The 1153433-nt window shown below is 47.7% G+C and overlaps 1 protein-coding gene across 3 annotated transcripts; it reads right to left on the reverse strand.

The window, feature by feature from the left end:
- Window positions 1–60741: 60741 nt before the first annotated feature.
- ASZ1 (ankyrin repeat, SAM and basic leucine zipper domain containing 1) lies at window positions 60742–911707 on the reverse strand. Of its 3 annotated transcripts, none has more exons than XM_069627941.1 (13): window positions 911580–911707; window positions 853030–853120; window positions 808028–808150; window positions 726756–726867; window positions 616448–616559; window positions 596420–596554; window positions 490422–490546; window positions 424740–424815; window positions 348867–348923; window positions 340516–340628; window positions 160213–160318; window positions 112254–112367; window positions 60742–60951 (listed from the first exon to the last, which is right to left on the reverse strand). In XM_069627941.1, exons 1-13 carry the CDS (start codon window positions 911685–911687, stop codon window positions 60799–60801), a joined length of 1425 nt encoding a protein of 474 aa, XP_069484042.1. In that variant the 5' UTR covers window positions 911688–911707; the 3' UTR covers window positions 60742–60798. The 3 variants fall into 3 exon arrangements, with proteins under 3 accessions (XP_069484042.1, XP_069484044.1, XP_069484043.1); XM_069627943.1 differs by having other exon boundaries at window positions 853061–853120; window positions 911580–911638; XM_069627942.1 differs by lacking the exon at window positions 853030–853120 and having other exon boundaries at window positions 911580–911667.
- Between the last annotated feature and the right edge of the window lie 241726 nt (window positions 911708–1153433).

Raw genomic sequence — 1153433 nt, forward strand, 5'->3', positions numbered from 1 at the left:
GGACGCATTCTATATCATGTTCTGTTCTATCACTGACGTCCCTACTGATGCAAGGGGAGGGGGGGGCACCTTTTGCTGGCCAGGACCCCGCAAATCATTCACAACGTAAGATAACATGTTCTACTTGTGCGCGCCATTTCTGCATTAACTAAAGTGGGGGGCATGACTTACCACCACGAAGAGGAGACCCCAGGGATCGTCCACAGCAAGAGCAGAGGCAGGGCGCGGCAAGCCACCCTCAGAGAGCGGCCCATCTCAGTCTGCGCTCCGCGGAGGTCCTGCGGTGGATCCGGCGGAGCCCGAAGCCTGATGCGCAGAGGACTAGGATGAGGGATGAAGTGAGAGCTCAGACGAAGAATGCACACAGGGCTCCAATGAGGGCTGCGCACTGGGAGCTCAGACGAAGATGCGCACACGAAGAGCTCTGCTGAGGTATGCAGACAAGCGTGAAGAAGCGCCCATAGCCTACTCCTCGACCCAGCGATGGATGCGCAGGGAGCTCAGCCAAAGGGATGCTGAAGGAGTTCAGCCAAAGGGATGCACAGGGAGCTCAGCCAGAGGGATGCGCAGGGAGCTCAGCCAGAGGGATCTGCAGGGAGCTCAGCCAAAGGGATGCTGAAGGAGTTCAGCCAAAGGGATGCACAGGGAGCTCAGCCAGAGGGATGCGCAGGGAGCTCAGCCAAAGGGATGCGCAGGGAGCTCAGCCAAAGGGATGCTGAAGGAGCTCAGCCAAAGGGATGCTGAAGGAGCTCAGCCAAAGGGATGTGCAGGGAGCTCAGCCAAAGGGATGCTGAAGGAGTTCAGCCAAAGGGATGCGCAGGGAGCTCAGCCAAAGGGATGCCGAAGGAGCTCAGGCAAAGGGATGCCGAAGGAGCTCAGGCAAAGGGATGCTGAAGGAGCTCGGCCAAAAGGATGCTGAAGGAGTTCGGCCAAAGGGATGCGCAGGGAGTTCGGCCAAAGGGATGCGCAGGGAGCTCAGCCATAGGGATGCCCAGGGAGCTCAGCCATAGGGATGCCCAGGGAGCTCAGCCAAAGGGATGCGCAGGGAGCTCAGCCAAAGGGATGCGCAGGGAGCTCAGCCAAAGGGATCTGCAGGGAGCTCAGCCAAAGGGATGCTGAAGGAGTTCAGCCAAAGGGATGCTGAAGGAGTTCGGCCAAAGGGATGCGCAGGGAGCTCAGCCAAAGGGATGCGCAGGGAGCTCAGCCAAAGGGATGCGCAGGGAGCTCAGCCAAAGGGATGCACAGGGAGCTCAGCCAAAGGGATGCGCAGGGAGCTCAGCCAAAGGGATGCGCAGGGAGCTCAGCCAAAGGGATGCACAGGGAGCTCAGCCAAAGGGATGCGCAGGGAGCTCAGCCAAAGGGATGCGCAGGGAGCTCAGCCAAAGGGATGCGCAGGGAGCTCAGCCAAAGGGATGCGCAGGGAGCTCAGCCAAAGGGATGCTGAAGGAGCTCAGCCAAAGGGATGCTGAAGGAGCTCAGCCAAAGGGATGCTGAAGGAGCTCAGCCAAAGGGATGCTGAAGGAGCTCAGCCAAAGGGATGCTGAAGGAGCTCAGCCAAAGGGCGGCACAGGGAGCTCAGCCAAAGGGATGCGCAGGGAGCTCAGCCAAAGGGATGCACAGGGAACTCAGCCAAAGGGATGCACAGGGAGCTCAGCCAAAGGGATGCACAGGGAGCTCAGCCAAAGGGATGCGCAGGGAGCTCAGCCAAAGGGATGCGCAGGGAGCTCAGATGAAGTGATGCCGAAGGAGCTCAGATGAAGTGATACCCAAGGACCCCAGGCAAAGTGATGCCCAAGGACCCCAGGCAAAGTGATGCCCAAGGACCTCAGCCAAAGTGATGCCCAAGGACCTCAGCCAAAGTGATACTGAAGGAGCTCAGCCAAATAGATGCTGAAGGAGCTCAGTCGAAGTGATGCACAGGGAGCTCAGATGAAGGAATGCACAGAGAGCTCAGCCAAAGTGATGTGCAAGAAGCTCAGCCAAAGTGATGTGCAAGAAGCTCAGCCAAAGTGATGTGCAAGAAGCTCAGCCAAAGTGATGTGAAGGAGCTCCGCCGAAGGGATGCACAAGACGCTCAGGCGAAGGGATGCACAAGAAGCTCAGGCGAAGGGATGCACAAGAAGCTCAGGCGAAGGGATGCACAAGGAGCTCAGGCGAAGGGGTGCACAGGGAGCTCAGGCGAATGAGTGCACAGGGAGCTCAGGCGAAGGGGTGCACAGGGAGCTCAGCCGAATGGGGTGCACAGGGAACTTAGACGAAGTGGTGCAGAGCTCAAACGAAAGGTGCACAGGGAGCGCAGGCGAAGGGGTGCACAGGGAGCTCAGGCGAAGGGGTGCACAGGGAGCTCAGTTGAATGGGGTCACAGGGAGCTCAGACGAAGTTGTGCACAGAGAGCTCAAACGAAGGGTGCACAGGGAGCTCAAAAGAAGGGTGCACAGGGAGCTCAAAAGAAGGGTGCACAGGGAGTTCAGATTAAGAATGATGCACAGGGAGCTTAAATGATGGGGGAAATTCCAGGGGAAGTTCGCGCAGAGATGAAGGGAGCTCAGATGGGGATGCACAGAGCACCGTTGCGGGCTGTGCAGGAGTTCAGGTGCAGACGCGCTCTGAGCTCGGGCCGCCCTGCGCTCTGTGGCTGCCAGAGGCTGGGCTTGCACACTGGGTGGGTTCTGCTTTCCCTGCAGTGATGGATGCATGTGCAAGGGAGGGCTGGGGGGAAGTGGGAGGGAGGCGGGAGAGTTTGTAGGTTTAACACCTCCGATTAGCCGTGACACCCTGAAGTAGCTGTCACCTTTCAGCAAGTTGACATGCGAGCAGCCCTCCTGCTTCGCGTTAAGTGGCCCGAGGGCGAGACACATCAAAAGAAGGCGAGCGCTTAGGGATCTCCAGAGATGCTGCTGCTTGTGTTCACAATAATACGTTTCAAAATGAAGCAAGTCATACTATTGGGGCAGGCGGCAAAGGAAACAAGACGCTCAGGCGAAAAGGGCAGCATTTCCCCCGTGCGAAAAAGCTAAGATTACATCTCTGGCAACATGTGTACTTTTGAGAAGATTATTGCTCAAAACTCTGGCTGCACACTGAACTAAGTCAGACACATGTGGTACTTCGCCCAGGGCAGCACGCCCAACTTGCCCTACTGGCTGCCTGCCCACGAGCTTCTGAATATCTCGCCCGTTCCGGAGGACGGCGCTTGCCGTGTTCTCTACCCTGGCAATTTGCAGGCCGCTTAGATGCGATTTGTTACATCCAATTAGCCACTCATTCAGCACAGACGGGCGTGTTGCCGGTATTCGTGCGCACGACCCCTCTGGCCTCTGCCCCTACCAGGGCGCATCTGGGATACGCAATGAGAAGTGACGTCAGAGGAAGTCAACATATCCTAAAGGCTCAACTTTTAAAGCTAAGAACTTACTGTCAGACCAAGTTCAGAACACCGCAGCTGGGAGCGTCCAAAACATCACCCATAACCATAAGACGGACAGGAAAGAAAAGTGGAAATGATGCTTAGGACAGGGCAACCAGACGCTTACAACAAGATGCATGAGGACTAGGAGATATAGAGCCCAAACCCACTAACCATGTGCTCAAATCTCTGCACACCTAAACTCACACCTTCTCACTCAGCAAACCGCACCCACTTCACCAGAGCACAACAACAAACAAACAACACATAAACCGCACCAACAGCACACGAGGTCTCGCATCGATCGGGTACTCACACCAAAGCTCAGTGCACAGTGGACACCAAACGGAAGCCGCCAACAGCACACCACTTCTCCGCCCTCTTCACCTTACTAACCCGCCCGCCGTCTTGTTTACAGATCCGCCAGAGCGCCTGGGGACCAATTCGTTGGTGATGGTGCGCGGTACAAATACCTTTAACATTAACTAAGAATCGGTATGGAAACCTGCCCTGCTTAGCAGGATGGGACCTGGGGGTGAGATCTGCCCAGACAGAGCTCAGTGAGTTGAGCCCTGGCTGATGAGAAAGCGGCAGGCTCTGCAGATCATAGGCACCCAGCCCAGCCAGGACCCTTCAGAGGAAGGCACAGACAGCAGAGCAGATGTTTTGAGTTTAGAAGGTAGACAGCCAGGGAGTAGAACCTGCAGGAAACTAGGGATAGGCCTACCCTAGATGCAGAGCCCCATAGAAAGCACACCTGCCCGGTCCGCAGGCCAGGGCATGGGCAGTCTAGCAGTAAGGGGCTCGATTCCCAACATAGCCTGAGATGAGAAGCGCGCCTTGCCATCAGTCAGCCAAGTGTCCATACATGAAGGCTAACATACACCAGCCAGGTCAACTATTTGAGCAATGCTTTTTGATGGAAGCACCATAAGACACACATGTTGCAGGGCATGACGAGGCAAGGGAGGGGTACACGGGAGGAAAAACAACCATCTTACTAGGCCCAGTGCCATTGAGAATGTGCGGCAAGTGCAGGGGAGAGGGAAGGGGGTTAAGTGCAAGGGGCAGGAGAGGAGTGGAAAGTGCGAAACACGTGATGAAATAACAGGTAGCACGGCCAGCAGGTGGCAAGTGCAATAATTAAGCGCAAACAGGTGTCTGATAAGTGCAGGTAAGGGGATTGTAGGGTTGCAGATACAGAATCAAGTGCATGTGTTGCAGTGCAGGTATGCAGAGGGGTGGGCTGGGATCTGGGCCTGAATACGGAGGGTGGCCAGGAGCCCAGTGCAGAAACAGACAGATCAGCAGTGGAGATGAAGAGAGAAGGCAGAAGCAACGAGGAAGGTCTTGAGGTGCTTCCGGAACCAAAGATGGTTCTCCTCGAGCTACAGAGAGGAAGGGAGGCTGTTCCAGAGGGATGCCCCGGCCGAGGATAGAGATCTACCACCAACTCTTTGCTTGGAGAAGCGATGGACCCTTAGGGAGTTGGAGTTAGAGGAGCAAAGAGCTCGATTAAGAAGGTATTTCCGGAGGCAGAGTTGAAGGTATTGAGGACCAGGCCCCAGAAGGCCTTGTGGACAATGCAGAGGGTCTTCAACTTAATCCTTGCTGTCACTGGGAGCCAATGTAGAGATGTCAGGGCTGGAGAGATACAATCCCTGGGTTTGAGGGCAAAGGACAAGTCTCGCAGTCCTGTTCTGGATAAGTTGCAGAGGGCGTAGAGTAGTGGCAGGCAGATCTAGAAAGAGCCTGTTGCAGTAGTCCAGCCTGGAGAGGACCAAAGCTCTAGAGACAATGAGCTTCTGGGGGAAAGAGAGGAAAGGAAGAATACCCCATAGGAGGTGCAGTTGGTAGGGTGACTTCTTAGAGACGTCAGAGATGTGTGGAGAAAAGGAAAGCATGGAGTCAAAGATAACCCCGAGGTTCTTAGCCTCACAGGAGGGAGCAAGAAGAGGGCCAAGGGAGAACGGCCAGAGAATGACAGGAATGGAAGGTGCAGGAGTGTCGATGAGAAGGATCTCTGTCGTACTGGCATTGAGGCAGAGGTCGTTGGCGGCACACCACTCCTGCATTGCAGACAGTCAGAAATGGGAGAGGAGGTGGCAGAGGGGAGCCTGAAAAACGAGTTGAGTGTCACCTGCCTAGCTTTGAAAGTTGGAACAGAGAGCTGCAATGCGGTGGGCGAGGGGTGCCAGGCATTGACTGAAGAGCCAGGGAGAGAGGTTAGACCCTTGGCGGTTATTGCCCGCCGCAGGCCTATCATAGTTCTTTCTAGCAAGATTATGTCATCTGCATATGGTAGAAGCGGCGGACTTAACAAACCAATTTTCGGTGGGAAGACTCAACATTTGCCAAACCCTTCAATCATATCCAATAGAAACAAGAGGAATAGTATTGGAGCCAAAACGCAACCTTGGTGCTGGCCTGAGAATATGTTTATAGCTTTCCCCAGATTACCTTTGCTATCTAACCTTATTTGTATTGGGGAATATGGGTGCAGTTCTAGTAGCATTTTTAGTAAACCAGCTGGTATCCCCCGCAAGCATGTAATTAGTTCCATTACATGGCCCAGTCTACCATATCAAACACACTTGCGAGGTCAACAATGGCAACATACAGAGGTGGAGCACTTTTATAGTGCGTTTAAGAAATTAAGGAGGCTATTAAAGGTACTCCCGCAGTTTCTTCTAAACCCAGTTTGGTATTTAGAGGGCTTTGTCCACTACTTTGACCCAAATCTCAAATTCTTGTAATAGCGCTGAAGTGAATTTTTTCGAAGATGTAGCCAATAGTGCTATCATGTGGTAATTCCCAGGATCATTATGATCCCCTTTTTTAAAAAAATCGGGACCATATAGTTTAATCTCTATGCATTCGATATTGGTCCACTCTTTGCAATCCCTCAAAAAGGTCTATTAGAATTTTGGACCACAACAAGGTATCTTTTTTTAATACCAGATTTGGAATTCTATCCGGGCCTGCAGTCATAGATGAAATGGCTTTCTTATTAGTAATTCAATTCAATATTAGTCATTTTTTATTAGTAAATCAGTCCTGTTCAATTTACACTTTCAAGAGTCTAATGATTTTATTTCAAACCTCAACTGCGTCCCGCTTGGAGTATTTATTTCACATTTGTAGGAGCGCGCTTAACCCTGTGGCATCTAGGCGCTAGTTACATGCAGGAACAAAAAAGTGTTAACCAAGGTGCGGGTAACACTAGCAGAAGAGATTTAGAAGTTTGCAGAAAGTGCTGTAGGGTGGTTCTGATCTCATAGCAGGAGGCAGCGAGTTCCAGAGAGTGGCGGCAGAGACTGAGAAGCTAGAGCCTCCCACTTTGGATCTTTTGACGATGCTGCCCCCCATGCCCAGGGAAGTGCCGGAGAAGAGACAGCCCAAGTCTGGTGCCTCTTGGGGCTCTGGTTCCCGAGTTAACTGTGTGTACAGCTGGCCTGACTACTGGCTCAGTCCTGGTCGATGGACGGAGCTCCAGGGTAATCTACGAATCGTCGCAGCCTTGATGGCCGACACGCCAGTATCAGCGAATGAAGCAGCCCTCCCAGTCTAGCGGGCTATGGCGGGTGACAGCCTATACTGAGCGGCCCAGCCAGTGCATTCCGTCAGAAGTGTGAAGATGGACAAGCAGCAGCTTTGATACAGAGGGCCTGACCCGCTGGATCGCCCCGCATGGCAGGACTGCGCAGCTACTAAGAGACCCAGGGGCGAGTGTAGGATGAGGAGGCTACCGGCGACGCTGCTCCTTGGGCGGCCTGTAGAAGGAGACCACATGACTGGCAACAAAGCTGGTGAATCCTGCCAGGGGCCGGCCCATAAGTGTGGAGTGAGGCACAAAGAGGCGGAGTTAGAGCTCTGGGACAATCTGTGTTGAGGCGATCAGTGAGGGGGTTTGAACCCCCCATCGTGGTCGTGCGTTTGCTGGCGGGCTCCTACTGCCTTGCCGGTGAAGTGGTGCTGTGCACAGGACAAGGCTTGTTCAATGGTCCACCACCAGTGGGAGAGCCCTAGGTGTTTCAAGGGAATTGGATCTCAAGTTTGGACCCGGGCTAGCTAGGCGGGTGCCCCGGGTGGAACACACCATATTGTACCCTGGGAAGCACTCAGGGTGGTGACTTAACCCAAGACCGGCCCGATTGGGCTGGGTAGGACTTCTGAAAACTGCCGAGTTCCTCAGACCTGCCCCTTAATGAGGTCTTAATGGCCTTTGGGACGCCGGGGAGGAGTCACTGGAGGTGAGGGGATTCAACCATATGGCACAAGGGACCGGTGGGTAAAGTGCTATAACAGGCATGGATGCAGTTTGTGCCGCAGTCTCTGGCGATGGGGTCCCAGTGAGGAGTGTGGGAGATCCTAAGCAGAAGGCGCTGTGCTGGAGTGCAACAGCTCGGGAGTCAGTACCACCCCACATCGGGTGCCCCACACATATCACAGGCTTGAGATTTGAGGAGAAGACGCCCGGGACATCCCAAGACTCTGGAGTTCAATGGAGACCTAAATGACCACAGCATAGGTCAAAAAGAGGAGGGCGCATATAGCCACGCAGCAAGCGTAGGCAGAAACTCAGTGATACCCAGAGAGCTGGATGTCTTGGAAGAACTTGCTGTCACGGTTCCAGTATCGGGACTCGGGTGCACGAGAACACACAGCAGAATCCGCCCCAGGCACAGCAATGGGGGAAGACCAAGTGCCAACAAAAAAGGACATTCTTGCACTCATGGAGGAGACGAGTGGCATGAGGACAGCCTGGGACAAGGATTGGATACAATGGACCATGGAGTTAACACCCTAGATGACAGGGTTCAAAGCCTGGAAGCAAATCGTTCTTTGTTTTCACTTGTTACGCTGTATTCTTCAGTCTGTATGGTCCTGTGCAAGGAGCCGGTCTGAATAAACTACAGTTCCCAAGAAGTCTGTAGTTCATTCCCCAATTGGAAGACATCAGGCGCGTCTAAACCGGTTTGTGCCAGAAATTTAAGATGAGTTGATCGTGTGCTCAGTTGCATCTCTTATACTAAAATATGTTAACATTTTACTGCAATTATTGCTGCTAAATTCCCACTGTTCATGCATTTTACTCTTCATGAATTTCATTGATTAGGACATTCATTTTAAAAAGTTGTTTTTTACTCACTGCTTTTAGGTAGAAATGGCCTTGTCCCCGTTAAATTAGGCCGAGTGTATTTTGTTTCTACCGTTGTATTCTTCACAGTTTGTACGGTCCTCTGCTGTGCACAGAGCCAGTATGAACGAGCTACAGTCCCCAAGTCATCTGTGGGCGTCTAAGCTGGTTTGTGCCGGTTCATGTACAGTGAGAGCGCTTCTTCGGGTTGCTAAACTGTTTAATAATTAGAGCTAAATTAAGTACTTGTAGTCTGGCACTGTTACTATTCAGTTGAGGCATTAGGCTAGGTTTGAAGCCTGTGCGCTAGAGTGAGACCTTGCGCGTGAGGGCATAGTAATTCAGAAAGTAGTGGCCCAGCGGGAGCACGCTGATCATCTTCTAAGTGGACATGTGACTACTCAGTTCAGAATGGATGACCTATAAATCACGGCAACCAAAGATGCTCATTTCATCGAATGCAATACCATCGAAAAAAAAGCATTGTGGACATTTTTTTTTTAAAGGAAAAGGGTTTAGTTTATAATAGGTTTTAAAGGTTAAAAAGGGGGGTTTGGGGCCCCCCTCATTAACACATTTTTTTTTAAAAAAATGCTTTGGATGCCATTTCTTTCGCTGCAATTTTTTTCGATAGAATGTTATGTCGATGGTAGGAATTCGATGCAATGAATAGGAACCCCTGATTGTACTAATTGTCACGATAAAGCGTCGTTGGTTGGACTTCAATTACACACACTGCCTGCTTTAAAAACCATGCTACTGAACACCCGTTCACTCATAAGAAGGTCCAGATTGGATTCATAACGCCGGGATATATCTTGCTATCCTCATGAAAACGTGGTTACAGGGAGCAAATTTACATGCCACACAAATCGCCACCCCTCCGGCCTACAAAATCCTGCACTCAGATTGTGTTTGCCAGAGGGGAGGTGGCGTAGCAATTACTTTTAGGGAATGTTTTGATATCCTTTTTTCCCCGTATTCCAGCATAAGACTTGTGTGATTGGTATTGAATCCTATGACCACACTCGGTATCCCTGTTCTTTATCGTCCTATTTCCACTCCTATTTTTGAGGAGCAACTCTTTGCTTTTCTTGGATCTCATGTTAAGCCTCACACCCTGTTATTAGTTCGAGGAGATTTTAATTTATGGGCAGGTGACCCTGGAGATCAAGATGCTGGGATCTTGCTGAACCTCCTGGATTGTATTGACTTTAACAACATGTAACAGTCCCCACTCATCAAGGCGAGAATATTCTCGACTGGATCTTAACAAGAAATGTAGTTATTTCTTTACCGGATATTCAAAAATGCATTTGGTAGGATCACTGTACAGTTTGATATACAAATCCCTACTTCATTAACGAAAGATGGCAGGAATAGCATTAAACCTATCCTTGCGAGAAGTACTTGAAAGGTCTCACACAAGGCCTTTCACTCCATTGTTACCCCTCAGTTTTCCTCTCTTGTAGATAGTATCTCCTTAGAGCTCATCACAGACCGGTTTCACACCATTAATAACGGGGCGTTTGAGACTGGCATCTATGAGGCTAATAGTAAAGAAGAAAACAGCTTTAAATCAATGTTTATCAGCTATCGTTATAGCTGCTAGAAAGCTGAAACGTTTGGCGCATAGGTGCAGGAGGAAAAACCCTTCAGATTCTTCTCTTGCAACCTACAAGGTGGCAGCTAAAAGTTATCAGTCAACTATTGTAAAAGCCAAAAAGGAAACATTAGAGGAGCAGATTTTGGGAGCAAAATCTAGTGCCAGAGAGCTGTTCGCAATTCTGATTGAACTGAAGGGTATTAACTTTGGAAAACAACGTGATTATAGATCATTTCTAGTGTCCAAAGATCAGGTTCATTCAGAAAATTAACCAACATCAGGTGAACAACTCAAGTGGTACTAATAAGGCATCCTGTCCCAATTTTAATCCTAGGGGACTCAGTTTGGAATTAGTTAATGGTGCAGGTACCTTTGATTTTCACACAGTTGCTGGGGGGGGGGGCAGTCTTAGAAATAGTTTCGAAAATGAAACCTATGTCCTGTAAGGGATATGTGTTTCCTGCTGCACACTTTAAAGAGTATGTCAACCCTTGTTCCGTGGGTAACAACATTTATTAATCAGTCCTTCCAGAAAGGACATGTCTCAGAAGGTATTAAAGAAGCATGCATTTCTCCATTGTTAAAGAATGATAATTTAAATCTGAATGGTCCTGCTAGTTATAGGACCATAACTAATGTCCCATACCTGTTGAAATTCATAGACAAGGTAGCTTGTACTCAGTTTGAGTCGTTTGTCGAACATAAGGGAATCCTGGCTAAGGGACAATCAGATTTTTGGAAAAGACATGGGACTGAAACTGCACTCTTAGATGTGAAATCATGCTTGGCTGAGATTATTGATCGAGGTGGCACAGCTGCTATTGCTCGATCTGTGCGCCGCCTTTGATTTGGTGCATCATGAGATGTTGGCGGACAGGTTGGTCAATATAGGTGGTTGCTCAGAGCTAGCTGCTAAATAGTTTAGATCCTTTCTTGCACCGAGGAAGGCTAGAGTAGCAAAAGAGAACTATTACTCACAAGAGGTCCAACTAAACTGTGGTGTTCCGCAGGGCTCTTGCCTGTCCCTCTTGTTGTATAATGTGTACTCCAAGCCTATGTTTGATCTGCTCGACGGCCTGGGTGTTAAATCTGCAAATAATGCGGATGACACCCACATCATCCTGGAGCTTTTCAGATCATATGCTAAAGATCTAGCGAGAGTAAGAGAGGTTTTTGGGCCGATTAAAGAATGGATGAGAACACATTTTCTTGCATTAATCGCCAAAAAAACGGAAATAATGATTCTTGGCACTGACGCGAAAGTGAAAAAATTGCCCTGCAAAATAAGGAATTTGTGATCCAAGGTTCTACGATACAGGTCTCCGATCACGTAAAAAAAACATGGGAGTCTTTTTTGACTCAAAAGTAACCTTAAAAAACATGCGTCTCATCTGAGCTCTAGCTTCGCAAGTCTGATCTACAAATGCTGGACTGGTGATGCACCACCCTATCTTAGCATGCGGATCAAAAGAGCACCATTTAGGAGCACTCTACGCACAAACAAGGACAATCTTTTGGTGCAGCCACTCTACCTGTTAAAAGGTTTGGTAGCTCTAGCTTTAATGCATGGGCTACCAGTATCTGGAATGCTCTACCACAGTCGCTTGTTCAACTCCCTTCGGTCGCACAGTTCAAGAAAGGATTGAAGACCTATCTGTTTGATAGGGATAACGACTAGGATCCTGACTGTGAATCTTATTGTTGTGTCCCCCCTCACTGTTAACTTATGTCTAGTGAGTGCCCTTAGGCTTACGGGTGTGCTGGCGCTATACAAAAATACAATAGGAAGATAGATGGAATTAGTTCTCAGTGGACACCATGGACACCCAAATTGACATGCGATTGGCTAAACTTCAGAGGACGGAATCGAAAATCACGCTCAAGATGGACGATTTTGAAAATAGGGAGCGACGGAATAACCTCCGGTTCTTTGGCTTCCCGGAGAAAGAGGGGGAAACTGAAAATGACATTAAAAAATAAAATGATCAAAGTGTTGCAACTCCTCTTTGGAATGGACCTGTTGGAGGAATCCACTATTGATCGAGCACACCAGGCGGGTGGTGGTGCAAGGGGCTCGAGAACGGTTTTTGCCAGATTCCATTATTTTGCAGAGAAAATTAACATTCTGGCGAGGGCTAGGAGGTTAGATACGATTGAGTACGGCTCAGTCAGAGTAATTATTTACCAGGATCTCTCTGAATTTACACTGGCAAGGAGAAAGCAGTGAGCTCCCCTCACCAGATGACTGGATGAAAAGGGGATACGATACTGTTGGGGCTTTCCATTTTCAATCTATTTCGAAAATGAGGGGTACAATTGTAGGCTGGTGACGGAAGAAGATATAAGGGGAGTCAATGAAGAACTCATGGAGAGCTCTCAGGAGCCACCGAGAGGCTCACAAGAGCTAGTAAATTAGGTGTCGGGGCCAGGACTATTGAGAGACAGACCAAAGAGCCCTGGTCTGAGGACATTTAAGCCCACAAGAGCTGGGGGAGAAGGTTTGATGTTTTAGCCTGGGGCTCCCCAATTAGGGAGGTGTTCAGCTTTGGGTGCCTGCGTTAGGGGAGGCTGTCGTTGGCCTCTATGCGTTGACCCTCATATGGTGGCACTGAGGAGGTTGAGATGATGGAGAAGGGGAAAGAGGTGGAATTTGAGGTGGAGAGAGAGGGGGGCTCAAAAGTTGGAGAACTTTGAAAAAAAAATGGGTCCTCCAGTAGGGAGGGCCACTGGTGATCTGATCTCGACTCAGGTAATTATATCGGATGAGATTGGATGCCTGGAGTGGGGGGGCGAGTTTTGGAGAGAGGGGGAGGAGTTTATTGGGTTGTTGTAACGCTCACCTGATTCCCGTAGAGGCGCCGGTCTTGACTGGGCGTATACCGTATCTTCAAAGGTGATGTGTAACACACGGCTGGCTCTTTGGGCTGGACCTCTGTGCACTGTATGTCTGGCTCGAAGGGTAAGATGTCTGCAGAAAATGTGGGATTAATGAACTGGGTTATTGAATGTCTCTCTCTTCTTCCCTTTCTCTTCTCCTGTAGAACCCCAAAGGTTAACGCTCTCACCTTAGGTAAGTGAACGCCGTGCTCTCCATCTGCCTCGAGGCAGGGTGCTGTAACCAGTTTCTTCACTGGATAAGGGGAGCAGGCCTCTTGACTTCAGAGGACTGCTGTCTGTCGTTTACTGCACGAACGGTAAGTTTCGAGTAATTCTAATGTCTTTAAAGTCTTTAGTAATGATGTCTCTTGTTTTGCAGGGTTCCGGCGATGGCGGATGGCGGGCTGAAGTGAGTTGAAGATGGAGCCCGTGTGATGAATAGAAGCGCCTGGCAGCACGTAAGTAAGCGCTTGTTGCCTGCTTCACGATGCGCTCTAACTGTCTTTTTATTTTGCAGGTACAAGTTCGGGGCGGCTGCAGGGTGCCGGAATACCCACTGGGTTAGATGTGGAAAGGAGTAATGGCACGTGAGTATTAAAGTTCCCCAATGCTTTAAACGCACCTTGTTTTGTCTTTCAGATGCGGGATGCAGCGCCGAAGGCCTCCGGAGCGTGCGAAGAGTTGGTAAGCTTTTGTCTTTCAGATGCCGGAATGCAGTGTGAAGACTTCCGGAGCGCACGAAGAGTAGGTAAGCCTTTGTCTTTCAGATGCCGGAATGCAGCGCGAGGCGTTGGTGACAGCCGATGGACCAGGTAAGTGAAGAGCTGTCACTGAAGACCGTAATGCTAACCTGTTCTTTCTTGTCTTGTCTGGCGCCAGGACTGGGTCCAAAAGGTCCCAATTGGAACTGGTTGGCACTCGGAACCTGGGTTATGGATCTGCTTCCAAGGGAGTTGGGAAAACCCTGACCTTTTGGAAGCAGAGATCATGACAGTTGTTTCAAACGTTCTGGGAGGAGTTTAACCATTCTTTCAACCATCTTCCTAGGGCTTGGGTCTGGGACTCCTTGGGCACATGGACATGTGGTATCACGTGGCTGTACATAAAACGGAGTAATGAGCCTGGGTAAAGAACTGGTTATCGGCTTCCTCAAAACCAGGGGTTTCAATTCGCCAACCAAACGGTCCACTGTCTTAAGAGAATTTAAGAGAGCCAAACTGGATCTCCTGTTGCTCCAAGAGACTCACTGGCAAAAGGGTATAGAGCCCCGTCTTGGGACTAAGGGCCTGGGTGATGTTATTATGGCCTCCAGGACGGGCAAAAAGAGGAGAGTAGCGATCCTTGTCTCGGCTCACTTGGGGCTCTTGGTGGAGGAGGTCCTGGCAGATCAGGAGGGACGGTTTCTATTTGTGAAGGGGAAGTTGAACAGATCCCTGATTACGGTGCGATCGGTCTATGCTCCAAATACGGGCCAATGTGAATTCTGGGAAAGGGTCAAGGAAACAGCAGTTTTTTTTGGAGAGGGGCAGTTGGTGATTGGGGACAATCTTAACATGGTGCAGGATCGGAAGAGAATGGAGTAGATGGTGGCTCCAGGGCCCAACGGCAGGGAGTCACTGCGAATTCAAAAGGTGAACGGGGATCTGGGGATGGTAGACTCATTGATTCCACCCCCTAAAAGGGGATAGGCCATTCACTTACTACTAAGTGCACCACTCATTTTCAAGAATAGATCTTATCTTGGTGGATTCTGAATTGAAAGCACAGGTCCATGACTCCGAGGTGATTGTAATCCCTTGGTCCGGCCATGATTTAGTGAGGGTTTCGATGGGAACGGAGAAGCGTCAGAGATCTAGGCGGGATGGAGATGTAATGATTTCCTGCTTAAAGATAGAGAGCTGGTACAGTCACTCCGGGTGGAGATCAAGGAATATTTTTCCTTGAATCATAATGGGCAGGTGAATGTACAGATACTCTTGGAGGGATTCAAGGCAGAGATACGTGGGGTCTTGATGCGCATGGGTTCCCCTAGGCAGAAGGGGAGAAGAAGGAAGAGTCTCTTAGGGGATAGGTAAGTCAGCTACAGCTGGTTGGTGCTCGGGACACACATCTATCCCCGGCAGTGTTGGGGAAGCTTTGTTTGTACAGGGCAAAGTTGAAGGAGCTCCTGATTCAGGACACACAGAAAAAACGCTTGTTCCCAAAGTAAAGATACCATGAAAAAGGAGATCGGGCAGATAATATTCACGGAAGAAGGTTGAGGAAGGAAAGGAACAAAAAGGTGGTGGCCGCTATGGACCAGTGAGGGAACCACGGTATATGATCCGGAGTTCATTAAACAAGAATTAGTTAATTACTCTGAGATGTTGTACGCATCCTAGTCGAAGGGAGAAGAATCTCAGATTTCTACTTTTCTGCAATGCCTGACCCTCCGGGGTCTTTCACGAGCTACAGCTGAGAGTTTAGAGCTGCCAATTACTGAGGAGGAGGTCACATTAGCTATCAAGGATATGAAGTCCGGGACTGCCCTGGGGAGGATGGCTTCTCCATTAAATTCTATAAGCTGTTTTGTTGACTATTGGCCCCCTGTTTGGTGAGCGTCTTTAATGGATTCTTGGAGAGAGAAGCTCTACCGGCTACTATGATGACGACAATAGTGACCATATAGAAAAAGGGTAAAGACCCGAGGCAGTGCTCATCAATTAAAACCACCCCTTACACGTCCCTAAATGTGCTTACAATCTATCGGCCACCTAGGGACATGACTCTCTTTGAGGAACAACTGCTTGATCTAACTGCACACATTTGCAAAACTAAAAGTCCTCTCATTATCATGCGAGTTCTCAACTACTGGGCCAACAACCAGCTTGATAAAGCTGGTACTTGCCTATTAGACTCCATCAGCTCCATAGGCCTGAAACAATGGGTTACCACACCCACACAAAAAAGTGGACACGTACTTGACTGGCTTATCTCGCAAAATGCAGACATTTCGCAATTTACAGTGGTTCCATTGATCTGGTCAGATCATGCATCTGGTCAGATCATGCTCTTATTCAAGCAACGATCACTCTGCCTAACCCTCCCCCAAAACTCAACTCCTACCCGCGTATTTGCAAACTGACGAGGAACTTAAAGAACATCACTGCTACCAAGCTCTCCACTTTGCTATCATCCAACCTGCAGCCATTGGCTAATTTTGCCGACTCCTCTGCTCTAGTTGATCACCCTACACTTGCCATTAAGCAAGTTATTAATGAACTAGCCCCTCTGAAAATGAAAGTAATCAAATCTGAAGCCATCAAAAACACTTGGTTTTCAGAAGAAATCATCTCAGCTAGACAATCCAAAAGGGTCCTGGAAAGATCCTGGCGGAAGAATCCTAATGCTAACACTTTATCTGCTTATAAAAAATCCATACAAGAATTTAAAGCACTCATTACTACTGCCAAAGCTACTCACTACAACAAAAGAATTATAAATGCTCAGTCTAATGTCGGAGAACTGTTTAAGATCTTGGCAGAATTTCAAGATCGGCCCACGCCATCTAACAATCTTACAAAGGACTCAGAATGGTGTCAAGACATCCACAATGGGTTTCTGTCCAAAATTACCTCCCACAAGGAAAAGATTAATAAATCCCTAAATAACATGGATCCTTTGCTATACGCACATATCACAAAGCCACCTACTAACACCTTAGACAGAATTCCGCAGTTTTCATACTCTCATTACTCAGGGAAACAAGTGCTTAAGGTGATACAGGACCTAAAAGCCACCTCCTGTCTCGGAGAAGATTGTCCCACCAGTATATTTAAAGAATCGACAGACCTTCTCGTCCCCTGGCTCACCAAACTGATACATTTATCATTTGACGAAGGCACGGTACCCGATGCTCTTAAATCCGCTTGGATAACCCCGTTGCTGAAAAAAGAAAATCTAGACCCCACCAACAAAGACAACTGTAGACCTATAACCAATGTACCTTTCATCCTGATGAGTCCAGATAAAGTAGCATATATCCAACTTCAGGCTCATGTCGAAGAGCATAACATTTTAGGCACTCAACAATGGGTTACAGGGCTCGACAAGGCACAGAGATTGCTATACTCGATCTTAAGTCCACCCTTGCGGGCATAACAGACAAAAATCAAGCTACGCTGCTGATGCTGTTCAACCTCTCTGCAGCCTTCAATCTTGTTGATCACACTCTGCTAGTGACAAGGCTCAGGGAGGTTGTGAACTGTTCCACACTGGCATCCAAATGGATAGCCTCCTTTCTAGGTCCACGAATAGTCAGGGTCTCTGTTGGCAACAATCACTCCACCCCCATTTCTCAAACATGTGGTGTACCACAAGGCTCTTGCCTGTCGCAGCTGCTCTTTAATTTGTACATTCGATCATTATTGGATCTCCTAAATAGTCTGGGTGTCCAATATACAAACTACGCAGACGACACTCAGGTTGTTATTCAGCTTAGCGCCCACTACAAAAATGATGTCGAATCCATTAACAACATCTACAAAGCCATCCAGAATTGGATGGCCTGTCATTCTCTGGCTCTGAATAAGAATAAAACAGAGCTTATGATAGTGTCCACTAAGAACACCCGGCGTAAATTAGCCACAGACTATGCCAATTTCACAATAGCGGACAACATCATAACCGCCTTAAAGAAAGTGAAAACACTAGGCGTTATTCTGGATGACGAACTATGCATGAAGCCTCAAGTTCCCAATATCCGGTCAAGTTGTGGACTCATTAACAAGCGAATACAATATATTCGTCCTTTCATAACAATCGAAAACTGCGCTCTCCTGTCCACAGCACTGATAAACTCCTGATTGGATTACTCTAATAGTCTGTTGTCCGGCACAACCGCCGCTAATATACAATTCCTCCAAGTCACTCAAACCATCTTCAAGCAATCGCGCCGCACCCACATCTCCATCTTCAGAAAGAAGCTACACTGGCTTCTGGTTAAACAAAGAATAACACACAAGATGTTGACAATGGCACAATAACACATGTCCCACGTAGCCCTGCATATCTATCAAAGCACATTAAAGGAATGGTTCGCCCAAAAAGTTTTATTGCAAAAAAAGATGGGCAATAATAAAAAAAATAGATTGGCACTTTTTTTTTAAAAGTCCCTATGTAAAATTTTGAGCAAATGAAGCTCAAAATTTACAAAAGGAAGCACATGGGGGAATCCTTTTTTGTGAAATCGATGCCCGCCTGTGCTTGCTTTTGCGGCACTAATGAAGGAAAAGCCAGCCAGCTGTAGTAAACAAAAGCTACCACTGGGTGGCTTTTCCTTCATTGGTGCCGGGACTCGGAGGACGCAGACCAGAGACTACAGGCAGAAAAGCTGCAGCTGCATCTCGGTAAGTGCTTTTTATTTTTAAAAAAATAAGCACTAGCTGCGTCTTTTTTCCTAAGTTTTCTGGGCTGAAGGAGCCCAGAAAACTTAGAAATAAAACCGCAGCTTTAAAAACGTTGTATATATGTTTAAATACAATGTTATTGTGTTTGAAAACGCTGCGGTTTTTCTTTCTAAGTTTCTCAGGCTCCTCCGAGCTGGAGGAGCCTGAGAAACTTAGAAAGAAAAACCGCACCGTTTTCGAAACACAACTGCGTTGTGTTTCTGCCTAAAGCTGCTTTCTCATTTGGGGCGTTCGGGCTCCCCACGGGGGCCCGAGAGCCCCAAATGGGAAAACAGCTTTAGGCAGAAACACTGCGGCATGGAAACACAACAGTGTTGTGCTTCTGCCTGCCTTGGATTTCACTTTGCGTCTCACCTGCCTTGGATTTCACTTTGGTGATCCTCCGAGCCGGAGGCGCCTGAGAAACTTCGAAAGAAAAACCACAGCGTTTTCAAACACAATAACGTTGTATTTATGTTTGCGGTAGCTTCAAAACTTACCGCAAACATAAATACAACTTTTTAAAGCTGCGGTTTTATTTCTAAGTTTTCCGGGATCCTCCAGCTCAGAAAACTTAGAAAAAAAAACACCGCTAGTGCTTATTTTAAAAAAAAATAAATAGCACTTACTGAGATGCAGCTGCAGCTTTTCTGCCTGTAGTCTCGGGTCTGCGTCCTCCGAGTCCCTGCACCAATGAAGGAAAAGCCACCCAGTGGTAGCTTTTGTTTACTACAGCTGGCTGGCTTTTCCTTCATTAGTGCCGCAAAAGCAAGCACAGGCGGGCATCGATTTCACAAAATGGATGCCTCCATGTGCTTCCTTTTGTAAATTTTGAGCTTCATTTGCTCAAAATTTTGCATAGGGACTTAAAAAAAAAAAGTGCCAATCTATTTTTATTATTGCCCATCTTTTTTTGCAATAACATTTTTTGGGCGAACCATTCCTTTAAGACCAAGCCAACCAGCAAGTACCTTTGCTCTTCCACTGCCACAGTACTTGTTCAACCAAGATCCAGACTTGCCAAGTTTGGAGGCACTAGCGATTCTCAGGGCCCTTTGCTCTGGAACTTACTCCCGGCTGCTATACGCCAAATATAGAGCTACCCTCCTTTTAAAAAAGCCATAAAGACTCACATTTTTAACACTGACTAGTGCATCTGCATCCCTGCCCTTTCTCTGGCCTGCTTCATGTATGTTTTGTCCTGTTCCTGTTTTGTGTGCGCCCTGAGGTATAATGCCATGTGACACGTTACAAAAAGTAAAATAAATAAATAAGGCCAATCTCCCTCTTGAACAATGATGTGAAGCTCCAGGAGAAGGTCCTGGGGCATAGGCTGGAGGATAGCTTCCGACACTGGTGCAAGGCGACAAAGTGGATTTTGTCTTGGGTAGGCAGGGACTCAGATAGTGTTTGAAAAACAATAGCTCTAATGCACCAGGCCCAATTGTCGGACTCTGACGCTTGTTTGGTGTCCTTGGACTCAGAAAAAGCATTTCACAGAGTGGACATTTATGATATAAGTCATTTGTAACGCACCTGTACACAAGTGTTTCTAGGGGTGACAAGGGAGGGAAGACAGAGGGAGGACAAGACAAACAATCTTACTAGGCCTTGTGTCATTGAGATTGTGGAAGTGCGAGAACGAGAAGTGCAAGGGTACAATGGAGGAGGGGTGCGGGGGGAAGTGCCGGGGAGAGACAAACAGGGCAGCAATGTTCTGATTAAGTGCAGCCAGGGCAGCGCAGCTCTGGATAAGTGCAAGGCGGCAGGGATTGTAGATGTTACAGTTACAGCCCCTCAGTGCGTTGTAGGCCTGGGGCAGTGCAGAGGCGACTGATCGGGAAAGAGCTTGGTAGCCAGGGAGTCTGAGGGTAGCCAGTCAACCAGTCAGGACAGCAGACAGGTGGTCAGGTAAGTCAGCAGGGGAGGGAGAGAGAGAGAGAAAGCAGAGGAGAAGGTCTGAGCTGCTTCAGCAACTTCAGGTGGTCCGGCTCATGTTTGAGAGGGGCAGGGAGGCCATTCTAGAGGGAGCACCTGCAAAGGAGAGCTATCTACCCCCCACTCTTTGTCTGGAATAGCGTCTGAACGTTAGAGAGTTGGAAGTAGCTGAGCGAAGGGCTAGAGAAGGAAGGTATTTTGGAAGAGAGCGTTGGATGTAGGGCGGGCCCCGGCCCCAGAAAGCCTTGTGGACAATGCAAAGGGTCTTGAACTTGATCCTTGCAGCCAATGGAGAGATTTTCAGGCTGGAGAGATACAGTGCCTGGGCTTGAGGCCAAGTATAAGTCTTGCAGTCATGTGCTGGATTAGTTGCAGAGAGCAGAGGAAGGCAGATTGAGAAAGAGGCTGTTGCAGTAGTCCAGCCTAGAGAGAACCAGGGATCTGGAGACAGTGGGCTTCTGGGGTAAGGTGAGTGGCCCTTCTTGGCGACGTACGAGATATAAGGAGACAAAGACAGAGTGGAGTCAAAGATGGCATCAAGGTTTTTGGCCTCACAGGAAGGCGAAGGAAGAGGGCCCAATGATGGCGGTCAGAGGGAAAGTGGGAGCAAGGGTCCCAATGAGGAGGATCTCCGTCTTACTGGCATTAAAGCAGAGATCGTTTACGCCAATCCTGAATCGCGGATAGACATTCAGAATTGAATGAGAGGCGAGGGGATCCTGGAGGAAAGCCGAGTGTCATCAACGTAACACTGAAAGATTCAGAAGGTAGCGATCAGGTGGGCCCCAGGGGCCAAGTAGAGGTCGAAAAACCAGGGTGAGAGGATAGAGACTGGGGAATGCCACAGGTGGAGAAAAAGGTGGCTGAGAGAAAGGAACCATGTTGGACCTGGGAGGGACGGTCCAAGAGGAAGGAGGTCAACCACTCTAGGGCCTGATTCGTGATGCCCAGGTTCTCACGGTGTCAATTGATCATGATGGCATGGTTGACCGTGTCAAAAGTAGAGGAAAGATCAGGGAGGATGAGGACAGAAGGAATGCTGAAATCAAGGTTGGAGAGCAGATCTTCACAGGTGTTCAGGAGAGCAGTTTCTGTGCCCTGGGGCAGCTCTGAAGCCAAACTGATGGTCATGGAAACAACCAACAGATTCAGTGTGGAGAGTAAGCTGTGAGATGGCCAGCTTTTCCAGTAAAGGAGTGATAGAGATCAGGCAATGGTTTTCTGGGCAGGTATGACCTGCAGACGGCTTCTTGAGAAGGTGATGCACAAGAAAGTGCTTAAGGAGAGAGGGGAAGTTCCAGTGGCAAGATTGATTACAAAAATCAGGCAAGGCTGGAGCGAGGGTGTCAATATGGTCCTTTATGGTTGCGGAGGAGCAGGGGAGCACCTGTTTGGACGACACTTTCATAGATCGGACTTGTCTAGAAACCGTGTCAGGTGTTGTCAGAGAGAAAGAGGAGAAAGGAAGAGGAGAGGGAGAGTTGGCCAAAGGGGGGCCGAGAGAGGAAGAGGAGATAGAGGACAGGATTTCCAGAGTTTTAGTGGTGAAGTGAGAGGCCAGAGCCATACAGAAGGCTTGGGTGGGAACGGGAGAGGTAGAGACTGCAGTCGGATTGGCCAGTTCCTTTCCGATTGTAAAGAGTTTGGCCGTGTTGTTAGAGGCTGCAGAGACGCAGGCTTTAATGTGGGCTCTGTTCTTGGACATGAGTGAATTGTATTGCCTTTGGACAAGGCAGGAGGCCAGTTTGTCAGACTGTGTGCCCAAAGCCCTCTCAGCCACCATGCACTTATGTTTCAGGACGGCGAGGTCAGAGTCATACCAAGAGTTGCACTTGGAGGTAGGCTTCAGCCGGATTCTCATGACATGGGCAAGGTATATCCAGATCCAGAGCGTTGGAGATAGAAAGATTCTGATTAGAGAGGGTTATGTCAGAGTGTGAGGCAGCTTTAGGAGGAGCAGAGAAAGTAGAGGCAAAGGCATCCACTGACACACGCTTCATGGGCTGAATGACTGCAAAGGTAGGTGGCAGTGCTGGGGTGAGCTTTGTCAGAGGTATAGAGTTGCAGATGAGAGGAAAGCAGAATGTGGTCAGTCCAAGAGAAAGGAGTGGTCAGAGTGTTAGACAGGAACTCTGAGAGGAAGAGGTCAATCTGGCCATGTGGCCTGTAGATAGTGGCCACAGTCAGATAGAGGCAGGAGAGATGGAGAGCCTGCAGACCAGGCACTCAAAAGAGGATTAGGCCTGCGTAGGAATTATATAAGCAGGGAGTCACTAAGGAAAGATCAGAGCTTCTCCATCTCCGGGTCCGTTGGTTCTGGGCTCGGAGAGCATCTTGTAGCCGTCAGGGAGGAGGGGGGGAGTCAAAACTTGTGATGGAGCTGGCCGTGAACCATGTCTCAGTGTGAGCGGGGACATCCAGGTCAAGTTCTTCGAGGAGGTGACAGATGTCAGAGGAGTGGTTGACAGCAGATAGAGAATTGAGAGTAGCGACGTGGAGTAGGTTGCCACATTTGAAGGACTTCCGGGTTGGGGTACAGGATTGGGGTGCACCCAACGGAAGTGGCAGAGGCGCCTGAGTGGGTGCAGAGGTGGAAGCAAGGGGTGGCAGAGGTGCTAGTAGGAGTAGCGAGAAAAGGAAGGAAGTTGATAAGACGCAGGTCGACACCTATCAAACAAGAGGAGATTGGGCTGAGGGCCCTGGACCAAGACGTTGCCATTCAGGTAGACATTAACAATGGCCTTGGAAGAGTGGAAGGAGCCCAAGAGAGCCACCATTAATGTAATAGGAAAAGATAGGTGAGAGAGCCGAGACCATATGGAGGGTCCATAGGTCCAGTGAAGGGACGACAAAGAGGATGTCAGTGAGTCTGTCTGGATGAAGCACTGATGTAGGTATCGGCAATAGGGAGGCCAGTGTTAGTGACCAGGATGTCCCTGTTAGGCAGAATCCTGTACAGTGCCCTTAGGGACCACTACACACAATTAAGACTACAGGTGGCAATACAAGTTTTACCTTTGGTACAAGCCTGTACTACTATGTTAAAGTGGTAGCGGAGCAGCCAGGCTTATCTCAAGAGTATATGAGCAGTAGCAGAGATTACACAAAGGGACCACAATTACTGTGACTCAAGCAAACACTGACTCAAGGTTTCAGGTAGATAAATATAAGTACATTTATTTTTAAACCATTTGTTATAAACACAACACTTCTATTAAATTCAAAACCACACTTAAAATATACTACAACTAACCTATTCACTTTGTTCAGTATGACTCAAGGTAAGTACCCTGTGTTTGAATGGACAGGTGTTATGAAACAAGACCCGTTACCGTGAATACGATTGCGATCACTTTTTCACAGTTCGGTCTACTAAATAAACGCGTATCCGTGACAAGAAATGCTACCGGGGCAAAAGCACACGTAGCACCTGAGATACCCAGAGGGAGTAGGAGGCAAAAATCATAGGCAATATTATAGTTAGGCAGACAGAATCGAAGAACACTCAGACAGGAATTCAAGAGTCAAAGGGCTGGAGCCAGAGTCAAGTGACACCGGGTGCCTGTTGTCGAGGATCACACAGTCAAATAGTTCACGATTCAACATAGCCAAGAGTACTTTGATATTGTCAATGTTCGGAAGCAAAAGTTATAAGAAGGAGGGAAGACAAGGGCAAGCCTTGGAGATGAAGAAAAGGGGTTCACCCTAATTCCTCAAGCAGAACACAGAACCTTATTCAGTGGAGAAGCTGGTGCCCTTGCAGTTGTTCCTGTTGGGTTTCTCGCAGACCCACGGTTCCTGGAGCTTTGATGTGGAGGACGACGGGAGGGGTCTGCACCAGCAGTGACGATGAATAAAAGGTGTGCTCCTTAAAAAACAGGAGAGGCTCTTCAGGTGGCTATCCTGACCACTACAGCAGTGTGCAGCAATTTCACCAAGGAAGAGGATCCTCTGGCTGTGGAAGATGAGCTGGTTATCCCCATCAAGCTCAAGGGAAGACGACTCCGGACTGGATCTTCTCTGGCCGTCGAAGGGTAGATAGCTCAGGACTGCAGCAGGGCTTCACTGGGACGGGGTAGTTGCAGCAGTCGTCGTCTTCTCTGCTTCTCTTTGGTTCCTTGTAGTTCTAGTGGCGACTCTCTGACTTCTAGCCCAAGAGACCTGCCTTTTATGCGAAAATCCCCCATTCACACAGCCTGGCTGTCAATCACGCAGCAGGGGGATTGTCCAGCCCGGACAACCACCTCAACCAATCATGGCAAAGTGCGACTTGGGTTTCCTAGGATACCCTGTGCAGGGGGTGACTACACCCCTCCCTCACATTCAGCCCACCTAGACACCCAGGCGCCTGGAGGAGGGCTTCTGGGCAGAAGCCCGCCAAAAGACAATGAACAAAGGAGGCAAACCTGGTTTGCCACGCAACCTAAGAAATGGCGAATAAACCCAACAGGAAAAGTATTTGGTCAAGCGGGTTTAAGTTTGAGGCTAATATAATAGCCTAAAACAATACCACATTTATCTAATATAATCGCGGTAGAAAAGTTAGGGTAGATACCACTGCCACCAGCCAAGTCTAAATGTTAAAAGAGTGAAACAATGCTCTAGGAGGTACAGATACAAAGGGATACGAAGTAACCCTTTCCAGTACTCCATGGAAGATGGGGTGTACTGGATCTGTGGTAATTTGACTAAGTAAAGTAAATGGCAACTTTACCCTTTTCTGGGGGACTGTAGTCAGCCCCAGAAATGGAGTCGGTGGGAAGTCTAAAAGACAACCCTGTGTCACTGCACTGAAGGTGCTGTGTAACACACAAAAGAAGGGGGCTACTGAAGTGGTGTACTCCAGAGCCCACAATCACAAAAACAGGTAAAAGACACATGGCAAAACATGGGTAAGAGTGGGGGAAAAGCTCACACTCTTACCAAGTGAAAGAAATACACCCCAGAAGTCCAGCAAAGCTGCTGGGGGACTCACTATGTGAGGGAAATTAGCCATACATGATAATTCTCCCTAACAGTCCCTCTTGAACTTCTTACTTCCAGATTTAGTGAGGAGGATAGGATAAGAGATAGTGTAGCAGTTAGAGAAGATGGGAGAAACGGAAAGCACCACAGAGGGTGCGAGGAGGAAGAGGGAGTGAGAAAAGAAAGGGAAAGGAGAGATGCACAGCCACATGCCGCAATGCAGGAAGTACAACAAAAGGGGGGGGTGATAAGAGAGGTCATAGGAGGGGTCGCAAGAGCAGACAGGTGATACACAGCAGTACAACAGTAACCACAGTTGACAGGGACTTAGGGGAAAGGGAGAGTCAATGGGGCGCACATTCACAGATTACAGTACACAGTAGAAGGGGACCTGGAAGTGGCAGAGAGCCTAATGGGGAACAGATTCACAGACCAATAGTAACACAGTAGAAAGTGTGGGAGATGCACATAAACACACAGTATGGGTAACCGCTAAAGGGGGGACAGCCTAAGGTTGTCAAAGACAGATTAAGTAATATCAACAGGATTAAGGGAAGTAATGCTAAGGCCGGGTAGTTTAGTAAGGAGTAGAAGTGGCTGCTACCCCTTCCCGCCCCTTCCTAACCTTTCCCATCATGGCTCTCTGGCCCCCCAGGGACAGACCTGTCACTGGTTCCCTGCCTGTCTGTTGATCATACTCCTCCTGTCGGGGGGTCTCCTGCCTCTCGAGGAACTGTAATCGGTCCTTCGCCAGCCCCAGTACAGTGATCACACACTGCTCTCTAGCCCCGCTCCAGCTGATAACTCCACTTCCAACATCCATGTCTATTCACCCTCCACTCACTGACTGCCCTGAGGGTCCTAGAGAAAATGGTGTTCGGAATGAACTTCCTTAGGTGGATTGCCACCCTGTATCAAGAGCCCAGGGCGAGGGTGCAGGTTAATGGTGTACAAACAGACTCCTTTAGACAGACAAGGGGGACGCAACCGGGTTGTCCCCTCTCGACATTGTTTTATGCGCCGACAATGGAACCGTTGGCATCTTCAATAAGCGAAAATAGGCTAATATCAGGCATTCAATGTGGTGAACTTGGCAGAGTAAGACACCTACGGTAAATATGGCGACTCTTACACTCCCAAGGGAAGAGGGAGAGTTTGGCCTTACTGATTTTTCTTTATATTATAAGGCGGCCCAACTGAGGGTTATGTTCAAGCATATGAGAGATGACATAATGACCTATTGGACCTACATGGAAGATCTGGTAGCCCACCCATTGAAAGTGAAGGACTACCTCTGGGCCCCACCTAAAGAAATCCCTAGGAAACTCAAGGACCACCCCACTCTTGGGGTGCTCTGGGGTACATGGAATAGCTCCAAAGCAAACATGCTCTTGTCGTGGCCTTCACCCACGTCATCGGTGTGGGTCCCCACCCCCCCATTTAATTTCTCTTGCATGGGGCTGAAGTTTGCTCAACAGTGGTAGGGCTGGCCAACTATTTAAAGAAGGAAGCTTCTGTGTTGCCTTGGGAGAGGACAGGGTCTCGATTTTTTTACTTTCTACGAGTGAAGGGTATGTTCTCCGGCCCAAAGTGGGGGGCGGCTCTGTCTAGGGACCTGACACCGATGGAGAAGGTGCTGACTCCTTGACCTCAAGGAAGGGCATCCTGTCAAGAATATTTAAGGTCCTGAATACATCATGCTTGTCTGGGAGACAGACCTTTAAGAGGTTTTGGGTGGAACTTACAGGCAGTGAGGTCACAGAGGAGGAATGGGTGAAGATCTTTCAAGACACCTTCCCATGGGAATCTCTTCACCTCCACGATGGAGCACAAGCACAACTACAAAGTATTGCAGGGATGGCATAAGGACCCATTAAAGCTTTCAAGAATGTTCGCTGGAGTCTCTCTGTTGTGCCCACAGGGATGTGTACAGGTGGGTTCGGTCTCACACATGTGGTGTGGTGGCACTCCCATAAGGTCCGTATTTACTGGGACGAGGTGCTAAGTTGGATCAAAGACCTCATAAGGGTTCAGATGATTCTAGAGCCGCTCCAGCTGCTCTTGGGCGTACCAGCAGGGGGTAGTGAGGAACATAGGCTCCTTAGATTGTGGGAAGCGATGCTTAGAGCGGGACGAGTGGCCATAGTGCAGGACTGGAAGGATGGGAAGCAACCTTCAAAGAGGGAATGGGAGCAGAAATTACGGGATATGAAGCTTATGGAAAAATGGACGTCGGAGGTAAATGGAAAGTTTTGTCTCTTCAGGGAGGAAGGTAACCTTTGATAGCCAAATGAGAAGCGGCAGGAGGAGATGATTAGGAGGGGGAATGACTGTTTTCTAGCAGGTGAAAAAGGTGGGGGCCCTCGGTGGAGCCAAGCCAAGCCATTGGCGGTATTACAACCAGACCTACGAATACTCGAGAGGAGGAGAAGATTGTTTAGCCCATTATAAGGAAGTGATAGGGAGGTTTGGACCAACGAGCAGGTTTAGGCAGGTGGGGCGGGAAGGGTGGGAGGAAGGGGTGATGGGTATTATAATGTTGAATTACAGTATTGTTAAGGTGACAGGGTAGGCATCAAAACATTATGTACAATCTCTCCTTGTACATGGGAAGTACTATTCATGACCCTACCAATTGCCAATGGGTAGGAGGGGGTCAGGGGTGGACGGGGTGTTGGTAATAAGGGAGGATGCTGGTTGTTGTGGGTGTGCTTGCTGTGCTGTTTCACCTTACAAAATGCTAATAAAAAGGTTTATTAAAAATAAAAGATGGTCTTCCACGGTAGTCGCCTGAGAGGCCAGGAATAGAGCAGTTCAAACAGGGAACCCATTAGAAAAGTAAGAAACAGATTCAAATACCAGGATGGAACCATAAATGGAGCCAGCGGGCAGTTATTTATTAGTCCTTTCAGGAATTGTATTAGAATAGGCACCTTAAAATAAGAGCCCTGTTCCGATGTGCATTTGAATATTGATAATGCCACCAACTATCCCTTAACAGTAGCCACCAGCAGCCCTTACCGGGCTAGGTGCAGTGAAAAAGAAAGCACTGCGGGTGCATTGCAAGAGAAAAGATCTAAATCCTTAGCTCTTCACCGAAAGGAAAACGTGTTCCAACGGCAGTGGTATAGTGCTTTAGATGCTGGTCTTCTAGCAGAAAGCAACACCTCCATAACACCTTCTGGGAGGCCCCAATCTTTGTATCCTAATCTCTCAGAAACCAGGCATGTAGGTAGTGTTCAGATTCCTGGGTGAAGACTACAGCCTCCCTCCTGCAAGAGTAGATTCGCTCTGTGGGGAAGACAGAATGGAGGGCAGATGGACATGTCCAGAACGTCCGGGTACCATGTCCTACTGGCCCAATCTGATGCAAGCAGGATCACAGATTTCCCAAACGTCCTCAACATCCTGATGACTTGAGTTGTGACGGGGACTAGTTAGAACATTTATACAAGTGGAAAATCCCAGTGCACTACAAATGTGTCCCCCAGAGCTACTGTCTGAGGACATTCCCTGGAGCAGAAAAGGTTGCACTTTCTGTAGATACTGGACGCGAATAGATGCACTTGAAGGGCTCCCCAGGGGACAAAGATCTCTAAAAGCACTTCCTGAACCAACTCCCACTCGGAGATCGGGCTCTGCCTGCTCAGAGTGTCTGATGTCATTCTTTTTCCCGGCTAAATGAAAAGCCGAGAGATCCTGTTTTGTAGAGCCCAAAACAAGAGCTGCACTGCCTCCCTGCACAGTGGTAATGACACTGCACCTCCTCTTTTGTTGAGGTACTGCATGGCCACTGTGTTCTCCATCATTCTCAGCAAGTTCTTACCCTGGATGGAAGGCAAAAGGGCCATCAGAGCCAGTCTGATCGTCCTCAGCTCTGACAAGTTTAGTCTTTATCTGCTCGGAACCAAATCCTGCTCATTGTCAGAACGCTCATGTGCGTTCTCCATCCCAAGGAAGACATCCATGTATACAGTTATCTCTGGCCAGGGTTGCCAAAAATATTATCTTATCACTTTCTCCTTGTAGGCCCTGCCACAGGAGATCCTGTGCTATCTTGCTCGGACATGGAGAAGGTCTGTCATCCTGCCTGAAAACCGACTATTGGGATCCGAGAGTCCACTGGAGGGACCTCATCCTTAGGCAGGCTTCCGGCACCAGGAAAATGTAGGATGCCATGAGGCCAAGCACCCTCAAAGTTGAATGTCGGTAGATGTTGGGCGATTTGAAATGTCATTACCAGTGAAAAGATATGTTGAACTCAGGAAAAGCAGCGTTCCCAGAGGAAGAGTCCAGGAGCGCCCCAATAAATTGTAGCGTTTGTGAAGGTGTCACGTGAGACTTCTAGAAGTAGAGGGAGAAGCCCAATTTGGGAAAGGAGTGGCAGGTGCTGGTGAGATGTTCCAGAGCCTGTTTGATCAGCTAGTCAAACAAATGACTTACCCCTGCTAATGTCCTTTCTGATGGAGGTTCCTCCCGATGATGTTCCTCCCACGGATTCCTTACCTTAGACATATTTTTCTGCTTTGCAGCACTCTCTGAAACTTCTTCCCAGCAGGGGGCACTGTGTGGTCTGGCTTCAAGGATCAAGTTGTTTGTTTCGGGACCGGATGGGACGTCGGCATGAACAGCACACTCGGCAACCCGTGAACTCAGTTGTCAATTTTTCCCCTTGCACAGCCAAATTAGGGATTAGAAACAAAGGAGTGAACGCTTATGCATTAAAGGAGAGTCATTGTGAATATGTAGGAAGAAGCTCATTTGCTGACACTGTGTCCAGGCAATGGGTTCTGCCAACTGGTGTATGGAAGAGGACGTCACATCATGACAGATATCCTTTATAGGTACTCCTCTTTGAAGAATAGAGGTAGAAACGACACTCTTGGGGCCTATGCAGTCGCTCCTCCTTAGTTGGATGAGGAGGTGGATAGAAAGCCGTGAAACAAATTGTCTGCAACAAGTGAAACTCTGGCACGATCTTTGGAAGGAACCAAGGGTGCATTCTAAAAGTCACCTTGTCCTTGGTAAGGTCTGTAAAAGGTGGCTTACAAGACAAGGGCTGCAATTCACTCACTCTTCTAGCTGAGGAAATAGCGACCAAGAAGGCAGTTTTTTTCGGCAGAGGGCGCTGTGCTTTGGTGCGGTCGACTCGATGTCCCTCGAGGGTCTCCGTCTCGAGGATGATGTCATCGAAGGTATATTAAGCACGCGGAGCGCCCTTTGGCTTCAGTTGTTCTTTCGTGTCATTCTTATGTAGAACTACCCGCATTAAAGCAGATTTGACCATACTAGACTCTAAAGGAGGCTAAGCTGCAATAACATGGACATTCTACTGTGGGGAAGGCTGGGAGGGGCGATGAGGAATACATGGGAGGAACATCCAGTCGAAAGAACGTTACCAGGGGTGAGTAACTTGTTCTTCGAATGGATTGTGTCCTCCCACGTAGTCATCATCTTTGATAGACTCCCAAAGAAGTGTTTGATTTGGAGGCAGGAGTAAGAATTTTACAATCAGGGATTGTCATGAACGGAATGAAGGACTGCTTTCCCAAAGCATCCATCCTGACTTAAGTTGAAATTAAGGCAGCAATGGTTTGTAAAATAGTGAATTGTAGACCAAGTGGCTGCCTCACAAATGTTTTTTATAGGAACACCTCCTTGAAGAGCAGAAGTAGTAGCCATGCCCATAGTGGAATGGGCTCTCAAGCCTTCTGGGGAATCTTTCCCGGCCAGCCTATGGCATTCGGAAATAGCTAAAATAATCCATCTGGACAAAGTCTGTTTGGTTACAGCTTATCCCAATTTATGAACATTGTATCCTATAAACAGTTGGTCATCCAGACGCAACTTGGACATCCTTGAAATGTAGAAACTCAGAGCCCTTCGTGGGTCGAGTCTGTAGTCTCTCCTCTTCCTTGCCAGGATGAGTTTGAGCCTAGAAGGGAGTAGTTTCTTACCTGTAACTCCATAGCTTTCATGGATTCACATGCTGTGACTATTCCCCACTGTCAGTCTGGGAATCCCCGTTTACTTTAATTTAGTACTTTTCCTATGGAAAAACATTTGACACCTCGAGTGTCCGATCGACATTGTTTGGTCCCCACCAATAGAACGTGGAGTATGTAGCTCTGCCCCAACAGCTTCCCCTCAGATATTAACCACTCTAGATGGAGAATAACCCCCTGAAGAGGTTGTTTGCCTGGAGGGGGAAGGCCAGAGGGCGCATGAATCCATGAAAGATACCAAAACTGGCGAAATGGAATTACAGGTAAGAAACTATTCCCTTCTCCAGCACTGGATCTTTCATAGATTCACATGTTGTGAATAGATTTTATAGCAGTATACATGGCTGGAGGAGTAAAACCAGGCAAACTAAGATTTGAAAAAAACTGTGCGTTCTATGCCCAACCAGAAGCTTACCTTAATGGAACAGCCGTTGAAGGACTGCTTGTCCCATTTGTAAATCCTCTGCGTGCTGTTGTTGCAGGCAGTAGTGCCTACTAAATGTGTGGGGCAATGCCCATGTTGCTGCTTGGCAAATGTCTTTGATGGGCACTCCCGACTAGAGGGCCCCAGAAGCCGCTGTAGCCCTTTTAGAACGTGCCCTGGCTGTAGTCTGCAGTGGCCTGTTGGCCTTTAGTGTGACAGAAGGAAATAGCAGAAGATATCCACCTTGTAATACCCTGCTTTGTCATAGCTTTCCCCTGTTTGAAGGTCCGAACGTGATAAAGAGCTGCCTTGCACTCTAATGGATTTTGTCTGGTCCAGGTTGTATTTTAACGCCCTTTTACATCCAGGGAGTGTAGTGCTCTTTCCACTGGAGAGCTGGTGTTCGGGAAGAATGTAGGTAATGTGATATTTGCATTCTTGTGGAATTCAGGTGGTACTTTTGTGATAAAGTAAGGATTGGTGGAGAGGATTACTTTGTCCTTTGCAAATCAGGGGTATGGAAGATCCACCACTAATGCTTGTAGCTCTGAAACGCGCTTGGAGGATGTAACAGTGATAGGGCACGCCACTTTCCAGGTTACAAATTTGATGTGCACTGAAGGAAGAGGTTCAAAGTGGGCTTTCACAAGGCCAGCTAGGACTGGATTCTCCATACCGGTGGTATTCTTTTCTTTGGTGGAAAGACGCAAAACAATTCTTTTATAAAATGTTTGAAGAGTCTGTTGCTGTATAGAGGAGGTCTCCCTCTTCTGGTGAACCGTGAATTGCTGCCAGGAGTACTTTAATTGGTGAGATAGCAAGACTCTCCTTCGCCAGCTTCAGCAGGTACGGAAGCACCTGTTGTGGCTGTATGGTCAGTGGTGTTACGTTGGGTTGTTGTGAACACCACGTGCAAAATCCTTTCCATTTTTGATTGTACAAGCTATTAGTAGAAGGAGCTGTAGCTGCCGCTAGCATGTGTTGGCATTCCTGTGGGATGTCTAGGTGGGTGAACTCGGCGTAATCAGGAGCCACGCTGTCGAGTGTGGGTCATGATGTAATAGTACATTGTTGTCCTGTGACAGGAGATCAGCTTGAGATCTCAGATGTCCGTCGATAGTTGAAGGAGGTCCGAGAACCAGGTCTGTCTGGGCCAGTATGGTGCCACCAGGATTATTTTGCAAGGATATCTGCGGATCATCTGGACCGTCTTCCTGATCAGCAGAAAGGGAGGGAACGCATACAGGAAGATGTCGGTCCATGCGAATGAGAACGCGTCCGCTTGATTGCTCGGGTGTGGCAACCTGCTTGCAAATTCTTTGCACTGCTTGTTGGACATTGTGGCAAAGAGGTCCAGAGGAGGCTGACCCCACGCTGTGAAGATCTTGTGTATTTGGTTGCTGTGAAGGTGCCATTCGTGGGACTGTGTAGAATCCCCAGCAGGTGGAATTCTTGCAGTGCAATGTTGTGTATGGCCCAGTGCCAAATGGTTTGGGCTTCTGGAGACAAGGTGTTTGATCGTGTTCCTCGCTGCTTGTGCAGGTTAAACAATGTGGTGTTATTGTCCGTGAGGATCTGCAGTACTGAATTTTGGATCAGCAGAAGAAATTATTTTATGTCCCAATGGACTGCTTGCAGCTCCAAGACATTTATGTGTAGGGCTGATTATTTGGGGCTCTGCAGGCATTTGATCTGGTGTCTGCGTAGGTGGGCTCCCCAACCCGCCAAGGAGGCATCCGTCACGATTGTGAGCTGGTTCTACCAGTGGCATCCCTTTTAAGATGTTGTCGGGAGCCGTCCACAATTTCAGCGACTTCGACAGCACAGGAGTGATGGTTATCTCATCTTCCCAGAACCTTTTGTCTGCGACCACCTGATAGCTAGGAACCTCTGCACTGGGCGCATGTGTAGTCTGCAATTGGTTATCAGTGGAATGCAGGATGACATGGTTCCTAGTAGAGCCATATATCTGTGTACCATGACTTGTTTGTTTGGGGTGAATGAGCGTGCATGACTAGGCCTTGTGCTGTGAAAAATTGTGCATCCAGAAACACTAAACCTTTCAATGGCACCAGGCCGCATTTGGCATAGTTGATAATACATTCCAATTGTTAAGAGTAGAGTCTCTGATTGTGTCAGTGAAGTTACGGTTTGTTGATGTGTCAGGCCTCTGACCAACCAGTCGTCTAGGTATGGGTAGACGTGGTGGCCCTGTTTTCTGAGGAAAGCAGCCACTGGAGCTAGGCATTTGGTGAAAGTCCTGGGTGCTGATTTGAGGCCGAACCGAAGGACTCAAAACTGGTAAAGACTTTCACCGGCTTTGAATCTGAGATACTGTCGGTGCCTCAGATGTATTGGGATATGATAGTATGAGTCTAAAGCCGCTAGATGTTGTTGAGGCTTTACGGCTTTTATGATGTCTTGTAGTGTGACCATCTTGAACTTGTGTTTCTAGATATTTTTGTTTAATTTTCTTAAATCCAGGAATGGATGCCACTTTCCATCTGGCTTTTTTACGACAAAGTATATTGAATATACTGCTTTTCCCCCTCTATGGAGGAGGGACACTTTATATTGCCCTTTCATATAACATTTGACACATCTCTTGCTGAAGAATTCGATGGTGTGGATGTGACACCGTTACGTGGGGTAAGGGATTCCGTTTGTGCTTAAATTCCAACAGATGACCGTGTTGGATTGTATCTAGCGCCCATCTATACCCTGCTGAAATGAAGAGCTACATTACCTCCCACTGGTGCGCTTTCGGGGCAGTCATTGCTGGGCTTTGTTCTGCCTACCTCTCGGCAAGGTGGCTGAGCCGCATTTACGTTGTTGGCGATAGTGTCTGCTGCGCTGAGAAGACTGGCAGTTCCTTCTATACCCCTGGGAGTAGTAGCTGGATCGTGCATAGCCCTTGGAGTCTCTTGTGGAAGAGAACATGGTTTGGTCTGATGCTCCCCGAAAAGGACGAAAAGACCTTCTGCCCTACAAGGCTGTTAGAGATCGAGCAGTATCGGAGTCAACCTTCATTGCCTTAAGAGCCTCATAGATTTTGTCGCCAATAACGTTTTCTCCCGCAAATGGCATGTCAACAACCTTATGTTGCACCTCTTGTCGAAAGTCAGTGCAGCATAGCCACCCTTGCCTTCTTAGGATGATCCCATTATCAATTTGCTTGAATCCCGTCTCTGCGAGATCTTCTGCAATATTTATACCATGATTGAGGCCTTCTCGCCCTCGCATACGATTGTCATGGCCTCCTTTCGCTGGTGTTAGGGCAAATGCTCTAAGATGTGAGACAACCGGTACCACATTTCGCAGTCATAGCGGGCCACCATCGCAGGGCGTTGGCCGCTTTAACCGTTGTTGCCCCGATGGTTAGTACTTTCTTGCTGAAAGCATACATTTTTCTGCCTTCATTCTCCGGGGGGTGTAGCACATTTGTGTTGTGAACGTGCTTTGCGGCTTGCCGCAGCCGCCACTACTGACTCCGGAGAGGGTTGAGAAGTTAGGCATTTCGGGTTTGTGTCCACTGCCTTACATTTTTTGTCTAGTTTTCCTTTTACTGCAGGTTCAGTGAAAGGATATTTCAGGGATCGAAATCCCTCTTGCCAGACGTGATCTAGGATGGGTGTTGCAAACACAGCTTTTCTGCGCTTACCCATATGATCGAAAAGAAAAGAGTCTTTCTTTTCCTCTGCTGGGGTCAGCCCAAATTCTTGGCACGCCTTTAAGACCATGGCGTGGAAAGCACCAATGTTGTCTGGTGGAGATGGTTGTGCCGAACTACCTTGTGTTTCCAGGTCTGGGTCATCCGTATCCCAAGTATCGTCTTGGTGGAAGAGATCCTGTCTCTTGGATCCGTATCCTGGTCTGTATCCACCAGCTCCATTTCTTCTTGTTTGCATATTAGCGGACTACCTCTCCGTGAAGGAGGCATGGGTGGAGATTGAGACCTGTGTGCCGGACGTGATTGCTTGGCGTTGTCTCGGTACAAGTGTCCCTGATCTCTTCCTTGAACTGGTTGTGCTTGTTGACTTGGTGTAACCTGGTCCCCCCTGTATTGAGGGATTCCCTAAGCTGAGGAAGCCTAACATTGAGTTGTCCCAATAGACTTTGTAGAGTTGAAAGTACTTGTAGGTATAGGAGAGAATGTGGATTTAGAAGAGGGCACGTTGGCGTCATCCCTCCTGTTCACGATGAGGTAGAGGGAAAACCGAGGGGTACACTTTGGAGCCTTACTGGTGTTCTTTCCACTCTTAATTGTGGTGGAATGTAAGATCTCTCCTGTGCATGGGACTGGATCACTGTGCTTCCTTGGAATCTGAATCTGTGATTCCTGGGCACTACTCCCTAGGAGGTTCGAAGTTAGATGTGATCTCATGTTGTATTTCATCTGGCATGATTTCGGTGTATTTTAAGGGTGACACACCCACAGGGGGTTGCCTGGACTCAGCTGGCTCCTCCGTTGGAGTTCTTAGTATTCCTTTAGTGCAGGATATTATATTTTATTCCTGCAGCTGTAGGTTAGGTTGTTTGGAATGTCCCGTGGCTTGAGCCGTGGTAGAACTTGTTGACGGGATGTGTGTACTGTTGTTTCATTCCCTGGAGATTTCAGTTTTTTCGTCGAGTAATGTACCGATTTCGTCATCTGAGGATGTGTTGTCGACAACTCCTGTCCGGAAGAGGGTTTATGCCCCTCTCTGTAAATATGAGACTCCAAAGACGAGTAGTGTTTCTTCTTAGTCGATGAAGGTGGGGTCATCATGGAAAATTTATTTTTATGCTGGTCTTTCGTCAGGGAGGATGTTCTCGACGAATGGGGGGGTCGACTTATTTGACGGGCGTAAGCCTTCATATGTATGCTTTGACGATGATGGTATAGTTTTGGTCATCGTCACTTTCGTCAACAGGGTTTTCGACGACTAGTGTCACAGTCTGCAAGTCTTTGTGGGCAACCAGTTTATTTTTAGGAAAAGACTGGGGTTGTGTGACAGTCTGGTTGTGCTTTGTCGATGATTTTGTCTCACCAGTTATCTGTTTTTTCGTAGGTCGTTCATCCAACCTGGATCTGTGGCTTCATTGTGAATGCTTATCAGAGGGAGTGGTAGCCCTCCCACTCCTTGACGAGCCCGCCTTCGACGCTAGGTATGCCCCTTCATTTACCCAGCAAATCAGTCCAAGCTTCCTGTACTTGAGGGTTTTCTGAGAGAAATCCTGACATATTTCATTTTCTTCTGAGAAATGGTTAGGGTAAAGGCAGTATATACAGTCTACATGGCAGTCATGCTCAAAGACGTTCTTTAGGCTGCACGTCTCACAGTCCAAAATAAGGATTTTTTGGGGCCAATGGTCTCCATGCCCATTGCCAACACCGCCAAAGAGTCATTGATATTCCGGTTTGACTGTATTGTAAGAATATATATTTTTTGTATATAAAGATAATTTCTTTGTGACGAGAAGAATTTGAGGAAGCCCACCAGCTAAGAAGACAGTTGAAATCTGAAGGGAAGCTGCTGGGGCGGAGCTACATACTCGACGTCCTATTGGTGGGGACCAAAAGCACCCACAACAACGTTGATGGGACACTCAAGTTGTCAAAGGTTTTTCCATAGGAAAGGTACCAAATTAAAGTAACCAGTTCCCAGCCTGACGACGGGGAATAGTCACAGCATGTGAATCTATTAAAGATCCAATGCTGGAGAAAGTAGGTACCACTATCTTTTTTCCCAATTGATCTGACATGACCTTAGGGTAGGAATGAAGGTTTGACCCGAAGTTGTCCTTGTCCTTCTCAAATACCGTAAAAGATGGTATAGAAAATAGTGCCTGAAACTCACTCACTCTATGGGCTGATGTTAGCACTACCAACAAGATGGTTTTGAATGTTATTAGTCTTAAGGGACATGAATGAAGCAGCTCAAATGGTGTACACATGAGAAAGTTTAAAACAGGATTAAGGTCCCAGACTGGAATCTGAAAAGGAGTTGGAGGGAACACATTAGTGAGTCCCTTCAGAAATTGTATAACCAAAGGTATTTTAAAATATGTTTCCTCAGACGAGCGATTGAAGATGGAAAGCGCCGCTCAGTAACCTTTAATAGTCCCAACCTGGAGCTCAGATTGGTCAAGTACAGCAGAAAAGACAACACCTCTGGTGTTTTGCATAGCAAAGGGTCCACATTCTTGTCCCTGCACCAGATGCAGAATGTTTTCCAACAGCAGTGGTACAAAGACTTGGTTGCTGGCCTTCTGGCCGAAAGCAAAATCTCCTTTACGTCATCTGGGAGGTCCCAATCCTTGTACCTCAGCCTCTCAGAAACCATGTGTGAAGGCTGAGTGTCTTCCCTTCTGGATGGAGAACCCAACCCTCCTCTCGCGAGTGAAGGTCCTCTCTTTGTGGAAGACTTATTGTAGGGCAGATGGACATGTCCAGAAGGTCTGGGTACCACGTTCTCCTGGCCCAATCAATGGCAATTAGGACCATGGTTTTCCCGAACTTTCTAAACCTCCAGATGAGTTGAGGAATGACGGGGGCTGGAGGAAAAGGGTAAAGGAGTGAAAACTCCCAGTCCACTACTAACATCTCCTAGAGCTCCTCGTGGGGGAAATTCCCTGGAGCAGTACAGTTCACACTTCTGGTTGACACTGGTTCAGGACAGATCCACTTGAGGGGTTCCCCAAAAGGTGAAGATCTCTTGAAGGACTTTGTTTTCCTTTTTTCTGGTATTTATATAGTGCTACGAACCCTCAGGCATCTGAGTGCTGCTTTTTTATATTACCCACGGTGTGTGGTGCTCATTTATCGACCTCAGAAGGATGAAAGGCTGAGTTTGCCACTGCTGGGATTCAAACCTGCGTCAGCAGGCTCTGCACGGATGTCAAAGCAAGTGCTATACTTGCTGTGCTATCTTCCTGAGCTAGTTCCCACTCGTGGGAAACTGTGCTCTGCCTGCTCAGAGCATCCACCACCATGTTTTCCTCCCCGGCTAGGTGAACTTCCGACAGGGAGTTTCCTTCTTGAATTGCCCAGTACCAGAGCTGCTTTGCCTCTCTGCACAGTGGTAATTACCCTACACCACCTCTCATGTTGCGGTAGTACATGGCCACTGTGTTGTCCGTCATTATAAGGACATTCTTTCCCCATACAGAGGGAAGAAAGTCCTAGTCTGATTGACCTCAGCTCCAAAAGAGTGATGTGTAGTTTGGACTTCGATGGAGACCAACGACCGCTGATTGTTAGATAGTTGGCATGGGCTCCCCACCCTCTGAATGAGGCGTCCGTCACTACTGTTATCTCCAGCCGTGGTTGCAAAAAAAGGTTCTCTCTTCAGAATGTTGTCCTTGTAGGCCCACCACAGGAGATCTTGTGTGACCCTGTTTGGAACCTGAAGTATGTCTGACATGTTGCGCGAGAACCGAGACCATTATGTCCTGAGAGCCCATTTAAGGAATCTCATTCTCAGATGAGCCTTTTGCACTAGGAAAATGCAGGATGTCATGAGGCCGAGCAACCTCAAAAAGTCAAAGGCCAGGAGACACTGGGCACTCTGAAATTTAGTGACCATCTGTAGAATGTCTTGAGCCCTCACCTCGGGTGGCAAGGTCTTTCTCCCAAGGATGTATCCAATACAGCCCCGATCAAATGGAGCTTTTGAGATGGTACCATGTGGGACTTCTTGTAATTGAGGGAGAAGCCCAGCGTGCAGAGAGAGTGTGGCAGGTCATGCTGAGATGATCCAGGACTTGTTCGGGATACCGTGCCCTGATCAGAAAATCATCCAGGTAGGGGTAGACGTGAACCCCCCACACGCCCTCTGAGATTCGCTAACACCACTGCCATCAGTTTGGTGAAAGCCCTAGGGGCGGAGGTCAGCCCGAACGGCAAAACTCGAAACCGATGAGAACCGCAAAACGCGAACCTGAGGTACTTTCTGTGCTTGAGATGGATTGGTACATGAAAATCATCATCCTGAACGTCCAATGCAACCATCCGATCTGGAGCTGAAGGGCCTAAAGGATCTGAGAATTTGTGACCATCTTGAACTTGTCCTTCCTGAGGATCATGTTCAAGTATCTCAAGTCCAAGATGCGTCTCAGTTCTCTGTTGTTCTTGGAGATCAGAAAATATGAATAATACCATACTTTGTTCCTCTCCGTTAGAGGCACTGGCTCTATAGCACCTTTCTCTAGCAAGGTCAACATTTCCTGCACAAGGAACAGATCTGGAACCCTGTTAAAGAATGGCTCCCGGGTGGATGATTCTGAGGTCTCTGAAAGAAGGGGAGGCAGTAACCTTTGGCTATGGATTTGTAATGGCCAAGCATCTGAATTAATACCCTGCCATTCTTTCAGATGCTGAGACAGTAAGCCTCCCACCTGGGTGTCGTGAGTCAAGATCTCAGAGAGGTTTTGAGGCAGCTGAAGTAGTGGCTGTAGGTAAAGATGCTGCTGCTTGGGCAGGCTTTGCACCTCTCCTTCGTCCACCACGAGAGAATCTTCTTTGGTCTCTTTGACCAGCCATTCCTCCCGCTATTCCAATTGAGGAGTAGTAGCGAAAAAGATCTACCATTCCAAGACATTCCACTGGAGTAAAAAGGCTGAGGTTGCCTAATAGCGGCACCTGAAGACTTGGCTTCCGCCGTCGAGGTATGCAGCTTCTCAAGGCTTTCATCAGCCTTGCTGCCAAAAAGATGAGACCCGTCAAAAGCCATATTAAGGAGTCTAGACTGCACGTCCAGTGAAAATCTAAACTTTCTTAACCATGCAAACCTGCGTATCACGGTGCTTGTGGCCATGGCTCTGCTGATGCTGTCAGCAGAATCCAAATGACTGAAGAGACTCACACATGGCCCCTTTGCCATCTTTTACAATGGCCAAGAAGCTGTCTCTTTTCTCTCCTTCAGGAATAGATTCAGCCACCATGGATATACAGTCCCACAGAGTAAGTGAATTTCGCAAGGGCACATGTGGAGCAGAAATAACTTTCCTAGACCAGGCGTCTATGTTTGTCATGCCGATCTGGTGGGATGGTCGGATAAACAGCCTGCTTGGAGGTAGCAGTTGCTGCCTGCACCACCAGACTTTCTGGGAGAGGATGTTTTGACAAGTAGCCGGGGTCACTACTTGACGGTCAGCATTTCTTTGTCAAGTTTTTACTTGTTGCAGGACTGGATTCCGGTGCTTCCCAATTAGCACTAATTCCTTTCTGAAGAGCCACATGAAAGGGTAGGATCCCTTTGAGGACCTTTGCCCAGGATATCTGTTAGGGGATCATGTTCGAATGGGACAGCAGACCTGATCCATCCCAGATAATCAACTACCTTGGTCATTAATTGTCTGTAAGTGGCATATGCATGCTCATCTGATTCTGGCTTTCCAAAACCCAATTCTGGTGCACTGGCCTTCTGTGAATTTACATGCAGGTCCCTTAACCTGGATTCTTCCAATATGAAACTATCAGGGACATTTGGAGTGCCATACTGCAATCCAAAAGGTGCACCATCATCATAAAACAGCTCATTGTGCTCATAAAATGAAAGTGAGTGACTTTAAGAAATCCTTCCTAGGTAAAGGAAGGAACAAGTTACTTACCTGTAACTGTTGTTCTCCAGCATGGGTCTGGCATGGATTCACATGCTCATGAATATTCCCCGTCGTCAGGCTGGGAATCCTCGGTAAAGAAAAAACCAGTATCAGTTTCGTTTCTGATCTGTCTTTCGTAGCAATAACCAATCACTGGTCTCTGCGTCATACTGACCACAGCCAATGACTGCCCTCTACCTAAGCACCGCCTCTGGCAGCCATCTTCAGATTTGGAAGCACGTGAAGTGGCAGTATGACCAAGTGAAGAGCCGCAGAGGGGTAGGCGGGAGGGTTCGCATGTGAATCCATGCCAGACCCATGCTGGAGAACAACAGTTACAGGTAAGTAACTTGTTCCTTCTCCAGCATGGGGTCTGGCATGGATTCACATGCTCATGAATAAAGAATACATAGCAGTACACACATGCACAACCACGGGAGGTGGCAAAGGCTCAACATTAAGCATCACATCAACTCAACATTAAGCATCTTACCTCCTCACCAGGCTCACCTCAGGCGAACAGGTTGCGCAGCACTGCTTGGCCGACCCTGGACTCCTCCCTGGAATCCCGGTCGACGCAGTAGAATTTCGTGAAGGTGTGCGTCGACCTCCACGTAGCAGCCCTGCATATGTCCAGCAGGGGCACACCAGATAGGAACGCCGTGGTAGCTGCGATCGCTCTGGTGGAATGGGCTCTCGGACGGCCAGGCAGCGGTCGGTTTGCCAACCGGTGACAGTACATGATACAGCCGGAGAGCCATCTGGAGATGGAAGCCTTCGAGAGAGCCTTCCCCTGATTGACAGGTCCAAAGTTCACAAATAGTTGTGACGTCTTCCGAAAACCCTTCGTGCGGTCCACGTAGAACTTCAGCGCTCTAGCTACATCCAGCGAGTGCAAAGTCCTCTCAGCCGGCGACGAAGGCGACGGAAGAACACAGGTAACACCAAGGGTTCGTTGAGATGGAAGTCCGACGGTACCTTGGGCATGAAGGAGGGGTGCGTCCTGAGCACTACCCTCGTGTCGTGGAAAGTCAAGTACGGGGCCTTGCAGGAAAGGGCCTGGATCTCTCCCACTCGTCGTGCGGAGGTGATGGCCACAAGAAAAGCTGTTTTCCACGATAGAAACTTCAACGGGGCCGAGTGCAGAGGCTCGAACGGAGGTCCCATGAGCTTGGTCAGCACCACGTTGAGCTCCCACGCCGGGGCCGGAGCCTTCACCGGCGGGAACGATCTGAATAGTCCCTTCATGAACTCTTTCACCAGACGATGAGACCACAAGGACGTCCGCCCCGTGGTTCTGGTGTATCGGGAGATCGCAGCAAGATGAATCTTGATGGACGCGTGTGCCAGTCCAGCTTTGGCCAGCGTCAGCAGGTACGGCAGTACTTGGGGAGCCGTAATCCGTAGAGGGTTAATCTTCTGTGCGTGGCACCAGACAGAGAACCTCTTCCATTTGTGTCCGTAGCATTTAAGAGTCGAGGACGCCCTGGCCTTTGCAAGAACCTCTCTGCAATCGGCCGGTATGTCGTATCCTCCAAACTCTAGCGCTGCAGGAGCCAGGCCTGCAAGTTCAGCGACTTCGGGTCGTGGTGGAGGATGGCGCCTCCTTCCCTGGAGAGTAGATCCGCGTCCGCCGGCAGCTTGATCGGCGGGGACGCTGACAAGTCCAGAAGGTCCGGGAACCATATCTGCCTCGGCCACGCAGGTGCGACGAGGATCATCCTGCACCGTGACCTCTTGAGCTGGTTGACGAGCCGGATTAGCAGAGGCAAGGGAGGGAACGCGTAGAGGAACAGGCCCTCCCAGGGGAACGAGAAAGCATCGCCCATGCTCCTCGTCTGGGGAAACCTGCTGGCGAACCTCCGGCACTTGGTGTTCGTCGCCGTCGCGAACAGGTCGATCTGGGGTGTGCCCCACCGTCGGAAGAGGCGATCCACCAGATCCTGCCGTAGTTCCCACTCGTGGCACGAGCGCAGCTCCCTGCTGAGTGAGTCGGCGATGGTGTTTTTTATCCCTGTCAGATGAAACGGCACCAGAAAAATCCCTTGGGCGACGGCCCAATACCACAGGTCCTGCGCCTCCTTGGACAGCGCTGGGGACCTGGTTCCGCCCTGTTTCCTGATGTAAAACATGGTGGTGGTGTTGTCGGTGAAGATCCTCACCACCTTGCCCTTCAGGGACGGAAGGAAGGACCTGAGGGCCCAAAACACTGCACGGAGCTCCAGGACGTTGATATGCAGGGACTTCTCCGTCGGGAGCCAGAGTCCCCTCGCGTGCAGATTTTCGGTGTGCGCTCCCCACCCTTCCAGGGAGGCATCCGTGGTCACAGTCTCCTGGTGGGCTGGGGTCTGGAAGTCCATGCCCGCCGTCAGATGCGCGCGGGTGCCCCACCACCGTATCGCTCGTCGGAAACTCTCGTCGAGCTTGATCCTTTCTTCGAAGCTGCCCGTCGTCTGGATCCAGCGCGCATCCAGGAATTCTTGCAACGGGCGCATCCGGAGCCTGCACATGGGAATGAGGTAGATGCAGGAAGACATCATCCCGAGGAGGGACTTGATGGATCTCACTTTGGCCGCGTCGGCCACCAACATCCGTTGCACCTTGCCCAAGATGGTCCTGGTCCTCTCCTCCGACGGGGAGGCCAGAAGGGACACTGTGTCGAGCCTCGCTCCCAGAAACAGTGCGACTTGCGCGGGCACCAGGTGGGATTTGGCGTAGTTCACGGAGAATCCCAGGTCCGTGAGGAGTTGGACGGTCCTTGCTGTGTGGACCACGGCGAGCTCCTTCGTCTTGGCGCGGATGAGCCAGTCGTCCAGGTAGGGGTAGACGTGAATCCCCTCGCGGCGCAGCTGCGCCGCCACCGGTGCGAGGCACTTGGTGAATACCCTGGGTGCCGACCGCAGTCCGAAGGGAAGGGCTTTGAACTGGTAATGACGCCCTTGGACCACGAACCTGAGGAATTTTCGGTGCCCCTTTAGGATTGGAATGTGGAAGTAGGCATCCTCCAAATCCAACGACGATAGGAAGTCTCCTTCCTCCAGTTGACCCAGGACGTGCTGTAGGGTGACCATCCGGAACTTCCGCGCCTTGATGAACTTGTTCAGCCGTCGCAGGTCTAGGATGGGGCGCCATCCTCCCGTCTTCTTCTTCACGAGGAAGTATCGCGAGTAGACTCCGGAGCCCCGAAGCCTCTTTGGGACGAGTTCGATGGCGCCCTTTCTGAGCATCGCCTTTACCTCCAGGAGAAGTTGAGGGACGTGAAGTTCTTTCCTGGCCACGGGGGGGACGCGCGGGCACCTTCTTTGAAACTCGAGCGCGTGGCCCCGGGCCAGGGCGTCCAGCACCCAACGGTCGGTGGAGATGGACTCCCACACGCTGACGAAGCCCGCCAGCCGGCCTCCCACCGGGGTGCTTCGGTGGGGGCCCGACCCCACGGCCGGTTCAATCCTGCTTGGACGCGGCCTTGCCGCCTTGACCTCCTTGGCGACGACGGCGGGGTCCGCTAGACTTGCCTCGTCCTCTGTAGGCCTCTTGCGACGACGAGCGGGCCGCTTGACGGTAGGAAGCGAAACCGCCGCCGGAACCTTTGGAGGCGCCCTTGCCTCCGCCGCTCCGAAAGGGCGTCCGTCGTTGCTGCAGGACTCCAAGGGCCCGGGCCGTCTCAGTATCCGCCTTGATGGCCTGGAGGGAATCGTCCACCGTCTTCCCAAACAGGTTGTTCCCGTCGAAGGGCATGTCCAGGACTCTGGTCTGGACGTCCTGCCGGAAGTCCGTAGCTTTGAGCCATCCACGACGTCGAAGGCAAACGCCGTTGCCCAACTGGCGGAACCCAGTGTCGGTGATGTCCGTCGCCACGGTGATAGCGTGGTCGGAGGCCACCTCACCTTCCTGCAGGATCTCCAGGGCCTCCGCCCTCTTGTCGTCCGGCAGAAAATCCAGCAGGGGAGCTATCTTGTACCAGAGCTCCCTGTCGTAGCGAGCCACGATAGCCAAGGCGTTGGCCGCTTTAATCGTCGTCGCTGCCGACGAGATGACTCTACGTCCCATCGCATCCAATTTCTTTCCCTCGCCGTCCGGCGGGGAAGTCGATGTGGAGGCCGCACACCCCCCCGCTTTCTTCCTGGCCGCCGCGGAGACGACGGAATCCGGGGTAGGCTGCGCCCGGAGGCACAGGGGGGCCGTGTCCGGGACCCGGTACTTTTTCTCGTACCGGTCTCTTCTAGCTGGCGTCGTGGAAGGGTTCTTGAGGAGGGAAAGGCCCTCATCCCAAATGTCGTCCAGCAGAGGCACCGCGAGGACCGTCTTCCTCTTGGCCTCGTGCCTCTGATAAAGGAAGCCTTCCTTTTTCTTCTCCTCAGGGCAGAGTTGGAAAAGCTCGGAAGCCCTGGAGATCATGGAGTGGAAAGATCCGATCTCGTCGGGCGGAGAAGCCCTGGCGGGAGGCGACGACGGAATATCCTCGTCGTATGCCTCGTCGTCCGTACCCGTCGCTGCCGTGTCAGTCCCCGTATCATCCCCTCGGGTGGACGGGGAGGAGGGCTGAACGGGGCGCGACGGTTGAAAAGGAGGTGGTGGATGGATCCTTCTTTTCTTGGTAGGGGGAACACCAGAAGGCCCCGGTTCTGGATCCCCCGACGGGAGAGGTTCCTCCGTCGGTAACGGTAGCCTCGTCCTTATCTCGGTGCATAAGGACTGTATGGCCAACAAAATGGCCGCCGAGTTGTCTTGCGGCGCTGGTAGAGGGGAATCCGACGGGCGAGCAGGGGCCCCGTCGGCATCCTCGACGATGTCGTCGTCGTCACCTGCGTCGGGGTCCATTCCGACGGGCTGGCTTTCTTCCACGCCTAGGCCGTGGCTTAAGACCTCGATCAGCTCCTCTTCTGAGGTTGAGGCCGAATCTACGACGACGCCCTGCCCCCCCTTCTTCTTCCCCACGGGGGGTTTCACGGGGGTCCTCTCGATGGGCACAAAAGAAGACTCCCTCCGAGGAGGCAGGGAGATTCTGGGCCCTGAGGTCGCCACCACTGGTGTAGCCTCCACAGGCTGAGCCAGGGCCGCCGCGACCGTTTCGATAGAGGGCTTGGTCGGATGGATCAAGGCCTTCACCACCTTAGTTGCGCTCACCGCCTTATCCTTGAGGGAGGGGGCACTGCCACGCTCCTCCTCTGCCTTAGAGCTCGACCGGGGCCTCTCCAGGAGCTTCGCCGGGTGCTCGGCCTTCCTCTTACCCGACCCAGAGCGTTGGCTCGTGGTTGATGGTGCCGGGGAGGGTGCGCCCTGCCTGACGCCCGTAGAGCCCGACCGTTCGGCGCTCCCGGTGCCAGCGGACTCGCGGTGCTTAGCCTTATGTTGGGCCCCCGTCGCCGGGGCGCCCTCAAAGGTCTTAGAAGACCGCTCGGGTTTCTTCTTCTTCTCGCCGGACGGGCTCTTACCCTCCAGCCAGTTGGTGAGACGTTGATGGCGGTCCTTCATGGTCCGTTCCGACATGTTGCCGCAAAACGCACAGTCCTTCTCCATGTGCGTCTTGTCCTCATGAAGGCAGTAAAGGCAGAAAGAGTGTTCGTCCTCCTTAAAGACGTTCTGCAGCTGGCATCCAGGGCAGACCCTGAACAGCTTTCCGGGCGTCGAGCTTCCCTTCTCCTGGGCCATCTCCGAGACCGGGCCTGAGAAGCTTCTGGAGTCCTCCGAAGTGTAGCTCGACGAAATCTTCACCCTTGAGGGGCGCAGGCGAATCCGACACGGGTCCCCGTTGATCGGATGTAGGATAGGTGGAGCTTGAGGCTCTTTTGACCGAAAATATCGAAGTTTTTGTGAAAAAGCGCGAAAAAATAGCACTAACGCTCGAGAGCAATAGCACGAGGATCCCAACACATGAACGTGCGGTAAAAATCTGAAGATGGCTGCCAGACGCGGTGCTTAGGTAGAGGGCAGTCATTGGCTGTGGTCAGTATGACGCAGAGACCAGTGATTGGTTATTGCTACGAAAGACAGATCAGAAACGAAACTGATACTGGTTTTTTCTTTACCGAGGATTCCCAGCCTGACGACGGGGAATATTCATGAGCATGTGAATCCATGCCAGACCCCATGCTGGAGAAGGAAGGTTTTCAGAATTTCAGGCAAAGGCGTTGATGGATTCGAAGGTTTCTAGCCAGATGCTCATGGAATCGTCAACGAAGATGTCTTAGAAGTCGATGGTGCCGCTGGCATCAATGGTGTTGATGGCATCAACGACTTCGATATTGGCTTGTCTTTGGACTTTTTCTGTGATGAACTTTGATGGCTCAAAGCATTCCTTGTTGAATTTTCATTGTGACGAGGCCTCGACGGCTCTCGATGGGTATCTGGCATTCGTCCCGGGCATGCAGGATTTGTCTTGAGCCCTTTCTTTACCGGCTTCAGAAGGCGCAGTAGGAGCATGGTTTACTTGCTACAAGGGTTTCTGGCTCTCGAAAATGTTGAGCATTTCCTGCCTGAATGATTCCCATTCAGCCGGAGTAGAGGCCTTAGAGGGGCAAGATATAGTCGTCTCTGGGGACGAGACAGACGAGGATGACCAAGTAGGTGATTTTGGATGCCTTTTCTTTGACTTCTTCGACGATGACGAGGAGTGGTTGGAGCCACTCCGTGACTTGGACCTTTTAGTCTTCTGGCAAAGAAAGTCGCCTCTTGCTTCGTCGGAAGAAAGTTTCTTCGGCGGGGTAGTCGAAGGGGATTTTTTGGGGAGTCTACTTACTGGCAATTTCCATTTACACTCTTCAGAGCTTTTTCGGTCATCGACTGACACTTTTGACAGGACAAGGTCTTGTGCTCCACACCGAGACACCATAAGCATACTCGATGCGGATCCGTCAACGACATCTTGGCGTCTCAGTCTTGGCACTTTTTAAACCTGGCCTTCGGGGTTGTCGGAGACAAAGACATTTTTTGATCATTTTCAAAGAAATATCTGAAGAGTGCTGTAGTTCACGAAGGGAAAGCTTACTTTGAAAAATGGAACTGAAGCCAACAGGCGCTGCACATGCTATATATACCTTCAATGACATCATCCTCGAGATGGAGGCCTTTGAGGGACATCGAGTCGACCGCATCCACGCACATCGCCCTCTGACGAAAAAGGTTTCCGAAGCAGCTGAAGCTGGATATTGGAGATATCAAAAGATGAGGAATATGTGGGAGCACATAATCCATTTGAAAACAATTTTTTGAAAATACAGGTGGAATTATCAGATAGGCAGTTTCAACTATCCTGCAGGCAATTAAGAGCAAACTTTTAAAACAAAGATGGCCCAAGAAGCCCAGAAATGGAACTCAAGCTAGAGGAGGAGGAAAACCAACACTTTGAAAACAGCAGATAGCGGGCGAGTAACTCAGAGCTGGATAATTTGTAGCCTCAGTGATGAGTTATAATCTGAGGTTAGGCTGCTAAGCAGAATGTGGTAGGGTAGTCCTAGAACGCTTAGGTAAGTAGAGTTTGGCAATGTAGTGTGAAATGAATAAAGTTCAGAACAGGCATGTAGTTATGCAGAGTGAGAGCAGATCAGCGGAGCAAAGGAGCACTTAAGGAAAAGGAGGCGGCAAGGAGGAGCAGAAAGGTGATGGTTCTGCACACGTTGGTTGGGAGCCTTATGCGCACACCCTACTGCCAAGGGGTAGTAAACTGATCAGGCACAAATGTGGGCTCAGGAGCGAGAAACATATGCATTGCCGCAGCAGTGGCGGGTTGTGTAGGAGGCTCGTGACGATGTCAGGGGCTCAGCTCGGCGAAAACGGAAATCATATCCAGGGGTGAAGGAACACTTTTGCAGGAGGAATCAGGCGCAGTAGCCGGGGCTCACAATAGATAGGCACCAATGGGAACTGAGATTGGAGGGGTTGGGGGACTTACCAAGGCCTGCAGCAAATGGAAGGTGGAGACTCAGGTTTCCATGGTTGAGGCAGCTGTGCCCTCCCATGGTGGGACAGGGCCAGACAGGGAAAGCGGTGACGCTTAAAGGAGGCCCTTCAAGGTATAGTCCCCTGGACTGACTGTTAAACCTTTTTGGGATCACTGCAGGTTTGACAGTGTGGGGCAGAGTAGGCTGTACTCTTGCCCATCCTCAGTCGCTCACTGCCTGGAAATCCAAGGATGGATTTCCGCAAAAGTACATGCCCTTAATGGCCCTTTCCAACCTGAAGAAGAATGAAGATTGCCAACAAAGAAGATGGCACACACAACAGGGTATGTACCATGGAGAACAGCCATTTTAAGTATGGTACTCAAATATGCATTTACATGCTTAAATAAAATAAAGGTGCACAGCTGTGCACCAGGAAAAAGGTTAACACATGGGTTACTACTACCATGCCTGCTCAGTACATATACAAGAGTAACTGGGATGTTAAAGGAACATTTTTAAAAAATGAAAGTGGTCCATGCAACATGAACTAAAGGTTGATCATGCTACGCTAACAAAAGGGAGGCATTCCCTACACTGGTAGCCAAAGGGGCATCACACACCTAATGAGAGAAGCAGACGAGCGAGGCAAAAGAGCCTCACTTTCCCAAAAAAGCAGCTATAATCAAGATAGAAAGAAAATATGGTATGCGCTCCATGAAAGTCAAAGGAGGAAATTTGCAAGAAGAAAACTACCCAAATTTCCGAAGCAATTCAGAAAAACTACCCGGAGACAGTGGCCATTCTGTTGATCCTATTAAATCGGTTTACGCTGAATCAAATTATAGGGTGTCGAGTAATAATAAAGTTACTCACCGTAGTGACTACCTTACTCCTAGTCCATAGTCCCCTTTCCTCCATACGTGTGGGACATTCTGTCCTTCGGGACGGGACCAGAGCACTTTTGTTAAAAAGCATCAAAATTGAATTTTATTTGTCGTCTTCCTTTTTTTAACGCGGGGTACTGCATGCGGCCGTAACCCCACCCTCCTGAGCTTCACCCCGCACATCGTCCCTCAGTCCTTTTCTACTGCCAGGTCTGCGACCATTTAAGCAAAAATAGAGTATACTTATTAGAGGGGACAGCAGGCGTATGGAGGAAAGGGGACTATGGACTAGGAGTAAGGTAGTCACTACAGTGATACTCCTACGTCCCGTCCCCTTTCCGCCATACTTGTGGGAGATTCCCAAGCACTCCTCACAGGAAATATGGGTGGATGGAAACTCTTACTGAAAAGGGTTTTTAAGAACGGCCTGGCTGAATTGAGCATCGGCCCTGGAGCTCAGGTTCAAGCAGTAATGCTTACAAAAAGCTGATGGGGAAGCGTAGCAGTAATGCTTACAAAAAGCCGCTTTGGCAATGGTTTCCCAGGAAATATACTTTTGGAAGGCAACAGAAGCCGCTTTGCCACGCACAAGATGGGCATGAATGCCTCTCGGAAGTTGCAGACCCTGAATGGTATACCCTTCTGAAATACAGGAGGCAATCCATTGGGAGGAGCCCCTGAGTTCAGTTCTGTCCAGATAGAACTTCAGAGCTCGTCCGACATCTAAATTGTGTAATACTCTCTCAGCCTCTGAGGCCAGGTTCGGAAAAAAGACAGGTAGTGAGATAGATTGGTTTAAATGAAAACCTGTCACTAATTTAGGGAGGAAAGAAGGATGAGTGCGGAGCACAACCATATCCTTACGGAAGGTAAGGAACGGATGCTCCACGGACAAAGCCTGAAGCTCGCTTACTCGCCTTGCCGAAGTCACTGCAATCAAAAAGGCCACCTTCCAAGAATGGTACTTTAGATCCATCGTAGCCATGGGTTCAAATGGTTTATGGCATAAGGCGGTCAGGACCACATTTAACTCCCACTTTGGATGAGGATTGATTACATGTGGCAAAATATGTAATAAGCCTGCAAAATGCCTTTAATGAATGGGTTCGTCAAAGAAAAGTAACAGGTATCAGTGGGCAGGTAGACGGCAATAGCCGACAAGTACGTCCTACAAGACCTGAATGCCCGAAGCAGCCAGGTGAGAAATGAACAAAAGGACAGCGTCAATCACAGCATGTCTGGGGTCTAGTTGCTTAGCTAAACACCAGTGACAAAATCGGAGCCACTTGCTCCTATACCGAGATCTCATAGAAGGCTTCCTGGCCGCTTGGATAATGTGCATATTGTCCTCGGACAGGTTAAACTACACAAAGGTTTTGAATTCAGGCACCAGGCCGCCAAGCTGAATGATTGTGGGGAGGGGTGCCACATCTGCTGATCGCACTGGGGAAGCAGGTTGGGTATCAACGGCAGTCTGATCGGAGGCCAAATCGACAGATGCTGAAGTTCCAAAAAACAGAATCTGGCTGGGCACCAAAGAGCTACGAACAGAAGAGTGCAATTCAACATATTCCTGAGCTTGAAGAGTGACCGATGAATCAGAGGAAGAGGTGGGAAGGCATATGCCCTCATGTTGTGCCATAGGATCTCAAGATCATTCCTGGATGCATAAAGTGGGAGTTTCCCGTTTGTGGCAGTCGCAAAAAGCTCCACTTCTGGAGTGCCCCATTGGTGAAAGATGTTGGAGAGGACCTCAATGTTCAGTTTTCACTCGTAGCTGGCCACTGTCCGCCGGCTGGGTGAATCTGCAGTCATATTGAATTGCCCCGGAATGTGCACTTCCAGTAGCCAAATGCTGTGCTGGATGGCCCATTCCCAAACCTGAATGGCAAGGTCCACAAGAGGTGGTGACTTAGTACCATCCTTCTTGTTGATATAAAACATCGACACCGAGTTGACCATGCGGATGCAGACCACCTGGTTCGTGATGGATGGCTGAAAAGCTTTCAGCGCCAGAGAAACACTCAGGAGTTCCAAATAATGAATATGAAACTGCCTATCCTGCAGCGTCCATAGATCAAAAACCTGTAGATGATCCAACGTTGCGCCCCACCCCAGAAGGGGGGAGTCAGTGGTAATCATCACTTGTGGGCAGGGCTCCTGAAAGGCGGCCCCCACTGTAAGATTGTTGGTCGAGGACCACCATAGAAGATCCGCCATCATGCAGGATGGAACTGGGATCATCTTGGAATTGGCGCCTGAAGCCTGACACCAAGAGCTCCGAAGAGCTAGCCGAGTAAGCCTCATTTTGAGACATGCAAGAGGAAGAGCAAGTACGCACGAGGCCATGAGGCCCAGAAGACTCTGGAATCACCAAGCAGTCATGTGCTCTGACTGGATGAAGAGCTGAAACGTGGCGAATAGATCCGCAATCCTGTCTGCCGTCAAATTTACCCTCAGTCCATCGTGTTCCAACGGAAACCCAGGAAGATCAGGTCTTGGGAGACCTTCATGGAAGATTTCCGTGAATTCACAGACAACCCAAGATGGAACAGGAATTGAGGAGAGACTGGAGATTGCTCAAAGCAGTCAGAGGACAAGGGCTGCGTAGGAGCCAATCGTCCAAGTACGGATACACATGAACACCCTGTAGCCGAAGGAAAGTTGCGATGACCGACATCTTCGTAAAGACGCGCAGCGCAGAGCTGAGACCAAAAGGGAGCACACAGAACTGTAAGTGCTCCCCTCCCAGGGAGAACCACAGATATTTTCGATGCAGCCTCCATATCAGGATGTGCATATACGCGTCCTGAAGGTCCACTACACTGAGCCAGTCTCCCTTTAGAAGAGAGGATTTTATTTGGCAGGGTGTGATCATCTTGAATTTCTCTTGGGGAAGAGAAAGGTTGAACTGGGAAAGGTCGAGGATGGTGCGTAGGCCAGCCTGGTTGGGTTTGGGAACTGTGAACAGTCCAGAGTAGAAGCCCTTCCACAGGTCAGTGGTCGAAGTGTACGAAAAGAAGTAGTGGAACTATGCTCCCTGCTCACCTGTACCACTCCCCACAAACCCCATTGCCACACCCCCTCCCATGCACAAAACAAACCCAAAACACAAGCACCTGCTGTTTAAGGGCACGTCCAGTCCAGTGCACTTAAAGTGCAAGCTTCTTCCTACACTTTTATTTTAAAACAAAACCGTTCCGTAACGGTTTCTTTTTAAAATAAAAGTATAGGAACGGTAAAACTTAATTAAAAGAAGTAGAAGAGCACCACTCCTGAACGCTACCGCCCACTTCGACCAATGGAACAGGTTCTACCGTCCTGAGGTCTAGAAACTTCTGAACCTCGGCTCTGAGGGAGGGTGTCCTTGTGATGTTTAGACACAATGTTGTTAAATAAATGCAGTTCCACGGAGAATGTATAGTCTTATTCCCAAGGTAACTTTTATTATCAACATACAACTTTTCTAATAAACTTTTTGTGCTTTCTTTCAGATAACCCAATAAAAGGATACAGGCGGTCTTCTGTTATCTTCGAGAGGGGATCGAGTTCTTTTGGCCAAGCGAAACTGAATATCTCAGGTAAGTCTTTATCGGTGTTCGTGTCTTCCTTTCTCTAATGTCTATAATATTGGTTGAGTCTTTTTCTCCTTCCCTTTGTTCAGACTCCCTTCTTTTCCTTGTCTTCCTCTTGCCCTGGTCAAGAGTTTCTTATGATAACTAGTCTCTTCTCCTTTTCTTTAATACTTGTCCCCCTCTTTGTTCTCTTCACTCTTATAATAGTCTATATTCAGTGTTTCTCAACATGCACCTCGGCGTTTTGCATCTAGTTGCTAGCGTAATGGCATTTCCTCAAGAATTCGTAGCATGTTATTCTTTAACTAATACATAGCGCAACGGCGCCCCCTTTCAACGTTAGAAATCGTCTGCATAAGGTTTTATCTGCAGCCGTTACATTTCTCTTATAGCGGTGCTCGTTCTTTCCTAACAATCGCTTACCGCTAATCAGCTGCGTTACTTCAATGGATCTTCAGAACGATCCTCCGCTGACACTCCCCTGCTTTGTTTCTTCGTATTTGTCCACGTTAGTTCACGCCTCTTCCGAATATCGTCTTCGGTCCCCTCGATCATCCGGCGAGAACTTTCTCTCTGTCTCACCTCCAGGTTATTTCGAGGAGACCGTCACTGTCGCGTCCTCTTCTCATTCGGGACAGACGATCAGCTAATCGGCTTGGATTTCGCCGATGTCGAAAGGGATTTCTATTCCCGGGAGGTTCAGCGAGTCATCCGCTGCTCGGCCTGATCTCCGCTGCCAGGAGCTCCGCGGCAGTCACTCCCCTCGGCAGATCATCTGCTCCCTTCGCACGCGGACTCTCGCTTTCTTCGCTTTCTCTCCGCCTCACCTGGAGCAAAGTCATTAGCGATTTCGAACTATCGCTTAAAATATATATAGTTCGTTAACTTCTGTTCTTCTCGGTGCAACGGCACAACTCCATTTCTTTCCCCTGCTCTTTCAGTAAGCCCAGTTCCAACCGTCCTCCTTCAAAACCTCCTCTTCCGTCTCCTGGCAACCAAAAACAAAAAGAAAAACAAAGAAAGGACAATTGTTGCCATCAAAGTCATCTCCCTGAAATCTTCTCTGCGATTGGCCCAGTGACCTGTCAATTACTCCCTTTCTTTAGATCTCAACCATTAACCCTTCATATGGACTTTCTGCCTAGTATTAACAGAGCCTGAGCCAGCGGGTGTCTTTGTTACGAAATCTGCCCCATTTTTATCACAGTCCTGATCTGTTGGAAGGAAGGATTGACGGGCAGGGTGTGGGGGAGGGGCAAGAAAAAGCCTGCCCGAGCGATGGACAAAACCCACCGGTCTTCGGTGATGGTCTGCCACGCCTCCAGATGAGACAAGATTCGTCCTCCCACCGGAGTCTCGTGCGACCGACAAAAAAGATAATTTTGCAGACTTGTCGGTAGGGAGACTACCTGCCCCTGCAGAGGAGGCTGATGGCTGAGAGAAAAACCAACCAAGTTGGTGTTTTCGATGGGTGACGCCAACCGGAGGTTCAGTTCTGTGCGCCGGGCGGTCCTGAACCCCCTGAAGCCAGAGAAGGATCGAGACTGAGACCCCCACCTCTGTATATAAGGGGCCTTAGCTGGGTCGTCATCCGTAGCAGAATGGAACTATTCCTTGCCATCGAAGAGAAGATCCAGAACTTTATCTTGCACCTCCTTCGAAAACTTAGTCGCATGGAGCCACGCTTGGCGTGAGGTGTCAATTCCCACCACCAGGACTCGAGCTGAGGTATCCACAAGGTGCACTGCAGCTTCCAGGAGATCTTGCGCCAAAACCCTGGCATCCGACAAACCGGCCTTGAAGTCGTCTAGCATATCCACAGGAATGCACTCCTGGAAATCAGCCAACTCCTTCCACAGCATCATAATAGCTGCCACCAGGATCAGCTCGGTATTTGCTTGGTGAAATTGCAGTGCTGAGTTGGCAAAGACTTCCTTACCTAAGGAGTCCAGAATTTTGCCTTCCTTGGAGAGAATCTGAGCTGCAGCCGTAGAGGTCGCAGAGGCCAGCTTGGATTGAAGCATGGCCCAGCTACCACAGTCGAGTAAGGGAGCTGACAAGACGCCAAAGCTATCTCCTCAGAGGTGTGAAGCCTGTAACGGGTGTTGATTCTCTTATTGATAAGCAGACCGGTGTGGGGCTTATCCCAGACCTTACGGGCCTCAGCCAAAACATCCTTCTGGAGGAACAGGCCGGCACGCTCTTGTGGTGACAAATGCTCCTGAAAGCACCCCTTCCTGTGGAGCGGGGGCGTCAGGTACTGGAATATCGAGGAGGGCCATCATATCGAGAACCCGGTCATGGAATGCTCGGAGGACAGAGCGGGGCTGCTCATCGCTATCCTGATCTGCTTGAGGGTAATCCAGCGAATCGGGAGCAGACGGCTAGGCCGCCACAGGTTTTAAAGTGCTATCCCGCTCTACCGGTGTCTTCTCTATGGGAGACAGCGGGGGTAGGGGAGGAAGCGCTGGAGCCGGACCAATAGGAAGAGGTGGTACCACCGCATGAGCCGCTGGAGCTGCCGGGGTGGAAGGTGGAGATGGAGGTTCAGGGTAGATTTCCTTGAAACAACCCTTAAAGTACTCCTTCATAGGGTCGAAATGCATGAGCCGCTGAAATTTGCCCAAAAATACATCCTCTGATGAAGGCTTGGGCGCTGGGGTAGGCAGATGCCTCTCATATGGGATATACCCCCATGAACGCAATGAGGATGGTGCCAGGAAGGCCCACCACCATTCGGGTCCGCATAGACCAGCAGAGCAGAAGTAGGCGGAAGCGAGACAGTATGTGGCAGCGGCATCCGAGTACGCCAGTCATACGAAGGGTGGAACAGATTTTTACCTTCCACCTGAGGTGAAAAAGGCTGCTCAGCCCCAAAATTAAGATTCCCAGCACCCGTCGTCGAGAACATAGGTGTAAGTGAAGAATCCAAAATGGCCGCTGTGGACTATGAGGGGTGGGCCGCCATTTTGTCGATGCCTGAAGAGAACTGCGTCACATGTGTAGTTGAGGCAATTGTCTCCTCAGGCTGGTCAGGGGACTTAAGTAACACCTTAGCCTTAACACAAGGATCCTCGGCAAAGCCGGTACTGGGGGGTCTCGTATGTTTACTTGACATCATGGAGGTGGCCCCAACATTAGCCTCCAAAGGAGGAACCTCGGCAGAGCTGCTAACAGAGGAGTTACGGTGTATGACTGCCCTCTTCGCCCCCTCGACAGAACCAGTATCACCGCGACCATGAGCGCGGGAAAGATGAGAAATCACCCTTACAGACAAGACCTTAGAAACAGGTCTCTCGTTTTTTGTCGGTACAGACCTTAGCCTCAAAGAGAGGAACCTCGGGTTTCGACCCAGTATGTGTAGCTCACTCGTGAGGGACCTCAAGCCGTGGCTTGGCACAGAAAGCTCCAGAATAGGAGGCCTCAGGGCGTGCCCCGGTGTCTGTATGGAAAACTCCAGAAACGGAGACCTCAGAGCAAAACCCGGTGTCCAAAGCCACAGATGAACTGGGCTGAAGTTTAGCACCTGACAGGTGACCTCGGAACGTGTTCCGGTCTTGGCAGGTCCGTCGTGGGAACCCTCGGAGAAAACTCTGGTACGCCTATTAGGCCTGCGAGGCACCTCAGGAAAAACCCTGGTGGTAGAGCTGCTCAAGCACCTTCTGGGCCCTTAAGACCCCGGGAAGGAGTCCCCCAGCCGTGGCACCCTAAAAAGTAAGGAACTTAGCGGGCGTCTCTTCATTCCATCGATGAGAAGCTGAAGATGAGGTGGAGGAACACGCTGAAATACGTCCTCCCACCGAAGAAGATGGCGTTGGAGTGCCAAGACGGAAAGGGAATCGCAGTAGAAGCACGAATCCCAGCGATGGTCCAGCCCGAGACACTCCAAGCAGAGAGAATAGGGATCCACCCTAGCGAAGCGACTTTCGCATGAAGAACAGGACACAAATCCCAGAAGCTCCGACATAGACAGAGGACTAAGTAACTGCAGAACCGGAGCAAGAGAGGACAATAACGGGAACAAGAAAAATATCCTGGTGATGCAAGTGCATCCAGCCCCGACCGCGCGGAGAAAAGGACTGAAGGGCGATGCGCGGGTGGAGCTCAGGAGGGCAGGGTTACGGCCACATGCGGTACCGCACGTAAAAAGAGAATGACAACTTGTTTTCAATTTTGATGCTTTTTAAAAAAAGTGCTCCAGTCCTGTCCCGAAGGACAGAATGTCCTACAAGTATGGAGGAAAGGGGTTGGGACATAGCAGTAAAATAAATACTGTGGACCAACCACTAGAGGGCGCACTATGTCAAGCAAGTTAACTAAACAGGTTAACACTGCTCAAAAACAGGGAAATGTGTTCAACACTACCATATCTGCTGTCCTTCGCAAAAAAAACAGGGATGCACGTTTTCCCAACAAGATGAAGTTAACTGCACCAGAACACTTCAGTTTTCGGATACATACTTCAGACCTGTGAGCATTCAGGTTTGGCTGGGCTTTAGGGGTATTCTGCACTGCTTCAGTGATTACAATGAATATGTACCACTGTATTTTTACAAGGTCTTCATAACCTGCTTGCACATCACTTCCCTCCCCCCTTTCATCACCAATAGAGAAAAATAACAAAACACGCACCTCAACAGATATCCCTTTTTTCGCCATACAAAGATTCACCAAGCACCATATATTTTGTGACCAGAGCATCTAATTTGGCTCTGGAAATAAAAAAACCCTTCAAGTCTGTGAGGTCCAAAGTCATTTTCCCTCCAGCTCCAAGGCCATCTCTGTCACCTCAGGGGATCGAAAGCCACCTCTGCTATCACGGAAGCCACCTCAATCCCCAAATCCACTGACAAGTAGGACAAGTAAAATTAGAAGGCCTACTGTTATTCAGAACTATATAATTGGATATGTAAATGGATGTTTGTGTTTGAGAAATGCTGAGATTCAAGCAGGAAGGTCATTTATTTTTTGTAGACAAGCTGCCTTGTTTGTGTAACTTTGTGGTGGCTTCCCCTACATAAAGATTGGGGACCACAATTAATTCATGCAGAGTTTTGGTCCAACTGCCGTTTCTTGACCAAAACTGTGCGTTGTGGCTGTATACAAGGGGTCATTACATTAAGGGTGCCCGCTTAGTGCAGAAGCCACCCATTAACCAAAATGTATCTTACAATGGATAACCAAAGAGGGCACTCCTACCTCAGTGGCCTGAAACCCGTCTACTCTTACCCAACAATGGGGTGCCCCCAAGCTATCCCACAGAGCAGAGAAGGGTAAACATTGCAATGGCAGTGACAGGGAAAAGGAGTGAAACCAGCATGACTTGGGGACAGTGCTTCAATAATGCAGGTCATTTATTGAGCATTTGCTAGTGGCCTGCAAATGTCTGGTGTCCACAGAGTATGAAAACAGCTGGCTAGTGGTGCAGAAAGAAGACAAGGAAAGAAACTTTGGTGGCTGAGGGTACAATACAGGTTTGTTTGGGGCCTGGTGAGCCTACGCCACCCTCAAGCCCAGTTGCGACATCCTTTGAGGTGGCTGTCCAAAAGCCAGAAAATGTAGTGACTCTATAAGGAGTTAAAGTTGTCTTGGGCGAGACCCAGAGGGACAAGTTGGATATGGTTTGATGCAGAAGTGGAGTCAAGGTCTGAGTTGATGGTCACAACCAGTCAGCCTCTATCAGGGGCGTGATTATTTGCCAATGGTGACAACCCTAATGCAGTCAGAGTGGTTGAAGAAACAGGTGAACGTCTCCCTAGATGGAATCACCAGCGGAGTATTGGTGATGTAAAGTTTTAACTTAGGAAAGAACTTTCCAAAGAGTAAAGGTGTTATTGGGGTTGATATTACTTGCTGTACTCAAATGAATTGACCCAAGACTACAAATCCCATAGGACATTTGGAGGATAAATAAAAGCACAGAGCACTTTAGTACATGCCTGGAACAGGAGTATCAGCTAGCCACACCTGAGCCACTGCCAGATACTCCACATTGCTGCCGTTGTGTGATAGCTTTTCTTTTTATCAGACCTGTGTGATAGAAACCTTTTATGGAGAGTGTTTGACAGAGTCGCACAAGAACAAATATAACTTGAGAGAGGGTGTATACTCTGGCAAATAACAGGAGTTGAATGAGCTCTAAGTGAAACTTTAAGGTAACATCTCAAGGAGGAGTCTGCATGGATACATCTCAATGTATTGTGTGTGTACAAACTCAACTGATCCCTGGGAAATATGCTACAGCCGACTAATCCCCCAAAATAAACATCACATAGAAGAAAGCTGCTTGGCAAAATAGGAACAATCTGAAGAAATACTTACAAATTCCGTCTAGCAGGGATTGAACTAGGGTACATTTAAATTTAGACTAACAAGACCCTTCTCCTGACTCACAAGATCCCCTAGACAAACCATGCGCTTGCCAAGTGTGCATACTAGGTTTTAAGTACCTTCTGATTAGAACCTGCTTATTGAAGATGGCTTTATAAGGGATGCAACTGTAAACTGATCAGGGCAAAGAAATAACAAAAAAAAGTGCATCACTGAGCGAAAGAGTTTTATTTTGTGAAAGAACATTTTGAATACTCCTATATTAAGATGTATGATTAATATCGAGTGATCGGAGTAAAAAAATAAAAATAAAATCACGATGTACCTTTGTTAAGTGGGCAAAATCAAAAGATTGCCAGTGAACAGCATACCCGTTGTGGTCAAGACACCCAATGTCGAAATTATAGCATCACACCGTGCATTAGGGCTATTTTGAGGCCAAAATAGCAGCAATCTGTGCTACTGAAAAAGCTGGTTCATACCGACAAAATGCAAAAGAAGAGATATCTAAATGGCGCTCACAAGTACAGCATATAATATACAGCATGCAAAATTGCTAGTATTTACAAAGGGTCTTCATATTGCTTTCAAGAACTGCAGAGTACAATTTAAATAACTGCACCATTTAACTATCAGGTGTACAATAGGGAGTGAAACCTTAAAATTATATTTATAAAGAATAGACGTTGTGAACTCTCTGAACATTCTAATCAATATGCTTTATTAAAAGATTACAGACACACATAATTAACAAACATCACCACTTTCTGAATGTCAGTTTGTTTGAAAAGAACAGCAATCCAAATCCCAATAGTGTTACGGCTGCCGTCTTTATTTTTCCTTTGCTCCAAAAGGTCTGCTTTTCCAGAGGTGGGACGCGACAAGGGACACTCTGTTGGCCATTCTGTAACTATAAGAAATAAATGGATAATTTTACTGAAAGGGGCACATGCCGAATTACAGGCTTGTATCTTATCTAAATCCAACTGCACAGATTTTCTGAATTCGATATGATAATTGCAGAAATCAAACTAAATAAACCAAACACCACAAACCACTCCCCAAATTATCTACCATCAGTTTCATCAGCAGCCTAAGACTAAAATGTAAACATTGATCAATTAAAATGTTGTCACAGATGGCTCAAGAAATGGTCCAAGTCTCTGAGATGGTTCAAGGATTTTTATTTAAATCATCCGGACTGAGGGCCGTCCCTCACTCTCTCGTTGATGAAGCAACAATCCTCCCTAACCCAGGTGTTCACACTCCCCAGGTTAGTATATACCAACCATTCCAGCCTATTGTCTAAGTTCTTACTAATACTGGAAGTAAAGACCTTAAGGTAGAATGCCTTCCCTATCTGAACTCCCTCAGGGATTTACTAGACTGTTCCTACTATATGCAGAGGATAGTGGTCTAAAAGGAGGATTTGTGCGTTACAGACACAGTGCCCGATTCGGTTTCCTTCCATCATGCCCTTGTACTCCTTTCCCTCTCACCCCTTGCTGTTTTGTTCTCACTGCTCTATTACTTCCAACTCCACCCTCTTGTACTTCTATTACCGTGTCTTCATCCCCTGTCCCCATAATATCTTTCACTCCTCCTCCATCTCGCCTCCAACCTTTGATGTTTTCGCACAGCGAGGGAACCAGCAGTGGCAGGCATACAAGCGCAGTACAAGACCACTTATATTGCATCACTACTTCCCCCACACTAAAACTCCCTCCGACCACACTACAAATACTACTACAACCAACTTTCTATGCTAACACCTTTCTAACTCACATAATCACTTCACTTTCACTCCCTACACTTCCTCTCCCCTGACCACACTTGCGACTTTCACACACACAATGCAGTACCACTTGCACTCACTAACCAATACCTCACCCGCTGCAAATGTCAACTACACAATACATCCACTGTGCTTCCCCCTGCTGGTCACTTGGTTTGGCACCTCCACCTTCTCTTACCACAACCGTACAACCCACCCCTTCTGGATTCCTGTAGTTTCTTTTTACCCCCTGCCTACTTCCGGATTAGTCTTTTGATCCCGCACACAATCTAGCCCTATCACCCCTTATAGGGAGGCATCAGCATTACAAAATGTTTTAAATGGCGGATTAAGCCCTGTCCCTCTTCTCCATGTGGGGCCCACGCTGCACAGCCTTCATGCCTGTGTCGGGGAACTGAGGAGCGGCAAATACAGTGTTTTTGAGTGGCACTGCTCTATTCCTAGTCACTGGTGTTCTAGGGATCCCGCATGGGATTCTTCCTTAGGTGTCCTGGGGCTGAAGGTGCATGGCTTAAGGGAATGCAGGGTAAGATCTCCAGCTCGTGTTTCTTTTCTTTATCTCACAGCTCTGATGGTGTAGCTGTTGCACATGTAGGGGGTCTATAAAGACCGGGTCTCTCTCTCTGGAGGCTTTCTTTCTCCACCGGGCCGATGACACTGATGGTTCTCTTTTTTGTGGGTGCTCGCCTCTCAGGTTTCTTAGGTTTCAGACAGGAGAAGAAAACACTCTGCCACTATTTTGAGTCACAGGCCTAGGGTGATGCAACTTTGCAATGCACATATACAGGTTGGCACATGGAAAAGAAGTTTGGGCTATCCCATCTACCACTGTCCCCTCTGGGGTAGAAATGTGAATGGATTTCTCCCTGGCAGGCCACCCAACCCGGGCCGAGAGGGGTCATGATACTGATCTTGTCACAAAGTGCACACAGTAAAGGGAACATCTCTTGGTAGCAAAGCCAGTATTGACGTTAACAATTCCAATGGTAACTGATTAAGTTATTTTACCATGAGTAAGCATAAGGAAAGCATACAGGAAAAAAAGAATAAAGCATAAGTTACTTGCCTTTAACTTTCCTATTACTGTAAACCTTGTACTTAACCTACATGACAGTTGCACCACCTTATATAAAGAACATAAACATAGCAGGAAAAGGAAATTAAATTAGGTAATAATTCCCTGCACAGTTCTCCAATTCGTCGTGACAGACTGGGGAACACATACCCTTAATTCTCCTTTCCTTTAATGAGATTTGTAGAATCATGGAGCGGTTGGAAAATAAGTGTGAATTGCTGTAAAGTGAGGGGTCAGTAAAAAAGAAACCAAGAGAACGTAAAAGTGAAAATGGGAAGCCTAGTCCTCGTTTAATGTCCACCCAATGTCAGCAGTCACCAGCAGTCCTCAAGCTGAACAGGTAAAAACTGCTTGTCCATACTTGGTAACCACTGTAGAACTTTCGTCCAGACTGCAGTAAACTCAAAAAGGATGCTTTTTGCATAAGTCCATGTTGCTGCTCTGCATATCACATGCATAGAAATATATAATGGGAATGGACTAGCGAAATCTTATCTATGACTCAGAATCAAACAGTAGAATCGGTGGGTCACTTAATGAATAGTAAGAAAGAAATTCAAAATTGTGCCAACTACTCCACTTTGTGATATTTCATAGCAAAGCAGGTACAAGTTGCTACCATACCCAAGGCACTGATGCTCATTGTATCATCCTGTGAAGGATGGATGCTAAAAATATCACATCAGCAAATACTTAAATGACTGAGCTATTTGACCAGCGGTGAGATTGTGATGAGATGCCCAAAGCGTGAGTCCCCCGGTAACACGGGGCATAGAATCACAGTGCAGGAAACAACTTCCAAGATTGTTAGAATATATGGAGCAGGTTTAAACGGTGTCCTAGGACCGAACGTTTTAGGATTGCAGGGGCAGCTGCGTGGCTAGTTGTTTTTGGTAAACCCTAGAACATGTAAGATATGTGTGTACCACCAGCTCTTCGCGCTATGCCTGAACATTTTTGATGAATTCTAAGTAAAGTAAATGATAGTTTTTTCAAATCTATTCATAACACAATACATGATATTCTTCATTCATAGGTTTATTCTCTGTGAGTCCTAGTTGAACAACCAACACGTGTTTCGACAGAAACGCCTTTCTCAGGCTAGGCTCTTCAGTCAGCGCAATCGTGTATCAATGAGGTGGCAGGGTTTAAGCTCCACCCCATTCAGCCATCTTCAGATTTTGAACAGTATAGACCTGATGATGTACTGGAAAAAACGGAGCAGCCACTACCCAGGGGCAGAGGGTGGGTGCATGTGAATCTATGAAAGATACCAATGCTGGAGAAATACAGTTACAGCTAAGTAACAAAGACTTCTCCTGCATTGGATCTTTCAAAAATTCACATGCTTGAATAGAATACCAAGCTGTCAAAGACAACACACGTGTCTGAGAGCAAGACATCTGTATTTGTCAATGGAAAAATATACATGTCTATGGCTGTCAATAATACACATCTGCATGAAACTCTGCGAATAATAGAGACACAAAGTAACAAGAAGGAGGGATACAGATAAATAGCATACGCATATTAGGCTACTCCTACCTAAAGCAAATAGGTGTTAAAGCAGTGCCTGTCCCACTACTGTTTCCCTTGTGCTGTCCACCTCCAAGCAGTAATGCCGGGCAAACACATGGAGCGTGCTTCATGCGGCCACACAACATATATCTCTTAGAAACACTCCTGCTTGGAATGCTGATGAAGCTGCTCTCACTCTGGTGGAGTGTGCTGTCGGCGGGGACAGTAGTGGATCATCTCTCATTTGGTGGCAGTGGGCGATAAAGCTGGAAATCCAGTGTGCCACACCCTGTTTGGAGACGCATCATCCATTGCTGCGTCCTGCAAAGGCGACAAAAAGCCTTTTGGAGGACCTGAAGTCTTTGGGCCTTTGTATATAGAACTTAAGCATTCTAGCCACGTCCAGTGAATGCAGTGTTTGCTCAGCTGCAGGTGTATGATTGCCGAAGAAGGTAGGTAATGCGATCCGCGACGACAATGTAGACTCAGACAGAACCTTAGGGATGAATCTTGGGTGAGGTCGGAGAATGACTCTCTTTTTGAAAGATGGTAAATGGCGGTTCAACGGAAAGCACCTGCAGTTGTCCAATGCAATTGACTGATGTGATGGCCACTAAAAAGGCTATTTTCCAAGACAAAAATTATAGGTCGCACCAATGAATAGGCTCGTAGGGTGCTCTCATTAGCGCTGCCAGGACAGTGTTAAGGCTCTAGGAAGGGATGGTATCCGTTCCCTGGGGAAGGTGTGCATTAACCCCTTCAGGAAGGTTTTGACTGCTGTGTCTGAAACTAGAGAATCTTGATGAGGCTTTGTGGTGTAAGCGGAGATGGCCGACAGGTGTGCCTTGATGGATGACAGAGCTAATCCATCCTTTGCCAAATGAAGGCGATAAGGCAAGATATGCTCAATAGATGCCGAGAATGGGTCTGGCTCGTGGAATGCGCGAACCTTGGGATAACGGGCGAGATGTACGGCGTCCATTTTACTCATCCAACATGGAGAATCACATTGCGGCAAGTAACGGTATAGCCGTTGGTTCACATGAGGAAGAGACTGTAGCCACGCCCCCAGACTGGCAAGCAGTACTTCCGTATCCATCACCCGCACATCGGCGCGTTGCTACTCTCATTCCAGAGTCCAGCCGCGCTTCGCAGATGTAAGTACGCATTCGTACCCGCTGCCTTTCCACTTCTTTCCTTGTTAGTATAAGTACTAAGTTGGCTATCCTGTGTCCGTTTCTCCTCTCCCCCTTGTTGTTGAAACTCCCTTTACCGTTCGCTTTAGGCAATCATCAGATCGCGGCTCCGATCCTCCGCCTTCTTCTCCGCCTTCTGTGGAATCAGAGGAGTTCTTGTGTTTACGAGACTATCCTTCATCCAGGGATATTAGGACGCAGGTCTTGGTACGATCTCTAATATAGAGTCAGATTTCCTTCATTGGCATTTCTCTTGCTTTACCCGGTATTTTTCCATTCATCACAATCTCCTTTCTTAAGGATTCATTCATCTCTCTACACAGACCATTACGCTACCTACTTCCTCCCAGTATTAGCAGGGGATTAGTCTCTCCAGAGTCTCCTTCGGGTGGTAAGCTTAAGTGACATTCCATCTCAGTTAACAGGATCAGGATTGGGAGGGGAAAGACTAAGTCTAATTTTCATTCTTTACACTTTGTTAGGCTTTGCAACTATTCCCCCTGTTTTCTCCAAAACTGCCATCCAGGAACTTAACCCTCCGGTCTTCTGGGCCTAATTTAGGTGTTTCTAGGGTAAGCCTTTTAGAGATCAGGCAACATCCTCTCTTTGGGTCTGTAAACATCTATCCTTTGTGTCATTAATCCCTCTCTGTGTCTACTTGCACTTAGCACCTATAGATCTTGGAGGAGATTAGGAAGTTCAACCGAAGGGGCTGATTATTACCCACTGGAAACATCTCCAGGGAGCAGTCCTCAGGAAACTACGCTTTCTAGCAGCCCTTCACAGGGTTTTTTCCCCGTAAGGGTTTTTTCCTGGAGGCTCCAACACTGTCGGACTCTCCGAAGTCGGATTGTGGAGGGGCTTCTAGGTATTTTCCGATTACTTCAAAAGATTACAGAATCCTCAATCCCAAAGAAGATAGAGGTAGGAGTTTTGTTTGTCTGTATTGGAGTCTGAGTACATGTAATGATTTTGAAATATCACAGTTAGCAACGCCCAAAAATAGGAATGAGAACAGTACTCTGACTTGGATACGGATTCAGAAAACTCATTGATTCTAAAATGTATCAACAAATACAGCAATTGATAGCGGCAGTCCAGTCTCTTACATCCGAGGTTCAAACTCTTAAACAGGAAAATGCCACGTTACTACAGAACCAACAGCAGGCAGCACAGCAAAACCAGCAGCAGACAGCTCAGCTAGCAGCTGCCCAACAAGCCATAACAAACCAACCCCTCCACTGTTCGGAGGTGCCTCCTGGGCCTTTGTCAGGAGGTCAGTTTGACAGAAATCCACATAAAGTCAAAGAGTTCTTAGACGCCTACCATCCAATTTGCATTCAAGGGTACCTATTTTCACACAGATAGAGACCGCGTTGGTTACATGATTTCCCAGATGACCGGACCTGCATTAGCTTGGGCAACCCCATTGGTCACCTCCAATAACCCGATCTTGGATTCGCACACAGCCTTTTGCAATAGCATAAGAACGATGTTCGGGCGACAAGAGATACGGGTTGCGTCCCAAGAACATCTATCAGATCTGAGACAAGGAAACCTAGATATTTTAGCACGTATCACCAAATTCAAGCAGATGGCTAGTGAAACTACCTGGTCGGACGATGCACAGGTCACACTGTTTCGAAGAGGACTGTCCGAAGAATTAAAAGATGAAGTTTCGCGGATACCCAGACCTGCATCGTTGTCTGAATTTATTGCATTGGTGATGCAGATAGATTACCGTCTGAAATAACGGAGCAGTGAGCGAAGAAAGGTAAGAACTCAACGCCGCTTCACTCAAGCATCCTCATCTAATAAAGCCAGCACCTCAGAAGAGCCCATGCAATGGGGTACCAGTGCTAGGGGTCCATTATTATCAGAAGAAAGGTCGAGGAGGTGATCACAGAGCCTGTGTATGTATTGTGGGGCGAATACCCATTCAGTTCAGGAGTGTCCCATCGCTCCTCAAAGAAGGCCGGGAAACGGCAACGCCGACCGTAGGAGGAACCACGGTTCGGGAACCCACTACCTCAAATGGTTCCTCAAACAAGATACAGAATTCTATGTGTACAGGGTCTTCTCACTCATACATGATGGTTCTTCAAGTCACTTTAAGATTCGGGAATCATAGTGGCTTTGAAGTTTCTGCTCTGATAGATTGCAGAGCTGCGGGCAATTTTATTGATGATCTATGGGCTACCCAGAATAATCTTCCACGATCCAATAAACTTGAAGCCATACCGGTTGAAAGTGTGGATGGGAGTCCTCCGATTTCAGGTCCCATAATCAGTCAAACCGGGTCACTGATCATGTCCATAGCAAACCATCACGAAATTATTTAGATGGACATAATCAGAGCCGCTCACTATCCCGTCATTTTAGGGTTACCATGGTTACGTAGACATAACCCTTTCATCAATTGGTCAACCGGGTCTTTCTTCCTAGGCTCAGAGTTTTGTCTGGCCCATTGTATTACGGAGAAGGGACTCACCCCGACCAAATCTTGTACTACTCTGAATGATCCAAAAATAACAACCATCCTTAATTGCATATCCGGACTTCCCACCATATACAATCAATTTGCAGAGGACTTTTCCACATCGGAATATTCATAGTTACCGCCTCACAGAAGAGATGACTGTGCCATTGAGTTAGTACCCCAACAACCACTGCCATTCGGGAGAATGTACATTCTTTCCGCTCTTGAGAAGGAGGTTCTGCGGGAATATTTACACACAAATCTAAAGAATGGATTGATTACCGAGTCCACGTCCCCAGCAGCGGCATCGCTCTTTTTTATTCCTAAGAAAAATACCAACGAGCTTAGGCCCTGTATTGACTACAGGGGATTGAATAAAATAACCATGCCTGATAAATATCCCATGCCACTAATTCCGGATATTCTGGAGGCCGTCAAAGGAGCCACAGTGTACACTAAGCTGGATCTCAAAGGAGCTTCTCATTTGATTAGAATAAGACAAGGAGACAAATGGAAGATGGCTTTTAGGACCCCATTCGGGCCTTTTCAATATCAGGTAATGCCTTTTGGACTTGCCAATGCTCCCGCCGTATTCCAGAGATTCATGGACCATATGTTCGCAGATCTACTTTTACATTCCGTCATCGTCTACCTCGACGATATTCTGGTATTCTCTAAGACTGTCATCGAGCATGAATCCCAGGTGAGAGAAGTACTCCAGAGGCTTAGCCATAACCATCTTTTCTGCAATCTGGAGAAATGTTCGTTTCACCAACCCACGGTGACCTATTTAGGCTACATTCTATCAGCCCAAGGAATTGCTATGGACCCTGAAAAGGTTTCGGCCGTAAAAGATTGGCCAACTCCGGTGTCATGCAAGGATATACAAAGATTTGTGGGGTTTTCAAACTTCTGCAGAAGGTTTATTCCTAATTTTTCCGCTCTGACACAACCCTTAACTAACTTGCTCAAGAAGGGAGTGACATTCTTGTGGACTGAACAGACTCAAAAAGCTTTTGATGAATTAAAAACCCGGTTTACCACTGCACCAATATTGATAAACCCAGACCAATCACGTACTTTCCTCTTGGAGACAGATGCATCCCAATATGCCCTGGGAGCGGTATTACTACAAAAGGATGATCAGAGTCAGGAACGTCCCATCGCATATCTATCAAATACCCTAGCACCTGCTGAGCTGAATTATACGGTGCTGGAAAAAGAATTGTTGGCGATAATACGGGCATTTGAGGAATGGAGACACCTACTGCTGGGGGCCCAGTACCCTGTGGAAGTTAGAACCGATCACCATAACCTCAGAATTCTGCAATATGCTCAAACTTGCAATAGCAGACAAGCAAGGTGGGCTCATTTTTTTTCCCCCTTCCAGATTATCTTTTCCTTTATTCCGGGGAAATACAACTTGCAGGCAGAATCATTATCCCTGAAGGATCACTCTCCTCCTGAACCTTTTAGATCTGAACCTATTTTTCCGTATCTGGCAGCTGAATTGACGAAACCACCAGATTTCCTGGATCTCTTGAGACTTCTTTGACAAAGAAGGATGGAATTTATTTCCATGATCAACAGGTATACGTACCTACCAAGATTCTACAAAAGGAAGTATTGAGGATGGGTCACGATGTAAAGACAGCAGGACATCGAGGAGTCTCTACTACAAGAGAATTAATTTCTCGTCATTTTTGGTGGCCATACTGGAGAGAAGACATACGACAATACGTCAATTCTTGCCCCGTTTGTCTTCAGACGAAAAGGCCTAAACACTTTCCTTACGGGAGTTTAGTACGGATGCCGATACCTACAAGACCCTGGCAGATCATTTCTACAGACTTTGTGGTAGATCTCCCTCCGTCTGGAGGTCACACCACGATAATGGTAACCATTGACACCTTCACAAAATTGGCACATTTTGAGCCTTTCCGGAGTCTTCCCACGGCCGCTCAAATGGCTCGGACCTTTATTACCTGAATTTTTACGCTCCATGGGCTTCCAAAAACTATAATTTCAGACAGAGGCTCTCAGTACACTTCTCGGTACTAGAAACAAATCTGTAAGATCTTGGGGATAACACGAGCATTGAGTTCTGGGTTTCACCCTCAAACCAATGGCCAAACAGAGAGACTAAATCAAACCCTGGAAGGATATCTGCGGAGTTATATTTCCACGGGCCAAGACAATTGGTTGGAGTTATTACCTATGGCGGAATTCGCATATAATAACTCCTATCACTCCACAATCAACGCCTCACCATTTTTCTGTACTTATGGTTTCCATCCAGCGTCCTTTCCCAAAACTGGACTTACAGATAGCAAATTCCCAGATGGGAACCATCTAATGCAACAGATTCGTCAGGGACAACAATCCGCCGAAAAGGCCCTCAAAGACTCCCAGATGAGGGTGAAGAAGTTTGCAGACCGGCACCGTACCCCAGCTCCAATCCTGAACCCGGGAGATTGGGTATGGTTGTCTTCTCGCTTTCTGCCTCGGCATTTACGACCATCGAAACTCTCTCCAAGGTACATGGGTCCCTTTAGAGTTTTGGGTAAGATTGGAGCAGCTGCCTTCAAACTCTGATTACCCAAGACTTGCGCTCGCATCCATCCAGTTTTTCATATATCCCAATTAAAGCCTGACCAGCGGAGTTCTTTCCATCCTCATATTTCCGCACGTCCAGATCCCATCGCATCATCTACTGGTCCGGAATATGAAGTTTCCGGTATTTGTGACTCTCGTTACCATCCCAGAAAGTTGCAATACTTAGTAGATTGGAAGGGTTACACTCCCGCCGACCGGACTTGGGAATCCGAGGCTGCAGTACATGCTCCCAAACTTGTAAGACAGTTCTATCTGAAACATCCGGACAAACCAGGGGGTGGGGGGATGGGGAACACCTCTAAAAGGGGGCATACTGTGATGGTTCATGGAATACGTGAACCTTGGGATAACGGGCGAGATGTACGGCGTCCATTTTACTCATCCAACATGGAGAATCACATTGCGGCAAGTAACGGTATAGTCGTTGGTTCACATGAGGAAGAGGCTGTAGCCACGACCCCAGACTGGCGAGCAGTACTTCCGTATCCATTACCCGCACATCGGCGCGTTGCTACTCGCATTCTAGAGTCCAGCCGCGCTTCGCAGATGTAAGTACGCATTCGTTCTCGCTGCCTTTCCACTTCTTTCCTTGTTAGTATAAGTACTAAGTTGGCTATCCTGCGTCTGTTTCTCCTCTCCCACTTGTTGTTGAAACTCCCTTTACCATTCGCTTTAGGCAATCATCAGATCGCGCCTCCGATCCTCCGCCTTCTTCTCCGCCTTCTGTTGAATCAGAGGAGTTCTTGTGTTTACGAGACTATCCTTCATCCAGGGATATTAGGACGCAGGTCTTGGTACAATCTCTAATATAGAGTCAGATTTCCTTCATTGGCATTTCTCTTGCTTTACCCGGTATTTTTCCATTCATCACAATCTCCTTTCTTAAGGATTCATTCATCTCTCTACACGGACCATTACGCTACCTACTTCCTCCCAGTACTAGCAGGGGATTAGTCTCTCCAGAGTCTCCTTCGGGTGGTAAGCTTAAGTGACATTCCATCTCAGTTAACAGGATCAGGATTGGGAGGGGAAAGACTAAGTCTAATTTTCATTCTTTACACTTTGTTAGGCTTTGCAACTATTCCCCCTGTTTTCTCCAAAACTGCCATCCAGGAACTTAACCCTCCGGTCTTCCTGGCCTGATTCAGGTGTTTCTATGGTAATCCTTTTAGAGATCAGCCAACATCCTCTCTTTGGGTCTGTAACATCTATCCTTCGTGTCATTAATCCCTCTCTGTGTCTACTTGTACCTAGCACCTATAGATCTTGGAGGAGATTAGGAAGTTCAACCGAAGGGGCTGATTATTATCCACCGGAAACATCTCCAGGGAGCAGTCCTCAGGAAACTACGCTCTGTAGCAGCCCTTCACAGGGTTTTTTCCCCGTAAGGGGTTTTTCCCTGGAGGCTCCACCACTGTCAGACTCTCCGAAGTCGAATTGTGGAGGGGCTTCTAGGTATTTTCCCATTACTTCAAAAGATTACAGAACCATCAATCCCAAAGAAGAGAGAGGTAGGAATTTTGTTTGTCTATATTGGAGTCTGAGTACATGTAATGATTTTGAAATATCACACAGTTGTCTAATGCGTTTGGCTGACATGATGGCCACTAAAAAGGCTATTTTCCAAGACAGAAATAATAGGTCGCACCAATGAATAGGCTCGTAGGGTTCTCTCATTAGCGCTGCCAGGACAGTGTTAAGGCTCTAGGAAGGGATGGTATCCGTTCCCTGGGGAAGGTGTGCATTAACCCCTTCAGGGAGGTTTTGACTGCTGGGTCTGAAACTAGAGAATCTTGATGAGGCTTTGTGGTGTAAGCGGAGATGGCCGACAGGTGTGCCTTGATGGATGACAGAGCTAATCCATCCTTTGCCAGATGAAGGCGATAAGGCAAGATATGCTCAATAGATGCTGAGAATGGGCCTGTGTTCGCTCCTACGCACCACACTGTGAAGCGTTTACATTTCTTGGTATATGTCCGCTGTGTGGACAGAGTCCTGGCTGCTCTTGAGTATGCCCTAGCACTCCGCGTATAGCGCAAGGTCATGGAATCTTCGCTGCTGTTGAACCAGCACCTGAGGGATAGAATGGCAGGGTCGTGGTGGAGCAACCGGCCCTTGTGCTGCGACAGCAGGTGCGGATGTGTTTGGAGACGGATGGGCATTTCCTGACATAGTTGAAGTGACGTGTACCATACTTGACGTGCCCATGCACTTGCACGGTCTGAATGACACAAGGCCCAGTAAGATCATTTGTCTTGTGCTCCCTCTGTCTTCCCTACCTTGTCTTGTCGTGCCTTTAGACACTTGTGAATAGGCACGTTATAAATGACGTATCATGCTCATGGTGCATGGTGGTTTGTTCATTCTGCAGAGTACATGTATCATCAACGGTGTTGGAGAAAAACTGTAGAGGAACTTCCCTCTCCAATCCACTGAGAAAGTGACTACCAGGGACTGTTTCTCCGGGTATCTGGAAGTGAACTGACTGCATTTTCTGTTTTCGGATGTGGCAAACGGGTCTATCTCGAGTTTCCCCCATGTAAGGAACTCATGGTGGCAACAGTAAAGACAGACACAAGTGATCACAGTTCAATGGTGTTCATTGTACTTTATAATGGTCGAGATAAAACACCTAGTCTAAACCTAAATCTAAGATGGGAGCAAGCTACGACCATCAAATAATAATAAGGCAGTCTTAGTGGCATCTTGTCAAATAAAAAGGGCCTGTACTAAAAAACCTATTGCCAATCCTTACTACTAAATTAGAAAAAGAGTATGGGATAATGTCCACTAGAAAAGAAAGAAGTGTTCACAAAATGAAAAGTCAGGATGCTATGGCAGGTTCTCCATTCCCCACGTTTGAAGCTCGGGACGAGGCAGGACTCTCAAGCACAGTAAACCCCTGGGCCTCGGCAGCACAAGGTTCACAGTTCGGGTTCAACAATATCAAAACCTTCGTAGACTAAGTTTCTTTCCCAGTAAAGTCTCTTACCTTAGAAGGCCTGCTGCTTCACCCCCAGCCAACAAACAAACAAAAGGTTACTTTGGTACTGGTGTACCTTGGGCGATTGCTCTTCACTCCTTGGATCTCCATCCGCCGGGCTTGGATCCTTCTTGCAACTCGGGCCACCCTCCGTCGGGTTCACTATAGCCTTTCAAATATTGCTTGAATGAGTCAAATGTCCTTTTAAACAAATCCCCTCTGCGGACAACCCTTGACCGGGTTTACTCTTATTGACACAATGTTCACGGGTGTATCAGTCTTGATGCAAAATAATCAAATAAACAAAAGTTCTCTCTGTGGTCTTGCACCTTGGACTACTGCCGCTTGCCACTATGATCTCCCCCTTCCGCCGGGCTCGGATCTTTGTGTAGTTTTGTCCCTCCGTCGGTTTGACTACGGCCTTTCTTTAACACAGTTCATGTATTTTAACACAGTTCATACATTATTCATTTTAATCAGACAGCAAGGATTTCCTTCTCCTATCTTTCTCATGGAATCTGACGGTTCACACTTGCCTTTATTACACAGTTCACAATCTTCTCGGAAAGCTGGGTTCCCTTCCCCTAGCTTTCCTCTGGCTGTAGGTCAGAGACTTTCGATTATATAAGGGATTTGACCTAACCCTCAAAGGACCACTCTGATGCCTCACACCCCCTGTAACCAGGGTTTCTGGTACTTGTAGTTTCAAAGAATAGGTCCCGGTCAGTGTCTTTCAAATGAGTGACCCCTCTGCACCTGGACCTCAACTGGTTTTCTCTCGGATTCCTTGGTTCAAAAATGTTTCCATTTGCAACCCTGTGCTCAACACAGTTCGGTTTACTGTCAGCTTCCTCCGACTCACCGACTGTGCTGAACCAGTTGGCTTCTTAGTTCTGTTGAGTCAAGGATAGTACCAAGGTAGCCAGCTTGCCTCTCCGCCTGCGTTATCAAAGCGAGAGGCCCCAGTGTACCATTGACGTCTGCTGTGTGGCACGCCAGCTTTGGCTCCCGGTCTTGTATTTTTCCTTCTGGGGGTTTTGCGGGTCTGAGGTGAAAAGGGCAAGGGCAACTCCCCCTTCGTCGTCATCCTAGGTCTCACTGCTTTCCTTCTCTGTTTGAACTGACAGTTTGGTGTTGCTGTCTCCTCGTGCGTTTGGCCTTGCTTAAAGTGTGCTTTTGTGCTCCGCCTTTCATCACTGTGGAGAAGGTAAAGGGCCATCCGGTGTGCGTGACTCTGCCTGACCCGTGTATTGGGACATGTCCGGTAAACAGTTCTGGTGTTAGTCCGTTGTCTGTTAATATGCAAGAAAGTGCTTGTGTGGGAAAGAGGGGGGGGGGGCAGTAGAGCTTTTCAGTATCCTACAGGGTAGGATGGGGAAAAGGTGTTACAGGGAAGGGGATACTGTGTCTCAACTCTCAGTATCCCACTTCCACTCCCCAAAGACCCTTTGCTGGTCCACCCCCAGGAACTGGATCAGATAGCGATGCCGTGAACTGGCCACCTGGACGACAGATCTCCGGGGACTAGTGGTTGAGAAACATTTAGGTTTCTCACACCCACCTGTTGAGCATCTTATTCAGTTGCTGATCGCTCAGTTCCCATTCGTGGGATTATACGAAATGTCTGCTCAGCTTGTCCGCCAGTATGTTGTCCTTCCCGGGAAGGTGTTCTGCCCTCATGTGGATCTTGTGATGCAGCGCCCAATTCCAGAGTTTCTGCTCTTCTAGTGACAGGATGCTGGATCTCATTCCCCCTTGTTTGTTTGTGTAATGCATCGACATTGTGTGTCAGTCTGCATCGTCAACACCTGATCAGTGAGAACTGGTAGGAAAGATATCAGTGCCCATCTGAGGACCCAAGTTCCAGCACATTTATGTGCAGGCAGGTTTCTTTTTCTGACCACACCTCGCTGACCTGTAGGTTGCCGAAGTGGGCGCCCCACCCCGACAGCGAGGCGTACGCCCTTAGAAGTAGAGTAGACGTGGGTGTTTAAAAAGGTATGCCTCATAGCAGGTTGGTGGCCTTGGCCCACCATCTCAAGGCCTTGTGGAATGCCAGCATGAGGTGCACAATGTCCTCCCATGATCTGCTGTGTTGGACCCATTGTTTGTCCAGCTCCTCCACAAGCGGTCATATCTTTCGTCTGCAATTGGGCATGAGGAAGCTACAGGAGGACATCATGCCCAGGAAGGATTTGTATTGTCGAACAGTGGAGTTTTTCTTCTGAAACCATGCAACGAGGCTTTGTATCGCGGCTACTCTGTCTGGAGATGGACATACCTGTGGGACTCGAGTATCCAGATCTGCCCCCAGGAATATTGATGTCTGTGCCGGTACGGGCGAGGACTTATACTTGCTGATGAAAAAACAGATCTTGAAGCAGGACTGTTGTCTTTTCCACTGGCTCTGATGCTGCTCTCAGGGACACCCTGTTTATAAGCCAGTCGTCTAGATATGTAAAAACGTGTATTCCAGACCATCTGAGATAGCCGGCTACAGGTGCTAGACATTGTGTGAAGACTCTCAGTGCTGACTTGAGCACGAATGGGAGCACCTTCAACTGGAAATGGTGTTTGTCCACTGTGAACCGAAGAAACTGTCTGTGGGAGGGGTGGATGGGAACATGAAAGTAGGCGTTTTCAAGGTCTAAGGTGGCCAGAAATGTTCCCTTGTTGAGCCATGGGAGGATTAACTGGAGGGATGTCATTTTGAACTTGAGGCGGTGCACAAATTTGTTGAGTGTTGCTGGATCCAGTATTGAGCGCTACTGCCCATTATTTGCAAATCAAAGCCCTTCCCTTCTTGTTGGAGTGGGACCTGCTCTATTGCAGTTTTTTGCATTAGTTTGCTGACCTCCGCCCACAGCTGTTCCAATAGGTGTGTGTTCCTTAGTCGAAGAGGTCACGACAGAGGTTGCTGTATGAAGTCTATAGTGTGGCCTCTTGTACTACCGGTAACACCCATCTGTCTGAAGTGATAGTGTGCCAATGTCGCAGGTGTTGGGTTGTGCGTCCTCCCACCGGGGTGCGATGCAGAAGGCACGTCGTCCTGGAGTCAATTTTTCTTGGCCTGGGCTCTGGCCTGGCCAGATCCCCTTTTACCTCTTTGCCTTTGGTATCTCGTGGAGCTCTGATGGTACCTTCCTCCCTTTTGGTAGGAGCCTGACGATGACGCTTGACCGTGAAAAGACATGTTGTACAATCTGTTTCTGGAGCTGGACCCTCGAAAAGATCAAAAAGGACAGGGCTCCTTTTCTTTGTCTCTGAGGGAGCAGATTGCCCTAGCTGTGTCCATATCCAACTTGATGCCTTCAAGTGGTCATCAATTTTCTTCCTAAAGAGTTCTTGTCCATCAAAAGGCATGTCTAAAATGTGTGCCTGTACCTCTGGTCTAAAAGCTAGCTGCCTAAAACCAGAGTAGGAAACATCCACTGAGGTATCTATCATATGGTCTGAGACACACTCACCATCTGCGAATATGGCTTTAGCCGCCTGCTGAAACTCATTGGCAGGTGTTTCACCAGTCGTGACATTCAGAGCCATAGTTCCCTGTCCAACCTGGACATCATAGCCATAGCGTTACCTGGCTCTTACAGCCAGTGAAGCAGCTGTTTCCACCCATCGCCTCCAATTTGCATGCCTCTTTGTCAGGTGGTGCTGTGAGTGGGGAGGCTGGATTTTGTAGTCTCTTTCTCGCCGCAACTGTCACCACAGAGTCAGGCTTTGGGTGACCACTTAGGCACAACAGAGCCAAATCAAGAGCCTTATTTTTTTTCTCTGGTCTTGCCACCAACACTTGTGTGGAGCGAGGAGTGGCCAGAATCTTCTCCCCCGCTTCCCTAAGAGTAACTAGGATCAGGACTGTGGTTACTGCCCTGTGCCTTTTGTTCATAGAGGACTGATGTTTTTTCTTCTGAAGCCACTTGTATTTTGAAATTCTCTGCAGACTTGCCAATCGTTGAGTGAAATGAGACTATATCATCCAGAGGGCAAGACCCCCCTGGAGAGTCATGTTTCATCTGTTTTTCTATGACACCAGAGTCACAATCGTCTGTGTTGAGTGTATCTTGCTGCAACTCGCCCTCTTCTGACTGGACCCCTTGTGTGACTGTGTCAGAAAACTCCCCGAATGGGTCGTCTGGTTCCATTGGATCATCCGTGGGGTCTTTGTGCCATTCCGAGACCGTGATGGTGGATGGTGCTCTGGGATGTTGGGTCCTTTGCGGTGAGGACCGTGGTGGCGAGGGAGAATGCCTGCTTCTCTCAGGTCTGGGCGACCCACTGTAATGTGATCGCTGCCTCTGGTGACTGTTGACAGACGGTGATTGCTGCCTAGGATATGAAGGGCGTCACATGCGTGTCCCGGGGACCTGCTTCTAGTGCAGGCCACAGGGGACCTGCTTTGTGATGGTCTGCCTTCTCCTTGACCTGGCAGAGTAGTGAGCAGCCTAGCTGCTCTGAAATCCCTCCATTATTCTGTGCATGGATTGTATAAGAGCTGGGTCGAAGGGATATGCTTTGTCTTCCTTAACTGGTTGCCAGTGTGGGCTATATTCTTTAGGCTGTGCTGGTTCTAGTTACAGTTACTCCCCCTCTGAATACTGTTCCTGCAGGATGTCTGACAATTCTGCCATTTCAGGTATTAGGGACAGCTTTGTGGTTCCTTCTAAGCTCCCCAGTTGTGGCGTTTGTGATTCCAGGGCAACTAACTCCTTCTCCAGGTGGATTGAATCTATAGGAGGCTTGTCTACGACGTCTGCTGCCGTGGACGGTGGAGTGCCAGTCGACAGGGCCTGTTTCTGCTGTTTGTGGTTGTCTGTCGACTGAGTTTCCGACGCCGACCATATTCTCGTTGGCGAGTGTTGCTTCGTGGACGAATGCTTCGTCAACGACTCTTTCGTCAACGAGGTAATCGATTTCCTGGTCGACGACGATTTGTCGGTCGATGAGCCAGGCAGCGCGTGGAGAGTGGGGAAGCTTCTGGCATGGACGACGGTGCCCCTGTGAACGATCGTTCTGCCGACGAAGAGAAAGATTTAAATTCTTTACCTTTCTTATGATGATCCCCCTTCTTTGGGACCTCGGAAGCCTTTTCTGATCCCAGGGAGGACTTCTCACTGCTTTTATTCGCCTTGGGAGGTGGAGATTCCGTCCTGTCCACTGATGAAGCTTCCCTCTTTGGAACTTACTTCTAAGTCTGTCTGGTGGAAGTGGAAGGTGCAGTTTTTGAAGATTTTTCATCAGAAGACATTTGCTTGCTTTCCAAATGTAACAGGAGTCTTCTATGCCTGTCCTCCTGAGTATTTTTAGAGAAGGTATGACACATTTTGTAGGACTGAATCTCATGAGGGTAGAGGCAATACATCCAATATTTGTGAGCGTATTATTGACCCACTTGCCACATTTGCTGCAGGACATGAAGAGGGAGGTTTTCTCATTGGCAGTGCGCATATCTGGCTCTGCCATGAGGTAACAGGACGGCAGCCAAACACATTTTAGGTGCAAGAGAAAAAGGTGCAAAACAAAAGTGCCCAGAGTCCAGGAATGCTATGCCAATGAAGGCACAATCCCACTAATGGGAGACTACCTTTCGGTAGGGTAAAAATGTTCCCAGGAACAACTTTCCCGGTAATGGAGTAGCACTCTGAAATGCATAGGATGATCCAACGAGATAAAGTTGGTTTGGTCGCGGCTTGTCCTAACTTGTGGCCGCTATAACCAACAAATAATTGGTCACCTTGTCTAACATTTGGCACCCTAGAAATGTAGCCCTTTTCGGATCGAGCCTCTGTAACCTCTCTTCATACGTAGAAGGGTGAAGAGGTGCATAAAAAGCTGGTAATGTTCTTTTTTGAGTCTGAAGGAACAGACACCACCCTAGGAAAGAAGGATGGACGAACGCTCAAAACTACATTCTCCTTGGAAAATATACTAAATGGTGGTTCGCATGACAAGGCTTGTAGCACACGCACTCAGAGCAAAGTGATGGCCGCTAAAAAGATAGTTTTCAAGGTTAATAACCTGAGAGGACAAGAACAGAGGTTCAACTGGAGCTCCCATTAAAAAGGTTAGTACCAGGATCAAATCCCAGGAAGGAACCAGAAAAGGGACAGGTGGGAATCCATTTGTCAGTCCTTTCAAGAATTTTATGACAATAGGCATCTTAAAGTAAAATCCTTGTTCTGGGTTACTTTTAAAAATGGATAACGCTGCCAAGTATCCCCTTAACGGTAGCCACCTGCAGCCCCCGATGGGCTAGGTGCAGTAAAAAAGCACTGCAGGTGTATTAAAGGATCCATATCTTTAGCTCTACACCAACTGCAAAACTTATTCCAACAGCAGCAGTATAGTACTTTTGTTGCTGGTCTTGTAGCCGAAAGTAACACCTCCATAACGTCTTCTGGGAGGTCCCAATCGTTATATCTTAACCTCTCAGAAACCAAGCGTGAAGGTTCAGAGTTCTGCTTCCTGGGTGAAGAAGACAGCCTCTCTCTTGGGAAAGTAGGTACACTCTCTGGGGAAGATAGGATGGAGGGCAGATGGGCATGTTTAGAAGGTCTGGGTACCATGTACTCCTGGCCCAATCTGGAGAAATCAAGATCATGGATTTCCTTAATGTCCTCATACTCCTAATGAAATGAGGAATGGCGGCGACTGGTGGGAACGTGTACATGAGTGAAAATTCCCATTCTGCTACGAACGCGTCCCTCAGAGCTCCTCTCTGAGGAAATTCCCTGGAGCAGAACAGGTTGCACTTCCTGTTGATACTGGACGCAAATATATCCACTTGAAGGGTTCCCAAAAGGGTGAAGTTCTCTAGAAGGACTTCCTGAGACAACTCTCACTTGCGGGAGATCGTGTTGTGCCTGCTTAGAGCATCCGCCGTCGTATTCTCTTTTCCGGCTAGTTGAACTGCCAACAGAGAGATCCTGTTTTTCATAGCAGCAAAAACCAATGCCTTCGTGCACAGTGGTAGTGGCCTTACACCACCTCTTTTGATGAGGTAGTTCACGGCCACTATGTTGTCCGTCATTATCAGGATGTTCTTCCCCTGAATGGATGGCAAAAAGGCCATCAACGCTAGTCTGATCGCTCTCAGCTCTAACAGGCTCATGTGCAATCTTAATTCTGATGAGGACCAAAGTCTGATGACTCATGTGAGCTCCCCACCACATGAAGGAGGCATCCATGACTACAATTCTCTCCATCCGGGGTTTCCAAAAAGGTTCCCCTATCATCACATTCTCCTCGCAGGCCCACCACAGGCGATCCTGTGCGAACATGCTCAGGACGTGAAGGCGGCCAGTCATCCTGCATGAGAATTTTTAGCATTGGGATCTGAGGGCCCAATCGAGAGACCTCATCCTTAGGTGGGCTTAGGAAAATGCAGGATGCCATGAGGCCCACCAACCTCAGAAAATCAAACGCTGGTAGATATTGAGCATTCTGAAATCTCATTACCAACTGAAAGATATGTTGGACCCTCAACTTGGGAGATGAAAAGTGCAGGAATGCCCCAATGAATTGCATCTTTTGAGAAGGTGTCAACTGTGACTCCTTGAAATTGAAAGAAAAATCCCTGTTTGCTGAGCAAGTAGCAGGTGTAGTTGAGATGTTCCAGAGCCTGTCTGGGAGAAAAAGCTCTCATCAGCAAATCAGCTAGGTAGTGTGAAGAGTCAGGAATTTCACACACTTAACTTCCTGGTATACTCTCCTGCCAGGGTTTCCGTTCATTGAGGACTTCACTTGCTCTCTCTGTTGTATATTTTCTTTGTTGGCTAATATATCAATCTGGCCTATTATTCTGTTCAGGTTTCCCCTGTATTGACATTGCATATAATCACATACTTGCAAGGTATTGTTTGTAATTCCATGTGCCCTCTTACACTATTTGTGTTGTTTTTTGCTAATTGTTTCTCGCCCCATGCCACGGGAAAAGAGTCATGTAGGGAGCAAGCACTCCCAGTTGCTTATGTACTTCTACCAAATGTGTCAAACTAGCATATCCACGAAAAAGGCGAATGGTGTTACACCAGTCATTTTCCAATATGTACATTTTCACCCTGCCTGGTGCTTCAATAAGATCCCCTTTGGCAAGACCACAGGCATTCAAAATAATCCCACAAAGCTTAACATAGTCGCTAAGAACTGGGACCTCTCCTTCCTCAAACCCGACACCGAAATCCAGATAGAGTGTATTGTCCATCGGGCACAAGAAACGAAATTAAATACCATTCACCCCTACATCTTAATGAATTTAGCCCCAATTCAAACCTTATGCTGCGAAGGGCACCGCATTAGGGATCCTCAAGGTAGTATGCCATATTAGGCTTTCAAGTGTTCCCAAATATTCCGGTACCCACTCAGGCAAGGATTTAATGCCGTAGAGAAGCTTGGGCACCACCTTTCCTACAAAAAACGTCAAGGGAAAACAAGAACATTTACAAAACAGGCTCTTTATATGGTACAACGTTTTTTCATCCCCAGGCTTTTCAAAGTGCACATTCCATTGAATGTGCTCATCGAATTTTTTAGGGGGGTTGGGAAAGGGCAGATAAGGGTTTGGGCGGGTGGGCAATGGCAAAAAATAAGTGTGGGAGGGGGGTTTGAGGGTGGTACCCCCGCCCCCAAAAAATAAATAAATAAATAAACGATGAGCACATTCGATGGAATGTGCACGTTAAAAAACCTGTGGATGAAAAGGCAGGCGATGAAATGACATGGAACCCTTTATATATATCATTTGAGAAATTAGACCCTCCCCTTTATCTCTCATATGTCTGATTATGTATGCTCTGTCAGAGCTACCTGAAATGGGGAATCCCAAATAAATTGGACGATGAACCGTATCAAGGGGATCTACTTAATTAACCATCTCAGGTTACTTGACATTTTTCGTTGCGTGATAGTATCTTAGTTTTTGCCCTATTGATCTATAATAGGTTCTCAGATGCATATTTGCTGAATGCGTTAATGAGTTTCTGTAGACCTATGCTGGTACAATCCATTAATAGAAAGTCATTAGCATAGGCCAATCAACACAAAGATAAGTTTCCGATCCTAGATTTAATAAAAGAGGCGAGATCCAAACCCTCTCCGGCATCCGAAACATACAGGTTAAAAAGACATGGTGCTAGAATGCAACCCTGCCCTCAAACCGTTATATGTTAAGATTTTTCATGAGAGCGCCTCCTCATGATTCTGTTGGACATGAACATTTGTATTTTCATGCAGCCTAAGTATTAGGTTTAAAAAGCCTTGTAGTATTCCCCATCAATAGAGTTTTGACTAAAGTTGTTTCCACAAACCATGTTGAAAGGAGATAAGTCTATGGCCACAAGATTGATGGTATCATATTTACCCTTATTCATAAGCCCCTGGAGACATCCCACAATAAATCCATTAAGGTTGGTTCCATGTTGTTTCCGGAAACCTGTTTGCTGTTTTTTGACAATCCCGTTCTTCAGCTACCAATCGTCCAAGTGTTTCAATACCAGGCTTGCAAAAACTGTATTGTCAGCATCCAATATTGTGATTGGTCGGTAGTTTTTGGGGTCCGATCTCACGCCACATTTAAAAATAGGGATTATGTAGGATGCCTGTCAGGAGCGAGGACTGGTCCCCGTCTTCAGGATATCAAAGAGAGCTTTCAAAACTGGGGCCCAGATGTTAGGATTGGCATTTTATAATCTATTGGACATTAGGTTGGGCCCGGGAGCTCTACAGTTACTGGCTCTCCTAATCATCCCATGTATATCCTCCTTGTTAAATTTCAAAGTTTCATGACATTTAGGATGGGTAGACAGATGATTCGAAACCCCTTCAATAAATAGACTAGGCTCGGCATATAGGGATTCAATCTGTTCCAATAACACATTTAGACAGAATTGTGAACATTAGCCTGTGCCGAACCCAGACAGAATTGAGAATGATAGCAAGTACCACACTTCGATAGAAATTCGATTATTGGCAAGTGCCACACTTAGATAGAATTGTGAAGGTTAGCAAGTACCACATTTAGACAGAATTGTGAACATTAGCCTGTGCCGAACCCAGACAGAATTGAGAATGATAGCAAGTACCACACTTCGATAGAAATTCGATTATTAGCAAGTGCCACACTTAGATAGAATTGTGAAGGTTAGCAAGTACCACATTTAGATAGAATTGTGAACATTAGCCTGCACCGGACCCAGACAGAATTGTGAATGATAGCAAGTACCACACTTAGAATAGCGAATGTTAGCATGTGCCACACGTAGATAGAATTGTGAATGTTAGCAAGTGCCACACTTAGTTAGAATTGTGAACAATAGCCTCCATCACAACTACTTAGGATTATGAATGTCGGCCAGTGCCACATCTAGATAGAATAGTGATTATTAGCCATTGCCACATCTAGACTACATTGGGAATATTACTGATGCCAGATTTGGATAGAATTGTGAATGCTGGCTTGCTTCGCATACAGACAGGTCATTTTTGAGGATGGGCCAGTGCCTCATTTAGATATAATTGTGAGTATTGGCGTGCGTCATATATGAGCGGGATTGTGGATGTTGGCCAGTGCGGGAGTGGACCCAAAAACATCTAACTCACAGTTTACTTTCTCAACACTGGAGCTGTTCCAAGTAACTATTTGAGGAAACATTTGGCTCCAGTAAAGCCCTATAGTGTTCCGGAGAAGACGCCATACCCAGGTTGAATGTACACTTCAGTATTCTGTGATCACTCCATGTGAAAGATCTCAAAAGATTTACATCTCCTCAAAAAGGCCTTGTCCACAAATACATAGTCCAAAGTGGAGGACGCCATACCATTGTGCCACATAGTAAGGCCCTGTTTGCCACCCTCCACTGAACCATTCAGCATATATAGCCCAACATTCCTGAATATGTCAGCCATTTAACTCCATCTGCTCTTTTTCCTTTATGGAACTTATGCAAATTTAAAGAATGAGTGGAGGCAACAAGAAGTACTTCCTTATTCCCTAGTGGACATTATGAATTGGGGTCTCCCAGGACCACCGCATGGCCATTGGCATGCATACCCATCCAGCCTGTGATGTACTCTGTCAAACAATTCAAATAAAGTGTCTAATGATCTGACACCTATGTGCCAATAAATACTACACAATAAGACCTATGTGGCTTCCCCCTCCACCATTGCACTAAATTCCACTACCAATAATCCCGCTCTCGGGTTCTCATTCTTAACTTCTTTAATACCACAGCCTGATTTAATTACAACCAAAAGCCCACGCTTGGGCTTCCCTAGGAGGCTTTTTGTTGCTGGTTGATGACAAACTATGCACCTGTGCCAAGCGGGTTGGTCAATTAACCACGTTTCCTGCAGACATACAATTTCAATACTTATTAAGATAGACCCCGGCTCAGGATTCATAAGCAACTGTATATGTCCACTAGAAATCCAAGATAACATGTTCAAAGGACACTGGACTAGTGACTATGCGGATAATCAGCTGCAGTCTTGTTCATTTAGCGATCCTGCTAGCTAACCAGGACCAATCCAAATTCTGATTACCCTTTCACAATTCCCCTCTAACACCTCTTAAATTAGTGTGGGTTTGAAAACCATTTTGTACCAGGAACTCCTGAACAAACCTTACGTGTGTTGTCACAACTCCACTCCTGTTGAGTGTATGTAATGCACTGGATTCGAATGGAATAACCTCAAAACCAATTTGCCAGAGCGTGCAGGCTTCCTTTAGCGCCAAGTCACATATTACTCTGGACGCAAAGCTAAGGAAAACTGTATATGTATGCTCCTAGGCCAGAAATTCGACCTGCTCTTTATCTTTTGTGGAAATAGAACTCAAGTTAAAAAACTCTGAAAACAATATTAAAACACCAGATCTATTTAACAGTGGTTTCTGAAGATCCTTTAAAAATTAAGTACTTTCAGTATACATAGAGTTCATAGAATTCATAAGATGAGGATGAGAAGTGTCATTTGCAAGGTTTAAGGGTCTCCTTATAGAGGCATCTTCCGAATGACCTATGATGTTGTTGCTCAACTCTGGCCCCATAGCCCCCTTCAAAATAGAATATGTCAAGGATGGAGAGTTTAGATTCCATTCCCATGGGCCGTCAGGATTAAAAGCTAGTGTGGGACACAGCTTTCTGTGAAGAAAAGTCACCCCATTATTGTCCAGAGGAGTAAGATCTCTATCTTGTATGCTGAAGTCTTGCGAGCCATCCAAGGTGTGGGTAAACTGAGCCTGACTTTATAGTGATGACATGTTTACCACTAAAAGTATTTCCACGTTTCTTCTCTGCTCCTCAGATAGTTATATTTGTACCGGGGTGAGGCCCTCTAACATACCATCCTCTCGGAGTGGAATGAAATTCACAAGTTGTTGGATCAATTAACCCAGAGCTTTCTGTGGGGCCACTGCAGAGTTCCTTGAAACACATTCCTTCCCCATATAATTTAAATCACATTTAATGTAATTTGTAGGAAGCAGCTTTTACCAGATTTGAGATGTTTGCTCCGTAGCGGAGGACATTAATTTCTCCACCTCTGTTGATGTAATTCGCCTCATATTACGTGTAAGCTTCACTATCTGTTGGCATAAGATCATCTTTAGTTCCCTCTTTGCGTACTTCTTTGAATGCCACTGGTGATGAGCATTCGTCATCTTCTTTAAAACAATTATTCAACACCACAATAGGAGGCCTACAAACTGGCTCTTTTGACACCTTTGCTTGTTGATGACCATTATGTGCCAGGGATTCAAGAACTTCCTGGAGAGTGTGTGGGAGCGAGGGGCCAGCAGGCCCCTCTCTGCCTTCACTTCTCAGTACAAAGCTTGGACCAAGTGCCTCCAGTGGTGGGTTCACCCCTTGCCCTTATACAAATTTAACTTTCGTTGACTTTCGTGTAGCTGGGACCACTGAGCAGGACACAGGGCATCCATCTTTTGTGCCCCCTTTCAACTCCATCTTGGTGTGACAAGGCCTCACTGCGATAGTACGAAATGCTTCTCTCCCTCTCCCCGCAGCCGCCAGGCTCAGAGCACACGGCCCCCACCCTCGTTCCCACTCTGACTGGAAATCTCTGCAGCTCCATTCTTACGCTGAAGCCGGAGGTATTTGCAACAACTCATACATATATCACATTAGTCTTCCTCTGAGATCACTGCCCTGCATGTGAACCAGCATGAACTAACCACATAGCTCGTTCATCTCCACAAACGTGCCCTTGCCCCCGCACCATCGCCAATGGAAACTTACTGCCATTCTGACCCTGTGTCCTTGCAAGATATTCCTTTCATGTGCCAGACCGCTGACCATGCCATGAGGCCCACCCAACAGACCCCCAACTAACATTAGACCCCTGCTGCAGTATATTGTGCCTAATACTAACAAATGCCACATACCTGAGATTCTTGTGAGACTAACCCCACAGTTCAATGAGAGTATTATAGTGGCCAAGACCCTTAAACCTGTGACCTGTATAACCCAAATGTTATGATATAGACACCTGTGTGATTTATATAATGACATGATAAACTACTGAGGGTCTTTTTATCAACCATTATTTAGTGCATCCATTATTTAGAATGTATTCATTAGCTTAGATAGTGACCACCCTGCTTCACGACGACCTGACCTTCACCCATTCGGAGCACAGATATCTGACGTCCATCCTCCTGCCAACCAAGCAACCAACCAGGACGAAGAGATGATGCCCACACCTAAGACACCACCCTGGCTGACCAATCCGGGTCCAACGTAGCATCATATGTTAGATGTGACAATGTGCCTATATAATGTGATGTAACATTAACTTGGTCAGAGCGCACTCAGAGATTTAGATAAACTTTTCCTTGAACTCTCGCAGCCTGCTCTCTTTTGCCTTATTCCCTTTCCGGGGAGTGTCTGTTTTATTTTCCTGCACGTGTGAGACAGGGAGGGCACAAACAAGAGGAAACTTTAGAGCCTGCTTCCTTAAGGTTCTTTGTTTTTCCACCTGCGACTCCTCAAGGTTATTTTTTTTAATTGACTTGTCTACATTGTGGACATTCTCCACACTTGTTTCTGGAGTTGGAAAACGGATTGGCAGGCAAGCAACCGGTTCTGAATCCACTTGACCCTTATAGGGAGGCCGATTTGCTGCATGAACACCGCCATTAAACACACTCCACACAGAGACTGACTATAATAGTGGGCTTAAGGAGCAAAGGGGAATTTTGTACCATCAAAATATACTGGGATAAAATCAGATCTTTCTTTTTGATGCTCTAGATGGATAATCTCATCCAAACCGGCTCTATCCGTCAAAAATGTCAAATTTACTTTGAATAGTGCCCAGAGTTATTGTCTGCATTCTAACCTCTGCCTTCATATCTTCATAAAGGACTGCAAAGGTTTAAATCACCTATTGTAGTGCTATAAGAGCAGCCTGAGCATGTTCATTTGACTCAGTCTTAAGTTCGAAGAGGGGAGATAAATTGATGACTAGTAGTCGATAATGGGGTTGAAACATAAGAGGCACTAGTATCAACCATCTGAATTCCAACTCCATCAGAATAGAGAGATGGGGAACAATTCCCTCTTAGAGGGACTGACACCTCACTTCTTTGGATTGCAACAGAATTTCGATAACCATTGTTGGGTGAAGAACCATTTCCATGGGAAACTGTGACAAGGTCACTCTCCCTCTTTTGGCCGACTATTTGTTCACAGGTTCAAAGTACGCTGTAATTTTTGTACCCCTGGTTTTCACAGGTTCCACCTTTTCAGTTGATAAAATATGTCTCTCCTTAATTGCGGGGTCTGGTAATAGATTTTCTTTTGCCATTTATTTAAGGAATTCATGGTGACAACAGTAAAGACAGAAGTGATCACAGTTCACAGTTCGAGGGTGTTTATTGAACCTTATAATGGGTGAGAGAAACACCTAATCTAAACCTAAATCTAAGATGGGAGCAAGCTATGACCATCAAATAATAAGGCAGTCCTAGTGGCCTCTTGTCAAATAAAAAGGGCCTATACTAAAAAAAAATAATATTGCCAATCCTTACTACTAAGTTACAAAAAGAGTGTGGGTTAATGTTCACCAGAAAGAAAGAAGTGTTCACAAAATGATAAGTCAGGATGGTTCATAGTCAAAACATCGAAAAACAAAAGGTCGAAAGTCAAAATATCGAGAAAAAAAAGGTCGAGAAAAAAAGTCTAATTTTTTTATAACTTTTTTTATTCGAAATGGGGGGTTGCCCCCAACCCCCCCATTTTTTATTTATTTTTTTGTTTTTACCTTTATTTTTTTACATATGAGACAAAAAATAAATATAAAAAAAATTATTTGACTTTTTGTTTTCGACCTTTTTTATTTTTACTTTTTAGTCTTTTGACATTTTTTTTCTCGATATTTTGACTGCACACCAGTCAGGATGGTAGGGCTGGGTCTCCCTTGCCCACGTTTTAAGCACGGGACAAGACAGACTTTTGAGCACAGCACACTCCTGGGCCTCGTTAGCACGAGGTTCACAATTCCAGTTTAACAATATCAAAACCCTTCAGAGACTAAGTGTCTTTCCTGAAAAAGTCTATTTCCTTAGAAGGCCTGCTGATTCACGACAACAAACAAACAGGTTGTTTCCGAAGTCTTGCACTTTGGGCGATTGCTCTTCGCCCCTAGATCTCCCTCCACGGGGCTCGGATCCTCCTTGCAACTTGGGCCTCGCGTCATCAGGTGCACTACAGCCTTTCAAATGCAGCTTGCAATGTTCTAGAGTCTTAATGTCCTTTTGAACAACTTCTCACTATGGACAACCCTTGGCTGGGTACACTTGTCAGATACACAGTTCAATTTACCTTATCACAACACGGGATTCACTCTCGTTAGCTCTCCCCTTGGCATCCCTCCGTCGGGTTCATGTAGCCGCTCTAAAACCCTGTTCACAGTTTACTCTGCTTTATCTCAACCTGTCAACTTGGGCCTCCCTCCGTCGGATTCATTACGGCCTTTCATTAACACAATTAATGTATTTCTAACACAGTTCATGTATTGTTCAGTTCATCAGAAAGCAAGGCTTTCCTTCTAGCTTTCTTCCGGCATCCTTCTGTCGTGTTCACACTTGCCTTCCTACACAGGTCAAAACCCTCCCCCTAGCTTTCTCCTGGCAATAGGTCAGAGACTTTTGATTGTACAAGGGATTTGACGTGACCCTTGTTGGACCAATCTGATACTTCTTTCCTGGGGCCTTCTGGTCTTCTCAGTTTCAACAAACAAAAAAAGGGGCCAGTGAGAGTCCTTTGAATGAGCACTCCTACAGCGCCTGGCCACTCTGCAGCTGGCCCGTGTCTGGGATTCCTTAACAGTTCAAACATACACACACGTGCTGTCTTCTTGCGTTCAAAATGTTATTCGCAACCTTGGGCTCAACGCAGTTTGGTTTGCTATCAGCTTCCTCCGACTCACCGGCTGTGCTGAACATGTTGGCTTCTCTGATCTCTGGAGTCAAGGATAGTACCAAGGTAGCCGGCCTGCTTTAGCAATGCAGTTGGCCCCCATGCACCGTTATCATCTGCTCCGCACACCAGCTGTAACTCCTGGTCTTATGATTTTTCTTTCAGAGGCTTTGCAGTTCCAAGTTGAAAAGGGCAACAGCAGTTCCCCCTTCGTCATCTCGCCGCCTTTCTCCTTCACTTGAACTACTACCATGGTATAGCTGTCTCCTTGTGCATTTGCAAAAAACAAGCGGGGCGTACTGAAAGTCTCTCTGCCAGACCTTAGTCCTGGTTGCAAGAGTCTTACCCAGATTCTTTAGCTCACTATATTTCACAGAGGAGAAATATCCCAGACATATCAGTCTTTGTGCATTTGGCCTTGCTCGAAGTGTGCTTTCGAGCTCCGCCTCTTATCCCTGTGGGGAAGGTAAAGGGCCATCCGGTGTGGTGGGTATTGTCAATTGCCTGACTCTGCCTGACCCGTGTGTTGGGACATGTCAGGTAAGCGGCTCTGGTGTTAGTCTATTGTTTGTTACAGTTTAATAAAGTGTTTGTGTGGGAAGGGAGGCTGGGGGGGGGGGAGGTTTGAGCTTCTAAATATCCTACAGGGTAGGATGGGGAAAAGGGGTTACATGGACAGGGATACCACGTCTCAACCCTCTGTGTCCCACTTTCCCTCCCCGAAGACCCCTCATCAAGGTGATCCTCTCCTACTGGTCCACCCCCTAGAAACTGGATCCAATAGCGATGGCTGTGTCCTGGCCACCTGTAAGACAGAATCTCCTAATCAAACCGCAGCGTTTTCAAACAAAACCGCGTTGTGATTCTGCCTAAATCTGCTTTCCCATTTGGCAACTAAAGACTGCTGTTGGCGAACGAAAGCTGCACCTCTCTGCGAGGCTCGACGAACCAAAAACCCGAGGCAGGCGTGGTGGAGCCAGGCAGCTCACCAAGGAAGAAGGAAGCCTCTGTGCAAACAGACACGCTCCAGGAACGGCAGGAGCCAGTGAGGGACTCCTGGGCGTCGCAGGTGATGACAAGCACCGCTTCACTTACCGTAGCCTGCTGCTGGACCAGTGAGTACGAGGCAGAAACACTGCAGCATTTAGCATTGCGGAAAACAACTGCGTAGTGTTTCTGCCTAAATCTGCTTTCCCATTTGGGGCTCTTGGGCTCCCCACTGGGAGCCCTAGAGCCCCAAATGGGAAAGCAGATTTAGGCAGAAACACTGCGGCATGTAAACACAACCGTGTTGTGTTTCTGCCTGCCTTTGCTTTCACTTTGGGTCTCCGGTGCTCTCCCAGGGGAGCACCGGAGACCCAAAGTGATAGCCACGGCAGGCAGAAACACAATGCAGTTGTGTTTGAAAACGCTGCGGTTTTTCTTTTTGAGTTTCTCAGGCTCCTCCGAGCCGGAGAAACTTAGAAAGAAAAACCGCAGCGTTTTCAAACACATCCGCGTTGTGTTTCTGCCTAAATCTGCTTTCCCATTTGGGGCTCTAAGGCTCCCCGTGGGGAGCCCTAAATCCCCAAATGGAAAAGCAGATTTAGGCAGAAACACTGCGGCATGTAAACACAACCGTGTTGTGTTTCTGCCTGCCTTTGCTTTCACTTTGGGTCTCCGGTGCTCTCCTGGGGGAGTACCGGAGACCCAAAGTGATAGCCACGGCAGGCAGAAACACAACGCGGTTGTGTTTGAAAACGCTGCAGTTTTTCTTTCCGAGTTTCTCAGGCTCCTCCGAGCTGGAGGAGCCTGAGAAACTTAGAAAGAAAAACCGCAGCGTTTTCAAACACAATAACGTTGTATTTATGTTTGCGGTTGCTTCAAAAGCTACCGCAAACAAATACAACGTTTTTAAAGCTGCGGTTTTATTTCTAAGTTTTCCCGGCTCCTCCAGCCTGGAAAACTTAGAAAAAAAAACGCAGCTAGTGTTTATTTTTATTAAAAAAATAGCACTTACCGAGATGCAGCTGCAGCTTTTCTGCCTGTAGTCTCCGGTCCCCATCCTCCGCGTACAGCACCAATGAAGGAAAAGCCACCCAGTGGTAGCTTTTGTTTACTACAGCTGGCTGGCTTTTCCTTCATTAGTGCCGCAAAAGCCAAAGCGAGCACAGCTGCGGGCATCCATTTCACAAATTGGATGCCCCCATGTGCTATCTTTGAGCTTGAATTGCTCAGAATTTTACATAGGGACTTCGAAAAAAAAAAAAATGGCAATCGTTTTTTTTTATATTGCCTATCTATTTTTGAAATAAAATTTTTGGGGCGAACCTTTCCTTTAAACCTCCAGCACAAGATCAACTGCCAACACATATTAAAGAGCCGAGCATAACCAATGAAAGAGACCTTTTGGTGAAGCTCATTCTTTAATTACCGAAAGTAATAATTTTCTGGGTTTGTTTGGTCCCCAAATTCCCTTCCAACTAGTGTGGACCCATGGGGGAGGAGATCACTTGCCAAAGACACTTCTGACATCAATGATCCCACTGAACTCGGCAAAGCTGGAAATGATGGAAGCCCGAGCCTACGCCAAATAAATGATGACATGGGTCCTTTGTCATTGTTAACATCTTTGGTTGTCCCTTCAAGAATGGATGTATGGTGTGTGATTACTTCTTATCTTGTCCATGAGCCTGGAAAGTTCGACGTCACCAACTATACAATGCCTGTAATCCCTACCATTCCGGACCTTGCACCTCGCCAACCATACAGCCATGTTCTGGCTCCCATAATTCTGTCTACCGTGTTAGGGGAAAATATACGCCCAAAAAGCCTGCCTCTGATGAAGCCCCTCACTCTGCTAAACACATAGCTACACGGCTGTATAGATGTTCTAAAGGGCCTGGGGAGGCCAATGAATCATTTGGGCAGGTGCACAAAGGAATCGTAGGTTCGGGGCCACAGGTGGCTCTTGTGGGGACTATAGGTGATCTGCTATCAGCCAAAAGACAGTGTTTTCCCCCTACCTGCGAGAGAGTTGTCAACAGTATACCAACCCATCTGGATGAGAGGGGCCCTGTGCCGTGCATTTGCTAGTGTAGCATTGTTTTGGTTGAAGTTTTCCAACTCAAGAATCTGGTTCTCCATCTGATTGACCTTGTGGGCAGTGGTACAAGCAAGGAGGGGCCTTCGATTGGTCAGGGCCCTGAAAAAGGGGCCACAAAGACTCAAATGAAGGAGGGTCTGCCTGTACCTGACATCGGCCCTGACGACATGGTCACCAACCACAGAGATGGAGGCCTTTCAAATAGGCTTAAAATAAATACCCATTTCGCAACAGGCCTACTGGGAGTGGAGGCATTACCCAAGCAGGATCAAAATAGCCATACCCACAACAGGACCAGCCACTGCCCCCTCCAGTCTTCATTGCTGCACCCTCTGAGCCTGAATTTACCCAGGGTACCCAGGGCAATTATGAAACCAGCAAGGACAATAAGGACAATAACCCAGCTGGGTCACGCTTTTGATAGACTAACTGCCAACAATAGTAGGCCGTTGTTTTCACGGGCAGGGAAGTCACTTTACCTCTATAAGGTCCCTAGGCTTGCTTCGAATTACCAGAGCCCAGAGAAGCACTTTGAAATAAATGTCTGCACTGTATTTGGGTGGGGAGGGGATGCATATTTGTCAACCAGGATCACCTTATAAGTTGTATTAGGTCTCGGTCGGAGCGATCTAATATGTATGACTCCATCAGAATGGATATCATGTACTCCGATCTAGTTGAGGGTATATTACACCTTAATGAACCATCTGGCCCCTTTTCAAAATCTACAATGGTACTCAGTCACTCATCCTGTGACAGTATCGCCCAATGGTCTGTGCTCACATGAGCAAATGCTGCCCCGCTTGGGAGTAGGCCCTCAAGAGAGGATCGATTGTTAAGTCCATCAAGATTCACGGTCCATTGACACTATCCAGCATTTCTGCTCTAACGTAGATAGTTGGTTTGAACACAGCTTTTATGTCTTTGCTAAGTGATAATAGGCCTATCTCTCATTGAACACTGTTATTACCTCTTCTGTACTCCCATGGGAAAATTATGTGTGATGTTTTCTTATTTGTACACTGTTGAATTGCGTGCTTGTCAAACTTTTATGGCATCATAGCCAAAATAAAGTTCAATGATGATGAGAATAATTAATAATCTTCTATTCCCTATCTGTAAGGAGGTTGGATGTGAAGGTTCAAGGCCTGTAATTCACGGTCGCAGCATGCACTACCAGTCCATTGGGGCTCGTGGGCACCATCAGGAATGGAAGATTGACCCTTGCAGGCTTATTCTTTTTTGTCAGCTCAGCATTGAGCATGGGAAGTGCTAAAAGCGCATGTCTGGGTCTGATATGGCCGCGTTGAACGGCAAAGCCCTTTCAGATTGTGGTCCCTTGTCAAATATATTTGTTAGCTCATACTGTTGGAGCAGTTTCGATGGGAGCACTGAGGGGGACAACCATCTTGCGGTGATGAACATTTGGATGCAGGTACGGTAACACTTGCTGCAGCTCTGCAGATCAGACTTTTCTCCAAACAGAGAGTGGGGGGTAGATCCCTCTCTTCGACATGTGCCTCTCTCTAGAATGACCTCCCTGCCCCTCTCAAGATTTGAGCCGGACATCCTTAAGTTCCAGAAGCTTCTCAAGACCCTGCTCTTCTCTAACTCCTTCCCGCTCCCCCTCCCTTGTTAATGGCCCGCCTCCTGCCACTGTGACTGGCAGCCTGGTTCATTTATGAGTCAAACAGAGCAGCAGGCTCCTTCTTTACCAGTCTTCACCAGCACCCCCTTACCAACACTGCCCTCCAAGGTCCTGACTGTGACCAGCCTGGTTGGGACGGGCACACTCCCCTGCACTTAGATGGTGATCCTCTGCCCCCCGAGAATCCCACCGAGCACTCCTCTACCCTCCTTCATTTCTTGTATCTGCACTTGCATGATCCAAATTTCACAATGTCTAGTAGGACCGTTACTGTTGTTTATATCCACCCCCCCCTTGCCTTGTGGCATCTATAAACTCTTTTTGCTTCATCGTGTGCGCTATAAATACACAAATAAAATAAATCAATAAAACATCAAAGGGGGGGTGTTGGTGGGGGGGTGTCCAGACTGCTCACATCAAGCAGACCCTCCGCCAACTCAATTAGACCTGCCTGGTAAGCTATGAAATCAGGCAGTGGGTCCATGCAGTCCCTACCAGGGACTCCATCCCGCCCCTTTCTCATGGAAAATCGATGGCATGAATTCGAAGAATCCAAAATGGACTCCGGCTTGTAGCATCAGTCCTGTGGATGATCTGCAGAGAGAGGGATTTCGTCCTAACCGGCGCCATCGAAGACAGAGCCGATGCAGGTTTTTCTCTAACTGAGGGCGTGGGACCTTTTTCGGCGGTCAGTGCCGAACAGTAGAAAAATACCCCTTACCCTGCGGCGAGTCAGAGACGCGTCTGTATCTGGCCTTCTTTTTCTTGTGCGAGGAAAGAGAAGGAGGAGTGAAGGGACTCAGTGCGTGAGTGTGACCACTACTTAGATTTCTTGAGACTCCTACTTTCCCTATCCTTCTCAGGGGTAGGTCCCTAGGTGTCTGGGCCCAAAGTGTTTGCAGCCGATCTTGCCTGCAGTTTTGACAGGGGCCTCCCTAGCGCCAGTTTAGCTGAGTGTTCCCTCACCACCTTCAGTTTTATGAATTCACAGGGACCATATTGCTTGGTGTCATGCTCCACTCCTAGACACAACACACATTTTGTGTGGGTCTTTCAGGGGCAGTTTTGAGTTGCAGTCCTTGCCGTGTTTGAGTCCCGACAGTTCAGGCCCTGAAATTAGGACGCAGTTTTCGAAATAAAATTTGATTTTTTCCGAACAATGTGTGGAAAAAAGAAACTGTGATAACAGAGGCCTAGCCAATGTCGAACAAGTGGGGCGTGGAGGTAATGTAGTTGAGCCCACCACAGAGACATTAACATATGTAAATGCCAACACAGCACTGCCAAGTGGGAATTTACAGATTGTGTGTGGGCCTTGCCTATTCAGGCACTACCCTGTCTACGAGTCTGTGTGGTAACTGAGGACATAGTCCATTCATTAGGTGTGGTGACAAACATCACATACTGAGTCGACGAATTGCATTCACTATACACGAGGAGTCGAGAGACTACGTTGAGCCGCACTATGCATCTCAACGTAATCTATCAGGAGATCACCCTTATCTCTTCGAGAGGAAAGAAAAGAAGACCAGAAAGTCCAAAACCAGCAGAAGAACGAAGAAGACAGAAGTGTCGGAAAGTTCACCTGAAGACTAAGGTGAGGAGGGACAGAGGGAAGGTTTCTGAGAAATGCTCCCCATCCCTTGGGGGTGTGTGTTGCATTGATTCTAAATGTGTAGTTACTGGCTAGACGTGTTTGTCATCATTTTGCACATCCAGCCTCTGAGTGTATATGTATGTCTCTTGCTGTTTAATGTTTATCTGTCAGTGAAGGGATATGGCGCGAATGACGGTGTGATCTGCTTGCAATCTGGGCCTCCTGCATTTGGTGTAGTTTCAGACTTGTGTTATTGAAAGATGCCCACTTTATAATATTGGGTTTTCTTAATTTATGCTTTCTCTCGTGGGTGGAACGTTGAAGTTCATCCCAACAAGTGTTTGGTGTGATTAAGTCAAAGGAAGAGGATTAAGGCCAGAGGCCCGAGGGGATGAGACAACTGCCTTCTATGCAGTCTTTGCGCCGCTGGTGGTATAGAGGGGGATTCCTGGGGCCCCCTCTATGTCTCTAGAACCCTATGTGGGGAAGTAAAAACAGCAAAGAAGACTCAGCGGTGAATAAAGATCGTGAGCTCATTATTTAATTCGAGACCGGAATGGAAAACAGTTTTTGACTGTGTATTTCATACTTTGCAAGCCAAGTACTTCTAACAGGGAGAAGCAACAATCAGCACTAGGGGAATGCATGAGGATAGCGAGTAGAAGATGAAGTCTGGATTCTTGGCTTAATCAACTAGACGAACAAGTTACTTCTTACCTTGTAACGTTCTTTCGATGGGATGTTCCTCCGACGTATTCCTCATCTTTGATAGATCATCTCCAGCTTGCTGGCCTCGGAATTTTTTTTTCAGTAGAGGGCGCTGCGCGTCGCCGTCCCTCGAGCCGATGTCCCTCGACGACCTCCGTATCGGCACCGACGTCACCATGCGTATAAATAGACTTGCGCAGCGTCCGTTGCTCAGTTCCGTTTTGACATTAATAGGTGTTGTACATGAATTGGTTATTGACCTTGAAGGAGCGTAAGCTGCAACCACAAGGGAAGTATTACTGCGGGGATGGATGGGATAAGGAATACGTCGGAGGAACATCCCATTGAAAGAACGTTACAAGGTAAGAAGTAACTTGTTCTTCGAAGGGATTGTGTCCTCCGACGTATTCCTTATCTTTGATAGACTCCCATAGCAGTGGTGTGCAATTGGAGGTGGGAGTAAAACTCCATGTTTCCTTTTAGGAATGAACTGAATGTAATATGGCTTTACCAAACCTAGTCTCTTGACTAGAGGAGGAATCCAGGTTGTAAAATCTTGTGAAGATATGTGCGGACGACCATGTGGCAGCCGCACATATGTCTCGAACCGGAACCCCTCTTTGGAGGGCCGAGGAGGCTTCGATACCCCTGGATGAATGAGCCCTAAGATTTTGAGGAGGCTCTTTTCCTGCCAGATTGTAACATTCCAGAATGGCCAAAATAATCCATCGGGAAATGGTTTATTTGTTATCGTAGTCCCAACTTGTGCCCTGAATAACCCACGAACAGTTGGTCTGCTTGTCTAATCCTAGCAAGTCTACTGATGTAAAAGCTTAAAGCCCGCCTTGGGTCCAGCCTATGTAGCCTTTCTTCCTCTTTCCCCGGATGGGGAGGCGGATAGAATGAAGGTAAGTTAATTTTCTGAGTGATGTGAAATTCAGAAACCACCTTTGGGAGGAAATTAGGCTTCACCTGTAGGACAACCTTGTCTTTATGGAAAATTGTATGAGGGGGTTTACAAGATAGAGCTTGTAATTCCCTTACCCTTCTAGCAGATGTTAAAGTCACTAATAAGACAGTTTTAAGGGTGAGAAATCTTAGCGAACAAGAGTGGAGTGGTTCAAAAGGAGTACCCATCAGGAAATTTAAGACTAAATTTAAGTCCCATAAAGGAACCTGGAAAGATCTTGGAGGGTAGACATTAGTTAATCCCTTTAGAAATTGTATTACTAAGGGTAATTTGAAATACGAAGGTTCCTCCGCAGTGCGCTTGAAGATCGATAGCGCTGCGAGATAGCCCTTGATAGTGCCAACTTGGAGGCCTGAATTTGCCAAGTAGAGTAGAAAGGATAACACAGTTGGTGTATCACATGAAAAGGGGTCGATATTCTCTTCTCTACACCAGCTGCAAAACTTGTTCCAACGGCAGCGGTATAATGATTTTGTTGCTGGCCTTCTTGCCAAAAGCAACACCTCCATAACGTCATCAGGGAGGTCCCAATCCTTGTACCTCAGCCTTTCAGAAGCCAAGCGTGAAGGTTGAGGGTTTTGATGTCTGGATGGAGAACCTGACCTCCCTTCTGTGAGAGCAGATTCTCTCTGAGTGGAAGTCGAATTGGAGGGCAGATGGACAAGTCTAGAAGGTCCAGGTACCACGTTCTCCTGGCCCAATCCGGGGCAATTAGGATCATGGTCTTCGGAATCTTCTCAACCTCCTGATCATTTGAGGAATGACAGGGACTGGTGGAAACGCATACAGGAGTGGAAACTCCCAGTCCACTACGAACGCGTCTCCCAGAGCTCCTCTCGGGGGAAATTCCCTTGAACAGAACAGATCGCACTTCCTGTTGGTGCTTGTGGCGAACAGATCCACCTGAGGGGTTCCCCAAAGGGCAAAGATCTCTTGAAGGACTTCCTGAGCTAGCTCCCATTCGTGGGAGACTGTACTCTGCCTGCTCAGAGCGTCCGCTGTCAAATTCTTCTCTCCGGCTAGATGGACTGCCGATAGAGAGATTCCTTCCCGAATTGCCCAAAACCAGAGCTTCATTGCCTCTCTGCACAGTGGTAGTGAACCTACGCCTCCTCTTTTGTTGAGGTAGTGCATGGCCACCATGTTGTCCGTCATTATCAGGACATTTCTCCCCTGTACTGATGGCAGAAAAGCTTTCAGCGCTAGTCTGATCGCTCTAACAGGTTGATATGTAGTCTGGATTCCGATGGAGACCAACGACTGCTGATGGTCAAGTTGTTGGTATGGGCTCCCCACCCCGTGAGTGAGGCATCTGTGACTGTTATCTCCGGCCATGGTTGCCAAAACAGTTCCCCCTTCAAGATGTTTTTCTGGCAGGCCCACCACTGAAGGTCTCGAGCCACCTTGTCTGGAATCTGAAGGAGGTCTGTCATTCTCCCTGAGAATTGCGACCACTGAGTTCTCAGTGCCCACTGAAGAGATCTCATTCTCAGGCGAGCCTCTGGCACAAGGAAGATGCAGGATGCCATGAGGCCTAGCAACCTCAAAAAGTCGAAGGCTGGGAGACGTTGGGCATTTTGAAACTTTGTGACCATCTGCAGAATATCTTGAGCCCTCACCTCTTGTGGCGAGGCTTTTCCCAGGGAAGTGTCCAGGACCGCTCCAATGAACTGGAGTCTCTGTGATGGTATCATCTGTGACTTCTTTAAATTGAGGGAGAAGCCCAGCTTGTGAAGGAAGTGGCAGACATAATCTAGCTGGATCTGAGCTTGTTCCGAAGATACAGCTCTGATTAGCCAATCGTCCAGGTAGGGGTAGACGTGGATCCCTTCCGTCCTTAGACTTGCAGCCACTACCAACATTAGCTTGGTGAAGACCCTTGGGGCGGAGGTCAGCCCAAATGGCAGAACTCGAAATTGATAATGAGAGCCGCCAATTGCGAACCTCAGGTATTTCCTGTGTTTGAGATGGATTGGCAAATGGAAATAAGCATCCTGGAGGTCCAGAGATACCAGCCAGTCCTGGAGCTGGAGGGCCTGAAGGATCCGAGAGAGTTGCCATCTTGAACTTGTCCTTCCTGAGAAACTTGTTCAATTCTCGTAAGTCCAAGATAGGTCTCAGTCCTCCGTCTTTCTTCGGTATGAGAAAGTAGGGGGGAGTACCAGCCCTTGTTCCTCTCCGCTACAGGTACCGGTTCTATGGCACCTTTCTCTAGCAGATCTACAATTTCCTGCAAGAGGAGCGGATCTGGAACTTTCAGAGAGCTGTTCCCTGGTGGATGAATCTGAGGGATGCGTAGGAAAGGTAGGCAGTAACCTTGGGCAACTGTCTCCAATGCACAAGCATCTGACGTAATAGCCTGCCATTCTGTCAGATGTTGAGTTAGTCTGCCCCCTACTGGTGTTTTGTGAAGAGAGTCCTCAGAGCGGTTTGGAGGCGGCTGATGCAGATGCCGAGGGTAAAGAGGCACCTGCTGCGGCTTTTGTGTTTTTACCCCGTCCACCTCGGGTGAATTTCTTCTGACCCCTTTGAACCGGCTGTCCTCTGCCCTTTCCGAATGCGGAATAGAAGCGAAAGGACTTACCTCTCCAAGAGGTTCCTGAGGATCGATATGGTGTCTGACGGATTGCAGCTCCTAAGGATTTTGCCGCTGCCTTTGATGTTTGTAGTTTTTCTAAACTGTCGTCCGCCTTCTTACCAAACAAAGAAGAGCCGTCAAAGGGCATATTCAAGAGTCTGCTTTGCACATCTGGAGCAATACCAGACTTTTGCAACCAAGCAAATCTCCTGGTTGTTGTACTTGCCACCATGGCTGTCAGCAGAATCGATGCCAGTCTGAAGGGATTCGCACATTGCATCCTTACCATCCTTAATGATGTTGAGAAACACTTCCCTTTCTTCTCCCTCCGGGAGGCAGTCAGCCGCTGATGAAGCACACTCCCAAAGTGTGTGGCTGAACCTTGCGAGCGTACAAGTAGCATTGATGGATTTCAACGCCATGCTACATGCGGAAAAGACTTTTTTGGCCATAGAGTCATATCTATTATCATCCCTGTCCTGTGGAACAGTAGCGTAAGCCGATTTACTGCCTGCTGAAGTAGCTGCCTGAACAACCAGACTCTCCGGAGTTGGGTGTTTGGATAAATATTCAGGGTCAGCAGAAGACACCCGATATTTAGCTGATAGTTTCTTGTTAACTACCGGGATCACATCAGGTGTTTCCCAGTTTGCCAATATTCTCCTTTGTAATGCCGCATGAAATGGCACTACAGGATCCTCCTGTGGACCTTTGACCGAGATATCTGTGAGGTCGTCTTGCTGAAAAGCAGGTGAGGATGTGGACCATCCCATAAACTATTATCCTTGCCATCAAGGTTCTATAAGGGGTTTCAGCATGTTCCCCTGGGTCTGGTGTGGCAAATTCCACTTCTGGGGAAGTGTCCCACCCACTTGCTTCCTGTAGGGATTCATGGAGGTCTTTCAACCTACCTTCCTCAGAGGTAAACTCCTCTATTGCAGGAGTTGTAGATCCCTGCAACTCAAAAGGCCTTTCCTGATCTGAATCCTCTCCTTCTTCATAAATGAATATAAGACCCTGGATTGGTCAGGTCTTGAAAATGGTATAAATCCCATTTCCAGAGCAGAAGGAGCCAGATTTGTCATGATTGGCTAAGAAAACGTCGACGTCTTCGACGAAGACGTTAAAGGCTTCGAAGCAATCGAAAAAGGCGTCGAGAAAGGTGGTAGAGGCCTCGATGAACTCGAGAGTATCGGGATTCTACTCAAGGTCGTCAACGACATTCTCGTGCTCGAGGCTCTGGATATGGCCACTGGCGGTGAGGTGGCCTTGGGTTTGTCCTTTCTCGGCGTCGACTCGACTGACCTGTGCGTCGAAGAACCCTTCGATAAATCTATGAGTCGATGGGATCTTCAACGACGGCGTCGAAGACGCAACTCTGCCTTTACTCGAGGGTTCATGACGCTCTCGAGTGGCTTCTTTCGCCAGATACTGCGACTCGCGGCTTTTTGATTTTTCTGGTCTTTCACCCAGGGTATCACCCTCAGCAGTCTTCGAGGGGGTCGAGGCCGCTTTCTCGAAGACGCTTAGCATCTTTGTCCTGCATTCCTCCCACTCAGCCTGAGAGCTATGTTTTGTAGGACAGGAGTCCCTTTTTGGGGAAACGGAAGACGAAGACGAGGAAGGGGATCTTCGGTTTTGAATGCTTGGATCTCGAAGAGTGATAGGAACTTCTTCGAGATCTCGAACGAGCGTGTCTTTTATGATGGCGAGGAGACGAATGTCTCGACTCCGCCGAGGAAACTTTCGAAGAGGTTTTAACTGCCTTACCGCTCTCGAGCTTCCCCTTACGCTCCTTGAAGGCTTTCGCCGTCATGGACATACAGTCCTCGCACCCCGAACAATGGTGCTCGATTCCCAAGCACCACAAACAGATCCTGTGAGGATCCGTCAACTACATTTTCTTTCCACAGTCTCGACATTTTTTGAAGCCGGACCGTGGAGTCGTTGGTTCGGGTGAGGAAGCCATCGAGTACGAGTCGGTATTCAGGAATATATCGATATATTGACTGAAGAACTGAGCAACGATATTCCGAGGCCCCACGAAGCGCGGAAAAATGGAACTGAGCAACGGACGCTGCGCGAGTCTATTTATACGCGTGGTAACGTCATCACCGATACGGAGGCCGTCGAGGGACATCGGCTCGAGGGACGTCGACGCGCAGCGCCCTCTACTGAAAATAAAATTCCGAGGCCAGCAAGCTGGAGATGATCTATCAAAGATAAGGAATACGTCGGAGGACACAATCCCTTCGAATAGGGAGGTTGCCTAGGAGGCCTGGTCTAGTGAATGGCAGGGCCAGAGTGATCAACAAATCATATTTCAGTGTTGTCCTTATTCAAAGAGAGACTATTGAAGAACATCCAGTTCTAGATTTATTTATATTTGAGTTATATCAAGCGCGAAATGCATGCCTGTGGTTGCTTCAATGCCCTCCAACATTTTTCTGGATTATTTACTTTGGCAAACATATGTACACTAAGTTTCCGTAAACTAGTCTGGATAGAGTGAGAGAACAGGCATGTTGTAGACAGTGGTCAGATCGAAGAGGTAGGAACACTTTCTTGAGCGTATTGAACTGGTGATGGACACTCTACCATAGTATTGGCCTACAGAGTGTGCAGTGTAAAAAAAACAAATCTGTCAATGAGAATATCAATTTCTGGCTTTTTCAAAGGACTACAGAGGATCACAGAGACATGGTAGCCCCTTGAATGGAATAGTGCTGATGGCAAAGATACCCCCGGGTAGCTCCTTTCTCCAGTGTTGGGTATGCTTGATGCAATCTGTGAACTGGCTCCAGGGACCCTCACAGAGTCTGTGTTAGATCTTAGTGTCACTCCTATGTCCCTGAGATTGAAGAAAGCATTTGTCTATCAGCCAAGACAAGGGGCGCATGTAAATGTTAAATGAGCAGGAGGGACGGAGAGGATCCCTGAAGGGTTTTACAGGTATTTTATAAATTAAGAAAAAGGGGGAGGGGAGGTGGATGTGGAATATGTACATAGTGTGCATGTATGTGTGAATGATGACATATATCATTTAAGTAAGCAATGAGGCTAGCAAGAGTATTCCTTGGAGAAATGGGAATTACACAATGCAACCAAGGAATTGGTCTTTGTGCTGGCCAGAATTCCTAGACGCTTGGCAAACAGAAGAACATTGTCTTCATACTGGCTGAGCCTACATCCATAAATTACTAATGGGTTTTAATCCCATAGCTTTTAGCTCTAATTGGCCTGAATTATTTGTACAGTGCTGTATTTTAGGTCAGGTGAGTCCAACTAGAATGATAGCTATGGAATATATTTCTTGGGTGGGATTTCTGGGGGTACGACTGCGGTAAAAGGAGCCAAGTCTAGTATTAAATATAGCCTCCTTTGATGTAATTATGTCATCATACCTTGAGGCAATGCAATGTTGGCAAGCTTATACTATTCTCCAGTAGAAAAATATCTGTTTGAAATCGGCAAGTGCGCACAGTTTTACAAAAGCTGAATCTATACGTACCCCAAGAGCACCGATGTATATACAATGCGACTTTAGAAAAATGCTAACCTTCATAAAAACATGTTTAATGTTCTAAAAATGATATTTGGAAAGCAAATAAAAGACTAATAAAATAGCTTTAAAAAAAAAATTAAAATCATCATTAGGAATCCTTAAACAGTTTGCAGCATTCATGGCAACTCTTGGTGAGACACACACACATTGGCAGATTCCTACTCTCACACCTAGCCGACAGCCATGACTCAAAGTGAATTGTGTAGTTGGTCTGAAAGTGAGCAGCTTCCAAGATGCTGTGGATTTAGTGAGATTGTCGGGGAGGCACGTGCTCATGGCAAAAGGAGACATCAAGTCAGCATTTAGGTTGTTGCCTGTCCATGAGAGTGCATACAAGTGGCTTTGCTACCACTTTGAGGATACATTCTATTTTAATAAATGCCTCCCCATGCATGGGCTGTGCCATTGCTTGTGCATATTTCGAACATTCAGTTAATTTTTACAGTGGACACTGCAAAAAACCATGCCCAGGGCAAGAATAGTGCATTATTTGGATGATTTTTTTCTTTACTCGCCCAGAAGGGTCCACATTGTGCAGCGCCTCTATCCAAACATTTTGCTAAATCATGAAGGCATTAGGGGTCCCATTGGCAGCAGAGAAGATGGTGGGGCCTACCAACACCCTTTCTTTCCTTGGGATTGAGATGGATTCTTCCAAGGGAGAATGCTGCATACCCAAAGATAAAATAGAGGACTTGCGAAGGGCAATAAAGAAAATGACAGGAAAGGACAAGGCAAACCTTAAAGAAATGTAGTCTCTAGCGCGGAAGTTCTATTTTGTAACTAGAATCATGCAGCAAGGCCGGGTTTTCCACAGGAGCCTAGAGCTAAGAATGAGGACGGTAACCAAGCGGAACCACCACATTAGATTGGGCAAAGAGATAGCACCAGACTTAGCTATATGGGAGTCATTCCTTAGCAACTTTAATGGGAAAGTGATATGGCGCAAGCCCATAACTGATGGAGGAAAAAGGGCCCTGTTCACTGATGCGTCAGAAAGCAAAGGCTTTGGAATATGTTTTCTAAAGAAGTGGTGTGCTGGCCACTGGCCTCATGGTTGACATGATTGGGGATGGACCAGAAACATTACCTTGCTAGAGATGTTGCCCATATGGATGGCACTCTACATATGGGAGGACATGCTGATTAATACAGAGTTGGTCACATGGTCAGAATATATGGACGTGGTACACGTGCTAAACAAAGGTGCTGCATCTTGCTCTCTGGTATTGAAAGTGTTAAGAGAAATTACAAAAATCTGTCTGAAGTACAACATTGTAAAATTGAACGGCACATTGCACGCAAGGAAAACAAGGCCGCTGACGCACTGTCCCGTTTTCAGTTCCACACTTTCAGGGCGCTAAATCCCCAGGCAGAAGCAAAGATGACAGCTGTTCCAGAGGAGGTGTGGACCATCTTGGAATAAAACAAGGCAGACCACACCATCCCCTTAAACAAGGCCCCCGAGGAAAACCCCTGCTCACACCCACCCCCAAGGCAAAGGTACGACGGGGACCAAATCCCTGAACCACATATTAACAGGTGAGCCCAAGGGGATCTTAAGGGACCTGGCCAAAAAGGCACTAGCCCAAATAACGGCTAAAATGTACAGTAAGTGCCTGACAGACTTTGGCAACATTACAAAAGTCACCAACATCAGAGACATCCAGGAGAGCCACTTCAATGACTTCATGGAATGGGCCTTCAAACAGAACAAATAGAAGGCATGGGCGTTCTCCCATTTGGCAGCAGTATCCTACTACACTAGAGTGGCGGGCCACTGATCCCACACACAGCACATTGATAAGGTATGCGCTTAAAGTTTGGTCCAAACTGGAAGGGGTAAAAAGAGACACCAGGCGCCCTCTTAATTTTGCTAAATTAAAAACCCTTTTAGACACCCCGCATAAAGTATGCAACCATTCATACGAAACTACCTTATTTAAGGCAGCCTTTATGCTCAATTACTTTGGGGCTTTCAGGATCAGCGAAATTGCATCCAAGAACACAGGTTCTGAGGAAGGGCTGGATGTAGCTGACATCAACCTGGGCAAAGAGTCAATGGCAGTTAAACTCAACAGATCCAAAACTGACCAATTGGGCAAAGGCAGAGTACTGCCCCATCTGCAACACCAGGACCTTTCTCAGCAAACGCCCCGGCCTGGGCGGCCAACTTTTTACACACAAAAATGGGTCTGCCCTCCGCAGATTTCAGTTGAGGTCTGTGCTCAAAAAGACGATAATAGCAATAGGATGGAACCCAACAGATTTTGGATTCCACTCATTTAGGATCCGCTTGGATGGGAGGCTGCAAGAAAAAGCAATAAAGGGGATAGGAGGCTGGAAATCTGGGGCATACAAGAAATACATGAGAAATTACTTAATTTAACAGATTTCCCCTCTCTTTTACACACAGGGAACCCTCCGCTACAAACTGCCTGGATCGTGGGTCATTCATTCATCACCAGAGCCAGCAGATGGCTCGAGGAAACCCAGGAAGGCATGCATTTCCAAGATACCATCACTTACTGGTGGGGCAAATCCAGCATGAGCTGGGGGCACCTCCACGACAAGCTGGCCGGCCTGCTGGGGGTCACCTCCCCTGCCCCCGGATTTCCTGATCATCCACCTTGGTGGCAATGACTTGCCATCCATGGGCAGGAAGCCACTCCTGACCGAAATCTGCACCTCCTTCAGATCCATTGCACACATGTTAAGAGAAACAAAAGTCCTAATGTCTGAAATAATTTCGCGCCAACACTGGCAAGGTGCAGAGTCCAACAAGGCCATGGATATTTCTAGGCGCAAACTAAACAAAGCATTGGCCAACTTTTGCTTATTCTCAGGTTTGAAATTTATAAGGCACGGGATCACCATGCACAACAAGGCCTTGTTCTGCAGCGACGGGGTCCACCTGTCCATTGAAGGCATGGACATCCTTACCAGAGATAACTTTTGGACCCTGGCTTTTGGGGGACCTGAGGGGCTGTCGGGCAGCACCCCCTAAGGGTGGTGTCAGGGATCAGCCTCGAGTTCGCCCTACGTGGGAGTAGGGCCCCCGCTCACCTGATCCCTCTCTTCCCCAAAATATATTTGTGTTATTTTGCTTACGATGTTTTTTATGGTTAGTTTTCTTTTGCAAGATACTTTATAATGGGAAACCCAATGTATCCACCTAGGTGGTAGCTCTACCTTATATTGAGTAATTCAAACTTTTTGTATTAGGAAGGTAGTTAGCTCATATCAACATTCACAGTTCTAGTTCATTATATTCAGTGATATGTAAACAATTCATTTTAATAATAATATGGGATACATTACTCACCGTAATCGTATTTCTGATGCTTGTATCTGCTTAGATTCACATGCTGTGCATAGGCCGACATCTAGTGGAAAACAATTAGATTGTTTCTTATCGCACTTAATAGTCAATATCAAAATATGTCTAAAAAAAAACAGACAAATGACTTGTGACATCAAACCCTTACTCTCATGGGTAGATTTTTCGTACTGAAGACTTTTGTTCAGTCTAAAACTAAATCAGAGGCTTTTGCCATCTTGAAGTAGTTTGGGCCCTTTTAGTGGGTTTTTCTAAAATGTCCCTAGTTTTATACTAGGGTCAGGCGACTCGACATGTTTCAGTTCTCTAGGGCGGTTGCAGGAACTTTCTTCAGGAAAATGTCACTTTTAATAAACATCAACGTAGAAACAGTTATTAGTAAAGTTTCTTCTCTTAGTGAATCTATTTCACTCTTGTTGGAGGTACTCAACAACTGTATCTGCAAAATTAGCTGTGCCTGTTGATATGAAAAAACAGAGAAGAAAAGTAATAAGCTATTGTTGCTTGTTTACTTTATATTTTCATTATATAATTACTAGAGCCAGGGAATTTAATTACCTGGTCCAGTCAGTGGAGAAGGTCTGAGGACTTGTCCTATATTAGGCAGGGAGTCTCCTCAGTGCCGGTTGCTAGACTCTTCTGAATCCAGCTAGGCCTGTAAAATGAATTTACGTAGACTTAACACCTTACTTGCTATTTGATCCACAGTCGTCTTCCGTGAATCTCAATCATATAAAAGGTTTTGGGCTGTTGTCAAACAAACCTTATTTTAGAACACAGACTCTTTTGGTGGCTTTTTCTAGGTTCACTCTGATTTAGATCGATGTCTACATCTATTGCTCTTGTAATAAATGGCGACAAAATCACTCACTGGACTTTCTAAAAATAAAAAATAAAAGAGTAGATTTTTAGGGCTAGAAATATACTTAATGCTAGTATCTTCACGTCTTCCATGAGTTCTTGATGTTTAGAATGCTCGCGGCCACTCACCTTAAATAGGTTTTGCATTGAGCCCCTCGTGGGGAAATTATAACGCTCCGGCGTTCGCGGCCATGTAGATATTATTGTGTTTCTGCATAAATTGTCAGCCGCTTTATTTTTCTGTTAGCTCTAAACGGGATAGAGTAGAGATAAGGAGTTTAAATATTACACCTCACATTTTGTCTAACTCATTTTTATTTAAATAGGTAGAGAGTTCAAGAGTGTCAATTATACATGACCACTCGTACATATCCGTTCTTAGACTTCTGTGTGTATAGATTACAGAGATGACGATTGTAAACACAGATATTTCTGATAAGGTCTTAATTGGTAGTGTATTATTAGTTTGTATAAAGCTTACCGTCGCGGGTTGCCTCTCACTTGGCGAGTTGAACAGACTCCAATCTCATGTGAAATCTCTTCCGTTCGTATCACTACGCGTTTAGTTTTTATAATGGCGCCATCTTGGATGAGGATTAGTTAATTCAAAGATGGTCCTATTTCTATGTTTATGATTTCTTATTGTTGTGGAGTACTCGAGTTCCTAACCCAGTAGGCATATGGCTCTATTGGAATTTAGACCTTTATTGGAATACTTATAGAGGCTTAATAGTATTCTTGTTGTATGAGCCCTTTACAAATATGTTTTTCCATTATCAAGAAATCTATTATTTAAGAAAACCTCTCAACTATTTTTCAAAATGGCTCAGATCCTTCCCTCCGCTTTGGTTTACATATACGAAGCCATCTATTTTATGGGGGACCATATTTCTGGTACATACAATGCCCCTTAAGGTATCTAGAACCAACGTAACTCATCAAATCAGAGTTAGCAAAAGTAACCAATAGAACTCTAATAAATTATAAGAAAGTATGTTCTAAATATTATATGACAGATATCCATTTATATTTTATGCCATTCTATGGCTTCATTCATCCCGTTTACATCGCTTTTGGTAAGAAAAATAAGTCTTAGTTCTTTTTCCAGGAGCATCTTTTTGTTTACATCATTCCCTTTTAGAGTTAGTAGAACAGTCCAGGAGAAATCATCACTAGTGTGATTGGCTTCTATGAAGTGCTTGACCATTGGAGCTTGAACTGTATTGTTTCTTATACAGCTTCTGTGCTCTATAATTCTCATTTTTACTTTTCTTATAGTTTTACCTGTGTATCTCAATTGGCAAGGACATGTGATCATGTATATGACATACTCTGAGTTACAATTCAAGAAATTATTTTGTTGCCATTGTGTATTTAATCCGATTTCTATTTCTTTAGATTTTTTTGTTTGTTTTCACACAGAGCAATTACCACAAGGATGGTGACCCTTAATAGGACTCATATCCCATGTATTTATAAGAGTGTCAATTCGAGTTGATTTACTTTTGGGTTTGCTCCCGCTTACTCTGTTCACAATAGTGGTGGACTTTCAATACGCAAAAAGGGGGCAGTCTAGTTGAATATCCGATTTTTCAAAAAATTCAGTTTTTTTGGTTAGTCCCTAGCTTCTTTCTCATAGGCCTCTATCTGGCTGCTCTTTCTATTTAAACGTAAAAAATTCAGCCAAGTGAGAAAATTAGTAGCCTCAATCTCAGTGCCTTGCCAACTATGATGTCATCGATAAATCTCACCCATGACACTACATTGGTCATATATGGATGAGGGGTATAGATGAACCTTTTCTCGAAAAAGTCAACATACAAATTAGCTACACTTGGGGCCATAGTTTCCCCCATTGCAGTGCCCTCTATTTGTTGATAGTAAGTTCCTTGGAATTCGAAGAAATTTCTAGTTAAGGATACCTCGATGCACCAAAGAATGAAAGATGTTGGCACTGGATCGTGGTCAGTGTGTGTTAAGAGAATTCATTAACATAAGAATAGGACCATCTTTGAATTAACTAATCCTCATCCAAGATGGTGCCATTATAAAAACTAAACCACGTAATGATATGAACGGAAGAGATTTCACACGAGATTGGAGTCCGTTCAACTCGCAAAGTGAGAGGCAACCCGTGACGATAAGCTTTATACAAACTACTAACACGCTACCAATTAAGACCTTATCAGAAATATCTGAGTTTACAATTGTCATCTCTGTAATCCATACACATAGAAGTCTAATAACGGATAGGGCGTATTCACGCCTTTATGTACGAGTGGACATGTATAATCGACACTCTTGAATGTTATATCAATTTAAATAAAAAAGTTACACAAAATGCGAGGTGTAATATTGAAACTCCTTAGCTCTACTCTATCCCATTTAGAGCTAACAGAAAAATAAAGCGGCTGACAACCTATTCAGAAACACAATAATATCTACATGGCCGCGAACGCCAGAGCGTTATAATTTCCCCACGAGGGGCTCAATGCAAAACCTAAACATGAAGTACTCATAGAAGACGTGAAGATACTAGCATTAAGTATATTTCTGGCCCAAAAAATCTACTCTTTTTTTTGATTTTTAGAAAGTCCAGTGAGTGATTTTTTCGCCATTTATTACAAGAGCAATAGATGTAGACATCGATCTAAATCAGAGTGAACATAGAAAAAGCCACCAAAAGAGTCTGTGTTCTAAAATAAGGTATGTTTGATAACAGCCCATAACCTTTTATATAATAGAGATTCACGGAAGACGACTGTGGATCAAATAGCAAGTAAGGTGTTAAGTCTACGTAAATTCATTTTACAGGCCTAGCTGGATTCAGAGTCTAGCTACCGGCACTGAGGAGACTCCCTGCCTAATATAGGACAAGTCCTCAGACCTTCTCCACTAACTGGACCAGGTAATTAAATTCCCTGGCTCTAGTAATTATATAATGAAAATATGAAGTAAACAAGCAACAATTGCTTATTACTTTTCTTCTCTGTTTTTTCATATCAACAGACACAGCTAATTTTGCAGATACAGTTATTGAGTACCTCCAACAAGAGTGAAATAGATTCACTAACAGAAGAAACTTTACTGATAACTGTTTCTACATTGATGTTTATTAAAAGTGACATTCTCCTGAAGAAAGTTCCTGCAACCACCCTAGAGAACTGAAACATGTCGAGTCGCCTGACCCTAGTATAACACTAGGGACATTTTAGAAAAACCCACTAAAAGGGCCCAAACTACTTCAAGATGGCAAAAGCCTCTGATTTAGTTTTAGATTGAACAAAAGTCTTCAATACGAAAAATCTCCATATGAGAGTAAGGGTTTGATGTCACAAGTCATTCGTCTTTTTTTTAAGACATTTTTATATTGACTATTAATTGAGATAAAAAACAATCTAATTGTTTTGTCTCTTTTTTTTTTATAAATCTGTATATTATAATTAAAATGAATTGTTTGCGTATCACTGAATAGTTTCTGAATATAATGAACTAGAACTCTGAATGTTGATATGAGCTAACCACCTTCCTAGTACAAAAAATGGTTTTCTTTTGCACCATGGCTTGTATTACAATAAAGCTTGTGGTCAAAGTTTTTCTACCTCACATCTTGTTTGGCCTCCTTTCAGACATTGTCATCACTGTCACTTGTGTCACCTGTAAGCCTCCTCCCGCACTAAAACACTTCCAGGCTTACAATCCCCGAATGCATGTGTTCCCATGGCGGCAGTTTACAAACACCACCCACACCCCTCCTACCTTGTGGAGAAGGTCTCGAAGCTTGCAGATCTCGCTGCCCAGGTTTCCAACACTGCTCACCAAGTCTTCGGACACGGCGGTGAAATTCTGTGAAGCGTCCCATTCCAGCACTAGCTGTCAGACATGGAAAAGGGGAATTATGACGCTTGCATGTAACATGCTCTTGGGTGCAGATTTATGAAAGGCTCAGTGAACCCTGCTACTACTAATGCTCTCAAATGAGATCCAATCTGCTGGAAAAATCTGAACAGAGACTTGTCAGCTAACACACGAAAGCATCATCATTGCTAACCTCATAAAATGTTCTTGATGCCATAAACGTTCATGAAAAAAACCTCAATTGGAAATAAAGAGTTAAAACATAAGCAGATAAACAGTGCCCCGCTAAGTACAGGGGGAACAGGAGGTAACACACTGCTCATTTTACGGTGAAGACAGTAACAAAGGTAATGTTTGATTCATGTCTACATATGTTTTACAGAGCTAATGATTGTGGGAATAGTAAACCCAATGATATATATTCACAGGAATCGATAGTTACGCAACTTTATGTAATCGGAGATGATAAAGTATTGGTTCTAAAGTCTACAGCCCCATAGTACAAGATGCACCTCGAATACAATAAAAGGCCCAACACATCTGAAATGCAGGCTGCATGAAAGCATTCTACACGTGTAGACACAATGCAGTAATATAACCCTCTCACTTTTTCTATTTATTCATTAGACCAAGGCAGCCAAGTTATTAAAACATGCTCACTTTATAACATTCCAGACACGCAGCAATCTTTAATACAAACGTTTGGTGACCGGATGGGATCCCTTTTCAGCCAGGGGTGGGAGGCCCAGAGGGGTAAAGTTCTGACCTAGTTTGAAGGGGTCCCAGTTCCAGCATGCATCTTTGCAGGGGCACTGTCTCACGCCATGCCTCCAAGCTAAAACATCTCGCCAGTGCATTTCTAATTGTGTCAGAGGCAGCTCTGAAGACGAGATAGCAGCCCTCCAGCGCCACACGCTATCCGCAGGACCAGAGCAGATCTAGTAATCCACCCACATGAAAGCAAACCCCAGCGTCCCAGCTCAGCCGCACAGAGAGCCAATGGAAGGAGAGGGACATGACATTACAAGACCTGCGCAGTTCATGCTTTCCGTAGTGGGCGGGTCTCACCCAGACCATCAGGGACAAAATAACGGAGTTCTGCACTTAATTTACAGGAGCCCAGCGGACAGGCCCTTTAGCGGGGACAGCCCACAACTGCGCCTCCCATGGTTGTGGCATCCCACCACCTCATTCATCATACTGCACCTTCCCCTCAACCAGCTCTCCCTCACCCTCCCTGGAAGGACCTTTTGAGAATTCCCTGAAATAAAGAGGCAGGACCAGTTTCCAAAGGTGGAAGTCACAAATGCCACAGCAAGCTTTATTGGAACATCAAGCCAGGAGTTATCTTACAGGTGATCCGTTTTTCCACCACACCCCAGGATTATTCTATACGCCGAGTGTGGCTTCTTAAGCCCCCCTCCCACCTCCATCAGTGTCCAGAGGACCCTGCCGGGTAGACTCCCCTCTCCCTAATCATTCCCTTTCTACCCATGGCCATTTCTTTACTTAACTTTACTTTTTTGTTATCTTCTTTCTTTTCTTCTATGCATGACCTTTTTTCTTCCATTCTATCTTTCTATTAATGTGTTCTTTCTTCCCATTCTATCATTCCATTATATTGCTTAGTTATTTTCTTCACATTCTACCCTTCTTTCATTGTTCTCTTACATCTCTATTTCCCATTTCTTTATTTTTTTTAAAGTTTGGCTTTATTAGCATTTTTCAATACAACAAACCGGGTACGTTGTGAAAATTGAATTAACTTCACCATCAAACCCCAGGACCCCCTCTCCCTCCAATCCCCATGCCCCAACTCCAACCCTCCCCCCGATCAGTGTCCAATCAAACAATACAATCACTGGAGCATTACTTCGGTACTTATCCGTTCGGTGCCTGGGAGCTGTACTTTGTATTCACGTCGGTGTTGCCTGTGTTGCGTCCGCTTTCCCTCGGGCCGTGGATGCCCCATTGTCCTCGGGTGGCGTTCCTTGTGCTCCCCACCCTTCCCACGCCAGAGTGATCCCATAATATCAGTGGGCATCCCATCTCCATTCCTGGTTGATGTATCCCGTACCAGTTTGCTTGGAAGGTGCTGGACTCATTGTTGACCATGGCCGTGAGTTTGTCCATGAGAAACATGTTCTTTAGCTTTTTCAGCCAATCTTCCTTAGAGGGGGTCTCCGGGCTCTTCCACCTCTGCACTAGGGCCACCCTTCCTGCCCGCAGCATTGATTCCCACATTCTTGGGTACCTATGTATTTCTGCTTCCTCCGGTGGGAGGCCCAACATCTTCAATGGGTTTTGTGGGAGTAGGTCGTCTGTGACCTCCGCCATCCACCCCTGTACACTCTCCCAAAACCTCCGTACCTTTGGCCAGAACCACCACATGTGACCCCTTGTTCCCACTTTTCCACCTCCTCTTGGGCATCTGGGAGACACTCCTGGGAACATCTGATAGTTTCAACGGGTCTCTGTGCTATCCCTGCAAAATTTTGAAATTGTGCTCCAAGTCTGTCGTAAATAGGTTCCCATGGAATGCTATTTTGAATAACCTGGATCATGCGTCCTCTGTGAGAAGCTCTCCCGCCAAGTCATTCCAAAACTCGTGAAATCCCCTCCTCCCCTCCAAGTTTACGGCATTCAGAATTTGGTACATCTTGGACACTGCCCCCTTCCTTGTTGTCGCCGTGTCTAACAACTTTTCGAAGGGTGTCAGCTGTCTCCACAGGTTCTGGCCCCATGTCTGGTCACTGAGAATACCCTTTAGGCGCAGGTATTCAAAAACAGAGGGACCCCCGCCCGAGAACCACACAACTCCTCGTAGTCAAGGAACTCGCCCTCCTTGAACAGTTGCCCTGCCCATTCCAGTCCCCCGTCCGACCAAGATTGAGCGTTCCTGAAACCCCTGCTCCCAAGTTTGAGCAGGTGACCCCACAGCGAGGACATCGAGGAGGGCCATGAAGTGAGGTGAGCGGTTGTGGGCCCCTCCTTCCAGATTGACCAGAGTACTCCCAGGGTTGGATGGGTCTTCAGCCTGCTCGGATGAACTTACGCGGCATCCACAGAAGGTCGCGCACTTTTAGAGGGTGGGCGTCCATGTCCTCTAGGTATGACCAGTAGGTGCCCATCACCTCCTTCATGTGTTCCAGAATAACGCGCAGCTGGGCGGCCCGGTAGTAAAGTAGGAAGTCTGACAGCCCCAAACCACCCTCCTCCCTGGGTAACGTTAGAGTGGCTCTCCCTATCCTCGGGGTCCTCCCCTGCCATATGAATATCCATACTGCCTTCTGTAAGTCCCGAAATGTTTGGTCGGGGACTCCCGTTGGGAGAGCTGTAAAAAGGTACAGCAGTCTCGGCAGGATGTTCATTTTTACCGCCGTCATGCGCCCATACCAGGATAGGATCATTCCGCCCCACCTCCTCAGGTCCGATGTAATCTTCTCATTATGGTGCCATAATTCGCTGGGGCCAAATTTGCAAGATCTCTGGTGAGGAGCACCCCCAAGTATCTAATGGAGTCCTTCCCCACCGTAATCCCCCCATAGCTATCCAAGTGGTCCAGCTCTGGGTCCCGGAGCCTCATAGGGAGTAGCACTGACTTTGAAGTATTTATTTTAAGCCCCGAGAACTGACCAAAGGTCGCCATTAGGGACAGGAGGGGTAGGGGGAGCGAGGAGCTGGGCTCCACCAAGTATGCCAGGATGTCATCGGCGAACAGGGAGAGCTTGAATTTCACTTCGCCTCTCTGGATCCCTTTAATGTCGGGGTGGGCACGCACCGCTATGGCCAGGGGCTCCATCGTTAGGACATATATCAAAGGGGAGAGTGGGCATCCCTGTCGTGTCCCACGCATGAGGGGAAACAATCCGGACAGTTCTCCATTCACCTGTACTCTCGCGGTTGGGGCTCTGTATAGGGCGGATACCCAGTTCCTAATGTGTGCCCCGAAACCCATTTTTCGGAGAAGTTCCATGTCTCTCCATTCAACCCTGTCGAAAGCTTTCTCGGAGTCCAGGAAAAGCAGGCTTGCCTCGAGGTCTGATTCCTGGGCATGATGGATTAGGTTTATTCTCTTCCTAATGTTATCTGAGCCCTGCCTGCCCCCTATGAATCCCACTTGATCCCCGTGAACCAGCTTGGACATTATCCCCTCCATCCGTTTTCCCACCACCTTGGCCAGGATCTTGACATCTATATTGAGAAGGGATATCGGGCGGTAGGAGGAGCAGTCGGTGGGATCTTTACCCTCTTTGGGCAGAACCACTATTATGGCCCTCATCATGGTTTCCGGCAGAGTGCCCCCGTCTAACACCGCGTTGAACACCCTTACCAAGTGAGGAGCTAGGGTGGACCGGAACCTTTTATAAAAAATATACTGAGAAGCCGTCCTCACGGGGGAAGTCCCCACCTTCATCCCACTAATCACGTGCTCCACCTCTTCCTCCGTCACCTGGCCCTCTAGGCCCTCTGCCATTTCGCCTGACAAGGTCGGGACCCGGACGGAGTCCAGGAAGCCCTCAATCTGTGCGTCATCCCCGTCCTACTCTGACGAGTATAGCTGTTCATAATAACCGCGGAAGGCCGCTCCTATCTCTGGGGTACCACGGTCTAGTGACCCCTGTTCGTTCCTCACTGCCTTCACCGTCCTGCTTCTCTGGACCTCCCTTAACTTCCAGGCCAGGATCCTGTCTGCTCTATCCCCCTTCTCATAGTACTTTTGTCTCACCAGTTGAAGACTCCATTCTGTCTTGTGCAGCAGGAGATCTTTCAGCTGGAGCTTATAATCTTCCAAGGCTGCCACCCGCTCCCACTCTAGTGGCTCCTCAGGGGGGGGCATTCGGCTGGAGCGGGGCTATTTTTTCTCTTAGGGACCTTTCCTGGGCGCTTCTCTCCCTTTTTTTCTGAGCTCCCAACTTAATGAGGACCCCCCGCATGGTCGCCTTGAAGACATCCCACAGCACGTGCGCGCTCACCTCACCATTTTCATTTAACTCAACATACTCTGTGATGGCGTCCAGCACCTCCTGGGCCTGGGCTTTGTCCTTCAACAGGCAGTCGTTGCATTTCCATCACCCTTTACTGCCACAACGCCATCCCCCGCTATGGTGACACACACCAGGTCGTGGTCAGACCGAGGGCCAGAGACATATGGAAGCAGGGGCTCGTCAACTAAAATGTAATCTATTCGGGAGTATGATGCGTGCATTGCTGAATAGTATGTGAAAGAGGGGAGTCCCGTCCTGGGACTCGGGATAGTGTCCACCAGACCCAGCTCCGTGTTGACCCTCTGGAAGGTTCGGGCCATGGCTTCATCCGCAACCCTGGTGGGCTGGGGCCCCTGGCGTTTCCTATCAGCTGCTGGGTCTATGACCATATTGAAGCCCCCCCCCCAACCACCATTATCATCATCCCCTAGACAAAAAGCTTCAATCTGTCCTTCACCTCTTCGCAGAATTGCGCCTGGCCTTCGTTGGGGCCATACACCACCACGATAGTCAGAGGGGAGCCCCACAGGGAGCCCCTCACCAGCAGGTATCGCCCCTCTGGATCCTTCAACGTGGCATCTACTTCAAAGCCAACATCCCTTGCTAGCAAAATGGCCACCCCCCTTTTTTTGGTTCTGTGCGAAGCGCTGAGCACCTCCCTGATCTCCCTCCCCACCCCCCCCCCGCAATTTTGTCTCCTTCCCCCGAGCCCAATGTGTTTCTTGGAGAAAGAGGAGGTCAAGTCTTGCCCTTTGAAATCCTCTACAGATTAAGGACCTCTTGGTTGGGGTGTTTAGCCCCCGCACATTCAGGGACCCCACGCCCAGGGCAGGCAGGTAATCAGCTATTGTCCGGATTCTCCTTATGTCGTTTAGTACCCTACCAGCATCGTTCCCTTTCGGCTCCGTTTGAGTTGTGATTGGTTCCTCTTTACCCCCTCACCCCTCCCCCCAGGTGGGCCTTGAACTTTCCCCCAACTGCCCCCTCACCCCCCCTTCGAATTTAACAACCCCAACTTTACCTTCAACCCCCTCACCCCACCCCGGCGTCCAGCCAAATAGTCCCACCATTACTGGTAACTGGCCGGACAACCAGCCTACTGCCTTCATCTGGGCTGATGCCAAAATTCACTCCTCTTTGAGCCCCCCCCTCCGAGCCCTCCTCCCCAGCATCCCCCACATACTTGCTGTTCAAGGGGACCCTGTGTGTTCATGGACCCCGCGGTCCCCGATGCCGACTCGTCTAGGGGTCCTCTTCGTCCACGATCATAGCTCCTTGCCCGGTTCCCCGAGTTCTTTCTTCACTTCCACATTGGTTTTCAACTCCCTGACCCCTGTGGGCCGGGCCTGCCCGCTTCTCCGTACTCGGGGTCATTTCCCACCCTATCTGTCGCCGGGGATGGCGGGTTCAACTTTTTGAATTTCCGAGTGCCAGTCTTCTTTCTCCTCTCTCCCTGTGGTCCGCGCCCTCTAGCGCCTTCCACAGCCATCCCTTCGGGTTCCCTCCGCGGGGTCGGCTCCGTCACGTAATCTTGGATGGCTCCCTTTATGTCCTCCTCCGTGACCAGGGTCGTCCGCTGACCCATGTCCTCGAATGTGAGGGAGAAAGGGTAGTCCCATCTGTAACGCACCCCCTTTCCCTTTAACAACTGTGTCAGGGGGCGGCACATCCTGCGTTTGGCCAGCGTATACGAGGAGAGGTCCTGGAAAATGGTCACCTGTGCATTGTTGTAGGTTATGTCCCTCGCATTCCTGGCCCCTCCTCCAGCACCTTCGCTTTTTCCGTGTAATAGTGGAACCGGACCAAGATAGACCGGGGGCCCCCCACTCTGCCTCCAGCTCTGTGGACCCGGTCAAACTTTGGTTCCGTTGTCATCTCATCCGAGAAGAGGAGGGTGATGATGTCTCTCACCACCCGGGCTAGGTCTCTATCCGTTTCTCCCTCCGTCTCCAGAACCCCAAAGATTCTGAGATTGTTCCTCCATTCCCTATTTTCAAAATCGTCCATTTGCCTGGCCCGCTCCTCGTCCCACTTCTCTAGGGCGGACAGTCTCATTGCTATTTCCATCTCTTGGGCCCCCGATGACGATTGGTTTGTTTCTAGTTGTAAGAGTCTGTCCCCTACATTGTCCACCCTTTGGTCCATTTTTTCAATCATCTGGGCAATGTCCGACCGCATGTCCCTGATCTCCTGCAGGACCGAGGCAAAACCCTTTTCCATTGTGAGGGTGGGTGGGGGCGAGGTCTCCGACCGGGCCATCTCACTCTTACGGCCTGGGCCACGGTTCTATCCTCCGTTCTCCTGGTAGCGGTATTCTTGGAGCCCCCTCTGTCCCCTCCGGTCGGCACCCCCCGGGGGCTAGGTGAGGGGACCAAGTTGGGAGTCCGCCCTCTCTTCCTCCGGACAGATCGCTTCCTGTGGACAGCCTTTGGGCAGGCACATGCCCCACCAGTCTCAAGTGGGGGCCACACACCCTTTTCTGTTGGCCTGAGATCGTCCGAGTCCCCCTGCTGCTCCTGTGGTGGGGGGGGGGTGGGGGGGGGGGAATTGGGGGGTGCAACAGTTCGTGCTGGATCCTGCCCTGGTGGGGCTTCCGAATGTTCCCCCGGGTGAAGGGGGGGGTTCAGTGCCCTAGGCGCGTCTGCCTGTACCGGCTAACCGTGGTCCTCGCCAGCTTCACCTCCAGGCGGGCACACGCCCTGGGAAGGGGAACCAGGGGCCACCACCTGTGTGTAGTCCGTGTTCGGGGCCTCTTCCCCTTCAATTCCTTGTCGTGCCGTGTGTCCGGGGTTTTTCCCCCTTCTATAATTTCCCCCTTAAGGGGGGGTGAGAACCCAGCAGCTGCAGTGTCCCTCTGGCCGCCCCCCTGTGTCCGGAGGGGCTCCACGGGCCTGGGCCCCGGCCCCTGCCGACCGGGGCCGCCCCGGGGGCGGGTCCTCCTCACCTCTCAGGACTCGGCATCTTTCAGAGGGACTGCGGGCCCAGATCCGCTGTGTCCCCGATCCGTGGATCCTCCCTGGGGTCCGTGGGGCCGGGTCCTGGTGCCCCGGTTGCTCGACCCAGCACTCTGGGCCCGGGCCGGATGGGCGTCCTCACGGTCAACGGGCCCTGGTCCGCGGTGTAGAGCTCCTCCACCCGGGGTGAGGGGCACTGCGTCGCACAGGCGCCATATGCCGGCAACGCGGGCCTCCACTAGGTGGTCCTCCGGCACTGTTCCGATGCTCGCCTGAGCGGGGCTGGAGTGAGAGGATGTTCGCCCCGGCAGCTCCTGCGGCTTCGGCGCACGGCGTCCCTTCGCGTTGCCCGAACGGCGTTCAGTCTGTTCATGGCTCCTTTCGTTAGGCCGCGGGGCCTCGATCTCCGGCAACCTGGGGTCCTCCGACGTCGCTCTTTCGGTTGGGGGGGGGACCCCGGGGCTCACTGCCTCAGCGGACAGTGCTCATCCCACGGGAGGGTTGCGGTGGGGCTCAATCCCTCGTCGCAGCACAGCTTCGGCAGGAGCAGCGTCTTCAGGCAGCCATCGCCTGTGCGCCCCCTGGTGGCCTCCCATTTCTTCATTTCCCCACCCGATGCCCATTCCCTGTCTAACCCATCTCCCTTCCAACATTCCCGAGTCTCTTCTTACTCCCCTAATGCTTCCACCCCCTTCAGTTTTGTCCATTTCCACCCCTTAGGTTTCCTTACTCAGTTCTTTCTATTCCCCAAGTTGCCATACCATTCCCTGCCCCAAGTTCTTCTTAGGCCCCACCTCTTAGTTTCCCAAATGATTTGCCCAACTCCTATTTCTAATCGATCCCATCCCCCATTACCCTCATTCTTATTCCCCGGCTCTTCCAGTACTGCCATCCCCGCAGCAAGTCTATTGCAACCGCCTAATTCATTCAAGACCTGAAATCCTCAGTCCCCCCAAATCCCTTTCTGTCCCCCACTCTACCCATTCCCCAACTCTCCCATTCCCCTAAATGCTTCCCTTTCCACCAATTCTTTCCTTATCCAACTCCTTCCTTACCCCTAGCCTTATCCATTACCCAAATCCTTTCCTTCCTTTCCCAATCGTTCCTTTAACTAAATTCTTCCTGTCCCCCAAAACCTCCCCTCTCTTTCCCCCAGTTTCCGTTCTCCTATAACTTTCCCTACCCCCACCCTTCTCCCTAGCTTCCCACACCCCCTGCATTGGAGTTGGAAGGATTTACAGGCCCCCCTAAAACCTACCCCTTTCCCCGGGCCTCCGCTGAGTCTAGTACTCCTGGGTGCCATACTTCCTATTCGCTGTGCAGTCCCCTTTCGGCATCTGTCACCGCTTTCTATTGGGATTGACCTATGACTCTGCCATGACTCTCTGCTGATTAACTGCAGCAGAGAGTCCCCCCCCAGAGACCAGGTCGTGCTCGCCCTGGGGCAAGTGACTTCCCACCATATTTCACTTAACACACACTTTCACAATCATGACAACATTGATGCCATCAGAAGGGCCACTCCGGACATGTCCAGCGGCGTATTGAATTTTGCAAATGAACTCCGGCTCCCTCCTTCCCTTTTGTGTAAACCCGTCACTCTTACAGGCTGCAGCCACTGAGCACCTGAACCCGAGGGCATGTCCCCGCCTGGCGGTGGAAGCGTTGATTGCTTCTACCTTTCCAATTACCTAGTCTCTTCCAAATCTGGGGGGGAGGCCCCTTGTACCCTATGACGGCAGCACGGTAACCTTAAGAGATTAAAGAGGCCCTGGCCCTCCCCATGTTCATTTGCCCTCCCATTACCCACCCAACACGCATTCCCTGTGGCCCATTGATACAAACCCTGTGCCTACCAAGGCTTCTCTCAGTTCCATGATCATCAAGGCCCCCCCTACATCTGACAAGTGGGTTCTATAACTCCCCCACCCCCAAAGGAACCTGGCGTTTTCAAAGTGATCAGTGGATGCTTGATCCAACCCATGCCGCTGCTTTTCAAAAATACTCCCATTTTAATGTTGAACTTCCTCTTTACTTTACTTTATTACATTTATAAAGCGCATCCATAGACCTATAGGTGTGAGGGCGCAGACAAGACATAAAAAGATGAGAGAGAAGTCCGGGAGATCTAAGGAAAGGAACCGCAGACTAAGAGCGACTATTTGAAAAGGAAAGTTTTAAGGATCTTCTTGAAGGAGCTCAGAGCAGCTGAGTTTCTCAGTTGGTCTGGAAAAGTGTTCCAGAGCGCCGGTGCTGCGTAGGCGAAGGCACCACATTGTGCTTTTTCACTTTTAACTTTGGGCTGGAAGAGCAGGTTCTGGTTGTTAGAACGAAGATGTCTGTTTTTATTCCAATATACCTTTGAAGATAGGCGGGCATCTTGCCCTTGAGGCAATTGAATGTGATGACCATGAGTCTAAAGGAGATTCTTGAGTCAACAGGCAGCCAGTGTAGCGCTCTCCGTGCCTCAGACACATGTGCCCTGAGTGTAAGACCCGATACCACTTTGACTGCTCCATTTTGGACCACCTGAAGACGATTTATGGTTTTTTTACTGGAGCCTGCTAATAAGCTACAACAGTAATCCAATTCTGAGCCAATAATGGCTCGAGCGATAGTCTCTGCATTGGATTGAGAGATGAAAGGTCGCAGATGGGACAGTAGATTGATATAATAGGTGGCAAAGGATACAGTGCTGGACACGTAAGATTTCATGTTGAGTGATTGATCCAAAACCACACCCAGGATTTGAACCTTGGGAATAGTGGATGTCTCCATAACTTTGTGACACAGAACCCCCGACCATTCCTGTCTGGGGATTATCTCGGACCATAATACCTCTGTGCCTTGGAACTCCTTCCCAACCTGTGCAAGAGTTCCCTGCATTGCGGTCAATAATTCCTTTCTTCCCAGTGACACCATATCATTGCCTCGCAGATGTATTGCTAACAGGTCAGGTGGCGTGTGGTGTCGTAAGCACGTGTCTAGTGCCCCCCACAATTGGCCCCATCACAACCCTCCTTTTGCGATCCACTGAATTTGCGTCAACGAGAAACCCAGGTTGTCATCCTGTCTCGCCTTCCTTGCTCTTTCAGCTGTGCTGGCAACAAACGAGTGGCCAAAAGACCCATACTGAGGTACAATCTGTAGAGAGATGAGCACGTTAGACCTGATGTGAGCCGTTGGTGGTACCCTAGTCACTGACCCTAGTCCATTGCCAAATTACCCCCCCTCTAGTACCCTCCTACCCTGGTCCCCTAGCCCCTGCCCTCCCCATCACACACCAGCCCCCTGCATGCCCCTTCGGGTCTGATGTACAGTTTGAAGCCGTCTGTGTCCCACCTCCCTATGCTCTTTATCAATTCATCTCCCAGGCCTTCTCCGTGGGCTGTTGTGGTCGCCCATATCCGGACTGAGTGGGGGGCGTAATGGGCCGGGTCATAACCTACCCTGGCTAAAGTTACAACCAGGACTCTCCTGAATTGAAATTGCATGAGAGGGGAACAATATTTGTGTTTAAAAAAATTTAAGATGACCCATCCACCCTAGCGCCAAGGAATGTGGGTATAGCCACCAATGGACAGAATGCCTCCTATGCCAACCTCCCCAGCAACATTGCCCTTCCTTTGGCCCGCTGATCAGTTTTGGACAACCGTATCTTGACGTGCAGGGCCCCCCACTATGGCCACGTCCTCCTTCAGTAGTACCCTGTGATCTGGATCTTCCCTAGCTCTAGCCACCAGCTCGCTAATGCGCAGGGTCACAAAGAATGCCAGTGAAAACATGCTCTGAACAGGATGTGTTCGTACCCTGAAAAACACACGGTCCCTAACATAGAAAGGATCCTGTTCAAAAGGTCAAAGTGGATGGGCAGCCTGTCGTCCTTGCAAGGAGGTGCCCCCCTGTCCCAACCCCTCAGAGCCACCACCACACATGGGAACTCTTGGTTGGATGCCTGTTCCGGGCTGCAAAGGTCTGTTGCCAAGGCCTAAGGCACTCTGTTCAGCTCTGCTGCGAGCACCACTGCACCAGGAGAAAGAAATCACCCAACATGGAACGCGAGGGACATCGGAGTGTTCCCCCACCTCTGCCGTGTCTCAGACAGTCAGTGTAAGATGGCAGCCACCGTTGCCCTAACAGGAAACAACAACAACGCTGAAATGATCACCGCTGACTGCCCGGATTGGATGCAGCACCTTCCTGCCAGCTCCTTTCCCACCATATAAGGGGACTGTTGCAGGCAAAGCTGTGCTGCCAAGGCCTAAGGTGCTCTCTGTAGCTCTCCGTTGCTCGCCAGTGACCCCTCACGCCACTCCATAGAGCTCCTTCCTTTCGCATCCTGCAGGTAAGCCTATGCCCGTGCCCCTGCCTTCCCTCACACCAACCCCCTTCTGTATCGCTCACTATAGCCCAGCATTTCTGCCACCTTGATAGCGACCTGGTTGCAACATGCTCCATGTTAGCCTGCAGGCTCGGGCGCCTCCGCGCCCGCCCTGATTGGGTGGTCACCACTACCCCAGCTTGCACCTGCTTCCGGATGTCCACTTAGGCGGCAGGTTCTCCAACCCGGCTCCCACTGTGGCCAACAGTCTGTGCGCCATGTCACCTCCTTAACGCAACCAGGTGCGCTGTGCTCGATGCTGCTCTGCTCGCGCAGCTGCTAAGCGGCTGACCTTCCAGCCATTGGCACCACAGCCACCCTCGTCTGCCACTGCTTGCAGGCCCTGTCCTGCCCACACCCACGTACCAGCCCTGCAGATCCTGGGAACCACCCCCAGGTGCTCTTTGCTTCCCCTGCTCACCGCTGCTTGTCCCGCCTACCCCGCCAAGGCGCTGCATTATAAACAAGGCCACAACAAAGACGGCCATCTACATCTACATTTTTTGCATTTTATTTAAAGCTCTCACACAGCCCGCGGGCATTGAGGTGCTGTTCCAGGATTTTTTTTTTTTTTAGTGGCATATTTGTTTCTTTTTGTCTTAGTTGCATATTTATAACACGCTTAAATACCCAGAGGATTCCAAGCGCGGACCCTGGGATCGAACCTGTGTTGCTTCGTGTCGTCTTACTTCCACAAGGCGAACACGTTGTCCACCTCACCGAATGCAGTCCTGACTTTCACTGAAATGAGCATTCTTACGCCACAGGATATTAGTTTTGTTTATTTTGCTTATACAGCGCACTGAACCCAAAGGTATTGCCTGCTCCTGGCCTACGCACATAGCAGCCAGCTCCTCTCCTATAGCCAATTTGTTCATATGTAACGCCACCAGCAATCCTGAAGCCAACTCTATGCCTTATGTTGTTCCCAATCACTTACTCTCTCTTACAGGTGCCAACACGGCTATGTTGCACAAAGTTGAATCAATACCCAATGTTGCTGTGCCCAATTATTTGCATTTGCCTAGATTTGCCAGGACAGCTGTTGTGCCCAAAGTTGCTTCTATACCTATTGTTGTACCCAAGGATGTGCCTTTGCTTACACCTCCCAGCACAGTAGCCTTGCCCAAAGTTGTATCAATGCCCAATGTTGTTGTGCCCTATGATATGCTTTTGCCTACATCTGCCAGCACAGATGTTGTGCCCAAAACTGTCAAGACCCGCTAGCACAGTAACCTTGCCCAAAGCTGATGTTACACCTATCGTTGTGCCCAATGATGTACTTCTGCTTAGACCTACCAGCACAGTTGTCTTGCCCAACGATGTCGATATGCCTAATGTTGTTCCCAATGATATGCCTTCGCCAATATCTGCCAGCACAGTCCACACTAGCCTAGCTCAGAACTCTTTCCTCAGCTGCACCCTTATCAATACCCGCTCCCTGCATGCTCATGCTCTTGACATACATGACCTTATCACCACGCACAACTTAGACCTTCTCATGATTACTGAAACCTGGCTCCATGAAGCTTTAGGCCCAGCCCTCTCCCTGGCACTTCCCCAAGGATACACCATATTCAGACAAGATCGCTCGTACTCTAAGGGAGGAGGTGTTACCCTCATAGCTAAAGAAACAATACCCATCAGAAAGATTGATAGGACTATTGAGAACAACAGCGACTACCTTCTCCTTAAACTTAACCTATCCCTTAACTGCATTTATTCCCTCCTCTTTGTCTATCGACCCCAGGCCCTTCAGCCGACTTCCAAACAGCCCTGACACACCTCCTTTCAGACAATCGAATAAATAAATAAATAAATAACTCGACAAAGGCCATCCTCTTAGATGACCTCAACAACCCCAAAGATTCAGCTGCCAAAACATTGGACAACGCACTAGAAGCGCTAGGGTTCATACACACTATCACTGCCCCCACCCACATTCAAGGATGCACCCTAGACTGGCTAGCCCATCACAACTGCCCACTCGCAATTAAAGCCAACCCCAGCTGCTCCCATGGACTGACCATCACGTCATTTAATTTCATTTGACATTACTACTCTCAAGAAAGTGCACCAGTCGGCACTACCTCTCCCGCCCGCCATCACCAGGAGCTTGTGCCAGCTCACCTCTGATAGGCACCGACCCCACTTACTAGGACCAGCCTTCAGGCCCCCTTTCACCAAAGACCCTGTGATACTTGCCCACTCGTACAACACTGCTATTAAAGTAGCTGTAGATGCCATTGCCCCTCAGTTCTCACAAAGCTAAACCTACCAGACACTACAACACCTGGTTCCCCTCTGAGCTACTAGAACTCAGTTCCAAAAACACAGCTCTATCACTCTGGCAAACTAAAGGACTTAGGCAAACTAGAGTTCCAAAGGCTTGCCAAAGAATACAAAAAAGCAATCATCCGAGCTAAAGCAACCTCATTCAACACAATGAGGTGACAACACCAAATCAGATACCAAAGAGTCCATCACCAAACATGAGGCTTGGTGAGATGGTATCCAATCAGCCATGCTGAACAAATTAGTCACCCTGCACAATAAAATTAAAACCCAACAAACTTTGACCCACTCCACTTCTCTCAAACCACTCTTTTCTCCTTTAAGAGGTCAACGAGGTGGACATCATTATCGTCATAAATACCATCAAACCTTCAAACTGTAAAGGAGACATCTGCCCGGCCGCCATAATGAAAGAATATGCCAGCACACCTGCACCCTTCCTTACGGCATTCATCAATTTCTCATTCACTACCAGATTGGTCCCAGCATGCCTCAAAGAAGCATGGGTTTGCCCCTCTTGAAGAAAGGTATTAGCCTATTTGACCTAAAACATTTGACCTTTTGACCAAATTGACCTTTTCTGAGTGGTCCAAATTGACCTTTTTTGCATCTGGTCCCAATTGAGCTTTTTGTTTTAGGTCAAATTAATACCTACTTACATGAACATGAGGAGCAGGGGGTGTCCCCCGCTCCTCATGTAAATGTAAGCAGGTCAAAAGGCGGTTGCGGGGGTGTGCCCCGCATCCTTAATAATGGACAAAAGGACAAATGTGATTAGGTCAAATTGCAGAGGTCAATTTGCACAAAGTCAGAGCTACCCAAACCTGAAGAAACCCTCATTGGACCCCACCTCCTCCAGCCACTACAGGCATATAACCACTGTCCCTTTCCTGCTATAAAGTCTGGATAAATCAGCATACATTTCATCAACAGTTCATCGAAGCCAACAGCCTCCTTAGTCTCCGTCAATCCGGCTTTCGTCCTGGGCACGGAATTGAAACGGCCCTCCTTGATTTAAAAAACCAAACGGATGATGTTCACGACTCTGGTAAACCTGCCTTACTTCTACTCCTCGATCTATCAGCAGCGTTTGACCTTGTTGACCACAACGTCCTCGGTCACCATTTGACATCTACAGCCCACTTCTCACCCAAAGCGACTTCCTGGATCACCTCATTTTTGCAAGGCAGGGCCATGAAAGTCTTCTCTGACCATCCCTAGCCAACTCCAGCACACAACCCCACCGGTTCCATAATCACTACCTGGTATCATATTTGAATAGAGTTATGTGAATGTTAGTAGTTGCCACGCTTGAACTAAGTTCTGGACATTGGCATGGACCGTGCCCAGATGTAGCTGTGAATGATGACAGGTGCCATGCCTGGACGTGAATGCAAGCTCTGGCATGTGCCACGCTTCGAGGGGGCTGTGAGCGGTAGCATGAATGAGCAGTTGGATAAGACGCTGAATGCCGACCACTGACACATATGGATGGAGTAGCATTAGCTGATCGATGCAGCATACAGACTAGATTGGGAATGCTAGTCAGGCCAGACTTGGATGGATCCACAAACGCCTGCTTGCCCCACATACAGACAGGTTGGACGGAGATGGCCGGGGCCGAACTCGTACAAGGTTATGAATGTGAGTGGGCGTCATGTGTGGAAGGGACTGAGTGTCAACGGGTCCCAGATCTGGATGGAGATGCAGAGATGCTTGTGCGCCCCACCTGGAGAGAAGAACAAGTTACTCCTTACCTGGTAACGTTCTTTCGATGGGATGTTCCTCCAACGTATTCCTTATCTATGATATTTGTATCTCCAGCTTGCTGGCCTCGGAATTTTTTTTTTCCAGTAGAGGGCGCTGTGTGTCGACGTCCGTCGAGTAGGTGTTCCTCAACAGCCACCGTATCGACGCCGACGTCATCATGCCTATAAATGGCCACACGCAGCGTCCGTTGCTCAGTTCCATTTTGTAGAGTAAGGTAGTTATTGCATGAATGGTTACTACCCTTGAAGGAGCGTAAGCTGCAACCACAAGGGAATGTTACTGCGGGGATGGATGGGAGGGGCGATAAGGAATACGTCTGAGGAACATCCCATCGAAAGAACGTTACCAGGTAAGGAGTAACTTGTTCTTCGAAGGGATTGTGTCCTCTGAAGTATTCCTTATCTATGATAGACTCCCATAGCAGTGGTATGTGATTGGAGGCGGGAGTAAGAGATGCCATATTACTCTTTAAGAATGAACAGAGTGTAACACAGCTTTGCCAAATCTAGTCTCTTGACTAGAGGAGGAATCCAGGCTATAAAATTTGGTAAAGGTATGTGCGGACGACCATGTGGCAGCCGCATATATGTCTCTAATTGGTACCCCTCTTTGAAGAGCTGAGGAGGCTGCGATACCCCTGGTCGAATGAGCCCTTAGATTTTGAGGGGGCTCTTTCCCTGCCAGTTTGTAGCATTCCAGAATGGCGAAAAATAATCCATCTGGAGATGGTTTGTTTGGTTATTGGTAATCCCAACTTATGTCCTGCGTAACCTACAAAGAGTTGGTCTGCTTGTCTAATTTTAGCAAGTCTACTGATATAAAAACTCAAGGCTCGCTTAGGGTCCAGCCTGTGTAGTCTCTCTTCCTCTTTCCCCGGATGGGGAGGAGGATAGAATGAAGGTAAAGTAATCTTCTGAGTTATGTGAAATTCAGAAACTACCTTTGGGAGGAAGTTAGGCTTCACCTGTAGAACGACTTTGTTCTTGTGAAAAATTGTATGAGGAGGTTTACAAGATAGGGCTTGTATCTCGCTAAACCTTCTAGCAGATGTTAATGCTACCAATAAAACAGTTTTGAGGGTGAGAAACTTCAATGAACAAGAGTGGAGTGGTTCAAAAGGAGCACCCTTTAGGAAGTTTAAAACTAGATTTAAGTCCCATAAGGGAACTTGGAATGATCTTGGAGGGTAAACATTAGTTAGAACTTTCAGGTATTGTATTACCAATGGAATTTTGAAATACAATGACTCCTCTGCAGTGCGCTTAAAGATCGATAGCACTGCGAGATAGCCCTTAATAGTGCCAACTTGAAGGCCTGAATTTGCCAAATAAAGTAAGAAGGATAACACAGCAGGTGTACCACATGAAAAGGGTTTGATATTCTTTTCTCTGCACCAGCTGCAAAATTTATTCCAACGGCAGCGGTATAGAGTTTTAGTTGCTGGCCTTCTGGCCGAAAGCAGCACCTCCATGATGTCATCTGGAAGGTCCCAATCCTTGTACCTCAACCTTTCAGATACTAAGCGTGAAGGTTGAGGGTCTTGATGGCTGGATGGAGAACCTGACCTCCCTTCTGCGAGAGAAGATCCTCTCTGTACGGTAGACAAATTGGAGGATGGATGGACATGTCCAGAGGGTCAGGGTACCACGTTCTCCTGGCCCAATCCGGGGCAATTAGGATCATGGTCTTCCGAAACCTTCTCAACTTCCTGATCATTTGAGGAATGACAGGGACCGGAGGAAACGCGTACAGAAGTGGGAACTCCCAGTCCACTACGAACGCGTCTCCTAGGGCTCCTCTCGAGGGAAATTCCCTTGAGCAAAATCTGTCGCACTTCCTGTTGATACTGGTGGCGAACAGATCCACTTGAGGGGTTCCCCAAAGGGCGAAGATCTCTTGAAGGACTTCCTGAGCTATCTCCCACTCGTGGGAGACTGTGTTCTGCCTGCTCAGGAGCGTCCGCTGTCAAGTTCTTCTCTCCGGCTAGGTGAATTGCAGATAGAGAGATTCCTTCCTGAATTGCCCAAAAACCAGAGCTGCATCGCCTCTCTGCACAGTGGCAGTGACCCTACGCCTCCTCTTTTGTTGAGGTAGTGCATGGCCACTGTATTGTCGGTCATTATCAGGACGTTTCTATCCCTTATAGATGGCAGAAAAGCCTTCAGTGCCAGTCTGATGGCTCTCAGCTCCAACAGGTTGATGTGTAGTCTGGTCTCCGATAGAGACCAAGGACCGCTGATGGTCATGTCGTTGGCATGGGCTCCCCACCCCGTGAGTGAGGCGTCTGTGACTACTGTTATCTCTGGCCATGGTTGCCAAAACAGTTCTCCTTTCAAGATGTTCTCTGGAGAGGCCCACCATTGAAGGTCGTGGGCTACCTTGTCCGGAATCCGGAGATCTGTCATCCTCCCTGAGAATTCTGACCACTGAGTCCTCAGTTCCCACTGAAGGGATCTCATTCTCAGGCGAGCCTCTGGCACAAGGGATATGCAGGATGCCATGAGGCCTAGCAACCTCAAAAAGTCATAGGGTGGGAGACGTTGGGCATTTTGAAACCTGGTGACCATCTGCAGAATATCTTGAGCCCTCACCTCTGGTGGCGAGGCTTTTCCCAGGGAAGTGTCCAGGACTGCTCCAATGAACTGGAGTCTCTGTGATGGTATCATCTGTGACTTCTTTAAATTGAGGGAGAAGCCCAGCTTGTGAAGGAAGTGGCAGACATAATCTAGTTGGATCCGAGCTTGTTCCGAAGAAACTGCTCTGATCAACCAATCATCCAGGTAGGGATAGACGTGAATCCCTTCCATCCTTAGACTTGCAGCCACAACCGACATTAGCTTGGTGAAGACCCTCTGGGCGGAGGTCAGCCCAAATGGCAGAACTCGAAATTGATAATGAGAGTTGCCAATTGCGAACCTCAGGTACTTCCTGTGCTTGGGATGGATTGGCACATGGAAATAAGCATCCTGAAGGTCCAGAGATACCAACCAGTCCTGAAGCTGAAGGTCCTGAATGATCTGAGAGAGTTACCATCTTGAACTTGTCCTTCCTGAGGAACTTGTTCAATTCTCATAAGTCCAGGATGGGTCTCAGTCCTCCGTCTTTCTTTGGTATGAGAAAGTAGGGGGAGTACCAGCCCTTGTTCCTGTCCGCTACAGGTACCGGTTCTATGGCACCTTTCTCTAGCAGGTCTACAATTTCCTGCAAGAGGAGCCGATCCGGCACTTTCAGAGAGCTGTTCCCCGGTGGATGGCTCTGAGGGATGCGTAGAAAAGGCAGGCAGTAACCTTGGGCAACTGTCTCCAATGCCCAAACATCTGACGTAATAGCCTGCCATTACGTCAGATGGTGAGTTAACCTGCCCCCTACAGGTGTCTTGTGATGGGAGACCTCAGAGTGGTTTGGGAGCGGCTGATGCAGTTGCTCCGGCTGATGCGGCTTTCTTTCCTTTACCCTGTCCACCACGGGTAAATTTTCCTTGGCCTCTTTGAGCCGGCCGTCCTCTGCCTCTTCCATATGAGGAATAATAGCGAAAGGACCTTCCTCTCCAAGAGGATCCTGAGGGACGGAAATTAGTTTGGCGGATTGCAGCTCCTAGTGACTTGGCTGCTGCTTTAGATGTTTGCAGTTTTTCCAAATTGTCATCCGCCTTCTTACCAAACAGGGAAGAGCCGTCAAAGGGCATATTTAAAAGTCTGGCCTGTACGTCAGAAGCAAAGGCGGACTTTCTCAACCACGCATGCCTGCGGATTGTGGTACTTGACGCCATGGCCCTGCTGATACTGTCAGCAGAATCAATGCCAGTTTGAAGGGACTCACACATTGCATCTTTACCATCTCTGATGATATTTAAAAATGTGTCCCTTTCTTCACCTTCCTGGAGGCAGTCAGCCGCTGATGAAGCACACTCCCAAAGAGTGTGGCTGAACCTAGCGAGCGTACAAGTCGCATTAACAGATTTTAAAGCCATGCTACAGGCCGAGAAGACTTTCTTAGCCATGGCATCATATTTTTTATCATCCCTATCCTGTGGAGCAGTGGGGTATGCAGATGTACTGCCTGATGAAGGTGCAGCCTGGACCACCAGACTCTCTGGAGTAGGGTGCTTAGATAGGTATTCAGGGTCAGCAGCAGATACCCTATATTTCGCTGACAACTTCTTGTTAACCGCAGGGACTGCTTCAGGAGTTTCCCAGTTAGTTAAAATCTTTCTTTGTAAAGCAGAATGAAAGGGAACCACAGGATCCTCCTGTGGACCTTTATCCGGAATATCTGTGAGGTCTTCCTGTTGAAAAACAGGTGAAGGCGCAGACCAACCCATGAACTCCATAATTCTTGACATTAGGGTTCTATAAGGGGTTTCAGCATGTTCCCCTGGGTCTGGTTTGACAAATTCCACTTCTGGGGAAGTATCTAGGCCACTTGCTTCCTGTAATGCATCCTGAAGGTCTTTCAACCTTCTTTCCTCAGAGGCAAAAGTCTCTGGTTCAGGTGATGTGGTCATCTGCAGCCCAAAAGGCCTTTCTTGATCAGAATCTTCCCTTTCTTCATAAACTGAAGTTAAGGGGGGATGCTCTGGCCTGTGAAATGGTATAAAACCCATCTCTAAAGCAGAGGGAGCCATCATCAGTGGCCTTGGCCAGTGGCCTTGAAAAGGTCGATGTCGTCGCCGATGTAAATATCCTCAAAGGCGCTGACAAAGGCGTCGAGAAAACTGGAAGAGGCCTCGAAGAACTCGAGAGGATCGGAATCCTGCTCGAGGATGTCGACGACGTTCTCGACGTCGTGTCGGAGGCTCTCGGTGTAACCGTTGGCTGTGGAGTAGCCGTGGGTTTTTCTTTTATCAGCGTTGATGTCGGCGTCGACTCGATCGACCGATGCGTCGAAGAACCCTTCGATAACGGCGTCGATCTATGCTTCGAAGGGGCTTTCGACGATGGCGTCGAAGATGCTTTACTTCCCGATGGCTCATGGCGCTTTCGGGTCGACTCTTTCTCCGGGTGCTTTGACTGGCGGTGTTTAGATTTTTTGGGCTTTTAACCCGGGGTATCACCCTCAGCTGGCTTTCGAGGGGGTCGAGGCCGCTTTCTCGAAGACACTTCGCATCTTTTTTCTGAATTCCTCCCACTCAGCCTGAGAGCTGTGTTTTGTGGGGCAATTTAATCTTTCAGGGGAACTAGAAGACGACGACAAAGGAGATCTTCTACGTCTCTTTTTCGAGTGTCTAGACCTCGACGAGTGGTGGGAGCCACTTCGAGACCTAGACCAAGAATGCTTTCGACGGTGAGGAGACGAATGTCTCGACTCTACCGCGGAAACTTTCGACGAAGTTAAAACTGACTTACCTCTCTCGAGCTTCCCCTTACGCTCCTTCAAGGCTTTTGCCGTCATGGATAGGCATTCCTCACACTCCGAACACTGGTGTTCGATTCCCAGACACCACAAACAGATCCTGTGAGGATCCGTCAACAACATTTTCTTCCCACAGTCTCGGCATTTTTTGAAACCGGCGAGGAGTCGTCGGGTCGGAGGAGGAAGCCATCGAGTACGAGTCAGTTTTCTCGAGGAAATATGAATATATTTCGACTGACGAACTGAGCAACGGTATTCCGAGGCACACGAAGCGCGGAAAAACGGAACTGAGCAACGGACGCTGCGCGTGGCCATTTATAGGCATGATGACGTCGGCGTCGATACGGTGGCTGTCGAGGAACACCTACTCGACGGACGTCGACGCATAGCGCCCGCTACTGGAAAAAAAAAATCTGAGGCCAGCAAGCTGGAGATACAAATATCATAGATAAGGAATACGTCGGAGGACACACTCCCTTCGAATATGAAAGTTTAGGGCCTCGATTCCAGACAGCAATGCCAAATAACCAATCCACTATTTCACCCTCTGCATACACTTCTCAAATTCTAACCAAACACAACCACAAGCCTGTAACACAACAATCTGCACAAACTTCACTACACTGCAAAAACAAACAAACCACACACACTCGCACAACAGCACACGACTACCGACCGGTAAATACCCCAAGCCCAGCCAACAGAGTTAACCAGGTGGAGGCCACCAACAGCACAAAACGGCTCTCTTGCACTTTTCCAGCTTATTCCCACTAACACCCCCCCCTTCCTTTTTTCAGAGCCATCAGAGCGCTATGGGACCACTCCAGTGGTGATAGTGCGCAGTATAAATATCCTTTAACATTAATGAGCCTCTGCTTCCCACAACATCATCCAATCCGGAGTCCCACAAGGCTCCTGCATTTCCCCCACCCTATCCAACATCTTCACCAGGGTTTATAGTCAAAAACAAAAAATCGAACAGCTAAAAAGTCGAAAAAATAATGTTGAATGCAAAAATGTCGAAATCACATACATATAATAGAAAAAGTCATTAATTCTAAAATAAAATGTTGAAAAAAAATCGAAAAACCAATGCTAAAATAACAATGTAAAATGTCACAAATACTAACTTTTTTATGGGGGGGTCCCCCCCCCGAACCCCACCATCCCAAACCCCTACCCCAACCCCCCTCTCCCCAAATGGATATACCTTTAATTATTTTTAAAAAAATGTTTAATAAAATATTAATTAATTATGAAAAACCCCCATCCCAAACCCCTACCCCAACCCCATGGATATATCTTTAATTATTTTAAAAAAATGTTTAATAAAATATTAATTATTAAAACATTAATTCGAAAAAAATCGAAAAAAACGATTTTTTTTTGTATTTCGACATTATTATTTTCGAATAAATATTTTCGACATTTTGACTGGACACCCTTCACCAGACCACTCTTCCTCATCCTGGATTCACTAGTTATCACCTATACCAACTAAAGGGACGATACACAAGTCCTCCTCCCACTAACTGGTGGCTATGAGTCTGACTCCAAGTCCCTCAACGCCACTTACTCGACCATGCAAGCATGGGTGGCTAAAAACGGGCTGTGTTTGAACAGTGACAAGACAAAACTTCTCCCGATTGGTTTCACTGAAACCTTAAAGAAGTTAGACAACCAATTCATCTACTTCACGATCGAAATCGGTAAAAACCCTAGGAGTTCACCTAGACTGCAACCTTTCAATATCCAGGCAAGTCAACGCCATTGCGTCTGCCGCGGCATACCACGCCGAGCTGCTTAATGCAGTCAGACCCTTCCTGTCTAAGGAGAACTGCCTCACCATAGCCAGAGCTATAACCGGTTCCAGACTCGACTACTCTTTGCGGGAACATCAGCAAAAAACATGGAGAAGCTTCAAACTATCCAAAACAGTGCGCTCCGTGCAGCCATTGGCATTCCCAGAACAGACCATATATCTGCTGCCAGGAAACAGGCTCACTGGAACCCCATCAAAGAGCATGTCCTCTTTTGAAACCCTGGCTCTAACCCACAAATGCATCAATCACACAGCCCGCTATAGCGGACTCAAAGAATACACAGATCAGCATCCTCCAGACCAACCAGGACACCATATGCCAATCTGCTCACAGTACCCAAAGTCAAACGAGCCAGAGCAGGGGGCTCTAGCTTCCCATTCATTGCAGCCCTGCAATGGAATGCCCTTCCACCGCTCCTAAATGCAGAAACCTCCCACCTAGCCTTCCGCAAAGCCATAAAACACTTCTATTCGCCTGATCCCATTCTGCTGAAGGTATAAGTCTGCAATGTTTTTACAATATCTGCTACATGTCTTTCACCCCTGTTGTATATGATGCATGCCTCATGTAACTAATTGATATCCTTGTAACAGCACCTCGATGCCCCCGGGCTGTTTGCGCGTCTATAAATAAAAAAGAAAAGAAAAGAAAATGTATACCGCGCATGTTGAGCACAAATTAAAGTGCTAGCTAAGAAGGAAAGCCTTTTAATTTCCATTGTTGTATTAAAAACCATTACCAAAGTGGTTGCGTGTCTCCTATTAAGAGGGAGAACGCTGTTGGTAATCACCCGAGAGGTAGCCGCTGACTTTCCCGAATTGTTACAAAAACACTTACATCAAAGAAGGGTTGCGTGTAAATGATTGAGATTCCCGATACATGTTAATGCAGAACTCTGTACAAATAAAAGGGAACGCAAGTCTTTACGTTGAATTTCTTCTTCAGAGTGGTCACTTGTACCTAATTGTGCTTCTATAGTGAAACCTGACTCCTGTAACAAGTCGCGAGGATAACAAGCATTACCCAAGCAAGTAGGCAGATCCTTTCTAATGTGAAACTGGCCCTATTAAGACCCAACCACTGTGAGAAACCAAGGGGTGTCACACAAGCTGGTCCTCTGGGACTGGTCATCCGGGTGGCCGGGGGACAGCCATCGCTTTTGGATCCAGTTCCTGGAGGTGAACCAGTGCGGGAGGATCACCTGGTTGAGGGGTTTTCAGGGAATGGGGGTGAGAAAACCCATGGAGAGACGCGGTATTCCTCCCAGTCCCGTAACCATGATCCCTCATATTTGATAGGAATTTCCAGTGTCCCAACTCCCCACCACCCCTGCCTTTTTTCTACACAAACACTGGGCAGAGGAAGAGTGCAGACAGAGTAAGACTGCTAACCCTTACACATTACATTGGACGTGTCACGATAAGTGGGTGAGGCAGTCAGGCACTTGACTAAGTGCATAAATCTGATACCAATTAGCTAGCCTCACACGGATAAAAGGCAGAACATAGAGACACACTGAGCAAGGTGGAAAACGAGTATGAGGAGAACTTCCCGGGCGAAGGCGAACCTACTGGAACAGAGCAATGGACTGAGGAACGAGAGCCATGGGTGAAGAAACCCAGGAGTTCCCAGCAGGAGGCCGTTGCCTCCAAAAGGCCGTGAGAGATACATGGAGAAGGCAGAGTCCCAAATAAGAAGGCTGTATTGTGTTTCAAGGACTCCAGCGACTCTCCCGTGTGAACGGCAGAGTTGGGGAGGCAAGACCATGCTTGTGGTACTAGCCTTGACAATTAAATTGGAAAGACAAGAGAGAAACTCACACAGCTAGTGAGTTGGCAAGCGATGCAGGAGTCAGGTGTGTGCTAAACAAAGATTGAAGTGGCATCATTATATCGCACATTTGAAGGCTGCACACACGTGGAGCAAAGAAAGGCAGACCTGCAAATAAACTTTGAAGTAACGATAGCTGTAAAGTCAGCGATACGGAGTAGTCGGGAGAAGGGAAGTAGCCCACTCAGAAGTCTCCATGAAAGCTGAAAACTTTATACCGATAAAGTGAATGAACTGTAAAAACGAAGTGATTGAAATGGACCCTGAGGAAAAGGGAAGTGAACTTTGATACCTGATGCAAAGAACTACCCAGACCAGAAAGCACTGGGATAAATCAAAAAGGAGTGAAAGTTGGAAGCTGAAAACTCAAAAGTGGTCCTGCAGAGGCGTGCTGAAAAAGACACGCATATTCAAAAGTCATCGACATCAGGAAACGGTCTGAGGCCGACAGAGACAGACCGAGGTGTAAAAGGCTAAGGGAAGTGACCTCCTAAAGGAGATGAATTAAGCTTGGGGAAGGGGACCCCTGCAAGTCTTTTTTAAAATGGTTTATTTTGGAACGGTCCCAGCCCGACTGAGGGAGACCGATGTGAACTTGTTTTGGAGTGGTCTGAGCCTGACAGAGGGAGACCTATGTGAACTTTATATTGAACTGTGAAAGAACTTTAGTGAACTAGAAAACCAGAGACTTTAATGGGGAAGGCCGGACGGGCCTCGATCTACGCGTTGAACTGCTTTCTTTTTTAAGAGCCTGAGCGTGTCACATTGCCTACAGAGACTGCCTTACTCCGTGCCGTCGAACGTGGGAAGGAGAGATGACTCAGCCACATTTGTTATATTTGAGCACTGACTTTGCTTTGCATACATATTCTCCCTTTCACATTTTTGTACAAGGTATAGCACAGGCATTAGGTTGTTAGTATAGGGCATTTTGATTTGACAGACGACTAGGACTGTTTTTTATTATTTGATGATCGAGACTACTCGCCTCTTAGCTATAGGGCAGATTAGGAATTTATCCAACCCCATTGAAACTTCAATGAAGTTTTTAGAAATTGTACCTTTTGTGTTAGTGTCATAGTTGTGATACCATGCCTCCCTTACACCACCAATGTTTTTAAGTTGCTTAAGCTGTTACTAACCCAGTGTCCTCTGATACAAGGGTGACAAAGTTATCCAAGGCTGGTAGAGTGGCAATACAGCTTTGGGGTAACTACTGGAAACAAGGTGTGTATAAAGCTGGAGACGGAAGCTGGGTGCTTGTCAAAAGCACTGATCAACAATCTGTGAAGCAGAGAATGTTGAAGCTGAGAAAGAGAAGCAGTCTAGAAGCCAAGACAGATTATAGTGGTAGCTGTAAGACAGAAAGAAGAGGCAAATAGGCTGCCCTTTCTTATGGCATAGGAAAGAAGAGTGCCTTGCCTACCTGTGAAGGTCAAAGAATCTTGTCTAAGTTGCCTGAAAAGTTCTTGAAATGTCAAGTTGCAGTAGAACCAATAGAACTGTGGTTGTCTACACTATTGTCAGAGCACCTTATATTGAATGTAGTTGAAACAGTAGTAGACTGAATCCAAGGAGCCTGCTTTCACTGCGTCATTTGCAGAAGGCAGTTGTCAGGGAGAAAGCAGCCCCCTTAGAAGAAGCATCCTGACAAGTTATACCGAAGACGCCGCAGAGGCTATAAAAAGGAGGACTGTTGAAGCAGAAGTAGTACTTTTGTTTTGAACTTTGTCAACTCTATCCTAGAAGGTGGTTTTCCAGGATTACCACTGGTGCAGTTTTCTTTATCGAGATTGGGAAGAAAACTTTTCAACAAACGGAGAAGGAACTGTTACCAGTGGATTTTTGTTTGGGTGAACGTTTGTTTCTTTGGAACTTTTCAAGAACCGATTAAAGGCTTTACTTTATTTGGGAGAAATTGACTTTGGACATTCCTGGGGCGAAGAGATCTACTCAGGAAAAGTGGAAGTTACCCAAGTCGCTGGTTGTTTGGCATTCTTATATTTATGTTGTTTATGCATTGATTTGAATGTTTTGTTGTTTAGTGCGAAGGCCATTTCTTGTATGCTAGGATATGTTCCCTTAGATTCTAGGCTAGGTAGGGAATTCCCTGGTAGAGTAGGCTTAGCTAGGTTTTCTTTGCATTTTCTGTTTAAAATAAATTGCCAAATACTGAGAAAACTACAAGCAGTTATCCACATCGCATTACTGACCCCTCACAGAGGAAGCTACATCTGAACATACACTCTGGAACATGGACCCAGGTTCCAGAGTAATCATTAAGATACTTTTAGGAGCAGAAACGACATTCTGACAACAATATTAAAGATATTTCATTACAGGGACAGTGTTTACAAATTCCTCTGCTCTGGGAATAAAGTATGTCCCTCTGGGAACGGGGAGGGAATTATGCTATTGATTCAATGCTGTGCCAGGTCCCCAAGTGCAGGCGTGGTCCCATTAAAGGGCTATCTTCTATAGCCCCGTGTGACTGCCCTCTGCTTTAGGAGATGTGGACAATGCATGAATGATTGTCTCCATACAACCTATGGACCCATCAGCCTCCAGCTTGTCAGGGGCACCCTATCCCCTTGTTCACTCCACTAAATGTCCCCAGAGTCAGACAGGGGATGTTGGCACACACTATAAAAATAAAGCATGAATCAGTAGAAATAATTTATGTTAACTCATTTCACCAGTTTTCCACAGTACATTAGAGGGAAAATCACTTCAGACAGAAAAGGAAGGAGCAATGGCATTGACATTATCGGCAAATGTCCTGAGGTACTTTAGCAAAATATGATTCTTCATCTTCCTCCCCCTTACACAGTATGTTGGAATTTTATCAAGTGAACTGCATCTACTCAGATAAACAGCCATTTAGAGGGCTAAGTACTGCGGAACGAGGAAATACATGGGTTGAGGGTTGCTAAAATGCAACATTTCCACCAACCTTAGCTGATATTTATTGAGGAGACTGGTTGCATTGGAACAATCCCCCCTGAGCCCTGAATAGCATCAGCGAACTGTGTTCTTGAACTTCTTTCGTCCTACTATCGCTGGTAGAGTATTTAATCTGGCTAATAAGATAAAACCTACAGAAGAAAAGATGCTAACTTGAGGCCTTTTTCTCTTATTTACATAACTTTTAATACTAACCTCCTCCCCTGTCTAGAAACCCCTAGTTGCTGCTCATGTCCCACTAGAGGAGTAAACTATTTAGCAGGCCTCCCTCACCCAAACAGTTAGGAATCAGCTCAGGTTCTCTTGTAGATCACTGGCTCTGCATATCAATATGTTCTCTGGAGGCACCACAAAAGTGAACTATGTTTTCTTCATACATGGCCAGCTATCAGAAGAGGCACAGCCCAACTGTGTCTGCAGCAGTTTACAAAAAGTTTATTTTTTTCCAATCCTTTCATATTGCAAAGTACTTTGTTACAGTAAATCATCAGCCTGCCATGATTTCATCAAGGGAATGTTGCTATCTGTGCTCAGTTTTCATGAATCTGTCTCTGCTGCTGACACCAGTCAAGTTCATCTTGGCGTACCTAAGTTCCTTTGTGTCGTATCCAGTTCTTGCCTCATCCAATGTGATTATCTGCCACCTCTCCCACCGTGGTAACCTTAGATGTCTGCAGGGAACTGAGCACCCAGGTGAGTGAGGACTCTAGGTAAGCCAGTTATTCATTATCCATTGCTACTCTTGCCAGCCCAACTAGTGTGCCACTTTGCAGTGGCCCCAGCTCTCCTCATCTACACACCACATGCCCAAAGGAAGATGCCTGCTCCTGCCCCTTACAGACAATCCCGGCCCATAGACATTTCAGACAAACCTCGTCATCTCCTGGGGAGTGCTTGGAAAGTAGAGGGTGGATCAATGCATGCTTGCATCAGCTTCTGTGAATTCACTGTGAGTAAAAGGTTAGCACCAACAGGCCTTTTCCTTTTCAATGTGCTAACAGGTCTAACATCTTACAATACGTATTGAACCTTAGTGATGGGCGATCAGAGGAAAGGAGTCAGTCAGATTGTAAAGACTGACCCAAAGCTTCCATGCATCCCTTGGAGACAAGGATTGTGGATAGCAGCACAGTCTGAAAGACACTAGGTTACAAAGGAAAAGTTTATTTAATGAAGTATAAGTTGCAAGTTGGAGAAGACAATCAGGAGCCAAAATCATCCAGGATAGTGTGAGGGGTCAGAAATGCGAGAAGGATAAGTAGAGTTTTCTCACAAGTAGCCATTGTGTTCAATAATAATGGTAAGGAAAACGCCTCGCTTTCCCTAACCTAATGAAGATTTCCCTACCTGCTGTCAAACTAAGACTAAACGGGAACACACTCAATATCAAAAGGTATCTATCCCTCACACTTGTACATATAACAAAACAATCATACAGGTATCATATGGCCATTCAAACTCAACAGAATAACAGTTATATTCAAACAAACTTGGTAACCATTTATCCTTGTAACCAGGGTCAGCTCTCCTTCCACATGATTAATTCAGGATTTTCCAAATCAAAGATCAAATCAAGAAAGTTCCTTTCAATAGGCAAGTTCTGCTTCAAATACAACACAGTTCTTTTCACTCCATAAGTCTTCCACTTGGTACTTGGATTGTGAAGGATAAACAGGATGTATCACTCTTCAAAATGTTTGTCAAAGTTTCCATAAGCTCTTGCTTGATCAACCAAAAATACTTTTTCTTCACAGTCAATAGTCAATACAATTTCTCTTCTTTGAAGAACTGTCACATTTATTCTTCATAAACAACTGTTTGTCAAGGTGGTTTTAGCACAGTTCTTAATAGCATTTCTTTCCACCACTACTTTAAGGATAATCTTCCTGGTCCACTAACCTGTCAAAACTAACCACTAATAGTCCATTTCCTGGTGTACTCGCCTGCCATAATAAAACTCCTACCATTGCTACAAGTACTCTGTGGTGAGACTTGCTTCAGACTTTCCACACTTAACCTCAATGTGGAAAAGTTAATTTAAAAAAAACTGCTTCTTAGAAAAGTCTTTGACTTCAACAACAGCATTGGAATTCACAACTTCTTACATACGGGTACAATCCGCATTGACACTGTTTATTCTAACGATTTATTTGCCACATGTAATGCAGGTTTATTTTTATTTTATTTTTGCATTTTTAAAGCGCACACACAGCCCGTGGGCATCGAGGCGCTGTTACAGGAATTGTTTTTTTTGTCTTAGTTGCGTATTTATAACACGCTTAAATACCCAGTGGTTTCTAAGCGCAGACCCGGGGATCGAACCTGTGTTGCTTCGTGTCGTCTTGCTTCCAAGGCGAGCACATTGCAGCTGAGCTATCCTCCCGAGACAGGTTGTATCCCCCCCCCCTTGATTTCTACAAATAGGGCTTCTCCACCACGTTTGGATTCCTTCTTCAACACTGGTTAGCTACTGGTAATGTTTATTTTCCAAGTTTCCTGTATTAGGAACGCTGTATCCCCTTTTATTTATAATTGCCTTTCTTTAGCTTAGGCAATGCTGGGTATCAACTTCCCTTTTAAGTAATCTCCCTTTGCGTAGACCATATTTGATTTGCTCAAATATTGTCCCCTCTTTACTTTGTCAGTGGTGGTTACAATTTCTCTCCACTTAGTTTTTCTCAATATAAGCGTTACACCAAAAATGCTTTAACTCAAGTTCGGTATTCAAAAAGGTTGCTTTGAGTCAGGGGTCTATTGAGGAGTGTCCTGGGCTCACCTAGCGAAGGCCAACTCGCCAGTCTTTCCGTGCGCTACCATTCCACCTGCTGTTAGTTTAACTTCTTCTCTCGTCGGGACCTGGGCGTCTGAGAGCTCTGGTCAACTCCTGTTGCTCGTGCCTTCTGTGAAGGGAGCCTCCTTTGCTCCTCGCATACTCTGGTGAAAGCCAACCACTGGGGTAGGACACAGGATTAGGAGAGCTTCTGATCTCCTATGGGACAGCTAGTTTCAGCACCGCTTCTCGCTGCGGAATGTCTACATTTCAGATTCCCAACTCCTACAACACTCTTGGCACAGCAACCTGCTGGAAACAGCACTCCGCTCTGGCATCATCTTCCTTCTGCTGCTCCCGCTGCTGCTAATGACCTGCACCTGAAGGGGCTATAAATATTTAAAAGTCCTGCTCAGGTGTGGGTCAATAGAACCACTAGACTGCACATTATAGTTCTGCACCTGAGACCCTCTACCTTATCTCAGTACATAGAGCATTATGCAACTTGAAGTCCCTAAAGCTGTGATTCATTTATTTTAGTGTGTTATAAATAGGTCAAACAGACCCTACTTAACACAAAGCCTATCTCCACCAGTAGGGACAATAATGTGTATATATAACAAGGAGATAAGAAAAGAATGTGACTATTTTATGTAGACCTCAAAGAACCTTACCTAAACTTCCTGATGTTCCGGCAACACAGACTGAAAAAATGGGACTGTGTGCTGATAGAATAAAAAAATAATGTCAATTTATTACAAAAATTTACCACAAACAATTTAAAACATAACTGGACCCACAGACACCATACACAGCGGAAGAAAAATAACAAATACCTAATGCCTAAACCTATCGTCTGAAAAACACTTCCTACGTAATTACAAAAAACACAACAAGACTCAAAACTAAAGCAATAAACATTCTACATGTGTTATAAAAAAGATTCCCGACATGTTTCTGTTCGTCAACAACTCAAACGGTTGAACATTCTTCAGGGGAAAACTTCTGTATGATATATTGTAGACTGCTTCAACACTGTGCACAATGGGTCAATTTTCACATCTCCAAAAAGGATGTAATCTTTACTGTATAATTGCTTCCAACGTGTGCCAGTAATTAGAGCTGCACGATGAACACCAATCACTGGGTGCATCTATTGTTTCAATGGGCGCATGTAATTCGCCTCAAAACTTGATCCAGGACACTTCAGTCAGAAACAGGTTTGCTCCGACGGTCGAACTACAAATGATCAATCCGATCTTCAAAAGTTTATGTCCACACTACCCAAACAGTTAGCAAGCGCTCCTCAATCCGCTAAATCCAACAACGTTGGTTCTTTGAGGTCATTTATTTTAACCATATCTAATTCACAATGATTTATGGAATGTACCTTCAGGGGAGGGTTTCAAAGAAATTAATGTTTGGTTCTTGGTTTTATAATTCCAACCTAAAGTGGAAATAGAACTATCAGAAACAGTGGTATTCATTCTCTGACCCTTACATGCATCATTCATGCATCATTCACAGGTTGACCATAAGTGTTCTCACCACTGAAAATGGGAAATTCTGGGAAGGGAAGCCTTACTATGATAACAAGCCATTAGGTATTCTGGTATTATAGAAATGTCATCCTCCAAAGAAGATGAATACTGCGTCTCTCGTAACAGAGTCATCCTATTCCCTTGGTGGCCCTTTCTCCTCCCAGGTGATCCACCCAGCTATTACCACCCCAAGGCTTACTATCAGGTAGCGTTTGCCTTCCCCTGGCCAACCGGGAGGAGATTTTAGGCTGGGATTCTATGAGGACTCTGTGGGATCCATCACAACAGACTGAGGTGAACAAGAGCTTCAGGCATCACAATGATGCTCCCATCAGATGTAGAGTATTGTCCATGGGCTGGCCAGTGAAATATTTGGTCACTTAACGTGAGAGGGCTGAACGATACAGGGAAAAGGGCCAGACTATGGAGGCAAATGGAGAAATTACTTATCAGTAATGTTCTTTCTATGGATTCTTCTCCTACAGATCTTGATATTCATCTATCGTCAGCTGCTCAGAAAGTTTTCAACAGGGGGTGCAGTGCCACGCGACAGTTTCGCAACTCGCTCGTATTCAGCCACACCACTCCTCGGCAACACATGTGACGTTGATCGCCATACTAAAGGGATGTACTACGCCCCCTTAGCTCAGTTGCAAACCTTTTGTTTTTTTACCCCAGGCTCAGCCTGCGAGAGGGAACATGCATCAATGGGGAAGGGCAATTTAACCAAAACCAATCAACAAAAGCAAGCAACCTGATGCTCTATATTTTGTTTTTTAACGAAACCAGATGAAATGGGTCAACCTGGATAAACAATTATTGATGTAACAGTTAAAAAAGAAAAAAATCTTTCTCATGTCATCTGCACACAGAAGCATGAAAACAGACTGCAATTGAGATCCATGAACTTCCAAGCATGCTAGGTTGGGAGGGCGAAGAGGAATCTGTGGGAGAAGAAGCCATAGAAGCACAAGTTACTTACCCATGGTAACGTTCTTTCGACTGGATGTTCCTCCCTTGTCTTCCTTATCTTTGATATTTCCATATTCAGCATGCTGCTTCAGAATTGATTTTTCAGTGGAGGGTGCTGCGCGTCGATTACTGTCGAGTCGATGTCACTCGAAGGCCTCCGTCTCGATGTCGACATCATCAGTGGTATAAATAGTTGCGCGCACAGTCCGTTGCTCAGTTCAGTTCTGAAGAGTTAGGAATTGTGTAGGATGAGACAGCTACTACCCTTGAGGGAGCGCAGACTGTAACTACAAGGGAAGTTTTACTGCGGGGAAGGAAGGGAGGGGTGATAAGGAATACATGGGAGGAACATCCAGTCAAAAGAAAGTTACCATGGGTAAGTAACTTTTTCTTCAAATGGATTGTGTCCTCCCATGTATTCCTTATCTTTGAAAGAATCCCAAAGCAGTAAAGTATAAAGGAGGAGGGAATAGAAATGTGTATCCTTTAAGTATACACAGAATGCAATACTGCCTTTCCAAATTTAGTTTCCTGGCTAGTGGAGGAATCCAAGAATCTAGTAAAGGTGTGTGCACACGACCATGTGGCAGCTTCACAAATGTCTTTTACCGGAACACCCTTTTGAAGAGCTGACAAAGCTGCAATACCCCTGGTAGAATGAGCCCTCAAATTCTGGAGGGTCCCTACCTGCCAATTTGTAACATTCTATAATTGTTAGAATAATCCACCTTGAAATTGTCTGCTTGCTGATGGCTAGACCTAGCTCGTGACCTGTGTATCCAACAAATAATTGGTCCGTTTGTCTTAAATTTTCCAGGCTGCTAATATAGAAGCTCAAAACACGCTTTGGGTCAAGTCTGTGCAGCCTTTCTTCCTCTTTCCCCAGATGAGGAGGAGGGTAAAATGAAGGCAAGGTTATCTTTTGAGTAATATGAAATTCCGGCACAAACTTTGTGAGGAAAGTTTGCTTCACCTGTAGAACAACTTTATCTTTATCAAAGACAGTGTGAGGGTGTTTGCAGGATAAAGCTTGTAACTCGCTCACCCGCTGTGCAGAAGTTATTGCCACTAGAAAAACAGTTTTGAAGACAAGGAATCTCAGTGGGCACGAATGAAGGGGTTCGAAAGAAGTACCCATTAGAAATTTTAAGAATAAATTTAGGTCCCACAAAGGGACTTGAAAAGGAGTTGGTGGGAGGGAGGTAAACATTGGTCAATCCTTTGAAAAATGGAATAACCAAGGGTATTTTGAAGTATGAGGGTTTCTCTGCAGTGCGTTTAAAAATGCACAGCGCTGCTAGGTAACCCTTAACTGTGCCGATCTGGGGTCCTAAATTTGCTAGGTGTAAAAGGAAAGATAACACAGTCTGTGTATTGCATGAAAAATGGTCAACATTTTTATCACTACACCAGCTGCAGAACTTGTTCCACCAGCAGCGGTATAGTGATTTGGTTGCTGGCCTTCTAGCCGAAAGCAACACCTCCATTATGTCGTCCGGGAGGTGCCAAACTTTGTACCTTAGCCTTTCAGAAACCATGCATGAAGGCTGAGAGTCCTGATATCCGGATGGAGAACCTGACCCTCCTCTCGCGAGAGAAGATCTTCTCTTTGTGGAAGATGAATCGGAGGACAGATGGAGAAGTCTAGAAGGTCCGGGTACCACGTTATCCTGGCCCAATCCGGGGCAATTAGGACCATGCTTTTCGTGAACCTTCCCAAACTCCTTATTACATGAGGAGTGGTGGGGACTGGAGGAAATGCGTAAAGGAGTGGATATTCCCAGTCCACCACAAATGCATCCCCTAGAGCTCCTCGCAGGGTAAATTCCTTGGAGCAGTACAGCTCGCACTTCCTGTTGGCATTCGTTGCAAACAGATCCACTTTAGGGGTTCCCCAAAGGGCGAAGATCTCTCGAAGGACTTCCTGAGCTAGTTCCCACTCGTGGGATACTGTGCTCTGCCTGCTCAGAGCATCCGCCACTGTTTTCATCTCTCCGGCTAGGTGGACTGCTGACAGAGAGATTCCTTCTTGTATTGCCAAAAAAAAAAAATAAGACCTGCATTGCCTCTCTGCACAGTAGTAGTGACCCTACACCCCCTCTTTTGTTGCAGTAGTACATGGCCACTGTGTTGTCTGTCATTATCAGGACATTCTTTCCCCATAAAGAGTGCAAAAAGGCCTTCAGAGCTAGGTCGGATTGCCCTCAGCTCTAAATGGTTGATGTGTAGTTTGGACTCCGATGGAGACCAACGACCTCTAATGGTCAAATCGTTGGTATGGGCTCCCCACCCAGTGAGTGAGGTGTCCGTCACTACCGTTATCTCCGGCCATGGTTGCCAAAAGGGTTCTCCCTACAAGATGTTTTCTCGAGAAGCCCACCACTGAAGGTCCAGAGCAACTCTCTTTGGTATTTGAAGGAGATATGACATCTTTCCCGAGAATTGTGACCACTGGGTCCTGAGAACCCATTGGAGAGATCTCATTCTCAGGCAGGCCGGAGGCACCAAAAAGATGCAGGATGCCATCAGGCCGCGCAAACTCAAAGTCGAAGGCTGGAAGATATTGGTCATTTTGGAACTTTGTCACCATCTATAAAATGTCTTGTGCCCTTACCTCTGGTGGCGAGGCTTTTCCCAGGGATGTGTCCAGGAGTGCTCCAATAAAGTGACGCTTTTGAGATGGTATCATATGGGACTTCTTGAAGTTGAGGGAGAAGCCCAGCCTGTCGAGGGAGTGGCAAACAAAATCTAGAAGATTCGGGAACTCGCTCTGATCAACCAATCGGACAGGTAGGGATAGATGTGAATCCCCCCTCTCGTGAGACTCGCTGCCACAACCGCCATTAGCTTGGTGAAGAGCCTCGGGCGGAGGTTAGCCCAAATAGCAGAACCCGAAACTGATAGTGAGAGCTGCCAATGGCGAACCTCAGGTACTTTCTGTGCTTCGGATGTATTGGCACATGAAAGTAAGCATCCTGAAGGTCCGGAGATACCAACCAATCATGGAGTTGGAGGGCCTGAAGGATCTGAGAAAGTGTATTCATCTTGAACTTGTCTTTCCTTAGGAACTTGTTCAATTCTCGCAAGTCCAAGATGGGTCTCATTCCTCCGTTCTTTTATTAATTAGAAAATATGGGGAGTACCAACCCTTGTTCCGCTTCGCCGCAGGTACCGGTTCTATAACATCTTGCTCTAGCAGGTCCAAAATCTCCTGGATAAGGAGCAGGTCTGGAAACATCAAAGAGTTGTTCCCCGGGGGATGACTCTGAGAGGTGCGTGTAGGAAAGGCAGGCAGTAACGCTAAACTCTGGAACTCACTACCAGCCAATCACAGATCTGAACCATCCTTTCACCGATTTAGACACAGTGCCAAAACTTGGCTACTGGCCAAAGAAACCTAAAACGCCAACTTATTAGCACACAAATGTACATACTGCCTGTATAATCTGCACAACTACAAACCTTGCAAATACGTTATAATGTGTACATTACCAGTAACTGTTCTACAATGTCCATATTAACTGTAATGTTTACCTACTGACCATGCTTGTAATATTTTGACTAAGTTGTAACCATGCCAAGCGCCTGGATGCCCCAGGGCCAGGCGGCGCTATATAAATAATAAACTAAACTAGTAACCTTGGGCAGCTGTTTCCAATGCCCAAGCATCTGAAGTAATAGCCTGCCATTCTGTCAGATGTTGAGGTAACCTGCCTCCTACTGATGTCTTGTCATGTAAGACCTCAGCGAGGTTTTGGGGTGGCTGAAGCAGATGCTGAGGGTAAAGCAGCACCTGCAGTTGCAGATTTAGCACCTTTACCCCGTCCACCATGGGTAAAGCGTCTCTGGCCCCTTTGAGCTGGCTGTCCTCTGCCTTTTCTGAATGCGGAATAATAGAGAAAAGACCTACCCGTCCAGGGCGTACCTGTGGTGCGGTTTGGAGTTCGTCTAATTGCAGCTCCAGGGGATTTGGCCGCCGCTTTGGAAGTTTGCATCTTCTTCAAACTGTCATCAGCTTTTTTACCAAACAGATGGGTGCCGTCAAAGGGCTGTAAAGACCGGTGGGGGGTGTCTGTACTTCTGCTCTCTATATGGTAGAGGAGAGGCACAGAGGACCCCAGCCAAGATTCTCTATTATTGGTAACGTAGTCGAGCAATCAAGGCCTAGCTTCTCAGGAGATGATGCAAGCAGGTTCTTAAGTACAGTGTAGTCCCCGAACCCCCACAAAGGAATGTCCACACACTGTATTACTGAAAATACAGTCTTTATATAATTAATATTCAAAGGTATGTACACGATCACAATAACACACTTTGTACTTGGAAGTCAATAATGATAAATATGTACAATTCTAGAGTGGTACCACTAATGTTATCGAATCTCATTAAAGTGCATCAACTGTACGATTAAAATGTCACACAGATCAATAACGAGTAAACCAGCACTAGAGATAGGCAGGAACGTAAGATGGTTGAAACAATAGGCAGAATGCTGACCCCTACCGCTAGGCACAGTTCTGTGTGGAGACCCCCCCACCTGGGCAACCTGTAAATAAAGATATATAGCACAAGCCCAGTCCAAATGTTCAATAGTCTTACTTCTTCCTGTTAAGTTTTTACCCCCCCAACGTACCTGGTGGAGTAGAGTTCTCCGATGATGCGCCGACCGATCCTTCTTGAGTGCCTCTCTTTCAGCCACGGATCGTCGAGAGGTGTCGGGGAACTTGGCGTTCAGTGTCGGGGAATCGGCGGCCCTTCTTGAGTGCCCTCCCTTTAAGGCGGGAGTCACGGGTCGTCGAACGTCCGACGGTGAACAGGGTGAACTACGGCAGAGAAGTGACAGCCTCGTTCCTAGCGGTGCTTGTCGACGACAGAGCGTTGGCGTCCTGCAAGGAAGAGGCGTGCGGGGCACCTCGGTGACGATAGTTCTGGACCGCAAAGAGATGATGAAGAACTGTGGCCCAGCAAGGGCGTCGAGTCGTCGGCGTCTCTGTGGTCTGTAGGTGACGGGAAACCCACCGGTGGATGCTCCTCGCCGCGTCGACGGTCGGGCTTTCTCCAGCGGGAGACAAGCGGATGCCGATGCAGACGAGAGCGTCCGATGATCAATTGAAGTTCTTAGGCAAACGGGAGCATGGCGGCTCCGGTCGGCGACGGCGGTCGTCGACAGTGGTGGACAACAGTCCGGGTGCTTCTCCTTGGAGTTCCGCAGCAGTCCCCGTATCGGGTCGGCAGCCTGTCGAATGTCTGTCTACCAGGGAGCGTTGGCAAAGATCAGCTGTGCACGATGGTCCCTCGTAGCTCGGGAAGAGGGCGCCTTACCAGGTCCTCTCTGGGTCAGTCCTTGGAGGCACAGCAGCTTTCAGATTGTGAAGGAGAGCAGCAGCAATTCTTCTCGTCCAGCAGGGCTTCAAGGTCCAGCGTCAGTTAATCCAGTTACTCGTCGTAGTGGACATCAGCTTCTGAACACGATTCCTAGCAGTGAGAGGTCCCCAGATATACTGTTGATCTCCCATTCATTCTACTGGGGCACACTCAAGCATCCAATCACGACTACGGGCATTCATGCAGGCAAGCAGCCAATCAGGCACATGAGGTATCCAGGCCATTCACTTCTCTCCAGACACTCACAACAAGTTATGTGTATTGGGACAAGTACCGAGCCATTCAACACTCCAAGCTGCATTCATACCGGTTTCGAGCAGGGTTGTCTCAGTCATTGTGTCAACCACCAGATACTAGACACCCACAACACAGAATGCATATTTGTCACACACTCTATTCACCCAGGTTCCACCCACAGGAGGTACCCACAACATACATCACCGGGAAGGCTCCAGCTAGTCTGACTGGGCCTTCACAACACCACCATATATGGCACTTCCATCCAACAGCCAGTCAGGGGGAAGGGACAGAGTCAGGGCTTCCCAGGACTTTGGGAAAACAAGGTAATGGGTAATAGAAAGCAAGAGGCCACCGGGGCCATCTTGTTTTCCATCAGGAATCAACTGATCCCAATGGCAGGGCTGGGGTATCCCAAAATGGAGGATACTCCGCGCACCTGTCAAATTCAGCATGGAGCTGCCACCAGCCCATACCCTGCTCTGTGGGCCACCCACAGGTGCCCAAAAACATACACTAGGGGGACAGGGTTGTACCCCCACCCATGGGTGTCATAAGGGTATCCCACGGGTCCATTCACCAAACCAAAAGAAAGAGAGCTGCACCGCCAGGAGCCCCACATGAACTCTGGGTGGGAAAAAACACGAAAGAACACACAATGAAAAGCAGTAAAGGACAAGGATACGGAGGCCCTGTCCCTCCGATGCATTTCCAGCATCACAAGGGCATATTCAAAAGTGTGAATTGCACATCAGGAGCAAATCCAGGTTTCCGCAACCACGCTAATGTGCGGATTGTGGTACTAGCCGCCATGGCTTTGCTGATGCTGTCAGAGTTGATACCAGTTTGGAGGGATTCACACATCGCATCCTTCCCGTCCTTGATAATATTCAAGAAACCGTCTTGTTCCACCCCTTCTGGGAGACGGTCAGCCGAAATTGAAGCACACTCCCAAAGGGTGTGGCTGGATCTTGCCAACGTGCATGTGGTGTTTCCAGACTTTAGCGCAGTGGTCTTCAAACTTTTTTGGCCTGGGTCCCCCCCCCCCGTCCCTGGGCAAAGTTTGGGCAGGCCGGGCCCCCCCAAAAGTGCCAGATGGACAGTATGTAGAAATCGCTATGAACTTTTGCGTGCCGACACCGCACCCTACTCCCAGTACAGATCCTGGGCTCTCCCCACCCTACTCCCACCACTATCCCAGTGCTGCTGCCCATCCTGCTCCCACCACAGTCCCATAACAGAAGCATACACACATCCATACACATTTAAATAAAAAATAAATCGCCATAAGCGTACCTCGCGTGGTGGCTAAAATGCCCCACTCCAGGTTGCTCTGCCCGTATGTGCGAGGAGGCGCAGGAGCACCCCATCGCACATACATACATGCAGTGCCCCAGCCGGCATTTCCAATGAACTACGTAAGGCTGGCGAAGCAAAACACCCCCAGCGTTGCATGTCTCAGTGATCATGTGCGGCTGGGGAAATGAACTGTCAAAGGCAAACAGAGTTTCCCTTTGACAGTTCAGCCAGCCCAGGAGCACTACCTCAGCTGGAAAAAACAGCTGAGGTAGTGCTCAGTGTTTCACTGGGGTGGCTCCTCGGCTCCTCCATAATGGGTGAGGTGGCCAGTGGGTGGACGCCCCTTCACCCATTATGGATGAGCCGGCAGGCTTGGACTGGCCTATAGGGCAATTCTTTTTTTTAAATTTGTGTTTGGTTCAAAGAACCTTTACAAAAGTATTATAACAATACATTATAGTATAATTATACAAAACAATTCAATACAAATACAACAAATTTAAAAACAAATTTTAAAAATAAAATAGAGCTGGAATGTGACATTATGCTGACAAAGGTTTTCAATTATTTTTAGAAAATCCACTAAAGCAAATATCAACGCTCTCTCATTTCCTTGCATAAGACGACTCCATAGAGATACCATACAATCCACATAATTCACATTTATAAATCTTACAAAAAGCCTGGTCCCTACGTCTCTGAAATGGGGACATTCTCAAATCAAATGTTTTAGAGTTTCATTCTGTTATGTACAGTTTGAAAACCGACATTTCGAAATGGCCAACTTATCATTTTCATGTCCCCAGTACTTAGTTCGTTCGAGAGTATGAAATTGGTTTAGTCTAAAACGTATATAGTACATTCTGGTAATGTTGCATGGAAACATCATAAGATATCTCCTACAGCCATCTCTTTTAAGAGGAAATTTGGCATATTCTTTATATGTGCTCAGTGTTGTAATTTCTCCTAGGGTTTTGCACCAATCATTCTCGAATAACTTATGTTTCACATAGTTTGGACGAAAGTACAAGTCATCTTGATCAACTCCCAGGCTAAGTAGTGTTTTGACCATGATTTCGTAGTAACTAGTAATAGAGCTGGAGGAGCAACCTTTTCTAAATTCCGAAAAATCCTGATAGATTGAATTGTATATAGGGCAATAGGGTGATGACCGTACCAAAAATGCAAAATGCTAGTGTAGGCCAGTAAAAATGGGCCACTTTTTTGGCCAGTGTGGGCCAGTTTGAGGAGTTACTTCACTATGCAGCTAGTAGTTTTGACCATTGTTGCTGAATAAATATTCTTTAAATATCACCATTTGTTTACATTTGAACAAAAAACAACCCCTTGGCTACTATTCAAACAGTCTGTGACTAAACAATGAATATCCATTTGCAACTGCTGGACATTTTTTCATTGGTGTGGTGCCTAAAACCGTTTTATGGCCCAGTCTGACCATGTGAGCTGCCCCTTCCCATTTCCTCCAATCTAAAAAAAAATAAAATTAAAAGTTTTTTTTATAAAAAGTACATATATTTTTTTTTACATTTCATGCTGGGCTCTGGCGCCCCCCCCCCCCTGGGACGCGGCCGCGCCCCACAGTTTGAAGACCTCTGCTTTAGCGCCATGCTGCATGCCGAGAAATCTTTCTTGGCCATGGCGTCAAACTGTTTATCGTCGCAATCCTGCAGGATTGTGGGAAATACAGTTTGTCTTCCTGACGAAGTTGCAGATTGAACAACCAAGCTTTCTGGGGTTGGATGTTTAGACAAGTATGGAGTGTCTGCCAATGTAGCTCTATATTTTATATATATATGATATGATATTTTATTTATATCGTGCTCATACACAAGTGTTTGAGAGCATCACTAAGCAAAGTGAGGGGAACAAGAGAGCAAAAACAATGATTTTACTAGGCCCAGTGACATTAAGAATGCGCAAGTGCATGGAAAAGGGAAAAAGGTGGAAAGTGCGTGGAAGGCAAGGGAGTGGAAAGTGCATTACAGAGGAGAGAACAGAATAAATAATAAGTGCAATAAATAAACAAACACAGGCTGTGAAAAGTGGTAGTGCAGACAGCGAGTGGCAAATAGAAAGATAAGTCAGATAGGCTATATCTGATAAGTGCAGAAGAAAAATGGGGGACTGTATGGATACAGATACCAGTACAAGGGGTGGCTCGGAGGCAGTGTGAGCAGGTACCTAGGCCCGAAGGACAGAGGGTGGCCAGGTGCACTGTGCCGAGAGAGAAAACAGATCAGTAGGGGAGAAGAGGGGCAAAAACAGAAGCGAAGATAAAGGTTTTGATGTGCTTCCGGTTTTTGTTGACAGTTTCTTACTGACTGCAGGAATAACCTCTGGCATTTCCCAATTGCTGGACAATTCTTTCTGTAAAGGCTTGTGAAAAGGTACGATGGGAGCTTTTTGTGGTCCTCTTTCAAGCATGTCCGTGAAGTCATCTTGTTCATATACGGTTGCAGGCCTAGACCACCCCACATAATGCATGACCCCGTTCATAAGTAACCTATAATTACTCTCAGCATGTTCCCCTGGTTCAGGCTTGCTAAAATCTATCTCTGGGGAGGTATCTATTCCGCTTGCTTTCTGCAAGGAATCCAGCAGATCTTTCTATCGGACCTCTTCTGGAATTAGTTCTTCTGGAATGTGAGGTCTAACACATTCTAGACCAAAGCGTCTTTCTGTATCTGAATCCTCTCCCTCCACATACATTGAGGATAAAGCTGTGAAATAATCAGAGCGTGGTAGAGGTGTGTAGCTCTTTTCCAATGAGAACGGAGCAATAGCAGTCATTATAGGAGGAGTTAAACTTGTCACTGTCGATGCAGACCTCACTGGCCTCAATGGATTTGTAATTGGCCACGAGGACATTGATTGAATCGACAACGGCTTCAACGTTTTCAACAAAGTCATCGAAGGGATTGAAGTGATCGGCGTCGGCTGGGTCGACGTTTGAGGCGAAGATCTTTTTTTCACTGGAGCTGCCGAAGGCGTCGATGAAAAACTACATCACCAAGGAGGTGGGGCAACCATCAGGCCCACTCCCTTCACCTTACACCATGCCATGAACTTTCTCCATCTGCACGTGCACAGGGCACCTAGTGGATGGTCTGCATGCAGCCAACAACACCTCTAGCACCCTCCTCGTAGAGCTCCAAGTCCCCGACCTCAGCCTCTCAAGAGCCAAGCATGCAGGCCGAGAATTTCCGGTTGAAGCACATTGCATCCCAACTATGACAAGAGGTCTTGCCACCAAGAAAGCTGAAGAGGTGGGCATACGGCCAGGTCCAGCAGTTCCGGGTACCAAGTCTTCCTCGCCTGTCAGGGGGAGATCAGGCCTGCGCTGAATCTCCTCAACCTCCTGAGAACCCAGGGATGACTGGCAACGGTGGGAACGCATAATGGGAGGTGGAAGACCCACTTCACCAGAAACGCGTCCCCCAGTCCTCCCCTGGGGGGGAAATTCCTGCAAACGGAACTGTTCGCATTTCGTGTTGTCCGGCGCAAACAGATCTACTGCCGGTGTGCCCCACTGGGTGAAGATCTCAGTAATGACCTCTGGACATAGCTCCTCCTTCCCTGCCAGATGAGCTGCAGAGGCGAAGATGTTGTTATCCAGAACCATAGCTGTATGGCCTCCCTGCACAGCGGCGGTGATCTAGCGTCTCCCTGCTTGTTGAGGTAATGCATGGTCACTGTGTTGTCCGTCAGAACTAGGACATGTTTCAACTGCAGAGAAAGTGCAAACTATCTCAGGGCTAGTCGGACTGATCACAACTTCAGCAAATTGACGTGGTAACCGCTGACTTAGAGAGAGCTGCAATTAGCCCACTAACCCTACAGAGAGGTGTCCGTGACTACCTGTGCCTCCCAGCACGGTGCCCAGAAAAGTTCTCCAGCCAACATGTTCAGCCACAGACCTCGACACCTGGAGCACATCCGACATCTCACCAACGTATTTTGACCACTGGCTCCTGAGAAGCCACTGCAGGGATCTCATCCAGAGTCTTGCCTGCGGCACCAGGTAAATACAAGATACCATGAGGCCCAGCAGGAAGTGGAAGCCGGGAGACTGGAATTCTGGAAGAAACTGACCATCGTCACAGCGTTGGTGACTCTCTCCTCTGGAGGAAAAGCCTCCCCTTCACATCCTCTGTCCAAGACCACTGATGAATTGGAGCCTCTGTGCTGGTGGGATCTGGATTTTCTATAAATTTAGAGAGAAAAGCAAGTCATGCAGCATCCAACAAGTGTCCTTGAGATGCCTTGAAACTTGTTCAGGCGACCGAGCCCGGATCAGACAGTTGTCCAAGTATGGGAATAGGAAGATGCCGGTTCTCCCGAGATGGGCCCAAACTACTGCCATCAGTTTGGCCAAAACCTTGGGGGTGGCGGTCATGCCAAAAGGAAGCAACTTGAACTGGTAATGTGCGTCCCCGAAGGCCCAGCAACACCAGCCAGTCTTGGAACTGTAGAGCCTAGAGAATCTCCCTCAATGTCACCCACCTGAACATGATCTTCCTCAGGAACTTGCTCAAGTCCCTGCGGTCCAGGATGGGACAGAGTCCGCCCCCTTTCTTGGAGACCAGAAGGATCTGGAATACTAGGTCAAGCCTCTTTGTTCAGCTGGGACCTACTCTACTGCTCCCTTCAAAAGAAGGACCTGCAACTCATCCCGGAGCTCCCGTTCTGGCTGTCGGGAGGGTGGTGGAGGTCCGGCTGGTGGCCATTTCACAAATGGTAGGCAGTAGTCTAATGAAGGACCCAGGAGTCGGAAGTGATCCCCTTCCATTTGCCTAAGAACCTGGAGACTCTCACTTCTACCAGAGATGTATTGGGGGTTGGGGAGGGAGGCCTCAAAAAGTTTTCTGAGATGTGATCGCCATCGATGTGGCAGCTGGTTGAGCTGTCTGCTTCAACCATCCTCTGCCGCTCTCTGGCTGTTGGAATCTATGCAACCCTACTTGGCCTGGGGGAGCTGCGCCCTTCTTGGGAAGGTGGAGTATCGCCTATAGACTCGTCCTATCGAACCAAAGGTAAACCTTTTTAAAGGTAATCCCAAAGACTTTGCAGTCAATTTTGAGTCCTTGAACTGTTCGAGGGACTCAAGGGCTTTGGGACCCAACAGATTCTCCCTTTCAAAGCTCAAGTCCGGGATCTTCGCCCGGACATTCGGGGAAAACCCTGAGCTCCTCAGGTAAGTTGATTTGTGCAGCACCGGCGGCGTGCCCAGTCTAGAGTGCCTGGCAAGGCATTTCCTTACCATCACTTACTATTTCCGAAAAGCCAACCCGGACTGTTCACACTGGGAAATGGTTGGCTGCTTCCGTGATAATGTTGCAAAACAAATGCAAATATTTTGCAAGGTACAAGAGGACTTAATGGCTTTCAATGCCATGCTCCCTGAACGGAACACTTACTTTGGCAAAGCGTCGACCTTCTTCGACTGCCTATCTGTGGGAAGGATCGGTGTGGAAGTTGAGGGCCTTGATGTAACCATCGCAGCCGACACCACTATTCCTTCAGGCTTCGGGTAGGTCTTCAACAATGGAAGATCGCCTCTCGCCGGCTCATATTTCTTTATCAGCTCTGCGCAGATGACGGCATCAAACACCAGCATTGCCACAGACGTCTGACAGGGTCCGCTATGGAGGCATTTAACTGTAAATCGCATTCAGCCTGCACCCCATTCGAGGACGTTGGTCAGGTCGTACAGCAATACTGGCTTCAACAGAGCACCGAGCCCGAGTGCCTAGACGACCTTCTCGACCGCCTTGCGATACTGAGCGTTCGGGTGTGCGTAAAGTTTCCAGCTGGAACTTTATGTCCAGAGACATGTCTTGTCCGCTCACGTTGCAGAGGCACTATGTTAGTTCTAGCAACCCCACCTACTCTGCCATGAAATCGGGCAACGGATCCAGGGTTGCATCCCCCAGCTGCTGCATCCGGAAAGGGAATGGGTCGCCTTCCTCATCGCCTGTTCACATCCAATTGAACAAGTTGGCTCTCGATTCCGGGTGCACAAATTTCATCTTGCGGAACTTCTGCCAGTCAGGTTTCTAAGCCCAAGGAGGATGCGGACGGTATCCGCGCAAGTGTAGGCTTCTCCTTCAAGGTTGCTCTTGACAGCATTGGACTTCCCTTGACTACCTTTAGTACAGGGAGCAAAGTCACGTCCATTGTCAAGGAGTGGCAGGGTCAAATACAAGGGCGTCAGGATGCACTACGCCCCCTCCCGAAATAAGTTCTGGGCAGCTGATGCTGGATGAATATCTATCAAAATGAGGAATCCGTGGAAGAAGGCAATCCATTGAAATAGTGTTAATCCTGAGATATGGTTAATGGATGGGAATTAAGGCTTGAGGGTGGCAGCAAATACAAATGAATGGTGAGAATCCGAACAAGATAAACTCCTATATTGTGCCATGGCTGGTGCCGCAGGCTATGATTTGTACAGTGCTGCAGATATCATTATTCCTGCTGGAAACAGAACTTTACTTTTCAAAAATGGAAAAATCTACCTCCCGAAAGGAACCAACAAGCGCATCGCTCCTAAAACAGGACTAATGACAAATCACAGTGTTGACATGGGATTTGTATACAAAGACTATAGAGGGGCAATGATGGTCCTCCCTATTAATAATTCCACAGTCCCTTCTGAACATAGATGTGAATCTGTAGGAACTATTTTGTAGCCATAATACTGGCAGTGGTAGAATTCTATAATTTTGTAAACATTTTCTTTGGCACACCAAACGTTTTTTTTTTTTTTTTAAGGAGCCTCTTACTTCACTTGTTAGATAGGAAGAGCAACAGCGCTAACTACGATATGAAATACTCATTAATGGGATAGCATAGTTCTTCCACTGCTTTGTCAAACCATAAATTGAAGAGGAGTTGTGTCCCGATTTTAAAATGGTCACTTATATGACCATAAATGATAAGGAAATGGAAGAAAGGCAGCAGAAGCCTGATTTTTTGCTTATCAGCTGATGGCCCCCCCTAATCATTTGTGAAATGTCTCCATACAGGTATGCACATTAAACAATCATGTAATGCCATCACAGTAAATCACTGTTTAAGTGTGCCAAAGTTCTTGGAAGTGGCTGTGATGAGAGAGGACTGTGCTTCGAAAAACATGAGACGTGCATACAGAAATACAAATTCAATCTTTCTATTAAACACTCAACGATACTCATCGTAATAACATTAAACTATATAAAATACTCATGCACTAAAAAGGATATGTAAATTCAAATGCACAAATAAATATTAATATACCTTATGTGGATTTGTTGGTATTTGCTTATTGATATTCTCCACAGCAGTTGTCAAATAATTACACTGACGATTTAACTTCAATAGAAATGTAAAGAACTCGTCTGAGCTGAAAAACAGTACACAAAAATAGAAATGTCATTAACAGGTAAAGCAGCTAATAATTTGCCAGCCATACAACACCATTATTTAACACTTAGTATAAGTAGGGTGTGTTTATCAATCTGTTTGTAGTTAACTGGGAACTACCGCCAAGAACACGTTATTTGGCGATGTTCATTCTCAGTACAAGGACTTCCACATTTTTTGACAACAATTTCAAGTATCTGAACTTGGAGGACTGTCAGAATGTTTATGAATTTAAAACATGAATTATGATCTAATAAGCTTAATTTCTCACGAAGTTATCCTTGAGACAGCAACCAAAACAAGAGTGCCTAGCTACAAAAGACGGTTAACTCACTTGCGTTTTAAACATTTAGATATCAAACTGAGTTCTCACTTGGCCATTTAAGCATGCTCCATCTAACCTGCGGTTTAAATGCTCCAAAACATGACTTAAAAGAATATCAAGCTTAGATATTCTGCTTCATTAGAGCTATACAGATTGTCAACATAAAGGTGTTGAGGTAGTGGACATGTGCACCTAGAGCAACTGTTGAGATGTGGATAGAGACAGAGCTACCACAATGCAAATATGCAAACATGCAATTAAACACGGATACACCATCATGAATATTATGCTAAATGGGGTTCACGAATGACCTTTAAGAATGTGTTTGATAGTATTACCATCATTAATGATAACCCAGGTAAATGGTTTGGTCTTGTGAGTCTGTGTTATGTTATGTTACTTGGCATTTATATAGCGCTCTATATATAACTGGTATGACCTCAAAGTGCTGGTAGATTGAACGCCATCAGGAACCGTAGTTCTGGCCAGGAGAGGGAGATATTGTCGTAGGGTGAGTGGGTGCACCAGTATGTGTGCAGCTGATGTAATTGCCGGATGGCAGCTGCATTCTAGCGTTAGGTGTGGTGTTGAAGATATCAGTTGGATGTGTGCAGTCTGGTGGGTGGACACCCAGACTGGGCTCTGGCTGTGTTAGGCCTGAAGGACGTGTATGTGAGCAGCTAGGCCGGAATGTGCTCGGCTAGCTGCGTTTTATAGGATGAGGTGTTCATGGGGTCGTGTTCGGATGCGAACAGCTAGACTGAATTAATCAGGGTTATAGCGGTGTTCTAGTTGAATGGTGTTGTTTAGTAGAGAGTAAGCGTAGTGATGTGATATGATGGTTATCTTTAAAGCGCCCGAGACCTGGCACATGAACAGGATGGCAAGGAACAGAGCGACACACAGAGACAGGACCTGGGCTTACGACGACAGGAGGGGGGCATACGTATATATATCAACATCATGGGGAACAGGAAAGCAGGGTACACAGTGATAGACGTGTGGGCATGTTAACATTTACAATCGCATTTCTATCCAGATGTGATTCAGGCTAACGTTCACAATCCTGTCAGGGTCTGGTGAAGGCTGATGTTCACAATTCTCAGTGCGGCATTGCCCATATTCCCAATCCTGTCCAGGTCCACCGCAGGCTAATGTTCACAATTCTAACCAAGTGCGGTATTACTAACATTCACATTCTAGTATGGGTCTGGGGCAGGCTAATGTTCACAATTCTAACTAAGTGGGGAAGTGTGGCATTGCTAACATTCAGAATCTTATCTAGGTCAAGCGCAGGCCAATGTTCACAAATATACTAAGTGCGGCACTGCTAACATTCACAATCCCATCTAGAAGTGACGCGGGATACGGATTACAAATTTAATTAGGTGTTAATGTTAAAGGATATTTGTGACATGCACTATCACCACCACAGTGGTCCCCTGCCATTAAGGAAGAGTTCAACAAGATGCTTGACCTCAAGGTAATAGAGTGATCTACAAGTCCTTGGCCTAGTCCAGTTTTGCTAGTACCAAAGGCAGGATCCAAGGAGTTGAGATTCTGTGTGGACTATAGAGCCCTAAATGTAGTCACGAAGACTGATGCCCATCCTTTACCTAGGACAGATGAGCTGGTGGACAAACTTGGCTCAGCCAAGTACCTCAGTACATCTGACCTAACCTCAGGCTATTGGCAAATCGCTCTGACAGACCACGCCAAGGGGAAAAAAGCATTTTCGACCCCAGCAGGCCTCTACCAGTTTATGGTTATGCCTTTTGGATTAAAGAATGCACCTGCTACATTCCAAAGGATGGTTAATCAAGTTCTGAATGGGATGGCGGACTTCTGCATGGCATACTTGGATGACATTGCAGTTTTCAGCCCTACTTAGAAAGAACATGTTGACCACTTAGGATATGTATTGCAGGCTCCTGAGCAGGCCCATCTGACCATAAAGGCAAGTAAATGTCAAATTGGTCAGAGCAAAGTGGTCTATCTTGGACATGAGGTAGGAAGAGGTGAAATAAGGCCATTGCTTAGCCAAGTACAAGCTGTACAAGAATGGGCCACCCCTACTACTCAAACCCAAGGGAGAGCCTTTTTAGGTCTCTCTGGTTATTATAGGAACTTCATAGAGAACTATGGGACCATAGCTTCTCCCTTGAATGTGGTCTCCTCAACCAATACCCCAAGAAGGTCAGGTGGAAAGAGGAGTGCGCTAAGGCATTTGAAGGACTTAAGAAAGCCCTTTGTCAAGCTGTCTTAAGAGCTCCTGACTACAGCCAAATCTTCATTGTGCAGACAGATGCTTCCAATACAGGTATAGGTGCATTTCTGAGTCAGCTGGATGAGAAAGGCAGAGAACACCCAATCTGCTTAATCAGAAAGCTGAGGGAACCTGAGACAAGGTGGGCAACCATAGAACATGAGTGTTTTGCCATTGTGTGGTCTCTGAAGAAGTTTAGACCATACTTGTATGGATCTACTTTTGTGATTCAGACTGACCACCAACCCTTGAGATGGTTAATGCATATGAAGGGGGAAAATACTAAATTGTTAAGATGGTCAATCAGCCTACAGGGGTTTGATTTTACCATTGAACACAGGTCAGGATGTAATCGCCAAAATGCTGATGGTCTCTCCAGAATGTATGACCAACTGAAGTAATGAGATTCATCCGGAGGTGGATTAAATCCTCCTGTCCCTTAGTCTGTGGGTTGGGGGGGGGAAGGAATGAGTGTTAGGGAGAATTCTCAAAAATGTGCTAATTACCTTCACCTTAGAGACTCCCAGCAACTTTGCTGGATTTTGAGGACTTGATTTTTGTACCTGGAGAGAGAGCATGCCTTTTTTCCACTCTCTCATGTATTTTGATATGTGTTTTACTCTTGTATTTTCTTTGGGTATGGAGTTTTAGACAACTCCATAGGCATCATCTTTTCATGTGTGTCACAAAGCACCCTCAGTGCAGTGGTACAGGGAAGCCTTTCAGGCTTTCCCAAGGTTTAAATACCTTCTCTGGGATAAACTACTGTTTCCCAGAGAAAGTGAAGTGAAATTGACTTTACTAGTCTTTTTAAAATTCCTAGACCCAGCACACCCTATCTTACAATAGAGTGCTGGAGGGGTTACTTAGTATCCCCTATGTCTAGATACTCATGTAGCAGTCAAATGCTACCCTTTCCCCTCAGAATGGCTGGTGGCAGTGGTTTTACAACAAACTACCATAATTTTTCCTGACCGAAAACTATTCATAGCTCCAGTAACGTTATCGTGAGAGCCATGTTTATCAAGATGGCATCTGAGCCCCCTTTGTTTAAACAGGTCCTGGTCGTCTTTTTTCGCCATTTCTTTTTTTGGAAAGGTCCTGCTAGAATTTGTCTCTGTGGGCCAAACGGGGTTCGGTCCCTTTGTTCCATCGCCTTTGGCGGGGTTCAGGAGTGAAGACCGCCTCTGGTGCCTGAGTGTCTGAGGTGGGCAGGAAGTGAGGGAGGTTCCCGAAACTCCCTGTGCTTAGTCTCCTAGGAGACCCAAATGCACGCTGTGGTGATTGGCTGGCTGACTGTCCGGCAAGGACAGCCACCCTGCTGGATGAGAGACAGCTAGGCTGGAATGAATGGGAGAGAAATTAATAAAAGGTGAGTCTCTTGGCTTGGAAGGGGGAGTCGACCACTGAAACGAAAGAACCAAAGACGAGCTTGAAGAGGACGGCTGCTGCAACTCCTGGTGAAGCCCTGCTGCAGGTCCGAATCACCAAGTTCATCTCGACAGAGAAGCCCCCACAAGGACGACTTCTCCCTTTGAGTTGGTGGGACTAATCAACTCGACCATAAGCCGCCTGGACACCTTATCTTGGAGCTGGTTGTATTTTCCTCAGAGTGCTGCAGGAAACCGAATAACAAGGGAGCGGGACACCAGTTTGAGTGCTTGACTTACAGCTACCGGACTCGAAGATTTGCCAGTTGCAAGCTTTTTGACCAGTCCCAGTGCAGGAGTCCCCTGACGTCCTCCATCTTGTCCCCACGACTGAGGCCCAGGAACAGAGGGATCTGCAGGAACTGCCAAGAACAGAAGTCATCAGCTGCCTCTTTTTCTTCATTTGTAAGGTACTGTAAAACCAGACAGAGTACTTGCCTCTTGCGGTGAAAGTGCTTGCAACTGTCCCAACTCACAGGCCTAGCTTGTGACCCAACATACCATTCTTTTGCTACACACTATTCCTAAGAATTTTTGTAGAGACTTTTCTTTTTAACTACCAGAACTGCTTTATCCTATCCAAGACTTTAGCCCACTGACTTTGGCCTAGCCTATTGAATTGAATCTTCTGGTAAACTCTAAATATTGGCACTGTCTAAAGAATATGGTAACCTTTCATGTTCCAATAATCTTTACCTTTTACTCCTCTTGAAAAGTATTTCTAAATTGCTACTGAAGTGTATTTGTGTGTATAATATGATTGCCTCCTTCTATTGAATGTTTTATAATTGAATGGTTAATACATTAATAAGTATTTTTAACCAGGAAACCTTGAGCAAGAGTTTATTTCAACACCTGTGATTGTAGACCTCTGTGTAACATCATTACAGCTCACATTCCCTCTTGAGATAAGCCTGGCTACTCCGCCTGCTACCACAACTGTGTGGTACAGACTTATACCAAAGGTTGGTTTTACAGTTGTCTGTGGTGGTCCCAAAGGGTCCTGCATTTAAACTTTGCCTAAAACATAGCAGTAAGTGAAATTGACTTTACTTACATTTGTAACTTTCTAGACCCAGCCCACACCATCTTACAATAGGGTGCTGGAGGGGTTACCTAGTATCCCCTTTTGTCTAACTTCTCAAATAACATTTTTATGTTACCGTTCCCTCACTGAATGGCTGGTGGCAGTGGTTTTGTTTCTACTACCGTGGTGTGGATTTACCGCAGGCTGCGTTCGCAGCTGCAGTAAAGCACCCAAAAATGCAATTTTTGTCAAAATGGCCCAGTCCTCTTTTTTCGCCATTTCCTTGTAGAAAGGGCCCTCCTGACACCCACTCTGCGCGCCAAACCAGGCCCAGTCCCCTTGCTCACCTTGCCCCTGCGGGATTCACAAGTGAAACCCACCTCCGGCTCCAGGGTGTCTGGGGTAGGCAGGAAGCGAGGGAGGTGCCCGAAACTCCGTCCGCTCAGTCCCCCAGGAGACCTAAATGCACTCTGTGATTACCAGCGGGCTGACCGTCCGGCAAGGACAGCCACCCCGCTGGGCGATCGACAGCTAGGCTGGAATGAAAGGGAGAGAACTGCACAAAAGGCGAGTCCCTGGCCTGGAAGGCACAGTCGACCACCATACGAAGGAACCGAAGAAGAACCCGAAGAAGACGCCCGCCGCAACTCCTGGCACTCCCCTCCCCAAGTATGTGTTTTCCATCACCTGCTGTTAATTTGAAAGTGGAACGAAGCTAAGATTTATTCCCAGCTTCACTTTTCAGTTTACATGACTTGTTAGTATTTGCTTTCCATCTTACATTAAATATTTACAGCAAAATAGAATCCACCCATATTACGCATAGTCAACAGAGGTGGGATTAGAGACCTTGGTGATGGAGACCTTTGACAAATTACTGTCCAGTAAATGTAATATGTTTGATCAATACTGTTTCCCATCAAGATATATCTAAATGGCTGATAGAATTAGGTTTCTCAATCGGAAGAAATCAATAACCAAATAACCACTACTCAGTTACATTAATGTAACTCACTTTGCACAATTCCAACAACTGACACTATGTTACTGTAGTGGACTTTACCATTAGGAATCTGTACTGCTGGTCATATTAATGTGACAACGTCACATTTCCCATTCTGCTTTTAGGACTGTAAGAGGCAGGACACTAGGGCTTCCCATCCACTGTGCAAGGGGCTACTTAGAGGATGTATACAGGGATTCCTGGGGGGTCCTCCATTTGTCCCCGTACAACATGCATTTTAGGAGCAGGGCTTGATGATAGGTCGCCTCTATCAGGCAGCCAGAGAATTAAGAGGAATAATGAGGGCACCCTCAACATTTGCCACACAGCCAGGTACTGCGATATGCATGCTCCATGATACAGTGATATTTCACCCACCCTACATCCATGCTTTATAATGATAAATGGTACATTCTGATGTTCACTTTGAACTTCTAAGAAAAAAATGTGTCTAATCTACTTAAGTGCTGTTTTACCTCTACATGTTAGAAAGTCGCTGGGACACAAGTTGCCTGGGTTACCCACACTGTGAGAGTCTCAAAACAATGATACAAGGTACTGTGAGAGGTCAGTAATGCAAGGCGGACTGTTTGTTGTTTTATCATATTAAACAATCAAAACTGCCTCACTGTCCCTACTCTGCTGTGTATTACCCTGCCTAACCAAAGCTAATGGGAAACAGGATAATTGTCCCTCGCACTAGGCAACAAATAAGCAAAGAAAATATATGGCAATACAATACAACATAACATGAATAAGATTCACAGTCTCTGAATAACCTGCTAATGTCCTGGGTGCCTTCCCTTACCAAGGATTCAAGGTCAGTTATGTTAGTGTTTAACCAAAGAAAGAAATGTTTCAAATCAGTTATTGATATTTCAAGGTCAAGGTAAAAGTTTGTTAACCAAAGTGCCAATGATAGCAAATCTCTTCTCAGTGAAATGTCCACTTTCCACTTCCTCCAAATAGCACCAATTGTAATCCCAGCCACGCTGCTTTGTCACCTCCTCAAGAAGACTTGCCACAGTGAAATGCAATATCCACAACCCAGTGATACAACGTTATTGGTTAACAGTTAGTATTCTCTTGGATACATTTTTTGGATTCACAATGGTATGTGTGTCAGGATGAATTAGTGCTGTCGATTCAACTTCAACAATTTGACTTGTACTTTATTCACTATGAGAACAGTCACCTTTGTCTCACATTACTCCTCTTCATTTAGACTGCTGCAATGTTGCACCTAATGACAGTTATACCACCACAGCTTCAGTACTTTGGACTGCTACCACAGCTTCAGTGATTGTTATTGCGAGACAGGCTTCGACAAGAGATACTGCAAAGTACTTCAACAACTTCAAGTAGGCAAGGCAATCTTCCTCTGAATAACTTTTCAAAAAGGGGCAGCCTCTTTGCCCATCTTGTCTGTCTGCCACAATAACAACCTGGGATTGCCTTTAAGACTCACTACTCTACGTCTTCCACAGTCTCTGGCACTACAGGTTGTGTCAACAACAAAAAAGTATTTACAACCATCCAGTTTCTGTCACCAAATTTGACTGCAGCTGTCAGTTATCAACCCAAATCATTATCCAGAAACCTTGGTGCCACTCACTTTCCTTTTTTTCGAGCAACAGAGCTGGATGAGGATTTCTATCAGATGAGGAATCTGAAGGAGAAAGACAATCCATTGAAAGGCTGGTTTCACTGTAAATATGGGAAGACGCGTGGCTTAAGCAATGCTTGTTCTCTTCTTCTTCAATAGTTATATAATTTAACTTCCTATAAATAAAAGGTTGCTGTGTTAAGATAAAGAGTGTAATTCAGTCTTTCCTTAAAAATCACAATTAGGCACATGCAATCACTTCTTGATATAGTTTTTAAGGTTTAAAGATTGATACAGAATTACATTCCTGTGTGGAAGTGAAGGAGAGAGTCCAGTCCTCCTTTGGGAATCACAATTAGGCACATGCAACCACTTCTTGATGCAGTTTTCACAAGTTACAAGCTTTAACAAGTGTATAATCAAGGTTAGGTATTCAGTAAAGATTTTCACAGCTTTCGCCTTCCTTAATTAGGGACACCACCACTTTTTCAAGCAATAATAGTCATTTATAAAGTGAACAATGAGTTTAAACAGATGTAGCTTCTCACGCGAGTCAAAGAGCTTTCAGGTTATACGCAAGTGCTACATTTCCCATTGTTTGGATATTTTAGCTGCAACAAACAACTTCTACTCACTTTAACTCTTACGCGAGTGAACAGGGAACTGGATGCTGTTGCTGACAATGCATGGCCAACGTGTTAGAACGCTGTGCTTCACTCACCGGCTTCTCTGATGCTTGCTCTGCAGGTCGCACTGCTACCACGCCCTCTGCCACAACTTCTACTGCTTCTGTCTCGCTACAGACCCACATTCATCTCCTGTAAAGATGTCTCCGGTCTGGCCACATGTTTAGGGAGCCCCTCTCGCTCCTGAGACCCATGGCTAGACAACTGCTTCTTGTCTCGGTCTCCTGCACGTCCGCAGCCCGGCAACCACAGCAATCAGGCTCACATGGGGAAGACAACTCTCCTGCACATCTTCCGCTGCGCAGTCTCTGCATTTCAGAATCAGGGGGAACAGGACCTCCTTCTTGTTCTCCCACTTCTGCTTGGTTTACGAGCCTCATGCCTTCTTACTACTGCTACAGCTCGAATTCCAGTCACAGTTCCAGCTCCTGATCCTTCAAATTACCTGCACCTGAGAGGGCCTTTTATGCCTCCCAGGTTCCTTCAGGTGTGCGCTGTTAGGCTTCATTGCATGACTACAGCTACAGCATATGCCTCTTCAGCCCTCTTCCTTGTCCCAGTACTTCTGTGATTCTGGGACTTGTAGTCTTGTTGAACAAAGTTGTTTCTTTCAACAATTAAGTTAATGTTAAGGGCAGATCTACTTCTCTTAAACTCGTTAAAAGATGGATCGTCAGAATTAGTTGTTCCAGAGGAACACATTTCATTTAAGGCATTTGCTCTAGATCCTTTTACATTATACATTTGGGAGTAAGCAGGGCATTTATTAAAATATCTTTCTGTGTACAAGGTTAGCACAGATTCAACAGAGCTTGCACCCCGGTCACAGATCTTTTACGGGTCAGGGGCAGTATAATGACAATTAACAAGGTTACTCACCGTAGTGACCACCTTACTCCTAGTCCATAGTCCCCTTTCCTCCATTCTTATGGGACATTCCTCCGTCCTGTGGGACGGGACCGGAGCACTTTATAAAAGCATCAGAATTTTGCACCATTTTTAGTCCTTCCTCTCTTTTACGCAGGGTACTGCACGTGGCCGTAACCCCGCCCATCTTAGCTCCACCCCGCACATCTCCCATCAGTCCTTTTCTATCGACAGGTCAGAGACCGTTAAGCAATAATAGAGGAACCTTATTAGACGGACAGCGGGTGGGCGTATGGAGGAAAATGGACTATGGACTAGGAGTAAAGTGGTCACTACGGTGAGTAACCTGGTTATACACCTACGTGCCGTTCCCTTTCCTCCATACTTATGGGAGATTCCCATGCACTCCTCACAGGAACTACGGGTGGATGGAAAATCCCTTATTGAAACAGGTTCTTCAGCACAGCCTGGCAAAACTGAGCATCAGATCTGGAGCTCAGGTCTAGACAATAATGTTTACAAAAAGCCGATGGGGAGGTCCAAATAGCCACCTTTGCGATGGTCTCCCAGGGGACATATTTCTGAAAGGCAACTGCGGCTGTCTTGCCCCGCACCAGGTGTGCATGAATACCTTTAGGAGGCTGCAGTCCTTGGACAGTGTAAGACTCTGTAATACAAGCAGCGATCCATCTGGAGATAGTCGCCTTAGAGGACTGTTTAACTTGTGGATTACCAAAAGTCACCAACAGGTGAGAAGAGCTCCTAAATTCAGATTTTCTTCCAGATAGAACTTAAGAGCCCTTCTAACATCCAAACAATGTAGAAACCTTTCCGCTTCTGAAGCTGGGTTTGGAAAGAAGACCAGCAGGGAGATTGACTGATTCATATGGAAATCAGAGAGCACCTTGGCAGGAAAGAAGTATTTGTCCGTAGGACCACCTTATCCTTGTGGAAAACCAAAAAGGGATTCTCCACCGACAGAGCTTGGAGCTCACTCACCTGCCTTGCTAAAGTAACGGCAACCAAAAAAAAGACACCTTCCACGAAAGGTGCTTAAAGTCCACCATGGCCACTGGTTCGAACAGCTTATGGCACAACGCCGTAAGGACCACAGATGTGTCAAACCCGCAAAGTGCCTCTTATCCACTGGATTTGACAGTGAATAAGAGCACTGATCCGTGGACAGGTAGACGCCTACCGCCGAAAGATAAGTCCTGCATGACAGAACATGAACGCCCGATTCTGCTAGGTGAGACACGAAGGACAGCACCGTGTCAATCGTTGCCACCCTGGGGACCAGCTGTTTGGCTAAGCACCAGTGAAAGAACCAAAGCCACTTGCTCTTATACTGAGACCTCATCAAAGGCTTCCTGGCTGCCTGAATTATTCATATGTTATCAGCAGACAGGTTAAGATGCTCTAACAAACTGAACTCGGGCACCATGCCGATAAGCTTAATGATTGTGGGGAGGAGTGCCACAGCTGTTTACCCCTCTGGTGAAGCAGATCAGGACTCACCAGTAGCCTGATCAGTGCACACACCAACAGATGCTGAAGTTCTGAGAACCAGAACCTGGCCGGCCACCACAGGGCTATGAGCAGAAGCGATCAGTTCACTGTGTTCCTCAGCTTGCAAATCGTCCGATGAATCAGAGGCAGAGGCGGGAAAGCATAGGCCCACATGTTGTGCCAAGGAATCTCGAGAGCATTCCCTAAAGAGGAGGCTCCCAGGCCATTTCTGGAGGCATACAGAGGAAGTTTCTTGTTTGCCGATGTCACGAAGAGGTCCACTTCCGGAGTGCCCCAACACAGGAATAACTGAGAGGATCTCCGCTTTCAATTCCCACTCATTGCTGACCACTGTCCACCGACTGAGGGCATCCGCCGTCACATTTAGCTGGCCCGGGATGTGTACTGCTACCAGCCAGACGCCATGCTGAACTGCCCATTCCCAAATCTGGATGGTCAGATCCACAAGAGGGGGAGACTGGGGGCCCCCAGCTTGTTGATGCAATACATTGACACCACCTTGTCCGTGCAGATACGGACCACTTTGTTGGCAATGGCCGGCCTGAATGCCTTGAACGCTAGGAATATCGTCAGAAGCTCCAGATGATTTATGTGAAGGAGCTTGTCCTGAGGCGACCAAAGGTCTGAGACCTGAAGAAGATCCAACGTCGCACCCCACCCCAGAAGGGAGGAGTCCGTCGTGAGCGTCACCACCGGGGCTGGGTCTTGAAACCCCGCACCCACCGACAGGTTGCCGAGAGACGAACACCACCACGCCAGGTCCGCTCTCATGGAAGCCGGAATCGATATCAACTTGGAGTCCGGATCCACAGCCTGATGCCAAGAACTCCGAAGAGCCATTTGAGTCTGCCTCATCTTGAGTCGAGCAAGAGGTAGAGCCAATACGCACAAGGCCATTAGGCCCAGAAGCCTCTGGAACCACCAGGCCGACATACTCTCCGATTGCACAAACATCTGACACATGGCCAACAGATCCGCCATTCTGTCCCCGGTCAGGTAAACTCTGCAGTCGATCGTGTTCCAGCGAAAACCCAGGAAAATCAAGTCCTGAGAGACCGTCATGGAAGATTTCCGCCAGTTCACTGACAGCTCGAGGTGGAACAGGAGCTGGGGGAGAGACTGAAGATTGCACGCGGCTTTCAACGGGCAAGGGCTGCGTAACAGCCAATCGTCTAAATACGGATACACATGGATACCCTTTAGACGAAGATGGGCTGCAATCAGCGACATCATCTTCATAAAGACACGCGGTACCGAGCTGAGGTCAAAAGGAAGAACTCGAAACTGGAAATGCTCCTCTCCCACAGAGAAACACAGGTATTTCCGGTGTGGATTCCAGATCAGAATATGCATGTTTGCATCCTGAAGGTCCACCACGCTGAGCCAATCGCCCATCTGCAAGGAGGACTTTATCTGAGCAGGCGTGATCATCTTGAATTTCTCTTGGGGTAGGAAAAGATTGAACTGGGAAAGGTCGAGAATGGTGCGCAGGCCAGCCTGGTTGGATTTGGGCACCGTAAACTGTCGGGAGTAGAAGCCCTCCCCTCATTCCCCTAGGGGAACGGGTTCCACTACCCTGAGATCCAATAACTTCTGAATCTCATCCCTGAGGGAGGGCGAACCCAACTGCTGGAAAGGAGGATTGATGGGTGGGGTAGGGGAAAGGGGTAAGCAGAAGCCCACCCGAGCAACTGACAAGACCCACCGGTCCCCGCGATAGTCTGCCACGCCTCCCAATGAGACGCAATGCGTCCTCCCACCGGGGTCTTGTGCGAGCGCAGAGAACCCTCATTTCGCAGGTTTTTCAGTGGCGGCACCACCTGAACCTGAGGAGGATGCTGAGGAGCGGGAGAAAAACCGAGACTGTTGCTGCCTCCGGCGGGAGTTTCCCGAAGGGGTATCAACTCTGCAGGATTTTCGATCGAGAAAACCCCTGAAACCAGAGGAGGGCTGAGATTGTGGCAACGGTCTCTGCGCCCTAAAAGGTGGTCTTACCAGGACAGACAAGGATTTGGCGGTCTGGGTGCTATCCTTCGTTTTGGTCAGCTCCACATCCGTTGAGGAATGAAAAAGCTGCTTGCCGTCAAACGGCAGGTCCAAAACCTTGTCCTGTACCTCCTTGGAGAACTTGGTGGCATGCAGCCAAGCCTGCCAAGAGTTATCCATTCCGAGCATAAGGCCCCGGGCCGAAGTGTCAACATGATGAGCCGCAGCCTCCAGGAGATCTTGAGCCAGGACCCTGGCATCAGACAATCCCGCCTTAAAGTCCTCAAGTTTTTCAACCGCGACGAACTCCTCAAACTCTGACAGACGTTTCCACATTTTCATATTCGCCCCCGCTAACACCAGTTCTGCATTAGCCTGTCGTAGTTGCAGGGCCGAGTTAGCAAAAATCTTCCTCCCAAGGGAGTCAAGAAGCTTATCCTCTTTCCCCATGACCTGAGTAGCCGTCGTAGAAGAGGGTGCTGCAGACCTGGACTGCAAAGTGGCCGCAGCCACCACCATGGAGGAGGGGGCAGACATGATGCTAAGGCCACCTCTTCCGAAGAATGCAGCCTGTAGCACGCGTCAATTTTCTTATTGACTAATAGTCCAGAGTGTGGCCTTTCCCAGACTCTACGGACCTCGGCCAAAACGTCCTTCTGCAAGAACAGGCCGGTACGCTCCAAAGGAGACAAGGTGAACGCCCCCAAAAGCACACCCTCCTGCGGAGCGGGTGCCTCGGGCACTGGGACCTCCAAACAACACATCATGTCCAGCACCCGGTCTTGAAAGGCTCTGATAGAGCGAGCGGGGCTGGTCTTTGCTGTCCTGATTGCCCTGCGTGTCATCCGACAGGTCAGGGTCCGGCTGAATCAAATCTGGCACCACAATAACCTTGTCCACCGGGGACAATGGATGCAAGGGTGGAAGAGTAGGTGGAGGCCCCGCAGGCAAGGGCGGCGCCGAAACCACTGGAGACGCAGGTGGAACCAATGGTGCTGGCGGGCATATCTCCCTAAACAGACCCTTAAAATACTCCTTTATGGGGTCGGAACGCATACGTTTTTGAAACTTGCAGAAAAAGACATATTCCGCCGACGCTTTTGGAGCGGCCGGATGAGGCCTCTCAGGATGAGGGTAATTCCAGGCACGCAGGGGAGAGGGTTGCGAAGAAGGCCCATCCCCAGAGGTGTCCACATAAATCAAGGGTGCCGACGCATCAGGCAGCGAGACATTGTGCGGAAGGGGCATCCGGGCATTCCAGTCCTAAACTGGACGAAACGGATGTGCACAAGGAAACCGATGTTCACCTACAGAGCCAATCCCTACACCAGAGGCCGATGGCGTAGTTGTAAGGGATGCATCCAAAATGGCCACCGTGGTTTTGGCGGGAACGGCTGCCATTTTGTCAGTACCCGAGGAGAACTGTGACATGTGTGGAAGTGAGGCAGGGGTCCCCACAGGTGAGTCAGGGGTCTTCATTTTAGCCTTTACACAAGGAACCTCGGCCGAGCCGGTACTGTGCGGCCTCAGATGTTTTTGTGACATGGCCAAACTAACCTTCTCAGGAAGTACCTCGGCACTGCCGATAAAGGAGGAATTATGGCTCGAAACCTCACTCCTTGCCCCCTCAACAGCTCTGGAGTCACTGCAAGAGCAGGAACGATGAGGAACACCTTTTACAGACAAGGCTGTAACAGGCCTCTCAGAACTGCTCGTCACCTTAGCCTCTAAACGAGGGACCTCGGACACGAGTCCGGTAGAAGCCTCTTCACGCCGGGCCTTGAACTTCCATTCGGTATGAAAAAGCCCAGCCGAGGCCTCGCGGCATACCCCGGTACTTTTGAGGGAAGCTCCAATCAAGGAGGCCTCGGAGTGAGCTCCGGTACCCCACGACTCAGTAGAATTGGGTCTACAAACAGCCCCCACAGGAGGGGCCTCGGATTGTAATCCGGTGTCTACAGGCCCCTTATGGAGACCCTCTGAGCAAACTCTTGTACTTTTTAGGCCCAGAGGGCACCTCAGGGGAAGCCCCGGTAACAGAGCCCTTGACGCTCCTCCCTGACCGTGAAGACCCTGGGAAGGAGTCCCCCGGCCGGGGTGCCCTAAAAAGTAAGGAACTTACCGGACGTTTCTTCTTTTCGTCGATGAAGGATTGAAAATGCGTAGGAGGAGTGTGCTGAAACACCTCCCCCCACCGCTCTAACCGACGAAGTGCCCGGACCAAAAGGGAATCGCAATAAAAGCACGAGTCCTGCCGGTGGTCGGGACCCAAACACTCTAAACAAAGAGGATGCGGATACGCCCTAGCGAAGCGTCGCTGACAGGAAGAACAATTCGGGAAGTCTAGCTGAAACGGCATAGACGGACTATCACGTGATCGCTAGCGAGGAAATTGGAAGAAAAAAACCTTCCGCAGATGCAAGTGCGTCCAGTCTCGAACGAGCGGAGAAAAGGACTGATGGGCGATGTGCGGGGTGGAGCTAAGATGGGCGGGGTTACGGCCGCGTGCAGTACCCCGCGTAAAAGAGAGGAAGGACTAACCTTTTAGCAAAATTTTGATGCTTTTACAGAGTGCTCTGGTCCCGTCCCACAGGACAGAGGAATGTCTCATAAGTATGGAGGAAAGGGGACGGGACGTAGGAGTAATGCCATTACCTTTTTTGGAAACACAGAAAGGTATTGCCTTTCAGAAGCCAAATACTTTGTCTCATCCCATGGGATCTCCTCACCACCCTGGGCCATGTCTCCACCCAGGTGATCCTCCTACAGTATACCACCCCAAGGTCAGGATCAGGAAGTGTCTGCCTTTCCCTGGCCACCTGGGATGAGAGTTTAAACAGGGTTTCTGCCAGGGATCTATAGGATTCTTCACAGTACACACTCAAATTGTCGTTCAAGGAGTACGTTTACTGTCAAATGTTTTAGTGGGGAATGGACTGATTTAACACCTATTGGTACTAGAAAAGGTTTCTCCAGAACGTATAAAGAGCTTTTCTAATCAAACAGTTCCCAGGATGAGTTAAGATAGGTTTCTTTCTAAGGTTCTAAACTCACTTATTCTAAATCAGAAAGTTCCAAATGGTCTTGACTCTTTATCTTAAAATACCTTTCCCTTTGGGGGACATCCTAATTCAAAGTAAAGTCCAAATCTGATAGCCAATGAAAAATCCAAATTAAAATGTTAGTGAGTCCAATAGCCCAACGGCTATCCCTACTCTATCAACACAAAAGAAAATGCTTACACCTACTCCTCAGAAGTGCATCCCTAAGCTAGTGCAACAAAACAGTATTGTTCCTCTAGGAAGGTTCTTGTAGCAGTTTCTCACAGTCTGGTCTCCTTTTTGATCCCCTCTGCTTTCAACTTGCTGTTCGAAACTTCTCCCAGGATTCAGGATTTACAATTACAACACCGCCTACTTCAGGCTTCTTTCGGTCTTATCGCAATCATTTGTGGGCCTTTCTTGGGCCTTGAATTGTTTGGGTTTTCTGTAGCTCTCTCATTTGCCTTATACCCTCCCCCAAACCCCTTCCGTTAGGATGTTAGGTCCCTCCTGGATCTTGGCTCACTCAAGATTATCAATAGGTCCTTCCTGGACCTTGGACCCCGGCTGTACAACTGGTTTCACAAATGGACTCTCATGGACATTGGTTTCACAAGAGATTCCTCCTGGGCCTGTGATTCAGGACTGGTTTCAGAACAGAAGTGTCATGATCCATGCCCCTGATCCCCTCAGGTATACCAGCCCCCTGGCAGCAGTGGGGCTAAAGCACTTCACACTGGCCCCAAGGGCCTTAAAACTCCATCAGAAACATACATGGAGTCAGTCCTGGCGCCTTTGGCACCAGGCTCATTATCAGGAATAAAGCAATACCAGTTTTGGACCTTAATCCAAGATGGAGGCTTATTACACAGATCAGTTCTTTAGAACCAAGCCATGCGGTCTAGTGTTTTGGGTGTGGCTGGGCCTGGAACTACTTTACCTGGGTTATTTAAACCACACCCAAACAGCAGAACACGCTTTGAGTTATTCTGCACTCCTGCAGCGTAACGCTCACCGTGTCCAGCTCCTGCTCATCTGCTTCTCCGGCGGTACGATTGTGACGCCGTAGATCCGAATTCCATTAATAACCTGGAAGAACAAGAACAGCATTAGCAAGCAAGAACGCTTACCTGTGAAGTAACCGGCCTTGAATCCATCCTGCGCTTCGCGTACCTCGCCCATCTCCGGAGTTCGCCGCAACCTGCAAAGTTAAAGAAACAAGGACAGCATTAAAAACAACTCTTACCTGGGCAAGCAGCGAGTCCAGCGAGGACAGCATTAATAACAACTCTTACCTGGGCAAGCAGCGAGTCCTGGTAGCACCCTGCGCTTCTCTTACCTCGCCCATCTCTGGGTTTCACCGCAACCTGCAAGGGAGAAGCAACAAGGTCAGCATTAACAAAGCACTTACCTGGCAAGCAGCGCTTTGATCGCTCATCTCCAGAACATCACCGCAACCTATACAAAGAAGAGAAGAGAACACAGGTTAGCAATTAACACCAATAAACAGCGCAGCGCTCCGCGCATCAATAACTCACCATGGTCTTCGCCATCGGCGCGGCAACTTCGAGATCGCAACCATCCCTGTGAAAACAAAAAGAGACATTGTTAGGGAACAGCGTAGTGGAGCAAGACGCTGAGATGACAGAGAAAACAGAGGGAAAGAAAGAGACAGAATAAAGAAAATACATAACTCCTCACCTGGAAGACAGCAAGCAGAGTCGAAGTCACAGCCGGTCTGGGCCCGAAATAAGGGCACTCGGACCAGTGAAGCAAAAAGGTCCACAGAACGCCCGAACCAACCACACAGCCCTGCACAGAGACGCAGGACGAAGAGTTCAACGCACAAAAACCTAAGGTAAGCAATAACCCCAGGGGAGGGGATTTGGACCAGAGGGACGTGGGAGTCCACCCATCACAGAACCAGTATCTTAAGCCTCCATTCTCCTGTTATAGGTGCTACCCAATGTGTGACACAAACCCAAGCAGAGAGGGGTCCGGGATAGCGCTTAGACCTCCATCCAGTATTGTGTGGCGCCCCCGTGGATACTAGGTGAGGGTTACAAGAACCCTCCTGGACCTTTGCTTTCTTTCGATCTTTCTAGCTTAGACCTTGAGTTTCAGCAATGACAACATGTCTACTCCCAGACCTTGGGTTTCAGAATTCACAACATGTCCCCCTTCCAGGACCTAACCTTTCATTGATATTCCTCCCCCCATTCAGGGTCCATTTCCGGCAGCCAATGTTCTCTTGTCCTCCTACACCGGGCCTCAGTCCTTACCTACGGTCACTGGTGGAAAGCATTTGCCTCTGTATTCCCAATTCCACCAAAGACTTGAGAATGATGATTGTGCTCTTCTGGTCAGCATTCCCACCTTTCCCCTCAGCCATCTACTGACATGCTCTGCCTTCCCCAAGACAGAAATCCTCCTAGTACTCCTCTGCAACCTCCCCTTGACACAATGGAGCATCAGTAGGTATGTCAGTTTCCTCCGGGTTCAAGACAACTAGTGAAATTACCCATCCGCTTTTATACCTATGGGGCTCTGGTGCAGTTTCTAGTATGATCCCTCGCTGGTTATGCCCTGCATCTCCCTTTTTCCTCCAATCGGATTGGTTTTTAGTTAGGAGCCCTTGAATCCCTATTCAGGATTGGTTATTCCTTATAGCATTTTTAATTCCCTGCTTCTGTTACCAACAATGAAAGGCAGGAATTGGATCAAAGGACCAAATCATCCTCCTCGGAGGCACCACTAAAAGCATCCATATTCTAAACTTGCTGACAAAGATGGATCTCAAATGCTTTTCCCCCCAAATCACCATTAGTACAAGGTCCCTTGGCTTCACCATCGACTGCAACCTCTCCTTCCATTCACACATCGCCAAGAATACACAATAAGCATGGTGCCAGCTCCCACTTCTGCGCCAAATCAAACCCTTGATCAACTTCTAAAAATTCAGATCTGTTGTCCAGAAAGAGTGAGGTGGTTGAAACAAATGGGGTTTAGTTACAATAGCAATGGCCAACTGAAAATGTTTTTGGTTTTTTGAATGTTAGAAGCCGATGTGGGCCATTTGTTGGTAAATTAGTATGAACTATAACAAAAATGGTTGCACAGTTCTCACTTTAAATGCTATATAAAAAAATAGATCTCTTCAAATTCCATTGAAAGGCATCTTGTAGATAACCGCTCATAGTCAAGAGCTGGGTAAGGCTGTATCACAGCCTGCATTTACCAGGCTGGGACATAGCTTTAGGAGTAGTACAGTACAGGAGCAGTATATACACTCCTTTGGCTCCATAACAGATTGTTGTGCATAGGTTGGGTAAAGGCTAGGAGTAGATAGCTTGTTTTCAACATTACTCAGGGTTGGCACCCTTTGGCTCTCCAGATTTTATACATTCGTTTCTGTGTTTTATTATGGTGGTGCACTTTTATCTACATGATTCTGTGTCAGTTTTGTATCATTTGACAATCTCAACAGATTGGATCGCACTGCCCAAGAAACTTCAAACATTGCCCATAACATGAGTTTTTCTCCACTAATAAGCCATCCATGTTGTCTTTTTTTTGTAACCTCTTTTTATTAGATTTCCAACAAAATATAATTCCATCACATAGATTTCAATGAATTACAACAATCAAATCGAATACAACAATAACCATTCAATAACACCAGTAATAATTAACCAACATTTCCACTATGCCCTTACCCAAATATATCAATATACTAGCACCCTATGTAAATAGCAAAACATGAAACAATTATAAAATCCACACCAACACACATAAGACGCCACAAAAGACAACAGGGAAAAAAAGGGGGGTCCCCTTTCACTCCTCCCTCCCACCCTCACTCTACTTCATCACTCATAGAAGGCATTGAACGGCCCCCATAATGAGAGATAATCTCCCTCTTTACCTTTATCCTTCATTGAAATCTTTTCTTATTTGGACAGAACCTGCAGCTCTACCACCCAGTCCTCAACAGTAGGCTTCTTTCTAGTCTTCCAGACCCTAAGGATTAGCTTAATCGCCACCATTACAGTTTTATCTATCCAGAAATTATATTTCCTAGTGTTCACACACCTTCCTCATCTAAAAGCAGGATCACATTTGCTTCCGACCTTTGCATGACAATATCAAAAACCATATTAATCCTATCAATTACATCTCTCCAAAAATCCTGCACTCTCGAGCAGTCCCAAAGTAGATGCAATAGGGTACCCCTGTCTCTTCCACAACTCCAGCACAACACATCCATCCTCAACTTTAATCTGAACAGCTTAACAGGTGTCCAATAAATCTTATTGATTATTTTCTTCCTAACTAAACACAAATCATCATCCTTTCCCAAACATGCCCACTCTAAAAACATCCCTCCAATCTTCTTACGAAATGACCACATTGATATCATCCAACCATATATTCCTTAACCCATTCCAAGCTAGTATATGTCTTATTTCCATGGGAATGAAATTCATGTAGGTACGCACATTATATTCTTGACCGACCAACAGCTTTTTATGAATTCAAAGCATGCATCCTGCTTCACCTAGTTACAGAGACTGTTTACATGTCAAGGCAGGCAATCCAATATGGTGAGTTGGTATAACTTTTCTCCACTGCTATTTTTGTTCTGTCTTTTCATGCTGAACCGACATTCTGGGAACATTCCCTGGGGAAAGTCTGTTATTCGTTGCATGTTCTGAATGCTTATGTGAAATCAAAAGTCCCCAAACCCCTCCCACAACACTTGAGAGAACATAAGACAAATCTGTCACCTATGTCATCGCGAATCAAAATCCACTTATTCAAAAGATGGGACGCTCCAACCATGATCTATCCACCCAAGACCCATCCATCCACCCACCCACCCATCCATCCATCCATCCATCCATCCATCCATCCATCCTCTGCCCCACTTTGTTGATGTCAGCTGCACATTTTGTGTAAAACTACATTGCATTTCATGCATTTAAACACTTGTTTGCTCTGTCTGCTACCCCAACCCCCAAACTCCTGGGACCATCCTTTTGCCCTACTTCCCTTTGTAAAACATATTCACAGCAATACACATTTAATCGTAAACTCGAGAAACACAACCGCTATCTTTCCCAGTTTAGTCCCATAGTGCAATGGTATGAAACAAGAGTGTGACACTACTGCCATCTTAAGAAAATAGATTGTGGCGCATACCTTAGTCTCTGTGGTTTGTTCACAACCTGCACAATTTTCCCATTTCTCCTCAAGTACAATTTCTCTCTATAGAAATGAACATTTACCTCTCCCAGTGCCCCACACACACACACACACACACACTGCCAAATCTCATTCCTCTGACTGTTACTTCCACTTGCTTGATGTAACAAATCCTCTCTTGTCAGGAGGGGTCAGTAAATTATGTCAGCCGGGGGTGAGAGGCCTACCAGGGAGGAAATCCGGAGCGAGTCCGATCCCGAGGTGGATGACTGCAGTTCAGAGGGCCCCAATTCCTGGTCTCCCCTTGCGCCTGTCTCTTTCTTAGCAGTACACCTTTATGTCCTGACATGCCTCTATTGCAGGCCACTCTCAAGTGTCTTTAGAGCCCCCTCGTCCAGCCTGGAAAAGGGCAAAATCAGATGCAGAACCCCTCATTCCTGATGGGTGTGCTGAAGTGAAGCCCTTTCACTACCCACCAGACTCAGTAGACAGCAGCATGAAGAAAGATACCCACAGAGAGAAGCCGCAGCAACCCTGCGGAGAGACGCCGCTGGCTTTATTGATATTCACCAGGGAAGCAGAGCGAAACGCTGTGAAGCTGCGTTCCTGCACGGCCAAAAGAAAATCAGCACAGGGCTGCTGAAGGATTCCAACAACTAGCAATTAGCCTCCTACACTACCAGAGACTAAGGGGGAGAAGTGCTGCCCCTCCCCATTGAACCTATTTGGGATGCCCAGGACAGGGCACCAGTACACAAACGCAAACTCTTGCCTGCCTAGGAGTGGAAGTCGTAGAGTGGCAGAGGTAGTAGTAGTGGGGAGGGATCTATGTGATATTTTCGAAAATAAAACCCAAAATCCTTTTTTTTCTTTCCCCCCATTACACCGCAAAGATATGCACGGGGAGTCCCTCTGCAGCCACCCCCCCCCAATATCCCACCACATTTTATTAACCTTCATCTGAAATTCGTGCTTTTAGGATATAGCGTTTTTTGATGTGAAATTAAAAATTATGGGCCGATACCGTGTGGAGGAGGGAGTGGTAGTGTAGAGGAGGAAGCAGTATAGTGGAGGAGGGAAAAGTAGAGTTTAGGAGCGAAAAGTAGAGTGGAGGAGGGAAAAGTAGAGTGGAGGAGGGAGGGGCAGGGTGGAGGAGGGAGGGGCAGGGTGGAGGATGGAGGGGTAGGGTGGAGGAGGGAGGGGTAGGGTGGAGGAGGGAGAGGGGTATCATCAAAGGGTCGAGGCAAGGCCTAAACAGATTGAGAGACATTGGAGAGACAGGAGAGTGCAAGGGAAGGCAAGAGGTAGATGGAGTTGTAGTAAGAGGTAAAGAGAAGAGAGTGTGAAACACTCTAGAAATAATTTACCGGAGTCTATGAAAGGCACATGCTGTCATGACCCGGCGAAATTGCCCCTTCTGAACCTCATGGTCATTGTCACGAAGGGCTTGTACTCCTTGTTCCTCCCAACATGGCCGTACCAAGCTCCGTGCTACGCACTAGCTTTCACGTCGTAGCACGTACTATAAATTGGTCACGCCCCTGCGGGTCCGCGCGTCTCAACGCTTTCTTCGATAGTGACCCGACGTGTGTTTGCTCTCTACATTTGCTTCCTTGTTCCTCATACTCCCTTCCTTGCCTATTTTCCTGTTCCTGGACTTCCCCCCTACATTGCTTGTTATCGCTAATACTGGACACCCTGGAACCACAAACTTCCCGGAACTCTGAACGCGCTCTGCAACCTGACGAGGCTCGGGCGAGCCTATTCAAGGCCCGAACCACCCACAGGAAGAGTCCTGCGGCCGAACAAGGGAGATCCCGATCACAGGTGAGACGGGGGAGATTTATGACAGTTTGAGACGCCGAACGATCAATACGGATTCTACCATGGAGAATGCTATTCAGGACCTGATGCGCGGAATGCAAGAACTTTCCACAGAGCTGCAGAATATAAAAGCCGAGAATGCGGCGCTAAGACAGCTCGTCTTGTCACGCGACTCCGCGAACAAGGACAGCGTATTATTGGGAGGAGTGGTTGATAAATACAACGGTTCAACAAAGACCTTACGTGGATTCCTGGATTCTTGTTTGGTACATTTTACCTTTAAGCCCTACTATTTAACAACTCCTAGGGCTAAGGTGGGCTTCATAATATCGCATCTTTCCGGTAATGCCCTTACATGGGCCACTCCATTACTCAATTCAGGGGATGCTCTCCTGGATGATTATGAAGGGTTCATCGCAGAACTCAAGACCATGTTCGAACGACCAGAGCTGGTTCACAGTGCTCAAGAAAAGCTACTTGACTTCCAACAAGGATCCCAAGACATGTTGACCTATGTTACCAGATTCAAACAGCTAGCCAAAGAGGCGGACTGGCCCCTGGAAGCCAGTTTTACTTTGTTTCGCAGAGGTCTAAATGAAGAGATTAAGGACGAGCTAGCCAGGGTGGCACGTCCTAGTTCATTCCAGGCCCTCCTGGACTTGTCTATGCAAATAGACTTTAGAATCCAAGAAAGAAAGGCCGAAAAGAAAAAGAATAAAGTATCAATTCAAAGATACTCCCTAGAGAATACTACAAGGACAGAATCTGCCAAGAGTCCGAGCACTGATTCTGAACCCATGCAACTTGGAGCCTTTCGTGGACCAATTTCCCCGCAGGAAAGGTTAAGAAGAATACACACAGGCATATGCATGTATTGTGCCTCGGATAAACATCTAGTTAAAGAATGTCCTCTGGCTCCTCCCCGACGCTCGGGAAACGCCAGCTCCCGATCCTAAATGGAGCAAGGTTTCGGGAGAGCGATGTTTGCTCCACATCAATTCCGTCCTTGAACTCTCCTGGACAAAACAAATTGGTGATATTACAGGCCTTTTTATCGCCATCCAAGGACAAGGTCTACCCCATACTGGCCTTGGTGGATTGCGGAGCAATGGCAGTCTTCATTGATCAAGATTGGGTCAGAAGTCATAACATTCCGTATGAAGCAAGAAGTTTTTCACAGCCAGTGGAAGCGATCGACGGAAGACCTCTTTCCTCAGGACCCATAAGTCTGCAAACAAGGGAGATCCATCTTTCCATAAATCATCATCAAGAAAGAATTGTGTTTGACATTATAAAATCAGCCCATTACCCCTTGGTTTTGGGCATGCCCTGGTTACAAAGGCACAATCCATATATCAACTGGACGGCCGGATCCTTATTCCTGGGTGCGAAGTTCTGTATGAACCAATTTTTAAACCTGGATACCTCAGTCACAGCCCCTGAAGGTCCACCAAGGTGTCCGGAGACACCACTCATGGTTTCCAATATTGTACAAGTTCCAGAGATCTATCAAGGGTATGCTGATGTATTCTCTACTGCCATTGTTCAAGCCTTACCTCCACATAGACCCGAAGACTGTGCCATAGATACTGAACCCTCAGCAGTGATTCCCTTTGGCAGGATGTTTATCCTTTCAGAACCAGAAAAGAGAGCCCTCCGGGAATACCTAGACACTAATCTTGAGAATGGCACCATAAGACCTTAAAAATCACCAGCTGGTGCTTCATTGTTCTTCGTTCCTAAAAAGGATACCAAAGAGCTCAGACCTTGCCTGGACTAGCGGGGCCTAAATCAACACACCCTGAAAGACAGATACCCACTACCCCTGATCTCGGATATCCTTGAAGCTGTGAGAGGTGCAGTGATATTCACGAAACTGGATCTCCGAGGTGCTTACCATTTGATCCGTATCCGGGAAGGAGACGAATGGAAAACAGCCTTTAGAACACCCTTTGGTCACTTTGAATACCTAATCATGCCCTTTGGTCTGACTAATGCTCCCGCAGTCTTCCAGCGTTTTATGGATAGGGTGTTCTCTGACATGTTATTTCTCAATGTTATCGTCTACCTGGATGACATATTGATCTTCTCAAAGGATTCCTTGAAACATGGAGAACATGTAAAGGCAGTACTTCAACGTCTCTGTGAAAATCAACTCTTAGCCAAACCAGAAAAATGTTTGTTTCATGCTACATCAGTTCACTATCTGGGGTTTGTCCTTAGTTCAGAAGGAATTAGTATGGATCCTTCAAAGGTGAAGGCCATACTGGCTTGGCCCGCCCCAACATCTGTAAAGCAAATACAGTCCTTCCTGGGGCTTGCCAACTTCTACCGGAAATTCATTCCCACCTTTTCCGAGATTGTTCAACCCATTGTTAATCTCCTGAAGAAAGACGTTCCATTCAACTGGTCTATACCACAAGACAAGGCATTCCAACTCTTGAAAAAATAATTCACTTAGGCCCCCATCCTAGCCCAACCTGACATAAATCGTCCTTTTCTAGTGGAAACAGATGCCTCCAATTACGCCATAGGAGCAGTTTTAAAACAAGAATCCGATGATAAGTTGGAACATCTCATTGCTTACCTTTCACGGACCCTGACTACCAGTGAGACTCACTACTCAGTTCTGGAGAAGGAGTTATTGGCCATTCGTCATGCCTTCACTGAATGGAGACATCTACTCCTAGGTGCTAAATATCCAGTTCAAGTCCGTACTGATCATCGAAATCTTCAGGTCCTACAATCCATGGAGTGCAGGAACAGTAGACAAGCTCGATGGGCCTACTTCTTTGCTCAATATCAATTTCAAATCTCACATGTTCCTGGACCGCAAAACATGATTGCCGATGCCCTTTCTCGGCGTCCCGACTACGTTCCCTTGGAGGATAAGATCTATCCTAAAATGTTTCCACCTACAATCTTTGTAGCTCAAGCGATCAATCTCCTGGAAGAAATCAGAGTACAGACTCAATCATCTGAACTCTGGAAGGACATATCTGAGAAAAATCCCTGGCGTTTGACAATCAAGGAAGGATATTTATTCAAGAACAATTCAGTGGTCATTCCGACAAAAGAACTTCAACAGAAGGTAATGAATCTATGCCATGATACTCTTCACTCCGGCCATCGAGGGGTAACCAACACCTTCCGTCTTATACAAAGACAGTTCTGGTGGCCAGGGATGAAGTCCAGTGTAGTTCAATACATCAAGACCTGTGCAATTTGTAGTCAGAACAAATACGATAATCAGAGGCCGGCGGGTCTGCTTCTACAACCTACGTTGCCTACCAGACCCTCGGAGGTTATTGCCATTGACTTCATTGTTGAATTACCACCTTCCCGAGGATATACAACCAGCATGGTAACCATTGACTTGTTCACTCATCTAGCTCATTTTACACCATTGTATAAACTACCATCTTCCGCAGAACTTGCTGGAATTTTCCTGGAACATATTTTTCGTCTTCATGGCCTCCCTTCCAAGATTATTTCGGATCGGGGACCTCAATATATTTCACAATTCTGGAAACATCTCTGTCGTGTTCTAGGAATCCAACGTGCCCTTTCTTCAGGCTATCATCCACAAACCAATGGGGCAACGGAACAAGTAAATCAAACCCTGGAACAATGTCTTCGTTGTTTTGCCACCAAGGTTCAAGACGATTGGTCTCTCCTTAAAACTTTAGCCGGATTCTCCTACAATAACTCAGATCATTCAGCTCTCAAGATCAGCCCTTTCTATTGCAGTCAAGGTTATCATCCGTCTGTTTTACCATCAGTTCTTCCAGAATCTACTCCGGTACCTACCCTTGACTCTTGGATTCAGACGCTGATCGACTTACAAAGAGAGGTCAAGGATCAGTTAGAACAGGCCCAGACTCGAACCAAAAGATATGCGGACTCTAAGAGAAGACCATCACCTTCCTATTCAGTTGGTGATTAAGTCTGGCTAGCCTCGAAACTGTTACCTCGACATCTACGACCAAACAAATTAGCTCCTCGCTATTATGGTCCATTTTCTATAAAGGAGATCATCAATCCTGTCTCCTTCCGACTTAAGCTCCCGGATTCCTGGAAGAAGATGCATCCAGTCTTCCATACTTCCCTGTTGAAACCCTACGTTAGTTCTACTCGAAAACCCTTCAAACCCACACCTGTTGTTGTGGACGACCAGTTGGAATATGAGGTGTCCAGGATATGTGATTCCAGGTATAGAAGGGGTCGATTACAATATCTGGTCGAGTGGAAAGGCTACCCCCCTAGCGAGAGAACATGGGAACCAGTTTCTAATTTAAAGACCCCTCGTTTGCTCAGAAGATTCCATCTTATTCACCCAGGCAAGCCTGGAGGAACCAGTCTTCGGAGGGGACATGCTGTCATGACCCGGTGAAATTGCCCCTTCTGGACCTCATGGTCATTGTCACGAAGGGCTTGTACTCCTTGTTCCTCCCAACATGGCCGTACCAAGCTCCGTGCTATGCACTAGCTTTCACGTCGTAGCACGTACTATAAACTGGTCACGCCCCTGCGGGTCCGCACGTCTCAACGCTATCTTCGATAGTGACCCGACGTGTGTTTGCTCTCTACATTTGCTTCCTTGATCCTCATACTCCCTTCCTTGCCTTTTTTCCTGTTCCTGGACTTCCCCCACTACATTGCTTGTTATCGCTAATCCTGGACACCCTGGAACCACAAACTTCCCGGAACTCTGAACGCGCTCTGCAACCTGACGAGGCTCGGGCGAGCCTATTCAAGACCCGAACCACCCACAGGAAGAGTCCTGCGGCCGAACAAGGGAGATCCCGATCACAGGTGAGACGGGGGGGAGATTTATGACACATTCTCAATCACTACAAAAAACGAATCACTGGATAGAGTAGGAAAGTGTTAAAGACTCTGAAGGAGGGATTTAGGAGTGATTTAGAAAAGGCACCTTGCAATTAGGTCTTTCCATCGAGAGGAAGGCAAAGATGAGACCGTAGGGGTTAACATTCTCTATCAAATAAACCGGGGCTAAGGATGCCAGGTTAGGAAGAAGATGCTTTTCAAAATGAGAGGAGATGGCGAAATTACTCACCGTGATGATCTTTCTATGGATTCTTCTCCCGTAGATTCCTCATCTTGATAGATATCCATCATCCAGCTCTGCTGTTTGGAAACCTTTTCGACAGGGGGCATTAGTGGACCTCGACTGAGCCGTCTTTCTGCCTTGCTCGACTCTCAATCGGTGGCTCCGTAAGTGACGTCTGGCGTTGTATATATAGCACGCCACTATGCCCAATGCTTCAATTCCTCAATTTTTCCGCTTGAATGCTACAAAAGGAAAAACTACAGGAGGCTCATCAGCTGGTAAAAAACATTAACAGGGATACATCCCAACAGGATGATCCCACACAACCATGAGTGAAAAAACATTTTATTTTCATTTTAAAATAAGACCGAAACCGTCATCTAAGAGTCATCAGCAGATGTCTTATCTTTTGGACAGAATCGACAAAACACAGAACTTTGTGAGCCGTGTGAGAAACCTGAAGGTTTCTCACCCGCTAGTCCCCGGGGATCTGTCATCCAGGTGGCCAGGACACGGCCATCGCTATTGGATCGAGTTCCTGGGAGTGGACCAGTGCGAGAGGATCACCTTGATGGGGGGGTCTTTGGGGCATGGAAGTGGGGTACCGACGGTTGAGACGCAGTACCCCCTTCCTTGTAACAACTTTTCCCGATCCTACCCCATAGGATATTCAAAAGCTCTACCCCCTCCCCGTTTACATGACATGTCCCAACACAAGTGTCAGGCAGAGTCAGGCACAGCTAGTGGACCTTTCCCTTCCCCACAGGTATAAAAGGCAGAGTACAAGAGCACACTTTGAACAAGGCTGCAAGCACGAGGAAGCAGCTATTCCGGGACATCAGTTCAAACGAAGGAGAAAGGCGGAGGAAACCGAAAGGACGAAAAGGGGGTAATTATCCCTGCCCTTTTCAACCCAGACCCGTGAAGCCTTCGATAAATGATCACTAAGACCGGGAATTGCAGCTGGCGATTGGTGTGGCAGATGTCAAAGGTACACAGGGCCCTCCCGCACTGATAGCCAGGGCGGGGAAAAAAGCGTGCCGTTGTGGTATCGTCCTTGACTCCAGCAGAAGAAAAGCCAACAAGTTCAGCCCAGCCGATGAGTCAGAAGAAACCGAGTAGACCGGACTGTGTTAAGCTAAAGGTGTCACAAGTCTCTCCCCTTCTCACCTGTTTCTCTTTACTTGCGACCTTCTTGGAAGTGACTTCCCTCTTTCGTACGGTCCGGGATTTATACAGGCCCGTGTGCGGGTCTTCGGATTCCAGCGTGAGGCTTACAATGTCCTACGCTGGGTAGCGTTCAAATATCTAGGACCGGGAACCAGGAAGAGAACAGTGTCCTGAATCGGAGGTACGGAAAACGTTGTAGGACCGAGCACAGAAAGGATACAGGAAATGAAGCGCAGAAAGTAGGTAGGGCAAGGAAAGGTAACGAACGGGAAATATAATCGGGAAGATGGGAACAAGGACTCGAAAGGGAGCACCGAGCGGACTCCGGCAACACACGTCTGACTACTCCAAGCAGTAGCGTTGAGACGCGCAGAGCCGTGGGGGCGTGGCTGTTTAGTAGGAAGTTGAACGTAACGCGCAAGGGCTGATAAGCAGCGTTTCGAAATTGACTGCCATGTTGGAAGGATGACGGAGTTCAGACCTCAATGCATCATGGACCACAAAGTCCAGAATTGACGTAATAGGCGGTTCATGACACAAGGTTGCAGTGGCACCATTTACGTAAAGGAAAGAAGATAATAGACAAAGGTCTTTTGTGAACATCCGAGATACCAGGGTTAGAGTGGTCCGGCGCCGCGTGCGCAGTCATTCGAAAGACTGAAGAAGGAGGATATGTTGAACTGAGAAAACTACAAGAACCAGGGGAGGCCTTTGAGAAGTCAAAGTGGTCATACAAAGGGCTACTCAAAACCCCTTCTACAGTCTAAAGTCTTTGACACATGGTGAATTGAAAAACTAAGTAACTGCATTGTTGTGACAAACGTGAACCCGACTGAGGGATGTCCACATTGGGCTGTTGGTCCGAGCCCGATTGAGGGAAGCTGACTTTGTGTAAGGGATCGGAACCCGGCTGAGGGGGATTCTCTGGTGAAGAGTAATCATCCGACATGAAGAAACAGAAGGAACTTTTGTTTGTTGTTTGTGATGCATCAGGCACTCTGAAGTAAGATACTTTGCATAAAGAGACTTGGGCAATGAAGGCCTTGATATTGGAAACGGAACTTTAAACTGGGGCAAAGTGTGCTGTGCTCAAGAGTCCCGCCTTGTCCCGTGCTTCAAACTTGGGGAAGGAAGACCACGGCTACAACATCCTAACTTATCCTTTTGAGAACACTTCTTTCTTTCTTTGTGAACATTATCCCACACTATTTTGTATTTAGAGGTAAGGACTGGCAATGGGTTTTTTGAGTATAGGGCCTTTTTATTTGACTAAACTCCACTAGGACTGTATTATTTTTTGGTGGCCGTAGCTTGCTCCCATCTTAGATTTAGGTTCAGATTCAGCGTTTATGTCACCCATCTTTACAGTTTAATAAACACACTTGAACTGTGATCACTTCTGTCTGTCTTACTTTGATATTATGCCTTCCTTACAGCGGGGATGGATGGGAGGGTCGATGAGGAATCTGCAGGAGAAGAATCCACAGAAAGATAATTACGCTGAGTAATTTCTCCTTCAATGGATTGCTTTTCTCTTGCAGTCTCCTCATCTTGATAGACTCCCCAAGCAGTTAGACTAACAGAGGAGGGGAGAAGTTTTAAACAAATAGATTCTGAAGAACCGCCCTACCAAACCGTGCAACAGCTCCCTGTGCAACATCCAAGTCATAGTGCTGGGGGAATGTATACAACGATGACCAGGTGGCTTTCCGGCATATCCCATCAGGAACCCATCGCTGGAGGGCTGTAGAGGATGAAACCCCTTTGTTTGAGGTGACCTGATGCCCGCTGGAAGCTCCCTGCCTGCTGATTGAGAACACTCGAATATGTAGAAAATAATCCAACGTGACCGGGTTTCTTTAGTGATGGCAAGCCCTTTTCTAGACAAGGAATGAGCCACAAAAACGGGCCTGACTTCCGAAACTCGGATGTGCGAGCGACATAGAAACTTAACGCTCTTTTGGGATCAAGGCGGTGGAACTTGTCTTCCTCTTTCGAGGGATATGGAGGAGGGTAAAAGACAGGTTAATCAATAGACTGGGACAGCTGGAACTCTAAAACCACCTTAGGAAGGAATCCGGGCCTGACTTGTAGAGAAACTTTCTCACGAAAGAACTTCCAAAAAGGAGGTTTGCTGCACAAGGCTTGCAGCTTGTTAATACTAATTCTTTCAAAGGCCATCTTAAGGGATAACAGCCGCAAAGAACATGAGTGCATAGGCTCAAATGGAGGTCAAAAACAGATTAAGATCACAATCTGGGACAATAAACAGGGTTGGCAGAAACTTATTGAGAAGGCCATTCAGGAACTAGCCCATGACCGGAAGAGTAAAAAAAAGGAACCTTGGGCTGGGGTCCGCTTGAACGGTGGTGGTGGGGCAAGAGATAGGGTCAGTCTTGCATTCCCTGTACCACGCCTCAAATGTTCTCCAGCTGCCAGTGTATAGAGACCTTTTAGAGGATCTGCATGCAGCAGCAACACCTCAAGTACCCCCCCTGAGAGGTCCCAGTCATCATATTTCATCCTCTCAAGAGCCACGCATGTAGTGAGGAAATACGGGGTCAGGTGAAGCAGTCAACCCTCCGACTGGGTCAGCAGATCCTGACGCTGAGGCAACCGGTGAGATAGACAGATGGGTAGATCCTTGAGATCAGAGTACCATGTTCTCCTCGCCCAATCAGGCGAGATCAAGATCATGGTCGCTCAGAATCTCTTCAACCTCCTCAGAACCCAAGGAATGACAAGATGAACTGCCGAGAAGAGATTTGGCTCTCTCATAACCAGAACCACAGCTGAATTGCCTCTGTGCAGAGTGGCCGGGAGTACACACCACCCTGCTTGTTGAGGTAGTGCATGGCCACCGTGTTGTCAGGACGGGGACATGCTTCCCTCAGAGACAGGGCAAAGGCCCTCAGGGCTAACCTGATGGCCCGCAACTCCAGCCTGTTTATGAGCCAAGTGGCTTCTGATGGAGACCAGAGGCCGCTCACTTGCATATCCTCACGGTGAGCGCCCCAACCCTTCAGGGACGCGTCCGTGACCACTTGGGCCTGGGGCCAAGGAGGGCAGAAGTGTTTCCCTGCCAAGAGATTGCTACGCATGTTCCACTAGCCTGGTTCGTGGACTACCTGGCTGGACACTCAAAGGCGACCAGTGAGCGCTGCCAGATACTGGGACCACTGGTCCCTAAGGAGACACTGGAGGGATCTCATACGCAGCCTGGTCTCTGACGCAAGAAAAATGCAGGAGGCTATGAGACCCAAGAGGCAGAGGAAGGAAGCCGCTGGAAGGGTGGTGGTGTTCCGAAACAACTGCACCATCTCGGATATGTTGCTGACTCTTTCTTCGGGAGGGAAAGCTTTCCCTACCCGGGTGTCTAGGACTGCTCCGATGAACTGGAGCCGCTGAACTGGTGTCAAATGGGATTTCTTCAAGTTGAAGGAGAATCCCAGCCTGTGCAATTGAAAGCAGGTGTCCTCTAGATGAGACAAAACCTGCCCCGCCGACTACCCTCAGATCAGCCAGTCATCCAGGTATGGGAATACATGGACCCTGGATCTCCCAAATTGAGCTGCAACTACCACCATGAAATGGTGAAGACCCTTGGCCCGAGGTCAACCAAAAGGTAAGCACTTTGAACTAATAGTGCTTGTCCTGTATGATGAACCTTAAGAACTTCCTGTGCTTATGTTGTATCAGCACATGGAAATGTCCTGTAGATCTATTGACACTAGCTAGTCCTGAAGTTATAAAGCGTGGATAATCTCCTTCAATGTCGCCATCCTTGCCTTGCAGCGTAGAGGACGAGGTGGCCGAAGGACGAAGGCTTAGAATAGAGTGAGGCCGCAGCAATCACGGAAGGGTGCGGTTAAGAATGCACCGAAAGCAAGAGTGCATCACCCTCCATCTGCCTATACAAGGAGTCTAGGAGCCCATTGACAGCTTGGGCTGAGTGCGGCTTGAGCCACCCCTTCTTGGCCAGGGCAACAATGTCTTTCTGCTTCGGGATCCCTGTTTTGGTAGGGGGGTCTTAGGATGAGGACTTCTGCCAAGACGCCCTCCTTGGACTGCTCTACCTTGGGCTGAGGAAGGCCCAAATATTTTGCCAAACCTGCGTTCGTGGAAGGCCCTGACTGAAGATAGCGTGTCAGGGTCCTCCGCCTCGTCAGTGTCCACCAGAGTGCTGAGGGTCTGGAACTGGTGGAGGAGTGCTGGGCGGTGTGGGCTGTGGTGTGCAGACCAGAGCCAGTGGCTGCTGCGGAGGCCGGTGTGGAACCACCTTTACTGTGGGAGGCGGGGAAGCCGCAATCGGCCGTAATAGGCTGCGGCAGCAGTGGTTGCGCTGGGGCCTGTGGTGAAGACCCGTGGCTGGAGGTCAACCCAAAGGGGAGCCCTTTGATCTGATAGTGCTTGTCCCCTAGGAGTAACCTTAAGAACGTCCGGTGCTTTTGGTGTATCGGTACATGGAAATAAATGTCCTGTAGGTCTATTGACACTAGCTGGTCCTGAAGTTCGAGAGCTTGGATTATCTCCTTCAACGTCACCATTGTTAGGCAGAAACCTGTGCAGTTCCCTTAGGGAACACTGCAAAAGATTTAAGACTACAGATCCTCCAGCGGTGGCAGTTGTTCCTGGTAGTGGATGCAAGTTGCGGCGTCGTCCAGGGGAAGAGAAGATCTCGACTTGGAGGAAAGATGAAGGTCGTTGCACTACCAGGGAAGAGACCAGCCGTGGAGTTTTCCGGTTAAAGGTGGTACCTTTGTTTCGCGGTCGTGGTAAAACGTGGTATCCCGGTTGCCGGGGTGCTTGGCACAGGCAAGGCAGCCACGAGGTATGTCGGGAAGGCGAAAAGACGGTGAAACTGGTTATCCCCACCAGTCAAAGGAAGAAGACTCTCCGGCGGGAGATCCCCTCTGTCGTTGGGAAAAGTGGTGAGACGGTCCAGCAGGGCTCCACCGGTGGTGGTGTCGTGGCAGGTCGGCTCAGCTTCTCCCTTGTCAGATTCTTAGGTCCTGTGGCGACTTCTGAAGTTCCAGTCCCCAAAGCCCTGCTTTTATGCAGAAAACCCCCATTCACTCAGCCTAGCTGTCACTCAAACATGCTAAGTGGTGAGCCGGCTGGCTCACCACTTGGGCCAATCAGGACGGAGTCGACTTGAGTTGCCTAGGCAACTCAGTCCAGGGGGCCTAAATCCCCATCCACCCCTCCTAAGTACCCCAGACAGAGTGGCACCACTTTGGAGGGCTTCTGTGGAGAAGCCCGCCAAAAAGTGGAACAAAGGGCTCGACTTGGGTTGGAGTCACAGAAGAGAACACAAACGCCATTTTAGAATCAGGTTTTGGCAAAAAATACCAACCGGAGAATTAATATTAATTAAATAAACCGGCGGTATGTTCGAGGCTACCGTAAATAATTAAATAAAGAAAGTAGCCTAAAACAATGGAAAATCCCATAGGAAAATATTTGCGGTTGAATATAAAAAGTAGTATCCACTGCCACCAGCCAAAACTCGATCAGGGGGGACGGAGACGTGCCCCCTCGACTAACAGACCCTGGGGCAATTGAATTGCCCCAGCAAGTACGTCCACAATATGATGGTTTGTACTGGTTCTGTTCAGAATTTAAGACTAGTAAAGTCAATGGTGACTTTACATGCCCTGGGAGACAGTAGTCAGTTCCAGGGTATGGAGTCTATACTGGGGGGTCACTATGACACCCCTGTGTCACTGCACTGAGGGTGCTGTGTAACACCCATCACAAAAACACATGAAGCCCTATGGAGTAAAAGACCCCATAACCCATTAAACACATCTAGATTCAAAGAAACACACTCAAATCATGCCCAAGAGTGAGGGTAAAAGAGTCTCACTCTTGGCAGGAGAAAAACAAAAACCCAAAAATACAGCAAAGCTGCTGGGGGACTCACTAGGTTAGGAAATTCAGCCTAAACAGAGAATTCTCCCTAACACTCGCCCCCCCCCTCCCCCCAGACTAAGGGACAGGAGGATTTAATCCACTCCTGGATGAACCTCATACCTCTAGTCGATGACATACATCCTAGAGAGACAATCAGCATTTTGATGGTGACACCCTGACCTGTGCTCAATGGTGAAATCAAACCCTTGCAGGCAGATTGACCATCTCTCTCAATAGTTTTGGATTATCCCCCTTCATTTGCATTAACCATCTCAAGGGTTGGTGGTCAGTCTGAATGACAAAAGTAGAACCATACAAGTATGGCCTAAACTTCTTCAGTGCCCACACAATAGCAAAGCATTCTCTTTCTATTGTTGCCTACCTTGTCTCAGGATCCTTCAGCTTACAGCTGATGAAGCAAATGGGGTGCTCCCTACCCTTCTCATCCAGTTGGCTTAGAACTGCACCTATACCTACATTGGAAGCATCAGTTTGTACAATGAAAGTTTGGTGGTAGTCAGGAGCTCTCAATACTGGAGCTTGGCAAAGAGCTTTCTTCAGTTTTTCAAAGGCCTGATTGCACTCCTCATTCCATTTGACCTTTTTAGGGAATTTTGGAGAGGAGATTACATTCCGCGGAGAAGCTATGGTCCCATAGTTCTCAGTGAAATTCCTGTAATACCCAGTGAGGCCTGGGAAGGCTCTCACTTGGGTTTGAGTAGTAGGTGTTGTCCAATTTTGCACAGCTTCAATCTTGCTGAGCAAAGGCCTTATTTCTCCACCTCCTACCTCATGCCCAAGGTAGACCACCTTACTTTGACCTATCTGGTATTTACTTGCCTTGATAGTCAAATTGGCCTGTCCAAGAGCCTGCAAAACATGTCCTAGGTGGTTCACATGATCCTCCCAGGAGTGGCTGAAGACTGCAATATCATCCAAGTATGCCATGCAGAATTCCTCCATCCCAGCTAGGACTTGGTTCACCATCCTTTGGAACGTAGCAGGTGCATTTTTTAATCCAAAAGGCATGACCTTAAACTGGTACAAGCCAACTGGGGTGGAAAATGCAGTTTTCTCCTTGGCATGGTCTGTCAAGGCTATTTGCCAATAGCCTGACGTAAGGTCAAATGTGCTGAGGTACTTGGCTGCACCAAGTTTATCCACCAACTCATCTTGTCCTTGGTAAAGGGTGGGCATCAGTCTTGGTGACTGCATTAAGAGCTCTATAGTCCACACAGAATCTCAAGTCTTTGGATCCTGCCTTTGGTACTAACACAACTGGGCTAGACCATGGACTAGTAGAGGGTTCTATTACCCCGAGATCAAGCATCTTCTTGACCTCCCCCTTGATATGGGTTCTCACATTTTCTGACATTCGGTATCCTCTGCTTTTGACTGGCAGTCAGTCACCAGTGAGTATCGCGTGCTGTCCTCAAGGGGTCAAGCCTGGTGAGAGTGAGAACAGGGAGGCAAACTGATTTAACATAGATTTGCACTCCTCTTGTTGCTCAGGTGTCAGATCTGAAGAGAGATTGACTCCTTCAATTTTTTCATCTAAAGGTACACCTCTGAGGAGATCAGGGAGAGACTCACTCTCTTCTTCCTCTGCTGCTGAAGCTAGAAGCAAGGCTCCTACTTCAGGTCTGGAGATGTACGCTTTCAGTCGGTTGGTGTGGAAGACTCTAGGAGCTTCCCTGGGTCTGCCCAGATCCACCAGATAGTTGACCTCTCCAAGTTTTCCCACAACTTTGAAGGGTCCCATCCATTTGTCTTGCAAGGCCCTCTGCCTTGTTGGGAGCATAACGAGAACTAGCTGGTCTTGAGTGAACTCAACCATGTTAGCCTTTTGATCATGCCAATGCTTGACCAAAGCTTATCCAGCTTTCAGGTTATCACTAGCTTCTGCCATCATGTGTGACATTCTCCTTCGGAGACCTATCACATAGTCAGTCACTCTGACTAGCTTGAGGGGAGGAGCACCTTCCAACCCCTCCTTAATCAGGGCCAATGGACCTCTGACCAGATGGCCATAGAGAAGTTCAAAGGGAGAATAACCTACTCCCTCCTGAGGGACTTCTCTATAAGCAAAGAGAAGGCATGGCAGTAGAAGGTCCCACTTTCTTTTCAGAGGTTCCTCTAAAGCACCTATCATGCTCTTCATGGTTCTGTTAAACCTTTCTACCAACCCATTGGTTTGAAGGTGGTAGGCGGTTGAGAACTTGTAAGTAACTCCACAGGTTTTCCACATGGCTTTCATGTAGTGGGACATAAAGTATGACACCCTGTCAGATATTACTTCCTTAGGAAACCCAACCCTGGTAAAAATACCAAGGAGGGCCTTAGCCACAGCCGGAGCTGTAACAGTCCTCATAGGAATTGCCTCAGGGTATCTCGTAGCATGGTCTACTACTACAAGTATAAACCTGTTGCCTGAGGAGGTAGGGGGATCAAGGGGACCAACAATGTCAATCCCTACCCTTTCAAACGGGACTCCCACAAATGGGAGAGGCACTAAGGGTGACACATTCTTGGCGCCAACCTTACCAGAACTTTGGCAGGTATGGCAGCTCTTGCAAAACTTATCTACTTCTGCCCCCATTTTTGGCCAATAGAAGTAGAGTGAGAGCCTTTCCTTGGTCTTCTTGAAGCTCAAGTGACCAGCCAAAGGAATCTCGTGGGCTAAGTGCAAGAACTGTTGTCTGTTTTCTTGAGGTACTACAAGGCGTTTGTAGTCTCCAGGTTCAGACTCAGTTGGTTCACTGTAGAAGAGGCCATCTACCCAGTGCAACCTATACTTCCCAGGCTCTTGCCCATCAGCCTGAGCAGCTGCCTGTTGGCGGAGACCCTCCAGAGTTGGACATTCTCTTTGTCCCTTACGGAAAGCTGCCCTGCTGGGCCCACCTTCTGCCAGTAAAGACTGCAGCTCAGGATGGTCCTCGGGGTCTAGATCTCCAATAGGTTCTTGGCCTCCCACTAGCTCTTCTTCAGAGTCTAGTTCAACCATACAGGGTTGTACCTCCCTCTCAGCCTCAGCTGGAGGTGGAGTTACAGGTGTAACTGTTGGAAGCACTGGAGTGCTTGCTGCTGACTTTTTTCTAGGAGTCTTGGGTTGCCCCTTTGCTCCTGATCTGGTAGTTACTGCAGTGAGTTGCTCCAGTGGTAAAGGAGTGATCTCTGTCATCATCTCCTGAGATAACCCTCGTAGGGTTTTCTCTCTTGCAGGTTTTGTGAGCTCCTGTAACCTTTTACTAGGTGGTCTGGGGGTATGTGACACAACTTCAAGAGCTTTCAGGTCATTACCCAACAGAACCCTACCTGGCACTTCACATTGTACACTGACAGGTATTTTTACAGCCATGTCATTACACTGGATGAGAACTGGTAACTGGGGACACATCTGCACAGGCCCTCCAGCTAACTTGGTGAGGCATTTGGGTGCCTTAGCAACATCTTCTGCCTTGAAAAAATGATTCATCCACCACAGTTATGATGGCCCTAGTGTCTCTAATGGCAGGAGTCTGACCATTCACCTGGACACTGTCTTTATAATACTCTTTAGTATTATCTGGGATATAATTATACATATCTAAATTCTGTTGTTCCCACAACCCCAGAGAGACTAAAGAAACACTGGCTGAGACACCAATGGGTTCATCAGCCAGCAGTAGAAAGTTTCCACTTGCCATTGGGACTTCCTCTTCTGGAGCGAAGGCTAAGGAGGCAAGTTGGATCCCTGAAGGTTTACCCTTGCATCTGGGATCTCCTTTCACATGGTCAGTAGAGCCACAAACAAAGCATTTACCAAATGCCTTCTGGAATGGAGGCTTCTTCTGACCTCCCTCTGGTTTGGCACCAGAGGAGACACTATTCTGCTGTGGTTTCCCTGGTGGCTTACCCTTCTGGTTTTGTTTGGGGCCCTCTTTGGAATTTGCAGTATTAGAATTCTTTTTCCCCTCATCCTTTTTCTGAGTTACCCCAGAATCCTTGTAAGTGGCCCTGTTGGCAACCCACAAGTCAGCAGCCTTAGCTAGTTTTCGGGAATCTAATTCCTTTGAATCAGCCAAGTGCTGTCTGAGCTCAGGAGAGCAGGCATCATAAATTGACTCCAACATAAAAAGATTCTTCATACCTTCATAAGTGTTCACTTTGTAACCCTTAATCCATCCCTCTAAGTTTTTCAACCCTTCACTCACCCAGGTAGCCCAAGGGGTACCATCATGCTTTTGAGGGTTCTAAACCTCTTAAGATACTGGGAAGGGGTCTTCCCGAATCTAGCTATCAGAGCTAGTTTCACACATTCATACTCTTTCCTATCCTCCTCCCCCAACTCCATTACCACATCAGTTGCAACAGGGGGAAGCCTAGAGAACAACCAGGTGAGTAAGTCATTTCCTGTGATGTTCTGGAGCCCATGATTATATTCAAACAGAGACAACCAATCCAACACATCCAACTTAGGCTCATACATACCAACCAATTCTTTAGGCATCCGGGGTCTTTTAGGACTGGAACTTCTAGAGGAGCCAGAGAGAAGCATTTTCGACAGATAATTTCTTCATTTCTAGCTCATGCTTGAGCTCCATTTCACTTAGCCTTAGTTCTTGATTCATTTCCTGATGTCTCTGTTCAGCCTGAGTATTCAGTCTCTTGAACTCTAGTTCAAGTTTCATTTTCTCTAATTCAAGATATTGAGGACTAAGTGTGGGACTTGGCAAAGGCCCAGTAGGTACAGCAGGTAGAGCAGACAGAGGCCTAGGGGGGACAGTCACAGCAGCCTCACCCCCCTCTTCTGACTCTTCCTCAAGATTATCAACATTTTGATCAATATCAATTTCTATACTGTTATCTACATTTTCTGTCATGGTACGTTCCTCTGAACCATCATCCAGACTTTGGTTAGCTAACAACCTTTCTATTAATTCCATGTTCTTGCCTTTAGTCAGGAGGTTCTTATGCTTATATAGTACTCTTAAACAATCAGCAGTCTTTGTAGCAAGGGACTCTTGACTATACGTTTCCATAGTTGACATGTTAGAAAGATTACTTTTTCAGTGCTAAGCTTTGTGGTTAGTTGTACTAAGGTATCCTAAAGCACTCTAAAGTGTATACTCAATACAAATCCCACCGCTGTACACCAGTGTTAGGCAGAAACCTGTTCAGTTCCCTTAGGGAACACTGCAAAAGATTTAAGACTACAGGTGTTGGCAGTAAACTCACTTGGTAGCAGTCTGTACCACCCAGATTTACCTGGTAGCTGTAGCTGAGCAGTCAGACTTCCCTCAAGAAGAGTTAGACAGTATGCAAAGTATACACAATAGGCACCCAGTCACAATAATACAAGCAAACACTGACCAGAGCTTTGGTATCAAAGTATATCATTATTTATTTAAAAACACACGGTTTGAAACACTCCAGCACTCTTGGTGTAAAATATTCTAAACACAGTTACTATTGTAATATATACACCCCTTTTCCCTTATCAGATAACTCACAGTAAAACACCACTTATTTTCATACAGAGGTGAGCGCTTAACTAGATGGCACTCCAATAAGTTTGTGAGAAAGGGAGGGAAAAAGACAGAATATGGAAAGGTACACCACTCTAGGATTCAGGAACACTGTTAGCAAGGCAGAAGAGCAAAAAGACACTGGTGAGCCAAAGTCCAAAGGCTGGGCCCACTCTTAGAGAGAGCAGAGCACAAATGCGCCCAAGATCACACAGTTACACTAGGCTTTGAAAGTCTAGCAGAGGGTTCAAAAAGAGTTTAGAGACACTTAGGAAAGTTTAGCCAGGGTGTCCCAGGCTAACCCAGGTTCGAAAGCTGGGGGCTAAATCTACCCCGTACAGTCGGTAGCAAGGGAAGCCAGGCGGGACACGGTACCTTAAGTGGGAAGGATCCTCCAGCGGTGGCAGTTGTTCCTGGTAGTGGGTGCAAGTTGCGTCGTCGTCCAGGGGAAGAGAAGATCTCGACTTGGAGGAAAGATGAAGGTCGTTGCACTACCAGGGAAGAAGCCAGCCGTGGAGTTTTCCGGTTAAAGGTGATACCTTTGTTTCGCGGTCGTGGTAAAACGTGGTATCCCGGTTGCCGGGGTGCTTAGCACAGGCAAGGCGGCCACGAGGTACGTCGGGAAGGCGAAAAGACGGTGAAACTGGTTATCCCCACCAGTCAAAGGAAGAAGACTCTCCGGCGGGAGATCTCCTCTGTCGTTGGGAAAAGTGGTGAGACGGTCCAGCAGGGCTCCACCGGTGGTGGTGTCGTGGCAGGTCGGCTCAGCTTCTCCCTCGTCAGATTCTTAGGTCCTGTGGCGACTTCTGAAGTTCCAGTCCCCAAAGCCCTGCTTTTATGCAGAAAACCCCCATTCACTCAGCCTACCTGTCACTCAAACATGCTAAGTGGTGAGCCGGCCGGCTCACCACTTGGGCCAATCAGGACGGAGTGCGACTTGAGTTGCCTAGGCAACTCAGTCCAGGGTGCCTAAATCCCCCTCCACCCCTCCTAAGTACCCCAGACAGAGTGGCACCACTTTGGAGAGCTTCTGTGGAGAAGCCCGCCAAAAAGTGGAACAAAGGGCTCGACTTGGGTTGGAGTCACAGAAGAGAACACAAACGCCATTTTGGCAAAAAATACCAACCTGAGAATTAATATTAATTAAATAAACCGGCGGTATGTTCGAGGCTAAAACAATGGGAAATCCCATAGGAAAATATTCACGGTTGAATATAAAAAGTAGTATCCACTGCCACCAGCCAAAACTCGATCAGGGGGGACGGAGACGTGCCCCCTCGACTAACAGACCCTGGGGCAATTGAATTGCCCCAGCCAGTACGTCCACAATATGATGGTTTGTACTGGTTCTGTTCAGAATTTAAGACAAGTAAAGTCAATGGTGACTTTACACGCCCTGGGAGACAGTAGTCAGTCCCAGGGTATGGAGTCTATACTGGGGGTCACTATGACACCCCTGTGTCACTGCACTGAGGGTGCTGTGTAAAACCCATCACAAAAACACATGAAGCCCTATGGAGTAAAAGACCCCATAGCCCATTAAACACATCTAGATTCAAAGAAACACACTCAAATCATGCCCAAGAGTGAGGGGTAAAAGAGTCTCACTCTTGGCAGGAGAGAAAAAAAAACCCAAAAATCCAGCAAAGCTGCTGGGGGACTCATTAGGTTAGGAAATTCAGCCTAAACAGAGACTTCTCCCTAACAACCATCCTGAATTGTTTGCCTTTCCTCAGGCACTTGTTCAAGGCCCTGAGGTCCAGGATGGGACTGAGACCTGCTCGCTTCTTGGTCACCAGAAAATACCGGGAATACCAACCTGACCCTCTCTGATCGGGGAGTACCTCTTTCAAGGCACCCTTCAACAACAGAGCTCTCAGTTCTTTCTGGAGCTCTTGTCCCAGCTGGATTGGGGGAGGTGGTGGTCTGTCTGGAGTTGTCTTTAGAAAAGGCAGACAATAACCCCACATAATCAACTGCAAGGCCTAGGCATCAGAAGTTTTTTCCTGCCACTGGGGCCAATGCCCTGCCAACCGTCCACCAACCAGTGCATCGTGTGAGTGGAAAATCAGAGGGTGCAGGTGACCCTGCCCCTGTTGCTGCTTGCTGGCCTCTAGAGCCTCCTCTGACCCTTCCGGGATGCGAGAAGCGCCTCTGCCCTTGCCTGGCTTGTGGGAGCTGCACCTTCCTGCCATAGGGTAAATAACGTCTATAGCCTCTGCCTCTGGAGGCAAATCTGATTGCAGATTTAGTCGGCTTTGCCGCTAGGCTCAATGATTTAGCAGTTAACTTGGATTCCATAAACATCTCTAAGGATTTGTCCGCTTTCTGACCGAAAAGCATGTCACCTTCAAAGGGCATGTCCAGCAGCCTTTTCTGAATATTCAGAGAGATGCCAGGAGTTTTTAGATATGCTTCGCGTCTCATCACTACTGCTGAGCCCATTGCTCTGCCAACGCAGTCCGCTACGTCTAGGTCTGTCTGCAATGACTGCTTGGCTACCTCCTTGCCATCCTCCATAAGTTGTACAAATCAGCATCCTACGGGACCCTGAGGGATGTATTCAGCAGCATGTACCACAGCCTTCCATAAGCCAACAGAGTACTTGGCGAATCCATCTGCTATCTCATGCTGCCAGAAATGAACACCTTACTGGTCAATGTGTCTGATTTCTTTCCCTCTCTGTCCGTAGGCAGATTGGAAGTGGATGCTGCAGGTCTGGTGGAAATAGTGGGTCCCTGTATAACCAACCCTTCCAGAGAACTGTGTGGCGAGAAAAGCAGGGCCTCCTCTTGCTGGCCTATGCTTCCCTGTAAAATTAGCATTCACAGGGGGAATAGTACAAGGGTGCTGCCATAAGGAAACTAAAGGGTCTGCAATGGCTGGGTTGAATGGCATGTTATGCTCAACTGTGGGACCCTCGTCCAAAATGTCAGTGAGCTCACACCGCTGAAGTGGTGTGGTGGACGCCTTCAACCCAAGGATGTCAACAACCCTGTGAACCAGATCCCTGAACGTGATATTAGCTATGTTATAGGGATGATTCTGTTGTAACTCACGGTCTGGGGAAGTATCCAGACCACTCTTGTAGACCCAGAGCAAGGGACAATAAATCGGCCTGGTCATCAAAAATAATAGACGCTGGCGTCTCCCGTGTAAACAGGGTCGAGTGGGTCATCAACGGCCAAATATGGATTGCATCGAGTCGAAGAAACCTATCTCGACAGCGCCACAAATGAACCGTAGCTGACTGTTGGCACTGAAAGGCTTGACAATAGGTTTTTCGAAGCAAAAGGTTTCGATACTGAAAGCGCTTTCGGTGCCGTGGGATGCTCGGATAACTAATGGGCATTGTGGCCCTCTGTTACAACTGGCTGCTTGCTCCCTACATATCTGGATCCTCTTATACATAAGGGCAGGCAGAATCAATCAAGTAGGAACGTGCACAAGATCATAGCCCTCTGTCATGGCGTGCAGCGCTTTACAGCTCCATTCTACGCTCAGTGGAAGCTGCCGTGGAGAAGGGGCTAATGCAGCACTACATTTCCCATGAGGCTCCGCTGATCATGTGAGCTACACCACCAATAGCGCAATAGAGCCTCATTTATGGGTTACATCCGCCTCCTCATTGATTAAAGCAGCTGTGACTCACTGAACGCCGCTTCTGTTTCAAGTTGCAATCTGGCGTTGTGAGGTTCCGTCTTCGTGCCAACTTTCTTTTTCTTCGAGTTCCGTGTACCGAACCCTTGCCTGTCTTGTTCTCTACTGTGCTTTGTGAGCTGCTCCACATCGCTCCAACACAGTGAGTCTGCTTCATACTCTCCGGTGTTTCCGGTGGGCTCCTATTAGTCTGCTTTGTTTACAGTCCTTTTGGACTAGTGATCCTGTGCCTTTTCATTCCACTGTGCCTTCGGGGAGTAAACACACAACACAGTTATCCTCATTCTGCACTGGATTCATTCTCTGTGCTGGGACTGCTTATATATCACATATCCTCACGTGCGCAGAGGGACGCTCTGTAGATTGTGCACCAACCTATATCTAGTGCGCTCCTCGTGCCGCCCGGGGTTAGTACCCTCACTAATCTTCCTGTTTGTTATTCAGTACTGTCGTTCTTTACCTTGAAGCTAAACCCAATCAACTAGAGGTAAGAAATATTTGTCTCCTATAATCCTCTCCTGGCTGTTTGAAAAGTATCCATAACATCTTTATGTACTTATAGGAAGAATCTTGTGTGTGTCCTCCTTGACAAGCTAGAAAGAGTGTTTCAGGTAATGTTTCGTTGTATTTTCGGAATTGTGGATATTCATTCTCCACCAGTTGCTTATTGCCTGTTCTTTCTTTTCAGCAGGGTCCGTGGCAGTACGTTCTCCCTGCTCTTTTAGGTGATTGGTCTCTTTGCCTGTTTTTATATGGTGCAAAGAGGCATATAATAGAAAAGATCTTTTTCCCTCAGAGAGGAGGCTCGGGTGGAGCCTCCAACCCGACCTCTTCAATAAACAACCCAGGGTAACGCAGATGTGGTCTCCTGCCTCAGTCATTTACCATCCGGTGAGTAACACCCTCTGCCTTACGGCCCTCTGGTGATTTATGCCTGGTAGGCGTGATGGCGAAGACGTGTTCGATGTCGACGGAATAGCTGGCTTGGGAGCACTGAGTGCTGCTTTTGCTGCCAAATCTTGCTGGTCGGAGGCCAGAGCCACACCTACAGCAGCCTTTTGCCTAAACATATCAAGTATGTAAGTCTTAAAGCTTTCCCAGTCTTCCCAGCCCCACTGAGGGCTTACCTCGATCAGACGACGAGCTGGAATTGTGTCGATGGCGGCAGTGGGACCAATTTTTAGTCTTCTTGCGAAGTCATTCTTTCCCATTGTCGGAGTGTGCTGTTCTGTCTCGGCCTCCGAAGATCGGGTCAGGGACAACGCCAGAGATTGGACGACCAGTCGGGCCAAAGCCAGTTTTCCGGCCATCTCACGTAGGATCTTGAGCTGCAACTTTAAGCACGCTTCTGTGTCGTGACCAACACCTAGGCACCAATACACACATCGTGGGGGTGTGGGGGCGGTTACAGACATTTTGGTCTCGCAATCGCAGCATTCTTTGAAGTCGAGTAAACTAGAGTCGTGTTCCGAATACAGCATGCAAGTCAGTGTAAAAAAGGAACTAAAGCATGGGGCAAAGTGACATGCTATATATACGACACCTGATGTCACTTCCGGAGCCGACGATCGAGAGCCGAGCAAGACGAATTGACAATCAACGGCCGAGTCGAAGTCCACTATGCCTCCTGTCGAAAACTTTATGAACAGCAGAGCTGGATGATGGATATGTATCAAGATGAGGAATCTGCGGGAGAAAAGCAATCCATTGAAAGAGAGGGACGGCTCTAGGGCCCACAGAAGAAACAATAAAAACCCTTGAACCTTCTCAGAGTCTCTGAGTGATTCCTGTAAAAACTGATCATGGCCATCCCGATCATGATGTTCTTCCCCTGTTGCCAAGGCTTCTTCAGAGTTCTGTATTATCCAATTGACCACCACTGTTCCTTTTGTATTCTGCCCATTGCTTCTCTCCATGAACATTCTTCAGTTGTGTGACAGTTGTGGATAACCATATTTGCTCGCCTTTGTGACTTTCATTCTATATACTTCCATGTGGCTACTGTCACTCTGCCCCCCTGCAGCCGCTCCCAAACCTCCTGCAGGCTTGTGAAGATAAAAGATGGCCAGTGTTGATCTTCTGCTTCAAGGGGAACATGAGCATGTATCAGATATTATAAGTTACTCACCGTAGCTTAGTCCCCTTTCCTCCATACTGCATGGGCGATTACAACCGAATGTAGCCCCATGGTGGAGAGGAGAACCTCCTTAAGCAAATAGGTTCCTGAGAACTGCCTGGCCAAAAGCCGCGTCTGATCTAGAGCCGGAATCCAAACAGTAGGGCTTGCAGAAAGCTGAGGCAGTGGCCCAAGTGGCCGCCCTACTTATGACCTGCCAAGGGACATGGCGCTGGAAAGCGATGGCCGTTTGTCTTGGCCCTGACTGCGTGGGTGTGCATGTTTGCCAGAAGAGGCTTGTGCTGCCCCTCGTATGCTTCTTTGATGGCAGAGACCATCCAGCGTGATATGGAGGCCTTGGATGCCTGATAGCCAGGTCTTGCACCTCTGGACGTGACAAATAGGACGCCTGACTTGCAGAAGCCCTTGGTCCTGTCAAGGTAGAATTTCAGGGCACGCCTGACATCTAGGCAGTGCAGGACACTCTGAGCCTCGTCCTTCAAATTGGCAAATAATATAGGAAGCACTATTTCCTCGTTTAAATGTAAAGCAGACGGCACCTTAGGCAGAAATGCTGGGTGTGTCCGCAGGACTACTTTGTCCCTGTGAAAGGTAGTATAGGGTTCTGAGGCGACCAGAGTCTGGCTTTCGTTGACTCTGCAAGTCGAGGTGAGGCGACTAGTAAGGCCGTTTTAATGGATACCAGCCTGATGTCCGCGGATGCCATTGGTTCAAAAGTTTTGTGCGCAAGGGCGCCCAAAACTATGTTTAGGTCCCACATGGGGTGTGGCCTCTTGATGGGCGGGTAGAGCCTTGCGAGTTGCGTCAAATGTTTCTTGACTACCGGATTGGAGGAGGAGAAGACCCCCTCCTCCGAGTTCCTGTAAGCACCGATGGCTGCGAGGTAAGTGCAGCAGGTGTCCACCTGTACGCCTGAGTGGGCTAGGTGCGCTGAGAAGGAGAGCGTGTTGTCCAAATTACAGGCCAGGGGGACTCGATGTCCTTGGAGTCTGCCCAGTAACAGAACCTGGTCCATTTACTTTTATACTGGGCCCTGGTAGCCTTGCTCCTTGAGCCCTGTATGATCTCCAGATTAGCCTGGGAGAGGCTGAGGTGCCTTAGCGTTATCTGCTCAGGAACCACGCTGTGAGGGCCAGCTTCTGTGGAGCAGGGTGGATGACCCTGCCCCCTGCTGAGCCAGAAGATGTGCTGGGAATGTCAGGAGGTAAATCAGAGGCATCTCGGAGAGGCTGAGCTGCTCCGAGAACCATGGCCTTGCTGGCCACCATGGAGCTATTAGAATGTTGTTGAGCTGGCGAGACTCCTTGATCTTGCAAATCACTCTGTGAATCAGTGTAGTGGGTGGGAAGGCGTAAGCTGTCATGCCGTTCCACTGAATCTGAAATGCGTCGCCCAGGGAGCCAGGGCCATGGCCCAGCCAGGAGGCGAACTGAGGGCACTTCTTGTTGTGCCAGGTGGCAAAGAGATACACCTGAGGGAAACCCCATCTGCTGAAGATCTCCTGAGTAAGGGTGCTGCCATAAGGAGGCTAAAGGGTCCGCAATGGCTGGGTTGAATGGCACGCTATGCTCAACTGTGGGTCCCTCGTCCAAATTGTCAGTTAGCTCTGTGAACTAGTTCCCTGAACTTAATATTATCATTGGTATAGGGAGGTTCTGTTTTAACTCAAGGTCTGGGGAAGTATCCAGATCACTGGGGTCTTGTAGACCCGGAGCTAGAGCCAATAAATCGTCCTGGTTGTCGAAAATAATCGACGCTGGCATCTCCCGTGTAAACAGGGTCGAATGGGTCATCAACGTCAAATATGGATTGCATCAAGTCGAAGAAACCCGATCTGGACAGTGGCACAAATTAACCGTTGCCGACTGTCGGCACCGAAAGGCTTGACAATAGGTTTCGAAGCAAAAAGTTTAGAGGCAGAAGGTTCTTTCGGTGCCGAGGGATGCTCAGATAACCGATGGGCATTGTGGCCCTCGGCTTTACCGCCCTCTCGTGACTTATGCCTGGTAGGCGTGATGCCCGAAGGCGTGTACAACGTTGGCGCTGTCGACGGAATAGCTGGCTTGGGAGCACTGGGCGCCGCTTTTGCTGCCAAATCTTGCTGGTCGAAGGCCAGAGCCGCACCTACAGCAACTTTTTGCCTAAACATGTCAAGCATGGAAGTCTTAAAGCTTTCCCACTCTTCCCGGCCCCGCTGAGGACTTACCTCAATCTGACGACAAGCTGGACTTCTGTCAATGGCAGTGGTGCTGCTTCTTCCTCCGCGAGGAAGATGTGGAATGGCTCCTGGAGTGGGACCGTTTCTTAGTCTTCTTGCAATGTTGTTCTTTCCCTATGTCTGAGTGGGCTGCTCCGTCTCAGCCTCCGAAGATCAAACGAGGGACTGCGCCAGGAATTTGCCAACCAGTCAGTGCAAAGCCAGTTTCCCGCCTCTCTCAAGTAGGGACTTGGGCTGCATCTTTGCGCATGCCTCTGTGTCGTGACCAACACATAGGCACCACAGACACCTATCGTGGCGGTCCGTTACCGACATTTTGGCCTCGCACTCGCAGCATTGCTTGAAGTCGACAACCTGTAAGACGACATCGCGTCAAGGTTTTCTGAGAAAATGTACAATTAAGTACAAAATAAGTTGAGTAAACTAGAGTCGTGTTCCGAATGCAGCGTGCAAGTCAGCGTAAAAAAGGAACTGAAGCATGGAGCATAGTGATGTGCTATACATACGACATCTGACATCACTTCCGGAGACGACGATCGAGAGCCGAGCAAGACGGATTGACAATCAACGGCCGAGTCGAGGTCCACTATGACTCCTGTCAAAAGGGCACAGGCTGTCAAAAAACACTCAGGGCACAGGCTGGCCTAGAATGACAAATCGCCTGGAGGAACGGAAGCTCATATTTGCCCATATGAAGATTCCTCTGTGTTTAAAAGGACTATTATAACTTCAGCCTTTTTCTCAGCAACCAGAAGTCACACTGATTACATGTATGTTTCATTTTGTAGATCATTTCCAGGCGATTTTGGTGATATAAAATTCATCCACTTGTGACTCAGGAAACTGTAATGGCCATCTAAAATGGGCTTATTTATTTATTCATTTCAATTCTTAGTAATGCGCCAAATCGTCCAGAGGCCTCACGGCGCACATAAAACAGACAAGACAGCGACATAGAAAAAGAAAAGTGAGGAGCGTAAATCTGAAAAAGACTGTTTAGCAAAGACTAAGGAGTGTTGAAGATATGGGTCTTAAGAGTTTTTTAAATTAATCAGTGAGGTGGAACTCTTAAGGTGAAGAGGTAGAGAGTTCCAAAGAGCTGGGGCAGCGACACTGAAGATGGTTTTGCCAAATTTGACTGAGCGAAAGCGAGGCTGACTAAACCTATCTTGCTCAGTGGACCCGAGTGATCGACCAGGGACATAGCGATGAATGCACTGTGTGAGGTAGATGGGTGCAGAGTCAATCAAGCATTTGAATGTAAGAGTGAGTATCTTGAAGGATACCCTATGCTTGATGGGCAACCAGTGCAGTTTTTTCCTGGCTTCAGTAATTGAAGAATACCTGGGTACACCAAGCACTGCTCGGACTGCACCATTTTGGGTCGTCTGGAGAGCGGCGATATTAACTGCTGATGTGCATGCAAGGAGACTATTGCAATAGTCTAACCTGGAATTAACAAGGGCAGATGCAAGAAGGGACATGTTGCAGACGGGTAGAAAAGGGTGCATTGTGCAAAGTTGCCTGTTGATCCAGCTACAGGTTGCCCTGGTTTTAGCGACATGCAAGCGCATTGAGAGCTCTGCGTCAATGGTGACACCAAGAGACTTAACGCCTTGGGCCACTGGAATAGACACATTCTCAATAGTAAATGAGTCATATTCCTTAAGGAGGTTTTTTTTAACATGTGACTTGATCCTGCAATGAGGATCTCGGTTTTATCTACATTTAGAGCCATGAAATTTTGGCTCATTCACGAGTGGATGATGGAATAGATGGCAGGGATGGCCTGGGATTCTGTGGGTAGGAGCCAGACAGTTCAAGGATGACCTGGGTGTCATCAGCGTAGTTGGTATACAGAACAGGTCGTCAAGCATGAGAAGCAAGGGGAGAATATAAATATTAAACAGGGTGGGAGATAGGGAAGATCCCTGGGGGACACCGCGTGTGAGAAGAGAGGGTATAGAGGAAGCATTTTGGATAACCACGCGGGCGTTCCGAGGACCAAGAAAAGAGACTAGCCATTATGTGGTGAGATTCGTGCAGTCGACAAGGGAGTGTAGCCTTGCTGCTAGGAGCGCATGGTCGACCAAGTCGAATGCAGTGGAGAGATCTAACAGCATCAAAAGGGCAGGATGGCCACGATTGATAATTGATCCTAGATTGGATTTTAAATTCAGCATGGCAGTTTCAGTGCCGTGACAGGCACGATAATTGGACTGACTAGGTCCATGGATTGCATTGTCGTTGATACATTTCTGTAACTGAAGATAGGCCACTCGGGCCATGACCTTCAAAAGGAAGGGCATGTTGGTGATAGAGCGATAACGTTTTGCAAGAAGGGGGTCCAGATTGGCTTTCTTGAGCAGGGACGTGATCCATGCTTCCTTTAGGTTGGTTGGTACTTGGCCCTCTATAAAGGACTGATTGATCAGTTTAGTGATCCAAGGACTAATAGTATCCAGGCATTGTACCATTAACCTAGATGGACAAGCATCGCCTTTACGTGAGGTGGGCTTCATTTCTAGTACGATGGAGGTCACTTTGGATATGGTGCAAGGGGTGAAAGAAAAAGAAGGCTTCGTAGTGGGGGAGTTAAGAGTCATCCCGAGTGACGGAGGGAATCAATAGGTGCACTAACGAGAGAATGGTCATGAGCAGTCTTCGATGACAAAGGTTGTTCAGATAAGTGAACAGGTGTAAGAACGAGTGGTGCAGACGGGGCGGTAACAGATGCATTAGTGGAGGTCAACGCACTAGCTTCAAGATGTGAGGCAAATTTTGCCGAGAAGGCATCATGGATGGTTTGACACCACGCGGCATCTTGGGTGGGGTAACTGCACCGTTGTCTGAGTCCTAAGAGTTAAATTCTTGAAGGATGGAAAAAGGTTCCTTGGATCTGCATTTATCTTGATGAATACGATTGCTGTAATAGGCGGCTTTTGCCTTAATCACAGCAGATTTGTATGTTTTTACTGAGCTTTTATAAGCGGCAAAGAGATCTGGAAAGGAATGTTTTCGCCATGCACGTTCTGCTGCGTAGTGCCAGGATTTTGTCATTGAATCAGTGTTTGGTAAGGGTTTCTGGTTTGATAAGTCTGGTACTCATGGGGGCAAGGTCCTCCCCAACAGAATCCAGTGTGTTTTTCAGGTGTTCCGAAATTTTGGTAGAGTCTTCAAGTTTACACAGATTACCCAGTCTGTTCGTGAGTTCATGGGATAATCTTTCAGGGGTTTGTTTTTTCAACAATCTGGTGACAGTAGGGAGTCTAGGTATGGTGTCCACTCTGGGAGATACAGTGGGGAGAGTCACCATAAATTTAAGGAAAGCGTGATCTGACCAGGGGCATGGTGAGTTAGTGGGGCTGGAGGGTTGAATTTCATGAAACAGAGCCTAGTCAAGGGTTTCTGGATGATCTGAAAATCACCCGAATCTAAGAGTTGCCGAACTGGTGGAGGGTAAAATTAGGAATATGGGTAAAACATTACATGTTCCTAACTATTATGCTTTTTGAAAAAACGGTGGAAAATTGTCAAACAGCCGTGCAACATGGTGCGGCCCCGCTAGCTGTCTTATTAAATTCCTCCTGAACAGCTAAAGCAGAATATATGATAGATTAATCACCGTAATCGTATTTCTGATGCTTGTATCTGCTTAGATTCATATGCTGTGCATAGGCCGACATCTAGTGGAAGCTGCAGAGTATTACAGTTTGTTTTTCGAAACTCGAAAATGGGCGTCGACATAGGGTGTTCCAGTAATACTATCCCTAGTGTGACGTCCACTGTACCCATGATCCCTCACGCGTGTAGGACCCTCAGATTGTGTTTTTTCTGACATGAGGAGTAGCATGAGTACAGAGTATCCAAGCAGATAAGACTACAAGCATCCATGTGCCTTCTTCTCAGAGAGGAGGAAGGGCGGGCGCATGTGAATCTAAGCCGATACAAGCATCAGAAATACGATTACGGTGAGAAACGTATCCCTTCTGAGGCTTGTGGAATCTGTTTAGATCCAATGCTGTGCATAGATTAGCAAGCAGTGTTAGAAGAAGGAGGTGGGATGTGAGAAGGGTCATGAGCAAATAAACGTCTTAGAACCGCTTGTCCCACTTGAGTATCTGTCTTGGAATGAGTGTCAATGCAGTAGTGCTGAGTGAATAGAGCTCCATGTAGCTGCTTTGCAAATGGTGTCAAGGGGCACATTTGCAATGAAAGCCGGAGTGGCCCCAGTGCCTCTTGTAGAGTGGGCCCTTGGCGTAAAAGGCAGAGTTTTACTGAAAGGGAGTAGCACAGCTGGATACAATTGACTATCCATTTGGAGATGGCACCCTTAGGGACGCGATCTCCTTCTCTGCCTGTAGCTACGGAGACGAACAGTTGATCTGTCTTCCTTAGTGGTCTCGTCTTGTCTACGTAGTAGAGGACCGCTCTTCGCACATCTAGTGTGTGTAGTTTCACCTCAGCAGAGCTTTTGGGATCTTGGAAGAAGGCCGGTAGCTCAATGGACTAGTTAACATGGAATTTAGAAATGAATTTAGGTGAGAACCTAGGGTGAGTTCGTAGAACCAGTTTATCCTTATGAACAGTAAAGAAAGGATCCTGCACTGACAGAGCCTGAATTTCACTGACCCTTCTTTATGGATGTAATGGCTACTAAAAAGGCAGTTTTATAGGTCAGGTGTTTGAGACTGGCTTTATGCATGGGTTGAAACGGGGGGCCCATGAGTTTAGCAAGCACCACATTAAGGTCCCATCCTGGTGGTGGGTTCGAAATTGGGGGGTGGAGTCTCTTTACCCCTTCCATAAATGCTTTAACCACTGGTACTTTCCACCACGACACTTTGTTATGGGAGGTGGTGTAGGCTGATAACACTGCCAGGGGTACCTTGAGTGAATTAAATACCAACCCCGCATCCAGCAGGTGGAGCATATAGGTGACAATATTGGAAGGAGTACAATCAACTGGGTTGATGTGTATTCTGGCACCAAATAACAAATCTCTTCCATTTATCAAAGTAACAGCGTCTTGTGTTTGGTTTCCTGGATTCCTTTAGGATATCCATGCATCTCTGTGGTAGATTGAGATGGCCAAACTCTATGCCTTCAGGAGCCATGCAGCCAAGTTCATCGAACTGGGTTGAGGGTGCACTGTTTGTCCTTGGTGCTGGGATAGTAGGTTGTGCCAGCACGGGAGTTTGATGGGTTCACACACTGCCAGTCTGCGCAAGTGCGGGAACCACGTTTGTCTCGCCCACATGGGAGCAACTAGGATGAGCGTCGTTGATTCCCTGTGCATCTTGTTGACCAACTTCCTCATCAGAGGAGTGGGCAGAAAAGCATAGGCAAACATCCCTGACCAGTTCATCCACAGGGCGTTCCCCTTGGAGCCTGGTTGGGGGAAATTGGATGCGAAGTCTGGGCATTGTCTGTTTTTGCCATGTAATCTCCCTTTTTTTAGGAGAGGGATTACCTCTTGGAGCGTAGTCATGCGACATTTTTGGGGCTTGACATATTTGTTTGCAGGGCGTAAGTCTAATTCTGGGCGCATTGTCAAATCTTTTTTTGGTACAAGGAAGTACGTTGAATAAATACCCTTGTTTACCTGGTTGCCCAGGACGAGTTCTATCGTGTCCTTTGCGAGAAGATTGACGATTTCCTCGAGGAGGATCTTCTGGTGGTCCAGGGAGTGAATGTTTTGTCGTGGAGGTGGTTGCGGGGGCGCTCCAGCGGTTCGATGCAGTATCCTGCAGACACTGTGGCGTGCACCCATCTGTCTGAGGTGATCCCTGAGCGGAGCGTCACTGTTTGCTGGGAGGGCTCTGCCTGGGCTGCCTCTCCCTCTACCGCAGCCCCTCTTGTTACCTCTACTGTAACTTTGGGTACCTTGTTGGTTGTTACCCCACGATGTACCCTGCCCCTGTGAGAAATTGGAACTCCTCTGGGAATTTTGTCCGCGTGAGCGATGAAAATTATTATTATTCCCTCTCTGGGTCGTGGGTTTGTTAGTCAATTGTCCCAGGGACTTTAGGGTATCGCATTCATCTTTGGCAGTTTTGAGTGCCTCCTCTACTGCTTTGCCAAACAAGACATTCGGTTTCACCGCCATGGCGATAAGAGTAGCCTGGGTCTCGGGTTTAAACCCTGACTGTCTGAGCCAAGCGTGTCTCTTAATGACAGTGCGCTCTGCGATGAGCCTGCCTGCATTATCTGCAGCGTCAAAGGTCGTCTTATGAATGCACCCGGTCACCGATCTACCCTCGGACTCAATCTGGGCTAACTGGCCCTTTAGTGGTTCAGGTGAGGACGTGATAAGGGCAGCTACCTTCTCCCACTGGTGGCAATTATTGTCATGATGCCTACCTCCAAGGAGCCAGGTCCGACCCAGCAACCCCAGAGGCAGGCATCATTCCCCCCAGGGAAGTGCCAGCGGGCCCAAGCTGGGGCCCTTTGGACACAGTCCTGGCGCCTTAGGCGCCAGGCTCATGATGGACCCCTGTCCTGGCGCCTTAGGCGCCAGGCTCATAAAGCTAGACATGTGTTCAAGTGTTTTAATGTGCACTTACCTGATGCAGACCATGCTGCTACATCCAGGCCCTCTTGAGGCCTGAATGGAACTACTTTACATGTGGGACTACTTTCCACCTGGGTGTGGTCGGGGAAGGATACATGCCTGGAACTTCTTCCAAAGCTATTTAAACCACGCCCGATCAGCAACTCGCGCTTCGCGTTGTTCTGCTCCTCGCAGCTGGACGCTCACCGTGTCAGCTCCTGCATCTGGACTTCAGCCACGCCTGTCAGCATCCTGGGTCACCTGCAAAGGGAGATAAGAGAGAATTGGGGAGAAAGAAGACCTTAGCTGCTAAAGCTGCATCACGGGGACATCACACCGACGATCCTGAAAGGGAAGACATCATTTTTAAAAGCATTTCGCTTCGATCGCTGCAGCGCTGCATTTCACTCACCTTTCCTGGGCACCTCCATCTTCAGCAGCGATCATCCGGATCCGCAGTCACTTCCCAGAGCCTAGAGAGAAAAAGACAAGAACACAAGGTGAGAGAAGGAAGGGAATAGGAAAAGCTCAGTTTCCTTCTAAGACTTACCTGTTGGGTCATTCCCATTTCATTTCGGGTCCTGCCGCTTCCTGGCATTCCGGACCCCGGCCTCTATGGGGAAAAAAGACAAAGACATTGAATGAGCGAATGCAAAGACATTACCCGAACGCTCATCCAGAACTTACCTGTCATTTACTGGAACTGCACGTTTCACTTCGGGTCGGCGCCATATCTCCGGCATTCCGAACCCCGGCCCCTAAGGGGAAAAAGACATAAGCGTTAGCGCTTGCTGCAATAAGACAATGAACATTATTATTAAGCTTGAACTTTTGAACTTGCTACAGAACTCTTACAGCGCCTTACCTGAATAGTCAAGCTTATTTGAACTCCCATCAAACCTCAATCCAGTGAAGTAACTGGGTTTCAACGCGCCCCTGCATCAGAAGCAGGGGGGAGAACTCATCCTTCCAGACCCTAAGGGGAATATTCCTGCGAGCCAGAGAAGCCAGAGTAGAGGGGCCCTACCTGTCCATCCTCAGAGTCCTGTGCTTCACCATTGAAGAAGCATCAGCACTCGAAGCCAAACCTGCGCCTCCGTGGGAATCAGGTGAGCGTGACAGAACGCGAAGCCTACCCACAATTTCCCACCCGGGCGCTATGGAGACTTCCGAGACACATCAGCTGGCCCAGCTTTTGGGGGAATTACGGGCAGAAGTGCACTCAGCCCGCCAGGAGACTAACGCTCTCAAAAGAGAACTGATCCTATCCAAGGAAAGAACAGATGACCTGGCCAAAAGGTTATTGCAGGCCCAGGCAGGGCACACTCCTTTATCTAATTCCGGAGGTACTTCCACATCAATGGGTTTAAATAACCTGGTACAAATCAATCTACCTGGACACATGCCTTTGGCCCCGCCTGAACGTTTTGCGGGGATCCCAAGAAATATGCCGTCTTTATGAACCAATGTCGTTTACACTTTCTATGCAGACCTGGGGCCTTCCCTAACGACCAGACCAAGGTAGCCTTTATACTCTCTTACCTCAGTGGAAGTGCTGCCGATTGGTCTATTCCAATGGTAAATCAGGATGGTCCCATTCTCCAGAATTTTCAGGGTTTCCAGGCCAGCATGGAAAGATTGTTTGCTCGACACTCTCAAGGAGATGCCCTTGATAACGAACTGCTATCCTTACGACAAGGTAATCAGGATCTCCTGTCCTACGTTGCCACCTTTAATAGACTGGTTGTGGAAACTGGATGGCCAGAAAACAAAAGGATCACATTGTTTCATCGAGGCCTGCGTGGAGAGCTTAAGGATGTTCTAGCTCAGATAATAGATCCACCCCAGGTCTGCGCAGACTACATAGACTTGGTGGTTCAACTTGATCACAGACTTCAAAATAGAAAAGCAGATCAGTTCAAGTACGAAACCCGAGTACCGATCAAAACCCACACTAACTCCAAGAGTACCGACGTATCCGAACCTATGCAAATCGGTGGTGTTGAAGGACCATTAACGCAGAAGGAACGAGAGAGAAGGCGGCAAATGCAACTTTGTCTGTATTGCGGGACTTCCGGTCACTTTCTTCGAAATTGTCCGGTTAAACCACCTAAGAAGGTGGTTGGAGCCACTGATAACGATTTATTGACACCTGATTCGGGAAACGACCTAGCCCGACAAGCGTAGGGGTCCGCTTGCCGAGCTTGAAAATAAACTCTTTGACCTCGCATTTTGTCATGCCAATGGTGCTTGTGGACCCAAAACAGCCTCTGCAGTTGCATGCTATAAAAGCATACATCGACAGTGGAGCTATTGGAAATTACATAGACCGTGAATTGGCTTCCAGGATTAAGCTCCCTCTCCGCCCGAAAGTAACCCAAGATGTCATTACTACAGTAGATGGAACCGAAATAGCCTCAGGGCCTGTAACGCATTCCACTGTTGAAATGACACTGGTGGGTCAGGATGGAAATCGGTAAGCAATCGTGTTTGATGTGATCAAGGCCCCACAATTTCAAGTAATTCTTGGAATTCCTTGGTTAGAAACACATAATCCCAGAATTGACTGGCGAGCAAAGAAGATAAGTTTTCCTGATTGTGAACCAACTTGCTATCCAAGAAATCCAGTTATGGGTCTAGCCTCAGCAACTTCCACCCCTGTACAGCTACCGTCAGAATACCAAGAATTCCAAGACGTTTTTCAGAAGGAACAGGCTAACACGTTACCTCCCCATCGGTCTTATGATTGCCAAATCGATCTGGTACCCAATGCTCAACTACCTTGTAGTAGGATTTATGCTCTTACCGAACCTGAGAACCTGCATTTGCATCAGTATTTAGATCAGTACCTAGCCAATGGTTTTATTCGCCCGTCCAAGTCTCCTGTCTCCTCAGCTCTGTTCTTCGTGCCGAAAAAAGAGGGCGACCTTAGAACATGTATAGACTATCGCGCCCTAAATCAAATAACGATTACGAATCGTTATCCTCTGCCCCTGATCCCTGAGCTTATCGACCAGGTGAAAGACGCTTGTGTGTACACCAAGTTAGATCTCCGAGGAGCTTATCACCTGGTGCGTATAAAAGAAGGCGACGAATGGAAGACTGCATTCCGCACCAAATTTGGGCTCTTTGAATATCAGGTGATGCCCTTCGGTTTGTGCAATGCACCTGCCGCCTTTCAGTACTTTATAAATGATGTTCTTCAGGAACTTATCGATGTCTGTGTCATTGTTTATATTGACGACATCCTGGTGTACTCTTCTTCAGAATCCGATCACAGAAAACATGTTAGGGCAGTTCTTGAGAAATTGCGCCAGCACAGACTATTTGCAAAGCTCGAAAAATGCGTTTTTCATACCACAGAAGTTGAGTTTCTCGGATTCATCCTGACACCTCAAGGAGTCCGAATGGACTCGCGAAAGGTGGACGCCATCCTCAAATGGCCATCTCCTAGCTCGGTGAAGGGAGTTCAGAGCATGCTCGGCTTCACCAATTTCTATCGAAGATTCATCCCGGAATTTTCCCGAACAGTCCAACCCATCACAGCTCTCCTAAAGAAAAACAAACGCTTTGAATGGACTCCTGAGGCCGAACAAGCCTTTCAGGACCTGAAAACCAAATTCACCTCTGCACCTGTATTGAAGCACCCGCACCCAGATCTCCCTTACATTGTGGAAACCGACGCATCCAGTTCGGCCATGGGAGCTGTCCTGTCGCAAAGAGACCCTGAAACTAACCAACTACACCCTGAGGCCTTTTGGTCCAGGAAATGTTCTCCTCCTGAAATCAACTACGCAATTACCGACAAAGAGTTACTGGCTATTAAATCTGCTTTCAAGGCTTGGCGTCACTGCCTTCTCGGGGCAAGACACACCATCACCGTAATTACGGACCACAGAAATTTACAGTATTTAAAGACGGCCAAAGGTCAATCTTCATGACAACTCCGATGGGCTCTATTCTTTGCAGAATTTGATTTCGTAATTACCTATCGCCCTGGCTGCAAGAATGGTAAAGCGGATGCCTTATCCCGGATTGGCATGGAAGAACCCAATTCGAGTTTAGAACCTGTGCCAATCATACCTGAACAAAGAATCTTAGGCCTAACTTCATTGCAAACTATTGAGGACATCCAAACGCAAGTAAAACAACTTCTAGACTCTTCAGCCTTACTGGAATGGAGTCAAAAGGGTCCTCATTACACCGTTAAGGATGATTTACCCTACTTCCAAGAGCGGTTGTTTCTGCCAAGTAAAGAATTGCAAGAACTTGTTATTGCCCATCATCATGAATCATTAATGGAAGGACACCCTGGTATCGCTGAAACGGAGGAAAAAATCAAACGCCACTTCTGGTGGCCTTCTTGGAGAAAAGACAAAGTCTTTTGTATTGTCTTGCGGAATTTGCGCCCAAAACAAGGGTCAAAAGAAAAGGCCAGCCGGCCTACTTCAACCCTTGGATATTCCACCGGCACCATGGCACACCTTGTCAATGGACTTTATAACTGACCTGCCTCCTTGTGCTGGTTACAACACTATCCTTGTAATTGTGGATCTATTCTCCAAAATGGCCCACTTTATCCCTTTAAAAGGTTTGCCTTCAGCTTCCACCTTGGCCAAGGAATTTCTGGAGAATATAGTTCGCATACATGGTTTTCCTTCCATATTAGTCTTGGATCGTGGAAGTCAATTTATCTCCCATTTTTGGAAGAAGTGTTGCCAACTAGCACAAATAGATGTGCGGTTATCCACCAGCCACCACCCCCAGACCGACGGACAAACCGAAAGAACCAATCAGACTCTCGAGCAATATCTTTGGTGCATGTTACACCAATCCGAGTTAAATTGGAAATACATCCTTTGGATCGCAGAACATGCATACAACAATTCAGTGCATTCTGGAACCGGACAAACTCCTTTTTATACTTTGCATGGTCACCATCCTCGGACCTCTGACCTAGATCCACCTCTGACCCTGGAAATGCCCGCAGTAAATCATCTGCATTCCACAATAACCCGAGCCTTCAAAGAAGCTGCAACTCATTTACAGCAAGCCAAGAAAAAGTATAAAGAAAACGCTGATTTGCACCGAAGTAAAACTCCTCCTTACCAAGTAGGAGACCAGGTATGGCTAGCAACGAAACATTTACCCCTCAAGGGCCCGCGAACCTTCAATCCCAGATTCATAGGACCTTATCCCATCAATGCTATAATCAATCCTGTGGCCTTTAAACTGGATTTACCGTCTAACATGCGTATTCATCCAGTTTTTCATGCATCACTTTTGAAGCCAGTACAACCAGGGACCCGACTGTCCAAGCCTCCAGACCCAGTTCAAATTGAAGGGGAATTAGAATTCGAAGTTAAAGACATTTTAGACTCCAAGGTGTTAAAGTCAAAACTCTTCTATCTTGTTGACTGGAGGGGATATGGACCTCAGGAGAGATCGTGGGAGCTGGTAACCATGTTCACGCACCTCGATTAATACAAAGGTTCCACCGGAGATTTCCGAACAAGCCAAAACCCCCGGAGGGAACAACCTTGGGAGGGGCCTTGAGAGGGGGTACTGTCATGATGCCTACCTCCAAGGAGCCAGGTCCGACCCAGCAACCCCAGAGGCAGGCATCATTCCCCCCAGGGAAGTGCCAGCGGGCCCAAGCTGGGGCCCTTTGGACCCAGTCCTGGTGCCTTAGGCGCCAGGCTCATGATGGACCCCTGTCCTGGCGCCTTAGGCGCCAGGCTCATAAAGCTAGACATGTGTTCAAGTGTTTTAATGTGCACTTACCTGATGCAGACCATGCTGCTACATCCAGGCCCTCTTGAGGCCTGAATGGAACTACTTTACCTGTGGGACTACTTTCCACCTGGGTGTGGTCGGGGAAGGATACATACCTGGAACTTCTTCCAAAGCTATTTAAACCACGCCCGATCAGCAACTCACGCTTCGCGTTGTTCTGCTCCTCGCAGCTGGACGCTCACCGTGTCAGCTCCTGCATCTGGACTTCAGCCACCTGTCAGCATCCTGGGTCACCTGCAAAGGGAGATAAGAGAGAATTGGAGAGAAACAAGACCTTACCTGCTAAAGCTGCATCACGGGGACATCACACCGACGATCCTGAAAGGGAAGACATCATTTTTAAAAGCATTTCGCTTCGATCGCTGCAGCGCTGCATTTCACTCACCTTTCCTGGGCACCTCCATCTTCAGCAGCGATCATCCGGATCCGCAGTCACTTCCCAGAGCCTAGAGAGAAAAAGACAAGAACACAAGGTGAGAGAAGGAAGGGAATAGGAAAAGCTCAGTTTCCTTCTAAGACTTACCTGTTGGGTCATTCCCATTTCATTTCGGGTCCTGCCGCTTCCTGGCATTCCAGAGCCCGGCCCCTATGGGGAAAAAAGACAAAGACATTGAATGAGCGAATGCAAAGACATTACCCGAACGCTCATCCAGAACTTACCTGTCATTTACTGGAACTGCACGTTTCACTTCGGGTCGGCGCCATATCTCCGGCATTCCGAACCCCGGCCCCTAAGGGGAAAAAGACATAAGTGTTAGCGCTTGCTGCAATAAGACAATGAACATTATTATTAAGCTTGAACTTTTGAACTTGCTACAGAACTCTTACAGCGCCTTACCTGAATAGTCAAGCTTATTTGAACTCCCATCAAACCTCAATCCAGTGAAGTAACTGGGTTTCAACGCGCCCCTGCATCAGAAGCAGGAAGGAGAACTCATCCTTCCAGACCCTAAGGGGAATATTCCTGCGAGCCAGAGAAGCCAGAGTAGAAGGGCCCTACCTGTCCATCCTCAGAGTCCTGCACTTCACCATTGAAGAAGCATCAGCACTCGAAGCCAGACCTGCGCCTCCGTGGGAATCAGGTGAGCGTGACAATTATAGCTTGCCAGCAGAGTGGTGGTGTTGGCGATTCTTGCCTGGTAAGCGGAAGTGGAGGCCACTTTTCTTCCCAACCCATAAATCCTCTTGCTCTCCTTATTTGGGGGAGCTTCAGATGATGATAGAGGTGTCCCCGCTCTCTTTCTGGTGGTAGTGACTACCAACGCGTCGGGCTTCAGCTGGCCCCTTATATAAAGTGGGTCTGACTGGGCGGCCCTGAATACATTTTCAATTCTGGGGTTGACAGCTCTAGTGAGATTAGGGTTGAGGAGGGAAGGGTCAATTCTGCGTTGAATGGATTTGAGAATTGGTATGGCTTGGGCAATGGGTTTTTTATCCCCCATCATTTCCGCTGCAAAGTCCCTTTCCTCTTGAGCCCCTTGAGTGTCTAAGTGAAAGTGCTCTGCAGCTCTAAGTAAGACCTCATTTAGTAGAGGCTGATTATCCACAGGTGAGTCAGTGACTGGTGGGTCTTTTTTAACAGGTGAGTATACAATATAGACCTCTGCCTCGTCCTCCTCATCCTGGTCCTCGTCGTCTCCGTAATAACCGACTCCCGCTTGGTCGTCCAGCATTTGTATGTCTGGGTCATCAGCATACTGGTGGTAGGGTTGAATAGAGAATGGGTCTGAAACCAGACCTTGAGCTGGAGTTTTATTACAAGGTCTTTTACTAGGAGGCTGAGGGTCCCTGGATCCTGAAGGAGTGGAGTCATCAGAAGTGCTTTGATAGCTCAGAAAATGATCTGGGTTTTTGGCATAGAAATTAGCCAAAGAAGACATTCTTGACATCATCCTGTCGATGTCCTCAGAGCTCCATTCCCTGGAACTGGGGATCAACACCTCTTGCTGAGGTTCTTCTACTGTTTCTACGTCCTGTGGGATAACGGTCTAGTGGCCGAGACAGGTGTAGTGGACTTATCTTTGTCTGAAGATTTATGTTTATCCTTCTGGGCCTGGGGTACAGAAGCTATGTCTGAGGACCTCTTCTCCTGTTTGTCTCCTTTACCCTGGGTAGAGGAGTGCTTCCCTGATGGCGTGGCCTTCTCAGAATCTTTTGACGCCGAGATTCGGGGTTGTGTAGGCTAGTCTCCGTATCTTGAGAGTGAGAACGTCGAGACTCGGTGGCAGGCGTGGAATGAACTGCTGGAGCCGACACTAGGTGTGCAGCTTGGGGGTGGAGGTCGGATTTGTCTTCTGACGACGATACCTCTGTGACTTTGGGGAGCGAGGCACTCTTGGTAACTTTAGACGGTTGCTGTGTGTCGTGAGGCGATCTCGACCTGAAACGCTCAGAGGACACGGATTCTGTGGACTGCTCTCTACGTGCCTCCTTTTTTTGAGCACTCGACACGCGTGTCGAATCTCGGCTGGGGTTAGTGTGTTTAGGTGTAGCAGTATGGGTAGCGCTCGTGTCGCCGGGTGTTTTCCCCATAACTGTCCCGCCGGACAATCCTCCGAGGTTGGGGACTAGCGCTTGGGTGTCTTTCGACGCCCCTGTGCCCTCGCCGTCCGAAACGGCGGCATTTGTGCCATCACTGAAGGAACCCACCACTTCCATGGCCTCGAGCTGCCTGGCGTGATGGGCCAAACGTTTAGTGGAGCGGTCCTTTAGAGTTTTAGCCTTAAGGAGCTTACACGCTCTGCAGTTAGCTTCGAGGTGGTCCCTAGGCAGCCAACCCAAGGAAACTTGCGTTTGCACTTGGGGCAAAATTTAAATGGAATACTCTCCATATGTTACCCAATGGCAGCGGGCGAGTCTATGTAGGAAATAAAGTGAGTGATTATGTCCACCCACCCACTCTCCCTACTTGCCGGGCTGAGGCCAGAGGCCTTCCCAAGGCCCTGGCCGAGGCCAGAGGCCTTCCGAGGCCCTGGCCGAGGCCAGAGGCCTTCCGAGGCCCATAGTCCATCTTGGAGTCTCGACGGTTGTTCGTTCTTCGGACCGGCGTCGATCTTCGCTGTCCGACGTGGGATTGGAAGAACGGGGATTTTAGATTAATTATAAGCAAAAGGCTGAAAGCCAGGGAACTCTGCACAATGCTTCTGACAGGTATGGCGAAAAAAACAATCTCAGGGTCCTACACGCTTGAGGGATCATGGGTACAGTGGACGTCCACACCCATTTTCGAGTTTCGAAAAACAATCTGTAATACTCCGCAGCTTCCACTAGATGGTGGCCTATGCACAGCATGTGATCTAAGCAGATTCCACCAGCCTCAGAAATAAATATATATATATATACATATCTTATGGCAATTACTAGTAAGTCAAAAGATTTTGACAGCTAGTTTTTGCCAGAAATGTGACATGAGAACACATGGGGATCGCAAATGGGAATAAGAGTAGGAAACTTGGACAACGCAGAAAGAAAAATAAGACTTTACAGTGAATAAGAAGGAAAGATGGACCAGAGTGGATCATGGAAGTGGTTGGCAGAAGCTTTAGTGGTTAAAAAGAGAAGAGCTTAACCACCAATTCAACAGGGCCTAGACAAGTTGTCTTTGGCCTGCTGGAACACCAGGGGGTTCAGGCACTTGTTTGTGAAGGAGGAGATAACATTGATTAACTACGAAAAACGTTTCTTTACCAGATACATGGCTAAGAGACCCAACCCCCCCCCCCCCCCCCGGCCTTGATGAATTTACAGCTTTTCTTATTCCAGCAGTAAAGGGTGACAAGGGCAGACCAGCCTGTGGTCTATTGACATTAATTAAAACTGGTGAACTATTCGAAATTGTGGAAACATTGAATCCCAAACCATATATACAAATGACGAAGCTTAAAACTAACAGGTTTAGGGTAGATAAGCCCGAGTGGCCGAACCTGTGTTACATCTATTGGAACTCAGCAAGAATAGCAAGAATAGGGGTCGCAGACTTTGTCAGGGCCATTATGAGGAAATTGGACAAACTCCGGGAAGATCTAGAGGAACTTCAAGTCAACATCTGTGGTGAATTTAACATGTCAGTGTCACCAGAAAATGTGAAATCCTATTTAGACCAAAAGGACCAACCTCCTGGGGTTAGGGACAGATGCCTACGATAGATGGCGGAGATGAACCAATGTGACCTACACGTATTAAATGGACAAATCAGGGGCAACATCCCAGCACAGCACACCTGGTCTCGAGGGAACTTAAAGAAGGTGTTGGACAACATTTTTGTCTCAGGAAACTTTATGCCACAGGTTTTTCAAATAACTAGGAGTGACCACAACATACTCAACTTATAGGCCATTCGAACAACTCCACGTTTAGCAGGGAAATAACCTCTGTCCACTTGTTACACAAGAGTGGAACCGGCTCAAAATCACTGTGCCAAAAATGTTAAGGTTAACAAAACAGCTGAATATCTTAATAGCAACCAAAAAGGACAATGAAAAACCCATCTGGTAGTCTCCAAAACTCCAAATGGCCTTTTAAGAAACAAGAAGAATAGGGTCTAAAGTAGTCTTTAAACACAAACAGTTACGAATCAGCCATAGAAGAGAAGAAGAGACGACTGAGACTTGACCTAAAGAGAATAAAAACAGAGAACAGTCTGAATAGCTGTGAATTACAGAAGTCTAGAAGGCAATATTACAAAAATTGAACAAAGGGAAGTAAATCCAGAATGCTCCAGGAGGACTTTGAAGTGATTAAAAACATAGCAAACAAGCAAATTGGAGACATATGGAAACACATCAATGTCTTAGAAACCCCTTTACAAGGCCTTCTCCTCAACTCAGTTGAACGGGTGCAGCACTTTGGAAGAGTATTCAACACAGATGAAGATAACCTTGTCCAAGGAGAGAAGAACTCAGGTGCAGAAGGGATATTTCAAATTGAGGAAGACGTCATCCTGGCAATCATTACCAAACTAGTGGTTCAAGAGCTCCAGGCCCAGGCGGCCTGACAAATGCCCATCTAACAGAGGAACCAGAAGAACAAGTTACTTTCTTACCTGGTAACGTTCTTTCGATGGGATGGTCCGACGACGTATTCCATATCTATGACAGTAATCACCACAGCTGTGCTGCTTCGGAAACTTTTTCGGCGTCTGCGTCCTGCGTCGATGACGTCGATGCGCCGCCGTCGAGGACCTCCTCCGACGTCCGACGTCATCCGATGTGATAAGTAGGACGCACGACGCCAGTAGCCTCAGTTGTAGTTTTTTCCCCCAGAACGTGTGACAATAGTCAACTGTCAGTCCGACACAAAGCCTTGCGGAACGTAAGCTGCAAACGCAACAGAAATTCTGCAGCGGGGAAGGCAGGGCGGGAGCGATATGGAATACGTCGTCGGACCATCCCATCGAAAGAACGTTACCAGGTAAGAAAGTAACTTGTTCTTCGAGGGGATTGGGTCCTCCGACGTATTCCATATCTATGACAGACTCCCAAAGCAGTACCAAATCAAGGAGGAGGGAAAGAATTTAGAAACAAAATTTAGAATAGCCAATCAAATAGCAGAGCAAAGGACCGCCTTGCCAAAGGCCAGATCCTGCCCTCTGATGGAATCGAGGGAATAATGCCGCACAAATGTATGCACCGAAGCCCAGGTGGCAGCATCACAGATGTTGCGAATAGGAACACCCCTCTGCAGGGCAGTAGATGCAGCCAAGCCCCTGGTAGAATGGGCCCGCAAGCCAGCCGGAGGGTCCTTGCCCGCCAAGCGGTAACACTCCGAGATGGCTAAAATAATCCAGCGGGACAAAGTCTGTTTCGTGACAGCTTGCCCCAAACGCTTACCAGCGTAACCAATAAAGAGTTGATCGTCCACTCTGACCCGGGACATGCGAGAAACATAAAAGCTCAAAGCTCTCCTAGGATCAAGCCTATGGAGCCTCTCCTCATCCTTACCAGGATGCGGAGGAGGATAGAATGCCGGAAGAACAATCTTCTGGGCCAAATGAAATTCCGTCACTACCTTCGGAAGAAAAGAAGGACGAACTCGAAGGACAACCCTGTCCTTGTGAAAAACAGTGAAGGGTGGCTTAACAGAAAGTGCCTGTAACTCACTCACTCTGCGAGCGGAAGTAACCGCAACTAAAAACACAGTTTTCAAAGTCAACAGCCTCAAAGGGCAAGAATGTAACGGCTCAAACGGAGCACCCATAAGAAACCTAAGAACAAGGTCCAAATCCCAACCGGGCACCAGGAAAGGCGACGGAGGGAACACATTAGTGAGCCCTTTCAGAAACTGTGAAATTAAAGGGATTTTAAAGTAAGAACATTCTTCAGATGAGCGCTTAAAGATGGACAGCGCCGCCAGGTAACCCTTAACGGTACCCACTTGCAAGCCCCTGTGGGCCAAAGAAAGCAAAAAGGACAGAACCATGGGGATGTCACATGCAAAAGGATCCACATTCTGAACTCTGCACCAGTCGCAGAACTTACGCCAACGGCAACGGTACAGAGACTTAGTTGCGGGCCTTCGGGCCGAAAGCAACACCTCCATCACGTCTTCAGGGAGGTCCCAATCCTTATACCTCAACCTTTCAGAAGCCAAGCGTGAAGGTTGAGGGATCCGACCTCTGGATGGAGAACCTGACCCCCCTCCCGTGAGAGCAGATCGTCTCGGTAGGGAAGACGACGTGGAGGGCAGATGGACAAGTCGAGAAGGTCCGGGTACCACGTCCTCCGAGCCCACGCCGGAGCAATGAGGATCATCCGGGAACCGAACTTCCGTAACCTCCGCAGCACCTGCGGGATGACGGGGACCGGAGGAAACGCGTACAGCAGCGGGAACGACCACTCCACCACGAACGCGTCTCCTAAGGCTCCTTTTGGAGGAAATTCCAGCGAGCAAAACCTTTCGCACTTCCGGTTGACACTGGAGGCAAAGAGATCCACTTGAGGGGTCCCCCAAAGGGCGAAGATCTCCAGGAGAATCTCCTGAGCCAACTCCCACTCGTGAGATATCGTGCTCTGCCTGCTCAGAGCGTCCGCCGTCACGTTCTCGACTCCGGCCAGATGAACTGCCGAGATCGAAACTTCCTGCTGGATGGCCCAGAACTCGAGCTGCATCGCCTCCCTGCACAGAGGAAGTGACCCTGCCCCCCCCTTTTTGTTGAGGTAGTGCATGGCCACTGTGTTGTCCGTCAGGATCAGGACATTCTTCCCTCGCACAGTCGGCAGAAAAGCCTTCAGGGCTAGCCTGACGGCCCTCAGCTCCAACAGATTGATATGGAGTCTGGACTCCGACGGAGACCAACGACCGCTGACTGTCAGCCCGTTGGCATGAGCTCCCCATCCCGTGAGGGATGCATCCGACACGATCGTCACCTCCGGCCAGGGAAGCCAAAACGGAGCCCCCTTCATCAAGTTGCCTTCGACGGCCCACCACAGAAGGTCCCGGGCGACCGAGGGCGGCACCTGAATCGGGTCCGACATCCTGCCGGAGGACTGCGACCATTGCATCTTGAGTGCCCACTGCAAAGATCTCATCCGCAGGCGAGCCTCTGGCACCAGAAGAATGCAGGATGCCATGAGGCCGAGCAACCTCAAGAACTCGAACGCTGGGAGCGTCTGGGCATGCTGAAACTTGCGCACCATCTGCTGAATGTGAAGAGCCCTCACCTGGGGAGGAAAACACTGCCCCAGGGAAGTGTCGAGCACTGCTCCGATGTACTGGAGCCTCTGCGTTGGCGTCAAATGGGACTTCTTTAAATTGAGGGAGAAGCCCAGCCTGTGAAGGGAGTGGCAGGCGACGGACAGATGATCCAGGACCTGCTCGGGAGAGCTCCCCCTGATCAACCAATCGTCCAGGTAGGGGTAGACGTGAATCCCCCCTTGCCTGAGATGCGCTGCCACCACCACCATGAGCTTGGTGAAAACCCTCGGGGCGGAGGTCAAACCGAACGGCAGGACCCGAAACTGAAAGTGCGAGTCGCCAACCGCGAACCTCAGGTACTTCTTGTGCTTGGGATGGATCGGCACATGGAAGTAAGCATCCTTGAGGTCGAGTGACACCAACCAGTCCTGAAGCTGAAGGGCCTGGAGGACTTGAGAGAGAGTAACCATCTTGAACTTGTCCTTCCTGAGGAGTTTGTTCAAACCGCGCAAGTCCATGATGGGTCTCAATCCCCCGTCTTTCTTGGAAATCAAAAAATAAGGGGAATACCATCCCTTGTTCCTCTCCGCTACAGGCACCAGTTCTATGGCGCCTTTCTCCAGCAGGGCTTGAATTTCCTGCGCAAGGAGCGGATCCGGACACTTCAAAGAGAGGTTCCCCGGTGGATTGTCGCGAGGCCTGTGCCGAAAGGGAAGACAGTAGCCGTGGGTTATGATCTCCAGAACCCACACATCCGAAGTAATGGCACGCCACTCTACAAGATGCTGCGCCAGCCTTCCCCCAACCGGCGAACCATGGGACAAGGCCTCATGACTGAGTAGGAGCGGCTGCGGCGTTACCTGAGGGCAAAGAGGCAACTGCCCGAGCGGCCTTGGCACCACGGGTACCCTGTCGTCCACCTCTGGTACCCCTGCGTTGGCCCCTTTGACTGCCAGCTCCTCTCGCTCTACCAAAGGACGAGTAATAGCGAAAGGAGCCACCCCTCCACTGCTGTCCCCTAGGACGAAAAGGCGGAGGTTGGCGAACTGCAGCGCCCAACGACTTCGCTGCAGCCTTTGAGGTCTGCAACCTCTCAAGGCTCTCGTCAGCCTTGCTGCCAAAAAGATGTTCACCATCAAAGGGCATGTTGAGGAGCCGGGACTGCACATCAGGAGCAAACCCCGACTTCCGCAACCACGCAAACCTGCGTATCACGGTGCTCGCCGCCATGGACCTACTGACGCATTCAGCTAAGTCCAAACCCGACTGAACGGACTCACACATGGCATCCTTACCATCCTGGACCAAAGCAAGGAAACCAACCCGTTCGTCCCCTTCGGGAATATGTTCAGCCGCTAACGCAACACAGTTCCACAGAGTGTGCGTGAAACGTGACAAGGCACAAATGGAGTTGGCCGCCTGAAGCGCCATACCACCAGAAGAAAACACCTTCTTCGCCCAGCCATCAAAACGTTTGTCGTCCCTATCAGGAGGGATGGTAGGGTACGACGCCTGCTTTGCCGGGGCCGTGGCCGCCTGCACCACCAAACTTTCCGGAGTGGGGTGCCTGGTCAAGTAGCAGGGGTCGCCACTGGCTGGACGGTATTTCCGCGACAAGGATCTGCCCACTGCCGGGAGACTCTCCGGAGCAGTCCAAGCCGCCGCCACCCTACGCTGTAAAGCCATATGGAATGGCAGAACCGGGTCAGATGGGGGACCAACATCAAGGATGTCCGTCAGATCATCCTGCACAAACTCCCCTGGGGGAGCCGACCAACCCAGATACTCAGACACCCTAGCCATAAGGCGCCGGTATGAGGAATCGGCATGGGAGCCAGGCTCAGGCCGACCAAATTCCACCTCCGGAGAGGTGTCCAGACCACTAGCATCATGCAGCGACTGCCACAAATCGTCAAATTGACTATGGCCCGAGACAATGTCATCCGGCACCTGAACAGGAACCAGGCCAACCGAATCCTCATCCGCCTCCGAAATATAATCCAAGTGGTGGAAAGGCACCTGAGAGTGCCTGCTCTTAGCCAGAGCCTTCCTAGGGGGTACACCCGAGACACGGGGCACCTCCGACACGAAAGGCGTCGATGGCGTCGAGCGAATCGGCGCCGCCGTCGAGAAAACCGGCAACGGCGCCGAGAGGATCGGCGTCGACGTCGAGGAAATCGGCGTCGACGTCAGATGCAGCGCCTCCAATATCGGCGGCGTCGACACAGCCCTCGAAGCCGGAGCCCCGAGCGTGTCCCTCGACGACCTGAACGTCGACGGCTTCGACGACTTCCTCGGAGCCGGAGCATCGAGAAAGCCTGTCGACGCCCTCGACGCCTCAGACGTCGATGTCTTCCTCGAAGACATCACAGGTGCACACGGTCTCGATCGCGTCGAGGACCGGGACCTGGAACGGGTACGGCGAGAACGAGCCTCCTTGTCCGAACGGGACCTCTCCCGTGACTCGTGCCGACCACTCTTGCGAGCGGCGTCTCTCGACCTCACACGGCCGACCCCACTCGGGGGCGCGGACGGTTGAGTACCCTGCGACTCAAGAATCGCCAACATTTTCTTCCCGAAGGAAGCCCATTCCTCCGGCGTCGCACGGCTGGTGGGATAACCGACGTGCCGGGCAGAGTCCTCGGAAGAGGACCTGGAAGGCGACCGGTGACGGCGCTTCCGAGAACGCCTCGAAGAGGCAGAGGAGTGGCGAGACCGACTCCTAGAAGAAGACCGACGAGACCTCCGACGATGACGCGGAGAGTCACCCCTCGAATCATCCGTCGAAAGCCCCGCCGACTTCGACTTCCGGGGCTTGGACACCCGACCTACCGACAATTTCTTCTTACGTTCGCGTAAGGCCTTGGAAGTGAGCGACAGGCAGTCGACACAGTCATCCGTGTCGTGGGCCTCCCCGAGGCACCAGAGGCAGGCGTCGTGCGAGTCAGTCACCGACATCTTGGACCCACACACCCCGCACTTCTTGAAGCCCGGACGCGGGGTCGAAGACGAAGCGGAAGACATCGCTGCGAAGGAATATTCACAAACGAACAGGCTCGAAGAACCAGAAAGAACAGAACTCCAAAGAGTCGAGGCTAGAACCGAGAAACACGAAGCAACACGTTCGCGGAAAAAACGGAACTGAGGCTACTGGCGTCGTGCGTCCTACTTATCACATCGGATGACGTCGGACGTCGGAGGAGGTCCTCGACGGCGGCGCATCGACGTCATCGACGCAGGACGCAGACGCCGAAAAAGTTTCCGAAGCAGCACAGCTGTGGTGATTACTGTCATAGATATGGAATACGTCGGAGGACCCAATCCCCTCGAATTATGGAACACATTCCTAGTAACCCTATTTGAACATGTCAAAAAGCAAAAGAGGGTCACCTTGTCTTGGAAGACCTCCACAGTGGTTCCAATATTTAGAAAAGGAGATAGAAAGGATCCCAGCAACTATCGTTCCATAGCCTTATTGGACGTGGTGGGTAAGGTCTTTTGCCAAACTTGTTTTGTCCGGTTTAGAAAAATGGACAAGGGAGGTTGGGAGTGAGGACCACTGGCAGTCAGGTTTTGTCAAAGTAATGAACACCTCTTTGAACTTGTTCATAATTAACCTCTTGAAGAAATGTCTCAGGGGAACCAACAGTAAAATATATTTGGCATTCATAGATCGGGCCCAAGCTTTTGACTCAGTGAAAGAAACACATTGTGGAGCAAACTAGCAACTTGGGAATGCCTGTGGGACCAATAGGCCTTAAAAGACTTGCATACGGACACAAAACTTCAAATATGGCTCGCTGTCAGAAACAAGGCTCGCTGTCAGAAACAATTTTAACAAGAAGCCTAAAACACGGTTGCCCGTTGGCGTCGGCCTTGTTTAACTTCTTCCTCTAGGACCTTCCGGGCATATTGAATAAAATCTGGAGTTTTCCACCAAACATTGATGGGGTGAAGATTGACCATCTACTGTACGCAGATCATCTGGTCTTGATAGACCAAACTCATATGGGCATGCAAAGGCAATTAAAAGCTTTGGAACTCTACGTACAGGAAAATGGTTTAAAAGTAAATGTGAAGAAATTAAACACTTTAATCTTATGTCAAGCCAGGGGAAAGATGCCAAGACAAAAGCCCAGGCATTTGGACAAGGAAAGATTGACGAAAGTGACTTCTATTTTGTATTTGGGGAGTTGCATAAACACTGTCCTAAATGACCTTCCAAATGAAACGAGGAACAACATTTAGGTATTAACCATGCAAGGAAGCTTAATCCAAAGAAGATACAGTAAATTCTCCATCATACCTCTACCAACTTTCTACACAATGAAAGTACTTCCAATAGTGACATATGGGGCTTAAGTATTTTTGTCATTGTCACTGAAGCTTTGGGACATTCTGGAAAGTGCACACTGGAAAAAGTTACGTAATCTCCCAAAGTGAGTTCCTATAGCAACAGTGAAACAAGAGCTGGGCTAATCTCACTCCAAGCGCACACTACATGGAAAATCTAAGCATGTTTTCAAAATTTTTTATTAATGGCCCCGATAAGAGGCTTTGGAACATTGAAAGGAGCAATAAATGTTGGAAGAACGTTGGTTGCAGGATTGGAAGAGAACTTGTATTAGGATCCTGAAAAATATATCAACGTATGAAGAACGATTTACTAATCCAGACTCAGTGAAAACGGGGATTTGGAGAGAGGATTGGATTCTGACTCAAAAAAGCAAAAAAAAGAGTGAAAATATGCACCCAAGAAAGCTTAACATGTAAGCCCTACAACGTGCTTCCTAAATACCTGCAAGGAGTCGAAGCTACGCCACCAGAATAAAAAGTATGAGATTATTGTGCCCCACCGATTAGGTTCTAGCATCAACAGAGAACAGGGTGAAAAGTCAAGTTAGCTGCAGATTGTGCAATTTGAGGGAAGAGAAGGAAACTCTAAAACATCCTGTTCTATTTTGCAAGGCACTGACATCTTGAAGAACACTGATATCAGATGACTTCTTTGAAGAACTGAAGACATATACCGCAGATGAATGGTGGAAGACCCTTCTCCAAGGAGAAAGGACAACATTAACTCGGTAATCCTATGGGTCCGGCTTCCTCAACAAAGGCCTTTAAGTGGAGGGGTTTGAAATCCCAAATTTTCAAATCATACCAATGTTTGCTGTCCAGCTACCCCAACACAGGCCTTTAAGCGACGGCGTGGGGGAATGTCTCGTAAACCCAAAGTTCTTCAATCATCCCCAATTTTTCTGTCAGACTTCCCCAACACAGACCAAAGTAGGGGGGATGGGGGCTGAAAACCCCACTGCTAAATCACCCTTTTTATCTTAAGGAAAAAGTGTGGGTGAAATCATTATTTGCCATATGCATTTGTCCAAATCTGTACACAAAACTGCTAGCCTTTTAAGCCCGCAGGAAAATCGAAATTGCACAGCATTGCATACATATTTGTTTTTGTTTATTGATCAGTTTAATTATTTCTTGAAGTGAAATTTGTAGGGATTAAAGAATTGTGATTCATCTTCTTTTCAACCCACTTGTGAGATTTGTGTAATAAGAAGTTAATTGTGAGCCCCAAAGAAGGTGGCAAGTGTACTATAATGTGATTTCTATTACCTATAATTCAAATAAACAAAAATATATTTCCTGTAGACCAGGTTGCTCCTTGGCTCATCGGTAGCTCAGGGGAGACATACAATGGGCATGATATGAGGCTGAAATAGGGCTGAATAAAATAACTGACATTAACCGTTTATTGTGTGACACCGAGCTTGGGGAGGGAAGGAACTCCCTGTGTTGAGGGTGGCCTCTCAATCAACCGTAATGTCTTGGATCCTGACCCTGGGGGTGGAGAAGCGAGGGAGGACCACCTGGGTGGAGGATCCATAAGGATTGGGAGAGGAGTGCCCTTGGGCGAGACATGGCATCCCCCCTTCCCTATTGACGACCGACCTAACCCTCCCCCGACCTTTATCGGCTGTTATAAGCCAGTTCCCCTCGTTTCCCCACATGGGTCACTTGACAGTACTTAGACGAGGAAGAGGAGACAGAGTAATGAACACCACACACTCTCACCACTCTAGGACTGAGATGAACAAGAGGCAGACTAATGAACACCACACACTTTCACCACTTTAGTACTGCGACGAGGATGATGTCTATGGTGTTTTAGAAGTGTCAGGGAGGTCCCTTAAATTGTGATCAGGCAAGTCTCATTGAAAATCCACACCTGCAGCCTGTTAGGGGACGGCAGGTGTATAAAAAGAGACCAGTGCAGCAGCGAGAGGAGCAGCTGGGGGACCTGTGTGGGAGAAATCAGCAAGAGACCCTGCTACAGAGGAGGCATCCATGGTGGGACCGGACAAGGAGTCAGGACGCCAGCAACCTCCCCAGCAGGCTTACACAGGCCGTAGCAAGGGTGCTGTGCACGTGTTTGCAGCCTGGGGGCTCTGTGAGAGGTGCTGGGCAGCAGGAGCTGCAGGAGAGCACCAAGAAGGAGGGATGCTGTCCACGTCCAGAAAGCACAACTCTGGAAGCCGGTGTGGGGAGGAAGACAAGGGTCAGCCAGCGGAGTGCGAGAGAAGGACACTCCACCAGCTGGCGAGTGTCAAAGGAGGACACATGAATGCCAGTGCGCTCCTTCAGTGTTATTGAATGCTGAACTAAATTGAACATTAGAAATTATGCAAAATCATGTCTTTTGAATACCAAACTAAGTTGAACTTTCAGAATTACACGAAACAAGGCTTCTTGAATGCCGACTAAATAAAACTTTGAAAATTAAACAAAGCACAGTTTATTGAATACCGAACTAAGTTGAACTGTAAAACCAAAACGAAATGAAGGCTTGTGGAATACAGTGAAACCAATGCATATTGCAAACCGCAGACAAGAGAACTTTATTATTAAGTGTCATGAATACTGATTGAACACTAAATGGAATGGAATATACCAAAGCAATTAAAGTGCATTATCCCAACGCCCAAGTGAAAAGCAGTTACAGCAGAGGGCACCAGGGTAACAAAGAGACATAAGAAGGTGGGTGTAAGTAAAACAACCTCAACTGAACTTTTATGTATAAATGCAGAGCGGCAAGGTCTAACAGTCTGAAAGGATGTGTATCAAGTGTTGGCAGAGCCAAGAGGCTGAGGAGAACACGCCAGAAGTAATCAAAACAAAGACAAGAGGCCGAGAATCAGGGATCCTAGTTGCATGACCTGTGATGTGTGGCCCGTTTGGTCTGACAACTACGCCTAGACCAGTGAGCCCTATGCATCGAAAAAACTCAGACATAACAACGATAAAGTCTTGGGGAAGGGAATCCTGAGACTTCAGGAGCTGCATTACGTGGTCTTGGGAACAGAGACTCGCACTCTTGTTTCTGTGAACAGTGGTGCTGGAAACTTGGGCATGGGAACCCTGAGGATTGTTTTTTTTTTAAAAAACTAAATTGAACTATATTGCTGTGAACTGGAGAAAGGTAATCTTGAGACTTTTTTGTAGAACATTATACTTGGGGAAGTGGAGCTGAGAGAAAGCTAGAAGAGGCTCAGAAGTTTAAGTTGAACACGATTTCTGTTGGTTTTGACATCCTTACATATTGGTTAGCTTTAGTTGTGAGGGCAAGCATAGGTTTTGTAAACAGACAGACTTTTGTTGAATTCTTTAACTCAGTCTTTCCTTAGTTAGGGTAGGGAAATCCCACTTTAGTATAGGGCAAGTTTAGCCTTCTACCAACCAGACATTTCATTTAATTAAGTATTTTACTTTGATGTTTAAGTCTGTTGTCTGTGTCTTACTTCATGATGTCTTCACATTACCCATACCTCTATTTATTTTTGCCTCACATATTTTAAAAGGGAGAGCTACATACTTTTTCCAATGTTGTGTGCTTTGCAAGGCCTAAGAGAAGAAGGTCCTGGAGGTAGGTTATCTAATGTTTACACCAGTGGTAAGAATCGAGCAAATGCAATTAGCACCAATGTTGTTGCTTAGGTAATATGGAAAGGAAACAGGGTTCTCTCCAATCTATGTTACCTAAAGACATTCGATACTGAATGAAAAGTTTTTCCCATGATTCCTGCAAGTGTTGGTGAGAACAGAGCAAACAGGACTTGCTTCAAATGTAACGGTAACCACATCATATAGAATATTGAACCAAGGGAAGACAACTGAGCTTTCATGCCATGTGCCAGACATAGTAGAACAATCAGACTACTTTGTTTTTAACCAAGTACACAAAGAGCAATATGGATTAGGGCAAAACCTATTTGGTTCATTCCGTATTTCCCACGAAGCAATTTTTTTTTAAATTTCTTTACTTGACTTAACAACTTTTCAAACATTTTCACATTTCAATATAACAATTGAAACCAGTTTTAAATGTATATGTCACATTTGTTTAACACTAGTGCAACTGTTAGAAAACCTAACCTCCGGTGGCGGTATTAAGACAGGGGGTGTGTTTGGGAATGTTGAAGGGTGCAAGTGCCACTTTTATTAAAAATGACCATTCTTTCTATGTTGCTTTAAACTCCGGCAAATACTGCCAGTTGCGCTTAAAACGCTTTTATCCACAGGGTGCAACAGGTTCCTCCACGCGATAGGAAAAGTATAATCCCAGACCATAATGCGTAAAATAGGATGGTTTACTGTGAACATTAAAAGGATGTAGGGGAAATGTACAAGGACAAGATAGAAACGTACTCAAGAAGCCATCGTGCAAGTGAACATGATGGGGGGGCAGGTATAGCGCCCCCCGCCACTTTGGGGATTCCACCTCTGAGTGAATGCCCCATTGAAAAGGCTGCAGTTTGTTTTTTCCTTGCGTTTTCAGTTGTTTCACCAAATCAAGTACAGAAAAAAGCAGACCTACAATACCATTTGTTGAGCTTTTAAGCAATGTAATGGCGTGACAGGCCTGCGCCAAGTAAAATGTGAAGACGATTCCAGGGACCGCTGCATGCATCAATCGGTGGTCACAGAGGCCTGCTGCTAGTCTGTCAGGACACGGAAACTGGCCCACATGTGAGCCTCGGGTGTCATGGGTAATATGGCCATCCACCTTCTTTCTACCAGCGTAAGCGGGCTTAGCGTTCGAAGATATAGTGTAAGTGAGGTTTAGCCCCACATGCCAATGATTGTTAGATTACAGGCATCCTCGCTAAAGGCCTGTTGCAGAAAAATGAAAGTAAGGTGCGTTGAGAACGTTTGATGCTTTTGATACTTTGTTAAGTTCAGAGGGTGTGAAAAACGGCAGCAAAGGACCAAGTGGGATGATATTAGAAATTGGACTAAATAAAAGACAATAACAATTTCTGCATACAAAGAATGGCATGAAAGCAGCATTTTACGCTATTAGGACTTGCTAGATTCTCGACTAGGTGGGTGTTGTTGCAGGTGGAGGCAGACACACAGGATGTTCATCTGTGTCTCGTGCCCTAAGCTAACCATCATTTGGAGTTTAGAATACAATTACACAAAGCAGGCACTGCATCTTCCCTGGCGAGTAATCCACTAGTGGAGCTTTGCAACTCATCCCGGAGGATGTAACCTAGGCTGGCTCATCATGACACAGGGGAAACTAGCAGAGTAACACCAGTGTCTGCCCTGGAGGAGGCCGTCCACCTCTTGTTTGGGGAACTAGGCTGCAGAATGGACTGGAGCGCAAGCAGGTGGCCAATGCCTTGACAATGCACGGATGCGTCTGTACCATCTATGCGAAGCATGGAACTGATCTATGGTAGGAGTCTTCTTGTGATGACTTCCTACAGGGGAAGTCAGTTCTGACTAGCAGTAGTTATGAATATCCCAGGTAAGGAATGGGGCGAATGCTGGAAAAAATACATAGAGGCCACGGAAGGGCTACGGAAGTTCCTTTTTTGGATTTAGGCCTAGTGGTGACACTTTTAAAAAGAAACTCTACATTGAGCAAATGCTATTATATCTATTGCAATAGTCAACACTTGCAGATATGATGATATGCGTAAAACACCAAGAGCCGGGCTAGCAGCCGCTGGCTCCACGAAGGAAAGGTCAGGGTTCCATCTAGGCCAGAGGCACGGCCAAGCGTTTGCATCCATCAGTCTCACCATTCTCGCTTATGTTAGTTTTCCTATGCCCTAATGACTCATGTTCTCCTTCAAGGAATGTCTTACAATAGACGCTTTACTGAGCAGCGTGTAAACACGCCCTACGGCTTATTCGCGAGGTCAGATTCCTGAAATACAACTCTGTCTTCTGAGTTTTCTTTACAAAAATACGACACCCCGAAATAGCGAATCCTTGTCATGTCCTGTATATCTTAGGGCTCCGAATGAGGTTCCTTTATCTCAGGGGTCTGCCACGAAAGGCTTCACCTTTCAGACCGCTTCAGAATCTGCTGTCAAATAATTGCTTGTTACAGGTGAGAGGTTATCTTTGCAGCCATTCTGCCAAGTGTTGCTGTTTTATTCCGAGCCCAGCTGTACCAAGCCCGCCAGAGCGCAAGAAGAGTCTACCCTACTTAACATATTGAACAGTGGGGCGCTTCGCTTGCCTACTTGAAGCATTTACCTGGACTTCCAAAACAAGTGTTCCTAATCCTTGCTACTCGTGCCAAATCCACAACAATGCAAGAGAAAACGGAAAACAAGCATTGGCAAAGCCAACCTGCTTGGCTCGTGCATAGCGACTTTCTGCCACAGTCACTGCAATGCGATGTGAAGGTGGTTCCATACATTTCCTGCGCCAGCTTTACTGCACTGACTAACCACACCGGTGCGTCACACTGTTCTCACACATCAATGGAGGTCCTCAGTCCTTAAGCGGGACTTCACTCCCCCCCCCCCACCACCCCCTCCCACCCCCGACTCCAATGGCCGCATGGAAGATCCCTGGGAGAAGATCCAGCACTCCCCCGCCTGGCTCCCTGGATCCTGCCTGCACGTCACCACCCCTTCTTGGACATCCTGGCCCAGAGATGTACAGAAACCTGCGCTGCCAATGCAAGGGACCAGGTAATACTCAATGTTCCACCTGTTGCTATGAAAGAGTGGCCTGCTGCACCTACGGAGCACCGGGAGACTGCCCCTGGGGGACAGCGGTGCGCAGTATACCTCAACATAACATAACCGAAATGGAGTAACAGAGCAAACAAAGGGAATGCTTTGCAAAAGTTTGAGGTGACCATGTGACCACTATATCCAACGTATAACTCTGCATATGCAGCTGCTGCAGTGCACAATGACCATTGGGCAGATTGGGCTTTAACCCCCTCCCCCTGACATGTTGAACTATGTTGACTTGACCTGACTTGATGTAACAGGACACAGTGAATAAATGTGCTTGCGACTGCACAGTTAGCAAAGGCCTGGCAATTACTAATGTAAAGGAAATAATTTGCATTCATACGTTTTTAGGCAAATGCAATCGTGATATGGGTTAGTACTTGCATGTCAGCGCAGTGGTTAGAAGGGTAGGGTTAAAGGAAATCCGTAATTCTCACAAACGTCCTTAAGTGTCTGGTTACAGGCGTGAATTACATCTTAACAGCTTGTATTATTGAAGCTGCACCAGAAGAACAAGTTACCTACCACTGGTAACATTCATTTGACTTGATGTCCTTCAACGTATTCCTCATCTTTGATTATCTTCCCTTCCAGCATCAGCTTCATCAGATTTTTTTTCCGTCAAAAGGCGCTGCGCATCGTCGCAGTCGACCCGATGTCCTTCAAGGGCCGCCATCTCGAGATCAACATCATCGAAGGTTAAATAGCATGCGCAGCGCCTGTTACTCAGTTCAGTTTTTTTGCCTTCACCCCCCTGGATTACCGGCATCAGAATCAGAAGGGGAGGTAGGGAGGGGCAAGGAGGAATATGTGGGAGGAACATCCATTTGACGGAACGTTACCAGGGGTAAGTACCTTGTTCTTAGAATGGGTTGGGTCCTCCCACGTATTCCTTGTCTTTAGATAGACTTCCAAAGCAGTATAAGGTTTGGAGGAGGGATTAAACATTTTCAAATCATAAAATTAATTTTCAGGTTTCATCATGGATAGAATGTAGGACCACCTTTCCAAATCCTCCCTCTTGGTCTGAAGCAGAGTCCAAGCAGTAGTGTTTTGTGAAGGTATGAATGGTAGACTAGGTGGCTGCTCCACAAATGTCAATAATCAGCACCCTTCCTTGTAAAACAGAAGACGTAGCAATGGCCTTTGTGGATTGAGCCCACAGGCTATCTGGGAGATCTTTTTCTGCAAGCCTATAACATTCAGTGATACATAGGATTATCCATCTGGATAATGTTTTTTTAGTGACTTCCAGACCCAGCTTGTGTCCAGTGTACCACACAAAAAGTTGGTCATCCTGCCTTATTTTAGCCATTTGTGATATGTAAAAACTAAGTGCCCTTTTAGGGTCTAACCTGTGTAGCCATCCTTCCTCCTTACTAGGGTGTGTAGGTGGACAAAATGTTGGCAGAACAATTTTTTGAGAGATGTGGAAGTCTGATACTATTTTTGGAAGAAAAGAGGGTTTTGCTCTCAGGACAACTGTGTCCTTATAAAAACGTTTTAAATGGTGGTTTACTTGATAAGGCTTGTAATTCGCTCACCCAGCTGGCGGATGTCAAAGCGATTAATAAGATGGTTTTAAATGTCAACAGCCTCAATGGGCAGGAATGAAGAAGCTCAAAGGGAGTGCACATAAGAAGTGTTAGTACTAGATTTTAAAACCCAAACTGGGAACAAAAATGGGACTGGAGGGAACACATTTGTGAGTCCCTTTAGGAATTCAATAATTAGAGGCATCTAGAAATATGAGGTTTCTTCCGACGTGGGCTTAAAGTTTGAAAGCGCCGCCAAGTACCCCTTGATGGTTCCAATCTGGAGTCCCAAATTAGCTAGATACAATAAGAAAGACAACACCATAGGTGTATCGCACCGAAAAGGATGCACAAGCTGCAGAATTTGTTCCAATGGCAGCAATACAGGGACTTACTTACTAGTCTTCTGGCCGAAGCAAAATCTAAATTACATCTTCCCGGAGGTCCCAATCCTTGTATCTCACCCTCTCAGAAACCATATATGAAGGTTGAGTGTTTTGAACTCTGGATGGAGAACCCGACACTCCTCTCGCGAGAGAAGGTCCTCTCTTTGTGGAAGACGCATTGGAAGGCAGATGGACAACCTCCTGGCCCAATCCAGAGCAATTAGGATCATGGATTTCCCAAACTTTCTCAACGTCCTGATAACTTGAGGAATGACGGGACTGGAGGAAATGCATATAGGAGTGGAAACACTTAGTCCACTACGAACGCGTCCCCTTGAGCTCCTCTTGGAAGAAATTCCCTGGAGTACAACAGTTTGCATTTCCCATTGACACTGGTCACGAACAGATCTACTTGAGGGTTAAGATCTCTTGAAGGACTTACTGAGCTAATTCCCACTCATGTGAGATCCTGTGCAACCCTGCTCAGAACCTGAAGCAGATCTGACATTTTTCCTGAGAACGGTGACAATTGGGTTCTGAGGGCCCATTGGAGGGATCTTATCCTCAGGCGGTCCTCTCGCACCAGGAAAATGCAGAATGCATGAGGCCGAGCAACCTCAAAAAGTAGAAAGCCGGAAGACGCTGGGCACTGTGGAATTTGGTGACCATCTGCAAAATGTGCTGAGCCCTCACCTCTGGTGGCAAGGCTTTTCCTGAGGATGCATCCAGGACTGCTCAAATGAACTGGAGTCTTTGAGATGGTATCATGCAGGACTTCTTGAAATTGAGGGAGAAGCCCAGTTTCTGGAGAGAGTTCGGGAGAACATGCCCCGATCAGCCAATCATTCAGGTAGGGGTAGATGTGAATCCCCAGTCTCCTCAGACTCGATGCCACCACCGCCATCAACTTGGTGAAAAACCCTTGGGGCGGAGGTCAGACCGAATGGCAGAACTCGAAATTGAAAATGAGAAATGACAACGGCGAACCTCAGGTACTTTCTGTGCTTGTGATGGATAGGCATATGAAAGTAAGCATCCTGAAGGTCCAATGACACCGTCTAATCCTGAGGCTGGAGGGTCTGAAAGATCTGAGAAAGAGTGACCATCTTGACCTTGTCCTTCCAGAGGAACTTTTTTTCTTTTTCCGGAAATAGGGAGAGTACAACCCTTTGTTCCTCGTCGTCACAGGTACTGGTTATATAGCACATTTCTCTAGCAGGCTTAAAATGTCCTGCAAAAGGAAGGGATCCGGAACTTTGAACGAGTGGCTCCCCTGTGGATGATCCCAAAGTCATATTAAAAAGGGGAGGCAGAAACCCTGGGCTACTGTTTCCAACGCCCAAGCATCTGAAGCAATGACCCGCCTTTCTTGCAGATGCTGAGTGAGTCTGCCTCCCACCGGGGTCTTGTGGGTTAAGAGCTCAGAGAGGTTTTGAGGCGGCTGGAGCAGCCGTTGAGGGTAATGAAACCATTGATTGGGCGGGCTTGGCACCTATTCCTCGTCCACCACAAGGGATGTTTCTTTGGCTCCTTTCACCGGCCAGTCCTCTCGCTTTCCAAATAAGGAGTATTAACAAAAGGACCTACCCCTCCAAGCTGGTGCACTGGGATGTGACAATAGTGGCTGCCTGATGGCGGTGCTGAGTGATTTAGCTGCCGCCTTCGAGGTCTGCATAATCTCCAGGCTCTCGTCGGCCTTGCTGCCAAACAGCTGAGTGCCGTCAAAGGGCATGTGAGAAGTCTGGACTGCACGCCCGGTACAAATCCCGACTTCATCAACCACGCGAACCTGCATATGACCATGCTCGCTGCCATGGCTCTGCTAATGCAGTCTGCAGAGTCCAAATCTGACTGGAGAGATTCACACATTGCCTCCTTCCCATCTCTCGTAATGCAATAGATAGGTATTCAGGATCACTACTGGAAGGGTTGTTTTTTTGGTAAGATTTTTGCCGACAGCTGGGTTGGTTTCCGGCACCCTCTTTTTTAGGGCAATGTGAAAAGGCAACACAGGGTCCTTTTGTGGTCCCTTATCCAAGATGTCAAGTCAGATCATCTTGCTCAAACGGAGGGTCTGGCCTACCAAACCCAAAAATTCAATGACTTTAGACATTAATTGCCTATAGAATGTTATGCAGGATCTGGGTTCCCAAATTCCAGCTCTGGCGAGGTGTCAATGCCACTCTGTCTGTACGTTTTCATAGAGGTTCTTAATTCTATGATTCGTGGGGGTTCCAAAGTCGAGCCCCAAGGGTGGTGCATCATGATCAGATGGTTAATGCACTTCAGAAATTGAAGATAAGGACTTGAAATCCTTTTTACGGAGTGGTTTGAAGGTTTTTAGAATTTCTATTGACGGTATTGAGGGTTTTCGACGCTGTCGGCGTCAAGGGCTTTGAAGTTTCTGGCATCATAGGCTTCAACGCTATCAGCATTGATGGGGTCCTCAAATGATTCGACCCCTGGCTCGACAGTCTTCTACGGAAGAGGACTGGGCCTGTCATCGACTCAAGACCCTGGAGGTTCTCGGGAGGATCAGAGGCTTCTCTCCAGGGCGAGCAGAATTTTCGCCTTCGACTTCTCGTCGGCTTTAGAAGTCGAAACAGGGACATGGCATTACAGAGAGGTAAGTAATGTGTTCTTCCAATAGATCTCTTTCTATAACAGATTCCTCATCTTAGATTCCGGAGGCAGTACATAACCTGTAGGAATTGAGAGTGTGTGTGCAACAAAGCCAACCTAGTCACATAACATGTCCAAAACAGGGATAATCCTGTATGCAAGGCAGGGGTCACCGACAGACATCTGGTATAATGGTTGTCCTAAATCCCACAAGCGTTTCCTTCCCAGCCAGATTGTAACACATTAATTAAAATGCAGAGGAAGATCCATTTAGACAGGGTCTGTTTGGCAAGAACCCTGCCAACGTAAGCACCAGTCTACGAAGATCTAATCATTCTTCTGGACATCCCTTGAACAAAAAGCATAGTAGCTGAGAGCCCTCTTTATGTTGAGAGGATGAAACTGCTCCTCCGCCTTATATAATGGAGAGAAGAAAAAAAAATGAAGATGACCGAGATGGAAATCCAACACATCCTTCAGAGGGACTTCGAGAAAACAAGGTATGGTGGTTTTACAGAGAGAACCTGGTGCACACTCACTCACCTAGAGGAAGTAATGGTTGACCTGGAAAATCACCCAATGCCACCAAGACCCCAATTACCACACGGCCCTTGACTTTGCCAACACCCTAACGGATATAGGTTTCTCACATATACAAGAACCTACCCACATCAAAGGACGATCTTTAGACTGGCTAAGCAACACCAACTGCAACATTAGCCTGCTCTCAAACGCCCCTTGCGCATGGTCTGATCACCATATCATTACCTTCAACATTGAAGGAGCTCCTCTTCCTACGCCCTCCGTCGCTCCAGCCATCCCTACCAGAAATAAAAAGAACATAACCACAGAGAAGTTACTCCCCCTCATCCTTCCTACCCTTAACGCCACAGACTCTTGCACAGACCCCACTATCTTAGCCGACACCTATAACCAAACTATGCTTTCAGCCATAAACTCCATCGCCCTGCTCAAACTTAGGAGACCAAAACAACATGCGCACCTCAACTCGTGGTTCACACCACATCTCAGAGTACTGCGTAAAGAGAAACGCAACGCTAAGTCACGCTGGAAAAGTCACCCTTCTGATGCCCAAAAGGACAGCCTCTTCTTAGCCACTCAATTATAAAGAAGCTATACTCCAGGCCAAAAAAGAATCCTACAATAACCACATTGTGTCAGCACAATCAAATACAAAGGAATTATTCAAAATTCTCAAGGAACTCGAGAACGCCTGCAGCCCCCCCTGACTCCTGCACTAAAGATAGCAATTGGTGTACTAATATACAGACAGCACTCCTGGGCAAAATTGCTTCCCTCCAAACCAAAATTACAGACAAACAAAAGTCCCTAAAGTCAGACCAACCTCTGACTGCTCCCACATCTAGTACCCACCAAGCCAACCCAACCTATCAACCTTTCGCCTTCTCCGCCGTCAACACCCTTGAAGTAGAAGGAATTATAAACAACCTCAAGCCTTCTAACTGCCAAGGTGACCCTTTCCTGGCGCCTATCCTCAAGGAAGCCTTGCATGACCTAGCCCCCTTTATCAGAGCCTTCATAAACGCCTCCTTCAAAACGGGTCTAGTCCCGGACAACCTCAAGGACGCCTGGGTGATCCCACTACTCAAAAAAAACATCTCTTGACCCTAACATACTGACCAACTTTAGACCGATCACCACTGTCCCGTTCCTACTCAGAATTCTAGATCGTGCAGCATACCTGCAGATCCAAGACTACCTTGAATCCAACAATCTCCTGGGGCTAAGACAATCTGGCTTCTGCCCCAAACATGGCACTGAAACAGCTCCGATTGATCTGAAAACTCAGATGGAGACACTAAAGGACAATGGGAAGTTAGCGCTACTCCTTCTCCTTGACCTCTCCGCAGCATTCGATTTGGTTAACCACCAAATACTTTGCCAACATCTTAAATCAGCGGCCCACTTCTCAGACCCTGCCAATGCCTGGATCCACTCCTTCCTTAGCAACAGGTCCATGCGGGTCTTCTCACCCACAGCATCAGCAGACCCATCTCCTATTCACTGCAGTGTCCCTAAAGGATCTTGTGTATCGCCCACGCTCTATAATGTGCTCACCAAACCCCTCTTTGATGTGCTCGATTATCTGGGCGTCTCCTATACCAACTACGCGGATGACACTCAGATACTCTTTCCCATCACTGGTGATTACACAATCGATACCAAATCCTTGCATGCTGTCTATCTGGTCATCCAGGCTTGGATGGCGCACCACCAACTATGCCTTAACGATGACAAGACAGAGCTCCTATTACTAGGATCAACTCAACGTCTCAAAAAATTAGACCAAGCCTACAAGTCTTTCATCGTTGATGGTAATGACATCAAGGTCTCTAAAGACACTACAACACTTGGCGTCTACCTAGACGCCACCATTTCCCTGAACAGACAAACAAATGCAGTAACGTCGGCTTCGGCCTATACTTGCAAACTTATTACCGCCTGCAGACCTTTTCTGAACCCTCATAACTGCATTACCCTTGCAAGAACACTCATTATGTCCAAAATCGATTACTGTAGTGCCCTCTACTTGGGGACTAGCCAGTCTAACCTCAATAAACTGCAAACTATCCAAAATAATGCCGTAAGGGCAGCTCTCAATATCCCTAGACGGTCTCATATTTCTAACATCAGAGCTGATCTACATTGCCTGCCGGTTAAACAAAGAATTGCCCTGAAAACACTAGTCTTTACTCACAAATGCCTGGATAACAATGGCCCACTCTACCTCTCCTCTCGTCTTACACCCCACACCTCCCCTCGACCCACTAGATCAGCTCAAACTCACAGCCTCATCTTGCCTAGATTTAAACTCCAAAAAGCAGGTGGTGTGAGCTTCCCTGTCCTAGCCTCAAAACTCTGGAACTCACTGCCTACCTCCATCAGAACTGAGCCTTCATTCCTAACTTTCAAGAATAATACCAAATCTTGGCTGTTCACGCAGAATCTATGAAGCTCATTCACTTAAGATTTGCTACTGACTTGTAATATATCTTACCTGTGTACATACGTTATAATGTACGTGTATTATAACTTGTAAATTTTAATTTGGGTATATTGTATATACTGTAACCTGTATCCAAGATTATGCGCCCGGTTGCCCATGGGCCTGGCTGCGCTTTACAAATAAACTAAACTTCAAATTTCAAAATGCTTGCACAGCACCATTCTGGTCAGCATGCATCTTTGTGTCACACATAACCCACAATGCCAGCAGCCATTATAGAGGAGCATTCAGTGGACAAACAACCAGAAAGTGTTAGACAAGAGAGTGAGAAGCTGTAACGCTCACCTGGTATCCACGGGGACGTCACTCAGCCTGTTCTGACCTCTTACGACCTCAAACCCTTCCCTGGAGTCTATTCGACTGGAGACTGGGCCGGAAACACAGGTTTGGTAGAGTTTAACTCCATATTGTCTCTCTGTGCTTGAACCCCTTCTTCCCCGGGGTCCAACCCTTCCCTTTGATCCACAGCTCACCTTGTTTTCTTGGAAAGTGTGCTCTCCGTCCTGCTTTCAGCGCAGGGGCGCGTTGAATGATGCGGGCTCGTTGCTGCCTAGTTACTTCACTGGCCAGAGTCCGACAGGTAAGTGTAATGAGTCTTTTGAACAGGTCTCTAACTACGTTCCTTTCCTTCCTTAGATGATGGCCGGCGTCTGGGGATGGCGACGTGCTGCTGAGATGAGTAGCGCTGAAGGTGAGTGAGAGCGCGATGCGACCCTTTCGTATTTGTATTGAACTGAGTTCTTTGTCTGTGTCTTTTAGGTGCCGCAACGTTTTCAGCGTGGATTCCAGTTATGAACAAGAAATGCGGTGAGTAAGCGCGGTATGCGGCGCCTCTAGATGTTTCCACGCTAACCTGGACTGTGTTTTCCGTCTTGCAGATGGATGAGAAGTTACAGAGACAGAGTTCCCCCAGAGCGGCTGGGATTCAGGTAAGCGTTTGAGGCTCATACAGTCTTTAAAAATAAGCAAAGATTTGCGGAATGCTTACTAATGCCTTTTTTCTGTTCTTTTCCCTTTTCCTTAGGAAGCAGCGTGCCGGGATGGGAATGACACCGCCGAAGAGGCCTGCAGAACAGAAGGAGCGATGAATGATGGGCAGAAGCGCCGCAAGGTGAGGCTGTTCCTAATGGTGTTCTTGTTCTTGCAGGAGCTGAGCGCAGAAGAAAGATGCAGGCCTAATGGAGACCGATCCGAACCCAGTGAGTGTCACGCTGCAGGTGCAGAAAACACAAAGCATGTTTCTCAGTCTGGGCGTGGCTTAAATAGTCTCTGGTTATCCCAGGTGTCTCTGGGCTGAACCACACCCAAAAGACTAGACTGCACATGCAGTTCTGGGAGCCGAAATATGTGGGGGCATCCATCTTGTCCCCATCAATGCACTACAAGTCCAATCCCCAATGTTATCCTATGGGAGTGAGTGAGTCTGGTGCCACAATCGCCAAGTCTGACTCCCAAGTGGGTCTTTGGAGGGATGGAGAGGCCCTTGAGGGCCATGTAGGTGATCGTGGCCTGGCTCCAGCCTGACATCTTGGATGGCTGGGGACATGAGGGGCAGGAATCATGACAGAAGCCTAAGAACCACACAGCAGTCTGGTGGTAGCAGGCCACTACAGAACGCACTGCAGTAAAAAAATCAACACAAGAGTGGAGCGAGACCGATGGCTCCACACTCAGGCAAAACAACTGGCACAATACCAGCGCAAGACTGGCCAAGGATTGCCCAGCGAGAAACTGTGTCAAAAAAATATTACACTCACCTGGGGGGAAGCTGTTGAGTGGCAACCACACAAAACCGTTATCACCTTCTGAAGGCTGCCATTGCCGGAGACCAGCATAATAAAAAAGGGTGGGGTTTAAGACCCTGTGTAAATATTCTGATGCTTATAACAACTGCCTTGGCGAAAGGAGAAGCAGCGTTTGGTCAGGGGAACCAGCTGAGGCAGAGGGCCAATGGAGGGGGAAGGTGAAAGGGAAGACAGGAAGGTGTGGGTTATTCGGCTGAAGTCAATGGAGGAGCAGGATTGCCAAGAGAACCGATGGAGGACAGAGCAGAGGAGTTGGGAGAATATTTATTACCAGAGTGTGCAAGCTGAGGTATTGGTTGGTGGGAGAGAGTGGTACTTGTGTTTGAGTAGCGTGAAAGGTGTGTGTGTGTTTGTGTGAGAGTGTAAGAGTGTGAGAGAGAGAGGGTGAGAGTACGGTGTGAATGATAAAGTGACTGGGCAAGTGAAAGGAGGGTGGATGGACAGGAGAGTAGTGGTAAGAGTGGAGAGGAGAGTACTAGTATAATGGAGAGAGGTGCAGTAGACAAGTGGAGTAGTAGTTGAGGGGAGTATCAGTTGAGATGAGAGTAATAGTAGAGTAAGGAGGTGAGTTGTGTGGAGAGGTGAGGTAGAAGCAGGGAGTAAAATCAGAGGGTGGAGGTAGAAATTAGAGAGAAACAGCTGAGGGACAGAACAAACAGAGAGAGGAAAGAGATGGGATGGAATATGAGGGAGGAGAGTAGTGCCAGAAAAGGGAGAGTGACAAAAAGAGGAGGAACAGAAGCCTGGGAGGAAAATAGCAAATGGGGACCTATGCTTCCAAAAGGCATGAAACTCTTTAAATCCATCTTGGGGAGCAGGGATCCTCTAGATTGTTTCCTGAGCAAGTGTACCTACATAATGTGTTCTCCTTTAGGCCATCTTCTTAAGTCAGGCAGTTTGTAGATAGTAGGGGTTAACAATATCTTAAGACCATCGAGGTGTCGAGGGACACCAGTGTTAGAGTGGGAAGCCAATCTCTAGACGAGAGAGAGATGGCCTTTAGAGATAGTCTTTACTACAAAAACAATAAAAAACCTTGAACTATCTTCTGAGAATGAGCGCATTCTTGAAGAGTTCTGTGACTGCACTGAGGCAGTGACCTCCCCAGCACCTCGTTTGTTAAGTTAATGCTTGGGCACTGTGCTATCCATCAGAATCAGGACATACTTGCTCTGTATGGAAGGAAGAAACGCAATCAGGCATAGCCTTATGGCCTGCAATTCCAGAAGTTTGTGTTCGAATGACTCAGCAGTGGACCAAAGTCCACTCCCCGTCAGACCATTGAGGTGAATATCCCAGCCCTTCCAGAAGACACCCATGATACCTATCAAGTGAGGCAAAAATTGCCAAAAAGCCTCTCCCCTTAGTACAATGTACCACAGAAGAGCCTATGGCATTTTTCTCGAGATCTGTCATGTTTCCCTGAAAATGACACCACTAAGTAAGATGCAGAAGAGACGAGGCCGGGACTAGACTCTGTTATAGGACAACTTGTACCATGCAACTGTAGAGATTTGACATGGGACTGCTTGAAGTTCCGGAAGATGTCTCAGCCTTGTACAACCGAGGTGTAGGGTGCATGCAGATGGGCTGACACCAGATCTAGGGTGCAAGCTCGAGCGAGCCAGTCTTCAGGTGAGGAAAGACATGAACATTGTCACTCCGGAGATGTGACGTCACTACAGCCAACAGCTTGGTGGAGACCAATGGGGCTGAGGAAAGGTAACATCCTGAAGAGGTAAAGGGGGTTGGCAAACATGAATCCCAAGAACCTCCTGTGCCTTTTGGGGGAGGGGCGCTGTTGAGCAGCCGACAAGATGGCCGCCTAGCTACGGAGCTCCGAGACCCACAGATCTACATCAGCGGACAACGGCGGAATCCGTACATCTCCAACCCAGATAAAGGTACCGGATAACTCCCCTAGCTGCGGGGCACATACTGTGAAAAATCTGCTGCCTGGGACTTAACTACTGCCGAGATACGACCGACTGCGCCGGCCGGCCCCGTGTGACCTTTGGGCCTGCCTCCTGGACCTCGGAGAGCGGGGCGCTGTGGCATCCGTATGCGCCGCCGCCGGGCCGGAGACCGTGCTCCAACCCTGGGACAGCGACGGGGGCTTCCTCTGGTCTGCCGCCGCGAGGCCCGCTGACCACGGGCGGAGGAGGTGAGTGCCTGGGGGGCGGGTTGCGCGCTGCCAACCATCCACTGCCTCGCCAGAGCTCCCGCGGGCCTGGCTTCATCGCTGAGGCGGCTGCGGCTCGCTCCCCTCTCCCCCCTCCACCTCGACATTACCTGCTGTTCGCCCTCTGGGCGTGGTGGCGGTTTGCCGCACTCTGGGCCTGCTCACTGCAGCGGTAGCTGCTCCCTGACCCTAACGAAATCGGAGGCGGCGATGACCGCTGCCGCATGAAAGTCTCCCCAGCCCTTCCTCACTCGCGGGCCGGGAGCACCACTTGAACAATCGCGCGGCTGCTCCTCACGGAAGGCAATTCCTTTAATCCACCTATAGGACATATGCAATCAGGGAGCTGAAACAGCACTATAAACTACGAAGGGAGAGGGCACCCTTCACTATTGGTGGCTACAACCGGTAGCAAGAACGACACTATGCCCAAGAGGGCCCCACATCCATTGAACTTATCCAAGTGAGCCTTAACACCACCAAACACATTACTGGCTACTCTGGAGCACATCAAACCTCTCTCCAGCTATCTCTGTCGACTGTACCTGTGGCGGTCACGGTGATCCTGCTAACCCCACTCTACACACCAAAACTACTGGTCAGCTGCCGCCCCCACTACTGCACTCCTGTACTGAGTACACTACTAATCTGCCCATCTGAGACAGCAATGTCGAACAGAGCAAGAGGAGCGAACAAGGTAGGCGCCATGGACAAGTTCACCAAGGCAGCGCCCAGGTCAGACCAGGCATCCTCCTCCATGGTGCAAGAAGACGGTGAGGCCCTGCCGGATCCACCTCCGCCTGATTTAACTGTAATGATGGAGTCTATGGCCAAAAACTTTGCAGCCTTCCATGAAAAACTGGACGATATAAACGCTAACGTAGCCTCCCTCAGAGCCAAACTGGACCAACATGGTGCAAAAATCACGGAGGCAGAGCAAAGAATAGGAGCCAACGAGGATAATGTTCACACCTTACAGGGCACCGTCGCAGAGCTCGTCCGAGATATGAAACAGGTCAAAGCCAAGTGTGATGACCTCGAATCGAGGTCACGGAGAAACAATATACGCATAGTGGGGGTTCCCGAAACGGCTCTAAAGGGTCGCATGGAACAGGCGATCAAACAACTCCTCAAAGACCTACTTGGCAACTCAGAGCTATCTCCATTCTTCACCATGGAAAGAGCACATCGCTCCCTGGCACCCCGACCCAAACCTGGAGACTTTCCCAGACCAATAATTGCAAAACTGCTAAGCTACAAAGACAGAGACCATATACTCCGCTTAGCCAGAGAGAAAGGGGACTAAGGCTGGACTCACAAACAATTAGAATCGTCCCTGACATTTCTGTGGGAGTGCAGATGGAACTTCGCCAATTTGGAGGAGTCAAAAAGATGCTGAGAGAGAGGAAAATAGAGTATGCGATGCTCTTCCCGGCTCGCTTAAAGTTTACCCATCGTAACAAGATATACTATTTTACTGTTCCAGACGAGGCAGTTAAATTCATCGAGGCGCAAATCCCGTTAACTGACCAAATGGAGGAACCAATGAATGATAACTGACACCCAAGGCTGTATGACCTTACTATGGACTTTATCAGCTATGCCTCTTCCAACTGGTCTCAAACCTCGTCACCTCAACATATTAGTTGGGGACCAGATCACTCCAACAATGGCTTGGTTCTCACAACCTACGTTCTTACTTGCCTTCCTTGTAACCCTATGTTTCATTAGCCGTGTAAAATATTTATGATGTATCATCATAACATGTGTTAACAAATGTGGGTCTTCGGCAGCGGTAGCCCCCACTGCAGCTGCAATGCCTCCTGAGGCGAAGTGTTTATGGTTGAGCCCCCGTTGGGCTGTTAGTCAAGCGTTGCCAAATTGGGAACGGAACGCAGTTGGTTGTATTGGGGGAGGGTATTTTCACACTGCTAGTTCCTTCCGGGAGGTGAGGGTGGGGGGCGGAAAAGTTGTGGGAAGTTATAAGAAAATCAGCAAAAAAGTGAAGACTAGGCTCGAAGTGAGGCGCAACAACGCCACAGCTGCACGTCTTTGGTAAACAGACACAGATTCTTAAGCTCTCACGATTGGGATGTCGCATAACATGTCAACCTGGCTATTAAAATGTTAACATGGAATATCCGGGATCTGACAAATTTTACAAAGTCCTGTAGGATCACAGCATATGCACAAAGACACAGGATTAAGGTATTCCTGCTGCAGGAGACACACGCTCAGAGACTCCTAGCATGCAATCTTGCACTATCCTGAGGCCCCAATAGATTTTATACCCAATTCTCCACTCAATCCAGAGGAGTCCTAACATTCATAAATCGGTGAAGTTTAAACTCCATGCATCCCACATTGACACGGAGGGTAGGTATGTGATCCTTCATTGCACCCTGGTTAACCAATGCCTACTCGTGAATTCTTATGCCCCTAACACCGACTCCCCCAAATTCATAGATGCTGTGAGCGCCATTATCATGAAATATGTGGAAGTTCCCATTATATGGGGTGGGGATGTGAATCTTATACTTGACAATGACATGGACAGGACAACCTCGACCCGTAGGAGCGTGTCCCGAGCCTCCAAATGGCTCCTCAAACATATGAATTCCCAGAACTTACATGATGTGTGGAGAACGCTTCATCCCCAGGACAGAGATTACACCTTCTATTCCTCAGTGCACGATAGCTCTTCACGAACAGACTTGTTCTCATTGTCGGGGTGCCAAGTGGGTAGGGTGTCAGATGTTAAGATTCTCCCCCGCACGCTCTCTGATCACTCCCCCGTGCTGCTGTAGATCCAACTGGGTAACACTTCAATCGTCCGATAAGCCTGGCGCTTTAAGTCGGAGGCCTTGTCTGACATCGTCTTCAAAGCTGAGATATTATCGGACATAGCCACCTTTTTCGAAAACATTAACACACAAGATACACCTGAGGGGACCCACTGGGAAGCATTTAAAGTTTACATCAGAAGGATGTGTATCTCGAGGGAGGCTGGGGTTCTTAAGGCAGGCCCTACACTGCTCCGAAACGAAGCTCAAAATCCTAGAACAACAACATGCTTCTGCCCCAACCCCGGCCACCATTGCAAAAATTAGAACAGAACTAGAAAGGTTTGAATCCCACGCCTTGGGCGAGGTGCGTTATTTTGCTCACCCCATGGCCGTCCGACGGTACGGCGAGGGTGACAGACCTGGTAGAACCCTGGCCAAACTGGTACGTGCGGAGGGTGGCAGATCCCGGATAGATAGCATTCTAGATGAACAAGGCAAACAACATTGGTCCGACCAGGCCATAATTGACATGTTCGCTGGCTTCTATGCCAGGCTCCATGGCCCCCAACCAGAACACAATGCTCAAGATCTAGACAACATGTTAGAACGCATCCCTATGACCCTCATCTCCCAGAGTACCAGGGAACAACTTGACATCCCATTCACCCTGGAGGAGATAGTCCAGGTGATTTCTGACCTTCTGAAAAATAAGGCTCCGGGTCCCGATGGGCTCACATCTGAGTTCTACCGTGAAGACGTCGCTATCCTAGCCACCATATTCCACGGGGTCTGGACCGAATCCCTTCGATTGGCCACTCTCCCTCCCTCTTTAAGGGAAGCCCTAATCACCGTTCTCCCCAAACCTGGGAAGCCCCCAGATGAATGTGCATCCTATAGGCCCCTATCACTTTTCAACACGGGCATGAACATTTTTGCCAAAATAATTGCGAATAGATTCCTCCCATTTATGCCACATCTGATCCATGCAGACCAAAGCAGATTTGTTCCAGGCCGATCCACTGCTCTAAACATCCGCCGATTATTCAATATAATGTCCAGAATTGACCCAAAGGCGGACGCAGTGGCGGTGACACTAGACGCCCAGAAGGCATTAGACATGGTTTCCTGGAAATACCTATGGGCCGTACTGGAAAAAATGGGAATAGGTCCGAACATGCTTTCCTACATTAATTGTTATACACTAACCCAAGCGCCAGGGTGCTTGTTAATTCCATCGTCTCCTCCCCCATTGTGTTACAAAGGGGGACCCGTCTGGGATGCCCGTTCTCCCACATCCTTTTTGCGCTCGCCATCGAACCCATGGCAGATCACGTCAGGGACAGACATACTCGCAAGGGTATTCGCCTACAGGGCATGCCAGAAATTATCTCACTGTATGCCGATGACGTACTTCTATATATCAGAGACCCCTCCACACATCTTGACCCGATTATCCGAGACATAACCAAAATAGGAATGTACTCTGGCTTTACCATCAATTACTCTAAATCCCAGATTTTCCCCCTTACCGCGGCAACCCAGCAGCCAACATGTGAATTTCCCCTACGATGGTCCCTGGGAGGCATTAGGTACTTAGGAGTACAAGTTTCACTGACCAAAGTCTCCTTACTGGCTGATAATTATGAGGCAACGGCACAGCACATTGAATCTAAGCTGCTCAAATGCGCAAGCTCCCTCTGTCACTAGTCAAAATGATTGCGGTCCCTAAGCTCCTTTACATCTTTTCTAATGTTCCAGTCTGGCCCGGGAAGCAATATTTTAAGAGACTCCACGCTGCGGGTGCCCAATTCATCTGGCATTCTGGGGCAGATAAGACAATGCATTACTTACCGTAAAAGCATTTCTGATGGTTGTATCTGCTTAGATTCACATGCTGTGCATAGGTCCGACATCCAGTGGTCACTGCGGAGTATTGCATTTTGTTTTTCGTAGTCGAAAAGGGGACGTCGACAAGGCGTGTCTGTAACACTATCCCTATAGTGACGTGCGTTGTACCCACAATCCCTCACGCGTCGAGGTCCCTCTGTTTGTATTTTTCTGCCCTGAGGGAGCCTTCTTGACGTGAGTGAGTACAGAAAAGAGAGAAATATAGAAAGATGTCTATGTTCCTTCCATCCAAGCGGGGAGGAAGGGTGGGCGCATGTGAATCTAAGCAGATACAACCATCAGAAATGCTTTTACGGTAAGTAATGCATTGTCTTCTGATGTTTGTTAATCTGCTTAGAATCACATGCTGTGCATAGACTAGCGAGCAGTACCCGGAGTTGGCGGTGGGTTATGAGAAGGAACAGTAGAGAAAAGATGTCTTAATACTGCCTGCCCAACCTGGGAATCAGATCTAGAGTGTGCATCTAGACAGTAGTGTTTTGTAAATGTGTGCACAGAACTCCAGGTTGCCGCTTTGCAGATGGACTCAAGGGGAACATTTGCAATGAATGCTATGGAAGCCCCCGTGCCTCGAGTGGAATGTGCTCTTGGCTTGAAGGGTAGTTCTCTCTTAGCAAGAGTGTAACAGAGAGTGATGCATTGTACAATCCATCTAGATATAGTGGACTTAGAGACTGCATCTCCTTCTCTTCCTGCTGCCACCGAGACAAAGAACTGATTAGTCTTTCTCAGTGATCTGGTTCTTTCCATGTAGAACATGACAGCTCTGCGTACATCTAGTGTATGCAGACTTTTTTCTCCCAAGCTGGAAGGGTTTTGAAAGAACGTTGGTAGTTCTATAGATTGGTTTACATGAAATTTTGAGATGAATTTTGGTGCAAACCTTGGGTGTGTGCGAAGAACCACCTTATCTTTGTGAACTGATACGAAGGGGTCTAGTACAGAAAGAGCCTGTAGTTCACTTACTCTCCTAATGGATGTGATAGCTATTAGGAAAGCAGTCTTAAGAGTGAGGTATTTAAGAGTTGCCTTGTGCATGGGTTCGAAAGGAGTGCCCATGAGTCTAGAAAGTACCACGTTTAAGTCCCATCCGGGAGCTGGGTTAGCTATCGGGGGGTGTATTCTTTTTACCCCTTCCATAAAGGCTTTGATAACTGGTATCTTCCACCACGACACTTTAAGTTGAGAAGTGGTGTATGCAGAAAGTGCCGCTAGGTGGACTTTAATGGAATTAAACACTAGACCTGAATCCAGTAAATGGGTCAAGTACAGAATAATGTCAGTGGCAGAGCAGTCAACCGGGTTGATGTTCTTACTTCTACACCAGATGACAAATCTTTTCCACTTGCTAGAGTAGCAGTGGCGAGTATTAGGTTTTCTGGCTTCCCTGAGGATGTCCATACATCTCTGTGGGAGTTGTAAATGTCCGAATTCTATGATCTCAGGAGCCAGGCTGCTAAGTTCATGGTCTGAGGGCATGGATGCAGTGTTCTGCCCTTGTCTTGTGACAGCATGTTGTACGGGCAGGGAAGTTTCACTGGGGGAGATAGGGACATCTCCATCAAGTGAGCGAACCATGGCTGCCGGGCCCACATTGGGGCCACTAGTATCATGGTAACCTGCTCCTGGTGCATCTTGTGCACCACTTTGTTGAGAAGGGGAGTCGGGGGAAAGGCGTAAACAAATTTCCCTGACCATTGAATCGACAGACCGTTCCCCTTGGACTGGTTCTGGGGGTACCTGGAGGCGTAACTTTGGCATTGTGAGTTCTCCAGGGTTGCGAACAGGTCTATTTCCGGGAATCCCCATTGCGTGAAGACGTCTAAGACGATGTCTTCGTGCAATTGCCATTCGTACTCTTTGGGCAGTGGGAAGTCTCTGCTGAGTTTGTCTGCTAGCAGATTGAGTTCCCCTGGTACATGTTGTGACAGTAGGAACATGTTGTGTTTGAGAGCCCACTTCCATATATTCTGGGACAGCTTGGACAGTCCTGGAGAGTGAGTGCCCCCTTGCTTGTTGAGGTAGTACATGGCTGTGGTGCTGTCTGTGAGGACCATCACTGTCTTTCCTTGTAAGTGTTCCTGAAAGGCTTTCAGTGCTTTGAACACCGCTAGTAGTTCCAGCAGGTTTATATGCTTGGATGCTAAACTCGGAGTCCACACTCCGTGGGCCGTCTGATGGGATAGGTGAGCCCCCCATCCTGTAAGGGATGCGTCTGTGGTTAGAGTGGCTTCCACTGCGGGTGTGGCAAAAGTTTTCCCTAATAACAGGTTTTCTTTTGTCCACCACCGTAGCGAGAGAACCAAGGCCTGCGAGACCACCACTAGATCGTCCCATTGTCCGCTGGCCTGACACCACTGGCTGTAGAGCCACTCTTGCATTGGGCGCATGCGCAGGCGCGCGTGAGGTACCAAATAAATACATGACGCCATCATCCCTAGCAAGCGCATTGCTTTGCGTACCGTCACCTTTCGGCCTACTACATAATGGGGAATTTGAAACAGCATGTTTTGGACCCTCTCGTTGGAGGGGAATACGAGGCCGTCCTTTGTTCGAATTAGAGCCCCTAGGAATTGTTTGGTTTGGCTGGGGTCTAAGCTGGACTTCTTTTCGTTGATGGAGAAGCCCAGTTGGGACAAAAGGTCTACGGTCTTTTGGGTATTGGAGAAGCATGTTTCGTAAGAATCCCCTGTTATGAGCCAGTCGTCGAGGTAAGGGTATACCGGGATGGATAATCTGCGCAGGTGGGCCGCTGCCACTGCCAGTACTTTCGTGAATACCCTTGGTGCAGATGCTATCCCGAAGGGTAGTACTCTGAACTGGTAGTGTTTGTCCTCTATTTTGAACCTGAGGTATTTTCTGTGCAATGTCAACATTAAAATATGAAAGTATGCATCTTTCATGTCCAGTGTTGTCATGTAATCCCCTTGTGATAACAGTGGGATTACCTCCTGTAAGGTCACCATACGAAACTTTTGGGGTTTGACAAATATGTTCGCTGGGCGCAGATCTAATACAGGGCGCATGGTTAAGTCCTTTTTGGGTACAAGGAAGTACACTGAATAAATACCTTCTGTTACCTGTGATAGGGGGACGGGCTCTATAGCTTCTTTCTTCAGTAGTTCTTCCACCTCTTGAAGAAGAATGGAGAGGTGTTGCGGTGTTATGCGTCGGTTCCGTGGGGGTTTGTACTTCGGGGAACCGTTGAACTCGATGCAGTATCCGTGGGCTATGGTGGATAATACCCAACGGTCTGACGTGATTCCCTCCCATGCTGAAAGGAACGATGTTAGCCGGCCCCCGACCGGGGATGCATGGGAGGGGACCCGAATTTTCGGGTCATTTGCTGGTATTGGGCGTGGAACCTCTGGGGCTGGAGCCACGACCTCTTCCTTTGCCACGGCGTTGGCCTCTTTGACTGAACTGGGTGTTACCCTGGTTAGTGGGCCAGTTGGAGCCAGAGTAATATTGTTGTTGTTGGTTCTGCTGCTGTCTTTGGCCACGAAAGGAGCGTTTATTACCATAGCCTCGCCTGTTAGGGGGCCTAGAAATTTGATCAAGAGTCTTGATGGTATCAAACTCTTTTTTAGCATGTTCTAGGGCCTCATCTACTGCTTTCCCAAACAGATGCGTCTGTTCAATGGGTTTATTGATGAGGGAGGCTTGGGTTTCGGGCTTAAAACCTGAATTGCCTAGCCAGACGTGGCGCTTGAGAAGTATTCCCTGCACTAGGGAGCGGCCAGCCGTCTCAGCGGCATCTAGGGAGTTCTTAACGATGCCCTGGTTTACCAGTGTGCCCTCTGATATTATAGCTAGCAGGCGAGAACGCAGAGGTTCAGGTGCTTCCTCTGCTTCGCTGCGCAGCTTGTTCCACTGTGCATCTGCGTAGCTAGCTAAAAGTGAGTTGTTATTAGCAATTCTAGTAGAGAAGGCGGCGGAGGTCGTGATTCTCTTCCCCAGTGCGTAGAGTTTTTTGCCTTCTTTGTCTGGAGGTGCTTCACTAGTGGATAGTGGCACCCCTGCTCTTTTTCTTGTGTTGGTAACCACAAGGGAGTCCGGAATAGAGTGTCCTCTGATGTATAAAGGGTCAGAGGATGAAGGGCTGAAGAGCTTTTCTATTCTAGGGTTGACCCCTCTTACTAAAGCTGGGTTTGTAAGGGAAGGAGAAATTCTTCTTTTAATAGAAGCCAGGAGTGGAATAGATTGGCTAACAGGGGCTTTTTCTTTGATGACTTTTTCTACAAAGTCAATGTCTGGAAGAGTTTCCCCTGTATCAATCTCAAAATGCGCTGCTGCCTTGCGCAATAGTGCATTGAGGGAAGGTTGGTCATCTATGGGAGAGGAGTTCCCATGTGAATCCTTGAGAGGAGAAGGGAGAAAGGCATCAGGGTCTGAATGTACTGATGGGGATTGCCAAGGCTGCGCTGACGGTGAATGCCAGGGCTGCGAGGTAGCTGTATCCTCTTCAAACCCTGTAGCAGTGGTGTAAGGATCTTCTTCGAACCCTTCTTCCTCAAGTTCTACCTCTTCTTCTCCCCCCAAACACTCCTCATCTTCTTGGAGGTATTGCTCCTCCTCAGTGAGGTCAACCAGCCTAGGAATCTTGACTCTAGGGTCATCCTGTGCCCATTCTCTTTGTCATTTGTGAGTGGGTGGGTCTTGGTTTCCTAGAAACCTTTCCATTTTCTCCATGCAAGAATGGAGTCTTTCAAGGGTCTCATGGGGTACCCCTGAATAGTCTAGAGGGGGGAAATTAGTGTTTTCGCCTTCGAATCGTTTCGAACGCTCCCACAACGTCGACGAGAGGTTCCCGTCTCCTTCTGAAAAGCCTTCAGGTAGTTCGGAAGCGTCCTTTGGAGAAAGGGGCAGTTCCTGGCTACTTTTATGTTTTTTCGACGCGGTATTCGACGTTTGTTTCGTCGTCCGCGTACGTTTGTCTTCGGCGACAATTCTCGCTAGGCTCTCGACCACGATTTTGTCCGTCGAGGGCTCTGTTGTCGACGTTGTGTGCGTTGCGCGTTGTACCTCGACGGTCGCTCTATGGAGCGCTGCGTCGGATGTTTTTGGGGTAGCGCCCGTGTTAGATGGAAGCCCAATCGCTGGTCGCGGCTGCGTTTGCGGGTGGGGCTTGTGACCTTTACGGTCTGCGGTAGACGCCGGAGTGCCCTGCGTCCCCTTCGGCGCTGATGGATCCTTCGTTCTCGACGAAGAAGAGCCGTGGGTAGTGTGTTTAGCCTTATGGGGTTTGTGTGCGTCCTTGTCGCCGGGGTGTTCATCCCCATAAGCAGGGCGTGAGCCGAGCCCGTCGGGGCCGGGGACGGACGACGAGGAGCGGGAGCGCTCCTTCTGGGGGTTCATGACTTCCGTAACGGACGTCGAGTTATCGCACTCCTCGTCACTTTCAGTAACAGCGGCAGCGGGTGAGGAAACTGACTTCGACATCGCGTAGTCCGCCCACCTCTTAACCCTACGTTCTTTAAGAGTCCTGGGTTTTAAGAGCTTGCAGGCTGCGCAGCTGTTCTCTATGTGATCGAGGGGTAAGCAACGATTACAGAGCTTGTGCTTATCTTTCCAAGTATATTTGCCCCTGCAGCGTGGGCAAAACTTAAATGGTGTCCTCTCCATAGCTGAGGCAATAATAGCTGGCGATAACAACCCCAAGGGAAAGAAAGGGGAGAAAGAAAGACATTCTCAAAGAGAAGAGACAAAGTTTTAACCCCCACTCTCCCTACTGTAAGTTGGCCGTCGAGGCCAGGCCACGTGTTCGGCAGCGCCGAAGGATCTCCTCCGCTCTTCCTCGCCGTCGAAAATCAGTTCGGCGGAGAAGCAGCTTCACAGCTAACGTCGAGGGGGAGGGATCGTTATCAGTATATTAAGTTATGACAAAAGGACCGAGGTCCGTGGCAAGTATAGCAATGTCTCTCTAGGAGCTCCGCGAAAGGCGACCAGAAACTGGGCGGAAAAAAACAATCTGAGGGACCTCGACGCGTGAGGGATTGTGGGTACAACGCACGTCACTATAGGGATAGTGTTACAGACACGCCTTGTCGACGTCCCCTTTTCGACTACGAAAAACAAAATGCAATACTCCGCAGTGACCACTGGATGTCGGACCTATGCACAGCATGTGATTCTAAGCAGATTAACAAACATCAGAAAGGGGGTTTCTCAGCCCCGGATCTAACCCTATATTGGATTGCGGCACAGGCCCATCACGCCACACATTGGTATACACACTTGAACCCACCTCCACACGTCAAATTGGAGGAACTGGCGGGGAACGGGACTAACATTTTGACCCTGTTGTTACACCATACGTTCCAGACCGAAGCACCTGCAGACCCCGTGGCCACTACGATTAGAGCAGGATTTTGAACCCAGCACAAGGGCACCGCCCTACTATAAATGGCTACCCTTACGTCAAATTCCCAGGTCTCTCCCCCAAGTACGATCATCATTTCATCCAACACTGGGAAGCCCTGGGATACCGAGCACTCGCAGACCTATATCCAGATGGTAAATTCATAACCCCCCAAACATGGAGACCCGGGCACTGTAAATCAGCCACTTGAGCTACAACAATACTTTAGGCTAAGGGCGGCGGTCCATGAAATATGACCGTCATACCCAGACGAGCCCCCAGATTCGCCCGAACTCCAATACATAGCAAACTCCACAGGTAGTAGGGGTATAGTGTCCTCCCTATATAAAATGCAGTTAACAATGCGAGAGAACACGTCCCTCAAACCACGGGAAGCCTGGGCCAGAGAGCTGGGAATGGAAATCACTGATGGCATGTGGTACAACATGTGTGCGCACACGCGCAGAGTCTACCTAAGTGCTAGATTCCGCTGCATACAATATAAATTACTCAATAGACTTTATTACACACCGCTCAGAGTAGCGAACTTCACACGCTCCCCCACCAACAAGTGCCCGAAATGCAACTCTGAAGAGGCAGATCATATGCACATGTTTTGGTACTGTACTGAGCTGAGGGCTTTCTGGCTGGAAGTAACGAGAGCGCTAATTGGGTCCCCAGTAGACCTCGATCCGCTGGCCCTGTTTGGAATATGGTCTGGAGAAAATGCTAAAAAAAGTCTAAATTCTTAAATTTGTGTGCTATTGTTGCTAAAAGATGTATCTTGCAAGGTTGGAAACGCCGCTCTCCCCTCACCTTTGGAATGTGGTTGAAGGCCCTCACCTGGGTACAAACCTGTGAGGAGGAGTATATCGGATCCTTGCCCATGCCATCTCGTCCAAAGAATGTGTGGACGGAATTCTGCACCTATCTGAACAATAAAGATGAGGTTGAGTGGGGCCCCGCTCCCCCGCCGGATCAGCCTGTCACACTACCATAAATACTAAACATTTTGCCTCCTCTCGAGTTGTCAATACCCCCCCCACAATCTTGAGCTGTCTCAAAATGTATATTCCCAACTGTGCTGCTGTTGTGATTTTTGTATATCTCTGTGAAAATGTGCTATTCCTGTCTTAACTTTCTGCCAATAAACAAAAGGTTAAAAAAAAAAGAACCTCCTGTGCCTTCAATGGATTAGCATGTTGAAGAAGGCGTCGTCATTATCCAGTGTCATCATTTAGTCCTGCAGTTCAAGTAGGATCGGGGCTGAGGCAATCCTCTTGGATTTGTCCTTGGGCATGTACACATTTAGCAGCCGCAGATCCATGATGGGATGCAGCCCCACCTTCCTGCTTTGGTACCTAATATTAGAGGGAGCAAAACCCCTTGCCTCTGAGGCAGACACCAACTCCAAGGTGCTCTTCGTCAGAACCTGCAGAATCTCCTCCTATAAGAGGCAGTCTGGAAGAGTGGAAAAACATGAAGGAATGTGGGTTTTGGATGGAAGGGAGGCAGCATCCCTGTGACATGACTTGTAAGGCTAAGGCGTCTGAGGTGGTGCACTAACAGACCCTGACAAACAGCGACAACTACCCTCCCACCAGAAGGGAGGGGGGAAAAGCCTAAATGGAAGTTGTTTTGGACTAGGGATTCAAGAGTGAACAGTGGAAGCACCAACTCAGCCTTTCTGGGCACCTCTACCCGCACACTGGCGGGGGAAATGCTGCTGGATGACTGCCTTCTACCACATTGGACGAAGGTACTCAAAGACTGAAAGAGTGCTCCCTTGTAGTGGAGGCATCTGGCTGTTGGACTTCACTGTGGCCTTGAAGACTTGGAACTTCGCCAATGACTCTGACTTAAGCCCCAAACAGGTGGTCAGAGTCGAATGGCATGTCAAAGAGCTTTCATTAGACATCAGGAGTCAAGCCTTATGTCCTCAACCAGGAATGTCCGCCCAGCACAGTTCCTATGCCCATAGCAAGAGCCGCTGTGTCACCCAAATACTGGCCAGACCGCTGTATGAGATGATAGAACATTTATAGCGTGCCTATACACAAATGTTTCAAAGCGCGTCGAGGCAACGGAGGGGAACAAAGGGAGGACAAGACAACAATCTTACTAGGCCTAGTAACTTTGAGATCGCCCAAGTGCAAGAGAGAGGGAAGGGGAAAAGTGCCAGGGGAAGGGGAGGAGGAGTGGAAGCAATAGGATCAAAACATCGAAGAAAAAGATGTGCGACCAACAGGTGGCAGTGCAGGGTTAAGTGCAGAACAACAAGTGTTACATACGTGCAGGTAGGGGGACTGTAGGGTTGCAGAGACAGCCCTAAGTGCAAGGTTACCAGGAGGCAGTGCAGGTGTGCAGCTGGGAGGGCAGGGACCTAGGCCCGTGATTCAGAGGGTAGCCAGGTAACCAGTGCAGAATCAGACGGGAAGAGAGAAGGCAGAGGAAAGAGGAAAGTCTTGGGCTGCTTCCAGAACCGGAGATGGTCCTGCTCAAGTTTCAGAGAGGCACAGAGGCTGTTCCAGAAGGAGGCGCCAGCCGAAGAGAGAGATCTGCCTCCAACTTATTGCTTAGAAAAGCGACTGACCCTCAAAGACATATTTCCAAAGAGAAAGCTGGAGATATTTTGGTCCCAGGCACCAGAAGGCCTTGTGAACAATGCAAAGGGTCTTGAACTTGATCCTTGCAGCCACTGGGAGCCAATGAAGAGATTTCAGTGCTGGGTAGATACGATCCTGGGCTTGAGGCCAAGGGCAAGTCTCGCAGTCCTGTTCTCGATGATTTGCAGAGGACGGAGAGTAGAGTATCTTCCATGCAGCCTCCTTGATATGTTTCACTAAAGAGGCAAGGCATCCTTCATTTCATAAATAGTCCGTTTTTTGGGGGCCTCAGAGAACCTACTCCACAGAGTGAGAGTGTACTTGACCAGAACACAGCAGGCAGTGGCAGCCACCAAAGTCAGGTTGACAGAAGGAAATACCTTGCGTTTTAGTGCATGACTTTTTTTGCTTTCTCTGTCGAAAGGGCAAAGATGGAAAAAGTTGTGGATCTCGATCCTGCAGTGGAAGGCTGCACTAGACTGAAACTCAGGTGTAGGTTTTGTGATTAAAAACCCTGGATCCATATTCACATTTCCTCACTGGCTACCTGCACTTGCAGGCTCATGAGGCGGCCCAACTGGACTAATCACCCAGAGAACGCCAGGTAAGCCCATTGGGGCTGCACTTGGCATATTGCATTGTCTCACACACGCACAAGCTGCAAATCTTACATTGAGCCCAATTTAGCAACAGGGCTTTTTTTGTGAATTTTGAACATGTTCTTCTACATCCTGGTGTGCAATTACTTTATAAAATCATTTGCTTCATGGATTTCTCAGTTGTTCTCGTCTCTTCAAACATGGCCTCTGCCACCTTTGTTCTACCAGACATTTGAGTGCCTCATTTCGCTTTGGGCATTTCGGCTGCTGCGATTGGCCCATTTGCAGCTTTTAGGGCCAATCAGTGAGCCGGCCCACCAACCCAAGGCCCTCACCTAAGGCCCCCGCCTGGCCCTGGAGGGCGCACCTCGCCCTGCTGGTACTCGGTAACGCACACTAAGGAGTCTCACTGTCTTGATCCCCTGCACATTCAGACCATTATCAAAATCTTAATTTCAATTGCTCGGGTAAGCAATATGGGTCGCATTGGTCCAGCCACCTTCCTTGGACACTATGCCTTTCTCTATTTGTTTCCGGCTCCATCTCCAACCTGCCTAATATGTAACCCCTTATCCCTGCACCTATTGAACTATGCATCATGTCGTTTCTCCTACTGCTCGATTCTCTACTGCTTTCTTAATTGCCATGGATTCAAAATGGAAAAATAATATAAAATCCTTTTTCATTTTCTCTGGTATATGCCTCCAACTGTGCATCTGCCATTTTGTACTGCTTTTAGTGCTTTCTGTCAGAAATTCGAATTTAGTTGTGCCTCCAACTGTGCATCCACCATTTTGTACTGCTTTTAGAGCTTTCTGGCATAATTCGAATTTAGGTGTGCTTCCACCATGTTGTACTGCTTTTAGTGCTTTCTGGCAAAAAAAAATGAATTTAGGTGTGCTTCCAACTGTGCATCCACCATGCTGTACTGCTTTTAGTGTTTGCTGGCAGAAATCCGAATTTAGGTGTTCTTCCAACTTTGCATCCATCATTTTGTACTTCTTTGAATGCTTTGTAGCAAAATTTGAAATTTTGTGTGCTTTCAACTGTGCCATCCATGCTGTACTGCTTTTAGTGCTTTCTGTCAAAAACTTGAATTTAGGTGTGCTTCCAGCCTGTTAATGATCTTTAAATCTGGGCATTTCCAGCATGCTCATTTATTTTGTCTGCCTGGAGCCTGTTGCGTAGCGCGCCCGAAGCTCTCCCCTTATATCCTCCGATTCCTCCCTCTTGTCTCTGCCCCAAAAGTGCTCTCCATCTCCCCAATCATTTCTAACGGCTTCTCCATTACCTCCCTCACAAAGTCCGGAAGTTAGAAACTTAAAAAGGCACTCCTGAGTTCCAACCCTGGTCTTCCCATTGCACACACCTACACCAATGCTTTCTACAGACAGATTATCACTGACATTTTCTTTGCTGATCTCTCTTCTGACTTATGGACCCCCCATATGCTCTCTGTCCTCTTCCCCTTCTCCTCATCCATTATTGGCAGCACCAGATGAAGTGCTCTTGGGTCACTTTGCATCTTCCAAATTCACCATTAATCTCTATCACAAAGGCACTATCCTGGCCTAGGGCTCTCAGCCCAACCTCCTCCTCCTTGACAGATGTCTTTCATCTCTCTTTAACCTCACCCCCTCCTGTCACCCCTCAATCCATCCTCTCTCCTCCCCCCAGTGGTGGCCCCCACTCATGTTCCCAACCTTGCAATTTTTTTAAAGGAGGCAACCAACTTCACTGGTCTACTGTAAATTCTGGCTCTGCTATCAAACACTCATCTGACTACTGCCGCCCTGTCCTCTTCTCCTTGCTCCCCCCCCGTAACGTATCTTCCTTGGGGACTTTAACATCCATCTTGACTATCCAGATGTGTCCACTGTTCTCTTTCGCGACCTCCACAACACCCTTTCCCTCACTATCCTTCCCTCTGGCCCCACCCACTCTGCCGGACACACCCTGGATGCCCTCATCTCAACAGACATCCCTCTCACTAACCCTCTCTCCTGGTTGGACCCCTCTCTCCTCTCTTCTTACCTTGACCTTCACTCTGCCCCAATGATGGCTCCGCCCTCACTCCCAGTCTTCTCCTCCATCATTCGACTGATGAAGCGTTATGTCAGTTGCTGCATTTGCCTCTTCCTTCACCACTCCTCTACCCCCTTCTTTTGACTCTGGTGTAGCCAACCTCCATCTCTCTATCTCTAACACCATGGACATCCTTGTCCCAGTCATGAGGATCCACATGAAGCCTGCCTCCAAATGCAACACTTGGTACGACTCTGACTTGGCAGCTTTGAAACACAGGTGCAAACTCACCCTCTGACAAACTGGCCTGCCACCTACTCCAAAGGCAGTATTATCTTGCCATCTGCTCCAAGAACAGTGCACATGTCCAAGCCTGGTATAATGGGGCACACTTTTACCAGGTCAAACGACAGCATTTTTGCCGCAATCTTTTTTTACCGCAACATTTTTGCAGCGATTATATTACCTGATACCCATGGACTTTGCTAAGAAGTTCAACTTTCAGCTGCACCTCCTCAGGGGCATTCTACCGTCCCTCACCTTCTCCCAGAAGCGCAATGTCTCGAGAGCCCTGGTTCTCTCTAGGATAGGCTACTGCAATAGCATCTTCCTCAATCTGCCTCTTTCCTCCCTTCAGCCAACTTCAGCTAATCCAGAATAGGGCTGCAAGATCTATCCTTGGCCTCAAGGCCAGGGACCTCATCTCTCCAGCCCTAAAATCTCTACACTCGCTCCCGGTGATAGCAAGGAACAAATTCAAAACCCTTTGCATCATCCGCAAGACTGTCTGGGGCCTGGGACCTCTCTACATCCAGCTATCCCTCCTCCCCAAATGCCTCCTGGCCAGAGTCCTCCGATCCTCTGGCTCCAACTCTCTGCATGTCAAACGCTTCTGCAAGCAGAGAGTGGGAAGTAGATCCATTTCCTCGGCTGGCTCCTCCCTCTGGAACCGCCTCCCTCCTCCCCTCACACTTGAGCCGGATCTTCTTAAGTTCCGGAAACTTATCAAGACTTACCTTTTCCCCCTCTTCTGCACCCATGCTAATTTTCCCTCTGTTGCTGCGACTGTGGCCTGGTCCCTTCAGAGTCATACAAGGGCCAATCCAGCCTCTACCAATCCCCCCAGCAACCCTTGCCAGCACTTGCCCTCGGGCTTCCTCTCCTGGATCAGCCCAACCTGGTCCTCCCTTGTCCACCGCACTATCCCCCCCCCACCTCTTCCCCCTGGACTTGCCACCCTGGTCATCCCAGCACTGCCCTACCGGCCCCCCAGTCTTGAAACGTGTTCATACACTTTCTCATAGATCTGGTCCATTCTGGTAAAATATGGGGCTCTACTAGTGGAACTGGAACAGAGCCAGCAGATGTGAAGTTGCAGCCTGAAGAGGTGCTTGTACTAACTTGACCAAGAGCAATGGGCCATGACTACTCCAGCAGTGCCTTGGCTATCATCTTCAACCTGAATTCCTCCCATTGCTACGGAGCAGTGGAGCTGCTTGAGAGCTATTGCATAGGTGGTAGATCTTCAAGAGTCAGCATCCGTGGAGTGAGAGTGACAACATATCTTTCTGCAGAAGGAAGAGTGCTGCATCAGTAGATTGTTACGAGTGTGGGACCGCTTGCACTGATTTTTTTTTCTTTTCGTCCTTTTTTTATTTCCTCTCAAGAATAGAGAGTGGTGAACTATTCAGCCTTCTAAACTCTGGTCTTCTTGGACGGTTCCAAATCCAACGACTTCACTGGGGTACGTTTCCATTCCTTGTGGAGCCAAGTGTCATGTTTTTTGGCCTGCTCCGAGGATAGTGTTAGGATGCATGGACTGGCATGAACCACTGTCATATGAATGGAACAAGTTACTTACCTGTAACTGTTGTTCTCCAGCATGGGTCTGGCATGGATTCACATGTTCATGAATATTCCCCGTCAGGCTGGGAATCCTCGGTAAAGAAAAAATCAGTATCGGTTTCGTTTCTGATCTGTCTTTCGTAGTAGTAACCAATCACTGATCTCTGCGTCATACTGACCACAGGCAATGACTGCCCTCTACCTAAGCCCCGCCTCTGAAAGCCATCTTCAGATTTGGTAGCACGTGAAGTGGCAGTATGACCAAGTGAAGAGCCGCAGAGGGGTAGGCGGGAGGGTTCGCATGTGAATCCATGCCAGACCCATGCTGGAGAACAACAGTTACAGGTAAGTAACTTGTTCCTTCTCCAGCATGGGGTCTGGCATGGATTCACATGCTCATGAATATAAGAATAGATAGCAGTACACACATGCACAACCACGGGGGTGGCAAAAGGCTCAACATTAAGCAATACAAAAAACTCAAATTAAGCATCTCTTACCTCCTCACCAGGCTCACCTTAAGCGAACAGGTTGCGCAGCACTGCTTGGCCGACCCTGGACTACTCCGTGGAATCCCGATCGACGCAGTAGAATCTCGTGAAGGTGTGCGTCGACCTCCACGTAGCAGCCCTGCAGATGTCCAGCAGGGGCACACCAGATAAGAACGCCGTAGTAGCAGCGATCGCTCTGGCCGAATGGGCTCTCGGACGGCCTGGCAGCAGTCGGTTAGCCAACCGGTGACAGTGCATGATGCAGCCGGAGAGCCATCTGGAAATAGAAGACTTCGAGAGAGCCTTCCCTTGATTCACAGGTCCAAAGTTCACGAACAGCTGTGATGTCCTCCGGAAACTTCATGCGGTCCACGTAGAACTTCACTACTAGCCACATCCAGCGAGTGCAAAGTCCTCTCGGCCGGCGACGAAGGAGACGGGAAGAAAACAGGTAACACCAAGGGCTCGTTAAGATGGAAGTCCGACGGCACCTTGGGCGTAAAGGAGGGGTGCGTCCTAAGCACCACGCTCGAGGCATGGAAAGTCAAGTACGGTGCTTTGCAGGATAGGGCCTGGATCTCTCCCACTCGTCGTGCGGAGGTAATGGCCACCAGGAACGCAGTCTTCCACGACACAAACTTCATAGGTGCGGAGTGCATCGGCTCAAATGGGGGCCCCATGAGCCTGGTCAGCACCACGTTAAGTTCCCACGCCGGGGCCGGGGCCTTCACCGGCGGGAACGACCGGAACAGTCCTTTCATAAACTCTTTTACCAGTCGATGGGACCACAGGGACGTCCGTCCTGTGGTTCTGGTATATCTGGAGATCGCCGCCAGATGAATCTTAATGGAGGCATGTGCTAGCCCAGCCTTTGCCAGCGATAGCAGGTACTGCAGCACTTGAGGGGCCGTAATCCGTAGGGGGTTGATCTTCTGTGCTCGGCACCAGATAGAGAACCTCTTCCACTTATGACCGTAGCATTTGAGAGTCGAGGATGCCCTGGCCTTTGCAAGAACCTCTCTGCAATCGGCCGGTATATCGTAGCCTCCAAACTCTAGCGCTGCAGGAGCCAGGCCTGCAGGTTCAGCGACGCCGGGTCGTGGTGGAAGATGGCGCCTCCTTCTCTGGAGAGAAGGTCCGCGTCCGGCGACAGCTTGATGGGAGGGGACGTTGACAAGTCCAGAAGGTCCGGGAACCAGATCTGCCTCGGCCACGCCGGTGCGACGAGGATCATCCTGCGCCGGGACCTCTTGAGCTGGCTGATGAGTCAAAGCAGCAACGGCAATGGAGGGAACGCATACAGGCATAGGCCGTCCCAGGGGAACGAGAACGCATCGCCCATGCTTCTCGGCTGGGGAAACCTGCTGGCGAACCTCTTGCACTTCGAGTTCGTCGCTGTTGCGAACAGGTCGATTTGGGGTTTGCCCCATTGTCGGAAGAGTAGATCCACGCGCGCAGCTCCCTGCTGAGCAAGTCGGCGATGGTGTTGCTTTCTCCTGCCAGGTGGAAGGGAACCAGGAACATCCCCTGGGCGACCGCCCAGTGCCACAGATCCTGTGCCTCCTTGGATAGGGCTGGGGATCTGGTGCCTCCCTGCTTCCGTATGTAAAACATTGTCGTGGTGTTGTCCGTGAAGATCCGCACCACCTTGCCCTTGAGCGACGGGAGGAATGATTTGAGAGCCCAGAACACGGCTCGGAGTTCCAGGACGTTGATGTGCAGGAGCCTCTCCTCCGGGAGCCAGAGGCCTCTTGCGTGGAGATCTCCGGTGTGGGCGCCCCAACCTTCCAGGGAGGCGTCCGTCGTCACCGTCTCCTGGTACGCCGCCATCTGAAAGTCCTTGCCCGCCGTGAGGTGTGCTCGAACGCCCCACCACTGAATCGCCCGCCGGAACACCTCGTTGAGGGGGACCCCGTCTTCGAAGGTGCCCGTCGCCTGTATCCAACGGGCGTCGAGAAATTCTTGAAGAGGGCGCATCCGTAGTCTGCAGAGGCGTACCAGGTAGATGCAAGAGGACATCATCCCCAGGAGGAACTTGATGGACCTCACCCTGGCCACGTCCGTGGCTAGCAGGCGCTGCACTTTGCCTAGAATGGTCTTCGTCCGATCTTCCGACGGGGCCGCCAGGCGCCTCACTGTATCGAGCTTCGCTCCCAGAAACAGGGCCACCTGCGACGGCACCAGGTGGGACTTCGGGTAGTTTATGGCGAATCCCAGGTCTGTGAGTAGCTGGACGGTCCCCGCAGTGTGTTCGACGGCAAGTTCCCTCGTCCTTGAGCGGATGAGCCAGTCGTCCAGGTAGGGGTAGACGTGAATCCCCTGTAGGCGCAGCTGCGCCGCCACTGGTGCTAGGCACTTGGTAAAGACCCTGGGGGCCGACTTCAATCCGAACGGTAGTGCTATGAATTGGTAGTGGCGTCCCTGGACGACGAACCTGAGGAACTTTCAGTGACTTTTGAGGATGGGAACGTGGAAGTATGCATCCTCCAGGTCCAACGACGATAGAAAGTCGCCTTCCTCCAGCTGTCCCAGTACGTGCTGGAGGGTGACCATCCTGAACTTTTGTGATCTGATGTATTTGTTCAAACGACGAAGGTCCAGGATGGGGCGCCAGCCGCCCGTCTTCTTCCTGACGAGGAAGTACCTTGAGTACACCCCGCAGCCCCGGAGCCTCTTCAGGACAAGCTCGATGGCGCCTTTCCTGAGCATCGCCAATACTTCCAACAGCAGTTGCGGGACGTGATTTTCCTTCCTGGCCACAGGTGGAACGTGAGGGCACTTCTTCAGGAATTCGATAGAGTGTCCTCTTGCCAGGGTATCCAGCACCCAACGGTCGGTGGAGATGGACTTCCACACGCCGACGAAATTCGTCAGCCGGCCTCCCACCGGGGTGCTTCGGTGGGGGCCCAAGACCACGGCCGGTTCAGTCCTGCTTGGAGGTAGTGGCCTTGCCGGCCTGGCCACCTTGCCGACGGCGGCGAGGCGCTCCCAGCTTGCCGCGACCCCTGTAGGCCTCCTGAGACGAGGAGCGTGCCGCCTGGTGGTAGGACGACGAGCCACCCCTGGATCCCTTGGAGGCACCCTGTCTGCCTCCGGCGCTCCGAAAGGGCCGTCGTTGCTGTAGGGCGCGGGCCGTCTCCTTGTTCGTTTTTATGGCTTGGAGGGATTCGTCCACCGCCTTCCCAAACAAGTTGCTGCCGTCGAACGGCATGTCCAACACCCTGGTCTGGACGTCCTGACGGAAGTCGGTCGCCCGGAGCCAACCCCGTCGTCGTAGGCAAACTCCGTTGCCCAGCTGGCGGAACCCGGTATCAGCAATATCGGTTGCCACCGTTATGGCGTGGCCCGACGCCACCTCGCCCTCTTGCAGTATTTCCAGAGCCTCGGACCTCTTGTTGTCCGGCAGGAAGTCCAATATAGGGGCCAGCTTAAACCAGAGCTCCCTGTCGTAACGGGCCACGATCGCCAGGGCGTTGGTCGCTTTGATCGTCGTCGCCGCCGACGAAATGACCCGCCGCCCCATGGCGTCCAACTTCTTTCCCTCGCCATCAGGGAAATTCGACCTCGAGGCTCCTGACCCCGCCGCTTTCTTCTTCGCCGCCACCGAGACGACCGAGTCTGGCGTTGGCTGGGCCCTGAGGCACAGGGGAGCGGTTTCGGGGACCCGGTACTTCTTCTCGTACCGGTCCCGTTTGGCTGGTGCCGTGGAGGGGTTCTTGAGAACTGACAGGCCCTCCTCCCAGATGTCATCGATTAGGGGCACCGCAATGACCGTCTTCCTCTTGGCCTCCCGGTGCTGATAGAGGAAACCTTCCTTTTTCTGCTCCTCCGGGCAGAGCTGGAACAATTTGGACGCCCTGGCGATCATGGCGTGGAATAAGCCAATCTCGTCGGGCGGCGAGGCCCGTGCGACGGGAGACGGGAGACCCGTTCCGTCGTCGTCGCCCTGAGAACCCGTCGTCGAGCCCAACGCACCGTCATCTCCTGACTCGTGGGAGGATGAGGAGGGAACTGTAGGCCTTACGGGGGCGAGCGGAGGAGAGGGTTGGGTCCTCCGTCATTTGTTCTGAGGACTTCCCGACGGGCCAGGTTGCGGGTCCTCCGGCCTGGGCCGTGGGAATCACGTCCTTATCTCAGAGCATAAGGACTGGATGGCAGACAAAATGGCCGCCGAGCCATCCTGAGGCCTAGGATCCGGCTGCGCCGGAAGGGAAAGCCGCTCTTCCTCACCATCGTCGTCTTCCTCGGTTATCTCCCGAGGATCTTCCTGACGGGATCGAACCTTCTCGAATTGGACTTCGAGGTTCCTCACGGCCTCAGTCAGTTCCTCCTCCGAGGCGGACTCCGAGCTCGAGGAGGGCACCGTGCCCCCCCTCGCTTCTTCCATCATGGCGGCCACGACGATGGGCTGAAAAGAGGGTTCCCTCCTTGGCGGCAGGGAAACTCTAGTCCCGGAGGCGGTCTCCGCTGGCGGTCTCTCTGCCGGCTTGGCCAGAGTCGCCGCGATAGCCTCGATAGAGGCCTTCGCCTGCTGGGTAGGGGCCTTGACCACCTTAGGTGTGTCCCGGGCCCTCTCCTTCGGGGGAGGGGCGAAGCCTCGCTCCCCCTCTTCCGAGATCGGACAGGGCTTCTCCCGAAGCTTACCCGGGGTCTCGGACTTCCTCTTTCCCGAACCGGAGCGTTGGCTCGTGGTTGACTGTGCCGGGGAAGGTGCGCCCTGCCTGGCGACCGAAGAGCCAGACCTTTCGGCGCTCCCGGAGCCAGCGGACTCGCAGCGCTTGGCCTGGTGTTGGGCCCCCGTCGCCGGGGCGCTCGCACAGGACTTAGAAGCCCGCTCGGACCCTTTCTTCTTCTTCTCACCCGTCGAGCCCTTCTCCAACCAGCTTGCGAGACGGGATCGACGGTCCCTCATGGTCCGCTCCGACAAGTTCTTGCAGAACTGGCAGTCCTTCTCTACATGAGTCTTGTCCCCATGAAGACAGTAGAGGCATCGCGAATGTTCGTCTTCCTTAAACACATTCTGCAGCCCGCATCCAGGGCAGCTACGAAACAGCTTGGGACCGGGTGACTAACTCGCATCCTGGGCCATCTCGAAGTAGGCCGCGAATCTTCTGGAATCCTCCAAGAAGTTGATTCGACGAAATCTTCACCCTTGAGGGGCGTAGGAAAATCCCGCAACGGGTAGCCGTTAACGGGAGTAGAAACGGTGGTTTGCGTACCGTTATTTGTTGACCGGACTGATAATGCGGAATTTGCAGTAGTATATTCCGAATTCTTTCTTCTGAAGGAAAGGTCAACCCCTCTTGGGTATCTAGGATTGCTCCTAGGAATTGTTTTGAGGTGCTTGGCACTAGGCTTGACTTTTTCTCGTTGATTGAGAAGCCTAACTTGTGAAGGAGGTCGATAGTCCTTTGAATGTTTGTCCTGCAAATTCCTGGGGTTTCCCCCTTTATGAGCCAGTCGTCCCGATAAGGGTACACTGGGATTGCCTCCCTGCGTAGGTGTGCAGCCGCCACCGCCAGTACCTTGGTGAATACCCTTGGTGCTGAAGCTATCCCGAAGGGCAGTACCTTGAATTGGTAGTGCCGACTGCCCACCTTGAAGCGCAAATACCTTCTGTGCGCTGGGAACATGGAAATATGAAAATAAGCATCTTTCATATCCAAGGTTGCCATGTAACCCCCCCCTTTTTTAGGAGGGGGATTACCTCTTGTAGCGTGGTCATACGGAATTTCTGGGGCTTGACATACTTGTTGGCAGGCGGTAAGTCCAATACTGGGCGCATTGTCAAATCTTTCTTTGGCACAAGGAAGTAAGTTGAATAAATACCCTTGTTTACCTGGTGTCCCGGGACGAGTTCTATTGCATCCTTTTCTAGCAGAATGGCGATCTCCTCGAGGAGAATCTTCTGATGTTCTAAAGAGTGTACTCTTTGTCGTGGAGGATGGTTCCGGGGACGCTGCAGTAGTTCTATACAATATCCTGTGGATACTGTTGACAGAACCCATCTGTCTGATGTGATCCCTTCCCAAGCCTGGGTGAAGTTGGTAATGCATCCCCCTACTGGGGTTGCGTGAGAAGGGACCCTGAACTGAGCGTCACTGCTTTGGTGGAGGCATGCCGCCTCCCTTGTTGGGGCTGCCTCTGCCTTTACCACAACCTCTCCTATTACACCTGCCGTAACCCTGGGTAGACTGTTGGTTGTTGTTCCACTGTGTAGCCTGCCCCTGGGAATAGGTAGATCCTCTCTGGGAAATTTGGCCGCGTGGGCGATGAAAATTACTATTCCCTCTCTGGTTAGGGGGTTTATTGGCTAACTGGCCAAGGGACTTGAGTGTTTCGTATTCGTCCTTGGCATTCTTCAGTGCGTCTTCGACCGCCTTATCAAACAACAGATCGGTTTCCACCGGTTTGTCCAACAATGATGCCTGGGTTTCTGCCTTAAAACCAGACTGCCGTAACCACGCATGTCTTTTGATAACAGTGCCTTCCGCTATCAATCTGCCTGCGTTGTCCGTGGCGTCGAAGGTTGCTTTCAAAATGCAACCAGACACGGCTCTACCCTCTGCGGAAATTCAAGCTAACTGGCCCTTTAAAGGTTCAGGAGCAGAGGCTATGAGTGCCGCGACTTCTTCCCACTGATGGCAGTTGTAGCTGGCCAACAGGGTGGTGGAGTTTGCAATCCTTGCTTGATAGGCGGACGTTGAGGCTACTTTCCTGCCGAAACCGTATAGTTTTTTGCTCTCCTTGTCGGGAGGAGCTTCGGACGATGACAAGGGTGTTCCAGCCCTCTTACGAGTGTTGGTGACAACTAGGGAGTCTGGCTTCAGATGTCCTCTTATATAGAGAGGGTCAGACTGGGCCGCCCTGAAAAGTTTTTCAACCCTGGGATTGACTGCTCTGGTGAGGTTCGGGTTCACCAGGGACGGATCTATTCTCCGCTGAATGGACTTAAGGATAGGGATGGTCTGGGCAACAGGCCTCCTTTCTCCCACTAACTCTTCTGCGAAGTCCCTCTCCGCCTGGACACCGTGGGTGTCAATGTGGAAATGTCATGCTGCGCGTGCGAGAACCTCGTTTAGGAGGGGTTGGTGATCGACCGGGGAGTCGGTAACCGGGGCTTCGTTCTCTACCGGGGAATCTACTCTGTATGTTTCCGGGTCCTCCTCTTCCTCTTCCTGGTCCTCATCATCCCCATAGTAGCCCGTCCCGGTTTGCTCTTCTACCATGCCAAATTCTTGGTCCTCACCAAAGGAAGCCTCTCCTTGATACAGTGAGTATGGTCTTGCGTATGGCTGTACCTCGAACGGTTCTGACCTCATCAGTGTTTCAAACCGGGGCTTTTTACTCGAGGGGATAGGATCACTAGAGCCTGAGGGTGTCGCCCCTTGTGGATCATACGAGAGGAAATGTTCTGGATTTTTATCATAAAAATCTGCCAAAGAAGACATTCTTGACATGACCCTATCTATGTCTTCACTGGACCATTTTCTGGAACTGGGAATGACTCTCTCAGCAAGTCTATGGGGTTTATCTTGAGTAGCTTTGCTGGTTTTAGACATATCAGCAGACCCGGTTTTGTCTGTCTGTTTAGGGGGAGTGGTGTGTTTAACAGGTGTGGAAGAGTGCAAAGGTTGTTTGTTCTGCTGTTTTCCCCCCTCCCCGTGAGTGGAAAAATGTTTTCCCTGTCCTTTAGTGGCTCCGGAGGTTTTCGACGCCTGGCTTCAAGGATCGGGGGTGGTGTCCCTGTCCTTCGAGCGTGGGGCCTCGCTGTTTTTAACTGTGGGCTCCGACTCCTGGGGCACGGCCTGGGGGTGGAAGTCATCTTCGTCTTCTGACGATTGAACTTCTGTTACCCTAGGGAGCGAGGCACTCTTGGCAAGAGTGGATGATTGCCTGGAGTCATGCGGCGATCTTGATCGAGAGCGCCCAGAGGACACCGAATCGGACCGCTCTGTTTGTGCCTCTTTCCGAGAACTCGATGTCGTCGAGTCTCGGTTGGACTTAGTGTGTTTAGTGTGTGTAGTATGTGAAGCGCTTGTGTCGCCGGGAGTCTTCCCCATAGCCGCCCTGCCGGACGACCTTCCGAGGTCGGGGACCTGCGCTCGGCTCTCTTTAGACGCCGTAATGCCCTCGCCGTCCGAAAGTACGGCGTCGCTGAAGGCGCCCTCCGCTGCCATGGCCGCCTGCCTTGCGTGGTGGGCCCAACGCTTCGTCGAACAGTCCTTAAGTGTATTAGGTTTAAACCTACTACACACTCTGCAGTTCGCTTCGGGGTGGTCCCTCGGCAAGCAGAGATTGCACGTGGCGTGCCTGTCGACCCAAGGGTATTTGCGATTGCACTTGGGGCAGAATTGAAAAGGGGTTCCCTCCATACGCACCTTGAGGCAGCGGGCTGTTAAGTGTAGGAAATGTATAAGGTGTACCTATATACCAAGAGTGTAGAGTATGTACCACCCCCCACTCTCCCTACTTGCAGGGCCGAGGCCTTCCAAGGCCCGGGCCGAGGCCAGAGGCCTTCCGAGGCCCAAATCCGTCGTGCAGCAGCCGACGGTCGATTTCTTCTCCAGCCGGCGTCGAGTGTAGAAGTTCGACATTGGGGTGGGGAAGGATGTCAATAGATTATTATTTTAAATTTTTAGCAAAAGTAAGGCTAAGGCCAGGGGACTCCGCAAAATGCTTCCGACCAGTATGGCGGAAAAAAACAATCTGAGGATCCTAGACGCGTGAGGGATCTTGGGTACAGTGGACGTCACACTAGGGATAGTATTACTGGCACGCCCTGTGTCGACGCCCATTTTCGAGTTTCGAAAAACAAACTGTAATACTCCGCAGCTTCCACTAGATGTCGGCCTATGCATAGCATGTGATCTAAGCAGATCCCACAAGCCTCAGAAATATATATATATATTACCAAGCCGATATATATATATATTCGGTCAATTGTGAAAAGGTCAGTTGTGACCCTTTAAATTCGGTCAATTGTTCATTCGAACAGTTGTAAACGAACAATTTGGGTAACACCCAAAGCACAGCTAGAAGTTGGCGGGAACGGAGCACCTGCTCCAACCAAGAAGAAGGAAGGCAATTAAACGAGACCCTGCCACCTCCCCGATGAGACGAGCACTGCCTGGAAGCAACAGGTACACAGTGCTCAGGGGTGAAAGTCTTTCTTCCCAGGGCAAGATGAGAAACAACCCCAAAATGGGGTGAAAGCCTAACGACTCCAGGGGACGAAAACAAGAATATCCTAAGACTGGGTAAGCAGCAAACAAATAAAGATGGGGGAAAAAGTAAACCAACCGCGAGGTGGGCCAGAAAAAAGAAGACCCCACCATGGGGAGGGAAACCAGAGACCCCAAGGTGGGGTAAACAAGAGAAAAAGTGGAGATGGCATTATTGGAATCCTTCAAATTTAAACCGTTGGGAAGGACCAGACTTACCAATCCCAATGTTATCAGACACCCGGGACTGCTACAAACGGTATGATAAACAAAAAAGGATAGCGAGAAAGAGGGAAGAAAGGACACAGACTTAAGGTGACCTCTCAACCCAGTTTAAGGGGCAGGTGAAAGAGACATTCTGGCTGATCCACAGGGCTCAGGACCCCTTTACAAGGAAGAAAACAAACAGTGGGTCAGAAGCAAACCAGCATTCTAATCCTGGATGAAAAGCCATAGCTTTGTGTTCGTTTTGTTGGGTAATTTATATATTAGTGGCGGGGGCAGACATCATGGCAGACTAGGTTTTTTGGGACTACAGAAGAACATTATGTTGGTGGACATCCTGACAAGCACTCTTGACTTTTCTTTACAATGGAGCTCAGACATTTGGGGATAGAAAGGATTATTTTTAATGAACAGTCTAACCATTAGCAATGCCACCATGCCCGTGTCTTGATTCAGATTTACCATAGGATCCAACACAGACATCTGCCACATACAATTCCTGCAGGGCTTGAGGCCCACTTTGGGATTAGGCATAACAGTTTTAAAAGAAAATACCATTCCAAATCAACGTACAGACTGTGCGGAAAAAAAGGAATGTGATCATGGGGTGCATGTGATATATATATACCACCTCTTGTGTCTCATCTGGTATCATGGCCACCCAACAGCAGCGAGATGAGCCCATACGGAGCTGCATTGCGCCCCTTGGTGGTTGAACATTTCCAAAGGCAGCTGGCACTGGAGAAGATTCATCTCAGATAGGGAATCTGTTGTAGGAAGAATTCCATTAAAAACGTTGTAGTAATCAGTACAATCCCACATTCCTAACTGCCCTGTCAATACATCATGAGTGCCAAATGGATTGTAGAATTGTAACTTCCCAGGAAGTGGCCTTCATTAGTGAGATTATGCAAACTCTAAAGCTTACAATGTCAGTGTGAAGATAAATGGAGTAAAGTAAAGGTTTTTAGGACAAGTACAAGTAAGGGTTTGTGTAAATCTGGAGTCTCACAATTTCAATCTCAGAGATTTGTTAAGTGTGTGTTTTACTTCTACTGGCATTCACAGCAATGGTGCTTTCCGCCTGGGGTAGAGTCTATTATTTGGCAGTATAGAGAGAGTAATCAGAGGATGCAAGATTCCTACTTGGGCAGCAAGATGTGAACAGGGTTCAAATAAATTGATCTGGACCCTTTAGTAAAAAGACCACAGTGGATCATGTACAGCACTTCAAATGGGATGCAGTTTTTGATTGATAGCCATCTGAAAGCCTTAACACCAATGCGATAGGATCATGTACCTTGAACTCCTGAATACATTTTGCACCAGGAATTTGACCTTGTTGTAGCTGTTGAGATTGGTATTTATTTAGACCTACATTACAGTAATATAACTTCAGGAGCCCACGGCCCGGTTCGACCATGTGTGCTTTTCATTTCCAAGTTTGTAGTTGCGATAGAGCTTTAGTCGTCACCATCACAATCTCATGAGTGAAACACGATGCATACGTTGCTTAATATCTTAATTGTAGTGTGGACAGACAACTTATATGGCCACTGGAATGGTAGTGTGTTAGGGCACTGAGCATCAAAGCAAATAATGTCAGATTTACTTGCATCTAGGCAAAGATTGTCAGTTGTCGTCCAATATTGAACCGCTAGGAAGTAATAAGAAGGGTTATCCTGTTCACTTTGGGCTAAGTTAGATAAAGGTTATTTGCATGTCATCTGCATAAAGCTGATGGGTGGAGAGAAAATACTTGAGGATGGATGCTACTTGTTGAATATAGCTAACAACCAACCAAGGGAGATGATTGACCCATGAGGGAACCACATTTGCAGAAAGGCCAGAGCTGACCTAAACTTTTCTACCTTTACTGAGGTGGTCTCATCTGTTAGCAAAGAGGCCAGGCCGAACAATGATATGCACTCAAAACCTATGTTAGAATGGAGCCTTTCTTGCATGATGGTGTAGTTTACAGTACCATAGGAGGAAGGCATGTCCAGGATGATCAGTAGGGACTAGGAGTATTGTCCACTAAACTCAATAAATACTCCACAGTGCAGAAAGAAAAGGAGGGGGCAAGAGAAAATTGTAGGTATGTGGAGAAACAGGAATATAGTGTAGCAGGTAATCTTGCCATTACACGAGCTACATAACTTAGCCCTATCTAGTATAGATCATTTCAACATTGTTGTTCAATCTTAGCGTTCATCAGGCATAAATGCTGTGGAGAGCACCAAGTCATTTGCGAAATTATCCGGCAAGGCTTCTTGAGCATAAGAATTTTAAGGTTTTTTTCTGAACCTTAGGTGGTTCTTTTCTTATCTCGTGGACAACAGGAGGCAGGTGCCATAGTTCAGCACACACACCAGCCAAATATTAATTCCTGAATTTCCTCAGTCGGTGCAAGCCTACCCATAAAATGGGAATAGTGTGTCTGTGGATGTGTATTTTGTGACTCAAATGGCATGTATTTATGCCCTATAACCTAATAGGCCTTCTTCGTGAAACAACAGTAGAGTAGGCGAATGGCAATAAACATAAATTTGGAGAGAGCCCTTGAAATATGGTTATGTCCTTAAAGTAGTAGGATCAGACATGCTCACTGTTCTGAACCGCCCGCTAGCAAGGGATTTCCTTCTGAAGTAATCAGCATAGTAGCTGTTGAAATAATCTAACTGACAGCAATAGGGCCTGGATGATCTAGACGTTGAAATCCCTCTCTCGATTGGGTCGTCGTCTGAAAACGAGATTCAAGAGGAAGTGAAATGTAGTCAATATGGAGAAGTGATGGAAGGGATCATGTCTGGTTGAAAATGATGCATACATTCTTTACTTTCTTGACCAGAGAAAGAACAGAACCCATTTCCTTTAGCCAATTGTAAAACAGGATATTGACCCCCACTCTATGAAAGCCCACTTCCATTTTAGAAGCCTGTAGTGGTGTAAATAAGTGGAATTCTGAGACGAAGAACAGTTGTAGTGTGATCTCCCATTTCGAGAACAGAAAGAATATAGCCGAACAGCGTATTTATTCCCTGCTGTAGATGGACCCTTGATCCGGAGTACAAATCAAGGCCCTGACCTAAAAAACAAGCTTCCTGAGGGGGCCCGACAAGATAGTGTCCAACAAAGTCACTAACAGTCTTAGGGATTATTTGTGCCTGACGACGTTCGTCATGGTGGGGTCTGGTCCTTCGAGGCCCTGGCTGTCTGTATCTTTCAGGTGATCTCTATCAGGATGTTAAGATAGCCTCTGGTGGTTGCTCAGTTTTACGTATCTTCAGGGGTCCAAAATCGTCAGGATGGCCATCCACTCCCCAATCCTGCCCTAGTGGTGTTGTGGGCTTTTCTGCCTCACGCAGGGTAACAAAGGTATCTATTCAAGCCTTCCCTATTTGGCTTGTGTAACCAAGGAGGAGATACATTCTCCGAAACAAGGTTCTGTTAAGCACAGTACAACGAAAAAAGGAGTAAAAGTGCACATTTTTTTGCTGTTGGCAAAGACATTTTATTTTTATTTTATTTGTAAAGTGCTGGAACTAGGCCCTTAGGCATGGAAGCGCGGGACTGGACGGACAAACAAAAAACACAGAAGGATGTGAACTGTCAGAGGGGGAAAAGCCGACTGGTCTAGCATTCACAAAAAAGGGGAATCTTCAGCGTACGTTTGCAGGATCTCAGATATGGCGGCAGTGCATTCCAAAGGCGAGGGGCTGCCATAGGGAAGAAACCTTCCAAAACCATATTCAGTTTGGCTTTTGGGGTCAGAAGGAAATCCAAATTGTTGGATCCTAATGTGCATCTGGCTGGGAGACATCCCAGCATAGATAAAAGGTAGGCATGGCTTGTGCCAAAAAGACTAGAGTGATCAATGCACAGCATGCAGAATGTGCTTGCTAATAAGAAGCCAATGCAGGGATTTTCTTACTAATGGTACATGGTCTGATTTGTGCACGCCACAAACTACTCTTCCCCCTGACCTCCCTTCTGTAAGAGGCTAGAACAATAATCTAAGCGGGACGCAGGCCTCCAGATAAGGTGCGTCCCAGCCCTTTTTACGCATGGAAATCTTGTAAATACGACAGCTTTATTATTTTCCTGTGTACATTTACACACATGTTTAGAGCAGAGGGCAGTGCAAAGGTCAGGTTACTTGACAAACCAGAAGGCTTCTTTTAATTTTTATCTACATGGATGTAATTGCAAGCCACCTCTGAAACAGAATGTATTTCTTTGAAGCCTTTCAAAAAAAGAAACTGTACACTGTGATAAAAGGAATGGTTTATTTCCATTCAGCTTCTGTGTTGATGCTCATGAAGCACTGTGCATATTTATTTTCCTAGAATTTTAGGATTGTATAATTAATAAGATGGAAAACTAAGTTGCAATTGAGAATTAATATTTTGTAACAAATTAGGCTTTTTTTCCAGTGAAAGCAAACCAGTATTGCACAGTTGTATTTTTCAGAGTTCCAGTGCTGTGTGCATAATCATGCTCAGGCAAGTCATTTTTACACTTGTAATTTAATGTACACTCGAATTATAAAAACAATGTGTAAAATGATGACTACACACAGTCTAGTTTACATCCATTCAACAATGCAGTCAATGGGGTATATTACTATAAATGGTCATTGCAGCAGAGTCTTTGCTCAAGGGGGAGTGATTGTCAATTCACCAATTGCAGGTTTTCTAGCCTCTCAAATCTTCAAGACTACAATTAAAACATCCTTAACCTGACACTCCAGGAAGTGCAAGCACTGTTCAAAAATAAACAAATGAAAGTTACATTGGTAATTGAAATAGAAACTCAGCAAAACCTGTCCGTGTGATAATCCAGATAGGTATTTAACTATCTAGCGCTTCATGAATGGTTCGTCCAACATCTAGGTACTGTGATTATTATACCTCAGTCGATACTCAGTTAACCGACCTCTAAAGGATGTTAGCCAATAAGATAGCTCAACCGGTTGAGCACTCGTTGCTGCAATCTGTGCGTGATATGTAGGTTGCAGGTTCGAATCCCGGCAAGACCAACGTTGCCATTCATCCACTCGAGGTCAATAAAGGAGTACCGACTTTGATTTGGTGATAATTGTGATAAATATGTTCTATGTACAGCGCTTTGCCAAAAGCGCTATATAAATAACCATTTGACCATTAGATTAGATGAACAAGTTACTCTCTTACCTGGTAACGTTCTTTCAACGGGATGGTCCGACGACGTATTCCATATCTATGACAGTAATCACCACAGCTGTGCTTCTTCGGAAGATCTTTCGGCGTCTGCGTCCTGCGTCGATGTCGATACGCTGTCCTCGAGGGCCTCTGTCGAGCCAACATCACCAGATGTTACAAGTAGGACGCACGACGCCCACAGCCTCAGTTGTAGTTTTTTCCCCCAGAACGTGTGGCACCAAACCACTACCAGTATGACCACAGAAAACCTTGTGGAAACGTAAGCTGCAATCGTATAAGAAATTCTGTATCGGGGCAGGTAGGGAGGGAGCGATATGGAATACGTCGTTGGACCATCCCATCGAAAGAACGTTACCAGGTAAGAGAGTAACTTGTTCTTCGAGGGGATTGGGTCCTCCGACATATTCCATATCTATGACAGACTCCCAAAGCAGTACCAACATATGGAGGAGGGAAAAAGAATTTAGAATATAGAAATTTAGAATGCCCAATCAAATTGCAGAGTAAAGGACTGCCTTACCAAAGGCCAGATCCTGACCATGGATGAAATCTAGGGAGTAGTGACGTACAAAAGTATGGACCAAAGCCCATGTGGCTGCTTCACTGATGTTACGAATAGAAACACCCCTCTGCAGGGCAGTAGAGGCAGCCATACCCATTTTACAATGGGCCCGTAAGCCAATCGGAGGGTCCTTACCCGCCAAGCGATACCATTCAGAAATTGCCAAGATAATCCATCTAGACAAAGTCTGCTTAGTAACAGCTTGTCCCAAACGCCTTCCAGCGTAACCAATAAAGAGCTGACTGTCCACTCTGACCCGGGACATGCGAGAAATGTAGAAACTTAAAGCTCTCCTAGGATCCAACCTATGAAGCCTCTCCTCTTCCTTACCAGGATGCGGAGGATAAAATGCCGGAAGAATAACCTTCTGGCTTAAATGAAATTCCGACACCACCTTCGGAAGAAAGGAAGGACGTACTCTAAGGACAACCCTGTCCTTATGAAACACAGTGAAGGGTGGCATAACTGAAAGTGCCTGCAACTCACTCTGCGAGCGGAAGTGACCGCAACTAAAAACACAGTTTTAAGGGTTAACAGCCTCAAAGGACAAGAATTTAAAGGCTCAAACGGAGCACCCATGAGGAATTTCAGAACAAGGTTAAAATCCCAACCAGGCACCTGGAAAGGTGACGGCGGAAACACATTAGTGAGTGAGAAACTGAGAAATTAAAAGAATTTTTGAATAAGAACACTCCTCAGACGAGCGCTTAAATATAGACAGCGCCGCCAGGTAACCTTTAACAGTACCACTTGCAGGCCCCTGTGGGCCAACGAAAGCAAAAAAAACAGAACCATAGGAATGTCACATGAAAAAGGATCCACATTCTTAACCCTGCACCAGTCACAGAACTTTCTCCAAAGGCAACGGTACAGAGACTTTGTTGCAGGCCGTCTGGCCGAAAGCAACACCTCCATCACGTCTTCAGGGAGGTCCCAATCCTTATACCTCAACCTTTCAGAAGCCAAGCGTGAACGTTGAGGAATCTGACCTCTGGGTGGAGAACCTGACCCCCCCTCCCGTGAGAGCAGGTCGTCTTGGTAGGGTAGACGACGTGGAGGGCAGATGGACAAGTCGAGAAGGTCCGGGTACCACGTCCTCCGAGCCCAAGCCGGAGCAATGAGGATCATCCGAGAACCGAACCTCTGTAACCTCCGCAGCACTTGCGGGATGACGGGGACTGGAGGAAACGCGTACAGCAGTGGGAAGGACCACTCCACTACGAACGTGTCTCCTAAGGCTCCTTTTGGAGGAAATTCCCGCGAGCAGAACTTTTCGCACTTCTGGTTGACACTGGAGGCGAAGAGATCCACCTGAGGGTTCCCCCAAAAGGTGAAGATCTCCAGTAGAGTCTGCTGAACCAGCTCCCACTTGTGAAAGATCACGCTCTGCCTGCTCAGAGCATCCGCCGTCTCGTTTTCGTCTCCGGCCAGATGAACTGCAGAGATCGAAACTTCCTGCTGGATGGGCCAGAACCAGAGCTGCATCGCCTCCCTACACAGAGGAAGTGACCCTGCGCCCCCTTTTTGTTGAGGTAGTGCATGGCCACTGTGTTATCCATCAGAATCAGGACATTCTTCCCTTGCACAGTCGGCAGAAAAGCCTTCAGGGCAAGCCTGACAGCCCTCAGCTCCAACAGATTGATATGGAGTCTGGACTCTGACGGAGACCAACGATCGCTGACTGTCAACTTGTTGGCACGAGCTCCCCATCCCGTGAGGGATGCATCCGTCACAATCGTCACCTCCAGCCAGGGTAGCCAAAACGGAGCCCCCTTCATCAGATTGCCTTCGACGGCCCACCACATAAGGTCCTGGGCGACCGAGGGCGGCACCTGAACAGGGTCCGACATCCTGCCGGAGGACTGTGACCACTGCATCTTGAGGGCCCATTGCAGAGATCACATCCGCAACCTGGCCTCTGGCACCAGAAGAATGCAGGATGTGAGGCTGAGCAACCTCAAGAACTCGAACGCCGGGACACTCTGGGCATGTTGAAACTTGTGCACCATCTGCTGAATGTGATGAGCCCTCACCTGGGGAGGAAAACACTGCCCCAGGGATGTGTCGAGTACTGCTCCGATGTACTGGAGCCGCTGGGTTGGCGTCAAATGGGACTTATTTAAGTTGAGGGAGAAGCCTAGCTTGTGAAGGGAGTGGCAGGTGACAGACAGATGATCCAGGACTTGCTCGGGAGAGCGCGCCCTGATCAACCAATCGTCCAGGTAGGGATAGACGTGAATCCCCCATTTCCTGAGATAAGCTGCCACCACCACCATGAGCTTGGTAAAGACCCTCGGGCGGAGGTCAATCCGAACGGCAGTACACGAAACTGAAAGTGCGAATTGCAAACCGCAAACCTCAGGTACTTCTTGTGCTTTGGATGGATCGGCACATGAAAATAAGCATCCTTGAGGTCGAGAGACGCCAACCAGTCCTGAAGTTCAAGGGCCTGGAGGACTTGAGAAAGAGTAACCATCTTGAACTTGTCCTTCCTGAGGCGCTTGTTCACACCGCGCAAGTCCATGATGGGTCTCAATCATCCGTCTTTCTTCTAAATCAAAAAATAAGGGGAATACCATCCCTTGTTCCTCTCTGCTACAGGCACCAGTTCTATGGCGCCTTTCTCCAGCAGGGATTTAATTTCGTGCGCAAGGAGCGGATCCGGACTCTTCAAACAGAGATTCCCTGGTGGATTGTCATGAGGCCTCTGCCGGAAAGGAAGACCGTAGCCGTGGGCTATGATCTCCAGAACCCACACATCTGAAGTAATGGCACGCCACTCTACAAGATGCTGCGCCAGCCTTCCCCCAACTGGCAAACCATGGGACACGGCCTCATGACTGAGCTGAAGTGGCTGGGGCAGTGTCTGAGGGCAAAGAGGCAACTGCCCGAGCGGCCTTGGCACCTCGAGTACCCTGTTCTCCGAAGCGAACACGTTCGCGGAAAAAATGGAACTGAGGCTACAGGCGTCGTGCGTCCTACTTATAACACCTGGTGACTTCGGCTCGACGGAGGCCCTCGAGGACAGCGTATCGACGTCATCGACACAGAAAGATTTTCTGAAGCAGGACAGCTGTGGTGATTACCGTCAGATATGGAATACGTCGGAGGACCCAATCCCCTCAAAATAGAATTTATCATGGAGTCCTTGCCTCTCTGCACTGTTGTATCATAACTTTGGAATGCCATTAGATGGTAATAGCTCCAGAAAATCAAGACTTTCATTAAACCTCAAAAGACAATTCTGCTATCGAACCACAAAACACACAATGCAATTCATGTTTGCTTTACTATGTAATTGGCTAGGTTTTTGTGATTTCAACATTTAAATATATACAGGAGAGAGCAAATGGCTAGACCTTAGAGAAATAATGAAAGGTGTATTCTGTGACAATGCAGAAAGCTGCCACATAGTAGTAATTTCCATACAGTTTGTGCGCACGTCCGCTGGATGTCACATACATTTTACTCTCTAAAAATCACATTTACTCTCAAAGTTGAAAAATATGGAGTAAAATACTCACACCTCAAAATATTATCTGGAGCACTGGTGGGATGTAATGATGGCTCGCGCCAGCGTGGCACAGCTGCTTGCATCTAGTAAGGGGCGAATTTGCCCCAGGAGCTTGATGTAATAAGAAGAGCAGGCAACTAGATGACTAACATGAGCTTTCATGCTCAGCTCTTGCTCCACAACAACTCCTAGGGTCTTGACCTTCGTAAGAGTTTTAAGAGAGCATTCGGCCACTTTGAAGATTCGGAATGCGGGGTCCAGTTTACGGCGTTTGTAGGCATTGCCAACAATCATGACTTCCGTCTCTGAGTTATAAAGTGCCAGGCCATTGAGCAGCATCCACCTATGTATAAGGTTATATGTGGTGTTTATTGTCATGGAGTCAGCCTCCTGATTGCTGGCGAGGGGAATGAGACACTGGGTGTCATCAGCGTAGTTTGCATAAATCGCATAATTGGAATCCAATATGTCGAAGAGGCAAGGTAAACACATTGAAACGCGTGGGGGACCGACATGAGCCATGTGGAACCCCACAGGTCAGAACAAAACAAACCTTCAGTAGCAACATTGTCACAGTAGACTCTTGCTGTTCGCTCTGTTACAAAAGAAAGAACCCTTCTAGCCGCTTCAGAAGAAAAGGCGGAGGATTATTGGAGTCTGGTGACAAGCATGGCATGATGCACCAGGTCAAAAGCTGCAGTCTGGTCCAGAAACATCATGATTGCTCTTTTCCCTTTATCAAGATGTTGCCCGATATTGGTTTTCAGATCCAGCAGCGTGAATTCCGTACTATGACGACTTCTGAATCCTGAATGTTTTGGTTTAGAATATTACGATGGCCAAGAAAATATTGAATCTGTTGGTGAGCAATCTTATCTAGCATTTTCAAAAGAAAATGTACATTTGTTTTGGGCCGACAGTTGCATCCAAGGATGTTTTCTTTTTAGCAATGGGGTGATCCAACCTTGTTCAATAGAAATAGAACATATTTTTCCAAAAAAATAGATTAACAATTTCAGTAATTAGAGAGGCAAGAAAGGGGACGCAAGATTTTACAATACCCTCGGAGCAAATATCCCCTTTGCAGGTCGTTGGTTTCAATTTTTCCAACGTGTCCAGGAAACCCACATCAGTCACTTTAGAGAAGACAAAACAAGTTATCTGGTCCAGTGGTCTACCAGTACTTAGTGCAGCTTTTAATGTTCTCAATTTTTGTTCACATTGAGTTCTGGATGTCCAGACAGCATTTCACATCCTTTGTGACTACGGCAGATGTTGGGAAAGAGTTCTCAAGTTCCTTTAGGATTTTGAACAATTTCCTAGAATTGGAGGAGGATTCTCTTCTCATAAAACACTTTCTTGGCCTCACAAATGGCCTGTTTATGGATCTTAACTGCCACAGTGTAGCATTCCTTATCAGGAGAGTTGGACTTTTGCCAACTCATGAGGGCCCTATATTTCAGGGATTTTAATTTTTGGATGTCTGAGTACCATTGTTTTGACGGTTGTGTCTTTACCAGTCTCGGTTTAAGTGGCGCAAGATTGTTCACCGCCAAATACCTCATTTCGTCATAGGCTGATGAGATTACAGAGGCAGAGTCAAAACAGACAAGATTATCTATTACAGGGGCTAAGTAGGGGCTTATAGCTGAGGGGGTCACTTTACGTAGGTTACGACAAACAGCCTTTACTGGAGAATCCCTCTTTTTTTCAAATGGCAGACTCTTTGGCTCCTGAAAGGAGATGAGAAAATGGTCCGACCATGGGCAAGGGTTTACTTCGAAGTTCTCTAACACCAACCCATGGGAAGCCACCCAATCCAGAGTTTGCCCCTCCCCCACCCCATGTGAAAGTTGTTTAGTATGTTGAGTGAAATTTAAACTGTCTAATGTATTGTGTGTAGACTTCGCCAAGGTATCATCAGGGTCATTATAACCCGGATTCAGATCACCCAGATTTTTTACAAACCTTTGCCACATTAAAACATAATAAAGAGAATGCCATTTCATTTATGCCATACAATCCATTTCATAAAAAAACCTCCTAACACACCATCAAGTATCTCGAAGTAATATAAAAATCCAATTATGATCTATTTAAGTTAACGGTATAACAACTGACAAATATTTTCCAAACCAACCTACTAATAAAATAAATCTTCTAAAAATGTTGTTAAAGCCAGGGAAGTAGGAATGATTTCACCCACCATAAATAGGTATCATTGTTTTGTTTCCAGCATAACTCCCATATATCTAGTTCTTAAATTTGTTAACCCCGGACAGAATAACGTTATATGTTTTAAAGTATCCAGGTGCTTGTCCACACAAAACCTGCATCTTGAGTAGATCGCTGCTTGTCTGTAAGTTGACAAAAGTTGCCTTGTGGGAAGTAAATATAAACAAAACCTCATGAACTTCTGCTTTAATAGAGGGCAAGGAAATTTGGCCAGGTAACTCAGGAGATTACCAAAAGCTGTAGCTTCATTACTTGTAGTAGGTTGGAGCCGGAGCTTGTTCTTGGACTCTATTGTCTCAACCCAGTCCTTTTGCCACAACCTTGTGTTAATTGATTCAGGGTTCATTTTAAGAACCTCCTGGTCACATTCCAAGCCCTGCAAGGTAATTTGGGCTTTCTCGCTCCATTTCTCAACCGTACCTTGGCTATCCATCGCAACCTCATTTGGAAATTTGGTACGGAGTTGCCAAAGTGAACATGATACATTTCAGAAACAGAGCAAGATATCTCCACATAACTCTGCCATAGATTGATATCAGGCCAAGTTCGTATCTAATTAATGCAATCGAAGTTCCCCTAATTAATGTCACATTTATTTCCCAAAAAATGCCCTCTAACAGAGGCCATATTGCTCCTTCAGTTTAGAAGAAAGCTTACGCTGCGTGCGTTAGGGACACACCACTTGATTTATAATAAGTCAGAATTTGAACCATCAAAAACATCCCATATTTCTTGTGACTCAAAAGACCTTGTGCAGTCATATTCTTGATTTTTAATTTTAGGTCCAGCACACGTGGGGCGTCATTTAAACTGACATTCATACATGTCCCCAAATAATTAATAGATGCTAGCTGGGTGAGCTTCAATTTTTTCCTATATGCCAGTGAAAGGGTCTCTTGATGTCGTCCTGTTGACCCTAGCACTAAGGAGATCTCCAACCCATTCTTGGTCATGCATGTTTGTATATCGTGTAGACTTTGCTCAAGTCCAATAGGGGTCTGATCGATAAGGACCAAGTCATCTGCGTATAGAATCCAAGCTAGTTAACCCCCAATCTTAGGGGGGAAAGCGCTGGCGACTCCCAATGACTTGTCCAAATCTAATAAGAACAAATTAATGAAGGTAGGGGCCAAAGGGCATCCCTGTTTCAAAAACCCCTATGGGTTTATATCTCTTTAGAAAGAAGGCCTTCTGCGTTGAGTCTTATTTGGACTTTAGTAGCCGTATAGAGGGCCTTAATTGCAGCTAACAAGTCCGTTGGGCAGCTCCAAGTTTATTGCATAGCTAATGCCTGTCACTATAGAAGACCTTTTTCAAATTGATAAATGCTAACTAGATGTTGGCTTCCGTTTAAAACACTTGCCATTTTAAGATGTTCAAAAGAAACAGGTTTAGGTCCATATCCACTCCTCTTATACAATGTGATTGCTGCTGGTCATATCTGTTCCCTTCCCGAATCAATTTCTGCAGGTGTTTAAGAGGAAGGGCCACAAATAGCTTGCCCAGAAGGACCAGTAGGGCGATCAGACGATAATTAGATGGATCCATCCTCAAGCCTTTCTTGAAAATTGGCACTATTTTTGCCAGCCTCCAAGTATCTGGGACATTCCTGGATTACATTACCTGTTCACAGAATTAAATTATAAAAGGAATCCACAACTCCTGATTCTTCTTAATCATATAATTCATCAACCCATCCAGGCTTGGAGCTCTCAAAGGGTTCGCTTTTTTGATCAATAATTTCAAATCCAAATCGTCAAATGGAAGATCCCATTTATCTCTGAAGGTTAAAGAAGGAATCGGAGTTGCACTGCTGGAACCATCAAACAGATTCTGGTAGAATTTAACCCAGACATCATCCGCCACTGTGTTCGTCAGCAGGGGTTTTTGAGACTAGGACTGATTATTAATCAAAGGCCAACTGCAGCAAATATCTTTTATAGCAGCTTACATTGCTTCAGCATCAGTCTGTAGCATTTGCGCTTTATGAAGATGTAGCCAATTTTAGTATCTTTGTTTCCTTCTCCTGCACATTTCTGCTTTTTGTTCACTGTTCAATTGATCAATGATCTTCAAGTCTTTATGGAGCGGTTTCTTTCCCTTACTACCTCCTCATCATAAATGTGCTTAGAAGTAAATTCCGGCTTTTAGGTTCTTGGGTTCTCTGCAGTATAGTCCACCAAAAGGGGAACATAATGAACACTTGGATACAAGATTTCCAGTTGTTTAGTGTTTCTGAATAAAAGCAGATAAACCTCCTGCGGTTTAATACGCAAGCGATTTCTAGGCTGCATTACCTCAGTTTCGATCAGCAAAAATGTTTGCTCCCTTTTTAGCATCCCTTTCCAAGTAATTTTCAATAGTGCTTGATCACCTTTCCCCTATCCCATTACTTCAAAGGCTTTTATGTTATTCAGTATGGATCCTGAGACAAAAAGGTAATCTAAAACTCTAGACTGGATTCTATTCGACCAAGTAGGACTACTCGGGATGCCCCCTTTAGTCTGGCCATTGAGCATAAGCAAGCCTCTTGTCTCCATTGCATTTGCCCACATTTGCGCTCTCTACTTGCCCTTGGTATTTGTGCTCCCAGTATCTCAATGCAGCATGCCGTTTTTATCAATGCAAGTTGCATTTAGGTCCCCACATATACCCGAATTCCCATACAATGTAAGAACATTATCAATGATATCAGTCACCTGATCCACCCATACCTAAGGAATTACAACATTAGGATTCCAATAAAGATCTAGAATCAAAAACAAGTCATCTAGCCTGGACTGTATCTGCTGTATTTTCACCAAAAGCGTTTGGATAAAAAAAATTGGGGTTCCAAGCATCTAGGACTTCTATCCCCATCCCACCTTTTATTAGTGTCAGCAGTTCAGAGACGGGGCGTCCCCCTAGCACCCTTATATGCAGAATTTAGATAGGCACTATGACCGTCTATGACCAGATTAGATTGTTGCCAAGTCTCTTGCAAGCATACTATATGAAAAAAACGGATTCTGATCCCGGTAATGAAACAAATGGGTGAAACCCGGTTTATAGTGATAATTTCGAAAAACAATGTCGAAAGTCATTTTTTCGAGAAAAAAAATGTCAAAAAAAAATGTAGAATTTCTTTTTCAATACTTTTTTTTTCGAAATGGGGGGTTCCTCTCCCAACCCCCCTTTTTTAAATCTTTTTTTTGTTTTACCCATTTTTTTTACTCCCAGACCCCAAAATAAATATATAATTTTAAAAAAAGGGAATTCGACATTTTTTTCTCGACATTTTTGTCATTCGACATTATTTTTTCGAAATTATGACTGACCACCGTGAAACCCCTTGTGTTCCATGAGCCCATTATCAGGTCTCCACCTGGAGGAACTCCTAGTTGTTACTTCAAATAATGATGATCTAAAGCCGGCCTTCTATTTTGTGATCCATGCTGAATTTCATTTAGTCGATCTTTGCAACTTTCTTTCACCCGAAGGTCCTGTGTGTTCACACAATTAAACTTAACTTTTAATGAGTGCCTCTGAACTCCAAACGTGGTTCGAGACTCTTTATTCATCTGTCGTAATCTACCATTAAAGTTATCTTTATCCTCTATAAACGTGGAATCACTTGCATCTAAGTAGGTTACTTGCTCTTTGATCCACCTTTGACATTTTTGGGGAACTTTCTTGTAAGTATCCTTTTTTAGCACTCGAGTCACTAAGCTCAAAGGCAGTAGAAGGTGAGCCACCTCTAGAGTAAGGAATCTTTAATTGCATACGTATTTAGATGTAGAGACATTTGTCATACTACATCTCACTTGGAAATCCTACAATCTTTATATCATCTGTGGTCACATATCTTAACAAGGGGATACGATGGAACAAAAGCAGCACTTTGGAACAATTAAGAATGAATCAGTCTTTCACTGGTAGCACACGTTCCAAATGTACAGTATTGATTTTGGAATCCTTTGAGTCCTTCCTTAGGGCAACAATCAGGTCTTTCTGATTCGGGAACTTTGATTACAGGGGAGAGGACTTCCCCCGAGTTTGTAAATCTGACACATTCGAATACCTAAGACCAGAGCTCTTATAGAACAATTTTAATTTCAAATCTGCTGCCCTTCGTTTATCAGACACCATACTGAATTCTCCATTGTGTGTCAAATGTACCATATGAGATCCGTTCTCGTCTGAAGGTGATTTGTGCGCTCAAGACTCTTGGAGATTCGAAGACGTTAGATTATCATTTTCACAGTTGTCATCCATTGTATAGACAGAGAAGTCAAAATCCTCTGCTTCATCCTCTTCAACCACTTCTCTTATTTTATCTGGCTTCATGTCAATCCTCACCATGAAATTCTGGTTTGGAGCTCACAGGACACAACTGCCCTATGTTCCTGTTTGTTCAGGTCCCCATCTAGCCTACCAATTTGCAGCAGCGTTGATAAATTGCATAAAAAAGATTTTGCCTCATTTGATTTCTCTAATTTGGGCTGCTGGACATTCTCCAATTTCCTTTCTTGTATCAAATCCGTACGCTTCCACCACAGACATCGCCTCCGACTCCTCTTGCACCATTTGAACAAAGGGGATAACCTCTCCATCCATTTTTATCAATTTTCAGTGCTTCAATTGGGGTCATTGTTGGTGATATATTTGGATTTGCCATTCCGAGTCCCAATGATGGATTGGCTAACGAGCAAGGGACTATAACCCCAGGACCAGGGGAGTGATTTTGTGCCAGACCTCCCTCTATGTCAACTTTCCTGTTGCTTTAGAAATTATACTCCTTTCCCTGAGGATTTGAGTTTAGACGCACTCTCCTGTGTTTGCATTTAATTTGGCACTGGATTTGGGGCTTCAAGATCTTTACTCCCCGTAATAAGTCCATTAGTAGAATTAACAATTCCTTCTTATCCCTCCATTCATATTATAGTGTCTCTTGTAGCTATTTTTGTATATACAAAGAGGTTGCAGCCTCATTGTCCACTCTTGTCTTTAGGGACGTAATGAATGATTCTATGAATATCGTTTTAGAATGAACCATCACCAAGAGAGTTGCTTGATCTTTAAAGTTTTCATTAATCGACTCATACAACTTTATGAACTGAGCCATCAATATCGTTAATGCTTACATCACATTAGAATGTGCATGAAAAGCCATCAAATTAACGTTAATTCTATAAATGATCAAATAAACAACAAACTTATCAGTTCCTTTGCGATGATCAATTCTTAAATAACCAACAATCATTAGTAATATGAATCAACGTCTTGTCAAGACCCCAGAAGAAGTGATTTGCTCTCGAAACGCATTTCGTCACTGCATTCAATTTATTTATTATACCTAACTAAATTGTGGACTATGATTGAGATATTTCGTACCATGAGGACATGTCAAAATGTAATTGCTTTACTTGATTATGTATAATATGACGACCTATCTTAGAATACTTGGCTTCTTTATTGGCTTATGAAAGTGTGCAGGGGAAGGGAGTTCCCTTCCTATTGGAACTTTTTATGTTCATTGTTATGATTCAGTCCATGTGTCAGGATTGATTTACTCCTCTGCACCTTAAATCTTACACAATTCACATACGCTACATTTAAATCCTTTCTCTGAATAGAATTTAAATAATAAGGTGTGCATTGGGGTTTGCTTCATTAAAGCCCAACCTGCCAGGGGCAAACTTGGTGCATTTGACTATTCTGGTCCACAACTGGGCTCAACCCTATCGACATCCATGGCTCAGACACCATAGGGAGCCACTGGGTCAGCAATCATTTGCCTCTTGACTGCTGGGAAAGTTTGAGAGCTCTTTGTGGACTTGCCAGTCACACTGGTTGGATTGCTATAGACTAGACTGTTTCTCTTACTGGAGTTTCAGGGGTACTTCACCTTAGGCTACACCATTTCCAGAGCCAGGGTAACCAGGCTTTCCACACACCATGCCCAGTCAATCAGCCTGGCTTAGTTTCACTGCACGACCAATTGCTGCCAACTTCCACCTCCAGCCTGTGCTTCAAGTACTCCTCCTAACAGAGGTCTCATTTTAGGCCTTTGTCCTGCTCCTCAACCCTTCACTGATCTCCTCCTCCTGGCATGTGAATGTCAGGTCTGCATTTTGATGGCTGCAGAGGTAGTATACTCCCATATAATTACCCAACAAAATGCATCTATCTCCTCCGATCGATTAATAAGAGGGATCCTCCCTTATCTCAACTTCGCACACAGAACCTTCACAATCATCTCCTCTGTATTATTAATGATAAACCGCGCAAATATTCTATACCTGGGAATACCCCACCCTCGCCGAAAAATTACAACACATACAAAATACTGCAGCAAGACTACTGCTGAGACTAAATAGTAGAGACCACATCACACCTGCCCTAAGAAGTCTACACTGCCTACCAGTAAAGAAATGCATCAACTTCAAACCCCTCTGCATTGCCCCTAAATCTCTAGACCAGTGGTCTTCAAACTTTTGTGGCCTGGGCCCCCCCCTGAGCAAAGTTTGGGCAGGCTGGGTGCCCCCAAAAGTGCCAGATGGACAGTATGTAGAAATCGCTATGAACTTTTGCATGCCGTCACCATACCCTTCTACCAGTAAAGACCCTGGGCTGTCCCCACCATACTCCCACCACTATCCCAGTGCTGCCGCCCACCCTGCTCCCACCACAGTCCCATAACACAAACATACACACATCCATACACATTTAAATAAAAAATAAATCACCATAAAGGTACCTTCTGCAGGGGCCTGTGCGTGGTTGCTAAAATGCCCCACTCCAGGTTGCTGTGCCCGTATGGGCGAGGAGGCGCAGGTGCACCCCCTCGCACATACATACATGCAGTGCCCAAGCCAGCATTTCCAATGAACTATGCAAGGCTGGTGAAGCAAAACGCCCCCAGCCTTGCATGGCTCAGTGATCATGTGCGGCTGGGGAACTGAACTGTCAAAGGCAAACAGTGTTTCCCTTTGACAGTTCAATCAGCCCAGGAGCACTCCCTCAGCTGGAAAAAGCAGCTGAGCGAGTGCTCAGTGTTTCACTGGGCTGGCTCCTCGGCTCCTCCATAATGGGTGAGGTGGCCAGTGGGTGGACACCCCCTTGCCCATTATGGATGAGCCATGCTGGGCTCTGGCGCCACCTCTGGGATGCGGACACACTCCCCGGGGGGGGGCGCGCCCCACAGTTTGAAGACCTCTGCTCTAGACAGACATCTCTAGACGGACAAGGAGCCAAATTCATCCAAGCAAATATCACCCGATACCAGCTGAGGAGAGACTTAAGATCCAGGACCGACCTCCAAATAGAAACAAGACACTACGAGAAAAGAACATTTGGGAGAACTGCCTTTTCCTATCTGATAGCCAAATTATGGAAACTGGTCCCTAAGAAAATAAGGACGATGTAGGACCACTTCACTTTCAGGAAAAGTCTAAAAACTGGCTTTTCAGCTCACTGAGACAAACGCAGACCAATCATCCCAGGAACGGACCACCCAACCCATACAATCCTTGCTTCTACAAACAGAAACTACGAAAATAAAGAATACATTCAGAATGGAAAATAATAACATAACTACAAATAATCAGAGAACACCCAAAATGCACTAACCACTTGCTCTCTAACCCACTCACCTACAATACACGCCCAGAGGGATGGTGAATGAACCCACTAAACCATGCTGCATGCCTATTTGCTGCATGTGTGCCTGTCCTGCTTGAAATTTGAACTTAGTTGTGCCCATGTGCTGCATGTTTCTCACCTTGTCCGGCTGAAATTCGGACTTAGTTGTGGACATTTGCTGAATATGTTTTTGCCAGTCCTGCTTGAAATTCAAACTTAGCTGTGCCCATTTGCTGGATGTGTTTTTTTGCTTGTCCTGCTGAGAACCACCAAATTTTGTTGTGCTTTGTGGCTGCCTGTGTCCTCACAGGCTGGTACACTTCCCTCTGTCTCCCCCCTGCCTTTGTGCCCCCACTGCACCTGAACCCACCCCCCTCATTCCCCTGAGTGCATCAGTGCTTTCAGACTGGTAAGTGTCTCCCCCCACCTCCACTGCAGCCAACCATGTCGCTATCTATCTCTCCTAACCTCTCTAACTGCTTCACGATCCATCCTTCTCCCATCACTAAATGTGGGCGGAAGAAACTTAAGATGGACATACTGGGATCCAGCCCAGGCCTTCCTATTGCAGACACCTATGTCACGGCTTCCGCCAGACAGACTATCACTGACATCCTCTTCTTCGTTAACACACCTGACCTATGGACCCGCTACATGGTCAGCTTTCTCTCTCCTATTGCCTCTTCTCCCATTAATGGTGGCACTCGCTGGAAAGTTCTCCTTGACCTCACCATTTCCAAAGTCGTCATTAATATTTAGCTCAATGGAACCATCATGGTCCAGGGTCCTCAACCCAGCCTTCTCTTCGACAGGCTCCTCCCTCGCCTCTCTAACCGCACCTCTCACTCCGTCCAGGCTCCCTTGCCTTCTGTGTCCTCCTCTGTACAGGCGCCCATGTCTTGCCGTACTGTCTCGACTCCCTTGTTGGCCTTGGCTCCTTCGTCATCCTCCACTATCCACCTGGCCCTCTCATCACCCTTGGGGGCAGCGGGAGTGGGGGGGACCACTGTCCCCTGTTCTCCCCCGAAGAAGACTTTTGAAAGGTGGCAAGCTGCTCCACTCACTCGGCCGTCAAACACCTCCTTGGACTCAGGGATCTTGATGTGCTCGCCATCACAGAGACCTGGTTCAAGGAGAGCTCTGTCACAAGCTTTGACACACTCCTCCCTGAAGGTTACAAAATCCTTTCTGTGCCTAGGCCTAAGACGACAGGTGGGGGAGTGGCACTTATCTTCCCAGAATGGATACCTGTATCCATCATCCCTACACAGGCCTATTCATCCTTCCAGTTCCTAGTTTGCAGACTCTGATTCTCCCCTAAATCTTCTCTCATTATAGCCACCTTCTATTGCCCACCAGTACAGTCCACACTCTTCCTCTCAGAATGGGCTGACCTGGCATCCTCTCTACTCTCCTCCTCCTCCTCCTAACTCCTCCTGATGGGTGATCCCAACATACATCTGGACTCTCCTGACTCCTCAGGACCTTTCTGCAACCTATGTGACTCTCTCTCCATATGTATGCTACGCTCAGGCCCCACTCACACCGCAGGGCACACCTTGAATGTTCTCATCTCTACTGACATCCCTCTCTATACCCCTCTCACTACCTCTCTCTCTTGGACCGAACACTCTTTTCTCTCAACACACCTGACACTCTCCTCACCTCTTGCAGCAATACACCCAGCACTGCTACTCGGCTTCACAGTCACTAGACCCATGAAAAAAGTTACAGTGGCTGCCTTTGCCTCCACCTACTCTCCTCCTCCTATTCCTACGTCTGACTCCCACCTTGCACACAGCACTCGCTAACCTCAACCTCAACCTCTCTATCTCCAACACTCTTGCCCCTGCCATGATAGTCCGACTGAAGACTTCCAAAAAGTGCAACTCTAGGTATGACTCAGATTTGGCTGCCCTTAAACTCAAATGTAGGGCAGCTGAGCAGAAATTGAACTCATCGGGCAGACGATCGGACAAACTGGCATGCAGACATCTTCAAAGGCAAAATCGACTCTGCATCTGCTCCAAGAAAAGTCTATATTCAAGCCTGCATCTCCGTGGCATCAAACAACGTGGCCAAGCTTTTCAAAGTCTGCAAGGAACTGTCCAATCCTGCTGCAGCCTCTTCTTTTGTCACACCCACCCAGAACCTTTGCTCGGCCCCAGCTGCTCACTTCATCACTAAAACCCAAAACATCCTTTCCTCCCCTCTCTTCCACCCCACAACATACACCAACACCTGAGCCTCCTTGCCCCCCCCATCTTATCCTCTCCTCTCTTCCGATCACACCTAATGAGGTCACCACTCAAGTTCAGTCTATGAAGGCATCATCCAAACGGGTAGACCCCTGCACCGCAAAAACCATTAAGGACAATATTGTCACTCTCGCCCCAGCCTTGGCTGATCTCTGCAATCTCTCCTTTTCCACTGGAGTAGTCCCAACTGCCCTTAAACACTCCCTTGTGCACCCTCTGCTCAAGACACCCCCTGCCGACCCCTCCATTCTGGCAAACTACTGCCCAATCTCTATCACTACCTTCTTGGGAAAAGTCCTGGAGAAGTTGGCTATTACTCAGCAGACCCTCCACACTGAATCTATTGGCTCCTTCCATGAGCATCAGTCTGGCTTTAGAGCATCCATAGGCATGGAAACTGTTCTTCTGAACACCCGTGAAGACCTGCTCTCAAATCTTGACATTAACGCTCCCTCTGTCCTCATTCTCCTTGACCTCTCCTCTGCCTTTGACCCAGTTGACCATAACATCCTGATCGCTCGTCTCTGACATCCTGGGAATCACAGGTCAGGCTCTGGCATGGTTAATCTCCTTTCTCTCCGACCACCCATCCCAGGTGGAACTTGGAGCCTTTCTCTGAACTAGTGCTCTCTCAACCTGTGGCGTTCCCCAGGGATCTAACCTCTGCCCTTTCTTACATGTCTATATGGCTGCCTTGGCATGTGTGATTGCCACTTTCATCCCTAACTTCCAATGTTACGTGGATGAGACGCAACTATCTTTCAGGCTACCCTGAGCCGCCGCCTCCTTTTTGCTCATACCTGACCGTTTGTCTGCTATTCAGTCATAGTGTGCTGCAAACGACCTCCGTCTCAATACCAGTAAGACTGAGATCATTCTCATCAGGACCCCTACTCCCGCTTCAGTGCTTTCGGCCGCAGATGTTTGCGTAGAGCCTAAAGGAATTGTGGGCCATCTTTCGGTGGAGATTTGAGGCTGCTGTTTGCTCGCTAGTGTACAGCCGAATAATATTCTGCCACGGGGGAACGTGGTGATCTGTGCTAGTAACACGATCAACACGCTGTTGAGTGTTTGGATGGCATGCTGCTCCGACGGGGCTCTGAACTGCACGGCCGCAGTGAAGGAACGCGTACCGGTGGGTGTTTGAGAGCTTCCTGCATACTAATGAAATTCTCGTCATCCGAAACTATTTGTATCATATATGTGTAGGCAAATCCTTCGCTGTCCAGCGCTATCTATACGACTATATATTCAGTCAAGTTCCCGGCAGTGATATTGACACTGAACGTGCTATAAGGATGCTGCGTAACGTTAATGAGAATATAATGCTGTGGGGAAACAGGAGTGGCCTTTAGTCTCTGGGAATGAGCCAAGGTAGCGTAGCCAATTTCATACGCTGCAGGATGCAGAAGGAGCCCTTGAACCCGACATTGCATGTACCGGCTGTTTCCAGCCAGGCTCTTGTCCCCGGAGAACTAAATATGGGAAACTACAAAGAAATTGGCGCACAGCCTGACTTGGAATATGCTGGGCCCAGATTCAAAAACCTTCTCTGAAACAATCGCACATGCATATACATGACTATATAGTGGGGCTGGATCTGAAAGCAAGGTGCTGCATGTGCCTGCAGGTTGAGTGATAAGGGGCTAAGTCTGTGGGGTTGGTACTGGTACCACGCAAACCTTCAGATTAAAAGAATTAAGTAAACAATATTGCATCGTAACTACATTGTAATGGTGGGTGTTAATGCCATCGTCCCGGCCCGTGTGGCAAGGTCCCACCCTCCATACAGCAAGGCCATCATTGTTGGCTAATGATGACAGATTACAATTGCTGGCAAATTATTGAGGGTTTGCAGAGGCAGGCATCTTGGGTGGAGTTGTGATCGGGTTATCAGGGTCGCAGTTTGGCAACACATTCATTTGACTCATGCAGTGAGATGGTGGAAGTTGGCATCGCTACTGGCGGCTGGAGCCTGACATCTGAAGTCAGCGGTGGGTTGTTTGCTTCGCCCTTCACGCTGTCTTTCATTTGTTGTAACCATTCTTGTCTTACATGTTGGATAGTTGGGAGTTTCGCACAACACTACCCGTGATAAATACTGCTTATATGCAGGTGCTTTGAGGGCACAACACTACCCGTGATAAATACTGCTTATATGCAGGTGCTTTGAGGGCAACATTTAAGGAACTGAGGCGAAGAAGGAATGGCTCCAAATCCATGCCTCCGTGGTCTTAAGCTCAACCTTGCCTCACGACTGCGGTGGTGTGTCAAACCACTGTCTAATGAACTCAGGGTTCATGGTTTTTCATTGCTTGTAGATTTTTCCACCAGGCTAGGATTTGTTGCTGATGTGCCATGCGCACAAGGGTGATCTATAGAGGTGGTTCTGTGGCTTCAGGATTGACAAACTAAGAGGGAAAGTGTAAAGAGACACGACCCGACTCCTTGAATTTGAAAAATGTGTCCTCGCCGCTTATATCCCTATACTGTGTACTGTCCACCACAACCTTTAAACCCACAGAAAAAGGTCGACCACTCGCTGGCAGTGTATTCGCAAACCAGTAATCAGAAATGTACGTAGGGTGTGTGCTCAAGTATTGGACATCACAATTTGATACACAGCGCAGTTGATGAGTGCTGGATTTTAGGGGCTGTAACCTTTGTCAATATCGTCAAAATCTGCACTAAAGGTGGTGTTGTCGGACTCTAGGCAGCCAGCCTTTAAAGTGCCTTTAAAATCAATCATAAGGCATTGTACTGTTCTTGGGGTGAGCGTTGTATTGCTGTTAAACAGTCTACAATTCTACAATGTGCTCTTATTGTTAGATACTCATTAGGTCAAGGATATTTATCCCCCCTTAGTTGTCATTGGTAGGGAGTGGCAGAGGTGTGCGGGTGAGAGCAAAGAGGAGGAAGTGAAGGTTGGCATGGATGAATTTATGAGATTGTCTATAGAGTACTAAACCTGTTTGCATTTTAAAATTCATTTTAAAACTGTACTAAACTGATGACATGTCATTTGAACTATTTTAGCAATTTCAAATTGTACATGATGACTGACTAAATATGGGGTTTAGCTGCCATTTGTTCTCTTTCTGCTGCCCTTTTGCCATGTTCTGGTTTCTACTTACTCTGAATTATTTCCTTTTTGTATATTTTTGTGTAGCTTATCCATCTTATTCTTATCCTTTTCGGGTATTTTCTCTATCCTATTCTAGGTGTTCCTTTTTTGTATTTTTTTTTTCCTGTAGGGAATTTGCTCTTTGCATTTATGTTGAAAATGTTATAGATTGGTTTTTTGCTCGTCACTATGCTTCGTAAGGACTAAAACTTCAGAGGGGTAGAGGCCCTAGAACATTTGTTGAATGCTTTGGTCCAGTATGGTATCTTTTTTTTTAAAAATGTATGGCTGAGAATTTAAAGATAGTGAGTTGCAATGTAAAGCAAATGAATAGTCCGACAAAGAGAAAAAGGGTTCTTAGCTTTTTAAATAGGAATAAACCTGATATTGTCCTACTTCAGGAGACTCACCTTCAACAGGACAAGGCAGAGCACATTTTGAATTCTGTATTTGTGAAAGAATATTCCAGTACTTTTGCTAGTAATTCGAGAGGTGCATCCATCCTGTTTAGGAGAAACTTAAAGCTTAAAGCTTAAAACTTAAAGCTTAAAGCTTAAAACTTTAAGCTGTAGACAGAGTAGACATTGACTCTGAATGTAGATTTGTGGCACTGAAATTATTAGTGGAAAATATCCGTTTAATAATCATTAATATTTATGCACCAAATGTTGGACAATCGGAGTTCTTTGGTAGAATGGGAGATATCCTGATGAACACACTAGATGGCGCAATTCTGGTAGGTGGTGATTTTAATAGCACCCAGGAAAAAGTATTAGACGAATCGGAATTATCGCAGTTTTACACGAAGGAGAGAGCAAGAAAGAGTCTTCTGCAATTCATGCAAGTTTGGGATCTGCACGATATATGGCGTGACGTGAACCCAGGCAAGAGACAGTGTCTTTTTGGTTCTATTACGCACAACACTTCCTCTTAGATTGATTATTTCTCAGTGAGTAGAGATCTTTACAGTGTGGTGAAGGCTTCAAGGATGGGAAAAATTGTGATTTCTGATCATGTATGTGTTTTTCTAGAGCTGGGTCAGTCTCTGGGACATGTGAGGAATAGTAGGCAATGGAGGATTGACACCCGACTGTTGTCTGATGAAGACTTTGTTAAGAAAATGAGTTCTGAGATCTTGCTTTTTATGAGAGATAATTTAGGCACATTTAAGAACTTAGGAATAACTTGGGATGCATGAAGGCACATTTAGGCGGCAGGATAAAGAACAAGTTACTTACCTGTAACTGTTGTTCTCCAGCATGGGTCTGGCATGGATTCACATTCAAAATGTTTCAGTTTCGTTTCTGAACTGTCTTTCTACTAGTAACCAATCACTGGTCTCTGGGTCATACTGCCCCCAGCCAATGACTGCCCTCTACCTAAGCCCCTCCTCTGGTAGCCATCTTTGGATTTGGTAGCACGTAAAGTGGCAGTAGGACCAAGTGAAGAGCCGCAGAGGGGTAGGAGGGAGAGTTCGCATGTGAATCCATGCCAGACCCAAGCTGGAGAAGAACAGTTACAGGTAAGTAACTTGTTCCTTCTCCAACATGGGGTCTGGCATGGATTCACATGCTCATGAATATAAGAATACATAGCAGTACACACATGCACAATCACGTTAGGTGGCGAAGCTCAACATTAAGCATTTCATCAACTCAACATTAAGCAACTCTTACCTCCTCACCAGGCCCACATTCAGGTGAACAGGTAGCACAGCCCTGCCTGGCCGACCCTGGACTCCTCCCTGGAATCCCAGTCAACGCAGTAGAATCTCGTGAAGGTGTGCGTCGACCTCCACGTAGCAGCCCTGCAGATGTCCAGCAGGGATACGCCAGACAAGAACGCCGTGGTAGCAGCGATCGCTCTGGTCGAGTGGGCAATCGGACGGCCGTGCAACGGTCGGTTTGCCAACCGATGACAATGCATGATGCAGCCAGAGAGCCATCTGGAAATGCAAGCCTTCGAGAGGGCCTTCCCTTGGTTCACGGATCCAAAGTTCACAAACAATTGTGCTGTCTTCCGAAAGCTCTTCGTGCGGGCCACATAGAACTTCAGCGCTCTAGCTACATCCAGCTAGTGCAAAGTCCTCTCAGCCAGCGACAAAGGCGACGGCAAGAAAACAGGTAACATCAAGGGCTCGTTGAGATGAAAGTCCGACGGCAACATGGGCATGAAGGAGGGGTGCGTCCTCAGCACCACCCTCATCTCGTGGAAAGTCAGGTATGGAGGTTTACAGGAGAGGGCCTGGATCTCTCCCACTCGTCGCGCTGAGGTGATGGCCACAAGAAACGAGAGGAACTTCAACGGTGCCGAATGCAGCGACTCGAATGGAGGCTCCATGAGCCTGCTCAGCACCACGTTGAGCTCCGACGCCGGGGCTGGAGCCTTCACCGGCAGGAATGATCGGAACAATCCTTTCATAAACTCCTTCACCAGGCGATGGGACCACAGAGATGATCGCCCCGGAGTTCTAGTGTAGCCGCTAGATGTATCTTGAGGGAGGCGTGTGCTAGCCCCGCCTTGGCCAGTGACAGTAGATACGGCAGCACCTGGGGGGCCGTAATCCGCAGAGGGGTAATCTTCTGTGCACTGCACCAGACAGAGAACCTATTCCACTTATGTCCATAGCACTTAAGAGTCGAGTACGCCCTGGCCTTTACAAGCACCTCCTTGCAGTCCGCCGGGATATCGTACCCTGCAAACTCTGGTGCTGCAGGAGCCAGGCCTTCAAGTTCAGTTACCACGGGTCATGGTGGAGGATGGCGCCTCCTTCTCTGGCGGGAACCAGATCTGTCTCGGCCACGCCGGTGCGACGAGGATCATCCTGCACCGGGACCGTCTGAGTTGGTTGATGAGTCGCAGCAGCAACGGCAACAGTGGGAACGCATACAGGAACAGGCCGTCCCAAGGGAATGAGAAGGCATCGCCCATGCTTCCCGGCTAGGGAAACCTGCTGCCGAACCTCCGACACTTGGTGTTCATCGCTGTCGCGAACAGATCGATCTGGGGATTGCCCCATCGTTGGAATAGCAGATCCACTTGATCCTGTCGCAGTTCCCACTCGTGGCACAAGCGCAGCTCCCTGCTGAGTGAGTCGGCGATGGTGTTCTTTATTCCTGCCAGGTGGAAGGGTACCAGAAACATCCCTTGGGCGACGTCCCAGTGCCACAGATCCTGCAACTCCTTGGATAGGGCTGGGCATCTGGTACCTCCCTGCTTCCGGATGTAGAACATTGTGGTGGTGTTGTCGGTGAAGATCCTCACCACCTTACCCTTGAGGGATGGGATGAACGACCTTAGGGCCCAGAACATGGCCCGGAGCTCCAGTACGTTGATGTGGTGTGATCTCTCCTCCGGGAGCCAAAGGCCTCTTGCGTGGAGATCTCCGGTGTGCGCTCCCCATCCCTCAAGGGAGGCGTCCATCGTCACCGTCTCCTGATGTGCCGGGGTCTGGAAGTCCATACCCGCCGCCAGATGCGCGCGGGTGCCCCGGCACCGGATCGCTTGGCGGAAGGTCTTGTTGAGCGAGATCCTGTCTTCGAAGCTGCCCGCCGCTTGCATCCAATGGGCGTCGAGGAACTCTTGCAGTGGCCGCATCCCCAGTCTGCACAGGCGCACTAGGAAGATGCACGAGGACATCATGCCGAGAAGGGACTTGATGAACCTCACCCTGGCCACGTCCACGGCTAACAGCCGCTGCACCTTTCCCATGATGGCGAGGCCAGTCATGCAACTTTGTTGAGCTTTTCTCCCAGAAACAGTGCGACATGTGACGGAACCAGGTGGGATTTGGCGAAGTTGATGGAGAATCCAAGATCGGTGAGTAGTTGGACGGTCTTCGCTGTGTGCCTGACGGCGAGTTCTCTTGTCTTCGCTCGGATGAGCCAATCGTCCAGGTAGGGGTAGACGTGGATCCCCTGCAGGCACAGCCGCGCCGCCACTGGTGCTAGGCACTTGGTGAATACAATGGGCGCCGACTTCAATCCAAAAGGAAGGGCCTTGAATTGGTAGTGCCGTCCGTGGACTACGAATCTGAGATACTTTCGATGTCCTTTTAGAATGGGGATGTGAAAGTAGGCATCCTCCAAGTCAGTGACGATAGAAAGTCGCCTTCCTCCAGCTGCCCCAGCACGTGCTGTAGGGTGACAATCCGGAACTTCTGGGCATTGATGTACTTGTTTAATCGACGAAGGTCCCGGATGGGTCGCCAACCTCCGGTCTTCATCGAGAGTACACTCCGGAGCCCTGGAGCCTCTCTGTGACGAGCTCGATGGCTCCTTTCTTCAGCATCGCCCTTACTACCAGCAGCAGTTGAGGGACATGGTTTTCCTTCCTGGCCACTGGTGGAATGCGGGTCACTTCTTTAAAAACTCGAGCGTGTGCCCGCGGGCCAGGGCATCCAGCACCCATCGGTCGGTGGAGATGGACTCCCACACGCTGACGAACTTCGCCAGCCGGCCTCCCACCGGGGTGCTCAGGTGGGGGCCCCCGACACTACGGCCGGTTCAGTCCTACTTGGCGGCGGCCTTGCCGCCTTGGCGACGACGAGATCCTCCTGACTTGCCGCGTCCTCTGTAGGCCTCCTGCGACGAGGAGCGGGCCGCCTGGCGGTACGTTGAGGAGCCGAATCCTTTGGAGGCACCTTGCTTGCCTCCGGAGTTCCGAAAGGGCGGCCGTCGTTGCTGCAAAACCCCCAAGGCCAAGGCCGTCTCCGTGTCGGCCTTGATGCCCTGCAGTGATTCGTCCACTGTCTTGCCAAAGAGGTTATTCCTGCTTAAGGGCATGTCCAAAACTCTGGTTTGCACGTCCTGGAGGAAATCGGTCACCTAGAGCCAACCACGCTGTCGAAGACAAACACTGTTGCCCAACTGCCGGAAACCGGTGTCAGCAATGTTCGTGGGCACCGTTATGGCCTGGTCCGACGCCACCTCGCCTTCGTGCAAGATCTCCAGGGCTCTCCGCCCTCTTGTCGTCCAGGAGGAAGGAGCAGAGAAGCTATCTTAAACCAAAGCTCCCTGTCGTAACGGGCCACAATCGCTAGGGTGTTGGCCGCTTTAATCGTCATCGCCGCCGACGAGATGACCCGTCGCCCCATTGCGTCCAGTTTCTTCCCCTCGCTGTCCGGGGGCAGGTTGAAGTCGAAGCTGTAGCTCCTGCAGCCGCCTTCTTGGCCGCTGCCGAGACGGCTGAATCCGGGGTCGGCTCCGCCCTAAGGCACAGAGGGGTGGAATCCGGGACCGGGTACTACTACTCGTACCGGTCTCTCTTGGCAGGGGTCGTGGACGGGTTCTTCAGGAGCAACAGTCCCTCGTCCCAGATGTTGTCAAGTAACGGGACCGAGATGACCGTCTTCCTCTTGGCCTCACGACATTGATAGAGGAAACCTTCCTTCTTCTGTTCTTCGGGGCAGAGCTCAAAGAGCTCGGATGCCCTAGCAATCATGGCGTGAAAGGAGCCAATTTCGCCGGGCGGGGAGGTCCGAGGGGGTGGTGATGGAGGCCCATCCCGTCATCCGTCACCGTCGTGGCCGTCTCTGTTCCCGTGTCCTCCGTAGGATCAGGGGAAGGGGATAAAGGCTGTGAGGGCCGCGAAGGCTGGAACGGCGGATGGGGGGGTTAACTCTCCTCTGCTTGCTTGGAGGCCTCCCCGACGGGCCAGGCCCCGCTGGATCGTCCGTTGGGGGTAAGGGCAACCTCGTCCTTATCTCCGTACATAAGACCTGGATAGCGATCAAGATGGCTCCAGAGTTGTCCCGTGGCTCGGGGACCGGCTGCGACGGGCGCAACGGTAGGGGAGTGGAATCCTCTGCCTCCACGGGAACCTCGTTGGCACCGCCGTTGCTCTCTTCGTCTGCCTCGTCGGGATCCCTCCCGTGGGACCGGACCTCCTCGAACTTCTTGTTGAGGATCTTCACGACTCCAGCCAGCTCCTCTTCAGAGGCTGTATCCGTTTCTGTGATGGACACTCCCCCCCCCCCTTCTTTTTTCACCGGGGGTCTTATGGATGGGCTGAAAAGAGGATTCCCTCTGTGGTGGCAGGGAAACTCTGGGCCCCGAGGTCACCTCCACTGGGGGAGCCTCCACAGGCTTCGCCAGGGCCGCCACGACTCCCTCGATAGAGGCTTTAACTGGGTGAATCAGGGCCTCCACTACTTTAGGTGCGCCTGAGGCCTTCACCTTGTGGGGGAGGGTCACCGCCTCGCTCCCCCTCGGCTGCTTCGGTCGGGATCGACCGGGGCTTCTCCAGAAGCTTACCCGGGTTCTCCGATTTTCTCTTCCCCGAGCCAGAGAGTTGGCGCGTGGTTGATGGCGTTGGTGAAAGCGCGCCCTGCCTGGCAGCCGAGGAGCCCGACTGTTCGGCGCTCCCGGTGCCCACGGACTCGCGGGGCTTAGCCTTTTGTTGGGCCCCTGTTGCCGGAGCACCCTCAAAGGACTTAGAAGACCGCTCGGACCTCTTCTTCTTCTCACCAACCGCTGGGCTCTTCCCCTCCAGCCAGTTGGTGAGGCGGATCCGCCGATCCTTTATGGTCCGCGCCGACATGTTCTTGCGAAATGCACAGTCCTTCTCCACGTGTGTTTTGCCTTTGTGAAGGTAGTAGAGGCATCTAGAATGCTCGTCCACCTTGAACACATTCTGCAATCCTCATCCAGGGCAGTTCCTGAACAGCTTGGATCCGGGCGTCGAGCTGCCTTTGTCCTGGGCCATGTCCACGGGGTAGGCCTCAAGGTCTTCTGGAATCCTCCAAGAAGCGTAACTCGACGAAACCTTTGCCCTTGAGGGGCATAGAAAATTCCAAAACGGATCCCCGTTGATCAGAAGTAGAAACTGTGGAGCTTGAGGCTCGATTGACCGAAAAAATGAGATTAAATTCTTTGAAAAGTCGCAAAACGAAGTAAAAGTTCGAGAACTTTAGCACGAGGACTCCCAATACTTGAACGTGCGATAACAATCTGAAGATGGCTGCCAGAGGAGGGGCTTAGGTAGAGGGCATTCATTGGCTGGGGGCAGTATGACCCAGCGACCAGTGATTGGTTAGGAACAAGTTACTTACCTGTAACTGTTGTTCTCCAGCATGGGTCTGGCATGGATTCACATGCTCATGAATATTCCCCGTCGTCAGGCTGGGAATCCTCGGTAAAGAAAAAACCAGTATCAGTTTCGTTTCTGATCTGTCTTTCGTAGTAGTAACCAATCACTGGTCTCTGCGTCATACTGACCACAGCCAATGACTGCCCTCTACCTAAGCCCCGCCTCTGGCAGCCATCTTCAGATTTGGAAGCACGTGAAGTGGCAGTATGACCAAGTGAAGAGCCGCAGAGGGGTAGGCGGGAGGGTTCGCATGTGAATCCATGCCAGACCCATGCTGGAGAACAACAGTTACAGGTAAGTAACTTGTTCCTTCTCCAGCATGGGGTCTGGCATGGATTCACATGCTCATGAATAAAGAATACATAGCAGTACACACATGCACAACCACGGGAGGTGGCAAAGGCTCAACATTAAGCATTACATCAAACTCAACATTAAGCAATCTTACCTCCTCAGCAGGCTCACCTCAGGCGAACAGGTTGCGCAGCACTGCTTGGCCGACCCTGGACTCCTCCCTGGAATCCCGATCGACGCAGTAGAATTTCGTGAAGGTGTGCGTCGACCTCCACGTAGCAGCCCTGCATATGTCCAGCAGGGGCACACCAGATAGGAACGCCGTGGTAGCTGCGATCGCTCTGGTGGAATGGGCTCTCGGACGGCCAGGCAGCGGTCGGTTTGCCAACCGATGACAGTACATGATACAGCCGGAGAGCCACCTGGAAATGGAAGCCTTCGAGAGAGCCTTCCCCTGATTGACAGGTCCAAAGTTCACAAAGAGTTGTGACGTCTTCCGAAAACACTTTGTGCGGTCCACGTAGAACTTCAGCGCTCTAGCCACATCAAGCGAGTGCAAAGTCCTCTCAGCCGGCGACGAAGGCGACGGGAAAAACACAGGCAACACCAAGGGTTCGTTGAGGTGGAATTCCGAAGGCACCGTGGGCATGAAGGAGGGGTGCGTCCTGAGCACCACCCTCGTGTCGTGAAAAGTCAAGTATGGTGGCTTGCAAGATAGGGCCTGGATCTCTCCCACTCGTGCGGAGGTGATGGCCACAAGAAAACGCTGTTTTCCACGACAGGAACTTCAACGGGGCCGAGTGCAGAGGCTCGAACGGAGGTCCCATGGGCTTGGTCAGCACCACGTTGAGCTCCCACGCTGGGGCCGGAGCCTTCACCGGCGGGAACGATCTGAACAGTCCCTTCATGAACTCTTTCACCAGACGATGAGACCACAAGGACGTCCGCCCCGTGGTTTGGTGTATCGGGAAATCGCAGCAAGATGAATCTTGATGGACGCGTGTGCCAGTCCAGCCTTGGCCAGCGTCAACAGGTACGGCAGTACTTAGGGAGCTGTAATCCTTAGAGGGTTAATCTTCTGTGCGCGGCACCAGACAGAGAACCTCTTCCATTTGTGTCCGTAGCATTTAAGAGTCGAGGACGCCCTGGCCTTTGCAAGAACCTCTCTGCAGTCGGCCGGTATATCGTATCCTCCAAACTCTAGCGCTGCAGGAGCCAGGCCTGCAAGTTCAGCGACTTCGGGTCGTGGTGGAGGATGGCGCCTCCTTCCCTGGAGAGCAGATCCGCATCCACTGGCAGCTTGATTGACGGGGACGCTGACAAGTCCAGAAGGTCCGGGAACCATATCTGCCTCGGCCACGCAGGTGCGACGAGGATCATCCTGCACCGTGACCTCTTGAGCTGGTTGAGGAGCCGGATCAGCAGTGGCAGTGGAGGGAACGCGTATAGGAACAGGCCTTCCCAGGGGAACGAGAAAGCATCGCCCATGCTCCTCGGCTGGGGAAACCTGCTGGCGAACCTCCGGCACTTGGAGTTCGTCGCCGTCGCGAACAGGTCGATCTGGGGTGTGCCCCACCGTCGGAAGAGGCGATCCACTAGATCCTGCCGTAGTTCCCACTCGTGGCACGAGCGCAGCTCCCTGCTGAGTGAGTCGGCGATGGTGTTTTTTTATCCCTGCCAGATGAAACGGCACCAGAAACATCCTTTGGGCGACGGCCCAATGCCACAGGTCCTGCGCCTCCTTGGACAGTGCTGGGGACCTGGTTCCGCCCTGTTTCCTGATGTAAAACATGGTGGTGGTGTTGTCGGTGAAGATCCTCACCACCTTGCCCTTGAGGGGCGGAAGGAAGGATCTGAGGGCCCAAAACACTGCACGGAGCTCCAGGACGTTGATATGGAGGGACTTCTCCGTCGGGAGCCAAAGGCCTCTCGCGTGCAGATTTTCGGTGTGCGCTCCCCACCCTTCCAGGGAGGCATCCGTGGTCACTGTCTCCTGGTGGCCTGGGGTCTGGAAGTCCATGCCCGCCGTCAGATGCGCGCGGGTGCCCCACCACCGGATCGCTCGTCGGAAACTCTCGTCGAGTGAGATCCTCTCCTCGAAGTCGCCCGTCGTTTGGAACCAGCGCGCGTCCAGGAACTCCTGCAATGGGCACATCCGGAGCCTGCACATGGGAATGAGGTAGATGCAAGAAGACATCATTCCGAGGAGGGACTTGATGGACCTCACCTTGGCCGCGTCGGCAACCAACATCCGCTGTACCTTGCCCAGGATGGCCCTGGTCCTTTCCTCCGACGGGGAGGCCAGAAGGGACACTGTGTCGAGCTTCGCTCCCAGAAACAGTGCGTCTTGCGCGGGTACCAGGTGGGACTTGGCGTAGTTCACAGAGAATCCTAGGTCCGTGAGAAGTTGGACGGTCCTTGCCGTGTGTTTCACGGCGAGCTCCCTCGTCTTGGCTCGGATGAGCCAGTCGTCCAGGTAGGGGTAGACGTGGATCCCCTCTCGGCGCAGCTGCGCCGCCACTGGTGCAAGGCACTTGGTGAATACCCTGGGAGCTGACCGAAGGGAAGGGCTCTGAACTGATAGTGATGCCCTTGGACCACGAACCTGAGAAATTTTCGGTGCCCCTTTAGGATGGGAATATGGAAGTAGGCATCCTCCAAATCCAACGACGACAGGAAGTCGCCCTCCTCCAGCTGCCCCAGGACGTGCTGGAGGGTGACCATCCGGAACTTCCGTGCCTTGATGATATTGTTCAGCCGTCGTAGGTCTAGGATGGGGCGCCATCCTCCCGTCTTCTTCTTCACGAGGAAGTATCTTGAGTAAACTCCGGAGCCCCGAAGCCTCTTTTGGACGAGTTCGATGGCGCCCTTCCTGAGCATCGCCTTTACCTCCCGGAGAAGCTGAGGGACGTGAAGCTCTTTCCTGGCCACAGGGGGGGCGCGCGGGCACCTTCTTTGAAATTCGAGCGCGTGGCCCTGGGCTAGGGCGTCCAGCACCCAACGGTCGGTGGAGATGGACTCCCACACGCTGACGAAGCTCGCCAGCCGGCCTCCCACCGGGGTGCTTCGGTGGGGGCCCGACCCCACGGCCGGTTCAATCCTGCTTAGATGAGGCTTTGCCGCCTTGACCTCCTTGGCGACGACGGCGGGGTCCGCCTGACTTGCCTCGTCCCCTGTAAGCTTCCTGAGACGACGAACGGGCCGCTTGACGGTAGGTGGAAAATCCGCCGCCTGAACCTTTGGAGGCACCCTTGTCTCCGCCGCTCCGAAAGGGCGGCCGCCGTTGCTGGAGAACCCCGAGCGACCGGGCCGTCTCCGCTTTAATGGCTTGAAGGGAATCGTCCACTGTTTTCCCAAACAGGTTGTTCCCATCGAACGGCATGTCCAGGACTCTGGTCTGTACGTCTTGACGGAAGTCAGTAGCCTTGAGCCATCCACGCCGCCTAAGGCACACACCGTTGCCCAACTGGCGAAATCCAGTGTCGGCGATGTCTGTCGCAATCGTGATGGCGTGGTCCGACGCCACCTCACCTTCCTGCAAGATCTCCAGGGCATCCGCCCTCTTGTCGTCCGGTAGGAAGTCCAGCAGGGGAGCCAGTTTGTACCACAGCTCCCTGTTGTAGCGGGCTACGATAGCCAAGGCGTTGGCCGCCTTAATCGTCGTCGCTGCAGACGAGATGACCCTACGCCCCATCGTGTCCAATTTCTTTCCCTCGCCGTCCGGCGGGGAAGTCGACGTGGAGGCCGCACCCCCCCGCTTTCTTCCTGGCCGCCGCGGAGACGACGGAGTCCGGGGTAGGCTGTGCCCGGAGGCACAAGGGGGCCGCGTCCGGGACCCGGTACTTCTTCTCGTACCGGTCTCTTCAAACCGGCGTCGTGGATGGGTTCTTGAGGAGGGCTAGGCCCTCATCCCAAATATCGTCCAGTAGAGGTACCGCGAGGACCGTCTTCCTCTTGGCCTCGCGCCGCTGATAAAGGAAACCTTCCTTCTTCTTCTCCTCCGGGCAGAGCTGGAAGAGCTCGGATGCCCTGGCGATCATGGAGTGAAAAGATCCAATCTCGTCGGGCGGGGAAGCCCGGGTGGGAGGAGACGACGGCAGATCCTCGTCGTACACCTCGTCGTCCGTACCCGTCGCGGCCGTGTCAGTCCCCGTATCATCCCCTCGAGTCGTGGACGGGGAGGAGGGCTGAACGGGGCGCGACGGCTGAAAAGGAGGTGGAGGGTGAATCCTTCTTTTCTTAGGAGGGGGGCTGCCCGAAGGGCCTGGTTCCGGGTCCCCCGACGGGAGTGGTTCCTCCACTGTTAACGGCAGTCTCGTCCTTATCTCTGAGCATAAGGACTGTATAGCCAACAAAATGGCCGCCGAGTTGTCTTGCGGCACTGGCAGAGGGGAATCCCGGCAGGCGGTCAGGGGCCCCGTCGGTACCCTCGACGATGTCGTCGTCTCCTGCGTCGGGATCCCTCCCGACGGGCTGGTCTTCTTCCACGCCAACGCCGTGGCTTAAGACCTCGATCAGTTCTTCCTCAGAGGTTGAGGCCGAATCCACGATGACCTCCTGCCCCCCCTTTTTCTTCTCCGTCGGAGGTTTCACAGGGGTCCTGTCGATGGGCATAAAAGAGGACTCCCTCCGCGGTGGCAGGGAGACTCTGAGCCCCGAGGTCACCACCACTGGTGTAGCCTCCACAGGCTGAGCCAGGGCCGCCGCGACTGTCTCAATAGAGGCCTTGGCCGGATGGATTAAGGCTTTCACCACCTTAGGTGCGCTCACCGCCTTATCCTTGAGGGGGGGGACACTGCCTCGCTCCCCCTCCGCCTTCAAACTCGACCGGGGCCTCTCCAGGAGCTTCGCCGGGTGCTCGGCCTTCCTCTTACCCGACCCAGAGCGTTGGCTCGTGGTTGATGGTGCCGGGGAGGGTGCGCCCTGCCTGGCGCCCGTAGAGCCCGACCGTTCGGCGCTCCCGGTGCCAGCGGACTCGCGGTGCTTGGCCTTATGTTGGACCCCCGTCGCCGGGGCGTCCTCAAAGGTCTTAGAAGACCGCTCGGATTTCTTCCTCTTCTTCTCGGCGGACGGGCTCTTCCCTTCCAGCCAGTTGGCGAGACGTTGTTGGCGGTCCTTCATGGTCCGCTCCGACATGTTGCCGCAAAACGCACAGTCCTCCACGTGGTCTTGTCCTCATGTAGGCAGTAAAGACAAAAGGAGTGTTCGTCTTCCTTAAAGACATTCTGCAGCTGGCATCCAGGGCAGACCCTGAACAGCTTTCCGGGCGTCGAGCTTCCCTTCTCCTGGGCCATGACCGAGATGGGCCTGAGAAACTTCTGGAGTCCTCCAAAAGCGTAGCTCGACGAATCTTCACCCTTGAGGGGCATGGACGAATCCGACACGGGTCCCCGTTGATCGGATGGAGAGTCGGTGGAGCTTGAGGCTCTTTTGACCGAAAAAACGAAGTTTTTGAGAAAAAAACGTGAAAAAATAGCATTAACGCTCGAGAGCAATAGCACGAGGATCCCAACACATGAACGTGCGGTAAAAATCTGAAGATGGCTGCCAGAGGCGGGGCTTAGGTAGAGGGCACTCATTGGCTGTGGTCAGTATGACGCAGAGACCAGTGATTGGTTACTACTACGAAAGACAGATCAGAAACGAAACTGATACTGTTTTTTTCTTTACCGAGGATTCCCAGCCTGACGACGGGGAATATTCATGAGCTTGTGAATCCATGCCAGACCCCATGCTGGAGAACTAGTAGAAAGACAGTTCAGAAACAAAACTGAAACTGATTTTTTCTTTACCGAGGATTCCAGCCTGACGGGAAATATTCATGAGCATGTGAATCCATGCCAGACCCGATGCTGGAGAATTAGTTATGCCTCATACAAAAAAAAGAAGGCAGAGACTGAGTATATAAAAGCAGAGTCTATTTATAAGTGCAGTATAGAAGTTCATAATACCTCCACCTCTGATGTGTCTTTGTTCGCTATGTTGAAAGCCAAACGCACACTAGATAGTATAATTAATGCAAAGGTTGAAAAGGATGTATTTTATACTAGGCAAGCATTTTGGCAGCGTGGAGATAAAGCTGGTGCTCTACTAGCTAATAGATTGAAAGGTAGGGAATGTGGAAGACGAGTGTTAACCATATTGGAGGATAGTGGGCCGCCCTTAAGGAGAAATGAATGATATTTATGAGGCATTTAGGAAATTCTATGTGTCCTTATATCTTGATGAGGGAAGTATAAGAGTGGCGGAAATGACAAGATTTCTAGACCAGACTCCATTCCAAAACTAAGTAATGATGATATGCTCTCCTTAGATACAGAAATCACAATGCAGGAGATTACAGGCGCAATTAATCTTTTACTCCCTGGAAAATGTCAAGTACCAGATGGTTTCCCAATTGAATTTTATGTAACATTTTGCTCCTCACTTGCACCATTCTTAGCAGACCTTTTCAGAGAGATCATCACCTCTGAACAAGTGGCCGATTCCATGCGAGTTGTGGTAAAATCAGTGATCCCTAAACTGAGTAAGAACCAGTTGATTTGTGGTAATTATAGACCGATTTCTCTTCTGAACGCTGACATTAAACTCCTGGATAAGATTTTTGAGGTAAGGATCAATCCTATGCTCCCGAAATTAATTCATCAGACTCAAACAGGCTCCATCATGAGTAGGAACAGTTATGGCAATTTAAGGGAGCTTTTGGATGTTACATTTATGAAGAGTAACTCTCTAGAGCCCTAGGCTGCTGTCAGCATCGATGCAGAAAAAGCTTTTGATAGAGTTAGTTTGGCTTGTTTTCTGGCAAGAGTTAATTAAGGGGAATTGTGGCCCTTGTTTTCTGAAGCTATTTGCTGCCCTCAAAGATTCGGTGGCCAGAGTTGCAGTGAATGGTTGCTTGTCAGATTTTTTTCAAATCAGTTCGGGAACTAGGCAGGGATGCCCTTTGTCTCCACTTTTGATTGCACTATTTATGGAACCATGGGCAATTGCAATCAGGGAGAATCCTAATATCAAGGGTATCCAAGTGGGTAGTGGTACTTCTAACGTTCTTAGGTTCTTCTTTATGCAGATCTCCTGGTTTTGATTTCAGATCCTAAAGTTTACGTCAAAGAATTAATCTCAACTTTGACGCATAAAATTAATGTATCAAAAACATTAGTCTTTCCGATTTCAAGCTCGTGCCACAGAGGTCTCTTTGGAGTTGAGCAGGAAATTTGGGTAGAGAGTGAATTTCGGTATCTAGGTATACAAATATCGAGGAACATAAACTGCGTGTTAGAAACCAATATTAAGAAAGAACGTGCAGAGATAACAATGCTATGCTTGAAATGGAAAAGATAACATTTTATGCTCTCTCAACGTCCGGGGAATGAATTCACGCACAAAAAGAATTTAGAAAGTCCAATTTAGACCTCCTCTTCCTCCACGAGAAACACTGGGTGAGGGGGAAAGAGCCGGTCTTTCGAGGTTAAGGGGTAGGGGACGTAATTCACACCTCTTACAAAACAAAGAAAAAGGCGGGTGGCGATCATCATGGCCAGCGATTTAGGCTTTAAAACGGAGGCCTCAATTAAAGACCCGCAGGGTCGTTACTTACTAGTTAAAGAAAAGCTCCAGGGAGCCCAACGGACCCTGGAAGTGGTTTACGGCCCGAATAAAGGTCAGGTGTTATTCTGGGAGGAGGTAAGGGACAAATTAAAACTCTTTGTAGAAGGCAAGCTAATTGTAGGGGGGAGGAATTCAATAAGGTAATCAACCCCTCGAGAAACAGGAAGGAACAAGTTACTTACCTGTAACTGTTGTTCTCCAGCATGGGTCTGGCATGGATTCAAATGCTCATGAATATTCCCCGTCGTCAGGCTGGGAATCCTCAGTAAAGAAAAAATCAGTTTAATTTCTGAACTGTCTTTCTACTAATCAATAACCAATCACTGGTCTCTGGGTCATGCTGCCCCCCAGCCAATGACTGCCCTCTACCTAAGCCCCTCCTCTGGCAGCCATCTTCAGATTTGGTAGCACGTAAGGTGGCAGTAGGACCAAGAGAAGAGCCGCAGAGGGGTTGGAGGGTGGGGTCGCATGTGAATCCATGCCAGACCCTTGCTGGAGAACAACAGTTGCAGGCAAGTATCTTGTTCCTTCTCCAGCATGGGGTCTGGCATGGATTCACATGCTCATGAATACAAGAATACATAGCAGTACACACATGCACAACCATGGGAGGTGGCAAGGCTCAACATTAAGCATTTCAACAACTCAGCATTAAGCATCTTTTACCTCCTTCACTAGGCTCACATTCAAGCGAACAGGTTGCGCAGCACTGTCTGGCCAACTCTGGAGTCCTCCCTGGACTCCCGGTCAACGCAGTAGAATCTCGTGAAGGTGTGTGTCGACCTCCACATAGCAGCCCTGCAGATGTCCAGCAGGGGCACACAAGACAGGAACGCCGTAGTACCAGCGATCGCTCTGGTTGAATGGGTTCTCGGACGGCCGGGCAACGGTGGGTTTGCCAACTGGTGACAGTGCATGATGCAGCCGGAGAGCGATATGGAAATAGAAGCCTTCGAGAGGGCCTTCCCTTGGTTCACAGGTCCAAAGGTCACAAACAGCTGTGATGTCCTCCGAAAACTCTTCGTACGGTCCACGTAGAAATTCAGCGCTCTAGCAACATCCAGCGAGTGCAAAGTACTCTCAGCCAGCGACAAAGGCGACGGGAAGAGAACAGGTAACACCAAGGGCTTGTTGAGATTGAAATCCGACGGCACCTTGGGCATGAAGGAGGGTTGTGTCCTCAGCACACCCCCGTCACGTGGAGTGTCAGGTATGGGGGTTTACAGGAGAGGGCCTGGATCTCTCCCACTCGTCGTGCAAAGGTGATGGCCACAAGAAATGCTGTCTTCCACGATAGGAACTTCAGCGGTTCTGAATGCAAGGGCTCGATTGGTGGACCCAGGAGCTTGGTCAGCACCACGTTCAGCTCCCACGCCTGGGCCAGAGCCTTCACCGGTGGGAACGAGCGGAACAGTCCTTTCATGAACTCCTTCACCAGGCGATGAGACCACAGAGACGACTTCCCTGGAGTTCTGGTGTAGCGAGAGATCGCCACCAGATGGATTTTAATGGAGGTGTGAGCCAGCCCAGCTTGGCCAGCGACAGCAAGTACGGCAGCACTTGAGGGGCTGTAATCCGCAGAGGGTTGATCTTCTGTGCACAGCACCAGACAGAGAACCTCTTCCATTTGTGTCCATAGCACTTAAAGAGTCGAGGACGCCCTGGCCTTTGCAAGCACCTGCTTGCACTTCGCCGGAATATCGTACTCTCCGAACTCTAGTGCTGCAGGAGCCAGGCCTGCAGGTTCAGGAGTCCTGGGTCGTGATGTAGGATGGCGCCTCCTTCCCTGGCGAGAAGACCTGCGTCTGTCGGAAGTTTTGACTGGGGGGGACGCTGACATGTCCTGAAGGTATGGGAACTAGATCTGTCTCGGCCACACCGGTGCAACAAGGATAATCCTGCACTGGGACCGTCTGAGTTGACTGATGAGTCGCAGCAGCAACGGTGGGAATGCATACAGGAACAGGACGTCCCAGGGGAATGAGAATGCGTCGCCCATGCTCCCCGCCGTCGCGAATAGATCGATCTGGGGATTGCCCCACTGTCGGAATAGGAGATCCACTTGATCCTGCCGAAGCTCCCACTCGTGGCAAGAGCACAGCTCCCTGCTGAGCGAGTCAGCGATGGTGTCTTTATTCCTGCTAGATGGAAGGGTACCAGGTACGTCCCCTGGGCCACAGCCCAGTGCCACAGATGCTGCGTTTCCTTGGATAGGGCTGGGGACCTGTTCCCCCCCCCTGCTTCCGGATGTAGAACATTGTGGTGGTGTTGTCAGTGAAGACCATCACCACCTTGCCCTTGAGGGACGGGAGGAGAGACCTGAGGGCCCAGAACACGGATCGGAGCTCCAGGACATTAATGTGTAGTGACCTCTCCTCCGGGAGCCAAAGGCCTCTTGCGTGCAGATCTCAGGTGTGCGCCCCCATCCCTCCAGGGAGGCGTCCAGATCGCTTGGCGGAAAGTCTCATTGAGGGAGATCTTGTCTTCGAAGCTGCCCGCCGGTTGCATCCAACGGGCGTCGAGGAACTCCTGTAGTGGCCGCATCCGCAACCTGCACAGACGTACGAGGTAGATGCACAATGACATCATGCCGAGCAGGGACTTGATGGACCTCACCCTGGCCACTTCCATGGTCAACAGCTGTTGTATCTTGCCCAGGATGGCTTTCATCCTCTCCTCCAGCGGTGAAGCCAACCGTGCCACTGTGTCGAATCTGGCTCCCAGGAACAGGGCATCCTGCAACGGTACCAAGTGGGACTTTGCGAAGTTGATCGAGAATACCAGTTCCGTGAGTAGGCGGACGGTCTTCGATGTGTGATCAACGGCGAGTTCTCTTGACTTTGCTCGGATGAGTCAATCGTCCAGATAGGGGTATACATGGATCCCTTGCAGGCGGGCCGCGCCGCCGCCAGGCACTTGGTCAAGACCCTTGGCGCCGACTTCAACCCGAAGTGCAGGGCCTTGAACTGGTAGTGCTGCCCTTGGACCACGAACTGTATGAACTTTCGATGTCCTTTGCGAATGGGGATGTGGAAGTAAGCATCCTCGAATTCCAGGGACGACAGGAAGTTGCCTTCCTCCAATTGTCCCAGCACGTGCTGAAGGGTGACCATCCTGAACTTCTGGGATTTGATATATCTGTTGAGGTGGCGAAGGTCTAGGATGGGCCACCAGCCGCCGGTCTTCTTTCAGACGAGGAAGTACCGTGAGTATACTCCAGAGCCTCTTTGGGACAATTTCTATTGCGCCCTTTTTCAGCATTGCTCGTACCTCCAGAAGCAGCTGTGGCACGTGGTTTTCTTTTCTGGCCACTGTGGGAAATGGGGACACTTTCTTTGGAACTCCAGGGAGTGCCCGTGGGCCAGGGCATCCAGCACCCAATGGTCGGTGGAGATAGACTCCCACACGCTGACGAAATTCGCCAGCCGGCCTCCCACCCAGGTGCTCGGGTGGTGGCCCGACATCACGGCCTGTTCAGTCTTCTTTCGCTGAGGCCTTGCCACATTGGCCTCCTTGGCGACGACGACCGTGTCCTCCTGTCTTGTTGTGGTCTCTTTAGACTTCCTGTGATGAGGAGCGGGCTGCCTGGCGGTACGACAAGGAACTGCCGCACCGAATCCTTTGGCGGCACCTTGAGACTTGCCTCCGGAAGTCCAAAAGGACAGCCCTCGCTGACTAAGAGAACCGAGGACCCGGGCCGTCTCGGTGTCCGCCTTGATGGCCTGCAGTGACTCATCCACTGCCTTGCCGAACAGGTTGTTCCAGTCGAAGGGCATGTCCGATACCCTGGTCTGCACGTCCTGACGGAAATCAGTGGCCCTGAGACAACCGCGCCGGCGAAGGCAAACGCTGTTGCTCATCTGGCAAAAGCTGGTTTCGGCGATGTCCGTGGCAGACCGTGATGGCGTGGTCCGACGCCACCTCACCTTCCTGCAGGATTTCAAGGGCTTCCGCCCGCCTGTCATCTGGGAGGAAGTCCAGGATGGGAGCGATCTTGAACCACAGCTACCTGTCGTAGCGTGCCACAATCGCAAGGGCGCTGGCCGCCTTGATGGTCGTCGCTGCAGACGAGATGACCCATTGTCCCATGGCATCCAGCTTCTTCCCTTCTGCGTCGGGCGGGGAAGTGGAAGTTGATGCCGTCGCCCCTGCCGATTTTTTCTTGGCCGCTGCGGAGACCACCAAATCTGGGGACAGCAGTGCCCTGAGGCACATAGGAGCGGAATACGGGACCCGGTACTTCTTCTCATACCGGCCCCTGTTCGCAGGAGCCGTGGATGGGTTCTTCAGAAGGGACAGTCCTTTGTGCCAGATGTCGTCCAGTAAGGGGACTGAGAGGACGGTCTTTCTCTTGGCCTCCCGTTGTTGGTAGAGGAACCCTTCCTTCTGCTCTTCGGGGCATAGCTGGAAAAGCTCTGATGCCCTGGTGATCATGGTGTGAAAGGAGCCAATTTCGTCGGGCGGGGAGGTCCGGCCAGGGGGTGATGGGAGATCCGTCCTGTCGTCACCACCGTCGTCGTCCGTTCTGTCCCTCGGAGGAGGGGATGGGGGTGAAGGCTGGAAGGGAGGTTGAGGATGGATTTGTCTCCGCTTGTTCGTTGCACTCCCCGACGGTCCAGGTGACGCTGGATCATCCACTGGTGGTAAGGGCAACCTTGTCCTCATCTCCGTACACAGGGCCTACAAAGCCATCAACATTGCTCCTGAATTTCCTTGTGGCATTGGTTGCGACGGGAGCCAAGGCTAGGGTGCGGGGTCCTCCACGGTCCGCGTTTCCTCGTCAGCCCCACCGTTGCTCTCTACGTCCAGCTCGTCGGGATCTCTCCCATAGGACCTGGCCTCCTCGAACTTCTTGTCCAGGATCTTTTTTACGCTAGCCAGCTCATCTTCGGAGGAGGTATCTGTGTCCATTAGGGCTACCGTGCTTCCCCCTTCTTTCTCATCCCAGGGTTTCATGGGGGTCTTATCGATAGGCTGGAAAGATGTTTCCCTCCTGGGTGGCAGGGAAACTCTAGGCCCGGAGGTCACCTCCACTGGGGTAGCCCCCGCAGGCTTCGCCAGGGCTGCCACGACTCCTTCAATCAAGGCCTTCGCCGGGTGAATATGGGATTTCACGACCTTGGGCACGTCTGAGGCCTTCACCTTAGGGGGAGGGTCACCGTCTCGCCCCTCCCCTGGCTCTCTCCGTCGGGATCAACCGGAGCTTCTCCCGAAGTTTACCCGGGTTTGCTAACTTCCTCTTCACCGAGCCAGAGCATTGGCTCGTGGATGATGGCGTTGGTGCCATTGTGCCCTTCCTGGCAGCCGAGGAGCCAGAACCAGCGGCACTCCCGGTGCCCGCAGACTCGCAGTGCTTAGCCTTTTGTTGGGCCCCGTTGCCAAAGCACCCTCAAAGTTCTTAGAAGACCGCTCGGACCTCTTCTGCTCACCTGCTGCTGGGCTCTTCCCCTCCAGCCAGTTATTGAGCCGAGTACGACGGTCCTTTATTGTCCGGACGGACATGTTCTTACAGAAAGCACAGTCCTTCTCCACGTACGATTTGTCGTTGTGAAGGCAGTAGAGGCACCGGGAGTGCTCATCTTCCTTAAAGACATTCTGTAATCCACATCCAGGGCAGATCCTAAACAGCTTGGATCCAACAGGCACTGTGTCTCCTTTGTCCTGGGCCACGACCACGCAGGGTAGGCCTCAAAGATCTTCTGGAATCCTCCAAGAAGTGAAAACTCGATGAAAATTCACCCTTGGGGCGTAGAAAATTCCGAAACGGGTCCCCGTTAATTGGAAGAAGAATCGGTTGAGGCTCGAATTGACCGAAAAATGAGAGCAAAACTCTTAGAAAAAACGCAATATGCAGTAAAAGCTCGAGAGCTATAGCATGAGGACTCCCAACACACGAGCATGCAGTAAAAATCTGAAGATGGCTGCCAGAGGAGGGGCTTAGGTAGAGGGCAGTCATTGGCTGGGGGCAGTATGACCCAGAGACCAGTGATTGGTTATTGATTAGTAGAAAGACATTTCAGAAATGAGACTGAAACTGATTTTTTCTTTACCGAGAATTCCCAGCCTGACAAAGGGGAATATGATCATGTGAATCCATGCCAGACCCCATGCTGGAGAAGAGAATGGCACCCCAATCCCTCCAGGTGGTAGACAAGCCTATATCTCGGAGTTTCTGCAAAATCACTTGTGAGCTGGGCCTGGAAGACACGCTCCCGAGCTCGATGGGGGGCAATCCTCCATTCACCTACTATCCAAAAATCCATGAGTCCTTCTCCAGGATTGATTATATCCTAGTAGACAGCTCCCTGCTTGCCCACGTGAAGGACCACAGGGTGGACGCCGTCCCCTGGTCTGACCATGATCTGTTGAGGATTACTTTAATGGGTGTCTGGGGCTGACAACGAAGAGGCAGATGGACATGCAATGATTGCCTGCTGAAGGACCCGGTAATTGCCAAAACGGTGCTAGAAAATATAATTGAATACTTTGAATTGAATGATAACGGGGCAGTCAGCCAGCATGTTTTGTGGGACGCATTCAAGGCCAGCATTCGGGGGACCCTGATAAAAGTGGGGGCACAAAAGAAAAGGGAAAGGGATACACAAGAAAAGGCCCTTTGGGATATAATAGCAGAACTTCAGCCGGGACAGGTACCAGGCAAGTCCATCGCCCTAGAGCAAGGGGCAGCCCTAGACCAGTGTAAGACCCAATTAAAAGACCTCTTAGTGTCTAAAACGGAAAGGAGCCTTCAATTCCTCAAAAAAAATATTACGAGAAGGGGGACAGGGCAGACAACATTTTGGTGTGGAAACTGAGGAAAGCCCAGAAAAGTAAAAAGGTAAAAGCCACAAAATCTGACAAGGGTCACTTAACCTATGCCTCGAGCATAGGTGGGGCCTTTAAGAGGTATTATGAAAAGCTATAAAAGTCTGAATTCGATGGTAACGACGCACTAATTGAAACATTTCTTGGAAAGATCTCGATACCTGGTCTAGCGAGAGACACGGCAGAGAACCTAGAAGCCCCTATAACGGAGGAGGAAATTGTCCAGGTGATTAAGGCAATGAAGGGAGGCACGTCTCCGGGGGAAGACGGGTTCTTAGTGAAATTCAATAAATTGTTCCGTTCTACCGTCGCCCCGCACCTTTGCGCAGTCCTCACAGGGAAGATCCTGCCCGAGAGGATGATGGTGGCCTTAATAGTGGTGTTACCAAAAGAGGGAATGCACCCGACAGAGTGCTCCTCATACCGGCCAATATCATTACTCAATACAGACGTTTAAATTCAGGCCAAGGTGATCGGCAGAATGATGGAGGGAATTATGCCCACCCTGGTCCCTGGGGACCAAGTGGGGTTCAGTAGGGGATGACAGAGCTTGTAAAACACCCAAAAGACCATAGACCTTATCCACCATATCCGGGGAACAGACCTAAATGATAGCCTGCTTGCCCTCGACTCGGAGAAAGCCTTCGATAGAGTGGAATGGCGGTACATGATGGTGGTCCTTCAAAAGATGGGATTCGGGGAACATATGAGGAAATGGATAGCCACCCTATTCAGAGCCCCCAGAACAAAAGTACAAATAAATGGGGAGCTCACGGCTTCCTGTAACCTTACCCGGGGTACTAGGCAGGGATGCCCTTTGTCCCCACTGACATATGCACTCACAATGGAACCACTAGCGTTAGCGGTGAGGTCACTCCCAGAAATACAGGGGATCCGTAGGGGCCTGCTTGAATTCAAACTCTCCCTGTTCTTCCTGGGCTACATAGTGAACCAGCTTCCCCCCTTCTCGCTTTAATTGACACTTTTGGGGCATTCTCGGGACTGAAAATCAATAAATCCAAATCTATGTTACTACCCCTCCGACCTCACGGCCTGATCTTGGACTCTGTCTACTTTCTATGGCTAAATCAATGTGATATATCAACATAAAATTCACCATTGAATACAGCCACCGTCAGGTCAGTTTTCTTGACCTTGTGATTAAAAAGACGGGGAACCAATTAACAACCACTCTTTTCAAAAAACCTACTGATAAGAACTCCCTACTACATTTTAATAGTTTTCATCCAGCCTGTTTACGGCAGAACTTACCATATGGTCAGTTCCTACTTATTAAACGAAATTGTTCCGAGAGAGACGAGTTTAAGCTCCATGCAGAACAACTGAAGGTGAGACTGGAAAAGAGGGGGTATCCAAGAAGGTTGGTGAAAGACCAAATGAAAAGAGCTGAGAATACTGACCGTGAGATCTGTTTAACCACACGAGAAAGACAGAAGGACGAACGTCTTGTATGTGTGACAACATTTAATCCATTGAGTGGGGATGTAAAAAGAATTATCAATAAACATTGGAATTTGGTTAAACAAACAGGATCACTTATTAAGAAACCCATGTTTGCGTTCAAACGCAACCAAAATTTTAGACAAAGATGGGTTCATACACATAGAGAGTCAGTAAGGGAACCCACTATTAATGATCAATGGGGACTGCCACCCATTGTTGGACATTTTAAATGAGGGAAATGTGTTGCATGCCCCCTCACCAAAACGAAATGAAACTTCCAATATGGTCAGAGAACTTGGAAGATGAATTGCCATACCAACTGTCTGACTAAAAATGTTGTCTATATTATCAGCTGTCCCTGTCAACTCTTATAGGTGGGTAAGACCACACGTCAAGTAAGACAGCGGATATCAGAAAACAGGAGCTCCATACGAAACAAAGTGGCGGATAAGCCACTAATAGAACATTTTACTAAGATGCAGCATAAAGATACAGACATGAGGTGGTTCGTACTCCAACACATCAAAAACAATACGAGAGGGGGTGATATTGGGATAATCCTACATCGTATTGAGCAAAAATGGATTCACACTCTTAACACAGTCCGTAAGGGACTGAATGTTTCAGTGGAGTGGAATAACCTGGTTATAAGGAATTTAGTTCTAATTTGATATGTTGGGTCACCAATAACATACAGTGAGTGGTGGCATATCTGTGGTATACTCTATATTGTTTTATTCACAATGTTATGTCTGCATCAATTTAGCGAATTGATGTTTGGGTAATATGCAGAACGAGACAGTAGTCATTCATACTGAACACACATGAATATGCAATTATGTCATTAAGAGACGAGGTAATATAGTGTTGTTTTAATGTCTACTCTTATATAGGAGTATAGAGGGCATTTGAGTGAGTTCTGTTAAAATATCCTTAACTGCCACCATATGTATTTTACATAAACCATGTTTGCTGCTAACGAGGTAATGGCGTGTTATTCTAATATCTACATCTATATAAGATTGTAGAGTGCATTAGTGTGTGTTCTGGTTGAAGAATCCTTGGCAACTGCTATTATTTGTATTCTGTAGTAACTGCCATTATCTGTACTTCTCGGCTATGCATGAAGTAAAGTGCAGTGCCGATCTGCATGCTTATTTTGGCCTCTGGACCCAGTTCCTCAAATCAGGGAGTGAAGCTAAATACACCATCATCTTAAGCCCTTATTATGTGTATTATGTGGCTTCTTTCCACGTTATATTAAAAAAAAGAAAAATGGTTCATTTGAGGTGCCCACAAATCTTTGTCTAAAAATCGGGGACGGGTTCATCAACCTGAACACAAGAGACTGCCTCATGGTCTTTTTTTTTCCCCTTTTTAATTAAATCCATTTTTCTTCATTATCTTTTCTAATCAAATCATTTTTTCGTGCCATTTAGTCCTTTGAATGCCGCGGCACCGACGAATGGATACTACATCCCTTTTTGGTCCGTTTTTTGTGTCTTCGGCATTTATTTAATAAACAGTCCTTCGAGTATGTCTAGACTGTATGGATGTGTTGCCGACGCTGAGACAGAGTACACGGCTTCTGTTGTGCATTTCCACGAACGAAGGAGGTTGCAGTCTCCGAGACGAGGTAAGCGCTGATCTCGAGCGAGCGCGACCTTGTGATGTGTTCGAGGCCCCGCTAGATACTTTTCTAATATAGTCCATAGAGTCGAGGGTACGCACAATGCTGCACTTTTAAGACAACCACATGGGATTTAGCGGGGTTTCCATTTGCCTTCATAGGTCTCTATGAGTTCTTTCCAACACACGGCATACGGCACGCCACATTGCACACAACTGAACCGTTATACATTTTATCATTTCAAACGGCATTTCAAATGGGAATCGGTGCTTACATTTGGTTACAGGGGTAGCGTAGGAGTGTAGTGGCTAGTGGCTGCATCCTACACTTTATGTGTATATACGTTTTCCACCCCCCATGTTCAAAGGTTTATTTTTAAGGCACCATTATTATGTGCTTTGTTTTTAGCCTCGGGGCTGGCTGAATGATTAAGTGCCAGTAGGAAGACTTGGTTCTGACTATGCGGGTCCGAGAGCTTGGGTGAATCGCCTTTTTCAGAGGATCTCCAATCTGCACCATCGGTGCTTGTAAGTGTTATAATCTTCTCTATATACTATGTATATACACGGGCCTGCACTTCAAGTATACTTATGTATAATGTAGTGGCAGTTTCTCACTAGTTTTTTCACGTTTATGTAGTTATTGTCAAGAACATGGAGGTGTGTTTCTGTTGGTTCCACAGGTACAGCATATATACTGTTGCAAGTGGAGGATTTATTTCCGCTGTCCCGTTCAACTTCCCTGAAGTTGGAATCAGGGGGTGAGTAGGGATCTTTTGTGTTGATTAAATTCCTGCACATTGTGACACTATGAGTCACCGATATTAAGAAATAGGGATGACACCATGTTTTTATGATTTCTTTAGATGTAATACAGGCCCATATATGCTGAGAATAGGGCGGAGGACCCCCTCCAAGCCCTACGTCCTGAAGAAGGACTCTGACCGAAACACGTGTCGACGTTTTTGTTGTGAGAAGATATCTGGCCAAACTGTGGCAGTAGATCTAGAACGACACCTGATATCAGGGACTGGGTCACTGTCTTTTGTAATAATTGAAGGAGACTTTGCGGAATAATATTCCAAATGTTTTGTGATGTACCAAATAATTGGTTGTTTCTTATATTTGAATGCTGAATGAGTCCGGTATGTGGTTGTGAATGATGATATGTATTAAGTGTTTTTTACTGACTTTTATGATATTAAGATGAACTTTTCTGGTAATAAGGTTACTGAATAACATTTGATATGTACTAAAATCTAATTCAGTGTTATCCTATTCTACTGATCCACTTTTGGATATCTTTATACTTACCTGAAGGAACAGGGACTTGAGCGCAGGTCTACCCCTTTATTTTCCCTTTACTTTCTATGGGGTCAAGGTAAAGAAAAATGAAATTTGGTACATGGGTGTCCTTGTCCCAGGGGATCTCTTGACACTGGCCTCAGCGAACTACTATCCCTTATTAGCTAACATCAAGACAGATATAAACCGATGGGGCAACATGATCCTCTCATGGTATAGCCGTATGACGGCAGTGAAGATGAACATCCTACCAAGACTACTATAGCTATTCACTGCCCTCCCCACGAAAGTCCCCGAGCATATCTTTAGAGATCTTCAATCGTCAGTGCAGAGATTCATGTGGCAAGGCAAGCAATCGAGGACCAAGGGAGCCACTCTCACCCTTCCCAGGGAGGAAGGGGGCTTCGGCCTCCCTGACTTCTGTCACTACCATAAAGCAGCTCAACTCCGGGTCCTCCTGGAGCACATGAAAGATGATAAGGGTACACATTGGACCTACCTAGAGGATATGTACACCCATCCGCTCAAAGTAAGGGATGTCCTGTGGGCCCCACGTAAATACATTCCGTGTAGATTACGCAATCACCCCACGCTGGGGGTTACTGTGGTACCTGTGGAGGAAACGTTCACAAACAGAATATCTATCTACATGGCCCTCCCCTATGATATCATGATGCGGTCCGGTTCTTGGGTTGGGAGACAGGGGATTGCGAAATGCACAGAACTGGTCAGAGAAAGATCTGGAAAGGGCAGGCCAATTATTTCGGGAAGGAGAGTTCCTAGCCTACGAAGAGGTGGTTGAGGCCCTGGGACCAGAATTGATTACGGTATTTGAGTACCTGAGGTTGAAGGGTCTCCTGTGTGGCCAGAACTGGGGAGACCATTTCAAGAGACCCCCTAACCCCTTTTGAGAGAGCCCTCAAATCAGCCGGCTCAAGGAGGGGGGATGGTGTCTAAATTCTATAAAGTAATCAACACCAACAATTTAAAAGAGAGACAGGAGGTCCGTCAATACTGGAATGACCTAGCGGGAGAGGAACTCACGAAGAGGTGTGGGGCAAGGTATTCAGAATAGCATTCCACGGGAACCTGTTCACAGATGATATGGAGCATAATTTCAAGGTACTCCAGGGTTGGCACAGGGACCCCCACAATATATCCAAAATGTTTCCAGGAGCCTAGCCACATTGCCTGAGGGGGTGCGGCCTCATAGGCTCGAGGGCCCATATGTGGTGGCACTGCCCACAAATACAAGCATATTGGGAAAACATGCAAGGATGGATGGCAGAGGTTACACTCCCATAGGACCCAATGACTATGCTATTGGACTTACCACCTAGAGTTTCGGAGATATACAGATAACCCAGGATGTGGGAGTCTATGTTACGGACGGGGAGGGTAGCTTTAGCTCAGAAGAATGGCTGTCAAAAGTGAAAAACATGTTCTTAGTGGACAAATTAACGGCCATGGTGAATAATGAATTGGGCACCTCCCGAGCAGCCTGGGATGGGGTAAGGCAGAATTGGGGATGGGAAGTTCACTGGGGGAAGGAGCACTGGCAAAGACTATAAAACAAGGTGGTCTAGACACCAATACAGAACTTACAAAGGAGGGTTGAGTATCCCACACGAGGTAGGGGAGCAAGAGGGGGGAGTCAGAGGGAGGAGAGCCAATAACAACAAGCTCGATATATAGAGGTAACCGGTCACACTATGATGCTCCACCGCACCGAGATCCCAGACCTGGGAATGACGTGCCCCAGAAGGGGTAGAGGACCGGCAGTGAACTGTTAGCCAAATCAATTTGTCTTCCTTTACGCAAGAAACCACTGTCACGGGTTGTGGGAGTGTTGGGGGAGGGGGTTAGGGGAAATTTTAAGTTTACGAAGGACGGACTCAAGGTTCAAGAAAATGTGTACCGATTGTGCTTGTTTGTTTGAAATGCTAATAAGGAACAAGTTACTTACCTCTCCAGCATGGGACTGGCATGGATTCACATGCTCATGAATATTCCCCGTCGTCAGGCCGGGAATCCTCGGTATAGAAAAAAATCAGTATCAGTTTCGTTTCTGATCTGTCTTTCTCAGTAGTAACCAATCACTGGTCTCTGGGTCATACTGCCCCCAGCCAATGACTGCCCTCTCCCTAAGCCCCTCCCCTGGCAGCCATCCTCAGATTTGGTAACACGTGAAGTGGCAGTATGACCAAGTGAAGAGCCGCAGAGGGGTAGGCGGGAGGGTTCGCATGTGAATCCATGCCAGACCCATGCTGGAGAACAACAGTTACAGGTAAGTAACTTGTTCCTTCTCCAGCATGGGGTCTGGCATGGATTCACATGCTCATGAATATAAGAATACATAGCAGTATACACATGCACAACCACGGGAGGTGGCACAAGGCTCAATATCAAGCAATACAACAACTCAACATTAAGCAACTCTTACCTCCTCACCAAGCTCACCTTAGGCGAACAGGTTGCGCAGCACTGCCTGGCCGACTCTGGACTCCTCCCTGGAATCCCGGTCGACGGAGTAGAATCTCGTGAAGGTGTGCGTCGACCTCCACGTAGAAGCCCTGCAGATGTCGAGCAGGGGCACACCAGACAGGAACGCCGTAGTAGCAGCGATTGCTCTGGTCGAATGGGCTCTCGGACGGCCGGGCAGCGGTCGGTTTGCCAACCGGTGACAGTGCATGATGCAGCCGGAGAGCCATCTGGAAATGGAAGTCTTCGAGAGAGCCTTCCCTTGATTCACAGGTCCAAAGTTCACAAACAGCTGTGATGTCTTCCGGAAACTCTTCGTGCGGTCCACGTAGAACTTCAGCGCTCTAGCCACATCTAGCGAGTGCAGAGTCCTCTCAGCCGGCGACGAAGGCCAGAACACTGCGCGGAGCTCCAAGATGTTGATATGGAGAGTCTTCTCCTCCGAGCACCAAAGGCCTCTCGCGTGGAGGCCCTCGGTGTGCGCTCCCCAACCTTCCAGGGAGGCATCGGTCATCACCGTCACCTGCTGGGCCGGGGCTAGGAAGCCTGTTCCCGCTGTCAGATGAGCGCGGACACCCCACCATCGTATCGCATGACGGAACGTTTCGTCGAGCGAGATCCTGTCCTCGAAGCTGCCCGTCGTCTGATCCAGTGGGCGTCTAGGAATTCTTGCAAGGGCCGCATCCGAAGTCTACAATGAAGCACCAGATAAATGCAGGAGGACATCATTCCGAGGAGGGCCTTGATAGACCTCACTTTGGCCACGTCCGTGGCCAGTAGACGTTGCACCTTTCCTATGATGGTCCTTATCCTTTCCTCCGACGGTGAGGCCCGCCGCGCCACTGTCGAGCTGTGCTCCCAGAAACAGGGCGACTTGCGACGGGACCAGGTGGGATTTTGGAAAGTTGATGGAGAACCCCAGGTCCGTGAGCAGCTGGACGGACTTCGCAGTGTGTTCCACGGCGAGCTCCCTTGTCCTTGCCCGTATGAGCCAGTCGTCCAGGTAGGGGTAGACGTGGATCCCCTGCAGGCGCAGCCACCAGTGCTAGGCACTTGGTGAACACCCTGGGCGCCGATTTTAATCCGAACGGGAGGGCCTTGAACTGGTAGTGCCGTCCTTTGACCACGAACCTGAGGAACTTTCGGTGCCTCTTTAGAATAGGGATGTGGAAGTAAACATCCTCCAAATCCAACAACGACAGGAAATCGCCCTCCTCCAGCTGTCCCAGCACGTGCTGGAGGGTGACCATCCGGAACTTCTGTGCCTTGATGTATTTATTTAGTCGTCGCAGGTCTAGGATGGGACGCCATCCTCCTGTCTTCTTCCTCACGAGGAAGTATCTTGAGTAAACTCCGGAGCCCCGAAGCCTCTTCGGGACGAGCTCGATGGCACCTTTCCTAAGCATCGGCCGTACTTCCAACAGCAGTTGAGGGACGTGATTTTCCTTCCTGGCCACGGGAGGAATGCGGGGGCATCTCTTCTGGAACTCAAGGGCGTACCCCAGGGCCAGGGCGTCCAGCACCCAACGGTCGGTGGAGATGGGCTCCCACACGCTGACGAACTCCGTCAGCCGGCCTCCCACCGGGGTGCTTCGGCGGGGGCCCGACCCGACGGACGGTTCAATCCTGCTTGGAGGCCGCTTTGCCTCCTTGACCACCTTGGCGAGGACGGCGGGATCCACCTGACTTGCCGCGTCCCCTGTAGGCCTCCTGCGACGAAGACCTTGCCGCTTGACGGTAAGTAGAGGAGCTGCTGCCAGCTCCCTTGGAGGCACCCTGTCTGCCTCCGGAGCTCCGAAAGGACGGCCGTCGCTGTTGGAGCACCCTCAGTGCACGGGGCCGTCTCTGTGTCCGTCTTGATCGCCTGAAGGGATTCATCAACTGCCTTGCCAAAAAGGTTGTTCCCATCGAAGGGCATGTCCAAAACCCCGGTCTGAACGTCCTGGCGGAAATCCGTCGCCCTGAGCCATCCTCGTCTCAGGCAAACGCGGTTGCCCAACTGACGGAAACCGGTGTCGGCGATGTCCGTAGCCACCGTATTGGCGTGGTCCGAGGCAATCTCACCTTACTGCAAGATTTCCAGGGCCTCAGCCCTCTTGGCATCCGGGCGCAAGTCCAACAGAGGGGCGATCTTAAACCACAACTCCCTGTCGTAGCAGGCTACGATGGCCAGGGCGTTGGCCGCCTTGATGGTCGTCGCTGCAGATGAGATGACCCGTCCCATCGCATCCAGTTTCCTACCCTCGCCGTCCGGAGGGGAGGTTGAAGTCGAGGCCGATGCCCCCCCGCTTTCTTCTTGGCCGCTGTGACGACCGAGTCCGGGGTAGGTTGCGCTCTAAGGCACAAGGGGGCAGCGTCGGGGACCCAGTACTTCTTCTCGTACCGGTCCCTCTTCGCAGGGGCCGTGGCAGGGTTCTTGAGGAGGGCGAGCCCCTCATCCCAGATGTCATCAAGAAGCGGTACGGCGAGGACAGTCTTCCTTTTAACCTTGCGCCGCTGGTAAAGGAACCCCTCCTTCTTTTCCTCGGGGCAGAGCTGGAAGAGCTCGGATGCCCTGGAGATCATTGCATGGAAGGATCCAATCTCGTCGGGCGGGGACACCCGGGCAGGGGGCGACAGGGGACACGTCCCGTCGTCGCCTCCGTCGTCATCCATACCCGTCGTAGTCGTGTCCATGCCTGTATCATCCCTGTGGGTAGTGGACCGGGGGGAAGGCAGAGAAGGCCGCAGAGGCGGGAGAGGAGGCCTAGGATGCGTCTTCCTCCTCTTAGGCGGTGGGCTCCCCGAAGGTCCTGGCTCCGGATCATCCGTCGGGTCTGGCTCAGGCTCCTCCGTCGGGGGAAGGGGCAACCTAGTCCTCATCTCCGAGCATAAGGACTGGATGGCTGACAAAATGGCCGCCGAGGTGTCCTGTGGCGCCGGAAACGACGGGCGCGAGGGCTCTTGAGGAGCCTCGTCTGCGTCACCGTCGCCCTCGTCCTCGCCGGGATCCCTCCCGATGGGCTGTGTCTCCTCCACGACTTGGATGAGCTCCTCTTCAGAGGTCGTGTCCGTATCCACGACGGCCACCACCTCCTCCCCCCCTTTTTCCAACGAGGACTTCATGGGGGTCTTCTCGATGGGCCTGAAAGACGACTCCCTCCGCGGTGGCAGGGAGACTCTGGTACCTGAGGGCGCCTCCACTGGTGTAGCCTCCACAGGCTGAGCCAGGGCCGCGGCGACATCCTCGGCCAACGTCACCTTCTGTACGCCCGGGTCCGGGTCCGAGCCTCGCTCCCCCTCTGCCGGAGTCTTCGAGATCGACCGGGGCCTCTCCAGAAGCTTCGCCGGGTTCTCGGACTTCCTCTTACCCGAGCCAGAGCGTTGGCTCGTGGTCGATGGCGCCGGGGAGGGTGCGCCCTGCCTGGCAGCCAAGGAGCCCGACCGTTCGCCGCTCCCGGTGCCCGTGGACTCACGGTGCTTAGCCTTTTGTTGGGCCCCCGTCGCCGGAGCACCCTCATAGGACTTAGAAGACCGCTCGGACTTCTTCTCGCCTGGCGGGCTCTTACCTTCCAGCCAGTTGGCAAGACGGAGGTGGCGATCCTTCATGGTCCGCTCCGACATGTTTCCACAAAACGCACAGTCCTTTTCCTTGTGCGTCTTGTCCTCATGGAGACAGTAGAGGCATAACGAATGCTCGTCATCCTTGAAAACGTTCTGAAGCTGGCATCCAGGGCAGGTCCTGAATAGCTTCCCGAGCGTCGAGCTCCCTTTCTCCTGGGCCATGTCCGGGGTAGGCCTCGGAACTTCTGGAATCCTCCAAAAGCGTAACTCGATGAAATCTTCACCCTTGAGGGGCGTAGAAAACTCCAAAACGGATCCCCGTTGATTGGAAGTAGAAACGGTGGAGTTTGGGGCTCTTTTAACTGAAAAAATGAGAAAATCTCCTGAAAAAAGCGCGAAAACGCAGCAAAAGGTCGAGAGCTAAGCATGAGGACTCCCAACACTTGAACGTGTGGTAAAAATCTGAGGATGGCTGCTAGGGAAGGGGTTTAGGGAGAGGGCAGTCATTGGCTGGGGGCAGTATGACCCAGAGACCAGTGATTGGTTACTACTGAGAAAGACAGATCAGAAACGAAACTGATACTGATTTTTTCTATACCGAGGATTCCCGGCCTGACGACGGGGAATATTCATGAGCATGTGAATCCATGCCAGACCCCATGCTGGAGAAAAGTCCAAAGTTAAAAAAATATATATATATTTTAAGTTATGGGGGAAAATAAATGTAATTGAGATGACCCTGCTTCCAAAGTTATTTTATGTGTTCAGTATGCTGCCCTTACCTTTAACAGGGGACCTGACTCGTGACATAAAGTAAGTTCTATGAAGGTTTCTGTGGGGTGAGGGAGAGAAGGCTAGTATACCAATGGACATGCTTGTGAAGCCAGTACGCTCGGGTGGTTTTGGTTTCCCTGACCTTGTTTCTCATCATAGAGCATTCTCCTTACGAACCTTACATTTTTGGTTAAGGGAAGATGTTGCTAGCTCCCCGAATTTGCTAAGTATAGAGGGGAATGTGGTCTGGCCAATCCCTTTGGACTGCCTGCTCAGTATGGAAAAAAGATTGACACTCGATAAATCCACCCCATTTGTCAGGCATATTTTGAAAGATTGGAAAAAGTGCTTTGAAGATTATGGGACCAAATACCTGCTGAGTTCCGATTCCTCGATTTGGTGGTGCCCAGCGCTACGTTTTAATAACCATACTCTCTCATGGTCTTCCTGGCAGTCTGCTGGTATCTGGCGCTTCGGACAAGTACATGATAGTGCTTTGATGCTCTCATTTTATTTCCTTAAATTCAAATATAAGCTTAGTGCTTCTGAGATTGGCCGATATTGCGTACTCTGAGATTTTTGGGAATGTGGTTACCCCTTTAAATGCCTCGCTGCATGATATCCCTCCGTTAATGCACCTTTCCAGGAGCTCTCCACTTTCCGCCTCTACTATATATAAATTACTAACGCAAGCGGATAGCATTGCTCCTTCAGAACGGGGTAAGGCTTTGTGGACCCCTGAGTTGGGATCTGAGCTATTAGAAAGGGATTGGAGTTAATCTGTGCAGGGCCATCCAGATATAAGGTTGATCTGAACCTGAGGTCCACTCAACAAAGAATCGTGCATGGTATATACTGGACGCCTTTGGTGATGAAACGGTGTAAACTCATGCAAGTAGACACATGCTGAAATTGCAAATTAGAAATTGGTAATTAATTGAACATGTTTTGGTCTTGTGTAAAAGTTGCAAGTTTTTGGGAGGATGTCTTATAGCGAATGGAGCTTGCATTAGATCCATCGTTCCCTCGCTCTCTTTGTCTGTGTGTGTTAGGACTATTCTCAGTGGGTATTCAGTTATCTGTGGATCAGCTTTTCTGGTCTTATAAAGCGTTTCTGATAGCAAAAAAGCAGATTCTGAAGTGTTGGAAGAGCGAGGCCAGGCCAACAATTGACGGTTGGCTACATGGTCTAGCAATTCTTTTGAGTAAAGAAAAGATAAGATATCAGATCGAAAAGAATAGACAAATATACTGCAGTTTGGAAAGCCTTTAACGAATTGCATGTGTGAATTCCCCTCCAACTTCCCCTCTTTTCTTCCTCTCTATCCCTTTACTCTCCCTTTGTGTCTCTTCTTCTATCACTTTCCTTCTTTCTTCTTTTGTCTCCCTTTCTCTCCTTGTTTCTGACCGCCCTATCCTTTTCTAAATCTTCTGAAATTTGCCCATTCTGTAAATATTGTACAAAAATTTGAGTTGAAATTATTTACACAATTCCCGTTTTATTTATTGATAGTTCTATTGTATAATTTTTGACTTCTATTATAACATTCTAATTAAAAAACGTTTTTTAAAAAAAAGAGCAACCCAAGAGACAAGAGAATGGCTCTTTCTGAACTTACCTCATTCTCCGCCGACCAGGTGCACTTGGACCTCCCCCCCACCCCCGTCTCCCCACCCGGCTCTGTGACCTTCTATGCTCTTGCACGACTCAAATGTGCAACATGCCGCATCATTGTATGTCTGTTCTCCCTTGTCTTCTCCCCTAAATTGCACTGGTAAAACTGCAGAATCGCTGTAAGGCCTATTTGCTGTGCCTCAACCGTTAAATGTATCTTACGCACTTACTCTACCTGTGCAGACTATTATCGTCTCAGAATTTCAAGGGCTCCAAGCAAATGTGTTTCCCCTTTTTCCCACCCTCCTTCAGCACTTTGAAACACTCATGTTTATAGGCGTTATATAAATAAACAATACAATGCTCACCACACATCAATCTAACCAAGCTACAAACCCAATCACTTCACATAACAAAGAAGTCAAACACTAGATGCTGCACTTCCAGACACAATAAGCGCAGTGCAAAAAACAAAGCACATCTAGAAAGCTCCAATGCACAGATTCCAGTTGCTACTGGTTCTGCACATATCAACAGATGAGCACAACGTCTATCCCATCCCTCGCCCCCTCAATAACCAACTCGACTCACTTTTACTTACAGCATGTAAGCACCTGGAGACCATGAAAACGGCAGCGGTGCACAGTATAAATCAACTTAACTTAACATAGATGTATGATCCTGCCATACCACCTTCACATAAATGACACAAGCTTAATCTTGTAACATCTGAAACGACTGTAATCTGTAGTAATGTTTGACATTCACATCTCCATCTGTCAAATTGCGTCCCGGGATTTCCTTTACCAATATAAGGCACCCAATCTTGTCAACCAATGATCCTTCTGGCTACAGTTGCTTGTCAAAGTTATCTTCTCTCTCTTAATAAATACAAACCCAAGTTTTACAACCTATGGTATAATGGTTGCAGCATTTTGATTTTGGAAGGCTTATGTATACATTGTCTGGGTGAAAGCGATCAGGGATTGCAATGTCACCATGCTGGTCAACCTTTCACCAGACTAGATAAACATGCTCTTGACACAGTGACTCTGTCTATCCAAGGCTCAGGCTACGTGGGTAAACTTGTCATTAATTTTAGCCAAAAGACCTATGATGATCAAAGTGGATAAGTTGGGTCCCCTGACTATTGTTGGTGGCCTAAGATCTAAAATCATGCAACCATAGGAAGAAAGTATCCAGAGCATAGGAGTGGTATAGGCCATACATGTCTCCCGGATTGTATGATTATGGGAGAGAAGAGGGTGATTTCATTGATCGACGGCTTTAACTACCTTGAGTCATTATTCGCTCCAAGAGTTTGTTTGACTTTTACATATCACTCACTCTGGAGAATGACAAATACATTGACACCCACATGCTGTTATTAGCCTATCTTTATTGATATTATTCACTATACACTCCCTCCAGGCTTTTTAAAGCAAATAAGACATGTGCAGCATTGATAATCAAGTTGCTGAATTTCGCTAATTGCCTTGCATTTCTAATTACTTAGCATTATGCTGTTTGTTAATGGTTTTTGTTCTGCACATCTAGATGGTATGTCAACTAGTGCCCTTTGCTTACGACTCACCAATCAAATTTAACAAAAGGTATCAATCTATCCATGACTGAGGAGTGCAGTCCATATCCAATTTTTACTCCAAGTAATCCGATAATTTGAGGACAACAACCCACCTTTTGAATACTAGATAGCAAATTGTTGGTACTGGTCTGAAAAAACAATATGTCAAGGCAAGATGCACACTTTGATGTTCTGCAAGTGATGTAATATTCAATGACAATACTTAAAATATGTTAAGTATACATGAAAACACATGTTTAGCACTGAAATATATTACCAGGATTCCAAGTTCATAAGCTCAGTTAAGTCACCAAATCTGATCTCTTCCACCTGTATCTCCTTGATGGCCTCTGTAATTGTTTTCTTATCTCTGGCATTTGTGATGCCAATCTAAACACAAATATACTTAAAATGTTAACACGACAGAGAATTTCAACTGCAATAGTAAAATATAAATTGTATACAAATGCCACTATAAAAAACATATTATGTGTACTACATTAAAATACTTACGTGCAAATGTATATTCACAGCCAGAGGGAGCAAGTCCATTGTTAAATTAATAAAAGTTACAAGCAATGGACGAAAGACTGCGCTGAGAACTTTTTGCGCATTGCCAATATCAAAACTGGACAATGGCAATGAGAGAAATAAGGACCTACCAGAACATGAACCTTAAGGAATGTGATCCTGCCTGATCTAGGAGGCCCAGCAACCGAAAGAGACTCAAAGCATCTCTGCTGTTCATCTAGTGAGCCTGCCTCCCTTGTCCTGGAGGCATGAAGATACGCATGAGGACAAGAAGATCTTTCATGTTTTTAACTGCCTCCACAACCCACTGCTTCCTGAAGCAGCTGTCAAAACAAGCCTGACCCTGAAGATGCGCTTTGCACGGTACTAGGCACCCAAGTTCATTTGTGGAAGGAAGCAGGGCCAGTAAGTCGAGCAGGGCAAGGACAATGCTGGTGGCAGTGCCAACCGGGTGCGAGGCTTTGGCATCCAAAGCTCTTAGCAGTGATGCACACGGTAATGTAAGATACAAACATGCCCCCTTTCAACACTTTCATTAAATAGTTATTGGGCAACAACAAGAGGGACAGGGTGGTACAGAAGTGGTAGGAGACAAGTTGGTGCAGCTGACAGCAGAGGCAAAAAAGGAAGGGCTGGCAGAGGAATGTAATAAGGGTCAGACTACTGTGCCAGAAAGGGTACAGATGGACCCAGACTTTAAAGCAACAAGCAAACTGGCCAAACACACCCTTGAGTGCTGCAACAACTTTTTCCGCCCAGCCACACCTTCAAACCTTATGCAATGGTATGATCAAATGTACATGCTATTTAAATTGTATTATTTCTGAAAGGTTAACAGGGTTACATGGTGAATCCTTCACATAAACTGCTGGCAGGAAACCCAAGATTACACGACAGACACAAGTTCAGACTAAAAGCGCACTTCGGTACATGTCAGGAAGACCTTGGGGCAAAAGAGGGTGTTAAAAGGGATGAGGGCAGTGGTGGCTCGTCCATAATGACCCACCCATTGTGAACAAGCTGCCACCAAGCACTCCACCTCAACTACTTGTTGCAGCCAAGGGAGCACTTCCTGGGCTGGCTTGAACTGTTAAAGGGAAAAGTAGTTTCCCTTTGACAGTTCGTATTCCAGCGTGCATGCCCAATGGGCAGTGGAAGGCCAGGGGTGTTTTGTTTCCCCAGCCTTGCATGATCCATTGGAGATGGTGCCTGGGGTACTTCAGCTGTCAATGTGTGAGGAGATGCTCCTGCACATCCCCACACATCAAGAGATGTCGGGGCACCTTCAGGGGGTACTCCCTGCTTCCTGTTCATGCTACACTGGAGCCTGAGCATTGTGGGACCTGGCTGGGCAGATTCTGTACCAGGGCAGAGCAGGTAAGAAAGAAATGTGTACATGAGATTGTTTGTTATTTGGATGTGAGAGTGAATGTGTATGTGCATGAACAATGTGTGAATGTGTATGAACAATGTACCCACCCGGGATGCCTCCTCATTGTGCTCGTGAATGGGCCGCTTAATTACAGGCACCTCTTTCCTGCGCACTGCCAAATCAGAGGTTCTCTAAGATCAGTGAACTGGGGTAAGCAACCCAGCCCTTTAAGATGAGATAGCAATACTTGGAGACAGATGGAGATGCAGAATATACTCAAACATCAATAATCAATCTGACTCAGGAAGTTGGCAAAGTGCAACGGTTTTAATACCAATTATCTAAAACGGAGTTACAACGAACATCAACGCGTTCGCTCGATCTTCACACTCAATGCAACACATAAAAAAACGTTTATAACGAAAACGTGTCCTCATTGACGTCTACCTATGTTGCAAACTACAAAAACCTATTTGGAATGGTGATAGGCTTACAAGGAACATCTAGGTATAGGTTCCATACTAGTCAGGGAAGGTGACTGGGTCTCTATCATAAGGTGGGGCAACTGAGCCCTCTAGTGCAGGTTTCTTCGAACGTCATCAAATACATGACATCCAATTGGTTATACAAACTATAGGGCTCTCTATTACATCGCCCTCTATAATTGGTTTGCACCCTTGCACCCCTCTGTAATATTCCACCTACGCAAGCACAGCACGCAAGCTATCATCCAGGTTCTAATGGGCTGCTCATAACCATAGCTTCCCACCAATTATCCCCATCATCCATCATCACCCTTACTGTCTGCCAGTCAATTAAGGCTTTGAACTCAGCCTTGAAAATATTTTCTGTGCTGGAGAATATGAGGGAGTATAGCATACTCTGTCTTCTCGGTTTCGATACAGCTTGTCTTAGTATCTATTCTCACCCAACCATATGACTGCAGACCATGATTTTGAGTCTTGCTGCATTTAAAATACTATTAAATGATGAACCTCTGACGTCTTCAATGTTCTCGCTCCTCACTTAAGACAGGAGTTTTGTTCTTTTACAAACTCTGTAACCATTGTACGCACATTCAGGCCCAAGGTGGGCTTGACTTCTTGGTGTTCAGCCAGCCAAACCCTTCTTTGATTCACCTCCATGGTTCAGCATTCAATTTCTAACTGCGACATACTGAAAACCTTTCCTTTCACTGGCTCTAGCTCTGCTAAAGTGCTTTGTGGAATCACCCAAAGTCCATGCGTTTCCTATACATATATGTGGGTGCATCGCCACAATCTATTCATTACATAGCCACCCTATAAGAATAATTTGTGTTCTTGCGTTGCTGCGACTGTACAATTGTAGAATAACTTGATATTGTCTTCATTATTTCGGTAGCATTAGCATCTTCATCTCGAGCCCGAAATGTTGCTCATCTTTGACAACTCCTCCTTTGTTTCTATAGAATGCTTACACTCTTCAATTTCTTCTTATGTGTGTGTCATCTCTGCTCTGTATGACGTCACCAGTCTGCTTTCTAACTTGCTTTTCCTACTTCATCTGGGATTTCATTCAAATGGCCATCATATTGTCATGTATGCATGTATGGCTTTCTCAATGGGAATCTTACTTCCAGGATTCTCTTTGGTATAGGTATTCTCAATGGCAATGCACGTTTTTCACACTCTGGTTCCCAACATATAGGCAACATGGGGGAGGAGCTTTGGGTAGGGGTACTTGGCTACTGACTTGAGGATTCAGGGGGAGGATCAGCATATTTTAATGGGATCAATGTTAAAGCAAACCATGCTTGCTTTAGCATTAATGGGAAATTCTGGTTGAGTGGGCACAGCCGACTAATTGTATTCAATCATCATACAAAGGTTATACTACTACAGTAAATATTTTCTAAACCCGTTGCCAGAATGGCCCACTTGCACTATGGGGTGAATAAAGTGCTAGAGAATGTTGTCTGGGTGAAGGTTACCCAGACGTGTGGAAGGACATTAACCCCTTAAGTACCAAGGGCGAGGTATCTCGTCCTTGGCATTCCTTCCAGGTTGTCAAGGACGAGATAGCTCATCCTTTTAGGCACTTCGTTTTGTGTGATCCAACCCCCGGCCTATGTGAGGGGGAGGTCCCTCCACACTGCCCGGGGGTTGGATTACCTTCAGTTTCACGTCGGCATGCATAATGCACACCGACATGAAAAAGTATTTTCACGGCGGCAGCCATTTTCGGCTGCTGCGGTGAAAAGAGAAGGTGAGTGTCCACCTTTCTCTGCCTTGATCTCCGACTGTATTTTAAGCCAGCGATCGAGGCATGTGTCGTTGGAAAGGGGAGATTCTCCCCTTTCCAGTGACACCTTGTGTGAAAGCATTTCCTGGTCACGGATCGGGCACAGAACACTTGATTCGTGGCCAGCAATGCCACTGAATCACCAGGGAGCCGTTTCTGAAGCAGGGGGAGGGGGGCTGCTTACGAGGTAAGCGGACCCGTCCCCCAAGGCACCAAAGCATGGGGCCACAGGTATGAAGACCCCTCGAGGCAGATGTGTGATCATCTGCCCCCATGGAAGGGGATAAATGAAAAGAAAAAAATAATAAAAATCGAACCAAACGGGATGGGGGCCCACTAGCCACCAGGTCTTTGTTTTATATGAAAGGGTGGTGGCCCTCTCCCTCCCACCCCAAGTGGAAAGGGGGGCACCCCTTGTAGCCCTCCCTGGGGCAGATTTCTGCCCCCAGCAGGAGTACATGAAGTGGCCCCCCATCCAATTGGAGGGAGAGATGGGGGGGCACCAGCAAAGTGTGGGCAGGCCCCCCAAACGATGGGGCCTGCAGGTTAGGGCCCACTGGGGCAGATGGCCCCCATTGTGCCCCTAGGGAATGGGCCCAAAGAAAACAAAATCAATCAAGACTGGTTTTGGGGGGAGTGCCCCCCCCCACTAGACTACCAGGGAATTATTTTTATGGAAAGGGGATGTCCCTCCCCAGCCGCCCAAAATGGACTGTGGGTCATATCATGCAGCCCTCCTAGGAAGGGGCATCTAATCCCAGGGAGAGCTGCATGAGATGCTCCCCTCTTATCCGCCCCAGTGAGGGCTCAATGAGATGCCCCCCCGCATTTGGTGTGGGGGTGAGAGGGCCACCCCCTTTACATTAGAAAATTCCCCAGTGGTTTAGGGTGCCCCTCAGCCCCCCTCCTCCCTAAAGTGCAGCCTACCATTTTCTATTTTTTTCTTTGTTTACCAAACTTCCCTTGGCGCAGATGGGCTCTTTGGTGTGCCAATCTGCCCACAGGGTGTCCAAACCTTACTGCCCCACCCACTGGGGGGCCTGTCTCATGTTTTTTGTTGGCCCTCTCCCCCTCCACCCCAAATGGAGAGGGGGGCACCTCATGCCGCTGCTCGTAGGAGTCCCAGGGAGAGATAATCATGTGTTCTCACCACTGAACAATGTCAAAACATTCATTGGATATGACAGAAACATTTTGGGTTGAAGCATGATTATCATCACGTTGGTTCAAATTGAAACTCATTGTTCAGGTGTACTCCCGATTTTGATTAAATTCAAGACAGAGGTACAGGTCATTACTGGAACGGTCTATGTTTTAGATTGGAGGATATTATATTGGTGAACTAGAAGTTTGAACACCTCTAAAACATACATGATATTTGATGAAATTGTGATGTCTTGTATTTATGTACTGCAATAAAAAGTATTTTTGAGGATTTTATATCAGGATATTTGAGTAGGCACCACTGCATGACTCATTGCCTTTTTTGTTTATATTGCACTTGTGATAGACCATAGTCTTAAACCTGGGGTTATTTTTCGGTCGTCTGGAGTATCCAATTCGTCTCTCCACCTGCCCTCCTGAGTGTAGATTCCACAAAGCTCCCCTTCCTCAACCCCCAGATGACATCTTCCCAGAGGTGAACTAGAATTAACAAAAAACAGTTCACCTACACCCCCTAAAATCTAATTAAGGGACCAGGAGAAAACCTTTTAACATTCTTAGCAGAGAATAAATAAGTATCTACAAAAACTCAAGGAAATAAAAAGTCATTAAGAGTAACAAAAAAACATTTCTGGACAGGGTGCATAACAGGTGGCTAATTAATAAACTTTTCAAAATGATCAATGAATTAAGGAGCCTCTAGGGCCAAGTTCTATTTACTATGATCTGAAACATGTTAGAGGAAGCCATTTATAAACTGAACTGTGACCCTGTTTTCCCGATACAATCCACAGTATGACCATGCCAACTGTAACACCCACAGTAACTAATTTGTTTACCCCACTCACCGACTTCATGGTGTTAAATAAAAAAGCAGCAATAACTCAGTAACGTAATAACAAATGCCACGCAAATCATCCACAAGTTAAGGAGACTAGTGCAAGGACTGAGCACATACTACCAAAGCCTTTTAAAGTCTTAAATATCCCACTAGACCTGCAGGGCGAGTTCCTTAGTTTATATACTTGACCTAAGAGAAATGCACCTGCCCCAAGGTGTCTGGCAACAAAATATGTACAGGTGCTTTTTGTCAAATTATGAATGTCGCCATAAGCACTTCATATTTGGTGCAATTCTGTTAAGCATGCACGGTGAAACTTGTATTTGCCATTTACTGCAGACAAAGTGTGTTTGCAGTAAATGAAAAATACATTTCTAACATCCCCATACGTGCCATCAAGGTCGAGCATCATGCAAATGGTACTCGCCCTTCATAAAATCTACTTGCCAATGCTAGTGGACTAGTAGATTTTGCAAGCCCTGCTACCCATTATGTTCCATCTCTAACCTTGTATGATTTAACTAACTTTGATCTTCTGCCTCTCAAACCCTTACCCTGCGGCTTTTCCTCACCTCCGGGCCATGTGAACATCACAGGCTAGAGCACTGAAGTAAGAGCATATTTTAGCCAGTGCCAGAGAGCTGAGAATGATAGCAACAACAGCTCCTGGACTTTATCAAGATCATAAAAGGAGACCAGGAACAGGACTGCATGTCTGCAATCTATAAGGGAGGGCCAAGACATATATTAAATGAAATTAGTAGAATTGTACAGAAACTGACCAAGTTGAAACATTGCAAGAAAGGCAATGAGGCATAGCATGCTTAGGATTGGCAGAGCCAATAGCCAAACTTGCATGCCTGATTCAAAATACTGTTTTTAAGATGCCCATCTGGAAAACGCATTTTGGAAGTTCTACCATTGGCACCTATATCAACGAGTTTGTGAAATGGTAATTATATTGATTAGGGGCAGAAGGGGCAGAGGAGTGCTATTTTCCCAATGTCAACAGCTATTACCATCTGTTCCACTGCGCCTCCCTCAGTCAGCCCTAGACCTATTTTCTGTGAATTAACCTTCTTACTTGTTTAGGATGATTGCCAAGGCAATGGTAAGCAAATTGGGCAGACATCTTTACTTGTGAGTTTATCTGCTACTAAGTTGTCGCTGAAGCCATGGTTACGTAGCGATCTAATCAGAATTTTAAGCGGACACAGCATTTTAAACTCTTAGACGGCAAAAAGGGAACTTTTGCACATCGAAAAACTAAATTATACCAGACCGGACATAAAAGGGGAGAGTGCCACACCCTCCAATAAAGTTCAAAGAACTACTGCATCAGTCCTACACTTTATACCCGATTTATTGATATATTTCTAACATATATTTCTTCCATTTCAGTTATTTATTTGTAACTGAAGTTCTGAAATAATTTCATTACAAAATATGCACTTAGTTTATTGATGGAATGCTGCAAATTGCAAAGCAATGTAAACATATGAAATAACTGTATTGAGGCGGTGTAAAAGTGTTCTATTTAAATGGTTCTTGCACTTCACAAACCCCAACCATATCTTGGTTTCTGTAATGCCTTGCCAGCAAGGTCCCATGCTGTTCAATATAAAGCAGCATATGTTCCAGATGCTTCTAAATACTACAATATGCTCTGCTGCTCATTGGAGCTTGGGAAATGGAATAGTAAATGCCAACTAAATTCAAATAAAATGAATGAACATTATATTAGTTAGACCATAAAATGTGCACTTACCAGTAGTCATTTTCTAGTGATAATGAATGACCTGCTGGGGGAGTGAGAAATACTGTTCTGTATGCTTTTGGAGAAATGACAATCATGCCAGCGGGTAAGAGCATTTTATGCTTGGATAGTAACCTACAACTTGATATACTGACTCCAATTATTACACAGCAATATATGTTTTCTACTGTGTAAGACAGACATCACCACAATCATTTCACTACTGCTCCTTGCTTGTCATTTCGAGAGGCGAAAGGGTGGGTGGCTAGGGAAAATAGACAATCTTTATGATGGGAGTGTGCAGTCTGTTATTTTAGCCCCGAGTAACATTTTCATATACAGTTTCTCAGCCACTATTAAGAGGAGTGTTTTAGCGAACAAAAAGTAATATATACAAATGCTGATGTACTTCAAAAAATAAGTTACACAATAATTATCCTTATGACTGTAACGGCAGTTGGTGTTACAACCTATACCCCCCACATATTGAAGAAAAATAGATATAGGCATCAACTCACTAACATATCTGTCACATAAGGGGCAATACAGATAAACCTTACAGTGGTCATTTTTGCAGGTTTAACCCTTAAGGCAGATTTTCTATGTAGTGTGTGCTGTATAAATAAACTCAAATTTAAATAGTTTAAAATAAAACAAACATTTAGCAAAAATTACACTAACCTTTTCAAGGTCCTCTTCTCCCATACTTAAAAGTTGTCGTAATGAAACATCACTGTCCTGTGTAAAAAGAAATAATTGACATCTCTAATAACCAGACTGAAGGGCATATATAAACTCAAAGGAGGATATATAATGTAAAGGACATTTATTTTAAACAGCACAGGATCGAAAATTGAGGCAGATTGGTCTCCGAAATAGCATTTCAGAATCACTATTATATTTTAACTCTGCATGACCCTGTATAATTAAGGAAAAAGGTCTGTCTATTCTATTATATAATGATCACACTCACTGCCTCCCTCTCCCCTCCACTATTTGCTATTCTAATATAACTTGGGATGGGGAGATTCTTTTGTCTAACTGCCCTGTTTCCTCCAACTTTCATTCAGCATACAGCTAACTCCCGGCTCTGTCAGTGGTCTCAGCACCATCAGGTCTCCAGAATACTCCTCATAAGTAACTCATATCTATTCCTAGTTCTGAAGACTCCACAACTCACAAGAACTCCCGGTCACACCTCAAATCCATCACACATCCATAACTCGATTTTAAATAATACCAACAACACATGACACTGCTAACTGATAAGATAATCAAATTGTCCAATATAGACGTCTCTTTATTTTCTTCATGACCTTCTTTGGTCTATACCCATGCTACTATACATACATCCCAATAATCACCATCACTTAACCTTAAGTTATCTTACCCATTGTTGCGACCATGTTCCAACTTGGGTCCTCTACCTCACACTCCAGCTGTGGTGTTACCCAGGGGTCTAACCTTTCTCCCTGGTTGTTCAAACAATACCTGGCACCTCTCGTCCACCGCATTGCTGCTCTCTGCTCTAACTTCCAGTGCTATGCAGATGACAGCTAGCTCACTTTCAGACTGGTTACAGGTCATTTGGTCGAAAAAAAAGGTCGACTGGACAAATGGTCGACGCAATTTGGTCGAAAGACAAATGGTCGAATTTTTATTTTTTTTGTACTTTCACATTTTTTATTTTTTTTAGGGGGTTCCCCCCCAGCCCCCTTTTTCTCCTAAACGAAAACCTGAAAAATATATATAAAAATAAATAAAAAAATTCAACCATTTGTCTTTCGACCAAATTGCGTCGACCATTTGTCTGTCGACCAATTGTCTGTCGACCAATTGTCTGTCGACCAAATGACTGGACAGCTTTCAGACTACCCTCTACCGCCACTTTGGCTTCTATCATCCTGGATCGTCTGTCTGTAATCCAGGAGTTGTGCACCGCCAATGATCTCTGCCTGAATGCCATGATCCTCCTCATCAGCACACCTGCACCCCTCGTTCCCGCCACTCTCTGGTCGGCCTTCCTTGGCCCTCTTCCTGCTCCCACCTGTGAGGCTAACCACTGCTGGGTTATCTATGACTACACTCTCTCCTTCTCTCCTCACTCCTCACATTTCCGACGTCTCTAAGAAGTAAAACTACCAACTACACCTCCTTAGATGTATTCTTCCTTTCCTCTCCTTCCCCCAGAAGCTCACTGTCTCCAGAGCTCTGGTTCTCTCTAGGCTTGACTATTGCAACAGCCTCTTTTTAAATCTTCGCGCCTTTACCCTCCGTCCTCTGCAAATCATCCAGAATAGGACTTCAAGACTTGTCCTTGGCCTCACACCCCGGGATCATATCTCTCCAGCACTGAAATCTCTCCATTGGCTCCCAGTGGCTGCAAGGAACAAGTTAAATACCCTTTGCATTGCCCACAAGGCCTTATGGGGCTTAGGACCAAAATATCTCCAGCTTTCTCTTCAGAAGTATCTTCCTACTCAAGCTCTTCGCTCTTCCATCTCCTTGAGGGTCAGTTGTTTTTCCAAGCAACAAGTTGGGGGCAGATCTCTCTCTTCGGCTGGCGCCTCCCTCTGGAACAACCTCCCTGCCTGAAACTTGAGCAGAACCATCTCCGGTTCCAGAAGCAGGTCAAGACTTTCCTCTTTGCTTCTGCCTTCTCTCTTCCTCTTCCCTGCTTATCTCCTGTCTGATACTGCACAGGCTACCCTCTGAACCATGGGTCCAGGTGCCTGCCCTCCCAGATGCACACCTGCACTGCCTCCTGGCAACCCTGCACTTGGGGCTGTATCTGCAACCCTACAGTCTCCCTACCTGCACTTACCTATCACTTGTTGTCTGCACTTAACCCCTGCACTGCCACCTACTGGCCACAAATCTTGTTTTTCAATGTTTTGATCCTACGTTTTGCACTTGCTCCTCCTCTCCTTCCCCTGGCACTTTTCCCCTTCCCTCTCCCCTGCACTTGCATGATCTCAATGTCACTTGGCTTAATAGGATCGTTGTCTTGTCCTCCTTTTTGTTCCCCTCCCTTGCCTCGTCGCACTGTGAAACACTTGTGTATTGGCGCGCTATAAATGTTATATCATGTCTGCCTGGTTCGTCCTCTGACTTACTCCCCATTTCCTGTCTCTGCTTACTCTATCCCCCCCATCTCTTTTTTCAGCGCATAGACTGCTATATGGTCTACATCCTGGGTAGGGTCAAAGTTTGACCATACGGACAAAGTTCTGGCGCTTTAAGACCACTACAGTTGTGATCCAAACTGTACGAAAGCCAAATAACATAACGTAGATTTTATCAGAAAAGCTGTAAACTGGTAAAATAGAGATCTTTAAATGTACATCCAGCGAGCATCCCAAATTATTACCATTATGGCTTCAGACGAATTTTGCAATAGCAAGACAGCAACCATCCATGTTGAGAACAACACTTCAAACCTCACCGATTACAATCACCATCTGATGGCTTGGCACTCATTGACATCAAACAACCAACCTCAATCAAAATCTCATCAAAAAGCATAGAATGGGGAGACAAATAGGGGGCGCTGATGACAATGGCTGCCTGAAGTGCTGCTCCCCATAGAGGGCAAAAAAAGACGAGAAAAGAGCGCTCCATAATCTGAAAGTTGAGGGCAAAGTGAGTACCTGCCCTGAGGCCTGCGGCCGAACAACGGCCGGCGACAGCCACAAACAGCAGAGAAAGTGGGGGAGGTGAACAGCCGCAGGCTGCGTGGAGGCGGCCCCGGAGGAGGCTAACGCAAACCCCGGCACATGAGAGGGTGAACAGGTCCCCCTCCCAAGAAACAAAATTGCGTAACGGTGAGCTGAGGCAGAGAGGCTCAGCGAGCGAGAGGGGGCCGCCTCGCCCCCATGTCGGATCGAGCCGTTGGGACATAAGGCTCTCCAGCGTGGGATAGACACCACCGGGGACGCCGGTAAGAAGGAGAGGGAAACCCCAGGCCGGCACTCCTCATAGCCTGGAGCAGACGAGACGTGAGGTCCTAAGAAGCGCACCCAAGCAGAAACAAGGAGCAACGGATCTGAGCGACGTGATGTATGTGAGTCAACCCCGGGGGCACCGGCCTGGGGGCTGCAATGGGAGGAGCGATAGCGGGCCCGCTCAGGTTCTGGTGCCCACCAAAATTGCAGCAGATAACCTGCAGAGATGGGACAGCGCAAGGAGGTAGAGTGGGGGGTGGGACCATGACACCCCTCACCCCCAACCAGGGCAGCAACAAGCGGATGATAAGCAGCTAGGCAAGGGGCCCCAGAGGACTGAAAGGAGGAGCACCAACCAGCGAATCTGACTACAGGCCCAGAGGGGGCTGCAGATCCATTGCCCCAAAGCCAAAACCACCTGTGAAAACCCTGGAGTTGCCAGGCGGGCCCCAGGGGCACACAAGAAGAGGAAAACACACCAGGTGTTGGAGCACAGAAAAACCACACCACAGCGGAGGCACCAGATGAGAAAAGGACCAAGGGGAAGAAGGAGGGTGTAAGAGTCACGCAGAGACCTCCCATACCACTAAACACTGGACAAGGACCGTATGGGAGCGAGGGTGAAAGGCTCAACGATAAATTGGAGCAACCCCCCAGAACCAAGCACCCCCAGTCCATCAGTGAGGAGTGGAGAAAGGCACAAAGCAAGACCAAGAACAAGTCCTCACAGCATTGCAAAGAAGGCCAGAAAGAGAGGTGTAGCAGGGTGCCTGTACAGAAGTAGTGCCACAAAGAAAAGAAGGACCCAGAAGGTCTTGTAGCCAGAGGTCCCCATTTTAGGGGAGGCGGAGCCCCACATGCCCCAGGGGTGAAAGTAACAACAGGACAGCCAGAGCCCCAGGTAGCTCAATAGGGGACCAAGAAGAGAAGGTGCCAACAACGGGACCCCGCACAAAAAGCCTGGAATCTCTGCAGCATTTTAGAACACAACCCTGTCAGCCCTGGAACTCCCTCACCCAATGCCCCATCATGAACAGCACTTCCTTAAAAGAGGACATAGCGGGGGTGGTGGCGGAGATAAGAGCCTTGCGCACTGACAGCCAGACGTCCATATAAGAGCTATGTGGAAAGGTGGAAACAAAATCTAAGGAAAAGTCGAGAATCTGGAACATAACCAGGTCAACGTGGACTTAATGGAAATTAAACTAAATGCTAGAATGATGGACATCGAGCTGAGAGAGGAAGAACTTGCATTGAAAGAGGATGATCTGGAGAACAGAGAAAGAAGATCGAACATAAGGATAGTGGGGCTGAAAGAAGCGAACGGCGAGAACCCAGCCCAGGTCGAAAGGAAAGAGCAAGAAGTCTTAGTTACTTACCTGTTACTGTATTTCTCTAGCATTGGTATCTTTCATAGATTCACATGCTTGAATATTCCCCGTCGTCAGACTGGGAATACTCGGTGATAATATTAATTATTTAAATATTTTAATATACATCCATTATTCCATAGAGAATGCATGTAAATACCCCATTATGGCCTATGAGCCATTTCACTGTGTAGTCCCTCACCTCACTTTGGTACTTTATGAACCCAACCAATGAGGTGGCAGGGCTTAAGCTCCGCCCCAGTCAGCCATCTTCAGATTTTGAACCGTAGGAACTACAGCATGATGAATGCTGAGCATAGGAGCAGGCTCTCAGGGGAGGCGGGTGGGCGCATGTGAATCTATGAAAGATACCAATGCTGGAGAAGTCTTTGTTACTTACCTGTAACTGTATTTCTCCAGCATTGGTATCTTTCATAGATTCAGATGCTTGAATATTCCCCGTCGTCAGACTGGGAATCCTCGGTGATAAATTAAATAATAATAATAATTAAAAAAAAAAAAAAATTTTTAATTATATACATACACTGCTACCTAGCAGTGCATGTACATAGCCCATTATAGCCTATGAGCCACTACATTGTGTAGCCCCTCCACCTCACTTTGGTCCTTTCTAGCCCCAGCCAATGAGGTGGCAGGGGTTAAGCTCCGCCCCCGGCAGCCATCTTCAGATTTTGAACCGTAGAGATTACAGTATGATGGATGCCGAGCATAGGAGCAGCCTCTCAGGGGAGGCGGGCGGGCGCATGTGAATCTATGAAAGATACCAATGCTGGAGAAATACAGTTACAGGTAAGTAACAAAGACTTCTCCAGCATTGGATCTTTCATAGATTCAGTTGCTTGAATAGAATACCAAGCAGTTAAAACATGCCATCATTATAAACAGATATGCATGAATACAGAAAAAACATATTTCTGATCAAACCTTTACCATGCACCAACACAACGGTTACATACTTCGGGAAAGGTGGGAAAGGAGGCTGGTCCTACCTTATACAAAGAGATGGCGGAGTACTGCCTGTCCAACTGCAGTTTCTTTGTTGGTATCTTCATTCAGGCAGTAGTGTTTCGCGAAGGTATGCAGGGTGCTCCACGTGGCAGCTCTGCATATGTCCTTCAAAGCCACCCCTGCGTGGAATGCTGTTGACGCTGCCCTTCCTCTGGTGGAGTGCGCAGACGGCGGTCTAGCTAAAGGGTCGCCTTTCAAAAGATGGCAGTGGGTGATGCAGGACGATACCCAGCGTGCCAGACTTTGTTTAGATATATGTTGGCCCTTGGTACGGCCAGAGAAGGAAATGAATAGCCGGTTTGAGGAGCGGAACTCCTTGGTTCTTTGCAAGTAAAACTTCAACACCCTAGAAACGTCCAGAGAGTGTAATGTCCTTTCCGCTTCCGAAGCGTGATTCTGGAAGAAGGTTGGTAAAACAATGCGCTCAGTGAACGACATCTCCGAAAGTACCTTGGGGAGGAACTTCGGGTGAGGCCTTAAGATGACGCGGTCCTTTTGGAACAAGGTAAACGGGGGTTCCGAAGACAAAGCTTGCAACTCACTGATCCTTCTGGGCGATGTGATGGCTACCAGGAAGGATGTCTTCCAAGACAAGAATTTCATATCGCATCTATGAATGGGCTCGAAAGGAGGTTGCATGAGGGCTGTTAAGACGGTGTTGAGGCTCCAGTCCGGAACCGGTGTAGGTGTAGGCGGATAAGTACGCATCAGTCCTTTCAAGAAGATCTTGATCGCTGGTAAGGAGAGTAAGGCTTGCGTCTCCACGGTTACTGTGTAGGCCGCTATGGCTGACAGATGGACTTTGATAGATGACAGTGAGAGCCCTGATTTAGCCAGGTGCAACAAGTAAGGCAGGATCTGATCAACCGAGGCCGTGAGGGGATCGATCGCAGAGGTCTCGCACCATTTGGAAAACCTGGTCCATTTCCTGGTGTAGGTGAGTTATGTGGACGGGGCTCTCGCGGCCCTGATGATATCCCAGCATTCTGATGGTAACTTTAGGTGCATCAGTTTACGCTGTTCAGGAACCATGCTGTGAGAGACAGGCTCCTCGGGTCGTGGTGGAGGACCTTGTGGTTCTGCTGCATCAGTAGATATTGATGTGACTTGAGACGAATCAGGGTTTTGCAGGATAGATGTCTCAGAGTCGGGTACCAGACTTGCCGTGCCCAATCGGGTGCAATAAGAATCAAGGAACAATCCTGTTCTTTCACCCTGCGAAGTACCCTCGAAATGAGGGGAATGGGTGGAAAGGCGTAGAGAAGCTTCCCCGACCAATCCACTGAGAACGCGTCTCCCAGCGATTGGTGCTCGGGGTATCTTGAAGCAAATCTCTTGCATTTTTTGTTGTTCCTGGTGGCAAAAAGGTCGATCTGCGGATGGCCCCATAAGGCAAATATCTGTTGGATTTCTCTGTTGTCCAACTCCCACTCGTGTGACGCTGTGTATTCTCTGCTTAATCTGTCCGCTAGGACATTGTCCACTCCTGGAAGTTGCTCTGCCCTGATCTGTATCCCGTAGCGCAAGGCCCATGCCCATAGTTGTTGGGCTTCTTGCGACAGAATCTGAGACCTCGTGCCTCCCTGCTTGTTTGTATAGTGCATGGAGGTCGTGTTGTCTGTCTGGACTGTAAGGACTTGACCAGCTATAACCGGTAGGAAGGCTTTCAGCGCCAACCTTACGGCCCTGAGCTCCAACACGTTGATGTGGAGCTGAGACTCTTGTGCCGACCAAGATCCCTTGGTCTGGAGGTCCGCGAGATGAGCGCCCCAGCCTGATAAGGAAGCGTCTGTCCGCAGCAGGAGGGTCGATGTCGGTGCTTGAAACGGCATTCCCTGCAGAAGATTCCTCGGAGCATTCCACCATCGAAGGGCCTTGTGCAACGTCGATGGGATCTGGACAATGTCTTCCCAGCTTCCGAAAGCTTGTTTCCATTGGTGGTCCAGAGCTTCCTGAACCGGCCTCATGCGAAGCCTGCAGTTCGGTATGAGGAATATGCATGATGACATCATGCCCAATAGGGATTTCTAAGAGCGTATGGATGTTGTCTCTTTCTGAAGGAAGCTCGAAGTAGAGCGTAGAATCGCTGCTATCCTCTCTGTGGATGGTCTCACTCTGGGAATGCTGGTGTCGAGTTCGGCTCCCAGGAAGAGAGCAGCCTTGCTGGGAACGAGGCAGGACTTCGTCTGGTTGATGGAGAAACCTAACTCTTTTAGGAGGTTGACCGTCCTCGACACTGCCGAACGAGCTTTTGCAGCTGAACTTGCCTTTATCAGCCAATCGTCCAGGTATGGAAAAACGTCCATTCCTGCTCTCCTGAGACTTGCCGCTACCGGTGCCAGGCATTTCGTGAAAACTCTTGGTGCCGATTTTAGCCCAAACGGGAGCACTTGAAACTGAAAGTGGAGCCCTCCCACTGTGAACCTGAGGAACTGCCTGTGTGCTGGATGGATCGGAATGTGGAAGTATGCATCCTCCAAGTCTAAAGTGGCCAAGAAGTCGTGCTTGTTTAACCAAGGTAGCACCCCTTGTAGAGCTACCATCTTGAAAGTTATGCGCTTGATGAACTTGTTGAGCGCCCTCAGGTCCAAGATGGGTCTCCATTGACCGTTTTTCTTTCTGACGAGGAAGAATCGGGAGTAAAAACCTTTTCCCCTCTGAGAATAAGGTACTGGTTCTACTGCTGCCTTCTGGAGCAGTTTTTTCACTTCGGACATGACCTGTATTAGCATATGCACTCTGCGGGAAGTTGGAGGCAGGGAAGGAGGTTGGTCCAGAAATTCCAAGGTGTGACCCTTTCGGATCACCGGTAACACCCATTTGTCCGATGTAATTGACCGCCAGCGCTGGAAAAACTGGCTCACCCTTCCTCCCATCGCGTGTGGCGAAGGGGGGCGGGAAATTGGCCGTCAGTTTTGCTTGCCTTGCGACTTCCCTTGGGCGGAGCCACGTCTGCCTCTATGGGCGTATCTGTTGGAAGACTGATATTTATTGTCTTGGTACGCGCCGCCTTGTGCTTTTTGACCATAGGAGGAACGACCGTATCCTCTAAACTTGGAGGATGAACCCCCTAAAGGAACGAAAAGACCGATGGTCCTTACTTTTGTCCTTCAAAGAACTGATGGCTCTGGCTGTGTCAGTGTCTGCCTTGATTGCCTTCAAATGGTCGTCTATCTTTTTTCCAAAGAGATCTTGGCCGTCAAACGGCATGTCTAGTATCTGCGCCTGAACTTCAGGTCTAAAGTTAGTAGCCTTCATCCAGGCCTGCCTTCTGAGCACTGTGCCGTGCGCCATCTGCCTGAAGCCTGATTCGGCCACATCAACTGCTGCGTCGATCATGTGATCCGATGTTGCTTCACCATCCGCGATTATGGATTTTGCCTCCTCCTGGAGCTCCGGTGGTAATTGTTTCGCCAAGTTAGACATGCGGAGCCAAAGCTCGCGATCGAATCGTGCGGTCATGGCCAGTGCATTGCCCGCTCTGATAGTAAGTGATGCAGAAGATGATACTTTCCTGCCCATGGCTTCCAGTTTACGTCCGTCCTTATCCGGTGGTGCCGACAACGGTGAGGAGGGGTTGGCGAGTTTCTTTCTGGCCGCCACTGTAATGACTGAGTCCGGTTTCGTATGACCCCTTAAACAAAGCGGTGCCGAATCCGGAGCTTTATATTTCTTTTCTGGCCTGGACACCAAAGCCGGAGTCGAGAAGGGCGTAGATAGGATCTTGGATCCGGAATCCCAGATGGTATCGAGGAGGGGAATTGTGGTCACTGTCCTCCTTCGTTTGTCTCTGTGCTCATAGAGCACTGATTGCCTTTCCTCCGAAGAAACCTGAATTTTAAACAGCTCTGCGGCTTTACCAATAATGGTGTGGAAAGAGACGAGATCATCCGGCGGTGAGGCCTTGCCCGGCGAGTCTCTCCTCCTGGGTTTCTCGATGACGTAGTCATCCCAATCACTGACTGCGTCTGGCTCCTGAGTTATTTCTCCTTCTTCTGGTTCCGAAAATTCTCTAAAAGGATCCTCCTGCCAGTCTGATACCGATATCGTGGACGGTACCATCGTAGGGTCCACGTCCGGAGATCGCGGTCTGTGCGATGACTGTGGTGACGGGACTCTTGTAGGTGAAGCACTGTGGGTGCTGCTCCTCGATCTTCGAGCAGGTGATCTCATCAGTTTTTGCGCTCTACTCCTGTGAGGAGAGCAACCAGATGTGCCTGGAATCGGAGATGACTCTCTAGGAATAATTCCTGCTTCTAAGGGATTAATCGGGATTTGCTTCTCCCTTTGCCGTTTGTAAAATTCTTCTACAATCCTCTGCACGGATAACATGAGTATCGGGTCATGAGGATATTCGGATTCTCCCGTGGACGGGTGCCAAGGAGGGCTGTATTGTTTCGGTAAGGACTCTTCCACCACTTCCGCATCAGAGAATTCTTCCTGAAGAATTACATCCGGAAGTTCTGCCATGTGCCCCAAAGGTGAAAATTGCTGTACCAGTGGTTCAGTCTCAGTATTCTTCTCAATGATATTGCTTTCAATGACAGGAGTTTCAAATGTGGACGGCAGTAATTCCTCCGTAACTGCCGAAATTTGTGGTGCCTCTGAAGGTGTTATGGACGATGCTATCTTCGTCGACGACTGAGATTTTCCCATCGACGAGGGCTTCGCTGCCGACTGAGATTTTCCCGTCGACGAGGGCTTCGCCGTCGACGACTGAGATTTTCCCGTCGACGAGGGCTTCGTCGACGACTGACATTTTCCCGTCGACGAGGGCTTCGTTGACGAATGTGGAGTATGTTCCGTGGACGACTGCGTCATGGATGAATGCTTCGTGGACGAGTGGTGTTTCTTGCTCGTCGACGATTGCTTCGTGGTCGACATGTCCGATGACGATGATTTAATTGTCGACGATGTCTTAAGCGTCGTCGTCGTCGTCGATGATGGTTTCGTCGACGGTATGGCCGATGACGGGCCTTTACCTTTCCCTTCATTCGTGGACGGTTGACCCGCCGACGACTGCCCCCCCCCCCCCCCCGTTTTTTGCAAACTCCTCCTTACCTCTGGAGGCAGATTTTGCTGACTTTTTCTGGCTTGGTAAGTCAACTGGAGGCAGAAAGGGTATCAATTCCAGCTTCCTCTTTTTGGACTTGGGAGAGGAACTCCTTTCCACTGAAGAGGCCCTTCTCTTTGAAGTTTGTCTCTCAGATGGAGTGCTGGATTGGACAGGAGCTGTTCTGACAGACTCTTCGTCCGAAGATTGATCCCTGGATTCCAGGTATGAAAGGAGTTTTAGTCGACGATTTTGAGAGGAAAACAACAAGTTTTTGTCTCCAAAGTTAATTGGAAAGAAGGCCCCTAAGAAGGGGAACAAGATGGAATATATTTTACAAATATATACCACACAAAAGTAGAAAGAATTTGAAAAAGCTCAGAGAGCTTGAGGATTCCCTGTGTCTGAAAGACTGCGGTGAAAAATCTGAAGATGGCTGCCGGGGGCGGAGCTTAACCCCTGCCACCTCATTGGCTGGGGCTAGAAAGGACCAAAGTGAGGTGGAGAGGCTACACAATGTAGTGGCTCATAGGCTATAATGGGCTATGTACATGCACTGCTAGGTAGCAGTGTATGTATATAATTAAAAAAAAAAAATGTTTTTTAAATTATTATTATTATTTAATTTATCACCGAGGATTCCCAGTCTGACGACGGGGAATATTCAAGCATCTGAATCTATGAAAGATCCAATGCTGGAGAAATACTGTTACAGGTAAGTAACTAAGACTTCTTCAGCATTGGATCTTTCATAGATTCAGATGCTTGAATAGAATACCAAGCAGTTAAAGCATGCCACCATAATATATCTATATAAGCATAAATGCAGAAAAAATATTTCTGACAAACCTTTAACATACAGCAACACCACGGTTACATAATCAGGGAAAGGCGGAAAAGGAGGCTGGTCCTACCTTATGCAAAGAGATGGCGGAACACTGCCTGTCCAACTGCAGATTCCTTGTTGGTCTCTTCTGCCAGGGAGTAGTGTTTAGCGAATGTGTGCAGAGTGCTCCAGGTAGCGGCTCTGCATATGTCCTTCAAGGCTACCCCTGCGTGAAACACTACTGATGCAGCTCTCCCTCTGGTGGAGTGTGCCGAAGGCGGCTTGGTAAGGGATTCGCCCTTCGCTTGATGACAGTGGGTGATACATAGAGATACCGGCCAGACCTTGTTTTGAGAAATGCTGTCCTTTTGTGTGACCAGAAAAGGCAATGAACAGTCTGTTTGAGGAGCTAAACTCCTTAATTCTCTGTAAGTAGAATGTCAAAACTCTAGCCACATCTAGAGAATGCAATGCTCTTTCTGTCTTAGAGGTATGATTCTAGAAAAAGGATGGCAGGACAATGCGCTCTGCGAGTGTCATTTCCGATAAGACCTTGGAAAGGAATTTAGGGTGTGTTCTCAAAATGACGCGGTCCTTCTGAAACAAAGTAAAAGGGGGTTCTGAAGACAAAGCTTGCAATTCACTGATCCTCCTGGCCGATGTAATGGCTATCAAAAAGGCTGTTTTCCAAGATAGGAATTTCATATCACATCTGTGAATTGGCTCGAAAGGGAGTTCCCTGAGAGCCATTAACAGAGTGTTTAGACTCCAGGTAGGGACTGCTGAGGGCATAGAAGGGCAAGTACGCATCAAACCCTTCAGGAAGACATTGACAACAGGAAGAGAGAGATGACTGTTTCTGTAGTTGTTGTGTATGCTGATATGGCCGATGGGTGAACTTTGATAGAGGACAGAGAGCCCTGCCTTAGCCAAACGCAATAAGTAAGGTAGTATTTGTTCTACCGAAGCTGTGAGTAGGTTCATTGTAGTCGTCTCACACCACTTAGAGAAACAAGTCCATTTCAAGACCATTTCAAGGTGATTCTCGTCGAGGGGGCTCTGGAGGCCCCGAATATATCCCAGCAGTCTGCCGGGAGATTCGGATTCATAACTCTACGCTGCTCAGGAACCAAGCCTTGAGGGAGAGGCTCGCTGGGTCGTGGTGAAGAACTTTGTGGTTCTGTTGCGTCAATAGGTATTGATGCGCTTTGAGGCGAATTGGAAGCCATCGGGATAGATACTGTAGAGTCGGGTACCAAATCTGTCGCGCACAGTCCGGTGCTATTAGGATCTTAGAGCAATTCTGCTCCTTCATTCTGCGTAGAATTCTCGCTATGAGTGGAATGGGGGGAAAGGCATACAGGAATTTCCCTGTCCAATCCACCGAGAAAGCATCTCCTGCTGATTGCTGTTCCGGGTACCTTGAGGTGAATTCTTGGCATTTTTGTTGATTCTGGTGGCAAAGAGGTTGATCTGTGGATGGCCCCATATGGAGAAAATCTGCTTGACTTCCTTCACGTCTAGCTCCCATTTGTGGGATAACGTGTATTCCCTGCTCAGTTTGTCTGCTAGGACATTGTCCACTCCCGGGAGATGTTCTGCCCTGATTTGGACTCTGTGGTGTAAGGCCCATGCCCATAGCAGTTGAGCTTCTTGTGACAAGACCTCTGATTTTGTGGCCCCTTGCTTGTTTTTGTAGTGCATTGAGGTTATATTGTCTCTCTGGACGGTCAGTACCTGTCCAGCTACTACTGGAAGGAAGGCTTTCAGAGCCCACCGTATCGCCCTGAGCTCTAAGACGTTGATGTAGAGCTGTGACTCCTGGTCTGACCAAGTCGCTTTTGTTTGGAGGTCCGCCAGGTGAGCTCCGCAGCCCGAAAGGGACGCATCTGTTCTTAAGAGAAGAGTAGATGTTGCTGTCTGGAGTGGCATTCCTTGTAGCAGGTTCCGCTGAGTGTTCCACCACCGAAGTGCCTTGTGCACCGTCGTCGGTATCTGGACTACACCCTCCCATTACGGTATCTGGACTACATCCTCCCATTAACCTATAGCTTGCTTCCATTGGTGGTCCAGGGCCTCATGGACTGGCCTCATGTGAAGTCTGCAATTTTGCATGAGAAATATACATGAGGACATCATGCCTAGGAGGGATTTGAAATGACGTACCGTGGTTGTCCTTTTTTCTAGGAACCATGAGGTGGAGCGGAGGATAGCTGTTACTCTGTCTGCCGATGGTCTTTCAATGGGAATGCTGGTGTCGAGCTCGGCCCCCAGGAAGAGAACTGTCTTGCTGGGTACTGGGCAGGATTTTATGTCATTTATTGAAAAACCTAACCCTTTTAGGAGTTTTATAGTTTTCGAAACTGCCAATCGAGCGTGACTGGAGGAGTTTGCTCGGAAAGACTTCCGTTCCCATCCTTCTGAGTTTTGCTGCAACTGGCGCCAGACATTTGGTAAAGACTCTCAGTGCTGACTTTAGCCCGAACGGTAGCACCCGGAATTGGAAATGCAGGTCCCCTACAGCAACCCTGAGGAACTGCCTGTGGGGAGGATGAATTGGAATGTGGAAGTATGCGTCCTCCAAGTCCAGAGTGGCTAGGAAGTCATTTCTGTTTAGTCACGGTAGAACGCCCTGCAGGGAAATCATCTTGAATTTGATGCATTTGATGAGCGCTCTCAGATCTAATATGGGTCTCCACTGGCTGTTTTTCCTTCTTGATTAGAAAGAAACAGGAGTAGAAACCTTTTCCCTTATGAGAGTAAGGGACTGGTTCTATTGCTGCTTTGTTCAGTAATTTCTGAACTTCGGACATGACTTGCTTTAGCATATGCACTTTGCGAGGGGTGGGAGCAAGGGATGGAGGTTGGTCTAGGAATTCTATGGTTTGACCCTCGCGGACCACCTGTAACACCCACTTGTCCGATGTTATTGAATGCCAGTGTTGAAATAATTGGCTTACTCTTCCCCCCACAGGTGTGTGACATTGAGGGGGAAGAACCAACCTGTCAATTTTGTTTGTTCTGGGCTTTACCTTAGGTAGAGCCGCGTCTTCCTCTTTGGGAGTACTTGTTGGAGGATTGGTATCTGTTGCACTGAAATGTGTTTCCTTTTGTCTTTTGACCATAGGAAGATCGATTATATCCTCTGTCTTTTGACGATGAGCCTCGAAAAGGGCGAAAAGACCTACGGTCTCTATATTTATCCTTTAAGGAGCTGATGGCTTGAGCTATGTCCGTGTCCGTTTTTATTCCTTTTAGGTGACCATCGACCTTCTTTACAAAAAACTCTTGCACATCAAAGGGCATATCCAGTACTTGTGCTTGCACCTCAGGTCTTGCATTTGTGGCTTTCATCCAAGCCGGTCTCCTCAGTACAGTGCCGTGAGCCATCTGCCTGAATCCTGACTCAGCCACATCGACTGCAGCATCGATCATGTGATCTGAAGTAGCCTCTCTGTCTGCAATGATTGACTTGGCTTCTTCCTGGAGATCCCCAGGTAGATGTTTGGTCAGTTTAGACATGCAAAGCCAAAGTTCGCGGTCAAACCTAGCAGTCATGGCCAGCACGTTGCACGCTCTAATAGGGAAAGATGCTGAGAAAGACACTTTTCTACCCATGGCTTCCAACGTACAAACTTCCTTGTCTGGTGGTGCTGACAGTGGTGATGGAGGGTTGGCTAACTTTTTTCTGGCCGCTACAGTGATAAGAGTCTGGCTTAGTATGAACCCTTAGAACAAAGCGGTGCTGAGTTTGGTGCTTTGTATTTCTTTTCCGGTCTTGAAACCAGCGCCAGCGTGGATAATGGTGTGGCCAGTATCTTCGATCCAGACTCCCATATGGTGTAGAGAAGAGGAATGGTGGTAACCGTTCTTCTGCGCTTGTCCCTGTGCTCGTAAAGCACTGACTTCTTCTCTTCCGATGCAACTTGTAATTTGAACAAGTCCGCAGCTTTTCCGATAATAGTATGAAACGATACTAAATCGTCCAGTGGTGAAGAATCACCTGGAGAGTCCTTCTTTCTGGGCTTCTCAACGATATAATCTGCCCATTAACAGGGAGTATCAGGCTCCTGTGTGATCTCCCCTTCTTCAGGGTCCGAGAAATCCCTGAACAGGTCCTCTTGCCAATCCGAGACTGACACAGTCGATGGCACCATAGTTGGATCTCGAACCGGAGATCGAGGTCTATGTGACGATGCTGGAGACGGGACCCTTGTCGGTGAAGCACTGAGTGTTCTGCTCCTGGATCTACGTGGAGGCACAGGCGATCGTGCTCTGTTCTGTGGTCTACTCCTGGAAGGGGAGTGTCTTGGTGTACTATGTCATGGTGAGATGTCCCTCTGGAGGATTCTGGACTCTTTCGGCACAGATGACCTATTCTTTTCTTCTTGACGTCTGTTGAATTCCTCGATGATCCTTCGCATCGATTCCATGAGCACAGAGTCAAAAGGATCGACAACATCAGTAGACGGCTGCCAGGGACAACTGTTTTCCTTGGGGGTGAGAAAAGGTTGCTCACCAAGCAATTCCGTGTCTGAGAACTCCTCTTGAAGAATGATGTCAGGGAGTTCTGTCATCTCTTTTAAAAGAGATAATTGTGCTCCAAGTGGTTCAGGAGTCTTTGAAACCGTAGGCGTTGCTCCCATAGGCCTGGGGAGACTGCTCACATTGGATGGTTTATCTGTGACGTCCGCGAGGGGCGTTTTGGGCCTTATTTCTTCCGTAGATGAAGAAGTTTACGTGTCGTCGACGGTGGCTTCCTGGATGACGGCTTCGTCGACGGTGGTTTCGTGGACGAAGACTTTGAAGATGATTGATGACCCTTATCCGTCGACGAGTGATGAGCTTCCTTCGTCGACGACTGTTTTGTATAAGTTTCCCAAAAGTTCAGAATAGATAGCCCCTGAGCAGGGGAAACTTTAGAATATATTATAAGAATATATACTACACAAAAAAGGAGAAAAATATTCGAAAGCTCAGAGCTGGAGGATTCCCTCCGTTAGACTGCAGTGAAAAATCTGAAGATGGCTGACTGGGGTGGAGCTTAAACCCTGCCATCTCATTGGTTGGGGTCATAAAGGACCAAAGTAAGATGGAGGGACTACACAATGGAATGGCTCATAGGGCATAATGGGGTATTTACATGCATTGTCTATGGAATAATGGATGGATATTAAATCATTTTAATAATTATTTTTATCACTGAGGATTCAAAGTCTGACCACGGGGAATATTCAAGCATCTGAATCTATGAAAGATCCAATGCTGGAAAAATTGTGGATCTCCTCTTCCAAGCGGAAAGCGGTATGAAAGGTCAAGGGGAAAGAGCTCAGAGGGGGGAGAGCCTTCAGCAGAGGCCCACACACAGTAGTGGTGAAATTCCACCAATACAAGGAAAAATACTACTAAGGAAATCCTCCTTAGAGCCAAACAGGCCCAAGTGATTGAATACTAAGGCTCCAAGGTCAGGATGTAGGACTTATCAGGCTTCACCCTTGTTCGAAGAAGAGAATGTAGAACGCTCACCACATGGCGCTCAGAGCAGGGCACAAGATACATGTGGGGATACCCCTTCACACTGACTTTGAGGTCAGAGGGCAGGACTGGCGAGTCGAGTCACGAAGCCGAAAGAGGCGTAACAAGTGCTACTGCATCTAACAGAGAATGGCGATACGAGGGGCCTTGTGGGCCCTAAAGGTGCTCACTCACTGAGGGCGTTGCAAGTAGAAATTCTGCCCCACAGGCATAAGAGGAGCAAAGCTGGAAGGAGATATGTGAAACTAAGCTCTCCATCTCCATCCAAGCCGGCTTGAACTATTATCAGACACCAACTCGTACTCGCATAACCCAGATCAGCAAAAGGAGAAAAGGACAAAGGAAGCGATTTAAGGATCTCCCGGTTGGGAAAATTCTCCAGTGGCCCTCAGTTTTAGGAGGGTGTCTCTACACATGACACCACAGGTTGGGTTCACAGTGATGAACATGTTTAGTTACCAAGGTTTGCGGTTAAAAAGGGAGGGGGGAGACAGATGGGACCAGGGTTAGAAAGGGACAGTATGGGTATACAGGGAGAGGAAAAGAGATGGCGAGTAGAGGAAGTCATGAAGAGGGACCTGTTACAGCAATGGTAGAACCTGACAGACGGGTGATAGGAAAAAGCAAACTGAGGGTGGGATCCATAAACATCAAGGGACTAAACTCTCCAACCAAACTGTCTCTAGTGACCCGTGAATATGAGAGGGCAACACTGGATGTGCTGTTCGTACAGGAGACCAGAGTGAAAGCAGGAGAAGAGAAGTCATTAAAGGGCAGGGGAATAGGCCAAACATTCTGGGCGGCCCCGGTCCAGAAAAAAGCAGGGGTGGGGCTAACATTAAGCAAGAGATTCCTACCATCGGACCTCAGGGTCAAATCACTGATTGACGACAGGCTTCTAGTGGTGCAGGGGACTTGGGAAGGGACGTGGATCACCCTAGCGGGAGTTTACACCCCGAACCAGGGACAGGGCACATTTAACGAGGCAGCCCTTATGACCATTATGGCAAGCAGCAAAGGACTGACCATAATAGAAGGAGATTTTAATACATGGGCGGATCCCCAACTCGATAGATGGCTACAAGGCCAGAGCTCAGGGGACCGGTGAAGGGGGGAAGGAGATGGATTTCAGAAAAGCTTGGAAGTGAGGGGCTTGATAGACATCTCGAGGTCGCAGCACCCAGAGGGTAAGGGATACACTTTCTGGTCCAGTGTGCACGATACATTTACAAGAATAGACTACCTAGTAGTGGCTAGGGAGCATTCCTCGCAAATAAAAGAGTGCAATCCGTGCAGTGGGATCATCGGATCACGACATGGTGACCATGACCATGGAAACAGGGTATAGGGGAGCATGAATCCAGGTGGCACTGCAATTAATAAATCTGGAGAGATAAGATCTTTGCGGGAGAACTCAAGGCAGCACTTGAGGAGTGCTTCCTATTTAACGACATCAGGGAGGTGGGGGGCGCAACGTTGTGGGAGGTGGGGAATGCCACGTGGAGAGGCACTTTAATGAGAGAGGGAGCTAGGAAGAAATGGGAAAGGAGATATCACGAGGAGAAATTGGGAAAGAAATTAAGATCCTAGAAGAAGCCATACACTCAGGGGTGGGGGGGGGCATATAGGGAGGAGCACTTAAAAACCCTCAAGCAGAAAAGAGAGGATTTAAAGGCCCTAGGATAGGGGACATAATACGCAAGTTGACATTTATAAAGCAAAGATTCTATGAAAAAGGAGATAAAGCAGACAAGCTCCTAGCAGCCAGACTAAGAAACCAAGGGCAGAGCGATGGGTGGAGTGAATAGGGGAGGATGAGGGAGGCAACCCCGGGCAGCATAGCCAACCTTCTTGCAGATTATTATGAAGGCCTATACAAAACAGAGGATCCCGGGAATACAATAGAGATGTAGAATTACATACAGGGACTGGGATGACACACCTAACCTACACGGAGCGGGCAGCCCTCGAATCTCCAATCACCCCAGAAAAAGTGAAGGCGTAAATAAGTAGACTCACCTCGGTAGGGGCACCATGGGAGGATGGGTACACTATGGGCTTCTACAAACAATTTGCAGACTCTCTCTCCCCCCAGATGGCAAAACTATTCAATTATTTTCAAGATACAGGAGTAGTCCCGCTCTCCTTCACGAAGACCCACATGATAGTTATTCCAAAAGTGGAAAAGGACCCCACTAGTTGTAAATCATACAGGCCAATATCACTATTAAACACTGATGCCAAAATGTACACCTGAACAATGACTACCAGAATGGAAGGGATCATGCCCCGCCTTATCCACCCGGACCAGGTGGGGTTGATAAAAAGGGAGACAAGGTGCAGACGCTTTGCGCAAAACCCTAGATATAATGGAACACTCAAGGGGATAAGGAGAGGGGCAGGCACTGCTCAGCCTCGACTCAGAAAAGGCGTTTGACCGTGTGGAGTGGGAGTTGCTTTGGGCAACACTGACTGGAATGGGATTCGGAGACAGGTTCATGAAATGGGTCAAAGCACTATACAAATCCCCCACTGGTAGGGTGGCAGTCAACGGCAAACGATCAAGGGAATTTAGTTTTACGAGGGGCACTAGGCAGGATGCCCCCCTCCTCTCTCCTGTACGTTCCTGTCCATAGAGCCACTGGGGAATATTATTAGCAAGGACTCAAAATTGAAGGGATTGAAGTGGGGGGCACCAAGTACAAGCTGGCAATGTTTGCAGATGACCTACTCCTTTATGTGGCAAACCCTGCAGCCGCCATACTTAGGATCCTACAAACAATAAAAGAATACGGTAAATGGGCAGGTCTGAAGGTCAACACGGACAAATCAATCCTATTTCCATATAATGACTCACCGAGTGCCTTAAGGGAACCACGATCCACCCAGGGAATCCCGATCTCACGCCAAACGCTGAAATATCTGGGTATAAATATAACGAGAACAGCAGGGGACCTATATGAAGCCAAACTCCCGCCCCTCATGACAGAGTTGAAGGGAGAATTTGAAAGGTGGTCAAAATTGAGTCTCCTGTTTAGGGCACCTTAATGCAATAAAGATGGCAATCCTCCCCAGGCTCCCCTACCAATACCAAATGCTCCCAGTGGAAATTCCAAGCAGTCACTTCTCCGAACTCTAGGACAAAATTATAAAATTTCTATGGCAAGGGAGGAAGCAACAGATTGCCTACAACACACTGATGCAAGACAAAAAGGACGGGGGAGTGGGCCTACCAGACTGATACACGTACTATTGAGCAGCGGACAAAGAAACAATGGGTCGGAATAGATAACCACATAATGCGACCATTGACCCTAAGGGAATGGCTCTGGGCTCCGAAATTAACATTCCCAAGCAGTTATCAACCACAGATTACTGGGTCCACTCCTGAGACTATGGTGGAGTAAAAACGAGATGAAGGAGCAGACTACATAGCAGTCACCCATGAGCCACATATGGGCTCCACCCATTAGAAAAGCAATGTAAGAACCACACAGGTTCCAAAAATTGTATAATGCGGGCCTGGAAAGGGTAGGGCAATTATTAAAGAAAGACTCTATATATCGATACAAGCCCTAGAAGGACTACAAATGAAACAAATAGGACCATTCCAATTACTCCAGCTGAAGGGAGTCCTAACAACCGCTAAATGGAAAGTCCAGCTACAGAGGGACTTAACGTCACTCGAAAAGACTAAGTGAATCCACCTCCTCGAAAGGCCTCATCTCCAGACTCTATAAAAACCTCCTGATCGTTCGAAAAAGCAAGAATGGAGCCCTAAGGAAACGGTGAGACAAGGACTGGGGCCAGCAAATGAACAAAGGCCAATGGAAGTGCATGTGTACTGGTGCCCACAAAACATCCATATCCACACAATATAAACTGCACGGCTTGAAACTCCTTCACTGGTGGCAATGTGGCCCCGAGCGCTTATCCAAGATGTTCAGATAAACCAGCCCACAATGTTGGAGAGGATGCATCGTACAAGCAGACTACTGGCACATGTGGTGGGCTTGCCCCAAGTCACAGGAATTCTGGAAGGAAGTGCTGGGATGTATCAAACAGCTAGATGGGATTGATCAAGGCTTCAACCCATGGCTAGTGCTATTTGGCCTTGAAGAGCAGGAAGGTCAATGGATAAAGCGTTGCCACATGCCACACTTCTTCCTAGTTGCATCCAGGGCCTGCATCACAATAAAATGGAAATCGCAAACACTTCCCTTGCAAGTCGCTTGGGTGCAAAAGGCTAAAGAACTATACAAGATGGGGAACATTACAGGAGTTCTGCACGATCTCACACCATGCAGGTAAATGGAATGGTTGCCCTTTCTATCTTGTATGAATAACCCCATACCATACTGCCCATAAAGGGGTTGGAAGCCCACACGCGACGAGTGACTTAACAAAACCATCTAGTCTACGTAGGGAGGAGTTCTGGGCGGGGGGGAGACAAGGGATTTGGTGTAAAGAAATGAGTGATATAAATGTTGTCAGCTATGCAACACTGGCACGTGTATTGAATGTGTTTTATATGCAAAATACTCAATGAAATAATTTTTTTTAAAAAAAGTATAGAATGCAATGGCACCATAATAGAAAGGTTCTTGTCCATACATAGCTAGTGTAAGGAGCCAGGAATGAGACGCAGACACACAGGACTCATGTTTGAATATAAACTTTTACTTACAATAATAAAGGGGTTCGAAAATGCCTCTATATCCCAAATCTAGGAGGTATTTCCCTACCTCAACCAAAACTAATGGTTTTGTCCTTTGTCAAGATGTCCAAAGCAAAATATAGGTAATGTGTCTGAAATCCTATTCTGGCCATCACACACTAATTGTAAATTGTGAAGGATATTGTCTCTGATTCTCAAAGTACAAACATCTTATGATCCAACACAAAAGGGTAAATCCATACAAAAAGTTCCAAGAGGACAATATTCACAGTTCCTTGTAATGCCAAGAGGTTACCTCTCTCTCCTCTTAGTGGGCTCACAGTTCTCATGGGAAATGGCTCCCTCCCCCAGGTTTCTCTTTACATCAAAACAGTTCAAAATCCTTAAAGCATGCTTCTTCCTTGCGATTCTCCCTGCCAGGCTCTTTTTCCACCTTTACAACCATTTACAATCTCAAGGACATGTATATTCCTTGCGATCCTTCTCTTCCTGTCACACACTTTGCCAGGCATACTCTCCTGCCAGGTCTTAGATGCAGTCTCTTCATACACTTGGCTTTGCCCGATTATATATTCTCCTGCCCGGACTTCTATTCCATCTTACAAACACTTGGCTTCACCTGGTATACTCTCCTGCCAGGACCTCTATACAGTTACTTTTCAATTTATCCACAAAAATATACTTGCCCAATGTTGGCTAATGGACCCTTGTTTAACAAAGTCTGTTTCAACACTTGCTCCTCCATTCATACACTGGGTCTCTGCCCCTACTTCAAAACCATTCACATTTACTTTGTAGTTTACTTTGGAAATTGACTCAGCAGTCCGTTTGTGGCACAGCGCACACTTTTAGACATGCCAGTAACCCGTGCGTCTTCCCTGAGCTTACCAGGTGCTTCCAGTGTCTCCTGCGCTTCAGTTCCCTCCAGTCTGCTCACTCGTCTTGCGTCTCGTTAGCCGCTTTGTCTTCGCTGTGTCCTCCTTTAATGAGCACGGTTCACGCTGCCTCGTACTCTCAGGCGGCAGGCTTCCTGCTCTCTGGTTCCTCTTTGCGCCGTCTACATTCGCCTACACGGCGCTTCCCATGTCAGACTTTCCCTCAGCATTCTGACCAGTGTCAGTAGAGGCTGCGGTACAACGCAGAGTCTCCAGCCCTTTCTCCTTGGTGTCAGCTGTTGCAAATTTAAACTTCCTGGCATGATTGACTAACTTCCAAATATTAGACTGCTGTGTTGGTTTACCAGACTTAGTCATCTTCATTGCTCCGTTCCGCTTTCTTGTCTCATTTGTTAACATACTGTTCCTTGGGTGATATTGGAGAATACTTGAATTAGACTTTGCAACTGGTTGAGGGAGAGTGTTACTATATGCCATCAGGGTATGAGGAAGGGAGGGAAACATTCCTAAAAAGGAATGGGGGCATGTGACTTTCTCTATTGATTTTATGTCATCCCGCTGAAGGTCGCGCCCCCCACCCCCATGTGGTCCTCCCTCGCATAGCTGCCAGCAGGGTCAGGATCAGGTAGTGGCTGCCGTCCCCTGGCCACATAAGCAGAGTCTACCTCAGGGAAAGGAGTGCTGACATCATCAGATTCATCACACTAGCAAAAAAATGAATAGTTACTCACCGTAAAGACTAACATACTCTTAGTCCTTATTCCCCTTTCCTCCATACTTCATGGGCGTCCCTCACTAGCGACGGGAGACGGAAACATTTTCACAAGAACAAAATCTTCTTTCCCTGTTAAATTTAGAGGCGGGTGCGGCCCTGGAAGCATGCGCTCCACTGACTCCGCCCACCGGCGACACTCCTCAGTCCCCATTAACGGGTCGACAATTTTTAACATTGCATAATGACACCAGTATTATTAGGGGGGAGGATGGTGGGATGTATGGAGGAAAGGGGACTATGGACTAAGAGTATGTTAGTCACTACGGTGAGTAAGTAATAAGTAAGTAATAATTACTCTTACATCCCGTCCCCTTTCCTCCATACTGAATGGGCGATTACAACTGTATCCTCAGGGTGGAGAGGAGACCCTCCTTAAGCGAACAAGTTCCTAAGAACCGCCTGTTTGAAGGCCGCGTTGGATTTAGAGCCGGTGTCCAAACAGTAGTTCTTACAGAAAGCTGAAGGGGGGGCCCAGGTGGCTGCCCCGCTAATGACCTGCCACGGAACCTGCCACTGAAACACGGCTGTGGCCTTGGCTCTGACAGCGTGGGTGTGATTGTTAGCTGAAAGTGGTTTGTGCTGCCCCTCATACGCCTCCTTGATTGGCGAAACCATCCACCTTGCTATAGAGGCCTTGGATGTCTGCTAACTGGACCTGCCCCCAACCCAAAGGTGATAGAGAGAGCGTTCGATTTGCAGAAGCCCTTAGTATTGTCCAGCTAGAATTTCAGCGTGCGTCTGACATCCAGACAGTGCAAGACCATCTGAGCACTGTCCTTAGGATCGGCAAAAAAGTAGGCAGGACTATATCCTCATTCGGATGGAAAGCGGAGGCTACCTTGGGTAGGAACGCGGGGGGTATGTTCTCATGGCCACCTTATCCTTGTGAAAGACAGGATACGGTTCTGAAGCCACCAACGCCTGGATCTCGCCAACGCTGCGAGCAGAGGTGAGACCCACCAACAGCTGTTTTAATGGTGACCAGCCTGATGTCCGCTGATGTCACTGGCTCGAATGGTTTGTGCGCCAAGGCGCCCAACACTACATTAAGGTCCGACAGAGTGTTTGGTTTCTTGATCAGAGGAAAGAGCCTGGCGAGGCCCATCAAATGTTGCTTGACCACCGGGTTGGAAGAGGAGAAAACGCCCGCTTCTGAATTTCTGTAGGCCCCTATGACAGCCAGATAGGTGCGGCATGTATCCACCTGCATGCCTGAGTGGGCAAGGTGTGCAGAGAAGGAGAGTAAGTCATCCAATGTGCACATAAGGGGGTCGGTCTCCTTCGAGTAAGCCCAGTGACAGACCTAGACCATTTATACTCTTTTACTGGTTTTTAGTAGCCTTGCTCCTAGCTCCCTGAATGATTTCTAGGTTAGCCTGGGATTGGGCCAGGCAGTGCTCCAGATAATATTTTGAGGTGTGAGTATTTTATTCCCTATTTTTAAACTTTGAGAGTAAATGTGATTTTTAGAGAGTAAAAATGACTTTTCTCCTTTGCAAGAGAGTAAAATGTATGTGACAACCAGCGGACGTGCGCACAAACTGTATGGAAATTATTACTATGTGGCAGCTTTCTGCATTGTCACAGAATACACCTTTCATTATTTCTCTAAGGTCTAGCCATTTGCTCTCTCCTGTATATATTTAAATGTTGAAATCACAAAAACCTAGCCAATTACATAGTAAAGCAAACATGAATTGTATTGTGTGTTTTGTAGTCCGATAGAATTGTCTTTTGAGGTTTAATGAAAGTCTTGAATTCCTGGAGCTATTAATATCTAATGGTATGCCTAAGTTATGATACAAGATACAAGTAATCTAATGATCAAATGGTTAGGGCTGTACCGAACTTCGGCTTCGAGTCCCTATTCTGCCGAAGTTCGGCTGAAATACAGCTATCCGGCTTCGGCAGAATAGCTTCTGTTTAGGGACTCGAAGCCGAAGTCCACTTTCTATGATTAGCTGCCCTCTCCCTGTTTGGGAGATGACAGCCAATCATAGAAAGTTTGACAGTGTTCAGGCTGCAGAAGCCAAACAAGCTGTTTGCCTATTGGCTTCTGCAGTCTGACCACAGAGGAACCAGCCTAACGTGTTGAAATAGAAAGCGAGGGAAGGGAACAGTTCTTCCCTTCCCTCGCTTCCTATGCCAACAGACGGGCTCCAGCAGATGCCAGCACCCGGACCCAGAGAAATCACCAGGTAAGTGACCCCCCCGCCATACCCCCTCATCACGGGTGAGGCCGCGGGGGTGCCCTGCACCCCCACGGTCTCACCGCAGTAATTGCATGTATGCATTTATTTTGCATTGGGGGGCCGCTCCTACAGGAGCGGCCCCCCCAGACTCATGAGGCCGCCGGAGCACTTTTTCCCCGACCCCGGCGGCCTCGATTTCGAATGTGCCCCCCATCCCCCTCACCACGGTGAGGCCGCGGGGGTGCCCTGCACCCCCGCGGTCTCACCGCAGTAATTGCATGTATGCTGGTCGGGCCACCGATGCAAAGCCGGTGGCCCGACGTTTATTTTGCATTGGGGGGCCGCTCCTACAGGAGCGGCCCCTCCAGACTCATGAGGCCGCCGGGGCACTTTGCCGACCCCGGCGGCCTCGCTGTGAAATGTGCCCCCCCTCGCCCCTTGAGCACGGTGAGGCCGCGGGGCCACAGGGAACCCCCGCGGCCTCACCGCAATAATGTTGTGTTTGTCGGGCCACCGGGCCAAAGCCGGTGGCCCGACATTTGTTTTGCATTGGGGGGCCGCTCCTACAGGAGCGGCCCCCCCAGACTCATGAGGCCGCCGGGGCACTTTGCCGACCCTGGTGGCCTCGATTTCGAATGTGCCCCCCATCCCCCTCACCACGGTGAGGCCGCGGGGGTGCCCTGCACCCCCGCGGTCTCACCGCAGTAATTGCATGTATGCTGGTCGGGCCACCGGTGCAAAGCCGGTGGCCCGACGTTTATTTTGCATTGGGGGGCCACTCCTACAGGAGCGGCCCCTCCAGACTCATGAGGCTGCCGGGGCACTTTGCCGACCCCGGCGGCCTCGCTGTGAAATGTGCCCCCCCTCGCCCCTTGAGCACGGTGAGGCCGCGGGGCCACAGGGAACCCCTGCGGCCTCACCGCAATAATGTTGTGTTTGTCGGGCCACCGGGCCAAAGCCGGTGGCCCGACATTTGTTTTGCATTGGGGGGCCGCTCCTACAGGAGCGGCCCCCCCAGACTCATGAGGCCGCCGGGGCACTTTGCCGACCCCGGCGGCCTCGCTGTGAAATGTGCCCCCCCTCACCACTTGAGCACGGTGAGGCCGCGGGGCCACAGGGAACCCCCGCGGCCTCACCGCAATAATGTTGTGTTTGTCAGGCCACCGGGCCAAAGCCGGTGCCCCGAGATTGTATTGCATAGGGGGGCCGCGGCCCCCCCCCCAGAGTTATGAGGCCGCCGGGGCACTTTGCCGACCCCGGCGGCCTCCATTTCTAATGTGTCCCCCATGCTCCCCCCACCCCCACAGTTGTCCAGCAATGTACTCCCATTGACCCCAACCCTCAATTGTCACATGATCTCCCATGTTCCCGCCCACTCCCACTGTTGTCCCGCAATGTTCTCCCATGTTCCCCCAGCCCCACATTTGTCCCGCAATGCACTCCCATTTACCCCCACCCCTCAATTGTCCCATGATGATCTCCCATGTTCCCGCCCACCCCCACTGTTGTCCTGCAATGTTCTGCCATTTACCCCCACCCCCACTGTTGTCCCGCAATGTTCTCCCATGTTCCCCCACCCCCACATTTGTCCCGCAATGCACTCCCATTTACCCCCACCCCTCAATTGTCCCATGATGATCTCCCATGTTCCCGCCCACCCCCACTGTTGTCCTGCAATGTTCTGCCATTTACCCCCACCCCCACTGTTGTCCCGCAATGTTCTCCCATGTTCCCCCACCCCCACATTTGTCCCGCAATGCACTCCCATTTACCCCCACCCCTCAATTGTCCCATGATGATCTCCCATGTTCCCGCCCACCCCCACTGTTGTCCCGCAATGTTCTCCCATGTTCCCCCACCCCCTCCATTGTGCCATGATGTCCCTGCTGGAGCAGCCCCCAGGGTTGCTTTTAGCCTTGCCCTCCATAGAGTTCTGTGTCTGAAATATTTTGAGTGGATCTCAGTCCCACTGGCTGTGATGGGACTTCTGCGTCCCAAAGAGTCTCATAGTTTGTTCCTTTTAGGCCATAGTTTCTTGATCTTATGATCCAGTTGTCCTGGGCCATGTATTTGTTCTTGTAGACTTGTGACAAAATGTGAAGAGTAGAATAATTGTGCATTTTCTTAATCCCGCAACACTTGTCTAGCAGTAACATCATCCTTTTCTTTACTTTAGTTATACCACAGCCCAGAAAAGACACAGCACGTACCAAGGAAGCTCACCCCTGAGACGGACTTACACCACCTTGATGCAGATGCCTGCTTAGTGCCCACAATCCTGGTGAGTACTATGAGCTCACTGTCTTTTTGAGAGAGCCGCTGCTCCCTAAAACTGCAAACCCGCTGGAGTGGTGGGACATGAACAGTGTTCGGTTTCCAGGGTTGGCAAAAGTTGCGCGTGTGTACTTGGCACCTCCTCCTACCAGTGTGGACAGCGAGAGAGTGTTCAGTTCAGCTGGAGATATTTATTCCGAACACAGAAGCAGCCTCTTAGCTGAAAATGTTGAAAGGCTTGTTTTCCTAAAATACAACCTTCCCCTTACAGGTTACTCTTACTAAGAGTGAGGGCTTTTCCCGTAACTTTTGTATTTTTTCTTTGTCTTTTCTCATAAGCTTACAGAGATGTGTCCAATTAATAAATATGTACCCATGCAATAGAATGCCTCCTTAGTTTATTCATTGAAATGCTGATTTTTTATGCCCTAGAATATGTTTGCCTAAAAAAAAAAAAACTATTCGGCTCACTATTCGGCTCCGGCCGAATAGTTGACAAACTATTCGGTATCCGGCCGAATACTAAATATGCTATTCGGTACAGCCCTACAAATGGTTATTTATATAGCGCTTTTGGCAAAGCGCAGTACATAGAACATATTTATCACGATTATCACCAAATCAAAGTCGGTACTCTTTTATTGACCTCGAGTGGATGAATCGCTACGTTGGCCTCGCCGGGAATTTGAACCTGCAACCTACATATCACGCACAGATTGAAAAAACAAGTGCTCAACCGTTTGAGCTATCTTATTGGCTAACATCCTTTAGAGGTTGGTTAATTGAGTATCAACCGAGGTATAATAATCACAGTACCTAGATGTTGGACGAACAATTCATGAAGTGCTACATAAAGTTAAATACCTATCTGGATTATCACACGGACAGGTTTTGCTGATTTTCTATTTCAATTTACAATGTAACTTTCATTTGTGTATTTTTGAACAGTGCTTGCACTTCCTGGAGAGTCAGGTTTTGGATGTTTTAATTGTAGTCTTGAAGATTTGAGAGGCTAGAACACCTGCAATTGGTGTAATGACAATCACCCACCCTTGAGCAAAGACTCTGCTGCCACTGACCATTTATAGTAATGTACCCCATTGACTGCAAGTTTGAATGGATGTAAACTAGACTGTGCATAGTCATCATTTTACACACTGTTTTTATAATTCGAGTGTACATAAAATTACAAGTGTAAAAATGACGTGCCTCAGCATGATTATGCACGCAGCACCGGAACTCTGAAAAATACAACTGTGCAATACTGGTTTTCTTTCACTGGAAAATTTGTTACAACATATTAATTCTCAATTGCAACTTAGTTTTCCATCTTATTAATTATACAATCCTAAAATTCTGGGAAAATAAATATGCACAGTGCTCCATGAGCATCAACACAGAAGCTGAATGGAAATAAATCATTCCTTTCATCACAGTGTGCAGTTTCTTTTTTTGAAAGGCTTCAAAGAAATGCATTCTGTTTCAGAGGTGGCTTGCAATTACATCCATGTAGATAAAAATCAAAAGAAGCCTTCTGGTTTCTGTCAAGTAACCTGACCTTTGCACTGCCCTCTGCTCTAAACCTGTGTGTAAATGTACACAAGAAAATAATAAAGCTGTCATATTTACAAGATTTCCATGCGTAAAAAGGGCTGGGATGCACCTTATCTGGAGGCCTGGGCGCAGGTGTTTCAGCGTGACCTGCTCAGGAACCACGCTCCAAGGGCTAACTTCTGTGGGGTGGGGTGGATGACCCTGCCCCCCTGTTGAACCAGGCGATGAGCTGGGCTCAGCGACAGATGAATTGGTGGCCTAAGAGGATGAAAAGCTCAGAGAACCACAGTCTTGCGGGCCACCATGGAGATATCAGACTGATGCTGAGGTGACACGATTCCCTTATCTTGCAGAGCACCCTGTGGATCAGGGGTGTAGGAGGGAAGGCATATGCTGTTATGCCGCTCCACTGAATCTGAAAGGCGTTGCCCAGGGAGTCAGGGCCCTGCACCTGCCAGGACACAGATTGCTGGTCAAAGAGATCCACCTGAGGATGCCCCCATCTGCTGAAGATCTCCAGCAGCACCTGATCGTTCAATTGCCACTCGTAATTGTCAGCTTCCAGTCTGCTGAGCCTGTCCGCTTCCAGCTTAGACTCCCCCGGAAGTTGGATGGCTCTCAGGTAGATGTTGTCTCGAGGTCCCAGTCCGACATGCTGACCGCTAGGTTCCACAGTGAAGGGGACCTGGTACCACCCTGCTTGTTGACAAAGTACATGCTGGTGGAGTTGTCCGTCTGCATGAGGACGACCTTACCCCCAATGAGCGGAAGGAAAGCTTTGAGAGCTAGCCGCCAGATGGCTTTCAGCTCCAGCCAGTTGATTTGAGACACCTGCAGGGTCCAGACTGTGGACAATGTGGTTGTCCAAACTGGCTCCCCGGCTTCCGGGGAGTAATCCGCAGTAATGGTGACCTGCGGACCAGCTGCCGGAAAGGCCTGCCCGTCCGTAGGTTGCAGTCCCTGGACCACCATCTGAGGTCCAGGTGCAGAGATGGTGGAATGCTGGCCAGCTACGCTTCGGAGACCCGCTCCTGATTCCATGAGGCTGCGAAGTGCAGCTGAAATCTCCTCGTCTTGAGTCTTGTGTAGGGTACGGCCAGTAGGACCACTGCCATGATGCCTAACAAGTGTTGGTACCACCAGGCCTAGGTCACCTCTCGGGTGAGGAAGTGAGTAGTGGTCCTCTTGATGGCCGTGACCTTGTCCTCCGAGGGGAAAACTCTCTTGGAGCTTGTGTCCCATATGAGGCCCAGAAAGGTCAGGCTCTGCATAGGCTGTAGCAGAGACTTCTTGAGGTTGACCAAAAACCCCAGCTCGACAAGTGTGATCATAAGGGTGGAGGAAGTGTGATAAAACGCCTCCGGAGGAGATCTCGCCCTGACAAGCCAGTCGTCCAGGTACGGGTAGACGTGGTGGCCCTGGGCCCTGAGGAGGGCTGCCACTGCATTCATGAGCCTGGTGAATACCCTGGGGCTGAATTGAGGCCGAAAGGTAGCACATTGTATTGGAAGTGGCAGCCCATGATCCTGAATCGTAGGAAGAAGCGATGTGGCTGTCAAATAGGGACATGCAGATAAGTGTGATAGTCTCAGCTATCACTGCTGGTGTAACCATCTTGCATTTTTGAAGAGGGAGGGAGCGGTTGAGGGTGGAAAGGTCCAACACAACTGTCAGGCCAGCCTGGTGGTTCTTTTGTATCGCGAAAATCCTGGAATAGAAGCCCAAGCCTCGCTGGCAGGATGGGACTTCTTCCATGGCCTTGCTCTTGACGAGCGACCGAACTTCCGCCAGCAGAGTTGCTGTCCCAATCTGTGAGAGTGGAGGGGAGGAAGGAGAGGAAGGGATCGGTAGGTGGCACCCCGTGGATACTACTGAGAGGATCCAGGGGTCTACAAACTTCTGATGCCAAAACTGTGCGTGAAGGGCAAGCCTGCCCCCAACTAGAGACACGTGGACGCAAAGGGATGTGTCATGCCTTCTTTCCCTCTGAGGCTGATGCGGAGGAGTGGGGCTGGAAAGAGGCCTTGCCCCCCCCCCTTTTGTTGCTTGCGCCGGTGCCAAAGCCTCTTGTTAACAGCTGCCAGCATGCCATCCACGTTGGAATGACAAAGATGGAGCAAAGCGTTGGAATAAAGCTTCTTCCTGTATGCCTCCAAGATCAACTCCTCCTTGCCTAGAAGTGCCAAGGACAAGGTGGTCGATGACAAGAGGGCCGATGACGACTAAGGATTTGAGTAGAGTGATGCTGCAGCGATCGCCGAAGAGTACGGTTGAGGGTGTGCCGACAGCAAGAGTGGATCCCGCTCCCTTTGCCTATACTTGGTGTCTAGGTGCCGAATGACAGGACGTGCCGAATGGGGCCCAACCGACCCCTTTTTTGCCAAGCTGATAATGTTCTTCTGCATCGGGATCCCCGTTCTAGCGTCAGGCCGTAGAGTGAGGACCTCTGCCAAGACCTCTGGTTGTTGGACTTCAGGTTGAGGAAGGCCCAAGTACTCTGCCAGACCTGCGAGTCGTTTGTGGAAGGCCTTGGCTGACGAGGGTGTGTCTGGGTCTTCTTCCTCGTCCGTGTCCACCAGCTCATCCGGCTGGAGGTGAAGGAGTGCTGGGGCGCCGAGAGCTGAGGTGTGGAAACCGAAGCCGGAGGCTGCAGTGGAGGCTGGTATGGAACCACCTGAACTGAGTGAGGCAGAGGAGCCGGAATCGAAGGAGCCGGCATGGGCAGCGGGGGCTGCGCTGTGGAATTACTAGAGGCGCAGGTAGAGGGAGCATGTCCCCGATTTCACCTCTGAGAAGATCTCATGAGCGTGAGGAACTTTTCAAAGAACTGTCTTTGCAGGCCAGTGGGGTGGTAAGTGATATTGACGGGCTAGGGAGCAGCTGCTGAGGCCGGTGCGTACTCTGTCTAGCCGGTTGCAGGGAAAACCTGCCCTGCGATGCTGATGGATAAGGTGTAGGCCACGCACCTGGTTGACACCAGTCCCACCTTGTGACTCGTTCCCTCACCTGTTCCGTTCCTCGAGAAGGTATCAGACGAGTGGCTATTTTGTCTGGCACAGTGGCCATCTTGTCGAGCTGCATCCCACGTGCCTAAGTTGTGGTGCTTTGCTCACTGGGCCCAGCCTCCTCCAGGACACTTGGCGATGGAGAGTGAAGCCTACCCTGCACCTCAGGCCGAGGCCTGATAGGTGTGTCACCCTCGGCAGAGTTGCTGATAGTGCTGCGTGCAGGCACCCCCTCGGACATGTTGCCGGTACAAGGGCATAGCCCCTCAGGTGTACACCCAGTAAAAGAAATTTGCAGTCCCGCAGCACTGTCACCAGAAGGATCTAGAGACCCCCTCGGCCTGGCAGCTGGTAACTGAATTAGCCTCCGTATTCGTGCTGGTACGTGAAACTGAGAGGTTCCTCCCGTCTGGGGTTTTCCGGGGAAAGGAGTCACCCCTGCGGGGTGCACTGGAAAAGAGTGGCCCTCCCTTGGACCTTGACGTGTGTCTTACAAAGTCCTTCAAGTCCTCTGGAGGCGACTTCTCGAGGAGCTCCCTCCACCTGGCTAGTCTGTTCTTCAAAGCAGGTGTTGAAAGTGCGTCACACGCGGTGACACCCTACCATCCGTGGTCGAGGCCAAGGCAGCGGAGGCAAAGAGTGTGGGGATCTGATGTTGGGAAGAGCCCCTTGCAGGCTAGACACCTGCTGAAGCCCGCTGAAGTCAACATGCGCCAGGGAGGAGAGTGGCGCCATAGGACCGAGTACCTGATTGATAAAAGAAGACAAAAAGACAGAAGAAAGTATCCAGGGAAGAGTGCGTGGTATTACATGGCCGAAGCCAAACACAGGAGCGCTGGTGAAATTGGACTGTTCCCGTCAATGCGGAAAAGGGGACTGAGGAGTGGCGCCAGTGGGCAGAGTCAGGGGAATGCAGGCTCCCACGGCCACGCCCCCACACACCTGTAAGTTTAAAGGGGAAGAAGATTTTTTCTGGTGAAAAAGATTCAGTCTCCCGTTCCTAGCGAGGGACGCCCATGCAGTATGGAGGAAAGGGGACATGACGAAAGAGTACAATTTGACAAGGCAGGCACCAGCAAATACCAGAGACAATCAAAGACCATCCGATTACCTCAAATATCTATCCTTTCCAAGCTTATCTTCAACATGTATATGGGTCCATGCTGCCAGCCATAGAAGCAGGATTTAAGCAGTACATTAATGATTAATACTCACAAGGCGCAAAGTCACCACAATCAGAGCAATTCATCTTGGAATTGATTTCAATTACCTAACTCAGCGCAAAACTGTTAAAATGTGCACACATGTGTGAACTGCAACACCACGACAAGGCTTTTAAACATGTTGCAGAAACAAATGGTGTTGAGGGATAAAATACACACACAAACACACCCACGCACCCACACCCAACCCTCCCTCTTGGTCCCAAGAACGGGTGTAAGGGGCAATAGGATATAATTAAGTGCTCGCATGGCAGATGTGTGGGATAATGTCACTCTGTATAAAGTGCATTCCTAACAATCCTGGTTGCAAATGTCCTTTGGGATTTAAATTACACAAACATAGAATAGTTCATTAAATCTGACAGATCCCTCGTATCATAATTCCACTTAATTCACGCTGTCTGGATAATGTTGATGTAGGCTTTTAAATGACCAACAGTGATATACAAATAAAAGTGGAAGTCCATTTATATTGTACCCATAACAAGCATGCTTTAATCTGCCTATTGACTGTCTGCAAGCTGAAAAAGGACCCTTGCTCTATACGAGTTAAATGGCATACTTGTGTATATTTATTCATTTTTCCATCTATGGGAACAGAAAATGTACAATGCATTTATTGGTTATGTAACAAAGTATACAATTATTAAAAATAGCATAAACAAGCACAAACTGCAATGCCATAACAAGGGTTTTAACTATGTTGCACACAAAAATGGGGTTGCCAAAAAAAATGCACACAGGCAAACGTGGCCTTTTACAATGGAGTGCTAGTATAGTACAGCTGTCGGAGAGGTGGGTGGATGGATCGTCACAGAGAAAGAAGTGCCTTCTTCACATTTCTGGTTTCAAATGTCAAGTGTGAGTTAACAGCATAGAAATTGAATAATCTTAGAGCCCTCACTTCACACCACAAATTCCTTTAATTCACAACACATTCCTTTAATTCACACAGTCTAATGTTTACAAGGGCTTTTAAATTCCCAACAGAGATAAAAATGATGGGAGTAGTTTCTTACCTGCAACTCCATTTCTCCAGCTTTGGTATCTTTCATGGATTCACATGCTGAGAATATTCCCCCGGTGTCAGGCTGGGAATCCCTGGTTACTTTGACATAGTAGTTTTCCTATGGAAAAACGTAAACACCTTTAGTGTCCCATCGACGTCCTGTGGGTGCTTTTGGCACCCACCAATAGGATGTAAAGTTTATAGCTCTGCCACAGGAGCTTCCCCACTCCAGCTGGAGGACAACCCCTTTTAGAGGATGTTTGCCTGGAGTGGAAGGCTGGAGGTCACATGTGAATCCATGAAAGATAACAACGCTGGGGAAATGGAGTTACAGTTAACCAACTACTCCCTTCTCCAGCATTGGATCTTTCATGGATTCACATGCTGTGAATAGATTTTATAGCAGTATACATGTCTGGAGGAGAAGAAAAACGGGCAAACAAAGATGTGAAACCTTTGCTTTTTTTACGCTCATGCCAGAAGTATACATGCATAATTACAACAAAACCCCAGAGGCTGCAGGGCTTACCTTACTGGAACAGTCATTGAAGGACTGCTTGTTCCATTTGCACGTCTTCTGCATGCTCTTTTTGCAGGCAGTAGTGCATAGTGAATGTGTGAGGCACTGCCCATGTCACCGGCTGGCAAATGTCTGATAGGCACGCCTGACCAGAAAGCTGCCGAGGCCGCTGTGGCTCAAGTAGAATGTGCCCTGGTTCAAATCTGCAGTGGCCTGTTGGCCATTGCGTGGCAGAAGGAAATCTCAGACAATATCCACCTTGCAATGCCCAGTTTTGTGATGAACCTTCCCTTTGTTTGAGGGACCAAAAGCGACAAAGAGCTGTCTCGCAGCTCTAATGGATCATGTGCGGTCCAGGTAGTATTTTAACGCCTCTTTTATATCCAGGAGTGCAATTCTCTCTCCGCTGGGGAGGTAGCGTTCTGAAAGAATGTAGGTAAGGTGATAGTTGCATTCTTGTGGAGTTCAGATGGCACTTTCGGGATAAAGTGAGGATTGGTGGGGAGGATTACTTTGACCTTCGCAAATCGGAGGTACGGAGGGTCCACCACTAAGGCCTGAAGTTCAGAGACTCTTCAGGCGTATCTAATGGCGATTAGAAATAGCACTTTCAAGGTTAAAACTTTATGCCCACCGAAGCGAGAGGTTCAAAAGAGTTTTTTAGAGGACTCGAAATTGGTAATGACTTTCGCCGACCTTGAACCTGAGATACGAGGTTTCTTGGAGGTATTGGGAAGTGAAAGTAGGCGTCTTTCAGTTCTGAAGCTGCTAGGTTTTCGTGAGGTTGTACCGCCTTTATAATGTCTTGCAGTGTGACCATTTTGAACTTTCGTTTCTTGAGGTTTTTGTTTAACTTTAAGTCCATGATTGAATGCCACTTCCCATCCATCTTCTTTACCACGAAGTATCTTAAGTATACCCCTTTTCCCATGGATGAAGGATGAAGTCTTTCTATTGCCTGATTTTTAAACATTTGACTCACTTCTTGTTGGACAATTCGAAGGTGCGGATGTGACACTGTTATGGGAGGTAAGGGTTTCTGTGCGCGTTTGAACTGCAACAGATGGCCGTGTTGGATGGCGTCTAGCACCCATCTGTCCTTTGTAATTGCTCAGAACCTTTTAAAATTAAACACTATATTTCCTCCCACTGGTGTGCCTTTTAGGCAGTCATTGCTGGGCTTTGTTCTGTCTAATTCTTTGCGAGGTGGCCGATCCGAGTTTGCGTTGTGCCTGGTGGTAATCCCTGCTGCGATGGGAGGACTGGTAGTTCCTTCTGTATCCCTGGGAGTAGTAGCCGGATCTTCCATAGTTCTTGTTGTCCCTTGCAATAACAACCTGGTTTGACCTGAGGCACCTCGAAATGGATGAAAAGACCTTCTGCCCTCTAGGGCAGTTAATGATCTAGTAGTACCGGAGTCTGCCTTCATTTTCTAAAGGTCCTTCTCAATTTTGTAGCCAAAAACATTCTCTCTCTCAAACAGCATGTCGACAACCTTCTGTTGCACCTCCTGTCAAAAGTCGGCGCAGCGTAGCCATCCCTGTCTTCTTAAACCGACCCCATTACCAATTTGCTTGAATCCCGTCTCTCTGAGATCGACTGCAATGTTGATACTGTGGTTTGAGGCTTCCTCGCCTTCACGTACAAGTGTTATAGCCTCTTTTCGCTGTTGCACTGGCAGATGCTCTAATCCAGGGGAGTGGCGCATTTGTGTTTTGTACGTGCTTTGCAAATTGCTGCCGCTGGCACTACCGACTCGAGAGGTTTGAGAGTTTAGACATTTAGGTGTCGTATCCGGTGCCTTGAATTTCTTGTCTAGTCTCCCTTTTACTGCAGGTTCATAGAAGAACAAGTTACTTACCAACTGTAACGTTCTTTCGACTGGATGTTCCTCCCACATATTCCTCATCTTGTGATAATTTGTTATCTCCAGCTTCGCTGCTTCGTAAAAACAAAAATTCTCGAGGGCGCTGTGCTCGAGGTTGTGGCGTCGATTGTCCCTCGACAGGCTCCGTACCATGTCGACGTCACCGATGGTATAAATAGCTCGAGCCGCGCCCGTTGCTTCAGTTCTGTTTTTTCCATGAAATATATATAGGAGGAACACCCAGGCTTTGTGAGAGGAAAGTGTAAGAAACGTAAAACTGTACTGTGGGGTAGGATCGTTGAGGAATACGTGGGAGGAACATCCAGTCAAAAGAACTTTACAGTTGGTAAGTAACTTGTTCTTCGAATGGATTGTGTCCTCCCACGTATTCCTCATCTTGTGATAGGCTCCCATAGCAGTATCAATTCTGAAGGCGGGAGTACTAATTTCAGTTTTCGTGGACAGAATGCAGAACTGCCTTGGCAAATAAACCCTCATTAGAGGAGGCAGTATTCAAACAATAATGTTTAACTAAAGTATGCATTGTTTTTCAGGTTGCAGCTGCACAAATGTCTGCTGCCGGGACTCCCCTCTTTAGAGCTGCAGAAGTAGCCATTCCCCTTGTAGAATGGGCACAAAGCCCACCTGGTGGTTCTTTTCCCGCTAATCTGTAGCATTCCACTATGGCTAATATGATCCAGTGGGAAATGGTCTGTTTTGTTACAGATAAGCCTAATTTATGGCCAGTATAACCCACAAATAGTTGGCCATCTTGTCTCAATTTAGCCATCCTTGAGATGTAAAAACTAAGAGCCTTCTTGGGATCTAGTCTGTGTAATCTCTCCTCTTCCTTGCCCAGATGAGGAGGAGGATAAAAAGTTGGTAGTACTATTTTTTGTGACAAATGGAAGTCAGAGACTACTTTTGGCAAGAACAAAGGTTTAACTTATCCTTATAAAAAATAGTATATGGTGGTTTGCATGGGAGAGCCTGAAGTTTGCTAACCCTGCGGGCTGATGATAGGGCCACAAGAAGGACAGTTTTTAAAGTTAAAAGCCTCAATGGACATGAATGCACAGGCTCAAAAGGTATGCAAGTCAAGAATTTTAGTACTAAATTTAAATCCCAAGTTGGTACATGAAAAGGTACAGGGTACTGGACATTAGTAAGCCCTTTTAAGAATTGAATTATTAACGGTATTTTGAAATATGAAACCTCTTCCGAGGAGCGCTTGAAAATGGACAGCGCAGCAAGGTATCCTTTGATTGTTCCTATCTGGAGCCCCAGATTAGCTAGATGTAGCAGAAAAGAAAGCACCATTGGGGTGCCACACTGAAAAGGGTCCACATCCTTGTCTTTGCACCAGTTACTAAACCTGTTCCAGCGACATCGGTACAAAGATTTTGTTGCTGGTCTTCTGGCCGAAAGCAAGATTTCCATTACGTCATCCGGAAGATCCCAATCCTTGTATCTCAACCTCTCAGAAACCATGCGTGAAGGTTGAGTGTCTTGACCTCTGGATGGAGAACCCGACCTTCCTCTTGCGAGAGAAGATCCTCTCTTTGCGGAAGGCGTATTGGAGGGCAGATGGACATGTCTAGAAGGTCCGGGTACCAGGTTCTCCTGGCCCAATCCGGGATCATGTTTTTCCTGAACTTTCTCAACCTCCTAATTACTTGAGGAATCACGGGGACCGGGGGAAACGCGTACAGTAGTGGAAATTTCCACTCCACTATAAATGCGTCTCCCAGAGCTCCTCTTTGAGGAAATTCCCTTGAGCAGTACTGATTGCACTTCCGGTTGATCGCGGTGGCGAACAGATCCACTTGAGGGGTTCCCTAAAGGGCAAAGATCTCCAGAAGGACTTCCTGAGCTATCTCCCACTCGTGAGAGACCGTGCTCTGCCCGCTCAGATTGTCCGCCGCTGTGTTCTTCTCTCCGGCTAGGTGAATTGCCAATAGATTCCTTCTTGTATTGCCCAGACCCATAGCTGCATTGCCTCTCTGCACAGTGGTAGTGACCCTACGCCTCCTCTTTTGTTGAGGTAGTACATGGCCACTGTGTTGTCTGTCATTATCAGGCCATTCTTTCCATGTACAGAGGGCAGAAAGGCCTTCAGAGCTAGTCTGATTACCATCAGCCCCAACAGGTTGATGTGTAGTTTGGACTCCGATGAAGACCAACGGCCGCTGATTGTCAGGTCGTTGGTGTGTGCTCCCCACCCCGTGAGTGAGGCGTCCGTCACTACTGTTATCTCCGGTCATGGTTGCCAAAACGACTGTCCCTTGAGAATGTTATCGTTGCAAGCCCACCATAGAAGATCCTGAGCAACTGCTCAGGTCTCGGGACTTGCAGAAGATCCGAAATATTCCCTGAGAACTGGGACCACTGAGTTCTGAGTGCCCATTGAAGGGATCTCATTCTCAACCTGGCCTCTGGTACTAGGAAAATGCAGGATGCTATGAGGCCGAGCAACCTGAGAAAATCGAAGGCTGGTAGACGTTGGGCATTCTGGAACTTCGTTACCATCTGCTAGATGTGGCAAGCTCTCACTTCGGGAGGCGAGGCTTTTCCTGAGGAAGTGCCCAAGACTGCTCCGATAAACTGGAGCTTCTGGGATGGTATCATGTGGGACTTCTTGAAATTGAGGGAGAAGCCCAATTTTTTGAGGAGGTGGCAGGTGATTGAAAGATGTTCATGAGCTTGTTCTGGAGAACTTGCTCTGATCAACCAGTCGTCCAGGTAGGGATATATATTAATACCCCCTCTCCTGAGACTTGCTGCCACAACCGCCAACAGTTTGGTGAAAACCCTCGGGCGGAGGTCAACCCGAATGGCAGAACTCGAAACTGATAATGAGAATTGCCAATCGCGAACCTCAGGTACTTTCTGTGCTTTGGATGGATTGGCACATGAAAGTAAGCATCCTGACGGTCCAATGATACCAACCAATCTTGGAGTTGGAGAGCCTGAAGGATCTGAGAAAGAGTCACCATCTTGAACTTGTCCTTCCTGAGGAACTTGTTCAAGTTTCTCAAGTCCAAGATGGCTCTCAGTCCTCCGTCCTTTTTGGGATGAGAAAATATGGGGAGTACCAACCCCTGTTCCTCTCCGCTACAGGTACCAGTTCTATGGCACCTTTCTCTAGCATGGTTAAAATCTCCTGCAACAGGAGCGGATCCGGAATTTTGGCGGAGTTGGCTCCCGGTGGATGATTCTGAGGCCTTTTTAGATAGGGGAGACAGTAACCTTGGGCTACTGTTTCCAGTGCCCAAGCATCTGTGGTAATGCCCCGCCATTCCTTCAGATGTTGAGAGATCCTGCCTCCCACTGGTGTTTTGTGTAACAAGGCCTCAGAGGGATTTGGAGGCGACTGCAGGAGTGCCTGAGGGTACAGATGCCGCTCCTGATGCTGATTTTGCACCTCTTCCTCGTGCTCCACGAGGGAAGTTTCTTTTGCCCCTTTGAGAAGCCTGTCCTCTTCCTCTACCAAAAGAGGAGTATCGAAAAGAACGACCCCTCCAGGAAGATGAGCAGGAATAGGGTTTTAGAAGCTGGCGCAAAGAGGCGCTAAGTGATTTAGCTGCCGCTTTCAAGGTTTAAAGTTTTTCTAGGCTTTCATCAGCCTTTCTGCCAAAGAGCCTTGAGCCATCAAAGGGCATGTTGAGGAGTCTAGCTTGCACGTCTGGTGCAAACCCCGACTTCCTCAACCACGCAAATCTGCGTAGCACAACGCTTGCAGCCATGGATCTGCTGATACTATCAGCAGTATCCAGTCCAGACTGGAGACATTCCCCCATTGCCTCCTTCCCGTCTTTGACTATATTCAGGAAGCCTTCCCTTTCCTCGCCTTCCGGAATATGATCAGCCGCCGCCGAAATACAGTCCCACAGGGTATGGGTAAACCTGGCTAGGGTATAGGTGACATTTGCCGACTTAAGTGCCATACTGCCTAAAGTGAAAACTTTACGTGCCCAGGCATCCATTTCTTTATCCTCTCTATCTGGAGGGATAGTTGGATAAGCAGTTTGTTTTGAAGTAGATGCTGCCTGAATGACTAAACTCTCTGGAGTCAGATGTTTATTCAAATATTCAGGATCCGTTCCAGCTGGTCTATATTTTCTTGGAAAAGTGCTATCTGCAGCAGCAATAGTCTCTGGTTTCTCCCAGTTTTTCTCCACAGTCCTTTGAAGGGCCCTGTGAAAAGGGAGAACAGGATCTTTCTGAGGTCACTTGACGATTATATCCGTCATGTCATCTTGTTCAAAAATGGGTGAGGTATTACCCCAACCCATATATTCAACTACCCTGGTCATAAGACCCCTGTACCCAGCATCTGCATGCTCTGCAGGATCAGGTTTGGCTAACTCTAATTCTGGGGATGTGTCAACTCCACTGGCAGAATGTAGAGTATCACTCAGGTCTCTCATTCTAGATTCCTGGTCAATAAGTTCCTCAGGAACTTGTCTTGTATCATAAGTAACTCCCAAAGGAGTAACCTCGTCTTCTTCTGAAGCAGACTCTTCATAAATTGCTGACATAGATTTGAAAAAGTCTGACCTGGGCAAAGGAGTGAATCTCCTTTCTTCCTCTTCCATCTGCTTTGAAGGAATTGGCAAATCCTACGAAGTTGTCGAAGGGGTCTTCGAAGATGACTTCGATAATGGCGTCGAGGATGTTTTCGGCTTTGGAGTCGAAATTATCGATGCCAAAGGCGTCGACGAAGTCGTCAAAGTCTTCAACGATTTGAGTTTCTTGTATGGCACTGGAGAAGTGCTCGACTCCCCAAGAGTCTTCGACGGTTTTACGTCGACTCGAGTTTTTTTGGATTCCTCGAAGCTACCGGTCTTTGCCATGGTAGCCTTGGACTTCCCTTTGTCATCCAATGGAGCGACTTTAGGGGTATTGTTTTTTCGAGGGTCTTTCGAGGGGGTCGGGCCGCATTCTCGAAAACCTCCATCATCTTTTTGCGGAATTCTTCCCACTTACTGGGAGAATCCGATTTAGTCGGACAACGAATTTCTTCGGTCGACTCTGAAGAAGATGATGATGATGAGGGAGATCTATGTCTCCTCTTCATTTTTTTCGATGACGAAGAGTGTCTCGATCTACTCCTAGATCGAGATCTCTTTTGAGTGCCTATGGCGATCCGATTCCTTAGAATCAGTCGCTTTCTTGTGTCTTTTTGTCATAGCCTTCTTTGAGGCCTCCCTCCCCAACGACAGTTTACCTCTCCTCTCACGAAGAGCTTTCTCGGTCATAGACTGGCAGGACCCGCAGTCTTCGGTTCGGTGACTGGAACCGAGACACCAGAGACAAATCCGGTGGGGATCAGTGATCAACATCTTAGACCCACAATCTGCACACTTCTTGAACCCAGTCCTGGGTGTCGAAGGCGTTGAAGATGACGACATTTTCTTCACAGAAAATAGAAGCGGGCCGTTCTCGATAGGGAAGCGATCGGAAAAACAGAACTGAAGCAACGGGCGCAGCTCGAGCTATTTATACCATCGGTGACGTCGAGACGGTACTGAGCCCGTCGAGGGACAATCGACGCATCGACCTCGAGCACAGCGCCCTCGGGCGAGAATTTCTTTTTCCGAAGCAGCGAAGCTGGAGATAAGGAATTATCACAAGATGAGGAATACGTGGGAGTACACAATCCATTTGAAAGGATGTTTCAGGTTTCGCAATCCCTCTTGCTAAACATGACCTAGGATCGGTATTGCAAACAGCCTTTCTGCGCTTACCCATGTGATCAAAAAGAAAACAGTCTTTATTTTTCTCTGCAGGAGTTAGCCCAAATTCTTGGCATGCCTTTGATACAATGGCGTGTAAAGAACCAATGTTGTCTGGACAAGAGGGATGTGCTGGTCTACCCGTGTATCCTGATCCAGGTCATCTGTATCCCAATAATCATGTTGAGTTGGAAGCGGCAGTAGAGCTTGTGTCCCTTAGACCTGTGTCTTGATCTGTATCCACTAGCACCCCTTCTTCTTGTTCGCCTATTTGCGGGCCATCTCTTCTTGGAGGTGGAGATTGATATCTGTCTGCCAATCGTGGATGTTTGGCGTGGTCCCTGGACGAATGCCCTTAGTCTATTCCTTGTACTGCCTACTGACCTGGTGTTACCTGGTCTTTACTTCATTGATTGAACCCTTGAGGCTGAGGAGGTGGGAGCCTAGCATTTAGTTGCCCTAGCAGAGTTTGCAGAGTTGAAAGTACTTGTAAGGAGAGTAAAGATTGCAGATTTATAAGGGCGTATGTTTGTGTCATACCTCCTGTTCCCGATGGTGTAGATGGAAAACCAAGGGGTAAACGCTGTTGTCTTAGTGGTGTTTCTTCCCCTCTTGAACAGAAGCCACTGGAAGATCTGTCCTGTACATGGGGTTGGATCATGCATTCTTCAGAATCGGAATCCGTGAACCCTGGGCACTCCTCTCTTGGAGGTTCAAAGTCAGATGTTATCTCATGTTGTTGGATTTCGTCTGGGATGATATTGGTTTAGGTTTTGGGTGACACACCCAGAGGAAGTTGCCTGGTTTCTATTGGTTCCTGCGTTGGAGTTCTCAGTATTCCTTTACTAGAGCATAGCATATTTTCCTGTTGTAGCTATTGGATAGGTTCAGTCTGAACCGTGGCTTGAGACGTGGTAGAGGTCATTGATGAGGATTGTGAACTACCGCTTCACTCCCTGAAGATTTTTGTTTTTTCGTCGTCAATTAGGTCGACGACCTGAGCTTGTCGAAGTACGTACCGCTGACGATTTTGTCATCAGAGGATGTCTCGTGGACGACTCTTGTCCAGAGGAGGACCTGTGTCTTTCTCTAGAAGTACGAGACTATGACAAGTGGTGGTTCTTCGTCGACGAAGGTGGAGTCTTCGTGGACCATTTGTTCTTGTGTTTCTCTGTTAGAGAGGATGTTCCTGACAAATGGGAGGTCGATTTCGTTGATGGGTGTGAACCTTTCTCTGTCTGTTTTGACAATGGTATTTTTTCATCAACAGGGTTTTCGACGACTGTGTAGACATTGACTGGGAGCCTTCGCTGCTAACCAGCTTCTTTTTAGTACGAGACTGGGGTTGTGATGTAGTCTTATCCTGGCTCGTCGATTTTGGCTCAGCTGTTTTTGGTCTTTTCGCAAATCGTTCTTCACACCTTGACCTATGACTTGATGGCAAATGCCTGTCAGAGGTGGTGGTAGCTCTCCCATTCCTTGACAAGCCTGCTTCCGACGCTGCCAACAAATCAGTCGACTTTTCCGGTCTTTGAGGTTTTTCTGAGAAAAACCCTGGCAGATCTCACATTCGTCAGAGGAACAGTTGGGGTATAGGCAGTATATGCAATCTACATGCCGGTCACCTTCATAGACATTTTCTTAGGCCGCACGTCCCACTTTGTTGGTCCGACGGTCTCCATGATCGCAACCGACACTATAGAAAGTCGTTGGTTGCTCCAGTTTGAATGTAAAGTGAAAAAATATAGTATTTGTGTGTGTGGATAATTTTCTCTTCAAGCGAAATACTCAATGAATCCCACCACCTATTATGACGGTTGACATCTAAGGGGAAGCAACTGGAATGGAGCTATACACTCGACGTCCTATTGGTGGGGACCAAAAGCACCCACAACAATGTCAATGGGACACAAGTTTTTCATTAGGAAAATGACTAAATCAAAGTAACTGGAGATTCCCAGCCTGGCAAAGGGGAATATTCACAGTATGTGAATCCATTAAAGATCCAATGCTGGAGAAGGTGGAATTCTATTTGTATTTTACCCATGGCAAGCCTGATTAAGTCTTCAGTGTGACGGTTTGCACTCTTGGAATCCCATATCAATTACCTCAGTGTGTACTGGATTGAAGATGGAATTCATTTCCCCAAGTACTGAATTATAAATTACTCACCGTAGTGACTAACATACTCCTAGTCCATAGTCCCCTTTCCTCCATACTGTATGGGCGTCCCTTGCTATGGACGGGAGATGGAACCTTTCTCACCAGAAAAAAAATCATCTTCCCCTTTAAATTTAGAGGTGCGCGGGAGCATGGCCCTGGGAGCATGCGCTTCTCTGACTCCGCTCACTGGCGTCACTCCTCAGTCCCTTTTGACGCATCGACAATATTACCATTGCCTAATGACAACAGTTTTATTAAGGGGAGAATGGTGGGACGTATGGAGGAAAGGGTACTATGGACTAGGAGTAAATTAGTCACTACGGTGAGTAACTTCCTATTACTCCTACGCCCCGTCCCCTTTCCTTCATACTGTATGGGTGATTCCAACCGAATGTAGCCCCAGGGTGGAGAGGAGACCTTCCTCGAGCAAATAGAATATGAGTATGGATCCCAGCCTGTTCAGCTTGATTGAAGATCTTAACCCAGGCCTCCTCACCTGAGGGGGCTCTTTCCCTTGATGCACCCCTCTGCTGTGTTCCAATGAGGCCAGACAGAGGAGTTGATCAAATGAAAGAGCAGGGAGACCACACCACTGCGGTACCAAGCTGTAAGGGAAAAAACACGGTGGCTAATGACAGGCAGTGATAAGACAGATATTAACCCTGTAGTACAAGTAATTAACCTGGCCTATGAGTTTGGCGAAGCAAGGAATTAAGGAGACAGCATAATCCAGGATCCAGGTACCTAATTGCAATGACACACAAGGTAACGTCAGTGTGGGAACACCAGCAGAAGGTTTTGGGTACGAGTGTAACAGAGGTCATCTTACCAGAGAAAAACAAAAAGTATAAAATAGTGAAGACGGATGTTAATAAGGGAGCTCACCCGGGCGGCACGAGGGTCGCTCTAGTTCCAGGATGGTGCAATACGGCAATCTTCAGGGCATCCGAAAAAGTGCACAGATGTGTCCGGAATTGGAATCACAAGTCTTTCTGGGTGGTGTTAAAGGCACTAGTTTGCGCTGCGACCGCGGGAGAGGAATTAAAGTACCCCGATGTCCGGGTTGCAGACAAGGTTGGCCATATATGCAGTCGTACTATTGGTAGCAAAATAGACAGAACTACCTATAGCCGACATGGGGAAGTCTGTGAAGGCAGGCAAAGAACTTTAACGGTTAAGAGGCAACCAGGAGTTAAAGCGGCAGGCAATAGGCAGTCTGACAAAGCAGGCGATGATCTGTAATGGGCGAGGCAACCAGGATTTAAACAGCAGGCATAGGCAGTCTGAAAAAACAGGCTAGGGTTCAGCAGGAAATAATGACAAGGAATTCAGGCTACAAGGAGCTACCGGAGAGAACAAAGTCAAACAGAAGCAGCGGATGCTGGGCTAGAACGCCTCTTATGTATATGCGGATGGTGGTGCATCCCAAGTTGTACAGTTGATGCAATCACCTGACCGCCCAGAGCGGCGCTGCACTGCTTCCATGAATTACGCATTGCAGAGCGGAGAGTAGTCAATGTCCGTCTCCAAGGCAATCGCCAACGCCGGAAGAAGGGAGCAGCAAGGCAAATGAATGTGCACATGTAAAGTAGACCACCAGGGTTGGGTACGGGATACCAGTATCCACTCCCAGAGGCACGCCCTTGGAAGCATGAAAGTCACGTAATAAGACAGGGGCATGGTTTGGCCAATGGTTCCTATGTCCTATCTTCAGGGCCATAGCCCTTCTAGTCCACCAGATAATAAGGTGTGCATGCCGCATGTCTAAGTCCAGGATAGCAGCCACCTCATATTCCTCTACCCCGTCCACCAATACCGGGGTCGGACGGGGAGGTAGGAGAGTACCAGGAAGGCATGGCTTGAGAAAAGAGACGTGAAAGACTGAGTGAACCCACCAGGAGGAAGGAAGGAAAAAAAAAATAATAATTAAAAAAAAATCGCACGGCAACAGGGTTGATTAGGGATGTGGTGGTGTACGGTCCGACATAGCGTGGGATGAGCGATATTTTTCCTGGAATCCTGAGATTACATGTAGACAACCAGACGTGCATCCCCACCTGGTAGTCGAGCGCTGCTGATCTGTGAGCGTCAGCTAAGTGTTTGGCCTTTTCCTGAGCCTGTAGGTGTTCATGGCTGTCCCTGTGCAGGGAAGTTAGGTCCCTAATGCAGGCATGCGTGGCAGGATTGTCCGTAGCCAAGGTAGGATCCATGGGTAGGCATCGAAGGTGACAACAATACAGCGCAAAAAACGGGGAGACACCTGTTGCTCAGTGCACAGAGTTGTTATAAGCAAATTCTGCTGAAGTCAGAACTAATAATAGAGTTACAAACCGTAAGTATTGTTTCAGCATGACATTCAACCGTTCGGTCTTCCCGTCGGTTTTGTGGGTGATGAGGGGTTGAGTATCGGTCATCAATCGAGAATGAAGAGCTTAGGGCCCGCCAAAAGTGTGACATAAATTTAGTGCCTCTGTCCGTGACTATGACTGAAGGCAGTTCAAAAGATCGGTATACATGTTTGAGGAAGAGATCAGCCAGGAAGGGGACAGATTGAAGACCTGTACAGGGGACAAACAGCGCTAGCTTGGTGAAGTAGTCCACTACCACTCATATCGTATCAGACCCCAAGACCCGTGACAACTCCACAATAAAGTCGATGGAGCTCATTTGCCATGGTTTGTGTGGTACGGGAAGAGGCTGCAACAGTCCCACAGATCTGCCATGGGTAGATTTACACTGGGCACAGAAAGCACATAGAGATGTGGTCGATGACGTCCCTGGACATGGAAGGCCACCAGGACCAGCAGCGTAGAAGTTATAGTCTCTTTTCTGCCTGGACGCACCACAATCAGGGAGTCATGTGACCAAAGTGAAGCCAGGGACTGTGATTCCCCAGGTAGAATGTAAATCCTCTCTTGAATGTAGGGTAAGCCTCGGATGATGTCCAGGTTCATTCCCGACACCTCATCAGGGTTGGCAGACACCCATTCCTGAAGCTGTTTCCTGAGTGGAGGCTGCGGCGTGCAACCACAAGCCACCCTACTGGGCAGAAGCAAGGGAACGTCACCATCGGCAGCCGGGGGATTCGAGTGCGATCTAGAAAGTGCATCAGCACCTGCATGGAAACGTGCAGGACGGTAAGTAATCAAAAAAAATAACTGAGAAAATAAGAGATGCAAGCGGGCCTGTCGGGCCGTGATACACTTCATTGTCTTGAAAGCCAACAGGCTACAATGGTCAGAGAAGACGGTGACCTTGTTACGCTCATAGGGAACCAGCTTCCTGAATAGAAAGCCACTGGATGCACTTCATTGGAGCCGGGGCACCTCTGAGAAAGGATGGCCACTATAGCAGAACTGGAGGCATCAGCCTCCACCAAGAAAGGGAATTCCGGGTCAGGATGTTGAAGGATCGTGGCAGAGAAGGCCTTTTTCAGCGATTCAAATGTGCATTAAGCTTCAGGAGTCCAATGGAAGGTTCATTTGGCACTGGTCAAGGCGGTCAACGGGGCCGCAATGGATGAGAATGAATGTATAAAACGGCGATAAAAATTTGAGAAACCAAGGAACCACTGAAGAGCTTTGACCAAACCTGGTATAGGCCAACCAAGAACTGCCTTGACCTTAGACCAGCGCATTCTAATTCCATGCAGCATCAAATCGTACCCCAGGAATTCAACCTCTGTGGAGTTGAATACACACTTCTCAGCCTTGACGTAGAGGTGTTGATCCCTCAGGCGTTGTAGGACGGTTCTAACATGCATAACATGCATGTCTTATGATGGAGAATAGAGCAAGATGTTGTTGAGGTAGATGACTACAAACTGGTCAATGGTGCCATGTAGAACGTCATTCATAAACAATTGGAATGTTGCGGGGGCGTAACACAACCCGAATGGCATGACAAGGAACTCAAATAGCACGTAACGGGTCTAGAACGCTGTCTTCCATTCAGCTCCTTTTTAATGTGGACCAGATTATATGCACCCTGTAAGACCAATTTGGTATAGATGGCTGAAGTACCCAACTGGTCCAGGAGGACTGAGATGAGGGGCAGAAGGTACTGAATCTTGATCGTCATTGCGTTTATCAAGGCATAGTAGTCTATACAGGGCCTAAGGTCCCCCTCTTTCTTCGGAACAAAAAACAAGCAAGAGGCTGCATGCGACTTGAAGAGGGGAATGAACACAGTGGAAAGTGCCTCATCAATGTACTCCTTAAGCACCTGGTCCTCGAGGATTGTGAGCGTATACACCATGCCGAAGTTATTTTGGCACCCAGAATGAGGTTGATTGGGCAATCATATGCACAATGGGGAGGCAATGTCTCTGCCTTGCCCTTATCAAACACGTCCATAAATGAGGAGTATTCTGGAGGAATCCTCTCAGGGGTTTCAGAGGAAACAGAACCAATACAGGGCACCGTGGAGACAATAGCCCCGCAAAGAGCATTTGCAGTAACGCTATGCTCCTGGAAACAAGTGTCATTGCAAAAGGCAGAGGGAAACAAGACTCCTTGTGAGACCCAGTCAATATCAGGGTTATTCAAACGCAACAACAGGAGGCTAAGTATGACCTTGACATGAGGTGCTGTGACGAGATCAAAGACTATGGGCCTCATTACGAATGTGGCATAAAGGCAACAACGGTGCTGGTATTGCTACCGGCGCCATTGTTACCTCTCCGCCACATTACGAATTCTCTTGCCAGTGCCTGACTGCACGCATGGTCTGACCAGGCATGCACACCGGCACCCGCGAGCAGAACTCGTGATTGCACCGGCACCATTATTAACAGTGCCAGTGCAACCATGCTCCCGACCCCCATTCTGTCCTGTGAGGCAGAATGGGGATAGCGAGGCCGGCCCTCTCGGCACCCGCGAATGGGCAATTACCGGCCCATTCATCTCGTAATGGGCCGGTAATGGCCCATTCACAGGTACCTGGGCCGGTAGCGAGTTTGGCGGTAGCCGGCTACCCCCAAACTCGTAATGAGGCCCTATGTCTTCTTCATGCCCCCCCATTCCGTCTTCATATGTATGTAACAGGGAGGTCTGCTGGGTTACAGGACCAGAAACCAATGCTGTACAGTCAACTCCATTCACTGGTTCAGGGATGGATTTGGCCGTGATGGTAATCCCTGACTTAAGAGCTTCCTGATGGTCCTTGTAGTTCCCTGTAGCACCCAAATGAATGATGGCCTGAGCTCGAAAGGGCGCCTCTGGAGGACTGCAAATAATACCGGGAGACAAAAAGGAACTAGATGGGTAGCGATATCGTAGTCAAAGGGAGAAACTCCAGGCGTAGGGACCCCTTCGACTGCCGGGATTTGGCATTTCCAACCTTCTGTGCGGGTTTCTTTGGACACTCCCGCAGAAGATGTTCCGAAGACCCAGATTACATGCATAAATTATGCGTGTGCCGATATTCCCTCTGAGCAGGGGTCATGGGACCACGAATGGCTCCCACCTGCATAGGTTCGGGAGGAGACAACAAGGGAGGAGTTGAGTCGTGAGCTGGAGATACAGGGACCACTGGCTTTCTTTCACCCTGTCTTTCGGCTCGATGGGCATCGATCTTCAGTACTAATTCCAACACCTCTTGGAAGTCTGCGGGAACCATTAGTATGGTGGCCAAGGTGTCTCTGAGGTCTTCGGAAAGACCCTTATAGAAAACAGCCACTTCTTGCTCTCACAATCGGTCTCGGCCACCAACTGGTTGAACCAGGCTCGATAACCAAGGAGCAGAGTATTGCCATGACAGAGGCGAAGCAGTTCTAGGTCCCTGGCCTGTGTGTTACGCTCGCCTGGTATCCACGGGGACGCCACCCAGCTGTGGGGACTCTGGTATCCTTCTCAGCTGCTCCCAGGTATGATCAGCGGAGAAGTTCTGCCTGGAATACAGTTGGGCAATGTTCAAGACTGGGCAACAGGGGTAAGAGCATCCCAACACCCCGTATGCCCGCAGCCCCTCCCCGGACCTTTCCTCACCTTGTTATGGGTTTTGGCATGCTCTCCATCCTGCCTTCTTGGCAGGGGCGCGTTGTCCATTGTGGGTGAGTGCGACCTAGTTACTTCACTGATGCAGGCCCCTTTTGGGTCTTATTACTGTTATACTTGTATGCCTTTCTTTGGTTTAAGTAATGTCTTTTCTCTTTCCTTAAGTGCGCAGAAGTTTGCTGTGGAACGTTGGCTGAGTTGGGACTCGCCGGTAGGTGATGGTGCTTCGAGAGCGCCTTGATGCGGTAAATAGGCGGTAAATAGGCGGTAAGTAGGCGCTATGCGCAGCGCTATGATGCCTTGCCTTTGCTAACCTGTTGTCTTTTGTTCCCGTAGGTTGCGGTGCTCACCCGGAGCAAGAAGTCCCAAGGTGATGCTGGTCGATGGGCGACTCATGAGGTAAGCTGCCGGCACAAGTGTAAAATGTCTAATGTCCTGTTTCTCTCCTTTTTGCAGATCCGTCGGTCCGGGAGGCTCGCTGTTCCTTGGATGCTGTTTGCAGGAGCGGAGGGCAGCTAGCGATGGAATCACAGGTAAGCTGCTGCTATTGTTTTTCAGATGCTGTTCTTCCGAGGTTCGCAGGTGCAGCTGAACACGATGAGCATCACGTTGCAGGATTGCAAAGTAACGCAAAGCGTGTCCTTCAAGTCGGGTGTGGTTTAAATAGATTCAGAAAAGTAGTCCAGGTAAAGTAGTTCCTAGGCTACCACACCCAAAACACTATACCGCATAGCTTGGTTCCAACGGAACCAAGCTATGTGGGCGCCTCCATGTTGGCTGGCACTGGAAATAAAGTAGTCCCAAAACACAAGTCCTCACAAAGTAGGAGCCTGGCGCCAACGGCGCCAGGACTGGCCCCAAGAGGGCTTCAGCAAAGGATGCCCGAGTTTGTTTGAGACCCGATCCAAGGCCCCTCTTGGCCCATGGGGTGGCCAGGTTTTTTGGGTCGTGACACTGTGCTTTACATCGGGTATCAAAGACCCTGCTCATTTCCGTGATCAGGGTATGCAGTCGTACAAGACATAACTGTTTGTTTCTAACAAGGGGTTAGCCCATGCGGTCACCGTACCCCTGATATAGGATAGGACAAAAGCGGCTTTTGTTGTGGAATCCGGGAAAGAGGATGGGTGGAAAAGGAAGTGCAGTTTGCACTGATTTATAAAGGTGTGGAAATGCTTGAGGTCACCCAAGAAACGCTCAGGGGGTGCCAATGGGAACTGCATGGACATAAGCACTGGTGTGGGTAGTTGTCTAGACAGGTGGTAACCAGAGCCCGAAGCCGTAGCCCCTGAGGGCTCATCAGCTTGTGTTCAGGATTGGGTCAAGTCCTGCAGGGCATCAAACAGATGACGTAATGCGTCTTAGCCTGCAGACATTTTGGTCCGGAGATCTGTGACCATCTGCATCAGTGTAGCCAGAGTGTCAGACGCTTCCATGGCTTTTGATTCTGTTACTCGCCGACTAGGATTGATGTGAGCCAAGAGAAGGTGAGCGTGGATGCCGACCTGTTCAGCTTGATTGAAGAGCTTGGGTTATTCCTTAACCAGGTCTCCTCACCTGAGGGAGCTCTTTCCCTTTATGCACCCCTCTGCTGTGTTCCAATGAGGCCAGAGAGAGGAGTTGATCAAATGAAAGTGCGGGTAGCCCACACCACTGCGGTACCAAACTGGGTGTCCTGTCAATTGGTCGACTGCAATTTGGTCGACTGCAATTTGGTCGACACCATTTGGTCGAATGCCAAATGGTCGAATTTTTTTTTTTTAATTTATATATATTTTTTGTGGGTTTTCGTGTGGGGAAAGAAAAAAAAAAAGAAAAAAAGGGGGTTGGGGGGGGACCCCCCCCAAAAAAAAAGGGGGGTAAAAAAAAAAAAAAAAATTCGACAATTTGGCATTCGACCAAATGGTGTCGACCAATTGTCCTGTCGACCAAATGTTTTCGACCAATTGACTGGTAACCACCAAACTAAGGAAAAAAACACAGTGGTTAATGACAGCCAGTGATAAGGCAGATAATAACCCTGCTCCGCAAGTAATTAACCTGGTCTATGAGTTTGGCGAAGCAAGGAATAAAGGAGACAGCTTAATCCAGTACCCAGGTACCTAATTGCAATGACACAGAAGGGAATGGCAGTGTGGGAACACTATCTGAAGTCTTCCCGGTGTAGAACAGGGTAATGCAGGTAAAATGAAAAGTATAAAAAAATAAAGAGGGATGCTCTAGTTCCGGGATGGTGCACTAAGGCGATCTGCAGGGCATCCGAAAAAGTGCACAGATGTGTCCCGAAGTGGAATCACAAGTGTAGGTAAGTTCTCCCTGAAAGTCTTTCTGGGTGGTATTTGTTTTTTTATTAAATGATATGGTTTATATCATAAACCTTTCATCTATACATATCCAAAACATTACTCAGTCAAAATTATTATAATTCTTTTCATACATTAATAAGAGTTCATGTTTTTCATTTTCAAGCTACATCCTTTCAAGAAGTGCAGGCCGTGGTTTGTGTAGGTAAGAATGTGTTCCTACTTCTGACCTTTGCTACTTCGGTCCTGTGGTTTCTTCCAAGTTTCAGATTTAGGCTTTTTCTAAGTCTTCTGTGATGTTGTTCCAGAATTGGACAATCGTGAAGACCATTTTTTGATTGTTTCTAACAGAATTTGCGCCCATCTATTTACCGGTTCAGACTGACATTGCGTTTTAATGAACATGTCCCTGTGTGTATTTCTCTTTTCAGAAAATGCAGGGCTGATCATTATTATATGATGCAAGCTTTCTGGTGTGTCTCTTTGGTTGCATAGACGACAAGCGTTTCCCTCAGGTGGAATCGTTTTTCTTTGTGCCAAGATGTCACGTCTAGGCAGGATTTTTAAGCAAAATCTCATGAAGGCGTCTCTTATTTTCCGGCTTGGGAATAAGTTTAAGTACTTTGGGAGATTGTTTAGCGCTCTCCTATCAAGTTGACAGGATAGGTCTAGCTGGTAGTAAAATTTCAATTCAATCGTCCGAATCCAGTCATTACAAGCTAGTTTCTTTTTCGCTTTTTGGGGGTGGTCCAGAAGCATATCCATAGAGCTGTCCGCTTCCTGCCTTTTAGTTTCAACAAAGATTTTCCATGCAACCAGTGTTTTTTGGTTGAGTGCGTTAGCTTTGGGACAAAGGATGTCAAGCGCTGGTATATGTATATCGCTAATGATTTTTCTATACAGGTCAATCTGTTTCCGCATGATGGTGGATTCTAATGATTGAAGTGCGAGTTCAAAGCAGATGCGAGGCATTGGAAAAGATGTCAGGAGGGATACTTTTCTCCAAAACAACCCCTCCAATTGTTGCCATATATTATGGTCTATGTTGATCATTGATTCTCTGCCATAGGTGAGAATTGCTGATACTTTATGGCTGAAGACTGGAATCAGGGGTTTCAGTGTGAATTTTCCAAATTTGTAATGTAAAGATCGACCTTGGCAGGCAAGCGACAGTGCTTTAGATTTTAAATGCTGGACCCAATCTTTCTCGACTGTAGATTGGTTAAGCCAAACCCTGAGGTATTTAATTGTTTTCACCCAAGAGAGTTTTTGATGTTTAAGAAAAAAAGATTGATTGTTCGATTTCTTTTCACTTGAGTGGGAAAAGGACATGACTTGTTTTTTGAGCGTCGATTTTCAGCTGGTTTAGCGACATGTATTCTTCGAGTTTGAAGAGAGCGATCTGAAGCCATCTTGGAGTTTTTGCGAGTAATACAAGGTCGCCTGCATACATCATGCATGGTAAACTTGTAGCATTCAATTTTGGCGGATTCATCAGGGGTGTGTAGATGTTATCCTCGAAGTCTACTATAAAGAGATTTTAAAAAAAAGAGTGGCAGCCAACGGGCAGCCCTGTTTCAATCCGTGCCATGTTCTAATTAGGGTGTATTAGCACACCTTGTTTCGACATTCTGATGGTGGTGTTTGAGTATAACTGCTTTATTGGTACTAGAATGTTGCGTGGTCACTCCCATGAAGAGAGTTTGTTCCATAAGATGTTTCTATTTATCATGTCAAACGCTAGCTGTAAGTCAACGAAGGCCGCATGAATCTGTGTTTCGTTCTTTATGGCTTCCTCTTAATAGATTTAGCAGGAAGAGATTGATATTTGTTCCAATATGTTTGACGAAGCCAGTTTGTCTGACGGCATATCTGTTTTCTTTCACTGCCCAGATGTTAAGTTTGTCAAGCAAGATGTTAGCAAACAATTTCCCTAGAGGGTCAAGTAGCTCTATGGGCCGATAATTCTGTGGTTCTTTTGTCGGTCCTTGTTTGAAGATGGGGATCCAGGTTGCTACTTGTCAAGATCTTGGGTTAGTATTTGTCTGTGTGATTAATTCAAAGATTTTATCACTTATGTCCGCCCAAATGTCTGGGTTTCTTTTGATGAGGTCATTAGAAAGACCATCAGGTCCAGGATTCAGCCTCTGGATTGCTCTCGAAATGTCTTCCCTGCCCCATGTTAGTACCCATTTCTTTATAGGGTCTGGCTCTAATTTTTCTTCAAATGGAGGTCTGGGCTTGTATAATTCAGAGTAATGAGCTATCCAGCTTGCCTCTGGTACATCGGAGATCAGTATCTCTTGTTGCATGTGTAGGGGAGGACTGGTCCAGGAGACCCCTCTTGCCTGCGTTTCCTCCCCAGGTGAGGGCTATGGCTCATTGGGCGTTCCCTCGTGCCACCCGGGCCCAGGTGGTGGAGGGCTCACCCGCTGGAGACATTGCCCACACGTATCGAGTGCCCACACGTATTGATTGCCACACAAATTTAGCTAGGCCCAAAAACCATTTTTTGCCCGGTAAAGATGGTGTGAGCTCAGCGCACTGTAGCGCGGCCCCCACCCTTGGAGAATCACATCCCTGTTGCCGCAGCACCCTGGCAGATCCGCTGCGAGCACGTTCCCACGAACAAGACGGACATGAGCTAGCGAAATACGCTGACATTGTAACAGTTCACCTCCCGCAGTGCATTATCACTATCAGCATGACCCGGCCAGCAGGCCTGAACAATGAGAAGAACGGTAAAATGGTCACTTGATGGCAGACAGTCTTTATACGTATGTATATATATTAATGTAAAGACCACTTGCAAAGTATGCTTTCTTCCACAAAATCTCTTATATTACAAACGCCTGTAGAATGTATTAAAATGAGAGAGCATGCTCCCATGATATAAGCAATGGCGAGCTCACACCATTACAGGTGGATGCTAATAATAAAGGAACGCTCCAGGGATCTGTTTGTTGCGTGGATCACTGGGCAACCTACCTCCCATGGTTTTGCGCCATAACTAAGCTAATGCTGCTAGAGTACACGAGAAAGCGAATGCAACTACACTATGAACTCATGTAAAGGATGCGCGAGAATGCACTTATCATGTGTGTATGTCTAAGCCCCTTATGTGCCACCACCGTCACGTACAGTGGCGGGTCGTTTTCTATGTACTCCACCGACCCAACTACTACCTCATTTACTGCGAATGTATATGCATGTAACTAGGATACTGTAACTGCTAGAACATAATATACAAATGTGGTGCTCGGACTGGGTATAATCGAGACACATCCAGCAAAGTTAAATGCATGTTTTAAAGTGATTTTGAATAAGTATTATAGAAAGTGTTCAAATGTTTGTGATGTCTTTACCTACATTCGGCAACACACGAGGGAGATACCTTTGTGAATGCGTACAAGGCCATTCCCCCTCCCATCCTGCGAAGGCTGCCAAGACATGAGAACAGAGGCCCGCTCTGCGCTACCCCACCTCCCCCGACTAGACTGGAGCCACTTCAAAGATTTGTAGCCCCCACTGCAGCACCCAAGGCCGCGGCCAGCCACCTGCATTATTTACAGCACAGCAGTAAACCTTTGTCTAAACTCAAGCGCCCCCTCGTAAACCCCACAACCCACCGGACCATCTTAGACTTATGGCCCTGTGCAATCAGGACACCCAACACTTTGACAACACGCAGCGGAACATCCATAACAACTTCTAACAAGACAGAAAGACCTGTACCGCCCGTCCCAGGCCCCGAAGCTTAGCCCCTCGACCTATGGCCCCGGTCAACAGGACACGGGTAACCAGGCCTCGATATATTACCTCCAGACCCCTCACAAGGTGCATTCCTCCTGTGTTGCATTAACCTATAAAATAACCTATTGGAAGATTTACTAAAGAGAATAACACTGTAAATGACTGAATGACTGCGGTGTGCATGGCCGAGGGCAAGTAAGTCAGAAAAGGCATTCATCTCTGCCACAGGCAGCGTTGGCACACCAACACCGCCCGGATGAACTCAAGCCGACCTGCCAGGCCCAGCCCAACCCACGAGGGTGACCAATGACGTCCTTCAGCCAAGACCAACCACGCCGCAGCAGCACCTATAGTTAGTCGTCGCCACCCAATCCCAATGAACTTGTGCCCCCTATAGTATGTAGGTTTTGATGACGTTTTTTGTAAATATATACGCCTGTCTTTGCTATTGTCAGACAGAGCGCTCTCGGAGTTTGCAGAGTTCTTTGCATGCCCAATTCTGATTGATAAACTCCCATTTACGCTCACCCGCACTCTGTCTTGGCCTTATTCCCATTTTGGGAGAGTCCTTCATTGTCTCTCATTGCGGGGAGGATCGTGCTGTTTGGGGACGCTTGCTTTCAGTGGTGACCCCGATAGCGTGATTTTTATTTCTTCCTAATTCCTTATAACCGTCCCCTTTTGGCACGAGAATCTCCGGTCGAAAAGGGATACGCACGGTGAGCCGGCTCCGGGAGGCTGCCCGCCAACGGCGACCGGTACACTAAGAAGTGCGCACTCAATAGAGAAGGGGTACGGGATCCCGGTTGAAAAATCCCCTTTGAGTACCGCTCGCCAGAGCCGGGGCTGACTGTTGAGCTGACGGCGACACTGCCTGGACGGACCCAGTTTCGGAGACTATCGGTTCAAGACGGGCACGTGAGTACTGAGTGCGAGCGATTCTAAAGGGAGCGGGGAAAGAAGTGTAAGACAGATAACGATAGGGGGGGGTACGCAGATCTTCTAAAGATCATCTTAAATTTTCCTTGCTTTTTCTTTGCATATGGCCATTAGGATCAAGAGGTGAATAAGAGATAAAAGTGACGGGAACCTAGCTCCGAAAGGGGGTGGAAGGCGGCGCCGCATAGTGCTATCTTGACTAGTACTGGGAATATATGAAGAAGTGGAGTATAAAATAAAAGTGTTCAGCAAAAGGGGACACTGAGAGTACATTAGTGACCGCTATTACTTTTTTCCTTTCTTTTCTTTAAGGGTAGGGGGGAGAATAAAGAACTGTGATTAGCACAAACTTAGGGAGACAGTAAGAGAAAAAGAGTCCTACTAGAAGGGGGGAAAGCAGGTTAATATCTATATATATGCGCATCTAGATATTCAAATAAGACGAACAGGGACAGCCGGCTAGGGAGGAAAGGGAGGGCAGCTTGAATGGTGAATTGAGTGGTGCCAAGAGGTGTGTGCACCTCGTATGTGCTAGAAGACATTTTGATGTTGTGAATGTGTGAAGCGGTTATAAATGCATAATAGTTAAATGGTCATGGTAAGTGTGGTCGGATAAAACTTTTTTCCCTTTTCAGATAACGTCAATATAGTGAAGTGAGTGGGTACCTCTTTGATTTCCAGGCTGACATTGTCAAAATAAGGGATGGGTTGCTTTTGTATGTGCCCCCCAAAGAGAACGGAATAGACATTGTGTACGGCCAGTTCTGTATTGCGCAGTCAGGGAGGAGGAGAGCCCAAAGGGACCCAACATTGAATGTGAAGTAAAATATAAAGAATAATACTGATACTACATTTACATCGTAGTTGCAAATACACGGAGACACACCAGTACTAGGAGAGCACAGAGATGGGGGCCGAAACACCCTTATCACATATTTGTAAGAATCTCCCGGGATACGTGGAGCGGATTAAAAAATATCACGACCAATGGGTGACCGAGCTAAAGGGGGAGGGGTTACCTCAGATTTGGCCCGAGGGAGGGTCATTTGATAAAAGTGTTCTGGATACGGTGGCCACATGCATTTATCTAAAATACAAAGGAAAGCAGCTGCAAAATAGGAGGGAAATATTAGATCTTTGGAGGTTATTTGAAGAGATACCACCGCCTAAAACACCAGCATTAAATCCTGATCTCCCGTCCACCACAGACAATCCACTACTAATACAAAGAGATGTCAAAGAAGGGTCAAGTGTAGCGCCACCAGTAGAGGTAATAAGTTTGTACCCGATATTAAAGAAGCCTGTGCCCGCAGAGGGGTACAGTGACCCCACTTACATACCTCCCCTGAAAGATACTACACCCCACCGGCCCACGGCACCTCCGCCATATGAAAGCACGAGGGAGCGAGCCCAGGCAGGCACACAAAGGGTAGATATAGAGAAGCTCACAGATGATTTAGAGTCAAGACTGTCGATAGCAAAAGATGAGCTCTCAAGGATAAACGAACAGCACTAGATGCAACTAGATCAGGGCGTACGTCCAGAGCACCAGGTGAACATAGAAAGCCCGAAGAGGGGTGGAAAAAAGGCGAGATCCTGTTCAGAATTGAGGAAGAACCAACGCAAATAATAGAAGTAGGGTCCAGAGAGGGAAATGTTGTAAACGAAGAAAGGCTTGGGGGAATTAGAGAGGAATTGCTGTGTGATATAAGGGACGAGTTAGAAGAAAGCGACAGGTTGAGTATGGCGATGGGAGGGGGAAGCGAGGGGGAGGAAGGTACGTGTTCAATGAGAACACTGGACGATGAATGGACGGGGCGATTAAGGAACAGAGTGGGGAAAATGGCATCACTGGGAACATCAGCAGCCAAAACGGGCCCGGATGGGACGACGAAAGGAAAGCTACAGCTCCCGTTGATACACAGGGGAGGAGGGAGGCCCAATTATATCCCATGGGCGCAGAAGGATAAAGCCAATTTATTAAAGCTATTGCCCCCGTTATCAGGAGGGGCAAGTAAGTGGATATATGCCTTTGAGAAACATACTGCTGGGGTACCCCTAGCTATAGGAGATGTGAAAAGTCTGCTCGTGTCAGCAGTGGGCGATCAGGCTGAAAGAGTATGGGTAAAAGCCGGTTTCCCGGGAGTAACGTTAGACTGTGACCGCCATGATGGGGCATCCTTTAACACAGTGCGTGCCAGGGTGTGGGATGCCTTACGCGAAACATTCCCAGAAACACCGGACTTACAGTCAGTGATGCAGTGTACAATGAATGACGGGGAGGAAGCTATGGATTACATTTTTCGGGTCCAAGAGATGTGGAGAGCAGAAATGGGCACGCCCTGGTATCAATCGACATCTTTATTTTATTTTATTATAAAGAGAGGGCTCCCAAAGGAAGTGCAGAAGGCGCTTGACAAGATAGCAGGTATTGAAGCAAAGGGATGGCCAGAAATTCAGAGCATAATAGTACACCATTGTAAACGAATTAAGGAGAGGGAGAAGGAGGTGGCGCAGAAAAGATTGGCAGACGAGGCGAAGTTAGTACAGTCAAAGCTAGTGAAGGTTGCAGCAGCAGTAGCCGCGCTCCCACACAGTAGAGAGGGAGATGATGAGGAGGAGGGGCTGATAGCACTCCAAGGAAGGGTGGAAACTAATTGGGCGGGAACAGCACAGCGGCAGTGGACTGAGCAGGAGCAAGGTGGAAGTCCGCAGTGGCAAGAGTGGACCCCTCGAGGGGGACGAGGTGGGTACAGGGGTCGGAGAGGAGGCGGACAAGGGTACGGGGGAATGGGAGGAAATGGATGGCAGGGTCCCAGGGGCCCCCAGGGGAGTTGCTGGAACTGTGGACGATGGGGGCATTACTCCAGGGAGTGTAGAAATAGACAAAACAATGGGTTCCAAGAGGAGGAGAATTATGGTCATCCACACCCAGGGAGCCCATATGGTCTTCCAATGGGACAGCAGCAACTAAGAAACCCCGGCCAGGGTACCACGGGCCAGCAACAGGGACCCCAGTATAGGACACAGAACCACCCACAAAACAATGACAGTATGCAATACACACCAGGTAACCCTTTCGCGACAACAGCAAACGGGGCCCCCGCACCAGCACCTTACAGTGGCATGTCAGTGGTTTCAGGGAGTGTTTTTAATGAGGGAGGGGCGATGAGATACCCCGCATAGGACAGCCCACAGAGAACACTTGCGTGTCCAGTTCTATCCACCACCTACAATGCAGCAGAGGAACCATTGGTAGGGGCGCAGATAAGAGACAAGCAGTTTATATTCATGGTTGATTCGGGAGCGGAGAAATCATGTGTCAGAGAGGGCCGATTCCCGTTATCTAACAGGAAGTTAGAGACGCAGGGGTTCTCTGGGGCTGTAATTGAAGTTCCTTACACAGAAGCTTTGGATATAACGGTGGGGGGTAAGACTGTGAAGGCACCCTTATTGTATTCCGAACATCCCCCAATAAACTTGCTAGGGAGGGATCTTCTGAGCAAACTCAACATGACCATATCATTTACCGAGAGAGGAATAGTGTGTTCTACACCTGGGACCTTGCGTGCGATGTTGGTAGTGCAAGCCTACACAACCACACAGGAAATACGAGGGCTGCCACAAAACGAGGAAATGTTTATCAAAGGGCTAAAGACTCTGGCCCTCATAATTCCCGAGCTAGGAGGCATGGACTGAAGGATTCCGGCGGAGTTCCTCTTCCGCCCCATAGTGTGTCCCAACACAGCACCGGGATCAGTGGTATCATTAGACTTGCACGCTGTACAAGTGTCAGCAAAAAGGATCGCTGTGATTGGAGTGGACGAGGAAGGGTGTGAGTGACGCACAGTGCTGTGCACAAACGCCAACATCGCCCTACGAGAGGTAACAGATGAGGATCTCTTTTCAGACACGGAAGGGGATGGTGAGATAGTAATGGAAATAGCGATGCCCTGTGATATTTTAATACAAGCAAGGGAGACCCCCGTCCAATTGATGACAGTGGTAGGAGCACCACCGTCGTTTTTTGATGACGACATGAGGCTCGTACCAAACAACTTATGGACAACAGGCCCCCATGATGTGGGACTGTTGCATGGAGTACAGCCTGTGGTAATAAAACTAAAGCAAGGAGCAATTTTACCGCGAGTTAAACAGTATCCTTTGTCTCGTGAAGCTGAAGAAGGGATAAAAGAGACAATAAATGCCCTACTAGCACAAGGGATAATAGTGCCTTCAAACTCCCCATGTAACACCTGTATTTATCCAATCAAAAAAGCAAAAGGGGGGTCTTGGAGGATGATACAGGACTTACGCCCCCTCAATGATGTAATTCAGAAGGAGTTCCCTCTAGTCCCGAACCCTGCATCAATACTATGCAGCATCCCGAAAGAGGCATCACATTTCACAGTAGTAGATTTGAAAAACGCATTTTTCTCCATACCCCTGGCTGAAGAGAGTAGATACCTTACCGCCTTCACACTGGGGGGTAAAAGATATGAACATTGCAGATTACCACAGGGATACTGCGAGAGCCCGAGCATCTTCAATCGCGTATTACATGAAGACCTAGGAAACCTATCAGTTGAGAGCACCATTATTCAGTACGTAGACGATTTACTAGTCTGCGCACAAAACGAAGAGAAATGCAGAACAGATTCCATAACATTATTGACTTTGCTGGCCAACAAGGGGTACAAAGTGGACAAGGGAAAGCTACAGTACTGTCTGACAGAGGTCCTGTACCTGGGACAGCTGATTTCAAAAGATGGGAAAAGAATAATACCAGACAGAGTGGAAGCGATAAGATCAGTAAGAGAACCCACAACAGTAAAAGACATGCAGAAATTCTTGGGAATGTGCAATTACTGCCGAGCATGGATATTAGATTATGTGGCATACACCAGGCCCCTATTACAAGCATTAAAGGTGGCCCAACAGGAGAACAGGAAGATGGAATGGACGGAAGAGATGAGCTCCTCTTTCCAAACATTAAAAGATTTGATTTCAAGCGCCCCAGTACTCGCAAACCCTGATTATGGACGCGATTTTTACCTATTCTCACACTGCAAAGAAACACTGATGACAGCAGTGCTGACACAAAAAACGTCCTTAGGACACAAGCCATTGGCTTACTATAGTGGTACTTTAGATGCCGTGATGCAGGGCCATTTCGCGTGTGAGCAATCACTCGCGGCAGCCGCGTTCGCGATTGAGAAAAGTGCCACAATAGTAATGGGTTGCCCTGTGACATTGTTTGTGGAACATTCATTATTTGCAATACTCGAGAGATCAAAAAGCACACTGACCACACAGCGGGCGACCGCCTACGAGATTATATTGTCCAGTGCCAACATCCATATAGTGAGATGCAAGACAGTGAACCCCGCCACATTCATTACAGAAGCGTGCACACTGGAAGACATGCAGAACCACGATTGCGCAACCTACACAGGAGAGAGAGGGGAGGACACAGTGGTGTGTGAGAACGCTCTAAGCGAGGGGGAAGTGTATTTTGTGAATGGGTCCGCATCAATTGACGTGGACACGGGAGAAAAACACGTTGGCATGGCAGTAGTGAGGTTAGAAGACGGTGAGTATGAAACACTGGTACAATATCGCCTCCCATCACATTACTCCGCACAGGCAGCAGAACTGATTGTGCTCATAGAAGCACTCCATGCAGCAAAGGGTTGTGCAGTGACAATATACACAGACTCAGCTTACATGACAACTACAGTACATGGAGGCCTAGCAAGATGGGGGCGTAGGGGATTTAGGTGGGCAGACGGAACACCAGTACAGCATGCAGAATTGTTGAAAGAGTTAATTGAGGCCCTGCGAAACCCTACAGCAGTAGCAATAGTAAAGTGCCAAGCACATACATCCAACACAGATGTTGTGTCTTTAGGGAACGCGGCAGCGGACGCTGCCGCCAAGGAGGCTTCCTATTTTCAGAAAAATGACACAGGTGAATACATGCTTAAGCGCAAGACGAACGAAGAGCCCCCAGAGGGATATAATATGATGCCCATACCACAAATAATAGAATTGCAGGAAGGAGCCAGTGCAGAGGAAAAATTAATGTGGACAAAGCGAGGGTGCAGCAAGTCAGGAACAGACCTGCTGTGGCGGCAAAATAACTCGGGGAAAGTGGTAATGCCAATACAGCTATTAGAGATTGCATTTCAACAGCTACACTTCCCTGCACATAACACCAAACAACACATCGCAGCAGAAATACAGGAAGAATGGTTTGTGCCCTGTCTCCACCAAGAGCATGTGTCTCGATTGGCAATGGAATGTACAACATGCCAAATATACAATTCAGGAATGACATTACGCACTCTCCGGGGAACAATTCCTAAACCCATTGGCCCATTCAAGGAACTGCATATAGATTACGCAGACATGGGGGAAAGGTGTAATGGCGCACGGTACATGATCGTGGTTGTGTGCCCATTTTCAAGGTGGGTGGAAGCAGGACCTTGCGCACGACCTGATGCCAAGAGCGCCACCAAGTTCCTAGTAAGGGAAGTGTTCCCGCGCTGGGGAATTTGTGACGTGATTCGCTCAGACAACGGCACTCATTTTGTGAATGAGCTTTTTAAGGAAGTCACTACATTATTGGGAATAAAACATAAATTATGTTCAATTTATCATCCTCAAAGTAATGGCGTAGTGGAAAAGATGAACGGACTGTTGAAGGGCAGGTTATCAAAACTATGCTTCTCATTAAAGAAGAATTGGATTTACTGCCTACCCCTTGCGCTATTTGAATTGAGAAATCAGCCAAGCAAAGACCACCATTTGTCCCCGCACGAGATCGTGACTGGGAGACGAATGAACACAGCACACTCGCCACTGCGCGAACACTCAGACGCTCATAGAAGCGCCGCGATATTGGGAGATTAATTCACAGATTATTTGAGGAAATTGACAAGGGCAGCGCGCGTGATATCAAAGCAACTCTCCCCACCCTTCACTAGAGAAGAGGGAAATGTAACAGGCGCTGTCACGGAGCCAGGGCAACAGCTACAGCTAATGCCAGGCGACTGGATTTATGTCAGAAGCTTTGTGCGTCGGTGGAATGCACCAAGATTCCATGGCCCATACGAAGTAATATTTTGCACGCCCACGGCAGTGAAGGTCAAAGGGTTGAGGTACTGGGTGCACTTGACCGACGTACGGAAAGCATATAGCAACATACAAGAGGAGGTAGATGAGGAGGCACAGACAACAGCAAACGATGCAACTGAGCAGAATGACTGAATATGAACTTATGTGTATGTGTTGGTACTAAACTTGAATAAATGCACAACTGATAAAGATATTAACTTTTACCTGGTTGAGTGTGTATATATATATATAGTTAATGGAATGCCAAATTATAGCCTGTATACACCCTTGTCTGTGAATACCCCTCCCCGTCTCCCCACCCCTTTCCATTCCCCGTCACATGTATATTGGCACTGACGGTGCTAGCAAAATGTTTACATGTATGCACTCAATGCACTTTTATATCTTAAAACAGGAGCTTCCATGGCATCTAACGGGCAGCCTGCAACGGATAGATTTACTAGAATTAGAGAGTGGTTAACTGAGAAATGCATATATTCGTATGAATGTGGACTATCTGCGTGCATTATATTGTTTTTTACATTAATGTTTGGTCTGGTTACATACTGGTTCATAGCGTTCATCTCTATCGAGATGAACGAGGGGGGAGGGAACAACACAACTACTGGGGCCAATACAACTGCAAGTGTCAATGCCAATACAAGGGAAGGTGATTTCTTGGTATGGGACGGAACTAAACTTGTGTGGGGCTACTATACTACGCCATCCAATGTTGTCATCTCACAAGATGGAGGGCCAAAGGGTAAAAGGCAAAATAACACACTGTCCCCACCTGAGATGTCTAATTACAATGCTCACAGCTTAAACGACCGAAACCCCTCTGCCATATCCTGGTTGTATAACACCCCCACCAGCCAACCTGCCCCCATGGCCATAGACAATCAAAGAATGAAAGCAACACATGAAATATTATATGATGACTGGGTGAAGGGGGGGCGGGAAGGGGAAAGGGGGGGTCTGTTTTGCCCTTCGTTCAGGAGGCTGGGAAGCGCCAAAGGAACAAGAATAACAAACGAAAGAGGGAAGCAGGGAGGAGGAAGTATGATGAGTACTATGGGCTAGGTCTAGATAAGATGGAAGACCCACGACACCCCCACCAAACAAATAAGTGGTATGCAGACATGAGTGCCACAGCTAAACAAACAACAAACGAGAGCTGTTATGTTTGCTCCCTCATCCCTCACGCATCAGGTACACCCAAAGTACTGTTACCCAAAGAGTTGCCAATTATAGATGCCCAATGTCTCCTTCATCTCACGTTATGCAGAATTAAGAACACCTTCCAGGCACATGAAGTGACTTTTCAAATGCTGCAGAACGAGAAAACGTGCTACCCAAAACCGTCAGGGGTTGTATGTCTGAAAGAACCGTTTTTTGGAATTGAAGGGACACTTTTTTCTGATAACAAGTGGAAGAACGAAGAAGTAATGTGTAAAGCTGAAGCACTGAGGGGTGAGGCACCGGAGAAATTGCAATGGATAGAAGAAACGTGCACACCCGTTTGGAAGGAACACATTTCAAAGTTAACTTGGGTTACGCCCATCGAAAAGCCTTTCAAGCTGCAGAGTGAAATAGACTATGAACTGTGTTTTAAAGGAGAAGGGAGAACCCCCATGGGAACAAACAAGAGCTGTAACAAGACCCTCACCATCCCAGATCTAAGAAAAGGGACTGCGGCCCTTATGGACACGTACTGGGTATGCGGCAACCAGGCATACCTACACCTCCCCCCGTCATGGAGTGGCAGCTGCTCAATGGCCACTCTGCACTCAGCCCTAATGGTGATACCCGAAAGCCACATCGATGGGAGCAAAAGGACACAGGAACGCATGCAGCAAAGTGTGGCTCAACCAACTTCAGAGTCACAAATGTATGTCCTGTCTTCCGGAAGCAAGGGAGAGGTGCTGACCCGTAACAGACGAGCATCAAATTATATATCAAAGGCATCATCAGAATTATTGGCTCAGATCCCAGACAAATATCGATTATTCAGCTCAGCAGAAACATTTTTTGCCTCGCTCGTATCAAGTGTCCAAGCAAGGGCTAACGCAAAATGGCTCCAGATAACCCGTTGGGAACTAATTCAGCTGGCAAACGACACTGAAGAAGGTTTTAACATAATAAAGGTCGAACTAAGAGCCTTGCGACTGATGACCATGCAAAACAGGTATGTCCTAGACCTGTTGACGGCGATGGACGGCGGTGTTTGCCGAAAAATAGGAAGTGCCTGCTGCACTTTCGTACCTTCTGAAGACGCAGAGAACGGCTCCCTGTCCCATGTGATCGAAGCAGTCCACAACCTAGGAGAAAAAATGAAGATGGAAGGCGGAGCAGAAGATAGTACATGGTTCGATAACATCTTTTCCTGGGTCCCCTCATGGCTTGGAACAACTGTGAAATTTTTGATGCCAGCTGTGGTGTTCCTCCTTTTGATTTTCTGCCTGTGCCAGGTGGGTCTTCGAGTCTGTGCTAACGCAGTACCAAATGGTGCAATGATGATGGTGACAATGGGCAACTCACACGGTACAATAAAAACGATGCAAGAAGCACAAGTACAAACAGGGGTAGACAACACACCCAGGTACCAACTGGTGCCCATGTACCACGACAAGGATATTGTAGATAAGCTGTGGCACACCACCATCAAAGAGCCCCGCATACTAGAATGGTACGAGGAGGTTTGGGTAGATTTGGAGGGAGATGGTGGGTGTATATATCTCACGTGTACTCCAGATGAATACGCCAGGAGAGGTGAGAGCTTAAGGGGGGTGTGCAGAGCATGGATGCCTATCAAAGGAACTCCTGCATGGGATGAGGCAGTGATGGACGAAGCAGAATGTAGGAGGATAGAGGATTTAAAGAATTTGTTACTTAAGTAACGAAAGAGGGGAAATGTAGGGGAGGACTGGTCCAGGAGACCCCTCTTGCCTGCGTTTCCTCCCCAGGTGAGGGCTATGGCTCATTGGGCGTTCCCTCGTGCCACCCGGGCCCAGGTGGTGGAGGGCTCACCCGCTGGAGACATTGCCCACACGTATCGAGTGCCCACACGTATTGATTGCCACACAAATTTAGCTAGGCCCAAAAACCATTTTTTGCCCGGTAAAGATGGTGTGAGCTCAGCGCACTGTAGCGCGGCCCCCACCCTTGGAGAATCACATCCCTGTTGCCGCAGCACCCTGGCAGATCCGCTGGGAGCACGTTCCCACGAACAAGACGGACATGAGCTAGCGAAATACGCTGACATTGTAACAGTTCACCTCCCGCAGTGCATTATCACTATCAGCATGACCCGGCCAGCAGGCCTGAACAATGAGAAGAACGGTAAAATGGTCACTTGATGGCAGACAGTCTTTATACATATGTATATATATTAATGTAAAGACCACTTGCAAAGTATGCTTTCTTCCACAAAATCTCTTATATTACAAACGCCTGTAGAATGTATTAAAATGAGAGAGCATGCTCCCATGATATAAGCAATGGCGAGCTCACACCATTACAGGTGGATGCTAATAATAAAGGAACGCTCCAGGGATCTGTTTGTTGCGTGGATCACTGGGCAACCTACCTCCCATGGTTTTGCGCCATAACTAAGCTAATGCTGCTAGAGTACACGAGAAAGCGAATGCAACTACACTATGAACTCATGTAAAGGATGCGCGAGAATGCACTTATCATGTGTGTATGTCTAAGCCCCTTATGTGCCACCACCGTCACGTACAGTGGCGGGTCGTTTTCTATGTACTCCACCGACCCAACTACTACCTCATTTACTGCGAATGTATATGCATGTAACTAAGATACTGTAACTGCTAGAACATAATATACAAATGTGGTGCTCGGACTGGGTATAATCGAGACACATCCAGCAAAGTTAAATGCATGTTTTAAAGTGATTTTGAATAAGTATTATAGAAAGTGTTCAAATGTTTGTGATGTCTTTACCTACATTCGGCAACACACGAGGGAGATACCTTTGTGAATGCGTACAAGGCCATTCCCCCTCCCATCCTGCGAAGTCTGCCAAGACATGAGAACAGAGGCCCGCTCTGCGCTACCCCACCTCCCCCGACTAGACTGGAGCCACTTCAAAGATTTGTAGCCCCCACTGCAGCACCCAAGGCCGCGGCCAGCCACCTGCATTATTTACAGCACAGCAGTAAACCTTTGTCTAAACTCAAGCGCCCCCTCGTAAACACCACAACCCACCGGACCATTCTGATTGATAAACTCCCATTTACGCTCACCCGCACTCTGTCTTGGCCTTATTCCCATTTTGGGAGAGTCCTTCATTGTCTCTCATTGCGGGGAGGATCGTGCTGTTTGGGGACGCTTGCTTTCACATGTTTTGTGGGTACATAAGGGAACATAGTTCTCCTGTATTGTGGTTTTTCAACGATTGCAACATTCTTTCTGCGTTGTGTTGTTGGAGGATCATCTTTGCGTTTGTGATCCAATTTCTGTGCCATTGTTTGACCAGTCTGATCATGAGATATTTGTCAGGGAGATTCTGCATCGTTATATACTTTAAATTTCTCTGCAGTTCTTTCTATTTTTCAACAACCTGTGGATTACACACATGAGTGTGCCTCTTGCCAGTCGTTTTAGTTAGTTGAGTCGGTTGTCTATATGGAGATAGTAACCATTCATAGTTCATTTTCTGGGTTCCGTCGAGTTTTGATGCCAAAAAGGTTTCCGGTAGGTTTCCCACTGCTCTTTGGTTTATTCTGAGCCTATTCATCCCGGTGTTGATTTCCAGATTTGGTAGATTATTTTATTTGTCGGTTTTTCTGCTGTCCAAGATCTTGTCAAAAAGTAATGATCACTTTTTCAAAAAGTTAAGGTTTTCGGTTTAATTGATTTTATCATAAAATCGCTTTGAGATGTATATATAATCAATTGTTACAGTTGTGGCACCCCGAGCCCATGTGGGGGATGGAAGACCAGTTCTTTTATCAAGGATGTCAGAGCAGTGCAAATTTCTGTTTGCTGTTTCTTTGTTCCACCACAGAGCTTGTGGGATAGCGTGTGGTCTTAGAATTTGATTCCCACTGCATCTAACTGGTGTAGATTTAGATCACCACAAACAATGAAATCTATATTGATGTATTTTTCGCATGCTTGATCCATTTCTGTGAATAGGGAGTCTATAAATGCTTCAGAGATTGCAACCGGGTTCCAGTAAAGATTCAATATACCCAAGGTTTTCTTTTCGGTGGGGCAAACTGTCTGGTGGTTATAGGTATGTACCAATCGCAGTTTAACTACAGTTATTTGAGCCCATGCGTGAAGGTTTATTGTTTCCAGTAGTTCTAGGTTTACTCTGGTTTTGATCAGGGCGACGAGTCCTGTCGAGGGCCGGCCTTTAGTACTCTGTATCGCCAGATTCATCAAGGTGATGAAGCCCTCACACACCTTCTGTTTGATGATCCACGACTCTTGTATACAGATTATTTGGTAGTTTAAGAAGTCCTGTCTTCCCGTATGGAAGAGGTGGGCATATCCACGAGTATTCCATGAGCATATCACAAAGATGAGATTCTTAGTATTGGTTGGTTGTTACTGTTGTTCCTTATGTCTAGCTCGATATGTAGGTGAAGAGTCTTCCATATCTCTCCAAATGAAGTGCTTTCTGTAAGCTGTACGTCTGTTATGGAAACTTCTTGCATTTTGACAGCTACGCTCATGGTGGCTCTGGTTTTCACTGTAGGTGTGATTTTCGCTGGGACTTAGCTGGGCATGAGAGCTCTCGTCCTTACTTTCTGTTGAGTCTTGTAATAATGGTTCCTTGTTTATAATCTGGTCGATTATTTTAGCTGGAGAGCATAGTTTCTTATCACCTTAAATAGAGAGAGCGAAGACCAACTGTTGGAGTTGGGTCTCATTTTCTTTCAGAAGCTTTACCGTTGTTGAAGACGTGAGCTGTATCCACACTTTGTCAAGTCTTACTTCATCCATTTGAATTCAATGATATGTATGTCTTGAGACTTTACGTATTTGAGTGATTGAATGACAAAGAGCCGCCAGAAGTTTGTTCTGTTAAGAATTAATCCGTCATGTTGTGGATCAATTCTAGCCAATTTCATCCGGTTTGCGTTTTGGTGTTTTTGGGCATCAATGAAATGAGGGAGTTTAAGTGCCTTGTCTTTGTGAGTCTTGGGTGGGATCATATTTGGTTGTTTTCTTCCAAGTGTCAGTTGTCTGTGAGTCACCACCCTCAATTTGTCCCTTCGGCTCAGGAGGTCTGAGCTGTGAGTCTGGTCGGTTCTATTAAGGTCGAAATCGGTGTCAGAAATTTCCTCGCAAGACAAATCAATCATAGTTGACTGCTTGGAATTGCCTTCTTCATATTGATCTACAACGATGAGGGAGGATTGCGTCAGCTGTATTTGCGCTTCTTCTGAGTTATGAACCTCGTTGTCCATATATATTGACATGTTCATTAGTACGTCTATTTGTGCTTGCTCTTTATTTTGTCTTATTAAATGGTCTTCTGTGTTGACAAATGTGGTGAATTGGGAAATTCTAAATCCTGTTGCATCCCTTGTTTGGAGGCGATGCCTCTTTTGGGATGTGTTTCTTTGTTGCGTGCCTGAGGGGTGGTAAGATTTCTGAGGAATGCACGTGAACCATTTTGTCTTTTTTTCGGTTTAGATACTGGATTTTTGCTCACTTTAATTGAGCCAGTCTTTCAAATTAGCGAAAAAATCTCATAATTCTCAGTATCTTTGATTTCAGTAGGTTGTTTCTAGTGGTTAACGACATATGTTGAGCAAGGTTTAGGCATAGAGGTACAAGATGCGGCCGTGGATGCAGAAGTTTTATCTTCGTTTAAGTCAATTAAGTTTCCAACCTGGTTAGGATTGTTGTCTGTTGCAGGTCGAGGGTCCTTGTTGACTGTTGACAGTGGTGACCTGCCACTTAATGTCTCCTGTCTTGGTTGTAAAGGCCAGTTGTTGAGCGCACTGGCCAACGATTTAAGTTGATCTATGCAAGTGTTTACAATCATTGCAATCAGCACATTTGTCATCGTTTTTTTCCACTCAATGACTTCTCTCAAGATCGAATAGCCGTGATTGCCACATTTGGCTTGCTTGAGCCTCATTTATTGAGTGAGTGTTCAGGTTCTTCTTCATAAGCTTCTATTTTGTGGTCCCATTTCACTGGGATAGGTTGTATATTGTTTGGTGTGCTTGTGTTATTGGGTCTTATCGAGAGCTGTGGATCTTTTGTCCCCCCGAATGGGAATATGGGTATTTGAATTCTTTGTTTCTCGCACCTTTCTGAAGCCTTTTCTTTTTTCATGATTTTGCATTAAGTTCTCTATTTCTATAAAGTCTAAGGAAAGGCGCGCCATTCATGGATTTTGTGATAAGGTTCTTGATTGTGTCAACACTTGTAATCGTCTTTGCCTCTCATATAGTGATTCCCGGCATCGTTTCGCCAATTTGGCTTTGTCTTTTTGACAGATGTCTGTCATACTTGCGTCGTATGTGCCTGATGGTTCATTTTGCATTTTGTGGTCCGATGAACAGTTTGTGAGCTTTGGGTAGACGCGGTCCGTGCATCTGGACTTCAGTATAATTTTGTTCCCTCAAGGTTTCAGGAGTGGATTTAAATGGGATGTTATTACTTTGTGTATCGTCCGGTTTCAGTTTTGGGAGACTGATTGTCGGAGGTTCATCAACATCTTCGCCTGTGGTGGGATTCAAACTGAATGTGATTGTCTTTATTTGGCTGTGTTTCCTCTGCATTTTCAGGGGAGTCTTTAGTGATGACTGAAGTTTGATTGTTGGAGAAATGTTTCTCTGTTTGCAACTTACATGCGTGTTTGAGACCTCAAGCTCGGGTCTGATAAGGTTCTGCACTCCTACCGCCAACTCAGGCAGGAGTTGTGATAGAAGGTAGATAGATGGTCATTGTCATGAGATAAGGCTTTTTGCTTTTCAATGTCTGAAGAAACAGGGCAGGAGTCCTGTTGTTTATGTTCAGAAGTTTCATGTTTGGCTTCTTTTTGCAGTTTTGGTGATAAAAAATCTGCAGTAGATTGTGTTTTAGTATGCAGTCTTGTTTGTGGTGTCTACATGTTGTCTTGTTGTTAGCAAGCCAGTTGTGCTGTAGTCATTATGAGGAATTTTCGATTATAGTATGCCGGGTTGGCTCTGCGCGGCAGTTCGCAGCAATATGCGGGTTGAAGGGCGGCATGGCAAGTACTTGCTTTTCTTTCTGCTTTTTCCTTTTTCAACATAAATTGAGTCTGGTGAAGACACTGTGGGGAGAGGGACTGTAAAACTTTGTATTTGTGAGGAAGCACACAGTGTGGGCGTTTCAAATTTACCCTTTTTGAATGGAAAATCTCTACTAGTATTTCCGTAAAAAAACTAAGCCAGAAGTGTCTGATGACGTATAATCCGGTTTGGGCAGATCGAGTTCTTTCGTTCTGTAACAGCGTCTGTGGATCAAAGGCTGAACGCTTGCAGGGTTTGAAAGTGTCATTCGCAATGAGAGTCAATGGAAAAGTTATGTTTTCAGGCACAGGGCTTACATCTAACATAATTCCAGAGGGCGGGTTTCCAGTTCAGTGCCTCGGCTGATTCGCCAGACTTAAGCCAGTACCTCTGGATTTCAAGGGGCCTGGGTGACCAGCCTTGCACGGACTGCACTGACTGCTCACACTCTCAACCACTCTGGGGCCCGCTCCGCGGAATTAAAGTGTATATGTAGGTTCAAGCTGCAACTCCAGGAAACAGTTAAAATGGTGAACAGACTGTCGTTGACCGCACTGACTGCTCTCACTCACGACCACACTCCACTTCGGGGTGGTATTACTAGATTGCGCTGCGACCACGGGAGAGGGATTAGCAAAGTAACCTGATGTCCGGGTTGCAGACAAGGTAGTCTGTATATACAGTCATAGTATTGGTAGCAAAATAGACATAAGTACCTGTAGCAGGTGTGGGGAGTATGGATGGGTAAGCATATAACTACCGAGTGATGTTCTGGGTTGAAATACTGGTTTCTACAGAGGAGAACTGCAAGGCACTGTGAGCACTTCCATGTAGCAGGCAGTCTTGCAAAGCAGTGGTGCTTGACAAAGCATGTTTCTTTGCCCCTTTCTTTATGCTTCCTAGCACAGTTAATGTGTTCCTAGCTATCCTCTCCACCTTCCAAATGAACCCAACCTTTTTACTGCATTATTGGAACTGCCTTTTCTACCCACTGCTCATCTCTTTCGCAGGTACGTTGTGGTATATTTTAGAGTAATGGAGATTCCTTTTCTTGTGCCACATCAATTGTTCATGCTCCCTTCCGAATTCCATCACAACTTGATGAATCCAACTGCACCACCTTGCTGCCTTTATTGCTAGTCCCTTCCTGAGATAGCCTTACCATCCTTGAGGTGGGGTAGGAAAGCGGGCAGGGGGATATTTGGAAAGGTTTGAGGGGTTATTCTCAAGGACCTCCTCTGCAACACTTTCTCTGTACACTCAAGTGCTCTGGTCTTTTCAAATCACTATTACCCATCTATTCCAACTTCTTTGCAGTTTTGTAACTCGTCTCTTTTATAAGTTTGGCTTCAAGAAGCCAATTGTCCTAAGTTGGCCCTATCCCTCTCTCACCCTAAATATCAACTCTGTGGAGGGTCACTTTATGAATGACACTCCTTACCATCGCCTTATTTTGGTATGATATGGCATTTATAAAGCGCCTATACACAAGTGTTTATAGGTGCGATAACTGCCTTATCCTCACCACCTACTGAGTATTTGTCCCTCGGTGCTCCATGCAAGTTTTTGTCACACTCTACAAGGATTCTCTCTCTCTCCTCAATCCCTTGGTAGTCATATTTTTCCCCTGTATGCTTGTTGTCTCGTGCAGAAGGGATGTGACCAAGCAGTATGGGCTGGACTGCCCCTTTTGGGGTGGGACAAAGCCCGATTTGTATATTGTCGTTCCCCTTTTGTAATGGATTGGCATGCAAGAACTATGGTCTGGAGGTTTGCCAAAAGCAATGCCAGATGTTAAGATTACTTCTAAACCTTCCAGCCATCACCTCTTTTGTCTTGATATGTTTGCCCTTGCCACTGAGAAACGGGTACAATGAAGAACATGTTCTAACTTTTTATTGTCATGGGCTCATTTTATGTACACCAGCTTTCAGCATATTTCAAAGTGCAATGGATAACTGCTTCCATTCGACATCAGTTTTCATTACAGGGAAGACTTTGGGCCTAGGGCCTACAGCAGTAATGCCCAATAAGGGGCCACAATCCTTCCTTGGTTCCACACTGGAGCAATAATTAAAACAAACTGGACGTCCTACTGTACAGTTCCAACACAGGATGCAAAAATCATTGAGAAGAGTTTCCCAGCCCTCTGCTTTAAAAAAAATGTTTGCGGCTTAACGTGAGTCTTCATGTTAGAGAGGATGTGAACATTTCCTACATTTTTACTGCTTTTCCAAACATAATTCAGCAATCTGGGGAAGTGAGGACAATACTTACATTGTGGATCCATAGAGAAAGGTACAGGATAGAGAAAACACTGATACACATCGACTAATAGCATTGAGGATTTGCCAGATGCCCCAACTGAAGAAAGGAAAGCTCATCTTAGACATTTCAACAAGTTGTCCATTTTGTACACATGGTGGTCTTTTCACTATCAAAAAGAACATAACATATTTTCCACAAACAACATTTATAAAGTAACATTTCAGCCTAAACAAGGAAGAAATGCTTAAAGGAAACAAACTTCAAAAGAAAATGTACCTTCAATAAGTCTGTTAAATGTTCAAGGTCAAGACCATGTAAAAACACCTCCACATCACCATATGCCGAGAAGGAACTGCATGCAAAACAAACATTTTTCATATTTAATCAAACCAAAGAATAATTTTGTATTAAAAAAATAACTGAAGATATAAAGCATCGACAATACACGAACTAGAAAGCAATTTGTCATAAAAATGCCTTAGATGACAAGCTGTATGAAGACATACTTTCAAAGTGCCATAATTTATAAAATCATCATGGTAAGTTAAACAATAAAATGTAAATATTTGGGAACAATAAGACTCCTACTTGCAGACATAATTTCCTTAATCCTCTCACTACCGGTAGAACCTAATAGTGACATTTTAACTCGAACAGGAAATAAAGTGGTAGCAGAAAAAGAGTATTCATTGCTTGGCATTTGCATTAAAAAAAAGAATCATAGACATGGCTGTTCAATTAGGAAAATACTTAACTTTGTGTACAATTATGATATCTGGATGTTTGCTAACATTTGTTTTAGCACCTCATATTTTTTTTCCTCCCGTCCCAGTGGCAAGATGGGAGGAAGTTTGGGGGTGTGAAGAGGTGGCTTTGCATATAATAGAAAGGCCTTCCTCCCCCCAGCAAGTATGCCTGTATGTTTTCTCACATTGCTCCTTCTCCTGTCCCCTGACATTATTCAAAAATACTGCACATTCTATATTAGATTGTTTTCTACATAATAGAAAAGTATATATTTGACAGTGGTCAGGGGCTATTTTGAGTAATTGTAGAGAAATATGAGCCAATTTTGTGACTGCTGGTTCACATCTCAAAATAGCCCTTTGCCACTGACAAATATTTGTATTTACAAAGAAAATGATTTAACATGGATTTTCCGTGTCTCTATGTGTGCCCCTGGGCTCTCTTTTTTCCTCTCCCTCGAATGTAGGGATTGAACAAGTTCCCCAGCGATAACTCCCGTCTACTCAGTGATGCCAGATACATCAGATCTGGTTTAATCTCCAACTCCATGAACCTTAATTTTGAACCCTGTTTATCCTTTAGACATTATTAGACGTTGGAATTGAGAGCGTGATAGCCAGTCTTAATAAATAGGACTTTTTCACTATTTGAGTAAATCCATCCCAACACCTTTTGTATCATGATTTTTTAAATTTTTTTTATTCAGATTTGTAGAGCGCACGTCAGCCCGGGGGCATCTTGGCGCTTGTTACAGACAATATCTTAGTTACATAGGATACAATATTTACATACAAATACAATATTTACAGTAGCCATGGACGTTAGTACAAATTTGCAATGCAGTATATTTACATGGATTCCTGAGAGTTTCCTATTATTTTGCAAGGAATGAGGTTTTCAGTTTACTGGGAAAAATCGGGAGTGAGTTTTCCGCTCTAATGTCTGCAGGAAGAGCGTTCCAGGTCTTGGCTGCAATGTAGGGGCAACTTAGACCTCCGGCTTTGGCTTTTTTGATGCGTGGGATGCAGAGTAGGTTGGAGTATTGCGTCCTGGTGGGACGGGAGGAGGATGGTTTGAAGATGGTTTCTGATAGATAGTACGGGGCAGAGAGAGAGAGGCATTTATGTGTGAGGGTGAGGATTTTGAGAGTGATCTGCTCTTTGACCGGGAGCCATTGGGCTGAGTGCTTGGCATGGGAAATATGCTCTCTTCTTGGGATACTTAGAGCGGCACGGAGAGCATTGTTCTGCGAGACTTGTAGTCTGTTTAGGTTTTTGGCTGATGTGCCTGCTAGGAGTGCGTTGCAGTAGTCCAGTTTGGCTCCAATGGTTGCTCTAGTTATAGAGAGGCAGTTGGGTTTAGAGAGGTAAGGCTTGATGGTGTTTATGAGTTTGGTGGTATGCGCAGATGAGGAAGTGATTGCGCTGACTTGTCTAGTCATAGATAGTGAAGAGTCTAGGTATACTCCCAGTGTCTTTACGGCTGTGGATACGGGGATGATGGAGTTGTCAATGGAGAAGTTAGCGTACAGTTTGTCAAGTTTGTCTAGGGTGTTCTGTTGACCTAATATCATGATTTCAGTCTTGTCTCCATTGAGGCAAAGGCCATTAACTGCCATCCAGGCCTTGATGATGGAGTAGATTGTGCGGAGTGCCTTGGCGACTTCGTTGTATCACCCTGAAAGGGGTAGAAGTACTTTTGTGTCATCCGCGTAGTTCGTATATGTGATGCCGTATGAGTCGAGTTTGTCAAAGAGGGGCTTGGTGAACAAGTTGTAAAGTGTGGGTGCAGTGCATGATCCTTGAGGGAACCCGCAGTGGATTGTCGTGGGAGTGGCGTTGGCGATGTTCGAGAAGACTTTCATGGCTCTTCCCTCTAGGAAGGAGGTGACCCAGAGAGCTGATTGTTTAGAGAAGTTGGCTGAGTGTGTGAGGTGTGAAGTGAGAGTCTTGTGGTCAACCAGATCGAAAGCGGCTGAGAGATCTAGAAGGAGCAGAAGAGCAGGCTTGCCTTTGTCCATGATTTGGGTGATCTGACTCTTCAGATCCACCAGGGCTGTTTCTGTGCAATGTCCTTTCCGGAAGCCTGATTGCCTAGTCCCGAGGATGGAGTGGGTTTCCAGAAAGTGTTGGATTTGGCAATGTGCGGCTTTGTCCAGTAATTTCAGGAGGAATGGCACCGTGGTTATTGGTCTGTAGTTTTTGGGTTGTAAGGTGTCGAGAGTAGGGATTTTAGGAGAGGCCGGACCCAGGCCTCTTTGAGGTTAGCTGGGATGATGCCTGTTTTAAAGGACGCATTGATGAATGCCAAAAAGAGCGGCACAAAGTAGTCTGCGCAGTCTTTGACGAGTTTTGGTGGGCAAATATCGCCTTTACAGGGGGAGGGTTTGAGATTTTTTAGTAGGTTGATAACTTCTGATTCAGTGACGTCCCTGAAGGAGAAGTCAGGTATGGTGGGCTTGGACGAGGTGGGTGGGGCATTGGTAGGCTTGGTTACTGTCTGTTGAGGAAGTGCCTTGCAGTGGTCTTTGATTTTCTTTTGGAGAAGGTCAAGTTTGTGTAGCATGGCAGCTTGAATGCTGGTACGCCAAGCTTCATCTTTCATTATTTTGTCCGGTGTATTGGGGGGGGGGATGAGCTTGTTAAAAATGGCAAAGATCTCTTTAGAGTGCGATTTGGATTAGAGATTCGTGTGTTGAAAGCGTTGGCTTTGGCATCGGTGATAGCTATCTTGTATTGGTGGGAGATTAAATTGAATTTGTTTTTGGTACTGGTGCAGGGGTCAGATTGCCAGTTTTTAGTGCTGCTCTTTCGTGGGATCGCTTTGAGTGCAGTTCTTCAGTAAACCATGATCCCTCTTAAGATAAACCCCAAACACTTATATGTGTTCATCCCAACCCTGCCCTATTTAGGCATGGACTGTAGCAATCCTACTGGTTTTGCATTAGAATTCTTACACTGGGCGCAAACATAACAGCAAGCAACGTATTCCGTAACATTCTTGGCCATGGACGGCCACCAACACCAACAATGTAATAGGTCTATGGTTTTCTTAGTACCAGGATGTGCTGCCACCCTAAAATCATGACTCCCGCTTTCTTGCGAGTATCATCATCTGGCAAATATAACAGACCTTTAACATAAGGAAGACCCCGGATAATATCAAGATTCAATTGTTTGACCTCGTCTGGATTTCTCCTCACCCAGTCCAGCAGTTCTGAACGAAGCGTGGGTTTAAGAGTACAGCCACATACCACCTGATGAGGCAGAAGCAAACAACCATCGGCTCGGTTCAAAGAGGGGACACCATGCATACGCGACAATGCATCAGCCTTAGTATGTAATGAACCAGGTCTGTATGTGATGGTAAAATGAAAGATTGAAAAGAATTCGTGCCACCTGGCATGTCGAGCCGTAGAACATTTTATAGATTGCAAGGCCAGTAGGTTCTTGTGATCTGTAAATACCTGAACTGGTACAGCTGAACCCAATAAATGATGTCGCCATGTCATAAAGTCATCTCTTACTGCCAGCAATTCCTTCTCTGTTATGGTGTAGTTACGCTCATAAGATGTTAATTTCCAGGAATGATAAGCAACCGGGTGTAAGCCATGGGTCTCTGGGCATCCCTGGGACAAGATGGCTCTAAGAGCCATGTCTGACGCATCGGCTTCAACCACAAAGGGACGAGAAGGATTAGGGTGTTGAAAAATAGGAGCGGTTTGTTTGTTTGTTTTATTATTTATAATGCGCACATAACCACAAGGATAACAAGGCGCGAGCATAGTAAGAGGGTTGTATAGCTTAGTTACATACAGCAAATTAAATAACTAATAAAATAACTAATAAATAAATAATGGAGTTACAATAGGGATACAGTGGTAACATGGGTAAACAGATAAAGACATTTTATCTAGTGCAGTTTATATAGTAGCAGGAGGTAGCGGGGGTACGCTAAACAATAATACAATTGGTGATGGCACTGATAATGGCATGAGGAGCCACCAGGGAGTATTATTTGTCATGGTCCTTCATCCATTGTATAATGTATGTTCTGAACTGAAAGTAAGGGATGTCTTTCCTTAGAGGTGGCGGTAGTGAGTTCCAGTGAGTAGCTGCTTTAACAGGGAAGCTGTTCCCTCCAGTCAGTGACCGTTTGAATCTTGGGACTAGTAGTAGATTGGCGTTGGCACTTCTGGAGGGGCGGTATGAAACCTGTCTAGAGAATCTTGTTATCAGATATTTCGGGGCCATGTCATGAAGGCATTTGTGTGTCAGTGAGACAGACTTAAGGAAAATTTTGTCTTTCGTGGAAAGCCAGTTAACAGATCTTCTGGTATCTGAGATGTGGGCTTTCTTGGGGATACTTAGAGCTGCTCTTAGAGCATTATTTTGAAGGATTTGGATCTTGTTTATGATATGTTTGTTACTGCCTACATAAAGGGCATTACAGTAATCCAGCTTAGATAGGATCAATGCTCTGGCCAAGGTAGTGCAGTTATTAGGTGTTAGGAGTGGTTTGGCAGCTCGGATGAGTTTACAAGTATAAGCAGTGGCGGAGGCCATTGCGTTTACCTGTTTGTTAAATGATAGTGAGGAGTCTAGGTAAAAACCCAAAGTTTTTACCTCCTTGGCCACAGTGATGGTGTTGTTATCAATTACGAATGATGAGTAAATTTGGCCGAGTTTATTGATATTGGCTGAGGTACCAAGAATGAGGAGTTCTGTTTTGTCATCATTCAGGCATAGTCCGTGTGAGGCCATCCATGCCTGAATGATGAGGTACACTCTGTTTACAAAGGCCAAATCCTTGTCATAATCCCCCGACAACGGGATGAGGATCTGAGTATCATCTGCATAGTTTGTGTAGGTGATACCCAGACCGTCGAGATCATCGAAAAGGGGCTTTGTATAGATGTTGTACAATGTAGGTGAGACGCAGGAGCCCTGAGGCACGCGACAGGCGATGGGCGTGGGGTCAGCAGCGGCTAATGGTGAGAAGACGCGCATTGTTCTATCACTGAGGAAGGACTGAATCCAGCCTATAGCCTCATGGGAGAAGTGTGCGGCCGACTCCAGATGTTTGCACAGAATCTCGTGGTCGACTAAATCGAAAGCTGCTGAGAAGTCAAGGAGCAGCAGCAGTGCGGTTTTGCCCTGGTCTCTCAACTCGTCAATTTGTATCTTAAGGACAACCAAAGCGGTTTTGGTTCCGTGTTGGGGTCTGAAACCAGATTGTCGGATTCCTAGAAGGTGGTTATATTCTAGGTATTGTTGGATTTGTAAATATGCCAATTTGTCAATGATTTTAAGCAAGAATGGTACTGTGGTGATAGGACGATAGTTTGTGGGTATGGCGGGGTCTAAGTTTTGTTTTTTGAGGAGTGGGAGGACCCATGATTGTTTCAGGTTATTGGGTATTATGCCTGAGTTGAAGGATGCATTTATTAGTTTAGTGATGAAAGGTGATAATTCACGAGCTGCATCTTTTATAAGTTGTGCTGGGCATAAGTCCCCGTGGCAGTTCGATGGTTTAAGAGTGAGGATGACATTCTCAACCTCTTTGATGGATACTTTGCGGAAGTTGAAGTGGGGGGTGGTATCAAGTGAGGGGGTCAGGATGGAAGGTGTCACTGTCACATCGTTAATATTGGATTTCGTAGTGGCGAGAAGGGTAGCCTTTTTATGGTGGATCTTCGTTTGCAAGGTGGTGATTTTATTAGACAGGGCATTTTGAATGTTTGTACACCAGTTTTTATCCTTAGTGCAGGAGTCTGGGGTTTGGATAGGAGATTCTAACTCCTTCAAAATTGTAAAGAGCTCTTTAGTATTGGACTTAGCTTGGGTGATTCGGAGGTTGTAGGAAGTTTGTTTGGCGGAAATTATTTCTTTTTTTTAGAGGGCTGATTGCTTACTTAGGTTGCGCTTATTGGTCTCTGAAGGATCAAGTCTCCATATTTTCTCACAACGACGTTTCTCACGTCTGAGTTTTTTTAGTTGTGGGGAGAACCAGGAGTTCACATGTTTACGTTGTTTGCTTTTTCTAATCTTTAAGGGAGCTATGGCATCAAGGGATGATAGCATCACTTTATTGTACACGTCTACCATGGTAAATGGGTCAGTGTTGTCTGGTATAGAATTGAGGGTGGGTATGATCAGCGGGATGAGGTTTTCTGGCGTGATGTTTCTTTTATTTCTAGTGGGGACTGCTGGGGCTACATTATTAATGAGTAGCGCAGGTGGGGCCTCTAAGGCGAATGTGATCAGATAGTGGTCTGACCAAAGCTGAGGTAGTGTGGATAGTACCGAGATGGGGCAATTGTGCACAGCAATCCAATCAAGGGTTCTGCCTTTAGTATGAGTAGGGCATGTAATCTTTTGGGTGAAACCTAGTTCCTCTAGGGAGTTATTGATTAGTGTGGCATTCGAGTCTCGGGGGTCATGGAGTCCTAGGTTGAAATCTCCTAGTACGAGTTTCTGGGAGGTACTTTTCAGATTATTAGATAGGATATTATTGAGATCTTCTTCGAAGAGTCCTATAGGGCCTGGTGGGCGGTAGATAAGGTGGATAGTTACAAAATGTGAGTTAGTTATGGATAGCTTGGATGTGAGGACTTCACAAGAGTTTGTACTAAGAGATGGATCGAGTTTCAGTGTGAGATTCGTTTTATGTATGATGGCAAGACCTCCACCTCGCGATGTGGTACGGTCTAGTCTGAGGAGGGTGTAGTCATCTGGGATGGCTAACATAATTGCTGGGCCGGCTGCGGGGTGGAGCCAGGATTCTGTGATGGCTAGAAAATCCAAGTTTCCATTATGTAGTATGTCTGCAATCTCCGTTGCGTGGGCGACCATAGAGCGTGCATTTATGTACGCCCCTTTTATCGTTGGTTGAGCTGGTGGGGGCAGTGCCTTGGGAATGCCTTGGGGGGTGTAACAGTCTCTCTGAAGAGTCTGCTGTTGAGTTGCAGGTGATGTCGATTGGATTTACTAGGGCCAGTAGTGGTGTTAGATACTGTTTTAGGTAAGTAGTCATGCAATCTTGGGAGTCTTGCACGTAGTTTAAGATTCCTTTGTATTAGAGTGCATGGTCTGGTGAGCTGCTTGGCCGAGTAATGTACAGGAGCCAATGGTAGGGTATGTTGAGGCATGGTGAGGTCTTGTAGCGTGATTATGTAAAGGAGGGCTCTTAGGAGTGTTGTGTAGAGTGGTGGTAGGTACATGTTGTACGATTACGAGTATGTGCAATGGACCTGGAAGCACAGTTTCAGTATTCAGGACTGGGGTGGCGAGCACAAAGTAAGCTAGGTGAGAGGAGCAAAGCTTCAGTCTATCGGGTGGCTTAGTGAGGTGCAGTAGGGCTGGAAGCTAGGCGATTACAAGGCAGAGGTGATAAGGGCAGTAATCAGTGGCAACAAGCTGTAGAGCACATACGTAATAGCTTCAGTCTAGTAAGACACAGTAATTAGATAGAGTTGATTGCCGAGCTATAGAGACTGGTGACTGAGTGTTCATATATGTTACGTTTAACAAGGTCATAAACTGTGGCAGCATTATCTATCAGATGCATACATTATTAGTTCACATGCTTCGTACACTTTGCCTACTGTCCACATACTGTGGTTGGTGGCCACCATAAGGCACAACACAGTAGTCAATGTGGTCAATAGGCGACCAGAAGGCACAACACAATAGTCAATGTGGTCGGTAGGCCACCATAAGGCACAACACAGTAGTCAATGTGGTCAATAGGCGACCATAAGGCACAACACAATAGTCAATGTGGTTGGTAGGCGACCATAAGGCACAACACAATAGTCAATGTGGTCAATAGGCGACCATAAGGCACAACACAATAGTCAATGTGGTCAATAGGCGACCATAAGGCACAACACAATAGTCTGTGTGATTGGTAGGCGACCATAAGGCACAGTATAATCACTGGTGTGCCTCTACATAAAGAGACCATGCAAAAGTTGAAGTACAAAGGCACAACGTGCAAAGTTTGCAATGGCACGAAAGCTACAGAGAATAAGTTATGCCCTAGTACCACAGGCAATGTTCAGAGAGGCAGAGTGTGCAGCCCTGACAATGGTTTAGGAAGCGTAGGTGCAGAGGATAGCATTAGCAGTGCCGCGCGATGATACGGATTTAGTTGATAAGTCTCGGCAGTGCAGCCAACTAGATGGCCAGATAAGTGTGCACGCAGAAGCCACGGTCTTACCGTGTTAATAGGAGGTCAATGGTGCCGCGCTAACGATACTGCCACCTTGAAGCAGATGGATAATTGAAAGGAAACAGGCACTCAACAGGCCTTTGTATGGCCTTCGTAGGAGCCACCGGCACATCTGCCTGCCGGCGGATGTAAGATGCTGGATATGCGAGGCTTAGCCTCGTTGTGGCGCCGCGATGCGCCCGGCATGCGGGGGACAGGCAAGAAGTAGGACAAGGCCAGGCAGGCCTTTGTTGCAGCTTACCAGCTGTTTCAGGGTTCCAGCGATGGGGAAGGGCTCCTGCCCTCTTCCCTTGGATGGGACGACGAAGTGGGGGCCAAACAGGCGCTCAACAGGCCTTTGTATGGCCTTCGTAGGAGCCGCCGGCACATCCGCCTGCTGGCGGATGTAAGATGCTGGATATGCGAGGCTTAGCCTCGTTGTGGCGCCGCGATGCGCCCGGCATGCGGGGGACAGGCAGGAAGTAGGACAAGGCCAGGCAGGCCTTCGTTGCAGCTTACCAGCTGTTTCAGGGTTCCAGCGATGGGGAAGGGCTCCTGCCCTCTTCCCTTGGATGGGACGACGAAGTTGTGAAAGCCGTTGTGAAAGCCGTTTTGAGATTAACAAAGGCATTAGTACACTCCTCTCCCCATACAAAAGACTTTTTACTGCTTGTGAGAGCAGTTAAGGGAGCTGCCACTGTAGAGAAATCCTTAATGAATCTCCTATAAAAGTTCGCAAAGCCCAAAAAGGAATGGAGGGCTTTCAGCGATGTAGGTATTGGCCAATCCAAAACTGCTTTGATCTTTGATTGACTCATTTGGATTCCCTTGCACATTATGTCATACCCAAGAAATTCCACTTCAGTGGCATGGCAGATACATTTTTCTAATTTTGCAAACAGACGACTGTCTCGAAGTCGTAACACCTGGATAACGTGTTGTACATGAAGTTCATAAGTAGCTGAATAAATCAAGATATCATCCAAGTAGATGACAAGAAATCCGTCTAACATATCATGAAAGACATCATTTATGAAATATTGAAAAGTAGCAGGAGCATTAGAGTCCGGATGGCATGACCCTGTATTCAAAGAAGCCATACTTTGTCTTGAATGCAGTTTTCCATTCGTCTCCACTACGAATCCTAACCAGATTGTATGCCCCTCGGAGGTCTAACTTGGTAAACATGGCTGAAGAACCCAGCTTATCCAATATGACAGATATTAGTGGAATGGGATATTGATTCCCGATAGTTATCAGATTTAGAGCCCTGTAGTCGATACACGGACGAAGATCCCCTTCCTTTTTAGGAACAAAGAATAAGGGAGAAGCTGCGGGAGAACGAGAAGGACAGATAAACCCAGATTTCAGGTCCTGATCAATGTATTCTTTGAGAACCTGGGCTTCTTTACGTGTCAATGAATAAATCCTCCCAGATGGTATCCTGGCCCCAGGAATGAGATCAATGGGACAATCATAGGGCCTATGAGGTGGCAACACCATGGTGCCTCCTTCATCAAATACGTCTTGAAATTCAACGCACTCTTTCGGTAATTCCCTCGTGATCACAGCTCCAATTGTGGATACGACATCCAGCAATGGACGACATGGATTGTCCACTGGAGAATTTGACCACCAACACTGGTTTTCACAGTATTCCGAACAAAATTCTATAGTATTCGTGAACCAATCAATGGTTGGATTGTGCACTCTAAGCCAGGGAATCCCAAAGACCAACTTAAACTGTGAAGCCGAAATGAGATCAAACCCTATGGTCTCAGTATACCCATGAATAGTTTCCATAACAAGGTCAACAGTTCAATGGGTAACCATGCCAGATAACAAAGGAGAACCATCTACTGCATTAACCTCCACGGGTTTGCCTTTCTCCAGGATAGCTAAGGCTAACTCTTGGGCATGTTGTGCATCAATATAATTTCCTGTGGCACCGAATGAAGCACTGCAGTAGCTGGAAATATATTCCCCGGAGGAACAAGGAACGTAACTGTCATTGTAAATGGATTTACCAAACTTGAGTCCATTAACAGGGAACAGCTCGGCAAGTGGACTCCTTTTATTGCCGAGCTTTCAAGTTTCCCTGTTTCTTCATGGGTTTTTTTTGTACACTCTTTCAAGAGATGATCAGAAGCACCGTGTCATGATGCCTGCCTCCAAGGAGCCAAACCAGGCCCAGCACCCTCAGAGACAGACACCATGCATTCAAGGGAAGTCCCAGCAGCACCAGATGGGGGCCCTTTGGACTCAGTCCTGGCGCCGTTGGCGTCAGGCTCATAGGGGACATCAGTCCTGGCGCCATCAGCGCCAGGCTCATACAGAAGTAGGTTGGGAGTAGGGCTTGGTGTAAACTTACCTGTGCAGACCATGCTGCAACTTCCAAGACTGGAAGGAACTATTTTTCTAAGGACTACTTGATCTCTAGGGTGTGACCGGTGGAGGAATACATATTTCTGGGGGAAGAATACATACCTGAAACTACTTGAAAGGCTATTTAAGCCACACCCAAGCAGCAGACCACGCTTCGCGTTGTTCTGCACTTAGCAGCTGGACGCTCACCATGCCTGCTCCTGCCTTGGTCCTCCATCACGCCTGCCAGCATCCTGGAAACACCTAAAGAAGAAAAGGGAAGAGAACAGGTGAAAACAAGAACCTTACCTGATACATCTGCACTCCGGGTTCTGCACGCCGATGATCCTGCAAAGAAGGCAAACATTTTAAACGCGCATCGCGTCGCGCGCAGCACGCTGCATTTCACTCACCTGCATGTGGCGTTTTCGAGTCCTGCGACGTCCATGCGGAGCTTCCACCGCCATCCAGCACCTATTGGAAGGAAGGAGAAAGAGAGGTTAGAAGGGAAACACAAATCTAAGTAGAATTTACCTGTGGTTCAATTCCCTCTTCGCCTTCGGGTTTGTGCCATACCTTCGGCATCTCAGCACCCCAGCCCCTAAGGGGAAAAGAAACAGACATTGTATTAGTGAGAGCATGTGAGAACATTAGCAATACGCTCACTCAAGACTTACCCATTTGCAAGAGAGACACAGCAGCTCTTTTCGGGTCGGCGCCTTACCTCCGGCATTGCCATACCCCGGCCCCTATGGGGAAAAAGACATTGGACATTAAAGGAGATACTTAAAACTGCAGAGGAATCTCTCATCGGAATTCTTACCAGAATTTGGCTTCATCCAAATCGCCTGCAGCCCGGAATCTTCTCCAGCACCTGCGAAAGAAAAGAACAGATGAGTGAATATAAACCCAAACTTGCCATAAACATTTGCGGTACGACGGGAATGGACAAACCAGTTTAAACTCATCAATCCAGTGAAGTAACTGGAATCACAACGCGCCCCTGCATCAGAAGCAGGATGGAGAGCTCGTCATTTTGGTCCCTAAGGTGAGTCTTCGCAGGGAATCCCAAAAGGGTTTCACGGAGGGAGAGAAGGGAAGTGGGAGGTCGGAACATCACACGCAGACTATTAACCCTTCCTTTTCACACACAGTGGGATATTCCTCCGAGCCAGAAAAGCCAGGTTGAGGAATCCAGTCCAGTCCATCTTCCGGGTCTTACGCATCTCTGCAGAAGAGGTCACAGCAGTCCCAGCCACGCCCGCGCCTCTGTGGCAGGTGAGGTGAGCGTTACAGAACGCGAAGCCTACCCATAATTTCCCACCCAGGCGCCATGGAGACTTCCGAGACAGACCAACTGGCCCAATTATTGGGGGAATTACGGGCAGAAGTGCATGCCGCCCGCCAGGAAACTAACGCCCTTAGAAGGGAACTAATCTTATCCAAAGAACGAACTGATGATTTGGCTAAACAGCTTTTGCAGAGTCAGGCAGGACAAACGCCTTTACCCGGCTCCGGGATGGATTCCACTCCGATGGTTTCAACCAACCTGGTGCACATTAACCTGCCAGGAAATATGCCTCTGGCCCCCCATGAGCGTTATACTGGGGATCCCAAGAAATACGCCGTTTTCATGAATCAATTTCGTTTACATTTCATATGCAGACCTGGGGCCTTCCCTAATGACCAAACCAATGTGGCTTTTGTGCTATCTTATCTCAGCGGCAGTGCTGCCGATTGGTCGATTCCGTTGGTAAATAAAGACGACCCAATCCTTCAGGACTTTCAAGGCTTCCAGGCAAGCATGGAAAGATTATTCGCTCGACACGCTCAGGGTGAGGCCTTGGATAACGAACTTCTGTCCTTGCGGCAAGGAAACCAAGATGTCCTATCTTATATAGCCACATTTAACAGATTGGTCGTAGAGACTGTGTGGCCTGAGAATAAAAGAATTACATTATTCCACCGAGGTCTGCGTGGAGAACTAAAAGACGTTCTTGCTCAAATAGTGAACCCGCCTCAACTCTGCGCAGAATACATTGACTTAGTGGTCCAACTTGATCATAGACTCCAGAATAGAAAAGCGAATCGGTCCAGATTTGAAACCCGAGTTCTGATCAAAACCCACACAAGCCCCAAGGGTACCGACGCTTCAGAGCCAATGCAAATTGGGGGAGTTAAATGACCACTAACTCAGAAAGAACGAGAAAGAAGACGACAAAAACAATTATGTCTTTTCTGTGGAGCTTCTGGACACTTCCTGCGGGATTGCCCGGTAAAACCACCTAAGAAAGTGGTTGGAGCCACAGACAGTAATCTTCCAGAACCTGATTCGGGAAACGACCAAGCCCGACAAGCGTAGAGGTCCGCTTGCCGAGCGTAAAGACAGACTCTTTGACCTCGCATTTCATCATGCCTATGGTCCTCATAGATCCAAAACAGCCTCAACGGTTGCACGGAATAAAAGCCTACCTCGACAGTGGGGCTATTGGAAATTATGTTGACCTTGAATTGGCTTCCAGGATTGGTCTCCCTCTCTGTCCAAAAACCACCAAGGATGTCATTACCACAGTTGATGGAACCGAAATTGCCTCCCGGCCGGTAACACACTCTACCACGGAAATGACATTGGTTGGTCAAGATGGCCATCGGGAAACCATAGTGTTTGACGTAATCAAGGCTCCACAATTTCAGGTAATCTTAGGGATCCCTTGGTTAGAAACACATAATCCTCGAATTGACTGGCGAGCAAAGAGCATAAACTTCCCTGATTGTGCACGAAAGTGTTATCCAGGAAATCCACAGATGGGTCTAGCCTCAGGAACCTCCACAACAGTACCATTACCTTTTGAGTATCAAGACTTTCAAGAAGTCTTCCAAAAGGAACAGGCCAACACCTTACCTCCTCACCGGCCATATGATTGTCAGATCGACCTGGTACCCAATGCTCAACCGCCTTGTAGTAGAATCTATGCCCTTACTGAACCGGAGAACCTTCATTTGCGACAGTATTTGGATCAGTACCTTGCCAATGGTTTTATTCGCCCGTCAAAGTCACCTGCTTCCTCAGCTCTATTCTTCGTACCGAAAAAAGAAGGCGACCTTAGAACTTGCATTGACTACTTCGCCTTAAATCAGATAACGGTCAAGAATCGTTATCCTCTGCCCTTGATCCCTGAGCTCCTTGACCAGGTAAAAGATGCTTGTATCTATACTAAGTTAGATTTAAGGGGAGCTTACCACCTGGTGCGCGTCAGAGAAGGTGACAAATGGAAAACTGCCTTCCGCACCAAATATGGACTCTGAGTACCAGGTAATTTCTTTCGGGTTGTGCAACGCACCTGTTGCCTTTCAATATTTTATGAATGACGTTTTTCGAGAACTCATCGATGTTTGTGTCATTGTACATATTGACGACATCCTGGTGTACTCCTCCTCGGAATCCGATCACCAAAAACATGTTAGCACTGTCTTGGAGAAACTGCGCCAGCACAAACTGTTTGCAAAACTTGAAAAATGCCTTTTTCATGTTACGGAAGTTGAGTTTCTCGGATTCGTCCTAACACCTAAAGGAGTCCGAATGGACTCACGGAAAGTGGATGCGATCCTCAAATAGCTGTCTCCTAGTTCTGTGAAAGGAGTTCAAAGTATGCTAGGTTTTGCCAATTTTTACAGAAGGTTTATCCCGGAATTTTCTCGAGTGGTTCAACCCATCACGGCGCTTCTACGAAAAAACAGACGCTTCGAGTGGTCTAAGGAGGCAGAACAAGCCTTTCAGGAACTAAAAACCAAATTCACCTCCGCACCTGTGTTAAAACATCCTCGTCCGGACCTCCCTTACGTTGTGGAAACCGACGCTTCTAGTTTAGCCATGGGGGCTGTCCTTTATCAAAGGGATCCAGTTTCAAATCAACTACATCCCGTAGCCTTTTGGTCCAGGAAATTCTCGGCTCCTGAAGTGAACTACGGAATCACAGACAAGGAACTGTTGGCTATTAAGTCAGCTTTCAAAGCTTGGCGTCACTACCTGCTCGGCGCAAGACACACCGTTACAGTGATTACAGATCACAGGAACTTGCAATACTTGAAAACGGCCAAAGCTCAATCTTCTCGTCAACTCCGTTGGGCTCTGTTCGTTGCAGAATTTGACTTTATAATCACATATCGCCTGGGTTGCAAGAATGGCAAGGCAGACGCTCTATCTCGAATTGGAATGGGTGACATTGCCTCAAGTCTAGAGCCAGTTCCGATTATTCCCGAACAGAGGATTTTGGGTGTAATCTCTTCTCAAACTATTGAGGATGTTCAAGGTAGAGTTAAATTGCTTTTCGACGCTACAGCTTTACAAGAATGGAGCCAGAAAGGCTCAAACTATTCCATTAATAATGATTTACCCTATTTCCAAGGGCGGTTATTTCTGTCTCACCAGGAATTGCAAGAACTCGTTATAGCACATTATCATGATACACTAATGGAAGGACACCCGGGCATCGCTAAAACAGAGGAAAAGATCAGACAGCATTTCTTGTGGCCATCCTGGCGAAAGGATATTAAATCCTTTGTGATGACCTGCGGAGTGTGCGCCCAAAATAAAAGTCAGAAGCAAAAACCAGCCGGTCCTTTACGGCCCCTGGACATCCCTCCGGCACCGTGGCACACCTTATCGATGGACTTTATAACTGACCTGCCTCCTAGTCATGGGTATAATACTATCCTGGTGATTGTAGACCTCTTCTCCAAGATGGCTCATTTTATCCCATTGAAGGGGTTGCCTTCAGCCCCCACCTTAGCAAAGGAATTTCTTGAAAATGTTGTTCGTTTACATGGCTTCCCATCCCTATTGGTTTCTGATCGGGGAAGTCAATTTATTTCTCATTTCTGGAAAAGGTGTTGCCAAATGGCCCAAGTTGATGTGCGATTATCCACCAGCCACCATCCTCAAACCGCTGGTCAAACCGAAAGAACAAACCAGACCCTGGAACAGTATCTGCGGTGTATGTTACCTCAATCTGAGAGTAATTGGAAGGACATTCTATGGATTGCCGAGTACGCGTACAACAATTCTGTGCATTCTGGAACGGGTCAGACTCCTTTCTATACCCTATTCGGCCATCATCCCAGGACTTCGGACTTGAATCCCCTCAAAGCCTTGAAATGCCCGCCGTGGATCATTTACATGCCACAATAACCCAAGCCTTCAAGGAAGTAAAGACTCATTTACAACAAGCCAAAGAAAGGTACAAGGAAAATGCTGATTTACATCGAAGTAAAGTACCTCCTTACAAAGTAGGAGACCAAGTGTGGCTTGCAACTAGACATTTACCGCTTAAAGGTCCACAAACTTTTAACCCAAGATATATAGGGCCTTATCCAATCAAAGCTATCATTAACCTGGTAGCCTTCAAACTCGATCTGCCACCTAATATGCGAATCCATCCCGTTTTTCACGTATTACTTTTGAAACCAGTACCACCCGGAACCAGGTTATGCAAACCACCAGAACCAATTCCAATAGATGGGGAATTGGAATTCGAAGTTAAGGACATATTGGATTCTAAGATGTCCAAGTCAAAACTCTTATCTGATTGATTGGAAAGGATATGGACCTCAGGAAAGATCTTGGGAACCAAGTGAGAATGTACATGCACCTCGACTAATACGGAATTTTCACCGGAAGTTCCCAAATAAACCGAGGCCTCCAGGTTGGACACCCTTGGGAGGGGCCTTGGGGGGGAGGTACTGTCATGATGCCTGCCTCCAAGGAGCCAAACCAGGCCCGGCACCCTCAGAGACAGACACCATGCATTCAAGGGAAGTCCCAGCAGCCCCAGATGGGGGCCCTTTGGACATCAGTCCTGGCGCCGTTGGCGTCAGGCTCATAGGGGACATCAGTCCTGGCGCCATCGGCGCCAGGCTCATACAGAAGTAGGTTGGGAGTAGTGCTTGGTGTAAACTTACCTGTGCAGACCATGCTGCAACTTCCAAGACTGGAAGGAACTATTTTTCTAGGCACTACTTGATCTCTAGGGTGTGACCGGTGGAGGAATACATATTTCTGGGGGAAGAATACATACCCGGAACTACTTGAAAGGCTATTTAAGCCACACACCCAAGCAGCAGACCACGCTTCGCGTTGTTCTGCACTTAGCAGCTGGACGCTCACCTTGCCTGCTCCTGCCTTGGTCCTCCATCACGCCTGCCAGCATCCTGGAAACACATAAAGAAGAAAAGGGAAGAGAACAGGTGAAAACAAGAACCTTACCTGATACATCTGCACTCCGGATTCTGCACGCCAACGATCCTGCAAAGAAGGCAAACATTTTAAACGCGCATCGCGTCGCGCGCAGCACGCTGCATTTCACTCACCTGCACGTGGCGTTTTCGAGTCCTGTGACGTCCGTCAGGAGCTTCCACCGCCATCCAGCACCTATTGGAAGGAAGGAGAAAGAGAGGTGAGAAGGGAAACACGAATCTAAGTAGAATTTACCTGTGGTTCAATTCCCTCTCCGCCTTCGGGTTTGTGCCATACCTTCGGCATCTCAGCACCCCGGCCCCTAAGGGGAAAAGAAACAGACATTGTATTAGTGAGAGCATGTGAGAACATTAGCAATACGCTCACTCAAGACTTACCCATTTGCAAGAGAGACACAGCAGCTCTTTTCGGGTCGGCGCCTTACCTCCGGCATTGCCGTACCCTGGCCCCTATGGGGAAAAAGACATTGGACATTAAAGGAGATACTTAAAACTGCAGAGGAATCTCTCATCGGAATTCTTACCAGAATTTGGCTTCATCCTAATCGCCTGCAGCCCGGAATCTTCTCCAGCACCTGCGAAAGAAAAGAACAGATGAGTGAATATAAACCCAAACTTGCCATAAACATTTGCGGTACGACGGGAATGGACAAACGAGTTTAAACTCATCAATCCAGTGAAGTAACTGGAATCACAACGCGCCCCTGCATCAGAAGCAGGATGGAGAGCTCGTCATTTTGGTCCCTAAGGTGAGTCTTCGCAGGGAATCCCAAAAGGGTTTCACGGAGGGAGAGAAGGGAAGTGGGAGGTCGGAACATCACCCGCAGACTATTGACCCTTCCTTTTCACACACAGTGGGATATTCCTCCGAGCCAGAAAAGCCAGGTTGGGGAATCCAGTCCAGTCCATCTTCCGGGTCTTACGCATCTCTGCAGAAGAGGTCACAGCAGTCCCAGCTAAGCCCACGCCTCCGTGGGAGCCATGTGAGCGTTACACATCGCAATAGAAACACAAATGCTTCTTCTTTCTATAATCTCTCTCCTCCTGAGAAAGGGGTCCCCCTGTAGCAGCCCCCATCTGCTTAGGCTCTGATCCTCCTTTCGCCGGAGAAGGGTTAATGGACACGTGCGGAAGCAAGCCCCTATTCTCACCCTTTCTGGCGGCCTTGCGGGCGTCAATCTGAAGGACCAGTTCCAACAGTCCTGGAAACGTGCTCGGGATGACAGGTACCATAGCAAGGGTATCTTTTAAAGAATCGGATAACCCTTTGTAAAACAGCGAGGATTTTTTTTATCATCAGGCCACCCAGTTTCAGCAGCCAACTGATTAAATCTGGTCAAATAAGCCATAAGAGTTCAATCCCCCTGCTGTAGATTTAACAACTCCAACTCTATTACCTGAGCTTTGTGTCTAGCATCGAAAACCTTGCCCATGTCTTCAACTAAAGCATTACAATCGAACAGTAGTGGGCTGCCTTCCTCCAAGAGAGGGTTGGCCCAGGCTGCAGCAGTACCCCCAAGATGGGACAATAAGAAAGCGGCTTTGGTTGCTGAACCTGGGAAAGAGCCTGGTCTACATAGATAGTGCAACCGGCATTGATTTAGAAATGTCCTGAAGTGTTTGTGGTCCCCATGGAACCTCTCAGGTGGAGCTAATGGAAATTGTGAGGTAATGTAGACCGGTCCTGCCTCGGCCTGTGCCGCTGCAACATCCAGACCCGAAGGGGCTGTGGGTGGATGAACCGGAAGAGAAGGGGGATGCATGGCCGTTTGCAATTCCAAAATTTGTTGTTGGGTAGTGGCATGGGCTGTAGCCATGTCAGTGCGCAAGTCTGCCACTAACTGAAGCAAGTTAGTCAGGGTCTCATTAGGATCCATTTATGAGGCTTCTGATTATGTCAGAATTGTCAGAATTCTCCTTCATAAACTTGATCCCGTATTGTAGAAGAAGAATTCTTCCCACTAATATATCTCTCTGGATGTATAAAGTAACAGAGAGAAATCGATTAATTGAAAGACTGTATTCCCTCGAGACCTCGTGGCTGTAAGGAGAGACAATAGATTATTAACCTGAATCAAGACTGTATAATAAGTGAACAAGATAAACTGCCCACAATAACCGGTGTGGATAGTGACAAAAACACAGGAATAGAAATGGGAATCTAGTCAGTAGTCTTGAAAACTCCTGTAACATAAATCAAGACAGAGAATTGAAGAGGACCATACCATTGGTGATACGAGACAAGTGAAGGAAAAGTTTATGACTACGACAAGATATGATGGAGCAACAATTCACTGGAACCGAAAGAATGTTGAGGTAATAGTTTTCCCAAATACCCTACACTACTCAGTGTTACTGTGTAGCGATCCCACCCAAACACGAACCAAGTAATGAAAAACAAAAGCACTCAGTTTAAGGTACCGTAATAGTTCAAGGAAACAACTCCCACGTTGCAGCGGAGGCTGAGTTCGGCTCCGATGTTTCAAAGGATCTTGTCCGAATCCCGCGGGGCAGTCGATGCTGAGGAAAAACTCCTCCCTCGTTGCAGCGGAGGCTGAAAGAATCCTGCGGTGCAGCGGAGACTGAAAAACACTCCCACGTAGCAGCGGAGGCTGATGGAATCCCACGGGGCTGCATAGGCTGATCAAAGGTTCGCGGCACGAAGGTAAGTTAAGCAAAGTAAACAGAGTTACGCAGAAACCCTAGAACAGGTCACAGTTTCCATAAATGCACCAAAATATAAAAGGACCAGGCAAGAGCAAGTCAAAAATCAGTCTAAGTCCAAAAACACAAGCGGGCAGCGTCCAGACCAAGGGGCAAGCAGAAGGCAATCCAGGGACAAGCGCCGTGATCGAAATAACCAGAAGTTCAGGGTACCGAAGCAGACAAGGAGAATCCAAAAAGCAGGTCAAGAAACGTTAGCAAAAATGGCACGAAGAAACACGAAAAACCAAAATACCAAGTAGCTCAATCAGAAGCACCGAATCCTGAATAAGGCGGAGTTAAATAGGGCAGGTCATGTGACTAGCGTTTACTTCCTGAACGCCGGCCACCTCCCCTTGACAATGGCTTCCAAAGTTTCCAAGGTAACCTCCAACCCCTACTGCAGGGACCATACGGAATACCTTGGTTATTTTGCCATTCTTACTTGCTAGAAGAGTTATTTACTGGGGCATTTGGTAATCCGGGATTTGCTTGAAGAATGTCTTGAGTCTTGACAGGGTGGGTGCAATGAAAATGTCTCAAAACTGTCACAGTGCTCCCCTTAACTCTCAACTGAGGAGGAGGCAGATGGGTCGGAGTGGCTTGACTTGGCGTCCTCTGGTCACAGCTTTGATGTTCCCTTCTTGTCGAAGAGATAGGGTCTGTTCTGGCTGGTCACCACTATGCCCCGAGGATAGTAACAAAGAGTTTAGAGGTGCACCTCCCGGAAACAGCTCACTTGCAGAGAAAAAGCAGCAAGGCATAAAAAACCCGGCAGATGATCGCGTCGGGCAAGCAGGATAAACAGGTCAGAAATGTCAACAAAGGCTCTTCAGAAAATGGAGGGCATTCATGCAGAGAAAAGGAAGCAGTGAAGATTAAGGTAAGCAGGTCAGAGAGGGCAGAGGGATCCAAAGAAAGCAGCGGAAGGCAGTGGTGGTGAGGCAGGGAAACAAGCAAGGCCAGGAAAGCAGGGCCGAAGCAGGAAGAAAACAGCATCTATACCCAAAGAGGAATAGCAAGGGTTGCGATGCAAGGAAGGGGGCGGAGTGAACTGTACATGTGGAACCACAGGAAGACAGCTGGGAGAACTAGACCGGAACAGAACGTTAGAAGGCTAACATGAAGAAGCATCAATGGCGACGCTTCCATCTGGTCCACAACTTCCATGAATGCAAATGCATGACAGTATGCCCCTTCTTATGGGTAAGAGATCCAGGGTTTCTTGGATGCAGGCGATGAAAACAGTTGAATTAACCTTGAGGCCTTGATGTGGGTAACCGGTTCCCATGAGTCCTCTGCTGCAGAATAACCTTTCCACTAAACCAGATATTGGAGCTTGCCCTTACGGTACCTTGAATCAAATATTTTTGCAATCTCAAACAGAAGGGTCGTTCCCTTGTACCCGTTGGTTCCTTTTTCTTAAGAAGGGATCCGGGATATAAGATTATAGCAAAGAGGAATGGAAGACAGAATGGACCCGCTGGAGGCTTTTGGGCAGTTTCAATTTGAAAGCAACAGGATTGATCTGTTCCATTATGGTAAAGGGACCGTTGTATCTCGGAGACAGCTTAGACGAATGAACCCATCTTTGGAGGTGTTTAGTGTATAGCCATACACGAGAGCCCACATTCCATCCAGGGACTCCTCTACAATGAACATCAGCTTGACGCTTACAGCTTTGGTTCCTCTCTGTCAGGTTTCCAGGTTCCCATGGGTATTCTTGTGAGCCATAGCAATGGAATCCAAAATACAACAGAAGGCACATTGGACGACGGAAAACAATGAGATGGGAATTCTGCGGTGTGCAAAAGACTCACCCAGTTATCTTGTTCAGTGTTGGTAAAACATTGTAGGTATTGTTCTATGGTATAAATTAGCCATTCCGTCTGGCTATTGGATTGGGCATGGTAACCAGATGTGAGTGCTTGTTCAATTCCGGGTAGTTGTCAGAAGGTCTTCCAGAAAGTAGAAGTATATTGGGAACCTTGGTCAGATAGAATACACACAGGAAGGCCATGTAAATGGAACATTTATTTAAGCAAATCTTGTGCCATTTCAGGTTCCCTGGGTACCCGCTTCAAAGCTGAAAAGTGGGCTATCTTGGAGAAGCAGTCAATGGTAACCATGATGGCTGAACAACCCTAAGAAAGGGGGAGGTCAACTACAAAATCTGTGGACATATGACTCCACAGTTCCACTGGCAACTTGGGTTGTTCCAGAAATCCAAATGGTTTGGCCGTAGAATATTTACTCCGGGTGCATATGGGACAGGATAGGACGAATTGCTGTATGTCTTGGTTGATGGAAGACCATCAGAAGCACCGGGTGTTGAAATCCAAAGTAGGCGTGACTCCCTTCTGTCCAGCTAGACGATAATCATGTCCTCATGAGAGAATCTGGAGTTGGAGGGGACAGCTGGGTACCAATAAAGAAACATAAAAAAAACAACCATCCTCGTTGACCAATCAAGCCTGAAGACGAGAGGGGTAGAGAAGGCGTTATGTCAGGCAAAGTCTCTTTGACCTCTTGTAAGAATGAGGTAATGGTTAGTAGAAACCGGTTTCTGTAAAGCATGGGTTCTTGATGTGGGAAGATGTCTGGACATAATGCTGTACTCCGAGAAAGACCATCGGCAACAGTGTTCTCGCTACCCAGAATGTGAGTTATGTGAAAGTCATATTGGGAAAAAAAGAAAGCCCATCGAGCCTAGCTGGCATTGCGACAGTCCATCTGCTGCAAGATTTGGAGGTTACAATGATCAGTTCGGATCTCGAATGGGTGAAGGGAACCCTGGAGAAGATGTCTCCATTTGGAACAAGCTTGTTTAATGGCCAGAAGCTCTTTCTCAAGGGCCGAATAGTTGGATTAACTGGGAGTCAGGTTCTTGGAAAAATAAGGGATGGGATGTTCAAAATCATTGACCAATTGCTTAAGTACTGCCCCGGTGGCACCAACGGTGGCATCTGTTTCCACGATGAATGGGAGATTTTGATTGGGTTATCTCAATATGGGAGCCGAGCAGAACCTTGACCAGAAAGGCACCTTGAGCCTTTGAGTTCCACGAGAACTGGACATCCTTATTGAGGAGTGCGATTAAAGGAAGAACCAAATGAGAAAAGCCCTTTATGAATTTACAGTAGAAGTTGGCGAGTCCCAGAAATCTGAACTTCTTTGACAGAAGAAGGCGATGGCCAATCGAGTACGGAAGATATCTTTTTGGGATCCATTTCAATACCCTTAACAGACAGGATAAATCCTAGATAAGGAACTGAAGAAACTACAAATAATTTTTTGAGTATGACCTGCAGGTGATGGAACCAGAGGCGCTTCAGGACCTCTGTGAGATACAGACTATGTTGGTCTAAGCTGGAGGAGAATACTTGGATATTGTACAAGTAAACAATCACAGAAAAATACAAGAGGCCAGCAAACAATCTGGCGATAAAGCGTTGAAACATCACCAGGGCGTTGACAGCCCAAACGGCATGACTCGGTACTCGAAGTGACCGTTAAGGGGTGCGAAAAGCTGCCTTGCATTTATCCCCTGCTCGGATCCTGAGCAGGTGGTAGGCACCTCTAAGGTCCAGCTTACTGAATATCATAGCCTCTTGAACTGCCTCTATAATGTCCTTGATAAGCGGCATCGGATACCGGTCAGGTACGGTGACATTGTTAAGAACCCGGTAATTGATACATGGCCGTGCTTCACACGTTAGCACCACACATACATCAAGAAACTCTGTTAACCTCTTGGGAGACCCGTCACATTTCTCTGATGCTAGTCCTGGGGGTAAGGGGGGCGGGAGATCCATCTGGTGGGTGTCCCGAGTGGGAACTAGCTGGCACAAAACTGTGTTTTCAGCCTTCTGGCCTTGTACCTCTAGCGACAGTCCCCGAACTGCCAAGAGCAGCCCTTGTACCTGTTCAGACGTAGCCATGTTAGGTGGGCGTTGCACACTCTCAAAACTGTTGCAGTGCTCCCCTTCATCTTCACCTGAGGAGGAGGAGGCATATGGGTCGAAGTGGCTTGACTTGGTGTCCTCTGTTCACAGCTTTGATGTTCCCTTCTTGTCGAAGAGATAGGGCCTGGTCCTGGACGTCGCCACTATGCCCGGAGGGTAGTCACAAAGGGGTTTAGAGACTTACCTCCCAGAAACAGCCGCTTGCAGGGAAAAAGCCGGGAGGCATAAAAACACAGCAGATGATAGCATTGGGCGAGCAGGATAAGCAGGTCCAAAATTTCAACAAAGGCTCTTCAGAAAATGGAGAGAATTCATGCGGTGCAAAGGAAGCAGCAAAGATCAAGGTAAGCCGGTCAGAAAGTTAAGCAGGATCCAAAGAAAGCAGCGGAAGGCAATGGAAGGGAGGCAGGGAACCCAGCAAGGCAAGAATAGCAAAAGTAAAGCGGGCCCAAGCAGGAAGAAAACAGCATCTATACCCAAAGAGGAATAGCAAGGGTTGCGACACGAGGAAAGGTTCGGAGCAGGCCGTAGATATGGAACCATGGGAAGACTGCTGGGAGAACTAGACCGTAACAGAACGTTACAAGGCTAATGTGAAGGTGCATCAAAGGTGACGCTTCCATCTGGTCCACAACTTCCATGAATGCGAATTCATGATACAATGATCCAGTGAAAAACCCTCTGCCCCTGTCTCAAATAGAGCAAATGTGTAACAATCTCTACCTACCATTAAACCACTGATCTACTAAGTTGGTACCGATTCTTGAAACTACAGGGAATTCCCCAGATCCGGACTCCTCCTTTGCAGTAAGACCCAGTCTAGATTCCACCCTAAATGTTTCATCAATACAAAGGAAAATAGGGGAATTCTTTCCAAGTTCAACCGAAAGCCTAACAGAAGTCACACAGTGCTCTGCTAAGTTGAAGTGTGTACCTTCTGGTGACGAATCCGGCAATCAAACAACACTGAATCTTAGGGAACCAGATGGTGAATCTGGCACCGCTATGTTTGACGCACTGAGGAATTCCCTGTCAAACACCCCGGACCTCTTGACACTCCAGCAGAGGTACCAAACTTGAGGGTCCAAGACTTATCTTTTGCCTCAAATTCGAGTGATTATTTAAACCAACAGAGACAGGAGATGAATCCGCCTTCCTTGGTGGCTTTAAATTTCGTCCCATCATCCTTAGTAAAAGTTTTTGGTAAACTTAAGCATGAAACAAAAAGAAACTCAGAGCAATTGCACACTAGCTTAACAATAATGGGGGCTGTTCCAAAAAGGGAGGAAGTGAAGTCCCTTTTTAAAAATGAGTTCTTAGGTATGGTTGAAAACATAAAGAGCCTGCCCTAGGAACCAGTTTCCATTCCTTTGCAGTCAAAAGGAGTTGAACAGCTGAGGGAAACCGAAAATACCCCAAAGCAAATAGGGGTGTTGGTTACGTCCAAGCCAACAAGGCACCTTAATCCCTCGGGGGAAACTCCTTTGTTTGAGGCCGCTCAGTGGGGGTCCTAATAGAAACAGTATGTGGTTGGCTCCTCCAGTTAATAAGGATACTGCTCAGGCAAGCTCCAATATGTGTCATGAACCACCGGACGCGTCCCTTCTGGACTTCGTGGTCCCTGACCCATAGGGGACTGAACTCAGCAGTACTCCCACCATGGCTGCTGAACGTGAAACGCTGTTTGCCAGTCTCCACTTTGTACGCTCTGCATTCTATAAAGCAGACACGCCCCCGCTGCCCTGCGCGTCTCAATGCTACCACTTGCAGTAGTCAGACGTGTGCTGCCGTAGTTCGTACAGCGATTTCCTCTGATTCCTGGTTCCCAGTCCCCTAATTTTCCTCCTCCTTCATCCTCCCCTTTTTGTCCTCACCTTGCATTCCTGGATCTCCTTCGCACTCGCCTTCCGAGTGCGCTCCTCACCATTTCCTGGACTTTTTTCCCAGACATCTGAACGCTCCCTGGAGACGGGGCACGAACTGCAAGCTGGAACCCGAGGACCCACGAAGACCCGAAGTGTGCGAAAGAAGACTTCATCGAGAGAACTCGAACAAACAACACAGACAGGTGAGAAGGGGGGGAACCTGTGACAATATGGATATAATTAACAATCTGCTGGATCATAGGAGGCAACCCAAAATAACTGGGAAGATTTTGGCCAAACTGATAGCCAGCCATCCTCACAGGGGAGGGGGATTCAGAGCCAAATAGGGACATGGTGCTTTCCGTACCCAGGAAAAGCGATTTGGATGGGAAATCAAACTCATTGGAAGAGAAGCAACAGGGAATGGGCGAAGACCACTCAACATTGGGAGGGACTAGGGGAACAGAATTACATGAAACATTTATCCTGGAGGCCATTTTCTTTGACCCAGATTTTAAGTACCGAAATAGAATAATGGTATGGGCAATTTTACATGATATTCCAGGTCTAAAGGGGATGAGTCCAGGGCTATTGATCGTATTGAGTTCTGTCATCCTGAGAGGTGGGATATGGTTATGCTAACAGTTAATTCACATATAATTAGAACGGGCATATATTCAGTTATACTCTGCCAGAGAGGTTTTGATGTGTATAACACAGAGGGTTACCTCTTGTTCCAAACCGGAGCAGATCTTAAGAGGTGAATTGAAGTATTCCACCTGGAATTTCAATCTCCCAGAGGCTCCATTAAAGTAAACCGCACATGGGGGAGCAAGGGGAAGGGAGGATCTGAGACTGCTGGGTTCAAAAGGCAGGGTGATTGGCTTTGGCTCCCCAGATTGCAGGCTGTTGTGACAAAGGAAATTGAGCAAAGGGCTAGTTTTTAGCCTTTGCTCATGGAATACTTTGGGATTCCAACACCTGTTCAAACCTGGTGAGCCTTGTAATGTCATCTGGTGTTCCTACAGGAAACAATTTTTGTGTACAAAAAAGTCTTTATGGATGGGTATCTAACATGCCAACAATTGGCAGTGTGTGGGACAATGGGTTGCCTGAAAGACGGCCTACCATTAAGTTTTCAAAGTGACCACATTGGTCTGTAAAGTTCATTGACAAAGCAATGTATGGAATTCTCACAGCACATGCCACCTCAGAGGGTGTGTTGTCCCACATGCTTGCGATAAATGTATACTGTAGCTATGCTGCAAAATCCCATAAGGTATTACTGGAACACATTGGTGCAATGGAGGGAATGACCCGCTGGGGGCGATGATAATGGCAGGTGATTTTAATGCAAATTGTTTGTACTCCTCTTCTTGTGCTGATTATAAAGGACATTTAAAAAATCCCATTGTGCAAGACTCGAAAGGCATGAAATGGGTCTTTTTTGATGACTGGAATTTAGCTGATTTATCTAGCAGAAACAAGCAGATACATGGTCTTTCAAATACTTGGTGAATCAGCTCTAAAGCTTCTATGATTGATTTAATTTTCGCCTCGGAATACTAGATGAAAGATCATGCATATGAAGTCTACAATGGTTATCCTAGTGACCATTCTAGATTGGCATTAGTGTTCCCACTTGTAAACCAACCTGGTACCTTAGGAAAGAAAATGTCTGATTTATCTCTCTCTGCCAGTAAAAATAGATTGATTTGGGCAGAGAGATATAAAGGAATTTAATGGAAGAGTTGAGGATGAATTTGCAAATGATGCTGGAGAATATCTCGACTATCAAGAATTAGTTTCCTTTTTGTGAACATTTATAGAAAATTCCCTTGGGCCAAGAAGTCTAAAAGCCCCCAATAATAGGACAGACTATAACCCATTGTTGCAACAAATCAAAAGCGTACAGACGGGATACAAAAAAAAAAGGGTTAGGTCGACTCCCCACATTAGGCCGAAGATCAGAAATGATTAAAACAGAAATACAAAAATGAAATAAAAGCAGTTAAAGCAATGGTCTACCAAGGGGACACTGAAAACATAATTTTTAATATAGTGGAGAAGAAGGATCTAAATGACTGGAAACTGATAAAACAAAGCAAAATAATGCAATGTGTTTTACAATCTACCCCAATGTCAGAACAAAACTGGATTGCACATTTTACAATCAACTCGAAGATGCGTTTACAAATTGGGATAGTTTAAAAACGGTGGATTGGGTAATTCCGCTTTAGGAATCACTGATTGAAAATATTATTCGTAAGCAAAGCAACTTGAGGGCACCGAGCTCAAACGGACTTTGCAATAAGATGATTAAAGCCCACCCAGAATTATGGGCTGAAGTCCTGCATAGGTATTTTAAGTCAATCATACACTTGAAACAAATACTGTCTTCATGGAAGGGAGCTCATATTGTTCCTATTTTTAAGAAAGGAGCTAGATGGCCTAGAAAATTATCACCCGATAGCGTTGCTAGGTGCTGACTAAAAGATTTTTGTATCAGCTCTACTCTCCTGCCTTAAAGATTGGACAAATAATAACATTTGGAAGTATATCAGAGAGTGCCTATTAGACCCACTAATACAACTCCACGAACAATCTACCGATATGGTCAGAATGAACGGTGAGGGAGTATTGTCGGCTGAAATGAAGACCAATAGTGGAGTTCGACAAGGATGCATATTGGCGCCTTTTTTATTTAATGCATATTTGCCAGATTTAAGCGCCTACCTTGAATCAGCCTCTCTTGTCACCCCTAAGGTTCTGGGAACAAGTATTCACTGGGTTACATATGCTGACATCACCCTGTTTGATTGCACGAAGGTGGGCATGCAAAGAATGTTGACTAAATTAGAAAAGTACTGCACAGAAAACAATCTGAACATTAATCCAAGGCAACGCATACCAATAACCCTGACAACAGGGAAGCGATTGAAGAAAAAGCCTCTGTGGTTGGGGGCAAAAAGGGGTAGTTCGTAGAGGTAGATAGCTTGAAATATCTGGGCTATGATATCCTGGCTACTCCAAACAAGAAACTGTTAATGGAGGTTTGCTATAATAAGGTCGCGGTGGCTGTCTCCCAGATGAAACATCTTAACTTTAGGTTTGGAAAATGTTCAATCATTCCAATCCTAAAATTTTACAAGACAAAGATTGTGCCGACGCTCACGAACGGGGCAGAAATACACCACAGCCTCTTAGGCAAGGATTTCTGCCACCTAGAGGGTTTAATATGGAAAAAAGTGCTAAGGTTCCGTCCATTCAGTGTTATTAGGCATGAGCTGGGCCTCCTATCACTGGAAGTCCATATAATATGGAAAAGAATTTTGCTATGCCACAAGTTTCAAACTGCCCCCACCCCTCGCCCCCCTTTGCACTGTTTGAAGATTTTAATGAAGGAGTGATCCCTCTAAAAAACACATTGGTGGACTGCAAAGTTAGACTGGAGAAATGGGATTTGGACAGAACTCTCATAAATGGTCCCTCCGGAAGATCTAAACAAAAAGTCTGGAGAGCGGACTGGTGTAGAACCTGCACTATGGTAGGTCCTTATGAGAGATATCAAAATCTAAGTTGGGGCCATAAAAGATTGGGAGTCTGTGTGCTGTATTTGTGTAAATGTCTGTCTTTTAAGGTAGGGTATACATTAATCAAACCCAGACTTAATATCCTGCTAACCAAGGTAAACAATACTAGATGGAAAAAAAAGAGGGACAGTCTGATAGGTGTAGACACTGCCACGTAGCTAGGGAAACCACTCAACATCTCCTTTTAAAATGCAAAGCATTGACTAAACAATGAGTTACTTGTTTAAAAAAATGTGTAAAAGGTTATGGAGGCGCAGCAGGAACAGTTATTTGGAACTTATGTTGGTCAAAGCTCTCGTATCATCTGAGTAAACATTTGTACCAGTTTCTAGCATTGATCAATTTACTGGAGTAAGGGCCCAATTGAAATTCAATGAAAGAGTTTTATTAGGTTTTAAATGTTTTGATGTTAATTAGTGTCTTACATTTTTTTTTTAAACGGTTTAACTTTGATGTTTGATGAAATCCTTTTGCTTGGTATTTGACATTTTATTTGATGAAATAATATATTAGAAGACATTGTGTAAGGCTTTAACGTGCTTTAAAACTCTATGCACTGAATAAAGATTTTAATTTGATGCTCGGTAGATCATAAAAATACCCCTACCTGCGAGGCTAAGAACCTCAGGGTCATCTTTGACTCCACCCTTTCCTTATCTACCCACATCTCTGACGTCTCTAAAAAGTCAAACTTCCTACTGCACCCCCTCAGAGGTATTCTGCCTTTCCTCTCCTTCCCCCAGAAGCTCACTGTCTCTCGAGCCTTGGTTCTCTCTAGGTTGGACTATTGTAATAGATTCTTTCTAAATCTACCTGCCTCTACTCTCTGCCCTTTGCAACTTATCCAGAACAGGACTGCAAGACTTGTCCTTGGCCTCAAGCCCTGGGATCGTCTCTCTCCAGCCCTGACATCTCTCCACTGGTTCCCAGTGGCTGCAAGGATTAAATTCAAAATCCTTTGCATTGTCCACAAGGCTTTCTGTGGCCTGGGTCCAATATACCTTCAGCTTTCCCTTTGTAAATGAGTTCCCTCTTGAGCTCTTCACTCCTCTACCTCTAACTCTCTCAGGGTCAGTCGTTTCTAAAAGAAGCGAGCAGGGGGTAGATCTTTGTCTTCGGCTGGGGCCTCCCTCTGGAACAGCCTCCCTGCCACCTTGAAACTTGAGGAAAACCATCTCCGGTTCCGGAAGCACCTCAAGGCCTTCCTCTTTGCTTCTGCCTTCCCCCCTCCTCTCCCCTGCTGATCTGCTCTCTCTTGGCACCATGCTCTTAGCCTACTTTCTGACTTCCGGGCACAGGTACCCGCTGTTAGGGAGAATTCTCATCTTATGGCTAATTTCCCTTACCTATAGAGTCCCGTTTGTTTTTTTCTCCTGCTAAGAGTGAGACTCCCACTTTTAAGCATTTTTGCTGTGTGTTCTAGGCTATTTTTTTGTTTAATGTCTATGGGGTTTCTCTCACCTCCATAGGAACCATCTTTATTCATGTGTGTTATACAGCACCCTCCATGCAGTGACACAGGGGTGTCATAGCGACCCCCAAACAGACTCCATACCCTGGGACTGACTACTGTCTCCCAGGGCATGTAAAGTCCCCATTGACTTTACTATTTAATTTTTGTGAACTAAACCAGTACAACCCATCTTACTATGCAAGTACTCGGAAGGGTTAATAATTTTTCCCTTATGTTCATTTTCGAGAGGGTACCGTACAGTCCCTCTCTCAAAAGTTTCTGGCTGGTGGCAGTGGTTACTACTGTAAGTATTCAAACGCGAATATTTTCCTATGGGATTTTCCCATTGTTCGAGGCTACCACATTTTCGAACAGCCTCTAACATACCGCCGGTGTATTTTATTATTAACATTACTCTGGTAGGTTTTATTTGCAAGAACTTCAATATAACTTCTTTCTCCTGTCTTTCTCTAAACTCCTAACCCAGGACGGGGATCCTTTGTTCGTCCTTTTGGCGGGCTTCTGCCGAGAAGCCCTCCTTTTGGCGCCACTGAGTCTGGGGTGGGTCCATTGTGTGGGAGGGGGAGTAGGACCCCTGGACAGAGTTGCCTCAGCAACCCATGTTGCACTCTATCCTGATAGGCTGGAGGGTCTCCCGCCAAGATGACCACTCCACTATGAGTGACAGCTAGACTGTATGAATGGGGATCTTTTTGCATAAAAGCAGGGTCCTGAGGACTGGAAGAGCAAGACGTCGCCACTGGAACTAAGAAGCCGAAGAGGAGAGAAGCCAAAGACATCTGCAACGACTGAACCCCCGGTGAAGCCCTGCTGCGGCGTCTCAGCACTTTTCTTCACACGACGAGAGAAGATCTTCATCTGCAAGAGTCTTCTTCCCTTGCACTGGTGGGGCCAACTAGTTTGCCAATCGCCTTCCCGGACCTCCCTCGGTCGAATCGCAAGTATCCCGTACTCGGAGACCGGATAGCCAGGCACCCGTCCACCAGGACCGCGATTTAAAGGAGCGTACCTTTTATTTGTCGGGCAGCACCGCGGCTGGTTTCATCCCTGGGTAGTGCAGTAACTCAAACCTTCCTCCACGACGAGAGTCACTCTTCCTCTGCTGGAACTACCAGGAACAACCGCCACCGCAGGAGCCACTTCTTCATTTATTAGGTACATTGTTCCGCCAGGCCACCCTTTCTGCGTCGTAGTGCTAAAGGTGTTTTAAATCCTTTACCTACCTGTTGGGTTGGCCGCCCCTCTCTTTTAACATTGTCTTTCACCTTCTGCATCCACCTTTTCGAATCGTTCACCAAAGACTTGACTGCAGCTACAAGAACATTTTGCTCCTGGGCCCTTGCCCTGTACAACTGATTCTGGCACAGGCCTACTGACTCGGGCTAAATTTGTTAGAACTGCCTTCTCTAGATTGCTTCTCAACTAGAAATGTGTTGGTGCACCTACTTCTTATAACCACCCTTTCTTCCTCACTGTTAATCTTATAACCACCCTTTCCTCCTCAATGTTAAACCTTGTGAGATGCCATTTTGCTCAGTTTTCATTTAATTATTTTTTATACTGATGCACTGCCTTGCTTAAACTGGTTCACAAACAAATGGGAAGTGTTGCTAGGGTATGTAAGAAGGAATTTCTGTATAACTTGTGCTTTCCCTCCCTTGTGAGAAATTGCTAGAGTGCCATTTGTGTTTGGTTTGCACTGTGCCGTTTTCCTCACACTTGTCTACAATTTAACTAGGGAGTTGTGTATACTTTCTTTGACTGAATTTAACTTGCTGTAAGAACTGTGATAGATGTGATTAACTAGAAGTGTATAAAATAAACATATATATTCTTTTACTACAAAACTTTGGTCAGTGTCTCCTTGTTCCATAGTACTGAAGGCCTATTGTGTAAACCCTGAATACTGCTCATCTCCCTCTTGAGATGAGTCTGACTGCTCAGCCACAGCTACCAACTAAATCTTTGTGGTACAGCCTGATACCAAAGGGGTTTTATTGCTCTCACCTGTAGTCTTAATCTTCGGTAGTGCTCCCTAAGGGAACTGCACAGGATTCTGCCTAACACCCGCTCACCTTGCCACCCACGCGAACTGCCTCCTGGTAGACCCTTTCACTGGGGCTTGTATCTGTAACCATACAGCCCCCCCTCTTTTCTCTCTGCACTTACCAGACTCACCCTGTCTGTTGCCTAAAACCCAGCACTTGCCACCTGCTGGCTGCACTACCATTGTTTGTTTGCTTATTGTTATTTATTTATTATGTATCTCTATTTATCTGCGTCCTTTGCTCTGCGCTTTCCACTTCTCCCCCTCCCATGCACTTTTCCCTCCTCCCATGCACTTGCGCTTTCTCAATGTCACTGGTCCTAGTAAGATAGTTGTTTTTGTTCTCCCTTGTCACCCTCCCTTGCCTTATCGCGCTCTGAAACACGTGTGTACGAGCGCAATATAAATAAAATATCAATTCAATCTACACATTTTTAATAGCTGTAACTTCAGTATTTTTCAAAGCAGTCCTCATTTCGAAAACATTTTTTATTTCAGATAATGTCCTGTACAACGCTATTAAAATAGTAGGAATTGATGCCATGAAAATGCTATAGTATTTGTCAGGAATACGTACTCGGGGCACTGTGTGCCTAGATCGGGTTTATTGAAGTCTACTGAGGAGAATACGAAAGCGGTGCAACACAGACAACATAACAAGAGTAGAAGTCATGTACCAGTACGTGGTTACTGGTGAATGGGAGTTAGGAAGTCTGTTTTCCGTGGTAGCTGGAAGTTGCCATGGAAGCTAAGGGCTCCGTTGTCATGTGGAGTTACCTCACGTCAGAGACTCCGACGTCGGCGTAATGTGATTTCCTCTATTTCAGTTCATCAGCGGTAACGTCTTGTTGCTTCTGATTAGCGCTGTTAGTGGTACCTGCCCATAGTTACGTTTGTAGACCTCTTTTTGTACCTTTTGACTTGCATACAAATTGGCCTTATCTGCTCTGTTGACTCTGATATCCTGGTATTACGGACCTTTTTTTCTCTGTCCCGCGACTTGTTCTTAGCCTTAATCCTTGCGTCTCATTCAGATCAGCTGGTTTATGACCTGGACCGTACTCGGATATTTCTATTTGCTTGCCTTCAACGCCCAAACCATTGATCACCTTCTGCTGCGATTCCGACTGCTTCTTGGCGAACTACGTAACCGTGTGCCTTGGTTCATTTCACGTCAATCACCTGTGAACATTCATGAACGAAAACATCCACTTCAACGTTACACCGTTCTACCTTACCTCCTGAGGCGATTACTGGAATCACGACTTCTTCCGGCAAACACGGACTAGAGACTGTTGGATGTTTTGTGTGCCCTTTAGGCGTCCTCGTGCCATCGGGCTAGGAGTGGACATATTTAGGCATCTGCGTGCCTTCGGGTATAGTCTGTTTTGGATTGTCTACCCATCCTTGATATTCAACCTTGGAACATTTTTGAACATTTAAAGACTCACAGATCCCTTGTTAAGATCTTTCCTGTTCTTTGGAATACTTTATTTTCATTTCTTGTTCTTCATACACTGATTATTTTCCTTCTTATAATTCTATACAGAAGTCTTAACCACCCCCTGTGCATACTGTGCTATTTACCTTTTGGAATCGCTGTTATTTGGACACAGGTTAGTGTACAGTTACACTCAGTAATTCTGAATACTTCTTTCTTGCATACAAACACTAACCACAGTGTTTTCTTTGCAGCTACCAGAGTCTCAAGGGTATCCGGTCTTTCAATTAATTGACCCCTCTGTATGTTTTATTGTACATCCAGAGGGTTACATTAGTGGGACGAATAATTCTTCTTCACTACGGGATCAAGATTTTGGAAGGAGAATGCTGACAGTTTTGTAAAATTGTGAATGAAAATAGAGCAGTATTTTTGTCTAATAGATGTAAAATCCAGGCAATTCATTAATATGTGCATGACAGATTCTAGGGTATCATTTTGGAAAAACCTACAATATCGCTCCACTCTCGGAATGTTTAATCTCGTACCCATTATTTCTAGGGTGAGAACAAAATTGAAGCAGAATCTCAGATTCTTAAGAGGGGTGACAGAAATAAAGAATCATCATTTGGAAATTTCCCTCGTACTAGATGGAGTTTGGCGTGTTCTTTATGAAGATTACAGTCTAATACAGACTTTTCATTCACCACTCCCATTTGAAAAGTTCCTTTTTTACAATAGATGGGAAACGGACTAGTAATTCTTAATTTGCATCAATTTCTTCTAAGTAATTTAGTTTAATTGTAAAATGTGTTGATCTTCGATACCTTTGCTTCAATATGGACTTAGGATATTAAAATAAAGAGTCATCAGGATGATCTACAATTGTTTCTAGTGTCTGCAATTTCTTTCACATGTCTATAGTTGGGAGAGATACTAGACCAAACTCCATCATTTCAAGGCAATCAGAAGGTATAGAGGAAGATACAATGTATTTGAACCTTCTAATCTGCTCAGCGCTTCCCAATTCTTCATATCTTACCTCAAGGCAATATGTTAAGGAGGTATTGATTTTTGACTGATAGAATTTAGAAGCCAGCAAATAAGAAAATATGCGAAATCTGCTGAAGATCATTTTTAATTGGGCCCTTAGGGGCTTTGCTTTAGACAAGTCAGCCCAAACATTTTTGTTGGATCGCTTCTCGATGAAGAGAAATCTCGATTAGCGCAATGATTGCACTCTAAACTTTTACCATCAATATACCAGCAAAATCTTGTGCATTTTGCCCTCTTAGAAATGTTTAGGATTTCCGACTTCTCCACGCTTATAGTTAGGTTATACTTCGTAGCGAATGTTTTAAAAGATTATCGTTTTTTTTTTGCAATCCTATTCGGTTTACGTCAAATTGTATGAGATCATCTGCGTATGGCGGACACAATAGTCAAATTTGTATACATTTTTCTATTTACAGGGAGGAACAATTCTCTTTTGATCACAAAAGAACATACAATAGATAGGAAATCAGATTTGATGGGAAGCAGTGAGCTTATTACAATGGGATGAGTTTGAGGGACATTCTGACCAGGTTGTGGAGGGGAGTAAATGGAACAGTCACCTGGGAAAATACATAAGTGGACATACATAGATTAAGTCTGTAGAACGGTGAGGAATCTATTTGAGGTACTTGTGAAACAGAACTCTGCTCCCTTTGTCTTGATTTAGGCACTTGGTATATGAGGTCGCATTGACCCGGGTAACAATGGAGTCCTTGATTCCTCTACTCCATTAGGAAGGGGCAGTTTATGGAAAAGAAGAGTTACCCTTCGGGCGTACTCATGCGCCCAGTAATTGTAGTATTTCTGAAATATTATTTGCTTCCACACGATATCAATTGGTGAGAGATGTATTGCCCTATATTGATGACAAGTGTTTCAAGTCTACAACGTCTTTCTCAGATCAGGGCTTCAAAAATTAGTATGAGATGTGATTTTTACAATTTACGAAAAATAAAAACAAAAACAAATAGTCCTGAATTTGGTTGCAAATAGCGCAATCATTGTCATGTCGTTTGGTAAATAGACAAATAGAATTTCACAATGCCATGTTTGTTGTTAAGCAAAATATGTATTAATGCATACATTGTATAATGAACAAAATTAGAAAAACGCACCATGGCCATGTTAACAGGAGGGGGAGAGGGGTAGGAGGTTTGAGGGAACACAAAGAAAAGAAAGAAAAAGAAAAGAATACAATTATATTACCATTCATAAGTATGGTACAAAAAGTGTAGAACCTTTTTGTCATCTTGTTCATATTGGCTCATTTCCTCTTCGTTATATCCTTACCCGATAGTGATTACGGCTTGAAAATGTTCTCACAGTCTTTTCTTCCAGTCATGGGATAATCCCTGTCCTAATAATAAATACATTTACACTCTCTCAGTCAATGAGTCTGTGTTTCAACATAAAATATTCAACAAAATTGTTGTAATTCCCTAAGTGCGCGTTCGTTATAGTTTGAACTGAACATTATTGTGCGTAATGCATTTATAGAAATTGAGCATTATAGTGTTGGTGTTCTTATTCTCTCTTGAATACGGCTTCGCACGGGCACAAATATTATTTTACTTAGCTGTCATAGTTTGCCACATTCCGTATGTGGCAAAAAACCTTGTTTATGTTTGTTGTGTGCCGCGAGGTTTATTTACGTCTCGCGTGTCTTATTCGCCTTTGGGCTTAACAGTGTATTTCAACTCAGTACGTAAGCAGAGACCATGAGGGTCTGCGTGTTGCTATTCTATTTCAGGGAGTGATGGTGGGCTAGTATTGTTGTAAAACGTACCTTCGTCGTCTGCGTGTTGTACCTTCCTGTCCTCGTATTACTCTGTCCGCTCGATTGTAGTTTGTTTATGGGCTTGCGTTGCTAAGTGCATTAGTTCTACTGCTCTTTCTATTTTGGCTGCCATGTTTTGGGCTGATTTCAATATGTAAAGTGTCTTATGTTTTCTTGTCCCAACTCGCTTCTTTCAATGAAGCACGTCGATAAAAAACAATTTAGGTTGCTTGTAGTGTTATTCATATCATTAATTGTCAATACTAGATGTCTTATTCTAAATTTTTGATAATATTTTTTACCTCTACTTCTTTCTTAAGGAAGTTAGAGTGCAACTGGCGTAAACTGTACGGAGGGGTAGGTTGGGAGGGTCGATGACGACTACGTGGGAGGAACAGCCAATCAAAAGAACGTTACAGTTGGTAAGTAACTTGTTTTTTTTCGAATGGATTGTGTCCTCCCACGTATTCCTCATCTTATGATAGACTCCCATAGCAGTGGTAATTTAGGAGGTGGGAGTACTAGAAATTTTAATTATGGACTGAATGAAGGACAGCCTTTGCAAATAGTCCTCCTTGATATTAAGTAGAGTCCAAGCAGTAATGCTTTACAAAGGTGTGCATTGACGACCAGGTGGCCGCAGCACAAATATCCTGCACTGGGACACCCCTCTGAAGAGCAGTGGAAGTTGCCATGCCTCTGGGTGAATGAGCCCTTAATCCATCTGGAGGCTCTTTCCCAGCTAGTTTATAGCATTCAGCAATTGCTAGATTTATCCATCTGGATAAGAGTTTGTTTAGATACTGCAAGGCCCAATTTGTGCCCAGTATACACAACAAATAGTTGGTCACATTGTCGGAGATTTGCCAATCTGGAAATGTAGAAACAGAGCGCTTTTTGGGTCCAGTCTATGCAACCTTTCCTCTTCCTTACTAGTGTGAGGTGGAGGATAAAAGGAAAGTAAGACAAGTTTTTGTGACAGATTTTTAGGCAAGAAAGATGGTTTGACATTTAGAATAACCTTGTCCCTGTGGAAAATGGTGTGAGGAGGCTTACAAGACAGTGCCTGCAACTCACTTACCCTGCGGGCTGATGTTATAGCCACTAACAGAATTGTCTTAAGAGTGAGCAGTCTTAATGGACAAGAATGTAAAGGTTCAAAAGGAGCACACATGAGAAATTTTAAGACTAGATTTAAATCCCAGGTGGGCACCTGAAAAGGTGTCGGAGGGTATACCTTTGTCAGCCCTTTCAAGAATTGAATGAGTAAAAGCATTTTAAAATAGGACACCTCTTCCGAAGAGCGCTTAAAGATAGATAGCGCGCTGCCAAGTAACCTGTTGTAGTTCCAACTTGGAGCCCCAAATTGGGTCAGTGCAAGAGAAAAGAAAGTACTGTTGGAGCATTATAAAGAAATGGATCCCCATTCTTATCCCTGCATCAGTTACTGAACTTGTTCCGACGACACCGATACAGGGATTTTGTTGCTGGACTTCTGGCTGAAAGCAAAATCTCCATTATGTCATCTGGGAGGTCCCAATCCTTATATTTTAGCCTCTCAGAAACCATGCTTGAAGCCCGAGTGTCTTGACCTCTGGATAGAGAACCCAACCGTCCTCTTGCAAGAGAAGATCCTCTCTTTGTGGAAGACGTATTGGAGGGCAGATGGACATGTCAAGAAGGTCCGGGTACCACGTCCTCCTGGCCCAATCTGGGGCAATTGGGATCATGGTTTTCCTAAACTTTCTCAAACTCCTGATTACGCGAGGAATCACAGGGACTGGAGGAAACGCGTAAAGGAGTGGAAATACCCAGTCCACTACAAACACGTCCCCAGAGCTCCGCTTGGGGGAAATTCCCTTGAGCAATACAGTTCGCACTTCTGTTTGGCCCTGGTCGCAAACAGATCCACTTGAGGGGTTCCCCAAAGGGCGAAGATCTCTTGAAGGAGTTCCTGAGCTAGTTCCCATTCGTGGGAGACTGTGCTCTGCCTGCTCAGAGCATCCGCCGCTGTGTTTAGCTCTCTGGCAAAGTGAACTGCCGATAGAGAGATTCCTTCTTGCATTTCCCAGAACCAGAGCTGCATTGCCTCTCTGCACAGTGGAAGTGATCATACGCCTCCTCTTTTGTTGAGGTTTTACATGGACACTGTGTTGTCCGTCATTATCAAGACATTCTTTCCTTGTACAGAGGGCAGAAAAGCCTTCAGCGCTAGTCTGATTGCTCTCAGCTCCAAAAGGTTGATATGTAGTTTAGACTCCGATGGAGACCAACGACCGCTAATTGTCAGATCGTTGGGTGTGGGCTCTCCATCCCCTTAAGTGAGGCGTCCGTAACTACTGTTATCGCCAGCCATGGTTGCCAAAAAGGTTCTCCTTTCAGAATATTTTCCTTGCATGCCCACCACAGGACATCTTGTGCTATTCTGTTTGAGACCTGAATGAGGTCTGACATCTAAGTGGAGAATTGGGACCATTGAGTCCCAAGAGCCCATTGTGAAAAATGCAGGATACCATGAGGCCGAGCAACCTCAAAAAGTCAAAGGCCAGGAGACACTGGGCAATCTTGAATCTGGTGATCATCTGCAGAATATTTTGAGCTCTCACATCGGGTGGCGAGGCTTTCCCCAAGGTTGTATTAAGCATCGCTCTGATAAATTGGAGTCTTTGTGATAGTATCATGTGGGTCTTCTTGTAATTGAGGGAGAAGCCCAGTCTGTGGAGAGAGTGGCAGGTTACGCTGAGATGTTCCAGGGCTTTTTCGGGTGAATGTACTCTGATCAGCCAATCGTCCATGTAAGGGTAGACATGAATGCCCCCCTCTCCTGAGACTCACTGCCACAACCGCCATTAACTTGTTGAAAACCCTCGGGGCAGTGGTCAGCCCAAATGGATGAACTAGAAATTGATAAGGAGAACCACCAACAGTGAACCTCAGGTACCTCCTATGCTTGTGAGGGATAGGTACATGAAAGTAAGCATCGTGAAGGTCCAATGAAACCATCCAGTCCTGGAGTTGGAGGGCCAGAAGGATCTGAGACAGGGTAACCATCTTGAACTTGTCCTTCTGAGGAACACGTTTAAGTTTCTTAAGTCCAAGATGGGTCGCAATCCTACTTCCTTTTTGAGAATTAGAAAGTACGGCGAGTACCAACCCTTGATCCTCTCCACTACAGGTACCGGTTCTATTGCACCTTACTCTAGCAGGGTCAACATGTCCGACACATGGAAAGGATCTGGAATTTTGAAAGAGCTGTTTGCATGTGGATGATCTTAAGGCCTTTTTAGAAAAGGAAGGCTGTTAGCCTGGGCTACCATTTTCAGTGCCTAAGCATCTGAAGTAATGCCCTACCATTGTTTCAGATGCTGAGAAAGTATGCCTCCCACTGGGGTCACGTGGGCTAAGGCCTCAGAGTGGTTTTGAGGCGGCTGAGAGCAAAGCTGCCGCTGCTTGGGCTGATGTAGTACATCTCCCTGCTCACCACAAGGACATCTTCTCTGACCTCTTCCAACTGAGGAGTAGAATCGAAAGGACTTACCCCTCCAAGATGATGTACTGGGATAGGAATGCTGAGGCTGTCTAATTTGTATTTTATTAAATTTTATATAGCGCTTTACCCAAAGCGCTTCACAAAAGAACAAAAATACAATAGAAGTAATATGAACAAGTCACGAGTCAAAACAACAAGAGCAGTATGTAGAAGAATTTGCTGAGTACATTAGATTAAGAATCTGGGTTCGGGGGAGCAGAGAGGAAGTAGTAAGTGCAGTCAGGAAGGAGGGAGAAGTAGGTGGTATTTTAAGGAAGAGCGTAAGGAAGAGTAAGAGGAGATAGAGTGGATAGATAGAGGTAGAGAGTTCCAATGGAGGGGTTTGAGGAGCTGGAAAGAATAAAATCGGGAAGGGGAACAAGGAGGAGGAGGCAAAAAATAATGTCCAATGAACAATCATCCATAAGGGTCGCCAATGGTGTAGTAAAGACTACAAGGAGGAGGAGGAGCATTGAGTAGGAAGTGATCAGCCGATCGAAGGGGGCGAGAGGGAGAGTAGAAGGAAAGGAGAGAGGAAAGGTAGGGAGGGGCAAGATTGTGAAGAGATTTAAAGATAAGACAGAGGAAGTTGAATATAAGTTGGGAGTGAAAGAAGAGCCAACCGAGAAAAGAGAGTGAAGCCGAGATGGAATCATGAGGAGAAAGGGAGCAAAGATTACGGATTGCAGAGTGGTAGAGATATTTGAAGGGGGGCCAGGTGAGAGGCGGGGAGACCAAAGAGGAGAGATAAGCAGTAGAATAGACAAGAAAAGATCAGGGAGGAAATTAGAAGTTTGGTGGCATGGAAGGTGAGGGAGGAGCGAATTCTACGAACATTGTAGGGATGGAAACGAGAAGCACGGGAAGTTAGAGAGATGTGGTGAGTAAAGGAGAAGTTGGAATCAAAGTGGTGTCCTAAATTGCGGACAGAATGGCAACATTAAGATTTAGTTGCTGCTTTCGAGGTCTGCAGCTTTTCCAGACTTCCATCAGCCTTGCTGCCAAACAGCCTTGAGCCTTCAAAGGGGATATTGAGGAGTCTAGATTGAACATCCGTTGCAAATCCAGACTTCCTCAACCACGCAAACCTGTGCAGCATGTTACTCGTTGCCATGGAGCTGCTAATACTATCTGCAGTATCGAGAATTGACTTCAAGAAAAATCGAAACATCAAAGAGTCATTGGTGCACACTTTCCTAGAACCACCAAAGCAACCGAACACTCTGTGGAACTTACTGCCTGTTCAAGGTCACTATCGCTGTGGGAAATGCACATTTTTACACTGATCTCTTTAAATTAATTGATTTGAGACCAGTAATCTCTGTATCTCCCATTTCTTGTTTAGGTGTCAGGACTAGACTGACCCATGGAACTTTGCAACATCCCAGCTCCGTCGATCATTGATGACTTCAGTTCCTAAGTCACCCTGATGAATTTCCACACAATCAATTTAAATATGAAGATGGAAAGAAACATGTCGGTTTTCTATATGGTCCACCTTTTATGTGGCTAAAAATTGTCAATTAATATGAATTTTATAAGGTCTTAATCGGAAAGGACATTCTAATGATATTTTAGTAACATATTATTTGTTACTTACTAGATCTTGAACACGGTGCTATAATAGTTTGTGCAATAAGTTCATTTGTGTTTTTGTATAGTCAGAGTTCTTCATTCTTGTTTTTGTGGTATGAATTATGGATATGTATGAGTTGAGTATGAATGGAGTGATTGGTGATTTGTATGGGTCTAGTTGTGTTGCTCATTGTTCCAATAATTCATTACAATAATCATGTATTCACTTTTTTATGAATTGTATTTTATGACTTCTATGTTTTATGACACAGTAGGAGCTTTTAGAATTCTGATGATATACATAATTAAATTGAATGAAACATTTTCTATTAAACTTAGGATGTGAATTGAATTTTTTCATCTCCCGTCTTGTGATGTGGCTTGCACTTCTTTAAAGGTACTAGGTGGTTAGTTATACCATCTAGGGTTCAGTTTTGTCTGTTTACCTAAACAAGATTTTCTACCCCAGTCTCCTAGTTGCTCTATATATATATATGGGATACATTACTCACCGTAATCGTCTTTCTGATGCTTGTATCTGCTTAGATTCACATGCTGTGCGTAGGCCCACATCTAGTGGAAGCTGCAGAGTATTACAGTTTGTTTTTTGAAACTCGAAAATGGGCGTCGACACAGGGCGTGCCAGTAATACTATCCCTAGTGTGACGTCCACTGTACCCAAGATCCCTCACGCGTCTAGGATCCTCAGATTGTATTTGTTCTGACATGAGGTAGCATGAGGAGTAGCGTGAGTACAGATAATCCAAGCAGATAGACAGAAAGGTAAGACTACAAGCCATCATGCGCCTTCTCTCAGAGGGGAGGAAGGGTGGGTCGCATGTGAATCTAAGCAGATATAAGCATCAGAAATACGATTACGGTGAGTAATGTCTCCTTTCTGAGGCTTGTGGAATCTGCTTAGATCACATACTGTGCATAGATTAGCGAGCAGTACCTGAAGAAGGAGGTGGGATGTGAGAAGGGTCATGAGCAAATAAGTGTCTTAGAACCGCTTGTCCCACTTGTGTATCTGCCTTGGAATGGGTGTCAATGCAGTAATGCTGAGTAAAAGTGTGAATAGAGCTCCAAGTAGCTGCTTTGCAAATGGTGTGAAGGGGTACATTTGCAATGAAAGCCAGAGTGGCCCCAATGCCTCTAGTTGAGTGGGCTCTTGGCGTGAAAGGCAGAGTTCTTTCAGAAAGTGAGTAACACAGCTGGATACAGTTAATAATCCACTTCGAGATGGCACCTTTAGAGACGCGATCCCCCTCTCTGCCTGTAGCTATGGAGACAAATAGTTGATCTGTTTTCCTTAGCGGTCTGGTCTTATTTACATAGTAGAGGACCGACCTACGCACATCTAGGGTGTGTAGTTTCACATCAGCCGAGCTTTGCGGGTCCTGGAAGAAAGCCGGAAGCTCGATGGACAGGTTTACATGGAATTTAGATATACATTTAGGTGAGAACCTAGGGTGTGTGCGTAAAACCAGTTTGTCTTTATGGACAGTAAAGAAGGGATCCTGCACTGACAGAGCCTGACTTTCACTGACCCTTCTTATAGAAGTAATAGCTACTAAGAAGGCCGTTTTATAAGTCAGGTGTTTGAGACTGCTTTTATGCATGGGTTCGAAAGGGGGGTCCATGAGCTTGGCTAGCACCACATTAAGGTCCCACCCTGGTGGTGGGTTTGAAATAGGAGGGTGAAGTCTCTTTACTCCTTCCATGAAGGCTTTAACTACTGGTACTTTCCACCACAAAACCTTGATATGGGAAGTGGTGTAAGCCGACAGGGCTGCCAGGTGTACTTTCAGTGAGTTAAAAACCAATCCTGCATCCAGCAAGTGGAGCATGTATGTAACAATAGTGGAAGGAGTGCAATGAACCGGGTTGATTGATCTACTCTGGCACCAGATAACGAACCTCTTCCACTTGTCAAAGTAACAGTGCCTTGTGTTTGGTTTCCTAGATTCCTTTAGGATGTCCATACACCTCTGTGGCAAATTGAGATGTCCAAACTGTATGACCCCAGGAGCCATGCTGCCAGGTTCATTGAGTTGGGTTGCTGGTGCACTGTTTGACCTTGGTGCTGGGACAATAAGTTGTACCAGGCTGGAAGTTTGATGGGCTCGCACACCGCTATCCTGCGTAGGTGTGGGAACCACGGTTGTCTTGCCCACATGGGAGAAACTAGGACGAGCGTCATCGACTCTCTGTTCATCTTGTTCACCACTTTCCTGATGAGAGGAGTTGGTGGAAAAGCGTACGCAAACATCAATGACCAGTTCATCCACAGGGCGTTCCCCTGGGAGTCTGGTTGGGGGAACCTGGATGCAAATCCTGGGCATTGTCTGTTTTCGCTTGTGGCGAATAGGTCTATAATGGGGAAACCCCACTGAGAGAAGATATCTTCTACGACCTCTCTGTGTAGAACCCATTCGTTTCCTCTGGGAGGGAGTCTCTGCTCAGAACATCCGCTAGGGAATTGAGCTCCCCTGGAACATGTTGTGATGACAGGAAGATGTTCCGTCTGAGTGCCCATATCCAGATTTTCTGGGAAAGATTGGACAGATTTGGCGAGCGAGTCCCTCCTTGCTTGTTCAGGTAGAACATGGCTGTTGTGCTGTCCGTCTGGATTTGCACTGACAGGTTTAGTAGGTGGGGCTCGAACGCCTGAAGCGCTCTGAATACTGCCAGAAGCTCTAGCAGGTTGATGTGGTTCTTGGCCACTGAGTTAGACCAGAGACCCTGAGCTGTGTGGTGGAGATGGTGAGCTCCCCACCCCGTCAGGCATGCATCTGAAGTGACTTTTGCCTGTACCTCGGGATTGTAAAAGGGTTTCCCCTGTGCGAGATTCTCTCTTGTCCACCAGTCAAGGCTTTGTACCAGTGTTGGTGAAACGACCACTAGATCTTCCCACTGACCACTTGCCTGAGACCACTGTTTCGCCAACCGTTCCTGCATGGGACGCATGCGCAGGCGCGCGTGGGGGACCAGGTAAATACATGACGCCATCATGCCCAGTAAACGCATTGCTTTGCGTACCGTTATTTGTTGACCGGACTGATAATGCGGAATTTGCAGTAGTATATTCCGAATTCTTTCTTCTGAAGGAAAGGTCACCCCCCTCTTGGGTATCTAGGATTGCTCCTAGGAATTGTTTTGAGGTGCTTGGCACTAGGCTTGACTTTTTCTCGTTGATTGAGAAGCCTAACTCGTGAAGGTGGTCGATAGTCCTTTCAATGTGGGTCCTGCAAATTCCTGGGGTTTCCCCCGTTATGAGTCAGTCGTCCAGATAAGGGTACACTGGGATTGCCTCCCTGCGTAGGTGTGCAGCCGCCACCGCCAGTACCTTGGTGAATACCCTTGGTGCTGAAGCTATCCCGAAGGGCAGTACCTTGAATTGGTAGTGTCGACTGTCCACCTTGAAGCGCAAATACTTTCTGTGCGCTAGGAACATGGAAATATGAAAATAAGCATCTTTCATATCCAAGGTTGCCATGTAATCCCCCTTTTTAGGAGGGGGATTACCTCTTGTAGCGTGGTCATACGAAATTTTTGGGGCTTGACATACTTGTTGGCAGGCCGTAAGTCCAATACTGGGCGCATTGTCAAATCTTTCTTTGGCACAAGGAAGTAAGTTGAATAAATACCCTTGTTTACCTGGTGTCCCGGGACGAGTTCTATCGCGTCCTTTTCTAGCAGAATGGCGATCTCCTCGAGGAGAATCTTCTGATGTTCTAAAGAGTGTACTCTTTGTCGTGGAGGATGGTTCCGGGGACGCTGCAGTAGTTCTATACAATATCCTGTGGATACTGTTGACACCACCCATCTGTCTGATGTGATCCCTTCCCATGCCTGGGTGAAGTTGGAAATGTGTCCTCCTACTGGGGTTGCGTGAGAAGGGACCCTGAACTGAGCGTCACTGCTTTGGTGGAGGCGTGCCGCCTCCCTTGTTGCGGCTGCCTCTGCCTTTACCACGACCTCTCCTATTACCCCTGCCGTAACCCTGGATAGACTGTTGGTTGTTGTTCCACTGTATACCCTGTCCTTGGGAATAGGTAGATCCTCTCTGGGAATTTTGGCCACGTGGGCGACGAAAATTACTATTCCCTCTCTAGTTAGGGGGTTTATTGGTTAACTGGCCAAGGGACTTGAGTGTTTCGTATTCGTCCTTGGCATTCTTCAGTGCGTCTTCGACCGCCTTACCAAACAACAGATCGGTTTCCACCGGTTTGTCCGACAATGATGCCTGGGTTTCTGCCTTAAACCCAGACTGCCGTAACCACGCATGTCTCTTGATAACAGTGCCTTCCGCTATCAATCTGCCTGCGTTGTCCGTGGCGTCGAAGGTTGCTTTCAAAATGCAACCAGACACGGCTCTACCCTCTGCGGAAATCCGAGCTAACTGGCCCTTTAAAGGTTCAGGAGCAGAGGCTATGAGTGCCGCGACTTCTTCCCACTGATGGCAGTTGTAGCTGGCCAACAGGGTGGTGGAGTTTGCAATCCTTGCTTGATAGGCGGACGTTGAGGCTACTTTCCTGCCGAAACCGTATAGTTTTTTGCTCTCCTTGTCGGGAGGAGCTTCGGACGATGACAAGGGTGTTCCAGCCCTCTTACGAGTGTTGGTGACAACTAGGGAGTCTGGCTTCAGATGTCCTCTTATATAGAGAGGGTCAGACTGGGCCGCCCTGAAAAGTTTTTCAACCCTGGGATTGACTGCTCTGGTGAGGTTCGAGTTCACCAGGGACGAATCTATTCTCCGCTGAATGGACTTAAGGATAGGGATGGTCTGGGCAACAGGCCTCCTTTCTCCCACTAACTCTTCCGCAAAGTCCCTTTCCTCCTGGACACCGTGGGTGTCAATGTGGAAATGTTCTGCTGCGCGTGCGAGAACCTCGTTTAGGAGGGGTTGGTTATCGACTGGGGAGTCGGTAACCGGGGCTTCGTTCTCTACCGGGGAATCTACTCTGTATGTTTCCGGGTCCTCCTCTTCCTGGTCCTCATCATCCCCATAGTAGCCCGTCCCGGTTTGCTCTTCTATCATACCAAATTCTTGGTCCTCACAAAAGGAAGCCTCCCCTTGATACAGTGAGTATGGTCTTGCGTATGGTTGTACCTCGAAGGGTTCTGACCTCATTGGAGTTTCAAACCGGGGCTTTTTACTCGGGGGGATAGGATCAGTAGAGCCTGAGGGTGTCGCCCCCTGTGGACCATACGAGAGGAAATGTTCTGGATTTTTATCATAAAAATCTGCCAAAGAAGACATTCTTGACATGACCCTATCTATGTCTTCACTGGACCATTTTTTGGAACTGGGGATGACTCTCTCAGCAAGTCTATGGGATTTATCTTAAGTAGCTTTGCTGGTTTTAGACATATCAGCAGACCTGGTTTTGTCTGTCTGTTTAGGGGGAGTGGTGTGTTTCACAGGTGTGGAAGAGTGCAAAGGTTGTTTATTCTGCTGTTTTCCCCCCTCCCCGTGAGTGGAAAAATGTTTTCCCTGTCCTTTAGTGGCTCCGGAGGTTTTCGACGCCTGGCGTCGAGGATCGGGGGTGGTGTCCCTGTCCTTCGAGCGTGGGGCCTGGCTGGTTTTAACTGCGGGCTCTGACTCCTGGAGCGCGGCCTGGGGGTGGAAGTCGTCTTCGAACGATCGAACTTCTGTTAGCCTAGGGAGCGAGGCACTCTTGGCAAGAGTGGATGATTGCCTGGAGTCATGCGGCGATCTTGATCGAGAGCGCCCAGAGGACACCGAATCTGACCGTTCTGTTTGTGCCTCTTTCCGAGAACTCGACATCGTCGAGTCTCGGTTGGACTTAGTGTGTTTAGTATGTGTAGTATGTGAAGCGCTTGTGTCGCCGGGGGTCTTCCCCATAGCCGCCCTGCCGGACAACCTTCCGAGGTCGGGGACCTGCGCTCGGCTGTCTTTCGACGCCGTAATGCCCTCGCCGTCCGAAAGTACGGCGTCGCTGCCGTCGCTGAAGGCCGCCTGCCTGGCGTGGTGGGCCCAACGCTTTGTCGAACGGTCCTTAAGTGTCTTAGGTTTAAACCAACTACACGCTCTGCAGTTCGCTTCGGGGTGGTCCCTCGGCAAGCAGAGATTGCACGTGGCGTGCCTGTCGACCCAAGGGTATTTGCGATTGCACTTGGGGCAGAATTGAAAAGGGGTACCCTCCATACGCACCTTGAGGCAGCGGGCTGTTAAGTGTAGGAAATGTATAAGGTGTACCTATATACCAAAAGTGTAGAGTGTAGAGTATGTACCACCCCCCACTCTCCCTACTTGCAGGGCTGAGGCAAGAGGCCTTCCAAGGCCCGGGCCGAGGCCAGCGGCCTTCCGAGGCCCAAATCCGTCGTGCAGCAGCCGACGGTCGATTTCTTCTCCAGCCGGCGTCGAGTGTCGAAGTTCGACGTTGGGGTGGGGAAAGATGTCAATAGATTATTATTTCAAATTTTTAGCAAAAGTATGGCTAAGGCCAGGGAACTCCGCAAAATGCTTCCGACCAGTATGGCGGAAAAAAACAATCTGAGGATCCTACACGCGTGAGGGATCTTGGGTACAGTGGACGTCACACTAGGGATAGTATTACTGGCACGCCCTGGGTCGACGCCCATTTTTGAGTTTCGAAAAACAAACTGTAATACTCTGCAGCTTCCACTAGATGTCGGCCTATGCACAGCATGTGATCTAAGCAGATTCCACAAGCCTCAGAAATATGACAATGCATTACTTACCGTAAAAGCATTTCTGATGGTTGTATCTGCTTAGATTCACATGCTGTGCATAGGTCCGACATCCAGTGGTCACTGCGGAGTATTGCATTTTGTTTTTCATAGTCGAAAAAGGGGACGTCGACAAGGCGTGTCTGTAACACTATCCCTATAGTGACGTGCGTTGTACCCACAATCCCTCACGCGTCGAGGTCCCTCTGTATTTTTCTGCCCTGAGGGAGCCTTCTAGACGTGAGTGAGTACAGAAAAGAGAGAAATATAGAAAAGGATGTCTATGTTCCTTCCATCCGAGCGGGGAGGAAGGGTGGGCGCATGTGAATCTAAGCAGATACAACCATCAGAAATGCTTTTACAGTAAGTAATGCATTGTCTTCTGATGTTTGTTAATCTGCTTAGAATCACATGCTGTGCATAGACTAGCGAGCAGTACCCGGAGTTGGCGGTGGGTTATGAGAAGGAACAGTAGAGAAAAGATGTCTTAATACTGCCTGTCCCACCTGGGAGTCAGATCTAGAGTGTGCATCTAGACAGTAGTGTTTTGTAAAGGTGTGCACAGAACTCCAGGTAGCCGCTTTGCAGTTGGACTCAAGGGGAACATTTGCAATGAACGCTATGGAAGCCCCAGTGCCTCGAGTGGAATGTGCTCTTTGCTTGAAGGGTAGTTCTCTCTTAGCAAGAGTGTAACAGAGAGTGATGCATTGAACAATCCATCTAGATATAGTGGACTTTGAAACTGCATCTCCTTATCTTCCTGCTGCCACAGAGACAAAGAACTGATTAGTCTTTCTCAGTGGTCTGGTTCTTTCCATGTAGAACATGACAGCTCTGCGTACATCTAGTGTATGCAGACTTTTTTCTCCCAAGCTGGAAGGGTTTTGAAAGAACGTTGGTAGTTCTATTGACTGGTTTACATGAAATTTCGAGATGAATTTTGGTGCAAACCTTGGGTGTGTGCGTAGAACCACCTTATCCTTGTGAACTGTTACAAAGGGGTCTAGTACAGAACGAGCCTGTAGTTCACTTACTCTCCTAATGGAGGTGATAGCTATTAGGAAAGCAGTCTTAAGAGGTCTTTAAGAGTTGCCTTGTGCATGGGTTCGAAAGGATGGCCCATTAGTCTAGAAAGTACCACATTTAAGTCCCATCCGGGAGCTGGGTTAGCTATCGGAGGGTGTATTCTCTTTACCCCCTCCATGAAGGCCTTGATAACTGGTATCTTCCACCACGACACTTTAAGTTGGGAAGTGGTGTATGCAGAAAGTGCCGCTAGGTGGACTTTAATGGAATTGAAGACTAGACCTGAATCCAGTAAATGGGTCAAGTACAGAACAATGTTAGTGGGAGAGCAGTCAACCGGGTTGATGCTCTTACCTCTACACCAGATGACAAATCTTTTCCACTTGCTAGAATAGCAGTGGCGAGTATTAGGTTTTCTGGCTTCCCTGAGGATGTCCATACATCTCTGCGGGAGTTGTAAATGTCCAAATTCTATGATCTCAGGAGTCAGGCTGCTAAGTTCATGGTCTGAGGGCCTGGATGCAGTGTCCTGCCCTTGTCCTGTGACAGCATGTTGTACGGGCAGGGAAGTTTCACTGGGGGAGATAGGGACATCTCCATCAAGTGAGCGAACCATGGCTGCCGGGCCCACATTGGGGCCACTAGTATCATGGTAACCTGCTCCTGGTGCATCTTGTGCACCACTTTGTTGAGAAGGGGAGTCGGGGGAAAGGCGTAAACAAATTTCCCTGACCATTGAATCGACAGACCGTTCCCCTTGGGCTGGTTCTGGGGGTACCTGGAGGCGTAACTTTGGCATTGTGAGTTCTCCAGAGTTGCGAACAGGTCTATTTCCGGGAACCCCCATTGCGTGAAGACGTCTAAGACGATGTCTTCGTGCAATTGCCATTCGTACTCTTCGGGCAGGGGGAAGTCTCTGCTGAGTTTGTCTGCTAGCAGATTGAGTTCCCCTGGTACATGTTGTGATAGTAGGAACATGTGTTTGAGAGCCCACTTCCATATATTCTGGGACAGCTTGGACAGTCCTGGAGAGTGAGTGCCCCCTTGCTTGTTGAGGTAGTACATGACTGTGGTGCTGTCTGTGAGGACCATCACTGTCTTTCCTTGTAGGTGTTCCTGAAAGGCTTTCAGTGCTTTGAACACCGCTAGTAGTTCCAGCAGATTTATATGCTTGGATGCTAAGCTCGGAGTCCACGCTCCGTGAGCAGTCTGATGGGATAGGTGAGCCCCCCATCCTGTAAGGGATGCGTCTGTGGTTAGAGTGGCTTCCACTGCGGGTGTGGCAAAAGTTTTCCCTAATAACAGGTTTTCTTTTGTCCACCACCGTAGCGAGAGAACCAAGGCCTGCGAGACCACCACTAGATCGTCCCATTGTCCGCTGGCCTGACACCACTGGCTGTAAAGCCACTCTTGCATTGGGCGCATGCGCAGGCGCGCGTGAGGTACCAAATAAATACATGACGCCATCATCCCTAGCAAGCGCATTGCTTTGCGTACCGTCACCTCTCGACCTGCCACATAATGGGGGATCTGAAATAGCATGTTTTGGACCCTCTCGTTGGAGGGGAAGACGAGGCCGTCCTTTGTTTGAATTAGAGCCCCTAGGAATTGTTTGATTTGGCTGGGGTCTAAGCTGGACTTCTTTTCGTTGATGGAGAAGCCCAGTTGGGACAAAAGGTCTACGGTCTTTTGGGTATTGGAGAAGCATGTTTCGTAAGAATCCCCTGTTATGAGCCAGTCATCGAGGTAAGGGTATACCGGGATGGATAACCTGCGCAGGTGGGCCGCTGCCACTGCCAGTACTTTCGTGAATACCCTTGGTGCAGATGCTATCCCGAAGGGTAGTACTCTGAACTGGTAGTGTTTGTTCTCTATCTTGAACCTGAGGTATTTTCTGTGCGCTGGCAACATTAAAATATGAAAGTATGCATCTTTCATGTCTAGTGTTGTCATGTAATCCCCTTGTGATAACAGTGGGATTACTTGCTGCAAGGTCACCATACAAAACTTTTGGGGTTTGACAAACTTGTTCGCTGGGCGCAGATCTAATACAGGGCGCATGGTTAAGTCCTTTTTGGGTACAAGGTAGTACACTGAATAAATACCTTCTGTTACCTGAGATAGGGGGACAGCCTCTATAGCCTCTTTTTTCAGTAGCTCTTCTACTTCTTGAAGAAGAATGGTGAGGTGTTCCGGTGTCATGCGTCGGTTCCGTGGGGGTCTGTACTTCGGGGAACCGTTAAATTCGATGCAGTGTCCGTGGGCTATGGTGGATAATACCCAGCGGTCTGACGATATTCCCTCCCATGCTGAAAGGAACGATGTTAGCCGGCCCCCGACCGGTGATGCATGGGAGGGGACCCGAATCTTCGGGTCATTTGTTGGTATTGGGCGTGGAACCTTTGGGGCTGGAGCCGCAACCGCTTCCTTTGCCACGGCGTTGGCCTCTTTGACTGAACTGGGTGTTGTTACCCTGGTTAGAGGGCCAGTTGGTAGCAGAGTAAAATTGCTGTTGGTTTTGCTGCGTGCGTTGGCCACGAAAAGAGCGTCTATTGCCATAGCTGCGTCTGTTAGGGGGCCTAGAAATTTGGTCAAGAGTCTTGATGGTATCAAACTCTTTTTTCGCATGTTCTAGGGCCTCATCAACTGCTTTCCCAAACAGATGTGTTTGTTCTATGGGCTTATTTATCAGGGAAGCCTGGGTTTCCGGCTTAAATCCCGAATTGTGCAGCCAGACATGGCGTTTGAGAAGTATTCCCTGAACGAGGGAACGGCCAGCCGTCTCTGCGGCATCCAAGGAGTTCTTTACGATGCCCTGGTTTACAATAGTTCCCTCTGAGATTATAGCTAACAGGCGTGAACGCAGGGGTTCTGGTGCGTCCTCTGCTTCGCTGCGCAGCTTGCTCCACTGTGCATCTGCGTAGCTAGCTAGTAGGGAATTGTTATTTGCAATCCTAGTTGAGAAGGCGGCGGAGGTCGTGATTCTCTTCCCAAGTGCATAGAGCTTCTTGCCCTCTTTGTCAAGTGGTGCCCGCTCTTTTTCTTGTATTAGTAACTACGAGGGAGTCCGGAATAGAATGTCCTCTGATGTACAAAGGGTCAGAGGACAAAGGGCTGAAGAGCTTTTCTATCCGAGGGTTGACCCCTCTGACTAAGGCAGGATTGGAAAGGGAAGGAGTTATTCTTCTCTTTATAGAAGCCAGGAGCGGAATAGACTAACAGGGGCTTTTTCTTTAATAACTTTCTCTACAAAGTCTATGTCAGGAAGAGTCTCCCCTGTGTCTATTTCAAAATGCGCTGCTGCCTTGCGCAATAGTGCATTAAGTGAAGGTTGGTCATCTATGGGAGAGGTGTTTCCAATAGGTGAATCCTTGGGAGGAGAAGGGTGAAAGACATCAGGGTCTGAGTGCACTGATGGGGATTGCCAAGGCTGCACTGATGGGGATTGCCAGGGCTGCGAGGTAGCTGTATCTTCTTCAAAAGCTCCTGCACTAGAGTAAGGATCTTCTTCAAACCCCTCTTCCTCATGTTCTTCCTCTCCACCCAAACACTCCTCATCTTCCTGGAGGTATTGCTCCTCTTCAGTGAGGTCATATACGTCTGTAGAAGGGGGAAACAGCCTAGGAATCTTGACCCTAGGGTCATCCTGGGGCCATTCTCTTGGTCTTTTGGGTGTGAGTGGGTTTTGGCTTCCCAAAAACCTTTCCATTTTCTCCATACAAGAATGGAGTCTTTCAAGGGTCTCATGGGGGACCCCTGAATAGTCTAGAGGGGGGAAATCAGTGTCTTCACCTTCAAAACGCTTAGAACGCTCCCACAACGTCGAAGAAAGGTTTCTGTCGCCCTCTGAAAAGCCCTCCGGTAGTTCAGAAGTGCCCTTAGATGAAGGGGGCAGTTCCTGGCTACTATTGCGCTTTTTTGGCGTTTCCATAGCTTTTTGTGCGGTATTCGACGTTTGTTTCGTTGTCCGCTTACGTTTGTCTTCGGAAACAATTCTCGCCAGGCTCTCGACAACGAGTTTGTCAGTAGAGGGCTCTGGTTTCGACGTTGCCTGCGTTACGCGTTGTTCCTCGACGGCCGCTCTATGGAGCGTTACGTCGGATGATTTTGAGGTAGCGCCCGTGTTTGATGAAAGCCCAATCGCTGGTCGCGGCTGCGTTTGCGGGTGGGGCTTGAGACCCTTACGGTCTGAGGTAGACGCCGGAGTACCCTGCGTCCCCTTCGGCGCTGATGGATCCTTCGTCTTCGACGAAGAAGAGCCGTGGGTTGCGTGCTTAGGCCTAGGGGTCTATGTGCGTCCTTGTCGCCGGGGTGTTCATCCCCATAAGCAGGGCGTGAGCCGAGCCCGTCGGGGCCGGAGACGGACGTCGAGGAGCGCGAGCGCTCCTTCTGGGGGTTAATGACTTCCGTAACGGACGTCGAGTTATCACCCTCCTCGTCACTTTCTGTAACAGCGGCGGCGGGTGAGGAAACTGACTTCGACATAGCGTAGTCCGCCCACCTCTTAACTTTTCGTTCTTTAAGAGTTCTTGGTTTCAAGAGCTTACAGGCCGCGCAGCTGTCCTCCTTATGATCGAGGGGCAAGCAACGATTACAGAGCTTGTGTTTGTCCTTCCAAGTGTATTTGCCCCTACAGCGTGGGCAAAACTTAAAAGGTGTCCTCTCCACAGCTGAGGCAATAATAACTGGTGATATCAACCCCAAGGGAAAGATAGGGGAGAAAGAAAGACATTCTCAAAGAGAAGATAAAAGTTCGAACCCCCACTCTCCCTACTGTATGTTGGCCGGCGAGGCCAGGCCACGTGTTCGGCAGCGCCGAAGGATCTCCTCCGTTTCTTCCCCTCCGTCGAAAACTTTCTCGGCGGAGAAACAGCTTCACAGCTAACGTCGAGGGGAGGGACCTTTAACAATATAATAAGTATAATTAAGGACCGAGGTCCGTAGTAAGTATTTGCAATGTCTCTCTAGGAGCTCCGCGTAAGGCGACCAGAAGCTGGGCGGAAAAAAACAATCTGAGGGACCTCGACGCGTGAGGGATTGTGGGTACAACGCACGTCACTATAGGGATAGTGTTACAGACACGCCTTGTCATCGTCCCCTTTTTCGACTACGAAAAACAAAATGCAATACTCTGCAGTGACCACTGGATGTCGGACCTATGCACAGCATGTGATTCTAAGCAGATTAACAAACATCAGAAACATATTTATACATACATGCTTTTTCCAAGCACGACCGAGTGTATTTTTTGGCTTGGAGTCCCTCATTGTTTGTTGGCGGAAATACACAGCTTGCCAGTTCAATGAGACTATGAAAGTGTTCAAACACAAAGATATGACCTGGACTTTACGAGACCACAGCAACTGCAACACGAAACAGAAGGTATACATCATAGTATGCCCCTGTGGACTTTTATACGTGGGTAAAACCATGAGAGCAGTGAAAACTAGAATTTGTGAGCACTGATCGTGTATAAAAAGCAAGGTGCCGGACCAACCACTGGTTAAACATTACATCAAGAATAACCACACCAACATGGACATGAAGTGGTTCATAATTCAGAAAGTGGCCACCTCCAAAAGAGGAGGTGGCATTGATAAAATCCTCACTCAATTGGAACAGAAATGGGTCCACAAACTATGCATTGTGAAAGAAGGTCTCAACATCACCGTAGAGTGGAAGCATTTCTTAAAAGATTATGGACTATTTCTTATAAGATTATGGACTATATCTGCCTCACATGTATGATGTAAATTGAATTTTATGCAAATATAGAATGGTTGTCAATTAGAGTGCTCTCTGAAACAATAGGGCATCTCGCAAATACAGTACGTTAATGCTGAAAGCTGATTGTGGGTGGGTCACGGTGGCCATGTATATTGTTCATACTGAATAGCCGTGCTTGGAACCGTGTTTGAATGTAACACATTACAAGATGGTAACGTTACACATGCTTAAAACTCCACTCCTTTGGATACATGGTGGCCTTACAGATACTACTGAAACCATGCTTCCTACAGATACACTACTAGATGGTGGCACCACACCAAAACATCACCACAATGTTCCAACATGGTGTCTGGTTATACCCACGTCCAGCACACCGAGACACATCACACATGTCACACATGCGCACCTCATATGCAGGACCCATCGTCCGAGTTATGCCTGTTCACTGCAAGGCGACACTAACTAATATCAATCGCTCGCCTTGAGTGCCGCACTATGCAGCTCGGTTCACACGTAGCAACTTGAATTTATTCAGGCATACTAGTCCGGACCAGACACCGGCACTGACACAGACCGCTCATCTCTGCAGCCGCCCAAAATGGCCGCCACCTACATAAACATCACTGTTTCCATAGAAACTGCACGCACTGATAGCCGCGCTGAAACAGAGACTCTGCACCGCCGGCAGCCTTCACACAACGGTCCCCGGATCAACCATGAGAGGTAAGCACAGATGGGCGCTATCACGCCTATGTTCTGCACTCCCCTCCTTGCACGCGCACCTCGCACTCATGTTAACAGTATTGACTAAAATGTTACGGCATGCCTCATTTCCACACGGCAGCCCTCGCGCCTTACGCGCTTATGCACTCCATTGTTTTGCTATCCTTATAGCACACAGCACTCTTACCATCTGCCACGCACCTCAAGGGCACTATTACCACAACCAGCACTTTACTTTTCCCCAGAGGGTGAACCACCTCGGCGACAAGCCTCACACGCCACTGGTTGCCTGCTCAGTCACTATGCATAAACACACCAATACTTCGCGTGAGTACACGGAACCATCTTGCACCATCAGAAAGGTACCGTCAACTCTCCCATGAGTCTTGTCCTTTTGTGTATCCGCAGCGAGGACCTCTATTGGCCCACTCCATACACACTTACCTCAGCCTGTCGAGACATCTTCCATTCTATAGGCCATTAGAGGTAAGACACTGTCCTAGACCACCCAATTATTTATTAAGGCAATATACAGCCTCATTGATCATTCTTCGATCTGATTGTGACAGGAGTGACCGTGTTTGCTAAAGATGAATGCTTCCTCTCTTTATAGCAGGGGTCTCCAACCTTTACGTTAGCTAGAGCTACTTGTAGCAGAGGCCAAGAGTGGGGAGCTACTAGCGGGCGATATCGGGGTGGGGATATTTATAAACCTCAGAATTTTTACCAATATTTTTTTGGCTCGATTATTTCCCCTCTATAAACAGATGGACTAACATATGCCTTCACGAATATATTAAGAACTTCAAAAACGTCTTTGTTGCATTATTATTTATTAGTAGCTGTCTCAAAAAGACAGATATTTGTTGGATTACCACACAAATATCTTATAATTTTTGTGCCCCTTCCTTTGCATTTTATGCAGGCTTTCTACATACTAGGCACACTATTGTTTTCCAAATGTGCATTTCACACTTCCAAAAAAAATAAAATAAAAATAAAAAGTAATTTCCTAATTGAAAAATGCTGCTTGCTTTCACAAGTTTTCTTTGACATTTTATTTTTGTCAGACACCACACATACTCCGCTATTTGCCGGTAAGATAGCTCAGCGGGTTGAGCACTCGCTGCTGCGATCTGAGCGTGATCTGCAGGTTGCAGGTTCGAATCCCAGCAAGTCCAACTTAGCCTTTCATCCTTAATTAGGTTGATAAATGAGTACCAATTTCGGTTGGGTGATATTGTATGTGAATATGTGCTCTGTAAAGCGCTTTGGATTAAGGCGCTATATAAATAACACATCATTATCATTATTTGTGTGCCCCTCTGTGTTTTAGCACAAGTTATATTTATAAAGATGTTATATGCTTGTCAAACTGGTTAATCACAAATAAATGCTTCTGTTATGCTGACAGCAGTTTTTAGGAAATTAAACTGTGGGTTCATGGGTGCCAACTTTTGATTTTCACTACAGGGGCAGAAATATCCCCACCTCAGCCCTGAATATAAGCAAGCAACCAGCCCAACCCATACCCTGGCAAACACATTGTATAGCACTTTTTTATAAGGCATTGCAAAAAGTCATACGATTAACAACCTGTAGTTTTGAATATATAACATCTCAGCATCGGTCTGTCAACCTGCTGAGCTATCCTGGTAGGCTTCTACTGTACAGCGTGTCTATGGATCGCTTAATGTACTAAAAGTGGGTGTACCTGTGTCATGGAAGTGATTTAAATTGGAAATGAAATGTACAGTGTGGAATTTGGAAAGAAGCCACATGAAGGAAATTGCACCATTTTATAAATATTATTTTGAACATTTCCAGGCGAGCTGCAGTGCCACTGTGATATTTTCATTATGTGGTCCCAATGATCCTGATCCTGCCACAGCCCCTACAACATCTCTGGCAAACAAGAGCAGCTTGCTTAAGCAAGACAGTGTCGTGGGGGCGCACAAGGCCAACTGTGGTACTACAGGCGGCCTGCAGAAGCAGAACGTGATACTGACATCTGTCAGTCGATTTACAAGCAGCTCCAAGTGGCACAGCAGCCAAGCTCTCTGCCCGCAATTGGGACGACCAGGGTTCGGATCCTGAACACGGAAGCACCATTAAATAATATAACTTAGGAAAATGTTTATTTTTCGGTATCTTCAGTGCGGATGACTGAAAAGGCTCAGGCGAGCTACTAGTCGCCCGCGATCGACTGTTTGGCGACCTCTGCTTTATAGTGTACACGGACACTAAGACGCCTGAGCCAATGTGCTCCACGGATCCAGTAAGCACCGGAATCCCCTTGTTTCTAACTTGTATTTACCTACATGTCTACTGCTACACTATTACTACCAACTGAATCCTGACGTACTCTCCGTCTGTTTTATTTCAACAGACCACATAGGATACTCCACCTATAAGAAACTCCCGTCCTGATGAAGGCCTACACCATTAGAGCTCACCTAGCTCATCACAAAATGGCGGAAACACTCTTGTGCTGACATGTTATATATGTTGTTGTTCAACTCTTGATTGTTCCCACACTAATGGGCTCATTATCTGATTATGACTCCACTAAATTCTCTAGCTTCCTTCCCAAGGAATCTTTACAGCAGTAAAGGCCTATATTTTTTTTAGATGTTTTTATTTACTGCAGCTGCATTTTTTTGTGTTTCCCAATTAGATGTGACCCTTTTTTGGAGGGCAATATGAAAAGGTAAAATTGTATCTCTCTGGGGACCTTGATCCAGTTTATCAGTTAGTTCATCCTCCTCAAATGATGGTGCAGGACTACTCCAACCCACAAATTCAACCACCTTGCTCATCAGGTGCCTGTATGAGGAGTCAGCATGGTGAGAAAAATCTGGTTTCCCAAATTCCAATTCTGGATAGGTATCTATACCACTGGTTGTCTGCAAGTATTCATACAAGTCTTTCATTCTAGACTCAGAAATGAACTCATGTGGCACCTTTGGGGTACCAATTGGAAGCCAAATGGTGGTTCATGTCATCGGACGGCTTGTTGTCTTCATAAATTGAAGTTAAATATTTTAAAAAATCATTTTTTGGTAAGGATTTGAAAATCTTATCTTGTGTTATTGGGGGCTTCGACAACTTCGAAGAAATTGAAAACGACACCGAAGTTGGTGTCGAAATGAAATGAAATATTTTATTTATATCATGCTCGTTCACAAGTGTTTAATAGCGCGACCAGGCAAAAGGGGAGGGGAACAAGGGAGAACAAAAATAAAAGGAAATGGCTATCTTACTAGGCCCAGTGACATTAAGAAAGTGTAAGTGTATTGAAAAGGGAAAAAGGGGGTACTTGCATGGAAGAGCAGGGGTGGGGAGTGGAAAGTGCGGAACAGAGGAGAGAACAGGATAAATACTGAAAGATTAATAAATAAAGGTGATAAACCATGGTAGTGCAGCCAGCAAGTGGCAGGCGATAGTTTTGTCAGATAAGGTATATCTGATAAGTGCAGAAGAAAAGTGGGAGGGGGACTGTATGGGTACAGATGAGTACCAGTGCACGGGGGTGGCCTGGAGGCAGTGCAGGAGGGTGTGCAGGTACCTGGGCCCAAATGACAGAGGGTGGCCAGGTACACAATGCCAAGAGAGAAAACAGATCAATAGAGGATAAGGGGGGCAAAGGTAGAGGCAAAGAGGAAGATCTTGAGGTGCTTCCGGAACCGGAGATGGTTCTCAAGTTACAAGGTGGCCGGGAGGCTGTTCCAAAGTGAGGCTCCAGGCGAAGAGAGAGATCTACCCCGAGCTTGTTTCTTTGTAAAAAGACTAACCCTATGGGAGTTAGAAGTAGAGGAGCATAGGGCTCAAGAGGGGAGGTATTTACAGAGTGATAAATGAAGGTATTTTGGCGCTACAATGCCTTGCGGACAATGCAGAGGGTTTTAAATGTAATCCTTGCATCCACTGGGAGCCAATAGAGGGATTTCAGGGCTGGAGAGATACGATCCCAGGGCTTGAGGCCAAGGACAAGTCTCACAGTCCTGTTCTGGATTAGTTGCAAAGGGCCGAGAGTGGAGGCAGGTATATTGAGAAAGAGGCTATTACAGTAATCCAGCCTGGAGAGAACCAGAGCTTGGGAGACGGTGAGCTTTTGAGGGAAAGAGAGAAAAGGCAGAGTACCTCTAAGGAGATGTGTGAGGAGAAGGAAAGTGTGGAGACTTCGATTTTGTCGGAGTCGACTGCGCTACTGACGTAGACAGCTCTGACGCTGATGGCGTTGGCGAGACAGTCGAAGTTGCTGACTTCTTATGCATCCTCGATGGGACCTTCAAAGGACTGGACTCGGTGTGTGGAAGCCCTCAACAATTTCTTTGTTGGCTCGAGATTTATATAGTTCTCGATGTAACTCCTTATGCCTCAGACTTCTCAGATTCATAGGACTTCGTCTTCCCTTTGCCGTCTTTAAGCCGTCTTTATGCAGATCGACAGGGCTGCATGCTCCAAGATTTGTAACATTTCTTTTCGAAATGCATCCCATTTTGCTGGGGAGTCCGACTTGGTTGGACATTTGATTACCCTGGATGAGGAATCACTAGAGGTCGAAGGTGACCTGCGATGTCGTTTCTAGGCCTTCTTGGAAGATGAAGAATGACGCTATCGACTTCTCGATCAGGATCTTTTAGATATTTTTCATCAAGGAGAATGTCACGACTCTTCAGACTTTCTTTTTTGGAGTTCCATGAAGGAGACTTCGGAAGGGAGTCTACCCACCAGCAATTTACCTTTACACTCCCTCAGAGCCTTGTTGGTCATCGCCTGACAGGAGTTACACTCGGAGGTACGATGTTCAGTTCGGAGATGAGTGTCAGTGATTGACATTTTCGATCCACATTCTTGGCATTTCTTGAAGCCCGTCTCATTTTAGGTGTTGATGAAGCCGATGGTGAAGACATTTTCGTATTAGAAAATTAGTGACGAAGTTCAGTGAAGAACCGAAGCGCACCATAACTCTTCGAAGCAAATGCTCGGAAAATGGAACTGAAGCCTATGGGCGCTACGTGCGCTACTTACACTAATAATGACATCAACAGTCAAACAGAGGCACTCGAGGGACATCCACTCAACCAGACAGCACACAGCGCCCTCTGTCGAGAACATTTTTTCCGAAGCAGCTGAAGCTGGAAAGATATCAAAAGATGAGGAATAGGTGGGAGGACACAAGCCATTCGAAGGTGAATTCTAAGGAGTTAGGAAGGGACGTGGCCTTTGAGATTTGTGGGGTATTGAGGAGAGAAGAGAGTAGGTGTCAGACGCCTCCACCTTGCCTCTCAGTCGAGGAGAGTGAATAAAGGATAATTTTAAGTCATGTAGACACTGCCAGAGTGGCAGTGTCAGATGGAGGAATCCAGGTTTCAGTGAAAGCAAGAAGGTCTAGGCAAGGAGAGCTGGAGTGAAAGTAGTTCAGTGATTAAGAAGGTTTTGTTGCATACAGACAGCATTTCAGATGGCAATGTTCAGATGATGAGGTAAGGAATAGTAGAGAAGTTGAGTCTCAGAGGGAGACAGACAAGGTGGATAGGTGTTTTAGGAGGTATGGTTAGCTTGTCAGCTCTGTTGGAAGGAGGTGGGAGAGAGATGGAGTAGTGGAAGTTTTGAGTTGTGAGTTTTATAATAGGGAATGGAAAAGCAGAAGTTGTAGCATGATTGAAGATAGGGTAGGGAGAGGCAAGTAGGAGGAGCAGGAGTGATTGCATTACAGGTGAAAAGCGCAGTGTGGAGAGACAGAACCAAGCTAGCGGATAATGGACCCAGGGGTGGTATGAAGAGCATTGCCAGGACTTCTCTGACTGCGTCCTTGATGACAGCCCCCATATCAGGAGACTTCGTGAGGCCGAGGAACTTCTCAAAGATCCGGTCCTCGCTGGTACTAGAGGCAACTGCGGCCGCTGTCGACCCTATACTTACGGACGCAAAGGAAAACAGCCTTGTGCATAAGAAGGGTAGGCCGTTGGCCACGTACCTGGTTGATGCCAGTCCCACCTTGATATTTGTTCTTCGCCGAAGTCAGGCAGAGGCGTTCAACGGGTGTCCTTATCTGGCACTTAGGCCATTTTGTTGAGCTGCCTACCATGCGGCTGCAACGTGTTGCTCGGCTCGCTTGGGCCACCCTCTGCCAAGTCTCTTATGTGTGAGGCACGCGACTTGCCCCGCTCCTCGGGCACATGCCTGGTAGGTGTATCAACCTCGACCCGGGGGTCGTTGGAGCTGCGTTTAGGTGCCCCCTCGGCGTACTTCCGGTAACAGGGCGTAGCCCCTCGGCCATGATGCCGGTACAAGGGCAGAGCCCCTCGGGCGCAAGTCCGGTATAGAGGCTAGCAGCCCCTCAAAACTCTGACACCGGGAGTATCCGAGGACCCCTCAGTCCGAAGGCCGTTAGCTGTGACAGCCTCGGTGCATGAGTTGTTAAAAGGACCTGACCGGTCCCTCCCGCATAGGAGAGTCCCTGGAAAGGAGTCTCCCTTGTGAGGTGCAGATGAAAATATAGGCCCTACCTCTGGCCTGGAACGTCTCACGAAACCCTTGAGGTTCTCAGAAGGACACCGCTGAAAGAGCTCCCTCCACCTGGCTAGTCTGTTCTTCAGCACTTACGTGGAGAGTGAGCCGCACGCCGAACAGGCTTGCCAACCATGGTCTGGCCAAGGTAACGTAGGCAGAGTGTGTGGGAATCTGAATTTGGAAAAGGCCCGTTGCAGGATGGGCATCTGCTGAACCCTGTCAAAGTCGACATGCGCCGGGGAGGAGCTGTGGCGTCTAAAGACCAAGTACCTACTGAACAAAAAGACAAAAGAAGCTATAGAGGAAGAATCCGCACGTGGAATTACATGGCCGAAGCCAAACCCAGGAGCACTGTTGAATTCGGCCCGTTCCCGTCGGCGCGGACAAGGGGACTGAGGTGTGGTGCTGGATGGCGGAGTCAGGGCAGTGCATGCTCCCTAAATTTAGAGGGGAAGAAGATTTTTCTGGTGAAAAAGGTTCCATCTCCCAACCCTCGCGAGGGACGCCCATGCAGTATGGAGGAAAGGGGACGGGACCTAAGAGTAAGAGACCTGATCTGGAGTGGAGACACCAAGAGATTTGGAGAGGGCACAGAGAGATCCCCCTGTAGAGTAGTGAGAAAGTTGAGGGCAGATTAAACTCCTCAGCCCCCTCCAACGCTTGTAAACAAGACATTTCAGTTTCCACAAAGATGATAGATGACAACCCCGATGCATAAGAACCCCTTAAGCCTACTACTGAGAGACAAGAGTTCAGAAAACGCTGAAGTCCAGGCGATGGAGAAAAGGGTGCAGGAAACACAAACTGAAGTCAGAGAAGAAGGGTGAGGGAAAGTGTGGGTAAACCTTAAGCTGAAGACAGCGAGAAGAAGGATGTAAGAAAGGATGCAAGCAACTCATACCTAGAGAGGCTGAGTTTGAGAGAAAGGGCAAGCTTAAGTTTGTTTTAAGATTGCCAAGAAGGCATGCTGAGAAGGAGCAGGATGGTGGAGCAGAGACCACTTGTTAACCTGAATCACAGGACACTTAAGACAACCTAGCACCCAATGTAGAACCCAAAGCTAGTGTTTGAAATTGATATATCCTCTCCATTTTGTTATTTTGGGCCATTCCTGTATTGATTCCATTAATAAAGATTTAACATTCGGAGCATTCCTTCTCTGCCTGGTTTCAGATTGCCGTCACCATCTTGACAGTACTTTTCTGTGCAGTTCCTTCTAAAAAATAAAAAAAAATGAGTAGAGTTTTGAGGAAGTCCTAATCCTTGAGTAGAGAACCAAAAACAACACAACTTCTGCAGGGCTTAAATAGGAGGCATGTTGAGGAACTGGACGAGACAACAGAGCCAGAGGATATGTCACACAGTGAAAATCGCATTCAGCAGCAAACAGAGGCAGTTTGGCAGTGTTCAACAATTTAGCAGAGTTTGTGGCTGGTGAAATATGGGTCCAGCAAGCAATGCTCAGATGTGATCTCTGACGTTGTAGATTTGTTTACTTTTTTCCCATCATGCCTGACATATTTTATGCTATTGCTTGCGTTCTACACTGATGGCCTGGAAGATTGCAAAGCCATAATGGAGACTGGGTACCTCCTGGTACCTCCTCCTAAGCTGACTGCAGAGAGATATAGAGGGGTCATGGGAAGTAAGAAAACCGTAATCCTTTTTCTTCGCCTCTATATTATTGGTCTTCACTTGGTTTTTAATGCAAAGTTCAAAGATGGAGCAGGCAGAGGTCTGTTTTCTGGCATTTTGTCTGTCTGGTACTTTTCCCCATCCAATCAGGAGTCTCTCTTCTGGCTCACCACTCAGACGTTAGTGTTCCGTCAGGAGGAAGCAGAGTGGCATGAGGAAAGGGTCGCCTGCTTATATGCACATAGTGGGATAGCAATACAATGTGGTTGCAAAGCAACAAAAACAAATGGCAGAGCATGTTACTTTCAGTCCTGCAGTTTACAAGATACTGCACAAGTTGAGCATCAATGGCGAACGACACCTGCATTTCAAAGACAAGCACAGCGGAAGGCTTTGCCTGAAAAATAAAGATCTGCAGAAATGTGATCAGTCAAGGTCTAAATCCCCTAATTCAGATAATGAGGGAGGCAGATTGTATGCAGAGATGAGACAAAAAGTGCAAAGTGGTGGGCCAGAAAGGGTATGTCAAGCCATTTGTCACCTATCGTCTTAACTTCTTCAAAGCACAATATCCATTGAGCAGGGTCGGTTGCTGTATAGTCATGACAGGGAAAACCGATTTACCACGCCTAGAAAACAGTTTCTTGCTTCCTCTTATGCTATTCCTGTTTATGTTGAGTTGAGCGTTTCCTTGATAGAAAATTGATACGAAGGGGCAGGATCTACACTATATCCCAATAATTCCAAAACAACAAGACTCTTTAGGAGACATACATATTAAGAATGCCCTAAAATATTTCACTTATTGTTGCTTGGCCATCTTTACTGTCCCTTTTAATCTTGCTGTTTTGTCCACTCTTCTGATGGAAATAGAACTGGTTGTGAAGAAGCCTTGGTGTAATGGAGCAGCAGGTCATAACTACATGCAAAATACAGCATATTCTGCTTGACAATATACATATTAATTTTCAGAAATGCAAAAATATTAAAGCATTTTCCTTACCTGAAACGGTGGTCACTGAAACCATCTGACACTGGTTTCAAGTACTTATAAAGGGCCTCATCTTTAGTCATGGTTGGGAACCTCCCATGTAACGAATTTGAAGACAGTAAGAGCATACTGAAAAGCTAAAAAAAAAATCAATGTTTATTGACTCTTCTCTAATACCTTTAGCAATTTCACAATAAGAATGTTGAAAGTTAAATATATTTCAGTGACAGGTTGAATAGTGTTTTATATGGGAAGCCTAAACCAATTATCATCTATGATCCAGAAACTAAATCATGTACTAATTGGAAGGACCTAGAATCCTTTCATTTATAATGATTCAAATCGAAATGGTGGCTCAACAGGGTTTGCAAGGTTCAAAGACGCTCAGCATTGGGGTCATGGATGTCCGTCTTCCCAAAACTAAATGAAAAAGCAATTAATTTTAAAGAGATTTGGCATATTGTTTGAAAATGGTTTTAGCTACAGTCCTGCTTGTTGCTGTAAAGTTGATGTTTTTCTAAATACAGAAAACCCACAATCCATCTCTGCAACTGTGTTGAGCAGTCTAGAGAAAGTGATGACGTTAACAAGTACAGTAGCTGATATTGTCCTCATTTCAATGGCAGTGCAGCAAAATCAAAGTTCAAGGATTATTTAAAGAGAAATGTGGTGGCGCCTCAATGTTAGCCCTCAAGCTATACTTACCTTTGGATAGGCCACATGTGCATAAAGACATGCCTCCGCAATTGGGAAGATCTGGGATTGGAGGCGTGCTTGCAAGTATTATAGTTCTGTAGGTTGCAAATGAAGGTTGGAGTGCCAAAGTATGACAATTATATAGTGAAAATGAAAGCTAAAAAAAATACTTAATCTGATATACTTTGCATTCCTACACCTTTTAATTCGAAATTGTCAGTTTGAAAACCTTTATTTTCTTGGGGCATTTAATTTTTAGTTTAAAATGTGTTTGTTTCTGCTGCCATCCTGATATCCTCCTGCCTCATCTCTACTCTAATTCCTCCAAACATGTCCATGCCATTCAGTCATGTATTTTATTACAATGGAGAGGACACATCCCACTGTCCCGTTTACCCTCCTTTTGCCCTGCAGACTACCTCCTCCTTTCTCCAAAACGATCTCCACTTCTGTCCTTTTTAAAGAAAAGGATTTTCTTTTGATGTTGAAAGGAGTTCCAACCCCGAACCCCAGTTCTCTCCCTCACTCAACCACATGACCTTTTCCTCCCCAATTGCTGTTAATTGTTGCATTATTATTCTTTTTTTTTTAACATTCAATCTTTTTCTCATTTTTGGTTTGCAAACTATTGTTTCCAAACTTAAAATTTCAAATCTAATTTCAAAATGAACACTAGACACCCTTTGTATATATATTGGGAATGGGGGCATCATCACTGGACCCATATGCTGACAAAAGGGTGTTTCGCCTGGCAATCCAAATCCCAGATAGCCCCAGACCGGAGTGGAGCTACTAAAGCTGCCCGGACTTCCCTTTCTCTTTTGATGCATTATCAGAGGTGGAGCCATGGGCCACAAACTAAATATAAGCATACTAAAAGTAGAAGCAAAGCCTAAGGCGGGAATAGTTTGACATCGAGTCAATTGGCAACTTGCTACAATACATGCTCATTTTAACTCCCAGAGCAATATTCTATTAATTGAACCTCTTTAGTTATGGGGAAAACAATGTTTGTTTCCTTTTTTTGTACAATGCAGCCAAATTGTTTACACAACACTATTGTACATTTCAATCAATCATAGGTGTTTTAATTAAACTACAATGCCTCTGATTTTCTGAACAGTATGTCTGCCAATTAACCTAGCCAAGCATTACTACCAGTTACTTATACCATGTGAACGTATGCAGTTTTTGAATAGTTTTTCTGTTTCCTTTGTTAATTTCTTTATTTTATTGCCACCTTTCAATAGCCAACTGGCAGAAGTATGATGCTGCTCGTCTCCCCCACCTCGACATCAAAGTCTGAGCTCTGTTTAACATAAATATTATAAGTAACTCACCGTAGTGACTAACATACTCCTAACGGGGCAAGGATGGAACGGACGTATGGAGGAAAGGGGATTATGGACTAGAAGTGCATTGGTCAATACAGTGATTAATTTATAATTACTGCTACGTCCCGTCCCCTTTCTTCCATACTGCATGGGCGGTAACCAATGAATGATGTGCAAGGGAGGTGTGATGCTTTGGATCCTAAGAAAACAGGTTTCTCAGGACCGCTTGCCCGAATGCTGCATCGGATCTTGCACAGCTATCCAGGCAGTAATGCTTGCAGAAGGCCGATGGAGTGGTCCATGTAGCTGCTCTGCTAATAGTTTGCCATGGCACAAGCCTCTGTAAGGCGACCACCGTCGATTTGGCCCTAACTGTAGGAGCATGCATGTTTTGTGGAACTTCCTTCTACTGAGACCTATAGGCCTCTTGAATGGCCGCAACCATCCACCTGGCTATGGAGGCATTAGAGGATTGGTCACCTGGCTTAGAGCCATGGAAGGTGATGAATAAAGCCTCTGTCTTGCAAAGCCCTTTGGTGCTGTCTAGATAGAATTTCATGGCTCAACTAATGTCCAGACAGTGAAACACTCTGCGTCTTCCTTTGGGTTAGGAAAAAAGGTTGGCAACGCAACTTCTTCACGCAAGTGTAATGAGGAGACCACCTTCGGAAGAAATGCCGGATGATAGCAAAGCACCACCTTGTCTAGATGGAACATGCTATACTGTTCTCTGGCCATCAGGGCCTGAATTTCGCTCACTCTCCTAGCTGAAGTAAGGCCCACAAACAGGGCTGTTTTGATTGTGACCACTTTTATGTCTACCAATGCCATGTGTTCAAAGGGCCTATGCGACAGCACCCCAAGCACCACATTGAGGTCCCACACCGGATGTAGTCTTTTGGTCGTCAGCCCCATCAGATGTCTTGACTATCGGGATGGGGAAGAGAATGACTTGTGATCAGAATTTCTGTAAGCGCCTATGGCGGCCAGGTAGGGTCGGCATGCCTCCAACCTGTACCCCTGAAAGCTCCAAGTGCGCTGAGAAAGATAGCCATAAATTCTGCATGCACGCCAGGCGGTCTACCCCTTTGTCCCTCGCCCAGAGGCAAAATCTGGTCCATTTGCTTTTCTATTGCCTTCTGGTGGACTTGTTTCTAGCTTTCTGAATTATTTCCAGGTTGTCTTGCGACAGATGGAGATGCGGCATTGTTACTAGCTCAGGAACCTGGCCGCTAGGTCTAGTTTCTTGGGAGCAGGGTCAACTACCACCCCACCTGCTGCGAGAGGAGCCTTCGATCGTGAATTAGTAGGTCCACTGGAACGCTGCACCGTCAGTCGTATGAGGTCTGCGAACGAGTGCCAAGACACTCTCACTTTGCGGAGAACTTTTTGAATGAGTGGTGTTGGGGCAAATGCATATACCCTCATCCCGCTCCAAGGGTGGTGTAAGGCTCCCCCCTAGGGAGCCTTGCCCCTGATCCTGCCAGGATGCATACTGCTTACATCTCCGGTTCTGCTCTGGGGAAAACAGATCTATGTGGGGTCGGCCCCATCTCCTGAAGATGTCAGCTAGGACTTGTTCCTCTAGCTGCCACTCGTTGTCCACCCCAAGTCTGCTGAGCCTGTCAGTCTCCAAGTTGGACTCCCCCAGCAAATGAATCGCAGACAGACATGTGGTGTGCAGTGGCCCACTCCCATATCTCCAAAGTGAGTCTGCACAGGGGGTGGGGGCAATATGGTTCCCCCTGCTTGTTGATGTAGAACATGCACGTTGAGCTGTCGGTTTGTAGACGGACCGCCTCAACGCTGTGAGAAACCTGAGGGCTTTTTCACTTATGGACCCCAAGGGATTCTTTTTTCAGGTGGCATGGGCATGGCCATCGCCTTTGGAACCAGACCCTAGGGGTGGACTAGTGCGGGAGGATCACCTGAGAAGGGGGTCCTTTGGAACATTTGGAGGAATGCCCTCTGGAGGGACGCAGTATTTCGCCTTTATGACTAACCCCTACCTGACGCTTCCTCAACCTTTATAGGTTATGAATCCTGTCCCGTTGCCCCTTCCCCAATTCCAACAGGAACTAACATTAAAGGAAGGCGTAGGAGAAGAAATATATCCCTATTCGACATCCCCAGTCACTATGGGAAATTATCATCTAAAACCAATTCACCTACAACCACAGTTCTGCTCCATTCACCCTGATATCCACTTACAGAAGTGACCCTCCATCATTAGGGAAAATGACAACTCCCATTTCCCTTTTTCAAAACCACTAGGACGAAGAAGAGGAATAGAGCTATGAAGATCGGCCATAGGAACCAATATACCATGTATTGCTATGGGCAGCCTCCATCTTGTCCCATTAACAAGGACAGGCAGAGTCAGGCCTCCCTTTTTAACCACCCACACCTGACTCCAATTAACACTCCCTGTCAGTATGAAAGGTGGAGCACTGAGACACACTTTGAGGAAGCTGGGGATTCAGTGTGGAGCAGAAGAGCTTAAGAGCGGAGGAGAGTGCGGAAAGAACCCTAAAGAGTCTCGAAGGAAGCGGAGGGCCAAGACACCGATCCAGTGTTGCTGAAGGGCTGCACAGCAGGAGAGAGGAGCTGTGCCTTCCAAGAGCCAGAGAGGGCAGATCATATCCTGCTGATTGTCCACAGAAGAACAAGTTACTTACCAACTGGTAACGTTCTTTCGATTGGATGTTCCTCCAACTTATTCCTCATCTTAGGTGTATTCCATCCAGCTTTGCTGCTTTTCGGAAATTTTTTCGGCAGAGGGCGCTGTGCGTCGATAGTAGGCCTCAGTTCTGTTTTTCCCCCTTTTTTTGCCTGTGATCTTGTACTGTGTAGATTGTGCCGGCAGACATCAGCCTTGCGAGATTTCAGATGGCAATAACCCAGAAAAATCTACAGAGGGGTAGGTTGGGAGGGTGATGAGGAATACGTTGGAGGAAGATCCAATCGAAAGAACGTTACCAGTTGGTAAGTAACTTGTTCTTCGAGTGAATTGTGTCCTCCAACGTATTCCTCATCTTAGATAGACTCCCAAAGCAGTATTTTGTATACTTTCTCTGGAGGAGGGGTCAGATTTTTTCCCGACCAATGCTTTTAGATGGCGGAATAAAGCACTGCTTTTCCAAAAGTCAGCTCCCTAGACTGGGAAGCATCCAGGGTATAGAATTTTGAGAAGGTGTGAAGTGAAGACCAAGTTGCTGCTTTGCAAATGAATCTTATTGGGACACCTCTTTGAAGGGCCGTGGAAGAGGCGATGCCTCTGGTGGAATGAGCCCTTAACCCTTCTGGTGGGTCTTTTTGTGCTAGTCTGTAGCATGTTTTGTTACCGATTGACCCAGTTTCCTTCCTGTGTAGCCTATAAACAACTGGTTGTCCACTCTAAGCCAAGAAAGTCTAGAGATGTAAAAGCTTAAAGCTCTTTTTGGATCCAGTCTGTGTAATCTTTCTTCCTCCTTAGAAGGATGCGGTGGAGGATAGAATGAGGGTAAAACAATTTTCTGACTTAAATGAAAATCAGATATTACTTTTGGTAAAAATAATGGTTTAACCCTCAATACAACTCTGTCCTTATGGAACACAGTATAGGGTGGCCCAGAAGACAGTGCCTGCAATTCGCTCACTCTACTTGCTGATGTTAGAGCAACTAAAAAGGCTGTTTTCCACGTTAGTAATCTTAATGGACACGTGTGCATAGGCTCAAAAGGGGCACACTAAGAATTTTAGGACTAAATTTAGATCCTAAATCGGTACTTGAAATGGGTGGGGAGAAAACACATTAGTGAGACCTTTTAAGAATTGTGTTATCAAAGGAATTTTTAAGTAGGCGCATTCTTCCGATGAGCGCTTGAAAATGAAAAGCGCCGCAAGGTAACCTTTTATTGTTCCGATATTCAGACCTCTATGTGCTAGGGCCAGAAGGAAAGATAGTACTTCCGGAATAGAACATAGAAAAGGATTGACATTCTTTTCCCTGCACCAGTTGCAAAACTTTTTCCAACGGCAACGGTATTGAGACTTTGTTGCTGGCCTTCTTGCCGAAAGCAACACCTCCATAACATCATCTGGAAGGTTCCAATCCCTGTATCTCAGCCTTTCAGATACCAAGCATGTAGGTTGAGTGTTCTGACCTCTGGGTGGAGAACCTGACCTTCCATTTGAGAGAAAAGGTTCTCTCTCTGAGGAAGACGTACTGGAGGACAGTTGGACATATCTAGAAGGTCCGGATACCACGTTCTCCTGGCCCAATCCGGGGCAATTAGGATCATGCAGTTCCCGAAGCGTCTCAGCCTCCTGGTGACCTGAGGAATGACGGGAATCGGAGGGAACGCGTACAATAGTGGGAAATTCCTCTCCACCACGAACACGCCCCCCAGGGCTCCTCTCGGGGGAAATTCCCTTGAGCAATACCTTTCGCATTTTCGGTTGGTACCGGTTGCAAATAGGTCTACCTGAGGGGTTCCCCAAAGGGCGAAGATCTCTTGAATGACTTCCTGAGCCAATTCCCATTCGTGGGACACCGTGCTCTGCCTGCTCAGAGCATCTGCCGTCATATTCTCTTCCCCGGCTAGATGAATTGCCGTTAAAGAGATTCCTACCTGAATCGCCCAATACCAGAGCTGCATTGCCTCTCTGCACAGGGGTAGTGCCCCACACCACCTCTCTTGTTTCGGTAGTGCATGGCCACTGTGTTGTCCGTCATTATCAGGACATTCTTTCCCCTGACATATGGCAGGAAGGCCTTCAGCGCTAGTCTGATTGCCCTCAGCTCTAAAAGGTTGATATGTAGTTTTGACCCCGATGGAGACCAACGACCGTCGATTGTCAAATCGTTGGCATGAGCTCCCCACCCCAGGAGTGAGGCGTCCGTCATTACTGTGATCTCCGGCCATTGTTGCCAAAAAGGTTCTCCTTTTAGGATGTTCTCTGTACAGGTCCAAAATAGAAGGTCTTGTCTGACCTTGTTCGGAATCTGAAGAAGATCCGTCATTTCACCCGAGAACTGGGACCGCTGAGTCTTTAGAGCCCATTGAAGGGATCTCATCCTCAAGCGTGCCTCTGGCATCAGGAAGATGCAGGATGCCATGAGGCTGAGCAACCTTAAAAAATCGTAAGCCTGGAGATTTTGGCCATTTTGGAATTTGGAAACCATCTGAAGAATGTCTTGGGCCCTCATCTTGGGAGGCGAGCTCTGTCCCAAGGATGTGTCTAGTACAGCTCCTATGTACTGAAGCTGTTGGGAAGGTGTCATCTGTGACTTCTTGAAATTGAGGGAGAAGCCCAGTTTGTGGAGGAAGTGGCAGGTGACTTTCAGATGATCCAGTGCTTGTTCGGCAGAACGCGCTCTGATCAACCAATCGTCCAGGTAGGGGTAGACATGAATCCCCCCTCTTCTGATGTGCGCTGCCACCACTACCATTAACTTGGTGAAGACCCTCGGGGCAGAGGTCACCCGAATGGCAGGACTCGAAACTGATAGTGTGAGTCGCCAACTACGAACCTCAGGTATTTTCTGTGTTTGAGATGAATCGGCACATGAAAATAAGCATCCTGGAGGTTCAATGACACCAACCAGTCCTGAAGTTGAAGGATCTGAAGGATCTGAGAGAGAGTTACCATTTTGAAATTGCCCTTCCTGAGGAAATTGTTCAGGTTTCTTAAGTCCAAGATGGGTCTCAGTCCTCCGTCCTTTTTGGGGATCAAAAAATACGGGGAGTACCATCCCTTGTTCCTCTCCGCTGCAGGTACTGCTTCTTTGGCGCCTTTCTCCAGCAGGGTTAGAACTTCCTGCTGTAGGAGCGGGTTTGAAGACTTCAACAGGTGTCTCCCTGGTGGATTGCTTTGAGGTTGCTTTAGAAAAGGAAGGAAGTAGCCTTGGGCTTTATTTCTAGAGCCCAAATATCTGAAGTAATGGCTCGCCATTCTTGCAGATGCTGTGACAGCCTGCCTCCTACAAGTCCTCAAAAGTGGTTTTGTGGCGGATGTTGCAGCCGCTGCTGGCAGAGAGGCTGCAGTTGGAGCTGGCTTAGCACGTTTTCCTGGTCCACCACGAGTGGCCTTTCTTTGGCCCCTTTGACGGGCCATTCCTCTCGCCTTTCCATATGAGGTGTAATAACGATAGGATTGTCCCCTCCATGATTGCCCCTGTGCACGAAAAGGCTGAGGTTGCCCAATAGCAGCTCCTAAAGATTTTGCCGCTGCTTTTGAGGTATGCAACCTCTCAAGGCTCTCGTCAGCCTTGTTGCCAAAAAGGTGAGACCCGTCAAAAGGCATGTTCAGAAGACGGTTCTGTACATACGGTGCAAAACCCGACTTCCGTAACCACGCAAATCTGCGCATTACCGTGCTAGTGCCCATGGACCTGCTTACACTATCCGCAGTGTCCAACCCAGATTGAAGGGATTCCTGCATGGCTTCCTTTCCATCTCTAACGATGGCTAGGAAACCTTCCCTTTCTTCCCCTTCTGGTATGTGCTCCGCTGCCATTGCGATGCACTCCCACAGAGTGTACGAAAATTTTGCCAAGGCACATGTGGAGTTGGCAGATTTTAATGCCATGCTCCCGGCTGAAAATACCTTCCGTGCCCAACCATCCACACGCTTATCGTCCCTGTCTGGAGGGATAGATGGGTACGCAAGTTTGTTGGAAGCTGTGGCTGCCTGTATGACCAGACTCTCGGGAGTTGGATGTTTTGACAGATAGCCAGGGTCGCTACTGGCTGGGCAGTATTTTGATGCAAGGGACTTATTTACCAGAGGAATAGAATCCAGAGTTTCCCAATCCTTGGCCACCCTGTTTTGTAAGGCTACATGAAAAGGTAGTACTGGTCTTCAGTAGGACCATGGTCCAATATATCTGTTAAATCGTCTTGGACGAATTGGGCTGATGGTCTAGCCCATCCCAAGTAATCTACCACCTTGGTCATTAACTGATGGTAAGATGGACTGGCATGCTGTCCTGGATCTAGTCTACCAAAGTCATTCTCAGGAGAAGTGTCAATGCCACTTGCATTATGTAAAGACTCCACCAAATCCCTCATTCTGTTTTCCTCTGAGATCAAGCATTCTGGGACATTTGGGGTGCCATATTCCAATCCAAAAGGTACATTTTCCTCATCGGATCTCTCCTGTTCCTCAAAAATTGAGGTCAAGGATTTGAAAAACTCCTTCCTAGGGAGAGGCTTGAAAACCTTCTCTGGGAGAGGAGGAGGAAGAGGTGTAGTACCAGACTCTGAAGAAATTACATGTTTTCTAACTTTCTCCTTCTCCTTTTCTGGTTTCCCTGGTTTGGCTGGAGCCTTTGGCGCCGAGGGTTTCGGCATCAACGTCGATAAAGGCGCTGACGGCGTCAACGACATAGTGGTCGTCGACAGGGTCTGCTTCGAGGGCGTCGAGGCAGTCTTCGACGATTCCTTCGAGGTGTGATAGGTCTCAGACGGCGTCGGTGACCTCGAGCGGTCGACTCAAGCGTTTATCGCTCGGCGTCCTGGAATGTTCCCTATCCTCCTTTTTACGATCACCCGGGCTCGAGGGAGCGCGAGTGTCGGAACGATGACGCTCCCGGCCGGCTTCCGAAGAAGGCGCGGTCCGAGGCTTCGCCGTCTCAAACACCTCCATCATTTTGACCCTGAATGCTTCCCACTCTTCGGAAGATGAATGTTTCGTGGGGCATTTCATCTTTTTCAGAGACTCATCTGACGAAGAGGTGGAGGGAGACCTGTGGCGTTGTTTCTTTGATTTTTTTGACGAAGACAACAAGCGATGAGAATCGCTTTGGGATCTAGATTGATGCCTTATGCATCAAGGAGATTTCTCATCATGGGGTCTCGACTCGACGCTAGAGGCTTTTCGATCCTTCCGACCTACCTGTAGCTTTCCTCTCCTTTCTCGCAAGGCCTTCCCCGTCATCGCCTGACACTTCGAACAAGCCTCCATGTCGTGGCCTTCTCCGAGGCACCCCATCGCGGTGCGGGTCTGTGATCGACATTTTTGAGCCGCACGACTTGCATTTCTCCAAACCCGATCTCGGGGTCGTGGTCAATGATGAGGACATATTTCTTATTATATTTCTTCACAGAACTCGAGGCGCGCCGAATGTCCGAAGCAACGTAACTGCGGAAAAATGGAACTGAGGCCAACGGGCGCCGCGCGTGCTACTTATACACTCGATGACGTCACCCTCGACGGAGGCCTTCGAGGGACCATCGACTCGACATCGATGCACGGCACCCCCTGCGGAAAAAATTTCCGAAAAGCAGCAAAGCTGGATGGAATACATCTAAGATGAGGAATACGTTGGAGGACACAATCCACTCGAAGTACTTGTTTCCCGTGGGCATATGTAGGGAAGCCCAGGTACCCGGGGGGCAGGTGGGAAGACCCTGACCTCGACTCAGAGCTCCAGAGAAGTTGCTCACTAGAGCCATGTTAAACGGGTGAGTCTGATGGCAAGAGGAAATTCTGGTGAGCGAGTGCATGGCGGGAGAGGGGACCTGAGCATTGAATTTGAGAAAGAAAGCAGGAAATAAAAAGGTGCATGAAATGCATTATGGGACTTGAAGTTCTTTTTGAAATGAAGTGACATTGAACTGTAAAACAAAGTAACAGAATGGTCCAGCGAAAAACGAAATACGCCCATTCGAAAGACTGCACTGTGTTTAGGCTCAAGCCCGAACGAGGGAAGCCTAAAGGAATTGGGCTATGATAACCTTTTGGAAACCAAACGGGTCTGAGCCAGAATGAGGGAGACCCAGAAATTGTGTTTGAAACGAGTTTGGGACCGAACAAGGGAGATCCAGAACATTTGTTTAAAGAGAGACATTCTTTTGTTAAAGCCAAGGCTGAAGAGAGCCTGATAAAATTGTGCAGACTATTGAATCTTGTCAAATATTTGAACTGTGTAAAAGCCTACAAGTACCAAACGGCATAGCAAACACAAAAGAATAAAGCTAGGGGAAGGGAACCCAGAGAAAGTAAAGTGAAATGTAAAGTTAGAGGCTGGGGCCCGGGTGAGGGGGCCTATAGAGACTTAAAATACATTTTCCTTTGGAACTTTTGTGTTTGTGGTGAAAAGCTTGGAACTTTTGTGTTTGTGCTTAAGAGCTTGGAATGTTTGTGTTGGTGGTGCTGCAAAACACAGAGGGATTGACCTGTAGGGAAAAGGGAGACCCGAGAGGTCAAAACACTGAACTAGACTCAGTACGGGAATGGCAAGCAGGCCCTGGAGGGACAAGCCAGCTACCCCAGGTGTACTTGCATAGCAGTATGTGCCCATACGTCAAGTACTCTACCCCACCCATGTGTTATACGACGTGAGCAAGAATCTTTTGATGTCATTCTGTCATCATTTTGTTTCCCACTGATTTTCTGTTTGCATTACATTTCCCTATTTCACGTGCATGGTATTAGAGTGTGGGCAGGCAATAGGTTTTCTAGTTTCATTGTTTGACTTTTGGAATAAAAACAGACTAGGACTGTTTTCTTTTTCTTTAGATGGTAGAGTGCGCTCCCATCTTTAGTGTTAAGCCAAGACAGGAGTTCGTCCAACCCCACCCCTTTGAAGAAAATAAAACTAGTGATTTGTATCTTTTGTGTCCTTGTCCTTCTTGTGATACCATGTCTGTCTCACACTGCTTATTACAGGCAGGAAAGCCCGTAGGGCCCGCTGGATGGCCTTCAATATGAGGAAATGTGATTGATTGTTGATGTAATTTTTCTGTTCCTCCCTCATCCATGTGCCATGCATCCTGTGCGCGTGTAGGGTGCCTCCCCATCCCTCCATGGAGAAAGCTGTAGTGATAGACTCTGGAGGTGGTTGCCTGAACGGTCGGCCCTCCCTGAGGTTGGTATCCTGTCTCCACCATAACAGGTCTGGTATGAGGTGCGCCGAGGTGGAGACTGCTGCGTCCGGGGAGCCCGTCATTTGGTTCCATGAGCCATGAGGTGCAGCTGAGCCTGCCTCACACAGAGCAAATCGCCAGGATACATGATGTCCAAATCCCCAGCAGGTATTGGTGCCACCAGGCCTACGTATTGATCAGCTTATGAAATGGCGCATAGCCGTTTTGATGGCTTCTACCTTCTCGTCTGTGGGAAAAATCCTCTGTTTGGTATTCCACATCAACCTGAGGAAGACCAAGGTTTGTGGGGGCTGCAGTTCCGATTTCTTGTGGTTGATGGAAAACCCCAGATTGTCTAGGTTATCCATAAGCCTGGAGGCAGATTGCCGAACCCCTCGGGCGATTCCGCAGTGACCAGCCAGTCATTGAGCTATGGATATAGGTAGTGGCCTTCCGATCTGAGAAAGGCTGTTACCGCATTCATCAACCTTGTGAACACCAGTGGGGCCGAGTTGAACCCCAACAGCAGTACCTTGTACTGAAAATGTAGTCCCATCATTCTGAACCTCAGGAAGGAGCAGTGTGACTGCCAGATTTGGGAATGTAAGTATGCATCCTTCAAGTCTAGGGAGCAGGTCCAGTCTCCCAGCTGTGAGAAACCTAAAGGTGTCTCCCTAGCTAGTCCCCAGGGATCTGTCATTGAGGTGGCCAGGACACGGTCATCGCTATTACATCCAGTTCCTGGGGGTGGCCCAGTGAGGGAGGATCACCTGGATGGGGGGTCCTTGGGGAGTAGGAGTGGGACATTGACGGGTGAGACGCAGTATCCCACTTCTTTCAACACCTTTTCCCCATCCTATCAACTGTCCCCCCGCCTTCTAACATGAACACTTTCGCACAACACGAAAGACAGCGGACTAACACCAGAGCCGTTTACCTGACATGTCCGAATACAAGGGTCAGGCAAAGTCAGGCAACTGAGCAGAATTACACACAGCCGGAGGTCCTTTACTCTCTCCACAGGGATAAAGGTTGGAGCACGAAAGCACAGGACGAGCAAGGCAGACCGCACAACGTGAGAGCTAACTCAGCACGGCAGTTCTAGAGGAGGCATAAGACGGCAAATACTGAGAAAGTGACAAGGAGAGAAGTGACCTTGCATTTTTCGACCAAGGCCTGTGAAACCTCTGCAAATGGAAACATGTCCGTGAACAATAGCCAGCGTGTGTTGCAGCACATGTCCAAGGTACATGAGACCCTCCTCCGCTGATAACCAAGCCAGGGAGAGATGTGGGTTTCTGTGGTACCAGCCTTGACTCGAAGGAGAAGAAAGCCAAGTAGTTCATCACAGCCGGTGAGTCGAGGGAAAAGGCGATAAGAAACCAAAACTGTGTTGAACGATAAATCGCCAACAGCTAAATTGAACTTTGAAAAGCTAAAACGGGGAAAACCGGCAACAGAGGTGGTGGCACCATGTGGGTGCTGAGGCAGGATTACTCTAGGCTAGATTAACTGATGGTAGAAAGACTACCAAACCAGATGTCCTTGGGAAGAGGCGAAAAGAGGTCAAAGTGATCATACAGGGGTCTTGTAAAATACTCTATACCATCGAAAGTCTTTGACAGGCAGATGATTATGAAAACTAAGGGAAGTGAATCTCACATGGTGAACATTAGTATATGAACAGTGTGTTGTAAAGGTTGGCAAGGGTGAACCCGAAGGAGGGAGGTGAACATCTGAAAGGGGTTGTAACCCAAAAGAAGGAGATCTGGGGTGGCAAGTTGTCACCCAAAATGCATTGAAAAGAAACAAATACGATTTTGGGAAGGGTCTACAACCGGAAGAGGGGGACCCAATGGTGAAACCATCACCCAATGTATTCTTGAAGCAGAACATTTGTGTTTGTTGGTTGAAAGCATCAGACCTCGAAGGCGAGAGACTTATTATTGAAAAGAATCGAAGAACCTGTTAACTGATACGGACATGTAAGCTTGTGCTGGGAAGGCTTGAGCGTGTGCAGTGTTAGCTGGAACAGAACTATCGGCTCTTGCTAAGAAAGCTTGAACGTGTGCAGTGCTCCAAGATCCCACCTGACACAGTGCAGAAAATGTGGGGAAGGGAGACCCCTGGCAATCACACCTTGACTTATGATTTGAGAACACTTCTTTCTTTATTGATACCCTATCCCACACTCTTTCTGTAATTTATTTGTAAGGAATTAGCAATAGTACATTTTTTTTAGTATAGGCCCTTAACGCCAATAGGACTGCCTTATTTTTCATTTGACGGTCGACTCTTGCTCCCATCTTAGACTTAGGTTAGTCTTTTTTCCACCCTGCATTCATTGTTCAATAAACACCCTTGAACTGTGATCACTTGGGTCTGTCTTCACTGTTGCCACCATGAATTCCTTACACCCCACACAGAGACTCCACTATCAGCGCTGGCATAACCATATTGAATTTTTGGAGCGGGAGGGATAGGTTCATGAAGAACAGATCCAAAACCACTTGCAGGCCAGCCTGGTTCTTTTTCTGTATTGTGAAAATCTGCGAGTAGATCTCCAAGCCTTGTTGAGAGGGGGAACTTCCTCCACTGCCACACTTTGTAACTGTGAACGGATCTCAGCGAGGAGTGTTGGTGTCACGATTTGAGGGAGGTGAGGAGACAAAGGAGATTCCATAGTGTTACGCTCACCTGGTATCCATGCCATGGGGCACCACACGATACTGGATGGAGGTCTAAGCACTATACCGGACCCCTCTCTGCTTAGTTATGTGCCAGACGTTGGGTAGCGCCTATAACAGGAGAATGGAGGGTTAAGATACTGGTTCTGTAATGGGTGGACTCGCACCTCCTTCTGGTCCAAATCCCCTCCCTTGGGGTATTTGCTCACCTAAGGTTTTTGTGCATTGAACTCTCTGTCCTGCGTCTCTGTGCAGGGGCGCGTGGTGAGTGCGGGCGTTTCGTGGACCTAGTTGCTTCACTGGTCCGTGTGCCCTTATGTCGGGTCCAGACCGCTGTGACTCCGACTCTGATTGCTGTCTTCCAGGTGAGTTATAATGTCTTTTCCGTCTTTATTCTGGCTCTTTCTTTCCCTCCGTTTTCTCTGTCTTCTCGGCGTCTTGTTCCACCACGCTGTTCCCGAACAATGTCTCTTTGTTTTCACAGGGATGGTTGCGATCTCGGAGTTGCCGCGCCGATGGCGAAGACCACAGTGAGTTATTGATGCGCGAAGCGCTGCGCTGTTTATTGGTGTAAATTGCTAAACAGGGTTCTCTTCTGTTTGTACAGGTTGCGGTGATGTTCCAGAGAGATGAGCGATCTAAGCGCTGCCTGCCCAGTGCTTTGTTAATGCTGACCTTGTTCCTTCTCTATTGCAGGTTGCGGTGAAACCCGGAGATGGGCGAGGTAAAAGAAGTGAAGAGTGCTACCAGGACTCGCTGCTTGCCCACGTAAGAATTGTTATTAATGCTGTCCTTGTTTCTTTACTCGCTAATGCTGTTCTTGTTCTTCGAGGTTAATGGAATGTGGATCTAGGGCTTCAGGATCGGGCCGCCGGAGAAGCAGATGAGCAGGAGCTGGACACAATGAGCGTTAAGCTGCAGGAGTGCAGAATAACGTGAAGCGTGTTCTGCTGTTTGGGTGTGGTTTAAATAGCCCAGGTAAAATAGTTCCAGGCCAAGTAGTTCCAGGCCCAGCCACACCCAAAACACTAGACCGCATGGCTTGGTTCTAAGGTACTGAGCTGTGTAATAGGCCTCAATGTTGGATTAAGGTCCAAAACTGGTATTGCTTTATTCCTGAAAATGAGCCTGGCGCCAAAGGCGCCAGGACTGACTCCATGTATGTTTCTGATGGAGTTTTAAGGACCTTGGGGCAAGTGTGAAGGGCTTTAGCCCCACTGCTGCCAGGGGGCTGTTATACCTGAGGGGGTCAGGGGGCATGGATCGCGACACATAGAGACCGGGAGGCATAACCCATGCAAAACCATAGAAAGGACCCAGGGATCCGAAAAAGTGAGTCTACCAGGACGGCTTCTCTTTCCCTGTACACTGTGCCAACTATATTGCCATGTGCATGCCATTAACAAGCTCTATATTTGGTTTCTTTAGCAGCAACCACTGCACTACCCCTGCCAGTGCAGGACCATGTACCGGAAAATGCCTTCAAGGAGGCATTACAAACCAAGTCACTGGTAGGAGAAGGAACAAAGTCCAGAATAACGTGAACAAAAACATCAGAAACAGCATTTGTTTCTTTGAAAAGACACTATATATAGTGGCATGGTAGAGAGGTGTGGCCTAGCCGAACACCAAGGCGGAAGTGCTACATATCTGCTCTGCTGAGACTTCTGCAGGACCCGGGCATCTGTATACGTGCCCCTGCCTAGATCTGCAGTACCACAACAAATGGGGAACCGATGTAGGCCGACATGATCCCTTCCGTTTCCTCTGAAAGGAGGTGATAAGTGTGACAAATCCCACAGATCCCTCACTAAACCCCTGCCTAAAGTCTCCTCCCAGGTGGCCAGGGAAAGGCAGACAATTTCTGATCCTGACCTCGGGGGTGGTGTACTGCGGGAGCATCACCTCAGAGGAGAAAGGGTCCAGGTGAGCGAGAGGAATCCGTAGGATAAGACATGGTATTTGTCTTCCTCTATAGAGGATGGCTCAGCAATGCCAAAGTGTAATGGCAGTTAATGACCAATTCTTAGGATGTTCCTTTAAAGGATGTTATAAGGAACAAACTGGGACTTGAAACCCAAACAACAGAAATGAGAAAACCTAATTTTACTAGTATGGACTTCAAGTCACATAATTCCCCAAGTACTGGGGTGAAGAGGCACAACGTTGTAGGAGTGATCAATAGAGCAGATGACCAACACCTGAGGGAGACAGAGGCTTAAAAGGCCCCCTCAGGTGCAGGTCAAAGGAGGAGAGTTGGAGTTGTTAGTGGAGAGTAGCTGAAGGCAGCAGCAGCATAGGCAACAATGTCCATGCTGATAGCCCAGGCAGAAGATGGAGGAGCGGGAATACGCAAGCACCATTGCTGGGCAGATATCACCCACCGGTCCTGAGAGGGTCTGTGCCCCCAGAATCTGATATTTTGATGTTTCGCAGCAGAAAGCCTGCAGGAAGAAAGCTTTCCCTTTTGTGATCTGGTTTGCAGAGGATGTGCAGCGGAAAGCGTACAGAAGGTTTTCTCAGGGGGCTGGCGTGCGCCTGAGGGCCTCGAAGCTGTCTCCGGTGATGGGTGTGCACCATAGAGCTGAAAGAGCTCCAAGCGGAAGTGGCCTGGACGAAGGCAGACTTACCGGAGCAGTCTGCCAGTTAGAGTGGAGCCACAACAGCTGAAGTCCTCTGAGCGGCGAGGGGGAACAGAGGCGTGTGATTGAGCCGATGAGTTCACAGTGTTTGTGATGCCGGAGCGCTCTGTCTCTGATCGCGTATTGGAAGCAGGCACCCTGCGAGTAAACAGTGCTCGCATAGAAGCAGAAGTAGTATCAAGAAACAGAAGCGGCACTCGCGTGTGAATGAGAGGGAGTTGCACACTACTTGTGCATACTGAACTTGTAAAACAGCAGCAGCAGCACTGTCTTGAGAGTAAAGGTGATTCCCAAGTTGATTTCAAATATCAAACTAGGCAAAAGCAGCAAAACCTTAGTGAAGCAAAGTCAAATGACCTACGTTGAAAGTTTGAGTCTCTGGTAAACCCAAACACCTGTAGGGGCAAGCATTGCCTATGCCAAGAAAAACAAACCAATGAGAAATTTAAGTTACTCACTGTAGTGACTAGAGTACTCATAGTCCTTAGTCCTCTTTCCTCCAACTTTGTGGGCATCCCCCAATATGGGGAGGGTACCGGAACCTTTGGCAGTGAAAAATTGAGATTCCCCGTTAAATTTGGTTCAACGCGCGGGGCGTGGCCCAGGCTTATTAATGCCCCTTCCCCGCCTCTTTCGGTGCCTCACCTTAGTCCTGTTTTTAACACATTGGATGCTTCAATACCTGACTATATCAAATACTTTAGCGCATGGCATGCATGCGGTGTAAGGTGGGTGGGACGTATGGAGGAAATGGGACTAAGGACTACAAGTACTGTAGTCACTACAGTGAGTAACTTTAATTACTCATAGGTCCTGTCCACTTTCCTCCATCCTTGTGGGTGATTCCGCCAAACAAGATCATAGTGTGGAGCTGTAACCACCTGCCTCATATCAAGAATGAAGCAAAAAGGTTCTTCAGAACGCCTGACCAAACTCTGCATCTCGCCTGTAGCCGGTACCAAGAGAATAGTGCTCGCTGACGGAGTGGCCCAAGTACCCGTCCTGCTGATAACATCCCAAGATGCATATCTCTGAAACACGACTGCCGGGGCCTTAGCTCTGACCGCATGGGCATGAATCCTTTCAGGAACTGGTTTACCCATGGCCATGTACGCCTCTGAAATGGCCTAGACCATCCGACGGGCGATAGAAGCTTTGTAAACCTGGGTGCCGGGAGACGTGCCCCCAAGTGTGATGAACAATGCCCCAAACTTCCTGAAAGATCTTGTCAAAGAGAGGTACAACTTGAGGACTCTCTTGAGGTCCAAGGAATACAAAGCCCTTTCGGAATCCGACTGCGGGTTCGGGAAGAATGCAGGCAGACGGATCTCCTGATTCAAATGGAATGGAGTGATCACCTTGGGCAAAAAATGTGGATGTGTGCGCAAGATGACCTTGCTGTTATGAAACATGGTGAAGGGCTCACATGATGAAGCCTGCAGCTCGCTGAAACTGTGTGCCGAACTGAGCGCCACCAGCAATACAGTCTTCAGTGTAACCAGCCTGATGTCCACCGAGGCCATCGGCTCAAAAACGGAGATAGCGCAGGGGCAACGTGCTGGTCTTGTTAGCAAGACCACGCATAGCAACAGAGGTTTGTATCCCAGATCCACGCATAGAAACCAAACTCGGGTATTGGGCGTTATAACAAAAAACAAAATAACAAATTAAAGGCTTGTGTTGCAAGGCCGTAAGAACCACATTAAGGTCCCAGACAGGATGAGGCCTGTGTACGGGAGAAAAGAGCCTGGACAACCCCTTAAGGTGGGCCTTAACCATTGGGTTGACGGCTGAAAATACATGCTCTGGGGAATTCTTGTAGGCCCCATTGGCGGCCAAATAGGTGTGGCAGATGTCGACCTGAACGCTGTAATGGGCCAGATGAGCGGAAAAAGCCAGCACGTCGTCCAGGGAACAGGTGAAAGGGTCAAGCCCCTTGTCGCGAGCCCAGTGGCAAAATCTTTTCCACTTACTCTTGGACTGAGCCCGCATAAGCCCTCCTGGCAACCTGAATGAGGTCCCAATTATCCTCAGAGAACTGAGCATGGTGCAGTCTCAGCTGGTTAGGAACTAGCCCGCTAGGGCCAGCCTGGCCAGGTCCAGGTGATCCCCTGCATCTGGGGTTGAATGCTGTTCAATGGCTAATATGCAGATCTAGTCATTATAGACCAGACAGCCGTAGGTTTGCAAAGGCAGCTGGATTCTTTGTACCAATATAGTACGCTTAATGAGCTAATAGTTAAGGTTGCCTCAAATATCTTGTGCGTAAAACCAAAGTCGTCAACTCAAATTTAATTTAAATGGTACCTTAACAAATCTCCTTTGGCGGTGGTTAATGAGTACTGTTATTTGGGCGTCTATTTAAATGATTGAAAAAATGACACTCCTAACATTAACAACCTCAGACAAAAGGCAGAGGTATTTGGAAACTCCCCGCCGAGTCTCTGCCCTACGGCGCCTCACCTCAGTCTCCTTTGAACACATCGGACACTTAGGTAACTGGCTACACTTACACATATTAACCCTTGGCATACTAGCGGGGGGAGGTGGGTGAGGCGTCTGAAGGAAAGGGGACTATGGACTATGAATACTCTAGTCACTATGGTGAGTAACTTTAATTACTCATTCGTCCCGTCCCCTTTCCTCCATCCTTGTGGACAATTCCACCGAACAAGAAACGTAGGCTGGAGCTGCGATAGTGAAGCAAAAAGGTTCTTCGGAATCGCCTGACCAAAATCTGCATCGCGCCTGGAGCTGGTGTCCAAAGAATAGTGCTTGCAAAAGGCGAACTGAGGGGCCCAAGTAGCCGCCTTTCTGATGACTTCCCAAGAAGTTTGTCTCTGAAACGCGACAGCCGTGGTCTAGGCTCTGACTGCATGAGCATGAATCCCCTTGGGAACAGGTTTGCCCATGGTTGTATACACCTCTGAAATGGCCCGCACTATCCAACGAGCGATGAATTAGATGATTGGAGGCCCAATTAGAGGCCCGAGAGCCGGGGGAAGAGCCCCCAAAAGTCACAAACAGTGCCACAGATATCCTAAAGCGTTTCATCCGAGAGAGATCAAACTTTAGGCCCCATTAAAGTCCAAGGAATGCAGAGCACTCTTCGCCTCCGACTGCGCGTTCGGGAAGAACATTGGCAGGCAGATGTCCCGATTCATATGAAACGGAGAGACCACCTTGGGCAAGAAGTTTGGGTGAGTGCGCAAGATGACCTTGTCATCGTGAAACATGGTGATGGGCTTGCATGAAGACTGCGCCTGCAACTCACAAAACCTGCCTTCCCTCAAGTGAGAGCCACCAATAAAACAGTCTTTAGAGTCACCAATCAGATGTCCGCAGACACCATCAGCTCAAAAGGCTTCTGTTGCAAAGCCCCCAGAGCCACATTGAGGTCCCAGACCGGATGTGGTCCACGGACAGGAGGAAACGCCTAGACAGCCCCTTAAGGTGGGCCTTAACCACCAGGTTGGTGCTGAAAACTCATGCTCGGAGGAACTCTTGTAAGCCCCAATGGCTGCCAACTAAGTGTAGCAAGTATCCACCAGAACTCCAGAACGTGCTAGGTGTGCTGAAAAGGCCAGCACGTCAGACAGAGGACAGGTCCAGCTGCTTGTCGCGAGCCCAGTTGCAGAAGCTAGTGCACTTGCTCTTATACTGGGACTGAGGACCTCCTGAAAGATGTCCCAGTTGTCATCTGAAAATTGAGCGTGCTGAAGTCTCCGCTGGTCAGGAACCAAGCCACTGGATGCTCCACTGCCCCGCCCTGCTGCACCAGGAAGTCCATGCTGGGGATCGGAAGGTGAACGGAACCCTGGGAACACAACTGCAGCAGATCAAAAAACAAGGGTCTTGAAGGCCAGTGGGAGGCGACTAGGATGAGGCTGCAACCCACAGAGGCCCAGGACTTGTGGAGGATCCACTGGACTAGAGGGCTTGGCAGGAAGGCAGAACACCTGCGGCCGTCCTAACAGATCTCGAAGGCGTCTCCCAGAGACCCCCTGGCCCTGACACCCCCATAAAGCAAACTGGGGGCACTTGGCATTCTGCGGGGGTGCCAACAAATCCAGGTCTGCGAACCCCCAACGCTGGAACAAGGGCAACAAGGAGTCGTCGTGCAACTCCCACTTGTAGGTGTTGAAACCCGAAGCGGCTCAACCGCTTATGCATTGCTGTGTTCCAGGAGGTGGACTGCTGAAATCCAGAGCCCTTCCGTCAGGGTCCATTCCCAGATCGAAAACGCCACCTTGCATACGAATGGGGCGGGGGGTGCCACCCTGCTTTTTCAGGTAAAACATTGTAGTAGAATTATCTGTCCTGACCAGAACCAACTTGTCCCCGATTAGGGGCAAAAATACCTTGGGGGGCCAGGCCCACTGCACGGAGTTCGAGCAGGTTAATATGTAGGAAGGCTTCCGCCCTGGACCATGCTCCATGGATCCCATTGCCCTCCAGAGTGGCCCCCCAGCTCGAAAGACAGGGGCCCGTCATCACCACCAGGGTAGGCTCTGGTCGGGTGAAGGGGGATCACACTGAAACATTGCCATCTATCAGCCACCAGCGAAGGTCCGACAGGGGAAAGGCGGCATAGGGATCCTGTCTGACTGAGAACCAGTCTCCTGCTCCCAACTGCCTGCTAGGTGGAGCTGGAGCACACTGTAGGCCATCCGGCCTCGAATGTGCTGGAACCACCATGCCTAGGTGGTCGAGTTGCAATACCAAAACAACAAATATGTCCACGATGCAGACAACTCAATGGGTTGTGTATATTCTAATCATTTCACAGATTTTGTATCGTGCTAGAGGAGTCACGAAGAGTATCTCAAATAAGTATTGATTATATCTTTTTATTTTAATGACATTTATACCCAAATTTTGAGACAAATATGAAATCAAAACAATAATATAACCATAATATAATATAAAGACACAAATGACAAAAATCATAAAAATCAAGGTTTAACCAAAGACACAATTCTAAAAGGATAAACATACATTGATACTACTCAATCTTAATTGTGGGTTACTACAGGGTATGCTTTAACATGACCCTAAAAGATGAGGCACGATTGATCGATAATCATGCCTAAAAACTGTCTACAGGGTTTACTTGACATTACCCTGAAGGTTGCGACACGATCAATCAAAAATCATGCCTGAAAACTGGTGGTGAAGTTGGCCAGAAAGCGTCCCACCGCCTTACGGAGGGACATTAGCCCCTAGGGTGTGGCGAACACCTGCTGAACAGTAGTGTTCCAACGCACCCATAGAAAGACCAGTTCCTGAGACGGGTATAGCTGAGATTTCCGCTGGTTGAGAAAAAACCCTAGTTGATGAAGCGTTTCCGCCAGCCTATGGTAGGAGTGCACCTCCGCTTCGGGCAACGCCGCCCTCACCAGCCAGTCATCCAAGTAAGGGTATAGATGATGGCTCTCCAAGCGGAGGAGGCCCGCCACTGCATTCATCAACTTTGTGAAGACGTGAGGGGCAGAGTTCAGGCTGAAGGGCAGCACCTTGTACTGAAAGACTGAAAGTGGTACGACATAATCGTGAACCTCAGAAACTTCTGATGCGGTTGATATATGGGTACATGCAGGTACGCATCCTTGAGGTTCAGGGAACACATCCAGTCTCCCCTCCCCCCCACACCCTCCCAGAGACTCAGCTATATGTGCAGGAGTAATCATCTTGAAGCATTGCAACAGTAAAGACAGATTTAGAAAAGACAGATCCAGGACTACCCTCAGGCCAGCCTGGTTGTCCTTGAGTACCAGAAAAATCCTGGAATAGTAAACAAAACCCCTGCTTACAAGAGGAACCAGTTTGATCGCCTATATCTCCAAGAGTGAAAGTATTTCCTGTAAAAAAGCAGGAGACACAATCTGACTAAGAGGAGGAGAGGATGGTAGAGGAAGAGGAAGACTGAAGCCCGTGGAGACTACAGATAGGATCCACGGGTTGCTAAAAAGATGCTTCCAGGTGTCCTGGAACAGAGCCAACCGGCCCACCCACAGTGGAGCTGTGTTCCCTGATGTCACTGCTTCTTGGCATCAGAGGTGGGGGCAGAAGAAGGGGAGCAGAAAAACCTGTGCAAAGTCCTCTGTTGTCGCTGGGAGACCTGTCAGGCCTCCGCTTCCCACGGCCCCTGAAACCCTTGAAGCCCGATAAGGTTAGGGGTTTGAACTGGGTGCTATCCTAGAATTGAGGGAAGGACTTCTGATCCAGCTTTGTCAGGATGGGCAAGGATTTGGCAGTTTGAGTGGATGTTTTCTTCTTGGTCAATTCGTCATCCGTGGACAAATGAAAAAGGGACACACCCTCGAAAGGCAGATCAATAATTCGCTTCTGCATGTCAGATGAAAAAGTATAAGTTACTCACTGTAGTCCTTAGTCCCCTTTCTTCCATACTGCATGGGCGTCCCTTCCAAGGGATGGGAGACGGAACCTTTTTCACCAGACTCAGCACTCCAAAGCCACACATCAGTCCCCATAGACGCGTCGACAATAGATTAACATTGCCTAATGACACCAGTTTTATTAGGGGGGAGGATGGTGCAATGCATGGAGGAAAGGGGACTAAGGACTTAGTCACTACAGTGAGAAACTTTTAATTACTCTTACGTCCCGTCCCGACCCCTTTCCTCCATATTGCATCGGCAATTACAACTGAGTGTAGCCCCAGGGTGGAGAGGAGACCCTCCTTAAGCAAACAGGTTCCTAAGAAGCGCCTGTCTGAAGGCTGCGTCTTATCTAGAGCCGGCATCCAAACAGTAGTGCTTGCAGAAAACCGAAGCGGCGGCCCATTTGGCCGCCCTGCTTAGGACTTGCCGGGGGACATGCAGCTGGACATGCGGCTGGAAAGCGATGGCCGTTGCCTTGGCTCTGACCGCATGGGCGTACATGTTGGCCGGCAGTGGCTTATGCTGTCCCTCGTAAGCTTCTTTGATGGCCTAGACCATCCAACGGGCAATGGAGGCCTTGGAGGCCTGATAAGGGGTCTTGATCCACCGAAGGTGGCAAAAAGAGCGTCCGACTTGCGGAAGCCCTTGGTCCTGTAAGTAGAATTTCAGAGCACGCCTGATGACAATGCAGTGCAGAACTCTCTGTGCCTCGTCTTTGGGCTAAGCAAAAAAACGTAGGCAGCACTAGTTCTTCATTCAGATGGAATGCGGAGGGAACCTTAGGTAGGTATGTTGGGTGTGTCCGTAGGACTACCTTGTCCTTGTGAAATCCTTCTCGGATGCGGGGTGGATGACCCTGCCCCCCTGCTGCGCCAGAAGATATGCTGAGCCCGTCGGAAGGCGAATGGGAGGCCTCTCTGAGAAGCTCAGCAGCTCCGAGAACCATGGCATGGCTGGCCACAATGGAGCTATTAGAATGATGCTGAGGTGGCGAGACTCCTTGATCTTGCATATTACCCTATGCATCAGCCGTGTGGGCGGAAAGGCGCATGCGATCATTCCGTCCCACCGAATCTGGAAAGCATCGCCCATTGAGCCCGGGCCCTGACCCTGCTAGGAGGCGAACAGTTGGCACTTCTGGTTGCCCCAGGAGGCAAAGAGGCCCACCAGAGGGTGTCCTCATTTGTAAAATATCTTGTGCTGTATTAGGTCGTTCAACTGCCACTCGTAGTTGTCAGCACCCAGTCTGCAGAGCGTGTCTGCCTCCAGGTTGGATTCCCCCGGCAGGTGGACGGCTATGAGGTAGATGTTGTTCTCCAGGACCCATTCCCACATGCTGACAGCCAGCCTGCACAGTGGGGGGTGGGGGAGATCTAGTACCTCCCTACTTGTTGACATAGAACATGCTGGTCGAGTTGTCCATCTGAATGACAACCTTGCCCTCGAAAACCGGAAGGAAGGCTCTGAGCGCCAGCCAGATGGCCTTCAGTTCCAGACAAATGATGTGGTACTCCTGCCGGGTCAGGTGCAATGGATGCAGTGGTTGTCCAGGGTGGCCCACCAACCCTTGAGAGAGGAGTCCGTGGTGATGGTGACCTGTGAGGTAGGTTGCGGGAAAGGCTTGCCCGTCTGCAGGTTGCAGTCCCTGGACCACCACGTGAAGTCCGGGTGAAGTGACGGAGGAAAGTTGATCATCTCTAACTGAGAGTCCCGTTCCTGGCTAAACTGTTTTGAAAATTCTTTTGGGCACTTGCCACCTGCTGGCCGTACTTTACCCATTGTTATTTTTTATTATCCCTTGTACTGCACTGTCCTCTCCTCCTTCCCACCTTGCACTTCTCCCCCTCCCCTTCCCATGCACTTGCGCGATCTGAATGACACCTGGCCTAGTAGGATCATTGTCTGTCTTCCCTCTTTTGGGAATGTGACTATCAAGGTTTGCATTATGTTTGGACATAAGTACTTTCACTATTGTAAGAAAACTACAATACAGCTGAAATTCTTATGTGTATACTTTCACAAACCCCTTTTACTAACTTTTTCTCCATTTAGACTTTTTCTCTGAACATTAGACATGAGATTCTGCGAGGCTATATGGAATCACTTACAGCTTTTCAATATCCGCCTGCCGTATTGTCTTCATTCTCTTTGGGTTCCCCCCGCTCGGTGTTCATCACCATTACCCCATCTCGCTTATAATACTCTTGATCTCTAAGCCGAGACTTACTATTTGTTTTATAACTTGTGTTGACAAGCACTTATTGTATTCTTGCTATCTAGTCTCCTTCAGTAGAGACCCCTAGATCCTTTCAGCCTTCTGGCATTACTTTAATGAAGTCTCTGAACTATTGGACATTTTCCATTACGTTGAAAACAACTAGTTGTCTTATAACTATTACGGAACATCCTTGACTCCGCAACTTTTTCACAAAATGAACGCTGGATTGTTTACATACGGCGTCATTCACGCGCATGCGTGATGACGTCAGGAGGTAAACAGACACAAACGCGTAAGATCCATCACAATTAAAACACTCTTCTGAGTCCTTTTTGAATATAGTATGGGTCTGCCTTGACCCACATCTAAGTCCTTTCATTATTAGAGGGTTCCCTCGTTTAATCTTGCATCCTTTCTCCGGACGTTGGAGACATCTAGTTGTCTCACAAACATTATTATGGACCATCCTCGGTCCTCAGGACCTTTTCAAAACATGGGCGCCGGTTTGTTTACATATGACGTCATTTCACGCGAAAGCGTGATGACGTCATGAGGTGGACAGACACGGGCGCGCATGTTCTATCACAACAACAACATTCTCTTGAGTACATTTTTTATTAGAGGTTGGTTCCGTCTTAACCCACTTGTAAGTCCTTGCATATATAGATGCACTCATCTTTTAAATTCTATATTCTTCCTCCGTTTTTTTGCAGGACGTCATACGCGCATGCGCGTGATTACGTCATGCAGTTACTCGATATTTATACACCAACGGCGTTATGGAGTCGGACGGCACGATGGTTTCCTATGTCCTATGTCTACGTTCTTGGCAATAGGTAAGTTTGCTCATCTTTAAGCCAGCCCTCTGGGGGCTTAGATACTTCTCCAGTTCTTTTACATTCTGTATCACTTACTTGCTTCCTACTTTTATATTTTGGCATCTCCTAGAGCCTATATTCCGCCAAGACTCCAATATAATCCTGGATTACTTACTGATGGGATTTACCTATTTGAACACCCACCTGTAATCCCGTCCTGATGGAACTTTTCTGTTAGAACATCATCCTCCACACCTTAGTAAGTCAATCTTTGTCATTCTCTAATTTTTTCGCACTGAGAACGTTAAGATTAGATGTCACTTACGTCCACCCTCTCTTTTCAGACAGGGTCTATCGCTCAAGCTTTGCATTTCCGATCTCCCGCATGTTCGGGTCCCAAACCGGAGAACATTCTCCAATTGAAGAAGCTTTTTTGAAAACATCACGAGGTTAGTCCTGTAGACTCTCTAGATATTATTTAGTGGTTTCTTGGTACTCTTAACTAAATTATGACTTTTAGTAGACTCCTTTTTTCAGGATGTACGTCTCATTCAATCTTGACTGCAATCACAGCACCACTGTAGTAGAGTTTGGTAAAATGTTACAACCTGTGGACATATAGTCCTAAAACAATGTTGAAAGGCTTTACATTACCTGACGAACTGAGCAATTGTTTTTTGATTTAAGATTGTCAATTTACGATTTTAAGATGTAAAGAAATCGTTTTTCTTACAAATATTGGTTGCAAATACTGTACATATATCTTTTTCAGAATTTGATTTGCCCCTGATGGAGAGTGTTGAATCACTCGAAACGTGTTGGGCCCCCCACAGCTTCACCATCATGCATAAAATGAAGATTGGTTCTTGTGACCCTATCTGATTGAATGTCTATTCTTTAAATACTATTGCTTTTCTAACATACACAATTTAATCGCTCTTTTGAAGTACCATTTGAAATACTGGTCAAACAAAATAATTATTGGTCTGGTATTCCAGATATATGAAAGTGTGCAGGGGACGTGAGTTCCCAAATTGTGAACTTGTTTGTTTTTCAATGTTCTGTGCAACCTAGGTGTCAAGGCTGCTTCTCTCTCCTCTGCACCTTAAATCTATTTTTGAACTTTCTAACCATCAACCTTATTTTCTTAGATATTTATCTATACTTTCCCTACTAGGGTGTGCCATTATTGTCCACTTCTCCTCTTCCAGGTCCTGATAGATTGCCACGTCTGAGTCCTCCCAAGTGACGGGCCCCTTTTTCTTAGCCAGGTCAAGGATCTTGGACTTCTCTGAAAAATAACGCCAACTCTACTCGCCCATCGGACTCCCCACACGCGGGGGACGCACCTGCGACAGGCAACGGTCCGGGTGGGGGCAGCCCAGGAACAGCGGAGCGCCGCACTCCCGTAGTCCGGTGGTTCCCCCGGCAAACTACACCTTCCTCCGGGCTCCTGCCCCAGGGGGCAGGGGCACTCGATCTTCCTCCGAATACAGAGGGGGAGGGGGAGCAGTCACCCACCGTCCAGAGCCCTAGCGGACACACAGTGCCTCCACGCTCCACCAGCCAGGGAGAAGCGACTTCAGAGCGGGCCTAGCGGCGGGAACCCTCTGACCCGAGCCGATACTCCTCGGGATCCCAGGCTGGCAGGCACCAAAAACATCCGGAGAAACGCCTCCGCGCAGAACACTACCTCGCGGGGGTGTCCACAAGTCCCAATCTCACTCCTGGGAGGTCTTGGGGGGGGGGGGGGGGGGCTCAGGTCCCTTTACTCGCGGCCTAAGGAGGAGACAGTAACAGACGCGTCAAGCCATCTCGGCGCCCGCTGGTGGCTCCAATATTTTGTAATTTTAATATAGATGTAGGTAATGTTTGTTGCGGGCATTCTTTGTCGTTATTACACATGCATTTCTGATTTCCTCTTTTGTGACCATCCATCATTTGGTTCTGTTCTTTTGCGTATTGGGTCCACGTATTTGGTGTATATCAATGGTATCTAGTCAGTCCCCATTTACCCATCCCGAGGCACTAGACAGGGCTGCCCCTTCTCCCCCATCCTCTTTGCCCTGGCCATCGAGCCGGTGGCATGTACCCTGTGGGAATATCATGCCCATATAGGGGTCACGCTTCATTCCCATACGTCCATCGTCTCACTTTACGCGGACGATATGTTACTATACGTTAAATATCTGCAAACCAATCTTCACCCGATGGTAGAGGAGATCTCCAAATTTGGAGCTCTGTCCGGCCTTTGTATGAACTGGACCAAGTCGGAGGCACTCCCTCTCACCGCGGGGGTTTCCCCACGAGATATTGGGGATGCCTTTGCTTGGCGCCCACAGGGAATCCGCTATATAGGCGTCCGTGTGTCCACATCTCCGGAGAGGCTATATGAGGAGAACTACCTCGCTGCCCTACAATATCAAGAACACAGGGTGGACACGTGGCTGCGCCTCCCTATTTCCCAAGGTACCCATATATCGATCTCCAAGATGGTGGTTCTACCAAAATTATTATATGTGTTTAATAATGTGCCCGTATGGCCCCCAGCATCTTTCTGGAAACGTTTAAAGGGTATGATGACTAAACTGATTTGGGCCGGGAAACACCATTGCATCTCCCTAGATATGTTATGTCGCCCATACTCCCTGGGGGGGGGGGGGGGTTTGATGTCCCTGACATATTTTTATATTACTTGGTAGCCCAGGCCCATTACGCCATTTGGTGGTAGTCCCCTTCATTTGACCTAGCCCACTCACGCCTCGAGAGGGCCATTGTCCACCCCGTCTATCTCAGGAGCCTCATGGGGCCGCGCGTGAGAAGTATCCGAAGGAAGAAATTCAACCCTTGGACATCACCCTTAGAGCATGGCGCCGTCTGGCGACATGGGCTGGGCTTGCTCAATGGGACTCTCCCACTATGGCTATATATCATGTCTGTGATATTTTTATACAGCATTTCTCTAATCTGCAGATCCACACACTAGGCGATATTGCCCCCGAGGGCAGTTTCATATCCTGGAAAGTCCTCAAATCCAGGGGTGTTTGGACTCCCATCACGCAGCTTCTTTATTTTCGACTGCGGGAGGTGTTGAAGACCAGTTGGCCGGACTTCCTGAACGCACCTCTCATATAACCTCTCCTGGCATATACCACTGCCCAGACATCCACCAGGAAGTTTGTCTCGACCTTTATGGAATGGCCCAAGCGATCAAGACCTCACCCCCCCACCCACTACATAGGTGGGAGGGAGTCCTGGGAAAAACGCTGCAAAGATGCTCAATAGTCCCTGATCTGTGCCCAGACTAAATCCATCCCTGCCAATAACAGATAGCGCCTGGTTCACTTCAAATTTCTTCACCAGATGTATTATTCCCCCCTTAGGTTCCACAAACCTTTCCTTCTCAAACCCCTGGAGTGCAAGAGGTGTCACCAAACCCCAGTTGATTTTTTCCATGTTGTCTGGCTTTGCCCCTAAGTTCCCGCTCTATGGTCGAGCGTAGCGGATGCAGTGTCAACCATGATTGATAGTCCCGTCCCTCTTAACCCCAAATTTTGGTTGCTGGCCCTCGTTGAATCCAGATCCCGAAGTGAGAAAGGCCTGGCTAGTATGGCCTCAGCGGCGGCAAGATTACTGGTGGCACGCATGTGGGGAGCCACTGGAGCTTCTTTGTTTCAGCGCTGGCTCAATCCAACGTCAAATTGTGAACGTAGGGAGACTCAATATAATCTGACAATTCCACTTGACAGCAAGCCTAAGGACTACTGGGGCCCCTTCAGGAGATACATGGCCAGAAAAGATGACCAGGATGATACCTCCATTGTACTTTCCCCACAAACCTAGCCTTTGGATATTTTTGCCCCTTGAGGGCCGCCATAATGTCTGCATGTGTGTAAGGTATCGGGAAGGATAAACCCTGCAGTCGGTAAATCTAGTTTATTGGTGACAGGTGAAGTGATTTGACTGCCGTATTGAAACCGTGGTGTTCCGGTGTTAATTGAATCTGTTTGTAAATATTGGGAGGAATCAGGGGGTGGGGGGAGACAGGGTCCACAACCCCTTGTTGGTGTTGCCTTGTGTTTACTATGCACTGTTTAATGCGTAAAAGTTAATAAAAACTGTTTTTCTTTAAAAAAAAAAGTGTCCTGGAGATCTGATAAATCGAATAGCAAAGCTCTTTTTTCTGAATTCTCCATTAAATCTTCTATTTCGTTGAGCTCCAATGACAGACTTTGCTCTCGTTTATTTCTTGATTTTACTGTTATTATTGATTGTCTTTTGATTTCATTATAATGAGCTTGCCATTTTAATTTTGCTTGTACGGCTTTAGCCTTTTGATCCATGGTTGTTGTTCTGTTATCAATGCCATTTGAGAGTATTGATCTGTTACCCTGCAACAATTGTTTCACCGGGATCTTTTCCAGTTGCGAGCAGAATTTTCTCTTTGTTGGCATGCATGCCATTTGATCTGCCGATTCCATTCTTTTCATTTCAAGGTTTGTGGTATTTTCCTCAGATTGCAGTGTTTCAGTTGATAGTTCTATTTGGGTACGTTTATGCTCTTTTGGTCTTTCTTCCTTATATTTCTGTTTGTCAGGGACGGGGGGAGTCAGTACATCTTGGTATTCGTTAGCTGTGACTAGGCTTGCGGTTGTCGGCTCATTTATCTCCGACATCATATGCGGATCCGCACGCATCATGGTAGTTTCGTTCTGTTCGATGTGGAGTTCTGATGTTAACACATCCTTATCTGTCAACAATGTTTGTGTCTCTGACACTATCTGACTTGACTGCTGCTGCAAGGCATTTGCTGATTTAGTTGCCCGTCTTGTTGCAGGTCTCGTCTTGTTGCGGGTCTCATCGTAGTCTGGATCGATTTTTCCGTCATGCTGTGTTCTCTATTTTCTCGGCAGGTCTTTAGCTGCCATAGGTACGATTGACTCTTTTGATGTAAGATTCGGACATGGGCTTTATTTCAGGTCATTTCCTGGTCGGTACTTCTTCATGCGTGAGAAGATGTGCCGTGGCGTTTCCAATTTCGAGGGGCACAAGTTTTCTAAGACTCGGCAGGGTCTTCTCACCCCTATAAGTTTTCAGTCCCAAACGGAGGCAGTCTCAAAGTAGTGCCAGTTTGTGAGCACACACAGGTGCGTTGTTCTCAATAGGTTCTCTATACAGTCTTTGTACGTTTACACTTAGGTCAAGGGAATTGTAGTTTGCTTTTGATATCGCTGGGTACGGTGTGGTTCAAAGAGGCAACTTCCTCCGCAGTCACCAGCCGTATCCAGCACTCTGTTCTTACTCGGCTAAAGACTGTCAGAGCCTTCCTTTTCGGATTACTAATTCTGACTTTGTTGAAAGAGGCGGCGGCCTTCGCAGTCACCAGCCGTATCACAGGGTCCATATGTAAACAAATTCAGGCGTTCTTTCACACTTTCATGCTTGTATTATTGTATTAAGCGGCAACCGGGATATAATCAGAAAGGGGAGGGGACAGTTACGGGCTTACCGTGCTCTGAATAGGAGTTTTTTTCTTTATCTGTCTTCGTCGGTATGTGTCTTCTAGACTTGTGTAGCTGCTCACCCCACCCAACACCACCAAACACTTTCCGCGACACTTTTACTTCGCTTTTGCGAATTATGGAAGTTTTAAGCGGCGGTCACCAGAATCCTTAAAGGTGCAGGGCAGTGCTGCAAAGCCACAATTCCAACGGAGTCAAAAAAGGAGTCTCTCCCAACCAGCACCAAACACTTTCCGCTACGCTTTTTCAGCAGTATATGGAATTGGGGCATGGTAAGTTGGAAACAAGATTCTCTGAAGGAGATGGATAAGGTGAGTATAGAAGTAGAGTTGTTCTTAGAGAATCCCCTCCAAGCCAAAGAAAAGGTATGGATCAGAGATTGGTTGGAAACTCAATTCCTAATGTAGCCTGGGTTTCTAGTTTGAAGCCTGAATGGTGTAGCCATGCGTGGCGTTTAATCAGTGTGCCTTCTGCCATGATCTGTCCCATTTTCCAATGCGCCCAGGTTGTTTTTAAGGATGCAGTTGGCTACCTGCTTCCCTTCAGCATGGTGAGTGAGAGTTGAATCTTTAGGTGCTCCGGAACTGAATCTATCTGTTGAACGGTTTCATCCCACTTGTGGCAATTTTAACTGGCTAATAGCGTTGTGTTATTAGCTAGCCTTGTTTGATAGGCTGCTGAGGAAGCTACCTTCCTGCCAAGGGTGTAGATTTTCTTACACGTTTTTCGATGCCCGGTTGTCGGCACTCGGGGAACTTAGACGCTGTGTTGGAAACGAACTTCAATGTCTGTTTCGGGGAGCTGTCGTGTGGCGATCGCTACCGCAATGGCCCAGAGGACAGGGAATAACCAGACCTTCAAATCCTTCCAGGGAAACCTCCAACTACAGGAAGATTGACATTTAAAGGAAGTGTTTTCCATGATGTACGAGGATGGCAGCTTGGCAAAATAAATGGGAGTAAATATACATTCTCTCAATAAGACTAGAATATGAACCTTCCCCGCTCTCCTACTAGGGCCTTGAAAGGATTGTCGAGTCAGGAGTCACTGTTGTCGATGAGTGAAACGTGTCCTTGAAGCCGTCCCCAAAGAACTTGTGGTAAATGGTTGTCGAAAGGACAGAAGGAATACTAGAATGAAACTTTACTAAGTAAGGGCGTCAGCCAAGAAGGAACTCTATGATATGCGTCTGACTATGATGGCGGAAAAAAACAATATGAGGGACCTCGACACGTGAGCGACCATGAGTACAGTAGACGTCACACTAGGTATAGTATTACTGGCACGCCCTGTCGACGTCCTTTGAGATCGAAAACAAAAAATGTAATACTCCAAAGCTACCACTAGATGTCGGCCTATGCATACCATGTGATTTCAGCAGATTCCACGAGCCTCACAAATATATATATTTTGTCAAAGTTGGTTTCACCAACTTTTTAGCCAAAATGTATAAAAAAGGAGAAGGAACAACAGAGATGTACCTTTCTTGCCCTGATAACAGCAAAAAGGCAAATTGCACTAGTCTGGAAATCGGTCAAGGGGGCATGATACATAGTGTGGTCCAGGAAATCTATGTTTCAACAAGATGAGGCCAGTCGTGGTTGAGTAGTTAAATTAGAGCGATGTTGCACCAAGGAGATAAACACATTCTGGGAGATATTTACTCTCCAACTTGCATGGAACAAGATAAAATACCTCGAAAACCTCACGAGAGAGCACACCCAACAGTTCACCAGCAAGCTCAGAGATTGACAGCGATACAGAACCAGCCCCAAGAGGAATTCCTCCCCCTGAGAAACCAACTGGTGAAGTCTCAGAAAGTACCAAAACCAACAGACTAAGGTTATAATTTCTTAGACCAGATAAAATGCTACAAAAAGGACACAAGGTCTACAAGCACTTCCAAAAGTGTATGCTTCCAGGACCCCCTAGAGGAAATACCATCAAGAACAGAAACAAAAAAGAGGCACGAGAGGCGGATGTCAGAAACATAACCGCAGAATACGAAAGCACTATAAGGCTTACGAGATCTCAAACACAATTACAACAGAGGGACCCTCGACGCTAGACCTGGTGCTCAACTTATCCAGTTATCCTCTCAATGTTGTTATTGTATTTATACCGCGCCAAAGCCTGTGGGCATCCAGGCGCCGAGAGGCAGGTAAGTAGAAGTTAAGACTACAGAGAGAATCATTCATATTGGTTGAATAAAACCGTTTTCACCTGCTTTCTAAGAGCGAGGTAGTTCTCGGTTTTGCGTAGCTGTACTGGTAAGGCATTCCATGCCCTTGCTCCCTGAATGTGGAAAGCCTGACCAAGTCCACGGGCTCGTTTGGCGCAGTATAATTCCAGCAGGGAGCCCTTGGCTGATCTCAGATTTTTTTTAGGATGGTAAATATTTACCCCATCTTTCAGGTAAAACGGGGCATTTCCAAAGATGCATTTGTGGCATATGGACAACAGTTTATATTGAATACGGGTTGCCACTGAAAGCCGATGCAGCTTTTTTCTTGCTGCAGTTGTTGGTTCAAAACGTTTCATCTGAAAGATGATACAGGTAGCGGCATTCTGGATTTTTTGCAGTTGTTGAATGTCAGACTTGTTAGCACCTCCCAGTAGTGAATTGAAGTACTCCACACGCATGAGTATCACTGCTCTCACAAGTTTGATACAGTTCTCTGCTGAGACTAATGGCGCTACTTGCCGAAGTAACTTGAGATGGTAATTGGTACTGTGGTAATGGCTGTTACGTGGGCATCACGGTCCAGACTTTCTTCCATGTAGGTACCAAAAGTCTTAACCTTCTGCACAACCTTATCTGGCTGCCGTCAATGACGAAGCTGGCATACCTCTGACCCAAGATAACTCGGAACTGCTGGGGACCGAACAACAGGAGTTCGGTCTTAGCCGCATTCAGACAGAGCCAATTAGTTGACATACAGCATTTGATAGTCTGATATACGGCATCCAGCATCCGTTGATCCTTCTCATGGCCCCTGGGGATCTCCAGAGCCAAATGGAAATAATCAGCATAATTGCAGAAAAATGTGTCCAACAGTTCCAGGTCAATACACAAAGGGAGGATAAAGATATTAAATTACAAGGGAGTAAGGCAGGCACCTTGAGGTACTCCACAAGTTATAGTTTCTACCTCTGATGTCCGAGTGGACTCGCGAAAGGCGGCCCTCTAGGAAGCATCTAAGCCAACAGCCATCCGGTCAAGCAAAACTTGATGATTCAGCAAGTCAAAGGCTGCCGATAAATCCAATAGCATCAGCAGCCGTGACTTGCTATGTTCCAACTTCGAGAGCCTATGCGTCTGTAAGTTAAGAAGTGCACTCTCGTGCCATGATAACTCCTAAAGCCTGACTGTTTCCCATGCAGTATACCAGCAGCCTGGACATAGGATTGTAACTGTACCATTGCCACTTCATCAATTAGCTTGAGAAAAAATAAGTTATTTGTAATAGGCCTAAGATTCGCTGCATCAGTAGGCTCAAGTCCAGCTTTTTTTGGGGGAATTACACCACTTCGAAAGGAGGAATTTACATAGCTACAGGGATAAGGAGCAAATGGGTCCTTATGTTCTAGTATGTATTTTGAAGAGAGCAGTTCTCCTGGGCAGTTAGTAGGATGCATGGTTTTAATTATGTCATGCATTTCTGCCACAGTGGATTCCTTCAACCTGAAATCAGTAAGCGGGTCTTGTTGGATTAGGGTTTCAGGTTCCAAATCTGTCAGGTTCTTAGGGGAATTAACACAGACTTCTTTTGTCTGGGTTTCACTATGGTTAGATATGGTTGATAGTGACAAGGGTGCTAGAGATTCATTATTTTATGTCAATCCCACTGAGACCAGCATGCTCAATAAGGGATTATCCTTTGCTCCAACAGCACCAGCTGACCTCAACCAAGCACATATAGACCTTTACAAATACACCAGGAAATTAAAACTCAAGAAATTCTTCCCCAAGAAGGTTGACTGGCATCCTACAAGACAGACGAAACTCACAATCAGCAAAATTGATATGCAAAATCTGGATCTCACCCATCTTCTAGTCAATTTGGAAGAAAATGCAGCTTCTTGCATCACCCGCTCAAAAAGGGTTATCCTGAAGGACCTGAACATAGAGGAACTCAATCTCAATATACCTGAACTCCGGGAAAAATCCAAGTTTACTCCAAACATACAAGGGGGTAACGTGATAGACAGTTTCCAGCAAGCTATCAGTAGCATAACACAAAATGTGGGGGGCCGCCTGCGAGCCATGCTGAGGGCCCTCCCCCCCAACTCAGCAACAAATCACGGGTCGCGCCACTCTCTGGGCCGGCCTAGATTATCACACTTGCATAACACGGACAAATGTGCTGTTGAAGGGGTATGCCACAAACTGCACTAGGAAAACCATATAAATATGTGTTTAAATGCAATATACAGCCCACTTTGAGACAAATTGGGTAAAAAGCCAGAGTGTTTGCAATGGTATTAATGGTAGGGTGACACCAATCCAATACATGCAAGTCACCAACAATGCACAGGAACATTAATGCCATGCCACAATGAAAACATGTCCAACTGGCTACACAATGTAGACCAGTGTAATAACATTACAGTAAAGTATGCCAGGCCACATTTAGACATACTTAGACTGGTTGCACCAAAAAGCCAGTCGCAGCAATAACTCTAATGAAGAAGAGAACACATTCAAGTCTGCGTTTCTGTGGCCTCTAACAACACAGCCAAACTCTTTAAAATCTTTAAGTAACTGGTCAATCCTGTTGTGGTATTTACCTCTCCTGTTCCCTCTCCCAGACTCTCTGTATGGCTCTGTTCTTTCACTTCTTCGCTAAAACTCAGGACATCCAGCCCCCCAACTCCTCTTCCTCTCTTGACCCCCCCCCCATTGAACAGCTCTACTTCTCCTCCTCCTTTCTCCTCTTTCTTTTCAATACCGGATGAAGTTTCTAGACAAGTCCAAACTTTGAATGTGTTGTCCAAACAAGTGCTCCCCTCCTCCTCTAGAACCATCAAGGACCATATTGACACTCCCGCTCCAGCCTTGGCTGATTTCTGTAATCACTCTTTCACCATTGGAATGTTCCCTTCTCCCCTTAAACACTCCCTTTTGCACCCACTCCTCAAGAAGCCGTCTGCCTTTCCTGCCTGCCTGGAAAACCATTGCCCAATATCCATCACCCCTTTCCTGGGCAAAATGTTGGGAAAAAAACTGACCATCTTCCGGCTTTGCTCTTCACACTGAATCTGTTGGTTGTCTCCATCACCATCAGTCTGGCTTCAGAGCTGCCAAAAGCATGGAAACTGTTCTCCTGAACACCTGTGAAGATCTGTTCTCTAATCTTGATTACAGCATTCCTTCTATCCTCATCCTCCTTGATATTTCCTCTGCTTTCGTCAGGTCAACCACGCCATCCTGATGGACTCCATGAGAACCTGGGCATCACGGATCAGGCCCTTGAGTGGCTGACCTCCATCCTCTTGGACTGACCCCCTCTGACCCCCATGTGCACCTTGGCCCCATTCTCTCTGCACATCTCTCTATACCTGTGATGTTCCACAGATCAACTAGACTACAGACAATAGAAGTGGAAAGGGGTATAGAATAACCCTAGAGTCTTTTGAAATGTCTATTGAAGAATAAGAACAGACATACAAACGAAGAGGAGGATTAACCTATTGCAACTAGCTCACAGGTACTTACGAGATTCCATCGATATGAAAATAAAAGGTTTTTTTAAGCATTAAAAGAAACCAATTAAATGAAAAATTAAGATGACCTTAATCAGATAGACGTACCAGTGACATGTGGTGACAGTTTCAAAACAAGACTGAAAGGGATGCATGAAAAAGTTATATGATAGGGATTAACAAACCCATCAGATATCTAATATATGTATAGAGATGTAGGAATCGAACTACATTAGAAGATTGGTCAGTAATAGAGCCATCTTTAAACCTTATTTTTCCACAGAATATCATCCAGAGGTTGACCTAGAGCTATAAAAGAAGGAATGAGAAAGGATACTGAGAGACCAAGTGAAAATTAAGGACAAGAAACATTTTGAAAGAGAAATTGTTTTTATTCTATGTGTTTTTCTTCCCCTGAAGAATTTCTTTAAAACTAGTGTGAGAGTCGAAATGAGGAATGAAACATGTCGGGTATCTGTATGTGAGTATTGGAAGAATGGATGAATGAAAGGCCATCTATGCAAAAATAATAAGGAGACTATCAGTCAGTACAACATACTGGATGAGACTGACAGAGACTATCTTATTGTGTAATTGTAATCAACAACGCATTAGATTGAAAATGAATTGCTTCTTAATGAGTTTCCATAGAGAAAGGTTGTTAGCATAGTAGAATGTTATCGGAGCGGATGAGGTTAGAGAGCGGATGAGGTTAGAGAGCGGATGAGGTTAGAGAGCAAATGAATTTATAGAACAGGATTACTGCGTACTAACGAATGACTCTTAAGGGACTGATGAGTACATGCTAATTGCTGAATGCATGGAAAGCTTGAGCGCATAGAACGGATGAGTGTGCGGAGCTGGTGAGTGCAGGGAGCTGGTGAGTGCCGGGAATGGGTGAATGCGGGGAGCGGATGAATGCGCACAGTGGGTGAATGCAAAGTACAGGCGCAGACAGGGTTGGAGGGCTGTCAGGAGCGCGCGGGGCGGACTGGAATGCATGAGTGCGTCGAGCAGACCGGAGTGTGTAGCACTGACAGAGACGCATGGAATTAATAAAAGTCCATAGAACGGACTGGAGCGCATAAAACTGCGCGACGTACATAGTATGATCTGGAATGCAGAGAACGTATGAAAGAGCATGTAACCCATCATATCACACCCCACGCTTACTCTCTTTACACCACCACTCAACTAGAACACAGAGATACTATGACACCATTCGGTATAACTGCTCTCATACCAACATCCGCCGCTCACTCCACATCACTCTAAGTAAACACCGCTGGTTACACACCCCCCAGCCAGGCGTTCTCCTCAGGCCTAACGCAGCCACATCCGGTCTGGATAAATTCAGCCGGAATGAACACATACTCCGGATCTCTCAACCACCACACCTACCGCTAAGAAGCAGCTATTCAACGAAAACCGCACCAGCTGCACACATACCCGGTGCGCACACGCGCCGTTGACTCTCCCTACTCTCTTTACTGACCTGAACTTCGGTTCCCAAGGGCGTTCAACCTAGCAGCGCCTTCAGACCATACCAATGGTATATAAGGCGCTATATAAGTGCAAAATAACATAACATATATGAAAGAATAGCTCCAAAACTGAACTCATGACCTTTGGAACAAATAAAGCCTTACAAAACCTAGGCCCAGCCTACTCTTTTTTCAATATAAAAGACTCTAAAATTATTGTCACTAATAAGGTCAAAACACTATGCATATATCTGCAATCCTCATTAGGAGCGGAGGCACAGGTCTCGTACCTGAAAAGAAACTGCCAGTATTATCAGAGGCTACTATGCCGTATTAGGCCATTCCTGAACACCAAGAACAGTGCCACCATTGCTAGAGCCACCATCCTATCACGATTGGATTATGGTAACACTGTTATTGGGATCCAGCAATGGCTGCATCAAGCAATGCCAAATAATCCAAAATAAAGCAGTCAGATCTATCACACGGAAATCCAAACGAGAACACATAACAAAAGACAGAATCGACTTTCACTGGCTCGCCTTAAAGGAGCATGTTAGTTTCAAATCCTTGACAATGGTCCATCGATGCCTATATGGCACTGTTCCAGCGTAGCTGAAAAAGGAATTCTAATGGTACGAACCAAGCCGCAGCTTAAGATCGGCTAAACAAGGTCTACTTGAATCCGGCCATGTCAGAATAAAAGCCACAGGGCTAAGTAGGGCCTTTCCTACCAAAGCTATCTCTCTTTGGAATGAGCTACCCTGCAATCTCAGGCTAGAAAGCAACCTCCACTCATTCAAAAAACAGCTGAAAACCATCATTTTCAGGTAATCAGACACTAAAACTTCCCTATACTTTCTTGAGTCCATCCTTACTTATTTCTGTATAATCCTGTGACTTCTTCGTCCTCGTGTTTTCGTTGCGCCCTGATGCTTGCGAGCTTCGGCATGTTACAAATATATAAAATAAAAATAAATAAATAAAATAGAGAGAAATACAAAAGGAAATAAATCCAACAGTATTGTTTCTCAATGAAATGTGTTTAACTGCTTTATAAAAAAAAAAGATGTTAAATATTTTTTTCATGAAAATAAAATTGTGATATTTTTTTTATACAAAACTCTTCTGTGGTATGTCTAAATTTAATTGGTAATAGACATACATCTAGGGGCAAAAACTGGATGAAGATGGAAAAATAAGGGACCCTTTGCACACATAATACCATTTTCTAGGCTGTTTTTCAAGAGTGCTGTTGCAAAGAGGTCCAAGACAAAAAATATACATCTCCATCCTCTAGTCTCTTATAGTTGTGAATGTTCCCCAGGGCTCCATCCTCTCACCCTGGTTTTTCAACATCTTCTTGGCCCATTTGGCCCAGGCCCACTTGATCTCAACCTTCTCCTCTCATGCTGATGACACTCCGCTTTCCTTCAGGCTCACCTCAGACTCCTCTGTCTCTCATTCCTGATTGTCTATCCGCGATTCAGGATTGGTGGGCATCCACCGATCTCTCCCTTAATGCCAGTGAGATGGAGATCCTTTTCATTGGGACACATGCCCCTGCTTTCCCTCTCGCACTCTCTCCGCCCACCTTGAGCCCCCTTCTTTCAGGCGAAAGTTTTTTGCATCGCAGGAAGGCTCCATCAAGGCAAAAAACTTGTTTGTCATCTTTGACTCCACTCTCTCCTTCTCTCCTCACATATCTGACATCTCTAAGAAGTCCCACTACCAGCCGCTCCTCCTCAAAGGGACTCTTCCCTTTCTCACTTTCCCCCAGAAGCTCACTGTCTTCAGTGCCCTGGTTCTCTCCAGGCTGGACTACTGTAAAAGCCTCTTTCTAAATCTGCCTGCCTCTACTCTCTGCCCTCTGCAACTAATCCAGAACAGGACTGGAATACTTATCCTTGGCCTCAAGCCCAGGGATCATCTCTCTCCAGCCCTGAAATCTCTCCACTGGCTCCCAGTTGCTGCAAGGATCAATTTCAAGACCCTTTCCATTGTCCACAAAGCTTTCTGGGCTCGGGCCCACACTACATCTATCACTCTCTTCCAAAATACCTTCCTTCTCAAGCCCTTCGCTCAGTTACCTCCAACTCTCTAAGGGTTAGATACTTCCCCAGGCAGAGAGTGGGGGGAGAGGGTGGTAGATCCCTCTCCTATGCAGGTGCCTCCCTTTGGAAAGGCCTCCCTACCCCTCTCAAACTTGAGCCGGACCACCTGAAGATCCGGAATCAGCTCAAAACTTTCCTCTCTCCTCTGCTTTCTCTCTCTCCCTACCTTCCTGGCCTACCTGACCTACCTGTCACCTGTACCGACTGGTGGCTGGACTACCTTCAGAGTCTCACTATGTCCAGACTCTTTCTTGATCAGTCACCCCTGCACTGCCTCTGAGCCTCCCACGCACTTAGGGGCTGTAACTGTAACCCTAGAGTCCCTTATTCTCCTTGCACTACTCAGAGCTGCACTGCCCTGGCCGCACTTACTCAGAGAATTGCTGCCCTGTTTTTCCCTCTCCTTTCCTTTGCACCTCTCCCTCCCTTTCCCCTTGCACTTCTTGTTCTCACACCTGCATGATCTGAACGACAAGGTCTAGTAAGATAGTTTGTCTGGTCCTCCCTATATCTTCCCTCCCGTGTCTTGTTGCGCCTTGAAACACTTGTGTACAGGCGCTTTATAAATGATTTATATCATATAATCTTATCACAGATTCTGACTGGCAGCACCGAAATGCCAGTCTTGCCAGGTAATTACACTTAGCAGGACTGCTTTATCAGAAATGCCCAGTTATAAAAAAAAAAGTCATACCAAACTAAGGAATGACTAGACTGGCTGCACTAAAATGCCACTCTAGCCAATAATACCACATATCAAGCCTGCTTAGACTGGACATGGACAACCATTATGATTTGTCACAGAATACCGGCCACCACACAAACATTCCCTCTCCCTCCCCCCACTACCCCAACCTCCAAAATCAGCTCTTTGGCCCAGAATTACCTTCATGTCTTTCTTCCTTGTCCCAGAGCTTACATATGAGGCTCCTTCACTCAAAGGTAAGTACTGGGATGAAAAGTGGGGCAAGGAGTAATGGTAGCTAAGTCAGGCATTACCTCCATGTACCTCTACCTCATCCCAGTACTTGTGTATGAGGCCGAGTGCCTCATACACAAGTGGTGGGACGAGGAAGAATGGGACTAGGAGTAATGAAGATTACCATTAAGTAATCAAGGCATTACACACAAGTAGTGGTACAACACCATTCAGTTGAATGGGATTCAGCACTCCTCCCCACCGAAATGTTGGGCTATGTTGACTCAACCTGGCTGACCTTCAGAGCAGTTGCCCGACAGAACGGGAAAAAAGAAGTTAAATGGCGCCTGGGTTTTGCTGTTAACAATGCCAATTTTTTTAGCCAATTGAAATCGTGATGTAGGCTTAGTACTTGCATGCCAGGGGAGTGATTGGAAGGGTAGAGAGAGGGAACAGCAGACCACTCAATTGTTACAGCAGTCCATTAGTGGGAGTGAGTTAACTGTGTAACATTGAAGCTGCAATAGAATAGTCTCCTTAAAATGCGTAAAGAAATTGGATTCCTCACAGAAAAAGTTTGCCCCTCCCCCACCGCCTGTGAAGTTAGCGCCTCTCCCAACATTTGAAGGGTTAGTCCCCCCGAAATGTAGGTTTTGTTGCACCCCTGAACACAAGCACACACACCATTCACCATATACACACATACACACCCAGCCATCCATACATTTAAGTGTGCACTCTTTCACCATACAGGCACACCCAGGCAGCCACCCATACATTTAAGTGTGCACCCTTTCACCATACAGGCGCACACACACCCAGGCACCCACCCATACATTTAAGTGTGCACCCTTTCAGCATACACTCACACACACACCCGTCATGGGGTTAAGTGGAGCCCTATAATTTCAAAAAGAAATTGTTTCTTTTTGAAGTCACGTTGACTTCATAAAGAAATGATTTCCTTTAAGGATTGAACCATAACGAAAATCATTTCTTTATGAATGCAGAGTGACTTCAAAAAGATACTGGGGGTCATTATAACCCGGGCGGTAGCCGTGCCGGTAATTTCTAGCACGGCTGCCACCCGAGTTAAACATTTTCCGGTGCGCGGGAATGGGCAATTACCGGTGCATTACAGCCCCGGCGGACCCGGTAATGGCCCATTCCCGGGCGCCGGAAAATATTACTCCCCATTCCCATTTGAGTCCCATTAGACTTAATGGGAATGGGGAGGCCAGATGCACCGGCACCATTCATGAATGGTGCCGGTGCATCTGTTGAGTTCTGCACGACGGTGCCGTTCCGCCCGCCAGGTCAGACCTTGCGGGCTGAAAGGCACCCGCTTACAGAACTCGTAGTTTGCCGGTTCAGAAACAACAGTACCAGCAAGCTTACCGGTACTGTTGTTTCCGGACCGGCAAACTCATAATGAGGCCCACTGTTTCTTTTTGAAGTCATACAGTTTCCTCAACCCATGACATGGAGGCCTCCGGCCTAGGGTCTTCCATTGTATGGGGTGGGGGAAACCTCGGACTTCAAAAAGAAAGTTTCTTTTTGTAGTCACTCTGCCTTCATAAAGACATGATTTCTGTTACAGAAATAATTTCTTTATGTATGCAAAGTGAAATCAAAAAGAAGAACAAGTTACTTTCTTACCTGGTAACGTTCTTTCGATGGGATGGTCCGACGACGTATTCCATATCTATGACATGTAATCACCACAGCTGTGCTGCTTCGGAAACTTTTTTCGGCGTCGGCGTCGATGACGTCGATGCGCCGTCGTCGAGGACCTCGTCCGACGTCATCCGATGTGATAAGTAGGACGCACAACGCCCGTAGCCTCAGTTGTAGTTTTTTCCCCCAGAACGTGTGACATTAGTCAACTGCCAGTCAGACACAAAGCCTTGCTTGCGGAACGTAAGCTGCAATCGCAAAAGAAATTCTGCAGCGGGGAAGGCAGGGCGGGAGCGATATGGAATATGTCGTCGGACCATCCCATCGAAAGAACGTTACCAGGTAAGAAAGTAACTTATTCTTCGAGGGGATTGGGTCCTCCGACGTATTCCATATCTATGACAGACTCCCAAAGCAGTACCAGAGCAAGGAGGAGGGAAAGAATTTAGAATCAAAATTTAGAATAGCCAATCAAATAGCAGAGCAAAGGACCGCCTTGCCAAAGGCCAGATCCTGTCCTCGGATGGAATCGAGGGAATAGTGACGTACAAATGTATGTACTGAAGCCCAGGTGGCTTCATCACAGATGTTGTGAATAGGAACACCCCTCTGCAAGGCAGTAGATGCAGCCATACCCCTGGTAGAATGGGCCCGCAAGCCAGCCGGTGGGTCCTTACCCGCCAAGCGGTAACACTCCGAGATGGCCAAAATAATCCAACAAGACAAAGTCTGTTTCGTCACAGCTTGCCTCAAACGCTTTCCAGCGTAACCAATAAAGAGTTGATCGTCCACTCTGACCCGGGACATGCGTGAAACATAAAAGCTTAAAGCTCTCCTAGGATCAAGCCTATGGAGCCTCTCCTCTTCCTTACCAGGATGCGGAGGAGGATAGAATGCCGGAAGAACAACCTTCTGGGCCAAATGAAATTCCGTCACTACCTTCGGAAGAAAAGAAGGACGAACTCTAAGGACAACCCTGTCCTTGTGAAATACAGTGAAGGGTGGCTTAACTGAAAGTGCCTGTAACTCACTCACTCTGCGAGCGGAAGTAACCGCAACTAAAAACACAGTTTTCAGAGTTAACAGCCTCAAAGGGCAAGAATGTAAAGGCTCAAACGGAGCACCCATAAGAAACTTAAGAACAAGGTTTAAATCCCAACCGGGCACCAGGAAAGGTGACGGAGGGAACACATTAGTGAGCCCTTTCAGAAACTGTGAAATTAAAGGGATTTTAAAGTAAGAACACTCTTCAGACGAGCGATTAAAGATGGACAGCGCCGCCAGGTAACCTTTAATGGTACCCACTTGCAAGCCCCTGTGGGCCAAAGAAAGTAAAAAGGACAGAACCATGGCGATGTGATGTCACATGCAAAAGGATCCACATTCTGAACTCTGCACCAGTCGCAGAACTTACGCCAACGGCAACGGTACAGAGACTTTGTTGCTGGCCTTCGGGCCGAAAGCAACACCTCCATCACGTTTTCAGGGAGGTCCCAATCCTTATACCTCAACCTTTCAGAAGCCAAGCGTGAAGGTTGAGGGATCTGACCTCTGGATGGAGAACCTGACCCCCATCCCGTGAGAGCAGATTGTCTCGGTAGGGAAGACGACGTGGAGGGCAGATGGACAAGTCGAGAAGGTCCGGGTACCACGTCCTCCGAGCCCACGCCGGAGCAATGAGGATCATCCGGGAACCGAACTTCCGTAACCTCCGCAGCACTTGCAGGATGACGGGGACTGGAGGAAACGCGTAGAGCAGCGGGAATGACCACTCCACCACGAACGCGTCTCCTAAGGCTCCTTTTGGAGGAAATTTGCGCGAGCAAAACCTTTCGCACTTCCGGTTGACACTGGAGGCGAAGAGATCCACTTGAGGGGTCCCCAAAGGGCGAAGATCTCCAGGAGAATCTCCTGAGCCAACTCCCACTCGTGAGAGATCGCGCTCTGCCTGCTCAGAGCGTCCGCTGTCACGTTTTCGTCTCCGGCCAGATGAACTGCCGAGATCGAAACTTCCTGCTGGATGGCCCAGAACTCGAGCTGCATCGCCTCCCTGCACAGAGGAAGTGACCCTGCCCCCCCCTTTTTGTTGAGGTAGTGCATGGCCACTGTGTTGTCCGTCAGGATCAGGACACTCTTTCCTCGCACAGTCGGCAGAAAAGCCTTCAGGGCTAGCCTGACGGCCCTCAGCTCCAACAGATTGATATGGAGTCTGGACTCCGACCAAGACCAACGACCGCTGACTGTCAGCCCGTTGGCATGAGCTCCCCATCCCGTGAGGGATGCATCCGTCACGATCGTCACCTCCGGCCAGGGAAGCCAAAATGGAGCCCCCTTCATCAAGTTGCCTTCGACGGCCCACCACAGAAGGTCCCGGGCGACCGAGGGCGGCACCTGAACCGGGTCCGACATCCTGCCGGAGGACTGCGACCATTGCGTCTTGAGTGCCCACTGCAAAGATCTCATCCGCAGGCGAGCCTCTGGCACCAGAAGAATGCAGGATGCCATGAGGCCGAGCAACCTCAAGAACTCGAACGCTGGGAGCGTCTGGGCATGCTGAAACTTGTGCACCATCTGCTGAATGTGAAGAGCCCTCACCTGGGGAGGAAAACACTGCCCCAGGGAAGTGTCGAGCACTGCTCCGATGTACTGGAGCCGCTGTGTTGGCGTCAAATGGGACTTCTTTAAATTGAGGGAGAAGCCCATCCTGTGAAGGGAGTGGCAGGTGATGGACAGATGATCCAGGAATTGCTCGGGAGAGCTCCCCCTGATCAACCAATCGTCCAGGTAGGGGTAGATGTGAATCCCCCCTTTCCTGAGATGCGCTGCCACCACCACCATGAGCTTGGCGAAAACCCTCGGGGCGGAGGTCAATCCGAATGGCAGGACCCGAAACTGAAAGTGCGAGTCGCCAACCGCGAACCTCAGGTACTTCTTGTGCTTCGGATGGATGGGCACATGGAAGTAAGCATCCTTGAGGTCGAGTGACACCAACCAGTCCTGAAGCTGAAGGGCCTGGAGGACTTGAGAGAGAGTAACCATCTTGAACTTGTCCTTCCTGAGGAGTTTGTTCAAACCGCGCAAGTCCATGATGGGTCTCAAACCCCCGTCTTTCTTCGAAAAATAAGGGGAATACCATCCCTTGTTCCTCTCCGCTACAGGCACCAGTTCTATGGCGCCTTTCTCCAGCAGGGCTTGAATTTCCTGCGCAAGGAGCGGATCCGGACTCTGCAAAGAGAGGTTCCCCGGTGGATTGTCGCGAGGCCTGTGCCGAAAGGGAAGACAGTAGCCGTGGGTTATGATCTCCAGAACCCACACATCTGAAGTAATGGCTTGCCACTCTACAAGATGCTGCGCCAGCCTTCCCCCAACCGGCGAACCATGGGACATGGCCTCATGACTGAGTGGGAGCGGCTGCGGCGTTACCTGAGGGCAAAGAGGCAACTGCCCGAGCGGCCTTGGCACCACTGGTACCCTGTCGTCCACCTCTGGTACCCCAGCGTTGGCCTCTTTGACTGCCAGCTCCTCTCGCTTTACTGAAGGACAAGTAATAGCGAAAGGAACCACCCCTCCCCTGCTGTCCCCTAGGACGAAAAGGCAGAGGTTGGCGAACTGCAGCGCCCAACGACTTCGCTGCAGCTTTTGAGGTCTGCAACCTCTCAAGGCTCTCGTCAGCCTTGCTGCCAAAAAGGTGTTCACCGTCAAAGGGCATGTTGAGGAGCCGGGACTGCACATCAGGAGCAAACCCCGACTTCCGCAACCACGCAAACCTGCGTATCACGGTGCTTGCCGCCATGGACCTACTGACGCATTCAGCTAAGTCCAAACCCGACTGAACGGACTCTCACATGGCATCCTTACCATCCTGGACCAAAGCAAGGAAACCATCACGTTCGTCCCCTTCGGGAATATGTTCAGCCGCTAACGCAACACAGTTCCACAGAGTATGTGTGAAACGAGACAAGGCACAAATGGAGTTGGCCGCCTGAAGCGCCATACCACCAGAAGAAAACACTTACTTCGCCCAGCCATCAAAACGTTTGTCGTCCCTATCAGGAGGGATTGTAGGGTACGACGCCTGCTTTGCCGGGGCCGTGGCCGCCTGCACCACCAAACTCTCCGGAGTGGGGTGCCTGGTCAAGTAGCAGGGGTTGCTACTGGCTGGACGGTATTTTCGCGACAAGGATCTGCCCACCGCCGGGAGACTCTCCGGAGCAGTCCAAGCCGCCGCCACCCTTCTCTGTAAAGCCATATGGAACGGCAGTACCGGGTCAGTTGGGGGACCAACATCAAGTATGATCATCCTGCACAAACTCCCCTGGGGGAGCAGACCATCCCAAGTACTCAGAAACCCTAGCCATTAGGCGCCGGTACGAGGAATCGGCATGAGAGCCAGGCTCAGGCCTACAAAACTCCACCTCCGGAGAGGTGTCCAGTCCCCTGGCATCATGCAGTGACTGCCTCAAATCGTCAAACTGACTATGGCCCGAGACAATTTCATCTGGAACCTGACTAGGAACCAGGCCATCAGAATCCTCATCCGCCTCTGAAATATATTCCAGGTGGCGAAAAGAAGGCACCCGAGAGTGCTTGCTCTTAACCAGAGCCTTCCTAGGGGGTTTCCCCGTGCCACGGGGTACCTCCGACATCATCGGCGGCGTCGACACAGCCCTCGAAGCCGGAGCCCCGAGCGTGTCCTTCGACGACCTGAACGTCGACGGCTTCGACGATGTCCTCGAAGCCGGAGCCTCGAGAAAGCCTGTCCACGCCTCAGACCTCACAGGTGCACACGGTCTCGAACGCGTCGAGGACCGGGAACGGGTACGTCGAGAACGAGTCTCCTTGTCCGAACGGGACCTCTCCCATGACTCGTGCCGACCACTCTTGCGAGCGGTGTCTCTCGACCTCTCACGACCGACCCCACTCGGGGGCACGGACGGCTTAGTACCCTGCGACTCGAGAATCGCCAGCATTTTCTTCCCGAAGGAAGCCCATTCCTCCGGCGTCGCACGGCTGGTGGGGTAAGCGACGTGCCAGGCAGAGTCCTCCGAAGAGGACCTGGAAGACGACCGGTGTCGGCGCTTCCGAGAATGCCTCGAAGAGGCTGAGGAGCGGCGAGACCGACTCCTAGACGGAGACCCACGAGACTTCCGACAATGACGCGGAGAGTCACCTCTCGAATCATCCGTCGAAAGCCCCGCAGACTTCGACTTCCGGGGCTTGGACATCCGACCTACCGACAACTTCTTCTTACGTTCGCGTAAGGCTTTGGACGTGAGCGACTGGCAGCCGATACAGTCATCCGTGTCGTGGGCCTCCCCGAGGCACCAGAGGCAGGCGTCGTGCGAGTCCGTCACCGACATCTTGGACCCACACTCCCCCGCACTTCTTGAAGCCCGGACGCGGGGTCGAAGACGAAGTAGAAGACATCTTCACACAAAGGATTTTCACAAAAACGAACAGGTTCGAAGAACCGAGAAGAACAGAACTCCAAAGAGTCGAGGCGTTAACCGAGATTCACGAAGCAACACGTTCGCGGAAAAAACGGAACTGAGGCTACGGGCGTCGTGCGTCCTACTTATCACATCGGATGACGTCGGAGGAGGTCCTCGACGACGGCGCATCGACGTCATCGACGCAGGACGCAGGAAAAAGTTTCCTAAGCAGCACAGCTGTGGTGATTACATGTCGTAGATATGGAACATGTCGAAGGACCCAATCCCCTCGAATGTTTTTTTTTTTGTAAAAAAAAGTTTCTCATTTTTTTTTCTCCAAGTGGGATCCCTCCCAGGACATGTGCTGGTAGGGTCCCCCACACTGTGGAGGATGCGTGAGCCTTTGTTACACCAGTACCAGCAACTTGAGGACAGGATGAGGCACAGAAAAAACAAGTGACGCAGTAACCTGAATGCAGGAGAGCTAGAAGCATTCAAACCGCAACTAATGACAGCATCATAGTCAAGGAAGCAGACAAGGGGGGAAACAGTCATATTCGACAGAACAGACTATAATGAAATGGCCACCACACATCTGTCAACTCCAGGCTGGTATGAACAAATAGCAACCAACCCCCCTGAGAGCATTGTAAAACAAGCATAGGAGCTACTTACAAAATGGCACAAACATGGACTGATCACTGATGAAGAACACAAGTAGCAACAACGCAAACATCAAAGGATGCCGACAAAATATATTTTGTCCCAAAGGTGCATAAGACTTTTGAAACAATACGGAAGGTAGACCTATCCTCAGTGCCATAGGTTGGGACACAGAACCCTTCGCAAAGTATATTAACAACATACTGGCACCTGTGGTTCCCAAAATCCCAACGTACCTACGAGACACAATGCATACCCTACTCATTCTTAAAGTAGTGGCCTGGGAATCCCACTATCTGCTGTTGACTTTGGATGTCAAGGCACTATATACAGCAGTTGAGCACGCTCTAGCGCTAAAAGTAGTTGACTTCACGTATGCTAAGACTTAGCATCGTTTTATTCACACAAGGAGTTAACAAAACAATGTTTCGAATTCTCTTTGGCGAACACCATATTCTTTTTCAATCGGATTTATTACAACCAAATCAAAGGAATTGCTATGGCTAACCTTTTCATGAACCAATACGAACAGGTCGATGCCTTCGCCAATCGTGACTTCAATAATCTGATGCACAAATGGTATCGATATATTCACAACATGCTCATGATTTGGTCAGGAACCCGTGACCAACTCTTTTCCTACAAATAATATCTGAATACCAATCAGTTCGGCATTGAACTCACTGGGACACACATCAACCACACAATTGACTTTCTAGAACAAAGAATCACTGTGGACAACCAAATCCTGAAAACAACAACCTACAGGAAACCCACGGAGGTCAACTCTGCGTTATTTGAAACCAGCTGCCACAGCAGATCTGTAATTGACATCTCTAAAGGTGAATTTATCAGAGCGCAGAGAAACTGCAACACCATTAAGGCATTTGATGCAGAATGCAAGCTCCTATGTAACAGATTCTCAGAAAGAGGGTACACCAAGGCAGCAATTGGATCTGCAGGTAGCATAGTGTTAGGCAGAATCATATGCAGTACACTTTGGGAACACCACACACGATTAAGACTACAAGTGCAAGTACAAATTCACCTTTGGTACAAGTTCATACTACACAGTATTTGGTAGCGGTGGCTGAGCAGCCGAACCTATCTCAAGATCAAAGCGAGCAGTACAAGAGATTACACAAAGGAGAACAATTACTATGGTTCAAACACACTGATTCAAGTTTTCTGAGTAAAAGAATATACATTTATTTACAACATCATTTACAAAACAGTTCACTATCATAAAGCATTTTATCATAAAATTGGTTGACTGGAAAAATGGTCGAACCAATTTGGTCGAAAACCAAATGGTCGAATTTTTTATTTTTTTTATTTTTACCCCCCTTTTTTGGGGGGGGGGGCCAACCCCCTTTTTTTCTCTAAACTACAACCTTAAAAATATATATATAAATTAAAAAAAATTCGACCATTTGGTTTTCGACGAAATTACGTCGACCAAATGTCCTGTCGCCCAATTGTTTTCGATGAAATGTCCAGACACCAACACTATTAACACCAAAGACCAGAGTTGGACCCAAGGACGATGCCATCAGATATGTATCAAGATTTCACAAGGTCAGCCATCAGTTTAAAAAATCCTAGGCAAACACTGGCACCTGCTTGGCATCGACAAAGACATACAACAATGGATACCAGCCAAACCTCAAATGTCATAGCAAAAACACTTACCCTGCGGACCATGCTGAGCCCTTCTTACATGTCACTGTAGGCGATTCCAACAGACAACTGGCTTTCATCAACCAAAGCAGCATGCTTCTGCAAATGTGGCACATGCTCCATGTGCCCACATGCAAAGAATGCCAACTCGATCGACTTCATGGGCCCTCAAATCACAAAGTCACTGATTTAATTAACTGGAAATGCAAATTTGTCATTTATGTCATTATTTTCACTTGCAATCTCAAATACATTGGCAGCACCATTAGATAACTTAGAACAACGGTAAGAGATGACCTGGGATAACTAAAATCACAGGAAGCGAGATACTCCCTGGCCCTGCACTGGCAGGAGAAACAGATGGAGAAAAAAAAGGATATTCGATTCATTGAACCCGTCAAATACGATGCAAGAGGTGGAGACAGAGAATTGAGACTACGACAACGTGAGGCAAACCAGATCTGCAAACATAGGAGTGTTAGCCTCGGTCTCAATACAGACCATGAGCTCAATGTCTTCCTCTAAGCTATCATCTTCATGGTTGCGTCTATCTATGATGTGAATGTTTATTTACCACTTTGGTCCATCCGCCATGACCACACAGGAACACCCTATTGCCACCTTATCATCTGCCCCCACGCCGTTCTCCATGGCCACGCCCCCACACACAGGTGGTTGCTCCACGCTTCCTACACATCCTCCCACCCAGGCATGTTAAAGCTTGCTCTTCCACCTTCTGCCAAGAAACACACATTCCATCCCTTTCGCATGGCAGATATCTGCCTTACCCGTCACTCCCACATGTGACACACTTCTCAGGTATTATATTACTTGAACCTTAAGGTATTTATCCTACCTAAGCCACCAGAGAGTGGCTCTCTTGCAACCGTGAATTGCCCCCCTGAACTCACACAATCCACTTACTTACACATGAAGCACTGCAGACTGCTCATTTAACACCACCATGGCATGCACATAAATAATACGCTCGATACGCATCTGGGGGTTACATTACCATTCTCCTAATTCATGTCCAACTCCATGAGTTTAACCTCGGCATGCCCATGTATACCTACTAACATTCTCCTTAACGCAGCACGAACAGCGTGCACATTAATGGCACGTTTCCCTTATAAGCTGCTGTGCACATAAGCAGCCAATTCAACTATCCATTACAGCAATATGAGCTCACCTCCCACATGCCTATACGGGCAATTACCATTACAGGTTCTTCTAAGCTGCTGTGTACATAAGCAGCCCACTCAACCATCAATTACAGCAATACGAGACAACCTCTCTCATGCCTATCGAGCCATTACCATTTTAATTAATAATCATAACCGAGTTAAGCAGAGCTGACTTTCTTTTTGAGCAACCCGCTCTCTGGCCAATCGGAGCACACCTCCAACCAATCCAAGACACGCTCCTATATTATCTCACGTAATCTGGCAAACGGGATCTAACGATCGCCGCATTTCATGAGTGTACACAGAGGCCCCTTTAATATCGATGGCAATATAGTTAAAGTAGTTACTGAGGTTAAAACACTTGGTTTCTACCTTGATTCCACACTATCTTTCAAAAAACAAGTCAGCTCCATGGCTTCCTCTACAGCCTACACCTGTAAACTGATCAGGGCCTGCAGACCTTACCTTTCCAAAACCAACTGCACCACACTAGCCACTGCAGTAATAATGTCTAAGCTTGACTATTGTAATGCCCTTTATGCAGGCGCCAACAAAAACAAACAAAATGCAAATATTGCAAAATAACGTCCTCCGACCTGCCCTGAACATCCCCCGTACAGAGCATATATCGAATATCAGGAGAGACCACCACTGGTTAAAGATTAGCGACAGAATACTCCTCAAAACGGTATCCCTCACATACAAAGGGCTTAACAATACCACGCCCCATGTATCTCTGCCAGACTGACTAGAACTACTACCATTCACCACACCAGAGCCACTAACCATCTCGCACTAGAAATTGCCAGATTTAGATTATCTACAGCAGGTGGTGCCAGTTTCTCAGTCAGAGCTGCACGTGCCTGGAGTGCACTACCTACTGCCTTGAGAGAGGACCAGCCTTACTCTAGATTTAGATGTAATGTGATAACTTGGCTCCGGACTAAAGACTCTAAGTAACTGCATCCCCCCACTGAATCCCGAACTTCTGCTCTAATTAAGCCTGCTTTTCATGAAGCTGTATTTTAGACGACCACCCTCCACTATCTTGTTATGTACCTTTGTATATATGTTTTGCATCCTCTGTACCTATGTATATATGTTTTGCATCCTCTGTAATAATCATGTACTGTAACTAAGCTTAAATATTCTTGTAACCGTTGCGCCCTGCTAACTGTGGGGTTGGTGTGCATTATCAAATAAAAAAAACAAACAGTTAAGCTAGCTCCCTAGCACTTCGCTGAATGCGTGCACCCCCCACCGTAGGGACTGACACGTTAGAATCCTGCAGCCATTAGTCCTAGTATGCAACTCGGTTTCTCATTTTCGGGGATGCCGTTTTTCATTCCGCAAACAGCCTTCACCACAATCAATGCCCCCTGTACACCGGTTCACTCACATACTTATTAAACCGGTCAAGTGGCGACAGCGCCTTAACATACCCTGGTCAGCGAGCCGGCCTCACCCCCCTATGTTCGACCGACCTGAGTAGCCGTAGGACACACTTCTAAATTGCACTTTCCATTTAGATTCACGGACAAGTCACACTCGTAGCAGCCGCCACTCAACCTTAGTGTCCTCAGAGCAATTGCTCACTTGTGCATTTGTAACTAGGCCTCAAGCTGGCATTTTAGCTAGTGCTCCTGATCTGCCGGTGTAACTCCTTGCAGGACTATCCTGACTAGCACCCTACTTACTCCTTTGCTTACCCGATCCCACCTCTCCATACAGATTCTCTGTGTAACTTTACCAATCCTGCCACCTATCTCGGCGCTCTTGCTCACACATTCCATGCACATGAAACCAGAGCACCCGCTCCTCACCAATGTGCCTCAACCACTTAGCGAGGCACTCAGCTTTACGTCATATGTCACGGTCCGTAACGCAACAGGATCTCTAGCACTGCACATGACACTGCAGTGGATGCCCCACTCAGTGACTTAAAAACCCATGCTATGCTCACACGCCTGTGATCCCACCTCCTCACCTCTAACTGCTCCACCCGCAATGCTGTGATATCCACCACCGGCCAGGCGACACTCCAGTCAGCACCACATCCGCTCAGGCATTCGCACTTGTTCACACACTCAAAGACAATTGGCCCTTTGGCACACATTGGTCCAACATTCTCTGAGAAACACTCGCTATTCACTACACTGTGAGCTCACATCATGAATTACACCCAGATGGTTACATTTGGGCGCACATTTGTGACCCTCCCATAATCCCCCCCCCCCTGTTTTTCCATTCCAGAAGCTAACCAGCACCTTATCCAAGGACCCCACTCAGCTCTATACTCATCTGGTTAAGAACCGTAACTCCCATTACCTACACAGTATACTTAGGAGCTTTGCCACATTCATCTAACGCCATCTTCCCTTTTTCTCTCGCCCTTGGTGCAACTTTCGAGATTTGTGATTCATGCTGCCCGTGTTGGCACTGCCTTACTATACTAAATGTGTGTAATTGAATTGGTGAATTTTTATCTCCCCACAACCAACATGCACCACCCGTTTTGTCAACTGTATGTGTACTCATGAAATTTGAAATGTATAAAATCTAATGCCTACTATGTTTCTAACCAACAACTGGGAACTCATGGCAATTCGCATCATCACCAACACGCACTGTCACACTCGCACCTTATCACAGCCTCGATAAAGACCCCTGGTCGAAACACGTGTTGTCTTTTTCGCATGCAAATGTTACAATACTTGCAAGACCCTGGCAGCCGTTTGCCGATTAAAAACCAAGAACATGAAAACTTAACTTCTTCCCGAAGTGATTCCTTGACTAAACATTAAGGCATCACTGGAACAATTGACAACAGTCTGATCCAGAGCTATTACCACCAGGGATCCAACAACAATTAGTGTGCCCGAGTAGTCCTCATACTACAGAAATTGCTGTACCCACCAGATAACCCACCTTGCGTTTTGGCCCCTGTAAGGTTGTGGAAGGAAGAGACTGACACATAGGTGGCATGATTGTTCAAAGACTTTTATTCAGAAAATAAAGGAGAAAACCCCTAACAATCCCCAGTTCTAAGAGTGGTTTCCCTACCTCAACTTAACATTAAGGATATGCCAGAATGTCCGAAACCAGAAGTCCACTGTCCTATGTCAAAACATATTTCCTTCCCTTACACTCGTAACTCAAGATCAAATGTTCGTGAGGCTCTTTAATGTGGAAGAATCGGTCTTCTTAGCAAACTACTGTGCCAGTAGTCGTGAGGGACTGTCTTCAATGGGGAATGACTCCCTTCCCCAGCTGGTGGTTCCCCTTATAAAAAGGTATAATACCAAGTTTGTACTTGCAAATTTCAGTTCACAAAATAAAGCAAAAGTTCCATTTTACAAGCTTGATGCCAAGAGGATGGCTCCATCCCCTTGACCTTTCTCAGGCTTCTTTAACTTTATCAATACCAGGGGTGTTGCCCCATTTTGCCACTGGCTTTTCCCAGGTTTCTCAAAACACCAAGAATAACTTCCTTTCCTTGGCTTGTATCAAAATATTCATAAACACAAAGATGGGGGATGTGTCCCTTCCCATGGCCCTTCTCAGGCCTTTCTTCCTTGCTCCAGCCTTTCTTGGCAGTTCAACAAACTGCCGCCTGCCAGGGACTGTCTTGGGTCCCAGAACCTTTCACAGCTTTCTCTCACACTTGGGTCCCAGACCCCTTTTTTTTGGTTACTCTCGTTTCAGTCCCAGACCCCTATGGTTCAGTTTCCCCTGTTCGGGCTCCAGACCCTTTTTGCTTTATATCCCAGACTCCTTTATGATCCAATCTTGGTCCCCAAACCCCTTTGCACAACTTTCTCGTACCTGCTCGAGGTCCCAGGGCAGCCCCCATACCTCCTGCGTGGGATCCTGGTTGTTTCTCTTGGTTTCGGGCTCCTCTCCTTGGTTCTCTCGTCCTTTCAGAAGCAGGTAGGGTTGCCGGGACTTCCTCTGGCGAGTTCCGGGCACAGCTGCAGGTTCAGCTTCCTCAAAATGTGGGCAATGACTTTCACTCCATGGATGAACCCCCTCATTGCATTGTACTTTTTTCATTTTGACTTTAATGAGTGGCTGAATACTTTGTCTCGTGTAACTAGACCATTCATCTTGGTTCTGCGGGGTACTCAGTATTGCTCCGTGCCTCTTCTTCTTCTCAGTATTAACGCTCTCCTCCTCCATTGGGCTATATGTGTTGTTCTTCGTCCTAGTGTCTGTATGCGATTTGTATATGAAGTCCCTACTATTCCTTGTCCCAGCACTTTTTAGGTAGGCCAAATTATCTACCCTACAGTAGTACATGGAAGTATGGGGGATTTTGGAAGTTGGCATAGGCTAGGACTGAGAGGAAGATGATGACATATTTTGAACATACCACGTTCTGCACGGATAGTCGTCCCTAGTCATAGGGGGGGGATCTCTTGCCATGAGATCCACCCGCTGAGTACCACCCCCAGGGGGATTATCGAGTAGCGGCCTCACCGCCATGGACTCATGGGAAGGGGCTCCCCCCTAAGGGGAGAAGAGACACCATCTAAGGATTTGTGACCCAACTCTCTTCCCCCGCTTTTTAATCTTTATATGGCTGGCCTCTCTGAAACCCTAAAAAGATGTAGCAATGTTGTCCCAAAGTGGTGCTCATCCCACCTGCCATCATTGCCATACAGTGATATTGTCATGGATCATACCCACATTGGGCTAAAAAGGTCCTTAACAGCATTAGTAAAATATTGTGTGGATAATGATTCCATGATAAAAGTAAGAAAAACAATATGATGTATTTTGTCGGTAAAAGCCAGCACCGTTTGCAGAATTTAGGGTGGAAAATATGATAATTGAGTTGTCACCCACATGGAATACATTACTCACTGTAATCATATTTGTGGTGCTTGCGCCTGCTTAGATTCACATGCTATGCATAGGCCGACATCTAATGGTAGCCGCAAAGTATTACATTTTTAGTTTTTCAAATTCGAAAAGGGATGTCAAGAGGGCGTGCCAGTAATACTATCCCTATTGTGACATCTATTGTACCCATGGTCCTTCACGCATCGAGGTCCCTCAGATTGTTTTGTTTCTAACATGAGGTAGCATGACGTGTACCACGAGTACTGATGTAATAAAGCAGATAAGTAGACAGAGGCCCATGTGGCTGCTTCGCAAATATTGCTAATCGGAACACCCCTCTGTAGGGGTTTACACTGCCCCGTTGGTAGGGCAGTGGAGGCAGCCACACCCCCAGTAGAGTGAGCCTGTAAGCGTACTGGAGGGTCCTTTCCCGCCAAACGGTAACTCAGAGATCGTCAAAATGATCCATCTGGACAAGGTCTGCTTGGAAACAGCCTGACCTAAACGGCTTCCAGCATAACGAACAAAGAGCTGATCGTCCACTCTGACCCCGGACATCCGTGAGAGATAGAAGCTCAAAGCTCTCCTAGGATCCAACCTATGGAGCTTCTCCTCTTCCTTGACAGGATGTGGAGGAGGATAAAACGCCGGAAGAATTACCTTCTGGCTCAAATGGAATTCCGACACAACCTTCGGAAGAAAAGAAGGCTGCACCCTAAGGACAACCCTGTCCTTATGGAACACAGTGAAGCGTGGTTTGGCGGAAAGTGCCTGCAACTCACTCACTCTGCGTGCGGAAGTAACCGCAATTAAAAATACAGTTTGAAAGGACAACAGTCGCAACGGACAAGAATGTAAGGGCTCAAACGGAGCTCCCATTAGGAACTTTAAAACCAAATTCAAATCCCTTCCCGGCACCTGGAAAGGCGACGGTGGAAACACATTAAATAGTCCTTTTAGAAACTGAGAGATCAAAGGGATCTTAAAATAAGAACATCCCTCAGACGAGCGCTTAAATATGGACAGCGTCGCCAGGTAACCCTTAATGGTACCTACTTGCAGGTCCTTGTGGGCGAAAGAAAGCAAAAAAGACAAAGCCAAAGGAATGGAACATTGGAAAGGATCCATATTCTGTACCCTGCACCAGTCGCAGAACTTTCTCCAAAGGCAACGGTACAGAGATTTTGTTGCGGGCCTTCTGGATGAAAGCAACACCTCCATCACGTCTTCAGGGAGGTCCCAATCCTTCCAACCCTTATACCTCAACCTTTTAGATACCAAGCATGAAGGCTGAGAGACTTTACCTCTGGATGGAAAACCCGACCCCCCTCCCGTGAAAGCAGATCATCTCGGTAGGGAAGACGGCGAGGAGGGCAGATGGACATGTCTAGAAGGTCGGGTGCCACGCTCTCCTGGCCCATGCCAGAGCAATGAGGATCATTCGGGAACCAAACCTCCATAACCTCCGCAACACCATACAGCAGTGGGAAGGACCACTCCACTACGAACGCGTCCCCTAAGGCTCCTCTTGGAGGAAATTCCAGCGAGCAGAATCTTTCGCACTTCTGGTTGACACTGGTGGCGAAGAGATTCACTTGTGGGGTTCCCCAAGGGCAAAGATCTCCAAAAGAACTCCCTGAGCTAGCTCCCACTCTGAGAGACCATGCTCTGCCTGCTCAGAGCGTCCGCCGCCGCGTTTTCGTCTCCGGACAGATGAACTGCCGAGATCGAAAATTTTCTGCTGAATGGCCCAGAACCAGAGCTGCATCACCTCCCTGCACAACCAAGTGACCCTGACCCCCTTTTTTGTTGAGGTAGTGCATGGCCACTGTATTGTCCGTCATAATCAGGACATTCTTCCCCCGCACAGATGGCAGAAAAGCCTTCAGGGCTAGCCTGACGCCCCTCAGCTCTAACAGATTGATGTGGAGTCTGGACTCCGATGGAAACCAACGGCCGCTGGCTGTCAACTTGTTGGCATGAGCTCCCCAACCTGTGAGGGATGCGTCCGTCACGATAGTCACCTCCGGCCATGGTTGCCAAAATGGAGCTCCCTTCATCAGATTGCCTTCGACAGCCCACCACAGAAGATCCTGGGCGACCGAGGGTGGAATCTGAACGGGTTCCGACATCCTGCCGGAGAACTGCGACCGCTGCATCTTGAGCACCCACTGCAGAGATCTCATCCGCAGCCTGGACTCTGGCACCAGGAAAATGCGGGATGCCATGAGGCCAAGCAACCTCAAGAAATCGAATGCCGGGAGACTCTGGGCACGTTGAAATCTGTCCACCATCTGCTGAATGTGATGAGCCCTCCCCTGCGGAGGCAAACACAACCCCAGGAAAGTGTCGAGCACTGCTCCGATGTATTGGAGCCGCTGGGTGGGTGTCAAATGGGACTTCTTTAAATTGAGGGAGAAGCCCAGCCTGTGAAGGGGGTGGCACGTGACAGACAGATGATCCAGGGCTTGCTCGGGAGAACGTGCCCTGATCAACCGATTGTCCAGGTAGCGGTAGACGTGAATCCCCCTTTCCTGAGATACGCTGCCACCACCACCATCAGCTTGGTGAAGACCCTCAGGGCGGAGGTCAATCGAACGGCAGGACCCAAAACTGAAAATGCGAATTGCCAACCGCGAACCTCAGGTACTTCCTGTGCTTTGGATGAATCAGCACATGAAAGTCAGCATCCTTGAGGTCGAGAGACACTAACCAATCCTCAAGTTGAAGGGCCTGGAGGACTTGAGAGAGAGAGTAACATCTTGAACTTGTCCTTCCCGAAGAGCTTGTTCAAACCACGCAAGTCCATGATGGGTCTCAATCCCCCGTCTTTTTCCGGGATCAAAAAATATGGGGAATACCATCCCTTGTTCCTCTCTGCTACAGGCACCAGTTCTATGGCGCCTTTCTCCAGCAGGGATTCGATTTCCTGCGCAAGGAGCGGATCCGGACACTCCAAAGATAGATTCCCTGGTGGATTGTTGTGAGGCCTCTGCCGGAAAGGAAGACAGTAGCCGTGGGCTATGATCTCCGGGACCCACACATCTGAAGTAATGGCACGCCATTCTACAAGATACTGCGCCAGCCTTTCCCCAACCGGCGAACTATGGGACATGGCCTCATAAGTGAGTTGAAGTGGCTGCGGCAGTGCCTGAGGGCAAAGAGGCAACTGCCTGAGCGGCTTTGGCACCTCGAGTACCTTGTTTTCCACCTCTGGTACTCCTACGTTGGCCCCTTTGACTGGCCACTCCCCTCGATCTATCAAAAGACGAGCAGTATCTAAAGGAACCTCCCCTCTATTGCTGTCCCCTAGGACGAAAAGGCGGAGGTTGGCGAACTGCAGCGCTCAACGACTTCGCTGCAGCCTTTGAGGTCTGCAACCTCTCAAGGCTCTCGTCAGCCTTGCTGCCAAAAAGATGTACACCATCAAAGGGCATGTTGAGAAGCCGGGCTTATACGTCAGGAGTAAACCCCGACTTCCTCAACCACGCAAATCTGCACATCACGGTGCTCGCCGCCATGGACCGACTGAGTCTGCCCTGTCCAGACCCGACTGAACGGATTCAGATGGCATCCTTGCCCTCCTGAACGAGGGCAAGAAAACCATCCCGTTCCTCCCCTTTGGGAATATGCTCAGCCGCGAAAAATGCACAAATTCACAGAGTGTGAGTGAATCTTGCCAAGGCACAAACAGAGTTGGCTACCTTCAAAGCCATACCCCCTGATGAAAATACCTTCTTCGCCCAACCATCAAAGCGCTTATCGAACCTATCAGGAGGGATGGTAGGGTACACAGCCTGCTTTGTGGGGGCCGTAGCCGCCTGCACCACCAAACTCTACAGAGTAGGGTGCGTCGACAAGTAGCAGGGGTCACCAATGGCTGGACGGATGGTATTTTTATTCACTGCCGGGAGACTCTCCAGAGCAGTCCAAGCCGTTGCCACCCTTCTTTGCCTTCTTTGCAAAGCCATATGAAATGGCAACACCGGGTCAGTGGGTGGACCTTGGTCCAGGATATCCATCAGATCATCCTGAAGAAAATCAACAGGTGGAGCAGACCACCCCAAGTATTCAGTCACCCTCGACATGAGACGCCTGTATGAGGATTCGGCATGCGTACCAGGCTCAGGCCTGCCAAACTCCACCTCCGGAGAGATGTCAAGACCACTGGCGTCATGCAAGGACTGAAGGAGTTCTTCCATCTGACTGTGACCAGACAACAGGTCATCAGGGACATCAGGAGGCACAATCATCTCATCCGACCCTTTTTCCACCTCTGAAATATCATCCAAAGGTTGGAATGAATCCAATCTGGGTGGAGGAACAGAGAAGGGCTGAAAAACACGCCTCCGGCAAATCCTCCACAAATGGCGTCAAGGGCGCTGATGGAATCGGCATCGACTGAGGTGCTGATGACTTCGACAACTGCTTCGAGGCCGGAGCCTCGAGAGATTCCCTCGACGGACACGGCGCTGATGGCGTCAACGCCTTCTTGGAAGGCTTCACAGGTTCCGACGGTCTCGATGGCGTCGAGGACCGGGACCTGGATCTGGTACGACTTTGGCAATCAACCTTGTCCGATCGGGACCTCGATGGCTCCTGATGATCGCGCCAACGGCCCAAGCCCGAAGGCGTGCGAGTGGTGGCCCTAGCCTGTTCCTTGCCAGCTTCTCTCGAAGGCGCGGAGGGAACAGTGCCTTGCTATTCGAAAATCGCCATCATATGCTGGCGGAATGCCTCCCAATCAGCCGGCGAAGAAGACTTGGTAGGACAAGTAAACCGCCTTCTGGCAGAGTCCTCCGACGACAGGGCTTCTGCAAATGCCTAGAAGAGGCAGAGGAATGGCGGGCACCACTCCGAGACCGCCTGGACTTTCGCCGATGCAGAGAGTCGCCCCTCGAGTCGTTGGTCGAAAGCCCAGCGGATTTCAACTTATGTGGCTTAGACACCCTACCTACCGCTAATTTCTTCTTCCGTTCCCGCAAGGCCTTCGATATCAGGGACTGGCAGTCATCACAGTTGTCGGTGGCGTGGCTTTCGCCGAGGCACCAGAGGCAGACGTCGTGCGGGTCCATGATGGACATCTGTGCACCGAAGTCCTGACAATTTTTAAAGTCTGACTTTGGGGTAGAAGAAGACAAAGACATCGCTTTTGAAGTAGAAGAATTCGCTTTTGAAGTAGAAGAATCGAGCGCGCCGAGATTCCGAGCAAACACGTTTGCGGAAAAAAACAGAACTGAGGCTACGGGCGCCGTGAGTCCTATATATAACATCCAGTGATGTCGACCCTCGACGGAGGCCCTCGAGGGACAACGTATCGACGTCATCGACGCAGGACGCCTACACCGAAAGATTTTCCGACGCAGCACAGCTGCGGTCATTACCCGTCAAAGATGTGGAATACGTTGGAGGACACAATCCCCTCGAAATACAATTACAGTGAGTAATGTATACCTTCTGAGGCTTGTGTATCTGCGTAGATAACGTGCTATGCATAGATTAGCGGGCAGTGTCTGGAGAAGGTTGTGAGAAGGTACAGCAGCAAATATATATTTTAACACAGCTTGTCTCACCTGTGAATCTGCATCAGAATGTGTGTCAACGCAGTAATGTCAAGTAAAAGTATTTATAGAACTCCATGCAGCTGCTTTGCAAATGGCATCCAGCAGGACGTTTGCAATAAAGGCCAAAGTAGCTCCTGTACTGCTGGCAGAGGGAGCTCTTGGTGTGAAAGGCAGAGGTTTTTGTTTGATAGGGAGTAGCAGAGCTGTATGCATTTCCCTATCCATCTGGAGATGGTGTTTATCGAATCATGACCACCTTCCCTGCGAGGTGCTAGTGAGACAAATGGTTGGCCTGTTTTTCTTAGCGGTTTTGTCTTGTTTACATAGTAGAGAACCGCCTTCTTCACATCCAGTGTGTGGAGGTTTTTCTCAGCTGAGTTTGAAGGGTTTTGAAAGAAAGTGGGTAGTTCAATGGACTGGTTAACATGGAACTTGGATATGAACTTAGGTGACAACCTAGGGTGTGTTCTTAGTACCAACTTGTCTTTGAGGTTACCAAAAAAAGGGTCTTGCACTGACAAAACTTACAGTTCACTGACTCTTCTTATGTAGGTAATGGTCATCAGAAAGGCTGTTTTATATGTTAGGTGTTTAAGACTGTATTTGTGCATAGGCTCAAAGGGAGGACCTATGCGCTTTGCGAGTATCATATTGAGATCCCACCCTGGAGGCGGGTTTAAGATGAAGGGTAAAGTCTTTTTACTCCCTCCATAAATGCCTTAACAACAGGGAGTTTCCACCAGGACACCATGTTTTGAGAAGTGGTGTATGTGGATAGAGCCGCTAGGTGAACCTTGATGGACTTGAATACTAGGCCGGAGTCTAGTAAGTGATGCGTGTAATGAAGAATGTGTAATGGGGTACATGCGATCGGGTTTATATCTTTTAGTCGGCACCATATTGCAAATCTTTTCCATTTTTTAAAGTAAGTGTGTTTGGTTTACGTGCCTCTGAGTATTTCCATAGACCTTTGAGGTAGTTTTAAATTACCAAATTCTATGGCTTCAAGAGCCGTGCTGCCCAATTCATAGATTGAGGATGTGGGTGTAATGCTGTCCCCCCCGAGTTGGGTGAGCATGTTGAAGGGGCACAGGAGCTGGATTGGATTGCACATCGCTAGTTTGCGCAGATGCAGAAACCAAGTTTGTCTCGCCCACATAGGAACAACCAGGATTAGAGTTACTGGTTCCTGAAGCATCTTGTGCACTATCCTGCTCAGAAGCCGTGTTTGGAGAAAAGCGTAGGCAAATTTCACTGACCAACTCATCCACAGGGTGTTCCCCTTGGATCTGGGTTGGGGAAAACTGGATGCAGAGCCTGGGCACTGTGTGTTTAGGCTTGTGGCGAAAAAGTCTAAAGGAGGATAGTCTGAGAGGGAAAAGATATTGTCTAGAATTTTCCTGCTGAGCTGCTACTCGTGCTCTTCTGGTAGAGAATCTCTGCTTAGCGAGTCAGAAAGAAAATTGAGTTCCCCTGAAATGTGTTGAGACACTAACAACATGTTCCGTTTGAGTGCTCACTTCCACATTTTTGGGGCCAACTTGGAGAGACTTGGAAAGTGTGGGCCATGTAAAACATGGCAGTGGTGCTGTCTGTTCGACCTGTTAGATGCACCTGAAAGGATTGTAGAGTTTCGACCAATGCTAGCAGTTCCAAGAGGTTTATGTGATTCTGGGCTGTGTGAGAAACCCAAAGGTGTCTCCCTGACTAGTCCCCGGGGACCTGTCATCCAGGTGGCCAGGACACGGCCATCACTAATGGATCCAGTTCCTGGGGGTTGACCAGTGAGGGAGGATCACCTGGATGGGGGGGGGGGGTCTTTGGGGAGTGGAAGTGAGAAACTGACGGGCGAGACGCGGTATGCCCGTCTCCTAAAACCTTTTTCCCCCCATCCTACCCCGTAGGATATTCAAACACTCTACACCTCCACCCCCCCCCCCTTTTCTGACACAAACACTTACTAGCACTGTGAGGAAACAACAGAGGAACACCAGAGCCGTTTAAATGATATGGCCCAACACAAGAGTCAGGCAAAGTCAAGCAATTGACCAGAATCACACATACGTGATGGCCCATTCCGACACAGCGATCCAGACAAGGTAGCTCAAGAGGAGAAGAAAGGCGGCGAGACCGGAAAGGCTGACAAGGAGAGAAGCGACCTTGCCCTTTCCAGCCCAGGAAACCTCAGCAAAAAGAATCTTAAGACCGCGAACAATAGCCCAAGTGTGTTGCAGCAGATGTCAATGGTACACATAGCGTGTCGACGCTGATAAGGACAGAGGGAGATGCCTGCTACCATGGTACCGGCCTTGACTCCCGATACGAAGAAAGCCAAGTGGTTCATCACAGCCGGTGAGTCGAGGGGAGAACCGATAAAGAAATCGAACTGTATTGAAAAAAAGTAATAAACGGTTGAATGCGGAAAGGCATAAAGAACTGTTAATGTGAACGGGGAAAGCCAGCTGCAGATGTGCCAGACACCACATGGGTGCTCGCTCGAGAAACTCTGGCCGATTACCCGATTGTTGAAACTACTGTTACCAGAAGGCCTTCGGACAGGCGAGAAGAGTGTCAAAGTGGTCATACAAGGGTCTTGTAAAATCCTCTGTACAGTCGAAAGTCTTTGACCGGCAGATATGATATGGAATTTATAACACGCCTATACACAAAGTGTTTCAAGGCGCGACAAGGCAAAGGAGGGGGAACAGAGGGAAGACAGACACAATGATCTTACTAGGCCAGATGACATTGTGATCGTACAATTGCAGGGTAGGGGGGGAGAAGGCTAGTGCAGGGTGGAAGGGGAGGGGGCAGTGCAGTACATAGGATCTACTGAAATAAATAAACAGAATAAATAAAACAATAGGTATAATGTGTGGCAAGTGCAGGGTTAAGTGCAGATATCAAGTGTCGAGAGCTGGTGGGGCCTCTATGGATACAGAAAAATCCCCCAAGTGCAGGGGATGACCGGGGGGAAGTGCAGGTGTGCAGCTGGGGGAGGGGCCCTGGGCCTGAGAACAGAGGGTAGCCAGGTGACCAGTGCAGTTTCAGTCAGGAGTTCAGCAGGGGAGAGGAGGAGAGAAAGCAGAAGCAAAGAGAAAGGTCTTGGGGTGCTTCTGGAACCGGGAGGGAAGGAGGCTGTTCCAGAGGGAGGCCCCGCAGAAGAAAGATCTACCACCAACTTGTTGCTTGGAGAAGCGACTGACCCTGAGGGACTTGGAGGCGGATAAGTGAAGAGCTAGAGAGGGAAGATATTTGAAGGTATTGAGGCACCAGGCCACAGAAGGCCTTGTGGACAATGCAGAGGGTTTTGTACTTAATCCTATCAGCAACTGGGAGCCACTGCAGAGATTTCAGTCCTGGAGAGATACGATCCCTGGGCTTGAGGCCAAGGACAAGTCTCGCAGTCCTGTTCTGGATGAGTTGCAGAAGGCGGAGAGTAGAAGCAAGCAGATATAGAAAGAGGCTGTTGCACTAGTCCAGCCTAGACATAACCAGAGCTCTGGAGGCAGTGGGAGAAAGAAGAGGGCAAAGGGAAGCCAGCCAGAGAGCGAGAGGTAAGGAGGGAGCAGGTGTGCCGACAAGGAGAATCTCAGTCTTACTGGCATCAAGGCAGAGGTCATTGGCGGCACACCACTCCTGGATAGCGGACAGTCAGAGATGAGAGAATGAGAAGAGGTGGCAGAAGGGGGCCTGCAAATGAGCAGAGTGTCGTCCGCATAGCACTGAAAGTTGGGGCAGAGAGTGGCAATGTGGTGGGCAAGAAATGCCAGGTATTGGTTGAACAGCCAGAGAGAGAGAGGTTAGACCTGTGCGGAACACCACAGATAGAGCTAGAGGAGAGAGAGGACCCAAGTTGGACCTGGGAGGGTCAATCGGAGAGGAAAGAGGTCAGCCAAGCCAGGGAATCATCGATGATACCCAAGTTATCACAGAAACGGTTGAGCAGGATGGCATGGTTGACCGTGTCAAAGGCAGAAGAGGGATCAAGTAAGATGAGACACACAGAATATTGGAGCAAAGGTTTGAGAGCAGGTCTTCACAGATGTTCAGGAGAGCAGTTTCTGTGCTTCTGGTAGCTCTGAAGCCAGACTGGCGGTCATGGAGACAACCAACCAATTCAGTGTGAAGATTAAGCTAGGAGATGGCCAGCTTTTCCAGGAGATTGCCCAGGAAAGGAGTGATCCAGATTGGGTGGTAGTTAGCAGGGCAGGAGGGGTTGGCTGAGAGTTTCTTAAGAAGAGGGTGCACAAGGGAGTGCATCGGGGATGCGGGGGGGGGGAGTGGGAGACTCCAGTGGCGAAGGAGTGGTTGCAGAAGTCGGCCAGAGCAGGAGCCAGGGTGTCAATGTGGTCCTTGATGGTTTTAGGGGGACAGGGAAGAAGCTGCTTTGACAACACTTTCATCAATTTGACATGTCTAGAAACCTCATCTGGAACAGGGGAAAGGCAGAGAAGGAGCGAGGAGGGGTGGCCACAGAAGGGCCAGAGGAAGAGTGGGGAGTACAGGAGGCAGAGGAGAGGGAAAGAAGAGATGAAATGAGAAGCCAGGGCCGTGCAGAGGGCCTGGAAGGGGACAGGAGGGGTAGAAACTGCAGCAGGGTTGGCCATCTTGCAGACTTTAAAGAGTTTGTCCGAGTTGTTGGATGCCACAGAGACCTCAGGCTTAGATAGGGGCTCTCTTCTTGGTGTGGACAGAGAGCCAGTATTGCCTTTGGAGCAGGTGGAACGCCAGTTTGTCAGAGAATGTACAGGAAGCACGCCATTTCCTCTAAGCCACCCTGCACTTTCGTTTAAGGTTGACGAGGTCTGAGTCGTACCAGGAGTTGCACTTGCCTTTGGGCTTCAAGCGGATCCTGATGACAGGGGCAAGAACATCAAGATTATCAGATATAGCAGAGTGGAGCATAGAAAGAGCTGTGTCAGGGTGTGAGTCAGTCTAAGGGGCGTGAGGGGGTGTGGGGAGAAAGTGGCAGCGAAAAGCCTCAACTGACACACGCTTCATGGGTCATATAACCGAGAAGGTAGGTAGCAGTGCTGGAGTTGGCTTGGCCTGAGGGGTGGAGAGAGTGAGCTGGGAGTAAAGGAGAAAGTGATCACTGCAGGAGAGAGGAGTGGTGAGAGGGATAGAAAGGGGAAGGTCTGTAGAGATCATAACATTCAGAGTGTGCCCTGGTGAGTGAGTTGGGCCAGAAAGGAGGATAGAGAGTGAGAGAGAGTTGCAGAGGTTGCGGAAGAGTCCAGTGGTAGGACTGGAAGCATTCAGGTGGATGTTATAGTCTACAAGGAGGAGGAGTTGACTGATCAAGACCAAGAGGGAAGAGGAGAGGTCCGCCCACTCAGAGAGGAAGGAGGATATCTGACCAGGTGGCCGATAGATAGTAGCCATACTAAGGGAATGGCTAGGAGAGAGAGAGAGAGAGAAAGAGCCTGCAGACAAGGCATTCCAAAGAGTAGGCCTGCGTAGGAGTGACAGAGGCAGGAATCCACTTAGGGAAGATCAGGGCTACACCCCCTCCGGAACAAATGGACCTGGGCGCGGAGAGGATCTTGTAGCCGTCAGGGAGGAGAGTGTCAAAGCTTGTGACAGAGATGGCCGTGAACCATGTCTCGGTGAGACGGAGGACATCGAGGTCAAGTTCTTCAAGGAGGGGGCAGATGTCAGAGGAGTGTTTGACAGCTCAGCGAGATAGTGGCAATATAGAGAAGGTTGCCGCCCTTGAAAGACTTCCGGGGAGGGGAACAAATCGGGAGGTATGCCAATGCCATGCAGAGGTGTAGAAGAAGCCCGAGGGGGGGGGGGGTCAGAAGAGAAAGGAGGAGAGGGCAAGGTAGGCAAGGAGGGGACAGCAGTAGAAGTAAGGAAATAGTTGAGGTACGGGAAGCGTCTATCAAAGAGAAGATTGGCCTGAGGGCCTTGGACCAAGACGGTACCATTAAGGTAAACATTAATGATGACCTTAGAGGAGTGGAAGGAGGACAGGAGGGTCTCCAGCCGGTTGCCACCATTAATGGGAGAAGAGGAGAAAGGGCAGAGCACAGAGACCATATGAAGAGTCCATAGGTCTGGAGAGGGAACGACAAAGAGGATGTCAGTGAGGGTTTGCCTGGAGGAAACACTGGTATAGGTGTCAGCGATAGGGAGGCCTGGTTTGGAGACCAGGATGTTCTTTTTAAATGTCTTCCTACCATATTTAGTGAGGAGAGCAGGATAAACGATAGAGAAGCAGTTAGAAAATATAGGAGAGACAAAGAGCACCATAGAGTAAGTAGAGGGAGAGAGAGAGAAGAGGTAGGGAGGAGGGGTTGGGATGGAGAGAACACTAGGGAGGGGCACAAGCAGACGAGACAACGAGAGATGAGACAATAGTGGACAATTGAACAAAAACTACAAGAGCTCAGAGAATAGTAGAACAGTTTGCTAGATCAACACTTTGCTAAGAAGGCAAAACCACAGACAGCACTACTTTACAATATAGTTTAACACCAGAGACAGCACACATAGGTCTGAGAGTCCTGTATAGTGGGAGAAAGGCCTAGGTTTCACAATGCAATTTAAGTACAGCCAATAACCGTAGTGTTATCTCAGATTGGCACAGGCTAATAATCACAATATTATTTTAGTGTAGGTAAGGTTGCTATGTGGCAGGGTATTTACGGTAGAGTGATGGCTCTATTCCTAACCCAGGCCACTCCTACCTTACTAGTCACTGCTGGTTGACTGCTGGCCACTGGCTTCCCCTGCTGACACCTGCAGATACGATCTGTAGCCGCCTCTTTGGGAACCACCATTTGCCTTGTGGCCCTTCACAGGCAGAGGGCTGCCCTGGGATGGTCAGTAATGGCCAGATGGATGCACCAATCAGGGGAGGTGGGCGGGCTGGGATGCAGGAGGGAGTGGGATCAAGAAAGTGGCTGTAAGGGGTGGGAGGGAAGGGAGCACAACGGCGCTGAAAGCACTTGTTTCGCAGCAAAGCTATTACAAATTAGAGGCCCAGAGGACCACGGCTGCTCTCACCTACTTCACCTGATCATAATGCTCAGGGAAATGAATCCCACACCGTAAGAAAAGTGGAAAGAACTGTGTTTTGACAAGGGTGAACATGGCAGACTGTTGTCCACAGTGAACTGTTTTAAGAGACTAAGATTTGTGAATATCACAAAGGAAATTTGTGTGGAAAGCCGTGGTGAACCCAACATCAGGAAGAAAACATTCGAGAAGGGTCTGAACCCAGAGAATGGGGATCAAGGGTGAAAAAGCATCACCCAAAGTACCATTGCAAAGGGACTTTTTGTTGTTATTTTGAACACATCAGCTCCTCAAAGGCAAGAGATGTTTTACAGAGAAAGAGACTTGGCCATTGACGGTCCTGATGATTGAGAACAGAACTGTTGACTCATGCTGGTAAAGCTTGAGCGTGTGTTGTGCTCCAGAGTATCCCCTTTTCCAGTGCTCAAAACGTGGGGAAGGGAGACCACGATTACTGGATACTGACTTATTATTTATGAACACTTTTCTTTCTTGTGAGCCCTATCCCTCACTCTTTTGTATTTAGTATAAGGATTGGCAATAGGTTTTTCTTAGAATAGGCCCTTTTATTTGACAAGACGCTGCTAGGACTGCTTTATTTTGATTTGATGGTTACAACTTGCTCCACTTGTTTACCTGGTTTGCTGGGACAATTTCTATTGCATCTTTTAGCAGCAATGCTTTGACCTCTTACAGCAGGATGGGCTGTCCCTCCTGCATTGTTTGTCTTTGTCTTGGCATGTGCTTTGGTGGTATCCCTGCCATGCGTGGGTAAATTGAGAAATGCGACCTATTGGGGGGTATTCGAAGGTCAGCTTTGGAAGAGGGTACTAGGTCTCCCCGCCTGCACACCCAGCTAGAGTCTTAGATTTGAACTTGACTTAAAATCACTGGGATGCATGGCAAACTGGAGGTTAATATCCCTATATCGAGAGATTATTATTGGAAACAAGGCCACACTCTATGGTGACATTAGATGTCATATGTCAAACTCTAGGTCTGTAATCTTGTCATCATTATAGAATAAGGTGAGGTGACCCCTTTCTAAGGTTGACCTTCATAAAGACACCCTCATCTCCAATCCTTTGAAAATTAAGAAATTACAATCCATTGATTGGATAGAAACGATTGAAAAAGTGAGAATGTCTTCTCCTACAAACCAGGTTGCCTTTCCAGCCATTTCATGACATTTCCAGAGGGTTCGATACGCAATAATTTCTTAAGGATTTTTAGGCAGAATCCTGAGCTGTGCCCTTACGGACCACTACACACAATTAAGACTACAGGTGGTAATACAAGTTTTACCTTTGGTACAAGCCTGTACTACTATGTTAAAGTGGTAGCAGTAGCGGAGCAGCCAGGCTTATCTCAAGAGTATATGAGCAGTAGCAGAGATTATACAAAGGGACCACAATTACTGTGACTCAAGCAAACACTGACTTAAGGGTTCAGGTAGAAAAATATAAGTACATTTATTTTTAAACTATTTGTTATAAACACAACACTTGTGTTAATTCAAAACCACACGTAAAATATACTACAACCAACCAATTCACTTTGGTACACTTTAACTCAAGGTAAGTACCCTGTGTTTAAACGGACCGGTGTTGTGAAACAAAAGACGTTACCGGGAATACAGTTGCGATCACTTTTTAAAAAACAGGAGAGGCTCTTCAGATGGCTATCCGGACCACTACAGCAGTGTGCAGCGATTTCGACCAAGAAGAGGATCCTCTGGCTGTGGAAGAGGAGCTGGTTATCCCCACCAAGCTCAAAGGAAGAAGGCTCCGGACTGGATCTTCTCTGGTCGGCGAAGGGTAGATAGCTCAGGACTGCAGCAGGGCTTCACCGGGACGGGGTAGTTGCAGCAGCCGACTTCTTCTCCGCTTCTCTTCGGTTCTTTGTAGTTCCAGTGGCGACTCTCTGACTTCTAGCTCAAGAGACCTGCCTTTTATGCGAAAATCCCCCATTCACACAGCCTGGCTGTCAATCACGCAGAAGGGGGATTGTCCAGCCCGGACAACCACCTCAACCAATCATGGCAAAGGGCGACTTGGGTTTTCTAGGATACCCTGTGCAGGGGGTGACTACACCCCTCCCTCACATTCAGCCCACCTAGACACCCAGGCGCCTGGAGGAGGGCTTCTGAGCCGAAGCCTGCCAAAAGACGGTGAACAAAGGAGGCAAACCTGGATTGCCGCGCAAAGTAAAACACAAGAAGGACCTTAACAAAAAGAAATGGCGAATAAACCCGACAGGAGCCAAAAGAAAAAGTATTTGGTCAAGCGGGTTTAAGTTTGAGGCTAATATAATAGCCTAAAACAATTCCATATTTATATAGCCTAATCGCGGTAGAAAAGTTAGGGTAGATTCCACTGCCCAAATGTTAAAAGAGCGAAACAATGCTCTAGGAGGTACGGATACAAGGGACGAAGTAACCCTTTCCAGTACTCCATGGAAGATGGGGTGTACTGGATCTGTGGTAAATTGACTAAGTAAAGTTAATGGAAACTTTACCCTTTTCTGGGGGACTGTAGTCAGCCCAAGAAATGGAGTCGGTGGGAAGTCTAAAAGACAACCCTGTGTCACTGCACGGAAGGTGCTGTGTAACACACAAAAGAAGGGGGCTACTGAAGTGGTGACCTCCAGAGTCCACAATCACAAAACCAGGTAAAAGACACATGGCAAAACAGGGGTGAGAGTGGGGGGGAAAGCTCACACTCTTACCAAGTGGAAAAAATTAAACTCCAGAAGTCCAGCAAAGCTGCTGGGGGACTCAGTAGGTGAGGGAATTTAGCCATAAATGAGAATTCTCCCTAACACGGATAAGGCTAAACCTGGTACAATGTGTAGAAGTGCTGCAAAGGCGAAAGCAAGGAGAGCAAAACAGCTATGCACAGTCTGTATTAATCCAGCAAAACAAACACTCAGGCACTTGTTGATGGAATGTGAACGGACATGGAACTCACGTCTATTTCTCTTCAGGAGTTTTGAGCAACATGAAGAAGGCCTTATTGCGGAATTTATTTGGGACAGATTAACATCGGGCTCTAACGCTGCATTAACATCAGCAGTGGTACGTGTGTTGAAAATCTGTGAAATCTTTGCCTAAAACTTATTGTAGCCTCAATGACAAAAAGGGTTAGAGATCATAAGATAGGCTTTGGCAAGTGCATTGCTGGTAATTTGAGGGAAATTTAATTTTCAGTAAAAAGTTTGTCATGTTTGAATTGTTGTATTTAATGATATATAACGGGTTTGTATATGTTTTAATGATTTTGTAAAGACTTGTTGAGTCACAAATAAAAATAAATAAAAAAGAGAAATGCAACCTCCTAATGGAGAAGCATGGGAGGGGAACTGTAGCAGGTGGCCATTGCTTTGGTCGGTTGGAGCCTCCACAGAAGGAGGAGGATCTGCCTTTACTTCTGTACCTTCTCTGCCCCCTTTGAAAATTCTGTTGGAGGACAGTCCCTGCATAGAACACAAAAATGAATTTTGCCCGCCGTAATAGTAGTTGCAGGGCCGCTGGGAGTTTTGTCCTCTAGAACGGCATGTATTGAACCTGCCTCTCTGCACAAAGTGTTTGTTTGTGAGTTGTCCTAGCGATTTGAGGGTGTCATATTCCTCTTTAGCACTCTTCAGTGAGGCCTCGACCGCTTTACCAAATAATGCATTGGGGCCGATAGGCATATTCAGAAGGATGGCTTGGCTCTCTAGCTTGAAACCCGATTGACATAGCCATACATGGCGAATCCACCCTGCATTGTCTGCTACGTCTAGATTCCTTTTTTAGGATGCAATCTATTTGTTGTGAGATCTCATCCCACTTGTGGCAATTATAACTCGACCGTAGTGTTGTTTGCTATCCACACATGGTAAGCAGCTGAGGAAGGTACTTTCCTATCTAGGGTTAAATATTTTTCCTCTCCTTGTAAGGAGGGGCTTCAGCAGAGGCTAAAGGTGTGTCCGCTCTCTTCGTTGTGGTGGTCACTACGAAAGAGTCAGGTTTTAGCTGCCCTCTAATGTACAATGGGTCTGATGGGGCTAGTCTAAAAATGTTCCCAATGCAAGGGTTGACTGCCCTTGTCAGATTGGGGGGTAAGTAGAGAAGGCGGAATGCGCCTTTGGACAGATAGGAGTAGTGGAATGAAATGTGCTGAAGATCTATTATCCCTGAGGATGTCCTGTACAAAGTCTTTATCGACTTGGGCCTCCTAGGTATCGATTTTAAAGTGCTTTGCTGCCTTTAAAAGATGATCATTACACTGCAGGTGGTTGTCCAAAGAGGAAGTCAGCCACTGGGTCAGTATGGTCTGGGTATTGGATGATGTATACATCATCGTCGTCATAGCATTGATCTGTATTTTCCAGTTCCTTTTGATCTCCTTGGTCTGCTAATGAGCCACGGTCTAGGGAACCTTCAGTGTTAAAATAGTATAGGTCATCAGACACGTCCTGATAGGTAGAAGTACTGGGTTGTGTTAGGTCCAGGTGGGCTCTTTTGGCATCGGGCTGCTTTTTAGCAGCTTCGCCTTGAGGGAGCGCCTGGAGGTTGGTAAATTGCTCTGGGTGTTGATCTAAAAATAAAATTAACAAAACTAGACATCCTCCTCATAACCCTATCAAACTGTTCCGTGGTCCACTGGGAGCTTGTTAATAGTGTGGGAACAGGCAAAGGCTGTGGAGTGGGGGCTGTTTGTGGTGCAATGCCCCTGAAAGCGTGTCCTTAGAGGGCAGAGTATTCCTTATCCTTCGAACCCTGTGATTTTGAGGGTATGTGCATCAAAGATCTGGAGTTTTTCAATGTTTTTGCTTTGATTAGGGTGTTGAGACGTGTTTTTTAATGAGTACACTCATTTTTGAATTTTTTGCACAAGCCGTTGTCATTTCTTTCGATGCATGTTCGCCGGAACCTGAGGGCTTTCCTGATTTGCTCGCAGTGTTGGAAACAGACCTTGGCGTCTATTTCAGGGGCCTGTCATGTGGTGATTGGCCCAGAGGAAAGGGATTTTTCAGACCTTCCCTTCGACACTGCGTGTGGCTTATCTGTTGACCACGCAGTCGACTGTCGGCCGTATGGGGTGTTTAGTGTGGCGTGCAGTGACAGTGCTTGAGCCGCCAGGTGTCTACATAGCAGGACCGCCAGCCTGCGTGTTGGAATCGGGGGCGTGCATGCTAGGTATCTATCGAGTCCTGATCGCCCTCAGCGTCACTTAGGACGCTGATGCTGCCATCATTGGAGGCTCCCTCGACGTCCATTGTGGCCTTGGTCTGCATGGCGTGGTGTGCCCAGCGTTTAGTTTTCTGGTCCTTTAAAGTTTTTGGCCTAACCAGTCTACAGGACTTGCACTGTTTTTTGGAATTATCCCAAGGAAGGCAAAGGTTACACACTTGTTGTGAATCCTTCCAGGGAAACTTCCTTTTACAGGAAGGACGGAATTTAAATGGTGTGTTTTCCATAGTATGGAAAGATGGAAGCCTGGCGAAAGCAAGTTTTGGGGAATAGGCATTCTTTAAATGAAATGAATAATGACCCTCCCACTTACCCCCACTCTCCCTACTGTACAGGGCCGAGGCCTGTTGGGGCCTAGGTAGGCCATATACAAAGTTCGTTGAGATGAGTCGTCGACGAATGGTCTTGTCCTCGAAAGCCATTGCCAGTGATCTTGCGGTGTATGGTCATCGAAAGGACAGAAATAAAGTCTAACTTTAAACTTTGTATAAGCAATGGCATAAGCCAGAAGAAGGAACTCTGTGACTTGCGTCTGACTAGGATGCCAAAAAAAAAACAATCTGAGGGCGCTCGACGCGTGAAGGCCCATGGGTACAGCAGACGTCACACTAGGGATAGTATTACTGGCACGCCCTGTCGATGACCCTTTTCAAGTAATACTCAGCGGCTACCACTAGATGTCGGCCTATGCATAGCATGTGATCTAAGTGAATCCACAAGCCTCATAAATAAATATAAATATATATATATATATATATATATATATATATATATATATATATATATATATATATATATATATATATATAGGATACATTACTCACCGTAATCGTATTTCTGATGCTTGTATCTGCTTAGATTCACCTGCTGTGCATAGGCCGACATCTAGTGGAAGCTGCGGAATATTACAGTTTGTTTTTCGAAACTCGAAAATGGGCGTCGACACAGGGCGTGCCAGTAATACTATCCCTAGTGTGACATTCACTGTACCCAAGATCCCTCACGCGTCTAGGATCCTCAGATTGTTTTTTTCCGCCATACTGGTCGGAAGCATTTTGCGGAGTCCCCTGGCCTTAGCCATACTTTTGCTAAAATATTGATTAATTACATCCTTTCCCCATCCCAACGTCGAACTTCGACACTCAACGCCGGCTTGGAGAAGAAATCGACCGTCGGCTGCTGCACGACGGATTTGGGCCTCGGAAGGCCTCTGGCCTCGGCCCTGCAAGTAGGGAGAGTGGGGAGTTGCACATACTCTACACTCTTGGTATATAGGTACTTCTATGATCATTGCGTTAATGAACCAACGGAGGGCAGCGCTGACATTGCTTAATGAACCTGCAGCACAGTACAACTGGACTTCTTGAATGAGTTACCATGGTGCAGGATGTTAATACAATATGGATCCATAGTGTGATGTGTTTTTAATGTGGATCACTTAAGTTTCTCATCTTTGGATACTTTTTAATTGAAATTATATGAGGAAGTGTTGTATGGTTAGTATATTAATAGTACTTGTATGTTTTATGTCTAATATTATGTGCTTTGGTATATAAAGTATGTTTACTTTAACATGCCATATAAAACTAAAATAAATCTAAACAAACTAAATCACCCACCGTGAATGGGTTGCTACAGTCTTCCTTTGAATGGATGCACAACATGTAATTCTCACCTCACTGCGAGCAAAGCAATGCATGTTTCCAGCTCCGTATTCGATGAACTGAAATGCGGGAGTGTTGCTGCTATAATGCAGCAATTTTGCACTCGGGATGAACCCCTCTCTAACGGCTAAGGGCGAAAGGGATGTGGGTCAGAAGGGGGGAGGCGGTCCGTGTTTTCGACAGTACATAAAAAAATACTCCCATTGTTCTATTTTATGAACAAGTTGTTAGTTCATCGACAGTAATTAAATGCAAGCCTCAACCATGCTGTGCCTGCTGTTGAACAACTTTTGAGGTGCGAGTCTTCAGGCAGCAAAAATAGACTTGACCTTTTTAAGCAGGGTCGTGCTGGCATATCGGGCGATTCCCTAAGTGCAGGCCAAACGTGATAGTGTGGGGTATTTTTGGGTCAAAGTGGGACCGTTTTTTGCCAAATTTGGCCAATTTGATGAGTTATTTTACTGTGAAGTTGGTAGTTTTGAGCAGTTTTACTAACAACGATTCTTTTAAAAGCACAATTTGCAAAACGTTTTGACAACCACCCCCCCCCCAAACCTTGGAACTACTCAAAACAGTGTAAAAAAAAAGAATGACTGTCGTTTGCCACTGTGGGCCCCTTTTTGTTGTTGCCCGAAACAATTTAATGCTCCAAGTCAGCCCCTGATTTTAAGTGACACGGATTGAGACGGCTGGCTGTTTTAAACTACACCAGTGGGAGTTCGTTCCGTAATCAACATTCTCCTCATAGCGTCCCGACAGACCCTCCGCTCAGTCTGGGGGAAGTCGAGCAATGATCGGTGCTGTTTAGGTGACCCTGATGACTATTCATCATTGCATCGGTTGTGCCTTCACGAGAACATGCATATTACGATGAAACTTTGGGCTCTTTGCCATCCAAACTTTTAATTAAAAAAGAAATGGCCGTGCTGCCCTTCCCCCTTTAAGGGTAACTATTATATAGAGGACGACCATATAAAGCAAATATTAATGACGACTATTTACCTCAGTCACCACGATGGATAAACTAAATATTCACTATGTAACCACTCCAGTTGTTATTTTCAAGGCTGTCATCTGCTGACCAACACTGCCATCTACCGACTGACTTGCATATTCAGGCTGTGAAGAATTGACCCACTTTGATTCCAAACAAAAGTCGAAATTCCTAATTCGCCCATTGCACGTAACAAGGAGAAGACATTAAGACTCATCCTGAGCATCAATTGCTATGGCAATTCCAACAAGAGTACCAACATCAACCCCATACACGTGTTTCAGCCTTGTTGGACATCACCAGTGAGGTGCAGCTGAGCCTCTCTAAGCACAGTTGCTTTTGGTACTCTTGTTCAGAGAGGAATTGCCATAGCATTTCAGTGCTGGACTGCTCATGTGGGCGTGACAAAGACTGATATGCAAATGGATATTTCCCATCTGTGAAAGGTACAGTGAGCAAAAAGCGTGTGCTGCAAACTCATCTCAGAACAGGTTATCATGCCAGGTTCTTTCTGGAGAGGAGCGCCTGCTACCTTCTTTGCAACACAATTTGTGTAGGAGAGCAGTCAATGGGATTGATGCCCTTGGAGCTGCAACAGATAAAGCGCTTCCATTTACTAGATTAGCAATATCGGGTGTTAGGTGTCCTCGCCTCCCTAAGTATGTCCATGCATCTCTGAGGGAGTTGTAGGTGCCCGAACTCTATGACCTCAGGAGCCAGGCCGCTAAATTCAGGGTTTGAGGGCATGGGTGAAGTGTTTCTCCCTTGTCTTGAGATAACATGTTGTACAGACTAGGCAGTTTTCTTGAGGAGATAGGGACATCTCCATCAGACGTTGAATACTAACCATGGTTGGCGGGCCCACATGGGGACCACCAATATCATGGTGACTGGTTCCTGGTGCATCTTGTGCACAATCTTGTTGAGTAGGGGATTCTAGGGAAAAGCATAAACTAATCTCCCTGACCATGCAATTGAGAGACTTTTCCCATTGGATAGGTTCTGGGGGTACCCGGAGGTGTAATCTTGGCATTGAGCGTTCTCCAGAGATGCGAACAAGTCGATCTCTGGGAAGCCTCATAGCACGAAAACATCGGAGACGATGTCTCCTTGTAGTCACCATTTATACTCTACAGGCAGTGGGAAATCTCTGCTGAGCACGTCCGGTAGAAGATGGAGTTCCCCTGGAATGTGTTGAGACAACAGGAACATCCTGTGTTTGAGAGCCCATTTCCAAATGTTCTGGGACAGATTGGGTAGCCCTGGAGAGTATGTGCCCCCTTCCTTGTTCAGGTAGTACATGGCCGTGGTGTTATCTGTCAGGATCAGGACTGTCTTCCACTGTAACTGTGTCTGAAAGGCTTTGAGTGCTTTGAATACAGCTAATAGCTCCAACAGATTTATGTGGTTGGATGCTACTTCTGGGGACCACATGCCGTGCGCCGTCTGCTGAAGCAGGTGAGCCCCCACCCCGTGAAAGATGCGTCTGTCATGAGAGTGGCTTCTACTGCGGGGTTGGTGAAGGTTTTCCCTTTCAAGAGGTTTTCCCTCGACCACCACTGCAGAGAGAGAACGAGGGGCTGGCGAGACAACTACCGGATCTGCCCATTGTCCGCTGGCCTGACACCACTGGCTGTTGAGCCACTCTTGCATGGGACGCATGCGCAGATGCGCGTGAGGAACTAAGATAATGCAGGGCGCCATCATTCCTGTCGCATGGCCTTGCGTACCATCAACTCTCGACTGGCTACATACTGTGGGATCTGAAACAGCATGTTCTGAACCCTCTCGTTGGAGGGGAAGACGAGGCCGTCTTCTGTCTGAATAAGAGACCCTAGAAACTGTTTGACTTGACAGGGGTCTAAGCTGGATTGCTTTTCGTTGATGGAGAATCCCAGGCTGAATAAGAGGTCTATTGTCTTTTGACTGTTCAACAGGCATGTTCTGTAGGACTCCCCTGTTATGAGCCAGTCGTCGAGGTAAGGGTAACCCGGCACAGATTCTCTGCGCAGGTGCGCTGCTGCCACTGACAATACCTTCGTAAGGAACAAGTTACTTACCTGTAACTGTTGTTCTCCATCATGGGTCTGGCATGGATTCACATGCTCATGAATATTCCCCGTCGTCAGGCTGGGAATCCTCGGTAAAGAAAAAAATCAGATCAGTTTCGTTTCTGAAGTGTGTTTCTTAGTAGTAACCAATCACTGATCTCTGGGTCATACTGCCCCCAGCCAATGACTGCCCTCTCCCTAAGCCCCTCCCCTGGCAGCCATCCTCAGATTTGGTAGCACGTGAAGTGGCAGTATGACCAAGTGAAGAGCCGCAGAGGGGAAGGAGGGAGGGTTCGCATGTGAATCCATGCCAGACCCATGCTGGAGAACAACATTTACAGGTAAGTAACTTGTTCCTTCTCCAGCATGGGGTCCGGCATGGATTCACATGCTCATGAATATAAGAATACATAGCATTATACACATGCACAACCACGGGAGGTGGCAACAGGCTCAACATTAAGCAATACAACAACTCAACATTAAGCATCTCTTACCTCCTCACCAGGCTCACCTTAAGCGAACAGGTTGCGCAGCACTGCTTGGCCGACCCTGGACTCCTCCCTGAAGTCCCGATCGACGCAGTAGAATCTTGTGAAGGTGTGCGTCGACCTCCATGTAGCAGCCCTGCAGATGTCCAGCAGGGGCACACCAGACAGGAACGCCGTGGTAGCAGCGATCGCTCTGGTCGAATGGGCTCTCGGACGGCCGGGCAGCGGTCGGTTTGCCAACCGGTGACAGTGCATGATGCAGCCGGAGAGCCATCTGGAAATGGAAGCCTTCGAGAGAGCCTTCCCCTGATTCACAGGTCCAAAGTTCACAAACAGCTGTGATGTCTTCCGAAAACTCTTTGTGCGGTCCACGTAGAACTTCAGCGCTCTAGCTACATCCAGCAAGTGCAAAGTCCTCTCGGCTGGTGACGAAGGCGACGGGAAGAAAACTGGCAACACCAAGGGCTCGTTGAGGTTGAAGTCCGACGGCACCTTGGGCTTAAAGCAGGGGTGCGTCCTCAGCACCACCCTCGTGTCGTGAAAAGTAAAGTATGGAGGCTTGCAAGATAGGGCCTAGATCTCTCCAACTCGTCGTGCGGAGGTGATGGCCACAAGAAATGCTGTTTTCCAAGACAGGAACTTCAACGGCGCCAAATGCATAGGCTCGAATGGGGCACCCATGAGCCTGGTCAGCACCACGTTGAGCTCCCACGCCGGGGCAGGTGCCCTCACCGGCGGGAACGATCGGAATAGTCCCTTCATGAATTCCTTCACCAGACGATGAGACCACAAGGACGCCCGTCCTGTAGTTCTGGTGTATCGGGAAATGGCAGCCAGGTGTATCTTGATGGAGGGGTGAGCCAGTCCTGCTTTGGCCAGCAACAGTAGGTACGGCAATACTTGAGGGGCCGTAATCCGCAGAGGGTTAATCTTCTGTGCACGGCACCAGACAGAGAACCTCTTCCACTTATGTCCATAAGGATCCTGTCTTCGAAGCTGCCCGCCGCTTGAATACAGCGGGTGTCGAGGAACTCTTGTAGCGGACGCATCCGAAGTCTGCAAAGGGGCACAAGGTAGATGCATGAGGACATCATCCCGAGGAGGGACTTGATGGACCTCACTCTGGCCACATCCGTGGCCAACAGGCGCTGCACCTTGCCCAAAATGGCCTTCGTACTTTCTTCCGACGGAGATGCCAATCGCTTCACTGTATCGAGCTTCGCTCCCAGAAACAGTGCCACCTGCGATGGAACCAGATGGGATTTGGGGTAGTTGATGGCGAATCCCAGCTCCTTGAGCAGGCGGACGGTCCTCGCTGTGTGTTCGATGGCGAGTTCTCTTGACCTTGTACGGATTAGCCAGTCGTCCAGGTAGGGGTAGACGTGGATCCCTTGCAGGCGCAGCCGCGCCGCCACAGGTGCGAGGCACTTGGTGAACACCCTGGGTGCCGACTTTAATCCGATCGGCAGGGCTCTGAATTGGTAGTGACGCCCCTGGACTACGAATCTGAGGAACTTTGTGTCCTTTTAGAATGGGGATGTGGAAGTAAGCATCCTCCAGGTCCAGTGACGATAGGAAGTCGCCCTCCTCCAGCTGTCCCAGCACGTGCTGGAGGGTGACCATCCTGAATTACTGTGCCTCGATATACTTGTTCAACCGACGCAGGTCCAGGATGGGGCCCCAACCGCCTGTCTTCTTTCTGACGAGGAAGTATCTTGAGTATACTCTGGAGCCCCAGAGCTACTTGGGGATGAGCTTGATGGCACCCTTCTTGAGCATCGCTCTTACCTCCAACAGCAGTTGAGGGACATGATTCTCCTTCCTGGCCACAGGAGGAATGCAAGGACACTTCTTTTGAAATTCCAGCGAGAGTCCGCGGGCCAGGGTGTCCAGCACCCAACGGTCGGTGGAGATGGACTCCCACACGCTGACGAACTTCGTCAGCCAGCCTCCCACCGGGGTGCTTCGGTGGGGGCCCGACGCTATGGCCGGTTCAGTCCTGCTTGGAAGAGGCCTTGCCGCCTTGGCTGCCTTGCTGACGGCGGCGAGACCCTCTTTGCTTGCCGCGGCCTCTGTAGGCCTCCTGGGACGAGGAGCGGCCCGCCTGGCAGTAAGTAGAGAAGCCGCCGCTGGATCCCTTGGAGGCTCCCTGTCTGCCTCCAGAGCTCCGAAACGGCTGCCGTTGCTGAAAGGCTCCTAGGGCTCGGGCTGTTTCCGTGTCTGTCTTGCTGGCCTGGAGGGACTCATCCACCGTCTTTCCAAACAGGTTGTTGCCGTCGAACGGCATGTCCAACACTCTGGTCTGGACGTCCTGGCGAAAGTCTGTTGCCTTGAGCCATCCTCGTCGTCGGAGGCAAACCACGTTGCCCAGTTGGCGAAATCCGGTATCGGCAATGTCCGTTGCCACCGTTATGGCGTGATCTGACGCCACCTCTCCTTCCTGCAGAATCTGTAGGGCCTCCACCCTCTTGTTGTCCGGCAGGAAGTCTAGCAGAGGAGCTATCTTGAACCAAAGCTCCCTGTCATAACGGGCCACAATCGCTAAGGCATTGGCCGCCTTAATCGTCGTCGCCGCCGACGAGATGACTCGTCGTCCCATGGAGTCCAACTTCTTGCCCTCGCTGTCCGAAGGGGAAGTGGAAGTTGAAGCCGCCGCACCCGCTGCTTTCTTCTTGGCCGCTGCCGAGACGACAGAGTCCGGCGTGGGCTGGGCCCTGAGGCACAAGGGGGCGGCATCGGGGACCCGGTACTTCTTCTCGTACCTGTCCCTCTTGGCGAGTGTCGTGGAAGGGTTCTTGCGGACAGCCAGCCCTTCGTCCCAGATGTCGTCGAGCAACGGAACCGCGAGGACCGTCTTTCTCTTGGCCTCTCTTCATTGGTAAAGAAAACCTTCTTTTTTCTGTTCCTCAGGGCAGAGCTGTTAGAGCTCAGCTACCCTGCTATCATGGCATGAAAAGAGCCAATTTCGTCGGACGGAGAGGCCCGAGGGGGGGTGATGACGGAATGTCCGTTGTGTCATCGCTGCCGCCGTTGTCGTCCGTCCCCGTCGCCGTATCCGTCGCCGTATCCTCCCGGGGGTCCGGTGAGGGGGATGAGGGGTCCACAGGCCTCGCGGGCACGAAGGGTGGAGCGGGGTGGACTCTCCTCCGCTTGTTCGGAGGGCTTCCCGACGGGCCTGGTTCTGGATCTTCCATCGGGGTCCGTGGTAACCTCGTCCTTATCTCAGTACATAAGGATTGGATCGCCAACAAAATGGCTGCCGAGCTATCCTGGGGCTTAAGGCCTTTGACGGTCTCCACCGGATCCTCCTCGGACGCTGAATCCGAGTCCGTAATGGCCACCGCCCCCCCCCCTCTTTTTCCGCCGGGGTCTTCACGGGGGTCTTCATGATGGTCTGGAAAGAGGATTCCCTCTGCGGCGGCAGGGAAACTCTGGGCCCCGAGGCCGCCTCCACTGGTGTAGCCTCTGCCGGCTTTGCCAGGGCCGCTGCGACAACCTCGATAGAGGCCTTTGCCGAGTGGATCAAGGCCCTCACCACCTTAGGTGCATCCTGGGCCTTTGCTTTGGGGAGAGGGTCATCGCCTCGCTCCCCCTCGGCTCCCTTCGAGATCGACCGGGGCCTCTCCAGAAGCTCTTGGGCTTCCTCTTCCCCGAACCAGAGCGCTGGCTCGTGGTTGATCGTGCCGGGGAAGTCGCGCCCTGCCTGGCAGCCGAGGAGCCCGACCTTTCAGCGCTCCAGGTGCCAGCGGACTCGCGGTGCTTGGCCTTCTGTTGGGCCCCCGTCGCCGGGGCGCCCTCAGAGGACTTAGAAGACGGCTCAGACTTTTTCTTCGCCTTCTCACCTGCTGTGCCCTTCTCCAGCCAGGCGGCGAGGCGGGAACGACGATCTTGCTTGGTCCATTCCGACAGGTTCTTGCAGAACGCACAGTCCTTCTCCACGTGCGTCCTGTCCTCATGAAGGCAGTAGAGACATCTCGAATGCTCATCCTCCTTGAAAACAGTTTGCAGGCCGCATCCTGGGCAGCGCCTGAACAGCTTGGATCCGGGCGTCGAGCTACCCTTGTCCTGGGCCATGTCCGTTGAGGTAGGCCACAGATCTTCCGGAATCTTCCAAGAAGCATAACTCGACGAAAACTTCACCCTTGAGGGGCGTAGAAGAATTCCGAAACGGGTCCCCGTTATCGGAAGTAGAAACGGTGGAGCTTGAGGCTCGATTAGCCGAATAAAAAATGAGAAAATTCTCCTGAAAAAGCGTGAAAACGCAGTAAAAGCTCGAGAGCTAAAACACGAGGACTCCCAACACTTGAACGTGCAGTAGAAATCTGAGGATGGCTGCCAGGAGAGGGGCTTAGGGAGAGGGCAGTCATTGGCTGGGGGCAGTATGACGCAGAGATCAGTGATTGGTTACTACTAAGAAAGACAGATCAGAAACGAAACTGATACTGATTTTTTCTTTACCGAGGATTCCCAGCCTGACGATGGGGAATATTCATGAGCATGTGAATCCATGCCAGACCTCATGCTGGAGAAACACCCTTGGCGCCGAAGGTGAGTACTTTGAACTGATAGTGCTCGTCTTCTATCATGAACCTCAGGTATTTGCTGTGCGCCGGCAACATTGAAATATGAAAGTATGCATTTTTCATGTTCAATGTTGCCACGTAATCCCCCTGTTTCAGCGGGCCCGAATGAGCCAGTCATTGAGGTATATCCCATAGACATAGGTGGGCTGCCAGTGATGCCAGGCATTTTGTGAACACACTGTGGGCCTACTTCAATCCGAAAGGCAGAGGCTTGAACTGCTAGTGCTGACCCTGCACTACAAAGACAAAACATATGTTTCTTGTGAATTGGGACTTGGAAATCGGCGTCCTCCAGGTCCAGCGACATCAAGAAGTCTCCTTCCTCCAGCTGGCCGAGTACATGCTGCAACGTGACCATCCTGAACTTTTGGGACTTAAAGTACTTGTTGAGACGTCATAGGTCTAGGATGGGCCTCCAGCTCCCAGTCTTCTTTCAGACCAGAAAGTATGTGGAATAGACTCCGGAGTCGTTGGGGAACTAGCTCTATCGCCCCTATTCGCAGTATGGCTGGCACCTCTTCCTGGAGCTGAGGAATGTGCTGCTCTTGATGGGACACAAGAGTGATCCGTGGACACCTGCTTTGAAACTCCAGAGTGTGTCCTCTAGCGCGAGCGTCCAGCACCCATCTGTCGGTGGTGATCTTCTTTCACTCGCTGATGAACCTGGTCATCCGGCCACCCACCAGGGTGCACGTGTGGGGGCTCGACACCCCAGCCGGTTCGGGCCTGTTTCCGAGCCGGCGTCCTGCCCTGCGGGCGACAGTGACGCTGTCCTCTGCTACGTAGGCCTGAGAACGGCCTCTATAGGCTTCCTGGCTTGGGGATCTGGAAGGTTGGCGGTACGAAGAGGAGAAACCTTTGGACGGACTGCTCGACTTTCCCCTGGAGGAGCAAAAAGAAGAGCACTGCTGTTGGAGTGTCCAAGGAACGGGCCTTCTCCGTATTTGCCTTGATGGCCTGCAGGGGACTCGTTGATAACCTTCCCAAACAAGTTCTCTCAGTCGAAGGACATACCCAACACCTTCACCTGAACTTCCTGCCGGAAATTCGTGGCCATCAGTCAACCATGTCGACAATGGAAGAGACTGTTCCACGTCTGCCGGAACCCCGTGTCGCTGATGTCCAACGCCACAGTAATGACTTGTTCAGAAGCAACTTCCCTCTCCTGGAAAAGAACGATTGCCTCCATCCTCTTATCCATAATAGGCCCCAGCTTGTACCACAGCTCCCTGCCGTACCTGGCCAGTCTCGCTAATGCATTGGCCACCTTGATAGTGGACGCTGCAGTGTAAATCACCTTCCTTCCCATTCGTCCAACTTCTTCCCCTTGCTGTCTGGAGGGACCGAAGATGACGAGGAATTTGTTAGTCGACCACTTCCTCGTGGCTGCAGAGAACACCGAATCTGGTGATGGTTGTGACCTCAGGCACTTGGGTGCGGAGTCCAGCACCCAATCATTCTTCTCCACTGTATCTCGTTTAGCTGGAGCCATGCAAGAGTTCTTCATGAGGGCCAGGCCCTCTTCCCCCACATCGTCTAGAAGGGGAAGCACCATGATTGTCTTCCTCCTGGTTTGAGCCTCTGGAACAAGAAACCCCCTTTCTTTCCTGGTTTCTTTGGGCACAAGCTGAAAAAGCTTGGAGGCTCTGGCGATCATGGAGTGGAACAAACCCACCTCATCCAGAGGGGCCGATCTAGGCAAATGTGGAGAGCCGCTGACCGCTGCGACGATATCGTCATCATCAGCCATAGTCATGGCCATATCCATACCCGTGTCTGGGTCTACTGGAGAAGATGGGAACCAGACGCGGGTGTGGAGGCTCAAATGGGGGTGTCGGATGACGCTTCCTCCTCTTAGTTGGAGGCTGAACGTGGGTCTGGGGGAACCACTGGAATTGGTTTTGGTGGCATCCTTTTCTGGATCTCTGACACCAAGGTATGAAGGGTCAACAGAATGTCCAGAGACACTTCCCTCGGTTGTGCTGGTGGAATCGGAAAACTAGGCCCTGTGCCATCGTCGCCCCCATCGCCCTCTTCTTCCACGTCCTCCTGGACCATATGCAAGACTCCTGGTCCTCGTCCAACAGACCTCCATGGCTGGAGCCACAACCTGGGAGGGCTGTTTCAGGGTCTCCTTGCACCTCTCTTCTCCACCCCACCCTTGTGGGGCTGGAACCGGAATCTGAGACGGTTTCCCTCCTTCTGCCGTGCCCACAGACTTTGCCAAAGTCACTGCGGCGGTCTTGGGCTTAGGTGGCAAGGATACTTTCTGTGATATGAGGGCTCCCTTCACAGGGTCAGCTCCTTTAGCCGTCGAGAGAGCAGCTTCCACCAGCTCTATCGTCGACAAAGTCTTAGCCTGTGCCAAATGGGACTGCTTGGGCAGTTCGGCCACCTTCTCAGTCTGCGGCTTCTCAGACTTCTCCCGCAGTTTCGCTGTGGTAGATTATTTCTTCTCTGAGGAGGAGCTCGATTGCCGACTGGCAATAGAGGCAGAGGGTGATGTCGATAGCACCCTATCCACTTTGGGATCTGCTTCCCCGTGGACTCCGGTGGGCTCGGACTTGTGGTTCTTGACCTTGTCTTGGGCCCCCACGGATGAGGTGCCCTCAAAGGACTTCGAAGACCGCTCCTCGGACCGGCAGATCCTGGGTGAGGCCTGACCCTACTGAGAGCAGAGGCCTTGGTGTTAAGCCACGCCGCCGGTCTACTGTGCCTGTTCGACCACTTCTGGGAGAAGCCGAGGCATATCTCGCAGTATGCATCCTTATGGTCCGGATGCAGGCAGTAGGGGCATTGTAGGTGCTTGCCTTCCACAAACACATTCCGTAGCCCGCACTTGGCGCAGGACTTGAAGAGGGACCTTCGCTCCTCCTCCTCCGTCAAGGTCGGAGGGCGCGAAGTAGACCCGATAGCCTTCTGGAAACTTCGACAATCTTCGCCTTGAGGGGCACTGAAATTCACCAACAACGGGTCCCCACTGTCAGCAGATGGAGAAAAGAGCACACAGGCTTTTTTGGAAAAAAAGGTCATCTTTTTCCATTGAAAACACGAAAATGTAGAAGTAGCTCGCAGAGCAAACTCGAGGACTCCAACTCTGAAGCGTACTGTAATAATCTGAAGATGCATGCCAGAGGAGGGGCTTAGGGAGAGGGCTGTCATTGGATGCAGCAGTATGACCCAGAGAACAGTGATTGGTGTAAAGGAGAAATACAGTTTGTAAGTGAAAGTGAAATGGTTTTTCTTTTACTGAGGATTCCCAGCCTGACGACAAGGAATATTCATGAGCATGTGATTTCATGAGCATGTGATTCCATGCCAGACCCCATGCTGGAGAACGGTTTTTATATCAATGGTATGAGCTTTATTCCTGTAAAAGGGTGGTAATTGCGGGCGATTTTAATGCTCACTGTCTCACACAAGTTGCCAAGTCTCCCCAGTATCTGATCCATCGACTAAACTGCAAGGAATGAAATGGGGGGGGGGTGATTAAGGATGGGGACAATTTTTAGATATGCATAGCCTAATACCGCTGAATAGTACGCTTCGGGAGGGCATTACCGCAGGCCTTATGTGGACTAACAGCAAAGCCTCTTCCTGCATTGACTATGTCTATATCGACTCTTCACAATGGTCTTGTTGCAGCACTCCAACTATTCTCCATACTGCATTAAGTGACCATACAATCTTAACTTGGATGCAGTCTTTGCCCGCTCCTCTGAAAATTAAAATGTAATGAGCACTGCAATCAATTTACAAGGAAATCGGATCATATGGTCAGATTACAATGTAAAAAAAAATAAACCAATTTATCCTCACAGATTATCTGACTGTGGAGAATTGTTTTAATTCTAACAACTGGGATATGCGATCTACCATGTAGATGTTATCGGGTGGCTGCACCTAACATTAACACCAGGCTAACGATTGTAACATGAGTCTTTTTGATATTGTAGTTCACCAAGGTAAAAAGATACATCGTAAAGCAAGAGCAGCAGTTAAGAAAAATAATGTTCTAACATGTAGAGTGCGAACTGCACAACTGACCTCTTTTGCAAACCAATAAGAATTGGCTAAGGCAGCAGAGTCATTCTATGCACAATGCTAACTGGACATTTCTGTTTAGATTACTGAGGGGTAATGATAGGTTTTGGGCTTCTCATAGGAAATATCTGTAGAGGAGAAGGTAGACTCTTTCTCATTAGTTCCCGCCCCCTCACCGCTGTCATATTGGAACAGCAGAGCAGTAAGACCCCACGTATTTTTCCAATACTGCATGAAATGTATGAGAGATGCTATGCACTCAGACAGCCAAACAGAATGTACCCTGGCACTGAAAGTGTGGAAGAATGCCACATAGAAGGATGTCAGCACGCACCTATAGACATCATGGGATGTTAGGTGAAATCTGACGAGGGCAAAGTGATGTCATAAAGAGGATATATGAACCTATGCTGAAACGATATGAAAATACTTAAGAGTGACAATGTAACTGAAGTAAGTAATCATGAATACAAAGAAGATTAAGTTACTTACTGACCAGTAACTGTAGCTACACAGAAACGCGGGGTAGAAAGGAAACACAGTAAAGATTGCTATAAAGGTATATAGAACGTGGCTAGGATGGCCTTGATAGGAAAATGGACGCTAGCTTAAGTCGAATTCAACAAAGCTAACTCAGAGACAAACCAAGGATGCAGAATCAGGAGATGCAGAACAATAGCTCTGTGTGCAGAACCAACAATGAGTTAAAGTTGGCCCAGAATTAAGGATGCCATTTTAAGGTTTAAGCACAGAGCACAAGGGGAGTTAAATGGAGAAGCTCTGAATGCGGTACATTCCTTATAGATTGACGAAGAAGAAACCATCTGTAAGAGTCAACTGATGCTCAATTAAAAAGGTACAGAGTTCATATGAGATAGAGTGAGCATGTCTCTAGAGGCCAAGAGGAGCAACAGCACCGAGGATAATGAAATCAATTAGCAGTAAATAAGAGGCTGAACTGGACAAATTTGTGGTCTGCTAATATGTGATTTCAAAGAAGAGAAAAAGGGATATTCATAAGAGCCTCAGACGAAGATAGTGGTGTGCTCACACTCCCTTGAACGTTCCATGCCAGTGAGCAGCCAGCAAGGTCAACTACAAAAGGAAGACTGACTTATGACCTACCGATGAGAGGTGATGGACTTATTGGGAAAACGGGGAGTAGTCTGACGGGAATCAAACACCTAAGTTTCGTTTCACTGACGTGCTGCTAAAAAGCCAAAATTCCAAGGTTGGGATAGCATGCCAACCAATCAGTGGGTTTGAGGGACAACCTAACATACAATGTTGCACTGAGCAATCCACTGATAGTTTGTCCGTTATAATCAGTATTATATGTGTTTAGAGATAGTTCAAGGCTTGGCCTACAGATAAGGGTTAGCAATGATGCACTAATCCTTATGTTAATGTTAAAAGACATTTGTACCGCGCACTATCACCACCGAAGTGCTGCTCTGGCGGCTCTGAAAAGGGGAGGAGAGAGGGTGGGTTAGTGGGAATAAGCTGGAAAAGTGCAAGAGAGCAGTGATGTGCTGTTGGCAGCCTCAGCCCGGTGGGTCCGTTGACTAGACTTAGGGTGTTTTACGGTCCGTAGTCGTCGTGTGATGTTTTGCAAGTCTATGTGTGGCTTGTTTTGTTGTTGCATTGTTGTGAAGTTTGTGTGGATTGCTGCGTTTTAGGCTTGTAGTTGTCTTTGGTTAGAGTTTGAGAGGTGTATGCAGAGGGATGGAATTGTTAGTTGGTTGGTTAGTTAGTTGGCATTGCTGTCCTTGCAATTATGGGATTCCATCTAGGTGCGGTACATGCTGACATTCACATTTCTATCCAGGTGCAACACGAGCTAAAGTTCAGAATTCTAAGTCTGGTGCATGTTAAGAATAACATTTCTATCTAGAGGCGACGCAAGCTAAAGTTAAGAATCCTGAGTGAAGCACATGCTAACAGTCACATTTCTATCTAGATGTGACGCAAGCTAAAGTTCAGACTCCTGAGTGTGACACATGCTAACACTCACATTTCTATCTAGATGTGACGCAAGCTAAAGTTCAGAATCCTGAGTGTGGCACATGCTAACAGTCACATTTCTATCTAGATGTGACGCAAGCTAAAGTTCAGAATCCTGAGTGTGACACATGCTAACAGTCACATTTCTATCTAGATGCGGTGCAAGCTAAAGTTCAGAATCCTGAGTGGGGCACTTGCTAACAGTCACATTTCTATCTAGATGCGACGCAAGCTTAAGTTTTATAAAGCTTATATGTTTTATAAGTAGATATGTTCCCTTAACCAATCCCTTCCCTCGAAATTGTTTTGTATTTTGCCACAACACATGACATCATATATGACGCACATTGGGGTATAAGACCTTTGAATAATCAAGGTTAGAGGTGAGTGTGCTTGCATCAGTCCGATGCCAGTAAGTTCTCCCTGCTTTATTAAATGAGAAATAAGTAGTACTTTGCCATATTCCTCGAGTCTGCCCAATTATGTCGTTTAAGATCATTATTTGTAATTCATCGAGCACAAAAGACGCTTCAAGGTGCGAGAGCACATTTCTTGCGGGTAACGCTCCCTTGGAGCTTAACTCCATTTCTGAGGGTACTTGGGCTTCTGCAATAGCTGAACTCTATTCTGATGGAAGTTTGGTAGTGCCAGCGGGGGAACCTTTATTTATGACGAGGAAAAGATAATTGGATTTTAATTTGATGATATACTTGAAATTATCAAACGACTGAAGCCCTACAGGGCTCCAGGTTTAGGAGGGAAAGGCTCAGAATTTAAACAAAGATGAAAACTGATCCCACTGGTCAACAAGAGTGTGAGACTCAGGTGAGACGCTTTGGACTGAATCTAGTGTGTGTCAGTATTGTAAATGCGCAAAATACATACAAGCTAAAAAGGGGGATTTGAATTTGATACTGCATAACATATCATCATTTTGCGCCACATAGTTATGGACTGACTGCAATGAAGCATAAAAACTACCAAATATTAACCCTAACCCAGAACCATTAACATATCCCTGTACTAATATTCAGGGCAGATCAGTCCATGACCTTTGGGTGTGAACTTTTTATGCAAGTTTGATAAACTGAATGTGAAGACAAACACAGGCTATGCAAGAAAAATAAACATAAAGAATTGCTTTTGTTTTGCAGGGAATACGTGACAAATAAGATGTGGAATGTAGCCCCCCATTTTTCATTTTCACAACAGGAACACAGCAGAGTAACATAACCCTTTTAATCAGTTTCCTGGCTTTCTAAAAACCAGGCTAATCACATGTTTTATAGGTTCTATGTGATAGTACCGCATTAAAAAACTGAACACAAAAAAAATCAATTTTTGTGGGCCGTTTTTGTACTGGATTTTAAATGCAGCAATATGACATCCCCCTCACCCCCCCTTTCCCCACCCTATCACGCCGGTTTTTAGGTTTAACAGGTGGTTTCACCCCCGGACCCCTTTTTCCCCACCGACCCCCGCTTCCAGCACACAACACACCAAATCCACAGACATACCCTCAGAAACACAGACACTCACCTGACAGCCTGTCAGCCCGTGCACGCACTCATGTGCGGCAGGGGCTGACAGCTCGATTAAGAATGACCGCTCTGCGCGGTCACAGAGCGGTCATTCTAAATCAATCTTTTTTTCCGGTCCAGTTATGTTTCACTTATGACCGTTTTATAGAAACTAGAGTGAGTTGGTTTGCAAAAAGGGAGGAGGTTCTGATGGACACATGACGTCACTTTTAGAGGCCGTATTTTGTTACATTTTATTTAGGAAAACATACATTCATGGGAGGTTACTGAGAGAGGGTTTAAAAAGAGCCGCCAGTCGGAAAGCTTGCCCTCTCGAGCAATCGCTGTCCCTGCGGAGAAGTGTGCGGCACTCACAGGCAGGCAGACTTGGCAGAGATACTTCTTTGATGAGTGGGAAGAAAACCAGATAGAGTTTCTCCTGTCCGGGCAGCTGATTGGGAGTACCGTTTTGCAGTCTGAGGGGACACAGAATCAAGCATTATTTTGGGGCGAGTGCTGGTAAAATTGAGATGCGTGTTGATTTCCATTACGAATGCATTCTGTAGACAGTTGCAGCAAGGAAAGATATGGTCACATTTATAAACGTGGGAGCTTTCTTTAAAATGCGAAAATAAGATACCGTGAGGCAAGTTCTTTTGATAACGTTTTAAATTGCAACACTAAAAGAAGGAAGTGTGAAGCCTATTATGAAAAAGGGGCCTGTTACTATGGGGGAACATTGCTAATGAAATGTGTGGTTTTGTTTTATTCTCATGTTGAATCACAAGGGATGTTGTGTAAAATTACTCTGTGCATTGCATATGTTGTACATCTTTACAAGTTCTTATTTCTTATAAAGTGTAAAAAGAGAAATAAGTTAACCTCAGTCTCATTATTATGTGATCTTGTTCATCGCGTTCGTATTGAGATTGATGTAAAGCAAGTGGTAAACTCATTTTACCATAGACGATAAACTCATTACCGCTTGTGGTAAAACGCATAACAGAGTTGGCTACTGTGCATTGAGTCCATATAAGAGGCTAGTTACATAGATGAAAGTATTCAGATGACCTGTTCTGGTTTACCGCCTAAGTGGTATTGTAAATAAAATACCAAAGGAAGATGAAATTATGAGTTAGAGTGTACCAGGTCCAGCTGTGGCTTACTGGCTATGGTCCGGTATAAGAACAATATCAGGCAGTCCTGTGCATTTAGGGCTCACCGCAAAACAAAGAATACCACAACAAGCTCACCAAAACTATTGCAAAATACCTCTAACAAGGTCCCAACTCTAGCAAATGTTATTAAGGCCAACCTGATGTTTTAGCCAGGTATATTGCACCAACTATACCTTTGGATCAAGAATGGTGGCAGGGTACATGCAAGTTGTAGGGAGTCCATTCTTGTCCCTTGTTTAAAAAGGGAGACAGAGCACACCCCTCCGAATACAGGTTATTAGCAATGTTGGACTCGAGTTCCAAAAAATGTTCTGCAGTCATCTTAAAAAAATGTAATCGATGGGTTGTAGAGAAGGGCCTCGAAGAAATTTCAGACGGGATTCTGAAGGGTCCACAGCCCATCTCACAATATTTAAGGCCGTAACTGTACCTCCGTTTTATTGACTATACTAAGACGTTCGCTTCGGTATCACGGCCATTGGTGGGGTCCAAGCTGAAGCGATGGGGAATTGAGCCTCCTCTTCTTTATCTAGTAAAAGTTTTACATACTGACACCACAGTAGTTATTCGCTTAAATCAGAAGGGGGGCACGAGTCCATCCATGAGTCCCCAGGGGTCTTAAGCAGGGGTGCGTACTTGCAATCTATATATCTCCGACACAGCCGTGGCAATATCGTCAGTGCAAAATTCCACCCCCCCTCAATTGGTGGGGAACACACGCCTTGGTTGGCTTACGCCGATGATATTGTGTTGCTGAACTTTGCACTAATTGGCTTACAGCATTCTATCGACACACTCGTCATCTATTCAGCCACCAACCACATGAAAATGTATATTATTAAAACAAAGATATTGGGGATTGGGGCAGGGCTACCTGTATATTGACTTATAAATGGCACTTGGCCCACTCTCCTATTGAGGTGGTAAACAGTTATACATACCTGAGTGTACGAATCAAATCTCGACCTGCATTATCATATTATGCAACATAATTACCAGTAAAGCCCTGAAAAAGTGGCTTACAATAAAGAGGTTTGTGGCCAAGATGGGTGGATCCAATGTACAGGGCCTACTGGCCATATATCTCTCGGGTGTAATTCCCGGGGTTCTTTGTGGTCTTGAGGCATTGTCCAGCCGACATGTAGCGTGGTACCTATTGAGGCGCTGAGATGCGAGTTGTGACTTCCTTCCCTCCGATCCTTGTGGCTTGCACAAGCTGGAGAGTTTATTTATGGATACCAGTAGTCTGAGTCCGATAGCCCAACATCTTCGGGAAGAGAGACCTGCAAAGCTCTGCGTAAAGACATCTGGCAAATATAGATCCATCTCTGGGACTGGTGCAGGATTCCGCAAACGCTTGTATCCTTTAAAGAAAAAAACAGAAGTTGGGACAGAGTGGTTAACATAGGGAAACTGCATGAGAAAAAAAAAGATATAAGGAATATAGTAGAAAAGGATTCTTGTTCGGATTCTCCAGGCACTTACTTGACTTATTTCTAAGAAGATTCATAATCTATTTGCGCTTTAATTTACTCCACACTTATGAATCCGTGGGGAACTAGACGAATATTCCCTATGAAGAGAGACTTTGCCGTTTGTGTGGGGGTGCTGTAGAAACCTGTTATCATATTCTAACTTCTTACTCCACTCATAAGTTAAGTTATCTAAAGGGATAGGTGGGGTGTGTCAAAGAGGAATCCATCACTACTGACCAATTTTGCAGGAATTAGCCAATTTGATCGAACAGTTTTGATCGAATGATTGATTTGATCATTGTTAAGAGGTACACGTTGACCTTCTTCTTGATTTGCATAGTAGCTCCACCTTAAACTCCTTTTTCATTATGTTTATAATACCATACAAGGGGAGCGGGGGCTGCAGGGATGTCCCCTGCTTCCATTGGAAGGATTGCAGAGGATAGATGTCCAGGGAATCATTAAAATAAGTTGATGCATAGCAGCGAACGTTCCTCTCCGTGGTGAACCGGAAATACAGTATAAATAGAGCAAGGGCGCCCTTCTGTGGAATTTGTCTTTTTGATAAACTCAAATATTGACTGTTTTAGCATTTATGTTCAAAAGGTAACTTCGAGCAATTAGATTTCCGTCAGGTCACCGCAAACAAATAGTATACCAACAAACCACCCAAATCCGTTTTGTAGCACAATATACGGAGCAGAATCACTGGTCATTAGCTCGGCGTCCTAGTACATATGGAGGGAGTCAGCTGTTTTATTAACATTAGTATAATAAAGCCTTGGCAACAGATCTCAGCTTCAGAGGGCTGATATATTTCATGATTGATGGGGAATTGCTTACCTAAGGGTTCGAAATTGTGAGGACCTGATAGCTTTAGCTCCTGCTTCTAGCATAGCAGAGGCTGGTTAGCGTGAAACCAACAGCTACCAGGAGCAACTGGTGGCTCCTTGGGCCAACTGGTGTTGCCTTCCAAACATGTAAATGTGATAGTAACTTTGAATATTTGAGAATGTTAATAAAGAAGAATTGGAACACATCTAACACACATTTAAACAAAATGGTTCAAAATAGACAAAGAATTGAAGGAGTAACTCTGGTAGCACCTGGTTCCCCTTCAGTAGCTCCTGCCTACAGGGTGTTGTCCGAAACCCAGGAGCTGTGTTTAGCTCCTGCTCACTGAATCTCAATTTCAAACCCTGTAGATAATAATTGCTTTTGCACTTTACACACTCATGATGCGTGTAAACGCAGGTCCCTTAATCTGTAGTAATTGTCAAGAATGTTGTTTTATTAGTGTTTTATGTAATTGTATGTAATTTTAACGCTGTAATGTTGTTTAATAATTAGGATTGACTATTAATCTGTATGATTGTCTTACTGTTGTGTAATCGTGATAAAGGTTTTTGTATTAACCAAATTCACAAGAAAGAAAAAAAATAGACGAGGCACGCCGAGAAGGAGTTCATATAGAAAAACTTGAAATGAGATGAAAGAAATACAATTAACATAGCTGGTGAGCTATTGAGATAAACAAAAGTCTGGTTGGTGTTAAAGGGAAAGTGACTGTAATTTGGAAAGTTGAAGGTTGCCCGCGTGCCAAAAAACCGCAAATGAAGAGGACAATTGGTAAAATACAAAGAAGCAGAGTGGTCCTGCTAGAGAAAGTCCCACATTCAAAAGTCTCTGTGAAATGTTTATGGAATTTGAAAGATAATGCAAGCAGAGGAAAAAGGAAGCTGAAATAAGGAAAGAAGATTGAAGGAGAGGAAAGTGATATTTGTGAACTGTGAAATATGCTGAAGGCAAAAGTAAAGTGAACTGTGAAATATGCCAAGAGGGCAAAAGTAAACTATACAAAATGTGGATTAAGGCCAAGAAGGCAAGTGTGAGAGAATAGAACTACAACTACCAAGAGGAATTGGTGCTACCAGAGAAAATTACAAATGGAAGGATTGTTGAAAGAGAAGTCTAAGTGGTCATGCAGAGGTCTATGTAAATTCCTTGAAGTCTTGCAAGTCTACAACAGTGAAAAAGATACATGAGATAAACATGTAGGGAAGGGAACCCCCACAAAAGCAAGACAAGCTCAAGCCCTACAGAGTGAAGCCTGTGCAAAACTGTGAGAAATTAAGAATATATGTACTGAATATTGATGGCTAGGTGCGCAAAGCCTCGAAGTGATTGAGCTACCGGAAGTTTAGAGCCTAAGTGTGAACTGCTCAATTGTACCAGTAAGCCAAAGTGTGCAAGAATTGTGCCATCCAAACATCCTTTGTGTTTTGAGAAACTCTCTAGATCCTAAGGGTTTGAAACTGGCGAAGGGAGTTGGTGCTGAAGCCATTCTGACATTTTCTTCTGAGACATGAGACACTATTTTCATTTTGTATTCTCTTAACACATTTAATATTCTGAGAAGGAGGGCAAGGTTAGGTTTTCTTAGAATAGTCCTTTTTATTTTGGCTAGACTGACGGACTATTTTTTTTGTTTTAATGGTCGAGATTACTCCCATTCTAAAGATAGGGCAGGATAGGTAGTTTCCAAACCCCTATCAGTTAAATAAAGGTTTTTTAAACTTGCATCCATTGTGTCAGTGTCTGTTTTTGATACCATGCCCTCCTCACATATATATATATATATATGACAATGCATTACTTACCGTAAAAGCATTTCTGATGGTTGTATCTGCTTAGATTCACATGCTGTGCATAGGTCCGACATCCAGTGGTCACTGCGGAGTATTGCATTTTGTTTTTCGTAGTCGAAAAGGGACGTCGACAAGGCGTGTCTGAAATACTATCCCTATAGTGACGTGCGTTGTACCCACAATCCCTCACGCGTCGAGGTCCCTCTGTTTGTATTTTTCTGCCCTGAGGGAGCCTTCTAGACGTGAGTGAGTACAGAAAAGAGAGAGATATAAAGGAAGTCTATGTTCCTTCCATCCGAGCGGGGAGGAAGGGTGGGCGCATGTGAATCTAAGCAGATACAACCATCAGAAATGCTTTTACGGTAAGTAATGCATTGTCTTCTGATGTTTGTTAATCTGCTTAGAATCACATGCTCTGCATAGACTAGCGAGCAGTACCCGGAGTTGGCGGTGGGTTATGAGAAGGAACAGTAGAGAAAAGGTGTCGTAATACTGCCTGTCCCACCTGGGAGTCAGATCTAGAGTGTGCATCTAGACAGTAGTGTTTTGTAAAGGTGTGCATAGAACTCCAGGTAACCGCTTTGCAGATGGACTCAAGGGGAACATTTGCAATGAATGCTATGGATGCCCCCGTGCCTCGAGTAGTGTGTGCTCTTGGCCTAAAGGGCAGTTCTCTCTTAGCAAGAGTATAGAAGAGAGTGATGCATTGAACAATCCATCTAGAAATAGTGGACTTTGAAACTGCATCCCCTTCTCTTCCTGCTGCCACCGAGACGAAGAACTGATTTGTCTTCCTCAGTGGTCTGGTTCTTTCCATGTAGAACATGACCGCTCTGCGTACATCTAGTGTTTGCAGAGTCCTTTCTCCCAAATTGGAAGGATTTTGAAAGAACGTTGGTAGTTCTATAGATTGGTTTACGTGGAATTTAGAAATAAATTTCGGAGCAAACCTAGGGTGAGTGCGTAGAACCACCTTATCTCTGTGAACTGTAACGAAGGGGTCTAGAATAGAAAGAGTCTGAAGTTCACTTACTCTCCTGATGGAGGTGATAGCTATTAAAAAAGCAGTCTTAAGAGTGAGGTGTTTAAGAGATGCTTTATGCATGGGTTCGAATGGTGAGCCCATGAGACTGGTAAGTACCACATTAAGGTCCCATCCTCGAGCTGGGTCAGCTATCGGGGGGTGTATTCTATTTACTCCCTCCATGAAGGCCTTTATAACAGGGATCCTCCACCACGACACCCTGAGTTGGGAAGTGGTGTATGCAGAAAGTGCCGCTAGGTGGACTTTAATGGAGTTAAACACTAGACCTGAATCCAATAGGTGGGTCAGGTATAGAACAACATGTGTGGGAGAGCAGTCAATAGGGTTGATGCTTTTACTCCTGCACCAGATGACAAATCTCTTCCACTTGCTAGAATAGCAGTGGCGAGTGTTAGGTTTTCTGGCTTCCCTGAGGATGTCCATGCATCTTTGCGGGAGTTGTAGATGTCCGAACTCTATGATTTCAGGAGCCAAGCTGCTAAGTTCATGTTCTGGGGGCATGGATGTAGAGTCCTGCCCTTGTTCTGAGACAGCATGTTGTACGGGCAGGGGAGTCTCACTGGGGGAGATAGAGACATCTCCATCAAGTGAGCGAACCATGGCTGTCGGGCCCACATTGGGGCCACTAGTATCATGGTCACTTGTTCCTGGTGCATCTTGTGCACCACCTGTTGAGAAGGGGAGTCGGGGGAAAAGCGTAAACAAATTTCCCTGACCATTGCATCGACAGACCGTTCCCCTTGGATTGGTTCTGGGGGTACCTGGAGGCGTAACTTAGGCATTGTGAGTTCTCCAGGGTTGCGAACAGGTCTATTTCTGGGAATCCCCATTGTGTGAAGACGTCGAAGACAATGTCTTCGTGCAGGCGCCATTCGTACTCTTCGGGCAGGGGGAAATCTCTGCTGAGTCTGTCTGCCAGCAGATTGAGTTCCCCAGGTACATGTAGTGACAGTAGGAACATGTTTTGTTTGAGAGCCCACTTCCATATATTCTGGGCCAGTTTGGACAGGCCTGGAGAGTGGGTGCCCCCCTGCTTGTTGATGTAGTACATGGCTGTGGTGCTGTCTGTAAGGACCATTACTGTCTTGCCTTGTAGGTGTTCCTGGAAGGCTTTTAGCGCCTTGAACACAGCTAGTAGCTCCAGTAGATTTATGTGTTTGGATGCTACGTTCGGAGTCCACACTCCGTGAGCAGTCTGATGGGATAGTTGTGCCCCCCATCCTGTGAGGGATGCGTCTGGGGTTAGAGTGGCTTCTGCTGCGGGTGTGGCAAAGGGTTTCCCTTTTCCCATGTTTTCCTTTGTCCACCACCGTAGCGAGAGCACCAAGGCTTGCGAGACCACCACTAGATCTTCCTATAGTCCGCTGGCCTGACACCACTGGCTGTTGAGCCACTCTTGCATTGGGCGCATGCGCAGGCGCGCGTGAGGTACCAAATAAATACACGACGCCATCATTCCTAGCAAGCGCATTGCTTTGCGTACCGTCACCTCTCGACCGGTCACATATTGAGGGATCTGAAACAGCATGTTTTGGACCCTCTCTTTGGAGGGGAAGACGAGGCCGTCCCTTGTTTGAATTAGAGCCCCTAGGAATTGCTTGATTTGACTGGGGTCTAAACTGGACTTCTTTTCGTTGATGGAGAAGCCCAACTGGAACAAAAGGTCTACCGTCTTTTGGGTATTGGAGAAGCATGTTTCGTAAGAATCCCCTGTTATGAGCCAGTCGTCGAGGTAAGGGTAAACTGGGATGGGCAACCTGCGCAGGTGGGCCGCTGCCACTGCCAGCACCTTCGTGAATACCCTTGGTGCTGATGCTATGCCGAAGGGTAGCACTCTGAACTGGTAGCGTTTGCCTTCTATCATGAACCTGAGGTATTTTCTGTGCGCTGGCAACATTAAAATATGAAAGTATGCATCTTTCATGTCCAATGTTGTCATGTAATCTCCCTGTGAAAGCAGTGGGATCACTTCCTGTAAGGTTACCATACGAAACTTTTGGGGTTTGATAAACTTGTTCGCTGGGCGCAGATCTAATACAGGGCGCATGGTTAGATCCTTTTTGGGTACAAGGAAGTACACTGAATAAATACCTTCCGTTACCTGAGATAGAGGCACGACCTCTATGGCTCCTTTTTCCAGCAGTTGTTGTACTTCTTGGAGAAGGATGGCAAGATGTTCCGGTGTCATGCGACGTCCCCTCGGGGGTCTGTAGGATGGGAACTGTTGAATTCGATACAGTATCCGTGGGCTACGGTGGAAAGTACCCAACGGTCTGTACTGCCCACTATTGGACTGGTAATTGGTGGCAGGGTACTGTTGTTGTTGACTTTGTTGTTGTTGTTGGCGTTGGCCACGAAAAAAGCGTTTGTTGCCATAGCCGCGTCTGGTAGTGGGCTTAGAGATTTGGTCAAGAGTCTTGATAGTATCGAACTCTTTTTTAGCCATCTCTAGAGCTTCATCCACCGCTTTTCCGAAGAGGTTGGAGTCTTCCACAGGTTTATTTATTAAAGACGCCTGTGTCTCCGGTTTAAACCCTGAGTTGCGCAGCCATACATGGCGTTTTAGGAGTATTCCCTGCACCAGGGAACGTCCCGCTGTTTCTGCCGCGTCCAGAGAGTTCTTTACAATGCTCTGGTTCACCTGGGTTCCATCGCCAATAGTTGAAAGCAGGCGTGTACGTAATGGCTCCGGTGCTTCCTCGGCGTCCTTGCGCAGCTTGGCCCACTGCGCGTCTGCATAGCTAGCAAGCAAAGAGTTGTTGTTCGCAATTCTTGCTGAGAAGGCAGCCGAGGAAGTTACTCTTTTAGCAAGGGCATATAGCCTCTTGCCCTCCTTGTCAGGGGGTGCCTCACTGGTGGAAAGTGGTACCCCTGCCCTCTTTCTAGTATTAGATACTACCAGGGAATCCGGAATGGAATGTCCCCTAATGTAGAGCGGGTCTGAGGGTGAAGGAGTGAAAAGTTTTTCAATTCTTGGATTGACCCCTCTGATCAATGCGGGAGTGGACAGCGAAGGGATGATTCTTCTCTTCACTGAAGCGAGGAGTGGAATGGTCTGGCTGACCGGGGGTTTCTCTTTAATTACTCTTTCCACAAAGTCTAATTCTGGAGAGAGCTCCCCAGTGTCCAGTTCGAAATGTGCTGCTGCTCTTCGCAACAGGGCATTGAAAGTGGGCTGATCGTCAATTGGAGACGTGTTCCTAAACGGTGAATTGTCCGGAGGATTTAGGTTTAGGACATCTGTGTCGGAATATACTGATGGGGATTGCCAGGGGTGTGAAGGTCCTTCTTCTGGGTTTACTCCGAAGCCTTCTCCTATAATGTCTGGCCTGTCTTCCAGACCTTCCTCCTGGTACTGTCCCTCTTCATCGTCTATAAAATCCTCCTCCTCCTCCAAGTATTGTTCCTCCCCAGTGAGGTCGTACACATCATGGAAGTCTGAGGCTATGTCCTGCTGGGGATTGACTAGCCTCGGATTTTTGGCCTTGGGGTCCTCCTGAGGCCCTTCTCTAGTTCTCTTGGGAGTTAGAGAGGTCTGGGTATTAATAAACTTTTCCATCCTCTCCATACAGAGGTTGAGTCTTTCCATGGTTTCATGGGGTACTCCTGAGCGGTTTGGCGAGGGAAAAATAGAGTCAGCTAGCTGAAAACGGCTCAACCTCTCCCAAAGCGTCGAGGAAAGTGTCCCGTCGCCCTCCGAAAAGCCTTCAGGTGTGCTGGGTGACCCCCCGACTGAAGGGGGTAGTCCATGCCTTTCTTCAGGCTTTTTCGGCGTGTCTTTCGACTTCTGCGTAGCGCCCGACGTGTCCTTCGGCGTACGCTTCTGGGCGTCGGCTACAGCGATCCTCGCCAAGCTCTCAGCGACTCGTTTGTCGGCGACTCGTTTGTCAGCGGAGGCCTGCGTTTTCGACGCTACGGGTGTCGATCACTCTACGGCGGCATGCGCCTTTTGTTGATGCGCGCCGGCCGATGGTTTGGGGGCGGCGCCCTTATTTGCCAAAAGCCCAGTCGAACGGTCCGAGGAGGCCACCGGTGGAACCTGCGTCTCCTTGGGCGCTGATGCTCTCTTCGTCTTTGACGAAGAAGAGCCGTGGGTTGTGTGCTTAAGTGAGTTTTTGTGTGCGTCAATGTCGCCGGGGTGTTCATCCCCATAAGCAGGGCGTGAGCCGAGCCCATCGGGGCCGGGGACAGACGACGAAGCGCGCGAGCGCTCTTTAGAGGGGTTTTCGACTTCCGTAGCGGAGGTCGTGTTATCGCGTTCCTCGTCACTGTCAGTGGTAGCAGCGGCGGGTGAACCTTCGGCCTTCGACATCGCGTAGGCCGCCCACCTTTTAACCCTACGGTCTTTTAGAGTTTTAGGCTTAAGAAGCCGACAAGCCGCGCAACCTTCCTCCTTGTGATCGAGGGGCAAGCAGCGGTTACACCGTGAGTGCTTGTCCTTCCAAGTAAATTTGCCTTTGCAAAGCGGGCAAAATCTAAAGGGTGTCCTCTCCATAGCCGAGGCAATAAATCGTGATAACCACCCCAAGGGAAAGGAAGGGGAAAAGGAAGGGCATTCTCAGAAAGAACCAGAGATGTCCCACGACCCCACTCTCCCCACTGTATAAGGCCTGCGAGGCCAGGCCACGTGTTCGGCAACGCCAAAGGATTTCCTCCGCTCGTACCCTCCGTCGAAGATCTTGCTCGGCGGAGAACAGCTTCACAACTGCGTCGAGAGAGGGATTATGTGTTTAATATTAATGAGAAACGACCAAAGGTCGAGGAGATGAAATTTGCAATGTCTCTCGAGGATCTCCGCGTAAAGGCGACCAGTAGCTGGGCGGAAAAAAACAATCTGAGGGACCTCGACGCGTGAGGGATTGTGGGTACAACGCACGTCACTATAGGGATAGTATTTCAGACACGCCTTGTCGACGTCCCTTTTCGACAATGAAAAACAAAATGCAATACTCTGCAGTGACCACTGGATGTCGGACCTATGCACAGCATGTGATTCTAAGCAGATTAACAAACATCAGAAATATATATATACATATCCTTTTGACACTTTATAGCGTGCCTGGGCAACAAAGACCAACTGCCTGGCTCAAAAGTCAGATTCAGGGAAAATTATGGCAAGAAGACACTTTTTTTGTGTAGATAGCTGACCATTTTTGAAAGGGCCAATATGTGGGTCCACAGTTACACCTTGGCTTTGTGGTAAAAAGCATAAGCCTCCATAGGCATAAGGAAGGCAAGCTCAATCACTCATCTTGCCAAAGCAATGGCAAGTAAGAATTAGGTTACTTACCTATAACTACTGTTCTCCAGCATTGTTATCTTTCATAGATTCACATTATGTTTGAATATTTCCTGTCGTCAGGCTGGGAATCCTCAGTAACATTAAAGCAGTTTGCCTTTACATTTTTTAAACTGCTTGTCCCTTTAGTGATCTATTAGAGTCACTTTGGGTCATACTGCCCGCACAGCCAACTAGACAGGTCCCCTTAGCTTCACCCATCGAGGCTTTCTTCAGATTTGGCAGCACATGCAATACGGCGGTAAGAGCTAACAATAGCCCTGTAGGAGAGAGGGTCGCATGTGAATCTATTAGAGATACCAATGCTGGAGCACAAGAGTTACAGGTAAGTCAGTTACTCCTGAATTTGATCTTTTATAGATTCATATGCTATTTTAGTAAGATTACACAGCAGTACCTACATATAACCAAAACGGTTGGAGGCATCGCTCAATAGAAGCAACCACTCACTCACCTCTGGGGCATACACCTCATGCAAACAAGTTGCCAAGCACTGTCTGGCTGACCCGGAACTCCTCCCTGCAATCCCTATTGATGCAGTACAACCTTGTTAAAGTATGGACAGACCTCCACGTAGCTGCCCTGCAGATGTCGAGCATGTGAACACTGGATAGGAACACTTTATAAGTCACGGAATGCAAACAAGCAACAAATGCTCAATTTGCTGTACCGAGTTTGGTATCAGGTAATAATGTCCCTATATACATGTTCGCCATACATAATGTCGCCGGGAAAAGTTAATGGCGACATTATATTGTTGACAATATATATAGGGATAGGGGGAGCAGGGGTAGCAATTGTTTGGCAAATTTTTTGCATGGCGACATTTTTGCGGGGACATCATCATATGGAACCCCAAGTTTGATATTGTAGGAGTCAGGAGGAACGGGGACATGACGTACAAAGAGCACAGCACAAACAGTAACAGGCCGCAGCCAACAAGTCTGCCATTTGCCTGAAGATTGCCTTGAATTAGGTTGCACAGAACAATAGGATTTGAATGAGGTGCTTTACGATTAGGCAGGTCTGGCGAAAAAGTGTGTGGGAATTGGCTCGTGTTGGCTTTAGCTCCAATCCGAATCTCACAGACAAATGTGCTTTGATGATCTGGACTAAAAATATTTATCTGTCAGTATGTGCTGCCCTTAATGTATTTGAAAAAATACTAATTTATACAACATACATAAGTATATTTCATTTTGTACTTTTTTCAAAATAAAAGATAAAACATATGTATTTTAATTTAACAAAAATATCAGCAAACACCACCTTGCAAAACAGATATGTGAGTGAAAAGCCTTACCTCTGAATGCTTGTTTTGGTTTGCTATTTCACCGGCTGTCTTTCCATCTTTGGTTTGAATACTTTTATCTGCTCCAAGTTCAAGCAGCTTCAAAACTGTATTTTTCCGTCCTTGACGGGCTGCCCATGTTAAGGCCTTAAAAAAGCAGATGTAATTCACTTAATCAACATCTTCCAATTTAAAATATAACACTATAGTACACATAACATTAAGATATTGCACCTGTCAGCAACATCTTAAGCCTGTACCCTATTGAGTGAAATGATCTCTATCTCAAATATGATCTTAAAAGAGCAAATTACTTGCCTCTCAGGAATGTTCTTTCTAATGGGTGTTCCTCCCACAGATTTCACATCTTTCAAATATATTCTCCCTGCGCAACTGCTCTTCTGGAACTTTTCCATCACCAGGGGGCAACGTGCAGCTCTGCCCGATGCCTCTAAGACTATATAGAGGCACTGCACCCCGTTACCTCAGTTCCATCCTTTAGCCTAGCACTCTGCCGCAGAGGGACAGCAGAACCACGGTGTACTAGCTAACTGTCAAGAGGGGCAGGTAGGGAGGGTGCGAGGAATCTGTGGGAGGAACACCATCAGAAAGAAAATTACAGAGAGTTAAGTAATTTGTTCTTCTAATGGACTTCTTCCTCCTATGGATTCCTCATCTCTGACGGAATCCCCAAGCAGTTCAATGTCCTGGAAGAGGGAGGGTACCAAGGACACCAAATAAACCAGAAAACTCTGCCAAAACAAGCGTCCTGACCAGGCGTAGAATCCAAGCAGTAATGCTTACAAATGTGGGTAAGGAAGCCCACATGGCCGCTTAACAAATGTACAGAACAGAGACTTGTGGAGAATCCTGTGGATCCCCCACTAAAACCCTGCCTAGATTCTCCACTGAGGTGGCCAGGAGAGGGCAGACGCTTCCTCATCACAATCCTGGGGGTGATGTACTGCAGGAGGATCACATGAGTGGAGACCAGGCCCAGGGTAAGGGAGTGATTTCACAGGGTGAGACAAGGAATTGTTCCTCGGATGCTTGTAAAATCATTCCCAGAAAGATTATAGCATCTTGCCATTCTGATGAATTTCAGCCTATGGTTAAAACTAAGCTACTAAAACTTAGGATAAAAAATGTCAAACTGCCACATCTCCAGAACCATTCTTTTTTATCCCTAAAATCACATATCCTCCCCAGTACCAAAGGTATGCCAAAAGCAATGGCGGATATATGACCTTTCCTGTCCCATCTGTTCCTAAAAAGGTTAAACCCTACAATCCCTAATCTAATAACCCCAAGAGAAGACAAATCATCCTTAAACCTTTTACAAAAGTAAGAAAACAGAATGTCTCTCAATATTGGACTACATAGCCACGAGTCCCTCAGGGACTGTGAAGAAAAAGGGCTGCAAGGGCATGCAGACGCCAAGGACATGCAGGCAGGCATGCCTAACAGCTTTTGGCAAGGTCAGGCAATTCATTCTAAGGGCCTGCACCTGAAGCCAATTAACTCACCTAAGCGACATAAAAGGCTGCAGAGAGAGGAATCAGTAGAAAGAAGATGGAGCAGGAGCTGGAAGGTCAGGAGTAGTAGCAGACTAAGAAGAAGAAGCAGGGCAAGAGGCTGGCAGTTCACTAGGAAGCGTGAACACAGAAGGGACTCTGGAGCAAAGGAAGAGCAGATTTCAACTGCAGGTTCTCAGTTGGTCCTGTGCTCACAAACCCTTTTTGGCTGTGGCTGCATTGGAAGAGACTGGGAGGAACTGGCAGTCTTTCCAGGTGCGTCAAATTGCTGTGAATTATATGATAGGTTATTTATAGCGCACTTAATACCCAGAGGTTTCTAAGCGCGGACCCGGGGATCAAACCTGTGTTGCTACGTGTCGTCATGATTTTAAGGTGAGCACGTTTCCCCTGAGCTATCCTCCCGCAGAGCATCCATACGAGGCAGAAGAAATGAATACAAGAAGAAGCAGCGCAGCCCTCAACCGATGTGATCGTGGAACTGGTGAATGAAGCTCTGTATTCCAAATCATCAGGTATACCTTGTTGTTAACTGTAACCAGCATAATTGATTCTCGTGTGTAAGTAACAGCGAGTAAAGTTGTTTGCAGTCGTGGGAAGTCATTATAAACAGGGAATTGTATCACACGCTTGTTTCACTAAAGTTAAAGCGCTCGCATGAACAGAAAGCCTTCATTTTCCCCACTGTTGTACTTGAATTGTTGCTGATCGGTTGCATATCTCCTATATAGGAAAACGGTGCCGATAAACCTTAAAGAAGCAGTAATTGACTTTCCCTTAGTGTTACAACGCTATCTAACAACAAAGAGGTTGTGCATATGAAACTGTTTCCTAAGTCTTATTAAAGCATAATGCTTCCCCGAATAAGAGGGAACGCAGACCATTAAGTGGAAGTTAGTGTCATGGTCATCGGGCCAAGAACGCAAACATTAAAGGGCCACATACACAGGGGGCTCATGAACAACACTAAGCAAGAACATTTATTTGGGACAAGAATGCTTTTATAATAGACATACTACCTCATTTTGGGTGCACAATGCATTTAACATGGGAACTTCCATTCACTAAAGCAGCCCCACGTGTATTCTTGGGTGTGGATGCTGCTATTGGGTTGCCTTGCACATGCTGACTCTCTAGGAGTGGCAGGCAAGCCAGGCCTAGTGGGCGTTCCCACGATCGCAGCTATATAAGCTGCTCTGATCCCCGAGGCAGACGCTTTGCGTTATTCTGCACATCCATGCCTTAACTTTCGAAATCCTGCTTCCTGCCATCATACTTACCACCTGGGGAATCTGCTCTCACCTGTGCGCATCTTCATTGATCACGGCAATCTTCTTCAAATCTTCCGGAACGCTGACATCTTCTTGGCATCGCAGCTCATCTTCACATCTCCCGGAACGATGATATCTTCATCTTGGCACCACTGCACGACGCGCTCTGTTCGCAACAGCAGCACCTGCAAGTGAAAACGAAAGGCAAGGTCAGACACTTAAGACATTCAGTTTAAGGTTGCACTACCACCGAACCTTGCGCTTTTCCTTAAACCATCAATGACCTACTGTGGGACACTGCGGTTTCCATGGGCCCCCCCACAACTGCTCTTTGGCCGCATTTCCACCTATTGGGAAGAATTCAGAAGAGAAACATTATTCAGGAATTAACAATATTGAGAGCAATAATACAAAGACAAAAAAAGAGAGGAGGCAAAGAGAAAACAGAAAGGGATAGAGACAAGAGATATTGAGAGACACTCCCTACCAACCAGGAAAGCATAGCTGCAGCTGGACTGGACTATTACTTACCGATGAACTAGGTCCCATCGACAAGCGCCCCTGCCAGAAGTAGCAGGACAGAGAGCTTATCATCAATAATTAACAGGTGAGCCTTATGGGCCGGTACGTGCCAACAGAAATCACACCTTGGGTAGAAGGGTTTGAGAGGTACAATAGTCACAGATCAGCGCACTCACGTTCTCTCATATCCACACAGGAGCAGTGTCACCAATTGTCACCGCTCACAGCTTATTCGCAGAGGGAAGACCTGACGGAGGTGATCTAACTCCTGGGAGGGCTGCAACCGTGCCCCAACGCCTCTGCAGAACGCAAAGCCTCTAGGACTCTCTGCCTGGGAAACTTCAGAGACAGACCAATGGCCGAATTACTGGGGGAATTACAGGCTTAAGTACATGCTTCAGGGCAGGAGACCAGTGCATTAAGGAGGTATCTTATTGTAACTCAAGAAAGAACTGACGACTTGGCAAGACAGATGCTACAGGCACAAGCAGGACAGGTCCCCTTGCCTGGGATAGCCCATTCTTCCACACCACAGCAATCAACACCGGTTCAGGTGGTTCTTCAAGGGACAGTGCCTCTAGCCCCGCCCAAACGCTTCATCGGTGATCCAAACAAGTTTGCCATATTCATGAACCAATGTCGCCTTTATTTCTTATGCAGACCAGGAGCCTTTCCTAATGATCACACCAAAGTTGCATTCGTACTCTCATATCTAGGAGGCTGTGCGGCAGACTGGTCAATACCATTGTAACTCAAGATGATCCTTTGCTTCGGAACTTTGGGGATTTTCAGCATGAGATGGAGAAATTGTTTGCCCGACATACTCAAGGACAAGCTCTGGACAACGAATTGTTGTCACTCAGACAGGGGAATCAAGATCTATTAACCTACATTGCAAACTTCAATCATCTCATAGTCCAGACCAACTGGCCAGAAGAAAAGGGAACATTTATCGAGGGTTACGTGGAGAACTTAAGGATGTGTTGGCTCAAGTTGTCAACCCACTTGACGAGTGTGCTGACTGTATAGACCTGACCGTGTAACTCGATCATAGGTTGCAGAATAGGAAAATGGATCGAGCCAGAACAGAGAGACGGTCAGTTTACGTGATCCTGTGAGAACCAGACCAAACCACATGAACAGTCTGAACCAATGCAAATCGGTGGATTACGAAGTCAGAAAGAGAAAAAGAAGACAGCAACAGCTCTGCTTATATTGTGTTAAAGCCGGTCACTTCCTCTTTGAATGCCCAGTAAAACCACCCAAGAAAATAGTTGGAGCAACAGACAAAAACAACAAAGAAGTAGTAGTACAGGACTTGGGAAACTCTAATGCCCGGCAAGTGTAGGGGTCCACTTGTCGAGCGAGAAAAAGGAATCCGTGCAGACCTCACATCTAGTCCTTCCGGTACTTGTGGTGAATCACAAGCAACCGTCAAAGAAACATGCCTTGAAGGCGTACATTGACATTGGAGCTGTGGGAAACTACATTGAATAGGCCGACCTCTCCAACAAAAGCAGAAATCGGAAAACGTCACTGCAGTGAATGGTTCTCAGATATCATCTGGCCCGGTGACACAATACACCGAGAAAGTCAAGTTTCTGTTGCAGGATGGGCATCAAGAGGACATTACCTTAGATCTCATTGGAGCTCCTCAGTTTCAGATGATATTGGGAATGCCTTGGCTGGAGACCCATAATCCTAGGATCGACTGGCGAAAACGAGTTCTGACCTTTTCTCCAAGACTTTGCCGACACCTGTTACAACAAAGACGTTGTCAACCTGAAACCAAAGAAAGGAATCGTACTGGACCTCACTGGCTCTTTACCACTTTAATACTTGGATTACCAGGATGTCTTCCAAAAAGAGCAAGCCAACGTTTTGCCCCGCACAGATGCTACGATTGCAAAATAGATCTCGTGCCCGGAGCCCAAATTCCATGCAGCCGAATTTACGCTCTAAGAGCAGGAAAACCAACATCTTAGAACTTACCTGGATCAGTATCTGGCAAACTGTTTCATCTGTCCATCCAAGTCCCCTGCTTCTTCGCCCCTCTATATCGTGCCTAAAAAGGAGGGGGACTTAAGAACCTGTATTGACTACAGGGCAATCAATCAGATCACAGTAAAAAAACGATACCCCTTACCACTTATAGCAGAGCTCCTGGATTAGGTGAAACACGCTCAGATTTACACAAAGCTGGATTTACGAGGGGCCTACCATCTTGTGAGAGTCAAAAAAGGAGACGTGTGGAAGACGGCCTTCTGCACGAAGTATGGCTTCTTTGAATACAAGGTCATGCCCTTCAGGATATGTAACGCCCCGGCAGCGTTCCAATTCTTTACAAATGACGTGCTCTGTGAACTACTGGACATTTGCTGTCTTGTCTAAATAGAGGACATCCTCATCTACTCAAATTCCAAGGAGAACATGTCGGTCATGTCCGGGCAGTCTTAGAGAAGCTTCAACAACACCAGTTGTATACCAAGCTGAAAATAAAATGTTTCTTCCATGTGACCAAGGTCGAGTTTCTCTGTTTCATGCTCACACCACAGGGCGTACATATGGACACACGAAAGGTGGACGCAATCCTCCAATGGCCTTTACCAACATCCACGAAAGGAGTAAAAAGTGTGCTTGGATTCGCTAATTTCCATCGTCGATTTATACCTGGGTTCTCACAAATCGTACACCCAATTGTACTGAGAAAGAACAAGAAATTCCACTGGTCCACAGAAGCTGAAGAAGCCTTTCGGAAGCTGAAACTAGCATTTACCTCAGCACCAGCTCTTCGACACCCTCGACCAGACCTGCCATACGTGGTTGAAAGGGGTGTCCTGTCAAATGTTCGAATGCAAAGGGTCGAATGACCTTGGAAAGTAAAATGAATGAAAAAAAAGGATAGAATTTTTATTTATATATTTTTTTTAGTTTGACATATATAAAAAACTTTTTTATAAAAAGAAAACAGGGGGCTGGTGGGGGGGCATCCGCCCATATTTATTTTTTTTTTAAATCTGATGCTTTTTTTCAGTCATTTCACTGTCGAAAAAAAGGCATTCGAGCCTTTTGTTTTCTAACTTTTAACCTAGAACCGTTCAGAGTTCAAACGTGGCAATGGGAGCGGTATTGCCCCAACGGGACCCGGAAAAACGACAGTTAGATCCCGTCGCATTCTGGTACTGCAAGTTTTCTGCCCCCATATTGAACTACGCAATCACGGATTATGAATTACTGGCAATTAAAGCATTCAAGGCATGGAGACATTCTCTTCTTGGGGCAAGACACAAGGTCACAGTCATCACAGATCACCGTAACTTACAATGCTTGAAGACCGCCGAAGTACAATCCTCGTGTCAACTTCGCTGGGCTCTCTTTTTCGCACAATATGACTTTATCACCTAAAGACCTGGAGTACAGAATGGAAAGGCAGACGCACTATCACGCATGATTGAAGAAAAGAGGCATTCACAACATCCAATCCCGTGGTCATCATTCCTGAAGAACGAATACAAATCAAAAACGCCGCCAACACGTGTGTAGATGACTTAAAAACCAGTTTGCAATCCCAGATGAATCAGTCAACACAACGGGAATGGCTTTTGAAGGGAGACCGGTACACCATTGAAAACAATTACCATATTTTCAAGGACGCTTATATATCCAGGACAAGAAACTGCAAAATCAAATCATCACAAACTATAATGATTCATTAGTGGAAGGGCATCCATGAATAGCCAAAACTCAGCCTAAGATAAAGCAAAACTACTGGTGGCCAACTTGAAGAAAAGATATTGCCCAGTTTCTTGCAACCTGTGGTGCCTGCGCACAACACAAGTCTCAGAAGCAAAACCCTGCTGGCTTACTACGTACCTTGATGGTACCACCAGCACCTTGGCATACTCTATCAATGTACTTTATCACGGACCTTACAACACCATCTTAGTCACTGCGAATTTATTCTCCAAAAAGGCCCATTTCATTCCTCTGAAGGGACTCCCAACTGCGTCGACTCTTGCAACTGTGTTTTTAGAACAAATTGTCCGGTTACATGGATTTCCATCAATAATATCTGATCGTGGAACTCATTTGTTTCTACCTTTTGGCAAAGGTGTTGTACAATTGCCAAAATCCACCTCTGGTTGTCCACAAGCCATCACCCTCAAACTGATGGGCAAACTGAACGAACTAATCAGACATTGGAGTAGTATTTAAGGTGTATGTTACAGCACCCCGAGGACTCTTGGAAAAACATACTCTGGATAGCAGAGTATGCATACAACAACTCAGTTCACACGAGTACTGGGCAAACTCCATTCTATACTGTGCACGGAAGACATCTGCGGACTTCAGTGTTTGATCCACTCGATACTTTGGAAATGCCAAAAATAAAAACCTTGCAAAAAACCATCACTCAGATTCTTGAGGAAGCGACAGAACATCTGACTAAGGCCAAAGAAAGACCAAAACGGTTTGCTGATCGGCACCGAAAAGAAGCTCCTGATTACCAGATTGGTGATAAAGTCTGGTCAGCATCCAGATACATACAGTTGAACAAACCAAGGGCCTTCCGCGCCAGATACGAGGGCCCCTATATTATAAAAGCAATAATCAATCCTGCTGCCATGAAATTGGAGTTACCATCTCAGATGAAGATTCACCCAGTATTTCATGTCTCTCTCCTCAAACCAATGAAACCTAATACACGGATTAGCCCTCCACCTGAGCCCGAAGTACTAGATGGGGAACCGGAGTATGAAGTCAAATCCATCCTGGACTCCAAGGTGATTTGGTCCAAATTGTATTACCTTATAGACTGGAAAGGTTACGGACCTCAAGACCGAACATGGGAACCCAGTGAACACGTCCATGCTCCACGTTTGATCAAGCAGTTCCATTGCAATAATCCCACCAAACCAGGACTGGGAAGAGGACTACCCGTGAGAGGGGCCTTGAGGGGAGCACTGTCATGGTCTTCGGGCCAAGAACGCAAACATTAAAGGGCCACATACACAGGGGGCCCGGGTGGACACAGTCCTGGCGCCTTTGGGGCCAGGCTCATGAATAACAGTAAGCAGGAACATTTATTTGGGACTAGAATGCTTCTATTATAGACGTAGCACCTCATTTTGTGTGCAAAGTATATTTAACATGGGAAGTCTTTCTTACTTACCTGTAACTGTATTTCTCCAGCATTGGTATCTTTCATAGATTCACATGGTTGAATATTCCCCGTTGTCAGACTGGAAATCCTTGGTGATAAAAAATAATTATTAAAATGTTCAATACACATCCCTTCTCCCCTAGAGAATGCATGTAAATACTCCATTGTGGCCTATGAGTCATTCTATTTTGTAGTCCCTCGACCTCACTTTGATCCTATATGGCCCCAACGAATGAGGTGACAGGGTTTAAGCTCCACCCCAGTCAGCCATCTTTAGATTTTGAACCGTAGAAGAACAAGTTACTTTCTTACCTGGTAACGTTCTTTCGATGGGATGGTCCGACGACGTATTCCATATCTATGACAGGTAATGTCCACAGCTGTGCTGCTTCGGAAAAACCTTGGCGTCTGCGTCCTGCGTCGATGACGTCGATACGCCGTCCCCGAGGACCTCCTCCGACGGCCGACGTCACCCGATGTGATAAGTAGGACGCACGACGCCCATAGCCTCAGTTATAGTTTTTTCCCAGAACGTGTGCCACCAGTTTTCTGCCAGTCAGACACACAAGGCCTTGCGGAACGCAAGCTGCAATCGCAAAAGAAATTCTGCAGCGGGGAAGGCAGGGAGGGAGCGATATGGAATACGTCATCGGACCATCCCATCGAAAGAATGTTACCAGGTAAGAAAGTAACTTGTTCTTCGAGGGGATTGGGTCCTCCGACATATTCCATATCTATGACAGACTCCCAAAGCAGTACCAAGCAAGAAGGTGGGAAAGAATTTAGAATACAAATTTAGCATGCCCAATCAGATTGCGGAATAGAGAACTGCCTTGCCAAAGGCCAGATCTTGCCCTCTGATGGAATCGAGGGCGTAGTGACGTACAAAAGTATGTACTGAAGCCCAGGTGGCTGCATCACAGATGTGACGAATAGGAACTCCCCTCTGCAGGGCAGTAGACGCAGCCACTCCCCTGGTAGAATGGGCCCGCAAGCCAGCCGGAGGAAACTTACCCGCCAAGCGGTAACACTCGGAGATAGCTAAAATAATCCAACGAGACAAAGACTGTTTCGTCACAGGTTGTCCCAAATGCTTTCCAGCGTAACCAATGAAAAGTTGCTTTCCAGCGTAACCAATGAAAAGTTGATCGTCCATTTTGACCCGGGACATGCGCGAAATATAAAAACTCAACGCTCTCCTAGGATCAAGCCTATGGAGCCTCTCCTCTTCCTTACCAGGATGTGGAGGAGGATAGAACGCCGGAAGAACAACCTTCTGGCTCAAATGAAATTCCGAAACCACCTTCGGAAGAAAAGGACGACGAACTCTAAGGACAACCCTGTCCTTATGAAACGCAGTGAAAGGTGGCTTAACTGAAAGTGCCTGTAACTCACTCTGAGAGCGGAAGTAACCGCAACCAAAAACACAGTTTTCAGAGTTAACAGCCTCAAAGGGCAAGAATGTAAAGGCTCAAACGGAGCACCCATAAGAAACTTAAGAACAAGGTTCAAATCCCAACCTGGCACCAGAAAAGGTGACGGAGGGAACACATTAGTGAGCCCTTTCAAAAACTGTGAAATTAAAGGAATTTTAAAATAGGAACACTCTACAGACGAGCGCTTAAATATGGGACCAAAGAAAGCAAAAAAGACAGAACCATGGGAATGTCACATTCAAAAGGATCCACATTCTGAACTCTGCACCAGTCGCATAACTTTCTCCAACGGCAACGGTACAGAGACTTAGTTGCCGGCCGCCTGGCCGAGAGCAACACCTCCATCACGTCTTCAGGGAGGTCCCAATCCTTATACCTCAACTTTCAGAAGCCAAGCGTGAAGATTGAGGGATCTGACCTCTGGATGGAGAACCTGACCCCCCTCCCGTGAGAGCAGATCGTCTCGGTAGGGAAGACGACGTGGAGGGCAGATGGACAAGTCGAGAAGGTCCAAGTACCACGTCCTCCGGGCCCACGCCGGAGCAATGAGGATCATCCGGGAACCGAACCTCCTTAACCTCCGCAGCATTGCGGGATGACGGGGACTGGAGGAAACGCGTACAGCAGTGGGAATGACAACTCCACCACGAACGCGTCTCCTAAGGCTCCTTTTGGAGGAAATTCCCGCGAGCAAAACCTTTTGCACTTCCGGTTGACACTAGAGGTGAAGAGATCCACTTGAGGGGTCCCCAAAGGGCGAAGATCTCCAGGAGAATCTCCTGAGCCAACTCCCACTCGTGAGAGATCACGCTCTGCCTGCTCAGAGCGTCCGCCGTCACGTTTTCGTCTCCGGCCAGATGAACTGCCAAGATCGAAACTTCCTGCTGGATGGCCCAGAACTCGAGCTGCATCGCCTCCCTGCACAGGGGAAGTGACCCTGCCCCCCTCCCTTTTTGTTGAGGTAGTGCATGGCCACCGTGTTGTCCGTTAGAATTAGGACACTCTTTCCACGCACAGTCGGCAGAAAAGCCTTCAGGGCTAGCCTGACGGCCCTACGCTCCAACAGATTGATATGGAGTCTGGACTCCGACGGAGACCAACAACCGCTGTCAACTCGTTGGCATGAGCTCCCCATCCCATGAGGGATGCGTCCGTCAAGATAGTTACCTCTGGCCAGGGCAGCCAAAATGGGGCCCCCTTCATCAGATTGCCCTCGACGGCCCACCACAGAAGGTCCCGGGCTACCAAGGGCGGCACCTGAACAGGGTCCGACAGCCTGCCGGAGGACTGAGACCACTGGAGCTTGAGTGCCCACTGCAAAGATCTCATCCGCAGACGGGCCTCTGGCACCAGAAGAATGCAGGATGCCATAAGGCCGAGCAGTCTCAAGAACTCGGACGCTGGGAGATCCTGGGCAAATTGAAACTTGTTCACCATCTGCTGAATGTGAAGAGCCCTCAGCTGAGGAGGAAAACACTGCCCCAGGGACGTGTCGAGCACTGCTCCGATGTACTGGAGCTGCTGCGTTGGCGTCAAATGGGACTTCTTTAAATTGAGGGAAAGCCCAGCCTGTGAAGGGAGTGGCAGGTGACGGACAGATGATCCAGGACTTGCTCGGGAGAGCTCCCCCTGATCAACCAATCGTCCAGGTAGGGGTAGACGTGAATCCCCCCTTTCCTGAGATGCGCTGCCACCACCACCATGAGCTTGGTGAAAACCCTCAGGGCGGAGGTCAATCCTAACGGCAGGACCCGAAACTGAAAGTGCGAGTCGCCAACCGCGAACCTCAGGTACTTCTTGTGCTTGGGATGGATTGGCACATGGAAGTAAGCATCCTTGAGGTCGAGACACACCAACCAGTCCTGAAGTTGAAGGGCCTGGAGGACTTGAGAAAGAGTCACCATCTTGAACTTGTCCTTCCTGAGGAGTTTGTTCAAACCGCACAAGTCCATGATGGGTCTCAATCCCCCGTCTTTCTTCGAAATCAAAAAATAAGGGGAATACCATCCCTTGTTCCTCTCCGCTACAGGCACCAGTTCTATGGCGCCTTTCTCCAGCAGGGCTTGAATTTCCTGCGCAAGGAGCGTATCCGGACACTTCAAAGAGAGGTTCCCTGGTGGATTGTCATGGGGCCTCTGCCGAAAAGGAAAACAGTAGCCGTGGGTTATGATCTCCAGAACCCACACATCTGAAGTAATGGCTTGCCACTCTACAAGATGCTGCGCCAGCCTTCCCTCAACCGGCGAACCATGGGACCTGGCCTCATGACTGAGTGGTAGCGGCTGCGGCGTTGCCTGAGGGCAAAGAGGCAACTGCGCGAGCGGCTTGGCACCTCGAGTACCTTTGTTTCCACCTCTGGCACTCTTACAATGGCCTCTTTGACTGCTAGCTCCCCTCGCTTTACTGAAGGACGAGTAATAGCGAAAGGAACCTCCCCTCCATTGCCGTCCCCTAGGACGAAAAGGCGGAGGTTGGCAAACTGCAGCGCCCAATGACTTTGCTGCAGCTTTGGAGGTCTGCAATCTCTCAAGGCTTTTGTCAGCCTTTCTGCCAAAAAGGTGACCAACGTCAAAGGGCATGTTGAGGAGCCGGGACTACACATCAGGAGCGAACCCAGACTTCCGCAACCACGCAAACCTGCGCATTACGGTGCTCGCCGCCATGGTCCAGCTGACAGAATCTGCCAAGTCCAAACCCGACTTAACGGCCGCACACATGGCATCCTTGCCATCCTGAACCATAGCAAGGAAACCATCCCGTTCGTCCCCTTCGGGAATATGTTCAGCCGCTAATGCAACACAGTTCCACAGAGTGTGTGTGAAACGAGACAAAGTACATATGGAGTTGGCCGCGTGAAGCGCCATACCCCCCGAAGAAAACACTTTCTTCGCCCAGCCGTCAAAACGTTTGTCGTCCCTATCCGGAGGGATGGTAGGATACGACGCCTGCTTTGCCGGGGCCGTAGCCGCCTGCACCACCAAATTCTCCGGAGTGGACAAGTAGCAGGGGTCGCTACTGGCTGGACGGTATTTTCGCGACAAAGACTTGCCCACTGCCGGGAGACTCTCCGGAGCAGTCCAAGCCGCCGCCACCCTTCTCTGCAGAGCCATATGAAACGGCAAAACCGGGTCAGTGGGGGGACCGAGATCAAGGATGTCCGTGAGATCATCCTGAACGAACTCCCCTGGGGGAGCTAACCAACCCAAGTACTCGGTGACCAGAGACATAAGGCGCCGATATGGAGAATCGGCATGAGTGCCAGGCTCCGGCCTACAAAACTCCACCTCCGGAGAGGTGTCCAGTCCACTGGCATCATGCAGTGACTGCCTCAGGTCATCAAACTGGCTATGGCCCGAGATAAGCTCATCTGGAACCGGAACCAAGCCGTCATCAGAGCCTTCATCACCTTCTGAAATGTACTCCAGGCGGGGAGAGGAAGACCTCTGGGAACCAAAGCAGTGCCTGACCTTAGCCAGAGACTTACTAGGGGTAAACCCCGTGCCACAGGGCCCCTCCACCACCGCCTCGAAAGGCGTTGATGGCGCCGAACGAGTCGGCGCCGGCGTCGACAGAAAAGTTGTCGACGTCGAGCGAATCGGCGTCGACGTCAGCTGCAGCGCCGCCAGCATCGGCGGCATCGACACAGGCCTCGAAGCCGTAGCTCCGAGCGTGTCCCTCGACGACCTAGGTGCCGACAGCGTCGACGACCCCCTCGGAGGCGGAGCCTCGAGAGAAATCGTCGACAACCTCAGCGCCACGAAGATGGAACAGGATCACGCGGTCTCGAGCGCGTCGAGGACCGGGACCTGGAATGGGCATGGCGAAAACGGCTACCCTTGTCCGAGCGGGACCTCTCCCGCAAGCCGTGCCGACCACCCGAGCCCGAAGGCGTACGAGCGGTGTCTCTCCACCGGTGCCGACCGACCCCACTCGCTAGCATCTGCTTCCCGAAGGAAGCCCATTCCTCCGGTGTCGCTTGCATGGAGGGATAAGCGACCCGCCGACGGGCGGAGTCCTCGGAAGAGGACGGGGAAGGCGACCTATGCCGGCGGTGCCGGGAATGCCTCGAAGAGGCGGAGGAGTGGCGAGAGCGACTCCTGGAAGGAGACCCACTAGACTTCCGACGATGACGCGGAGAGTCGCCCCTCGAGTCATCCGTCGAAAGCCCCGCAGACCTCGACTTCCGGGGCTTAGACACTCGGCCTACCGACAGCTTCTTCTTGCTTTCCCGCAAGGCCTTTGCCGTGAGCGACTGGCAGTCGACACAATTGTCCGTATCGTGGGCCTCCCCGAGGCACCAGAGGCAGGCGTCGTGCGAGTCCCTGACCGACATCTTGGACCCACAGTCCCTGCATTTCTTGAAGCCCGGACGCGGGGTTGAAGACGAAGTAGACATCGCCACGAACAGGTCTCCACAAAAAACCGAACAGGTTCAACGAACCGAGAATCGAAAACAGTTGGAGGAGGTCCTCGGGGACGCCGCATCGACCTCATCGACGCAGGACGCAGACGCCAAAGATTTTCCGAAGCAGCACAGCTGTGGACATTACCTGTCATAGATATGGAATACGTCAGAGGACCCAATCCCCTCGAAATACAGTTACAGTTAAGTAACTAAGACTTCTCCAGCATTGGATCTTTCATAGATTCAGATGCTTGAATAGAATACCAAGCAGTTAAAGCATGCCACCATATATAAGCATAGATGCAGAAAAGTTATTTCTGACAAACCTTTACCATGTAGCAACACAACGGTTACCTACTCAGGAAAAGGAGGCTGGTCCTTTCTTATGCAAAGAGGTGGGGGAGCACTGCCTGTCCAACTGCAGATTCCTTGTTGGTATCTTCTGTTAAGCAGTAGTGTTTGGCGAACGTGTGCAGAGTGCTCCAGGTAGCGGCTGTGCAGATGTCCTTCAAGGGTACCCATGCATGAAACGCGACTGATGCCGCTCTCCCTCTGGTGGTGTGTGCTGAAGGCAGTCTGCAGAGGGGGTCGCCCTTCAATTGATGACAATGGGTGATGCATAACGAGACCCATCTTGCCAGACTTTGTTTGGAGATATGTTGCCCTTTTGTGCGGCCAACGAAGGCAATGAACATTCTGTTACATAAGCGGAACACCTTAGTTCTCTGAAAGTAGAATTTCACAACCCTAGTCGCATATAGGGAATGTAAAGCTCTTTCCGCCTCCCAGGTATGGTTCCGCAAGAAAGATGGTAGAACAATGCACTCTGAGAGTGTCATTTCCGATTAGACCTTGGGCAGAAACTTTGGGTGTCTCCTCAAAATGACGCAGTCTTGCTGAAACAAAGTAAAAGGAGGTTCTGAAGACAAGGTTTGTTATTCACTGACCCTCCTGGCCGAAGTCATGGCTATCAAAAAAGCTGTTTTCCAAGATAAGCATTTTATGTCACATCTGTCAATGGATTTGAAAAGGGGTTCCATGAGGGCCGTTAGCACAGTGTTTAGGCTCCAGGAAGGAACTGATGAGGGCGTAGGAGGGTAAGTACGCATCAACCCCTTCAGGAAGATCTTGATGGCTGCAAGAGAGAATGACGACTGCGATTCTGGAGTCGTCGTGTATGCCGATATGGCCGACAGGTGAACCTTGATGGTGGATAGGAGAGACCTCTCTTAGCCAAATGTAATAAGTAAGGTAGTATCTGTTCTACCAAAGCTGTAAGTGGGTTGATCGTATGTTTCACACCACTTAGAGAAGCTGGTCCTTGTCCGCACAAGGTGATCCTTGTCGAGGGGGCTCTAGAGGCCCGGATTAGGTCCCAGCAGTCCGCCAAAAGGTTCAAGTTCATGAGTTTGCGCTTCTCAGGAACCAGGCCTTGAGGGAGAGGCTCGCTGGGCCATGGTGGAGGACTTTGTAGTTCTGCTGAGTCAAGAGGTATTGATGTGCCTGGTGGCGAATTGGATGCCACCGGGATAGATTCTGCAGTCGGATACCAGATCTGTCGCGCCCAGTCCGGCGCTATTAGGATCATGGAGCAATTCTGTTACTTCATTCTGCGCAGAACTCTGGCTATGAGTGGAATGTGGGGAAAGGCATAAAGGAACTTCCCTGTCCAGTCCACCAAGAATGCATCTCCTGCTGACTGATGTTAGAGTACCTTGAGGCAAATACTTGATATTTTCTGTTGACTCCAGTGGCAAAGAGGTTGATCTGTGGATGGCCCCATACGGAGAAAATCTGTTGAACTTCCTTTTCGTCTAACTCCCATTCGAAGGATGACGCGTACTCCCCGCTCAGCTTGTCCACTAAGACATTGTCCACTCCCGGGAGATGTTCCGCCCTGATCTGGACTTTGCGATTCAAGGCCCATGACCATAGTAGTTGAGTTTCCTGTGATACGATCTCTGACTTCATGCCTCCTTGCTTGTTTGTGTAGTGCATGGAGGTTGTATTGTCTGTCTGGATGGTCAAGACTTGACCCGTCACTACTGGAAGGAAAGCTTTCAGTGCCCAACGTATCGCCCTGAGCTCTAGGGCATTTATGTGGAGCTGTGATTCCTGGTCTGACCAAGCCCCTTTTGTCTGGAGGTCCGCCAAGTGCGCTCCCCATCCCGACGCATCTGTCCTTAAAAGAAGAGTAGATGTTGGTGCCTGGAATTCCAACATCGAAGTGCCTTGTGCACTGCCGTAGGTATCTGGACTACATCGTCCCATGAACCCATGGCTTGTTTCCATTGGTGGTCCAGGGCCTCCTGGATTGGTCTCATGCGAAGTCTGCAGTTTGGTATGAGAAATTTATATGAGGACATCATGCCCAGGAGGGATTTGAAAGAGCGTACCGTGGTCGTCTCTTTTTCTAGGAACAATGATGTCGAGCGGAGGATAGCTGTTATTCTGTCCGCCAATGGTCTTAGCCTGGGAATGGTGGTGTCGAACTCTGCCCCCAGAAAAAGAACCGTCTTGCTGGGGGAGGATTTTATGTTTATCGTGTTTGTAATATCCCTAGTGTGACATCAAAAGTACCCATGATCCCTCATGCATCGAGGTCCCTCCGATAATTTTTTTCTGACCAGAGGGAGTATAACGTATAAGTGTGGAGGCTAGGTAAGTTAAAATAAGGTGTGAAAACATGTATGATTTACCCAAGAATATTTAAATGCAAGAGGAGAGGAAGGACGGGCGCATTTGAATCTAAGCAGATACAAGCATCAGAATTACGTTTAAAGTTTAAAGTATGTAATGTATGCCTTCTGAAGCTTGTGAATCTGCTTAGAATCACATGCTTTGCATAGATTAGCGAGCAGTACTTGGAGAAGGAGGTGGCTTATTTGAAGTTAGAGCAGCAAAGAGAGGTTCAACCCCTTAACTGCCATGGGTCTCTGCCACCCCACGGTAGCGAAAAGGCCCTTTTCGGTGATTTCGGTAAGTCGCCATTCAATCCCTTTTAACTTTTTTGTTACATGAGATGTCACAGCCAAATCTGGACTCTTTTTCCCCACATGTAGGGGGTCGTAGCCACCCAGGAATCCTAATTTGCTGTAGCGGAATGAGAGAAAATAGCCAAAAAGGGAGAATATTTTTTTTTTCTTCACAAAATGCCAAAAAAAGATGTACTAAGAAGACTGGGGTTTTTTCCTTGTAAATGCAAGGAACAAATGGTTTGCTGTGCTGAATTCCCCATTTTCCAGGCTTTCAAGAACATGCTGAGTGGAAACCAGAAAAACATTTTGATATGGTTACCAACCGTTTTGTGACAGGTAGGTCGATTTTGGCCTGTTTTTCCAATAGGACATGCATGGACGGAATGGAAGAAAAGGGTAGGAAAGCTGAATGGGAGGACAGAAAGGGATGCATTTCTGAAAAGTAGACAACATTCCAAGTTTAAGATGGGGTGATTTGCGTAGGTCGGGCAACAACTATGTAGGGAAAAATTACATAGTTCAAGGAAAAAAAAACAGGAAAATGACAGAAAAAAAGGTATGTGGTGGACATGGTTGACCCGGTAAGGCAATGGCTTCTCTGAATTTTGAGAAAAACAATGCTCTGCTACATTCCCCCGACTCTTCCAGTTAGGAAATCGCACATTGTCTGTAATGTTTCACAAAACAAACAATACCACAAGCCAAAAACTGAGCCATGGTACACAGGAGTTTTGTGCTTACGGCCTATAAATACGTACTTAGCATGTGTAAATAAGGAAAAGAAATGTGGTGAAGGAGGGCAGGCAAAATTTTTTTGAAATGGCACAGGCAGACCTTTTTGAAGGTTAGGTAACTTGTGCAGGTTACCAAAGTGTATAGTGCCTAAAGCAGAGACAAAATGTAGGTCACATTTGGGAAATGAAAGGGTTGTGTGACAAAGGGCAGCAGCAAATGGGTCGAAACGTTATGAAAACCACGCCAACACAACAAATGTCGTACCTTCCTGCGTTCCCACAAGTGTCCCAACGAAAAAGGTACCTCACATGTGTGGGTGCACCTACCTGGGTGCAAAGCGAAAAGCCTAAAACACAGGTAACCCCAAGTCTTTCGACACAGCAGATTTGCAGGAATTCCGCTCATGTGGACAACCTACAGATTTGGGCGTAGGGTGTGGAAGCTACCAAGGAAAACAGGTAATACCATGCATTTCCGTAAATAGGACAACCGTGGGAATCCACAGAGGTCCGACTTCCGCCAATCGGCCCAGAATTTATTACCCACAACCCCCAGCAAAATCTGAAATGTGGCATTTTTTTTCCCCCACATTTCACTGCTCACCCACCGAAACACGTCGCCAACAACACATGGCCTACCTTCCCGCGTTCCAACAGGTGTCCCAACGGAAGCGGTACCTCACATGTGTGGGTGCATTTCGATATGAATGCGGACTAGATCGCAAACAAGTCTCATATGCTCTTGCATTCTAGTAGCGGTTTGCGAGATGGGAATGGGTGCCTCTTCTTGTTCTTCGCAGGTTTCCCAGAGCATGTCTAGGACATCACTAGGCTCTCTATGATAAAGTCGTTCGAAAGGAGAGAATCCTGTAGGGGGCCGAGGGGTTTTCCTTATTGCAAATAGTGCCCAAGGGATCATTCGGACCGAGTCTTTCCCGTCCTTATCTACCAATTTCCGTAGGATTAATTTCAGTGTTTTATTGAATCTTTCCACCAAGCCATTGGTTTGGGGATGGCATACAGAGGTTCGTAAGGTAATATTATGGAGCAGCTCTTTGACTTCTGCCATAAGCTTGCTCATAAAATGTGAACTTTGATCGATTAGTATTTCTTTGGGAAAGCCGACTCTGGAAAAATACGGTAAAAGGTGTTTAAGGATTTGCTGTGTGGTTTTGTTACGCATCAGAAAGTCTTTGGGGTATCGGGTTGCATAGTCAACAATCACCAGGACATATTTGTTGCCTAATCGGGATGCTTCTAAAGGTCCAATGATGTCCATCCCGATTCTTGAAAGGGGGATTCCTATGATTGGTAAGGGATTCAGAGGGGCAGGTAGTGGGATGTGCGTGCTATTTTTTGGACAAATGTCACATGTCTGAACAAAGATTTTGATGTCAGCGTGGATACCTGGCCAGTAAAACTTCCCACTGATATGTGCTTGGGTTTTGGAGTGCCACAGTTTGACAGTTGCTGCCAGGCACAGGTAGAAGGGACAGAAACGAGGACTCTCCCAACTCCCTCACTCCGCCTCTGAGACAGGACTGACTCTGGCAAGCAACCTGGTAGGTATGTCCCTGGCCCCAGGTTGAGAGGGGTCCCCATACATTGACAGGGACAGGTCCCTGATCTGTCAGAGTGGTGACACAAAGCATATTTCTGGTCTACACAGCAATTTAAGTGAGGCCACAGCCAGATTACTGCACTGCACATTATCAAAGCCACTGGGCTTACATTACTAAACCTTAAAATCTTAACAACCAGATTTCTTATGGAACTCTAGGACAACCGCTACATTTTGGTTGGGGGTATTCCAGGTTTTAGTCTACTACGGAATCCACAAAAAAGTCTCTGAATTTTGACTACCTATGTAAGAGAAACCATTCCAAAGCTTTGTCTTGCATAATATACATTGGGAAGAATATCTTTGCCTTACAAGTGGGTTTCCAAACTCAAAAAACATTTGCATTAATAGGAATATACCAGAAATCATCTTACTGTATAACCGTTTTCATCTTGGAGATTAATTTCTGCAGCATGGGCAACAAGAAGAGCAACAACATGAGAATGGCCTTCTCGAGCAGCAAACATTATTGGAGTCATTTTTTTCCTGAAAGCAAAATAAAACATTTCAGCCAATAAGTGTACAGTTCGCCATAATATCCATCATCACTAAAAAGAAAGATGTGAATCAATAAAACTAACTTGTAGATAAAATGCTTAAACACTTTTAGGAGTGTTTTATTTATGACGTCACTGGCATGTGGTCTAGAGAGGCCAATCTATTGTGGATGTGCAGTGTTTTCACAAGGTTTCAGCAAACACTCACTGTTAGACTGGACAGAGTTGTAGGACTTCAACTCTTGTGAACACTGGTTTAACTGGTACAGGTCATTCACAAGGGAGACCAAGTAAAAGACTGGCCATACAAGGTATATGGAAAATATATGCAAGTATTTATTTAACAAATATTCTGTGCCATAAATGAAGATCAACTAAATGGTAAGTAATATACGTACATATGTTCATTTTTTTATTGTCGTTTTGAAGGGTTACATTTTTTGGCGGACTAGGTTTATATTTTGGGTGCGTACAAAGTTGTGTTAATGAATTAACAGCTATTATAATTTAACATTTGCCATTAAATGTACATTTGTGATAAAAAAAATATACATATTATATATGAGAAAACATACTAAAGAAAATGGCACTGCTTCAAAAGCTCACAGTATTCCTGAGCAACTATAATGGTCCTCAAACGTATCCAGCTCAGGATTTATTAAGGTGCAGAGTGCTTTACAACTGCATTAATAAAAAGAGAGAAGAGTGGAAAAAATAACGAGCAAAATTAATTTGTTCAGAAATCTTTCTAGTTTATTCTTGATCTTACAGTCAAGAAATCAAAAATAGACTGTCAAAGTTCCTGCGTATCGGTCAAAAACACACCCTTTCAGGTAACCAGCCGGAAACCATTTTCAAATGGAGTCAAACATATTAGATCCACACACATGAAGTATATATCCATATAAACTGGGCTGGAGTTGAATCCCACCTCTTGAGAAGAAAGCTGGAGTCAGTATCTAAATAGTGGCACCATGGTGAACACGAATAATGGTGTAGTACCAGTATTCTTACTATTAAAACTCCAACTTGTTAAGCTTTCTAAAATAATCAGGATATATAATCGAAGTGTGATCTTTTTTTCAATTTTTATGTCTGTAAAAACAGAGCAGAAGGAGAGCACCCAGAGCGCCATCCTGAAGAGCGCCCTCGGCACCGGTCAGAGCGATAGAGATACCACGCAGCAAGATCCTGCGGCGCGGCCCCACCGACCGCGTGTACCGCAATGGCAGCGAGGCACTGCTCCCCTTCGTGAGGCATACCGGTAAGGAGCGGGTCAGGAAGGGGGGTGCTGCGCAAAGCTGCACCCACAAAACCCGAAGTTCTCCTTGCCCCACCTACACCAGGAGCGGACTGTCGCAGTGGGAAGCGGTCTGGGCAGCTCTCGGTAGAGCACCAGCAAAAGAAAGGAACAACAAATCCTTCTCTCGGCTCGCCTCCCGCAGCCGGCTATTTCTTTTTCATTTCTTTCGCCGGCATCCACCCACGAGACGAGCGCCACACACAGGGCCTCAATAGAGCTAATCCTACAGAACATTCCAAGCAGCGCATGGAACGCGCATATGTGTATGAGCGCCCAAACCGCCCGTTCATACAGACTTCCCCGTATGCCTGCAGCCAGTGACAAGTTCTAAAGAAACAGACTGCCTTGCTCTGAGAGGTAGGTTCCATATGCAAGTATAATCCTGGTTGCGCCAAACCATCAATCTAGTAAGCACTTTGGTGAATCAAAGGGCTCCTCTGGAGAGTATCTAGTTAATGAAAAAATTAAAAATGCTTAGACCTTGGTGTATTTAAGTGCGATCTGCAGCCCGGACGCAGCTCCGGCGAGAGCAACAGCCAGGAAGATCGGGGGCAGACTCAGTGAGGAGCCCAGGCAAGCCAGTGGAGCCCAGAAAGACCTCCGCCTGAGCTGCAGCACGGCAGCACTATCAGCTGCAACAGACCGCAGTCTACAACAAGGAGGTATCTGCCGCAGAAGCCCTGGGATCCACAGGGGGCGTAGCGCAAGCCCCAGTGTAAGCGGTCACGCTCCAGCGCGACAAGGGTGGCAGATGTCAGGGCAAGACCCAGTGAGGACAATCATTGAACCGCAGCGCCTCCCCCTAAGGTCTGCAGCGCTGGATCATCCGCAGCAGAGGAGAGCGAGGCAGTGCCTGCCTAGAGACACGCTCCCCCAGCGAGGCCAAGCTGCAGCGGTCCTGACAGCACAGGGTACCGGCCATGTGACACTCGCTCCAGGGGCCCACGAATGGATCTGCCAGGAGCCCGGCCACCTCGTCCTGGAGGCAGCGACCTGGTGTGCGAAGCCTGAGGCGGATTGGCAGTAGTGGGAGCGGTGCGTGGAACTGCTCGCTGCATGCCAAGAACCCCAGCAACAACCGGAGCGGAGACTTCACTGCCAGATCCGGAGAAGAACCACCCATAGCCCGGGGCAGCGCCAGCCCGCGCTGCAGAGTGCCATGGCTGGGCTCCGTGGGTGCGCTGGTGTCCGCTCATACCCCTGCTGAAATAGAGCGTTGTTGCAGCCCGGGGCCTGGATAATCTGAGCCATAGAGAGCTGTCTGCCTCATAAGACTGGGTCAGAAGCCACGCCAGTACTGCCTGCCCCTACGGTTCCCTGTTCTGACCTTGGTGGCAGGGGGTGGTGCATGCGTGGCAGTCTAACTGTGCAAGCGACCGTAACTGGGGCCCAGCAACCTCTGACTACTATCGAGCCACGAGAGACCCTCTCCCACTACCAGCCCTCAGAGGCGGACTGACAACCTGTGACCCACAGCACAGAACGCAGCCTCCCATGCACTGCTCCCTCCTACTGCCTATAACTTTAAAGAGTACAGAGTCAGCAACAAGCCCCACGAACAACGCAAAGCAGAATTACTAACAGCTGTATACGGCAAATCAGGGATGTAAGCTGCTGCAGCTCCACGGGTGCAGGAGCCAGTGGCCACATCGCAACACAGCTCCATCGTGCCATTGGATGTCGCAGTACTCAGCGCTACTCATTGGCACACCACAGGTCTTGCCTGTGTTTACTGCCTAGCCCTCCAAGCCCAAGATAAACGCTGGGCACAGTGGGGACCCCGCACAGGAACACTGAGACATCTACCTCTGCGGTGCATTGGGGTGAGAGCCGCTGAGTCGTTGAGCAACTAAGGCGGGCTGCCCTCCCCCGCCGACTGCCGTGTGCGCTGTGAGCGAGCGGCTTGGTCGGAGAGGGGTCGAGGGTTATCCTGCGACATTCAGGAGATACAGTTCAGCCAGATACAGGTACGTGAGGTGGAGATAGTGGGCCACATACAGCCTTTGCAACACGAGAAGCGTAACGGCTAATACCAGAAGGAGCCCTGCAGCAACACGCAGGGGCACGAACCCAGCTGGTACCTAAACAGGGATTAGTCTGCACGCCCGCATAGACTCTACTACGCAAAACTGGCACATATTCGCTGCATACAGGAATAGCGACTCACACCATACAAGCAACATATAAACAGTGTAAGCCATACAAGGAAACATAGCCTCGCATCCATGCCATTAATCCTTCGCGGCCGGATGTAGGGGAACCGCTGGATGGCAGGAAGGTGGAAAACGACATGACAAACAGCAAAAGAAAGATGGCTACGAATAAAGGGACCAGCCCAGACCACCTCCACGCCCTTACAGTGCTCCCACCAGGGCTCCTTCTAAAAAGCACTGTCACAGAGGAGACCCAGTCATCAGCAACCACAGTAATGGCCTTACTAAAAGCCTATTGTGACCGGAGAAGAGAGACGAAGAGGAGCAAGCCCATCCCACAGCAACCCAAGGCAGAGACAAGCAACCTATCAACGTGCTAAGACGGACCATGCTGGCGAGACAGTCCCCCGAGTGCTTCCCTTGAAGGAGGAGATGAACCGAAAACAGTGAAAGAAGTGGAAGCATGGAGGAAAGGGACCCCTCTAGTGCCACATACAGCCTTTGAAACACGAGAAGCATAAAGGCTAATACCAGAAGGTGCCCTTCAGCAACACGCAGAGGCACAATCCCAGCTGGTACCTAAACAGGGATTAGCCACCCAAGAGGATACTCACATTGATCCCAAGAGGCATTGACCGCTCCATACAGAATATCTCAGATGCCAGGGGCTAAACGAGGCCTGGTCATTCGAAGATGGGAAATCGAGCCAAAACCCAAGTAGGACAACTTGAAAAGTGCTGGAGACAGGGGCGGCGAACGGACAGCAAATCACCTCCTCCCCCTCTCAAGCCCCAACCCCCCGGTACGACCAGACTACTCGAAGGCATCAGCAATAAACACCATGGCGTCGGATAAGGAGGAACTCCTAAATTGTCTGAAGGGGATGGAAACCAGACTCACAAACACATTTCACAATCAACTGGAGCAAATGAAGGAGGAACTGAAATCCTCCCTCCAGGAGGTAGGCAGAGAAATGGTGGATCTGGGAGGCAGGATAGATGTTGAAAATGGTCTGTCAAACGTAACAGAAGAAACTAGCTACAACAGTGTCCTACTAGACCAGCTAGATAATTCAACAACCAACCTGGAACTACAGGTGGAAGACCTTGAGAACTGCTCAAGGAGATCTAAAATTAGGGTCCAAGGCCGAAACGATCCAAGATAAAGACCTCAAAGACACTTTGCAACAATGCTTTAGCAACATGCTCCCGGACATGCAGCCAGACCAAATTGGGTTTGATCATGCACACAGAGTTGGCGCAAAACGGAATGACCCCGGCACAAGGCCTAGGGACGTCATGATAGCAGTAACGTCCTATTGCCTGAAAGAAGATATCCTGAGGGCAGCAAGGCTCCATAACGACCTCACAATCAATGGCTCCCGCATTCAATTGTACCAGGACCTAGTTTTGGTCACCCTACACAAGAGAAGAATGATGCAGCCAATTACAAAAGCACTCCAAGTAAAGCAGATACAATACAGATGGACGCATCCGTTTGGCCTTTCCTTCACATGGGAGGGCAAGCAGAAGAAAATGAACACCTGTGAGGAGGGCCGTTCAATCCTACAGCTGGAGGAAGACCAAGTTCGTCCAAACGACCATCCGCAACGCAACTCTCCAGGCACAGCAAGCAAACCCTGGGAATGGTCAACCGAAAAAAGGCAAAAGTCAAGGAAGGCAGAAAAGACCACAGCCCTACAAGAGAGCCAGGAATAACTGGCGGTGGAAATGCTGCAGGTCAAACATCCTACAAGAGAGTTAATTACCTCAGAACGATGGTCGTGGACGATAGTACACAGATTTGTACAGAACCCACATGGAGGAAGAACAACAACAAGTTTTGGAAGCTGCATCAGGATAAGGTCAGATCCTGGCAGAGCAAAGACTGGGAGCAAGTTAAGGCCCAATACCTAGGGAGGAGAGATGGGTGGATTTTTTCGAATCGAGGCCGCATCTATTCTCAGTTGGGTGGTGGAGCATGGGGGGTGGGGGAACAGGGAAAAAACCAAGAGTTGTAGCGACCGAACAAGCTAGAGACCTAGAGGCCAGAAGGGGTATCGAAGTTGAGACGAGGAAAAACCAGGTGCAAGTAGAGGAGAGGGAGATACGTGCGGTAGGGTAATGCCAATTGCGATGGCTGAAGTGAATATAGTATCAATTGATGTCTTGGGTTGAACTCTCCAGCGAAGCGTAAGGCGATCCTGGGCAGACTAGAAACGAAGCAAGCCAGGATAGCACTCCTCCAAGAGACACACCTCCTGCAGAAAGATGAAAAGAGGTTGCGCAATAGGTAAATCCCGATACAAATCTCCTCCAGCGGGAAAAAAACAAAAGGGGTAGCCATCCTCTGTAGTCGGGATCTGGAGTTCCAGAAAAGGAAGGTGTTAAAAGATAATGAGAGCAGATATGTTGGGGTCAAGGGCACAATCAAAGGTTAGATGTACACGATCTTGGCAGTCTATGTACCCAACGAAAAACAGGACCAATACATAGTCAGACTGCTCCAGAAAGTCGGTGGGTGGTGCGAAGGCCAGATAATCATAGGGGGAGACTTCAACTGTGTAATTGACCCACAGTTCCATGAGACGCTCCCCCCGATGGCTGCAGACCAAAGGAATAGACAGGCCCTAGGTAAACTATTCCGTGATTTAGAAGTGATTTAAACGTGGCGTTTCTTAAGGGGAGAAAATAGAGAATACATGCATTTCTCGGCTGTGCATGGCGGTTACTCGAGAATAGGCACGATACTCGTCTCCTCCACTCTGATCCCTAACGTGACGAATATTGAGATAGTGGTGCAGTACCTGCCAGACCATGCCCCTGTGGCAGTGACAACAGAACTAGCAAAGAGCAGCAATAGGCTGTGGCCACAATGGAGGCTAAACGACGCGATCTTAAAAGATATAGCTCTCAGAGCACACATGGAAAGCACCATTAGCAACTATTTCAGGGAGAATGATAACGGGGAAGTGGACTGGAGAGTAGTATGGGATGCAAGGAAGGCAGTAGTCGGAGGGGAATTTATAGCCCAAGGTGCACAATACTACAGGGAGAGAGCTTTCATTACACGTAGACTGGAAGAGGACCTAAAGGAAGCTGAAAAGCTACATAAGACACGCCAAACCCCAAAGACACTGCGTGAGCTCAGAAAGACCAGAGCCAAATTAGAGAACCACACAGCAGACAAAACAGCGCAGGCACTACTAAAAACCAAACAATCATATTACACACACAGAGGGAAAGCAAACAGATTCCTAGCGGCCAAACTACGCAAACATAAAGCACGCAACAACATTTCGGGATTGAAAGATAGTAGGGGGGAGCTGCGAACGATGGATGAAGTAAAGCTAGAATTAATGGTCCAATTTCATGAGAGGCTGCTATCCAGCGAGTCTCAAGATCAGACGAAACAAACACCCTATATGTTCTCAATCCATCTGCCCCAGATCACGGAACAGGACAAAATTAGACTAGGAAACCCGATTACAGCCCAAGAAGTTAACGATGTGATAGCAGCCCTCCCACAAGGGAAAACCCGGGCCCAGATGGCTTAGGAAATGGCTATTATAAAGCATTCCACACACAACTGATAACCCCCCTCACCCGGCTGTTCAATGTAATCAGTGACAAGGGGGCGGCATCGCAAGAACAAGAGCCAACCGACTGCACCAACTACCGACCCATCGCTCTCCTCAACACAGATGCAAAACAATATGCTAAAATACTAGCAAACCGTCTGGTGGCCGTCTTGCCTGGAATAATACATGGAGATCAGGCAGGTTTCATCAATGGGAGACACACACAAGACAACATCAGACGGACGATCAACATTATCGAATGGGGCACAAGAAAGAATCAAACTCTCGATAGCGGCCCTAGACGCAAGGCGTGCCTTTGCCAGTGTGAATTTGGAATATTTAAGGTTGGTACTGGAAGGTTTTGGCTGTGGCTCGAAATTTACTATAATGATCCTTGCAAACCATCAGTTGCCAGCCACGAACTTCCTCGTTAATGGCCACACCTCGCATCAGGTTGAAATCAGAAGAGGCACTCGACAGGGTTGCCCCCTGTCTCCATTGGTCTTTACAATTGCGATGGAACCCTTTGCAATCCACATCAGAGAGGACACAAACATCAAAGGAGTGGTAAGCGGGAAGACAACATAAAATTGCGCTCTACGCAGATGATCATGCTCTATATGTCAGACACCAAAAATACCCTACCCAGGATAATAGCAGAAATACAGAGATTTGCAGAAGCCTCGGGTTTCACAATAAACTACACAAAATCTAAGGCACTAAATATCACTGAGAATAAGGAAGAGATAAAACCCCTGGAGAGCCTCTACCCTTTGCAATGGGAAAAAACATTTTCTGAACTACCTAGGGGTACACATCACCAAAACCTTGGGGAAGCTCTTCAAAGCAAATATCGTGCCGCTTTGGAAACGTCTGCAAGAAGACCTGCAGAGATGGGACACCCATGAACTCTCCTGGTTTGCGAGACTAGCAGCCACAAAAATGACGCTGCTTCCCAGACTCCTGTATGTAGTGAGCTCAATTCCGATAGATATCCCACCAAGACTTATCAAAGAACTACAAGGGGCAATCCTTAAATTTATATGGAACAAGAAGCCTTGAATCCAATGTCAAATCATGATGCGCCCGACACTACTTGGGGGTATGGGGGTCCCGGACATAGAGAGGTACATATTAGCGGCACACCTTACACTGATGTTAAAGTGGGCAAGTCCAAAGCCCTCACCTGGCTGGCGCAAGATGCAACAAGCAACCACGACGACCCCAATAAAACTCCTACAATTCTTGAAACCTGAAACCCGAGAGAAGGGAGGAGCGCTACTTGATACCACCAGACACACCCTACGGGGCTGGGACCAGTCTACCCACAGGAGCAAGAAACATAACGGATAGCATATAATACCAACTTCTCCCCTGGACTGGACCCAAAATTCTGGGATGGATGGAGGGAAGCTGAAACACTGACGCTTCAAGACGTATATCAGGAAAGCGCCCCCATATCATTCGAGGCATGCAAGCAGAAATTTGGTACCGGAGTCCAACACAGGTACAAATATCTGCAATTGCGCCACTGGCTCTCCCATCCAGAGACAGAGAGTAGGGTTGCGAACACCGCTGGGCCTGGAACTTACCATAGGGGAGGGCTCAACTATGAAGGGTATAACTCCACTATATAGACTGCTGGACAAGTCACAAACAGCAGACCCACTGCAATATAAGAAAGATTGGGAAAAAGACATAGGGGAGGAGTTCCTGGATGGAGAATGGAGCCAAATATGGACTACAGCGCACAAACTATCCAAATCGGTGTTGATCAAAGAATCGACGTACAAAATCTGTTACCAATGGTACCTGGCCCCTAATCGCCTACACAAAATGAATCTGGCATACCCCCCAATGTGCTGGCGCCAATGTGGAAATAGAGGGGATATGTTCCATATTTGGTGGGCGTGCCCACAAGTAGTCATTTTTTGGAAAGAAATTTTAGGGCTCATCAAGGAAATAGCTGGTTCCGAAAAGTAATTCCGCTGGGTGCAGTATCGGAGGGTAAATATGCCGCATCAGGAAACAGGCAGCCCTAATCACACACTTGTACGGCAGCTAGAAGGACAATTGCCCAACGTTGGAAATCGACCGACGGACCCACCACCCCCTGGTGGTGGGTCAAAGTGCGGTGGGTCATGGCAATGGAAAACATTTGTGCAACTATTGCTAGGAAATACCTAAAGTTCTTGGCAATATCGGACCCACTCCAAGACTACGTAGGGGAGAGCGAAGCCTGCTTCTCCAAACCACGCCTGCTCAAGACGATAAATGTTCGATGAAAGATAAGGAGCACCATGCCTCAAAACCTGGATTAATGAAGGGAGCTGGATCATGACATACTCTTGGTCAAGACTGGGGAAGAGGAGGGGGTGGGGGAGGATGTGGGTGGGGGGATTACAAAGGAAGGGGGAGGTAATGTTGAAAATGGAACACCGTTTCATTGCTTCTTTTCAAAGTTGAAAGGTGAACTTATTGTAATGGTTTTGTTGATGTATGAAAGTCATGTGTCATGGTCAATTGAAAAATAAAATTGTTTAAAAAAAAACAGGGCAGAAGAAAATCCAACAAAATGCTGAAAGGATAAAGAGCCAAGAAACATTCAGTCGAGCTGTCTGCAGTAAAAGTATGTTAACATATATACAAAATGTAACAAAAAAAGATAGAGACATTAATATATAAATGCATAAATACAGACGATAATAGAAAGACATTGATCATTTTCTGCATTAGGAGTCATTTTTTAAATGATGCATCAAACATGCTTCTGTGTCGTAAAATCCCTTCTAAATTACTACCTCCAATGTTAGGTCGGATCTTCTACATGGCAAAAAAGGTAAATGTTTAGGATCAAGTTGTGGCTAAAGAAAAACTCCAGGTCTTCAACACGATTCAAGGGCTTTTATTAAGAACTCAATGGGCCCACCAGACGGCCTTCTCTCAGAGCATCTCCTCCCTAAAATAGGAGTTCCTAACCCCCAGGTTAGTAAATACAGATTTGACTCCCAAGTCTCTGTTCTGACTGGAAATAAAGGCCTAAAACCCACCCGCCTTTTCTATCTAGACTCCCCCTCAGGGACTTCGGAGGCCGTGCCTACTCTATCCAATTGTTAGTAATTCTATAAGGATATTGGAATGTGCCTTCCGGACACACACATGCATTCCTTTCCCTCTGCCCTAGTGGATGTTCTTCTCCCATTATTCTCCTGGTGCCAACTCTACTCCCTACATCTTTCTCCTCCGTCCCTCCGATTTCTCTCACTCCTAATTCTCACCAGTGTGGTAACCACAAGAATGAGTTGTCGTAACATGTTCAAGGGTGTTTATTCAAAATAATAAGAAAACACCTATTTAGCCCTGCCGCTATGAGGGGAGTTCCCCTCTCCTTCTCTGCCTTTCCTGTGTTCTCCCGAGACAAGGTTTCTAGACAAGTCCGATCTATGAAAGTCTCGTCAAAACAGGTTCATCCCTGTAACTCCAAAACCATCAAGGACCACATTGACTTCCTGGCTCCTGCTTGGGCTGACTTCTGCACCCACTCCTTCGCCACTGGAGCCTTCCCTTCACACCTGAATCTCTCTCTTGTTCTCCCTCTTCTTAAGAAACCCTCAGCCGACCCTTCCTGCCCAGCTAACTATCCCCCAATCTCCATCACTCCCTTCCTGGGCAAACTACTGGAAAAGCTGGCCATCTCGCAGCTTAATCTTCACACAATCTGTTGGTTGTCTCCATGACCACCAGTCTGGCTTCAGAGTTGCCAGGAGCACGGTAACTACTCTCCTGAACATCCGTGAAGACCTGCTCTCCAACCTTGATTCCAACACCGCCCTGTGTCCTCATCTTGCCTGATCACTCTTCTGCCTTTGACCATGTCAATCATGCCATTCTGCTCAACCGTCTGTGATAACCTGGGTATCACAGATTAGCCTTGGCTTGGCTGACCTCTTTCCTCTCTGATCGACCCTCCCAGGTCCAACTTGGCTCCTTCCTCTTCTCTATCTCTACCTGTGGCATTCCCCAAGAGTCTAACCCCTCTCCACTCATTTTCAGGCTCCGTTGCGCCACCTCATCTCCTCTCATCTGAATGTCTGTCTGCTATCCAGGAGTGGTGCGCCGGCAATGACCTCTGCCTTAATGCCAGTAAGACCGAGATTCTCCTCATTGGCACACCTGCTCCCTCCTTTCCTGCCACTCTCTGGACGGCCTCTTTTGGCCCTCTCCCTGCTCGCACCTGTGAGGCTAAAAACCGTGGGGTTATCTTCAACTCCATACTCTCCTTCTCCCCTCACATCTCTGATGTCTCTAAGAAATCACACTACGAGCTGCACCTCCTCAGAGGTATTCTTCTTTTCCTCTCCTTCCCCCAGATGCTCACGGTCTCCAGAGCTCTGGTTCTCTCTAGGGTGGACTACTGCAACAGCCTCTTTCTAAATCTGCCTACCTCTACTCTCCACCCTCCGCACCCAGAACAGAACTGCGAGACTGTGGCCTCAAGCCCAGGGATCGTATCGCTCCAGGACTGAAATCTCTGCACTGGCTCCCAGTGGCGGCGAGTATTAAGTTCAAAATCCTCTGCATTGTCCATCTGGGGCCTGGTGACTCAATACCTTCAACTTTCTCTTCCTAAATATCTTCCTTCTCCAGCTCTTCATTCATCAGCCTCCAACTCCCTAAGGGTCAGTCGCTTCTCCAAGCAACGAGCTGGTGGTAGATCTCTTTCTTCTGCCGGAGCCTCCCTCTGGAACAGCCTCCCTGCCTCTCTGAAACTTAAGGAGAACCATTTCCGGATCCGGAAGCACCTCAAGACCTCCCTCTTTGCTTCTGCTTTCTCTCCTCCTCTCCCCTGCTGGCCTCTTGGCTGAACCTGAAACTGCACTCATTACCTGGCTACCCTCTGATCTCTGGCCCAGATCCTCTTCCTGCCAGTTGAACACCTGCACTGCCCCCCTAGCAACCCTTGCACTCGGGGACTGTTTCTGTATCCCTATAGCCCCCTATCAGCACTTGGCACCCGATGTCTGCACTTACCCTTGCACTTGCCACAAGCTGGCTGCACTTTTTATTTAGTGTCTTATTTATTTTCTGTTTATCCTATGCACTGCACTGCCCCGTCCCCCTTTCCTGCCCGCACTTCTCCCCTTCCCCCCTCCCCTGCACTTGCGCGAACTCAATGTCACCTGGCCTAGTAAGATCGTTGTCTCGGTCTTCCCTCTGTTCCCCCTCCCTTGCCTCATGGCACCTTGAAACACTTGTGTATGGGCGCATTATAAATGCCATATCATATACCTACAAACTGAAAGATAACATTGCTCTTTGAAGTCCAAAAGAAATAGTCCTTCGTCCAAATGCTATTAGGTAGCTGGCACTACCAGGAGGCCGGGGCAATAGCCTGTGTCCTTGGGTTTTGCCTGGCCCATCACTTGGATCCCTTTTCCATGAACATTGGATTTTCAAAGTTAATCAATTTCTCACAGTACAGTCCTCAGCTTCTCTGCAGGTTCATAAGCCTTTACAAAAATTCCATCCGATTCTCTTTTCCCAGGAAGACAAGATTTTCTTAATACAATTCCATCATTTCTTACTTGGTGCTCGATAGTGTTCATGTTCTGTTTTTAAGCACTGGAACCCTACAGGTTCATTCTCCTCCCAGTTATGTTCACTATGTTTTGTGTTTCTAACGGTCCCCAAAGTCATCCGGCCATCTGACAGGCTAACTTTAGCGGGGCATCTGCCTTTTTGGGTTTTCCGGGTTCCGCAAACCTTGTGGCTCTCCTAGCCTCCAATCTGAATGTCTCTCAGATTTCCACGACTCTGGCCCTCTGACAGGCTTGCTTTATTGCAGCTTAGGTGAGGCGCCTGCCCGTTCTGTTATTTTCTGGTTCCGTAACCCTTGTGGCTTTCTGAGCTTCTGATATCACCGTTTGCCCCTCTTCAAAGTGTTACCTCTTCAGGAGCTTCTCATGCGGCGATCGGGATCCGATGTCTACGCTGTGGTCTGGTGTAGGTGTCACTTAATGGCTCTAGCCCCACCAAGGCTTCTGTGTGGTCGCGCCACCAGGCGAGACAGTTGCTTTACAGTCTCAGTCTCTCTCTCGACATTGGCTTCTTTGCCGGTCAGGACGCCAGACTTGCGGCCACTGGTTAGCCACGGTGTCCAGTTAAAGTACCGAATTCAAAAGGATCGAATGCTAAAGGCGAGAGTCAATTTGACCGAAAACAAAAGGGTCGATTTTTTTTTTTTTACATTTTTGTTTGGGTTTCCGTTTTGGAAAAAAAAGTGGTTTTTACCACAAAAAAGGGGGCTTGGGCCCACCCCCCAAAAAATAAATAAATAAATTCGACCCTTTGGTTTTCGGTCCTTTGCATTCGAAACTTTGACCTAGAACCGTTAGCCACTTGTTTGCTCTCCAGACTACCGCTGGCTCTGCGGTCTAGTGTGGCTCTGCTCCCCAGTGCGCACTGCCATCAGAGGCTCGCCTCTGCATAGGACTCGCTCGTTGCAATTCCAAGTTCTTTGTTTTATGCACATCACAAACAAAAGGGGTTTGTCGTTTCTCTTTGACTGGAGTTCAGGTGAGATCCAATATTACCTGAAGCCAAAGAGATAGAAGAAATGTCACTACCACGAGAATCCAAAATAGAAGTAACAACACTCTTTCTGATTCCCATGTAGGCAGACATGGTGTTCTGGACAGGGTGTTCCTTAGAGGAATGGGAGTCCTGTTCCCCAAGAGGGGAGTCACTTCCAGTGAGGTCCCACTTGACCAGAACCTTAGGGAGGGTCTTGCTGAGCGGGTTCACCTTCCTAGCCTCTAAGGGAGGGGCTCCCCTGTGGGGAGAAGGGACAATTATTCTAGATTCGTCACACCACCCTTCGATGTTACTACTTCCCCCCCCTCCACACTCACATCCTTTTATACACATACCAACACATCACTGTCACTCCTTACATTATCTCTCCTAACCACACTTGTTAGTCATCCACGCACACTCACAATGCAATACCCTAAAGCCCTGGAAGGACAAGGCTGCAGTATTGTGCGACACAGGAGCACATGAGATGCTGCCCATCGATACGTAATACGTTGTGCCTACATCCACGCGTCCAAACCTTAAGAACCGAGGATCAGACCCTCTGTGGCAAAGCCCATGCAGGACAAGGCCGCAGAGTTATGCGACGCAGGTTTTAGGCTGCATAAGGGTAGCGGTGCAGAATGCGATCTCGCGACGCAGCTGTCGATCATGTGCGTCCAAAAGGTAAGAGAGGTGCGTGGAGGGAGAGCAGTCACTACTGCTCTCTACTAAACTTCCCACCCTTGCATGTTCTTCCATTTACCATCCATCTTTAGCTCTCCCCCTCCATCGGTTAACCATACTTTTTGTTTGGTTCCATGTAATAATGTCGCCACAAAAATCTCGCCATGCAAAAATATCGCCGAAAAATTGCCGTTTTTTGTGGCGACATTATTGCATGGAACATGCGGGGGACACCCCCACAACCCCAAACTTTTTTTGTTTTAAAAAAAAAAAACCTTTTTTTTTTGCCCCTGTCCCCATATACATGGTCGCCCAAATAATATCGCCACAACATTTTCCTGGCAATATTATTTACGGCGACCATATATATGGCGATATTATTACCTGATACCTTGTGTTTCCTGTTTTCCTGTCTTTTGGTCTTTTGTCCAGGTCCCTGCTTGTGGTTACTATTTACTGTAGATCTGAGCCCTTTGCCCCTCTACTACTTCTAGGGCCTCCCCCCACTGAACTGTGTAACTGTTTTGATGTGATCTGTGTTCTTAGGCTCTCTCGCACTATCTAGGTCCCCGTTACTGGTTAGTTACCTGTCTCCCCCCACTTGCATATTACCATTTGTGTGACCCTCCCCCCTCGTCCTACATTTCTCCTAGCACCCTCTATGGTGCTCTCCATCTTCTCTAACTACTACTTTATCTCCAGCCCTATCTCTTTCACTAAGTCTGAAAGGAAGAAGTTCAAGAGGGACAACCTGGTCTCCAACCCAGGACTCTCCATCTCCGATACCTACAACAGTGCTTCCTCCAGACAGCCTCTTTCCGACATCCTCTTTGTCGTTCCCTCTACAGACCTATGGACGCCTCATATGGTCTTTCTTCTCTCTCCTTTTTCCTCCTCTCCCATTAATGGTGGCACTAATTGGGAGGTCCTCTTGGCCTCATTCCGCTCCTCTATGATCATCATTAAAGTCTATCGGAACAGCACTGTCTTGGTCCAGGGCCCTCAGCCCAATTTCCTCCATGATTTTATCAACTTCCTCCCTTCTCCTGCCACCACCTCTCTGGCACACTCCTCTTCTTCCTCCTCTGCTCACCCTCGGGCCCCTCTACCACCACCGCAGGGTGTACCTGAAACCTGTACCCCTGCTCGGATACTTTCAAATGTGGAAACCTGCTCCACATTGCTACTCTCAACGCTCGTTCTGCTGTCAAACACTCCTCTGACATCTGTCACATCCTTGAAGAATTGGACCTGGATATCCACACACTCACCGAGACACAGTTCACGGCCAGTTCAGTCAAGAGTTTTGACACACTTTCCCGAGAGCTACAAGATCCTCTCCGATTCCAGAACCAACCACCCTGGAGGTAGAGTAGCCCTTATCTTTCCGGAGTAGGTCTCTGCTTCTGTCATCCCTACGCAGGCCTACTCCTCCTTTGAATGCCTGGTCTCCAGGCACTCTAACTCTCCTGACCTCTCTCTAACTGTGTAGCAGGAGACCGAGTAGGAATACTGAGTCACGCAGCCACTCTCCGTTAAACCCAACCTGGGTCTGGAGGTAGTTAAAGTAAATTAAGTCATGTACCAAAAGTAATGCACTTATTCAGAAAAAAGGCTTTCGTTATTTTTCAGAATTGACGTATCAAAAAAACGGTCTCAAAATAGAGAAGTCACTAATACTTTCTTAGTGAGGAAGCAATTGCCACAACTTATCAGTGAATCAGACCATATATGCCAATGCATTTCGGAAAGCAATTTCCTTCATCAGGGCTAGTCTGTGAGTAATCCAATTGGGTTCAATACACAATTAAACATATCAATGTCATGCAAAATAATAATTAAGCAAAAACATAACAATGTCATGCAGCATAATAGCAAATCAAAAACATACCATTCAGTTGAAGTTTTCAATAGAGGGTAATCTGTCAGTGTAAATGAAAAAAATGAAAAAAAGAGAAAGGAAAAAATAAATGAACTATCCGGTGTTACTGTAAAGTAAAACAATCTGATAATGAAAGACTCATTTACCTGTGTGTGGTGGCTTGCTAAACACATAAGTGCTTGGTAGTCTGCGGCTGTGAGTAAAATGAAAGCCGTGATCATTAGGAGTTAAAGAATGTTCCGTGCGAGGGAACCCAGGAGGGCAGATTACAGACCGTGTTTTTCACGGGTAGTGAGAGGTCATTCCAGTACCGGCGAGCAAAATCTCAGGCTGCCGCATACAAACGTTGCCTTGGCAACGTTGCTTTTTATCAACACGTGACCGTGTCGCATCCCGAATGGGCGCGCGGTCAAAAGGAACAAGTTACTTACCTGTAACTGTTGTTCTCCAGCATGGGTCTGGCATGGATTCACATGCTCATGAATATTCCCCGTCGTCAGGCTGGGAATCCTCGGTAAAGAAAAAATCAGTATCAGTTTCGTTTCTGATCTGTCTTTCGTAGTAGTAACCAATCACTGATCTCTGCGTCATACTGACCACAGCCAATGACTGCCCTCTACCTAAGCCCCGCCTCTGGCAGCCATCTTCAGATTTGGTAGCACGTGAAGTGGCAGTATGACCAAGTGAAGAGCCGCAGAGGGGTAGGCGGGAGGGTTCGCATGTGAATCCATGCCAGACCCATGCTGGAGAACAACAGTTACAGGTAAGTAACTTGTTCCTTCTCCAGCATGGGGTCTGGCATGGATTCACATGCTCATGAATAAAGAATACATAGCAGTACACACATGCACAACCACGGGAGGTGGCAAAGGCTCAACATTAAGCATTACATCAAACTCAACATTAAGCAATTCTTACCTCCTCACCAGGCTCACCTTAGGCGAACAGATTGCGCAGCACTGCTTGGCCGACCCTGGACTCGTGAATTTCGTGAAGGTGTGCATCGACCTCCACGTAGCAGCCCTGCAGATGTCCAGCAAGGGCACACCAGATAGGAACGCCGTGGTAGCTGCGATCGCTTTGGTGGAATGGGCTCTCGGACGGCCAGGCAGCGGTCGGTTTGCCAACCGATGACAGTACATGATACAGCCGGAGAGCCATCTGGAAATGGAGGCCTTGAGAGAGCCTTCCCCTGATTGACAGGTCCAAAGTTCACAAAAAGTTGTGACGTCTTCCAAAAACACTTTGTGCGGTCCACGTAAAACTTCAGCGCTCTAGCCACATCCAGCGAGTGCAAAGTCCTTTCGGCCAGCGACGAAGGCGACGGGAAGAAAACAGGCAACACCAAGGGTTTGTTGAGGTGGAAGTCCGACGGCACCTTGGGCATGAAGGAGGGGTGCGTCCTGAGCACTACCCTCGTGTCGTGAAAAGTCAAGTAAGGGGGCTTGCAGGAAAGGGCCTGGATCTCTCCCACTCTTCGTGCGGAGGTGATGGCCACAAGAAACGCTGTTTTCCACGACAGGAACTTCAACATAGCCGAGTGCAGAGGCTCGAACGGAGATCCCATGAGCTTGGTCAGCACCACGTTGAGCTCCCACGCCGGGGCCGGAGCCTTCACCGGCAGGAACGATCTGAACAGTCCCTTCACGAATTCTTTCACCAGACGATGAGACCACAAAGACGTCCGCCCCGTGGTTACGGTGCATCGGGAGATCGCAGCAAGATGAATCTTGATGGACGCGTGCGCCAGTCCAGCCTTGGCCAGCGTCAGAAGGTACGGCAGTACCTGGGGAGCCGTAATCCGTAGAGGGTTAATCTTCTGTGCGTGGCACCAGACAGAGAACCTCTTCCATTTGTGTCCATAGCATTTAAGAGTTGAGGACGCCCTGGCCTTTGCAAGAACCTCTCTGCAGTCGGCCGGTATGTTGTATCCTCCAAACTCTAACGCTGCAGGAGCCAGGCCTGCAAGTTCAGCGACTTCGGGTCGTGATGGAGGATGGCGCCTCCTTCCCTGGAGAGAAGATCTGTGTCCACTGGTAGCTTGATTGACGGGGACGCTGACAAGTCCAGAAGGTCCGGGAACCATATCTGCCTCGGCCACGCAGGTGCGACGAGGATCATCCTGCACCGTGACCTCTTGAGCTGGTTGATGAGCTGGATCAGCAATGGCAATGGAGGGAACGCGTATAGAAACAGGCCCTCCCAGGGGAACGAGAAAGCATCGCCCATGCTCCTCGGCTGGGGAAACCTGCTGGCGAACCTCCGGCACTTGGAGTTCGTCGCCGTCGTGAACAGATCGATCTGGGGTGTGCCCCACCGTCGGAAGAGGCGGTCCACTAGATCCTGTCGTAGTTCCGACTCGTGGCAAGAGCGCAGCTCTCTGCAGAGCGAGTCGGCGATGGTGTTTTTTATCCCTGCCAGATGAAACGGCACCAGAAACATCCCTTGGGCGACGGCCCAATGCCACAGATCCTGCGCCTCCTTGGACAGGGCTGGGGATCTGGTACCGCCCTGCTTTCTGATGTAGAACATGGTGGTGGTGTTGTCGGTGAAGATCCTCACCACCTTGCCCTTGAGGGACGGAAGAAAGGACCTGAAGGCCCAAAACACTGCACGGAGATCCAGGACGTTGATATGGAGGGACTTCTCCGTCGGAAGCCAAAGGCCTCTCGCGTGCAGATTTTCGGTGTGCGCTCCCGACCCTTCCAGGGAGGCATCCGTGGTCACTGTCTCTTGGTGGCCGGGGGTCTGGAAGTCCATGCCCGCCGTCAGATGCGCACGGGTGCCCCACCACCGGATCGCTCGTCGGAAACTCTCGTCGAGTGTGATCCTCTCCTCGAAGCTGCCCGTCTGGATCCAGCGCGCGTCCAGGAACTCCTGCAACGGGCGCATCCGGAGCCTGCACAGGCGGATGAGATAAATGCAAGAAGACATCATTCCGTGGAGGGACTTGATGGACCTCACCCTGGCCGCGTCCGCAACCAGCATCCGCTGCACCTTGCCCAAGATGGCCCTCGTCCTTTCCTCCGACGGAGAGGCCAGAACGACACTGTGTCGAGCTTCGCTCCCAGAAACAGAGCGTCTTGCGCGGGCACCAGGTGGGACTTGGCGTAGTTTATGGAGAATCCCAGGTCCGTGAGTAGTTGGACGGTGCTTGCCGTGTGCTCCACGGCGAGCTCCTTCGTCTTTGCTCGGATGAGCCAGTCGTCCAGGTAGGGGTAGACGTGGATCCCCTCTCGGCGCAGCTGTGCCGCCACCGGTGCGAGGCACTTGGTGAACACCCTGGGTGCCGACCTCAATCCGAAGGGAAGGGCTCTGAACTGGTAGTGACGCCCTTGGACCACGAACCTGAGAAACTTTCGGTGTCCCTTTAGGATGGGAATATGGAAGTAGGCATCCTCCAAATCCAACGACGACAGGAAATCGCCCTCCTCCAGTTGACCCAGGACGTGTTGGAGGGTGACCATCCGGAACTTCTGTGCCTTGATGAATTTGTTCAGTCGTCGTAGGTCCAGGATGGGACGCCATCCTCCCGTCTTCTTCACGAGGAAGTATCTTGAGTAAACTCCGGAGCCCCGAAGCCTCTTTGGGACGAGCTCGATGGCGCCCTTCTTGAGCATCGCCTTTACCTCCAAGAGAAGTTGAGGGACGTGATGTTCTTTCCTGGCCACAGGGGGGACGCGCGGGCACCTCTTTAGAAACTCGAGCGCGTGACCCTGAGCTAGGGCGTCCAGCACCTAACGGTCGGTGGAGATGGACTCCCACACGCTGACGAAGCTCGCCAGCCGGCCTCCCACCGGGGTGCTTCGGTGGGGGCCCGACCCCACGGCCGGTTCAGTCCTGCTTCGACGAGGCTTTGCCGCCTTGTCCTCCTTGGCGACGACGGCGGGGTCCGCCTGACTTGCCTCGTCCCCTGTAAGCTTCATGTGACGACGAACGGGCCGCTTGACAGTAGGTGGAAAATCCGCCGCTGGAACCTTTGGAGGCACCCTGTTTGCCTCTGCCGCTCCGAAAGGGCGGCCGCCGTTGCTGGAGAACCCCAAGAGCCATGGCCGTCTCTGTGTCCGCCTTGATGGCTTGAAGGGAATCGTCCACTGTTTTCCCAAACAGGTTGTTTCCGTCGAACGGCATGTCCAAGACTCTGGCCTGCACGTCCTGACGGAAGTCAGTAGCCTTGAGCCATCCACGCCGCCTAAGGCACACGCCGTTGCCCAACTGGCGAAATCCAGTCTCAGCGATGTCCGTCGCAATCGTAATGGCGTGGTCCGACGCCACCTCTCCTTCCTGCAAGATCTCTAGGGCTTCCGTCCTCTTGTCGTCTGGTAGGAAGTCCAGCAGGGGGGCCAGTTTGTACCATAACTCCCTGTCGTAGCGGGCTACGATAGCCAAGGCGTTGGCCGCCTTAATCGTCGTCGCTGCCGACGAGATGACTCTGCGTCCCATCGTGTCTAATTTCTTTCCCTCGCCGTCCGTCGGGGAGGTTGACGTAGAGGCCGCGCCCCCCCCCGCTTTCTTCCTGGCCGCTGCGGAGACGACCGAGACCGGGGTCGGCTGTGCCCAAAGGCACAAGGGAGCCGCGTCCGGGACCCGGTACTACTTCTCGTACCGATCCCTTCTAGCCGGCGTCGTGGATGGGTTCTTGAGGAGGGCGAGGCCCTCATCCCAAATATCGTCTAGTAGAGGTACAGCCAGGACCGTCTTCCTCTTGGTCTCGCGCCGTTGATAAAGGAAACCTTCCTTCTTCTTCTCTTCCGGGCAGAGCTGGAAAAGCTCGGATGCCCTGGCGATCATGGAGTGAAACAATCCAATCTCGTCGGGCGGGGAAGCCCGGGTGGGAGGTGACGACGGAAGATCCTCGTCGTAAACCTCGTCGTCTGTACCCGTCGCGGCCTTGTCAGTCCCCGTATCATCCCCACGTGCCGTGGACGGGGAGGAGGGCTGAACAGGGCGCGATAGCTGAAAAGGAGGTGGAGGATGAATCCTTCTTCTCTTAGGGGGAGGGCTCCCAGAAGGGCCTGGCTCCGGGTCCCCCGTCGGGAGCGGTTCCTCCGTTGGTGGTAACGGCAGTCTCGTCCTTATCTCCGAGCATAAGGACTGAATAGCCAACAAAATGGCCGCCGAGTTGTCTTGCGGCACTGGTTGAGGGAGATCCGACGGGGGATCAGGAGCCCCGTCGGCATCCTCGACGCCCTCGTCGTCTTCCACGTCGGGGTCCCTCCCGACAGGATGGCCTTCTTCCACGCCAGAGCCGTGGCCTAAGACTTCGATCAGCTCCTCCTCAGAGGTTGAGGCCGAGTCCACGACGACCTCCTGCCCCCCCCCCTTTCTTCTCCGTCGGAGGTTTCACGGGGGTCCTGTCAATGGGCATGAAAGAGGACTCCCTCCGCGGTGGCAGGGAGATTCTGGGCCCCGGGGTCGCCACCACTGGTGTAGCCTCCACAGGCTGAGCCAGGGCCGCCACGACTGTCACGATAGAGGCCTTGGCCGGATGGATCAAGGCTTTCACCACCTTAGGTGCGCCCACCGCCTTCTCCTTGGAGGGAGGGTCACCACCTCGCTCACCCTCCGATGGGGCCTTAGGGCACGACCGGGGTCTCTCCAGGAGTTTCGCCGGGTGCTCGGCCTTCCTCTTATCCGAGCCAGAGTGTTGGCTCGTGGTTGATGGCGCCGGGGAGGATGCGACCTGCCTGGCGCCGGAAGAGCCCGACCGTTTGGCGCTCCCGGTGCCAGCGGACTCGCGGTGCTTGGCCTTCTGTTGGACCCCCGTCGCCGGACCGTTAGAAGACCGCTCGGACTTCTTCTTCTTCTTCTCGCCTGACGGGCTCTTTCCTTCCAGCCAGTTGGCGAGACGTTGATGGCGGTCCTTCATGGTCCGCTCCGACATATTGCCGCAAAACGCACAGTCCTTCTCCACGTGCGTCTTGTCCTCATGTAGGCAGTAAAGGCAAAGGGAGTGTTCGTCCTCCTTAAAGACACTCTGAAGCTGGCATCCAGGGCAGACCCTGAACAGCTTTCCGGGCGTCGAGCTTCTCTTCTCCTGGGCCATGTCCGAGATGGGCCTGAGAAACTTCTGGAGTCCTCCAGAAGCGTGGCTTGACGAAATCTTCACCCTTGAGGGGCGTAGACGAATCCAACACGGGTCCCCGTTGATCGGTTGAAGAAACAGTGGAGCTTGAGGCTCTTTTGACTGAAAAAGAGAAATTGTTCTGAGAAAAAACGTGAAAAATAGCACTAACGCTCGAGAGCAATAGCACGAGGATCCCAACACTTGAACGTGCGGCAAAAATCTGAAGATGGCTGCCAGAGGCAGGGCTTAGGTAGAGGGCAGTCATTGGCTGTGGTCAGTATGACGCAGAGATGAGTGATTGGTTACTACTACGAAAGACAGATCAGAAACGAAACTGATACTTATTTTTTCTTTACCGAGGATTCCCAGCCTGACGACGGGGAATATTCATGAGCATGTGAATCCATGCCAGACCCCATGCTGGAGAACTAGAGCTGTTATTGAGTCTATGAGCTTGATGAAAAGCAAATCAAGCATTTATCTGAGAGATTAAGCTTAATGTCATGTATGACTATGTAAAAAAACAAAATACCATGGATATAGAAGAAATACTCAAAAAAGGACTAAAAAAGTTGGCATGTAAATGAAAAAGGAAAAACCATGTGAATCAATAAGTGGAGCATATTAAGCAACCCTGTCGCGGTTGGTGTCGTCATAGGGCGCCACCTCGGGTCCCAGACAATAGGTCCAGGATGTGCGGCAGGTTTGCTAATCGTCCCACAAGTTATCAAATAAGGAAAGTACATGTGGTGCTCATGCTTGGAAAACAGAAGCTGAAGAAAATCAATACATAGAACACAAATTGGTACTTCAGCACAATGCATCAAGGGAAGCAATTGTACATAGAATCCTCTGTAGGGAAACACAGCAATCAAAACAGTAAGAATAACCAGCATAATACTGAATTATATGAAACAATGGTAATTAATTTCCTCATTGAGCCCGTTGGGGGCTAGACTTCCAAGTTTATCAATCCAAAATGTTTCCCTGCGGTTAAACCGCAGGCCCAAGTCCTCATGCGGGTTATTCTTAGTCAGGACTTCAAGAATCAAAACCTTATTTGTGTAAGGTTATGACAATTTTTCGACCCAGTGGCGAGCTACGGCCGAGTTGGGATTGGCATTACAGATGCAGGACCGATGTTCATTCCACCGTGTTTTGGCCGTTCCCGTGGATTGGTCCACGTAGTATTTTCCTCATGGGCATTTGATGCCATGAATGGTGTTAATACTGACGCAGGTTCCGAATGTTTTCAGGAAAATCTTCTTACCCGGGCTTGGATGGTAAATGACATTACCCTTGATAACTGAGTTACAGTTTATGCAGTGGAGACAAGAAAATGTACCACTGCGTTGTGTAATAGATTCTTTAGGGGGTGGTCTTGTGTGCACCAGTTCATCTGAGATTCCTACTTTTCTGATAGGCAAACACAGGTAATTTGCTGAATAGATTATGTACTCTTGAATCATTCTTAAAGATACTCCAGTGTTTTTTTATGGTTTTCTTAATTTTGTTGCTTTGAACAGAGAATTTAGAAACGTAAACTGGTGATTTAAGTTCTCTCTTGCTTTTCGTGTTATGGGTGGACAGTAGAGTATCACGGTCGAGGGTATTGACTCTTTCAGTTGCTGTGTTCAATTCCTCTTGCTTATAACCATGTGCTAGAAATTTCTCCTTCATCTCTAGTTGTTGCAACTGACAATCATCCGGATCACTGACAATCTTTTGAACACGTAGTAGTTGGTTATACGGAAGATTTTTGAGCAGGCTTGGTTGATGAAAACTAAGGCGGTGCAGAAGGTTGTTGCGGTCGGTGGTTTTATGGAACAGTGTGGTGCTGTAACCAGTTTCTTTCTTAATTACAACATCAAGGAAAGTGATCGTGTCCCCTGGTATCTCTCTGGTGAATTAAATATGTTGATCGATGTTATTGAGGTACTCGAAAAAGGCATCAAACGCTGCCTCAGTGCCCACTCATTTTTCTCTCTTTGCTCTCTCTAACTGTGACCACAATTTACAGGCCACCGAGCCAGGTCGCCCTCTTCCTCTCAGAATGGGCCGACCTCTTATCTTTTCTCCTGTCCTTGCTTCTACCTCTCAACTTCTCCTACTCAGTGACCTCTACATCCATCTGGATGCTTCCAATACCCCCCTCGGGGCTCTTCTGCAATCTTTGCGACAGATTTCTATTCTACCCTCTGGCCCGATACTTTGCCGGGCATACCTTGGATGTTCTCATCTCTTCTGACATCCCCCTCTGTAACCCTCTCACACTCCTTTCTCTTGGACTGACCACTTTCAGCTCTCCTCCCACCTGAAGCTCTTTGCCCATCAGGTGAAGCCTACCCCAGCACTACCACCAACCTTCTCTGTCATCCGGCACATGAATCGTGTATCAGTGGAGGGCTTTTCTGCTACTTTCTCTCCTCCTCCTATGGTTGCACTCACTCGGACAGTCCTTTATAGCCTGCATCTTTCTATCACTAACACTCTTGATGTCCTTGCCCCGGTCATTAGAATCTGCCTGAAGCCTACCTCCAAGTGCAGCTTTTGGCATGACTCCAACCTCGCCACTCTAAAACTCAAGTTTTAGGTGGCTGAGAGGAAGTGGAGGGCATAAGGCACATCCTCTGACAAACTAGCCTGCCACATGCTCCAAAGGCAATACAGACTGTCCTGTCCAAGAAGAGAGCCCAAATCCAAGCCTGCATCTCTACGGTCTCTAACAACATGGCCAAACTCTTCAAAATCTGCAAGGACCTGGGCAATCCTGTTGCAGTCTCCACCTCTCCTGTTCCCTCCCAGGCCCTTTGCATGGCTCTGGCTTCTCACTTCACCACTAAAACTCAGGATATCCTGTCCCCTCTCTCCTCTCTTTCCTCTTCCTATCCCTCTCCCTCTCCCTCTCCTGGCCCCTTCAGGCTGCCTCTCGCTCTCTTACTCCTTTCTGCTCTTTTGCTGTGATCACTCCTGTTTCTAGACAAGTCTGATCTATGAAAGTTATCCAAGCAGGCGCTCCCCTGCTCCTCCAGAACCACCAAGGACCATATCGACACCATAGCTCCAGCCCCCGCCGATTTCTGCAATCACTCTTGTCACAGGAACTTTTCGCCCTCCCCCACGCCTTCCGTAAGCACTCCCTTGTGCTCCCCCTCCTGAAGAAACCTTCTGCCAATCCTTCCTGTCCGGCAAACTACCGCCCGATTTCTATAACTCTGAGCATCCCTACTTCTCTCAAGCACTGTTGTGCACCGTCTGCTAAAATAGAACTCTGCCGACCCATCTATTTAGGCATACTATCACCCGATTTCTATCACTCCTTTCCTGGGCAAACTCCTGGAGAAGTTGGCTATCTCTCAGCTTACTCTTCACACTGAATCTGTTGGTTGTCTCCATGACCATCAGTCTGGCTTTAGAGCATCCAGAGGCACGCAAACTGCTCTTCTGAACACCCCTGAAGACCTGCTCTCAAATCTTGACTCTAACCCCCCTTCTGTCCTCATTCTTCTTGACACCTCTCCTGCTTTCGATAGGGTAAACTACAACATCCTGATCTCCCGTCTCTGTGATACCCTGGGCATCACGGATCAGGCTCTGGCGTGGCTCACCTCCTTTCTCTCGGAACATTCTTCCCAGGTGGAACTTGGGTCCTTTCTCTCCTCTATCACTCTCTCTACTTGTGGTGGCCACCAGGGATCTAACCTCATCCCTGTCTGTCTGCAATTCAGTCCTGGTGTGCTGCAAATGATCTCTGTCTCAATGCCAGTAAAACAGAGATCGTCCTCATTGGGACCCCTGCTCTGCTTTCCCACTTCAACTCTGGCCGGCCTCCCTTGGGCCTGCCCCCTCACCTGCTAATGAAGCAAAAAATCTGGGGGTCATCTTCGACTCCACTCTCTCCTCCTCTTCTCACATCCCTGACATCTCAAAAAAGTCTCACTACCAACACCACCTCCTCAGAGGTATTCTACCTTTTCTCACCTTCCCCCAGAGGCTCACCATCTCCAGAGACTTCTTTGTCTCGCTAGGCTGGACTACTGCAACAGCCTCTTTCTCAATCTTCCTAATGCTGCTCTCCATCATCTACAACTCATCCAGAACAGAACTGCAAGAGTTATCCTTGGGCTCAAGCCCAGGGACCGCATCTCTCAGCCTTGAAATCCCTCCACTGACTCCCTGTGGCTGCGAGCATTAAGTTCTGCATAATCCACAAGGCTGTCTGGGGCCTGGGCCTGCACTATCTACAACGCTCTCTTCCTAAATACTTTGCATCTACAGCCCTCCGTTCGTCCTCCTCCAACTCTTTGCGAGTGCGCCGTTTTTCCAAACAAAGATCAGGGGGTAGATCTTTATCCGCAGCAGGTGCCTCACTCTGGGACAGCTTTCCTGCCTCTCTCCGTCTTGTGCCAGATCACCTTAAGTTCCGGAGACTCCACAAGACCTTCCTCTTCTCTTCCTCCTCCTCTCTCCCTCTCCTCTGCTCTTCTAATCTACTTTTTTTCTCTCCTCTCTCCCTTCTCCCTCTCTTCCCTAACTCTGTTCAGCTTTTTGCTAACTGGTCACTTGGTTCACCTCCAGAGCCTTAAATGTCCAGGCTCCCCCTGCCAGTTTTGCACTTGCCTCCGGGCCTCTGCATTATGTTCAGCATTACCGCACTTTCACCTTATGCTGCAGGAGACTGGTAACCTCTCTGCACTTAACCCAGGGCCCTGCTGGAGTGGGTGCACTTGTTTCCCCACTCCCCTCTTCCTCGCACTTCCGACTGTACACTTGCATGACCTGAATTTACTAGGACTAGTAAGTTTGTTCGTCCTGACCCCCGCCCCTTTCCCCTTTTTGTCTCCCCTCGCTAGCTTGGTCACATCTGAAACACTTCGTGCACTTGCACTTGGAGAAATGCTGTCAGGCCTAGTACGCTAGTTTTTGTTAGATCATTCAGAATCTTCAAGGCCTAAGAATGACTACTGTATTCCCTTGTTCCCTTCCCACTTTGAAGCAGCGCTGTATAAATAAACAATTACAAACTCTTGCAAAAGCTGGCCATCTCCCAGCTTACGCTCTACAGTTAATCTGTTGGTTGTGTCCATGGCCATCAGTCTGGCTTCAGAGCAGCCAGAGGCACAGAAACTGATCTCCTGAATTCCAGTGAAGATCTGCTCACTAATTTAGACTCTAGTCTTCCTTCTGTCCCCATCCTCCTTGATCTTTCCTCTGCTTTCGGCACGGTCAATCATGCCATCCTGATCAATCGTCTCTGTGAGAACCTGGGCATCACAGATCAGGCCCTCGCATGGCTGACCACCTTCCTCCTGGAATGCCCCTCTCAGGTCCAACTGGGGTCCTTTTCTCTCCACATGTGGTGTTCTCGAGGGCTCCAACCTCTCGCATGGCTTTTTAACCTCTACGTGGCCTCTTTGGTCCCCTTCATCTCTACCTTCTCCTCTATCATTCAGTCTTATGCAGATGACAATCAGCTCTCCTTTAGACTCCCCTCTGCCTTCTCTCTTCTTCCGCTCATTCCTGACCGTCTATCCGTGATTCAGGAATGGTGCGCCTGCAATGATCTCTGCCTCAATGCCAGCTAGACCGAAATCCTCCCGATTGGGACACATGCTCCTGCTTTCCCTCTTTCACTCTGGCCGCCCTCCTTGGGCCCTCTCTCCCTGCGCCTTCCTGTGAGGTAAAAAACCTTGGGGTCATCTTCAACTCCACTCTCTTGTTCTCTGTTCACATCATGGACCTCTCTAAGAAGTTCAAATACCAGCTGCACCTCTCAGAGGTATTCTTCCTTTTCTCACTTTCCCCAAGAAGCTCACCGTCTCCAGAGCCCTGATTCTCTCTAGGCTCGACTACTGCAACAGCCTCTTTCTCAACCTGCCTTTCTTTACTCTCCGCCTTCTGCAACTAATCAATTAATCAATCAAAATAACTATTTGGCCACCGGGCCATCAAAGTACATCCTAACGCAAAACTTGTTCTTGAATTTTCATAATACATCTTATCCTCATATCAAAGGAAAAGAGAAGAACAAGTTACTTCTTACCTTGTAACGTTCTTTCGACGGGATGTTCCTCCGACGTATTCCTCATCTTAGATATCTCCTTCCAGCTCTGCTGGCCTCCGAAAAAATTTTCTCTAGAGGGCGCTGCGCGTCGACGTCCTCCGAGTCGATGTCCCTCGACAGCCGCCGTATCGACGTCGACGTCATCCTGCCTATAAAGGCCGCGCGCAGCGTCCGTTGCTCAGTTCCGTTTTGTAGCCCACAATAATACTTTCTGGACTAACTAATCACCCTGAAGGAGCGTAAACTGTAACAACAAGGGAAGTAGAACTGCGGGGATGGATGGGAGGGTCGATGAGGAATACGTCAGAGGAACATCCCGTCGAAAGAACGTTACAAGGTAAGAAGTAACTTGTTCTTCGAAGGGATTGTGTCCTCCGACGTATTCCTCATCTTAGATAGGCTCCCATAGCAGTATTCTATTATCGGAGGAGGGAGTACTGACTTCACGCTGTCTTCTATTGATGAATAGAATGCAGTACAGCCCTTTCAAACCTAGTCTCTTGACTGGAGGAGGAATCCAAATTGTAAAAACGTGTAAAGGTATGGACAGGCGACCATGTAGCGGCCGCACATATGTCTTTAACCGGCACGCCTCTTTTGAGGGCCGATGAAGCTGCAATACCTCTGGTCGAATGAGCCCTAAGGTTTTGAGGGGGCTCTTTCCCTGCCAGTTAATAACATTCCAGAATGGCTAGAATGATCCATCTGGAAATGGTCTGCTTAGTTATTGGTAACCCCAGCTTGTGACCTGCGTAACCTACAAACAGCTGGTCTGCCTGTCTTATCCTGGCTAGTCTACTGATGTAAAAACTTAAAGCCCTCCTAGGGTCTAGCCTGTGTAACCTCTCTTCCTCTTTCTCCGGGTGAGGAGGAGGATAGAAAGATGGTAGGGTAATCTTCTGAGTGATATGGAATTCAGAAACCACCTTTGGGAGGAAATTAGGCTTCACTTGCAGGACAACTTTGTCTTTGTGAAATATTGTGTGAGGGGGTTTACAAGAAAGAGCTTGTAATTCGCTCACCCTTCTAGCAGATTTAAATGCTATTAATAAAACAGTTTTAAGGGTAAGGAATCTTAACGAACAAGAATGGAGAGGTTCGAAAGGTGTACCCATCAGGAAAGTTAGTACTAAGTTTAAATCCCATAGGGGAATTTGGAATGGTCTTAGGGGATAAACATTGGTTAACCCCTTTAGAAACTGTATTACCAAAGGTAATTTGAAATAGGATGGTTCTTCCGCAGTACGCTTAAAGATGGATAGCGCTGCGAGATAGCCCTTAATGGTGCCAACTTGAAGGCCTGAATTTGCCAAATGTAGTAGGAAGGACAAAACCATTGGTGTACCACATGAAAAAGGGTCGATATTCTGTTCTCTACACCAGCTGCAAAATCTGTTCCAACGGGAGCGTAATAAAGACTTTGTTGCTGGCCTCCTTGCCGAAAGCAACACCTCCATAACATCATCAGGGAGGTCCCAATCCTTGTACCTCAGCCTTTCAGAAGCCAAGCGTGAAGGTTGAGGGTTTTGATGTCTGGATGGAGAACCTGACCTCCCTTCTGTGAGAGTAGGTTCTCTCTGAGTGGAAGTCGAATTGGAGGGCAGATGGACAAGTCTAGAAGGTCCGGGTACCACGTTCTCCTGGCCCAATCCGGGGCAATTAGGATCATGGTTCTCCGGAATCTTCTCAACCTCCTGATCATTTGAGGAATGACAGGGACCGGTGGGAACGCGTACAGAAGCGGAAACTCCCAGTCCACTATGAACGCGTCTCCCAGAGCTCCTCTCGGGGGAAATTCCCTTGAGCAGAACAGGTCGCATTTCCTGTTTAGGCTGGTGGCGAACAGATCTACCTGTGGGGTTCCCCAAAGGGCGAAGATCTCTTGAAGGACTTCCTGAGCTAGCTCCCACTCGTGGGAGACTGTGTTCTGCCTGCTCAGAGCGTCCGCTGTCAAGTTCTTCTCTCCGGCTAGGTGAACTGCCGATGGAGAGATTCCTTCTTGGATTGCCCAAAACCAGAGCTGCATCGCCTCTCTGCACAGGGGTAGTGATCCTACGCCTCCTCTTTTGTTGAGGTAATGCATGGCCACAGTGTTGTCCGTCATTATCAGGACGTTCTTCCCTTGTACAGCTGGCAGGAACTCCTTCAGCGCCAGTCTGATGGCTCTCAGCTCTAACAGGTTGATATGTAGTCTGGACTCCGATGGAGACCAACGACCGCTGATGGTCAAGTCGTTGGCGTGGGCTCCCCACCCCGTGAGTGAGGCATCCGTGACTACTGTTATCTCCGGCCAGGGTTGCCAAAACTGTTCTCCTTTCAGAATGTTCTCCTGACAGGCCCACCACTGAAGGTCTCGAGCCACCCTGCCGGGACCCTGAAGAAGATCTGTCATTCTCCCTGAGAATTGTGACCACTGAGTCCTCAGTGCCCACTGGAGGGATCTCATTCTCAGGCGAGCCTCTGGCACTAGGAAAATGCAGGATGCCATGAGGCCTAGCAATCTCAAAAAGTCGAAGGCTGGGAGACGTTGGGCATGTTGGAACTTGGTAACCATCTGTAGAATATCTTGAGCCCGCACCTCTGGTGGCGAGGCTTTTCCCAGGGAAGTGTCCAGGATCGCTCCTATGAACTGGAGTCTCTGCGATGGTATCATTTGTGACTTCTTTAAATTGTGGGAGAAGCCCAGTCTGTGAAGGAAGTAGCACACGTGATTTAGCTGGATCTGAGCTTGTTCCGGAGAAACAGCCCTGATCAACCAATCGTCCAGGTAGGGGTAGACGTGAATCCCTTCCCTCCTTAGACTTGCAGCCACTACCGACATTAACTTGGTGAAGACCCTCGGGGCGGAGGTCAGCCCAAATAGCAGCACTCGAAATTGATAGTGAGAGTTGCCAATTGCGAACCTCAGGTATTTCCTGTGTTTGAGATGGATAGGCACATGGAAATAAGCGTCCTGAAGGTCCAGAGATACCAACCAGTCCTGGAACTGAAGGGCCTGGAGGATCTGAGAAAGAGTGACCATCTTGAATTTGTCTTTTCTGAGGAATTTGTTCAATTCTCGCAAGTCCAAGATGGGTCTCAGTCATCCGTCTTTCTTTGGAATGAGAAAGTAAGGGGAGTACCAGCCCTTGTTCCTCTCCACTACAGGTACCGGTTCTATGGCATTTTTCTCTAGCAGGTCCCAAAAATTCCTGCAAGAGGAGCAGATCTGGAGCTTTCTGAGAGCTGATCCCCGGTGGATGACTCTGAGGTATACGTAGGAAAGGCAGGCAGTAACCTTGGGCAACTGTTTCCAATGCCCAAGCATCTGACGTGATAGCCTGCCATACCGCCAGATGTTGAGTCAACCTGCCTCCTACAGGTGTCCTGTGAGGGAAGTCCTCAGAGTGGTTTTGGGGCGGCTGATGCAGATGCCGATGGTAAAGAGGTACCTGCTGTTGCTGCGGCTTTTGAATATATACCCCGTCCACCTCGGGTAGTTCTTCTTTGTCCCCTTTGAGCCGGTCGTCCTCTACCTCTTCCGAATGCGGAGTAGAAGCGAAAGGACTTGCCCCTCGCAGAGGTTCCTGTGGGACGAAAAGGAGTCTGACGGATTGCAGCTCCTAGGGATTTTGCTGCTGCTTTTGAAGTTTGCAGTTTCTCTAAACTGTCATCCGCCTTTTTCCCGAACAAAGAAGAGCCATCGAATGGCATGTTCAAGAGCCTGGCTTGCACATCTGGGGCAAAACCAGACTTTCTCAACCAAGCGAATCTCCTGGTTGATGTACTTGCCGCCATTGCTCTGCTGATACTGTCAGCCGAATCAATGCCCGTCTGGAGGGATTCACACATAGCGTCTTTACCGTCCTGTATAATATTCAGGAACGCATCCCTTTCTTCTCCCTGCGGGATGCAGTCAGCCGCTGTAGAAGCACACTCCCAAAGTGTATGGCTGAACCTAGCAAGGGTGCAAGTAGCATTAACAGACTTTAACGCCATGCTACATGCTGAAAAGACTTTCTTTGCCATAGCATCATATTTTTTATCGTCCCTGTCCTGTGGGACAGTAGGATAAGCCGTCTTGACATCGGTAGAGGATGCTGCCTGTACCACCAGACTTTCTGGGGATGGGTGTTTAGACAAAAACTCTGGGTCTGTAGAAGATACCCTGTACTTTGTAGACAGTTTTTTATTTACTGCTGGTACTACATCTGGGGTTTCCCAGTTTGTCATGATCTTTCTCTGAAGAGCTTTATGAAAAGGCACCGCAGGATCCTCCTGTGGGCCTTTGTCAAGAATATCCGTGAGGTCATCTTGTTGGAAAGATTGTGAAGGTGCAGACCACCCCATGAACTCTGTGATCCTGGCCATTAAGGCTCTATAGGGGGTTTCAGCATGCTCCCCCGGGTCTGGCTTAGCAAACTCCACCTCAGGGGAAGTGTCTAACCCACTTGCCTCATGTAAGGAATCATGAAGATCCTTTAACCTGCGCTCTTCAGAGGAAAATTCCTCTCTAATTGGGGTTACAGGTCCCTGCAACACAAATGTGTCTTCCTGTTCAGACAATTCACCCTCTTCCAAAATTGAGGACATAGTTCTCAATTGTTCTGAACTCATAAAGGGAGTAAATCCCATTTCCAGGGCAGAGGGTGCCGAACTTGTCATTATCGGCCTCGAAAACGTCGATGTCGTCGACGCCGACGTCGAAGGCTTCGAGCGTGGCGTCGAAAACAAAGGCGGAGGCCTCAAAGACCTCGACAGAAATGGAATTCTACTCGACAATCTTGAAGCCATCGACGTCGAGGACCTGGGGATAGTCACTGGGTGTGTCGTAACCGTGACTTTTCTTGGCGTCGACGCCGGTGTCGAAGCTGGCGTCGAGTCGACAGACCCGTGTGTCGAAGGTCCCTTCGACAACGGCGTCGAAGACATCGACCTCGACGTAACCCTCGTCAACGGCGTCGACGGAACCTTCGAGGAAGGTTTGGAGGTCATAGTCCTACTCGAGGGTTCGAGACGCGCTCGAGAGGTTTCCTTCGCCGGGTACTGCGACTCGCGGCGTTTTTGACCTTCGGTTCTTTCGACCAGAGCATCGCTCTCGGCAGTCTTCGAGGGGGTCGAGGCCGCTTTCTCGAAGACGCTCATCATATTTTTGCGGAATTCCTCCCATTCAGCCCGGGAACTATGTTTCGTGGGGCAAGGGATTCTTTTTGGCGAAACAGAGGAAGACGGAGAAGGGGATCTTCGACATCTCCTCTTCGAGTACTTCGATCTCGAGGAGTGATGAGACCCACTCCGAGACCTGGAGCGCGAATGGTGACGAGGAGACGAATGTCTCGACTTCGTCGACGAAGAAGAAGCTTTAAAAGTCTTACCTTTCTCCAGCTTCCCCCTACGCTCCTTCAGGGCCTTAGCTGTCATGGACATACAGTCCTCGCATTCCGAACAATGGTGTTCAGCTCCCAAACACCACAGACAAACTCTATGAGGGTCAGTCAACAACATCTTTTTCCCACAATCTCGACATTTCTTGAAGCCGGATCGAGGAGTTGTCGGTTCCGACGAGGAAGCCATCGAGTACGGATTGAATGACTGGAGGTAAATAGGATTAATCTGACTAAGAACTGAGCAACGGTATTCCAAGGCACTGAGTAAGCGCGGAAAAACGGAACTGAGCAACGGACGCTGCGCGCGGCCTTTATAGGCAGGATGACGTCGACGTCGATACGGCGGCTGTCGAGGGACATCGATTCGGAGGACGCCGATGCGCAGTGCCCTCTAGAGAAAAAATTTTCCGAGGCCAGCAGAGCTGGAAGGAGATATCTAAGATGAGGAATACGTCGGAGGACACAATCCCTTCGAAAAAAACATTATAGAGGAAAATAAAATGGAAGAAAAAGAGAGCCTATGAGGGCACAAAAGTTCAGAAATAAGGGAGAACCCTTATTTAATCAAGGTATGATTCAAGACTCAACAGGCCCAGAACCACGCTGCTTCCCAGTTGGCCTTGTCTCCAAGGCTGTGAGGTTTGCACCAGTTAGGGCTTTTGAGTACCCCAGAAGGAATACTGTAGCACTTCGTAGCCTCCCATGTTCATGGCGCTTAGACATACTCCCCCTGAGGCAATTACTGCATGTTCTATTTCCCTCATGCTAGGATATTGAATGCCCATTGTGCGCTGCTCACGGGTCTCTAATAAAATGGATTTCGTATAGGGGCCAGGGGCTTTACTAGGCATAATGTACTGCAATGGGTTCTCTGGCTGGGGCTGAATCGTCTGGGAGTGGGTATAAACCTTAGGCTCACAAGAAACAATAGCCAGGAGGGGTCTCACATGGTCAAGACTGTGGCTTTTAACATTTTCTTTGAGGGCTAAAAGGCCGGGAGTATCCTGGTTAATGGGAGCATTCCAGTGACGAATTAAGGGGCTCCATGTCAGCTGGTTGAACAAAGCAAGGCTCCGCCTGAAGGCCCTCTCCTCCTTTCCCCTGAGACTTCAACAGGACTAGAAGCTGTTTTATTTATAACTGCTATTTCCATAAGCACCTGTTCAAAGTTGCACCCCCTCACAGTATGGGTCCTCCCTGACAGGTGGGTCAGAGGTGGGTTGGATACCTTGGTTAGTTGGCTTCAGAGGCCTGAGGGGAGTTAATCGGAGGCAGGAACTGGACCCTGAATCCATTGACAACGTGTTCCCACTCAAGGTGCTACAGATGAGGCTTGGGGAGGACTTAGCTCTGGTTATCTCATCAGTCTCAGTAACCATTGGGTTGAAAAGATATTGTGCAGGAGTATGCAAAGGATGGGCCTGGGTAGAACCAAACACATGCAAACAATCAGGGGCTAAACAGTAATGTGCAGTAAAGGGATTGGGCAACAGCCCCTCCACCAGGGTTTATGGCAGGGGCAGCCAACATGGGGGTGGGGGCGGTTGTGGCAATGTCCGCCGCTGCTGTTAACTTCTCCATCCCGAAAGTTATGAGGTCAGATGAGCAATGTGAAGTATGCACAGCAGGGGCTGATGAGAAAACAGAAAGGGCACCAACCATGGGGGTTTCGACTGGGATTAGGAACAGGAGGTCTTTTTCACTAGCAGGGACTTTAAGTTATGCAGTGTCCATGGAAACAGATTCACCATCAGTGCTAGTGTGACTTTGTTACATCCCAGATTTCAGCTGTGGTGCATTCCTCCTGGTACGGACCAGACTGACTATCTAGACTACTGGTATTACAGAGATTACCAAGAGTTACTCGCCCATGATGGTCACCTATAGTAATTACTGCCCCACCCAAAGAATCTTGGTTAAGTCCCAGGAAATGGTGGATCTCATTAATAAGAGAATAGGCCCCCCTGCCCTTGTAAAGTTGAATGTTGTGCTGGCTTTTGCCCCAGGAGCAAAGACGGTATTGATGTCAGAAGTACCTTGTTTACTGTGACTCAGCAGAAAAGCCCCCCTGCTTCTCCTCACAACGAATATCCTGCGCTTGGACTTGGATTCTGGGTCATCCTGCGAGATGGACTGGGAAGATATTTGTTTGCAAAAGAGAAGTGGTAGATGGGGGGGAAGTTGGTGAAAACTCTGGTGCCACCATTTGAATGTTCCAAAATTAACCAAGCAAGAGCAATGGCCTCCCTACCAGATCCCACTTTGGCTCGCCCTACTTTCACCTTGGGGGTAAACTACCAAGCAAGGACCAAATAAAGGGACCTTGCTTATGGGCCGGTATTGCAGAATTGATTTTAATGGCACAGTATTCCGCCACGCACCCTGTACCGTTTCCATGAAAGACCCCAGCTATCACAGATTCCCACAGGTTACTGTGAAGCATGGGATCTACGTTAAGTACACAAAGTAGACCAGATAGATCACTGAGGGCTTCTGTTTGGTAATCTACATTCATATGCTTGTGAAGTATTCAGGAAATGACTCCAGTACAGCCTGCTAAACCGATCACATGCAGCGCCAAAAACCACGCACTTGCCCTGCCGCAGACTTCACCGCTGAAGGGCAGCTGGTGCCGCTTTACATCCAGGAGGCGTGGTCAAAGCAGGATGCAGGAGCTTGGAAGTCCCAGGATGACGCCAAACAGAGCGCCCTTGCCCCGCCACAACTAATCCAGAACAGGACTGCAAGACTTGTCCTTGGCCAAAAGCCCATGGATTTTATCTCTCCGGCCCTGAAATCTCTCCACTGGCTCCTGGTGGCTGCAAGGATCAAGTTCAATACCCTCTGCATTGTCCAAAAGATTTTGAGGGCAAGGCCCACATTACATCCAACACTCTCTTCCTAAACATGTTCCTTCGTGAGCTACCTCCCACTCTTGATGGTCAGCTGCTTCTCCAGGCAGGGAGTGGGAGGAAGATCTCTCTTCTCTGCAGAGGCCTCCCTCTAGAATGGCCTAGCTGCCTCTCTCAAACTCGAGCAGGACCACCTCAGGTTCCGGAAGCAGCTCAAGACCTTCCTTTTCGCTTCTGCTTTCTCTCCCTTATTTACCTGTCTGTCTGCTGCGCTGACTGGTTGCCTGGCTACCCTCCGACACCAAAGGGCACCAGGCTTCTCCACGACCTGTAAGCACCTGCACTGCCTCCGGGCCTCCGCACACTTAGGGGTTGTATCTGTAACCCTACAGTCCCCTGCCTCCTTGCACTACCCAGAGCCGGCTGTGCTTACCCAGAGCAATGCTGGCCTGATCACACTTCCCCTTTTCCCTCAACCGGCAATTCTCCTCTCCCCCTGCATGTGCAATCTGAATGACACAAGGCCTAGTAAGATCGTTTGTTTCGTCCTCCCTATGGATCCCTACCTTGTCATGTCGCACCTAGAAACACTTGTGTACATAAACATTATAAATGACGCATCAGGTCCTACCACTTGTTCTTACCACCAATGCCTCACCTACTCCAGTAATCGCTCCACTGTCCACTCCACCGTCCATAATAGTATGGTAGAGGACGGGGGATGAGAGGGGGGTGACGGCACCAACAATATCACATGCTAGAGTATGCAGGGTGCAACAGAAACCTTCCCCTCCCAGCAATAACAGAAGTCTCAGCCATGGGGCAAGGATTACTGTCTTTTATTCTCCAAAAGACAGGGATCACACAGGAAACCACAAATCTCCGGAAACTCAGCTTCTGAGCCTGTGTCACCCAGTTTTGTACATTGGTGACATCGCAAACATCAACACCATCCCCAAAAACCTACGGAAGCCCAATATTGGTTAGCTCGGGATTACTACCTATGGAATCTGTATACATCTGGATTCCCACTGGTCTTCCCCCGTCAGGTGGCTTCACCTTAGACTTCCCCACAACACTATTACTTTGTTGCAGGGTTGCACAAAGACCATTGGCCTGTGCAACATTCTACACCAACCCATGATTAGAGCATCTGGATTGGCTAGTGTGGGTCCCCCCATGCCTGGGACCATGCTTTGTACACAGCGCTCTGTGTACATTTGCAAGGTAATGAGAAATACTATGCGTTCCCATTGTTGCTACTGGTCTACCACCTAACCTGAGAGAGTGCCTGCAGGTTGCAGTTGTTGGTAGACAGCGTATGTATCAATCTTGTCTGCTTCACTGGGAACAGCTCCTCTTCAGACCATGAGTAAATAGCCATTGTTCGGCTCTGCTGGGTCACGTGTGCAAGGACCTCAAAACGGAGCCTTTCTGTCTACAATTACGAGGATTTATTTCTGAATTTAACCGGTGGCTTACTGACTCGGGAATCAGGAATTTTCCATCCGCCCTTGTCTTTGGCTGCGAACACAGGCTCTGTGCTTTATGCTGCAGGGACTGCACCTCTCCCTCCATATATTTGAGCTCTGTGGTTTTGAGTGTATTCATTAGTCATTATATTGTTTTCCTATGCGTTTTAATATCTTCTTAGAGGTTAGTCGCAACAGAGCCCTATAGTTTCCTTAAACGTCCTTGAAGCTCCTTATGGTTAGTTGCTAAGAAGCGGTTGCAAGCTCGGTCCACATATGTTTGGCTTTCTAACATTTCTGCATTTGGCTAGAGAAATGGAAAAGCTCTTGACAGTATGTACATGTATCTGTCTATCTATAGTCGGTATAAGCATGTTATTCGTGTACACGCGTGTGTCTGTCTGCCAATCTTCGTGCAGGAATGCAAATTTGCTTCGTGACTAACGCTATGTCGTGTTGTCACTAGTTACATCATCACAGCTGGACTTTGTCATCAGTCAATTTGGTCCATCAATGACGCACTGGTCTCTGCAAATCCGTAAATAGACTGTTTGAAAGGTCATCTGAGAGCATATCTCTTAGCATATGTATGAAAAACTGCTGCGCCTGGTAATTAGCCGAACAACGATTTACATTTTTTCGTTCTTCATTCTATGTATTGCCATTCGCATAAGGGACATGACGGCCATGTCAGGGATCCCCTCTTCACTATTTCCTGCTGTTCTATTGATCTTCCCCCCTTCAATTCCTCAAGCATCAACTCAAAGGTTCCTGGGGGTTTCTTATCCCCCCTTTCTGGCTTCTGATTGACTACCTGTCCCAATCCCATTGAGCCCTGCCTTTCTCATCCGGGAGGCATTACAAGCAAATCTCATTTCTTGCCCATTTTTTTCAGTGCAGTGCTGTCATGCAACTACAACGGCAGCCTGTGTTACATTTTGTCCCAGTTTGTGTTAATGGGCCCATTCCTGGCTTCCCCCAAGTAACAGTACAGTTCCATTTGGGGTTTCTACCCCTTGGGTAAGTCTCTGATGGTCTAAGAGCCCAGCTGGGGACACCTCTTTGGATGTTCTAGGGTTGGCGCGCAAAGCGCGGCTAGCCACTCTGACACACATGAGCTCGGCACTTGCCTCTGTTCCTCATGCAGCGCTGTCCACAGGGCAGGTATCGTGACTCTCACCCGACATTCTTCCTCGCCGGGATATTAACAGGTCTGTGTGTGGGGCGCTGCAGCGTCTCTTCTTTGGGATAGTTCATATTTGTTTGTATCCTTAGAATTAGAAGAGAACATCCTGCCAGCATTTTGAATCACAGGCACTGGGTGATGCACTTCAGTACTGCACAGAAAAAGACTGCCAATGGTAGGAATTGGGGTCCTCTCAAAGGCCAGCATCCTCTTCAGGGTTAGGAGTGGCACGGGATTTCTCCTTGGTAGGCCTCCCACCTGCAGGCTGAGGGGGGATCCCATTCCTTATTGAAAAGACAGGGTGCCTTGTCACATGTCTTTAAAAGGCGGGAAGTGTGAGTCAAGTGTTTCTACAGTTGTGCAGCTGTTGGGAACTTTGATGCTTTCAGGCGAGCTGAGAATGATTGTGAGCAGCAGTACCTGAAACAATTACACAGCCGGTGCTGGTGCTCGGCTATCTACTGTTAGAGACTCCGAGCATAGAGCTCGGCTCTCTCATGCACAGTTTGGCAGTTGCAGTGTCTAGAGGTCCGGTACAAAATGAATTTGTTGCAGAGCTACTCAGACTGTTATTGGTGAAGAAGGAGGTGCAGCACGCTGCACACAAACGCTCACAGGAACTCGCCCGAGTGACGCGTGGATAAGCAGTTGCTAGCAGATTTTACGGTGAGTTCCCGGGTGCCTCTCTGTGCCGTACACCCCATCTCTGAATATCATTTATAACCTGAGAAGAAGAGGTGAACTAAGTGCTGAACGCCCAGGGGATGTCTTATCCGCCTCTGAATTGGAAAATGTTTGCCTTCCGTTGGATGACAATGTGCCTTTGCCTTTTCCACCGCCTCTGCCTCGAGAGGGAGAAGGGGATAAACAACTCCAATATATTACAGGTAGTTTAACAACAATATCAGTGCCTAGACTATACGTTATCCTCGACTAATATTAAAAAGAAAATATCTGACTTCTTTTATCGAGGAGGCAACACAAGTCAGGGTGATGTCCCATGTGATACCTCCAGGGGATGTCCCATTTTAAGAAAACCGGAATTGGGGTAAGCATCATTAACTTTAAATCAATGCATACCAGCTCAGATATACATATAAATCTGCCTGCCTTGGCCGAAGGGCCGCCTCTGGAAGACATACGTCCTAACCTTGGGGACTCTAGAGCTACTCCGGCTATTTTCGATACTCCAATGAATGAAAAGGTTCATGTACCCTTGGAAACTTCCTCTACTTCGTGTTCAATAGAATATTCACAGCATCCACAGCAGGAACCAACTGCGCCACTTTTGCTGCTCTTAATTTTGTTTTGAACTCACTGCTCCACGTTTAGTATCAAATTAAAGAGGAAGTTAAAGTGCATTCAAGTTTGTGTATGGAGAATCATAGTAAGCTGGCAACCGTAATGGTATGACAAACAGAATTAAACCAATCTCTACTCAGCTTTGTGACCTAACTAACAGTACTGTATCTGCTGATTGACTCAGAGTAATTTAGCATCCCTTGTGCAGCAAAGAAACCCTTTAAAGGCTATGTCATGTGAGCCTGTTCCTGTACCCGCTGTATTTATAAACTGTACCTTAGCGGAAAGTCCCACAAATATTATTGATGCTAACCATACAAACCAATATTCCATCAAACCGCCTGAAGCCCATAAATTAATAAGGCTCAGGCTACTAAGTCAAATTGCAAACCTACTGATTTTAATAATAAAGTTGGTAAGAAACGGCGTAAATATGGTAATAAAGGATCTGCCTGTCAGCCAAAGAAAACAAAAAAACAGAAGATGAATATAAGAAATTGTGGTTCTTCATTCAAATATATTTGCCTGGCGAAGGGAGTAATTCTCTGGAACTGTGAACATTATTCATTTTGGAACTTTTGATGGATTTACGCCTTTTTGCAAGTCAGAAACATTACCTGTAGCATCTTAGAGTTACTTTTAGAGTATGAGGGCTAGGATAGGATTTCAGACACAGGACATTCTTGCTTTGGACATCTTGACGCATGACAGGCCCTTGATTTTGGCTGAGTTACAGAAATACCTCCTAGGTTAGGGTCATTTTCTAACCCCTTTATTTATGCTGGAAGCCAAGCGTTGGTATGGAGAGAGAAACTGAAATGGAATCTGGATTCCGGTGGTGGCATGACCACGATGACTTTGTGGTGGGCATGTTGCCCGTCCAATGACACCAAAACCACTATGCAGAGAAATCAGGGAACTGTGGGATTACCTGCAGAGTTACTGGTTCACACAGAGAGAGAGGACCAACAGATGGATGCTGGAGAAAACGAGAAGGCCAAGAACTGGGACAACCAAAGAGAAGCCGAGCAAGCCAAGGCCCCAGAGACGTTCCCTTGCAGATTCCAAGGTAACAGGGAGAACGGGAGATCCGGGAGGCAGCCGGGGAACCCTTATGCAACAAGAAAAACTTGTCCCAGTGAAACTGACAAGACAGTAAAGTTGATAAAACTGAACTGTAATAATGTGAGAAAGGGAATCACGATAAAAGCTGAAAAAAAGACCATTACGAGTGGGGAGCAAATACCTTTGGAAGAGGAGAAAGTAACACGCATGTTAAGCCTCGAAGAGTGGGTCCAATTAGAGAGAGAATACTCAGAGAAAAGAGTACACAAAGTAAACCTGAAAGAGACCACTAAGAGCAGAGTACAAAAAAACCCTGGGAAGAGGAGAAAGTACCACATATGTTAAGAGGCAAAGTCGGTAACAAATAAGGAGAATTCTATGATGAAAGGGCAAGCAAAGCCCTTAAGAGAAACATTACACAAAACCAAACACCTCAGGAGAGCGGAGGTGGGGGATTAACGGCCAGGAACACATATCCCATCTAAGAAAATATATGTTACTGAAGGACAAAAGACATATCAGTATGGAACAAAGGGTAAGCCAGAGTTGAAAGGGAGTCTTGAAGAAAAAATCCCTGAAGAGGAGCCAAAACCCAAAGAGCTTGCGTAGAGTTCCAAGAACTTGTATAGATGGTGACAAGAGACTATTTAAAGTTAGCCTACTTTTAAGATGTCTGAAGAAAAGGAGAAACCTTGCAAGAAAGACAATCGGGAGAAAGGATTCTTTTATTTGGACAGCAAACTTTTTCGTTTGACATCTTCAGGATGACAGACAAGCACCGTAGTTATTTATATAGGCAGGGAACACCCACACATCAATAGGGAAAGTTAGGCCTTTTTTGAATATTTAATTACTAAAGGGTGAAAATGTCAACCCAGTGTCTGCATCCTTATTCTGACCCACCACTGTATGCAATACACACACACACATATACACATCCTGAGCACAAGCATGTAGACCTATTTGCTTTGTAACTGCTTAAATGGAGACACTTTTTTGTTGGTCTTTCCTGTGCTGTTTAAGGAATTACGTCAGCGCAGCACAGCTTTAAGCAAGATGTGCTTCATGACCATCATTAAGCCGGAAACGCAACGGTGGCTTATCCTTGATATGTCCGGAGACCATCGCATTCTTAAATAGTTCCAGACACCTTTATTTTAGAAGGAATTTCCTTCACAAAACACGTGGCTCCAATTAGACAGGAGACCACAAGTGTGTTTCTTCCTGAATGTCGAAAATAATATTTACTACTCGGATTTCTGAAAACATAACATCCATCAACAAGACGAGGACTGGAGAATCTGAAACCACTTTTAAAAGTTTGTCACCTCACAGCGGACACAGATCTCAAAAATGGTGCCTGCTGGACGAAACGAGTGTTCAGTATATGTATGAATTCGAGGCAAACTTAATGAAGCTGCTACAGGAGCAGTTAAAAGATGAAGGATTGCCATACACCACACTGGTTGGTAGAGTGCCAAAGAGCTCAGCATAGAATTGGATCCGATCTCTTACAGATCCCTTCTGCGGGTGCATCTAGCTAGATTGCGAAAACTAGAAACAGGTGGGTGCAGACAGAGTTCGGCTACATGTGCGTTGAGCAACACCGCAGCTCTATTACAGGCAACGGGACGCATATTTTCAACTTCACAAAGCAGCAACAATGACTCACCAACTCACAAAACCTCAAAAGCTACCCCTACTCAAGGTTCTGAAGTCTCATACCTCTCAACTCACACGCTTTTGGCGCGTGTCACCAGCCACTTAGACAGTGCTCTCACCCGCCAAGCTTCCCACATGCCCATAGGATTCAATGGGCATTTCACCTGCCCAGGGCCAATGAAAGGTTGAGAGCTATGGAAGTCTGAAGGAGTGAAGTCCTATGCAACCGAGAGAAGGCAACTTTCAATCTGCACCAGCTATGGTGTTTAGCCCCCCCCCCCCAGCTTTCACTCATTTGGTAGGTTTTACACTTGTATGGTTTGACTAAACATCACTTCGGCAACAAAAAGGAGGCTTCCAGACTTGCATCCAATTTCGACATTACTACCCCGTGCTATTAGTTGAGAAAACGTTACTCTGGGATCCCATGGGGGCAGGTTGAAAAGTATGGGGGGGGGGGGGGGGGGCGAGCTAATTGTTGAGTCATGACAGGCAAGCCACAGGCTTGTAAAAGTTGTAAAAATAAATGACTGAAATTACAGAGATGACTTGAAACGTGCAGAAATAACACAATAAAGCAACTTCATATCACAGTTGAGCAAAAAGGCTACGATTCTTGCTTTATTTTTCGCATCCGGAATAGAAGCCTACAATTACCAGTACTGGTTAGGGCCACCTAATCGCCAAAGCTATATATATATAAAAAAAAAGAAACCAGGACATAGGTCTTTCGAGTTGGGAATGGCTCTGACCACCCTAAACAGCTGACCAATGCAGGTGCAGTGTGACTCAACAAGGGCGTGAGTTCTTTGGCATTCAGGATCCGTGGGCACGTTTTTTTGCTGGATTTCGAATCTGGGAAAAGCCAGTCCAATTCCAATACTGTTTGTCTCCTGGTGAAACCCGAATCCATAGAAACGGAAATTTCATTAGCAACCCTCAAAATTCATACTCGCCACTAGCCATTAGGTGAGTACTAAATGGTGTACTGCCTGCATGTAGAAAATTGAGGGGGGCAAGTGACTTTTTATGCTTTGCAGCTTTACATTTTTACACCCGTTTGTTAATATATATTTGTGTAAGGCAATACTGCATTATTATCAGTATATACATAGAATCAAGTTCATGCATTTGTTTCCCGACTATCAACCATCATGGCCTCACTGCAAAATGCTCTGTCACATATTCAGCACACATTCATATACAATTCTAGACAAGCAAACCATTAGAAACACAATTTCTTAAACTTTTTCTCGTAATTTCGTTATGGCGGCCCTATAACCACAACATGTTGCAAATGGACCTTCTTCAGGTGGGAAAACAAACTACATGAAGGGCAGAGAGTAATTTTATACAAATGATAAAGGATATAAATTCTTCTGTCGAGTGGCGTGTACCATTTCTGAAAAAAGCACCGTTTCATATTTGGAAAAGTCAGAAATCCTTGTTGCATCTCTTGTAACCAGATTATTCATGTTAATTTTCATTACACCAGAGGATCTCCCTCATCACAGCACGCACACAAGAGGTATTCGATGTTCCCAAAGAATCTTTGCCAAATTCTCCTTTATCTAAATGGAGCTGTAAGCCTCACCTCAGGTACTGCTGGTGTGCTATAATTAGGTGAAGACTCAACTCCTCCTGGATTACCCACCTTAGGTAAGGGTGAACCCTTGTGAGCACAATTACGAGGGATGACGTCCAGCATACGTCCACCTGTAATCTGGCCATTACCTCTGAATCTATTCCATCGTCACATTCCTTGCTCATGAGGATATGGAAAATACACTGTGTTGCGTCCATGTTAGAAATGGCACAGTCATTAATGGAAGAAAGGATTTAATCAGAATGAAGGAGATAACACAATCAGTACGTCCAGACAGAATAAAGTACAGATAAACTAACATTAATCACTCTATGCAATCCAATTCAACCCGAATCTGATAAAGGAAAATTAAAGTGTTCAGAGACGTCCAAGAGGCAGGCAGCACAGTAAACATACACTAAAGATACCCTAATGGCTTCCGCTCGAGAAGTGGCACCCCCCCCCCCCTTGTTCGTTTGGCCATGAACAATAGGAGCAAACTGCACACAACACTATTCATTTGCAATGACATTAAGCAATATCATTTATTAGATTGTATTGCTTAAAGATTGCTTATAGAGAACAAAGCCGGTTTAAGACACTTTCCACTGTGATCAAAACATACAGATTATTGCATTTTCAACCATTACTGGACTTATTGATGTAGCATAACACCATCTTCTTCGCAACCAGGGTAAGCAAACAACTTCAGCTCCACAGAAGAGGCACAACACAGGCAAGAGAACCTCTTTCTTCAAATGAAAGAAATAGCTTCAAGTCAACCCACAAAATATGGAGGACTACAAACCAAAGCTCTGACATCGCCAAGTCACCTTAAAGATGCAATTGTCACCAAAAATCAAAACTTGCATGACAATTGATCAATGGGACAAGAGCCCAAAAGGTTGTTCTAGCAACAATGTGAGAACCAATGGCAGGGCCCATGGTGACAGTAGAATCCTGCAATAGGGATTCATGAGAAGGAACCCATTAAACAGTTTTGGAGTCAAAGGATCCAAAAAAGACGACTGACCATACCCCAAGAAGCCGAAATGCCAAAATGGCTGCCTGCTGGACCATCAGCGTAGAAAATGTCAAACCTTTGTGAAACCTGTCCAATGAAAAGGTGCCCATCAAAAGCACAATAACTTCTGCCAGAACACCACCTAGAAATCCGATGGTGAGAGTAAGAATTCTTGGTTGAGTTAGGCAGTGAAATCACAACTGCAAAAGCAGTCCTGCCAAATAGTCCTCACTGCACCAGATCTTTTTCAACCATCAGGCCAACAGACAATTTACCAACATCTGAAGAGGTAATCTCTCAGAGGCCAGTGGAGCTGGAACAAGCAGCAACACCCGCCTCTCCCCGTATACCAATTTCACCAGAAGGAGAAACCATGATTTCCTCCCCGACCTAGCACAACCAAGACGAAAGCTAAGTTCAGCCTCTGTAACCTCATCAGGACTTAAAAGATTAGAGGAATTGGTGAGAACGCATATAGTAGACCCATTAGCTAACTGATTGTCAGAGTGTCTGTTCCCCAAACCATCAGGTCTCAATCTCGGCAACCGTACAGTTTCACCCTCTTGTTCAGCCTTGTTACAAAGAGATAAAGGATCAGACTCCCGAATTACTGACAGATCTTCTGGAAGGCTTCTTTCAACAGCATGCTTTTCAAGTTGGAGGGGAAGCACCTGCTATGACTGTCGTCATATTCAGAACTCATTGTGTGTGAATCCTCACATAGTCAAAAGATTTGCTCTGCCCACTCCACCAAGTCATCTTTTAAAAGTAGAAAGATTCCCCTTATACTGCAAAGTAGATTCACGTATGACAGTGCAACCGTGCTGTCCATGTAAACTAACGCGCTTCTTTCCCTGGGAACCTCTTCCCATGTCTACAGGGCCCCCATTAGTGCAACCAAGTTGTCCATGTAAACCAACACTCTTCTTTCCCTGGGGAGCTCTTCCCATGTCCACTTGTTTTGTTTCCTAGTTCTTCCAACATCCCTAGATCTCTGATTCTCCAGGTCTTTCCCCAACCTAGTCCACTGGTGTGTCCACGTTTTCCACCTGTGGAAGAGTTTGGGGGAAAGGAGGCAATAGAACGTTCTTCTGCAAATGACCCAGCTGTATCCACCTAAAAAGCTCTTGCCTCGGTTCTGTTGGAGCAGCTCAAATCAGCTGAATGAGGATTCCAGAATTACAGGATGTAATTCATCAATGCCTTTGTATGAGCTATTGCCCATAAGACAAGGAAAACAGTGGCTGCCATGTCTACCTGCCAGACAAGTCCAAAAGTACAGTGAATTTTACTTCTGCAGTAAGTCGTGGACATGTTTTCTCAGCTTTTTCACTCTTGGGGTGCTGAAAGATCCTACACTCTTATCTGTGGCAACCTTTGCTACGATAAAGATTAGGCCCTGCCAAGCTAAGCAATCAAGTACCATTTCTGATAGTTTAATCAGGAATTCAAGTTTCTCCAGCAGATGCCCAGAAGTTCTTACTTTGGCTGGTCTTAGACGGTGTGAGAAACCTGAAGGTGTCTCACCCGCTAGTGCCTGGGGATATGTCATCCAGGTGGCCAGGACATGGCCATCACTATTGGATCCAGTTCCTGGGGGTGGATCAATGCGGGAGGATCACCTGGATGAGGGCTCTTCGGGGAGTGGAAGTGGGACACCGAAGGGTGAGACGTGGTATCCCCTTTCCTGTAACACCTTTTCCCCATCCTACCAGGGAGGATACCTGGAAGCTCAACCTCCCTCCCCCTTTCCCCGATACAAACACTTTCTCACGGACAGTTCATCGTGAGCAACAACTAACACCAAAGCCGTATACCCCACATGTCCCAACACCCTGGTCAGGCAACTACTAACCATTACACACACCCAACTCCCATCACACTTCCCCACACAGATAAAAGGCAGAGTACGAAAGCACACCCTGAGCGAGGAAAAGTACATGAGCAGTTCCAAGGTGGCGATTTAACACGAGGAGAAAGGCGGCGAGACCGGAGAGGGTTACAAGGTGGGAAGTACCCTTGACCTGTAGAAACCATTACCTTTACGTGCCTTAGAAAGTGAGAAGCCTAAAACCAGGAACTGAAACTGAATAAGCCTAAAATGTGCACCAAACGTATCTGGGAGCTCCTGTGTTGATAACCCAGGCCAGGAGGAGCGATTGCCGCCGTGGTACTGTCCTTAGCTCCTGAAAGAAAGTTGTGCAAGTAGAAGCAGCACAGCCGATAAGTTGGAGAAACTGATAGGATATCCGCTTGTGTTTGAGCCAAGGTTGCAAGCGGCAACATTGTATGAAGATATCCACTAAGGACAGTGTTTAAAGCGCATGTGATGAGAGGCACGAACAAGTGGAAACTAAAGGATTGAATGTACTTGGGTAAAAGCCAAACCAGATACTGTGTACAGAGTGATCCGGCGCCACGTGGGTGGTCATTCGAAGGTCTCTGTTAGGTATCCAACAGAAGGGCAACTACATTGTAAAAAAAGAACTTTGTATCAAAGTGTCCTGTGACGGATCAAGCTAAACCCTGTGCACATTTGATAAGTCTTTGTTAAGTATAAAGTGAACTGCAATTGGTCCAAGCCTGGCTGAGGGAGACTCAGGCTCCCTCCTGACCTCCGCAGGGCATACCTCTGATTTGTACCCTTCCACAGAAGATCTTTAAAGCTGGCATCTTTCTTCATCTTGCCACTCTAATTCTCGCTCTGCTGTCAAACACTCCTATGACATCTGCCACCTCTTGGAAGAACTTGACCTTGATGTCCTCTCTCTTACCGAGACATGGTTCCCAGCCAGCTTTGACACTCTCCTCCCTGATGGCTACAAGATCCTCTCCGTGCCCAGATCCACCAGGCCTGGAGGGGGTGCAGCCCTGATCTTTCCTGAGTGGATTCCTGCCTCTATCATTCCCATGCAAACTTACTCCTCTTTCGATTGCCTTGTCTACAGGCTCTCTCTCCTAGCCACTCTCTTTCGACCCCCTGGCCACATTACCTCATTTCTCTCCGAGTGGGCAGACCTCTCCTCCTCCCTCCTCCCTCCTGGCCTCAACTACTCAACTCCTCCTCCTCCTTGGTGACCTCAATATCCATCTCGTTTCTCCCTGTTCCTCGCCTATGCTCTTTCGTGACCTCTGTGATTCCCTCTCCCTTTCTATCTTCCCCTCTGGCACAACCCACTCTGCAGGACACACACTTGATGTCTCGATATCCTTTGGTCTCCACCTATCCATCCCTCTGCTAACTCCACTCTCCTGGAGCGATCACTTCCTCCTCGCCTCTCATCTCTCCCTCTCTGTCCCCCAGGTCAAGCCTATCCAAACACTGCCACCTACCTTCTCGGGCATCCGTCCGTCCATTCCGTGAAGTGTGTGTCAGTTGAAGCTTTCGCCTCCACCTTCTCCTCCACAAGCCCGTTCCACCTCTGGCTGACTCACATGCTGACACAGCCTTGTCTATGCTCTACTCCACCCTCTCTGTTGCTCTTGATGCTCTTACCCCGGTCATAAGGATCTGCTTGAAGTCCAAAGCCAAATGCAATTCCTGGTATGACTCAGACCTTGCTTCACTTAAAGTGTAGGGGGGCTGAGAGGAAATGGAGGGCCTCTTGTTCATCCTCTGACAAACTGGCCTGCCGCCTGCTCCAAAGGAAATACCGACTCTCTGTCCACACTAAGATGAGAACCCACATTCAAGCCTGTGTCTCTGCAGCATCTAACAACTCAGCTGAACTCTTTAAAATCTGCAAAGAGCTTGCCAACCCTGCTGCAGTCTCTACCTCTCCTGTCGCTTCCCAGGCCCTTTGCACGGCCCTTTCCTCCCACTTCATCTCTAAGACCCAGGATATCCTCTCCTCTGTCTCGTCCCCTCCCCTTCTGCCCCCTCTCCCTTCTGTGAACTCCAGTGCTCCTACAGCCACTACCCCACCTTCCTTCTCGTCCTTTCCTCTTTTCTCCCCTAACAAGGTCTCTAGACAAGTCTGATTTATGAAAGCCTTGTCAAAACAGGTTTTTCCTTGCTCTTCCCAAACCATCAAGGACCCTATTGACACCCTTGCTCCTGGCATGGCTGATTTCTCCAACCTCTTCTTCGCCTCAGGAGTCTTCCCTTCCCCCTGAAGCACTCTCTTGTGCACCCTCTACTCAAAAAACCCACTGACAACCCTTCTTGCCCGACTATCGCCCAAGCTCCATCAGCACCTTTCTGGGTAAACTCCTTGAAAAACTGGCCATCTCGCAGCTTATCCTTCACTCTGATTCTGTTGGTTGTCTCCATGACCATCAATCCGGCTTTATAGCTGCCAGAAGCACGGAAGCTGCTCTCTTGAACATCCGTTAAAATCTGCTCTCCAACCTTGACTCTCATCCCCTCTGTCCTCATCCTACTTGATCTCTCTTCTGCCTTCGACATGGTCAACCACACCATCCTGCTCAACCGTCTGACAACCTGTGTATCACCGATCAGGCTCTGACCTGGCTGACCTCTCCTCTCTGATCGACCCTCCCAGGTCCAACTTGGGTCCTTCCTTTTCATCTATTTCCCGGCCTACCTGTGGTGTTCCGCAGGGTTCTAACCTCTAACCCTGGCTTTTTAACCAATACCTGGCAACTATCGCTCATTGCATCGCCATTTTCTGCTCCCACTTTCAGTGCTATGCTGACGACAACTCATTTTCAGGCTTCCCTCGGCCACCTCCTCTCCTTCCCTGAACTCTGATTGCCTATCTGCCATTCAGGATTGGTGTGCCGCCTACGATCTTTGCCTGAATGCTAGCAATACAGAGATCCTCCGTATTGGCACACTCTCGCCCTCCTTTCCTCTCGCTCTCTGGCCGGCCTCCCTTGGCCCTCCTCTTACATCCACCTGCGAGGCTAAAAACCTCAGATAGGGGGTGGTGCTGTGGAGCAGCCCAAGATGTCTGTCTAGCTTTTTAGCTCCGTGCGGCGCAGGCATCGATCCGACAGACATCTGCGTTATCTCCTAATATATGGCACCATCGCTTCGCTGAGACACCACCTACACCTTGGGGCGTGCTTTGTGCGGATTTGGGCCCGCTTCACCCTTCAGGGACCTGGCAGCAACTCCTTTTGCTGCTGCCTGTGAGTGCGCCCGGGCCCGGCGGAGACCTGGCATCATTGGAGGCGGGGGCTTGGTGAGGGGCGAGCTGCTGCGTGGCGGAGCCACGGCTGGGACCTGCGCTGGAGCGCGCCCGACCCCCCTCCCCGGCTGTGAGCGCCCATGATCTTGCTGCCTGCGGTGCCGCATTTACGGCTACAGACTGCTCCCGCCCAGATCGGGGAGCTCGGAGGCCCGCGCCGCCCGCTTGGGTGCTCGGGTGAGGAGTGAGAGGTGGTGGCGCGGTGTTTCCCCCCCCCTGTGGTTGCCCATCGCCGTGCGTGCCCGTGTGTACCGCCGGCTCCGCTGACCCGGCGGCACCATAACTGACTGTGCAAGCAGCCCTCCCCCCCGGGACCCGAACTACCTTCTCTGGTGCCTCCCCATGTGAGCCGCCTGGGACCAGAACGCGGGCCCACCCAGGCTTGCCCAACCTTGCTTCATACACGTCCTGTGTGTCTTCTGAGGCCCGCTCCTCGCTGCGACCCCCACCTCAAAGTGTCCTCTCATCATCACACACTGGATGCGAGCGGCTCCCCCCCCTTTCTGCCCCAGATACTTTCAGTGTGGCCGGCTGCATACCCTGCCTGCCCAGACGCAGGCACTTTGGGCACATGAGGATGCCGCACGCCCCGGCCACCATAGCCCAGTTGCTCCAACGGTAGCATTCCACAATCTGCAGAGGGCCCCGACTGCCCCGTGACGACTCGCACAAGTCATATTGCAGCCGGGACTGTCTGCTTCTGCTGTGGCCTGCACATTTTGCAGGTGCTGAGACATTGGTGGGAGGCCTCCGGTCCCATTGAGGCCTACACCCTCCCCACACCCCCACCCTATCCACCAGCATGCCCTCCCTACACCCGGGCCTACCCTGGCTGCAATGCCTAGCAGATCCAAGAGTGCTGCCCAGGGGGGCACCATGGACAAGTTCACCAAAGCGGTTCCCCGGGCTGAGCCGGCCCATGCGTCATCTTCACAGGACGAACCTGACCTGGACCCTTACCATGGGGTCGCAACGCCAGATCTCACCACGCTAATGGAATCCATGGCCAAAAACGTTGCCTCCTTCCACGAAAAACTGGATGACATTAACGCAAATGTTGCCTCACTAAAAACTCGAGTGGACCAGGCGGCTCTAGGATCACTGAGGCCGAAAATAGAATCTCGTTAAATGAGGATGGAATTCGCACGCTCCAAGACACTGTGGCCTCCCTATCGCGCGACATGAAAAATGTTAAGGTGAAATGTGATGATTTGGAGTCTCGCTCCCGCAGAAACAACCTGCGCATTATCGTTGTCCCCGAGAATGCCCTCAAGGGGCAGATGGAAGACGCTGTGGAAAAACTACTGAAATACCTGCTGGATAATCCTGACCTCTCACCATATTTTACAGTGGAGCGAGCTCACCAGGCCCTATGCCCACCCCCTAGGCCAGGCGACATACCCAGGCCCATCATCGCCAAGATACTCAATTATCGCGGCAGAGACCTCATTCTCTGCCTGTCGCGGGAGAAGGGAGACCTACGATTTGAGGCCCACACTATCAGAATCTTGCCAGATTTTTCATTGGCGGTGCAACAGGAGAGGCGTTCCTTGGCGTTAAGAAGCTGCTCAGGGAACGCAACATCCCTTATGCCATCCTGTTCCTGGCACGACCGAAAAACCACCCACAATGGCAAGCTATATTTCTTCACTGTCCTGGACGAAGCGGTGAAATTCATCGAGCTACAAATACCGCTTCATGGGCCGAGAAATGACCGCGCCAACGATGACTAATCACAAGCAGCGCGGCCCATGTTGATAGATCATGCCCACTGATCCTTGCCTTAAGATGTGCCGATGGCAACCTTGTTACGTCCACTCAGCAAATATGGCCTACTATCACTTCTTCTCGGGCCACAGGCCGCTTCCTAGACGATATACACTGCCATTTCCTCCTTTCGGTTCCTGGAGCTAGCCTTGTGTCCTACCCTCTCCTCCATCGTTGACCCCCCAGAGTGTGTTCTCTGGCTCCAGAGGCCGATCGCAAGACCCGTTTACCGCAGCAACATACCTGGGACAGCACTTGCTGCCCCACATCACGCCAGAAATGCTGGACGCACGGCACCAGCGCTCCAGGCTGCAGTTGCAATGTTTGACTTTAATTTATTTCTAATCTCTTTCCCCTGTTGGGCTGGGATTTGGGCTCATCCACCTTGGATCTAGCCCTCCGACCTTCACCTCCTGGTGGGAGTCGGCCCAATTGGCGGCACTTGTGTTTTGGGGAGGGGGGACTGCACTGCATGTTGGGGTTGGGCAGTGAGGGAGGGGGTAGGTACAGTTGGGGTTGGATTAACAGGAAAAGGCATGGCAGAGAGTTACACAACTTCAAATCAATATATCGGTACAAACGGTGAGGGCAAACTGTGGAAGGGTAACAAATACTACTGCACGGATGTCCCATAAGGTGACACCATGGCCCTTAACATCATGACATGGTATATTCGTGGTCTGAGTAACTTCACTAAGGCCCGTAGGATAACTGCCTATGCCCAGAGGCACGGCATTAAGATTCTCTTTCTTCAAGAAACTCATGCCTTGGGGCGCCTAGCGACATACCTCGCCTCGTCATGGGGCAACAATAGATACTATACGAAGTACTCAACGCAGTCCAGAGCGGTACTAACTCTAATCCATAAATCAGTCCAATTCTCATTGCGTACCAGTCACATCGACCCCGAGGGCAGATATGTAATACTTCACGGCTCACTCACCAATAAGTAATGCCTCCTTTTGAATACATATGCCCCTAACTTTGATGCCATCACCGCCATGCTTCTGAAGTATATTGGTATTCCCACCATATGGGGCGGTGACATGAACTTAATTCTGGACAACGAGCTGGACAGATCTGGGACCGCCCATAAAGCCTCATCACGTGCGGCCCATAGATTACACGCACAAATGGACACACTGGGTCTCAAAGATGTATGGAGGGCTCTCAACCAACAGGCTAGGGAGTACACCTTTTACTCATCGATACATGATAGCCTTTCCAGGATAGATCTGTTTTTCATATCAGGCTGTATGGTGGGCAGGGTCAAGGAGACTAAGATACTGCAGCGCACCCTATCGGATCACTCCCCGGTAACACTTCATATAACATAGGACAGGACCAACCTCCCTGCTCCTTCTGTAGATTTAAGTCCGAGGCTCTCTAAGATATAGTTTTCAGAGCAGACATCCTAGCCGACATCAACACCTTCTTTGACTGCAACAACAGACAGGATACCTCTGATGGGGTACGGTGGGAGGCATTCAAGGTCTTCATCAGGGAGATGTGCATCTCTAGAGAAGCTGGGGTCCTCAAAGTCATAAAAAATAGCCTGCAGCAGTCGGTTGCGAAGCTAAAAGAACTTGAGAGGGAGTATGCCGCCTCCCTTTCCCCGACCACACTGGCACAGATCAGAACGGAATTGGAAACATTCGAGACCCATGCCCAGAGGGAGGTTCAATACTACGCCCGTCCCGTAGCAGCCAGGAAATATGGGGAGGGAGACAGACTGGGGGGGGGAAACTGTCCCGACTAGTCCGCGCAGAGGCGGGCAGGACTCGCATTGACTGCGTCAAAGACGCAGGTGGCGCCCTGTGCTGGTCCGACCAAGACATCCTCGACACATTCACAGCGTTCTACACAACCCTATATGGCCCCCAGCAAGAACACAGCCCACAAGGCACGGACACCCTGCTAGATCAGATCCCCATGACCCTTCTCTCCCGCGCGACTAGCGACCAACTTGAGGCTCCATTCAACCTCGACGAGATAACCACAGTCATCTCGACATGCCCCAGGGGTAGGGCACCAGGCCCGGACGGCCTCACTTCCGGATTTTATCAGGAGCATGTGGCCGTCCTTGCACCCAGACTTCTGGAGGTGTGGAACGAATCACTTAAAGTTAACACTCTGCCCCAATCAATGCGCGAAGCGCTTATAACTGTGTTACCCAAGCCGGGCAAACCGCTGGATGAATGCGGCTCATATAGACCCCTTTCTTTAATCAACACCGACACGAAAATATTTGCTAAGATTATTGCAAATAGATTCCTCCCTATTATGACCCACTTAGTTCACCCCGACCAGAGTGGTTTCGTACCTGGCAGATCCACAGCCCTCACTATCCGCCGCTTATTTAATGTCTTGTCCAGAATCGACCCCAATGCAAACGCTGTAGCGTTTACCCTCGATGCCCAGAAGGCATTCGACATGGTGTCGTGGCAATATATGTGGGCAGTCCTTCACAAAATGGGAATTGGCCCACGCATGATATCGTATATCAAACTGCTCCACACAAGCCCGGTGGCCAGAGTCCTAGTCAACTCCAGGGCCTTGGCCCCCTTTGCTCTCCACAGGGGTACCTGCCAGGGCTGTCCGTTCTCCCCGATACTCTTTGCACTCGCCATAGAACCCATGGCTGACAGCGTCTGGGACAAACACACTCGCAAAGGTATATGGCTACGCGACACCCCCGAGATCATCTCACTATATGCAGATGATGTGCTTCTCTATATCAGAGACCCGGCAGCCCACTTGGGCCCGATCATACGGGACATAACTAAAATTGGCACCTTCTCGGGCTTCTCCATAAATTATACTAAATCTGAAATCTTCCCGCTCACGCCGTCCACTACACAGCCGTCAGGTGAATTCCCCCTCCGTTGGTCACCGAAGGGTATCAAATACCTTGGGGTGCAGATTTACCTCACTAAAGCTCTACTTTTGGCCGACAACTACGTGGCCGCAGGCAAGCTTGCAGAGAGCCAAATGTTGAAATAACGCAGCCTCCCGCTCTCTTTATTGGGCAGGCTGTCACTTATCAAAATGATTACTGTCCCTAAATTACTCTACGTCTTCGTTAACGTGCCGATCTGGCCCAGAAAGCGATATTTCAGCAATCTGCACACTGCAGGCGCTCAATTTTTGTGGCACTCTGGCGCGGTCCGTAAGAAATGGCAGCATATGACTCTCCCATATGAGAATGGGGGCTTCACCGCCCCGACTTCGCTAAATACAGGCCCAGTACGCCACATACTGGTAGACATTCACCGACCCTCCCCCACAGGTGAAGCTCGAGAGGCTAGCAAGTGTAGGGGAGGACTGGTCCAGGAGACCCCTCTTGCCTGCGTTTCCTCCCCAGGTGAGGGCTATGGCTCATTGGGCGTTCCCTCGTGCCACCCGGGCCCAGGTGGTGGAGGGCTCACCCGCTGGAGACATTGCCCACACGTATCGAGTGCCCACACGTATTGATTGCCACACAAATTTAGCTAGGCCCAAAAACCATTTTTTGCCCGGTAAAGATGGTGTGAGCTCAGCGCACTGTAGCGCGGCCCCCACCCTTGGAGAATCACATCCCTGTTGCCGCAGCACCCTGGCAGATCCGCTGCGAGCACGTTCCCACGAACAAGACGGACATGAGCTAGCGAAATACGCTGACATTGTAACAGTTCACCTCCCGCAGTGCATTATCACTATCAGCATGACCCGGCCAGCAGGCCTGAACAATGAGAAGAACGGTAAAATGGTCACTTGATGGCAGACAGTCTTTATACATATGTATATATATTAATGTAAAGACCACTTGCAAAGTATGCTTTCTTCCACAAAATCTCTTATATTACAAACGCCTGTAGAATGTATTAAAATGAGAGAGCATGCTCCCATGATATAAGCAATGGCGAGCTCACACCATTACAGGTGGATGCTAATAATAAAGGAACGCTCCAGGGATCTGTTTGTTGCGTGGATCACTGGGCAACCTACCTCCCATGGTTTTGCGCCATAACTAAGCTAATGCTGCTAGAGTACACGAGAAAGCGAATGCAACTACACTATGAACTCATGTAAAGGATGCGCGAGAATGCACTTATCATGTGTGTATGTCTAAGCCCCTTATGTGCCACCACCGTCACGTACAGTGGCGGGTCGTTTTCTATGTACTCCACCGACCCAACTACTACCTCATTTACTGCGAATGTATATGCATGTAACTAAGATACTGTAACTGCTAGAACATAATATACAAATGTGGTGCTCGGACTGGGTATAATCGACACACATCCAGCAAAGTTAAATGCATGTTTTAAAGTGATTTTGAATAAGTATTATAGCAAGTGTTCAAATGTTTGTGATGTCTTTACCTACATTCGGCAACACACGAGGGAGATACCTTTGTGAATGCGTACAAGGCCATTCCCCCTCCCATCCTGCGAAGGCTGCCAAGACATGAGAACAGAGGCCCGCTCTGCGCTACCCCACCTCCCCCGACTAGACTGGAGCCACTTCAAAGATTTGTAGCCCCCACTGCAGCACCCAAGGCCGCGGCCAGCCACCTGCATTATTTACAGCACAGCAGTAAACCTTTGTCTAAACTCAAGCGCCCCCTCGTAAACCCCACAACCCACCGGACCATCTTAGACTTATGGCCCTGTGCAATCAGGACACCCAACACTTTGACAACACGCAGCGGAACATCCATAACAACTTCTAACAAGACAGAAAGACCTGTACCGCCCGTCCCAGGCCCCGAAGCTTAGCCCCTCGACCTATGGCCCCGGTCAACAGGACACGGGTAACCAGGCCTCGATATATTACCTCCAGACCCCTCACAAGGTGCATTCCTCCTGTGTTGCATTAACCTATAAAATAACCTATTGGAAGATTTACTAAAGAGAATAACACTGTAAATGACTGAATGACTGCGGTGTGCATGGCCGAGGGCAAGTAAGTCAGAAAAGGCATTCATCTCTGCCACAGGCAGCATTGGCACACCAACACCGCCCGGATGAACTCAAGCCGACCTGCCAGGCCCAGCCCAACCCACGAGGGTGACCAATGACGTCCTTCAGCCAAGACCAACCACGCCGCAGCAGCACCTATAGTTAGTCGTCGCCACCCAATCCCAATGAACTTGTGCCCCCTATAGTATGTAGGTTTTGATGACGTTTTTTGTAAATATATACGCCTGTCTTTGCTATTGTCAGACAGAGCGCTCTCGGAGTTTGCAGAGTTCTTTGCATGCCCAATTCTGATTGATAAACTCCCATTTACGCTCACCCGCACTCTGTCTTGGCCTTATTCCCATTTTGGGAGAGTCCTTCATTGTCTCTCATTGCGGGGAGGATCGTGCTGTTTGGGGACGCTTGCTTTCAGTGGCGACCCCGATAGCGTGATTTTTATTTCTTCCTAATTCCTTATAACCGTCCCCTTTTGGCACGAGAATCTCCGGTCGAAAAGGGATACGCACGGTGAGCCGGCTCCGGGAGGCTGCCCGCCAACGGCGACCGGTACACTAAGAAGTGCGCACTCAATAGAGAAGGGGTACGGGATCCCGGTTGAAAAATCCCCTTTGAGTACCGCTCGCCGGAGCCGGGGCTGACTGTTGAGCTGACGGCGACACTGCCTGGACGGACCCAGTTTCGGAGACTATCGGTTCAAGACGGGCACGTGAGTACTGAGTGCGAGCGATTCTAAAGGGAGCGGGGAAAGAAGTGTAAGACAGATAACGATAGGGGGGGGGTACGCAGATCTTCTAAGGATCATCTTAAATTTTCCTTGCTTTTTCTTTGCATATGGCCATTAGGATCAAGAGGTGAATAAGAGATAAAAGTGACGGGAACCTAGCTCCGAAAGGGGGTGGAAGGCGGCGCCGCATAGTGCTATCTTGACTAGTACTGGGAATATATGAAGAAGTGGAGTATAAAATAAAAGTGTTCAGCAAAAGGGGACACAGAGTACATTAGTGACCGCTATTACTTTTTTCCTTTCTTTTCTTTAAGGGTAGGGGGGAGAATAAAGAACTGTGATTAGCACAAACTTAGGGAGACAGTAAGAGAAAAAGAGTCCTATTAGAAGGGGGGAAAGCAGGTTAATATCTATATATATGCGCATCTAGATATTCAAATAAGACGAACAGGGACAGCCGGCTAGGGAGGAAAGGGAGGGCAGCTTGAATGGTGAATTGAGTGGTGCCAAGAGGTGTGTGCACCTCGTATGTGCTAGAAGACATTTTGATGTTGTGAATGTGTGAAGCGGTTATAAATGCATAATAGTTAAATGGTCATGGTAAGTGTGGTCGGATAAAACTTTTTTCCCTTTTCAGATAACGTCAATATAGTGAAGTGAGTGGGTACCTCTTTGATTTCCAGGCTGACATTGTCAAAATAAGGGATGGGTTGCTCTTGCATGTGCCCCCCAAAGAGAACGGAATAGACATTGTGTACGGCCAGTTCTGTATTGCGCAGTCAGGGAGGAGGAGAGCCCAAAGGGACCCAACATTGAATGTGAAGTAAAATATAAAGAATAATACTGATACTACATTTACATCGTAGTTGCAAATACACAGAGACACACCAGTACTAGGAGAGCACAGAGATGGGGGCCGAAACACCCTTATCACATATTTGTAAGAATCTCCGGGGATACGTGGAGCGGATTAAAAAATATCACGACCAATGGGTGACCGAGCTAAAGGGGGAGGGGTTACCTCAGATTTGGCCCGAGGGAGGGTCATTTGATAAAAGGGTTCTGGATACGGTGGCCACATGCATTTATCTAAAATACAAAGGAAAGCAGCTGCAAAATAGGAGGGAAATATTAGATCTTTGGAGGTTATTTGAAGAGATACCACCGCCTAAAACACCAGCATTAAATCCTGATCTCCCGTCCACCACAGACAATCCACTACTAATACAAAGAGATGTCAAAGAAGGGTCAAGTGTAGCGCCACCAGTAGAGGTAATAAGTTTGTACCCGATATTAAAGAAGCCTGTGCCCGCAGAGGGGTACAGTGACCCCACTTACATACCTCCCCCGAAAGATACTACACCCCACCGGCCCACGGCACCTCCGCCATATGAAAGCACGAGGGAGCGAGCCCAGGCAGGCACACAAAGGGTAGATATAGAGAAGCTCACAGATGATTTAGAGTCAAGACTGTCGATAGCAAAAGATGAGCTCTCAAGGATAAAAGACATATGCGAACGAACAGCACTAGATGCAACTAGATCAGGGCGTACGTCCAGAGCACCAGGTGAACATAGAAAGCCCGAAGAGGGGTGGAAAAAGGGCGAGATCCTGTTCAGAATTGAGGAAGAACCAACGCAAATAATAGAAGTAGGGTCCAGAGAGGGAAATGTTGTAAACGAAGAAAGGCTTGGGGGAATTAGAGAGGAATTGCTGTGTGATATAAGGGACGAGTTAGAAGAAAGCGACAGGTTGAGTATGGTGATGGGAGGGGGAAGCGAGGGGGAGGAAGGTACGTGTTCAATGAGAACACTGGACGATGAATGGACGGGGCGATTAAGGAACAGAGTGGGGAAAATGGCATCACTGGGAACATCAGCAGCCAAAACGGGCCCGGATGGGACGACGAAAAGAAAGCTACAGCTCCTGTTGATACACAGGGGAGGAGGGAGGCCCAATTATATCCCATGGGCGCAGATGGATAAAGCCAATTTATTAAAGCTATTGCCCCCGTTATCAGGAGGGGCAAGTAAGTGGATATATGCCTTTGAGAAACATACTGCTGGGGTACCCCTAGCTATAGGAGATGTGAAAAGTCTGCTCGTGTCAGCAGTGGGCGATCAGGCTGAAAGAGTATGGGTAAAAGCCGGTTTCCCGGGAGTAACGTTAGACTGTGACCGCCATGATGGGGCATCCTTTAACACAGTGCGTGCCAGGGTGTGGGATGCCTTACGCGAAACATTCCCAGACACACCGGACTTACAGTCAGTGATGCAGTGTACAATGAATGACGGGGAGGAAGCTATGGATTACATTTTTCGGGTCCAAGAGATGTGGAGAGCAGAAACGGGCACGCCCTGGTATCAATCGACATCTTTATTTTATTTTATTATAAAGAGAGGGCTCCCAAAGGAAGTGCAGAAGGCGCTTGACAAGATAGCAGGTATTGAAGCAAAGGGATGGCCAGAAATTCAGAGCATAATAGTACACCATTGTAAACGAATTAAGGAGAGGGAGAAGGAGGTGGCGCAGAAAAGATTGGCAGACGAGGCGAAGTTAGTACAGTCAAAGCTAGTGAAGGTTGCAGCAGCAGTAGCCGCGCTCCCACACAGTAGAGAGGGAGATGATGAGGAGGAGGGGCTGATAGCACTCCAAGGAAGGGTGGCAACTAATTGGGCGGGAACAGCACAGCGGCAGTGGACTGAGCAGGAGCAAGGTGGAAGTCCGCAGTGGCAAGAGTGGACCCCTCGAGGGGGACGAGGTGGGTACAGGGGTCGGAGAGGAGGCGGACAAGGGTACGGGGGAATGGGAGGAAATGGATGGCAGGGTCCCAGGGGCCCCCAGGGGAGTTGCTGGAACTGTGGACGATGGGGGCATTACTCCAGGGAGTGTAGAAATAGACAAAACAATGGGTTCCAAGAGGAGGAGAATTATGGTCATCCACACCCAGGGAGCCCATATGGTCTTCCAATGGGACAGCAGCAACTAAGAAACCCCGGCCAGGGTACCACGGGCCAGCAACAGGGACCCCAGTATAGGACAAAGAACCACCCACAAAACAATGACAGTATGCAATACACACCAGGTAACCCTTTCGCGACAACAGCAAACGGGGCCCCCGCACCAGCACCTTACAGTGGCATGTCAGTGGTTTCAGGGAGTGTTTTTAATGAGGGAGGGGCGATGAGATACCCCGCATAGGACAGCCCACAGAGAACACTTGCGTGTCCAGTTCTATCCACCACCTACAATGCAGCAGAGGAACCATTGGTAGGGGCGCAGATAGGAGACAAGCAGTTTATATTCATGGTTGATTCGGGAGCGGAGAAATCATGTGTCAGAGAGGGCCGATTCCCGTTATCTAACAGGAAGTTAGAGACGCAGGGGTTCTCTGGGGCTGTAATTGAAGTTCCTTACACAGAAGCTTTGGATATAACGGTGGGGGGTAAGACTGTGAAGGCACCCTTATTGTATTACGAACATTCCCCAATAAACTTGCTAGGGAGGGATCTTCTGAGCAAACTCAACATGACCATATCATTTACCGAGAGAGGAATAGTGTGTTCTACACCTGGGATATGCCCCTTGCGTGCGATGTTGGTAGTGCAAGCCTACACAACCACACAGGAAATACGAGGGCTGCCACAAAACGAGGAAATGTTTATCAAAGGGCTAAAGACTCTGGCCCTCATAATTCCCGAGCTAGGAGGCATGGACTGGAGGATTCCGGCGGAGTTCCTCTTCCGCCCCATAGTGTGTCCCAACACAGCACCGGGATCAGTGTTAACATTAGACTTGCACGCTGTACAAGTGTCAGCAAAAAGGATCGCTGTGATTGGAGTGGACGAGGAAGGGTGTGAGTGGCGCACAGTGCTGTGCACAAACGCCAACATCGCCCTACGAGAGGTAACAGATGAGGATCTCTTTTCAGACACGGAAGGGGATGGTGAGATAGTAATGGAAATAGCGATGCCCTGTGATATTTTAATACAAGCAAGGGAGACCCCCGTCCAATTGATGACAGTGGTAGGAGCACCACCGTCGTTTTTTGATGACGACATGAGGCTCGTACCAAACAACTTATGGACAACAGGCCCCCATGATGTGGGACTGTTGCATGGAGTACAGCCTGTGGTAATAAAACTAAAGCAAGGAGCAATTTTACCGCGAGTTAAACAGTATCCTTTGTCTCGTGAAGCTGAAGAAGGGATAAAAGAGACAATAAATGCCCTACTAGCACAAGGGATAATAGTGCCTTCAAACTCCCCATGTAACACCTGTATTTATCCAATCAAAAAAGCAAAAGGGGGGTCTTGGAGGATGATACAGGACTTACGCCCCCTCAATGATGTAATTCAGAAGGAGTTCCCTCTAGTCCCGAACCCTGCATCAATACTATGCAGCATCCCGAAAGAGGCATCACATTTCACAGTAGTAGATTTGAAAAACGCATTTTTCTCCATACCCCTGGCTGAAGAGAGTAGATACCTTACCGCCTTCACACTGGGGGGTAAAAGATATGAACATTGCAGATTACCACAGGGATACTGCGAGAGCCCGAGCATCTTCAATCGCGTATTACATGAAGACCTAGGAAACCTATCAGTTGAGAGCACCATTATTCAGTACGTAGACGATTTACTAGTCTGCGCACAAAACGAAGAGAAATGCAGAACAGATTCCATAACATTATTGACTTTGCTGGCCAACAAGGGGTACAAAGTGGACAAGGGAAAGCTACAGTACTGTCTGACAGAGGTCCTGTACCTGGGACAGCTGATTTCAAAAGATGGGAAAAGAATAATACCAGACAGAGTGGAAGCGATAAGATCAGTAAGAGAACCCACAACAGTAAAAGACATGCAGAAATTCTTGGGAATGTGCAATTACTGCCGAGCATGGATATTAGATTATGCGGCATACACCAGGCCCCTATTACAAGCATTAAAGGTGGCCCAACAGGAGAACAGGAAGATGGAATGGACGGAAGAGATGAGCTCCTCTTTCCAAACATTAAAAGATTTGATTTCAAGCGCCCCAGTACTCGCAAACCCTGATTATGGACGCGATTTTTACCTATTCCCACACTGCAAAGAAACACTGATGACAGCAGTGCTGACACAAAAAACGTCCTTAGGACACAAGCCATTGGCTTACTATAGTGGTACTTTAGATGCCGTGATGCAGGGCCATTTCGCGTGTGAGCAATCACTCGCGGCAGCCGCGTTCGCGATTGAGAAAAGTGCCACAGTAGTAATGGGTTGCTCTGTGACATTGTTTGTGGAACATTCATTATTTGCAATACTCGAGAGATCAAAAAGCACACTGACCACACAGCGGGCGACCGCCTACGAGATTATATTGTCCAGTGCCAACATCCATATAGTGAGATGCAAGACAGTGAACCCCGCCACATTCATTACAGAAGCGTGCACACTGGAAGACATGCAGAACCACGATTGCGCAACCTACACAGGAGAGAGAGGGGAGGACACAGTGGTGTGTGTGAACGCTCTAAGCGAGGGGGAAGTGTATTTTGTGGATGGGTCCGCATCAATTGACGTGGACACGGGAGAAAAACACGTTGGCATGGCAGTAGTGAGGTTAGAAGACGGTGAGTATGAAACACTGGTACAATATTGCCTCCCATCACATTACTCCGCACAGGCAGCAGAACTGATTGCGCTCATAGAAGCACTACATGCAGCAAAGGGTTGTGCAGTGACAATATACACAGACTCAGCTTACATGACAACTACAGTACATGGAGGCCTAGCAAGATGGGGGCGTAGGGGATTTAGGCGGGCAGACGGAACACCAGTACAGCATGCAGAATTGTTGAAAGAGTTAATTGAGGCCCTGCGAAACCCTACAGCAGTAGCAATAGTAAATTGCCAAGCACATACATCCAACACAGATGTGTCTTTAGGGAACGCGGCAGCGGACGCTGCCGCCAAGGAGGCTTCCTATTTTCAGAAAAATGACACAGGTGAATACATGCTTAAGCACAAGACGAACGAAGAGCCCCCAGAGGGATATAATATGATGCCCATACCACAAATAATAGAACTGCAGGAAGGAGCCAGTGCAGAGGAAAAATTAATGTGGACAAAGCGAGGGTGCAGCAAGTCAGGAACAGACCTGCTGTGGCGGCAAAATAACTCGGGGAAAGTGGTAATGCCAATACAGCTATTAGAGATTGCATTTCAACAGCTACACTTCCCTGCACATAACACCAAACACCACATCGCAGCAGAAATACAGGAAGAATGGTTTGTGCCCTGTCTCCAGGAGCATGTGTCTCGATTGGCAATGGAATGTACAACATGCCAAATATACAATTCAGGAATGACATTACGCACTCTCCGGGGAACAATTCCTAAACCCATTGGCCCATTCAAGGAACTGCATATAGATTACGCAGACATGGGGGAAAGGTGTAATGGCGCACGGTACATGATCGTGGTTGTGTGCCCATTTCCAAGGTGGGTGGAAGCAGGACCTTGCGCACGACCTGATGCCAAGAGCGCCGCCAAGTTCCTAGTAAGGGAAGTGTTTCCGCGCTGGGGAATTTGTGACGTGATTCGCTCAGACAACGGCACTCATTTTGTGAATGAGCTTTTTAAGGAAGTCACAACATTATTGGGAATAAAACATAAATTATGTTCAATTTATCATCCTCAAAGTAATGGCGTAGTGGAAAAGATGAACGGACTGTTGAAGGGCAGGTTATCAAAACTATGCTTCTCATTAAAGAAGAATTGGATTTACTGCCTACCCCTTGCGCTATTTGAATTGAGAAATCAGCCAAGCAAAGACCACCATTTGTCCCCGCACGAGATCGTGACTGGGAGACGAATGAACACAGCACACTCGCCACTGCGCGAACACTCAGACGCTCATAGAAGCGCCGCGATATTGGCAGATGAATTCACAGATTATTTGAGGAAATTGACAAGGGCAGCGCGCGTGATATCAAAGCAACTCTCCCCACCCTTCACTAGAGAAGAGGGAAATGTAACAGGCGCTGTCACGAGCCAGGGCAACAGCTACAGCTAATGCCAGGCGACTGGATTTATGTCAGAAGCTTTGTGCGTCGGTGGAATGCACCACGATTCCATGGCCCATACGAAGTAATATTTTGCACGCCCACGGCAGTGAAGGTCAAAGGGTTGAGGTACTGGGTGCACTTGACCGACGTACGGAAAGCATATAGCAACATACAAGAGGAGGTAGATGAGGAGGCACAGACAACAGCAAACGATGCAACTGAGCAGAATGACTGAATATGAACTTATGTGTATGTGTTGGTACTAAACTTGAATAAATGCACAACTGATAAAGATATTAACTTTTACCTGGTTGAGTGTATATATATATATATATATATATATATATATATATATATATATATATAGTTAATGGAATGCCAAATTATAGCCTGTATACACCCTTGTCTGTGAATACCCCTCCCCGTCTCCCCACCCCTTTCCATTCCCCGTCACATGTATATTGGCACTGACGGTGCTAGCAAAATGTTTACATGTATGCACTCAATGCACTTTTATATCTTAAAACAGGAGCTTCCATGGCATCTAACGGGCAGCCTGCAACGGATAGATTTACTAGAATTAGAGAGTGGTTAACTGAGAAATGCATATATTCGTATGAATGTGGACTATCTGCGTGCATTATATTGTTTTTTACATTAATGTTTGGTCTGGTTACATACTGGTTCATAGCGTTCATCTCTATCGAGATGAACGAGGGGGGAGGGAACAACACAACTACTGGGGCCAATACAACTGCAAGTGTCAATGCCAATACAAGGGAAGGTGATTTCTTGGTATGGGACGGAACTAAACTTGTGTGGGGCTACTATACTACGCCATCCAATGTTGTCATCTCACAAGATGGAGGGCCAAAGGGTAAAAGGCAAAATAACACACTGTCCCCACCTGAGATGTCTAATTACAATGCTCACAGCTTAAACGACCGAAACCCCTCTGCCATATCCTGGTTGTATAACACGCCCACCAGCCAACCTGCCCCCATGGCCATAGACAATCAAAGAATGAAAGCAACACATGAAATATTATATGATGACTGGGTGAAGGGGGGCGGGAAGGGGAAAGGGGGGTCTGTTTTGCCCTTCGTTCAGGAGGCTGGGAAGCGCCAAAGGAACAAGAATAACAAACGAAAGAGGGAAGCAGGGAGGAGGAAGTATGATGAGTACTATGGGCTAGGTCTAGATAAGATGGAAGACCCACGACACCCCCACCAAACAAATAAGTGGTATGCAGACATGAGTGCCACAGCTAAACAAACAACAAACGAGAGCTGTTATGTTTGCTCCCTCATCCCTCACGCATCAGGTACACCCAAAGTACTGTTACCCAAAGAGTTGCCAATTATAGATGCCCAATTTCTCCTTCATCTCACGTTATGCCGAATTAAGAACACCTTCCAGGCACATGAAGTGACTTTTCAAATGCTGCAGAACGAGAAAACGTGCTACCCAAAACCGTCAGGGGTTGTATGTCTGAAAGAACCGTTTTTTGGAATTGAAGGGACACTTTTTTCTGATAACAAGTGGAAGAACGAAGAAGTAATGTGTAAAGCTGAAGCACTGAGGGGTGTGGCACCGGAGAAATTGCAATGGATAGAAGAAACGTGCACACCCGTATGGAAGGAACACATTTCAAAGTTAACTTGGGTTACGCCCATCGAAAAGCCTTTCAAGCTGCAGAGTGAAATAGACTATGAACTGTGTTTTAAAGGAGAAGGGAGAACCCCCATGGGAACAAACAAGAGCTGTAACAAGACCCTCACCATCCCAGATCTAAGAAAAGGGACTGCGGCCCTTATGGACACGTACTGGGTATGCGGCAACCAGGCATACCTACACCTCCCCCCGTCATGGAGTGGCAGCTGCTCAATGGCCACTCTGCACTCAGCCCTAATGGTGATACCCGAAAGCCACATCGATGGGAGCAAAAGGACACAGGAACGCATGCAGCAAAGTGTGGCTCAACCAACTTCAGAGTCACAAATGTATGTCCTGTCTTCCGGAAGCAAGGGAGAGGTGCTGACCTGTAACAGACGAGCATCAAATTATATATCAAAGGCATCATCAGAATTATTGGCTCAGATCCCAGACAAATATCGATTATTCAGCTCAGCAGAAACATTTTTTGCCTCGCTCGTATCAAGTGTCCAAGCAAGGGCTAACGCAAAATGGCTCCAGATAACCCGTTGGGAACTAATTCAGCTGGCAAACGACACTGAAGAAGGTTTTAACATAATAAAGGTCGAACTAACAGCCTTGCGACTGATGACCATGCAAAACAGGTATGTCCTAGACCTGTTGACGGCGATGGACGGCGGTGTTTGCCGAAAAATAGGAAGTGCCTGCTGCACTTTCGTACCTTCTGAAGACGCAGAGAACGGCTCGCTGTCCCATGTGATCGAAGCAGTCCACAACCTAGGAGAAAAAATGAAGATGGAAGGCGGAGCAGATGATAGTACATGGTTCGATAACATCTTTTCCTGGGTCCCCTCATGGCTTGGAACAACTGTGAAATTTTTGATGCCAGCTGTGGTGTTCCTCCTTTTGATTTTCTGCCTGTGCCAGGTGGGTCTTCGAGTCTGTGCTAACACAGTACCAAATGGTGCAATGATGATGGTGACAATGGGCAACTCACACGGTACAATAAAAACGATGCAAGAAGCACAAGTACAAACAGGGGTAGACAACACACCCAGGTACCAACTGGTGCCCATGTACCACGACAAGGATATTGTAGATAAGCTGTGGCACACCACCATCAAAGAGCCCCGCATACTAGAATGGTACGAGGAAGTTTGGGTAGATTTGGAGGGAGATGGTGGGTGTATATATCTCACGTGTACTCCAGATGAATACGCCAGGAGAGGTGAGAGCTTAAGGGGGGTGTGCAGAGCATGGATGCCTATCAAAGGAACTCCTGCATGGGATGAGGCAGTGATGGACGAAGCAGAATGTAGGAGGATAGAGGATTTAAAGAATTTGTTACTTAAGTAACGAAAGGGGGGAAATGTAGGGGAGGACTGGTCCAGGAGACCCCTCTTGCCTGCGTTTCCTCCCCAGGTGAGGGCTATGGCTCATTGGGCGTTCCCTCGTTCCACCCGGGCCCAGGTGGTGGAGGGCTCACCCGCTGGAGACATTGCCCACACGTATCGAGTGCCCACACGTATTGATTGCCACACAAATTTAGCTAGGCCCAAAAACCATTTTTTGCCCGGTAAAGATGGTGTGAGCTCAGCGCACTGTAGCGCGGCCCCCACCCTTGGAGAATCACATCCCTGTTGCCGCAGCACCCTGGCAGATCCGCTGCGAGCACGTTCCCACGAACAAGACGGACATGAGCTAGCGAAATACGCTGACATTGTAACAGTTCACCTCCCGCAGTGCATTATCACTATCAGCATGACCCGGCCAGCAGGCCTGAACAATGAGAAGAACGGTAAAATAGTCACTTGATGGCAGACAGTCTTTATACATATGTATATATATTATTGTAAAGACCACTTGCAAAGTATGCTTTCTTCCACAAAATCTCTTATATTACAAACGCCTGTAGAATGTATTAAAATGAGAGAGCATGCTCCCATGATATAAGCAATGGCGAGCTCACACCATTACAGGTGGATGCTAATAATAAAGGAACGCTCCAGGGATCGGTTTGTTGCGTGGATCACTGGGCAACCTACCTCCCATGGTTTTGCGCCATAACTAAGCTAATGCTGCTAGAGTACACGAGAAAGCGAATGCAACTACACTATGAACTCATGTAAAGGATGCGCGAGAATGCACTTATCATGTGTGTATGTCTAAGCCCCTTATGTGCCACCACCGTCACGTACAGTGGCGGGTCGTTTTCTATGTACTCCACCGACCCAACTACTACCTCATTTACTGCGAATGTATATTCATGTAACTAAGATACTGTAACTGCTAGAACATAATATACAAATGTGGTGCTCGGACTGGGTATAATCGACACACATCCAGCAAAGTTAAATGCATGTTTTAAAGTGATTTTGAATAAGTATTATAGAAAGTGTTCAAATGTTTGTGATGTCTTTACCTACATTCGGCAACACACGAGGGAGATACCTTTGTGAATGCGTACAAGGCCATTCCCCCTCCCATCCTGCGAAGGCTGCCAAGACATGAGAACAGAGGCCCGCTCTGCGCTACCCCACCTCCCCCGACTAGACTGGAGCCACTTCAAAGATTTGTAGCCCCCACTGCAGCACCCAAGGCCGCGGCCAGCCACCTGCATTATTTACAGCACAGCAGTAAACCTTTGTCTAAACTCAAGCGCCCCCTCGTAAACCCCACAACCCACCGGACCATCTTAGACTTATGGCCCTGTGCAATCAGGACACCCAACACTTTGACAACACGCAGCGGAACATCCATAACAACTTCTAACAAGACAGAAAGACCTGTACCGCCCGTCCCAGGCCCCGAAGCTTAGCCCCTCGACCTATGGCCCCGGTCAACAGGACACGGGTAACCAGGCCTCGATATATTACCTCCAGACCCCTCACAAGGTGCATTCCTCCTGTGTTGCATTAACCTATAAAATAACCTATTGGAAGATTTACTAAAGAGAATAACACTGTAAATGACTGAATGACTGCGGTGTGCATGGCCGAGGGCAAGTAAGTCAGAAAAGGCATTCATCTCTGCCACAGGCAGCATTGGCACACCAACACCGCCCGGATGAACTCAAGCCGACCTGCCAGGCCCAGCCCAACCCACGAGGGTGACCAATGACGTCCTTCAGCCAAGACCAACCATGCCGCAGCAGCACCTATAGTTAGTCGTCGCCACCCAATCCCAATGAACTTGTGCCCCCTATAGTATGTAGGTTTTGATGATGTTTTTTGTAAATATATACACCTGTCTTTGCTATTGTCAGACAGAGCGCTCTCGGAGTTTGCAGAGTTCTTTGCATGCCCAATTCTGATTGATAAACTCCCATTTACGCTCACCCGCACTCTGTCTTGGCCTTATTCCCATTTTGGGAGAGTCCTTCATTGTCTCTCATTGCGGGGAGGATCGTGCTGTTTGGGGACGCTTGCTTTCACAAGTGAGGGAGTTAACACCCTCTCTCTCATACTCCACCACACATTTCATACTGATGCCCCGGCCGACCTTGTTGCGGCTACAACCAGGGCTTGGAAACGTATACTACATGCACAACCTGCCCACCACCCGTACTACAAATGGCTGCCCATCTGGCAGTTCCCAGGCCTCGGCCTCAGCCCGACACACGATAAACTCCTAATGAAACACTGGCATGACTTGACTTGGGCTATCGGGCCCTGACCGACTTATACCCTGAGGGAAAGTTTATCACCCCGCAGACATGGCATCCCGGTCACTCCGGCTCTGCGCTGGAACTACTACAGTACTACAGGTTGAGAGCAGTGTTCCGAGCCTGGTGGCCCTCATACCCCGACGAACCCCCAGACTCGCCGGAGATTCACTACATAACCAACTCGGCTGGGGCTACGGGGATAGTGTCCTCGCCGTACAAAATGCTGATGGCCAACCCTAAAGACGTGCCACATACGGCACATGATACATGGAGCGAGGAGCTGGGCCTCCCCATCACTGACCCAATGTGGAAGAAAATGTGCATACACACCCGTACCGCCTCTCTTAATGCCAGATATAGGTGTATACAATATAAGCTCCTGAACCGATTATACTACATACCACACAGATTGGACAGGTTCGCACGCACCCATGCTCACACCTGCCCTAGATGTAAATCTTCAGATGCGGATCACATACATATGTTTTGGTCCTGTGATGCACTGGGCCCATACTGGAAAGCCATAATAGACGCGCTCTCAGAAATTACAGCGTCCCACATCTCTCCAGAACCATTAGCTGTACTGTTCGGCCTGTGGGATAACCCCGAATTGGAAAAAGTGTCCAGGTTTCTGAATGTCGCCACCATGGTAGCCAAAAAATGCATATTACAATGTTGGAAGCGCCGATCCCCCCCCCCCTTTGTTTGAGATGTGGTTGAGGGCCCTCATCTGGACTCAAACATTTGAGGAGGACTACATCAACACCCTCCCGCTGACCTCTCGCCCCAAGAATGTATGGACGGAATTTTGTACCTATCTGAACAGCAAAGATGACTTAGAACTACTGTCCTCCCCTCCTCCTGGTGAAGTGAACTTGTCCATTATTGAGCCCCACAGATCTGTAAAACTTTATATCCACCCTCGTTTGCATTTCCCATGTACTGTATGATCACCCATGTATATGCTACCATGCATTGTGTTGACTGTCTGTTCTCTCGTCATGCCAATAAAGAAAAGTTTTTTAAAAAAGAACCTCAGATAGGAAGTGTTCCAGGGAACCTCACCACTTGGTCCACTCCATCCTTGCTAGTGGCTCATTAGTAGAGACCAAGTACGATCCCGCTGAGCTAAGCCTTCTAGGACCCTCTGTCGCCCTAGTCTTCTGAAGATGGAGCTTCCACCACCAGGCCAGAAGCGTTTTCCCTCATTGTCGCCATTCTGTGACTCTTCGTAGTGTGTGTTGTGATACGAGTGTGCAGGGTGGATGGTCCTGGCGTGCACCCTTCAGAGCAGGGCCTCCTGGAACCGCAGACGTTTCACCACTTCTATGTTGGGCATCAGGACGGACCCGGGAGGCAATGTGCCCTCCGCTAACAAGCCGGTAGTCCTGCACACTGGAGCTCCGTCAGACCAAGGGCCCAAGCTGGATCCTACAGGCCGCTTGGACAACCATTTGGTACTAGAGCTTTTACGCTCCTCAGTACTAGGCCCGGGAGGATCCGAAAACTCCTTGGTGCATTCCCCAGTAGCAACAAGAGCCTCGGGCCTAGAACCGGTACTACAGTCTTTATGACCACTCCCAGTCAGGGAACTCCCCGGAAAGGAGACCACTTTCTCAGGTACCTTAGAAAATCGAGGTTCACTTATCTTTTCTTTCGACTTTCTGTGAGCAAATGTCTTCATATGTTTCGGAGGAGAACTCAAAAAGTTCGCTTTCCACCTCGCTAGCCTATTCTTTAGTGAACATGATGTAAAGAGAAGAGCTGCATGATGCACACCTATCGAACCCGGGCGAACCAGACGTGTGCTAGGGGACTGGGGGCATCGAAGGCTGTGGTTGTGAAATGAAGAGTTGAAAAAAAAAAAATAGCACCGCTGTGGAAGAGCCTGCTGCTGGAAAAAGGGACTGATGTGTGGGGTGGGCTCAGCGTGCACGGTTACACCTTAACCTGTGCTACCCACGCATACATGAATTGCCTTAAGGGGAGGAGGTGGGGGGGTACAATTTTTTGCAGGGCAAAAGATTCTGGTCCCGTCCCCGTACAGGGACGACCATACAGTATGGAGGAAAGGGGTCTAAAACCTTTGTAAACGCAACTAACAAATCAGAAAATGTTGCACTCCATGTAGTAAGTGTAAGATCTTACAACCTCTGTGGGAGTGACAGCATCTTCGGCATACTCAATATCACTGGGCCTAGTAACATCGTTGTTTTGTCCTCCCTTGTCTTGTCCCCCTCTGAAACACGTGTGTATGAGCGTGATACAAATAAAATATATCATACAGCAGCTGAGCTCAATACCTGTGCTGAAAGCCTAGGATGAAATATCATGTCATATACTTGACCTTACAGAAGAAGGCCCAAAACTATACGACAGAACATGCCTTGGGTGGACTTTACCTTATTTTAAATTTGGCATACTATAAAAGGACCCACATGGGGCAGAATATAATCACTCACTTGCGTTCACGTTCCTACAATTGTAGCCGCCAGTGTTCTAATGCTACCCTGTTAGAATAAGGATTATTCTTTTTTCCCCCAACATCAAAAGGTACCCTTTTCAGGATTTATATATTGAAAAGTTAAGATATTAATATTAAAAATTATATGTGTGACAGGGTCAGAAGCTTCATCCAGTCAGGGAGAGGTCTAGAGGCCTTCCAGAGTCTTTACCAGAGCCAGAGCCAGTACTGCCCCAGAGGTGGGATGAGGGAGATGGGAGAGCCTCAGTCTCTGCCCCCCTGCATGGCCTGTGTTGAATTAATATGGTGTCACACCAAACCTTTCCGGCAAATTACTGGCACTTTATTTTGTCTCCTTTCAGAAATACAAAGACCAACCTGCGTTGCTGCTGATGGAGAACACCTTAACCTAGAGAGAAAAAGAGACTGCAGCTCTCCCAACATTTCTGACAGAGCTGCTCGCTGCGCTGAAGCAAAGCCACGTACTGCAGCATGAGAAGGATGTTGAACAGACTGAGCGTGGAGGCCCAACCCTGGGGGAAAGAGGAGCTGTACATTGACCCATAGGGTCAGTGGGGAGCCAGAACAATGGATGAGAGGGGAAGGTTAGGAACAAGAAGGGAGGGGAATAAAAACCGAGCTCATGAAGTGTAGAGTATGGGGTGTTTGTGTGAAGTCAGGAGGAGAGAGGCAGACCGAGAGACTAAGTGGAGAAAGGACAGTGGAGCAAAGCGCTGACGAGATTGTTGTGAAGGTTACTGAAGGTGGTGAGCAAGATTGAGGCTGTGTCTGAATGAGTACTTGCTGGGTTGAGTGAAAGGGGTTAAATGGTCAGGGAGAGAGGGAGGAAGAGACACAAGGCGGTGGTGCGGGAGGAGGGGAGTAAAAAGAGTAGAGGGATGTGAGTCTACAGAGGGGAGAAGGGATAGAAGTGAGATGACACAGAACAGAGGAGAGAAGGAATGAGAGAAGTGTGTGGAAATCAGAGGGACAGACAAGAAGAGTGGGTAGAGATAAGAGGAGAGAAATAGAGTGGGAGGAAGAAGGGCAAGAGTAGAAAGTGTGGCGAGTATGAAAATCATAGAAAAAAGGAGAGAGGGAGACAATGGAAGGAGAGAAAGGATCTGGGTGCCTGTGGAGGCACATTGATAATCCTTTATTAGCTGACTAATGGGAGTAGTCGGATAGGGAACCTCTAAGAAGGATTCTAGGACACAGATACGGCTATGGCCTTTAGACAGTCAGCTTTTAGATAGTTGGGTTACCCGTCTCTAGTTGCCACATTGGAGTTTAGGGATGTCTGGACTTGGAGGCCTACAGGAGGATGAGTGAGGGATGCCCAATAGTGTACTGCAAACGAAATAAAAACCCTTCAATTACACCTTGGAGTTTGTTTTCCCCATTTGTGACACGTTACATACAACACCTGGGATCACGAAAGGCAACTAGTCCAAGCACTGTCATTCTATAACTATTAGTGGTATGTGTACAGGTATGCACCAACTTAAGTGTAAAACTGTGATCTTCACAAAGAAGCAATGATCTGGATGGATTTCTGCCAATACATATAGCTAGAAACTCAGGCCCCTGGAGAAATTGTCTCAGTCTACAGAGTTCAACAGGTATTTAATGACCTTTGTGAAGGCATCATGAATTAAAAAACAGACAACAGATTCAAAATAAAATGGTTTTATAAAATGTAATGTCCGGATGGTTTTTATTTAAACAATTTTTATTGATTCCAACTTCATCACCATACAGTTTAGCAACAGATATGCATTACAATTCTCATGTAGAGTTTCATGTTTTCTCCCTCCCCCCACTTACCCCACCCACCTTCCCGAGCCTACCACACACCTCAGCTTTCCTCAAACCCTTTCTATGGGCTTCCATCCCTCTTCTCCACCTGAAGGCTGTCTTCCACCGGACCTGCCCGGTCAGACGCAGACAGTGCCGCTACTATTTGTTTCCTGGCTATCACCATATCCGCTTCTTCCTCCCCACCTCTATTTGCTGCCTCATTCCACACTGTTTCAGCATTTGCCCATTTCTGGAGATCGTGCCAGCAAGCTTCTACTTTCGGTCTCCTACTCGCCTTCCACATTGTTATCCTACATTTAGCAAGTATGTACGCCAGATCTTTGAGTTTGCTCACGTATTTAAGTTTGCGCGGCCTGGGGAACAGCCCCCTAACATGCATGCCGATAGGGAGTCCACATCCAAGTTTATCTCTTTTCCTGCCATGAGGTGGGCCACCTCCATACAGAATCTCATTATTTCAGGGCATCCCTAGAACATTTGTACCATTCCTGCATTCACCTCTCCACATTTTGGGCATGTCTGTGTTACAGCGTTTTTAAACTTGGCCATCTTCTTAGGGGTCATATATGCTCTGTGGGTGACATAACTGAATCTGTTGCAACCTCACATTCCATGATACTTTTTTGTGGTATCCCTGTACCCTGACCCACAGCCCGTCTCCCATTGATTCCCCCACCTCCTCCTCGCAATCTCGTCTCGTCTGAATCACCTCCTTTCCAACTTTAGCCATCAGCAGTTCGTATATAGAGGGCACTATAGGGCCAACCAAGATGCGACGCCCCTGTGAGCTCCCAGTAGGCTCCTTATTAATCCTGGAAAATTGTTGCAATCCGATGCAGATCTGACCCGAGAAAGCAGGCGAGACGCATTAAACAAATAAAGCACTGGTGGCGACCGAAATCCGGGAGCAAATCGACCCCAGGGAACCTGAGATACCGGGGCACCACGACACAGATGGTCGGCCCACAGCAGGCAGTATCCCCGAGGCTCAAGAGGATCCCTGGGCGCACAGGACAATCCTCAGCCCGCCAACGAACAACAGCTGCGGCCCAGGGACAGGAGCCAGCCCGCCCCGTCGGCGGAATTGGAGGTCTGCGGCAGGTGAAGACCGTGGCTCCACGCCGGCTGACCACAGAACGGGCGGAGGGAGCCAAGACACGACAACGCGGGCACAAGAGGCGGTGTTCCGGCCCGGCCCGTGCAAGCAGACCTCATCCGGGTCTACTTGGGAGAGGTGAGCGGTGCAACCTCTTCACTGGGGGAGACATGGATGTGGGCCGGCAGGCAGAGATGGTGTGATCGATGGACCGAGGCAGTCCCGCATGAAAAGAACGGGACCAGGCTGCCTCCTCGCGGTGTCCCCCCACCCTGCAGCCCGAGAACAACATACGAGTGAGAGGAGGGGACCATAACGCTGTACGGTCTACCCCCATCAGAGCGGTGGAGGGGGGGTTCAGACGTATGTACATTGCAGCCCACACAAGCCTAACGCCTGGCTAAGTAGCTTTCACGAGTGATAGTGGACAAACATTGAGACACCGTCCCCAGGTTGGGAAAAACACCCATGGACAAATCCTGGGGGCAGCAATACAAGCAAGTTACTCCCCCGGCCCAGAAATAACCACCCAACCCCTCAAACGCTAAACACCCCGCGGGGTCTGGACCATCTCTCCATAAGGCAACATTATCAGTTCCACAGGGCCGCATAGAAAGCACCAGGTGACCACCCGCCCAGGGCCACCTCCTGAATACGGCACACTGGTATGCACCCACCAGAGGTGGTGCGCAGGGACCTCTGGCACCTTCCCAAATTGGATAACTCCTCAGCAAAACAACAAAATGGGTAAATCCGACAAGTCACAGAGAAAGCTCAACTTCGATGCAGGCCCTGCACCTAAAAACCCAAGGCCATAGAGTCACCCAGACTGCCCACAAAACCACACGAGCCCAGAAGAGGAGCAACCACGACAGGTAGATATCCGAGAGATCCTGATGGACCTAAAAACCGGTATTGGCAACTTGGACAGTAAGATCGACTGCTATCATCCAAGGTAGACTTGCTCCAACATCGCCTCGACAAACACAGAGACAGGCTGGACAATGTCGAACAGAGAGTCTCAGACCTAGATAATGGCGCAGCGTCACTAACATTGAGTGTGTCAACACTGGAAGGCAAAATAAAAGCAGTCATGACCAAGAACGAGGACTTAGAGAGGCGCTCCCGTCGAAACAATATAAGGGTGGTCGGAGTCAGGGAACAACAAACACAAAACAAGATGAGGACCTCATAGAACAAATATGCAAAGACATTTTCGGCAGCGCAGCTCTATCACAACTATTCGTCATAGAGAGGGCACATAGGATCCCATCATCTAAACCCACCGCGAAAGCACCTCCTCGCCCGATCATAGCTAAGCTGCTGAATTATAAAGATTGTGACAATTCTACGGCTGGCCAGGGAGAAAGGCAACCTGCAATACGACGGAGACGCCATACAAATATATCCAGATTTCTCCCCAACAGTCCAGGCCCAAAGGAGATCCTTCGTAGCAGTCAAACGCCGACTTCATGACAATCAAATAGTATACTCAATGCTCTTCCCCACAAAACTTCGAATTCAATATGAAGGGAAAGTCCATTTCTACAACTCACCAGAAGACACCAGCTTATTCCACGACAGACATGGCTGCAAGGTCCCTAACAATGTCCCTGGGACGCCCTGGATAGAGACAGCAGAAAGAAACCCACCATGAGCCCTGAAGAAGCAACATACCCAAACTACAACCCAAGTACGCTCAGCATCAGGATAATATACACAGTTTGAGAAAGGAGCCTCCACCCTTGTGAGGACGCTAGCGCCCCACGCACAGCAACATTAACTTCATTTTGGGGGGACTACTGAACGGACGGGTTGGGGGTTGTCCGTATAAGGTACTGTTTATTAGAACTGGTATGGGTTGATGGCGGACTGTCCCCCCCCCCTGCGCCGCCGCGTCCCTCCGGCTCTGGAGATCAAGTCTTACAAGTGCAAACATGCTCCCCCGAAGAACGCCAAACCACTGCTGGTCACTCAGACTACGTACAAGCGCTGTGCCATGAACACCACATGATCCAATCCATTCAAGGTAGCAACATGGAATATAAGAGGACGTAACATACCGCCCAAAACAAGAAAGATTCTGAAATACCTCAAACGTCACAACGTGGACATAGCTATGATACAAGAGACTCACCTGTTACCACACAAAGAGCATCTTTGGGCTCGAAATTGGGGCTGTCACTGTTACTTTTCCTCCTACTCATCGTATGTCAGAGGAGTGGCCACTCTCATAAATCCAAAATCCAGCTTTTGTATGATAAAAGTCGAAAAAGATGCAGATGGTAGGGCTCTCCTAGTACAGGGAGTCATAGCCGGGGGAGAGGTTATATTTGTGAATTCCTATGGCCCCAATGTAGACGGGGCAAACAACTTTGACTGGGTGCTCCTTCACCTTGCGCAATCCAACACAGCAACCATAATCTGGGGCGGAGACCTAAACACACATCTAGACCCACGGAAAGATAAATTGCAGACCCTAACAGCCCAACCGTCCAAAGCCAGCCTCGAAGTACAAGAGATATGCAGAGCGTATAATCTGATCGACATCTGGAGACATGGGAACTGGGAGAACCGTGAATACACTTTTCATTCGGAAGTCCAGCACACAAGTTCACACATAGACTACCTCCTCGTCTCAGCACAAAGCACGTTCCAATGGGAATAATGCCACATCCTCCCGAAAACCTTCTCAGATCACGATACAGTGACACTTGAATGCAACACTTCTAACGACAAACCAAGAACACCTCACTGGCATTTTAAACCAGGAGCACTAACTGACCAAGTATTTGCCTCCGAACTACAAGAGGAAATTATATCCTTCCTAGACCTTAACCAAGACACAGTCGCGTCAGCAGGAACGCTTTGGGAAACATTAAAATGTTACATAAAGGGGGTATGCATGGCCAAAGAAAACGGGATATTAAAACTAATATGTTGTGAATTGATCATCAGCGAGGAACGCCTGAAAGCCCTAGAACTACAGTATACCTCTAAAACTCTATTGCACATCCAGGCGGAACTCAAAGAGGAGCTTCTGAAATTCCAGACCACAGCAGAGCATGAGCTGAAATTCCTAAAACGTGGACACCAGATTCGCCAATACGGAGAGGGGAAAAGACCTGGAGCCCTATTGGCCCGCCTGATCGCCGCTGACAGGAAAGCAACCCTGGTAGAAAGAGTTCACTCGACACAAGGTAAATTGGTCCATACGGAGGAAGAAATAGTTGAAGTGTTCCGCGCCTTCTACCAGAATCTTTACAGTGCAGGACACCCAATAGGCATCGAGATCCTACACAACTACCTAGCTGACACAGAACTATACTGGGTAGAGAGAGAACTTTGTGAACCCCTAAATAACCCCATCTCACTAGAGGAGATCCTGGAAACAATAAAAAGCCAACCCAGATCATGGAAACAATAAAAAGCCTACCCAATACCAATACCAGATGGCCTGATTGGGGAATTCTATAAAGCATTTACCCCCATTCTGGCTCCTCTCCTTTTGAAAGTTTACGAGGAAGCATCAGAAACAGGAATTCTCCCTCAAACCCTAAGGGAAGCTAACGTAATCCACCCGAGGGATGCAGATCTTACAGACCAATCTCCTTAATAAACTTAGACAATAAAATCCTGGCCAAAATTCTATCCAATAGGCTACTCCCTCTGATGCCGGCGCTGGTACTCGCTGACCAGGCAGGCTTTGTGCCCCCCGGCCGCAAACATTCGGCATAAGAAGAATGTTCGCAGCCATGGAGGCTCTAGACTACTCACATCAGGCAGTCGCAGTCCTTCTTGACATGGAGAAAGCATTCGACTCCGTCGAATTGCCTTTCATGTTCGCGGTACTCTGGCAACTCGGACTGGGGAACCATTTCATTAAACTAGTGTCGCTTTTATATAACAAGCCCCAATCAACCATTATTCTTGGTACAACAAAATCTGCAGAGGTCAAAATCCAATGCGGAACCAGACAGGGATGCCCTCTATCTGCTCTAATATTTGAACTGGTGATTTAAACCCCGGGCATCAGGCCTGCATTTACGGCAACTCCAACGAGGTCTCTCCATAGGGCCCCATAAACTGATCATCTCCCTCTATGCCGATGACATTGAACTATTCATTCAAAACCCCAAAGAAAATTTGAACCCCACAATGCATGAAATAGTTAAATTTGGCACAGTATCAGGATTGGAAATCACCACACTAGATCAATCATCTTCCCCCTGAACCCCAGTGCCAGACAATTCGCAGATGACTATAACTTTAAGTGGGAGAGTTCCCAAGTCCGGTACCTTGGGATCCTTCTATCACAAAACCACAACAATATTTTCTGAGATAACTATGAGGCAGCACTGAAATCGCTCCAGGATAAAGTGATCAGATGGAAATCATTACAACTGACGCTCTGGGGAAGAGCGTCATTGGTCAATATGGTAATTCTCCCTAAACTCCTTTATTTGTTTGCCAATATCCTAATAGCATGACGGTACTTGGGGAAAATAAAGAGCCTTATATTAGAATTAATCTGGGCCGGTAAACCAGCGAGGGTGGCTTACACGACGCTGATACTACCGGTAGCCAGGGGAGGTCTGGCGCTCCCCGACTTGGAACAATACTACTGGGCCGCTCAAGTACAATTCCTGAGCCACTGGTATTCCATCCACTTTATCAGACCACATGTCCAAATGGAACGTGCCCTAGCTTCACCTAACCTATTAAGAGCGGTCATCAGCCAACAACCAGTGCCCCACACCACACTAAACATGGTGCTGTCCACTTACGCAATATGGAAACAAATTGCCCAAAAATACGGGGTGCAAACCATATACTCCCCCCTCCTTCCCGTTAAATTTATCCCGGGGATATCCCTCACAGCTGAAAAGGTTTTCCACCAATGGGCCGACAAATTACAAATGCACTCACTAGGTGACCTGTTTATCGAAGGAACATTCATGACACCGCAACAAGCCAGAGAGAGGCAGTTCCACCTCGCTCGACACATTCATGTACTTTAGGTTGCGCTATATTATCCAGGCCTTCTTCCCTTCATTCCCACAACAACCACCAACGTGGCAATTACTTCACGCCGTGATACAGGCAAAAGGAGAGGGAGCGTTTTCGCGCTCTGAAACACTTGTGTACGAGCGCGATAGAAATAAAATATTAATCAATCAAGGCTTGTCTCGTCAATATACAGATCTCTCATAACCGACACAGCACTGGAAAATACACGCACAAAGGAGAGGTGGGAAAAAGCGCTACAGACCCCCGTTCCAGATGAATAGTGGGAATACATACTTCAACAAACTCAGAAAGTTGGACTGAACACGCGAATTAACATCATCCATTTTAATTATCTACACCAAACATACTACACCCCAGCCAAAAGAAGCAAACATCGACCAGAGTCAGCAGCAAAGTGCGATAGATGCACAACACCAACAGCTGACTTTATCCGTCTTGCCTGGAGCTGCACAGCATCAACACAATTCTGGTCACAGGTCTTCCAAGAGACTGAAGCAATAATTGGAAAGGAACTAAGACCCATCCCCACAATAGCGCTACTCAGAATGACAAAGCTAACACCTATAGTAAGGAAGCTAGCAAATGTACTGCTCGTACTGGCATGCAGGAGAATCGCCATGTCATGGGGTCAGGGCCCAGTTCCAACAATAGAAAACTGGCAGAAAGACGTGCTCTACTGTCAAGACGTAGACTCAGAATGTTTCAAGACATAGCCGCTTCACGCACGCCCCCCAGACATCTGGAGACCCTACGTAACATATCTGATCAACAGCAAAGGCGAATCGTCAACCTCCTCGACCCCAAGGCACCAAGATGATTGAGTAAAAATACAAATCTGCACATAATTGAGAGTCGGTGACCAATGCGAGACATTAGAGAGGAAAAACTGTTAAAATAAAAGACCTCACACAATCCCACGGTTCGAGTTGGGGACGCAGGGGAATGTACCAGCATAAGTTGACTGACCCGCAGTTGGGCAGCCCAAGTTTTGGTTGTATTTATAATATTAAAATGTATAAAGGTTTAAAAAAAAAACAATTTGCAGTTTGTATATTCGGGAGATCTCATGGCCCCCCATCTGACACATCGTAAAATGTTTCTATGACAGTGTCGGGCTGTCGGGTCAACACTGCCTCGGACCAAGTACCTTTTATCATCTTCACCAGCCTGACGTATGTGATGTACCGTCCTCGATGTAATCCTGTGTCTTCCACCAGTGTATCAAACTATCACCATCCCGTCCTGCCACACTTCCCCGAAGGTCGCTATGCCTGTCTGTTCCCATTGCCTCTGATGGTCCTCCTCATTTGCCCATCCATCCCTTCTAGTGCCACTAGCAGCATCTGTGGGGAGCGCGGGAACGGGTTCTCCATTACCTGGCAGGCTCTCCGCCTCAAATTCCCACCCCGGTCTAGCGGTCTTGTCCCTTCTACCGCTGCGATTTTGACAGCCACACCCATTCATTCAGAAAATAAGGGGTGCACTCGGCCCTCAACAGTTTGGACTCTGGTGTAGGATCCTCCGAAAACCACCTTGCCACATATTGGAGTTGGTGAGCCAAGTAGTATACTTAAAAGTTGGGCAATCTGATGCCCCCTTGTTCATACGGGTTCTGTAGCTTCCATAACGCTATTCTATTCCTGGAGTTGTGCCATATGAACCCCCTGCATACACACTGTACTTTAGCAAAGAATCGTTTGGGTATCCTATATGGAATGTTCGCAAAGTAGTGGAATAGCCTGGGCAGAACCACCATCTTTAACAGGGACACTCTCCCAATCATGGTCAGCGGTAGCTTGGTACAAAATGTCATGCTATTTTCAATTGTAGACACTGCCTTCTCTGTGTTTTGCTAGTGTTCAACTTCAACATTGTGATATACATCTATTCCCAGATATCTGAACTTCTCAGTTTCCCACCTTATCTGTAATACCAGTAGTTTATGTTGTGGTATTCCTACGTATCTACCATGGGGGAATATGCTAGACTTTTTAGGGTTAACCATTATGGCAGACAGCATCGCTCCATAACCTCCAAAATATACTGTAGGTTCTCTTAGGGATACTTCAAGTACAGTAGCATATCATCCGCGTACATCGATATCAGATATTGCCCTCCCTTCGAACTGATCCCCACTTCTCCATATTGTTGCCTCAAGTATACCACCAGGGGTTCAAGTGCTAGGATAAGAAGCATCTGGGACCACAGACATCCATGTCTGGTGCCTCTGCTCAGTTGCCACTGTTCTGATATGATCGCTCCCATTCTGACTCGATCCAATGGTTCACTGTATAGCAATTGAACCCACTTCAAGTATGGAGGCGCAATACCATATTCCTTTAAAACAGCCATTAGCCAAGGCCCCTTGACTGAGTCGAAGGCTTTCACTGCATACAGTGAGATTATTGCCACCTCTTGGGAGCTCCCCTCTGTCTGCTGTATAACCTGATGGAGTCTTCTAAGGTTGTCGGATATGCTCCTGCGTGGGACATACCCCATCTGATCAGGATGTATGAGTTTATTTATGACTGGTCTCAACCTATTGGCCATCACTGCTGTGAGTATCTTAATGTCCTGGTTGAGCATCGATAGCGCTCTGTAGGATCCGCAGTCTGTGCTCCGTTTATTAGGTTTAAGGAGCGGAATGATAATCGCTTCCCTAAAGGACTCGGGCAACGTGCCCCTGTCGAACGCCTCGTTTAACATTGCTAACATCGGGGGGAGCAATTCTGACCTGTATGTTTTGTAAAACTCTCTCGGGAGTCCATCCACCCCTGGGCCCTTATTAGTGGGTAGTAGCTTAATCACTTGTTCTAACTCTTCTAAAGTAATTGGAGCCTCCAAGTTCTCTCTTTCCGCTGCCTTGAGTTTAGGAAGATTAATCTGTTAATTTTTCCAGCACATTTATTTCCTCCCCCTCAGTTATGTCTGTGTACAATCTCTGTTAGAACTAAAAAAAAAAACATTTGTTCACTCCTTCGTGGGTATCTCGTGTCTGCCAATCCATCCCATACATTGCTCTAATTGTTTGTCTGGGTGCCTCGCTTTTATAAAACCAGGCTAGTAGTCTTCCCGGGTTGTCGCCTCGTGCATGCTGCCTCTCCACATATTTTTTTATAGTTTAGGTTGCATAGTATTTCCCAGTGATCCCTGCACTCTTGCTGTAACTGGTGTATGGCTTCTGCCTCCTCTGGGGATCTCACACCCTCCCGCATTTTGGTCTCCACCTCCATTTCTGCGTCATGCAATTCCTGTATTATACCGCCTTGCAATCCTTTTGATTTTGATATTGCCACCCCCCTTACGACCACCTTGAATGCCTCCCACAGTGTACCCGCCAATTATACACTACCAGTGTTATGTTCAAAGTACTCCCGTATTTCCTTTCTCAGGTCTTCTTTAAACACTGTGTCTTTTAGTGCCTCAGCCCTGAGTCTCCATGACGGGATTCTCGGCCTAGGAGGCAAGTTCTGCCATGTTACTATCAACGGTGCATGATCTGAGAGAAACAAAGCCTTGTATTCTGCTCTCGTTATTTCTCCTGTTACCTCCGATCCTACAAATACATAATCTAATCGGGTATACAGGTTTCGTGGGGCAGCATAGTGCAAGTATTCTCAGTTCTGTGGGTGATGCATTCTCCACACATCCACTAACCGATAATCACTTAACAGGGAACCCAAGCCCTATGCTACTGGGGTAGGCCTTTCGACCTTATCATCTGATCTGTCGAGCTTCGGGTCCAATGTGCAGTTGAAGCCCCCCATATAACTGCCCCATCCATATATGGGCTAATCCTGGCGTATAGGTTCTTAAAGTAAACAGTGGTATCTTGAATCGGAGCATAAGTGTTGTTGATGTTCACATCTTTATTTTCTACCAGCCCTCTCTTATGAACACCATCCTCCCGTCTATCAATGGTGGACTGTAATAGCTTAACAGAACTATGCACTGCAAACAAAACCACGGAAGATCCTGGGAGGCAGGCACCCCGGCAGCAGGTAGGAGGAACTCATAGATTACCGGCAGCTGCCGCAAAGTGCAAAGAATCCAGCCGCAGACGGGCGCACAGGACCGAAGGAACTACGACTACAGGCCAGAAAAGGGCCCTCAGCCTGAACCGATCAGGGCGCCACTAGGCCCTGATAAGTGGCAGGTGAACCGGAGAGCGCTGGGGCCTTCATATCAAGCAGGCTTCCGCACGGAAGACAAGACAAAGCACTGAGAAGACGCTTGGCCTACCCTACAACGGAACTCTGTGTGGGAGAGTACAGTCCACCGACCATAAAAGTTCGGACGCCCGCCACTGCGCCAAGCAAGGACAATCGGCACCGAGTACAGCAAACTCGGGACACGAGGGAGAACACAGCCCACAGGCGTATAGCACTACAACCATACGCTTCTGTGAAAGGGCACCAGCCCAAAAGGGTTGGAGCATACGAGACATTTTCTCCCAGGGCAAGCACGGACAACGTAAACGTGACCGGAGGCAGTCCTAAAACAGCAAGCGAATAACAGGCAAGAGAAACAGCGGAAACTGACATACACGCAAGGCAGCAAGTGGGGGAACCACACCTCGCAAAGAGCCAGCGCATACTGGAATAAAGGAAAGGGACAGGCCTGACCATCACCCGTCGCGGTCACATGGCAGGGGAGTCCGCAACTGGATAAGGACCGTCCTGACCACACGAACAATGATTTGTGCAGAGGGGAGAGTGATCTGCAGACTCGCTACACTGGCAGAAATGCAATCGGGTCCTCCCACCCAGTTGGTGGGACGGGTCAGTAAAGAGCAGAGGGAGAAGTAGAGGACACACCACAGTGCAGGGGGGCTCACCCCTCATCAAGGTACATAACTGAGCAGTACAATCTTGGAGAAGGAAGGCGGAAGCTAAGGCCCTGCGCATCGGCGGCAGCAACCACCTGGCAGACCACTGGCTGCATGGGAGCTGGCGGTGATCGCGGGGGAGAGGGGAACTATCCCGCACAAGAGAAAAGAACAACTTACAGACGACAACTACGCAGCTCCCTGAGGTGGAGGGGCTGCTCGAACCAGCACAGAGGAGCCTACGCATGGCAGAAGGGACAAGGTCTGACGACTGGATGGCAAAGGGGGCCAAGACGGAACTAGAACCCTGGGCGCCAAGGACACTTGACAATTGGCACGTAGCCGGGGGCTCTCTCTATTAGTGAAATCGGACAGGTATTACGAGTCAGGACAGCCACATCATGTGGGAGGCCACAGTCCATTGGCCCATAACAATGCAACCACTAGTTGGGAAGGAAGGGCCGGGCCTCGTTCGGACACCAATAAGGAAGCACTTAAAGCCTTGACTAAGACCCTAATATCAGGGGGCCCAGCCTCAATGACCAGAACATCACACAGCACTTGCTACAAAGGGAGCCTGGATCGGGGATAGGCGAGTAAAGTGCGGAAGAGGACCACAACACCAACTACGGGCATCACGCCATAGCCACCTAATACAAACGGGGCACCAACCAACCAGGGGGTAACAGCACCATGGCAGAGACAAGGGAGAATAGAATACCAAGGACTGCAGCCAGAGAGGTCCAGAGTGCCACGGTGACCTATAACACGGTGTGCCATATTAGCAAGTGGAAGACAACGCCAAGATACCGGCCAGACAAATAGTGGTGGCGGAGCGATTCAAGACTGGGTCCCCGACGCAACCGACAAGGCGCCCCCGGCACAGGCATGTCAGACAAGCAGAAAGGAGGGAAAGGGAAGCAAACAAGCATGGCGACGTTCGCCCGGAAGAATGAAGCGCCTCAGACAGAGGCAACGGAGGCTGGCTCCAGCACATCAGACACTGAACACGCTGAGAAGGGGAAGGAGGAAGGCTGTATACTTGAAGCCATAGAGGCGCTGAAAACATCACTCTAATACAAAATGGATGCAGCGATAGTGGACGTAGGACTCTTGAGGCAGGACGCCGGGAACCTGTCAGAGGGTTGGCACCGCAGAACAGCAAGTGCACAGCAACATCGCGAACATAACCACTACTCAAAACCAAATGGCATACGCACCTTGGAGCAAAGAGCTGAGGATGCAGAAGGGAGAGCCAGGTGCAACAAGGTGCTTATAGTGGGGCTGCCGGAGGGTGAGGAGGGCAGAGACCCCACAGAATACATAGAGAACCTGCTGCTACAAGAGGTGGGGGCAGAGAACGTATCGCAGGGCTTTGTGGTGGAGAGCGCACACAGGGCCCTGACAAGGAAGCCTCGCCCAGGGGCACCCCCAAGACCCATGATTGCGAAAATTATGAACTTCAAAGATAGGGAAAAGATTGTGACATTCTTGAGAGAAGGTGGGGTAATAACAAGGAACGCAGCCAGAATAAGTATTTATCCGGATTACATGGCACAGAGTGCAATTTTGGCAGACGAAGGAACGCCTCAGGGCCGCCAAGGTCCAATTCATGGTGCTGTATCTGGCCAAACTGAAAGTGTTACACAACAACAAATACAGAACACTCAGATCTAATGCCATTACACATCTTCACATCCCACGCTTCACCACTACCAGAGCAGATAACGCCAGCTTCCCCATAGCAGCTCACTGCATCTGGAGCAAACTCCCGCCCCGCCCTACCTGTGTAACGAAACTTCCCTCCCGAAGTTCAAGAAACAATTAAAAACTTGGTTCAATAAATACTAACAAACTCAAACCTAAGTACTATCATGAATGTAACCATTTTAATAACGCACAAGAAAATTGCAACTGCTTAGGTTATCCATAAATGTATATACATGCCTGTATTTGCACATGAAAACTGATGTACGTAACCTACGCCGTGATACCCGAGGATTTGGGCGTGTAATCAAATGCAATAAATAAACGGTAGGCCATACATCTTCGAGACCACGACTGAAGCCCAAGAATGGATGGACCAGCAGGGAATCCCTCAGCTGACAGACAGGGACGAGCGGAATGGGGACGCCCCCGATGAAACATGGAAGTAGCGCACCGAATAGATGAGTAATGGAACAAAGACATGAGCCAGCAGTTTGTCAGAGTGGGAGCCCGAAGTCTCCAAGAGCAAGCCACCTAGATACACAGATGGGACCCCGCAGAAGGACAATGGGCCTCATTACACGGATGGCGGTAGGGATTTAACGTTACCGGTAATGTATTACCGGTAACGTTAAATCCCCATGTGGATCACGACCCGGCACACCGCTATTAGCGGCACCGCTAATTACGGTGCCACTAATAGCGGGCAGGCCACGTGCGTGCGACCCTCCATCCCGTTAATTACGCCATGCCGCTATTAGCACAGCATCACAAGGCCAGTGCACATGCTAATAGCGGCATGGTAAATCCCCCCAAACCCCTTACCGCCATGGTGCTAATACCGGCATCGCGGACCACCCGTTAAGGGAAATGAGCAGTGTTCCCACCTGCCACAGGTGGACCAAATCAGCACAGGTGGAGGCAATGGAGACTGTGGCAGCTCAAAAGGAGCACACCACACCCCTACCCACACCCCTTCCCACACCCCTTCCCACACCAAGATGGTTCCAATATTGGCAGCATTACATGGCCTGGAAGACCTCACTGCAGCGCAGCTGCTACAACAACAGGCAGCACAAAGGAGACGGAGGAGGAGGAGGGCAAGACAGGCACAGCAAGCACCACAACGGCACCTAATCATACCACAGAGGCACCCACCAATACCCAGGATCAGAGCCAGTCCATTCAACCTGACCCCTGAGCAGATACACACCCTGTACCGTCTGGACAAGGATACCATCACCAGCATCGTGGACATGATCCACGACAACATTGTGAGCCTCATAGACATCAGAACTGCCATCACCCCGCTACTGAAGGTGGCGAGTGTGCTCCACTTCCTGGCCACAGGCACCTATCAGCATACAGTGGGACAGATGCATGGCATCTCACAACCAGTATTCTCACGCACGCTGAACCAGGTACTCAATGCAATCCTGAAGCATGCACCGGAACACATATCCATGCCACAGACTACCCAGGAGATTGCAAACACAAAAGTTGGCTTCTATTCACTGGCAGGCATTCCAAGTTGCATCAGGGCCATCGACTGTAACTCATGTGGAATTGGTGGTCCCACATCACAATGAATTAGTGTACCGAAACAGGAAGCAATTCCACTCTATCAATGTCCAAATGGTATGTGACGCCAACAAGATAATCACACATTGCTGTGCCAGATTCCCAGGATCAACACATGATTCCATGGTTCTGCGGAACTCAACTATCCCACGCTACATAGAGCGACACACCGGACAACGTTCGTGGCTACTTGGTGAGTAACAGGGCAAGCACATTGTAGCATGATTTGGGGGGGGAGAGATACATACTCCAACTGGGTGTGAATTGGGGGGGGGGGGGAGATACATACTCCAACTGGGTGTGAATGGGGGGGGAGATACATACTCCAACTGGGTGTGAATGGGGGGGGGATACATACTCCAACTGGGTGTGAATGGGGGGGGGGGATACATACTCCAACTGGGTGTGAATGGGGGGGGGAGAGATACATACTCCAACTGGGTGTGAATGGGGGGGGAGAGATACATACTCCAACTGGGTGTGAATGGGGGGGGGAGAGATACATACTCCAACTGGGTGTTGACTGGCGTCCGCAGGGAAAATGGACATACAGATGTACGCCAATGTCCTTCAGGGAAGGCCATGATGTACTTGAGAAGAACCCACATGCAATTCGAAGGTGCACAACATTGAGAACAATGCAGGTTGCAAAATATTACACATCCATCCACATTGCACATCATGCCACGCCACATATTACACAAATCAGCAACATGGCGTCAAGACAGTAATACAGAATCAGTGCAGCACAACATCAATCCAGCAACACGCCCTTGAATGTATGCAAAGGGATCACCCCTAGACATAGCACTGAACCACACACCTATGGCACCACTGAAGTGATGCTTCACAGCATGGCAACATCGGTGTCAGGATGTCAGTACACTAGCAGTGTGGTACCAAATTTGGATGGGCCAGGGACACCTAAGACCTGGCCTCACCCAGGACATGTCAATTACTGTTGGAAGCATTAATGTGGCATTTCTACTTGCAGGGTCGACCTCTCCCTTGCACGTTGCTGTCACACAGACCATCTGCATGTATGCTGTCAATTCAGTACTTGAATCACAATGCAATGTCAATTTGTGTGATGTGAACAGGCCGATCTTCAGGTGAACAGTAACAGGACCCCGTTCATTCCCCCATACAGGTGATGCGGGCTATCCCCTGAAGACCTGGCTCCTCACACCTGTACGGAACCCACAGAACAGGCACGAGGAGGAATACAATCGTGCACATACCCGTACCCGCATCGTGATCGAGCAGACTTTTGGACTTTTGAAGTCACGTTTTAGGTGCATTAGCAGGTCTGGTGGTGCTCTCCTGTATGGACATGAGAAGGTGGGCAAGATCACCATGGCATGTGTCATGCTGCACAATATGTGTATCAGACGGAATGTGCCACTGCCCCCTGACGTTGAAATAGAAGCACCTGATGAGGATGAGGATGGTGATGAGGACGGAGGTGAAGGGGATGCAGGTGTTGCAAGAGTGGATGGCCAGGAGGGACGTGCTGTGAGACAGCATATGATCAACCAAATATTCTGAGGAACATGTTCCCGTACTGTCACATGGATATGGGGGGTAATGCACTGGTGTATGTTTTGAAGCACGCAATGGACCCTGTCGCCAATAAAGTACACACACACAATGAAGATGTCCAAGCCTGTGTTTTGATCAGAAACCAGTGTATTGAGTGACATAAAGGTGTAGAAGTGCAAGCCCCAAAACATCCCACCACCCTTCCCATCCCCCCCACAACAGACCCATAACACCCTTCCCACCACCCCCCACAACAGACCCATAACACCCTTCCCACCCCCCCACAACAGACCCATAACACCCTTCCCACCACCCCCCACAACAGACCCATAACAACCTTCCCACCACCCCCCACAATAGACCCATAACACCCTTCCCACCACCCCTCACAACAGACCAATAACACCCTTCCCACCACCCCCCCCACAACAGTCCCTCATGTGTCTGCCATGTATTCCCTGGACAATGCATACAGAGGAATCTCCATCAACCCCCTATTTTCCATTGTCCTTGAAAGGATCTTGAGGGTTGCCAGACGTGCGCCTGGTGGTGCGCGATGAGCGCCGGAGGGGGCTTGTTTGTCTCGACCCGGAAGATGAGGACGGGGCAGACTGGCCTTGTTGGGAAAAGTGGCGGTCCATAGAATCAGCCATGCGGACAAGGACCTCCCTGAGCCTCGCCATCTCATTGCATAGCCTGTCGGTGTTGGCGTCCATCCGCTCAGTGCAGTGGCTCGCCGCCTCGACAATGTTCTCTCTGAGATTGGCAGCCTCCTGAACATTCTGGCCGACCAGCACAGTCAGCTCGTTTTGGCGCTGCAGGATGGTGGTGAGTTGGGGGGCAGTGCTGGGTGACCGTGCACTGGATGCTGTGCCCTCCGATGCATCCACTGCAGCAGGTGATGGTAACATGGGGGACATGATTGCAGGGTTGGTGTCCTCAACAGTCCCATCAGACCCAGGGGTCTGGAATGGCACAGGCGCTGAGGTTCCAGGGGGGCTTGGGGTGTGCATCTCCATGTGTTGGCCTAGGGTGTCCTCCGGATCAGATAGGGGGGCAGTGGCGGCTGCCTTACCAGCGGAGCTAGCCGCAGCTGATGGTGGGCCCTCGGTGGCTGGCATTGGTGCCAGTGGGTTCACCTCCGGTGGTGGGGCCGCAATTGGTGGTGCAGCTACTACTGCCCTGGCAAGGGCACTATGACGATATTTCCTACTCGTCAGGTGTGCCCTTCCCCCCTTGCCCCTGGATGTTGTTGGGGTATCCTCCGGCTCCTGTGCCCTTGGCCTCTTGCATGTAGCTGGTGCCTTTGATGCATCAGCGGCATCCTCCCCATCTGTATGTGAGCCTGTCAGGGACGAGAAGGGGGATATCATTGGTTGCGATTCAATCTACTTAATGAAGATTACATGGATGATGCAGTTGTGGCCATTGGGACTCAGTGGTTGTGGATGCAGGTGATGTGCCAGTTCAGTGCCTCATCCATGCATGGTTGTGTTTGGGACTTGTCTCTGGTGATGTGTGCATGTGTGTGTGTTTGGGTCTGACACTGACATGGTGAGGGATGGATGCATGTGTGGATGTGTGTCCATGCATGAGAGGAGTCTGAGCTCACATATGGGGGTAACAGTACATTCACACCGCATCCTGTCATGTGTACACTCACCTCCATCAGAAGTGGTAGCCACGCCGATCTCCATGCTGCCCACTCCCTCAATGGATTCAACGGCAATCATGTTTGCGCATGTCTCCTCCCATTCCTTCATCCGGATTGGTGAGCCATCTCCACCGGCACTGGCAATGCGGTGGTTCTCAGCCAGGATGCCCCTCACCCGCAGCCTGAGGTCGTCCCACCTCTTCTTGCATTTGCGCACGGTGCGCGTGCTGATGCCTACAGCACTGACTTTGAGAGCTACCTCCTCCCAGATGGCTTTTTTCTTCAGCAAGGTTGGCCGGCGCATGTCATTTGCAAAGACTACCTCCGCATGCTCTGCAAGGGTCTGTGTTAACATGGCCAATTCCTCATTTGTATATTTTTCCTTGCGCTGCCTGTCACTGGTTTTCTTCAAAGCCTTGGGCATGATGCAGGTGTCCCAGTTGAATTTGCACAGCTCCCAACTCAAAACAGGTCCAGGGTGCAGAGGATGGCAATGGATTGTGTTTTTAAAGATGGCCGCCGTGCTCTTTCCCGTTCCTGTGCGATGACGCTATTTCCGGTTCCGCAATTTAACAGTCACCGCTAATAGCGGTGACCGCTAATGGCGCGAGGGCGGAGGTGCTATCTGCACTTTCGCGGAAGGCGGTAAATGACTTTTTGGGGACATTAGCGGCATGGCGGTAGGGTCATTAACGGCATGGTGCTATGCTCGTGTCCGCGTACTCGTAATGGTACGCCATTAGCGCCCTCTTGCGAGGCGGACACGTTAATAGCGCCATGCCGCTAATTTGCGGTTTTTAGCGCACAACGTGTAATAAGGCCCAATATCTGAGATGCCAGTTTCAAGGCATCACACCGCAACAAGTGCACCCACAGGAAGGACAAGAACACCTGGAAAGTGGCGAAGCCCGAGCAGGGGGAGGGTGGCAGGGCGTTTGTTTTTAGTTGTAGTAGTTTTATGGTTAGGTTTGTTAGGTGAAGGCACGAGAGGAGGGAAAAGCATTAAGCGACAAGGACACGGCAGAGGCAAAAAGGGAGAACTACCAGTAGTGCAAACAAATACAGAGACCAAGAACAGGGCTCTTGAGACTAGGGCCTGCGCAGAGCCGACTCAAGCAAAATCCAATGAGACACAACAAGGTCAACACCACTCCAACAGGCGGGAAAGGTTGAGGCCGGACCGGGTAGCACCAGTCTTCAGGTGGAGATCCGCACACGCGGCCATGGGAACGAGCGGGCCACAGGACTCGGCAAGCAAATGGGCCAAGAAGCACTGAATATAGTCTCTTGGAATGTCAGAGGACTAAACGCCTATGTCGAGAGGCTCAGGGTCTACGCCTGGTTAAACCGGGCAAAAGTTCACATCACAATGCTACAGGATACACACCTGACGGATAAGAAGCAAATCAAGGTAGCCAAGAAGTGGGGAGGTCAAATGTATGGTTCAACCAACTACGCCAGGGGAGTGCTGACGTGGATTGCCCCCGGGATCCCGTTCCAACTTGTAAGACAGGAGAAGGATGTGGAGGGCAGAGTGCTAATCGTCCAAGGAATACTGAGAATTGAGAAGTGTGCCTAGTAAATACATATGCCCCCAATCACGAAGCGACAGAGTTTTTCAGAACACTCATGCCCCGGCTGGCCACATACAGGGGAGCGTCGGTCATCCGGGCTGACGACTTCAATTGTACATTGGACCCTCGGCTAGACAGATCGGACACCAAGCAAAGAAAATAGGCTCTGCCGGCCAGAGTATTATGGAAGATTTTGGACCAGCTCGAACTGGAGGGCGTCTGGAGGAAGGTACACGGAGACACTAGGGGATATACACATTATAGCGCCCCGCATTGGACATTCACACGGATAGATTATGTATTCACGGAAGGGAGACACTGGGGGAATTCACTTGGGCACACATTCACACACGAACGTTGTCAGACCAGACCCCGCTAGTGGTGGCATGGTCACACACATACAGGAAGCCCCTATAACCAAATGGCGAATTCGAGTGGAGGCATTAGGGGATGAGGAATTCCAGGAGCATATCCAGGGCACAATAGACTATTATTTTGATCATAATATGGGGAGTGTGGTCAGCACTGGCATAGTCTGGGAAGCCTTTAAGGTGGTGGTTAGGGGAGCAGCAATAGGGAGGACTGGAGGACTCAGAGGAAATATTCTGACCGAACTGGGTAAGCTGCAAAGGGAGATAGAACGGGAGGAGGTGCGAGCGGGCGGGCAGGATGGGAGAGGAGCCGGGAGACCTCACTACTCTAAGGCTATGGTGTATAGCAATCTGGGAGAGACTTGGGAAGCTAGACTATGGGAAGTATATACAGAGGCTGCATGTGGAAGGGGATAAGCCCAGGAGGCTGTTGGCCTGGCTAACTAAACAGAAGCACAAGCAGGAACCGATAAATGCTATCAAGGATGGGATAGGAGAGGTGGTCAGGACCCAGGACGGCATTAACAAGGTCTTCTCACGATTCTATGAGAAGTTGTACTCCAGGGTTCAAGAGGCGGGGGATATAGCCGATGCTCTGGCAGAGATAACCCTCCTCCAACTAACGGAGGAGCAGGCCCAGATGTTAGACGCTCCCCTCACAGTGGAGGCACTGGCAGCGGTCATAATTGATCTTCCGACAGGAAAATTCCCGGGACCTGGTGGGTTATCTAGCGAATTCTACAAGACGTAAAAGGATAATCTGGCCCAAGACTACTAGAGACACTCGAGGAGGCATATGAGAGGGGACAGTTTCCGAGGAGTATGTCAGAATCCATAATTGTACCCATACTAAAACCAGGGAAACCACCCCTACAGTGCAGTTCCTATAGGCCAATCTCCCTGATAAATCAGGATTCCAAAATCCTGACAGCGGCTCTGGCTAATCGACTAAAACGTGTTATACCCACGTTAGTACTCCCAGATCAAACGGGATATGTACCGGGTAGGAATACAACGTGGAACCTCTGCAGACTCCACTACGTCATAGATCACACGAATCAGATGAGGGTTTGGGGGGAGTGCAGTAACATCATTGGATGCTATAAAGGCTTTCAACACCGAACTGGAACTGGCTCCTGGGGGCGCTCGCCCACTTTGGGATTGGGGAGGGGTTCCTGCAGTGGATTAGGCTCCTATATAAAGATCCAAAGGCAAGAGTGGAGACAGACGGGCACGTTTCGGTGGAGTGGAACTTTGCGAGGGGGACAAAACAGGGATGCCCACTGTCCTCGATGTTATATTCACTGGCCTTAGAACCATTCGCTGCCTTTCTCAGGGCCGAGTACAGAAATATGGTAATAGACAGATGGGGTGGTGCACCAAATATCAATATATACCGACGACATGCTTCTCTATGTCAAGAACCCACACGCGTACTTGCTGGACCTGCTCGAAGCCCTGGGAGCATTGGGCAGGTTGTCGGAAATCACTATCAATATGGGGAAATCTTCGCTGTTACCTCTGGCAGAACTGAGAGGAGCTAACCCACAACAACTACCGGACCTTGGACTTACATGGACACTACTACTTTCAGATATCTAGGGGTAGACATCTATCATGATACTAAAGAGACACACAACACAAATACCCAGGTTGCCCTAGATAAAACAGGGAAGGCAATGCACTTCTGGAAGACACTACCGTTGTGGATGAAAGGGAGGGCGGCCCTGTTGAAAATGACGGTGCTACCCCGCCTCCTGTATTACTTTACCAACATCCTTTACAACATCCCTAGGTTGTTCTTTAAACACTTACACATGATGGCAAGGGAATTCCTGACAGAGGAACAGAATAGCACTGAGCACACTACAGAGGGACTACGAATGGGGGGGCATAAGGCGGCCAGACTTTGAACGATATAATTTGGCGGGACAATTACAATTTGTGACACAGCGGTTGGGAGAAGACGCATCCAAAGACTCAATACTGTTCCAGCTGGCACTTCAGCAATATTACTTGAGGGAGCTCCTATGGATAGACACAGCCTCAGCTAAAACACTCCCCAACATGGTTAAGTTGGGCCTGGCCCTGCGGAAGAGAGCATGGAAACTCCAAGGGATAAGGGACCCCTCCTCCAGGGAAATTCCTCTTGCCGGATTAGTTAAAGCCTGCATTGTGTCTCTGACAACATATCAAACACAGTGGGAGGACAAGGGAGTAGCCCAAATCGGAGACTTGTGGCGAGATAGACACTGGGTGGACTTTCAGACCCTGGTATAAGAGTAGGGCATCCATAATGGCCAATTCATACTGTACAACAACATGGTCAGAAGGATCAGGAAAAGATGGGAGACCTTGCCAGAGACAGACGAGGCAGGAGGGGCACTAGATGCATGGTATGACACCTCATTGGGGAGACACACAGTGTCCAGACTCTATGAGCAGACACTGGGTTGCCAACAACTCAAGAGAATTGCAAGCGCGAGCCAGATGGGAGGAAAAGCTCTAGAAACCCCTTGCGGACGAGGAATGGGGCCGGGTCCTCCGATATGCGAAGAAGGTCTCCAGGAACGCTAGGTTCAGACAGATGCAGCTTTACCTCGTAGATAGAGCATTTCTCACGCCTAAAGAATGTCGAGCATGGGGGATAAACGGACCCGGAGTTGCCCGCGCTGCACGGCAGAACTGGCGGATATGGTGCACATGTTTGGACATGCCCGTGATAATGCAGTTCTGGGACAAAATCAAGGGGAGAGCGAAGGCGGAAATTCAAATGCAGGCATGGTCACCAGAATCCTACCTACTGAGCCTGTTCCCCAGAGGAGGTAGACAAAGGACACACTTGGTAAAAATGAAAGACCTGGTGACAATATTGGCAAAACAGCGCATAGCAATGGCATGGAACACGAGCACGGGACCGTCAATGGAGATGTGGTGGACGGATCTACAGAAATGGACGATAGCTGAAACATCAGTGTGGGCAAGGGCGTTGCATAGGGGAGAAGGGACAGTGGGGCCAAATAATTAGCATGGAGCACTCTAGAGCAAGACCTGTTCGAAAGCGGAGAAGATGGCGGAGTGGAAGGGCCTTGGGGCCTGGAGGAGGACTGTTAGGGAGAATTCTCATTTATGGCTAATTTCCCTTACCTATAGAGTCCCCCAGCAGCTTTGCTGGATCTGAATGGTTTATTTCTTTTTACCTGCTGAGAGTGAGACTCTTTTTCCCAGTCTTAGGCATCTTTGCTATGTGTGTTCTAGGCTATTTTTGTGTTTAATGCCTATGGGATCTTTTCTCTCAGCTATAGGAACCATCTTTATGCACGTGTTACACAGCACCCTCCGTGCAGTGACACAGGGGTGTTGTAGCGACTCCCAAACAGACTCCATACCCTGGGGCTGACTACTGTCTCCCAGGGCATGTACCCAGGGCATGTAAATTAACCATTGGCTTTACTAGTCAATCTCTATGAACTAAACCAGTACAACCCATCTTAATATGGAAGTAATGCAAGGGGTTAATAGTTTTTCCCCTATGTTCATTTTCGGGAGGGTACCTTAAAGTCCCCCTCTACAAAGTTTCTGGCTGGTGGCAGTGGTTACTACCTTTTAAATTCAACCGCAAATATTTCCCTATGGGATTTTCCCATTGTTCGAGGCTAACACTTTTACTGACAGCCTCTAACATACTGCCGGTTTATTTTATTAACTTTATACTCCGGTAGGTTTTATTTGCCAGAACTTTGATATAACTTCTTTCTCGAGTCTTACTCCATATTCTTAACCCAGGTCGGGGATCCTTTGTTCGCTCTTTTGACGGGCTTCTGCCAAGAAGCCCTCCTTTTCGGCGCCTCTGAGCCTGGACTGAGTCTGTTGTTTGGAAGGGGGAGTAGAACCCCTGGACAGAGTTGACACAGCAACTCAGGTCGCACTCTAACCTGATAGGCTGGAGGATCTCCCGCCAAGAAGACCACTCCACTGTGTGAGTGACAGCTAGGCTGTATGAATGGGTCTTTTTCTGCATAAAAGCAGGGTCCTGAGGACTGGAAGAGCAAGACGTCGCCAAAAACTACGGAACCGAAGGGGAGAGAAGCCCCAGACATCTTCAGCATCTACACCACCTGCTGGATCGTCTCACCACTTTTCTTCCACACGACGAGAGGAGAACTTCAGCGAAAGAGCCTCCTTCCCTTGAGCTGGTTGGGTCAACCAGTTTACCAATCGCTTCCACAGACCTGCCTTGGTCGAATCGACAGTGCCCCGCACTTGGAGACCGGATAACCAGGCAGCTATCGACCCGGACCGCGATTAAAAGGAGCGTACCTTTTAAACTTCGTTTGGCAGCACCGCGGCTGGTTTCATCCCTGGGTAGTGCAGCAACTTGAACCTTCCTCCACGACGAGAGCCTCTCTTCCTCTGTGGGACCCCTCGACCTGCAGGAACTACCAGGAACAACCGCCACCGCAGGAGCCACTTCTTCACGTTTAAGGTACATTGTTCCGCCAGGCCGCCCTTTCTCCGTGGTAGCCCTAAAGGTGTTTTAAATCCTTTAACTACTTCTGCGGTCGGCCACCCTCTCTCTTAACATTGTCTTTCGCCTTGCATCTACCTCTTCAATATTTTTCTACTAAAGACTTGACTGCAGCTACAAGAACATTTTTGATCCTAAGCACTTGGTCCTGTACCACTGACTCTGGCTCAGGCCCATTGCCTCTGGCTGATTTGTTAGATCTGCTCTCACTAGATTGGTTTTCAAGGAGAAATGTGTGGACGCACCTAAATCTTCTAAATCCCTCTTCCTACTTACTGTTTTAACTTGTGGAGTGCCATTTTGCTCATTCACTTATCTTTCTGCTAAAGTGTTACTGTGCATTACTTGTTCACAAAACTTAAGGGAAGTGTTGCTAGGGAGTGTCTGAAGATATTTCAATTTAACTTGTGCTTTCCCTCCCTTTCGTTAAATTGTTAGAGTGCCATTTGTAGTTGGTTTTCACTGTGCCATTTTGCTCATTTTTTACTCTACCGCAAACTTGTCTACAATTGAATAGGGAGTTGTGTATGCTTTTCCTTGACTAAACTTAATTTACTTTATCAACTGTGATCTATGTGTTGAAACTAGAAGTGTATAGAATAAATATATTCTCTTTTTGATACAAAGCTTTGGTCAGTGTTTCCTTGCTCCATAGTACTGTACTGCCTATTGTGTAAACCCTGAATACTGCTCATCTCCCTCTTGAGATAGGTCTGACTGCTCAGCCACAGCTACCAACTAAATCTTTGTGGTACAGACTGATACCAAAGGGGATTTATTGATCTCACCTGTAGTTCTAATCTGGTATAGTGCTCCCTAAGGGAACTGCACTGGATTCTGCCTAACAAGGACTAACTGGACGACAATGGAGGAAGCTCGGAAAAAAAAAGAGTTAAGAGGGAGAGACTTGGGTACGACAGCACTCTGGTAGGACAATGGGAAGTGCACGAACACTGTAAACAAAGGGAAAGGGGGACCTCGCCGTGAATCAAGCAGCAGGGGAAAGCAGCGTTAATTCCAATTATAAGTGCCAGTAGTGAAGTAGTGTTTGTTGTTTTACTTTGTTGATGTTGTGTTTTGTGTGGCGAATACCAATAAAAAAGCTTTCAAAAAAAGTATATGGCAGACTCTTAGAATATCTAGAATAGAGAAATCTGGGGGGATTTGAATGTAAAAATGGGCTGTGGTCTGTCAAAAGACCTCTATAAACCGTTTGAGGAACAACTATTAAAGGTTTTGGAACCTCTATTGGAGGACAGTAAGGTTTGCATGAGGGGCCTCCAAATTAGCACCTGGCTTATTGAATAGGGTCTGCGATCAGTTAATGGGCGTATCGGCCCGGATATTCTGGGACAAATGTACATTTAATAATCACCTGGGATCCTCCATAATTGATTATTTTTGTCCAACGCTGGACCTGTGGAAACTCATTGTGAATTTTGAAGTATTAAGAGTGGGGAACAGCTGGTCCTGACTCTAAAAGGGCGTGTTAAGGGGGTGGTGCCTGTCTAGCTCACTATGTCAAGTGGACAGCGATGTAGCATCGCGCAGGAGAATCATATGGGGGAAAAAAAATCCAAGGTTCTGACTTGCACTTGAAAACATTAGCCACCCAACAAAGTGCATTAATAGGTATAATGGACAATTCCACTAGCCCCACGGAGGTCGTGGGTTTCTTTGTGGCTATTCTGGAGGCACTGTCAGGGGCTTTTTTGGTGGTCCCCAGACAACCAGGGAGCGATGGAAAGCGGGGCTGGTTTAATCAAGCCTGTAGATTGGCAAAAACTACCCTTCTAGATGCTCTAAAATGTCCAGCGATGGATAGACACAGCATTGTTCAGGTGCACAGACTATCGCAGGACAATTGAGCTAAGAAAACGGGAGCTGCAGCTTACGGCATGGTAAGACGATGCAAAGGGCTTCTGGGAATTTGTAACATCTGGGTCCACTAGTACAAGATATTCAGTTTGGTTTCCACCCGGTCTGTGCACAACGGAAAGAGTCTTGAATCTGTATCTGTTGGTGTCAAATTTTGTCTTCTGTAAGAGGAAGACAGTTTACCTTGCATTCATGGACACGACTTTTGATAAAGTTGATATTGCTAAGCTGTGGGCAATGCTCGAGTCCATGGGTTGGCCAGGGGACATCCTGAGAGTGCTGCAGGAGATTTACTCAGGCAATAAAGCCAATGTACATTTTGGACCGGGCGGGCAGATGTGCTGAGTGGTTCGATATCATGTTGGGCGTCCACCAGGGGTGCGTTCTAGCCCCTATACTCTACCTTGTATATTAACGGCCTGCTGCAGGCCCTGCTGAACACTGGGGTGGGCTGTTTGAGAGTGGGGGGTAGGTCATTCGCGGTTCTATCATATGCAGGTGACACAGTACTTATGGCTAGAACTCCCAGGGCCCTGCAGGCTTTGGTTGATGCTTACGCTTCCTTTATGACCAATCTAGGCCTCAAAATCAATACCACTAATATCAGCGGTGATGAGCTGTAGTAAAGGTAGAAAGCTCATCAAAATGCCCCCAATAGTGTGGAAGGGGGAGTCATACCAAGAGTCTCAGAGTATGATTACCTGGGGGTCAGGTTTTCAGAGACCCTGACCGGTACGGCGTATGTAAAAAAAAAGCAATCTCTGAAAATGTGCCAAAAGTTGGGGGGAGGGGGGGAATGGGGTTACCATTTTTCAGCTAAATGTAAGGGCCAACACTTGGAATCGGCTCTAAAGGTCTATACTATGCAGGTAAAGGCGGCCACGCAATATGGAGCAGAATTATGGGGGTACTGTATCCGGGAACATACAGGCCAGGGAAAACAGTTTCTTCAAAAATCTCCTGGAACTTCCAGGCTCCACCTTCTGTGCCTCAGTGCACAGAGAATTGGGGATGGCCTTTTGGGAGGATGATTGGGCAGTAGCGCCAAGCATTTTATGGCTTAGAATTTGAGGGAACAAAGATGCCACGCTATGTCACTTCATTACCAGAGCCACATTGAACAAGGACTTGTGGCACAATGTACCCTGGTTGAGGTCCTTGAAGGAGCTACTGTGTAAGGTGAATGTGCCGATTGAGCTACCTTCTACCATGATGTTTTTAAAGGAGGAAGTCAGTTTATTTAAGGAAGCAGTAACCAGGGAAAGTGTGGCTAAACGCACAAATGCAGTACAGGTGTGGCATGGGGATAGCGCTCCCTTGCTTATATGTGGGACACCAACCTTACAACCGTACCTTGTGTGGGCGTGGGAAAAACATCATAGCTGGCTCATCACAAGGGAATGTTTCAATTGTTTAAGGCTCAGATGTAATATGGCGAAATGGGTGGGTTATCCTGATGACACAAGCTGCCCTGTGTATGGCGCCCCAAATGAAAACTTAACCCATTTTATTCTGTTTTGCTCAGTCAATGCGAAAATAAGGAAACAGACGATTCTGCAAGTAATAAAAAGCACAGATTTGCATCAGCATCGGCCTGCTATGACTTTCCTATTAATGGCAGAAGCGGAATTGATGGCTTGGGCTCTGCTGTTGTACTTGAAGGCTGCCATGTATTTAAGAAGGGGGCTTTTAAGAGCTTAAGACTGCATTTTAGAATTAAGTAAATTGAATGTTTTTACTATTATCTTTTATTTTTAGAATTTGACTTCTGTCCTGTTAAATAATGCAGCAAGGGGTTCTTTTGGAGGAGGGAGTAAGAATTTGAGAGTTAATGTTTTACCACAATGGATCATACTATATGGAACTGCCTTCCCAAATATTCCTTCATTGTTAGAGGTTTCTAAACAATAAGGTTTTGTATATGTGTGGATGGTGGACCAGGTAGCTGCCTTGTAGATATTTATCGGAACTCCCCTTTGAAGGGCAGAGGAAGTTGCAATGCCCATGGTGGAATGAGCCATCAAACCTTCTTGTGGATCTTTCCTAGCTAGCCTGTAGCACTCCGAAATTGCCAGTATTATCCATCTGGATTGAGTCTGTTTGGTAACGGACAGACCTGGTTTGGGTCCTGTATAACCAATGAAAAGTTGGTTGTGCTGTCGCAATTTTGCCATCTTTGAAACATAAAAGCTTAGAGCTCTCCTCGGATCAAGTCTATGAAATCTTTCCTCTTCCTTGCCAGGATGGGGGGGGGGGGGGGGGAGGGGGGGGGGGGGGATAAAAGGCGGAAATACAATTTTCTGTGCTAAATGGTAATCCGATACAATCTTAGGAAGAAAAGAGGGTTTGACCTTAAGAACAACCATATCCTTGTAAAAGGTGTTAAACATAGCTTTACATGATAATGCCGGCAACTTACTCACGCTGCGGGCTGATGTTATTGCTACTAACAAAATAGTTTTTCAAGTTAGCAGGTTTAAGGGCAGGAATGGAGTGGCTCGAAAGGAGCGCACGTCAAAAACTTTAAAGCTAAGTTAATATCCCAAGTTAGTATTTGGAATTGTGTAGGAGGAAACACATTTGTGAGACCTTTACAAAATTTAATTATTAAGGGTATTTTGAAGTAGGGTGCCTCTTCTGAGGTGCATTTGAATATCGAAAGCGCTGCTAGATAACCCTTGATTGTTCCAATCTGGAGCCCCAGATTTGCCAAATGTAGTAGAAAGGATAACACCGTAGGTTTATCGCATTGAAAAAGGTCCACATAATTTTACCTACACCAGCTGCACAACTTGTCCAACGGCAGTGGTATAAGGATTTGTGGCCTAAAGCAAAATCTCCATTACATCACCCGGGAGGTCCCAATCCTTGTACTTCAGCCTTTGAGAAACCATGCGTGAAGGCTGAGTATCTTGACCTCTGGATGAAGAACCCAACCCTCTGCTCGCAAGAGAAGATCCTCTCTTTATAGAAAATATATTGGAGGGCAGATGAACATGTCCAGGTACCACGTATGCCAGTGGAGTAAACAATCCCAAACCCGATGGCGCATGGGATGGAAGGGGGCTATGAGCCCAACATCCCTTCTAGAGTACCTGACACTATATTATATCCACCAGAGGTTGTAATCCTGTAGATGTCCCTTAAACATTGACCAGGCTGTGCGTCCACCCATTTTCCAACTACTACCAAATTGAACTACCCAATGGGGGAATTTGTCAGCTTCTTCCACTTGCATCTGTCAGACTAATTCAACTCACATGACAGTGAGCCTTCCATACCGACCTCATGTCTTCCAGTGTGATCCACATCTCATGTGCATCCCACCCAGGCCATCGTAGAGAGGGGCTAGCTTACTGGGGTGCTTGAATAATAGGCCACGTATCCCAGTCCAGAAAATGTAGCCCGGTAGTTCCCAAAGACCAGATAACCCCCGGGTCACCCAGGAGCAGCGGGCAACAACCCCTGCATGGGGCTGGTACGTGTATTACATCTTGGAATATAGCGGGGGTTGACAAATACCTAATCAATCGTGATTGGCTACATTTCATTCACACTTCTGGGGTGATCAACCTACAGGAAACATGGGCGTTGGAAGCTCCCCACTTGCAGGGGTATGCTTATCTATGCATGCTACACAAGATAACAGTGGTCAGTCCAGCAGTGGACTTGTAACATGGATGAACGCTGCCCTTTTTGCATCCATAAGTGTTTATGCAACTGGGTCTAAAGATCTCTTGGAGCTCCACATTAGCCTCCTTGCTGGAATAGAAGTCCTTCTTATAAATGTGTATAATCGGCAGACTTCACAAGGGGTGTGGGGGGAATGGTGGGTTGGTCTTTTCCTTCTCCACGAGAGGATCAATGCTTGGAGCTCGAAGTGTTGTGACTCCACAAGGATTCTGGTTGTAGGGGATTTCAACCTGCAATTCGATCCCTTAGATAGCATGATAGAAGTTCTGGATGAGGAGGATTCAGTGTGAAGCGCACATTAATTAAATTCCTGCAAACCAAAGACATTATATGAACGCAGAAGAGGTAGCTATTCTGACCATGACAGTGAATTTAAGGGCTTGCAATGGACGATTCCCAGGGGATTCCCCAGCAGAGGTCACATTTGACAACGGCACATGCAGGAGCAGGATCGAATACATCTTGGTCAATTTGAAAGCATCGTTATTAATTAGGGATATTGCAATATTTCAAAGAGCAGAGAGTGATCATCATCCTCTGATTCTGGAGGTTGAGGAAGCCTTTTTGGGATCGGTACCCAAGAAGGCATCTGCCCCCAATGTTGCGCTATCCTCAACTGGCCATGCCAGGCGTTGCATTATATGGGCCCGGTTGGACTGCTATCAGCTATTAGTAATGGATTATAATAGCATTTTACCCATGCTGAAGCCCTTTTATTGCCAACCCTGAAGATCATGTGGAAATGTTAAACAACTGTGAGAATCAAACTAAGACTCTTATATGAATAACCCACAAAGCGGTGTGAGAAGTCAGGAATTAAACTCGAGAAACAAGTTAGTCATAATTTTGGCTAAAGACTTTCATTGAAAATAAAAGAGTTGGGAAAATGCCTCTCTGACCCTGCTCTAAGAGTAATTTCCCTACCTAAACCAAAACTAAGGATCTGTTTGTGTCAGAATGTCCAAAACAAATCTGTCCAAAGTCCTTTTCTGACCCTCACACTATAAACGAAATTCAAAGGTGAAGATGGAAATGTCTTTAACCTTAGGTAGTTTAGCAAAGTGTTCATAAAAGAGGAATAAAAGGCTCCAAAACAAAAGTTCTTCAAGGATAAAGGTCCTTGCTCCAGAGTGTGGTTCCCTGCCCCTGGATTCCTGTTTACTCTCTGAGGTTTAACAAACAGTTCTTTGTGCCTTTCTTCAACAACACTGACTGGCTTTGTAATTGCGTCTATTTCAGGATACCTGGTATACTTTTCTCCGAGGGTTTTCCTCCTTCTCTCCTGGTTAACACAATCCCCTTTCTTAGTCCTAATAGTTCTTCTCAGGACTTATTTAAATCTTGCACATTTCCTGTGACTGCCTGGTATACTCTCCTGCCAGGGCTTATTATATTCACACACTTGTCATCGCCTGGTATACTCTCCTGCCAGTGCTTCTCGTATTCACACACTTGTAATTGCCTGGTATACTCTCCTTCCAGGACTTCTGTTCATACAGGGTCTCTACCAGAACTACAAATATACTTTCTTCAATATCATCCTGTTCGGTTTCCCATGTACTTGCACTGCATACACTCATATAATTGCAAGTGTTTCGCTCGTAGTTCAATTAACCCTTTAACGACAGGTCCTTTCACTTTTTCTTTCTTTGTTGCTTTGTTTACAATTATTTGCATTCAGCGTGACTGTCGATACGCCCGGTGTCCCCGCTGTCTCTGGCTGGACTCACTAGCTTGTGTTGGTGTTCCTGGATTCTCCCGCCGTCAGCTGGTGAAGATTCTTCGTCTGCTTGCTTCTCGCGACCGCTTTCTCTTCAGTTTCCCCTCTCTCGTGGCTTCCACTGGACACGTCTGCTTTGTTCCAGGCTCTGGAGTGAAGCGTTGCTTTCTGTCACCTGTGAACGCCCAGGAGTCTCTTGCCGGCTCCTGGCGTTCTTGCAGCGTGCCCTGCTCATGCAGCAGCTTCTTTCTGCTTGGTCGGTGAGCTGCCTGGCTCCACCACGCTGATTTCAGCCTTTCAATTTTGCGATCCCATTGGAGATGTGCAGCTCTCTCCCACCAGCAGCAGAACTCGACTCTCTGCTTCTCCTCTTTAAATTTCCCGGTCACATGTGTATGTGGGCAACAACTAGAGCGCTTGCTGGGCTTTTGGCCACCTTCGTTCTGCATTGCTCGATCCTTCTTCCTCATCCCAGTATTTTGGTAATTCTGGGAAAGGAAGTCCATTTTTGATGATTGATTCGAAAAACTTGGATAAACATTTACAATGGTTTTAAATGGCAAATCAGTCATTGATGATTGAAAGGTGGAACTGGAGAAGGTGGCATCATAAGGCAGACCAAAGTTGGAAGGTTGGCCTACAGATCTGGGGAAAATGTTTTCCCTAGTGTTCATAGGAGGAGTAGAGGTATGACAATAGGCCATGAGGGTATTAGGTATAGAAGGGTTATCTGTAAGGGATAATCAGGGATACCATGCCCCCCGCACCCTGATGAAGCCATGACATCTCCCCAGAGGTTGTCTCGCCCATGTCATCCTCCCTCATATAGCTGCCTCATGGTCAGGATCAGGTAGCGGCTACCATCCCCTGGCCACATGGGAGAAGGACACCACAGGGAAATCAGTGATGACACCATCGGATCCGAGTGGTCTGCCATCAAACACAGGGAAGGACACCCTGGTACGACAGGGACTGCCAATGAGCCAAGAGCCATTGAACATACAAAGTCTGCAGAAGTGGACGGTGTTTTGGCGCTCCGTGAGGCCAGGAAAAATGATCGTAAAATCCTAAAATGCAACAAATCGGCTTGGGCCAGGGAGCTTTAGAGCTCCCTTTTGCTAGAAATTGAAAGCTGGTACTACTAGAAATTTTGAGCCATTAGGGGAGCAGGACCCAGGAGGAACTGGAACACCTTCCAGAGCTGTAAACCAAGTTGTGTCATGAAACTAGATTCTATTTGACCCCAGGGCCAGTGGGTGCTACTCGGACCAGAGTGATCCATGGTGCAATTTCACCCCACTGGTTTTGACCAGTGAGGAGGTGGGATGTGCAAAGCTCCGGGACCAGACAAGTTTCCATGGATTTCTATGCCACAGAGCCAGGAATCCTGATCCCATATTTAACAAAACTATTTAATCCAGCCCTCAGACCTAATGTGGTACCTGCTTCCTGGACCAAAGCTGAAATAGTGCCCTTATTTGAAAAAGGTTCCAGGGAGTCACCAACTACCGCCCCTCACTTTATCAGATGCCAGGGGGGAAAATATACGGCACAAGCAATCCTAGAGCATTTGGTAGCTTGGATTGAGGAAAACGATGTTCATTTTTAGTCATTTCCATGCAGGTTTCTGTAGCTGATTAAGTATGATTGACCAACGTTTGCACCTTCGACTAATTTGCGACAAATATGCTGTTCTCAGGAAGACGTACATATATGCTTTGTTCCTTGACCTGCGAACAGCTTTTGACACAGTGACGAGGGTGCGGTTATGGGACATTTTACATGATCTTAACATACCAGTTCCTTTACTGAAGGCAATTCAAAGACTCTACTCAGAGAACGCCGCATTTGTGAGTTGGGGCATGGAGGGAAACACTGCTTTGCCAAGTGAAATAGGCATGGGAGTGCGCCAGGACTTTGTCTTCACACCCAAACTGTTTTACATTTCATCAACAGGGTGATTGAGAATTTACTGGCCTCACAGGGGAAGGCCCGGTTTTACCATAAGAAAATATCCTGGTACTAATGTTCGTAGATGATGCAGTGCTTCTTTCCCAAACGCATATCGGGCTTAATAAACAACTAAATGCATTTGCGGAACGCTGTAATAAGAATGGTTTGTCAGTAAGTGCCTCAGAGACAAAATCCATGATCTTTAATACTGACAGAAGGAAGAAAAAGGATGACATCAATGCTTGACTAAGAGTTAAGGCAAACTGTCGATGGGATGGGCACTTGTCTAGAGCAGATATTACTCTGGCCAAGGTAAAGTGGAGCACATCCGAGGTTCACTAGTGAAAATGGGAATGGGGCGGTGCAGGTCTTCTTTGAGGCATACAAGGCCCAAGCTAGACAGGCAGCAATGTTTGGAACAGAGATTTGGGGGAACATTGGGTGCCCGAACCTTTCACTATAGAAAATAAATATTTAAAAAACATCCTTGCCCTACCCTATTGTATACCAAATTTGCCAGTGTTTTTGGACACTGGTATACAACGCATAGAGATGTTTTTAAAGCGTGGGCGGTCTATTACTGGGTAAGACTCTGGACTGTGGACCAATTGGGCAAGTATAAAGGTGCACTCATTGACCTTTTATCAAAGGTCGGCAGTAGTTCCCTCCCGTGGTTCACCCATATAAGAACTTAACATTTTAGGGCACAACAGGTTATCATGCCATTTTCTTTCTGGAGAGGGTCGCCTGCTACCTTATTTGTATTTAGGGCTGAGTGAGCTATGGGCCAGTCCGGATAGTATGACTTCTAAGAACAAATTGGTTATTAATGGTGCATATGAGGCAAAGGCAGTGCAGGATATAATGAGCAATGTCAATCAATCTACCTTGCTATCAAGATACTGGAATCTGAAACAAGTACAAGGCTACAAAGCATATGTTTACTATGTTAACCCAAAATATGAAAGAGCTTTATATCTAAAACTCTGAATGGACACATTGCCGTTTGTAACAGGTGGAACACCAACTTGTCGGCAGAATGTATCTTCTGTCCAGACCAAACTAAAAATGTTGTCCATTTTATTTTAATTTGTCCTCATTATTTAACACCTAAAAGGGGATTCCTGAGTTTGATCTTCAGGGAAAGGCAAGTTTGAACAACAAAGTAAGCTTTAAGTCTCTGCTGTAGTGCTAGTGCCGGCCTGGTAGTTTACCATCATCTAAGTATTTGGGGTGGGCTTGGCCTATAAGGCAGAATAAGGTTACATCACAGGACTCGGGAAACGAAGATTAAATGTCTGCCCCTTTTGTGCTATATGTACACCTTTGGAGAGCCCTGCGGTTGCCCAAGGATGCTACAGTCTACCATACTAGTTTGAGCTGGTATGTTATGGTCCATAGATTTCTGGATGAGTAGGTACTACATGACTGTGTAATGCGCTGCTGTCCTGTATTGTTTTTACTGCTATTTTGTGCATTGTTGTACTTATTTACTGTTTTGTTACAGATCTTAATTTAATTAAGTTTTGTATGATCTTGTTGCTTTTATGGTATTTCTATATCGAAATAAAGCGTTACTGACTGAGATGAGAGAGAGCTTCTGGTAGGGAAGAAGAGGACCTCTCTTCTAGTAGTTTAACATCAGAGTCCGAAGCCATCCAATATTTAATGACAGACAGTTGGACATTTTGATAGAGATCAGAGGAGTTTCGAAAAAGAGAAGATGATTTGGGTGTCAATCACAAAGACTTTTGTATGCAAATCCAAAGGAGGAGATTAGTGCCCCAAGAGCAGAAGTGTAGAGTGTAAAGAGGAGCAGACCCAATACAGAGCCTTGTGGAACACCAGCAGTGTTGAGTAAAAAATTAACAAAGACGGTCTCGATGGAAACAAAAGTATAAATGCATTATCATAAGCAATCATTAGGACGCCTTACCTGCAAGCCACATTTGGACTGGCATTTCTTGAAAGGAGCAACTCGACACATTTCAAAATGCTCTCTTCTGAAGAACGAGCCGTACAAGCTGCCATTAGAACTGTAAATCCCTCTACAAAGAGAACAACCAAATAACAAATCAAATCAGAAATAGATGATATAATTTCATCAACATATCGAGAACACATTTACAATGGCCATGTTAGTGACCTAACGGGTCAGATGACTCCCACGCTAGCAGATTATGGGCCCAAAGGGGTTTGGGGATGACCCACCAGCAGGACCCAAATTGTCTTCATCTGAGGGAAGAAGCACTCCTGCCCCTTTAAGGGAACTGAGGTACTACGGCCCTGCAGAAACATCAGTGCTTGCACTCTAGCTCGCATTCATACCGGTGCAGGAATCCCATATAAATCTACAGAGGAAAGAAGAGACCTGTATTAGAACAGGAAATTTGCTGGGCAGCTAGCCAGTGCACAAGGCTTTCACTTTCATACAGTTATGGACAGATTGGCAAAGGGAGTCCACCCCCTGGTGCATGTTGTGGCAACCAGAAAGAACACCACCCAAGACGAGGCTCTAGCCAGCCCCAAGTATAACATCAGAACTGGAAGCCATCCTATTGGCCGGGGTGGGGCTCACTAGCCAATCCTAGCTTATCTCTACTCCAGCTGCCTGAAGAGAGAGACACAAGTTTTATGATCCCAGCAAGAGACTTGAAGTCTGGGCAAGGGTGTCGCAGCCGAGTGTGGACTGCCCGAGTGTGGACTGCCCAAGTGGAGGTCTGAGCCAATCCCAAGTGTCATATCAGGGCTGCAAGGCTCCTCGGGGGCAGAGCGTGACAGCCAATGCCCTACCCACCTAACACTCCAGAGTACCCTTTTAACAGAGAAAGGCTGGATGGTGGGGCCAACTCCCCATACAAATCCCACAAGTTCAGTCTGGCAAAGCAGGTGGAGCAGATACTGCAGGGTGGATGCAGGAACTTGTTTGGGGGAAGGCTGGAGTACAGCGCAACAGATTGAACAAGACCCAACAGACTAGAGAAGAGGTCCATGGGTCAGGGCAATGCTAGAAACCGGGAGGCTGTGCCAAGACACATGGCCCAAGAGAGTAAGGGTACAGTGAGCAGTGGCCAAATAGGGTGAAATTATTTAGAGCAGTGGCAATACCCTCAGGGGTGGATAAAGTGCCCAAAGGGGTATAGCAGGTGCAAGGTCTAGGGACCATTGAGATGGAAAGGAGAAGGTACTGCACAAAGCAGTTAAGAAGTTGCTCTGCAGGGTAAAGAAGTTGGGAGAGAGCTAAAAGAACATATTACTTACGCCTGGTAATGTTCGTTTGACTGGATGTTCTTCCCATGTATTCCTCATCTTTGATATATTCTGATTTCTTCCTTGCAGCTCAGAAACGTTTCACAGAAGAGGGCACTGTGCGTCATCATTGCAGACTTCGTGTCCATCGACAGCCTCCTCTGTCAGTATAAATGGCATGCACTGCGCCTGTTGCCTGAGTTCCGTTTTACGCACAGCTTGCTCAAAACAGTTCACCCGCCTCAGCGTTCATTATTTGCTGTGCACTTTGAAGAAATTGTTGAATAGGCCTTCATCTACCTCGAAAACAGGATTGAAGCAATGTGCCGATTGCAGTTCTAAAAATGTCCACCAGATCTGCATCAAGTATGTCTCTAGTGCCTGGGATCGGGCCACAAAGTTGATGACTGTGGCTCGTGTCGATCAATGATGGTGAAAGCCTGAAAAGAGAGGAAGGGGAAACTCGCCATGGGTAGGCCTTTCCCCGAATCGTCTATGATCACTCCATCGAAGGCTAAATCGTCTGAAGACAAAATCTCGAGAGATGTTTCTCGTCACCGATAAAAAAGATGCAGCAAACATACAAAGCGTTCTAGGTAGAAGTTTGTTGCTCTTTGTCTTCCTCGAAGAAGCCCCAAAAGAGACGCCATAGTTCTCGATCAACCTCTTCAGATTCCTCGCCAAAGGGAAAAAGGGTACGCTTTCCTAGAAAAAGGGCTTCCAAAGCCGAGCTGGAGGAATTTTTTAGGAAGGCAATAGCACCTAGCCCCCTGAAAAAGTTGAAAGACTTCCGAACCCATCGCGGCGAGGGCGACATTGTTTTGTCAAAAGCTGCTGTTCGTGCGCCCAACAACCTGGACAGAAAGGCTTTGAAAGCCCCTTGAGTGCCACTTTACCATCCGATACTGCTACTGTCCCATCTCCCACAATCTCATGGTCTGCGTTTCCGGTTTATAGGCGCAAGGATATTATAGCAGCGTTTCTGAATTGAAATCTGCATACCTATGGATCCTATTGAACCCTGTCTTGTTAAGAACATTCTGCAACAAGTTGGCATTCTATTGACAGAAGCAGTGAAGGATTCCTTTCAAATAGGACTAATTCCTGCATCCCTTAAACATGTCACGGTTATTCCTTTGTTGAAAAAATCATCATTGGATCCTCTCACTCTGGCTAACTTTCGATCCATCTCTCTACTCCTATTCCTAATGAAGCTTTTAGAATCCCTGGTTTGTCCATTACTTAATTCTTTCTTTGAAGAGTCTTTGTTTTTCCATCACTCACAATCTGAGTTTCATCCAGGTCGCGGGACCGAGTGTGTGCTGGTCACCGTCATGGACAATGTGGCTAGGATACATGATTAAGATGGCATGTGCACTCTTTTGCTGATTGCCCTCCCTGCTGCATCCGATACATCGATCATGCTGTCCTGCTTGATGGTCTGACAGGAGCCGGCCTCTCTGGTACTGTTGAAGCCTTGTTTTCTTCTTTTCTTTCAGACAGTTGCCAAACTCTTTCTTCCCCCATTTCACTCCCAATCTGTGTCTCTCTCCTGTGGTGTCTCCCAATGGTTTGCCATCTCACCGGTGCTGTTCAATGCGTATATTCAACCTTTGACCAAACTCATCTCCTCCCACAGCTTCCTCTGCTATTCATATGCAGATGACACCCAGAACCTGGTTTGCTTGACCTTTCTACCTGAGTCAGCAGCCAGGTTCAGGGGCTGTATGAGGCCATGGACGAATGGATGTGTAACAAATGGGTCAAGTTGAATGGCGGCAAAACGGAGGTTGTGGTGGTGGGCCCTCCTTCTGCTTCTTTTTGGAACCCTGCTTTCTGGCCTCCTTTTTGGGTCTTTTCCCTTCTCCTGTTCCTGTAGTTAAAAACGTAGGAGTTAAAATATCTACTTCACTCTCAATGGAACCATAAATGAGTGCAGTAGGTCAGCGGAGCTATTTTCAATAAAAAATGCTTAGCAGCGTCCTGCCTTTTATTCTAGTACAACTTTGTGCTTCTGTGGTTTCTGCGCTTGTCATATTGCTTATTGTAATTCTTTATTTTTGGCTCAACTTCGTTATCCATTCCAACGCCTTCAGATTCTTCAGAATTTAGCAGCGTCGTGGCCACTTCTACGCCACGCTGTGCCCTATCTCACCTGTGCTGCGGAAACTATACTGGCTCCCAGTAGCCCGACACATTCAGTTTAAAGCTTTATGCTTCGTGCATTGCGCCTTCTATGGCCATGGGGCTGAGCATCTCCATGTAAACATTCGCATTAGAAAGAATTCTTAGAGCATTGCGCTCCGTGGATGCCCGCCTTTTCCCCGTCCTTATGTTTAAATTTGATCTGACTGGTGGATGTTCTTTCTCTGTAGTAACCGCCTCACTGTGGAAATCCCTGATTTGACGTCTTTGGGCCCAAGTCAACCACCTCTCGTCAGGCCGTGAAAACGTACTGGTTTTAGGTATATTTCCCACTGTCCTGCCGAGTACAGCCAAAACCATTTCTGGCGAACCTTGTGCTTAATAAATTACATAACAGAGACAAAGAAACCTTGGGCACTATTTAGTCATTTTAGCATGTTTATGACAATGCTTAAAGAGATCTAGAGCATGCAATCCTCACTATCCACCTGCACCATCCAAAAGCTTTAGAGATGCCGAAAGACTGTTGGCTGACAAAATAATCTTGTCTGGCAAGTCACTTAGCCTCAATTGTGTTCCACTAACAGCCAGCAGTGCTGTGGGATCCCACCAAGGGTTTACCGGACTGCATTGCAGCGTTTGGACCAGAGCAGGCCTGCGGCTATGGATGACGGTGTCCCCTTGTACCTTAGCTTATTGTGTTCACCGGTTAGATGATCTGGGAGTGGACTGCAGCTCCACGTTTAAAAGGTTGCTGTATTAATCATGTTTTACTGTGACATTTTTTGCAGAATCAAGGATAAATGATTTGGTGCCTAGGTCTAACGCAGATGCAGGGGGCAAAATGCTGTTTTAGGAAGACATCTTGATCACGGATGAATGCATTAGATTAAGGATTAGGTGGTCAAAGCTGGAGCAAGGTGGGACAGGCACAGTCGATGGCTAAGGAGATCTGCTCATGAGGATTATTTTCAAGCTTCTGTTTTAGGAGATTTTCTGGTGGCCAGGCCACCATCACAGGGGTACAAGTGGACAAAGGCAGGTCCCCACTGAGCCAGTTCCAGTTCAGGGGAGTGCTACAAATGACAACTGCCAGATCGGATTTACCAGATGAGAGTTACAATCTCTTTTTCAGTATAGGACAGCCATAACCACCCATAATAAAGGGCTCACATCTGGCATGATAAAAGGAATAGTAAGGTGGGACTAGGAGAGATTCAAGTTATATTAATGCCCCGTAAATGGATGAAGTTGTTGCCAATCAGTAAGGTAAATTCAGAGAAAGTTCCAGGAAAAGCGTTGGGGCGAACAACTGTTCATGACATGCAGGCATGCTTTGGGTACAGGTTGAGACACAAGCCAGGCAGGCGTTTAATCGATAGCAAAAGTTGGATTAAGGTCACCACTATGGTAGATAGCCAGCAAGCACAGGATGGTTTGGGAGGGCAGAGCAGGCGGTAAAGATAAAGCATTTATGCTGGAATGAGGATGAAAGCAGTTATGCTTAGTTAACTGTCTTGTGATGAGGAGGGCTATCTCACTGTTCGCAGATTACAGGTCTGTATGAATTAAGTCTGTACTCCATTGTGCAGCACAGTCAGCTATTGGCATTGACAAGGGAAGGCGGTGGGGGGGTCACGGCCGACAGCAGGCAATGGATGGAGTATCTTCACATTCACCATGTGGTAGGGCTAAGTATGGGGAGGGGAAGAGACTAATAATGTGAGCGAGTTTTAACCTGCCAAATAAGCGTATATTTATCATATCATTTCATTGGTCCAACAGTCTACTTTCCTTTACAAGAACATACAGAGGTTTGGATTGAGGGGCATTCTTATGTATCAAGAGCATGGAGGGGATCAAAAGATGGGAAAAAACAAGAATGCAGAGAAGGGAGATACACGGAACGCTACGGGGTGAACGAATGGGGGAGGCAAAAATGAATGTAAGCTTTTGTTTGTTTATTGATTAATAAAACGTGCCTAACCCTTGGGTATCTGGAAGCCGTTACAAAGGTTTACAAGATTAAACAACAGGAGGTGGTACAGATAAATAATACAGAGGGAGATATGGGACAGGTTATTCACAATACACTAATATCAACAGTTTAAAAAGTAATTTACAAGGCATATAACAGAGCTGTATCACTAAGGAATAGGAATTCAGTTACATGTCACAGGACGTAAGCCAATTTTTAGCGTTTTTTTCTGAAACAATGGAAGGAAGGCTCTGACCTCTGATGTACATACCTTGTGTTCCATAAGTTGGAAGCTAGCACAGGGAAACTGCTACCACATGCTCTTGAGTTTTTATCTGGGGGTTTTAAGGCAATGAGAGAGCGGTGTTCTGTTGGGTTGAGCCAAAGTGTTTTTTTGTGGATTTATCCACAAAAGAGTATTATTATTATTATTAATGAGTGAGGGTGATTGATTTAAGGGTGATTCTGTCTTTCACCACTAACCATTTAATGTTACATCTAGCCTCAGAGATATGCTGCTTTCTAGGGGTGTTTAGTACAATTCATACAGTGTTATTTTGCAGCGTTTGTAATTTGTTAATGTTGTGTTTGCTGGACCCGAGGTTTAGAGCATTACAGTAGTATATTTTGGAAAGGATTAGTGCCCTGTCCAAGGTGATGCAATTTAGTGTGGGGAGAAATGGCTTGCAAGCGTTAATGAGCTTGCACATGTAGAGCGTGGCTGAGGCTGAGGCATTAAATTGTCTTTTTAGGTTAAGGGCTGAGTCAAACGAAAACCTAAGGTTTTTACCTCCTTGGATACTGCGATAATATTGCCATCAACATTAAATGATTTGAAGAGGTTGCTTAGTTTGTTTAGTCTTGGGGAGGAGCCTATGAGCAAAAGCTCTGTCTTCTCATCATTAAGGCAGAGGCCATGAGATGCCATCCAGGCCTGAATGATGGGGTACATTTTATTAATCGTTATGTCCACCTCGTGGTCACAGGTGATCGGGAAGAGAATCTGGGTGTCATCAGCATAATTAGTGCATGTGACACCCAGATTATCAAGTTCATCGAATAATGGCTTAGTGAAGATGTACATCGTGGGGGAGACACATGACCCCTGTGGTACTCTGCAGGTAATCGGAATAGGTTCAGCCACTGAAGTGGGGGAGAAGACTCTGGTTATAGAAAGGATTGGATCCAAGCAGTGGCTTCATCCGAGAAGAAGGCAGCTGATTTTAGGTGGTTACATAGGACTTTATGGTCTACTGAGTTAAATGCTGCTGAGAGGTCTAATAGAAGGAGGATGGCCAATGTTCCTTTATCCCTAATATCGTGCATTTGATTTTTAAAATCTATGAGTGCTGTTTCGGTTCCATGTTTAGGTCCAAAGCATGACTAACGTAGACCTAGTGTTACGCTCACCTGGACCCCACAGGGGTGTCGATCGGCTCCGTCAACGTGATGCGTAGTGCAGAGATGACTGTCTGGACTGGCCCGCCTACTCTTGTCTGCTGGACCCGAAGAAGTATTTTCCTGCAAGTGGAGACATGGATTAGCCACCTGTGGGTTTTAGTGATGGCCTCCCAACTGTTCTCGCTCTCCCCCACTAATCACCTCCGATATCCCCTTAGTAACCTCACCTCATGTTTGTAAAAGATGAGCTCTCCATCGTGCGTGTCTTGCAGGGGCGCATAGATACCAGTTACTTCAGTGGTTTGAAGGCGTTGGGAGAGTTCCGGTAAGCATTGACTCTGAAGTCCCAGGTGGGATTGGTAAGTATCGAGTTCAAAGAGTTCAATGTGCCCGATGTTCACTCTTGTCCCCTTCCTTCCTTAAGTTGCAACTGAGTTTGTGAGAAGAAGGTCTTGTAGCTGCTGCTGGCGTTCAGGTAAGACAAAAACAAAGAGGTGATGGCTGGAAGGTTTAGAATGAATCTTAAACACTGGCATTGCTCTGGGCAACCCTCCAGACCACCGTTCTTCGCCTGCCAAGCCATTACTGAAGGGGAAAGACCACATGCAAATCAGGCTTGGCCCCACCCCAAAAGGGGCAGTCCAGCCCGAACTGCTAGGCCACATCCCTTCTGCACGAAACCACAAGCATCCCCAAACATGTTTCGCCCTTGTTGGTGCTCATCAGTGAGGAGTAGCTTGGGTCTCTAGGCCCAGCAGGCACGGGACCCACGTCTGGGCATACCTGTCCCACTCGGGGTGACAAAGCAAAAACAAAGAGGTGATGGCTGGAAGGTTTAGAATGAATCTTAACCACTGGGATTGCTCTGGGCAACCCTCCAGACCACCGTTCTTCGCCTGCCAAGCCATTACTGAAGGGGAAAGACCACATGCAAATCCGGCTTGGCCCCACCCCCAAAGGGGCAGTCCAGCCCGAACTGCGTTCAGGTAAGAGTCTGTGTTACCCAACGCTATCCGGTAACTATTGTATGCGTTAACGTGTTGTTTTTCTCCCTCTTTACAGATGCGGCATATGAAGATATGGAGAATAATACCGCTGGTGGTAAATCTAGTAAGTCTATGGTGGTAAAAGGTATTTGTTGATTCCCTTGGCTCACCTTGTTATTCTTGTGCCCCTAGGTGCCGGAGTACGGCAAAGAAATGATGGAGACAGTGCCGGATTGAAAGATGCTGTGAGAACTGGCGAGTATGGCGCCGTGCTGGAGCTGGCGAAGCGACTCGTGCAGGACTGATGTACTTTCCAGGTCGGGGGATAAAATGGATCCGGAAACAGGTGAGGAATTTGAAATAAGTTAGTTTTCTAACCTTGTCCTTTTCTTCCTCTTTATTCTAAGAGCTCCGGGTTCGAGGCGGGCGTGGCAGAAGACTGGATGCTGGCTGCAGGCACGCGGGCGTGGCAGAAGACTGGATGCTGGATGCAGAATAACACAAAGCATGTGCTGCTGTTCGGCGTGGTTTAAATAGCCTCCAAAGTAGTCCCAGGAAAGAAGTTCCCCAGGACCACACCCGAGTAAAAAATAGTCCCTGTAGTAAAATAGTCCCATCCAGGCCTCATGTTGGCTTGGATTTATTTGCAGCATGGTCTGCATGAGGTAAGTAATGTCTATGAGCCTGGCGCCAGGACTGATTTATATTATGAGCCTGGTGCCTACGGCGCCAGGACTGAACCCAGACAGCCCCTAGCTGGGGCTGCTGGGGTTTTTGTAAATGTCTGGATGCCTGCTCCCGGGGCTGATGGGCTTGATCCGGATGCCCGGGGGTAGGCATCATGACACGTAGCATGATGTTAGCCTTGTGGTACGCCTGAATTTGCAGGTATGCTGCTTTATCTAGTATCTTCAACAGAAACAGTACAGTCATGATGGGTCTGTAATTACTTGGGATGGGTGGGTCAAGTTTTTTTTAGTAAGGGGAGGACCCAAGCGTCTTTTAGGTTTGTTGGGACAGTGCAAGTATTGAAAGAGGAATTTATTAGAGTCGTGATAAAAGGGGCTAACTCCCCCTAGCTGCTTCTTTGATTATGGGAGCAGGACATGTGTCCCCCTGACAATTAGAGGGTTTGATGGAGGCTGTTATATGTTCCACTTCGCGGCGAGTGAGTGGCATGAATTTGAAGCAATGCTCAGGTTTGTTGGAGGACATTTGTGGCTTCAGCAAGAGGGAGTTTGCAGGGAGGTTGTTTTTTTTATTTTCAATTTTCTTTTGAAGGAGGTAAATTTTGTTAGAGAGTGCTGCTTGAATATTGGTGCACCAAGACTTATTTTTGGTGCAGGTATCTACAGGGGGAGAAGGGGATTGTAATTCTTTTAGAATGATGAAGAGGTCTCTCGTATTCGTCATGATTCATGCCCCCGGTCATCATGGCCAAACCAGCCTTTCGGCTAGGGCCAGGTTACAGGCTTCCATAGTGGCATCAAAGGCCACAAAACACCATCAGGGACTCTCTTGGAGCCATTCCTGGCGCCTTTGGGGCCAGGCTCATAATGTTGTTAAGTACAACATTTGGATTGGGACTTCAGTTAACATGAAGCACTTATAGCTCAGGTCCACAGAACTGAGCTATGCGGTCTAGTGTTTCATGTGCGGCCGGGCCTGGGACTACTTCACCTGGAACTACTTTACTTGGGCTATATAAGCCACACCCAAACAGCAGCACATGCTTCGCGTTATTCTGCAGTTAGCAGCGTAACGCTCACCGTGTCCAGTTCTGATCTCGAGTGTTTTTTGCATCCTGCCACGTGCTGAATCCTGTATCTGAAAGAAGAACACCACCATTATTCAGCGCTTAAAGTAGCAGCCTCGCTTTGGTCTTGAATCTTCCATCTTCAAACTACCACCAGGTGCTCACCTGAATACACGCGATCCGGGGATTCTTCATCACGACACCGCATCCATCTTCAGAACTCTGCAGCAACCTGAAAGAGACAAGAGAGACATTATTAGTGAGCACTCCCTCACGGCCACGCAAGGACAACGAAAACCACTTACCATGTGCAGTCTCTCCTTGATCTCGGAACATCACAGTGGCCTGGAACATCATAACGACTGAAGGCAAGCGTCCCCAGATAGCACGATCCTCCCCGCAATGAGAGACAATAATGGACTCTCCCAGGATGGGAATAAGGCCAGGACAAAGTGCGGGTGAGCTTAAATGGGAGTTTATCGATCAAAATAGGGCATGCAAAGAACTCTGCAAACTCGGAGAGCGCTCTGTCTGACAATAGCAAAGACAGGCGTATATATTTACAAAAAACGTCATAAGAACCTACATGCTATAGGGGGCACAGGTTCATGGGGATTGGGTGGCGACGACTAGCTATAGGTGCTGCTGCGATGTGGTTTGCCTCGGCTGGAGGACGTCACTGGTTACCCTCGTGGGTTGGGCTGGGCCTGGCAGGTCAGCTGGGCTCATCCGGGCGGTGTTGTTGTGCCAACCGTGATCAGTGTCAGAGATGAATGTCTTTCCTGACTTTCTGCCCTAGGGCCACGCACCCCGCAGTCATTCAACATTGCAATATTATCTTCCCTGGTAAATCTTCCAATAGGTTATTCTACAGGTTAATGCAACACAGGAGGAATGCACCTGGGGTGGGGTCTGTTGGCGATTCGTCAATACATGGTTACCACCATCCTTTTGACCGGGTATCAGAGGTCGTGGGGTTGGGTCTCGGGGCATGGGACAGGCGGACTGTGTCATCATGTCTTGTTAGAAGTCATTATGGATGTGTTCTTGTGATGTTGCCATAATATTGGGTGTCCTAATTGTACAGGGGCATTAACCTAAGGTGGGCCGGCGGGTCGTGGAGTCTAAGAAAGGGCGCTTTTGGATCTGTGTTTTAAGGCCGGGGTTTACTGCTGGGTTGTAAATAATTCAGGTGGCAGGCCGTGGCCTTGGGTGCTGCGGGGGAATGCGAATGCTTGAAGCGGCTCCAGCCAAATTGGGGGAGGTGGAGCAGCGCGGCACAGGCCTCTGCTTTTTCGTCTGGCAGGCTTCACTGGGAGGAAGGGGGAATGGCCTTGCATGTGCTCACAAAGGTATTTTCCTCGTGTGTTGCAGACTTTAGGTGGAAGAGGCAAACATTCATATAATATACAATACTCATTGAGTCTTTCCAAAGCTCACGTTTTTGACATTGCTAGTGCCATTCATATGGCCAATTTGAGCACATTACTTGTACACTACGTTTTTAGCAACAACAACATTTTGTTATATGCTTATACATACACGGTAAGTAGTAAGGTTGGTGGAGCATGCAGGAACAACCCGCCACTGAGACTGGCGGCAGTGGCACATAGTGGGCTCGGACACACATATGGTGCATTTTCGTGCACCCTTTACATGAGCCCTCAGTATGGTTGCATATGTCTTCCTTTGCACTCTAGCAGCATTAGTTCAGTTTTGGCGCGGGACTGTGGGGTGCAGTCTTCTCGATAACACACATAACATAAAAACCACCGGGACGCTTTTACCATTTGCGCATAGCTACAGGGATGTGGGTGCTTCATCCCTAATGTCATATGAGCACCCATCCTGCCATTTTCATATATTTTCCAGGTTTTTTTAGTCAATGAGGTCGTGGTTTGCTCATTAATATTTGGGGATTTTGTTTTTGTAAGGGGACCATTGTACAGTTCTTTTCCACCCAGGCCCTGCTGGCCGGGTCATGCTGGAAACAGCGATACACTGCGGAAGGTGAAATGTTACAGTGTTGGTATCTAGCACTAGCTCATATCCGTCTGTTCGTGGGAACGGGCTCTTAGCGGATCTGCCAGGGAGCTGTGGCCACAGGGATAAGTGATACTCTCCAAGGGTGGGGGCCGCGCGGCGGTGCACAGAGCTCAAGCCATTTTTATTATACAACAATGGCTTCCAGGGCCTAGCTAAATTGAACAGGTTTGGTCAATGTCTTCAGCCAGTGCCCCACCCGCCACCTGGGCCCTGGTGGCAGGAAGGACACCCGGTGAGCCATGAACCTCACCGGGGGGAAGAGGCATGGGAGGGGGGGAGGTCTCCTGGACCAGTCCTCCCATACACGACCTGCAAAGGAAGAGGCGCAGGCACAGCTTAGCAAAAAGAAAAGGCAAGAAGCAGCCACGCACCGCACATTCACTTACCTTGCTGGGATTCTCATTCCATACAGCACGGCAACGCCAAAACTCTCCAACTCATCTGAGGGAAAGAAACTAGAGACATTAATAACAACAAAAAGACTGTACAACAGTAGTACCTACCTCCTCAAGAATATCAGAGTCACAGCAGGCCTGGACCCGAACACGGGGCAACGGACCAGTGAAGCAACTAGGTCACAGAATGCCCACACCTCCAACGCGCCCCTGCACAGAGACGCAGGACGGAGAGCACACCATACCTAATATTAAGGTGAGGAGAGAGACTAGACTTAAGGGAGGAATTTGAGGCTGAGGGAGGTGGGAATCAATCCAAGAGAGATGTTAGCCTTATGTCCAGTTCTCCTGTATTGCAGGTGCTCTCCACGTTCAACACATTATCAAGGGAGAGGGTTCGAGAGTGCTAATCTACCTGTCAGGGCTGAGTGGCGTCCCCCGTGGATATCAGGTGAGCATAACAGTATTAGAGTTTTCTTTATTGATTCTATTGTTATATGTGTCTTTTTTGGTTTGAATGATTTCGGTTTTGTATCTGGAGGAACTTTTGGAGAGATTTTCCTTATTCTCGGGTGCTAGGTTGTTTTTCCAGGCAGATTCTTCCTTTCTTTTTTGGTTCCGTAGTGTTATGAGTGTATTCCTTGCATTTTTGGCACATGCTGCCTAAAGGATATGTGCTCTGATTATTTTCGAGCTTTTGCACCAATTTCTATATTTCTACCGAGCTTGTCTCATCCTTTTGGATTTAGAATTTTGCTGGTCTCTTTGGATGTTTCGTATGTCTGTTCTCATTTCTCTTATCCTTTTCACAAGGTCCAGATCATACACATAGTTTTGTACCCAATTCCCTTTAGTCTTATGGTCGCCTTTGCAACAGAATTCCTTTAGAATTCCAGATATTCAACTTTATTAGGATTTTCAAGGATTTGAGCCATGTATTAACCAGTCACTTTGGTCACGTCTTGATGTTTAAGTCTCAAGCGATTGCCCCCCATCCTAATCCAACCTCTCCCATTTTTTCCAAATGATATCACCCCCTGTCTGTGAGATGAGCATGTGCATCTCCCTCCTTCTCATATTAGACATCCACTCAAGCTCCCTTTCCTTCCATTTACTCCTTTTCAATGGCTGGCCAGTTTGGTCCAGGAGTTTGATGTTTAAATCTCCACAAATAATCTTGGCATCATCCCATTCACACATCACCTCATCAACAATTTTCATCACTGTCTGTCAAGTTTTTTCAAAATGTTTACTCACCAATAGATATTAATTAACACCAGGAGGATTTTTTGAGCATCTTCCTTTTGTGTCAAAAAGAGAATCTGGACATACGGTTTTGGGCATTTCACTCTTACAGCCTGCAAATTGATGTCCTGTTAATCCCTTAGGGACTGGATTCAGGAACGCTGTATCTCCTTCAGACAAGGGCAACTTCCTAAGCCAGGTCTCTTGGAAGAACACAATCTCAAATAGCTCCAAATCCGGTACTCTTTCCGTAAATAATGCCCGAAAACATCTAGTATTCCAAAAACCTATTTTCAGAGGTCACAGGCTCCTACCATTTCAAGTATAAACAGCTCTGGGGCTATTCAGTGCTCCCGCTAGCCACGCCCATGTACTCGCCCCACTTTTGGCCATATCTTGCATCGCCTCCTTCCTTGCTTTGGTGTTTTTCTGGTTGGAGATTGTACATTTCAGTGGAACCAGATCTTTTTTTGTGAACGTGAGGGCTTCTTTGTTGCCCTAGGGATCGTCACCACTCTCCAATTTGCTTTGATTTTATCATGGTAGTCACTTATTTCATATCCCAAACGCAAGAATTTGTCTTTAGATGACAGCACTGGGGGACGGGGGAGAATGGCCAAGACGGCGGGCTGAGCGGATGTGCCCTGCGTGAGCTCCGTCCAAGCCTACAGAAATAGAACGAGAATGGGCATCTGGCACGCTGTGGACATCGGCTCAACAGCAGGGGAGCAGCCCAAGCAAGCATAATGTGAGGATCATGACTCCGGAGAGCGGAGGAAGGAGAGAGATCACTGAAGCAGAGGCGCGCACCGGAGACCTGAGAAAGAAAATGGCAGCCAACCTCGGCGTGTCAAGAAGCCCAGAAATAGCGAGGTAGAGGAGGCTGAGATGAAGCGGTATGTCAGGAGATTGGGAGGTGCAAAAAAAGGAGAAAGTGTGGCGGGCCCTCCACAGTGAAGCAGGACCCTGGCAGAGGTGGACAGGGTCGCCCAGCATACCGCATTGCAGAGATAAGGAAAAGGGCACTGAGGACGGCGGCAAACCTGACCAGCAGACGGTGGGAGGAGCAGCCGGGAGGAAACTGACCCCGGCAACAGCCAAGCCGCCGCCACGAGGGGTGAGAGGGGAGTTCTGCGCAACAAGGAGTTTCTGAAGAGGGCCTGCCCGTGCACAGAGGAGCGCCGGAGAAAACAAAGCACTGGAAAGAGAACCCAAGAAGGCAGTAGAGAAAGGAGAGACCATCGGAAGCCTCCGGAGGGCACCACGGAGCGGGAAAGCAACAGAGGTGCTACCGGAGGGGTGAGCGGTCAGCTGGACAGTCTGGCGAGAGAAGGGCATATATTGGACGTAAGTCCGCAGCTGGCAGAGGGAAGCAAAAAGAACCTGAATAAGGCCTGGGCCTTGCGAGGAAGGTCAGGCGAGAGCGAGCGGAAGGCGTCAGGCAGCCACATTGGACACACCGGTAAGCCCAGCAGCGGGGGAGGCGCAGAGGGCTCATATAGAGGAACTCCCTGGCCGGATGGGAGAGGAAGCCAGCAGGCCGGTGGGGAGGGGCAGGGAAGACCCAACCATCCGGGGCTCTGACTGGAAGCGCCCACAGCGAAGGGGAACACAGCCCCAACGAACCCGGAGGATTTTAGGCAGAACAAGGGACCCATCAGAGGGAACGGACAGTGCGCCCAAAGCAGCACCTCCCCCCAAACAGCGGAGGGGGGTAGAGGAACCGAACGCACACGACAATAAATGAAAACCTCTGAAGCGGGAGGAAACACAGAAGTCAGTACATAGTGCATGCAGGTATAAGCACAAGAGCCCATACGGCGGGGGAAGAGGAATCCAAAGAACGGGGGCCAGAAAGGTTGCAACGGCAGGCTGCATCCAAAGGGACCGCTTAGAGTAGGGGGAATAAACAGAAGCCTATAAGATAAGACCCACAGAGGAAAGTACAGCAGCACATATAGGAAACCAACAGAGGAACACCAGTTGACCAGGGCGAAGCCACCACAGAGAAGTGGGGCAGTCTGAATATTGGGCGCAGGGAAGAACAGCAATGGAATAAGGAGAGGCTGATGGGACCCAAAAAAAAGGACCTTAACTTGGTGAGCAGGACCAGGAAACACGCAATAAAGGGCACATACAAACAAAACTTCCCTTTGGTACCTCGGCAGAACAGAATGTAAGTGCAATGGCCCTCACCAAAGATTATCTGCTAGCAGCGCTGTCTAAATTCAAAGGAGAACTCACAGAAACTGTCAAGTCGGAGGGTGCAAGCATACAGGAAGAGCTATCGCAAGCAATCATGAATAAAAGGAGGGACACTGACTCGATGTGAGAACGAGTAATAGCGATCGAGGGGCGCTTAACGGACCTAGATGCAAAAGGGCCCGAGTGGGCGCAACAATCGACAGAAACAGAGGAGAGACTAAGAGCATTGGAAGGGAAGTGTGAAGACCGGGAAAACAGGTCAAGAAGAGAATATTCGGATCAAAAACCTGGGGGGAAGAGCAGAGGATCCCGACCTGGAGGCCTGCCTACGAGAGTTGTTTGAAGCCTTGGTGGAGGGAGAGGTGGCCCATAATATGGGTATTGAAAGGGCGCACAGAGTCGGGAACAAGAGGACGGACCCATGGGATAGGCCCCGAGATATCCTAGTCAAAATGCATAGTCATAAGGACAAGGTCCAGCTAATGAAGGCGGCAAGGCCGAAGGATAAAATCTGAGTAAGAAGACACAAAGTGCAGGTGTAAGAGGATCTATCACAAATCACACTGGTGAGAAGGCGAGCCTTTGATCCGCTAACAGAGGAAATCCTGAACCTGTCCGTAGGGGAATCCGAGAAGTAGAGACTAGAAAGATCCAACCCTTTTAGATGGGCATCAGGATCAGTTAAATACTTAGGGGTAAACCTCACCACGTCCATCAAACAGATGTCAAGGTCCAAACTTCAATCTTCTTCCAGGAGTGATGCTGGCCCACCAGACCCCCCCCCCCCCCCCCCCCCCCCAAGTATGACGGCTCAACAATCTCAAGAAGTCTATAATTATCAAACTGGCAAACCCAAGGAGAATGGAGAACAAAACAAAAGCAGATCTTCACTGGTTTTCAATGTTGATCACTCGACAACTGATTAATCTTCTGGAACTGGATTACTGGAAATACGGTTCCTCAGTGTCTGTGAAAATCTAAACACAAATGATACACTATTAATATTACTCTATTCTGATTTAAATTTCTAGTATGCTTAAATATATTTTATCAAATTAAATGCAAATACCTGTAGCCTATGCTCGATTGCTGATAGGCTTAATTATACATTATTATTTTAGTATTTATCTTCTTAAACTATATTTCTTTTCTGCTGTTTTACTTCTCATCTTCATAGTTTCATAGCTCATAACAAGTTATAAAGAATTAGCTTGACTGAAGAATAGTTCGAAATAATCTTTTAAAGATGTTTTTTCTGTTTCTTGAATAAGTTCTAAACAAATTTGAAAAGTTCTTATTTGTCTTCCTTTTGTAGTCGATTCTCTGAAGAATGATACTCTGAATATTTAAATTTAAATAGTTCGCTTCACCTTTAAAATGATGATAATGATGCTTCAATTGCCATCCATAAGTAGCGATACACGTACCTTCTATTCTGATGAAGATGCGCGCATCGACACTGTTACAGTGCTCTTGGATTGAAACGCCGCCCATGAAACTGCGCACATAGAAGAAGAACCGCACGCTCAGCAAAGAGATGTGATGACTTCGCGGCCGCGCGAAGCAGAAGATGAACCGCGCACTCTGGACCGCGGTGAGATGACTCCTGGAACGCGCGAAGGTGTAGATAAAAGCCCGCGTTCACCAAAAACAAAGAAAAATACGACAAACTGAAAAATCCCCTTCTATTTAACTTTCACGCAACGAAGCGCACAAAAATATGCATACGTCACTATCAGGAAGTGATAAGCATATGTGGACGCACGCACGGGTACGTCAGCGGGTCCTTTACTTTAAAGTTACCCGTTACGAGATACGCACGCACACTAATAACATTATTATAGATGCGCAACAAGTTAGTAATGTTAAACATGAGGGAACATTAAATTAAACACTGGCTGAACCTGCTCACGTTAAGCATATATATATATAAATATATATATATATATATATTTAGATAAAGTTAAAACTCTACTAAATAAGAAATGTAAATGCAGCCGCAAATACAATAAAAGAATGTTAACTTTTCTCAGAAAAAACGACACGAGCAAAAGAGCACAAAGAAGTTCACGTCCTCATATAATTTCAGTTTTCAAAATACTTAGCAGGATAACTTCTTGACTTGAAAATTGTTGATAAATTAAAGTCACTCAGTAACAATAAGGAATTAGTCCAAAATTTGACTTAGCTTGCTTCATCTGTGAGGATCTTGACTCTATAACCAGCTGATGATTTTCTTCTCTGTAGTTTGTTCTTAACAGCCTGTTACTATAGATTCCTAATGATACAGGTTTTCAGAGCTAAAGTACTGCAACCTTCCTCTAAGGGAAACTGGAATGAAAGGCAGTTTAGAATCTTGGTGAATGCTCCAAACTACCTCACAGCACTTCTCCTCCAATCACTGTTGTGGAACAGACCCTCCATCTTGGCTTGGGAAGCTAGGCACTTCCTGAATAATTTTACATTAAGGAAACTTATTTAAATAATAAGATGTTAACTTCAGAACCAACACCAAACACCACTTAACCATTACTCCTACATTTATATGTGATGATGAGATCTCCTAAAAGAAAGTTTTCTAGTGTAATGTCTCCTTGAAAATGTGGAAATGTGCCATGGAATCCTGACAACAGATAGTAGGGACCAACTATCATCTGCTACTTAAACAAATAAATGCAGATCTAACTAGATGGAGGAGGCTCTATAGATCCTGATTCGGAAGGGTAGCGGTAGTCAAGATGAACGTGCTACCTAGACTACTGTACCTATTCCAGGCAATCCCCCTAACAGTGCCAAGGAAGCTACTGAAGGAAACCCAAGAAAGCATCATGGAGTTTATCTGGGGCGGAAAAAAGCCGAGAATAGGAAGGAAAACACTATTTAGGAGCAAGGTACTGGGTGAGTGGCATGCCCAAGCATAATCAAATACTACTAGGCGGCACAACTAAGGGCACTTGCAGAGTGGGGAAGGGCAAGGATCCAGAAGCACTGGGTAAGCATGGAACAATCGGTGGCGGGAGAGCATTTTTGGAAGATGATGGGGTTGAAGAATGGAGACAGACCAATTGGGCTGCTCAGAAACCCAATTACTAGCAACACCCTAAAGATCTGGGACAAAGCCAACGGCATTCTCCATCTATCACCGTGGCTGTCCCCACACACACCCGTATTTGGGAATCCGCATTCCTACCGGGCAAAGAGTATGCCAGGTTCAGGAGGTGGATTGAAGGGGGAATAAGCGTTATTAGTGATCTCTATGAAGGGACTCAGTTTTGGTCATTTGCAGATTGCCAAGAGCAACAAGCTGGAACTGGAACAATGTGATTGTAAAGCTCACGCACAAGGACTGGTGGGAGGGGAGGAGGGAGTTACAGGGAGGAGTGACTAGTTGTTGAACTTGTGGTTCAAGAACTTGAAGGGAATGTAACATTCAATACTAGCAAATTGTGACAAATTGTTTATGTGAACGAAATGAGCTGATAAATAAAAGTTTTGGTTGAAAAACAAATGACAGCACTAGATCTTTTTTGGATTGTGAGGTCAGATGGAGTCTGATCCAATCAGTTCTTTTCTCACCCACAAATTCAACAATTTTAATGTCCACTGAGGTGAATTGATGAGTTGGCAAAATGCAATTCAACAATACTAACGTATTCCTTCTATTTAGCACCGGCATGCTTGATCCAGCCACAATCTGCTTTATATAGATGTTAGAGCTTTTGTGCTATTTTTCTTAGCCTCACCTTTTTGGCTAATCTTTTTCACTTGATGTGCAGGATGGTCCTGTTGAGGGTCCATTTCTATAGCTCTCCACTCCTCAATGCTCTTCTGCAAATTAATATCTGCCGCTTGTAGATAATCCTCTCTTTTATATTCAATTATTCTAAAGGCAGAAAAGTTCTTATGTGGTGCTTCAGTTTGACTTTTTCCGTTCTGACTCGGTTCTATCTTATTTTGAGGTTTAGTGGCCGTATCAATTTGGCTCTCAATATTTGCCCATTCTTAGTCACTCACTTCCTTCTATCTCTCGTCTTCTTCCACTCCCTCTATTTTTTCGATTAGATCACTTAGATCGATCACTGAGGTACAATCCAGTTCCTCCTCTTTATCCATCTCCTGGGTATTTGGTGTTTCGATATTTACCTTAGCTACCAGCAGGATTAGTTCTTTCCTTGCCTTTTAGAGACGGGTAAATTGTGCAACACAGGAGGGGAGCGTAAGTGTCCTAAGAAAGCACTTGACCCATTTGACTTCCTTTTGGAATTTCCTGTCATGTTTTTTGACTTTTTCTTAGATTGGAAGTATTTATTAGGGTTACTACCAGGCATTTTGTTTGCTTCTGTAGCTTTTTGTGGATTAAACATTAAGATGTTACTTTCTCTGGGCATCAATCTCTTGTCTAACCGAGGCCACTACTTCCACTTCTAATGGTATAGTGCTGTCCAATACCACCACCGATTCTTCTCACCTAGGTCTTTCTGACCTTTGGGAGGCCTTAAAGTGCGTCCACATCCACTCACAGTCCTGGAGCAGAGCCTCTATCATTAAGGTCTTGTCCATGGTTTCTCGTTGAACAAGGTCACAAACGGTTTTGCCAACTCGCCGAGGTTTCTGCTTCTTTATCTAGAGTCAATTCCACTTTATTTACTAGGGTTTCCAATTCGATCAATTTAGTTGCCACCCCTGTAATTTGTGCAGATTGATCTTGAAGGCTGTTATTAATAGCCTCATAAAGCTTCATGAAAGGAGCTAATGACATTGTCAACAATGCCATCATAAATTGCTGAAGGTGAGCCTTATTCTCATCTCCGAAAAGGGCCCTCTCATTCCCTCCCTTCTTTCCAGCACCCACCGGCAGTTCAATGGAGGACGACGATGAGGAAGATGAGGCACTCGAGTCATGCTTCTCAAATACTTGATCCTTACTCCTACCACCATCCGCGTCCCAGCTTGCAATCCTTGTTCTGGACTGACCTTTCACATTTTCCATGTCCATGCTTAATGGCATTTTTTGATTCATGGACTGCATGGTCGACAGCTTCCATTTCAGCATTTCCAATCCAACCATCCGTTTGTTGGCAGGCCGATTTCTTTCCCACCGGCTCTCGCCCCTCTTGTACAAAATCAGGCAGGTGCCTCCTTTCTTCCACCTGCCTCGCCACAGCCAAATCTGCCTGTTCCAGTGACTGATCAAGAATTCACAAATAGTCATTGACCCGTGTTAGACTGAGTCGTTTTTGTTATGCAATTTTCACCGTAAGTTCAGCAAGTTCCGTTGCCAGGTGGGCTGCCAAGCCCACATTTTGGCTGTTTTCAGGGAATCCTAAACTCACACCCTCTTTAACTTCCCGATCTATGCAGTCCTGTTCATTTGGGGATGGGTCCTCATTGGTCCTATCTCGTATAGCAGGTCTTTCTGCCATTAGGTTTAGTGCCGACTGATTTCCCTTGCTCGGAATGTTATCCAATACATGTATAGTATGTATTTTGAGGAACACTCCACACAGCACCCACTTTACAAGGTTCCTCCGTTGCTCGTATGTGCGATTGGGGGGATTTTGAAGGTTCAATCTCCATATACTGTACGTCATATTGCGTGGGGACGGTAGGAACTGTATGGGTTTCTTCAATTCTATTAGGGGCCAACCGTCCCGAATCTTCACTTAGCTCCAGTTCAATCCTCCCATCACCATGACTACTCTCCCTTATCAACTCCCTTCCTTTTCATAGGCATTTACAGAGGTTACCGACTCCAAACCATTTAGTGGGTTAGCTAGCTTTTCACCCACCACAGGAGTCGAGCTATCTCCATAGCTGAAGCAAACCCTGGGGTCCTGCCCTCCATACCTGCTGCCGCGTTTGCACTCTTTGTTCAGTCCGCATTTCTGAGGCAGTATGGAGAGCGGATCTCAGGGATCTAGGCACTGCAGCTTCCTCCAGCAAACTCCACTTAGCAAGTGTGCTATATATCCTTGGAGCAGTCAAGTTGCAGAGGGGGATGGAGGGACCTTTCTGGCTGCAGTTCCTTAAAGCAACACTGTGCCGCACCGCCACGTATCTTCTCCTTTGATTCTTCAATGCTCCGACAGCAGGCTCTAACTGGTACAGCAAGCAGCAATAATACACCTCTCCAGACAACTCCACTTAGCTCCCCTTCGCAGAGGAAGTGTGCTATATATCCTTGGAGCAATCTGCTGTATTATTGCAATTGTAAGTACCCCTTTTTCCTCTTTTTTGAATAGACAAGCTCATTAATCTGGACGTTTGGTGGCTTCTTCCTTTTACAATCTAGGTGCAGAACTTTTCAGCATTTAGTTGCCTTAACTTTCTCTAGAAATTTCGTTAGAGGTACTCCCTTTGTCAGCATTATAGGTATTTTCATTTTTCTTTATATTTATTGATTCCTTTACATTTATTATCTTACATTTGGGAATACTTTGGCTGCACTTTAGTTTGGTCATCTAGTTTTTTACACATCACCTAACACGAATGTTAAGGCTATACTCTGGATCATGTTCGCAATATGTGTAAGTAATTATAAGCAAATTGATACCAATGGCAATACCAAGTATTTTTATGTTGTGTTATTTAGTTTAGGACAGAATTGATGTATTGATTCAACATTGGTTGAACAATTCAACCAGAGGTGGAGGTAGCTTTTGATTGTTCATCTATGATACATGTACAGAATTACATCCATGATTGTATGTCATTTAGTAACCAGCTTATTTTCATTTTTTCTTTTTGTCGTCTTCTTTTGTTTTGCTTTTTGATGTTACTTGGTTATGATTGGTGTGGTAGATCCCTGATGAAAAACTAATATAGTCCGAAATGCATTGGACAATTGAAGGTGTTGTCTCCACTCTGCCTCTTGAATAAGCACTGTTCATTCATTTCTTGGAAATGTGTAATTATGCATAAAAAGGATTTTTTTATATAAATGTGAGCAGTGTTGACTGCCAGGGACGAAGCAGCACCACAGGAGTTTCCATGGTCTCGGATTTACATTGTATGTGCACATGCACCAGCAGAGCCAGTGCACCAGCCCCATTGGCGAGGACGACAGCAAGTCCTGCTCACGACCGCCGTCAAGGGCAATGACTTCACCACCTGGACGCATGCTGCCCATTGCCAGAAGAAACCAGCCCCAGCCACCAACTCTGGAGCAAACTCTCCTGGCCCCCTGCTACCAAGAACCAGCACAGCCGCACCAAACAACTCTTCCTCGAGCACTCCAACCACTGCAACCCTGATGCCAGCCCAGCCCGGTCCTTCAGCAAGGACAAATGACTATTCCACAACTTCCTCTCTTCATATAAACACAGGCTCTAAAATAAGACCCACAGCTAATTCACTGTTGTATGATCTCTATAGGAATTACTGTTCAAGCTTATCCATCAAGTGACCAAGGCTCCAGAGGGAACCACCCCAAATCAGGTCCCTCTCCTTGTCTACCACCTCCAGCATCTGACGCCGCTGGACCTCACTACCCAGAGCTGGGAAGATTATCTCTGTGGCCCTAAAGAGGTCCTCTGTTACTCACCGGACCGTAACTGCTAGGGGCGTTGGATAGACATCCCAAGATCAGCAAGGAGAACGAAGGAGCAGAACCTCACAATTGTCAGCGAGCCTGACTTTGCTAGGACCTCCGACCCGTCAGCCCTCCTCAACTTGAGGGGACTCTTTCATGATACACCCCTCTGTTGTTCTAATAATAGACAGAGGGGGTTGATCGCACAAAAGAGCGGGGACACCACACACCGCCAAACCAATGCTGTAATGGAAGCACAAAATGTTGATTAATATTCAGTTGTCAGAAAATGTCACAACAACTACGTAAACTTAATTATAGAATACCTGAAAGGTTATCTCGATCGGTCATAGAGTCTCAGCACCTATAATAAAGTCAAAACACCCCTTAAACTCTATAGTGACTAACTAACCCCAAAACATCCAGCCCTATTAATCAGGAAGTGTTCTTACCACAATGTTTCTTAGGGATGGTAATTGAAGTTTCAGCCGAGGAACAACGAAAGGGATGGTTAGTAAAAGAACAATAACCCGGGCGGCACGAGGGACGCACTAGTAACGGGTGGTGCATTGGACTACAGAGCATTTGAGTGTGCACTTGAATTAAGTCCTCAAAACTGGGAGGAGTGGTGAATGTAGGAGAGAGTTCAGTAGATTCAGCAATAGAAACAACAGTAACTAGAATCAGAGCTGATGAGGTACCAACAACAAAGTAGACTGAGAATCATGAATCATAAACAGTGTTGCTAAATGCAGAATTCAATCTCTTTTGGTATGTTAGAAGCAGGCTCAGGAGTCCAGCGCGCAGTCCTATGTCAGATCAAGAAGGTATCTGATTCAACTACATGAAAGAACAACTACGGCAGGATCCGGATGAACCCACAGTCGAAAAACCCAGGAAATGAATGCATTCCAGGTCAGAAACCAGAGGCAGACTGCAGTAGAGATCAGGAGGCAAGCAATCTGTTATATGGTTCAAAGTCGGAAACCGTGCAGGCAATTTCAATATCAGAACCAGCAAGCAAAGAAATCCAGGAAACAGAGTCAAGAATAAACGAGTAACTTCCAATGGAATGAAATCCGGGTCACGATACTGGCGGGAGCAGTAACGCTAATTAGAAGCACCAGTGTGATGGTAAATGCTGGATTTATGCTGTGGTTCCTGGGCGGGGCTTACGCAGAAACATAGTCTGTGAGAAGAGCCGAGTGTGCTCTGGTTGTCAATTTCCATGGCAACCTCCATCTATGCCAGAGGCAAATCTTTGTGCCGCGTCTCGGTTGCAACTACCTTGTTGCACGCAAGCACTGCACCGGTCTCCCATGTGCGACATCCTCCCCAGGGTCAGTAATCTCGAAGACAAATTTGCGTGTACAGCCACGATTCACCTCCTAAATGTGATAGTGTGTGGACACTGTGCCCACCAACATGCCCTTTCCTGAAGGGTTTTGATCCTTTTGCTATCACATGCTGGTCAATCTCCTTGTACGGATGACCTCTGTGATCTATCTTGTGGCTTTAGTACCACGGTTATCTCTGACTTCGCTTCCACAGCATGGGTCTGGCATGGATTCACATGCTCATGAATATTCCCAGTTGTCAGGTTGGGAATCCTCGGTGAAAGAAAAAACTGTTTCACTTACACTTTAAAAATGTATTCCTCCTCTAAACCAATCACTGTCCTCTGCGTCATACTGGACCCATCCAATGACAGTCCTCTCCCTAAACTCCACCCTTGGTGGCCATCTTCAGATTTGGTAAGCACCAAAGTGGCAGTATTAACCAAGAAGGAAGGCGAGAGAGTTTCCATGTGAAACCATGCCAGACCCAGGCTGGAGAACAATAGTTACAGGTAAGTAACTTAAACCTTCTGGGGTCTGGCATGGGGTCTGGCATGGATTCACATGCTAACGAATAACAATTACACAGCAGTACACAATACACAACCACAGGAGGTGGCAAGGCTCAACAGAAGCAATAAACACTCACCGCAGGAACAGAGTCACCTCCAATAAACAGGTTGCGTAGCACCGCTTGAATGACTCAGGACTCCTTCCTGGAATTCCTGTTGACACAGTAGAACCTCGGGCAGGTGTGTGTGGACCTCCACATAGCAGCCATGCAGATGTCAAGCAGGGCAGAGAGAAACGCTGTTGTTGCGATGGCTCTGGTTGAGTGGGCTCTTGGCCGGCCTGTCAGCAGACTGCTAACTAGCCGATGACAGTGCATGATGCAGCCGGAGAGCCACCTGGAGATGAAAGCCTTCGACAAGGACTTTCGTTGATTTACGGGTCCAAAGTTGATGAACAACTGAGAAGTCGTCTGAGAAAATGGTTAACACCAATGGCCCTTTGGCATAAAGGTGGGGTGTGTACGCAGTACCACCCTTTAAGCGTGGAGTGACAAGTAGGCTGCTTGAAATACAGGTCCTAAATCTCCCCGAACCGCCTGGCTGAAGAGAGAGCCATAAGGAAAGCTGTTTTCCACAAGAGAACATTGAGTGGGGCCTGATGCATAGGTTCCAAGGGCGCTCCCATGAGTTTAGTCAGCACAACATTGAGCTCCCAAGACGAGGCAGGGTCCTTTGCTGGCGGGAATATACTGAAGAGCCCCTTGTAGAACTCCTTGACAAGCCTGTCAGACCACAGAGAAGGGCTGCCCGGGGACCTGGTGTACCTGGATATGGAGGCGAGAACCTGCTGGTGAACCTTTGACACTTGTGTCCCCTGCTGTCGCAAAGAGGTGGATCTGGGACTGGCCTCATTTGCTGAATAGAAAATCCACCTGGTCCTGGCGAAGTTTCCACTCTTGGCAAGAACGCTGTTCCCTGCTGAGCCAGTCTGCGCTGGTGTTCTTGACTCCCGCTGGATGAAACAGAACAAGAAGCATGCCTTGAAGAATGGCCCAGTGCCAAAGGTCCTGAGCCTCCTTGGAAAGCCCTGCTGAGTGGGTCCCCCCCTTGCTTCTGGATGTAGAACACGGTGGTGGTTTTGTCTGTGAAGATCCTCACCACCTTGCCTTTCAATGTCAGTAGAAAAGACTTGAGGTGCCAGAATACGGCCTGAAGTTCCACGACATTGATGTGCACGTCCTTCTCCTCTTGTGATCATCTACTGGTAAGGAAGAACCTGAAATGGAGCTCTCTGGGCGACATGTGGCCGTATGCTGCACCACTGAATCACCCAATGGAACTCCTTAAAGTTCCCCGACACCTGCATCCACCTCGCATCTAGAAACTCCTGGAGTGGTCTCATGTGAAGTCTGCACAGGCGAAAAAGGCTGATGCAAGAGGACATCATGCCCAGCAGGAACTAGATGGACCAAACCGTCGCCGTCTGGGCTGATGACAAATGCTGCACTTTGACTTGTAGCACTCTCACCCTCTCCTCCAAGGGTGAAGTCAAACACGTTGCTATGTTGAGACGTGCACCCAGAAACAGCGTGCCCTGAGATGGCATCAAAATACTTTGGATAGCTTTTGGAGAACCCAAACTCCGTCATTGGATGTAGGTCTTTGATGTGTGTTCGCCCACCAGAGTGCGTGAGCGGGAACACACCAGTCAGTCATCCAGGTAGGGGTATACATGGATGCCTTGTAGACAAAGATGTGCCGCCACCAGGGCCAGGCACTTCGTAAACAACCTCGGGCCAATATCAGGCCGCAAGGCAGAGCCTTGAACTGGTAATGCTGACCTTGAACTACGAACCGTAGGAACTTGCAGTGTTTCTCGTGAATGGGGATGCGGAAGTAGACGTCCTCCAGATCCAACAACGTCAAACAGTCTCCTTGCACCAGCTGGCCGAGCACATGTTGCAATGTGACCATGCAGAAACTTTTAGGACTTCAAGTACTTGTTGAGATGACGAAGATATCAGATCGGCCTCCACCCCCCCTCTGTTTTGTTTCGAAACCAGAAAATATTTGGAGCATACTCCAGAGACACTGGGGAACAGGTGCTATTGCCCCTTCTGTAACATGGTCAGCACCTCCTGCAGAAGCTGTGCTCCGTGTTGTTCTTGATACTGAATCGGCGGGATACGAGGACACCTGCTTTGGAACTCCAAGGTGTGCCCCTGTCCGAGAGCATCCAGTGTCCGTGGTGATCCTCTCCCACCAGCCACCCTCCCACCAGGGTGCCCAGGTGGGGGCCCGAGGCCATGGCCGGTTCAGGCCTACTTGGGGGTTCTGAGCTCTGCCCTGCAGGTGGGGCCGCCGATGACCTCCGCTACCCTGAGAGCGACCCCCGTACGCTTCTTGAGAGGAAGAGAGTGGAGGCTGTCAGTACTGTGTATAACCTTTGGAGGATGTTCAAAGCGACGATGGCCGTCGCTGCTGCAAAATGCCCAAGGTGCGTGCCATCTCTGTGTCGGTCTTTATCGCTTGCAATGACTCCTCAACTGCCTTTCTGAAGAGGTTCTCCCCGAACGGCATATCCAGTACCTTCTGTACTTCGTATGAACATCCGGGCAGAAGTTAGTTGCCTTCAACCAACATTGACGATGCACTGACACCCCGTTCCACATCTGGCAGAAACCTGTGTCTGCGATGTCCATGATGGCGTGATCTGAGGCTACTTCCCCTTCCTGAAAGAATTCCAGTGCCTCGACCCCGTCTTCGGGCAGGAAGTCCAAAATAGGACCCAACTTGAACCATAGTTCCCGGTCATATTGCGACAAGATTGCTAAGCCGTTAGCTGTCTTGATGGTAGAGGCTGCTGTTTAAATTAATCTCTTGCCCATTGCATCCAGCTTCTTCCCTTCCTGGTCCTGAGGTACCATGGCTGCCGATGACTGGTTCGCTGAGCGCTTCCTGGCTGCTGCCGAGACAACAGAGTCGGGCGAGGGATGAGACCTTAAGCACCTGAAACTGAATCTGGGACCCTGTACTACTTCTCCAACCTGCCCGTTTGGTCGGTGCCATACTCAGGTTTTTCATTAGCGCCAGACCTTCCGCCCAGATGTCTTCCAGAAAGGGAACAGACATAATTGTCTTTCTTCTCGACTCACTTTCTTGGTATATGAAGCCTTCTTTCTTGGTCTCCTCGGGGGTTAACTGAAAGAGTTCCGAGGCCCTTAATATGATGGAATGAAAGGATCCAACTTCGTGGGGTGGGGAGGCCCTATGGGGCTCGTCCGCGTGCAGCAGTTGTCTGCTGCGATTAAGTTGTTGTCCTCGTCGGTGACCGTGGTAGCTGTATCTGGGCCCGTGTGCGAGTCAAGGGCTCTGGGCGGGGTCTTTTTGCGACGAGGTGGTGTTGGTGGAGGCATCTGATGATGGCGAGGACCAGCGCTGCCTTTTGCCTTTCTCTTTTGACGGGGCAAGCTTAGCCTCGGAGGCTCCGGCATGTCCCGTAAAGGTGTAGGTCCTGGAGGCCTCCTCTGCTGGATTTCACTGACCAGTGTGTGCAGGGTCGTTAGAATATCCAGCGACACGTCCCTAGGTCTAGGGGTGAATCTAGCCGGTGGAGTAAGGTCTGGGCTAACGCTCCTCTTGCGAGCAGGAGACCCCTCGTGATCCATGTAGCAATGGTCCTGCAGATCATTGCCCTTGTCGGTACTTCAGCACATCTTCTCCGGCCTATCTGGAATAGCCCGATGGTCCACGTACCAACGGAGCTCCACCGGAGGGACCATCTCTCTCTACTTCTCAGGAGTCTGCTGGGTCTGTGCGGTCGCTGGGTCCTTCCCTGACCCCGGAGTGGCCATTGCATTTGTCGCTGCTTCCGCAGCCGTATCTCCCCTCGCGGGTAAGGACACCCATGGAGTGACCGCCACCTCCATTGGGGACCCACTCGCCTTCAGCGATTTTGCAGCTGTTGTCATTGACTTAGTCGATGATGAACTTATTGCCACTTTTGTTGACGGTGCTGTCCTCGACTCAGTTGATCTGGCATGTCGCAAGGTCTTTGCCTGATTCGACAAGTCTTCTCTGGACTTGTCCTTTGTTGGCTTTTCCACGCGCACACAGAGTTTTGACGGGTTTGGGGACTTCCTCTTTGAAGAGGACCCTTTTGATGGTAGGCTCACCATAGAGGCCGATGGTGATTGCCTTTTGCACATCACAGGCCCCGCATCAGCGGCGAACCCAGCAGCGCTAGCATTGTGGAGCTTAGCCTTCCTCTTGTACCGCTGCGAGCGGGGCATCCTCAAAGTATCTCAACCTGCTCCTGGAGGGAGTTCGCTCCCAGGACCGGCTGGTGCTAGATGAGGCGTGACTCTGCCCGGCGGCTGAGTCAGTGGCCTCGCTCGACTTGTGCCACGCTGTCTGCTGTAGTGGTCTTTTTTTATTTTCTTCGAGAAACCACGGCACACCTCGCATGCCTCCGAATCGTGTCCGGATGCAGGCAATATAAGCATTTATGATGTCGATCTTCCACGAAGACATTCCTTAATTCACACTTCGCGGAGGGTTTGAAGAGGCTTCAACTTTCCTTCTTCTGTTCACTCATGGTTGAAAGGCGCAAAGTAGGCCCAAGGCCAGGCCTTCATGAAACTTCACTGACAATCCGACGGTGGATGAAGATCTTCGCCGGTAGTGGATCCCCGCTACCAGCCTCTGTCCTTTGTCAAAGATAATTAAGCAAAAATCGGTCAAAACTCGAACTATTTTGTTTGCTTTGTTTTCATTATTTGTAAAGCTCACCTAACCCGTGGGTGGCAGGGCGCAAAGCAAAAAAAAAAAATGTAAACCACGAAATTAGCTTGGAGAGCAACTTGAGGAATCCCAACACTGAAGAGTGCAGTAAACATCTGAAGATGGCCAGCAGGGGTGGAGCTTAGGGAGAGGACTGTCATTGGATGGGGGCAGTATGACCCACGGGACAGTGATTGGTGTAGAGGAGAAATACAGTTTTAAAGTGAAAGTGAAACTGTTTTTTATTTTACAAAGGATTCCAAGCCTGACGACAGGGAATATTCATGAGCAGACCCCCTTCCTGGAGAATGTCACCTTTGCCTTCACCCCAGGGTTCTCATTTTCTGAAGTTGGATTTGCCACATATCATGGGACTTCATCTGCGGGAATAAAGCCTATCTTTGGTTGGCCCAAGATTGGAGAGGGAGTTGTTACATGGTGTATATCCTGCCAGGCATCCAGCCCTTTTATACCTTTTTTTCGTCCCACTCTTGTAGAGGAGGGTCTCAAGTTGGGAAACCTTTGTTAGTGACATGGGTTACTTCATTCCTGGATTGGGAGTAAAGTTGATCCAAAATCTATTGTCCAAACTATCTCATAGAAGATGTTGCAAAAGCCATTGCCACATCCCGGTCACTCCTGTTCTGCTAACAAGTGGCTATACGCTCTAAGGTACAACATATCCGTATGGCATGGGAGAACCTCTTTATAATCCAAAGGATACATGTGCGCTCTTCTAAAAAGTGAATGTTGCACTCACATACCAAATTCATAGAGTGATATATCGCCAGTATGGTTGCCCACATCCATCAGACAGTAACTGTCGTCCATGAGAAGACTGGCCCTGAATCGTCTGTTTGGTTGAAATAATTGAATTAATAATAAAAATAATTTCGCATTTATATAGCGCTACAAACCCTCAGGTATCTGAGCGCTGCTTATTACTACCCACGGTGTGTGGTGCTCATTTATTGACCTCAGAAGGATGGAAGGCTGAGTTTGGCCCTGCAGGGATTCGAACCTGCATTAGCAAGCTCTGCACAGATGTCAAAGCGAGCGCTCTACTTGCTGTGCCACTTGACCGGCGTTGGCGGTTACCCAGTTCCTAGGTTCCTTGGGTTATTCGGTCATCCAAATTACGCTCATGGTACTTGTTCTTCTCTTGAGCCTGTATTGTTTCATGGTGTTATGCAGATGGATATGCACCTGTATCTGCACTCAACAGAAAATGTCTCCCAGCGTAACACAAATACTGTATCTGAACACCATGATATGCCATTCTCTGCTGTTTGCTCCCAAGATGATGTAAATGGAGACTGGAGTGGAGGTCTCATGGGGGCGTGGGGAGGTTTGTGGTGTCAAAAGTGAAATTGGGTCATGTGTTTATATACTTCTCGGTCTCTCTCTCGTAATAGCTCAGCCATCTGCGGCTGCCATGTTAATTTGTGTCAACTGCCTATAACCGCATTGTCCTTTGCCCACCATGTCCTAACTTATATGTATTTCAGGAATGCTTCTAGACCTGGCTTACTTCTTCATTATCCACTTCTAAAGTAGGTCCTGTTTGGCACAAGCAAGTGTATTTTAGAGGACCGCCTCAGCAGGCGAGAATGCTTCAGCAGAGAGTATCATAGGTGGGAAGGCACTGCCTGAACCGTGTGAGAACTGTAGTCGTAGTGAAAACTGCTGACTCACTGTAAATGCATCTGAAAATGTCTGCTTCTTGTTGCAAAGTTTACTGGCCAAGATGTGAGAACCTTACCAAGGCTTGTAGATTGTAATATGAGAATGCTGTAGTTCACGCTGAATCCACCTGAAACATTGTATACTCTTGCTTGCCACTGTGAGATACATGGACCACCCCTTTCTAAATCAGAGCCTATGCGCATTACTGTATAAAAACCCTGTGAGCCCGGGAAAGGGGATTGGGGGGAGGAGGGGGGGTAAGTTTGATCGTTGGTTCTGTGTCCGGTTTTGTGGATTCTCTATATGCTGCTTTGCTAACTGCCATTAAGGATGCTTACAAACCTGCCTGACGAGTAGATCAATGAGTCTGTGGTTGAATTGCCACAACGAGTCGAAGGACAGGGGTAGCGGCAGAAGGACTAAGTGGTGGCAGCAGAGAGGGAGAGAAGACAGGAGATGGGGTAAGAATTAAGACAGTGAAAGGAATTGATAACATAAGTAGGAGAACAATTAAAGGAGTAGATTGTGATATCAGGATCCACGTGCGTTAGTCCAGAGAAGGTGATAATAATCGTGGCGCAGAAGATTTTAAATCCCCAAAAGTGAATTGGAGGTGATGCCAGAATATGTAACACCAGAGGAAGTAGAGTGACACAGAGGATGTGGAGGAAGGAATGGGCAGAGGTGGAGGTGGTAGGGAAGGTGCTACTGAGGAAGACGAAAATTTCACAATAGCGAAGGGATCAGAGCAGACAGGCGGTGACATTCCTATAGGTGGGAGCAGCAAACACCTTCTCAAGCTCGCTCCCCTTTCGGCGCTGTTCACAATAGAACACAGTTGAGTCTCAATATACATTATGTCCAATTGTACACATAGCTCCTCCACCTTTTCCTTCTCATGCCTTTACTGAGCACAAATCCCAACTATCTACCCGACGTCGCCCCTCACTATGACTACTGAATGCTCTATCATACTCCTCCTCTGCCTCTCTTGACACACAAACACACACAGACGCCATAAACTATGGCAGGTGTTATGCAAATGCTAATGTAACATGCTATATTGAGAGGTGCAACAAGGTAGCCTTGGGAATGTAGGTAACATGACCTACACTACAGGGTTCATTGATAGAACTAAAAATATTAGATCTATGCGTTACCCAATCTCACATCATTTGCTATTTACTTTACTTTTTCAGCAATACTGGATGTGCATCACCTTAATCTCGACCATACTCAAAAGTGGATATTACCTATTCTTCTTAGAAAATCAATTTGAACACAACGAATATTCGTTTATTTATAGTTAAAAGGTGAAATATTACAACTATTAAAAATAAAGTGAAATACTGTATTTAATGTCCTGCCTGATTAACGTGAAATGCTCCCATGAAGGGAATATTTATATGGTGCTGTATTTAGAATAAAATGCTTCCAGGATTTAAAATAAAAGTCAAGTGGATTTTGCAACCAAAATGACGGAAAAGATAAATGCCATGACTCGAGTTCGGCGTTGGAATGTTATTGACTATGCATGTTAATGTTGTAAACTGTTAGCCCACACAACTGCTGTAAAAGCAGAAGCAGGAAACGCCATTTGATGCACGATTGTAATTGCTTCCTTCTAGTTGTAAAGCACAGATTGGCTTCTGCAATATGCTATTGGCCATCTGTTGATTCCAGGCCCTCATCTGCCCACTAACTTCAGTGTTCATGCTGGTCCTATTTCACGTTGCTGAGATTCGCATGCGGAATTAATTACTGAGAGAAAAAGTAAGCTGGGCTCAACAAAAAAGAAAACTAAAAAATCAAACCTACGTATGAATAAGAGGATGTTGAGATGCTAAGCTGCACGTGTCCTGCGTCACAGTGACGCAATGCTACAATAATGCCAGCAATGGCAATAACACTTCATCATCCGACTTTAGCAGACAACAAGTGCCACACCTGCGTACATCTTTGTTGGGTAAACACTACTCTTTCTGTCAAAATATCTAGCTTGTTGACGGAGAAGGCACACTGACCTCTGCAGGCCGTGAGCTTAAAAACAGACTATTTTAGGAAATGGTGTGCAAAGGAAAGGGAGAGCAAAAAGAATATCTTAGTTTTCAGAGAGGCGGCGTGGAGCGAGGTTCAAACTACACTTGTCACCTCTAGGCTGCAGACACATTTCTTTTTCTGGGGGCCATCTTGGACACTCGATTTCCCCTTCTCCAGTGTGCATCATCTAAGGTCATGCGGGAGTTCAGTCTGTGTACAGTAGCTTCCGTTAGTTTGGGGATGTTTATACTACCAGAATTGGGTGCGAAGCGTCTAAGAGCAGGTGGGCGTCAATATTAAAGTTCTTATAACATCGGGTAAAGACGGGAATGATGGGCTCAATTAAGTTACTAAAGAAACAGCTTACCCTCTCACATGTTTTGAGCCGAGTAGTTCATATTCCAACCAGTTATGACTCTCTTCCAAATATGACAAATGTATTGCAGCTATGTTTTCGGTCACAAATATTTGGCGCTTTCACCGAGTATTTCCAGGCCTCAGAGGAGCCATGCAGTGTGCCCATCTTTTAATTCCAAAATATGGATTTTCGGCGATCAGTGCTCAGTCTCGTGCCCAAAGGTTTTCGGCGGCCATAGGGGCATACATTAGTCCCTTACGTAGGTCTCCAATTAATATAGCTTTTACGCCCCTGAAGGGGGGCGGGGGGAGCCGGAGGGCAGACATGGCTTTAATGGCCATGTCTGCACCCCCCCCCAACCCTGGGATTTACCGGGTGTGTATAGTTTTCATTTTTTGCCTACCGACGGCAGTGTTGTCCGGGAACGGGTCAAGCAGGCCTAAAGGAGGACACACAGCCGGAGTAGTAGATCATAAGTTTCTTCACTGATTTTCTAACAGTAACTGGCGATCCGCACCTTTCCCCTGAACTCCCCCCAACTCTCATTAGTCCCGCCCCTTAGTGGGCAGGGCCACTTCTTAAAGGTGAGGCGGCCCGTAACACCACTCCCGGACAAATGTCCAAACGTCGGGCTAACATTCTTCAACCAGTCGTACTGGCCTCTTGATCACTCACTGTGGCATCTTGTGTCGGGCCTCCGCTTCTTCTCCAGTTTGGGCGTCTTCGCTATGTTCCGTTCTGCCGACGGCTCCTCCAGGTGGGATCCACAGGTCATCCCGTGGTTCTCGTGGTACCGGGTTGCAGGCCCTCGGGGGAGATTCGCTCTCTTCTCTTTTGAGGTAGTGTTTGAATTGTTGACAGTTCCGCCTAACACCCTTGTCGTGGTCTTGGGCTGTCACCATTGTTCCTTTCACAGCCGTGACTCTCATGGGGCTAGGAGCAAACAGTGGGTCTGTCTTTCTGATCATAGGCTGTTGCACTAGAACCTCATCACCAATCTAAGTCTTTCGGCGTTGCTTTGCGCCTTATGTCAGTGTCCTGCTTAGCTCTTTCTTTCACTTCTGCATCTCGTTGAGCTACTTCAGTGTCTGTGTTCTCTGGGGCCGATGGGTTTCGTAAGATGCGGGTGTGCACTTCATACAGGACCATGAGCTCTGCAGGAGTTTTGCTTGTTGACACGTGAGGTGTCTTTCGATAGTCTCTGAGGAGCCGCACAGCGCTTGGTTTGGGTTAACTGCCTCAATGCGGGCTCTCTGGACCGTCTTCTTTATTGACCATATCCATCGATAGTGGGGGTGGTAGTGAGTTTGCTACTACGTAGTTGACGTAGGCGACAACGCCTCTTCGGGTCAGTGGGGGCCCTGGTGGATGTCGGAACAGGTAGTCAGCGGGGTTCAGGTCGCCTCTGGGTCGGTCTATGATGTCGTAATCACATTCTTGAAGGCGAATGCCCCATCGCTCTATTCTTGGAGGCATCTTAGTATGTGGATTGCCGAATAGCGAGAGCAGCACCTGGTGGTCCGTTATCAAGGTGAATTTTTTTCCCGATTAGGAAATTGTGAAAGTGTTCACAGGCCCAGACTGCGGCCAGGCTTTCCTTCTCAGCCTGTGAGTAGGCCGCCTCTGGGGTGGACAACGCTCTGCTTGCGTATGCTACAATGTGTCTGGGGTTGACGTCTGCGCCACTCATCTGTGCTAGAATGGCTCCCAGGCCAAATGGACTGGCGTCCACTATCACTTTCGTGTGCCAGGATGGGTTGAAGTAGGCTGGACCGTGTGCTTCCATGAGAGCTTGTTTGATTGCGCCGAACGCAGGGGACCAGTCAAATGTCAATTCTTTTTTCCTGAGTGGATCCGTGAGCGAGGCATTATGAGGTATGTACCTGGCGCAGTATCCGGGCATACCTAGGAAAGAGCAGACATCGGCTGCCTGTTGTGGTTCTTTCAGCTTGGTAATGGTGTCCACTTTCTCAGGGTCAGGTGTCATCCCCTCTCTCGAGAAGATGTGGCCGAAAAATTGAGCTTTGACTTACTGAACTGACATTTTTCGATGTTAAGCGTGAGGCCAGCGGCTTGTACTGCCTCACAAGCGGCAAGGAGAGTGGCATCATGGGCTTCCTTCGACGAGCCGAAGATGAGGATATCGTCACTGTAGTTTAAAGATCCCCGGATTGGTCTGATGATCTGTCGTACCGCCTCCTGAAAGATTTCAGCGGCGGATGAGATGCCAAAGTTTAGTCTCCGGTACCTGAACAACCCGTCATGCGTCGCAAAAGTTATTCCTCTGGAGTCAGGGTGCAGTTCCAGTTGGTGATATCCCTGAATTAGATCGAGTTTTGAGAACATGCGAGCGTTTTTCAGCTGCACTATCATGTCCTCTATGCATGGGCCTGGGTGTCTTTCACGCTGAATGGCGGTGTTAGCCACTCTCATGTCAACGCATAGGCGTAGTCTGCCCCCGTCTTTGGGTACGGTGACTAGGGTGGGTGGGGGGGAGACCCATGGTGTTGGCCCTGTTGCGGGCTCGATTATGCCATCAGAGAGGAGTTCGAGTTCTCTGAGAAAGCTTCTTGGAGGTGGAATCTGACCCTCCTTGGGTGTTGCGGTAAGGGTCTCATTGTTGGGTCTGTGTGTAATTTGATCGGGGGACCTTTGAGTTTTCCTAGGCCAGTGCACAACCGCGGAAATTTTGCACAATGTCCGCTTTGGTAATGAGGTGTTGGGATTGTCCGTGGATGATAGTCCCGATCTGCTCCTTTGAGTCCTGCCGGATCGTGGTTGAGGTGATGGTGTCCCACGTGGATATTGATCAGCGCCAAGCGTGAGGCGGTGTAGTAACTGAGGAGGCGTCACCCTTTGGTGAGGGATCGAATAATGTGGATGGTGGTGTCCACTTGTTGGCCACTTAAGAGAAGACGGCGCGTAAAGGGTCTGATGGTCTGTAGAGGTGTGGCTGCCCCCCACTGGAAAATTCTGTATTGTGATGGTTCGAGGGTCGGTGGATTTGAGATTCTCAAGTACTCCTGCTCACCCATGATGATCACGGTGGCGCCTGAGTCCACCATGAAGTGAAACAGACTGTTGCCCATTTTGACTGGTATCTTCGGGGCTTCACTGGCTTCTTCACTGTCGAGCACGATGTTGACTTACTAGTCCTGGTTGTGTGGGTCATAGTACATGGTGGTTGTGGGGTTGCGGTAGTACACATCCTCTACGTATCCTTCTGGTGGGTTGTCATATTCATCCGTGAGGTATTGTGGTTGTTCTGCAAAGTCCTGTGTTTGTGGGTATTCCTGAAATTTTTATTCATCGACGGCTCTCACGTATCAACGTTGGCTTGGTTGATAGTACCTTTGTGGTCCATATTGGTGGAATGGCGGGCGGAAGGGCATCCTGATGGGTGCTTGAGGTCGTATCGCGGGAAATGGTTTCCCTTCTCTACAGACCGAGTGGAAGCGTCCTTCTCTTCCGCAGTTTGTACACCTTTGTGATAACACTGGGCAGGACCCAGAGTGTAGAAATGCCATGCCGCAGCGGTAACATTGCCTCTGTTGTCGTGGAACTAGTAGGGCTTGTGGCCTGTATGGGTATGCTCCTTTGTCTCCTTGGCCAGGTATGGGTGGCTGGATGTGTGCTAGGAGTTCAGTGGTATCTTGTTTTGGATTGCTGGTACCAGTCATGGACGCGGCCTGGGCATCTACTCTCTCAAAGATACGAGCAAGTTCGCTAACTTCAGGGATAGTGAGGGGCTTCTTCAGCAGCTGCTTCTTGAGTGTTGGTGATAGGCAGCCTTCGATGATCCTCAGGCGTATTGCTTCATCTAAGAGGAACGCGTCAAATTGGCAGTGGGTGCCTTTTACTCTTAAGCGAGTTATATATTTGTCTACAGTCTCTTGTGGTTTCTGAGAGCATTGGTTGAAGAGATACCTTTCAAAGTCGCGATTGGGTTCAATTATGAGTAGTTTGTCAAGGGCTTTGATTAAGGCTGCAAGGTCATTTTGTTCAGCTGCTGGAACGGTTTTAACAATGGTCTTTATCTCCCCCCCCACCCACCAGGTTGAGGAAAATGTCCCTTATGTGGGGAGAGTCACCGTCTCCTGAACCACTCACAAAATGGTGGAAATCCTCCATACACTCAGTCGAACGCTGACCTTTTGTGGCTTGTGGCGTCGTGGTGAATGGTAGTGGCATCCGTAGCTTGATGGATTTGGCTGAATGGGCCGTCTGGGGCGATGATGGTGAGATTGCTAATTTTGGTGAGAAGATGTGTCTGTTAAGGTGCGCTGACTGTTGGCGGTAGGATTTGGCTGTCAGAGGTTTGGGTGTTGTGAGACACTTGTTTCTGTCAGGAAACAAAGGTGATTGCGTGACTGGGTAGGTGGCTTGGTGAGCACTGTGCACCCGTTGAGCGTAAACTCATGGACTATGTGTCCAGGCCACGTGGTCCAATGTTCCAGGCCCTGGGGTTCTAGACCGTGGGTTCTATTTGGGAGGCTTCGGCTGGTTTGTGGCCCGTTATTCCCAGGAGAGGTGGTTGAGCGCAGCGTGTGCTCAGGAAGGGGCTGCTCACCTTGCCTGCGCACATGTCCAGCAGCATGCAGCGGATCCTCCTGTCAGATGGAGGCTTCAGGCCTCGTGTAGCATGGAGGGGCTGGCTGCTCTTCCTTCAGGCAGCATGCAGCGGATCCTCCTGTCAGATGGAGGCTTCAGGCCTCGTGTAGCATGGAAGGGCTGGCAGCTCCTCCTTCAGGTGGCGTGTCGCAGCAGCTCCGGCACAGCCGCATGGGGCGGCGTAGAACATTGGACTGCAGGGTGCAGCCAGATTCCGGAGCAGGAGGAAGCGAAGCGCCGGCGCGCTGGGGAACACCGGCCGTGTCGGGAGGAGGCTTGGCGGGCTGCCAGTAAACAGGAGTGCTGGCGCATTGGGATCACCGGAGTTGGGAGGAGATCTGACACACTGCCAGGAAGCAGGAGTGCAGGCGCGTTGGGCTCACCGGCTGCATCAGGAGGAGGAGGCCTGGCAGACTGCCAGGAAACAGGATGCACGGTGGACTGCCGGAAAGGACGACTCCAGCGTGCGGGATAGTACCTTGTCGCCAGTGTTGTCCGGGTTCGGGTCAAGCAGGCCTAAAGGAGGAGCCGGAGTAGTAGATCAGAACTTTCTTTATTGATTCTCCAACAGTAACTGGGGCGATCCGCGCCTTTCCCCCGAACTCTGCGTCATTAGTCCTGCCCCTTAGTGGGAGGGACCACTTCTTAAAGGTGCGGCGGTCCGTAACAGCGCGAGTTCATCTTCCGTCAGAGAAAAAAAATGTTTAAAAAATGGCAGCTGCCACTGAAATGGAAAAGGGGGGCTTGGCTTTAGAGGCCCAAAGTGTTGCATGGAACATGCTTGTTCATACCTTTTTATGTTGTAACCTATCTTGTAAACAATGGAAAGCCTACACCTGGGGTCTGTAAGTATTTCTTTTCTCTCCCCCAACATGTCTGCCGATTGCTTTGTTTAGAAGTATTTAGATGGATATGATTAATTGAATTTGATCTTATTGCTGGCTGTTTTATTCTTAATTGTTTTATATATTGTACGTATATCATGTGATGAATTGTGTTTTACAATCTTGCCTTTTAGAAAATGTTTTTACTGATGTATTTGCTTTCCTGGCTTTGAGCTGAATATAGGTTATAAAAAAACACACAGATACTGTCACTTCTGATTCACAGATAAAAATCCTTGACAGTGGCTGACTGTGCTTGGGTTATATCCCTATAATTCAGCAGGGCTAAAATCAGTCGCCAGGACAGGGCAGGTGGTCTTGGCAGTGTGGGAAACATGAAAGCCAATACGAGGGGAGCATGCCTGGGTATCTCCATTGGGAAGATTGGTCTGCTAGTGACCTTTGACAACCATTAACAACGGAAAAACCACATGACGAGTCTAGAGTAGGTAGAATGAAAAACAGATAGTATGTGAAATCTAACTGCGTCAGGTGCTTAATGCTTATACCTCCATCCTTCTGTTTGGCCCAATTGCTGAGTAAAGTCTATTTTGTATTTATTAATATCATTTATTGCGCAGACCTTATAATAGAAAAGATTTAAATAGGCAGTGATCCATGTCAGGTTTTAAAATGGGAATATTGTATGCGCTAATGTCTTTTAAAGTTGGGAGTAAATGATTTTTCCTTTCATTTCATATTGCTGGTCAGTGTGCTCTCATTTACACTGCTGAAACCTGACGCATGACCCAACCCACGTGACTTTGGCGTGGCGAATGCTCCAACATGCACAGAGGAAAGCCATCCGGAGACAAGAACAAATTAAACAGCTTACAGATCATCGGCAGCACCTTGCCGCGGCATAACAGGAATGCGGAGACCAGCGATGAGCAGATTCAAGGGGCACCATCAGATCCGAGATGCAAGAGGAGGTGGAGCATATAAACCACTATTAATTCTGCCTCTATTGTGTAACGCAGCCCCCAGGGGAAAGCCAAATAGAGATTGCTGATGGCGACAGGGAGAGCTCTCCAGCCAAGGGAGGGGTAGCAAATGACTAGAGCAATGAAGGAGCAGTATAAAGGGAGATGGTGAAAGGGCTGAGTGTGAGTTGTGCAGATGAGGTAAAGGGGCGAGAAGGTGGATCAAAATACCAGACCAGACTAGGGAGGTGAGCCGGTTGGCAAGACCCCCCCTAGGGGTCTGGGAAAGTGGGACCTCACTGGGAGTGACTCCCCCTTTTGGATAAGGACTCCCATTGCCAAAGTGAACGCCCCAAGTAGGACACTTTATTTGCATATTTAGGGTGCCTTCCATTAAAAACACTGTGCCCTCCTGTTTGTCTACAGGCTATGTTGAATCCAGCATACCGCCTGAGGAAAACGGAATACCCCTTGAGGAATGAACTCGTATGAAAATGGGACGAGCAGACCAGAAAGGAGGAGAGAGAATGCTATGTAGGGTAAACTCCCTTACTTCAGAAAACTGTGGAGAGGCGCAGCAGAGTTGAACCGCGGGATCTGCAGTACTGCAAGAAGCCAAGAACGGCAAGCACAGACACCGGAGGCCCAGTGAAGCCATTACAGGCGGAGTTCGAGAAACCGTCTGACGGGGTTGTGTGACCACAGAAATACCATGGTGGGCCAGGCACTCGTTTAACGCCACCAAAAACTAAACAGGGAGTGTTCACAGCTCCCATCGGCTGTTGTTCACTAAACGCGGCCAGCTTCAGGAACGCTGAGACCGGGATATGTGTGAAGCCGCAAAGGAAGAAGCAAGAAAGCAAACAACGTACCAGAGCGAGCACCAAGCCCTGCAAGGTCACCCAAAGCAAACAAAGGTATAGGGGTAAACAGCAGAAGTGGGAGACCACCGGGGCAATATGGGAGAAAGAGATGAGATCATGATACCGTTAAGCGAGATAACAGAATATTAAACCAGTATAACCCGCTATCTGAGGAGCTATTCAATAACCTGAAGAATAAGAGGGATTGGTAATCATTAAGGAAATTAAGATATATATTCTTGAATAAGGGAAAAAAAAACACAAGAGATCATTTCACGACAGATAATTGTTGAAGAGTGAGCAGGCCACTTAATTAGAAAATTTTGAAAGTGTTGAGTTAAGAGTGCAGAGTGAACCAGGCAAGGAGAGAAAAAGTGGCTTTAAACGACACCATGAGTGGGGAACTCTCAACCCTGATAAAACACAGAAACATAAAATAAAAGGAAGGTGTCTAAGAGAGTTTATCAAAGAGAACAAGGACAAGGACAAGTGTCATGTTGTCAGGAAGACGGGATCTTTGAACAACTGGGAGGAGCTGGAAGAGCTCATGAACAAAACGAGAGAAAGTATCAGAAGAAACTCCCATGAGGAAGAGACTTTCTAAAAGAGACATCTGCATATTGAAGTTTGGTCGAGAAAAATAAAACCCTGAGAGAAAGCCTAAAGCCAAAAGGTCAAGCGGAGACAGCCAGAAGAGAAACTTCTTTTGGCCTCTTTTAGTTGTTTCTGTTAATGGTAGGGTCAGGTAGATTTAGGTCTGGACTGAGTATATTTTGAATTTGGACTTGACGACAGACAAGCACCTTTAGTTTAAATTAGTACCTTTGCCCCTGTATGTTTGTCTGATGCAGTAACTTCGCCTAAAGGGATCTGTTGCCTTAGGATATATAGTGGTCCTTCTGTGTTAATGTAAACCTGCACTTTGGCCCGTTGACACAAGCTTCTACACTAGTAATTTAAATAAAAGAACATCAAAATGTCCACTATGTGTCTGACTCCTCCTTCTGACCCACCACAAAGCATTGATCCGGTTCCCATGAAACCTTTACTACTTTAAACAGGTCCAACGACTACTGTGACTTAGAAGAAAAGAACACAACAACATGTCCAATATTTGTACCGTATATGTCGCCCTTTAGTGCAAAATGGGGGAGCGTCGAAACAAAGGAAACAAAATTACTTGAACACCCGGGCTTAACTGGATTATCAAACCTTTCTATTTCTATTGCTTTTCCTTTCAACAGATATTACCACATCATGATGTTTTTTAATAGGTTCGTTTGGTATCAATGGTTGTTTCCTGTCAGACTCTTTTGCAGTCATTTGAGCCAATGCCTTATAATCCCATGTGACTTTTTAAAATGGTTTTGCCTGGTGCAGACTAAGGATCGCTCAGAGAGCACAGATAACATGATTGGAGAGGTAAATCACCCCGCAGGTAGACGCATAGAGGGAGGAGTCATCAAGTGACGCTGTAACAGGAAGTTGATATCAAAGAAGGGCTAGCTGTGAATTAAAGAATGCATTGTGTTCATAGAATGTTCTTAGGTTTCGAATCGGTCTGCTGACTGGTGGCATATAAAGGCTGTAGACGGTGGGTCAGGTTAGAGCCATCAGTTCCGATTGACAGACTGCTGTGTTCTAGTCTTTTAAGACAATAATAAAGCTGTCTCTGTTTCCCATCACCCGACATTGTTTTGCAAGCCTGGTTTCTCCAACAATAACCCGGCCACTGAACTTCTAATACAAGAAACAAGGACCTCGGGAAACATAGGATCGCTGGGGACAATTCGGCTCACTGTAGCATCAGTTGCAGGAGGTTTTGGTTGTGTTTGTGAGGCTACTACTGATGGTCAGGTCAGACACCGGGAGGGACCACTGGATAGGGTGAAGGCAGCTTTGCGCCGCTTCTCATGATGCAGGGCTACACAAAAGCAGCAGGCACAATGGCAGACACCCCAGAAAGGGTCTGCAGGCATCAGACCGTTAGGACTCGTGTACCAGACAGGAAACACTGTGGTTAAGAGTAGCAGCAGCATGATGAGGAAGCTCTTAATGTGCGAAGAAGGTGCTTGCAAAGTTTCCAGCTAGACAATGGGTACACACAGGTACGGTCCAGTCTCTGAAGGACGCAGACCAAGAGACTCTTCGGAGTTCTGAGAGGCCGTCAGCAAAGCAGGATTCCACATGGTTGGGGGCACCTCTTCCCGTCCTCTTTTTTGTGGATGGGAAGGCAGAACTGGCCAAGCCTGATTGCAACAGCAGTCCTCCGGCATGCCTCCTGTTCAACTTGGCTCAAAGGGTTGACTATTTACACCAACTACAGATCCGCCCGTATATATGAAAATCCTAGGCTGGGAGAGGCCAGCCCACCAAGGCCGGACATCCAGATCCCCAGCAACTGCATAGCAACGGTGACCTCCCTACGGTTGGACTGGTCTATAGGGAACTATGGAGATTTACCGGTAGGCCTCTGCATCCTGGGCCTGTTATGTGGTAACAAATGTCTCCATAGGAAAAGGGTTGGCCTTGCTGAAAATGTGTAATATGGGGCCACTCTGAAAATTATTTCCAGGACCTCTTTTGGTTTCCTGTCCCCCCCTGGATCCCACTATGGATGTAATGTTTATTGGAGCCAGAAGGGTCCTCTACCCACTTACAGCCAGTTCCACTAAACTCTGGACCTCGCATGGTCTACTTGCAAGATGACAGAAAAAGTGAATGACCATATAAGGTCACTTGCTACCTGAGAAGGGAAGAAGACTGCCAATAAAGGATATGCATCCATAAGCAGGGCTTAATCCATGAAGAGTATCCATTTTGTGTACATGGTCATCCAAAAGGCATTACCGCAAATAAAATAATGGCGCATGCTAGTGCACCTTTAAAAAGCATAAAAACGGTTACACTGCCAACAGCCTGCTCAAAATACTTTAAAAAAATGTTACAGAAAAAGAAAAGGTGTCACGAGGAGTCCTTGCAACATGCCACTTAAGGTGGGTTGTACTGCTGTACACAAAGAAAGGTGGGAGAATGAGTTGAGCCGGTGCGTGAGGCTAAAAGGCCCTTAGTAACCCCAAAAATCAGTCAGGATCCAAATCCTTTTAAAGTAAATATGGGAAGATGCCACATGAATTGTTACCCGGGCATGAACGGTGAGGGCTTTTTGTCCTACAGTCACAAGCGTCATCTTTCCTGAATTCATTTGTGATACCAAAAGCACAATTTATTAAGCAGCGCTTGAGCCGATTTGAGAAATATGTGGAGTAACATTTACCAGGAGGGTGCATCTGCATACATGCATGAAGTCCATACATAGATGACTCTGCCATTCTCTGCATTACAGTTTGAGAGAGTCTACTGAGGCCAGTTATGGGGTTACTTGATTTTCCCATTTCCAAATTTAAGACATTGAAATCTACTATGATCTTCCCTTCAGCAAACTCCATTATCATTGCACAGATAGTATTACAAAATACCCCTTCTTTTTCATTAGGTGTTTTTATTGAGGCAATGGTGATCTTCCAACTGCTAATAATTCCCTTACTATAAAGGGCACTGCCTCCAGCGATCGAGTTGGCCTCACCTCAATTTGACACATCAGAGGAGAACTATTGCCTCAGGAATACCGGAGTAAACCTTTTTCCCCTTCACATTTGTGGCTGTGTGCCTCCTGTAACAGGGCAAAGTCCACACCTATGGTCCTGCAATCAACAGAGGATGCCTTTCCTCTTACAATACACAATTACACCCGGGATATAAAGGGTAACAAAATCAGGTTTGGACAGGATGTTGCCTTGGGGGAAGTGGTCTTTCCCTATTCGATTCCTGCACAGGTGGAGCCAACATACAAATGCACAAGATATGAAAACCCTGCCAAATGCAAGGAAGTCCCCTGCCTGTCCTCACTAGAGGATGTAGAGTACCAGGGGGACAAGGTGCTGCCAAAGGCCATGTGATTCTGGGCCCAAGGTGACATGGGGGGGGTCCTCTAGCTACTCTGACCATACCACGTATGCAAGCCAGGAGCTTGTCACATTGGCACCTTTGACGCTGCTGTCCCATTAAGGTTATCACGGGGGTGGGGGAGGGTCCAATGGAAAATGGCAGCATAGGCACACTCAGCTCCCCTCTCATGGGTTACACACACATGACACCTAAGGCCAGTTACACTAATCCAGACCTCAGACAGCAGTACCACAAGGGTGTGGCAAGCAGAGAAAGATTCTCCCAAAGGGTTGGGAGACCCCAAGAGATTAGGGCGAAGGCGTGAGAGAGATGAAAGAGGTGGGGAGGAGAGGGGGGAGGTGGGGAGGAGAGGGGGGCAGAGAGAAGGAGCGAGTGGCAGAGAAAGAGAGCATGCAAGAGAGCGAGAGAGAGGCGCACTTAAGAGGTTATGAAAAAAGGAGAGACTGAAGAGATTGGGTAAAGTGAGAGACCCACAGGTTTCGGGAGAGCATGACACTTGGAAGAGTGAGATAACAAAGTTAACTCTGGATACATAGATGTTTGAGGAGGCGGTGGTGAGAGGATCCACAAAAGAGGGGGTGAAGAAGCGGTCCTTTAATATGGAGGTGCCTAAAGAGAAGGAGGTGAATTGCAGGGAGCCTATTTATTAGAATGGTGACCATATCAGACGTAAACGAGAGTCCCCAAAAGTAGAGTAGAGGAGATGGGATAGGTCGGCAAGCGAATCGGAGAGGAGGAGAAGGCGACTGGGGAGATACAAGGAAAAGCGTGGGAAGATGGGGGAATAAGTATAAGGCAAAGCACTGAGGAGCTGCAGAAGAAGCACAAGTTTAAGAGAGAAGGCGAGGAGGGTGGTGAGAGGACCAATTAAAGACATTAGGGCAGCCTCCCATCTACACAGGGCTATGAGCTTTAGTTACGGCCAGCTCCAGTGTGACTCTCCATAGAACAAGCAACACACTCCTGTGCAGGCCTGAGATCCAGAAAGAGTAGGAGGCCTCCCCGACTGTTAGCATCAAAAGAATATTGTCAAAGAACCTTCGGAAACCAGAGACTGGGACTTCACTGAAAGACTGACGGAGAAGGGCCCCAAGAAGACCTGAAAGGAATAGTGGCAGACATTTTATCTGGAGTTCTTTATGTTTTGTTTGGATCAACCTCCACCAATTCCCATGTGTTTTGTTGTGTTAAGCCGATAGGAGCCACCAGGGCCCGGGCTTAAAAATAACTTTTGCTCTGAAAAATGTTGAACCTTCTAGACAGAGTCTACCTTTTTAAGAATACTCAGAGAACTAACTACATCCTGGCAAATGACTCTCCTGACACAGGTGAAGATTATTTGCCCTAAATAAGTTGAATTGATTTGGCCCTGTAAGATGCCCTAATAAAGAAGTGTTAAAACAGCGTATTTGAATTGGCCAGTGTTTGATCCCAATCGGCTTTGTAGCATAGCCCACATGTGACAACTGACTAAAGCGTCTGCAGTGATCAAAACACCATGCAAAGTATCACAAAAAACCCTCACGCCCTCTCACATACCCCCCCCACCATGTCAGATATCCATCAACCCACAACATAGGTGCCCTTTGTTACTTAACTCCCAGGGCCTCTTGTCAGCATCCTTACACTATAAACGTGGAACAACTTAGCCCTATTTTGTCAATCACAAATATGCTCTTATCAGCTGTAAAAAAAATATATTATATTTGGAATGGCAACTTCAGACTAAATGGGATGCACAGATTTATTTGACCCCATTCAAATCTAAAGCTTAAACTCTTACATCATCCGGCATCCCCAGTTTATGAGAATTTGCTGGGGTACAACTTTTAGTCTCGGGAGGGCTTTCAAGCAAATCATATACCTACCAATTCCTCTTTCCCTGCTAAGCACCTGGCAAAGGGCTTTTCTTTCCTTGTGAGGGTCCCTCTCCATGCCTTAAAGATTTAGGAATAAATATGGCACCTTCAGTCCCATAAGCAGCAACAAAATTGCAAAAATCAGTCAGTCTCTAAAAGCTTCTTCTCAACAATGCCCAACAACCGCTATCAGAGACATCTTGATGATCCTGGCACAAGTACTCGCATATCCCTGTAACAGCTACATTCCTAACATTCTGAAAACTAACATTAATCCTATCCTGAAAAAGCAAACCGGAACTCTTCCCATCCTAATATGTATTTGGGAGAACCCCCTCTGAGCACTATGAAAGGCTTGGGTTCGCTCACTGTGCTTGGGGCAACTTGGAAAATATTTTCGGCTCCTCTGCTTAAAAAATGCACCCGCTGCCAATGGTGTAGAGTACAATCGGCTATGCATTGTTGGATATTAGGAATGAGGGAAGCAGGAAAGAAAACCTCTCATGTATTTGCCAAAAAAGAAGTGCTAAACCACTAAAAAATCAGTACAGCTCCCAATGGGTTACCATAATATGATCTCTTTTCAAAAGCAGAGGTTGGGATACTACATTCTGAATCATCTGAAGTTGGGAGCATCACAAACCGTGTAGCAGTATTCTAGCCTCGAGGAAACACAATTATTAACCAGAGCATTGCAGTGAGGAAAGGGGAACAGACAGAGAAGAACAAGTTACTTACCAACTGCTAACTTTCTTTCAATTGGATGTTCCTCCAACGTATTACACATCTTTGACATGTAATGCCCAACAGCTGTGCGCTTCAGAAACTTTTTCCGGCAGAGGGCGTCCTGCGTCGCTGGCGTCGAGTCGATGTCCCTCGAAGGCCTCCGTCGAGGGCGATGTCACCAGATGTTATAAATAGGACGTACGGCACCTGTAGCCTCAGTTTATGTTTTTTGCCCCATAAAGTGTGGCACCAATCCAATGCCTGCTTGACTGCACATAGCCTTGAAGAAACGTAAGCTGCAATCGCATAGGAAATTCTCCAGAGGGGCACGCTGGGAGGGCAATGTGTAATACGTTGGAGGAACATCCAATCGAAAGAACGTTACCAGTTGGTAAGTAACTTGTTCTTCGAATGGATTGTGTCCTCCAACGTATTCCACTTCTTTGACAGACTCCCAATGGAGTACCATAAAATGGAAGAGGGAAAAGAATTTAGGATACCCAATCAGATGACAGAATAAAGAACCGCCTTCCCAAAGGCCATATCTTGACCATGGATGGAATCCAGGGAATAATGTTTAACAAAGGTGTGGATGCATCCCAAATATTTCTAATAGGAACCCCCCGTTGTAGGGCTGTGGAGGTAGCCACGCCCCCTGTGGAGTGAGTTCGCAACCCTTCAGGAGGGCCCTTACCCGCCAATCGGTAGCATTCAGTAATGGTGAGGATAATCCACCTGGACAAGGTCTGCTTGGTAACAGCCTGGCCCCTGGGGGTTAAGTCGTCGGCATGAGCGCCCCAACCTGTGAGGGAAGAATCTGTCACAACTGTCACCTCCGGCCATGGTTGCCAAAACGGCTCCCCCTTCATCAAGTTCCCTTCGTTGGCCCACCGCAGAAGATCCGTGGAGACAGAGTGGAATGTGAACTGGATCTGTCATCTTGCCCGAGAACTGCGACCACTGCATCTTGAGGACCCATTGCAGGGATCCCATGCCCAGCCTGGCCTCTGGCACCAGAAAAATGCAGGATGCCATGAGGCCGAGCAACCTTAAGAAGTCAAAAGCCAGGAGACTCGGGGCATGTTGAAACGTGTCCACCATCTGCACAATGTGATGAACCCTCACCTTGGGAGGCGAGCACTTCCCCAAGGAAGTTTCCAACACAGCCCGATGTACTGGAGCTGTTGGGAAGATGTCAGATGCGACTTCCTGAAATTGAGGGAGAAGCCCAGCTTGTAGAAGGAGCGGCAAGTGAGACCGAGGTGAGCCAATGCTTGCTCGGGAGAGCGCGGACGGATCAGCCAGTCATCCAGGTAGGGGTAGACGTGAATCCCCCCCTCGCCTGAGATACGCTGCCACCCCCAACATTAGTTTGGTGAAGACCCTCGGGCGGAGGTCAATCCGAATTGCAGGACCCGAAACAAGTGTGAGTCGCCAGCCGCAAACCTCAGGTACTTACTGTGCTTGGGATGAATCGGCACATGAAAGTAAGCATCTTGTAGGTCCAGAGACACCAGTCAATGCTGAAGTTGAAGGGCCTGGAGGACTTGAGAAAGAGTGACCATCTTGAACTTGTCCTTCCTGAGAAGTTTGTTCAACCAACGCAAGTCCATGATGGGTCTAAATCCCCAGTCTGTCTTTGGGATAAAAAAAATAAGGGGAATACTAGCCCTTGTTCCTCTCCGCTAGAGGCACCATTTCTATACCGCCTTTCTCTAACAGGGTCAAGATCTCCTGCACAGGGAGCGGATCCGGAAGCTTCAAAGAGAGATTCCCCAGTGGATTGTCGTGAGGCCGCTTTAGGAAGGGAAGGCAGTAGCTGTGGGCAATTGTATCCAGAATCCACGCATCCAAAGTAATTATTTGGATTTACGGGACTTACTGGGTTTCGAACCCCTACCTACCTAAAGCTTTCCCTTATGGTCCCGCAAGGCCTTAACCGTTAGCGACTGCCATCAGTCAGCAGTGTCGCGACTCTCACCCAAGCACCACAAATGTTATTTTGCATTTATATAGCGCCTTATATACCATTGGTATGGTCTGAAGGCGTTGGTAGGTTGAACGCCCATGGGAACCGAAGTTCAGGTCAGTAGAGAGGGTCAAAGGCGCCTGTAAGCACCGGGTATGTGTGCAGCTGGTGCAGTATTCGTGTAGTAGCTGCTTCTTAGCGGTGGGTGTGGTGGTTGAGGGATCACGAGTATCTGTTTGTTCTGGCAAGATTATCCAGACCGAATGTGGCTGCGTTAGGCCTGAGGAGAAAGCCTGGCTGGGGGGTGTGTAACCAGCAGTGTTTACTTAGGATGATGGGGAGTGAGCGGCCGATGTTGGTATGAGAACAGTTATACCGAATGGTGTCATAGTATCTCTGTGTTCTAGTTGAGTGGTGGTGTAAAGAAGAGAGTAAGCGTGGGGCGGGATATGATGGGTTATATGCTCTTTCAAACATTCCCTGCATTCCAAACCATACTACGTACGTCACGCAATTCTATGCACAAACAAATGTGATGCGGGTCAGTAATCGACATTTTCGACTTGCAGTCCCGGCAAGTCTTAAAGCCAGACCGCAGAGTCGGAGGAGTTGAAGAAGATATATTCACAAGGAATGGACAAGGCACGCTGAGTCTCTGAAGCAAACACGTTTGCGGAAAAAACAGAACTGAGGCTACGGGTGCCGTGCATCCTATTTATATCATCCGGTGATGTCACCCTCGGCGGAGGCCTTCGAGAGACATTGACCCGACGACAGCGACGCAGGACGCCCTGTGACGAAAAAAAGTTTCCGAAGTGCACAGCTGTGGACATTACATGTCAAAGATCTGGAATACGTTGGAGGACACAATACATTGGAATACTTGTATATGTTCAAAATTGAAAGCAACACCTCCTAGTTACTGCCTAGATGGTCGCCTAAGATAGCTCCATGGTTCCTCACTCCTCCCACCTGGGGCGCATTGTTGCCTTTGTTAAAGGTTACTCACCGAAGTGACTAATGTACTCCTAGTCCATTGTCCCCTTTCCTCCATACTGTATGGGACTGGAACCTTCTTTCCTCCAAAAAAAAGCACATTTCCCCTTTAAAGTTAAGGCACCCATAGGCACGGCTATGGGCGTGTCCACTCTCTCCCATAGCCTACCCTCTGGTGCCTCATATCATTCGCCTTGTACGTGCCAGATGGCTAAGATGAACAAATGACTTACAGATGGTAATCTTCTTTCAACTGGATGTTCCTTCCACGTATTCCTCATCCTTGATAAGTAGTCGGCTTGTAGTTTGCTTTAGAATTCATTTTTCATAGCATCGGGCATCGTGCAGCGTCGAGTCATAGCCTTCCACGGCCCCCCTCCTGTCCCCGGCCGCTAAGTCAACACTGGTATAAGTAGCATGCATCGACTGTTGCCTCAGTTCAAGATTTTCCTGGGTATGCTTTGCCGATGTTACTGACATTTCCGGCATTGAAAGAGAGGAAGGTGTAACAACACGGAAATTCTTAGCAAGTAAGAGGGGCAGGATGGGACAGACACCCCGATGAAAGAACATTACCAGGGGTAATTTGTTCTTTGAAGGGATTGAGTCCTCCCACATATTCCTCATCTTTGATACACTTCCAAAGCAGTCAGCATAAGGAGGTGGGTGCTGAGAATTTATTTTATTTAGTGTTGCTGTGAAGAACAGCTTTGCCAAATGTGGCCTCCTGACCTGACAAAGAGTCTAGTCAATAATGTTTATTGAAGGTGTGTAAAGGTGACCAAGTAGCCACTTTGCAGAAATCCTGCACGGCTATCCTCTTTCAAGAGCAGAATAAGTAGCAACTCCTCAGGTGGAACGTGCCCCTTAATCCTTCAGGCAGGTCCTTGCCGGCTAAAGAATAGCAGAAGTGCCTGCAAGTGCGCTGTTGTGCTGGAGTGCTGCTATTTTGCTACTCTGTTATCTATGGTAGACTGGTAGCTCGTCGGCAAGATGAAGCACTGTGGAGCCGCAAAATGGCATTAATCAAGTCGGAACTCGTAATTTATTGTTTCTGCCTATGTGGCCGCCCTGCCCCTCTCCCACTTCGCAGCAGGTCTTCTAATACCAGCGTGCCCGCGCACCCCCCGGAAGTGCCTGCAAGTGCGCTTTTGTGCTGGAGTGTTGCTATTTTACTACTCCGTTATTTATGGTGGACTGGATGCTTGTTGGCAAGATGAAGCACTGTGGAGCCGCAACGTGGTATTAATCCAGTCGGAACTCGTAGTTTATGTAATTATCCGACAATAAGAGTAACTGCTTAACAGCACTGTGCTTTTAGCACTGCCTCTGTCTGCACCCAACAACCTTTTTTCTAATATACCTCGTTCTCCTTTGTTTCTAGTGTTTCTGCCTACGTGGCAGGCCTGGCCCGCCCCCACTTCCCAGCAGGCCTTCTAATACCAGCGTGCCTGCAAATGCACTGTTAAGGTGTGGAGACGTGGGGTGGTGAGTACTTATTATTGGCATGAATTCTTGTTTTTGCAGAAACAATGTTACTTAAACAGGAATTTGATGATTTGACACTGTGCTATTTTTCATGGTGACCGGAGTTGCATATAATCTTAGGTCACTGTTTAAGTCACTGTGAATAGATTGCGTAGGCATTGCTTGAAATCATCTTGTGGCTTTGGCTGGCGTGGCCTCTCATGTTTATATTGATCGCTTGGTTCTATACAAAGTTCTAAATTTAATGACTTGCATATTTTGGGCTTCTCAGTGGAAGTTGCATTAGCGCACTGGTGCTATACGGCAGTGAGTGCACATTCTCTCGAGTAAATAAGATATTTTGCTACCTCCATTGGACACACCACTAATTTCCTGGCATTTTGGGGCGTGATGGTACGCTCTCAGTGGTGCTGTTGTGTGTTGCTGTTACGTAAACATGACCAGTAGCTTAAGAAGTGGCAAGTTGTGTAAAGTCCCAAAGCTAGCTCTGAAGGGAACAGACAAAGTAAATCTTGTGCCGGTTAACGCTGTGCCAGTGTTGGAAGTTGAACATATAACAATGTTGCCTGGAAAAGTGCAAAGTAATTTAAATAGTACAAATGCGAACTGCTCTGATCCTGGCAAACGTTCAAATGTTGACATTCGTCAGGATATAGAATTCTCATACATGCACTCACAAATACAAGCAGCCATAGAGAATACGAAGAAATGTAATGAATTTCCCACTAGAGATATGTATGACTGCGATCACTCTACTCAGCATAGTTTTCTCAGTATGCAAGACAATACCTCTCTGTCTTGCCAGCCCCAAAAGATGGTGGAATCTTGTACAAACAATTTGGCAGACATATCTATGATGGCCCCTGTGGTAATGGATCAATTAGGCTTGAGAACTTGATTGTCACTGGGTCCATCCACGCCTGCACCAGACTGCGAACGGTCTTTGAGTAATCCGCAGAATAATATTGTGGCTACGCAAGAACTACATGTTAGTGGAAGCTGTCTGGCGGAGTCTATAGGAAACAATGTAGCTCTAGACTTGGAACAAAGAAAGCATACCTGTTCTAGTCCTGTAGACTTTAAAAGATCTCCACCAACAGTTTATGAAGCCTCACACATCGCATTCTTAGGCTCTTCTGCGGCTGTACAGGATTTAGAAACTATGGATCAGCAATTTCCAGTGCTAAGCCATATCCTAAATTTGCTAGACAAAGAGCACAAATTGACGCACTTGGAAATATTAGGGCCTTAAAAAAAACCTCCATCGAACTGATCGCAAAAATCAGTAAAATGGAAGGATTTCTATGCAGGAAATCTGCTGGTTCTGTGACTGAGAATAAATCTCCTTCCAAGGAAAAGGTTGTTCCCCGAGTTTACGCAAACGGATCGCAAACCTATGGGTCATCTGTTGACCCAAAATACTTGCAGACTTAACCCGCAGGTAGCGCATATGCCTTACTAAAACACTTGTGTGCAAGCAGTAATTGGGGGAGATACCAGGGGGGTAGTGTCTTCAACAGATGGGAGTTGCAATACGGAATTTAACAATGGTCAAAGTTGCAGGCAAACTGACAAACTATAAAATATAATTGTGCATCTAACTGGGGAATTAATACAGGTGGCCAATCATATAGGTGTTTGCCTGAATGAAGGGGGTACTGTGCATTTGAACGAAACTCCAGATAGTCCAACAACCCTTAATAATATAATAGAACAACAAGAGAAGGATCAAATTCCGTAAACGGAATCTATGTCTGTTACCGGCAGTCCTTCAATTGCAAAAGATTCTGCGGGATCCTCATCTGGTGGCTTTATATCACGGAAGCAGAAACGTCTACATTTAAGAGCAATAAAGAGACGTGTCTGGATAAACTGTGTTCGCAAAACAAATTGGAATAATTACAAGGTAACTCCACCTATCGCACAAAGTAGTTAAACTGATAAAAGTAAGACTAAGTGAACTCGCTAATGATGAGGTAGCCCTGGATCTGGAACAATTAAATGAGGAAAGTCAAAAAGCGCTACAGGTGCATGCTCCAGCTCCAAGTTCCCCCTTTCTGAGTGTATCAACCCTTGTTTCTAAGAAAAAAACACGAAAGGAAAAAAAAAGATTCAGGTGTTGATGCCCCAATTTCAGGATTGGAACCTCAAATAGTGGGGGCAGAAGCTTGAAAAACCTCTGCTATAACAGAAACTAAAACCAGTGCAGGTACCGCACTAGGGAAAGGTGGGATACAATCTCAACGGTCATCCTTCTATCCCCTGAATAGAGCAATAATGATATGCCCACACAGAACCATAGGCCAGAAGGCATTACAACACATCCTGAATGTGATCCTAGTAACATAGGCAAAAAATGACCTGACCATACTAAGCAAGCCCATATGGCTGGAAAAGAAGGTGAAATATCGCAAAGGAGTAATGAGAGGACATCATTTGAGCCTTCTCACTTGCAGACTAATGAAGCAGGAGAGTCTAAAGGGGAGTTTGTGGAAGATGAGGGACAGGAGTGGCAGTCAATAACATCCAATACATATAATATTATGGGATGATCAGCAATCCTGAAATTCTTGGCAATGTTCGCTTAAATCGACCCTTTATTTTTAAAACTTTTAGTAGGATTACAATGCTAAGAATACTCAATTGCAAGGATGTTGATTGAGTACAGTCTGCTCCAGAATAATTACAGAATGATATGCCATGTAAACTCCTTAATAATTTTGAAGCAAATCTGGAAGTTTCGCGAGGAGCTTGATTTGCTTGGAATTCATATGGTTTGATTTTTTGGCGATGAACAGGCACACTCATTTATTGAATATCAATTACCCAAGTAAGTTAGTGTCACTAATAATCCATCTAATTCTCGTACATCCAATAGTTCTCCAACTGAGATGATATCGCATTTAACGGACATTGAGCCTCATTACACTGACGGCGGTGGACCAAGGTGCTATTAGCACCTTGGTCCATGCCGGTAAAATACCGGCACCGCCTTGGTGGAAAGGGGAATTACCGCCCTATTCCAAGGTTGGTGGGGCGGTAATTCCCCCTTCCCCATTCCCATTTTTGCCCCATAGGGCATAATGGGAATGGGGAAGGTGTTAATTACGGCACCGCAAATTGCGGTACCGTAATTAGCTCCCTGGTCCCTTTGCAGGTTGGTTTTTAACGCCTGCAAAAAGCAGGCGTTAAATTCTCCAACCCGCAAAGAGACCTCGTAGTAAGGTGGTAAGGGTTTACCAGTAAAATACCGGTACCGGTAAACCCTTACCGACTACCGTGTAATGAGGCCCAATGTGTCAAATATAAAAGAGTGGTCTTGGGTCGAAAACTTGTTAAAATTTGCATTGGCCATAGAACCTCCTAAACCAAACTCTTAGCTATGTAAAGATTAAATTCCACTCATGAAATATATGTGGGTTCAAGAATCTCTTGGCTTGTTTGAACACACAGACTATATTTTCTTCAACCTCAATCCTATTTCTGCAAGAAACCATGTGTCAAAATAATTTGTGTGTGGATGGCTACACTGTATTCAGCTCTCCGCCACTAAATTGGGTTTAGGGCGTCCGACTGGTGGCCTGACTATCTTAATTAACAATTCGCTGAATATACATGCTACCATAATACATGTACCAGAGGCTCTATTAGCCATTGAAATTAATTTTGTTGACAATGAGTATGCAGTCTATCTTTTAATTGCACTCTACTTTAATCCTACAACAATGGGGTTAGGTGGTCTAATGGATACTTTGGATTTGATTTTGGAAAGTGGTTTATCGGGTAATCCACATTATAAAATCAAAGTGGGTGGTGATTTTAATTCAAATTGTGTCAATCCGCTTAATTATAAGGGGTTGCAGAAATTTTCAATGGCTGATCGGCAATCTGCTAAGAGGGGAGTTTGTTTTAATGATTATTTTGACACATGGAATATGTTTGTAGGCCTTCTCAATTATAGATTGTTTCTATATATCAGCATGCTAGGCCCTGAAGACCCTTTGCATATGGAAACTAAGGCAGAATCACCATATACTAGTGATACGACAGACACGAGGTTCGATTTTCCAAGTACTATGGTTTATTGCAAAGTATGCTCAGTCGGCCGACTGGGTCGAACGTCGTGCAACGTGTGTCACCCAGACCTCGTGAGACGCAAGAGAGCGAACATCAGTCAAGCAGTAACATATATACAAACATGCAATCTCTGAAGGCACCTCAAACCGCACATAATGTATCTTCTTGAGCTAGAGTTCGGTGATTGACAATTATGACAAATATGACACATTATGACAAGTTTCTTACTCTATTATATTTAGCAACAGTTGCAAACATAGTTCTTTGTTATAGAGAACATAAAGCACTAAATACGATCCAAAGGTGACTTACTCAATTCGAGAGATCAGTGCTATAGAGGTTTTCAATACCCATATGGTCCATGACCAATTGGTATGTCTAGCACTTAAGAATTCCCCCAATAGGGTCCATCAACACAATTAAAAGTGGGAAATTGCCAGTCTAAAGCGCCGGAAGAATATTGAACTTAAGAGTTCTAGGTAAAAGTAATTGTCTTTTCAAAAGTTTGGTAGTACAAAAAAAAGAATTCTAAAGTAGTACAGGAATGCATGTAAGAATTATAAAAAAAAAAAAGTTTAATTTGCATGACAACCAAACTATGATAAAAAAAATCTTTGTAAATTGGACAGTAAATTTATATGGAATATGTTAAAAGAGAACATGAACCAAAATAGAAATGTCCTGTAGTCATCGATATCAGCAGAATTGTGGTCCAAGCATATTACCCTTGCATTTCAAATGCTGAATCTATTTCGCTCAATTAAGTTTCAGTAAACATTTTTAGCAGCTTTGCCGCGCATTAAATGGTTTGTTGACGACATCATATGGGCCATAAAAAACCTCAACTATTCTGAAGCATCAGGCCCTGATGGCATACCAGCCTGTGTGCTAAAAGCTGATGCAGAGTTTGGGGCAGGCATTCTTAAACTGAAATATTAAAATATTTTTAACACCAGTATTATTCCCGTTCGTGGCTCACTTGCATTATTTTCCCAATTTATAAAATTACCAGGTTACTCACAGTAGTGACCACCTTACTCCTAGTCCATAGTCCCCTTTCCTCCATACTTATGGGACATCTCTCCGTCCTGTGGGACGGGACCGGAGCACTTCGTAAAAAGCATCCAAATTTTTTTTTTTAAATGTGAACCTCCTCTCTTTCCTGCGCGGGGCCCGGCACGCGGCCGTAACCCCGGCCACCTTGGCTCCGCCCCGCGCATCGCCCATCAGTCCTTTTCTATCGCAGGGTCCAAGACCCATTAGCAATAACAGAGGAACCTTATTAGAGGGGACCGCGGGCGGGCGTATGGAGGAAAGGGGACTATGGACTAGGAGTAAGGCGGTCACTACGGTGAGTAACCTGGTAATACTCCTACGTCCCGCCCCCTTTCCTCCATACTTATGGGAGATTCCTAAGCACTCCATACAGGAACTATGGGTGGATGGAAATACCCCTTACTGAAACAGGTTCTTCAGCACAACCTGGCCGAACTGAGCGTCAGCCCTAGAGCTCGTATCGAGGCAGTAATGCTTACAGAATGCAGATGGGGAGGCCCAGGTAGCCGCTCTAGCGATGGACTCCCAGGGAACATACTTCTGAAAAGCAACCGCAGCTGCCTTGCTTCGCACCTGATGTGCATGGATACCCTTAGGAGGTTTCAGCTTTTGGACGGTGAAAGATTCCGTGATACAGGCAGCAATCGATCTGGAAATGGATGCCTTAGACGCCGGTCTGCCCTGGGGATTACCGAAGGTCACAAACAGTTGGGAAGAGCTCCGAAACTCGGCCGTCCTGTCCAGGTAGAACTTAAGAGCTCTTCGGACATCCAGGCAGTGTAGAACCCTTTCCGCCTCTGAGGCAGGGTTCGGAAAAAAGACCGGAAGGGAAATCGACTGATTCAGATGGAATTCGGTCACTACCTTTGGTAGGAAAGCTGGGTTCGTCCGAAGGACTACCTTGTCCTTGTGAAAGACCAAGAAAGGATGCTCCACCGACAATGCCTGGAGCTCACTCACTCTCTTCGCTGACGTAACGGCGACCAGAAAGGACACTTTCCAGGACACGTACTTGAGGTCAACCGTAGCCATTGGCTCGAAAGGTTTATGGCACAGCACCGTCAGGACTATGTTTAAGTCCCAGGGCGGGTGCAGACTACGAACCGGAGGGTAGATGCGTGTCAAACCAACAAAATGTCTCTTCACCACCGGGTTAGTTAACGAATAAGAACACCGGTCTGTAGAGAGGTAGGCGGAAATCGCCGAGAGATAAGTCCTGCAGGACAAGACATGAACCCCTGACTCTGCTAGGGAGGAGACAAAGGACAGCACTGTGTCAATCGTCGCCACCCTTGGGTCCAATTCTTTCTTCAAACACCAATGACAGAACCTGAGCCATTTACTCTTGTATTGGGATCTGGTCGAGGGTTTTCTGGCTGCCTGGATAATGCGCATGTTATCCGCAGACAAACCCAAAGGCTCTAGAGCCGTGAACTCAGGCACCATGACGCCAAGTTGGGCGATTGTGGGGAGGGGTGCCACATCTGCTGTTCCCCTTGGTGAAGAAGATCGGGAGTTACTGGTAACCTGATCGGCGGACACACTGACAGGTGTTGAAGTTCTGAGAACCAAAACCTGGCCGGCCACCACAGAGCTATCAGTAGAAGAGAAAAGTTGACAGAACTCTTCAACTTCCAAATTGCTCGATGAACCAGAGGAAGAGGCGGGAAGGCGTAAGCTCTCATGTTGTGCCATGGGATCTCGAGTGCGTCCCCCAGAGAGGAGGGTCCCAGCCCCCCTCTGGAGGCGTGCTGAGGAAGCTTCTTGTTTTCCTGCCTTGGCGAAGAGGTCCACCTCCGGTGTGCCCCAACGCGAGAAAATCCATGTTAGGATCTCTGCCTTCAACTCCCACTCGTAGCTGACTACTGTCAGTCTGCTGAGGGCATCCGCGGTGACCTTCAGCTGGCCCGGGATGTGCACTGCAAGCAGCCAGGCCCCTGGAAGCACGGCCCACTCCCAAATCTGGATGGACAGGTCCACGAGAGGGGGAGACTTCGTTCCCCCTTGCTTGTTTATGTAGTACATTGACACCGCATTGTCCGTTCTTATGCGGACCACCTTGTTGACAATGAGAGGTCTGAACGCCTTGAGCGCCAGAAAAATCACCAGAAGCTCCAATTGATTTATGTGAAGGAGCTCGTCCTGAGGTGACCAGAGGTCCGAGACCTGAAGAAGATCTAACGTCGCACCCCACCTGAAAAGGGAGGAGTCTGTCGTGATCGTCACCATGGGGATTGGGTCCTGAAATCCGACACCCACTGACAGGTTGCTGAGAGAAGACCACCAGTCCAGGTCCACTCTCATGGAATCCGAAATCATTATACGTTTGGAATCCGGGTCCACAGCCTGACGCCAGGAACTCCTAAGAGCCATCTGGGTCCGTCTCATTTTGAGACGAGCAAGAGGAAGAGCCAGCACACACGAGGCCATGAGGCCCAGAAACCTCTGGAACCACCAGGCCGACATGCTCTCCGACTGCGTAAAGATCTGACACGTGGCCAACAGATCCGCCATTCTGTCCCCGGTCAGATACACTCGGCAGTCTATCGTGTTCCAACGAAAACCCAGGAAAGTCAGGTCCTGTGAGACCGTCATGGAGGATTTCCGCCAGTTCACTGACAGCCCAAGATGGAACAGGAGCTGAAGGAGAGACTGGAGGTTGCCCGCTGCTGCCAACGGGCAAGGGCTGCGTAGGAGCCAGTCGTTCAAATAGGGATACACATGGATACCCTGGAGACGAAGATGGGCCGCGATCACCGACATCATCTTCGTGAAGACACACAGCGCCGAACTGAGGCCAAAAGGAAGCACCCGAAACTGGAAGTGCTCCTCTCCCAAAGAGAAACGGAGGTATCTCCTGTGTGGGTTCCAAATCAGGATATACATGTACGCATCCTGAAGATCCACCAAGCTGAGCCAATCGCCCGCCTGCATCAAGGAGCGAATCTGGCCGGGCGTGATCATCTTGAATTTCTCTTGGGGTAGGGAAAGATTGAACTGGGAAAGGTCTAGGATGGTGCGCAGGCCAGCCTGGTTGGGTTTGGGCACCGTAAACAGCCGGGAGTAGAAGCCCTCCCCTCTCTCCCCAAGGGGAACGGGTTCCACAGCCCTGAGGAGCAGAAGTTTCTGAACCTCGGCCTTGAGGGAGGGTGAGCCCGACAGCTGAAAAGGAGGGTTAAGGGGTGGGATACGGGGTAAAGGTAAGCGGAAGCCCGCTCGAGCGACTGACAAGACCCATCTGTCTTCTGTGATGGTCTGCCACGCCTCCCAATGAGATGCTATGTTTTCCTCCCACCGGGGTCTCGTGCGAGCGCGGAAAACCCTCATTTGGCAGGTTTATCAGTGGCGGTGCCACCTGAACCTGATGAGGAGGCTGAGGAGCGGGAGAAATACCGCGTACGCTGTTGTCTACGGCGGTTATTCCCCGCAGGTGTATCCACTCTGCGATTTTTACGGTCGAGGAAGCCCCTAAAACCAGAGGAAGGTCGACCCTGCGACAACGGCCTTTGAGTCATGAAGGGAGGTTTAACCAGAACACAGAATGATTTGGCCGTCTGAGTGCGGTCTTTGGTTTTGGTGAGCTCTACATCAGTAGAAGAGTGAAAAAGCTCCTTACCATCAAATGGAAGGTCCAGAACCTTGTCTTGCACCTCCTTCGAGAATTTAGTGGCATGCAGCCATGCTTGCTGCGAGGTATCAACCCCCAACATCAGACCCCGAGCCGAGGTGTCTACGTGATGAGCCGCAGCCTCCAGGAGATCCTGGGCCAAGACCCTGGCATCGGAAAGGCCTCCTCTGAAATCCTCCAGCTTCTCGACCGGGATGTGCTCCTCAAACTCTGACAGACCTCTCCACATGCGCATGTTAGCTCCCGCCAAAATCAATTCTGCATTGGCCTTCCTGAGCTGCAAGGCCGAACTGGCAAAGATTTTCCTCCCTAGGGAGTCCAGGAGCTTGTCCTCCTTTCCCAAGACCTGAGTCGCCGTTGCGGAGGAGGAAGCTGCAGGTCTGGATTGCAACGTGGCCGCAGCCACCATTGTGGAGGAGGGAGGCGGACAAGACGACAAGGCCACTTCTTCCGAGGAAAGTAGCCTGTACCTCGCATCAATCTTTTTATTTACAAAAAGTCCCGAGTGTGGCTTTTCCCAAACTCTTCAGACCTCGGCCAGAACGCCCTTCTGCAAGAACAGGCCGGTACGCTCCAAAGGAGACAAGGTGAACGCCCCAGAAAGCACGCCCTCCTAAGGAGCAGGTGCCTCGGGCACCGGAACATCTAAGAAGCTCATCATGTCCAGTACCCAGTCATGGAAAGCTCTGGTAGAGCGGGGCAGGTCCTCGTCGTCCTGATCGCCTTGAGGATCATCTGACAGGTCCAGCTCCTGCTGAGCCGAGTCAGGCACTGCCTTGTCCACTGGGGACAATGGTGGCACAGGCGGAAGCGCAGGGGGAGGCACCACGGGCAAGGGAGGCGCCGACGGTACGGGCGGAGCCGCAGGCGCGGGTGGACATAACTCCTTGAAAAGCCCCTTGAAATATTCCCTCATGGGGTCGGTGTGCATAAGCACTTGAAATTTACCGAAAAAGGCGTCCTCAGAAGATTGTTTCGGAACCTGAGGAGGCCTCTCATGAGGTGGACAAATCCAGGGACGCAATGGGGAAGGGTGCCACACAGGCCCCTCCACCGACGTATCCACATAAATCAAGGGAGCCGCCCCCGCGGGCAACAAAACATTGGTCGAAGAGGCATCCGGGCGTTCCAATCATAAACCGGCCGGTAAGGAGGCGCACAAGGGACATTAGGTTCACCCTAAGGACCGAACCCTACACCAGGGGCCGATGGCGTAGTTGTAGGGGTAGTACCTAAAATGGCTGCCGTGGTCGTGGCGGGAACGGGCGCCATTTTGTCCTCATCTGAGGGGAACTGCGGCACGTGAGGAAGTGAGGCAGGGGTCCCCGTCGATGGATCAGGGGTCTTAATTTTAGTCTTAACGTAAGGAACCTCGGCAGAGCCGGTACTATGAGGCCTGGAATGTTTCTGCGACATACCAACCGCCAACTGAGCCTTCGAAGGAAGAGCCTCGGCACTGCCGGTAAAAGAAGAAACTTTCTTCTTTGCCCCCTCAACAGATCTGGTGTCACCACAAGAGCGGGAACGGTGCGCTGTCACCGACAGGGCCTTGCCCGGCCCCTCAGAACTGTTGGTAGCCTTAGCCTCTGTACGAGGGACCTCGGACCAAGGCCCGGTAGAAGCCTTATTGGCACGGGCGTCGAACATGAGTTCGGTAACCTCAAGCCCAGCCAAGACCTCGGGGCGTACCCCGGTTTTGTTTTTGAGGGAAGCCGAAAGAACGGCCTCAGAGCAAGCTCCGGTACCCCACGAGTCAGTAGTACTGGGTCTACACACAGCCCCCACAGGAGGGGACTCGGAGTGTACTCCGGTGATCACAGGCCCCTTACGGAGACCCTCCGAGAAAACTCTGGTATAATTATTAGGCCCGACAGGCACCTCAGGGCGAATCCCAGTAACAGAGCGATCCACGCCCCTCCCGACTCGAGAGGAACCCGGGAAGGTATCCCCCCGGCCGGGGTGCTCTGAAAATCAAAGAACTTACCGGGTGTTTTTTCTTCTCGTCGATGAACGCCTGAAAATGCAAAGGAGGAGTCCGTCCGAACACCTCCTCCCACCGCTCCAACCGACGTTGAAGAGCCCGGACCGAAAGGGAGTCACAGTAAAAAAAGGAGTCCCAACGGTGTTCCGGACCCAAACACTCTAAACAAAGAGGATGGGGATCCGCCCTCACGAAGCGACGGTGACACGATGAACAGTCTGGAAAATCTAGTTTAAAAGACATAGAATAGTAAACGAACGCTAGCGAGAGCCAGAGAGGGAAAAACGGGAAGAAAATCTTCTGAGGATGCAAGTGTGTCCGGCCCCGATCATGCGGAGAAAAGGACTGATGGGTGATGCGTGGGGCGGAGCCAAGGTGGGCGGGGTTACGGCCGTGTGCCGGGCCCCGCGCAGGAAAGAGGGAGGACACATTTTTGAAAAAAATTTTGATGCTTTTTACAAAGTGCTCCGGTCCCGTCCCACAAGACGGAGAGATGTCCCATAAGTATGGAGGAAAGGGGACGGGACGTAGGAGTAAAGGAAATCCAGCTAGTCCGAAAAACTACTGCCCCATCGCTTTGATGGATGCCTCATACAATGTTTTCACCATTTTTATATTGTATGAGATTGAAGAATATGTCAGGAAAAACAATGTACTATCTCTGAATCAAACTGGCTTTCGTAAGTATATGGGAACAGCATTAAATGCCACAACACTGTCTCATGTGTTGCATACAGTTAAGAATACAGCAGGAGGTACAGTTTATATGGCTTCACTAGACCTAAGTTCTGCTTTTGACTGTGTGATTCGAAATCTTCTTTGGTTTAAAATGGGGAAATGCGGATTTTCCGCCACTTTGATTCAAATACTTGCGCTGCTACATATAGATACCCGTTATAGATTGCGGGTGCAGTTTAGCGGCAACACTCTTTAATTTACATCTTTTTGATATTGAAATTATTTGGGAGCAAATTATTACCTATCCTATTAGAATAGGACATCTGCGAGTAAATTGGCTCGCGTTCGCTGATGATATTCTGTTATTCGACAAAACTCTGTACAGATTAAAGAATAAACTTCAGGCATTTCCAAATACGCAGAGGAAAGGAATTTGCGTGTTAATGTCAAGAAATCTAAACTCTTGTTTTTTTCTGGCAAAACGAAACCACGTATGTATCAATGGTGTCCCCTTAAAAAGGAGAACAGAACAGGTATTTATGTTACAAGCTGTCTGATATCGCTTCGCAAGTTCATTGGCAGAGATCTTTAAACAAGAAATTAAGACCTTTGATGTCGCAGCTCAAAACCATATTTAAAAAATACTGCACATTCTCTCTCCTTCCGGCTCTACAATTCTACCTACTAAACATTGAAGCCATTCTCTATATGGCTTGGAGTTATGTCTACAAGACCCAAGTGTTTTCTTAGATTCGATGAAAGCTTGGATATGGATATTTTTTTTTTTGGTCTGGCCAATTCTATCCCCAATGCATGTATTCGATCAGAATTAGGTCTATCTAGTCTATCTGCCAGATTTCATTGGAGACAATTTAACACATATGCAAAAATTGTCAAACCGCCTAATAAGTCTTTATATCAAGAGTTTGCGATCATGTTAATTAAATCCAGCCCTAATTCAGCTATGTTGTTTCAAGCTCGAATGGAAAGCATTCTATGCTTGACTAACATTATTAAGGAAGATCTTTGGATTCGCCCTGCGTATGCCAAGAAGAAAATCTATTAACTAGATTGGGTGCTAATGAGTGATAAGATTGGAAAATATAAGTTATATAAAGAATTTGTGCTCTATTTACACAAAAGATTGCTGAGACTGCCATATATTGAATGCTTTCCCTATGAAAAGATTTGTGATAACTCTTGCTACTGGAAGGTGGACCCTTCAGTGGTTTTGGTGAGGTGGCTTTCCGGGAGAGTGTACCTATGCATACCTTTGCCCGTTATCTCTTCACTGCCCTCCTGCCGCACAATGCTGATCTGGCCTACAGGGTGGCGCTCAGAGCCATGAGGTACGTCGCTCATTGCCCCGCTTCCTCCCTTCCCTCTATTCTTTAACTCTCTAGTGTTCCTCCAGCTCCTCTGCAGATGGCGCCCAGTTCTTGCTCTCATTGATTCAAGGTCTGGGTTGCCACCAGGAGAGCTTTGGTGTTTCCTGCTGCGAGTGGCTGCGACATGGCCTGTTCTGGGTCTATAGGGAGGCACGCCAAAGGTGGATCATAAGTTGCAGGAAGCTGTGTGTAAGGCAAATAATGATTAATTAAAGTGCATAGAAGTGCCAAATTAAAGACCAAGTTGCATGTTTTCCAAGGCACCAAATGTTTTTTTTTTTAAAGTAAAGCTAAATGCTTGGTGTTCAGTAACAGCACAAATAGTGGGACGACTACTTGTGGTTATCACAGATGGGTGCCTGCCACGGTGACTTTGGTGGTGGAGCCGTTTGCTTTGCCCCGGCTTTCCATCCTTACTGGCCAAGTGAATACTGCTATTGGGCCACGTTTCTTGAAATTTTGAGTCATAGCAGTGCTGATTTAGGTGAGAGCAATGCCAATCAGTGGGCAGCCCAAGTACATATGAAACGAGTCAGCATTTTGGTCCCCACATTTCTGACATTACCCAGTACAGTTTTCAGAGAACTTGGCCATCTTGGCCGGTGTGTAATGCAATTTATTCAGAATCTTAAACTGGATCAAGTGGAGGACGGTGTTTAATGATACAGCCTTGGTCAGTTGACAGTATTTGAGCCATTTATCCGCGTCTATCGTCACATCCATGTCCGCCTCCCAGGTTGCTTTAATTACATTCAAGGAATGGGAGTGTGATTGATCATAGCATATAGCACGGATATGCCAGATCCGGTCCCAAAGGTCACGACACTAGCATTCATGAGATGGCGGTTCATCCGGGAATAATGGGCATCTAGCGCTGAACGCCGCTTTCATGCAATGGTATTGGAGTATTCTGAGTTGAGCTCCTCCGAGTGTGTCAACAAATTCTTCAAGGGTCATATACTTCCCATTCGGAAACATGTCCCACATTTTTATCTCCCTATTGGCATCCCATGTCTTCTGCAGATCACAATCGAATGAGGGCAAAAGTCCGGGGAAATTCCATAGTGAGGCTTCTGGGTCATACGGCGCTTCATCCTGTAGTTTTTTGTAGATCAAGGACCAGGCGTGGACAGTGACACTGACCGGGTCAAATTTGCATGAATCCCTGTGTCGTATGTTCAATAGGATGGATCGGAGTTCGGTTGTTGCTCTATCGGGATGTTTGGTGCATTGTCCAATGGGTCATACCAGTGCTTGGTGAACTGGGCTTGTGCCACCAGGTAATAATGTTTAAAGACTGGGGCCGCGATACCCCCCCCACAATAGATCTTACATCTTGATTTGCATAGAAACAGTTGAATTCCAGGTAACCCGCCCTGACCCTCCTGGACCCCCCCTCCCGCTGCTTAATACAAAATGTGGCCTCCCTCCAGCCCTACCGCGCTCCGTCCACACTCCCTCCCCAGCCCACTCCAACTTCCGTGTTTCTCCCTTTGTCCCGCCTCCCTGCCCGTGATTGGAGCCCTGTCCTGTGTGTCTGATGCTGCCGAACCGCCGAACTTGTAGGGCACTCCATTTCAACCCAGGCCCAGGTGAGTGTGCTTTACCCACCCTGACCCTCTGGACCCCTCTCCCGCTGCTTAATACAAAATGTGGCCTCCCTCCAGCCCTACCACGCTGCGTCCACACTCCCTCCCCAGCCCGCTCCAACTTCCATGTTTCTCCCTTTGTCCCGCTTCCCTGCCCTCCCACCCCCCGTGATTGGTTTCCTAGGCGCCTTTAAGGCACCTTGCCTGGGCAGCCCTCTGCGGCTAAGGGCCCAAGGCAAAGGGCAGCTCCAACAGAAGCGGCTCCAGAATGTGACAGCAGGTGTCCGCAGGGGAAGCCAGTGAAGCCAGTGACCAGCCGTCAACCAGCAGCAAACAAAAAGTAAGTGTGGCATGGGTGGAGAGTAGAGCAATTATTCTACTCCGGAAAACCCTACTACTCTGCATTACCTTACCCCAGTCCTGTTAATGTTAGCAATACCGCACCTAGTTAGAATTATCCCAAACTTTGATAGAATGCGAACGTATAGTATAGAACAGATGCAACACACTATTTTGTGAACATTACCTTGGACTGCATCTAGATAGAAATGTTATTGTTAGCATGTGCCACACCATGACAGAACTATTAATGATATCACTCTTAGGCCGAACTGTGAATGATAGCATGTACCATAAAGTTCAATTTAGAAGGTATTCCCAACATCATTGAGTGTCCCCTAATAGCATAATTGTGGTATAGTTGAATTTAGAAAGTGTGCCTAATAGCGTCACTGTGCTGAGGTTGAATCTAGAAAGTGTGCCTAATAGCGTCACTGTGCTGAGGTTGGATCTAGAAAGTGTGCCTAATAGCGTCACTGTGATATAGTTGACTTTAGAAGTGCGCCTAATATCCTCTCTGTGCAAAGTGGAATTTAGAAGTGTGCCTATTAACGTGCCCTGGTTGACCTTAGAAATGTGCCTTTTAACATGCCCTGGTTGACTTTAAAATGTGTGCCTATTAACGTGCCCTGGTTGACTTTAGAAGTGTGCCTAATAGCGTGCCCCGGTTGACTTTAGAAGTGCGCCTAATATCCTCTCTGTGCAAAGTGGAATTTAGAAGTGTGCCTATTAACATGCCCTGGTTGACTTTAGAAATGTGCCTATTAACATGCCATGGTTGACTTTAGAAGTGTGCCTAATAGCGTGCCCTGGTTGACCTTAGAATGTGTGCCTAATACCCTCTCTGTGCAAAGTAGAATTTAGAAATGTGCCTATTAACATGCCCTGGTTGACTTTAGAAGTGTGCCTAATAACGTGCCCCGGTTGACTTTAGAATGTGTGCCCTAAACCTTCTGTGCAAAGTGGAATTTAGAAGCGTGCCTTGGGTGAATTTTGAAGTGCGCCTAATATCCTCTCTGTGCAAAGTGGAATTTAGAAGTGTGCCTATTAACATGCCTTGCTTGAATTTAGAAGTGCGCCTAATATCCTCTCTGTGCAAAGTGGAATTTAGCCGTGTCCCTATTAGCGTGCCTTGGTTGAATTTAGAAGCGTGCCTAATATCCTCACGGTGCAAAGATGAATTTAGAAGTGTGCCTATTAAAGTGCATTGGTTGAATGTAGAAGTTTGCCTAATATCCTCTCTGTGCAAAGTGGAATTTAGAAGTGTACCTGATAGCATGCCCTGGTTGTACTTAGAAGTATGCCTATTAGCGTGCCTTGGCTAATTTTAGAAGAGTGTGTCCAATAACCTATCGGTACAAAGTTGATTCTAGAACTGTATATAACAACAGCACTCTGGCATAGCAGAATTGACAGTGTCCCTAATAACGTTGTTGTGCCAAAGTCTTGAAAGTCTGCCCTATATCGGGTGAACGGGCAAAGTGGATGCCCTATATCAGGTGAAGTATTTGGATGGAACGGGTGAAGTATTTGGATGGAACGGGTGAAGTATGAGAATCAAATGGATGAACTGATATAGAATGGGTGAAGTGGGTGGAACGGGTGAAATGGTAGAACGGATGAAGTAGGTGAATGAATGGGTGATGTGCTTGGAACCGGCGAAGTGGGCAGAAACAGTGAAGTGGATGGAACGAGTGAAATGGGTGGAATCAGTTAAGTGAATGAACGGAAGATGACGTATGTGTATGGATGATGCATGGAGAAAGGATAACGTGTAGAATGAATGAAAGGAGTAGTGCATAAAATGGTGGGAGTACATAGAACGGTTTGGAGGGCATGGAACGTCTGAAAGAGCATTGAAAGGAAAGGTCTGAGTGCATCAAACGGTCGTAATGTCGGAGTACATGGAACGGACGAAGTTCATTGAACTATTGGAGTGGGAGCGATCTCAAGCACCTAAAGTAAACCACCTTATTCACATCTCCACGCTTACTCTCTTCTTTACACCACCACTCAAATAGAACACAGCAATACTATGACACCATTCGGTATAGCTGGTCTCATACTAACATCTGCCTCATACTCCCCATCACCCTAACTAAACACTGCTGGTTACACCCCACCAGCCAGGCGTTTTTACTGAGGCCAAACGCGGCCACAATCGGTCTTGATAAATCCTGCCTGAACGAACACATACTCCTGATCTCTCAACCACCACACCTACCGCTAAGAAGCAGCTATCACACAAATTCCACACCAGCTGCACACACATCCGGTGCTCAGATGCACCTTTAACTCTCTCTACTCTCTCTATTGACTTGAACTTCGGTTCCCAAGGGCGTTCAACCTACCAGCGCCTTCAGACCATACCAATGCTACATAAGGCGCTATATAAATGCAAAGTAACATATCTATATGAGGTTCAGATTGAATCAAATGCACACAATGGAACGTATCAAATATTGGTTTACTAATATTAGGGAAAACTGTAGATTACGTTTGCACCCGCACCAGACTGAAACCATCAAGCATTTAGTTATATATTGCCCCTACTATGAGAATTTAAGAATCTGTTTTTTGGGAGTAAAGAATGTACGAGATACGGTTGTTGCAAGGGAGGCCCTGTGGGTTAAATGAATGACAAATCCCAATAACGCATTCACGCTATCTCTGGGCAAGTTCTTATTAAAAATCGGAAATGACTTGAGGAATGCATCTGCCTGAATATCTACGTAAATTGTTATCCAAGAGCTGGAACCACATGGAGTTGGCTTATGAGATGCCTTATTCCCTTCTTGGGCTAAAATTTAGTGTCTCCATGGAGTAATTAACAATCCTTGATTAAAATATAAAACAATTTAGATTGAGTAGCTGCTTTATATAGTCTCAGACTGGACACTGGAGGATGAATTTGAAAAGTTAAGAGAAGGGAAGAGATATTGCTCTAGGCAAATCCCCAAATAATTTAAAGCGTGGAACGTTGCTACAAAGGGTCATCCCATTTTTTTATGTATGAGGAGACACAATCATCACTACAGGTCAAAGCATTTAAATGCTTCTTTTGAAGAATTACTACGCACGGTGCTAGGTGACTATGTATTTGAGTGATTACATATGTTAAGATGTTTGTTGCCTCGAACAAATGTAAGTTTACAGAATTAATGCTAATTCAAACGTTATGTACTATGTTTTAGCAAATGTTCTTATACGCCAACGCTAATGGATGAAGTTGTTTTCTAAAATTGGTCTATATTCGGAGACCATTGTGTTTGTTCGTCCAATTGTATTTTTTGAGTATTTTAATTTTATTTTGTGTAATTATTCTATACATATACATGTATTAATAATTGTAATACTTTATTATTAATGTATGGTGTAAAAAGTTTTTGTAAACCTAAATCGCACTTATTGTCCAATGTGAAATAGTCTGTTTTGTGACAGCCAACCCAAATTTATGGCCTGAGTAGGCTACGAATAGTTGGTCACCCTGTCTGAGATTTGCATTCTGAGAGGTCAAGAATGTAGACGTTCAAAAGGCATCCACGTCAGATATTCTTATACCAGATTTAAATTCCAAACCGGTACAATAAAAGATTTGTAATCTGTTAAAAAATTGAATAACAATAGCGATCTTGAAATAGGAGCCTTCATCTGGCGAACGCTTGAAAATAGAAAGCAGTGCCAGGTATCCTTTTAATAGGCATGAGCCTAGAAACACCTTGTGTATAGATGCATTATAAATACCCAATAAATAAATACATTTTACTGTGGAGACTTGGAGCCCAAGATGGGCTTGATGAAGCAAAAAAAACAATACTGCATAAGTATTACAGGTGAAAGCATAAACATTCTACTCTGTGCACCAGCTGAAATATCTGTTCCAACGGCTGCGGTACTGGGATTTTGTTGCTGGCTTCTTGCCAATAGCAACACCTCCATCACATCATCTGGAAGGTCCCAATCTTTGTACCTTACCCTTTCAGAAATCAGGCATGAAGATTCAGGATGAAGATTTCTGGATGGAGACCCCTTGCGAGAGCAAGTACACTCTTTGGGGAGGACGAATTGGAAGGCAGTTGGCCACCTCTAGAAGGTCCAGGCACCATGTTCTCCTGGCCCAATCTGTAGCAATAAGGATCATGGATTTCCCGAACTTCCTCAACCTCCTTATGACATGACCAATGACGCGGACTGGCGGAAACGCATACAGAAGTGCAAATTACGAGTCCACTATGAACGCGTCCCCTAGAGCTTCTCTCGTGGAAATTCCTTGGAGCATAACAGGTTGCACTTTCTGTTGGCACTGGTTGTGAACAGATCCATTTGAGGAGTTTCCCCAAGGGGCGAATTTCTCCAGAAGGACTTCCTGAGCCAACTCCCCATCGGGGGACATCGTGCTCTGCTTGCTCAGAGCATCCGCCACTGTTTTTTCTCCCCCACCTAGATGCGCTGCAAGTAGAGAGATTCCTTCTCTTAGTGCCCAGAACCAGAGCTGCTTTGCCTCTCTGCAGAGGTAGCAACCCTACACTCCTCTCTTGTTGAGGTAATGCATGAGCACCATTTTGTCCATCATTAGCAGGACATTCTTTCCCCGTACCGAGGGCAGGAAGGCCATCAGCTCTAGTCCGATTGCCCACAGCTCTAACAAGTTGATGTGAAATCTGGACTCTGGCGGAGACTAGTGATCGCTGATTGAAAGGTCTTTCATGTGGGATCCGCATCCTGTAAGAGAGGCATCTGTCACAATTGCCATCTTTGGCCATGATTGCCAAAAAGGTTCTCATGTTCTCTTGGCAGGCCCACCACAGGAGATCTTGGGCAGCCTTGTTGGGGACCTGAAGTTGGTCCGTCATCCTGCCGGGGAATTGAGACCACTAGAATCTGAGAGCCCACTGAATGGATCTCATTCTCAGATGGGCCTCTGGCACCAGAAACATGCAGGAGGCCATGAGAGGCCGAGCAACCTTAAGAAGTCAAAGGCCGGAAGATGTTGGGCACTCAAACTTTTGCACCATGTGCGAGAGATGTTGCCCCCTCAACTCCGGTGGCAAGGCTGAATCCAGGCCTGCCCCAATAAATTGAAGCTTCTGTGATGCTGTCAAGTGGGTCTTCTGGAAGTTCAGGAAGAAGCTCAGCTCATGGAGAAAGTGGCAAGTGCGGCTGACTCTGTGCTTGTTACAGAGAACAAGATCTGATCAACCAGTCATCCAGGGAGGGGTAGATGTGAATCCCCTCGCTCCTTATACTTGCTGCCACCACTGCTATAAAGCTTGGTGAAGACCCTCGGGGGAGGGGTGGGCCGAATGGCAGAACTCAAAACTGAAAATGAGAACCGCCAACTGCGAACCTCAGGTATTTCTGTGTTTTAGATGAATGGGCACATGAAAGTAAGCATCCTGAAGGTCCAACACCACCAACCAATCTTGGATTCGAAGGTCCTAAAGGACATGAAAAAGAATCACATCTTGAACTTGTCCTTACTGAGGAACTTGTTCAAGTGTCTCAAGTCTAAAATGGGTCGCATTCCTCCATCCTTTTTAGGGATTAGTTAATGGGGCGTGTAACATTCCTGACCTCTCGCCACCGCAGGTACTTACTATATTGCACCTGTCTCCAACAGGATAAGAACTTCCTATTGTGGATGAGCGGAGCAAGATATGAAATAGAGTGGCCTGTCTCTGGGGGGAGGAATAGGGGGGTTTTGCCAGAAATAGGAGGCAGTAGCCATGGGCCACTGTCTGCAGCGCTCAGGAATCTGAGGTTATGCCCTGCCAACCCTCCAGATGCTGAGACAACCTGCCCCCACCAATTTTGTGTGCAAAGGAATCAAATCGGTTTTGAAGGTGTTGCAGCTGAGGGCAAGGCGGCTGAGAGGGAAGTTCTTCCTCTATCTCTGGACCCATGTGGAGTCATTCTTTGTCCCTTTTGAGAGAACTGGCCTCTAACCCTTGAAACCGATGAACACAATCAAAACAGACGCCCTCTCCATGCACCTGAAGAACTCTGAGGTTGGGTATGCTGGTGAATTGCTGCTACTAGGAACTTTGCTTCTGCTTTAGAAGCTTGCAGCTTCTCATCAGCTTTTTCTCAAAATAATTGGCACCCATTAAGCATGCTTGGAAATCAGGCGCAAAACCATACTTCTGAGCCATGCAACACATCTTGAGACTGTGCTGGCTGTCATTGCCCTGAATACACTGAATCTAAGCCGGATTGTAGCGATTGTAACATTGCATCTTTGTTATCTTGCCAAGTTTAGGAATCCATCCCTCTCTTCACCTTTCAGGATGTGTTCCGTCGCGAAGGCAGCGACATCTCATAAGGTATGGGTGTACTTGGCCAGGGCAAAAGTCGCATTGATGGATTTTAGGGCCATACTTCTAGCACTAAAAACACTTTCCCAGGACTTCAATCTTTTTATCATCATTATCTGGTACAATGGAAGGGTATGCAGAATCCCTCGAAGTTGTTGCTGCCTGTACTACTAGACTTTCTGGAGTCGGGAATCTGGATAAAAATTAAGGGTCAATAGAGGCAGCTCTATATTTTTCCGTCAAATTTTTGTTCACTGCTGGCATGGAGTCTGGCTTTCGCCAGTTCTCCAAAATCCTGGTCCTCAACGCAGTATGAAATGGCAGTACTGCTTCTTCTGATAGTCCACTGGCCAGGATGTCGGGGAGGTCATCCTTCTCTGTTATGGCAGCAGGTTTCCCCCATCCAACAGAGTCCTTTACCTTGCTCATCAATGATCTATAAGAAGGGTCAGTGTACCCTGACACTTATGGCTTTGCAAAGTCAATTTCTGGTGAGGTTTGCAGACTACTAGCCTCCTTTAATGTTTCCACAAGACTTTTCATCTTGGATTCCTCTGAGACTAGTTCTTCTGGTACATTGGGGGTACCATACCCAAAGGGCAGATCTTGGTCGTCGTCCTCAAATATAGATCCTATAGAGCTGAAAAAAATCAACTCTTGGTAGAGGCTTAAAAGTCTTCAATGCCTCAACAGAAGGTTTGGAAACCTTTGAAGGCACAGATGGCGCCGATAGTGTTGAATGTCAACAATGTCGTCGAAGTAGGAAGCAGTGTTGACGACTTTGCCGGTTTCAATGAATGCTTCGACACAGGCTTTGAAGGCCCAGGTCTCCAACCTCTATCGATCATCGAAGAAGAAGAACCTGAATCCTGACTGTCTAGAGGAAGACTCCTTCGAGACATGTCGAGGAGACTTTCTTACCGGGCTCTCTGGCACGCGAGAAGGGGAGGCTACCGGCGCCCTGCCTGTCTTGTCGGACGTGGTGGGTTTAGGAGACTTGTGGTTCTTTAGGAGGGACACTCGCAGTAGCTTATTGACATACCTCCACATTTTTAACCTAAACGTTTCAAAGTCAGCTGGGGATGCTGACTTACTCTGAAAAATAACTGTTCTGTCTGGTGAAGAGGAAGACGACAGCAACCTGTGGTGTCGTTTCTATGACTTTTAAAAGAAGGAGGTCGAGTGTCGAGACTTTGAGCACTTTAGATGTTTTGCATGCTTTTTCATCGGGGAGACATCCCTCGAGTCATCCGAGGATCTCCTTTTTGAGGGGGGTTACAGAAGGGAACTTTGAAAGGGGCCTACCTGCCTTGTGTTTCCCCTTCCTCTCTCGCAAGGCCTTCACAGTCATTGATTGGCAGGAACTGCAGGCATCCATTCTGTGGTCTGCTCCCAGGCACTACAAACAGACTTGATGTGGGTCTGTTATGGACATTTTTGCCCCATAGTCAGAACACTGTGTTAACCCCATCTTGGGTGGCAACATCTCGATTTTTCAAGAAACGCAGTTAAATTTCACTGAGGCAAACAACCGTCCTAAGCTTGCTAACATGTGGAAAAATGGAACTAAAGCAACGGTCGCCACATGTGCTACTTATACCAACATCGACAGGACGGAGGCCGTTGAGGGCCACGATGACACCGTACACCAGCCGATATTATGGAGGAAAAAATCCAAAGGAAGCTGCAAGCCGACTTGATTATCAAAGATGAGGAATACGTGGGAGGACGCAATCCATTTGAATGCCTGAACTACATTATTTAGGGAGAGGATCGCATGGAGTAAAGAGGACTATGGATTAAAAGTACAATAGTCACTACAGTGAGTAATTTTTAATGTCACGACCACTTTCCTCCATATTGTATGGGCAATTACAACCGATCTATCTCTTAGTGAGGAGTGTGTTTCTTTAATTTGTAAAGAGGATTTTATGGACAGCTTGTCTGAATTCTGCATCTGATGTAGCACGAACATCGAGGCAGTAGTGCTTGCAAAACGCTGATGGTGATGCCCAGGTGGCTACTTTACTGATGACCTGGCAAGGCCCATGTCTGAAAAACGACAGCTGATGCCTAAGCTCTTACAGCATGCGCATGTATATTAGCTGGACACAGCCTTTTCTGTAATCTGTATGATTCTACAATAGCCATCACCATCCAGCTGGCTATTGACACTTTTGACGCTTGAGTGCCTGGTGAAGCCCTGCTGAATGTGGCCAGCAAGGTGTTAGACTTCCTGAATTGTTTCATTCTGTCCAGGTAGAACCTGAGTGTTCTAAAATCCAAATAATGCAATGGCCTCTCCGCATCCGACTGCGGATGTGGAAAGAAGGTTCACAATACAATCTGTTCGCTGACGTGAAAGGATGAGACTACTTTTGGCAAAAGCTTTGGGTGCGTTCTCATAACTACCTTATCCTTGTGGAAAATTGTATATGGGTCTGAAGCCACCAGTATCTAACTGATACTTCTAGCGGACGTGAGACCTACCAGCAACACTGTCTTGAGTATAACCCATTTGATGTCTGTTGTAGCCATGGGTTCGAATGGTTTGTGTAGGAGCGCTGCCAGCACCACGTTGAGGTCCCACACCGGGTGTGGCCGCTTGACGGGGGGTATGGTCTCGCTAGTCGCTACAAATGTCTTTTTACCAGCGCATAGGCAGTTAAGTAAGATTGCCCCTTTACGTTTCGGTTTGCTCCGATAGCCGATAAATGTGCGACACATTTACTTACACTCCTTTGTTCGCCAGTAAGCAGAGTGTGGCAGAACTTGATCGAGCATGCAAGATACAGGGTCCACCTTATCGTCTCTGGCCTAGTAACAGAATCTGGACCATTTGCTTTTATACCGGATACTTGTTGACTGTTTTCTTACCTTTTCAATAATCTCCAGGTTAATCTGAGACAGTCCCAGGTGCTGCAGTGTCAACTACTCAGGAACTAAGCTGCTGAGACGTAGAGGGTCCATCGACTTAAGATCTGAGCACAGACTGGCAATACTCACCAGGTCGAGTACCCAACCAATGGCAGGCCATTATGGGACTACCAGAATCATGCAACACCCTAGCAAATCTCTAAATCGGTGGTGTTGGAGGAAAAGCGGAGCACCAGGGGTTGTTCCAAGACATGTAGAAGGTATCCCCTAGCAAGTGTTTGCCCTTTCCCATCCGAGAGGGAAAAAAACGGCACTTTGCGTTGCTCTCTTGAGGCAAATAGATCCACTTCTGAGTGACCCCACCCATTGAACAGGGTGGTCAGCACTTGTGAGAACACTTCCCAATCTTAACTGTCCACCTGGAGCCTGCTCAACCTGTCCACCTGGAGCCTGCTCAACCTGTCCGTCTACAAATTGCTCATGCCCGGAAGGTGAACTGCGGCCAGGAGAATGCCACATTCAAGGGCCCACTACCAAATCTGGATAGTTAGGGTGCAAACGAGGGGAGATCTCATTCCGCCTTGCTGGGACAAATTCAGATAGAACATTGAAGTTGTGTTGTCTGTTCTGAGGAGTGACCTGTTTGAAATCAATGGGAGAAAGACCCGAAGTGCCAAGTGAATAGCCAACCGCTCCAGGACGTTTATGTGCTGGGTTTAGTCCTGAGTTGACCATAATCCATAAATTGAATAGTTATCCAGTGTGGCTCCTCAGCCTTCTAGTGAGGAGGCCGTTGTTATGATCACAGATGGCTCCGGTTGCAAAATAGTGCCCCTTTCATCAGGTTTTCTTTTTGCCTCCACCAAAGCAGATCAGGAGTCTCCCATAGAAGTGAAACTTTTGCCTGATTGTGAGCCCAGCTCTGGATCCTAACTTGCAGTCAGGTGCATTTGCAGCTGCCTCATCTTCAATTTAGTATCAAGTACTGCCAGAATACACGCCACCATGAGTCCTTGCAAATGTTGGTACCACCACACTGATGTCACCTGCCTTCTGAGGAAGTGGCCTGTCACTTTGAGGATCACACTGGCCCTTTCCTGTGTTGCGAAAATCCTCTGTCTTTTTGTGTACCATGTTAACCCTAGGAAAATCAAGGGATGAACAAACTCTGACTTGGCTGGATGAACCGAGAAGCCCAAGTTGAAGAGTAAGTCCAAGAGAGACACCATTTTGTCTTCAGCCACTGTTGGCGATCTGCCCCTGATCAGTCAATCATCCACCTATGGGTAGTCTGTCTTGTGAACACTTGCAGGCCGGAATGGAGCCTGAACGGCAAAACCCGGTACTGGAAGTCAGGCCCATCGCGTGAAGCGCATGAATTGCCTGTGTAGCTGGCAAATTTTGACATCTAAGCATGTGTCCTTTAGGTCTAGGGAGCACATCCACTTTTCCTTGCAGAGTGCCTCCGCAATCTGCGCTGGCGTTATCTTGATTTCTTTGAGGGGTAAGGATAGATTGAGGTACAATAGGTCGATCACCATAATAGGCATGCCTCCTCCTTTTTCGTGATGGCAAAAATCCTGGAGTAGTATCCAGAACCCTCTGAGCAAGGGGCTCTTGCTGCACCACTTTACTCTGTACAAGCGAAGCAATCTCCGCCAACAGGTCTGGAGAACCGATCAGAAGAAGTGGGGTGAAACTGTATGCGGGAAGAAAACTGGGAGTTGAAAATACACAAACTACTGCTAGAATCCAGGGATACCCGAAGATGACGCCATTGCTGACCGTGGAGAGCCAGTCTTCCTCGAACTGGGAAGGAGTGGACCCAGACGCCGTCCTCATTGTTTCTTGGCGTTGGAGGCCAGGATTGAGGAGGGGGACTGGAAAAACCCCTTAGGCATGGTGCAAGGGTGCCTATGCCTTTGAGGATTAGGAGTCCTGTCAGCCGCTGCCTCAGGAGGGCCCAACGACCCACCCACCCGTGGACCGGTAGCTCTACGAGTCTCAAGACTGGCTGGTGCTAGGATCCTTCGGATCCCTCCTGCTGGGAGGTTTCAGAGAAAAGGAATCCCCCTTACGGGCTGCTTTAGTAAATATAGCAACTACATTGTCCGACTTGGTCTTGAGTCATACGACGTCCTTGAGATAGTTTGGAGGGGACGCGGTGAAGATCTCTCTCCACCTTGCTAACCGGTTCTTAAGGGAGCATGGAGTAAGCGAGTCACACGCTACGCAGCCATCCCACTGATGGTACGCATCTGAACACTGGATGCAGAGCGCATGTGGATCCGATGCAGGGAAAGAACTATCGCAGTAGGGGTAACTGCTGAAGCATGACTGGGCTGACATGTGTCACTGCCTTATTGTTGATAATATTTTTACATGTAACCTATATTCTCATGCCTTGTAACTAAGCTGCCCTATTGTAACAGCGCTGCCCTCTTGGAACAGTGCCTCGATGCCACTGGGCTGTTTGCACGCTTTATAAATTAAAATAAAATAAATGTGCTGGGGAATGCAAGGTACCAGAGGCCGGTAAAAGATTATCAAAATAGAAGCGAGAAAACCAACCGTGCTGCAAAAATAGAAAAATACAATGCACAAGCACTAGAGGAAGGACCAATCCCGTCAGTGCAGAAAAGGGGAATGAGGTAAGGCGCCGTAGGGCGGGGCTGTGGAAGCGTGGACATGCCTGTAGCCATGCCTACGCATGCCATAAATTTAAAAGGGAAATATCCTTTTTTGAAGGAAAAAATGTTCCAATCCCGTCCCTAGGGAGGGACGCCCGTACAGTATGGAAGAAAGGAGACGGGACGTCGGAGTAAGAGGGTAGAAAGTTCTAGATCTGTTCATTTTAAGACGGAGAATAATGTGGATTTTATTGTGGGATTGAACCTCAACTGGTTTGTATGCATTGGAGTTGGGAGTAGAGGTCTGCCTATTTTTCAAGAGAATGCTTGACCTCAATACCAAGCTTCTTGCCAGTTTCAACAGGCTTTCAATATATGTAAAAATAGTCCAAAATTATCTGGCACCATTGGTAACACAATGGTGCTGGATAATCAAAAATGGCAGTTAACCCAATGCCGGCTGTCCATGGCAGATGACAAAGGTAAAATGGCTGGATTATCAAGTTTCCTGACCCTTTTCCTCTGTTACCAACTGCAAAAAAACTGTGTAGCCGTCATTTTCTTAATCTGAAACCTTACCATTGCTGACAATATTTCCTTTCCTGGGCAAGCTCCTCGAAAAGCTGGCCATCTACCCACTTAATCTTCACACCGATTCTGTTGGTTGTCTCCATGACCATCAGTCTGGCTTCAGAGCTGCCAGAAGCACGGAAATTGCTCTCCTGAACATCTGTGAAGACCTGCTCTCCAAACTCGACTAACCTCCCCTCTGTCCTCATCCTACTTGAGCTCTCTTCTGCCTTTCACACAGTCAACCATGCCATCCTGCCCAACCATCTCCACGATAACCTGGGTACCACCGATCAGTCCCCGGCCTGGCTGACCACCTTCCTCTCTGATCGACCCTCCTAGGTCCAACTTGGGCCCTTCCTCTCCTCTATCTCACTCTCTACCTGTGGTGTTCCCCAGGGGTCTACCCTCTCTCCCTGCCTTTTCAACCAATAACTGGCACCCACTGCAGCTCTCTGCTCCAACTTTCCGTGCTATGCTGATGACACTCGTTTTCAGGCTTCCCTCTACCACCTCTTCTTCTCTCATCTCTGTCCGTCTGCTATCCAGGAGTGGTGTGCTGCCAATGACCTCTGCCTTAATGCCAATGAGACAGATTCTCCTCATCAGCACACCAGCACCCACATTTCCCGTCACTCTCTGGCCGGCCTCCCCTGGCCCTCTTCCTGCTCCCACCTGTGAGGCTAAGAACCTCAGGGTCATCTTCGACTCCACAATCTCCTTTTCTACTCACATCTCAGGCGTCTGTAAGAAGCTCACAGTCTCTAGAGCTTTGGTTCTCTCTAGGCTGGACTACTGCAAAAGCCTCTTTCTAAATCTGCCTTCTACTCTCCACCCTCTGCAACTCATCCAGAACATGACTATGAGACGTGTCCTTGGCCTCAAGCCCTGGGATCGTACCTCCGTAGCCCTGAAAAAGCTTTATTGGCTCCCAGTGGCTGCAAGGATTAAATTCAAGTCCCTTTGCATTGTCGACAATGCTTTCTGGGGCCTCGGTCCAAAATACCTTCAACTCTCCCTCCGTAAATACCTTCCTACTCAAGCTCTTCGCTCCTCCAACTCTATCAGGGTCAGTCGCTTCTCCAAGCAACGCGTTGGGGGTAGATCTCTTTTCTTAGCTGGGGCCTCCCTCCGGAACAGCCTCCCTGCCTCTCTGAAACTTGAGGAGAACCATCTCCGGTTCCGGAAACAGCTAAAGACCTTTCTCTTTGCTTCTGCTTTCGCTCTTCCCAACCTCCCCCGCTACCCCCCGCTGATCTGTCTGCTTCGGCACCAGGCACCTGGTTACCCTGTGTTTTTCAGGCCCAGGTCTCTGCCCACCCAGCCACACACCCGCACTGCCCCCTGGTAACCTTTGCACTTGGGTCTGTATCTGTAATTCTACAGTCCCCTTACCTGTACTTATCAAACACCCCTTGTCTGCGCTTTAACCTACACTTGCCACCTTGCTGGCTGCACTACCAGTTGTTGCTCAGCACTTTCCACTCCTCCACTCTCCCTTGCTCGTTCCTCCTTCCCTCTCCCCTGCACTTGCAAGTTCTCAATGTCACTGGGCCTATTAAGATCGTTACTTTGTCCTCCATTGTTCCCCTCCCTTGCCTCGTCACTCTCTGAAACACTTGTGTACGAGAGCAATACAAATAAAATATCACATATTAATGATGTCAGACAATAGAATGTTACAATGACATGGTTTACTGTAAAAGAGAACATATTTGTTTCCAATCAATAGAAGGGAGGTAGCAGGCATTGCAGGGTGGTGGTATAGAGGGACATAGTTCAACTAGCAAAGAATGGGTTACATCTCGTTACTGCTGGTTTATATTTTGCTTAAGTATAACGGAATGCACCTTTCTAAAACATACCAGAAAAAAGAAATTGCAAATCTAATATAGCTGGTGAAAAATACTACACACTATCGCCAGCGAAAGGGCTTTCAATATCTTTGAAGCCACACACTACTATCTAAGGCAAAGGCATATTGGTAAATTGGAATAGTACTTCCCTTTAAATATGTGATAATGCCAAGGTTCTCTCCTGACAGTCACAAATTAGCTCTACTTTTTTCTTCTACTTATTGTTATTAATGTTAAATACGAATAGGGACATAACGCCAACAAAATAAATTATGATAAACATACCCTTATCAAAGCTTGCATTGGCACCTCTGTCGAGTAAAAGGCGTACCAATTCCAAATGTGCAACACTTGCAGCATACATCAACGGTGTCCACCCAAACTTAAAACGGATCTCTACATCCACTCCTACAAAAGCAAAAGGAAGGAAGAATATTGTTATTGTGCATGTTTATGCATCACATTACTAAATCGCAAAGATAAAAAAAGCAACATTTATTTTAACCATGGAAAACTTAAGCCAAAACAGAAAAAGTTACCACTTGAATACAGTGTGCTTAATTCAAGGCTAACTTTTGTTGCCAAGCTAGGTAGGTGGGATGCTATCTGTTTATGAGAAAGAAACGTACTGCATGCATTCTATCAATCAAAGCATTTGTAGAGCGCACTGTCGCATCATGGTGCCGATTCACTTATTAAGTAATACACTTGCTCTAGCTTGCTCTTACTTCGTGGGCAGCCCAATGTGGGTTGCATACAGAAAAGCACCTATGATTAAGTGAAGCAGATTCAGAATTATAAAGCAGTGGTATGGAATTCCTATAGCACCACTCCCAAGTTCTTTCTCGTCAGGGACGGAACAAGTTACTTACCTGTAACTGTTGTTCTCCAGCATGGGTCTGGCATGGATTCACATGCTCATGAATATTCCCCGTCGTAAGGCGCGAATCCTCGGTAAAGAAAAAATCAGTATCAGTTTTGTTTCTGATCTGTCTTTCTTAGTAGTAACCAATCACTGATCTCTGGGTCATACTGCCCCCAGCCAATGACTGCCCTCTACCTAAGCCCCTCCCCTGGCAGCCATCCTCAGATTTGGTAGCACGTAAAGTGGCAGTATGACCAAGTGAAGAGCCGCAGAGGGGAAGGAGGGAAGGTTCGCATGTGAATCCATGCCAGACCCATGCTGGAAAACAACAGTTACAGGTAAGTAACTTGTTCCTTCTCCAGCATGGGGTCTGGCATGGATTCACATGCTCATGAATATAAGAATACATAGCAGTATACACATGCACAACCAGGGGAGGTGGCAACAGGCTCAACATTAAGCAATACAACAACTCAACATTAAGCATCTCTTACCTCCTCACCAGGCTCCCCTTAAGTGAACAGGTTGCGCAGCGCTGCTTGGCCGACCCTGTACTCCTCCCTGGAGTCCCGATCGATGCAGTAGAATCTTGTGAAGGTGTGCGTCGACCTTCACGTAGCAGCCCTGCAGATGTCCAGCAGAGGCACACCAGACAGGAACGCCGTGGTAGTAGCGATCGCTCTGGTCGAATGGGCTCTCGGACGGCCGGGCAGCGGTCGGTTTGCCAACCGGTGACAGCGCATGATGCAGCCGGAGAGCCATCTGGAAATGGAAGCCTTCGAGTGAGCCTTCCCTTGAATCACAGGTCCAAAGTTCACAACAGCTGTGATGTCTTCCGAAAACTCTTTGTGCGGTCCACGTAGAACTTCAGCGCTCTAGCCACATCCAGCGAGTGCAAAGTCCTCTCGGCCGGAGACGAAGGCGACGGGAAGGAAACTGGCAACACCAAGGGCTCGTTGAGGTGGAAGTCCGACGGCACCTTGGGCATAAAGGAGGGTGCGTCCTCAGCACCACCCTTGTGTCATGAAAAGTCAAGTATGAGGCTTGCAAGGTAGGGCCTGGATCTCTCCCACTCGTCGTGCGGAGGTGATGGCCGCAAGAAATGCTGTCTTCCACGACAGGAACTTCAACGGCGCCGAATGTATAGGCTCGAATGGGGCCCCCATGAGCCTGGTCAGCACCACGTTGAGCTCTCACGCCGGGGCAGGAGCCTTCAGAAGCGGGAACGATCGGAATAGTCCCTTCATAAATTCCTTCACCAGGCGATGAGACCACAAGGACGCCCGTCCTGTAGTTCTGGTGTATCGGGAAATGGCAGCCAGATGTATCTTGATGGAGGCGTGAGCCAGTCCAGCTTTGGCCAGCGACAGTAGGTACGGCAATACTTGAGGGGCCGTAATCCGCAGAGGGTTAATCTTCTGTGCACGGCACCAGACAGAGAACCTCTTCCACGTATGTCCATAGCATTTGAGAGTTGACGACGCCCTGGCTTTTGCAAGAACCTCTCTGCAGTCAGCCGAGATATCGTATCCTCCAAACTCTAGTGCTGCAGGAGCCAAGCCTGCAAGTTCAGCGACTCCAGGTCATGATGGAGAATGGCGCCTCCTTCTCTGGAGAGAAGATCCGCGTCCGTCGCCAGCTTGATAGGTGGGGACGCTGACAAGTCCAGAAGGTCCGGGAACCAGATCGGTCTCGGCCACGCCAGTGCGACGAGGATCATCCTGCACCTGGACCTCTTGAGCTGGTTGATGAGACGGAGCAGCAACGGCAACGGAAGGAACGCATAAAGTAACAGGCCGTCCCAAGGGAACGAGAAAGCATCGCCCATGCTCCTCGGTTTTGCGAACCTGCTAGCGAACCTCTGGCACTTGGAGTTCGTCGCCGTCGCGAACAGGTCGATCTGGGGTTTGCCCCACCGTTGAAAGAGCCGATCCACCTGGTCCTGGCGTAGTTCCCACTCGTGGCACGAGCACAGCTCCCTGCTGAGTGAGTCGGCAATGGTGTTTTTTATTCCTGCCAGGTGGAAGGGAACCAGAAACATCCCCTGGGCGACGGCCCAGTGCCACAGATCCTGGGCCTCCTTGGATAGGGCTGGGGATCTGGTGCCTCCCTGCTTCCGGATGTAGAACATCGTGGTGGTGTTGTCGGTGAAGATCCTCACCACTTTGTCCTTGAGGGACGGAAGGAACGATTTGAGCGCCCAGAACACGGCTCGTAGCTCCAGGATGTTGATGTGAAGAGACCTCTCCTCCGGGAGCCTGAGGCCTCTTGCGTGGAGATCTCCGGTGTGGGCCCCCCATCCCTCCAGGGAGGCGTCCGTTGTTACCGTCTCCTGATACGCCGGGGCCTGAAAGTCCATGCCTTCCACGAGGTGTGCATGGGCACCCCACCATAGAATCGCCCAACGGAACTCCTCGTCGAGCGGGATCCGGTCTTCAAAGCTGCCCGCCGCTTGAATCCAGCGGGCGTCGAGGAACTCTTGTAGCGGACGCATCCGAAGCCTGCAAAGGGGCACAAGGTAGATGCAGGAGGACCTCATCCCGAGGAGGGACTTGATGGACCTCACTCTGGCCACATCTGTGGCTAACAGGCGCTGCACCTTGCCCAAAATGGCCTTCGTCCTTTCTTCCGACGGAGATGCTAGTCGCTTCACTGTATCGAGCTTCGCTCCCAGAAACAGTGCCACCTGCGACAGTACCAGATGGGATTTGGGGTAGTTGATGGCGAATCCCAGCTCCTTGAGCAGGCGGACGGTCCTCGCTGTGTGTTCGATGGCGAGTTCTCTTGACCTTGGCACGGATTAGCCAGTCGTCCAGGTAGGGGTAGACGTGGATCCCTTGCAGGCGCAGCCGCGCCGCCACAGGTGCGAGGCACTTGGTGAACACCCTGGTTGCCGACTTTAATCTGAACGGAGGGCTCTAAATTGGTAGTGACGCCCCTGGACTACGAATCTGAGGAACTTTGTGTCCTTTTAGAATGGGGATGTGGAAGTAAGCATCCTCCAGGTCCAGTGACGATAGGAAGTCGCCCTCCTCCAGCTGTCCCAGCACGTGCTGGAGGGTGACCATCCTGAATTTCTGTGCCTTGATGTACCTGTTCAACCGACGCAGGTCCAGGTAGGGCGCCAACCGTCTGTCTTCTTTCTGACGAGGAAGTATCTTGAGTATACCCCGGAGCACCTGAGCCTCTTGGGTACAAGCTCGATGGCACCCTTCTTGAGCATCGCCCTTACCTCCAACAGCAGTTGAGGGACGTGATTCTCCTCCCTGGTCACGGGAGGAATGCGAGAACACTTCTTTTGAAATTCCAGTGAGTGTCCACGGGTCAGGGTGTCCAGCACCCAACGGTCGGTAGAGATGGACTCCCACACGCTGACGACCTCCCACCGGGGTGCTTCGGTGGGGGCCCGACGCTACGGCCAGTTCAGTCCTGCTTGGAAGAGGCCTTGTCGCCTTGGCTTCCTTGCCGACGGCCGCGAGACCCTTCTTGCTTGCCGCGGCCTCTGTAGGCCTCCTGGGACGAGGAGCGGGCCGCCTGGCGGTAAGTAGAAGAGCCGCCGCTGGATCCCTTGGAGGCTCCCTGTCTGCCTCCAGAGATCCGAAAGGGCCGCCGTTGCTGAAGGACTCCTAGGGCACGGGCTGTTTCCGTGTCTGTCTTGATGGCCTGGAGGGACTCATCCACCGTCTTTCCAAACAGGTTGTTGCAGTCGAACGGCATGTCCAACACTCTGGTCTGGACATCCTGGCTAAAGTCCGTCGCCTTGAGCCATCCTCATTGTCGGAGGCAAACCCTGTTGCCCAGTTGGCGAAATCCGGTATCGGCAATGTCCGTTGCCACCGTTATGGCGTGATGCGACGCCACCTCACCATCCTGCAGAATCTGTAGGGCCTCCGCCCTCTTGTCGTCCGGTACGAAGTCTAGCAGAGGAACTATCTTGAACCAAAGCTCTCTGTCGTAATGGGCCACAATCGCTAAGGCATTGGCCGCCTTAATCGTTGTCGCCGCCGACGAGATGACTCGTCGTCCCATGGAGTCCAACTTCTTGCCCACGCTGTCCGGCGGTGAAGTGGAAGTTGAAGCCGCCGCACCCGCTGCTTTCTTCTTGGCCGCTGCCGAGACGACAGAGTCCGGCGTGAGCTGGGCCCTGAGGCACAAGGGGGCGGAATCGGGGACCCGGTACTTCTTCTCATACCTGTCCCTCTTGGCGGGTGTCGTGGAAGGGTTCTTGGGGATAGCCAGCTCCTCGTCCAGGTGTCGTCGAGCAACGGCACCGCGAGGAGCGTCTTCCTCTTGGCCTCTCGTCGTTGGTAAAGAAAACCTTCCTTTTTCTGTTCCTCAGGGCAGAGCTGGAAGAGCTCGGATGCCCTGGCTATCATGGCGTGAAAAGAGCCAATTTCGTCGGGCGGAGAGGCCTGAGGGGGGGTGATCACGGGATGTCCGTTGTGTCATCGCCGCCGCCGTCGTCCGTCCCCGTCGCTGTATCCATCGCTGTATCCTCCCGAGGTCTGGCGAGGGGGATGAGGGGTCCACAGGCCTCGCAGGCACGAAGGGCGGAGCAGGGTGGACTCTCCTCCGCTTGTTCGGAGGGCTTCCCGACAGGCCTGGTTCTTGATCCTCCGTCGGGGTCCGTGGTATCCTCGACCTTATCTCAGTACATAAGGATTGGATCGCCAACAAAATGGCCGCCGAGCTATCCTGGGGCTCGGATAATGGCTGCGACCGACTGGATGGCTGCTCCACTGGGCCCTCGTCGTCGCCATCGTCGCTATCTTGGATCACATCAGCGGGAACCTTCTCGAACCTCTCATTGAGGCCTATGAACCTCTTGTTGAGGCCTTTCACGGTTTCCACCTGATCCTCCGTGGAGGCTGAATCCGAGTCCATAATGGCCACCGCCCCCCCTCCCCCCCTGTTTTTCCGCCGGGGTCTGCACGGGAGTCTTACGATGGTAACGATGGTCTGGATAGAGGATTCCCTCTGCGGCGGCAGGGAAACTCTGGGCCCCGAGGCCGCCTCCACTGGCGTAGCCTTTGCCGGTTTCCCCAGGGCTGCTGCGACAACCTCGATAGAGGCCTTTGCGGGGGGATCAAGGCCCTCACCACCTTAGATGCATCCTGGGCCTTCACTTTGGGGGGAGGGTCATCGCCTCGCTCCCCCTCGGCTCCCTTCGAGATCGACCGGAGCCTCTCCAGAAGCTTACCCGGGTTCTCGGACTTCCTCTTCCCCGAACCAGAGCGCTGGCTCATGGTTGATCGTGCCGGGGAAGTCGCGCCCTGCCTGGCAGCCGAGGAGCCCGACCTTTCGGCGCTCCCGGTGCCCGCGGACTCGCGGTGCTTGGCCTTCCGTTGGGCCCCTGTCGCTGGGGCACCCTCACAGGACTTAGAAGACCGCTCAGACTTTTTCTTCGCCTTCTCACCTGCTGTGCCCTTCTCCAGCCAGGCGGCGAGGTGGGAACGACGATCTTGCTTGGTCCGTTCCGACAGGTTCTTGCGGAACGCACAGTCCTTCTCCACGTGCGTCTTGTCCTCATGAAGGCAGTAGAGACATCTCGAATGCTCGTCCTCCTTGAAAACATTTTGCAATCTGCATCCTGGGCAGCTCCTGAACAGCTTGGATCCGGGCGTCGAGCTTCCTTTGTCCTGGGCCATGTCCGTTGAGGTAGGCCACAGATCTTCTGGAATCCTCCAAGAAGCATAACTAATTCCGAAACGGGTCCCCGTTATCGGAAGTAGAACGTTGGAGCCTGAGGCTCGATTAACCGAAAATATTAGAAAAATCTCCTGAAAAGCGCGAAAACGCAGTAAAAGCTCGAGAGCTAAAACACGAGGACTCCCAACACTTGAACGTGCGGTAGAAATCTGAGGATGGCTGCCAGGGGAGGGGCTTAGGAAGAGGGCAGTTATTGGCTGGGGGCAGTATGACCCAGAGATCAGCGAATGGTTACTACGAAGAAAGACAGATCAGAAACGAAAATGATACTGATTTTTTCTTTACCAAGGATTCCTGGCTTGACGACGGGGAATATTCATGAGCATGTGAATCCATGCCAGACCCCATGCTGGAGAAAAGTAGATTTCATAAGCATTTCGTACCTACTAGTAACAAGTACTTAGTAGCAAGAAGACATTAGGTAAAGTCTGTAAAGGTTTTTGAACTTTCAAAATACTTGCTTTGAACTACTGCGTACTGTGAAGGCATCATGAAGCAGGACACAGACAACAGATTTAAAGTTCACAATTAAATGGTTTATTAAATCAATTGTCAATATGGTAGAAGCCCTAATCTGCCCTATGCTAAGGTGGGATTTCCCTACCTGAACTAAACTAAGGGAAGTCTGAGTCAGAGTTCAACTTAAATGTCTATCTAGGTGCAAAACCTATCCTTCCCCTCACAACTAAAGCTAAACCATGTGTAGGGATGTCAATAATAAAAGAAAAGATGATCAACACAAAGTTCTGAGCTTCTTCCAGCTCTTCGCTTCCTCTTCAGCTCGCCTTCCCCAAGTTCAAGAAAGTTCCACAAAAGTCTCAAGATTACCTTTTCAAGTTCAAAGCAATACAGTTCCACACAATCCTTGGGGCTCCCTTCCCCAAATTCAAGGCACTACAGTTGAAAAGAAAAGGGTCTTGCGGTGGCTTCAACCTCAAGACAGCATCTGCAATTCATCAAGTCTCAGGGTTCCCTTCCCCAAGACTTCAACATTCCAACTTGCACTTGTTTCCAGTTTTCAAAATTCAACACAACTCTAAGTCAACTTGACTCTCCTTCTGGATTGCATCAACAGTTCACAATAGCTTAACAGAGTTCCAGCTTGTTGCCAGCACTTGGAGCTACACCTTGTTTTGTTGAAACGAAAATTATACTCTTATGTTAATAGTGAGCTGCTAACCTGGATTCTATTGTCCTGAAGCTGGAAAGGGCTTGATAACTGGAAAAATTGTTGGTTAGAATCCTTTGTTGCGCTTTCACTATAATTCATAAGTTCACGTATGATTTATTAAGTCATTTATAATGCACCTGTACACAAGTGGTTCTAGGCGTGATAAGGAAGGACAAAACAAACGATCATACTAGGCCTTGTGTCATTAAGATTGTGCAAATGTGAAAACGCAAATTGCAGGGGGGGAGGGAGAGGGAAGTGAGAAGAGCAATCAGGGCAGCATTGCTCTGAGTATGTGTAGCTAGGGCAGCTTAGCTCTGGGTAAGTGCATGGAGGCAGAGGACTATAGGGTTACAGTTACAGCCCCTAAGTGCGTGGTAGGACCGGTGGCAGTGCAGGGGCGACTGGTCATGGAGAAGCCTGGTTCCCAGTGAGACATTGAGGGTAGCCAGACAACCAGTCAGCGCAGAAGAGAGGTAGGTCGCAGGGGAGAGAGAGAAAGCAAAGGCGAAAAGGAATGAACTGAGCTGCAGGGAAGCCATTCCAGAGGAAGGTACATGCAGAGGCGAGAGATCTACCCTCACTCTTTGCCTGGAGGAGTGTTTGATCCTCAGAGTTTGAGGTGGCTGAGCTAAAGGCTCGAGAGGAAAGTGTTTTGGAAGAGAGTGTTAGATGTAGTGCGGGCCCCAGCCCCAGAAAGCCTTGTGGATGATGCAGAGGGTCTTGAACTTGATCCTTACAGCAACTGAGAGCCAGTTGAGATATTTCAGGGCTGGAGAGATAAAGTCCATGAGCTTGAGGCCAGAGGCATAGACAGGGTACGGCCTGAGCGGGCAAGGCCTCCCAAAATGTGTGAATGCCCACTCAGCAGCGCTGTGTGGGCATTCACAGATGTTAATGACACTGCTGTGGGCCCAAATACATTAGCTTCAGGCCTCACTTGTTAGGCAATCCTGGCTATACCACTGGTTGAGGCCAAGCACAAGTCTTGCAGTGCTGTTCTAAATTAGATGCAGAGGCCGGAAAGTAGAGGAAAGCAAATTGAGAAAAAGGCTGTTGCAGTAGTCCAGCCTAGAGAGAACCAGGGCTCTGGAGACAGTGAGCTTCTGGGGGAAGTGAGAAAAGGAAGAATACGTCTAAGGAGGTGCAGCTGATAATGGGCCTTCTTGGCAAGGACTGTGATGTGAGGAGAGAAGGAGAGTGTGAAGTCAAAGATGACACTAAGGTTTTTTGCCTCAAAGGAAGGTGATGGAAGAGGGCGGCCAGAGTGAGAGGGAAAGCGGGAGCAGGGGTCCCAATGAGAAGGATCTCAGTCTTACTGGCATTAAGACAGAAATCCTTGGAGGCACACCAATCCTGAATCGCAGATAGAGAGACAAGAATGAGCGAGAGAGGAGGCTGAGTGGAGCTTGAAGGAGAGCTGGGTGACATCCGCATAACACTGAAAGGTAGAGATCAGGTGGGCCTAAGGGGCCAAGTAGACATTTAAGAGCCAGGTTGAGAGGTTAGAGCCCTCGGGAACACCACAAGTGGAGCGAAAGGTGGTGGAGAGAAAGGACCCAAGTTGGACCTGGGAAGGTCGGCCCAGGAGGAAGGTTGTCAACCACTCCAGGGCCTGACCCGTTATTGCCCAGGTTCTCACAGTCTCGATTGATCAAGATGGCGTGGCTGACCATGTCAAAAGCAGAGGAAAGGTCGGGGAGGATGGGGACAGAAGGAAGGGTTGAATCGAGATTAGTGAGCCGATCTTCAGGGTGTTCAGGAGAGCGCTTTCCGTGTCTCTGGCTGCTTTGAAGCCAGACTGATGGTCATGGAGACAACCAACAGATTCACTGTGGAGAGTAAGCTGGAGGATGGCCAGCTTTTCCAGGAGTTTGCCAATGAGTGATAGAGATCAGGCCATAGTTTCCCGGACAGGTAGGATTGGCAGAAGGATTTTTAAGAAGGTGGTGCGCAAGGCAGTGCTTGAGGAAAGAGGGGGAAAGTTTCAATGGCAAAACAGTGATTGCAGAAATCGGCCAAGACTGGAGCAAGGGTATCAACGTGGACCTTGATGGTTCTGTAGGAGCATGGGAGCACCTGTTTGGACGGCATTTTCATAGATCGGCCTTGTCTAGAAACATTGTCAGATGTAGTCTGAGAGAAAGAGAAGAAAGGAGGAGGAGTGGGAGGAGAGGAAGCCAGAGGGGGGTCAAGAGAGGAAGAGGAGAGATAGGACTGGTTGTCCTGAGTTTTAGTGAAGTGAGAAGCATGAGCCATACAGAGGGTCTGGGAGGGAACAGGAGCGGGGGATACTGCAGAAGGATTGCACAGCTCCTTGAAGAGTTTGGCCGTGTTGTTAGAGGCTGCAGAGATGCAGGCTTGGATGTGAGCCCTCTTCTTGGACAGGAAAAGAGTCTGTATTGCCTTTGGAGCAGGCGGCAGGCCAGTTTGTAAGAGAATGCGTCTGGTGCCCTCCACTTCTTCTCAGTCACCCTCCACTCGCATTTCAGGGCAGCAAGGTCCGAGTCATACCAAGAGTTGCAGTTGGTAGACTTCAGACGGATTCTCATGACAGGGGTAAGGACGTCCAGAGTGTTGGAGATAGAAAGAGGCAGGTTTGAAAGGGCTGTATCAGAGTAGGAGTCAGCTGAAGGCGTAGGAGGAGCAGAGAAAGTAGTGGCAAAGGCATCCACTGACACATGTTTCATTGGCCGAATGACAGAAGGTAGGTGGAAGTGCTGGGGTGGCCTTAGCCTGGCACACAGAGCTTCAGGTGAGAGGAGAGCAGAAAGTGTTCAGTCTAAGAGTGGTGAGAGTGATCGAGAGGGGGATGTCTGATGAGATGAGAACATCATGGAGCACTTGGAGAGCCAGAGCGGAGATAGGGAGCTGGCGGCAAGTCGGCAGCCAAGAGCAGACAGGGCTACGAAAGGACCAGAAAAAGGAAGCAAAGGCTTTGCAGGGTCAGGCCTCTCACCTGCTCAGATATTGCTGTTCCGCCATCAGAGAGGAAGCCGGCAAGTGCACACTGAGCCGTTTAAGAGGTAGGAGAGACAGCTGGATCTCCCCAGCAAATGTGCAGCCGTCACGGCATTAAAACAGTGGTCGTGGAACATTGCATAGACTGGTGAGACTGCCAGACACCAGTGGGAAAAGGGTGGTCTCGAAGGGGCAGAGCACAATCATAAGAGTCCTATACATGAACATAAGTGAATACGAACTATATTGAATACCGAACGGAATGGAAAATCGGTTCGAATGAAACCACTTTATATATTGAATATTGAACTGAATGGAAAGTGCTATTTCAATAAGGTCATGTCATATTGAATACTGATCAAACATTTGAAGTTAAAAAGACATATTGAAGGTCAGACTGTATGTAAACGGCACTGTGAGCAGAACTAAAGCATATAGGCACTTGAATAATCACTTGAGTATACTAACAACCAATGTGAGAAAGAATCATAAGTCTATGGCAAAGCAAAAGACTGATACAGACCCTTGTGAATAAACCCCAGAACTGTGAAGTGAATGATAAAGCAAGCTAGAAGGCGTGTCAAGTGGACCTATTGTTTTCTTATAGTGAACATTAAGCAAGTGAAAGTAGTATTAATGTCATGGTGAAACCTTGGGGAAGGGAATCCTGAGAATCGAAAGAATTGAGAAAGGCTGTCTTGGGGGAAGGGAACCTCAAGACCTGGCGGAACATAGCAGAGATACGCATCTATTGGAACTGTATTGAACATGGAATAGGGAACCCAAGAAAAACATCAGCTGAACAGCTGAGAATTTACTTTTTTAAATGTTTATTTCTTTTCATTAGGTTTTTGCAAGAACATACATCATTTCAGAGAACGAAGAATTGAGGGGGTGCCCGCTCAGCTTCGAAAACAAACATGTGCTAGTACGTCCCCAACTTTTGCCGCTCCCCCACCCCCCACTCCCCTGATACAGGTAGTGATGCATTGCGGTTACCAATCATTGAGGCATACTCTGTAAAAAGTCTCGGGTCAGGAGGGTCATCACCGCACCAGATATGTCCCGATTGTCATTGTAGCACTCCTCTCTCAAGCTTTGCACGTATCAGCCCGGGTGGACCTTTCCCCTTCGTGCTCGTCCCTCACCCCCCTACTGGAACACAGTGTGGAATTGTAGCCATTCAGTTTCAATCTGGGCACTGCTCCCATGTAGCACAGCGGAAATCTTTTCCATTAGGTATATGTCTTTGGCCGTGGCTGACCATTCATGTACCGTCGGGAGGTGTTACCTTTTCCAGTGTCTGGCCCTGCGGACCCGCGCTGCCAGCAGAAGAAAGTGGGGTAAAGTTTGGGAACATCTTGGACAGACGGACAGGGTCATATTGCCATCGGTGAAGAGGTTTTATTGCATGCAACTTGTACTGGCATAAGATGGAGGTCTAAAAGGCCCGCCTGCACATTTGTTGCCAAAGACTATTCCCCAGTTCAAAGCCCAGGTCCCTTTCCCAGTGCGAACAGAGAGCCCCAGTGGCCCCCATCTCTGCTTCCAGCAGAGCCCTGTAGAGATGCAAGATGAGTCCCCTCATGTCTGCATTGCCATCTAGTACCTTTTCCACTGGCATAAGTTCCCTCTGAATGTGTTCCTTCCACTTGTCCGACATAAATATTCCCTTGTGTCTCAAGTATAGGAGGACCGACAAGTTCCCTATTCCCAGGGCTTCCTCGAGTTTTTGGATGCTTATAAATTCCGATTTTGAAGCAGTTGGTCCACCCTTGCCAGTCCCGCCTCGAACCACGACTGATAACATTCAACCTCTGGTATCTCGTACCTAACCGGTGATGCCCAGATGTGGCTCATCGGGGAAGGCCATGTGGTGATCCCAGAGCCCCTCTTTCCCATAGCCAGGACTTCTCAGTGTATCCCGAGGATCGGGTGTTCCCTAACACGTTTCGGGAGACGGTTCTTAGGAACCCAGAGCCACTCCCCAACTGTTGCTTGGAGCAGGTGCTGGTTCTCTAAAAAGACCCACTGTGTCTGGGTCTTCCCCCCTCAGGTGTGGGCCCAACTTTCTAAGTTGTGCTGCCCTATAGTATGTTGTCAGGTCTGGCAGTCCCACTCCCCCCCCCCCTGTCCTTGGACAAGGTAAGTGTGTCGTAGCTCACCCAGGGCTTCCGACCCTGCCAAAGTAATCGTATGATGCGCCGCCTGGTTTCTTTCAGGTGTTCTATTGGTGCGATAATTGGGATAATCTGGAACAGTTATAGAACCCTCGGGAGGAGGTCCATTTTTATACCATTCAACCGGCCCATCTCCGACAGCTGTCCCTTTCCCCATGTCACCATGTCTGATTATAGCGTTTCAAAGAGAGGTGGGTAGTTGGCCTAGGCGGACTAAGTTAATCCCCAACTATTTCAGCCCGTCTAACTGGATCTGCAATCCCAGGGGCAGCAGTTCCACTACATTCCTGGCCGCGTCAGGGGAGAATGGGAAAACCACTGATTTGCTTGTATTTACTTTGAACCCCGAGAACCTTCCATATTCTCCTCCATCACCTCGAGGGCCGCCAGGATGGTCTGAGTGGGATGTTTCAGATGGAGCATTACGCCGTCTGCATAAAGACCAAGCTTAAATTCCCTGTTTCCCACCCTAATGCCCTCAACCCGTGGCTCCCCCCTCCGGTATCCAGCCAGGATTTCCATAGTCAGAGCGAAAAGCAGGGGCGACAGAGGGCACCCCTGCCTAGTGCCCCTCTGTAGAGGAAAAGGGCAGGACAGGCGCCCGTTGACTGTAACTCTAGCTGAAGGGGTCTCGTATAGGGCCTAGATACTCCGCTGTAGCTCCAAAACCAAACTTCCCAAGCACCCCATTAAGGAAGTCCCAATCTACTTGATCGAAGGCCTTCTCCGCATCGATGGCCACTAGAACTGGGTTCCCCCCTCCCCCACTGCTGTTCTCATGATATGAAGGGTATCTGCTCCTTGTCTCCCTGGGATGAACCCCACCTGGTCGGAGTGAATGAGTTTTGGCATTGGGCTCTCCATTCTTGTGGCCAATATCCTCGTAAATAGTTTCACGTCTACATTGAGCAGGGAGATTGGCTTGTATGACTTGGCCTGTATGACTTACAATCTGCGGGGTCTTTGCCCTCCTTAGGGATAACTGTGATTTGCGCCCTCCCTGTGGATATAATGCCTGTGAATAGGGCAGCCATGTGCTGCACGAGGGGTCCTGTGAATATCTTGTAGACCCCGCCGTGTATCTGTCCTCACCGGGGGCCTTCCCTAGCTTTAGACCCAATATCGCACTAAGCACTTCCCCAGGAGTAATTGGCCTGTCTAGGATTGACCTTGCACCTTCCCGGAGTTTTGGGAGTGGGACATTCGGCAGGTACTTTCCAAGCTGAGCCCCATCCAGGGTTCCCTCCTTGCCATAGAGTTTTTCGTAGAATGCCACAAAGCCCCCCTACAACCTCACCTGGATCGGAGAGCCTCTGCCCGCCCTCCCCTTGAATCCCGGCCACCCATCTGTCAGCTCTCTGGCCTCTGAGTTTGGCAGCCAGCATGGGGTCCGCATTGTCTCCCTTTTCATAGTACTTTTGTTTCAGGCACTAAAGACTGGCAATGACCCTCCCCATTTCTAGGTCTTTCAGTTCCTGATGCTTACCTCTAGCCACTCTGAGACCCTCCCTCTGCCCGGTCTGTTTGCCACCCGCTCTTTCTAGAAGACAGATTTTTCTCCTAAGATTTTCAGCCAGGAGGGACCTGATCCTCTTCTTTTCGGCTCTTTCCTTGATGAATAGGCCTCTCCAGGTTGCCTTTGCGGCGCCCCAAACCATTCCCCTTTCAACCTCCCCCGTATCATTAACTTAGAAGAATTCATCGATATCCCCCTTCATTTCCTCCACAAAGACAGTGTCTTTGAGGAGAAGGTCATTACATCGCCAGAGCGACTCTTTGGGTTTCAGCCCCGAGAGGGTCATCTTGAGTTCCACCAGGTCATGGTCGGACCAGCTGATTGGAACGTGTACGCAGTAATTAACCCTACTGAGGTGGTTCCACGCTAGAAAGAAGTATTCAATCCTCGTTCTGGAGCCATGGACTCGGGAATAGAAGGTGTAACCCTCCTCTGTCGAGTTGGTGTCCCTCCAGACATCTACAAAACCCTGGTTCGACATGTGGTCTACGAAACCATTGCTTACACTTCCCCCCTCTACTGCCCCCCGTGGTATGCCCACCACTATGATCCATCGCTTTTTCTGCCCACATGTTAAAGTCTCCCCCTATGATGAGGAGACCCTGCGCTCTATCCATAATCTCTTTTATGGCTCCCCTCAGGAATTGCATTTGGCTTGTGTTGGGCATATACACAAAGGCCAGGGTTATTTTTGTGGATCCTGGAAACCACCAGAACCCTCCAGTCTGTTCAGCCCCAGGCGACTGGATCCAGGAGCCTGAGTCTCCGGCTCAATACAATCCCTACTCCCCCTTTTAGCTGGCCCTAGAGGGCCAAAATGTCTGCCCAATATAGGCCCCAGGGATTCGTCTTTCTTCTCACTGGACTGTGGGGGTCTCCTGCACAAGGAGTGCATCAAGGGTCCCATTCTTCAGCACCCTCCCTAGTAGAGAACGTTTAGTTGGGGAGTTGAGGCCCATCAGATTCAGGGAGCCCCATCTTGAGGACCTCCACCCGGCCTTCCATGTTAAGGGGCACCATTCTGAACCCACATGTCCCTCCAAGACCCTTTGGAGACCCACAACATTATGCCTCCCTCTCGTACTTCCATTTCACCTATCCAAGCATCAGGTCTGTATCAGTTCCATTACCCTCTCCCCTTCCCCTGCCCGTAACCGTTACATGTTGGAGGATGCCCACCTAAGGTGTGCTGTTAGGGTTGAGATCGTCCCTTCTCTGTTGGCCCTCATAACAACTCAACTCCCCCCGACGGGGGCAATGTGCTTTTTGGCTTCCCATTCTTCATAGGTCCGTGGACCGCTGTGCATCAGTTTTCTTCTTCTTTTTCCTCTGCAGGAGGGGTGTTCAACTTCTTAAACCTACTGCGGCCTTGCATCATCTTTTTTGTGACTCGTGGGCCGAGGGCCTTCCTCTGCCAGTCCCGGGTTGTTTCCTCCGTCTCGATGGAGGCTCCGTTCATACCCTTGCTTTTGATAACTTGCAGTTCTTGGAGGGCCTCTTTTCCCCCGGTCAATCTGTAGTCCACCTTGCCCAACTCGAAAGTTAATGCGAAAGGATGGGACCATCGGTATCCGATATCCTTGTCTGAGAGCCATTGTGTGAGGGGGCGGCACTCTGCGGCGGGCAAACGTCAAGGCAGAGAGATCCTGGAATATTTTAATTGTATCTCTTTCATAGATAAAGATTCCCAGGCGCTTTGCTTTGTCGAAGACCTCAATTTTCTCTCCATACCTGAGGAAGCGCACCACTATGGACCTCGGGCCCCTGCCACCTCCCCTTCCTCCTCTGTGTGCTCTCTCCAGCTGCACTTCTTTGTCCCCCTCAAGTGCGAAGAGTTGGTTTATCAGACCCTGCACTTTCCGTCCGACTTAAGCCACCGATTCACCCTTCTGTTCACTCACTCCGAGGATTCTCAGGTTGTTACGCCTCTCCCTGTTTTCCAAGTCATCAACCTTCAAGAGAATCTCTTCTTCTCTGTGTTCCAGATCTGCCATGCATGCTTCATATCGAGAACGTCCATTTGCAGATGGTTATGTTCAAGTCCTTCCATTTTGTTCTCAATTTTGTCGACCCTGACTTTGAGATCACAAATTGAGGCTTGTATGTCCGTTCTAATAGCTCTGATCTCCTTAAATAAGTCTTTGAGATCGTCTCTGGTCAGGGTTGGGGTGGGGGTGTCATCCCCGATGCCATTTCATGGGGGGAGAGGGGAGGTGTCTCTTGAAATGCTTCCGGGGGCCTCCTGAATTGTTGCAAGGATAAAATCCCAGCCTGGGTCCTCTTCTTCTTGGTGGCCTGGCCTTATGCCTCCTCCAGTTTGATGCCCAGGTGTGGTTCACAGGCATCATTCTATGTCTCTCGCGGTAAGGCTCCACTCGGGGCTGGAGGTCCTCTCTGGTTGTGCTCTATACTTTGGTCGGGTTTGAGTGGTCCAACCCGGCTTCTGGTGTCTGTCTCCCTCCGTGTTTATGATTCACTTTGAGTGCAGTGGATTGCTGTCCACCAGCCGTCTAACGTGCTTGAGGGCCTCTCACTGTGGGGGGCCTTCCTCCTGCGTCAAGCTGAAGAGTGTCTTGGGTCGGGGGCCGTCTCTGGTGCCCGTTCCCCCTCTCGTGTGTTCCGAAGATCAGCAGGGGTCTCTGCAGTCCACCTTCCGATTTGGGGCTATGAGGCTTCTCTGGGCGAAGGTCTACTATTCACACTAGGTATACTCAGTGTCTGCAAGTCCACGGCACCCCCTGGTTTTTTTGGTTCCAGTCATGTTGCGGGGGATATGTGTACCTGCCTTTAGGAGCCCCCTCTTTGCCCATGCACACTTACTAGTTGTATAATATCTGTCTGGGGTTCTCGTCCTTGAACTAGGTTGGGGGGTCCTGTCCCTCGCCCTGTGGCGGGGCATGCTGTGGCCCGTTTATGCTGTTAAGGTACCTCCCCTTACTGGCACTGTGCACTACATCCGCCGTCTCTGGGTTTCTGCCTAGGCGTGTGGTCCGTCTAATAGAGGTCCTGTGTGCGCGGTCACCCGTGGGCGTGTTGTAAGGAGTATTATTGACCCAGCCTTGCACTGTGGTGCTGGGTCCCTGAGCCCTTTCCTTGGTTTCTGCGATGATCATTATGGGGGGACCCCCGGATTCCCGAGGACCTGTGGGCTGTGACACGTTCATGTGGCACTCCTCGTGGTGAGGTTCCGCATGGGCCTTCCCCTGTGGTGCCTCTGGGGTAGGTGTGCCTTTCTTGCTGGCTCTGGGCGCGTTTCGTGGCCGGAGTGTGGCCGTTGTGGAACCCCTGCGTGGATCAGGTCTGCTTTTATCCGCTTTCAGGGCACCTTACTGTATTTGCGCCGTGAACCCCACCGGCAGGCTCCGGGTTCACTAAGTGGTGGCACTCAATGACATGGAGTGCCTAGTCCTCTCCCTGGCCTCACGTGAACATCCTTGGTCGGGACACGCCCCTCGAGCTCGGGGGCTCTTATGGCGTTGTGTGGCCTGTGCGATGTGCTCCCGGGTGAGGCATGGTGCGGGCCCCCTCTTGTTGCGCGCAATGTCTTTTGCTTGTGAGGGGCCCGTTCTGAGAAGAGAAGTCGGCACAGTCGCTCAACGAGCCCGGGCGTGCTCATTGCTGAAGTTGCGGGCCTGCTCTCTCCTCCCCAGCGTGTCCCTGTGTGTAGTTTGGGAGGCACGTGCTACGTCCGCCTCCCGCCAGGCACTCGCCTGGGAAGATCCCCTTTCCTTCCTCCTCTGCCCGGCTCTGTACCTTACAATGACGCTCTGTCAGAGGGACACGGCTCTCAGTGACGCGCTGTGGAGATCTTCCGGACTCCCGCCTGAACCCAGCGGGTCTACTCGTGGTATAGCTCCTCTGCTAGTCTCCGGGCTATACCACGGGCCTCAGCACACCACAGACTGCGGTCTGGGCCGGAACCGCTTACTTTCTTCTGGCCACAGCCCTCCGGGGCTATGGCCTGGCTGGTGCCTGTAACGTTCTTGATGGCCCGCCATCCAGAAGGGCCTGCGCAAAGACAGGATGACCGGGGCCGACATCTGTCCTCCAGCTCCCAGGGAAGCTGAGGGTGGCCGGGGACAAGAGGCGTATCACCAGGGTTGTGGTGGCTGCAGAGAGGGGCGTCCTGATTTTTTCCGCCCCTTCTCTTCCCCCTCATCCAGCGAGTGCACTCTTCTTTCCTTAGCCCGGGCCGGAGGGGGATCAGATCCGCTGGCCCTCCTTTGCTGATGTGCGACATCGCCTCCTGGTTCAACGGGCAGCTCGTGAAGGGAGGGGGGTGCCTCCTCTGTAGTTGCCAACTATGTCGCCAGGGCCACTGGGGGTACCAGGCAGCCTGAACTCCGCTGGGGGGGGGGGGGGGGCGAAGTCCGCTCTATAGGCCCAACAGGAGCTGACGGAGCAAGGACTTCACGCGTTCATTCAGGTACGTGCCCCGTAGCGGTCTCCTGAGACTTTACTTTTGAACACTATTTTGTTGGCTAAGAAGAACCCCACACCATGTTTTTTCTAGATGTGAGGGCAAGGATAGGTTTTGACACAAACATTTTGATTTGCAGTTCTGTTGTCTGTGTCATCTCTCTTGATACCATACCTTTCTCACAGGACCAAGAATATTTTAGGCTCGTTTGCCATCTTGGATGACAGTTGCCCAGTCTGCAAGCGGACCAGCCTCTCGCTCCCTCTTCCAAGCTGAGACTGGCAGCTCCTGCTCATGACGGTTCTCACATGCTGCAAGATTCTGATGCTTCCAACCCCAGGCTGCCTCCAAGGGGGACCACAAAGTCAGGCTTTGTTAAGGATGCAGGATCTTATGCCAATGGAGCTTAAAGAGACAAGAGATTCAGATGTAGGGATCAAGGGAAAGACTCTTGCCACGGACATGGTGTGAGGTGAATAGGACTATGGGATCCCTATGCACCTGCACTGGGACAACCATCATGCCACATCTGATAGCACCCTGCTCCCATGACCACCCCATCCGCTATCATAAAACAAAGGCAAGGGACAACATCAGAGGGCATAGATCGAGAATGTTTCACTAAGATGGCTGAATAAAAAGGTTAGAATTCATTCAAAAGCTTTCCATTCATCAATTTTTGGTGTATGTAACTGTGATTCCAAAATAGATGAGATAGAGTAATTTAAGACCCGTTATAGAACTCTAAAAGCAACTTTAGGATAGCTAAATGTGTCTTATGAAGGGTTCTTGATTTAACCTGCAGATCACAGATTTGCATCCCACCCTGTTTGCCACTAATCATTCCAAATTGTACGTCAATTGTCAAATCACTGTTTGGCAGCTTTTCTTCTTGGCCAAATAGTGTGATACAGGGCAAATCACTATTGCCCAATACAACTATCCCCTTACATTACATAATTATAGCAACTGTGGCAAACCAGAAGGAGTCGGACTAAGTAATGGCACATTCAAGGGTGTTTTTTTAAATATAAAAGACAAGAATAGACCTCCTCCTGACATCCCTGCAACTACTTGCATACACCAATGATGTAACCATAGGCTCAAAGATCTTATCCGATTATGCCCCGGTAACCCTTGAAGTTCGAGTACATGAACCATCCCTTTCCGCCCAACGCAGATGGACGTTATATGACCCGATGCTTAACGAGATGCCATTGAGAGACTCAATAGCGACATCAATCAGGATTTTTTTTTAGAGAAAACCCCAGCGAAGATACTTCCCCTGCTAACACCTGGGACGCTATGAAAGCAGTAATATGTGGGGAGCTGATAGCCCAAGGGGTAGCTTTCCACAAAAAAAGACTACAGACCTGCTTGATCCTTGAAGATGAACTCAGGAAAGCAGAACTGATTCACAAAGAGAGAGGTTGGTCCCCAAAGATGCAACGAGCCATCTGCATCGCGCAGAAAAAGATTGAGGCCCACTACGCTGAACATACAGCACACCTACTGGCGAAAACTAAGCAGTTTTATTACGCAAAGAGTAACAAAGCGAACAAATTACTGGTGGCTAAACTTGCCAAAACAAAAAGGAATAACACAATAATTGGGCTATGGGACCCACAGCGCAGGATACAGTACTGCAAACAGGAAAAACAATGTTTGGCAGCAGACCGCCTGGTACAGGTGATGACCGCACCACCACGTGACTTGAAGGAACAAACAGAATGCCTACAGAAAGCAGCACTTCCCCAACTGTGGGATTCAGCCTGTGACATCCTGGACACGCCAATCACAGGTGAGGAGGTAGAAGCTACACAATCCTTCAAATCCCAAGCCCTGATGGCTATTCCACCTAGTTTTACCAAATCCGCTTACTCCACTAGTACAACTTTTTAATTCCTTTAGGGGCACAGGCATCATAACCCCTCCATGCAAGAATCAGTCACTGTTCTCCTGCCCAAGCCTGGAGGGGACCCAAGGAACCCTGCCTCATATAGACCAATTGCCCTCCTGAACATCAACATCTACTCCAAGATTCTAGCAACACGCTTATCCCACGTTCTGCCGGACATAATCCATCCCGATCAAACCAGGTTTATTAGGAACAGATCCACAGGTGATAACATCCTTAGAGCCTTGAACTTGGTGGACCTGGCCTCTCAGGACACCCAGGGATTAGTACTTATGGCTCTTGACACTACTAAAGTGTTTGACAAGGTGAACTGGACCTTCATGAGGCTCACTCTGGAAGCCTTCAGGTTTGGACCAGAGTTCCGAACTATGGTCCTGGCTAACTAAGTCCCAAAAACCCTCCTCGGGATCAATGGCAATCTTTCCACTCCAATACCCCTGTCTTGCGGTACTAGACAAGGCTGCCCGTTATCCCTGCTTTTATTTGCATTAATCATTGAACCTTTTGCTCAAAGGATTAGGCTGAACAATCTTATTAAGGGCCCCCGTGCAGGCCCCTCAACATAAAATTTCCCTATATGCAGACGACATCCTACTCACTATCTCAGAACCTTGCTCCTCACTAACGCATGCCCTAACTGACAGACAGCTACGGAAGGGTCACTGGTTTCTCCATTCAACTTCAACAAGTCGGCAGCCCTAGGAATAGGTATAGCCCCAGCGGAACCGGAGGCCCTAATCCCAATGTGCCCGATTCAGTGGGAGAAGAGAGCCATCACCTATTTAGGAGTCCAAGTTCCGACCAATCCAAAAGACGTTTATCACATGAACATTCCCCCACTCTTTAAAGAACTGGAAATTGACCTGAAGCGTTGAGCGTCCCAAGAGATATCATTAATGGGCCGGATTACTGCTTGCAAAATAAACCTGCTCCCCAGATTCCTTTACGCCTGTTCGTCCCTCCCTGTCACGATCCCAACACCGGCCCTTCGTGGCTTGCAGAAGAAAATGTTGCAATTTATTTGGAAGGGGAAAAAGGCCAGGATTCCCAAAGGATCGATGCTGGGGAATGCAAAGTTGGGCGGTCTAGGGGTCCCAGACCTATAGGGCTATCAGATGGAAGCACAACTGGCGTGTACCCAAGCATGGCAGTTTCTCACTAATCGCCCCAGATGGGTGGAACTGGAACAATCACGCCTGCCTCTCCCCCTTTGCTTTCTGCTGCACATCTCACCCTCAATGCGGCGGCGGTGGCAAGGACTTCTATCATCCACCAAGCACCGATGGACATCTGGGACAGGGCCCTGAAACAGAAGGGGATCCCAAGAGGACTCAGCCCCTCATCGCCGGTGTTCCTGAACCCGGCCTTCTCACCCGGGGCAAATCCACAAAACTTCAAAACATGGATTGCAGGAGGCCTTGAGATTCTGAGACAGCTCTTTGAAGCAGGTGCTCCCCGCACCTCCGAACAATGCAAGGAAACCTTCCAGCTCCAAGAACATGACAGATTTACTTATATCCAGCTCCGCCACTGGTGCTACCACCCTCAAACCCGCCAAGCAGCAACTCGCCCCTTTACAGCCCTAGAACTGACCCTTAAAGACCTCCCAACCTGGGGCAAGATCTCCACACTGTACAGAGGTTTCCAGAAGAACTTCCTCACCTCCAAAACTCAATCTATGGCACAATGGGAAGCAGACCTAGGCCACCCGGTGGAGGACCAATCGTGAGTGGACATTTGGACTCGCGCTTACTCTTCATCCACCTGCATCACCAACAGAGAGTGCACCTACAAAATCCTGCAACGCTGGTACTGCCCCCCCTGAGGCTCACCATATGAACCATACTCTCGACCCTGCTTGCTGGAGGCAATACGGTCAGGTAGGGTCCTTTTTTCATATGTGGTGGCCCTGCCCAAAGGTCCAAAGTTTCTGGTGCAATGTATAACTCATTGCAGGGATCACCCAGACACAGCTTCCTCTAGAGCCCGAACCCATTCTTCTGGGAACCCCTGTCCCGGAAATGTATCCATGGTCTGGGGCCAAAGCTAAGCTGCTGTCCCAATGCCTCCTGGAGGGGAGAATGGCGATCGCCAGCTCACGCCCGGGAAAATAGTGGATCAACACCCTGAGACCACGACCAAAAACCGTACTGAAATCCTTATTACGCGTCACTAGCACTAGAGTGACGCGATGACGTCATCACGCTCCGCGTAACGCGGTAACGCGATGACGTCATCACGTTCCGCGTAACGCGGTAACGTCATCACGCTCCGCGCAACGCGCGTTAGGACACCCATTCGGAACAGGCGAAAATGCCCGAGTTGCTAAGCAACCAAGGCCACAAGATCTCCGTTGGAAAAAAAGGGGGTGTGACTCCCACAGCACCAAGCTAAAGGGCAAAAACCCCTGACAAACCCCAAAAGAGCCCAACAGATCGGATATAATGGCAAAGTATGCAAGACAGGGAATAAAAAAGGTGTACAACATGTGAGGAAAAGGCAATCTCCACCAGTACTAAAAAAAAGGGCATAAACTGACCCAGGACACGGGAAAAGAAACCTGCTAACCCTGATCATGTCCAAGGTCAAAAGGAAACCACAGCAGGACATCACTCACGGTGGAAATTCTCTAAATACAGAGACAACCACAGAGGCAACAACCCCTTGAGGCAAATTGTTTATGGCCTGTATGACAACAAATTGCAGAACTATCCATTTCCTAGCATAGAAATAGAGATTCTCCCTCAATGGTTACCAACAAATAGTGCAACACTCCTACCAACTCCAGAGTCTCCTCAAGGAAACAAGTAACTTGCTTATCTGATGTTATGCCACTCAATGTTCTCATTCAATCCTGTGACATGACTGTTGGTAAGAAAGATAAGCTTTTGTTCCAGATTAATCAGTTTCCTATTGATTTCGTCTTCTCCACATGATGGAAGTCTACAGACGGTCCTCTTTTGTCCCTTTGGTGGGTGAAGATATGGGATATATTGATCGCAGAGAAAGTGACTGCAATCAGGGCGGGTCTCCTCCATCACTTTTAAAACATTTGGGGCCCAATACTTGATTATGACCGAAAATTCCCGGCTCTGACCCATAAACCGTAACTGGCTGGAAGGATCCTGGGCAAGGAAGGCACGCTCCAGGAACAGGAATAGGAACTAGGACTCCTGACGCCCAGCCGGGTCCAAAGATCATGGGGAGGGAGAGGGGAAGAGGTAAAGCTTTAACGTGATGTATGAACATGCTTTGACAAATTCTTGTACTGTTGACACCCTGTCTTGATTTAAAATAAACATATTAAAAATAATAATAATAATAAAAGACAAATGCCTGTCTATCCCTCTGCTATGAGAAAAGTTAGCTGCCTAATGTGATGAATACTTCAGAGTCTATACAAAAACCCTGCCTAAAGTGTCCTCCCAGGTGGCCACAGAAAGGCAGACGCTTACTTATCCTGACCCTGGCGGCAGTATTACTTGGGTGGAAAACCTGGGAGGAGGAGAAGGGCCCCAGGGGAAAAAGAGAATTACGTGGGATGAGGAGCAGTATTTGTCTTCCTCAAGGAAAAGCATATCATTAATACCGGAATATATAAGGGCTGGTTGCCAAAAGGAGCTTTTATTCCCTCGAACTAAATGCAGGAATGTGGGTGAAGACAGTTATCAATCAAATATTAGGAGTAAGAAAAGCGCTTTGAAAGTTAATGACAGCCATAGAAATGAAAGCCCATATGAGTCTCAGGGAAGCAATACAAATTTAAACCCTGAAAAACCTAATTTGTCTGTAAATCCGAATATTTTATGGAATCCTTCTGGTACTCCCCATATCTATAAGGGAGAGAAAGGAACTTATTCATGATCATTTCATTGAAAAGGATGAATTTCATGTTGTGGACTTCAAATCCCATAATTCCCAAAGTACTTTGACAAAGAAGAGAACTGCAGAGGCATGGCACTGCAGGTTGCAGCCCATTATGAATAATAATCCACACTTGAGGGAGACTGGGATGCATAAAAGGCCCCCTCAGGTGCATTTTGTGAATTCCACACGGCAGCAGAAGCAGATGTTACTGACGAGCCAAGACGCCAGAGCCACTGGGGTGTATGAAATTAATGCTTGTCCTGAGAGGTTCTCCTATGCTCGACTTTGCAGTTGCAGAGGTCGCGCAGTGGAAAACGTACCATTCTGCAGTTTTCCTGACTGTCAGACGAGCTCCGGTAGCAGGCGAACACCAGTGAGATGCTAGAGCCTGGAGGGCTCTGAAATTGACAGGCGTGGGCAACGGACAGCAGCGAAGAAGAGGTTGCTGAGCCACGCAGGGAAACTGAAACAGAAGTCCTGGCGGCAGCAAGGCAAACAGACACGCAAGCCAGACCTGGTGAGTTCACAGTTACTTTGTAACCCCAGAACTTGACCACCGACTGGTCAAGTTCAGTGATTTGAATCCCAGAAATGTGATACACAAAGTAACTTGAAAGAAGAGGCATTTTGAATACCGAACTAATGTAAAGCAAGTTAATTTGTTGAAGACCAAGCTGATTTAAAAGGGAGCAGACGGGAATTTAATCACATGCAATAAAAAGATTTAATCTAAATTTAAAAAAAGGATCAGATTGCAGAGCAAGCTTTTAATTATAAAACCAGAGAGGTGCGATTATAAGATAATAGGTCATATAAAAAGCGAGCCACAGAAAAGCGCAACAAACTAAAGAAAATAAACCCTACAATTACCGAAGAGAATAATATGAAGGCAATTTATGAGCAACCAGTATTGCCCAAGCCAAAAGAAGACAATTGAGAATTTCATTGTTTGGAAAAAAGACCTATCTATATGTAAAGGAAGTCATAAGTAAAAATGGCTTAAAACTACATTGCCAAAGCCAAAGAAGTGTGAAAGTGAAACAGAATAATTATCACCATTTGGTTAGTGCGTAAGGGGAGAAACGAGAGTTGTAGGAAGGCTGCCTTTCCGATAGAAGATATTCAGGAGGAGTGGAACATAACCTGTACTGTATGGGGCAATCACAAAAGTGTACCAAAGGGCACCAATGCGTTATCCCAGAAATATTTTTTATCTTAAGTTGTTAAGCAGAAGTGAAAACATGGGTAGCAGGAAGGCTGCCGTTCAGATGGGAGATATTCAGGAGGAGTGGAGCATAACCATGTGTCGCGAATGGCAATCACCTATGTATAAGAAATGTAACCCTTCTTCCAGGGTTTTCCATCTCCTGCTCCTTTATCGCCCCCTGTGCCCATTAGCATTCTTTGGCAAAGGGCTGGCTGATCTTAGAGCAAATTTGAACTTGCGTTTTTCCAATCTTGTAATCCTGGGTGATTTCAACTTGCACTCTAATATGTCTAGTTCGGCTGAAATTACATCTCTCTCTGACAGTCTATTAGATCTGCAACTGCATCAACTAGTCCATGCTCCTACTCACGTACGTGGTAATACCTTGGACTTAGTGTTTGCGAATGACTCGCTGCTATGTCCTGGCCCTATCGAGCCAGTGACGTGGTCAGATCACTATCTAGTCTCATGTTCCTTTTTTCCTACCGACTCCGCCTGTGAAGCTTGCCCTCCTAAAATGCCTTTGCGCTCCTGGCGCTCAGTCGACCTAAAGGCTCTTACTGATCAGATTGTCTCTAACTGTGCCCCCTTGAAGCAACTATCTTTATCCTCACTGTCCCATTCTTTAACCACCGTGGCCGATCTCTTCGCTCCACTGAAACTGATTCAAGGCCGTAGACTTCCCTCCCAACCCTGGTTCACTGACCAGATTAAAACGGCTCGCCTCCAACTTAGAAAAGCTGAACGGAAATGGCGTTCTGGTTATAATCCAGAGCTCAGAGATATATATAAACGCAATTTGTCCTCATACCTGACAAGCGTTAAACTGGCAAAATCCTCCTTCTTTGCCCAGAAAATTGAACATGCTCTATGCAAACCAAAAACTCTCTTTTCCATTGTGCACTCGTTATCCTCTTCGGAGACCTTGACCTCTATGGTTAAGCCCTCTCAGGAACTGTGCAATGACTTGGCCTCCTTTTTCACCACCAAAATTGATGCTATACGAGCAAACATTGCTAAATCTCTTGCAATATTGCCTCCTGAAACCCCCAGCGTTGTGCCCTCTACTGATACCTTGGCTAGTTGGTCCTCTTTCCCTCATTCACCGAGGCAGAGGTCTTGACAGCCATTTTGAAGATTAAATCATCATCTCCCGAGGACCCCATCCCAGCCTCTATTATGAAGGTTATTGTTCCTGATATTTTGACTGAGATCACACTGGCAATAAAAAACTCTTGACAGTCGGGATTTGTTCCCCCAGAACTGAAATCTGCTAGGGTTATTGCCCTCCTCAAAAAGCCTTCTCTCGACCCCACTATCCCGGCTAATTTCCGCCCTATTTCTCTACTTCCGTTTCTGTCCAAACTGCTGGAATCACTGGTCACACCGCTTCTGTCCTCTTTTTTGGAATCTTCCAAAATATTTAATCATGTCCAGGCAGGTTTTAGGCCTGGGAGAGGTACGGAAAGTGTCCTGGTCTCGGTGCAGGATGACATGTCCAGACTTGTCGATGCTGGCGGAGTTGGGGCCCTCATCCTGCTAGATCTCTCCGCCGCATTCGACACGGTAGACCACTCCATCCTTCTCTCTCGTCTCTCACAGATTGGGATATCTCTCGTCTCTCACAGATTGGGATATCTGGTGCTGTTCTTGCCTGGTTTACTTTGTTTCTTTCGGATCGCACTCAGACCCTTGCTATGCCACCGTTTCTCTCCCTCTCTTGCTTTCTCACTTGTGGTGTCCCTCAGGGATCCTCGCTATCGCCAATTCTGTTTAACATCTACATCTGGGCCCTGATTGGTCTCATTCGCTCCTATGGGTTAAACTGCTATTCATATGCAGATGATACCCAAATCCTGATCCGTCTGGACCAGGATCAATCAGAGACCTCTGTATGCCTCCACGACTGCCTTAGGGCAGTCGGGATCTGGATGGACCAGAATTGGCTAAAGTTAAATGGTGATAAAACGGAGGTACTGTTGGTAGGCTGCCCCCCAACCCCTCCCTGTGGACCCCTGCTTTCTGGCCCGCTGCCTTGGGCCCGTTACCCAACCCAGTTAGCAAAGTCAAGAATTTAGGAGTTATCCTCTCCGCTTCTTTGTCAATGTCTAACCAGGTTGCGGCCGTGTGCCAGTCTTCCCATCACCAGATCAGAATCCTTAAGAGGGGTATGCCCCTGATCCCGGTAGCCGCGTTAGTCCTCACACGACTGGACTATTGCAATTCACTCTATCTGTCTCAACCTATCGGCCTCATCCATCGCCTTCAGCGTATGCAGAACCTGGCTGGCTACTGGCTCCCCTTATGGTGCCCATATTACACCAGTGCTTCGCCAACTGCACTGGCTCCCGGTGAACCAACGAATTCAGTTTAAATCTATTCACGGTCAGGGTGCTGAATTTTTGCAGCTTAAATTCACCCGATATTGTCCGGACCGCAACCTCCGCTCTGCTACTTCTAACCTGCTCCCTGTCCCCAGGTTTAACCGGGCAAGGCTAATGGTAGAGCCTTCTCTGTTGCCGAGACCATACTTTGGAAGAGTCTCCCTGAACCTCTTAGGGCCACTGTTAACCATCTCGGATTCAGAAGAGCGTTGAAAACCAATCTGTTCTAAGCCTGACCACTCCACTGGCCTTCTTCGACTGGGTAGCTTCCCTTCTAGCGCCATGATGCCCTTGGGCGAACGCGCGCTTTACAAATGCTAATAACATAACATAAGAAACAGCAGCAGTGTGGTTCTTTTTTCCCTTGGAGAAATTCTTATATGTGATATTGTGAAGCAAATAAAATTGTTAAATTCTTGGATGTGAAGTTGACCGTTACCACAGAGGTACTTGTAGCTAGTAGTTCTGGCCTGGCAGGAAAGTACACCAGGTCAGAAGACTTGCTCCTTTCTGGCAGGAGAGGAGACCAGAACCAAGAATTTTGTAGTAGTAGGCCTGGCAGGCGAGTAAACTAGGTGGAAGTCAATTGAAGTACTGTGGTGTGGTTAGAATTCCTTAAGAAGCAGTTAAAAAACCACTAAAGTACCCGTCAAAGTTCTAGAGGCAAATACAATCTGTGTCGGAAGCAGCTGATACACTGGGGCTGACTCGCATCAGTGCGGCTTGACACACTGACAGAAGGACGTGAGAATGTTGCAGCATTCGAAGGTGCTTTCCTCCAAGGCCAGACGTCCAGAATCGCTCACTGATCGGGGGTGGAGAAGTCTGTGCTGAAAATCTCAGCTAGCGTTTCGGCCAGCATCTGAAGGGCGGCCTATGGTACAGAAAGGCCGGGAGCCTTGGCAGACTGGTAGGCTGGCAGACTGGTGTTGGGGGGGGGGGGGCTGTGGCTTTGACTTTACCATATTTAGCAAGCTGGTAAAGGATGGAAAGTGCTGCATTCTCCTGCACCTCTCTGCTGGCACCTTGAGGTGACGCTGGTAGTGATTGGCGGCTGAGCAATCTAACTTCATATAACTGCTAACCTGCGACCCGTAACTGCCAATAGTTGTACATTAGCTGAGCATAGCATTGTGCATAGTGACACCAGTGAATGTTGTTCTGAAGCTTGGTACTGGAGGTGAAGGGGCTAGCCAAAGAGGTTTCCATTCCCATGCTGAGTTAGCTTTCTAAAACCAGTGGGGGCAGTTGGAGTAATCGCTTGTGGCGCAGAGGCGACCCTCTCTTCTTGCTGGAATGAAGCTATCCGGTTAAGCCGGGTGCGGCTGCTCTGCGAGCTGAGGGGATGCACAGTAGCTGGGTACCTCACGGTATGCTAGCAGATCTGTGCTTTGCCCCCCTGGTACCTCAAATCAGCCTGCAAGTGAAGATTGGGGGGCTGAGGCGGCATTATTCTGTGTTTTACTCTGGCCCATACTAACTGCATGAGTGCGGTGGAGGGAGAAAATAATTTGGTAAGAAAACCCAGTGCACCTTATGGCGAGTGCGTAGGCCAGGGGGGAGTGCATATAGCACCCTGTAGCTGCATTTGCATCAGCAGTGACACTGGGCATTTGATCTGGCCTATACTCTCCTTTCTTCTTGCCCGTGGCCGTGCCAGCCTTTTAGTTCCAGCCCCCTGAGTAGGGCAAAACTGTATTTTTACTTGCACCATCTAAGTGCAGCATTACCACCAGCCCACTGGGCAGACTGCAACTGTTTATCACCAGGGTGCAGCCTATTGCAGTTATGAAGCTAACAACAAGATATGGCCTCCATAGTGAGTCTTAACTAACGGGCAAGCATTTGTGGAACCCTACCAAACATGACAATGGGCCGAATGCAGTGTTCCGGCCTAAAAGAGCAAAAAACAACAGACTAAATATGTTTGGCCCAGCCCAACCAAAAATTACTGGTTTTCTTGAGGCAGCTCCTCTGGCATTACAGGCCCTGGAGCCTGTCTCAGATGCTGCAATGGTGACCTCCAAACAACTTCCTCCCAGCGAGTTGACGGACAATTGTAATGAGCTGATGGACAACTGTAATAGCAGCTCCACCCACAGTTTTCCGTTCAGACAATAATGGCTCTCTTCTCAACCTGTGCCGGAGCCTCAAGAGAAACTCTTTGGGTCCTATTTTGTCCAAATATGATAATATTATTGGCTCCAATACCCTAACAAGTCCAAACTTGGAACCTCTGGACTCACAGACAGAACTATCCTATAGTGCAAGTGACTTTGCTGATGCTTTATCAGTCTCCTCAAGACAGTGTTTCCTCTCTCAAACTTGAGCAGAACCACCTCAGGTTCTGGGATCAGTTCAATAACTTCCTTTTCACTTCTGCCTTCTCCCTTCCTCTCCCCTGCTGATGCACCTGACTGCTCTGCTCACTGGTCACTTTGTCACCTTGTCACCCTCTGAACTCGGGCCCAGGCTCCTACATCCCCAGTTGCCCCTGCATTGCGTCCGGGCTCCTCAGCACTTCGATATCTGCAACCCCACGGTCCCTTCTCTATGCACTTTTGAGCCACCCGCTGGCTGCACATGTGAGTTAACTGCACTTCCCATCCTTCCCCCTTCCCTTTCCCCTCCCACCTGGCACTTCTCCCCTTCCCAGGCCTAGTAAGATCGTTATATTGTCCTCCCTTTGTTTCCCCCTCCTTGTCTTGTCGTGCTAGAAACATTTGTGTACATGCGCGTTATAAATGCCACATCATTTCTTTTGCAGGTGAAGCAATCTCCCTTCCATCAATTAATTTAATACTGTCCAAAATGCAGGCCTTATTCATTATTTGCTCAAATAAGGCAGCAGAGCAGCAGGAGCTGAAATCCATAGTGGCTTCAGTGGTTGACGTTATTCTTGACGGCAGTCAAAACTGCAACTTCAAGAATGCGTATGATGCTGCCACCAATATTGCCGATGGTGCTGATGAAGTGGACTCAAAGGAAACAAAGAATTAGAAACATCTGACACTATACTTCTGCCCACAGGAAACAAGCCTAATATGGAAATAGCTGGTCTATTGAGAAAAAACTGGCCACGGAAGTCTCTTCGCATTATGGCGGCCACAGAAGATAACGCAATTGAGGCTCTGTGCATTGAGCAATCAATGAGGAACAGTCCTCCTATTCAGTGGGGATTCAGATTGAGATTTTGGTAAGCACGTAAAGTGGCAGTATGACCAACAAAAGCCGCAGAGGGGTTGGAGAGAGGGTTTGTATGCGAATCCATGCCAGCCGATGCTGGAGAACAATAGTTACAGATAAGTAACTTGTTCCTTCTCCAGTATGGGGTCTGGCATGGATTCCCATGCTCATGAATAAAGAATACATAGCAGTACAACATTACACTACCACGGGCGGTGGTAAGGCTCAACAGAAGCAACACTCTTACCTCTGGAACAGACTCACCTCAAACGAACAGGTCGCGTAGCACTGCCTCGACGACTCTGGACTCCTCTGGAATCCCTGTTGACGAAGTAGAACCTCGTGAAGGTGTGCATATACCTCCATGTAGCAGCCCTGCAGATGTCCAGCAGGGGCACACCAGACAGGAACGCCGTCATCGCAGCGATTGCTCTGCTGGAATGGGCTCTGGGACAGCTGGGCAGCGGTCAGTTTGCCAACCGATGACAGTGTGTGATACAGCCGGAAAGCCACCTGGAGATGGAAGCCTTGGACAAGACCTTCCCATGGTTCACAGGACCAAAGTTCACAAACAGATGAGACGTCTTTCGAAAACCCTTTGTGCATGCCACGTAGAACTACAGAGCACAAGCAACGTCCAGCAAGTGCAAGGCCCTCTCAGCCGGTGACAAAGGCTTCGGAAAAAACACTGGTAAACACCAAAAGCTCGATGAGGTGGCATTCCAACAGAATCTTTGGCATGAAGAAGGGGTGCACCCGTAGCACCACCCTTGATTCGTGAAAATTAAGATATAGCTCTTTGCAGGATAGGGCCGGGATCTCACCGCCCTCCAGGTAGGTGATGGCCACAAGGAAAGCCGTTTTCCACAAGAGGAACTTGAGGGACCTGATGCATAAGCTTGAAGGGGGCTCCCATGAGCCTCGTCAGCACCATGTTGAGCTCCCACCCCGGGGCAGATGCCTTCACCGGCGGGTAAAATCAGAACAGTCCTTTGAGGAACTCTTTGACGAGACAGTGGGACCAAAGAGAAGAACTTCCAGGAGACTTAACGGGAGATAGCCGCCAGATGCACCTTGATAGAGGCATGCACCATCCCTGCCTTGGCCAAGGACAAAAAGTATGGAAGAACCTGCAGGGCCGTGACCCTCAGAGGGGTTATCTTCTGAGACCGGCACCACGTAGCGCAACGCTTCCACTTGTGACCGAAGCAGTTGACGACGCTCTGGCCTTGGCAAGTACCTCATTGCAGTCTGCCGGCAACTCATATCCTCCAAACTTTAGGGCTGCAGGAGCCAAGCCCTCAGGTTCAGATCAATCCTAGTTTGTGATGCAGGATTGCGCCACCTTGTCCATGAGTAGATCCGCGAACACTGGTAGCATGGCTGGAGGCAACGCCGACAGGCTGAGAAGGTCTGGGTACGAAATCTGCCTCGGCTACACTCGGGCGACGAGTGTCATCCTGCATTGCCACTGTTTTAGTTGACTGATGGCGCGCAGCAGGAGAGACAACAGGGGAATCGTGCACAGAAGAACAAGTTACTTCTTACCTTGTAACGTTCTTTCGATGGGATGTTCCTCCGACGTATTCCTTATCTTGATAGATTACCTCACAGCTTGCTGGCCTCAGAAAGTTTTTCAGTAGAGGGCGCTGCGCGTCGACGTCCCTCGCGCTGGTGTCCCTCGACAGGCACCGACGTCACCGTGCGTATAAATAGACTCGCCCAGCGTCCGTTGCTCAGTTCCGTTTTGAAGCTTGAAAATTTAGCTGTGCATGAAATGGTTATTGACCTTGAAGGAGCGTAAGCTGCAACTACAAGGCAAGTTTTACTGCGGGGATGGATGGGAGGGGCGATAAGGAATACGTCGGAGGAACATCCCATCGAAAGAACGTTACAAGGTAAGAAGTAACTTGTTCTTCGAAGGGATTGTGTCCTCCGACGTATTCCTTATCCTGATAGACTCCCATAGCAGTGGTGTACAAACGGAGGTGGGAGTAAAATTGGAATATTTCCCTTCAAGAATGTACAGAATGTAACACAGCTTTGCCAAATCTTGTCTCCTGGCTAGAGGAGGAATCCAGATTGTAGAATTTTGTAAAGGTATGTGCGGACGACCATGTGGCAGTTGCACATATGTCCCGAATCGGAACCCCTCTTTGGAGGGCCGAAGGGGCTGCAATACCTCTGGTTGAATGAGCCCTAAGATGTTGAGGGGGCTCTTTCCCTGCCAATTTGTAACATTCTAGAATGGATAATATAATCCATCTTGAAATGGTCTGTTTTGTGATTGGCAGTCCTAATTTGTGTCCTGCATAACCCATAAACAGCTGGTCTGCTTGCCTTATCCTAGCGAGTCTGCTGATATAAAAGCTCAAGGCACGCCTTGGATCCAGCATATGTAGCCTCTCTTCCTCTTTCCCTGGATGGGGAGGAGGATAGAATGAAGGTAAGGTTATCTTCTGAGTGATGTGGAATTCAGAGACCACCTTTGGGAGGAAATTAGGCTTCACTTTTAAGACAACCTTGTCTTTGTGAAAAATAGTATGAGGAGGTTTGCAAGATAGAGCTTGTAATTCGCTCACTCTTCTGGCAGATGTTAAAGCCACTAGTAGGACAGTTTTAAGGGTGAGAAATCTTAATGAACAAGAATGGAGTGGTTCAAAAGGAGTACCCATTAGGAAGTTTAAGACTAGATTTAAATCCCATAAGGGAACTTGGAAAGGCTTTGGGGGATAAACATTAGTTAATCCCTTCAGGAATTGAATCACTAGGGGTAGTTTGAAATATGATGGCTCCTCCGCAGTGCGCTTGAAGATTGACAACGCTGCGAGGTAGCCTTTGATCGTACCAACTTGGAGACCTGAATTCGCCAAACAGAGCAAAAAAGATAACACCATTGGTGTACCGCATGAAAAGGGATCGATATTCTCTTTACACCAGCTGCAAAATCTGTTCCAACGGCAGCGGCATAAAGTCTTTGTTGCTGGCTTCCTAGCCGAAAGCAACACCTCCTTGACGTCATCTGGAAGGTCCCAATCCTTGTATCTCAACCTTTCAGAAACCAAGCATGAAGGTTGAGCGTTCTGATGTCTGGATGGAGAACCTGACCTCCCTTCTGCGAGAGAAGGTCCTCTCTTTGCAGAAGACGAATCGGAGGACAGATGGACATGTCCAGAAGGTGGGGTACCACGTTCTCCTGGCCCAATCCGGGGCAATTAGGATCATGGATTTCCGGAATCTTCTCAACCTCCTGATCATTTGAGGAATGACAGCGAGTGGAGGAAACGCGTACAGAAGTGGAAACTCCCAGTCCACTACGAACGCGTCCCCTAGAGCTCCTCTCAGGGGAAATTCCCTTTAACAAAACTGATTGCACTTCCTGTTGATGCTGTTGGCAAACAGATCCACTTGAGGGGTTCCCCAAAGGGTGAAGATCTCCTGAAGAACTTCCTGAGCTAGCTCCCACTCGTGGGAGACTGTGCTCTGCCAACTCAGAGTGTCCGCTGTCAAGTTCTTCTCTCCGGCTAGGTGAACTGCTGATAGAGAGATTCCTTCCTGAATTGCCCAAAACCAAAGCTGCATTGCCTCTCTGCACAGTGGCAGTGACCCTATGCCTTCTCTTTTGTTGAGGTAGTGCATGGCCACTGTATTGTCCGTCATTATCAGGACATTCTTTCCCTGTACTGATGGCAGAAAAGCTTTCAGCGCTAGTCTGATTGCTCTCATCTCCAATAGGTTGATGTGTAGTCTGGACTCTGATGCAGACCAACGTCCGTGATGGTCAAGTCGTTGGTATGCGCTCCCCACCCCGTGAGTGAGGCATCCGTGACTACTGTTATCTCCGGCCATGGTTGCCAAAACTGTTCCCCTTTCAAGATGTTCTCCCGACAGGCCCACCACTGAAGGTCTCAAGCTATTCTGTCTGGGATTTGAAGGAGATCTGACATTCTCCCTGAGAACTGCGACCATTGGGTTCTTAGAGCCCACTGGAGGGATCTCATTCTCAGGCGAGCCTCTGGCACTAGGAAGATGAAGGATGCCCTGAGGCCGAGCAACCTCAAAAAGTTAAAGGCTGGTAGACGTTGGGCATTTTGAAACTTGGTGACCATCTGTAGAATATCTTGAGCCTTCACCTCTGGTGGCGAGGCTTTACCCAGGGAAGTGTCCAGGACTGCTCCAACGAACTGGAGTCTCTGTGACGGTATCATCTGTGACTTCTTTAAATTGAGGGAGAAGCCCAGTTTGTGAAGGAAGTGGCAGACATGATCTATTTGGATCCGAGCTTGTTCCGAAGATACTGCTCTGATCAACCAATCGTCCAGGTAAGGGTAGACGTGGATCTATTCCCTCCTTAGACTTGCAGCCACTACCGACATCAGCTTGGTGAAGACCCTCGGGCGGAGGTCAGCCCAAACGGTGGAACTCGAAATGGATAGTGAGAGTTGCCATTTGCGAACCTCAGGTATTTCCTGTGTTTGAGATGGATTGGCACATGGAAATAAGCATCCTGAAGATCTAGAGATACCAACCAGTCCTGAAGCTGGAGGGCCTGAAGGATCTGAGAAAGAGTTACCATCTTGAACATGTCTTTCGTGAGGAATTTGTTCAATTCTCTGTTCAAGATGGGTCTCAGTCCTCCGTCCTTCTTCGGTACTAGGAAGAAGGGGGAATACCAACCCTTGTTCCTCTCCGCTACAGGTACCGGTTCGATGGCACCTTTCTCTAGCAGGTCTACAATCTCCTGCATAAGGAGCGGATCTGGAAACTTCAAAGAGTTGTTCCCCGGTGGATGACTCTGAGGGGTGTGTAGGAAAGGCAGGCAGTAACCTTGGGCAACTGTCTCCAATGCCCAACCATCTGACGTAATAGCCTGCCATTCTGCCAGATGTTGAGTTAACCTGCCCCCTACTGGTGTCTTGTGGGGAGAGACCTCAGAGGGGTTTAGAGGCGGCTGACGCAGATGCCGAGGGTAAAGAGGCACCTGCTGCTGCGGCTTCTGTACCTTTAACCCCTCCACCACGGGTGAATCGTTTTTGGCCCCTTTGAGCTGGCTGTCCTCTGTCGAAAGGACCTACCCCTCCATGAGGTTCCCGAGGGGCGATTCGGGGTCTGACGGATTGCAGCTCCAAGAGATTTCGCTGCTGCCTTAGATGTCTAACTTCTCCAGGCTGTCATCAGCCTTTTTACCAAACAGACGTGCCGTCAAAGGGCATATTCAAAAGTCTGACCTTTACATCTGGGGCAAATCAAGACTTTTGCAACCACGCATATCTGCGGATTGTAGTACTAGACGCCATGGCCCTGCTGATACTGCCAGCAGAATCAATGCAAGTTTGAAGGGACTAGCACATTGCATCTTTCCCATCTTTAATGATGTTTAAAAATGCTTCCCTTTCCTCTCCTTCCGGGAGACAGTCAGCCGCAGATGAAGCACACTCCCAAAATGTATGGCTGAATCTTGCAAGCGTGCAAGTGGCGTTAATAGATTTAAGCGCCATGCTACATGCCGAAAAGACTTTTTTTGACATAACGTCAAACCTTTTATCATCCCTGTCCTGATGAATAGTAGGGTATGCAGATCTACTGTTCGATGAAGTTGCTGCTTGTACAACCATACTCTGTGGAGTTGGATGCTTGCTTAAATATTCATGGTCTGAGACAGATACTCTGTATTTGGCAGATAGTTTTTTGTTGACTGCCGGGATTACTTCAGGAGTTTCCCAATTAGCAGACATTTTTCTCTGTAGTGCAGAATGAAAGGGAACAACAAGATCTTCCTGTGGACCTTTAACTAGGATGTCAGTAAGGTCATCCTGCTGAAAAGAAGGCGAAGGTGTAGACCACCCCATGAACTCTATTATTATCAGAACACTATAAAGGGGTCTCAGCATGTTCCCCAGAGTCTGGTTTAGTAAATTCTACTTCAGGAGAAGTAGCTAAACCACTTGCCTCATGTAAGGAGTCTTTAAGATCCTTTAATCTGTTCTCTTCTGAGATAAATTCCTCAGGAATGGGTGTTGTGGTCCTTTGCAAACCAAAAGGTCTTTCATGATCGGAATCCTCCCCTTCCTCATATATAGAGGACAAAGCTCTAAAATAATCAGATCTAGGGTATGGTTTAAAACTCATTTCTAGAGCAGAGGGGGCCAAGCTTGTAGTCACAGGTTGAGAAAACATCAAAGTTGTCGACGCAGAAGTCAAAGGCTTCGATGAAACCGAAAAAGGCATTGAAAAAGTATGAAGGGGCCTCGAATAACCCGAGAGGATCGGGATCCTACTCGGAGTCGTCGAGGTTATCGACAACATTCTCGAGGTCATGGTCGAAGCCCTCGGTACTTCTACTGACTGAGATGTGATAACAGTAGTAGGTCTGTCCTTTATCAGTGTCGAAGACAGCGTCGATTCGACTGATTTGTGTGTCGACGGGCCCCTTCGATAGAGGCATCGATGACGCAGATTTATGAGTCGAAGGAACCTTCGACAATGGCGTCGATGATGCGGTCTTACTGCCTTTGCTTGAGGGTTCCTGAAGCTCTCGGTGTCATGATCTCTGCTTCCAAAAGGTCAGGGTTTTCCCAACTCCCTTGGAAGCAGATCCATAACCCAGGTTCCGAGTGCCAACCAGTCCCAATTGGGACCTTTTGGACCCAGTCCTGGCGCCAGTGGCACCAGGCTCATAAATATGCCCAGTCCCAGCGCTGGAAGCGCCGGGCTCATAATGCTTGGGTGGACTTACCTGCAGCAGACCATGCTGCTTACTTGCCTGCCAGTTGAGCCTCTGATCCTCTTCTGTTTGGAACTACTTTTCCTGTTGGGTGGGGCAGGAGCCACTCCCTAGATTCAGAACACTGGAACTCTTCTGGAAAGCAGGAACTCTTTTCTTACCTAGGCGTGGCTGTGGAAGGAGACACCTAAGCACTACAGGAGGCTATTTAAACCACACCCGATGGATGAATCTTGCTTTGCGTTATTCTGCATCCTCTGCAGCAGAACGCTCATCGTGTCTTCTGCATCTGATCCTGGGCCTAAGGAAAAAGGCTTACCATCCTGAATCCAGTCTTCAGCAACACCTATAAAGACAAGAAAGAACAGGTTAGCATTACGGGCTTCAGTGACAGCTCTTCACTTACCTGGTCCATCGGCTGTCACCAACGCCTTGCGCTGCATTCCGGCATCTGAAAGACAAAGGCTTACCTACTCTTCGTGCGCTCCGGTGGTCTTCACACTGCATTCCGGCATCTGAAAGACAAAAGCTTACCAACTCTTCACACGCTCCGGAGGCCTTTGGCGCTGCATCCCGCATCTGAAAGACAAAACAAGGTGGGTTTAAAGACATTGGGGGAACTTTAATACTCACGTGCCATTACTCCTTTCCACATCTAACCCAGTGGGTATTCCGGCACCCTGCAGCCGCTCCGAACTTGTACCTGCAAAATAAAAAGACAGTTAGAGCGCATCGTGAAGCAGGCAACAAGCGCTTACTTACGTGCTTCCAGGCGCTTCTATTCATCACACGGGCTCCATCTTCAACTCACTTCAGCCAGTCATCCGCCATCGCCGGAACCCTGCAAAACAAGAAACATCATTACTAAAGATTTTAAAGACATTAGAATTACTCGAAACTTACCGTTCGTGCAGTAAAAGACGGACAGCAGTCCTCTGAAGTCAAGAGGCCTGCTCCCCTTATCCAGTGAAGAAACTGGTTACAGCACCCTGCCCCGAGGCAGATGGAGAGCACGGCGTTCACTTACCTAAGGTGAGAGCGTTAACCTTTGGGGTTCTACAGGAGAAGAGAAAGGGAAGAAGAGAGAGACATTCAATAACCCAGTTCCTTAATCCCATATTTTCTATCTGCAGACATCTTACCCTTCAAGTCAGACATACAGTGCACAGAGGTCCAGCCCAAAGAGCCAGCCGTGTGTTACACATCACCTTTGAAGATACGGTATACGCCCAGTCAAGACCGGCGCCTCTACGGGAATCAGGTGAGCGTTACACTCGGGCAGTTTCTTTCACCGGGTGCAACGACTTGCAGCGTTTCGATTTTTTGGGTCTTTCACCCAGGGTATCATCTTTAGCCGTCTGCGTGGGGGTCGAGGCCGCTTTCCCAAAGACGCTAAGCATTTTTTTACAGAATTCCTCCCACTTAGCTGGAGAGCTGTGTTTCGTGGGGCAGGTGACCCTTTCCAGGGAACTGGAAGAAGACGAAGAAGAGGGAGATCTACGTCGCCTCTTTTTCAAGTGTTTCGATCTCTAAGACTGATGGGAACCGCTTCAAGACCTTGAACGGGAATGTTTCCTGTGACGCGAGGAGACTAATGTCTCGACTCTGCCAAGGAAACTTTCGAAGGAGTAGAAGTTTTAAGAGTCTTACCTCTTTCTAGCTTCCCCTTACACTCCTTCAAGGCTTTCGCCGTCATGGACATGCAGTCCTCGCATTCTGAACAGTGATGCTCTGATCCCAGGAACCACAAACAGATCCTGTGAGGATCCGTCAACAACATTTTCTTACCACAATCACAACACTTTTTGAAGCCGGACTGTGGGGTCGACGGTTCGGATGAGGAAGCCATCGATAAAAGATGATATATTCGAGGAATAAGTAGAAACTACTTGAAGAAAGAACTGAGCAACACGATTCCGAGGCCCACGAAGCGCAGAAAAACAGAACTGACCAACTGACGCTGCGCGAATCTATTTATACACACAGTGACATTGGTGCCGAGACGGTGGCTGTCGAGGGACACCAGCTCGAGGGACGTCGATGCGCAGCGCCCTGTACTGAAAACATTTCCGAGGCCAGCAAGCTGGGAGGTAATCTATCAAGATAAGGAATACGTCGGAGGGCACAATCCCTTCGAAACAGACCTTCCCACGGAAGGAGAACATGTCCCCCATGCTCCTCGGATGGCAAATTTCTGGCATTTGGAGTTTGCTGCCGACGCAAACAGATCAATCTTGGCTCTGGCCCACTTGATGAAGATGTGGTTCACCTGGTTTTGCCCAAGTTCCCACTCATGGCAGGAGTGCAACTCCCTGCTGAGGGAGTTGGCGAGGCTGTTCTTGACTCCCACAAGGTGAAAGGGGATAAGAAAACATCTCTTGTTCGACGGCCCAGTGCTACAAGTTCTGCGCCTCTTTGGAGAGCACTGGGGATCGGGTGCCCCTCTGCTTCCTGATGTAGAACATTGTTGTGGTATTGTCCGTGAAGATCCTCTCCACCTTGCCCTTCAGGTATGGAAGGAATGACTTGAGGGCCCAGAACACCGCCTGCAGCTCCAGGATATTCATGTGGAGATCCTTCTCCCCCGGCAGGCCTTTGGCATGCAGATGTCCGTTTGTGGGCTCCCCAGCCCTCCTGGGAAGGGTCATCTTCCGGTATGGGGAGTTTTGAAACATTGTGCCCCTGGCGACGGAGTGTACACCCCACCACCTTACAGCATGATGGAACTCCTTGTCTTTCCCACACGCTGACGAATCCCCTAAATCGGCCTCTCACCGGTGTGCATAGGTGGGGGCCTGTCCTGGCCGGGTCAGTCCTGCTTTGGTGCCTGCCTTCCGCCTTGGGGGTGACAACGGCGCTGACCACCTCCGCCGATAGTCTTGGAACAGCCTCTATAGGCCTCCTGGATCGTGGACCGGGATGGCTAATGGTACGAGAATCCACCATCAAAACCTCTTGTTGATTTGCCCGACTTTCCGCCGGAGGCACGAAAGGAAGAGCAGTGCTATTGGAGAGTACCCAGGGCACGAGCCGTATCTGTCTTCATGGGTTGCAGGGACTCGTCGCCAGCCTTCCCGAAGAGGTTATCCCCGTCGGAGGGCATGTCCAGTACTCTCGTCTGAACGTCCCGGCGGAAATGGTGGCCTTCAGCCAGCCTAGACGACAGAAGCAGACAACGTTCCCCATCTGTCGGAAGCCTGTGTCGGCGGTGTCCAGGGCCACCGTGATGGCATGGTCCGACGCCACTTCACCTTCCTAGAGGTGTGCTATCGCCTCCACCCGCTTGTCAGATAGAAATTTTAGAATTGGGGCCAGCTTTTAGCGCAGTTCCCCGTCCTGCCTGGCCAGGATCGCTAATATGTTGGTCGCCTTGATGGCCAATGCCGCAGAGTAGATGACCTTCCTCCCCACAGTGTTCAACTTCTTCCCCTGGCTGTCCGGAGTGACTGAGGACGAAGATGAGGGGTTAGACTACCTCTTACTCGCAGCTGTCGAGATCAGCAAGTCCGGCGACTGTTGCGACCATAGGCACTTGGGTGCGGACTCCGGCACCCAGTACTTTTTCTCCAGCCTATCCCGCTTGGCCGGGGTCAAGCAAGGAATCTTCAGGAGAGCTGGGACTTCCTCCCACACGTCATCCGGGAGGGCACTGCCATGATGGTCTTTCTCTTGGCCTCGCATCTCTGGTATTGTAAGCCCTCCTTCTTGGTCTCTTCAGTGGTCAGCTGGAAGAGCTCAGAAGCTTTGGCGATCATGGCATGAAATGGCCCCACTCCATCCAGTGGGGACGGCCTCTGTTGCAGCGATCCGCCCGCAGTGATGCCGTCGTCGTCCATCTTGGCCATCGCCGTGTCCATAAGCGTGGAGGTTGATGCAGGGGCGTCCGATGGCACTTCCTCTTTCTAGCCAGAGGCTGATCCGCAGCGGCCGGGGCCTGCGGCATCCTCTTCTGGATTTCTGACACCAGCGTGTGCAGGGTCGAAAGGATGCCCAGGGATACATCTCTCGACTGAGCAGGCGTGGTGGGCACACTAGGCCCTGCGCCGTTGTCGCCTTCGTCATTGCCGCCGCTGTCTTTCATGTCCTCGTGGACCGTAATCAGGGACTCCCAGTCCTCATCATCCAAAAGTGAAACATCCATGTCTTGGGGTATGACCTGTGGCTGGCTAGCGACTTCATCGCCCCCACCCCCTTTGCACACTGACGGGTCTCAGCCGGGCTTAGCGACGCCATCTTCTTCTCAGGCGTGCCAGCAGATTTTGCCACTGCCCCGGCCGATGCCTCCCACCCCGGGGGCAGGGACACCTTGGGTGCAGTAGTGGCTAACTTCACGGGGACAGCCCATTTGGCTTTTGAGAGAGTGGCGGCCAACAGCTCACGATTTCTCCTGCACTGCCTGGGCCTTCTTGGGCAGGTCGACGTCTTTTCCTCCACCCTAGGCTTCTCTGGCTTCTCCCGCAGCTTAAACGGATCCCCGTTTGTCAGCAGATGGAGAGAAGAGCACACAGGCTCTTTTTGACAAAAATTTGACTTTTTCAGTTGAAAAAGCGCAAAAATCGTAGAATAGCACACAGAGCAAAACTCGAGGAGTCCCAACACTGGAACGTGTGGTAAAAATCTAAAGATGGCTGCCAGAGGTGGGGCTTACGGAGAGGGCAGTCAATGGCTGGGGGCAGTATGACCCAGAGTACAGTGATTGGTTTAGAGGCGAAATACAGTTTGTAAGTGAAACTGCTTTTTATTTTACTGAGGATTCCCGGCCTGATGGGGAATATTCACGAGCATGTGAATCCATGCCATAACCCATGCTGGAGAAATTCAGGGATAGGGCTCATTCCCCTCTCCACAACTCCTATGCCCCCCCAACTCTCGGACAGACTCTGACATTCACTGTGGTAGGTCACCTACCCCAGATCAGGAGGGGTCCCTGTTCCTCCCTGACAGGATCCAGTCACAGTGTGCTAAGCCTCACTAACATTAAATGGCAGATATAGATATATTAAAAATGTGTACGGCAAGACCTCCAGACAACCAAACAATAGAAACAATCCTCTAAGGAAAAAGCATTGGTGCGCCTCTTTGCAAGGAAAACAAGATGTATTTCAATACAAAAAGAAAAAAGGTGACAGGAGGTCCTGTAGAACCAAAATGCCATGTAGCTCTCTATTAGTTCAAAGAAAAGACTGGTTTATAAGGAAAGACACTGTCAACAATAACGCAAACAATATACAGTGTTCATCCCCCAACCTCATTGGCTACCACTTAAATACATACCACCAGTCCCCTATAGTCCCTTGGCTGATGGACCACACCTCTGCCTCACTGGACCACACCTACACCTCCACTACCTCTGCCCTCTAACACATGGTCCACCTGCTACATCATCTTGGGTCCCTGCTACGCGATAGGCGAGTTACCAGGAATGTTACCTGCCCCGTTGGCCTAATCACGTGGTGTGCTCCCCGGTCATTAACATGCGCTCAGTGGATTGCTCGAGGTCAAATTGGGCTCTTAGAATAATGGTATACTTCCTCTTGATGCCAGACATGCTGGTGCCCCCACCATGTCTCCCTGTCCAGGACTAACTTTGTTGGCATCACCTCTTGCTCCTCGTATCACAAATCACAAGGTGTTCTGCTGCTCATTCCCCCTCTTACATGTTGCCCCTCCTTGCTAAGTGTTCTTGCAGCCTCGTAGACTACATTACTCGGCTAAATTCGGATGGATTTAGGGACTCTGTTTTTCAGATGTCTGGCAGTTCAAATATGAAGGCCACTCTCCCGGGGGCGCTAGTACCCTAAATATTAACTGGCATGCTGGCAGCTAAGGGTCGCTATCCTGGCTCCCATGGGTTTGTCCTTCAGGACGTGCACAGCCCTGCCCTTACTCTGACGTTCACATTACATTCAGGTTTCGCAGGCCTACGGCTGGATACAATGAACTATTATCGGGTTGGTGTGAATATGGTTGTTCTTGGTTTCACTGCTGGGGCTTCAGAAGGGATGAGGGAGGAATAATTCAAACTGTTCATTAGGTCACGCTGCTCTATTCCCAACACACTATACAAAACGCTAGGCCTCACTTTCAATATGGCGATGCTCCTGTGTTTCTCGCACGTGAGCCCTATGTCTACAGCCCCACCATCACACATTCTATTGCAGTACTGCTACACAATGTCAAGCATGCCGTATACCTGGAACTACATATGCTTCAGAGATTACTTGCAAAATCAAATACACGTCTCCACCTATGCTCCCCACTGAGAATGCACGCATCCACTTTCTTGTGCGCCAATAGATTTTTCTGAGTCCCCAAACATTTTTGGGGACCCAGGAGCAGGAATAGCATCCCAAAATACGTTCCTTTCATGAGTAGACTCATCTTAAATGTATTCACTGTAATGAGGAAGATGGATTTATAGGCAATTCTAATTGAGCATTCACCCAACTGACCAAATTGCCTAACATTTGAAGATGCAGCTGCATAGGATGGCTATGCCATTACAATGGCAAGATATATATATTGAGCCATCTGACTCCCCCCTTTTTTATATTACAATCTCACCTCGTCCAAACCAAAGGAGCTAAAAATAGGTCACAAACCCATTTTTCAGTGTGTGCATAACTAGAGCTAAAGGTGATCCATGTAAACTCGGTCTCAAATGTACAGCTGTTTTAAGTTATGAAATGCTCAGAAGCAATATCGGTGGTTAGGTATAAGAATAGCTATGCAAGAAAAGTACATAATGACAAACAGAAGTGTGAGGAGCTATGCACCGAATTACTGAATAGAATCATTAAGTAAACCACTGTTCGTGTTTCCATGCTTTGAGAAAACTGAAAACAAAAGGTTCCATTTGGGCCATGCCTGCCTCTTTATGAACAGTAAATTAAATAACTTTAGTCAATGCAGTTTATCATGATCAGAAAAGTTTATGTAACCAAACACTTATCAGAATAAAAAGGTATGTTACACATTGGATGCCCACATTTGTTCGGGTATGCACTATGCATGCTGACCATTTGTTGACAAATTAGTTCAACTGAAACAGACTACCGTGTCACATAACAATAAAAAGAACTAGCTGGCTACCTTTGATACACTTCAGAAACGTGACAGTATTCCGTCTACCTACTGTAAATACAAAGACTAAATAACATCTAAGAGATGAATATTGACCTGCATTTAAAAGTTCCTCGCACAAACGTACATCTCCTGAAGTCAGTGCCCTTTTTAATGTTTCTTCTTTATTCTCTTGCAGTACAGGTTTCTTTGAATACAAAAAAAAAATCAAAATGTTAAAACATCAAAAAAACGCAAACAAATCTCTGCAGGCGAGACTGAGTCAAAACAATGTACATGGCTAACATTTCATTGGACATATATGAGACTCATTGCTACGTAAAGGATCAAAACTTTGAAAATGTATGAGGTGAATGCTCTTCAGAAAAAAGCATTACACATCCTCGTCCATCTCTTTATATTACTTGCATAGTAATAGATAGTCAAAATCGTGGGGATGCAATATCTCACAAAACCTAAAGAAAAGCATTTTTGGACTGCTGACAGACCTTCATACAGTAAAACGTATCCATTCACTGGCAACTTTCATTAGCATAACACAGGCGTTGCACCAACTGTCGGACATATTCACATATCCAAAGGGAAAAGAAGAGAACTGCAAACCTGAGGTGGACTCAAATTCCGATGTTATCTCTGCTTTTCAGAAACTAAAATCAGCCTCCCCTGCCGATGCCATAACCGTGGCCCTCCTGCAGGAGTCATCGATTGATGTAATTAATTCCATCACTTCCGCCGTCAACATCTCGTTTGCGACAGGAGATATACCACGTTCCCTTAAACACGCTTTGGGCATCCCTCTGCTGAAAAAACCCTCACCTGATCCAGAGGTGCTGGCCAATTACCCTCTGATTTCCCTTCTACCATTTTTGATGAAAGTGTTGGAGGCGTTGGTATCTCTCCTTCTCTCAGCATTTTTGGAATCCTCGCACTTTCTTGATCCCTTTCTATCACACTTTTGGCCTGGCAGAGGCACTGAGTCTTTCTTAAACTCACCAATGGACGACTTGATATGTATGGTTGATCAGGGCGGTGTCGGGGCAGTCTTATTAGATCTCTCGGCTGCCTACGACACCGTTAACCACGCTCTTCTTATCGCCCGACTCTCTGAGGGTGGGATTACTGGCCAAGTGCTGCACTGGTTTACTGCACTCCTTGCGGATCGCTCTCAATCAATCTCTCTTCCTCCCTTCCGCTCTGCCCCTGCTCCTCTATCTTGGAGTCCCTCAGGGATCGGCATTATCCCCCATCTTATTTAATATCTATATATGATAACTCCTGCTTCTCACTGCGGCACATGGGTTCCGCTTCTACTCTTACGCAGACGATACCCAGTTCTTGGTCCGCCTTGATCTAACTAAATTTGAAACTGCATCTCGTCTCAGACACTGCCTTGAGCAACTAGGGATATGGATGTCACAGAATTGGTTGAAACTAAACAGAAGTAAAACCGAGTTTCTTTTTGTGGGCACCCCAGTCTGCAATTATTCTAGACTGCTGATTTATGGCCCCCTTCCCTCGGTCCTCTTCCCACATTGAAAGGGGCCCCTAGGGGTCCCTCGCGTTATGGAAACAAGGCAAGTCACCACACACGATAGATACGCCAGACAAGAGGTTGTATTCCCAAAGCTAGGGTTTATTGCAAAGCAAATAGTCTCAGTTGGCCAACTCGTTCTCATGCCCGGCGACGTGTATCTCTAGACCTCGAGGGACGCAAAGAGAGCGAATTACGTACATCAGTTACATATATACAAAATGCATATCAAACAATCAGCTGTGACATGTTTAACACCCCCCTTTATTGGGTTTCTTTGAACTCGGTTTGATGATGGACACTTCCGACGAATATGACACCTTCAAATATCTATTCTAGTAACAATATGCAACCTTGCAAGTGCAGAGAAATCTTTTCTTTGTTGAACAGAACACAGTGCTTCTGTTCTTGTAAGCAAGCTACATACGGGGGAAGAGTCACATTCCAGACCTTGCTATCTATGAGGTGCTATTCGTGTCCTGGGAGCCGACACGCTCTACAGGGCTCGGAAAAGGGGGGCCATAAGAAGAGCATAATTCAAGCCTTGAGCTGCTTTATTCTGACATATTCTGCCATATAACGAGACTGGCTTGCAGCTATGAAATGATTAAATGCCCTGCGGCTAAGCTTCAAAGCTACATTTGGGAGGGAGCCGGGCATTCCTCCCCAGAGCTGCCCAAGTTGTGTTTCAACAAACTCTTATTAGCCTTGCGGCCTTGTCCTTTCACCCAAACCCTCCTTTGGCCGTATGCCAAATGTCTCATTAATTTATTGTACCCTCCTCTGATGACGATAAATCTGAAGCACTTATGTCTGAATTTTGCATGCTATTATAAGCATCATCATCTTCATTAATATCTATAGCCATTAATTCTTTCACTGTTTTCATTTAATTTGTGTCTCTGTCATCCCGGCCATAAGTTTGTTTTCTTTTTGTTATCATATACATACATCCCTCAGTTATCTCAGTGCAAACTATCGGTAAGCAGTGTATGCAACAACAGCACGTTATGACTATTCCAAACACTACTACTAATATCGCAATCAGCTTCCATCCCCAAGAACACAGTATTCCCCAAAACCAGGACTCTATTCCCCAGCCCCCTTCTCCAGTAGGGAATTCGGAGCTTAGGACATGCATTTTCTTTCTTGCTTCAAAAATCGTAGGGGAATAGTCGTCTACGAATACGCAGCACGCTGATCCCACAATCTTGCAAATTCCCCCACGATCAACCAGGATTACATTGAGAGCCATTCTATTTTGCAGCGTCATTAACCTAATTCCTTTTTCTTGCAACGTCATGTTAAATAGTATATCTGTCGTCGTGTTTATGGTATCTTTTAGTATTCTGGACAGCTTCCTTATGTTATAGGAGTTCACTATCTGGGACAAAAATGGAATTAATGATTTTGCTACGTCCTTCACTATCAAAACACCTTCGCTACTCCTTTTGGTTCTAGATCTGGATAGCCTGGCCATGTCTGCTGTTTCTAAGAGGAACACTCCCAGGGACAGTAGACCTAGGTAACATGTACCTCCCCAGTTTCTGGGCAACCAAGGATATGCTTTCTCTCCACATATAAAATAGACTGGATCTCCCACATATACTGGTAGTATTTCCCATTTTAGTACAGCTGTATTCATGCATCCAGTAAATGTTCCTACTGAATAGGAGCCTTTCTTTTTTAGACAAAAAGGGACAGTTCTCGGGTTGTAATTCACTGTGTAAGAAGGGGGAATTGCATCTTTGTTCCCGTCTGTTCTTAAACGAAACGTCATCACAGATGTTTTAACTGGTGGGGACAATCTATCTTGTCTATTTTGTCGTGTTATTTTTCACGTACTTTTTGGCGTAGGGTCTGGGATCATCACTTGTGCTTTATGGAATTTGGAACAAACCACAGGCCTCAATTATTTCCTCCAACTTGTTCATGTTTGTTCTATCTAATTGACCCGTACTACTCTTATTCCACTTCCCATAAAACATTGCACTTAAAGATGCACTGCATGCAGAACTTAATGGTAATGGTTGTACATACCACCCTATTACTTTCCACGCATGCTGGGGTAAATGGGCGCATACACAACAATTTTTTTTCTTTAGAATTGCATGCGTCATATTCATGATGAGTAATAGCGTATTGTTCCCATACCCTTCTCTGTATCTCTCTTCCATTGGGGACAAGGTATAAGTAATCACCTGAACCTGGCTTTCAGTAGTGGATATATTAACTATTGGTAAAATCATTCCCAATGGGTGTACAGACTCCACATACCATAACACAAAGGCTGTCGTTATTGGTGCTACCACACTCATGAAGCACATGATTATCGTCAAAGCCAGCATACAATTTTTTTTACCAAACGGTTTCCCTAAGTTTACAGTCTTTATAACTAACTCATTCTCAGCAGTGGTGCAGGAGAAGGCTGAACCCGGTCTCGACATTTTTCTCACCGTCCTTCTTCCTGACAAAGTTCGTCGTGAATATCTCTCTTCGTCGCACTTATCCGGATGTCAATAAGTTCAAAGGAATTGTCAACAGTTTAGTCTGCCAGCCCTTTGCAGCCTGGTTTGCTTATTAGTTCTAGGCAAGATAACTTATCCTCTCTCATACTGCTCAGAGGACTTCTGAACAGTTCTCTATTGCCTTTGTACCATGTGCGCCCAGCTTGTCCGTTGTGGTTCAGGACACGTACTTTTTATGATCGCGAGTCTTGAATTGTCCGACTTGCACAATTCTCACGCTTCTCTCCTCTACACACCTAGGTTCCTTCTCCGTCCATGAGCGGAACCAGAGGTTAGCATAAACCCCAAAGAACTGTGGATCACTCTGTCTTTCGAGGCGGCAAATCATATCGCCTCACTCCTGGTATTGTGTGATCCGTGAACAGTGTCGGTGCACTTCAAGAGCCAGGCTCAGAGTCAGCCTGCGGCGCAATGGCAGATGCTGGTGTGCACCCCGACAGTGATGCAGATTCGGTCTTTGGCTCTGGCGCAATGGCAAGTGCTGGTGGGCGCCAAAGGGGTACACGTTTAGTATCTGACGTTATTTGCAATGCAGATTTCGTGTCAGCCAACAGTGATGTAGGTTCTGCTGGGCAACGTTGGGGTACTCTTTGCCCTTCCCCCTTTTTGGCAATCTTTTCAGGGTTTGTTTCGAATTTCACTTCCCGCTGGGACAGATTTAGAGGCGGTGGACTGGCAGCAGTTTCTTTCGTTTCTGGGACCGCTGTCTCTTTCCAGTCGTCCGGATTGGGCAAGTCTTTCAGTGAAGATGGGATCTTTTTGGCATGGGTGGCATGGATCCACGACTTCCTCCCATCCACCCGTATTGCCGTCTGCATTGCCAGAAGCACTTGATAGGGGCAGCGCCACCTGGGTGCCAACGACGATTTTCTCTCAAGGTTCTTAAGCAGCACCCAGTCGCCTGGCTCCAGCGCGTGCCCCGGACCAGTATATCTTACGAGTAGAGCCTCCTGCACCTGCTGATGAATCAAACGCAATTTCTGCATTAAAAGGACACAATAAGTGCTAAGTACAGGATGTTCCACTTCACTCAGTCGCTTTGGCTGAGGTGCGCACCAAACATTCGCTGGCCTCCCCATCACAATCTCATACGGGGAGAGCCCAGTTCTAGCCTGTACAGATGTACACATGCACAATAGCGCTATCGGTAATGCATCCACCCAACTCAACTTGCTCCCTGCACATATCTTGCTAATTTTTGACTTGAGGATTCCGTTGTGCCTCTCAACAAGACCGGCCGAACTCGGATGCCTCGAACTATGAAATCTCTTATAAATCTGAAGACCTGCACATATCTGTAATACCACTGCGCCCACAAAATGTGGACCGTTATCTGACCATATGACACGGGGCAAGCCAAAACGGGAAAAATATTCTTTAAGCATTACTTTTGCCGCACTCATTGCTGTGCAGTCTTTTAAGGGATATGCCTCCACCCACTTGCTGAATGCACAGATCACCACTAAAACATATTTCAAGTTTTGGCACCTCTCCATCTCTATGAAATCAAAATGGATTACCTCAAAAGGCATAGAGGGCGGGCCAAAACTGCCTATTGGAGTCACTGTTCCCTTTCCTACATTGTGTTGTAAACACATAGCCATTGTGACCATTGCAGTCACATAAAAATTTGGCAACATCCAGTTTTTAGTTCCCTTGTCCACCCAACAATCCTCTAAATCTAACTCAGCAGAGCCCTCTGCCCATCCTTTTATCTCATCCGCCGTGGCTTCGGCCTGCATCTCTTTGAGAGTGGCAATTCCATCTTCTATCATACAGGGTACTTCCTCAGTCTGGACTGTCATCATTTCATTACCCAAATCAGTGGCAGTTTGTTTCACAATTCTGTCTGCAAATGCGTTTCCCTCTCCCACTTTGCATGTTATCTTTTTATGTGCCTCGCATTTCACTATTGCTAGGCGCTTTGGAAACTTGAGTGCAGACAGCAATCATACAATCAAAGGGCCATGTTGAATTCTGGCCCCATGCGATGTCAAAAAACCCCTCTCAGCCCAGAGTCGACCAAAGTTATGAACCACCCCAAAAGCATACTGACTATCAGTATAGATATTCACGTTCAAATTTTCAGAAATCTCACAGGCTCTGGTCAATGCTATTATTACTGCGGCTTGTGCCGAGTTGTAGGGAATTCTTTTGCTTTCTACAACGCTCTCTAGGGTAGTGATAGCGTAAGCGGCAGTTGACGTGCCATCAGGTAGTTTAAAACAAGAGCCGTCACAAAATAACTCTCCATCTGGCTCCTTTTGTGGGATCTCACTTAAATCAACTCTCCCCTTCGTTTCTTCCTCAGTGACCATTAAGCAATCATGGGGTGCTGATTCGTTGTCACCAATTTCTTTTATGGGCAGTGGCATTAATTCTGCAGGATTCAAAGCGCTACACCTCATAATTTGGATATGGGGCGCGAACAAGATAATCTCATATCTTGTCAGTCTAGCCGAGGTGAGGTGTTGCGTCTGTGTCCTATTCAGTAGGACATCTATGGCATGTGGCACCATCAGAATTAAAGTATGCCCCAATACCATCCCTTCCGTTTGATTCACCGATGCAGCAGCCGCCGCGACAGATCGCAAACATGGTGGTAGTGCGCACGCTACAGGGTCCAGCGCAGAAGAAAAATAGCCGCACGGCCTATTTCTTCCACCTTGTTCCTGTGTCAAAACAGCTAATGCACTTCCTTCATTCTCGCATACAAATAATCTAAAAAGTTTTTCATAATTCGGCGTGCCCAAAACTGGAGCAGAACATAATGCAGTTTTCAATTGATCAAACGCTCTCTGACATTCTTCATTCCACTGCAAAGGCATCACCGCATCCTCCTTAGTTAATAACACCATTGGCTTCACAATTAACGCAAAATTACCGATCCACTGCCGGCAATAAGAAGCCATGCCTATTATGGCTCTGACTCCTTTCTGTGTCTTTGGAATAGGCATACAAGAAATATTTTCTATGCGTTCTGGCGTTAGCCTTCTCCCTTCTTTCGAAAGAAGGTAGCCCAAATAAGCTACCTCCTTTCGATTATATTGAAACTTCTTCAAACTAGCTTTATGGCCATGTGCCGCTAGGTGTGACAGTAGTAATACGGTGTTCTTTTTATAAATCTCTTCTGTATCAGCCGCGATCAACATCTTCAAGCATCCTACATCGTTGTCATGCATCGCCCATATACAGGTTGGCACTTCTCTTAACTCTCCTGGCAAGGTTTCAGACATGAATTCTGACACAGGGGCATCTTGTGGCCAAATTGTCAGAAACACCCCGTCTGACGTACAATGTATCATCGCACCTAGCTTTTTCAACAAGTTCAATCCCAACAAGTTCTCCCCACAATTTTCTGTTAGGAGAAAGGGACAATGTTCAGTGAATGGTCCTATAGTAACTGGGACTGGTTGGGAACTGGGTTTATGACTGGTGTACCTGCGAACCCTACGGAAACATTCTTTTGCCCTGACAGTGGTATATCCGGAACCAAGTGATGGTCTATTTAACACTTTTGCGCTCCTGTATCTACAAGGAAGCGGTGCTCCTTATTCCCGACTCCCATTTCTACGTAGGGTACTCTCTGATTCACGGGAATAGACACTGGTTCCGACCCCTGCCCTGGGCTGTCCTATTGGGGAAATATCATCCGATGTGTAGTCACTACTATTACTGTAATACGTATTTGGCTGCGTATTAAAAATGTTCCCATTCTTTCCTCTATTTCGCCCACTCTGATTCCCATACTGTTGGTTTTGCTGACCCTGGCTCTGGTTAGGAGCACTTTGGTTTTGGGCTTGGTTTTGATTACCTTCATTATTGTGGTGCTGCTGCATACTTTTCCTATTTGGTCCATTCACTCCTTGGTGCCCTCTGTGCTGTCTTCTCTGACCGGGTCCATTTCTATTCTGTAAATGTGGACATTGCGCTCGCCAGTGTCCTTCCTCCTTACAGTATGCACACTGATTTGGTCCCAATGGCCCCCCATGCATATTCAAATTACTCCTCCCTTGTGCGTTCCCTCTTCCTCTATTATGTCCTGTTACTTGCTGCAGTAACAGCCTTGTTTTCAGATTTACTCTATCTTTCTCCTCCTGGTTCTTTCCCGCATTCACTCTCGTCTCATAATATTGGGCCATGTGCAATACTTCACCCAGCGTTTTTGCTTGCCATGCACTTTCTGATGTCATTATTAGGTTCTGAATTGGAAGTCTCAATCCCCTCACATATGTATCAACAAATAGCCTCTTCCCCGCTTCAGAGCTCACATCCTGCCCACTGAAGTCTGCGAATACTTCTTCAAATTTATTGGAATAATCTGTTGCTAACTCATCCTTGCCTTGCACACATGCAGTCAACTTGTCCCATTGAATTATTTTCTCTGGGACAATTTCTTTTCATTTCTGTATTATGCGTGCTGGTAATGCTACCATGTTCGCTCCTGGTGTCCCTCCAACCGCTTTACTCCTGTCTTCTATTATCAAGTCCGCCCATATGGCGCCATAGGCTGTTACGTCATCCACCTTTCTTATTTGCTTCCATATGTCTGTTAGCAGGATCACTGGGAATATTAGGTCTATGCCACCCATGGTAAGCACGGATGATTGCAGGCCGGACTCTACTTCCTTGTAAAATCCTGCAGGATTCCTTCTTATATCGGGAATCGTTTGCTTTATGTTGTTCACCTCCTGTCTGGAAAAGGGGACATGTACGTACTGGGCGGTATAATGGACTGGCGTTACCTGCGCCGCTACGGTGCCCGTTGCGGGAACCTCTGTTTTTGGCACAAAGGTAGGTGGGACCTCCCTCATAGGGAATGCCCCACTTACTGTCCCTCCCCCTTCTCTCATGTGTAATAATATTCCCAGATCAAGCGATAGGGCTGTTTCTCCTGTCCCTCGCTCTAGTGCTCTCTTATATACTGCCATTATTTTGGGTGGGCTGGCCTTGCCGTTTTTTATATCTTTGTCTATTAAATGTTCAGCCATCGACTGCAGTGCTTTTTTTTTCATGGGTATAGAATATTCATCAAATATCTCATGTATCTCCATTGTGGGGATACTGGGATCCGACATCCATCTGAACGCCTCTCGTATACATACTTTCAATTTGTCGCCCCTCTGTACTGACGACATTGAATGTTGTCGCTGTATATATGGCTCTACAGCCTCCTTCCTATTTCTCCCGATATCCTTACCCCTGTACGCAGGTGCAGTAAACATTTCAGCATAATCATTATCTAATTCATTTTTAAACTCAAAAAGTCCATATACATGTTCCCTCACTATCTCTTTGTCTACAGCGTGCTAATGCATTTAAGTCTAACAATCGCTGCGGAGGTAATTTCCCAATTAACTGTTTCCATCTCTCCACCAAATATTCACCCATGAATTCCAACACTACCTGTCTTTCGTTGCTTCTTCGGAAGTCATACATCGAAGCCAATGCTGCCGTCCTATCATCCCCGTCTACATACATTTCTGCCTGTTGCTGCAATTCCACCTTCCTTTCTTTGCTGATCGCACTGCGAGTTACCCTCGTGCATCCACTTTGTTCAGTCCCGCCTCTTGCCCCCGTGGTTTCAACTTCAACCCCTGGAGGAACGGACGGTACCGAGTCTGTATCTAAGGCGGGAGGTGCGGATGGGACAATTGGAACGGGGAGTGTCTGCTGTGGGCCTGGGTGGCTAATAGGAAGTGTTACGTGCGCGTTCTGTGGCTGTGTGAGGGCTTGAGCTACGGGAAGGAGAGTTTGAGTTACGGGAGGGGCTTGAGCAATAGTTACTGACGTGTTTGGTCTCGCTTCTGATCTTGGGCCTTGTTTTGTATGGATCAATATGTTTTCCATCACTTCATCTGCTATGTTCAAATCTCGTTGTGAGTATATTTTTTCTATATTTACCTGCTCACGTCTACCTGACCTCCTTAGACTCAGTCCACTCCTCTCCTCCTCCTTTTCTTCCGCTACTTCACCTTTCAATTTATGCATGCGCGCATGCTTCGCTCTACTTCTAAGTCGGAGCATTGCTTCCCTTCTCCAGTCCTTAACGATATCAAATGCTGCGGGACGCGCTTTCTTTCTTATCAACACCCTTTCCAAATTATCTATTCTCGCTATCTCAAAACTAGCATTTATCGGCCCCTGATGGTCTTGTTGCTTTCTGGTTTGCCTATGCCAAGTCTCACAGAATATTATCGCTCCCACACCATACTTCACATACATCCCATACGCCGGCATTCCACCAGGTGGTGCAATTTGGCCATCTTCCAAAGATTGTCTACCACAGCGAAAAAACCCTGCTAGGGTGGACAATACCCCAGGCATGTTTCAACCTTCCCCCTGGTTAATCAACCTTACCTAGGGCGTTTGATTTTGCAAAGTCAACTCTCAACCAATATCAGGGTTATTTTGAATCTGGGTATGACTCACCTGATAAATCAATTTGTCCTCCAGGACACAATTCGTCTGTATACTGACGCAACCAATGACGTTGTGTCTGCGTTTCTTGGCTTCTGCCTTGTTTCGGGACCCTCGCCTCCTTGTTCTCTAGCCAGATATGTCGATCAGGGATCAGATGTGTGCAGATCTGCAAAGGAATCTCTCATCACTTCTACAGGGCGCCCCGAACACCTCTTGATCCCGGCTCGATCGTCCCGTCCTCGTCGTTCTCCGCCTTTACTCAATTACAACATACACGATGGAACAAGTGGGGGAGAGTCCCTATTCGGGCGCCATCTTGAAAGGGGCCCCTAGCATTATGGAAACAAGGCAAGTCACCACACACGATAGATACGCCAGGCACAAGGTTGTATTCCCAAAGCTAGGGTTTATTGCAAAGCAAATAGTCTCAGTTGGCCAACTCGGGTTTCACGCCCCGCGACGTGTATCTCTAGACCTCGAGGGACGCAAGAGAGCGAATTACGTACATCAGTTACATATATACAAAATGCATATCATACAATCAGCTGTGACATGTTTAACACCCCCCTTTATTGGGTTTCTTTGAACTCGGTTTGATGATGGACACTTCCGACGAATATGACACCTTCAAATATCTATTCTAGTAACAATATGCAACCTTGCAAGTGCAGAGACATCTTTTCTTTGTTGAACAGAACACAGTGCTTCTGTTCTTGTAAGCAAGCTACATACGGGGGAAGAGTCACATTCCAGACCTTGCTATCTATGAGGTGCTATTCGAGTCCTGGGTGCAGACACGCTCTACAGGGCTCGGAAAAAGGAGCCTTAAGAAGAGCATAATTCAAGCCTTTAGCTGCTTTATTCTAACATATTCTACCATATAACGAGACTGGCTGGCAGCTGTGAAATTATTAAATGCCCTGCGGCTCTGCTTCAAGGCTACATTCGGGAGGGAGCCGAGCATTCCTCCCCGGAGCTGCCTACGTTGTGTTTCAACTAACTCTTATTAGCCTCGCGGCCTGGCGGTCTTGTCCTTTCACGTTCAGACAACAATGTTAACAGTCGAGCTGTGTAAGCAGAAATGTGCTGCGAAGCAATTTGAACAGAAAGCAATGAGCAATCGTTAGAAAACAAAATGGCGATCCTTGCTACATGAAAATGGCCGTTCATTGGTCAAACTCGGAAACCTGTATTTCTATTGTTTCGTACATGAGACGGTTGGCCTTCGGCCACCGAAATACGTTTGCCGTCAATCGTGAGAGGTGTCCATTTTTCTAGACTGACAACATCTGTACCATCCGTGCATAATCTTGGTGTGCAGATCTCATCCACACTGACCATGGATAAACAGGTCAATGCGGTATGCAAATCCCGGTCATTTCAAACTCTGGATCCTCCGAAAGGTTCTCCCTTTCATCACGGCTGTAAACCAGGCACCTGTGGTTGCGGCCTTGGTCTTGAGTGTGTTGGATTACTGCAACTCAGTCTACCTGGCCCAACCTGCCCACCTGACGGGACGGCTGCAATTACTTCAGAATGCTGCGGCCAGATCTATCATCCACCCTCCATTTGGTGCCCACATGACCCCTCTGCTACGTCAACTGCATTGGCTTCACGCTGCTCAGCGGATTATGTTCAAATCCATGTGCTTGGTGCACAGGGCCTTCTATGGCACCGGAGCTGAATACCTGCAAGCCAAATTGCCCCGTTACCTGCCTACTTGTGCCTTCCGTTCTCAAGGGGCCTGTCGGGTGATGGCACCCCACTTTAGGCTCGCCCGCAAAGCTGGTCGCTCGTTCTTCATAGCGGCTGCTAAAGGGTGGAACAATCTGCCTCTTTCCCTGCGCGAGACGATCGATCATCTCACATTTTGGCAGAAGCTGAAAACCCTGCTTTTCAAATAGTGTCGCCTTGGTGTCTCCACCCTTTGCTACCTCTCTATAGAGCCATGATGCCCTCGGGTGTACGTGCGCTTGACGAATAATAACATAACATCAGAATACTGGCCTTCCCGAAGGAGAGGAAGGTAAATACCCAACAAACTACTTGGAGAATCTGCTGCTGCAAGAAATAGGGCCAGGCACACTGACCAAAGGATTCACAGTCGAAAGAGCATACAGGTCCTTGAATAAAAGCCCCCTCAATACCCCCACCTGCAGCGCCCCGGAGACCTGCAATAGCGAAAATCATGAACTTTAAATATCACATAAGGATCCTGGCTTTCTCAAAAGAGCGAGGCATAATTATACTTAACTCCTCCAAACTGGCAATATATCCAGACTACACCGCCCTGGTGCAAAAACTAAGAGCTATGTTTGGAAGGACCAAGGAAAGATTAAGAAGGGCCAATCGGAGATACATGTTGATCTACCCGGCAAAGCTTAAAGTCCTGCATAATGGCTGATCATACTTCTTCGAAAACATGCAGGAGGCGCATTCTTTGCCAGGCAGGAACAACAATAACGGACCCTGAAACATGGATGCAGCAACACAGTGAACAGGATCCAGGGATTTGCGAAACAATCAAGATAAACGCAAAGGACAGCACTGATACACAGTAGCTGGGAGCCATATGACAGTGACCTCAGTTTCGGTCACCAACCCAGGCAGCTGCCTCCACGGGCAGCTACCATACTCCACATCAAGAAGCCCGATGCCTACGGGAGGGAATCAAGCTTCTACACATCACTCGAGAAGTGGGAGAGGGAGGAGGGTGTGGAAAAAGTGGCTGAGCCTGAGCAAGCAGAATGTGGCTGGGCAGTTATCCAAAGTTTACAAATGGTTATCAGCAGTTGTTTTTTGGAGTTAGGGGGCCTGCATGGTCAGCAGCAGGGGGGCTGCTAAGGCTGTTAGCGGGCTAAATTGTGACAGGTGTGATGGGAAAGATTGTGACAAACACATGGGTGGTGTGGAAGTGGCCGATTGCTGAATGACGGGAGTGGGCGGAAACGTCTTGCTGGGCAGGAATCCCAGATGGGAAGTGATTGGGCCTTTACTATAGGATGGGCGACCTGTCGGGAAGAAGAGAAACAAACTGACAGGAGGATGGGATTTACACTACCCTGCAGGATCACCCATAATGGGAGTTGATGGACTGGGGGGTAGTCACCTGGAATCTCAGGGGACTTAACAAATAGATCAAGAGATTATGGGTGCACAAATACTTGAGAAGACAGGTAATCTAGATAGCACTATTGCTGGAAACACACCTTACAGCGGATAAGCAGGTCACGATGGCCAAGAAATGGGCAGGGAAGATGTACAGCTAGACATTTTCGGTATATGCCAGAGGCGTCCTGGTGTGGATAGCTCCCTCAGTCCCTTTACAGCTGTTGGAATTTAAAAAAGATGAGGAAGGCAGGAAGGTTGTGGTGCATGGCTTGATAGAAAGCAGAGAAATATGCATAATAAAACACATATGCCCGAATCATTATATGTCATTATACCCAAAGCTGGCCATATATAGAGGAGCAACATAGATGGGGGGAGGCGACTTCAATTGCACCCTTAACCCGAGACTAGCAAGGTCTGATGCGCAGGAAACCAGCGCTGCCGGGTAAAACGGTGGGGACCCTTCTGAGTAACTTGCAGGTGGTAGATGTCTGGAGGGAGAAACACAGATAGACGCGGGGATACTGGCATTTCTCGGCTCCCCACGAAACACACACCCGAATAGATTATATTTTTACGGGCGGAGAAACCCTGGGCGGGTATGGAGGCATAGAATACAAAGCCTGGGTGCTGTCAGACGACACCCTGGTAGTGACAAGCTGGCGGGTGACCACACTAAGAGCGCCGGTCCCTACCTGGAAATTAAGGACCGAGGCTCTGCTCGTTGACATATTCAGGAACCACCTAAGAGATGAAATAGAAGAGTATTTTAAAGTCAACTCAGGCAGTGCAGCAAAAACAGAAACACAGTGGGAAGCCTTCAAAGTTGTTGTAAAAGTAGCAAAAATAGGGAAAATGGGCGACCTGAGGGCAGACATACAGAGAACCTTGGAGGGCATGGAGAATGGCGAGACTGCTAGAACTGTGTCAAAAATGTAACACCGAGTGGGAAAGGCCCGGGAGACTAGATTATACGAAGTACACCTAGCATGGTTGTGTAGACGTGAGGAGCCAAAAGATGATGTCAGCAACATAGTAGACGAGAATGGGATGGAAGCCAGGACACAGGGAGAGATTAATGGCATATTCTCTAGATTCTATGAATTCTTGTATACAAGAGAGGCAATGACACCGATTTAAAGGAAGCCCCAGGGCAGATAGACCTACCACGGCTGAGGAGTGAGCAGGTGGCTACACTGGACATACCCCTACCACTGGATGAAATGAGTGCATTGATAGCTGAACTCCCAACTGACAAAACAGTGGGACCGGATGGGCTCCCCAGGGAATTCTACAAGGCATACACAGACGTCCTGGCGCCTAAGTTCTTGCAAGTTTTTACAGAGGCATATGAAGCAGGAATACTGCCTAGCATCCACAGAGACTCCACTAATGTTCCCATACTCAAACCAGGGAAGCTCCTGCAAGACTGCGGATCGTACAGGACGTTCGCTATGTTGAATCAAGACACCAAAATCCTAGCAGTATTGGCAAACAGGCTTAAAAGAGTATGTCCCGGGTCGCTCTTCATGGAATCTGTGCAGACTACATCATGTAATAGGCAACGCAAACCACCACTACGCAGTGGCCTCCCTAGATGCAGGCAAGGCCTTCGACTCTGTCCGTTGGGATTGGCGTCTGGGGATTCTGCAGCAGTTTGGGATAGGCAGCGGTTTGGGATAGGCAACGCCTTTATAAGGTGGGTGAAATTGATGTACATGTAACCCAGAGTGAGAACGGGGAAACAGATCTCTGATGCATGGGTAGTACGGAAAGGCTCCAAACAGGGCTGCCCGCTGTCACCAATGCTATTTATTCTGGCGCTGGAGCCATTGGCAGCCTTCCTTAGAACAGAATATGCGGACGCAGCTACAGAGATAGATGGGGTGGTAAATTTAATGTCCCTATACGCAGGTGACATGCTACTGTACGTCAACAGGCAAGTAGCCAACTTGTCGCACTTACTAGACATTGTGGAGCAGTTTTCACGGCTCTCAGGTATTGGAGTAAACAAAGGAAAATCCAGCTTGTTCCCAATGGGGGGACTAAGGGGTATAGCCAAAACACAATTACCAGATCTGGGGCTAAGGTGGACCAGAGAAAACCTTTAGATATTTGGGAATAAATGTGTGGCATGACCCTGCCTCAACCCACATAGACAACACACAGCGTGCCTTGCAGGGCGTGGAGAGCTCTACGGGATTCTGGAAGAAGCTGCCTCTTGGAGTACCGGGCAGGGCAGCAATGCTAAAAATGGTACCGCTTACCCAACATATCATATAACATCCCTAGGGTCTTCTTTAGGCGGTTGGATTGGTTGACAAGGGAATTCCTGTGGGGGGCAGGGAGAAATAGAATTGTCCTCGACACACTACAGAAGGAGTATGGAAACGGTGGGATGAACGTACCCAACTTTGAATTGTAGTACTTCGCAGGACAGCTACAGTTTTATGGCTAATTGGCTCGGGGACGAACCTACACTAGACAGCCAGCTGCTGCAGCCAATGATGAAAGTTCTTCTTGAAGGAGGTGCTATGGGGGGGAGGAACCGCGGCCGTCGAGACCCTCAGGACTACTGAAACTAGGCAGGGATCTGTGGAAAAGGGCCTGGAGACTCCTTGGGACCATAGACCCATATTCCAAACATATTCCGATAGCGGGGCTCATAGGGAAAAAACGGGCATAGTGAAGCAGTTAAGGGAACACAGGGAAAGCAAAGGAATTGCAGTGGTGGGCGACTTCTTAGTAGATAATAAGTTATTGGCAATCTCAGCTCTAGCCAGTGAACACGGAATACACAAGGGGCAGTTGTTGACGCACTGGGGCATGGTAGTTAGAATGGGCAAGGGCAAGAGGTGACCGGATACAAGAGACGGGGGAAGAGTCAACACCTACTATTGGATGGGTTGAACACAGGGGAACTGATGGTGCGCAGGAAGTGGGAGCAGGATGTGGGGAGGGCTTTCACAAATGGCGAATGGTGTAGAGCATGTTTTACACTAAAAGAGTCTCCAGGAATGCCAGATTCAAGCTCACCCAAATATATGTAACACATACGGCGTACCTAACTCCACACAGGATGACACGCACAGAACTTCCCTGAGGTGTACCCAGGAGAGCGCGGACATGGTACATATGTTTTGGGCATGCCCAGTGGTGGCAAGCTTTTGGCAGAGTGTCGCCGAAAGGGCAGATGGGGAGGGGAGTCCAGATGCAGGCATGGCCCACAGAATTTTGTCTGTTGGGACTGTTCCCGAGGGGAGGGAAGCAGGTTGCGCACCTCTCAAAGATGAAGGACCTGATATGTATCCTGGCAAAACGCAGGATAGCAATGGCCTGAAAATCGCCTGAGGGTCTCAGGATAGAGGCCTGGCGGGCAGAACTAAGACGCTGGTCACTGGCTGAGACTGCATTATGGTACAGGGCACTGCAGAAAGGAATGCATGAAATAAGTGAGGGAATCGAAGCCAGGAATGCAATGACGCAGACAAAGTTTTGATAATGTGGACACAGAGGAGCCGGAAGTGGGAACCAGGGATAGCACTCAGTAACTGCGCATTAATATTAAGGTCGGACATGCTGTGATAAGAGACCGAAACGGGGCATGTGGACACATTGCATTGGGGGGAATACTAGAACATTGAGCACAAAGTGAGAATGACATGTAGCACCCATGTGGAGCATATTCAGGAAAACACATCGTCACAGTGAAGACTTATCTGTTTGTTTACAAATTAATATTTTTTTTAAATAGGAGAAGCAAGGTGAAGAACAGTAGGCGGTTGCTGGGTGACAAAAGGAGGAGGTGTTGAGAGTTGGAGTAAGCATAGAGGAGACGATAGAAGTGGAGAATGTGGTTGATTTGAGAACAGTCAAAGAAGGTGGGAGAAGAGCAGAAGGAGGATACAGAAGGACAATAGGAGGTTGGTGGAGGTCACCATGAGGTGGTGGGAGCAAACAGCAGGGGGAGGTTGGTGCTCAGCAGCAGAAGGTGTTGGTGAGATGAGAGAAGGATGTGGTGTTCCAAGAACATGTGGAGATGGTCCTACTAGCGAACCGAGGCAAGGAGGAGCAGGCATGCTTGGCCGGAGAGATGTAAAGGGGTAGTTCCAGATCAGAAAAGGCAGAGTCCACGCCGTAGTGGGGTGATAGCGAGGTAGTACAGCACCAGCTCAGGATTAGAGATATTGGGGCAGGTAGGTGCTCCAACGCCTCAGGAAGCCTCTGGACTGAAGGACCTGAATCCAGCTGGTACAAGCAGAGTCTGAACACACAATTTACACTGTACCTATCAATTCCAGCTCAGGGGGAGGAGCTGCAGAGAGTGAGGGGCCAGTAAACAGGAACAGGACTCAGGTCAGGTACTTGTCAGAAGTCTTCACAAAGACACTTGGGATCAAAAGGGTGTGGGAACCCTTCAAAAGTATAAAACATTAAGTATTGTATTGGATTGGCTCCTTGGTGGGTGAAGAAGGGTACAGGAAACCCTCAGACTGTGAGAAGTTTTGAGTGGACATGTTACTTTGCTTGAAATACTTACCAAGATCAGGTTTAAGGCATTTCATTTTGTATGGTCTCTTTGTGCATGCCCGGTTTGCCCATCAACCGGAACACATGGTAAAAGGACCAGGGACAAAAGACAACTGAGTTTGAAGCCACTTCTATAGAGCCCACTAAAGAAAGCTTGTAGCCCGGATGAATAAATGACATCTATTCATGTGATAGCATTCTAAAAAGTAAGGAACACAGCCTCACAATAAAAAAAACAATGCTGCAATTGGAATGGCCATGATGAAAATGAATACAATGCTGATCGGTTACGTAACAGACTCTTTAAAAAATAAAAAAAGAATCTATGTGTCAGCTTAGAGTGCGAGAGGAAGTGGGTCACCACCTTAAATTAGCAACCTTAAAAAGCATGAAAGCAGTCAAAGTACCAATCATAAGAAAAGCGCTCAAACTGGTGAAGGTGGCCAGCAATGTCTAGACAGTAGCACTGCACTGCAAGCATAGTGTTGCAAACAACAAAGGTGACATCCTAAATGAGGCAAAATAACCAGGTTACTCACCGTAGTGACCACCCTACTCCTAGTCCATAGTCCCCTTTCCTCCATACTTATGGGACATTCCTCCGTCCTGTGGGACGGGACTGGAGCGCTTTGTAAAAGCATCCAAAAATTTCAATTTGTTTTAGTCCTTCCTCTCTTTCTATGCGGGGCCGGGCACGCAGATATCTCGGCCCCGCCCCACGCATCGCCCATCAGTCCTTTTCTATCGCCAGGTCAGAGACCTTTTAGCAATAACAGAGGAACCTTATTGGAGGGGATGGCGGGCGGGCGTATGGGGGAAAGGGGACTATGGACTAGGAGTAAGGTGGTCACTACGGTGAGTAACCTGGTTATACTCCTACGTCCGGTCCCCTTTCCTCCATACTTATGGGAGATTCCCAAGCACTCCTTACAGGAACTATGGGTGGATGGAAAAAAACCCTTATTGTAACAGGTTCTTCAGCACAGCCTGACCAAACTGAGCATCAGCTCTTGAACTCAGGTCTAGACAATGTTTACAAAAAGCTGATGGGGAGGCCCAAGTAGCTGCCTTTGCGATGGTCTCCCAGGGGACATGTTTCTGAAAGGCAACTGCAGCTGCCTTGCCCCGCACCAGGTGTGCATGAATACCTTTAGGAGGCTTCAGCCCTTGAACGGTGTAAGACTCCGTAATGCAGGTCGTGATTCATCGGGAGATGGTTGCCTTAGAGGCCTGCTTTCCTTGTGGATTACCAAAAGGTGACGAACAGTTGAGAAGAGCTCCTAAGTTCGAAGTTCTGTCAAGATAGAACTTAAGAGCCCTTCTAACATGCAGACAGTGTAGAACCCTTTCTGCCTCTGAAGCGGGCTTCGGGAAAAAGACCGGCAGGGAAATAGACTGGTTTAGATGAAACTCAGAAACCACCTTTGGCAAAAAAGCCGGGTTTGTCCATAGGACCACCTTATCTTTGTGAAAAGCCAAGAAGGGATGTTCCACCGACAAAGCTTGGAGAGCTCACTCGTGTGCCTTGCCGAAGTGACGGCCACCAAAAAGAACACCTTCCATGACAGGTGCTTGAGGTCCGCCGTGGCCATTGGTTCGAAAGGCATATGGCACAACGCCGTCAGGACCACATTTAGATCCCACGCTGGTTGCGGACTGCGAATCGGGGGATAAAGGCGTGTCAAGCCTGCAAAATATCTCTTTAACCACTGGATTAGACAAAGTAAGAACATTGGTCCGTAGATAGGTAGGCGGAAACCGCTGAAAGATAAGTTCTACATGACAGAACGTGAACTCCCGACTCTGCTAAGAAGGATACAAAGGACAATACCGTGTCAACCGAAGCCCGCCTTGGGTCCAACTGCTTGTTAAAACACCAATGACAGAACCTAAGCCATTTGCTTCTGTACTGGGACCTAGTCTAAGGTTTTCTGGCTGCCTGGATAATGCACATGTTATACGCAGACAGGCTAAAATGTTCTAAAAACCTGAACTCGGGCACCATGCCGCCAAGCTGAGTGATTGTGGAGAGGCATGCCACAGTTGTTGAAGTTCTGAGAACCAAAACCTGGCTGGCCACCACGGGGCTATGAGCAGAAGAGAACAGTTCACAGAGTTCTTCAATTTGCAAATTGTCCAATGAACTAGAGGCAGAGGCGGGAAGGCATAAGCCCTCATATTGTGCCATGGAATTTCGCAAGCATCCCCCAGAGAGGAGGCTCCCAGTCCCTTTCTGGAGGCATACAGAGAAAGCTTCTTGATACCGCCGTAGCGAAGAGGTCAACTTCCGGAGTGCCCCAGCGCAGGAAAATCCATGAGAGGACCTCCACCTTCAGTTCCCACTCGTAGCCGACTATAGTCCGCCGACAGAGGGCATCTGCCGTGAATTTTCCTCTGGCTGTTTTTTTGCCCCGTCCTGGAAAAATATTCTGCTGAACCTTGCGTACTGAGATGATACAGTCCTAATTGCGAGAACTAAAAGATCAAGATTTAATGTCTGATCACTGTATATCATGAATCGATGAAAACTCTTGACATCTCTAGAAGTGCCTCAACATTTGCAGTAATGGTATGCCAAGTTGATAATTATATCAAGACACCAACCTTTACATTAAATAAGGAAATTACTAAGGTTATCTCCTTTGAGTATCTCAGCCTTTTGCAGGGAGATTTGATGGTATAAGTCACATTGAAAAACATTCTTTAAAAATAGCTTAGGCATTGGGGGTATATATCACTTTGAAAGAACATAAAACCCAACATATGCAGGCCTTGCAAATTCTTAAAAATCCCATTAGACCTGCAGGGAGAGTTCCTTAGTTTGCATACTCGACCTGAGAGAAATGCGCCCACCTCATGGTGATGGGTCAAAATATTTACCAGAGGCATTCCGGGGTTCGAATGGAGCAGGCTGATTGGGAGAGACTGTGGGCGCGGATCCCCAAACTTCCGAAGGCGATCCAGGTTCGGGAGGTTTGGTACAAATGCATGGTGGGGTGGCATTATACTCCCGCCCGACTTCATGCAATGAACCCTGCCGTTTCGGGGGAGTGCTGGAGGGGGTGTGGGGAGGGAGGCACGGCCTCGCATATCTGGTGGGATTGCCCCGTCATTCAACCCTTCTGGAACGGACTTAAGCGGGCTACCGCTCAGGCTTTTGGAGGGGGCACTTTTCGGAACCCACGAGAGATCTTGCTGGGGAGGAGTGGGCTGGGGGAGGGAGTGGGGGTGGAAGCTGCAGGATGCGGCCGCAGCAAAGCATCAGTGATATTCACCTTGGCGCCCTTTACCCTCATCGCGCAAAGGTGGAAGGGGCCCTCGATCCCGACGGAGCAGGACTGGCTGAGGAAAATGTGGGCTATTGTGTCGTTGGAGTGGGCCTCTTATGCTGCGGATAACAAATTGGAGTCTTTCTACGCAGAATGGGGGGGAGACCCTGGAATACTTAAAAGGGGACTTCAGAGAACAATGGTGCCTGCAGAGACTTAAACTACTGGACATATATGGTTAAGAGTATGGTTGGGGGAGGCGGGCGCAGGAGGTGGCCCTTGGGTGCTGTACCACGGGGGGGGGGGGGGAGTAGGGTGTAAGTTTTAGGTTGATGTTGTTGTTAGTGTTGACTCGTACTTGTTGTTTTCTCTTTTTTTTCTTGTTGTTTTTTGACTCTTTGTTAATGCAATAATGAATAAAAAGAAGTTTAAAAAATATATATATATATATTTACCAATCCTTTCAGTATATTAGTGCATTTCACTACAAGCAAACTTCATATTTGGTGAAATGCTGCCACCCAAATGCCAGACACGCAGAGTGAAACTTTTATTTGGCATTTACTGCTGTGAGAAACCTGAGGGCATCCTCACCTCTTTTCCCCAGCATCCTCTGCTCAGTTGGCCAGGGAAAGGTCATTGCTTTTGGATCCCAACTATGGGGGTGGATATGCAAGGGAGGATCACCTGCGTGGAAGAACTTTGGGGAGAGGACATCTTTGGGTGAGACATGGGATCCCCTTTCCCTTGTCAAACTGAATCCAATATTTCACCTGCCTTTGTAGGCTGTCAGTCCTTAACTCTTTATTCCAACCAAAATGCCCCACAGTCCTTTTACCTTAAGGCTGGGACGAGGAGGAAACAACAAATAGAAGTTATTGCCACTCTCCTGCATTCAAACCACTGTGCTACCGAGATGAGGAAGAGGGCATTTGAGGAGTTCAACTACAATGGCCAGGCATGTCCTGATAATAGGCTGTACCAAGGTCAGGCAATTAGGGTGGAGGACTTGCACCTGTAACCTGTTAACAGATCACAGGTGTTTAAGAAGTAGAAGGAGGCGGCGTATCAGGATGGAGCTGGTTGGAGAGGAACCGGATGGAGGAAAGCCGGCCTAAGCAGGAGTACGAGGGAGAAGCTGGGGTCACGGCTGGCCGTAAGATCCCTGCAGCCCCTCTTCCCCAGTGGCCACAACAGGAGTTGTGGGGCACCAAAGCTTCCTGAGTGCTGCTGGCAGCTTAGAGGGCGAGAGGGGCTCTCAACAGCTCCCGCCGTGGAAGAGCAGGGCTGCGAACTGCTGGGGATGGCGAGCGCTGCTTGCTGGGGATCCTGCTTGAACCGAGTAGTCCGGAGTAGCGGTGGGTGCAGAGAAGGGAACACTTGTACCAGTGTGCTGTGGGGCTGGGAAACCGAAATACCTGAATGTCGAACTAACAGAATCTTATTGCACATGCTACAGACAGTCAAATGAGATTACTGAGAATGACTAACAATTATAAGCAGAACCCCACAGAGAACCTACCGTACAAGCTCGGATTTGCTGGATTGGCAGGAATAACAGGGAATAAGCAGGGAAAAATCAAGGCTTTTCACAATGGCAGGTTTAGCTGGGCTGGGCCACAAGCGCTTGCAGAATCTGGGGCAGCAATTAGAGGTGGAGACCTTTCGGTATTTGGGAGTAGATAAAGTGTTACTCAGCGTAGGGACTAACTTACTCCTAGTCCTTAGACCCCTTTCCTCCATACTGCATGGGTGTCCCTCGCTAGGGACAGGAATGGAACTTTTTTCACCAGAAAAATAACACTTTCCCTTTAAATGTATAAACTCGCGGGCGTGGCTTTGGGAGCATGCGCTCCCTTGACCATGCGCCACACCTCAGTCACCTTTGACGCGTAGGCTGTATTACAGTGTTTAACAACCCTGCACTATTTTGTGGGGGGGGGGGGGGGTATGGCGGGACGTATGGAGGAAAGGGGGCGTAGGACTAGGAGTACGTTAGTCACTCTGGTGAGTAACACTTAATTACTCATACGTCCCGTCCCCTTTCCTCAATCCTGCATGGGCGAATACCACTGACTAGAAAGCCCTGGGGAGGAGAATAATTGTGGACTTTATGCAAACAGGTTACGCACAACCGCCTGCCCGAAGGCAGCGTCAGCCCGAGCACTGGTATCCAAACAGTATTGCTTGCAGAAGGCCAATGGGGTGGCCCATGTGTCTGCCTTGCTAATCACCTGCCATGGGACATGGCGTTGAAAAGTGACCGCAACAGCCTTGGCCCTGATTGCGTGAGCGTGCATGTTCCTTGGGACCTCCTAACACTGTGTCCTATAAGCCTTGTGATTGGCTGCAACCATCTATCTGGCTGTAGATGCCTTAGACTCTTGCTCGCCTGGTTTTGAGACGCTGAAGGTGACGAATAAGGTGTCCAATCTGCAGAAGCCAGGTACAATTTTTTTTTTCTTTTTCAAATTGGTTTTATTGGTAAATCATCATGGTTAATGTAAATCAATTTGCAGTTATACATTCACTGGTTGCGCATCTTAACATGAGAGCATTTTTGACTTTCTGAATAACAATCACCCCAACCACCCCCCTTGATTATAAGCCCCTGTCCACGTCCCCGTTCAAACAAACTGGCTCTTCAGCTGCGACTAGCGTTTAATTCACTGGGGCCTGCCACCATCAGGTCCCTGTTTCGCCACCTCCCTTCTTTAGTTCGGAGTCCACTCACAGCATTCTCTGGCATTTCTTATCTTCCCACTCCGAGGTCCGCCGCGGGGTCTACCGGTGCCTACTTCATTCCCGTTCTCCCCTATCTCTTCCATAGTGCTACTTCCCTCCACACCTCTCCTGTGTGCAGTCTCCCTCACTATTCAATTCTCCATCTAAGTCTCCCGGGGCTATTGATGGCTTCCTGGCTGAGGCCTCTCCGGGTCATATTTTTCCAGGAAGGGAGCCCATTCCATTTCCCTTGAGGAAGTTTGACCATGTTTGTTTATTAATTTGATAATTGCATATGTGGTGGACCTGTGACAGGGTCCATGCATCTGTCTAGTGAGTTGTTCCATTCTGTGTATGTCCAGGGCCTTGGCTGCCCATTCCTTACGCTGGGGAGTTTCCAACCTCCTGCAATGCAAGCCCTGCTCCCCAGTAGCAGAAGTGTGGCATATGTGGTAGCTTAACCCTGTCCCCTTCTATCACCTCTATCCCAAATAACTCCAGAAGAGGGTCCAACCATCTGTCCACCCCATCTAGGTCCCTTATCTAGCCCAGGATTTATTTCCGGTATCTCTGCACCCTGTCACAGGCCCACCACATATGCCAGTAGTCAGCCCTCAGCCTGCATTTCCTCCAGCTCTGGGGGTCGACCCCTAGGTACATCAGTGATAGTCCCGCCAGGTCTCGTTGCCATCTGTACAAGAGTTTTAACCCATGAAGTTTATATTGGCAGGCCACTGAGGTGCAATGGGCGTTCTCACATAGCCTTTGCCACCGATCATCACCCATGTCCCTCTCCCATTTCCTCCTGTATACCTCTAGGTCTCCCCCCTGTGCTTCCAATAGGGCCTGGTACAGTCCGGAGATGAGCCCTTGCATCCCTTTTCCCTTATCCAACAACTTCTCTGTACGTGTCAATTCCCTTTGCAGGTCCTTCTTCCAATCTTCGGACATCAGCACCCCTTTGAGTTGCAAATATTTGAATACCGAGATCTTTTACCCTCCCAACATGTCTTGAAGCTCACTTAGCTCTATAAACACTTCTTTTTTCAGGACTTGGCCCACTCTTTCCAACACCATCCTCAAACCAGTCTTGGAATCTCTCGTATCCGGGGATCCGGTCTCTTTTGGGAGGTGCCCAAATGTGACTTAGAGGTGAGGGCCAGGTTGTTACCCCCGCCATTTTCCTCTTAATTCTCCAGAGGTACCAGAACAGGCCTAAAATCCTATGCCTCCGTACCTTTCTCGGGGTTGCCTCTCGTGGTGCCCACAACCATTCTCCAAGCGTCACTGGGTGGAATAGGTGGTTCTCAATACCCATCCATTGCTTCTGTTCATCTCACCTCAGATGGGGGACCAGAGCTCTTAACTGGACTGCCCGATAATATGTATGCATTTCCGGGAGCCCTACCCCCTCACCCCCACACTTTCTCCTTGAGTTGTACCAGTAGTCTATAGGCTACTCTGTTTTTTCTCCCCTCCCAGAGGAATCTCATTTTCATTTCTCCAAAGTGTGCATCCAGCAGTTCTATTGGGAGTGCCTGATAAAAGGTATAATAGTCTAAGGAGGAGGACCATTTTGAGCGCATTTAGGCGTCCTAGCCATGAGATGGTTAATTTTGACCAGTTGTCTAGGTCCGCAAAGAGCCGATGCAGTATAGGGGGTGTGGGGGGGACCGTTTTCCTCATATAGTTTGTCCAGTACTCTAGGGATCCTCACCCCAAGGTACTTTAAGCTGCCTTCCTCTATCTGTATACCCAACCCTTCCCATACCATTCTTCGCTCTCCCATTACCTCTCCTAGTGGGAGGAGGATTGATTTGTTCATGTTTATATTAACCCGATAGGAGCCCATATTTTTCTACCACCCAGAGTACTCTTGGCACTGACTCTGTAACCTCTGAGAGATATACCATAATATCGTCTGCATACATGCTTAGTTTATGGGACTCGTCCCCTACCCTTATTCCCCTTAATTGCACGTCTTTCCGAATCTCCTCACCCAGGTGTTCCATTACGAGGGCGAAAAGGAGTGGGGACAACGGCCATCCCTGTCTAGTGCCCCTGCTAGCCCAAATTCCCTGGATTTCTCCCCATTCACCACTACCTTATCCTGGGGACCGGAGTAAATAGCTTGGATAGCTCTACACATTCTATTTCCCACACTGATTTTCCTCAGCAATGCAAACAGAAACTCCCATTCTACAGAGTCGAATGCTTTTTCCGCATCTACGCTTAAAAGTGAGTGGTCCCCCTGGCTTCCTCGCACATGTTCCATGATATCTACGGTCTTTCTAACCGCATCTGGGCCCTGTCTTCCCGCTGTAAACCCCATCTGATCTGGGTGTATTATCCGTGGAAATTTTTCCTCGAAGTGCATTGCTAGTATACGTGTAAAAATCTTCTCATCAACAGTCAGTAGTGAGATAGGGCGGTAAGATGCACATTGCAAGGGGTCCCTTTCCTCTTTAGGGATCACTAATATCAGTGCTTTGCTGAAGGTGTCTGGGGTCCTGTTTTTAGAATGTGGTTGTACATCCGTACCATGTGCCGAGACAGGGTCCCCGAGAATTTCTTGTAGAATCCTATAGTGTATCCATCTTCCCCCGGGGCTTTACCGTTGGGGAGACGGGACATTACTTCTTGTCCCTCTTCTATTGTTATGGGACTCTCCAGACGTTCCATCTCTAAGTTGGTGTGTTCATGTCTATCCTATCCACGTATTCACTTACTGCTGTTTCCCCGTCCTGCACTTCGGATTTATAAAGGGTTTCATAATACTGGGCAAACACCTCTGCTATCTCTCTGGGTGAGCCTATCGTGTCTCCCCCGGAGCTCGCAAGGGCTGATACCCACCTTTCTACTCTCTGCGCTCGAAGCATCGCTGCCAGCAGCTCGTCCGCCTCGTCCCCTTTCGCTTACTATTTCTGTTTGAGGTATCTCAGCTTCCATACGGTTTCCCCCATTCCTAGTGCTTTTAGTTCTGCTCTTTTGGAGTGTATCAGTTCCCTGGCTTCCTCCGTTTCCCCCTTCATCGCGTGCATCTTCCCCTCCCCCCCACTATCTCTCTCTCCTCAGCTTCTCCTCACTGAGGTTCCTCTCCCTTTTACATCTCGCCCCTCTCTGATGAGTAGACCCCTCCAAATGGCCTTTCCTGCATCCCCCCACAGCACCCCACTATTCACTTCCTTGTTATCGTTCAGTTCGAAGTACTCAGTGATCGCCTCCCCCAGTTGTTTAGTGAAGAGGGGTTCTTTCCAAAGGGTTTCTTTGCAGCATCAGCTGTTGTCTGGCCTGTAGAGCCCGGTGACATCCAGGGACATGAGGACAATATCGCGATCGGTCCAGCCCACTGACCTGGTCTCGCTATGGGTCCTTCTCGTCCCCTGGTCCCTATTCATGACAAGGTAGTCAATCCTAGTGTATGTGTTGTGTGGGACCAAGTAAAATGTGTATCCCTCTTCCCCCAGATGTTGCTCCCTCCAAACATCAATTAGGCCACGGGCCACTAATGTGCATCCCAGTTGTCTGGGTTTGGCACCCATTTCCCCCCGTACTGTGGTCGCTATAGTCTTTCTAGCTCTTGCTTCGTCTGCCCAGAAGTTGAAGTCTCCCCCCTATTATGTAGAGGTCTGCCTCCTGTTCCTGTTTCGTGTTGAGCGCATTCGATATGAACTGTTCTTGCCCCTGATTGCAGGCATATAGTGCCGTCAGGAGTACCCTAGCCCTTTCCAGAATCCCCTTGAGTATTCGTAGTCTCCCCTCCAGAAGGCGGGTGGTTGTGCAGTCCCGTAATTTACATCGTTTGTGGATCACTATGCCGACTCCCCCCTTTTTGACAGTCCCCGATGGCCAGTGAACTTGACCAATCCCTGCCCCTCATATCACCCCTTCTCCGTGTATTATACGTGTCTCCTGTAGGAAGAGTACGTCACGGTGTGCTTTGGGGAATTCTCTAGCAACTAATTATCTCTTGGTCGGGGAGTTGAACCCTTTCACATTCAGCGTTTCCACCAACAGACCTCTCACATCCTCACCACTTCCCTTCGCTAGTGCCTACCATCAACTCGACATATGACTCCACTCTCTCGTCATCATAATCGACATGGGAGTAGTATTTCTCTCCAGTGCTGTCTCTGTCCAAAGAGCCGTAACATTTGTGCGAACCCCCTCAACAACATTTTAAACTAAAAACAACTGGTGCTTAAGTTCAATCACAATCTTGGAGATACCCTCCTTCTCATGGAGGGCCACCTTGGAGCACAGTGTTCTGCCTCCCTCCGGCTGACCATTAACTGAATGTTTGGACAATCTCTTATTGTTCCATTCGTCATTCATGTATTGTGCTCCCTAGGTTTTTGCTCAGGCCTATTGTCCTCTGCGGCGGGCTTCTTGCAGGGCAAAGGTCCATTGAGCCTCATGTATTTCCTTCCCATTTGCCCTCGCCTTTTCCTTTGTGGGCCTGGAGCAGGTCTTGACCCCTCACCGCTTGTGGATGGGCCCCGTGGGCTCCCTGGCTCAGCCTCTAGGTCCGCTGTAAGATGGCCTAGGGCCTGTTCAGCTTCCTCTGCTGAGGTAAAGCAGTATTCCACCCTCTCCACTTCAAGTTATCCGAGCCCCTTATCTCACAGCCATATTGTGAGGGGTCTACAAGCTCTGCGCCTGGCCAGGGTGAGGTTCGCGAGGTATTGATATATTGCAACTTTGGAGCCTTTAAATTCTATTTCTTTTAGCTGTTTGGCTCTATTCAAAACTTCAGACCTGTCGGTGTATCTAAGAAATTTGACCACTACAGACTGGGGACCATTTCCATAGGGTCTGCCACCTCTGTGCGCTCTTTCCATCTGCACTGTCTTGCCCCCTTCTGCTTCGAAGAGTTGGTTCACAAGCGCCTGGACTTTCTCCTCAACCTGCCTCGCGGTTTCCCTCACTGCTTCCTTTAGCCAAGTGTATGTAGGTTGTTACGCCTTTCCCACTCTCCAAATCGTCCATTTTGAGCATAACCACCTTCACAAAGTTCTAGTTCCGACATTCTTGCGACCAATTTCATCTCAACCATATCAGCGTTCAGTTGGTAATGTTCCAGGTTCTCAAAAGTGGTCATTCTACCTGTTAAATCCGTTAGGGAGGCTTGTATGTCCCCCCTGAGGGATTTTATCTCTGTCAATATGTTTCTAATGTGATCCTTGGTAGAAAATCTAGACACATCCATGTCGGCGAGCGTTTCCTTCATAGTGTCAATGACTTTCTTTGCCATTGGCCCTTACCCATTTGGGGGACTTACTTTCAAGCTTTGGCGTGACACACTGCGCCTGTTGATCCCCTAGCTCACACTGCTGACAATGTTCTCTTGTACCTGGGTAATAGTTCCAACTATTGTTGCTGTACCGCAGTATTATTTCAGGTGGCAGGCTTGGCCTGGTTTACTCTCTGGTTGGCACTCTGGTGGGGGTGAGTGGGGGTGAGTCAGCTCTGTGGCCCCTTTGGGTCGTTTTCCTTCACTTCGCCTTGCTTTCCCCTTCTCTCGAGGTGCATTCATGCCCTCTGCCAGCCAATGCTCTCAAGGAGGCCCCTCGTTGCTCCTCTCATACCCGGTGGTGCTGGGGCCCTTGTCTTGTCCATTGTGTCCCCTTTCTGCGCCTTCCTGCCTTTAAAGGTGTGGGGGGTGCTCACCCCAGCTGTCCCTATGTGTTGTTTCCCACTTCCTGCACCTTCTTTGGGTGGGTGTTCCCCGGGGCCATTGCGGGCCCACCCAGGCTGTTGCGGTGACTTGTGGGCTGCCCGGGCTGGTAGAGCTATGTGTGCGTTCTCTTTCACAATGTGCCTCCTTTGAGACATTTCTATGCCTTGCGGGCCTAAAGTCCCTTGTCAGTTATTGCTACCCCTGTGATCTGAAGGCACTTCTTGTCTTTGCTGTAAGAGCCACATGTCAAGTTGTCCAGTGGTGGGTGGCTAAGGGGCTCAAGCGGCCCTGGCGGCTATGCTGCTCTTCACTCGAACTCCCAGCCTGTGCGCGCAACACGGTTGTCAACTGGCCTCACAAGTTATCCCCTTCTACTCTCGGTTGTCACTTTTTTCCCAGCCTGTGCTTTGTCGTTAAGTGCCCGCCCACCGGCATGGACGCGCTCCCAATTTGTGTTCTTTGTGCTCTTCGGTTCTCTCGCCCCCTTTAGCGCGTTCGCTTTCAGGCTACCCGGGGTGCCTCCTTATGGTCCCAGCCCCCCACCCTCAGGCACCCTTCCAATCCACGCCAGGCCCCTGGGTCTCGCTGCTCTCTCTGATACTACCGCTGGGCCGCAAGGGGTGGGGGGGACTTACCTGTGACCGCGGCCTCGGGTGGGGTGCTCCTCCTTTCCAACGGCCACCTTCCACAGTCTGCTCCATTCGTTTGCCGCCCTCAAGCGCCACTCCTCACTTTAGGGCTGGAGGTGCGGTCCACTGAGGTTCCCAGGTACCACTGGTGGGCCATGTGTACCCCTGCTGCCCCAAACTCACTACGTTGTGGCCTCTCGAGGTCTCGCTCCTCTTGGGGTGTTGTCCCGGCCATGTCCTGGACTGGTTCCTGCTTTTTAATCGGGTGTAGGATACAGGCTCAGGCAGTCTTATGGGCCTCCGGTCACCCCTCCTGGCGTAATCTGCTTGTTCCTACGTCTCCGGCCCAATGCTCCTCCAGGCAACTGCCCCTCCGGCTGTGGTACCCCAGGGGGCCGCTCTGTCTCCACTCTGCGGGTTGTTCTTCAAGGCGCCTTTTCTCAACAGTCGTTCCCAGCAGCCTTCAGCTCACATTGGGATCAGATAAATCCAGCTATTCGGGTGATTGCACTCAATCTCTTCTCCTTTTTGTCGGAGGGAGCGGGAGATGCGAGGTTAAGCAGCCAACTTGTCCCGCGTCCCCTGGTGGTCTGCGCCAGGCAGAATTTTAAAGCTCGCCTGACGTTCAGACAGTGGAGCAACCTTTCCGCCTCCTCCAACAGGTTAGGGAAGAAGGTCGGGAGCACAATCTCTTCGCTGAGACTTTTGGGAGGAACCTAGGAAGAGTGTGAAGCCTTACCTTGACCTGATGGAACACGGTCTAGGGCTATGTGGCCATTAGAGCCTAAATCTCGCTGACTCTGTGAGCTGATGTGATGCGTGCCTCTGCCAAGCCAACCTTGAAGGATGCCTGCCTGTCGGAAGGTAGATCCGGGAGGACGTCAGCGATCTCCCTCCACAGCCTGTGGTTTGCCGCAGCCAGGTTGGTGTCAGCTTTGGCCCGTCTGAGATGGAGACTCGCATTGGAATAAACGTTTATACCGTAGGCCTCCAGTACCTTTTCGTCCTTGCCCAGGAGTGCAGAAGTGTTGGTGCGTGCCGATGACATCTGCGGTTTGGCATACATAGATAATGACCAATGACAGTGGCTGAGGGTGACCTGCTAAGAGCAGACAGTCCCCCTCCACTTGCCTAAATTTCACATCTAGCCATTTGTTAGTTGGCTGTGTGGAGTGAGGCTTCAACCACCCCTTCTTAGCCAGTGCCTCCACATCTTTTTGCAGTGGAATCACTGGCATCCCGGATCTGGACTCCGTCCTGATGGTGAGAACCTCGGCTAAGATCCCAATCTCTGGATGTTCCTTTTTTGACTGTGGGATGACAAGGTACTCTGCCAGTCCGGCGATACTGTTGTGGAATGCCCTTGCAGAGGAAAGTGTGTCTTGCTCCTCTTCGTCAGTGTCCTGCTGATCCCGTGTCGATGGGGGCCGCTGGGTCGACTGGCGTAGGTTCATGTGTTGGCGGCGTGGCGGAAACTGCAGGTTCGGCTATAGTAGCCACTGGTGTCACAGGCTGCAGCAGTGGAGTAGGTTGCACCAGAGCCGGCTGCTGCAGAGGCATGGGCGGCATCATCTCTTGTATGATGCCCTTAAGGACGTTTCCCGTTTGCGGGGAACGCATGCGCGTTAGGTATTTGTTGAAGAAACGCTCCTCGTATGCTGGCTGGCACAGCTCCAAAACTGGGGCCTGTAGTGGTGACATGAGGTGTGCCTGCCCGCTGTATGCGAGAACGAAGCATCTGTGTAGACTGCTTATCCCAAGACAGTTGGGTAAGATATGCACCATGTGACTTCAGGTAGAGGCACCTATTCTGACCTGGCCGTGGATTGCAGCCTTGCGGGTTTGCCGGATGAGCAGGCCTCGGGCCTGGTAGTTGAAGATTCCTGCCTTTGGGGTTCGTCGGGTTCTGGTCCGGCCGCAATGTTGTCCGTGTTCGCCGCCATCTTGTCGCGCCCTCAGCTCAACATTCCTTGGATGACATGGGTCTGGGTTCAACCTATCTGCTAAGGAAAATGCTTTATTTTTACAAAACATCCTTGGTCTCTGTGATTCGGGGCCAACATTTGCTGTTCACAGGGAATTGGGGATGCCAATCAACTTTTGTAAGTTGATTTGCACATAGACCCAGCCCTGTCATGGCTAACACTTTGGGAGTGACTCTGATCCATCATATCTTAGCACACCATACCCCTGATTGGAGGCTGAATTGGGTCACGAGGCCCAACATTGAAAAATGAACCTCTCAGGGCAGCCTTGCCTGGGCAGCCGGTGAAGTGCAGTGGATAAGGGGATTTTTTCCAGTTTGCCTTTTCGCATGGCTCCCTGCAGCCTCCTACCCACCCCAAACAGCCCATGGGATCACAGAGAAGGTGTTAAGGGACGACATAACATGCTCAAAACATTTATACCAACTTAAGCCCGACTTTGAACCAATCCACTGTGAGGTTTTGAGGCTTCTGTATTTTGCCACTTTGGATTTTGCTACTGAGAGCTTTTGCCACACTTGCATTCTGCCATATCTTGCCGCTGTGAGATTGACACCTTACCAACTTGCCCACTTTGAATTCTGCAGCTGTGAGATTTCCACTTTTCACTTTGTCACTTGGAATTTTGCCACTGAGAGTGTACCACTTTGTCACTTGGAATTTTGCCACTGAGAGTGTACCACCTTTGCATTCTGCAACTTTGAATTTTGTCACTATGAGATTTCCCCACTGTTGCACTGAGATTTTGGCAATGTTGGACCTTTTCACTTTGAATCTTGCCACTGTGAGATGTTGCCCCCTTTGTACTCCTCCACCTTGAATTTTGCCACTTTTTCCACCTCAATTTGAATGTGGCCATAGTGAAATTTTGCCTCCTTTGCTTTCCGTCATTTTTGAATGTTGCCACTTCAATTCAACACTGCAATTTTACCACCTTGCATTCGACCACCCTTGAATCTGCCACTTTGACTTTCAACACCTTAAATTTCACTGTTATGAAGTTTTTCCCACTTTGAATTCTGCCACCATGAGGCTTTGTCACTTTTGCATTTTGCTCCTTTGAATTTTGCCACTGAGATTTCACTACTTCTGCATGCTGTCATATCTGAACTTTGCAGCTTTGCGTTTGCCGCTGTGAGGTTCTGCCATTCTGAAGTGTGTCACTTTAAGACTTTTGAACTGTGAATTTTTCCTCTGTGAGATGTCGCCACTTTTGCATGTTGCCACTGACATTTTGCATTCCTGCACGTCACCAGCTTCATTTTTGCCACTAACATTTGTGTGCTGGTGCATTTTGGGACGTTCTACTCACATGATAACCGCCCCTGCAATATCCTGCACCTGGCATAGTTTAACCCCCATATATGTTACTCCCGTTGCCCCTGGGACAGTTACGCCTGTAGACAACCGGACAACCCACCAGAAAATACTAGAACCACCAACTTAGTTGGAAAAACAGGCAGAGATTCAAACAAGAAACCTACACCCAACCAGCAAGCCCTCACAACAAAAATGTCTCACACGAGATAAGACCAACACACAAGAAGGGAACAAATAAGAAGAAACCAGACGGAAGAGGACCAACTATTTCAAATCACCTTGTCAGAGAGAGAATATATACCAAGAAACAACACCGAACTGCTTTCAGGAAGAGAGCCTCTTTGCAAGAAAAAAAACCCAATCACTTTTCATGGTCACTCTACCTATTGACGTACTGTACACCCGCACACGCAACTACCCAATAATAGCAAACCAAAATACAAGCAGGGATGCTGAAAATACAATGGACAGACCTGAAATCCAAAGCACAACTGATCAAAGAGAACTCAACACACCTTTCATCACAAAAAACTAGTGAGACATTCATTATCATCAACAAGATCAGACCGACTACTCCGAAGAAATCAAACCAAAACCAAATCTTCTAGATCTACTCAACCAAGAAACATAACCGACAAAACACAAAGCAGAATCTAAAAGGAAAATGAACCAATACCAGCTCAAACACAAAAGCCAACTTCAAAGGACAATCAAAACCCAGAACACAAAATGATCCAATGCAATGTAGTCAACAACAGAACATTGTCAAAACACTTGATATAGATATACAACTCCTAAATGATGGAGCAACAGAAATCTTATTCCTCAAAGAAACCTGGTCGACACAATTTGAAGATAGTTGCACACAAATCCCTGCCCAACAACTTCAAATTGAAACATGCCAACAGAGAAGGAAAAAGAGGCCTCGCTGTTGCATACACGATTACCTAAAGATGTCAACAGCACCACCACTAAACATCCCAAACTGTGAACTGATCTTCCTCCATGTGGCCTTCAACTGCCAAACTAACATTTAATTCCTACTCATCTACTGACCACCGACACAACCCTCATTTCACGGACACAATAATGGACACAATTATGGAGGCTATCACCAACATCGTCATGAAATATGACCAACTGATCATACAAGAGACTTCAACCACTGGTTTGAAGAAGAAAACACCAACTCTTCAAAATCACGAACAAATTTACTTTCGCAGTTACTGCAACTAGTAAAGGGAGCTACCCACACAGCAGGACACACCCTAGATGCAATCCTTTGCAAAATAAACCTGCACCCCAACACAGATTCTATGGAGTGACCACCTCATAATACTCTTCGTTATCCACCCACCAATGCAAATACATGCTAATCTCCCCAAAAATAGTCCAATTCAGAAAAGAAACTAGAAATCCATTAACACTGTGGACCAAAAGAACACACTGGAATCCAAAAAACCATTGATCTCTGTCTTGGAATCATCGAATATCAAAGAAAGAAATGAGAAAATCTACATTGGATCACAAAAATACTAGATGATATTGCAACGCAAAATCCAGTCATCGCCTCGCTGAAGAAAACAATGGAGGGATGGTTCACACCTCATCTCAGAGCACTGAAAAATACTAACAGGAACAAGAATCTACCATCTGCAGAAAACAAAAAAAAACATACCAAACACAGATACAACTATACAAGCCGAAATCCTTAAAGCAATAAGACTATAATACACTGAACGTATCACAAATTCGAGAAACACCCAGAAAGAGATGTTCAGCATCATCAACAGGCTAAGAAACCAGAAAGCCTGCAACATCACACCCACACTGTTCACAAAAACTATGTGATGGCCTGGCAAACCATTTCAAAAACAAAATCACAAGCTTCCAGCCATTCATCAAATGCATTCCCAAAAACACCAATACCACCCCTAACCAGCCGACACCGGAACCAAGCGCAAGACTAGCCTACTTCTCACCAATTGCAACAGAAAAATATGCTATCCTAGGGAACAAAAGCAACAGAGCAGGCTCACCAGCAGACCCATGCCCACCAGACATGTACAGGACTATCTTCACCCATAAAACACCTGCAGAATACTTCTGCAACCTCTTTAACCACTCACTGACCAGAGGAAACGTATCAAACCTTCAACTATGCATGCATCAAACCACTCCTTAGAGACCCAGCAGAAAACACAGAACGCCAAAGAAACTACCAACCGATTTCAAACATCCCATATCGGGCAAAACTCCTAGAAAGCTACGTACACAAACATATCCTGGAATATGTAGAACACAACCGGTTACTACACTGGCACAAGTCAGTTTCAGACCCATGAGAGGAACGGAAACAGCATTCCTATCTATATGGGCCGACCTAAAAACCAATGCCGATCCCCAACATCCCATCAGCTCTAATACTACTAAAATTATCATCAGCCTCCGATATAGTCCACCACGAAACCTTCATTAGAGGACTCTGAGAAATAGGAATCAGCAACACAGCTTTACTATGGCTAGAATCCTTCCTGACAAAGAATGGAAACTACGTGGCTAACCCCCTTAAACTCTGCCCCACGAACAACCACCTGAAAAGTCCCACAAGTCTCATCACTCTTGCCACCACTCTAACATCTACATAACCCCACTCATAAGTCTCATCAAAAGACATGGACTCACCTGTTACAACCATGCAGACAACACACAAATCATCTATAAAAGTGGAGAACCAGATCCAACCCTTATAGACTGCCTCACAGAAAAAAACGAATGGATGAACACCAACAGCCTTAAACTCATACCGGACAAAACAGAAATTATGATCACACCCAAAAACTCGTCAAACCATCTCCACATTCTCTGGCATACTAAAATGGGAACCAATCAGAACTTTCAAAAAATTGTTAAAAACTTCTGAAAAATCATGGACAATGACTTAACAGTAGAACCACAAATCACCGCTAAAGTAAAGTAGTGCTTCTTCTACCTACACACAAATGGATAATATCTTTCCTCACCTTCCCCTATAGAACACTTACCATCATCTCCCACGCCAGGTCAAGAATGGACTACGCCCACAGCATCTATCTCGGAATGCCGGACCGCCAAACCAAAGAATGGCAGCAAATACAGAACACAGCAGCAAGACTACTACTCAGACCCACTAAGAGAGAACAAATCACACCAGCGTTAAGAACTCTACACCGTCTACCAGTCAAAAAAAGAATGTCCTTCCAAGACACTTTGCATAAACCACAGAGCAAGCCACAACCAACGAGCGGAATTCATACAGGAAAAAAAAAAAAATCGCCATTTACAAACCAAATCGAACAATGAGTTCAAGCAATGATATTCGCCCTCAAACCAAAGCAGTACTCAAAGCTGAAATTTGGTGGATTAACATTTTCCTGCATCTGAGCAACATTTGGAACTCGCTCCCAAAGGAAATACGAACAGGAGAATACGTAAAATTTAGGAAATTACTAAAAACATGGCTCAAACTCAATGAACTAAACAGGAAATACCACCGCGAACCAAAACACGAGAAACACCCAAAACAACCGAAACCTAACGGATGAAAACCAATCCAGGCTACCAGAAATTTGTCAAATTACCTCATGTCATCAAAGTTAAAATATGAGCGAGTGCTCATTAGTAGAGCTAGGTTGAATGGGATTACTTAGAGAGCAATTACATGTAGTTTGTATGAGTACTGTTTGTTTTATGCTTCGACAGAAGACTGTAAATTTTATATTGTTTAATCCATTTTTCCTCCATTCATCACCGTACAATTTTTGCCATGCTTTTTACTCAATGTAGACCACCACTATATTACTTACTAAAGGCTGATATGCCATTGATACCCTAGACCTCATTGCCATATGTTAGGGCTGCAAGGAAACTGAGAATGAAATTTGACTTTAATGGATCATGACTGGTGGTGTTTATGTTAAAGTTCTTTTTTATTTATGTTTTAATGTTATTGTTTTTATGATTGTATATTAATATGGTTTTAAGGAATATTTATTTTAAAAAATAAACAATTGGGATGAAAGGAGACTTGGACCTTTGGTAGGAGTGTAGAAGCAGGTGTAATTGCTTGCACAACATTCACATTGGAAGACACTTCTGAATTAGAGCGTCAGACAAAATAGCAACAAATATAAGCGAAATTGTGTAAAAATTACTTAAAATACCTAACAAGAATAACTACTTCATGGCCCTAGAGAAAACTGAACAAACGCACTGTATGCTTGAAAAGAAATATGATAAAGCTTGATTCATGCAGAATTACACGTTAATAACACTACTGCAGCCTGTTCTAGTGATCCAAAGTCAGAGAGCCACAAAAGAATTACAAGAGTTTGTGATATAGTTGACGCATCAGCTGGTTCTATCTGGCTATGGCTAATCACGTGGCAACTGTCTTAGTGCACAGTTCGTACTTTGAGCATAAAGAAACATGTGATTAATAACCTGATATTTCATGACAAAAAGTTACATGTTTGTTGACTATAAACAAGGCCAATAGTGTTCCGATTACAGCATGGTGAGAGCACCACCTAAGATTTGTAAATTACTAAAGTGTTCTGGGTGTGGGATTTCAACCAAAATATGTTTACAACTGACATTAAATTATAGTTCTCCCATAAGAAGACAATGCCTGCAGAATGGTGTAGATGGTTGGTTATGAGGAGGAAGGGGCTTTGGCGGACAGACTACATTAAGTGAATCCACCAAAACTGCAAAGACAAACAGAATCAGTGAGGGCAATGATTAGACGGTTTAGTGCTGTCCAGCTATCAGTACAGGGTTTGAAATTGAAATTTAATTGACACACACGTGTCAATTAAAACACATGTGTGCCTTTCAAATGTTTCTCTCAAACTATTTTTGGAAGAACTTAACTCATGCACCTTTGGAGTGACCCCTCCCATCTCCTGTTCTACCCCAAGATAGCCCTTTGCCATCAGGGTGGTCAAGGAATCCATTTCATGGCTAAATGGCCCACTATGACCCCTCCACGATCTCCTTCCACCCAAAACAGTGAAAGTAACTATGACTTATAGTATGCTGGTATAGGATTTATTTCATCTACCTTGCAAGTACAAAAAAAAATCAAATTCATAAAACATGTATTAAAACTCAAGTTACTTGTTTCTTGCTACCCCAGTTCTGTTGATGCCTCCTGATAGAAACCTTTCAACATGGGCACATTTCTTGTGAAATTTCTTGAAACCAAGACTTTGTGATGTCACTGATTAGCTCAGCTTTGTTTAAGGATTTATGAAAGCCTTTAAGGCTTGAGGTGTGTCCACAGCAAACCATTTTTAATAGGGTTTAAGTCCAGCGACTCTGGCGGACACTCGACTCAACAAAGACCCCGGCTCCCAAATATTCATAAAGCAAATAAAGTTTTGGATAGCAGTCCGATTGCGCTCGACAATGTGCTTATAGAAGCACAATGTGGTGTTCATCCCTTCGAAGATAAATATAGAGGCTGGCTCATTTTTGGAGATGCACCCCAGAAAGGACTTGCACCATGTGCCTCAGGTGCCCTTTCTTCTGAAATGACATCTCATCAAAACACTCAAGCGTCATGTTTTATTTGTGGACTGCATTTCTTTTAAGCTATTGTCCGTCTCCATCCACTGTGTTGCGTGCAACACCCATTTCTTAATTACATCAAAGAGCACAGGTGACAGCCTAGAATGTAACAAACACACGATTATTGCAATGTGCACCACACTTCTACATCCCCCAAAACATACTATAAACAACACAACAAAATGCAAGCAAAGATGACTTTTGTATGCCGTCAGGTAACAATGTTTAGGCAGGTTATGCCATTGAAGTCAAGTGGCACCCACTACCAAAATGAGGGTGAGCTAGCAGGCAGACTGTAGCATGCTGTACTGTGAAGGCGGGCACCCTAGCACGTAACTCCACAATGGACCAAATAAGAGACCCTGTCAGGGAATGAGACCAAGAGATGAATTGCAAGGATAAGAAACTTTATATAAAATAAAGTTAGCAAGCAAAGAACTCTGCTGCCCGAGACCTCTCTGACAATCAATACAAAGGCAGCACATAATAAGAGGTAAAAATGTCAGCAAATACGAAATCACATATGGTACAAAATCGCGGTGCGGAGTGGATGGGACATGCGGCAAAGCATGTCCTATAGGGGATGCCAGGCTGCGTTTGGCCGCTGCTTCCCAGGCGATCTGGTGGGAAGTGGGTCAGCTGGGCTCATCGGCAGGGTGAAGGTCAGAACAAATATGTAACATCCCTAACTGTTTTAGCTAATACAACAGGAACTGATATGAGAATGGCAACCATAAAATCTTTGCATGAATTGGGACACTTCAGAGAACAATGGGTTAATATATTGGCATTGCAAACTCTGCATTCAGACCCTCTTTGATAGCGGGGCCCCTCCGCCCAGGTGTCTCCCCTTGGGGGTTTGATATATTTATGTGCCCCGATGCCTCATAACACTACCAGACATGTTGTGATTGGGAGCAAATATATTACCACTTACGCCATCCAGGAGTGTTGTGCCTCCAATGATCTCTGCCTTAAAGCCAGTAAACCCGAGATTCTCTTCATCGGCACACCCGCTCCCTCCTTCCTGTCACTCTCTGGCATGCCTCTCTTGGCCCTCTTCCTGCTCCTACCTGTGAGGCCAAAAACCTCGGGGTCATCTTCGACTCCACACTCTCCTTCTCTCCTCACATCTCTGTCTCCGGAGCTCTGGTTCTTTCTAGGCTGGACTATTGCAAAAGCCTCTTTCTTAATCTGCCTGCTTTTACTCTCTGCCCTCTGCAACGCATCCAGAACAGGAGTGCGAGACTTGTCCTTGGCCTCAAGCCCAGGGATCGTATCTCTCCAGGATGGAAATCTCTGCATTGGCTCCCAGTGACTGCGAGGATTAAGTTCTCTGCATTGTCCATAAGGCCTTTTGAGGCCTGGGGCCTCAATATCTTCAACTCTCTCTTCCTAAATTTCTTCCTTCTTGAGCTCTTTGCTCATCCGCCTCCAACTCCCTCAGGGTCTGACGCTTCTCCAAGCAACTTGTTCGTGGTAGATCTCTTTCTTCGGCTGGGGCCTCCCTCTGGAACAGCCTCCCTGAAACTTGAGGAGAATCATCTCCGGTTCCGGATGCACCCCAAAACCTTTCTCTTTGCTTCTGCTTTTTCTCCTCCTCGCCCCTGCTGACTTCCTGGCTGATACTGAAACTGCACTGGTTGCCTGTCCACCCTCTGATCTCGGGCCCAGGCCCCCTCCCCTGCCAATCGCACTCCTTTCCAGGCAACCCCTGCACTTCGGGACTTTCTGTATCCCTACAGTTACACTACAAGCACTTGACACTTATTGTCTGCACTTACCCTTGCACGCCACCTGCTGGCCGTACTTTTACTTTTCTATAAATGCCATATCATATCATGCAGGATTAAGCCTATGGTGGGTTTTCTGGTATGGTCAATGTCAGGGGGTCAGATTGGTATTGACATGGAAGAGAGTAGAGGGTTAGGGACTGGTGAGCTCTGGCCTGCCGGGGTGGGGGTGCAAAGGGCATGAACAGTTGTGGAGATGGATGGGCATTGGTGCAGGGGCCTGCTTTGGTCTCACGCTCGGCGGAAAGCACATTGTGGGAAGTGATGCTAAGCAATTGCAACGATAAATGATTGTACTTCCATAAGAACAAGGCTCGCGGTGAGGTGTTGGTGCCGTGGGCTATCCGTGTGAGGCGCTGGGGATGAGAGAGTAGAGTTCTGCAGAGGGATGATTTTTGGGCCTAGTAAAAGATGGCATCTGCTCTAATAAAAAATGGCGTCTATCGACGGGGCTGGAGGCTATATTGCACAGGTAAATCTCTATGTTATGTCATAATGCAACATGTCATGGGGTAGGGGTCTCTTCCCTCCTTGGCTTACATATGATCTATCCCATGCGGGAATGGCGAGGGGGGAGGTATTGTACCACCTCCTCCCCAACAACTGCAAAATTGCCAATATGGCCCATCCCAAACTATATGTGCTTATCCAGTCATGTTTTTTCTTTGAATTCTAGGACTTGAAGTTCTGCTCTTCCCATTTTGAAAATCAGGACTACAATTTTTAGAAATCACAGCAAGAACTGGTCCTAGATAATATTCTCCACCCTAGAATGGATCCTGCTGGCAATTATGACTACTGTAGAAACACTTGACAAACGGCATAAACCACCCTCACGACGACAGACTAGGTAAACTAAGTCTGACTCACGTCTCAGCACGCCATTTCCAACCCAGAACTCACAAAACTCAGTTGACAATCATCTCTGAGCTGATGATTTCTGAAATTTGACAGTGCAAGAAAAGTGGAGATAACAGAAAAATGTACTCACGAGTTACAATGAATAACTAATGTCCTCGTCAAAATGGACTAGGAGAGGGGGGGGCGGCATAAACATGGCAACTAAGTATGCAGTTTAATAATTTCCTTGCATACCGTACTGAGTAGAGCCATCAGCAGTTGGCACCTTAAACAGAGACCTATCACGTTTTGTATCATAGATGGACAGAAATCAAATGTCTTGAAAGATGGCATAAGGAGTGCCACAGACCCTGCAGGAGGTAGAAATCTCCACATCAGTGCTGTGCCCTCCATCCCACAACAGAATTTCAATAAAATAAAGCCATGAGAAACAGTATTGCACATTTCAGTAAAACAGCCTGTTTGTTTTAAGTCTGCACGAATAAAAACGTCTGTCTCATTTTAGAGAGGGCCCTTGAAAAAAGACATTAGCTGTCAGGGTGTGGTGCACTATATACCTAGACGGATAATATAAACCTGTTGAGTGTTGTTGCACAGGCTGTGGTCGAACCCCCGCCAGCAAGCAGTCAAGCTTATTCATGCCCAAGTGCACATAAGCTTCAACCGCATGTTGTAATTGTTTTCGTACTGCTTGTGAAAGGGTACACCAAATCACATGCAGTTTTAAAAAAGGTAGTTTCTTTTACTGCCTACTAGTAATGATGCTAAAAAGAAAGGTAAAATCACATGCCAAATGCAATAAACAATGTTAATAGGAAGTGCTGTTCTTCCGCAACATAGTCCTTGCACCAGCATTGCCTCCCTTCAATGGGATCACTGTATGTCAGGGTTAGTTGAAGGACTAGAACTCAGGAAGCCCAAGGGACAAACCATATAACATAAAACCTAGAGGTGCCTACCTGGGATCCATAGTGAAAAAGATGTCAGCGTAGGTCCTGCCTCCACGAGTGTGTGAGCTGTCCTTAGGGGGGGGATCTGTAAGTCCACCGATAAAGCCAACAATTTCAATGCCCGATGGCACACGGATGAAGTAAGAGTTCCCAAACTGCAAGGGAATACGTTTGTAGGGCGTGCTAAAATCTGAGGTCCACTAGTCCGCCATTCCCGACAACACACAGCAAAGTAGGGTCCAGGCAGAAACCTTCCTAAAGGGAAAGGCCAAGAAATGAAAAGTTCCAAGGCAAATCCATAAGAGGCTCAAGTAATCCAGGTCAAACCAACCAAATCCTACAATCCAGGATATGACCAAAAGCAATTCCAGGGGTCAAAATTCAAAGATTTGCAAAAGGTAAGGTGCCACTACAGGTTACAGGATACTCTGTTTGAACCATAGAAAAGAAAGGCCGCAATCAAGACTTTCGCCACACATGACCAGGAGCAGTGATTGCTAGGTATGAAGCCCAACAAACTGCAGACGTGCTCACCAGCATCCCAGGAATCGTGGACACTGCCTGTGGATTGGTAGAGCCTGCCCACAAAGTAAGCATGGAAGAGAGTGGGTATACCCAATTCAGTTGGAGCATGGCAGGCTCACAGCAGATCTGTACCTGCAGGGCACCAGAGAAACACTGGGCTGACGAGCAGCCGGGACGATCGAAGGCAACTCCACTGCTGTGGGAGTGGCAATGGAGGTCGAGCGCGGCAAGGGGGAGAGAAAAGCCCGGCCGCATCTGACACATCGTTTCATGAATATTGCTAAATAATCAGGAGGATTATGTTTACGGGGAGGTTGTATACCATTAACTGCCAGAGCATTTCCAAAATTCTGCACAGGGTCATTGTTCTGCAAGACAGTCCAACTCAAAATGAATGCCTGGATAAACGAGAGTAGAACTAAAACACCCACAATGAAACACGCCATTTACTTTCCACTCCATCCAGTTTCCTTCCCACTGCCCCATTCACTAGACATTCAACACTAACTCTCATGCAGTGGCTGATAATCCTCAATTAATAGGTACCATGCATGCCTTACTTATCACCCTGGAACATCCACTAGTAACACTGCAGAGCTAATGGGTCATCATGATTCTCTCAAAAGATACTTTTGCTTCCTTCCAAGGATCACCATGCATTTTTCAACTATCACACCCACCATAACCCTTCGATCAGCCTGTGCCATTCACTGGAGAGTCTGCCTCACCCACTGGCAATCTAGGTTCATTAACAGATCAATCTGCATCCTTTGATGAAGATCAGTGAACCTAGCTCTGTCCGTCAGCACCACGGCTCTCACACTAGTTGCAGTTTCACTCACTGTCTTGTTCTATGGTTCTATGGTCACCCAGCCTAATTTACTGATAATTTGTCCCGTTGACCCCCAAACACTGGTCACGCTTGGTCACATTTCCTGGTCATCCTTCTACACATTACCAATTACCCTAACCCCCAATGTAGCCATGCTTGCTGGTGAACCCATTTCATATTATGCTGGTCACTCTAGAACACTGGGTTTGTCATTGCTGCTTTTGATTCACCCATCTTGGGGACTCAAAGGTTTGAGAGGTGTGGCAATATATCATTTTAATCTGGCAGGAAATGTTCCGAAATGCTGTGCATTTAACACACAGCGGAGGCATCAGGCGGTAAGCGGGAGGAGCTCGAGGTTCCGAGGAGACAGTTCCTCTATGTATGTGAAGGGAGAGGAATAAAGATGGTCCTGTCCAGATACCCGGTGTCGCGTCCTTCCTATGAGTAAGTGCCACAACTGGCGAAGAGGATCATACTCGCGCACAGGCATCCGCTCCTCTCCCTGAGCCGGTGATCCCACCGGGCCCGCTCCTCCATACGGTGATCCCGCCCACACTCCTGCACACTCCTCCTCAGGGTGATCCCACCCGCTTCAAACTCCATGACACTCCAGCGATCCCACTCACAACTCGAGCGCGATCCCGCCATCTCAGCTTCAGAGCGATCCCGCCCCATCAATCTACTGCGCCAAGGTAGTCCCGCCCAGCAAAGGGCCCAAGGGGCAGGAAAGGCGATCCTGCCATGCACCCAGAAAATAATTATATATATGTATATAAAAACGTTCCATCACACTGACGTTTTCCCTGCAGCCATCCCTCGGCGAGGAGCAAACCTCAGCTCCATAGCAATGGCACGACAGCTGAACACTTCCCTGCAGCAGTCCCACAATGAGGGACTAGGCCAGCTCCAAAGAACGCCTATGCAGCAGCCACTGTATCCAAGCTGCACCTAAGCCTGAAAAAAAAGAAAAAGGGACTCAGTTACAGCCCAGAGGGTGCCTACCTGCACCCTGCAAAGAGCGATAAGAGGATCCCACACAACACCACCACAAGGTAGCCAAGGACAGAGGTACTGTGCAACCCCTGCAGATCGACACGCAGCGCCAAAGCCACTTGCTGAGCCCACGCCAGCATCAGTCAAAATGAGCAGCCCAGGCTCCTTGGCTCGCCCCGAAGCCCAAGCCCCCACCGCGCCACCTAAAGCTAAAGCAGCCCTGCTGAGCATACCACTCACATTCACGCTCATGCTTCAGAGTGACAAAGGGCCTCAGTGGACTGAATGGCTAGAGGACTTCATTCACTTTGTTACAGCGGCAGGCGAAGACAAATCCTCCATATTAAGCGACATGTTCATCAATCTAGTAGGTGGTGAAATCAAAACCATTGTGAAGAGCATACCCCAGAAGAAAAGACTGACTTTGCTGCCCTGATTACTGCCCTCAACAGAAAACGTATTATTGAACTCAACCGTGACTACAAACGTTACGTGTTTAATCAGTGCAAACAGAAGTCAGAAGAATCCATTGATGAATTCATCATGCGCCTGCGCGCGAAAGGCACTCACTGCCAGTTTCACCTATTCTCGACGGATGAGGCCATAAGACTGCGTGATCGAGGGTTGCACGTCACCCACCTTTCGGAAGCAACTACTTAAAAAGCCTCTGACCATAGATGAAGTGAGTGAGCTGGCCAGGATCTTTGAGAGGGTGCATGCCCTGGCTGCCTCCATTGAAAACCACCCAAGACTCAAACACAACTGCCATAAAACCATTGTAGCGGTACAACCACAAACGCTGGGCGAGAGGGGGACGTCAATGGGAAGACCAAGTGGCCAGTTGCCTCCCAGATAACTCAAGACAATGCTACCGCTGCGGCATGAACTTCCCACAGTCTGGGACCTGCCCAGCTCTGTCCCAGAAGTGCTCAAACTGCGGAAGAGGAGGATATTTTCAATTGGTCTGCAGAGAAGGGAGACCGTTGTCACACCTCGGTCGAACCTACAACCACATGGGAGACCCTACAACTGCCAAACACCACCACCAGGCTACCCGCCGAGGTACATATCTCCACAATACCAGGCTCAGAGAAGGTACATGAGGGCAATGGAAGAGATGCCACCCCATGAATCCGACCAGGAATCCCACAGGACCAATATGCCGGCTATGGGGATGAATATGATGAACCCCCATACCAGCTATGCAGGGACCAACAATACCAGTACCAATACGACTATGGCGCCAAACGCAACAAGAATCAACTGGACGAATAAGTCAACCTCATCGACGATGATCGAGAAGCGAAAGAAGCAAACAGAATCCCTGTCAACATAGGAAACAAACTATACTGCTTTCTGGTTGATTCTAGTGTGGCAGTAATGGGAGAACAGGAGTTCCTTCACATGCCAGAAAAACCAGAACTCGCGACGAACGCCTCAAGAATATTGCACTCCATGGGCAGTTCCGAAGACGACTGTTGCACAATTGAAATACCATTGGCCCCACCATCCACGTCATATGCAGTTTCAGGAAAGGCCGCTGCCTACTCAGCTTCCAAACGGAGAAGTGATCCACTCCACCACAAAGCCCGCAACCAGCAGGGAATCAATATGTCCTCTCAGCAGAGGCGCGGAAGGAGGCAGCACCATCACAATAGTTGTATGAAAAACTAAGAGAGGTCATTCAATCCAGATTTCCAAGCCTATGCACAGGGCTCGGGAAACTCAAAGGAATGCCCGTCAAACTGAACTTTGCCGAAAACGTCTGCCCTGTCCTCCAGCACCCGAGGAGAGTGGGTTTCTACCTTCAGCACACGGACTTGCAAGAATTCGACCAACTCCTCCAAAAATAAATCATTGAACCTGCCCCCGGACCAACCCTGTGGGTGTTCCCTCTAGTTAACGTCCCAAAAGGTGAGGGCCGCATCAGACTCTGCCAACACATGAGGATGGCAACACCGCTATCCAGAGAGGACGACACCCAGGGCTGTGTAGAGGACATGAAAGTCCAACTGAACAGAGCAACCACTTTCTCCAAGATGGATCTCGTGCAAGGATACCACTAGCTCAAGCTATACCTGGAGTCCAGAAGTATTAGTTTAGTTTGTTTTCTTATATAGCGCACCTAACCCAAGGGTAACTGGGCGCTTATACTTCGAACCGGATTCACCACGCATGAGGGCCTTTTCTGTTACTGCCGATTGAACTTTGGCATTTCCTCCACGGCGGAAATCTTTCAGGAGGCCATCAGGCAAGTGATCAGCCCGGTAAAACTGCCACTAAACTACAGCGACGACATCCTGGTCTTTGGCACGTCACAAGAAGAACATGATGCGAACTTTCTTGAAACCCGCACTGCTCTTCAAACTGCAGGTTTGACCATGAACCTGGAAAAGGTAGCACGAAAATACTCAGGTTCTTCGGGCACATCTTTTCCGACAAAGGGAGGACTCCAGACCCATCCAAAGTGAACACCATCACCAACCCCAAACCGACCTGCATTCCAGCCTTGTCCCTTATCTTGGAACTGTTCCGCTTACCTCGTTGACTAATTTATAACTCTCCACAGACTGCCTTGGTTCTCCTTTGGATTCAACATGCCAGCCCCTGTGCCAACTCGGAACTCTACACAGATTTGCTTTGGTTCTCCTTTGGATTCTTTGTGCCTGCCCTGTTGCCTAAAAATTGGTGACAAGGCAGGTGCTCTGTTGCCAGTCAAGTTTTCCTGCATTAGCTTCTCCTCCAAACACACGTTTTCATGACTCCATCAATCTTCAGGGAGGCTGTTTCTCTTTGCTTTTTCAGGCATGTCTTCATTTCCTTTTCAGGTGTGGCAAGTTAATTGACTCCAAGGATTCTGGTACATGTATTTTTCGCACTGTGGAAAGTGGCAGACGTGAGATCTTTCCTCTGCATGGTCGGTCACTGTGCAAGATACATCCCGCACTATGCAACGCTCACTGAGCCCCTGCGGAATCTACTACAGAAAGACACTGACTTCAACTGGTTCAAAGAGTGCAAACGGCATTTGAGGGCATCAAAACATTGTTTGCAAAAGCTTGACAGCTTGCCTAGTTTGACCGGTCAGGGCACACTGAAATAATCATCAATGCTAGCCCAGTGGGACTGGGTGCCATCCTCGCTCAAACCAGTGGAGAATATACACACTGCAGACACAGTTGCCTAGGCGAGCAGAGCCCTGACGCAAACGGAATCAGCCTAATCCCATGCTGAAAAGGAAAGCCTTGCAGCAGTCTGGGCGTGAAAGCACAATCACAACTTCGTCATTGTCAAGAAATTCACCCTGGTGACCGCCCATAAAGCCCTGCTCTCCTTATTCGGGAACCCTTGCACAAAGATGCCGCCCAGGATCGAGAGATGGGGAATCCGTTTACAAGAGTACGATTACGTAATCATTCATAGACCGGGGGTGACCAAAACCCCACAGATTACATATCATGCCACCCGACAGGTGCATCGACAACCAGGAAAGGAGACAGAGTACATCAACTTGTCAGGAATCCAGGTGATGCCACCGCTTCTTCATCGATCAATGATTCCAGTGCTTCTAAACCACACACATTGTCACGCTTACGATCTTTTCACAAACGTATCAGGTTTCTCCCAATACAAAGCAACACTCGGTACATGACACGTGCAATGACAAGAAGAGACAAGCTCTATGGTAAGCGTTGGCGGTTACCATGGAGATTGGGGCATGTAAACTAATACGTCCTTACGTCACACGCATGTTTCATGTCAGGTGATTTTTCATGACTTTTTAAGCACCTCCTTACCGCAGGTTCAGTGCTTCTGAATTTGCTGAAGTACGTAGCGCTCTGTTCTCAAACTATTGTTTAGCTGGTTCCGTGATATCAAGCCTGTCTTCTCGGATTTAGTTTTGGTCTAAGCCTTGTCTGTTAAGTATCACTTTTTGTGTTCGTGCGCCAGCTGTTGTTGCCGAACTTTGCTTTCCCTTTTCCGACCTGCATTCCAGCCTTGTCCCTTATCTTGGAACTGTTCCGCTTACCTCGTTGACTAATTTATAACTCTCCACAGACTGCCTTGGTTCTCCTTTGGATTCAACATGCCAGCCCGGTGCCAACTCGGAACTCTACACAGATTTGCTTTGGTTCTCCTTTGGATTCTTTGTGCCCGCCCTGTTGCCTAAAAATTGGTGACAAGGCAGGCGCTCTGTTGCCAGTCAAGTTTTCCTGCATTAGCTTCTCCTCCAAACACACGTTTTCATGACTCCATCAATCTTCAGGGTGGCTGTTTCTCTTTGCTTTTTCAGGCATGTCTTCATTTCCTTTTCAGCTGTAGCAAGTTAATTGACTCCAAGGATTCTGGTACATGTATTTTTCGCACTTAATTTTTTTTCTTGCAGGTGGCTGGAAACAACTCCCTCCATAGCACAAATCTTCGCCTTGATGGGGGGAGTGGGAAAGCCATGGTTGTGGCTCTCCATTTTAAGGCATGATGGCCCTGTTGCCTACTCTGACTGTTTCACGGACTGCTTTTGTACTCAGATCTTGGCTGTTACTTACATGGCGATACTTGCTCCTCATCTGGAAACACTCACTGGTAAACCCGGAAGCCTTTCCTACTTGTATTCATCCCTGTATGGACTAGAGACTTCCTGCCTACATTTGGGGGTGATAAAGGAGCGTCCTCGTTTTGTCGGGTTTCCAGTAAAGACTGCCTGTCCCCTAGGTGTACGCGTGCCGTCGGGCATAGTCCCTTTACACTATCCAGTGCTTCCTGGGTTTACTACTAGTGTTTGTTACGGCTGCCACACCATAGGAGGCTCAACATCAATGCACACTGTAAGAGTAACATAACGTTCTCATATACACCCATATAAATCAATAGTCCTACCTTTTTCCTAGAGTTTAAGTTTTGTGGTATTCATGTCCTCAGATACTTCAGGCCTTTTCTGACTGCGATGACTCAATGATAAAGCCCACTACCACCCTTTCATGGTTACAAGTTATCTGATAATCATCCGCAGGTTGGTGTTCATTTCACACTGTTTCTATCATTGCGTTATTTGAGAAAGGATTGTTTCTAATCTGCCTTTCCTTTCCGGTTCTAGGAGGTCTGCTGTTCGTGTTTTGGGTCCATTCTTCCGAAAAATAGATCCCTTAGTATTGGTTTTCCATTCCATACACAGGGTTACATTGTTAGGTAGAATTTGTCGTCTACACTTCGTGGGAAACAGTAAGGCGGATTCTGACATATTCAGAAGCCTAACTGGGCCCCAAACGAGACATTAGCTCAGATCATGCAAATGTTCTCAGAATTAAGTGCAGAAAAGGCTACAGCCCATGCTTCTATGCAAGAGTGTATTAATGAATCACAGGCCGGAATGCAAGCTGCTGGGCCACCAGTACCAGGCCCGGCACAGGCCTCGGGTTCCGGTTTGGTTTTACCAAGACAGGAATAGGGACCAGTGTATATGACAACTCACTTTTCATTGGCCCCGCCTGAAAGGTTTACTGGGGATCCCAGGACCTTCTGTACCTTTCTGAATCAGTGCTGTTTGCACTTTCTTTGCAGACCCGCCTCTTTTTTCTATTCCACAACCTAAGCTGCCTTCTTGTCATCTCATCTAGGTGGTACTGCCACATCATTGGCCAATCCGTTAATGAAACAGGGAAGCCTGTTACTGTTCGACTGTGATGACTTAATTGAGGCGATGAGCCGAGTCTTCGATACTCGGTACAAGACTCAAGCAACTGATATGGAGCTTTTGGGTTTGCAACACGGCGACTCCAATCTATTATCATATCTGGCTAAGTTTAATCAGCTTGTGGCCAAGACGGGTTGGTTAGACGATAACAGGGCTTCATTGTTCTACAAGGGACTCTCTGACTCCTTAGAGGATACTTTAGCAACAGTGCCTATCGTTCCCACTGCCTTTCCTGAACTCCTTGACATGGTGCTACAAATTGATGCTTGTAGAACAGAGGATGGCGAAAAAAGGGCATTGGTTCCTTTTGCTATGACACCAATGAACACTAGTGCAGGAAACGTTGAACCCATGCAGATCAGTGTGGTCCGGGGTCCGCTTTCAGCAAAAGAGAGAGAATCTAGAAAGAGGAACAATTTGTGCTTCTATTGCGGTTCCTCAGAACATCTTTTGAAGGCTTCCAATAAAAAACCAAAGCGGCAGGGAAATGCCGAAGCTCGGCAGTAGAAGGGGTCGAACTGTCGAGATCTGCTCTTTTTGACTCCTTGGTTCCTAAGCCCTTTACCATTGCCACTCGATGCCTATGCCTTCCCAATCAGGAGTGGTTTATAGATTCAGTGCTAGATTCAGGAGCCACTGGCAACTATATTGATGATGCCTTCGCCCGGAAACTGGGTATCCCTGTCATAACTAAGTCTCAAACAGAGTTGGCCAATGCCGTAGATGGCACCACATTGCTCTCTGGTTTGGTTACAACAGACATCCGATTTAACTATGATCACTAACAGTGGACACACAGAAACCATATGTTTTGACCTCATCGCTTCTCCGCAATATCGTTTGATCTTGGGGTTGCCCTGGTTAAGACGCCACAATCCACTGGTGGAATGGAAGACACGTGAAATTGATTTTGTGTCTAGTCCCTGTGATACATTGCGTTTGTCCTCCGAGGTAGAACCTTGAACTCTGTTTCGTCCGCTACTGAATGCATCGTCTTCAGTGGGGACTATCACGTCCACTTCTCTGCCCAAGGAATACATGTCTTTTAAGGATGTGTTTGACGCAAAAGGAGCAGAGATCCTTCCACCACATAAGCCATATGATTGTCCTATTGATTTGATTCCCCGAGCCCAGATACCTTCAGGTCGTATCTACTCTCTCACGCGAAAGGAGGATCTGATCCTCAAGGATTATCTTGATAAATCATTGCAATCTGGTTTCATCCACCCTTCACGCTCTCCAGCGGCTTCCCCGCTGTTCTTTGTACCGAAGAAGGAAGGGGAACTTCGGCCCTATACCGATTATCGTGCTCTGAATGCTATAACCATCAGAAATCAATACCCTATTCCACTAATTTCTGTACTCCTGGACAAGTTGGGTACATCGACAATCCACCAAGTTGGAACTTCATGGAGCCTATAATTTGGTGAGAATAAAACAGAGGGATGAGTTGAAAACAGCACTTAAGACCAAGTGCAGGCTATTTGAGTACTGTGTAATGCCATTTGGCCTATGTAATGCCCCTGCAACGTTCCAACATTTTATTAATGACATCTTCAGGGATATGATGGACCATTTCCTTATCGTGTAGCTCGATGATATCTTGATCTATTCTGATACCTATGAACTCAATGTACACCATGTCAGGCAAGTCTTGCAACGATTACGGAACACTCATTGTATGCCAAGTTAGAGAAATCTATCTTCCATGTTAAGTCTGTTGAATTCCTAGGTTATGAAATAACGGACCATGGGATAAAAATGTGTTCCTCCAAAGTTAGGGCGGTTCTTAAATGGCCAGCCCCAAAGAGCCTAAAAGTCATTGCAATCATTTCTTGGTTTTGCCAATTTTTATAGGCGCTTTGCGAGGTCGTTCTCCGAGATTGTGGCACCTCTTACGGCTCTCACCAGTAGTAAGAGGGTATTCTTATGGGATTTTGCCGCCGACAAGGCGTTCGAAGCACTGAAGTTGGCTTTCACGTCCGATACAGTATTACAGCATCCATACCTGACACTACCTTTTGTGGTTGAGGCCGACGCTTCGAACATCGCTCTGGGGGCAGTATTATCACAACATTGCCTAGACACTGGTGCGCTCCATCCGGTGGCTTATCACTCACGTAAGCTCAATGCCCATGAACAGAATTACACTATCACAGAAAAAGAGCTATTGACTGTTAGGGATGCCTTTGTGGTCTGGAGACACAATCTGCTAAGTACGACGGATCCGGTTCAGGGCTATAGGATCATCGTAATCTAGTGGCACTGCAGTCTGTTAAGCGTACCACAGCTAGACATTCACGTTGGCATGAATTTTTCTCTACATTTAACTTCACAATCACGTATCGTCCTGGTTCTTGGCACTCCAAAGCTGACGCGCTATCCCGCATACCGGGAGACAGTACTCCACGTTCTGGTCAAGATATCTTGTTATTGCCACATCAAGTTGTTTGTGATTGTACCATAACATCCTCCATGAGATCCCTTCTTACCTGGGTGGAGGTGAATGCTCAGAGCATTAAAGATAAAGGGTTCAACGTCATCCAGTCCCTACCTTATTTTCGAGGCAGGGTCTACTTACCCAATGACAGAACTCGTACTATGGTGTTGCTGTGGTGTCAGGACTCAAGTTTTCAACACATCTCAGTGCTAGAAAGACTCTTGAACTATTAAGCAGGTGGTGCTGGTGGCAGGTCATGTCTACTGACATCGCTCATTACATCTCCACCTGTGCATTTTGTGATCAGGGTAAGATCTCTCATGCAAAACCCATGGGTCTGCTGCAACCGCTACCAGTACCAAAAACTCCATGGACCATGATATCTATGGATTTTATTGTTGAATTGCCTCCTACACAAGGTTATAACACCATGCGAGTAGTTTTGGATTATTTGACCAAGTCAGCATTGTTCATTCCCTGTCAGAAGTTGCCAACAGCCCCAGTCCTGGCTGATCTGTTTGTAAAACATGTATTCAAGTTCTTCGGACTGCCCAATATCATAACGGATCAAGGGTCTCAATTTACATCACGTTTCTGGAAGACTGTATATCGCTCGTTAGGCATTGAGGATAGGTACTTGAGTGCTTATCATCCCCAAACCGATGGGCAAACCGAACAATTCCTGAGGTGTCTTTTGATCCAACATCAGGGTTCTTGGTTTCAGCCATGGCTCAGTTTGCATTAATAACTCCTTAAACACAGCCACAGGCACCACTCCTTTTTTTGCTCTCTATGGACATCATCCTCCTACCCTGCCTTTACCCCTTGAGACAGCATCCAGTAATCCTGCTGCCCAGTCTTGTGTTCAATCTCTTGCCAAGTTACAGGCGGGAATCAGACAGCATTTGGTGAAAGCCCAACATCGCACTAAGTCTTATGCTGATGCTCACAGTCTGAGGTCTCCCTTGTATAAAAAGGGTATGAAGGTTTGGTTATCCACCAGACACTTGCATCTACCAGGGTGGAAATCTTTGGTTCCATGCTTTACTGTTCCATTCGTCATCTCCAATGTAATCAACCCGGTGGCTGTTCGTTTGGAACTCCCCACTTCCTGGAACATCCATCCCGTGTTTCATGTCTCTCTCCTCAAACCTCTGCAGGGATCTACAAGGTTTATCGTCCAGGATCGTCCCCTTCCAGTGGTAGGTTCGGATGAATATGAGGTGAATCAGATCCTCGATACCAAGGTTTCACAGGGGGTAGGATTATTCCTCGTTGACTGGAAGGGTTACGGTCCGGAGGGTCGGACCTGGGAATCATTGTCCCATATACATGCCCAATTTGTTAAAGGACTTTTGGACGTCGCAGCGGCAGAGGCTTTCTTTGAGGAAGGCGACCGTCAGGAATCCAGGTGCTGCCACCGCTTCTTGATCCCAGTGCTTCTAAACCACACACACTGTCACGCTTACGGTCTTTTCACAAACGTATCAAGTTTCTCCCAATACAAAGCAACACTCGGTGCATGACACACACAATGACAAGAAGTATGGTAAGCGTTGGCGGTTACCATGGAGATTGGGGCATGCAAACTAATATGTCCTTATGTCACATGCACGTTTCATGTCAGGTGATTTTTCATGACTTTTTAAGCACCTCCTTACCGCGGGTTCGGTGCTTCTGAATTTGCTGAAGTACGTAGCGCTCTGTTCTCGAACTATTGTTTACCTGGTTTCGTGATATCAAGCCTGTTTTCTCGGATTTTGTTTTGGTCTAAGCCTTGATGGTTAAGTATCACTTTTTGTGTTTGTGCGCCAGCTGTTGTTGCTGAACCTTGCTTTCCTTTTTTCGACCTGCATTCCAGCATTGTCCATTATCTTGGAACTGTTCGGCTTACCTCGTTGACTAATTTTGAACTCTCCACGGACTGCCTTGGTTCTCCTTTGTATTCTACGTGCCAGCCCCTGCGCCAACTCGGAACTCTACACGGATTTGCTTCTGTTTCCTTTGGATTCTTCATGCCCGCCCCGTTGCCTACTATTTCATGGACTGCTTTTGTACTCTGATCATGGCTGTTACTTACACGGCGATATCTGCTCTTCATCTGGAAACACTCACTGGTAAACCCAGAAGCCTTTCCTCCTTGTATTCATCCCTGTATGGACTAGAGACTTCCTGCATACATTTGGGGGTGATAAAGGAGCGTCCTCGTTTCGTCGGGTTTCCAGTAAAGACTGCCTGTCCCCTAGGCGTATGCGTGCTGTCGGGCATAGTCCCTTTACACTATCCAGTGCTTCCTGGGTTTACTACTAGTGTTTCTTACGGCTGCTACACCATAGGAGGCTCTACATCTCAGCACACTGTAAAAGCAACATAACGTTCTCATGTATGCCCATAGAAATCAATAGTCATACCTGTTCCTAGAGTTTATGTTTTGTGGTATTCATGTCCTCAGATACTTCAGGCCTTCTCTGACTGCAATGACTCAATGATAAAGCCCACTACCACCCTTTCATGGTTACAAGTTGTTGTTATCAGATACTCAGCCGCAGGTTGGTGTTCATTTCACACTGTTTCTATCAATCCTTCTCAAATAACAATGTTCTAATCTGCCTTTCCTTTCCGGCTCTAGGTGGTCTGCTGTTCGTGTTTTGGGTCCATTCTTCCGAATAATAGATCCCTTGGTTTTCCATTCCATACACAGGGTTATATTGTTAGGTAGAATTCGTCATCTACACATCGTGGGTAATCGCAAGGTGGATTCTGACAACTACGTCACAGAAAATGTGTTACCACCCGCACTATCGCTAAAGGCCATCGCATCAGTAGCGGATCTGTCCATGGGTTTGGACAATGCGCTCACCAGCAACAAGTGGAGGGACTACAGACGCACCATAAAAAGCCACCCGGGTGAACAAAGAAGAAAAAGATAGACTAGCAAAAGTGCACAACGAACTAGCGGTCAAAGACCAGTCCATACTACTGAGAGGGTGCAAGCTTGTTATTCCAGCCACACTCAGAGCAGAAGTCATCAAAACAGCACATGAGGGACACAGGAGAGCCGATGAACACCAATAAGCAGCTCCGGTTCAACGTCTGTCATTGGTGGACAATTGGGTGAAGAGCAGTGCACTGCAGAGGCCCCCACACTGTTACAGACAACACACATACCTGACCGACCATGGGATTGGGTCGCAATCGACTTCTACAGACCCCCAGTCAGGGGAATAATACTTGATAGTCTTTATCGACAAATACTTCAGGTTCCACATTGGGAGAAAGTTGCGACAACAGCATACCCACAAGTAGCAGCCACATTTGATAAGGTACTAAGTGAATGGGGTGTACCTCGGACAATCAAGTCAGATAACGGGCCCCCATTCAACGGACACGATTTCTCCACATTCATTAAACATATGGGATTTACCCACCAAAAGATCACACCAAGATGGTCCCAGGCAAACAGAATGACGGAATACTTCATGGCATCAATCAAAAACGATACAGAGAGCATACATAGAGGCCACCAACCTGCATCAGGCCCTATGCAGGATGTTCAGGGACTATCGCAATACACCCCACGAAGCATCCAACAAGACACCAGCAGAGATGATGATGGGGTACAAGGTCCACACCAGACTCGTGAGAAATGTTGATGACCAAGAGGAGCTTGACGCAGAAACCATAACGAGAGACACCCGAGGAAAGAACGGGCAAAACATGACACAGATGTCAGAAGGAGAGCGGTACTCAAAGAGCTTGTGATAGGAGACGAAGTACTGGTGAAGCAGACACTCCCCAGGAACACAGATCCAAAGTATTCACAAACCCCTTCAGGGTAGTAGCCGTCAAAGGATCTTTGGTGAAAGCGCAGAATGCTGTGCAAGAAATTACAAGAAAGAATTCACATTTCAAGCACCTCTTCAAGAGCAAGGAAGACGACACACCCCAAATGGACCGGGGGCCAGGGGCAAAGGAACCCTGTGACGACTTGTCGACGCCCCCACAGGTAGCGAGGAGTATGCCGCCAGCCATGCCCAGTCACCCAAAGGGTGCAGGGCTGAGTGAAGGAAGGACTCACCCGCAATTCACCATACAAAAACCCATACGCCTACTGGAGGAATGCTGTGACGACTTCAGAACATTTGTCTGGGGGTGATGTTACGAGACGCTGTACCTTTCAGGCACAGCAGTGGCAACAAGCAGGAGGAAAGGGAGCAGCTGGTGTTTCCAGAGGAGGCAGTTCCTATATGTATGTGAAGCAGAAAGGAATAAAGATGGTCCTGTCCCAGATTCCCGGTGTCGCGTCCTTTCTAGTAAATGCAACAGGTGACAGCCTATTTTCCACGGACGTGTAGAGGATTTGCCGCGTGTTATGAACTGACTCCATGGCAGGTGACGCCCGCCAAAGGCATTTGAATTGACAGGTATGACGACGTTAATGGTCAATAATGCCACATATGGGTTGACATGTACTACGTTGTTGGTCAATGACATGTTTTACTACCCCACTCAATAAATTAATTCCTTATTTGTGCAAGAAAGATGATATAGGTGCGTGTACAAAATGAAATACTGTACAAAGGCTGAATTCGAAACTTTGTATTAACTACCATACATAGAAAACTAGAAATGCTTACTATTGTTCAGGCGTTCTTACAATCTAAAACGGTAGCTTGCTGGAGACCTTGGACTTCTCCTTACACCTATAAGGAGTGCAGTGATCATATATTACCTGAGTGCTATGCAATTTTTTTGTTTTGTTGTTTCGTCTTATGAGCGCCCTAAAACCTTTGGGTGAGATGCTCTATTTACGGAATCTATAGATAGATATATAAAACCTAAAATGATGGCTGCGGGCATGCTTAAGGTAAGGAGAACCCCAATATTTCCACCTATTTAGTATCATGCCACCTTTACTAGCACGGTATGTTAGTTAGTCTTCTCCATGCCATAAATGAGAAACAGCAAATTCAACATGTGCACGTGTCTGTGCGATTTTACACATATCTTCCGCAAATAATTTCAAAGGCATCCAGTATTAGGCTCAGAACGCGCACAAGGGGCTGCTTAAACAGAGTAACACACAAGCTTTGTGTGGCAACTCGTGGGCCCACAGGGCAATCCGACAAGGCGCGTTACCACTGGAAGCTAAGCACTGGCAGCCTTCTGTCTAGTGTCAATTTGCCCCTCTCACCCCCACCTCCCCTCTCGCACCTGATTAGGTTGCTCTAAAAAGCCCACGTCCCAACTGTCCTCGCTGTCGCTGCTCTCGCCCCCTCCGGCCACCGCCGTAAATCCGTAGCCTAAACCAGCCGCCATCATTCCTTGAACACCACCCAACACCACAGACCAGAAACTACGCACGTGATCGGCGCACAATACGCAGCGGAATAAAACCTGGATCCACGTGCGCAACGCACGCGTGGGCGGAGTCACGTCCTGAGCGAAAACCATTTTAGCGCCAGGCAATGCTTAGCATTACTGGGCCTGACTCCGCCCACTTAGCTGAAGGCGCTGTTCTGACTGACTCTGACGTAGCTATTGTTTAGGATGTGACCAGAACCCACATGTTTCGATACACATTAGAACTACCACAGTGTTGTGGCCCCAAATAAACACACACGCTCTTGTTGACGGAATTGGGGCTTTATTTAGCCAACCAAGCATTCCAACATTACAGTTGCTTCACTGTAAATGATATGCCACAAACTATACGTCACAGGGATGCAGTGGTATGGTACTTGCATGTGTGGGAGGTTGGATATGTATATAGGTGCTGTTTCTGGAGCAGTGGCGTTGTCAGGAATCAAATTTAAGGAGGCGGTAGGGGGTACAGAGGGAGCCAAAGACCAAAGTAGGGGGGCTGCTTATGAAAGGGAATGTGTGATGTCACAAGCACTCTGGCAGAGAAGCTTTTGTGCACAAAACACCAACTACCAAACCCCACTGCAGCCCTCCCTATCAGAATGTAGTCACAAAACCAGTGGTGGAAGTGTGCAGAAAGAAGTAGTGGAACTATGTTTCCTGCTAGTCTGCCCCCACTCCCCACAAACCCCTTCACTGTGCCCCCTCCCACACACAATCCAAACAGACAAACACTCCTGCTGTTTATGGGAATGTTCAGTGCAGTGCACTGAAGTGCAAGCTTCAACTTCTTCCTACACTTATTTTAAAACGAAACCATTCCAGAACGGTTTATTTTTAAAATAAAAGTAAAGGAACAGTGGAACTTAAAAATAAAAAGTATAGTAGCACCGCTCCCGCACACTTCGACCTCTGCACAAAAACCATTAAGTCACTAATGACCCATCATTCACACTTTTGTGCGCTACATTCTGATGGGAGGGGCTGGTCTTGACAGCAGAGGGAACGTAACAGCTCTTCATTGTTGATTGTTTCCCTGTGTATATGCCATGCTGGCGAACACAGCACTGCAGACAGTGCAGAGTGAGTAGCCCAGCTGACGTAGGGGGGCCCAAGATTTCAGAGGAGGAACCCAGGCCCCCTACCCGGATCCCCTTAGCGATGCCACTGCTCTGGAGGTGCACCAAGGCAGTGGTATGGTCTGTGCTTTGCCCGCACTCTGGATGGTGCTTCGCACGCCAGCACTGATCTTTGTTGCTAGCAGGTTTCGCGAGAAGTCAGGCAGCGACTTCTCACGATAGTCTATCTCTACATACCTCCTTTTGTTGAGCAGCTTTGTGCAACTCCAGGACAACATCTGCCAATCGTGCCAGTCTTTTGCTTTCTCGTTGAGGGTGGTTCCGTCTATTCTCCTCACTCCACAGTATCCCCTCCGACATTTCACTGGGTTCGGTTTGTCCGTCACTTTCGGCAGAGGGGTCTCTTCTTGCTTGTTGAAGCTCTCTGACATCTCTTCACCTGGGAGTTCTTGCGACTCACTGGTCGACTTGTCCCTCTCATTCTCATTCTCCTTGAGTGCTTGTTTCGTGACACTCTTGATCATGCAACTCTTTGCTACTCGCTCCAAGTTCCATCTTCTCCCATCTTGGGTGCACACATGTTTAGTCCCTCTTTGACACACCTCGAGGGATCTGCTGAACTTGGACCCTGTGACAGGGTCTTTATTTATTTATTTTTTTCATTTTAATTTGTTTAGTTGAATTAACAACTTTTCAAATATTTTTCATCAATTATCATTCTCAAATTACAAAATCACAAGTTGTACAATATTACATTATGAATACAAAATAACTTAAAAGAACAAGAATCAATAAGAACAAAACACTAAAAGTAAGAAGCATATTAACGTTCAAATTCATTTCAACAGCCATATACTTTTACCAGTATTATTATTCAAGCATTTGGACTAAAAGTATATATGCACTCAACCACTGTGCATTCAGAGACCACTCTCTGCATTCTCATTCCTTCCAATCGGGCAGAATAATTTCTAGATATTGGACTATGGCTATCTGTACAGCAGGCCTCGGATTTGAAAATAGAAATTGCCATATTTGATCCTTCCCAATCGACTTTGCATGGAGACCGCCCTCGTAAAAAATTTCTCACGTGCCACTGTTAATGCGGTACATTCCACTACTAAATGCTGTAGAGTTTTCTTTTGAACTACATTCAAACAATATCGGCAATAGTTTTGGTCAGGTAACAGCATTTTCCTTTTGCACAATACATCCCGTGTGTACCATAGGTTTAGTCTAGACCTCAAGAGTTTTGCGCGTATGTTAGGAGAAGGGCATTTCACCAGATATTCCTCTATGACTCCATACCTCTTAGTGCCAAACAAAGAAACATTGAAATCTTTACATCGAGTACAATTTGTTGCATTATTAGCCCAATCTAATTGATACTTTTTTGTTTTTGCCCGATCTGGATTTGTCATCAGCAACTCAATTGTGACATCCACGTCGGCTAAGCTGTTCAGAGCATGGTCACGCCAAGCCACTGGAAACTTATTTTTGACGTGAGCAAGTAATGTGCTATTACTTCTAAAATGCCGGGGCTTTTTAATCCTATCAGACATTTACGGAGTAAAGCACACTGTTTCCAGGTCACCTGCGAATATAATGAAAAGAGACCAAGTGTCACACTTTAACACAACTTGAAACAGGATACAGACTTATAAAGAATACAGAATCAGCATCCACCTTGGGAGCCCCTTTGCTATGGGATGTCTTGAACGTGATGTTAACAAGACTTTCCCCCCAAGAGCGCAGCCTGTAGAAATAAACTATAACTAACAGGCCAGGGGCTTGAGTGAAAAGGCAGGAGCAGCGACAACAGAGCTAAGGGAACAAAGCAAAACGATGGTTCAAGAGAGCAGCCAGAATTACCAAAGTGCAGCAATCACCCACCCGCAGTTACCCTCTCTTACCTGCTTAGTCAAAAAGAAGTCGCGTAAACCTATGTGAGTTCAGCAAAGTGGTGACAAGGTGAAGAAGGAAGACAGTCTCCGTTGAAGGAAGTCGTGCAATAATCCACCTAACCCGAACGGCACGAGGGCGCAACTAGAGAGTCCAAATATAATCCCCAAGGAATTCAGCAAAGCGTCCCCAAAGTGAAAATAGCCAATCCAAGTAGTGACCACCAAATCAGGAGAGCGTCCAATCGGTCACTTCGATGTGTAGAGCAATGTTTCTTGTGATGAGAGCAGCGTTGTTGATAGATCCAGAAAAGGAGTGTTTTTGTGGGCTTGTGAAATACGTGAGGGTGAAGGGTTCAGAAAGCCAGTGGAGTTAGCAGCCAGTAGAGAGAAAAGAAACTTGAATAGAAGCCCAGTTCAGATTTTCCTAATGTTCTGAATTGCGTTGAACTTGAGGTTAGCAAATTCCAAGGCGTCACAACAAACAAGGGCAAGAGGGAAACAGTCCGTTTGGAAAAGCCATGAGTTTGTTTACCAAGGGAAAACAGCCGAGGGAAATGGCGCCAGGAGTCGTAGGGGAAAAACGTTCAAGAGTAATCCTTAAAGCATGAGCCGGGTCCAGGAAACACAGGAATCAGAAAATCAATAAATCGGGCACTCAAACTAATTACTTAGTTTGGGAGCACCCGTTGCAGGGATACGCCGTACTAAATACTGGTATCATTTCCAGGACGCAAGACACGTTGCGTGCGCGTCACGTGACCGCGGGAAGAAGGAATGCTGGATAATGTGTAAGCATATCCCACGAACTGAAAGCAGTCGCCAGGGCAGCTTCCACATGGAAATAGACGCCCCCGGACGTCTGTAAGCAGGAATGCGGGGCATGACACCAAGTTCATGCCGTATCAGGGCTATCAGAGTGCTACTAGGAAGATGCAATATTTGTTTCCAGTAAGTAGACGCAAGTGAATCCCAGAATTCGCGCTTTTTTGGTAAGGTTCCTTCTGCACCGTATAACATAATGGGTATAACCTTCATTTTATAAAACAGAACAAGTTGCTTCAATAAGAATTTCCCAAATTTTTTAGTTAATATTTTCGATTGAGACATCAAATTCTGTAGCTTGTTTTTTGATTCCAATGTCTCCAGCTGTAGGGATGTTTTATGCTGGATCGTTACACCTAAATATTTATATTGGGGAACAATGAGTAATTTACAATCCTGCAAATGCCATACGTGCTTACATTTTCTGATGCCACGTTTGTTGCTACAGACAACGATGTGTATTTTCCTTGTATTGATGTGTAGTTTGTATGATTGCACATATGAGCCTAATCGCTGCAGCATACATTGAGGCCCGTATGAGTTTGGGAGAGGAGGACCCAATCATCCACATATATAAAAGATAAGGGATTTTTTGGTTTCCAAGTCTGGGAGGATCACCATTGCAGTTTGAGAACGCAGCTCCCATATCTAGTATGAAGAAGTTACACAGAAATGAAGCTAATGCACAGCCCTGCTTCAAGCCTCTTTGTGTTGTGATTACGGGAGATAATGTACCATCAAGGGTAACTCGGACTCACGTAGTGGTGTTCATGTGGAATAGCATTATCAAAGAGATTAAGTAGTTGGGGCATTCATGATGTTTTAACTTGGTATATAGCAAGACCCTATCTACTGAGTCAAAGGCGGCTCTGAAGTCGATAAAGCTCAAATATAATGTCTGACTGCATACTGGGATTGAATCATCGTTAGGGTCAATATATTAGGTGTGGTGCCCAAGCCTTTCACAAAACCCGATTGTAAGGGGTCAGTTAGTTTTTTAGTTGTGACCCATGTTTGTAACTCTCTAAGGATTAGCCGACAGAAGATTTTTCCCGGTGCATCTAAAAGTGAGATGGGCCGGGAACTAGCTGGTGATAGCCAATCTCCTTTTTTTTATAAATGGATACCGTGATGGCTTGGGTCCATGTCCTAGGTAGGGTCTGGGTCAGATTTACCAGTGTAAAGATCTTGTGTAGTATGGATGACCAAATTTCCGGATTGGCCTTCAGAACATAATTTGAAAGGCCATCCGGCCCAGCTGCTTTAGAGTTACTACATGTTCTAATGAGGTGTAGAATGTCGGATTGATCAAATGCTAAATAGAAGTCAATTGGAATTTTTAATTGCTCTAGGGTCTTTCTGCTCTTGGCGGGCGCGTAAAATTGCAAGAAGTGTCTTACCCATAAATGCGTGCTCACTGAAGTCGATTGCATTACTATTTGGGGACCTACTATTGAGTGGTTTGTTACAGACCACATTTTCGAGATGTTTTTACTTGCTAAGATCTTTAGCATATTGGCACCGTCCTGTTGATACATGCAAGCTCGGTACCCCTTCATCCAGTTTCTATAGCTGGCTTTTATCAATTTTGGTGATTCCGTTCTGGTGGCGAGAGGACACTGTACAAGCTGTCTCAAATCATAGCGATACTGAGATTTTCTTACTGTAATCACATTGTCATAACTGTGCAGATGGTGCAATTGTGGCTTTATGTTTGTTTTCCCCTGTTGCAATGCCTGCATTACTTCACAGTATACTATCCTCATATTTTCCAGGTGAGTGTGATTACTTGACCCTCCAAGAATTAACAATCGATTAAAGTGTACCACATCGTCCTCCGACCATCAGAGAGGATTTCCACCAGCATTCACCATCATTTAACCTTATTCAGGTTCGATTTGGGCAACCTCAATTGCCACCCAGGCCTTCCACTCAGCAATAAGGATGTTATGGTCACTCATGTCATTCTTAATCACACAGAAATTCTTCATGGGAGACCACAATGCAGAGCTCACATATATATAGTCTATTATTGATGTACTCTCACCCTTGTGCCAAGTCACAGCTGGCGGAATGTCTGAGGCAAAGGCACCATTGAGCATAAATAGACTTCTAGAGTCAACCAGGGAATTCCATCTCAAACGTCTCTCTTTGTTGCGACATTCCATTTTAACCATACAATTTACATTAAATCTCCAGCTAGCACAAGGAACTTGTTTTGATCTTCTGTTATCATGTCCAAAAAAGCATTTAGGTCTCTAAAGAATACATCATCCGATAATGCTATCGGGTTCCAGTATATGTTTAAGATTGCATATTCTTCTTTAAAACACACCAATTTGACCAGCAACATATACTTATTTGGGGCTTCCCAAAATTTAGATGACAATCCCTTCCCCAATTTCACAGATGTTAGCAGGCCAGAGGCCGGTCTACCAAGTGCAGATTTAGAAGCAGGATTCAGATAGATTTCATGGTTATCCCACATTGGTGGGGTTGTGAGCCAAGTCTCTTGAAGAAACACTATGTCGCATTTGCTTAAGGAGCTTTGATCGTTATTAAGTAGGTGTTTAAATCCTCTTGTGTTCCAACTTAAAAGAGATAATTGGCCCAAACCAACCTCCACCTCTAGTTAATCCTGGTTGCTCTGATACTGGCATTTACAATGCATGTTGCTTTGTTGGGACTTTTTCACCAACATGGTTCCAACAGGGTTTCATTTTTGAAGACCCCCTTGCTTCATAGTCAGATGATGGTCTATTCCCGTTCCTGATTCAAGAGTCAGCATGAAACCCATCTTATATAGAACATCTTTCGTCTACTAAATTAGGTTCTGTACTACCCGTGAATGCATCCACAATCTTACTGAGTTCAAATGATTCTTAGTAGTAAATTCAACTAGTGCTAAATCGGAGGAAACAATGTCCTCCAACTGTTGTATATCAGAGAATATGGCCATTACCGCTCTACGGTTCAGATCATATTGTGTAATTGGAGAAGGCCTACAGGCCAGTACTAAGGAGTGTAAGAACAAGGTTACAGACTGACTACCCCTCTCTCTAAGGTCTAACGGCGCACCTGGTAAAGGTGCTGCAGGGCTGATGTGTCAATCCACAGCAGATACCTTGGGGAAGAGACAGTTTATAAACAGAGCCGTAGTAATTATAACAATAAATCTCTTTAATAGGTTCTATAAAAAGTTTGTTGTAGAAAAATATATATGTTCATAGGCTTTATCATATCTCACTCATACCATTCATATCGATACAAACATTCTGTGACAATTAGGTGCAAAAGTTAACAATTTCTTCAAACATATCAGTTGTTATAGATATGGGAAAACAATGAGAAAAAACACAATCGAATTTTCTATAGGTCGACATATGTTTCGGCCCCTTTTAATAGTCCCATCGTTGTCTGCGGTGGTCTACGTGGTTAATGTTGGGCCATCTTCAGGACAATGATGATTTAATACAAGCTTAACGTCTTCACCCTATTTCTGTATGACAAGCCAAATCAGTGGCCGAGAAAATAGTAGAAGACCACGGAGAAGAAATTTGGGGGTATCTTCAGTATTCCCCTGATCTATGGCCTAGGGTCCCTTGAGCGGTGAGTGGCGCTCAAGAGGCTCCGTCATGGACCAGTTCCAATGTCGGGAGGCTTTTTTTCTTTTTTTCACCCTCGACCTCGTAGTGTCTTGTTGGAACGTTTTAGCGATGCGGTATAGTAACTCGAGCGGCGTCTGCTTGCTCCCAGTACTAAGGAGTGGGCAGCTGGAGGCATCCTCACCAGTTGCACTGCTTTCTTAGCACTGTCACCGTTGAATTTGCTGATCACTTCAGCTTGGCCTTTTTGTGGATTTTGGCCCTGTAGATTTCCCAGAGCACGTTCAAAGAGGCGCATGATGGCCCCAGATATTTCAGGAAGTCCTTCACTGGTATTAATTTTCACCTGCGTTTCTTGTGGCAGGAGCGTAATAATGGGCAACGATGCAGCAATTGGAGGGGTTATGCAAGGCTGTCTCCCCCTGCCTCTTCAGTGCTAGGGAGGCAACCAGTGCACCAGCATTTGTCATTCCACTGATTTGACACGCTTCTGACACCAAATTCTTCTCTTTATATGTAGGACCGGAGTCGCATCGGGACTCAGCTGTGTCTAACTGAGGAATGGCATTTGCAGGTAAGCTAAGGGAAGGCGGCATATGCCCAGCCATATAAGCATCTACTGCTTTTTGAATTCCAGCTCTATGTAAGCTCTGAGTTGTCTCATTAGCTGCTGTTGTGAATTTGGATGTTGCAGAAGTCTTTCCAAGCAAGGTAGGCACCTTACTTGTTGGGTTAGATTCTAAAGTGTTTTGATTACTTATTTCATCCATTAAATCATCCAATGGTGGATAACTCATGGCCTGGTCTGGGTTACAGATAGCTATCTCAATGGATCTTGCCTGCATTTGTTGTGAGTATTTCTTTTTGATAGCTTAGGAGGCCATTACAATATTTCTCTTTGGGATCGAAATTGCCTTAAAGAATTGTTTTGAAGAGGACTTCTCAGTACTCTTGGCGGTGGATTGATTTTTTGATAGTTTTCTAGGGCTTACTTTCTTGCTCTTTTTTCCCGGAGCTCCTGGTGTAAATATCGTATATTTTTTCTTACTATTTGTCTCACTAGGGCTATTGTCGACAACAGCTAAATGTGGAGTTATGGTCTTAACATTAGAAGACTTGTTGACATCTATGACAACATCATAGATAATTTCCTCAATGCATAGTAATAGCTGTGGGAACTCTTTTTGGACCTTAGTTTGAGTCGTGAATTTTAAAAGTTGTACCGGGGTCAGGTTTATGTCCGTTTGGCATGCAACAGAGGTTCTGTCGACTTCAAGAATTGGGGGTAGCTGTTTTGAAGTGATCGTGAATTCCTCAAGGGAGGGTTTAGAGCTTTGCCATAGGAAAATTTTCTGCAGATTTTCCCCTTGAGTATGTAATTTTTGGTGAAAGGTTTGGAAACATTCCCCGGGGTCTGAATTGCAAGATTCATCGCTTGCAAAGTCACTTCTAGTAATTTGTCAGAGTGATGTATTATCAAAGATGTATTTGTACTGTGGGTATGAGTTTGAATTTTAATCGGCGTAAGGGACTCAGAGGAGGAGACCGATTCCACAGTACCATGGCTAACCTCAGAGAACATAACTGGTGACCCCAACACATTTTTCTGGAAGTACGTTGTTTGAGAACGCTGAATCATTGTCCTCTAAGTCAATGACTGCCTCGTCACTTGCGCTGCTATGGATGGAGTTCGTTGGACTTAACATCTTCCCTGTAGGGGGTAAACTGTTCAGCATTGCAGTGTCTGTTATGGACACGTCAATTTGAAGCATTGGGAGAGGGGGCCCAAAATGTGATTGATAGATGGCGCAGCTTGAGTGACATTATTACCAACTTTTGAAATGCCAGGTTTCAGAACCTCTGTGTTTCTAATACTTAAACAATCATCAATTTCACTTACGTTTTTCGACCAGTACGCCGAAAGCGTACCATTACAGAACATCCGAATGTCGGAGTTCGCCAATGTTTCATTGATCGCATCGCCTCTTCGGGTCGTGGAACAAGAAAAGCTACCAGGCCGCAGCCGCGAAGCAGGTGGCTCTCTTACCCTCACCAAGGGGCTTCTGACCGGCATGCCTGATTTGAGTGTCTGAAATATAATTTTTCTGAACCCAGGGAATCGAGCAAATAATCCCCTACGTCGCAGTACCCAGAAGACCCAATCACCTCAATGCCTCAACGCCGCGTCGACGCATCAAAGAGGCAAAGAGGTACTTCCGAGTACTTCCGCTCGGTGCGCGTGCGCTGGTGCACTGCTGTTTTTGTAGGTTCAGCCCAAAAATGGGCATCTCTTAGTGATTCTTAAAGCTGTCTCGTTCCCCAAGCAGGGAATTGCTATAAATAGATATAAAAAGAGAATATAACTATTAGTTTGCCTTGCCTGAAACATCCATTAGTGAAAACAGCACACAGTAGTCCATAATACCATCAATGTCCAAATTGCTTGAAACAGTCTGTGGGAGAAGGAAAGCGTGCCGAGGCAAAGAGGTACTTCTGGGTACTTCCGCTCAGTGCACTGCTGTTTTTGTAGGTTCAGTCCAAAAATGGGCGTGTCTTAGTGATTCTTAAAGCTGTCTCATTCCACAAGCGGGGAATTGCTCTAAATAGATATAAAAAGAGCATATAACTATTAGTTTGCCATTCCTGAATCATCCATTAGTGAAAACAGCACACAGTAGTCCATAATACCATCAATGTCCAAATTGCTTGAAACAGTCCGTGGGAGAAGGAAAGTGTGCTGTGGCAAAGAGGTACTTCCGGGTACTTCCGCTCGGTGCGCGCACGCTGGTGTGCGCAGACTGCTGTTTTTGTAGGTTTAACCCAAAAATGGGCGTGTCTTTGTGATTCTTAAAGCTGTCTCGTTCCACAAGCAGGGAATTGCTCATCAATGTCCAAAATGCTTGAAACAGTCCGTGCGAGAAAAAAAGCGTGCCAAAGCAAAGAGGTACTTCCGGGTACTTCCGCTCGGGGTCTTTATGTGGCAGCTTTATTTTAACTAAGTCTCCTTACCGAACGCCATTTTTCTGGGGAGTTTTCCTTTTGTCACTCCAGAGTTTCATGCATGTCTTGCTTTTCCTCATCTTCCACACTACTTCATCCATGTCTACACTGTCGTCCACCCTTATCTTTGACAACCAAGGAGGATCCAACGTGGAGGCTGCCCTGCATGCTCTTAACGAGTGAAACGGGGAAACGTTGATGGTCCTGTTGGGAGTCAGTCGATGGCCCGCAACTGCCTCCTTGACCATGCTGTATGGGTCTATGACCGCCGCCGTGGCCAGTTGCATTGCTCCCTTGATAAATCAATTTGTCCGTTCAACCAGCCCGTTGGCCTGGGGATGATATAGTGCGCCCTTCAGCTGTTGTATGTTGTTGTCCCTCAAGAACTGTTCCATCTCTAGGGAGATGAGTTGGACTCCATTGTCTGTGACAAGTTCTTTGGGCAGTCCTTCTCTTTGAAATATTTCTTTTAGGATGCCGATGACAGTTGATGTTGTGATGTTGGGCACAAATTCTACTTCCACCCACTTTGATAAGTAGTCAATGACGATGATCTTGTGTCTGCGTTTTGGCAGCATTTACGCCAATAGACATATAAAATCCAGTCCCAGCTTGTGCCACACACCCTCAGGTATCTCTGCGGGGTGCAATGAAGCTTGTCTCACTTTCAGTCTTTTGTCGCTGCTTAGACACTTGTGACACCTCTCTGTTGTTATTCTTGTGCCCTGGTCCATGCCGGGCCACTAGTAGGACTCTGTCACTCATCTCCTTGTCACGTTGCTGCCCAAATGCCCTGCATTGGCCCTGCATGTTATGGTCTTCCTCAATGTAACCGGTGGGATAACTTGACCGCCTCTCATTAACATGCCCTCGCTTTCAAAAATATTTTCAGCCGCCTTCCAATATGGGTGCGAAAGTGGCAGTAAAGTGGTGTTGTTCGGGGTTTGGACACCTTGCTGGCTGCTATACCTTTAACCTGCCTGGAGGCGGACCTGCCGTGATTGCACACTGGGTCACTGCTTAAAACTGCTTCCTACCGCGAAAGTGGCAGTAAAGTGGTGTTGTTCGATGTTTGTCGGTGAGTGCGGGGGTGCGAGACCCCACACTACCAAGATAAATAGGAGTTTATACCGAGAGGAACTGCACTACGATGAAACGACTAGACCCGGAACGGCTCATGTTGGAACTGGAATTGAAAATACGGATCGACCGACGGAACAAGAAAGCAGGTGAGGCAGTGCCTAACTTCATTGCCGGCATTACTTACAGCCCCGGTAAATCAGCGATTGCAAATTCGAGATCCAACACTAACCCCCCACCCTGACCTTTTGCCGAGCTTTGACAATGGTAAAATGCAGCCAGCGACGGTATCTGGGATAGAGGATGTAGGGGGCAAGATAGCGAACAGCAATTATCCACTGCAGAATCCGGAGCAAGTGGAGTTAGAAGACAAATTAATTGAATCGCTACTAACGAATGATTTATGTAGGCTGGAAATAAATGAGGAAATGAATGGCTGCGAGCCGGAGACAGAGCCGGAAAGTGGGAACGGCAAAATGATCAACATGTCTAACCCCGCTCTCCCGCTAACTGAAAAGCAGATACATTTACCTAGTGAAGAAGGAATGAAAAAGATGGTGTAAGTGGGGGCGGAAGAGAGTATACCTCTTAGTGCGATGGAGGGATTAGGTGATGGAAAAAAACGTTACAATCCCATCTGAAAACAATATGGAAATAATCGAGAATGACTGTACCACGAAAAAGAGGCAAAAGCAGACTGATCCCCCTACACCGAGTGAATCCTTAAATGGAATCACGAGAAGAATATTAAAAATAGTCCTCCAACAGGATCCTGAGATAAGAGCAGAGCCTAAATTGGAGGGGGAAAGCACAAATGGTAAACCTAGTGGTGATCCACAATCCGGACAGAAGCAGTAGCGGCTGAGAAATCCATGCTGAATCTGTCCCTTTGCTCCTCAACTCCAGGCGGTGCTAATGGAACAATGGAAGTAATGAAAACACTGAGCACCACAGTCTGGGAAAAAAAGAAGAAATGCAAAGAAAAGTCTAATGACTGCCAGGCCTGTACATCGATGACCGGTGTCCGGATGAAGACTAGTTGTAAATAGGAAGAATCAGAATCCAGATGTATGGTTGCAACAACCAGTGAAATAGGGAGTCCAAACTGGGAGGATTTAGATGACTGGGATGATTTAGAGGAACAAACTCGGAATGTGAAAGGACATACTGAACCAGCAAAAGGCCTGGGAAGCAGAAAGTGGTGTAGCTCAGATTCGGCTTTGGAAGATCAAAGGAAAGAGGGATGCGGCCTGATTACTAATGATAATTTACAGATCAATAAGAAGCAACTATCCCCGAGTAAGAGACACGCGCGAAGAGCAAGACTGTGGAATTCATTCAAATTCAGCATTGGTGGATACACTTATTCAAGACATCACCGCCTTAACGGGGAGGATAGCGGGAGAGAAACGCAAAGCCTATCCTTCATAAATGAGAAAATAGCCGCATTAGATGATAAAGCCTCACAGATGATGCTAAATAAGGCTGTCCTGAAATGGAGATCAATCGACAACTCTAAAGCCTTTTCAATCCAAGGCTGTCTCTCTGAAGTAAACAACCAGAAGGAACTGGAAGTCACAGTTAGTGAGCCTATCAACAGAGAGAGAAATAAAGGAACTCAATATTAATAAAAGACAGTAGGGGAGGATCTCTTTCCATCAAAACGAGACAAAAGTGAAACAGGGATCGATCTGGCACATATACAGAATACGGTAATGGTGGCATTAATAATAACAATGTCCCCTTTCCTAAAACTGTACGAGACTTTAAACATCTCAATGCAAGATCTTCAGAAGGGAAATGAGAAGACCTCCGATCAGCTACTAAAATTAGAATACTTCACGAAGAAAATGGAACATAGACTTGACAAAGAAGCTTAACTAACATATGGCACAATCGCTTATGCGATATGGCCAGAAGAGAAGCAAACGATAAGTCACAACTAATGGAGGCGATTTTAGACGATTGTAAGTGGATGAGACAATCCCACAAAAAAGCTGAAGCTGACCTCCAGTCACAAAGTAAAGCTGATCGAAAGGCCACGGAACCTGCTTTGAAAGGGAAAACACATTTAAATTCAGAGTCTGCTGTAACATCTATTTCTGGAAGGAACAACACAGCATTAGACGTTAGGAATGATCAACCTATAATAATTGAGGGAAAAGAAGGCTCAGACCTTAACTCAACGAAGAAAGTGACAAAATAAAAAAAGACGAGGAATGAAGAAGACTCCGATAAAGTGCAGACCAAAAATATGATTGGATAACAAATGTCCCTATATTTCCAGGCTCAGTGACCCTGGACATTTCAAAAACAGGAAATAAAACAAAACCAGAGATAAAGGGAACCCTGCTAATATAAAGGATGTGAAGGAATCAAAAAAAAAAACAAAAAATATGAAAGCCCTCTCGAAAAGTAAACTAAACTGATCAAGAGCGTTCCTAAGGAATATAAGATCTCCCCACACATTGGAATTAAGACAATGTGCAAAGAAAGCTAGAAGGGAAATATGTATAAGCGAGAATCCAGTGGCACAAAATAGACCTGAAGAACCCTTAATGATAAGGGATGACATTGATGATTATGAGCCCCATGCTGGAGAATCAGAGGCTGACGTGAGTGACCTTATAGAAGCCATAGAAAAAAAAGCAAGGAGGAACGTGGGAAAACCTCAGCTCTGGAGAATTGGACGAAATAGAGGGTAAAGTACGAGGCTTGATGGTGATACCGAAACCAAATGAGACACCAAGAAAGAATATGAAAGATAAAAATAACCTAAATAAAGAAGGGAAAAACAAGGAAAAGTTGAAAGAAAAAATGATAAGAGAGAAGGCAGACAACCCCGCCAAGTTTAGAATAGTGGAAGAGAAAACAAAGGATTGTATAAATGGAGGAAAAGTACCACATAAAATATAGTCGAAAGACGAAAGAGAGGATAGTGATGATGAATGTAAAAACAAGGAAACCTATGATCGAAAACCTAAGGAAATTAATGAACAAAGGGGAGTAAGGCAGCGAAATAAAAGCAACCCCAGGAGAGAAGCGGACGGCTATAAAATTCGATTGGAAAATATTTTTAACGCCTCTAGAAAGATAATCTTGAATAGAAAAAAAGTAATGAATCTTTTCAGGCAAATCCCGAAAATGAGACATGTATCGTCTGACAATATTCGAATAGTGGAATTTACGAATCAGCGAAAGCCGGATTTGGTAATATTGCACTTGACTACGTCTAAAATCAAAGAAATGCTCTTGGAAGTAAGACATGAAATAGCCCATCTTGGCTATGAAATGACTGATTATAGGGATTGGAATACACAACTGCGATATATTACCAGATCCCCGAGGAGAAAGATAATGCTGAAGTTGGTAAGAAAGGAATCCAAGATGAGACAATCATACCCTGAAGAAAATAATGAAAAAGAGACGAAGAAACCACCAAATCGGGGGAAACCAGTGAAAGCAGGAGACAAAGGACTGATAAAGGTAACAGAGAGAGATGGAGATGAAGCATCCCGTAAGGTGGTTAGTAATAAAGACTCGGCAGAGCACAGTGAACATAATCACCTGGTAAAAACTTTGCGTTTTACTATTGACAATTCTAGAAAACAAGCAAAACTGTTCAAATGAGGAGTTCAATGTAGAGAGCCAGTTCAAGTCTGGTCGTGGATGGCAGAATCCCTTGTAGCCAATAAAATGCAATAGAATAAGAAGAAGGATTATGGGAGGAGACTAACCTGTGCGTCATGGAACACATGTGGTTTTAAACACCTCTATTCAGGAGAAGACCGCTTCCTCGATCAGTATGAAATCCTATGTTTACAGGACACATGGGTAAGGGAAAAACCACTGTGTGAAAAATATGAGGTTTACATAAATCAGGCCAAGAAAGGTGAAAAAGGAAGACCTTATGCCGGACTTATAACCCTAGTTAAAATTGACGCTGGTCTAAAGATAATAGAACATCTAACCCCTAACCCCTTTGTGCAAATATGGGAATTAAGGAACAACTAGAAAATAGTACATTCAAACTGCTATTAATAAATACTTACTGGAGCAAAACTATGCCTTAACCAGATTCCTACTTGCCAGATATAATGAGAGAGATTAACAGATCTATGGTGGAAGATAAAGACCTGTTAATTATGGTCGTCTGCGGTGATCTGAATATTAAATTGCTAACAAAAAGTGGAAAGCTGATAACCGACGCTGAGTTGAGGGGAAGAGCACAACGCTGGACAAATGAAATGAAAATCAGGGACATGAGGATGTTAAACGCCCAAACGAATGGGGATCTACATGGAGCTGATACTTGGTCCAGGGGCACTAATTGAGCTTGTCTAGATTATTGTTTTATTTCTGAAAAAACAATCCAATGGATCAAGTCCTTTGAGGTTAAAAAACAAAAAATAAGTGACCAAGATATGCTGAGAATTGAAATGACAATACCTTTACAAGAAATGAGGGCTCAGATGATGAATCCAGTCGAAGTCACTTGGGGGCTAAATAGACTACGGATAAAACAGAAAGAACTAACAAAACTTGTTAAGAAATATGACAGGCATGTGCGAGAAAACCCAGAAGGGGTGGAATATAGGTGGCTGCTTAAAGAATTTGAAAGTAAGGAGTAAATAAGAAACCTTCAATAGAAAGGAAGCACGCCTATGATATGATCTTAGTGCAAAAAAGGAAAAAGTTTTTGAAGTGAACTAAAAATGCTGTGCTCAACCAAATGCTGGGATAAAAATGAAAAAATGAGGAAATGTAAACAAAGATATAAGAATTGGCTTAGAGCCACTCGAGAGAGTCGAGCCCAACACAACGCAGAAAAAATGTTAGCTGCAGTAACTACAAATAATAGCAGAAACCTCTGGGATATCATCAATCCTGGAAGTGATTTACAAGCATTCACTAATACAGCCCAGATATCAGAAGAGCGTTGGGTTGAGCACTACTATACATGGTATATAGCCTTTGATAGGGGAGATATCCAAAGAATGATTAAAAACCTTCGCAAATCGAGGACGGCCAGACCAGACGGCATCTCAAACTACGCCTTAAAAGAAAATGAGTAGAGTTGAACTGATCTGATCACCTCATTATTCACACAGATATTAAGAACTAAGATCTTACCCGCATCCTGGAAGGAAGCATTAACAGTTCCTATCTTTAAAAAGGCGACCGGGGTAATCCTTTTAACTACCGGCTGATAGCCCTTTTGGATTCGATAGGGAAGCTATTTGCTTCATTACTTCTAAGAGATTTAATGAGATGGGCAACAACGACAGGTATATTAGACTCAAGACGGACGGCTTTCATTGCTGGAGTGGGGACCTCGCTAAATCTTTTAATCCTGAATCTACTTAAACAACGAGCGCTTGCATCAAACACCAAAGTTTACCTCGGTTTTATTGATTTAGAACAAGTGTTCGACGGAGTCTGTTGGGAACGCCTGTGGATGAAATTGAAGAAATTGAACTGTCCGAAGGACTTAGTAGAGGCATACAATCTTGTTAGGGAGAATGCTCATAAATGGCTGATTTCCCTTACCTAAAGAGTTCCCCAGCAGCTTTGCTGGATTTCTGGGGTTTATTTTTTTCACCTGGTAAGAGTGTGAACCTTTTTCCCACTCTTACATGTGTTTTGCTGTGTGTGTTTTTTACTTTTTATGTGATCTTGGGTACTGGAGCCTCACCTACTCCACGTGCACCACTTTTTGTGTGTGTTACACAGCACCGTCAGTGCAGTGACACAGGGTTGTCTTTGAGACTTCCCACTGACTCACTTTTTCTGAGGCTGACTACTGTCCCCCAGAAACAGGTAAAGTTGACATTAACTTTATATAGTCACTTTAAACCACAGACCCAGTACACCCCATCTTACATGGAGCATTAGAAAGGGTTAACTCTTATCTCTTTTGTCTGTACCTCTTGGAGCCTTGTTTCGCTCCCTTAAGATTCAAGACTTGGCTGGTGGCAGTGGTAACTACCCTAACTTTTCTACCGCGATTATCTTAAACAAACGTGGTATTGTTCTAGGCTATTATATTAGCCTCAAACATAAACCTGCTTGACCATATACATTTTATTTTGATTTCGGCAGGGTTTATTCGCCATTTCTTTTTGTTAAAATCTTTCTCTTGTTTTTCTCTGCACGCCAAACAGGGGATGATTGCATTGTTCGCTGTCTTTTCGCGCGATTCTGCACAGAAGCCCTGCTTAAGGCGCCTGATAGTCTAGGTAGGCAGGATGTGAGGGAGGGATCTTCGGACCCCTGCCATGGGTTCCCTTGGTAACCCAAGTCGCACTCTTGTCTGATTGGCTAAGGGGACTGGCCTTGCCAGGCCAGCCACCCTGCTGTGTGATTGACAGCCAGGTTGTTTGAATGGGGGAAAACTGCATAAAAAGCAGGTCTCTGGGACTGGAAGAGCAGAGTCACCACTGGAATGAAAGAACCAACGAGGAATTGGAAGAAGAGGACCCCTACCACGACTGAACCGCCCGGTGAAGCCCTGCTGCAGGTCTGAATCTCCGAATCCAACGACAGAGAAGTTCCTCCAGGAAACTTCTTCCCTTGAGCTGGTGGGACCAACCAGTTTACCCAACCTACAAGCCAGGACCCCTCCTCTGGTCGAATTCGCTCGCTGTGCAGAGCTACAGCGGCCGGATAGCCAGGAAGGTCGGACCCTGCTTGGGTTTTAAGGAGCGCACCTTTTATTCATTGTTTTGCTCTGCTGCTGGTTTCTTCCCTGGGTGGCACAGGACCCTCCAGTCTTCCTACTTCGTGTCAGCCTGACAGTCGCTTCAGGAACCGTGAGCCTGCAGGAACCACCAGGAACGTTCGCCTCAGCTACAGCTCCCTCTCCGTTTTAAGGTACTGTGCAACTCCGGTTGTCCGTTTCGGTTAGCCGCGGGAAAAGTGTTTGAAATCTTTCTCCAATCTGAGGGCTTGTCCTTCTCTTCTCTTTGAACTAACATCTCTACCAACCAACCTCGTCCGGAATCTGTGCCACGAACTTTACCGCAAACTACCCTGAACTGTGTGATCTTGAGCAAAAGACTTTTGTCATATTGACTTTGGCCCAAAGCCTTTTCTATCTGATCTTCTCACTGTAGTCTCTTTTGTTCAATTGCACTGAGTACTTACCTGGTGGTTTGATCTCATTTCTAATAACTTTGTCTTTCCCTCCCTTTTAAATTGCTGGAGTGCCATTTTGCTCCCACTTCATTTTGTGAGCTTAACTTGTCTGGAATTTAAGGGAAGTGGGGTGGTGGATTTATGATTGTGATTTTTAACTTGCTTAGAAAAGTGAAATATTATAAAACTGTTGAGTAAATACATATATATTCTTTTACTTAGAAACCTTGAGTCAGTGTTTGCCTGAACTATAGTAATTGCTGTTCTTTGTGTAACTCGTTGTACTGCTCACTTACTCTTGAGATAAGTCAGGCTGCTCCGCTACTACTACCATTATAACTGTGTAGTACAGGCTTGTACCAAAGGTAAAATTACTGTCACTTGTAGTCCTAATTGTGTGTAGTGTTCTCAAAGGGTACTGGACATAATTCTGCCTAACACTGGTGTACAGCGGTGAGGATAAAAGTATAGTAGTTACACTTGGAGTGCTGCTATTACCTTGGATCAACTAACAACAAGGCTAACATCACTAAAAAGCAATATTAATCATTTCTGATATGGAAAGCCACAGTCAGGAGACCCTCCTGAGTTACACTGCTGATTATTTAAGAAACAAGTGTAAAGAAAGGAAACTCTCTGCCAAAGGCAAAAAGATTGAATTAGTTGAAAAGTTGTTAAAGAATCAAAATCTTAGGGAGTGGGTCTGAAATACCTGACTCTCTAGCAAATGTGGAAAGTATTGAGGATGATACAATGCCTGTTAATGATGAGTTGGAAGAGGAAGATGTGTCTCTTAATGTAGGCCTCTCTGCCCCCTTGCCTGCTCAGCAACCTCAACCCTTGTCCACTGGGACCCCCACAGGTCCTACACCCAGTCCTGAATTCATTTCTCTAGAGAAAATGAGGCTTGAACTGGAATTCAAACATTTAAATGCTCAAACTGAACAAAAACATCAAGAACTGAAACTCAGAGAAATGGAGTTGAATCATGAACTTGAAATGAAAAGATTGTCTCTTGAAAATGCTTCTCTCCCAGAGTCTTCTAGGTCTTCCAGTCCTAAGAGACCCTGTATGCCTAAAGAAATTGTGGGTATGTAAGAGGGTAAGCTTGATATTTTAAATTGGTTGGCAATGTTTGAATATAACCATGGTATTCAAGGTCTCACAAGGAATCAATTGCTTCCCTGGCTCTTCTCTAGGCTACCCAATGTTGCATCTGATGTTGTAATGGAGTTGGGGGAGGTGGATAGGATGGATTATGAGTGTGTGAAGCTAGCTTTAATTGCTAGATTTGGGAAGACCCCTTGCCCTTTACCTTAAGAGGTTTAGGACCCTCAAAAAGCATTATGGTACCCCTTGGGCTACCTGGGTATGTGAGTGTTTGAAAAACTTAGATGGTTGGATTAAGGGTTACCGAGTAAACACTTATGAAGGAATGAGAAATCTTGTAATGTTGTAGTCTATTTTTGATGTCTGCTCGCCTGAGCTCAGTGTCAAGCCTCGTTTGGCATCCAAACACACCCACCTGTCAGAGCCTCACGTGTACGGAAATAGAAGACGGACATTACGGCTATGTCTAACTTCCCACTCGGATCTTCTGCGATTCAAAGAGTGATTTCACCATAAAACCACACCTGACATCGGGTCTCAACTCGAAGACCCTACCCGTGCAGTCCCAGGCTGTTGAGGCATCCGCCACCGACAAATCCCAAAGGCTGAAAATCTCTGCACTACCCTGTGTCACATACAGGATCCAATTGCCCTAAGGAAGGCTCTTCAATCAATGCCAAGACTAATGGCTCCAAGCCGAAACGTGCCACAAGCACAGCTCGTAAATCCTATTAGTAATAACTGATGGTCTGTGTTTACATCATTTATCCACAGTTTAAAAACTGGCACGTAGGCAGCTTTACCCACCATGATCAGATTTTGATCATGAGTATACACAAAGGATAGGTACCTTTGCTCATAAGAAAGTTTGATTTAATACTTTAAAAATCGTATTTAATTGTGTACTTTGTTTGCTCTAATGTGTAATTATTTGTTTTTCTTCTTTTCCTTTTATTATGTCCATTCTTTGGATTATCCTGTCTGTAAATGTTAACCATTTAAGTGGTCATTTTTTGTTCCTTGTGTCTAAAAATTTCACTGAACATTTTGTGTGCAAATCCTCCTAGCATTGTTCACTTTATGCAGACTTTATGAACAATGAAAACATTTTAACCAGTCTTCATTTCTGTTTATACCAATAAATAATATGTATGACTGAATATATTTTTCGTGTTTGCCCTACTTGTTTTCCTTGGTATTTCCCTATTTCTTTCTGACTTCTTAAGAAGCAGAACATTCATTGGTTGGGAAAATTGAACCTTAACTTAGACCATAGTTGTTTGGTCAATTCATAGTGAGAGTTACAACCCTGTGTTTACTTTACACCTGAGCTCAGACAGCACTTGGCTGATTCTAAGGAGATAGATCCAAAGAAACTAGATACGTCTGCTGACTTGTGGGTTGCCAACAGGGCTACTCACAAGGATTCTGGGGCTACTCAGAAAAAGGATGAGGGGAAACATTCAAAGAAAGACAACAAAGAGAATTCTAATACCTCCAATCCAAAAGAGGGCCACAAACAGCAACATAAGGGTAAACCACAAGGGAAACCAAATCAGGCTAGTGCACCATCTGGGCCCAAACCCGATGGAGGTCAGAACACACCCCCATTCATCAAAACATTTGGGAAATGTTATGTTTGTGGGTCAACTGACCATGTGAAAGGTGATCCCAGATGTAAGGGTACACCTTCAGGGGTCCACACCATGTCCTTAGCCTTCTCCCCAGAGGAGGAAGTACCCATGGCAAGTGGAAACTTTCACCTACTGGCTGAAGAACCCATGAGAGTCTCAGCTAGTGTTTCTTTTGTGTCTCTGGGCTTGTGGGAACAACAGAACCTAGATGTCTATAACTCCATCCCAGATAACACTAAAGAGTATTATAAAGATAGTGTTCTTGTGAATGGTCAGGAAACCTCTGCCATCAGAGACACTGGAGCCAGCATAACTGTGGTGGATGAATCGTCTTTCAAGGTGGAGGATGTTGCAAAAGGCACCCAAACACCTCACCAAGTTAGCCGGAGGCCTTGTGCAAATTCCCAGTTACCAGCTCTCATCCAGTGTAATGATATGATTGTCAAAATACCTGTTAGTGTGCAGAGTGAAGTACCTGGGAGAGTCCTGTTGGGTAATGACCTTAAAACTCTTGGAGTTGTGTCAAGCACCCCCAGGCCTCCCAGTAAAAGGAGACAGGAGCTCACTAGGTCTGCAAGGGAGAGAACCTTGAGAGGCTCTGCAGAGGTGACGATAGAGGAAACTATCACTCCCACTCCATAGGAGTTGCTCACTGCTATTTCTAGAAAGAATGAGGCAAAGGGAAAACCCAAGACCTCCAGGCAAAAAGTCATACAGCACCCCTGTGCTACCAACAAGGACATCACTGAGATTGTCCAAGATCACACCTGTTATCCCTCCACCTGCTGAGGCAGAGTGTGAGGTGCAACCTTGTGTGGTTGAGCCAATATCTGAAGAGTCAGATATGGAAGAAGACACTGTCTTAGTTGGTGATCTTGAACCTGTTGAACATCCTGAGCTGCAGTCTTTATTGGCAGAAGGTGGACCCAAGAGGGCAGACTTTAGCAAAGGACAGAGTGAGAGTCCTATTCTTGAAGGTCTTCGACAACAGGCTGCTAACCAACCTGATGGGCAAGAAGTTGGGAAGCACAGGTTAAGCTGGGAAGATGGCCTCTTCTACAGTGAACCAACTGAGTCTACCCCTGGGGACTGCAAAAGACTTGTAGTGCCCCTTGCTAACAGACTCCAGTTCCTACAGTTAGCCCATGAGATACCTTTGGCTGGTCACTTGGGTTTCAAGAAGACCAAGGAAAGGCTCTCTCTCTCTACTTCTACTGGCCTAAGATGGGTTCAGAATTGGAAAATTCTGTAGGAGCTGTCACACTTGCCAAACCTCTGGTAAGAGTGGAGCCAAGAATGTGGCACCCCTGTTGCCTCTCCCAGTGGTGGGAGTTCCTTTTGAGAGGGTGGGCATTGACATTGTCGGTCCCCTTGATCCTCCCACATCTTCAGGGAACAGGTTTATCATGGTTGTAGTAGACCATGCTACAAGATACCCAGAAGCCATACCTATGAGAACTGTTACGGCTCAGGCTATGGCTAAGGATCTACTTGGTATTTTTACCAGAGTAGGGTTTCCTAAGGAAGTGATATCTGACAGGGGATCCGACTTTATGTCCCACTACATGCAAGCCATGTGCAAAAACTGTGGTGTCACTTACAAGTTCTCTAAAGCCTACCATCCACAGACAAATGGACTGGTAGAGAGGTTTAATCGTACTATGAAGAGCATGATAGGTGCTTTGGAAGAACCCCTTAAGAAAATGTGGGACCTTCTACTGCCATGCCTTCTCTTTGCATATAGGGAAGTTCCTCAGGAGGGAGTTGGTTACAGTCCCTTTGAACTTCTCTATGGCCATCCAGTCAGAGGTCCATTGGCCCTGATCAAGGAGGGGTTGGAGAGTGCACCTTCTCCTAAGCCAGTCAGAGTGACTATGTGATAGGTCTACGGAGGAGAATGTCACACATGATGGCAGAAGCAAGTGGTAACTTCAAAGCAGATCAGGCTCTGGTCAAACATTGGCACGACCAGAAGGCCAGCATGGTTGAGTTTACTCAAGACCAGCTTGTACTAGTTATGCTGCCAACAAGGCCGAGGGCCTTGCAGGACAAATGGATAAGATCCTTCAAGGTTGTTGGCAAACTTGGAGAGGTGAACAATTTGGTGGACTTAGGCAGACCTAAGGAGGCTCCCAGAGTCTTTCACACAAACCGTTTAAAGGCTTATGTGTCGAGACCAGAAGTGGGGGCTTTGCTTTTAGCTGCAGCTCAAGAGGAAGAGGAGAGTGAACCTCTACTGGACCTCCTCAGAGGCCAACCTTTAGATGAGCAGATAGAAGGAGTTAATCTCTCTTCTCAACTAACTTCTGAACAACAGGAGGAGTGCAAAGTTCTGTTGAATCAGTTTGCCTCCCTGTTTTCACTATCACCAGGCTTGACCCCTTGGGGCCAGCATGATATTCTCATTAGTGACTGTTTACCTGTAAAAAGCAGAAGTTAGAGAATTTCAGAACATGTGAGATCCCACATCAAAGGAGAGGTCAACCAGATGCTTGATCTCAGGGTTATAGAGCCCTCTACAAGTCACTGGTCTAGTCCAGTTGTTCTAGTACCAAAGGCAGGACCCAAGGAGTTGAGATTCTGTGTGGACTATAGAGCTCTAACTGCAGTCACTAGGACTGATGCCCATCCTCTGCCAAGGACAGATGTACTGGTGGATAGACTTGGTTCAGCCAAGTATCTCAGTACATTTGACCTAACCTCAGGCTATTGGCAAATAGCACTGACAGACCATGCCAAGGAAAAAACTGCATTCTGCACCCCAGCAGGCCTCTACCAGTTTAAGGTAATGCCTTTTTAGACTAAAGAATGCACCTGCTACATTTCAAAGGATGGTTAATCAAGTTCTGAATGGGATGGAGGACTTCTGCATGGCATACTTGGATGACATTGCAGTGTTCAGTCCTACATGGAAAGAACATATTAATCACCTAGGATATGTTTTGCAGGCTCTTGAGCAGGCCCATCTGACCATAAAGGCAAGCAAATGTCAAATTGGTCAGAGTAAAGTGGTCTACCTTGGTCATGAGGTAGGAGGAGGTGAGATAAGACCATTGCCCAGCAAAGTACAAGCTGTGCAAAACTGGTCCACTCCTACTACTCAAACCCAATTGAGAGCTTTCCTAGGTTTCACTTGGTAACAGGAATTACATTGAGAACTATGGGACCATAGATTCTCCCTTGAATGTGATCTCCTCTCCAAAATTCCCTAAAAAGGTTAGATGGAATGAGGAGTGCACTCAAGCCTTTGAAAGTCTGAAGAAAGCTCTTTGTCAAGCTCCAGTCCTAAGAGTTCCTGATTATCACCAACCCTTCATTGTGCAGACAGATGCCTCCAATATAGATATAGGTACAGTCCTTAGTCAACTGGATGAGAAAGGTAGGGAGCACCCCATTTGCTTCATCAGTAGGAAACTGAAGGAACCAGAAACAAGGTGGGCAACCATGGAGCGTGAATATTTTGCCATTGTGTGGAGTTTGAAGAAGTTTAGACCATACTTGTATGGATCTACTTTTGTGATTCAAACTGACCACAAACCCTTGAGATGGTTAATGCAATTGATAGGGGAGAACCCAAAACTTCTGAGATGGTCACTCTGCATGCAAGGGTTTGATTTCACCATTGAGCACAGAGCAGGATGTCACCACCAACATGCTGATGCTCTCTATAGGATGTTCATAACCGACTAGAGGTAGAGATTCTTCCAGGAGTGGATTAAATACTCCTGTCCCTTAGTCTGGAGGGGGCGAGTGTTAGGGAGAATTCGCATAAATGGCTGATTTTCCTCATCCAAAGAGTCCCCCAGTAGCTTTGCTGGATTTCTAGGATTTATTTTTTTCACCTGGTAAGAGTGTGAACCTTTTTCCCACTCTTACATGTGTTTTGCCGTGTGTGTTTTTCACTTTTTGTGTGATCTTGGGCACTGGAGCCTCACCTACTGCACATGTACCACTTTTTGTGTCTGTTACACAGCACCGTCAGTGCAGTGACACAGGGTTGAGACTTCCCACTGACTCACTTTTTCTGGGGCTGACTACTGTCCCCCAGATACAGGTAAAGTTGACATTAACTTTATATAGTCACTTTAAACCACAGACCCAGTACACACCATCTTACATGGAGTATTGGAAAGGGTTAACTCTTATCGCTTTTGTCTGTACCTCTTGGAGCCTTGTTTCGCTCCCTTAAGATTCAAGACTTGGCTGGTGGCAGTGGTAACTACCCTAACTTTTCTACCGCGATTATCTTATACAAACGTGGTATTGTTCTAGGCTATTATATTAGCCTCGAACATAAACCTGCTTGACCAAATACATTTTATTTTGGTTCCGGCTGGATTTATTCGCCATTTCTTTTTGTAAAAATCTTTCTCTGCGCGCCAAAACGGGGTTGATTGCTTTGTTTGCAGGCTTCTGCACAGAAGCCCTGCTTAAGGCGCCTGATAGTCTAAGTAGGCAGGATGTGAGGGAGGGATCTTCGGACCCCTGCCATGGGTTCCCTTGGTAACCCAAGTCGCACTCTTGTCTGATTGGCTAAGGGGACTGGCCTTGCCAGGCCAGTCACCCTGCTGTGTGATTGACAGCCAGGCTGTATGAATGGGGGAAAACTGCATAAAAAGCAGGTCTCTGGGACTGGAAGAGCAGAGTCACCACTGGAACGAAAGAACCAACAAGGAACTGGAAGAAGAGGACCCCTACCACGACTGAACCACCCGGTGAAGCTCTGCTGCAGGTCCGAATCTCTGAATCCGATGATAGAGAAGATCCTCCAGGAAACTTCTTCCGGACCCTGCTTGGGTTTTAAGGAGCGCACCTTTTATTCGTTGTTTTGCTCTGCTGCTGGTTTCTTCCCTGGGTGGCACAGGACCCACCAGTCTTCCAACTTCGTGTCAGCCCGGCAGTCGCTTCAGGAACTGTGAGCCTGCAGGAACCACCAGGAACACCTGCCTCAGCTACAGCTCCCTCTCCGTTTTAAGGTACTGTGCAACTCCAGTTGTCCGTTTCGGTCAGCCGCGGGGAAAGTGTTTGAAATCGTTCTCCAATACGAGGGCTTGTCCTTCTCTTCTCTTTGAACTAACATCTCTACCAACCAACCTCGTCCGGAATCTGTGCCACGAACTTTACCGCAAACTACCCTGAACTGTGTGATCTTGAGCAAAAGACTTTTGTCATATTGACTTTGGCCCAAAGCCTTTTCTATCTGATCTTCTCACTGTAGTCTCTTTTGTTCAATTGCACTGAGTACTTACCTGGTGGTTTGATCTCATTTCTAATAACTTTGTCTTTCCCTCCCTTTTAAATTGCTGGAGTGCCATTTTGCTCCCACTTCATTTTGTGAGCTTAACTTGTCTGGAATTTAAGGGAAGTGGGGTGGTGGATTTATGATTGTGATTTTTAACTTGCTTAGAATAGTGAAATATTATAAAACTGTTGAGTAAATACATATATATTCTTTTACTTAGAAACCTTGAGTCAGTGTTTGCCTGAACTATAGTAATTGCTGTTCTTTGTGTAACTCGTTGTACTGCTCACTTACTCTTGAGATAAGTCAGGCTGCTCCGCTACTACTACCATTATAACTGTGTAGTACAGGCTTGTACCAAAGGTAAAATTACTGTCACTTGTAGTCCTAATTGTGTGTAGTGTTCTCAAAGGGTACTGGACATAATTCTGCCTAACACTGGTGTACAGCGGTGAGGATAAAAGTATAGTAGTTACACTTGGAGTGCTGCTATTACCTTGGATCAACTAACAACAAGGCTAACATCACTAAAAAGCAATATTAATCATTTCTGATATGGAAAGCCACAGTCAGGAGACCCTCCTGAGTTACACTGCTGATTATTTAAGAAACAAGTGTAAAGAAAGGAAACTCTCTGCCAAAGGCAAAAAGATTGAATTAGTTGAAAAGTTGTTAAAGAATCAAAATCTTAGGGAGTGGGTCTGAAATACCTGACTCTCTAGCAAATGTGGAAAGTATTGAGGATGATACAATGCCTGTTAATGATGAGTTGGAAGAGGAAGATGTGTCTCTTAATGTAGGCCTCTCTGCCCCCTTGCCTGCTCAGCAACCTCAACCCTTGTCCACTGGGACCCCCACAGGTCCTACACCCAGTCCTGAATTCATTGCTCTAGAGAAAATGAGGCTTGAACTGGAATTCAAACATTTAAATGCTCAAACTGAACAAAAACATCAAGAACTGAAACTCAGAGAATTGGAGTTGAATCATGAACTTGAAATGAAAAGATTGTCTCTTGAAAATGCTTCTCTCCCAGAGTCTTCTAGGTCTTCCAGTCCTAAGAGACCCCGTTTGCCTAAAGAAATTGTGGGTATGTAAGAGGGTAAGATTGATATTTTAGATTGGTTGGCAATGTTTGAATATAACCATGGTATTCAAGGTCTCACAAGGAATCAATTGCTTCCCTGGCTCTTCTCTAGGCTACCCAATGTTGCATCTGATGTTGTAATGGAGTTGGGGGAGGTGGATAGGATGGATTATGAGTGTGTAAAACTAGCTTTAATTGCTAGATTTTGGAAGACCCCTTGCCAGTACCTTAAGAGGTTTAGGACCCTCAAAAAGCATTATGGTACCCCTTGGGCTACCTGGCTATGTGAGTGTTTGAAAAACTTAGATGGTTGGATTAAGGGTTACCGAGTAAACACTTATGAAGGAATGAGAAATCTTGTAATGTTGTAGTCTATTTTTGATGTCTGCTCGCCTGAGCTCAGACAGCACTTGGCTGATTCTAAGGAGATAGATCCAAAGAAACTAGATACGTCTTCTGACTTGTGGGTTGCCAACAGGGCTACTCACAAGGATTCTGGGGCTACTCAGAAAAAGGATGAGGGGAAACATTCAAAGAAAGACAACAAAGAGAATTCTAATACCTCCAATCCAAAAGAGGGCCACAAACAGCAACATAAGGGTAAACCACAAGGGAAGCCAAATCAGGCTAGTGCACCATCTGGGCCCAAACCCGATGGAGGTCAGAACAAACCCCCATTCATCAAAACATTTGGGAAATGTTATGTTTGTGGGTCAACTGACCATGTGAAAGGGGATCCCAGATGTAAGGGTAAACCTTCAGGGGTCCACACCATGTCCTTAGCCTTCTCCCCAGAGGAGGAAGTACCTATGGCAAGTGGAAACTTTCACCTACTGGCTGAAGAACCCATGAGAGTCTCAGCTAGTGTTTCTTTTGTGTCCCTTGGCTTGTGGGAACAACAGAACCTAGATGTCTATAACTCCATCCCAGATAACACTAAAGAGTATTATAAAGATAGTGTTCTTGTGAATGGTCAGGAAACCTCTGCCATCAGAGACACTGGAGCCAGCATAACTGTGGTGGATGAATCGTCTTTCAAGGTGGAGGATGTTGCAAAAGGCACCCAAACACCTCACCAAGTTAGCCGGAGGCCTTGTGCAAATTCCCAGTTACCAGCTCTCATCCAGTGTAATGATATGATTGTCAAAATACCTGTTAGTGTGCAGAGTGAAGTACCTGGGAGAGTCCTGTTGGGTAATGACCTTAAAACTCTTGGAGTTGTGTCAAGCACCCCCAGGCCTCCCAGTAAAAGGAGACAGGAGCTCACTAGGTCTGCAAGGGAGAGAACCTTGAGAGGCTCTGCAGAGGTGACGATAGAGGAAACTATCACTCCCACTCCATAGGAGTTGCTCACTGCTATTTCTAGAAAGAATGAGGCAAAGGGAAAACCCAAGACCTCCAGGCAAAAAGTCATACAGCACCCCTGTCCTACCAACAAGGACATCACTGAGATTGTCTGTTATCCCTCCACCTGCTGAGGCAGAGTGTGATGTGCAACCTTGTGTGGTTGAGCCAATATCTGAAGAGTCAGATATGGAAGAAGACACTGTCTTAGTTGGAGATCTTGAACCTGTTGAACATCCTGAGCTGCAGTCTTTACTGGCAGAAGGTGGACCCAAGAGGGCAGACTTTAGCAAAGGACAGAGTGAGAGTCCTACTCTTGAAGGTCTTCGACAACAGGCTGCTAACCAACTTGATGGGCAAGAAGTTGGGAAGCACAGGTTAAGCTGGGAAGATGGCCTCTTCTACAGTGAACCAACTGAGCCTACCCCTGGGGACTGCAAAAGACTTGTAGTGCCCCTTGCTAACAGACTTCAGTTCCTACAGTTAGCCCATGAGATACCTTTGGCTGGTCACTTGGGTTTCAAGAAGACCAAGGAAAGGCTCTCTCTCTCTACTTCTACTGGCCTAAGATGGGTTCAGAATTGGAAAATTCTGTAGGAGCTGTCACACTTGCCAAACCTCTGGCAAGAGTGGAGCCAAGAATGTGGCACCCCTGTTGCCTCTCCCAGTGGTGGGAGTTCCTTTTGAGAGGGTGGGCATTGACATTGTCGGTCCCCTTGACCCTCCCACATCTTCAGGGAACAGGTTTATCATGGTTGTAGTAGACCATGCTACAAGATACCCAGAAGCCATACCTATGAGAACTGTTACGGCTCAGGCTATGGCTAAGGATCTACTTGGTATTTTTACCAGAGTAGGGTCCTAAGGAAGTGATATCTGACAGGGGATCCAACTTTATGTCCCACTACATGCAAGCCATGTGGAAAAACTGTGGTGTCACTTACAAGTTCTCTAAAGCCTACCATCCACAGACAAATGGACTGGTAGAGAGGTTTAATCGTACTATGAAGAGCATGATAGGTGCTTTGGAAGAACCCCTTAAGAAAATGTGGGGCCTTCTACTGCCATGCCTTCTCTTTGCATATAGGGAAGTTCCTCAGGAGGGAGTTGGTTACAGTCCCTTTGAACTTCTCTATGGCCACCCAGTCAGAGGTCCATTGGCCCTGATCAAGGAGGGGATGGAGAGTGCTCCTTCTCCTAAGCCAGTCAGAGTGACTATGTGATAGGTCTACGGAGGAGAATGTCACACATGATGGCAGAAGCAAGTGGTAACTTCAAAGCCGATCAGGCTCTGGTCAAACATTGGCACAACCAGAAGGCCAGCATGGTTGAGTTTACTCAAGACCAGCTTGTACTAGTTATGCTGCCAACAAGGCCGAGGGCCTTGCAGGACAAATGGATAAGACCCTTCAAGGTTGTGGGCAAACTTGGAGAGGTGATCAATTTGGTGGACTTAGGCAGACCTAAGGAGGCTCCCAGAGTCTTTCACACAAACCGTTTAAAGGCTTATGTGTCGAGACCAGAAGTGGGGGCTTTGCTTCTAGCTTCAGCTCAAGAGGAAGAGGAGAGTGAACCTCTACCGGACCTCCTCAGAGGCCAACCTTTAGATGAGCAGATAGAAGGAGTTAATCTCTCTTCTCAACTAACTTCTGAACAACAGGAGGAGTGCAAAGTTCTGTTGAATCAGTTTGCCTCCCTGTTTTCACTATCACCAGGCTTCACCCCTTGGGGCCAGCATGATATTCTCATTAGTGACTGTTTACCTGTAAAAAGCAGAGGTTAGAGAATTTCAGAACATGTGAGATCCCACATCAAAGGAGAGGTCAACCAGATGCTTGATCTCAGGGTTATAGAGCCCTCTACAAGTCACTGGTCTAGTCCAGTTGTTCTAGTACCAAAGGCAGGATCCAAGGAGTTGAGATTATGTGTGGACTATAGAGCTCTAACTGCAGTCACTAGGACTGATGCCCATCCTCTGCCAAGGACAGATGAACTGGTGGATAGACTTGGTTCAGCCAAGTACCTCAGTACATTTGACCTAACCTCAGGCTATTGGCAAATAGCACTGACAGACCATGCCAAGGAGAAAACTGCATTCTGCACCCCAGCAGGCCTCTACCAGTTTAAGGTAATGCCTTTTTAGACTAAAGAATGCACCTGCTACATTTCAAAGGATGGTTAATCAAGTTCTGAATGGGATGGAGGACTTCTGCATGGCATACTTGGATGACATTGCAGTGTTCAGCCCTACATGGAAAGAACATATTAATCACCTAGGATATGTTTTGCAGGCTCTTGAGCAGGCCCATCTGACCATAAAGGCAAGCAAATGTCAAAGTGGTCAGAGTAAAGTGGTCTACCTTGGTCATGAGGTAGGAGGAGGTGAGATAAGGCCATTGCCCAGCAAAGTACAAGCTGTGCAAAACTGGGCCACTCCTACTACTCAAACCCAAGTGAGAGCTTTCCTAGGTTTCACTTGGTAACAGGAATTACATTGAGAACTATGGGATCATAGATTCTCCCTTGAATGTGATCTCCTCTCCAAAATTACCTAAACAGGTTAGATGGAATGAGGAGAGCACTCAAGCCTTTGAAAGCCTGAAGAAAGCTCTTTGTCAAGCTCCAGTCCTAAGAGTTCCTGATTATCACCAACCCTTCATTGTGCAGACAGATGCCTCCAATATAGGTATAGGTACAGTCCTTAGTCAACTGGATGAGAAAGGTAGGGAGCACCCCATTTGCTTCATCAGTAGGAAACTGAAGGAACCAGAAACAAGGTGGGCAACCATGGAGCGTGAATATTTTGCCATTGTGTGGAGTTTGAAGAAGTTTAGACCATACTTGTATGGATCTACTTTTGTGATTCAAACTGACCACAAACCCTTGAGATGGTTAATGCAATTGAAAGGGGAGAACCCAAAACTTCTGAGATGGTCACTCTGTCTGCAAGGGTTTGATTTCACCATTGAGCACAGAGCAGGATGTCACCACCAAAATGCTGATGCTCTCTATAGGATGTTCATAACCGACTAGAGGTAGAGATTCTTCCAGGAGTGGATTAAATCCTCCTGTCCCTTAGTCTGGAGGGGGCGAGTGTTAGGGAGAATTCGCATAAATGGCTGATTTTCCTCATCCAAAGAGTCCCCCAGTAGCTTTGCTGGATTTCTAGGATTTATTTTTTTCACCTGGTAAGAGTGTGAACCTTTTTCCCACTCTTACATGTGTTTTGCCGTGTGTGTTTTTCACTTTTTGTGTGATCTTGGGCACTGGAGCCTCACCTACTGCACATGTACCACTTTTTGTGTGTGTTACACAGCACCGTCAGTGCAGTGACACAGGGTTGAGACTTCCCACTGACTCAGTTTTTCTGGGGCTGACTACTGTCCCCCAGAAACAGGTAAAGTTGACATTAACTTTATATAGTCACTTTAAACCACAGACCCAGTACACACCATCTTACATGGAGTATTGGAAAGGGTTAACTCTTATCGCTTTTGTCTGTACCTCTTGGAGCATTGTTTCGCTCCCTTAAGATTCAAGACTTGGCTGGTGGCAGTGGTAACTACCCTAACTTTTCTACCGCGATTATCTTATACAAATGTGGTATTGTTCTAGGCTATTATATTAGCCTCGAACATAAACCTGCTTGACCAAATACATTTTATTTTGGTTCCGGCTGGATTTATTCACCATTTCTTTTTGTAAAAATCTTTCTCTGCGCGCCAAAACGGGGATGATTGCTTTGTTTGCAGGCTTCTGCACAGAAGCCCTGCTTAAGGCGCCTGATAGTCTAAGTAGGCAGGATGTGAGGGAGGGATCTTCGGACCCCTGCCATGAGTTCCCTTGGTAACCCAAGTCGCACTCTTGTCTGATTGGCTAAGGGGACTGGCCTTGCCAGGCCAGCCACCCTGCTTTGTGATTGACAGCCAGGCTGTATGAATGGGGGAAAACTGCATAAAAAGCAGGTCTCTGGGACTGGAAGAGCAGAGTCGCCACTGGAACGAAAGAACCAACAAGGAACTAGAAGAAGAGGACCCCTACCATGACTGAACCACCCGGTGAAGCTCTGCTGCAGGTCCGAATCTCTGAATCCGATGACAGAGAAGATCCTCCAAGAAACTTCTTCCGGACCCTGCTTGGGTTTTAAGGAACGCACCTTTTATTCGTTGTTTTGCTCTGCTGCTGGTTTCTTCACTGGGTGGCGCAGGACCCACAAGTCATCCAACTTCGTGTCAGCACGGCAGTCGCTTCAGGAACTGTGAGCCTGCAGGAACCACCAGGAACACCTGCCCCAGCTACAGCTCCCTCTCCGTTTTAAGGTACTGTGCAACTCCAGTTGTCCGTTTCGGTCAGCCGCGGGGAAAGTGTTTGAAATCTTTCTCCAATACGAGGGCGTGTCCTTCTCTTCTCTTTGAACTAACACCTCTACCAACCAACCTCGTCCGGAATCTGTGCCACGAACTTTACCGCAAACTACCCTGAACTGTGTGATCTTGAGCAAAAGACTTTTGTCCTATTGACTTTGGCCCTAAGCCTTTTCTATCTGATCTTCTCACTGTAGTCTCTTTTGTTCAATTGCACTGAGTACTTACCTGGTGGTTTGATCTCATTTCTAATAACTTTGTCTTTCCCTCCCTTTTAAATTGCTGGAGTGCCATTTTGCTCCCACTTCATTTTGTGAGCTTAACTGGTCTGGAATTTAAGGGAAGTGGGGTGGTGGATTTATGATTGTGATTTTTAACTTGCTTAGAATAGTGAAATATTATAAAACTGTTGAGTAAATACATATATATTCTTTTACTTAGAAACCTTGAGTCAGTGTTTGCCTGAATCACAGTAATTGCTGTTCTTTGTGTAACTTGTACTGCTCACTTACACTTCAGATAAGTCTGGCTGCTCCGCTACTGCTACCATTATAACTGTGTAGTCCAGGCTTGTACCAAAGGTGAAATTGCACTGTCACTTGTATTCCTAATTGCGTGTAGTGTTCCTAAAGGGTACTCCACATAATTCTGCCTAACAAATCTCTCTACACTAATACTTCAATCCAGGTGCACCTGACACGTGGAAGGATCTCTGTCGAGAACGATACGAACATATAGAGGGATAAAACAAGGTTGTGCCTTGACCCCATTTTTGTTCGGCCTCTACATGGCAGACATGGACGAATCTCCAAAAAACATCCGAGCATTTCCGCCGAAAATTAATGATGGAGGATCCCATGGATCCTATATGCAGATGATCTGGTCTTTATAGACCAGACGAAAGTCGGCTTGCAAAGACGACTAGATGCCTTTAAAATCTATCTTGATGAAAATGAGATGAAGGCGAACGAAAAGAAATAAAAAAATCATGATAATGGAATCAGCTCGAGGACAAAGTAAAAGGAGGAAATCCTTCAACTGGTCTCTTAATGGCCAAAAGCTGGAAAATGTTGACTCTATGATATATTTGGGAATCAGGATCAACAAGAATATTAACAAACTGGGGAAATATAATATGATCAGAGATAAACTTGTAAAATTGACCAATCAGGGGAGAGCCCGTCATAATCCTTATGCAAAATTCTCTCTGACGCCAATCTGGACCTTTTACAAGCAAAAGGTGGTATCGGTCCTGATATATGGATCTGAGTGATTACTAAACTTGTCCTGGAAGATGTGGGGAATCGGTGAGGCCTATTTTTGGAAAAACATTCTGCGATTACCAAATTGATTACCAGGATACGGCACAAACTCCGACTAGAATCATTGGCATCAATCACCATGTGGAAGACAATCTAACTTTTTGGAAAATGTGTAATGATCACCCCACCGGCTCCGTTTGAGATCCTGAACAACAAGGGAGATTTGAAAGACAAGGACCTGAATCTATGGGGAAATCGTTGTAAGGAATTTCTGTGGACTAATGAGATTGAAGTGGAAACTCTAGTAAACAACCCTACTAAAGTAAAGAAAATCCTTCAGAAAAATGACTGGTTACAAACCCTAGAATTGAGGCATACAAATAATTGTGGCTTTTATTCTATTTTGTGAATTGAAGAAACTAAACCATTTGCCGAAATACTTAAAAAGATTTCTGTCGCCCTACTATAGGGATCTGTTGATGAGATGCAGGTTAAATATACTACCCACAAAAGAGGTTCAGCTGTTAAGAAAACAGATTAAGCCTCAGGAGGCATTTTGCTGCTTCTGCAAAAACCAGGAGGAAGTTAAGACAATAAAGCATTTTTTACTGAACTGCCTGGGACTTACCGAAAGCAGAACAATTTACTTGGGTGAATATGTAAGGTTGTATGATTTGAGGACTGTTGGAGAATGGTGGGAGAGGTTGATGATGGCAGAAAAAACTGGAGCAACGATTGCAGCCTTAAAACTTGTGGAGCTAGCAGTGACGGACTAAAAGCCGCCATTAGAATTAAAGGGAGGATGTTTTTGTACTAGTAAGGATAATATGGAGTAATGTGAAAGGTTTAAAAGTGATATAACCAACAAAACATTTAAATGAAAAATAAAAAAATATGGGTGCAAGCCTTCGGGAATCGCTCTTTCATCAGGCCATCCTCTTCTAAGCCACTCCGTTAGACTACTCAATGTTGCGTCATTTACTGTTTCTTCTTTCCAGTGCCTTTCGCTCATTTCGAGGGGACTCTTTACATCTGAAGTCTCCCAAAGATGCTACTTACACACTTGTCCTTGAAGCAGTTGGTTGCTGCTTCTTGGTGTTAGGGGAGCCTGGACATGCATTCTGCCTGGGAATTTTTCCACTCTGCTATGTGCATCTCGTAGGTATATTCCTGCAATTTTTCAGCAATGTCTAAGCAAGGCATGGGCATCTTAGTCCCTCCTGCACTGAGCATATGTACCAATGATTTATGATCTGTTACCAATTGAAATTTTGTACCCCACACATATGTCCAAAGTAGCCCACAGCCTATGCACACACTAGCATCTCTTTCTCCACTGTGGAGTAGTTAGTTTCTGTTTGGAAGAGTGCTTTGTCCACAAAGGCCACTATGTGCTCTACATCGCCCTTCTTCTGGTTCAGCGGGACCCCTAAACCGTACGAGCCGGCACCAGTGTGTAACGGATTTTATGGCACAGCACACTCAAGCCAGGGACTTCCTCCACTGGCACTGAAGGTGGCGCACAATAAAAAACACCTTTTTATTTTTATTGGAACCCTGGGTTCTTTTTTTAAAAGGCACCCAACCCGTCTCACACAGACCTTCACAATGGACCATGAACCAGGCTGGTGTGTGACAAGGTAATATTTATTTGTTTTGAGAATTCAAAGGAAATATAAGTGCAAAAAAAAAATCTAGGGCAGCAGCCACCACGGTGTGGCAATACAAATGCAAAACCTTATAACACAGTTAATTCAACTTTTAACACAATATACATACACCTTTAAGAGAAATGGCAACAAAATCACTTTTCTTCACAATCATAGATGGCAAATAGGTTATGCACTCCCCCTGCAACACTTCCCCCAAACACCTGCTAACTAACTTCTCTGAGGATGGAAAGCAGTGACAAGGAGTCAGAAAGAAGAGGGAAAAAAAACGGTTTTTAAATTCGACCCACCACTCCATAATGGGAGGCCAAAACAAAAACTGAAAACCCTCAAAATGAGCAAAATGGCATACTCGGATTTCACTGGTTACTTCTGGATCAGTTACACTTGCGGTAGGATAGCTTGGACAGAAATTCATCTGGCTGCACTAAAGAGACAAGGAAGCTGACAGGCTACTGAGCAGGGCACTAAAGCAATGTGAAACAGGTGAGAAAATGAATTTTGGGAGGAAAACAATGCAACAAAATTCACACGTGGCAGAATTGCAATTCCTTATTTCACACAGACTTTATACTGGCAAACAGCTAAGAAAATGGACTTAGCAGTCAAAATCGGAAATTGTTTTTTTGGATGGGAAACAAAGACACAGAACAGATAGGATACTGATATCCTCTTTATAGGATGATAGTATGGGTTTTATTATGGGAAATGCAAGTCGGATTCTAAAGAAAAGCAAACTACACGGGTAACTTCGGTTTTGTTCGCACACTGATTAGTTCTACTGAAACTATATTTTAAGGCTATAATTAGTAAAAACACTCAACAAAATTGTTCCTTTCGAAGGGCAACAATAATGAACCTGAATTTTCAATGGGGAATTAATTGATTTATTCCAAATGATACTAGGGATTTACACAGGTAACTGAAGGAAATAGAAAAGAAATATGCTAACAGATAAAGACTAACACAGATTCTTCTAGGGAAAGGGTGAACAGAGGATACTGGCCATTTGGAATATGACTAGGGTTTTTATGGGATTTTAATGGGATTTGAACAGGATGCAAGGTAAAAGAGCGGGATATGCAGTTTTTGGGTACTGGGTGATGTGATACTTACAAGGTACCCTTGAGTTGGGCAATTTGGACAGCCAGCAAGGTCTCTGGACAGCGGGGCCTAGGAACTGGTCACGGGCAGCAGGGTCAAGAGGTCTGGTTACTGGATCAGCTGGGCTCTACGGGATGGGAACAGCTGGGCAAGGTCTGGTCACTGTGGACAGCGGGATGGGTCAGCTGGACAAAGGGTCTGGTCCCTGGATTCTCCTAAAGGGGATCAGCTGCCTTTCCTTCTATTCTCCCTGGATTATTGGGATGAGTGTGGTTCTGAATAGGTGGTTCTTCCTGGATCTGGATAGTCCTGTCTCTGGAACTGGCTCTGGAGTCTTGGTGAATTTTGAATGTTGAATATCTGTGTGTCTCCTTGTCTACCGCTTATATAGCTAGAATGACATCAGAGAATTTTACAATCTGGGCAGAAGTACCCTAGACCTACCTCCTGAATGGGATAGGCCAGGCTATTGGTGTCTTCACCTCCCTCTGGACTGATTGGTTCAGAGGAACTGGCATCATTCTGTGTGTGTGTGATTTTATGACTTCCTTTATCTCCCAAGCCTATTTTTTACAAAAATGAGTTATGAAACTAAAACTTCATGTATACACTAGTAACCCTCATAAAAATCAGATAGGCAGATCCCATATTTCACAAATAATTGAATCGTCTGATCGTCAACTCTGGGCGAGGTAGCATTGCTTTTGGGAACAATTTCATTGTTTTTTGTAAAAATATAATATTTACAATTCTGCAAATGGCTACACATATGCATACTAGTATTTGGCATATTTTCATCAAGTTTAATGTTTGTGCTATTTATGCTTCACCAAGGAATGCATTTTTCCTACCATTCCAGTTCCCCAGGTGCTAGAAAGATGCACATGGACTCATTTTGCTTGTCCAGAAATCCCACAAAATGCTAGTATAATATTAAGTTCTTGCTTATTTAGGGTGCTGAGCAAAATGTCTTGATGTACAAAAGTCTTTAGAATCAATGGGCAAGCTTAGTCACAAATGTGTGCGGTCTTTCCAACCCCCACCCAAACTGTTTTCCTCTTAGGTCAGCCTGTACAAAGGGTTTCCATGACTCCCTTTTGAAGTCCTCCAGTGGGTGCTGGGAAAGAATGTAGAGGAAATCACATCTCTGGGAGGAAAACACAAGGTCCAGTCATCTCCATTGTATTTGATGGCAGTCCTGCTGGTCAGTCTGGTAGAACCTGCAATTATCACACTATCAGTCCCATGAGAACAGAGCACATGCCCTTGCAGCCTTAGTTCACTGGTGGGTGCAACATTAGCCTTTAAGCCAAAATGGTTTGACAGTAATTCCTGGGCCTCAGCCAGGTTGTTAGAGTGCTTTTGGGAGGGAAAGGAGCATAATATACAGAACTTTCCAGCCCTTCTACCCACCTATTCACTTGTGTTTCTGTGTGAGCCACGGTATTATCTTTCATTTAGCTTTAAAAGAGCAGTTTCTGCTTTGCAAAAGCAGATTTATGCGCGTTCATTTTCTTACATGTTGATTTAACAAAATGTGGTTTCTGTTGTACACGGTTTCCTTTGCATTAACTTCAGAAAAGGCTGTTAAGGAGATAGTCAGTTTCTGGACACAAAGATATGCTGCAAATAGTTTCTTGGTAATTGACAAAAGGCACAGAAAGAGAGCCACACTATAGTTTTCCTTGACAGTAATTTGCGTGTGCTGGATTATTTCAAAAGTAAAATGTAGCCGTGCTTTTCTTTGCTCTTCATGGACTTTACGAAGGAAAACAATGCTGTTCTGGGAGGGATGGCTGTCTTTGCCACTAGCCATGAACCACAGACCCCACAACATAAAGGGTCCTTTGGCACCAGGCTCATGAATAAGTGTGCATTGCACACTTTTATTTTGTGCCAGGTGCTTGCCTCCCTTGCAGGGGCCTCCACGTGCATCCAGTCCAGGCGTGTCCTTGAGAAGGAGCTGGACTGCACGTGCAGCATACTTTTGGAGTGGCAGGGTGGGGCCTGAGTCAGAATAAGGGGAGTGGCCTGAGCCAGGCTATGTAAGCCTGCTCCGCCCACAGGCAAGCACTTCGCGTTAATCTGCTTATAGCAGCGTAACGCTCATCGCCGCCTTAGCGCATCCTTACCTGTTTCCAGCTACAGCACGCAGAGCGCATCCTTACCTGCTTCCAGCCACCACAGTATGAGCACATCCTTACCTGCTTCCACTCACAGCAATCTGAGCGCATCCTTACCTGCTTCCAGTCACCGCAGCCTGAGCGCATCCTTACCTGTTTCAGCTACCGCAGCCTGAGCGCATCCTTAGCTGTTTTCAGTTTACGACCAGCACCTTCGTAGACCCAGGCATTCCTCATCCGCTTGGAGACCTCCGGAACGCAGCGTTCACGCCAAAATCATTCCATCACGAGTATTCCATCGGAAGATGGGACCTACAAGACAAAGAGATAAATACAGGTTAGAATTCCCAAAAGACATTGGCCCTCATTACAAGTCAGGCATTAAGGGTTTAACTGCGCCGTCGGCGCCGTTAACCCTTAACGCCTGATTCACACTTTAACGCCTGCTATTTGCAGGCGTTAAAGTCCAAGGTGCCGTAATTAGCGCCTTCCCCATCCCCATTATGCCCTATGGGGCAAAAATGGGAATGGGGAAGGGCAAATGGTGAATGGGGAATTACCGCCCCACTCACCTTGGAATGGGGCGGTAATTCCGCTATCCACCATGGCGGAATCCGGCATGGACCATGGTGCTAATAGCACCATGGTCCACCGCCTGACTTGTAATGAGGACCATTACGTTTAAGATCGCACTTTAACAAATCTTTGCGCTAGATCTAAGATCATCACTCACCTGCCGTCGGAGCATTGCGAACTCCATTCTCTTCTCATTGGGCCCCGCTTCATGCACTGCAACTATCGCTGGGCTGCATATCACCTATCGGAAGAAAGCGGAAGAAAGACATTGTCAAACGGATATGGACAGTAATCAAGAATCAGTACTACAATACCTAAAAGCCAAAAGACACTTACCTTAGAGTGGTTCAGCCACAGCAGGTCTGGACTGCCACACACATGGACCAGTGAAGGAACTTGGTCCGTGAAACGCACCCCTGCCGAGAGAAGCAGGACGGAGAGCTAGCCATCATCAATAAACAGGTGAGACTATATGGATCAGCGCATACTCACTACATATTGGGAAGAAGGGTCCGAGAGAGACAGCAGTCATATCGCAGCATTCTCACGCTCTCTCATATCCTCACTGGGGCAGTGCCAACATCCAGCGCAGTCCATACCATACGAGCAGGGGAAGAAGCCTGACACAGGGAATCCAGTTCCTGGGAGGGCTGCAACCGTGCCCCAAGGTCCTCGCAGAGACCAGGTGAGCGTAACAATGGGCCTCATTCCGACCCTGGCGTTAACCAAGGCGCTATTAGCACCTTGGTTGACGCCGTTATCTCTCCGACTCCGCCATGGTGAATGGCGGAATTACCGCCCCATTCCAAGGTTGGCGGGGTCGGTAATTCCCCATTCACCATGGGCCCTTCCCCATTCCCATTTTTGCCCCATAGGGCTCAATGGGAATGGGGAAGGTGCTAATTACGGCACCGTAAATTACGGTGCCGTAATTAGCTCCAAGGTCCCTTTGCGGGTTGGTTTTTTAACGCCTGCAAAAAGCAGGTGTTAAGTTCCAACCCGCAAAGGGAACTCGGAATAGGGCAGTAAGGGTTTAACGGCACCGGTCTCGTTACCGGTGACCGTTAACCCTTACCGCCCGACTCGGAATGAGGCCCAATGGCCTTATTTTCTGGCAATTGAATGAAATACACAGGCAGGGCTGTGTTTTAATGTAGCAAACTGTGTGATGTTTAAATGAAATGAAGCATAAGTGCGATGCCATCTTGGCTGCAGGCCCTTTTCCTGAGCAGCCTTGAGTCTTTAAATGACAGAACAGCACTGCAGAGGCATTGTGAATTTAAATGTTTTTTCTGGATTCACGTGAAGCAAAACAAAATGCAGCCATTCTTGGGGTGGCTGTGTTCAAATCTCGCCCCACATGTGCTGAGCAGACAAAGCACAGCCATTTTTGGATGAATGTTGAAATGCAGTTTTGTGATGCAGGGAATTTCTATTGGGGCTGGTAAATATACCCCACATAGTGGCTATGACGGTTTTCCACAAGGGATTGAACAGTTGCAAACAGGGGGCCTGTGTGATGCTCTTTTTGACTTTCTCAAATGCTCTCATCTTCTCTTCTCTCCATTGGTACTCAGCACCCTTTCTTAGCAACTCCCTCATGGTGTCTAAGGAAAGCATGGTATCAAAGTAAGACAGACACAATTGATCACAGTTCAAGGGTGTTTATTAAACTGTAAAAGGGGTGAGATAAATGCCTAATCTAAACCTAAATCTAAGATGGTAGCAAGCTACGACCATTAAATAATAATAAAACAGTCCTATTATAGAGTCTAGTCAAATAAAAAGGGCCTATACTAAAAAAAGAAAAAAATCCAATCCTTACCGCTATGTTACAAAATAGTGTGGGATAATGTATTTATTTATTTATTGAATGTGTTATAGTCTACAAGTAAATTTTTCACATTTCATACATACATGTAACTCAGTTCATAAACTTATCAAAACCAATTATATCGTAAGTAAACAATGTAAGTGAATAACGTAAATGTGACATGTACATATGCAATATAAAATAAAATATCGTTTTAAAATACAAAAGGAAACATACATTTACAACATTAAACAATTATCCAATTGACCAATCCCAATATTACATCTACCTGATAGTCTATCTTTGTCTTTCTACAATATGAATATATGGGGAGTGAGTATACCAGTCCACTGCTATATGGTTATTTCCAGAAGTTTTTCTACATTTTCCCAGACATTGTACATTGAGGTATAAACCTTCATATTCCTTGTATTGATAAACTGGGCCCAAATACCATATCTTTTATCGTGTCGGGATTATGTACATTTCTTCCATATGCACTAAGGTATGTCTCGATTAAATTAGGGCATTCAGACAATAAATGCTTAGCAGTTTCGATAACATCCTTGTTCTTGCATATCCTACACCATCGGTCAGCCCATGTTATGCTGCCATTTGACCCAGTTTCTGATAATAGTGGCAGGTGATCCAATCTCAATAGAAGAATGAAACATGTGAATCTAGGGTAGGGGGAGAGATTCAGGTAATGCTGTGCTGCCTTAAACGTATACAACATGTGGGACCCCGACTGGTACTTTTTTAAACTATTCAGGAGGGCATAGTTTTCCAGCCGTCCCACAATTCTACACGTCTAGTAAGCGCATATTTCATTTGGACAATATCGTCAGCCTTCCTCTGTATCCAACATATCTAATCAAAAAACATGTCCATGCTTTTTTTAGTTGACATGTCGTCGACTCCTTAAGTGTTTCCTGATGCAAGGCCAAAAGCAAACTATTGGTGGGATAATTACTCATTGTGATGTACATTTCTGCTCTTTTTTTCAACACAACGGATTTGAATGACACAAGACCTAACTCCAATCTAATAATTGCCATTGGGATACAGTCCAGGAGACCGAGAACTTTTCTTCAAAATTTGCCCTCTATGGTCTGAAGCCACCTTAAATCTATAGATAATAGTGATTCCAGTCCATAAATTATCATTGCGGCTAATATCTGGGTATATAGCTGGCGAGCTGCCCAAACAGTATATCCCCCCTATTTAAGGGTATAATCATACACCATAGCTGTAATCTGAGCATCTCTAATGATACACGTTTGTTTACATGAGGGATAACCTCCCTTATCATTAATTTCAATTCCCAGGTATTTATACAGTGGGGTATAAGAGATCTCTATTTCTTTTATCATCATCTTAGGTGTAAACCATCAGCTGTGTTTTATCGTTGTTGATAATTAAACCATTAGTGTCTGTGAATGCCCAAAGAGCTTCCGTAGATCTGCAGAGGCCACTGAATGTATGATCAAGGATCACTAAATCGTCTGCATATGCCAGAACTGGGCAATGGGTAGAACCTATCAATGGCAGACAATTGTGTACAGAGCTTATGGCAATCGGCAGATCATATACAAACAGGTTGTATACTACGGGGGCAGTGACACAACCCTTTTTAACCCCTATATTTTGTTTTTTCGACTTAGTCATGTTCCCTACTGAATCTAATTTCAAGCGCTGGTATTATGATGCAATAGCCTGAGGTAATATAACAGGCTGTCCGGACAGCCCACTAATTTGAGTTTTGCCCACAGCTTTTCTCTTGGTATCGGATCGAATGCTGTCTTAAAATCCACAAAAAGAGCGTATAATGGTGGATTACCTATCGATCTGGTTCTTGTACATAGTATGTCCATGACGGCCAGGTTATGCGCGGTAGTGTACCCGCGCCTAAAACCTGATTGAAAATGGCAGAGAAGGCCCGACTTATTCACCCGTGCCTGAAGCTCATGAAGCAATATTGATGCAAACAGCTTGCATGGACAGCAGTCTATAGTTGCTGGGTCCATCTTATCACCTTTCATAAAGATTGGTATCAAGAAGGTGGTCTACCATGATGGTGGTATGGTGCCTTCAGCTAGGACCTTATCAACAAGTATTTTTAATAGTCCTGCCCAGAATTCTGATTGTCTCTTGAGTGTTGCATTTGCCAATCAGTTAGGACCGGGCGCCCGAGAGGATTTAAGTCTCTGGATCTTAGCAAGTATTACATCGTTGGTCACTCTAAATGGTGGCTTAGATGGTATCATGAATGTTTCCACATGATTGTCTTTATTGCCTGGATAGTTACGATTTTCCCAAAACTTTTCCCAGTGTTGTGCTCCTATGGGATTGATCAGATGGGTTTTACCCTTGCTCCTTGCCTCCACAAAAGGGCCCAGATATTTCTAGTGTTTTTAGAACACAATTCCTGAACAGTTTTTTGCCAGCTACTGATCTTATCTAAATATCTTTTCCCTTTAATTTGCGATTTACATTTGTTTTTAATTGCTTGGCAGCCGATATGGAGATCCTTTAAAGTAACAAATGATTTCTTTGCCATTCGAATTTCAGATCTTCGCTCTCTTTTGGCATCTCTATTATACCAGTCATAGGGTTTATCTTTGCAGTGTTCATTGCTTATCATCCTCACTGCTTCGGCGACATGTACGCTTGTAAATTGCCAGATCCAATATTCAATGTCAGCAACCGACATAGTACCAAATACATCATAATTGGGGATGTTCTCAGGTGACACTGCAATGGCCGCCTTAATTATGTTAGCTTCTGACCATTGTATATGGGATGCAGAATGATTATATATAATTTCCCCCATTGGTTTAAGGTCGTTGGCAATGTCATCAACTTCAATCGTATGGGTCAAAGAGCTATGATCACTCCACAAATTCCGATTGATCATCATATCCTTGACACAGGAGGCAACAACAGAACTTATGACAAAGTAATCCAGGGTGCTCTGAGAGTTGACATTTTTCCATGTATGATTCCATGGATAATCACTCATTGTCCTCCCATGAACCACTTCTAAATCCCATAATTGGAAGAAGCTCAACCAGTACTGTCCCTCCAGATCATTATCGTATGGGACATTGAGCTCTTCGTTTTTAGGTGGGGGTTGTGTAACGCTTACCTCTGGGGCCTTGCAGGCGGGCCTGGTCTGGTCTGTCGGCGAATACTGGTCCGGTCTGTGATTCTTGTAGTTTGCCCAAAACACTCCTCCCCACTCTGCTCACTGCTGGTTTAGTCACCCAATGGACAGAATGTGGGGTAGTTGTTACACCGTTCCTGAGATGGCAGGTTAGACGTAATTGGTCTCTATGTGGAGGCATGTTACGTGGGAACTCCAAGATGGCTAGAGAGAACTGTGACAAACATAGTTGCAGACTAGTTGCTGCACGCTGCCGGCAGACGCGATTGACGGATCACGGGATCTCACTTAAGGAACAAGGAACACCGCTTCGGTTCGTCGCTTCTGCCGATTGTGATGCTCCGTAAGTTCGCTGATACCCCATTTCCCAGTGTTGGTACTTTAGCGAATTCAATCTGACTCTCCCTTCTGACTATCTTTCTTTCCATTATAGAAATCTGTCACATCTCTGTCTCCCTGTGGTTCGCTCCCTTCTCGCGTCCCCGAGTCTCTCTCTTCCCTCCAAGCTGTGCTTCCTGTTCGAGTCACATTCCCGAAACAGTAAAGAAATCTGTCGCGAGGCAGTAAGTTCCTTTCGCTACGTTGGACACTCACTTTCCCTCTTCCCTTTTGTGCCGTTACTAACATTCCTTCCCTTATTAGGAACTATACTCTCTCCTTCGATCCACCTCACTACCAACTCCCAGGATCGGTCAGCACGAATGATTTAATCCCTGACAAATCGGTCTTCAGTAAGTGCAGATCCCTTCCATAGGACTCCCATACTTAGACCTCCCATGCTATCTGATACTTACTTATCCTTTTCTCGTCCTTTAGGACTCTCCCCTCCAGCACTCACCGCCCTGAGAAGAGCCATTAAACCAAGAAGACCGGTCCAGGACGTCCAGGGTTTTTTTCCCCCAGAGGGTTTCCCTGGGGTTCGTGCCTTCCCTCACTGGTACTCTGATTTCCGGTGATCTGGCAGGCCAGGGACTCCCGGGTGATTCTTGCATTCTGCAATTGTTGCTCCAGACGGTTTGCTGTCGGGTCAGATTAGTGTATATTAATTTGCCAGTTCTCCCTATGAACTTTGTTTGTGACAATATTGTACTGTCATTAGTTCATAGACGTTAATATTGTAACAGTAAGCGACGCCAAAAGAAAATAATAAGGAGACTTAGCCAGATCTGGCAGCGTCAATATGGAGCAACAAATGCAACAACTAATGGCTGCCATGCAATCTATGTCACTGGAAATGCAGACTATTAAGCAGGATAATGCCCAGTTGAGACAGCAAGTGACCCGAGCATTCTCAGAAACACCCCCAATAGCATTGAGCATGGGCAGGTTTGATGGGGATCCACATAAATTGAAAGAGTTTTTGGATAGCTGCACTGTTCAGTTCACTTTTAAGTCCCGATTCTTTCCGACGGATAAGGATAAAGTGGGGTTCCTACAGGCCAAGCTTTAGCATGTGCCACCCCATTAGTTACTTCAGGTAACACTATTTTAGATTCTTATCCAGCATTTGTCAACAGTCTGAGAACTATGTTCAGTCGCCAGGATATTTCCGTTACTACACAAGAGAAGCTTCTAGATCTCCGTCAGGGGGAGTAAAGATCTTATATCTTACATCACCCAATTTAAACAATTGTCCTCTGAAATGGGATGGCCAGATGACGGATTGTTGACTTTGTTCCGTCGAGGTCTGTCGGAGGAACTGAATGATGAGGTCTCTAAAGTACCTTGGGTGGCTAATTTGGCAGAAATGATCACCCTTACTATGCAAATCGACTACCAGCTTCAAGAACGGGCCCATGAGAAGAAGAAACCTAAGGGAAATCGTTCACAAGTCGATCCACTCCCAAGTGTTAATAAACCCTCTACAGTCAATGAACCCATGCAGATTGGTTCTGTCAAAGGTCCGTTATCAATCGCAGAAAGAGAACGAAGGAAGGCATTAGGACTTTGTATGTATTGTGGCTCCTCTTCTCACATGTTACGTGATTGTCCTATTGTTCCTCCGCGTCGGACAAGAGTTCCGATTCCGGGAAACGCCAAGTCCCTGCCGTAGAGGGAACAACGGCAGGGAATCCAGATCAGGGTTCCCCACATAGAGTAGGATTATCCCTTGAACCCTCCACCATCAATCAGCCCATGATAGTCCTATCTTTGACCATTAGTTTGCCAGACCGACTAATTCAAGGTATTCCAGCATTACTTGATTGTGGTGCTGCGGGGAATTTCTTGGATGATCAATGGGCAGCCACAAACGGGATAGCTAGAATTCTTAAGTCCTGTTCCACGCCTATTCAAGGAGTTGACGGAAATCCTTTGGTTTCTGGCCCCATTCGGGAACAGACCAGACCGGTGACTTGTCTGATTGCTTCACATAAGTAAAATCTGTTTTTTGACCTGGTAAAGGCCGCCCACTTCCCGATTATTCTGGGACTCCCTTGGCTACGCACCCATAACCCATTTATAAACTGGAAAGCAGGAACTCTCTTCCTGGGTTCTGAATATTGTATAACCCACTGTGTATCACAAAATGCTGTTTGGATTGAGATCCCGTCTGAGATTTCTAATATTCCCGAAGTGTCCTCTATTGGAAAGTTAAGGACTGTTCCACAATGTCATCAGCAGTGCTACAAAGTCTTTTCAAAACCCCTCTTTCCTACCTTACCTCCTCATCGACGGGATGATTGTCATATCACGCTGCTCCCAGACCAACCTCTTCCGTTTGGACGGATGTATGTCCTATCACAGAAAGAAAAGGCAGCTCTCAAGGAGTACCTCCATTCTAACCTACAGAATGGGTTGATCACTGAGTCCAAATCCCCGGCAGGGGCCTCTCTGTTTTTTATTCCCAAAAAAGACTCAGAAGAGCTTCGTCCGTGTATCAACTATCGGGGGCTTAACAAGATCACCGTTCTGGACAAGTATCCGATGCCCCTGATCAAAGATATATTAGAAACAGTTCAAGGAGCTGCCCTGTACACCAAATTAGATCTCCGAGGAGCATACCACTTGATTCGAATCGCACCTGGAGATGAGTGGAAAACAGCTTTCCGTACCCCCTTTGGGCACTTCCAACACCAAGTGATGCCATTCGGTCTGGTAAACGCACCTGCAGTTTTCCAGAGGTTCATGGATCACCTATTGGCAGATATCCTTCTTCCCTTCGTCATCATCTATTTAGATGATATTTTGGTTTACTCAGCTAATGAGAGCGATCATGTTCGTCATGTCAACATCGTCCTGGATCGCCTACAGTCCAATCATCTATATTGTAAAGCCGAAAAGTGTGAGTTCCATCAAGCACAGATTACCTACCTCTGGTTCGTTTTGTCAGCTCACGGCATATCCATGGACAAAAGGAAAGTTTCGGCCGTCGTAGATTGACCACCCCCAACCACTGTTAAAGAAATACAACGATTTCTCGGATTTGCGAATTTCTATCGGAAGTTCATTCCTTGCTATTCCGAGACCGTCCTACCCAAAACAAGATTGTTAAAGAAGGGCGTCACATTCTCCTGGGACTTACAAGCACAGCAAGCGTTTGAAACTTTGAAAGGATTGTATACCTCTGCTTCGATATTGGTCACTCCCGATACGACTCGCCCTTTCATAGTGGAAACTGATGCCTCGCATCATGCATTAGGGGCAGTATTATTACAACGGTCAAGTCAAGGGGATGAAAGACCTGTAGCATATCTGTCCAAGACATTCACTCCCTCCGAAGAACATTATTCTGTACTTGAAAAAGAACTCTTGGCTATAAAGAGGGCCTTTGAAGAATGGAGGCACCTTTTACTGGGATCACCCTTCCCAGTAGTGGTCCGTACGGATCACCAGAATCTTAAAGTCCTTCAGCAAGCTCAAACAACTAACAGCAGGCAAGCACGATGGACACATTTCTTTCTTCCTTATCGGATCGAGTTAACTTTTTTACCAGGGAATCAGAACCTGCGGGCAGACGCTCTATCACGCAAAAATCCTCAATCCACCAAATTCTGTTCAGAGAAGATGTTCCCCAAAGCCCGATTTGTTTCCGTCATCTCCGATTTTCTCCAGATCCTAAACTTGAAACTTCACACCAACGCCAACATTGTGAAGAGCTAGCTGTCTCTTACCATCTTACTAAGGAACAGAATTTGTATTTCCATGCTGGCCAAGTGTTAGTTCCTAGTCAGTCTCTACATATGGAGGTTCTTCGGATGTGCCACGATGCCCGAGCAGCAGGACATCGAGGCATTCAAACCACTATTGACCTGGTTAAGCGCCATTTTTGGTGGCCTACTCTTCATTCTGATGTCACAGACTATGTCAAGGCATGCAGCATTTGTATTCAATCAAAAATGTTGTGCGCTCCACCCTTTGGTTTACTTGCCTGCATGCCCATTCCAGAAAGACCTTGGTAGGTCATTTCTACAGATTTCATTGTGGATCTTCCTCCTTCTTCTCAGAATACCACTATTATGGTCACCATCGACTATTTCACCAAATTAGCCCACTTTACTCCATTACCTAAAATTCCAGGAGCCGCTCAGATGTCCAAAACCTTCATATCAGAAATATTTTCGCGACACAGCCTTCCCGATACTATCATCTCCGACAGAGGTCCTCAATATACGTCTCAATACTGGAAGAGATTATGCAAGTCCTAAGTATCAAAAGGGCTCTGAGTTCAGGCTACCATCCTCAGACCAACGGACAGACGGAACGTCTAAATTAGACTCTAGAAGGCTATCTATGCTGCTTTGTTTCAGCAGCCCAAGACAACTGGGTGGACCGCTTGTCGTTTGCAGAGTGTGCTTATAACAATGCCAGGCACTCAGCATTGAACAATAGTCCCTTCTATTGTTCCTAAGGATACCATCCTTCGTTTATCCCAACCATCTCCTCGGTATCTTCACGATTCCCCGGAGTAGACAGTCTTGTAGCAGACATACAGACGGGACACCGGACTTCACGCTTGGCACTGCAAGCAGCCCAAGACCGTGCCAAGAAGTATGCGGATCAACATCGTCGAGATGCACCAACCTTTAACAGAGGTGACAGGGTGTGGTTGGCTTCTCGCTTTCTACACAAACATCTGGTTCCTTCTAAATTATCTCCTAGATTATTTAGACCCTTCATGGTGTTAGATATGGTGGGTACTACTGAGTTCGATTGGCCTTACCTCCCTCTTGGTCTCGTATCCACCCAGTGTTCCACTTATCCCAGATCAAGTTAGTTGTACGAGATCGTTTCCCTCGATCCTCCAAACCTTCACCACCTCCTGTGATGACCGGCTCCGGAGCGGAGTTTGAAGTGGCCAACATTTGTGACTCTCGATATCGTCAGGGCCGCCTCCAATTTCTCATTGATTGGAAAGGTTACTAACCTGCAGACAGAACATGGGGGAACCGGCATCGGGGGTTCACGCGTCTCGTTTGGTGCAACGTTTTTTTCGTCTTCACCCGGGTAAGCCGGGTTCACCTCCCCTGAGGAGGGGACACACTGTTACACCGTTCCTGCGATGGCAGGTTAGACGTAATTGGTCTCTGTGTGGAGGCATGTTACGTGGGAACTCCAAGATGGCTAGAGACAACTGTTATAAACATAGTCGCAGACAAGTTGCTGCACGCTGCCGGCAGACACGATTGACAGATCAGGTGAACTCATTTAAGGAACACGGAACACCGCTTTGGTGCGTCGCTTCTGCTGATTGTGATGCTCCGTAAATTCGCTGATACCCCATTTCCCAGTGTTGGTACTTTAGCGAATTCAATCTGACTCTCCCTTCTGACTACCTTTCTTTCCATTATAGAAATCTGTCACGTCTCTGTCTCCCTGCGGTTCGCTCCCTTCTCGCGTCCCCGAGTCTCTCTCTTCCCTCCGAGCTGTGCTTCCTGTTTGAGTCACATTCCCGAAACAGAAAAGAAATCTGTCGCAAGGCAGTAAGTTCCTTTCGCTACGTTGGACACTCACTTTCCCTCTTCCCATTCCTTCCCTCGCTAGGAACTATACTCTCTCCTTCGATCCACCTCACTACCAACTCCCAGGATCGGTCAGCACAAATGATTTAATCCTTGCCAAATCGGTCTTCAGTAAGTGCAGATCCCTTCCATAGGACTCCCATACTTAGACCTCCCACGCTATCTGATACTTACTTATCCTTTTCCCGGCCTGTAGGACACTCCCCTCCAGCACTCACCGCCCTGAGAAGAGCCATTAAACCAAGAAGACCGGTCCAGGACGTCCAGGGTTCTTTTCCCCCAGAGGGTTTCCCTGGGGTTCGTGCCTTCCCTCACTGGTACTCTGATTTCCGGTGATCGGGGAGGCCAGGAACTCCCGGGTGATTCTTGCATTCTGCAATTGTTGCTCCAGACGGTTTGCTGTCTGGTCAGGTTAGTCTCTATTAATTTGCCAGTTCTCCCTATGAACTTTGTTTCTAACAATATTGTACTGTCAGTAGTTCATAGACGTTAATATTGTAACAGTAGTGGTCTGGATTGAGGTGTAAGGTTCCAGGTCCCTCGGAGCTGCTGGATCCCTGGGTGCTTATGAGCTATTGTAGCTTAGTCCTTACTGCCTTGTCGCAGTTCCTTCACTGGGTCCTAGGCAGTGCTGCAGTCCTACACAGTTCCTTCACTGGGTCCAGGTGGCCCAGGCGTGCTGCGGTGCACCCAACCGCCTTGAGTATGCCCTCTGCTGAAGTGTGCGGGTCTGCGCTGGTAATTGTCTTTACCGCTCTTGTAAGTGAGTTTATGGCAAGTGTTCATGTACCATGGGGGGCTGAGGTACGTTCTGGTGTGCCTTCAGAAATGCCTGTAACTAACCTTCTTTCTTACCTCCTTCAGGTCGGTGGATTGCCTGCATACAGCGGTAGTTGAGGAGCCCACTGCGGTGAAGAAGCTGACCAAGGTGAGTTCACTGGATGGGGGGCGTGGGTGGTAGTGAATTTCTCTGCTTACCCCTGTGTGCTTTATTTTGCAGGCAGAGGACTGGAGCCCTGTGCTGGACCGCGGCGCAGGCGAGCCGACAAGTGAGAGATCAGCTGTTGGTTTCTGCGATGCGGGCGAGTGATCAGCTGTTGCTTCAACGATGCAGACGGAGCCGGCGAGTGCCCTGCTGCTGTTTTTCCATGATGTGGGCGGAGTCGGTGGGTGATCTGCTGCTGCTGAGTTCCTGGAAGCCCACCGTAAGTATCAAGAAGACTGGAGCTGCGGGTCCTGAATGGAAGCCGAGTCAGAACATGACAGGCAAGAGTCACGCTGCTGCAGAGCCGGAGAAAACGCTAAGCGCTGGGTGTGGCTCAGGGCGGGGTTTATATAGCCCTGGGCCCACCCAGCACTACTTGGCCACCATGGATGTTTCTACAGCAGGCCCTCTAGGGGGCATGTTGGATTTCACTGAATGGTCCAACCCAGGGGCCTTTTTGGAAGGGGCATTGCCCAAAAACATTGGCAGCAGCCTGTTTCTGCGCCATGCCGCCATTTTCCTGGACCAGATGCTGCCAATGCTACTGACTGGAGTCTTGGGGGCCATGACAGCAATCACCCCTAAGGCCCCCCAAGGAGAGCCACACCTGGGTCTGGGCGTTACGGGTGCTCATGATGGTATCAAGCCAAGAGACGTGGAGCATGTATATGTTCAGCTGGTTCCCAGGTCCGATCTAGAACTCCATACCCTTTCCAATCCACTAAATAATAGAGTTTTTTCCGCACTATCTTGGAATCCAGGATACTTCTGACTTCGTATTCCGCCTCTCCCTGCACTATTACGGGGGGAGGCCGTTTAAGGGTGTCTCGATGGCAGGATGTACAGGCTTTAGTAAAGAGACATGAAATACCGGGTGCATGGGAAGCACCGGTGAGAGTTCCAGTTCCATGGTCACAGGGTTGATAATGTTCCTTATCAGGTATGGTCCAATATATTTGGGATGACATTTTATGGGTCCTTTCAGTTGGATATGCTTTGTGGACAACCAGACTTTGTCGCCTATTTAGTCCTGAGGTGTCATGATCTCTGCTTTCAAAAGGTCAGGGTTTTCCCAACTCCCTTGGAAGCAGATCCATAACCCAGGTTCCGAGTGCCAACCAGTCCCAATTGGGACCTTTTGGACCCAGTCCTGGCGCCAGTGGCACCAGGCTCATAAATATGCCCAGTCCCAGCGCTGGAAGCGCCGGGCTCATAATGCTTGGGTGGACTTACATGCAGCAGACCATGCTGCTTACTTGCCTGCCAGTTGAGCCTCTGATCCTCTTCTGTTTGGAACTACTTTTCCTGTTGGGTGGGGCAGGAGCCACTCCCTAGATTCAGAACACTGGAACTCTTCTGGAAAGCAGGAACTCTTTTCTTACCTAGGCGTCGCTGTGGAAGGAGACACCTAAGCACTACAGGAGGCTATTTAAACCACACCCGATGGATGAATCTTGCTTTGCGTTATTCTGCATCCTCTGCAGCAGAACGCTCATCGTGTCTTCTGCATCTGATCCTGGGCCTAAGGAAAAAGGCTTACCATCCTGAATCCAGTCTTCAGCAACACCTATAAAGACAAGAAAGAACAGGTAAGCATTACGGTCTTCAGTGACAGCTCTTCACTTACCTGGTCCATCGGCTGTCACCAACGCCTCGCGCTGCATTCCGGCATCTGAAAGACATAAGCTTACCAACTCTTCGAACGCTCCGGAGGCCTTCGGCGCTGCATCCCGCATCTGAAAGACAAAACAAGGTGCGTTTAAAGACATTGGGGAACTTTAATACTCACGTGCCATTACTCCTTTCCACATCTAACCCAGTGGGTATTCCGGCACCCTGCAGCCGCTCCGAACTTGTACCTGCAAAATAAAAAGACAGTTAGAGCGCATCGTGAAGCAGGCAACAAGCGCTTACTTATGTGCTTCCAGGCGCTTCTATTCATCACACGGGCTCCATCTTCAACTCACTTCAGCCCGTCATCCGCCATCGCCGGAACCCTGCAAAACAAGAAACATCATTACTAAAGACTTTAAAGACATTAGAATTACTCGAAACTTACCGTTCCTGCAGTAAACGACGGACAGCAGTCCTCTGAAGTCAAGAGGCCTGCTCCCCTTATCCAGTGAAGAAACTGGTTACAGCACCCTGCCCCGAGGCAAATGGAGAGCACGGCGTTCACTTACCTAAGGTGAGAGCGTTAACCTTTGGGGTTCTACAGGAGAAGAGAAAGGGAAGAAGAGAGAGACATTCAATAACCCAGTTCCTTAATCCCATATTTTCTATCTGCAGACATCTTACCCTTCGAGTCAGACATACAGTGCACAGAGGTCCAGCCCAAAGAGCCAGCCGTGTGTTACACATCACCTTTGAAGATACGGTATACGCCCAGTCAAGACCGGCGCCTCTACGGGAATCAGGTGAGCGTTACAGAACGCAAAGCCTACCACAAAACTCCCGTCCAGGCGCTATGGAAACCTCGGATACCGACCAGCTAGCCCAGTTACTTGGGGAACTAAGGGCAGAAGTGCATGCAGCCCGTCAGGAAACGAGCGCTCTAAGAAGGGAACTGATTATTTCCAAGGAGCGAACAGATGATCTCGCTAGACAATTGCTACAGTCACAAGCCGGACAGACCCCGTTACCCGCATCTGGGGGAAATCTTCCTTCTACATCCTCTATGAATCCAGTGCAGATCAACCTACCTGGGAATGTACCTCTGGCTCCGCCCGAACGATTTTCTGGTGACCCAAAGAGGTTTGCAGTATTTATCAATCAGTGCCGGTTGCATTTCTTATGCCGGCCAGCAGCCTTTCCAACTGATCAAGCTAAAGTAGCTTTTGTGCTTTTGTACCTTAGTGGCAATGCGGCAGACTGGTCGATCCCTCTAGTAAATCAAGATGATCCGGTCCTCCATGATTTTCAAGCTTTTCAGCTCAGTATGGAAAAACTGTTCGCAAGACATTCACAGGGGCAGGCCTTGGACAATGAGCTTCTTTCGTTCGTTGCGACAAGGTAATCAAGACCTTGTGGCTTATATTGCGTCTTTCAACAGACTGATAGTGGAAACTCAATGGCCTGAGGACAAAAGGATTACGCTGTTTTATAGAGGTCTACGTGGAGAGCTCAAAGATGTGTTAGCCCAAGTAGTGAATCCCCCACAAGATTGTTCGGACTATATAGACTTAGTCGTTCAAATAGATCACAGACTGCAGAACAGGAAGGCCGATCGTTCCAAGTTTGATGCTCGAGTATTTTCCAAACCGCCAACTCCTTCCAAAGGAGTAGACTCCGGGGAACCCATGCAAATAGGGGGTCTGAAAGGTCCTCTAACACAAAAGGAGCGGGAAAGGAGAAAACAGTTGCAATTATGCCTCTATTGCGGAAACTCAGGGCACTTTCTTCGAGACTGTCCGGTGAAACCTGCCAAGAAGGCAGTAGGAGCTGCAGTTACCAAAGTTACAAACTCTGAGCAGGGAAACGACCTCGCCCGACAAGAATAGAGGTCCTCTTGCCGAGCGTGAAAACCAGTTCCGTGACCTCGCATTTCGTGATACCTATGGTCCTCATTAGCCCTGATAATCCGGATCGACTACATGCAATTGAAGCTTACGTCGACAGCGGTGCCATCGGCAATTATGTGGATCATGAAATGGTTTTGAGGATGAATCTAACTCTTTGTCCCAAGGCTGTAAAGGACGTCATTACTACGGTGGATGGTACGGAGATAGCCTCCGGGCCAGTAACGCATACCACTCAAGAGGTGACGCTAGTAAGTCAAGATGGACACCATGAGAAGATCGTGTTCGATGTGATCAAGGCCCCTCAGTTTCAGATTATTCTAGGAATACCTTGGTTAGAGAAACACAATCCTCTGATCGATTGGCGAGCAAGAACGGTCCAGTTTCCAGAATGTGTCTCTACTTGTCACCCTCCACCTGGTGTTGCACTGGCAGCAATTTCTTCAGAGACTCCCAGTTACCTCCCGAATACCTAGAATACCAAGATGTTTTCCGGAAGGATCAGGCTAACTCTCTACCTCCTCATAGGTCTTATGACTGCCAGATAGACCTGATACCTGGATCTACTCCTCCTTGTAGTAGAATTTATGCCCTCACCGAGCCTGAGAACCTTCACCTTCGACAATACCTGAATCAATACCTGGCAAATGGGTTTATTCGTCCTTCCAAGTCCACTGCTTCTTCAGCTTTGTTCTTCGTTCCAAAAAAGGAAGGAGACCTTAGAACTTGTATAGATTATCGCTCCCTGAACCAGATCACCGTTAAGAATAGATATCCGTTACCTTTGATCCCTGAACTCCTGGACCAAGTCAGAAAAGCATGCATATATACAAAGCTGGATCTTAGAGGAGCTTACCACTTGGTACGAGTAAAAGAGGGCGATGAATGGAAGACGGCCTTCCGCACCAAGAATGGGCTATTTGAATATCAGGTCATGCCCTTCGGACTTTGCAATGGCCCGGCCGCCTTTCAATATTTTATGAACGATGTCCTCAGAGAGCTCATAGATGTGTGTGTTGTTGTTTACATTGACGACATCCTCGTTTATTCTTCATCGGAATCTGAACATCGGAAACACGTGAAAATGGTCCTCGAAAGATTGCGTCAACACAAACTTTTCGCTAAATTGGAAAAATGTGTTTTCAACGTGACTGAAGTTGAATTCTTGGGATTCATATTATCACCTGGCGGAGTGCGTATGGATTCAAAGAAGGTTGATGCAGTTCTCAAATGGCCATCACCATCCTCCGTAAAAGGTGTGCAAAGCATGTTAGGCTTCGCTAACTTTTACCGCAGGTTTATCCCCGAATTCTCTCGAATAGTCCAGCCCATCACTGCCTTGTTAAAGAAAAACAAACGTTTTGAATGGTCTACCGAGGCGGAACAAGCTTTCCAGGATTTGAAGACTAAATTTATCTCTGCACCAATCTTAAAACACCCTCGCCCCGAACTCCCCTACATCGTGGAAACTGATGCTTCAAGCCTTGCCATGGGGGCAGTTCTATCACAAAAGGACCCGGTAACCAATCAGTTGCATCCCGTGGCATTTTGGTCCCGCAAATTCTCGCCTCCTGAAATCAATTACACGATTACTGACAAGGAACTTCTGGCTATCAAGTCTGCCTTTAAGGCTTGGCGGCATTATCTGCTGGGGGCCCGACACACCGTTACTGTGATTACGGATCACCGAAACCTGCAATATTTGAAAACCGCAAAAGCCCAATCCTCTAGACAACTCCGTTGGGCATTATTCTTTGCCGAGTTTGACTTCATAATTACCTATCGACCTGGTACAAAGAACGGTAAAGCTGATGCCCTTTCTCGGATGGGAGTGGAAGAACACTTGATCAACCCTAAACCTGTACCAATCATTCCCGAACAAAGAATTCTGGGTGTAATCGCCACAGAATCCATAGAGGAAGTTAAGGATAAAGCCAGGCAACTTGTAACTCTAGCAGACATACAGAATTGGCATCTGCAGGGAAAGGACTTTGCAGTAAAGGACAACTTATTGTATTTCCAAGAACGATTATACCTACCCAGCACAGATTTACAGAAAAAAGTAATCTCTTGTTATCACGATTCTTTAATGGAAGGACATCCCGGTATGGCCAAGACCTCAGAAAAGATCAAGCGCTACTTCTGGTGGCCGTCTTGGAAAAAAGATATCAGAGACTTTATAATGTCCTGTGGAGTATGCGCCTAAAACAAGAGTCAAAAGGAAAGACCAGCAGGCCTCTTACGCCCTATTGACATCCCACCTTGCCCTTGGCATACGCTTTCTATGGACTTCATCACCGATCTACCTCCATGCTCCTGATACAATACGATTCTAGTAATCGTGGACTTATACTCCAAGATGGCGCATTTCATTCCGCTCAAAGGCTTGCCAACAGCAGCAACTCTGGCCCGAGAATTTCTCGAAAACATCGTCCGACTGCACGGTTTTCCTTCGGTTCTAATTTCGGATCGAGGTAGTCAATTTATTTCTCATTTTTGGCGAAGTTGCTGTCGGTCGGCTCAAATTGATGTGAGACTATCGACCAGTCACCACCCTCAGACCGACGGACAAACCGAGAGGACCAATCAAACTCTGGAACAGTATTTACGCTGCATGCTGCAACAAACTGAAAAAACTTGGAAAGACATCCTTTGGATAGCCGAATATGCCTACAATAACTCTGTCCATTCGGGGAACTGGGAAAACCCCGTTTTTTCTTTTGTACGGCAGTCACCCTCGAACCTCGGAGTTGGATCCCCTCCAAGATCTTGAAACACCAGCAGTAGACTACCTGCATTCTACAATCACCCAAGCCTTTAAGGAAGCTGTTTCTCACCTTCAAAGGGCTAAAGAACAATACAAGAAAGGAGCAGATCACCATCGGAAGGAAGCCCCTCAATATCAAGTAGGGGATCTAGTCTGGTTATCCACCAAATATCTACCTCTAAAAGGGCCACGCACATTCAACCCAAGATACCTTGGTCCCTATTCCATCACTACCATAGTAAACCCAGTAGCGGTCAAGTTGGACTTGCCCCCGCACATGAAGATAAATCCGGTCTTCCACGTCTCTCTATTAAAACCCGTGCAACCTCAAACCCGACTAACTAAATCTCCAAAACCTATCCTAGTTGATGGAGAACTCGAGTTTGAAGTCAAAAGCATTCTGGACTCCAAGATCTCCAAATCTAAACTATTTTACCTAATTGACTGGAAAGGCTACGGCCCCCAAGAGAGATCCTGGGAACCTGCTGAATATGTCCACGCTCCTCGCCTAATCAAAAGATTTCACCGACCATTTCCTGACAAGCTAAAACCCCCGGAGAAGCCCGGTTTGGGAGGGGCCTTGAGGGGGACACTGTCATGATCTCTGCTTCCAAAGGGTCAGGGTTTTCCCAACTCCCTTGGAAGCAGATCCATAACCCAGGTTCCGAGTGCCAACCAGTCCCAATTGGGACCTTTTGGACCCAGTCCTGGCGCCAGTGGCACCAGGCTCATAAATATGCCCAGTCCCAGCGCTGGAAGCGCCGGGCTCATAATGCTTGGGTGGACTTACCTGCAGCAGACCATGCTTCTTACTTGTCTGCCAGTTGAGCCTCTGATCCTCTTCTGTTTGGAACTACTTTTCCTGTTGGGGCAGGAGCCACTCCCTAGATTCAGAACACTGGAACTCTTCTGGAAAGCAGGAACTCTTTTCTTACCTAGGCGTGGCTGTGGAAGGAGACACCTAAGCACTACAGGAGGCTATTTAAACCACACCCGATGGATGAATCTTGCTTTGCGTTATTCTGCATCCTCTGCAGCAGAACGCTCATCGTGTCTTCTGCATCTGATCCTGGGCCTAAGGAAAAAGGCTTACCATCCTGAATCCAGTCTTCAGCAACACCTATAAAGACAAGAAAGAACAGGTTAGCATTACGGTCTTCAGTGACAGCTCTTCACTTACCTGGTCCATCGGCTGTCACCAACGCCTCGCGCTGCATTCCGGCATCTGAAAGACAAAGGCTTACCTACTGTTCGTGCGCTCCGGAGGTCTTCACACTGCATTCCGGCATCTGAAAGACAAAAGCTTACCAACTCTTCGCACGCTCCGGAGGCCTTCGGCGCTGCATCCCGCATCTGAAAGACAAAACAAGGTGCGTTTAAAGACATTGGGGAACTTTAATACTCACGTGCCATTACTCCTTTCCACATCTAACCCAGTGGGTATTCCGGCACCCTGCAGCCGCTCCGAACTTGTACCTGCAAAATAAAAAGACAGTTAGAGCGCATCGTGAAGCAGGCAACAAGCGCTTACTTACGTGCTTCCAGGCGCTTCTATTCATCACACGGGCTCCATCTTCAACTCACTTCAGCCCGTCATCCGCCATCGCCGGAACCCTGCAAAACAAGAAACATCATTACTAAAGACTTTAAAGACATTAGAATTACTCGAAACTTACCGTTCGTGCAGTAAACGACGGACAGCAGTCCTCTGAAGTCAAGAGGCCTGCTCCCCTTATCCAGTGAAGAAACTGGTTACAGCACCCTGCCCCGAGGCAGATGGAGAGCACGGCGTTCACTTACCTAAGGTGAGAGCGTTAACCTTTGGGGTTCTACAGGAGAAGAGAAAGGCAAGAAGAGAGAGACATTCAATAACCCAGTTCCTTAATCCCATATTTTCTATCTGCAGACATCTTACCCTTCGAGTCAGACATACAGTGCACAGAGGTCCAGCCCAAAGAGCCAGCCGTGTGTTACACATCACCTTTGAAGATACGGTATACGCCCAGTCAAGACCGGCGCCTCTATGGGAATCAGGTGAGCGTTACATGAGGTTTGGGGGTTCTTTTCCTGTCTGCAAAACGCTTGTGATTGATTTTTGCTACCCAAAGGGCTTGGGTGGCCTTTCTCAGTGTTTCCTTAATGTTGGTGTGTAGGGTACTAACTGCTGGCATGTCCAAAGGTGCCGGTGTATCTAATGCTGATGTCCGTGGATCTCATCCATGCAGGAAAAAGAAAGGTGAAACGCCAGTGGAACTATGAACTGTGCTATTGTATGCGTATTCCGCTGGCCATAGTAGTTTCACCCAATTCAGATCTGTCTGTGTAAGCATGCATCAGAGGTATTGCTCGAGCGATTGGTTTGTCCTCTCGGTCTGACCGTCGGTCTGTGGATGGTGGCTGGTAGACAGGTGGACCTCAATCTGAGCCTTAGCACAACAGGCCCTCCAGAATTTGCACACAAACTGGCTTCCTCGAACCGATATCACCACCGAAGGGAAGCCGTGTAGTCTAACAATGTTGGTTAGAAAGGTTTGAGCAAATGCTCCTGCACTGGGTATGCCTTTCAAGGTGGTGAAGTGTGCCATTTTGGTTAGGAGATCGACAACTACCAATATGGTATTAAAACCGCCACAGGAGTGCAGTTCAGTGATGAAGTCCAATGAGATAGTGTGCCATGGGGCCGGTGGAATTGACAAGGGACGTAGCAATCCCTGTGGCTTAATCCTTGGTGTTTTGCTTCTAGCACAGATGTCACAAGATTGCACATGCTGTACTATGTCTTTCCGCCATGTAGGCCACCAGAAATGCCGTCTGATTTTTGCCCTGGTCTTTGCTATTCCAGGGTGTCCTGCTGTAAGTGCATCGTGGTAAGTGTTCATGACCTGTTCCTGCATTGCCAGGTGTGGTAGGTAAAGGCGATTCCGGTAATATGGAAGTTTGTTAACTTAAGTTTGTTGCGGTCCTTGTGAAATCCATGTACGTACTTGCGTTGGGGTCATGATTCCTTTTATCTGCTTGTGTAGGTCCTCCAGTGTAGGCGGATGATTACCGGTGATTCCTAATAGCTTCTCTTCCGGTATAAAGGGTCGCGGAGGAGGGCTTGCATATGCATTTTCCTTTTCCGTACTCCAGCCGATTCGTGACAGCGCATCAGCTTTTCCATTTTTTACCCCGGGGCGATAGCTGACAGTGAAGTCGTATTCTGAAAAGAACTGGACCCATCGCAAGTGTCGTGGTGTTTGGGCTCTGACGGCCCGTAGAAACTACTAATTGCGGTGGTCGGTAAGTACTGCACCTGGATGCCGCGCTCCCAAAAGATGGTGCCTCCATTCCTTGATAGCAGCTTTTATGGCGAGAAGTTCCTTGTCGGTCTCCGCGTTATTGAGTTCTGCTAGGTTGGACTTTCGAGACCAAAAGGCTGCTGGGTATAACTGACTGGTGTTAGGGTCCCTCTGAGATAGCACCGCCCCCATAGCCACATTGGAAGTATCTGTTTCCACCAAGAAGGAAAGTTCTGGATTCAGATGTCTGAGTATAGGTGCTGTAGTGAATTGTTGTTTCAGTTGCTGGAAAGTCCTTTCGGCCTCGACAGTCCATTGAAAGGTGCGGTTCTTACGGTGCAATTATGTTATGGGATGGACAATCTCTGAGAAGTCAGTGATGAACCTCCTATAGAAGTTTGTGAAGCCTAGGAAGCTCTGGACCGTCTTGATTGAGGTAGGTGAAGGCCCTTGCAGTATTGCTTCCACCTTACGATTATCCATCTGGATACCCTGAGGGCTAAGTATGTATTCGAGGAACTCCACTGTAGTGACATGAAACGCAAATTTCTCGAGTTTTGCGAATAAATGGTGCTGGCGTAGTTTCTCCAAGACTGCTCTTACGTGGTGCACATGTTCTTGGACAGATTCAGAGTAGATCAAGATGTCGTCTAGGTACACCATTACGCAGACATCCAATAATTCCCTTAACACATCTGCCATTAAGTATTGGAATGCGGCTGGCGCATTGCACAATCTGAAGGGCATGACGTTGTACTCAAACAGCCCGAACTTGGTGCGGAAGGCCGTCTTCCATTCATCCCCGGCCTTCATGCGAACCAGGTGGTAGGCCCCCCGAGGTCCAATTTCGTATAAATCTTTGCTCCCTTTACCTGGTCTAAAAGTACAGGAATCAGGGGCAAGGGATACTGATTTTTTATGGTGATTTTGTTGAGCCCCCTATAATCTATGTCAGTTCTGAGATCCCCCTCTTTCTTGGGGACAAAGAAGAGAGTTGAGGAAACAGGAGACTTTGAAGGCTGAATGAATCCGTTGGCCAGGTACTGATCTACATATTCACGTAGGTGTTGGTTCTCTTTTTCCGTAAGGGCGTAAATATGGCTACATGGATGTTGTGCTCCAGGAACCAGGTCAATTTGGCAATCGTAGGGCCTATCGGGCGGCAAGGTGTTAGCCTGTTCCTTGTGAAAGACGTCTTGGAAGTCGCCATACTCTGTAGGTAGCTGCCCTATGATTCCAAGCACAATTCCTGGTGACTGTTACTGGTGCAGGGCTCTCATTGGCTGTGGTTGAAGCAGGATAACAGGTACGGGTACACGTGGCTGAAAATGTCACAGAATGAGTACGGCAATCTATGGCCGGATTATGGCACACCAACCAGGGCATTCCCAAGATTAGTTGGAATTGGGGAGCGTTGATGAGATCGAAGGTAATCTGTTCCCGATGGCCGTCATGGCATAATAATACAACGGTTCCAGTACATTGGGTCACAAGCCCAGGTGGCAACAGAGTCCCATCCACTGACAGGATATTATCGGCTCTTTCCAGTTTCTGAATAGGCACACCTATCCGTAGGGCCACCGTGATGTCCATATAATTGCCTACTGCTCCGCAGTCGATGTATGCTTCCAGAGAATGCATGCGTTGTGGCTGCTCTGGGTATAGTAGGATAACTGGTGTCGTAAGATGCAAGACCACTGACACCTCTTCTTTTCCCGACAAGCCGGTCTCTACTCTTGTCGAGCTATGCAGTTTCCCAGTGACTCTAGCGGCACTGTCGTGGTTTCTATGACTCCCAGTGGTTTTTGGGGTATCTTATTTGGGCAGTCCTTTAGGAAATGTCCCGCTTTACCGCAGTACAAACATAACTGTTGTTTCCTGCGTCGTTCTCTTTCCTCCTTGGTTAGTGAACCTCTTATACCCGCCAATTGCATAGGTTCAGGCGTGCTTTCGGTAGTTCGAGGTGTGTTCCGGGGATGTACGTACAAGGGTCGATTGTCAAAACGGGATTGGATTCCAAGATGGCCGCCGGCACAGTGTAGACGTGCCAACAATGCTCTCCTGACCCGACTGGTGAGTGGTGCCCACCGCCCCATCAGCGGGCCCCTGTAGGAAGCGAGGAAGCCCCCCGGGGATCGGGGGTGGCGCGGAGCTGCTCGGTGTAGCGGGGTGACCTGTGGCGATCCTCGGCAGCAGCGCCACTGAGAAAGGAGATGTCGCCTGGTGAGCAGCTGGCGACCAGAGCGGAGTAAGAGGAGCGCCCGGTGAGGCCGCGGCGGGGCGGCGCTGCTCCGGGGGTCGCCGGGGCGCCCAAAGAAAGGAAAGTGCTCGGAGGAGGGAAAGTCGCGGCGGGCCACCGGAGGTTGTGGAGAGCGGGCGGGCCAGCAGATGCGGCCCTGTGATATGCCTGCCCTCTCCGGCGGGGCTCCGCGCGGCTGGGAAGCCTGCGGCGCTGAGACATTCCCGGCGAGCGAAGAGGAGCAAGAGAGGTGGAACTGAGGGAGCCATGCCGCAGAGGAGCTTTGTCTGCCGGAAGTATCGGCGTGCGACGGCGGAGGATCGGTGAGAGGGGGGAGACCAGCGGCGGCGGGACCCGGGGGCCAGAAGGTCTGTGGAAGGCAGGAAATTTGGATTCGGAGGTGGAAGAGTGCCGGCCCCATCTGGTGTCCCACGACAGGCTGGGGATTAGTGAGCCCTGCTTCTGTTGGAGGAGAGGTTGGGGGATGCACTGGGGGGCAGAGGGGGTGCTGGCCGCCGAGCAGCGTGGAGCTGAGGCAGCTGCGGCGACAGACCTGGACGAGTTGCCCCGGCCCCCCCTTGAGTTGGAGAAGAATCCAGTGCACATCCACCATAAGACTGGAATGCCCGCCTTCTGCTCCTGGGGGGCTAAGAAAGTGTCAGAGCAGGAGTATCTGGAGGAGAAGTCGGAGCAGACTCAACCCAGGGAGGAACTGCTGGGGAGTTAAAAGGAGCAGCATTCAGTAAACCAACCCACCCTCCTTGCAGATTGCAGTGGTCCAAACATCTACCCCGGGTGGCTGTTGAGTCTATAGTCACGGCACATGCTTTAGGTACTCACGGAACCCGACGAGGAAGCAAAAAAGAAGGAACAAATTGAGAGGATACTCCGGTATAGGAGCCAGTAATAGGATTCAGGGACAGACGGAAGAGTCACAGGGGGGAGAAATCCGATATCTGGGCACAGTGGAACTTTGTGGCAATAAAACCCCGACTTTTCAGGCTCAGAGGAGGACTAGTGGGACGAAGTTGGTCCACAGACATAATTACAGGAGAGCTATAGTGGTAAAAAGGAGTGGGGAAGTGAGCAATATGACCACGAAAACCAAAGGGAAAGGAGGGAAAGTGGCTCAAGCTTCGGGGGATACGCTGGGCACCCTCCCTGCTATCTGGCCAGTGCACAACCTGAAGGAAGGCCCCGGGAATTCTCGTGAGAAGATTGGAGAAGACACCGCCCAAGGGGGTGTGGAGGACCAGGCAGTAATGTCCAGACAAGAATTCCTGGGGGAGCTGCATGCTCTACAATCGAATTTAACAAAGACTTTTCAGGAACAATTTCAACTGATGCGAGCCGATCTAAATGAAGCCCTAGGGGAGATAAGACATGAGATGCGGCAACTAGGGTAAAGGACAGACACCCTGGAAAAAGGCCTCCAAGACGTCGATAAAGAAACCACAACTAACAGTGAAGCCATAGAGAGGTTGGATGTAGCAACACGAAATCTCGAAATCCAGATGGAGGATTTGGAGAATAGATCCCGAAGGATCAATATAAGGGTGAAAATGCTGCCGGAATCGGTATTGGACAAGGACTTGAAAGCGGTAATCCAAGGCATTTTCGCTGACATCCTGGACGAAGGGAGCCCTGAGACGATTTAGCTAGACCGAGTGCATAGAGCTGGGCGGATGGCCAAAGGACAGATGGCGAGGCCTGGAGATGTACTAGCAGCTTTTACTAGATATGCCCAAAAGGAGGCAGTCCTCCGAACAGCAAGGCAACGGGAACCCATTATGTTTAAAGGGCAGCAGATTGCATTATTTCACTATCTCGCAAGCAGCACGCTCATGAAAAGGAGACAAATGGGCCCATTGCTAAAGGTACTAAATGAGAAAGCTATACGATGCAAATGGTCCTTTCCGTTTGGCCTGCTTTTTGAATGGGAGGGGACCCAGAAGCGTATTACATCTGTACAGGAAGGGGCAGATCTGCTCCGCATAGATTTGGAGGAAACCCCCTCAAGCTCAGACTCACAGGGCACGAGTGGTCGATCCAGGCTGAAACCCTGGGAATGGACGACAGTGGGAGAGAAAAGAAGAAGAGGATTCAAGGAAGGCGGTCTGCAGCGAAAAGGAAAACCCAGTGTAGAGAGGAACGGGATATTGTCAGACCCCTGAGTCATTATAGTAGTAAAAGGGGTGGTGGGCCTCTAAGAGGAGTATTGAAGCTATGGGTCATAGGAGGAGCAACCATTTTGGGAACGGAAAGGGCGGAGATGCCCGGGTTAGGAGTGGAGAGCAAGCGGGAAGGGGTTGTCCTTCCAGGGGGGCAGGAGGGAAGGGTGGGGTGGGAAAAGGGGAAGGGACGAGGGGAGGGGGGTGACGCGTCATTTGATGGAGGGAGGGGCGGGAGGGCAATAGCACGTAGCGATGACCAAGTCTCAAGTGGTGACTTCTTAAGTGGCTAACGCATAATGTAAGAGGGTTGAACACCCCTCTTAAAAGAAAAAAGTTGGAGCACTTCACGAAGAAGGAAGGGCCAGATATTATGGGGCTTCAGGAAACGCACCTTGTGCTCAAGGATCAGGGAATGCTGAAGCTGCGTGGTTTCGACCAGATTCTCCATGCCTCAGGTCAGAGTAAAGGCAAAAGGGGTGGCCCTAGCTATCAGGAATACGGTCGATTTCAGAATTTGCGCTGTAATAAGGGGCAAAGAGGGGAGATATAGTGTGGTCAGGGGGAAATATCAGGATGCCCCTTATACAATAGCAGTTGTATATGCCCATAATTCCGGTCAGGAGCAGTTTTTGCAGCGGGTTCTGAAAATGCTGGAAGAACAAGCATGGGATCATATTGTTTTGATGGGAGATCTTAATATAGCCTGGGATAGGGACAGGGATGGAAGACGAGTAAGAGGGGGAGGGGCGGTAATGTCGGTGGAGTTGAAGGATAGGATTGGTAGGATGGGGCTGAGAGGTGTATGGAGGGAATTAAAGGGTGGAGAGGAGGGTTACACCTTCTTATCTGGGGTTCATGGTTTGCAATCCAGAATAGATTATATATCGGTCTCGGTGGGATTGGTAGGCAGCGTTCGGGAGGTGAATACGGGACTGATAGGGATAGCGGATCATATGATAGTCTCTGCTGTTCTGGACCTGGGACGAAGGGTGAGGGGAGTGTGGGGATGGAAGTTTCCAAGGGCTGTCCTGAGGGACCCGGAAGTTCGGGGGGCCATCGAAGAGAAGATTAATGTCTTTTTTGCTGTCAAACGGAAGGAGGATACAGGAGAGGATGTAAGGTGGGATGCGTTCAAGGCTACTATCAGGGGGGACCTAATTGCAGCAGCTGCTCATCGAGCGAAACAATTGAAAGCACTGGAGGCTCAATTAGAGACTGAGGTGGAAGCGGCTAGACAGGCAGCGGGCAGGACCCCTTCCTGTGTAGCTATGCGGGTATATAGAAGGGCGTTGGAACAGCTGGAACTTTTGCGTACTAAAAAGGCAGAGAGGGAACACTACTGGCAGTGAGACAGAAATACTACGCTAAGGCAAATAAGGCAGACGCGCTTTTGGCACGCCTACTTAGGGGAAGAAGGGTGGAAAATGGTATTACGGCGCTGAAATTAGGCTCTGGGGAAAGGGTCACAAAGCAGGAAAAAATACTGGAAGCTCTGGCAGAGTACTATGACTCCCTTTACACCTCCCAAAACCCCCTAAGCGATATGCGGGACAATTTTCCACAATCTGTACAGCTGCGGGAAATTGGTAGGGAAACAAGGGAGATCCTCAATAAGAAAACACGGAGGAGGAAGTACGAGGGGTGATCAGGGCCCTTCCAGTAAATAAATCAATGTGCCCGGCCGGCTATACTGCAGCCTTTTACAAATTGTATATCTCGCAGTTGGCCCCGCAACTGACCTCCCTATTTAATTCATTTCGGCAGACAGGTAGGATTGCCCCGTCCTCGGAGGAAGCTAAGGTGGCCCTCATCCTTAAGCCACATAAAGACCTAGAGGAGAGAACATCATATCGCCCCATCGCTTTGATCAATCTCGATGCTAATATTTATTAAAAAATCCTGGCAAATAGACTTGACACCATTCTCCCGCATTTGATACACCCCGATCAGGCAGGTTTCATCAGAGGCAGGCAAACCGCAGATAATAGCAGGCGAGTGGCCCATTTAGTCGAAAAGGTGCAGAAAATGAACACTCCCGCGGTCTTGGTGGCACTTGATGTGGAAAAGGCATTTGACCGCGTGGAGTGGTCCTTTTTGTTCCGGGTAATGGAAAAGATGGGTTTTAGGGGGGAATTCATGACAATGGTTCAGGCTAATTACCAAGCCCCTTCCATTAGAATAATGGTGAATTGGATAGCTTCTAGACGAGTAAACTTACAAAGGGGAACAAAACACGGCTGCCCGCTATCCCCAATTCTCTATGCGATTTACCTGGAACCTCTATTGCAAGTGATAAGGGAGGCGGCGGGGATACAGGGCATTCCATTTGGTAGAGAGCAACAGAAGCTCGCAGCCTTTGCTGATGACATGTTGCTCATGTTGAATGCACCGAGTGAATCACTCCAGGCTAGCATCAACTTGCTGGACAAATTCGGGAAGGTCTCAGGGTTAAAGATCAATGCTAACAAATCTTAGGTCCTAAACTTAATGTTAGAGGCAAGGGAACGGGACAGACTAAAGGGGGGTACTCACTTTCTATGGAGACCGGGAGGGATTAGATACTTGGGGGTGAGAATCACAGCAACTTTAGCTGGGTGTTATTCGGAAAACTTCCCCCCTCTCCTTAAAGCAATTAAGAGGGACTTCCAAAGGTGGAGAGGCCTTAGGATATCCTGGTTGGGGCGTATTGCCGCGGTTAAGATGGTAACACTCCTGTGGCTGTTGTATTTATTTCAGGCGATCCCACAGCCGGTACCCTCAAGCTTCTTTAAGGAGTTGGGAACCCTGACTAAAGACTTCTTATGGGAAGGGACAAGAGCTAGGGTGGGAGGTTTAGCGTTACCAAATTTTCGGAGGTATTATGATGCAACTCAGCTCCGAATCATCAGGGAATGGTTGAAAGGAGAAGAGGGTCAGCAAGATAAACTTTGGGTGAGGATGGATAGGGCGGTGGCACACCTCAACCTGGCGGAAGTGTTATAGCTGCTTAAAGCGCACAGACCTCGGCATCTTTATGAAAGCTCAATTACCAAACTAATGGCAGATACCTGGGATAAATTGGCAGAGTGTAAGAGAATAACTATGTTTCCGTCGCCATTCACCCCCATCTTTGGCAATGGAGATTTCACGGCGGGCCTGGAGAAAGGTGCATTTGCGAGATGGCAGGAGGGAAGCTATGAAATATGTTTCGGGGGGAGAATTGTTGTCGTTTGAAGACTGTAAGCGGGTTTTCGCAACACAAGAGGGGGAAAGATTACAGTACGCTCAGATACGGCACTGGGTATTACACCCAGGGGTTAGAATGGCGGCGATAAGGGAACCAACGCAGTTCCAGAGCTTCCTACTAACTAATGACGGAACGAAGGGCCTCATTTCCAATATCTATACGATTCTAGATAGCTCACATACAGGCTCTCAATGAGCTTATATGCAGATATATAACACATGTAAGTTGAAAAACAAGTTTGTTGCACACATAAAAAATAGATCACACATATGATATCTGTTGTCAAAATAAAGTCCAGACGATGCAGATTGGTAATGACTTTAGTTGCTTTCACTAGGTCTTAGTACTTGGATCAAAGTTTTTAGTAGTACAGATTGGCTGTGGCCTTAGTTGTTATCACTAGGTCTTGGTTCTTAGTTCTTGAATCAGGGTTTCAGATGATACTAATGAGTTGTGACCTCAGTTGTTTTCATTGGGTCTAGGTATCCTTAATTGTAAAGAACAAAAGTATTTTATAAGACAGCGTAGAGTTCCAAAATTTTGATCCCAAGAGCAGTTGGCTCTATGGTTGGAGTAGGTCCCTATAAGGGTTGTGACCTTAGTTAAATTCACTAGGTCTGCTTGATTATAAAGAGCAATGTCTTTTTTGAAAGTAGCTTAAAGTTCCAAAGTAGAATCCCAAGAGCAGTTGGCTCTATGGTTGGAGTGAGTCCTTTTGAGGACAGCTCGTATGTACAGAAATTAACCTCAATGGGAGGAGTCCTATGGTGGACACGACTTAGAAGTAAATAAAATGCTCAACACGTGTTTCCCCACCACATGGTCACTGTGGTTCTTCACGAGGAATATGTCATATGTGAGTATAGAAGTTGTCTGAGACGAAGAAAGAAAAGAATGGTTTAGAAGAGCATTGGGTCTTGCACTTTCTAATCTAGCGGTGAAACATTGTTTAATTTGATTAACACATCTAATTTGGTACTTACAGGTTTGTAGATTCAGTATTGTAAGGGTTGGTGATTCGGCTCAGTATAAGGACGCTTGCTGATTTTGGCAATATGTCTGGTCTGAAATAATTAAATTGTACGCTATTTAGAGTTCTCACGTCTTGATTTCTAAATTTTCAAAATCAATTACATACATTGTTGTCTAAGAATATGTGACTAGGAATGCATGGGTTTGAACAAAATAAATATTTTCTAAAAGATGACTGTGAAGTCATTGAAAAATACAGTGGAAAGCAAGCGGTAATTATTAGCACAATGGTCAGCCGGCGGTAAACTAGTTCAATATTTAAGGTTTAAGGCCAAATCAAAGAGGATAAAGTGGGCTAAAGTAAGATCATTGCCTTCTAAGTTAGATATCGAAGCGGGCCAAAGAAAAAGTGATTAAGCAAGATGCTAAGAAAATGTGCTTACCGCTACTGTTTCGTAGGTCCTTCTCGTTCGTTGGCGACTGCCAAATTGGTCTAAAGCGGTATGTTTTGATGCATTACGCCGCGTGATGGCGTATGCGTGATTATGTCATATGCAGGCACAGGGGCGTAGGAGACACATAAAATCTGGGGGGGACATCTTGGGGGACTTTGCTTTATTTATTTATTTATTGTGTTTTAGTCAACTAACTCGACTTTGCACAAAATTAGAATTAAAATAGCAGTACGTATTAAATTACAAATATCACTGTACAAAACAAGAGAAAAGAAGAAAAGAAAACTGAAGAAAATTAAAAGATGCAGCAGCAAAGAACATGTCTTTGTATGTTGCATTTCTGGATTTTTCATCTGACTATGAGCTCATGGTAAGAGAGAGGAAATAACAATTACTTCCTGTGGGCCAGAGATAGGACGCCGGCTTGTTAAGAGGCAGATCACCTGTAAATGGACTCCTGCCAAATAAAGGAGTTGAAGCCTTTTCTACCAACTGCAAGTTGCAACTTTTTTTGTGTGGAGCAAGGGAACGTGTGTGTCTCTTGGAATGGAAGATGGGGGTTTCAAAGAAAGAGGAAATCTTGTTTGTACCTCTGAGTAAGCCCTGTAATGGGAGGAGTAGAGGGACCAGGTGTGTGATGTTGCTGCTTTGACTGTCCTCTGGGGGGAGGGGGGATACAGCAAACAAGGAGGATGACCAATCGCAAGCCCACCCCCTTATAAGCACTCCCCAGGTCCGCGGCCGGATGTGTCAGGCCCGGGGGATGCCTAGTAGGTGGGGTGTATGTGGACCCAGGGGGGGGGTGGCCAGAGGGGCAGCCCGCTATGTGAGCTGCCCCTCTAGCGCCCCTGCGAGGGCAGGGCCAGCCTCTCACGATGAGTCTGGTCCCTCTTATTCCATCGCATGCTGGCTTCAGAGCCTTTCTTTGCCTTTGCTATTCTGAATGCAGAGCTGGACTCTGTTCCTTTCTTGTTTAACATTTGCTGCAAAGCCTGATCTATTTGCTTCTCTCATATGTTACTAGGACAGCAGGGCATGGGTCCTCTACCCTGTTACATTATTCAAAGAGCCCCTCTGGCCTTTCTATGCCTCTACCTTGTCACACTGCTTGCTTGCTTAATACATACCTCCTTGCTTGAACACTCAACATATTCTCCCTAACACAGCAATGGCAGCTGCAGGCTGTCTTAACTTCTATTTGTTCCGTGTCTTTAATTGGCCTCTTATTTCCGCTTTTCTGTCTGCAGGGGAAAGGCATTTGCCAGTCACTGCCATGATGGTTCTACCTGGCCATAAGAGGGCAACAGCTAGCCAATATTGGAAGAACATGGGCATATTATGCCAGAGGCTGGCAACTGCCTTCCTAATGCCTATACTAGAGACACAACTCTTGCCTTTGTTTCTAACTGTAATTCAGTGGATGAAGAAACACGAGAACACACATATTGCTTATAAATGAAGGGGATGATGTCACACTTGGTTAAGACATTTTGATCACGCCAGGTGCTCATTTCCAGCTGCAATTAAGCGTTTACCTTTTTAGACTTCTGGCTTTAAATAACATTAGTATCACCTGGAAAGCACAGAGGTTGCTCAACAGGGTTCCTGGAGCACGAGGGGTACCCTACTCGTAGGCATGGATGATCGGAGGGCATTCTTGCCCTGGTTTGGAGCCTGGCCTCTACAGTCATGATTGGGGGTGGGGCTTATTACTTTTGGTTGTACGTACCCTTTGAGGGTGGGCAGACATTGCCTCCTGCTTTAGCCCACTAACAGCTCTGCTTTGCAACTTTATCACACATACCTGTCAGGTGGCATGTAACTCAATGCTACTAATGTTATCAGCCTCAGAAGTCTGGAATCCTTTGCCACATCAACTAGGGTACAGGCTTGCCACCTGAGACTTACTGATTTCCGAGTCGGCATCTGTCGCCCTGTGGGGAACACAAACACAGAAAGAGCAGGGCACAGTGCCCTTGTGGGTTTTTCACACTTCTTCCTCGGGGTGGGCACAATTCACTCCGCAGAGAAAGTGGCACATGCTGGGCAACAAATTCCCACTTTGACAATGTCACCCAAAGAGCAAAATTGGCCATTTGATATATCTCTGTGATGTATTATTGCGCAATCCACACTGATCGGTTTAATCACCTGCTTAACGTGAGATGGCAATTAAGGGCATTTGCCAACACACTCAAGAAGCACAGGACACCCTCTTACCAGCAACATGCCATGCTCACTCATTCTGATCATGAATTGCCATTTATCTGGGGTCATGGTAAATGTATTTATTCATTACATGTGTAGCATCACGCAAAACCCCCAAGCATCAAGGCGGAAAGTAAACTGCATGGAGTGGACCACTTCCATTGGCGCACTTTGTTACATGAGATATCTCGGCCAAAGTTGGCCACTTTTTTCCCCACATGTAGGCGGCCGTAACGCCACCCAGAAATCCTAGTTTGCTGTAGGGGGGTGAGAGAAAATAACTAAAAAGGAGAACATTTGGAGTTTTTTTAGAAAATGCCACTAAAATGTTGTACAAAGAAGCCTGTGGTGTTTTCCTTGTAAGAGCTAGGAACAAATGGTTTGCTGTGCTGGATTTGCCATTTTCCAGGCTTTCAAGAACAGATTGAGTGGAAACCAAAATAACATATTTTAATACATACATTTCTGAAAAGTAGACAATATTCCAAGTTTAGGAAGGTTGATTTGCGCAGGTCAAGCAACAACTATGCAGGGAAAGATTCCATAGTTTGGGGGGAAATCGGGAAAATTACAGAAAAAAACACGATTTCCACACATTTCACTCTGGTCACCCACCAAAACACGCAGCCAACAATACATGGCCTACCATCCCGCGTTCCCACAGGTTTCACGACGAAAACGGTACCTCACATGTGTGGGTGCACCTACCTGGGTCTAAAGGGAAAAGCCTAAAACACTGGTAACCCCAAGTCTTTTCGCACAGAAGATTTTCAGGAATTTTGCTCATGTGGACAGCCTACAGATTTGGGCCTAGGGTGTCGAAGCCAAGACGTAAATCAGGGAACCCCATGAATTTCCGAAAAGAAGACACCCGTGGGAATCCACAGAGGTCTGACTTGCACAAATTGCCCCATAATTTATGACCCACAATCCCTGACAAAGTCTGAAATTTGGTGGAAAAAACACAATTTTCACTTTGTCTGGGATTGTGGGTAATACATTCTGGGGCGATTTGCGCAAGTCAGACCTCTGTGGATTGCCACGGGTGTCTTCTTTTCAGAAATGCATGTGGTACCCTGTTTTCCTTCGTGGCTTCGACACCCTAGGCCCAAATCTGTAGGTTGTCTCCCCAAACCCTTTGGGGGTTAACAGTGGTTTAGCCATTTCCCTTTGCGCCCAGGTAGGTGCACCCACACATGTGAGGTACCATTTACGTCGGAACACCTGTGGGAACGCGGGAAGGTAGAACATGTGGTGTTGGCGGCGTGTTTTGGTGGGATGCAAGAGGGAAATGACTGAAAATTGTAGTTTTCTCACCAAATTTAAGACTTTGCTGGGGTTGTGGGTAATACATTCTGGGGCGATTCGGGCAAGTCAGACCTCTGTGGAATCCCACGGGTGTCCTCTTTTTGGAAATGCATGGGTTTCCCTGTTTTCCTTGGTGGCTTCGACACCCTATGCCCAAATCTGTATGTTGTCCACATGAGCAAAATCTGCTCTGCCGAAAGGCTTGGGGTTGCCAGTGGGTTAGCCTTTTTCCTTTGCGCCCAGATAGGTGCGCCCACACATGTGAGGTACCGTTTTTGTCAGTACACCTGTGGGAACGCAGCATGGTAGGAGATGTGTTGTTGGCGGTGTGTTTCAGTGGGTGGCCAGAGTGAAATGTCTGAAAATTGTGTTTTTTTCCACCAAATCTCAGAGACATTTCCCTCTGTCCACCCACTGAAACATGCCACCAACAACAGATGTCCTAACTTCCCGCGTTCCCACAGGTGTCCCGACAAAAACGGTACCTCATATGTGTGGATGCACCTACCGGGCGCAAAGGGAAAAGGCTAACCCACTGATAACCCCAAGCCTTTCGGCAGAGCAGATTTTGCTCATGTGGACAACCTACACAATTGGGCCTAGGGTGTTGAAGCCACCAAGGAAAACAGGGAACCCCCTGCATTTCTGAAAGGAAGACACCGTGGGCACCCCCTTTCCACTAAAAACATCCATGGTTGTTTAGTGACCCCCACACCCACCCAAATGAAGTTATCTTTTTTTTATTTTTGTTATTGTTTTGCCACTTTCGTAGGGGCAGATTGTGCTAGCAATCTGCCCCCAGGGAGAGCTACATGAGATGCCCCCATCCATTTGGGGTGGGAGGTAGAGGGTCACCCCCTCTCCACTAAAACATCCATGGTGGTTCAGTGCCCCCCCACCCATCCAAAACAAGTTATAATTTGTTTTATTTTTGTTTTGCCCCTTCCCTAGGGGCAAATGGGCACATGCGTGTGGCCATCTGCCCCCGGGGGAGGGGCAAAATGTACTGCCCCAGGCTTGGGGGGTGGCTCTGCCAATATTTGCAGTGGCCTCCCGCCCACCCCAAATTGATGGGGGCATCTCATGTACCCCTTCCTAGGGGCAGAAATCTGCCCCAGGGAAGGCTACATAAGGTGCCCCCATCCACTTAGGGTGGGGGGAGAGGGCCACCCCCCCTTTGAAACACAAAAATGCTGGTGGTCTAGTGGGCCCCCCACCCCCACCCAAAACAAGTTATAATATATATTTTTTGCCCTTCCCTAGGGGCAGATGGGCACATGTGTGTGGCCATCTGCCCCTGAGAGGTCAAAATGTACTGCCCAAGGCTTGGGAGGGGTGGCTCTGCCAATATTTGCAGTGGCCTCTGCCCCCCACCCCAAATGGATGGAGGGCATCTCATGTACCCCTTCCTAGGGGCAGACATCTGCCCCCAGGCAGGTCTACATAAGGTGCCCCCCATCCACTTAGGGTGGAGGGAGAGGGCCACACCCCCCTTGCAAAAATCCCTGGTGGCTAGTGGTCCCACCCCACCCAAAACTACGTTTTTAAAAAGAAAAACATTTTTTGTTTGTTTGCCCCCCTTCCCTGGGGGCAGATGATCACCCATCTGCCCCCAGGGTATTACCCCCATGCTTTGGGGGCCAGCGGGGAGTGGGTAGCTTACATAGTAAGCAGCCCCTCCCCCACTTCAAAAACAGATCCCTGCACGACACACCAAACACATATGCTGGGGAGGATAAATGACATTACATCCCCCCCACTCAAAATTGTAGGGGGGATTTGTCCCCCCTGTGCCCCCCATGATCTACACCCATGCGCAGGCACATTGATACGTCATGACATCATCGCGTCTGCGCATGGTCGCGTGATGCCAGATTCGGCTGTAGAGTCGGCATGTTGGAAAAGGTAAAGAGAGAGCTCGGAAATGTAAAGAAAAGTAAAGAAAGGGGGTGTGAAAGATCTCCACTTAACAAGTAAAAAGCTTAGTTAGACTGTTGGATAATGGTCACCAGCCAGAAGCCAACTGAGTCAATAAAAGATAAATACACATAAGTAATTAAGATGCTAGTGGTGAGGATCAAGTAGGTAGTGCAAGACATGCTCTGTGCTGTGGAGGATAAGGCAATGGCTAATTTAGTAGTGTAACGAGGGGGTCATACGGACTATTGAACAAAGGGTGAATGCTGAGAGTGTTGGGAAGCACACATAGTTAGGCAGTGATGGTGTCAGGCATACTGATAGTGCAGTACATGGTCTCAGTTTTAGGTAGTTTGGAGGAAGGCTGGTGTAGCATTGTATCAGTTGTATCATTGAGACTGATAAATATGGAAAAAAAGTATTCAAATGTTGGAAAATCAATATTATGTTCTGTAATTCATGTGAATGATGTGGTGTAACCTAAATAGTGGAAATTAGATTTGTGTTTGTGCTAATGTTGTGAATTCTGCCAAATTAGGGGCTTTACAGGAAGTGGCATAGCTCCTGGTCTGTATTTACATGGTCTCAGTTTTAGGTAGTTTGGAGGAAGGCTGGTGTAGCATTGTATCAGTTGTATCATTGAGACTGATAAATATGGAAAAAAGTATTCAAATGTTGGAAAATCAATATTATGTCCTGTAATTCATGTGAATGATGTGGTGTAACCTAAATAGTGGAAATTAGATTTGTGTTTGTGCTAATGTTGTGAATTCTGCCAAATTAGGGGCTTTTTAGGAAGTGGCATAGCTCCTGCTCTGTATTTAAACCAGTGTTACAGGTGTCCATTAAGCAGATCCAGCATGCTTCCTGTTGTCTTAACTTATGTTCCAAGTTGCCTCCTCTAGGGCAGGCTTGAGTTTGTCGATCCCATAGAGTTTAAGTTGACTGATCTGGGTCGATTGATGGGATTCCAAGAAGTGGTTGGCTATCGGAGATCTTGTATCTTGATTGATAATTGCTCGAATATGTTCACTGATTGTTTTTAATTTTCTGATAGTGCTTCCAATGTAAAGTTTGTTGCAAGGACAGCTGATGATGTATATAACAAATTTGCTATTGCAATTGATAAAATGTTGGATGGTGTGGATGATGTCGTTAGGTTTGGTAATAGTGGTTCTTGCATTATCTGAGTACTTACACATCGAGCATTGACCACATTTGTAGCTTCCTTTTAGTGGTTTATGTAACCACATGGTCTGTGTGTCAGGATTTCTGGCAAAGGTATTGCTCACAAAGTGCGATGGACTTAGTTTGTTAAGTGGAGATCTTTCACACCCCCTTTCTTTTCTTTTCTTTACATTTCCAAGCTCTCTCTTTACCTTTTCCAACATGCCGGCTCTACAGCTGAATCTGGCATCACGCGACCATGCGCAGATGCGATGACATCATCACGTATCAACGTGCCTGCATATGATGTTATCACGCATACGCCATCACGCGGCGTAATGCATCAAAACATACCGCTTTAGACCAATTTGGCAGATGCCAACGAACGAGAAGGAACTAGGAAACAGTAGCGGAAAGCACATTTTCTTAGCATCTTGCTTAATCACTTTTTCTTTGGCCCGCTTCGATATCTAACTTAGAAGGCAATGATTTTACTTTAGCCCACTTTATCCTCTTTGATTTGGCCTTAAACCTTAAATATTGAACTAGCTTACCGCCGGCTGCCCATTGTGCTAATAATTACCGCTTGCTTTCCACTGTATTTTTCAATGCCTTCACAGTCATCTTTTAGAAAATCTTTATTTTGTTCAAACCCATGCATTCCTAGTCACATATTCTTAGACAACAATGTATGTAATTGATTTTCAAAATTTAGAAATCAAGACGTGAGAACTCTAAATAGCGTACAATTTAATTATTTCAGACCAGACATATTGCCAGAATCAGCAAGCGTCCTTATACTGAGCCGAATCAACAACCCTTACAATAATGAATCTACAAACCTGTAAGTACCAAATTAGATGTGTTAACCAAATTAAACAATGTTTCACCACTAGATTAGAAAGTGCAAGACCCAATGCTCTTCTAAACCATTCTTTTCTTTCTTCCTCTCAGACAACTTCTGTACTCACATATGACATATTCCTCCTGAAGAACCACAGCGACCATGCAGTGGGGAAACACGTGTTGAGGATTTTATTTACTTCTAAGTTGTGTCCACCATAGGACTCCTCCCATTGAGGTTCATTTCTGTACATACGAGCTGTCCTCAAAAGGACTCACTCCAACCATAGAGCCAACTGCTCTTGGGATTCTACTTTGGAACTTTAAGCTACTTTCAAAAAAGACATTGCTCTTTATAATCAAGCAGACCTAGTGAATTTAACTAAGATCACAGCCTTAATAAGGACCTACTCCAACCATAGAGCCAACTGCTCTTGGGATCTAAATTTTGGAACTCTACGCTGGCTTATAAAAGACTTTTGCTCTTTACAATTAAGGATACCTAGACCCAGTGAAAACAACTGAGGTCACAACTCATTAGTATCATCTAAAACCCTGATTCAAGAACTAAGAAACATGACCTAGTGATAACAAATAAGGCCACAGCCAATCTGTACTATTAGAAACTTTGATCCAAGCACTAAGACCTAGTGAAAGCAACTAAGGTCCTTACCAATCTGCATCATCTGGACTTTATTTTGACAACAGATATCATATGTGTGATCTATTTTTTATGTGTGCAACAAACTTGTTTTTCGACTTACTTGTGTTTACACCTATGAAAAGAAAATAAAAATCTTCTATTCTTTGTAACAGGACAGGAGGGCTTTTTTCTCTTTAGCTTTGATCAAGCCCAGGACAGCCTCTGTGGCATCCCTCAGTTGCTGCATCTCTACTCTTATCACCGTGAATTCTTAAGACTTTTTCTACTTGGAGCGCCGTCACTGTTCCTAAGGCTGAATTCTTTCCTTTCACTACAAGTTTCATCAGCAGTGGGCAGCCCCTACAGGATCCATTCATAACCCCAATATTTTCCAAATGTCTCAAACTGCATAGCTACTATGCTCAGGAACTTTGATAAAAGAGAGGAAGAAGCTGAACGCATCTTTTCAGGATTATCAGATAATCCTACAGCCACCCAAGGAAGTAACAATCTCTCATTGAGACAACTATTCCAAACTCAAGAAAAACTCCTTAAACAGGAGTTAGTGTCATGATCACCAGCCAGTTCCCAGATTAAGCCTATGGATCCTTAAAGGGTTAACATTGTTAGAGTATTTAGAGGTCCTGTGGTTAAAGTCAGATTTATATTGAAAGTAATTGGAGTTCATGTTCCCTCAATGGCCGCCAGGTTGTGCCATTGAGGAACTAACATTACTGGTCTAGTCTTTGACCGACCTCTGTTATAAATAGTCGTTTCTTGAGGAGACACGCGCTTCGCGTTGCTGACTGCCCTGCAGTACGGACGCTTACCGCAGTCGTCACAGAATTCCAGTCATAACATTAGCCTCTGTTCCAGCCCTATTTGCCTTTCTACAGTCTCCGAAGAATTAGCCCTTTTCTGTTTATGCTCCCTCCCCTTCATAGTTTAGCGCTCTGCCCCGTTTCCTGTTATTTATTTTCCCTTCATTCACTCCGTAGTTCCAGTCACCCTTTCTCCCTCCTCAGAGGTCCTGAATGAAAACTGCTGTTACTCACGCAAGTACTGTTTCGAGCTTACCCAGTGTATTTTAAGTGATTTTGGTGGTACTCGTGTGAGGTTGTATTTATTTAGCAACGGGGTTGTTGGTTATTCAATATTGACATTTTCATTTTCAATCCGCCTCAGCTGAGCGCATTATTGTTGCTCCGTGCTCCTGTGCGTAACGTTTTTTTTCTGCTGAGGTCTTGTCACACATTGTTCCAATTTTCATGCCATTTGTTGCCGCTTAGTTTTCTTTCAGTGTAGGTATTTAGTGAGATTGTGAATTCACTTAGAGCCTTGTTACCCCCATCAGTGGTCATCCATTTTCTAATGCATGTTAGAGCCTTTACTGCTGCTTACAGTCGCTCCCTCATTGTAGGTAGCACTTTTATTTGTTATTGTTTTTTCCACAGCAAGGTTCCACATAAGCCATATTATTATTAAGAGTGCCCTATTCATTTGCCACAAATTTTTGCCCATTGTCATCCTTTTGAAATTATCTATTTTGGCACCATATCGTCACCACTCTTCACGACATGCGCCCATGCATGAACGCAGGATGGAGAGCTCACACAATTAGACATTAAGATGAGCTTTTATAGGTATTGTTTACTTATACCCACCTAGCCAAGTGGAGTGAATTTTATTAGGGAGCTATAGTTAAGGAGGGTTATTTTTTCTCTTGTCATTTCTACAGGAATTGCTTCTTCTCAGAAGTCCAAGGGAGTTCTTCAAGGGCGTCCCCGCAGAGTTCACAGGGAGGTTTTACAGAACGCGAAGCCTCCTTTTGAAAATTACTCTGCCTGGGCGCCATGGAGACTCCTGAGGTGGACCAGTTAGCCCAGTTATTGGGGTAATGAAGAGCGCAAGTTCATGCCGCTCGCTTAGAGACTAGTGCATTGCGTAGGGAGGTTGTCGTGAATAGGGACCGTACAGAAGAGTTAGCACGCCAACTCTTGCAGACACAGGCTGGTCAAGTTCCTTTACCCGCAGCTAATACATCAGCCCCTCTTCCTGTTGCACCCCCTACTCTAGTCCAAGTGATAGTCCCCGGAAATATTCCTTTAGCTCCTCCTGAATGCTTTTTGGGGGATCCTAAGAAGTTTGCTGTTTTCATGAATCAGTGTAGGTTACATTTCCTCTGTCGTCCAGAGTATTCCCCACAGATCAGGCTAAGGTGGCCTTTATTTTATCCTACTTGGGTGGTTATGCTGCAGATTGGTCCATCCCCTTAGTCAATAGGGATGACCCAATCTTGAGGAATCTTCAAGAATTCCAGAGGGAATGGAAAAATTATTTGTGCGCCATACCCGAGGTTAGGCCCTGGATAATGAGTTGCTCTCACTCCGGCAGGGAAACCAAGAGTTGTTGGCTTATGTTGCAACTATCAATAGATTAGTGGCAGAGTCCAATTGGCCCAACGAAAAAAGGACAACCTTATTCCATAGAGGGTTGCGCAGTGAATTAAAAGATGTATTGGCTCAGGAAGTCAATCCCCCCAATGGTATTGCCGAATTTATTGACCTAACTATCCAATTCGATCAGCGCCTGCAAGACCGAAGAGTAGATTGTTCCCGTTCCGAGAATAGGACCTATTTTGTACGCCCTAAGGAAAATCAATTAAGAGCTGGTCCTGATACTCACACAGAACCAATGCAGTTAGGAGTTGTCAGAGGACCCATTTCACAGGCAGAGAGGGACAAGAGGCGTCAACAACAATTGTGCCTTTACTGTGGTAAACCTGGGCATTTCCTCAAGGATTGTCCTGTAAAACCTTCACGAAGACCCATTGGAGGTGTCAACCAGGAAAAGAAAGTCCAGATTTTGGAAAACTCCAGTGCCCGGCAAGTGTAGAGGTCAGCTTGTCGAGCATGAAACAGGGAGTAGCGACCTCACACTTTGTTTTTCCTATTATCTTATTTAGTCAAGAGCGGCCCACTAAGATACATGCTTTACAAGCCTACATTGATTGTGGTGCAGTTGGAAACCACATGGATTCAAAACTGGCATACAAGTTGGATTTTCCCCTGGTGGACAGGTTTGAAGCTGAAAATGTATCTGCAGTTGACGGTACTCCTTTAGTTTCTGGCCCAGTCACACAACGCACGGATGATCTTACAATGCTTTGCCAGGAAAGACACAGAGAGAGGATTACATTCGACCTTATAAGTGCTCCACAATTCCAGATCATTTTGGGTATGCCCTGGCTCGAGAAACACAATCCCACTATTGATTGGCGCTCTAGATCTCTGACCTTTGCCACAGAATGGGAAGATTCTTGTTGTTTAATGAGTAACCTGAAGAATCCCGGTCTACACAGAGTAGTTTCTAACTCCACACTTGGATTAATTGGAAGTATACCCCCCGAGTATGAAGTGTTCCAAGAGGTCTTTGAAGAAAAACTGGCTGAGGTCTTACCTCCCCATCGCCCTTACGATTGTCAGAATGATCTTCTTCCAGGAGGACAACTTCCTTGTAATCAGATATATTCGTTAACTGAGAAGGAGGATGCATACATGAAAAAGTATCTAGACCAGTATTTAGCTAATGGATTCATTAGGCCTTCTAAATCTCCCGCTGCCTTCCCACTCTTTTTTGTACCGAAGAAAGAGGGAGATCTCAGGACCTGTATTGATTATCGTGCCTTAAATCAAAGTACTGTCAAGAACCGATATCACATTCCTCTCATCTCCAATTTGTTGGATCAAATCAAGGGTGCCCAGATTTTTACCAAATTAGATCTCAGAGGCGCATATCATCGCATTCGAATAAAGGAGGGCGACGAATGGAAGACCGCCTTTTGTACTAAATATGGCCTTTTTGAGTATCAAGTGATGCCCTTTGGACTGTGCAATGCTCCAGCAGCATTTCAATGCTTTGTGAATGATGTCTTAAGAGATCTACTGGATGTTTGCGTGGTAGTCTATATTGACGACATTTTGATTTTTTCCAGGAATTCCCTAGAACATGTGAAGCATGTTACGGCAGTTCTCCAGAAGCTGCGAGAAAATTCTCTTTTTGTAAAGCTGGAGAAGTGTTCATTTCATGTTTCTGAGGTCGAATTTCTGAGTTTTGTGCTATCCTCTCAGGGAGTCAATATGGACATGCGGAAGGTGGATGCCATACTTTCTTGGCCAGCCCCAACGTCTGTAAAGGGAGTCCAAAGTTTTTTGGGTTTTTTGGGTTTTGCTAATTTCTATCGCCGCTTTGTGGAAATTTTTTCGCAACTGGTACACCCCATCACGTCCTTGCTGAAGAAAAATAAGAAATTTGAATGGACCAAGGAGGCTGGTGAAGCCTTCAGAATTTAAAGGCCAAATTTACTGAGGCTCTGGTATTACAACATCCTCAACCTGACCTACCATTCATAGTGGAAACTGATGCCTCTAATGTTGCTATGGGTGCTGTTTTGTCACAACGCAATCCTGAAACTCAGATCTTACACCCAGTGGCATTCTGGTCCAAGAAGCTCTCGCCAGCTGAATGCAACTACACTATCACGAACAAGGAGTTATTGGCCATCAAGTGTGTCTTAAAGTAATGGAGACACTACCTATTAGGAGCTCAACACACAAGTACCATTCTCACTGACCACCGAAATCTACAGTATTTACGTTCCGTCAAGGCTCAATCTGCTCGACAACTAAGATGGGCCCTGTTTTTTGCTGAATATGATTTCATTATCACATTTAGACCTGGAGTGCGTAATGGCAAGGCTGACGCCTTATCTCGAATTGGTAATGGAGAAGAAGCTTTTGTTTCTCCCGTTCCCACTAATATCATCGCAGGAGAAAGAGTATTGGGGTTGTTGCACACTGGAGAACCATTTTTCAAAGACCTGCAGAAGGAGGTTAAAGGGACCTTTACTCAGGAAGAGCTGTTAGCATGGGTTAATCGAGGAGATCCATTCAGTGTTCAAGAAGAAATGCCTTACTATCAAGACCGTCTGTATTTACCTACTGAGGCACTTAGAAAACAAGTGATTTCCAACTACCATGGCTCTCTAATTCATCCAGGGGTGACCAAAACCTTGGAAAAGATCAAAAGATACTACTGGTGGCCAACTTGGCGTAAGGATGCGACTCATTACATTCTGACTTGTGGAAATTGTGCACAAAATAATAACTCCAAGAAGAAACCGGCCAGTCTTCTTCAACCTTTGAATATTCCACCAAATCCATGGCATACCTTATCGATGGATTTTATCAGAGATCTCCGGCCATGTGAGGGTTACCACACCATCCTGGTGGTAGTAGATTTGTTTTCAAAGATGGCTCATTTTGTGGCCTTGAAAGGGCTTCCCACCGCTGCCGGTTTGGCAAAGACCTTTCTAGAAAACATTGTTAAATTAAACGGGTTTCCTTCCACCGTAATTTCTGACAGAGGTAGTCAATTTGTATCAAGATTCTGGAGGAAATGCTGTGATCTGGCCCAGATTGATGTACGATTATCCACGCGTCGCCACCCACAGACCGACGGACAAACAGAACACACTAATCAGACCCTGGAGCAGTATTTACGCTGTATGCTTCATCAGACCGACGACTCCTGGTTGGATATTTTGTGGGTGGCAGAATACCTTACAACAATTCCATCCACTCATCCACAGGACTCACGCCATTCTATACCTTACATGGTCAACATCCCCGAACTTCTGCATTTGACCCTCCAGATCCATTTAGAAATGCCCGCAGTCAAGAACCTTCATGACAAGAACCTTCATGACAAGATTTTAACAGCAACTAGTAAGGCTCAAGCTAGTTTAGTGGCAGCTAAGGAATCCCAAAAGAAGTTTGCTGATCGACAACAAAGTACTCCTCCAAGTTTTCAAGTCGGCGACTCTGTCTGGTTGTCCTCCAGAAATCTGGCCTTAAAAGGCTCAAAGAAGTTTCTTCCCAGGTATTTAGGACCATTTATCATCGAAGCTGCTTTTAACCGAGTGGCCATGAGGTTGACACTTCCGAAGAAAATGCAAATCCATCCAGTTTTTCATGTTTCTCTATTAAAACCAGTAGAATCAGAGACACGTTTACTACCAGCCCCACCCCCAGTGGAAATTGAAGACGACCAACCAGAATTTGAAGTCAGGGAAATTTTGGACTCCAAAATAGTGCATCGCAAATTATATTACCTGGTCGATTGGAAAGGTTATGGTCCTCTCGATAGATCTTGGGAACCCTTAGAGAACATTCATGCCCCTAGAATGTTAAAGAGATCCCATCAAACCCCCCCTACCAAACCGGGAAGGAAATCTTTGAGGGGGGTACTGTCATGATCACCAGCCAGTTCCCATATTAAGCCTATGGGTCATTAAAGGGTTAACCTTGTTAGAGTATTTAGAGGTCCTGTGGTTAAAGTCAGATTTATATTGAAAGTAATTGGAGTTCATGTTCCCTCAATGGCTCCCAGGTTGTGCCAATGAGGAACTAGCATTACTGGTCTAGTCTTTGACCGACCTCTGTTATAATTAGTCGTTTCTTGAGGAGTTTCGCGCTTCGCGTTGCTGACTGCCCTGCAGTACGGACGCTTACCGTGGTCGTCACAGAATTCCAGTCATAGCTTTAGCCTCTGTTCCAGCCCTATTTGCCTTTCTACAGTCTCCGAAGAATTAGCCCTTTTCTGGTTATGCCCCCTCTCCTTCATAGTCTAGCGCTCTGCCCCGTTTTCTGTTATTTATTTTCCCCTCATTCACTCTGTAGTTGCAGTCACCCTTTCTCCCTCCTCAGAGGTCCTGAATGAAACCTGCTGTTCCTCACGAAAGTACTGTTACGAGCTTAACCAGTGTATTTTAAGTTATTTTGGTGGCACTCGTGTGAGGTTGTATTTATTTAGCAACGGGGTTGTTGGTTATTCAATATTGACATTTTCATTTTCAATCCGCCTCAGCTGTGCGCATTATTGTTGCTCCGCGCGCCTGTGCTTAACGTTTTCTTTCTAAACTAGAACAAGAGAGTCCACACTGCTGTGGGTTTAATTAATAATTAGTTCAAGTAACAAGTTATTTGTCAAGGTGTACTGCAAAGGTATCACTCACATTTTTAGGATGTAACAGACTCTGGCCCTCATTCTGACCCTGGCGGAATTCGAAAAACGATGGCGGAAATGCAATACCGCCATCGAATACCGCTTGTTGCGATTATGACCCGTCACCGTAAAGTACGATGCCATTAGCGACACCGTAGTGAACGCCAACGCTAACTGCACCAAGTACGCGCGCCTTGCAAAACCGTAATTTCCGCCATGGCGCAACGGTACGCGAATTCTGACCCTAGCGGACATTTACTTAACGCCATCAAGCATGGCGGAAAGTACCATTCCGCCATGGTGAGAATTACGGCATCGCGAACCAACCGTAAATGGCCCTACTGAGTGCCTGTACTCCACTCCCTGCCCACATTGCACAACTCCTCGTAGGCGCAATGTAGTCACACTATGCAACCAGTGAAATGTACAAGTCACCCATGCATGCCAACGAACAAATGCATGCAGGGGCTCCAAGTGCCTTGTGAGTGGCCATCAATATTTGGCATGTCACCATTGCCGTACTGATGCAGCACAGGCATGTGAAGGTTCAAGTACACCAAAATGAACTGAAATATTCCATGAGACAAAACAACAATAGTCCCCCATCGCTTGCCACCAGTGTAAATCAACATTCAAAGCAGTATCCTGTACTCTTGCCAGTAGACAAACCAACCATCAGCATAAGCATGTACCACACAAGTTGGCAGAGTGACTGAGCAGCCAGGCTCATCTCAAGAGGGGCCAATGGGAGCTGTAGGGCACAGATGGCACGAATACAGAAGCAATTCCAATGGACCTGACCTCAGTCTCCCTCCAAGAAACGCACGCAAACACAGGCACCTGTGACCAGCCATTTTCTGATAATCCCATCATTCCACCAATCCACCTGGCTGACCGGCATCTGTTGCACAAAAGCTAATCCCCCGCCCCTGAGCATGACATCATAAAAACAGTCATAATGGCAGCCCCTATCCCTGACCTTACTGGGCTTCGTAGGCAAACGCGGCCAGTACAGTACCACACAACTCTACTCAGAAGCCGGAACCCAATGCAAATCAACTCACAATACATCGCGCCACAAATCGGAATATGCTACATCACTAGCAAAGAATAACGCTACACGGTTAATATCGGAATATAAATTTAATGCACATCAAAATCACCAAGCCCATACAGCCATTTGCTCATAAACTCCCAAATAATTTTCATTACTGTGGGCTGCATCCGCAATAAATGACCAGCTTCTTCTTGTGTGACGCCCTGTTCCTTCATGGTACACAGGGGCTACATTTACGTTCAAAAAGGCAACATGGAAGCGCCTAGAACCGCAGGGCCGTCCCATGAAGTAGGCACTAGTCCAGCTGAAAGGTTGATATGTTGCTCCTAGCCACTAGTACTGCGTAAGGGCATGTGGCCCTTTGGCGATCGTCCCATAAGATCGTAAAGGTGCTCCACTGATTAACTCGAAGCTGCAGGTGTCGACTGTAAAAGCCATCTGCAGGAGTGGCGTACAGATGGCAGCGGCAAAAGGGGAGGAGATACCTGTCACCCAAATGAAAAAATAAATAATAGTATGGGCATCCGAACTTCATATGTATTACTCACTTCATTCAACACACTAAATCTACAACCATATGCATGCTAGCCCACTCAAAAGGATTAATTTCACCGAAAAATCACTTGCGAATCACAACAATATAAATCGAGGTGAATACACTATTACAAACGAGTGTTTGTGTGCATGCGTCTGTTAAAACAGAATCCATTAGATGGGATTAGTAACGTGCATAGACACAAGTGTTTGAAGGCGCGTCGAGACAGGGAGGGTTCAACAAGGGCAGATAGACGATGGTCCCACTATGGTAGCTTTTCATCACATAGCGCAGGGGAAGGGGATAGATTCCAAAAAGCCATGTACATGGCAAACTCTCAATTAAATCATCTGTCCATGCATCCATTCATCATTCCCTCATCCCGGTATAAAAACGCCTGAATATTTACTCACATAACATTTGAAATTTCCATTGAGTCTGTGCGTAATGCAGTCTGCAAAATCCACTGTGCTCCTGCCCGGATTTCTAGTGTAGTAAAGTAACATGTATTTGGGAACGTCCTGCCTTATCGTCCACTACGCTATTGCGCATCCCATTCAATTCATATCAATCATTGCATTCTCGTCATGGGCCCTGTCCCAAGGACATTCAACAATAGAACGTTATATTTCCAGTCAGACCTGTGGGCGTCTCCTCGCCGCTAGTTGAAAACCAAAAGCGCTGTCCTTCGAATTCCTCATTTGCAACATCACGTCGAAAAGGCATCTGTGAACACTTGAATTCACAAATACATCTATGTAGTGCGGCTGTGTGTGAAAATGGTAACTGGCTTCAATCACTAATGGGACTCCCCGCCCGTCGGTGAACGTCGGTACAGTGCTGCATGAGGGTCCACCGTTGATCGAGTACTACATTCCACTGACCCTTCACAAGTTTGTTCGCGACTGCAAATATACTATGTGAAACAATGGGACCATAGCAGAATTAACATATAAACCAATATTTCACTGCCATCGGGATTAAATACATGATTGTAATTGCAAGATGCCATGCGTCAAATTGCAGCGTTGTGTGCGGGACGTGCTCGCCCAAAAGTTATTGCAGCTGGCACAGGTGGAATGAATCACCACAGGTGGAGGCTATACAGCCTGAAAACACATAAATTGCACACCCAAACCCCTCCCACAACCACACCCACTCCAAAATGCTACCGACAGGACTAGCGATGTTGGGCCTGGGGGACCTGATAGCACTGCAAGTACTCCAACTTCAAGAAGAAGACGAACACCAACTACTACAACAACCGGCCGCACAGAGGAGACGCAGGAGGAGGAGGAGGAGGGCAAGGCAGGGGCAGCAAGGCCCACCAGCACAGCCACTACCACCACGCAGGCAGCCCGCAATCCCACGCCTCCGAGCTAATCCGTTCAACCTCACTGCTGAGCAGATCCACACCCTCTACCGTTTGGACCGGGACACCATAACTGCCATTGTCAACATGACACACGCTGACCTTGTCAGCATGATAGATAGCCCAACCGCCATCCCACCCCTACTGAAGGTGGTGTCTGTACTCCACTTCCTGGCCACAGGCCCCTACCAGCACACAGTCGGACAGTTGCATGGCATTTCACAGCCACTATTGTCACAGACACTATTCCAAGTGCTCGATGCCCTCCTGAAGCACACAGACGACTACATCTCTTTACCACGCTCGGAGCAGGAGCTTACAAACACAAAAGTGGGATTCCATGCACTTGGCGGCATACCGGATTGCATTGGTGCCATCGACTGCACCCATGTGGAATTGGTTGTCCCACATGCCATGGAGGTCCAGTACCGCAACCGGAAACAATATCATTCTATCAATGTACAAATGGTGTGTGACTCCAACAGGATCTTTACACATTGTTGTGCCCGATTTCCAGGATCAACCCATGATTCTATGGTCTTGAGGAACTCTACAATACCACGCTACATGGAGCGACACGCAGGGCAACGATCCTGGCTACTCGGTGAGTTTCATTTAATGCATGAGAATGTGGGGTAGGTGATGCGTCAATGACCTAGCAGGAAGGGGGTGGGGATGCGTACGTACCAATGTCATTCCACAAACATCCTTCATTGTCCACATACAGGTGATGCCGGGTATCCACTGAAGAGATGGCTCCTTACACCAATCCGGAACCCACAGAACCAGCATGAGGAGGACTACAACCATGCCCACTCACGTACCCGTGTAGTCATAGAACAGGCATTCGCCCTACTGAAGGCTCGTTTCCGCTGCCTCAGCAGGTCTGGCGGGGCACTCCTGTACCGCCATGAGAAGGTTGCAAAGATGGTCATGGCACGTGTCATGCTACACAACATGTGCGTACGTAGAAATGTGGCCATCCCCCCTGACGCAGAACTGCAAGCACCTGAAGATGGTCATGATGAGGGTGGGGATGTGGCAGCACCTCAAGGAGTCCACGAGGCACAGGAGGCCCGTGAAATTCGTCAGAATCTCATAGATGCATGCTTCTAGCACTCACGCCTGGTGGCTGTTACATGGACACGGGACTTGTGGCACTGTGTGAGTCTGGAACATGCACAATGTGGACTGTATGCCAAGAAAGGCCTCGTACACAAAGATCAATGTCCACACATCTCATTGGATGAATATGAAGATATGTATAGCAAATGTGAAATGATATTACACACCCAATCGACCCGCCACCCAAAAAAGCCTAACACACCCCCTCCACCCTCCTACCTCCCCCCCGAACACCAGTGTCCAAAGTTGCTCATTTTCAGTGGGCAGACGCTATTGCAAGCCCCCTCTCCGGGTATCAGGGGCACCCCTGCCTGTGGAGCGCAGGTTCCTCCCAGATCTACGTTGGGGGCTGCCCTGGACGGAACTTGCAACGGATGATGTCTCTGCCTGCTCACGTCCATGCATGTCCCTAAGGTATTTGTGAGAGCTCAGTGAGCACACGGCGCACAGCGGCAAGTTCACCACATACGTCTTTGGACGTCGCATGCAGTTCCCCCCTCAGGCTCTCGGTGCTTCTCTCCATTTGTCCCCTCAGGCTCTCGGTGCTTCTCTCCATTTGTCCCCTCAGGCTCTCGGTGCTTCCCTCCATTTGTGCCCTTAGTGTCTCTGTACTTCGCTCCATTTCTGCCCTAAGTGTCTCAGTAGTTATTTCAATGGCTGCCTTAGAACCCCCACATTCAGCAGCATGCTCCTTGAGGAGCGTGGCCAGTTGCTGCTGTTGCACAATCATCTGCTCGAGGGACTGTTGCCTCTGCTGGGCCATGCCCATTCGCGGTGGTGTCACAGAGGGGCTGATCACCTCATGTTGCCTTGCCACAGGCCTTGTGGGGGTTGGCCAGTCGTCGTCTTGTGGGTGCCCCTGCGTGGTTTCCTCATGGTGTACGGGATGAAACAAACAGGGGGATTGAGACAGGTCATGGATGGGTCCTACATCGACAGCACCGTTTTCTGTGTCGGAGCATGCTGGCATGAAAGCAGTGTCACCTATGGTGCTGCTGCCACCAGAAGCAGTGCCTTCTGTGGCATCCATTGGGGGGACCTGTGGTGCTGCTGTTGTGGACATGCTGGCTGCTGGGGTGCCTGTTGAAGTCCCCTCCAGTGTGCTGCCACTTGATTTGTGCTGCTGCCGTGTCTTGATCCGTGCAGCTGAGGTGGAGGGTCTTTGGCCGTTGGTCTTGGCCCTCTTTGCAGGTGTGCTGGTAGGGGTGTCCTGAAGCTCGTCGTTTGAATCGGACCCTGTGGTGGAGTAAAGGAGGGCGAGCGTTATTTATGGGTCTGTGGAAATTGGAATGGCAATGTATCACATGCATTGGGGTGGTACCTGAGGGTGATTTCGGTCAGGGCCTTGGAGGTGGTCTCATTTTTGTGTGGATTGAGGATGCAGTTATTTTGCAGCCTGCAGTTAGGATGTGCATGCTGCACATGTAGAGGGTGTTTTTAGGATTTTTACTTATTTATGTATTTAATCTGACTTTTAAAGGGCGCTATCATGGCAATGTATGTGGACGTTCACCTGGACATGTGTTTCTATTGCACTATGGGGACACATGGTACTTCACATGATTGGACATTGTGGATTTAGCATTGTTTTATTTGGGCCACCTACCTGATTCTTCGGATGTCTGCACTCCTTTCTCCATCCCTCCGACTCCCTCTATGCTCTCCATTCCAATGGTGGAGGCACAGATTTCTTCCCAGGGGGTCAACTTGATGGGTGATTCCGATCCTCCCCCGGTAGCTGTGGCAATGTTTCGGTTGGCAGAAAGTATGCTCCGGACGCGTATCCGCAAGTCGTCCCATCGCTTTCTGCATTGCTGTGGGTTGCGGGGTGCGGTCCCCACCGCACTTACCCGCTGTGCCACCAGGGCCCATATGGCCTTCTTGTTCGCAAGTGCCGTCCTGGTCATTTGCGTCGAGAAGACGACGGCAGCATTCTCCTGGAGGGTCTCTGTGAGCACGGTGAGTTCCTCATGGGAGAAGTGGACCTGCCGCTTGCGATCGCACGCTTTTTTAGCAACTTTTCCCATATTTATTTTTTTAACTGGGGTGGCTAACGGGTTGGGATGTGTCTCAGGGTCGGATTTGTAATGGTTGTGTTGGGATTCTGATTTTATAGGTGTACGGCGTGCTGTTTCCAGTTCCGGCCCCATGTTTTTACTTCCGTTTCCGTATATTTACGGTGACCGTAATTTGCGCTGACCGCTCATTACGGTGACCGCTAAGATGGGTGGCGGAATTGCACCTAGGGCGGTGTACGACGGCGGTAAGGGGCGTTTTGGGGTCATTTCCGCCATCGCGGACTTTGCACTTCCGCCATGGCGTGATGCTCGTGCCCGATGGGTCAGAATTAGCCGCACTTTGCTCCATCGTGCAATGGCGGAAACGCTATTTACGCTATGGCGGTCATGTCAGTTACTTTCCGCCAGGGTTGTAATGAGGGCCTCTGAATGAGCGCAAGCAGGGTAGTCTGATGATTGAAAAACCATATAGAATATGTTTATTTAACAAAGAAACAGTTGTGTAAATACATAAACAACTAAACTTAAAGCAATATAACAAACATATAAATGCATTTGTTCAATGGTTGGAAGGTTAATAGTCAAAAAGAAACACCAAACACAAAACACAAAAACTTAAACATAGCTTTTTGAACAAAGAAAACAAAAGAGAATTCTAAAAGAAACTGGACAACGAGCTGCCAACTGTATGGTGGCCTAGATCCCAGCCAATATTCTTATTTATGGCTTGTATTGGGCCACTGCAAGAACAAGTTGTTCTGAAAAGAGTTGACAGGAGTAGAATTTGTTCTATGTCCTATGATTTGCTGACAGGTCTGCCTACGTGTGCGTGTCAAAAATTAGTGACATAAACAGTAAATTTAAATTGACATTGTTAGACCACGTGTCGGCAAAAGTGCCACCTGTCTGGCCAATAGTTCTATGACATAGTTAAAGTTGCCTTCCTCAGGGCGAAATACCATACAACAACTGAACCCTGTGGGGAAGCAGACATAAACAAAGTAAATAATGTGAAAGAGATTAACCCTTTCTATTCAACTACCCATACTGCTTGAAGAGAAAGTAAAACGCCCAAAGGCATAAAAATTACCAAGTCAATTTGCTGTGGGTGAGTAGAGATAGCCAGGCGCAAAAGTGAGCCAGGAATCCCAGCGCAAAGCGTCTGGATGGGTGGAAGCGGGGTGAACACACGGCCGGGCTGCATCAACAGACAAGGGGCCACATCGGAGAAAACACGCTCTCTGGCAATTAAATAAAAGAAGTTTTAGAAACAAGGGTGCATGAATGAAGCTGCATAGGTAATATGTTAAAAAATGGGTGACTACCTTTCGCAAAAGTGCTTAGTAGAGAACGCTGGAATTAATGGATTCCTAATATTGCGTTCCACGGAGTATCTGGGATGACTTCTAAGGTCCGTCAGTTGACATCAAATTAATTGGACCTAAAAAAATGTAAAATTAAAATTAGAAAAGGCGTCTGAGTAGACATGGTTTTAGAGAACCCCTTTTGAATGCTACGTGTCTCATTGAGAAAATGACATGTGCCTACCTTAAAGGGAACGGCGGTGCATCCAACTAGCGGTTAGCTGAGTTGCTTCCTGCGGAGGGCAGATAGCCTCTTGCCTGCAGAGGGGAAAGTGAAATTGGCTGCCTCTGAACAGAGAGAGAGAAAAGAATGCAAATGGAGGCATAAGTAGTACTCCCTGCAACCGTATCGAAACAGTTAGATGCGGAGATAGACAGGATTACTTGTGGGACTAGTCACAATTGCACAGAGACAAATGCTCCTTACCTTGAGTTTACTAAAGGCTGCCGGCTAACTCATGACTTTACTTCGTCCAACAATGCAGGACGCACAGAAAGCGTCCGCTTGCAAGCGGCGGAAAAAGCGAACGAGTGAACGGAACAGAGGAAGGGGCGTAAATATGAAAGGTCTCTTCCTGTTGAGTTGCATCTAGGAGGAACTGGATTGGTTGGAGGCTGACGTGCCTCCTAATTAAAAGAATCTCATTGGTTGGAGGCTGACGTGCCTCCTAATTCAAAGAATCTCATTGGATATGAGAGATTCTTCCTGTTGAATTCCATCTGGGAGAAACTGGATTGGTTGGAGGCTGACGTGCCTCCTAATTCAAAGAATCTCATTGGTTAATGGGCAGCCCAGCATCTAAGAGAGGCTGATTGGTTGGAGGCTGACGTGTCTCCTAATTCAATGGGGTTAATTGGTAAATGGGCGTCCATCCCCTGGAAAGCATCTCAAGCTTGGCTCTTGAAGAATCACGAATGAAAAAAGATGGATGCTAAAGGTAGGCGAGCAACGACGGGCATGTGCACTTGAATGCAGATAGCACAATTTAAAAAGGCAGCAGGCTGACAGTGATTTGTTGCAGGAACAATATAGAAACTGCAATCTCAGCCTAATGATGATAGATAATGGGTAATGTGAATAATGGAAACCGCAGAGGGACTCAGAGAACCAAAACAGGGAGAAGGAAAAGGTTGGGATGAGGAGCAGGAAGAGGTTCTCAGGATATTGGAAGAAAATCCTCATTCAAACCATTGATATGAGTAGATAAGCGATAGATCCAACGTGCCTCCTTCTGAAGAAGACAACGAGTCACATTAGGAGTGTTTTTTACTACATCTAGAATCCACCAAAAAATATCATTGGCAGAATGCTGTAGTTCAATGTAGTAACTAACAAGGGGTGCAGAATCTGTCCGGCACCGGATTCTTGAGCGATGCTCCGAAATCCTAATATGAACTGGTCGAGACGTTTGTTGACATAGCGAAGCCCGCAGGGACATTGGATACAATACACTACTTGGTTGGTTTTGCAGTTCGTCATAGAGGAAAGGGTCCAGGTTTTTGGCCCAATTTTGAATTCCTTACGTTTTTTGGTGAATTGACAAACCGAACAGGATCCACACGGGAAATGGCCAGTGGTAGTTCTGAGGTCCCAAAGGCCTAATCTAGGAGGGTCCTTTTTAAAATTGGAGTGAACAAGTTTGTCACAAATATTCTTGGCCCTTTTCAACGCAAACCAAGGTTAGGGTTCGTTGGGCAGACTAAGTTTAACGATTGGCCAATATTTAGAAATCATTTTTTTGATCGCAAAAGTTTGTGGCCCATGGGTTATGACGCACGTCATTTTAATGTTGTCATCACTTTGTTGGGAGTGGAGGTCGGATTTCGGGGCGAGCAGTATGCCCCTGTCTGTAAAGCGTGCCCTTTTTAAGGCCTTGTTGATTAGACTCTTGGGATAACCTCTCTCAATCAAGCGAGTGCTCAAATTCTCAGATTGTTCATAGAAATCATTCAAGTTAGAGCAGTTCCTCCGTATGTGGAGAAACTGTCCATACGGTAGGTTGTCACGAAGGTGGCGAGGGTGATTACTAGAATAGTGTAACAAAGTATTGCGGGCAGTGGTTTTTCGATATAGAGAGCATATCAATTTGCCTGATTCCTCTTTGATGACCAAATCTAGAAATGCAAATTGTGTAGTGCTAAATTCCATTGTGAATTTGATATTTGTGTCCCCATTGTTCAACCAGTTCAGAAAAAGTACCAGGTCAGGTTTAGATCCAGTCCAGATAAAGATGATGTCATCAATGTACCTTTTCCATTTTGTTATATAGTAACGGAAAGGATTAGTATGAGATAGAATGTGTAATGATTCAAATTTGAACATGAAAAGTATCGCTAGGCTGGGTGCGAATGCAGCCCCCATAGGCGTACCTTTCGTCTGCAAATAGAATTGACCATTGAATTCAAAATAGTTTCTGTTGAGTGCAATAGTCATCAGTTCCAGAATAAAGTTGTGCGAAACCCGATCCTGAGTGTTATGCTCCAGGAGGAGTTCTCGCATACAGTCAATGGCTTGGTCTTGTGGTATACTGGTATATAGCGATTGGATGTCCATTGTAACCATTATCTGAGTGGATTGTTCAAAGTCAAGGTTCTCAAAAATTGTGATAGTGTGAGTGGTGTCCCTCAAATAAGTTTCTGTTTTTACACTAATCGGTTTCAAAAACATGTCGATGAATTTGCACAAGGGTTCCAATATTGACCCGCAACCGGACACGATAGGTCTCCCCGGAGGTTTTTCCAAATTTTATGTATTTTAGGAAGGGTATACATGGTCGGTATGCGATTTTGACTTGTTATTAAAAATTTGGATTCCTTATCTGTGATCCATTTGCGGTCATGAGCAAATTGTACTGCACTCTCAATTTCAGTTCTAATGTCGTCTGTGGGATCTTTTTAAAGTTTTTTATAACTTGCTTGATCTAGTAATAGATCATTCATCATGACTAAATACTGTGTTTTGGACATCACAACAATCCCACCACCCTTATCGGCTGGTTTAATAATGGTGGAAGAGTTCTTGGATAATTCAATTAGCGCTTGATTTTCTGACGACAAGGAAAGATTATGCCTGATAGGCTTGTGCTTGGCTTTGCGTTTATCAAGATCTCGAAGGATGTATTTTTCAAATGTTAAGATTTCTTTCGGAATTTCATTGTCTGTCTTGACTAAATGAAAGCCCTTTTGAATGAACTTTAATCTGAGGAGACGTTAATTCGATTTTGGTCAGATTAAAGATCGGCATATCTTTCTGATAGTCAATTATTTGTTCGGACGGCGCCGTCCCAGGAATTGGCGGCGTGGCGTTTGGTATGGGGGAAACCATTGTTGACACCAAAATGGGCCTCCTGGCCCTCCTCTGCCTAAAAAGGTTTGGGGCGGTAAAAAGTTTCCAAAAGCTAGTTGTCGTTGCCGATTTTTCATGTCCTGATTGTCTGAGCTACTGCTGCTTGAATTTGAGAAAGATACCCAACGGCGTCTTCCTTTATTCCTAGGTTGTGATGTAGCTTGTTTTTTGGCAGCGTCAATATATTCGTCAGTGGTGTAAGGGAACATTTTTTCAAATTTAAATTCTTGAATGTCAAACTGTAGCTTCTTAGTATTTTTGCTTATGGTAGTTGACGTAAAGTCTTCAAACGTTTTGTTGGTTTTTAAAAGCTGATCGCGAGCATTGGAAATGGCTGTGTTTTCTAAGAAAGGTTTTTCTTCCTTTTCTAGTTCCTTCTGTATTTCGGCACTGAGTCTCGGAGCAGTTGTAATGGTAAGGACCATCAGGTCCCTACTGCATTTAATGGCAATGTGACTGAAAGTAGTAGTATATTCTTTGTCCGTTAGAAAAAGACAGGGTTCGTTACGAACAATTAAGCCTGCGGGATGGTGTCTGCTCTGAGGTATTCACAGAGAAAATGTCCATGCAGTTCTGTCCTAAAGTGTTTCTTTTTGAGTTTCAACAGATCATCACAACATGTAGAGTGGGCCACACCAGCATTGGATCCTGACTGATCAAATATTGATGGGCCTCTAATGATTTCTGCGGTCTGTTCAAGCGAGTAGCTGAAGGTTTGTGCTTCTACCATTCCGTGTTTTCTCCGGTAGACCCCTGCTAGGGATGCAGCAGTCATGAGAGGGACACCCGGAAGTCACCCTCCACAGTCTATGGCTGAAGGAAAGGTCCAACTGCTAAAAGGAACACAATGAAGGTGTATCCTCAAGAAATCCTAATTTTAAAGGAGCTATGACTGAAATTATTAATTAAACCCACAGCAGTGTGGACTCTCTTGTTCTAGTTTAGTTTAGTTCTTAATCCATTTCCTCACTGCGTATGGGATAATTCCCCCCTATTTTCTTTGTGTTTGTAACGTTTTCTTTCTGCTGATATCTTGTCACTCATTGTTCCAATTTTCATGCCATTTGTTGCCGCTTAGTTTTCTTTCAGTGTAGGTATTTAGTGAGATTGTGAATTCACTTAGAGCCATGGTCATTCATTTTCTAATGCATGTTAGAGCCTTTACTGTTGCTTACAGTCGCTCCCTCATTGTAGGTACCACTTGTATTTGTTATTGTTTTTCCACAGCAAGGTTCCACATCAGCCATGTTATTATTAAGAGTGCCCTATTCATTTGCCACACATTTTTGCCCATTGTCATCCTTTTGAAATTATCTATTTTGGCACCACATCATCACCACTCTTCAGGACATGCACTCCTTGTCATGACCCATAGAACTTGCCCCTTCTGGACTTCCTGGTCCTTATCGTCACGGGGCTTGTGTGCGACGTGAAGGCTGTGCCAAGTGACTTGCCTCGCACCAGCCTTCACGTCGCACACAGCACGTACTATAAATTGGCCACACCCCCACGGCCCCCGCGCGTCTCAACGTTATCATTAGGTAGTGACTTGACGTGTGTGTGCTGTTCGGCGAATCCACTATTCCTAGTTTCCTGGTTGTTTCTTCCTTCCTTTCACTCCTTCCCTCTAATTCTGCTCCCGGAATCCTCATCCCTAGCGACCGCTACCTTTTTCCTGGACATCCTGGAACTGCGACCTTCCCGGAACTCTGAACGCGCTCTGCAGCCGGACGAGACTAGAGCGAGCCTATACAAGACCCGATCCGTCCACAAGAGGAATCCTCCCGTGGAACAGAGCAAGAAGCGATCCCAGGTGCGACAGGGGGAGATTTACGACACTCCTGCGTGAACGCAGGATGGAGAGCTCACACAATAAGACATTAAGGTGAGCTTTTATAGGTATTGTTTACTTATACCCACCTATCCAAGTGGAGTGAAGTTTATGAGGGAGCTATAGTTAAGGAGGGTTATTTTTTCTCTTGTCATTTCTAGAGGAATTGCTTCTTCTCAGAAGTTCAAGGGAGTTCTTCAAGGGCGTCCCGCAGAGTTCACAGGTAAGCGTTACAGTTGGCCTGTTGGTGGGAAATCAAATCATTGGATAAGTACCTTCAAATAGGACGAATACTACGTGGACTCAGAGTTTGTATCTTCCCTCCATTTGAAGATAATGACATTGAGGAAATTCAAGATTGGGAACAATTGCTAACCACTACCTCTAATGAAATGATACACAGATTAATCAACTATGCCAAAGTCAAACATTCGACTCATACAAGAAATAACTCAAGTTAAAGAAAATATAGAAAAACTCAATATCCCTGAAAAAACTTTCAAAAACTATGAGATACTAGACGAAATCATTGACAAATATTCAATAGAAATCAAAATAAAAAAACAACGGCAATTCCTACGCAACGAGTTGGACTACAAATTTAAAAGAGTTTATACATTTAACAAAAGACCTACAACTTCATCAAGAGGACGACCATCGAACGCCACTAAATCAAATAAACATATTGCAACTCCGCTCTCCTCAGACACAGATACAGTAAGTGACAGCGAATTGGAAGATAGAAGCTCAACTCTGCCCAATCCACCAATCACAGAAACCCCAACGACCAGCAAAGACACGCAATATACCGTACATGGATCTTCTTTTTTAGAAGAATTCCAACAGCAGAAATACATGAGAAACTATCAAAGAACTCACGGAAACACAAACCCTATCTTGACTCCACAACCAAGACCAAACGCAGCAAGAGAGGTGGGACACATAGACAGTCAAGAAAAAACAGGAGTGCAGACCAGATCGCAAAACCCATTACCTCAACGCCAAACCTAGTCATTAACCTTACAGGAGAGGAACTCTCGACACCATTAATCCAAGCACTGAATAAGGGACTAAACTTTTGTCCAGACCGCAACTATGATTATTTCACCACAGTAGTTCACCTTCACGCTTTCTGCAGAAAACTGAAATTTAAAAAATTCTTTGCCAATATGGAAGTCAAGAAACGAACCCCAGAAACAACTTTGGAACCCTCTGATCTGTCCGTCTGTTACTCACCGGACGGAGAGTGCCAAAAGACAGGATGCCTGGATTTCTCAGGGATTTGATGAAGGAGCCTGGTTGGGGCCTCCAACCAAGCCTCCTGTCTGCGAGGGAAAGAAAGACCTTTTCTGCGATATGACCCTCTGTAGTACTGTATTACTAACAGAGAGACTGATCACATAAAAGAGTGGGGAGAACTGCACCGCCACGGACCCAGCTGCAAAGAAAGGAATAGAGGTGAGTAACCAAGGATGTAGAGCACTTTCCTAATTATTAATAATCGACTACAATGACCTTTAAGTCTCTCCCCACTATCCTATACTGATCAAACAGGAACTGGACCACAGCCACCCCCTAGGAACAGAGATCAGAATCAGATAATAAACCCCTTAAAGAACTGGAAATAAGTAAGATGGTGTTTTTCTCTTACCACTGTTGGAGCATAAGAATGACGAAAATCCAAGAGGAAAACAACGAAAGTATAAAATAAAAAAAGGGAATGTTAGTAGGGTAGCTTTTGCCCAGGCGACACGAGGAGCGCACTAGGGACGGGATGGTGCACTTCAGCAGATCGTCCCAATGTGCACTGAAAGGTAGGAAGTCCAGGTAATGAAGAGGAATCCCCAAACAGGACAAAGGATCACTGTAAGTAATCAGCTCGAGGGGTTGATGCTTGTAATCCAAGAACAGTTCAGGGTCGTGGTGCAGGGTTTGGAACACAGGGAACCAATGAGTTGAAAATCAAAATCCAAAGGCAGTCCGTACAATGGCCAGGATCTGGTACACACGAAGCGAAATGGGGCAGAATCGAATCCAAAAGCAGTCCGTACGTGAAAAGCAGGGTTTGGTACACACGAAGCAAAAATGGGACAGAATCGAATCCAAAAGCAGTCCGTATGTGAAAAGCAGGGGCGATCCGCAAGTTTTTTGGCTCTGGCTTGGGCACGCAAGAGGTGGGTCCGGACAGACCTACGGACAGTACAAAGATCACGCACACAAGCCCGGGCTGCCGGGTTGTCCAAAGGCAGCGAAGGATCAAAAGGTAATGTACGCAGATGTTGTCCGTAGAGAGCAAAAAAGGGAGAGACCCCAGAAGCCGAATGCAGTGAGTTATTATAAGCAAATTCAGCGGATGGAAGCATAGTCAACCAGGTAGACTGGAACCGTAGGCAAAGACAACAGAGGTATTGTTCAAGCGTGGTGTTGGCCCTCTCCGTCTGCCCATCCGTTTGAGGGTGATTGGCCGAACTGAAGCGATCATCGATGTATAGAGAAGTTGTCAGGGCTCTCCAAAAACGTGAGGTGAACTGAGGTCCACGATCAGAGACCAAAATAGAAGGAAGTCCAAAGAAACGGAAAACATTACACAGAAAAAGAGAAGCCAGAACAGGTGCCGAAGGCAGTCCCTTACAGGGAATGAACAGAGACATCTTGGTGAAATAGTCAATGACAACCCAGATCGTGTCAAAGCCGTCAACAGGCGGTAATTCAACAACAAAGTCCATAGACAACATATACCAAGGCTTGTGTGGAACTGGAAGCGGTTGTAAAAGACCCACAGGTTTAGAACGGGATACTTTACATTGTGAGCAAATCGGACAGGTGGCCAGGTAGTCTATCACATCCCGAGACATACGAGGCCACCAGGCCCAACGACGTAGAGCATCCAAGGTCTTTTGTTGTCCCGGATGGCCCGCAATCAAAGAATCATGAGCCCAAGCTAATGCACGAACACGAGCCTGTCCCGGAGGAATGAACAAACGACCTTGGATATAAGGAATGCCATGTACAATGTCCAACTGAAGGTCCCTACAATCATCAGAATGGGAGGACACCCAATTAGAAATCAGAGACCGCAATGAGGGTTGGGCGGTGCATCCACAGACAACTCGAGAAGGTAGCAAAAGGGGCCGTTCCAGTGGAGCATCACAAGGACCTGAAGACAGACGAGACAGAGCATCAGCACAAGTGTTGAGACGTGCCAGACGGTAAGTAATAGTGAAATCGAATTGAGAGAAAAAAAGATGCCAGCGTGCTTGTCGGGCGGTAAGACACTTCATCGACCTAAAGGCTAGGAGACTTCTATGGTCTGAAAAGACTGTTACCGGATGACGCGCACCAAGTAGGTGATGGCGCTATTCAGAGAAGGCATCTTTGATGGCCAGGAGTTCCCGTTCGGTGATCGGGTAGTTGCGTTCATACTGGGTACGTTTTCTTGAGAAATATGCAACTGGATGTATCTCCCCTGAGTCCGGACACCGTTGCGACAATACTGCTCCAATTGCCACTCCAGAGGCGTCTGCTTCCACAAAAAATGGAAGGAGAGGATTAGGGTGTTGTAACACCGGCGCAGTAGAAAATGATACTTTCAGGGCGTCGAAAGCCGATTGTGCGTCGGTAGACCAATGGTAGGGCTTTTTGGAACTAGTTAATGCGGTCAAGGGAGCGGAAATGGTGGAAAATGAATGGATGAAACGTCTATAGAAGTTTGAGAATCCTAAAAAGGACTGCAAGGCCTTGATGGAAGATAGAACAGGCCAGTCCAGAATCACCTTGACTTTGGAACGGCTCATTCTAGTTCCATGATTTGTAAGGTCGTAACCAAGGAATTCCACTTCTGTGGCATTAAAGACGCATTTTTCCGCTTTAACAAAAAGATGGTTCTCTCTTAACCTCTGCAAGACAAAACGCACATGTTCTCTGTGTGAATCAGTAGAGGTCGAGTATATCAATATGTCATCTAAATAGACGATGACAAATTGATCCAGGCAGTCATGGAACACATTATTCATAAATGCCTGAAACGTAGCTGGGGCATTACACAAGCCAAATGGCATGACGAGATATTCGAACAGGCCATAACGTGTATTGAAGGCCGTTTTCCACTCGTCCCCCTCTCTGATACGGACGAGATTATACGCACCCCGTAGGTCTAACTTAGTGAATATCACTGAGGAACCCAGCTGATCTAATAAAACCGATATCAATGGAAGAGGATATTGTTTTTTTACTGTAATGGCATTGAGTGCCCTGTAATCAATACAAGGGCGAGGATCGCCCTCTTTCTTAGGGACGAAAAAGAGGGGGGATGCCGCTGGAGATTTGGATGGTCTAATAAAACCGGTTTGTAAGGCCTTATCTATGTACTCCTTTAATATCTTGTCATCTGGCAAGGTGAATGAATAGACCCTGTCGGCAGGAATCTTAGCACCAGGCACAAGATCGATGGGGCAGTCATATGGTCTATGTGGGCGCAAATGATAAGCACCCCCTTCATCGAACACATCCTGGAAAGACTGATATTCTGTAGGAATCGGATTATCAGAAACAGCAGATATGGCCCCTATTAACGCCACGGAGGCTACTAAAGCTTGACAAGATGATTCAGGACATACACTGGTATTCTGAAAACACTTTTCATTACATAATGAAGAAGCGAATTGTACGACTTTTTTGGCCCAATCAATAGCAGGGTTATGGCGTTGCAACTAGGGGATGCCCAAAATGACTCGGAACTGAGGGGCCTTGATTAAATCGAAGGAAATAGATTCTACATGCCCCTCTTCTGTTTGCATCCGTACCGGAGACGTATTATGGGTTACCAGCCCAGAAATCAAGGACGTGCCGTCTACCACATGAACGGTTTCCGGGTGTGCCTTGGTGGATACCGGAATATTGTTACTTGCTGCATAATCATAATCCATGTAATTTCCGGTTGCCCCAGAATCAATGATGGCCAAGGAAGAGATAGAGCTGTCAGATGACGTAGTAAAAACAACTGGCAAACCGACAGGAGTGGTATTTATACCATGGGAGTCTAAAGAGAGTACCCCTGGCGTAGGCACTCCACCTATCGCCGGGTTCTGGCGTTTCCCGCCTTCTTGACAGGTTTCTTAGGGCATTCTTTTAATTGGTGTTCGGTCGATCCGTAATACATGCATAAATTGTGAGAACGTCTGTACTCACGTTGTGCGGGTTTTAAAGGCCCCCTCACAGCCCCTACCTGCATAGGTTCTGGGATGGAGGCAGGCGAACTAGTGGCATCTGGAAGAGGAGTAGCCTGCGTAGGTGTCCTACGTTCACCCCATCTTTCGGCTCTTCTGGCATCTATTTGTAAAAACAAATCCAACAGTTCACCAAATGTGGTAGGAACCACCGGGACTGTAGCCAGGACATCCTTTAACTCCTCAGACAGACCTTTGTAGAATACAGCCGATTTTTTCTCCTACGGCCAGTCTGTCTCAGCAGCTAGTTGATTGAAACGACTAAGATATGTAAATACAGATGAAGAACCCTGGCGTAGGTTTAGGAATTCTAGATCCGTAGCCTGGGATTTATACCGCGTATCAAATAACCTATTCATGGCTGAGATGAGAGCATCACAATCATATAATACATAGCTATTTGATTCAAGAAGAGGGTTAGCCCAGGCGGCTGCTGTTCCCCCTAGATGCGACAGAATAAAGGCGGCCTTAGTGGTGGAATTAGGAAAAGCCGTAGGACGGCAAAGAAAGTGTAATTTACATTGGTTAATGAAAGTGTGATACTGTTTTGGGTCCCCAGTTTACCTCTCTGGAGGAGCCAATGGAAAGTGAGTGGCCATAAGAACCGGTGCTGGGGAAAACCCAGAAGCAGCAGCCGTAGAGGCTCTAGAGCCGGAGGCAGGAGGATCAGACACATTAACACCCAAAGACTGCGGAATTGGAAACCTCTGGATATCATCAATCCTCTGATGAAGAGCATGGTGTGCTTCAGTCATATCATTCCGCAATTCAGACACTAAACGGACTAAAGTGTTAAGGGGATCACCTTCTTCCATGGCTTCTGTTTTTGTTACTCACCGGACGGAGAGTGCCAAAAGACAGGATGCCTGGATTTCTCAGGGATTTGCTTGAAGGAGCCTGGTTGGGGCCTCCAACCAAGCCTCCTCTCCGCGAGGGAAAGAAAGACCTTTTCTGCGATATGGCCCTCTGTAGTACTGTATTACTAACAGAGAGACTGATCACATAAAAGAGCGGGGAGAACTGCACCACCACGGACCCAGCTGCAAAGAAATGAATAGTGGTGAGTCACCAAGGATGTAGAGCACTTTCCTAATTATTAATAATCGACTACAATTACCTTTAAGTCTCTCCCCACTATCCTATACTGATCAAACAGGAACTGGACCACAGCAACCCCCTGGGAACAGAGATCAGAATCAGATAATAAACCCCTTAAAGAACTGGAAATATGTAAGATGGTGTTTTTCTCTTACCACTGTTGGAGCATAAGAATGACGAAAATCCAAGAGGAAAACAACGAAAGTATAAAATAAAAAAAAGGGAATGTTAGTAGGGTAGCTTTTGCCCGGGCGACACGAGGAGCGCACTAGGGACGGGATGGTGCACTTCAGCAGAGCGTCTCAATGTGCACTGAAAGGTAGGAAGTCCAGGTAATGAAGAGGAATCCCCAAACAGGACAAAGGATCGCTGTAAGTAATCAGCTTGAGGGGTTGATGCTTGTAATCCAAGAACAGTTCAGGGTCGTGGTGCAGGGTTTGGAACACATGGAACCAATGAGTTGAAAATCAAAATCCAAAGGCAGTCCGTACAATGAGCAGGATCTGGTACACACGAAGCAAAATGGGGCAGAATCAAATCCAAAAGCACTCTGTACGTGAAAAGCAGGGTTTGGTACACACAAAGCAAAAATGGGACAGAATCGAATCCAAAAGCAGTCCGTACTTGAAAAGCAGGGTTTGGTACACACGTAGCAAAAATGGGACAGAATCGAATCCAAAAGCAGTCCGTATGTGAAAAGCAGGGGCGATCCGCAAGTTTTTTGGCTCTGGCTTGGGCACGCAAGAGGTGGGTCCGGACAGACCTACGGACAGTACAAAGATCACGCACACAAGCCCGGGCTGCCGGGTTGTCCAAATGCAGCGAAGGATCAAAAGGTAATGTACGCAGATGTTGTCCGTAGAGAGCAAAAAAGGGAGAGACCCCAGAAGCCGAATGCAGTGAGTTATTATAAGCAAATTCAGCGGATGGAAGCATAGTCAACCAGGTAGACTGGAACCGTAGGCAAAGACAATAGAGGTATTGTTCAAGCGTGGTGTTGGCCCTCTCCGTCTGCCCATCCGTTTGAGGGTGATGGGCCGAACTGAAGCGATCATCGATGTGGGGAGAAGTTGTCAGGGCTCTCCAAAAACATGAGGTGAACTGAGGTCCACGATCAGAGACCAAAATAGAAGGAGGTCCAAAGAAACGGAAAACATTACACAGAAAAAGAGAAGCCAGAACAGGTGCCGAAGGCAGTCCCTTACAAGGAATGAACAGAGACATCTTGGTGAAATAGTCAATGACAACCCAGATCGTGTCAAAGCCGTCAACAGGCGGTAATTCAACAACAAAGTCCATAGACAACATATACCAAGGCTTGTGTGGAACTGGAAGCGGTTGTAAAAGACCCACAGGTTTAGAACGGGATACTTTACATTGTGAGCAAATCGAACAGGTGGCCAGGTAGTCTATCACGTCCCGAGACATACGAGGCCACCAGGCCCAACGACGTAGAGCATCCAAGGTCTTTTGTTGTCCCGGATGGCCCGCAATCAAAGAATCATGAGCCCAAGCTAATGCACGAACACGAGCCTGTCCCGGAGGAATGAACAAACGACCTTGGATATAAGGCATGCCATGTACAATGTCCAACTGAAGGTCCCTACAATCATCAGAATGGGAGGACACCCAATTAGAAATCAGAGACCGCAATGAGGGTTGGACGGTGCATCCACAGACAACTCGATAAGGTAGCAAAAGGGGCCGTTCCAGTAGAGCATCACAAGGACCCGAAGACAGACGAGACAGAGCATCAGCACAAGTGTTGAGACGTGCCAGACGGTAAGTAATAGTGAAATCGAATTGAGAGAAAAAAAGATGCCAGCGTGCTTGTCGGGCGGTAAGACACTTCATCGACCTAAAGGCTAGGAGACTTCTATGGTCTGAAAAGACTGTTACCGGATGACACGCACCAAGTAGGTGATGGCGCCATTCAGAGAAGGCATCTTTGATGGCCAGGAGTTCCTGTTCGGTGATCGGGTAGTTGCGTTCATACTGGGTAAGCTTTCTTGAGAAATATGCAACTGGATGTATCTCCCCTGAGTCCGGACACCGTTGCGACAATACTGCTCCAATTGCCACTCCAGAGGCGTCAGCTTCCACAAAAAATGGAAGGAGAGGATTAGGGTGTTGGAACAATGGCGCAGTAGAAAATGATGCTTTCAGGGCGTCGAAAGCCGATTGTGCGTCGGTAGACCAACGGTAGGGCTTTTTGGAACTAGTTAATGCGGTCAAGGCAGCGGAAATGGTGGAAAATGAATGGATGAAACGTCTATAGAAGTTTGAGAATCCTAAAAAGGACTGCAAGGCCTTGATGGAAGATAGAACAGGCCAGTCCAGAATGACCTTGACTTTGGAACGGCTCATTCTAGTTCCATGATTTGTAAGGTCGTAATCAAGGAATTCTACTTCTGTGGCATTAAAGACGCATTTTTCCGCTTTAACAAAAAGATGGTTCTCTCTTAACCTCTGCAAGACAAAACGCACATGTTCTCTGTGTGAATCAGTAGAGGTCGAGTATATCAATATGTCGTCTAAATAGACGATGACAAATTGATCCAGGCAGTCATGGAACACATCATTCATAAATGCCTGAATGGTAGCTGGGGTATTACACAAGCCAAATGGCATGACGAGATATTCGAACAGGCCATAAAGTGTCTTGAAGGCCATTTTCCACTCGTCTCCCTCTCTGATACGGACGAGATTATACGCACCCCGTAGGTCTAACTTAGTGAATATCACTGAGGAACCCAGCTGATCTAATAAAACCGATATCAATGGAAGAGGATATTGTTTTTTTACTGCAATGGCATTGAGTGCCCTGTAATCAATACAAGGGCGAAGATCGCCCTCTTTCTTAGGGACGAAAAAGAGGGGGGATGCCGCTGGAGATTTGGATGGTCTAATAAAACCGGTTTGTAAGGCCTTATCTATGTACTCCTTTAATATATTGTCATCTGGCAAGGTGAATGAATAGACCCTGCCGGCAGGAATCTTAGCACCAGGCACGAGATCGATGGGGCAGTCATATGGTCTATGTGGGCGCAAATGATCATCACCCCCTTCATCGAACACATCCTGGAAAGACTGATATTCTGTAGGAATCGGATTATCAGAAACAGCAGATATGGCCCCTATGAACGCCACGGAGGCTACTAAAGGTTGACAAGATGATTCAGGACATACACTGGTATTCTGAAAACACTTTTCATTACGTAATGAAGAAGGGAATTGTACGACGTTTTTTGGCCCAATCAATAGCAGGGTTATGACGTTGCAACTAGGGGATGCCCAAAATGACTCGGAACTGATGGGCCTTGATTAAATCGAAGGAAATAGATTCTACATGCCCCTCTTCTGTTTGCATCCGTACCGGAGACGTATTATGGGTTACCAGCCCAGAAATCAAGGACGTGCCGTCTACCGCATGAACGGTTTCCGGGTGTGCCTTGGTGGATACCGGAATATTGTTACTGGCTGCATAATCATAATCCATGAAATTTCCGGTTGCCCCAGAATCAATGATGGCCAAAGAAGAGAAAGAGCTGTCAGATGACGTAGTAAAAACAACTGGCAAACCGACAGGAGTGGTATTTATACCATGGGAGTCCAAAGAGAGTACCCCTGGCGTAGGGACTCCACCTATCGCCGGGTTCTGGCGTTTCCCGCCTTCTTGACGGGTTTCTTAGGGCATTCTTTTAATTGGTGTTCGGTCGATCCGTAATACATGCATAAATTGTGAGAACGTCTGTACTCACGTTGTGCGGGTGTTAAAGGCCCCCTCACAGCCCCTACCTGCATAGGTTCTGGGATGGAGGCAGGCGAACTAGTGGCATCTGGAAGAGGAGTAGCCTGCGTAGGTGTCCTACGTTCACCCCATCTTTCGGCTCTTCTGGCATCTATTTGTAAAACCAAATCCAACAGTTCACCAAATGTGGTAGGAACCCCCGGGACTGTAGCCAGGACATCCTTTAACTCCTCAGACAGACCTTTGTAGAATACAGCCGATTTTTTCTCCTACGGCCAGTCTGTCTCAGCAGCTAGTTGATTGAAACGACTAAGATATGTAAATACAGATGAAGAACCCTGGCGTAGGTTTAGGAATTCTAGATCCGTAGCCTGGGATTTATACCGCGTATCAAATACCCTATTCATGGCTGAGATGAGAGCATCACAATCATATAATACATAGCTATTTGATTCAAGAAGAGGGTTAGCCCAGGCGGCTGCTGTTCCCCCTAGATGCGACAGAATAAAGGCGGCCTTAGTGGTGGAATTAGGAAAAGCCATAGGACGGCAAAGAAAGTGTAATTTACATTGGTTAATGAAAGTGCGATACTGTTTTGGGTCCCCAGTTTACCTCTCTGGAGGAGCCAATGGAAAGTGAGTGGCCATAAGAACCGGTGCTGCGGAAAACCCAGAAGCAGCAGCCGTAGAGGCTCCAGAGCCGGAGGCAGGAGGATCAGACACATTAACACCCAAAGACTGCGGAGTTGGAAACCTCTGGATATCATCAATCCTCTGATGAAGAGCATGATGTGCTGCAGTCATATCATTCCGCAATTCAGACACTAAATGGACTAAAGTGTTAAGGGGATCACCTTCTTCCATGGCTTCTGTTTTTGTTACTCACCGGACGGAGAGTGCCAAAAGACAGGATGCCTGGATTTCTCAGGGATTTGCTTGAAGGAGCCTGGTTGGGGCCTCCAACCAAGCCTCCTCTCTGCGAGGGAAAGAAAGACCTTTTCTGCGATATGGCCCTCTGTAGTACTGTATTACTAACAGAGAGACTGATCACATAAAAGAGCGGGGAGAACTGCACCGCCACGGACCCAGCTGCAAAGAAAGGAATAGTGGTGAGTCACCAAGAATGTAGAGCACTTTCCTAATTATTAATAATCGACTACAATTACCTTTAAGTCTCTCCCCACTATCCTATACTGATCAAACAGGAACTGGACCACAGCAACCCCCTGGGAACAGAGATCAGAATCAGATAATAAACCCATTAAAGAACTGGAAATATGTAAGATGGTGTTTTTCTCTTACCACTGTTGGAGCATAAGAATGACGAAAATCCAAGAGGAAAACAACGAAAGTATAAAATAAAAAAAGGGAATGTTAGTAGGGTAGCTTTTGCCCGGGCGACACGAGGAGCGCACTAGGGACGGGATGGTGCACTTCAGCAGAGCGTCTCAATGTGCACTGAAAGGTAGGAAGTCCAGGTAATGAAGAGGAATCCCCAAACAGGACAAAGGATCGCTGTAAGTAATCAGCTCGAGGGGTTGATGCTTGTAATCCAAGAACAGTTCAGGGTCGTGGTGCAGGGTTTGGAACACAGGGAACCAATGAGTTGAAAATCAAAATCCAAAGGCAGTCCGTACAATGAGCAGGATCTGGTACACACGAAGCAAAATGGGGCAGAATCAAATCCAAAAGCACTCTGTACGTGAAAAGCAGGGTTTGGTACACACAAAGCAAAAATGGGACAGAATCGAATCCAAAAGCAGTCCGTACTTGAAAAGCAGGGTTTGGTACACACGTAGCAAAAATGGGACAGAATCGAATCCAAAAGCAGTCCGTATGTGAAAAGCAGGGGCGATCCGCAAGTTTTTTGGCTCTGGCTTGGGCACGCAAGAGGTGGGTCCGGACAGACCTACGGACAGTACAAAGATCACGCACACAAGCCCGGGCTGCCGGGTTGTCCAAAGGCAGCGAAGGATCAAAAGGTAATGTACGCAGATGATGTCCGTAGAGAGCAAAAAAGGGAGAGACCCCAGAAGCCGAATGCAGTGAGTTATTATAAGCAAATTCAGCGGATGGAAGCATAGTCAACCAGGTAGACTGGAACCGTAGGCAAAGACAACAGAGGTATTGTTCAAGCGTGGTGTTGGCCCTCTCCGTCTGCCCATCCGTTTGAGGGTGATAGGCCGAACTGAAGCGATCATCGATGTGGGGAGAAGTTGTCAGGGCTCTCCAAAAACGTGAGGTGAACTGAGGTCCACGATCAGAGACCAAAATAGAAGGAAGTCCAAAGAAACGGAAAGCATTACACAGAAAAAGAGAAGCCAGAACAGGTGCCGAAGGCAGTCCCTTACAGGGAATGAACAGAGACATCTTGGTGAAATAGTCAATGACAACCCAGATCGTGTCAAAGCCGTCAACAGGCGGTAATTCAACAACAAAGTCCATAGACAACATATACCAAGGCTTGTGTGGAACTGGAAGCGGTTGTAAAAGACCCACAGGTTTAGAACGGGATACTTTACATTGTGAGCAAATCGAACAGGTGGCCAGGTAGTCTATCACGTCCCAAGACATACGAGGCCACCAGGCCCAACGACGTAGAGCATCCAAGGTCTTTTGTTGTCCCGGATGGCCCGCAATCAAAGAATCATGAGCCCAAGCTAATGCACGAACACGAGCCTGTCCCGGAGGAATGAACAAACGACCTTGGATATAAGGCATGCCATGTACAATGTCCAACTGAAGGTCCCTACAATCATCAGAATGGGAGGACACCCAATTAGAAATCAGAGACCTCAATGAGGGTTGGACGGTGCATCCACAGACAACTCGATAAGGTAGCAAAAGGGGCCGTTCCAGTGGAGCATCACAAGGACCCGAAGACAGACGAGACAGAGCATCAGCACAAGTGTTGAGACGTGCCAGACGGTAAGTAATAGTGAAATCGAATTGAGAGAAAAAAAGATGCCAGCGTGCTTGTCGGGCGGTAAGACACTTCATCGACCGAAAGGCTAGGAGACTTCTATGGTCTGAAAAGACTGTTACCGGATGACGCGCACCAAGTAGGTGATGGCGCCATTCAGAGAAGGCATCTTTGATGGCCAGGAGTTCCCGTTCGGTGATCGGGTAGTTGCGTTCATACTGGGTAAGTTTTCTTGAGAAATATGCAACTGGATGTATCTCCCCTGAGTCCGGACACTGTTGCGACAATACTGCTCCAATTGCCACTCCAGAGGCGTCAGCTTCCACAAAAAATGGAAGGAGAGGATTAGGGTGTTGGAACAATGGCGCAGTAGAAAATGATGCTTTCAGGGCGTCGAAAGCCGATTGTGCGTCGGTAGACCAACGGTAGGGCTTTTTGGAACTAGTTAATGCGCTCAAGGCAGCGGAAATGGTGGAAAATGAATGGATGAAACGTCTATAGAAGTTTGAGAATCCTAAAATGACTGCAAGGCCTTGATGGAAGATAGAACAGGCCAGTCCAGAATGACCTTGACTTTGGAACGGCTCATTCTAGTTCCATGATTTGTAAGGTCGTAACCAAGGAATTCCACTTCTGTGGCATTAAAGACGCATTTTTCCGCTTTAACAAAAAGATGGTTCTCTCTTAACCTCTGCAAGACAAAACGCACATGTTCTCTGTGTGAATCAGTAGAGGTCGAGTATATCAATATGTCGTCTAAATAGGCGATGACAAATTGATCCAGGCAGTCATGGAACACATCGTTCATAAATGCCTGAAACGTAGCTGGGGCATTACACAAGCCAAATGGCATGACGAGATATTCGAACAGGCCATAACGTGTCTTGAAGGCCGTTTTCCACTCGTCCCCCTCTCTGATATGGGCGAGATTATACGCACCCCCTAGGTCTAACTTAGTGAATATCACTGAGGAACCCAGCTGATCTAATAAAACCGATATCAATGGAAGAGGATATTGTTTTTTTACTGTAATGGCATTGAGTGCCCTGTAATCAATACAAGGGCGAAGATCGCCCTCTTTCTTAGGGACGAAAAAGAGGGGGGATGCCGCTGGAGATTTGGATGGTCTAATAAAACCGGTTTGTAAGGCCTTATCTATGTACTCCTTTAATATATTGTCATCTGGCAAGGTGAATGAATACACCCTGCCGGCAGGAATCTTAGCACCAGGCACGAGATCGATGGGGCAGTCATATGGTCTATGTGGGCGCAAATGATCAGCACCCCCTTCATCGAACACATCCTGGAAAGACTGATATTCTGTAGGAATCGGATTATCAGAAACAGCAGATATGGCCCCTATTAACGCCACGGAGGCTACTAAAGCTTGACAAGATTATTCAGGACATACACTGGTATTCTGAAAACACTTTTCATTACATAATGAAGAAGGGAATTGTACGACTTTTTTGGCCCAATCAATAGCAGGGTTATGACGTTGCAACTAGGGGATGCCCAAAATGACTCGGAACTGAGGGGCCTTGATTAAATCGAAGGAAATAGATTCTACATGCCCCTCTTCTGTTTGCATCCGTACCGGAGACGTATTATGGGTTACCAGCCCAGAAATCAAGGACGTGCCATGTACCGCATGAACGGTTTCCGGGTGTGCCTTGGTGGATACCGGAATATTGTTACTGGCTGCATAATCGTAATCCATGAAATTTCCGGTTGCCCCAGAATCAATGATGGCCAAAGAAGAGAAAGAGCTGTCAGATGACGTAGTAAAAACAACTGGCAAACCGACAGGAGTGGTATTTATACCATGGGAGTCCAAAGAGAGTACCCCTGGCGTAGGGACTCCACCTATCGCCGGGTTCTGGCGTTTCCCGCCTTCTTGACGGGTTTCTTAGGGCATTCTTTTAATTGGTGTTCGGTCGATCCGTAATACATGCATAAACTGTGAGAACGTCTGTACTCACGTTGTGCGGGTGTTAAAGGCCCCCTCACAGCCCCTACCTGCATAGGTTCTGGGATGGAGGCAGGCGAACTAGTGGCATCTGGAAGAGGAGTAGCCTGCGTAGGTGTCCTACGTTCACCCCATCTTTCGGCTCTTCTGGCATCTATTTGTAAAACCAAATCCAACAGTTCACCAAATGTGGTAGGAACCCCCGGGACTGTAGCCAGGACATCCTTTAACTCCTCAGACAGACCTTTGTAGAATACAGCCGATTTTTTCTCCTACGGCCAGTCTGTCTCAGCAGCTAGTTGATTGAAACGACTAAGATATGTAAATACAGATGAAGAACCCTGGCGTAGGTTTAGGAATTCTAGATCCGTAGCCTGGGATTTATACCGCGTATCAAATACCCTATTCATGGCTGAGATGAGAGCATCACAATCATATAATACATAGCTATTTAATTCAAGAAGAGGGTTAGCCCAGGCGGCTGCTGTTCCCCCTAGATGCGACAGAATAAAGGCGGCCTTAGTGGTGGAATTAGGAAAAGCCATAGGACGGCAAAGAAAGTGTAATTTACATTGGTTAATGAAAGTGCGATACTGTTTCGGGTCCCCAGTTTACCTCTCTGGAGGAGCCAATGGAAAGTGAGTGGCCATAAGAACCGGTGCTGCGGAAAACCCAGAAGCAGCAGCCGTAGAGGCTCCAGAGCCGCAGGCAGGAGGATCAGACACATTAACACCCAAAGACTGCGGAGTTGGAAACCTCTGGATATCATCAATCCTCTGATGAAAAGCATGGTGTGCTGCAGTCATATCATTCCGCAATTCAGACACTAAATGGACTAAAGTGTTAAGGGGATTACCTTCTTCCATGGCTTCTGTTTTTGTTACTCACCGGACGGAGAGTGCCAAAAGACAGGATGCCTGGATTTCTCAGGGATTTGCTTGAAGGAGCCTGGTTGGGGCCTCCAACCAAGCCTCCTCTCCGCGAGGGAAAGAAAGACCTTTTCTGCGATATGGCCCTCTGTAGTACTGTATTACTAACAGAGAGACTGATCACATAAAAGAGCGGGGAGAACTGCACCGCCACGGACCCAGCTGCAAAGAAAGGAATAGTGGTGAGTCACCAAGGATGTAGAGCACTTTCCTAATTATTAATAATTGACTACAATGACCTTTAAGTCTCTCCCCACTATCCTATACTGATCAAACAGGAACTGGACCACAGCAACCCCCTGGGAACAGAGATCAGAATCAGATAATAAACCCCTTAAAGAACTGGAAATATGTAAGATGGTGTTTTTCTCTTACCACTGTTGGAGCATAAGAATGACGAAAATCCAAGAGGAAAACAACGAAAGTATAAAATAAAAAAAGGGAATGTTAGTAGGGTAGCTTTTGCCCGGGCGACACGAGGAGCGCACTAGGGACGGGATGGTGCACTTCAGCAGAGCGTCTCAATGTGCACTGAAAGGTAGGAAGTCCAGGTAATGAAGAGGAATCCCCAAACAGGACAAAGGATCGCTGTAAGTAATCAGCTCGAGGGGTTGATGCTTGTAATCCAAGAACAGTTCAGGGTCGTGGTGCAGGGTTTGGAACACAGGGAACCAATGAGTTGAAAATCAAAATCCAAAGGCAGTCCGTACAATGAGCAGGATCTGGTACACACGAAGCGAAATGGGGCAGAATCGAATCCAAAAGCAGTCCGTACGTGAAAAGCAGGGTTTGGTACACACGAAGCAAAAATGGGACAGAATCGAATCCAAAAGCAGTCCGTATGTGAAAAGCAGGGGCGATCCGCAAGTTTTTTGGCTCTGGCTTGGGCACGCAAGAGGTGGGTCCGGACAGACCTACGGACAGTACAAAGATCACGCACACAAGCCCGGGCTGCCGGGTTGTCCAAAGGCAGCGAAGGATCAAAAGGTAATGTACGCAGATGTTGTCCGTAGAGAGCAAAAAAGGGAGAGACCCCAGAAGCCGAATGCAGTGAGTTATTATAAGCAAATTCAGCGGATGGAAGCATAGTCAACCAGGTAGACTGGAACCGTAGGCAAAGACAACAGAGGTATTGTTCAAGCGTGGTGTTGGCCCTCTCCGTCTGCCCATCCGTTTGAGGGTGATTGGCCGAACTGAAGCGATCCTCAATGTGGAGAGAAGTTGTCAGGGCTCTCTAAAAACGTGAGGTGAACTGAGGTCCACGATCAGAGACCAAAATAGAAGGAAGTCCAAAGAAACGGAAAACATTACACAGAAAAAGAGAAGCCAGAACAGGTGCCGAAGGCAGTCCCTTACAGGGAATGAACAGAGACATCTTGGTGAAATAGTCAATGACAACCCAGATCGTGTCAAAGCCGTCAACAGGCGGTAATTCAACAACAAAGTCCATAGACAACATATACCAAGGCTTGTGTGGAACTGGAAGCGGTTGTAAAAGACCCACAGGTTTAGAACGGGATACTTTACATTGTGAGCAAATCGGACAGGTGGCCAGGTAGTCTATCACATCCCGAGACATACGAGGCCACCAGGCCCAACGACGTAGAGCATCCAAGGTCTTTTGTTGTCCCGGATGGCCCGCAATCAAAGAATCATGAGCCCAAGCTAATGCACGAACACGAGCCTGTCCCGGAGGAATGAACAAACGACCTTGGATATAAGGAATGCCATGTACAATGTCCAACTGAAGGTCCCTACAATCATCAGAATGGGAGGACACCCAATTAGAAATCAGAGACCGCAATGAGGGTTGGACGGTGCATCCACAGACAACTCGATAAGGTAGCAAAAGGGGCCGTTCCAGTGGAGCATCACAAGGACCTGAAGACAGACGAGACAGAGCATCAGCACAAGTGTTGAGACGTGCCAGACGGTAAGTAATAGTGAAATCGAATTGAGAGAAAAAAAGATGCCAGCGTGCTTGTCGGGCGGTAAGACACTTCATCGACCTAAAGGCTAGGAGACTTCTATGGTCTGAAAAGACTGTTACCGGATGACGCGCACCAAGTAGGTGATGGCGCCATTCAGAGAAGGCATCTTTGATGGCCAGGAGTTCCCGTTCGGTGATCGGGTAGTTGCGTTCATACTGGGTACGTTTTCTTGAGAAATATGCAACTGGATGTATCTCCCCTGAGTCCGGACACCGTTGCGACAATACTGCTCCAATTGCCACTCCAGAGGCGTCTGCTTCCACAAAAAATGGAAGGAAAGGATTAGGGTGTTGTAACACCGGCGCAGTAGAAAATGATACTTTCAGGGCGTCGAAAGCCGATTGTGCGTCGGTAGACCAACGGTAGGGCTTTTTGGAACTAGTTAATGCGGTCAAGGGAGCGGAAATGGTGGAAAATGAATGGATGAAACGTCTATAGAAGTTTGAGAATCCTAAAAAGGACTGCAAGGCCTTGATGGAAGATAGAACAGGCCAGTCCAGAATCACCTTGACTTTGGAACGGCTCATTCTAGTTCCATGATTTGTAAGGTCGTAACCAAGGAATTCCACTTCTGTGGCATTAAAGACGCATTTTTCCTCTTTAACAAAAAGATGGTTCTCTCTTAACCTCTGCAAGACAAAACGCACATGTTCTCTGTGTGAATCAGTAGAGGTCGAGTATATCAATATGTCATCTAAATAGACGATGACAAATTGATCCAGGCATTCATGGAACACATCATTCATAAATGCCTGAAACGTAGTTGGGGCATTACACAAGCCAAATGGCATGACGAGATATTCGAACAGGCCATAACGTGTCTTGAAGGCCGTTTTCCACTCGTCCCCCTCTCTGATACGGACGAGATTATACGCACCCCGTAGGTCTAACTTAGTGAATATCACTGAGGAACCCAGCTGATCTAATAAAACCGATATCAATGGAAGAGGATATTGTTTTTTTACTGTAATGGCATTGAGTGCCCTGTAATCAATACAAGGGCGAGGATCGCCCTCTTTCTTAGGGACGAAAAAGAGGGGGGATGCCGCTGGAGATTTGGATGGTCTAATAAAACCGGTTTGTAAGGCCTTATCTATGTACTCCTTTAATATCTTGTCATCTGGCAAGGTGAATGAATAGACCCTGTCGGCAGGAATCTTAGCACCAGGCACAAGATCGATGGGGCAGTCATATGGTCTATGTGGGCGCAAATGATCAGCACCCCCTTCATCGAACACATCCTGGAAAGACTGATATTCTGTAGGAATCGGATTATCAGAAACAGCAGATATGGCCCCTATTAACGCCACGGAGGCTACTAAAGCTTGACAAGATGATTCAGGACATACACTGGTATTCTGAAAACACTTTTCATTACATAATGAAGAAGGGAATTGTACGACTTTTTTGGCCCAATCAATAGCAGGGTTATGGCGTTGCAACTAGGGGATGCCCAAAATGACTCGGAACTGAGGGGCCTTGATTAAATCGAAGGAAATAGATTCTACATGCCCCTCTTCTGTTTGCATCCGTACCGGAGACGTATTATGGGTTACCAGCCCAGAAATCAAGGACGTGCCGTCTACCGCATGAACGGTTTCCGGGTGTGCCTTGGTGGATACCGGAATATTGTTACTGGCTGCATAATCATAATCCATGAAATTTCCGGTTGCCCCAGAATCAATGATGGCCAAAGAAGAGAAAGAGCTGTCAGATGACGTAGTAAAAACAACTGGCAAACCGACAGGAGTGGTATTTATACCATGGGAGTCCAAAGAGAGTACCCCTGGCGTAGGGACTCCACCTATCGCCGGGTTCTGGCGTTTCCCGCCTTCTTGACGGGTTTCTTAGGGCATTCTTTTAATTGGTGTTCGGTCGATCCGTAATACATGCATAAATTGTGAGAACGTCTGTACTCACGTTGTGCGGGTGTTAAAGGCCCCCTCACAGCCCCTACCTGCATAGGTTCTGGGATGGAGGCAGGCGAACTAGTGGCATCTGGAAGAGGAGTAGCCTGCGTAGGTGTCCTACGTTCACCCCATCTTTCGGCTCTTCTGGCATCTATTTGTAAAACCAAATCCAACAGTTCACCAAATGTGGTAGGAACCCCCGGGACTGTAGCCAGGACATCCTTTAACTCCTCAGACAGACCTTTGTAGAATACAGCCGATTTTTTCTCCTACGGCCAGTCTGTCTCAGCAGCTAGTTGATTGAAACAACTAAGATATGTAAATACAGATGAAGAACCATGGCGTAGGTTTAGGAATTCTAGATCCGTAGCCTGGGATTTATACCGCGTATCAAATACCCTATTCATGGCTGAGATGAGAGCATCACAATCATATACTACATAGCTATTTGATTCAAGAAGAGGGTTAGCCCAGGCGGCTGCTGTTCCCCCTAGATGCGACAGAATAAAGGCGGCCTTAGTGGTGGAATTAGGAAAAGCCATAGGACGGCAAAGAAAGTGTAATTTACATTGGTTAATGAAAGTGCGATACTGTTTTGGGTCCCCAGTTTACCTCTCTGGAGGAGCCAATGGAAAGTGAGTGGCCATAAGAACCGGTGCTGCGGAAAACCCAGAAGCAGCAGCCGTAGAGGCTCCAGAGCCGGAGGCAGGAGGATCAGACACATTAACACCCAAAGACTGCGGAGTTGGAAACCTCAGGATATCATCAATCCTCTGATGAAGAGCATGATGTGCTGCAGTCATATCATTCCGCAATTCAGACACTAAATGGACTAAAGGGTTAAGGGGATCACCTTCTTCCATGGCTTCTGTTTTTGTTACTCACCGGACGGAGAGTGCCAAAAGACAGGATGCCTGGATTTCTCAGGGATTTGCTTGAAGGAGCCTGGTTGGGGCCTCCAACCAAGCCTCCTCTCTGCGAGGGAAAGAAAGACCTTTTCTGCGATATGGCCCTCTGTAGTACTGTATTACTAACAGAGAGACTGATCACATAAAAGAGCGGGGAGAACTGCACCGCCACGGACCCAGCTGCAAAGAAAGGAATAGTGGTGAGTCACCAAGGATGTAGAGCACTTTCCTAATTATTAATAATCGACTACAATTACCTTTAAGTCTCTCCCCACTATCCTATACTGATCAAACAGGAACTGGACCACAGCAACCCCCTGGGAACAGAGATCAGAATCAGATAATAAACCCATTAAAGAACTGGAAATATGTAAGATGGTGTTTTTCTCTTACCACTGTTGGAGCATAAGAATGACGAAAATCCAAGAGGAAAACAACGAAAGTATAAAATAAAAAAAAGGGAATGTTAGTAGGGTAGCTTTTGCCCGGGCGACACGAGGAGCGCACTAGGGACGGGATGGTGCACTTCAGCAGAGCGTCTCAATGTGCACTGAAAGGTAGGAAGTCCAGGTAATGAAGAGGAATCCCCAAACAGGACAAAGGATCGCTGTAAGTAATCAGCTCGAGGGGTTGATGCTTGTAATCCAAGAACAGTTCAGGGTCGTGGTGCAGGGTTTGGAACACAGGGAACCAATGAGTTGAAAATCAAAATCCAAAGGCAGTCCGTACAATGAGCAGGATCTGGTACACACGAAGCAAAATGGGGCAGAATCAAATCCAAAAGCACTCTGTACGTGAAAAGCAGGGTTTGGTACACACAAAGCAAAAATGGGACAGAATCGAATCCAAAAGCAGTCCGTACTTGAAAAGCAGGGTTTGGTACACACGTAGCAAAAATGGGACAGAATCGAATCCAAAAGCAGTCCGTATGTGAAAAGCAGGGGCGATCCACAAGTTTTTTGGCTCTGGCTTGGGCACGCAAGAGGTGGGTCCGGACAGACCTACGGACAGTACAAAGATCACGCACACAAGCCCGGGCTGCCGGGTTGTCCAAAGGCAGCGAAGGATCAAAAGGTAATGTACGCAGATGTTGTCCGTAGAGAGCAAAAAAGGGAGAGACCCCAGAAGCCGAATGCAGTGAGTTATTATAAGCAAATTCAGCGGATGGAAGCATAGTCAACCAGGTAGACTGGAACCGTAGGCAAAGACAACAGAGGTATTGTTCAAGCGTGGTGTTGGCCCTCTCCGTCTGCCCATCCGTTTGAGGGTGATGGGCCGAACTGAAGCGATCATCGATGTGGGGAGAAGTTGTCAGGGCTCTCCAAAAACATGAGGTGAACTGAGGTCCACGATCAGAGACCAAAATAGAAGGAAGTCCAAAGAAACGGAAAACATTACACAGAAAAAGAGAAGCCAGAACAGGTGCCGAAGGCAGTCCCTTACAAGGAATGAACAGAGACATCTTGGTGAAATAGTCAATGACAACCCAGATCGTGTCAAAGCCGTCAACAGGCGGTAATTCAACAACAAAGTCCATAGACAACATATACCAAGGCTTGTGTGGAACTGGAAGCGGTTGTAAAAGACCCACAGGTTTAGAACGGGATACTTTACATTGTGAGCAAATCGAACAGGTGGCCAGGTAGTCTATCACGTCCCAAGACATACGAGGCCACCAGGCCCAACGACGTAGAGCATCCAAGGTCTTTTGTTGTCCCGGATGGCCCGCAATCAAAGAATCATGAGCCCAAGCTAATGCACGAACACGAGCCTGTCCCGGAGGAATGAACAAACGACCTTGGATATAAGGCATGCCATGTACAATGTCCAACTGAAGGTCCCTACAATCATCAGAATGGGAGGACACCCAATTAGAAATCAGAGACCGCAATGAGGGTTGGACGGTGCATCCACAGACAACTCGATAAGGTAGCAAAAGGGGCCGTTCCAGTGGAACATCACAAGGACCCGAAGACAGACGAGACAGAGCATCAGCACAAGTGTTGAGACGTGCCAGACGGTAAGTAATAGTGAAATCGAATTGAGAGAAAAAAAGATGCCAGCGTGCTTGTCGGGCGGTAAGACACTTCATCGACCGAAAGGCTAGGAGACTTCTATGGTCTGAAAAGACTGTTACCGGATGACGCGCACCAAGTAGGTGATGGCGCCATTCATGAGAAGACATCTTTGATGGCCAGGAGTTCCCGTTCGGTGATCGGGTAGTTGCGTTCATACTGGGTAAGTTTTCTTGAGAAATATGCAACTGGATGTATCTCCCCTGAGTCCGGACACTGTTGCGACAATACTGCTCCAATTGCCACTCCAGAGGCGTCAGCTTCCACAAAAAATGGAAGGAGAGGATTAGGGTGTTGGAACAATGGCGCAGTAGAAAATGATGCTTTCAGGGCGTCGAAAGCCGATTGTGCGTCGGTAGACCAACGGTAGGGCTTTTTGGAACTAGTTAATGCTGTCAAGGCAGCGGAAATGGTGGAAAATGAATGGATGAAACGTCTATAGAAGTTTGAGAATCCTAAAATGACTGCAAGGCCTTGATGGAAGATAGAACAGGCCAGTCCAGAATGACCTTGACTTTGGAACGGCTCATTCTAGTTCCATGATTTGTAAGGTCGTAACCAAGGAATTCCACTTCTGTGGCATTAAAGACGCATTTTTCCGCTTTAACAAAAAGATGATTCTCTCTTAACCTCTGCAAGACAAAACGCACATGTTCTCTGTGTGAATCAGTAGAGGTCGAGTATATCAATATGTCGTCTAAATAGGCGATGACAAATTGATCCAGGCAGTCATGGAACACATCGTTCATAAATGCCTGAAACGTAGCTGGGGCATTACACAAGCCAAATGGCATGACGAGATATTCGAACAGGCCATAACGTGTCTTGAAGGCCGTTTTCCACTCGTCCCCCTCTCTGATATGGGCGAGATTATACGCACCCCCTAGGTCTAACTTAGTGAATATCATTGAGGAACCCAGCTGATCTAATAAAACCGATATCAATGGAAGAGGATATTGTTTTTTTACTGTAATGGCATTGAGTGCCCTGTAATCAATACAAGGGCGAAGATCGCCCTCTTTCTTAGGGACGAAAAAGAGGGGGGATGCCGCTGGAGATTTGGATGGTCTAATAAAACCGGTTTGTAAGGCCTTATCTATGTACTCCTTTAATATATTGTCATCTGGCAAGGTGAATGAATACACCCTGCCGGCAGGAATCTTAGCACCAGGCACGAGATCGATGGGGCAGTCATATGGTCTATGTGGGCGCAAATGATCAGCACCCCCTTCATCGAACACATCCTGGAAAGACTGATATTCTGTAGGAATCGGATTATCAGAAACAGCAGATATGGCCCCTATTAACGCCACGGAGGCTACTAAAGCTTGACAAGATTATTCAGGACATACACTGGTATTCTGAAAACACTTTTCATTACATAATGAAGAAGGGAATGGTACGACTTTTTTGGCCCAATCAATAGCAGGGTTATGACGTTGCAACTAGGGGATGCCCAAAATGACTCGGAACTGAGGGGCCTTGATTAAATCGAAGGAAATAGATTCTACATGCCCCTCTTCTGTTTGCATCCGTACCGGAGACGTATTATGGGTTACCAGCCCAGAAATCAAGGACGTGCCATGTACCGCATGAACGGTTTCCGGGTGTGCCTTGGTGGATACCGGAATATTGTTACTGGCTGCATAATCGTAATCCATGAAATTTCCGGTTGCCCCAGAATCAATGATGGCCAAAGAAGAGAAAGAGCTGTCAGATGACGTAGTAAAAACAACTGGCAAACCGACAGGAGTGGTATTTATACCATGGGAGTCCAAAGAGAGTACCCCTGGCGTAGGGACTCCACCTATCGCCGGGTTCTGGCGTTTCCCGCCTTCTTGACGGGTTTCTTAGGGCATTCTTTTAATTGGTGTTCGGTCGATCCGTAATACATGCATAAACTGTGAGAACGTCTGTACTCACGTTGTGCGGGTGTTAAAGGCCCCCTCACAGCCCCTACCTGCATAGGTTCTGGGATGGAGGCAGGCGAACTAGTGGCATCTGGAAGAGGAGTAGCCTGCGTAGGTGTCCTACGTTCACCCCATCTTTCGGCTCTTCTGGCATCTATTTGTAAAACCAAATCCAACAGTTCACCAAATGTGGTAGGAACCCCCGGGACTGTAGCCAGGACATCCTTTAACTCCTCAGACAGACCTTTGTAGAATACAGCCGATTTTTTCTCCTACGGCCAGTCTGTCTCAGCAGCTAGTTGATTGAAACGACTAAGATATGTAAATACAGATGAAGAACCCTGGCGTAGGTTTAGGAATTCTAGATCCGTAGCCTGGGATTTATACCGCGTATCAAATACCCTATTCATGGCTGAGATGAGAGCATCACAATCATATAATACATAGCTATTTAATTCAAGAAGAGGGTTAGCCCAGGCGGCTGCTGTTCCCCCTAGATGCGACAGAATAAAGGCGGCCTTAGTGGTGGAATTAGGAAAAGCCATAGGACGGCAAAGAAAGTGTAATTTACATTGGTTAATGAAAGTGCGATACTGTTTCGGGTCCCCAGTTTACCTCTCTGGAGGAGCCAATGGAAAGTGAGTGGCCATAAGAACCGGTGCTGCGGAAAACCCAGAAGCAGCAGCCGTAGAGGCTCCAGAGCCGGAGGCAGGAGGATCAGACACATTAACACCCAAAGACTGCGGAGTTGGAAACCTCTGGATATCATCAATCCTCTGATGAAAAGCATGGTGTGCTGCAGTCATATCATTCCGCAATTCAGACACTAAATGGACTAAAGTGTTAAGGGGATTACCTTCTTCCATGGCTTCTGTTTTTGTTACTCACCGGACGGAGAGTGCCAAAAGACAGGATGCCTGGATTTCTCAGGGATTTGCTTGAAGGAGCCTGGTTGGGGCCTCCAACCAAGCCTCCTCTCCGCAAGGGAAAGAAAGACCTTTTCTGCGATATGGCCCTCTGTAGTACTGTATTACTAACAGAGAGACTGATCACATAAAAGAGCGGGGAGAACTGCACCGCCACGGACCCAGCTGCAAAGAAAGGAATAGTGGTGAGTCACCAAGGATGTAGAGCACTTTCCTAATTATTAATAATCGACTACAATGACCTTTACGTCTCTCCCCACTATCCTATACTGATCAAACAGGAACTGGACCACAGCAACCCCCTGGGAACAGAGATCAGAATCAGATAATAAACCCCTTAAAGAACTGGAAATATGTAAGATGGTGTTTTTCTCTTACCACTGTTGGAGCATAAGAATGACGAAAATCCAAGAGGAAAACAACGAAAGTATAAAATAAAAAAAGGGAATGTTAGTAGGGTAGCTTTTGCCCGGGCGACACGAGGAGCGCACTAGGGACGGGATGGTGCACTTCAGCAGAGCGTCTCAATGTGCACTGAAAGGTAGGAAGTCCAGGTAATGAAGAGGAATCCCCAAACAGGACAAAGGATCGCTGTAAGTAATCAGCTCGAGGGGTTGATGCTTGTAATCCAAGAACAGTTCAGGGTCGTGGTGCAGGGTTTGGAACACAGGGAACCAATGAGTTGAAAATCAAAATCCAAAGGCAGTCCGTACAATGAGCAGGATCTGGTACACACGAAGCGAAATGGGGCAGAATCGAATCCAAAAGCAGTCCGTACGTGAAAAGCAGGGTTTGGTACACACGAAGCAAAAATGGGACAGAATCGAATCCAAAAGCAGTCCGTATGTGAAAAGCAGGGGCGATCCACAAGTTTTTTGGCTCTGGCTTGGGCACGCAAGAGGTGGGTCCGGACAGACCTACGGACAGTACAAAGATCACGCACACAAGCCCGGGCTGCCGGGTTGTCCAAAGGCAGCGAAGGATCAAAAGGTAATGTACGCAGATGTTGTCCGTAGAGAGCAAAAAAGGGAGAGACCCCAGAAGCCGAATGCAGTGAGTTATTATAAGCAAATTCAGCGTATGGAAGCATAGTCAACCAGGTAGACTGGAACCGTAGGCAAAGACAACAGAGGTATTGTTCAAGCGTGGTGTTGGCCCTCTCCGTCTGCCCATCCGTTTGAGGGTGATAGGCCGAACTGAAGCGATCATCGATGTGGGGAGAAGTTGTCAGGGCTCTCCAAAAACGTGAGGTGAACTGAGGTCCACGATCAGAGACCAAAATAGAAGGAAGTCCAAAGAAACGGAAAACATTACACAGAAAAAGAGAAGCCAGAACAGGTGCCGAAGGCAGTCCCTTACAGGGAATGAACAGAGACATCTTGGTGAAATAGTCAATGACAACCCAGATCGTGTCAAAGCCGTCAACAGGCGGTAATTCAACAACAAAGTCCATAGACAACATATACCAAGGCTTGTGTGGAACTGGAAGCGGTTGTAAAAGACCCACAGGTTTAGAACGGGATACTTTACATTGTGAGCAAATCGAACAGGTGGCCAGGTAGTCTATCACGTCCCGAGACATACGAGGCCACCAGGCCCAACGACGTAGAGCATCCAAGGTCTTTTGTTGTCCCGGATGGCCCGCAATCAAAGAATCATGAGCCCAAGCTAATGCACGAACACGAGCCTGTCCCGGAGGAATGAACAAACGACCTTGGATATAAGGCATGCCATGTACAATGTCCAACTGAAGGTCCCTACAATCATCAGAATGGGAGGACACCCAATTAGAAATCAGAGACCGCAATGAGGGTTGGACGGTGCATCCACAGACAACTCGATAAGGTAGCAAAAGGGGACGTTCCAGTGGAGCATCACAAGGACCTGAAGACAGACGAGACAGAGCATCAGCACAAGTGTTGAGACGTGCCAGACGGTAAGTAATAGTGAAATCGAATTGAGAGAAAAAAAGATGCCAGCGTGCTTGTCGGGCGGTAAGACACTTCATCGACCGAAAGGCTAGGAGACTTCTATGGTCTGAAAAGACTGTTACCGGATGACGCGCGCCATTCAGAGAAGGCATCTTTGATGGCCAGGAGTTCCCGTTCGGTGATCGGGTAGTTGCGTTGATACTGGGTAAGTTTTCTTGAGAAATATGCAACTGGATGTATCTCCCCTGAGTCCGGACACTGTTGCGACAATACTGCTCCAATTGCCACTCCAGAGGCGTCAGCTTCCACAAAAAATGAAAGGAGAGGATTAGGGTGTTGGAACAATGGCGCAGTAGAAAATGATGCTTTCAGGGCGTCGAAAGCCGATTGTGCGTCGGTAGACCAACGGTAGGGCTTTTTGGAACTAGTTATTGCGGTCAAGGCAGCGGAAATGGTGGAAAATGAATGGATGAAACGTCTATAGAAGTTTGAGAATCCTAAAATGACTGCAAGGCCTTGATGGAAGATAGAACAGGCCAGTCCAGAATGACCTTGACTTTGGAACGGCTCATTCTAGTTCCATGATTTGTAAGGTCGTAACCAAGGAATTCCACTTCTGTGGCATTAAAGACGCATTTTTCCGCTTTAACAAAAAGATGGTTCTCTCTTAACCTCTGCAAGACAAAACGCACATGTTCTCTGTGTGAATCAGTAGAGGTCGAGTATATCAATATGTCGTCTAAATAGACGATGACAAATTGATCCAGGCAGTCATGGAACACATCATTCATAAATGCCTGAAACGTAGCTGGGGCATTACACAAGCCAAATGGCATGACGAGATATTCGAACAGGCCATAACGTGTCTTGAAGGCCGTTTTCCACTCGTCCCCCTCTCTGATACGGACGAGATTATACGCACCCCGTAGGTCTAACTTAGTGAATATCACTGAGGAACCCAGCTGATCTAATAAAACCGATATCAATGGAAGAGGATATTGTTTTTTTACTGTAATGGCATTGAGTGCCCTGTAATCAATACAAGGGCGAAGATCGCCCTCTTTGTTAGGGACGAAAAAGAGGGGGGATGCCGCTGGAGATTTGGATGGTCTAATAAAACCGGTTTGTAAGGTCTTATCTATGTACTCCTTTAATATATTGTCATCTGGCAAGGTGAATGAATAGACCCTGCCGGCAGGAATCTTAGCACCAGGCACGAGATCGATGGGGCAGTCATATGGTCTATGTGGGCGCAAATGATCAGCACCCCCTTCATCGAACACATCCTGGAAAGACTGATATTCTGTAGGAATCGGATTATCAGAAACAGCAGATATGGCCCCTATTAACGCCACGGAGGCTACTAAAGCTTGACAAGATTATTCAGGACATACACTGGTATTCTGAAAACACTTTTCATTACATAATGAAGAAGGGAATTGTACGACTTTTTTGGCCCAATCAATAGCAGGGTTATGACGTTGCAACTAGGGGATGCCCAAAATGACTCGGAACTGAGGGGCCTTGATTAAATCGAAGGAAATAGATTCTACATGCCCCTCTTCTGTTTGCATCCGTACCAGAGACGTATTATGGGTTACCAGCCCAGAAATCAAGGACGTGCCATGTACCGCATGAACGGTTTCCGGGTGTGCCTTGGTGGATACCGGAATATTGTTACTGGCTGCTTATTCGTAATCCATGAAATTTCCGGTTGCCCCAGAATCAATGATGGCCAAAGAAGAGAAAGAGCTGTCAGATGACGTAGTAAAAACAACTGGCAAACCGACAGGAGTGGGATTTATACCATGGGAGTCCAAAGAGAGTACCCCTGGCGTAGGGACTCCACCTATCGCCGGGTTCTGGCGTTTCCCGCCTTCTTGACGGGTTTCTTAGGGCATTCTTTTAATTGGTGTTCGGTCGATCCGTAATACATGCATAAATTGTGAGAACGTCTGTACTCACGTTGTGCGGGTGTTAAAGGCCCCCTCACAGCCCCTACCTGCATAGGTTCTGGGATGGAGGCAGGCGAACTAGTGGCATCTGGAAGAGGAGTAGCCTGCGTAGGTGTCCTACGTTCACCCCATCTTTCGGCTCTTCTGGCATCTATTTGTAAAACCAAATCCAACAGTTCACCAAATGTGGTAGGAACCCCCGGGACTGTAGCCAGGACATCCTTTAACTCCTCAGACAGACCTTTGTAGAATACAGCCGATTTTTTCTCCTACGGCCAGTCTGTCTCAGCAGCTAGTTGATTGAAACGACTAAGATATGTAAATACAGATGAAGAACCCTGGCGTAGGTTTAGGAATTCTAGATCCGTAGCCTGGGATTTATACCGCGTATTAAATACCCTATTCATGGCTGAGATGAGAGCATCACAATCATATAATACATAGCTATTTAATTCAAGAAGAGGGTTAGCCCAGGCGGCTGCTGTTCCCCCTAGATGCGACAGAATAAAGGCGGCCTTAGTGGTGGAATTAGGAAAAGCCATAGGACGGCAAAGAAAGTGTAATTTACATTGGTTAATGAAAGTGCGATACTGTTTCGGGTCCCCAGTTTACCTCTCTGGAGGAGCCAATGGAAAGTGAGTGGCCATAAGAACCGGTGCTGCGGAAAACCCAGAAGCAGCAGCCGTAGAGGCTCCAGAGCCGGAGGCAGGAGGATCAGACACATTAACACCCAAAGACTGCGGAGTTGGAAACCTCTGGATATCATCAATCCTCTGATGAAGAGCATGGTGTGCTGCAGTCATATCATTCCGCAATTCAGACACTAAATGGACTAAAGTGTTAAGGGGATTACCTTCTTCCATGGCTTCTGTTTTTGTTACTCACCGGACGGAGAGTGCCAAAAGACAGGATGCCTGGATTTCTCAGGGATTTGCTTGAAGGAGCCTGGTTGGGGCCTCCAACCAAGCCTCCTCTCTGCGAGGGAAAGAAAGACCTTTTCTGCGATATGGCCCTCTGTAGTACTGTATTACTAACAGAGAGACTTATCACATAAAAGAGCGGGGAGAACTGCACCGCCACGGACCCAGCTGCAAAGAAAGGAATAGTGGTGAGTCACCAAGGATGTAGAGCACTTTCCTAATTATTAATAATCGACTACAATTACCTTTAAGTCTCTCCCCACTATCCTATACTGATCAAACAGGAACTGGACCACAGCAACCCCCTGGGAACAGAGATCAGAATCAGATAATAAACCCCTTAAAGAACTGGAAATATGTAAGATGGTGTTTTTCTCTTACCACTGTTGGAGCTTAAGAATGACGAAAATCCAAGAGGAAAACAACGAAAGTATAAAATAAAAAAAGGGAATGTTAGTAGGGTAGCTTTTGCCCGGGCGACACGAGGAGCGCACTAGGGACGGGATGGTGCACTTCAGCAGAGCGTCTCAATGTGCAGTGAAAGGTAGGAAGTCCAGGTAATGATGAGGAATCCCCAAACAGGACAAAGGATCGCTGTAAGTAATCAGCTCGAGGGGTTGATGCTTGTAATCCAAGAACAGTTCAGGGTCGTGGTGCAGGGTTTGGAATACAGGGAACCAATGAGTTGAAAATCAAAATCCAAAGGCAGTCTGTACAATGAGCAGGATCTGCTACACACGAAGCAAAATGGGGCAGAATCAAATCCAAAAGCAGTCTGTACGTGAAAAGCAGGGTTTGGTACACACAAAGCAAAAATGGGACAGAATCGAATCCAAAGGCAGTCCGTATGTGAAAAGCAGGGTTTGGCACACAAAAGTAACTTTGAAAAGGAGGTTGACACAGAGGTCAAAATAGCGCCGGTAGCAACTACAAACAGAAGCAGCATTCAGTAATCTGCCATTCACTATATCAGGAAGGAGGGGTGATCCGGCGAAAACGAGGCTCAGATGTCTGCCTACAAAGGACTACACCTAGTGTCTAGGGATCATGGGAGTTGTAGTCCGCAAAGCTGAACCAAGTCTTTTCCTCCAGGAAAACCGCCAGCGGTTCAGGAATGGAGCCGCAACATTCCTTATGCCGCGGTGAAGTGCAATGCTACGCCTGCAAAACCTGGGTTTGCCTTTATTATGTGAAGACACAGACACGGGAGCCCCCCTAAATGCAGGCCGTAGTGTAACACCGTCAAACATGTTGAACAAACAGTGGATCTCATTAATATTACAGAAGATAATGACCAATACACAATGGATACATTTATTGAGGAACAAAATATTGTATCAGGCTTAGCCATTCAGACCAAACTTAAAGATAAATCTAAGTTCACACCAACTTTAGCATCTGAGAATGCAATCGATACCTTCTGCAAAGTAGTTCAAAAAGAAGGCAATGATCTTACTTTAGCCCACTTTATCCTCTTTGATTTGGCCTTAAACCTTAAATATTGAAATAGCTTACCACCGGCTGCCCATTGTGCTAATAATTACTGCTTGCTTTCCACTGTATTTTTCAATGACTTCACAGTCATCTTTTAGAAAATCTTTAATTTGTTCAAACCGATGCATTCCTAGTCACATATTCTTAGACAACAATTATGTAATTGAAAAAACCCAGTGAAAACAACTGAGGCCACAACTCATTAGTATCATCTGAAACCCTGATTCAAGAAATAAGAACCAAGACCTAGTGATAACAACTAAGACCACAGCCAATCTGTACTATTAGAAACTTTGATCCAAGCACTAAGACCTAGTGAAAGCAACTAAGGTCATTACCAATCTGCATCATCTGGACTTTATTTTGACAACAGATATCATATGTGTGATCTATTTTTTATGTGTGCAACAAACTTATTTTTCGACTTACATTTGTTTATACCTATGAAAAGTAATAAAAAATCTTCTATTCATTGTAACTTATTCACCTTGTGTTAATATCTAGTATCTTCTTGAGAAGCCCGACAGGAGGGCTTTTTTCTCTTTTGCTGTGCTCAAGTGTCCCACGTTATCCCATGATAAAAACGTGGGGAACAGAGACCGCGGTTATAACATCCTGGCTTATCATTTTGTGAATACTTCTTTCTTTTCTTATGAACATTATCCCACAGCGTAGCGCTAAGGATTGGCAATCGTTTTTTTAGTATAAACCCTTTTTTTATTTGACTATACACCACTAGGACTGTATTATTATTATTATTATTTGATGATCGTAGCTTGCTCCCATCTTAGAGTTAGGTGTAGCTTAGGCGTTTATCTCACCCATTTTACAGTTTAATAAACACCCATGAACTGTGATCACTTGTGTCTGTCTTACTTTGATGCCATGCCTTTCTCACATTCCCCCAGCAGCCAGTATTCCAGGCAGGGAGACACAACCACCTGCATAGAAAATAACAGTCTTTCAGATGCCGTGGCCAGTCGCAATGAGCCGTGTAATCAGTTTTTAAGTCCTCCGATCCTCGCCAGTCGTTCCCACCCGAGGCAGTCGTCCCTGCCGGAAACATGATTCCAAACCGCTTCCGTAGCTTCTGCACCAGTTGCCTCAACGCTTGACCGGGTCATCCCCTTATGTAGAGGGTTCCGCCGGTTTGCCACATGGGGGGGCACCCAACCCCCACTCGGCTCGTATATGCAGGCTTATGGGCCCTACAAAGCCCAGAGTCAATGGAGCAGAGCACCGCCCGGCCTCTGCTGAGACCCTCAGGTCAAAGTCGCCAGATGGTCTCGACCCACCGTGGGCACCAGCCGCTGAGCAGTCTCTTCACCAGGAGTCAGTGCCGCTGCGCCCTGCGGCTCAGTCTAGTGCCATGCCTCTCAGTAGGCTGTAGAGGCCGGTCCTCCAGGCCATAGGGCTCCACTCCCACTAACACCTATTACGGCCACCAAGACAGCCCAAAGTCGTCCAGCAGGTGCCCAAGACACCATAGAGTCTTCGGTGCGCACGGTGCAGGAAATAGGCGGCCTCCCCCCTGCACTGTCACACCAAGGAGCTCAGCTAACAGCAGCCATCTTGGTTGTGAGCTCGCAAGCGCCCCCAGATCTCCACCTTTGACCCAAACACCCACAACCCACATATGGCACCCTTTGTTTCAGGTATACCCTTCTGTAAAATCTCTACGAAAAATCACTTAAGGGTTAACACATGCACAACACTGTTTTTTCTGATATGCGCTTATGTGAAATACCATTGGAAAACCAGATAAGAGTTGAAAATCCAACGTCATCCACAGACTCCAACTCCCATAATCACTCAGGTACTGAGACGAGGAAGAGGAGTACGGAGTTTGTGCAAAGTAACAGGATCTCCAAGTATCACATGCAGACTAGTTTTGACGTACCTTCAGTGCACAGGACATTTAATGGGGGAAAACGCACTATGTAAGTGAGCAGTGCAGGAGAGGACATTAAGCCCCAGGTCGGGACTAGTGAACACAGAGAAGGCTGCCCGAACGGGGGAAGAGAAGGTGCGTACAAGCCAAGACAGTAGTGGAGATGAGAGGAGCTGTGCTGGAGCTCCTGGAAGTCAGACAGCTAGCTGAGGCAGCACTCTTCACTCCCGACCGAAAAGGGAGTCACTGCAGAGTCGCATAAGACGCTAGGAGAGCATCTGCACACTTCCTAATGGAAAGCGGATGAAGGAGCCGTCCCGCAGAGATGCAAAGAGTTTCGGAAACACTGGAAAAGACTGGCGAGTCTGCCTAAACCCGCTGGTGGTCCCGGGGTGTTCCGACAAGCACAAAAACACTGATTGTTTCAATGGTATGGAATTGCTAATGTGGGCAAAACCCAGAGTTTACAAAATCAATACCAAATAAGAAGAATGTTTGAAAGCAGCCAAGACAAAGTAAGAAGAATGTTTGAATGCAGACAAGACAAAGTAAGAAGAATGTTTGAATGCTATCAAGACAAATTCTAAAGGCAAACCCTAACACAATACAGATGCATGAGATGCCAATGTTGGGGAGACGTTTAAACACGCATTGCCAAAGATAGATATACCAAGCATCTCATGATATACGCTCTTTTGATATAATTAAAGAACTCAGAAACATTAAAGAAGTCCTGGCAGGCGAGTATACCATGAAGTTGAAGTTGCGTATAGATTCCTGGCAGGAGAGTATACCAGGTAATCTGCAAATTTACAAAAGAGGTCCTGGCAGGCCAGTATGCCAGGCAATTGAAGTTGAACCAAGATTCCTGGCACGGGAGTATACCAGGCAATCTACAAAGCTACAAGAAGTTACACAGAAGACAAAGACGTACACAGACCTTTATTGCTTAAACCAAAATATTGTGAATCCAGAGCAGGTCTAAATAAACTGTTACTTAAAGGAACACTTTTCCAAATCCTATTTTAAGAACTTCTGGAAGGGAAACATCCTCTAAGTTCAAGAGTTCAAGGGTCTTTTACCTTGTAGAACATTTTCGTTGGAGTTACTATTTTTGGTTTTGAACACTTTTGCCATCATCAAGTCAAAGACATTTTCCTTGCACCCTTTGTTGTTTTGTTTATAGTGTGAGTGCCAGAATAGGATATTGTGGACACAAGGACAGATTATTAGTTACGGACTTCCTGACACATACAGATCCTTAGTTTTGCTTTCTAGGTAGGGAAATTCCTCTTTAGAATAGGGCAAGAAGGGCATTTCCCCAACTTCTTTTTCATTTAATTAAAGTCTTTGTTTAAAACATGAACATGTTGTGTCCCCTCTCATTGCTGACCCCTCACAGTATTCACTGCTTTGTGGAGTGATGTGCACATGCAAAAACAGCCTAATGTAGGTCTATGATGCAGCCTGTGTATGACACACAGTGATGGATTGCCATTTGGCTAGGTGTAGACGCCCTGGCTTTCTTGATTTTTATTATTAATAAAATGTAATCTGGTATTTCCATTGTTGAAAGGATCTTCTGATAATCAGATTCCCCTTTTGTAATCTACATGCCAAAAGCCTAGCGTGTATGTGTGCCCTGCTGCATTAGTATCATCTGCAGCGCCTGCTCTACCAGTGACACAGAGCAGTTTCAGAGGACACAAGTGCCTAATCGACAGCTCAGTGACAGGCAAGTCTCTGCAGCACAGGGGCTGCATTTAAGACATGTACCTCTGTACCACAACACCATAATTATGAGTTTACAGTCCTGGTGGCAGAACCTATTTACATATAAGCATAACTAAGTTATGGTATGGTGAATGGTATTTCTCATAACTATTACAGCCACAGCAATATGATATTACACAGTCCTGTTAGTCCAGCTCAGCTGTGAAAATATTATGCATATTCTACCCAGACAGGTTTTCCTTGCTACTGCTAGCAGGACGGTAGCCTTGGGGGTTGCCTCTCTTTGTTCCTCTGTGAGGGCAGGTAACACCCTCCCCAGAGAGACAACCACTCTATAGTAAGCTGTCCTGGGAACAGGAATCAAAGGGCACACCGATTCACAAAAGGCGTAGCCTCACACCAGGGTGCTGCACACCAAAAGGGAATTTGATCTGAGAAGAGAAGGGGGCAAGGTTAGTGCAGACAGGGGGAGCATGTTACAACTGGAGGAAGGTTACACCATCTTGTTTCCCTTGGCCTATATCTTTCCTTCTTGTCCCCTGCCCTTCCCTTAGCACAAATCACATTGGTTGTGATGTCAAATGGCAAAGTCCACCTGTTCTAAGAACAGGGACTTGACCCATAATGCAGACTAGCTTTAGTCCAATCGCCTGTGGGCTTTTGCCCTTAAAAGAAGGGATCTCCCACTACTTATTGGATTCACTTTTTCCCAAACACGCAAGGAAGAATTCATTGGACCTCTGTTGGGAAAGTTCATCTCTCCTAAATCCTCTGACAGTGAAGTGAAGACTTAGGGCCTCATCACGAGTTGGGTGGTATCCCATTGGTAAATGCGCTTGCATACCACCCAATGGCGTTACCGCAACTCAGTCTGGTGCAATCCCCATTTATAGGACACTATGGGGCTTTTTGGGGCTATTACTGCCAGTGGTAATAGTGCCGAAAATGGGCTTAGGGGAGGTTTTTACCTCCAGAAAAAAGCTGAAGGTAAACTGCCCACTTTCTACCCAAACATGGGATTGGGCGGAGGGGAAATGCGGTGGTAATAGCTTTACCACTGCATTTTTACGCTCCACCCAACCACTGATGAGGCCCTCAGTGAGTGTCCAAGGCATAGGCGAGCTCTGTCCCCTAACCATTCACAGGACCATTGGGGTGAACTGCTTTTGGGACAAGAACTGTCTCTCTGCCAGCCACAATGGTACCGAGGACCTCACTGTGTTGAGGGACACCTGCAGTGGCTGGTCAGCCTCCCCTGTGTGTGGGAGCACAAGAACTAAAACATATCTTTGAGTATTTGGATTGAGCCTCACAGCAACCAAGAGTCAAGGCATCTAGGATCCCTGTATTTCACCATCAAACCAATGTAGACCGTGATTTGAGCTTGTTTGACTGCATCCAACTATTAGAACCCTCTGGTACTGCCTTTGAAACTCACCCGCTCCTCGAACCTGTTCACCACCGCACAGCGCTAGACGACCATTTTGTTGCCAAGCCGTCTTCGAACTTGATGCTCTTCATTCCATCCGCTGCCTTCGAGCCACATCTTCAAACAGCCAGCAATCTTAGTTGTCAATCTTTATCGACAGTTGCCAGACCCTGGGGGAGCCTTTGGACTGTGACCTTCGAACGCTGCACTGGAGCCGCGCGACTTAAATTGTGCATCCACTCACCAGCAACCTTCACCATCAAACTGACCCAGCTAGCCCTCGCGTTCCACCCTTGTCTAAGCTTCGCCTTTGTACCGCATAAGCACCTGTTCGTCCTATGCTCGACATCTGCTACCCATCTAGAACAACGCAGCTGCTCTATCCGAACAGCTAGAGTACCTTTATGATTGGGATCATTCTTGATTTGTAGCGGTTTGAGGGTGGGAGTAGGAGCTTTTGCCACTACTGACACTTTTACCCCTGCAGGGCAGAAGTCATTTCATCATAATCACTGTGCCCAGTCCCTTTGTCTTGCACAGGTGTGAAGCATCCCACTCAGGGCAAAAGACTGCAAACACAGCACCGAGGTCTGGCCAATGGATACATCTGGAACAGGGCCACCCCCACCCAATGAAAAGGCAAACGAATGACAGACAAAGCAAATAAAACCCAGGGAGAAAAACATACCTGAAAATACGACTGAAGATGGCTAGGCATGACGATTCAGAGCTGGTAATGGTGCCAGAGGAGTCAGGAGCATCCAGGGAAGGCACTAACAGCAGTGTGAAGGAAGAGGATTTAGACATGTGAAGCACAAACCACAAGGTAATGAGGCACTGTACAGTGACCTACGGTAACATGTCCCCCCACCCATTGGGTATAGTGTCACGTCCTCGATCTTGCCCTCCTCCCGACACTTACCCGGCACCGTCCGTTCCCGTACCCACCACCCACACCAACGGGGAAGACACGGCAGGCGGGATGTCCGAGGGGGCAGAACCACCTCTTTCCGCCCATTTCCGTGTTGGCGCTTGCCCTGGCGTCTCATCCATGCCCGACGGCTCCGGTGTCGTCAGCTCCAGCTCCCGCGCACGGGGGAACCCGATCGCGTCTCGCTCAGACGATCACGTGACTAGTCACGGGATCGTCTGTAGCCGACGCCGGCGTCCACATTGGACTAACACCAATCACTGATGGCGTCCGACCTCACGTGACGCTCCTGTGCGGTCATGTGCCCTGTCACGTGATCTAAACTTTCCTTCAAAAGGAGCTGAGAGGAAACACTCAGTGCTTCACAGCTGTTTCCACCAGAGACCTGTTCGGCATTACCCTCTTTCTTCTTGCTACAGTTTGGAACTCGACCACGGAACGTTACTTGGACTTGTCTTGGATTTCCCTTTGGATTCGACGTATCTTCTGGACCCTTGGAACTCTTGACCCCCCTTTTTTGGCCCTGGAATTGCTCTGGATTACCCTTTTGTCTTGGCGAACTCCGAACCACACAATTCCTGTCTATCACGTTTTGCCTCCTGAGTCATTTGGGGTTCACCACCTGGACCTTGGATGGACTTGCTATCTGGTCACGCTCTGGCTACCGGTGTGAGTTGGAGGAACTGCTGTACACCCCAGCCTGCTGTTGGTCTTCCCTCGTTGTCTATTCAGGTTTTCCACCTGTCCTATCATCCCCAGGGTAAGCTTGGTTGTTTTTCCTTGTTTGCTTGCACTGCCATTATTGTTTAAAGTATACCTGATCCTAACCTTTGCCTTACAGCACTCAGGGGTCCTTCCGGTGTTCCCGGTATCTGACTGACGACGCCACTCATCACCTGTGGCCTCAAAGATTGCAAGGGCAGTATACTTTACCTGCTCGAGCGGTACTTGGGGACGGAGGTAGTTTATAGCTGCACGACCATCAAGGCGGATAACCAAGATCAGAACAGACTGTGAAGCCTATTGGTCGTCCAGCTATGGACACCTCAGCCTGGGACCCCGTGACGGCTTTAATGCAGGCAGTGACAGCACTCAGGGTCGACATGGCAACCGCTACTGCAACCCTACGCGCTGATATGACCGCTGCCACCACCGCATTACACCACCGCCTCGACACGGTACTAAGTGCACGCCATCCCTTACCTGCAGAAGCTGAATTTGATGAAGCCATTCCTCCCCAAAACCCTCCTCCTGTCATACCCCCTTCCTTCCCGGCCGCTCCTGTGGTGATCCAAAACCCTTTTCCCTTGGCTGCTCCCGAAAGATACCAGGGCGACCCAAAGAAATATCGTACTTTCATCAATCACTGTAAACTTCATTTCATGTGTCGTCCTCAGGCTTTCCCCGATTCCGTATCAAAAGCAGCCTTTCTTCTCTCCCATCTATCTGGGGTAGCCGCCACATGGGCCAATCCATTGCTGGAAAACAACCACCCTGCGTTGTACGATTTTGAGTTACTGACCCAAGAGATGGCCAAAGTATTTGACACCAGGCACAAAGCACAGTCTAGAGACATGGAATTCCTAGATCTCACGCAGGGTCGGTCAACCTTCATAGAGTACATCACCAGGTTCAATCAGTTGTCTGCTGAGACCTCCTGGCCAGAAAATAAAAAGGCTGTGGTGTATTACCGGGGTTTATCTGGGGTCATGAAAGATGCCTTATCTGTAGTGCCTACGCTTCCCACTGTATATGCTGATTTGGTGGACTTAACATTACAAGTTGATGCCAGACGATCGGAGCGACGCGGAGAAGGTTCATCCTCGTTCCCACTTCCATCCACGGCCATTGCTACTCCCGAACCCATGCAGATAGGCGGGATCCGCAGCCCCATCTCACACGTCGAACGAGAGCGCAGGAGAACGGACAATGCCTGTTTTTACTGCGGTCTCAACGGGCATTTCATAAAAGAGTGTCCTCGCCGCCCAAAAAACAGAAACCCGGGTTTTCAGAAGGCTCGCCCCTAAGATCAGAGGTGGGAGCGAGTACTATCCGGAATACCTCTGAACCTACCTTCGGTCCTGTGCGACCCATTATAGTTCAGGCCTTTCTGAACCACGCTACAGGTTCTCACGCCGTGTCAATAGTGATAGACTCAGGTGCTACAGGCTGCTTCATCGACATAGCCTTGGCCGGTTCACTGGACCTGCCTTTGGTCACGAAGAAATGTCCCGAACCGGTCCAGGCGGTGGATGGCACTTCTCTTGCCTCTGGTCCGATCCGGCAACAGACAGCTCCCTTAGTGCTGGTTGTTCAGGAAAACCACAAAGAGACGATCTCATTTGATCTCATTGCCACCCCTCAGTTTGGAGTAATTTTAGGCATTCCTTGGCTAAGGCTGCACAATCCCCTCATCAACTGGGGGATGGGTCAGGTTTCATTCGAATCCGAAACATGTCAACACTACTGCCTATTGGCAACACCTCAGTTCTCCAGTCCCGCGGGAATCCTGGGAAGCGTCACATCCATGGCTATAGGGGACAGCACTGACCACCGTGATACGCACACAGTAGGGGCTGTCACGGGTGGGATACCTGCTGTTTACCACGATTTCCAGGCGGTATTCGACAAAGGGTCTGCAGAAGGCCTACCCCCGCATCGACCTTACGACTGTCCTATCGACCTGATTCCTGGCGCATCTATCCCGAAGGGTCGTATCTACTCCCTGACTCAGGTGGAAGAGCGGACCTTGCAGGAGTATATCCAACAGGCTTTACGGCTAGGACATATTCGTCCATCAACTTCTCCGGCTGCAAGCCCTATATTCTTCGTTCCGAAGAAGGAAGGGGACCTCCGTCCCTGTGTCGATTATAGGCGCTTGAATGCCGTCACAGTGAAGAACCGTTACCCCATACCTCTGATCACTCCCTTGCTGGACAAACTCACCCAGGCCACAATATACACCAAACTCGACCTCCGCGGGGCATACAATCTTATTTGCATGCGTGACGGTGATGAATGGAAAACGGCCTTCTGCTCACGACAAGGCCTATTCGAGTACACTGTCATGCCTTTTGGTCTATGTAACGCCCCGGCTACCTTCCAACACTTTATGGACGACGTTTTCAATGATATCTTGAACACTTATGTAATTGTTTATCTAGACGACATTCTGGTGTTCTCCACTTCCCTTGATGAACACATAACACATGTCAGGGAAGTATTGTCGCGACTACAAAGCAACGCCCTTTACGCCAAGCCCGAGAAATGTTCGTTCCATACCAATCAAGTCGAATTCCTGGGGTTCCATATCACGCCCACGGGGCTCTCTATGAATCAAACTAAGGTTCGGGCGATCGACGAATGGCCGACTCCGACCAATCTCAAGCAGCTGCAGTCATTCCTAGGATTCGCGAGCTTTTATCGGAGATTCATATCAGGGTTTTCTTCGGTTGCGGCTCCACTCACGGCACTCACTAGCCCTTCTGTCCCCTATGTATGGTCCACGGCTCAGCAATCTGCTTTCGATATACTGAAAACCCTGTTCACCACCGCTCCGGTATTACAGCACCCTGACCCCGACCTTCCGTATATTCTCGAAGCTGATGCCTCTTCCTATGCATTAGGTGCGGTCGTATCCCAGACCTGCCCTACCACCAACCGTTTGCATCCAGTAGCATTCCACTCCCGCAAGTTCACGACTACCGAACTACACTACACGTTTACAGAAAAGGAACTGCTGGCTATTAAGGATGCACTACAGGTCTGGAGACACCACCTTCTAGGTGCCAAACATCAAACCACAGTGTTTTCTGATCATAAAGATCTCCAGGACCTTGCTTCCTTGAAATGTACAAACAGTCGCCAAGTTAGGTGGCATCTTTTCTTTGCCGCGTATGATTTTGTGGTCAAACACAGGCCCGGTGTTGGACACAGTAAAGCCGATGCCCTGTCCCGTTCGCCTGGGGGGGAGACCCTTCCCTTTTTTCCAGACACCCTGTTGGGAAAGAATCATGTAATCTGTCTATGCACACCGACTCCCTCCTTGTTGTCAACTATCCGCCAATGGGTCTCTCAGTACCCGCAATCACTGGCGGAATGGGACCCGGTCATGCAAGATGGGCTGCCTTTCGTTCATGGGGGTAAACTCCTTCTACCCACAAGTGAAACCCGGAACCAAGCGCTGACCTGGTCCCACGACGCTGCCATCAACGGTCACCCCGGACAACTTCGCACCTTAGACCTCCTTAAGCGTTGGTGCTGGTGGCCTACGATGAAGTGTGACGTACGAGACTACGTCAATACCTGTGCGGTGTGTGCCCAGGGCAAATCGCGCAGGGGTCGGCCCTTGGGTCTTCTCCTTCCTCTCCGATCCCTCCACGACCTTGGCATACGATCTCCATGGATTTGGTCACTGATCTCCCCCGCACTCATGGGTTTGACACTATTTGGGTCATAGTTGACTCATATACCAAGTTTGCACGTTTTATACCCAGTAAGGGAATACCTTCAGCCCCTGTCTTGGCCAAACATTTCTTCAAGCATGTATTCTGTCTTTTCGGATTGCCCCATGTGTTGGTCTCTGATCGTGGTTCCCAGTTCACTTCCCGTTTTTGGCGGGCCCTAACCGCTCTGTTGGGCATAGATGCCCGATTTTCCTCTTCGTATCACCCGGAGAGTGACGGTCAGACTGAAAGGGTCAACCAAACGTTGGAACAGTATCTGCGCTGCCTGACGCTACAATACCAGGACACATGGCTCAATCTGCTACAACTTGCGGAGTTTGCCTACAACAATGCTCTGCACTCGGCTACCGGTTACTCACCTTTCTTTTCACTTTACGGTCAGCATCCTCGTACCCTCCCCATTCCAGACTTTTCCTCTTCCAACACCCCCGCCGCATCGGCTTGTGCCCGAGACATCGTAACTGTCCACGCTCATACCTTGGTCCACTTACGTGAGGCACAGGCTTCCATGAAGGCGGCTGCTGACAAAAAAAGGGCTGTTCCGCCCATTTACGGGGTGGGGGAATAGGGTTTGGCTGTCCACTCGTCATCTACATATCCCTGGCTGCCGCAAGCTGTTGCCTCGTTTTGTGGGTCCTTACAGAGTGGTCAAGGTTCTGAACCCGGTGGCGTTGCGTCTGGCGGTACCCTCCGCCTGGCGGATCCACCCGGTTTTCCACGTTTCTCTCCTTAAGCCTTGCCTTGGCCCTACCCGCTTGGTGTCTCCTCCTGCCCCCGTCTCTGTCTCTTCTCCCGATGTATTTGACGTCCGGGCTATTTTGGGTTCTCGTGTCCATAGGGATGTCCTGCAGTACTTGGTGGACTGGTTGGGTTATGGCTCTGAGGATCGATCGTGGGTTGCTTCCCAGGATGTTCATGCCCCCCGTTTGTTGGCCCGTTTTCATCATGACAATCCTTCGAGCCCACGCGGTCGTGGGCCTTTGGGGGGGGGCTCTGTCACGTCCTCGATCTTGCCCTCCTCCCGACACTTACCCGCCACCGTCCGTTCCCGTACCCACCACCCACACCAACGGGGAAGACACGGCAGGCGGGATGTCCGAGGGGGCAGAACCACCTCTTTCCGCCCATTTCCGTGTTGGCGCTTGCCCTGGCGTCTCATCCATGCCCGACAGCTCCGGTGTCGTCGGCTCCAGCTCCCGCGCACGGGGGATCCCGATCGCGTCCCGCTCAGACGATCACGTGACTAGTCACGGGATCGTCTGTAGCCGACGCCGGCGTCCACATTGGACTAACACCAATCACTGATGGCGTCCGACCTCACGTGACGCTCCTGTGCGGTCATGTGCCCTGTCACGTGATCTAAACTTTCCTTCAAAAGGAGCTGAGAGGAAACACTCAGTGCTTCACAGCTGTTTCCACCAGAGACCTGTTCGGCATTTCCCTCTTTCTTCTTGCTACAGTTTGGAACTCGACCACGGAACGTTACTTGGACTTGTCTTGGATTTCCCTTTGGATTCGACGTATCTTCTGGACCCTTGGAACTCTTGACCCCCCTTTTTTGGCCCTGGAATTGCTCTGGATTACCCTTTTGTCTTGGCGAACTCCTAACCACACAATTCCTGTCTATCACGTTTTGCCTCCTGAGTCATTTGGGGTTCACCACCTGGACCTTGGATGGACTTGCTATCTGGTCACGCTCTGGCTACCGGTGTGAGTTGGAGGAACTGCTGTACACCCCAGCCTGCTGTTGGTCTTCCCTCGTTGTCTATTCAGGTTTCCCACCTGTCCTATCATCCCCAGGGTAAGCTTGGTTGTTTTTCCTTGTTTGCTTGCACTTCCATTATTGTTTAAAGTATACCTGATCCTAACCTTTGCCTTACAGCACTCAGGGGTCCTTCCGGTGTTCCCGGTATCTGACTGACGACGCCACTCATCACCTGTGGCCTCAAAGATTGCTAGGGCAGTATACTTTACCTGCTCGAGCGGTTCTTGGGGACGGAGGTAGTTTATAGCTGCACGACCATCAAGGCGGATCACCAAGATCAGAACATATAGGCATACACAGGGCCTAAGTAACGTTTTAAGGTGTAGTCACTGCTTTTGAAAATTTTGAATAAAAGGATATGTCTGGGAATAAAAAAGTAGTTCAGATTTCTGTTGGGGGTATTTGCAGGCAAGAAAAAATGCATTTTAATGTTTAAACTATATGTATTTTTATTGTAAGACATGCTATCTGGGCATTATATGATATTTCCAGATTGTGAAGTCCGCACATAAAAAAATGATTTTCAAATCTTCAAATGTGGAAATATAACATCTCTGGGGTGTTTCACCACCCTCGCCCCACAAGAATCTGATCCCCCACCCATCCCTACTATATCCTGAAGGGTTTCGTAGAACATGGGGGGTTTTACCCCAGACAACCTCTTTATTTCCCTGCCGCCTCCCTTCCTTGCCCAAAACATTCTCTGCAACCCCCTACCACAGACACACAGTCATGCAAACATTCACCCTTATCCGCTCCCCTGCCCTCCCTGACATAAACATCCCCCCCCACAGATGCAAAGACACATATACACACAAACAAACAAGAAATGCCTGCGACTTCACTTTTCAGGTCTGCCCATAACTGACTGCCCCAGCCTCTTTGAGCAGTCTCTGAGGGGTCTTTCTAAATCAACCTTTTTATTTTTGGGTAAGTGAAAAAGAAATGTTCACCTAATACCGTGCCCTATGTAAGGGTGTGGAAGGAGGAGATCAACACACAGGTTTGATTGTTAGCAGAGCCTTTTATTAAACAAATAAGGGTTAGAGAAATACCTTTCTGGCCATTTTACTAAGAGGGGTTTCCCTGACTCGAAATAATAGTCAAGGAGTATGTCAGGATTGTCCAAAAGATACAAGTTGACCGTCTTGTCAGAATTCCTATTTCCAGTACCTCACACTAAGGGCATAAACTAATGTGCAAAGGGATCTTCTTTAGTCTGAGTTCTGTTCAAACTGGCAAAATAAAGTTCCAAAATGGTGCAAAAAATAAACTCCAAAAGGAAGGACAAACTTACTCCGAGGTAGTTGTGCCCTCTGAATGTTCAATAAGGATCTTCTCCTCTTTTAATGTTCAATGACAACCTTGCTCCCAGATGATTGTCGTGCCTTCTGAATGTTCAATTAGGGTCTTTTCCTTTTTCCTTCTCCTTCGTTTCACAGCCAACCTGGTACACTATCCTGCCAAGCACTTTGACTATGAAGAGGGCTTTAGCTACGTCTTCATGTGGGTGTTTCCTCCCTTCTTCTGGCCGCCCCGCTAACTCCCCCGGTCTCCGCAACATCTCTGGAGATCTTACCAGTGCCTTTTGGTTGTTCGCGGGTTCTTCAGACTCTCAGGCATTCGTCTGTGAGAGAGTATCTAGGAACACCTTTGCCAGCAGGTAAGCGTCCCATCCTCGATATTGTCAGCGTCGCGTCTCCTCTACAGCTGTCAGCGTTCAAATCTCCCGCTTCCTCCTGGGAGGGTCTCTCCCTGTTCCCAGTCCTTCTACCCTTTTTATGGTCAGAACAGTATTAGCTGCTCTATGGCATCTCGTCCATGCATCTTGGTTCTGCAGAACCTGCCACATGCATCCGTGCCTCTTCCTCGTCTCAGTAGCGAGGTCTTCATTACTCATTGGGTTGTTGTTACTCTTCCCCGTACCGTTATTTCTTGGGGAAGTGAAACTGTCTGTTTTGCAACATACATGGAAGTATGTGAGGTTATGTCTTGGGCAGGGTGACGGAGCTTGGGGTTCAGGGGAATTATACTGCATATCTCCCAAGGTGTCATCCCTCTTCTCATAGGGGGTTTCCCTTCCCATGAGATCCACACGCTGAGTACCATCGGCAGGGGGACTTTCGGGCAGCGGCCTCGCCTTTCTCGCCGCATGGTAGGGGGCTTCCCCATAGAACCAGGGACGATATCCTTGGATTCGTCACACCTGTCATTACCATAAATGAAATGATTGTTTTTGATTTGATTGACTCTCTTCAGATCAGGTAACAGAATAGCAAACCCTGATCTGCTATGCTTTCGGCACACATCAGTACAGCACAGCTGTGGGGCCGGTGAGAATGGACAGCCTATATTTCAGTCCCTATTTTTTGGGCTGGGCGCATTTGCATACTGTATACCACTTCCCTAGAGCCCTTGACGCCCACCCTCCTGCACCCAGTGTTGGAGTGTGCTACAGAGAACTCTGGACAGTTCTGCTGGGCCTCGGCACCATGGGCTTCTTTTGTATGATCACCCAGGTTTCCTGCTCCTCCTACCTTCTCTCCTATGCACTTCTTTCCATCTCCCCTCATCCCCCACATCCCTTTGAAGTAAGGAATTTGGTACAAAGCTTGTAGTATGTTATACCCCACTCCTAATAAATGTCTATGTCCGTTTTTGTTATGTTTGGCTACTTTTTAATCCCTTTAGAGGAAAGAAATGCGCTTTTAAATGGGATGGACTGGCTCATACAGGATAACATAAGGCCTCTTTGAAAAACACTTCCAAGGCCACGTTTGGTTTCAGGTGCGTGCACCAAAACCAGCCTGTGTCACGGTACGCAGAATGAAGGGAACAGGATCCAGGCAGCAACTTAACATGGCAAGACCCTATGGAACTGCGCATGTGAAGCATTCGGTCCATACTGAAATAAAACGGTGTGTGGCAGGCGTTCCAAAAGGAGCAGGAATGAAGGGGAAGTGGAATGGGTAACCTGTGCCAACTAAAGCAAGATTAACCGGTATCCGTCTTTCGAAAGCCAGTGCCCAAGTAAAGATGATGTATATTAATACCAAGTCTAATGCTTTTTGTAAATTCCAGACACCACAATTTATCAGGATCTACCTATCATGCCAAAAGCAGAGGCAGTGGCCACGAGAAAGGCGTGTCTTCATTGCCATCATTCCATACCAGTAGATGATGGTTTTAGGCTATTAGCATCAGTAGCCTGCAAATGCTTCATTTCTATAGCCAGATTAAGTAATAGGAGCCAAGAACAATGCCTCCATTGAGGGTTAAAGGGCAGTAATCCAGGATGCAGTGCAAGTTTGTGTTGATGCAATGGAAGGAATGCATCTGTATTGTGCTCTAAACACCCAAATAACACCGAATACTGTAACCCAAAACACAGCCTTGGAAGCTTTTTGAGTGATAAGTTTAAATAAAGATTCGAGTTCATGAGTATGTACTTTTTCAAACACTAATGTTCCTGGGTAATAATTGTACACAACTCTACATGCATCCAAATACCATCCTTAAACTTAAAGCGACTTGCCAAGTTGAAACACTCTTCTTTTGTTGAGTGTCGACCTGGATTGACAGCACTTTCTGCATTGCCCTTTCAGGCTTATGTGGTTGAAGCCCCTTCTCTTGGAAGCAGGCATAAGACACAGACAAGGTGCCTTAGCAGTTATATCAGTCACAGCTGCAAGCACTTATCTGCAACAATACCAGGCCTGGAGGTGGGAGGCGAGCACGCCATTGATGGATAGAAGTCCAATCATGTCTCTGTTCAAAGTTAGTGAACTGTTTTACTAGTCTGTGTTTTATCTTTTATTCTATTTATTACATTGTAATGTATATGTTGTTTGTAATAGCATTTGGATGATGGTCAAATAACAATGCACTTGACTTTTTTGGACTCGACTGCCATAAACATCATCCCGGGAAATATTCTGATCCTTGCATATGTGCAAGTGACACATTAAAGGAATATGGTGAGCGCATTTCACCTGTGTCTATGTTCAGTGAGATCTAAAGGATGCATCTAAAGAAACTGATCTTCGGTGGGCGCTTTACCAAGAAGAAAACCTAACACATCCTTTAAAAATAACGTTTAATGAAAAATTTGAGCAGAACAAAATACAGGCATCCGTAGAGGAAATCAATATTGCAGGATGTGGAAAAGGGCCCAGCATGACCCTTAAGGTGGGGTAGACAAGATGTTCCGGGTGCCACACCCCACAGTGTGAACTTTAGCCCAAGGATGATAAGGAAATGATCCACTAGCTTCCCTCGACTCACCAGAGGAATGGCAGGACAATTGCCAAATGTGAACCACTGTCCTACCTTGCCGTTAAATGAAAGACAGATTGTGGCACAATATACTGATAGCCCTAAAAGATCAGCTGGCCCTTTAATACTGGACCTGTGTTTGTTACGGTGGAGAAGGATCAGGAGCCCTTTAAGAGGGACGAACTGCAGTACAAAATGGAAGGCGGGAGGAGGGAGGAAGGGGAGGGGACAAGAAAAGGGAAGCGAGTTGAATGATGGAAATAAATTGGTGAAGACACGAGCTGACGGGTGTGTAAGTGCGTGTGAGAGGCCTTAACAACTGGCGACGAGGCGCGCAACCCACATCACCACAGAACCCACATGGACCACAAGGGAGACGACTGCATGGCACCGTGTGCAGCCGTCAGTAAAGCGTAGGCCGGAGGAGGCGGTCGGACCATAAGGTAGACGGTGGCAAGAGGCTTTGCAGCAGCCGGTGCGCTGTGAGGGATGCACCAGCCCCCACTCGGAGTACCAGCGGACCGAAGAGGGCACCCCGATGGAGACAGCAGTATCGCTGGAGGGACATGCCGGAGGATGACAGAAACAGCGCAGCAGCATGTGCGCAGGTCTCAGCAGCTGTGATGTCTGTCTGCTGTGCAGCATGCAGACCCGACATCCATGGGTAGGCCTTGATGGGCCTGCGATGGCGCGCTGCGCTCTAGGTTCGCGGGCAAAAGGAAAGCGCGACCACTCTGTTGGGTGCATAAACCCGGACTGCCGTTCTCACGTCAGTTCCGGTGATTCCTTTATTTCTCCTGTGTCACGTGACCCCGAACTAACTGGATATTGCTGAATATTGTTGCTCCTGTGAGATCTACAATGAGCTCATCTATCGTTGGGGTTATGTGGCGTTCCCTTCCAAACGCTGCGTTGGGAAGTCTCATGTCTATACAAATTCTTACAGCGTTGGGTTGCTTTGGTTTTTGGGCTACCACCATGGGCGATACCCACGGGGTTGGTCCTGATGTTCTTTCAATTATGCCTGCTTCTTCGAGCTTGGCCAGTTCTTTCTCCACAGCTCCTCTCAGGTGAAATGGTATCTGTCGGTGCCGTACGGCTTTCGGCTCTATAGTAGGATCTATATGAAGCTTGATGGTTCGGCCTTTGAGACACCCTATGCCTTGGAATAGTTTCTTGTGTTGTTGTAGTAAACCATTGAGTTTGTTGTGTTGGAGGTCAAATGCAAAGTGGATTAGTTTTAGTTTTTCCGCTGTCCTGCAGCTGAGCAGTGTCTCACAGCCGGCATCTACAATATAGATGCGCGCCCTGCAATTAGTGTTTTTGTGGGCGAAATCTGACTTGAAAGACCCTTGCACTGGTAGGGGTTTCTTACATCCATATGCATATAGTCGGACCTTCTTCTTGTGAAGCGTGGGCTTCGGGCGAAGCTTGCTGAATGCCGTCACTGGCATTACGTTCACCGTTGCACCAGTGTCAATGACTACTTTCAGTGGTTCACCACTGGAGATGACTGTGTCCCAGGGTCTCTTCCTTTGTCGTGACCGGTGCGGTTCAACTGCTGATATGAGGTGTACTCGGTGTATCCGTTTGTTTCTTTTCTTCCCTCTCTCTTTTCTCTCAGGGGACACACTGTCATCGCTGTCGTCGCTATCGCTCGTGTCTGGGGATCTTTGAGAATGGTCAACGGCCCTGGCTTTTCCTTTCCGGTCAGGTTGGTATGAAGACTCTCTCGGTGCAAACTTCCTCCGGCGCTCTTGTGCCGGTCGTGACGCAGTTTCCTTGTCGTTTCAATTTGGCGGGTTCAGGCGGACTGCAGCATAATGATTGAGACGTTGCCTTTCCTGCACGTGGATCCCCATGCTGGGCAGGATTCCCCCTTGTACCATGGGCCGCCACACCATTTGCAAGCTTTGCTTCGCTCTTGCGGCATGTGTGTTTTCTGGCCATATTTCATGCGAGTGTTCTGGTGTTTGGATATGGCTGCGACGTCTTCTGTTGGCTTAGGGTTGTCAAGCGGGAGTCTTTGGATCGCTGCTTCAATCACTGCTACCTGGTCTTCCGTCTGCTCACGAAAGCGCGCCATTTCTAGTATGCAGGACAGGCGCATGTTCCTCTCCGAGAGTATGGCTCTTCTCAGCTTTTCTGAGGATATGCCGTTGATTATTTGGAGGCGGATTGCGAACTCTTCGTCCGGGAACTCACATCCTACTGCCATTTCACGAAGGCGAGCATGAAATTTGTCCACAGTTTCTTTCTCACGCTGCCTGGCCATGCAGAAGTGAAAACGTTCGTAATCAGGGTTGAGATCTGGTTTGAACATGTTTGTGAGTACATTCTTGGCCGCGTTGTAGTTGTTATGGTCTCTGCGGTCTGGGGTGGCGTTGAATAGGCGTAGGGCGGCAGCCCCGATGTTGAGCAAAAGAAAGGTGCGCTTCTTTTTCGCTATAGTGATGTCTCTGGCATCAAGGTGCATTTGGAACTGTTGCAGCCCAGCCAGATTTCCCACCTGATGGCTGCCCCCGTAGTGAATGGATCAAATTGCGGCATTAGCGTGGTCAACGCTGGGTCCGGGTGGTCTATGGTGAGGCTCTTTCTGACGGAAGAGCTCGCGCTGGCTCTCGCAGGGCTAGTTTCCGAGCTCGACATGTTGTGCAGGAGTCCTCTGTGCAGGGGCGTGCACTTTCTGCGAGGGTGGTTATTGGAGTACACTCACCGGCGCTATCCCACTCTCTGTGTTGACACTGGTAATTTGGGCCTTTGCACGTTGTCTGAGGGGCAGGTTTCCCAAACTGCTACTGTTAGCCCAGGAGACATAGGCAACATTGGGCCAGTGAGAGTTGTTTCCTCTTTTCTTTCAGTGATGGCGATCGAAGCGTTGGATTGAGATTTGGAGTTCCTGCAGCAGCCCCGTGGGGGGACTGAAAAGTGCTGGCGGTGCGCGTATGACACGCGGCTTTGCTTGTGGTACGTGCGCGTATGATGCGCGACTTTGATTGTGGCCCCCCTCGAATGCTCCTACAGGAAGATACCTGTGTTCCTTTGGCCAGCGCGTGGATGGCGGATGTCACGCTGGTGGCGCGCGCGTGATGCGCAGCTCCAGATGGCACACGCGAGTGGAGCGCCGGCGTTGCTGTGGCAGACGATGGTGGGGCGCGTATTGTACGTGGCCCGCGGTGATGTTGCGGCCGGCACGCGGCTTCGTTCTGCTCCGGTGATGAGGGGCGTGTTGTCGTACGCGTGTGATACGCGGATGCGTCTTTGTCTGTGTTGTCTTGGCCTCGCGGAATGCTCCGCACTGCAGCAGCGTGCGGTGTAAGGCCGGCAGGTGCGCGTTAGACCGCCCGATGGGAGGAGGCGCGGTCCTGCGTGGATCTTTCCACGGCTTCGTCGCCAGTGTGATGTCTGTCTGCTGTGCAGCATGCAGACCCGACATCCATGGGTAGGCCTTGATGGGCCTGCGATGGCGCGCTGCGCTCTAGGTTCGCGGGCAAGGAAAACGCGACCACTCTGTTGGGTGCATAAACCCGGACAGCCGTTCTCACGTCAGTTCCGGTGATTCCTTTATTCCTCCTGTGTCACGTGACCCCGAACTAACTGGGCACGTGACACCACAGCAGCCACCGACATCGCGGTAAGGAGGACAGCCCGGGGGTGGCCACGAGGTAATGCAGGGAAGAGATAAGCACCCAACACGTGCACCATTTGAAACGAGGTGGCTCCATTTGAAATGAGGCCACTAATAAACATAACACACGGCCTCGCCCCCATTCGCCCCACCCATGTCGAAACAAGCACAGAAAGGATCGCAAGAGCATCAGAGAACACCCAATGTTACGCCGCATCATGATGGCCACGCATTAAAGTAACCGCATGTGGCCTCACCTCAAAAAGGGGGGAGAACTAACTAAAGATACTGCACTACAGAGGCCACGTAATACCAGTCACATGTGGCCTCCATCAAGAAAACAAGCCAAAAGAAAAAAGAGGAGTAGGAGAAGGAGGAAATCAGAGTAGAGGGGGTGAAAAGAAAGTGCACACAATTAAAACAGAAAGGACGGAAGACAGCTTGAGGACACGTGGGAGAGGGGCATACACCTCAGCTACACCCACCCCATAGACAAGGAAAACACCCCCTCCCAGTACAATGTCTGAAGAAGCACCACCAGCGGTGGATGCAGGCGAACAAGCGGCCGTGGGGGCAAGTCTCACATACAGGGCCACATTTCTACGGCCCTCCAACCCATTCACTCTGCAACCACACCAGGACCAAGGCCAGAGGTAGGAAGAATGGATGGAGGAGTTTGAGGACTTTATGAGAGCCGTAGGTGACCAGGAAGCACCCAACAAGATAGACATTTTTACGAATCTCACAAGGGGATCATAAAAGTCACCCCACCACAAGAGAAAACAACATACAAACGCCTCACCGCTGCAGTTAACAGAAAGTGGATTGTCCTCCCCAACAGAGATTATGAAAGGTATACATTCAACCAGTGCACTACCACATGAGACAATCAGCGAATTCATCCTCCGACTCCAAAGGAAAATCACACACTGCGACTTTGCCAACTTCAACGATGACGAAGCCATCAGGCTGAGAGTAATTGAAGGATGTATATCCTCACAATTCCGTAAACATCTTTTGAAGCAACCCCTCCCACTACAAGAAATAGCAGACCTTGCAAGGGTATATGAGATGGTAGATGTGCAAACAGCCGCCATGGAGAACGCAAAGAAGGCAGACACCATCGCAGCCCTAGCCGCCAGCCCGCAAGTACAGACCCGATACGCCGGCCCACCGATCCACCAAGAAACATGGAACCAAACCAACGCCCTCGAGCAGAGAGGCAGTGCTACAGGTGTGGCTTTGAGTTTCCCCATAAGGGCCAATGTCCAGCCATTGGGCAGATGTGCATGAGATGCGGACAAGAGAACCACTTTCAAGCAATGTGGAGAGAGAAAACACTGATGCTACCTGCATACAGATCACCACTATTGCTGGCGCCGACTAAGAGATATGACCTAACGAGAGGACCCGTTACTCGACCATACCAAGAGAGAAAACAGTGGGAGAACTCCCCCAAGCAGGAACACAGAGACATACCCTACCCATTAAGGGTTCAGAAGAGCAGTGGAAAACGAAGTACTTTGCAATTACTTAATGCGACAAAGCCTTTATGTCGTCCCTTCTCTTAGGGGGTGAAACCTTCTCCTGCAGTGAGGGCAGTGCGACCACCTTCTAATAACCCCCCTAGGGTGGAGCACCGCATGAGGTTCACATGGGGAGGGAACAGCCTTGTGGGATGAGGGATGACACCCTGGGAGAGATGCGGTATATTCCTATCATTATCCCAGCTCCCTCTCCCTCACCCTCTAACCCTCTCCAGAATCCTGGAATCTCTAATACTTCTATGTATGTGAACAAAGTAGAAATGTTTCCTTCCCTAAATAATACTGAGATGAAAAAAGAACAGTCATGACACCTTAGAGAAATGTACTGAGGTGAAGAAGATGCGTGGAGAAGATGCACCCTGTTAAACCACCGTGAGCAGACCAGCCTATTCAATCTAGCCGAACCTGGCTATGAAATAAAAAGGAAAGAAGGACTTCTTACGAGGAGCAGTCCTCCCTGGAGGAACCGCGAGGACAGTCACTGTGTCTGCCAGAGACAGGGAGAAAGCCTGGACAACTAAGGAGAACTCGAAAGCTCTGGAGCTGGTCCTGCAACAGAGGAAGGCATGGCAGGCTTGCAGATGCAGGCGACAGGCAGTCCTGAAGCTTGGGAAGTGTGATGGCTTCCAGAAGGACGATGGTGTTGCAGAGCTGCCGCTGACCGAAGATAGCCTCCCCATGCACCATGAGTCCCACTGTCAGGAAATGTGGATGGACGCTGTGGAGACGGTGGAAGCATTAGGACTCGCTCTAGTCCTCACTCAAGATGGCGGAGTCACGTATAAAGGTAGACACCGCCCATTACTCAGTGCGTTGTTTCTGTGTGCAATACCTTTGTACTTCGCTCTGTGAACTCCCGTGCCTACCTTCTGTTAGCTCTGTATAACTGCCTTTCTTTGTAACGTCCATTACTGTTCCCCTTCATCTTTCGTTCCCTCGCTACTACAGTCTACTTTTGTTTACTTTCCATTTACCCGCACTCGCCGTCTCCCTTTACTTTCGGTTTCTCTCTGCATTTTACCGCCACCGTCAATAGCTTGCACGGAGTATTGCAATTCCTTTCGCATCACTCTGCACCTTCCTTCCTACTTTCGGCTGTCTATAGCCCGTGACTTCCCCTTGTTTTGTATCTTTTCTTACGTGATTTTTCCTGAATCACCGCTTTCCTCCTGGCGTCTTACGCCATTTCCGGTTTTGGTCACACTTTACTATCCATTCCTTCGCCGGTTACTTCTTAACAAGGCAGATTCCTGTTCCTATCTAGACTGTCTTTCGTTTCTTCCTTTATCTCTCTTTTCATTTCTACTTCCCCTTTACATTCTTTAGTTTATTCCTTTTTAATTGTTATAACAATCAGCCAGCCCTTCCCGTTAAAGTTCTGTTTACTTACCTTCATTTCCTGGTTTGAAATCCATAACTCCTGCACTGAGTACGCAGTAAAGAGACTTGCCTTCGGCAGTTCCTGATCCAGTTCCTCATTCAGCCAACCTTCCTGGACTACAAGTCTTCACCGCTTATCCAGGGTTTTTTCTGCCTTTCGGCTTTTTCCCTGATTTCGGGGCTGGCTCCCCGGGGTCCCCGAGGGCAGGGTCTTATCTGTGCCAAGGTGGCCTCCAGGGGAGCCAGACCCTATTTACACGACCGGAAGGACCACAAGCCCAAGGAGAAAAAGGCGAAGAAGAAGCAATTAAGTCGCAAGACCCAGGTCAAGATTCCCACTGAAACATCCTCCAAAGAATCAGGTGAGGAGAATTGGGAGGGTGAGCCCGCATCTGACAACATATAACGCCCAATAGTTCCAATGGCATCTTTGGAGCAGCATCAGGAGTTGGTGGCGGCCATGCAGAACCTGACCGTAGAAGTCCAAGCCTTACGAACAGAGAATGTCGCCTTACGACAACAAGTTGTATTACACAGAGATGACCATGGCGACTTGCCACCTATGACATTATCATTTGGAAAGTATGATGGTCACCCAGGTGGATTTAAGGATTATCTTGATGCCTGCAAGGTTTACTTCACTTTCAGACCTCATGCCTATGAGACAAGCCGATCAAAGGTCGTATTTATTATCGCGAACCTTACTGGTAATGCCTTGTCATGGGCCACTCCATTGGTAACAGGGAATGACCCATCTTTAAACGATTATGATCGTTTTGTGGAAGCCTTAAAGGAACATTTCGACAGACCAGAAGTTCTGTACTCCTCATTGAAAGCAATACTAGACGTACGTCAGGGAACCACGGATTTACAAACCTATATTTCCCATTTTTTGAGACTGGCTGCAAAGTCAGATTGGCCCAACTCTGCAAGACAGACAATCTTTTGACGTGGCCTTCATGACGATATTAAGGATGAGTTAGGACGGATGACGTTATCTCTACAAATCGAGTCCCGCATGCAGGAACGCCGACAAGAAAGAAGGAGAGGTCGCAGTGGACCTTTAGTCTCCAGCTCACCTTCCCAATCTCTGTAAACAAGGTCGACTCCCACAACCGAAGAACCTATGCAGATTGGAACCGCACGGGGTCCATTAACTCAGGAAGAGCGAAAACGACGCCGAGATGCGGGATTATGCATGTATTGCGGCTCATCTAAACATCTTTTGAGGAACTGTCCCGAAGTTCCACCCAGAAGAAAGGAAAACTCCAGCCCCCGAACGTATGCAAGGGAAGTATCGGGGGAAGTACCTGCCACCCTTGCAATTACTCCCGACCAATAGATGAATCAGAGGACTGGCAGTTAATGGTGTTTAGGGTAATGCTTTGGTTAACCGATTCAGAGCCCACAGAGGTACTAGCAATGTTGGACTGTGGTGCAGCAGGCAATTTCATCGACCTAAACTGGGCCAGAGAGAAGCTGGTTTCTTCAAGACCGAAGTCAAAACCCATACTCGTGGAAGGAGTAGATGGTACACCATTGTCGTCTGGACCTATTACAAGTGAGACACTACCTCTAATGATGAAGATAGGAGAACATCAATAATACCTAACCTTTGATCTCATCAGAGCCACACACTTCCCTTTAGTCATAGGTATTCCATGGCTGAGGAAACATAATCCTCTTGTTGACTGGTCAGCCAACAAGGTGAGTTTTAACTCACAGTTTTGTGGTACACATTGTATCACACCACAGATCCAGAGGTCAGAAAGGAAGGAAGCTAGTATCCTCAGAACCATAACCATTGCTTCAGTTCCAGTTCAGTATCAAGGATTCTCTGAGGTGTTTCAAGATAACTTACCTAAACAACTACCCCCTCATAGAGAAGAGGACTGCGCTATAGATTTGGTACCGGATTCGGTTATACCATTTGGACGAAGGTATCCCCTATCGTTACCTGAAAGAGGGGCCTTAAGAGAATATTTGGACGCCAACATGCAACACAGCCTCATCCAGGAGTCTAAATCATCAGGGGGAGCCTCTCTATTCTTCATACCGAAGAAGGACTCCGCCGAACTACAGCCATGTATTGACTATCGGGGTCTTAATGCTATAACTATCAGAGATAGGTATCCCATGCCCCTGATAAGAGACAAACTAGAGGCTGTCCAAGGAGCAGTTTATTTCACAAAGTTGGATCTCCGTGGGGCTTATCATCTGCTCCGAATACGAAAGGGAGATGAGTGGAAGACAGCCTTTCGGACTCCTTTGGGTCTATTCGAGTACAAGGTGATGCCTTTCGGGCTGGTCAATGTACCGGCCTTTTTCCAAAGGTTCATGGACAAGATCTTCTCAGACATGCTATTCCTTTCAGTGGTAATCTATCTGGATGACATTTTGATATTTTCCCAAACACTACAGGATCACCGCCTTCAAGTAAAGAGGGTATTGCAGCGTCTACAGACACACAAACTGCTTGTCAAGCCAGAAAAATGCCAATTTGAGACCACTTCTATTTCCTATTTAGGATTTATCCTCCCACAGGATGGTATCGAGATGGACCCAAATAAGATCAAGGCGATCCTAGAATGGAAGGAACCAACCAATGTTAAGGAGATCCAAAGGTTTTTGGGGTTAGCCAATTTTTATAGGCAGTTCATTCCAAATTTCTCAAGGGTTTTACTGCCTATCAGAGCATTACTCAAGAAGGGAGTCAGATTCATTTTTGACAAGAACGCTAAAGATGCCTTCCAACTCCTCAAGAGATGGTTCACTTCTACTACAATTCTGATACAGCCAGATCAGAGTAAACCTTTTATACTGGAGACAGATGCATCGATTGGAGCCGTCGGAGCAATACTCCTGCAAGAATCATTGGATGGTATTGAACATCCGGTTGCCTTCTTCTCCAAGACCTTAACTACTAGCGAACGCAACTATTCTGTTCTCGAGAGAGAATTATTGGCCATCAAGCTTGCCTGTCAAGAGTGGAGACACCTACTGCAAGGGGCTCTTCATAGTTTCAACATCCGCACAGACCATCGCAATTTACAGGTGCTTCAGCGAATGGAGTGTACTAATGCTCGTCATGTTAGGTGGGCCTATTTCTTTTTACAATTTGATTTCGTCATTACCTTTATGCCAGGGTCTGAGAACAAGAAGGCGGATGCCTTATCCCGCAGTCAAGGAGACGATTCCGGGTTATACCAAGGTCATGAATTGATTTTCCCAAATCTCAAGATTGTTGCCACGACATCCCGATTTCTTCAGGATCTCATTCCACAGTATCAGAACCTAACAGAGTTTCCAACTACAGTGGTACAAGGGGAGGATGGACTATTATCACGACACTGCACTCTATATTCCCTCCAAGAAATCCCAATAACAGGTTCTTTCCTGGTTTCATGACAGCACTTTAGCTGGTCACCCTGGAATACGAAAGACAGATGAATTACTCAGCAGAAGCTTCTGGTGGCCCACTCTCCGGAAGGACGTATACAATTAGGTATCCTCTTGCCCGCTCTGTGCTTCTAACAAATATTCTACTGGCAGGCCTATCAGTTTATTACAGCAACCTCCATTGCCGGGACGTCCGTGGGAGCACATATCCAAACTTCATAGTGGACCTCCCCAAATCACATGGCATGACTGTGATCATAGTTACCGTAAATTCCTATAGCAAGTTAGCCCACTTCTCAGCTTTCCCAGGCGTACCATCGGCACCAGAAACTGCAGCCACCTTTCTCAGGGATATAGTCTGTCTCCATGGCTTACCTAAGACCATTGTTTCGGACAGAGGTCCCCAATTTACCTCCAAGTTCTGGTCTGTCCTTTGCCAATCATTGGGAATCCACAGAGCACTCTCTTCAGGATATCATCCCCAGAGTAATGGCCAGACAGAAAGACTGAATGCCGGACTAGAACAATACTTGAGATGTTTTTGTAGCCCTCAACAGGATGAATGGTTTCAGTTCCTTCCGCAGGCGGAATTTGCATATAATAATTCAATTCATACCTCTATTCAGATGAGTCAGTTTTATTGTACATTTGGCTATCATCCCCAGCATCTACCAAGATTGAGTGTTCAGGCTACCAGTGTTCCAGCACTTGACAGTGTTTTAAAAGATCTTCATGAGATACATTCTTTGGCTCAAAAGGCTCATGAACTCAGTCAGCAGTCACAAAAGAAGTGGGCAGACAGAAGCAGAAGCTCCAGCCCAGACTGGAAGACCGATCAATTGGTTTGGTTGTCTACCAAATTTCTACCTAAATGGGTACATAGGGGGAAGTTTTCCCCTCGCTTTCTGGGCCCTTTCCCAGTTCTATCCCAAGTCAATCTGGTGGCTTACAAGCTCAAGCTGCCCAGTTATCTTCGGAGAGTACACCCAGTCTTTCATGTCTCGCTTCTAAAGAAATACAAGGAAGACCCATTTCAGCGAGGGTTCAGTGCTGTCCAAACCCATGTGACACAAGAGCCTGAAGAATATGAAGTGGCTTACTTGGTTGATTCCAGATATCGCAAGGGCAAGGTACAATATCTGGTTCATTGGAAGGGTTATCCCATAGAGGAAAGATCCTGGGAACCAGAAGGCCATATTCTCGCCCCGAGATTGTTGAGAAGATTCCATCAATTACACCCTGGAAAGCCGGGGGGTTTCCGAGGAGAAGGAGATATACTGTCAGGAAATGTGGATGGACGCTGTGGAGACGGTGGAAGCATTATGACTCGCTCTAGTCCTCACTCAAGATGGCAGAGTCACGTATAAAGGTAGACTCCGCCCATTACTCGGTTCATTGTATCCTTTCTTCAGAGTATCTTACGAGATTTTTCCCAAATCACTGCTTTCCTCATGGCGTCTTACTCCTTTCCCGGTTTTGGTCACACCTTACTATCCATTCCTTCGCTGGTTACTTCTTAACAAGGCGGATTCCTGTTCCTATCTACACTGTCATTCGTTCTATTCTTTATCTCTCTTTTCATTTCTACTTCCCCTTTATATTCTTTAGTTTATTCCTTTTTAATTGTTATAACAATCAGCCAGCCCTTCCTGTTGGAGTTCTGTTTACTTACCTTCATTTCCTGGTTCGAAATCCATAACTCCCGCACTGAGTACGCAGTAAAGAGACTTGCCTTTGGCAGTTCCTGATCCAGTTCCTCATTCAACCAACCTTCCTGGACTACAAGTCTTCACCGCTTATCCAGGGTTTTTTCTGCCATTTGGCTTTTTCCCTGATTTCGGGGCTGGCTCCCCGGGATCCCCCGAGGGCAGGGTCTTATCTCTGGCAAGGTGGCCTCCGGGGGAGCCAGACCCTATTTACACGACCGGAAGGACCACAAGCCCAATGAGAAAAAGGCGAAGAAGAAGCAATTAAGTCGCAAGACCCAGGTCAAGATTCCCACTGAAACATCCTCCGAAGAATCAGGTGAGGAGAATTGGGAGGGTGAGCCCGCATCTGACACCCACGCTGACGGAGGAAGCTGGGAGAAGGCGGAAGCCCTCGCAAACCAGGAACACAAGTACGCAGAGGGGCAGAAAGACACTGGGAACCAGAGAAGGTGGTGGCAAGCAGTGAAGGGGGGAGAAATACACCAAACCTAAGGACTGTAACCCTCAAAAGCAGAGCAGGTGGTGGCAAGCAGAAAAGGGGGAGAAATACCCTGAACCCAGGCTCTCTCAGGTTCAGACTGACTTGTGTCTACCACAGTACTCTTATCACTCTCCCACTCCTCACCTGAATTCTGCGCTGGCTTCTGAAGGCTCGTCTGATGAAGTCTCAACCAGTTTCTCTCTCCAGGTCCTCAGGTTCCTCTTCTTCACCGTCTTGCCCTTTTGTTTGAAGAGAAAAGGCCGGGCTCCTCCAGAGGCCACTTTGCCAATGAGGCGATAAGCCCGGCAGCGGGGACTCTGGGGAGCCCACCCCAAACCAGGGAAAAGCAGCAGCAGAAAAACCCTGGATAGTTGATGATGAGTGGGTTAGTTTGTTCGTGAGTATTCACAATCCTTCGTGGAATACAATTGTGGTTGGAGAAAGTATTCCCAGTCCTCCTTTGGAATACAGTAGTCACTTGCAGGAACTACGTTACCCAGAATGCACCTGGGTCTGCCTTCAAAGCCTTGAACTGGAATCTCAGGCTCTGCCAATGAACGTGAGTGAAACCCCAGGATGGGATGCAGCAAAGAACCACAAAAAGCCTTCCTGAGTATAGACAGCTGTGAGCAGGCACGAGTGTGAGAAGTCATACCGTGCCGTGAATGACACGAGGTGTGTGCACCGAACGCTGGAAGGGCAGTGCAGTGGCCAACATGCCATTAGGATGTTTGCATTACCTGAATGTGAGAAGGTCTCAGGGAAGGGAGCCATTTCCCCTGGAATAAGTTGCAACATCAAGAGGAGGGGAGCTATACTCTTGAACTGAAGAGTACTTAGTTATTTCTTTGAACGTTTTTGATTTGGTGAAGAGAAACCTGGGGAAGAGAGTGATTCCCTGGAACTGTGAACATTATTCATTTGGACATTTTGCTCGATTGACACCTTTATGTTGTACTTGAACATTTGTGCACTTTGCAAGTACGAGACATTTCGCTTAGAACCAGTGAGAAACCGGAGGGTGTTCTCACAAGTAGTCCCTGAGGATCCATTGCTCAGATGGCCAGTGAAGGGCCATCGCTCTTGGATCCCAAATCTGGGGGCAGACCAGCGAGGGAGGGTCACCTGGGCAGGGGGTTCTCGGGGACTGCATTAAGGGCATCCAAAGGTGAGACATGGTATCCCCTGGTTCCTTGCCCCAATCCATACTACACACCCTCGTTGTTCATGGGGTCTTGTCACCCGAGTCCCATTCTACCCCTCGTCCTTCCCTCCCAAAAATGGAAGATAAAATATCCTGGACGGCTAGGGAGAACAAACCCTTTTACAACTCTTGACCCTAACAGTATCTTTCCTTCCTCAAAACCCATTCTTCATGGTTCAGGTAAGAGGGGGAAAAGAGTTAAGTACATGAGATCGGGTGAGAAGAAAGATCAAGAACAACAGAGACAGGACCGTGATATTATTATCGATTCATCTGAAACCCATCTAGACTACCGGGAATACTATCAAGACCAATGCTTTTATGATAAAACATCAGAGGGATGAAATACTCTGCCACAAGGGGAAGCTATCTCATTAAATAAAAATAAGGCTATAGGATGTTCTTATCTTCGTTGTCAATCTCCTAATAGTATTCTATGAATAGACTTAACCATCAATATAATCTCCAATCCCATTTCCGTTTACAGCCCTCTCCTTCAGCTTTCATGGGGTATTTACAAACCCATACCATCACCTCCTCCCCAATTTCAACAAATACTGGGAGAGGAAGAGGCAACAGGGAGAAGTGAACATTCATCATAGGTATAACATGGGTAATATAAGGCAAACCAGCTATCGAAAGAACTTAAGCTGTGCCATTGATAGAGTCAGGCAGAGTCAGGCATTTACCAATTATCATTCACACTGTCACTCTCTGGCGGGCTCTCTTAGCCCTTTTCCTGCTCCCACCTGTGAGGCTTAGAACCTCAGGGTCATCTTCGAATCCACACTTTCCTTCTTTCCTCACATCTCTAACATCTCTAAGAAGTCACACTATCAGCTGAACCTCCTCAGATGTATTCTTCCCTTCCTCTCCTTCGCCCAGAAGCTCATTGTCTCCAGGGCTCTGCTTCTCTCCAAGCTTGACTATTGCAACAGCCTCTTTCTAAATCTGCCAGTCTCTACTCTTAGCCCTCTGCAACTCATCCAAAATAGGACTGCGAGACTTGTCCTTGGCCTCAAGCCCAGGGATCGTATCTCTCCAAAACTGAAATCTCTGCACTGGCTCACAGTGGCGGTGAGGATTAAGTTCAAAACCCTCTGCATTGTCCACAAGGCTTTATAGGGCCTGGGACCTCAATAACTTCAACTCTCTTTTCCTAAATAACTTCCTTCTCGAGCTCTTCGCTCATCCGCCTCCAACTCCCTCAGGGTTAGTCACTTCTCCAAGTAGCAAGTTTGTGGTACATCTCTTTCTTCTGCTGGAGTCTCCGTCTGGAACAGCCTCCCTGCCTCTCTGAAACTTGAGGAGAACCATCTCCTGTTCCGGAAGCACCTCAAGACCTTCCTCTTTGCTTCTGCTTTCTCTCCTCCTCTTCCCTGCTGATCTCCTGGCTGAATCTGAAATTGCACGGGTTACCAGGCTACCCTCTGATCTCGGGCCCAGGTCCCCTCCCTGCCAGTTGCACACCTGCACTGCCTCCTTGGCAACCTTTGCACTCAGGGACTGTTTCTGTATCCCTATAGCCCCTTCTAGCACTTGACACCTGAGGTCGGCCCTTACCCTTGCACTTGCCACCAGCTGGCCATACTTTTATTTATTGTCTTTATTTATTTACTGTTATCCTATGTACTGCACTGCCCCCTTCCCTTTACCCCTTGCACTTTCCCCCTTCCCCCCTCCCCTGCACTTGTGCAATCTCAATGGCAGCTGGCCTAGTAAGATCGTTGTAGCTATCTTCCCTCTGTTTCCCCTCCCTTGTTTCGTCGCGCCTTGAAACACTTGTGTATAGGCGCGTTATAAATGCCATATCATGTCATATTTTCACCCGAGTTCCATCCTACCCCCCGATCTTCACTCACGAAAAGGGAAGATAAAATATCCTGGATGGCTAGGGAGAACAAACCCTTTTGCAACTCTTGACCCTAACCATGTCTTTCCTTATACAAAACCCATTATTCATGGTCCAAGTAAGAGGAGGAAAGGAGTTAAGTACATGAGATCGGATGAGAAGAAAGATCAAGCACAACAGAGACAGGACCGTGATATTGATATCCATTCATCTGTTTCAAGACCCAGGCTTTCATAATAAAACATCAGAGGGATGGAATACTCTGCCACAAGGGGAAGCTATCTCATTAAATAAAACAAGGCTAGAGGATGTTCCTATCTCCGTTGCCGATCTCCTCATAGTATTCTAGTAAATAGACTTAACCATCAATCTAATCTCCAAGCCCATTTCACTTTACAGCCCTTTCCTTCAGCTTTCATTGGGTATTTACAAACCTATACCATCACCTCCTCCCCAATTTCAACAAATACTGGCACGAGGAAGAGGCAACCAGGAGAAGTGAAGATTTACCATAGGAATAACATGGAGAATATAAGGCAAACCGACTATTGAAAGAACTTAAGCTTTCCCATTAATAGAGTCTGGCAGAGTCAGGCATTTACCAATTATCATTCACACCTGACTCCACTTGACTGCTTTTCCAACTATAAAAGGTGTGGTTCTACAAAGGTTTTTGAGTGAGCTGGGGTGTTGTTTGGACCAGTGAAGCCACGGAGCAGAGAGCAGCAGGATATACAGCCAAGAGGAGAGCGGATTTCCGAGACACTGGCCCAGTGTTTCTGAGGGGCTGCAGCTTGGCTAGGCAGCCGTGTCTCCAAAGAGCCGGAGTTAAGCATTGTCGTAGCTGACTAGAATGTGGAATGTTTAGTGGGTAGAACCTGGGAAGGAATGGAATGGAGAGGAGGGGCAGTTATGTTGGAGGAATAAAGGAGTTCAGACATACAGGTTGTCTCCTGTCATTATTTGATGAATATATAATGGTTATGAGAATGTCCAAGAGGCATACAACAATTGGCGACGAGGAGATGACCGACCCACACATCTTATGGAGAAAAAAAAAGAAAAAAAAAGAGTATGGCACAAACAGCTGGGAAAGGACACTAATGGGCCTGTAGAGGTGGCCGGAGAAGAGGGAAAGAAAAGGTTGCCAAAGGAAGGGGCCAAAGAAAGATGGTAAAAGAGACATACAACATGAAGGAGAAACAGCCTGAGGAGGTGGCTGAATGAAATTTGGAAAAGGACAAGTGGAGTGAGTAGTCTGAGGAAGAATTTACATGAAAAATATGGGAGCAAGCACAGCAAAGGTAACGTGGGGAAAATTGAAAGTGATATTATTTGGAAAAGGAACTGCAGCAAGTACGAAGACGGTAAGATGCGCTGCAGTTTGAAATCTACAAAGTGAAACTCAAAGGACATGATGAACGAACGTTATATTATGCTGTATTGCAGTGCATGCGTTTATGAATAATGCTAGGGCGGCTATTAGTGGGTATATATCACAAGTGAGCTGCTACATCAGGAAAGCATTTTTTAAAAAAAGAAAATTAAGTGTAAACGAACCTCACTATGCGGAAGGCACAAAATTCCATGAGCGGTGAAGATTGCCGCCATGTAACATTAAAAGGTCAGAGTAAGAGACCTTAGTGCGTAAAGGAGCGTGCAGCCCTACTTGTCTGGGTGAAAGGAGAAATAACAAGCGTTGTCATAGCAATGCCGACCAGTAAACAGAGAAGCGTTTGAAAATGAAAGGGGTTTCAATGTTGTGGCCTACTCAGCGTTATGAAGCAGTGTTACGAAATATGCAAAACGAAGACGATGAATGAATAGAATGTTGAGGGCATGATAATACTGCCTGTAAAGTAAAGAAGTGATGAAGGAATGTCATGTCGGATTACAGAGGTTGTCATGACAACATGCACTGACTGAAACGAAATACCATATGGAACAAAGTGAAGGTGAATCTAATGAAAGAAATGCAAAGTGAAGGCGGGATGGATGTGCAGAATATGAACGCCCAGACATGCAAACATACTAATGTGGAAGGATAACGAGGCAATACTGATGCAGTACAAAATATATAGTCAAGCTTCATGGTCACAGTCACAAGAAACTCAAATTCATAAATAAAGAGTTCAAGAACCAAATGTAATATAACAGATGGCATGCCATGGTCTAGGTCACTTTAGTCGACACAGGCTGAGTAGGGACTGCAATACGAGAAGTGTCAGTACTGAGAAGTTGAGCCCTTTCATGCAGGCTGCGTGCAAAGAACTCTTCTGCTAAAATCCTGCACAAACACACTTGAGTGCCACATTTGTGTCCAAAAAAAAAGAAAGCACTTGAAAGCAACTAGCAGTTCACAGAACATTCACTTGGGGGAGAGGAGACAAGTCTGAATCATACTTGCCCTTCACAACGTCCTTATCACATGACCACTACGCTCCATTGTGGTTAGCTGTTGGAAGTTAAGGTGAAGTGGTGTGGACATATTGAATAATAAAATTACTACTCACAGAGTCAATAAGACATCACAACTTTGAAGCAAATGAGCAACGTTGGAATGTGACAACATAAAACATGTGGCACTCTCACTTCACAATGTTTGTTTTTATGTTGTCATTTGCACAGAAAATGTCAAATGACAAATTATGTAATGAGTAAATAGTTCACCCATAAATGCCACAAAGGCCATGCACAGGAAGGAAATATTAGAAGTTTAGGTGTGCCACGTTTAAACCAGCGAACTGTACATAGGACAAGAAAGGAAAGAGATAAGCAAGCATGCTTTCTGACAGTACAAATCGAGATATTACATCACCAACTCAAGATGGATTTGAAACAATGCCTACAAACATGGTTAATTACCTGCACTGTCCAGATCCGTTCAGGTTTGACCCATATGATGACCAGGGGCAGCACTGGGAGGAGTGGATGGAGGAGTTTGAAGGATTTTTGAGGGCAGTGGGAAACCAAAATGCCCCGAATAAAATGGCCATATTTAAAAATTTGGCAGGGAAAGAGATAAAGAATGTTATTACAGCCATTCCGTCTCAGAAAAGAGCGACATACCGACAATTGACATTGGCTATTAGTGAACGATTGGTGGTCCCTCCCAATCGGGATTATGAACATTATGCCTCTAACCAGTGCACACCAGGGTCATGTGAAACAATAGCTCAATTTGTGTTGCGATTAGAAAGAAGGGCAATGAACTGTGAATTCGCAAACTTTAGGGATGAGGAGGCGATTGCGCTAAGGATAATTGAATGGTGCACATCATCACAGCTTCGAAAGCATCTTCTAAGAACACCTCTCCCGCTGAAAGATATCCTGGAGTTGGCAATGGTATATGAAAGGATTGAGACGCAAGCAGCAAGTATGGGAAATAAAAGGGAACTAGGCAATGTAGCTGACATCAAATATAACAGGCTCTCCGGACGCTCGAACATGATGACCTGCCAAAGCGCATGGAATGATACCGTCAGAAGTGGACGAGGAGGACAGTGTTATAGATGTGGATTTGAATGTCCACACAAAGGTCGATGTCCAGCCCTTGGTCGGATGTGTAGCGATGTAGGCAAGGAAACCACTTTCAGACCATGTGCAGACAGGGAGTCCTGTTATTACCAAAATTCAGACCCAGTGTAATATCGAATGAGAGAGACGACACATTGAGATCTCCAGTTGTGAGGTAGTCTTGGATAAGCGGGAGCACACATTTTGAGAAGGGGGAGAGGGAGTACATGGAGAAGAGGGACGCGCAAAGACCGGTCACAGCAGAAAGTGAACTGTACATGGGCAAGTGGGACGCGCAAAGACTGATCACAGCAGAAAGTGAATTGTCCACAACAAGTCAAGAGCAGGCCAATGTACAAATGCAAAAAACTTATCGAAATGTCTCTCATGAACCGAGTGAGTGTGTTCCCACTGAACCGGTCAGTCAATATCAGCTCAGAACCCACATTCCCCGTGGAAAAGGTGAAGAAGGTGGAGAAAAGGAAAGTAAGAAAATACAGCAAGACAAAGATTGGACAACTCACAAAAGGAGGGTTGAAGAGTATCAGGTGCCAGTGGGTGAAAGTGAGAATATACGGGTTTGGCAAAAACAGCGAAGAAAGATGGAATCCAGTCACGAGCCAGAGTTACTAATAGTCATGGCGGCCGTCAAAAGGCGCATGGCAAGTGCTACAAAGGATGATGGTGAGATAACTGAGGATACTTCGTTCTTTCATGAAATGTTTCAGGATGATATGGAAGGAGAAAAACATGAGGCATGGAGAGATGAAGAACCTGTTTGCCTCATGTCACATAAGGATTGTGGACATTCCTCAGCTTGTTTGCATGCCCAAGAGGCTCAATGTGACACTGGTCGCCCTCAAAGGACTAGATGCAAGCCCTCGCGTCGCATTGAACAAATGTAGAAGTGATCCTGTCAGACTGATGGAGAGAGTGAACTTCTATGATAAGCAAGGGGGAGGTGTTGTAGCTGACTAGAATGTGGAATGTTTAGTGGGTAGAACCTGGGCGGAATGGAATGGAGAGGAGGGGCAGTTATGTTGGAGGAATAAAGGAGTTCAGACATACAGGCTGTCTCCTGTCATTATTTGATGAATATATAATGGTTAAGAGAATGTCCAAGAGGCATACAACAAGCATCTTGCCGGCTGCTATTGCCGGTCAGAACATTGCTCGTTCCCTTGGGACCTGTGCCGGCCCCAACAGTGTCTGAGGGGCAGGTGGTGAGAATCTGACCTCAGGCTCACCTAATCTGAAGGAACCTCTAATCACCGCGCTGCGGCCCGGGTGTGTCTCGTGAAAGTATGAGCGAGAGAGACTCCGGAGCATGCGGCTGATTGAAATGGAGCGGGTGAAAGAAAATGCATAAAGCAGCACAGAGCGAAAAGAGGAAAGAAATGTAAAGCGACCAGTGAAAAGAGAGTGCAAGTGTGCATAGGAAAGCTTAAAAAGGTGCCAGTGGGCCCGGGAAAAGGCAAAGAAGGAAAAGGTGCCAGTGGACAAGGGAAAGGTAAAGAGAGTGAAAGGGTGCACAGCCAAGAAGGAAAAGGTGTTAGTGGGTACGGGTAAAGGCGAAGAAGGAAAAGGTACCAGTGGGCCCGGGAAAAGGCAAAGAAGGAAAAGGTGCCAGTGGGCCCGGGAAAAGGCAAAGAAGGAAAAGGTGCCAGTGGGCCCGGGAAAAGGCAAAGAAGGAAAAGGGGCCACTGGGCCCGGGAAAAGGCAAAGAAGGAAAAGGTGCCAGTGGGCCCGGGAAAAGGCAAAGAAGGAAAAGGTGCCAGTGGGCCCAGGAAAAGGCGAAGAAGGAAAAGGTGCCAGTGGACAAGGAAAAGGTAAAGAGAGTGAAAGGGTGCACAGCCAAGAAGGAAAAGGTGTTAGTGGGTACGGGAAAAGGCGAAGAAGACCCGAGTGTGCACAGAGACAGTTAAACAAGGTGCCATTGGCACAAGAAGGTGAGGAAGGTGCAAGTGTGCAAGAGAAGGAAAGAAAGGTGCCAGTGGGCATGAGAAAGAAGTAAAAAAAACAGAGGTGGTCGCGCTTAGGAGGAGTAAAGAGCCTGGCGTTTTGGAAAATCTCTGATGCTACCCCTTTATTTTGATTTTTTATTGTTGCATTCATTGTTTACAAGAAACCTTACACAACACAAAAACAAAATCACTTGTTAAAATGTAAACATCAACAGAAAACACCATAAAGGTATAAGACCGTACAACCAAGAAGCACAAACTAAAAAGAAGAAGTCTTCAGATACCCTCCTCCAGATACCCTCCATAATTACAGAGAGCATACATTGATTCTTTTTTTTATCCAGTTCATTTATAAGAAATTTCAAAAAGATATTCAGTGCCAAAATGAGGGAAACATCAGTACCCAACATAAACCGACATCATAACAGGTTCATTGATACCTCATTATTGTTACCAATTATATACTTCAAACAAGCAAAGCGGGTATTTGCAAGATATGGACACATAATAACCAGATGTCTCAAGGTTTCAGTGGTGTCCACTATACCACACAATCGACAGATATAAGTTGGTTGTGGGTGCAATTAATGATATTTCCAATGCTTGGTGTTCTCATTCGCATGGAGCTGATTAAGCCTGAAGCGTGTGCAGGTCGCACATATTTTTTCACAAGGGAAAATTTGTAAATACAGAGGGATGCATTCTCTAGAATGTAGGAAATGAGAGTACTCAACATAAGAAGCATAGGATGCGATGCTGTCCATTGTCTCACCCCAATCTACCCTGAATAGACGCATCTTCACAACTCGCGAACGCTGCACAAGATCCAGCTCAGAAGCCCCAATAGAATCCAACACACCTTGCCTTCTCGATTTATACGATTTAATGGAAGAAACATATTCGGCATACATAGCTGTGTTAGGAGCCTCATATAGGGAGTTTACTGGAGTATCAAGGATTTTCCTGAAGGTAGAAAGCTGTTTCCAAGTACGCTGAGCCTTCAAAGAGATGAGGCAGAGTTCATGTCTTAGGACAGCGTTAAGAGTCAGGCATTTACCAATTATCATTCACACCTGACTCCACTTGACTGCCTTTCAAATTATAAAATGTGTGGTTCTACACAGGATTTTGAGCGAGCTGGGGACTTTGTTTGGACCAGTGAAGCCACGGAGCAGAGAGCATCAGGAACTACGGCCAAGAGGAGACCGGCATGACGAGACGCTGGCTTAGTTTTTCGGAGGGGTTGCAGCATGGCTAGGGAGCCCTGTCTCCAATACTATTGGCGGTCAGATTATTGCTCGTTCCCTTAGGACCTGTGCCAAGGGTGTTTGAGGGGCAGGTGGTGAGACCCTGACCTCAGGCCTGCCAAATCTGAAGGAACCGTTCGTCACTGCGCTGCTGCCCAGGTGAGTCTTGTGAAAGTAAGAAGGAGAGAGAGAGAGATGGAGAGAGAGAGAGAGAGAGAGAGAAAGAAAGAGAGAGAGAGAGAGAGATAGAGAGAGAGAGGGAGGGATAGAGAGAGACTCAGGCACATGCAGCTGATTGAAACGGAGCAGGTGAAAGAAAATGCATAAAGCAGCACGGAGCAGAAAGAGGAAAGAGATGTTAAGAAACCAGTGAAAAGAGAGTGCAAGTGTGCACGAGAAAGCTGCAAAAGGTGCCAGTTGGCACGGGAAAAGGCAAAGAAGGAAAAGGTGCCAGTGAGCACGGGAAAAGGCAAAGTGAGTGCAAGTGTGCACGGGAAAGCTGGAAAAGGTGCCAGTGGGCAAGGAAAAGGTAAAGAGAGCGCAAGCGTGCACGGCAAAGAAGGAAAATGTGTCAGTGAGCATGAGAAAAGGCAAAGAAGGTGCACGTGTGCACAGAGACAGTTAAATAAGATTCCAGTGGGCACAAGAAGGCGAAGAAGGTGTAAGTGTGTGAAAGAAGGGATGAAAGGTGCCAGTGGGCACGAGAAAGAATTCAAGAAAACAAAGGGGGCAAGGCTCAGAGTGGTCACGCTTGAGAGGACTAAAGAGCCTGCCGTACTCAAACGTCTCTGATGCTACCTCTTTTAAAGAACTTTAAAGAATTGTATATGAAAGGAAGGTACATCCTGACAAATTGAACTTGTATTTGAAACTTGAAAGAGGGGCCATAAGATTGGGGAAGGAGACCCTGATAGGCTTAAGAGCTGAACTTGTATTTGAAACTTGAAAGAGGGTTCTAAGTTTGGGAAAGGGAACCCTGAGAGGCCTAACAGCTGAACTTGTATTTGAAACTTGGAAAAGGGGTCTAAGCTTGGGGAAGGGAATCCTGAAAGGCCTAACAGCTGAACTTGTATCTGAACTTGGAAGAGACCTGGGCTTGGGGAAGGGAACCCTAAGAGGCAGGTCATGAATGCAATCTTGATTATTTGGTATTACTGAAAGAGCTGAAGCTTGGGGAAGGGAACCGCAAGCCATTGAGAACACTGACATTGTTTGAACTAGTATGATGGTCCTATGAACAGTCCTTTTTGAGTAAGCTTGACCTTTTGAAGTTGACCACCCTACAAGCTGGTGAGAAGACCACCTGAAACCAACCCTGGTTACTTATTTTTATTGAACCACTACTTTTTACTTTTATAAGACTACCTAACACATTTTTGTTAAAGAGTGAGGGCAAGCATAGGTTTAGACACCAACTGATTTTTACTTTGGACTTCAAGACTTTGACACCCCTTAGAAACATCAGTTAAGGGAACCACCCCTTTAGTATGAGGGCTTGTTAGGCATTACACCAACCCAAGAACTTTGGTAAATGAAAGGTTTTTGAAACAATTCTCTTTGAGTCTGTGTCTCTCTTCATACCATGCCTGTCTCACACAACTTAGAGTTACTTTTATAGTGTGACGGCTAGTATAGGATTTGGGATATAGGACATTTTTGCTTTGGACATCTTGCCACAAGACAGGCCCTTCATTTTTAGTTGAGGTAGGGAAGTATGTTAGCCTTCGGGGAGGCAACAGGGCTTATTAAAGTCGACCCATGGAAGTCATTAGTGTGGGTATTGTGAAATACCTGAGGGTATCTCACATAGTGAACCTCGAGAAACCCTTATTCAGGTGGTCAAGACAGGACTGATCCGCTCAGATCCCAACTCTAGGGGTGAAAGAACGAGAAAGGCTCACCAGGATGGGGGACCCCGAGGTTGTACTCGAGGGAATAACCCAGAGGAAACGTGGTATTGTACCAGAGAAGGAGAGGAGGGCGAGATCCCTGAAACCTTCGTAGGCTGTATTACATCTGCCTCCCTTCCTCCCATTAGATCTCTCCTGTCCCAACCTGACTTCTCCATATCTCGTAAATACCCTAGGAGCACGAACTTCATTAGACTCAAAAACCACATCTCAGAGAAATCCTGCTTTCCCGTTTTCTACCGGAATACTCCCCACCATTCTTCTTCCCGTCCCTCTGAGTATTATTTTCCGGACTCCCAACCTGCTCAAATAAAACACTGCCATTTTCACAATCCCCTTTGTTCATTTCATGATCCTAGTTACTCCTGTTTGTCTCACAAACCTTCCTACTTATTTCAAAACCCCTCTAATACGAGGGTTGTAATTCCATATAGCACTGTTTTTCCATTCTACCCCGTAGAATGATGTAACACCCTAACCCCCCCCACGAAAGACAACAGACCCATAGAGCTGTTTACCTGACATGTCCCGAAACAACGGTCAGGCAGAGTCAGGCAATTAATCAGAATCACACACACCTGACGGCCCATTATTTTCCCCCTAGGGATAAAAAGTGGAGCATCAGTGCACAAGACGAGCGAGGCAGACCACACGACGTGAGAGCTAACTCAGCATGGCAGTTCGAGAGGAGGCGAAAGACGGCAAATCCCGAGAGTGTGACAAGGAGAGAAGTAACCTTGCCCTTTCCCATCAAGGTCCGTGAACCCTCCACAGATGTAAACATAAGACCGCGAACAATAGCCAGCGTGTGTTGCAGCAGATGTCTATGGTACGCAAGACCCTCCTCCGCTGATAACCAAGCCGGGGAAGGACGCTGGTCTCGGAGGTACCAACCTTGACTCCAAGGATAAAGAAAGGCAAGCAGTTCATGAAAGCCGGTGAGTCGAGGGGAGAATCGATAAGAAACCGAACATTATTAAACAAAAAGTAGCCAACTGCTAATTTGAACTTTGAAAGACTTAGAGATAAGCAGTTGATGAAAGAGGGGGAAAAAACAACAACGAAGGAGGCCGGCACCACGTGGGTGCTCAGGTCGGAAACTCTCGGTGATTACCTGAACTACCAAAACCAGAAGCGCTTGGGAAGAGGCAAAAAGAGGTGAAAGTGGTTATATAAGGGTTATGTAAAATTCTCTGAACCGTCGAATGTCTTTGACCTACAGATGATTGCGGAGCTAAGGGAAATGAATCCCGCTTGGTGAAATGAGCGTATGAACAGTGCGTTAAAGTTGGCAAGAAGTGAACCCGGCGGAGGGATGCTAGCGAGACGGGACAAAGTCTAAAGTCCCATAGTGAACTGTTTGGTAACAGGTAGGCAAGAGTGAACCCAGTGGAGAGATGCTAACAAAAGGGGTGAAGTCCAAAGTCCCGAAGTACAGTGAACTGTTTGTAGAAGTTGGCGAAAGTGAACCCGGAAGAGGGAAGCCGACAATCAGGAATGAAGCCTGAAGTACTGTTTAAAAAGACATTATGGGCATCATTAGGAGTGTGCCTGTCCGGTAACAACGGTGCCGGTAAGCTTACCGGCACCGTTGTTACCGGACCGGCACACTCCGGGTCTGCGGGCGGCTGCCGCCCCCCCCCTCCCCCGCTAGGGCTGACCGGGCAGGCGGAACAGCAGCCCCCCGCAGGCTTTCACAGAAGCACTGGCACCGTTACTAACGGTGCCAGTGCTTCCGTCATCCCCATTCCCATTGAATCCTATGGGACTGAAATGGGAATGGGGATTAACGATTTTCTGGCGCCTGACTTCCAGGAACACTGGGGTCGTAATCCCCCGGTGTTTCCATGAAGTCAGGCGCCGGAAAAAAAGTCCGGGAGCAGCCTGCCGGTTTTACCAGCACAGCTACCGCTGGACTTATAATGAGGCCCTAAGACTTGTGAATGTAACAGGTATTGGAAGACCAGGGGAAGTGAATTGTCCCCCTTGTCAAGTTGGTCTGTGCCTGGTCGAGGGAGATCGAGGGGTGAAAAGAGATCACCCAAAGTTCATTGAGAAAGGAACTGTTTAATTGATTAGTTGAATACGATATGTGAGGGGTCAGTGCCCGGAAGAGGAAGATCAAGGGGTGAAGCCGCCACCCAACGTGAACTGTGGAAAATAACTTTTTGTTTATGTTTGTTTGTTGGATACGTCTTCGAAGGCAAGAAAGGCAAGAAACTTTTGCATGCAACGAGACTTTGCCATCGACGAACCTGATAGCTGGAAATGAGCTGTCAGCTCGTGCTGAAAAGGCTCAAGCGTGTACTGTGCTAGCTGGAACGGAATTGTCAGCTCGTGCTAGGAAAGCTGAAGCATTTGCTGTGCTCCAAGGTCTCACCTTGTCCCGGGCTGAAAATGTTGGGAAGAGAGACCCGTGGCTTTCACATCCTGACTTATTATTTGGAGCACTTCTTTTCTTCATTGAAAGCCTATCCCACACTCTTTCTATAATTAGTTGTACGGACTTGGCAATAGATTTTTCTTAGTATAGGCACTTTTATTTTGACACAACGCCACTAAGACTGCCTTATTTTTCATTTGATGGTCAACGATTTCTCCCATCTTAGATTTAGGTTTAGGTTAGGTGTTTTTCCACCCTGCTTTCATTGTTCAATTATCACCCTTGAACTGTGATCACTTGTGTCTGTCTTTACTGTTGCCACCATGAGTTCCTTACAGTATTGGGAGCAGGAGAAGGAGGAGGTTGGGAAGAGAAGAACAAATTACTTACCCATGGTAATGTTCTTTTTGATGGATGTTCCTCCCACTGATTCCTTATCTTTGATGTTCGTATCCTGCTTTACAGTCTCAGAAAAAAAGTTGACAGCAGGGGGCACTGTGCAGTATCAGCCTCGATATCCCATGATGGTTACCATTCCCGCGTTTGGATGCCCGTTTGGATGCCATTTGCCTCAAATCCTAGTTTTTCCCAACTTTCTGCTCAGCCATCTTGAGGAATTAAATAACCTGCAGGGCTGTTGAAAGAGAAAAGTCATAAAAATGTACCCATAGTCAGAGGAGTAGGCTCGGAGGGCGATGACGAATACGTGGGAGGAGCATCCATGAGAAAGAACACTACCAGTGGTAAGTAATTTGTTATTCTAATGGATTGTGTGAAATTTCCTGAAGCAGAATAGTTTGCACTTTCTGTTGATACTGGACGCGAACAGATTCACTTTAGCGGCTCCCCAAAAGGTGAAGATCTCTGAAAGGACTTTCTGAGCCAACTCCCACTCATTGGAGATCGTGCTCTGTCTTCTCATAGTGTCTGCCATTGTATTCTCTTCCCTGGCTAGGTGAACAGTTGACAGAGAGATCCCGCTTTGTAGAGCCCAGGACCAGAGCTGCATTGCCACCTTGCACAGTGGTTGTGACCCTACACATCCTATCTTGTTGAGGTTATTCATGTACGCCATGTTGTTCATCAGTATTAGGACATTCTTTCCGTGGATGGAAGGAAAAAAGGCCATCAGCACCAGTATGATAGCCCTGAGCTTTAAAAGGTTTATGTGTAGTCTTGATTCTGCAGGCGGCCAAAGTCAGCTCATTGTTAGATCGCTCATGTTAGCTCCCCATCCCATGAGGGAAGCATCTGTGACTACAGATATCTCCAGCCAGAGTTGCCAAAAACATGAATCTATCATCATGTTCTGCCTTGCTCAGGACCTGAAGAAGGTTTGTCATCCTGCCTGAGAACTTTGACCACTGGGATCTGAGGGCCCACTGGAGGAACCTAATACTTAGGCAGGCTTCTGGCACCAGGAGAATACAGAATGCAACCTCAGAAAGTTGAATGACGGTAGATATTGGGCGTTCTGAAATTGCATTACCATCTGCAAGATATGTTGAGCCCTCAACTTGGGCAGCAAAGCCTTCCCTGAAGAAGAGTCCAGGATAGCTCCAATAAATTGAAGTTTCTGAGAAGGTGCCATCTGGGACTTCTTAAAATTGAGTGAGAAGCCCAGTTTGTGGAGAGAGTAGCAGGTGTTGCTGAGATGCTTCAGAGCTTATTCGGGAGAATGGGCTCTGATCAACAGTCTTCTCAGTAGGGAAAGATGTGTATCCGTCCCCTCTGTAGATTTGCTGCAACCACCACCATCAAGTTGGTGAAGACCCTCAGGGAGGAGGGGGGCCCAAAAGCCAGTACTCAAAAATGATAGTGAGAACTGCCAATGGTGAACTGTAGGTAATTTCTGTGTCTGGATGTTTCTGCACATCATCCATTCCTGAAGCTGAAGGGCCTGAAGGATCTGTTGAAAGAGTGACCAACTTGAATTTGTCTTTCCTGAGGAACTTGTTCAAGCACCTCAGGTCCAGGATGGGTCATAGTCCTCTGTCTTTCTTGGAGACCAGGAAATAGGTGAGTACCAACGCTAATTTTGTTCTGCTACAAGTACCTTCTCCAGACACCTTTCTCGATCAGAAAATAATCTCCTGTAGGAGGAGTGGATCTGGATCATGCAGAGATTGTTTGCTCAGGGGACAATCTGGAGGCCTTTGCAGAAATAGGAGACAGTACCATTGGGCCACTGTTTCTATTGCCCATTGTGACGATCCTTCAGATAGCGTCACTTTTCCCCAGGTGGGAGACCCATTCATGAGGCTAGGTGGGTGCGGTCACTAACTAATAGTCCCCATAGGAGTGGCAATATGCAGTAGGACCTCATGGAGAGGAATTCCCTTCCTGGGGACAAGTACCCGAATCAGGAACACGGCGCCTTTAACTCCTGACACCATACGGTAGTAATATCGACCAATGTCAGAAACCATGTGTCATTGTGCTAGGGCAGACAGTTTTAATGTGATAAGTGCAGAGACAAGGTAACACTTGTGAACACTACATTCAAGCAGGAAAAACGCTCGACCAGCTGTTGCCAATGGAACTGACTTTACGCCAGGGCGGACCCGGCTATATCAAGACGTCAGAAACAAACGAACGGGAAGAGAGATCTAGATAGATAGAGAGAGACGGAGAGGAAGGTAGAATCGGAAAGCGAGATCAAAGTCAAGGTGAAGGTAAAAGCCAAAGGAAGATTCAAGAGGCTCGAAGGAAGGACATGGAGGGCGTGGTTCAAGAGAACATCTCACAGGCCGACTAGGTGTTGGCAGTAGTCGAAGTAGAAGCAAGAAGTGGAGAAGGCTTCCCTGCACGAAGGAAGAATGCCGACCCCTGGTGAAGTGAAACCTGGTGGCCTTTGGGTGAGAGAAAGGCTGAGAAAAAGGAGAATCGCCATAATGCCCCGGCAAAACAAACGTACGTTATTTATGAGACACCCGCAAAGTGTTGTACGAGTCAGCTGGGAACAGGCCAAGAAGAAGGACAAAGATTGGGTTATGGTGGCGTGACCTGTAGTGGTTGGAAAATGCGGTCTGACAACTGCGCCTTGACCCCTAACTCCAGCCTGTCGCAAAATCACATAGACGGGCTTGAGAGGCATCCAGAGTGGTGGTGGCTGAACGACCCATTTGGAAGTACATTACAGCCAGAAGAACAACCCACAGTACAATGCCCAGGAAAGAAACGCCCCACAAGAGACAAATGATTGATCGTCACAAGGTCCCAGGCAGAACCGGTGAAGCATCCGGACACCAACAGCAGGTAACGGGAGGGAGCCGAGGAAAATGTGAGGAGTCAGAAATGAGAGTCGGACACAAGTTTGCCATGTTTTTGGTTAAAGACTTTTATTGAGAATAAAAGAGGTTAGGAAAATGCTCCTCTGAGACCGCTCTAGAGGAATTTCCCACCTAAACAAAAACTGTCTGTCTCAGGATGTCAAAACAAAACTGTCCTGTGTCAAATGTTCTATTCTGACCCTCACACTACAAACTTAACTCTAAGGTGAAAAACAGAAGTATCTTTGACCTTGAGTGGTTTGGAAAAATTGTTCATAAAGAAAGGATAAATGACTTAAACAGAACGTTTCTTCAAAGATAAAGTTCTTGCTTGCAGTGGGCTGCTCCTTTCTCCTGGATTATTTTTTACTCCTTGAGGTTTTCATACACCATCATTCTTTGGGCCACTTTTGGCTGAGTACAACACTTGTACAACAACTATTTGACTTCACAATTTTTGGGCCCCACTTGGCCAAGTGCAACATTCGCCCACAAAACATGTTTGGCTTCACAGCTTCTTTCAAGAACAATTCCTTGGGCCGTTCAACACTTGCACACAATCCTTTTCAATTGCCTGGTATACTCCCCTGCCAGGACTTCTGTTTTACACACTTGAAATTGCCTGGTGTACTCTCCTGCCAGGCCTTCTTTTTCACATACCTGAGACTGCCAGGTGTGCTCTCCTGCCAGGACTTTTGATTCACTCACTTGATGTTGCCTGGTGTACTCTCCTGCCAGGACTTCTGATTCACTCCACACACTTGTGACTACTTGGTATACTCCCCTGGCAGGAGTCGTGTTCATTTGGGTTTTCCATCCGATCCCAAAGTTGTCTGTATATAGTATTTGATAATGTATCTTCCTGATATATTATCTTTCTTCTGCTTTCTTCCCATTGGCACTGAGCACATTTACACATTAGAAAGTGGTTTATCTGTGACTCAAATTCTCTTCTTTGTATATGTCCACTTCTTTGAATTGTTTGCAATTGGCATGTTCGTTGATACGCCCCTGTGTCCCTGTTGCTTTTCGGAGGACTCACCGGTTTTTCTAGGTGTTGGTATCTTCTCTCGCTCGTCGGCCGGGTATGGATTACTGTGTTTCCTTCTCATGGTCTTCTTTCCTTTGTTCGCCAGTCCCTCCCGGCTTCCTGTGGACATGCATGCTGTCCTTTCGGCTCCAGTAAGCAAAATGCTGTTCACCTGCATCTGTGAACACCCAAGAGTTCTTCACCAGCCTCTGGCATTACCCCAGAGTCTCTCAGTTCAGCAGTTCCTTCTTCCTCCGGTGGTGAACTGCCTGACTCCACCACGCCGGTCCTGGCTTTTCAGCTCCCTGCTTCTCGTGGAGAGGTGCAGCCCTCTCTCGCCAGTCACCACAGCAGCTGCCTTCCATTCCCTGTTTGGGCTGCTTACATTTCCCAGGCACAGCTGAGTGCCACCAAACACTAGAGCGCTCACTAGGATTACAGTCTCTTTTGCTCCACATTGCTCAATCCTTCTACTTCTTTGTACCAGTATTTTGTGAATTCTGGGAACAGAAGTCCATTGTGAACAATTGACTTATGGATTTCGGCTAAGCATTTTTAAAAGGTTCAGATTGATTGACAAGTGGAATTGAAAGAGGTGATCTGCTCACATTGGCAAACTAGACCAAGGTTGGAAGGTTAGTCGGTAGATTGGGTAAAAAGAGTGGATATATGACAATATGCCACAAGAGGTTCAGATATGGGGATGTTATTTTCAAGGGAAAACAAGGATACCCTGTCTAGTCTGATGGCGCTGTGACATCTCCCTGGAGGTTGTCTTCTTGCATGTGATCCAGGATCCTATAGTGGCTTCCCTCCCCTGGCCACATGGGAGGAGGTTACCACTGGGGGAATCAGTGATTACTCCACCGGAATCATCACAGAAAGCTGAGAGAGCCTTGGAAAACAGGCCACAACAAGCTAATGTAAAGAGCTGCTAACTAAGCAATTGAGCATAAAGCATGGTTAACTAACAAGTAACACGCACCTCAACGGTTGTGAATTGAGTCTGTTTTTAAAACTCTAACCCCAACTCCCTAAAACATTATTTGAGGGGTTTTCTTATCAAATCCCACAGAAGGAACAGAAGCCCATTCAGTTGTCTTAGGGAGTATCATTGGCGAGAACAGAGTTCAGAAGATGGCTTTCGAGGACAATCCTTGACAAAGACGTAACATCCCAAAGCATGTGGGAAATAAAGGCCCTCCTTAGCACACACCAGAATCATCTAGGGCTGCTCTTCCGAGTAAAAACCAATCAGCCTCTATCATAAGGCTGTTCCAAACGTATAACTGGTTGACACCAGCTCCTGCCAAGAGTCCAGTCCTTTCAATCCACAGGGTCAACACTCCCTTTTGAAATAACAAGAAAAATCCTTGTGTTTGTTTTTGTCGCTGTCTTCTCTTTTGCAAAAAGCTGAGAATCCAATCCTTCCATGTCAGAAAGGAACCTGGTAACATCCAAGAAACCAAGAACATCAGAGATTGTGAATGTGAAGAAACTAAGAAAATAGTAAATCCATTTGACCCACAATTCCCTGGCCAACTCTTCAAAGGTGTGGTGCTGGAGAGTCGAGAGGGACTCAGGGAGCATCTTTGTCATCTCATTGGGATGGGATAAAGAAAATGGAGACTGTTAAAACATCTGTAAAGGAATCACAAGTATTACTGAGTACTGTAAGGGACAGTGAGGAATCCGCTAGGAGAAGGGAGTCATTCTCCTAGCCCTAAATAGATCCTGTAAAACTGTTTTGTTTCTTTTGGGTTACAAGAAGCCCAGAACTTTTATGGAACTTGTGTTCTCCTGGGTTACAAACAGAACCAGAACTTCATGATTTATTGTAGTGACACGGATAGAGTAGGAGCCTTTAAGACTGGGACGCTGCCTTTTGAGTTGGATTTACATGGACTTCACCTGAGTTTATTTAGTTTAGGTAGGGAAACCCATTAGAATTGAATAAAAGTCTATAGCAACCATCACACCACCACTTGGCCAGACTCGTCATTCCGTGTCGCCACACGATGCGTCTGAAGTAATGAGGGGCCATTCTTGCAGAAGCTGAGTCAGTCGGCCTTCCACCAGTGCCCTTTTTTTTTGGAGCTGTGGCTGAGGGTAAAGAGGAGCTTGCTGTCTGAGCAGTTTTTCCTCCACGACCTCTAGGGGCATGTGAAAACCATCTTTGTCCTTGCTTTTGTACTGTCTGGCCTCTTCCTCTTAGACCATTAGGAGGAGTAATCTCAAAAGGACCACCCTTTGCAGGTCTGTGAGGGTGGTGGATGTTGTGGCTGGTGGGTGGCTGCTCCGAATGATTTCACTACAGCCTTTGAAGCCTTTATTTTCTCCTGGCTGTCGTCCGCCTTAGACCCAAATTGGTTGGACCTATCAAAGGGCATATTCGGAAGCCTTGATTGGACATCAGGGGGAATCCAGATTTACGCTGCCATGCAAATCTCCTGATTACTGCACTAGACCCCATGCCTCCACACATGCAGTCTGACATGTCTAGGCCTGACTGTAGGGATTGACAGGCAGCCTCTTGCCCATCATTAATGATTTTCTCAACCCTTCTCACATTTCATCTTCAGGAATATTCTCAACAGCTTGGGCAATTACATTCAATAAAGTTTGGGTGTATTTTGCTAATACACAAGATACGTTAATGGCTTTTAATGCCAAGCTCCCAGAAGAGAATACTCTTTTTACGTGGGCGTCATAACCTTTGTCGTCTCTATCCGGGGGATGGTAGGATAAGCTGAGGTTTTTGAAAAGGATGTTGCCGCTTTTACAACTAAACTCTCTGGAGTTGCCTGCCTAGAGAGGAAATTAGGGTCCACAGAAGAACAAGTTACTTCTTACCTTGTAACGTTCTTTCGATGGGATGTTCCTCCGACGTATTCCTTATCTTGATAGATTACATCCCAGCTTGCTGGACTGGGAAACTTTTTTCAGTAGAGGGCGCTGCGCATCGACCTCCCTCGAGCTGGTGTCGCTCGAAAGCCACCGTCTCGACGCCGACGTCATCGTGCGTATAAATAGACTCGCGCAGCGACCGTTGCTCAGTTCCGTTTTGAAGCTTGAAATTTAGCTGTGCATGAACTGGTTATTGACCTTGAAGGAGCGTAAGCTGCCACTACAAGGGAAGTTTTACTGCGTGGATGGATGGGAGGGGCGATAAGGAATACATCGGAGGAACATCCCATCAAAAGAACGCTACAAGGTAAGAAGTAACTTGTTCTTCGAAGGGATTGTGTCCTCCAACGTATTCCTTATCTTGATAGACTCCCATAGCAGTGGTGTGCAAACCGAGGTGGGAGTAAAATTGAAATATTTCCCTTTAAGAATGAACAGAGTGTAACACAGCTTTGCCAAATCTTGTCTCCTGGCTAGAGGAGAAATCCAGATTGTAGAATTTTGTAAATGTATGTGCGGACGACCATGTGGCAGCCGCACATATGTCCCGAATCGGTACCCCTCTTTGGAGAGCCAAAGAGGCTGCGATACCCCTGGTTGAATGAGCCCTAAGGTGTTGAGGGGGCTCTTTCCATGCCAATTTGTAGCATTCTAGAATGGCTAAAATAATCCATCTTGAAATGGTTTGTTTTGTGATTGGCAATCCTAATTTGTGTCCTGCATAACCTATAAACAGTTGGTCTGCTTGCCTTATCCTAGCAAGTCTGCTGATATAAAAGCTCAAGGCACGCCTTGGATCCAGCCTATGTAGCCTCTCTTCCTCTTTCCATGGATGGGGAGGAGGTTAGAATGAAGGTAAGGTTATCTTCTGAGTGATGTGGAATTCAGAGACTACCTTTGGGAGGAAGTTAGGCTTCACTTGTAAGACAACTTTGTCTTTGTGAAAAATTGTATGAGGAGGTTTGCAAGATAGAGCTTGTAATTCGTTCACTCTTCTGGCAGATGTTAGCGCCACTAGTAAGACTGTTTTAAGGATGAGAAATCTTAATGAGCAAGAATGGAGTGGTTGAAAGGGAGTACCCATCAGGAAATGTAAGACTAGATTTAAGTCCCACAAAGGAACTTGGAACGGCTTTGGGGGATAGACATTAGTTAACCACTTCAGAAATTGGATTACTAGGGGTAATTTTAAATATGATTGCTCCTCCGCAGTGCGCTTGAAGATTGACAGCACTGCGAGGTAGCCCTTGATCGTACCAACTTGAAGACCTGAATTCGCCAAATAGAACAAAAAAGATAATACCATTGGTGTACCGCATGAAAAGGGTTCGATATTCTTTTCTCTACACCAGCTGCAAAACCTGTTCCAATGGCAGCAGTATAAAGTCTTTGTTGCTGGCCTTCTAGCCGAAAGCAACACCTCCATGACGTCATCCGGGAGGTCCCAATCCTTGTATCTCAACCTTTCAGAAACCAAGCGTGAAGGTTGAGGGTTCTGATATCTGGATGGAGAACCTGAGCTCCCTTCTGCGAGAGACGATCCTCTCTGTGCGGAGGATGAATCGGAAGGCAGATGGACATGTCCAGAAGGTCCGGGTACCACGTTCTCCTGGCCCAGTCTGGGGCAATTAGGATCATAGTCTTCCGGAATCTTCTCAACCTCCTGATCATCTGAGGAATGACAGGGACTGGAGGAAACGCGTACAGAAGTGGAAACTCCCAGTCCACTACAAACGCGTCCCCTAGAGCTCCTCGCGGGGGAAATTCTCTTGAACAAAACTGATCGCACCTCCTGTTGATACTGGTGGCGAACATATCCACTTGAGGGGTTCCCCAAAGGGCGAAGATCTATTGAAGGACATCCTGAGCTAGCTCCCACTCGTGGGAGACTGTGCTCTGCCTGCTCAGAGTGTCCGCTGTCAAGTTCTTCTTTCCGGCTAAGTGAACTGCCGATAGAGAGATTCCTTCTTGAATTGCCCACAACCAGAGCTGCATCGCCTCTCTGCACAGTGGCAGTGATCCTATGCCTCCTCTTTTGTTGAGGGAGTGCATGGCCACTGTGTTGTCCATCATTATTAGGACATTTTTCCCTTGTACAGATGGCAGAAATGGCTTCAGCGCTAGTCTGATAGCTCTCAGCTCCAACAGGTTGATATGTAGTCTGGACTCCGATGGAGACCAACGACCGCTGATGGTCAAGTCGCTGGCATGGGCTCTCCACCCCGTGAGTGAGGCATCCGTGACTAATGTTATCTCTGGCCATGGTTGCCAAAACTGTTCTCCTTTCAAAATGTTCTCCCGACAGGCCCACCACCGAAGGTCTCGAGCCACTCTGTCCGGGACCTGAAGGAGATCTGTCATTCTTCCTGAGAATTGAGACCATTGGGTTCTTAGTGCCCACTGGAGGGATCTGATTCTCAGGCAAGCCTCTGGCACTAGGAAGATGCAGGATGCCATGAGGCCTAGCAACCTCAAAAAGTCGAAGGCTGGAAGACGTTGGGCATTTTGAAACTTGGTGACCATCTGCAGAATATCTGGAACCCTCACCTCTGGTGGTGAGGCTTTCCCCAGGGAAGTATCCAGGACCGCTCCAATGAACTGGAGTCTCTGTGATGGTATCATCTGTGACTTCTTTAAGTTGAGGGAGAAGTCCAGTTTGTGAAGGAAGTGGCAGACATAATCTAGCTGGATCTGAGCTCGTTCCGAAGACACTGCTCTGATCAACCAATCGTCCAGGTAGGGGTAGACGTGGATCCCTTCCCTCCTTAGACTTACAGCCAATAACGACATTAGCTTGGTGAAGACCCTCGGGCGGAGGTCAGCCCAAATGGCAGAACTCAAAATTGATAGTGAGAGTTGCCAATTGCGAACCTCAGGTATTTCCTGTGTTTGAGATGGATTGGCACATGGAAATAAGCATCCTGAAGGTCTAGAGATACCAGGGGATATTTCATGAGCAAGGGACCACTTTTTTGATAGGGGCTTGTGGGATGTGGTCAGAACATGGTGAAAGGAACAGTTTCCCAAAAGCAAGCTACCTATTGGTGTCAGGTCTAGAGATACCAGCCAGCCCTGAGGCTGGAGGGCCTGAAGGATCTGAGAGAGAGTTACCATCTTGAACTTGTCCTTCCTGAGGAATTTGTTCAATTCTCGTAAGTCCAAGATGGGTCTCAGTCCTCCATCCTTCTTTGGTACTAGGAAGTAGGGGGAATACCAACCCTTGTTCCTCTCCGCTGCAGGTACCGGTTCTATGGCACCTTTCTCTAGTAGGTCTATAATCTCCTGCAGAAGGAGCGGATCTGGAAACTTCAAAGAGTTGTTCCCCGGTGGACGACTCTGAGGGGTGTGTAGAAAAGGCAGGCAGTAACCTTGGGCAACTGTCTCCAATGCCCAAGCATCTGACGTAATAGCCTGCCATTCCACCAGATGTTGAGTTTACCTGCCCCCTACTGGTGTCTTGTGAGGAGAGACCTCAGAGGGGTTTAGAGGCGGCTGACGCAGATACCGAGGCTAAAGAGGCACCTGCTGCTGCGGCTTTTGTACCTTTAACCCATCCACCACGGGTGAATGGTTTTTGGCCCCTTTGACCTGGCTGTCCTCTGCCTTTTCCGAATGCGGAGTAAAAGCGTAAGGACCTACCCCTCCAGGAGGTTCCTGAGGGGCGATTCGGAGTCTGACAGATTGCAGCTCCAAGAGATTTTGCTGCTGCCTTAGATGTTTGTAACTTCTCCAGGCTGTCATCAGCCTTCTTACCAAATAAAGAAGTGCCGTCAAAGGGCATATTCAAAAGTCTGGCCTGTACCTCTGGAGCAAAACCAGACATTCGCAACCACGCAAATCTGCGGATTGTAGTACTTGCCGCCATGGCCCTGCTGATACTGTCAGCAGAATGAATGCCAGTTTGAAGGGACTCGCACATTGCATCATTCCCATCTTTAATGATGTTTAAAAATGCTTCCCTTTCTTCTACTTCCGGTAGACAGTCAGCTTTAGATGAAGCACACTCCCAAAGTCTATGGCTGAATCTTGCAAGCGTGCAAGTGGCGTTAATAGATTTAAGCGCCATGCTACATGCCAAAAAGACTTTTTTTGAAATAGCGTCAAACCTTTTATCATCCCTGTTTTGTGCAATAGTAGGGTATGCAGATCTACTGTTCGATGAAGTTGCTGCTTGTACAACCAAACTCTCTGGAGTTGGATGTTTGCTCAAATATTCAGGGTCTGAAGCAGATACCCTGTATTTGTCAGATAGTTTCTTGTTAACTGCCGGGATAACTTCAGGAGTTTTCCAATTAGCAGAGATTTTTCTTTGCAGTGCAGTATGAAAAGGAACAACAGGATCTTCCTGTGGACCTTTAAATAAAATGTCAGTAAGGTCATCCTGCTGAAAAGAAGGTGAAGGTGTAGACCACCCCATGAACTCTATTATTCTGGCCATCAGAACCCTATAAGGGGTCTCAGCATGCTCCCCAGGGTCTGGTTTAGCAAATTCTACTTCTGGAGGTGTATCTAAACCACTTGCCTCATGTAAACAGTCTTGAAGATCCTTTAACCTGTTCTCTTCAGAGATAAATTCCTCTGGTATTGGTGTTGTGGTCCTTTGCAACCCAAAGGGTCTCTCATGGTTGGAATCCTCCCCTTCCTCATATATAGAGGACAAAGCTCTAAAATAATTTGACCTAGGGTATGGTTTAACACCCATTTCAAGAGCAGAAGGGGCCAGATTTGTTGTCGCCGGTTGAGAAAACGTCGAAGTTGTCGACGTGGAAGTCAAAGGCTTCGACAAACCCGAAAAGGGCGTCGAAAAAGTTTGAAGAGACCTCAAAGTACTCGAGAGGAATCCTACTCAGAGTCGTCGAAGTTGTCGACGCCATCCGCGAGGTCATGGTCGAAGTCCTCGGCACCTCTGCTGACTGAGATGTAGTGACAGTAGTAGGCCTGTCTTTTATCGGAGTCGACAGTGGCGTCGAAGACGGTGTCGATGCAACCAACTTATGCATCGACAGACCCTTCGATAAAGGCGTCGATGACGCAGATTTATGAGTCGAAGAAACCTTCGACGGCGGCGTCGATGATGTGGTTTTACTGCCTTTACTCGAGGATTCATGATGCTCTCGAGCAGTTTCTTTCGCCGGGTGCAACGACTTGCAGCGTTTTGATTTTTCGGGTCTTTCACCCAGGGTGTCACCTTTAGCCATCTCCGAGGGGATCGAGGCCGCTTTCTCGAAGACGCTAAGCATTTTCTTACGGAATTCCTCCCACTTAGCTGGAGGGCTGTGTTTCGTGGGGCAGGTGGCCCTTTCCGGGGAAATAGAAGAAGACGAAGAAGAGGGAGATCTACGACGCCTCTTTTTCGAGTGTTTCGATCTCGAAGACTGGTGGGAACCGCTTCGAGACCTTGAACAGGAATGTTTCCTGTGATGGCGAGGAGACAAATGTCTCGACTCTGCCGAGGAAACTTTCAAAGGAGTAGAAGTTTTAAGAGTCTTACCTCTTTCTAGCTTCCCCTTACGCTCCTTCAAGGCTTTCGCCGTCATGGACATACAGTCCTCGCATTCCGAACAGTAATGCTCCGATCCCAGGCACCACAAACAGATCCTGTGAGGATCCGTCAACGGCATTTTCTTCACACAATCGCGACACTTTTTGAAGCCGGACCGTGGGGTCGATGGTTCGGATGAGGAAGCCATCAAATAAAGATGATATCTTCGAGGAATAAGTAGAATCTACTTGAAGAAAGAACTGAGCAACACGATTCCGAGGCCCATGAAGCGCGGAAAAACAGAACTGAGCAACGGTCGCTGCGCGAGTCCATTTATACGCACGATGACGTCGGCGTCCAGACGGTGGCTGTCGAGGGACGTCGACGCGCAGCGCCCTCTACTGAAAAAGGTTTTCGAGGCCAGCAAACTGGGATGTAATCTATCAAGATAAGGAATACGTCGGAGGAACATCGCATCGAAAGAACGTTACAAGGTAAGAAGTAACTTGTTCTTCTGTGGACCCTAATTTCCTCTCTAGGCAGGCAACTCCAGAGAGTTTAGTTGTAAAAGCGGCAACGTCCTTTTCAAAAACCTCAGCTTATCCTACCATCCCCCGGATAGAGACGACAAAGGTTATGACGCCCACGTAAAAAGAGTATTCTCTTCTGGGAGCTTGGCACTAAAAGCCATTAACGTATCTTGTGTATTAGCAAAATACACCCAAACTTTATTGAATGTAATTGCCCAAGCTGCTGAGAATATTCCTGAAGATGAAATGTGAGAAGGGTTGAGAAAATCATTAATGATGGGAAAGAGGCTGCCTGTCAATCCCTACAGTCAGGCCTAGACATGTCAGACTGCATGTGTGGAGGCCCTTCGAAGGACTGTATTTTTTGACCAGCTCCTTGTTAACGGACTAGTGTCTTTTTTTTCCATACCTGGGTTCTTTAGTGCTGTATGGAAAGGCAGCACAGGTTCTTTCGGAGGGCCTTTATTTAATATGTTAGTGAGATCATCTTAGTTTATGTCTTTTGCAGGTTGACACTATCCCAAATGTTTGACTACCCTATTCATGACATTCTTGTAGGCTGTATTAGGATGAGAGTGCATATCTGGTTTGTCAACCTCAGGGGAGGTATCCAGACCACTTGCCTCCTTCAAACATGAGGCCAGGTGTTTTAGGTGTGATTGATCTGAAATCAATTCTTCTGGAACATTAGGAGTTCCAAAATGTTCATAACCAAAGGGGGTGACGACATCGAAAATTGACCCATTGCATTTAAAGAAATCTGATTTTGATTGGGGTTTGTAGTTAGAGGTCGACTCTGAGGTCAACGTCAAAGGTCCCTTTTACTTTGACTCCTTCGAGGAGGAAATCATTCAAGCCTTTGGCTTCGATGCTATCTCAGCTTTCGACATTTCGGAGGTCTTTCGACTCATCCTTTTTTGGCTCATTCGTGGGACCAGGAGGGGTCATCTTCAAAAACACTTCCATCATTTTCTCATGGAAGTTTTCCCAATCGGCTGCCGAAGGAGTCTTTTTGGGGAAACGTACCTGACGCTTGTCGTATGAGGAATCTCGAGACGACGAACGATGGTGTTGTTTTGTATCCTTCTTCTGTGAAGAAGAAGAAGAGTGACAAGAATCACTCCTAGACCTCGATCGCTTCAAATGTTTGGAGCATTTTTTGGGCCTTTCTAGAGACTTCTCTCCAGTTGAACTCCTACATTTTGGAAAATTTCTTTTTTGAAGGTGTGGAAGACAGAGATTTTGAAACCGACTGACCTAGGGTGAGCATTGACCTTCTCTCCTTCAAGGCATTACTGGTAATTTATTGGCAGGAGCCGCATTCAACGACTTAGTGTTCTTCGCCGAGTCACCAGAGACAGATCCTCTGTGGATCATTTTCCAACATCTTTGAGTCACAGTCCGCAAATCTCTTGAAGCCTGATTTCGGCTTAGACATCATGAAAGAAATCACAAAAAGTAGTACAACGTTAGTCGAAGAGAATCACTGAGGCAAGTCAAACCATTCTAAGAGCGTGCTGTGTATACGGAAAAACTGAACTGAGGCAATGGGCGCATTGCATGCTATTTATACTATCATCAATGTCACGTCCGGACGGACGCAGGAATGGTAACCATTGAGGGACATCAACGTCACAAGATAGGAAGAGGTTGCGATACAGCCTTTGGAGGAGGAAAAGACAGTCAGCAAGCATGAAGTGAGAGAGAATGAAGAGATAGAGAGGCAGAACATCAGCAGTGGGGTGGAGGAGTTGGGGAGAAGGGAGGTCAAAGAGGAGTCTGATGGAATTAGTGAGGAGAGTAGAAACATTTGGAGGCAAGAATCAGAGGTTGGAGAGCAGGTCAAGTCAGGACCCGGTGATTCAGTGGGGAGGGGAGAGGTTAACTTGGAATCCAGAAATGGCCAACTATGTTGGGATGAGTTAGGAGCAGGAGGCCAGGGATTTAGGAGATACAGGCGGGGATGCAGGCAGATCATCTAAGGAATCAGCATATTGGGAAAGCGAGGAGGGGAGAGAGAGAGAGTGTGGTGTGAGGGGTCAGAAATGAGAGACAGACACAAAGTTGTATGGTTCTCAACATTCGCCATGTTTATTAAACAAAAAAGGGTTGGATAAAGGCTTATCTGTCCCTATCCTAATGAGAATGTCCCTACCTATTGTGTGACTCACCTCTACTCCCCATGGATCTTCTGTTTAGGGGGTCAGAGAAGGGCCTTCGCTTATGGATCCCGACACTGGAGGTGGGAAAGTGAGGGAGGATCACGTAGGCGGAGGGTTCTTGACCTTCGCGCAGTCTTCATGGGATATTGTCTTATCCCATTTTTCCCTGCAGTTTCCCACCAAGTACTGGGAAGAGGCAGCTAAGAGTAGTGCACACTTCCTATTGCAAATGCCACTCTAGTATGGGACAAAGAAGAGGGGCCTTGAGGCATCCAGTAATGAAGATCAGGCATGTCACACTAACAGGGTTATAAAAGGTTAGGCAATTGAGTTTAACTCACTACACCTGCAGCCTGTTAAGAATGAAAAAGCGTATAAAAGGTGGAGCCCAAAAGCATACAAGCAGCAGCAGAAGTGAGAGGGAGAGGAGAGAATCCGATGTGCTGGAGGACAAGGAAGCCAAGACGCCGGCAACGATCCCAGGAGACCTGCCAGATGGAGAATCTCTGTCCCTCCCCCTTTCCACCGCTCGAACGGCTGTGGTACTCAGGCTGCAGTACCCTTGCTCACTCCTCTGCACTCCGCAGCAGCCTCTGGCTGCAGTTCATTCTCCTGCTGGACTTCCTCTTCCCCTCGCTCTCTGCTATCACCTGGGGGTCCTCTTACTCCCTGGCTCCCACGGCTCTCTAGACTTACCTCAGCCTTCCCGTTCCAAGGCTCACATTGGACCACTCGTCATTTCGGAATCCCGGACTGAAATTCACATTGCAAACAACACTCACAGGGGTTTTTCCCTGCTCGGCTACCTCGGAGAAGTGGCCGCTAGCCCGCCATCTCCCAAGGCAGGCATAGGGGCTTCCCTCTGAGGTAGGCCATATGTCTTCAAGAAGAAACGTGCTACGGGAAGGAAGAAAGGGAGAAACAATCAACTTCCAGTCCTGAAGAATCAGGTGAGGAAAGAGAAGTCTTGTCTGATCTGAGTGACAAAGCCGACAGCGTTGACACTTGGCCCCACCATTGGGATAATCAACATGGCTGTGGTTTCCTCATTGGTGAAGGTCTGTACTTCCATCAGTGAGCTCTACGTAAAGTAAGACATGTTAACCAACACATTTAAAAAAGTTAAGCAAAAGTGGGGATATACAAAGTAGTCTAAAGTGAACATTTTTTAAAGTACAGTGCTTTGAGTCACGAGCGCAACTTGTGTAATATCAGATCGATGTAAATATTCCCCAAAAAGTCAAAATGGTCATCATGTTACCTTTACCCCACACTTATTCATTATATTACAAGATCATTTAGAAGACATATGTATAGAGAACACTCTTTTTATATATCAACATACATAACAAATTCTTCGTCCACTACTCACCGTAGCCAGCGTGTGCTGACATTTAGTTGGAACTGTATTGTGGAGGTAATTTGCAAAGGCGTCTGGGGCGACGCTTTCTAGTGTAGTGGGATGCTTCCTACATATCGTCCGAGAAGTGCATGCTGCAGACGCGTTATCGATTGCCCCTCATGTCTGCCAAGACATCCTTGGTTCTGCTTTCAATCTCAGACATTGGAAATCAACAATTTGAAAGCCATCTTCTTATTAAAACTAAATCCTTTGGGAATACATGCAGGACTGTGCCAGGAGTTTTGACATGGCTCACAGTAGGGCAATCAAAAACAATACATGAAGGCATTCTAGAAATGTCTGTAAGATCTGTTAAAGAAATATGAATAATTATTAAAGTATCACTGTGAGCAAAGCAACGATCACATAGCTTTGTTTGTAAACTTTGTTTTAATGTTTTGCTTTTTAACTCTGTAACCTAGTCTAATTATCACAGTGATCAAATTAGTCAGAACTCATTCCTTTACCACAAATTGTATGGTATTACTAGTCCATTCAATAAACTTTGAGACACCAAAAGAAAACATATGTTGAAAACACGGACTACGAAACATTACATTCTGATACAATGCTCTGCAATGAAATGTGCTGATTCCAGAGATAAAAATACAAAAAACTTGTGATAATGGTGAACCGTTTGAGATACATTAAAATGAGAATACCGTGTACATTGGCTATAAAACAATACAAACTTTCCGAGCAGCGATCGATGGAACTACTGAAAAAAAAAAGGTTGACCAACCCTTTCTTGGATGCACAGATGAGCCGATTGAGCAATCCTGGTGTCAAGGAACAAGACCACTCTGCCATAGGGTATTAGACTGACTACGGACCTGAAGCACCGTCGCTGAAGAATTCTTCCTATAACTGTACCCCTCTGTTCTGTAAAATACGACAATCAGAGGGATCAAGTAATTGGAAGATAAGACCGACCCACGACACACCGGCTGTAAGGCAAGAACAATACGTTAGTGCTCACAATTAAGCAACTTCGAATCCTTATCAAAAACTCTAGAACCAGACCCACCTCAATGAGAAAATTGCAGAAACAGGAAACCGGGTAAGGCAGTGGGTAGATGACGGTTGTCCTAGAGTATCCCCAAATGATATTGGGGCAGGATCCCCAGCAGAATAGTATTGAGTTCAGCAGGGTCGAAAAAAGGCAGCAAAATAATCCAATAAGAACCACCTATCCCGACGGCACAAAGGCGCCTAAAAAGCATCAATATCAGGAAGCGTCTCTAGTTCCATGCTGCATACACAAGAGTTCACAATCCAGAGAGGAAAAGGAAGATGGAATCCCTCAGGTGTCCTAGATGAATGAAGTCTGTGCGTGAATAGAACAGGTTCGTAGAACGGGACGGTGGAGAATAGTCCAGGAATCAATTTGAATCAGGCAGCAGGCGGGCGAGAACAATGACAAGATGTAAGTCAAAGGATAACTTTAGCAGTCCGAGGTTGGTAACGTGCCGGCAGTAAGGCTACCAAAACTTTAAGGCGAGGAAGTCCGAGTGGAGAAGCAGAGTCAGTACAAACGGGCAAGTAGCAGTACCAGGGGAGCAGAGAAAGCGGAATCCAAGTAACGAAGCCGGGTCAGGTACCAAGGATCAAAAACAGGAAAGCAACACGAGTATCCAAAAACTGTAATCAGAGGCACTGCTGCGTTTCCAGAGCCAGACTTTATTTTTCGAAGGACGCGCCATGGAGTGCCGTGGCATCACGTGACTAACTGACGTGCACATAATACGTTGCAAACGGAGAATGGCTTCACTCATCGCCATGGTAACCGCCATCGGTGAAGGAACGGAGTTACTGTTCTAGGCTTTGGGTGCATAGAGAAAGGCTACATGGCGCCTTATGAGTTGGGGGCTTCCATGTCTTGGATGGCATATTAATGTCCCTCCCTGTGTTATTAGTGGAGCGTTTCCTGACACCTGGTAACAAGTAGATCAATGGCGATATACCTTGTGGATTGCGGAGATGTTACCGAGTGACCTATCAAGGTGTTTATAAAGGCTTAGAAAAGTGGGTGTGTATGTGAATGTGTGACGTGTTTGCTGATATCCACCAAGCCTCGATGCCAATGTTTGACATCCTCATACCCATGCACCCAGCCCCCTTGGGAGTGCATGGTCATAGGTGCGAACTGCCATTGATAATGGAGGGGTATGGATGGGCATGAGGTGAGCGCAATAGGCCCGGAACAATGTTTGAGGTGTACTGGGTGTTTGGCACCTTGAGCGTCCCCATGCACCCAACCGCCTTGGCAGCGCACGGTCATAGGTTACTGGAGGCGGATGGATGGGCATGTGGCGAGTGCAATAGGCCCGGAACAATGTTCTAGGGATACATACATCTAGGGACACTTAGCTCTGGCCCGACCCCGCAGCGGTGAAGCCCGCGGCTGGGCAAGGACGCAGTGTTTGGCGGCAATCAGACCCCTCCTGGGTCTTTCTTCACAGGCGGTTCCTGGCCACGCCCCCTTGACACTCAGCTCCGGCCCCGACCCCACAGCGGTGAAGCCTGCAGTGGGGCAAGGGCGCACTGTTTGGCAGCAATCAGACCCCTCCTGGGTCTTTCTTTGCAGGTGGTTCCTGGCCACGCCCCTTTGGACGCTTAGCTCCAGCCCGACCCCGCAGCAGTGAAGCCTGCGGCGGGGCAAGGGCGCAGTGTTTGGCGCCACAGGTGTTCGCCGTCCATGGAGAGAGGCATTTTCTGTGTTGGTTGTCGGACGGGGCGGAAAGGAAAGTAAGTGCAGGCGAGTGTTTTGCACCTGTGACTGTTCGTGACTGTTTTCAAAAAGGTGTAGAGCCCGTGAAGTTTGTTGGGGCTCATATTCAGCAATTTAGTTCAGTTTTCTTGGCCAGCTGCGGGGCGTTCTGTCATGTCTTTACTAAAGTCCTTAAGGTTCGTCAAGGGCCATGCTGTGCCAAGGAAACTGGCCAGGAAACCGGCCAGCCTTTTGCCATCTACCCCACCCACGTTCTGTTCCGAGTCCGGCACTAAAGCCTCCAAATATACCCCAGCGTAAAAGCTCCTGGCTGTCAAGAAAAGAAGTCAACTGGGAGTAACAGCCAAAGCAAAGACTCATATCTCGGTCTCTTCATGCCCTGATATTGACCCTTCATTACAAGGATCCATCCACACCGTGGAGGGTATGAAAGCACCCAGCCCAGGAACACAATGTGGGGGGGAACCCTACAGTAATTTTGCTAGCCTCCCAGTATGGAGCTGCAAAGTGAGCCCTCCAAGTCTGAACCACAAAGACACTGCCTGCAAGGAAACTCTGCCCGCCACCACTGGGAACCCAGATGCCTTGCCTCCGGCCAATACATCTGGCACTGGCATTGGGGGGGCTTGTGATGTGTTAGTCCTCCCACCCGCATCCCTGGCACCTGTTGTACCTGTCACCCCCCCACTTAGCTCGCCCCTTGCTAGTCCACGTTTGCCCCTTGTTTTCCCGACCATATCGGGACCTACTCTCGACTGTCCTCCTCAGTCACTGTTGCTGCTACTCTGGACCAAATGGACATAGAAATTGTTGGAGCAACCAAAGATAAGCTCCCGCCCAGTCCCATCTGCAGCTCCTGGAGCGAGAACCTACTTGCAACGACTTCAGGGTCCAGTTCCTTTCTTCACTTAACCCCATTTAGGGCCCTTAGGCCAACTACTCACTGCAGTTATCCCTCCTCTGCTCCATCACTCAAGGAGGTGCATACTGTCGGAAGTTGCCCCTGCGCACAGGTGCTCTCTGAACTAGCAGTCATTAAAAAACTGCTTTTGGTACTGAATGATGCCCAGGGGAGGAGTGGGGAGGGGAACGGTGGAGTGGATTCGCTGGGGGTGTCTACCAGCATGCCTTATGTTGGTAAGGGACCCAACTCCCCACAGCATCCTTTGAACACTGCATCCTGCGAAAGGACTGTGCATGCATTAATGAGCCTTACTCCGGATGAGCAGTTGATGCACCCCAACGCTGATAGGGCACAACCCACTGGGTGTACCAAGCCAACTCTGTTGGTGGAGGGTCCCCCAGGTTCCCTGATAACCAATCCCCTTAGGGAGGGAGGGACCGGAGCACGTGGCTATTGTTCAAGGGTACGCAGCCCGAAGAGTCATGTATATGGGGGGCAAAGATCTGCTACTGTTTTCCTGCATGGGGTACCTAAGCTCCCTTTGGGCAGGAGAGAACCAAGATATGCCCTTTCTAACAAATCTCTCCACTGGCTTCGTACAGTTGGGAATTGTCCCTTTGTGGCCAGGGAAGCTATGGTGGGGTGCGTTAGATTGGCCGGCGAGGATACAAACCCTTTTTTTCTTTTTTTCAACACATGTGTGACAGAAGGCTATTTTATTTACAAAGTTATTCCTAACACTAGGTCCCTAATAAAAAAGACTAATTTGCCCTATGTGTAAACAATCTAGTGCCCGTGGGTGCTTGGCCCTAGTGGGTGCTGATGTGCCGACTCAAGGGGATGTCGAAATCCTGACCCTACCCTCTCTAAGCCACTTTCCTACTGGCTAAAAATAATAGGTGGACACAGTTGGGGGTCGATATCTGTATTTTAATGTTTTCGCATCCCTGCTGTGTGTCTTATCAGTGATAAAAGCAAAAACACAAGGTTTTAAAATAAGACTTCTATGACATTCTGGGAACTCTATTAAAAGACTCTTTCACTCTGCACAGTACTGAGACCGTGGAGAGCAAATAGAGTTATGATAACTTGAATTTCTTTACGCAAGCCCTTTGCTTAGTGTGTAAGGGTATCGGAGTCTGGGTTATCAGCCAGATACTGCTCTAACAACAGTCAACCGGTTTCAGTGGGATTCGTAAGTGGCCGCTTTCTTCAGGACGAATATTAATGAGTTAAATATTCTTTTTAATATTCTTCAGTACTATGAAGAATGTTGAGGATGTCTTCAGGTCTCGGACCAGTTTAGTTGGGTCAATCCCTGGGTCCTACAGGACAAACAACAAAAAGAGACAAAGGGGACTGTCATCAGTCTCCGAGTACTTCTAAAACCTACTGGACAGTTGTTTTAAGTCATTCGCCTCACTAAACAGTGAGGCTCATCTTACCTCTTGTTCCAACACTTGTGGTTATGTCTGCTCTATATTGGAACTCAGCTGTAAGTATCCTGTCTTTACTGATTCTTCCTGTGAGATGCTCTGTGTCTCTCCAATATTAATTCCTAAAATGGAGAACGGGAAGCTTCAGAGCATGTTATGTGGTTCAAATTGCACTTTTCACTATATCTACCAGCTCATTTGGGCTCATTTCCGTTCTATACAAGTTAATTTACAACGCCTCTTGCCTCTATATTTTACCACATCAGATTTTCTGTGCGGTTCTGGTCACTCTGCATGTGTAATCCCACAGTTGGAAACTGACACCTCAGTTTCTTCATAATCAATCCCTCAGTATGACCTCAATCTTACTTATCTTTCCCTTTATAGTCATTAGTCATATGGTGGACCCACCCGATTGGACAGCGAGGGGGGATTTTAAGTGAGGCTGGTAGATGCCGCCGCTTACCTTCTTTGCTTTATAGTGCTGCCGCTTTCGTCCGTGCTTGCGTTACGCGCCATTCTGTGTTTCTGTTTGTAAGTTGTAGTCACGTGGTGATCACATGATCGCTCGCGAACTACAGAATAGATTCAAAGTGACTAGGGAGATGTAGTTTCTCTCTCGTCCACGCTTAATTTTTGCAACGTTTGTTCAGAAGAAGCATCGTGATCATGTGAGCGCGGGTAGTCCAATCGCTCGTGAGTTGTCGAACAACCTCAAGGGCAGTTGGGAGATGTAGTTTTTTCCTTTTGTCCACGTCTATTTTCCGTAATATTTATTATTAGAAAAACACCATGGTCAAGTGATGGCGTGTGTTTCGGTCTCCGATGGGGATCTGGGGAGTATAATTCATCTGAGGTATGAGTTAACGGGGATATTTTCCTGGATCGTATATCGGAGTGTTGTTATATCTTCCGCAATGTTGTTAGAGAAGCGGCGCGGTCACGTGATTGCGTGCAGTCCGGTCCCAACGGGAACCTGGGAAATGTAGTGTGCCTACTATTTGAGCTAACAGGGCTATTGACATAGATCATGTGTCGTCTTGTGTGCTGATGTACATTGTTGTATCATTATTGTGTATCAAACAGCACATCTGGTGTTGTTTTAAATGCAGCTCACCCTGATCGTATATGATTGAGGTTCAATCTTGATAGCTGTTGGCACGGCATCCTTGCCCATGGGAATCACTAGATATATTCCGAAGCGGTAGCTCAGGAATAGTAAAATCCCAAGTGAAAGTACTTGACCGCCCTCACACTGTGGATATTCAAGCTGATTCTAATTCTATCATAGGACTGCCAAAGCTTGCCAGCAAGTTTCTTCTTTCAGGCCTGTGACATGGCTCCGGGTCCTATAGATCCATTGTTGTTCTCTTCTCAGAAGAAGGGCTGCTATATTCCCACCTCTTTTCGATATTCTGACCCTTTCTAGTATGGTCCAACTAAGGTCATTCTCAGTATGGTTCATTTCGATGTAATGTTCAACCAATAGGGCAGTCCTCTTCTTGTTCCTTATTTTGGATCTATGTTCCCCAATACGTATCTTGATTGCTCTTGTCGTCATTCCAATGTATGTTTTCTTGCATGGACAATGAATCAAGTACACCACATTGTTGGTATTACAGTTCGTTAATTGCCTCTGCTCCCAGGGATATTTCCAGCCTATGTCTACAGTCGTTGTACGTTGAGTAAATCTACATGCAATACAGTTTCCACATGCAGTGTGGCCCACAGGTCTGGGTGTGTTCCACAGTGTTGTTGTATCAGTAACAGTAGTTGCATCTTTGTAAGTGTGCACTAGTGAGTCCCTAAGATTTTTTCTCCTTCTTATCGCAAACAATGGCTCGGTAAGTAGATTCTCATCAATATTTAGTAGGTGCCATGCTTTTCGGATCTCTTTTTTCAAGCAATTGATAACTGGAGAGTGACTGAATACTGCTGTAATTGAGTTATCGTCTCTCTTTCTTCTGCCATGTTGGTTGAGGGTTGTTTCCCTTGGTATATTTCTCGCCCTCTTTTTGGCTTGTTTTATTATTTTGTGTGGATAATTTCTCTCCTTTAGATTCTTGGAGAGTCTTTCCGCTTGTTGATCGTATTCAGTTCGTGTAGTACAGTTCCTCCTAAATCGGAGAAACTGGCCAAAGGGTAGATTTTCTTTTAGTGACCTTTGGTGGAAGCTGGTATAGTCCAATAACTCATTTCTATCCGTCGGTTTCTGGAACACAGTAGTCTAAAATATCTGGCCTCTCCTTGTGATTTTTAGATCTAGGAACGTGGCCTCCGTTTGACTGGCCTCATACGTAAATTTGAGAAAAGGGTTTAGACCATTGATCCAGTCTGTAAATTGTGTAAGGGTTGCGACATCTCCATTGAACAGTAAGAAAATATTGTCAATGTAGCGTCGCCAGCTCACTATGTTGCTGACAAATGGGTTAGTTGCAGGGTATATGTGTTTTTCTTCGAAGTATGCAACATATAAGTTTGCTAAAGTCGGTGCAAACGTTGCGGCCATAGCTGTTCCGGCTATTTGCTCATAATAGTTTTCTCCATTTAGGAAATAGTTCTTGGTTAGAGCTATTTCTGCTAGTTGCATTATCAATGGGATGGGCATATTGATAGTTTTTGTTTGTAAGACTTTTTCAATGACTTTCAAGGTTTCCCTTTGGGGAATCTTAGAGTAGAGTGAATCTATGTCCATGGTCACAATGTAGATGTCTTCACTCTCAAGTGTCAAGTTATTCAATTACGTCATCGTCAATGTTGTATCTTTTGTGTAGGAACGCATTTTACTCACTTCTTCCCTTAGGAAAAAGTTGGTGAACTGGGAAAGTGGTTCTAAAATGGAGCCAATTCCAGATACAATCGGGCGTCCAGGTATTGGGAGGGCGCCCTTATGTATTTTAGGCAGTGCGTAGAAGGCAGATCGCCTAGGATGTTTTGGACTTAAAAACGCTGCTTCTTTGTTACTTATATAGCCTTCTGCCTCTGCTTCTTCGATAATAGGACTGATCATGTTTCTGAGGCGTTGTGTTGGATCGCTTCCAAGTCTTTGATATGTCGTGTGATCTTCTATAAGGGTGTTTACCATTTCGTCATAGTCAATCTTATTCATGATGACGATGGCTCCCCCTTTATCCGCGGGTTTTATGACTATACCGTCATTTGTCTGTAGTTCTTTTAGAGCTGTATTTTCCATTTTGGTCATATTCTGGAAAGTGCCCGAGTTATTTTCTGCTTCAATTTCTTCAAGCTTCTTTAGGATCAATTTTTCAAAAGTTTGGTATTAAACAGTTATTGCATGTGGTGGCGGGTAGTATGTAGATTTGTTGTCGATCCTGTTACGTCTATAGGTCCTATGTGGTTGTTCTTGGCAAAAAATTGTTTAAGACGTATTTTCCTCATTAGTTGGGTAATCTCAATTCTCGTCTGGAAAGGGTCATGGGCGGATGTATGTATGAACGAAAGCCCTTTTTGTAGAACTTGCAGATGTATGTTTGAAAGAATGAAGGTAGAAAGATTAACTACCAAAGATTCCTTTTCAGGTTTCTCATTTGCTGTTCGTGTTTCTAGGGGTTGTATTGTGGGTAGGCGTTCTGCTGGTACCACCCTCTCCCTCTGTTCCTGGTGACTATGGGTGATTGATCCTGCCACCATCCTCTGGCTTTTCCACGGCCTCTTGGGGCCTGAAAACCCCGAGTTTTACCACCTCTATTCTGTTGTTGGTCCTCAAACCTGACGTTGCCATTCGTTCTATCTGTGTCTTCATCCGAGCTTCCACTAGAAAAATTCCAGTTTCCAGGTCTTGGTCTGTTCCTCTGTCGATTTAGTCTGCCTCTCATGGGTCCTGCATACGGCATAGGGGCATTTTTCTCTTGTTCTTCATAATATGATTCTGTTGTATATGGATACTTTTTCTCGTGAGAAAATGCTGCAATATCTTTTTTGAGTTTAGTTACCTTTTTGTTTAGATTTAATTCTTTGAACTCTTTAATCGTTGCATCTAAGGTAGCCATGCTCTTAAAATAGTCACATACAATCATTTTTGTTGTTATTGCATCCTGTTTGGCAATGATTTCATTCATCAACCTCTCTGATACACTTTTGGCCGTGTTTATTATTAGTATGATTCAATCCCTGGTGCATTTATTTGAGATAAAACTCCAATCTTTTCTGAATTTCAATTCTTCGAGGAAGATTGTCAGTTCAATCCTGATGATGAGACCATTAGGGGCAATGTGTGCCCGTAGATATTCAGTCATAATGGCCCCATGAAGTTCAGTTCTGATTAACTTCTTGCGTAGCACTACCAGCTCGTTCCAGTCATCGCTTTTCGTGGCTATTGCGGCTTGTTGTTCTACGCCCAATATTGAGGGATTCGCGAGGATTCCCTCTATTAGTTCCTCTGCAAAGGCCAAGTACGTTGCCTCTGCCATTGTGTAGGGGTTTGATTTATATTTGTTAGAAAGTGCTCAAATGTCTAGTCCACATCTCTAATTGTTACTCATTACTTCTTTTAAAGTGCCCTATTGGTGCACTGACTCACGGTGTTGACCGCCAGAAGGTAAAGTAACTACAAAAATGAAGTTGATAGGTTTACGCCTCCTATTTAAACCTCAGTATTTCAACACATATGTGACAGAAGGCTATTTTATTTACAAAGTTATTCCTAACACTAGGTCCCTAATAAAAAAGACTAATTTGCCCTATGTGTAAACAATCTAGTGCTCGTGGGTGCTTGGCCCTAGTGGGTGCTGATGTGCCGACTACAAGGGGATGTCGAGATCCTGACCCTATCCTCTCTAAGCCACTTTCCTACTGGCTAAAAATAATAGGTGCACACAGTTGGGGGTCGATATCTGTATTTTAATGTTTTTGCCTCCCTGCCGTGTGTCTTATCAGTGATAAAAGCAAAAACACAAGGTTTTAAAATAAGACTTCTATGACATTCTGGGAACTCTATTAAAAGGCTCTTTCACTCTGCACAGTACTGAGACCGTGGAGAGCAAATAGAGTTATGATAACTTGAATTTCTTTATGCAAGCCCTTTACTTAGTGTGTAAGGGTATCGGAGTCTGGGTTATCAGCCAGATACTGCTCTAACAACAGTCAACCGGTTTCAGCGGGATTCGTAAGTGGCCGCTTTCTTCAGGACGAATATTAATGAGTTAAATATTCTTTTTAATATTCTTCAGTACTATGAAGAATGTTGAGGATGTCTTCAGGCCTCGGACCAGTTTAGTTGGGTCAATCCCTGGGTCCTACAGAACAAACAACAAAAAGAGACAAAGGGGACTGTCATCAGTCTCCGAGAACTTCTAAAACCTACTGGACAGTTGTTTTAAGTCATTCGCCTCACTAAACAGTGAGGCTCAGCTTACCTCTTGTTCCAACACTTGTGGTTATGTCTGCTCTATATCAGCTGTAAGTATCCTGTCTTTACTGATTCTTCCTGTGAGATGCTCCGTGTCTCTCCAATATTAATTCCTAAAATGGAGAACGGGAAGCTTCAGAGGATGTTACGTGGTTCAAATTGCACTTTTCACTATATCTCCCAGCCCATTTGGGCTCATTTCCGTTCTATACAAGTTAATTTACAATGCCTCTTGCCTCTATATTTTACCACATCAGATTTTCTGTGCGGTTCTGGTCACTCTGCATGTGTAATCCCACAGTTGGAAACTGACACCTCAGTTTCTTCATAATCAATCCCTCAGTATGACCTCAATCTTACTTATCTTTCCCTTTATAGTCATTAGTCATATGGTGGACCCACCCGATTGGACAGCAAGGGGGGGTTTTAAGTGAGGCTGGTAGATGCCGCTGCTTACCTTCTTTGCTTTATCGTGCTGCCGCTTTCGTCCGTGCTTGCGTTACGCGCCATTCTGTGTTTCTGTTTGTAAGTTGTAGTCGCGTGGTGATCACATGTTCACGCGCGAACTACAGAATAGATTCTAAGTGACTAGGGAGATGTAGTTTCTCTCTCGTCCACGCTTAATTTTCGCAACGTTTGTTCGGAAGAAGCATCGTGATCATGTGAGCGCGGGTAGTCCAATCGCTCGCGAGTTGTCAAACAACCTCAAGAGCAGTTGGGAGATGTAGTTTTTTTCCTTTTGTTCACGTCTATTTTCCGTAATATTTATTATTAGAAAAACACCATGGTCAAGTGATGGCGTGTGTTTCGGTCTCCGAGGGGATATGGGGAGTATAATTCATCTGAGGTATGAGTTAACAGGGATATTTTCCTGGATCGTATATCGGAGTGTTGTTATATCTTCCGCAATGTTGTTAGAGAAGCGGCGTGGTCATGTGATTGCGTGCAGTCCGGTCCCAACGGGAAACTGGGAAATGTAGTGTGCCTACTATTTGAGCTAACAGGGCTATTGACATAGATCATGTGTCGTCGTGTGTGCTGATGTACATTGTTGTATCATTATTGTGTATTAAACAGCACATCTGGTGTTGTTTTAAATGCAGCTCACCCTGATCGTATATGATTGAGGTTCAATCATGATAGCTGTTGGCACGGCATCCTTGCCCATGGGAATCACTAGATATATTCCGAAGCGGTAGCTCAGGAATAGTAAAATCCCAAGTGAAAGTACTTGACCGCCCTCGCCTGTGGATATTCAAGCTGATTCTAATTCTATCATAGGACTGCCAAAGAGGATACAAACCCCTCCGATTCTGTTAAACTGGTTTTCAGGAATGATCAAATGGCCAGGGAAGTTCTGAGAAGATCTGAGGGTTATGTGCGGGCCCCGTATAGTGGGATTGCAATCAGTTCACGTCCCTATCTGGCAGCTGTTGATCCCCCTGGAACTGGCACACATAGCAATGTCCTGTCTGGAGCGAACTGTACACCTCTGGGAAAAATGTGACCGAGTGCCAAGTGTGGGCAATTAGTCTTGTGACTCTCTGGACTAGTGAAGGGTCAATGTGGGTTGTAATGGGGGCCTATGGTTGACTCTTTTCTTCCTCCCAGTACCTTTTGATTTATTACATTTGGATATGGAGCATAGATTGTTCCTTTTATGTGTTGTGATTTTGTTTTTCTTGTGTTTGAAGGATTTTTGAAATCCGAATAAACTTGTTTGACTGACTGACATACATATGTTGATTACAAGAACGAGGTCTTCAAAGGGGAGTCACCTTGAGCTTCACCATGCACCAAGCCACCCGGCAGCACACAGTCATAGGTGCAAACTGCCATTGATACCGGAGGGGGATGGATGGGCATGAGGCGAGCGCAATAGGCCCGGAACAATGTTCAAGGGATACATACATATGCTGATTGCAGGGACACAGTCTTCAAATGGGAGTCTGGAGACACTGGGTCTGGTGATGCCATGTGGACAATGGTTGCAGTGTGATAGACCCCTTTGAAGTGTACAGGTTGTTTGGCACCTTGAACGTCCCCATGGGCCTTGCCTCCTAGGCAGCGCACAGTCATAGGTGTGAACTGCCATTGATACTGAAGGGAGATGGATGGGCGTGAGGTGAGCCCAATAGGCCCGGAACAATGTTCAAGGGATACATATATATGTTGATTGCAGGGATGGGGTCTTCAAAGGGGAGTCTGGAGACACTGGGTCTGGGGATGTCATGCGCCCGCTTTCCTGGCGCATCTGGGATCGATGGAGAAAGGTCAGCCATTGACATGTTCCTTTATGTTTTTTCCCTGCACCGCATCTGCGTTCTAGTCTTTGGCAACATGGCTGCGGCCAGGAGGATTTAGCCTACCTCCTCCTGGCGGTCGCCGCGTTGCAACTGTAGACTTTTCTGCTTTGAAGTGCATCGCTACATTTCCTCTCTTTGGCTTTGGTAAGCCTGCCATTCTGACCCTCCGCCGCCTTTGGCAGTATTTCTCTCTGCATTTTCTGTGCTCTGTTTCTCAAGTTTTCTGTAGTGCTCCTTTGCACTCCCCTGGGTCACAGCTCTTTCGTGTCTTCCTGCCTCTCTCTCTTACCTGGTTCACGCACTCTTCAGTGTCCCTGGCTCTCCCTCTCCTTCGTTTCCAGCGGCTATCTCTCTTTCCTCCTTTCAGAGCCGGTTACTGTGTCTCCCTCTGTGCAGCACTGCTCGCCACAAAAGTCCTGACGGAACTTGCCTTCCTAGTCTATTCCTCTGTGCTCTTACTGCCTCTTTAGGCATGGGCTACCTACTGCTTACCTTCTGGATCCGGATACGCTGCCCACACGCCTTCCTTCGCCTCATTTCTTTACGGGATCGGATCATACCACATCTCTGGATTGACATCTCCTTGAGTTTTTTTTTTTGCTGCCTTATGGCTTTTTTCCCCTCCTTGGCTGCTGCGGGACCGGGGCCACTGGTCTTCTGGTTCTATAGCAGACCATTGTGGCGTTGTCCAGCTGTAGACCATACCTGCATAAAAAGAAAAAGGATTACCATCGAGGAAGAAAGAAGCAGACAGTGGAACTCACCAGCAGCTCGTGTGAGGAGCTGGACATCGGTTTGGAACCAAAGATGGAGTGTGACAGGGGAGTACAATGGTCACGGTGCGGTTGATTCCTTTGTGGTGTACACGGTATTTGGTACCTTGAGCGTCCCCATGTACCAAGCCCCCTCGGGAGCAAACGGCATAGGTGCAAACTGCCATTGATACTGGAGGGGGATGGATGGGCATGAGTCAAGCGCAAAATGCTACCAAACTTCTTTCATGAACCTCCTAGACGGTTGGACGTGTTGTTGACTTACTGAAAAATTCAAACAACTATTCATATTAACTATTTTTTAAATTTACTTTGGTAATGTAGGTGGCACAAACAAACTACAAATTCTATTGATGCGGTTGTGGTACTGTGTGTAAAAATCCCTTGTACTGTCTGCTGTTGCAGGGGAATTTCGCGCGAATGGCTCGAACAACACAGGCAGGTATTTTGCGTGGAACGCAGAATTCAAGCATTCCATGAATCCACCATGTAAATGCAAGATAGGCCACAAGCCTGTACCACTTGTGAAAGAGAAATAGAAATATGGTACTAGAATGAACCAGATAACTGTACTTATTTAGTTTGAAACGCCATTTAAAGTATCGGAAAATTACAAATGTGAATGTCCATTGAAGCAAGAACAGTTTCATACCTAAGGAAATATTGTTTTTAAGTTCAAAGTGAAAGAAACGCAATTGTTCGGACGTTATATCTAGTGATCTACTGATGAATACTCTGGTTTTAGGTTAGTACGAGAAGTGTATTCAAATTACAGAAAAAAAAAACATTTGTCGGTGATTGATGGAAGTTACAATGATATCGATAGATGATATAGGAGAACAATATCAAATGTTAGCCGTCTCAATTGTCAAATATACATCATATTGGGAGTAAACATCCTCATTACTTAGATTACGAGAAAAAACTGTTGCTCGAAGTTCGTGCATAAGGACCATCATCATCCGCAACACAGATCTTGTGAGGCAGGCGGCCCTGAAGTCATGCAGCTTGGTAAGGCATAGTGGTGGTGTCTTCTTCGGCAATGTAGGCCAAGCATCCATAGTTTTCCCGGCAGCAGCAGTTCTCCGCCTCTGATGGCATAACCTTGCAACCATCGCAGGTACACCAGGTGGAAACTTCTTCCATACGACTGGGTTTGTGCTCCGGTGATTGATCATCACAACGCTCATCCGATTCCCTATTGTTTCCGCTACTTTCTCTTTCAATTAATTCCTCCTCTGAATATTCAGGCTCATACTCGTATGGCTGTATTGTTGCCATAGTTCCTGATTATTGAATAAGTACAAAATCAAAAGTCAGAAAAATAAGAATGTCTTTATTGGTAGCAGGAGAAGAGAACACACTGCCATGTTACAAAAACCCATAGTGCAAGACATGAAAAATAGGCACAAACTATGAAACACGTGAATAAGATAAGCCTTGTAAAAGTACAATTTAATTATGGTGTGGTAAAGACATTCACACATAATATAATAAATGTTTAAATAAAAAGCAGCTACTGAGTTCAATCAGTTCAGATAGTGTGAGTACCTGTTCGCAGGGCATCAAACTAGGAAAATAGCTGAACAGAGCAGAAACAAGTCACGGAGGCTGAAAATGAAATGCACTGACACGAGGGAAAACAATCAGAAAGGGTTTGTTTACACTTTTCGAGGGACGAGGCATCTTGGTATTTCCATAGAGACACGCCAATGGATTGCACACATAGGACTCTGGCATGAGAGGTGCATTGGCATTGTGAAAAGGGGCGTAGGTGTCTAGTGATGTCAGTTTGAGAGGCGGGCAATCTATATTCTTGCCAAGGACACTTGAACTTATGTATCAACGGATAAGATTAGCACGAGATGGTGGCACCCAACCTGTTGTTTTCTCATGTGCAAATGTGGGGAAAACTAACGTAAGATGCACAGGAAATTATTTTAAGATCGATTACAATATGCTTAAAAAGACATGCCCGATCGATTGGGACAATAACATTTCTGAGCGAACTTCCCCTTTAATCGATTTACGAGTACAGATGTTTATCTAGATAGGTCCTTGTGCTCCAAGAATGACCTCCATGTGGCATTAACTTTGTGCTTGTTGGCATTGTTGCTGTAAAGGACTTTCAATGTTGCTCCATTTTCCAGTATATGAATGAAAGCACTTGTAAACCATCCATCAGCTAAGTTTCTTATTAAACAGATGACCATTTCAGAACAAGTGCGTGTGCCCCAACTAAACACGTTGCTTGGAATGCAGGCAATCCGACACTGCTACCATTTTGCATTCCCTCCTTTCTCTCTGCTTTTCTTTTCTACTTGCCTGTTACCACAACTGTTTTGTCAGTCACTGTGCAGCTCCATCACATCTTGTCCTCTCTTTCTGTCGCCACGTTGTTGATGGAAATAGAAAGGGTCCACATTGTATTTCAAAGGAGATTATGGCATTTGGACCACAAACATGTTTCAACAGAGACAATCTAGTTCCTGGGTGTTTTCCTAGGTGCTATTCGCAGGATTTACTGGCTATGAAATGCATGAAGACCTTGTTTTAATGTGTCTCTACAAACATATTAATAAAGCTGCCTTTATTACTTGTACTCTTCGCAAATGTAGCTTTGTCAAGTAGACCCACTGTGGAAGGCCTGATTCTCATAGATTTACACTGAAGCAAAGGAGGGCTTGCCCTTGGGCATCTCAGATTTGCATCTGCTAATGTTCTACCTGATTCTCAAAGCGTAAAACTGGAGCAAATCTGCAGATCATTGCAGTATCTCTAAAACATTCAAGGGCATCTCCAGATGTACTGCAGTTTCAGACTTTGAGAATACGGTGTACGGGAGTAGGTGCACATCTGAGATACAAACAGGAATTCCCCGTTTTGCTCCAGTTTTAGGCTTTCTGAATCAGGTATGAGGCAGCAAGCCCAGCTCACAAATGCTCACAGGCATCTCCTGATGTTCTCCTGTTTTGGGCATTGTGAATTTGATTTACAGTTGCAGGTGCAAATCGGAGATGCTCACAGGCATCTCCTGATCTTCTTCCACTTTAGGTTTTGTGAATTTGGTCTACGGTTGCAGATGCAAATCAGAGATGCTTAAATGCATCTCCTGATTTTCTCCTGTTTTGGGCTTTGTGAATTAGGTTTAAGGCTGCGGTGCAAATCTGAGAAGCTCACATGCATCTCCTGATTTTCTCACACGTTGGCCTTTGTGAATTTGGTGTTTTGGTCTTTGTGAAATTGGTCTGCAGTTGGAGGTGCAAATCTGAGATGCTCACATGCGTCTCCTGATTTTCTCCTGTTATGGGCTTTGTGAATTAGGTCTATGGTCGCAGGTGCAAATCTGAGCTGCTACCATGCATCTCCTGATTTTCTCCTGTTTTGGGCTTTGTGAATTAGGTCTCTCCTGATTTTCTCCTGTTATGGGCTTTGTGAATTAGGTCTATGGTTGCAGGTGCAAATCTGAGATGCTCACAGGCATCTCCTGATTTTCTCCTGTTTTGGGCTTTGTGGATTAGGTTTAAGGCTGCAGGTGCCAATCTGAGCTGCTCCCATGCATCTCCTGATTTTCTCCTGTTTTGGGCTTTGGGAATTAGGTCTATGGTTGCAGGTGCAAATCTGAGCTGCTCACAGGCATCTCCTGATTTTCTCCTGTTATTGGCTTTGTGAATTAGGTCTATGGTTGCAGGTGCAAATCTGAGCTGCTCACAGGCATCTCCTGATTTTCTCCTGTTTTGGGCTTTGTGAATTAGGTTTAAGGCTGCAGGTGCCAATCTGAGCTGCTCCCATGCATCTCCTGATTTTCTCCTGTTATGGGCTTTGTGAATTAGGTCTATGGTTGCAGGTGCAAATCTGAGCTGCTCCCAGGCATCTCCTGATTTTCTCCTGTTATGGGCTTTGTGAATTAGGTCTATGGTTGCAGGTGCAAATCTGAGCTGCTCACAGGCATCTCCTGATTTTCTCCTGTTATGGGCTTTGTGAATTAGGTCTATGGTTGCAGGTGCAAATCTGAGATGCTCACAGGCATCTCCTGATTGTCTCCTGTTTTGGGCTTTGTGGATTAGGTTTAAGGCTGCAGGTGCCAATCTGAGCTGCTCCCATGCATCTCCTGATTTTCTCCTGTTTTGGGCTTTGTGAATTAGGTCTATGGCTGCAGGTGCAAATCTGAGCTGCTCACAGGCATCTCCTGATTTTCTCCTGTTATGGGCTTTGTGAATTAGGTCTATGGCTGCAGGTGCAAATCTGAGCTGCTCACAGGCATCTCCTGATTTTCTCCTGTTATGGGCTTTGTGAATTAGGTCTATGGCTGCAGGTGCAAATCTGAGATGCTCACAGGCATCTCCTGATTTTCTCCTGTTTTGGGCTTTGTGGATTAGGTCTATGGTTGCAGGTGCAAATCTGAGCTGCTCACAGGCATCTCCTGATTTTCTCCTGTTATGGGCTTTGTGGATTAGGTTTAAGGCTGCAGGTGCCAATCTGAGCTGCTCCCATGCATCTCCTGATTTTCTCCTGTTATGGGCTTTGTGAATTAGGTCTATGGTTGCAGGTGCAAATCTGAGCTGCTCCCATGCATCTCCTGATTTTCTCCTGTTATGGGCTTTGTGAATTAGGTCTATGGTTGCAGGTGCAAATCTGAGCTGCTCACAGGCATCTCCTGATTTTCTCCTGTTATGGGCTTTGTGAATTAGGTCTATGGTTGCAGGTGCAAATCTGAGCTGCTCCCATGCATCTCCTGATTTTCTCCTGTTATGGGCTTTGTGAATTAGGTCTATGGTTGCAGGTGCAAATCTGAGCTGCTCACATGCATCTCGTGATTTTCTCCTGTTATGGGCTTTGTGAATTAGGTCTATGGTTGCAGGTGCAAATCTGAGCTGCTCCCATGCATCTCCTGATTTTCTCCTGTTTTGGGCTTTGTGACTTAGGTTTACGGTTGCAGGTGCCAATCTGAGCTGCTTCCAGGCATTTCCTGATTCGCTCCAGAGCCAAGCGTTGAGAATCATGCCCAGGGAGAACCATGGCTGTCTGGTCTGTAAGTAGGAAATTGAATCGCTTGGAATGCTGCCCGGATGTACTGCGCATCTTGAGGGAGTGTGCTCGCTCTCATGTAGTCCGCCTGGAGACAGAGGAACACAGAGAATGTGTAATCATTGTGCGCCTGTGTTAATAATTGACCACTGACCTTGCCTCTGCCGATCTCTGGTGTGATGGATGAGGTCACAGAGTGTGATCGATGGCTTTATTGAGCGCTCAGAACATTGACCCCACATGGTTATGAGGCTGTAGTCACTGCCTCCTTTGCACACTGGGGTGAGAAGTCCTGCTACTGTTGTTGCCACGCTGCTTTGATTGCTCGGAGGGTACAGGGCTGAGCCCTGCCTTGGTGCGCATGCAGTAGTCCCACATGCAGACTTCAACAGTGCGCTTCACAATCACAAGATTTATATACAGCTGTAATTAGTTGCAATGCAGGTTAATTGTCTCTTTGATGGATGCACTGCCAGCGGGACGTGTAATCTCGACCTTTATCTCTACTGTCTATTGCGTGCCTGCTTCCTGCTCTCGGGAGGAACGTGGGAAGTGCGAGCCCTATTCCTATCTCTCTCTCTCTGCAGCCATGTCCTCGCGCTCAGCTTTAAAGTGGGTTTGTCTCGCTCGAAAATACATCAAAGGGCAAGCTCGTAACGTTTCGAGCAGGGAATTAAACTGCACTCACTGATGAAGCCCAACACGGCCGAAACATGTCTAGGGTGGCTCGTGTTTCCGAATAGAGGGGACACTTCCTGGCAGTCCGGTTGGTCTGCTCTAATTGGTGCAGTACTAGACTGGTCTCTATATGACTGGTACCCTACTGCACTGGTGGTGTGGAAGGTGGCCCAGACCACTGGCAGTGGCGGGATTGATTCAACACCTTCCACCCATCACGTGTGGGTTGTAATCTTTTCAAGCAGTTTTTAAATGTACTGTCAGTATGCTTCAGCACATTTCAATCATTGTCATGCCAGTTTCCTTTACTGATGCCTACCTACCCATAGTGCTCCGCCCTATGGCTGTGCCCTGGAGAGGAACTCCTGGCGATGGCTACTAGGTGGTCTTGGACATGTGTGGCTTGTAACTGGAGTGGCATAATCTACACTTGCGGTGCATGCTGGGTTTTGTCCTTGCATTTTCTAAACCCACCCTGATATTACTGGCGTTTGATAAACATGCTCCAGCGCCATCATGACCAAGGGCCGAAGAGAAAGGATTGATATTGACATACCTTCGGGGGAGAGAGGAATTCGAAGCATAATAGAAGAGGGACGGGATAAGAGCATTAAAGGTTGCCATTATCATAGACTGCACGCAGATGTTAGGCTTTGCAGGAACCTATTTACAAACGTCCCGAGAAGACAACGCAAAGCTAAATGGACTACACATTGCAATTGCCCGACTGCATCGCCATGTCATGTGTACGGAATACAGAGGCATGAGGGGGGAAATTGCCACGCTGTGATGTAGCCCCGAGTGCTCAACGTGGCGTCATGTTTCACTGCAAAGGGAAACCATGATGAACTTATTGAAGATCAGCCCACTGAGAAGAAAAGATGTCCTGGCGGAGCAGATGTTAATAAATTCAACATGTGTATACCACGGAGGAATGCGGGGACATGTGTAACAAATACTCAATATACAGGTAAGGGGCTCCATTCTCTAAAATGAGCGTAAATGGAAAAACACGCAGAGGATGCACAGATTTTAAAATGCACAGTTCACTTAGGGCCTAAATGACAGAAGCGTTGTATATTGGGCAGTCCCATGGAAAACGCTCTGTGAATCAATCTGCTAAGCCCTGACTCATGGAATTATTTGCATGTGAAATGGGGATTTGCGTGCCTTTCTGGCGCAAATCTTCATTCGTCAAACTCAATGGGGTCCCCCACAAGCAGGCCTGCATGTTGGGGACTCTGTGGGGAGGGGGGTCCCCAGTAACTGTATCCCACACTCAGTCATTACTTGGGAAATCTGTGTGCGAACCCTCGTAAACAGTCCCTGCACCCCGTAAAACTACATACACGCACTCGGCACCCGGGTTGAGTACATGCACCCCTATACCCGACATGCAACCCCACCCCGTGCTGCGAATCCTAAGCAAGTGTACTTAGGCCTGCCTTCGAGTGGCGGGTAGTATGAAGGACTTGCGTGGCCATTTCCCGGCCCAGAGGTTGCACAATCAATACATCTCGTTTGACACAATTGTGGACGCATGTGGGACTGCCTGCAGGCCGTCCCGCGGAACACCCACTATTCCGCAAGTTCTTCCCCATTTCTTGTGTTCCACCCCTTCCCAGCCCTCTGCGCAAGCTAGCCACGCCCATGCTCTGCCTCGTGTCTTGCACAAGGACCTCGAGATGGCTCGCAGAGACGTGCTGAGCCTGCGTGAACTCCACGCAAGTCCAGGAAAAGTACTGCACATTCGATTCCATGAATCGCCGAATGCATATTTGCGCGCAGTTTGGTGCACAAGTACCCTTTTTTCCACGCAAATTCCATGAATGGGCCCCTTAGTCACAGAGACCTGAGCCTTTCACAAAGATACGCTATCCAGATCCCTTCCATACAGAGACTGGCCTGAAATGATCGGAAAAACAACATTTCCATCCCATTTGTTGGGATGAAAATGCAAATGTGACAGTCACGGTATAACCTGCAGCTGTCACGCTTAAAATCATGACAGGGTGAGAAATGACCTAGCCATGATGTCTGCCTCCCCCAGCGCCTGTTTCCAACAGGTGCAGGGGATTACCCTCATTTCTGCGCATTAAAAGCGCATTTAAATGCGCAGAAATGCCCCTTATTTGCGCAAAGGGTAAAGGGTGGAAAAAGGCATCTGATGCCATCAACTCCTGGCGTTTGAAGATCTGGCCCAATGGGTGCACATTGGTGCATAGCTGATGGGAAGTGCTTTGGAACACCCTGCTGCTCATTATAATAAGGAGCACCACGTCAGACGTCCACTACACTGCGCTGACGGTCCCCAGTGCGTGTGCTGCTGCATCCTGGAGAACTGCATAAAACAGCGCCGCCTGCTGGGGGAGCTGCGAGGTGTGCTGTCTTATCAGAAGTGCCCGATTCTTCTTCCATCATGCTAGTGAAAGGCAACGGGCAAAACCTAGCAATTCCAACTCGGAGGAAAAAGAGAATACACGACCCCGAGCAACATACACACTGTTGTTATTTATGCAGAGGATCACATCAATAAACGAAACAAGAAGGGGGTGAACACAGTAATCACCGCCACAAAGTGAACTGGCAGCTGGGCTTTAACCACCAAGTGTTCATAATAATGTCTCGTGCCCTGGGAGGTGATCAGACTCGGCCTGGCGGCCCTCAGGGCAATGCCCGCACCAAAAACACAAGATGCTAGTGCGGGACACTTTTATGTGGGCCAGTTTGGTAAGTTGCTTCACCCTGCGCCTAGTAGTTTTGACCAGAGTTACTGAACACATGTTCTTTGAAATGCACAATGAGCATCACATTTCATCAAAAACCTCCCCCTCGGGCACCACTCAAACAGTCTGTCACAAAAGGAAAGAATTGCCTTGTGCAACTGTGGCCCACTTTTTCATTTGCGCCCGAGACACTGTTATGCCCCAGTCCGACCTTTAAGATGATTACTGCACCCGATCAAAAAATAAAAAGAGTAAACGTTAAGGGTGCATTGAGTTTAAAGTACTCCAACACTGCACGTCTGATAAAATGATGGGCTATTTGCAGGAAACTATGATTTTATGCGAGAGCCACAGAAAAACATGTGCTTACTTAGCATAACACATTACAATAGGTGCATCTGTAGAGCATACCGTCACCCCCACGGGGGTATCTAGGCGCTACAGACAGACAACAGATATTTATTATTAACCAAATCGGTGGCACTCATTTTATCGACTTGCATGGATTTGAGCCTTAGACCTTGAGGTCAACCATATATCCTTTTTTTGGGCTGCATTAACCGAGCCCCATAACCAACAAGCGGTGTTACTTGGCACATGTGATAAGTTGCACATGGTTCCTGTGTGCCAGATCTGCGCATGCGGGCATAAAAGGCTCCTACTGGCAGGCGTGGCACCTACCCGACATGCATACTTACTGGGCCAGTGCTGGAGACCTGCCCTGTCCAGATTCCAGTGGAAGGGCTGGGACTTCATATTGTCATGTGGGACATGTGATGCACTGTAATGTGTGTCCATGTGGGCAAGCTTTACCCTTTAAGGTCGGCCAGCGGCTGCGAGGTGTACCTGCTTTTGCCCCATCACCATGTATGCCCATGTGTGTGTAAAGTGCAATGCATTCATTCTGCCCGCTCTGGTACGAAGCCAAGTGTGCTTGTACTACTCCTGGGCATGCACTGGAGCAGCTGCTATTTGATTGGCCCATATTGCACGCTGCTATTTGATTGGCCCATATTGCACGGTATACGCCACTAAGGACCTCCCCCTCCCCCCATCCAATGATCTTGGTTTCTTTGTCATTGTTGCTGATTCTCCTTCGCCAGTGACGCATGAACGTGTGCCTGTGGGGGATTGTATAGTGGCTCTCATAGTAATAGGCACATGTTATAGTTTTGTCTCCTCTGCTTGTCACTTACTTGTAACAATGCACGCTGTAATTCCCAGTGCAATGTTAGTGCATGCGCCCATTTACCTATGCTTGGACTGTAATAAGGAACCTTTGTGCCTGATTCATCGCCTTCAAGGCAGGAGGAGTAACATCAGCCACCCACGAGCATGCAACATCTGGCAAGCGTTAGACCAATGGCTCTGCTGTGCATACATGGTCTGTGCTGAGAAATGGACAGCCACTAGCGCAATGAGGTCCCCACAACCCCAGCGTTGCGAGGGGCCCCATCGCACCATATCCCGGGGGGGCTCCTAATCAAGCTTCAGAAAGATACAATTAGCCGCCAGGAAAGAAAGGCAGGCCCTCTTGACCGATGGGGTGAAGTCAGGAGACAACGACACTCGAGCATTTCCCTAGTGGCAGACTCCAAGCTTGCGGCTCTGCGAAGAATCACGTCCCGGTCTCTGTAACTTAACAGGCGAGCTATGATTGGCAGAGAGTTGTGGCCCGGTCTGGGTGCCAGTTTTGATACTCGGTGCGCCCTTTCAACCAAGTATGGCAATGACAACGGGGTGTTTGCAGTACCTCCCGAATGAGCTTTTCCACGAAGATCTCCATATTCTGCTGTTGCACTGATTCTGCAATACCCACCACCCTAATGTTGCTGCTGTGGGATCTGCCTCCAGGTCCTTGTTCTTCTCTTTGATTGCTTTACCTTATCTCTGAAAAGTGCGCATTGCCTGTGTCACTTCCCCGCTAGTGTCCTCCAGAACACCCACTCTGTGCTCCGCCTCAGTTATCCGGCTACTCTCCTTCTCGATCCGTTCCTGCATACAATCCACCTTGTATGCCATTCCATCAAGCTTGGAATTGACAGATGCAAACCCAGACCTCATTTCACACAACACTAAATGAGGGGCACTATCAGCAGGCCTTGAGTCAGTCTCTCCCAGGCCTGCTTGTCCTGGCCTGTCTAGGATGTTTTAGGGTGACTGCATCTTCTTTCCTTCTGGGGGAATGGCAACTGGGACTGCCGCTTATTACCCTTCGCCATGCATGCAGCCCCACAGCCAGGGAGCCTCTTGTAGGGCCTCAACTGTACCTTCTAGGTGCCTCGATTCTGTCTCCAGTCCAGCACCACGCACTTTCTGGAATTTCAGGATAGGCACACTGTCGGCGTTTTACCAGAGCCCACACCAGCAGTAGGGGTACAAAATGCAGGTTAAAGTGGTTTGAGAGCTTGTTAGGACTGTGGGTCTTGTGCTAGTGTGTGTGTTGCTATCTTCTTTACGTTGCCTGCCGCCTGTCAGGTGGATCTCAGAGGGAACAAAATGCATACATCCCCTGGTCACACTTACATGGAGTCACCAGGTCTGAACTTCTGAGCCACAAGGGGGGTGCCTCTCCAGCCTGCAGGATTACCATTCAGTGTAGATATAGCCCCTAATGATAAAGGTTGGTTGCAGCGGGCAATCAGCCGGTATCAGGAGCTCCAGGTGGTCCTCTGAACCCAACAGGAGAAGAACATCAGGTCGCCAGTACTTCAGGGGCACCACCCGCTCTCGGGACAAGATTGCTGTCCGCCCCTATACAAATCTGGTGTCTGCTCGAGCCTCCACCACTCGCACCGGACCAACAGCTCAGGGCGCCTGCCTCCCGTGGGCCAATTCAGCCGCCAAGGGGATTGGGCCCACCACTAAGCAAGGAGGCTGAGTTGCACTTCCGCCTGGGTGAACCCAGGCCCGGGGGGGGGGGGGGCAGTCGACTATCCCCGGGTCACCGTGTAGAGCGTGAGGCCATTCCTTTCCCTAAGATGATTCCGAGCAGCCGGAGCCAATGCAGCGGCGCAGCCCGCTCCGAGGCCCCAGCCACTCCCAGTTCCTTCAGCGGGCACCAGCACCAGGCAGCCTCTCACGAGAACGGGACGCCGGACCCTGCCACCACTCTCCTCGACTACCGACAGCGAAACGCTCTGTGTGGAGGCCACACAGTCTCCAAAGCACACCGCGGCCTTTCCGGTGGCCAATACTTTCCTCGCCGGGTCTTGTTGTGTGTCGGATGTGCCCTTCTACAGTGATTCACTGCACATGTGGTGGGAATGGTGTATGGCCTCCCCCTTTCGCAGATGCCTCGCAGAACTCAGCAGGAAGCGGCCATCTTGGTTACAAGCTTGCCAGTGCCCCCTATGGTATGGCATGTTTAATAGCAAAGCCAACCGGGCTGTCAGCCTCATTACAAGGTGGGCGGTGTGGTAAAAGTCATCAGTAATGCAGCAGTAATGTCATTATCGCACTGCCCAACTATGAGTTTGGCTAAGAGCTGGAGGTGTATCCACCAGCTTTCCTGCCAAAAAAAAGGCAAAATTGCCACTAATTCTGCCAAAATCCTAATGGAGTTCTATGGACTCCAATTAATGGGCACTAACACCGCCTACCACCACTTGTAATCTGGTAGTAATACCGCAGGACCAAGTGGTGGTAACGATAACTCCATTTGGTGGTATCTCACTGGGTTTACCAGTGAGATACCACCAAACTCGTAATGAGGCTTACGTGGGGGACACTGCCATATATTGGCAGAGCCAGTGTGGACATGTACTCTTATACTGTCAGTACTGGCATTATGTGAAAACCAAACATAAGTATGTATGAGCACAGCCAGTGTGAAAATGGGGGAAAGGAATCATGAAAATGTTTTGGGCAATGCTACTGTGCATTGTTGTTTTTTTGTATTTGTAACGTGCACCAAAGAAATTGAATCGTATATTGGCGCAGATGACATCAACAGTAGTAGATGATATGGATCAAAATAATGCCCCCAGAATACAAAGAGCCATCCACCTGATCAGGAAGGTCTTCAGTGCTTGGCGAAATTGAAGAAGTGAGCTCATTGTCCTCAGTGGTAGTGGCAGGGAGTTCCACAACCTAGGACCAAAGACAGAGCATCTTCTGTCACCTCGGGATGTGTAAACTGAGTGCAGAATGATCAGAAGATGGCATATATTGGATTTTTGGTGAATTGCATCTATTGGATTTTTGGACTGGTGTTACCCTACAACACCAATTACCAAATCAATTGCAAAGTGGCTTTTTACCCAGTTTTACACAGAAAGTGTGCTTTATTTTGCACTATTTTAACACATTCATTTTTTTTTCACAGTGGGAATCCCCCCACACCACCTTGGTTGTTCGGGCTTCCTCGGTATGATCGGTCGCTCTGGCTTATTTGAGGAAATGTTTACGCTCCTATGATAAAAAAAATCACCAGTCACCACTGGGTGAGTGGTTGGTGGGTGAATGGGTATACATGTGTGCGTGTAAAGCTGTCGCCCAGGCAAGGGGCATTGGAGCATAGATGTTTTCTTACATGTTTTGCTGGTAATTGTGGGCACATTCAACTTGATGAATGTTATTACATGGAGGAGGGTTTGGGTGGGGGATTTATAGGACAATGGTGCAGGCAAAATAGACATATTTCTCTGGCATGGCATCATTTACTATATGATGTGGCATTTATAACGCGCCTATACACAAGTATTTCAGGGCAATGCCAATTTGATGTGAGCGTGTGTGAGACAGTGTAAGGAGTGAATGTGAAGTGGTTGAGACTCAGTGAAGAGAGGTTGTTGGAGTAGTTTGGAGGAGGGAATAATAATATGGAGAAAGGAGTAGTAGTGTGGAGGAAGGAGTAGTAGTGTGGATGTTGGAGCAGTAGTGTGCAGGTGGGAGTAGTGGTGTGGATGTGGGAGTAGTAGTGTGGATGTGGGAGTAGTGTGCAGGTGGGAGTGGTAGTGTGGATGTGGGAGTAGTAGTGTGGATGTGGGAGCAGTAGTGTGCAGGTGGGAGCAGTAGTGTGGATGTGGGAGTAGTAGTGTGGAGGAAGGAGTGGTAGTGTGGATGTGGGAGTAGTGTGCAGGTGGGAGTAGTAGTGTGGATGTGGGAGTAGTAGTGTGGAGGAAGGAGTGGTAGTGTGGATGTGGGAGTAGTAGTGTGGATGTGGGAGTAGTAGTGTGGAGGAAGGAGTAGTAGTGTGGAGGAAGGAGTAGTAGTGTGGATGTGGGAGTAGTAGTGTGCAGGTGGGAGCAGTAGTGTGGAGGAAGGAGTAGTAGTGTGGATGTGGGAGCAGTAGTGTGCAGGTGGGAGCAGTAATGCAGAAGGACGAGGAGCAACATCAACGAGTGTAGGCGAGGCCTAGAGGGTATGAGAGACATTGGAGGGACAGAATGGAGACGAGGCAGTTGGAGTTGAAGAGGAAGTGTAGAGAGTGGTAACGCGAGGGAGAGTAGAATGTGAGCATGACAGAAGAAGGACTGAATTAAGAAGGGAATTTGCAAGTCACACTACCATTCCCCTTAGAACAGGAACAGCATGAGAGAGTAGGGAAAGCTGCGAAGTACGGTTAGATAAGGAAGCATGTCTTTAGGCCAAACATCAGAGCTCAGTTATCCTGTTAACATACTGGCGATGATAGGGGTGCCTGGATTAGGGAGGAGGTGCATTAAGACGAGAGAGAGGGGGACCACCACAGGGCCCATTAAACACTCAATAAAAACCCTTGAACTGTCTCTGAAGCTTGGAGTAATGTTTGTGCAATCTGTGACACACAACAGACCAGATGGAATCCATGAGCATTCCAACCTATTAGACTGCATCAACATGTGATGTGGATAGAGACTGTGGCAACAAAATGGGCCAAAGCCTGAGAAACATGCTAAAATCGTGTCTTCACATGTTTCAAAACCTTAGAGCCATTTTTCTTTGCCATCAAAATGAAAGCCAAGATGGGGTGTAGCGCTACTTGTGATGAGCCTCGTGCAATCAAGTCCTTAATACTTACCCACTGACCCACAAACCCTCCTGATATCTATATGTACAAATTCAGAACAGGCACTGAAACATCCTACAGAAATCCTAAAATAATACTGAACAGGAGAGTGCAGTGTGGGAGGCAATGTGTGTTTTTGGGGACATTTTTGGAATAAATCACGTAAAAAGGTGCATTATACAACACACTTTCTGTGGAAAACTGCATAATAAGCCAGTTTGCAATTGGGTTTATGGTGTAACACCAGTCTAAAAATCCAATAGATGCAATTCACCAACCAGACACAAGAGCATTTTCCAGCGCATTTTCATGATGCATTTGCCCAAAATATGTATGCTAGTATAAAAACTGATGTAAAGACTTGTGCACATCAAGTATGTCTCAGCTTATTTATGTACTGATTAAGTGTACAGCTTGCAACCCCCAGCCTCCAGGAGTCTCCAGCCCTCTTCACCACTCGACCAACTGACAAAACTGATATCCCCAATCCCCCAAACATTCTCCCCCTCAATATTCCACATTCCGCAGCCCCGCTATACAACAAAAACATGTCCAGGTTGCTGTGCCCATGTGTGCCCCTCATTGTCTATGCTGCCAACATTTATTTACATTTAAAACATTCAAGATGTACCTGTGAAATTGAAAGGAGACTGAGGTTTTAAAGTTTGAAGACCAAATTCACTTTCAGCGCTGCCTGAAGGCATTGCATTTTGGAACATAGTCCCTTCTTGTGAGACTGGAGTCTGAGATCCTTATCAGACCAAGATTGAAAAAGGACTGTGTTTTCTCTTTCAAATCCTCATGAGACATTTGATCTGATACACTATAATAAAGATGCTTCTATGAGGGCAGTGTAAACATTATGCCACATTCAAGCTTTAAGTTATTGTTACGAGTATATCCATTAATTGGAGAATACAATTGTTGTAGCCCCCTGAAGAAAGGTCCAAACGACAGGGAACAGACATATGATGGGGTGAAGGTGTTTTCGTGGCTCACATAGTGTCACTGGGTGTGGTGAAGGTGATTCGCTTTTGGTATTATGTTGTATTAGAATGTAATGTGGCATTGCCCTTGACAAAAATATGTGCAACACTTTTTGATGGAACTTATTTGAATCAACAATTTATTTTTTAAAGGCAGAATATTGAATAAAGCATTATTTTTTATAAGAACTTTGAGATGTTGGAGTTAGTCTATATTTGAATTCTAGTATCATAGAGGCCTACGCATCAAGGGGATTTCTTTATGTTTATGTTTTGTTTATTTACCAGGGGAAATCCCTTATTGTCCTGGGTACTGTGAGAAACCTGAGGGTATTCTCACTTCTATTCCCCATAGGTCCTCTGCACAGGTGGCCAGGGAAAGGCCATTGCTTTTGGATCCTGACCCTTGGGGTGGACAAGTGAGGGAGGATCACCTGGGTGGAGGGTCTGTGGGGACTGGGAATGGGATGCCCTTTGGAGGGACATGGCATCCCCCCTTTCCTACTAATGATCAACCCAACACTTTTCCCAGCCTTCATGGGGTATTATAAGTCAACTCCCCTGACTTCCTCATTTGTAACTACTAAGAGTACTGGGACAAGGAAGAGGCAACCGGGAGTAATGAAGATTAGTTGCTTTTACCACTCTGGTACTGGGACGAGGGAGAGGCCTGCTGAGAGTAGTAGAGATCAGGCATGTCTCCGTAATGATTGTCAGGCAGGCCTAATTGTACATTTGCACATGCAGCCTGTTAAAGAGATGCAGGGGTATAAAAGGCCCAACCATAGAGAAACAGAAAGAGAATCCATGGCATTGATGGAGGAGCAGCAGCCGAGAGGCCAAATGAAGCAGCGAGGTGCTGTAGGTGCGTGACATGCCAGTGGTTCAAAGGAGTGCGCCCCGGGAGCTAGGGCTCCTTGGAACTGAGCGAACTTTGGAAGGGGAGCCATGCCTCGATGCTGCTCCTTTTCGTGTTCAAGGTACTCATTCTACTGGGGTCAGAAGCCAACCTACTAGTGCCAGAGGGGCAGGAGGTGGAGCCCAGGGACGGAGAATTAAAGGCAGAGAGATCTGCACTGCTGGAACGCCAAAAGACGCAACCGGTGAGTTTCTATATTAAAAGAAAGGTATGCGAGTGTTTGAACATTACGCAGAGGAGTACTTGGTATCGGAGTGGTCACGTGCATGCTAAACCACATTTTCGTCTCCAAGTGAAATCCTCAATAACTTTTGAATAGATGAGAATACTTTGTAGCAGAGTGGTCGCGTGTAAGTGAATACACGTTTTCTAAAGTCTCTGAGGGCCGGGAAAGTTACAAAGACAATTTACAAAGAGTTATAACGACTGAATTAAATGAATTAAACAATTTTTCAATTGTTAAGAAAGTCTCTGAGTGCAGGGCGCATTACAAAGGTAATCTACAAAGACTTATAACAGCGGAATGAAATAAATGTAACCTTTTACAATTGGTACAAGTGTTTCTGAGTGTTGGGCATGTTAATCAAGACATTCTACAACAATATATAACAAAGAGAGAAACTGAGCAAAGATCTAAAACACTTATTGAATTCCAAACCAAATGAAAAGTTTATTAAACATATCTTTATACTTATTAAATACCGAACTGAAAGAAAATTGTTACCTATGAGGATCATAAATTAAAGAAGCTCATACATTCAGCATATGTCATACAAAAGTGAATGCAACTTTAATTGCAAGTCACATTTATATATGTTGAATCTACAAGTGAACAAAGTTTTCAACCAAAGAAATCACTACATATTGAATCCTAAAGTGAACAGAACTTCAGTAGTACAATTGAGCCGAATATATATGGGACTCCAGAGTGAATTGAACTTTGGAGATGAACTTTAACACGTGAATAAATTGCAAAGAAATTCTTGTACAAAGACCTACCATATCCAGAGGGCGCAAGTGTGGTGCAGACCTTTAAGAAATCGGGAAAATGGACTGCTTTTAGTATACAGCCATCCAAAACCCACCCCCATATAATAAATGTATCAATTATACATGGGCTGGGGGGTTCAATTTAAGAATTTGGATTCATTGTTTTGTAGATAGGAGGGAAGTGAGCTCGTTTGGAGGTGTGTGTGAATATAGTTACTAACTTGTTCTTATTCTCAGTGCAGCTCCGTGGTGTAGTATGTTTGGTTTTAGGTTACGCTTAGTTAGCTTTATTCTTCTATTAGTCTGGTTTTTAGTTTTAGTTTTTTATGTGTTGTTTTTTCTATCTTAGGCTCTGGTATTAGTTCAACAAGCGTTCTTATTCTGGAGATGGCAGGTTCTAGTAATTTGAAAAAGGATTCAGTGCATTTGATTTCTGGGAACGTGAATGGATTGAAGGATAATATAAAGATGAAGAAAGTTATGTCACATTTAAGACAAATGAAGGCAGATAGAATACTTTTGCAGGGGACTCATTTTACAGAGAGCGAGGCTGCGGAATTTGACAAAGGTTGGATGGGTCAGGTATTTCACGCAACATACATTTCGAGTTCGAGGGGGGTGTCAATTTTGTTTAGGAAGGACTTCGAGGGAAGTGTGGTTGACTTTAAAGCGGATAAGTTGGGACGATGGCTGGTGGTCAAACTCCAAGCTCAGGAACTGGAACTAATTTATGTAATATTTATGCGCCTAATATCAATATTGATTCCTTCTTCAATGATCTAGGTCAATGCTTGTTAGACATAGGAGGTGAGAATTTGTTGGTGGGTGGTGACTTTAATTTGGTGGTTGACCCCTTCCTGGTCAGAAACAATCAAGTGGTTAGATATGGCAGGAGGAGAGACAGAGAGGCTTTGCAATTATTGATGAAAGATTTTGCACTATCAGATGTCTAGAGATTGGAGAATCCCTCAGGGAGGGAGTATACTTTTCATTAGAGTGCCCATAATGTATACTCTCGTATTGACAATGTGCTCACATCAGGCCTTGTGACAGAGAACATAAAAAATTGTGAAATTAAAGTATAATTGTATCCGATCATGCTCCAATTAGCTTGGTTCTCTCATTGACCTATTTTTCTAGTAAGGCACGAGTTTGGAGGTTGAATACTGCGATTTTGAATGAGGAGGATTTAAAGAGAATCCTTTTGATGAGGCAGAGGAGTACATTAGAAACAATTTGAATGGGGAGGTTGGAATTGGAACTGTGTGGGAAGCTTTTAAGCGTGTGATGCGTGGGGTGGCAATGAAGGTGTCAGGGATTAAACGAAAAAAAAGGGATGAGGAGTTGAAACAGCTGAGTTCCTCAATTAGTTTTTTGGAAAATGAGCTAATGAGGTCCTCCAATATGGAGAAATACATTAAATGAATTAGATTAAAATATGTTTTAAACAATATCCTTAGTGAAAAGGCAGAATTTTCTCTATTTAGAACAAGATATAGATACTATGATGGCGGAGAGAAATGTGGGAGACTGTTAGGCCACAGGTTAAGGAAAAGAGAATCAACAAGGGCAATAGCTGCTGTTAGGAAAGACTGTGAGGTGAATTAAATAAACAAAGTATTCCAACAGTTTTACATGAATTTGTACAGTGAAAATGAAGCTATTGATAATGAGTTAACGGCCAGGTTCTTTGGGAAAGTGGCGATGAAGCAATTGAAAGAAGAAGAGAAATCTTTTCTGGACTCGGAAATATCATTAGAAGAAGTCAAAAAAGCTGTGTGGAGTCTGAACGTGAGGAAATATCTGGGCCCGGAAGGTTTTCCCTCAGAATTCTATCGTGCAATGCCTGACAATGTTTTGATAATGATGCGAGATATGTCTAAGAATAGTAGATTAGATGGACTTTTACCTCCATCCCTAAAACATGCAACAATTTCTCTTCTACTCAAACCAGATCGAGCAGAGTTAGACCTTGGTAGCTATAGACCAATCAGTCTAATCAATTCAGACAGTAAGGTCTTAAGATTTTGGCTACTCAGTTGGAGAAAGTCCTTCCAAGACTAATTCATCTTAACCAGACAGGCTTTATCAAAAGCAAGAGTCTCTGCAACGAACCTGAGGAAGTTGTTGTTGACCCTAGAAGAATGTCAGAAATTCAAATTAGAGTCGGTTGCCTTATCTCTTGATGCCAAAAAGGCTTTTGATTGGGTGAGGTGGGATTTCTTACTCTATACAATGGGGCCAATGAATTTTGGATTGGAATTCTTAAGTTGGGTGAAAGTCTTAAATAATAGGCCAACTGCTGAGATAAACACTAATGGTCAAATATCAGGGAAGTTTGAGTTGCATAGGGGCACACGTCAAGGGTGTCCATTATCCCCATTACTATTTGTGATCTCTCTGGAACCCCTGGCAGAAGCACTATGGTGTTAGGAATCCCTGCGGTACCTCCTATTCTACTCCACGTTTTCCCCAGTTTAGGGATTCCTGTGCTACAAGACCAATCATACGTTCACGTTTACAGTCTTTTGGTAACCATTACAAACATGGCTCATCACGGCAAAGCATTCGCTATACTACCGCAGTAGCAAGGAATAAACCTATGCCCTTTCATACACGGTGGAAGTTACCATGGAGACTGGGGCATAAACACTAGTGTATCACACGTCACACGCACGTTCAAGTCATGTGATTTACAGCCTTTTTAGCTCCTCCTGGCCGATGGTTCTGTGCTTCTGATTATGCTGAAATGCGTTACGTTTTGACCTTTCCTTATTGTATTTCCTGGTTTCTCGACCCCTAGCCTGTACTTCTGGGCTCCATTCTGTGTTACTCCTTGCCTGTTACGAGTTGCTTTGATTCTTTTCTGCTAGGGCTCATGTGAACCTTGTTCTTGCTCTCTGACTTTGCTCTCTCCCGTTTCTGCCTTATCGGCCCATTGCCGAATTGTGAACTCTCTTCGGACCGCCTTCGGCCTCCTTGGGTGTCCACAAGTCCTCCTGTTGCTGACGTGGAACGCTTTACAGATTGTTTTTGTCTCCTCCTTGGATGGTTATCTGCCTATCCCATTGCCGACCAGGATTGTTTCACGGACTGCTTTTCTCTTAGATCCTTACCTTCCAGCACACAGCAGACATGCACTTCTCCTATGGAACTCGCTACGTAGTAAGTCTGGAAGCCCATCTCCTTGCAATCAGCCTGGTACGGACTAGAGACTTCCTATGTACCTTGAGGGGGTGATTGGGGAGCGTCCTCATTCCGTCAGGTGTTTCACAGGACTTCCTGCCCATTAAGGCGTACTCGTTCCGTCAGGAATAATCCTGTCATCTTCCCAGTGCTTCCTGGTCTTGCACGTAGCCTTTCCTCTTGCTGCTGCATCTGAGAAGGATCCTCATCTCAACAAACAGTAAGATTGACCTGACTGAACTTCCTTATGCTCTTAGTGCGATTTACTCTTACAGCAATCTTGAATCTATACTTTCTTGTCTGTCACTAGATACTTCAGAATTCTCCTGACAACTGTTGAACTGCTCTCCATTGCCAGCAACAGCATAGTGCTCTTCATTAACCCAATCCAGGTGGGGTCTAATTACATACCGTCTTGTATACTGTTTTACTGAGAAAGGACTGTCACTAATTGCAAATTCCTTTCCGGTTGTAGGAGGTCTGTTGCACGTGTTTGGGTCCATTCTTCCAAATAATAGATCCCTTGGTATCGGTTTACCCTCCATACACAGGGTTATATTGTTGGGTAGAATTCATCGTCTACACTATGTGGACAATATACGGTCGGAGGTCAGGATTGTGGGGATTGACTATAATGGGACCTGTCAAAAACTTTGGCTATATGCTGGTGACTTGTTGGTGGTGCAGGAACTTTCAACATCAATTATCAAACTATAAGATCAATTGGTCCAAATCAGAGCCGTTGCCCTGTTCAAATGCTACAAACAATGCAATACAAATAATGCAATAGTCAAGAGTTATGGATTCAGATGGTGCACATCAAAAATGAAGTACATACGTATCTGGATCACTAAGGATATGAGAGAAATGATGAAAGTTAACATGTACATGTGTATTCAGAAAACAAAGTATGAAATAGACCGTTGGGACTCTCTTAAGCTGTCATTAGGTGGCAAGGTCAATGCCATAAAGATGATGCTGACACCTAAACTTACTTATGTCTTAGGCATGATTCCACTCCCAGTGAGGAAATCAGATTGAAAGAGTTTGAATAGAATGCTCCAGACTTTCATATGGAATAAAAAGATTCCCAGAATAAAACTATGGAAATTACAACTCCTTTCTGACAAGGGTGGTTTGAACATACCAAATTTCGAAAGTTACCATCAGGCATTCACTCTTAGACATATCCTGCTATTTTTATCAAGGGTTTGATGAATGGTTCAACGCAGAGACAAATGGGGCAGGTCCCTTGGATGCTTGGGCTATTCTCTCCACTACCACTGTAAATCGTGTTAAAACCTCAGTACTAACAGAGTTTTTAAGATCTATCTGGAAGGCTTACGAGGTCACTATGAAATTGTTTCCTGGAAAGACAGCTGCTTCTTCAATTTGGTTTAACCCGATGATTAAAAAAGATAATAAAGTGATACTTTGGAATACTTGGTTTCTTGCTGGGATCAAGAAAATTGAGGATTTATTCATGGGGTCGAGATGGAAGACTTTCTGAAATGAATTGACCAGGATTAAGATGATTAGCGGTAGTGATCATTTGGCTTGCAAGATGTGCAACATATTAAGTGGGTACTCAGTACCGGATTCGAAGATCATGTTGGCCTGGTCGGCGAGTCTGAAGGAGGAAATGACTACAGATAGATAGACAGGTATCTGTAGTAACATCAAAAAGATGTCCCTGAATATAGGCGAACGAGATTGCCAAGTGAAGACACTTAATCAGGTGTTTTGGACTCCTGTCCACCTATTCAAGCATGCCTTAGCAGAGTCGGGTACATGCTGGAGATGTGGTGTGGATCAAGGCTCGCTGAAACACATGTTATGGGAGTGCTGGATATTGAAAGACTTCTGGAGGGGGATTGCTGGGATGAGGAATGAAGTTTTAGGTGAAGACCGGGTAAATGACTTTGCGACTCTCATCCTGGGGGAAACCAAGATGTATGAAGACTTGAATACACATCAAATCACCTGGGCCTTGAGAGGAGCAGCAGTGGCAAAGAAATTGATTCTCTCTGAGTGGAAAGCAGCATACTCTTTGAAATGGAACAGTTGGTTGGTGGAAATGTATACCGTTTGCAATATTGAAAGGGTGGTATTCTCTATGCAGAAGAGCACTCAGGTTTCAAAAAATGATATGATATGGTTGATGTAGTTCATGTGGATTGTGACTGTTGACTTTGTATTGTCTTGAACTCTGGCTATGTTTTCCTTTGCCCCCACTTTTATTTCTTCTTTTTTTTCTTTCACTCTCTCCCTTCTCGTTCCCCTTTCCTACATGTGTTTGCAATATATTTAAAGTGTTTTTATTATTGGTTGATGGCTTTTTTTGAATTTGTTGATTATATTTAAGGGATTTGGTTCTTGCATTTGTATTTGTATATTATTATTTTTGTTTATTCTTGTTATATGAAAAACCTCTTAATATATTGGTTCCAAAAAACATCTTTGCCTCAAACCTGCCTGCAAGTGTAACAGTTGGTATGATTCCGATCTAGCTTCATTAGAGTTGCTGAATGGAAGTGGCTTATATCAGGCTCACCCTCTGACAAACTGGCCTGTCGCCTGCTTCAAAGGCAATATCGTTTCTCCATCTGCTCCAAGAAGAGGGCCCACATCCAAGCCAGCATCTCTGGAGCCTCTATCAACATGGCTGAACTTTTCATGGCCATCTCCTCAGTGTGTAAAGGACGTTCAGTCTTTCCTGGGGTTTGACAACTTCTACTGCCGCTTCATCAGCAATTTCTCACACACTACTACCCCAACCACAAAAATCCTAAAAAAGGGTGCTAAGTTTGGGTGGGATGAGGAAACGCAGGCCGCATTTCAGATGTTAAAAACTGCTTTTACGAAAGCACTTATTCTGCGGCATCCGGATTTGAATAGGCCACTTCAAGTAGAGACGGATGCTTACCATCTAGCGATAGGGGCAATCCTGTCTCAATGAACAGAGGATGGGGTGATGCACCCAGTGCCATTCATTTCAAGAGAATTGACCAGCTATGAGCCAAATTATACCATTAATGATAAAGAGCTGTTGGTGATGCAGGCAGCCTTTCAGGAATGGTGGCATTTTTTGATGGGTGCTCGCCATCCAGTAACAGTGCTTACAGACCACAAAAACTAGCATTTTCTGAAATCAGTGAAAACCCTGAGCCCACGTCAGTTGTGTTGGTCTCAGTATTTTGAGGAATTCGAATTTGTAGTAACTTACTTGCCAGGGAGGAAAAACGGAAAGCCCGATGCTCTTACACGACAAGGGTACATGGAGGTTGCGGTTCAGGAGAAGAGTAATATCACAGCAGTGGATCGAATAGTTGGGGCTGTCGCTTGGCACATTTTGATGGATGTACAGGAAAGTCTTCCCACTCAGGGGATGCAGAAGTGGAAAGACAAGAAAGGAAACAGGAGTATTCAGGATGGTTTACCATTATCAGGCAGGTAAACTATATCTACCCATTCAATCATTGAGAGAAAAGGCGCTGCTTTTGTGCCACAAGTCACGATTGGCAGGTCATGTTGGAGGAAGAAAAACCTTGAGAATATTGAAAAGATGTTTTTGGTGGCCAGGAATGGCTTTTGACACTCATAGGTATATTCAGCACTGCGGGATATGTGTGAGGTCCAATGTTGATCAATCTAAGAAGGTGGGCTTATTGCAGCCTCTACCAACTCCAGGCGAGCCTTGGACACATATATATATGCAGTTTGTAACAGAACTTCCGGAGGATGGGGAGTACAATTCTATAATGGTGATTGTAGATTACTTTTCCAAGCAAGCTCATTTTGTTCCTTGTGTAATGCAGGGGAACAAGCTAGATTGTTCCTAGAGCACATTGTACGATTGCATGGTCTACCACGCTCTATAGTATCTGATCCTGTATCACAGTTTACGTCCTGGTTTTGGCGGGCTTTTTGTCAGATTTTGGGAATCTCCTGTGCTCTATCCACAAGTTATAAACCGTGGACTGACGGGCATATGGAGAGAGTAATTCAGATGATAGAACAGTTCCTGCATTGCTTCATTTCTGATGGCATGACGCCATGGGTTTAGGCTTTATGGTTATCAGAATACTGTTATAACAACTCAGACCATGCATCACTGGGTATGTTCCCTCATATGTCCTTGTACAGGCACAAGTTAAACATGCTGCTGAGGAGCTCCCATGTAGCAACAAGATAGCGACAGTAAGAGAGCATAAGCAGGAGCTTTCCATGATCAGACAGCGGGCTCGGCAACACTTGGTGAGGGCTAAGGAATGGTATAAGGAATATGCAGACAGAAGTAGGAAGAGGTGTCCTATGTTTGCTGCGGGAGATAAAGTGTGGCTGTCTACTGTAAGGAAGGCATGGTATCAAATCGTGTAGTCAAACACAAGTGATCAAAGTTCATGTGTGTTTATTGAACTTCAATGGGTTAGTTAAATCCCTATCTAATCCTAAATCTAAGGATGGGAGCAAGTAACGACCATCAAATAATAAATAATGCAGTCCTAGTGCAGTCTCCATCAAAATAAAAGGGCCTATACTAATAAACATATTGCCAATCCTTACTTCAAAACACAAATGGTGTCGGACAACAATGTAAGCAAAAAGGAATGTGTCAAAAAAGAATATGTCATGATAGTTGAGCAGTTGCCGTCCCTTGCCTGCGTTTTCAGCAAGGGATAAGGTGACACGTTCGAGCTTCACACACACTCTGGCTTCTCTGTCACAAGGATACAGTTCAAAGCATAGATATCAAGGCCTTCTGTGCCAACGTCTGTTTACCATTCAAAGTTCCCCCCTGATCCAGACCTGAAGATAGCTGTGGATCCATTGACTAATGTAGGAGAGGCGTTGGTGGTACAGGAGGAGGCAGAGGGCTCTGAAGCAGGCAAAGGCACTGGAAGTACCAGCAGAACCAGAGGAGGGCCCAGAGGCAGAGGTCTAGGAGGCACGACCTGTGGGATCACTTCCTTGGCTATACCCTTCAGCAGACCCGTCATCTGCGGGGAGCACATGAGGGTGTGGAAGTGCTTGAAGAAGCGGTCCTCGCAAGCCGCCGGATCACGAGGGGCACGGCTCTCAGTGGCACTGGGCCTCCTTTCCTCATCTAAGTGTCTAAGAGCCTAAGGTATGTAGCCGTAAGGCTGCAAGGGGTTGCTATAACCCTGCAGAGACCAGCTGCATGTATCATAACGGCTGCTGCCATGTAGAGGAAGAGCCAAGTACGCCCACTCCAACTGCCACGCCAACATTACCTGAAAAGTATAACCCAAAGTATGTGACGTATACTGAACAGATAAACCAGCAAAGAGAAGAGCGTGGGCTCTGTGCAGTACCCATAAGAATACCTATACCTAAGAGAATGTGGAGGTAAAGTACCCATTGAGGAAACCATACGTGCATATAACAAGACAAGATGATGGCCATTTGAACGAGATTCCTGAAGAAACTAAGAAACTAAATGACAAGGATGAATGGTGACTTCATACAAAGTTGAATCGACACCCATATAGAAAGATAACCAGACCAGAGAGGCAGCCGATGTATAAAGCGCAAAGAAGTACCAAGGATAAGTGACATCTTGGGATTAAGATGAAGAAACTTAATGGCATAAACCTGATGAAGATATTTAGTTAGTTTAAACGTGTACAGATGCAATGAAACGCAAGCAGCAAAGCAATCAAGAAGCTAGCTGCATGCTTTTAAATAGTTAGACTGAAGTAAGCGCCAAATATATATACACATATACCTCTATAGAAACATATGGACAAGTAAAGGATGGATGTTTCCACTACGCATATAAGCAGTAATGAACAAACAAGAAGGCCTCATTTTAGTGTTGCAGTTAAGAAAAGCAATTGAATTAAACAGAATGGAAGTTCAGCTAAGGAGTTGACTGAGCCAAGAAAGCCAAGGTCTTATCAAACTGGAATTGGCTGACATAAGATACGATTAACGTGATAGAATGGAAGCTACTGTTCATGAAGGTCAAGCAAAAACAAAAGACGTCAGAGGACTATCGGAGAATAAAATCAAATATACTAAAAGGCTCAATTCATGGTGTCCAGTCACGTGATAGAAGGAAGTTGGACGAGTGAGATGATCACACCTACGCACGGAGGCCGGCTGGTGCCCATACTCCTTAAAAATTCTCAGAGAACACTACAAACCCAAGGCTGCGTCGTCTAGCGCCTGACATACTCTGTGCAGTGCCAGGTCATGTTCTTCCTGCGATTTGCCGTATACCAGGACGTCGTCCGAATAGTTCAGACAGTTGGGGACGTGCCTGATCACCTTGTGGATCTCCTCCTGAAAGATCTCAGCGGCCGAGGATATGCCAAAGCTGAGCCTTTTGTATTGAAACAGGCCGAGATGAGTGACAAACGTGGTGATGTACCGGGATTCCGGTGCTATTTCGATCTGGTGGTAACCTTTTGTGAGGTCTAATTTGGAGAATATCCTCGCTCCGTGGAGTAGGTGAATCATGTCCGTGATTCTCGGCGCTTGATGTCGCTCCCTTTCCATGGCTGTGTTGGCTCTGCGCATGTCGACGCATAGCTGTATGGATCCTTCTGGTGACTTCTTCGGGACCGGGACGATGGGTGAAACCCATGGTGTCGGGCCTGAAACGGGTTCTATAACATTCATTTTGATGAGCTTGTCCAATTCCTCTTCTACTTGTCTCTGGATGTTGAACGGGATGCCTCGGTAGTGTTGGGCTACCGGTTTGACTTGAGGGTTGATGTGGAGGTGCACTTTCCGGTTGCGTAGTTTGCCTAGACCTGTGAAGAGTCTGGGGAATGATTGTTCAATTGAGTCCGGTTTCGCGAAGTACTTGTGGGCCATCAACTGGTATAGGATGTGTACCAGTCCCATGTCGACTGCTGTCCGGAAGCTCAGTATGCACCCGCTGTTGGCTTCCGTGTCTAGAATGTACAGTGGGATCTTCGCCGAGTGTCCTTTGTGTGTGTATGTGGCTGTGATCATGCCTTTGCATGGCAGGGGTGTCCTGGATCCATAGGGGTATATGTCCACTGTGGCTTTTCGGATCTTTGGTGGGGCGGTCAAAGACTGATATGCGCTTTCGCTGATGATATTGACCGTCGCTCCAGTGTCCACGAGAAACTTCAGTGGTGTGTCATTGACTTGGAGTGTCAAAATGGGGCTGTGTTGGGTGGCCGTCGTGTTGTCCTGTAGGGCCCACACGTACCCTCTCCTTCTCTGATCCTCCTCTGACGAGAGGGTATCCGTGCTGGTGGGGGATCGGGTCTCCACATATCTTACGAAACGCCGCCTGTGTGATCTTCTCGTGTCCTCCGAAGACCGTTTGTCTTCGCGTGTGTAGCGACGTCTGCGGTCTCCTTCTTTCCTGGTACGCCGCCTTTCGGTGTCCGCTGGTGGCCTGGGCGGGCTCTGCTGTGTGGGCCTGCGCCTTTCCTGGTAACGGTGATTGGACGTTGGGTGGGTCGGGGCGTTCTTGCACATGGCCTTGTAATGGTCCATTCCCCCGCACGCGGCGCACTTCTGCCCTATGGCTGGGCAGGTACCTGTGTGTGGATATTCGTAGCCGCATTTGAAGCATGTGGCGTCGGGATGTTTGTTGGTGGGACTTGAGTGGGTGTATATCTTGTTGATTACTTCTGCGTTGTCACTGGGTTGGTGGATGGACACCTTGCCGAGGGTGTCCAGTTGCAAGTCCACCGCTGCTTCCATGCGGGCCAGCGCCAGGATTTCTTCTAGTGACCGTTGTTTCTGTAACAGTTGTTTGCGGAAAGGCTGTGAGAGACATCCCGCTATCACTTGGGACCTGAGCGCCTCTTCGTTGGAGTACCTGTGGAATTCACAATGTTTCAGTTTGATGCGTAGTCGCATCACAAAACTGTCTATGGACTCCCCTTTTTCCTGTCTTGTCGTGTGGAACATATGGCGCTCATAATCCACGTTTGTATGCGGAGCGAAGTATTCGGACAGTTTGGCCTGTAGTTCCCCATATGTGACGGTGTCTACGTCCAGCAACTCCCCAGCAATGTCTCTTACCGCCGGTCCCACTGCCATGAACAGTGTGTTTTTCAGCCTCGTGTCGTCCGACAATCCAATGGCCCCTGTGTAGAACTTGAAGTCTCGCAACCATATGTTCCATCTGGGCCCCAGGTTGGAGGTGTCTCTGATTTCAAATGGGTGGGGCATCTGCATGACTTGGACTGCTCCTTCCTGGCGTGCATGCAGGTTGTTGTCCTGGGCAGTGTCGGCGCTTCCAGATGCCTGTCCTGCTCCTCCTGAGGAGGACGCCGGGGTGGTCGCAGTGTCCGACATGACTGCGCCGCAGTAGGGTGTTGTGGCACTGACCTTTGTGCAATGTGAGGTGCACTATGCGCCCCTACGTTGCTGCTTCTTCGTGATGTGGCCTTTGGCCTGTCCTGTGGCCTTTGGCCAGTATTCCTGCTGGGTGCAGGGTGCCGGAACATCTTCTTTAGAATACCCGCGTGTAGCGGCGGGGCCGATTGTGGCGGGGCCTCCGCGGGTTCGGAGCGCCCATGTCCCGTGGGCGTCGCTGATCTGGAGGCTGCTGTATCACGCGGGGCCGGGGCCGCGTTCACACGGCGCGCTCGACCTTGGGGGCGGGGCCGCTCGTGATGCATGCCCAGCGGTGCCGGAGCGGCCTTGTCCGGGCTTACCAGTGGTGTCACGCGGGAGCCGGGGCCGCGTTCACACGGTGCACCCGTTGTTTCCGAGGGTGAGATGGGCCGAACGTGAGGCCTCTGATACGTGGGAGGCGGGGCCTTGCAGGGTAGGCACCCGTGCCCGAGGCACGCCGACGCGCTAAACTGCTCGGCTGCAGACCTCGGCACGGCGCCTGCGGGGTCCGCGCCCGCTCGTCGCCAGTGTTGGGTCCCCGCTCCGCACTGAAGCGGGCCCAAGCAGCTGATCCGGCGCACGCCGGAATAACACGCAGGAGCCGTGTCGGTGTTCAACCTCCTTTATTTAATACATCGGCGGAACTGCCGAAACCTCCCTCGTCCCTCCCGCTTCCCCTGACGTCACATCCGGGACGTCATGTCCTGAGGACCCAACAGGGGTCCGCCCACACAACGATGTGGGCAACCTGACAGTGATGATGGATGATATGCAAATTGGTGGGAAGCTGGTACTAAGACGAGCTCACCCGCACCTGGTTGTTCAGTCTGCGTGCTGCTAACGTAGATGGAAAAGTACTGACGGGGGTTAGAAGCCAACAAATTGTAGGGGACCAAGTAGTTGGGGGTTCTATAGTTTGTGTAGCCAATGGGACGTCATACATTTAGTGACGTTCATAGTGGCCATTTATAAGGGAGGGCTTAGTTGCCCCACCTGATATTAGCTATCCAATTATTTCTCTCCATTACTCTATACAGATATGGAGCCTATGCTTAGTTATTAACTTAGAACCATCCCACCTCCGGTTAGGTTTTTGTAGTTTGCCACGTAGGATGACGTTGGTAATGACGCAGGTCACCAGGTCTGTGATGACCACTTTTGGGTACAAAAGCCCACGTTTTTTATGAAGTAAGCAGAGTCAGAGTATCAAGCGATTGCTGATGTTCGTTGTACTTTGCCAAACTATTTGTGTCGTCTTGATTGTTGATGTATGAATAAAATCTGCATCCCCATCCATCTCCAGGGTATTGCTACTCATCTTAAAGGGCTGGAGGAGCCTCCAGTTCAGCCGCTTCCCAAGGGAAGGGGACTGGAACCTTCTTGCATTGCCCACTCTGTGGGCGAGGGACTGGGGGGACCAGAATCCGAATCCAAGATGGCCACCGGCCTAGCAGGGTCTGCCACATGCTTATCTGCCATCTTGGGGCCTTTCGCCATGCTCTGAGAGGAGGGCGCAACAGCCATGTGCCACCTGCTGGCTCGGACGTTAAAGTTCACTCCTTGGCCCTGGAACCTGAATCAGAAGCGTCGACCTCAGAGATGGCTCTGGTAGACTCAAATCTTTTTTAAGCTTGTAGGGATTTCACAGGACATGGTGTGGTGCTGCCCTTTGCACTGCAGGGGTTGCCGGGTCCCCATTTCGCCATTTTGCAGGTTGACTGAAACAGATGAGAAGAAGCAGAAAAGAAGGTGACATCAAGCTTAGTTTGCTGATGTGGCACTTATGACTGCAGAGAGGCTGCTTAAAAGTGCTAAAGGGTAAGAGACTGTAGAAAGGAGTCGCAGAGAGTAGTTAAGTACATTTATGGCACTAGGTTATTGAGAAAGAGCATTCACACGTTCACAAGAGTTGCTTGTTGATGGAAATTGAGTTCAAAGTCACAGCAGAGAGACCTCAAATGTGGTCATCTGCCCAAATATGTTGGGGTAAACATGACATAGCTGTGAAATACTCAATCCTTAGAGTGAACATTGACTGACAGGTAAGCTGTGTGTGTGTTTCAGGGCAAGCTATATCTGTCTGACCTGCTAGACCTGTGCATGTGAATGGCCAGTGTGCCATCAAAGAGACACTATACTAGGGTGTGGGGAGTCAGACTTCATGCTTAAAGCTTTAGCCACTGGAGGAGAAGAGTGACAGGTTCCAAGTCCTGTATCTATGAGCTAGTCAAGATGGTACCCCACTTTTGGGCTTGGTATCCTAGGGGCTTGAATCCCATAAGTGTGTGTACTGGCAACCTATATTTTGGCAGTTTAAGGCAAGTTTAAAGATTCCCTTTGTTTCCATCGGGTTGCCAAGCAAGACCTCGTGGTGTGATATAGGTGCCCATGACCAGGCATCTGTCAGTTCAGGCAAAGCCTTAGTGTTTACCCGATCAAATCCAGACCAAAGTATCCCACGGACCAGCCCTCCCATGCTTAGAAATATCCCATATCAGCGCGGCATAGAACACAGGTAGGTGCATGCAGTGCTCATATCTGCGACGTCCCTTTGGTCGTTAGTGTATCATTGTACGTTTAATTGCATTTGCCTACGCTACTGCCACAGACAGTGTCCCTAGAAAAGAGAATCTGAACTATATGGGAATGTCAGATACAGTCCTCTATAAACGTGACTCAGCAAAGTTCGCAGGTGCCTGAAAGACCCCCATGACAGGAATTCATCAAGGCCCACTAGGAGCAGAAACGAGGCATATTCTACACTGTACTGCACTGCTCTGTGTCTGCAAGGAGGGACCGATGGTCTCCCTCATCCAAGGAATGAAAACTGCCTGCATGTTAGAAATGAGTCTGTAATGTACGTGCTCTCTGGGATACCCAAAGTTAAATGTGGGAGTGGAGGTGCCAAATATTCCCTCTCATGCCAGCCACTTCCCTCTCATGCCAGGACCCTAGCACATTGGTAGGGAGCAGACACAACCAGAGTTCTATGTATTCCAGAAGCTGTAGGTGACACAGCGTTTGGTTTGTTTTTTCCACATCATCAATCTGCATGTGGGGTGCATCAAAGTGAAAAGAACCACAAAAGAGGCACTTGTGCAATGGCTCACTTGGAAGTTTCCCGTGTTCCCTGTAGGCCAGTCCACTCCTGCCCTCACAGCACACCCCAACCCAAACACAACCCTGCAGGCCCATTTTGACACACAAATAACTCCCAACACTCTTCAGGGTAATTCATAGAATTTCGCACAAAAGTGGCGCACGCGGCTGGCGCACAGGGTGCGCGTGCGAATGTCTGCGCCAGCTGCGTGCGCTAAAATCGATATCCGCGCACAGCGTATTCAGCCTCCAAACCCAGCTGTGGCGCAGAGTGGCGCAGCGACCCTGCAGCTGCGCCAGTTACGCCCCCAAGAACGCCCTTGCGCAAGGAAAAGCCATCAAAATTCCCAATTCATCGCAAAGGGCTGCGCTAACCCGTGACCAGTATACAGGGCTGCCAAACAGCAAACGGCGAGCGGGGAACGTGTATTACTGGGATGCGCGGGAAGTTCCACATGCGATTTCAGCAGGGTACGTGTATTTTTGGGGTGCGTGGAAGTTCAACACGCGATTACAGCAGGGTACGTGTATTACAGGGGTGCGCGGGAAGTTCCACATGCGATTCCAGCAGGGTACGTGCATTTCTGGGGTGCAGGGAATTTTTACACGCAATTTCAGCAGGGTACGTGTATTTCTGGGGTGCGGGGAAGTCCCACACGCGATTCCAGCAGGGTACGTGTGTTTCTGGGGTGCGGGGAAGTTCCACACGCGATTACAGCAGGTTACGTGTATTTCTGGGGTGCGTGGAAGTGTAACACGCGATCACAGCAGGGTACCTGTATTACTGGGGTGCGCGGGAAGTCACACACGCGATTCCAGCAGGGTACGTGTATTTCTGGTGCGCGGGGAAGTTTCACACGCGATTTCAGCAGGGTACCTGTATTACTGGGGTGCGGGGAACTTTAACACGCGATTACAGCAGGGTAGGTGTCTTACTTGTGTGCGCTGGAAGTTACACACGCGATTTCAGCAGGGTACGTGCATTTCTGGGGTGCAGGGAAGTTTGACACGCAATTTCAGCAGGGCATGTGTATTACAGGGGAGCGTGGGAAGTTACACACGTGATTTCAGCAGGGTACGTGTATTTCTGGGGTGCGGGGAAGTTCAACACGCGATTACAGCAGGGTACGTGTATTACAGGGGTGCGCGGGAAGTCCCACACGCGATTCCAGCAGGGTACATGTATTTCTGGGGTGCAGGGACGTTCCACACGCGATTCTAGCAGGGTACGTGTATTTCTGGGGTGCGGGGAATTTTTACACGCAATTTCAGCAGGGTACCAGTATTACTGGGGTGCGCAGGAAGATCCACACGTGATTTCAGCAGGGTACGTGTATTTCTGGGGTGCGGGGAACTTTTACACGTGATTTCAGCATGGTACCTGTATTACTGGGGTGCGCGGGAAGTTACACACGCGATTTCAGCAGGGTATGTGTATTTCTGGGGTGCGGGGAAGTTTGACACACGATTTCAGCAGGGCACGTGTATTACAGGGGTGCGCGGGAAGTTACACATGCAATTTCAGCAGGGTACGTGTATTTCTGGGGTGCGGGGAAGTTCAACACGCGATTACAGCAGGGTACGTGTATTACAGGGGTGCGCGGGAAGTCCCACACGCGATTCCAGCAGGGTACGTGTGTTTCTGGGGTGCGGGGAAGTTTCACACGCGATTACAGCAGGTTACGTGTATTTCTGGGGTGCGTGGAAGTGTAACACGCGATCACAGCAGGGTACCTGTATTACTGGGGTGCGCGGGAAGTCACACACGCGATTCCAGCAGGGTACGTGTATTTCTGGTGCGCAGGGAAGTTTCACACGCGATTTCAGCAGGGTACCTGTATTACTGGGGTGCGCGGGAAGTTCCACACGCGATTACAGCAGGGTACGTGTATTTCTGGGGTGCGTGGAAGTGTAACATGCAATCACAGCAGGGTACCTGTATTACTGGGGTGTGCTGGAAGTTCCACACGTGATTTCAGCAGGGTGCGTGTATTACTGATGTGCGCGGGAAGTTCCACACGCGATTTCAGCAGGGTGCGTGTATTACTGGGGTGCGCGGGAAGTTCCACATACGATTTCAGCAGGGTACGTGTATTACTGGGGTGCGGGCAAGTTTCACATGCGATATACCCTGTGCGTGTGGGGTACGTGTATTTCGGGGGTGCAGGGGAGTCCTACATGTGAATTGGCAGTGTGGGTCCTCCCAGGTGTTCCGTCTACACCCTCCACAGCCCCTGCAGGCAGACCACACCACAGGGGACTACCCTGCACCCATGGTCATGTCCCGCAGGCAGCCCATCCACCATGGGCATGCCCCCCCAGCCAAGCAACATGTCACCTTGCACTAGTGATCACCAACGCATTACCCCCTTGCACCCCCACCACACAGCAGTGCAGGGCACCTGCCAGCAGGCACATACTCGTCTCCCCCAGCACCCCCACCCCCCAGCAGTGCAGGGCACCTGTCAGCAGGCCCCCACTCATGTACCACTCATGTCCCCTTGCACCCCCACCCCCCAGCAGTCAGGGGCACCTGGGAGCAGGCCCCCACTCATGTTCCCCTGCACCCCCACTCCCCAGCAGTGCAGGGTACCTGCCAGCAGGCCCCCACTCATGTTCCCTTGCAAACACACCCTCCAGCAGTGTGGGGCACCTGCCAACAGGCCCCCACTCATGTCCCCTTGCACCCCCAGCACTGAGGGGCACCTGCCAGCAGGCCCCCACTCATGTTCCCTTGCACCCCCACCCCCCAGCAGTGTGTGGCACCTGCCAGCATCCAGCTGGCGGTGCGATCCCTGCCGCTGTGCTCCACAGCACCTTCTCCGCCCTCTTCATCAGTTGACCCTGCAGACAGGGAGAGATAGGAGACAGGCATCAGGGCACTGTACAATGGACTCATACACACATGACAGTTGTACATGAGTGGCATTGTCAAACTTCAGACATGGCATCACAATCCCCAACACACATCACATTGCAACTCACACACATGAGGTATTCCACAGCCATATTGCAACAGCCAGCACCATCCATACACATACATACAGCATGAGCAGCCAAATGTGAGCCAGACATCACATGAAACATAGGGAGTGCACTAGACATGCACACACGCCACCACAATTACATGCATGTGTACACCTCCGCCAACTGTCGCAGTGATAAGATTGGCATCCATGTCACATCTGGCAATCAGTCTTCTACATATCAGACTCACATGCATCCATGTTGCATCACTGTTGTACCCATGTCAAATACACACACATGCACATGTACACGGTGCAGATACATGCAGCTGGAACCAACATCCATGTGTGACACCACAACCATGCCAATTTACATACACAGTAATCAAAACATGTGTGCTCACACATCTGCATTTGGCCTGCATGCTTACCTACACATACACCATCCATGTGTCTCACACATGAAAGGACTTGCATGTGTCAGCCTCACAGCCCTGTACATACACATCCATACATGGCCCTACAAAACCACATGTACAACCTGCACACTACTGGCACGCCACCACACGCACAGCTTCCAATCAGTATGCATGTACACTTACAGCTCGACTCCAGACGGGTCTGCCTCTCAAGGACCTGGACGTGGAGCGCTGGGCGTATGCGTTCCAGGACCCGCATCTGATGTTCCGACAGGTGGGCACGGCGCCCCTTAGCATCCGCTGCCTTCAAGAGGCGCTGGGCCCTGTTGAGGGTCCTGGACCTGAAGTCCTCCCAGCGCTTCTTGACATGTTGGAAGTCGCGGACTGCCACCCCCTCCGCGTTGATGGCAGTCACGATGTCCATCCAGATCCGAGTCCGTCCTTCCTTGTCGGCGGCTGACCTTCCGAAGAGGGCATCATACTGCCCCAGGACTTGCTCCACCAGGACACCAACTTCGGTGGCAGTGAAGCTGGTGGCCCTCTGCCTCTCTGGCTGGGGGTTGCCAGTGGTGCCAGATGGTGTAGTGCCCGACATGGCAACCCCAGAGGCAGGTGTGGGTGGGCAACTGGGTCCTGGGTCTGGGCTGTGGAGCGATGGAATAGCAGTCGGGAATCTTCGGTTCCAGCAGGGGTGGTCACAGCAACAGCACCCCGGGCTGACGTGCAGGCAGCAAATGGCAGGGCACGTGGGCAGCAGGCAATCAGGCAGCAGCAGATGGCAGGTGGGAGCGTGCTCGGGCCTCTGGGGGGCAGTAATTCGGCCTTCTGGGCAGGAGCGTGGTCTTCCGTGTGAGTACGCGTGGCCAGCTTGATACGGAGTGATTTGGCACGTGAAAATCTAGCACGTCAGTGTGTAATTTGAGGAAAGGCCATAAGCACGTAAGCGCATCAGCACGTGTACGCGATTTCATTGGATGAAAGGCCCTTAGCGTGTAAGCGCGTCTGTGACGTGCAAGCGCGGGCGTTTCCCTGAACCCGGGCGCATGTTACACGTCCAAGAATTGCACGTCCGAGTGTCAGCTCGTGTAATTGGATGTTAGGGCCTTAGCGCGTATACACAGAAGTGACGTTGGACGTGTGGGCCGGTTCAAAAGGTGCATATTTTCTGTTAGGCCTGTTTCCTCAAACAGCGTTCACTTCTTCTTTTGTCCTGTCTCCTCAGACAGTGTACAATTCTTCTTTTGGCGGGGGTGTTGCCAACGCGCACACGCAGGTATTTTTCACGCTCATTTTCCAGGCAGACGGTGAGTCGCGCACGTATTTACCAACTGTGCTTGCCCCGTGTGTCGCGTACCCACTCAGAGGTCATTGTAGGCTGCGTGTAACACGCGTACGTTCATTTTTGTGTTTCTGGGTGCCACAGCGTAGTGCGGGTTCATTTTTCCACGCACGTGGTCTACGAGGGTTTGCGTGCACGTTATTTTCTGTTTTGGGGTGCCTGTGCGTTGCGTGACCCGTCATCTTTCCCCAGGGGTCACATACAGCCTTGCTAGAGCACTAGGGTACGAATTCCATCTAGTACCCTACCCCTTTGACCCCCAATTGCCCAGGACAATAGTTTACTGCAACTCCCATACGCACAACAACATCAGTGCCATGGTTGGGAGGTGACCAAGCGGTAAGGGTGGCAAAGGTGGCCGAGCCTCAAGAGGTGGCCGTCGTGGGTGCGGTAGGGGACGTGGCCGGGATTTGCAGGGTACCCCTAGCCCCCCATGTGTGGAGGACCAGTCAGGGACACCCATGCCCCCCCCATAGTTGAGGGAAACGTGGCTGACACCATCTCTGCTCAGCCCTTGTTGGACCGACCCATTGTGGCACCTGACCTGGCAGAGGGTGACTCCCAGGCTGACTTCCAGGTCGCCAAGTGTAGGCCACGTGTGGCGGTGCAAGTTGGTGTCACCAGGCCACGTGGATCAGGGGCAGCTGTCATCTGCTGCCCCGAGTAGGCAGGGTGGGGAGGCTGCAGGGGCAGCTGCAGCTCCATCCACCCCAGCTCTGACTCTCCCAGCCAGGGCAGTGTTGATCCCAGTCCATCTTGCTAACGTTCCCCCTGACTACGTAACACTTCAGCCAATGCCTGCACCAAGTCCCATGCTCAGTGTGCATTCCCACACTCCAACTAGCCAGTCCACTGGTGCTGCTGCCCCTAGTGACCAGAGCGGCGTAGGCCACTGAGGATCCTCACCAACTTCCAAAAAAAAGAGGAAGAGTGCTCGTCCGCTACAGGCTGATACCCCAGACACGGCTATGCAGTCCGGCACGGAAAGGAAGCCTAGCTTCAATGATGCCGAACGTGATGCACTTGTGCAGTATGTGTCCGCACATGACAGCAAAATGTTGATCACTTCAGGGTGCAAGACCACACCTGCTCAACGTCAGGCACACTGGCAGACCGTCGCGGACATCATAAGTGCCCTTGGATTAGTGAGGCGCACAGCTGGTGAGTGCTACAAGCGCTGGAATGACCTTAAGCGCACGGCAAAGAAAAATCTGGCCTCAAGTCATGCCGCTACTCTGGTGACTGGAGGTGGGTCTCCACAAGAGGACATTGAACTCACTGTACATGAGTCTGTTGCTGGGACCTACGTCACAGAGGAACAGATCCAAGGTGTGGGAGAACTGCCAGATTACGAGGCATTGTCCGGTGAGTGCACATGCATGTGTGTGTGATCCATGTGTATGTTGTGTGTGTGAGGGGTTTTGATTGAGTGCCAGGTGAGGGTGTGTGTGCCTGTGTGGTTTGGGCCACCCATGTGCTTCATCCAAAACATTCTGCGCCCCTGGATTTGGGTATTACAGTATCCCTTCTGCCCACAGTAGACATTTTGTGCAGCATTACGCCAGTTGCCCTTGAAGTGGCATCTTGCAACAACATT

This window comes from Ambystoma mexicanum, chromosome 12 (genome assembly GCF_040938575.1).
Source record: "Ambystoma mexicanum isolate Mex_15411 chromosome 12, UKY_AmexF1_1, whole genome shotgun sequence".
Taxonomy (NCBI): Eukaryota; Metazoa; Chordata; class Amphibia; order Caudata; family Ambystomatidae; genus Ambystoma; species Ambystoma mexicanum.

Coding starts and splice junctions, on each gene's coding strand:
- ASZ1 (XM_069627941.1), bottom strand. CDS start 911,687: ATGATGGCGGCTGGTTTAGGCTACGGATTTACGGCGGTGGCCGGAGGG. Junction 348,924..424,739: donor ATTTAACAGACTTATTGAAG/GTACATTTTCTT, acceptor CTTTTTACACAG/GACAGTGATGTTTCATTACG. Junction 160,319..340,515: donor CTTATGAACTTGGAATCCTG/GTAATATATTTC, acceptor ACTGTTTTTCAG/CTCAGACGAGTTCTTTACAT.